This window comes from Scyliorhinus torazame, chromosome 10 (assembly GCF_047496885.1).
Source record: "Scyliorhinus torazame isolate Kashiwa2021f chromosome 10, sScyTor2.1, whole genome shotgun sequence".
NCBI lineage: Eukaryota > Metazoa > Chordata > Chondrichthyes > Carcharhiniformes > Scyliorhinidae > Scyliorhinus > Scyliorhinus torazame.
In genome coordinates, this window is record NC_092716.1 from 41872097 (window position 1) to 43025529 (window position 1153433).

A 1153433-nucleotide genomic window follows, 5' to 3' on the forward strand; every position below is an offset into this window, starting at 1 on the left:
GCAGTACCCCGGAACCCCCCATGAATGTGACATTATATCTCCGCACCACAACACAGGCCCCTTTATTGCAAAAACACCCCCCAGAAAGATAGGTAATCCAACCCAGATCCCCAAGAACACAGACACGTGCAAACCCATTAGGATATATGTGGATGGTTCTTCCACAGTATTAGAAGGGAAGTGCATAACAGGATGCGGCATTTATGTCGAGGACGCGCAGGGACACGCCCTAGAAGAAATCACAATAAAACTTCCAGGACAGTTAGGCGCGCAGGCAGAACATGCGGCCATCGCATACATAGTGGAACACCCAGATTCCTTCCCCAGCCCAGCAGACATATATTCAGACAGCCTCTATGTCTGCAACAGCCTTACGGAATTCCTACCCCTGTGGAAAGCAAGAGGATTTGTTTCCGCAGACGGAAAACCCCTCCCCTCAGCCCCATTGCTCCGCCACATTTCCCTTCCATACCTGACCTTCTCTGAGTCTCAGTTTACACTAGGTGGTTCTAATTAGCCCATGTTTCAGTTGTCGGCATTAAGATATTTCCTCCATTCACTCTTCTTTACCAAAGCCAATAATAACTGATTTGATTAGTAGAATATTACTTTTACACCCAATGTGGTACCCAAGTGGCTATTTTACTCATCAACGTAAAGAAATCACATCAATGTAAAGAGATCAGCAGGCTTTACCTTCTGGCCACACACATGCACCTCCCAGCAAAGCACCAGGTAGTGATTGGAAGCAGTATTTCAGTCGGCTCTTCACCCTTCCCTAGCTCATAGATTGACCAAGTTAGTGCCCCAATTAATGTCTACTATCCCAGCACTGCCCAGGGAATTAACTTTGAATCTTCCTGGCCGGTATGGGTCACTATTATTGCAAGCGGTGTATTTAACCACTGAATTATTGTGGAAACTTAGATCTTTTTAATGCAAGCTTAAATAGAAATTATAAACAATAGCAATATAGTGACTTTTAATGTGGAACAGAATCACATGGTGCTTTGCAGAGGCACATAGAGAAAAGGCTTGCTGAGCCGAAGGAGGGGTGAATCCAAACTTTTTTTTTTTAAATATATTTATTAAAAATTTTTACCACAATTTTTCTCCCTTACAAACAATAACCCCCCACCTCGTAACAAAAGAAATACGAGAAATCGCGCAGAGCAAGATATATACATGGCAGAATGATATATTTAGGGTATCCTTGTACACGTCACTGAAGGAAAGCATGCAGCTACAGCTTGCGGTAAAGATGGCAAATGATATGCTAGCCTTCATTGCGAGCGGATTCAGTACAGGAGCAGGGATATCTTGCTGTCATTATACAGGGCCTTGACAAGGCCATACCTGGAATATTGTGTGCAGTTTTGGTCTCCTTATCTGAGGAAAGATGTTCTTGCTCTAGAGGGAGTGCAGCAAAGGTTTACCAGACTGATTCCTGGGATGGTGGGACTGACGTATGAGAGATTGAATCAGTTAGGATTATATTCGCTGGAGTTCAGAAGAATGGGGGATCTCATAGAAACCTATAATATTCTATCAGGACTTGACAGGGTAGTTGCAGGAAAGATTTTCCCAATGGTGGGAGTGTACAGAACCAGAGGTTGCAGTCTCAGGATATGGAGTAGACCATTTAGGACAGAGATTAATAATTTCTTCATCAGAGAGTGGTGAGCTTGTGGAATTTGTTACCACAGGAAATAGTTGAGGCCAATACATTGTATGTTTACAGGAAACAGTTAGATATAGCACTGACGGCGAAGGGAATCAAAGGATGTAGAGGGGAAATCGGGATTAAGCTATTGAGTTGGACGATAAGCCATGATCATAATGAATGGCAGAGCAGGCGCGAAGTGTCAAATGGCCTATTCCTGCTCCTATTTTCTATGTAATCCCTTCCCACACTGAGAGCAGGTGAATGGCTTCTCCCCAGTGTGAACTCGCTGGTGTGTCTGCAGGATAAGCTGGCACCCCTGATGATGGAGATATTTGAGGAGGCGATAGGGAAGGGGGTGTTACCACAAACTTTGGGGCAGGCATCGGTATCCCTGTTGCTTAAAAAGATAAGGATCCGACGGAGTGTGGGTTGTTTCGGCCCATATCACTTTTAAATGTGAACGCAACGGTATTAGCGAAGGTACTGGCAGGTGATAGGTGAAGATCAGACGGGGTTTGTGTGAGGGAGGCAGCTCTTTTCAAACGTTAAGAGGGTATTGAACATTGTTATGGCACCAGCGGAAGGGAAGGAAACAGAGGTGGTTGTGGCAGTGGACACCGAGAAAGCGTTTGACCGAGTAGAATGGGGACACTTGATAGCAGTTCTGGAGCGGTTTGGGATTGGTCCACGATTTGTGGACTGGGTTAAAGCTACTGTATAAGTAGCCGGGGCCAGTGTCCGCACAAAAAACATCAGCTCGAGATACTTTTCTCTCCACCGTGGGACTAGGCAGGGATGTCCTATGTCCCCCCCTGCTGTTTGCACTTGCAATTGAGCCGTTGGCCATCGCAAAACCGCCGTTGGCCATCGCGTTAAGAGGTTTGGGGGTAAGGAAAGGGATAGTGCGGGGGGGGGGGGGGGTGAATAGAGCATAGGGTGCCCTTGTATGCCGATGACTTGTTATTATATGTTTTGGAACCGAGTATGTCAAGAGGGGGAATATTGGAGCTGCTTCGGGTGTTTGGGTCTTTCTCGGGGTACAAATTAAATTGAGACAAGAGTGAGCATTTTGTGGTGTTTCGGCCGGGGTTGTGGGCAGGGGGGGGGCCTGCCATTCCGTAGGGCAGGGGTTCACTTTAGATATCCTAGTGTGCAGGTTGCTCGGGATTGGAGGGGGGGGGGGGGGGTCACTGGAGGGTCGGTTAAAATGAACATGTTGCCACGATTTCTGTTTATTTTCTGATGCCTGCCGATTTTCCTGCCAAAAGTATTTTTTGGAGAGTTTTAAGGAATAATTTCCAACAAGTGGAAACATCTTCTCCATGTCCACTCTACCCAGGCCTCGCAGTATCCTGTAAGTTTTAATAAGATACCCCCATACTTCAAAACTCCAATGAGTACAGACCCAGAGTCCTCAACCGTTCCTCATACGACAAGCTCTTCATTCCAGGGATCATTCTTGTAAACCTCCTCTGGAGCTTTTCCAAGGCCAACACATCCTTCTTAGATACGGGGCCCAAAACTGTTCATAAGACTCCAAATGGGGTCTGATCAGAGCCTTATATCGCCTCAGAAGTACATCCCTGATCTTGTATTCAAGCCCTCTCGACCTGAATACATTGCATTTGCCTTCCTAACTGCTGACTGAACCTGCACGTTAACCTTTTAAAAAAAATTAGAGTACCCAATTTATTTTTTCCAATTAAGGGGAAGTTTAGCGTGGCCAATCCACCGTCACTGCACATCTTTGGGTTGTGGGGGCAAAACCCACACAAACACGGGGAGAATGTGCAAACTCCACACAGACAGTGACCCAGAGCCGGGATCGAACCTGGGACCTCGGCGCCGTGAGGCTACAGTGCACTTGCTCATTAACCTGAAGAGAATCTTGAACAAGGACATCCAAGTCCCTTTGTGCTTGTGATTTCCTCAGCATTTCCCCATTTAGAAAATAGTCTATGCCTCCATTTCTCCTTCCAAAGTGCATAACCTCACACATTTCCATATTGTATTCCATCTGCCACTTCTTTGCCCACTCTCCTAGCCTTGCTCAGCATTGTTTCTTTTTCTAATCACTTTAAATGAATGCCCTCTGTTTATAATCTTGCCCTAAATATGACTTGCTAGATCAAACATCTATTGCAGATCCTTAGTTTTAATGTGGTCAAGTGCCTTTCCATTTGAGAACTGTTCAATAAAGTTATTAGAATTATTTGTAGCTAGGACAGCACGTGGAGCAGTGGTCAGCACTGGGACTACAGCACTGAGGACCCGGGTTTGAATCCTGGCCCTGGGTCACTGTCCATGTGGAGTTTGCACATTCTCCCCATGTCTGCATGGGTTTCACCCCCACAACCCAAAGATGAGCAGGTTAGGTGGATTGGCCAGGCTAAATTGCCCCTTAATTGGGAAAAATAATAATAATTGGGTATTCTGAATTATTATTTTTTTTTAAAGGATTATTTGTACCTTCCCCACCAATCAGTTTTTTCCATTATTCTGAAGTGATCTTATTTTTATCGGGAGTTAACTGAAGTGTGTTCCTAACCTCTCATTATCTAAATTTCCATTTACCACTTTTCTGTCCACCTGACCCAATCCATGGCTTCCTCCCTCATCGTCTAAAACACATCAGCAACTTTTGTGTAATCCTGGTGCATACATTTAAGTCTAAATCATTGATATATACCGGAAACTGTGGAGCCCCACTGGAAACAGACGTCCAGGCATCATTCAGTCCTGGATGTGACTAACAGCAGCAACAGCTGAATACAAACCCTGCTGTTGCCTGTGAACTTGCTGATGTCTGTGCAGGTTGTTTGACTGAGTGAATCTCCTCCCACACACGGAGCGGTTGAACAGCCTGTCCCAAGTACCGCTCCCACATGTGGGCGACACAGTAGCACAGTGGTTAGCACTGTTGCTTCACAGCTCCAGGGTCCCAGGTTTGATTCCCGGCTTGGGTCACTGGCCGTGCGGAGTCTGCACGTTGCCCCCAGTGTCTGCGTGGGTTTGCTCCGGTTTCCTCCCAGTCCAAAAATGTGCAGCTTAGGTGGAATGGCCATGCTAAATTTCCCTCAGTGTCCAAAAAGGTGAGGTGGGGTTATGGGTTAGGTTGGAGGAATGGCCTTAAGTAAGGTGCTCTTTGCAAGGGCCGGTGCTCTCGATGGGCCGAATGCCCTCCTTCTGCACTGTAAATACTATGATTCTGTTTCAGTGTGAACTCGCTGGTGTTTCCGCAGACTTCGTTTTCTTTTAAATCTCTTTTTACAGTCAGAACAGTTAAAAGGTTTCTGATCAATGTGAACAAGTTGGTTTGAGGTCAGGTGGGATGACCGAGTGAATTTGTCACACACTGGTCAAGTGTACGGTCTCTGTCCAGTGTGAACTCGTTGGTGTTGCAGAAGCTGGGATGAACATGTGAATCTCTTCTCACACACGGAGCAGGTGAATGGCCTCTCCCCACTGTGAGTGTGTTGATGTGACAGTAAATACTTTCTGCTTTTAAAGCTCTTCTCACAGTCAGCACATTTAAAAGGTCTCTCATCAGTATGAACAAGTTGGTGTCTCAGGAGGTGGAATGATCGAGTGAATCCCTTCCCACACACGGAGCAGGTGAATGGCCTCTCTCCAGTGTGAGTGCGTTGATGTGTCAGTAAATCCTTTCTGTTTTTAAAGCTCTTTTCACAGTCAGCACATTTAAACGGTCTCTGGTCAGAGTGAATCTGATGGTGATTCCGGAGGTTTGACAAATCATTAAATCCCTTCCCACATTCCAAACTGGTGAATGGCTTCTCCCCAGTGTGAGTGCGTTGATGTATCAGTAAATCCTTTCGGCTTTTAAAGCTCTTTTCACAGTCAGCACATTTAAAAGGTCTCTGGTCAGAGTGAACCTGATGGTGAGCCCGGAGGTTTGACGAAGCATTAAATCCCTTCCCACATTCCAAACAGGTGAATGGCCTCTCCCCAGTGTGAGTGCGTTGATGTAACAGTAAATTATTTCTGCTTTTAAAGCTCTTCTCACAGTCAGCACATTTAAACGGTCTCTGATCAGTATGAACAAGTTGGTGTGTCAGGAGGTTTGATGACCGAGTGAATCCCTTCCCACACACCGAGCAGTTGAACGGCCTATCCCCAGTGTGAGTGCGTTGATGTATCAGTAAATCCTTTCTGCTTTTAAAGCTCTTTCCACAGTCAGTACATTTAAAAGGTCTCTGATCAGTATGAACAAGTTGGTGTGTCAGGAGGTGGGATGACCGAGTGAATCCCTTCCCACACACGGAGCAGGTGAATGGCCTCTCCCCAGTGTGAGTGCGTTGATGTGTCAGTAAATCATTTCTGCTTTTAAAGCTCTTCTCACAGTCAGCACATGTAAACGGTCTCTGATCAGTATGAACAAGTTGGTGTGTCAGGAGGTTTGATGACCGAGTGAATCCCTTCCCACACACGGAGCAGGTGAACGGCCTCTCCCCAGTGTGAGTGCGTTGATGTGTCAGTAAATCATTTCTGCTTTTAAAGCTCTTCTCACAGTCAGCACATTTAAACGGTCTCTGATCAGTATGAACAAGTTGGTGTGCCAGGAGGTTTGATGAATGAGTGAATCCCTTACCACACACGGAGCAGGTGAATGGCCTCTCCCCAGTGTGAGTGCGTTGGTGTAACAGTAAATCCATTCTGCTTTTAAAGCTCTTCTCACAGTCAGCACATTTAAAAGGTCTCTGATCAGTATGAACAAGTTGGTGTGTCAGGAGATGGGATGACAGAGTGAATCCCTTCCCACACACGGAGCAGGTGAATGGCCTCTCCCCAGTGTGAGTGCGTTGATGTGTCAGTAAATCATTTCTGCTTTTAAAGCTCTTCTCACAGTCAGCACATTTTAACGGTCTCTGATCAGTATGAACAAGTTGGTGTGTCAGGAGGTTTGATGACCGAGTGAATCCCTTACCACACACCGAGCAGCTGAACGGCCTTTCCCCAGTGTGAATACGTTGATGAGTTTCCAATTCAGACGGGTAATTGAATCCCATCCCACAGTCCCCACATTTCCACGGTTTCATCATCTTTATTGACAAGTTATCAGGTGCAGCTGGGATGCAGATTTGAGGTCACTATCAGGTCAGCCGTGATGTTATTAAATGGTGGAACAGGCTCACGGGGCTGAATGTCCAATTGCTGCTTCTTGATTCCTATGGTGCGTATGTCCTTATGTCTCTCCAACTTGGATTATGTGATCAGTATGAACAAGTTGGATTGGCCAGATTGAAGCCTGAGTACGGTATCTCCCTGATATAAATGCTGCAATTTAATTTCATGCTGTGTGATTGGACAAACATTTCTCCTTCCACGTTGAAAGGCCGGTCCTGATGAATCAAATGACTCTGTCAGATCTCGACATGATGTTTGCATCTGCAAATATTCTGTAAAAGATTACATTGAAATACTGTGAATATATAAGACACAAACAGGCCATTCTGTCACATGTTCTGCTGCTGTCCATACTCGGCACACATCTCTGACTCTCACACCTATCAAATCTCAGCCTTTCAGCTGATTTTCAATTCCATTTTCTCTGATGTGCTTGTCCCGTTTCCTTTTGAAAACATCTCCGCACTTTCCTCAACTCCTTTCCATGGTAATGAATTGCACATTCTGAACCTGTAATAAATAATTTTGTCTGTATTGTCCCCTTGGATTCATTCGTAACTGTCTTGCAATTATGACTTGTTGTTTATTGATGGTCACTCTCTCACATCGCCCCTCTCCAAACTGATAATTTAAAAGATTTACAGCTGTAATCGCTCATGTTACAAAAGTCATCATTGTCAATGCAGGATAGAATTTGCAAAGAGATAAACCTTTCTGTTGGGTTCAGTTTGTGTGCAAATTCTACAATTCTAACCCCCTGAAAAAGGAGTTTACAAAAGCCATCACTGTCAATCCAGGATAGAAATTCTGAACAGGCAATTCTAGTTTCTCTGGAACATTTTTTCCTCTGTTCCCCCAAAGCTGTCAATCCCAGTCCCACACACTCTCCCTCCTCCCTGGGCTGAAATCCAAACCCATCTCACCATTTCTTTCCTCCACTCCCAGTTTTGTCCCTCCCTCTCCTCTGTCTGGGTTCAGTTCTCCAGCTCCTTTCTGCAGACTGACAATAAAATCAGTGGGTCTTATTGGGGGTTTGGGGCCTCCAGCAGGTATTTGTGAATCCTCCCCGCCCACCTGCCAGGGTTTCCTTCCTTGCCAGAGATCAGAGTCCTCATTGATTTGAGTGCAAAGTGTAAGCTCTTATTTATTATTTCCCCACGCGCCCCCGCCGATGTGAACCATCCTCCAGTGTCTGAAGCAGGATGGTGCCCGTTAACCTGGGCCTGTTCCCGGGAGGGAGAAGCTCCGCAGCTGCAAACCAGGGAGCTGACAATGATTGTGAAGGGTTTGCTCCAGCTCACAATGACCGGGGACTGATTGACGGCGGGTTCGGACCAATAGGACGAGGGGGCGGGTCTGGAAAACTGAAAATGAGCATTTGGTCCTCCAGCCAATCAGAGTGAGTGGGAGGCGGAGCAAAGCCGGGGCTCTCGCTCCCATCGCATGCGCCCGGCCAGCCGGGCCTGTCTCGGGGAAAAGCCTGAGCAGCTTTCGCCTGTTCAGCTGCTGTATCCGAGCTTCGTATCCGGAGCTGGGGGTACACGGAGTGTTTATGAAGCCTCCAGACCCATCCGCCGGCTCCATCCCTCCCCCACGACTCACCCACCGAATTTGATCGGCTGAACATTTCCACCCGACCGCCTGAATCCTGAGTTGTCATCGGTGCTGCGCATGCTTCAGCTCACGTGGGAGACCGGGCTCAGCCCCGCCCCTCATTCACTCCGATTGGTTGGAGGACCCGCTGCAACCACTTGGTCCTCCAGGCCTACCTCTCTCCCTATTGGTCCAGAGCCGCCGTCAATCACTCCCCGGACATTGTGAGCTTGAGCATGCGCAGTGCCGATGCTGGTCTCGGCCGGGAGGTTTCACTGAAATCCGGTGGAGGCTCCAAACCCCACGAAGAGTTTGTTGTGAAACCAATGGGTTGTAAAACAGGAGGTCAGGGTTACAATCAACAACAACATCTTCTATTGATATTACATCATAAATCATCCCAGTCAACTTCACAGGAACATTATAAAACAAAGTTAGACACCCAGACATGAAAGGAGCTATTAGGATCGGTGACCAAAAACTTGGTCAAAGAGGTGAGTTTTAAAGAGTCTGAAAGGAGGTAAGTGAGGTGGAGACGGGGAGGTTTAGGGAGGGAATTCAGTGCTTGGGGCCGAGGGAACTTAAAACCATGGCAGAGTAATTAGAATCGGGGGGGTGCAAGAGTCCAGGATCAGAGCTGTGCAGATATCTCGGGGTTGTGGGGCTGGAGGAGATGACAGACACAGGGAGAGGCGAGGCCATGGAAGGATTTGAAAACAAGGGTGTGAATTGACGGGGAGAAAATGCAAGTCTCGGAGCACAGGGATCATTGGGGAAAGGAACTTGCTGTGAATTAAGACATGATGTGGAGATGCCGGCGTTGGACTGGGGTGAGCACAGTACTAAGTCTTACAACACCAGGTTAAAGTCCAACAGGTTTGTTTCGATGTCACTAGCTTTCGGAGCGCTGCTCCTTCCTCAGGTCATTCACCTGAGGAAGGATCAGCGCTCCGAAAGCTAGTGAAATTAAGACATGGGTAGCAGACTTTTGGATCGCTTTAAGTTAACAGAGGTAGAATGTGGGAGAGCAGCCAGGTGTGTAATGGAATAGTCGAATCGGGAAGCGACGATGGTAAATTGCCTTATTATCTAAAAAGGTTAACTGGGGTTATGGGGATAGGTGGAGGTGTGGGCTTAGTTAGGGTGCTCTTTCCAAGAGCCAGTGCCGATTGGATGCGCCGAATGGCCTCCTTCTGCACTGTAAATTCTATGAGATCAGAAGCTCATATTCGATCAGTATGAAACCAAATTTACAAAGAGACTGGCTCGAGGGCAGGTAGAAGTCAAAAGAAGTTGAACCGTGACGTCACAGCCTGCAGGTAAGGGACTGGCTGGTGACTGGTAAGTAGTTTTTATTTTATTTTTCCTTGGGTGTTATTGTGCGGGGCGCAGAGGTTGCTGAGTGAGTGCTTGCTGAGAAGGGGAGTGAATAACAGGTAAGCTCTTTCTTTTTCTTTTTTTATCTAGAGGGGATGGCAGGGAAGGTAGTGCAATGTTCCTCCTGCAGAATGTTTGAGGTGAGGGACACCGTCAGTGTCCCTGCTGATTTCATCTGTGAGAAGTGCACCCATCTCCAGCTCCTCAGAAACCGCGTTAGGGAACTGGAGCTGGAGCTGGATGATTGGGAGGCAGAGGTGGTCATAGATAGAAGCTTCAGGGATGTAGTTACTCAGAAGAATCAAGATAGATGGGTGATGGTGAGAGGGGCTGGGAGGAAGCAGTCAGTACAGGGATCCCCTGTGGTCGTTCCCCTTCGTAACAAGTATACCGCTTTGGATACTGTTGGGGACAACTTACCAGGGGTAAGCCATGGGGTACCGATCTCTGGCACAGAGTCTGTCCCTGTTGCGCAGAAGGGAAGGGGGGAGAGGAGTAGAGCATTAGTCATTGGAGAATCCATAGTTAGGGGGATAGATAGGCGATTCTGTGGGAACGAGAGAGACTCACGGTTGGTGTGTTGCCTCCCAGGTGCCAGGGTCCGCGATGTCTCGGATCGTGTTTTCGGGATCCTTAAGGGGGAGGGGGAGCAGCCCCAAATCGTGGTCCACATAGGTACCAACGACATAGGTAGGAAAAGGGATAGGGATGTAAGGCAGGAATTCAGGGAGCTAGGGTGGAAACTTAGATCTAGGACAAACAGAGTTATTATCTCTGGGTTGTTACCTGTGCCACGTGATAGCGAGACGAGGAATAGGAAGAGAGAGGAGTTGAACACGTGGCTACAGGGTTGGTGCAGGAGGGAGGGTTTCAGATTTCTGGATAATTGGGGCTCATTCTGGGGTCGGTGGGACCTCTTTAAACGGGATGGTCTCCACCTGGACCAGAGGGGTACCAATATCCTGGGGGGGGGGGGGGGGAATTTGCTAATGCTCTTCGGGAGGGTTTAGACTAGTTCAGCAGGGGCTTGGGAACCTGAATTGTAGCTCCAGTATACAGGAGGTTGAGAGTAGTGAGGTCATGAGTAAGGTTTCAAAGTTGCAGGAAGGTGGTTTAAAGTGTGTCTTCTTCAATGCGAGGAGCATCCGGAATAAGGTGGGTGAACTTGCGGCATGGGTTGGTACCTGGGACTTCGATGTTGTGGCCATTTCGGAGACATGGATAGAGCAGGGACAGGAATGGTTGTTGCAGGTGCCGTGGTTTAGATATTTCAGTAAGCTCAGGGAAGGTGGTTAAAAGAGGGGGCGGGGTGGCATTGTTAGTCAAGGACAATATTACGGTGGCAGAAAGGACGTTTGATGAGGACTAGTCTGAGGTAGTATGGGCTGAGGTTAGAAACAGGAAAGGAGCCCACTTCCGGTTGCGGCGATGCACTGCTAAGCCGCACGTTTCGGCAGCTCATGTTCTAACGGACATTTGGGCTCTTTTTGGGAGCTACAACGGAATTCATTCGGACCAAACCCAGTCTGGGGTGATGAAGTAAGGAGTCCCCCCTGGTGTGTATGGAAAGGATCGGTGGTAGTGGCCAGATTGCGTAGGATCCTTTGGAGCAGCGGCAGAGAAGAGAAGGAAGAAGCAAGATGGCGACGGATGGAGCCCGGACCAGCAGGAATTCCTCCGACGGTGTGTGGAGGAATTAAAGAAGGAGGTCCTGGCGCCGATGTTATTGGCAATCGAAGGGCTAAAAGAAATGCAAAAGGCCCAGGCGATAGAGCTCCGTGGGGTGAAGGCGAAGGCAGCGAAGAACGAGGATGAGATTCTGGGCCTAGCGGTAAAAATGGAGAGTCACGAGGCGCTACATAAGAGGTGTATCAAAAGGCTCGAAGTCCTGGAGAACAGCTCGAGGAGAAAGAACCTCCGGATTCTGGGTCTCCCCGAGGGAGTGGAGGGAGCTGACGTTGGGGCTTATGTGAGCACGATGCTCCATTCGCAAATGGGAGCTGAGGCCCCCTCGGGCCCCCTAGAGGTGGAAGGGGCTCACCGGGTCCTTGCGAGGAGACCAAAGGCTGGAGAACCACCAAGGGCGATAGTGGTGATCCGGCTGATCATGTGGAATGTGAGAGGCCTAAATGGGCCGATTAGGGGGGCCCGAGTGTTCGCGCACTTAAAAAGACTGAAGGCAGATGTGGTCATGCTTCAGGAGACGCATCTGAAGGTGGCGGATCAGGTTAGGTTAAGGAAGGATGGGTGGGACAGGTGTTCCACTCAGGGTTGGACGCGAAAAATAGGGGGGTGCCGATATTGGTGGGGAAACGGGTGTCGTTCGAGGCTAAGAATATAGTGGTGGATAACGGGGGTAGATACGTGATTGTGAGTGGTAGATTGCAGGGAAAGGAGGTCGTGCTGGTAAATGTATATGCCCCGAACTGGGATGACGTGGGATTTATGAAGCGGATGCTGGGATGTATCCCGGACCTGCAGGTGGGAAGCCTGGTAATGGGGGGGGGGGATTTCAAAACTGTGCTGGATCCAGGGCTAGACCGGTCTAGATCCAGGACCGGAAGAGGTCCGGCAGCAGCCAAGGTGCTTAGGGGGTTCATGGAGCAAATGGGGGGAGTGGATCTGTGGAGATTTGCTAGGCCGTTGGCCAAAGAGTTCTCCTTTTTCTCCCATGTCCACAAGGTATACTCCCGAATAGATTTCTTTGTTTTGAGCAGGGCACTGATTTCGAAGGTGGCAGGAACGGAGTATTCGGCCATAGCCGTTTCAGACCATGCCCCGCACTGGGTGGATCTGGAATTAGGAGAGGAGAGGGAGCAGCGCCCACTCTGGCGACTGGATGTGGGATTATTGGCGGATGAGGGGGTCTGTGGAAGAGTGCGGGGATGTATTGAGAGGTACCTGGAGGCCAATGATGATGGTGAGATCCAGGAGGGGGTAGTATGGGAAGCGCTGAAGGCGGTGGTTAGGGGAGAGTTGATCTCCATTAGGGCTTACAAGGAAAAAAAAGAGGGCAAAGAAAGGGAGAGATTAGTGGGGGAGATTTTGAGGGTGGATAAAAGATATGCGGAGGCCCCGGACGAAGGACTGTATAGAGAGAGGCGAAGACTTCAGATGGAGTTTGACCTGCTGACCACAGGAAAGGCAGAGGCACAGTGGAGGAAGGCACAGGGGATGAGATACGAATATGGGGAAAAGGCGAGCCGGCTGCTGGCCCACCAACTTCGCAAGAGGATAGCGGCGAGGGAAATTGGGGGAGTTAGGGATGAAACGGGAACTACGGAGCGGAGAGCTGGGAAGGTAAATGAGGTGTTTAAGACCTTTTATGAGAGGCTATATAGGTCCCAACCCCCGGAGGGAAACGAGGGAATGCAACAGTTTCTGGACCAACTAAGGTTCCCGAGGGTGGAGGAGCAGGAGGTGGCAGGTCTGGGGGCGCCAATTGAGGTGGATGAGGTGACTATAGGGCTGAGGAACATGCAGGCAGGGAAGGCCCCGGGACCAGACGGGTTCCCGGTGGAATTTTAGAGGAAATATGTGGACCTGTTGGCCCCGCTGCTGGCGAGAACCTTTAACGAGGCCAGAGAAGGGGGGACTCTACCCCTGACAATGTCGGAGACGACGATATCACTAATCCTGAAGCGGGATAAAGATCCGCTGCAATGCGGGTCATATAGGCCTATCTCGCTCCTGAATGTAGACGCCAAGCTGCTGGCAAAAGTGCTGGCGACGAGGATCGAGGATTGTGTCCCGGGGGTGGTGCATGAAGACCAGATAGGGTTTGTAAAGGGGAGACAACTGAATGTCAACGTGCGACTGCTGTTGGGGGTGATAATGATGCCCCCAGCGGAGGGGGAGGCAGAGATAGTGGTGGCAATGGATGCAGAGAAGGCATTCGATAGGGTAGAGTGGGAGTATCTATGGGAGGTGTTGAGGAGGTTTGGGTTCGGGGAGGGGTTTGTCAGTTGGGTCAGACTCCTATATGGGGCCCCAGTGGCAAGTGTAGTCACAAACCGGCAAAGATCGGAGTATTTTCGGTTACATAGGGGAACAAGGCAGGGGTGCCCCCTGTCCCCATTACTGTTTGCATTGGCAATTGAACCACTGGCCGTAGCATTGAGAGACTCTATGAAATGGAGGGGGGTGGTTAGAGGGGGAGAGGAACATCGAGTGTCACTCTACGCAGATGACCTACTGCTATATGTGGCGGATCCTGTAGAGGGGATGACAGAGGTTATGCAGATATTGAGGGAGTTTGGAGATTTTTCGGGATATAGGCTAAATATGGGGAAGAGTGAGATTTTCGTAATACACCCTGGGGATCAGGGAAGAGGAATAGACGCCCTGCCGTTAAGGAGAGTGGAAAGGAGCTTCCGATATTTGGGGATTCAGGTAGCTAGGAGCTGGGGAACGCTACACAAACTCAATCTGATGCGGCTGGTGGAGCAGATGGAGGAGGATTTCAAGAGGTGGGATATGCTGCCGCTCTCATTGGCGGGCAGAGTGCAGGCGGTAAAAATGATGGTCCTCCCAAGGTTTCTTTTTGTGTTTCAATGTCTCCCCATTCTGATCACGAAGGCCTTTTTCAAGAAAATAGACAGGAGCGTTATGAGTTTCGTGTGGGCAGGGAAGACCCCGAGGGTAAGGAGGGGGTTCTTGCAGCGTAGCAGGGACAGAGGTGGACTGGCGTTGCCGAATCTGGACGACTACTACTGGAGATGAGAGACGAGGGGGAGGCTCTGGTAGAGGAGCTGAAGAGAAAAGAGCTGGGGGAGGACATTGAGGAGGGGCTGTGGGCTGATGCCCTAAGTAGGGTAAATTCCTCGTCCTCGTGTGCCAGGCTTAGCCTGATACAATTCAAGGTTCTACACAGAGCACATATGACGGGAGCAAGACTGAGCAGGTTCTTCGGAGTGGAGGACAGGTGTGGGAGGTGCTTGGGAAGCCCGGCAAACCACACACACATGTTCTGGTCATGTCCGGCACTGGATGAGTACTGGAGGGGAGTGGCAAAGGTGATCTCAAAGGTGGTGAAGGTCCGGGTCAAGCCAGGCTGGGGGTTAGCTATATTTGGGGTAGCGGAAGAGCCGGGAGTGCAGGAGGCGAAAGAGGCCGATATTCTGGCCTTTGCATCCCTGATAGCCCGGCGAAGGATCCTACTTATGTGGAAGGAAGCGAAACCCCCCGGCGTGGAGGCCTGGATAAATGATATGGCAGGGTTCATAAAACTGGAACTAATGAAATTTGCGCTGAGAGGATCGGCTCAGGGGTTCTCCAGGCAGTGGCAACCGTTCCTTGACTATCTCGCGGAACGTTAAGGGAAAATAGATCATCAGCAGCAGCCCGGGGGACGGGGGAGCACTATTTTTTGTTACTTTGTTAGTTCACTATTTTATTTAAATAATGTTATTTATCAGTTATTGTGTTATTTTTATGTTGATTTGTAAAGTGGAAAAATTCTGTTTGAAAACTTTAATAAAATATATATTTTTTAAAATAAAAATAAAAAATAGGTACACGCAGCTCGATGCGTACCCTCTCCCCCGCATATCCGACATGGTCAATCGGATTGCACAGTTCAAGGTCTTTTCCACCGTGGACCTCAAGTCCGCATACCACCAGCTCCCCATCCGCCTGAGTGACCGCAAGTACACGGCCTTCGAGGCAGACGGGCGGCTCTACCACTTCTTAAGGGTCCCATTCGGCGTCATGAACGGGGTCTCGGTCTTCCAACGGGAGATGGACCGAATGGTTGATCAGCACGGGTTGCGGGCCACGTTCCCATACCTCAATAATGTAACCATCTGCGGCCATGACCAGCAGGACCACGACGCCAACCTCCGCAAATTCCTCCAGACCGCTAATGCCCTGAACCTCACCTATAATGAGGAAAAATGCGTTTAGCACCAACCGTCTGGCCATCCTGGGATACGTAGTGCGCAATGGAGTGATAGGCTCTGACCCCGAACGCATGCGCCCCCTTATGGAATTTCCCCTTCCCCACTGCTCCAAAGCCCTGAAACGCTGCCTGGGCTTCTTTTCGTATTACGCCCAGTGGGTTCCCCAGTACGCAGACAAGGCCCGCCCATTAATACAGTCCACTACCTTCCCCCTGTCGACAGAGGCCCGCCAGGCCTTCAGCCGCATCAAAGCGGATATCGCAAAGGCCACGATGCACGCAATCGACGAGTCCCTCCCCTTCCAGGTCGAGAGCGACGCATCTGATGTAGCTCTGGCGGCCAGTCTCAACCAAGCAGGCAGACCCGTGGCCTTTTTCTCCTGGACCCTCCACGCCTCAGAAATCCGCCACTCCTCAGTGGAAAAGGAAGCCCAAGCCATAGTGGAAGCTGTGCGACATTGGAGGCATTACCTGGCCAGCAGGAGATTCACTCTCCTCACTGACCAACGGTCAGTAGCCTTTATGTTCGATAATGCACAGCGGGGCAAAATCAAGACTGACAAGATCTTGAGGTGGATGATTGAGCTCTCCACCTATAACTATGAGATCTTGTATCGTCCCGGAAAGCTGAACGAGCCGTCCAATGCCCTATCCCGCGGCACATGTGCCAACACACAAGCAGACCGCCTCCAAGCCCTCCACGAGGACCTCTGCCACCTGGGGGTCACTCGATTCTACCAGTTCGTGAAGTCCCGCAACCTCCCCTACTCGGTTGAGGAGGTCCGTACAGCCACCAGGAACTGCCAAATCTGCGCAGAGTGCAAACCACATTTTTTCAGGCCAGATAGAGCGCACCTGATAAAGGCTTCCCGTCCCTTTGAATGCCTCAGTTTGGATTTCAAAGGCCCCCTCCCCTCCACCGACCGCAACGCATACTTCCTGAACGTGGTGGACGAGTACTCCCGTTTCCCCTTCGCCATCCCCTGCCCCGACATGACAGCGGCCACAGTCATTAAAGCCCTTGGCACCATCTTTACAGTGTTCGGTTTCCCCGCGTACATCCATAGTGACAGGGGGTCCTCCTTCATGAGTGATGAGCTGCGTCAGTTCCTGCTCAGCAAGGGCATTGCCTCGAACAGGACGACCAGCTACAACCCCCGGGGGAACGGTCTGGTAGAGAGGGAGAACGGTACGGTCTGGAAGACCGTCCTACTGGCCCTACGGTCCAGAAATCTCCCAGTTTCCCGGTGGCAGGAAGTCATCCCGGATGCCCTCCACTCCATCCGGTCGCTGCTGGTACCACCACTAACCAAACGCCCCACGAGCGCCTCCTCGTCTTCCCTAGGAAGTCCTCCTCCGGAACGTCGCTGCCGACCTGGCTGGCAGCCCCAGGACCCACCTTGCTCCGAAAACATGTGCGGGCGCACAAATCGGACCCGTTGGTCGAAAGGGTTCACCTTCTCCACGCAAACCCTCAGTACGCCTACGTGGCGTACCCAAATGGCCGACAGGACACGGTCTCCCTACGGGACCTGGCGCCCGCCAGAAACACACACACACTCCCAACACTGATCACCCCCTCCCTGCCACCGGCGCACCCAACGACCGCTCCCTTCCCGGGTGGATCGGTCCTCCTCCCATGCCCGCCCAGGAGTAAAGAAACAGGGACGAACAGCGCACCGCTCCCAGAGACGACAGTGCCCGAGCCAGCACCTGCACCACCACCGGGGCTGAGGCGATCGACAAGGACGACCGGGGCACCCGCTCGACTCATGGAATCCGCGTGACACAACAAGAAAAGGAAAACGAACTTGTAAATAATTCTGACAACCTGTACATAGTTAACTGTTGGGCTAAATGCATAGCCACTGTACGAAATCAGTTCCAGGACCAGCCTTGTAAACCCCTACCACCATGCGAACCACCACCCCGCCGGGTTCTTTTTTAACAAGGGGTGAATGTGGTGGTATGTATTAGGGGTAGTATGGTACCTGTGAAGCCGAGAGGCTATTGGCTGACAGGTCCCGGGTCCTGGTCGGATCTGCCGCCTGCTGGCTCCGCCCTGAAGGCGGAGTATAAGAGCTCGAGTTCTCCCAGCAGCTGCATTCTGTAACTGAGCTGCTGGGGAACAAGTCTTGCTTAATAAAGCCTCGATTGATTTCATCTCTTCTCGACTTGAGTGAGTAATTGTTGCGCTACCATTGTGACTGTCACACAAACACATTTTCGGTCTGAAAACTTAAACCAGCTGTTTTACATTCAATCAGGAACATCACAGTTTTACACCAATCGCTGAATTGACAGCACATTTCCAGCATTCACCATTGTTCTTCCTGACTCTAAACACAGTTGTCAAGGAGCTTCTGTTCCATGTCTAGGACCTCTGAGATATGGAAGAGAGCGGTTGGGACACATTTCTTACACGCCTCAGTAGTAGCCACCCAGATTCGGCAACACCAGCCCTCCTCTATCTCTACTACGCTCCAGGAACCCCCTCCTTACCCTCGGGGTCTTACTCGCCCACACAAAACCCATAATGCTCCTGCCTACCCTCTTAAAAAAGGCCTTGGTGATCACAATTGGAAGGCATTGGAATACAAAAAGAAACCTCGGGAGGGCCACCATTTTAATCGACTGTACCCTGCCCGCTAGCGAGTGGCAACATGTCCCACCGTTTAAAGTCCTCCTCCATCTGGATTGGATTGGATTTGTTTATTGTCACGTGTACCGAGGTACAGTGAAAAGTATTTTTCTGCGAGCAGCTCAACAGATCATTAAGTACATGAGAAGAAAAGGGAATAAAAATACATAATAGGGCAACACAACATATACAATGTAACACAACATATACAATGCACCCCTGGCTCGTCCCTTGATACAGCCGCGTCAAATTAAGTTTGTGCAGGGTCCCCCAGCTCCTAGCTACCTGGATCCCTAAGTATCGAAAGCTCCTTTCCGCCCTCCTCAACGGTAGGTCGTCTATCCCTCTTCCCTGATCCCCCGGATGCACCACAAAGAGCTCACTCTTCCCTACATTGAGCTTGTAGCCCGAGAAGTCCCCAAATTCCCTTAGGATCTGCATGACCTCCACCATCCCCTCCACTGGATCCGCCACATACAGCAACAAACAGGTCGTCTGCGTACAGTGACACTCGATGCTCCTCTCCCCCTCGAACCACCCCCCTCCATTTCCTAGACTCCCTTAATGCCATGGCCAAAGGTTCAATTGCTAATGCAAACAACAGGGGGGACGGGGCACCCCTATCTCGTCCCTCGATACAGCCGAAAATGCTCCGACCTCCACCAATTCGTAACCACACTCGCCACCGGGGCTCTATATAGGAGCTTAACCCAACTGATAAACCCCTCCTCAAACCCAAACCTCCGCAACACTTCCCAGAGATACTCCCACTCTACTCGGTCAAAGGCCTTCTTCGCGTCCATAGCTGCCGCTATCTCTGCCTCCCTCTCCACCGATGGCATCATTATCACGTTTAGGAGCCTTCGCACATTGGTATTTAGCTGCCTGCCCTTTACAAATCCCGTCTGGTCCTCGTGAATCACCCCCGGGACACAGTCCTCAATCCTCGTAGCCAACACTTTTGCCAGCAACTTAGCATATACGTTGAGGAGCGAGATCGGCCTATACGACCCGCTTCAGGATCAAAGAGATCGTTGCCTGCGGGAACAGATCTTTACCAGATGGGATTTCTAAAAAGGATAGAGAGTGATAAAGGTTCACATTTCACAGCAGAGGTAAGGCAACAGCTCTGTTTTCTTGTGGGTGTGAAAAGACATTACCACATCCCCTACTAACCAGTAACTAAGTAAAGTCACCATAGCCCAGATAGCAATCGGCTACTGTCCCCTTTGAGGGGGAGAGCTGACTGGTGGTGATTTAACCTGAGGATCACCACACCTCAGACGAGGGGCAAGGTTGATAATGTGGTCGGTTTAGCTCAGTTGGCAAGATGGCTAGTTCGTGCTGCACAGTGAGCCCAACAGCGCGGATTCAATTCCTGTATCAGCCAAGGTTACTCATAAAGGCCGACCATCTCAACCCTGCCCCTCAGCTGAAAGGTGGTGATCCTCAGGTTAAATCACCACCAGTCAGCTCTCATCTGGGACTATGGTGACTTTACCAACCAGAATCTTGTCAGATGGTTGGGAACTTTATTCACTCTCAAGAAACACTGACAAAAGCTGTCATGAAGGGAGCTGATGGTCTGGTCAAGGGCAATGACTTGGTCACTTCCCTGCCTTGCGTCTTAAAGACCATTCACTCCCCTCCACTTCACTCCCTCGCTCACAGACCATTTCAGCTCATAAGTGATCGGTCAATCCAGTTCCCACCAGGGTCCCACTCCCCATTGCTACTCGACAAAGCTATGGCCAGTTCTCTCAGAACCTCCAATAAACCGACATCTTCCCTGCTAAAGACAATGGAGAAGATCGATGCTGACTATTCAGCACCTCCAGGGAGAACCACAATTGCTCAATGAGACATTAAATAATGTTAAATTCACTCATAAAAGTAGTGGGGTTGGGAGCCCAATTGGGAAGGACCATATGATGTTATTGATTAATTGGAAGAAACAACTCTTATATTACCAAATTGGAAATGAGGGAAGGAAACAAGATATCTGTGTTCCCATGGAGATCAGTGTAAACTGTACAAAATGAATTTTCATTTTTCATTTTCATTTCATGAAGCGGTCAGATGGAGAACAAACGCGATTTTTGATTTTTCCAACAGGGACACGATGTGGTCGGGCATCATGCTCTTGGACTGTGTCCAGGCTGAAGTTCTGTTCCTGCTGTATGATCCTCCTCCAGATTGTCCTTTCTGAGATCCAGGCAGGTGGTGTTCAACACTCAGGTGGGAAAGACAAAAATCCACAACAATGAGCTTGAAACAAAGTTGATGAATTTAATATGTAACCAGAACATTAAACTTCAATTCAATTATTATTCGTAGAAATAAATACCAACTGTCAGAATGAACATGGTTCAGTCCTGGCTGTGATTAACAACAGCAATAACAGCAGAATCCAACCTCTGTCATCACTTGTGAACTTGCTGGTGTCTCACCAGGTGGGATGACTGAGTGAATGCTTTCCCACACTTGGAGCAGGTAAACAACCTCTCGCCAGTGTGAACTCGCTGGTGTCTCACCAGGTGGGATGAATGGACAAATGCTTTCCCACAGTCGGAGCAGCTGAATGGCCTCTCCCCAGTGTGAACCCACTGGTGCGCCAGCAGGTGGGCTGACTGACTGAAACCCTTCCTACAGACGGAGCAGGTGAATGGCCTCTCCCCAGTGTGAACTCTCTTATGTATTCGTAGGTCGGATGAATTGATGAACCCTTTCCCGCACATAGAGCACGAGAACGGCCTCTCCTCAGTGTGAGTGTATTGGTGTCTCAGAAGTTCAGGTGACCGATGCTCCCCTGTGTGAATGTGTCGATGGTATTCCAGCCGTGACTGGTAATTGAATCCCTTCCCACAGTCTCCACATTTCCACGGTTTCTCCGTGGTGTCAGTATTTGTGTGTCTCTCCAGGTTGGATGATCAGTTGAAGCTTCGTCCACACACACAACACGTGTACGGTTTCTCCTCGCTGTGAATGATGTGGTGTTTTTACAGGATGTGCAACTGGTCAAAGCTCTTTTCACAGTCAGGCCACTGGAACACTCTCACTCAGGGGTGTGTGTGTGTGTGGGGGGGGGGGGGGGGGGGGGGGGTCTTTTTCAGTCACATTTATGTTTGAAATCTTATTCCTCAGACAGAATAAAGATTTTTCCTTCCACATTCAAAAGCTGATGATATTCAAGTCCTGATGAATTGAGTGATTCTGACAGATCTTGGTCATTGGTTTTTGTTTCCTGTCTGTACATACTCCTCTTCTGATATCCTGTAAAAAGAGGTTACATAGAATGACACAGAATAGAAACAAGCCATTCGGCCCAACTATTGCAAATGTGATGCTGTTTAAGAAAGGGGCAAAGGATAGCCCAGGAAACTACAGACCTGTCAGCTTGACATCAACAGTGGGAAAACTGATGGAGGCCATAATACGGGATGAGATAAATATACACTTTGAGAAAAATAAATTAATACTAGACAGTCAACATGGCTTAGTCCAGGGCATGTCTGACAAATGTAACTGAGTTCTTTCATGAGGTGATACAGGTAGTGGATGAGGGTAGTGCCTTGGATGTTGTATATTTGGACTTTCAGAAAGCATTTAATATGGTGCCATATGGCAGGTTGGTGAGCAAATTTAAAATGGTTGGGATTGATGGGTCCTTGGCAGCATGGATTTGAATTTGGCTAAGAGATAGGAAACAGCAGGTAGGCATAGATGGGCATTTCTCAGACTGGAGTTGTTAGTGGTGCTCCCCAGGGATCAGTGTTGAGACCTTTGCTTTTTCTGATTTATATAAATGATTTAGAGGTGGGTGTTGAGGGCAAATTCTCTAAATTTGCAGATGATACTAAGCTAGGGAGAATAGTGAATTGTGATGACGCTGAGCGACTTCAGAGGGACATTGACAGATTGACCAAATAGGCAGACACCTGGCAGATGTACTTCAATGCAGAGAAATGTGACGTAATGCACTTTGGTAGAAGAAACATGGGGAGACAATATAGGCTCAATGGTACAACTTTGAAGGGAGTACAGGAGCAGAGAGAGGGACTTTGTGGTTCAAATACATGATTCTCTGAAGGTAGCCAGGCAAGTTAAAACAGTTGTTAAGTGGGCTTAAAGCATCCTTGGGTTTATAAATAGGAGGCATAGAGTAGAAAAGCAAAGAAGTGATGCTGCACCTCTGCAAATCACTAGTCGGACCACATTGGAGTATTGTGTTCAGTTCTGGGAACCTTATTTAAGGAAGGATGTTAAAGTCCTGGAGAGAGTGCAGAGGAGATTTACTGGAATGATACCAGGAATGAGGAATTTTAGATACAAGGAAAGATTCGAGAAATTGGGTTTGTTCTCCTTGGAGCAGAGAAGCTTAAGAGGTGACCTAATTGAAGTGTTCAAAATTCTGAACAATTTTGACAGGGTAAAGAAGGATAATCTGTTTCCACTAGTTGGTATGTCAATGATTAGGGGTCATAATTTCATGATGGTCAGCAAGAGAGCTAAGACTGAGATGAGGAGAAAATTCCTCGATGGGCCAAATGGCCTCCTTCTGTGCTTTAAATAACAATAACAAAACTAGTGTCTGCTGCTGTTTAAAGGTAGGTAAAGTCCCCCTAGTCCCAGATAACCATAGGCTGCTTTCCCCTTTGATGTGGAGAGCTGGCTAGTGATTTAAGCAGAGGATCGCCACACCTCAGGCTGGTGGCAAGGTTGAGAAGGTGGGACCTTCATGAATAAGCTCAGCGGGTACAGGAATTGAACCTGCGCTGCTGGCTTCACTCTGCATCACAAACCAAATGCCTCGCCAACTGAGCTAAACCAGCTCCCAGTTTATACTGCACACTCATCTCCTCCTATTCCAACTGCTTCAGCTCAGTCTTTCAGTTTCTCTTTCTATTCTTTTCTCTCTCATGCACTCGTCTAGTTTCTTTTTGAAAGTATTTCAGTTTTTGGCACACTATTCCCTGCAGTAGTGAGTTCCACATTCTAACCGTTCCAAGTAAACACGTCGCTCCTGATTGGATTTATCTGCAACCATCTTCTTTTCTGGTCCCTAGCTTTGGATTCTCCCACAAATGGAAACATTCTCTCACCATCTACAAGGTCTCACTCGGCAAACTGGGCAGGAAAATAAAAACTTATGAGATCCAAGAGCAAGTTAGATATTGGATTAAAAAAATACCTCAATGACAGCAAGTGACAAATGATGGTCAATGGGTGTATTTGTGACTGGGAGATGGTGGCACAGTGTCACTGGACTAGTGGTGCACAGGCCCAGGGAGGACCCATGTTTGAATGCCACCATGGCAGAGGGTGGAATTTAAATTCAATAAAGAAATCTGGAATTGAAAGCCAGACCCTGTGTGAAAATGAAATCATTGTTGATTGTTTTAAAACCCATCACATTCACTAATGTGGTTAACTCTAAACTGTCCTCTGAAATTGCCCAGCAAGCCACACAGTTTAAGGGCAATTAGGGATGAGGAAAACATGCTGGTCTTGCCAGTGATGCCCACATCCCAGAAAGAATAAAGTAAAGCTGTTTCCAGTGAGTTTCACAGGACTCAATACCCGGTCCCTCATTCCTGCTTTGTATCATTGATTTGAACAAAGAACAAAGAACAAAGAAATGTACAGCACAGGAACAGGCCCTTCGGCCCTCCAAGCCCGCGCCGACCATACTGCCCGACTAAACTACAATCTTCTACACTTCCTGGGTCCGTATCCTTCTATTCCCATCCTATTCATATATTTGTCAAGATGCCCCTTAAATGTCCCTATCGTCCCTGCTTCCACTACCTCCTCCGGTAGCGAGTTCCAGGCACCCACTACCCTCTGCGTAAAAAACTTGCCTCGTACATCTACTCTAAACCTTGCCCCTCTCACCTTAAACCTATGCCCCCTAGTAATTGACCCCTCTACCCTGGGGAAAAGCCTCTGACTATCCACTCTGTCTATGCCCCTCATAATTTTGTAGACCTCTATCAGGTCGCCCCTCAACCTCCTTCGTTCCAGAGAGAACAAACCGAGTTTATTCAATCGCTCCTCATAGCTTATGCCCTCCATACCAGGCAACATTCTGGTAAATCTCTTCTGCACCCTCTCTAAAGCCTCCACATCCTTCTGGTAGTGTGGCGACCAGAATTGAACACTATACTCCAAGTGTGGCCTAACTAAGGTTCTATACAGCTGCAACATCACTTGCCAATTCTTATACTCAATGCCCCGTCCAATGAAGGCAAGCATGCCGTATGCCTTCTTGACTACCTTCTCCACCTGTGTTGCCCCTTTCAATGACCTGTGGACCTGTACTCCTAGATCTCTTTGACTTTCAATACTCTTGAGGGTTCTACCATTTACTGTATATTCCCTACCTGCATTAGCCCTTCCAAAATGCATTACCTCACATTTGTCCGGATTAAACTCCATCTGCCATCTCTCCGCCCAAGTCTCCAGACAATCTAAATCCTGCTGTATCCTCAGACAGTCCTCATCGCTATCCGCAATTCCACCAACCTTTGTGTCGTCTGCAAACTTACTAATCAGACCAGTTACATTTTCCTCCAAATCATTTATATATACTACAAACAGCAAAGGTCCCAGCACAGATCCCTGTGGAACACCACTGGTCACAGCCCTCCAATTAGAAAAGCATCCCTCCATTGCTACCCTCTGCCTTCTATGGCCTAGCCAGTTCTGAATCCACCTTGCCAGCTCACCCCTGATCCCGTGTGACTTCACCTTTTGTACTAGTCTACCAATGTAACTTAAATGTAAGGACATGAATAAGAAGTTTGCTGATGATACAAAAAATAGTTGTGAGCTTTATAGTGAGGAAGAAAGTGGTAAGGAAAACAAGGCAAATGATTGCATGATAAATGACAGGGCGAGTTTGATCAGAGCTAGTTTCCTGTACACAGGACAGGAAGGATGTGATTGCACTAGAGAGAGTGCAGAGGGGATTTAAAAACATGTGCCAGAAATTGAGAAATTTTTCTCTGAATAAAGATTGGATAGGGTGGGGTTGTTTTCTTTGGAACTGAAAAGATGGTGGGGAAACCTAAATTAAATGTATAAAATTCTGAGGGATCTAAATAGATTTGATAAGGAAGGTCAAATTCCCTTTGATTGAGGGATCCATAATGAGGGGGCAGCGATTTAATGTAGAATCAGGAGGTTTAGAGCAAATTTTCTTTCCCCCAGAGGTGACAAGTCTCTATTACATACTGCCTGAAAGGATAGCCGAAACATTCACAACATTTAAAAACAATTTGAATTAACGTAACCTACAAGGCTACAGACCACGAGCTGGAAATTGGGATTAGGCTGAATAGCTACTTGTGCAGCGAATACGATGCTGAATAAAATGCAACACGAACAACAAACTTTAACCAAAATTGACCTCATAACTACCACTAATAACACAGTTCAGTGATCTGCCCATTTTAGCTGGTATAGTTGATATTCTGGTGTTCGGTCCGGAAAGTGCACAGGACAGGACTTTTGGAATAGTTAAAGTTCGTAGTCACCATCGTTCCTCTCCTCCTGGAAATGTAAAAGCCGATGCACTGGCTAAAGCAGGTTCCAGGCACGGATATTTTGTGACACCCCCGAAAGCGCACCAGTGAATGCAGTTCAGGTCTCAGACTAATATCGAGGATTTAGTGCAGGCCCAGAAGCAGGATAGCAATCTCAGGGAGATTTTAAACGGAAGATTCCCAGCACCTTTTGATATGTTTAAGAATACACTGACCCCACATGACGGTGTGGTGTTAAAAGACATCCTTTATGTGGTTCCTGAACAGGACAGGAATCAGCTCATTTGTTTATTCCATGACAGTCATGGACATCAGGGAATTGATCCCAGTACAGCCCTCCTCAGGCAGCTCTGTTGGTGGCCGAGTTTAAAAGACGATGTAACTCACTACGTTGAGAATTGCCTTATCTGTGCCCAGAACAATCAGGACAGATATGCCAAAAAGGCTCAGCTTAATCACACCCGACCTGTTAATGGCCCCTGGACTAACCTCCAGATCGATTATATTGGACCATTGCCCCCTTGCAGGAATGGTTATAAGTATGTACTCATGGTGATAGACATGTTTACAAAATGGGTGGAAGCATTCCCATCCAGAACGAACACGGCAAAGACCACAGCCAAGATTTTAACCCACCACATCTTTACGAGATGGGGACTCCCCCGCAGCATTGAATCCGACCAAGGTTCCCATTTTACGGGACGTGTCAGGAAGAACGTCCTCGCGATATTTGGCATTACCCAAAAATTCCACATTGCATACCACCCACGGTCGAGTGGTATCGTGGAGCGCATGAATCGGACCCTAAAAGCTACCCTCCGAAAAATGGTCCAGCAAAACAACACCACTTGGGATTCAGTCCTCCCTTTTGCGCTGATGTTTTTGCGAAATACGGTTTCTACATCCACAGGTTACATCCCACACACCTTCATGACCGGACGCCCCATGAAAGGCACAGAATTTTTATTGGGATTAGATTTGACCAGCCCCAAAGTGACGGCCCTCACAAACGAGAAAGCAGTAGAACAATGTTAAAACGGCTCAGCTAGCAGCCGCAGCGAAATTGGGCACAAGAAAGAAACAGAGCAAGGCCTGTTTCGATAAGACAGTGCATGCGACTGAATTCAGTGTAGGACAGCAAGTCATGCTCTCAGTATACAACCCCAGCACATTCCTGTCACCTAAATATTTGGGTCCGTACTCCATTGCGGACAAAGTAAGCCCTTTCATCTACAAAATAAAGTACCCCAATGGAAAGACTGCGTGGTTCCATATCAATCAGCTTAAGGCATATGGAACACAGTCTAATCACACACACCACGTCATGCTCGACGCAGCAGACCACACCCCACCCACAGCCAACGTAACCCTACCCTCCCCCAACACGTCCAGCCCAGCCATGGACTCAATCCCGACTCCACCCCCGAGCTATACACTCCGCCCCGGAACACCCACAGACTGCAACAGCAGCGATAGCGACTGTGACGCGTACAATAGCCACAGCACGCCTCCCTACTATCCCCATGCAACAGGACCCACATCCAGCGAATCTGACCACGATTTGTGTGATCCCTTCATGATCACTTTCCTAAACAAACGCCATCAACGACTACCGCCTACAATGACGACCCCGATTCCGTCCCCACAGAACTAGACACCACCTTTTGGCACCGAGATAACTCCTACAGACTCGTCCAGAACGACGAGAGGGATCCCAAATCACACCATGCAGCCCTATCCACCCTGATACACTCGAGAGTTTGGCATTTGGGAGAAGATGACGACTTTGAGTCTGACTCCCAAAACGAGAACCCCTTTGCGACCCTGTCCGCAACCGATAACTGAGGTGTCCAGATGATGTTTTAAAAAGGAACCGCTTGGGAGAAAACGATGTCCTTTCTGATGGAACCTGCAGCATTTTTTATGTTGTTTGTTGTGGTATTGTTTAATGTTGTTTGTAAGAACGGGAGAAAGAATTTCCACGGCCCCACGTCTTATTTTTCGGCCGAAACCTCTGAGAACTTGCCCGCACGCTCATTGGCAGAAACCGCTGAGAGCTTGCCAGATCCCCGTTCGTAACTGCCCTTCTGGTTCGAAGGAAGAACCAATACGGCAACCCCCCACGATGACTACATTTCTTGCCCGTTCTTGTCGGTTGCTCAGGCAGTGGAGAAACGGCATTGGGATCCGCCCTGCCTGGGAACACCCACTCTGGTCAGCTACTCTCGGGTAGAGCACACACAGCATCGGTCACCGTCCTACCCGGGGATTCGATCCAAATCTTACCCGTCGCGGCCCATATGCACCTCATTTTGGCAATTTTCGTTCAAAAAGTTTTGTTTTGTTTCAGGCGGCCCTTTGGTTGCCATCCCTCTGCTATTTACACCCTCAAACATTTGGATGGTAAATCGCACAGTCTGCGAGACGGCTCACACTTTCAGTATTTGTTAAGTGTGTCTTGTCCTGAAATTTGGTTTTTGGAAAGAAAAAATGAGGGAGTCACACACAGTGACCAATTATAAAGGGAGTAATTGGCACTAAAGGACAGACATGCTATCATACGAGATATTAAAACAAGGTAGTGACAGACACTATGCTTGATCCCACTGAACTCCAGAAGCTCCAGGAACAGAAGAGAAGAGAAGAGAAGAGAAAGACGAAGAATCATGAGGATATCCTCCGTGTTGCTCATCACCCTAATGAACATTTGGTTGCGCGCGAACGCGAACCCCCTACCCCAACCCCCCCCCCCGCCGTTAATGATTCACTTCCCCATAGTACCCAGAGCCCACAAGCGACACCACACCATCTTGGTGTGACAGGTTTATAACCTGGTACTCCCTGTCCTACTTGGTAGAATCCCTATTAGTCTTGGCGATACTCTGCTGCATCGTGCAGACTATTCGTCTGAGGAAATGGAGAAGGAGAGCCTACCGCGCTCGCACCCCGGTATATAGGATAAGATCCCCTATTTTTGGTTATGACCAGAACCCCGACCCCCGCGATCTATAATAAAGGACATTCGTTTGCGTTCCTTTTTGTGAGTAAAGAAATGTTTCATGAGCGATTGTACAATCCTGAGCTTGACTGCCAAGCCAGGAAAAATGTGAATAATGCTGCCATGATTTTGTGTGTACTGTTTAAGAAGTTAGTATGATTGAATGTTTGAGTGAGTGTAGTTTATTAAGGACAGTTAGAGGTACCGTTTTTCTTATTTTGTAATGCATGTCCCTGTTTTGACATAGCGCCACTTAGAATTGTCAGTTAAAAATTTCTTGCATAGTTATGGTCAGTGTAGAGGCCATAGAAGAGTGCTCGCTGGGTCAGGGAATGAAGAACAACGCAGTTATGTGATCCGTCATGCTTCGCGTTAGGATCACAAGGAGGGAGTGTAGCCACCTGGGTTGGCTACTTCCCGACGTAAAATGGAGAACAGCAAAGGCTGAAGGGAAATTCAGCCAACACAGGAAAAAACTAGCAGGTGTAAGTTTACTGTGTATTAGACTGTGCAAAAACCCAGACAGCATCGATACAAGCAGCCATCTGCATAGTAATGTAGCAGCCATCTACATACTAATGAATGATCCCCGGGAACAATCGAAACATTTACAGTAAACAAGGCCAAGCCAGACTCCTTGGCGCCAGCAGGAGACAACACAAAAGAGGTTAATGGACACCTAAAGACCGCCCAATGATCAGGGAACCGCTCCAGCATTGGAGAAATCAAACCAAGCGATTGGAACAAAGTCCAATCACTTGAAACCAGGTACGGGGTCCGCCCCGAAAGGCGGGAAGTCCCTGGGGACTATAAAGTAAAGCCCCCAAGTTCAAATCATCCTTCTTGACAGGGTCACTCAGCAACGCGAAGCAACCCTTTAGAGTGACCTGTCCAGCTGCCGCTCCAAAGAAGTAAGTCTCCAGTCAATGCTCGCTATGAGATAGGCGCTCCTAGCTACCAGTCCATATCAGTTTTGAATCCCGCAGTTTCAGAACCCGAACAAAAGGCTATTTGTTCCCCTGACCTGGTGGGCCAGTCCGAAGCTAAGTATAGGCCTGTTAGTGATAGAAATAGCCTAGAAAGTAGAGTTTATGCATGAGTAGCGATTTACTGTGTATAATAAATGTGTATTGATTTGAATCTTGCTAATTGGTGTGTTGAGTTATTGATCATTTCTTGAACTTAAACCTTGTGGCGGTATCATAAAGATACCTGGTGACTCTAGAGCAAAGGTTATAAAACAGAGCCAATTGAACCAACTAAAAGTTAGCAACAGTGGCCAAACAGTTGATTATCAACCTGTAAATCCTTCCAATACATCAATGGCAGGTGGTAAGAGCAGCCAGCCATCTCCTGGTCAGCCATGCTTAATATGTAGTGGTTCCCTTGAGCCATAGCCGCTCATGACAGGCTAGTGCTCTGTTCAAGGAAAACTAGCTAAGGAAACACATCTAAACATGCATTTCTAGGCAGAGGAATAGAATCAAGGAGATGTGGAGTTGAGAATGAAGAACTGCAGGAGCTGGAGTCTGATACTCTATCTCGTGGTAGAAGTTGGAAGCTGTGGACATGATTGTGTAAGGCAGTTTGATAAAGGGAAACGCTTATTTAGGCACCACTTAGAAACATGATAGCAAGACAATGGCCAAGGAAGGAGTGTGTGATGCACAAAGCAAATTGTTCATAATAATCTTTATTGTCATAAGTAGGCTTACATTAACACTGCAATGAAGTTACAGTGAAAAGCCTCTAGTCCCCACACTCCAGTGCCTGTTCAGGCACACAGAGGGAGAATTCAGAATGTCCAAATTACCTAATAGCACGTCTTTTGGGACTTGTGGGAAGAAACCGGAGCACCCGGAGGAAATCCACACAGACACAGGGAGAATGTGCAGACACTGCACAGACAGTGACCCAAGCGGGATTCGAACCTGGGACCTGGCGCTGTGAATCCATAGTGCTAACCACTATGCTACCATGCTGCCCAATGTTCCACTGAGCCAGAATTCTGCTTACACGTCCAAGCACTTAGTCATAGAACTTTTCACAGCATTTTGGGTCAATGCAGCTTTTCTGTGCATCCCAACAAGTACAACACCAACAACTTGCATTTACATAGCAACAGTAAAATACATTTCACAGGAGCATATTTAAACAAAATCCTATACCAAGCAACAGAAGGAAATGCTAAGGAAAATAACCAAAAAATGAGTCAAAGCTGATTTAAGGAGCATCTTAAAAGGGAGAGGTGTATTGAAGAAGGTACCAGTCTCGATTTTGGAAATGCAGTTTAACTGTAACAGAAGAAATACCTTTTTGTGGTGCTCATGCGTTGAACTAACTCAATATTTATCTGAACAATGAGAGTGAAAGATATTTTCATTCGCCTCGTCACCTTTTTCACTGTGTTCAGGATCATAGCATAGAATCATAGAATTTACAGTGCAGAAGGAGGCCATTCAGCCCATTGAGTCTGCACCGGCCCTTCGAAAGAGCACCCCACTTAAGCCCACGTCTCCACCCCATCCCCGTAACCCAGCAATCCCACCTAACCTTTTTGGACGCTAAGGGCAATTTATCATGGCCAATCCACCTAACCTGCACATCTTTGGACTGTGGGAGGAAACCGGAGCTCCCAGAGGAAACCCACGCAGACACAGGCAGAATGTGCAAACTCCGCACAGTGATCCAATCCAAGATTTCATCAGAAATAAACAGGCAGCCAGTTGCATGAGAATTGAAAGATAAATACATCAGCAAAACTTCAGAGGCCCAATCTTTAGTAAGCCGATCAGTGATAGGAGTCATATTGGTTTTCATTATCCGAACAAAAAGCCATACACAAGAAGCTGAAAGACCACCTTTTGCATTGTAAATTTCTGTGGTTATGAATAATAATAATCTTTATTGTCACAAGTATGCTTACATTAACACTGCAAGGAAGTTACTGTGAAAATCCCCTAATCGCCACATTCCGACACCTGTTGGGTATACAGAGGGAGAATTCAGAATGGCCAATTCACCTAACAGCAGGGCTTTTAGGACTTGTGGGAGGAAACCGGAGCACCAGGAGGAAACCCACGCAGACATGGGGAGAACGTGCAGACTCCGCAGTGACCCAAGCCGGGAATCGAACCTGGGACCCTGGAGCTGTGAAGCAATAGTGCTACCCACTGTGCTACCGTGCCGCCCCAACATTTAACATTTTAACTTACTTTCAACAACAGCTTTTTCTCTTAATCTTTAAATTATTGACAGGTTCAGAGAAATTCCGAGCTCCATTGCTAAACCATTTGTTTGTTTGCAGCTCATGACCATGCACTGGTTAACCTTGTGAAATAAAAACAGAATTTACAGCGAAGGATTGTCCATGCAGCACGAATAACAATTAATTGTGAAATATAAATGTTCAAACATCCAAAAGTTAAACGAGTTGAATCAAAAATGTGACCCTGTCAATAATCAATGCAGTTTCTACTGTAATCCCACACAATGCCATGTGTGCACCTCCCCTTTAAGAGATGCAAAGAGCCTGATCCGCCGCACCGCCCATTAGTTTGGGCCACCAATCGTGGTCGCTGGGGCGGACTGTCCATATACGCCTCGCCCCCAGTTTAGGGGTGGCCTGTTCCGCTCTCTGCATGAATAAAAGCCGGTGTCCGGAAGGGGAGCTGGGTGCGTGTGTGTGGACTGGTTCTCAGACTGTGTAAGAAACCGTGTGGAAATGTGTTCCGAGTCGCAATCGCTGGAAGAGAAGCTACAACTGGTGCGCAACAGCATCAAGTGTTATCCTGACTTCCCCATCCAGGGCATCCTGTTCCGGTGAGTTTCCCCGGTCTTCTCCCCACCACTCTCCTTTCTAACGGTACATGTGGCCTGGCGGTCGGACCCTTTGAGGTACTGCAAAAGTAACCACTGCTAAAGGGCTTTAAGTTCTTTTTGATCTGCATTGATCCGGCTCCTGCAGCATGGGCAATTGGTCCAGCATTGATCAGCTCCTGCGGTATGGGCAATTGGTCAAGTAATGGTGGGGATCTGTTGTGCAAAAACTTGGAAGTGTAATTTCCTAGCTCCTGATTACACAATTGTGGAAATGATCGACTCTAGGGGACAGGTTAAGAGGAAAACCAGACTGACTTCCTTCCAAATGTACCTCTTATCTCTGCCCAGACAATTGAGTGTATCTGAGACTGAGAAATGTGATGTCAGTAAATTGGCCAGCTGCAGTGTAGGGTTTTGCAAAGTGGGTGTGGAGAAGATGTTTCCACTTTCTCGGGAGATCTAAACAAAAGCTACAAACATGACAGTCACGAATCAATCCAATAGGGAATTCAAGGACAACTTCATTACCCGAGTTAAAAATAAAATTGCTGGATGTTCACTGTTGTTGTTGCTAATTTCATTTAAATAGTAGTGCACTGCAGGAGACTCTTTTTGGTCTGTCAATCTGCACCAGGTCTTGTGTCATCCAATCCTGTTCCCTGCAATTTTTTGCCTTCCAAGTATTTACACTTTTTTCTTTTGAAGACTACAATTGAAAATGTAGCTACTGTCCCAACAGGCAATGCATTCCAAATCCTAACAAATGTTTTTCCTTATGCTGTGTTTGGTTCTTTGGTTCACCTCAAACCTATATCCTCTTTCATTGACCCTTCTGATGTCCTTGGTTTGTTTGGTAGTGATTTTGAAATGAAGTGTCATTGACCCTTCTGCTGTTGTAACTGGTGTGTTGGGTGCTCTGAGGTACAGATGAACCAACACTGTTGCGATTGGTACAACGCAGTTTTACTCCATTTAACTATTTATACATCAAACTTGGTACTCAGCACATTGTGACTGTGAGTGTCTTGCTTTGAGGTCCTGGCCCTGTGCCGTCTCCAGATGGACTGCCCAGGAAGTGTCATGTTTCTTGTTTTATGCTTTGTCTGCTCTTGTCTGTGATTGATTGTTGTGTTATGTGTGCTAATTGGTCCGTTGCTCTGTCTATCATTATGTATGTTTGAATATCATGACATCCCCCCCTTTTTTTTTACAAGATTGTGCCTACGTGGTTATAAATGTGGCCTGAGTGCAGCTAAATGCGCATGTGTGTGTAATACTTACATCATGTACATGGGGCTTAACTATACACAAGGGGGTGATGTCAGGTGTGACATGCTAACGAGGTTGTACCATAACAAAAAGAAAAACAACGTGGAAATTTGGAACGATCAAACGAATGCCTGTAACGAGAAAACAGAGACATGTTATAAAACAGTGGTTGCAAGAGTTCAATGTGTGAACAGTCTCATAAGTCCAGTCTAGTAGGTGGGCGGCGAATTCGGATTGACCTTCAGGGTGGCACACCATTCATCGCCCGGATTGATGGTGTTGACCCGGTTCCCATCAATGACCGCAACCCGGAAGGCGGCTTGGTCATCTGTGTCATCGGTTTGGATGTCGTGATGTGGAGGCTGAATGGTCCACACGTTCCTGCGAGGTTGTCGGAGATGTGGAAGATCAACAGGTTGAGCCATTCGACAGTAGGCAGCGTAGTGGCCCATCTTGCCACAGCGTAGGCATTGTTGGGTTTTTGCAGGACATTGCCCTTTTAAATGTGCAGCTCCACAGTTGCCGCACGTCGTGACGTCATCGCGTGCGTTACGCCACTGCGCGTGCGCAGTTCAGTCTTGCATCGGGCGTGCCTGCGCAGCACGTCCCTCAGTGTTGCCGTAGGTTTTGGCGCGCACAAACGTGGGAGGCCTTGAAAAGCGCGCGAAGCAGCTGCCCTTGTGCGGGCCGGGAGAAACTCAAATGCCTGGACACGTTCGGCCTCGTGGGTGGCCTGGCTTGCCGATTCGGTCGCGTGGGACCCCCTCCGTGTCGATTCGGTCGCCTGAAATTGGGCATAGCGGATAGTCGCATTCTCATGCAGGACACAGGCTTCAACTGCAGATGCTAAGGTCAGGCCTTTTATTTTTAGAAGCTGCTGGCGTAGGCTGCCCGAGGCAACCCCAAAAACGATCTGGTCCCGGATCATGGACTCTGAGGTGGTATCGTAACCGCAGGACTGCGCGAGTATGTGGAGGTGCGTCAGGAAGAACTGAAAGAGCTCATCCTTACCTTGCAGGCGCTGCTGAAAGACATACCTCTCAAAGCTCTCGTTGACCTCAACGTTGAAGTGCTTGTCGAGCTTGAGGAGGACCGTGTCATACTTAGCTTTGTTCTCTCCTTCCGCGAACACCAAGGAGTTGTATACATGGATGGCGTGCTGACCTGCGGAGTGAGGAGCATGGCAATCTTCGTTTCGTCCGAGGCGCCCTGTTTTTCATTGGCCTGCATGAAGAGTTCAAAGCGCTGCTTGAAGAGCGTCTAATTTATGCCCAGGTTCCCAGCGACTTGCAACGGCTGCGGTTTGTTGAGGGTGTCCATGGCTCAGGATGGCAGATTTGCTGATAGGTATCGATTCACTTCTGGTACCATGATGTGTTTGGTGCTCTGAGGTACAGACAAACCAACACGGTTGCGATTGGTACAACACAGTTTTATTCCATTTAACTATTTATACGTCAAACTTGGTACTCCGCACGTTGTGACTGTGTGAGTGTCTTGCTTTGAGGTCCTGGCCCTGTGCCGTCTCCAGATGGACTGCCCAGGAAGTGTCATGTTTCTTGTTTTATGCTTTGTCTGTGATTGGCTGTCGTGTTATGTGTGCTAATTGGTCTGTTGCTCTGTCTATCATTGTTGTGTTATGTTTGAATATCATGACAGTAATTTGTAAATCTCCTCATGGCCTTCTCTCCTACCACAAGAACAGCACCAGCTTCTCCTGTCTCTGCACATATTTCTATAACTCCTCAGCCCTGAGACCATTCTTGTAAATCTCATTTGATCTGCACGTCTCCGAAGCCTTCAGAGTGTCTGCCAGAATGGGGCACTATTCTCCGTCTGAGATCAAACCAGTCTTGTGTTTATATATACATTTTAGTGTGATGTCCTGACTTCTGTACTCTGTATTTGTAAATCCCATGTGCTTTATTAACTGTTTTGTTAATCTGATCTTCCACCTTCAAAGACACGAGCACCCTTGGGTCTTTCTTTTCTTGTACCAACTAGCTCTCATTCTTCCTACTAAAATATATAACCTTTTGTGTTGATTTCATATTTGTTTCATTATCCATGAGTCAGTTTGCTGTATTGAGATATATATTGCTAACTTCCTCCCCATTTACTATGCTTCCAAGTTTCAAAATGTTACTGTGTACCTCTCAAGCCCATGTCATTAATGTATAGCAAAAATAATAGTGGTCCTAGAACTGAACCCTGGGTAACTCCATTGTGTACCTCACTCCTGTGCACAAAAGTAATTCATCACAGTTTTTTATACAATTAGCTAATCTGTTGTTCTATTAATCCCTGGGTTTCCATTCTGCTAATAAGCCTGATTTGTAATACTAGAACAATACAGCACATGAACAGGCCTTTCGGCCCTCCCAAGCCTGCGCCATATCCTATCAAACAAGTCATCTATACATGCAACGTCGCTGCACTGTCTTCATCCACCCTCTGTTAGCTCATCAAAAAACCAGACTCCAATTAGTTGAACACCTTTTACTCCTCAATTCCATCCATCCTGTATTTCCTCTAGGGGATTCACTGGTAATGTCACTGGTATAGTAATCAGAGGCCCAGACTAATGCTGTGGGAACATGGGTTCTAATCCATTTGGCAACTGGGTGGTATTTGTGATACCACATTCAATTAATAAAATTTGTAACTGGAAGCTAAGTAATCTATCACTGATTTGTCACTAAACCCATCTTTTAGGGAAGGGATAGTATGTGCTCATGTCATGAAGCAGTGTCACCACACCACTTGGAGTCATAGAGGTTTACAGTATGAAAACAGGCCCTACGGCCCAATTTGTCCATGCCACCCAGTTTTTACCACAGCTAGTCCCAATTGCCTGCATTTGGCCCATAACCCTCCATACCCAGCTTTCCCATATAACTGTCTAAATGCTTTTTAAAAGACAAAATTGTACCAGCCTCTATTACTGCCTCTGGCAGCTCGTTCCAGACACTCGCCACTCTTGTGTGGAAACAATTGCCCCTCTGGACCCTTTTGTAGCTCGCCCTCTTAAAACCTGTGCCCTAGATTCCCCTACCTTTGGGAAAATGCATTGACTATCTATCTTATCTATGCCCCTCATTATCTTGACCTTGTACAAGAGACCTCTATAAGATCACCCCTAAGCCTCCTATGCTCCAGGGAAAAAAGTCCCAGCCTCTCCTTATAACTCAAAACCATCAAGTGCCGATAGCATTCTAGTAATTATTTTCTGCACTCTTTCTAGTTTGATATTCTTTCTATACTAGGGAGACCAGAATTGTACACCATATTCCAAGTGTGGCCTTAATGATGTCTTGTACAACTTCAACTCTTCAATACGTTGCAACTCCTGTATGCAGTGTCCTGACAATACCACTAAGCCACTGCCTCCCCATATGCATGTATGAGAATGATGCAATGGCATAGCTAGTTTATTGTTCCAGCTCCACACAGTTATGATGCTATTCGCATCATTCACAACAAGCCCAATCTCCAGCTGTTGTTCCCATATATAACTTGTATGCATGACTCTTTGACCTTGCTTGCTCACCTATCTAATTTTGTTTATATTGGCAGATTATTTCCATCTGGTGTTCTTTATTTTTTTATGCCTTTCTGGATAATTAGTCTGTTTGTGACTATCTTGCATCTCTAAACTTTCCAAGTCTTTTGTCAGTTGTCATGTAAGAAATTGTTTCCATGCATTAAGAAAAAAGGCACCTGTAATGAATAAATGACTGCCAATAAAATTTGGTCAGTATTGATGAGAACCTTACCCTTGTTAAAATTTATACAGGCAGTGAAGGATAGAACCTAGAGGATGATCTTTCAACACTTCAGCATACGTTACAAATCATGCACCTCTACCAACAATCCATCATTAAATCTGCACGGGTGAATCCAAATTAATACCCACCCCCTCAATACAGTTAACAAATAACTGATGGACAATAACACTTGGGATACTTCGCAGTTATTATACTTTATAAAGTGCAGTCACATTATGTAATGAGCATTTTGACATTTTAGAAATCCACTCTAATATAAAGATGTAGCTTCAAATATCTGGCTTTGGAAGTCAAAGTCACAGTCTAAGTTCAGTGTTTTGCTGCTGTGTTCAATTTCAAAATAATTTTAGATGGGGTTGGTGAGGATTTCACCATTTTATCTCGGCTACTGCGGCCTCCATTTTACTCTGGTCCCCTTGCAAGCTCCTTTTTACTAAAATATTTAGAATTTTTTTGTTTTGTTTGTCCATCACTGCTGTCTGGAAGATACAAACTCTCCACAGTATCCAGACAGCATGATTACACACAAGAGATCCCTATGATCTAACTATCTCAATTAACTAGTTCTTTCAGTGACCTGAGAGACCAATCTGGTTTTAAAGTGCACTGGCAGGTTGACTGCTGGGTGGGAATTGCCATGTTATGTCATCTTAATTTGGCCTATCCTTCAATAGCTCAGCTGGTAGAGCAGAGGACTGTAGATGATTAAAGCTGACATCCTTGGGTCACTGGTTCAATTCTGGCTTGAAAGAATCCCATAGGACCTTCATGTCTCTGGCTGGTGCCTCGTCCAACCTTATTTAAAAAAAAAAGAGTGCTCAGTTAATGGCAGAACAGACTCTGGGCTAATTGACCAGCTCCTGTTCCTACGTCCCGGTTTTAAAATGACAAGCATCAGGAACTGAGTGCAGATTGTGTTCTGAAGCTGTTTTAACAGCATACCCTTAAGTGGAATTCAATTGCTCTTAGTTTCTGTCAGATTAGAGATTTATAAAATACTTTGGAGATTGTCTTGTCGCCTTACTGAAGTTTCAATGAACTAAAATCAAACCCAAGTTGAAACAGTGTAAATAAAACCATGGAAAATACTTAAACTGTTATTTGCTATTTAACTTCTATCTGGATTCTGTTCTTTTTTTCCCAACAAAGTAGCAGGGTGGACTTGAGTCTGCAGATTTTGCCAATAAATGTTCATCTTTGAATCATGGTACGGGACTGCTTGGGATTCTGTCGCAAACAATCTACTAACTAGTTTCAAAGTGGCATTGATAGAAATTTGAAAGGAAGGTTACAGATGGAGGTGGAATGAATGAAGTGGTGTGGGCTGGAGGTGATGGTGATTGTGCAAAATAGGGTTAACTAAACTAAATCAGTTGAGTAGATTGCAGTTACTATATGAGAGGAGTAGAACAATGAAATGTTACAGTGTGGTAAATGACTTGTGGTCAGTAACTGCAGATTCTTTGACACTTCAATTAAAAAAAAAAAATTAAATTAGAGTACCCAATTCATTTTTTCTAATTAGGGGCAATTTAGCGTGGACAAATCATCTGCCCTGCACATCTTTGGGTTGTGGGGGCGAAACCCACGCAAACGGGGGGAAATGTGCAAACTCCACACGGACAGTGATTCAGGGCCCGGATTGAACCTGGGACCTCGGTGCCGTGAGGCTGCAGTGCTTGCCACTGTGCTGCCCATAACATTTCAATTTTTTAAAACCCTTTTTCTTTTAAATGTTTCCATCTTAATCCAACTTGCCTTCTGCTTCCACTTCTGATCAGGTATTTGTTGTTCATATTCTTTTTTTAAACTTCTAGCCTCCCCCTTTGTTCTTTAGTTGATAGATTTAGGCACTCTAATTGCTGACTTAATTGACTACCACTATGTCCAGCTTCTTTAATTGTTTTTAATTTGTTTATTACCCTCGTGGAAGACAAGCTTCTAGTAATTCTGTGGATTGGGAGTGTAGACGTAGCGCTCCCTGTGCAAGGTACAGATAAACCTGTTGTGTTGTACACTAGTCTGGTGCAGGTGTTGTGATTAACTTTTCCCTGACCTTTTTAAAAGACAAAAATGTATTGATTCCAATTTGGTAATTTTATACAGTGGCACAATTTAATAATGACGATTAAAAAAAAATCACACCCCTCCAGAGTTGCGAGCCCAATAAATGTTATAACCACGGTGAAATTTACCCAGGAGAGTTTCCCGCCGACTCTGCTGGTGAGTTCCCCACTGCTATCCAATGACATGTAGTCACTTTTTTGGGCCCTCGGGAGTTTCTCACCAGTTTAGCCCACATTTTTAAAAAAAATTACGCATGGGGGAGCTGAACTCTTAGATCGGGCTGCCATTTTGAAAGTGTGCCCCGATCTCCAAGTGAGCTTGATGGTCCCCCTACAAACATGGGCACTACCCCACACTTCCCCAGGTGCGGGACACCCTGCTATGGGGTCCCTGTGGGCTTGCCCAAGCTCCCTTCCAGGACCCCTAACCATCACCCCCCACCCCTTCAACGCTTGGCTGTGTCAACTGGGCACCCTTACCCTGGTACCCAGGCAGTGTCCTGCCAGCTTGGCAGGGGCACCTTGCCAGTGCCACCTGGGCAATGCCAATATGCCCACGTTCCAGGAGGCCATCCTGACCATCCAGGGGTCTCCGATTGTCTGGAAGACACCCCCCCCCCCCCCCCCCCCCCCCCCACACAGTGCCGTTCCACCTGGTCCACGTTCTTGTGGACTATCACTGATTGGCACCCGGCTACAGTCTCCCTGGGGAGGCCAGAGAATTGTGGGAGGCTAGAGTATCTCGGGTAAGTAGGTTTAAGACCAACTTCCACGAACGCCATTTGGTCCTGCCCCTTTTGAGCGGAGTTCCAATTCCAATGCCTCTCGGGACTTGGGTGAATCCCGCAAGACACGGAGGCTGCCGGCTCTCCCAGGGTTGTGCTCTCGTTCGAGCGTAACGCGGCCAGAGAATCACGCCCATTTTATAACTAAAGACTTTGGGATTGGTATTATCTTGGAAATGCTCGTCTGTATCTTTTCTATAAGTGAGAGAGAAAACGGTGTCTCAAGGTTAACACCTTTGGGAGATCAATGTTTACATCCCTTCCATAAATTGGAATCCAATATAAATCCCATAGTTGTTCCAGGCAATAGCTAGTTTGGTGATTTTTGGTTAGTTAATGGAATAAATGTGCTTTAAAGTGTAGATAAAATAATTTAAAAATTAAGTTTCTCTCCGATTACTCGTATTCAGCAACTTTAATGTTGTGTAGAAAATAGAAGAACAGTAGCTGCTTGCTGTCAGTAATTTGTAAGCGTTGGTTTTCCTTTAACCCATTATGATATTACATTACTCCTGAGATTTAAAGTTACTGAAATGTCTCCAAAGCTGCCAATTCCTCTAACCACTCCGAGGGACACAAAAATTGCCAGTGTTTTTACATGTAAATACATTTTATATAATAATTTTGCACTCCTCTCTCTCTCTTTCAGAGACATCTTCCCTCTTTTGTATGACCCCAAAGCCTTCAGTGCAGTTATTGACCTATTTGAAGATCATCTGAAAAATAAATTTCCCCAGATTGATTTAATTGTTGGTAAGTCTGTCAGGGAGTTGCTTTAAATTGGAACTGTTTTAGAGGCCGAGGAGTTTGGGAGAGCCTTCCAAGAGCAAAGCACAAAGATGACTGTCTTCTCATACCAGCTCCATGCCCATCTCATAGTCTAGGTAATGAGTGTCATTAGACTCTTTAATAGGCAGTGCTGAGACAGGTTCACCTAGTGGATGAAATCACCAGTGAGGTAATGGAGCCTTATAGAACATGGAACTGTACAGCACAGTACATACAGGCCCTTTGGCCCACGATGTTGTGCTGAACTAGTCTGAAACTAAGATCAAATCAACCTACTCCCAATCATTCTAGTGCACTCCATATGCCTATCCAATAACCACTTGAAAGTTTCTAAAGTGTCCAACTCCACTACCATAGCTGGGAGTGCGTTCCACGCCCCAACCACTCTCTGAATAAAGAACCTACCTCTGACATCCCTGCTATATCTTCCACCATGAACCTTGTAGTTATGCCCCCTTGTAACAGCTACATCCACCCGAGGAAACCGTGTCGCTGAACGTCCATTCTATCTATTCCTCTCATCATCTTATACACCTCAATTAAGTCACCTCTCCTCTTTTGCTTCAATGAGAAAAGCCCTAGCTCCCTCAACCTTTCCTCATCAGACCTACCCTCCAATCAAGGCAGCATCCTGGTAAATCCTTTGCACCCTTTCCAATGCTTCCACATCCTTCCTATAATGAGGTGACCAGAACTGCACACAATACTCCAAATGTAGTCTAACCAAGGTCTTGTAAAGTTGCAGCATAACCTCACGGCTCTTGAACTCAATCCCCCTGTTAATAAATGCTAACACACTATAGGCTTTCTTCACGGCTCTATCCACTTGGGTGGCAAATTTCAGAGATCTCTCTGCTCCTCCACATTCTTCAGAACCCTGCCGTTAACCCTGTAATCCGCATTCAAATTTGTCCTACCAAAATGAATCCCCTCAATTATCAGGGTTAAACTCCATCTGCCACTTTTCAGCCCAGCTCTGCATCCTATCAATGTCGCTTTGCAGCCTACAACAGCCCTCCACATTATCCACTACTCCACCAATCTTGGTGTCATCAGCAAATTTACTAACCCAACCTTCAACTCCATTATCCAAGTCATTGATAAAAATCACAAATAGCAGAGGACCCTGTGGTACACCGCTGGTGACTGGGCTCCAGGATGAAAATTTACCATCTACCACCACCCTCTGTCTTCTATGTGATAGCCAGTTACTGGTCCAATCGGCAAATTTCCCTCTATGCCATGCCTCCTTACTTTCTGCATGAGCCGACCATGGGGCACCTTCTCAAACACCTTACTAAAATCCATGTATACGACATCAACTGCTCTACCTTCATCTATGTACTTAGTTACTTCCTCAAAGAATACAATCAAACTTATGAGGCAAGACTTACCCCTCACATATCTGTGCTGACTATCCTGGATTAAGCTATATCTTTCCAAATGATCATAAATCCTATCCCTCCGGACCCTTTCCAATAATTTACCTATGATCGAAGTGAGACTAACCGGCCTATAATTCCTGGGGTTATACCTATTCCTTTTCTTGAACAAGGGGACAACATTCGCCTCTCTCCAGTCTTCTGGCACTATTCCTGTAGACATTGAAGACATAAAGATCAAAGTCAAAGGCTCTGCAATCTCTTCACTCGCCTCCCAAAGAATCTTAGGATATATCCCATTAGGCCCAGGGGACATATCTATCCTCCGATTTCTCAAAATTTCTAACACATCTTCCTTCCGAATATCTACCTCCTCCAGCCTGTATTGCACTATCCTCCTCAACAACATGGCCCCTCCCCTTTTGTGAACACTGAAGAAAGGTATTCATTTAGGGCCTCTCCTATATCTTCAGACTCCATGCACACGTTCCCACTACTGTCCTTGACCGGCCCTAACTTAATCTTGGTCATTCTTTTACTCCTCACATAAGTGTAAAAAGCCTTGGGGTTTTCCTTTATCCTACCTGCCAAGGACTTCTAATGCCCCCTCCTAGCTCTCCTAAGCCCTTTCTTGAGCTCCTTCCTAGCTATCTTGTACCCCTCAAGTGCCCTAACTGAACCTTGTTTTCTCATCCTTACATAAGCCCCCTTCTGAAATGAAATGAAATGAAAATCGCTTATTGTCACAAGTAGGCTTCAAATGAAGTTACTGTGAAAAGCCCCTAGTCGCCATATTCCGGCACCTGTTCGGGGAGGCTGTTACAGCTCTTCCTCTTGACAAGACATTCAACCTCTTTTGTAAACCATGGTTCCCTCACTCAACCATTTCCTCCCTGCCTGACCGGGACATACATATCAAGGACATGCAGTATTTGCTCCTTGAACAAGCTCCACATCTCAATTGTGCCTATCCCTGACAGTTCCTGTTTCCATCTTATGCTCCCCAATTCTTGACTAATCGCATCGTAATTACCCCCCCCCCCCCCCCCCCCCCCCCCCCCCCCCCCCCCAAGTTATAAACCTTGCCCTGCCGGATATACCTATCCCTCTCCATTGCTATCGTGAAAGTCACTGAATTGTGGTCACTAGCTGCAAAGTGTTCCCCACAACCAAATCACTTGGCCCAGTTTGTTACCCAGTACCAAATCCAATGTGGCCCTGCCTCTTGTCGGTCTATCCACATATTGTGTGAGGAAACCCTCCTGCACACACTGGATAAAAACAGCCCCATCCAAACTATTCGAATTATAGTGGCTCCAATCAATATTTGGAAAGTTAATGTCACCCATGACAATTACCCTGTGTCTACCGCACCTATCCAAAATCTGCATCGCAATCTTTTCCTCCACATCTCTGTTACTGTTTGGAGGCCTATAGAAAACTCCTAACCAAGTGACCGCTCCTTTCCTATTTCTAACTTCAGCCCACACTACCCCAGTAGACAGATCCTCCTCAACCTGCCTTTCTGCATATAGAATTAACAATGCTATTCCCCCACCTCTTTTACCACCTTTCCTAATCTTACTGAAACATCTAAACCCCGGAACCTCCAACAACCATTCCTGCCCCTGTTCTATCCACTTCTTGGTAATGGCCACAACATCGTAGTCTCAGGTACCAATTCATGCTTCAAGCTCACCAACCTTATTCCTGATGCTCCTCGCATTGAAGTAGACACACTTCAAACCACCTTCATGCCTGCAGGTCCACTCTTGTGACCTTGGTACCTTCCTCAGTACTGCACTACACTTGGTACCTCCCTCAGTACTGCACTAGCCTTGCTAGCTGTGGAACTATTTCCCAACTATATTGCCCTCGGGTAAGGAGTGGGAGAGAGGAAGAAGTAGAAAAGCGAAATAAAATGTTGAAATAAAACCTGTTTATTTATACTGATGTAAACTTGGGGAAAGACAAAACAAAGGGATAGTAAACATGACAAGAAAATCTTGGATTTGGTACCCAATGTAAGAGCAGTAATGGTAGCACAGTGGGTAGCATTGTGGCTTCACAGCTCCAGGGTCCCAGGTTCGATTCCTGGTTTGGGTCACTGTGCGGCGTCTGCACATTCTCCCCGTGTCTGTGTGGGTTTCCTCCCACAATTTCCAAAAGACGTGCTGTTAAGAATTTGGACATTCTCCGGGGGCCCGTATCGGCGTCGGAATGTGGCGACTTGGGGATTTTCACACTCTATTTATTGCAGTGTATGCCTACTTGTGGTGATCCAAGATTATTTATAAATATACAAGAGCTGAAGCTTAGTTCGCCACCTATATTTCCAAATTGCCTCCCACCTTCAATGAATTATGTAGGAGTGTTGTTTGAAGTCCTTTATCGTTCGTAAAAGGTTACATGCGAGGGGCAGCACGGTGGTCCAGTGGGTTAGCCCTGCAGCCTCACGGCGCCGAGGTCCCAGGTTCAATCCCGGCTGTGGGTCACTGTGTGGATTTTGCACATTCTCCTTATTTGCATGCAGGCTAGGTGACCACACTAAATTGCCCCTTAATTGGAAAAATTAATTGGGTACTTTTTGAAAAAAAATTTTTGACAAATTGTCCTCATTGAAATTGCAGGATTTTTTTGTATGTATTGGTTTATTGGGCAATGACAAACAGTACTGTATGTGATACAAGCTACTAAATGCCAGGTGGCATAGTGGTTAGCACTGCTGCATGACAGCACCGATGTCCCAGGTTCAATCCCGGCTCTGGGTCACTGTCCGTGTGGAGTTTCTACATTCTCCCAGTGTTTGTGTGGGTATGCCCCCACAACCCAAAAATGTGCAGGGTAGGTGGATTGGCCACGCTAAATTGCCCCTTAATTGGGGAAAAAATGAATCGGGTAATCTAAATTTATAATAAATAAAGCTGCTAAATGCCATGGTACAGTAACTTTCTTCTTAATTTCACAGGGTTAGATGCCCGTGGATTCCTCTTTGGCCCAGTTCTGGCACAAAAATTTGGAATTGGTTTTGTGCCAGTTCGAAAGAAAGGAAAGCTGCCAGGGCCAACCTTGTCTGTAAGCTATAGTTTGGAATACGGACAGGTAATCCCTCCTGTATAATAATCCTGGTTTTTAAAAAGTGAAATATTGCAATCTTCGTGTCAATGTCACCATTCTTCTGAAAAAGCTTATTTTCTCTCGTAGGCCGAAGTCGAGATGCAAAGTGATGTTGTTCAAGCAAATCAGAAAGTTATCGTTATTGATGATTTACTTGCAACTGGAGGTACATGATCCGTGATTAGCTTTGTGTCTTCCATTTCCACAGTAATATGGGCCCAGAAATTTGCTGGTATGGGGCATCTCAGCACTGGGTTGCATTCTTTGCAAGGCTAATGGCACATTTCCCTCCAACCTCCTTGCCAAATTCTGGGCCATTATATTTACCAAGTTCTGTGGAAAAACCGCACTTATTATCATAGGAATACTGTACATGCTTGAGATTTAAAACTGCATTTCAAAGCAAGTTTTGAAAAGTTTGTAAAAATTCTTGATTTTGTGCAAATTTTAGATGTTTATTTTCAAAATGTAATCCTGTGTTATTTGTCTTTAATACAGGTACTCTAGCAGCCGCCTGTGAATTGCTGAACAAAGTGGGAGCTGATATTCTTGAGTGTCTGATAGTAATTGAAATGAAAGCCCTAAATGGCATAAAGAAACTGGGTTCTGTGTCTGTCCACTCACTTCTGCAGTACTAAGTGCAATTGTATCTTGCTGAATTGAGACTGCCTTGCTATATGTTACATTTCCTTCACTAATGGCCCATGCAGGTTTACAATTCTTTCTGTTTTCAGTATGTGGCCATTTTATCATTTGATGAAAGCAGCAAGAACAAAAACTGCCATGCAGTTATTTCCTGTTTTGATTTCATATTTGATTAGCAGAATTATTATAACTATTAACTGAGAATTAAAAATTAGTTAATGGATGTTCTCACTGAAAATTAAATTACATAGCTTTTAAAAGCTTCTAATTTTATCCAGCTTAAAACCAGATTTTAAATGCTCATGAAACAATTGGGTACTAGAAAAATGGAGTTCTGGGTAATTCTAGTTTGTAGTTTTATACAGTTCACTTTCTCCAGAGGCAATGATTCTTGAGTGGCAGTTCTATGGTGCTTGTTGCCCTTTGTTACCTGACCCAAGTGCCTGTTGATTCATGTGGCCCACAGCAGCGCGAGGGAGAAGATCATTTAAGGGCGGGGTCTTTCAATTACTGTTGTGGATGATTTTTTAAATTCCTTCTGAATCCCTGGAGTGCTAAGGCTAGTTGCTGTACCTCCTGTTCTGGCTAAGAACTGAGCACAGATTGGTGTGTGAGCTTGAAACTTTCTTGGTCTATGTGGTTCTGCTACTCCCTCAATCAACTATGGAGTTATTGGGGAAACCCCACAAACCATTTTTAATAGCCCAAGCCACCTGTGTCAGAAGCACCCATTTCCGATGGCCTGTTCTTGCTATCTGTTTTGATTGAGTTAGATACCAAACTGACTGCCAGAATAGAATAAGCCTATTATTGATCCATTAGGATGGTTTCAGATATATATCTGAACCAGGTTGAATTTGATTGCAGGCCTCAATTGTCGAGAGCTCTTGGTGCCCACATACGTTGTGTGATTCAAATTTTGATAATGTGTATGTGGCGACTATCTTTGTCACAAGTATAGTTTGACAAAAATAATACATTTCAAAAATAAACAAATAGCAATATATCGAAAGTAATACAGATTTTCAGTGGTTTGATAATGCACACGTTGCAGAAGGATAGAGACAGTTGTGCCGATTTTACAAAATGGGCAATTAGTGGGGTGCCTGCTTTTCCTGTCACTGAGGTACAGGCCTGGGTTGAATTTGACTGACAAACTCAAACTGCAGGCATCCGTTTGTTATCTTGAGGCAGTAGCCAGTTTCAGGCCACAGCATTGTTGGCAGGCTTGGGGCATTAGCAAGTCTCGACAGCATGGTAGCATAGTGGTTAGCACAATTGCTTCACGGCTCCAGGGTCCCAGGTTCAATTCCCAGCGTGGGTCACTGTCTGTGCGGAGTCTGCACATCCTCCCCATGTGTGCTTGGGTTTCCTCCGGGGGCTCCGGTTTCCTCCCACAGTCCAATGATGTGCCGGTTAGGTGGAATGGCTGTGCTAAATTGCCCTTAGTGTCCAAAATTGCCCTTCGTGTTGGGTGGGGTTACTGGGATAGGGTGGAGATGTGGGCCTGGGTAGGGTGCTCTTTCCAAGAGCCGGTGCAGATTCGATGGGCCGAATGGCCTCCTTTACTGTAGATTTACTGTACTGTAGATTCTATGATTCGCCTGAAATCGGCCCACAATGTTTCTGTGAATCCAGCTGTAGCATTTCTTCTAACTCTGCAAAAATACAACTATTGGAAGAAAATATATTCGTGCATGTAAGCTCTGTCATACTAATGCAATTTTCTGTGGTAATGAAAGTGACTGCACATAGTGGTGATTGTCCCTTTTAAGGGCAGCACAGCAGAAGAGAGTCACCTGGCTTGGGGGACCAATTGGAACTGGAGTGGGTAATCACCCCAGGGGGTCGAGTCCCATCTGAAGCAGAAGACTGGGGCTGCTGGCCTCTACTGTTTATTAAAAAAAAAAATAATAATAATAATAAATGCGTTGTGTTTCTCATGGAGTCTGTGAATGTGCATCATTACATTTGGCGATGAGGTTAGGGCGGATTATGATGACACAGCCTCTGCTTTGACCCCTGTGAGTATCCTGTTTTAATTGAAGTTTTTTTAAAAAAAGACTCACCCGGATGCCTCTTTGGGCGAATAGACCAATGGTGACATATTGCCAGACCTCGAGGGCTGGACACGGAGCGGACCTGAAATAGCCAATGCTGTCAGAAGTTGAGAAATGTATAGGGGGGGAAAAAAAGAGAAAATAACCCTCAAGCAAGAGTTGTGACTTTAAGTTTTGGGGGGAAAAAAAAGTTGGGAAAAATTTGAAAGGAGAAAAGTTTTACCTGATTGAAGAAAAAAATGCCCTAAGGAACTGTAGTGTGGGGAAAATGAAGCAGACAGGATTACAATCCAAGCAGAGTCGGGGGGTGATGGTTCTGAGGCAGCAACCGCTGCACTAAACAGCAAAGTTTCGGTGAGACGTCCCCAACTTGCTTAAAGTTTTATAAACTTTTGCCAAGTGAAGTTAAGAAAAGAAATGGGCACAGACTCCCCAAATGGCTGGAGAAAACAAAACAGCAGAGATCACATTACATAAATAAAAAGAAATGACCTTTTTTTAAAAGGTTAATTAAAGTTCAAAGGATGAGTAGTCCGGTCCGTACCAAGATTTCAAAAGCATAGGAAAAACTCAAGGTGCTGACAGCTCATTGGGGAATAAAAAAGAAGACCTAAAGCATTTAAAGAGGTAGTGCATTTAAAATGATAATACATTCAATACGTACAGCAACACAAGGAGGAACAAATGGTTATGGACAGGAAAATTGGAGAAGACACAAGATGGAGGACAACTCTGAAAAAAGTTTCATAAGGATCGAAGACCTTCACGGAAGAGGCAACGTAAGACCCCGGAAGGAGGTAAACAAGAGAATTGCAGAATGGAAACAAGTCAACACTTCGTTGGAAACAGACCTGACCAACAGCGAAGACAAAAAAGGGGTGATCTGAAGTTAAGACAAGTTGAAATGGATGTTCCACTTGTGAAATGTATATGTCCAGTAAGAACATGCAGAAGAAATACAGAAATTAAAGACTTCAAATGAAACTAGGAACTCTTGAACATAAAAGAGGAATCAGCAAAAATAATTTAATGCTTGAGAAAAGATATTAAAACAATAGGATTAAATATTGGGGGGGGGGGGGGGGGGGGGGGTGAGGAAGTTGCAAACAATTACAAAATGAAGTTAAGGAGAATAAGTTGAACTCCACGATAAAACAACTAGAAGATCAGAACTGCAAAGAATTGAATCGGAAGAATAAGCTTGAAGAAGGGAAGCTTAACAATGGGGAATTAACTGAAGAGGTACAAACATTGCAAATGACAGCAGAATCAGCAACTCCGAAAGAAACTGAGTTTGCCTGTCAGAACAAGATTACTGAAATGGTCATGCGAATGGAAACACACAAGAATCAACATGACAAAATGGTTGATGATAAATATGCTGCGTTGAAATGCTGGAAAGAGAAGAAACTATCAAATGACTTGAGCACCAGAAACTGAATACCATGACCATTCCTTCGCACGTGACAGACTGAGATTGTGAATGAACTGTGAAGATGTAAGACTGTTGTATTGTGATCATATGTACCTCCTTGCATTATAATGCAAGGTGCTTGACAGAGCAAGGGTCAAAGTGGGACTGGAGAGTGGCACAACCCACTAGAGTGAGGTGTGTCACAAGGCCGGAGAACAGTCTAGGACAGAACTCGGTAAGCATGAAGTCTGTGGGGAAGTGCTCCATGCAAGACTACAGGTGGCTTGGGGGACCAATTGGGACTGAGGATGGGTAATCCGTTAAAGCCGACCAGTAAAAGTGTTTAAGCTTAAAGACACAAGCCTCAAATTCTCCTCAATGAGCCACCACCACTGCAACAACAATTTTTTAAAAAATACATATTCGTACATGGTGTCATAATATGAAATTTCGGTTGCGAATCAAGTTAGATTCCTGGAATGATTGTTGCTTGAGACCGGACTCCCGTCTCACCCAGTAGGCATGGAGGAATTGATTTTTCATAAACATGTAGATCACTTGAGGAGTAGAGAGATGGTCCAGCAGTCAGTGTTGACATCACAAAATGTTTGAGCCTGTAAGCACCAAAGAACCCGATTGACATTTTGAACTGCCTGTTATTGCAGTTCCTGTTAATGTTGATTTGATCCAGCGGAAGTATCTTAGACTACAGCATTATTCCATATTACAATCCCGGACCAGATCCCAACAGTTGCTAGGAAACTGAACAGAAACCCCAATATTTAATTTAATTTTGTAAGACAGTGACGGAAGGATACCTCGCTCCAGCAATGATTTCACACAAAATAGGGGTACGGTATATTAAAACAAACTTTATTACTAACACAGTATTAAAATATTTTAACACTACACAAGAAAATAGCTTACAATCCCCCCTTAAACAATGCTTTTCACAGTAACTTCATTGAAGTCTACTTGTGACAATAAGCGATTATTATTTTTTTTTTTAAAATAATATTTTATTGAAAATTTTTGGTCAACCAACACAGTACATTGTGCATCCTTTACACAACATTGTAACAATACAGATAATAATGACCTTTTTAAATTTAAACAAAAACAACAACAAATAAATAAATATTAAATAACAAAAAATAAAAACTAGCCCTAATTGGCAACTGCCTTGTCTCAGGCCACCCCCATCTCCCCCCCCCCCCCCCCCATCTCCCCCCCCCCCCCCCCCAAGTCCTGGGCCGCTGCTGCTGCCTTCTTTGTTCTCCCCTATCTATCTTTCCGCAAGATATTCGACGAACGGTTGCCACCGCCTAGTAAACCCTTGAGCCGACCCCCTTAGGACGAACTTAATCCGCTCTAACTTTATGAACCCCGCCATATCATTTATCCAGGTCTCCACCCCCGGGGGCTTGGCTTCTTTCCACATTAGCAATATTCTGCGCCGGGCTACTAGGGACGCAAAGGCCAAAACATCGGCCTCTTTCGCCTCCTGCACTCCCGGCTCTTGTGCAACCCCAAATATAGCCAACCCCCAGCTTGGTTCGACCCGGACTCCTACTACTTTCGAAAGCACCTTTGTCACCCCCATCCAAAACCCCTGTAGTGCCGGGCATGACCAAAACATATGGGTATGATTCGCTGGGCTTCTCGAGCACCTCGCACACCTATCCTCCACCCCAAAAAATTTACTGAGCCGTGTTCCAGTCATATGTGCCCTGTGTAATACCTAAAACTGAATCAGGCTTAGCCTGGCGCACGAGGACGACGAGTTTACCCTGTTTAGGGCATCTGCCCACATCCCCTCCTCAATCTCCTCCCCTAGCTCTTCTTCCCATTTCCCTTTTAGTTCGTCCATCATAGTCTCCCCTTCGTCTCTCATTTCCCTATATATATCCGACACCTTACCTTCCCCCACCCATTTCTTTGAGATGACTCTGTCCTGCACCTCTTGTGTCGGGAGCAGCGGGAATTCCCTCACCTGTTGCCTCGCAAAAGCCCTCAATTGCATGTACCTGAATGCATTCCCTTGGGGCAACCCATATTTCTCGGTCAGCGCTCCAGACTCGCAAACTTCCCATCCACAAATAGATCTTTCAATTGCGTTATACCTGCTCTTTGCCACATTCCATATCCCCCATCCATTCCCCCCGGGGCAAACCTATGGTTGTTTCTTATCGGGGACCCCCCCAGTGCTCCGGTCTTTCCCCTATGTCGTCTCCACTGTCCCCAAATCTTCAGTGTAGCTACCACCACCGGACTCGTGGTATAGTTCCTTGGTGAGAACGGCAATGGGGCTGTCACCATAGCCTGCAGGCTGGTCCCCCTACAGGACGCCCTCTCTAATCTCTTCCACGCCGCTCCTTCCTCCTCTCCCATCCACTTACTCACCATTGAAATATTAGCGGCCCAATAATACTCACTTAGGCTCAGTAGTGCCAGCCCCCCCCCTACCCTTACTATGCTGTAAGAATCCCTTCCTCACTCTCTGAGTCTTCCCGGCCCAAACAAAACCCATGATACTCTTTTCTATCCTTTTGAAAAAAGCCTTCGTGATCACCACCGGGAGACACTGAAACACAAAGAGGAATCTCGGGAGGACCACCATCTTAACCGCCTGCACCCTCCCTGCCATTGACAATGCTACCATATCCCATCTCTTGAAATCTTCCTCCATCTGTTCCACCAACCGCGTCAAATTTAGCCTGTGCAATGTGCCCCAATTCTTAGCTATCTGGATCCCCAGGTAACGAAAGTCTCTTGTTACCTTCCTCAACGGTAGGTCTTCTATTTCTCTACTCTGCTCCCCTGGATGCACCACAAACAGCTCACTCTTCCCCATGTTCAATTTATACCCTGAAAAATCCCCAAACTCCCCAAGTATCCGCATTATTTCTGGCATCCCCTCCGCTGGATCCGCCACATATAGTAGCAGATCATCCGCATATAAAGATACCCGGTGTTCTCCTCCCCTAAGTATTCCCCTCCATCCCTTGGAACCTCTCAGCGCTATCGCCAGGGGCTCAATCGCCAGTGCAAACAGTAATGGGGACAGAGGACATCCCTGCCTTGTCCCTCTATGGAGCCGAAAATATGCCGATCCCCGTCCATTCGTGACCACACTCGCCACTGGGGCCCTATACAACAGCTGCACCCATCTAACATACCCCTCTCCGAACCCAAATCTCCTCAACACCTCCCACAGATAATCCCACTCCACTCTATCAAATGCTTTCTCGGCATCCATAGCCACTACTATCTCCGTTTCACCCTATGGTGGGGCCATCATCATTACCCCTAACAACCTCCGTATGTTCGTGTTCAGCTGTCTCCCCTTCACAAACCCAGTTTGGTCCTCATGAACCACCCCCGGGACACATTCCTCTATTCTCATTGCCATTATCTTGGCCAAGACCTTGGCATCTACATTGAGGAGGGAGATTGGACTGTAGGACCCGCATTGTAGCGGATCCTTTTCCTTCTTTAAAAGAAGCGATATCGTTGCTTCTGACATAGTCGGGGGCAGTTGTCCCCTTTCCTTTGCCTCGTTAAAGGTCCTCGTCAGTAGCGGGGCGAGCAAGTCCAAATATTTTCTGTAAAATTCAACTGGGAATCCGTCCGGTCCCGGGGCCTTTCCCGTCTGCATGTTCCTAATTCCTTTCACCACTTCTTCTACCGTGATCTGTGCTCCCAATCCCATCCTTTCCTGCTCTTCCACCTTGGGAATTTCCAGCCGATCCAAAAACTCCATCATTCTCTCCCTCCCATCCGGGGGTTGAGCTTCATACAATTTTTTATAAAATGTCTTAAACACTTCATTCACTCTCTCCGCTCCCCGCTCCGTCTCTCCATCTTCGTCTCTCACCCCCCCTATTTCCCTCGCTGCTCCCCTTTCCCTCAATTGGTGTGCCAGCAATCTGCTCGCCTTCTCTCCATATTCATACTGTACACCCTGCGCCTTCCTCCATTGTGCCTCTGCAGTGCCTGTGGTCAGCAAGTCAAATTCCACATGCAGCCTTTGCCTTTCCCTATACAGTCCCTCCTCCGGTGCTTCCGCATACTGTCTGTCCACCCTCAAAAGTTCTTGCAACAACCGCTTCCGTTCCTTACTCTCCTGCTTCCCTTTATGTGTCCTTATTGATATCAGCTCCCCCCTAACCACCGCCTTCAACGCCTCCCAGACCACTCCCACCTGAACCTCCCCATTGTCATTGAGTTCCAAGTACTTTTCAATGCATCCCCTCACCCTTAAGCACACCCCCTCATCCGCCATTAGTCCCATGTCCATTCTCCAGGGTGGACGCCCTCTTGTTTCCTCCCCTATCTCCAAGTCTACCCAGTGTGGGGCATGATCCGAAATGGCTATAGCCGTATATTCCGTTCCCCTCACCCTCGGGATCAATGCCCTACCCAACACAAAAAAGTCTATGCGTGAATAGACTTTATGGACATAGGAGAAAAACGAGAACTCCTTACTCCTAGGTCTACTGAATCTCCACGGGTCCACCCCTCCCATCTGCTCCATAAAATCCTTAAGCACCTTGGCTGCTGCCGGCCTCCTACCAGTCCTGGACTTCGACCTATCCAGCCTTGGTTCCAACACCGTGTTAAAGTCTCCCCCCATTATCAGCTTTCCGGTCTCTAGGTCTGGGATGCGTCCTAGCATTCGCCTCATAAAATTGGCATCGTCCCAATTCGGGGCATACACGTTTACCAACACCACCATCTCTCCCTGTAATTTGCCACTCACCATCACGTATCTGCCCCCGTTAACCGCCACTATAGTCTTTGCCTCGAACATTACCCGCTTCCCCACTAATATAGCCACCCCCCTGTTTTTCGCATCCAGCCCCGAATGGAACACCTGCCCTACCCATCCTTTGCGCAACCTAACCTGATCTATCAGTTTCAGGTGCGTTTCCTGTAACATGACCACATCTGCTTTAAGTTTCTTAAGGTGTGCGAGTACTCGTGCCCTCTTTATCGGCCCGTTAAGCCCCCTCACGTTCCACGTGATCAGCCGAGTTGGGGGGCTTCCCACCGCCCCCCCCCTTGCCGGTTAGCCATCATCTTTTTCCAGCTTCTCGCCCAGTTCCCACGCAGCTGTATTTCTCCCAGACGGTGCCCCCCCGCCCATCCTTTCCCGTACCCACTCCCCCCTTTCCCCAGCAGCAGCAACCCAGTAATTCCCCCCTCCCCCCCCCCCCCCCCCGCTAGCGTAATTACTCCCCCCATGTTGCTCCCAGAAGTCAGCAAACTCTGGCTGACCTCGGCTTCCCCCCGTGATCACGGCTCGCCCCGTGCGGCGCCCCCTCCTTCCTGCTTCTCTATTCCCGCCATAATTATCATAGCGCGGGAACCAAGCCCGCGCCTCTCCCTCGGCCCCGCCTCCCATGGCCAACGCCCCATCTCCTCTCCCTCCCCACCTCCCCCCATCACCACCTGTGGGAGAAAGAAAAGTTACCATACCGCAGGATTAATCAATCCCTCTTCGCCCCCCTCCCCCACTCGTCCCACCACTTTGTCCAAACGTTCATTTTCGTAGTCCAATCATTCCAATTTTTCTTCTACAATAAAAGTCCACGCTTCATCCGCCGTCTCAATGTAGTGGTGCCTCCCTTGATATGTGACCCACAGTCTTGCCGGTTGCAGCATTCCAAACTTTATCTTTTTTTTTGTGAAGTATCGCTTTGGCCCGATTAAAGCTCGCCCTCCTTCTCGCCACCTCCGCACTCCAATCTTGATAGACGCGGATCACCGCGTTCTCCCATTTACTACACCGAGTTTTCTTCGCCCATCTAAGGACCATTTCTCTATCCTTAAAACGGAGAAATCTCACCACTATGGCTCTGGGAGCTTCTCCTGCTCTCGATCCTCGCACCATAACTCGGTATGCTCCCTCCACCTCCAACGGACCCGTCGGGGCCTCCACTCCCATTAACGAGTGCAGCATCGTGCTCACATATGCCCCGACGTCCGCCCCCTCCACACCTTCAGGAAGGCCAAGAATCCTCAAGTTGTTCCTCCTTGCGTTATTTTCCAGTGCCTCCAACCTCTCCACAGATCGTTTCTGGTGTGCCTCCTGTATCTCCGACTTCACCACCAGGCCCTGTATGTCGTTTTCATTCTCTGCTGCTTTCGCCTTCACGACCCGAAGCTCCTGCTCCTGGGTCTTTTGTTCCTCTTTCAGCCCTTCAATCGCCTGTAATATCGGGGCCAACAACTCTTTCTTCATTTCCTTTTTTATCTCCTCCACGCAGCGTTTCAAAAACTCTTGTTGTTCAGGGCCCCATATGAAACTGCCACCTTCCGACGCCATCTTGGTTTCTGCTTGCCTTCCTTGCCGTTGTTCCAAAGGATCCGCTGCAATCCGGCCATTTTCCTCTCCTTTTTCCATCCGTGTCCAGGGGGAACACCCTTCTGGTTTACCGCACGGTGTTTTCAGCCGTTAAAATTGCCGTTGGGGCTCCTATCAAGAGCCCAAAAGTCCGTTTCACAGGGAGCTGCCGAAACGTGCGACTCAGCTGGTCATCGCCGCACCCGGAAGTCCTAAGCGATTATTATTAATCAATACAGTGACACAATAAACCTTACCTGCTATCTTTACTTCCACCCAAACAACATAAACCATCCCCCATCCCAATCTTCTTTTACATGTGACTCAGGAATATTTGCTGTAAAAACATGTCTTGAGACTGTATGAAAAGATAAACCTGAACCTTGTCAGAACAATGCAGAATCTTTGTCTGCATTTCTTCAGAAACTTCTCAGCTTACTTTCCAGCTGAATTTCAACACCTGACTGCTTCAATCCCTGGCTCCTCCCATTACAACTACATAGTCTTACTGAACACAATGTCTCCAATTAACTACTCTGCAGGGAACCTAATCATATAAACAAACATCCATTTGCCCAAACTTTTACAAAGCTTGGTTCCCAACAAGCCTAGCTGTCTGGCAAACTAGGAGGGGGATTCTCCGGTCGCCGATGCCAAAATCGCTTTCGGCGATCAGCCCGAGAATCCCAATTTGCGGCGAAATCGGGGGCGGTGCCACTTTTGCGATGCTCCACCCCCTCGAAAACAGCATACCCGCACACTGTTGGGCCGGCCTCAGGACAGGCCCTGAGGCCCTCCCCCGATGTTCCGCCTCGATGGGCCGAGTTCCTGACGGCGTTGAACACATCCTTTTTTTTTTTCATGAACCCGGAGCGGCAGCTGCAGACCGAGTCCAGCGCCACCACAATAAGGGTGGGGGGGGGGGGGGAGGAGGAGCCATTCCACAGGCCGGGTGGCTTTGGCAGGGGCTGGGGGCATTGGATTTGGGTTGGTCCAGGGCTGGCGAGGGGAATTATGGGGGCAGTATGTGGCACGGCTGGTGCCATGTTGCGTGGAGCGGCTGCTATAGGCCGCTGCCGTGCGCCTGCGCGGCCACAGGTCTGGCAATTCTCCGGCCATATCCGCAGGTAGAGCCAGGGGTTTTACACTGTGTGGGTGCTAGTCCCCCACCAGATGGAGGATCGGTGCAGCTTTTGCACCGTTTGTTCTGGCTTAAAACGCCACTGTTCTCACGCCGGCGTCAGCACTTACTCTTCAAATCGGAGAATCCAGCATTTGGATTTTTAAATGCACGACAGCAGCTTTGGCGGGGGCTGGTGACACCTGACCCAGGTGCTAAATCCTTACTGCTCCAAATACATTTAATACAATATATCTGAAATTCCTACATTCACCATAACCACTTGACAAGCAACAGAAAAACCCCTCAAAGACTTGATTTATAATTGTCTAACTCGTGTGTGTAATGTTTAGGACTGAGTTACTTTAGTTGTTGAAGATTGTATAAAGGAGATAAAGGGGTAGGGATGTGGTCATTGACCCTCTAAGAGCAACACCACAGAAGGGGGTCACCTGGCTCGGGGGACCAATTGGGGCTGAGAATTTGAAAAGTAGAGTCGTCCTCTCAAGCAGAAGACACCTAGAAGACATATAGGGACTTGGGCAGCCGTTGGGCTGCTCTAGGACAACCGAGGACCGGGTTTGTGGTCTGTACCATTTTATTTGTGTTTCTCATGAAGTCTGTAAACTGCATCATTACAAATATCTACTGAGTCAAATGATCAATTACTGGCATTGAATTTTATAACATTGTTCTTGAAACAAGAACTAAACTTACCAGATCAACATTCCTGTGGCAGTTGCAGGGCTGCCACTATGCACTCTGCAATTGTTGCTTAGCCTCTTTCTGACAAGTGACTGAATGTCAAAAAACACCAGTGACTGTTGTGTTTTGGGACCATCCCTGGGTCATGAAAGATGCCGTATAAAAGTATTTTTTTCTTTATTTCTCCACCATCTACATACAAGATCCAACTCAGGAATGTGATCAAATACTCATTACTCGCCGCTCATCTGGATAACTGCAGACACTTGCAGACCATTTGTTTGGCCAGCATACCTGCCATTAATGTAGCACACAGTGGCTGCAGTACACCATCATCAGACAGCAGCAACAAGAGGGGATGTCACATTAATTACAAGATTTCCGGCAAGTCAATACCATAATAATTTGGATGTAAGCCACATTTTCCTTATATTCCCACAATTCCCTACCTCCCACCTTCACTACAAACACTGCAGTTGTTCAAGGAGAAGGCCTATTGCAGTGCAGGCATCTGGATACTGACAGTGTCCAGACGTTTTTAAAAATAGTCTGTGCAAGAATTTTATATAGAGTGAAGAAACAGACCGCTTTGTTCAGGGGCCTGCTGCGTCAGTGCGGGGGCATGTCACGTAGTCATCCACTTCATGTGCCTGACCTTTCCTGTACTTGCAGTGAGCTTGACCCCACCCAACCCAGCTTGGAAAAATACATACTAGTTAGTTCTCATACTCACGTTTGCATCTGGAGACGCCTGAACATATAGCTTTTATCCAGAGTCCGTAGCTTGAGTGGTGCCACTCTGTGGCGATTCAGGAGTCTCTCCTACTCTTATGGCTACATTTCCTCTCATCCCACAGGGTGCAGAGAAGATTTATCAGAATTTACTAAATTGAAATCCCTCATCCCATGTGGAAGCTGGAGAAGTTGGGACTGTTCTTCATAGACTAGAGAAGGTTAAGTAGAGGGTGCGGTTGATGGTGCAAATCGGGAGAAATAATTTTTATTGGCATGCTGTCTCGTGATCAGGGGAATCGGTAAAATGTCTTAACAGAATGTTCTTTAAAGAGCATCTCTTGATCTAGAACGGGCCATCTGAAACGGTGATGAAAACCAATTCACCAGTAACTTTGAAAAGGGAATTGAATGTGTATACTGGAAAATAAATTTTCCGGGCTGTAGAAAATAGGACGAATTCCAAAGCTCTTTAAAAGAATTGGCAGATGTGATCGATTGAATGGCTGCCTGCAGTGCTGTTGGCAAAAGACTGGAGAACACGAGGACACCGATTAAAGGTGACTGGTAAAAGAATCAACGGTAACACGAGGAAAGGCATGTTGCACAGCGGAGGGCGAGGAGCTGCAATGCACTGCCTGAGAGCATGGTGGGGGAAAATTCAATTGTAACTTTTAAAGAGATTTGGATAAGCACCTGAAGACAAAACAACTGCAGTGTTACAAGGAAAATGAGCTGGAGTCTATAACTAGCTGAACCCGTGCAACCACAGGCCTACTGATCGCCTCCTGTGCTGGAACCATTCCGTGAATATATCGAAGGAAATTCTTGAGAAACAAAAGCCCCAGTTTTAACCTAAAATCTGTCCAACGGAATGGTCAATTAATTAATCAGGTTCTCAGACTACTGGACAGGCTGTGTTATCAGCTAAACCTTCGAACCATCTTTTAAAGTATCCTGTTATGGGCCAGGGTTCAGAAAACCCCAAAGTGTATCATGGAGTTCACCTGACCCACAACCTTTAATAGATTGTGGTATGGGGAGCACACGGCCCACTCTGTAGGTGGTGGTACAGCAGAAATAGAAAAATAGTTTTTAAAGCAAAACAATGTTTATTCTATGAATTCAAGTTAACCTTTTTAAAACATACAGTGAACATCTTAGCAACCATTAATTCAAATACAACCCCCAAAGACGACAACACTAAGTAATCCTTTAAGCTTTCCTTTTAACATCCATAAGACTTAAAAAAACAAAACTTTAACAGAAGCACCTCAGGTTTAACTTCACTACTGAGAACAGTTACCACGTTGAAATCAGCAAATGGACATTCATAAGCTTGCAGAGATTCACACACATCCTGCTGTGATTGCAGTTTCTCCAAAACTAAAATGAAACCAAACCCACCCTGCATCAAAAAGCCTAAAGCGAAAGTAAAAAGCCTACAGACAGCCCAGCTCCACCCACTCTCTGACATCACTGCAGTAATAAACACCCATTTCTTAAAGATACTCTCACATGACAATCTGAACATATAACATGGATGTAGTTGCTTCAGTTACACGGATTATCTGCTGTAATCCAGGAAATAACTCTTACATGGCATTTTTCGCACCACAAAACATCCCAGTTGTCATAACACCCTGGGCTAGTGCGTGGTCAATTCCAGCCCCACTTGACCCAGACACGCAACATAGGTGAAATTTGTTTTTATTTTATCTTAAAATAACCAAGGTCCTTGGTTGAGCCCAATAAACTACAGTCACCAGGTTTGTAACTTTAAAACACAAGTAACCTGTACAGTATAATTAAACGGACAGGAAATGTAACTATTTACTACCCCTTCCCAACACCCCCTTCGTAACTCGCCCGTCTCTCTATACACACACACAAACAACCGAGGAGAAGGGTGGTGGAATGGGAAAGAAAATATTAATAAATATAAACAGATATGGATCTTTGATGCACTGGGATATCTTCCAGACAATGTCCCCCTGAAATTCAGGCTTTTGTTTTGGTACTTCTTCCTTCTAGGCTTGAGATTGTTTTCTCTGGCAAGTTTGTCTACTTTCTCTGCAGACTCAGCATTATTCCATGTTTACAGTAAATGATGTGCCAGGCACTCACTAATTTCAGAACAGTACAACAGTTCTATCACTTCAGCAAGCAGGAGAGAAAAAAATCCCTTTCACTTCCAAGGGCTAAACACTTCTGCCTAGTTCTTTCAGAAAGCATCATGCAGGAACCAATCGCTGACTCTTGTCGGGCAGAACACTGTCCTTAGCCAACCCACCGGTTGCCAGTTAACCAATTGAACCGACTCCCTCCAAAGCTGGTTCCGAAGATCCACTCAGTGCCGAAGAGGCTGGCCTCTTCAAAATGCAAAACCTGCGAATGCAGTCCTCTGGCAAGCAAGCTGTTTCAACTGAGTCTCCTGCTTAAATAATAAAAATAAAATAAAATAAATGGGAACAAAGGAAATAAACATGTAGGACTTTTACCTAGCCCCTCCCCCCCCTTAGAGGGATGAAACATCATTGCAAGAATGTTTCACCACAAGGCATGTGACTCAAAACACATATCCATTCATCCTTCCTTTCTCATTACATAAGTTCCCCAATCTTACATCTGCCACTTATCAACATCTAAACTTGTGACAATGCATTTGCAATAATATTGTCCTTTCCAGGAATATGCACAATTTTTACATTGAAAGGTTCCAACAATTATCTCCAGCGAAACAATCTTCTGCTCCAAATTTAACATTTTTCCACAAACGCAAACAGAATATGATCAGTATAGACTAGGCTTTGCCGATTATCATGCTGAAAAGAACCTTCAAAATGCTGAAGGGTTAGTAGCAATGCAGAGGCTTTTTCTCAATGGTGGAGCACTTTGTTTGGCACAGATGTAGTTTCTTTGAAAAATATCCCACTTGTCTCTCTGTTTGTCTACTTTCTCTACATTTCTTTGTCGCCAAAGCATGTAATGAGGCAGTGGGGAAGGGAACACTGACAAAGGAGAGTATTTGCAGGCACGGAGATGGGTTGAAGTGTGTATACTTCAATGCAAGAAGCATCAGGAATAAGGTGGGTGAACTTAAGGCATGGATCGGTACTTGGGACTACGATGTGGTGGCCATCACGGAAACTTGGATAGAAGAGGGGCAGAAATGGTTGTTGGAGGTCCCTGGTTATAGATGTTTCAATAAGATTAGGGAGGGTGGTAAAAGAGGTGGGGGGGGTGGCATTATTAATTAGAGATAGTATAACAGCTGCAGAAAGGCAGTTCGAGGAGTATCACCCTATTGAGGTAGTATGGGTTGAAGTCAGAAATAGGAAAGGAGCAGTCACCTTGTTAGGAGTTTTCTATAGGCCCCCCAATAGTAACAGAGATGTGGAGGAACAGATTGGGAAACAGATTTTGGAAAGGTGCAGAAGTCATAGGGTAGTAGTCATGGGCGACTTTAACTTCCCAAATATTGAGTGGAAACTCTTTAGATCAAATAGTTTGGATGGGGTGGTGTTTGTGCAGTGTGTCCAGGAAGCTTTTCTAACACAGTATGTAGATTGTCCGACCAGAGGAGGGGCAATATTGGATTTAGTACTGGGTAATGAACCAGGGCAAGTGATAGATTTGTTAGTGGGGGAGCATTTTGGAGATAGTGACCACAATTCTGTGACTTTCACTTTAGTAATGGAGAGGGATAGGTACGTGCAACAGGGCAAGGTTTACAATTGGGGGAAGGGTAAATACGATGTTGTCAGACAAGAATTGAAGTGCATAAGTTGGGAACATAGGCTGGCAGGGAAGGACACAAGTGAAATGTGGAACTTGTTCAAGGAACAGGTGCTACGTGTCCTTGATATGTATGTCCCTGTCAGGCAGGGAAGAGATGGTCGAGTGAGGGAACCATGGTTGACAAGAGAGGTTGGATGTCTTGTTAAGAGGAAAAAGGTGACTTATGTAAGGCTGAGGAAACAAGGTTCAGACAGGGCATTGGAGGGATACAAGATAGCCAGGAGGGAACTGAAGAAAGGGATTAGGAGAGCTAAGAGAGGGCATGAACAATCTTTGGCGGGTAGGATCAAGGAAAACCCCAAGGCCTTTTACACATATGTGAGAAATATGAGAATGACTAGAGCGAGGGTAGGTCCGATCAAGGACAGTAGCGGGAGATTGTGTATTGAGTCTGAAGAGATAGGAGAAGTCTTGAATGAGTATTTTTCTTCTGTATTTACAAATGAGAGGGGCGATATTGTTGGAGAGGACAGTGTGAAACAGATTGGTAAGCTCGAGGAAATACTTGTCAGGAAGGAAGATGTGTTGGGCATTTTGAAAAACTTGAGGATAGACAAGTCCCCCGGGCCTGACGGGATATATCCAAGGATTCTATGGGAAGCAAGAGATGAAATTGCAGAGCCGTTGGCAATTATCTTTTCGTCCTCACTGTCAACAGGGGTGGTACCAGGGGATTGGAGAGTGGCGAATGTCGTGCCCCTGTTCAAAAAAGGAACTAGGGATAACCCTGGGAATTACATGCCAGTTAGTCTTACTTCGGTGGTAGGCAAAGTAATGGAAAGGGTGCTGAAGGATAGGATTTCTGAGCATCTGAAAAGACACTGCTTGATTAGGGATAGTCAGCACGGAATTGTGAGGGGTAGGTCTTGCCTTACAAATCTTATTGAATTCTTTGAGGAGGTGACCAAGCATGTGGATGACGGTAAAGCAGTGGATGTAGTGTACATGGATTTTAGTAAGGCATTTGATAAAGTTCCCCATGGTAGGCTTATGCAGAAAGTAAGGAGGCATGGGATAGTGGGAAATTTGGCCAGTTGGATAACTGGCTAACCGATAGAAGTCAGAGAGTGGTGGTGGATGGCAAATATTCAGCCTGGATCCCAGTTACCAGTGGCGTACCACAGGGATCAGTTCTGGGTCCTCTGCTGTTTGTGATTTTCATTAATGACTTGGATGAGGGAGTTGAAGGGTGGGTCAGTAAATTTGCAGACGATACGAAGATTGGTGGAGTTGTGGATAGTAAGGAGGGCTGTTGTCGGCTGCAAAGAGACATAGATAGGATGCAGAGCTGGGCTGAGAAGTGGCAGATGGAGTTTAACCCTGAAAAGTGTGAGGTTGTCCATTTTGGAAGGACAAATATGAATGCGGAATATAGGGTTAACGGTAGAGTTCTTGGCAATGTGGAGGAGCAGAGAGATCTTGGGGTCTATGTTCATACATCTTTGAAAGTTGCCACTCAAGTGGATAGAGCTGTGAAGAAGGCCTATGGTGTGCTCGCGTTCATTAACAGAGGGATTGAATTTAAGAGCCGTGAGGTGATGATGCAGCTGTACAAAACTTTGGTAAGGCCACATTTGGAGTACTGTGTACAGTTCTGGTCGCCTCATTTTAGGAAGGATGTGGAAGCTCTGGAAAAGGTGCAAAGAAGATTTACCAGGATGTTGCCTGGAATGGAGAGTAGGTCTTACGAGGAAAGGTTGAGGGTGCTAGGCCTTTTCTCATCAGAGCGGAGAAGGATGAGGGGCGACTTGATAGAGGTTTATAAGATGATCAGGGGAATAGATAGACAGTCAGAGACTTTTTCCCCGGGTGGAACACACCATTACAAGGGGACATAAATTTAAGGTGAAAGGTGGAAGATGTAGGAGGGATATCAGAGGTAGGTTCTTTACCCAGAGAGTAGTGGGGGCATGGAATGCACTGCCTGTGGAAGTAGTTGAGTCGGAAACATTAGGGACCTTCAAGCAGCTATTGGATAGGTACATGGATGACGGTAAAATGATATAGAGTAGATTTATTTGTTCTTAAGGGCAGCACGGTAGCATTGTGGATAGCGCAATTGCTTCACAGCTCCATGGTCCCAGGTTCGATTCCGGCTTGGGTCATTGTCTGTGCGGAGTCTGCACGCCTCCCCGTGTCTGCGTGGGTTTCCTCCGGGTGCTCCGGTTTCCTCCCACAGTCCAAAGATGTGCGGGTTAGGTGAATTGGCCAATGATAAATTGCCTTTAATGTCCAAATTGCCCTTGGTGTTGGGTGGAGGTGTTGAGTTTGGGTATGGTGCTCTTTCCAAGAGCCGGTGCAGACTCAAAGGGCCGAATGGCCTCCTTCTGCACTGTAAATTCAATGATAATCTATGATTAATCTAGGACAAAGGTTCGGCACAACATCGTGGGCCGAAGGGCCTGTTCTGTGCTGTATTTTCTATGTTCTATGTTTGTTCCTGACTCTAGTAACACCCTGATCTTGGCTGTTCTGGATCCCACTCATCCCTATCCCACAATGTGCCCCAAGTAGGTCACTTTTGCTTTGGCAAACTCGCTTTTGGCCAAATTGATGACTAAATCGGCCAACTGCAGTTGTTTAAATAACTCCTCCAACTGTCCTACATGCTCCTTCCATGAGTCACTGTAAACTACCACGTCATCCAAATCGACCACGCAGTTAGGCAGATATTTCTTCAATATATTTATGTGCCTTAATCGGTCCTTCTCACCACAGTCTGGAGTATCTATTAGGTAAGACATGTAATCCAACATTGAGGATTCGTCTTTTTGTTTTAGAAACATCTCATCAACTCCAATGGACCCCGTACTTCATGGCCATAAACCAATCCGAATGGGCTAAACCCAGTAAATCCGTTCGGAGAATCCCCGTGGCAAATGGTTAAAAATCCAATCCCTTGGATATTCATGGCAATAGACCCGAATTATGGTTTTGAGAGTCTGAAGATATTTCTCCAAAGCTCCCTGAGCTTGTGGGTGATAGGTGGTCTTTTTAGTTGCTTGATGCCTAAAGTACGAATTATGCCCTGGAACATTTTAGACACAACATTAGAACCCTGGTCAGATTGTACTTCTAAGGGTAGGCCATAACATGCGAAGAACTGCTTCAACCTTTCCCACTACTACCTTAACTGTGATTGTTCTTAAAGGTAGCTTCCAGAAATCAGGTGGTCATATCCATGACTGTAAGAATGTACTGATGCTCTGCCTTCATTTTAGGCAATGATCCTACACAATATACCAATACCTGACTAAGTGGTTCTTCAAATATTGGTATGGGTATCAAAAAGGTGCTGGTCTAATTACATGTTGTGGTTTACCTATTACCTATTATCTGACAGGTTCTACAGAATTGCACTACATCCTTATGTAGGCCTGGCCTGTTGACTGATGCCTTAGTTTTCCAAATTCCCACATGCCCTGTCGTTGGTAGCTCACGTGCGACCCACAGTATTTCCCTACGATATTTGGGCAGTACCTCGATCTGATGAGCAACTATCTGTTCCTCAGCCGCAAATCTATGAGGATGTCTCCACTTCCTTACCAGAACTCCGTTCTGGATGTAATAGCACTCTGGAACAACCTCAGCCTCAACATCTGTGACAGTGGACTGTGCTGATCTATGTAACTCTGGGTCTGCCTACTGGGCCTCAATTAATGAAGTGCTACCAGAGTTCCTCAGAATTCTCCTCATCCTCAAAAGATAATTTTGGCTATTCTATCCACTGATGGTGATGCGACTTCCATCTCTGGTGGTGGACTTTGTTTAGCCATTGCCCTGGTCACCACACGTGACAGAAAAATATCTCCTAATTTGTTTTAGAAACGTCTCTTTCATCATCTCCAATGGACCCCGTACTTCATGGCCATAAACCAATCCGAATGGGCTAAACCCAGTAAATCCGTTCGGAGAATCCCAGTGGCAAATGGTAAAAAATTGTCTCCTAATCTTTCATCAGACTCTCTGTAATCATGGGTGATTATCACTCATGCCAAATCATTCCCAAAAAGTAAGTCTACTCTGTCTCCTGGTAACTTCTTAACCACGTCAACAACTACTGGACCTGATAAATCATGTTCCAATTGTACTTATCACTACGTATCCCATTCACTAACACCTCAGCTTTCATTAAACTCTCTGGAGGGAAAATCAAATCCCTCTCCAGTAAGAGAGTTTGCATATTTGTGAATACGCCAGGTGGGAGTGGTCTTTGATTATGCTGCCTGCTTTCCCAATGCAGCGGGAGATAGAGAGTCAATGGATGGGAGGCGGGTTCGCGTGATGGACTGGGCTGTGTTCACGATTCTCTGTAGTTTCTTACGGTCTTGGGCCGAGCAGTTGCCATACCGGACTATGATGCAGCCAGACAGGACGCTTGCCATAGTGCATCTGTAAATGTTGGTAAGAGTCAATGTGGTCATGCCGAATTTCCTTACTTTCCTGAGAAAGTATAGGCGCTGTTGTACTTTCTTGGTTGTAGCGTGGACCAGGACAGATTGTTGATGTGCACACCTACCAGAATTTGAACCTGTCGACCTCGGCACCATCGATGAAGACAGTGTACGATACTTTGCTTTCTGAAGTCCATGAGCAGCTCTTTAGTTTTGCTGACATTGAGGGAGATTTTTGCCGTTATACCACTCCATTAGGTACTCTATCTCCCTCCTGTGATCGGACTCATCATTGTTCGAGATCGTCCCACTACGGGCGTGACATTAGCAAACCTGTAGATGGAGTTGGAGCCAAATATTTCCACACATCCGTGTGTGTGTGTGTGTACGTGTACAGGGAGTATAGTAGGGAGCTAAGCATGCAGCCTTGCGGGACCCCGGTATTGAGGACTATCGTGGAGGTGGTGTTGTTGTTTATCCTTACTGATTGTGGTTTATGGGTCAGAAAGTCGAGGATCCAGTTGCAGAGGGAGGAACCAAGTACTAGGTTTTGGAGCTTTGATATGAGTCTAGCTGGGATTATGGTGTTGAAGGTGGAGCTGCAGTTAATGAACTGGAGTCTGACGTAGATGTCCTTGTTGTCGAGCTGCTCCAGGGATGAATGTAACAGCAGATAGATAGCACCTGCTGTGGACTGGTTGTGGCGGTAGGTGAATTGCAGTGAATCAAGGCAACCTGGAAGGTTGGTGATTGGCGGGATTCTCCGAAATGGCAGTTTAAGTGTTGCTCCGGTGTTTACGCCGGTGTCGTTTAATGCCAGCGTCAACGGGCCCCTTGGCCCAGCGATTCACTTACCTGAAGGGGGCCAGCAGAGGGCTCCGCGCAGCTCCGGCTGCGGATATGGGGCCCTGTACTTCTGGCCACAGTCCCGCACAACATGGTGGACCCGCACAGCAAACAGGCCTCAATATAGGCCCCCCTCCCCAGATCGTACGCACCCACCAATCAGTCACCTCCGTTCAGAACCTTGGTCATCCTGGAGGATCCCCAAATCACTAACTACCGTTCCCAAGATACTAGACGAGCCCCCAAACTGTCACAACACCCTGGGCTAGCACACAGTCAAATCCAGCCCCACTTGAGCTGGAGGTGCATCACAGGTGAAATTAGATTTTATTTTAAAAAGAGGCCCTTGCTTCAGCCCAATAAACTAATCAGTCTTGAACTTCAAAACACAACTAACCTTTTATTATGTGCAGTACGATAATTAAACATCCAGAAAATGTAACTATTACCCCCTTTCCCAAGTCCCTTCCTAGCTCACCCCAGTCTACACCTACACCCAGGAAAGGGTGGTGGAAAGGGAAAGAAAATAATAAAAATTAAAGGATAAGGATCTTTGATGCATCAGGATGACTTCCAGTCAATGTCTTTCCGAAGTTCAGGCTTTCGTTTTTCTCTGGCAAGATTGTCTACTTTCTCTGCAGACTCAGCATCATTTCAGGTTTACAGCAATGGATGTGGAAGGCACTCCCTGCTTTCAGAACAATAGAGCAATTCTTTCACTTCAGCAAAGTGAATTCCTTTCATTTTCCAAGGTCTAAACACTTCTGCCCAGCTCTCAGAAAGCATCACGCAGGAACCAATTATTGACTGTTGTCAGGCAGACTATTGTTCCATGGGCAACCCACTGGTTCCCAAGGTCCAATCGGTGCCGAAAAGTCTGGCTTCTTCTCTCCGAAATACAAAACCTAGTAACAGGTGTGTCCTGGCAAGCAGGCTGTTTCAACTTTGAACCTTCTGTTTAAAAGCATTATGGGTCCACAGACCAAAATAATTAAAAATAAAAGAAATGGGAGGAAAGGAAATAAACAGGAAGGGCTCTTACACAGTGCAGTTCACTTTGATGTGTAATCATCGTTTAACAAACCGCAGCAGTCAATCTGCATACAGATCTGTCCCACAAACTGGTACATCACTCAGGAACTCACGGAGGTGCTCAAATCCAATTCCAGGATCATCTGAACGAAGGCGGTAGCCACAGGACGTACACGGTCAGGAGAGGGATAGCACAACAAGATAAATACTGGACAATCACCGCACGTCTGACAGCATCTGTGGATATAAGGGAGCTAACAATGAGTCTGGACGACTCTCATCAAAGCTACGAGTTTTTTTTTCTACATCCATCTGAACAATTTGACAGTTCCACCACCACATTCCTTCAGTAAGGTACTGGAATATCAGCATAGATCGTGCTTTCATCTTTTAAGTAGCACTTAAACCCGTTGCCTTGTGACTCGGGTGAGAGCAAGACAACCTGAACCAAAATATCAGCTGCAAGACAGACTAGGTTTTTTTTTGTGGCATGTTTACACAAAATGTTAGTTTTAACAAATAAAACGTGAGCAATGCCAAGAATATTTTGTTCATGTTCCATTAATTTCCCCATCTTTTCTCCCGTAGGACTGACAACTTTCTACCACTATCATCACTGGCAGCTTGCTGCCTCATTCGAATGGCAGCTATTCAAATGTGAGCTTTTCCAGCAAACTCCACAGCCCATCAGACATCACAGCAAAGCATTTAATTGATAGACATGTTCACTTTCAGCAGAAGCAACTGGGAGCAGGAGCATTGTTTTGTCTCCCTAACCCAGTAGTGACTTAGAATCCCTACAGTAGAGATGATCATTTGGCCCATCGAGTCTGCACCAACCCTTTGAAAGAGCACTCCACCAAGCCCACATAACCCCTCACCCCCATTCCTGTCCCAATAAACCCCTCAACTTAGTCCACGCATCTTTGAGCACTTATGGACAATTGATCATGACCAATCCATCTAACCTGCACATCTCTGGACTGTGGGTGGAAACCCACGCAGACACAGGAAGAATGTGCAAACTCCATACACACAGACAGTCACCAAGGCCAGAATTGAACCTGGGTCCTTGGCGCCACAAGGCAGCAGTGCTAACCACTGTGCTGCCAATGTGAACAAAGCTGTGCTCAGATACTCACAGCCTGACCTGTTTAACAAAGACTGATGAAAGACACACTGGATAATGGATTTGTACGGTCTGTTGAAAAGAGCCCCAAGAAAATTTGTAGAAGCGATGCGGTGTTGTAGAATAAAATCAGTGCAGTCCATAAACATATTAAAATAGAGAATAGACTTTACAGAGGGTGGTAAAAACAAAAGCTGCTTGCACAGCAAGCGGTCCTGTTTGCAAGAACATAGGTTTAAAATCTCACCTTATGGCATGGCTCATCAGGAGCTTCTGTTCACTTACAAGAGGGGAATATGTTTATTTACAACCAATTAATCCCAAATTGGTGATGCACAAAATAAAAACCAGCAAGCAAAGAAGTTACTTCAAGAAAAATGGTGCAACATTCAATCAAAATTTATTAATTTAAAAGCCTCCCTTCACACACAAACCCAACACTTGATTTTCAGTTTAACATTGATCAACAGCACACAACAGATCCTCATTGCACACAAACAGGTCAGAATCCAACTTTATAACCCTGCTACTTATTTTGGAAACAAAGCAGAAAGAAACTCCTGCTCCCGGAACACAATTCAACGGCATTACTCAAAAGCAAAACTCTTATTCTTTGAATCTTCAGTACAAAACTCAACTCGTTTTTAAAACTAGCATCTGGCAATTCCTATACAGAATCTTCAGTTGAGAAATCCAAGGATTGGACTCATTATTTCTTCCATACAAATATAACGCATCATTGCCAAGCAAACTGTTCAGACAATTCGCGCTGGGAAACAAAACACATTTCTCCTACATACTTCACAATTTTATATTTGACTTTCCAAAGCTCAGTACAGAACTTCGTCCATTAAAAAAAAATTACACTTTTTCCTCCTCTTTTATTTTTTCTGCAATTTTCTCAGCAACCACATTCAACTCCGTGCTCCTATTCAGCTTCAGGTACACGTCTTTTCTGATTTGATGGACAGTCAGCCAGCCTGGAACGATGTCAGCTAGTAACCGTAAATGTTTCTCCATTTCGTCTGAAATTCAAATCAAAAAAAAAATCACCCGATAACACCAATGTATTCCAATATTAGGACATTCCAACAGCTGACACTGGAAATTCTGCAGCAACATTTAAAATTAATTCAGCTAATCATAGAATTTACAGTGCAGAAGGAGGCCATTCGGCCCGTTGAGTCTGCACCTGCTCTTGGAAAGAGCACCCTACTTAAGTCCATGCCTTCACCCTATCCCTTTAACCCCACCTCACCTTTTTTTGGACAGTAAGGGCAATTTATCACGGCCAATCCACCTAACCTGCACATCTTTGGACTGTGGGAGGAAACCCATGCAGACACGGAGAACGTGCAGACTCCGCACAGACAGTGACCCAAGCTGGGAATCGAACCTGGGACCCTGGAGCTGTGAAGCAGCTGTGCTAACCACTATGTTACCGTGCTGCCCAATCTAAAAATTGTGACAAGAGACACAAAAGTGCTAGTCTTGTTAACGATGAGACATCTTTCACAAGATAGTAACAGGCAAGGAAAGCTGTTCAGGCTATTCGTTCATCTGCACACCCAAATAAAAATTTAAAAAATCCTAAAGCCGTCTCATTTCAGTATCCAGTGGTTCCAAGATTCACCTGGACTAGTTTTCGTGAAAAGAATTTCCGGACATCCCAAATTCACCCTTAAAATAAATTTCCACATTTGCTTTTTCCAGTCCCTCAAATATCTTGAGCACCTTGAAGGTCATTTGTCAGATTCCTTTTGAGCTTGAAAAGCCCAAGTTTCTCCAAGTTTTCTTCTCCCCTCATCTCCTCCCTCCTCCCCCACCCCAATTAAAGACCTTAGACAACCAAGTATCAGTACTAAACATCTTCTCTGTACTGCCTTCAGCACTTCAATGTCTCTGCTCTGGTGATCAGGCCCAGAAGACCTGGTCCAACAAGGAGCATGATATAATTCACAATTTCAACCTGAGCTATTGAATATGTGATGTTTATTCTTTCCTCCAATTAATAGTTTTGGAAATTTGTCAGTTTTCCAACTTTATCTACCATTTTTATTCCCACATTCATATTCTATTGGTCATTAATGACCAACTCTCCCAAATCCTCTTGCCCCTCTAGTCTGGCATAATTTGCTCATTGTCTAATTCTGGGTCGAATTTCTGAATCCAAGCCACTTCTGGAAGTTACAAACAGTAGTTGTGCCAATAAAGTCCTGGGGCACCCCATTCAATGCCCATCTCCTTGCACGCACAACGCGCCTCGGGACTCATTTTTAAACAGGCAGATTCCCGTTCCAGTGTTCACCCTGCATCCCTAATACACATGGGAACGTTATCAAATTCCATTATGAAATCATCACAAGGCTTTCCCAAACACCACATGGCATGCTCATTGATGGTTTGGGGGATAATATCACTGCTGGCTATGGTGCTAAGCTGGGGAGGTCAGAAAGGTCTCCCAAGTTAAATACTGAGTTAAGTGTGGCTAATCCAATTGGACTCAGCAATATGGGTTAAGAGAGAGCAAAAATAAAATCAGATGGAGGTTGCCAGTGAGAGTTATATCAAGTTGAGTGTAGTGATAGTGTCAGTGTACTCTTATTCATTTAAAAATCTCTTAGGCAGCCTTACAGTACATTGCTGTGTCCAAAAGACCATATCCCATTTAATATCAGTACAGTAATGAAGATCAGAAGAGTGGTGAAATTATATCATATAAATTACTTGGATGAAGGTACGGTTGTTCAATTTATTGATGGCACAAAGTTAGGTAGGAAAGTAAATTGCAAAGAGGACATAAGGAGGCTACAAAGGGACATAGGTTAAGTCTAGCAAATGGGAGTATAACACGGGTATATGAGAAATGGTCCATTTTGGCAGGAATAAAAGAGCTTATTTTCAAAATGCTGAGAGATTGCAGAGTTAGGAGGTGAAGAGGGATCTGGGTATCTTACTGCATGAATCACAAAAGGCTAGTACACCGGTACATCAGGTAACAAGTAATAAAAAAGTCAGCATTTGGTATGAGGGTAGGGAGTTGTACAGAAACCATATCTGGAGTAGTCTGTACAGTATTGGTCTCCTTATTTAAGGAAAGATGCCCATCTTCTCGCACGCAAAACACGCCTAGGGACTCATTATTAAACAGGCGTTAGCAGTTCAGGGAAGGTTTACTAGACTAATATCTGGAATGAGCAGTATTAAGAGGAAAAGTTGGGAGTGGTTAGGTTTGTATTCACTAAAGTCTAGAAGAGTAAGAGGAGACTTGATCGAAACCTTCAAGATCCTTTAGACACAGGGCAGCACGGTGGCACAGTGGTTAGCATTGCTGCCTCACGGCGCTGAGGTCCCAGGTTCGATCCCGGCTCTGGGTCACTGTCCGCATGGAGTTTGCACATTCTCCCCGTGTTTGCGTGGGTTTCGCCCCCCACAACCCAAAGATGTGCAGGGTAGGTGGATTGGCCACCCTAAATTGCCCCTTAATTGGAAAGAATGAATTGGGTACACTAAATTTATAAAAAAGATCCTTTAGACACGGTTATTGAGGATATTTCCTTTTGTCGCACAATCTAGAACTAGGGGCCACTGTTGGGTCCCGAGTCTCTGGAACTCTTCCTCAAAGGGCAGTGGAAACAGCAGAATTTGTGACTATTTTAAGGCGGAATTTGATAGATTTTTGATTAATGGGGGGTGGAAGGTCATCAGGCATAGGGAGAAATGTGGGGTTGAAGTTACAATCAGATCAGCCATGATCTTCTGGAATGGTGCAGTAGGGACAGAGGAGATCAACTCTTGCTCCTAATGTTTATATGTAATGTTTATTTACAACCCCTTACTGATCCAGGCTCTTAAACGCCATATTGTGCAAGCATGGCAAATTGTCAGATGCAGAGATCACCCACAGCATTGTTGAAAAATAGTTATGACAATGTCAGTTCGTGGTGTATGTTTCCCTTGAGGGCATATTGGACTGAACACATTTCACAATGAACAAATGGAAACACAGCAGTCAGGTCTTCTGCATTAAATAAACCCCACCACATAAAAACAAATAAAGAAAGAACAGGTCTGGAAGGAGGATTGTTTTACGATCAGATCACAATAATATAACCTGCAAACTAGTCCAGTTGCATGGTAACCTGAAGCACCGCTACTCTATGGAGTTGATTTATTAATATCGTATTCACGGCAGTATCCACCAAGTCAGCATCACATTTTGTCGGTCATATTAGAATAATCAATTGACCATCACTCCAGGATTAAATTACCTAGGGCCATCACTGAGCGATAGCTGTCAACCACTCTGTTGCACGCCACTGTAATAATCAAAGCTGATTTCTTCTCTGCCACAAAGACATTGCGCAGAATTCTTATTATCTCAGGAAGTCGCATCATCATATGGAGCCGCTCTGTTTGTGCAGCAGTTCTGGTCATTGTTGCTTTCATTTTCTGAGCTTCTTTGGCACGAATCTATAAAAATGTCTTAATTGTTTTAGTGCTTGTGCCTCTAAATCAATATACACAATTGTTAAATACAAATCTCTAAGCAGCAAAACAGAAATTCTTCATCAAACCAAAAAGGGAAAAAAGAAAGACTCATTACAATTTACTTTGAATATTAAACCCATGGAAAATGCTGCTCATCGTTATTGCAATAAGGACAAAGATTACAGCTCAGGAACTGGCCCGTCGGCCCTCCAAGTCGGCGCCGATAATAATGCCCCAACTTTTTTTAAAAAAACCTTCCGCCCTTACTTGGTCCGTATCCTCTATTTTCTCCCTATTCACGTATCCATCCGGATGCCTCTTAATGTTGCTAATGTGCCTGCTTCTACCATGTCCTCTGGCAGCGCGTTCCAGGCACCCACCACTCTCGGAGTGAAAAACTTACCCTGCACAACTCCCTTTCAAACTTTTCCCCCTCTCACCTTGAGCCTGGGCCCCCTTGTAATTGACACTTCCACCGTTGGAAAAAGCTCGACTGTCCACCCTGTCTATGCCTCTCAATGTTGTAGACTTCTATCAGGTCTCCCCTCAGCCTTTCCAGTGAAAACAATCTTAGTTTATTCAACCTCTCCTCATAACCAATATCTGCGAGACCAGGCAATACCCTGGTGAACTTCGTTGCACTCTCTCCAAAGCTTCCATGTTCTTCTGATAATGTGGTGACCAGAACCACACTCAATACTCCAAATGCAGCCTAACTAAGGTTTTATATAGCTGCAACATGATTTCCCAACTCTTGTACTCAATGCCCCGGCTGATGAAGGTAAGCGTGCCATATGCCTTATTTCTTACCTTGGCCACCTGTGTTGCCACTTTTAGGGAACTGTGGACCTGCACACCCAGATCCCTCTGTATGTTAATGGTCCCAAGGGTTCTGCCATTTACAAATTCATACGTGGATTTGATCCTCTAAAATGCACCACCTCGCATTTGGCTGGATTAAACTCGATCTGTCATTTCTGTGCCCAAGACTCCAATCTATCTATATTCTGTTGTATCCTCTGACAATCCTTGGCACTATCAGCAACAATCTTAAGAGTCATCTGCAAACTTACTAATCAGACCACCCACATTTTCCTCCAGATCATTTATACGTGCTACAAACAACAGAAGTCCCCGCACTGATCCCTGCAGAACACCACTAGCTACAGATCTCCGTTCTGATAAAATACCCTTCCACAGCGACACTGGTTTCTATATCGAAGCCAGTTCTGTATCCATCTAGCCAGCCCACTCCAAATCCCATGTGATTTTTAGTTTTTGTACCAGTCTGCCATGTGGACCTTGTCCAATGGCTTACTACAGTCCATATAAGCTACATCCACAGCCCTTCCATCATCAATTTTCTCTGCCATCTCTACAAAAAACTCAATCAAGTTGCTGAGATCTGCCAATCGAGGAACATGCCATTGATTGTAACCCTTGAAGCCAGGTTCAGAGTCTATTTATTAAGGTGCAAAAATAAAATGTGTAGGACTGTCCGCAACAGGAAAAAGGGATTGAAGTGTTACATAATGGAGTTAGGGAAGAGGAATTCGATCAAGTACAGTGTGATGCTCTCAAAAACATGCCTCCATTGGATACAATTAGTTACACACAAGATGAATGAATGGCAAAATTGCATTTACTGTTTTATAGCATTAACGTTTATTTAATAATGCTTTTGGAAGTGGCATCCAAGACTCAGGAGTGTACCGTTATACACGTGTTACAGTAAAAAAAAAAAGGGAAGCTGCCACTGTTCTTTGCAAAGACATGTTCACTTTTTACAACAGCACAATGGATATTACACAACCAAACTATTAATCGATTACTGCAGGAAGCTAGAGTAAGTTTCTACGTTTCTCAGTAATATTCACTGTTGACTCTGGATATGAACCACATTTTCCTACAAAAATGTTTGCACACGAGGGACATTTTTGATAATTTGATTCATTAAGCTTAGATTTTAAATGTCTCATGGTCACTCTCCGCTTACCCTCTCGAGCAGACTCTGGGAAATCCCTTTCAGTGCACCAGGACTTGGGCTCACAACATTTGATTCAGTCTTCTGCTCCGTGGAAGCAGCCATGGCCGTTTCTACAGTTTTGAGGGCCATGTTGGCAAGTGCTTTTTCCATCTGAAAATAGAAGTAGCCATGCAAGTACAAAATTTAGTAAAGTGCGCTTATTGTAATGGGAAACACCGACAGTACACCTAAAGCACACAAAGACCCTACTCTCACACCCAGTCCCACCCCACAATATGCTTAGGATCTGAATTTAACATTCAATTGGATTGCTGGTTTAACACTACCTTTGGTGTCATCATACTTCGAGCTTTATCCAGCACTTCGCGAGCAGTTGTTAGCTTCTCGAAATCTGGAGGTTGGGGCAACTCTGCAGCAGTAATATCTGGAATTTCATCCACATTAAAGCGTGGGTGCCATCGTGTTAGCTTGTTATCTGGCACATGCATTGGTGGGTCAAGAGAAGCCAGGAATATCTGGAGGGAGATAATGGGCAAAATGACAGACGCTTATTTTTGCTGTTGTTGAAATTTCTACTTTTTTTGTTTTAAAAATCAAACTGTATCTCTCAGCCACTGCCCTCGCAACAGGACTTGCGCATTTAGAATTTATTGCCAAGCGAAAACCTTGAAACCAACGCTGAACCAAGAATGCAGCTGGACCACACCTTGCCCGGCAGTACATGCATTAGCATTTAACCGCTCATCTTTCCCACATAACTCAGTGGGGATTTTCTGCCCAAGAATCGTTCATACAAAAATGAGCATCATATTTCATTTACAAAAAAAAAGTGTTTGACTCGTAAACTAATGCAGAAATTCTTAACCATGTCAAATTGAATGGTGGGACAAAACAAGATCCGATCCCGCAGAACTCTTGATCAGATTAAGTTTATATATCAGACAACATGGCTGGAGGTAACATGATGGTTGATTATGGAAAAGTACAAGATACAGACTGTTAACCATCTACAAAAGGAAATGTTCCAGTACATTCACTTGCACAACAAAGCCTAGGCTTCGTTCAAATATTATACCCAAATAGATTTTCTTTTTGATTACTTTATTTAAGCTGAAGCAGCTGGTGGAATTTGAAGTAATAATCTGGAATGGGAAAGCTAATCTTGGAAACCATTGTCGATTTGTTGTAAAAACCCATCCGATTCAATCGTGGCCTTTAGGGAAGGAAATCTGTCGTTTTTAAACCTGATCTGGTCTACTTGTGACTCCAGACCCACATATATATGTGGTCGACTCTCAACAGACCTCTGAAAGAGTGCAGCGAGTCACTCGGATAAAGGGAAATTAGGGATGTGCAACAAGCGCTGGTCTGGCCAGTGACCCATGAAAGAGTAAAGAGCTCCTTGGGGTTTTAAAAAAAAACTTCAGTCCATCATCTGGCTGCTTTTTAAAGGTTCTTTCACGAGATATGGACATCACTGGTCAGGTGAGCATTTGTTGCCCATCCCCATGTGTCCTTGACAAGGTGGTGAGCAGCCTTTGTGACCTGCTGCAGTCCATGTGCTGTAGGTACACCCACAGTGCTGTTAGGAAGGGAGCATGGGAATTTTGACTCCGCAACAGCGATGTATTTCCAAGTCAGGATGAGGTGTGGCTTCTTGCAGGCACTAGTGCTCCCATGCATCTGCTGCTCTTATCCTTCTGGGTGGTAAGGGTTTGTGGGTTGGGAAGGTGCTGTTTAAGGAGGCTCAGTGAATTGCTGCAATAACTTGTAGATGGTACACACTGCTGCCACAGTGAACATCCTCACTTCTGACCTGTATGATGGAGGGATAACCATTGATGAAGTAGCTGAAGATGGTTGGACCTAGATCACTACACTGAGGAACACCTGCAGTGATGTCCTGGAACGGAGATGGACTGACCCCAAACCACCACAACCACCTTATTTTGTATGACTCCAACCATTGGAGTTTGCCCAAATCCTCATTGACGTCAGTTTTGCTAGGGCCTGGGCATCCAAGGCAATCACTCTCTCCACCTCTCTTTATGAAGCACCTGAAACGTGATCCAGTTGGTACTAAAAATGCTCCTCTTAGAAACACACACAAAATTGTACCTCTTTGCTCATCACAACGAAGCACTGATGATAGTGGCTGTAAATCAACATCCACAAAATAGCATTGCTGGATTGTATTTAAAGCATAAAATCACAGCCTATTGCAGAACTGATCAAAATATCAGTGGGAAGCCCCAATCATTTATCCTCGCCAGCAACGCTACCCAGTGAAACTACTGAACCACAGGTTTTGGGTAACCTAGTGTCACTGCTGCTGGGTTATTTAAGCTACAGTGTTGCTTCAAGCATCACTCTTACCACTAGAGTCAAGACAAAATGCCCTATCGGATCACCGACTCAACTCACCTTATGGTACTGCTTCACAATGCTTACAAGGTTTCGGCTGAAGATGCGGCGCCGCAGAAGTAAATGAGATGCAGTCAGTTGTGTGTGGCCATCAGAATTCTCCTCTTGGGAAAGGAGGAAAATTGCATTTAAATTAATATATATATTTTTAAAAAATAAGGTTCCTTTGTCCCCAATAGCAGTAACTGAGGTGATATTTAGTCCCATGGTTACCTTCTACCTACAATGAGACTGAATGAGGGTAATAGAGTACAGAAAGGGGCACAACACAACGGAGCCCAATTTGATCCTCAAGAGATATTCATTTTTCTGCATGGGTCACTAGGTAACTTTCAGGAAGGGACTCCGTGACCCGCTTTCTGACGCCCAGCCCCAGTGCAGAGAGATCAGTTGTCACACCCAAATGAAGACCATCGGACTCCAAAAGGAGAACGGACCCTGGAGCACTCTGACCAGTGTGGCTCAGTTACACATCGCCCTTACCCAAATGTAGATCAGAGAAAAGTTCAAGGAAAGAACAATGAACAGTCAAAAGTGCCTTAACCAGTTTGACAGTTATTTACACCTACTTTGACAGTTATTTACACAGGCAACACATGTTTCTATCCCATTTTCCTCTCCTTTAATTCCCTGACTCACAGCAGAGCTCCATAAAAGTGCTAGGTGTTGCCAAAACGTCATCAAGCCAGCTGTCAAAGCAGGAATGCACCTTGTCCAAAATCTCTAGTTTCAGTTTAAAGGAATTCACGCAACAGACTCCCCGAGGCAAACTTATTTCCTGGACCACTGGCCAGTGAAAGCCATTTCAGGATAAACTTGTTTTGTTTTTTTATTAAAAGGTAGGACAGCATCATTAGAGCGGGAGAACTGGGCACTCGGGAGCAGAGCGATCCGGCTAACCTCCCCCCATGCACAGCAGCAGAGCGCAGGGCAGGATGAGCGGCGGCCCGGACCAAAGCTGAAACCAGGCCAGCAGGAACGAACAACGACACCCACCCCTCCAGGCAGGAGAGCGCAGGGCAAGACGAGCGGCGGCCCGGACCAAAGCGGGGACCAAGCCAGCAGCAAGGACCGACCCCCCCCCCCCCACCATCCAAGCGGCGACCACCACGAGGCAGGAACAAAGAGGGACTCCCGGACAGAATCCTCTCTCTTAACCCTGGGCGAGTGAGGGGAAAGTAAAAAGAACTTCCCTTTCGCAAAAACAAAACTCTGAAAAGAATTTTTTTTAAGAGAAAGTCATTTTTTCACTTTTTTGTTTAACGAAAACAAATTCTCTTGAAAAGAATTTTATTTTTTAAAAAAGTGGTCAAGGAGAGAAGGGAGAGGAAAAGAAAAAGGGGGGGAAAACCAGAAGGGAGCCAAAGCAGAGGGAGAAGGGGCACCAAAAGCAGACGGGGCAATGCACGAGCCCGTTCAGGCGAGCTAATCAGCGCACGAAGCGGCAGAAGGGAAGATTTGCCACAACAAAAAGAACTGGGCAGACAGAAACATTTTCCCCCTGGGCCGGGGGGGGGGGGGGAGAGAGACGACGACACTGGAAGGCAGCCTTTGCCGAGGCGCTGAGGGAACATTAGCAGGAAAATAAGGCAGAGGCTAGGGCAGACATGGAGGCCGCAGTGCAGGCAGCAATGGCCAAGGCCCTGGCGGAGGTGCAGCAGGCCCTGGGCAGACCAGAGGAGAAACTGGAAGCCCAAGAAGCGACCATTAAGGAGCTGGAGAAAGCCACGCCTGACATGAGCGACCGGATCACGGCCCTGGAGAAGGTGGCGGCGAGACTGGGCATAACACAGGAGAGCCTGAAGAGTAGAGTGGACGATCAGGAAAGCCGCACGAGAAGGCAAAATAAATGTAAGGATAGTGGGCTTACCAGAGAGGATAGAGGGTAGAAACCCCACGGCATACGTGGCCGAGATGCTGGGCAACTTAGTGGGGAGAAAAACCTTTCCCAACCCACCAGAAATGGACAGAGCACACCGGTCGCTGCGCCCAAAGCCCAAGGCAGGGGACCACCCGAGAGCAGTTATAGCTAAACTGCACCGGTACCAAGATAGGGAAACAATCCTGCGCTGGGCCAGGAAAACAGAACCTGCTAATGGGAAGGACACTTCATTAGAATTTACGAGGACATTGGGGCAGACCTAGCCAGGAGACGGGCTGAATTCAATAGAGCGAAAGCAGCTCTTCACAAGAACAAAGTGCGTTTTGGTGTGCCGTACCCAGCGAAACTCTGGGTCACATACCAAGAAAGAGAATACTTCCTCACAGCCCCTGCCGAAGCAAACAAGTTTGTCGAAGAACACGGGCTGGAAAACCAGCAGCTGAGGTAGAAATAAGGGGCCCCTGGTAAGGGGCAACAACACGCCGACGGGAGGGGGGCAACGGCAGGCTCCCCCGTCCCCACGGCAAGCGCACCCCGAACAAAAAACAAACCACTGCCCGAGGGACCGCTTCAGGTGGGAGGCCAGGCCCCAGCACGTGGGAACGAGAGTAGCGGAGAAGGGAGAGCAAGCAAGAGGAGTGCAGGGTAGGATAGGGGAAGAGCGGGCGGAAAATCACAGAGGCCAGGCAGGGGACCAGGTAAGTATGGTTAAGGTTAATCCCACAGGAGCGAGGAGACAGAAGGCCCCCCCCACCAGGATAGTCACCTGGAATGTAAGGGGACTCAACGGCCCAGTGAAAAGATCCAGAGTCCTCAAACACCTAAGAAATACGAGGGCCGACATAGGTGCGTCTCTTAGAGGAAGACTGAGAGAGCAGGACCGACTGCAGAAAGGGCTGCGTGGGACAAACCTACCATCCCTGCTATGGGACAAAGGACAGGAGGGGTGACGATATTGATCGGCAAGAGGACGATATTTAGGGCGACAAAGACGGTTACGGATCCAGGGTGACAATACGTCATGGGGCACCGGTAGTACTAGTTAACGTGTACGCACCCAACTGGGACGACACGAGCTTCATCAAGAAGACCATGGCAGAAATCCCTGACATTGTGTCGCACCGGCTAATCATGGGGGGACGGGGACGGCGGCGTGGGGAGAGACTTCAACTGTGCACAGGAGCCAACGACAGACAGATCCAACCCCAAAACAGGGAAAACCTCAAGCATGGCATGGGAACTCACTTTATGGAACAGATGGGAGCGGTGGACCCCTGGAGGTTCGCCCACCCAGGGGAGAAGGAGTTCTCCTTCTTCTCCCCAGTACACAACGTATACACCAGAATTGACTTCTTTGTGGTGGGGAAAACAGTGCTTCCGGAGATAGACAAAGTGGAATACTCCTCAATTGTGACATCAGACCACGCTCCACATTACATGGACGTGAGGCTGGAGACGGGCAGGGCCCAATGCCCCACATGGAAGTTGGACATTGCCCAATAGCTGACAAGGCCTTCAACGAAAAGATATCGCAGGCCATAGCAGAGTACAAGGAGAACAACCAGAACGGGGAGGTCTCACTCTCCACGTTCTGGGAAGCGCTAAAAGCCGTACTGAGAGGGGAAATCATCGCTTTCAAAGCACGAATAGGGAGGAAGGGGTGGCTAGGCAGCAGCTGGTCGACTACATACTGGAGGTAGACCGTAAATAATCCGAGGCCCCGACCGTAGAGCTCCTGACGGAGAGGAAAGAGCTACAAATGAACTTTGATCTGCTCTCCACCAGGAAAGCAGTGCACCAACTCCGCCAGGCACCACCAGAGAAATTGCACATATCAGGGATACGAGAGGCACATTAGAAACAGAAAAGATCAACAAAACCTTCAGGGCCTTCTACCAAGGGCTGTACACCTCAATGGGGGAGTCCGGGATGAAACGGTTCCTTGATGGACTGGACATTCTAGTCGTGGGGGAGGGCAGAAAACGGAGCTTGGAAGCACCACTAGCACTGGGAGAGATCATGGACAGGATTAGCTCCATGCAGACGGGGAAGGCGCCGCGACCAGGCGGGTTCCTGGCGGACTTCTACGAAATAATTTGCGACAGCACTGGCCCTGCAGCTGCGGGAGATGTTCACAGACTCGTTAGGTAGGGGCACAATGCCACCCACGCTAGCACAGGCCTCAATCTCGCTGATACCCAAGAAAGACAAAGACCCAACGGAATGTGGGTCATACAGACCCATCTCACTGCTGAATGCAGATGCCAAAATACTGGCCAAAAGGCTAGAAGACTGTGTACCTGAGGTGGTCGCAGAGGGCCAGAAGGGCTTTGTCAGAGGTAGACAGCTTACCTCAAACATTAGGCACCTGCTGAACGTAATAATGACCCCTTCCGGGGAGAGAACACCAGAGGTGATAGTCTCCCCGATGCAGAAAAGGCCTTTGACAGAGTCGAATGGAAATACCTGAGGTACTGGAGCAATTCAGGCTTGGAACAGGGTTCACCTCCTGGGTAAAGCTCCTATACAACGCTCCCCTGGCGAGCGTATGGACCAACAACACCAACTCCCGATACTTCCAGCTGCACAAGGGCACCAGACAAGGATGCCCACTGTCCTCGCTGCTGTTCGCTCTAGCGATCGAACCCACTAGCAATCATGCTCAGAGCAGCAAAAAGCTGGAGGGGTATCCGTAGAGGAGGCAGAGAGCACAGAGTCTCATTCTATGCAGATGACCTGCTCCTCTACATTTTGGACCCACAAAGCAGCATGGACGGAATCATCGCGCTCCTGAAAGAGTTTGGCGCCTTCTCGGGCTACAAACTCAACATGAGCAAAAGAGAGATCTTCCCGGTACACACAAGTAGGGGGGGGGGGCAGCACTAACGGGACTGCCGTTTAAACAAGCCCGACACAAATTCCGCTACCTGGGGATCCATATAGCCCATGACTATGAAAAGGGATCCACAAATGGAACGTCACCACTCTGACGGAGGAAGTAAAAAAAGACCTGCAAAGATGGAACACACTCCCACTCTCCCTCGTGGGGAGGAGTCCAGGCGATCAAAACTGCCCAGGTACCTCTTCCTACTTCGATCCATTCCGATCTACATCCCCAAGGCATTTAGCCTCCCAAACCTACAATTCTACCACTGGGCAGCGACGGCCGAGTGAATAAGGGGATGGATCAAGGAGCCAGAAGCAGAGTGGGTGCGCGCGGAAGAGGCCTCCTGCATGGGGACCTCCCTCCGGGCCCTCGCCACGACAGCACTCCCATCCCCACCCAAAAAACACTCCAGCAGCCCGGTGGTGATAGCCACCCTCCAATCCTGGAACCAACTACGGCAGCAATTTGGACTGACCAAAATGTCGGACAAAGCTCCCATCTGCAACAACCATAGGTTCACACCAGCACTGACAGACGCCACCTTCAAAAGGTGGGGGCAGGGCGAAGGGCCACTGACAGTCAGGGACCTATACACAGACGGCAGGATCGCAACACTGGACGAACTGACAGAGAAATTCCAGCTAGCCAGGGGGAACGAGCTAAGGTATCTACAACTCAAAAACTTCCTACGAAAGGAGACAAGGACGTACCCACAACTGCCACGACAGATACTACTGGAAGAGATACTGGACGTAAGCATACTAGAGAAAGGAAACTGTAGCGACATGTATGACCGACTGGTAGGGAGGGCCGACACCGTACTGGACGCAACAAGAAAGAAATGGGAGGAGGATCTGGGGATTGAAATAGGGTGGGGACTCTGGAGCGAAGCACTGCACCGGGTCAACACCAACTCCACGTGCGCAAGGCTCAGCCTAACGCAGCTCAAAGTGGTTCATAGAGCCCACTTAACAAGAACCCGGATGAGTAGGTTCTTCCCGGAGGTGGAGGATAGATGTGAACGGTGCCAAGGAGGCCCACATGTTCTGGTCTTGCCCCAGACGTGCGTGTTACTGGACAGCCTTCTTTGAGGTAATGTCCAAAGTGGTGGGGATGAGGGTGGAGCCATGCCCGAAAGTGGGGGTCATAGATTATCATAGAATTTACAGTGCAGGAGGCCATTTGGCCCATCGAGTCTGCACCGGCTCTTGGAAAGAGCACCCCACCCAAGGTCAACACCTCCACCCTATCCCCATAACCCAGCAACCCCACCCAACACTAAGGACAATTTTGGACACTAAGGTCAATTTATCAAGGCCAATCCACCTAACCTGCACATCTTTGGACTGTGAGAGGAAACCGGAGCACCCGGAGGAAACCCGCGCACACACGGGGAGGATGTGCAGACTCCGCACAGACAGTGACCCAAGCCGGAATCGAACCTGGGACCCTGGAGCTGTGAAGCAATTGTGCTATCCACAATGCTACCGTGCTGCCCGTGGCTGGTCTTCGAGGTTTCAGACCAGCCAGATGTACTCCTGGGGAGGGTGGACGCCCTTGCCTTTGCCTCCCTGATCGCCCGCCGTACAATCCTGTTCAGCTGGCGGTCAGCAGCGCCACCCAAAGCTGCAGCCTGGCTGTCCGACCGCTCAGAATCTCTCCAAATGGAGAAAATCAAATTTGCTATCCGAGGGTCAAACGACGGCTTCCACAGGACGTGGGAGCCATTCACCCAATTGTTCCGGGACCTGTTTGTGGCCAACGAACAAGCAGAAGAATAGCCAGGTAGCCAAGAATCAGGGGAAAGTAGCCAAAGCATGAGGGAGAGATAGACCGGGAAGGGGGGGGGGACCCCAGCTAAACCCTAGGGGGAAGGAAAGGCAAACCACAGGAGGGGGGGGGGGGGGGGAGGCAGGGAACAAGAGAGGAGAACCAGGGAGGTGGGGGGAGGGGGAGAGAGAGGCAGGGAAATGACAGCTGGAAGGAGGGCCCGGGATACGATAACAAATTTGGCATCTCCAGGAACAGAGAACAAGGAGAATCCAGGCGAAAGACGGGAAGAACGGCTGAAGCGGAGGTGAGCGTGAGACGACAACAGCAGCGAGATCCGTCCGGGAGAAGCAAGTGACAACACCAACACCAAACCTATTCCGAGTATTGCCCACTGTAATTGTTTCTCCGGCACCCAAATGTAGATTTACCACCCGGTCTCCACATCTCCCCCCCACACAAACAGTCGCCTACTTATGTGTTGTAAATAATGTTGCCAGTTGCACAGAGTGGCTGCTATTGAGCTGGTGCACAATACCCTACCAGTTATTTTATTTTTATTATTACTTTCTTTTTGGTATGTTTGGGTGTGCCCTTCTCTCTCTCTCTCTATATATATATATATATATATATATATATATATATATATATTCTTATTCTGTGTACATAACGGTAAATATACTTTGTTCAAAAACCCAATAAAAACATTTATAAATAAAAAAGTAGGACAGCAAAAAGCTGCAGCACATTATCCTCAAACGAAGCCCAAACCAAATACAATTCACATAATTTACCTCCTTCAAATACAGGATCAACAGTGAGCTGGTAGCTGGATCTCTTCACAGAGTCACTCCATGTTGGGATTCCCTTTTCCTGCCTGAACTTGTAGGCAGACGGGTAAACCGTCTTAATCTGCCCAACATTTCGTTCTTCAAATTTCCTATAAAAGGTATTACAAGGTGACTGCTCAAGTAGGTTAACGAAACAACTGACCTGGCAATTACTTCTACAATGCACTGGTTCTCCAGGCATTTTGATTCTGTACACATTTAAAAGTCTCTAAAACTTCCATCCCTAAGCAAGGTGAATGCATCAAAAATAAAGTTTTCTACCTAGGTCTGCGATATTTCTCAATTTTTCCTTCAATCCATTTATAAATGTTTCCCAAATTTTCTAAAACACCAACTTTGAAATGGAACAATTTCACTTTTAGGAAAGCTGTTCCTTTTTAAAAAATATTTTAAAAATATACAGTATCCAATTATCTTTTTCCAAATAAGGCAACACGGTGGCGCAGTGGTTAACACTACTGTCTCACGGCGCCGAGGTCCCAGGTTCGATCCTGGCTCTGAGTCACTGTCCGTGTGGAGTTTGCTCATTCTCCCAGTGTTTGTGTGGGTTTCGCCCCCACAACCCAAAGATGTACAGGGTAGGTGAATTGGTCATGCTAAATTGCCCCTTAATTCGAAAAAAGAAATTGGGCACTCAAAACTTAAAAAAAAAATCTTTTTCCAATTAAGACAGTTTAGCGTGGCCAATCCACCCAACCTACACATCTTTGGGCTGTGGGGTGAAACCCACAGCAGACACGGGGAGAATGTGCAAACTCCACGCAGACAGTGACCTGGAGCCATCCGGGGTCCTCGGCGCTGAGAGGCAGCAGTGCTCACCACTGTGCCATCGTGCCGCCCAGGAAATCTGTTCCTGTCCCGAGGAACACTCACCTAATTCCTATTATTCAGTAATTAGGAAAGTGACAGAAATTAACGCAATGTTACAAAAAGAGTGCAATGTACCCAAAGCCAACAATATTTTCTTTGTCTGTATGAAAAAGTCATCATGCTTCAAAGTTATTCTATGCAACGAGCTGAGAAGCAATAAACATATTTATATAATCACAAGATTTTTTAAATGACCATAGAAGAATACTATTGGGAATTTTCTTTCTTGCTTTATAGTTTTACACACTTTATAGTTGCAGAGTTTAGGTGTTCTCCAACTGGAAGTTGGCACAACACTAGCACAATATTAGTATCTTCTTCCAACTGATGCCCATTGTTAAGTAATGGGTTAAGAGTTAAGTAATGCATTAAGAGACATTGCAATTAGTTGTCTCATTTATGTTAAGTATCCAATGATTGACACTGATATGTAAAGGGGCTTCAGGTGGCCCTTGTGTCAGGTGGTGTTGTTAAGAGTTTTGTGCAGAGGCGGTGGAACTGAAACAAATGGTGTTTGGTGAAAAGGAACAGGACGACTTCCGGTTGCGGCTATGCGGAGCTAAGTCGCACATTCGGCAGCTCCCGCTAAAAACTGACTTTTGGGCTCTTTTCAGAGCCCCCCAACGGCATTTTTTCGACGTTGCCCGGTGTGGGAAGGAGAGTACAATAGTTCCCCGACAGTGTATGGCTTGGACCAGGAGAAGGGCGACTAAAAAAGTGGTGGTGAACCCAAAGAAGGTGCGAGGGAAGGAGCAAAATGGCGGCTGGCGGGGACCAGGCAGCGTGGATGCAGTGGGCGCAGGAGGTTATCCATCACTGCTTCAGGGAGATTAAAGCGGACCTGCTGGAGCCGATGAAGGCTTCAATCGACAAGCTGCTGGAGACCCAGACGGCGGTGATCCGCGAGGTCCAGCAACGAGATCTCAGGCCTTGCGGTAAAGGTGGAGGCGCATGGGACGCTCCACAAGAAATGACAGGAACGGTTCGAGGAGATGGAGAATTGGTCGAGGCGGTAGAATTTGTGGATTCTGGGCCTCCCGGAGGGGCCGGACGTGGGGGCCTGTGGTCACCATGCTAAACTCGCTGATGGGAGCGGGGTCCTTCCAGGGGCCCCTGGAGCTGGAAGGGGCCCACAGAATGCTGGCAAGGAGGCCCAAGGTTAACAAGCCACCGCGGGCGGTGCTGGTGCGGTTTCATCGGTTCGCTGATCAGGAGTACGTGCTCAGGTGGGCCAAGAAAGAGAGGAGCAGCAGGTGGGAGAACGCAGAGGTTCGAATATACCAGGACTGGAGTGCGGAGGTGGCAAAGAGGAGGACCGGGTACAATCGAGCGAAGGCGGTGCTGCACAGGAAGGGGGTGAAGTTTGGCATGCTGCAGCCGGTGCGACTGTGGGTCACCTACAAGGACCGGCACCATTATTTTGAGTCTCCAGAGGAGGCGTGGGCCTTTGTTCAGGCCGAGAAACTGGACACAAACTGAGGGTCGGGATGGGTGGTCGGGGATTGCTGTTGGGGTGTTACACTTTGAGGTGGGGGGGGGTTCTTTGCTCTTATTTCGGTTTGGTTCGATGAGGGTGGTTAGGGTGGGTTGGGCACGGTTTTGGTTGGGTCTGTCGGTTGGGCTCTTGGAGCGGGGTAAGTAAATGGAGTGGGGTGGATGGCCGGTAGTGGGGATGGGGTCCCGCGGGGAAGGGTGAAGTCAGAGTCGGGGGTGAGGGGACTGGGCCTGTAAAAGGAGCGGAGACAGAGGTGGCGGGGCCAGGCAGGTGGAAAGCGCGGGCTTTTTCCCGTGCGGAAGGCTGGAGGGGGCGGGGCCAGGGAAGCGAGGGTTGTTTCCCACGCTTGGGATGGAAGGGGGAAAGCGCAGAGCCTGTGGATGGGTAATGGAGGAGGAGGGCATGTCCCACAATGGGAGGAGTAAAGCAGCTAGGAGGCTGGCCAAGGAGGGGTTATGGCTAGTCAGGGGCGATCCGGCTGATAACCTGGAATGTAAGGGGACTGAACGGGCTGGTCAAGTGGGCCCGGGTGTTTGCACACCTGAAGGTGCTGAAGGCGGATGTGGTCATGCTCCAGGAGACACACCTGAAGGTGGCAGACCAGGTAAAACTGAGGAAAGGGTGGGTAGGTCAGGTGTTTCACTCGGGGCTGGATGCCAAAAATTGGGGGGGGGGGGCGATCTTGGTGGGAAAGAGGGTGGCGTTCGAGGCGTCACGCATTGTGACAGACAATGGCGGCAGATACGTAATGGTAAGTGGTAAGCTGCAAGGGGGGGGCGGGCGCTTTAACAGTGTTGGATCCGGCATTGGATTGCTCCAGGTCTAGGACGGGTAGGAAGCTGAGGGGGGTTTATGGACCAGGTGGGAGGGGTGGACCCTTGGAGATTTGCACGGCCGAGGGCGAGGGAATTTTCATTCTTCTCGCAGGGACTGGTGGCGGGATTAGGGGCCTCGATTGGGCTGGAGGAGCTGGCCAAAAGGATAGGGAGCATGCAGGCGGGGAAGGCACCAGGGCCGGATGGTTTCCCGGTCGAATTCTACAAAAAAAATATGTGGACCTGTTGGGCCTGTTGCTGGTTAGGACCTTTAATGAGGCAAGGGAGGGGAGGGCTTTGCCCCCGACTATGTCCCGGGCACTGATCTCCTTGATCCTGAAGCGGGACAAGGGTCCCCTGCAATGTGGGTCTTACAGGCCGATTTTGTTGTTAAATGTAGATGCCAAGGTGCTGGCGAAGGTCTCAGCCACGAGAATTGAGGATTGTGTGCCGCAGGTGATCCACAAAGACCAGACAGGATTCGTGAAGGGGAGGCAGTTGAACGCGAACGTGCGGAGGCTCCTGAACGTTATTATGATGCCGGACAGGGAGGGGGAGATAGTGGTGGCGGTGGACGCCGAGAAGGCCTTCGATAGGGTACAGTGGCGGTACTTGTGGGAGGTGTTGAAGAGGTTCGGGTTTGGGGAGGGGTTTGTCAGGTGGGTTAAGTTGTTGTACTAGGTCCCGATGGAGTGTGGCCACAAACAAGAAGAGGTCTGAGTACTTTCGGCTGCATCGAGGGTTGAGGCAGGGGTGTCCCCTGTCCCCCCTGCTCTTCACACTGGCGATTGAACCCCTGGCTATGGCACTGAGGGAATCGAGGAACTGGAGGGGGCTGGTGCGGGGTGGGGAGGAGCATAGGGTGTTGCTTTATGCGGACGACCTGCTGCTATATGTGGCGGACCCGGTGGGGGGAATGCTGGAGGTAATGAGGATCCTCAGGGAGTTCGGGGATTTCTCAGGATACAAGCTCAACATGGGAAAGAGTGAGTTGTTTGTGGTTCACCCAGGGGACCAGGAGAGGGGGATTGGCAAGCTCCCACTAAAAAGGGCGGAGAGGAGCTTCAGGTACTTGGGGGTCCAGGTGGCCAGGAGCTGGGGGGCCCTGCATAGACTTAATTTCACGAGGCTGGTGGAGAAAATGGAGGAGGAGTTCAAGAGGTGGGACGCATTGTCGCTGTCCCTGGCGGGTAGGGTGCAGTCAGTTAAGATGACGGTGCTCCCGAGGTTTTTGTTCCTGTTCCAGTGCCCCCGTGTTTATCCCGAAGGCTTTTTTCAGGCGGGTCAACAGGAGCATAACGGGGTTTGTGTGGGCGCGAGGGACTCCGAGGGCGAGAAGGGTGTTCCTGGAGCGGAGTAGGGATGGGGGGGGTTGGCACTGCCCAACTGCTGTGGGTACTACTGGGCCGCCAATGCAGTGATGGTGCGCAAGGTGGTGATGGAGGGGGCTGCATGGAAGAGGCTGGAGACGGCGTCTTGAGGGTACGAGTCTGGAGGCGCTGGCAACGGCGCCGCTCCCTCCAATGGAGGTATACCACGAGCCCGGTAGTGACGGCTACCCTCAAAATCTGGGGGCCGTGAAGGCGGCACGGGGGGGGGGGGGGGGGGGGGGAGCGAGAGAGTTGGGGTCACGGTGTGGACCCCAGTACGGGGGTACCTCCGGTTTGTCCCAGGGAGAATAGATGGAGGGTTTTCGGGGTGGAACAGGGCAAGGATAAGAAGGCTGGGGGACCTGTTTGTGGATGGGAAGTTCGCGAGCCTGGGTGAATTGGAGAAGTATGGGCTCCCCCCGGGGAACACCTTCAGATATTTACAGGTAAGGGCGTTTGCCAGGCGGCAAGTGGTGGAATTCCTGCGGCTGCTGCCACACACAGTACAGGACAGGGTGCTTTCGGGGAGGGGGGGGGGAAGATCTCGGAAACTTACCAGGTGATGCAGGAGGAGGAGGCCTCAGTGGTGGAGTTGAAAGGTAAGTGGGAGGAGGAGTTGGGAGAGGAGATCGAAGAGGGGACATGGGCAGATGCCCTAGGGAGGGTGAACTCTTTCTCTTCGTGCGAGAGGCTCAGCCTCATACAGTTTAAGGTGCTGCACATGACCGGGACAAGGATGAGCCGGTTCTTTGGGGGTGAGGACAGGTGTGTTAGGTGCTCAGGGAGCCCAGCAAAATCACACCCATATGTTCTGGGCATGCCCAGCGCTGGAGGAATTTTGGAAGGGCGTAGCGAGGATGGTGTCGAGGGTGGTAGGATCCAGGATCAGACCGGGCTGGGGGCTCGCAATATTTGGGGTGGCAGAGGAGCCGGGTGTGCAGGAGGCTAAAGAGGCCGGAATTCTGGCCTTTGCGTCCCTGGTAGCCCGGCAAAGGATTCTCCTTCAGTGGAAAGATGCGAGACCCCCAAGCGTGGATCAGCTATATGGCAGGGTTCATTAAATTGGAGAGGGTGAAATTCGCCTTGAGAGGGTCGGTACAAGGGTTCTTTAAGTGGTGGCAACCGTTCTTAGACTTTCCGGCAGAACGATAGACATTGGTCAATGGCAGGAGCAGCTCGGGGTGGGGGGGGGGGTTTACAATATTTTTGTTATTTACACTGGAGGGTCTGAGGGGGTGTATATACCTGTTGTGTTAAATCAAGGTGTTAATGTTAATTTATTATTTATGTACGGGGGGGGGGGGTTGCTCTTTTTAGGTTGTGTTTTGTACTTAACCCTGTTGGGTTCTTTTTTCTTTCTCATTTTGTTATTGATATTTTATGAAAACCTTTAATAAAAATTATTTTTAAAAGAAAGACAATGGCAGGGATTCTCCAAAATCGCGGGAAATTGTTTCACGCCAGCGTCAACGGGCCTCTTGGCCCAGTGATTCTGCACCTCACAGGGGGCCAGCGTGGCGCTGAAGTGCTTCACGCAGCTCCAGCTGCCGATATTGGCCACAGCACTTCTGGCCGTGGGTCCACGCATTTGCGCCGAACCCTACAGCAAGCCCCCCCCCCCCCCCCCCCCAGGAATGTGCGCGCCCGCCGATCGGTTGCCCCCGATCGTGGGCCTGGCTGTCATGGAGACCCCCCCTCCCCCAAGTCTGATCCCCACGCCCCCCCCCTACCAGGACGCCCCCCGCAGTCGCGATGCTGAGCTCCCGCCGCGTGGAACCATACGGGAACCACGCCGGCAGGATTCGGCGGGAACTCGGCCGGTCGACCCCACAGAATCGCCGCGGGGCCTTTCAACAGCCCCCGACTGGCAAAGCGTCGACCGCGCGCACGCGACTGACGCCGATTCTCCAGTCGCCAGAGAATCGAGTCTCACCGTCGGATCCGATCGCGGGCATTCTCCGCCCCCGCGTCAAAATCACGAACCCCGCCCAATAAATGTTAGCCTTTCCAGCGATGCTCACGAATAAACTGCTTTGAAACAGTCTGTCAGCACCAGATTCAGGATTGTCCTGATAACGTACCCCAACAGATCCTAATTTTCAAAATTCCGTAACCCATTCCTTCAGTGAAACATTTGCTGATTATGTCCATTCCAAAAAGTGAAGATATTAATCCATGCTTCTAACTCATCTAACTGTACCCATATTTAGCGCCTTTTGAAGTTAGTTAAAACGACCTCCGCAAAGCCATCCGAGATGCCAAAAGAGAGAATATCAAACCAAGCTAGAGTCACAGACACTTGGCGGTTGTGGCAAGGACTAAACAACATAAGCTACAAAGTGAAGCCGAACAGTATCTCTGGAAGTGCGTGGCGAGGACGGTGTCGGGGGTGGTAGGATCCAGGGTCAAGCCGGGCTGGGGGCTCGCAATATTTGGGGTTGCAGGGGAGCCGGGAGTGCAGTAGGCGAAAGAGGCCGGAATTCTGGCCTTTGCGTCCCTGGTAGCCCGGCGAAGGATTCTTCTTCAGTGGAGGGATGAGAGGCCCCCAAGCGTGGAATCCTGGATCAAAGATATGGCGGGGTTTATTAAATTGGAGAAGTTGAAAAATTCACCTTAAGGGGATCAGTGCAAGGGTTCTTTAGGCGGTGGCAACCGTTCTTGGACTTGCTGGCAGAATAGTAGACAATGGTCAGCAGCAGCAACCCGGGGGGGGGGGGGTGTATATATATTTGCTATGTTTGCTTTGTGTTAACTCGGGGTGTTAATTTATTATTTATGTATGGGGGAGGGGGGCACGGGGGTGGTTTTACTTTGTTCTGTATTTAATTCTATTGGGTTCCTTGTTCATTCTGTTGTTGATATTTTGCGAAAACCCTAATAAAAATTTGGGAAAAAAGAAAAGGAACAGGACTTTTGACTCTTCATACAACGGTAACTAAAACATCTAACAATGGTAGCAGAGGATGGTTGCTGTGCAAATGTGAAGGTTTGAAAGATTCAATTTTTCCTGATCAAACCAAGGAGTGAGTGAGAAGGAAAAAAATAAAAGATACATGGCTGAACCCAGGATAAAGATGGCTGGATATGACTATCCCCCCTTATTTTCTGAAAGGGAATCGTACGACCAATGGAGACGTGCAGTAGTTATGTGGACTAAGGTAACTGCCTCGGGAAAGAAAAAACAAGGTATGGCAATGGCTCTTTCTCTCCCTTTTGACAGCAAAATCCGAAACAAAGTGCTTTCTGAGCTGAAATTGGAAGAGTTAGACTCAGAAGAAAGTCTGGATACTCTATTACAATATATGGATAAGATTTCCAAGAAAGAGGACTTGTTAAGTGTGTATGAAGTATCGTCGGAATTTGACAAGTTCCGGAAAATAGAGGAATTCTCCATGGAAGAGTATATAATGGAATTTGGCAGACTACATAAAAGGCTGCAGAAACACAATCTGGAATTTCCACAGTCTGTGTTGGCCTTTAAATTACTTGACTGTGCTACAGTGAGCAACATGGATAGGATCCTGGTTTTGACAGGAGTTCAATTTACGGATGAGGATAACTTATTCGATCAGATGACAAAAGCTTTAAAGAAGTTTCTGGGGAAACATTCGATTCCAATGACCCAAATAGGTCAGCCTGCTATAAAGCAGAATATGGAAGATACACAACTAACAGAATGGCGAAATTGTACGGCTACGAACAGGGCCCAAGACTATAGAAGGAGATCGGGACCCGGAAATTATGAAGACAGAAACCCAGTTAGAACTTACAGTAGGAAGATGAACCCCAGAAATGCACAGGGCATGATAAATCGATGTGACTCTCAATACCATTATGTCTTTAACTGTCCAAAACGTTATGATAGAGTGTTTGAAGCGACACATGACACGGAAGAGTCAGAAGAGGAAAAAGATAAGTGTTCAGAGAGAAGACATTGTCCTATTAACAAGCAGTTTTACACCGGTAATGAGGGTGTTGGTTGCAGAATCCTTCAATTGTGCTGTATTGGACAGTGGCTGCACATCTACTGTGTGTGGAATTGACTGGTTAAAATGTTTCCTGGACTCCTTGAATGCTGAAAGTCATAACAAGGTTAAAGAATTTGAAAGTTCCACAGGTTTCAAGTTTGGGGATGATAATACGCTGAAGTCGCTGAAAAGAGTGGTGAACCCTTGCAATATTGCCAGAGTGAATCATTTCATTAGCACGGATGTTGTATCAAGTGAGATACCTTTGCTCCTGAGCAGACCGTCGATGAAGAAAGCACACATGAAACTGGATATGGAACAGGATAAGGCAAGTTTTTGGAAAGACGGTGGACTTACAATTTACACAGTCGGGACACTATTGTATTCCATTACTGACAAATAATATTTCAAGTAGAGTGGTTACGGATGTGTTAATGGGACTTTCGCTTACAAAAGGCTTGTTGTATTAAAACTGCATAGGCAATTTGCACATCCGTCTCCTCGGAGGCTGAAAGATTTATTAAAGGATGCAGGAGTAAGGGATGAAGACAATACTAAACTGACAGAACAGGTTAGTGATTGCTGTGAATGACAGTTTGGCTCAAGATAGAATCAAAGCTTGATAGGAAATAGAATGTCAAAGCTTTGCAACAGCGTACGTGACTTTCGAGATGAATCGCTTCTGCTTTTGCACGAGACAGTTGCAATAACAGGAAAACAGGACGCAGATGAGGGAATGAGTTTCTCATTCTAAAGATAATTATAACTTAGCTGAGAGCAACAGAATGTCGTAATTTGGGCCTCGTCTAAGGGGGCCGTTCTCAGAAAAGGAACAGTGTCATATATTGTATGCAAGCTACTGTCAAATGTACTGATATTGGCTTGCTGCTGTACCTCCCCGAAGTACAGGTGCAGACCCGGCTGTGAATAAACGTACGTTGAAGTGACTTGGTGTTCGATTGATCATTTCATCCGGACTGACAATAGCAAATTCTCATGAAGTTTGTAGGAAGTACAGAAGGACACCAGCACGACCGATAGTAACCCTACCTTTGGCCAGGGATTTTAACGACGTTGTGGCTGTGGACCTTAAGATCTGGGATAAGGCCATTTTTCCCGAAAGGACAACTACCAAAGGTTGGCACAAAGGTGACATACTTGCCTGAAGGGCCTAATCAATGGAAGGATGCAACTGTTATTAGAGCAGGGAAGGTCACTGGAAAGTATAAACATTGGTTGAATGTACAGCATTCAGGGGAGGGAGTTAAGACAATGGATTGGGAACACGAAGCTCAAAAATGGAGGTCACAGACACGCAGTGCCAGTCCAGATAGTACATCAGTTAGTGAACAGGTTCGCAGAAAAAGGCCGAGAATTTTGAAAGGACATCCCACAGCAGATAGGAAAGATCAAGCAGTAGCAGTATAGAACAAGTTACCAGGCGGGAGAGGGGACATAGTTTATCAAGTCTCGGAACATGAGTAAGACTACGAATACTAATAGGAGTAGAAGCCCACATGCACGTGAGATTTTGGTGGCTTCCAATAAATGACATGAAAAGTTATCAAAGATGCTGAACAGCAAGAACTGCATAGTTGGAGTGAATTTGGGGTACCCACGGAAGTACTGGATAGGAGACAAAGAGCTCTATCCCACAGATGGATTTGCACGGAAAAGGTTCTTCCGGATGGAACTTATAAGTAGAAGGCAAAGGCCAGGCTTGTGGCAAGGGGATTTGAAGAAATCTTAGTTGATCAGGATTTAAGGGTAGATTCACCTACAGCAGGAAAGGTTAATTTTAAAGATCTTCTTTTAGCCACAAATTCATGGGAATGTAAATGTACAGATATGAAATCTGCCTTCTTGCAAGGGCATCAGCTCCAGAGACATTTTTCTCCGTCCTCCTAAAGAAGCAGCTAACACAGAAGGGGTATTCTGGAAGTTGAACAAATGTGTATGTGGTTTAAATGTTGCACCTAGATTCTGGTATTTTTCGGTAAGGTCAGTTTTGTTAAAGTTAGGCTGTTACCAGTTGAAAGCAGATCCGGTAATGTTTTACTGGCACTATAAAGGGAACCTTTCTGGCATCTTTATGATGCATGTCAAATCATTTTTGTGAGGTGGGACTAGTGATTTTGAAGCTTTTGTAATCTCTGGTTTGAGGAAAGAATTCAGGCCTGGAAGTCAGGCTTCTGGTGCATTTAAATATATTGGACTGGAAATCGGACAGACGAAGTTACGGGCAACTTTACATCAGCAATCTTATTTGGAAAGCATCAGCCCAATAGCAATTAGTCGTGGCCGGGTTTTCACAAAAAGATGCAAGGTTTCAAAGATGGAAAAAGAGCAACTGCAAAGTTTAATTGGGCAACTGAATTGGTTAGGTAGACAGACTAGACCGGACGTGAGTTTTGATGTCTTAAGAGTAGAGTACAAAAATGAATGATCCCAAAGTGGAAGACATAATAAAAGCAAATAAAGCGTTTGGCCAAACTAAAAAAAAATGCAGGAGTGTGTTTTGAGGTTCCCGGTTTTAGGTGACCGTAGGCACTTGAAATTCATAGTATATAGTGATGCGTCCTATGCAAATCAGGCACAGGAGGTTTTAGAATTTTCCTCTTGGGGAACAATGGTAAATGTTGTCCTCTTGTGTGGGAAACAAAGAAAATAAGGAAAGTGGTCAAAAGCACTTTGGCTGCTGAGACGTTAAGCTTTGTCGAGGCGGTGGATATGGCCTTTTATATATCTCATATAAAATTAAATGCGCCTTTTTCTTACAAAAAAAAATGTGAACAAAAATAGAAGGGGGGTATGTGATTGAGTTTCTTTAAATTTAGTTTTCACCTAATTATTTTTTTCTCCAAGTAAGGGGAGACTGTTAATTAATGGGTTAAGAGTTAAGTAATGCATTGAGACATTGCAATTAGTTGTCTCATTTATGTTAAGTATCCAATGATTGACACTGATATGTAAAGGGGCTTCAGGTGGCCCTTGTGTCAGGTGGTGTTGTTAAGAGTTTTGTGCAGAGGCGGTGGAAGTTAAATAAATGGTGTTTGGTGAAAAGGAACAGGACTTTTGACTCTTCATACAACCGTAACTAAACCGTATAACATTCATCAATATAATCTATACTCACTTCCTCATCAAGTCCTGGGCCCCTTGTTTCACCTTGGTAAAGGTAATGGTCTCAGAGCGATTGAACAACATGCTCACGATGGTGTCCATACTACGGAACATCTCTGCCAACAGCTTGTACTTGAATGGCAGGTTCAACCCTGGTGGGACGTCCTGTGCTAAATTGTGGAACCGCTGATATGCTGGTGCCTTCGCCCTGGAAGAGTACGTATTATGAATACCAGCGGCCTGCTGTGTTCAATCACAAATACATTTGACAATTTTTTCAGCTTTTTGTATTTTACGTCATTTGCAGAGTGCTTTTTTCCTCACCTCTCCTCGGCACTGGATTTTACCTCCTGTTCAGTTGCCTTTCTTCGTTCCAACTTATTTTCTTGTACTTTCAATTCCAGTTCCCGAACCCGCTTTAGACGGTTCTTGATATCACTATTCAATTCCGAGGTAGGAGCAAACGAATTAGGTGTTGGTGTAAGTTTCTGGATTCGTTGCAGCCGGGCCTTTAACCCCAAAAAAGTCTCCTTTGCAGGCGTTGAGTCAGTCTGAAAGAAACACACACTGAAGACTCCACAAGTTGTTTTCACCTTAAATTTGTTTCGAGTCATATTCAGCAATAAACAATTTGGTGTAGGACATTTAATTTGCCATCTTGTTCATATGCAAAATGCCCCACAACTGACCATAACAGCTTGGAGGATGATACTCTAATCACAGCCTGACATACTGCCAGAGACTGTCTGCAGCTTGAGTGTACCCAAAAGCACAGTCCATATACAAAAAATATCTGCAGAGATTTCATACCTGCTGGTTTCTCCCATTTGAAATATGTAGTCCTGGAGACTTGGAAATTGCTTTCCTCAAGGCTGTTGCCTCATGAATGGATGAATCCTAAATGAGTACACCGAGATCCATTAATTTCAGCAGCTTCACATTTGTGCATTGTAATAGAAACAGCTCAGAACTTAACAGTAAGAATAACGGCAAGTCTACCCGTGCTCCCTGTTATAAAAGGCATAATCATGTAGTCACTTCCAGCATCTAAAAATGTGAAATGCAAATGTGGAAATAAGAAAGCTGCTGTCTGGATTGCCCTGCCCTGCAGAAACTTCGCTATACTTGTGCCTTGCCTAGGGACATGACACTCATGTTTGGAAAGACATGAATGTCGCAGTAACCATGAACAATGCCATAAAAAGTTAGCAATAGTCCATTCAACTTTTAAGTAGATTTTAATGGCAAGGTCTTAATTACTGCAACCAGCTGGTGCTAAAAAAAATACTCTTACAAACGTAGAGGTTCATTCCTTAAATTTTAATTTGGAGACTTCTAATTTTTTTTTTTTTTTTTTAAATAAACCCTTAGTCTCTCATCTCACTTTTTCTTAATCCTATCTTTATTTCGTTACCTGATTTTACATTGAACATTCAGAAACAAGACACTTCCTAGTTTAGAATCTGCATGCCAGTGTTGATATTATGTTAGTTGCATTTTTAAGGTCAAGGATAAACAGGTGGTGGATACTGACCGCTTATGGGATTGAGCACACAGGGGGCACATTTTTGTTTTATTTGAAAGAGTATAAAGGTGGGGAGGGGGGGAAATCACATTTAATTTAATTTTTTCTTTTTCATTGTTGCCCTTTTAAGGGACTGTCCTCCTTATTTGTTCTGTTAATTTGTAGCATTCTCCAGTCTAAAAAGACATCACTTTTAAGCCTTCGCAGCCGACGAGCACCATGCGGGCAGAGGTCATTATCACCCCAGGGAACAATATTTTGGTATAGTTACTGGAGCTTCCTTTTGACGTTCTGATTTAGTCACAGTGCCCCTTCAGGGGCTGGCACCCTTGAGTTTGTTCATTTTACTGATCATTTGTTTTAATCAATCGAGTAAAAAAGGGGACACCGGTCAGCTGTGGCTAAATGGATAGCACCCTTGCCGCCCAGTCACAAATTTAAATTTTACCCCAGGGATTGAACACAAAAGACCCAGGCTGACACTCCAATGCATCACGGAAGGTGCAGTGCACTTTCAAAAGTGTTGTCTTTCAAATGAGATATTACAGAGGCCCCCCCGCCTGCTTGGGTGGATGTAAAAGATCCCCAGCACTATTTACACAAGTCTTGTTGCGCAGTGGGTAGCATCCCCACCTCGGAGCCAGAAGCTCGTGTTGACTCCCATTCCAAGACTTGACATCCAAGGAAAATGCATTTATAACTCGGCCAAGAGTGGCAGAGATTCCCGATCAGCTATGTGGTGGGAAGAAATTGGAGCCTAACCATCATTATCCGTAGCTCCAGACTACAACATGCCAATGTGCATTTTGCCACATTGCCACAGCTAGAAAAAGGGGACTGCACAAGAGTGTGAAATAGCTCAGTTGAGAGTTAGATTGAAGTCCCTGGTTAAATCCCCAGGTTTCAGCTGCTCTCATTCTGCATGAATTTATAAAAAGAGGGCTGCTGGATCATTAAGCGTTGGTAGGCAAGAGGCAGACACGTGTTGCTCCATTCTGTAAATAAATCATCCCATCAAAAAAAAAAAAGGGTGTGTCTAGTTTCATACTTCACCATCTGGCTTAGGACAACATATTAATGGATCTTCAAATGATTGGTTATGGAGACATGCCATCTGGTTCACGGATTTAAACTTTAGATGTGGCCTACAGTATATATTTAAGTAAACCCAGGAATAGGAAAGAAACTCCCAGATGCTCATTGAGATTTGCCAATTAAAGTGTGCAGCTTTGAGCTCTACTGAATTACTATTCACAAGCGTATTTCTCTGCAGCCAGAATTATGGTGCACTGCTTATATAGACTGAAGAATAGATGCAAATATGATATTGAGCAATTAACACAAAAACATCCTCGATCTGGTTTTCAGTCTATGTTAAGTTGGCTGATCTAAGCGTCTGTCAGCAATTGGGGTAAGCACACACCAAGAATGGTCTCAAAATGTTTGCTGGAACTCGATCCCTGAAGCAATATGAAAGGGAGAACACTTTGTTAAAAAGAACGTCTCTGGAGAGTTGCAAAATACTGTGTTATGATGAATGGGAAATGAGTGCATACAGCTCAATTGGAGAATCTGTGATAAGCAAGAGCTTCTTTTACTGAAAACATTGAAATTCGGACCCTCGTGTGCATGTAATCGGATTTACTGTTTGAACAAATATTTCCTAAAACAGACCCCATTGACTGGCGTGACACAGAAGAGAAAAGATCAGTGGGGGAAAAAAAGTGTTGGAAATCTTATGACAGTAACTCCCAGCAAGGTGTCTGCTTCAGCAAATGACCAATTTGATGTATTCTGGTTAGGAGAGAGCACATCATAAAACCAGCCAAGTAAAATAGCTTTTAGTGGAGCCAGTCAAGTCAAGGAAAAATTTGGATTTACAGTGCACTTTTCACAATTTCCGGACACCCCAGATAATTTTATAATCAATCGATCGATCACTGTTGAAATGCAGCCACTGTTACAATGTAGGGAAATGGACCAATTAATTTGCACACAGACAGATCCCACAAACAGCAATAAAGATAAACGACTAAATAAGTACTGAAGTGATCCTGCTCGAGAAACAAATGGCCAAAGAGTATTTACACCCGAGGGGGTTTGCAGTGCTTTGTTAAAAAAATGGAATCACTGGCAGTACGACACTGAAGCGCAGACCCAAACCACATGCTCAAATATCTGCTGTTTAACGGGGAATTAAGACAGACCCAGCATTGAATTTGCTTAATGTTCAAACACCATCATTCTTTAAACAGAGTTGCAAAATTGAACTGAAAAGTTCTGTTGAAATACTCGCAGCAATTCACTGATCCAAATAATCTCCATGAACAAGAGCAGGTCAAGAAGAGGTTAAAATTAACATTTGGGAGTAATTCCTCAAATCCACAACTTCTACCACCTCGGAAGGGTAAAGGCAGCAAGCAGATGCATGGGAACAGAACCACCTACAAGTTCGCCTCCAAGTCTCACACCATCCTGACTTTGGGACTATATCACCAATCATTCTATGTCGAGAGGTCAAAATCCTGGAAGTCCCTTCCTAATAGCACTGTGTACCTACACCACATGGCTAAACAAGGAGGTCAAGGACAATATAAAGGCAAAAACTAAGGTATATTATATTGCAAAGGCCAGTGGCAGGCTGGAATATTGGGAAAGTTTCAAACATAAACAAAAGGATACTAAAAAAAGCAATAAAAAGAGCCAAGATACATTACAAAATAAAAACTAGTGCAAAATATCATAAAGGATACCAAAAGCTTCTATAAGTACAGAAAAGAGAAGAGAGTCATTAAAGTGAATGTTGGTCCCTAGGATGTTGAAACCAGAGAGTTAATAGTGGGGAACACAGAAATGGCAAAGATGCTAAATCTTTGCCTCAGTTTTCACGGTGGAGGACACGAGCACCATTCCTATAGGAACGGGCAATTTACAGGTAATAGAGGGGGAGGAACTTAGGACAATCAACATCAATAGGGAAACGATACTCAAAAACCTACTGAGATTGAGAGTAGACAAGTCCCCCAGGCCTGATGCCCTACGTTTAAGGTGTTAAAGGAAGTGGCAGTGGATCCATTGGTTATGATATTCCAAAATTCCCTGGACACAGGGAAGGTTCCATTGGATTGGAAAAATGCCAACATAACAAATTCAAAAAGGGAGGGAGGCAGAATGTGGGGAATTACAGACCAGTTAGTTTAACATCTGTTGTTGGAAAATTGTTATAATCATTTATCAAGAAAGTATCAGGACATTTGGAAAGTCAAAACGCTATCCATCAGTCAACATGGTTTTATGAAGGGCAAATCATGTTTGACTCATTTACTAGAATTCTTCGAGGATGTACCAAGCAAAGTGCACAATGGAGATCCTGTAGATGTAGTATAGCTGGACTTCCGGAAGGTGTTTGATAAGATGCTGCACAGAAGGTTAATCCACAAGGTGAGATCACATGGGATTAGGGGCAATTTATTAGCTTGGATAGAAGACTGGCTGAGAAACAGAAGACAGAGTCGGGATAAATGCTTTTTTTTTTCCAGATGGCAAGATGTAACTAGTGATGTGCCACAGGGTTCAGTCCTTGGGCCCCAGCTATTTACCGTCTATATAAGTGACTTGGATATAGGGATAGAAGGTTCTACAGACAAATTTGCAGACGACACAAACATTGGTGGGACAGTAAGTTGCAATGAGGAAATGAGAACCTTACAAATGGATATAGATAGGTTAGGAGAGTGGGCCAAAGTGTGGCAGATGGAGTTTAACGTGGATAAGTGTGAGGTCACACATTTTGGTGAAAAAATGGGAAGGCAACATATTATCTAAATAGGGAGCGACTTCGGTGTGCAGAGGGATCTGGAGGTCCTCTTTAATGAGTCACAGAAAACTAGCATTAAGTACAATAGATAATAAAGAAAGCGAATGGAATGTTGATATTTATAACTAAAGGAATAGAGTGTAAAGATAAGGAAGTGTTGTCGCAACTATACAAGGCATTGGTGAGACCACACCTGGAGTATTGTGCAGATTTGGTCCCCTTATTTGCAGAGAGATGTGGTGGCATTGGAGGCAGTTCAGTGGATGCTCACTAGGTTGATTCCAGAGATGAATCATAGAATAAACAGTGCAGAAGGAGGCAATTCAGCCCATCGAGTCTGCACCAGCCCTTGGAAAAAGTACCCCTCACCTCCACCCTGTCCCCGCAACCCCACCTAACCTTTTTCGTTTGGACAGCAAGGGCAATTTAGCATGGCCAATCCACCTAACCTGCCAATCTTTGGATTGTGTGAGGAAACCCCGAGCATCCAGAAGAAACACACGCAGACACGGGGAGAATGTGCAGACTCCACACAGAGTGACCCAAGCCGGGAATTGAACCTGGGATCCTGGAGCTGTGAAGCAACAGTGCTAACCACTGTGCTCCCGTGCCGACCAGGGTTTGTCGTATGAAAAGAGATTCAACAGTTAAGACCTGTACTCTTTAGAGTTTCGGAGAATGAGGGGAGATCAAATTGAGGTACACAAGATGAACCAAGGTGGCGCCGGATTTTACTCTCATTCTATGCTTCTAAAACTTCATTTCAACTCTTCTAAACTCACTAACAATGTTCTTATTCAATTACTTACCTACCTCGTATTAAGTTGATCTTTGCTCTACACCTTGCTATAACTAACATTATATTCTGCAGTCTCTCCTTCCTTCATGTACGGTATGCATTGTTTGTACAGCATGCAAGAAACAATACTTTTCACTGTCTAATGCATGTGACAATAATAAATCAAATCAAAATGATAAAAGGTATGGATAAAGTAGACGCGGAGCAGATGCTGCCTCTTGTGGAGCATTCTAGAACGAGAGGTAATAGTCTTAGGAGAAGAGGTAGCAAATTTAAAACAGTTGATGAGAAACTACTTCTCCCAAAGGGTTGTGAATCTGTAGAACACGTTACCCCAGAGTGCCTTGGGACAATGAGTAAATTTGAGGAGGAGTTAAGACAGATTTTCTAATTGGCGATAGGTTGAAGGGTTATGTAGAACGGGCAGGACAATGGAGTTAAGGTCAGGATGAGGTCAGCCATGATCGAATAGTGCAGCAGACAGATGGGCCAAATGGCCCAATTCTGCTTCTACATCTTATGAACTAATGAACATGGACTGCCTCAGCTCAAGGCAACAACTCCCCACCGCCTTCTCAAGGGCAATTAGGGATGGGCTTTAAATGCTGGCCTAGCCAGCGAGACCCAAATTCAATGAAAGAATTCCTCTTGCAAATGTGCAGACTTATTTCCGGGTTAATGTGAAGGTGATCTTCAAATTATCCTGCCACTGCAACACTAATATCTAAAATGCCCTGGTAAAAACTGTATCAGCACAGCTCCTGCTTTCACATCCAATTCGAACTCCAAATGTTCCTAGAACCTCAGCACCGAAAACACTTTTCTTCCATAAATTTAAGAGTACCCAATTCATTTTTTTCAATTAAGGGGCAGTTTAGCGAGGCCAATCCACCTACACTGCGCATCTTTAGGTTGTGGGGGCGAAACCCACGCAAACACGGGGTGAATGTGCAAACTCCACACGGACAGTGACCCAGAGCCGGGATTGAACCTGGGACCTCAGCGCCGTGAGGCGGAAGTGCTAACCACTGTGCCACCGTGCTGCCCTCTCTTCCATATTCTGTTGTAATTACCTAACTGTGGGCAGGTTGCAGCAGAGGTTCTTCAACAGCTGGATTGTAAGCTATCTCGGGTTGTGCTTCTTCACAAAGTTGGTTGTATAAGTGTGCTTTAGAATATAACTTAAACAGTAGAAAATAGGATATATGCAATTAAAAGCTTGGGAGTCTATTTACACTTAAAAAAGGTTGGGGCAATGTTGAATGAAGAGATTACTAGCTAGAAAGGCAAGATCATAAACAGCAAATGCAGAAACTTAAACATGGCCTTTTGGTGGAGACATGACATCTGCAAACATTTTGGAAAGGGCAGTCCAAAGAGTTGATTTTGCTTTTGTGAGTTAAATTAGTTTGGAAGCATTCATTGAGCCCTGAAAAGTTATAAAATCATGTCTTTCATCAGATCAAAGAGTGTAAATTGAGGGATAATTAACCAAAAAGCATGTTTGAGGACGTTCTGTTGTGGGCTACATGGAGATATGTGGGTTTAGGGAGGGTTGGGGCTTAATCTCAAGTTTGAAATTTTAACCTTGAACCGTGCCCAGTTTGAAGCTAGTGGAACAATCTACAGTGGTCCTCACAAGAGTCTTGTGGCAAAAGAAAGCAAATCGGCAGAATTGAGTATCGAGAAGGATACCGAACAATTGTAAAGTGTTACTTCTGAAAATAGCTGGAACATTGGGGAGAATATGTTTATAGAGCTTGTTGCGCTGAAGTCTTTTACATCCAGTGAAGTATTTTTGTTCAAAATCCTGTGGTGTAATTCTATTGGGTAAAACAAAATGTTTGAATTTCTCTTTAAATATCAATGGTCTCCAACCAGGGCTAAAAACAATCTCAGGTGTTCTGCTTCACAACGTTGGTTCTTTAGGGCAAACTATTAAAATCTTTCAAAAGAATCTGCATAGAAAGCATGTTCATGCCCTATTAAAAAAATTACATAAACAAGAAGCTAACAGGCATAATGGTCCATCCCTGATATGAAATATCAGCCCACCATTATTTTGTTGGCAGCTGCATCTATGTTGACATCCACAGGACAAATCACCTTTATAACATTGTCTGCAATGCATGAATTGTATTTGAGAAACTATTTCTGCATCCTCCTCAAATCTAAATTGGTGAAAACTCCCAACTTCTTTCTCAAACATATCCTGCAAAATTGCCTACTTCAAAAAGTACATGCAACCGCCAGGGGCCGGTGAGCCAAGTTGGCAGAACAGCTGGTTTGTGATGCAGAGCGAGGCCAGTCCAATTCCCACACCAGCTGGGGTGGTTCAGGAAGCCCCCCATGTATTCTCAACCTTGTCCCTCGCCTGCGGTGTGGCGACCCTCAGGTTAAATCACCACCAGTCAGCTCTGTCTCTCAAAAGGGAAAAGCAGCCTATCGGTCATCTGGGACGGTGGCGAATTTACTTTATAACACAGGCTATTCGGCCCACCGTGTCTGTACCAACTCCACAAGAATTCAAGGACACAGTTAATCCCACTCCAACCTTGCGTAATTTCCCCAATTTCCATTGGAAAGGTGAGGAAATGGAGCAGCTTACAGTCAAGTCCCACAAACAGGGGAGGATGAAACTCACACCCCTCCCTCTTGTTTAGTGGTCAGAAATATTTCGGATGTCTCACCGTGGGCTCGGGTCCCCCTGTGATCTGCAGCGGGGTCTCTGGCTTCACTTTGGTCTTTTCCGCAAGTGGATTCTCTGCTGCCTCCGGCTGCAACAACAGACATCGCCGGGCAGAGGGCACCCGCTGCGACCCCACGCCTGCTGCGGCTGCAGGTCGCGGCTCACCGGCGTCGGGCGACTGGGGGCGGCCGCGCTTCCTGCCGCTGCTGCCGGGCGGAGAGCCGAGCGCAGGGCGGCGACTCCGAGGCCGCAGGCCGGCCCCGCCGAAAGCGCCTTTGGGCGGGGTGGCCAGGTCATTCGGGCCGGAGAGCCGCGCACCGCCCCCGGCCTCCTCTCTGCTTCCAGCAGGCTTGTCCGAGCCTTTCCCGGGCCACCGCTTGGCAGCAATGACACCCCCGCCCGGGGCTTCCACCTTCCGGCGTTTGAGAGATCGCGGGCCCCGCGCCACATGTTTGGTCTGCGGGAAGAAGTCTGTGAGCCTGGGCTGGGCCATGGCCCCCGGTGCGCGGGCTGAGCCGGGGATTCCCTCAGTGCCGCGAGCTGAACGTTCCAACCCGGCCTCTGTTACTTTGTTTCTGCGGGGATTCCCCCAACTCCAAACCTTGGCGCCAAAATAACACGTGACCCCTCCCCCGCCGGGTGTCTCATTTCACTTCCGTCTGTCCCACCCTAATAATCCTGACCCCGCCCCTCTCGAAACAAATTGGATCCAGTCCCACCCAACCCAAAGCCATCCAGGAGCCCTTTCTAATCCCACCTTCCAGAACCCGAGTTTACAGCGTTTCAGATGCAGATCCTGGTACTTTTAAAAAGATGTGGAGATGCCGGCGTTGGACTGGGGTGAGCACAGTAAGAAGTTTTACAACACCAGGTTAAAGTCAAACAGGTTTGTTTCAAACACTAGCTTTCGGAGCATTGAAGGAGCAGCGCTCCGAAAGCTAGTGTTTGAAACAAACCTGTTGGATTTTAACCTGGTGTTGTAAGACCTCTTACATTTTAAAAGAGTTTAGGGTCTCTGCCTCCACCACCAATTCGGGCAGTGAATTCCAGACACCCAGTGTCTGTATAAAAAGGTTTCTCCGCACCGTCTGCCATTTATCTGGAATCTATGTCCCCTAGTTCTAGAATTCTCCGCCAAGGGAAACTATTTTCTCCTGTACACTCTATCTCTTCCCCTCATCATTTTGTACACCTCAATTAAGTCACCCCTCACCCTTCTTTGTTCTAAGGAAAATAAGCCCAACCTATCCAGTCTCTCCTTGTGCCTACACTTTTCTAGCCCTGGCAACATTCTTGCAAACGTTGTCTGCACTCTCCAGAGCAATTACATCCTTCCTGTAACGTGGTAACCACAACTGCACGCAATACTCCAGTTGTGGTCTCACCAGTGTGGTGGTATGTATTAGGGATCATATGGTACCTGTGAAGCCGAGAGGCTATTGGCTGACAGGTCCCGGGTCCTGGTTGGATCTGCTGACTTCTGGCTCTGCCCTGAAGGCAGAGTATGAGAACTCGAGTTCTCCCAGCAGCCGCATTCTGTAACTGAGCTGCTGCGGAACAAGTCTTGCTTAATAAAGCCTCGATAGACGTCATCACTCCTCGACTTGTGTAAGTCATTGCGCGCTACAATTTATTAAGCAAACTTAAAAGACTGTGGAGCCCCGGAGTGCCTGCGGATCAGCCCCCATGCAGCAAACTCGGCGGCCGTGTTTAAACACTGGCTAGCATGCTTCGAAGGCTACCTTCGAACGCCCCCCGCCCGGACCACAGAAGAGCAGAAAATGCAGATCCTGCATTCCAGGGTGAGCCCGGAGATCTACACGCTTATCAAAGACGCGGAGGATTTCCCGACGGCGCTCGCTTTGCTGAAAGGCGTCTACATTTGGCCCATAAACCAGGTCTACGCACGCCACCAACTCGCGACGAGATGGAAAATTCCAGGAGAATCACTGGACGAATTCTACAGCGCGCTGTTGATTTTGGGACGAAACTGCAACTGCCCGTCGGTGAGCGCGATCGAGCACACGGACCTGCTAATCAGAGACTCATTCGTGGCAGGTATGACTTCTCCCCAAATTCGTCAAAGACTTTTAGAAAGAGAGTCGCTAGGACTCTCAGAGGCACGGGCCCTTGCGGCCTCCCTCGATGTGGCCTCGCAAAACACCCGCGCCTACGGCCCCGACCGCGCGGCGGCCCCTTGGGCTCCATAGACCCCCGTTGCGACCGACTCTCCGGCACCCCCCATCCCCCCGCAAGCTTGCGCGGCTAGAGAATCAGACCATCCCGGTGAGGCCCGCTGCTACTTTTGCGGGCAGGCGAAACACCCCCGGCGGCGCTGCCCGGCCCGCGCAGCTATTTGTAAAAGCTGCGGCAAAAAGGGCCATTACGCGGCGGTGTGCCGGTCCCGGGGGGGTCGCCGCAGTCCCCGGGGAAGAACGAGGACAGCAGATTCCAACCCCCCCCCCCAACGATCCATGCGCGACCTGCGGGCGCTGCCATTTTGGGCCCCGGACACCACGAGGGGCACGTGACCCGCCGGCCACGTGCGATTCATGGGGGCGGCCATTTTGTCCACCCCCGACCGCGTGCGATTCATGGGGGTGGCCATTTTGTCCACCCCCGACCTCATGCGATCCATGGACACCGCCATCTTGGCTGACAGCCAAGGACCCCAGCATAGACGGCTCCACGGGGTCCGAAGAAAACGCCGCGACGCTACTACCACGACTGGCTTCGGTGACTCTGGACCAATCGCGGCCCCGGACGCTCCAAACGACAACAACAACGGTGCTGGTCAACTGATACGAGACGCCATGCTTGATCGGCTCCGGGAGCACGGAAAGATTTATTCACCCAGATACTGTAAGATGCTGTTTTCTGTCCATTCATCCCGCCCCCGACTTCACTTCCAAAAGCCTTTCTCCAAAACCCTGTCTCTCTCCGCAGCTTTCTCCAAATCTGCCTCTCTTCACAGCTTATCAAAATGTCTCTCTGCCTTCCTTGGTTCCACCCAATAATGACCTCATCTCCCCAAGCTAAAAAAAACCCCAAATTCTCCCTGCAGGCTGCAAAAGCACATTAACTCCCCAGAGACCTCCCCAGTCATTAGCTCATTAGCCTAGACTGAAAAATACATTTCTTTGTCAATTTCATCTGCGGGCTGCTAAAACCATTCTGGCTCTGCAAACAGAATTATTTTTAAACAAACACATTCTAACCCCAGGCTTTTAACCCTTAAATTGCCCACTACATTTATAATCCAATTTTCCAAACCTCTTCCAATCATCACAGGCACCACCGCTTAACCTGCTGGGAAAGAAAACTGCCTTCATCTGTAGTCTTAAAAACACAAGAATTGCCAGATCAGGGGCAAGCCACCCCGACGCCGGCACGCGATTCTCCGCAGAGCGGAAAAGCAACCAGATACAGGGCAAAGGAGTCCATTTACTGACCCTCCATGTACACTGAAATGGAAAGGGAGGTATCCAGATGTGCACCATGGAACGCACTCAAGCAGCACCTGTCACCCACATGGGGTTCCAGCTCGCCAATGGTCATTCACTGCAGCTGATATTTTCAAATGGAATGGGAAACAGAATTTGGTCTAAGTTGACTTGTATTTCGGGTGATTTGAACTCGACTACTTGCCAGCCATAAAGAGTAACACCGTCATCATCAAACTCAAGAGACACTCTGCCACATATTTCATCCCTCAGATGATAATGACAGACAACGCTCGCCACTTCACTTCCAGTGAGTTTTGGAACTTTGAACACTCATGGGTCTTTGAGCAGATCACGAGCAGCCTCCTGTACCCACAGTCCCAGTGACCTGGCAGAACAGGCAGTATGCTCAGTCAAGCACCTACTAGAGACATGTGCCTGAGATCACATCCATTACTCGCTGCACTTCTCAGCCTGCAAAACATGTCAGGTAAGGGTCTGCCCTCACCAGCACAGTGACTGTTCTCCAGGTGCACCAGCACCACAATCCTCTTGCAACCCAATATCGAAACCAGTATGCGTGGTGCCTCATGCAGTGTCGATTTAAGAGGGTAAAGATACTATGATCAAAATGCCCACAGACTCTGCCCTTTAACACGTGGTCAGCTGATCAGGGTTCAGACCACACATGGCCATGACAAATTGGCGATGGTACACAGCAATGCTCTGCAGCAACACCGTTATGTGGTAGCCTCGGACAGTACCCACTACATACAAAACCGGTGTCAGCTACTGAGGCATCGGAACCAGAACCAGCAAACGCTACAATACAGGCCTCCTCCTACACCAGTGGAGGCTCTTCCAGAGGCCGATGAAGCAAGCCCTAAACTACTGGGCACACCCAACCCGAGAGCACCTCCAGCACAGTGAACTGGCATAATCACATGCTCAGGATATGTGACCAAATCAAATACAAGGTTCCGGGATTATGTAGCTTTTTAAGGTGAAGAAGGCATTCAGCATGCTAGGTGTTATTGGTCAGAATATTGAATACAGGGGTTGGGACGTCTTGTTGAAGTTGTACAAGACATTGGTAAGACCACACATGGAATACTGCATTCAGTTCTGGTCACACTATTATAGGAAGGATATTGTTAAACTAGAAAGAGTGCACAAGAGATTTACGAGGGTGCTACCAGGACTTGATGGTCTGAGTCATGAGGAGAGGCTGGATAGGCTGGGACATTTTTGCCTGGAGTATAAGAAGCTTAGGAGTGATCTTGTAGAGGTCTATAAAATAATGAGGAGCATCGATAAGGAAGATAGTCAACATGTTTTCCAAAGGTAGAGGAGTCTAGAACTAGAGGGCATAGGTTTAAGGTGAGAGGAGAGAGATACAAGAGACGAGAGGGGAAATTTCTTCACACAGAGAGGTGGGTACAATTTTGTCCTTTAAAAAGCAGTTAAACAGTTACATGGGCAGGATGGGTATAGAGGGATATGCGACTAGCTTAGTGATAGAAACTGGGCGGCATGGACCAGCTGGGTGGATGGGCCTGTTTCCATGCTGTAAACATCTACGACTCTAAGCCACAAAACCTGGGTGGGGGGGGATAAAAGCAAATTACTGCGGATGCTGGACTCTGAAACAAAAACAGGAAATACTGGACCATCTCAGCAGAGCTGACAGCACCTGTGCAGAGAGAAGGTGCTAATGTTTCGACTCTGGATGACTCCTTGTCAATGCTAGAGAGAACTGGAAATGGGGTCAGATTTATACTGTAGTGGGAAGGGGGGTGGAGTGGTGGGGCTGGATAGGGGGTCAGCGATAGGTGGAGATAGGCAAAGATGTTGAGGACAGGAGACAAAAGGAATGTAAATGGCTATGGTTAAGACTAAGAAGGGTGCTGATAGTGGCAGATAAAGAGATTAGAATGTGTTAATGGCAGAACAAAGAGGAGCAGTGTGTAAAGGGCAACTAGGAACAGTCGGATCAAGTGGAGTGAGGGGAAGGGGGAACAATGGTGAGGGAAAAAGAGATCAATGGAAGAAATGAAAATAAAAATAAATTGATAGAAATAAAAATGGGGTAAAGATGGTGGAGAGAGTTCACAGTCTGAAGTTGAACTCACTTATGTGCCTAATCGGAAGATGAGGTGTTGTTCCTCCAGTTTGCGCTGGGCTTCACTGGAACGTTGCAGCAGGCCAAGGATGGACATGAGGGCAGGACGGTGAGTTGAAATGGCAAGCAACAGGAAGATCTGGGTTCTGCCTGGGGGGGGGGGGGGGGGGGAGGAGACACGCAATCTGCTATGCATCCGCTGTAGCAGCCTAATCAGTGTTTCACTCAACGTAAATAGTTATGTGTTGTTAGCTTGTTCAATTTGTATGTTATAAAGTGGTTTGCACACAGATACTGTTCACGTACACTGTTACATCTCAGTACTGCCAATTGCCCAACTTAATGGGGAAGATATAGACTGAGTGATCACATGATGCCATGATGACACGGCTACTTAAGGTGTCACGTGTCGGGAATGTGGGAATTCTCCCTGGAGCACGGGCAGAATGGAAGCATGTAAGAGCTACTCGGAGTTGTTTTAAGTCCTTGGTCACCAGTTATTGGAACCCAGCCCTTCTACACTATCTTTGCCAGCTCTCCTGGGAGCTCAGAGGGTAAGTGGCGCTGGGTTTCACAGACTGAAAGGGTTTGATTTCACGTCAGCACCTCACCAATTCCTCAGTTGGAATGCAGAGAAAACATTTAATGCCCTCTTCCTTTCTCCGAATTGGGACGTTAAATTAGTCAAGGCTCCTACTCTGATCTGTATCCAGCCACCTGTGTGGAAAAGGCTGCATTTTTGACACCACAACAGCAGAGGGCATCAATGCGCAGTTGCAGTGCCTTTAATGATAGCCCAGATGCCTCAATACAGCGAGTCCTCCCTTAAAGTGGTGGCTGTCCCTGAAAATCGCCACTTTAAGTGAAACCCCTTTAAGAGAAGCATGGTTCCCCATAGGAATGAATGGAAACATTGAAACACTGTACCATACAGTCTGAAATACTGTACAGCACAGTGACTTTAAACTTGCTGCCTTGCCTGCAGGCTTCATCCTAGCAACAGGTTCCTCAAACACAGGTGCTGGAGCGCATAGCAAAGAATTATTTTAAAAACAGAGGTCCCAAGCAGCTTCTCAGCTACGTATTGTGCCCTCAAATACATTTGAAAAACAAAGTTTACAGTATCTTACAGTACAGTAGAGAGAAACCAAAGTCCACAGAGTTCCTCAACTGGTACAGGGAAAAAAAAGTTTAAAAATGAATTTTAGTTTAGTACAAGGGGGTAGCTAAAAGTGCAGCAAAAAAAAAAAAGTTCCTTGAATGTACAGAAGGAACAAAATGGTGCTGATCTCAAGCCAGACTCCACACAGAATCACTGAGCCTGGCACCACATCAGGACGTGATGGCGTCATGACACTGCTCGTACTCTTTAAAATGAGGCACTGCTGCCTCACGGCGCCGAGGATCCGGGTTCGACCCGGCCCCAGGTCACTGTCGGTGTGGAGTTTGCACATTCTCCACGTGTCTGCGTGGGTCTCACCCCCACAACCCAAAAAGATGTGCAGGGTAGGTGGATTGTCCATGCTAAATTGTCCCTTAATTGGAAAAAAAAATGAATCGGGTTAAAAAAAAAAGGCATAGTGTTCTTTAAATAAAGCCAGTCATAAAAAATAAAGCCATTTAATGGGGGTTCTTAAAACAGGGATTTATTACATACCACACGCTGTATATACTATGGTTAAACTCCAATAATAGTCTTTCTTCTTCCCCATTACATGTACTATGTTTAATCACCAAATAACTAAATAATGTTTGGAACCTCCACACAGACAGGCTGTAAAGCAGCAGCTCAGACCCTGACCATAGTGAATCTTGGCCTGGCAGACAGTGACTGGGAACTCAGTCATACTCATCCCGGGGCCAAGCGGACTGAAACCAGAGTAGCTGCCAATGTTCATACAGACCGAGGGAGTGAATGGCAGCCTGACACAACCCCAATCCCCTGATACCGGCCGCCCAATACCTGTATCGAGTTGGGACTAATGATTGTCCCATGGAACTAGTGGTCCAACGTCAGCAGCGCTGTCAAGGTGGACCCAAGAAACACTGGCAGGGACATTGAATGACTGAGCAGCAGGAGGTCAGCTATTGAGAGGCAGTAATAGGGCTCAGCTAATACATACCCAACCCTAGCTAAACTGGAGTCAATGGGAATCAGAAGGAAAACCCTCCACTGGTTGGAGTCATACCTCGTTTTTATTAAAAAATATTTGAATTGAAGTTTGCACTGTACAAAAAATAGATGAGATGGTAACATTGTTGCTTTTCGCCACCCCCCCCCCACTTCCCTTTTCTGCTCTTTCCGGGACTTATCCAAGGCCCTTTCTTTCACCGTACATCGTTGGAGCCATACCTAGCACAAAGGAAGCCGGTTGTGGTTGTTGGAGGCCAACCACCTTACCCCTGGAACATCACTGCAGGAGTTCCTCAGGGCAGTGTCCTAGGCCCAATCATCTTCAGCTATTCCATCAATGACCTCCTATCCATCATTTAAAAAAAATATATATATATTTAGTCAAATTTTTCAACAAATTTTCAACAAACGCCCCCCCCCCCCCCCCCCCCACCCCCCCACAACAAGAAGAAGAAAAAAACAAGAACACAACAAGCAGAAATTATACATTGGATTTCCCCCATATACAATAACCCCACATACAACATTTAAAACACAAATAGGGGGAAAAAAACACCTTCACCCAAACGCCATCCAAAAGACCCCCCCCCCGCCCTTGGGCTGCTGCTGCTGACCTCCTCCTAATGCTACGCGAAGTAGTCTAGGAACGGTGGCCACCTCCTGAGGAACCCTTGCACAGACCCTCGCAAGGCAAACTTCAATGTGAGGTAATGCATTTTGGAAGGTCTAATGCAGGTAGGGAATATACAGTGAATGGTAGAACCCTCAAGAGTATTGAAAGTCAAAGAGATCAAGGAGTACAGGTCCACAGGTCATTGAAAGGGGCAACACAGGTGGAGAAGGTAGTCAAGAAGGCATACGGCATGCGGGCTACCAGGGACGCAAAGGCCAGAATACCGGCCTCTTTCGCCTCCTGCACTCCCAGCTCGTCCGATGCCCCAAATAATGCTAATCCCCAGCTCGGCTTGACCCGGGCGTTCACCACCTTGGACATAGTCCTTGCAAAACCCCTCCAAAACCCATCCAGCGCCGGGCACGACCAGGACATATGGACGTGATTTGCCGGGCTCCCCGAGCACCTCCCACACCTGTCCTCCACCCCAAAGAACCTACCCAACCTCGCCCCTGTCATATGCGCTCTGTGAGTAACTTTGAACTGTATTAGGCTGAGCCTGGCGCAAGAGGAGGAAGAATTAACCCTACTCAGAGCATCAGCCCACAGACCCTCATCTATCTCCTCCCCGAGCTCCTCCTCCCACTTGCCCTTTAACTCCTCCACCGAGGCCTCCTCCTCTTCCTTCAGCTCCTGGTAAATCGCCAAAACCTTGCCTTCTCCAACCCACACACCCGAAATCACACTCCTGAATCCCACGTGCCGGAAGCAGCGGGAATTCCCTCACCTGCTGCCTCACAAACGCCCTCACTTGCATGTACCTGAAAGCGTTTCCCGGGGGTAGCCCAAACTTCTCCTCCAGCGCTCCTAGGCTCGCAAACGTCCCATCGATGAACAGGTTCCCCATTCTTCTAATCCCTGCCCGATGCCAGCTACGAAACCCCCCAGCCATCCTTCCCGGGACGAACCGATGGTTCTCCCGAATCGGGGACCAAACCGAGGCTCCCACCTCGCCCCTGTGTCGCCTCCACTGCCCCCAGATCTTCAGCGTCGCCGCCACCACCGGACCCGTGGTGTACCTTGTCGGCGAGAGCGGCAGCGGTGCCGTCACCAGCGCCCTCAGGCTCATGCCCACACAGGACGCCATCTCTAGCCTCTTCCATGCCGCCCCCTCTCCCTCCATTACCCACTTACGGATCATCGCCACATTGGCTGCCCAATAATAGCCACACAAATTCGGCAGCGCCAGCCCCCCCCTGTCCCTGCTACGCTCCAGAAACACTCTCTTCACCCTCGGGGTCTTATTCGCCCACACAAATCCCATGATGCCCCTGCTTACCCGTTTGAAAAAGGCCTTGGGGATCAAAATGGAAAGGCACTGGACCACAAAGAGAAACCTCGGGAGGACGGTCATTTTGACCGACTGCACCCTACCCGCTGGTGAGAGTGGCAGCATATCCCATCTTTTAAAATCCTCCTCCATCTGCTCCACCAATCGCGTCAAATTGAGCTTGTGCAGGGCCTCCCAACTCCTAGCTACCTGGATCCCTAGGTACCGAAAGCTCCTTTCCGCCCTCTTCAGCGGTAGCTCGTCTATCCCCCTTCCCTGGTTCCAAGAATGCACCACAAAGAGCTCACTCTTCCCTATGTTGAGTTTATACCCCGAAAAGTCCCCAAACTCCCTAAGGATCTGCATGACCTCCGCTATCCCCTGCACTGGATCCGCAACATACAACAACAGGTCATTGGCATACAACGACACCCGGTGTTCCTCTCCCCCCCGGACCAATCCCCTCCATTTCCTGGACTCCCTCAGTGCCATGGCCAGCGGCTCTATTGCCAGTGCAAACAACAAGGGGATAAGGGGCACCCCTGCCACGCTCCCCGGTACAGCCGAAAGTACTCCGACCTCCGCCGGTTCGTAGCCACACTCGCCACCGGGGCTCTATATAGCAGCCTGACCCAACTGATGAACCCCTCCCCGAACCCAAACCTCCGCAACAGTTCCCAAAGATACTCCCACTCCACTCGATCAAAGTCCTTCTCCGCGTCCATAGCTGCCACTACCTCAGCTTCCCCCTCCACCAAGGGCATCATAATCACATTGAGGAGCCTCCGCACATTTGTATTTAGCTGCCTACCCTTCACAAACCCCGTCTGGTCCTCATGAATCACCCCCGGGACACAGTCCTCAATTCTCGTAGCCAGCACCTTCCCCAGCAACTTAGCGTCAACATTGAGGAGCGAGATCGGTCTATACGACCCACATTGCAATGGATCCATGTCCCGCTTCAAGATCAAAGAAATCAGTGCCCTGGACATTGTCGGGGGCAAGGTCCCCCCCTCCCTCGCCTTATTAAAAGTCCTCACTAGCAACGGGCCCAGCAGGTTCACATATTTCCTGTAAAATTCAACCATGAACCCATCCGGCCCCGGGGCCTTCCCCGCCTTCATGCTCCCCAATCCTTTAACCAGCTCCTCCAGCCCAATCGGCGTCCCCAAACCAGCCACCTCCTCGTCCTCCACCCTCAGGAACCTCAGTTGATCTAGGAATCGTCGCATCCCCTCCTGCCCCGCTGGGGGCTCAGACCTGTACAGATCCCCATAGAAGTCCCTAAATACCTTGTTTATTCTCACCGCACTCCGCACCGTATCCCCCCTCTATCCTTAACTCCACCAATCTCCCTCGCTGCCTCCCTCTTACGAAGCAGATGTGCCATCATCCGATTCGCCTTCTCCCCATACTCATACGCCGCCCCCTGCACTTTCCTCCACTGTGCCTCTGCTTTCTCCGTGGTCATCAGGTCGAATTCCATCTGGAGGTTCCGTCGCTCCCTATGTAGCCCCTCCTCGGGGGCCTCTGCATAACTCCTGTCCACCCTTAAAATCTCCCCCACCAACCTCTCCCTCTCCCTCCCCTCTCTCTTCTCCCTGTGGGCCCTAATGGAGATTAGCTCTCCCCTGACCACCGCCTTCAACGCCTCCCAGACTACCCCCACCTGCACCTCCCCTTTGTCGTTGGCCTCCAAGTATCTTTCAATACACCCGCACACCCCTCATCCGCCAACAGTCCCACATCGAGGCGCTACAGCGGGTGCTGGTCCCTCTCCTCCCCCAACTCCAGCTCCCCACCCAATGCGGGGCGTGGTCCGAGATTGCAATGGCCGAATATTCCGTTCCTTCCACTTTCGGGATTAGCGCCCTACTCAAAATGAAAAACTCTATCTGGGAGTAGGCTCTACGGACGTGAGAAAAGAAGGAAAATTCCCTAGCCAGCGGCCTGACAAATCGCCATGGATCCACTCCCCCCATCTGGTCCATAAATCTCCTGAGCACCTTGGCCGCAGGCGGCCTCTTACCCATCCTGGATCTAGAACGGTCCAGTGCTGGGTCCAGCACCGTGTTGAAGCCCCCCCCCCCGCACCCCCCCCCATTATTAAGCTTCATACCTCCAGATCCCAGCATGCGTTTCATAAATCCGGCATCATCCCAATTCGTGGCATATACGTTTACCAGTATCACCCTCACCCCCTGCAACCTACCGCTCACCATCACATATCGACCTCCATTATCCGCTACAATATTCAGTGCCTCGAACGACACCCGCTTCCCCACCAGTATTGCAACCCCTCTGTTCTTCGCATCCAGCCCTGAATGAAAAACCTGCCCTACCCATCCCTTTCTCAGCCTAACCTGATCTACCACCTTTAGATGTGTCTCCTGGAGAATAACCACGTCTGCCTTCAGTCCCTTTAAGTGCGCGAACACCCGGGCCCACTTAACCGGCCCATTCAGGCCCCTCACATTCCAAGTTATCAGCCGGATCGGGGGGCTACTCGCCCTGCCGACTAGCCATCTCCTTTTCTAGGCCAGCCATGTGCCCGCGCCTCCCGCACCCTCCAGTCCCCCAGGCGGCAGACCCTCGCCCCGACTACCTTTCCTACTTCCAGCTCCCCTTCGGCCAATGCAGCAGCAACCCAGCTCCCCCCCCTCCCTCCCTCCCCCCGTCCCCCCCGCTAGATCCTCATCTAGTCATTTTGCTCCCCCCATGACACTCCCGTAAGTCAGCTGACTCCTGCTGACCCCAGCCTCTCCCGCCTTTCCATCGACCCCCCAGTGTGAGAATCCCCCCACCCCTTAGCAGTCAGTGTGTGCTCCTCTTCAGCACCGCCCTTCCCCTCTGGCTCAACCCCCGTCCTTCTCCAGCGCGGGAAAAAGCCTGCGCTATCCTGAGCCGGCCCCGCCCCCTCTGGCGCAGCTCCTTTTTGCGGCCTTACCCCAACTCCCCATCCCCGGGCCTCCACCCCCACTCTTCCTCCGCTGGGCCCTGCCCCTCAAACACCGACGCCCACACTCTCCCACAGCCCCCACATCAAGTCCATTCACCCATCCCCACCCAGCACCAAAACAAAAAGAACATTCCCCAAACGCAGTAAACACAGTGAACATCTGATGCACGATCAATTACTGCAAAGACGAGGTTAAAGCATAACTGAAGGCTTTAATAGACTAGAACTGTTCCCCAGCAGCTCAGGGACAGAATGAGGGCTGTTGGGATGGCACCGACTCTTATACCCTGCCTATCTGGGCGGAGCTACATACTATACAGCCAATGGTAAACCCCCAGGTTTAACCAATGGAACTTCAGCCTCTCGGGTACTGCAATACCTGATAATACCACATTCACCTCCTGTTAAAAAGGAGTCCGGCGGGGGTGGTGGCCAGCGGCTACAACTGTATTCAACATGGTATGATCAGATATGGAGGTACCGTGATACCTCCTTACAGTGTTTAGAGGATATTTACATTCATGGCAGAGAGATACAGTCAGTGTTTATTATTTACAGTTACAGATCGGTTAAGATGAAGCAATCAGTCGGTCGGGTGGCCTGGTCGTCCTCTGGGATCGTCTGGGCCTCGGTGGTGATTCCGGTGGGGGTCCAGGCGTCTGCGATTCCGGGAGCGTGGCTTCGGCCTCCATGGCAGCTTCGTCACCGGCGCTGGTGGGGAAAACGGTTGACCTGGGAGGGGGGCGCCTGTAGGGGGCGTCGGTGGGTGGGCGGGCCCAGGTAGGAGTGGCGGGAGGACTGACCCACCTGTGAGGTGCTGCGGAGGGGGGGGGGGGGGGGTTGGGGTGCGCGTGGGGTTCCGGCGGGCGACAGGTCCCGTAGTGAGACCGTATCTTGTCGGCCGTCAGGGAACACCACGTAGGCGTACTGGGGGTTAGCGTGCAGCAGGTGAACCCTCTCGACCAGCGGGTCTGACTTGTGCGCCCGCATGTGTTTTCGGAGCAGGATGGGTCCGGGTGTCGCTAGCCAGGTTGGGAGCGCGGTCCCGGAGGAGGACTTCCTGGGGAAGACAAGGAGACATTCATTAGGTGTCTGATTGGTGGTCGTACAGAGCAGTGACCGGATGGAGTGGAAGGGCTCCTGGAGGACTTCTTGCCAGCGGGAGATTGGGAGGTTCCTGGACCGTAGGGCCAGTAGGACGGTCTGGAAGACAGTTCCGTTCTCCCTCTCTACCTGCCCGTTTCCCTGGGGGTTGTAACTGGTCGTCCTGCTTGAAGCGATGCCCTTGCTGAGCAGGAATTGACGCAGTTCGTCGCTCATAAAGGAGGACCCCCTATCGCTGTGTATGTAAGCGGGGAACCCGAATAGTGCAAAGATGCTATCGAGTGCCTTGATGATGGTGGTTGCGGTCATGTCGGGGCAGGGGATGGCGAAGGGGAACCGGGAGTACTCGTCAATCATGTTCAGGAAATACGTGTTGCGGTCGGTGGAGGGGAGGGGGCCTTTGAAGTCCATGCTGAGGCGTTCAAAGGGACGGGAAGCCTTAATCAGGTGCACCCTTAATCGGTTTGCACTCCGCGCAGATTTGGCAGTCCCTGGTGGCTGTCCTGACCTCCTCGATGGAGTAGGGCAGGTTGCGGGTCTTAACAAAGTGGAAAAAGCGAGTGACCCCCGGGTGGCAGAGGTCCTCATGGAGGGCTCGGAGGCGGTCCACTTGTGCGGTGGCACATGTGCCGCGGGACAGGGCGTCAGGAGGCTCGTTTAGCTTCCCGGGACGATACAAGATCTCGTAGTTGTAGGTGGAGAGTTCTATCCTCCACCGCAAGATCTTGTCGTTTTTTATCTTGCCCCGCTGTGCATTATCAAACATGAACGCCACCGACCGTTGGTCAGTGAGGAGAGTAAATCTCCTGCCGGCCAGGTAATGCCTCCAATGTCGCACAGCTTCTACTATGGCTTGGGCCTCCTTTTCGACCGAGGAGTGGCGGATTTCGGAAGCATGGAGGGTACGGGAGAAGAAGGCCACGGGTCTGCCCGCTTGGTTGAGGGTGGCCGCCAGAGCTACGTCGGACACATCGCTCTCGACCTGGAAGGGGAGGGACTTGTCGATGGCGTGCACCGTGGCCTTTGCAATGTCTGCTTTGATGCGGCTGAAGGCCTGGCGGGCCTCCATCGACAGGGGGAAGGTTGTGGACTGGATCAGGGGCTGGGCTTTGTCTGCGTATTAGGGACCCACTGGGCGTAGTCGCTAAAAAACCCGAGGCAGCGCTTCAGGGCCTTGGGGCAGTGAGGGAGGGGGAACTCCATGAGGGGACGCATGCGTCCAGGGTCGGGGACTATAACTCCATTTCGCACTACGTAGCCGATGATGGCTAGACGGTCGGTGCTAAACACGCATTTATCCTTATTGTACGTTACGTTAAGGATTTTAGCGGTCTGGAGAAATTTTCGGAGGTTGGTGTCGTTGTCCTGCTGGTCATGGCTGCAGATGGTGACGTTATCGAGATACGGAAACGTTGCGCGTAAGCCGTACCGGTCAACCATTCGGTCCATCTCGCATTGGAAGACTGAGTTAGTGACACCGAAAGGAACCCTCAAAAAATTATAGAGCCGCCCATCTGCTTCGAAGGCAGTGTATTTGTGGTCACTAGTGCGGAGGGGTAGCTGGTGGTAGGCGGAGCTGAGATCCACCGTGGTGAAGACCTTGTATTGTGCGATCCTGTTTACCAGGTCGGATATGCGGGGGAGAGGGTACGCATCCAGCTGCGTAAACCTGTTGATGGTCTGGCTGCAGTCAATGACCATCCTATGTTTCTCCCCGGTCTTTACCACCACTACTTGAGCTCTCCAGGGGCTGTTTTACTGGCTTTAATGACCCCTTCCCTCAGTAGCCTTTGGACCTCCGACCTAATGAAGGTCCGGTCCTGGGCACTGTACCATCTGCTCCTGGTGGCGACGGGTTTGCAATCCGGGGTGAGGTTCGCAAACAGGGAAAGCGGGTCGACCTTAAGGGTCACGAGGCCGCAGACAGTAAGGGGGGGTATAGGGCCGCCAATTTGAAGGTCAGACTTTGCAGGTTACATTGGAAGTCCAACCCCAGGATTGTAGCAGCGCAGAGGTGTGGAAGGACATAAATGCAGAAATTGTTGAATTTCCTTTCTTGGACTGTGAGGTTTGCTAGGCAGAACCCCTTTATCTCCACTGAGTGGGAACCGGAGGCCAGGGCGATTCTTTGATTTACAGGGTGGGTAAAAAGTGAACAGCGCCTTACCGTGTCGGGGTGTATAAAGCTCTCCGTGCTCCCAGAGTCGATCAGGCAGGATGTCTCTCGGCCGTTGATGAAGACCGTCGTTGTTGCTGTTGAGAGTGTTCGATGTCGGGTTTGGTCCAGAGTCACCGAGGCCAGACGCAGTGGCTGTGAATTTCGATCGGGCAGGGTATAGTCGGCCGGGCTGGGGTCCTGGGGCCCCATCCAAGATGGCGTCTCCCATGGGTCGCACATGGTGGTCGGAGATGGACAAAATGGCGGCGCCCATCCATCCACGCGGTGTCCGGGGAACAAGATGGCGGCGCCCGTGGGCCGCATGTGGCCCTAGGATACGGGGGTGGTGGTGACTGCTGGCCGCCTGGGGCCCAAGGGGAAATTCGCTGTGGCAGCCCGGAGTCGCCGCTGGAGACCGCGGCCACCGCTCGTGCCTGGCAGACCCCCACAAAATGGCCCTTCTTGCCGCACCCTTTGCAGGTGGATGTGCGGGCCGGGCAGCGCTGGCGGGGGTGCTTTTCTTGCCCGCAGAAGAAACAGCGGGGCCCATCGGAGTTGGTGGGCCGCCTTACAGCGCAGACCTACAGGGACAGGGGGAAGGTCTGTGGGGCTGCCGCTGCGGGTTTCCACGCTGCACAGGGGGCCGCCACGCGGTTGGGCACGTAGGATTGTGCGTTCCTGGAGGCAACGTCCATGGACCCTGCAGGGCCCGTGCCTCCCTAAATCCCAGGGTGTCTTTCTCTAAAAGACGCTGGCGGATCGCTGAGGAGCTCATACCTGCTACAAAGGCATCCTGGATTAGGAGTTCCGTGTGATCGCGCGCCGAAACTTGCGGGCAGCCATAGCTTCTGCCCAGCACCAGTAGCGCGCGGTAGAACTCCTTCAATGATTCCCCGGGGCTTTGTCACCTCGTTGCAAGCAGGTGACGTGCATAGACCTGATCTACTGGGCGGATATAATGTCCTTTTAAAAGTTCGATTGCTGCATCAAAGTCTTCCGCCTCCTCGATGAGGGTGTAGATCCCAGGTCTTACCCTTGAGTGCAGAAGATTCAGTTTCTGCTCCCCCGTGGGTCTGCCTCCAGCCGTCTCAAGGTAGCCTTTGAAACACGCCAGCCAGTGTGTGAAAATTGCCGCTGAGTTCGCCGCGTGAGGACTGAGTTGCAGACACTCCGGCTTGATTCGGAGATCCAACTTCTCTGCTTAAGTCTAGTCTATTAAATTGATGCACAATCAATTACTGCAAAGACGAGGTTAAAGCATAACTGAAGGCTTTAATAGACTGGAACTGTTCCCCAGCAGCTCAGGTACAGAATGAGGGCAGCTGGGATGGCACCGACTCTTATACCCCGCCTATCTGGGTGGAGCTACATACTATACAGCCAATGGTAAACCCCCAGGTTTGACCAATAGAACTTCAGCCTCTCGTGTGCTGCAATACCTGATAATACCACAACATCCCCCCACGACAAACCCTCAGTTTGAGTCCAACTTTTCAGTCTGGATAAAGTTCCATGCCTCATCAGGCGTTTCAAAATAGTGGTGCCGATCTTGGAACGTGACCCACAATCGCGCTGGCTGCAGCATCCCGAACCTCACCCCCTTCCGATGAGCACCGCCTTAGCCCGGTTAAACCAGCCCTCTTCTTAGCCACCTCTGCACTCCAGTCCTGATAAATTCGGATCTCTGTGTTCTCCCACCTGCTGCTCTTTTTTGGCCCATCTCAGGACACACTCTCTGTCCATAAAGCGGTGGAACCTCACCACTACAGCCCTTGGCGGCTCGTTGGCTTTGGGTCTCCTTGCCAGGACCCGATGATCCCCATCCAGCTCCAGGGGCCTCGGGAAAGCTCCCGTGCCCATCAGCGAATTGAGCATCGTGCTCATATATGCCCCGGCATCGGGCCCCTCCACTCCTTCAGGGAGACCCAGAATCCGAAGATTCTTCCTCCTCGGCCTATTCTCCAGGTCCTCAAATTTTTCCGCCCACCTCTTGTGCAGCGCCTCGTGCGCCTCCACCTTCACCACCAGGCCCAAGATCTCGTCCTTGTTCTCCGAGACTTTTTGCTGCACCTCCCGGATCGCCGCCCTTTGGGCCTTCTTGGTCTCCACAAGCTTCTCAATCGCCGCCTTCATTGGCGCCAGCATTTCTGTCCTCAGCTCCTCAAAGCAGCGTTTAAGAAACTCCTGCTGCTCCTGCGGCCATTGCGCCCACGCTGCTTGGTCTCCACCCGCCGCCATCTTGCTTTTCCTCCCTTGCACTTTCCGCTGCACCAGGATCACTTTTTTAACCGCTCCACTCCTGGTCCAATCCATATAGTGTCGGGGGAACCTTGCTGTCACCTTCCCACACTGGAAGCTGTCAAACAATTGCTGTTGGGGCCCCTCTGAAGAGCCCAAAAGTCCGTTCCCGGCGGGAGCTGCCGAACGTGCGACCTACCTAGGCATAGCCGCAACCGGAAGTCCCCTCCTCTCCATCATAAGATCAGAATTGGTGAAGTTCGCTGAAGATGATTGCACAATGTTCAGCACCTTTCGCGACTCCGCAGATACTGAAGCAGTCCAGGACCATATTCAGCAAGACCTGAATAACATTCAGCCATGGGCTGATTGGTGGTAAGTAACATACATGCTACACAAATGCCGGACAATGACCATCTCCAACAAGACAATATATCCAACCCTCGTCATTCAATTACATTCTTCCTCTTTCTTCAGGTACCATGCCCTAAGAGGATGTTGGCAACTATGGTCCATGATATATAATATATAAAACAAACAAGAGCGACTAAGGTAAATATTGCAAATGCACTAGTGATAATTTACCAAAATTCACTAGGCTCTGGGGTGGTCCCGGCGGATTGGAAATTAGCAAACGTGACACCACTGTTTAAAAAAGGAGGTAGGCAGAAAGCGGGTAATTATAGGCCAGTGAGCTTAACTTCGGTAGTAGGGAAGATGCTGGAATCTATCATCAAGGAAGAAATAGCGAGGCATCTGGATGGAAATTGTCCCATTGGACAGACGCAGCATGGGTTCATAAAGGGCAGGTCGTGCCTAACTAATTTAGTGGAATTTTTTGAGGACATTAACAGTGCGGTAGATAACGGGGAGCCAATGGATATCTGGATTTCCAGAAAGCTTTTGACAAGGTGCCACACAAAAGGTTGTTGCATAAGATAAAGATGCATGGCATTAAGGGGAAAGTAGTAGCTTGGATAAAGGATTGGTTAATTAATAGAAAGCAAAGAGTGGGGATTAATGGGTGTTTCTTTGGTTGGCAATCAGTAGCTAGTGGTGTCCCTCAGGGATCAGCGTTGGGCCCACAACTGTTCACAATTTACATAGATGATTTGGAGTTGGGGCCAAGGGCAATGTGTCCAAGTTTGCAGACGACACTAAGATAAGTGGTAAAGCAAAAAGTGCAGAGGATACTGGAAGTCTGCAGAGGGATTTGGACAGGCTAAGTGAATGGGCTAGGGTCTGGCAGATGGAATACAATGTTGACAAATGTGAGGTTATCCATTTTGGTAGGAATAACAGCAAAAGGGATTATTATTTAAATGATAAAATATTAAAACATGCTGTTGTGCAGAGCGACCTGGGTGTGCTAGAGCATGAGTCGCAAAAAGTTGGTTTACAGGTGCAACAGGTGATTAAGAAGGCAAATGGAATTTTGTCCTTCATTGCTAGAGGGATGGAATTTAAGACTAGGGAGGTTATGCTGCAATTGTATACGGTGTTAGTGAGGCCACACCTGGAGTATTGTGTTCAGTTTTGGTCTCCTTACTTGAGAAAGGACATACTGGCACTGGAGGGTGTGCAGAGGAGATTCACTAGGTTAATCCCAGAGCTGAAGGGGTTGGATTACGAGGAGAGGTTGAGTAGACTGGGACTGTACTCGTTGGAATTTAGAAGGATGAGGGGGGATCTTATAGAAACATATAAAATTATGAAGGGAATAGATAGGATAGATGTGGGCAGGTTGTTTCCACTGGCGGGTGAAAGCAGAACCAGGGGGCATAGCCTCAAAATAAGGGGAAGTAGATTTAGGACTGAGTTTAGGAGGAACTTCTTCACCCAAAGGGTTGTGAATCTATGGAATTCCTTGCCCAGTGAAGCAGTAGAGGCTCCTTCATTAAATGTTTTTAAGATAAAGATAGATAGTTTTTTGAAGAATAAAGGGATTAAGGGTTATGGTTTTGGGGCCGGGAAGTGGAGCTGAGTCCACAAAAGATCAGCCATAATCTCATTGAATGGTGGAGCAAGCTCAAGGGGCCAGATGGCCTACTCCTGCTCCTAGTTCTTATGTTCTTATGATTGTGCTCGGTAAAGCACTGCAGTGGTTTGTTGTTGCCTTCTGCAATATGGCTGACCAGGAAACTCTCCCACTATTACTGCCTGCCCTTGGAAGGATTTACAGGCTCATAATCAACCTGTTGCTGGCCCAGAAGTAGGAGCATTATCCACTGCGCCACAAGATCTCCCTCCCATTACTGAAGCAATTAAAATGACAGAATTGCACGAGTGCAGAAATCCTGAAGGTGTACAGGGCAGAGGAGATTGCAATGATAGGGGAGTACCAAAAACTTGGAGGGATTCAAAAGCAGAGACGAGAATTTAAAATTCAGCGTATTGCTTCACCTGGAGCCAATGTGGGTGGTGAGCACAGGGCTGATGGGTTAAAGAGATTTGGTGTGAGCTGGAACAGAGCCAGCAGAGTTTTGGATAGCCTCAAGTTTACAGAGGGTAGAGTGTGGGACAGCAGCTTAACGTGCTTTGGAATAGTCAAGTCTAAGGGTAACAACTTTCAGCAAAAAATGAGCAGAGACTCTAGTGAAGTCAGGTGATGTTACGGAGGTGGTCATAGATGGTTTTAATGGACTTCCGGGTGCGGCGATGACCAGCTGAGTCGCACGTTTCGGCAGCTCCCGGTGAAACGGACTTTTGGGCTCTTGATAGGAGCCCCAACGGCAATTTTGACGGCTAAAAACACTGTGCGGTAAATCAGAAGGGAATTCCCCCCTGGATACGGATGAAAAAAGGAGGAGAAAGTGGCCGGATTGCAGTGGATCCTTTAGAACAGCGGCAAGGAGGCAAGCAAAAACCAAGATGGCGTCGGAAGGTGGCAGTTTAACATGGGGTCCTGAACAACAAGAGTTCTTGAAATGCTGTGTGGAAGAGCTCAAAAAGGAAATGAAGAAAGAGCTGTTGGCCCCGATACTACAGGCGATCGAAGGGCTAAAGGAGGAACAAAAGACCCAGGAGCGGGAGCTTCGGGTCGTGAAGGCAAAGGCAGCCGAGAATGAGGACGACATACAGGGCCTGGTGGTGAAGACGGAGATGCATGAGGCACATCAGAAACGATGTGTGGAAAGGTTGGAGGCACTGGAGAACAACGCAAGGAGGAACAACTTGAGGATTCTTGGTCTTCCTGAAGGTGCGGAGGGAGCGGACGTCGGGGCATATGTGAGCACGATGCTGCACTCGTTAATGGGAGGGGAGGCCCCGGCGGGTCCGTTGGAGGTGGAGGGAGCATACCGAGTGATGGCGCGAGGACCAAGAGCAGGAGAAATTCCCAGAGCCATAGTGGTGAGATTCCTCCGTTTTAAGGATAGAGAAATGGTCCTTAGATGGGCGAAGAAAACTCGGAGCAGTAAATGGGAGAACGCGGTGATCCGCGTTTATCAAGACTGGAGTGCGGAGGTGGCGAGAAGGAGGACGAGCTTTAATCGGGCCAAGGCGGTGCTTCATAAAAAGAAGATAAAATTTGGAATGCTGCAACCGGCAAGACTGTGGGTCACATATCGAGGGAGGCACCACTACTTTGAGACGGCGGATGAAGCGTGGACTTTTATTGTGGAAGAAAAACTGGAATGAGCGGGTTATTAAAAAGAACATTTGGAACTTCCGGGTGCGGCGATGACCAGCTGAGTCGCACGTTTCGGCAGCTCCCTGTGAAACGGACTTTTGGGCTCTTGATAGGAGCCCCAACGACAATTTTAACGGCTGAAAACACCATGCGGTAAACCAGAAGGGTGTTCCCCCTGGACACGGATGGAAAAAGGAGAGGAAAGTGGCCGGATTGCAGCGGATCCTTTGGAACAACGGCAAGGAAGGCAAGCAGAAACCAAGATGGCGTCGGAAGGTGGCAGTTTCATATGGGGCCCTGAACAACAAGAGTTTTTGAAACGCTGCGTGGAGGAGATAAAAAAGGAAATGAAGAAAGAGTTGTTGGCCCCGATACTACAGGCGATTGAAGGGCTGAAAGAGGAACAAAAGACCCAGGAGCAGGAGCTTCGGGTCGTGAAGGCGAAAGCAGCAGAGAATGAAAACGACATACAGGGCCTGGTGGTGAAGTCGGAGATACAGGAGGCACACCAGAAACGATCTGTGGAGAGGTTGGAGGCACTGGAAAATAACGCAAGGAGGAACAACTTGAGGATTCTTGGCCTTCCTGAAGGTGTGGAGGGGGCGGACGTCGGGGCATATGTGAGCACGATGCTGCACTCGTTAATGGGAGTGGAGGCCCCGACGGGTCCGTTGGAGGTGGAGGGAGCATACCGAGTTATGGTGCGAGGACCGAGAGCAGGAGAAGCTCCCAGAGCCATAGTGGTGAGATTTCTCCGTTTTAAGGATAGAGAAATGGTCCTTAGATGGGCGAAGAAAACTCGGTGTAGTAAATGGGAGAACGCGGTGATCCGCGTCTATCAAGATTGGAGTGCGGAGGTGGCGAGAAGGAGGGCGAGCTTTAATCGGGCCAAAGCGGTACTTCACAAAAAAAAGATAAAGTTTGGAATGCTGCAACCGGCAAGACTGTGGGTCACATATCAAGGGAGGCACCACTACTTTGAGACGGCGGATGAAGCGTGGACTTTTATTGTAGAAGAAAAATTGGAATGATTGGACTACGAAAATGAACGTTTGGACAAAGTGGTGGGACGAGTGGGGGGGGGGGCGAAGAGGGATTGTATGATTAATCCTGCGGTATGGTAACTTTTCTTTCTCCCACAGGTGGTGAGGGGGGGGAGGTGGGGAGGGAGAGGAGATGGGGCGTTGGCCATGGGAGGCGGGGCCGAGGGAGAGGCGCGGGCTTGGTTCCCGCGCTATGATAATTATGGCGGGAATAGAGAAGCAGGAAGGAGGGGGCGCCGCACGGGGCGAGCCGTGATCACGGGGGGAAGCCGAGGTCAGCCAGAGTTTGCTGACTTCTGGGAGCAACATGGGGGGAGTAATTACGCTAGCGGGGGGTCTAGCGGGGGGGGGGGGAGGGGGGAATTACTGGGTTGCTGCTGCTGGGGAAAGGGGGGAGTGGGTGCGGGAAAGGATGGGCGGGGGGGCACCGTCTGGGAGAAATACAGCCGCGTGGGAACTGGGCGAGAAGCTGGAAAAAGATGATGGCTAACCGGCAAGGGGGGGGGGGTGGGAAGCCCCCCAACTCGGCTGATCACGTGGAACGTGAGGGGGCTTAACGGGCCGATAAAGAGGGCACGAGTACTCGCACACCTTAAGAAACTTAAAGCAGATGTGGTCATGTTACAGGAAACGCACCTGAAACTGATAGATCAGGTTAGGTTGCGCAAAGGATGGGTAGGGCAGGTGTTCCATTCGGGGCTGGATGCGAAAAACAGGGGGGTGGCTATATTAGTGGGGAAGCGGGTAATGTTCGAGGCAAAGACTATAGTGGCGGATAACGGGGGCAGATACGTGATGGTGAGTGGCAAATTACAGGGAGAGATGGTGGTGTTGGTAAACGTGTATGCCCCGAATTGGGACGATGCCAATTTTATGAGGCGAATGCTAGGACGCATCCCAGACCTAGAGACCGGAAAGCTGATAATGGGGGGAGACTTTAACACGGTGTTGGAACCAAGGCTGGATAGGTCGAAGTCCAGGACTGGTAGGAGGCCGGCAGCAGCCAAGGTGCTTAAGGATTTTATGGAGCAGATGGGAGGGGTGGACCCGTGGAGATTCAGTAGACCTAGGAGTAAGGAGTTCTCGTTTTTCTCCTATGTCCATAAAGTCTATTCACGCATAGACTTTTTTGTGTTGGGTAGGGCATTGATCCCGAGGGTGAGGGGAACGGAATATACGGCTATAGCCATTTCGGATCATGCCCCACACTGGGTAGACTTGGAGATAGGGGAGGAAACAAGAGGGCGTCCACCCTGGAGAATGGATATGGGACTAATGGCGGATGAGGGGGTGTGCTTAAGGGTGAGGGGATGCATTGAAAAGTACTTGGAACTCAATGACAATGGGGAGGTTCAGGTGGGAGTGGTCTGGGAGGCGTTGAAGGCGGTGGTTAGGGGGGAGCTGATATCAATAAGGACACATAAAGGGAAGCAGGAGAGTAAGGAACGGGAGCGGTTGTTGCAAGAACTTTTGAGGGTGGACAGACAGTATGCGGAAGCACCGGAGGAGGGACTGTATAGGGAAAGGCAAAGGCTGCATGTGGAATTTGACTTGCTGACCACAGGCACTGCAGAGGCACAATGGAGGAAGGCGCAGGGTGTACAGTATGAATATGGAGAGAAGGCGAGCAGATTGCTGGCACACCAATTGAGGAAAAGGGGAGCAGCGAGGGAAATAGGGGGGGTGAGAGACGAAGATGGAGAGACGGAGCGGGGAGCGGAGAGAGTGAATGAAGTGTTTAAGACATTTTATAAAAAATTGTATGAAGCTCAACCCCCGGATGGGAGGGAGAGAATGATGGAGTTTTTGGATCGGCTGGAAATTCCCAAGGTGGAAGAGCAGGAAAGGATGGGATTGGGAGCACAGATCACGGTAGAAGAAGTGGTGAAAGGAATTAGGAACATGCAGACGGGAAAGGCCCCGGGACCGGACGGATTCCCAGTTGAATTTTACAGAAAATATTTGGACTTGCTCGCCCCGCTACTGACGAGGACCTTCAACGAGGCAAAGGAAAGGGGACAATTGCCCCCGACTATGTCAGAAGCAACGATATCGCTTCTTTTAAAGAAGGAAAAGGATCCGCTACAATGCGGGTCCTACAGACCAATCTCCCTCCTCAATGTAGATGCCAAGGTCTTGGCCAAGGTAATGGCAATGAGAATAGAGGAATGTGTCCCGGGGGTGGTTCATGAGGACCAAACTGGGTTTGTGAAGGGGAGACAGCTGAACACGAACATACGGAGGTTGTTAGGGGTAATGATGATGGCCCCACCAGAGGGTGAAACGGAGATAGTAGTGGCGATGGATGCCGAGAAAGCATTTGATAGAGTGGAGTGGGATTATCTGTGGGAGGTGTTGAGGAGATTTGGGTTCGGAGAGGGGTATGTTAGATGGGTGCAGCTGTTGTATAGGGCCCCAGTGGCGAGTGTGGTCACGAATGGACGGGGATCGGCATATTTTCGGCTCCATAGAGGGACAAGGCAGGGATGTCCTCTGTCCCCATTACTGTTTGCACTGGCGATTGAGCCCCTGGCGATAGCGCTGAGAGGTTCCAAGGGATGGAGGGGAATACTTAGGGGAGGAGAAGAACACCGGGTATCTTTATATGCGGATGATCTGCTACTATATGTGGCGGATCCAGCGGAGGGGATGCCAGAAATAATGCGGATACTTGGGGAGTTTGGGGATTTTTCAGGGTATAAATTGAATATGGGAAAGAGTGAGCTGTTTGTGGTGCATCCAGGGGAGCAGAGTAGAGAAATAGAAGACCTACCGTTGAGGAAGGTAACAAGAGACTTTCGTTACCTGGGGATCCAGATAGCTAAGAATTGGGGCACATTGCACAGGCTAAATTTGACGCGGTTGGTGGAACAGATGGAGGAAGATTTCAAGAGATGGGACATGGTAGCATTGTCAATGGCAGGGAGGGTGCAGGCAGTTAAGATGGTGGTCCTCCCGAGATTCCTTTTTGTGTTTCAGTGTCTCCCGGTGGTGATCACGAAGGCTTTTTTCAAAAGGATAGAAAAGAGTATTATGGGTTTTGTTTGGGCCGGGAAGACTCCGAGAGTGAGGAAGGGATTCTTACAGCGTAGTAGGGATAGGGGGGGGCTGGCACTACCGAGCCTAAGTGAGTATTATTGGGCCGCTAATATTTCAATGGTGAGTAAGTGGATGGGAGAGGAGGAAGGAGCGGCGTGGAAGAGATTAGAGAGGGCGTCCTGTAGGGGGACCAGCCTGCAGGCTATGGTGACAGCCCCATTGCCGTTCTCACCAAGGAACTATACCACGAGTCCGGTGGTGGTAGCTACACTGAAGATTTGGGGACAGTGGAGACGACATAGGGGAAAGACCGGAGCACTGGGGGGGTCCCCGATAAGAAACAACCATAGGTTTGCCCCGGGGGGAATGGATGGGGGATATGGAATGTGGCAAAGAGCAGGTATAACGCAATTGAAAGATCTATTTGTGGATGGGAAGTTTGCGAGTCTGGGAGCGCTGACCGAGAAATATGGGTTGCCCCAAGGGAATGCATTCAGGTACATGCAATTGAGGGCTTTTGCGAGGCAGCAGGTGAGGGAATTCCCGCAGCTCCCGACACAAGAGGTGCAGGACAGAGTCATTTCAAAGAAATGGGTGGGGGACGGTAAGGTGTCGGATATATATAGGGAAATGAGAGACGAAGGGGAGACTATGATGGACGAACTAAAAGGGAAATGGGAAGAAGAGCTAGGGGAGGAGATTGAGGAGGGGATGTGGGCAGATGCCCTAAACAGGGTAAACTCGTCGTCCTCGTGCGCCAGGCTAAGCCTGATTCAGTTTAAGGTATTACACAGGGCACATATGACTGGAACACGGCTCAGTAAATTTTTTGGGGTGGAGGATAGGTGTGCGAGGTGCTCGAGAAGCCCAGCGAATCATACCCATATGTTTTGGTCATGCCCGGCACTACAGGGGTTTTGGATGGGGGTGACAAAGGTGCTTTCAAAAGTAGTCGGAGTCCGGGTCGAACCAAGCTGGGGGTTGGCTATATTTGGGGTTGCACAAGAGCCGGGAGTGCAGGAGGCGAAAGAGGCCGATGTTTTGGCCTTTGCGTCCCTAGTAGCCCGGCGCAGAATATTGCTAATGTGGAAAGAAGCCAAGCCCCCGGGGGTGGAGACCTGGATAAATGATATGGCGGGGTTCATAAAGTTAGAGCGGATTAAGTTCGTCCTAAGGGGGTCGGCTCAAGGGTTTACTAGGCGGTGGCAACCGTTCGTCGAATATCTTGCGGAAAGATAGATAGGGGAGAACAAAGAAGGCAGCAGCAGCGGCCCAGGACTTGGGGGGGGGGGGATGGGGGGGGTGTGTGGCCTGAGACAAGGCAGTTGCCAATTAGGGCTAGTTTTTTTTTTTTTTTTTTTTTTTTTTTTTTTTTTTTTTGTTATTTAATATTTATTTATTTGTTGTTGTTTTTGTTTAAATTTAAAAAAGGTCATTATTATCTGTATTGTTACAATGTTGTGTAAAGGATGCACAATGTACTGTGTTGGTTGACCAAAAATTTTCAATAAAATATTATTTAAAAAAAAAAAAAAAGAACATTTGAACAAAGTGGTGGGGCGAATGTGGGGGCCGAAGAGGGGGGTTAAAAAGGGGGGAAAGAGGAGTTTTATGTACTAATCCTGCGATGTGGTAACTTTTCTCTCTTCCACAGGTGGTGATGGGGGAAGGAGGGGAGGTGGAGGAGATGGGACGTTGGCCATTGGGGGCGGGGCCAAGGGAGAAGCGCGGGCTTGGTTCCCGCGCTATGATAATCATGGCGGGAATAGAGAAGCAGGAAGGATGGGGCGTCGCACGGTGCGAGCCGAGGTCACGGGGGGAAGCTGAGGTCGGCCAGAGTTTGCTGACTTCTGGGAGCAACATGGGGGGAGTAATTACGCTAGCGGAGGATCTAGCGGGGGGGGGTGGGAGGGGGGAATTACTGGGTTGCTGCTGCTGGGGAGAGGGGGGAGCTGGTATGGGAGGGGATGGGCGGGGGGGGCACCGCCTGGGGGAGATACAGCTGCGTGGGAACCGGGTGAGGAGCTGGAAAAAGGGGATGGCTAATCGACAAGGGGGGGGTAGGAAGCCCCCCAACCCGGCTGATCACGTGGAACGTGAGAGGGCTGAACGGGCCGATAAAGAGGGCACGGGTACTCGCACACCTTAAGAAACTTAAGGCAGATGTGGTTATGTTACAGGAAACGCACCTGAAACTGATAGACCAGGTTAGGCTACGCAAAGGATGGGTGGGGCAGGTGTTCCATTCGGGGCTAGATGAGAAAAACAGGGGGGTGGCTATATTAGTGGGGAAGCGGGTAATGTTCGAGGCAAAGACTATAGTGGCGGATAACGGGGGCAGATACGTCATGGTGAGTGGCAAACTACAGGGGGAGACGGTGGTTTTGGTAAACGTATATGCCCCGAACTGGGATGATGCCAATTTTATGAGGCGGATGCTAGGACGCATTCCGGATCTAGAGATGAGAAAGCTGATAATGGGGGGAGATTTTAATACGGTGTTGGAACCAGGGCTGGATAGGTCGAAGTCCAGGACTGGAAGGAGGCCGGCAGCAGCCAAGGTACTTAAAGATTTTATGGAGCAGATGGGAGGTGTAGACCCGTGGAGATTTAGCAGACCTAGGAGTAAGGAGTTCTCGTTTTTCTCCTATGTCCATAAAGTCTACTAGCGAATAGACTTTTTTGTGCTGGGAAGGGCGTTGATCCCGAAGGTGAGGGGAACGGAGTATACGGCTATAGCTATTTCGGATCACGCTCCACACTGGGTAGACTTGGAGATAGGGGAGGAAACAGGAGGGCGCCCACCCTGGAGAATGGACATGGGACTAATGGCAGATGAGGGGGTGTGTCTAAGGGTGAGGGGGTGCATTCAAAAGTACTTGGAACTCAATGATAATGGGGAGGTCCAGGTGGGAGTGGTCTGGGAGGCGTTGAAGGCGGTGGTTAGAGGGGAGCTGATATCAATAAGGGCACATAAAGGGAAGCAGGAGAGTAAGGAACGGGAGCGGTTGCTGCAAGAACTTTTGAGGGTGGACAGACAATATGCGGAAGCACCGGAGGAGGGACTGTACAGGGAAAGGCAAAGGCTACATGTAGAATTTGACTTGCTGACTACGGGCACTGCAGAGGCACAATGGAGGAAGGCACAGAGTGTACAGTACGAATATGGGGAGAAGGCGAGCAGGTTGCTGGCACACCAATTGAGGAAAAGGGGAGCAGCGAGGGAAATAGGGGGAGTGAGGGATGAGGAAGGAGAGATGGAGCGGGGAGCGGAGAGAGTGAATGGAGTGTTCAAGACATTTTATAAAAAATTATATGAAGCTCAACCCCCGGATGGGAGGTAGAGAATGATGGGCTTTTTGGATCGGCTGGAATTTCCCAAGGTGGAAGAGCAGGAAAGGGTGGGACTGGGAGCACAGATCGAGGTAGAAGAAGTGGTGAAAGGAATTAGGAGCATGCAGGCGGGAAAGGCCCCGGGACCGGATGGATTCCCAGTCGAATTCTATAGAAAATATGTGGACATGCTCGCCCCGGTATTGACGAGGACCTTTAATGAGGCAAAGGAAAGGGGACAACTGCCCCCGACTATGTCTGAAGCAACGATATCGCTTCTCTTAAAGAAGGAAAAGGACCCGCTACAATGCGGGTCCTATAGACCTATTTCCCTCCTAAATGTAGATGCCACGATTCTGGCCAAGGTAATGGCAATGAGAATAGAGGAATGTGTCCCGGGGGTGGTCTACGAGGACCAAACTGGGTTTGTGAAGGGGAGACAGCTGAACACGAATATACGGAGGCTGTTAGGGGTAATGATGATGCCCCCACCAGAGGGGGAAACGGAGATAGTAGTGGCGATGGATGCCGAGAAAGCATTTGATAGAGTGGAGTGGGATTATTTGTGGGAGGTGTTGAGGAGATTTGGTTTTGGAGAGGGGTATGTTAGATGGGTGCAGCTGTTGTATAGGGCCCCGATGGCGAGCGTGGTCACGAATGGACGGGGATCTGCATATTTCCGGCTCCATAGAGGGACAAGGCAGGGATGCCCTCTGTCCCCATTATTGTTTGCACTAGCGATTGAGCCCCTGGCGATAGCGTTGAGGGGTTCCAAGAAGTGGAGGGGAGTACTTAGAGGAGGAGAAGAACACCGGGTATCTTTGTATGCGGACGATTTGTTACTATATGTGGCAGACCCGGCGGAGGGGATGCCAGAAATAATGCGGATACTTGGGGAGTTTGGGGATTTTTCAGGGTATAAATTGAACATGGGGAAAAGTGAGTTGTTTGTGGTGCATCCAGGGGAGCAGAGTAGAGAAATAGAGGACCTACCGTTGAGGAAGGTAACAAGGGACTTTCGTTACCTGGGGATCCAGATAGCCAGGAATTGGGGCACATTGCATAGGTTAAATTTAACGCGGTTGGTGGAACAAATGGAGGAGGATTTCAAGAGATGGGATATTGTATCCCTGTCACTGGCAGGGAGGGTGCAGGCGGTTAAGATGGTGGTCCTCCCGAGATTCCTCTTTGTGTTTCAGTGCCTCCCGGTGGTGATCACGAAGGCTTTTTTTAAAAGGATTGAAAAGAGAATCATGGGTTTTGTGTGGGCCGGGAAGACCCCGAGAGTGAGGAAGGGATTCTTACAGCGTAGCAGGGATGGGGGGGGGGCTGGCACTACCGAGCCTAAGTGAGTATTATTGGGCCGCTAATATTTCAATGGTGAGTAAGTGTATGGGAGAGGAGGAGGGAGCGGCGTGGAAGAGATTAGAGAGGGCGTCCTGTAGGGGGACTAGCCTACAGGCTATGGTGACAGCCCCATTGCCGTTCTCACCGAGGAACTACACCACAAGCCCGGTGGTGGTGGCTACACTGAAGATTTGGGGACAGTGGAGACGGCATAGGGGAAAGGCTGGAGCCTTGGGGGGGTCCCCGATAAGAAACAACCATAGGTTTGCCCCGGGGGGAATGGATGGGGGATATGGAATGTGGCAAAGAGCAGGAATAACGCAACTGAAAGATCTGTTTGTGGATGGGAAGTTCGCGAGTCTGGGAGCGCTGACCGAGAAATATGGGTTGCCCCAAGGGAATGCATTCAGGTATATGCAACTGAGGGCTTTTGCGAGGCAACAGGTGAGGGAATTCCCGCAGCTCCCGACACAAGAGGTGCAGGACAGAGTGATCTCAAAGACATGGGTGGGGGATGGTAAGGTGTCAGATATATATAGGGAAATGAGGGACGAAGGGGAGACTATGGTAGATGAACTAAAAGGGAAATGGGAAGAAGAGCTGGGGGAGGAGATCGAGGAGGGGCTGTGGGCAGATGCCCTAAGCAGGGTAAACTCGTCGTCCTCGTGTGCCAGGCTAAGCCTGATTCAGTTTAAGGTATTACACAGGGCGCATATGACTGGAGCACGGCTCAGCAAATTTTTTGGGGTGGAGGATAGGTGTGCGAGGTGCTCGAGAAGCCCAGCGAATCATACCCATATGTTTTGGTCATGCCCGGCACTACAGGGGTTTTGGATGGGGGTGACAAAGGTGCTTTCAAAAGTAGTGGGGGTCCGGGTCGAACCAAGCTGGGGGTTGGCTATATTTGGGGTTGCACAAGAGCCGGGAGTGCAGGAGGCGAGAGAGGCCGATGTTTTGGCCTTTGCGTCCCTAGTAGCCCGGCGCAGGATATTGCTAATGTGGAAAGAAGCCAAGCCCCCGGGGTTGGAGACCTGGATAAATGACATGGCAGGGTTTATAAAGCTAGAGCGGATTAAGTTCGTTCTAAGGGGGTCGGCTCAAGGGTTCACCAGGCGGTGGCAACCGTTCGTCGAATACCTCGCAGAAAGATAGATGGAATGGAAAAAAGAAGGCAGCAGCAGCAGCCCAGGATCGGCGGGGGGAGGGGGGGGGGGGGAGGGGGGGAGGAGGAACCAGAAGGACTCTCAGGGTTGTTAATATATACTGTATAATATGTATAGGTCGTTGCTACAGATAATTATATATTGGACTGTTAAATTATATTTTTGGAGAGTGTTACTTGTGATAAGGCAGTTGCCAATTAGGGTTAGTTTTCATTTTTGTTATTTATTATTTATTTATTTTCTGTTTATAAAATAGGTCATTGTTATTTGTGTTGTTATAATATTGTGTAAAGGATGCACAATGTACTGTGTTGGTTGACCAAACATTTTCAATAAAATATTTTATAAAAAAAAAAATAGATGGTTTTAATGATGGTGCAAATATGTGGTTGGAAGCTCACGTTGAGGTCAAATACGATAACAAAGCTGTGAACAGGGACGGCATGGTGGCACAGTGGTTAGCACTGCTACCTCACAGCGCCAGGGACCCGGGTTCAATTCCGAACTTGGGTGACTGTCTGTGTGGAGTTTGCATTTTCTCTCCCTGCATCTGCGTGTGTTTCCTTTGGTTTCCTCCCTCAGTCCAAAGAAATGCACGTTCGGTGGATTGGATATTCTAAATTGCCCATTAGTGTCCAAGTGGTTAGGTAGGCTAACAGGGGAGTGGGCCTAGGTTAGGGTGCTCTTTCAGAGGGTTGGTGCAGATTCGATGGATCGAATGGTCTTCTTCTGCACTGTAGGGATTCTATGATTTTATGAACAGTTCCAGTCTCAAGGCAGTTGCCAGAGAGAGGGATGATATAGCGGTTAAGCAATGGAGTTTGTCCTGGGACCAATGACAATGGCTTTGATATTCCTCATATTTAAATGGTGGAATTGTTTGTTCATCCAGTATTGGATGTTGGACAAGCAGTCTGACAATTTAGACCATCGAGGGGTCAGGAGAGATATTAGTGAGATAAAACCGAATGATGTTTGTACATATGAAAATTAATGCTGTGTTGTTGTTGCCAAGGGGCAGAATGTATTTGAGAAATAGAAGGAGAAAGGGACAGCTCCTTAAGAGACACTAGAGAAGGAAGAGATGCCTTTACAAGTAATTCTTTGCCTACGACTAAAAGATAAGAGTGGAACCAGATGATAACAGTCCCACCCGACCAAATCACGGTGGAGGCATTGGAGGAATGTGGCGCTAACGACCGAAAAGGCGAGGGGAAAAGTTTACCTTTGTCACAGTCACACAGGATGTATTTTGTATCTTTGCTAGAAGTTTCAGTACTGAGGCAGGGGCTGGTCCTGATTGGAGGGGTTTAAAGTTCTGGGAAAGGTAGGAACCTTCAAGAATGATGGAGAGGTAAGGGAGATTGGCGATGGTGTAGTAATTTGGAAGGATGGAGCTAGTATCAGCTAACGTGGAAGCAAGGAAGTTGTCTGTCTGCAGTTTGGTAGGCAAAGGGTTAAGGGAGCACAAGGCGAATCTCATGATAAGGAAATACACCTCAGCATCACTGGGAGTGGGAGTACTGTGAGTTGGTGCTTGGAATTGGGATCCTTCATCAGTATGTGGCAAGTAGAGTGGCATGTGGTACTGTCAATAGACGAGTAGTCCAGAGAGCCACGGTAATATGCCCTGGTAATATACGGGGACCCAGGTTCGAATTACACCATGGCAGATGGTGAAATCTGAATTAAAAGTCTAATGTGGGCGGCAAGGTAGCACAGTGGTTAACACTGTTCTTCACAACGCCAGGGTCCCAGGTTCGATTCTCGGCTTGGGTCACTGTGTGTGCGGAGTCTGCACGTTCTCCCAGTAGCTGCGAGGGTCTCCTCCAGGTGTCCCGATTTCCTCCCACAAGTCCCAAAAGACATGCTGTTAGGTGAATTGGACATTCTGAATTCTCCCTCCTTGTACCCAAACAGGCGGCGGAATGTGGTGACTAGGGGCTTCTCACAGTAACTTCATTGCTATGTTAATGTAAGCCCACTTGTGACAATAAAAATTATTATTATGATGACCATGAAACCATTGTCAATTGTTGTAAAAACCCACTAATGTCCTTGAGGAAAGAAATCTGCCGTCCTTATCTGGTCTGGTCTACATGTGACTCCAGATCCACAGCAAATGCGGTTGCCAATGTGGTTGAAAGCCACTCGGTTCAAGGGCAATTAGGGATGTACAATAAATGCTGACCCAGTCAGCGATGCCTATATCCCAAGAATGAATAAAAAGAAATGTTCTGGGGACATGAGTGAGCAATGGTGACCATGAAGTTATCCTCGACCTTGATTATTTTTAAAAAATCTGGTTCACCAATGTCCTTTAGGGAAGGAAATCTGTCCTTACCTGGTCTGGTCTACATCTGACCCCAGATTCATAGCAGGTGCCTTTTGAGGTGCGGCACGGTAGCTTAATGGTTAGCACTGTTGCTTCACAGCGCAGGATCCCAGGTTCGATTCCTGGCTTAGGTACCTGTCTGTGCGGAGTCTGCACATTCTCCCCGTGTCTGTGTGGGTTTCCTCCAAATGCTCCGGTTTCCTCCCACAAGTCCCGAAAGACGTGCTTGTTAGGTAAATTGGACATTCTGAATTCTCCCTCAGTGTACCCAAACAGGCGCCGGAGTGTGGTGACTAGGAGATTGCCACAATAACTTCATTGCAGTGTTAATGTAAGCCTACTTGTGACACCAATAAAGATTATGATTATTATTGAAATGGCTGAGCAGGCCACTCAGTTGAAGGTCAAATAGAAATTGTCAAAGAATGCTGGCATTGCCCATATCCCATCAAAGAATAAAGAACCATGCTCATTGGATATTGGAAAAAGATTGAGTTAATAGCTTTATTTCAAAACCCAAAGTGCAGCCTGATGCACGATCAATTACAATCAAAGACGAGGTAGTATCATAACTGAAGGCTTTAATAGACTAGAACTGTTCCCCAGCAGCTTCGGTACAGAATGAGGGCTGCTGGGACGGCACCGGTTCTTATACCCTGCCTGTCAGTGTGGAGCTACATACCAAACAGCCAATGGTAAACTCCTAGGTTTACCCAATGGTCTACAGCCTCTCGGGTACTGCAATACCTGATAATACCACATTCACCCCCTGTTACAAAAGAGTCCGGCGGGGGTGGTGGCCAGTGGTTACAATTGCATAGAACATGGTATGATCAGATATGGAGGTACCGTGATACCTCCTTACAGAGTTGTCGAGAATATTTACAAGCGTGGAAGATATATACATTCAGTGTTCATTTACAGTTACAGTTACAGTGAAACAATCAGTTGGTCGGGTGGCCTGGTCGTCCTCCTGGATCGTCTGGGTTTCGGTGGTGATTCTGGTGGGGGTCCGGGCGTCTGCGACTCCGGGAGCGTGGCTTCGGCCTCCATGGCAGCTTCGTCACCCCGAGACGGCGCTGGTGGGGCAAACGGTTGACATGAGAGGGGGGCGCCTGTAGGGGGCATCGGTGGGGGGGGCGGGCCTAGGCAGGAGCGGCGGGAGGACTGACCCTCCTGTGAGGTGGAGGGGAGGGGGGAGGGGAAATAATGGTTCGAGTGCGCGTGGGGATCCGGCGGGCGCCAGGTCCTGAAGGGAGACTGTATCTTGCCGGCCGTCAGGGAACGCCACGTAGGCGTACTGGGGGTTAGCGGCAGCAGGTGGACCCTCTCGACCAACGGGTCCGACTTGTGCGCCCGCACGTGCTTCCGAAGCAGGATGGGTCCGGGTGTTGCTAGCCAGGTTGGGAGCGAGGTCCCGGAGGAGGACATTCTTGGGAAGACAAGGAGACGTTCATGAGGTGTCTGGTTGGTAGTTGTACAGAGCAGAGACCGGATGGCGTGGAGGGCCTCCGGGAGGACTTCTTGCCAGCGGGAGACTGGGTGATTCCTGGATCGTAGGGCCAGTAGAACGGTCTTCCAGACCGTTCCGTTCTCCCTCTCTACCTGCCCATTCCCCCGGGGGTTGTAACTGGTCGTCCTGCTTGAGGCAATGCCCCTGTTGAGCAGGATTGACGCAGTTCGTCGCTCAAAGGAGGACCCCCGATCACTGTGTATGTAGACGGGGAAACCGAACAGTGTGAAGATACCCTGGAGGGCCTTGATGACGGTGGTTGCGGTCGTGTCTGGGCAGGGAATGGCGAATGGGAACCGGGAGTACTCGTCAATCACATTCAGGAAATACGTGTTGCAGTCGGTGGAGGGGAGGGGACCTTTGAAGTCCATGCTGAGGCATTCAAAGGGACGGGAAGCCTTTATCAGGTGCGCCCTCTCTGGCCGGTAGAAGTGCGGTTTGCACTCCGCGCAGATTTGGCAGTCCCTGGTGACTGTCCTGACCTCCTCGATGGAGTAGGGCAGGTTGCAGGTCTTAATGAAGTGGAAAAAACGAGTGACCCCGGGGTGGCAGAGGTCTTCGTGGAGGGCTTGGAGGCGGTCCACTTGTGCAGTGGCACATGTGCAGTGGGACAGGGCATCAGGAGGCTCGTTTAGCTTCCCAGGAGGTACAAGATCTCATAGTTGTAGGTGGAGAGTTCTATCCTCCACCGCAAGATCTTGTCGTTTTTTATCTTGCCCCGCTGTGCATTATCGAACATGAACGCCACCGACCATTGGTCAGTGAGGAGAGTGAATCTCCTGCCGGCCAGGTAATGCCTCCAGTGTCGCACAGCTTCTACTATGGCTTGTGCCTCTTTTTCGACCGAGGAATGGCGAATTTCGGAAGCATGGAGGGTACGGGAGAAGAAGGCCACGGGTCTGCCCGCTTGGTTGAGGGTGGCGGCCAGAGCTACGTCGGACGCATCGCTCTTGACCTGGAAGGGGAGGGACTCGTCGATGGCGCTCTTCGTGGCCTTTGCAATGTCTGCTTTGATGCTGCTGAAGGCCTGGCGGGCCTCCGTCGACAGGGGGAAGGTTGTGGACTGGATTAGGGGTCGGGCTTTGTCTACGTAGTTATGGACCCACTGGGTGTAATAACTGAAAAACCCGAGGCAGCGCTTTAGGGCCTTGGGACAGTGAGGGAGGGGGAATTCCATAAGGGGGCGCATGCGTTCAGGGTCGGGGCCTATAACTCCATTTCGCACTACGTAGCCGAGGATGGCTAGGCGGTCGGTGCTAAATACGCATTTATCCTTATTATACGTTAAGTTAAGGATTTTCGCGGTCGGGAGAAATTTTCGGAGGTTGGTGTCGTGGTCCTGCTGGTCATGGCCGCAGATGGTGACGTTATCAAGATACGGGAACGTTGCGCGTAAGCCGTACCGGTCAACCATTCGGTCCATCTCACGTTGGAAGACCGAGACCCCATTAGTGACACCAAAGGGAACCCTTAAAAATTGATAGAGCTGCCCATCTGCTTCGAAGGCAGTGTATTTGCGGTCACTAGTACGGAGGGGTAGCTGATGGTAGGCGGACATGAGATCCACCGTGGAGAAGACCTTGTATTGTGCGATCCTGTTTACCAGGTCGGATATGCGGGGGAGAGGGTACGCATCCAGCTGCGTAAACCTGTTGATGGTCTGACTGTAGTCAATGACTGTGGTGGTATGTATTAGGGGTAGTACGGTACCTGTGAAGCTGAGAGGCTATTGGCTGACGGGTCCCGGCTCCTGGTTGGATCTGCCGCCTGCTGGCTCCGCCCAGAAGGCGGAGTATAGGAGCTTGAATTCTCCCAGCAGCCGCATTCTGTAACTGAGCTGCTGGGGAACAAGTTTTGCTTAATAAAGCCTCGATTGACTTCATCACTTCTCGACTTGAGTGAGTAATTGTTGCGCGACAATCACCATCCTATGTTTCTCCCCGGTCTTTACCACCACTACTTGAGCTCTCCAGGGACTGTTGCTAGCTTCAATGACCCCTTCCCTCAGTAGCCTTTGGACCTCTGACCTGATGAAGGTCTGGTCCTGGGCACTGTACCGTCTGCTCCTGGTGGCGACGAGTTTGCAATCCGGGGTGAGGTTCACAAACAGGGAAGGCGGGTTGACCTTAAGGGTCGCAAGGCCGCAGACAGTAAGGGGGGGTATAGGGCCGCCGAATTTGAAGGTCAGACTCTGCAAGTTACATTGGAAGTCCAACCCCAGGAGTGTAGCCGCGCAGAGGTGCGGCAGGACATAAAGGTGGAACTTGTTGAATTTCCTGCCTTAGACAGTGAGGTTTGCTAGGCAGAACCCCTTTATCTCCACCGAGTGTGACCCGGAGGCCAGGGAGATTCTTTGGTTTACAGGGTGGGTAACAAGTGAACAGCGCCTTACCGTGTTGGGGTGTATAAAGCTTTCCGTGCTCCCAGAGTCGATCAGGCAAGACGTCTCATGGCCGTTGATGAAGACCGTCGTCGTTGCTGTTGCGAGTGTCTGAGGTCGATTTTGGTCCAGAGTCACTGAGGCCAGGTGAAGTAGTTGCGGGTTTTGCTCGGGCAGCGTGTAGTCGGCCGTGCTGAAGGTCTGGGGCCCCATCCAAGATGGCGTCTCCCATGGGTCGCACATGGTGGTCGGGGATGGACAAAATGGCGGCGGGATGGACAAAATGGCGGCGCCCATCCGTCCAGCGTGGTGTCCGAGGGGCAAGATGGCCGCGACTGTGGGTCACGCGTGGCCCTAGGATAGGGGGGTGGCGGTGAGTGCTGGCCGCCTGGGGCCCGAAGGGGAGGTTGCCACGCCGTTCTGGAGTCGCTGGAGACCACGGCCACGGCTCGTGCCTGGCAGACCCCCACAAAATGACCCTTCTTGCCGCACCCTTTGCAGGTGGAGGTGCGGGCCGGGCAGCGCTGGCAGAAGTGCTTCGCCTGCCCGCAGAAGAACAGCAGGGCCCGATGGAGTTAGCGGGCCGTCTTACAGAGCAGGCCTGCGGGGACACGGGGAAGGTCTGTGGGGCTGCCGCTGCAGGATGCCACGCTGCCCAGGGGGCCGCCACACGGTCGGGCACATAGGATTGTGCGTTTCTGGAGGCAACATCCATGGACCCTGCCAGGGCCCGTGCCTCTCTAAGTCCCAGGGTGTCCTTTTCTAAGAGTCTTTGGCGGATCTCTGAGGAGCTCATACCTGCTACGAAGGCATCCCAGATTAGGAGTTCCGTGTGCTCGCTCCCCGAAACTTGCGGGCAGCCACAGTTTCTGCCCAGCACCAGTAGCGCACGGTAGAACTCCTCCAATGATTCCCCGGGGCTTTGCCATCTAGTTGCAAGCAGGTGACATGCGTAGACCTGGTTTACAGGGCAGATATAATGTCCTTTTAACAGCTCGATCGCAGCATCGAAGTCCTCCGCCTCCTCGATGAGGGTGTAGATCCCAGGGCTTACCCTTGAGTGCAGGAGATGCAGTTTCTGTTCTCCTGAGGTGGTGCCTCCGGCCGTCTCGAGGTAGCCTTTAAAGCACGCCAGCCAGTGCTTAAATATCGCCGCCGAGTTCTCCGCGTGGAGGCTGAGTTGTAGACACTCCGGCTTGATTCGGAGATCCATCCTTTCAGCTTAAGTGTAGTCTATTAAATTGATGCACCATCAATTACAATCAAAGACGAGGTAGTATCATAACTGAAGGCTTTAATAGACTAGAACTGTTCCCCAGCAGCTTCGGTACAGAATGAGGGCTGCTGGGACTGCACCGGTTCTGATACCCCGCCTGTCAGGGCGGAGCTATATACCAAACAGCCAATGGTAAACTCCTAGGTTTAACCAATGGTCTTCAGCCTCCCGGGTACTGCAATACCTGATAATACCACACAGCCTTCCTATTTTCCTCAAGTTATTTGCATATTACTGTTCCGATTCGCTGCATGGCATATACAACAATGATCAAAGTCGGACCTCAAGCCAAATCGTGAGTGCACAGCCAGAAAAGCTCTGTCTCTGTTAACATCACTGAAGCCAGTTTAAAAAAACAACTAAAGTGCGCTTGTTTGCCTGAACTGAAAGGGTCTGTAAATTTTCAGAAATGACTGGTATTCCATATTCTCTGGTGGGTAGGCTTTAAGTTGGCTGTTTTGGAGTATTTTCAGACCAGACAGCAGCTTTCCTCAGTCACTGTGGAGCATCCCTAAAATTGTTTTAAGTTATGTCACCATGTCCCCTCCCTCACTTCTTTCGATAAACACAGTTTGGGGATGAATCTGAATCTGCCCTATTATGTATTTTCTTTTATTTCCTTTTCTTTTCATGTACTTAATAATCTGTTGAGCTGCTCACAGAAAAATACTTTTCACTGTGCCTTGGTACACGTGACAATAAACAAAATCCAAAATGTCCAGTAACTGGACCTAGCGGTGGGTGGGGGAGTAGCTTCCTACTCCACCTTTGCAGTAAAATTAACATTTAAAGATCAAGGAAGTTTGGGGGTGGGGGGTTGTATAGACTTTACCCGTATCGCGGGTCAGTTTCGCCATTAATTTCCTTTTGTCTTTGGATCTGGTGATATTAATTTTTTTAGATGTTTACAATGAATTTTCAACAAATTTTAACTCTTGCTTCTCTCTGCAGATGCTGCCTGACCTGCTGAACATTTCCCGCATTTGCTTTATATTTCAGAGCGTTGGAATAGCGGAGTCTTGAGCTCAAACGGGCCTCAAAGACTCACTCGGTTTGTGCAGACTGCGGAACTTCAGCCCCAGCATCTGCAGGGGGTGGGGATGAGGGAAATTGTCCCCGGTTCCGTTTAGCGTGGCCTTTTCTGCGAACTGCAGTTGGAGAAAACCATGCCATGCCCTCGGTAGGTGGCGGTATCATTCCAAAGCGGGAGCCCACTCTTCACATCTGTCAGGGTTCCTCTGTCAAGGGGGCAATGAATGAGAGACAGCTGCCAAGTCTTAAAAAATTGACGTAAATCCCGCTACCCGCACTCTGAGGCGCGTGGAAGAGAAGAGTTGCAAATTCCGGGAACAGCGAATGCATCCCGAGGCATTGGGAACAGAAATAGCCAATACATCTGAGTGAGTGGTGTTGGTCGGGGGTTTTAATTGGCAACTTGGGCTCGTTCGGGGGAGGGAAATAAAGAAGCAAAGCAGAAGGCAGGAAGACGGTCTTGAATGAAGCAGCGTGTGGTGAACCCAGGCGAGTGACAACAGGGGCTGCCCGCCAGCAGCACCTCAGGCAGAGGAGGCGGGAAAGCACCGGGTGTCTCTGCGGCCACTTCACAAACCGGCTCGGGGACAGGAGAATCAGGCCACCCTGAAGCCAAGCACAACACCAACAAAACATTGTTCAATTCCCCCTCCTCCACGATGGAAGAAGAACTGACAAAGTGGGAGTGTCTACTGGCTGCTAACTTGTTCTGAATGAGAGACTTGGGTGGCGGAATTTGAGCGCTGGGAGCCAGCAGTCGGTGTAAGCTGCCGGTTGGAGTTCTCCCCCCCCCCCCCCCCCCCTCTCTCGGTGCACCGCAGGCATGTGTGAGCGCTGCTGAGGCGGGGGGTAAACGAGCCGCTGTACAAAGTTGCTTCTTTGCGGGGAGGATGGCTTCGGGCGCGGCTCCCTGACTTCACCAAGCATTGGACCGACTGAACTGGAATTGGATTGCGGGGAAAGGCGGTCGCTTTCCCCGGGGGAGCCGCTCGCCAGTTGGGGCTGGAAGTGGAGCTCAGTTCGTGGGATGGAAGTGCAGGTGTTGTCCGGCTTCTTCTACTGGCTTCTGTTACCCCTCTGCCTGCTGGCTGGTGAGTGCTGTCCCGGGGACATGGGGCGGGCGTCAATTCGGTGGATATCATCGACTTTTCTTGTTTAAGGTTGGACAGTACAGGGATGTGCATATGAGGCACCCCGCTTCCTCCCCCCGCCAAAATTCACTCAACAATTTCTCATTTCATCACCATAAAATGATATTGGCAGCGTGCATGGTATAAAACTTTTTTTTTAAAGATTTTTTTTTTGTGTCGTTGCCTGGAGAGGATCGAGCCAGATTAACGAGCGTGTTTTACTGAGTTAAACATCCCATGGCCGCAGAATGCCCACCCCAATTCCAAACTTCCCTGGAGGTACTGATTTAAGTCGCAGGATACAACTGCCAGAAGAAAGTCTTCAGTTTCTTTCGAACACATTTCACTTCAATGACTAGTCTTCAACTTTGCAACTGAAATTATTCCACCAATAACGTGTGAGGTAACACGATCATTTCAGTCCGCATTTGTGATTTTATTTAGCATTGAGGTCATGCAGACCTACTGCTCTGATATCAGATGACACACCGGTGCCCCTGATGGTCACTGGAGTTACCTAGACCCCAAGCTTTGGAATTCCCTCCCTCTCTCTGGCTCGCTTTTCTCCTTTGGAAGACACTGCTTAAAACCCACCTCTTTGGCCAAACTTGTGATCTGATCTAACGTCCCTTTTTGTGGCCCAACAGTGTCACATTTTGTTTTATAACGCTGCAATTAAGTTTATTTGAGATGTTTTATTACATTAAAGGCTCCACATAAATGATCATTGTTGTTTTAAGGTTCACGCAGAGCTTATCATAGACTTGTGTTGAATGACTTGTTTCTATGTTGCAAAAGTCCATGCAAAGATATGGACATGAAACAGAGTATAATGACAAAAATCATTGGCTGGAGAGGCATTGATAAAGTGTGCGTGGCATTGAGCTTAATCGAAGTTCCACTGCTCCTAAACCTACAAGTATGAAATGAATGACAAAGCAGCCTGCTTGATCAGCACCCCATAATTCACTACCTTAACCAATCACTCCCTCCACTATCGGTGCACAGTGGCTGCTATAAAATGCACTCGAGCCAAGGCTTCTTTAACAGCACCTGAGAAGGGTAGGACACTAGGCTCAAGTTCCACTCCAATTGCCACACACCATCCTGACTTGGGATTGTTTTGCATTCTTTCACTGTTGTTGGGTCAAAATGCAGGTGTACCTACACTGTATGGACGGCAGTGGCAAAGAAAGCGGCTCACACGGAACCACTTTAAAGGCAGTTAAGCATAGGCAATAAACGCTGGTGGTGTCAATTTCATGAACAAATTTTAAGAAATGAAATCTCTGTGCTCTACATGATAGAAATTCATCAGCAGTTGTTCTGTGGTCCTTCACTATACTGTCAGTTTTGGTACTGGCACTGTTTAGCATTTGTACTTGAATACGAAAGTCTCTTACATGCTCTTGGCCTGGCCATTGCAGACCCATTCTTGTTTCTCTTTGGGTACTATTGTGTCAAATAGTATCGTCATATATGATCAGAGTAAGAACTCCTTGTCGGTCTGGTAGTGCAGACTGGTGAACAGCACAGAAGCATCATGATCTTCTAAGTCAGGGCGGTAGCATGTCATGGTATACATATCATAAATGTTTTGACAGCGGGGGTGGGGAGGAACTTACTGTTAAAATCTTATTTAAAATAATTAAATTGTTACTTTTCACCCTTTTTCTTTTGTTCCAAGCATTTTTCTTTTCTTCCTTTTTCAATACTTGAATTTGCTTGTCTGAGCTGGAATGGGTTAGTAAACCTAATGGTCATGTGAGAAAGCTGAATTAACATGCACATTTGTTGCTGAATCATCCCTGGGTTCATGATTATATCTCAACAATGGTAATTCAGCTCCCTAATATTTGGCCTCATGAGTTGCTTTAAGCCATTAGTTCCAATAACATCATCAGCTTTCCCCATTTAAAAAGGAATTAAAAAAAATGAACAGAGCAACTTAATAAAATGCTAATTATGGGTTTTGTAACTATGTTTTGAAGGGCCTTTGTGCTGAATGCTCCAGGCTGTCTTCATAAGACTATGTAAATGAACAGAAGTGATGGCTCTATTATATGTAAAATATATCAAATGCATTTTATTATTGAGCAGCACCGGAAGTGTGTACGCAACAGCTTTACTTTTATAGCACATCCTCAGGAAATGAATGTTAACTTTGCACCCGATTGATATGTTTAGATCACCCTTGGCTAAATTGTCCTAGTTGAGTAATATGTGAGCAGACATGACGCACCTTTTAAGCATTGGGGCTGATATAACTCCTTTTTAATGTATTAAAGCAATGCAAAATCATTCTTATTATATATCATTTTTGACATTCTTTACACTTATTTGTTTGTGAAATTTTGCAATAAAGCTAACCACGAACAACATGTTATGGAACCAACATTTGTTAGTACATTGTTTTTTTTAAGTAAGTTTTTTAATGTAAGGATGTTAGTATTGGGCAATGAAACTATGATCCATTTTTGGCATTTGGTGTCAGCTTCCAGGACATTAAGGTTGGGTGTAATACTTCCCAGTTGTGAAAAGCACACATTTCAAACCCTTGGAATGCCTGTTAACCATAAGCCCATTCCTCACCACAAGTGCGTTAAGATAACTCTTATCTAATGTCAACCACATTTTGTGCCTACTACATAGGCTTTCATGTTTACTGGTTGTTCTGTGAACCCAAGTCATTAGAAAGGAAGCTGACATTGGCTAACTTGTTTTGCTCAACAGCCTTTGGTGCTTTGTCAAGTTGGTCTTTCATCTTGTGAATGTTGGAAAGTTATCTGAGTAAGAGAGAACACAATTGTGTCTGATCCCATTCTTGTATAACATTTGCACATCAAATTCCCAGCTTGATTCATGGATTCTTGACAAGAAGTAGGGTTCCAAGCTTATTTTCTAATTCTGCAACTCTGGACCAGCATTTAAAGCCCATCCCTAATTGCCCTTGCCCTTAAGTGCTTTTAAGAGGCCACCACATTGCTGTTGGTCTGGAGATGGCAGATTTCCTTCCCTAAAGTGCGTCAGTGAACCAGATGGGTTTAAAAAAATATTATTGAACTCCAATTTCATTATCTGCCATGGTAGGATGCGAACTCAGGTCCTCAAAACATTAGTCGGGGCCTCTTCATTGCTCATTCAGTCACAATACCACTACACCATCACCTCCCCTGTTTATCTACTCCTGGCTTGACCAAGAGGAACTGAGTCAACACAGCCTAAAGATCGAATCTAGGACCGGACCTCCTTCATCAATATGGTCCAGTGTTACATCATTTGTTTACTGTGTCATTGGGGCAGCCATTGGAACAATTTCAGAAGTGCACCATGAACAAGGTAAAACAGTCAAGTAATTTTGCTGGTGGGCCTCCTGTTGCACAATTTAAACCTGTGCCAATGGGGAGATTCACTGATGAAATACATAGCAGAACTTCATTGTGGTTTACTATGCTTTGGGCCCTATTCTATTACTTCCCCATTGAAACAATGTGGAGAAATTATGAGTTATCAATTGTTTCTCTCAAATCTTTTTTGGCACCCTTTTCTCCTCTACAAAAATTAAATAGCCTTGAATTAAGTTTTTAGGAATCATTTAACCAGAATCTTTCTTTAAACAAGGCAGTTTTTAAGCTCAACAGTTTTGGCTTTTGCCACATTATAACATGGCCTCACAGAGCGCTAAGGCAGAAAATTGCATTGCTGGGAAATACTGCTTTGGGGTCCATAATAGTTAAGTGGGAATTTCTGGATTATATCCCATAACTATAGTTTGAGTAAATTGCAATGAATAGATTTTTTTTCACTTCACAGATAATGTAGGAGGACACAATTGGCAGCACAAATGGCTCAATTTTAAAAGACAAGAGTTTTATCAAAGATTGGTCAGGAATGCTGCTGTGATAACACATTGTCGAGCCCAACACATTCTGCTTGTGCCCTCCAGAATGGCACTTGTGGTTGCTCTACATTGTGTGCTGTAATTGAGTTCTGTAACTTATCAATCATTCTTTGATCAAAGAGTAAGTACAATGAATAAAACTAATGCTTTGCTACGTACCTGTTAGCTTTAAAGCATCAATTTCATTATATGTTATGGTAGCTATGTGATGTTGTCACCAGGATACCTGACCATGTAGTTCAAAAGATTTCAAATAGAGAAAATCATGTTCAGCTATGGCCAATTTGTTATTTTGAATACCTGGGGCGGGATTCTCCGCAATCGGCGCGATGTCCGCCGACCGGCGCCAAAAACGACGCGGATCAGTCCGGCATCACGCCGCCCCAAAAGTGCGGAATTCTCCGCATCTTGAGGGGCCGAGCCCTCACCTTGAGGGGCTAGGCCTGCGCCGGAGTGATTTCTGCCCCGCCGGCTGGCGGGAAAGGCCTTTGGCGCCCCGCCAGCTGGCGCGGAAATGACTTTGCCGTGCGACGCATGCGCGGGAGCGTCAGTGGCCGCTCACGGCATCCCCGCGCATGCGCAGTGGAGGGGGTCTCTTCCGTCTCCGCCATAGTGAAGACCGTGGCGAAGGCGGATGGAAAAGAGTGCCCCCACGGCACAGGCCCGCCGCAGATCGGTGGGCACCGATCGCGGGCCAGGCCACCATGGGGGCACCCCCCGGGGCCAGATCGCCCCGGAGCCCGCCCGCGCCGCCTTGTCCTGCTGTTTGAAAGGTGGTTCAATTCACACCGGCTGGCGTGGGTTGACAGTGGCGGGACTTCAGCCCATCACGGACCGGAGTATCGCCGGGGGTGGGCCCGCCGACCGGCGCGATTTCCGCCGACCGGCGCGGCGCGATTCCCGCCCCCGCCGAATCTCTGGTGGCGGAGAATTTGGGACACGGCGGGGACGTGATTCACGCCAGCCCCCGGCAATTCTCCGACCCGGTGGGGGGCCGGAGAATCGCGCCCATGATTACTCCTGTAAGCAATTCTATACTTTCTACTTTGACTGTTTCAGTTGCTTTTATCAGTTAAAAATGTATGATAATGAAAGTTGTATTTTTTCAGAGAATGGTGTAACTGTGTATGTAGATATACACTTTTCATTAATTGTCCATAAAGTTTACCCAATGTGCTGTCCCAATGGCTCTGGTTAATGTTTAGTTAAATCATACACACTGGAAGATTCTAAGAAAGGTCCATGCCTTTTTTAATTGGGTCACAGGATTTGGGCATCATCGGCAAGGCCAATATTTATTGCCCAGCCCTAATTGCCTCGCAGAAGCTGGTGGTGAGATGCCACCTTGAACCACTGCTTTCCATGCGGTGTAAGTACATCCACAATGCTATTAGGTAGGGCATTCCAGGACTTTGACCCAATAGTGATGAAGGAATGGCAATATATTTCCAAGTCAGGATGTTGTGTGGCGAGAACTTGCAGGTAGTGGTGTTCACAATCCCCTATTGCCTTCCTCCTTCTTGGGGTGTTTGGAGGATGTCTTAAAAGCCTTTGGGAGTTGCTGCCATGTACAGTGTAGCTGGTACACACTGCAGCTACCATGTGCTAGTGGTGGATGGGGTACTGATCAATCGGGCTGCTGCCCCTGGATGTTATTGAGCTTTTTGAGTATTGTTGGAACTGTACATGCTCGGCTGGTATTCCATTATAATCCTGACTTCTGCCATGTAGATTATGGAAACATTTGGAGAGTTGGGAGATGAGTTACTTGCCACACAATATTCAGTCTCTTCCCGAGTATTTATGTGGCTGGTCCAGTTACGTTTCTCGTCAATAGTAACCACTAGATGTTGGTGGTCTGTGCTGATTTAGCTGACTTCACCTGGCATGGTAATGGGACGTTATGTCTGACCTCCGTGCAGTGTCCCTGAGTTAATGACAGGAAAAGCAGTCAGATTTCCCAATTTCTGTTCACTTGAAATGTGTCTGAGAGCCTATGCATATGTATTCACAAAAACAAGATGCCTGTTCAGTGAATTAATCTGTCAAAATTCACTGGGTGGGCGGAATTCTCCCATCTGGGATTATGTTCCATGGTGGGGGTGGGGATCTGAACTATTTCCCAATGCAGAAGCAGATGGGAAATCGCACCATATGTTCCAGCCCCGACATGGTTAATTATTGAACCGGGTGTTTTGCACCAGATTACGTGGCGGGGTAGGCTTGATGCCGATTAAATCTCCATCATATTCGGACACCATAGTGAAAAGGTGCCCACTATCACTGACTCACTATTAAAGAAGATGGACCTCCTGAAAATGAAGAAGGATCTCTGGAAGCACTCTTGAGTCTGGAAGGTGGGCCTTCTCAATGACACTAAATCTGAAAGATCCACCTGTAGATGCTCCTCCACATACTGGTGTTCCAGGGATCAGGGACGCTGGCAATCTCTATTCCGAACTCTGGAGGAGCCCCAGGCATTGTTCAGGTGATTCCTGACATCTGCACACCATGATTTGCACCAGCGCGTTTTCCTGCTACCGTTCTGGAGAATCGGGCGTAGGTGGGAGATTCTGGTTGGGCTTTCATCTGCATCTTATTAGTGCGATGCAAATAAGATCCCCACGGCAGACCCCAGCAGAAGATACCGCAGGAAATTCATGCCGGAGGGAAACTAATTTTTGCACGCCCACCAAGTTCTTCCCTCGCCCCCTTCTATCAATGAACTCTCCAGCGGGACCATGGAAGAATTCCGCCCACTGTCTGGAATCAGGCATTAAAAATCGCTACCTTTGTGTGATCTGAATGGAAGGGGAGAAAACTGGCATGGATTTGGGAGGAGTGAGCACGGGAAATTATCATGTAGTTTCTTGCCATATTATGTATTTTCCTTTCTTTTCATGTACTTAATGATCTGTTGAGCTGCTCGCAGAAAAATACTTTTCACTGTACCTCGGTACACGTGATGATAATCCAATCCAAATGCAGAATAATGGCGAGTCTGCTCAAATCCAGTCAAGTTTTTTTTGGTTGAAAACTTTCCATATACAGGATATCAATGGGCAAGTTATTGACATATACTAATGAAATGATGCAGATTAACCCCTCTTAAGTTTTGAATGTCTTTTGTAATTCTCATGTTTTTTAACCATTATAAAATTATCTTGCCCGTCTTATATTGCTGTGATGTCCTCTGCACAGTGATACAGACTCTCCGTACCCACTTAAAACCATTTAATCAGCTCGGAGAAGAGGTAAAGCAGATTATAAACCCAGACCAATTAATAGGAAACATTTGGAACATCCCTCTACAAGCTCTGCAAATAATTGAAACCAGTTCAGGAGACCATAATGAGCCTGACTTATGGTCCAAGTCCTGACTTCTATAATCCACCTGTTAAATATTGTTGAAATATATCATTTTTTCCCTGTACATCACCAGTGCAGATTGAATTGTCTTATTTTAGTGGAAGTGAAAGACAGCAAATTTCCTGAACTGAATCATGTGATTTTGATTTTAGATGTTGTATACTGCGATGTGCCAATGAGCTGCCTCACAGGTTGCAGGAGAGAAGCACACTGTACAAGTTGCACTGCACTTTAATAGTATCGCCTATCCTCAACTAAATCTATCATAGTAGCTATATATTCCCATCTCCCTCAGATGTTTGTCTAGTCTCCCCCCGCCTCCAGCATCTATAAAATCCACTTAAACCATTTCCTTTGATAACATAGGGGGCTGGATTCTCCCAAAATGAGAATATGTCCCCAAGCCGGCGTAAAAGCGGTGGAGTTTTACTCCCGAAATTCCTTGAAAAATGTTAGACAAATTCATAGCCCTGCAGGAATCCGGAGTGAATCTCGCAGCTTTTGCTGCAGATACGGGCCCCCTCACCTCCAGGTCCAAGGCCACGCATGCGCACGGTGACGACCTCCCCCGGCCGCGCTGTGCTCCATGGCAGACTGACCGCAGAGCCATACGGAGGAGAGAAACCCCCCCCCCCCCCCCCCGATCGGCTGCGCGCCCGAGCCTCTACCCCCGCACAATAAATCTCCGGCTGCCTATAAGGAACCCCCCCCCCCACCCCCCGGTCTCCGATATGCCCGACCACGGCGGCCTCTGGCAATGGGCCCCCCGCGGCCCAGCGCACTCCCCCGTGACGCTGACATTCGGCGGCTGAAGAATCCCGGACCGGTGCCGGGCCCGATTGCTGCGGAGAATCCAGCCCAGGATTTAGATGCAGGAGTAGGCTATTTGATCCTTCGAGCCTGCTGCACCATTCAATAAGCTCATGCCTGGTGTGGGTGTGTTGTCAATTCCACCTGCCTCTCTGACCCCCCCCCATAATCCTTGACACCCTTGCCTATCAAAAATCTATCTAACTGGGCCTTAGATAAATAAAATTACCCAGCCTTCACTACTGTCTGTAATTCCACAGACTAGTGACTCTCTGAGGAAAAAAAAATATTCTTGTCTCTGTCTTAAAAGGCAACTCCCTTCTTAAACTCTGTCCCCTTGTTCTGGTCTCCCCCACAAAAGGAAACATCCCCCTGGTTTCCACCTCAACAAGCCCCCTCAGGATCCTGTATGTTTCAATGAGATCATCTTTCATTCTTCTAAGCTCCAATGGGTACAGGCCCAAAGTGTACAACCTTTCTTAAAATGAGCCTTTCTTCCCAGGTAATAGTTTCCATGTTCTCACCATAGGGGCTTTTCACAGTAACTTCATTGCAGTGTTAATGTAAGCCTACTTGTGACAATAAAGATTATTATTATTATTCTTTGGGTAAAGCGGTTTCTTTTTTTATGAATTCCCTATTATATTTCTGGGTGACTGTCTTATATCGATGGCCTCGATTTATGCTCTTTTTCACAAGTCGTAACAGCATCTCTGTATCCACCCTACCAAACCTTTCATAGTTTTGAAGGCTTCCGGGAGGTCACCCTTCAACTGCCTTTTTACAGGAGAAAAAGAGATCCAGACTGCTCATCCTTTCCTGATAATATAGACAGAATTTCTGGTATCCCTGTGTCAACCTTCTTTGTGTCCCCTCTATTACACTCTTTTTGTAATATGGTACTCAGAACTGCATGCTGTACTGATACTTTTCAAGTCTATCCTTCTAGAAATAAAGCCTAGTGTGTGATATGCTTTTTAAAAAAATATATAAATCTGAACTTACCATGATGAATTTTAACAGAATAGTGTGACAAAATGTATCAACAGGAAGGAAAAGTTTGTAAAACAAAGTGTGCAGACGAAGATTTGCATATATGATTCCGAGATATTTATAATTTTGAATACTAGTGTAATATCAAATTAGTGAAACCTTGGAAATTCTTGTAGAATTTGTGGCTACAGAAAGTAACTGAACCTGACTTTTGTATCAGAATTTGAGTTGAAATATGGTTACATTTTATTTATTGTTTTCCTCGCACCTAAATTCTCCTCCTCCTCACCGTGGCCAAGGTAGGCAGGTTCTCGAATCCAGGGGAGAGAATGCTCGCTCGCATGGCTCAACTTCGAGCAGCACTGTACAGTTCATTTCCCCAGGCGACTGCCAAGGCCGCGGGTCTCAACCTGCATAACCTGCACCCCATTCTTCAGTGATCTCAATGGGGAATGCCACATGGCCCATGCTGGCCCATGCTCTCCAGTAATTTATGTAGTCTGCACAGCAATATTAGTGAACATATTTATTCCCTAGATCTTTCCAATTGATACTTTTAATTATTCATTCGAAAGTATATATGAGCAGGTTGGGATGACTAATCCACCCCTTTATATTAACCTTCTGCCATAGTATCAAATCTTAAAGTACACTCCCTATACCCAACTCAAAGTCAATATAACATGAAAAGCAGCAGTCCGAACAACGACTCCTGGGGGACCACTGCCTCTTTCTCTTTGGTCAGAAAATACCCGTTTACCCCGACTTTGTCTCCCATCCCTTCACTAATTACATATTGAAAGAACAGTGATAACTTTGTTCCCATGTGTGTCTATTTTCTGAATCAGTCTATTGTGCGGTACCTTTATCAAATGTCTTTTGAAAGTCAAAATATGTTTTTAGTGCACTACTTTCATCAGCCTGTTGCTTCATCAAAAAACTCAATCAGGTTAGTTGCGCACAATTTGCCTTGTAACAAATCCTTGCTGACTGTCATTGTGAACCCAGATGTCTCCCAAGTGAGAATTATTTTTGCCCATGCCAAAGGTTTCAGGTTGGCCAGAAGTTACCTAGTTTATCCTGACCCCCTCTGTTGGACAGAGGTGCAACATTTGTGATTTCTCCCTGACACCACTCCCCTATCCAAGGAGAGTTGTGATCAGAGCTTGTGATTTCAATTGCCAGTTTTCCCTTTATTTTTCACCTCTTGAAAATGCTAAAGGTGAGAATGGTGTAATTCCATTACTTTTACTGTACTTTGTCAAAGTGGCCATTCTTCAAGTTTGAGCCCAGCCAGTGAGCTGTTTTGGGGGCATCATTTTGGAGCCTTACCCTGTCCCAATGTATTTTTTGGTAAAAGTCAGCAGACAGTAATCAGGAGCAAGAACTTTGGCAGAGTTATTTTGCTGCATAGTCAAAATACACTGAAGCAGCTGCACTTTCTAGTTATACTCAACTGAGTTCAACTAACTTTGTACAGATCAGAATTCAAACCTAAAACTTTTTTTGTTCCGATTTAATGGTGGTGTAATTTTTCCACATTGTACTTTCTGGCAAAGCCTCAAACAATCTGTTGTCTGTATCTATTCCCGTGTCAGATAATAGCTGGCAAAGAAATGCTCATTAACATCTGTTAAAAGAAGCCAAGCATTTTGATTGATAGAAAAAGTTATATTTGCATCTTGTTTACTTGAAACTGGGAAATTCAACATGCAGCTTGAAAGTGTTTTCTCGTCCTAATTATGCTTATCCCTCTTAATAGCCAAATCTGCCCATGGTTTAATTGTACATTTCTTTCTGTACTGTACCTATTTGGTGCACACTAGTTTCTTCATGTATCTCACCTTGCAAAACCGAGACTAAAGCTTATTTTCCTCGCCTCCTGTTTTCATTATACTTTATCCAGTTGCCAGTGTTTCTGCTGGCTTTTGGATGTGATTCTTCCACGATGGCAGCAGCTGGCTGATTTTGGAAGTGTGATGATGATTGTCTTTTGTCCACAGTTTGGCACAGAGGAATGGCCTCAGGAATGTGAAAATAACAAATGCACTGTCGGTAATGTGTTAATAATGCCAGTCTGAGTGGATATGTATTTTTTCAAATGCTTTTCTTAACATTTGGAAATTTAATGCAATTATTTAAAGGATTGCTGTCATTTAAAAAAAGTATATTTAGAGCAGTTTGCAGGGCATGAAAATCATGCAATGCAACCGGCTTCACCCTGAATGTGATGATTCTATATTTGGTAACAAAGTATATTAATTTCATTTTATATTTGCAATTGAGTGTACAGCTTTAAGGAAGACATTCAGTGCACTTGAGGCCTATATCTGTTGATCTGGAAGTGTGTTAAAGCAGATATTTATATTTCAATGTGGAAGCAGAAAATTCTTTGTAATAAAAATGTTTCTGCATTGACGTATTCTTGTGTGTCGAGACTTGCAGTCCATAAGTACATTTTTCCAGCAGAATTGTTACCTTTTTTTAAAGGATTAGTTATTTCCATAATCACATGCCATAACTGACAAGTCAGCGGTACAATGAAACAATCAAATAATCCAGCCCAGTGTTTTTCAAACTTTTTTGCCCGGGACCCATTTTTACCAGCCGGCTGACCTTCGCGACCCACGCCGGCCGACCTGCGCCGCCCACGCCGGCCGACCTGCGCCGCCCACGCCGGCCGACCTGCGCCGCCCACGCCGCCCACGCCGGCCGACCTGCGCCGCCCACGCCGGCCGACCTGCGCCGCCCACGCCGGCCGACCTGCGCCGCCCACGCCGGCCGACCTGCGCCGCCCACGCCGGCCGACCTGCGCCGCCCACGCCGGCCGACCTGCGCCGCCCACGCCGGCCGACCTGCGCCGCCCACGCCGGCCGACCTGCGCCGCCCACGCCGGCCGACCTGCGCCGCCCACGCCGGCCGACCTGCGCCGCCCACGCCGGCCGACCTGCGCCGCCCACGCCGGCCGACCTGCGCCGCCCACGCCGGCCGACCTGCGCCGCCCAGGCCGGCCGACCTGCGCCGCCCAGGCCGGCCGACCTGCGCCGCCCAGGCCGGCCGACCCTCGCGACCCAGGCCGGCCGACCCTCGCGACCCAGGCCGGCCGACCCACGCCGGCCAACATTCGCGACCCACACCACCTGAACTTCACAACCCACCATTTGCGCTTAGCTTTTTAAAAAAATTATATGTTATTACAAACCTGTATCAGTACAGGTTACAGCGGGAAACATGCTTCCCGACAATCAACTATACAATCTGTACAGACTTTTCCTCTTTTTCACCCACCCTCCCCCGCGACGAACAGCCCCTCAAACACGGTCACAAACATCCCCCACCTTTCCTCAAACCCACCTCAAGAGCCACTTAACTCATACTTTACCTTCTCTAAAAGTCGTACAGGCCACCCAACCAAGCCGCTACCCCCGGTGGCGATGATTCGCCGTTGTGCAATCAGAGAGGCGAAGGCCAAGACCTCTGCCTTCCTCCCCTCCGCGAGCTCTGGCTTCTCGGAGACCCCAAATATCGCCACAACAGGGCCCGGATCCACCTCCTCCTCCACTATCCTGGCTGAGACCGCGAACACTCCCACCCAGAATATTCCCAATTTTTCGCAACCCCAAAACATGTGCACATGATTCGCTGGCCCCTGCCCACACCTCTCAGACTCATCTGCTACCCCCTGAAAGGACCCACTCATTCTCGCCCGAGTCATATGCATCCTGTGCACAGTAATGTTGCTCAGTTTACTTGCTATAAATATGGCAGTTAATAAGGTCGCCTTTCTTAATCCTAATTATGAGTATGCCTTCAGAGTCGCCAGGTATCTCTCGATACCGCCACAAGGTTTTAACCCTGATACCGATCAAAGAGCCAATACACCAGTTAGTTAGTTCAAAGTCAATACTACTTTTATTTACACACAGTATGATTTACTCATGCACAATAACACTACAGGCTAAACTATATCTATCACTAGCACCTATACTTAACTTCGGGTGCCCACTTAGGTCAGAGGAACAATGGACATTGTTCGGATCTGGGCCTGTTGGGTTCATAGAGGTAACAGGTGTACAGCTAAGGTTGTCCGTCTGGTAGTGAGCGTTGAACTTGAACTTACTTGCTTCTGGTGGTGCTGGTGGAAGGGTCTCTCCGCTTGAGAGCCAAATCCAAGAGAGCGAACGTTTCGCGGGGGTTCCTTATACTTGGAGGGGCTTTGCGAGTTTTAGACGGGCCTTAAACTTGGTCCCAATTAATTGGGTTGCTTCTTGATCATTGTCATCGAGATAAGCCAATAAAGGGGCGGGTGCCTTGATGGCTGGGCGTGTCCTAAGTGGCCGTTGGCCTTGCTTTGTTTGCGTCTTCTGGTTGGGGTAGTGGTGCCGGACTGTCTGGGACAGTATCGGCTACCTGAGCACTCGTTCTTTGTTTCCCGGAGATGGGCCATCAATATGTAAATCGACCCAGAGTTTCGGCAGACTGCCTTCCAAATATACATTCAGGCTCTGTGCCTGCTTGTTGCTTTGTATTGTCTATTTTTCCCTATAGGCTCTGCGAGTGTCCATTTTGTATACTGGAAGTGGCCATCCCAGATGGCTACACCTTAAACCATATCAGGCTCATCCTTGCACATGAGGAGGTCCTGTTTACTGTACGCAGTGCCTCACTCCATGCTGCCCAATTGATCTCCCCTCCCAATTCCGCTTCCCATTTCTCCTTGATCTTCACCACCCGCTTGCCTCCCTGCTCCCCCAGCCACTTGTATATATCCCCAATTCTTCCCTCCCCTTCCACGCCTGGGAGCAGCAGTCGCACCAGCAGGGTGAATCCCGGCAACCTAGGGAACCCCCTCCAGACCTTTCGCGCAAAGTCCCTAACCTGCAGATACCTGAACTCACCTGAACTCACTACCCCTCAGCAGCTCTACCCTCTCCCTTAGCTCCTCCAGACTGGTGAACCCTTCCTCCAAATACAGACCCCTCACCTTGACCAGCCCCACTTCCCCCCACTTCCTTTATACACTATCCACCCCCCCCCCCCCCAGCTCAAACTCATGATTCTCGCACAGCGGCGTTAGCTCCGACATTGCTGCCACCCTAAAATGCCTCCTCAACTGATTCCATATCTTCACTGTGGACTGCACTACTGGGCTCCCGGAATACCTACTCGGAGCCATTGGCAATGCTGCCGTCACCATAGCCCTCAAACTATTCCTCCTCCATCCTAACCCACTCTACCCCTTCTCCTTCTCACCACTGCCGCACCTTGTCCACATTCGTCACCCAATAATAATGAAGCAAGTTCGGCAATGCCAACCCCCCCATCTGCTTCTGCCTCTGTAGCAGGGTCCGCCCCACCCTCGGCACCTTTCCCCGCCCATACAAAGTCAGAAATGATCTTGTCCACTTTCCGAAAAAAGGCCTTTTGTATAAAGACCAGAAGAGCTTGAAAGATAAACAAGAACCTTGGCAGAATATCCAGTTTCACCACTTGGAAGTCTCGACCCTTCCAACACCACCCGCAGGTCGCGACCCTGGGTTTGGAAATGACTGATCCAACCTAATACTAATGAATGAAGGCTCTATTATTTTATGTAAAGAAGGAAAGGGTATTTTGATCCGTGGTACTGACTTATTAATCATATGTCAGTAATCATTTGAATATGAAGTGAAGATGACATACTGATTCTAAGATATATATCCAAGAATTATGGAATTGAATTTCAGAGCATTGCACTGTAACTAGCCAGAAGAATTCATTGGAAATATAGCTGATTACATATTCTATCTGCTTATTATTTATAATTTCAATTAAAATATTCTGTGTTTCCTGTTGCTATGTTTGAAAACTTGTCTTCCACTTTCAATATAAATTCCTTTAACAGATCCATAAGGAACAATTGATTCTAAAAAAAAAAAAAATGTTTTCTTCGTGGGGGTCTTAAGTCAGGATTTTAAAATGGTGCATTCGTGCAGTGTTGGGAGGTGGGTAAGCAACAAGCTCGTGCTGCCATTCCGGCTTGAGGCCCAGGCTATTTTGACCTTTGGTTACGTTTCAGAACAGACTCTTGCTCATTACCAATGGGTGGCTGATGAGGAGGTTGGCAAGTGAGCACAAGATTGCAAGAGGCCATCAGCTCGGACCTGAGGCAACATTATCTGTATTAGAAGGATAAATCTGTTTTGATAACAAATTCAAAAAACTAGAGGCAGTACTATGTCTGATAATCAATTACATTTATTATTGTTTCAAAAACAATTCATGTTCAGAGTACATTCAGAACAGTAGAACAGTGCTAGAAACTTGTGTGCAAAGAACTTAAGTGTCGCATATCAAAATCCGTACCTCACCTTGAAGTAGCTGAAGTCCCTCAAAATGTGAAGCTGTGTATTTTATACTATTTTAAAAAAACTAGCTTCTATTGTTGAAATCTTGTGCAGAGCCACAAGAGTTGGGTGAGATCCTGAATGAATATTTCTCATCGGTATTCACGGTGGAGAAAGGCATGGAGGTTAGGAAACTAAGGGAAATAAATAGTGATGTCTTGAGAAGTGTGCATATTACAGAGGAGGAGGTGCTGGAAGTCTTAAAGCGCATCAAGGTAGATAAATCCCCGGGACCTGATGAAATGTATCCCAGGATGTTGTGGGAGGCTAGGGAGGAAATTGCGGGTCCCCTAACCGAGATATTTGAATCATCGGCAGCCACAGGTGAGGTGCCTGGAGATTGGAGAGTGGCGAATGTTGTGCCCTTGTTTAAGAAGGGCAGCAGGGAAAAGCCTGGGAACTACAGACCGGTGAGCCTAACGTCTGTAGTAGGTAAGTTGCTAGAAGGTATTCTGAGAGACAGGATCTACAAGCATTTAGAGAGGCAAGGACTGATTCGGGGCAGTCAGCATGGCTTTGTGCGTGGAAAATCATGTCTCACAAATTTGATTGAGTTTTTTGAGGGGGTGACCAAGAAGGTAGATGAGGGCAGTGCAGTAGACGTTGTCTACATGGACTTTAGCAAAGCCTTTGACAAGGTACCGCATGGTAGGTTGTTGCAGAAGGTTAAAGCTCACGGGATCCAGGGTGAGGTTGCCAATTGGATTCAAAATTGGCTGGACAACAGAAGGCAGAGGGTGGTTGTAGAGGGTTGTTTTTCAAACTGGAGGCCTGTGACCAGTGGTGTGCCTCAGGGATCGGTGCTGGGTCCACTGTTATTTGTGATTTATATTAATGATTTGGATGAGAATTTAGGAGGCATGGTTAGTAAGTTTGCAGATGACACCAAGATTGGTGGCACAGTGGATAGTGAAGAAGGTTATCTAGGATTGCAACGGGATCTTGATCAATTAGGCCAGTGGGCCGACGAATGGCAGATGGAGTTTAATTTAGATAAATGTGAGGTGATGCATTTTGGCAGATCGAATCAGGCCAGGACCTACTCAGTTAATGGTATGGCGTTGGGGAGAGTTATAGAACAAAGAGATCTAGGAGTACAGGTTCATAGCTCCTTGAAGGTGGAGTCGCAGGTGGACAGGGTGGTGAAGAAGGCATTCGGCATGCTTGGTTTCATTGGTCAGAACATTGAATATAGGAGTTGGGACGTCTTGTTGAAGTTGTACAAGACATTGGTACGGCCACACTTGGAATACTGTGTGCAGTTCTGGTCACCCTATTATAGAAAGGATATTATTAAACTAGAAAGAGTGCAGAAAAGATTTACTAGGATGTTGCCGGGACTTGATGGTTTGAGTTATAAGGAGAGGCTGGATAGACTGGGACTTTTTTCCCTGGAGCGTAGGAGGCTTAGGGGTGATCTTATAGAGGTCTATAAAATAATGAGGGGCATAGATAAGGTAGATAGTCAACATCTTTTCCCAAAGGTAGGGGAGTCTAAAACTAGAGGGCATAGGTTTAAGGTGAGAGGGGAGAGATTCAGAAGGGCCCAGAGGGGCAATTTCTTCACTCAGAGGGTAGTGAGTGTCTGGAATGGGCTGCCAGAGGTAGTAGTAGAAGCGGGTACAATTGTGTCTTTCAAAAAGCATTTAGATGGTTACATGGGTAAGATGGGTATAGAGGGTTATGGGCCAAGTGCGGGCAACTGGGACTAGCTTAATGGTAAAAACTGGGCGGCATGGACTGGTTGGGCCGAAGGGCCTGTTTCCATGCTGTAAACTTCTATGATTCTATGATTCTATGAAGTTGAACTTTTGTTGAGTATTATATAACTCTTAGGTCAATGATAAAGGCCTCATGTCCTAGTTAATTTACTGCTATGTTGTCTAAGCCTTCAAACTTCAACAACCCTGGCTTCCTATGTTTGCTGAGCTGCAGCTTTATGTCCTGGGCTGTTGTTGCGATCAGTGAATAACATCTGCCGGCATTCAGTTTAACTCCAGTTCACTCTAGTGATTTAACCATAATTGCTGAGGCAGGGCAGTGATGGCGAAAAACATCCTTATGGATTTTGGAAGAGCATTCCTATTCCACCCTGGTCCACATATAAACCATTAAATGTTTAAAGAGTGTGATCTCAGCCAGGTAGAATTCTGCTTTAGAGAATCCAGAGTTGAAATAGCAAATGCTACAGCTGTGCAGCCTATGGTGGGATTGGGGAGGCAAATACCTTGTTGCGCCTATTTGAAATCACTGCCCCATACAACCCATTCTCTTCAGGCACACGATTAGGTTTAGCAAATTCCTGACCTTGATAACAAAACTATTGTACTCCTAGAGTCTCACATTCCACAAGAATGTTTATCTCCTTTCATTCCACAATGTGAAATGAGTGCTTTTGGGAGATTCAAGCCTTAAAAAGTGAGCGGGGGAAACAAAGAGAGTCATCTTAATCTCTGCCGCCTCTTGGGAATAGGCTCAAGTTTGGGTCAAATCAGATGAGTATAAGAATGTAAGAAATAGGAGCAGGATCGAACCTACTCCATCTGTACCATCATGCTGACCTTCTGTCACAATTCCACTTTCCCACCCCTTCCCCATGTAACATGATTTCCTGAGAGATCAAAAATACTTTTATTCAAGCCTTTAATATATTCAATGTTTGAGTATCGAAATCCTCAGAGGTAGAGATTTCCAAAGGTTCACAATCATCTGACTGAAGAAATGTTTCCTCATTTTAGTTCAAAATGATTGATCCCCTTATCTGGGTCCGTCATGGAGGGTGAGGGGAAACTACGGGTGGGATTTTCCCGCCGTTCCCGCTGGCATGACCTTCCAGTCCCGCCAACAGTGACCCCCTTCCCCGCGTTGCCGTCGCAAAACGCACGGGGCGGTGGAAAACCCGACCCAACCTCTCAATAGCTACCTGTCAAGCCCTTCAGAGTCTTGTATCTTTTCTATTTCGAAGTATCGGACCTGATATTCACTCAAAATTGCTCTTTCCCCCTCCCACTAAATATGCTATGTTCATAAAATGTACAAATTATAATTTATACTTTAAACATTCAACAGTCTATGTAAAGTTCAAAAAACCATCCGTTTCTTCCAATACTGTATGTTGCTCACTATTTTTGTACTATATTTGCAGTTATCATATAGCAAGCATATGGCCCAGGGTTTTCACAGTTTACAGCCCCTCTGGCTAAAGGGTCTTGGATATTGGCCTTTCCCCATTGCACATTTGTGGACAAAGCTTTATTACATCCCTCGGCACTAGTCCTGGTCCTGGACCTTGAATTGTGCCAGTCCACAATATTAAGCTCCAAAAGTAGCTCTGCCGATACGACTAGAAAGCAAATCTTGACTTCATCAATTCCAGGTTTATTCTGAGCAGTGATCTCTCCATCAACTCACCCAGTGCCACCTGTATCCCCTTTATTTATATGGTGCAGTCTATTTAAACATTAAGTGAAATCGATTAAACAATAAAAACGGCAATTCAAACTCAAATGCTGCGCAACCTAACTCTTTCCTAATGTGCAACACTGGGTCGTGGACAAGTCTCCGCACAATTTCTCTCATTCTTCTAAACTCCAGAAAGTATTTACTCAGCCTCTGATCAAAGGTCAACCCTCTCTTCCCAGGTATAATAAAAACATGAAATCTCTGGCAGCCACTGTGGAGAGAGAACCAGATTTAATGCTTCAACTCTTACTCTTCTTCAGAGCAATGTCCCATCTTCTCAGGATGCAATTTAGTCCTGTACAGGTTTCACAGCAAACCCATCCTTCATTAGATGTGGTGATCCAATTGTGCACGGTAGTCGAGGTATGACCTTACTCTCGTCAGACTTCCTTATTCTACCCTCCATTCACTAAAGGCCCACCGGTCATTTACTTTCACAATTGTTCACTGTACCTGCATGTTAACATTTTGTGTTTCTTATACTGTGTCTCTGAAAAACCTTATCCCTGCCCAATTTTACCGTTTGTCGACTTCAGTGGAGAGTAATTTAAGATGGAAAAATGGAGGTTCGATCCAAAACCACTCTGCTCCTGCTGGGCAAGAAAGGTTAAAGTAGCCCTCTCCTGTACCCCATTGTTCTGTCCACTAATGGAGCCTTATTTTGTACTTCTTTGCAGGGACTGATTCAATATAGTTCACAGTTGGTCAGCTTTGCACGCTTGAATTGATGAGTGAAGTGTCTTATTTTTACCATACTTGGTCCTTCTCCTCCCTGCCACCCCACACCCCACCTTCATGAGGCTGAGGATTGAGGCTGTAGGTTTGGCAAATCAGTGAAGTGAACACATATTCTTTGCTGGAGAACATTCATACATCATGCTGGTAATGTTGCTTGGCATCCAACCGTAGAATTTTGTCTGTGTTTTGCTTCAGTGATCAAAGCAAATCCTACACCATGTTAAGTCATGCTTTCGCGATCACAGTTAAATCACAATATGTCTACTGTTGTTCTCTAGCTTTGTAATATTTATTGAGAGAAAGGGGTTTCTGCTTTTGGCAACTATGGCCTTGACTCCCTCAGACAGCAGACTATGAAGTTACCAGCTTGTAAGAGTTGAAACAGGACAAAAATAAATATATAACCCAGCAAATAGCAATATTCATAAAAACTCTGTGATTTTATACTAATGATACTAATGTAACAATCATGATCCCAACTGACATCAGCAAGTATTCAGACTGTCAAAGATCTGTATAATCATGTTTTTTGGAGAGGAAGAACATGTCTGTTTTTAGCATGTAATTGGAGCCAGGAGTATTAGGGTATGATTCTAGAATTTTCAGTGTCAGAAATGCTGTCAGCAGGCAGGAGTGATAGTAATCCATACTAAGGTATAGTTGCACTCCTGGTAACGAGCCTACAAAAGGCTTCTTAACAACGATGGGGGAGCTACTTTCCTATATATTCTTCTAATTGGAGAAGTGATGCAGAGTGGGTAACACTTGTAAGAGGACAGTCATGTTTTCCTGAAGGATTTTAATGCTTGCCAAAATGGTGGGCATCAGGCCACCGCATGATACAAAATATATTTAATGAAACAAATTCACAACCTTGAAAATAGGTTTGGGGTTTCAGATGGTCCGTAATTGAGACTGATACACTCACTGACTACTGCCTGAGACAGAAGAACAGCTTCAAGCAACTTATACAATCCAACTGTTCCACAAAGCAAGTCTGTGTAACCACTCTCAAATGGTGGTGACAATATGTTCACTGAAGCGCTCTGCTTCTGACAGCGGCTCCAGTTTATTTAAAAAACGACTCCCTGTTTGAATTAATCCATTTTGATGAGCCTTTCCTTTCTTCTTTATTCTAAAAAGTATAATTAGGGTTTTTCTACACTGAACTGCCTGAAGTATTTGTGCCCTATCTGCTTGCAAATATTCCAAACTGTCACTCTTTAAACTTGCTTAACGGGTCAGTTAAGTAATGGAAATGTTATAACCTTTGAGAAGCATAATAGACATGACCCTTTAATTATCATGACTCTAAGACATAAGATTGTAATGGGTGGTCAGATGAACATGCTATATGTAGAATCTACAATAGTAGTATGGGAATAGCAGACAAGAAGACATTTGCATCACACAAAGCACAGATATAAATGTCCATGTCTTTTGGAAACAAACATTGTATCAAGTTTATTTATTGACAGAATTAAACAAAAATTATACACAAACACTCTTGGAAAGCTACTGTACATTCAAAGTAATCATTCCATTATAATGCAAGTGTAACCTTTTCTAAAAAAAAATTAAACTTAATTGAAATCAGACATGTAATAGAAACGTAACTTTACAGTAAAATTAAACTATAGACTTATTAGTAATGCATACATTCTACTCCAAGCCCGTGTTCAAATATCTTTATTTAGCCCCTTACCTGTAGTACTAATATTACTTTCATTTGTTTGTTGTTTTTTATGTACAGATTAACACTGACAATTATGTGAATGAAGCAAAACATTTAGCGAAAACTGAAAAGTTCTACTCTGCTACAGTATATACAATTTAATTTAATTTCCCTGAAAATTCTGGAGAATTAAAAAGATTAATTTTCTTTTGCATTAAATTGTCAATCATTTGCTGAAATCTTCAGCTGCCTCTCAATGTGAACTCTCTGGTTCATTGAAGTAGTCCAGACAGTACGTTCGATTATATTTCATTGCATTGTAACAAATTTGGTCACTTTTGTCGTTTCCCCCCCCCCCAGACTGATAACCATCATTTTGTACAAAATGAAAGTGATGCTATCAGCACTCACTTTACAAAGGTGTCTTAATCGATGTTGACAAAACAGAATTTAACAGAGGAGCTTCAATGTAGCCAAATATAATCCTCTTTGTACTGAGAATATTTAATGCTATTTTTAAAAAATCTGTTTGTTCTTAAGGAGAGCAGTGTTGAAGGGAGCTATTTGAAAATTGTGTTTATTAGCACTATTCAGTGCAGCTTATTGGCTGGATAAAGAAAATGATTTTACTTGCAACCAGGATGTTCCCGTTCAAGGATTTCTATGTATTAGAAATGGAGAATTTAATCAGGGAAGAATGTTTATTCTTTTTAAATGGGTGCAGCATGATGCAGAATGGTCTGGAAGGGAATGGTAAGACATGGATTTGAATTCCTAATTCCTCACACTGTGAATTCCTGGTTTTTGCTCATCATGAATTGAAATCATGGACCCCTCTTTAGTGAGGGAAGATTGGTGAGTCACCAAGTTTCTTCACTTGTCTCTTATGGTAGGCTACTGAAAATTAATGACCAAACCCTTGATCATTGATCTTTTGGGAGATGAGATTTAGGGGATGGAGATTGAGGAGATGTGTCCTGTAATTCTTTTAAAAAGTCTGTTTTTTGGGAATCCCACCCAAATCCATCAAGATAAAGCATAAGTTTACATTCCTTTTCAGATGTAATGGTGATCTTCATCCTCAAGAGCCAGGTTTCTCCTCCTCCTCCTGCAGGTTATCGGGTCTTCCATGAAGCCCTTTTTATCTGGTGCATTGTGATTGTTGTGCCAGGAGAGGAGCATAGACTAAAACATTTCTGCTTTTTACCATTTTTGGGGGTTTTCATATTTAAGCAGATGTCAATTCTTTTGATATAGTTTTCATGAGAGCTTGCGATGCAGAAAAAAACATTGCTCCATTATTGAAAGAGTAATGTAGTTATCAAATTATATTAAATTGAGCATTTTATTTTACAATAAGAAAATCATAAACTGAAACCATTCACTAAAATGATATGCTTGAAGAGCATGTAGAACACAGTGATACGTACCTACAATAGAATCAAATACACAAAAATGTTTGATTGTTCATAGTATGAAGGGACTGCTTTAGTTTGCCAGGTAGCAAAGGTCTGAAAAGACCTGTTAGGAAATTTTCTCATTCAAGAGAATGGGCGTTTCATTGTTGGTATGATGAAGGGGAGAGATCAACATCCAGACCAGTTGGAAGTAGTGCTTTCCCAAACAGAATGTGGTTTTGCAGTGGTTCAGCATATAGACTGCTCGATATGAAGTGCGATCCTCTTGCATTTGCTATTTGTTGGAGTTCCGTTAATGGAAGAAAAATTCACAATTAAATATTGTGATGAATATATTCCTTTATCAACCTATACTAGATAAACCATCGGCTTTTGACACCGTATTTGATTCCTTATGTAGTCAAACCTAAAGGTCCACTGATGGGATGTGTTCTCCATACAGAATCTGTTGTTTAAAAATGGGATGGTGGCACAGTGGTTAGCACTGCTGCCTCACAGCTCCAGGGACCTGGGCTCGATTCAGACCTTGGGTGACTGTGTGAGTGGAGTTTGCATGTTCTTCCTGTGTCTGCGTGGGTTTTCATCTGCACTGTAGGGACTCTTATGGCCTGATGCACTGATCAAACTTCTTCCATTGGACCTTTGGAGTGCTGCAGAACAGAATTTCAGCAATTTGAACTGATTTGCTTGTCTTTGTTGGTCAAGTTAATGGAGAATATCAAATTGGCTGAAACTCTTTGGAATAGTTTTTCAGAGTGATTTCTTAAAAAATGAGCTTTATAACAAAAGTGTACAAATATGTAAATTTATTGAGTCCATCAGCAAAGCCTGACTTTAAATTATAATGTTGCCAAAGGATTTGGAATTCTGCTCCTTTTTTTAATGAATCCAGACTTCACTTGGTGATAACAAACTTTGTTGTTATTTATTAAACGGTACAGATTTGCCTTTGTCTACAAAACCCCATTTGACCAAAAGTATATAAGTGACATCAGCAACTTGTATTAATGTTGGACTCCTCACTTGGGCCTTAAATTTATAGGATATGTTAAATTGGCACTGACACCATCACAATTTTAGTGGTTTAGTCCCTATAGCAACTACAGTTAGGCAAGATGCAAGCGGAAATCTGTGACCTGTTTTATACTGATAGATTAAGTGTCTCTCTATGAAACCAAGGCTGCCTGGATGCCCAATGCTTCCCCATGAGCTTCCCAGTAGTTTGTAAACCTTTGAGAAAGCATTATAATATACTTTCAATGTGGCATGATACAACTTTGCTTCTCAACAAGTCAAATAATTCAAATGAATTGGAATTTTCCATGTATGTTATCAGAACAATATTGTAGAATGGGTTATTGCCTTGTTTAACAGGTCAATACAAGTCCATTTTTTTAAACAGTCATTATTTGGGAAACCTTTAAGTTATCTGAAATTGTCAGAAGTAGCCTTACTAGTAAAGTTGCTACTTCTGGTTTACCATTTAACTGCATTGATTGTACACTCCATGGAAGTAATTTTGTTGAGTTAACCGTTTCTGGTTGCCTTCTGTTTTTCTGCAACAGATGTACCAGCAGGATTTCCAGCTTCCTCTTAATGTTTTTTGCTGCCTGTCATGCCATTTGTCACCCACTTAATAGGAAGTTGTGAAGGCAGCGCCTTATCAGAGTCTATGTGACTTGGAAAAGCAAGGGTGGGAGGATAAAATTGTTATTGTGTGCGCTGTTGTTAGAAAAAGAATCCAGAGGAAATCAGCAGATCTGGAAAGTTAACCTCCGCAGTGCTAAAATTAAATCTGCATATTTTTACATTGTGCAATGTGCTAATATGCATTGCAGCTCTATTGAGTGTATTAGGAGAAGTTGACTTTTGCACTACTTCAATGACAAAATAGGCTTAAACATGTTTTGTGTAAATTTCATTTATATCGCTGAAGAATAATTTGCTCTGACTCACAATTGAGTAAAAACACTGAAGTGCGTGAAAATGAATCATTCAGAATGACAGATGTCAATTCATATGCTGTGCTGAACTATCTGATTTTGGCTAAGGAGTAGAGGCAGCACAAGTGATTTCATCAGCCAAGAATTCAAAATTGCTCAGTTTCTAATTGCTACCAAGTGACCTGCATGTCGTCTGTCGATGTTGAGGACAGAACATAGAACATAGAAGATTACAGCGCAGTACAGGCCCTTCAGCCCTCGATGTTGCGCCGACCTGTGAAACTACTCTAAAGCCCATCTACACTATTCCCTTAACGTCCACATGTCTATCCAATCACCATTTGAACCCGGAGTGTTGGCGAGTCCACTACTGTTGCACGCAGGGCATTCCATGCCCTTACTGCTCTCTGAGTAAAGAACCTACCTCTGACATCTGTCTTATATCTATCTCCCCTCAATTTAAAGCGATGTCCCCTCGTGCTAGACATCACCATCCGAGGAAAAAGGCTCTCACTGTCCACCCTATCCAATCCTCTGATCATCTTGTTTGCCTCAATTAAGTCAACTCTTAACCTTCTTCTCTCTAACGAAAACAGCCTCAAGTCCCTCAGCCTTTCCTCATAAGATCTTCCCTCCATACCAGGCAACATTCTGGTAAATCTCCTCTGCACCCTTTCCAATGCTTCCACATTCTTCCTATAATGCGGCAACCAGAATTGCACGCAATACTCCAAATGCGGCCGCACCAGAGTTTTGTACAGCTGCAACATGACCTCATGGCTCCGAAACTCAATCCCTCTACCAATAAAAGCTAACACACCGTACGCCTTCTTAACAACCCTCTAAACCTGGGTGGCAACTTTCAGGGATCTATGGACACCGAGGTCTCTCTGCTCATCCACCCTGCCAAGAATCTTACCATTAGCCCAGTACTCTGTCTTTCTGTTATTCCTTCCAAAATGAATCACCTCACACTTTTCTGCATTAAACTCCATTTGCCACCTCTCAGCCCAGCGCTCCAGCTTATCTATGTCCCTTTGTAACTTGTAACATCCTTCCGCACGGTCCACAACTCCACTGACTTTAGTGTCATCTGCAAATTTACTCACCCATCCTTCTACGCCCTCCTCCAGGTCATTTATAAAAATGACAAACAGCAGTGGCCCCAAAACAGATCCCTGTGGTACACCACTAGTAACTGGACTCGTGTCTGAACATTTCCCATCAACCACCACCCTTTGTCTTCTTCCAGCTAGCCAATTTCTGATCCAAACTGCTAAATCACGTTGAATTCCATGCCTCCGTATTTTCTGCAGTAGCCTACCGTGGGGAACCTTATCAAACGCTTTACTGAAATCCATATACACCACATCAACTGCTTTACCGTCATCCACCTGTTTGGTCACCTTCTCAAAGAACTCAATAAGGTTTGTGAGGCACGACCTACCCTTCACAAAACCGTGTTGACTATCTTTAATCAAATTATTCCTTTCCAGATGATTATACATCCTATCTCTTATAAACCTTTCCAAGATTTTGCCCACAACAGAAGTAAGGCTCACTGGTCTATAGTTACCGGGATTGTCTCTACTCCCCTTCTTGAACAAGGGGACAACATTTGCTATCCTCCAGTCTTCTGGCACTATTCCTGTAGACAAAGATGACTTAAAGATCAAAGCCAAAGGCTCCGCAATCTCCTCCCTAGCTTCCCAGAGAATCCTAGGATAAATCCCATCCGGCCCAGGTGACTTATCTATTTTCACATTTTCCAGAATTGCTAACACCTCCTCCTTATGAACCTCAAGCCCTTCTAGTCTAGTAGCCTGAATTTCAGTATTCTCCTTGACAACATTGTCTTTTTCCTGTGTGAATACTGATGAAAAATATTCATTTAACAACTTTCCTATCTCCTCGAACTCCAAGCACAACTTCCCACTACTGTCCTTGACTGGTCCTACTCTTACCCTAGTCATTTGTTTATTCCTGACATATCTATAGAAAGCTTTACGGTTATCCTTGATCCTACCTGCCAAAGACTTCTCAGGATCTGGTTTGACTGCAGTCACCCTCATGGTTGGGCAACATGCATCATAGAGAGAATCACAGAGTCCGCACAGTTCAGAAGGGGGCTATTCAGCCCATCGGGTCTGCACCGACCCTCGGAAAGACTACCCTACCTAGGCCCAATCCCTGCTCTATTCCTGCAACCCTATCCTAAGGGGTAATTTAGCATGACCAAACCACCTAACCTGCACATCTTTGGGTTTTGGGAGGTCAAACTCCACACAGACAGTGACCCGGGGCCGGGATTGAACCCAGATCCTTAGAACCGTAGGCAGCAGTGCTAACCACTCTGCCGCCATGCCGCCTAACATGAGATGACCATGAGATCCCTTATTCTCTAAGGCTCATTCAGTATGAGAAAACTACCCCTACCTATTCATTACATTTTTGGTGAGTTGTCAGGCAGCAGGAACTCATGCCAGAATTGTGCAGTTTGACCTATGTGCTATTAGTTAGGTAGTGACATGACTTTTGTTTTCAAAACAGTTGCACATTTGGAGAAAAATCATTATTCCTCCGACTATTCTGCCAACTCCCTAGCTTTACCAGGTGGAGCAGAATATTGCAGGAGCGTAGGAGCCCATCCAGCCTGCTCCGTCATTCAGTACGGTCATGGCTGATCAGACACTTCAATGCCTTTTCCCCACATGATCCCCATAACCCTTTATGCTATTGTTAATCAGAAATCAATCAATCTCTGCTTTAAAACATACACAATGACTGAACGACTACAGCCCTCTGAGGTAGAGAATTCAAAAGATTCACAACCCTCTCCTCATCTCAGTCCTAAGTGGTTTCCCCTTTGTTTTGAAATTGTGGCCCCTGGTTCTTGACTCCCCAACAAAGGAAAACATCTGACCTACATCTGCCCTGTCTATTCCCTGAGTATTTTGTAGGTTTCAAGGAGATCACCTCTCATTCTTCGAAACTCTGTCGAGACAATACAGGCCCAGTTTTCCCAATCTCTTTTCACAAGACGGTCTCGCCAACCCCAGAAATAAGTCTGGTATTGTAAGGATATTTATCACTGGCTTTTAGCTCTTTTCCTTTGTATGAATTGGGAACAAAGCCAGGTTGTCAGCCAGTTTGGTTTGGATAGTGAGATGTTTGGAATAGCAGAATGAATGCTGGCAGGCCAAATATGCTTAAAGGTGATGTCATGTATGGATAGACAGGCAGAAAAATATGTTGTGTAAATCCTGTAGTTTTCCATAAAATTCCCTTGGATGTCATTTATGCACAGCTTTCCACCATGGAAAGTAATAAACTCTTGTGGCTTCTTTCAATATAGATTATATATGAATCATTATGTCAACTATTTAGCAATTCTGGAAGATTATTTTCATTTTATCCCATAAGGTGAAAGTAAAGAATTTGTTGCGTACTGTCTGTAACCATAACCGTACCACCTCAATAACTTTATTACATCTTTCTCCAGACTTTTCAGCATGACTTCAAAATCAGAATGGATTTGTTTTAAATATTAATCCCCAGTCACAATGACATTTGAATGTTGGACATAATTTCTTATGATGGTTAAAGAACTATTTTCCAGAACCATCTCTCAGTTTTATTTTTGGAGAGGAGCTCTTGTGAATAACTCTTTAGAAGAGCAAGGGAAAATACTAGTAAAGACAGTGACTCATGTTCTGGTACTTTGCCCAGGTGACCAGTATTTATGTGTAAGTCTATACTGTGAGTTTTGGCAGGCATTTTGCCATAACAGTCCGGGGGTACCCAACCCAGTCGAGCCTGATCCTTTCCTTACCTCACCTCACCTCACATTCACGTGTGGACTTTACAGTAGGGGTCACTGATTAGTCCTCAGGTGCAGACACTGTTGTCTCACATTCTCCATGTAGCCAAGGGGCACTGAAGTGATTGCAATGTAATTTGATTCAACTGATTCAACACTAACCAGCGATTGACCTCAGAATCTTCCCATTCTGTATGACTCACTGCTGCATAACCTGATGCATTGACTTTGAGGGGAATAAAGATTGGGAGAGATGTAAAATGGGCTACTGGTTATCATCTGTTTTATGTGATTGCACAAAGTCAAAATTAACCCCACTATCTATATTCACACACTGATGCCATTTGAGTCCAGCGCTGGAGGATTAACAATGCACAAGGCACATTCTTCCAAAAAAATGTCAACTCTTTCAAAAGTGAAGATGGGGGGTGTGTGTGTGGGTGTGTGTGGGTGTGTGTGGGTGGGTGTGGGTGGGTGTGGGTGGGTGTGTGTGGGTGTGTGTGTGTGTGTGGGTGTGTGTGTGTGTGTGTGGATGTGTGTGTGTGTGTGTGTGGGTGGGTGTGTGGGTGTGTGGGTGGGTGTGTGTGTGCGTGTGGGTGTATGCGTGTGCGTGTGGGTGTATGCGTGTGTGCGTGTGGGTGTATGCGTGTGTGCGTGTGGGTGTATGCGTGTGTGCGTGTGGGTGTATGCGTGTGTGCGTGTGGGTGTACGTGTGTGTGTGGGTGTACGTGTGTGTGTGTACGTGTGTATGTTTGAGTGGAGTGTGGTAACAACTGAGCATTGAAAATGATTGTCATTGTCACAATGTAGGAGGATGCAGGCTTGGTTACGTTTACTCGTCCCAGGTAGGGACGTTGGATGCGTAGATATTGGGATACCCCGTAAAGAAAGAAAGGGAGTGAAAATTGGGTAGAGCGGTCGGTGATGCTTCCAAGCAACAGGCCTAAATGGGCTGAAAACATACCACCAGCCTATCTTTCCAAGGGTAGAGATGTGAATTTAGATAGAGTGAAGAATGAGGGTAAATTATGTATAAAATAAAACTGCTGTATTTTAATAAAGACATAACAGTGTAACAATAATAATGGCATCAGGAATAACAATTACAGTGCTGTTACGGAGGGGGTTTCAAGGTTTTGACCCAGTGACAATGAAGGAATGGTAAATATTGCAAATGGCAACACTAATTTTTTTTTAAAATCACAGAATTTTCTTTTGAGCCCAGTATCAAGCAAGGGTGGATACAATTTCTGTCATTATAATAGGAAATATTAATTGTGATTAATAATGTGTTTTATATGTACACTAGAGAGCATTAGAACAGGCCACATTGCAAATCATTGTTATTGCAGTCATTTTCGAGAAAAACAGGAAGCAAAGGTGATACAGTAGGTGAAATAGTAATCCAGTTTATTTCCAATAATTGGGGTAAAATATTTTGGAGACAGTTATTCATTTAACTTTTTAATAATACATGAATCTGTGTAAGTAGATGAACAGATTTAATTGTAAAATCAGTTAGACCTTCCTTTAATCTTTCACGGGTTCTGGACATTGCTGGCTGGGGCAGCATTTCTAGTCCATCGCTAATTGCCCTTCAGAAGGTGGTGCCTTCTTGAACCGCTGCAGTCTCTGAAGATTAAGCACACACGCCGTGCTGTTAGGGAGGGAGTTCCAAGGTTTTGACATAGCGACAGTGAAGGATGGTGAGTGGCTTGGGGGGACTTTCAGGTGGTGGTGTTCCCATAAATCCAATGCCCTTGTCCTCCTTGGTTGTCGAGGCCACAGATTTGGAAGGTGCCATCAGCGGAGTCTTCTATGTCATTGTTATTATGATGCCATTATTATTATTACACTGTGATGTCTTTATTAGAATACGGCAATAAACATTGAAATTGCAATTCTTGACTTTTTATGTTTGTTTTTGTGAATCATGAGTGTTTGTTTTCTCCCTCCCTTTTGCCCCACCCCTGCCCCCAAACTCTTACATAATTAACACTGAATGCTGTTAGCCTATATCTTGCTTTCTACTGAAAACTCTAACCCTACATAAAGGCCAATTTGACCCTACATAAAGGCCAATTTGACCCTACATAAAGGCCAATTTGACCCTACATAAAGGCCAATTTGGTTCCTTACCTTTCTTTCAAAACATTTAGAGATGAGCTTGGAGGGGAATTTATATTTCTTGTGATATAGTTTTATTGATTCTTGTTAAACTTAGGGCAATCATGTAAAATCTTAGCAACCATGTAGTCAAGAATGAACATGCTTTGTAATGTTAAAGCAAAGGATAAGTTCAGACTGGTAGACAAGGTATTTTGGTGTTTTAATTCTCAGTCTGTAACAGCAATGTGTGTGTGAGAATATTTATATTTTTACATATATTTTTAAGTCCAGACTTAAGCTTTGAAAAATTATAGTTTCAGAAAGGAATGTTTGGGAATTCTTACATTCCGCTAAGAAAGTTTAACCTGATTTGAGCAATGTGGGATTTGTTAAGACACGTTGGAAAAAGGTTGACTTGGAAAGTATTATCACATTTCAGATCTGTACTTTCCTGTAAGCTGAATTAAAAATATGTATATATTTTTATTCGAGGCATTTTCAATTATAGTCAGAAAAAGAGAAAAACAACACCAATAAACATCCTTCACGAACCACACTCCAGATACCCAAACCCCTCCATCCCAGCCCACTCCACCTGCCCCGTTTTACTGTAACAAAAGAATCCCCCGCTGATATTTCACCACTCTTTAAAGAAGTCGATGAACAACTTGGGCGGCACGGTAGCACAGTGGTTAGCACTGTCGCTGCACAGCGCCAGGATCCCAGGTTCGATTCTGGCTTGGGTCACTGTCTGTGCGGAGTCCGCACTTTCTCCCCGTGTTTACGTGGGTTTCCTCCGGGTGCTCTGGTTTCCTCCCACAAGTCCCGAAGGACGTGCTGTTAGGTAATTTGGACATTCTGAATTCGCCCTCTGTGTACCCGAACATTCGCCGGAATGTGGCGACGAGGGGATTTTCACAGTAACTTCATCGCAGTGTTAATGTATGCCTACTTGTGACAATGAAGCTTATTATTATGTTCGCCTACACCGTCGCTTTAGGTGGCTCCGAGTGCCACCACCCTAACAGTATCCGCCTCCTGAGCTATCAGGACAACATCCTGCAAGCTGATTTGATTGCCTCCTGCTCGTGTGACAATTTGTAGCACAGCAAACTGAATGTGTTGGTGTTGGAACAGCTGTTTGTGCTGTGTAGCAGTGGAACAAAGCTGCTTCTCTATATAAAGGGAGACATGATTTAGCAGGTCCTCTGGATTCTCAACTCTATTTTCACTTTACACCCAGAATACTTGAAGAGTTTTGTTCCCCTTATCTAAGAAAATATATACTGGCATTAGAGGCAGTCCAGAGGAGGCTCACTAGGTGGAGAAATTGAGTAGGTTGGACCTGTATTCATTGGAGTTTAGAAGAATGAGAGATGACCTATTGAGACATGTAGGATTCTCAGGGGCCTTGATAGGTTGTTTCCCCTTGTAGGAGAGTCTAGGACCCGAGGGGTCACCCATTTAAGACCGAGATGAGGAGGAACGTCTTCTCTCCGAGGGTAGTGAACCTGTGGAATTTGAGTGCAGAGGGGTGTGGAGGTTGGGTCATTAAGTATGTTGAAGGTTGAGACAGATAGATTTTTATTAGTAAGGGAATTGAGGCTGTTGGGGATTAGGCAGGAAAGTGGAGTTGAGGATTATCGTATCAGATCAGCGATGATCTCATTGAATGGCGGAGCAGACTCAATGGGCTGAATGGCCTACTTCTGCTCCTATGTCTTGTGGTCCTCAATTCATAACGGAGGTGGATGGGGACTAGGGAAAGAGGGAAGAGACCTATGGAGTATGTTGCTTTACTTGCACTCTTGGCTAGAGTTAATATGTGCCCTGGGAAAAATGTAGGAGAAGTCTGAGAAAGAGGGAATGATGACCCCTTAAATTTGAAAACATTATATGTTGAAGGCCTTTTTTGTTTTTTTAAGATCACCTTGTAGTTTAAATGCTTGCTGCTGGTAAGCTAACATTAAAGATGTCAATTTTTTGTGAAACAGTAACCAGCTGCATCTTTGGCTGGCTGCCTGTTTGTACTTGCAGTATATTTAGTAGTCTCCTCTTTTTGGTCACTGCTTTGTACGTATTTAAATTCAGCCAGATGTGAAAGGCTTTGAATTAATGTTCTTGAGAAAAGTGAGCATGAAAGTTGGCAAATATAGTTGCTAGGGTTTACCTGTAGTCTCGGTTTCCTTTGCAACATCTGACAGGACAACACATCCCCTACTATGTTGTTTAACTGGAGTTGGAATGTGGGTCTATGTTGAGTTGAGTTATGGATATTCTAAATTGATTGTATAAATTGTACTTTTTTGATATCATCATTGTTCAATGGTGTTACATAGAAAGGTGAATATATATTTCTAATTTGTTTCTTTCAAATTAAATGCTCCTTGAGAGGAGCCCTAGTTGTCCAGTGGTGGTCTTAAAATTCACAAGTAATTTGGACAAAGCTTAGTGTACATGTACTGTTTTTACTTGTAACTATAAAATTGATGGTTGCTCCTTGCACACCGTTCTCTGACCGAGTTTAGTGATAGACAATACTTTTGTAACTTAAAAAATATTCTTGTACGCTTGCTTGATTTTTTAGATTATTTTAATTTATGTTCAAATTTCTTTGAGGGTCTGATTAGCATCTGCGCACAAACCAGTATAACTGGCAGGTCAAAAAAACTGTGAGAAAATCTAGACTTGGTAATTCGTTTTGCTACATCGGTGAGTGACCCACCCTTATTGGACAATGTATCACTGGTATTGTATTTCAGAATAATGGAGATTTAATACCAACTGCAAAACATATGGGAACTCAGTCAAAGCACCACACGCACTAGGCAAAAGTTCAAAATTGTAAACTGGTTGTAAACTCTCTACCTGTTGGTCTCGACATCCTCAAACATTTAGTTATAGTCTAGACGTGGTTTTATGTTTTAACAAGGCTGTAGGTATGTTTCCGTAGATGATGGGAGTTGTAGCTAGAGAATAGGTCTCTGAATATTGGAAATCTAAATAACTAGTTAGCAGCTTGCTATAGGTTTTGGATCAGTATTTATCCACTAACCCTAAATACTTACAACTTGTGTAAAAGCATTGGAAGCTGCTACTCAGTCAATTAACACCAAGTATTTAAGGCATAAAATAATGAACTATTTACCTGAAACATGTCACATTTAGTGGCTCTGGGCATGGGTGTTACCTCATATGGAAGACACGGAATTGCATCTCCAAACAGCTTGTGAAAACTGGATTGGATGGAGACCTGGAGACACACTGACTGCCTAATTACTCAGTCACAATTGGGGGGAAATGTTTAGAGTGTTGATTTTACTTTTCATGTCAAACATTCTCTGGCACTTGCAACTCAAGGTGTTTGACATGGTTTGCAGCCCCTTGATATGAAATGAAATGAAAATCGCTTATTGTCACAAGTAGGCTTCAAATGAAGTTACTGTGAAAAGCTCCTAGTCACCACATTCCGGCGCCTGTTCGGGGAGGCTGTTACGGGAATTGAACCGTGCTGCTGGCCTGCCTTGGTCTGCTTTCAAAGCCAGTGATTTAGCCCTATGCTAAACAGCCCCTACTACTACTGCAGGAGGACCTTAGACTGTGGTCTTACTCCATTGAGCTTTACCGGCAGCTGCCCCAAGCTACGAGCATACCTCATTGTCATGGGCATTAGAATGTGCCAGTCTGCGATACCTGGCCATGGACAGTTCCTTGCACTGAAAGCCAAGTTTTGGGCAGGCCAAAGAGTGTCTTTCACTGAGTTGAAGGTCCTCCAATGGCAGTGTATCTTGTGCATCCCTTGGAATAGCCCTTTGAGCACAGCCGAGACAGGAAAAGATAGAACGTGCCATAAACTTTCTTTCATCAATTTGGGATATCATCACCTCAAAAAGTGCAGCATGCTTCCGTGCCAATGCGAATAAGGTGTTCAATGGTTAAAATTCCTGCTGCAACCTCATCACTGGCCCCACTCCTTGCCAAAAAGACCCTTGTACTCCAACTCATTAAAATTCGAAAGTTGGGGCCTGACCCGGACTCGGCCTTAATCATGGACAGCTGTATTCGATGTCTGCTTCAGGCCTTATCGGGAACAGTGGGCATGAGAAACTTATAAGGCCAGAAGACGAACAAATAGTAAACTATTTAAATTAAAAAAGGATTTTCATATGGCCAATAGGGGAAGAAATATTGATTCAGGTTGCGCAAGGAAATTTGGGACTCTGGATTTCCATATCATAATTGGTGAATGCCTCCCCAATGGGCCAAGAGGGGAAGACATATCGATTCTGGTTCACCAGGCCAGACCTTTAAATTCTGTCATTGTTGTTACAGCTCCTGAAAGCTTATATAACCTATCTTGGCCTTCTCCTGAAGTCCCCAGCATCACGAATACCAGTCTTCAGCTAATTCGATTCACCCCATGTGATTTCAAGAAATGGCTGAAGGCACTGGATACTGTCATGATTATGGGCGGTAACAATATTCCTGCAGTTGTGCTGAAGACTTGTGTTGCAGAACTTGCCCCACTACTTAGCCAAGCTGTTCCAGTACAGCTACAATATGGGCATCTAACCAGCAATGTGGAAAGTTCTCCAGTTACATCCTGTACACCGAAAGCAGGATAAATCCAACCCAGCCAATCATTGTCCCATCAATCATCAGCAAAGTGATGGAAGGGCGACAGTGCCAACAAGTGCTACTTACTCAGCAATAATCTGCTCACTGACACTCAATTTGTGTTTCACCAAGCCACTCAGTTTCTGACCTTATTACAGCCTTAATCTAAACATGGACAAAAGAGTTGTACTCCAGATGACCGTGACATCAAAGCATTTAACCAAGTATGGCGTCAAGAATTCTGAGCAAATCTGGTCTCAATGGGAATCAGGAGGAAAACTTTCCGCTAGTTGGAGTCATATCGAGCACAAAGGAAGTTGGTTGTGGTTGTTGGAGGTCAATCATCCCAGTCCCAGGACATCACTGCAGGAGTTCCTCAGGGTAGCGTGCCAAACCATTTTCAACTGCTTCATCAATGACCTTTCCTCCATCATATGGTCAGAAGTGGGGATAATCACTGTGCAATTATCAATGTTCAGCACCATTCACAACTCCTCATCTACTGAAGCAGTCCATGTCCATATTCAGCAAAACCTGGACAGTATTTAAGCTTGGGTTGATATGTGGCAAGTGACATTTGTGCCATACACATGCTAGGCTCCCGCAGGACAGAATCTAACCATTTCCCTATGACATTCAATGCTATTATCATCTCTGAATTCCCTCACTATCAACTTCCTGGGGATTACCATTGGCCAGAAACTGAACTGGACCAACTATATCAAAACTTTGGTTATGAGCAGGTCAGAGGCTAGGAATTCTTCAGCAAGTAACTCCCCAGCCAAATCCTGCCCACCATCCACAAGGCACAAGTCAGGATTGTAATGGAATACTCTTTTAAAAACCCTGGATGAGTGCAGCTTCAAAAAAACTCCACTGCATCCAGGACAAAGCAACCCACTTGATTGGCATCCCATTCACCAACTTCGTCCACCACCAGCCACAGTGGCAGCAATGTGCACCATCTACAAGATGCACTGCAGCCACTTACGAAGGCTCCTACGACTGCACCTTCCAAACCTGCGATTCCTACCACCTAGAAGATCAAGGACAGTAGATGCATGCGAACAACATTACCTGCAAGGCCCCCTCCAAGTCAACCAGACTGATTTGGAAATATATTGCTGTTCCTTCACTGTCGCTGGGTCAAAATCCTGGAACACTCTCCCTAACAGCACTGTGGATGTACCTACACTGCACAGACTAGTATTTTAAGAAGCTAGATCACCACCATCTTTTCAAAGGCAATTAGGGATGGGCAATAAATGCTGCCCATCTAATGATGCTCACATACCATGACTAAATAAATTAAAAAGAAAACACAAATAGTAAGATTAATATGGCTCTATTAGTTTATTCTTCTCCCTCTTAGTTGTCATACAACATGGATTTGTATGTGTTTATTTAGCATTCTGTCAGAGAACTGCTCTAATCCCCATTCTTCCTGCACTCCAGTTTCACGATTTATTGGCCGCGTCCTGCCGGAACCTGGATGGGACGTGGCTGGTAGATCCCAGGAGAGGCCACCCCTGGGATTCCAGACGGTTGTTATGCCTCACGAGATCTAACCAGGTCTCACGAGACATAGTGACCTGGATTCTGCCCACAATGGGCGGGACCCAGTTTCACAGTTAAGTGAGTTTGACGCCCACATAGTCGTGTTGACGACTGATCGAACGGCCACCCGTCATCAATCGGTCTTGCCGAGAAAACCCCAGCTGAGCGCCGATTAGTACTGGTCTCTTAAATGGGGATCAGGCGTACTGGCACTTGGGGGGGGGGGGGGGGGGGGGGGGGGAGAGGAGTGGGGGCCGGGGGGGGGGGAGTGTGGGGCGGTGGGGACTCCCAGATGATCAGAGGTAGTTGGCCTCTGGCCAGGCTGTACCCTGGCACTGCTGGTGCCACCTGGGCACCCTGGCAGTGCCACCTGGGCTCCCCGGCAGTGCTATCCAGGTGCTAGCCTGGCACTGCCTGGGTACCAGGGGCACTGCCAGTCTGGCAGTGCCAAGGTGCCTGCACTGGGGAGCAGGACTAGGGATGCCCTGCCGGTTTGTGGTGGGATGTGCCTGGTTGGGGGGGGGTGCCTCAGGGACCTCGCCAACAGGTGAGTTGGGCATTGGTGGGGGGGTGGGGGGTCATGTCTGGGGGTTGAAACAATCTCTTCCTGTGCTGAGGAGCAAGGCTCGTCGGAGCTCCTCCGGGCAGGATATGCGGCTAATTGCTGGGAACGACTCCTTGATTCCCATCCAGAACAGACTTTTTCTTTTAGTTAAATCGTGCCCTATGTTTAGAAATATGAAATGATGCAAAGGGACAGCATATGGTTTGTTGCAGGACTGAGATGGATTGAGATGCGTCATATGTGGCACACGTGCCTCACAGTGCTGCTGTCATCACTGTTTAAGCTTAACAAGATAGTAATGCTGCCTTCCATGGTACCAAAAGCAGCAAAATGAATGGTTTTCTGTGTTGCTTCCAGCACTGTGAGTATGTTTTGCCTGAGATGGCACCTAGCATCATTTTCCTTCTCAGGTGTGCCTTATTCTACCAACATTTCTAATATAAATGCAGTGAAGTTACTATTGAAGAAACATTTTCCTCCATCACTTTTATCCAAAAATATAAATGACCTTATTTGCGTAATTAGCCAGGGACTGGATACTGAAAATATACATGGGAACCAAATTAATTACACACATAATTGAAATTATGCAGTTGTTGAACCACCCTGTTGCTTGTCTCGTTATATTAATTTAACTCTCTTACACTGACAAGCTTAATGTCTCAATCCTGTTTACCCATCATACAAAATATATGGATGTTAATCATGTCAGCATTAACTATTTTAAACATCGATGCTGATGCTGTGAATTATACATGTAAGATCCAGGTTTTCTTTGATAACCCCTGCCTCTCCCCACACCAGTCTATTTCTCAGTCCTTGGGCTGGATTCTCCGTTTGGGAGACTAAGTCCCCACGCCGGTGTGAAAACGGTGGTGTTTTATGCCAGGGAAACTGGCGCAAAACAGCCATCGATTTCCTGCACCGTGTGGGCTAGCAGCCAGGCAGCTCCCCGCTGTAGCTGCCGATAGGGCCTAGAACATTGCCGGGTCCGCGGCAGCAGCCTGCAGCGGCCACGCCCTGCTTCAGGGCGGACGCAGCCCGCGCACCCGGACAGCAAAAATAGTCCCCCTATGGCTGGCTCGTGTGCCCCGGATCGCCCCCCCCCCCACAGTGTCCCCAGCCCCCCCTATCTGGGGATTGGCCCTCCCCCGACTGTGGCGGCGCTGGACTGAGTCCGCAGCCACCACGCCGCGTTCCCGACAGGGAAGACCATGAGAATCCCACGCCGTCGGGGATGGAGCATCACGGAGCGGGCCTCAGGCAGTGGTTTGAGGCCGTGGATACGGCGTGCGATGTCCTCCTAGAGTATGCCGCTTTTCAGGGGCGGAGCATCGCGAAAGCTTCGCCGCCTCTGATTTTGTCATCATCGGGGATTCTCCGCCCCGTCGCCGAACGTGATTTCGGTGTTGGGGATCGGAGAACCCAGACCCTTGTATTTATTGCCCCATGAGAGTTTTCCATATAAACTGTGTTAGCGTCCGTAAAAGCGAAGGATGTTACGGGAATTGTATTCCAGTGTCATGTTTAAATGACCAGTGGGTACGTAATTGAGGTGAATAGCACAAATGCGTTTTGGGAAAACACGTGAGAGATAAGAAATAGAAGGATCTGCTGATAGGGTTGGAGGAAGAGGCATGAGAGGAAGCTCGTGTGGGGCGTAAATGTCAGGACGGAGCAGTTTGGTTGAATGGCTTGTTTCTGTGCTGTACATTCTACATGAGGAAATCCATCCCCTTTTGGACCTGCCCCATACAACATCTTGAACAATATTTGGAGTAGATGACATTTCAGCCTGCCTCAGGTCCAATCACATTGTGTGGACTGAGTTCCCCATAATTTTCCAAAGGTTACTCTACTTCTAGCCAAATGCCTGGTGTGGGCAATTGATGCACGATCAATGACCACTAAAGCGAGGTTGTAGTCAAACTGAAGGCTTTAATAAGCTAGATGTTTCCCCCAGCAGCTCAGGTAGAGAATGAGGGCTGCTGGGGCAGCACGGGTTCTTATACCCCGCCTATCAGGGCGGAGCTATCATACACTCTAACCAATAGCAAGTATACAGTTTCCACCAATGGTGCTTGAGCCTATCAGGTACTGTAATACCTATAATACCACAGCAATTTAACTCTAATCCTCCCGCACCCCAATCCTACTGACACTCTCACCCATGCCTTTCTTACCTCGAGTCTTGACTATCCCACCGTGCTCATGCTTTATCCCACATTCTAACCTCTGATCCAAAACTCTGCTGTCCATATCCTCATTTGTATGAATTCCCCTGGTTACGCACCACTCTTGTGCTCACTGACTTACATTGGTTCCTCGAAAAGCAGCACCTCAATTTTAAAATCCTTATACTAATTTGCAAGTCCCTCCATGGCCTTGCCACTTCCTAGCTATGTGGCCTCCTCCAGCCCAACAGCCCTCTTTAAGATATCTCCATATCTGCGCTCCTCCAATTCTGACCTCCTGAGCATCTCTGATTTTAATTGCTTCACCATTGATGGCTGGACTTTTTAGCTGCATTCTAAGCTCTGGAATTCCTTTCCAAAACCTCTCCACGTCTCTAACTCTCATCTGCTTTTAAATGCTCCTCGAAACCTACCTCTTTGAACAATTTTTTAGTTGTATGCCCTAATATCTCCTTCTGTGGCCAGATTTCTAATTTTGTTAATTCTTCTCTGAAATACATTGGGAGATTTTACTGTGTTAAAGATGCTATATAAGTACAGGTAGTTGTTCTTTGAACCAACCATAACTGGCTATTGGATATTTTGGCTGCATCGACAAGATTTCTGACAACACGACCATAGTGGGTCGTATCTCGAACAACGATGAGAAAGAATACAGGAGGAAGATCGAGAACCTAGTGGAGTGGTGTAATGACAGCAATCTCTCCAGTGAGAGATGCCAGTAAAACTAAAGAGCTGGTTGTTATATTACGAATATTGTAACATATATATTACTCTTTTTGCCTAGCCGAGTTGTTGAAATACAGATGTAGTCTTCCAGAGATGATAAAGTAATTTAATAATAATAATAATCACTGATTGTCACAAGTCGGCTTCAATGAAGTTACTGTGAAAAGCCCCTAGTCGCCACATTCCGGCGCCTGTTCGGGGAGTTTAATGTTCGGGATTTAATGAGTAATATGAAATAATATAGTGAGTTCTTTTTACTTCAATACTGAACTAGTAAACAAACAAATAACTTGATTATTAAATAAGAAATGAAATGAAAATCGCTTATTGTCACAAGTAGGCTTCAAATGAAGTTACTGTGAAAAGTCCCTAGTCGCCACATTCCGGCGCATGTTCGGGGAGGCTGTTACGGGAATTGAACCGTTCTGCTGGCCTGCCTTGGTCTGCTTTCAAAGCCAGAAATTTAGTCCTGTGCTAAACAGATAATGCTATATACTAAGATCTAATAACTTTTTCTCTCTAGCTGTCTCCCTTCTGTACTCTCTGCACTCCTGACACAGTCTCCTCTAGGAAAGAGCGGGAAAACCTTTTTATAGGTCTTGGTAGTGTGGCCATCTAGTGTTCATTTGTCTGTACTTACTTAACATAGTCTGATCATGTACTACATACAGAGATCACTACACTGGCATTGACTTCAGGAAGCAAAGTACTGCATGCACACAGTACTGGCTGCATCAACGGGGGGCGATGTGGAGATTGTTGACAGCTTCAAATTCCTAGGTGTGCACATCAACAAAAATCGGTCCTGGTCCACCCACATCGACGCTACGACCAAGAAAGCACAAATGGCACTTATACATCCTCAAGAAACTAAGCAAATTTGGCATGTCCACATTGACTCTTACCAGCTTTTACAGGTGCACCGTAGAAAGCATCCTATCTGGCTGCATCACAGCCTGGCAAGGCAACTGCTCGGCCCAAGACCGCAAGAGATTTTAGAGAGATGTGAACACCACCCAGTCCATCACCTGAACCCACCTCCCATCCATTGACTCTGTTTACACCTCCCGCTGTCTTGGGAAAGCGGGCAGCATAATCAAAGATCTCTCCCACCCGGGAGGGATTCAAAAACAGCTTCCCCGCTGTTACCAGACTCCTAAACGACCCTCTTATGGACTGTGCTGATTAATACTACACCACTGTATGTTTCACCCGATGCCGGTGTCTATGTATTTACATTGTGGACCTTGTGTTGCCCTATTACGTATTTTCTTTTTACGTACTAAATGGTCTGTTTGAGGTGCATGCAGAAAAATACTTTTCAAGAAAAGCAGTTTTGAAAAACAATGTCCAAGGATGCTGGAAGGACTCCACAGGTCTGGCACCATCTGTATGGAGAGAAAGAGTCCTATTCGTAAGTCAAAAGGACTTGAAATGTTAACTCCAGCTTTCTCTGTTGTTTCAGATTCCAGCATTCGCAGTATTTTGAAACAATATTGATGTTGGAGGGCAGGGGTGGTTAATGGTTCTGGTGGACACCCCTGTCGAACACACTGCCAGTGAGGTTGGCTGCACCCTGCTATCAACCTTGTTTTGTTTATAGCATCAGGCTCCTTGCTAACTTTACCAGATTTTTATGCTTCCCTGTCTATCCCATCCCGCATCGGGCTGATCATGCACTCGCTCTTGGATATATATTTTCTTTCTTTGACTTCCTCATGATGCCTCCCATTGTTTCAACATCACTGCTGTCATTTAGCCATCTCCGTAAGCATTTCACAGGCCTTTATAATTTTTGTGTATTTCTGTCCCTCTTACCCTGGTTCTCTTCATTCTTCTATTCCTTGCATTTAGTCCTGCCTTGTGCTTGCAGGATAGAAGCACGTGCATGTGTGCAATGAGTAAAATCCTGTTCAACTTGTGGATCCTTTGCGTCTATTGTTTGGAAAACCTGCTTTTCTAATTTACTTTGTTATCCTGACACCCTGCTAAACTACACAAAATGGATTTGGCTGCGAGTATGGGTGGACAACTGCAGACTTCTCTGTGACTTTCACGAATTATTCAGCAAGAGAGAAAGGCGTGCCTGTCCATAGTCAGAACCACCGCCCTTCTAAGAAAATTTCTACTTCCATCTCGTCTTCTAATTCTTGCATTTTGTACGTTTGAACATTTAATTTGAGACGTCCTCAACTTATGAGGTCAATAATTTCATAGCTTAATTGGATTTTGAACAGGTTTATAGCTTTATAAGTGGTTTCCTCCAAACTGCTGTGTGATGATGTAAAGAATGAGCGTAGTGGAAATTGTCCCCTTATGTGAGATGATACATCTGTGCTTTGCCAAAACTATTCAAACACCATAAAATATGTGTTTAAAAATACAAAACTCAATACAGGTATAGCCAAGCATAAAAACAACTTCCATCTGTTTTTTGGTGCAATTTTCTCCCTTTTTTTCCCCCTGAAGTCATTTCATTATTTCCAGGCCCCGCACACCTTGTTGGATTTTACACTGAATGCTGGTACACTGTTGTCTGGAGTGGGGGGGAGAAGCAATACAGCTGAGAAGGATCCTGTGCTTAGCTGATATATTCCAATAAAGGTTGTTGGATTGCATTAGAAATATGACAGGTTCACAACAGAAACACTGAGGCCAGTTGTCAGTGTCCTTATGGCCGGGATGAGCAAACTCCAGTAGATTAAAGATTGAACCCACCATCTGTTGCTTTTAATTAGCGTTCAGCTACTCGGATAGAGTTCTACATCTTGGCAACTTTCATTTTTAAAATGTAGTGCTGATGGAGTAAAAAACCCTTAATGTGTGCAATAAAGATCCTGTAAAAATGTAGAACTATCTGCAAAGGATTTTAAAGACAAACTAACTTATAACTAACTTATAAAGACAAACTAACTTATAATCATGTCAGAGCTTGATTAAGTGAACAAATTCCATTGCACGCACAGAAACTGTGCAGACTGCTGAATTAAGCAGAGGTTGCATAATAAGTATGTACGTCACGGTATTAAGTCTTGGGTGAAAACAATTGTAACTTGTTCTTATTTGAGACATTTTAACATTTGCTATTTTAAAAAAACTAAACAACGCTTTTGCCGAGATTCATGAAGCTACTAGCATACACATTAAGTCACTAGACTTTTGATTTGAAATTGAAAGGTTGTTTGTCAATTTTTGTCAATCGAGGGTTCAGGCACCTCAAATCAGTTGCAAATACGTACATCCATATATCCATGATCTTATTTAAAAAAAAATGTTTTTATTGAAGGCATTTTGCATATCTACATATAAATGTCAGAAAACTCCCAAATCCAAGGAACAAATAATGCAGGCCCACAACTCTCCCCGCCCCCTCACTTATTTCCCCCCCCCCCCTCCAACGCCTTAATTCACCTTAAAGAAATCGATTAATGGCTTTCACCTCTGGTGAAAGGCGAACCTGACCTTCTCCAAGTGCAGAAATTCTGCCAGGTCGCTCACCCATACCCTCGTCTTTATCGGCTCCGAGTCCTGCCAGCTCAGCAAAATCAGTCTCTGGGCTATCAGTGAGGCAAAGACCAAGACATCGGCCTCTCTCCGCACCTGGACTCTCGGATCTTCCGACACTCCAAATATCGCCACTTCCAGACCTGGGGCAACCCCCCTACACCTGGAATCTCGGACATAACTTCCGAGAACCCCTGCCAGAACGCATTCAGCTTTGGACATACCCAGAACATGTGGACGTGAGTCGTGCCCCCCCCACGCACACCACCCACACCTATCCTCCGCCCCTCGCAAAGAACCAGCTCATCCTTGCAACCGTCATGTGGGCCTATGCACCACCTTAGACTGGATGAGGCTTAACCTCGCACATGACAAGGACGCGTTCACCCTCCCAGGGCTTCCTTCCACGTCCCAGCCTGCACCTCACCACCCAACTCCTCCTCCCATTTGTGCTTGATTTCCTCCACGTGAGCGCCCTCCCTCTCCATCAACTCTCCATAAATGTCTGACACTCTCCCCTCCCCAATGTCTTGTAGGACCGGAGGCGACAGTTCCGGAAAGGACGGCACCTCTCTCCTTGCAAAGTCCCTCATCTGCAAGCATCTGAAGCCATTCCCCTTCGGCAACTCATACATTTCCTCCAGCTTTCGAGGCCTGCAAACTTGTCCCCTATAAACAAGTCCCTGAAGTACTCTATCCCCACCTGCCGCCACCCTCGAACCTCACGTCCAGCCCCTCCGGCAGAAACCTGTGATTATCACAGTGACATGCCTTCCAACTCAAAGTGTTGTCTGCACTAGTTCCAAACTCGCAATGTTGAGACCACCACCGGCTCATGAAGTACCGGACCAGCAAAAATGGAGGGGGCTTCAACAACAGTGCCCCCAAATTCGTTCCCCTAAACGACACAGGCACCCCCCCCCCCCCCCCCCCCCCCCCGCCACCAAACACCAAACCCTCCATCATCCATTTCCTACCATTGTGATATTCACTGGCCAATATACTCATCAAACTCGGCAACGCCAGCCCTCCCACACTCCCCACCTCTCCAAAAACACATGCAGGGTCTTCCCTGCCCACACTAACCCCAACATTATCTCCAAGGCTTTGAGAACAAAGAAAGGGAGATTCTGGAACATGAACAAGGACCTGGGCAGCACCATCATTTTAACCTTCATGCCCAGCTCATCCTCATTCCCTCCACCATTTGTGCCAAACTCGATTTATGCAGCTGTGCCCAGCTCTGCGTGACCTGAATCCCTAGATACCGAAAACTCACCCCCGCCTCGATACCGAAAACTCACCCCCACCTAGATACCCAAAACTCACCCCCGCCTCGATACCGAAAACTCACCCCCGCCTCGATACCGAAAACTCACCCCCGCCTCGATACCGAAAACTCACCCCCGCCTCGATACCGAAAACTCACCCCCGCCTCGATACCGAAAACTCACCCCCACCTAGATACCGAAAACTCACCCCCACCTAGATAACAAAACTCACCCCCACCTAGATACCCAAAACTCACCACCTAGATACCCAAAACTCACCCCCACCTAGATACCCAAAACTCACCCCCACCTAGATACCCAAAACTCACCCCCACCTAGATACCCAAAACTCACCCCCACCTAGATACCCAAAACTCACCCCCACCTAGATACCCAAAACTCACCCCCACCTAGAAACCCAAAACTCACCCCCACCTAGATACCCAAAACTCACCCCCACCTAGATACCCAAAACTCACCCCCACCTAGATACCCAAAACTCACCCCCACCTAGATACCCAAAACTCACCCCCACCTAGAAACCCAAAACTCACCCCCACCTAGATACCCAAAACTCACCCCCACCTAGATACCCAAAACTCACCCCCACCTAGATACCCAAAACTCACCCCCACCTAGATACCCAAAACTCACCCCCACCTAGATACCCAAAACTCACCCCCACCTAGATACCCAAAACTCACCCCCACCTAGATACCCAAAACTCACCCCCACCTAGATACCCAAAACTCACCCCCACCTAGATACCCAAAACTCACACCCACCTAGATACCCAAAACTCACACCCACCTAGATACCCAAAACTCACCCCCACCTAGATACCCAAAATTCACACCCACCTAGATACCCAAAACTCACCCCCACCTAGATACCCAAAACTCACCCCCACCTAGATACCCAAAACTCACCCCACCTAGATACCCAAAACTCACCCCCACCTAGATACCCAAAACTCCCCCCCCCCCCCCCCCCCCCACCTAGATACCGAAATCTCACTCCCACCTAGATACCCAAAACTCACCCCCACCTAGATACCCAAAACTCACCCCCACCTAGATACAGTTGTAAGACTTCTTACTGTGCTCACCCCAGTCCAACGCCGGCATCGGTAGCACGGTAGCATTGTGGATAGCACAATTGCTTCACAGCTCCAGGGTCCCAGGTTCGATTCCGGCTTGGGTCACTGTCTGTGCGGAATCTGCACATCCTCCCTGTGTCTGCGTGGGTTTCCTCCGGGTGCTCCGGTTTCCTCCCACAGTCCAAAGATGTGCAGGTTAGGTGGCTTGGCCATCATAAATTGCCCTTCGTGTTGGGTGGCGTTACTGGGTTATGGGGATAGGGTGGAGGTGTTGACCTTGGGTAGGGTGCTCTTTCCAAGAGCCGGTGCAGACTCGATGGGCCGAATGGCCTCCTTCTGCACTGTAAATTCTATGACATCTCCACATCATGGCTACTCGTAGTGAGGCAGTGCAGTCCCACGCAAAATTGTTCATTTCTCTCTGTGTCTTCCTCACAGCTGCCTCATTTCCCATTTGTCTAGTTGTTTCGTATGGACAAACCCGTCTACCTCTGCCGGGGTAGTAAAATAGTCGTAACCCAGAGCCTGGCTGGGAATAACATCCTGAATCTAACATTGTTTTTGTGCAGGGCCAACTTTGTGTGGTTGAATTCGGCCCTGCGCTTCGCCAAGTATTCCCCAATGTCCTGGTATACCCTTATTTTGTGGCCCTCCCAGCTGCCTGCCTTCATCTGCCAAGTCCAGCGCAAGATCCTCTCCCGATCTTGGTATTGATGCAACTTGGCTATTATTGCCCTTGGCTGCTCCCGACCCTGGGCTTTAGTCAGAGCGACCTGTGGGCCCTGTCGATTTCCGGCAGCTTGGCAAAGCTGTCCCTTCCAACCAGGTTGCCCAGCATCTGGGCCACGTAGTCAGTTGGGTCTCTTCCCTCCATTCCCTCTGGCAGGCTCACTATTTATGTGGCATGGACCGGTTCTCCTGGTCCTTGACCTTCCCTTTCAGGCTCTCTGGGTCGCCACCAACCTCTTTATATCGGCCTCCGGGGCAAGGATTCGGTTGCTCTCGTCCATCAATGCCTTTTCCAGTTCCTGTATTGTTTTTCCTTGGACTTCCAGCCTCCTCCCCATCCTGTTGAGCATCGTCTGCATGGCAGCCAGCACCTCCGCCACTGCCACCTTGACTGCCGTTTGAATCTCCGCCTTAATCCCGTCCTTCATCTTGGTTAGTTCCTTAATTAGGAATGTCTTCCAACCATGTCCTGGTGGAGGGGTCGCTGTCCGGGTCGCTGGTCTCCCTCTTGCCGGGGAACTCTCGCCTCGTGTGTCTGGCAACCCGCACGCTCACTGCTGCTGCCCTTCACAGTTTCTGGCTTCCCTGTGGCCTCTCGAGCTACTGCTTCCTGGCATTATTTTCCTCTCTTGTTGGCTTTTTGGGTGAGGAGATGATTGTGTCTGATTTTCCGGGTCAAATTCGGCCAAAGTGTCTATTTTCCTGTGTTCTGGAGGAGAGCCACCTGATGTGCGATAGCTCAGCACATCCCCGTCACTGGAAACATCAGCTTTTAGAATTCCTCATGCTCTCCACACCCTTCACAAAAATTAAAATGACTGATTACAATGTTTGCAATAGTCAATGTAGGTTAATGCTCAATTACCCTTCCCTGTCTCAAAGATAAAATCATTTACTGCCCTACTGAGCTTGCATGGTACTAATCAAAGGCACAAAAGCCTTATCTTCTCAATTGAAATGACTGGATTAGAAATATTGCTTCAATGATGAGGGCTCAAAAGTAATTTTGCTCTGTGCTCCTCTTGACAGTTTTATCAAAAAGTATTTCCAATTTTATTCCAGCAGTTACAAACGCTGCATCTTGGCAAAGTAAATTGGATATTTGCTGAATTAGGTCATTAACCCAATGCTGCAGATAGCAACCCAGCAACCCTGATTCTTGTTAGTCTGACTGCAGTTACTTTAGACTTCGGTCTTCTGGAGAAGAATTGGAAAAATGTTACTGGAAAGTGTGCCTGGGTTTCAAGAAATTAATTGCATTCCACTTGAAATTTTTGTCGCATTTCACTTTCTCTGGGTATACATATTCAGATTGGTTTTGTTAACTGTGCTTTTCTTTGAGGTGCCTTTTTTTGGACGGCATAGTATTGTGTCTGGATTCGCCTGTGAGGGAAGAATGAGCATAACTGATGTGCACTGGTACACTGCGGCTGAGTTGTCAGCTGAAAATCAGTTCACTGGTTGAATCGTGAAAAAACACACTTTTTCAAAAGTACCAACCTTTGTAAACTGTAAACAACATTCCAGGAGATAGTTAAAAAATAACAATGAACGAGCCCAAAGAAATTTGTTCATTTTTGTTGCAGAGTCTCGACTAAAAACTTCAAAATGGTTAAACTGTGTTGATGTGAGCAATGTGGAAATCAGATGGAGCTGGAATTGCACTCGCTAGTTTTTTTTAAAGAGTATTTTTATTCAAGGCATTTTCAGTTTTGTACAGGAGGAAAAAAAAAGAGGCATAACATCAGCAAACCTTCACAAATCACACTCCCAACACTCAAAAACCTCCATCCCAGCCCCTGCCCCTATTTCCAACTACAATAACTAAAGAACCCCGCCCCCAGAAACCCCCCTTCCCCTAAACCCCCCCCCCTCCGCTGACGTTTCACCTTTCTTTAAAGAAGTTGATGAACAATCTCCACCTCAAGAAGAACCCCTCACCTGTGCCTCTGCTCTCAACTTTATTTTTTCCAGCTTCAGAAGCTCCGCCAAGTCGCTCAGCCACACCGTCGCTTTAGGCGGCTTTGAATCCCGTACTCCTAACAGTATCTGCCTCCGGGCTATCAGGGAGACAAAGGCCAATGCGTCAACCTCTCTCCCCGGATCTTCCGGAGCTCCAAATATTGCCACCCACTGGCTCGGAACCACCTTCACCCCAAGCACATTCGACAGAATTCCCGCAAAGGCCTCTTAAACTCCTCCAACTTTGGGCAAGTCCAAACGATGTGGACATGATTTTACGGTCCCCTTGCGCATCGCCTGCACCCATCTTCTACTCCTGGAAAGAACCAACTCATCCTCAACACTGTCATGTGCGTCCTATGCACCACCTCAAACTGGATGAGACTCAGTCTTGCACATGAGGAGGACACGTTTACCCTCCGCAGGGCCTCGCTCTATATCCCGGCCTCAACAACCCAACCCAGCCCAGCTCCTCTCCCCATTTCCGTTTTCTTTCTTCCATCGAAGACCGCTTTCTCTTCATCAGCTCTCCATATATGTCCGAAACCCTGTCCTCCAGAATCTCGTCCTCGGACAAAATTTGATCTTGCAGCGTTGGGGGTGGTAACTTCGGGAATGTAACTGACTCCTTGCGAAGAAAGTGTCTTAATTTGCAGATATCAAAACCCATCCCCCAGGAACTCCTCCTCCAGCTCTCCCAAATACTTGCTAGTTCTTGGCTACTTCAGACTTTAGAGCACATTGCTCTTTGCCTTCAAGAGGTGAGTTAATGGAATAGCAAAAAAAAAAAAATTCTGAACCCAAGAATCAGGGGCGAGATTCTCCGACCCCCCGCCGGGTCGGAGAATCGCCGGGGGCTTGCGTGAATCCTGCCCCCGCCGGTTGCCGAATTCTCCACCAACGGATATTCGGCAGGGGCGGGAATCGCGCCGCGCCGGTTGGCGGGCCCCTCCCCGTGATTCACCGGCCCGGATGGGCCGAAGTCCCGCCGCTAAAATGCCTGTCCCTCCGGCGTAAATTAAACCACCTACCTTACCGGCGGGACATGGCGGCGCGGGCGGGCTCCAGGGGGCGATCTGGCCCCGGGGGGTGCCCCCACGGTGGCCTGGCCCGCGATCGGGGCCCACCGATCCGCGGGCGGGCCTGTGCCGTGGGGGCACTCTTTCCCTTCCGCCTTCACCACGGTCTCCACCATGGCAGAGGCGGAAGAGACTCCCTCCACTGCACATGCGCGGGAATGCCGTCAGCGGCCGCTGACGCTCCCGCGCATGCGCCGCCCGGAGATGTCATTTCCACGCCAGCTGGCGGGGCACCAAAGGCCTTTTCCGCCAGCTGGCAGGGCGGAAATTAGTCCGGCGCGGGCCGAGCCCCTTAAGGTTGGGGCTCGGCCCCCAAAGATGCGGAGCATTCCGCACCTTTGGGGCGGCGCGATGCCTGACTGATTTGCGCCATTTTGGGAGGCCAGTCGGCGGACATCGCGCCGATAGCGGAGAATTCCGCCCATGGTTCAAGACTTTGTCCCCTTAATGGAATTTAACCCTGAAAAGTGTGAGGTGATGCATTTTGGGAGAATTTGCAAGGCAAGGGGATACACAATGAACGGTTGGACCCTAGGAAGTACAGAGGATCAGAGGGACCTTGGTGTGCATGTCCATAAATCCCTGAATAATAATCTTTATTAGTGTCACCAGTAGGCTTACATTAATACTGCAATGAAGTCACTGTGAAAATCTAGTCGCCACACTCTGGCGTCTGTTCGGGTACATTGAGGGAGAATTCAGAATGTCCAATTCACCTAAGAGCATGTCTTTCGGGACTTGTGGGAGGAAACCGGAGCACCCGGAGGCTACCCACGCAGATGCAGGGTGAACGTGCAGATTCCGCACAAACAGTGACTCAAGCCAGGAATCGAACCAGCGTCCCTAGCGTTGTGAAGCAACAGTGCTAACTACTGTGAAGACAGCTGGATAGGTGGATAAGGTGGTTAAGAAGGCATATGGGATACTTGCCTTTATTAACTGAGGCATAGAATATAAGATCCGGGAGGTTATAATGGAGCTGTATAAAACACTCATTAGGCCACAACTGGAGTACTGTGTGCCGTTCAGGTCTCCACAATATAGGAAGGAAGTGATTGCTCTAGAGACGGTGCAGAAGAGATTCACCAAGATGTTATTTGGGCTGGAGCGTTTCAGCTATGACGAGAGACTGGATAAGCTGGGGTTATTTTCTGAGTAGCAGAAAAGGCTGAGAGGCGACCTGATTATGAGGGGCATTAATAGGATGGATGGTAAGGAACGTTTCCCCTTAGCGGAGGGTCAATAACCGGGGCATAGATCTCCATGATAGGCAGGAGGTTTATGGGAGATGTGAGGAAATGCCTTTTCACCCAGAAGGTGGTGCGAATCTGTAACTTACTGCCTGAAGGCTGGGAGAGGTGGGATCCTCACAACACTTATTTATTATTTTAAAAAAATATATAAATTTAGAATACCCAATTCATTTTTCCCAATTAAGGGGCAATTTAGCGTGGCCAATCCACCTATCCTGCACATCTTTGGGTTGTGGGGGTGAGACCCACACAGACACGGGGAGAATGTGCAAACTCCACACGGACAGTGATCCAGGGCCGGGATCAAACCTGGGACCTCGGCGCCGTGAGGCAGCAGTGCTACTCGCTGCGTCACCGTGCTGCCCTTCCTCACAACATTTATGAAGTATTTAGATGAGCACTTGAAATGCTATAGCAAACAATGCTACAGATCAAGTGCTGGAAAATGGGATCATAGTCGAGAGGTACTTAATGGCCAGCATGGACACCGTGGGCTAAAGGGCCACTTTCTGTGCTGTAAAGACTCTATGGGCATGATCCACCGGCCAGCATCTTGCCAGGGCGCAGCATGGCCGGTGAAAGTCGTGAGACCCTGGGATTCAACGCAATCTCGCGTTGCAAGAGGAATCCCGCCCACAAATGTATGGGGTCACATTTTCGCAAATCTGCATATTCGAGCGAGGCAGTAAACCTCATTCTAATGTGCAGATCCCCAACGTACCTGAGGTTATGAGATTCAATCCTTTCCCCTCGGGCGAGCGCCGTTCAGCACTGGTCCCCACAAACGGGGACCAGACAAAACAACACTCGTGGGAGCTTCCAAGGGGATCGGGGCCCCCCAGCTGCATGCCCTTTGGACAGGGTGGTGCCCTGGCACTGCTGTTGCCACCTGGATACAGGCAGCACTGCCAGCTGGCATGGGCATTGTCAGGGTACCAGGCTGGCACTGCCAAGGTGTTAAGATGGCATTTTTTTGCACACGCGCGACTGGGCCTGGTTTGCCCACCGTGGGTGTTGGGGAGTGCGGGGTGCGGCGGAGAGGGGTTGGGGTGCCGGAGGACCCTTCCGTGTTGCGTTTAGGCAGGGAGGGAGGCTGGGGATTCCTTTCCGGGGTCTCGGAGATCGGGGGGGCTATTTAAAAATGACGTCCCAATCTCTCGTTACAACGGGGAGATCCGGCGGACAGAGCTCTCCATTGTAAAAAACAGGGCTACGGGCGGCCTCGGCCATGAATAGCCATGTGTTTCTCTGCACTGCGATTGTCAGGAAACGTGCGGCTAAACGCGCTCACTTGGCCACTTATTTCCCTTTTGGGAAGATCGTGCCCTATGACTCTTTAAAAAAAACGAATATTTTTAGTTCAGTTAATTTTAAGTGAAAAGAAAACTCTGTATTGGTATCGACTATAATCAGATTGCACAGCTGCACTCTGTCACACCGTGCCATCATGAAGTGCAAACAACAGCAATACTGAATTCCCTTTCTCTTCCTCGGAAACATTTATCACCACTTATTTTATTTAGTCTCAATACATAAATTGAAAGGAACAGTAGTGTGGCTCTAAAGGATTGTAAGTACAAGACTGTAAATCATAGACATTAAGATACTCTCTTTGTGCATTCAAATTCAACATTGAGGAAACTTCAGTGTAACATCTGGGTTTCATCATGTGGTCATAAAATGAACATAACACAAAGTTCTCAATGCGCTAGCATCGTTCCTGCTATTTTTAACAGTTACAATTGTCGATTTTTTTGGCAATTCTCACTCAGTGGTGCAAATTGTAATCATAAACAATGTAGTAATCTATCCTTTTTATTAATGCATTTCTCCAGCTAAATACATGCTGATTCACCCGAGGAAGGAGCAGCGCTCCAAAAGCTAGTGATTCAAAACAAACCTGTTGGACTTTAACCTGGTGTTAAAGACTTCTTACTCTATTTACTTTGAACAAACTAAGTACTGGGGTTTGATAATATAACACAAGATGAAGAATGCCATATTCAGAGTCAGGTAAAAGCTTGCCCTTGCATATCTACCTAACCCTTTTACCCATTCTTAGCCAGAAATCCCTTCATTTATCTGGCAAAGCAAAACCCAATTGAGCCAAAATTACATGGCCCAGTCAGATATATCTCTTTCATTCTACCTTAGTTATACAATGTAACTTAAATTATCCACTATATTGGAGGAATTCCGCCTTTCTGTTAATGGTATAAAATGATGGTTAATTGACAGTGTAATTTCACTGACTTTGGGTTTTTAGCCTCTGATTGGCTTATTTAGATCATTTAATTATGATCTGAGTCGGAGGCAACAGTGCGGTCATCTGATCCAAACTCTCATTTGAAAATTAATCAGGCATGTTTCCCTTAATTGGAGCAATCTCCACATCAAAGTTTACAGCAGATCTAAAATGGCATGTTTCATAAAATCCCTACAGTGCAGACGTAGGCCATTCAGCCCATCGGGTTTGCGCTGACCCTCTGAAAGAACATCCTACCCCACACTATCCCTATAACCCCACCTAGGGACAATTTAGCATGACCGATCCACCTAACCTGTACATCTTTGGACTGTGGGAGGAAACCAGAGGACCCGGAGGAAACCCACGCAGACAAGTGGAGAAAATGCAAACTCCACACAGACAGGAGTTTAGACTCCTGTGTTAGAATCAACTTGGAAGATTCACCTTCTTAATTATGCTCTCCCTCCAGTGAGGTAAAAAAATTAAAGTACTCAATTGCACTTCAGTTGTTTATTCAAAACTAAACCCACATCTTCACTGATCTTCAAATTCCAAGAAAGTACTGACAAGACTGCAGACGTAGCATTTCCTGAAACTCTTATAAAAGAGCGATTAGTAAACACAACTAATGGAACGGACTAAAGGAATTCATGATAAGTCTATACTGGTTATATAATATTTTCAACTGTACATTACTGCAAGTTAAAAAAATTCAAAGAGTGATTTATAAAATAAATGATCTTACTGTGCAAAGCGGGCTGCTGATTTCCAAATTCTCATTTTACACTTTGACCCAAGATAAATTCTTGTCCCCTTTGTGTTTGCATTATTCCATTTACTTTACCAATTGCAGAACTCGTCATTCAGAAAAGTTTTTTTTGTTATCAATACCCCAATGCCAAATCATTGTTTCCTTATTGTAACACACACCATGTAAAAACGAACTGTGCTGAAAGTCACGGGAAATGAATGCCCTGAATTTTAACTAATAAAATCACTAGTAAAATGTGGAAATGATAAAATGTTGGTCTTTGTAGAAATACATAGAATTGCAACCTAGAAGAAGGCCATCTGACCCAACCTGTCTATGTCACTGTTTACCCTTTATGAGCAAATAGTCATAATTACATTAAGCCACCTGTTACCAAGTTCCTTCAACCTCTTTTTTTCTTCATCCACTTTTGAATCTAATGTTGAATGTTAATATAGCTTCTGACTGAACCATAAATTTGATCGGCTCACTTTGCTCTGTAATGGCGTTTCTACTTTCTAAATCTTGTTCTAAATCTCCTCCATTTAATCTTTTTTCTCTGGTCTATTGGGTCTGTAATGGTTAATGTGGGACCGGGGGAAAATATCGCCTATGGTATGATATAGAGAGTCACATGGGAGCAGTAAAATGTTTGATTTGATTTGATTTATTGTCACATTACCGAAGTATAGTGAAAAGTATTTTTCTGCAGCCGAGGGAATGTACACAGTACGTACATAGAAGACAAAAGAATAATCAACAGAGAACATTAACAAATGGTACATCAACAAACCGTGATTGGTTACAGTGCAGAACAAGGAGCCAAACAAAGCAAATACATTAGCAAGAGCAGCATAGGGCGCCATGTGAATCATGTTCTTCCAGGGAACAGATCAGTCCGAGGGGAGAGTCATTGAGGAGTCTTGTAGCTGTGGGGAAGATGTAGTCTTCCCCACAGAAATGTAGTGGTGAGTCTGATAGAAGTCAGCATGAAGACATAGTCAGGACTGTATAAAGTATATACGCTTATTCACATAGTTATGTATTATTAGTTATCAATGAACAGTTACTGGTCAAATGTACAAGCCTCTAGTGTCCTTCCTGGAACACTATCCAACCGCACAACATGGTGGCAGCAGGCAAAGGACTCCAGAGTTCCTAAGAATGAAGAACAGTCTGATCTGAGGGAAGTGCATCTAACTCGAAGATCCAGAATACATGACTAGAGATTGCCTTAGTAGCTCTAATAAAGGTGTGGAGGCTGAAGGGCAGAAGAAAGATCCAATATGCAGCATAAAAGGACTCCACCAAGAAGGTCTGTTGAGAGACCCAATCGGAAGCAGCATCAAAGGACCTACCGAGACAGATTGAAAAAGGGCGAGGATACTCCAAACACGGGATGAAATAAACCTTTAAATTTGGAGCAATAGTCAGGAAGCACTGGAAGACTAAGGGTGGTTTGAAGAACACTGCACCTCTGATTCCGAGTCGGAGCCAGAACAGCAATGTGGCCACCATCCGCAAACACATTTTTTTAAAGGGAAGTCAAAGCAAATAACTGGCTTCAATTTGATTCTGTGAGCGCAGGAAAGCAATAAAGTGGCCAAAATTAGTCATTCAAAAGTTTTTCTGCAGAATTGCTGAAGTTTAAAATAGCTCTATAAATGCGTCAGGAGCCCACCAAATCCCGACAAGCACGGAAGAGAAAAATAACGATTGCTGCGGCGCCATCAAAAAGAAATTGAAGCAGCACTCTCAAATGCTGAGAACAGCCATGGGTGGTAAATCAACACTGCCAGTGGAGGGACAGACGAGATGAAAAACTGGGCATTGTGACGAAGGTGATTTTGAAAATGTACGAAAACATCAGGTTTGAATAAGAATTATGTTTAATAGGTCCAATAGCCGCTGACATAATTTTAAAACAAGGAATAAATGAATCTTTCAATAATTCTGAAGAGTCACAAAACCCTTTGACACCAAGCAAACTTCCAGATGAGCACCAAAACAATAAAGAAACGGAGAAGAAGGAGCAGCAGCAGAAGGTTGAGCCAAAGTCAAGCAGGTGCTGTCACAGAGCCAGCAAAAACTACAACAACAAAGCTGCAACATCTTAAAGTCACTCACACACATGATGTCAATTCTGGAGCAGGAGAGGAGTGATCACCAAGACAAAACTCAGGAAGGAGCAAGTGAAGAAAAGCGTGCAGCATTAGAAGCCGAACCAGAGGTGGAGCTCAAGGCTGAGGAACATACAAACATAAGAAAGGTAAACCTTCAGCTCTCAGAAAGAACATGGTGGATCCCAACGAGAAAGCAAACTTGAGCCTACTCTATGAATGAATGGAGTGAACATTCTTTCTGGAAGGAGAAGGATATCTGAACAAGGAAGACAGATTGTCGACAAAGCAAAATACAGCACAAAGGAGCACGCATGAAACAAATCAAATGTTGACACCCAAATAATTGAACACCAAGCTCCACAACTTTGACCCCAGATCAACAAAGTCAGGAGAAAGCAGTTGAGACCACCATTCCTCCAAACTTGGAAAAAATAATTTCAGGAAGAATTGTAAACCCTCCAAACTTCGGGGGCGAGGGAATAGCATGTAAATACTGTTGTAAATAGATTTGGGTAAAGACCTGGGGGGTGGGGGTGGCATTGGGGTGTTCTGGACTGTAAGGGTTAATGGGGACTGGGGTACCAGTACCACCACATTATGAAGTAGAGTGTCACGTGGGAGCAGTGGTGTGGTGCTGAGTTTGGGAGAATCAGATTAAAGATAGCACCTATTCATGACTGTATCCTGTATGTATGTATGTATATAGTTATGTGTCATTAATGAACGGTTATTGTTCAACCACGCAAGCCTCTCGACCTCCATGAGTCAACATACAACCATACACCGGACACCTCAACAGTCTGCTTCTTTTAGCCCTGTTATTCCTTTCATAATTTTCACTACTTCTTTCATACAACATTTATCTGTGCTGTTCAGATGAAGAAAAGCCCCACATGATTGCATATAGGTTCATCATTGTTCTTATGCTAAAACCTAGAATGCTGTTGGCTTTTGTTTTGCAGCCTTATCAATCTGTGTCTTTAATGGCCTGTGAATCTGTCCTGCCAATTCTGCTCTTCCGCAGCATTAACCTTACTCCTATTCAGAATATCGTTATGACTGTATTTTTTCAACCAAGTATCTCACTTCACACTAACTGGTATCTGCCATTTATTAGCCCATCATCTCATCTTATCAGTAGCTCTTTGCCGCTTGCTTGGTTTTCTAAAGAATTAGCAATATTATTTTGGTGCAATCTGTAAATTCCATCGCTGGTTCCTCTTAGCTTTTCCTCCGCCTAATTCAAGACCCTATAATCTTCCCTAGTAATGTTGAAACTTTATCATGGACTTCCTGAAGTCTATCTATGCTCTGAATCCATCGTATTCCTCCCGATGATCATATTTATGACAAACTTCAAAATTATTTGAGGAAGTAAAGTACGATTATCCCATTTGTAATTACTAGCGATTGCTTCTGTTTATCTGGTCATTTTGTCCTTAATAAGAAGCTTGAACATTTTTGCAATCAGTCAGACTAAGCTAGCTAGCTGATCATTAATAATAGAAAACCCTACCATGCTTAAAAGTATACAAACTTTGACATTTTCATCTTTGTAATTTAACAAAAAGCTGAAAACAAGTTTAGCAAACCTTCCAGTTTTGCAACAAATGTTTCTGTCACTAATCAGGTCTTGTCAACAATAAGGACGTCTATAACAATACATTTGCATTTCTTTACCAAGCTACATTGCCTTTGAATTTTCTCTCCTCAATCTGGATAATTATATTGCTGATACATTGGTAACCTGTTTCTGCTTAACCAAAAATGCCAAATGTGTGATAAATTATGCCATCTTTTGATAATTATTCATTTTAGTTAAATAACGTGAGGAATGGTTTCTTGTTAAAATCACATTGATCATTTGAATCTTTACCACTGGGTTTAGATGTCTATTGGCCCTGAGTGCCAAATCTTTAAGCAGCTAGAAGGCACGTACTCTACCAACTGATCAGATTCCCAGGAAATCTATGTGGATGAAACGGAAATAAAGAAGACCTTGGGCAGGATTCTCCACAAACTGCCGCGATGTCCGCTACCCGGTGCCAAAAACGGTGTGGATCACCCCGGCGTCGGGCCGCCCCAAAGGTGCGGAATTCTCCGCACCTTCAGGGGCCAAGCCCTCACCTTGAGGGGCTAGGCCCGCGCCGGAGTGGTTTCCGCTCCGCCGGCTGGCGGGAAAAGCCTTTGGCGCCACGCCAGCCGGCGCCGAAAGGACTTCGCCGGGTGACGCATGCGCGGGAGCGTCAGCGGCCGCTCACGGCATCCCCGCACATGCGCAGGGGAGGGGGTCTCTTCCGCCTCCGCCATAGTGAAGACCATGGCGAAGGCGGAAGAAAACGAGTGCCATCACGGCACAGGCCCGCCCGTGGATCGGTGGGCCCCGATCGCGGGCTAGGCCACCGTGGGGGCACCCCCCGGGGCCAGATCGCCCCGCGCCCCCCCCCCCCCCCACAGGACCCCGGAGCCCGCCCGCGCCGCCTTGTCCTGCCGTTCAAAGGGAGGTCTAATCCATGCCGGCTGGCGAGGGTTGACTGCGGCAGGACTTCGGCCCATCGCGGGCCGGAGAATCGCGATTCCCGCCGACCGGCGCGGCACGATTCCCGCCCCCGCCGAATCTCTGGTGGGAGGTCGGAGAATCGCGTCGCTTTTCTTCTCTGAGTAAGCGGTGATAATACCTTTCTTCAATTAGTGAAACGATGTAAGATACGGTGCATAGATCAAACTCTCCCGAATGTGGATATCCAAAGTTCTGGGTAACGAGCTCACATGGGCAGCATTTGGAGATGGGATTCATCTCCAGGTGCAGTGAACCCCCAAAAATCCAAACTATCCAGTGGATAAATAGTGTTGGACAACTATGAAACAGACAGTGATAGAGACTCCGGAGAGCGATCCTGAGCAATACTGTGAAGTAAAGGATTATCCGTAAGGACGAGAAGAAGATTGAGCATAAGAGTACTAGTGGAAGATTATATAGACATGGAAGCAGCTTGTTAATGGGCAAGAGAGGTAGGCCATACAGTTTAGTTTGACCAAGTGTGAAACAACACAAAACAAGGGGTGGGCCTGTAGGCACACTGCAGAGACATTGAGCAGTCCAGATGAACAAAGGTACCTGGCTGACCAAATACTTACTTCCCTCAAAAAGTGGATGAAGGCAGATAAAGCCTTAAAAATGATCAAAGTAGAAATTTTGGTTCTATAAGCAGAGACTGAATTTATGGTGAAAGAGGCAACCATAAGACATAGGAACCGAATTAGGCCACTCGGCCCATTGAGTCTGCTCCGCCATTCAATCATGGCTGATATGTTTATCATTCCCATTCTCCTGCCATCTCCCCATAACCCCTGATCCTCTTGCAATGCAGTTATATGGAAGAGAGCAGGCTTCCAGTGCTGAACTGGAGTTCCTGGTTGAGGGAATCAGAGGAGGAGAAATGTCATCTCTTTAGATGGACCAAGAGAACCTCCAGACAAACTCTGAGGAGGAAGTGAGACTGGATAGCCATGGTGCTCAACGACAGGGATCAAGCCCTGAAGAACATGATGCAGCATTGCAAATTAAATTCAGTGATCTCACATGAATGGTCAAGATCAATGAATTAATCTCCAAATCTCATAACCGACTGTCTCCATTACTATACTCAGCAAAGGCTCAATGTACCACAACCCCCATTGCTGATTTAACAATTCCTATCAATCAGTACACCATACCTCAAATCCAAAGCTTCACCTCCCCATCACCCACTTAGCACTGCTACAAGCCTCACTCCCACAACTCACAATGTGCGTATACAACAATTACAGCTACATCAGCCAAATAGGTTGCATGGCACTCACTGACACCTTTTGCAGGACAATGTGCTATGCAACCAGAACAACAGAATTTAACCAGAGGGGGACAGGCATGGCTTCATGTTCTGGTCCTTATGAAGATGATAATGCTGGTCATCATTGAAGCAGCTATGACTGAGGCCATAGCTAGTAAAGGGTCTGAGATTGTAGGGGATGATAGTATCATTAAACCTAATCTTTCTCATATCCCACTTCTCCCTCAGCCCACACAATATCCTCTAATTACTATTGTAAGCATGTACCTCCTACTTTCCTCCCTCCCATCACCAGAACCCCACCCATGTGCCTCTCTTTTCAGATACTCAGGAACGACAATCTGATGAGGCAGTGGTGGAAGAGCAGGGAGATAGTGATAGTGGTGAAACACTGTCACTTGATCTCACACTTCCAGCCATCAGCTCAGGTACTGGCATTGTGTGTAATTTAGAGAATAGCTTAGAGGTGGGATCTGCTCATTGCACGACACCTGGCACAAATGGCCTGCAGCCAGGGCTGAGGGCAAGGGTGGCACAGGCCAGCCCCCCAGAGGGTGAAGTTGCACATGGGTTCTGCACCAGAGCACTCGGATGTAAACTTCAGTGGGCTGGACTTCAGAGGAAGGCAGATGCTTCCGTACAATGGAATGATTGGTGTATTAGCATGCTGGCCAGAAAGCCTGCAGCAATCCCAAGGGGCAGGAAGCGTCCGGCATACCTTAAATGGAATGTATGTGTATTCTTATTTCCCGGTTTTTACTGTTTCTTTCATAGAAGTCACACAGTGCAGAAGGAGGCCATTCGACCCATCAAATTTGCACCAATCCTCCGAAAGAACATTCCACCCAGGACCTCCCCCTATTCCCACAATCCCATAACCTCACCTAACCTACACATCTCCGAACACTGAGGGATAATTTATCATGGCCAATCCACCGAACCTGCACATCCCTGAACACTGAGGGATAATTTATCATGGCCAATCCACCTAACCTGCACATCCCTGAACACTGAGGGATAATTTATCATGGCCAATCCACCGAACCTGCACATCCCTGAACACTGAGGGATAATTTATCAAGGCCAATCCACCTAACCGGCACATCCCTGAACACAGAGGGATAATTTATCAAGGCCAATCCACCTAACCTGCAGCAAGGTAGCATTGTGGATAGCACAATTGCTTCACAGCTCCAGGGTCCCAGGTTCGATTCCGGCTTGTGTCACTGTCTGTGCGGAGTCTGCACATCCTCCCCGTGTGTGTGCGTGGGTTTCCTCCGGGTGCTCCGGTTTCCTCCCACAGTCCAAAGATGTGCAGGTTAGGTGGATTGGCCATGATAAATTGCCCTTAGTGTCCAAAATTGCCCTTAGTGTTGGGTGGGGTTACTGGGTTATGGGGATAGGGTGGAGGTGTTGACCTTGGGTAGGGTGCTCTTTCCAAGAGCCGGTGCAGACTCGATGGGCTGAATGGCCTCCTTCTGCACTGTAAATTCTATGATCTATGATCTTTGGATTAGGGAGGAAACTGGATCACCCAGAAGAAACGCACACAGATACTGGGAGAATGTGCAGGTTAGGTGGGGTTACAAGGGAAACTCCGCAGTCAACCAAGGCTGGAATCTAACCCGGGTCCTTGGCGCTGTGAGGCAGCAGTGCTAACCGCCGTTCCACCATGCCACCCTCAAATCCACAGTTTCTGAAGGGAATTATTCAGCTTCCATTGTGGCAGAAGCTACTCAGTTTCTGCGTGGAGGTTCAGACTGTTGTCATTGTAAACTCGAGCTGCAGATCACCATGGCACCAAATACCAGTGTTTAAAGCATTGTGCAGGGTATCACCTGTTTAGTAACCTGCCGTCCAAAGATTATTCGGATGAACCACGAATCTGGGGCACTGTCATGGATTTTGTGTCCTTTCTCAGGCTGATAGCATTCATTCTCCCACCACCGCCACTCAATCCACAGTGCCTTGCTGTTGCCTGTCAGACACCCAGCTCACATTGCTGCACCCCATGCTGACATGGTGTAATTCAAAGCCAAACTTCCTAGGCCAAGAAATTGTCAAGGTTGTCTTTCAGGATCATCCACCAATCACGTTGCAGCTATTGGGGTAGTACGGGAGAAAAGGACAGGCAAAGGTACAGAATGTGTCAAAGGGCTATTATTTGGCAACTGGTCACTAACTGAGGGGGAAGGGGAATGTGACTATTGGTGAAAAGGGAATTGAAGCTGTGGTTCCAGATATCACACCACGATAGTTCGGCTGCTCACGGTATAATCGGCAGTAAGGGCTGTTCCCTCATGATGGTGAGGTTGTGCAGTAGACTACCACAAATCCTAAGCAGGAGGAGATTTCTCAGGTCGGGACTGGTGCCATCAAGATATTTAATACCAAAGCTTGACCCAAGTCGATTTTGAGTGCAATGATAAAATAGACAGGAATCCCAGACACGGGGAAACGTTTTACACAGACAATGGGCACCCTGCTGGCTCGAGAGATAGTGAGACCCCTGTGTCGTCTCTTCTCAGGAAAGCCCACCAATCAGGCACCTAACTGGATAACGGCAGGCCTTCCGGGGATCAAGCACATGAGGGTGGAAGCCCCGCGTGCCAAGAGCTGCCAGCCTATCAGATGATCCCCCCCCCCCCAGTCACCTCTTCTGTCCCCTCGCCTGGACGATTTGGTCAATGTTTACAAACATTGGGGTTTCTCTTCTTCCGTCACTGAACCTGAAGGGAGACAAATGAATTAAAGCTGCAGATAGTTTGTAGAAGCTGCCAATCACAAACCCCTACTAAAAAGCTATTTCCGGGGTCTATAGGGGTGGATCCCCTATTACTGGGGTCCCTGGGGGAGGAATCCCGTATTACATGGGTACCTGTTGGAGAGGGGGGGGTAGTGGGTTGGGTCACCCCTGTATTTGAGTAGGGAGTGCATGGGTTGTGTAACCCCATACTTGGGAATGGACATCCAGGCAATCCAGGGGTGGGGGGCTGCTGTGCGGCTGTGGCAGGGCGGGTGGGTTCAGGGCTAATTTGTGGTGCGGGGTGGTGTCCATCCCTGGGACCTCATTATCGGGCCGCCCGCACAAGATAGTGTCCCGATAGCAGGATTCCCTGGGAATTCCTCATTTTCCTCACCATGCATAATGGCGGGAACACTGAATTTCATACAGGTTTGCGCTTAGAGGGGGATCGTAGACATAGGGCTGAATTCACCGCCGTCAGGATTCTCCATTTTGCCGGCTGCCTGGTGATTTCCTGACGGCGTGGGGCTGCCCCACAATGGGAAATCCATTGACCAGCTGGCGAAATGGAGCATCCCGCCAGCATGCTGAATCAGAAATCTGGGGCTGAATTCTCCGTTCTGGGGACTAAGTCCCCACACCAGTGTGAAAACGGTGGTGTTGCACGATGGAAAAATCGTCATGAAACAGCCACCGATTCTCCGTTCTGGGGTGGGGGTGGGATGTGGGGGGGCTAGCAGCCAGGCAGCGTAGAGCACCCTGCTCTAGCTACCGATATGGCCTGGAGAATTGCCGTGTCTGTGGTCGCGCATGCGCTCGGCGGCGGCCTGCCGTGGCTGCACCATGCTTCATGGTGGATGGAGGATGCCGCTTGCGGACCCGGCCCGCAATATTGTCCCCCTTGGGCCTGCTCGCGTGCCTCGGACCACCCCACAACAGTCCCGAATACGTCCACCCCTGTGGCGGCGCTGGACTGAGTCCGCAGTCGACACGCTGTGTTCCCGACGGGTGAGACGACCCGTGCCCCACGCCGTCGGGAACTCGGCCGGTCGGGGGCAGAGCAGTAGGGGGCAGGCCTCAGCCAACGTGCGGAGGCCATGGGTACGGCGTGCGGCGTACTCTCAAGAGTGTGCCACTTTTCAGGGGGTGGAGCATCGTGAATGCGGCGCCGCCCCCGATTTTGGCATCCCCAGGGATTCTCTGCCCCGTCGCCGAACACGGTTTCGGCATCAGGGATCGGAGAATCCAGCCCCTGGTGTGGCAGGACGGAGAAACCTTCCCATAGTCTCCCAAACGGATAATCCAGTCCAGGATCTTGGTTTAATGTTTATTTCTCAAAGGCAAAGAGATTCTATTTTTTTACAAAAAAAGTAAAAAGTGGCAGAGCTACGTTTTAGGAGATATTATGTGAATAATATATGTTCTTCTTCCAATAAATATCTCACAACTTTTAATTTACTTATCCATCTGGATGTGAAAATTATTTCAAGTTCAAAGATTTATTGATGTATACTAAACCCACCATCATCAATTATTGGGCCTGGAAGCCAATTTCTAAACCAGCCTCTGAATAACCTTCAGTTTTAATCACAATCTTTGTGGACATGACTTCAATTTGTCAGCCCTCACAGTTTGCTGCAAGTGGCATTTTTTTTAAGCTTAGGAAGTCCCCACATCCTGAGTGCAATAAATGGCAAGTATGTATGTGAGAGGAGTACGCAAACAAAACTTTACAAAAAACTCTTATTTGTACTTAATATAAAAATAATAATTTTTATTGTCACAAGTGGGCATACATTAACACTGCAGTGACGTTACTGTAAAAAGCCCCACGTTGCCACATTCCGGCACCTGTTCGGGTACACAGGGAGAATTCAGAATGTCCAAATCACCTAACAGCACGTCTTGTGGAAGGAAACCGAAGCACCTCGGAGGAAACCTTTGCAGACTCCGCACAGACAGTGACCCAAGCCAGGAATCGAATCTGGGACCCTGATGCTGAACTACCATGCCACCCAATGAGCTTTAAGTACATAATGTACATGAAAGTCAGTAACATTTTCTATCATTTTATCAAGGCTGCAATCTTTTTCAGCATGTACCTCCGTAGAGGACAGGTCAGATGTCACTGCCAATTCTGCTCTCAGTCTGCTGTTTAAAAAAAAAAAAAAAAAACCTGAGCAGCTTTTCCGAGCTCAGCTGTTTGTAAAAGTAGTCATAAACCATGATGGCTACACTGCAACTGAGATTTTTAACAATCTAGGAAAATTGTGAACATAAAAGTGCTGAAGGATTCCTACTGGGCACTCAGCGGTGGATGGGTTGCCGAGTGTAATGGTGTGTCATACAGATGAAAAGTGCTCCATATTCTATGTCTGGTCTGCAATGAGTCAGATCATCTCAACTGGGCAGATAGCAGAGCACCCTACTGGGCTTCCTCAAGGTTGAATGAGGAGCGGACAGGTCACAAAGGAAGAATGGACTTGAATGCATAGTTCAGACCAGCGACAGGCAAACTAGGCTAGTGAGTGGGCCGCAGGAATGGCCTTCCTTCATCCCAGTGGGCCACAAGATTGAAGTCAGGCTTGTTCACTGACCATGACCTTTGAATAAGATTGAATACATTTAATACATGCTGAATATTTCATAAGTTATGGGAAATGCTTAACCATTCACACATTAATGATTATTAATGAATATTAACTTCCAAGTGGTAGGGCGGTATGGTGACCCAGTGGTTAGCACTGCTGCCTCACTATGTCGAGGACCCAGGTTCGTTGGTGGACCCGGGTCACTGTCCGTGTGGAGTTTGCACATTCCCCCCTGTCTGCGTTGGTTTCCCCTCCACAACCCAAAGGTGTGCAGGGTAGGGGATTGGCCATGCTAAATTGCCCCTTAATTGGAAAAAACAAGAAGTGGGTGCTCTAAGTTTTAGAAAAAGAAAAAACTTTCCATGTGGTAAAAACAAAATAAATATTTGTGCTTGATTGGATGACTCTCACAGTCAATGTTGTGAGCGATCAACACCCACCTCACTTCATGTGTCCTTGCTTTAATTCTCACTTCATTTAAAGCTTTAGGAAAAAAGATGCGCGGATGGAAACAAAGTGAAAGTTTTATAATTCTGCGGGTCGACAACGGTCAACAAAATGTCCTGTGGGCTGCGCTCAGAACCCCAATGGGCTGCATGTGGGCCCTAGGCCGCAGGTTGCCTAGCACTGGTTTAGACTGATATTTCCGTGCAGAACAGAAGAATGCCACATAGTTGGAGGTGTCTTTTTCATTCAGGTACTCTTAAAATTTCCCACAGCAAAGAAGAGTCGCGTAATTTCCCAATATTCAGCCAACATTCACCAACCAACAAGACCAAATGCTGGCTATTTGCCTCATAATTTGCTGTGTGCAAACTGGCTTCCACAAAATACTCTTCACTATTATTATTACCATCCTCGCCCCTCTGCACACGTTGCTGAAGAAGCACCAAAAATGGGTGTGGAGAGCTCCTCGGGAAGAAGCTTTTGTCAGGGGGAAGCAGAAGCTAATGTCGTCCAGATTATTGACACAATACAACTCCTCCAAACTTGTCTTGATGTTGTGCGACGGCTCGCGTTACAGAGTCGGAGCTGTATTTTCCCACCACATGGCTTGCATTCCTGTCAAAGACATTGGCCACTGTTGGCCAGAAAGAAAGGAACGCCTGGCCGTTGTATTCGCGGTGAATTTCATCAGTGTGTGTTTGGGTGCGATTCACCATTGTAACGGACCTCACCCATTGCTAGGGCTTTTAAAGAGGATAAAGCGATCCGCAAATCCCATCCGCCCAGATTCAGCGATGGGCCGTGTTGCGAGCAGCGTCCGAGTACACCTTTGAGCATCGCACAGGCACGCAAATTGCAGAAGCGTTGAGCAGGCTCCCGCTGCCGAGATGCCCCGCCCCCCCCACCCAACAAGAACCGCCAAAGTTGTCTTGACACAACTTTATGAACACCTTGCCAGTCACCACCCAGATACGCGACTGGATGCAGAAAAACTCCGTACTGGCAAAAGTGCCCCACATCGACTTTCATCGGTGCCAGCTGGCCCAAGAACCACGGATCTTTGCAGGCAGAATTCTGGAGTTCAGCCTAGAAAATGGCATTCTTCTGTGGGGGACTCGTGTCGTGGTCCCAAGCCAGGGCAGTGACACCATCCTTCGGGATCTGCACAACGGACATTCCGGGATTTTGAAAATGAAGATGCTGGCCCGCATGTGGCCAGGCCTGGATGGCGCGATCGAACGACTGGCCCAACAGAGCTCCGCATGGCAGGAGCAGCAGAAATCCCCACCTCCCGTTCCACTAGATCTGTGGGAATGGCCAGGGCAGCCTTGGGTGTGCCTACATGCCGATTTCGCTGGACCTATCCAAGCATCAAATTTTGTCTCATGGTTGACACCCATTCCAAGTGGCTGAAAGTCCATCCGATGTCATCCACCACTTTGAAGGCTGCCGTTAAGAAGCTCCAGCTCTCCTTCAGCACACATGGCATTCACAAGGTTCTGGTCATTGATAATGGCACCCCCTTCACCAGCAAAGAGTTTGATTGATTTCTGAAGGCAAACTGGGTGCGACACTTCCACACGACTCCGAACCACCCTTCCTCGGACAGGCTGATTGAGTGTGTGGTGCAGATCTTCAAGATGAGTCTTAAGAAGCAGACCACTAGGTCCGTGGAGATGATATTGGCAAGATTTCTGTTATTGCACCACCCCGAAAACCACGACCGGCGTAGTGCCGGCAGAACCCGCCTCAGCCTCCCGTTCCCCTATATTGGTGGAAAAGTACATCAGAGTCAGGACCTGCTTAGGTGAAGCCAAGGCAGGCGGACCCGGGCCAGGAGTTTCAAACCAGGGGGCGCAGTTTATGTCCTCAACTTCAGGGACAGTGCCCGATGAATTCGGGGCAGTGGTGTGGCCGACCAGACCAGGTGCAGACATGAGAACAGACGATGCAAAAGCACCTTGACCACCTCCGGAGCAGGGGACCAGCTTTAAGCTAATCCAGACCTGAGGAACTGTCTTCCAGTCATAGCGCCTCGACACATGGAGGCCTTGGGGCTTCGCCCCCTGGGGATCCCGACACCGAGATGTGAGAGGTGGTAGACTCCAACTCGGAAATGGAGACCCAGGCTTCCGAGACTTCCGATGGCGACTTGGCCATGGATCAGTGCCAGTGGTGGTACCTCACAGGCAGTTATCGAGGAAACGGTGTTCCCTGAAACACTGTAGGCCCCCTGACCCAGCCCTGCAGTAGCTGGGAGTGCCACTGCGGGTGGAAAAGTGCAGGCATCCTCCTGCTCCATCTTTTGGTGCAACTTAAGGACTTTGGGAGGGGGAGTGATGTTATAACCCCACAAGGCCCACAGGAACAACCCGATTATTCTCCCTGTGAGTATTGTGGAGTACGAGCACCCCCACTGAGGGGCGGAGGCCCATCAGCAGGATAGCTAACTCAGGACATTACAACCCAGCCCAGGTGGGAGTCGAACGCCCTGGGACTGTTATATATACTTTACTTTAAGTAGTCTTACAACACCAGGTTAAAGTGGACTTTAACCTGGTGTTGTAAGACTTCTTACTGTGCTCACCCCAGTCCAACGCCGGCATCTCCACATCATACTTTACTTTGGTCATAAACCATTTGTTTTGACCTTCCTTTCCGGACCCATCTGTGACTACTGAAACTACACTTAAAAAGTGATCCATTTTATCGTGCCTTTCCAATCTAAAATTCAGAATGATTGGGTTTTTTTCTTATTTGATGAGTTATTGGAGATTTGCTACTTCTGAGCAGAGAATGCTTCCAATTAATTTTCATTTGAATTGAAATGTTCACACAATAGGGGACGGTATGATTGAGTGTAGTGCTGAAGGACTAGAGTGGAGGGCTGTAGATTTAAGATCCCATTCCGCTGAGTTTCCAATCTTAGATGGAGTAACTTAAACAGAGTAAACACACCTTCTGGTGCCCAGTCAAAATCGGTTTTCAGTGAGCCCTGAAAGCAATTTATCTATTTTGTTTTCTTGGCTGCAGAAATACATGTACTTTGGGTAGGTGAAGAAAGATGAGGTTGGGCTATTTATTGGAAATTTAGAATGTAATTAATCAAAAACTATTTGTGCGGTAACGAACTACAGGGGTAAATCTGAGAAGTAATTTAATGAATTTGAAACCAACTCATTGACATTTACGTCATTCTTAATTAGCAGCTATTTCTTTAGTATTAACTTACATTGTAGCATATTTATGGAATGGATAGTTGCCAAGTTTTTATCTATCAGTGCTTGCACAGTGCTACTTTGTAACATGTCTGGTTTTTTTGCATGTCCATCTACTTGTGCCATGCTACTGTTTAGTTATAAAAGATTAAAGTTGGACAAAATATGCAAAGATCTTTAAACATCTTCACTCATTTAAAATTTTAACACATAAAATAGAGCCACTTAATTTGCTGCTTGTAGAACACTTCTTTTACCTGGAATCAGTTATTTAACAGGCAGTGCAAAGTAAAGGGAACACAAGACGTTTGATCAGTGTGCTCGGTGTTATTGATTAAATGAGCCAGTTTATCCTTTGGTAGGAACAATTGAGTTTAGTAGAAGTTTAGGTTTTGTGCTCTCAGGATGTGCCAAAGTATTTCACAACTATTGAATTCATTTTAAAGTATGGTTACTGTTGTTATGCAAACATGGCAACCAATTTTCTCCCGCCACATTAGGTCAAAACTCAGTTAACCTGATGTTAACACACTGTTGGTTAAGTGATGCTTGCTGCGAGAACTCTACACTCCTCTTGAAATTTTTCACGCCCACTTTAAGTGGTGGCTTACAATCCTGAGTTCAACGAAAATGCAGGACCCACTCGGCACGGCACTGACTCTGTGCTCCCATCCTGATAGAAGCAGACCTGGGAAACGGGATGGTTCTGATTTTATTTCCATTCTGGTTCTGTTTCTGTACATTTCAATCAGTACTGGTGTCCTCTTCTAACCACCAAGAACTTTTACAGAGAATGGAAATGAAAGTGAAATCCCTTCACTGATCAAAGTTGCCCCATTCTCTTGCTCACAGTAGTTGGTTATATTTATTTATACTCCAAAATGTATCACGAACCTCAGCAATTTTATCTGACCAAATAGTCTTTCTATGATAAGATTGAATGTTGCATTTAATGGATAGCTCCCTGATATTTTAATTAAATTTCATGCAGTGGGTATTGTTTTTCCAAAGGAAGTGATTCATTTAAACTGCATAGCATTCTTGGCATAAATGTTATTTATTTTGGTGCCAGCAATGAGTGTTACTGTCTAGTTAGAGTAAAGGTCAGTTTGGATTTTATTCTGGGTGTGAGAAAAAATTAACTTTATAATGGGTAAGTCAGCTGTTCAAACATGTTTGTCTTCATAATGTTCTTTTACACTTGCGAACATTATCAGTGCCTGCCAGAGGTTTAACCCTTATTTATTGTCGATGGCGAGCACTACAGAAATATTAATGGTCTTTACGTTTTCCTATTTGGCAGCCTGGTGGAGAAGGTTTTGAACTGGAGGACTGAGTTTGGATCTATGTGGCCTGGTGATCTTGCACTTGAATCATCGGTCTGAAGTGGGGGGAAGGTGCGGAGGAGGAAGATTAATCTCTGATGTTTTTAGCAGTCTGCGTTGATTTGGGAGCTTGAGATAATTCTCATTAGATCAAACTAGCGAGGGCTGTAGGCAACTATCTATATCTGACTTTTATGAAAGGAGGAAACTAGAGGGAAAATTCATCAAAGCTGCACCCGAGAGCTTTGTTCCCCAATAAACTAGAGTGCCATTTAAGGAGCAAAACATGAAAATACAAGAAATAAAGAATGGCTAAATATTAGCACTCTCCATGGAAATGGAAACAACGTCTTGTTTTGATGCCGGCAACATATTATTTCATTGTGATTTTTTTTCCAGTTGCCTTTATCAGAGGAAAAGGAGTTATCTTATTGTAGCTGTCATGGAAATGTCCCTTTAAGAAATGTGTGTTTATTAAATATCTTCAGTGATATCATTGTGTGGGTGGAGCTGGGCTGTGGCTCTCATTTTTACTTTCGTTTTGAGCTGGGAGCTGGGCTGTGGCTTTGAGTTTTACTTTCGGTTTAGACTTTTGGAAGCTGGATAAAGACAGAGAAGACTTGCGTGTCTCTCTCTGCATTTTAAAAGTGTCCAGATCACTTGATATGTTAAAAGTGATAATTTTTTTCTGGAAAGAATTCAAACCTACAGGTTTGGGTATAAGGGTTTTTGTCTGGTTTATGGATGTTGTTAATTGAGTGAAACAGTAAAGGGAAGTTATTAAGAGTTAAATATAGAGTACAGTAGCTGTGGGGGTATTTGTGTTTATAGTTGATAAAAATGCTTATTGTGGGTGTTTATAAAATGTTAACTGAATTCGTAGAATAAACTTTATTTTGTTTAAAGGTGTTTAAGACCTCTGTTGAATAACACCTGAAGAGTAGGCCCTTGTGCTCCTCATAACCAAAATCTATAAACAGTTGTAGGTCAGGTGAACTCCATGATATACTTTGATGTTCTCTAAACCGTGGCCCATAACATAGCAGACAACAACACTCAGTATTATTCTTCTTGCCTCAGCCTAGATTTAAGAAAGACTCGATTATCGATAGTGCCATGCCTCCCATTCTGTCGGAAATTGGCTACCTTGGCATGGTTCGGGGATTAAGGTTGGATGTGGCAGGTCAGTGCTACGCCATCCGTTTACCCGTTTATCAATCAATAATGCAGTGCAGTGCTGTGAGATTGCTGCAGTCAGAGGTGTCAGTATTCCGGAGATGTGTTGAGCTACGTGGTCTGGTCGGCTAAGTGAATGCAAATGATCTCACTGCAGCATTTGAAGGAGGACAGGTCATTTCTCCAAATTTCCCAGGTAACATTTATCCACTGACTCATCCACCATTATCTCATTGCTCTGTGAGACCTGGGTGGGACTTTCCAGCCAGTGGGATCTTCTGGAGGCCACCCCCCTGTGGCGGGTTCCCTGGCAGTGGGATGGGCGAGCCATACAAAATGCCATAGATCTCATTGGGACCGGAAAAGTGGGGGTGGGGGGTGGGTTGGGGGGGGGGGGGGGGGGGGGGCTGTAAAATCCCAGCCCTCGTTATGTGCATTTTGGCTGCTGCGGTAGCCTACACGACCGGGACTACACATCCCAAGTAACTGTTAGTTGAGGCGTACAATATAAGAGCAGGAAGCTTATGATGGAGCTGTATAGAATGCTGGTTAGGCCACAGCTGGAGTACGGTGTGTGACTCGGGTCACCACATTATAGGACGGATGTGATTGCACTAGAGGGGGTGCAGAGGAGACATACCAGAATGTTGCCTGGGCTGGAACATTTCAGCTATGAAAAGAGGCTGGTCTGGTTGGGGTTGCCGTCCTTCGAGCAGAGACAGCTGACGGGGGACATGATTGAGGTGTACAAAGCTTTGAGGGACAGGGATGGAGTAGATGGAAGAAACCTTTCCCCTTAGTACTGGGGTCAACGACAAGTGATTGAAGGTAAGGGGCAGGAAGTTTAGAGTGAATTTGAGGAAAATCCTTTGCACCTATCGGGTGATGGGAATCTGGAACCCACTTCCTGAAAGGGTGGTAGAGGCAGGAACCTTCGCAACATTTAAGAAGCATTTGGATGAACACTTGAAGAGGCACAGCATACTCGGCTACGGACCAAGTTCTGGAAAATGGGATAAAAATAGATAGGTGCATGGTGGCTGGCACAGACAATGGTCTGAAGGGCCTCTTTTTGTGCTGTAAAACTCTATGACTCTAACTTATTGGCTGTGAACTGCGTTGGGATATTTTGAGACCATGAAAGAACTGAATAAATGTAAATGTTTTCCATAAGTCGAACACTTTAGCAATGAAACCTGTTTTCATCATCCCTTCAGCTGAGATGGGAAGACAGAGTTAGAATTCAAAAGGGGCCTTCATGGAAAATGTGGTTAAGTGCATGACATATGGTGTAGTTATCCCCAAGGAAACAAAAGCGGGCAATTTGGACTTGTATGGTTAATACACTGAAACCATTTAATATTTTCCTGGGCATCCAGGCTGGTTTGCACAATTCAGGGAGTCTCGATGTGTGTGGAGCTTCATGATTTGACAGAGTCTGAAAGTCCGTACATCCCAGGATAGTGGTTTATCATCCAGCCTTTGTTCTGCAACCCCTTAACAGCATATTTAAAGTTTGAAAATCACAATGTATGGGAGGGTGAATTGGGTATCATTATTAATGGTGAGGTGTGGAGTGAGGCCCTTCACAGGGTCACCTTCATGTCTTCATGTGCTCGGTTGAGCTTGATTCAGTTCAAGGTATTGCTTTGGACACACTTGACCAGGGCAGGGTTGACCGGGTTCTGCCTTGGTGTTGAGGATAGGTGTGAGCGCTGTTCTCTCGGGCCGGCTAGCCATATGGTCCTGTCCCAAACTTGTAGGCTTCTGGGCATCGTTCTTTAACACCATGTTGGAGATCCTCCATGTAGATTTGGATCTATGTTTGCAGGTGACCATAGTTGGGGTGTCGGATTCTCCGATGATACAATCTGGGGTAAAGACAGATGTCCTTGTCTTTGGCTCATTGACAGCCCGGAGGTGAATATTTCTTGGGTGGAGGTCTCACATTCTGCCTGGTGCCTCTGCTTGGCTGGGTGACTTAATGTCATTTCTGCATTTGGAGAAAGTCAAGTTTAGCATCAGATATGAAAAATATCTTAATAAACATATCATCACAATGTAGGTGGAGAAGTTCTATCTAAAATGGTGACCAGTTATTTCTTTTTGTTTTTAAGGAGTTGGTCACCATCAGTTGTGCGGGTGTTTAGGTTAGTTTTAGTATTTAAATTAATTTGGTGTGTGTTGTTACCCCTTTTTTTGGGTTGTGCCTTTTTTCTGTTTGATTGTTTCGGGTTGTTCATAGAGCATACAGGGTAGAAGGAGGCCATTTGCCCATCGAGTCTGCACCGACTCACTTAAGCCCTCACTTCCACCCTATCCCCGTAACCCAATAACCCCTCCTAACCTTTTTGGTCACTAAGGGCAATTTACCATGGCCAATCCAGCCTAACCTGCATGTCTTTGGACTGTGGGAGGAAACCCACGCAGACACGGGGAGAACGTGCAGACTCCGCACAGACAGTGACCCAGCGGGGAATCGAACCTGGGACCCTGGCGCTGTGAAGCCACAGTGCTATCCACTTGTGCTACCGTGCTGCCCATAAATTGTATTGACTATTCTGAAAAATATCTTGATAAACATATCACAATGTAGGAAATTGTGAGCATGAATCCAGATGCTTTGTTTCCACAATGTTTCAGAGGACCAAATCATTGCAAACAGAAAAGTGCTGAGGCTGCAGCACCAGTACAGCACCCGCTGGAAAGAGGGGTTAATGTTTCTGGTCCAAGCCTTTAGACAGATCTGAGATAAATGTGGTGATATGCATCATTGTATATACACAAGGGGTTCATGTAAATACACTACAACTAAGTAAACACTAGAGGAAGCACCGGAGGTGTCATGATATGCAGACATACAGCTAATGAACACTTAGAATAGAACACAACCAATGAGCAGTCAAGACACCCAGAGGTGACACTACCACAAGGGGGCATTTACACAACCCATATATAAAAGGACAGGGCACGCATGCTCTTTCTCTTTCCACAGGCGACACTTGGAGAGAGGGACAGGGGCAGATCAGAAGCATCACACCCACCACGTGGCTTAGCGCAGACTGGTTAGTTAGACTGAGTTACTATAACAAGATCAGCAGGAGAGTCAAACTCATAGAGAACTGTGCTAATGGTTCAATAAATCACATTGAACTTACTTCAATGTCTGGAGTATCTTTTGGTCAAAGCTGCATCAAGTTACAGCCTGTGTTACCCCAGAGTGCATAACATATCATGGTACCAGTAGTTCCTGTTGAATCTATACAGTTCATATCTGCAAGATCCGTGACTACCAGTAACAGCACCCAGGCAAGACGATTGAAATTCCAGTTCCTCAGCAGCTCCGGTACCATGGCAATCTCAGTGCCAACTGGCGTGCATTCAGCAGAGATTTGAGATTTACATGGTAGCATCCGACCTAGATGGCGTGGCCGATGCTGAGAAGATAGATCTTCTACTCACCATTGCGGGTGAAAGTGCATCAGAAATCCTCAACTCCTTCAAGTACTCCAAAGGGCAGGACAAGCGGGACTTCCAGACAGTCCTGGACAAGTTTGAAAACTGCTGCGAGGTAAACACAAAACAAATCGATGAAACTGGAGCCTATACTCACCACGAGGCAAAGGTAGGCTTGCAGCAGAGGCTAACAGCAGTTTTGATTGGCAGCCATCTTGCAAAAGGAGCCGCACATGCGCAGTTCCCCAGAAGACGCAAACCGGCAAAACAGTGTTTTGCGCATGCGCGAGAAGCCGCGCATGCGCAGTTGGCAAAGAGCGCACAGGAAAGGAAAAGCAATTTGCGCATGTGCAATCCTTTCCTACGCTCTACATCACAAGCATCATGACGTCAGAGGCCTGGACCATGCCCACTTAAAGGGGAAATGTCCCAAAATAGTGAAAAAATGTTATAAAGCCAGAAAGCACAATTCTTTCACCTGGAACGACAGCACAATGCCTGAACTTTGACCAGTAGCTGAAAGTAATCTCTGCAGAACCCTGCAACAAGCAGTTAGCACCGTCCTAAGAGATGATTTAGCACTTGAAGACTACGACTCAGATGATGATTTCATCATTGGACGTGGCGACCTCAGTACCAAATCCGAGATGTGTTGTACATTGAACCATCCGACACAGTCATGGACGAGTTCTTTGGATTTGAGGATCCTCAGCCCAGCATAGATGACATCCTGATCCATGAGTACCGGATTCTGCTGCGGCCTGACGCCACACGAGTGGTCCACGCACCACAAAGAGTCCCCGACTCCACACAGAAAGCGATGACAGACTCCACAGCGAGACCACTGCACGTCTCCACACAGAGAACACAGAAAGACTCCACAGCGAGACCACTGCACGACTCCATTGAGAGCGCACAGATCGACTCCACAGCAAGACCACTGCATGACTCCACACAAGGAACAATGCCAGACTCCACAGAGAGAGCGATACAAGCCTCCGCAGCGAGCTCGTTGACAGACTCCACAATGGGAGCAACGCAAGACTCCAGAGCGCAGTCCTTGCATGAACAAGGTCTAGCAACCTTATCTGAGCAACCAGCAGTAGACGATGCAAGTCTGCCACGCTCAAGTGCACAGCAAGACGACTATGAGAGTCTATCACGCTCACATGAACAACGAAAAGACTATGACAGTCTACCCAGATTATTTGAGCCACCAGAAGAAGACTCTGATAGTCTACCCAGCTCATCTAACCGACAAGAAGACATTGAAGGTCTTACCCACTGTATGTGTGACAAGTGACAAAGGCATCACAATTCCCATACAAGATATGAAACATCACAAGGAGACTGACAGATCTCAAGCTGGTATGTACAGAGGCACTCGACAATCAAAGTGAGGCTACTAGTGACTCCAGTGACTCTACGTTAATTCAAACCTCATCTACTCGAGCCTCTCCACAAGAACCTGAAATGACTCCAGACGGGGAATATCAAGAAACCAAAGGTGATTCAGCTGAACCAGAAAGGGCTCCAGACGGGGAGCATTGACAAGCCAAAGATGATTCAAGTGAACCGGACATGACTCCAGACGGAGAGCACCGAGGAATCAGAGACGGCATGCTCAATGAAACAGCAGATGCTACAAAGGACACTGACACAAGTAACTTTGTGAAGGACTCGAATTCTCCACTCGGTCATTGAGTGCAACAAGCACAACAACAAAACCTACATAAACAACAACAAATGCACCAACAAGAAGCGTACCAAAGGCACCAATGTCAACAACAAGCATGACAAAAACAACAACAATGGAACAATGACTGGTACGACATGGTACAACTCTGCAAATGCAGGATAATGTGTAACAGCACAGCTCAAGACAATGGCAAGTGTGCAGACATACCATGGCATGATAACGCATCTTACAAATTCACGTTTGCTCCACTACAAACAAGCAGACCAGCTTTCAAGGCAGCTGACATACGCTATCAATACCGCAAACACAGACACCAGGTCAGACAGGAAAGATGTCATCAAGAATCGCTACCACAAGCATCGAAAAAAAGAGTCCAAATAAGACAACGAAGTGATTTGACCATTTGAACACCTCCTGATGACTTCTTGGTTCCTTAAGCACAGGGACACTGACGGCGTTCACAAGGAAATGGCACCATCAACACTACTTTGCCGGTCCAGGTCCGCGGGCTGAGTCCGCCATGGAGCATGGCGCGGCCACTGCAGGCCGCCGGCGTGCACATGTGCGGCCTCTGAACCGGAGGTGCAGGGGCCGAATCGGCAGCTAGAGCTGTGAGCTTTACGATGGCTCCCTGCTAGCCCCCAGCAAAACGGTGAATCTGGGGCCTTTTGACTCCAGTTTTCCTGACGTAAAAGACCACTGTTTTCACGACGGTGTGGCGACTTTGTCTCAAAAACTGGGAATCCAGCCCCAGATTTCCCTCGCTAAAGGATGTTCGAGAATCTATCGGATTTATGCAACAAACAGGTAGTCAAATGGTTACCATTACTAACACTGATTTTTTATTCCACATTTATTCCATTAACTGAATTTAAATTATTCAACTGCCACGGTGGGGTCTCCTCTCCAGATCATTAGCTAAGGCATCCATATTACCAGTCCAATAACATAATGATACTGTTCCTCATATCTTGATACATTTGATGCAAATTTGTGATCCAATGAGGTGACAATGGACACCTGTATCCTTTCAAATCCGGTAATTGAGAAATTACATTGTGAATTGTATTGTTAAGAGGTGTGTTTTGCATTATTATTAGTAGTTTTGTCAGGGAGAAATTAAGTGTGCTTACTTATTTATTGAAGTTTGCACAACACTGGTTTAACTATGGCCACAGAATTTAAGTTTCAATGAGTTTTGCAGATTTGGAAAATGTGCATGTTCAAAGAAAGAATTGGAAACTCAGCCTTTTGCCATTAATAAATCTTCCTCAAACATGTATGTTCGACAGGTGCCAAGATTCCTGTTCATCTGTTGATTGGTACATGTTCAGTACCATTATTTCAGCATATTCATAAATTTACATTTGAAACAAGAGATAGTTGTATTAACATTGTGGACACAAACTAACAGAAAGGTTTCAAAATGTAATTTGTGGCGGGCTGCGCTGGGAGTTCCCCACCGCTATCTAATGACACTGAGTCACTTTTTTGGGCCCTGGGAAGTTTCTTGCTGGTTTAGCCCACACTTAGAAGTATTTTCATTACTGGGGAGCTGGGGGGAGCTGATCGTGCTGGCCAGGCCGGCTCCTCGGAGATCGGGGCACCATGTTTGAAAGGGTGCCCCGATCTCTAAGTGAGCTTGAGGGTCCCCCCACCCATGGGCAATGTTACAGCCCCCACATGGGCATTACCCCCCCCCCCCCCCCCAAGTGAGGACACAATGCTATTGGTCCCTGAGGGCCCCCCTCTTCAGGCCCTCCTCTTCAGGCCCCTCCCCATGCCCACTTACAGGCAGCCCCCAACCTCTCAGTTGTCCCTGCTTGCCTGCCCACCCCACCTACTCTTCATTTCCTCCCCCTCCACCCTCCTTTTATGGGCATGCCCCTCCTTGGGTCCTGACCCTTGGCAGTGCCATTCTGGCACCGCCAACCTGGCGGTTTTCCTGCCGGCTTTGCAGTGCCATTCGGTCCGTCATCTGAGAAAGTAACTTGTAAAGTTGGACAAAGGCCTGCATAAGTTACCCTTTAAACTTACTGAGTGAATTTTAAACACATGGGAGGGCCTGGAGCCACCATACAGTGGCCCTGACCACCCAAGGGCCTCCAATGGCCTGGGAGACCACCCAGGCACCATTCTGCCTGGTCCATGTTTGTGTGGCCCAGTACTGAATGACGCCTCGCTGGGGAAGGCTGGTAGATCCCGGAAGGCCTGTAGATCTCGGGTGAGCTCGCTGAAGCCGGTTTAAAACCGACTTAAGCGCGCGTGGCTTGGTCACGCCCATTATGGCAGGATCCTGATTCGGTCGCCTCGTGAGATCTGGGTAGATCTGGCGAGGCATACTGGCGGAAGCCTGTGGGGGAGGCTTCACCCGACATCTACCAGCTGTGCCACGCTCCTGGTTTTCTCATTCACTCATTAAGTTCAAAGTGTAACTTATGCAGGTCTTTGTCCATCTTTACTGGTAACTTTCTCAGATGAATTCACTTTACAGTTACTCCTTCTCAAATAGCCACAGTTATATGGAGTTTACAAACAGTTAGTTTATGCTGTGAAATCGGATTCCAATATTCTTGATTGTTATCGGAAATGACTTGGATCCTTGTGTGTAAAATGGACCACTTAAGATTGAACAGATTTTTTTCCCTGCAACAAATCCTGTTCAGAATATCCTTTGGGGGAACGGAATCCTGGAACATTGCTGTTTTAGCCCTGATCTGTCAACGATTCCAGTATTGAGCTTTCACTAGAATTGGACTAAACAGTAGGAAAATATGTGCAACTTTAAAAAATAAATGTGAAAAGCAGTATCCTACTAAATCTGTGGATTTCTTTATTGCACAGAAGTTCACTTTGATCAAAGGCATCCAATTTTTAATAGGGTTTTCTGTCTTTTTACATCTTACAGTTTCTTCCTCATTTTATTCTTTACAATGTTTATATTTCAAGTAATTTTTGTTATCTATGGGAGCTATATTTGTGCTGTACTGTAATCCGTCACCTTGGCTCTGCAGTTAAAGATCTGATTTATACTGTCTGGTTGCGAATCTGACTCTGACAATCAGTTCTGTGCATGCACGCTCATCTGACTGATTTTAGAAATTGGCAATGTAGCAAAATGCCAAAACATCACAAAAACCTGGCTTAAATTTATAAAGTGTCCAGAAGGGCCTGAGAATGCCCCCTTAAACATTTTAAAAATGGGCTAGATATTATTTCTAAAATAAAGTCAGGTTGGAAAAGTGATAGTTTTTGCTTATGATAGGGATGTACTAACTCAATGTCAAAGTTTTTGTTATCGGAAATGACTTGCGCCTTACTATGTAAAATGTGCTATCCTGAATGACATACTCTTATTATGCGCATTCATGTGGGATTTAAAGCACAAATGAATACTGTCAACAATCCCATGAATTTAAAAAAAAAAATATTTTATTGAAAATTTTTGGCCAACCATCACAGTACATTGTGTATCCTTTACACAGTAATATAACAATATAAATAACAATGGCCAGTTTTATAAACAAGAAATAAATAATATATTAACAAAAACAAAACTAAATGGCAACTGCCTTGTCCCAGATAAATATTCTCCAAAAATATGTTTTAACAGTCCAATATACAATTATCTATAACAACCTATACATATTATACTTATATATTAACATCCCTGAGAATCCCTCTGGTTCCTCCACCCCCCCCCCCCCCCCTCCCCCCGGGCTGCTGCTGCTGTCTTCTTCTTTTCCATTCCCTCTATCTTTCTGTGAGGTATTCGACGAACGGTTGCCACCGCCTGGTGAACCCTTGAGCCGATCCCCTTAGGACGAACTTAATCCGTTCCTGCTTTATAAACCCTGCCATGTCATTTATCCAGGTCTCCACACCCGGGGGCTTGGCTTCCTTCCACATCAACAGTATCCTGCGCCGGGCTACTAGGGACGCAAAGGCCAAAACATCAGCCTCTCTCGCCTCCTGCACTCCCGGCTCTTCTGCAACCCCAAATATAGCCAACCCCCAGCTTGGTTCGACCTGGACCCCCACTACCTTCGAAAGCACCTTTGTCACCCCCACCCAAAACCCCTGTAGTGCCGGACATGACCAGAACATGTGGGTGTGATTCGCTGGGCTTTTCGAGCATCTTGCACACCTATCCTCTACTCCAAAAAATTTGCTAAGCCGTGTTCCAGTCATATGCGCCCTGTGTAACACCTTAAATTGTATCAGGCTTAGCCTGGCACACGAGGACGATGAGTTTACCCTACTTAGGGCATCAGCCCACAGCCCCTCCTCAATCTCCTCCCCCAGCTCTTCTTCCCATTTCCCTTTCAGCTCGTCTACCATAATCTTCCCCTCGTCTCTCATCTCCCTATATATGTCTGACACCTTACCGTCCCCCACCAATGTCTTTGAGATCACTCTGTCCTGCACCTCCTGCGTCGGGAGCTGCGGGAATTCCCTCACCTGTTGCCTCGTAAAAGCCCTCAGTTCCATATACTGCATTCCCTTGGGGCAACCCATATTTTTCGGTCAGCGCTCCCAGACTTGCAAACGTCCCATCTACAAACCGATCTCTCAATTGTGTTACTCCTGCTCTTTGCCATGTTCCAAATCCCCCATCCATTCTCCCCGGAGCAAACCTATGATTATTTCTTATCGGGGACCACACCGAGGCTCCCGTCTTTCCCCTATGCCGTCTCCATTGCCCCCAAATTTTCAGAGTAGCCACCACCACCGGGCTTGTGGTATATTTCTTCGGTGAGAACGGCAACGGCGCCGTCACCATGGCTTGTAGGCAAGTCCCCCTACAGGACGCCTTCTCCAATCTCTTCCACGCCGCTCCCTCCTCTTCTCCCATCCACTTACATACCATTGAGATGTTGGCGGCCCAGTAGTACTCACTCAGGCTCGGTAGCGCCAGCCCCCCCCTATCCCTACTACGCTGCAAAAATCCCTTCCTCACTCTCGGGGTCTTCCCGGCCCACACAAAACTCATGATACTCTTCTCAATCCTTTTGAAAAAAGCCTTCGTGATCACCACCGGGAGGCACTGAAACACAAAGAGGAATCTCGGGAGGACCACCATTTTAACCGCTTGTACCCTCCCTGCCAGTGACAGGGATACCATGTCCCAACTCTTGAAGACCTCCTCCATCTGTTCCACCAACCGCGTTAAGTTTAACCTATGCAATGTACCCCAATTCTTGGCTATCTGGATCCCCAAGTAGCGAAAGTCCCTTGTTACCTTCCTCAGCGGTAAGTCCTCTATTTCTCTGCTCTGCTCCCCTGGATACACCACAAACAGCTCACTTTTCCCCATGTTCAGCTTATATCCTGAAAATTCTCCAAATTCCCCAAGTATCCGCATTATCTCTGGCATCCCCTCCGCCGGGTCCGCCACATACACCAATAAATCGTCCGCATAAAGAGATACCCGGTGTTCCCCTCCTCCCCTGAGTACTCCCCTCCACTTCCTGGAACCCCTCAATGCTATTGCCAGGGGCTCAATCGCCAGTGCAAACAATAATGGGGACAGAGGACATCCCTGCCTCGTCCCTCTATGGAGCCGAAAATACGCAGACCCCCGTCCATTCGTGACCACGCTCGCCATCGGGGCCCTATACAGCAGCTGTACCCATCTAATATACTCATCTCCAAAGCCAAATCTCCTCAACACCTCCCACAAATAATCCCACTCCACTCTATCAAATGCTTTCTCGGCATCCATCGCCACCACTATCTCCGCTTCCCCCTCTGGTGGGGGCATCATCATTACCCCTAGCAGCCTCCGTATATTCGTATTCAGCTGTCTCCCCTTCACAAACCCAGTTTGGTCCTCATGGACTACCCCCGGGACACAATTCTCTATCCTCATTGCCATTACCGTGGCCAGAATCTTAGCGTCTACATTTAGGAGGGAAATAGGTCTATAGGACCCGCATTGCAGCGGGTCTTTTTCCTTCTTTAGGAGAAGCGATATCGTTGCCTCCGACATAGTCGGGGGCAGCTGTCCCCTTTCCTTCGCCTCATTAAAGGCTCTCATCAGTATCGGGGCAAGCAAGTCCACATATTTCCTATAAAATTCGACTGGAAATCCATCCGGTCCCGGAGCCTTCCCCGCCTGCATACTCCTAATTCCTTTCACTACTTCCTCTATCTCGATCTGTGCTCCCAGTCCCACCCTCTCCTGCCCCTCCACCTTCGGAAATTCCAGCCAGTCCAGGAAGCACATCATTCTCTCCTTCCCATCCGGGGGCCGAGCTTCGTATAATCTTTTATAGAATGCCTTGAACACTCCATTCACTCTCTCCGCTCCCCGCTCTATCTCTCCTTCCTCATCCCTCACTCCCCCTATTTCCCTCGCTGCTCCCCTTTTCCTCAATTGATGGGCCAGCAACCTGCTCGCCTTCTCCCCATACTCCATACTGTACACCCTGTGCCTTCCTCCACTGTACTTCTGCAGTACCCGTTGTCAGCAAGTCAAATTCTACGTGTAACCCTTGCCTTTCCCTGTACAGTCCCTCCTCCGATGCCTCCGCATATTGCCTGTCCACCCTCAGAAGTTCTTGCAGCAACCGCTCCCGTTCCCTACTCTCCTGCTTTCCTTTATGTGCCCTTATTGATATCAGCTCCCCTCTAACCACTGCCTTCAGCGCCTCCCAGACCACTCCCACCTGGACCTCCCCGTTATCATTGAGTTCCAAGTATTTTTCAATGCACCCCCTCACCCTTAGACACACCCCTTCATCTGCCATTAGTCCCATGTCCATTCTCCAGGGTGGACGCCCTTCTGTTTCCTCCCCTATCTCCAAGTCTACCCAATGTGGAGCGTGATCCGAAATGGCTATAGCCGTATACTCCGTCCCCCTCACCTTCGGGATCAACGCACTTCCCAAAACAAAAAAGTCTATTCGCGAGTAGACTTTATGGACATAGGAGAAAAACGAAAACTCCTTACTCCTAGGTCTGCTAAATCTCCACGGGTCTACTCCTCCCATCTGCTCCATAAAATCTTTAAGCACCTTGGCTGCAGTCGGCCTCCTTCCAGTCCTGGATCTCGACCTGTCCAGCCCTGGCTCCAGCACCGTATTAAAATCTCCCCCCATTACCAACTTTCCCACCTCTAGGTCCGGGATGCGTCCTAGCATGCGCCTCATAAAATTGGCATCATCCCAGTTCGGGGCATATACGTTTACCAAGACCACCGCCTCCCCCTGTAATTTGCCACCCACCATCACTTATCTGCCCCCGCTATCCGCCACTATGGTCTTTGCCTCAAACATAACCCGCTTCCCCACTAGTATAGCCACCCCACTGTTTTTCGCATCTAGCCCCGAATGAAACACCTGCCCCACCCATCCTTTGCGTAGTCTAACCTGGTCTATAAGTTTCAAGTGCGTCTCTTGTAACATAACCACGTCTGCCTTACGTTCCTTAAGGTGTGCGAGTACTCGTGCCCTCTTTATCGGCCCGTTCTGCCCTCTCACATTCCACGTGATCAACCGGGTTGGGGGGCTTTTTACCCCCCCCCTTGCCGATTAGCCATCCCCTTTTTCCAGCTCCTCACCCGGTTCCCACGCAGATGTGTCCCCCCCCCAGGCGGTGCCCCCCCGCCCACCCCACCCCATTCCGGCTCCCCCCTCTCCCCAGCAGCAGCAACCCAGTAACTCCCCCCCCCCCCCCCCCCCCGCTAGATCCCCCACTAGCGTAGCTACACCCCCCATGTTGCTCCCAGAAGTCCGCAAACTCTGGCCGACCTCGGCTTCCCCCCGTGACCTCGGCTCGCACCGTGCGACGCCCCCTCCTTCCTGCTTCCCTATTCCCGCCATGATTATCATAGCGCGGGAACAAAGCCCGCGCTGCCCTTTTGGCCCCGCCCCCCATGGCCAACGCCCCATCTCCTCCACCTCCCTTCCTCCCTCCACCACCACCTGTGGAAGAGAGAAAAGTTACCGCATCGCAGGATTAATAACATAAAACTCACCTTTCCCCCCCTTTTCGCCCCCCATACTCGCCCCACCACTTTGTTTCAAACGTTCTTTTTTAATAACCCGCTTATTCCAGTTTTTCTTCCACAATAAAAGTCCACGCCTCATCCGCCGTCTCAAAGTAGTGGTGCCTCCCTTGATATGTGACCCACAGTCTTGCCGGTTGCAGCATTCCAAATTTTATCTTCTTTTTGTGAAGCACAGCCTTGGCCCGATTAAAGCTCGCCCTCCTTCTCGCCACCTCCGCACTCCAGTCTTGATATACGCGGATCACCGCGTTCTCCCACCTACTGCTCCGAGTTTTCTTTGCCCATCTAAGGACCATCTCTTTGTCCTTAAAACGGAGGAATCTCACCACTATGGCTCTAGGAATTTCTCCTGCTCTCAGTCCTCGCGCCATCACTCGGTATGCTCCCTCCACCTCCAGCGGACCCGCCGGGGCCTCCGCTCCCATTAACGAGTGCAGCATCGTGCTCACATATGTCCCGACGTCTGCTCCTTCTGCACCTTCAGGAAGACCAAGAATCCTTAAATTATTCCTCCTCGCGTTATTCTCCAGCACCTCCAGTCTTTCCACACATCGTTTATGGTGTGCCTCGTGCATCTCCGTCTTCACCACCAGGCCCTGTATATCATCCTCGTTCTCGGCAGCCTTTGCCTTCACGACCCGAAGCTCCCGCTCCTGGGTCTTTTGCTCATCCTTTAGCCCTTCGATCGCCTGTAATATCGGGGCCAACAGCTCCTTCTTCATTTCCTTTTTAAGTTCTTCCACGCAACATTTCAAAAACTCTTGTTGTTCAGGGCCCCATGTTAAACTGCCACCTTCCGACGCCATCTTGGTTTTTGCTTGCCTTCCTTGCCGCTGCTCCAAAGGATCCACTGCAATCCGGCCACTTCCCTCTCCTTTTTCCATCCGTTTCCAGGGGGGATTCCCTTCTGGTTTACCGCACAGTGCTTCTAGCCGTTAAAATTGCCGTTGGGGCTCCTATCAAGAGCCCAAAAGTCCGTTCCACCGGGAGCTGCCGAAACGTGCGACTTAGCTGGTCATCGCCGCACCCGGAAGTCAACAATCCCATGAATGATCACGCATAAGGAATAATTGTTTCCTAGTAGCTTGATTTTTAACAAATTATGTATAATTAGCCATTTTCTTCCTGTTTGTTTTTAGATTACAGGAAAAAAATAGGTAACCAGAAAGAATAAGCAATCTGAGCTTCAGGTAAAACTATTGTAGATTCCAGTGTCAAATAAACATAGAACATACAGTACAGAAGGAGGCCATTCAGCCCATCGTGTCTGCACCAACCCACTTTAAGCCTTTGCTTCCACCCTATCCCCATAACCCAATAACCCCATCTAACCTTTTTGGATACTAAGGGCAATTTAGCATGTCCAATCCACCTACCTGCACGTTTTTGGACTGTGGGAGGAAACCAGAGCACCCGGAGGAAACCCACGCACACACGGGGAGAACGTATAGACTCTGCACAGACAGTGACCCAGCGGGGAATCGAACCTGGTGCTGTGAAGCCACAGTGCTAACCATTGTGCTACCGTACTGCCCACTGACCTACTGGAAAGAATTTTGCTTTTGCAGGGGATAACTTAAAAGTCTGTAGAAAGGCATCAAAAATAAAATTTGACCTAGATTCTCTTTGATAGGAAAGTGAAACGCAGCAGTAGATAGCAACTCACAGAATCTTCAAGATCGTTGAGAAATGCATTCAGGCATCACAATTTCAGCAAAATTAGTTTGAAACATTTCCAACAACATTTGATCTTGGACGAGATGTACAAATATATCAATTTAGGTTAACATTCCACCTTGCATAATGTAACTTTATCTTAAAACATTCATGGGCTAAGGGCATTGCTGGAACAGCCGGCATTTTTGCCCATCCATAAATGCCCATGAAGGGGATGGTGAGTTGCCACCTTGAACCGCAAAATCTGCAATCTGCATGTTGTAGTGACCCAACAGCAATGAAAGAACAGCTTCAGTATGGTGTGTGATTTGGAGGGAACTTGTCGATGATGGTGTCCCTTTGTGTCTGCTGCCCTGCTTTGGCCTGAATGGTGTCAACCTTCTTGAGTGTCATTGGAGCTGCACTCATTCAGGCAAGAGACGTGTACTCCATCACACTCTTGACTTGTGCCCTGTAGATGGTGGAAAGGCTTAGGGGAATCTGGAGGTGCATTACTTGCCACAGATACCTAGAATATTTGTTTAGATTATATTGTGAGGAATCAAGGACAGGTAATCAATTGAGCTGAGTTCAAGAGGGACACTGAAGTCCTTTGCTTGCACTTAAAATGGGGGTGTCTATAACATGTTCAGTTGTTGGAGGCATGACAGCCCAATTGATGCTGTCTTAACTTTGCATTTAAAGAATCATAGTTGCGGATGGGGCCATGAATAGTTTTAAGAAGGGTTCCCAACCCCAGCCATGACGGATTTGTTTTTAGGTGAAGGGCAAAGAAAGGTTTTGTAGGAATATTCTTCAGGTGCTGAAATCATTGGGGTAGGCTCGATGATGAAGCAGATTACAAGTGGTTTGTCAATAATAGCATTGATGGCTTTTCTCATTCTGTTCTACCTCGTCTGTAAGGTTAACTGGAAACACTCTGGTGAGTGCTCCCTACACGTGCAGTTCATGGTATTCCAATACATTTATCAGTATCATGGATTTGAAAGTAAGTTATGTCTAGTTGTGGTGTTTACCACCTTTTACTTGAGAACTCTGGGCACACTGTCCACTAACTTGTGTCCCTTCCAATTCAAAAGACCTTTGGATTGTGCATTTGGCTTCTGACCTTGGGCAAAATAATATCTCAGTAACCCCACCTAATCTTTTTTTGTTCACAAAGGGGCAATTTAGCATGGCCAATCCACCTAACCTGCATGTCTTTGGACTGTGGTAAGAAACCTGAGCACCCGGAGGAAATCCACGCAGACATGGGGAGAAAGTGCAAATCCACACAGAGAGTCACCCGAGGCTGGAATTGAACCCGGGACCCTGGTTCTGTGAGGCAACAGTGCTAACCACACCACTGCCGTATAAAGGTAGAGGCAATGCCAGTGGGAGAGCTGAGAGACAAACCCCCTTGCCAATTTTTCTTTAAGGTAGTCCCCATTAGGGTTCAAGTATCTGGGGGTTGCAATTAGCCCCTCTTTTAAATAATTTACCTCTGTTGATTGCTTCTATTAGGTGGATCTCATTTGTAGGTCTTCACTAATGGCTTCAAGGCTGGGTAGGATTGCTATATATTAGATTAATGTGCAGACTAGATTGCTATATCCCTTGCAGATTTGATGGGGCGGCACCACTGCCACGCATCGCCAGGGAGCCGGGTTTGATTCCGACCTCGGGTTACTGTGTGGAGATTGCACTTCCTCCCCATGAAGCGCTGGTTTCCTTTGGGTGCTCCGGATCCTCCCACAGTTCAAAGGTGTGCAGATTAGGTGGATTGGCAATGTTAAATTGGCCCTAGGTGGGGTTATGGCGATAGTGTGGGCTTTGGGCCTATGTAGGGTGCTCTTTAAGAGGGTCGGTGCAGAATTGATGGTCTGAATGGCCTGCTTCTGTACTGTAGGGGTTCTATGAGATGTTGCACAATCATGTCCCCTTTTAACAATGCCAAAGGGTGTCTTACCTCTCCCAAAGGTATCCCGGGACCCTATCAAAAGGGGAAGTCTATCCAAACACATCCACCAAGTTTAGACCGACTCCTGCCTGTTCTACTAGCTCACTCTGTTTTTCCAAATTCACACTTCAGTGGAGGCAGCCGATTAAATAAATGGCCCGCTGCCTCCCCAAATGCACATGTGTAAACCCTGGCCCGACCACAGTCCCACCATTGCACAAATGTGAAATATTGAGTTCGGGGGCGGGTCTTAGAAATGCTTGGCTATTTCCAGGATTTGCTCCACATTGGAGAGCCCCTGTGTTGTGACAATCCCGGCCACAATTGAACACAACTATCCTCCACTCACTGTGTTTATCTGGAGAAATCACCTAGTTTTCATTGGAAAAATTTACTGCAGCTTCAAATCATGCCGAGTTTGTTTTGCTGCAGAGAGATATTATGGATACTCTTGCCAAATAAATAATGTAAGTAGACTCTGTTTGCTTTGCTGCTTTCTTTGTCGACTGCAAAGCGCACTTGTTTCTCCAACTCTTGCCTGCCTCCAAGTCCCTGCTGGTCACCGTGGTCTTAATAAATATTCCGATCATTACAAACAGATCCTCCAAGATACTTGTGCAAATTGATAATTGACATTTTTCAAGGGTTGCATTGGTCAATAAGACTGAAGCTACAGCTCACAGATATAACATTTGCTATTGCTTCAACATCTCTCCGTTCCATTGCCTCGAAATCCTGATGGGTTAGTTACACTCATGAATCTGCACATTAGAAATAGTAGTGGGTCAAGCTCCTGCTGAATTTCAGCTCTCAGTGTATATTATATACCCGACAAACAATTTGTAAGCATTAGCAAACCAAAACCATTAGACTAGTGCCTTTTTGGAACACGTTACCTGAGTTTTCTGTGATTCATTTTATATTTTAATGACCAAAAAGCACATTTTCAGAAGGAGCAGCTACTGGAAATGTTATCACAATTGCAATATGATCTTGTCTTTTCCCCCAACCTTTTGTAAAGCAGCCTATCTGTACTCCTCAAAAGGGAATTATTTTATTCCAACAATTCTCACTCAGGTCGCCAAAAGGACATGAGTAGACCATTAAAAAATTCATATTTCATTAGAGTTCTTCCATTTTTACAAATATCGCAACAAATCCCCCAAACTGTTACTTTTTAAAATAATCTATTATTGTCACAAGTAGGCTTACATCTACACTGCAATGAAGTTACTGTGAAAAGCTGCTAGTCGCCACAATACAGCATGAATATTTCTCCATATGTGAATACAGCAAAATACAGGAGGACACCATTAGGCCCGGCGCCTCAATTAATACAAAGGAAAACGTTGAAAGGACATTGAGAGGATGGGGAAAAGAGGATAAAGCCATGAAAACATGGTACACACCCTCCCGTACAGCACTTTGTAGCAGCAAGCCAGATGTGACGGCACCTTATATTTCACGATAGAGGTCACATACTTTTCGGAGTGTATCTGATTTGGATCGGAGTATACAGGTTAGGAGTTCCATTGGTTTGTTGGGCTCCATGTTCCGTACTGCAACCAATCACTGTTTGTCGATGTACCATTTGTCAATGTACTCTGTCGATTATTCTTTTTTTTTGTCTACTATGTACGTACTGTGTATGCTCCCTTGGCCGCAGAGAAATACGTTTCACTGTGCTTCGGTACATGTGACAATCAATCAAATCAAAGTAAACCATTCTAATGGCCAATCTACCTTACTGGCTTTGTATTTGAGCACATACCTTACAGGAAATTATACCATAAGATGATCGCAAATTTCCTGGATTTACTGTAGTTTTCTCACTGTAGCCATTCGGACTCAAAATTAATGGTGTGAATAAATGGATTTAAATTCAGCAAAATTGATTAAAATTGAATCTCTGCTCTATTGGACCTTTTCTTGCTAGCATTTCATTCTTGAGAACCCCGTTGCAGATCCAGAGCACTGCATCTTGTCTATTGTTTGTACTAAAATTAATTATATGAACTCTAAAGATGCTGGAGACGTGCTTAAGCGTGTGGTGTACTTTCTGAAAACTGTAATTAACAAAGATGACTTTGGTTCCTATCTTGAATTGAACAAAATAAAATGTGTGTGGGAATTACACTGCAGCAGGTTTCTTTCTCTGTATTTCAGCAGTTGCCGCTGACCGCTAATGTAAGTCACCTAAAAAGAGTTGAGATTGTAGAAATATGCATGTCTGACGTGTGAGAGAATGAGTAAGCGATCCTTTATACCTTGATTTTAACTGCACTCAACTAGTTTGATTAACATAAATAACCAAGTAACTAAGTCAAATGAACTAAGAGACAAATGATAGGGAAGCTGTCTTAAACACAAAACAAATCACAAATGAGACTTTAAACATCAAACCGAAATGTGATTAACGGGGTCAGTAATGCACCCAACATTGGGCACCACAGGCCTCAACGGTGCCAGTGGGCACCGCATGCTCCCTCTCCAGGGACACCTGGTTTACCCATGTAGCCACGGAAGAGGGGCTGAACTTCGAGTTGGACAGCCCCCTCAGTCGCTCGCTGCCTGGACCTGGTGATGGCAAGTTTGGCTCGGCCCAGGAGCAGGTTTAACGGGGATTCAGGTCATTATATAGACTCTGCCTGATTGTGTGGTCCTGTTGATTGCAGAGTAAGAATCGAGCACAATATAATATAGTGTCTGGCCCAAACCTACTCTTGCTCCCGTTAGGAAGGTAAGGGCAAATTTGGAGGTTTTCTAATGACTGAGGTGTTGGGAATTGAATGTCTGCTGTAGCTGATAGTTTTCTATTGGCAACATACTTGGGATTTTAACTTCTTGTTTATTTAATGAGGTTTTTATCTGTCATTTTCAACGTTTTGTTATTTTTCTACAACTGGAAGGCCCTTTGTAGCGACTGGTTTGACTAACGTCTGATTCACATGGGCAGTATTCGAAAACTGAGACAATTTTCTCCTTCTCCTACTCGGTTTATAACGGATTGGTAACCGTTGTCGTTTCCCAGTTTTCAATTGGATTGAATGAGCTTTACCCGTAAACACTGTGCCTTATGAAGTGATGTTGTGTCTACGAGCCTTTTCAATGTTGAAGTTGCAACTTTGTCTAACAAAAACTACTCATTACTATTTTTTTGGCTGAATCAGCAACTGATGCACTGGGTAATTAAAGATTTCCAGGGAGCAGTGTGACTTCTTGGAAATTCGCCTTAATTGGGAAGTGGACAAAACATGTGGGTGGAATTAATTTTGGTTGGAGAGTGGGAGAGAGGAAAGTGTGAACCTAACAAAGTCATGCCTTATTATTCACTCATATTTTCCATGACAAGAAAAAAAAAGCCTGTGCACTTTGGACGTTGTGCTTCCTGATCCATTTTGTCATTCTTGACAGCCTGTCTGCTGCAGCCAAAAGGGCAGAGGGGAATTTTCCATCTTCCAGGTCGATATGAAAGACCCTTTAATTCTGGGATTTGTGTTTTTTCTTCTCTGCCAGTTTTCTTATTAAAACACATTGAATTATGTCGAAATATTGAAAGTCACAAAAATAGCTGATAACCACTTAAACCCTGGATAAGATGCGTTTAAAAAGTGTCTTCAGAATTTTGAGCAGGCTACTGCATTGATGTTCAGAGTTCAGGTGCTTCTTCTAATTAGACGCTTCTATTAACTTGCCTGAAGCTGTTGCTTTCAGTGTGTGAGAAATCTGAAGTGTTTTTGGGTGTGTGAAACTGTTTCTTTGGGAGGCACGAAAACATAGTTAGCGCATAATTGGCCATCTTAATCAACCACGCAATGGTTCCTAATGCATGATGAGAAATCCTCAGGTTTGGGGCACAAAATGGCAAAACTTGATCATTAATGGGGCAGAGGTCATTCAGCATGTGGGTTGCACAGGTTGTGCATGGCTTCAATGACTGGCCTGGGAAGTATTAGGATGGTGTTGGTTTGCATATGCCATCCTTGACTCACAATGCCACTTGAATCGAAATTCATGTTACAGCAGGAGATGGTCAACACATCAAGATTTATCCCCCCCCCCCTCAACAATCCCAAGAATGTCTCTAATCAGTGATCTTGATGCATCAGGAACTCTGGGTCAGCAGTAATCCTGCAGATATCTCTCTACAAATAGTTTTATCACTGATAAACATCAAGAGGTTTGGATGAAATAGAGATTAAATAATTGGATAAAAGGGAATTGATCAGGGTTTTTGAGATGCTGATTTGCCTGGCAGTAGTGTGAACAGATGTTTACTTGCATGAAGTGGAGAATAATTGAGCACAGTGGGCAGGAGTTCAAACGGAGGGATAAGAATATATGTCACAATTACGTGCCAAAAGCACAACTTCCAAGACTAGTTCTTCAAACTAGGATAAGATCAAAAGGGATAACTGGTATATCAGTGGCTGGGTTAATCTTGTACTGCAGGAGAACAGCTCTTGAGGAATAGTAATCTGAGCCACGCCCAACTGGAAACTGAGTTCCCCCCCCCCAAAAAAGCTTCTGTACTAAAAGCTGTTGTTTAAAACCTTAGGTTCTATGCTGAACCAGAAGAAGAGTTTCGCAAAATAAAGATACTGGTTGTGTGTGGTAATTATTTTCTGGATTTGGCCCATGGTGTTCAAACTTTAGGAAAGTAGATAGATTTGGAACAGGGTTAATTCAAGTATAATGGGTGTAGCAATTATAGCACTTATGGTTTATCTGATGACAACAAATGATGTACTCTTCCATATACAGACATGGGTATCAATAGGTAAGTACGCTTCTCATAGAACTCGTGTTGTCTAGTAAACATCTGTGGGTCCTCCACCTCCTCCCCTTCCAAAGATCTCAGTTAGGAGGATTTCCATTAAAATTTGTATTTGATTACCAGCTCTGAAATAGAGTCATATGGACGGGAAACGTTAACTCCGTTTCTCTCTCCACAGATGCTGCCAGACCCGCTGAGTTTTTCCAGCATTTTCTGGTTATATTCCACTTGATCAATGTTGCCTACAATAAACTTTCATCATCTGTCACCTCATCATTTTTCATGTGAGAATCTAGACCGACTATTCAGCGGCCGAGGCTTCAAATCCAAGTCATATCTTTCCGTGCTCGACATCTACAAGCTAGCGAGGGCCCACTGGATATCGCAACAAGGAGTTATGGCCATAATAAATTCTATTCCACTTTTTGGGCTGGGGTTCTGCAGCTAATTGCATCATCTCTGTAATGTTTTGGTTGAACCTGGACTGCCTTGTCTCAGTACCACATCCGTGTGGTGACATTTTAAAACCAAAGTCAGTAAATGTCATACATAATGAGTGACATTTGATGGAACTTTATACCCCAGTCACAAATCTTACTCGAGAAATGTATTGTTTCATCGTAAGAAGCTTGGTGCTATCATGCTTTGATCTATCAACAAATTATTCCATAAAAATGCGAGTTAGAGCTTGCCGTTTTCTCCCAACATTTCAGATGTCATCAGGACTGCTCAAAAAAATTAATGTGAGGTAAAAAAAAAACTTTATTGTCACAAGTAGGCTTACATTAACAATGAAATGAAGTCACTGTGAAAAGCCCCTCGTTGCCACATTCCGGCACCTGTTCAGGTGCACAGGGAGAATTCAGAATGCCCAATTCACCTAACAAGCACGTCTTTTGGGACTTGTGGGAGGAAACCGGAGCACCCGGAGGAAACTCGCGCCGACGAAGGGAGAATGTGCAGGCTCTGCACAGACAGTGACCCAAGCGGGAATCGAACCTGGGACCCCGGCGCTGCGAAACAACAGTGCTAACCACTGTGCTACCGTGCCGCCCGTACTACTTTAGGTAAGGGATAGAAGAACAGTGGCAGAACGGCTTGGGTAAGTTTATCTGTACTGTTGCAACTTGGCGAAGAGCAGCTTTTGCCAGCGACATGACCGGATTACCTGGTGTTCTCAGTTGAGGAATAGTTTGTGACATTGGATTGAAACGATCCCTAAACTACTGAAAACGTTACTACAAAAACAACACAAATACTCTGTTTTCATAACAACACTCAGATTAATTTCTGAATGCATCAGGTACGATGCTGGATGAGGTAATTCGTTGTGAATGCAGTTTGTTACGATCGCCCATGGACAGATAGCGATGATGTTTAAAAAGAAATTCAAAGTTTCAAATAATACTAGAAAAGATTGATGCAACAGGATTTCGAGTTTTAAGATATTTTACTGTGCTGAAAACACTTTTTTGTAGGCAACTTTAAGCCACAGAAAGGTACATTCGCCTTTTATGCTTATCACACACTGCACTCTCCAGAGAATTACAGCCCTTCTCGCAACTGGTCCAGTTGTTCTTGGCTTCCAATGGGTAACCGCCTTCAGGTGCTTCCCTTAGTTTTTGGAGAGTTTCCTAAATCCACTACCGGCAGTAAAACCTGCCCCAGTGATTCTTTCCCCCTGGCCACACTGGGACTAATCTCTTGGAAGCTTAAGTGACTGTGTATATTCGAGTGGAGACTGTGCCCAGCTGTGTCTAGCTGTGGTGGCTTGGAAAGCCAAGCAGTCTCCTCTCTCTGCACACCACACAACTGCTGTCTGATGTGTTGGGTACTCTGGATCTGTGGAGACTGCGTTTACCTTAGCAGTAACATAGACAGGCTACCAACACTTGTAATAGTACATAGTACAACTCTATTTTATTTAACTAAGAGCTGTTAAACATACTTGCACTGTGGGTCGACACTATGTTAGATTGACTGAAGACCTATGCCTAACCTGACTAGCCTATACTGCTAGCACATGGTGGATGTTTGTGCTACTGACTGCGGGCTCTGTCTGTCTCAGAGGCTGCATCCCGAATGAGCGGGAAAACTAGTGTCCTCTGTCTTTATAGTGATCGTGCCCTAACTGGTGATTGGCTGCTGTGTTGTGTGTGTTGATTGGTCCCACTGTGTGTCCATCAGTGTGTGTCTCTGCACCATCATATACTGATGTGTATATTATGACACTGTCAGCCTGTGATATTCATTGCTTCATAGGAAAGTCTCTAACCTGATCTTCATCTGCCCTCTTCCCCATGGCTACATTCAACACCTTAACATTGCATCCAGGTCGAAATAATTATTTGGTTTTTTTCTTGGCCCCAACTCTCTTTCATCTTAGAAGTAAATGGAGAGTTTGCAGTGTGACTGTTTGCCACACCTTTCTGAGACTGAGTCTAACATTGTAAACTCAGAGACTGATGTCATTGTCTCCAAGTGTAAATACCTTGCACCTTCTTCCCATAGAGCAATCTAAGCCTTCCTTTAAATTCTAACTAACACTGTTGGGTGTTTCACATTGTTTCATAGATGTTTTGCAGGACTGTACTCCTGTTCCTTGGTGCCCTAGTTAATCCTGTGATGACTGTCTGGCTCTGTATCCACTCTGCCACCATGCAAACTGCATCCATCTCAGCAACACGGCATGGCTTTGCCCTGTCTCCCCCATTTATGTCTTTGTTCCTCTAGACGTAACTATTCCAATGCATTCTTGGCACATTCTACCCTCAATAAACTTGAAGTCATCCAACACTCGGCTCTCTGTGTCTTATCTGGCAATGATTCCTGTTCCCCAAGTCCCATCCCCTCCCACCCCTGTGCTTGTTGACCTACATTGGCTCCCAGTTAAAACTCTCATTAAACTGTTTTCATAAGATCCATTCCTCACCCCTCTCATTCTCTGTAATCTCCTCCATCAGCCTCACAACTCTCTTGAATAACTGAACTCTTCAAATTCTGGCCTCTTATGCACCCCCAGTTTTGACTGGTCTGTGCTGCTACCTCTGGAATATGCTTCATACACACCCTGATCTCACTTTCCTGGCCTGAACTCATTGGAGTTTAGAAGAATGAGAGGCCACCTTATTGAGACATATTGGATTCTCAAGGGGCTAGGAACAGAGGACATAATCTCAGGGTAAGGGCTCACCCATTTGAGACCGAGAAGAGGAGGTATTTCTTCTCTGAGGGGAGTGAATCTGAGGGGAATTCTTCACCACAGAGGGCTGTAGAGGTTAGGTCGTTAAGCATGTTCAAAGCTTAATCTGTAAGGGAATCAAGGGTTATGGGGATAAGGCAGGAAAGTGGAGTTGAGGTTTATCATATTAGATCAATCATGATCTCAGTCAATAGTGGAGCAGACTTGATGGGCCAAATGGTCTAATTCTGCTCCTACATCTTATGGTCCTCCTTTATGACCCTCCTTAAAACCTATCTCTTTGACTAAACGTTTGGACATCTGATCTAAGATCTATTTATGTGGTCTGATATCATATTGGGTTTTATTGGGCAAGATTCCCTGGCCTTCCCATGGCATGTTTCATGGAGACGGGATCTCCTGGCCCTGCTGCTGTCAATGGGATTTCCCATTGATCCCATCCCACGCTGCTGGCAAACCTGAGGGAGGGGTGCACCATTGGCAGGACCACAAGATCCCGACGCCATGAACAGCTGGAAGATCTCATCCCTAATGTTTCTGTGAAGTGTTTTGGGACATTTCATTGCATTAAATGCACTATGTCAATAAAAGTTCTTGTTCATGTCAAATTTTGTTAAAGTTCCTGTGAAGTTCCTTGGAACATTTTGCAGTATTGACGCGCTATATGAAAGCAAGTTGGATTCATAAAGCTGGAGAGGATTAAGTTTGCCTTACAGGGGTCTGCGCAGGGGTTCTACAGGAGGTGGCAACCGTTCCTAGACTATCTCGCGGAACATTAGAGGAAATTCGGTCAGCAGCAGCAGCAACCCTGGGGGGGGGCGGGGGGGGGGAGAATGGGGGAATGGGGGATTGCTTGGGCGGATGGAGGAGCAGGAGATAACATGAAGGGTGGGGGAAACTGGCACGTGTGGGAGAGAGCCAGTGTATAAAGCTATGTAAATATACCATTTTGCCATGTATATATCTTGCTCAGTGCATTTTCGTGTTATTTTGTTACGGGGGGGGGGGGGTTATTGTTTGTAAGGGGAAAAAATTGTGTTGGTAAAAAAACTTTAATAAATATATATTTTTTTAAATGAAGGCAAGTTGTTAATTGTTTGTAAACTAATTCCTTTTAAAAGTTTTTGGGCTTTGATTTTCCTCTGCAACTTGGACCAGTCAAAGTACCTTGGCATCATTTAAAATATTTTTGGTATTTCTGGTGGCCTTATCAAACAATTAAAAGGTTAAGTTTTGTGTACAAGCTTTTGAAAGAAGATTTGTATCATTCTTTTACATTGGTACGGTGACACAGTAATTGCGTTATGGGGCTAGTAACGCAAGTACCTGAACAAATAATCCAGAGAAGATGAATTTAAATCCAACCGTGGCTGTTTGAGAATTTTAATTTGATTTTGGAAAAACGAGCTCTCTCAAAACCTGGATGTAAAAGTCTGATTCATCCTGGTTCTTAGGTTATGTGCATTTAGTTTTTTCTTTGATAAATAGACTCAGAAAAAGAAATCGAAGACTGCCAAGAGTATCTTCTTTCCCACATCCCTCTAACAGGCTGCAGCTTTTGAACTCTGCACCAGAGCAAGAATGTAAAATTGAACTCCTCAAACGAACTAGTTTACTGTGATGTCCAGTAATATTGCACGATTAACATTGTATCTTGTTGCTCCATGACTGTTTTGTATTAGGAAGGATTTGTTTCCAGTGTGATCATTACTGAGGATGGCTAATTTGTGTGTGAAGTTACTAAATAACATCAAAGCCTATAAAAGCCTTGATGCAAGGCAAATACTGAAGGAAATGAAGTAAGAAGACCGAGACATCTGAGTCTTGTATTAATTGCTGACTAGAGGAGCCAAAATAGTTGACCTCGGTAAATTATTATTTGTGATAACTTTGTAGGTCAGAAACAGTGCTGGTCAGCAATATGGTGAAATCAAACTGCTGCCTTCAGTGTCTGTAAACCTTCAGTATTATGACTACTGTATTCAGAGCCAATAATTTAACATTGTAATGAACCATATTTTATTTGTAAAGCCTATTAGGTTGGGTGACATGCAAAAGTGACAGATTAAATTATTTGTCTAAGATCTAACATCTGTAATCGTCTGAGATCTAACATCTGTATTAATTTTCCCTTCACAGCCTGTCTGTTTCGATACAATGCCTTGTCTCTGATCTACCTGTTGTATTTGCTGCTACTTCCACTGTTCTTTGGACCCAGTGAAGGCACTGTACGAGGTAAGCAGTAATAATTATTTTGTTTATTATAAATTATTATGTGCAGGTTAGGTGGATTGGCTATGCTAAATTGCTTCTAGGTGGGGTGAGGCGGATAGGGCGGGGGATTGGGCCTACGTAGGGCAGGGGATTGGGCCTTTTTCAAAGGGTCGATGCAGGCTCAAGGGGCCGAATGGCCTCCTTCTGCACTTTAGGGATTCTATGATTAATAAGAACTCCAGCATCAGGTAAGTGATTTATTAAATTTAAATTTAAATGCTGCTACGCTAAAGCCTGGACTATCCCTGAGAAGAGCAAAGTTGAGTTTACTGCAAGTGAATAATGGGAGGGGATGAGGGGCGGTGGGAGCTGGGCTTGGGAGCTAAGTTTGCTAGCCCCGGCAAATGGGCATGGCGGTGATAATGCGGGATTAACCAAACCTTTTGAACCATAGAATTCCTACAGTGCAGGAGGAGGTCATTCAGCCCATCATGTCTGCACCAACCCTCTAAAAGAGGATCCTACCTAGGTCCACTCACCCACCCTATCCCCATAACCCTATCTAACTTGCACAGCTTTTGACTGTGGAAGGTAACCAGAGGACCCGGACGAAACCCACACAGACACTGGGTGAAACTGCAAACACCACACAGATAGTCACCCAAGTACGGAATTGAATCCAGGTCCCTGTGCCACTGTGCCACCTTTTGCATTTAATACAAGCAGCATGCCAACTTCGTGCTGCCTGCTAATTAAAATGATTGTGGTGTACAGTCAGCACCATGTGCATTGTGTGAGTGGCTGCAAACCTCCACAGGGGGACAAAAATCATGAGATGCTGGCAGCAGTTAAAGTTAGCCTGCAATAATTAAAGCCAGCCTGCACCTCTTAAAAGAAAGGTGAAAGTTATTATTTTTAAAAAATAAGTTTAGAGTACCCAATTCTTTTTTTCCAATTCAGGGGCAATTTAGCGTGACCAATTCACCTACTCTGCACATCTTTTTTGGTTGTGGGGGTGAGATTCACGCAGTCACGGGGAAAATGTGCAAACTCCACACAGTTACCGGGGGCCGGGATCGAACCCGGGTCCTCGGCGCCGTGAGGCTGCAGTGCTAACCATGCAACCGCGCTGTCCCTAAGCTGAAAGTTATTCTGATGTGTGAAGACAGGAAAAATAACACAACGTAGAGAGATGGAGAGCCAGTTCCAAGGTTTTTAGATGACGCATTGCAAGCCTTTATCAAGAGGGTGCAGAGTACAAGCGTAGGTTGTGCTGTATCCACAGGGAGACACATGTTTGGAATGCTGTGGGAGCAGATAGACAGAGAGGTCAATGTCACGAGTACAGTGTTGCAAGAATTTCAATTACCTCACACGAGTGGTCAAGGTTAGTGACCATTTCGCACCAACTGCACAACCAACCTCTCACACTGCACAAAAACCCATACACCCCTGTCACTCACTGTCAGGAAGCAAGAGTAGTTGTGAGTAATCCATGTTTGTATTGTTCAATATTAGAAATAAGGCATAGATTTAAGTGAGTTTAATTTAGCATTTCTGTGTGTAAGGAAGGGTAAACCTATAGTTAGATTCATGTTAAACAAAGGTGTTTGCATGTAGCTTTCAGTTTAAACTGTGGCTACATTGTGCTGAGAGAGTTTGCGGCATGTAAAGTAAGTAAGAGCTTGGAGATATGTTGCTTAGCAACTAGGGACCACTTTTAGGGAAGTGACCTCGTTGTGTTTTTAGTTTATTTGAACCAGAACAGAAGAAGATTCGCAGTGAGAGAAGGAACATCTTTCATAGCTTTACTGGAAGAAAAGCCATACAATGAAGTAATGGGCACAAAAGCAAGCTCCAGAGGAATTAAAGGACAGTTAGTTCTGGAAACTAGAGAATGAAAAGAAGTTTCCTGGAAGTTTGAATTTAAAGGAACAAAGAGGAACTGGAATTGGAACAGTGTATTGATCATTGAAATAAAGGCAGAACTGTTAGATCGCACCCTCTATCTCTCTCTCTCTTGGAGGGCAAGGTGATGCACAAATGGAGCAGCAGGTTGTAACTGGTGGGGGACAGACACAGCTGCATGACCGTACCCCCACAGAGGAATTTATGCTCATCATTATTGGAGTAGTTATTACTGAACCTATGATCAGCAATGAGGCTGAAATGATGGAGGATGCAGGTATCCCTCATATCTAATCTTTCTTCTCAAATTGTACTGCCCCAAATCCCACACTCTCTTCTGATTTTGAACCTGCAGATAATGAAATGCATTGGGGGTCCTGCCAGAATGAGAATGAGTTATGCAGCAGTGGGTGATAAACTGAGAGATGTTGCAAATATCACCAACTCCAGTCTGGAAGGAAATAGCTGCATAAAGGTTTATTGCCACATTCCCAGTCTCTGGACATGTGCTCTGAGGCTGCAGTTGAGGTTGCAGCAAATGGCAGATTTCAGCGAGGAACCTCTCGCAGTGCTCGTGTTTTGCATTTTGCTCCCCTCTGAGATTCAGGCAGGAGAATTGCTCCCTCAACACTCTGAGCAGATTTGACCTCCTCCTGAGAGCACTTCTCACTCCTCGGAGCAGCACACACTGGCCTGTGCCATCTCTGCTCATTCTCTCTTTTGTTTCAAGGGGAATGCCTGCGACTGCACCCATGTCTGGGAGCACCTGGTATACACAGAAGCTTTGAAGTGGAGAATCTACATCACCAATCCTTGTAAACTTTAGTAACTTTAAAGAACTCTGGAAAGCACCAAACACATGGACAAGCATAGAATTAGCAATCAATCAGCAATAGACCTGAAATTCATCGATAATCCCATTACACAGTGTTGGCTGGTGCCTACTTCTTGCTATTGCACATATGTTCAGTCAGGTGCGATTTAGAGAGTGTTGGCTGGAGTGTTGAGCTCCAAAATGGCAGCAAGGTGTCAAATCAGCATTGCACTCTGATTGATATGGACTGCCAACTTCTGGACACACACTCTACATGCACCAACACCGTCTTCAATATAGTGTCCAATGGCACCCTCACTGCACATCTGAATTTTGCACTGACGGGAGGGGTGGGGGGGGGGGGGGGGTGCGTAGTTTCTATTAAGTATGTTTGATCATGATTATGAATCCCAGAAGCATTAAACCGACATTACAAATGAATAAACTATTTCCTTTTCACTCAATCTGTTACTCGTGCTGCCTATGTTTTGGACCGCAGAGTCCAGGTAGTTGCAGTTTGGACAATATTTTGATTCAAACTAGTTTGAATTGATTCACAGTAGGATAAATGTGACCAGAAATAACAAATGAGAGGTTTGCGGAATTGTTGAAGTCTCAAAGGAATACTGGTGTGCCAACAGTTTCTTGTAATTTATGAGTCTAATTAATTGTTGTGCACAATAAAACAAATGACTACCTAAATGTTACTTTTTAGAATGTTTCCAAGTTGGACATAATATTGCAATGGCTTCAAAGTATGTAGATAGAAGTTAGTATGTAAATATTAAAGTCATCATTATAACTATTTATTTGAGTCACACTTAAGCCACTGACACAATGTAAATATATTGAACGAGCTTGAATGAGTTGAGGTTAATGTAGTGTCGTGCAGTCTTTCCTTTGAGACCCAGTAATTTATATTGGCAATTGCTGGGCTATTGTATAATTTAAATCCTTTGGTTTGTTAACTCATTAAAGTATATCATCATTTCATTTGTATGAACTGTCAGGGACTTGATTTATGTAGTCGTGAATCTCGCTGAATAATTCCTGCTTAAGACATGTCAAAGTTTCTGGATCAGAGCCAAGGTGAAATAGATTGTTGTGGATGAATTCCTTTCATCTAGTTTGCGCAATGAAAATTCTGACAAGGCGCCAAAGAGTTCCAGAAGGCTGTGTTGGTTAACGATTTTAGAATTATAAACTTTGTGGTAATGTTGAAATGCCAAATGCAATACCTGTCTGAGAGTTGTGTTGTCAGGTTCCAGCGCAGCCACGGAAATGTTCTCATCTTCGTGCTGTCAAATCACACACTTTCTCAGCTTTGACACTCCGGCGTATCATTAAGATCCGTAGGACACCTACGTTCACATTGTTATTCAGTCTAGAAAACCTCTTCATCACATTCTTTGTCGCGTTGTGCTCCCGTTTTCTTCCTTCCCAGATATGCCAGGATTAATTTTCACATTTCTGAACTCTTATCTTCTTCAAGTGCGACGGTGACGTTCACAGAAATTTGTGCTTGAGTTTTAAATCTATTGTTCTGTGAAATCCTACCCACCGGAAAGAAAGTTGGGATTTCCTAAAGTCATTGGCCCCAAAATCTCTGTCTAAGTAACAGCGAGGCTAATAATTATCAATGGAACCAGCCTGCCACCCCAGGTCGGGATGGATATGGGGAGGAGTGAAGTTTTGTGTCGCATGAACACATCATGGCAACTGAGAAGGTTGTGATGAGCTAATGTTTGAAACTGTTGTAGTCGATGAGTTGTAGGAACTCATGCCATTCAACCCATCAAATCCATGGCAACTCTTTTCAATAGCAGTCCGTCTAGCTTCTCTACCCTGCCCTTTTGCTGTAACCATCCATTTTCTTTGCTGTCATTTCTTACGTAATTCATTTTTGAAAGTTTCAACTGAACCCTTTCAGTGCATTCAGATCATAACCACTCACTGCATAAACATTTTTCCTCTGTTCTGAACCGTTCCACTAATGGGAACAGTTTCTCTCTATCGACTCCTTTTATGATTTTGGACTTGTCCACTAAATCTCCTCTCAATCTTCTCTGCTCAAAGGAGAACAACTCCTTTGGGCGACACGGTGGCACTGTGGTTAACACTGCTGTCTCACAGCGCCAGAGATCCAGGTTCGATTCCGACCTCGGGTGACTGTATGGAGTTTGCACATTCTTCCCGTGTCTGCGTGGGTTTCCTCCAGGTGCTCCGGTTTCCTCCCACAGTCCAAAGATGGGCAGGTTAGATTTATTGGCTATGCTAAATTGACCCTAAGTGGAGTTATGGGAATAGGGTGGGGAATTGGGCCTAGGTAAGATGCTCTTTCTGAGGGCCAGTGCAGAATTGGTGGGCCGAATGGCCTCCTTTTGCACTGTAGGGATTCTATGATTCGATGATTCTTAACTGCAGCATCTCCAAATCTACCCACAGAACTGAAGTCGCTCATTCTGGAAAATTCCAGTAACGCTCTTCGGCATTCTCTTGAAGGTCTCACCTCTTTCCTAAAGTGCAGTGCCCAGAGTTGGACATAATATTCCAGTTGTGACTGAAAAGGTCTTTATAAAGGTTCATCAGTAACTTCCTTGCTTGGCACTCTCTGCCTCTATTTATGAAGCCCAGGATCCTCTATCCCCTATTGACCACTTTCTAAACTTTTCCTGATGTGGAGATGCCGGCGTTGGACTGGGGTGAGCACAGTAAGAAGTTTTACAACACCAGGTTAAAGTCACTAGCTTTCGGAGCGCTGCTCCTTCCTCATGTGAATGAAGAGGTATGTTCCAGAAACATACATGTAGACAGATTCAAAGATGCCAGACAATGCTTGGAATGTGAGCATTAGCAGGTGATTAAATCTTTACAGATCCAGAGATGGGGTAACCCCAGATTAAAGAGGTTTGAATTGTGTCAAGCCAGGACAGTTGGTAGGATTTCACAGGCCAGATGGTGGGGGATGAATGTAATGCGACATGAATCCCAGGTCCCGGTTGAGGCCGCACTCATGTGTGCGGAACTTGGCTATAAACTTCTGCTCGGCGATTCTGCGTTGTTGCGCGGCCTGAAGGCCGCCTTGGAGAACGCTTACCCGGAGATCAGAGGCTGAATGCCCTTGACTGCTGAAGTGTCCCCTCCCGCACCCTCCAGTCCCCCAGGCGGCGGACCCCTGCCCCGACTCGCTCTTCTACCTCCAGCTCCCCTTTGGCCAATACAGCAGCAACCCAGTTCTCTTCCTTCCCCCAGCCAGATCACCGTCCAGCCATTTTGCTCCCCCCATTACACTCCCGGTAGTCAGCTGACTCCTGCTGACCCCGGCCATTCCAACGACCCCCCAATGTGGGAATCCCCCCACCTCCCCCTGTCGATCAATGTGCGTTCTCCTCCAGCACCTCTCTTCCCCCCAAGGCCATGCCCCTCCCTTCCTTAGCGCGGGAAAAAGCCCGCTCTTTCCATCTGAGCCGGCCCGCCTCCTATGGCGCAGCTCCTTTTTCTGCGACCTCGTCCCAACTCCCCATCCCCGGGCTTCCAACCCCTCCTTCATCAGCGGGGACCTGCCCCTACAGTACCGGCGCCCACACTCTCACACAGCCCCCACATCATATCCACTCACCCCTTCCCATTTCCCCTCTTCCCAACCCGAAACCAGAAGAACACCCCAAAAATACAGTAAACACCACAACAAACCCTCAGTTCGAGTCCAGCTTTTCAGTCTGAATAAAGGTCCACGCCTCATCTGGCGTCTCAAAGTAGTGGTGACGGTCCTGAAACGTGACCCACAATCGCGCTGGCTGCAGCATTCCAAACTTCACCCCCTTCCGATGGAGAACCGCCTTGGCCCGATTAAAACCAGCCCTCTTCTTGGCCACCTCCGCACTCCAATCCTGGTAGTCACGGATCTTCGTATTCTCCCACTTGCTGCACCGTTCTTTCTTCGCCCATCTCAGGACGCACTCTCTGTCCATAAAGCGGTGGAACCTCACCACTACAGCCCTTGGCGGCTCGTTGGCTTTAGGCCTCCTTGACAGGACTCGATGTCATCCAGCTCCAGGGGCCTCGGGAAATCTCCCGCGCCCATCAGCGTGTTGAACATTGTAGCTACATATGCCCCAGCGTTGGACCCCTCCACTCCTTCAGGGAGACCCAGAATCCGAAGATTCTTCCTCCTCGGCCTGTTCTCCAGGTCCTCAAACTTCTCCTGCCACTTCTTGTGTAGCGCCTCGTGCGCCTCCACCTTCACCGCCAGGCCCAAAATCTCGTCCTCATTCTCTGAGGCCTTCTACCGCACCTCTCGAATCGCCGCCCCTTGGGCATTCTGGGTCTCTACCAGCCTTTCGATTGACGCCTTCATTGGCGCCAGCATTTCTGCTCTCAGCTCCACAAAGCAGTTTTTAAGGAACTCTTACTGCTCCCGCGACCACTGCGCCCACGCTGCTTGATCACTGCCCGCCGCCATCTTGCTTTTCCTCCCCCGCTCTCTTCGCTGCTCCAAAACCACTTTTTTGATCGCTGCACTCCTGGTCCACTCCATACAGTGCTGGGGGAACCTTACTATCACCTTCCCACACTGAGAACCATCGTACGAGTGCCACTGGGGCTCCTCAAAAGGGCCCAAAAGTCCGTTCTTGGCGGGAGCTGCCGAACGTGCGACCTACGTGTTCATCCGGTACCTCAGTCATTTCTTCTGCTCCAAGCATAGATTTCCTTTTTGGCCCTTAATTAACCCTCCCTGTGTCTATTTATATACTTGTGAAAACGTATGCATTCCCTCGTATGTTAGCTACTTGTCTATTCTCACACTCTCCTATTGCCCATCTTGTTTCCCTCATCACTTCCCATCTGGTACAGAAATACTAGAAGGAATCTTGCTAAAGGAGTGTAAATGTTTATACAGTTTTTGTTAAAAGGTATGGTTTTACCAGGGGCATTTTGTTGCTATCCGATGCACAGGGAATCCAGAAAGATATTCATTAAATGAACAGAGTTATGATCACTGGACTTTATGAGATGGTTATATTTTAAACTGTCCCCTTTAATTCAAGGTCAATTGGAGTAGTTTGATGAGGGGGTGTGACTTCTGATTAAATCTACCAGATACAAGCCTATGTGACCTGACTACTATGGAAAACTGTAAAAAAAAAAGAGTATTAAACGCTATTTCATTGTGATTCTGCTGAACTTATGGTGGATGAGTGAGAAAGCTCCCATAGAATTGATAAGGTGGCACCAGTAATGTTGGGAAGTCTCTGAGCATGGCTCGGATTGTCCAGCTATGAAAATGGAGAAGAGAAAACAGAAACACTAGCTGACCGTTAACACACAACAAAGGTCGTCAAGTTGAGCAGGTTATAAAACAGACAGCTGCTATGAGAGACATTTGTTGCAGGAGAATGCAGGAGCGTAATGTTTTTAAAAGTCAAACCAGATGGCTGCCTATTTTGGGAACTGTCAATTATTCTGTATTTTTGCTTGAAGACAAGTTGCACTGGTTTGAATTAAATAATTTCAATCCGAATGGTTGCTACTTTCTGCAAAATAAAATAATGTAGTGACTTGTAGCTAGCCTTACCTTACCAGATGCTTTTCAGGTACACTTCAAATAGCTTGGAAGAGGTGCCCATGAAGGAACATAAATATCTAGATCAGATCACAAGGGATTGCTACTGGATTAAGCTGTTTCATATTGAGATAGTGAGTAGTGTGAATCTCGCATGCGCATAAATCACTGATGTTCATTTGTGGAAACGACTGCCATCACTGAACCCAAGAAAGTACATGGGGAAAGATTTGAATTTGTGACATGAAGCAAGAATTTAAACTCTCCAGATGTGGGAGTTATTAGAACAGCCTGGGCAAATCCTCTTCCATGTTCAAGCTTCTTCTGCTGTGGGCAGGTTTTTGGTTCAAAGAATCTATATCTAAACAGCGTTAGGATTTTAAGAGCGATTTTTAAAACTATTTTAAATTTTGGATGAAACTTGTAATTGCAGAGTCCCATTGCGCTCTGTACCTTTTCAGTTTGTTCAATCTAATAATATAAAATAATGAAAAATAACAATTTAAATCTAATAAATGTCCCGCATGATACTTTAACATTGATTTATTTTTTGCAATTTTAAAGTTAACCAATAACTTTTGTTTTTACATTGCCATAAAATGGTACTTTGGTTTCAAATATTTTCCTTTTTTTTACTAGTATTTATTTAAAATAAATTGGAACATGAATTTTATTAGAAGCTTAGGATATATAAAACCGGTGGTTTATGAATTTCATTTTTAGTCCTTTTAAATTCAATGTAGTTAATGGCTTGTTTGCTGGTGGAAAATCTCAGGGATTGAATGCACAATTATTAACTCCGATGTCCTTTAAATGACCCGAGTCAGACTTGTGAAGCATATTTATTGTAGGAACCAGGCCCTGAAGCAGTACGGAGGCTCAAGGATAAAATATTCAGACTCGACACCCGAATTCTTCAGGGCAAAAGACAAATCATGTTCTGCTTTCCTATTCATCCTGTGGGTTTCCAGGTTTTCTCTTTTTCTACCCATATTCAGCTTAAAAAAAGTTACAAAACAAAATGAGGGACGATGTAAATGTTTAAAAAAAAGTACGATGCAAGCACTTTCACAATGCATTACTTACAGTACCACACGGAGCTTCTGTTTGCTGCCGATGCTCCTCTTCCGGCAGAGAGGCACAGATTTCAAGTAATTGGTCAAAGTAGTAAAAGTGGCCGAGGAAACACTTATTCACGCAACGAGATGTTAAGATCTGGAATGCATTGCCTGAGAGTGTGGTGAAGACCGGTTCAGTTGGATAATTTGAAAAGGAATTTAGACTTTGGCCAGTGCTGGTCCTTACAGCTGGAGTTGTTTATTTGATATTTCCCCATTCCCATTTATATTCTTCCCCATCAATGTGACTGATTCATTTTTGTTCTTTAATTGGTAATCTGGGACTGTTGTGTCATAGTGCTGGACCGTCGGTCAGAATGACCAATAACTAGATGGTATCCTTGGTGGCTCCCAAGGGGAGTCCCTAAGGACAGTCCCTCCACTTGTCTTGGTGATGGGGGACTTGGGCAGGGTGTGTGGGGTGGGATTCTCTCAGCCTGAGGCCGGGACGGAGAATCCCCATGACCGGCGCGAATTGCGCCACCCCACCCCGATGTCGGCACGCAATTCTCCGCAGAGCGGAGAATCAGCACCATTGGCGCCGGCGTGGTTGGTGTGGCGCCAGTCGGGGGCCGCTTTACACGGCTGGCCCACCGATTCTCAGACCGGGATGGGTCGAGCGGCCGTCGTAAACGGCGAGTGCCGCCGGCGCTGTCCACACCTGCTCTCAGCCGGCAGGAACTCGGCGTGGAAGGGTCGGGGGGAAGTGGCCTGTTGGGGGGAAGTGGGGGTCCGTTCCCGGGGGGGGGGGGGGGGCCTCCGATGTGGCCTGGCCCGCGATCGGGGCCCACTGATTGGTGAGCCGGCCTCTCTGGCTGGCAGCCTCCTTTCTTCCGCGCCGGCCTCTGTAGTCCTGTGCCATGTTGCATCGGGACCAGCGCGATGAAAGAAGCCACTGCGTATGTGCGTGTTGGCGCCGGTGCCACTGCGCGTGCGCGGATCCCGCGGTGCCCAGTTCACGCCGGGATCAGCAGCTGGAGCGGCGGGAACCGCTCCAGTGCCGTGCTGGCCCCCTGTAGGGGCCAGTATTGCTGATCCTGTGGCCGTGTTGACGCCGTCGAGAAACGCGACGGTGTTTCCGACGGCGTTAACACTTAGCCTCAGGATCACAGAGCCCGCCCGTGATGTTTTGAGGGTGGGTGTATGCATGGGGTGTGCTTGTGGCAGGGTCTGCAAGCAGTCATTGCCATCTGACTTTGGGTCAGTGAAGGTTTGACCTGGTTTATCTCCCTGACTACTAGCTGTTGTGGTGCCCATCTGGCCCCCTGAATGTGGACCTTTTTTAAAAGAAAACTTAATGACCTCCCAATTCACACTTATCAAGGTGGCTACCAGGTTACTTCCTCTTTCTTACCACCTGGGAGGGTGTTACTCAACAATCTTCTTCGGCATGACAATCTTTGGCTTGACTTTCCAGTTGACCTGATTTGATGAGTGCCCTGAGATTTGTTCCTACTATTGGACAATGGCAGAATTTTTAAAAATCCCACTTATTTCTACTTTAACCATCTCTCAGTCCGAGCAGCAGTTATCACTTTAATGCCACCTGCCTTCATTCTTGCAAAATCTCTCATGTGGCCTCTGAACCAAGCCCCTTCTGAAAGTCTATATGCATACATACTACATTCTCAAATTTCCTCAAAAAGAATATTCAAGCATGGCCTCCCCCCCCCCCCCCCCCCCATATGCCTGAAGTGCAAAATGCTGTATTTTGCAGGGAAGAAATTTGGGCCTTTGATAGAAGCTCTGAAGCTGGTGATTGGACACCTCACAAGAGTTATGTATCAAGGAAGTAGATTTTGATCTTTCTTTAAAATTTGTTGATGGGATGTGGGATTCACTGGCTGAGCCAGCATTTATTGGCCATCCCTAAATGTGTATGAACTGAGTGGCTTGCTAGGACATTTTAATAGCCAAACATACTGATATGTGTCTGGAGTTCCATGCAGGCCAGACTAGGTAAGGATGACAGATTTACTTCCTTAAAGGACATTCATGAACCAGATGGGTTTTTTACGACCATCGGCAATGGTTTCATGCTTCCACTATTCGTCTTTAATTCAAGACTTTGTATTAAATTCGAATTTCACCCAGAGCATTTCTCTAGGTCTCTGGATTACTAGTCCAGAGACAATAACACTAAGCCACTGCCAGCTGCTGGTGAAGTGGCTCCAGTAATTTTGAGACTCTGGAAATTGGGGTGGGGTATGCAGGGGTGGGGAATGGGGGATGTGCTTTAGGCTCCTCTTGGCACACTGACTGTAGAATGGCACCAGCCACACTACTGGTATTACTGAAGGCACATTTTGAGACAAAACATGACAGAAACAAATCGCACTGCGTTTTGCGTGATTTTGATCAGATTTTTCTTTCAGTGCTGAGTCAGACCACACTAAAGGGGTGCATTAAAAATCCCCTCCACAAATCTACTTGGATTTTTAAAATTCGGTAATTCTTGTGAAACTTGATCGCAAACATCCATGTTTTTTCTTTTTGTTCAATATTAACTATTCCTTCTTTGTCCAGTTGCTGGGTACAGTAGACAAGATAATGAGCGAACTGTATAAGAGTAGACTGCATGATTTCACTGACTGTGAAGCCCACCGTCTTTTGAGGTGAAGACTTCTGTAAGTTGAGCCCGTAGTTTCACTGACGTATGGAGCTCATCAGAGAAACCGTGCACTGTCAGTCCCTTTATCCTTGGGACATTCCGTGCAGGTGTCCCGGAAGCTGCAACTTTCTCCAGGAACTGCTGCATTTGTGAAAATCAGTGCTGCATGCATACTGCTACACATTCCCCCACACCACCGCAGGGCATTGGACATATTTTGAAAAGTTGGCATGAAATCTTTTCTGAAGGCAGCTTCTAATCCCAGCTCCAGATGACCGAGCTACTGCCCAAGTAGAAGCCTGAACAACTCATTCCTGTTCCTTTGGTTACTGCTGCCAATTGCTCCTCCTCAACAGGCGCAATGTGTAGTGCAACTTATTGTGAGATGCGCGGTTCTTGACCAGTCAACCAATTGTGTGGACAAGCTCCATGTGTGCCTTTGTAGATGCAGCATGGTGGCAGTGCACACCTTTCCGCCTTCAGGTGTGACGATGCCAGCAATCTTTCTGCCCCACTATCCTTTCAGCAATAAAAAAGCGTTCATTTTTTAAATAAAGGAAACTCTTTCACCTACGAATACCGCGGTTCACATGGTTGGTTTCTGACTTGTGTGCTATCCTCAATAAAAATGTGCACAAAGGGTAATAAGCTTACATTAGTCTTCCGTGTGATACCTCTCTTTGCGCTCAAATGCAAAAAGTCTAGACGACTACATTTACTTGGTCAGCTGCTTTAGTCCACGGGTGCTGCACGCCAGTTTTTTTTTAATCAACATTTTATTGAGGTATTTTTGGTATCGTGACAACAACAAAATAAACAATATACATGAAACCATAAACATAGTGCAAAAGCCATTTATCTCTCATACAGGTCCTACCCTTATTGACCCTCTACTTTAATCTAAACTACTACTCTCTCCCTCCTCCCCTCCCCCCCTTGATTTTCTCCAAACAGAGAAAGCTAGCCATGTCCGATAGCCAGGTCTCCGACTTCAGGGTCTTTGAGTCCCTCCAAGCTAATAGTATCCGTCTCCGGGCTACCAGGGAAGCAAAGGCCAGAACATCTGCCTTTTTCTCCCCCTGGATTCCCGGGTCTTTTGACACCCTGAAAATCGGCACGTCTGGACTCAGCGCCACCCTTGTTTTTAACACCGTGGACATGACGTCCGCAAACCCCTGCCAAAATCCCTTAAACTTTGGACATGTCCAAAACATGTGGGCATGGTTCGCCGGTCCTCCCGCACATTTTGCGCACCTGTCCTCCACCCCAAAGAATCTGCTCATCTGGGCCACTGTCATGTGAGCCCGGTGAATTGTATCAGGCTGAGCCTGGCACATGTTGCAGACGCGTTGACTCTACTCAACGCGTCTGCCCATAGATCATCCTCTCACTCACCTCCCAGCTCCTCCTCCCACTTGCGCTTCAGCTCCTCGATCTGCGTCTCCTCCGACCCCATAAGCTCCTTATAAATGTCTGAGACGCTCCCTTGTCCTACCCACCCTCTGGAAACTACCCTGTCCTGAATCCCCCTTAGCGGTAGGAGTGGGAAGGTTGACACCTGTTTACAAAGGAATTCCCACACCTGCAGATACCTGAATTTGTTTCCCCTCGCCAACCCAAACTTTTCCTCCAACGCCCTCATACTCGGAAAGCTCCCCTCTATGAACATATCCCCAATCGTCTCAATCCCCGCTCTCCGCCATAACCGGAACCCCCTGTCCATACTCCCCGGGGCACACCGGTGATTATCACAGATTGGAGCCTAGACCGATGCTCCCACTGCTCCCACATGCCGCCTCCACTGGCCCTAAACTCTCAGGGCTGCCACCACCACTGGACTGGTGGAGTACCATGCCGGCAGGAACGGCAGAGGCGCAGTTACCAACGCCCCCAAACCGGTGCCCTTGCTTGAAGCCGCCTCCATACGCACCCATGCAGACCCCTCCCCCCACCCACTTCCTGATCATGGCTATATTAGCCGCCCAGTAATAGTTGCTAAAATTTGGCAGCACCAGCCCGCCCTCTCCCCGACTCCGCTCAAGCATCACCTTCCTTACTCGCCCTTCCTTGCCCGCCCAGACGAAGCCCGTGATCACTCTGTTGACTCGCTTAAAAACAGACAGCGGAATAAAGATGGGGAGACACTGAAATCCAAATAGGAATCTCGGGAGGACCGTCAACTTCATCAATTGCACCCTCCCAGCCAGAAACAATGGAAACACGTCCCATCTCCGAAAATCGCCCTTCATTTGTTCCACCAGCCGGGCCAGATTCAATTTATGCAGCTGGTCCCATTTCCGCGCCACTTGGATGCCTAGTTACCAAAAGCTTCCCTTTACTAACCTAAACGGCAGCTCTCCCAGTCGCCTCTCCTGTCCCCTCGCCTGGACCACAAACATCTCACCCTTTCCCATATTAAGCTTATACCCTGAACACCGGCCAAATTCCCCTAGAGTCCTCATGATTTCTTCCATCCCCTCTATTGGGTCCGAAACGTACAGAAGCAGGTCATCCGCATAGAGTGAGACTCAGTCCTCTCCAGCCCCTCGAGGCTCTCAGAGCAATTGCCAACGGCTCTATAGCCAGCGCAAACAACAGTGGGGAGAGGGGGCATCCCTGTCTCGTACCCCGGTGCAGTCTAAAATAGTCCGATGTTGTCCTATTCGTCCGTACACTTGCCACAGGAGCCTGATACAGTAACCTGACCCAGTCAATAAAGCTCTGCCCGAATCTGAACCGTCTCAGTATCTCCCACAGATAGTCCCATTCTACCCAATCAAAAGCTTTTTCTGCATTCATTGCGGTCACTACCTCCACCTCCCTACTTCCGGGGACATCATGATCACATTTAACAGCCTTCTTACATTGGCCACCAACTGCCTGCCCTTAACAAACCCCGTCTGGTCCTCCCCAATAACGTCCAGAACACAATCTTCCAACTTCTTCCATCGGGCAGGAGTTACAGAAGTCTGAGAACACGCACGAACAGACTCAAAAACAGCTTCTTCCCCGCTGTCACCAGTCTCCTAAATGACCCTCTTATGGACGGACCTCATTAACACTACACCCTGCATGCTTCATCCGATGCCAGTGCTTATGTAGTTACATTGTATATGTTGTGTTGCCCTATTATGTATTTTCTTTTCTTCCCTTTTCTTCCCATGTATTTAATGATCTGTTGAGCTGCTCACAGAAAAATACTTTTCACTGTACCTCGGTACACGTGGCAATAAACAAATACAATCCAATCCAATCCAATCCTCGATCCTGGAGGAGAAGGTTTTGGCCAGCAACGTGGCATCTACATTCAACAGGGAGATCGGCCTGAAGGACCCACACAGCTCCGAGTTCTTGTCCCGCTTAAGAATCGGTGAAATTGTTGCCTGTGACATCGTCGGGGGCAGCACCCCTCTTTCCCTTGCCTCATTGAACATCCTCAACAACACCGGCCCCAATATCCCAGAGAACCTTTTATAAAACCCCACTGGGTACCCGTCCGGACCCGGGGCCTTACCTGCCTGCATGAACTTCAAGCCCTCCACTATCTCCTCCAGCCCGATTGGGGCCCCCAGCCCTTCTACCCGCTCCTTGTCCTCCTTTGGGAAATTCAGCCCCTCCAAGAAATGCCTCACCCCCTCCGGCCCCATAGGGCGTTCCAACCTGTACAGCCTGCTGTAGAAATCCCTAAACGCCTTATTCAGCCTTACTGAATCACCAACTAGGTTCCCATCTCCGTCCTTTACTTTCCCTATCTCCCTATCTGTCTCCCTCTTCCTAAGCTGCTGTGCAAGCATTCTGCTGGCCTTCTCTCCATGTTCATAGATCGTACCCCTCGCCTTTCTCAGCTGCTCCACCGCCCTCCCTGTGGTCAGCAAGCTAAACTCCGCCTGTAACCTCTGCCGTTCCCTTAAAAGCCCTGCCTCTGAGGTATCTGCACGCCAGTTTTAAGAGTGTGGTGACCTTTTTCTTTGAGAAGGCTTGTGCAGCACGGCCTCCAAGTCAACATCATGTAGAAAGGGATCATTTTTGTTGCATTTTCTTCTGGTAAAAATATTTTTATTTGCATCAAAAATTACCCAACCTTTTTAAGGGCAAGCAACGTCCTTTCAAGAGCTGCTGGCTGTCTGTATTTTCTGATCCGTAGCCAATTGTGGACCTGCCGAGGTTCCCCTGACATGCCTTTTCTACACAGGAAATCTATTGAAAAAATAGGTAGGGTGGCTGGTCTTACCCAGCTTATGCGGTCCAGAAACCATGTAGTCCCTATTGACTAGGTGTTCATACTTTGACTAAAGGATTTTTCTATTTTAATTTTTAAAAGTTAAATTTTTGGCACGGGACTTTTACTGCTGTTATCAAATGTTACACAAGCCCTGGGAGCCTAAAAGGAACATGTAACTATTATTACGATCAAAGAAAATGCCCGAGTAAGTCTCATGTCAGAGCTCCACAGGCTACAAACATTCAGAAGCTCCAAGGGCTGCGTGGCATCTATTATGGGCTGCGCAGAATGTTTGGAAACCTGTTTGGAAAGATTTTGTGCGTGTAAAATTGTGGAAACTATAAATATAAATGGCATGTTTTATCGATGGTGGTTGTCGACGTTTAGATTGCTGCAATCTAAATAATTCGCTGGTGAAGAATATCCTATTTCCATAGGAAAGGAAGACTGAAACAGAAGCAATACTTGAAGTCCTCATGAAGCTAGTTGAACAAGTTGCAAACTTGAACACATTTAAGTCAGAATAAAGTAAGGATTGGATACTGGGACAGTGACTGACTTGACATTCGTGACGACAGGGGCAATGTGCATTCTGGAAGCTTCCACGCGCTAAAAGCCCTCCGTTCCGCATTAGCTGCTGCATAGGACAAATACGTGTTCTGAAGGTATCTGATTTTGTTGAATTTTCCAGAATTGCTTGCTTGCACTCCGAACATTTACGATAGGTTTCAATCATTTGGACAACAACTGATGATTTTATATGGCGCAGTCTCTTTGCTAAAAGATGGAAGAATGTTGCTTGGTGCAGAGAGAATATGACATGGAGGGAAGAGTTTTAATTTTGGTGTTTCCCGGTGTTATAACCCACATGACCTACGGGGATGGGCCGATTAGCCTCCCTGTGGGCCTCGTGGAATACGAGCTTCCCTGATGAGAGGCGGGGCCCATATCATTGGAGTCATGGACTCTAACATAAAAGCTGGTCCCGCTAGGAGCAGAGTTGGGACCTGAATGTTATGTGTATATAGTTGCTTAAAACAATAAATAGTTTTCTCCTATGTTTATGAACCAAACTCCTCTGTGACCATTAAATTGGCGACGGGGGTAGAAGTGGAGCTGCGGTTGGCACGGCGACGTATTGAAGGCACGGACATCTCCTCTTGTGCTACTGGGTTCAGGTTTACGCCATTTACAAATGCCGCTCTTTGGCAGACTTGATGTGTTTGACGCCGGCGTGGAGGCTTGGACGTGTATGAACATAGAACATACAGTGCAGAAGGAAGCCATTCGGCCCATCTAGTCTGCACCGACCCACTTAAGCCCTCACGTCAACCCTATCCCCTTAACTCAATAACCCCTCCTAACCTAGGGCAGCACGGTAGCATTGTGGATAGCACAATTGCTTCGCAGCTCCAGGGTCTCATGTTCGATTCCGGCTTGGGTCACTGTCTGTGCGGATGCTGCACATGCTCCCCGTGTGTGCGTGGGTTTCCTCCGGGTGCTCCGGTTTCCTCCCACAGTCCAAAGATGTGCAGGTTAGGTGGATTGGCCATGGTAAATTGCCCTTAAAGTCCAAAATTGCCCTTAGTGTTGGGTGGGGTTACTAGGTTGTGGGGATGGGGTGGAGGTGTTGACCTTGGGTGGGGTGCTCTTTCCAAGAGCCGGTGCAGACTCGATGGGCCGAATGGCCTCCTTCTGCACTGTAAATTCTATGATAATCTATGAAAAACCTTTTTGGACACTAAGGGTAATTTATCATAGCCAATCCACCTAACCTGCACGTCATTGGACTGTGGGAGGAAACCCACACAGACACAGGGAGAACGTGCAGACTCCGCACAGGCAGTGACCCAGCAGGGAATCGAACAAGTGGCTGTGAAGCCACAGTACTAACCACTATGCTACCGTGCTGCCCAGCTATACCTTTAAGGCTAGCGCTAAAGTGGGAGATGAGCGACAGTCAGTGATACTTTTGACCACCTGTGGGGCCCCATCTTTAGCTTAATAAAAAGCCTGACATACCTCGCAACCCCCAACTCCAAGTCATGCGAGGAGCTGGTCATGTTGGTGGCATTGACCATTATGACCCTAAGCCATTGGCCATGATACAACGATACTGTTTTAATACTGCTGAGAGAATCCCAGGGGAATCCATAACCAAGTTCCTGACACACTTATGGAAACTTACTGAGTTTCGTGATTATGGCCCGTTCCTTCCCAAGATGCTCCGAGGCCGCTTGAATATCATGGCAACCCAGAGGAAGTTACTGGCTGAATCATTGTTGGACCTGAAATAAGTTGTGGAAATCTGACTTTCAAGGAAGGGTGTGGAGAAGGGAGTCCAGGAGCTCCAGGGTATTACTGGGATGTAAGTGAACAGCGTGGGATGAGCACCACCCCGACGTGCAGAAACCCCCAGGGCCGGGATCCCCACTACACCGCCCTGGGCCGAACACTACTCAAGCCAGGTCTGATGGTCTGGGACCGCGGCAAGATATCTCTCCCCAATTGGTTGAGGGCGGCCCTGGTTATGGAGAAACCGAGGGGAGCGAAAACCGAAGTACAGCCAGCAGGCAGGCTGCCCTGCCTGAGGCAGACGCCAACCTAGAGCCCGGTTGTTTCGTTTGGACCAACCTGACAACGAAGAATGCTCGCAATTGAACTGCATTGCAACACCCAGAATTGCTCCCATTCGGATCACCGTTCAAGTAAATGGTCATCCCCGGCGATGGAATTGGACACGGGAGCCGCAGTCTCTGTCGGCAGGAAATAAACGTATGAGCGAATTAGATCAGGGGTACATTTGTTGCGCTCATGGGATACCGAAGCGAGACTGGTGACCTATACAAGGGAGGCACTCGTGATGGCGGGGACGACTATGACCCCGGTAACCTACGGGCAACAATCCGGGCTGAACTTATTAGGCTGAGACTTGATGCAATGTCTCCGCCTGGATTGGCAGCGGATTTTTCAGATGGGCTCCGGAGGCCTCTGCAAGATGTTGGAGAAATACCCCAAAGTCTTTCAAACCAGTTTGGGGGTGATCAAGGGTGACATGGCCAAAGTTCAAGTGGACCCTGAGGCACAATCCCAATATTTTTGGGCCTGGCTGGCCCCCTACATACTGCTGGCAAAGGTCAAGGGGGAGATCGACTGACTGGAGGGCCTCTGGATTGTCAGTCTGGTGCGATTCGGCGATTAGGCAGCACCAGTAGTCCCATACTGAAGCCGGACAAAATTGTTCAGCTTCGCAGTGATTATAAGTTGACCTTGAATGGGTCATCCCGATTGGACAGGTATCCGATGCCGCGGATCGATGACCTGTATGTGACCCCCCCCCCCCGTGGGGGAGAGAACACCAGAGGTGATCGTCTCCCTGGATGCAGAAAAGGCCATCGACAGAGTCGAATGGACCTTCCTCCTCGAGAAACTGGAACGGTTTGTGCTAGGAGCGGGGTGCAACGCCTGGGTGAGGCTCCTGTACAACGCTCCCAAAGTGTCCAAACTAACACCATCAGCTCTGAATACCTCCGGCTACAGAGAAGAAAAAGACAGGGCAGCCCCTTGTCCCCACTCTTGTTCGCGCTAGCGATCGAACCCCTGGTGTCGAACCCCTGGTGTACAAATACAGAAAGAGTTTGGAACCTTCTTGGGCTACAAACTTAACCTGGGCAAAAGCGAGACATTCCCAGTGAACCCAAAAGGGGGAGGGACAGAGCTGAAGGGGCTCCCGTTTAAAACGGCCGAAAACAGATTCCGTTACCTGGTGATCCAAATTGCCAGAGACTGGACACAGATCCACAAGTGGAACCTGACCAGTCTGGTGGAGGAAGTAAGAAAAGACCTTCAAAGGTGCGGCCCACTCCCACTCTCCCTGTCGGGAGAGTGCAGACGATCAAGATGAACATACTGCCAAGGTTCCTCTTGCCATTCAGATCCATCCCGATCTTCATCCCCAAGGCCTTTTTCCAAAACGTAGACCGTCTAATCATGGCGTTTGTGTGTGGGGGGGGTAAGAACCCAATAATTCACAAACCGACACTGCAACGAGGAAAAGTCAAAGCGGGCTTGGCTTTACCGAATGCATCATGGAAAATATTCTGAGGGGGCTGCCCTGTGTGGCAGTTTACTTGGATAACGTCTTAGTCACGGGAGCCAAGGAGTGAGAACATTTGAGCAACCTAGAAGAGGTCCTCTGCCACTTTCCGGAGATGGGCGTCCACCTGGCAAGGGAAAAGTGTGTCTTCCAGGCCGAGATGGTCTGCACCCGGTGAAAGAGAAGGTGCGAGCAATTCACCAAGCACCCACTCCGGGGAACACGACGGAACTGCGTTCCTTTCTGGGGCTCATGAATTATTATGTGAAGTTCATCTCAGGCCTCATGACCATGTTCACTCCCCTGCGCACCCTGCTTAAAAAACACCAGGGGCGGGATTCTCTGAGCCCTGCGCCGGGCCGGAGATCCGCCGCAACCGCGCCACGACACCCCGACGCCGGCGCGTGATTCTCCGAAGTGCGGGGAATCGGCACCATTTGCGCCGGCGAGTATGGCGCAGCCCCGGCTGTGGGCCGCTGGAATCGGCGGGGCTGCCGATTCTCCGGCCCGGATGGGCCGAGCGGCCTCTCCGACACGACAGAGTCCCGCCGGCGTCATTCACCCCTGGTCGCTGCCGGCGGGAACTGTGCGGGAACGCTCGGGGGGGCAACCTGTGGGGGGTAGGGGGGCTCCTTCACCGGGGGCGGGGGCTCCGATGTGGTCTGGCCCACGATCGGGGCCCACCGATTGGCGCCCCCCCCCCCCACCCTCCGGGCCTACTTCCTGGCACAGCCGGCCCCTGAACACCGACCCCATGTTGGGTCGGGGCCGGCGCGCATAAGAAGCTCCCCGCGCATGCGCAGGGTGGCGCGGCCCAACTGCGCATGCGCAGGATGGCGCGGCGAGAACCGCTCCAGCGCTGTGCTGGCCCCCTGTAGGGGCCAGAATAGGTTGTGCCCAGGCCCTGTTCGCGCCGTCATGAAACACGACGGCGTGAACACTTGGCCTCAATGTCGGAGAATCGCGCCCCAGGAGTGGGTGTGGAGAGCACCTCCGGAAGAAGCGTTTACTCAGGTAAAGAAACAATTGTCATCATCCGGCCTGCTGACGCACTGCAGTCCCGATAAAGCACTGGTGGTCAGGTCTGATACCTCCCCATACGGCATTTTTGGCATGTTGCCACAGCTCATGGACGATGGGAAGGAACGACCAATCGCATTTGCATCCAGGATGCTGCCTGTGGAGGAGCGAAACTACATGCAAATCGAAAAGGAAGGGTTGGCTGAGATTTCCACGGTCAAAACGTTCCACCAGTACATGTTCAGACGTCACTTTACTGTCTTGAGAGACCACAAACCTTTGGGCTTCTTTAAAGAAGACGAGGCGATTCCGCCAATAGTGTCCATCAGGATCCAGAGGTGGGCCCTGTTGCTCGCGGCATATGAATATATTTTTGATCATCGGCCGGTCATGCAGATTGCGAACACCTATGCGTTTGAGTCGACTCCCGCTGCTGACGCGCCCACCTTCTCCCCCTAAGGCCGACAAAAGTCATTGCCGCGTTGCACTTCGACACTTTGACTGTCACTGTGGCCCAGATTCATGAGTGTACTCAGAAAGGTCCCTATTGTCAAAAGTTCGCCACGTTGTGTTATACTTAGGTCAGCACTGGAGGTTTCCTGAAGAATTACAGGCTTTTTAGACCAAAATATCGGACTTCAATGTTGACGGCAGCATCCCCCTGTGGGGAACTCAAACATGTTTCTGCTCGTTGTAGTTGCTCATTAAAAGTGACTTGAGGTCCACACGATGTCGTCCATTACATCATGTGCGATAATCGAGAGGTTTTGGCTTTTGTTCAGTACAAGTAGCATTCCAGAAGTGCTGGTCACTGATGACGACACGCCCTGTACCAGCGAAGAGTTCGGGGGTTTTATGAAGGTGGGTTCCTGGATCGGTATTACGGTAGACCAGACCTGTCTCGTACTAAGTCCAAGTACAAGACCGAATGATGAAGAAGCACATGGACCACCTCATGGGCAATTAACCTCCCTGTCAGCTTATGGAATATGAGCTTCCCCGATGAGAGGCGGGCCATGTAATTGGAGTAATGGACACTAACCTACAAGTCGGTCCCGTAGGAGCTGAGCTACAGAAGTCCCGGCTTGATTTAATTTTCATATCATTATTGTTCATAATAAAACAATAAATAGTTTTCTCTTACGTTTACGAACCGGGCTGTGACCATTAAACCCGGAGTCTTTGAAGCACATTTTTTCTTGTGCTGCTCCAAGGAGACATTGCAGATTATGTCATGAGATCACTTTGAAAACCAGAACAAGTTTGCAAACAGAGAAGCCCATTGTAAATGTTAAACACGGGTGGTCTGAAGTGGTGTGTGTGTATTGTCAGACAAACCTGGATTAGCCAAGATGAATTTTGAGATAGTACCAAGTGATTGCAGAAAACCTCTGTCAGTCTATGGGACTTGGCTGGCGCTGACCCATCATGTATTGCCCATCCCTAAGGAAATTTAAGAGTCAATCATATTGCTGAGGATCTGGAATCCCGTACAGGCCAGACCAGGTAAGGATAATAACGGCCAGTAGAACAAAGGCGCAGTGGTATTGTCGCTGGACTAGTAATTCAGTGACTCGGGGTTATGCTCTGGGGACCTGGGTTCGAAACCAGGGCAGATTATGAAATTTGAATCAATAAAAATCTGGGATTAAAAATCTCTAATGATGACCATGTTGATTGTCGTAAATCCCATTTGGTTCACTAATGTCCTTTAAGATCGGAAACCTGTCATCTTTACCTGGTCTGGCCTACATGTGATTCCAGATCCATAGCAATGTGATTGACCCTTAAATTCCGTTAGGGATGGGCAATAAATGCTGGCCCAGCGACAGCAACATCCCATGAATAAATAATTTAGAAAAACAATTGCAATGCTGGTTGGGTCATTTAATTTACTCCCCATAACCAGAGGAGCATTGAAATCTGTAATGCAATTGAGAAAATGCAATAATTTCACTTAACCAATCTTTCTTGACTTCTGTAAGAAATCCACTTATTTAACCTAAATTTCAACATTGCTGCAGCATTATAAGCATTTACACCCACTCCTGTAGCCACTTATTAGTTTTGTACTGTGGAGCTTTATTCACAAGAACTGGGTAAGCACAATCCCAAACCTATTTTGGCACCATCAGAGATAGCCTGACGTGGAGGCTCATATCTCAGTGAATCTGCACTGAATTCCAACACATGATACAAACAAAAGAATTATGTTTCAACTCACTTTGTACTGACTTTGTCAATTTGAAACCTGTCCAGGTCGAGTCCCTATTGACATTTGAAATTTGCCTAAGGCAGAGCAGATTTAATTGCGCACACAAACTTTTATACTCTGGGTAATTATTTATTAATGACCATTATATTACACGCGTTGGTATGTGTTCTGGAGCAAAAATTCCTGAAGGACTTACTTGCTCGTGGGTTAATCCAGTACAGTGTTTTCTTTTTAGTTTATTGACTTGTCCTATTTGCAAAAATGAGTTGGAAAATGCCTCTGGAATCACCCACTCCCCCGTGTCTTAATAGCTTTCAAAAATTCCAATGACTTAGATGTTCAGTGAGGACATTTTATTGAATCCGTACATCATTGGACTGTGGAAGGGAACTGGAATACCCGGAGGAAATGCACGCAGACATGGGGGGAATGTGCAAACTCCTACACAGACAGTCAAGTAAGGCCAGAATCAAATCTGGGTCCATGGCGCTGTGAGGCAGCAGTGCTAACCACTGTGCCACCGTACCACCCTGTTAAGCTGTTCAAATTTTGTAGCGATAACATTTAAGGAAGTGATGCTGGATTGATGAAGTGAGTTCGCTAAAGAGAGGAGAGGCTGCTGACAGATTGAAAATATTCTGGCTGAGATAGAGTCGATGTAATTCTGACTTTGGATGACGGTGTAAAAAGGACTGTATCAATTCAGCTGCCTCATGATTGTGTACTTGCCCCATAATTAGCATTTCCATGCTCTTGAGGCATTGTGTGCCACCTTTCTGCCAGGTACCCAGTGCACCAAGCATTTCTCAGTGTGTGTCATTGGATCGTTCTTTGCCAACCTGGTTCCTCAAAATCAACGTCTTGAGTCCTATGCTACAGATCTATTATGATACCTACCATTCAGGGATTGGCTTCTACACATTTGTGCCAGATGAATCATGACATGCAGACCACCTAGCTTTATGTCGGTATCTGACCTGGTGCTTGTCATAGTCAGGTTAAGTGAGGCTGCATCTTCAGGAACACTGTGTTCCTCCTCCTCCGCTCAAGAACGGCTATCAGCATTCTCAGCAGCTGAATTGAGAGAAATCGGCAAGGATGAGTTTGCAGTGGGAGGGAAAGCGTAAAGAAAATGTTAGTGTTGAAAGCATCTACCGCTTGTTAAACAGGGTGTGTTGCATGATAGAGAAGTCAGAGTGTTAAAGAGGATTAAAGAGACCCTGCATGGTGTTTCTCCAGGGGCTGGTTTAGCTCACTGGGCTATATGCTGGCTTTTGAAGCAGACCAAGGCAGGCCAGCAGCACGGTTCAATTCCCGTACCAACCTCCCCGAACAGGCGCCGGAATGTGGCGACTAAGGGCTTTTCACAGTAACTTCATTGAAGCCTACTCGTCGCAATAAGCGATTTTCATTTTCATTTCATTTCCAGCATCACCTGTGGTTCCACTCTGCCCCTTCCCATTATAACCAAGGTCCTCTGTTCCAGCTGAGAGAGGGGGTGTAAGTGGGCTCTTCCTCTGGCTGCACCTGGGATGAGAGACAAACAAGAAAAGGTGATATGTACTTGGCGAACGTGACAGTCACTATAGAATATTTGCACTAGTGTGTGGAGAGTTCGAAGGCGGGTTGGGAAAGGGGCAGTAGATAGTCGATTACGTTTTCTGTCCAGTTAATTATAATGCCGTATGTAATAAAAGGTTACTTGTGTTTGAAATTTACAAACCTGGTGACTGTAGTTTATTGGGCTCAGCCAGAGACCATGGCTATTTTAAATAAAATCTAATGCCACCTGTGTTGTGACTCCGGGTCAAGTGAAGCTGGAATTGACCGTGCATCAGCCCAGGGTGTCGTGACATCAATACCTAATAATTTTGAAGTTTAAAATGCTTTTTATTTTCTAACTTCTTAATAGTTTAGAGGGAAGAAGGACAATTGATCAGAGAAACCTTTTATGACGTTTTTTGAACGGGAGAGGAATGTTTGGATTATATATAGGAGCTAACCCTGGTTTGCCTTTGAGATTAATGTTTTTAATGTTTTTCAGTTGTTTATATGTGGGAGTGCAGCACACAACGGTTAAGTTTAATGGAAATTGGACTGTCAGTGTTTGTGTGCAAGTAGAGCTCCATCATGAGTAAAGCTATACAGAACAAGTGCAAGTTTTTGAAATAACCGAAGGAAAGGAATGCAACTTTGATCTACTTATTCAGGATACAATAACTTCTTTCACGTAACTTGTTGAATTCGTTGCCTCTGGAACAAAGATAGGCATTTTATTTGGTGGCTCCTGTCGGACATTAAGCATGGTTTCTCTGGAGGTTGATTTCAAATGGAAAAAAAAAAGTCCTCAGATGGCCAAGAGACAGTGATAATAATTATTGTCACAAGTAGGCTTACATTAACACTGCAAAGAAGTTACTGTGAAAATCCCCTAGTTGCCACATTCTGGTGCCTGTTCAGGTACACTGACTGAGGGAGAATTCAGAATGTACAATTCACCTAACAAGCACGTCTTTCGGGACTTTTCGGAGGAAACCGGAGCACCCGGAGGAAACCCACGCAGGCACAGGGAGAACGTGCAGGCTCCGCAAAGACAGTGACCACCAAAGCCGGGAATCGAACCCGGGTCCCTGGTGTTGTGAAGCCACAGTGACAACCGCTGTGCTACCGTGCAGCCCAAGCATGCAGGTATCCCCAGCATGTTTGCCCTCTTGATTAGGCTGCAATTCCATTGGCTGAGTCATGCACGCCCAATGGATGTGGCCGCCTCCCCAAAGACCTACCATATGGTGAAATTGCTATCAACATGAGACAGACAGTTCAACACATTTGTGATACAAGGGCATCTGTAAGTGAGACTGTCATGATATAAACCAATATACCATGGTGCAGATACACACACACTGATGGACACACAGCAAGACCAATCAACACACACAACACCGCAGCCAATCACCAGTTAGAGCACACTCACTATAAAGACAGGGGGCATCAGAGTTCCCGCTCATTCGGGATGCAGCCTCCTACAAGGACAGAGCTTACAGCACAGGTCCTCACCATGTGCTAAGTGCATAGACTGGTTCGGACAGGCATAGGTCTTTAGTTTAATCTAACATCGTGTTAACCCACAGTGAAAGTATGTTCAACAGTTTCTAACTTAATAAAATAGTGTTGCACTATTTTAAGTGTTGGTGGCCTGTATGTGTTCCACGGATCCAGAACACCCAACACAACAGAGGCCTCAAGTTGATTGGGATTGGGGTTGATGCATGGCATCAACTGCTGACTGGAATGACTTGACACAAACAGAAAGGGCGTGGAAAAAACAGAGCTCAAAATAAATAACCAGAGGAGGGAAAAGAGAGCCCGTTGGAAAGAAAATATCATGAGTCAACCTCGGGCCAATGCCAGCGGAGTAAGGGACTGTCACTCTCACCTGAGGAAGGAGCAGCGCTCTGAAAGCTAGTGACATCGAAACAAACCTGTTGGACTTTAACCTGGTGTTGTAAGACTTCGTACTGCTACTCTCAAATCAGCCTCTATGTTCACAACAGATGATATCCAATCCAAAAGTGCGCAGTCCATCATCTTCGTAGATGAACGGATGACAAAAATGTACTTAGAAGTTATAAGGAGTTGACATCTTAATTGCCTGATTATTGAGAAGAATGTATGCTGTCATGATCCTGCTTGGTGAAACTTATCTTCAAAATTCCACAAAATTGTATAAGACATAGTTTCCCCACCACAATTTTTTAGTTCACCGTTTTGCACTATATCCTTCATAAGATGCAGTCAAGAAAGTTCTGCAGAATTGTTCCTGTGAGATTTCATCAGAGACTCATAGTTTCTGTACTGATCTGTGAAGATTTTGGACTTACCATTGTTTTTGAGCTTTATTTATCTGGCAAAATTGGGCAGGGTGTAAAACAAGTGCCTCATTTGGAACCTGCTCTGTTGATACCAGGTGGGTTATGGTGCAGTTGGGATTTAAAAGACCGCAGCATGATGGGTGGGATTCGCCGATCCTGCCAGCAGCATGCACCCGCCTGTGGTTTTCCCGGCGGCGTGGGGGGCTTCAATGGGATACCCCATTAACAAGTGGCGGGAGCGGAGAATCCTACTGCCAGCTAATGGCGCTGCCAAATTCTCCGTCCTTGCTAGCAGCACTAGCGGGGAGCATTCGCAACGGAGAATCCAGCCCCATATCAATCCCTTCCGAGTGGACAGGAGAACCTGATGGACTTCATCTGGCCTCTGGGGTGGAATATGGTGGGAAAATGCCTGAGGTTTGTTACTGCAGTCACCCCATCTTTAAGATCACACGTTTCAGGTCATATTCAAGCTTTGACTCTTGCTTTGCAGATGAATGTGAAGTACTAGAATGAAGCTCGAGTCGTAACAATGTGATAAACATGCAGAATAATGAATCAGGGCTTATTTGTATCTGTCAATGGTGATGTTAAAAAGCTACTTTTGTTTTGTGACAAAGTTGCATTCGTCTAATGGAATGTTGTAATCATATACCCTCTTGACTGTTTCGGGCAGGGGGGAGGTTAATTTAAACAGCCCTATTACCACGTGTCCGTAAACTGAAAGGTGTTTTTCATTTCCCCCTTTATAAATGGTGATGTATTTTCTCCAACCTTGAAATTTTGAGTATTCTAATCTGCTATGAATAACTCGCATAGCAAACTCAAGATAAGATCAAATGAAAGGATAGGTTCATTTCATACACACAAAACACAGGAAAGGGGTTTTGCATCACTTGCCCCTTTTTGCACCCGTACAATTGTTATGGGTCAGGGTTTAGAGAACCCCAAAGTGTATCATGGAGTTCACCTGACCCACAACTTTTAATAGATTGTGGTATGGGGAGCACATGGCCCACTCTACAGGTGTGGTACAGCAGAAATGGAAAAGTATTTTTTAAAGCAAAACGTTTATTCTATGAACGCAAGTTAACCTTTTTAAAACAAACAGTGAACATCTAAGCAACCATTAATTCAACTACAATCCCAAAGACTACAACACTAAGTAACCCTGTAAGCAGTCCTTTTAACATCCAAAAGACTTAACAAACCTTCAAAGAGGAGCACATTAGGTTTACATTCAATACTGAGACCTTTTACAATTCTGGGTTCACCAAGTGATCCATAGATAGTCTTTGGATGGCAGAGATCAACAGTACAGCTCTTTGTTTAAACTTCAGATGCAGCTCCATTTCTTAAAGGTACATTTCTTAAACACCCATTTCTTAAAGGTACTCTCACATGACACAATAAAAGAGGCATTAGGGAAAGAAAAATGTACAGAACTAGACCACGATAAAAATACAAGCTATGGGTTTACGTGAGTCCAGAATCAAAAGTCTAATGGAGGGTTTTATCTCCAGTGTGGGTCGGTTGACCGTCGCAGGGTGATCCACCTTTCCAGAAGTGAGACTTCTATGAATGGAGAATGCACATAGAATTGAATTAGACTTTAAGGAACCAGTTCCAATGTTCCAGGAGTTGACCGTGTAGATAAGGGCCAGGAGATTGTACTTGGACAGAGCTCGTTCTGCTGCTATCTGTTCGATGATAAGATGGTAGACAGCACAGTATACTGCCTGGAGTCCTGTTCTCTTCAGAGGTCGAACAGCAACTGCCTAGAGTCAGGTCCACATGGCAATATTTTAAGTTCTAGCAGCTTGGGGGAGGTCATGTAACATTTCTCCTACCGCTTCTCCTAGATGCTGGATAAAGGATTAATTTTCCAAGAACTGGAATCTTGAGGTGTTTAATGGGAGTTAGGATTTCTTTTGTTCTTGGAGAAACCGCATCTCTGGGCCAGAATTCCACTTTGTAAGGAGGTTTTGTGCAGTTCCAGGAAGGGGCATTCGTGTAATTTCTTTTAGAGGTAGCAAGGTTCTAATGGTTTGTCTGATGGTTAGAAATTCCTCTGGCATGAGTCATGGCTAGTCATGGTCAACCTTGTCCATTTTTAAATAAAAATGATAATTTTTATAGAGTAGTCCAGTTTATATCCATATGTATTTATTTTCCTTCCCGTTTCAACCGGAATAGAACCAGACTATTATGTTTGAAAAAATATTAAATCAGTCCAAACATCATATAAATTTGAAACAGTTTTGTAGTATACGTGTCTTGTATTAGGAATATTTTGTACAATTTATCCTCTAATGCGAGAACAGACACACATCCTGGATTCCCTTTATAATGTCTGATGATGAGTTTACTTAATCCAGATAGTTCTTGGTAATATTTGCCTTAAACCCGCTAGTAAATATGTTAAAATACCATGGATAAGAGTTTACCTTGAATGCATTAATCAGTGCACTAATTAGTACACAGTGGAACTTAAGGTGGCAGAGGTTTTGGCCACGGTTGCAAATTGCAGGTGGAACATGTGTGACTCCAATAATAATGGTGAGAAGACATTAAAATTACTCACGGGGAGAATTGAGATGAGTAAGGATCAGAGTACACAGTTGACCTGTGTTGTTCATGGGTAAGATAATGAAGGCTTCAACCTGCAAGATGTCTAAGAAACAGTTTAGATAAATGAAGGAGGCACTTGAGTGCATATCTCCACCATACTGTGTTAACTCAATGTTGAACTGCATTAAAATTCCAGGATCTTTGCTCCAGGTTAAACAGTTCTTCCTTGGGCCATACCTTATCTGACTACTAAGTTTCATTGAAATCCATCCATTAGCTTTTGAGCTATAAACATTTATAGGTAAACTGGTGTGAAAACATTACCTCCTTCCACCTTCTGTGGTGGAGGTAAGAAGAAAACAATAAAATGGATGTAGCCACTCCTGTTTCTTTATTACAATTACGCAACTCTTTCCCGGAGACCCGCTTGATGCTCTGTAACTGAAAACCGAAAAAAATAAATACTTTAATTAGGAGCTTCCATCTCACCGAGGAGGCTTCAGGCCCAGCCACATCCAACAACCTGCTCTGAAAACATTTCAACAGTTGTGACAAATTCCATCACCGCACCTGAGACAATCCACAACACTCTAAATAAAACAATCGACATAATTATTTTTGAAAGGTAAATTTGCCCCATCTCCCATTGATCTCCCCGTAAAAAAAAATCCCAGGATCCGAATCCTCAACATCTGGTAAGTTCTTCATTGCGCATACCCTCTCTGAGTACCAAGTTTTGTTGAAATCTGTCCATTAGTTTTTGAGATACAAACTGACGAAGAGGCGACAACATGATCTTCGTCCACCTCCAGTAACGAAGTTAATGAAGAGACTGATATTGACTGACTTTGTGCAGGACTGAATATTGTGCCAACTCCAGCTTGCTATTTTACGTTGTGCATATGAAATGCAGTCACTCTTAGCCTTGATCCCTTTGTAATAAGCGTTTTTAAAAAATTCAACCCAAAAATCCTTGTTTGGTAAAACCCCTTTTAAGGCCAATCATGACGAATTCCGTCAGGATTGCAGAGAGGGGGGGGTGGGGGATTAGGAGTGAAAATTGAGAGATGCATTTGTATTGAAGTCTGCTCATTAGGCTCGCTCTTCTGACTCGAAGGATTGTGGGTCTAAGCCTCGCTCGAGAGACTCATGGACTGTAATTTAGCTGACACTTCAGTGCAGTACTGAGGGAGTGTGGAACTGTTGAAGGTGATATCATATGTATGAAACAATGTTGCACCTGGTGGTTGCGAAGGATCCCAAGGCGCTACCTGAAAAATGAAGTTCTCAAATGTTCTGGCCAACATCTATCCCTCAATCAATATCGTCGAAACAGATTTTCTGGTCTATCATGTATTTGAGACTGCTCCTGATGCTTACATTGGTTGATATCGTTGAAGGCAGATTTGCAGACTCAAGTTTTTAATGAGTTTGTGAATTAAGCGAGCTGGAAATGAGATGATTGTAGTGACAAGGCATGGCAGGTCAACACATTTATTTTGGGTTGTGGCCAGATACATGGTTCTGCTCAATGGCACTGACGTGTCCCAAAGCTATTATAAAATTAGCTTTAGCCGTGTAAATGGTGGGAGCTGGCTGGTCTCCTGGAATCCAAATTGAAACAAGGTGTAAAAACAGCCCTGTTTTACATTTAATTGTGTCTTATAACTTGAAAATATCAATGTTGACATTGCATGCATGTAGTAAAAAAGCATTTCACCCAAAATTAATCTCCTGTAAGTAACCCTTGCAGCAAAAAGGAGGAAAATCTTATCCCATTAATGTGGGCTGTGTTGAAACCTCAGTCCCAGAGGTGATGGCCAACGTCTAATCCATTAACTACATGTATTGCTGTCATTGAAGTAGGCGGTCAGTCAGCACAATCTCATCAGGCTACGGTCAATAAATGTGGCCTTGCCAGCATTGCCCACATCCCAGGATTGAGAAGAAATAGTCCTTTATCAATAGCTTAAAGAGCACAGCAAGGATTGTTACTCATCTGATATAATATTCAGCAATAAACACTCAGGTTATTTCCGAATTTAGCATAACACATAGAATCCTGGCAGAGAGTTCCTGGAAATGTGATTTGTAAGGTACTTTCTTATGGAAAATTACAGAAATAAAATAAATTAGCTTATGCTTTTGTTCCTTTAGTTGTATCCATTTTCAGATAAGTGCTTCCAGGTTTTGAAGGCAATGAGATTTAGAGCTGTTTACAATATTTAAAGACATTTTGCTCAAATGTTTGATTTATTTTTAGGGGTGTGTAAACTATCACAAGACATTTTGTTCTTAGTTTAGGTTTGTACCTTTGCCTGAATTAGTGGTGAGAATCTGTGAAATGTGCATTTAAAAAAAAAAACTAAACTTGCAACTCTCTAGGGGTGGCACAGTGGCGCAATGGGACGGCACTGAGGACCCGGGTTCGATCCCGGCCCTGAGTCACTGTCCGTGTGGGGTTTGCGTGGTTCTCAGACCCCCAACCCAAAATGATGTGCATGGGAAGTGGATTGGCCATGCTAAATTGCCCCTGGCAGCACTGTAGCACAGTGGTTAGCACTGTTGCTTCACAGCTCCAGGGTCCCGGGTTTGATTCCCAGCTTGGGTCATTGTCTGTGCGGAGTCTGCATGTTCTCCCCGTGTTTGGGTGGGTTTCATCCGGGTGCTCCGGTTTCCTCCCACCAGTCCCGAAAGATGTGCTGTTTGATAATTTGGGCATTCTGAATTCTCCCTCTCCGTACTCGAACAGGTGCCGGAGTATGGCGACCAGGGACTTTTCACAGTAACTTCATTGCAGTGATAATGTAAGACTACTTGTGACAAAGATTATTATTATTAAATTGGAGTATTCAAAATTTATGATTAAAAAAAACTTGCTTCCCTCTTTTCCATTTGCAGTTTGGATTTTTGATCTTTAATTTTCTGTACAAGCCACATGCCCTGAAAACAAAGACCCAGTTTTACTCTTTAAAAACTATTGATGGTTGTTATGTTAGATTCAGAAATTGGGGTAAACTTTCACAATGCAAAATTAGCAAATGAATAGAAACAGTATAGAACTTGTATATCGCTGTAAAGAAAGAGCAATGTTCGAGGAGTTTATCATATTGCACTCAACAGGGCAAATGCAAGAAGACAACATTTCAAACTATCGGAATTCTACGGAGAAATGCTGATTGGATGGCAAGTTGATACTGGTTGGCCTGAGCCTTGCCATGGAGAGTGCAATCAAAAATGATAGGTTCCCCAGGCTGCTGGGTATTTTAAACAAAGCGTGAAGATATTCCTTTTGTGTACAGTCATTGTATATGAATGTATGTTATTTTTATCAATCGTAGATATGTTTAAATATTTATTTCTGGGATGCAGGTGTTGTTACTGGCTAGGCCAGTATTTATGAACTGCTGCAGTCCATATGGTGTTGGTACACCCGCAGAGCTGTTAGGGAGGGAGTTCCAGGATTTTAGCCCAATGACCGTGAAGGAACGGTGATATATTTCCAAGTCAGGATGGTGAGTGACTTGGAGGCGACCATCCAGGTGATGGTGTCCACATATGTTTGCCGCCCTTGTTCTTCCAGATGGTAGCAGTCATTGGTTTGGAAGGTGCTCCCTGAGGAGCCTTGGTGAGTTACTGCACTGCATTTTGTAGATGGTACACACGGCTGCTACTGTTCATTGGTGGTGGAGGATGAATGTTTGTGGAAGGAGTGCCAATCAAGCGGACTGCTTTGTCCTGGATGGTGTCAAGCTTCTTGAGTGTTGTTGGAACTGCACTCACCCGGGCAAGTGGAGAATATTTTCTCACACTCTTGACTTGTGCCTTGTAGATGGTGAACAGGCTTTGGGAGTCAGGACGTGAGTTACTCGCCACAGAATTCATAGCCTCTGACCTGTGCTTTTAGCCACTGTATTTATGTGGTCTAGTCCAATGATAACCCCCAGGGTATTGATAGTGGAGGATTCAGCGATGGTAATGCCAATGAATGTCAAGGGCCAATGGTTAGATCCTCTCTTGTTGGAGATGGTCATTGCCTGGCACTTGAATGGCATGAATGTTACTTGCCACTTGTCAATCCAAGCCTGGACATTGTCCAGTTCTTGCTGCATTTGTATGTGGACTGCTTCAGTACCTGAGGAGTCGTGAATGGTGCTGAACATTGTGCGGTCATCAGCGAACATCCCCACTTTTGACCTTGTGATGGAAGGAAGGTCATTGATGAAGCAGCTGAAGATAGTTGGGCCTAGGATACTACCCTGAGACACTCCTGCAGTGATGTCCTCGAGCTGAGATGATTAACCTCCAACCACCACAACCATCTTCTTTTGTGCCAGGTATGACTCCAACCAGCGGAGGGTTTTCTGATCCCCATTGACGCCAGATTTTCTGGGGTTCCTTGATGCCATAGTCGATCAAATGCTGCCTTGATGTCTAGGACAGTCGCTCTCACCTCATCTCTGGAATTATGCTCTTTTGTCCATGTTTGATCCAAGGCTATAGTGACCTTGGTGGAACCCAAATTGAGCATCAATGAACAGGTTATTATTGCTAAGCAAATGCTGCTTGATGGTGCTGCGGATGACCCTTTCCATCAATTTACTGATGATCAAGAGTAGATTGATGGGGCGGCAATTGGCCGGGTTGGATTGACACCTTATTTTTCAGTATGCCTGGTGTTGCTCCTGGCATGCCCTCCTGCACTCGTCATTGAACCAGGGCTGGTCCCTGGCTGGTGATGATGGTAGAGTGGGGGGATATGCCGGGCCATGAGGTTACAGATTGTAGTTGAGTACAATTCTGCTGCTGTTGATGGCCCATAGTGCTTCATGGGTGTCCAGTCTTGAGTTGCTACATCTGTTCAAAATCTATCCCAGTTTGCACGATGTTAGTGCCACACAACACAATGGAGGGTATCCTGAATGTGATATTGGTCAGAAAATCCAAACCAGTAAGGATTTAAATAACCTGTAGAAAGACATGGGTTTGGGGCTCAGGTTGGAGGAAGTCAGCAGAGGGATGGGCTGCAGTGAAGGTTTTGACTTTCAGGAGGTGAAGAGAAGATTCAGGAGAGTCGGCGGAAATTTTCTCCGTCTTAGTAATGAAGAAATCCATGAACTGTTCAGACTTTGTTAACTGTTGTTTACAATGTTTAAAGAGGTGATAATCGAGAAAAGAAACCTAAACACTATTTTTCACTCCAAGATGAACCTGGAGTAGAAGCTGCATTGGGTGGGGGGAACTGGGGCCTAGTAGATCCTGATGGGGATCAACCAGATCTAGTGTCAGAAAACTAAGCCATCTATAGTCCAGATATATTTGTGTTCATACCTTTTGAAATTGAGGGAATCAGGATGGGAGCTATGCCAAGGGTAGTGGCCAGGTTTGAGACATTTAATATACTTCTTGGTATAGTAGCATTAAAGGTTTACAGATGCAGAGGTATCGGCATCAATTTAAGGCTTAGGGAACTTTTGAGTTTGAAAATCAATGGACTTGTAAGTAATCCGGAGGAGAGTTTATTTCTGGGGGCTGACATTGAAAGGAGTGGGGTTAGATGGGGGAAGCGGGATATGGGTGGTGAGCAATTCAAGGACATGTTTGGAGATGTCCTTGCTTGTGACTGGGAATACAGACACCACGCTGAGGCTAAGTGGGTGGCAGAGAATATGGATAGCAGAATTTATATAGAGGGGAGCGGTTCAGTGACAATAGGAGAGTGCAGACTGAGATGGGGAATCTGATTACCTGGGATGAACTGCTGATGCCTGTGCTGAGGGGAGAGCAAAGTTTGCATCCTCCAGACAACAGGAAGTGAAGGGCAGACATAAGCACGGGGCTACAGACCTTAGGAAGTGGGATGTCTGAAAGGCCTATATGAGCTGTGTGCGTAGAAGCTTGTAAGAAAGCAGTTGTTTTTAATGTCAGTCTGGTTGCTATAGAAACAACACAGTATAAATGTTGAGGTTGATTTTAACCTTACTCATCTGGTAGGTAGGGAGAAAAGAGCAGCAATTTATCAGCTCAAATCTTGACCACTTTGGATTGTTATATGTTAAACTTGTAGTCGTTCAATCCGAAAGCAAGTGCAGGCCTCGTACATCCATGTGAACTGGGGATCTATTATGTGAGTGTGGTGATATGTATTAGGGGTAATGCGGCACACCACGTGTCGACAGGAGGGATGCCAGGTCCTGATAGGATCTGCCACCTACTGGACTCCACCCAGAAATGCCGGTATAAGAACCCAGTTTTTCCCTCCATTTCCCTCAGCAGTTGCATTCTGTAACCACGCTGCTGGGGATAAAGTTCTGCTTAATAAAGCCTTCAATTGACATTACCTCAACCTGCCTCGCGTCATATTGACGGTGCTACAGTGAGTAAGGCCGCAATTTCAACTGGTCCTGTGTAATGAGGCTGCTGTGTCTTTCCTGCTGCAGATCGGCAGCTGGCCTGAAGACAGAAAAGAGAGTTAAGACTAAAACCTTTGTAGGGCATGGAGTGCGCCCCCTGTAGGCTCATTAGGAGAGTTACAAATCTCCTTGCTCCATATTCCCTCCAGCAAGACTCTGCCAAAACCCACTCCCTACCACTTGCCCAATCCTTGCCACCTGGAATACACTGCACGACCTCCAGGTCCATTCCAGCTGGGAGGTAGATGTCACTCGAAGGAGGACTGACAGTTAAAAATTTCCACGGCCTTCTGCTGTCTCCCCTGGATGGAAAATCGACTCGACAGAGTGAGTTCCTGCCGGAAAGATAAAATTTCGCTCCCATTGTGGTGTTTTTTCCAACACTAAGAGCCGCAGCTGGTAATGTACTCCGGAAAGTGACTCTGCATTCTCCCCCATGAATAGGTTCCTCTGATGGCTCAGTGAGATTTCCAGTCAGGAGGTGCATCATGCACACCGCGTCGGCACTAAATCAAGCTTCCAACAGGAAATTGTGTATGGCACATGGAACTTTAAAGAGGATGCAAGAATACAAAGAAATGGGGGAAATATTCATTCAAGATGTGAAGCTGCTAAATCTGATTTAATTGATTAAAAGTATGATCAGAAACATCTGCTTTTTACGAGGTTGCTTCAAGATATCACCCAATTGTTATTCATTATTGGGTTACAATTGCATTTTCTTCCACCAGGCCACACGGGTCGTTTAATCAAAGCGCTGCTGGGAACCAGTATTCTCTTTCTCTGCGCACATGGAGGTTTTCAGATTGCTCTCTATGTTTTGGCGGATGAAGATTTGCTGGGGAATAACTGTAAGTACAAATCAATATTCATTTTTTCCCCAGTTGGTAATGGACTGTGACATACAGATGCTTCCATGTGACTCTTGGTAAAGAAATATTTTCGCTGCAAACAGCCAGGCGTACGTTTTTAAAAACAATGTTTAGCGAATTTCCAGCTCCATTTTTCGCCTGGTGACCCACAGGCTGACATTCAAAAATGAAAGAGGCAGTGGTCTTTTGGTCTACGATAGGCTTTTAAAAACAGCTTTATTTGATCCTGACCCCATCTGGAGTAGAGTTTCAATCTTTGCTATCCACAGTGTTGTGCCCAAGTAATGATTCTTTATCGTGAGACACAACAGCATTGTTGGTAGGTCTTTACCCATGGAGGACAGTTCAACCACAGTGAGCAAAAGCAGAGAGCCAGATAATTTCTCCCCATATCTCTCGCTAAAGAGCCCTATGGCTCTAAAGGATTTGGAGTGAAACTCCGAGAGAGGAGGAGCAAGGCGGGGAGGGATGAGAAAGTTTGAATCATTTAGAAGCAGATTTCCGGGTGATACAGGATGCCATCCACTCAGTTACACCCACTATTGTTCTCAGGAACTCACTCCCTTTATCAAGGGAATACCTGGGAATGACTTGAATATTAACTTGACTTTTTCTTTAATTTCCAGGTAAGATTTTGATCAGATTTCTGAGTACCTCTTGACTGTCTCAGTATAACGCTGTTTATTCTAACAATGTGCAACCACCAATGCTCCTCAGTGCATCCATTTAATCAGCAACGGTTTTCCTGGTGACTGTAAATACTTAGCAATGCTAGCAACAATATGGTTCAAATTAGCCAAGCCATTAAAACCAAGATTAACTCAAATTAATTTTTAACCCAGAGATAAATCGTGATATTTTTGAAAATTGTCTGACAACTTTAAAAATTGTAAATCATACTCATAGTTTCAATAAGTTTATCCAGCTATTAACTTGAACCATTCTCGCCGGGGGATTTGTTTCCAAATTTCTGGCCTTAACTGAGACAATGGGTGGGGCAACGATATTCTGACTGGGCAAAGGAGAGGAAAGTAGGTCCTGATCACTGTTGGTAACTGGATCACTGGATACCTGTAGATTGATGGCAATGGCTTATGTGGTCAAATACCTTGCTGAAATTTACTGTTATTCCTCAGTCACGATAAACAGACTGGAGTTGCCTGTCATCTAGGAATAATGGTCCAATAATGCTCCAACAATGGGTTAATGCCTTGGGAAGGGGAGAAAATAAAAGCTAATAAATTAATCCTATCTAATCATAAATCATATGTGTAGCACAATCAATCACTCACGAGGCAAGAAGAGGTGAAGTCAATCGATGGCTTTATTATGCAAACTTGTTCCCCAGCAGCTCGGTTACAGAATGCGGCTGCTGGGAGAACCCGGGTTCTTATACTCTGCCTTACTGGTTGGAGCCAGCAGGCGGCAGATCCAATCAGGACCCAGTGTCTGTCCACCAATAGCCTCTCGGCATCACTGGGTACCGTACTACCCCTAATACATACCACCACAATATATAACTCGTAAAGACCTTTTTGGAAGTTATGATCTGCAAAAGACACTTCCTGTTTTTCCTCTGCATCTGGCACTGACACATACTATCCTTCACAATAACCCTATTTACACAAGAACTTTGTGTAGCAATGAACTACACTAACTTGGCCAATAATTCCCTTTTACCATTATGCTTTAGTAATATTGTTTGAATTCTGTTATGTTGAAATGATCTTATTTATCCTCTGTGGCAGATTCACAGTGCACAATTGAACAGCTGTATATTTAACAAGCTTGGTGCATACAAGGTTGCTCTGTTGTCCATAAAGCATCTGCGTGACTCAGTGGCAGCACCATAATCAACAGATCATGAGTTCATGTAGCCCCATTCCACAGACCTGAGCACGTAACTTAGGCTGACAGTGCAGTGCTGCCTGAGAGAGTGTGACATTGCCTGAGGTGCGCTGTCTCAGGTGAGACATGCATGATCTGCCCTCTCGAGGGATGTAAGCATTCCGGTTACATTTTTGAAAACGATCATTGGGCTTTCATTTATATTATATGTACATTTCCCATGCTTCCCCAGATAACAAATTGGGTTGCTGACAGGGTTTTTTTGAGGACACACAAATTTCCAATCATAATGCTGAGTTTATAAATCTGGTGCATTGTGTGCACTTCCTGTAAGAGCCGCACATATTTCCTTGAACACTTTCCTTCCCACATCTTCTGACTCACCATGAGCGAAACCCATGGGACATCACCGTGAGGGAACCCATGATGTAACATCTGCAGGAAGTATGCAAAATGTACAAGACTTCTCTATTAGCAGCAGCAGTTGAGGTTTTCATATAGGCTCAGTTCTCAAAAGGAAGCATCATTGTGTTGACAGTCAGGGGAAGTTTTGCACTATCATGTGAGAGTACCTTTAAGAAATGGGTGTTTATAAATGCGTGTGTATATAAATATCTGTAGTGAGAGTACCTTTAAGAAATGGGTATTTACTACTGCAGTGATGTCAGCGAGTGGGTGGAGCTGGGCTGTCTGTCAGCTTTTTACTTTCGTTTTAGGTTGTTTGCTGCAGGGTGTGTTTTAGTTTTGTTTTCAGTGTTGGAGCTGAAGCCAGACCAAGCAGGTGTACTGCTGTTCTCTCTACCATCAAAAGACTATCTCTTGATCATTTGGTGAATTCAGAATTATAAATGTTTTCAGTAGTGACTTTAACCTGATGTGCTTCTGTTAAAGGTTTTGTTTGTAAGTCATATGGATGTTAAAAGGAAAGCTTAAAGGATTACTTAGTGTTGTAGTCTTTGGGGGTTGTATTTGAGTTGATGGTTGCTAAGATGTTCACTGCATGTTTTAAAAAGGTTAACTTGAGTTCATAGAATAAACATTGTTTTGCTTTAAAAAAAATACTTTTCCATTTCTGCTGTACCACACCTGTAGAGTGGGCCGTGTGCTCCCCATACCACAATCTATTAAAGGTTGAACTCCATGATACACTTTGGGGTTCTCTAAACCCTGGCCCATAACCGTACCACTTCAGATTTTTTAATGTGATGATTTGGTTTTAGTTCTTTAGATTCATTTATAAATCACAATATAATGGTTGATGTGAATTGAAGGAGAATTCTTCGCGATGTGGGTGTTTCAGACAAGGCTGGCATTTATTGTCCATCCGTAGGTGGTGGTGGGCGGCCTTAAATTACTGCAGCCCATGTGGTTAAGGTGATGGCAAGGTTCTGTAAAGTACATAGTTAAGAGATTTTGACCCAGCAACGATGGCTGTACATGCCTATGTTGGGATGGTGCAGGGGTGACCTTACAAGAACGGAAAGAATTTGAATATCTATGGATTTCCGACAAAACCTGTTCCTTTAACTACCATGTAGCGTCAAAAGAGTAGTTATGGCTGCATCAAGAAATTTGGCATGAAATCGACACACAAAGTCATACAAGAGACAAACATTCAACATTTAAAAAAAACTAAAGAAAGAAAGCAGGCAGGCTCCATCAGAGAATAGGACACCATAAATCACATTTGGCCTGGGGTGTAACTAGCATATGGAGTCAGTGTAGTGTGACCGAAGAAGAGAGGAAGGAGGAGAGAAACAAAAATGAAGTGACATTGCTGAGGTGTCCCCGCCATGAGAAGTGGCGGGTAAGCGCTCACAGTTTGCATAGGGCAGCTGGAACCTTGTAGCTGCTGTGGGTGGTGTTCTCTTTCATATCTGGGGGCCAGTCTAGCTGGTGGTGGGGGTCTCCTGCAATCTCGGGCGAAGTGTCCTGACTGCCCACAGTTGTAACATGACCCCCGGGGCCGTAATGTGGAGCAGGCTCTCTGGTGTATTGCTCCCTTGGGTATGGTTCCCTGGGTGGGGGTGGGGGGATTGGGCTGTTGGTATCGTTGCTGGTTCGGGGGGGCATTGCATTCTTGGGCGTAATGTCCCTTCTGTCCACAATTGAGCATCCCTGTGTTTTAGGGTGCTGCGTGCTATTTCAACCTTCATTTACCCATGCGGAGTCTTGATGTGTCCTTACTGGATTCATGTTTGCTTCTACCTTCTCCTGCTCTGCCTTTTTATGTAGGGATTGTTCCCAAGCTCTAGAGAGTCTCTTCAGAACCCACACTTTTTTGTGTGCAGGGTCTGAGGGGTCATAGTTGGCACATGCTTTTTGTCCTGCATCTATGGCGTGGGAGACTAAAGTACGGGTCCATTTGGCCGTATTGTCTGCAGTTAAATGGGCACGGGTTAAATCTCCAAATACTGCTGTGAAGTGTATCCAGAGGCATTCAGTAAATGCTGTTGGATGCTCTCCTTCTGTCTACATCGGTTGAGACCTTCTATGGGATCTCCTCTATTATAGCCAATTGCATCTAGGATAGCAGTCTTCATATCCTGGAGGCTACCTCCTCCTACATTTTGTGGGTCGGGAAGGGCTGAATTAACGGATAGGTCAAGGCTCATCACTATGAGTTTCACTTCTTCCTGCTCGTCCAGACCGTACATGACTGTCTATTGTCTAACTCGCTGAAATAAATGGTGTGGGTCTGATGTGGGGTGAAAGGTTTCTATTTTATCACGGGCATCCCTTAACTGGGTGATGGTTAGTGGGGTGGTGTACACAAAATTGGGTTGGTCTTCTGTCGGTACTCTGCGCTGCGTGGTGACTGGATTCATAGGATTGGGTGCTGCCTGTCCAGTTGGTGGTGCGGGTGCTTTACTTTTTGGGGCCTGGGGGGCTCTATTCTGAATCTCTGTTCCGTTTACGTATCAATGGGAAGTTTCCCTAAGTTCCTGCCAATCGGGGCCACCTTCCTGGTCTAAATTTGGTCCAACGGTTTCTCTGAAACCATTCTGAACTGAGAGCAGTGATTGCAATCTTGCAATTTGCTGCCTGCATTTGGCATGGTCTACCGAACTCTGCCTTTGTTCCGTGGTGGAAGTGTGAAGTGCTCGTAGGGCTGCCTTTATGTCCTCGCATTACTTTTTCATTTGTTCTACTTGGTGTTCTGTTTCTTCCCTTACCAAAACTGCACGTTGTGTGTCTTGGTAGGCCTTATCAAATTGGGTCTGAAAGCTGCTTAGGTGAGCGAGACAAGATTGGTGTGCCCGTTTGACATCAGCCATCTCCTTGTCCTTTGCCGCGGGCTACTCTCGGAATTGCTCATTTACTTTTTCGCATTCACTAATGTTTCCCTCATTACTCTTCACTTTCTCTTCAAGCTGTCTGCGGAGCGTCCTCACGACCTCCTCTGTGCCTCGCAATTGTGCCAAACAGGACACGATTGCCATCGGCTTACGAACTCTACCTAAACTCTTTTTATGGATCTCGGTCAGGTTAGCCCACCAAGTTTGTCCTATACTACCAGGACCTGTCTCTTCATTTGCACAAAACTCAGACCATAGGGGCCAACCTTTCCCCTTTAGGTACTTCTTAATTTCCTCTTCCCATATGGGACACTGCTCGTCTCTATTGGTCGCTGCGACCTCGGGTTCCTGTGGGTACATAAGGCATTCCATTGCCTTCATTGCCATTTCTACCGTAATCTCTGTATCTCTACCGTGAATTTGGGACGGGGGAATAAAGCGGTGATGCAAACAGTGGGTACGGCTTAATCTATTTTCCAGTTCACACAACTCTCGAAAGTTTCACGCAACAAAATCTAACGAGTTTACTGTATATCCCTGTTAGGACGCATGCAAATTACGACACACTTCCGAATCTTGGAGGTTTGGTCGATACTGGTCTTACGCTTGTGGTTTCTTTCACTTTTCCAATTTAGTTTCTAATTCAAACATTTTGTGGGTTCTCTTGAGTGACATAATCACTTCTGGGTTGAGTTCCGTCAGAGGTCACCAATAACTGTTTGCTATATTTACTTGCTATAAATATGGCAGTCAATAAGGTTGCCATTCTTTTATCTAGATATCGATATTATATTGCTTTCAGAGTCGCCACGTATCAAATGATACCGCAAGGTTCAACTGGATATTGATCAAAGACCCAACAACCAGTTAGTTAGTTCAAGTTCAATAATACTTTATTTACACACAAGATTAACTTATACATGCAACATAAACACTACGAGCTAAACTACACCTAACAACTATGACAACCTGTACTTAACTTCAGGCACCCAGCATAGGTCAGAGGAACAGTGGCCTTTGATCGAATCTGGATCTACTGGGTCTGGAGAAGTAACTGCTGCTCAGCTGGGCTCATCCGTCTGGTAGCGAGCGTTGAACTTGGACTTGCTTCTGGTCGTGGTGCTGCAGTTGGAGATGGACGTAGCCGGAGCGCCAGGTCCAAAAGAGATCGAACAAATGGCAGTGTCTCTCTTTATCCTTGGGGGGTTTCGCGTTCCTTTGGGCGGCCCTTAGGTTTGGACCCAATTAATTGGGCAGTTTTCGATCACTGCCTTCGATCTGAGCCAATAAAGGGGCGGGTGCCTTGATGGCTGGGCGTGTCCTAAGTGGTCATTGACCTTGCTGTTTATGCGTCCTGAGTAAAGGGAGTGGTGCCGATATGTCTGGACTTGTATCGGTTACCTGAGTATCAATCCTTTGTCTTACGGAGATGGGCCATTAAAATGCTAATCGGTTGGGGGTTTCGATGCTGTCTGGATTCTCTGCTCACGAATATACATTCAGGCTCTGTGCCTGCCTGAATCTTACATTGTCCATATTTCCCTTTAGGCTTCGCGAACGTCCATGTTTCTTGTTGTAAGTGGCCTATCCCAGATGGCTACAGATCATATCATTGACATGCCAAAGAACAGATTATTTTGTTTGACTGGAGAAGCGGGGGTGAGTTCTTTCTCATATTGCCACATATTGCACAATTTCGACTTCCAGAGAGAAATGACTATAGAACGCAAGGAGCAAAAGGTGAAGAATCAATATTAACAGAGGAGGTGGTAAAAGAAGAAATGAAAATGAACTTGTGTTTATATAAGAGTAGTTCATGACCTCAGGATGTTCCCAAGTCTTATTGTAATGAGGGGGGGAGCAGCGAATTTGTACACAGCCAGGACCCACAACAGATGTCAGAGTGTCACAATTATTAAATGCCTGGGAATGTCTCCAGACAGCATTGACAATCCTATTCTTTGTGAAAACAATGATCAAACACTCCTGTGCCAACAGGACTCTCCGGCAAAATCACCTTGAAGTTCTCACGAAGGATCATAATCTCCTCTCCAGTTCTCACAAAGGGTTACATCCGAAAGGTTAGCATTTCTTTCTGTTTTACAACTAACGTGCCAGGCCAGCCCATTATGTTAGCTTTTTACTCTCTAGATTTGTTTCTTTTCGGAGAAAATATATTCACACAAAACCCTGACAACACACAAATCCTTGTTTCAAAACATTGCTTCATGACAATAAATGTGGTGAATACACAAAGGTCAGTACTTCAAAAAGTAATTCATTGTGTGACGCAGCTTCAGATGTTGCAGTCTGATAAGAGGCGATATAAAGGTGAGAATTACAGTATGAGAATTAAAAAAAACACCATTATTTCTCCAATTCAATGCTCAACCTTTCATGAACAATTTGTCAGTAGTTGCTGAAGAGGCAACAATGGGAAGTTCTGAAACTCAAATGTAACTCCCACTGTCCAAACGCAACATCGTTAAATATTCCGGGGTATCATTGACAGTAATGGCAGGGAAGACAACAGCTTAGACTGCCACTCCCTCCTAACTACAGAAGATGATCAAAAGCAGTAATCATTGCATTCTTAGTCTATTTTCTTTCTTGAAATTGTACTGCTGTTACTAAATATATGCATAACAATTTGACGTGAACATTTTTTGGGGGGAATCTTTATGGCGTTCATAGAGCCACTGTAATGTGCTCAATTGCATAGGCTTGCTCGTTCAGGTGATGAATGCCAGATATAACCAAAGGCCCTGTCAGTTGAGGCTTGATACCTGAGGCATCTTGCCTTCAAATATATTTGCTTTGGCTAAGTAATAATGCTTTCACTTCTGAGGCAGAAGATCAGGGATTCAAGCCCCTCTCCAGAGACTTGAGCATGTAATCCAAGTTGACTAATAGTGAAATAATGTGCAGTTATCCTGAAAAGACATTGAACTGAAACCCCACTAGCCCACTCGGGTGAATGCAAAATATCCCCATGGCACTATTTGAAGCAGAGCAGCGGGGGGGGTGGTTCTTCAAGCATCTTGGCCAACGTTTATTCAGTGAGCACCACCAAAAACAGATTGCCTCGATATTTATCTGGTTACGTCTCTGCAGTGGCCCCATGGCACGAGAGGCAGAACCCTGGCGGGACCTGGGAATTGCAGGAGGCTTGGCAATCCCAGGAAGGAGCGATGAACAGAAATGTTGCTGGAAAGAATGAAATAGTTTGCTGAATAAGTGTACATTTCTTATCCGACCTGGGGTGCTGGCCAGCAAACACAATTCTCCTCAATGAGATGGGAATTCCTTTAAGCATGTTTTTGGAGATGAAATGGGTATGCAGCGTGTGCCACCTACCCCCCCCCCCCCCCCCTTCCCCCTCCGACCGGGATACCTGTGGGTGGTCCACTATTGGACCTTTAATCTCATTCACATATGGCTGCTGCCTACAAAGGCTTCAGGGGCATTGCAAGATGGATTTCTGACTGTTTGCCTCTCCAGCAGCAATGGCGAGGCCCAATGTCTGAGCGAATGAGAACTTGTTGCTCTTATTAGCCTTAGTTTAATTGCTCTAATTCTGTCACCTTTGCTCACGAGTCGCCAGGTATCTTTCTGATACCGCTACATGGTTCAAGCTCAAGTAATGATTAATAATACAGCACACCGCTTAGTAAATGTTAAATCAACGATCATTTATTATATACAGCAATAAATACTTATACAATAATGCTACCTCTAGACTATTACCTACCACTAAAGGCCAATACTTAACTTTGGTGATGGCCCACCAGGTCAGGGAAACGAATGGCTTATCGAATTGGGTCTGGCCTGCGGGATTCAAAAAGGCTGGTACGGGTCGATAGTCTGGAACACCTATCTGGTAGCGATCGCTGGAGCAAGACTTACTTGTTCTTTCGTCGAAGGGTCTCGAAGGTTGTGAGTAGGAGAAGAAGTGTCGATCTGAACTTGGCCCCTATCTTTATAGTTCGCAGGGGCTTCCCGCCTCTCGGGGCGGACCTTGACCCTGGTCCCAAGTGATTGGACTTGGTTCCAATCACTGGGTTCGATATGCTGCAATAATGGGGTGATTCCTTGATCGGGGGGTGGTCGTTCACCTTTCTTTGCCTCGGCCACTGCTGGCGCCGAGAGATCTGGATCGGCTTTCAATTGCTAAGTTGTAGCAATTGTTCCCGGAGATGGCCGATTAAACTGCAGATTGCTGGGTTGATGTGCTGTTAATGGTTGCAGGTATCGGTCTGGGCCGACTTCCCCAGAGCCGAATACACTGTTCTGTCTGCAGCTGTCCGTTTGTGTCCTGTTGGCTGATTTTCCCATCAGCCTTTTCAGTTCGCCATTTTACATCGGGGTTTGGCCAAATTAATCGGGAATCAGCCATTTTAGGTGGCTACAAACTGAAAAAGAATGATTGTGACATGAGACTGGCCCTAGGGAGCTCTGTGAAGCTGGCTGCACATCGAGCTTTTACATTAAACCTTCCCATTTGTGGCTGCGATGTGCCCACAACTAGAAAACCTGGGTGCAGCAGACCCAATACCTACTTGGCCTGAAGCTTTTTGCCAGTCCCCTTGTTTACTCCAGAAAGGAGCCTAGCGCCTGTTTCAGTTGGACACCTGAAAAATGATCGGAAAGAATAGTGAGTTGAATGTCTTTGTGGTGTATTCTGCATGGGGGTTTTTGGTCCCTGGAAGTAGTCCTTAATGACCCTAGTTTACATCTATGACACGTATGCAATCAGGTCCAACTTTAACCCACGTGGCACTCTTTCCATTATAATCAACATTCAGTGACCCAAGTTTGTGTTGGGTGAGAACAAATTGGACTTTGGCTGTGAATTTCCCTCGCAGTTGAATAATTAAAGCAGCAAATAAGGTCTCAGCTTGGCTATTGAAATACTTATTTGGCGAAGATCTAAAGGTCTTCAGAATCTTTAACCATACCCAGGAAGAGTCACTATTTTCAGGAGAGGAGAGGGTTGAATTGGAAAATACCATCAAAATGGAAGTGGAAATGAAGGTTATTTATTGGTCAGTGGCTATGTACAGCGGTGCTATTATATACAGATATATACATTGGTAGAACTATGTACAATTATACATAGATATACCTAAACGCATATCACCATAAGTATGTTTTCATCCTTGTTCTCCAAGCATATCGAGTTTGATAGTTTCAACATGTTCTAACCTGTACACCTAGAGATCTAGGTGTACAGGTCCACAGGTCACAGAAAGGGGCAACACAGGTGGAGAAGGTAGTCTAGAAGGCATATGGTATGCTTGCCTTCATTGGCCGGGGCATTGAGTATAAAAATTGGCAAGCCATGTTGCAGCTGTATAGAACCTTAGCTTTTGTTTTTAAAAATAATTTTTATTAAGGTTTTCATAAAATATCAATAACAAAATCCCCCCCCCCCCCCCCCGGTGTTGCTGCCATTGACCAATGTCTACCATTCTGCCAGGAAGTCTAAGAATAGTTGCCACCGCCTAAAGAACCCTTGTACCGACCCTCTCAAGGCAAATTTCACCCTCTCCAACTTAATAAACCCCGCCATATCGTTGATCCAGGATTCCACGCTTGGGGGCCTCGCATCCTTCCACTGAAGAAGAATCCTTCGCCAGGCTACCAGGGATGCAAAGGCCAGAATACCGGCCTCTTTCGCCTCCTGCACTATTGGCTCATCTGCAACCCCAAATATTGCGAGCCCCCAGCCCGGCTTGACCCTGGATCCTACCACCCTCGACACCGTCCTCGCTACGCCCTTCCAAAATTCCTCCAGCGCTGGGCATGCCCAGGACATATGGGTGTGATTTGCTGGGCTCCCTGAGCACCTAACACAGCTGTCCTCACCCTCCAAAAAACAGCTCATCCTTGTCCCGGTCATGTGTGCCCTGTGCAGCACCTTAAACTGTATGAAGCTGAGCCTCGCGCATGATAAGGAAGACTTCACCCTCCCTGGGGCATCTGCCCACATCCCTTCCTCAATCTCCTCTCCCAACTCCTCCTCCCACTTACCTTTCACCTCCACCACCGAGGCCTCCTCCTCCTCCTGCATCACCTGGTAAGTTTCCGAGAGCTTCCCCACTCCCACCCAACCCCCCGAGAGCACCCTGTCCTGTACTGTGTGTGGCAGTAGCCGTGGGAATTCCACCACCTGCCGTCTGGCAAACACCCTGAAGGTGTAAGTACCTGAAGGTGTTCCCCGGGGGGAGCCCGTACTTCTCCTCCAGCTCACCCAGGCTCGCGAACTTCCCGTCCACAAACAGGTCCCCCAACCTTCGTATCCCTGCCCTGTGCCACCCCGAAAACCCTCCATCTGTTCTCCCTGGGACAAACCGGTGGTTCTCCCGTATGGGGGTCTACACCGAGGCCCCAACTTCGCCCCTGTGCCGCCTCCACTGCCCCCAGATTTTGAGGGCAGCCACCACCACCGGGCTCGTGGTATACCTCCTTGGAGGGAACGGCAGTGGCGCCGTCGCCAGCGCCCCCAGACTCGTACCCACACAAGACACCGTCTCCAGCCTCTTCGATGCAGCCCCCTCCCCCTCCATCACCCACTTGCGCATTGATGCGCAATCAATTACTCTCGAGACAAGGTGAGTCATAACTAATAGGCTTTAATCTGCTAGAACTGTTCCCCAGCAGCTTCGATACAGAAAGTGAAGGCTGCTGGGACAGCATTGGTTCTTATACTCCGCCTCTCAGGGCGGAGCTATGTACATCAGCCAATGGTAGACTCCTGGGTCTAGCCAATGGTCATCCACCTCTCGGGTACCACAATACCTGGTATTACCACACGCACCATCATCGCATTGGCGGCCCAGTAGTACCCACAGAGGTTGGGCAGCGCCAGCCCCCCCCCCCTATCTCTACTCCGCTCCAGGAACACCCTTCTCACCCTCGGAGTCCCTCGCATCCACACAAACCCAATATACTCCTGTTGACCCGCCTAAAGAAGGCCTTTGGGATAAACACGGGGAGGCACTGGAACAGGAACAAAAACCTTGGGAGCACCGTCATTTTGATTGACTGCACCCTACCCGCCAAGGACAGCGGCAACGCGTCCCACCTCTTGAACTCCTCCATTTGCTCCACCAGCATTGTGAAATTAAGCCTATGCAGGGCCCCCCAGCTCCTGGCCACCTGGACCCCCAAATACCTGAAGCTCCTCTCCGCCCTTTTTAGTGGGACCTCACCAATCCCCCTCTCCTGGTCCCCTGGGAGAACCACGAACAGCTCGCTCTTCCCCATGTTGAGCTTGTACCCCGAAAAATCCCCGAATTCCCGAAGGATCCTCATTACCTCCGGCATTCCCCCCACCGGGTCCGCCACATATAGCAGCAAGTCGTCCGCATAGAGTGACAGCCTATGCTCCTCCCCACCCCGCACCAACCCCTCCAGTTCCTCGACTCTCTTAGTGCCATAGCCAGGGGTTCAATCGCCAGTGCGAAGAGCAGGGGGGACAGGGGACACTCCTGCCTCGTCCCTCGGTGCAACCGAAAGCACTCGGACCTCCTCCAGTTTGTGGCCACACTTGCCATCGGGACCTCATACAACAGCCTAACCCACCTGACAAACCCCTCCCCAAACCCAAACCTCTTTAGCACCTCCCACAAGTACCCCCACTCTACCCTATCGAAGGCTTGCTCAGCGTCCATCGCCACCACTATCTCCGCCTCCCCCTCCCTCGCCGGTATGATAACGTTCAAAAGCATCCGCACATTCGCGTTCAACTGCCTCCCCTTCACGAACCCCGTCTGGTCTTCGTGGATGACCTGCGGCACACAATCCTCAATCCTCGTGGCTAAGACCTTCGCCAGCACCTTGGCACCTGCATTTAGCAACAAAATCGGTCTGTAAGACCCACACTGCAGGGCATCCTTGTCCCGCTTCAGGATCAAGGAGATCAGTGCCCAGGACATCGTGGGGGGCAAAGCCCCCCCCCCCCCCCTCCCTTGCCTCATTGAAAGTCCTAACTAGCAACGGGCCCAACAGGTCCATATATTTTTCATAGAATTCGACCGGGAAACCATCTGGCCCCGGTGCCTTCCCCGCCTGCATACTTCCTATCCCTTTGGTCAGCTCCTCCAGCCCAATCGGGGCCCTCAATCCCGCCACCAGTCCCTCCTCCACCTTCGGAAATCTCAATTGGTCCAGGAAGCGGCCCAACCCTCCCTCCTCCGTGGGGGCTCGGACCGATACAATTCCTCATAAAAGTCCCCGAAGACCCCATTGATGCCAACCCCACTCCACACCACACTCCCTCCCCTGTCTTTAACTCCCCCGATCTCCCTAGCTGCGTCCCGCTTCTGAAGCTGATGCGCCAGCATCCGGCTTGCCTTTTCCCCATACTCGTAAATCGCCCCCTGGGCCTTCCTCCACTGCACCTCCGCCTTCTTGGTGGTCACCAGGTCGAATTCGGCCTGGAGGCTGCGCCTCAACCCTCAACAATCCTTCCTCAGGTTCTTCCACATACCTCCTGTCTACCCTCACCATCTCCCTCTCCCCCCGCTCCTTCCTCTCCTTGTGGGCCCAAATGGAGATCAGCTCTCCCCTAACCACTGCCTTCAGCGCCTCCCATACCATCCCCACTCGGACCTCCCCGTTATCGTTGGCCTCCAGGTACCTCTCTATAGTTCCTCGGACCCGCTCGCTCACCTCCTCATCCGCCAACAGCCCCACCTCCAAGCGCCACAACGGGCGCTGGACCCTCTCCTCCCACAGCTCCAAGTCCACCCAATGCGGGGCGTGGTCCGAAATGGCTATTGCCGAATACTCGGTATCCTCTACTCTCGCTATCAGCGCCCTGCTCAAAATAAAAAAGTCGATTCTAGAATAAGCCTTGTGGACATGTGAGAAGAATGAAAATTCCCTAGCCCCCGGCCTTGCAAATCTCCAAGGGTCCACCCCTCCAATCTGGTCCATAAACCTCCTCAGCACTCTAGCCGCCGCCGGCTTCCTACCCGTCCTAGACCTGGAGCGATCCAGTGCCGGACCCAGCACCGTGTTAAAGTCTCCCCCCATTATCAGGCCCCCCCACTTCCAAGTCTGGGATCCGACCCAACATGCGCCGCATAAAACCCGCATCGTCCCAATTCGGGGCATACACATTGACCAGTACCACCCTCTCTCCCTGCAACTTACCACTTACCATTACGTACCTACCGCCATTGTCTGCCACAATGCTCAACGCCTCGAATTACACCTTCTTTCCCACCAAGATGACCACCCCTCGATTTTAGGCATCCAGCCCCGAATGAAACACCTGACCTACCCACCCTTTCCTCAATCTTACCTGGTCTGCCACCTTCAGGTGTGTCTCATGGAGCATAACCACATCCGCCTTCAGCCCCTTCAAGTGCGCGAACACCCGGGCCCGCTTGACCAGCCCGTTCAGTCCCCTTACATTCCAGGTTATCAGCCGGATCAGGGGGCTACCCGCCCCCCTCCCCCGCCAACTAGCCATAACCCCTCCTCGGCCAGCCACGCGCCCGCCCCCACGCCAGGCCCGTTCCCCGCGGCGGCAGACCCCTGTCTTGAAACCCCCCACTTGCTCCAGCTCCCCCTTGACCATAGCAGCAGCAACCCCCCCTCAAAAAGTAACACATCAACCGCAGTCCCCAAACGCCCATCCCGACCCTCAATCTATGTCCAACTTCTCGGCCTGAACAAACGCCCACGCCTCCTCCGGAGACTCAAAATAATGGTGCCGGTCCTTGTAGGTGACCCACAGTCACGCCGGCTGCAACATGCCAAACTTCACCCCCTTCCTGTGCAGCACTGCCTTTGCTCGATTGTACCCAGCCCTCCTCTTCGCCACCTCCGCACTCCAGTCCTGGTATATTCGAACCTCCGCGTTCTCCCACCTGCTGCTCCTCTCCTTCTTGGCCCACCTGAGCACACACTCCGATCAGCGAACCGATGAAACTGCACCAGCACCGCCCGCGGAGGCTCGTTAGCCTTGGGCCTCCTCGCCAGCACTCTATGGGCCCCTTCCAGCTCCCGGGGCCCCTGGAAGGACCCCACTCCCATCAGCGAGTTCAGCATGGTGACCACATAGGCCCCCACATCTGGCCCCTCCAGCCCCTCCGGGAGGCCCAGAATCCGCAGATTCTTCCGCCTCAACCGATTCTCCATCTCCTCGAACCGCTCCTGCCATTTTTTGTGGAGCGCCTTGTGCGCCTCCACCTTTACCGCCAGGCCTAAGATCTCGTCCTCGTTCCTTTGCCGGAGATCTTTTGCCGGGCCTCGCGGATCGCCACCCCCTGGGCCGTCTGTGTCTCCAGCAGCTTATCAATAGAAGCCTTCATCGGCTCAAGCAGGTCCGTTTTAATCTCTCTGAAGCAGCGCTGGATACCCTCCTGTTGCTCCTCCGCCCACTGCATCCACGCTGCCTGGTCTCCGCCAGCCGCCATTTTGTTCTTCTTCCCTCGCACCTTCTTCGGGTCCACCACCACCTTTTTAGTCGCCCCGCTCCTGGTAAAAGCCATATACTATCGGGGAATTGTTGTAATCTCCTTCCCACACCGGGAAACGTCGAAAAAGTGGTGTTGGGGGCGCTGAAAATAACCCAAAAGTCCGTTTTTGTGGGAGCGGCCGAATGTGCGACTTAGCTCCGCATAGCCGCAACCAAAAGTGTATAGAACCTTAGTTAGGCCACACTTGGGAGTATAGCGTTCAATTCTGGTCACCACACTACCAGAAGGATGTGGATGCTTTAGAGAGGACGCAGAAGAGATTTACCAGGATGTTGCTTGGTATGGAGGGCATAAGCTATGAGGAGAGGTTGAATATACTCGGTTTGTTCTCACTGGAACGACAGGTTGAAGGGCGACCTGATAGAGGTATACAAAATTATGAGGGGCATAGACAGAGTGGATGGTCAGAGACTTTTTTCCAGGGTGGAGGGGTCAATTACTAGGGAGCATAGGTTTAAGGTGAGAGGGGCAAGGTTTAGAGGAGATATACGAGGCAAGTTATTTTCACAGAGGGTAGTGGTGCCTGGAACTCACTGCCAGAGGCGGTGGTGGAAGCAGCGACGCTAGTGACGTTTAAGGGGCATCTTGACAAGTACATGATTAGGATGGGAATAGAGGGATACGGACGCCAGAAGTGTATAAGTTTTTAGTTTAGACGGGCAGCATGGTTGGCGCAGGCTTGGACGGCTGAAGGGCCTGTTCCTGTGCTGTACGTTTCTTTGTTCTTTGTTCATATGTGTACTTCACTAATATTACTGATCTAATTTGATAGCAATTCAATATTTTTCTTGGTCCAGGAGTTAAGACTGTTGATTTTGGGAAGGGAAATATCTTATTTGTTGGAAATGTTGGAAAAAGTGATCTGACTCCGATGTGGAAGAAAATGCTAAGCCCTCGGTGGTGAGTGTAGTGTGAGATAACAGCAGTGATCAATTACCCTGAGCATACCCTTGCAATGTTTTCTCATGAATAAAACACATTTTGGTGCACCAAATGACATTTTAATTCTCAGCACATTTGGTCGAAGGTCATTGAGACTGCTGAATGAGATGTTATTTTGTGCTGCAGTTTTCATTTTGCTGAATGGAAATGGTATTGATGAGATCAGCGTAGCCATTAAGTGATCACAAGGGATTTCATTCTACAAAGTCAGCGGCAGGACATAATCCACCTGCAATACATCAGCGTCAACATAGAATACCTGTCAGTAGCTTTTGATGATCAGGATGCCCTTCTTTGTCTTTAAGATTGAGCCATTTTGTATTCCACTTCTTCCCTTTGGACCACCTTCCAGGTCCCTGTTCAGTTAGCCCATCATAGCAACTCCTCTCCAACGCCAAGCCCCCCTCTAACTGCATCTCTTTCTCTTGCTTCCATAATCTCCTTCTATTTGGGTATTCCCTACACCTTTGTTAATTCTCCTTTCAGAGGCTGAGTATATATTCCTTTCTTCTTCTGTGAAGCACCTCAGAAAGACTTTCTACCTTCAGGGCATCAGGGAGACATAAATTGTTTCTGTTGCATCAATACCTTAAGTAATTTACAGGACATTTCCGGTCCCCACGACCAGCATGTGTGCAGGGAGTGTGTCCAGCCGCAGCTCCTGGAAGCTCAGTTTTCAGAGCTGGAACGTGGCTGGGGCACTGTGGAACATCCGCGGGTCTGAGTGCACCGTGGATAGCACGTTTAGAGAAGCGGGCACACCGCAGCTGAAGGGACACGAGGAAGGAAAGGAATGGGTGACCACCAGGCAGTCCAAGAGAAACAGGCAAATAGTTGAAGAGTCCCCTGGGGTCCCACTAGCAAATTGGTATTCCATTTTGGAGGCTGGTTTCCCCAGGGAGTGTGGACAGAACTAAGATTCTGGCACCACGAGCAGCCTAGGAGGAGGGGGATGCGGGGGCAGGGGGGGTTAACAGAGGAAGTTGTCAGAGGAGATAGGCGCTACTGTGGCCGTCAAAGTAACTCCAGGATGGTGTGTTGTCTCCCTGATGCCAAGGCCCGTGATGTGTAGATGAAGGCAGTGCAGTCACTGTAGTTTGTGAATTTCAGCAAAGCCTTTGACAAGGTCCCACATGCAAGACTTGTAAAGAGAAGACTGAGGGGCGACCTAACTGCGGTGTTTCAGGTTATGAGAGGAATGGACAGGGTGGTTTGGGAGCAGCTGTTCTCCTTAGTTGAAGGGCCAGTTGCGAGGGGACTCAAGTTCAAGGTGAGGGGCAGGAGGTTTAAGGGGGATTTGAGGAAAATCTTTTTTACCCAGAGGGTGGTGACAGTTTGGAATGCACTGCATGGGAGGGTGGGAGAGGTGGGCTGCCTCACATCCTTCAAAACGTACCTGAATGAGCACTTGGCACGCCATAACATTCAAGGCTATGGGCTAAGTGCTGGTAAATGGGATTAGATAGACAGGTCAGGTGTTTTTCATGTGTCGGTGCAGACTCAGTGGGCCGAAGGGCCTCTTCTGCACTGTATTCTGTGATTTCAGTTACTCTGTCCTAAACTGGACTACACGAAAAATAAGGTTTTTCAGCACACTGTTGGTAGTGCATCAATGCTTTCTTATCTGTTTTTTCTCTCTAAAACTAATGATTAGAAGGATCTATTACCCTTCATTAGTAAATTGTATGTTCATCTGGCAGAAACTGGGAGGTGAGTGAACAGTAAAAATAATGGGTGTCAGTTCTTGTATTCCAGAATACCTGGTGATAAGGATAGAACTGGAGCCAATATTTACACACTTTTCTAAGCCTTGATTTACAGCGATACACATTTCATGCACCTTTAATCCAACCACCAGTGTTATAGTTTTTTCCTATTCGTATCTCTTTTAAAATAACCAAAGAGCCCCATTTGAAAGGGCCATCATCAACCCAGTGTAACAAAAAACCCAAACTTCAAAGAGCTCAACTGAATTCCCAGTTAATACCCAGCACAGGCATACAATCATACACAATTAATATACACTGAATGGAAGTTACCCTCACTGAACCTTTGGACTGGCATGACCCAATATTAACTTGCCCATTTGAGCAGGGCACCAACTGGAAGGAAGCTTGATCCTGATTTTAAATATGTTGATTGGGTCTCATGATGTCAGGAGTTGCTCAGCAATATCAACCAGAAGGGCGGTGAGGGTGGGGGGTTGGTTAGGCACTGGGTTAAAAGTCATTGTTGGTTCCCCAGGAACTGGATCCTGCCAGATGTGGCCCAGCAGATAAATTCAAAATGTTATTTTTCAGGTTTCTTGTGGTCCTCCAGGCCTCCAAAGGAAGCCTTAGGCCTCCCATGAATCCCATGTCCTCCTGTCTTCCCTGCCTCGCCTCTCCCACCAACCCCCCCAATTCACCGAACCCCCTCCCCCAAACCCACCACCCTTCATCACATGGTGCCATACAGGAGAGATCCCACCATCATTGTTTTTATGAATTCTAACACCCAAGATGTGCAGGTTAGATGGATTGACCATGATCAATGCACGGGGTTACGGGGATCGGGTGGGGGAGTGGGCCTAGATAATGTGCTCTGTCGGTGGGTCTGTGCAGACTCGAGGGCCGAATGGCCTCCTTCTGCACTGTTGGGATTCTATATATGAAAAATAAATCAAGTTTAACATATGGCAAGAAACAAAATGTGTTGGGATCAGTAGAATATGAAACCTTTATTGCAAATCGCAGCTTAAATTCAACAAGTTTCCATGGCTTGCGTGCCCTGTAGCTCACCTCCATTACCTCATCTGTAACCTATTTCTTTTTGGAAATCTCTCTGTGGATCAGTAGTGTTTTGCAAGTGTCCTTTCTTTTGAGCCAGGCCACATCTTTCCAGCTTGATTTTTGTGCAGCCAATTATGAGCTATTTAGAATTGCCACAGTAAAGGACTTATTACTTTTGAATGTTAACTTTTACTGTGTTGTGTTTCAAGTTGTGCCGTCACTTGTTATCACCATCATGGCGTGTGCTTAGTTAGTTGATCTGAGCTGGGAGGGCAATCAAGTGACTACAATTGAACCTGACAGCTCTTGTGTTTGAAATGGGGTTGAATGTTCATGGTTCTTGCACTTGATCACTCCGCCATGACTCCCACTGCAGGTCTGCATGAATGGGTATCAGATGAACACATTGTGAAGTTATTAGGTTCATATATAACATGTAACTGTTGATGAGAAAAATGATGATGCCTTCAAGAGAAAGAGAGCAGAATTGATCATGGGAGAAGCAGGTGACGGAAACAGCTTTTGAGTAATGTTACCTTATCTGTACACGGTGCAGTTACTGAACACTTTCCTTCCTCCAAAATCTGAAGTGTCATTTTGCATAAACACAAGGTGCACTTCTGTCCATCGTGTTGTAGAATCTATCTGTAATTGAAACATTAAATTTGTGCCTGCTTTATTCAATTGAATCCATCTCATTATTGCATGATACTGTTTGCTGTTTCACCTTATTCGCTCTCTTTTCCCCAATCTTTAAATTCCTGTGGTAACTTCCCTGACACCTCCTGCTTAAAACTCAACGGTCAGAAGGATCGTGTAGTCCCGCTTTCACGTTCTGTAATCATACTGAAAGTCAGAATCAAACAAACTTTTGCCCTTCTGCTCCACGGGAGGTTTCTGTCTTAGGGTGAAGCAGTAGTGTAGCGGCACTGACACTGGGCTGGTAATCCAGAGACTCCGGGGAACACTCTGGGGACCCAGGTTCGAATCCCACCAAGCCAGCTGGTGTAATTTTAACTGAATTGTTAAAAAATCTAGAATTAACAGTCTAATTGAGAAACCATTGCCGATTGTCGGAAAGGCACATTTGGTTCACTAATGTCCTTTAAGGAAGGAAATCTGCAATCCTTACCATCCGTACCTGGGTAGTACAGGGGTTAGCAATGCCGCCTCACAGCATCAGGGACCCAGGTTCAATTCCAACCTTGGGTGACTGTGTGGAATTTGCCCTTTCTCCCTGTGTCTGCCTGGGCTTCCTCCCAAAGTCCAAAGAGGTGCAGGTTAGGTGGATTGGCCAAGCTAAATTGTCCCTTGTTGTCCAAAGATGCACAGGTTAGGTAGGGTTATGGGATTATGGGGCGGGGAAGTGGGCCTAGGTACGGTGCTCTTTCAGAGGGTCGGTGCAGACTCGATGGGCTGAATGGCCTCCTCCTGCACTGTAGGAATTCTATGGTTCTATGGCTCCAGGGCCACAGAAATGACTCTTAAATGCCCTTTGAAGTGGCCGAGGAAGACACACAGTTCAGAGCCAACTGGAAATGGGAAATAAATGCAGGTCCGGCGAGTGACGCTCGCGTCCTATTGAAGAATAACAAAAAATGTCTGCATTGGCTGGGGTGGGATAATATGGGCAATGAAACCAATCTGATACCTAGTCCAAGTGACTGTTCACGAATAAGGCTGGACAGTGAGAGGGAAATGGTCACCAGTTTGTCACGGGGCTACAGGAAATCAAATTAAATACATGAACACTGGCCTCTGGAACCTAAATCTAAAGTATGATGTAACATCAGCTAAAAACAAGTCAAGCCTGAAAGCATCATTTGCATTAGTGAAGAATAGAAACTGCACAACATGTTTCCTCTTCGCCTACAACATAATTCAAATGAGTGAGGGATTAATTCCTTTGTTCAGTTATTCTAATCCTGGGTTATCTGAAAATAGTTGATATTCTCCTGTAAATTGTTCATGAGATTATCATAGCAATTGTTTAAAAATATTTAGGTAAGCCGAGGAAATGTAAAACATACGTTGCCATTTATGCTCTCAATTTATAGAATGGCAATGTTTAGAAAATTGTCACCAATTTGGAAGACATTTACCAGGATTTCAAATTTCACTCATAGCTAAGTTTAATAAATGGTGTGAGTACCTGTAAAAGCTTCCCAGGCACGTATTTATAGGTTAACAGTATTAACAGTAACCTGAACTAATTTATAGATAACTTAGAGCTGGAGTTTTCTGCTCAATAACCGGAAGCATCAAGTACAGAGAGTGGCACAGGGGTTAGCACTGCTGCCTCACAGCACCAGGGACCCGGGTTCAATTCCGGTCTGGGGTGGCTGTCTCTGTGGAGTTTGCACGTTCTCTCCGTGTCTGCGTGGATTTACTCCGGGTGCTCCTGGTTTCCTCCCACAGTCCAAGGATGTGCAGGTTAGGTGGATTGGCCATGATAAATTGCTCCTTAGGATGAGGGTGGGGGATTGGGCCGAGGTAGGCTAGTCTTTCCAAGGGTCAGTACAGACCCGATGGTCTGAATGGCCTCTTTCTGCACTGTAGCGGTTCTATGAAAATGGAACCTATGAAATAACCAGAGTTTTTGACGTTACCAGGCATAGAAAAAGTGAGCTAATGCGAATAATGTTGACAATGATGACCAGAAACTGTGGGCAGGATTTTCCAGCCATTCCCACCCGGTGTCCCACTGAAGACAACCACCCACGGTGGGACTGGAAAACCATGCAAAATGCCGTAGACATCAGCAGGACAGGAAGATCCCGGTGGTGCCTCATGGAGGGGCTGGAAAATTCTGCCCTATATATTTGTCATTGAACAAATGAGCAATGGTCTCTGAGAAGTGTCCAAAATGGGCACAAAGGTAAATGATGATGTGGTATAATTGTGAATTGTTGCAGGGGTTTGCCAAGGCAATGTCCGAGGTGCTCGGTACACGGGTGGTGCCGAGTCCACAGATGGCGATCTTTGGAGTGTCAGAAGACCCGGGAGTTCAGGAAGTGAAAGAGGCCGACGTTTTGGCCTTTGCCTCCCTAGTAGCCCGGAGACGGATCCTTTTAATGTGGAGGGACTCGAAGCCCCCGAGTGTGGAGACTTGGGTCAGTGACATGGCTGGGTTTCTCAAGCTGGAGAAAACAAAGTTTGCCTTGAGGGGGTCAATGCTGGGGTTCTCTCGGAGGTGGCAGCCGTTCCTCGACTTTCTCGGGGAAAATTTAAATATCAGCAGAAGCAGCATTCCGAAGGGGGGGGAAGGGGGGGGAGGGGTGCGAGTCGGTGCAATATGGTTAAGGGATGTTACAGAAGGGATTGGGTGGGAAATGTCTAGTTTACCATGTTGATGTTTATGTTATTATTGTTTTGTTTGTGATTGTTATAAAAATTTTGCAAATGCTTCAATAAAAATATATATTTTTAAATAAATAAATAAATAATTGTGAATTGCTTTATGCTGAAGGTATTATCTAACGTTATGGACAAGGCGGGCTCCTGATTGTAACAGTCTTCCCTTTTCTGTTGCAGGCAGCACATGGGAAACCCTGTCCAGGCACATTGGAGTTACCAGGTACAACAATTTTCATAAGAAATGACAAGAAATAATTTTAAATGTATTTCATTGTAATTTTATGACTTTTAGATATTGTTACAAATGAATCTCAAAGTATACAGCAAATTAATATATCTTTACCTGGTGCTTTATTACCACAGAGGTCTATATATGTTAAATGTAATTTAACAAATATTCCATCATTCACAAAAAATGTACAGATTGCTTGGGAATCAATTTTAAAAAAAGACTGACTTTATATTTGGTCTACTACTGTGATATTTTAATGTTGTACATTCTGTTACAGGTTACCAAATACAGTTATTTTTATTATGAATACCTGTACCAGGAAGGTTTCTATTGTTTTAATATACTTTTATAGCAGGTATCTAAAGGATTAACGCCAAGGGTTATTATGTTTGAGTCTGTGTCCTTGCGCTCCTCTCGGACTCAGTTATGTGTTTCCTACCTCGCACCAAGTCCCGTTCACATTTCACCTCTGCCCACTGATTGGCTCCCAGTCTGGCAATGCTTATATTTGAACACTTTCATCTTTGTTTTCAAATCCCTCCCTGGCCTTGCCACCCCCACCCCTTATCTCTGTTTCCTATTCCAGACCTACAACCCTCTAAGATCCCTGCGCACCTCCCGCACGTTCTTGATTTTCATTGCTCCACAATTGGCAGCTGTGTCTTCAGCACTGGAATTATTTTTTCTAAACTTGTCAGCTCTCCAACTCTTGATCTTCCTTTTAAGATACTCGTTAAAACCTGTCTCTTTTACCAGGTGGTCTCAATTTGCATGTGATAACATTTCTGTAAAATAATACTTTACTATTTTCCACTGAAGTCCAAATTGTTGTTTATCAGGGCACATACTTCACTGCATGAAGAAATGTAGTGAAGTGCAAATCTAGCTCATACAAAACGCCGTTGATTTAACAGAATGTGGAAAAAACCAGAAGATGAATGGTTTGTTTGTCATTCTCACACTGGGCCAGAAAAGAGTTCCAGCTTCGCAGTTTGTCCATAAGTCTAATGGTTTATTGGAAAATCTGGGATAAGGAGAAGATAAATCCACTTGCATTATATTTTATTGGAGTTAAATCCAGAACTGGGCAATGGACAAAGCTGGCCCGAAGTGTTATTGGAATTAAATTCATTTTGTACAATGGTCATATTTAATTGTCTGGAAGTACACATATATTTCCACTTTATGTGGGCAGCAGCATATTGTGTTCAATCATCTCTTCCTCATGCATGATTATGCCAAAGTGTAGCTTTAGTGAGAAGATACAGCTGCTGGCTATTTCTTTATTTGATGCTTCAGGCACTGTTTCTCAACAGTGATCACTTTGTTTAAATGATGGGATTTGTGGTTGACTGCCTCATCAGCACTGCTTGACTAAATATGTGTTTACTTGGGCGGATTCAATTACAGAAGTGGTCGAACTTTATGTTTACACATGAAAAAAAAATGGTATTGACAATTCAGGTTTGGGAGAACATAGGGCTGAATTTACGCGGTGCCGGATTCCCATGTCTCTTCCCAGCTAAAAAGCCAATGGATGGTGGTCGGGTTGAACTTGTTGAAGGGGACATCAGCTGCTCTGCAACCATAGGGTGGAGGTGGGGTTTCCACCCTGAGGACCAGCAAATCCTGCCTCCAAGAGCTGTCAGCCAATTAGAGGCAGGCAGCTCATCAGAACATTGGGACCACATAGAATTGGGATTTGGGTAAGTGAATGAGGGTCTTGCCTGATGCCCAGCTGGTGGGTAATTCCGCTGGGGCAGGAATGTGATTTGAGAGACGAACGGCGGAACAGGGAGCAAAACCTCGGGAAGTGCTCCAATGGGATCAAGGGGTCCAGTAAGGAGGAAACTTCCTTGTTTACCACCAGCCCATGGAGGGAAACCTGCCAGGCAGGCCACTTGGCATGGGAATCAACCTCTGCCAGCTAAATCCCGCACAAACGACAGGATGAGGTCCTTAGGTAGAAATGTATTGCCCAATATAGGTTTGCAGCATCGTCCATGGTCTTCGCTGATGTCTCGGACCTGCTTCGGAGTCTCAGGATCTTTGCCGTAGGCTGGTAAGGGTGTGGTGAAGAGGGTGGTGGAGGGAAGGTAGAGGTGTTAGTGAGAGAGAAAGCTCTTAGCGGGTGAACAAAGGTATTGGGAGGGGTGAAGCTGGTGGGGGAGGGAGTTTGGAGGAGGGAAGGAGAAAAGGGGGATGAATAAGAGGGTAGGAATGAGTAAAGGAGGAAAGAGTATGAGGGGGATAAAATGTCCAGGTGAATGTGCAAGGGAGGGATTTATGGAGACGATGACTGCCACCCGGTGAATAAACTGAGGGTGGGCATGGTAGTCTGGAATGATGAGTGTGAGAGGGGGCAGTGGGAGCCGATAGTGTGGGGGGAATGAGGATATGGTAGTATTGGTAGAAGGAATAGTGGTGGTTATTGTTGGGGCCATGGATGTAAGCATGGATATAGTGGGACTTGCAGGGGAGTAGGTCGGAGAGGTCAATTTGAATGAGGAGGATTGAAGTGGGGGGAAAGACAAGACTGCTGTAAGACCAGACTGGACATTATTAAGTGACAGTGAATATGTTTACAGATAATACATTGACAGTGTTCACCCGTGCAAGTACTTGTGATCACAATTTCTTGATGTTACATGGCCTACCTTCCAGGTGCTGCCCTGACGTCCGCAGCAGGAGTGGACTCCAGCCTGTGGAGTTGTTAGCTCTGATGTCTTTGATGACTCCGGTGGCCATCCCCTGAAGAGCTGAGGCAGGAAGGGTCGCAGCTTACTTTGGCGCTCGACCGGAGAGCCAGCTCTTCCCTTTGCACTGCCAGGAAGGAGTATAAGGGGGATAAAATGTCCAGGTGAATGTGCAAGGGAGGGGTTTGTGGAGCCAATGACTGTCTGAAGGGTTCACAAGCTGGGGGGATTTGGAGAAAGTGGACAACCTCTTAAGAGTCCTGAGTGGATGACCCTAGGGTGTCTAGCTGCTTCTCCTCCTCTCTTCGGGTGTCCGAGGGCCCCGGCCTGACTGAGGGTAAGAGGCGCCTGGAGGGTGTCCCAATCCCCCTCGCGTTGCCCCTGCATGAACTCACTCATGGCAACAGCGATAGAGTGCAGGTCTATGGCACGAAACTGGGTGTTCTGCTTGACCAGGGTCTCCATGGTGTCTGTCAACCTCCTCATGGAGACCTTGATGTGTGGGCATCACTTCATCAGAGAGCAGAAGGACAGACTCATCCGACTCGCGTGCCACTCTGTTGAAGGCTTCAAATGGTTCTGCCTGATGTTGCCCTGCCTGTTGCTAACTTTCCACCATGAGTTGGAAGGCTTATCCCAGATATCGTCATCTGACCTGGAGCTCACAGATGTCTCTTCCACAGCTGTCCTCAGCTGAACTGCCTCCTTCTGCTGCAGACACGTGTCGGTGGGGTAACCACCAAATTGTGAGGCTCTTCGTGAACTAGCACTAGTACCAACTGAGGGTGTGTTCCAGAGCTGGTGGAAGGTACAAGTGAGCACTGTGATGCCTCCTCCTCCTCCTACTCTCCTCCCGCCTCCCTCCCTTCAGTACCCGTAAGTGAGATCAGATCTAAACTTTATGGTCATGCCACATCTGGCCATGAATGGTGGTGGACATTTAAACAACTCACTGGAGCAGGAGGCTCAATGGTGGTAGTGCCTGGCACATCAATGCAAAAGATAAGGCTGAGGCATTTGCTGCAATCTCCAGCCAAAAATGCCAAGTGGATGATCCATCTTGGCCCCCTCCAGAGGTGCCCAGCATCACAGCTGCCAGTCTTCAGTCAATTTGATTCACTCCGCATGGACTGCAGTGGTTCACGAAGGCAGCTCACCACCACCTTCTCACGGACAGTTAGAACTGGCCAATGAATGCGTGCCTAGCCAGCGAAGCCCACATGCCTTGAATGAATAAAACAAATCTGTTTGGGATTGCCCTCACTTGATTCCATCCTTACCTATGTAAATGTATCTAGCATATCATTGGCAATGCCTTGTATTCCTCTGGTGTATCCCAAGGATGAGTCCTTAGAACCCTTCTATTTCTCATTTAACTGCTCCTCAGTGATATCAACCAGTTTTGCTTTTCACATGTACACTGACCAACACCCAGATTCTACCTCATCACCACCTCTTGCAACTCTTTCACCGTTGCTAAGTTAGCAAACTGTTTATCTGACAAACCATATCAGATGAGCAAAACTTGATCCAATTCAATATTGGGAAGGCTTGTTTTTGATTCCTGTTCCAAGCTCTATTCCCTAGTTACTGACTCATCCATTTCCCTGGCAACCGTTTGAGATTATTAACAGCCCATTGGATCCAAGGAAATTTGGCAAATTGGGTCCAAAATTGGCTGAGTGCAATGGAGGAAGCAGAAGGTAATGGTCGAGAGGTGCTTTTCCAACTGGAAGCCTGTGACCAGTGTTAGGGCTTTTGCTACATGTGGTTTATATAAATGATTTAGACTTGAATGTAGGAGGTTTGATGAGGAAATTGTTCTCCTGTGGCAGCATGATGGTGCAGTGGGTAGCACTGCAGCCTCACGGCGCCGAAGTCCCAGGTTCGATCCGGGCTCTGGGTAACTGTCAGTGTGGAGTTTGCACATTCTCCCCTTGTTTGTGTGGGTTTCGCCCCCACAACCCAAAGATGTGCAGGGCAGGTGGATTGGCTACGCTAAATTGCCCCTCAATTGGAAAAATGAATTGGGTTCTCTAAATTAAAAAAAAAAAAATCCCCCAAAAAACAATTGTTCTCCATAAGGTGAGAAAAAGTTCAATATTTCTACCATTTATTTGATCTGTTAGACCAGATTCTGTGTAATAGTAGGGGTTGACATTGCACGCAGGTCTGAGGAGACAAAACTGACCAGGGTGGAGGTTTTGCAGTCAGTCAGTGCTACACGTGTATTGTCATTACTCATAACTAGCTTGTGGCTAATTTTCAGCGGACTAGTATACATTTTTCGTATTCAAAGTTCTACAGCATCACATCAGCAGAAACACCACTGTTAAACTGCAATTAATCGACCCAAATGTGTTCAGTAATACAGTTGGATGTGTGGATCTGTGGCATGAAAGTTTGTTCAAACATTTTGAGGGTTTTGTTTCAACTGCGGTATTAATGCGATGAATGACATTTTACCATTTTTGGCTTTGAATATTGAACTCTTGCACGCAAATGGGGAAAGTACTTTTTTGTTGAAACAGGCAAGGTTACAAATCACAGGATTTTTTTGCTGGTCAACTAAAGGAGGGTGTTACGAGCATGTGTTTTTCGAAGATGCAATTTCAATTTTTTTTTTTCCTGGCTGGATTAGAAGAAAACTGGGATCCCTCTACAGACAATGGGAAACTTCCCAGACTGCTGCAGTACACACAATTTTGCATTCCACCATGTTGGATGAAGACCCAAACCCTTGGGGAGCAAGAACAACCCCTTCCCCTGTTGATTTCTATCATCCTGAGACTTTTTCAAATATTTCTGAGATGAGACAATAAAATCCAATTACCTGTTCTGAAACAATAACTGCAGCAGACATAATAGAATGTCCCTGGAACATACAACCTGAAAATTGCTTCAAGAACCATACCAAGTAGGAGGCAGAACAAAAGACAATACTGTACTGAACACAGGCTGTTGAAGCTGTGTACCTCTCTATTTCTCTCAGACGTGCTGTGCTTGATTAACAAAGCAACCATCTTGAGAAGGGAAACAAACTGCGAACTCAGACCTTTTCTGAAAAAAAGCGAAAGTCTGCTCTATGCAACTACACCCAGGAAGACAACTGAACAAAATGGCCGCAACATGGACCACCGCATTGAGCCAGCCAAGGAACAGCTAACCGTAACCTCCTTTCAATTTTTTTTCCTGAACTGTAAATAATCCTAGAAGCCTATCCTCTTACTCTGCGATCAATACTGGTGAGTGAGTGTGGGCCCAGACAAATGCGTGAGACTGTATAAATGCTGGTTGCGATTTACTCAGTTTTATTTAGTTTGTGAAATATTTTCAATAAACGTGTTTTTTGTTGAACCTAAGAAAACCTGCATGAATAGCCTCAAAGCTTAAATAGTGGGACTCTCACAGAATCAGTGAACCACATTGTTGCGTTCTATGGCTCCCCTGATCATGAAGACACGCATAGAACATGTGTGTTTAGCTATAACAGGTATTTTTATTAAACACATAGACATGTAACCAAGAAACCTATATACAGACAATTGTATCTAAGTTACTGCAGAGCTAAGCTGATGCGACTGTCCTGCTTTCCATCCTACTACCGACCGCCTGCGTCTCGTCAGTCACCTGATACGTATATCTGGCTCCATGTGTGTCTGGTTCCACCTACTGCCAGGGGGTCATAACTGTCACTACATGTATTGATTGATGATCAGCTTTACACATGGCCGGTTTAGCTCGGTGGGCTGGACAGCTGGTTTGTAATGCAGAACAAGGCCAGCAGCGCAGGTTCAATTCCCATACCAGCTTACCTGAACAGACGCCGGAATGTGGTGACTCGGGGCTTTTCACAATAACTTCATACTTGTGACAATAAAAGATTATTATTATTACATTGGTACTGTTTTAAAAAAATATATATTTATTAAAGTTTTTTAACAACACAATTTTTCTCCCTTACAAACAATAGCCCCCCCCCCCCCCCCCCCCCCTGTAACAAAATAACAAGAAATCGCACTGAGCAAGATATATACATGGCAAAATGGTATATTTACATAGCTTTATACACTGGCTCTCTCCCGCACGTGCCAGTTTCCCCAACCCTTCATGTTATCTCTTGCTCATCCCCCCCCCCGGGTTGCTGCTGCTGCTGACCGACCTTCCTCTAACGCTCCGCGAGATAGTCTAGGAACGATTGCCACCGCCTGTAGAACCCCTGCGCAGACCCTCTCAAGGCGAACTTAATCCTCTCCAACTTTATGAACCCAGCCATGTCGTTTATCCAGGCCTCCACGCTAGGGGGCTTCGCCTCCTTCCACATTAGCAAGATCCTTCGCCGGGCTACGAGGGACGCAAAGGCCAGAATGCCGGTCTCTTTTGCCTCCTGCACTCCCGGCTCGTCCACTACTCCAAATATTGCTAGCCCCCAGCTTGGCTTGACCCGAACTTTCACCACCTGAGATATTGCTCCCGCCTCTCCTCACCAGAACCCCTCCAGTGCCGGGCATGACCAATACATATGGACATGGTTTGTCGGGCTCCCTGAGCACCTTCCACATCTGTCCTCTACCCCAAAGAACCTGCTCAACCTCGCCCCTGTCAAGTGAGCTCTGTGAACCACCTTAAATTGTATCAGGCTGAGCCTGGCACACGAGGAGGAGGAATTAACCCTACCTAGGGCATCAGCCCACAGACCTTCCTCGATCTCCTCCCCCAGCTCCTCCTCCCATTTACCCTTCAACTCTTCTACCAGCGCCTCCCCCTTTTCTTTCATCTCCTGGTGTATTTCCGACACCTTGCCCTCCCCGACCCACACACCCAAGATCACCCTATCCTGAATTTCTTGTACCGGGAGCAGTGGGAATTCCCTCACCTGTCGCCTCACTAACGCCCTCACCTCCATATATCTAAAAGCATTTCCCGGGGGTATCTCAAACTTCTCCTCCAGTGCCCCTAGGCTTGCAAACGTCCCGTCAATGAACAGGTCCCCCATTCTTCTAATCCCCGCCCGATGCCAGCTCTGGAACCCCCCGTCCATCCTCCCCGGGACAAACCGGTTGTTGCCCCTGATCGGGGACCACACCGAGGCTCCCATTGCACCCCTGTGCCGTCTCCACTGACCCCAGATCCTTAGCGTTGCCGCCACCACCGGGCTCGTGGTGTACCTTGTCGGCGAGAGCAGCAGCGGTGCCGTCACCAACGCCCCCAGGCTCGTTCCTTTACAGGACGCCATCTCCATCCTCTTCCATGCCGTCCCCTCTCCCTCCATCACCCACTTGCGGATCATTGCCACATTTGCTGCCCAGTAATAGCTTCCTAGGTTTGGCAGCGCCAACCCTCCTCGGCCCCTACTTCGTTCCAGGAACCCACTCCTTACCCTCGGGGTCCTATTTGCCCACACAAACCCCATAATACTCCTGCCTACTCTCTTAAAAAAGGCCTTGGTGATCACAATGGGAAGGCACTGAAACACAAACAGAAACCTCGGGAGGACCACCATTTTGACCGACTGCCCTCTACCCGCCAGCGAGAGCGGTAACATGTCCCATCTTTTGAAGTCCTCCTCCATTTGCTCCACCAACCTCGTCAGATTCAGTTTATGTAGGGCCCCCCAACTCCTGGCTATCTGGATCCCCAGATACCGAAAGCTCCCCTCCGCCCTCCTCAGCGGTAGGTCCCCTATCTCTCTTTCTTGGTCCGCTGCCTGTAATACAAAGAGCTCACTCTTCCCTACGTTGAGCTTAAAGCCCGAAAACTTCCCAAACTCCCTTAGAGTCTGCATGACCTCCACCATCCCCTCCATTGGATCCGCCACGTACAACAGGTCATACGCATATAGCGACACCCGATGCTCTTCTCCCCCTTGGACCACCCCCCCCTCCATTTATTAGACTCCCTCAATGACATGGCCACGGGTTCAATCGCCAATGCAAACAACAGGGGGCACCCCTGCCTCATTCCTCGGTACAGCCGAAAGTACTCCGACCTCCGCCGGTTCGTCACTACACTCGCCACCGGGGCTCTGTAAAGGAGCTTAACCCAACTAATAAACCCTCCCCCGAACCCAAACCTACGCAGCACCTCCCAGAGGTACTCCCAATCTACTCGGTCAAAGGCCTTCTCCGCGTCCATAGCTGCCACTATCTCCGCCTCTCCCTCCTCCGATGGCATCATTATCACGTTTAAGAGCCAACGCACATTAGTGTTTTATTGCCTGCCCTTTACGAATCCCGTCTGGTCCTCGTGGATCACCCCCGGGACACAGTCCTCAATCCTCGTGGCCAGCACTTTTGCCAACAACTCAGCATCCACATTGAGGAGCGAGATCGGCCTGTATGATCCACATTGCAGTGGGTCCTTGTCCCGCTTTAGGATCAAAGAAATTGTCGCTTCTGACATTGTCGGGGGCAGGGTCCCCTCCTCTCTTGCCTCATTAAAGGTCCTCACTAGTAGCGGGGCCAACAGGTCTATGTACTTCCTGTAGAACTCCACCAGGAACCCCGTCCGGCCTCTGGGCCTTCCCCGCCTGCATGCTCCCCAAACCCTTGCTCAGCTCCTCCAACCCAATTGGTGCCCCCAAACCAACCACCTCCTGCTCCTCCACCCTTGGGAATCTCAGTTGGTCTAGGAATTGTCTCATCCCCTCTTCCCCTGCTGGGGGCTGGGATCTGTACAGCTCTTCATAGAAGGCCTTGAATACCTCATTTATTTTTGTCGCACTCCGAACCGTGGCTCCCCTTCCATCTTTGACTCCCCCTATTTCCCTTGCTGCCGCCCTCTTACGGAGCTGGTGTGCCAGCATTCGACTAGCCTTTTCCCCATACTCGTAGGTCGCCCCCTGCGCCTTCCTCCACTGTGCCTCCGCCTTCCCTGTGGTCAACAGTTCAAACTCCGTCTGGAGCCGTCGTCTTTCCCCAAGTAATCTTTCCTCCGGGGCCTCTGCGTATCTCCTGTCCACTCTCATAATCTCCCCCCACTAACCTCTCCCTTTCCATGCCCTCTGTCTTCTCCCTATGAGCCCTGATGGAGATTAGCTCTCCCCTGATCACCGCCTTCAACGCCTCCCATACCACCCCCACCCGCACCTCCCCGTTGTCGTTGGCCTCCAAGTACCTTTCGATACACCCCCTCACCTTCCCACACACCACCTCATCTGCCAGCAGTCCCACATCCAACCGCCACAGCGGGCGTTGGTCCCTCTCTTCTCCCAGCCCCAGTTACACCCAGTGCGGGGCGTGATCCGAAACGGCTATGGCCGAATACTCCGTCCCTCCACCCTCGGGATGAGCGCCCTGCCCAGAACAAATAAATCTATCCGGGAGTTGGCTTTGTGCACGTGGAAGAAGAAAGAAAATTCCCTGGCCTGCGGTCTTGCAAACCTCCATGGGTCCACTCCTCCAATCTGATCCATAAACCCCCTAAGTACCTTGGCCGCCGCCGGCCTCTTTCCAGTCCTTGATTTGGAGCGGTCTAGTGCTGGATCCAACACTGTATTGAAGTCCCCTCCCATTATCAGGCCTCCTATCTCCAGGTCCGGAATGCGCCCCAACATGCGCTTCATAAATCCAGCATCATCCCTGTTCGGGGGGTATACATTTACCAACACCTCCCACATCCCTTGCAACCTACTGCTCACCATCACATATCTCCCTCCATTATCCACTACGATATTCTTGGCCTCAAATGACACCCGCTTTCCCACCAATATTGCCACCCCTCTATTCTTCGCGTCCAGCCCCGAATGGAATACCTGTCCTACCCATCCCTTTCTTAACCTGACCTGGTCCACCACCTTCAGGTGTGTCTCTTGGAGCATGAACACGTCTGCCTTCAGTCCCTTAAAGTGCGCGAACACTCGAGCCCTTTTCACCGGCCCATTCAGGCCCCTCGCGTTCCACGTTATCAGCCAGATTGGAGGGGCTCTCTCACCCCCCCCCCCCCCCCCGCATCTCCTTGCGCAGCTCCTCGAAGCAGCGCTTGATGAATTCCTGCAGCTCCGGCCCGCACTCCACTTTGTCCCCGGCCGCCGCCATTTTGATTTTTTTCCCTCGCTTCTCCCACTGCTCCAATGCCGCTTTTTTGGCCGTTGCACCTCTGGTCCGGTTCATAAAGGTTGGAGGGGGACCTCTCTCTTCCCTTCCCCACGGGTTGTCTTCAAAAAAATTCCCTTGGGGCTCCTGCAATGAGCCCGAAAGTCCGTAATCGCGGGAGCTGCCGAATCGTGCGGCTTAGCTCCGCATAGCCGCAACCGGAAGTCCACATTGGTACTGTTATATACAGTTATTTCCATTGGTGCAATTGCGGGCGGGCGGGCGGTGGGGTTGCTGGACCAGGATATTGAACTTGATGATCAACCATGATCAGGGCAGCACGGTAGCATAGTGGTTAGCATAATTGCTTCACAGCTCCAGGGTCCCAGGTTCGATTCCCGGCTTGGGTCACTGTCTGTGCGGAGTCTGCACGTCCTCTCCGTGTGTGCGTGGGTTTCCTCCGGGTGCTCCGGTTTCCTCCCACAGTCCAAAGACGTGCAGGTTAGGTGGATTGGCCATGCTAAATTGCCCTTAGTGTCCAAAATTGGCCTTAGGGTTGGTTGAGTGGGGTTACTGGGTTATGGGGATAGGGTGGTGTGGGCCTCGGTAGGGTGCTCTTTCCAAGAGCTGGTGCAGACTCGATGGGCCGAATGGCCTCCTTCTGCGCTGTAAATTCTATGATCTATGATCATAATAATGGCGGAGCAGGCTTGAAGGGCCGAATGGCCTCCACCTGCTTCTATTTTCTATGTATGTTTCTAAAGCAATATTTTTAGGACCAGTTTATAATAGGCAATGACCAGCCTTCATGTAAAATGGGATACCTTATGGCTATAGGAATCTTACTAGTGGACTCACACATTAGTAAGATAACAGTTCCACTCAGTTTTGACATTTGAAATGCCTTAGCCATTTGCTAAAAGTTACTAACACTGTTCACACTGGCACTGACTAGGTTTTAGCTGTTCCCTGCAGATAAAGTAGATGTAACTATTTCTTGCTATTCACATTTTTATTGGCATATATTTTTATGTTAGTGTATTCTGAGCAGCTTGACATTCCCCTCAATTGACTTTTTTTTAACACAACTACAGAGGGAATGTTACTATGTATTTAACACAACATTTGTTTTGCTGAAGGAACTGTGAGGTACGCCACATAATATTTTGCTGTTCGGCACTTTCCTGCCAAATAAATCATGTACCACAGCATGTCCTGGGATAATTGAATCGGATGAGTTCACCCCAAATATCTGCCAAAGTTTCAAGAGCCCCTTTCATTTCTGAAATCCTTGACCAATCCAGGTGCAAGCCAAAACTTAGATAATATAGAGAAGCTGTTCAAGCTGTGTTGGACATCAGTGATAAATTTTCAATTTTTCACATGCACTCTCTATCCCAGAGATGAGACGTGGGGCTGGTTTGATGCTGAACATCACTGACTTCCTAAACGCCTTTCATGTAGAGCTCTGTTGATGAAGAAGGATGGTTTGATGCCACAATTGTGGATTGGATTCAAGTCACTTGTGAATGGACACTGGTCAAATCCAGTTTTCTCTGCCAAATTACTATTTAAATGATTGCTAAAATAGTCTACATGATTGGTCATTATATTCTTTTTCTCTTTCTGTTCTAGACTTGATCTGAATGATATTCCAAATTGCATTCGACTAGTTGCTCCAGATTTGGGAATATTCCTCATTAGCTGCATTACATTAGCCTTTTGTAATCGTTTGACAAAGAGCAAGAAGGCAACACCAAACAAAGAAGCCGAGACCCCTGAATCCAATGAGGAGGTGAGAGCCAATATTTGGGAAGCAGCAAAATATGTTTTTTAGAACGTTATTCATTGATCTCGCATCTGTTTAGTCATGTCGCTGTTTAATATTAAAAGGCAATCTTAGCAGAACTCCTTTCAATTTATGCCAGTGTATTTTGATGGACATTATGTGCATTTTCAGCCCCTCGCCTTCCATTAACAAAGTCTTTTTCTGTTCATTCCGAGCAAAGGAGGGAGACGTATCACTGGTTCATAAATGTTCTATTATAGTTTTGCCTTCCAATAGTCAGTTCAGACTAAGGTTAGCAAGAAGGCGAACTTTTCGTCTCATTTTGTGACTCTCATTGGTGAGACGTATCTCATCTTTATTTGGTACCTAGTTAGATGGACCCAATAGAATTGGAAACTGATTGTTACAGAAGTGGAATATTCAAATGCCTGATTCAGCGTATCTGAACATTATTATATCACATGACCAAGTTTTAAAGATATATATTTTTATTAGCAAATTTTCAATATTACACCTTTACATCTATATATGTGCAATAGTTTACATTATTTCAACCCTTTCACCCCTACCAGTGAAAAGAAACAACAACAAACCTCCTTGTCCCCCCCCACCCCCCAACATCAGTGACTAAGTCACTGAAATAGGAAATAAAAGGCTGCCACCTCCGGTAGAACCTTTCAGCCGATCCTTTCATTACATACCTGATTTTTTTCAAGTATGGAAACGCCATCTGGTCACTCCAACCAAACAGAACTCGTCTTCATGTCTGCAACACCTTTATTCTGGGACCCCCAAAATAGCCACCAGAGGGCATGGGTCCAAATCAACTCCAAGAATTCCCGTCATGGTGCTAAAGAAGGTGACCCAAAAACTCACAAGCTTAGTACATGATCAGAACATGCATGTATGATGCGCCGAACTCCTAAAGCACCTCTCGCACCCACCCTCTACATCTGAGAAAAATCCCTCATTTGTGCCCTCGTCAGCTGTGCCCTATACACCACCTTAAATTGAATCCGGCTGAGCCTAGCACACAAGCTGGAGTTGACTCTGTATTGAGCTTTGCTCCACCCCCCTTAATCTTATCCAATGGGACCTGTTCCATCAACATCAACCGACCATAGATCTCCGACACCTTCCCATATATCAATCACCGAGAGAACTCTGTCCACCAATGGGGTGGGAGGCCAAAGGGAAGGAACGCACAAAGTTTTGCACCTGATAGTACTGAAACTGGTTAAGCTTGTACTCCTCCAGCCACCCCTCAAAACTAGTGATCTTCCCATCTACAAATAAGTCACCAAACCACACTAATCACTCTTCCTTCCAAGCTCCAAAGGACGAGTCCAAAGCCGCCTGCACAAAACGATGGTTTTCGCAAATTGGGGCCAACACTGACATGGCACCCAGTTTAAAATGCTGCCTAAACTGTCACCATATTCTCGAGTGGCCACCACCACCGGACTGGTAGTCCATTTCGTCGGGGAAAATGGAAGGGGTCTGTTTCCAATGCTCTTAAAATGGTGCCTTTACAGTCAGTCCTCTCCATCTGCTCCCACATGGACACATGATCAGGTTTTGCTGTAACTTTTATTTTGACACGAGTAAATGCTTAATGGCTAGCAATTTCTCCCTTTATTTAAGTTATACCAAAGGCAAACTCATGGACAAAGCCAGAAGGAATACCCAACTTTGCCTGTGGGGAAATATCTATTGCTTGCTGGATATCTACCCATAAATTGGATCGAGATACTGGAGTGATTAAATGCTTCTTTTCTGATCAGAATGGAGTGAAACGTAGAAACCATGGGCGGGATTCTCCCATCTCGCGGCAGAGTGTCCACGGCGTCGGATTTACGACGGCGTGAACGGGCCGCTGCCAGGAGCAATTCTGGCCCCTACAGGGAGCCAGCACGGCGCTGGAGCGGTTCAAGCGGTGGCCTCCTTCAACGCGCTGGCCCCGACGCAACATGGCGCAGGACTACAGGGGCCGGCACGTAGGAAAAGAGGCCGGGGGACAGAGAGGCCGGCCAGGTGATCGGTGGGCCCCGATCGCAGGCCCAGCCGCATCAGAGGCCCTCCCCGGGGTCGGTGCCCCCCTCCTCCCCCCACAGGCCGCCACCCCACCCTTGCACGCAGAGTTCCCACCGTCTGCGAGCAGGTGTGGACGGCGCCGGCGGGTCTCAGCGTTTTAACTGCGGGCGCTCGGCCTCATCCGGGCCAGAGAATTGGCGGGCAGGCCGCGTAGAACGGCCTGCGATCGGCGCCGCGCCAAACATGCAGGCGCCAATGGCGCAGATTCTCCGCAGACCGTGCTGCCGTCGGGGCAGCGTGGCCCGGTCGCGGGGATTCTCCGGCCCGGCCCAGGGCTGGAAGAATCCCGCCCCATGTCAACGAGCAATAAAAATTGACAGGACGACTTGCCAACCTGGAAGTCGCCACCTTTTGTTTTCCTGAGCATGCGACAGAAGGGTCCATTGTGAAGTCTGAATATTGACGTCTGATGATATTGGCCCTAACTGCAGTTTTAACCCTGCCATGTGCTAGAAAGTTATTGCAACCTCTTCGCCAGGTGGAGACAGTAGGAAGAGGACTAAGGGCCAGGAGAGAAATTTAACATTTTTATTTTATTTTCCTCATAGGTTCAGGAGAAGCAGAAATCCTCCCAAAACCTCCCTCCCACAATTTACTTTTTTTTTAACCAGTGAATGTTCCTTTTGTACTGGCCGATGTCCTTTTGCCCGTTGAATTTCCACTTATGCCAGTTGGTGCTCGCTGCTTGTTTCAAGTGAGCAGAAAACCTGACCAGCATGCAGATGAGGCCTGCCGTTCACAGAATTATACAGTGCGGAAGAGGCCCTTAGGCCCTTTAAGTCTGCACCGAGGAGTGAAAAACACCTGACCTACCTACCTAATCCCATTTCCCAGCACTTGTGGGCCCATAGCCCACTCCCGGCACATAGCCTTGAATGTTATGATGTGCCAAGTGCTCATCCATGTACATTTTAAAGGATGTGAGGCAACCTGGCTCTACCACCCTCCCAGGCAGTGCATTCCAGACGTCACCACCCTCTCGGTAAAAAGTTTTTTCCTCAAATCCACCCTAAACCTTCTGCCTCTCACCTTGAACCATTGTCCCCGTGTATCTGACCCTTCAACTAAGGGGAACAGCTGGTCCCTATCCACTCTGTCCATGCCCCTCATAATCTTGTACATCTCAAAAGTTTGAACCCAAGCCTCCAGTCGGTGACCAGAACACCCAGTCCGCAATGGGAAGGACAAAGTGCTTGAGTCTGGTGCCTTAGACCACTTGGCCATCCTGACCAACATTCATATCACCCGTGCCCTTATACCCGTTCAAATCATGCTGCCAGTTTAAATGACCAATTTTATTCTTCGGAAATCTTTCTCATGTTTAGCTGGTGATTGTGTTAGATAACTTCAATTGTGATTAACTTGATACAACTCCTTCTGCAAACAAGATAAGGCTGCCCATGTGGGCCCATGGCTGCTTCATGCTCCCTGTCAGCCTCCTAGCCGCTCTTCTTCATACAACCTCATCAGCATTTCTAACTCTTTCTTTCCCCCTCAGGTTTGTCTTGTTTCTCATTGAGTACATCTATGCTATTGGTTACTTGAAGCAAGTACATCTGTGCTGTTCATTACTTGAGAATCAAGTTCCACACTCTAACCACTCACTGGGAAAGGATTTTTTTCTTGACTTTCCTGTTGGATGTATTAATGACTCTCTGATGGCCCTAGTTCTGGTTCCACTGCAACTGGAAACATCCTGTCTTCATCTATCACATCAAACCTTTCATAACCTCATGGGGGAGGTTGAGGGGAAGATGGAGTCCTCATGGGGCAAGTTGGTTTGTCCAATCACAGTCAGGTACATACCTTGGATCCAGCAATGTAGTGGAAAGGCACTTACCACCTGATCCTGCACTTTTATGTCTCTGTTTTTCTGGCACGTTTCATGAGACCTGGGTAACCTGGGTGATCAGAGTTAAATTTCAAATGGTGAATGCAGAGAAAGCTCACAGCTTCATTATAATGTTTAAAGTGGCACACTACCTTCTTTGAAGTGGGTTGATCAGCCATCCTCTCTCATCCCACCTCCGTTAAAATTGGTAAGTGGTGGATTGAGGTTGGGATTCAGATTAGAACACTTTAACCTCACATCCTCCACAAGAATCCCAACAAAACCCACCCATTTTTAGGGATTGAAATTCCCTCCTTTGTTCAAACTCAAATATCCAGGCCCTGAAAGATGGGAGGTGTCTTTGTACACTTATCGGATTTTATTTATAGAAACACAAATTGAATATAATCATAATCTTTATTGTCACAAGTAGGCTTACATTAACACTGCAATAAAGTTACTGTGAAAAGCCCCTGGTCGCTACATTCCGGCACCTGTTCGGGTACACTGAGGGAGAATTCAGAATGTCCAAATTACCTAACAGCACGTCTTTCAGGACTTGTGGGAGGAAACCAGAACACCTGGAGGAAACCCACGCAGACACGGGGAGAATGTGCAGACTACACATAGACAGTGACCCAAGCCGGGAATCGAACCTGGGACCCTGGAACTATAAAGCAACAGTGCTTCCCACTGTGCTACCATGCCGAATATGATAGACATGCTAACATAAATGCCTCTTTCGGCATGTTCATATATATGTTCCAGATAGCGGGGGTTAAAACAGCCCTGATGTCTCCTCGAGCCACCTATATGTAAACAGAAAGGTGTTTTGATTTTTGATTTCCCCTTTATAAGAGGTGGCATATTTTCGCCAGTCCTTCAGTTTTTGAGTGATCCAATTCTCTATTCATAACCCCAGAGCAAACCAGAGACGGGGTAAAATCAGAGGTTTAGTTTATTTTACACACACATAAAACACAATAAGAGGGTTCTCCTTTTTTTGCATTCATACAATAAGAGAGATAAGGGAAAGGAAGCAACAAAGACCACAGACAACAAAATGCTTATTGTTTCACATGAGTCCAGGCACCAGAATCAAACATCAAAATGGTGTATTCCTTCAGAACATTATGCTGGATAATCCACTTTTCCAGTGGTGCTGACTTCCATGTTGTGATAAGCATCTAGAGCTGAATTAGTTTGTGGTATGCACTGATACAAAAGTTCAGACAGTGTAGATGAGGGCCTGGCAATTTAAACCTGAACAGAACCCCAGTTTTGCTGGGGTTTTGTTGATGGAAGATGGCAGATTTACTCTTTCAGCTTCACAAGGCAATATTACAGGTTCTAGCTGCTTTTCAGGAGGGGGCCCATGTGACAACTCCTCCTTCTTCCCTTTCGTTTGGACAAAGGGTGTATATTTCTGGTCTGGATTTTTGAGATGGTTAATGTTTCATCAATTAATAAGTTTACCAGATGATTCAGGGTATTTTTGTTCTCTCAGACGGATTGTCTTTATTGCTCAGGGTTTACCTCAGAAATATAAAAGGATCTTTGTGCATTTCCTTGAAATTTGATTTCTGCTGTAACAGGGACATTAGTGCATCTTTGGAGATAGCAAGGATGTTGTGGTTTTCTGAAGGCTGGAATTACCTTTTCTGTAAGTTATTTTAAATATATATATATATTGTTATGGGCCAGGGTTCAGAAAACCTCAAGGTATGTCATGGATTTCACCTGACCTACAACTGTTTATTAATTTTGGTTACGATAAGCACAAGGGCCTACCTTTCAGGTGTTATTCAACAGAGGCCTTAAGCACTTTTATTCAAAAATAAAGTTTATTCTACAAATTCAGTTAATACTTTTATAAACACACAGAGTAAGCATTTTATCAACTACAAACATCAATACCCCACACAGCTACAGTACTCTATGTATAATCCTCAATACATTTTCCCCCTTAAGCTGTCCCAATTTAGTAACAAGATCCCATGAACCAGAAACCCCTTTTCAAAGGTGTGGCCCAACGCACAGCACTCAAGACCTGGTATATGTACTTCTTGTTTCCTGCCCAAAACAGCAGGTTTGAATTCCTTCCAGAGAACAGTTATTACTTTTAAGTTATCACGTAATCTGGAGACAGCTTTTAAAATGCAGAGGGAGAGAGACTCCAAGATCCTCGTCTGTCTGAACACAGCAGCCAAATGTGAAAAGAAAACCTCAGCTACACAACAGCTCCCAGCGCAAAACGAAAGTAAAAGCCAGAGCCACGCCCAGCTCCACCCACGCAATGATATCACTGAAGCCATTTGATAAGATAAAACAATTCTTAAAGGGACACTCCCATGTCAATATATAATAAATAATGGACCTATTGATGTTAGTGCTGCAATGCTCTAGTGTTGTGGCTCCCAGTTCTTTGTCCATACTGCTGGGAAACTGCTTACTGTTATACTCAAACTAACTACTGTACTTCTCTGTTTCTCAACTTTTTTTCTTTAACATTCCTTCATGTGATGAGATTGTCACTGTCTAGGCCAACATTTTTAGCCCATCCCTAATTACCCTTAATAAGGTGGTAGTGATAAGTTTAACTATTTAGTTAAATATATAAAACAATATGAAATCCAAGCATTATATGAAATATGATCAGAAAGTAGGTCTTAACAAAGAGGCTGAATTATGCCAATGCAGTGTGGTCCAATTATTCCCCGCACTCTATCCTCGTTTCACCTGAAGGTAGCACTTAGTATTGAGATCAACTGGTGGTTAAAGTTTAAAAACTATCAGCACGGTTCACTCCAATTCTATTTATACACCCTGTAATTCCAAAAGCTACTTCAGTTTCAAAATACCACTTGACATTTGATTATGAAACATTTGGCACCCGTTTTACAGTCGCATGTTGAATTAAGTGATCTTGGGCAACAAATGCAGGAGACTTTTTTTTAAAAGGAAAAGGCTGTCCCGACTGTAACTCTGATATTATTAGCTGAGAACGATTGCACAAGCCAAAATCTAACCGCACAGCTGTGCCTACTCTTAATGTGCGTATAGAATGAGATTTGCCTAACATAAATAATTAGACTCTCAAATTTAACAGTGTAACACCCCAGAACATGGAATATTTTTTGGATTATTTATGCGGATTCAACTGGCGCCTTCAAAGTGTTAAGGCATGTAACTTTCAAGCAGCATTCTCAGCTCACGTTATGAAATTCTACAGCCCTTGGCATGTGTAATACAATACTCATTCCCCCAATGTGCCATCATCTATGCTTTCCTTGCAGTGACTGACCACTTTAATTTCTAGATGCAGAAACTGCAGCTTCCAGTTGATTTGTAATGGTGTTTTTTTTAATTAAATCTTTTTATTGGCATTTCTCATATTTATGAACCGTTGTATGTATACATTGCATTTTTCTTGCCCGCGCTAATTTACTTTATTGTACAGAGAGGTTTATTTTGTCCTTCATTTAACTGACCCTATGTACATTTTGCTGCCCTCTGGATCGGTCTATAGTTCCCCCCTACTTCCCCGTTGCCCTCCCTTCCTCCCCCCCTCTCCCCCTTTGACTTCAGCTGTTGTTTTCAGGGAAAGAGGGGGGAGGTAGGAGGTAGCCCCCCCCCCCCTTCCTCTTCTCTTGTGGTTTCCCCACTTTCCTTCCGTCCCCCCCGGGTTGTGCAGTCCTTTGGTTCCTCGTCTATCTTATTTTTTTAAATCTTAGCTTACTCCTCGTTGCTGGCCTCGAACAGGTTTTGGAACAGGCCGACAAATGCCCCCAAGTATCCAGGAAGCCTTCCTCCGACCCTCGGATGGCGTACTTAATCTTCTCCAGGTGGAGCAATTCCCAGGGGCTGGTTTAGCACAGTGGGCTAAACAGCTGGCCTGTAATGCAGAACAAGGCCAGCAGCGCAGGTTCAATTCCCTTAACGGCCTCCCCGAACAGGCGCCGGGATGTGGTGACTAGGGGCTTTTCACAGTAACTTCATTGAAGCCTACTTGTGACAATAAGCGATTATTTTTTTCTCTAGAGGTCAGTGAGTCAGTCTGCAGCTGGGGGTGGTGCTGCCGAAAGGCAGCCGCGCAGGATTCTCCGGCGTGCGAATAGGGAAGCAAAAGCAAGGGCGTCAACTGCCTTTCCCATGTGTAGCTCTGGCTGCTCCGATACCCCAAAGATTGCCACTATCGGGCATGGCTTCACCCTCGGCCCCACAACCTTAGACATTGCCTCGGAGAAGGCTGTCCAGAACCCAGCAAGTTTGGGACAAGCCCAGAACATGTGGGTATCCTCCACCTCCGGGACAAACCTGCTCATTCTGGTTCTGGTCAGATGCACCACTTTGAGCTTTATTAGGCTGAGCCTTGCACAGGAGGAGGTGGAGTTAGCCCTGCTCAGTGCTTCACTCCAGAGTCCCCATCCTACCTCCATCCTCAGTTCGTCCTCCCATTTCTGTCTGGTCCCGTCCAGTGGAGTCCGGGCTCTGTCCAGTAGCTGCCCGTATATTTTCCCACATAGTCCCACCTTCTCGCTGCTTGTGCCTATCAGGTCCTCTAATAGTGTGGTTTCCGGGGCCCACGGGTACCCTACTGTCTCTTTGCAGAGGAAGTATTTTTTATTTAGAGGTGTCTCATTTCCTGTCCTTTTGCTAGTTTCCACTTCCTCGTCAGTTCGTCCAGTGTCGCCAGTCTGCACACTACGTAGAAGTCACATACTACTATGTGCACACTACGTCAGTGTGCCCCAGACCCGCCTCCATCTTTTGAAGGTGGTATCAAGCATTGCTAGGGGGAATATGTGATTGCTGCAGATGGGGGCCATAGGGGACATTTTAGTTATCCAGGAGTGTTGTCTCAACTGGGTCCACGTTCTCAGCGTGGCTGCTACCACTGGGCTCTTTGTGTATCTTGTTGAGGAGGATGGGAGTGCTGCTGTAACCAGGGCCCGGAGCATAAATTATGATCTAATCGGATTTTGACATGTTGGGATTAATAAAATACAGAGAATGGTGATTTTATCCCAATATTTGAAAAATGGTTAAGATGAAAGTCTAGAAATTAAAAATGCTCACCTGTAGGCCAAACCAGAAGCAGCATAAAGATAAAATGGCCACCAATAAATCCAAAGGAAAAGCTAGAAAACTCCCAAACCCAGAGATTGGTTAAAATATGGAACTCGCGACCACAAGTAGTTGAGGCAAATTGCAGAGATGCAGTTAAGCTGAAGATAGATAAGTTCATGAAGGGGAAAGGATTAGAAGAATATATTGATGGGGTTGGGATGAAGAGAAGTGGGAGGATGATCCTGTAATGGGCACAGTCCTGGTCCAATTAAAAGCAAAATACTGCAGATGCTGGAAATCTGAAATAAAAACAGAAAATGCTGCACAAACTCAGCAGGTCTGGCAGCATCTGTGGAGAGAAAAACAAAGGTAACGTCTTGAGTCCATATGACCCTTCCACAGAACTGAAAGGGGGGTATAAATCTGATGAATTATATACTTGGAAAGGGGTTGCAGCAGAATGGAAAGTCAGTGACAGGTCAAAGCTAAGGAGAGACTGACAAACATGTCGACATGAGACAAAGGGGCTGTTAATGGTGCCTTTAAGGACTGAAGAGTGTTAATAGTGGCAAAGGTAGGAAAGCAGAATGTGTTAATGGGGAAAAAAAAGTTCTCAGTGGGAAACTCCCTGCAAAACACATCACAAATGAACTTAGAAATGTTTCCATTAAATTCCACCAGTAGTATAGGGTTGAATTGAAGTTGGCGGATACGACTCGGTTGTGGCATTCCTCGCCCCATTCCTGGCACCTCCAATTTTCATTGCTGCAGGATAGTAGTGCAAGTACCAAGCCCACACACTGCACTCCTGACCTGGCCAGCTGTATTGTGAAGGTGGTATTTCCTAGCAACCCCCGCCCCGCAATTTCTGTGCACTTGGTGGTGAGGATGAAGGCCAGTATGTTTTTCCCTCTTGTCAGTTCCCTCACCACCTGCCGCAGTCCCAGTGTAGCAGCTATGTCCTTTAGAACCCGGACAGTTGGGTCTGTGGTGGTACAACTGAGCCACTCTTGGCGATGTCACCAACTCTGCTGGGTGTGTCCTGCCGTTGGCACAGGACATCCCCAGGAATGGTGATGGTGATATCTGGGTCATTATCTATAAGGCCAGACACAAGCCCCCAGCTGTTAGTAAGGAGGACTTTGCAGGGTCAACCTTTACCATGGAAAATAACTTCTTTGTGTGCAGGGTTTATCTCATTGGTGGAAAAAGTAAGTGACTTATTGTGTTTTATTGTCTTGGCTTTGCTTACGGTATTGATGAAAATGTTTAAATGGGAAACAGATAGAATGAAGACAGAAGGCAAAGAAGCAATTTTAGAAACTTCAACCAATGACTTAATCAGATGAAATATTGGATTACTTGAGGGAATGGGCATTGATTTGTAATATGATACCGGATATATGTGACAACTCTTTAAAAAAAAATCAAATCAGGCAAGTTATTTTTTTTTCTCCCAATTTTGATGCTAGCAGCAGTAAAAATCTACAGAATGCGTTCAACAAACAACTAAAAACACTTCCTTCTACTGCCTTACTCATGGTATGCACAGTCACAGTTCAACCAAGTTGCATTCCCATAGCTGTTGCATAAGCTTTGATATTTGATTGCATTGCAGTTTTATGGGTATTAAATGTATTTATAATTGCTTATTAAAAGTGCAGCCATGCAGCTGGCCGACTTTGAACCAGTAATTTTTCAGGAGCCGCTAGATTTAATCTACCCACATATGTTTCCCCATTGACAACGAAGTAGGGAAGTTGGAATTGATATAAATAAGGTAACAAACAAGAGAGAGAATTTTTGATTCATGACCAAGACATTTGTGGCCAATTACAAATTATGATAGATTAATAGAAAAAAATTAAATGCTAGAAAGCTGAGGAGATTGTTTTAAAAAATCATGTTGTGATCTAGGTGAGTGTATCTTACAATACTGGTTTCTGGGAAAAATTCACAACTTTCACATAAATAGCACATTAAGGAAGACAGTCCACAGAATCTCTACCGTGCAGAAGGAGGCCATTGAGTCTGCACCGACCCTCTGAAAGAGCACCCTACCTAGGCCCACTCCCCCACCCTATCCCCTTAACCCCATCTAACCTACACATTTTTGGACTGTGGAAGGAAACCGGAGGAAGCCCACGCAGACACTGGGAGAACCTACAAACTCCACGGTCACCCAAGGTTGGAATCGAACCCGGATCCCTGGTGCTTTGAGACAGAAGGATTAACCACTGTGCCACCCTGCCACCCTTAATGATATCATCAGTCGCATTAAAGTTTGAAGGAAGATTCTGAATGAACCTTCTGAATTTCAGTGTTTCTCTAGACAAAGGGCGGGATTCTCCATAGCACGATGCCGAAATCAGGATCGGCGATCGGGTGGAGAATGGATTTCGGTGCCGGAATCAGGGCAGGCGCCGGTTTGCGATGCTCCACCCCCTCCAAACTGGCGTCATCGGGCTACGCGCAGTTGCAAGGCCATTGGTGTGCCCACCGCCAATGGGCCGAGTTCCCGACGCACGGGCCACGTGTGGTCTCAGTGCCACCACACTTCTCCGGTATCCGTGCCGCAGGTAGGGGGGGCTTCTGCTAGGGCTGGAGGAAGCGGTGGGCTGTGGACAGGGGCTGGGCTGTGGGGTTGAGGTGGGCGGGTTAGGGTTCGAGCACGGCTGGCGCAATCATTTCCAGCGCAACCAGAGCAGTCCTGCGCATGTGCGGCCCGGGACCTGGCAATTTTCTGGCCGTTTTCCACACGATCCAGGGGTGGTTCACACGCCGCCGGTGCTAGCCCCTCATCGGCCGGAATCAGTGAGGGGTTCGCACCAATTTTCTTGTCGTGAACCACCCACGGATTCTTCATTGGCGCCGGTACTTAGCCACTGGAACGGAGAATTCCACCCAAAGTCTTTTGGCAACATTAATCCTGCTGGAATGGTATGAACAAATCGAAGATAAAAAATGTGTCTCTATAAAAACATGATAAACGGATGAACTGTGTGTGTGTCCATCTTGAACTTTTAGTATCCTAAGAAATCAATGATAAAGTATATAATGTAGGAAAGGTGAAAATATAACATTTACAACAAGATGGTTATATTTTTTCTGACCAGTTGGATTTTCGATGTTTAAAATAGGTTAGGCTTTTCAGAGCCAGTGTCATCAGTGCAAAGTTCAAGTACACAGGTGGCTATCACTTTCAGTATACATTGGTGCCTACAACTCCCAGAAATGTGCTTTTTATAATTGAGAACAAGATTGGGTTCCTAAAGAAATTGTCACCCTCTACACATGGGGCATTCTACCAATTGGGTATTCTGGCTTAAGACTATTGTTTGAAAGCTTTTTGAAAACAATTGAAAGTTTGTATCATTCTTATTCCACAATTTGTATATTATCCTTGTATCTATGAAGGAAGAGAAAGGAGTGAATAAGAAAAATATTGGACAAGAGCTATAAACTGGTTTAAAACTGTAAATTCGAACAGCAATTATATTTTCTGGCATGAAAGTTACATAGCACCATTTTAATCCCAAAATAATTTGTTGCGTATTATATGGTGAACGTCTCCTGACTTCTTCAAAAAATATTATCTATTTTGTTGCAGGCATCCATTGAGAAACCCTCTAGTATATATTCGTATTATTGTTAGACCAGCTTCTCAATGGCACTAAAGTTAATGATGATGTAGCTAACTATTTTTGTGGATTTTGTCTTGCAATACAGGACAGACATTGCTGAGCTTGCTGTTGGCTTGTCAGAATTTACATTTGGATTCTTTTGCCCAATTCCCATTTGAACCTATATGTTGCATGTTAGCAGGATGAAGATGAGGAAGCTATGGAAGTGGAGGATGCAACAGAGGATGAAGAAGATACAGTTGAACAAGAAAGACAGAGACAAGCCCGTCTCGCTGTACTGGCTCGAGTACGAGTGACAGCACAGAGACTTCTTAAAGCTACAGGGAAAGTTGTAGCCATTCTGTTTTTGGCTTTAGCTGGTAGGTTTTTAAGAATTACTGTATTTGTCGTGACAATAGTATTCGCACCACACAAGGTGAGCCAGTGACCATTGCCAACAAGAGCAAGATTGAGCACCTCCCCTTGACATTTCACAGGATTGCCATCATTGAATTCTCCCACCATCTGTATCTGAGGGGTGTCACCATTATCCATAAACATAACTGGACCAGCCATATAAATGCTGTGGCTACCAGATCAGGTCAGAAGCTGAATATTCTGCAGTGAATAACTCACCCTCCAACTCCATAAAGCATTTTCACAGCTGCAAGGTACAGAGTACATGGTGTTGTGATTTTCATGCATGCCATTTTAACGTAAAGGTGCTTGGCAGAGCAAGGCTTAATGTGGGACTGGCAAATAGCACCTTCCATGGCATGATGTATAGAGTCACATGGTAAGAGACTCTGGGAGAGAACAGCCTACAGCAACATTCTAAGTAAGAAGCTTACCTACTTGGAGACAGCACCATGCAAGACAATATCTGGGATCTGTGAATAATTAAAGACTAACAATAAATGGCTCATGTTTAAATATACAAGTTTCAAGATCCCATCATTGAGACATTTAATACAACATATAGAGGCAGCAAACAGCACCATATTACAACACATGGCACAAGTTAAGAATGTGATGTAATGCACAGCACTTGTCTGGATCAGTGCAGCTCCAACAACACACAAGAAGCTTACACCATCCAGGACAAAGCAGCCCATTTGGCTGCCCATCTACCACTTTAAACATTAATTTCCTCCACTACCGAAGCCCAATAGCAGCAGTGTGTGCCATTTACAAGATGCACTGCAGCAATACATCAGGGCTCCTTCAACAGCATGCATAAATACGGTCCAAACACACGGTTGCTACTATCTAGAAGAATGAGGGCTTGAGAATACCACGTCGCAAGTTTCCCTCCAGGTCACGTTCGATATCTTGACTTGGAACTATATTCACTGTCGCTGGGTCAAAATCCTAAAATGACCCTACCTTAAAAGCACTGTGGCGTACTTACAGCACACTGGCAGCAGCAGTTCAGGAAGGTTGCACATAACCACCTTCCTGAGGGTAGTTAGGGATCAGCAGTAAATATTGGCAACAACCACATCTCATGAACAAATGTCCATTTTGAAAGCGTGCAGTGAGATATATTTGCAGAGAATTAGTTACAGCATTTCAGTCTACTTTCTAATTTGCATGACGAGTTTTAGAAATTTTGGTCCATTGGTTCAAATGTTGAACGCGTCACTACAGAAGCAAATTAATACTTGTGCATCTGTCCTGAAAACTCCACTGATCTTCAAGTGTAGGTGTTTTCTACTGCTAAGATGTTTAACATGTACATGTTCGCTTCATCAGCTAAAGGAAAGTGGTGTTGTGGTTATTAGCTACTCAATGGGAACAAAGCAATAAAACTTAGGAAGATTTGTACTCGTATGTTGCTGCATATTTATATTGGTTAATGTATTACATGTAATACTGACTCAGTATTGTTTTCCTCTTGCAGGAATTACGGTTCCATCTGCTTTCTCGGGAGTGTATTATCTGCTGTTCATTGGAATTAGCACATGGTGGGCCTGCCACTTCCCAATGAGCCATGTTGGATTTAATACAATCTGTGTTATGGTGGCATTTTACACTGCAGGCCATGTAATCTGCCTATATATCTACCAGACAGCATTTATCCAGGAGATATTTCCCCCCAATGGGCTTTGGTCCAGGTAGGGAATGTATTTATTGAGGAATATATGTATAAGTTCACAACATGCACCATGTGGGCAAAAAATCAGTCCAAATATCTTTTTTTTAAAATAAATTTAGATTGCCCAATTCATTTTTTCCAATTAAGGGGCAATTTAGCGTGGCCAATCCACCTAGCCTGCACATCTTTGGGTTGTGGGGGCAAAACCCACGCTAACACCACACGGACAGTCCAAATATCTTTAAGACCTATTTACATGGGTGGGCCCTTTACAAAAACCGATGACTCATGAACACTCTTCTGTTTTTATGCAATGATCTTGTTTTTAATGCCTTGCACTCAGTAAAGCTCTGGGATGTTCCTATTAGCAGGGTTACTTGTGCTAGGAAAATGCAACAAACATACGGAGGAAGTATTTCGCAACAGGAATTTCTTTTGTCGCTGAAAAGGAATAAGAAATGTATTTAGGCTTTGTCTAACACTGGGAACATTCCACAGTGGGGCTTTAATTTATGTTGAGATTGTGAACAATTCAGTTCAATTAGACACAACTGCTCGAGAAGAGGATGAAGTTGGTGTTAGCATTGGTTTTTCCAGTGTTTGGAAAGCGTGTGGCAGCATCAAAGACTGTGGAGGAGTCAAGTGGACGGTTAATGGCAAGGTGGAGCTGAGTGCCAGCAGCTGTACATGTGGAAGCTGATCTCATGTCTATGACTGATGTCACCAAGGAAGAGGAGGAGTAGCCAAGATTACAGTGTAGGACTAGGAAGGAAAGCCAGTGATAGAAAGAGTGGAGCAAGCAAGGATAGTCCCACTGAGGCTTCGGAGAACGTCAAAGAGGGACGTCCTGTTCACCAAAAATGTCAGTGCACTTTGATTTGGAAAGGCAGTAAGCCGAATGGACAGATTCAGACTGAGAATTCCAGAATGGGTAGGCATGGATCTGGAAGTTTAAAGAACTTTAAGTTTAACTAGAAGTTGATGAATGGGTGGGAGTTTGCTGAGACAAAGGAATTGGGGGTGGGTTTTTTGAGGAGACGAGTGATGATAAAAGTTATGGAAGGGAGGGATATGATGCCCGAAGAGAGGGAGCCGTTTACAATCTCTGCTAACACAAAGATCAAGAAGGGAAGTTAGGTGGTCAGCAGACTAATGAGGCAAAGGGAGTGAGAAGTGACTTGTGAATGAGATGAGATTGGAGAGAACGTAGGGTGAGTTGGGTTTAGGACGAGTTCATTGGAGGCTTAGCTGAATTAAGCTTGGCGAAGCTGCTGTCTGGTTGTTCTTGAAGCCATTAAAGTTTTGATATTGTTTGTGAGCTGTAGCTGTGGAAGTGGACGGGGTGAGGGTTTTATGGCTTTATGGCTCAACCGGTCCCTGTCCCCCATGTGAAAGAACAGTCCTATTCATATTAATTTGCCTTGTTCACATATCCCTCGTTTTAATTGCTCTCATAATTTCTGCTTCGGCCCCAAATCTTAAAAGTGAGCTCCACAGCCACACAGCTCTCAAATGAACCCAGAATAAGAATGTGCCACGGACACGTCCAATCTCTTTGTGTAACATGGAGGTTTGGTCTTCATTGTCATCTAATTGTATTCCAGTGAATAAAATTCAATACCGATAGCTACTGTGGGTGATTTTTTAACTACCTGTCTCAATGGCATCTGTCAATTGAACGTAGTGGTGAAACATCCCCTTAGATGCCCAAAGTCGAAGTGGAGGGAGGCGGGACTGGGGTGGGACAAGGCTATTTTCTCGGAGGGGAAGTTTGTGGAACTGGATGGGCTGCGGGAGAGGTTTGAACCGCCGAGGGCAGTGAGTTTAAGTAAATGCAGGTACGGGACTTTGCACAAAAGGAGTGGCAGATGTTCTCTCTCTCTCTCCTCTCCCCCCCCCCCCCCCCCCCCCCCCCCCCCCCCCCCCCCCACCCCGGAATACACACTGTTGGAGCAACTGCTAATAATAATAATAATTGCTTGTTGTCACAAGTAGGCTTCAATGAAGTTACTGTGAAAAGCCCCTAGTCGCCACATTCCAGCGCCTGTTCAGGGAGGCTGGTACGGGAATTGAACCCGTGCCGCTGGGCTTGTTCTGCATTACAAGCCAGCTGTTACGCCCACTGTGCTAAACCAGTTGCTCCCTGATGATTTAAGGGAGGGTAGGATTGGGGATATATCCGGATGTTTGGGGGAGCAGGGCGGGGTTCAGGTGGTGAGGATCAAGAGTAAATGGGGGGAGGAGCTGGGGAGGGAAATAGTTTGGGACAATTGTGTGAGGCAATGCGGCGGGTAAACTCACCTCCTCTGCAAGGATGAGCTTGATTTAGTTAAAGGTGGTGCACAGGGTAAACATGACTCGAGCGTGGATGAGTGGGTTCTTCCAGAGGGTGAACGATGGGTGTGAGAAATGCAGGCGATGGCCAGCGAATCATGCTCACGTGTTCGGGGCTGTGAGAAGCTGGAGAGCTATTGGGAGGCGGTGTTTGGGATGCTATCCAGGATTGTGGGGGTGGAGGTTAGGCCGGACCCTATGGTGGCGATCTTTGGGTCTCCGAATTACCGGAGCTGCTGGAGGGGAAGGGGGCTGATGAGGTGGCCTTCGCCTCTCTGATTGCTCAGTAGAGGATCCAGTTAAATTGGAGGTCAGGTACACTGCTGGGGGTGGCGGCATGGCTGGGGGATCTTGTACAACTCTCTCCAGTTGGAGAAAATTAAGTTTCAGTTGAGGGGGTCAGATGAGGCCTTTGAGGTGCGGTGGAGTTAGTTCATGATGTTATTTGAGGAGTCGTTCAACTCCTAAACTGGTTAGTTGGACCTCTGAGTGGTGCGAATGTGTAACTCTGCCACAGGAAGTGGTTGAAGCAAGTACTATAGATGTTTTTAAAGGGAAGCTTGACGAACGCATGGGGAGAATGGAATTAGAGTAATACTGATTTGATTGAATGGGGAAGTATAGGTGGGTGCTTAAATGGAGCAGAAATGGATTGGTATATTTCTGTGCTGTATATTCAATGTAATATTAATGCTCAGAACAGGCTTCTGTAAAATCTAGATTTTTGATTTTAATGTTTTTTGGATGCAATGAAAGAAAATGTTTTAACATCTGAACAGAACGTATGACCTTTCACATAAATACTTCATTTTAAAAGGAGTTATTCATTTCATTATATTTGCATTACTGTGAGGAAAATGGCAAGTATTGCTTTCTACACAGGATTTGATTGACTTTCTATTCCCTAATTCCAGTATTGATTGGATTCTTCAGCCTTGAAAGGACTGAGGGGGAAGTTCAGAGACAGATATATGACAGTAAACAGTATAGAAGAGATAAACCTAGCACAGCACATAAAGCTAACCCATGGGAGTTGGATAAGAGGGCACAGGTCCCGCTTAGTAAAGGCAGGTTTCAGAGTTATGTCTATACAATGGCCAACACTCAATTACATTTCGGATGAGGGAGTTGAGACAAGAGCTTTGGAGATTAAGAGAACATTGAATACTGTGATGGAAAATTGGATTCCTCCAAATGGATGAGCTAAGATGGGTTAACTAGCATTATTTATTAGTGACTAGCCTTGTCAACTATATACATACAAATATGCTTAAGGTTAGTTGAAATTGTAAAATTTGTCAAAACAGTTTTTAAAAAAAATGTCCAGCTTTGAGAAAATACAAGATCGAAATTCAAATTGGTGTGCTATCACTATAGAATAAAGCAATGGGGCTGGATTCTCCGTCGGTGGGATCCTTCGCTTCGCCGGCAGCGCACTCATGCCTATGGATTTCCCGATAGTCAGGGGGTGCCTACAATGGGGAAACCCCATTGGCCAGCTGCCGAGACAGAGGATCCCGCTGTCGGCAGGGGCGCACCACACCAGAAAACGTGTGCGGCGGGGTGGAGAATCGCGCCCAATTTTTACGAGCATTTTTATGATCCAAAACAAGGATAACTAATTCTGAGGTATTTCTGTTTAAGATTCCTTAATGTTTCAAGTGGTAAGTACCTCAGAATTGAATCCTCAGTGGAAATTCCAACTTCTGTATCCAGTGAAAAGGGAGCACTAGGGGAGTTAAAATTGAGCTGATGGACTTAGCACCCGTTTTCCCAATCTGCCATGATTTCTGCTGGCTGGTCAAACTGCCTGAGCATAATTAATTTAAGCAAATTTGGGTGTTATGAAGTCGATAGGATTTGATGCGCCGTAAACCTTTACAATAGTGACGCAAATGCAATGTTCAATAAATGGCAAGTTGAATAACGGTGGTACAGCAGACAAAGCCAAAAGAGTAAGTGTTAACGTTTTGTGCAGGGCCAATGGGAGCTCTTCTGGGCACTGCAGTGATAATGTGTGCTGCTGCAACTTTGCGTTTATCTTCCTCCCTGAACATACTTCCTGCTGGTCAGGTCAGCCTGGGCCACTTGATATTGTACAAGCCTAGAGCCTTGCCTTGGCACCCATAGCTCACTAGTGGCATACATAGTGGTAACAAAGCCATACCCTTATAAAGAAGTGGGCAGGATCAGGCTGCTGGTTGGCATAGCTTGTCAGTAGGCTGACTGGGGGTAGTAAAAATCAACTTGCTTATGTGGCAAGTGATAAGAATTCTGCAGTTGTTGGAGGTGCCCCATACAAGGAAAGAAAAAGTGGGCTGCTATCATTTTCTTTGTTTACTGCCCAGGTTTGGAAAGTTTATATGTATGAGTGAGGGGGGGGGGATTATATTGGTCTTGGCTATGGTGAGTCGCAGTAGCTAAATGGCATGCTGGCACAATAGTTCACACTGTTGCTTCACAGTGCCAGACCCCCGGGTTTGATTCCCGGCCTGAGTCACTGCCTGTGCGGAGTCTGCACGTTCTCCCCGTGTCTGCGTGGGTTTCCTCCGGTGCTGTGGTTTCCTCCCACATGTCTCGAAAGACGTGTTTGTTGGGTGAATTGGATATTCTGAGTTCTCCCTCCCAAACAGGTGCCATAGTGTGGTGATCAGGGGATTTTCACAGTAACTTCATTGCAGTGTTAATGTAAGCCTTCTTGTGACCCTGGTTATTATTTTTTTTAAAGCCTGCCGACGCTCCGTGTACCGGCTCACACCTGCGGAACCATTCATTGGGCGCAGGAGGAACCGTACCCATAAGTCAACACTTTCAGGAAATGAAAATCCCATTTGCAACTATTTTAATTGGTATTGTTTATCAATAACAATTACTCTCCCTGAAAGTTTCATTTCTGTTTTCAAATAATAGAATGAAAAAGAGTTCCAGAACACAGCCAATTGCTTCTACTGAATTTTTAATATGCAGGAGCATTTTAATGAAGAAAAAATATAAAATTTAATTAGTTCAATTTATTGAGGATACATTGTGAGATATTCTATCAGTCATAAAATCATAGAATCATAGAAGTTTACAGCATGGAAACAGGCCCTTCGGCCCAACCAGTCCATGCCGCCCAGTTTTTACCATTAAGCTAGTCCCAGTTGCCCGCACTTGGCCCATAACCCTCTATACCCATCTTACCCATGTAACTATCTAAATGCTTTTTAAAAGACACAATTGTACCCGCCTCTACTACTACCTCTGGCAGCACATTCCAGACACTCACTACCCTCTGAGTGAAGAAATTGCCCCTCTGGGCCCTTCTGAATCTCTACCCTCTCACCTTAAACCTATGCCCTCTAGTTTTAGACTCCCCTACCTTTGGGAAAAGATGTTGACTATCTACCTTATCTATGCCCCTCATTATTTTATAGACCTCTATCAGATCACCCCTAAGCCTCCTACGCTCCAGGGAAAAAAGTCCCAGTCTATCCAGCCTCTCCTTATAACTCGAACCATCAAGTCCCGGTAACATCCTAGTAAATCTTTTCTGCACTCTTTTAGTTTAATAATATCCTTTCTATAATAGGGTGACCAGAACTGCACACAGTATTCCAAGTGTGGCCGTACCAATGTCTTGTACAACTTCAACAAGACGTCCCAACTCCTGTATTCAATGTTCTGACCAATGAAACCAAGCATGCCGAATGCCTTCTTCACCACCCTGTCCACCTGCGACTCCACCTTCAAGGAGCTATGAACCTGTACTCCTAGATCTCTTTGTTCTATAACTCTCCCCAACGCCATACCATTAACTGAGTAGGTCCTGGCCTGATTCGATCTGCCAAAATGCATCACCTCACATTTATCTAAATTAAACTCCATCTGCCATTCGTCGGCCCACTGGCTTAATTGATCAAGATCCCGTTGCAATCCTAGATAACCTTCTTCACTATCCACTGTGCCACCAATCTTGGTGTCATCTGCAAACTTACTAACCATGCCTCCTAAATTCTCATCCAAATCATTAATATAAATCACAAATAATAGTGGACCCAGCATCGATTCCTGAGGCACACCACTGGTCACAGGCCTCCAGTTTGAAAAACAACCCTCTACAACCACCCTTTGTCTTCTGTCGTCCAGCCAATTTTGAATCCAATTGGCAACCTCACCCTGGATCCCGTGAGCTTTAACCTTCTGCAACAACCTACCATGCGGTACCTTGTCAAAGGCTTTGCTAAAGTCCATGTAGACAACGTCTACTGCACTGCCCTCATCTACCTTCTTGGTCACCCCCTCAAAAAACTCAATCAAATTTGTGAGACATGATTTTCCACGCACAAAGCCATGCTGACTGCCCCGAATCAGTCCTTGCCTCTCTAAATGCTTGTAGATCCTGTCTCTCAGAATACCTTCTAGCAACTTACCTATTACAGACGTTAGGCTCACCGGTCTGTTGTTCCCAGGCTTTTCCCTGCTGCCCTTCTTAAACAAGGGCACAACATTCGCCACTCTCCAATCTTCAGGCACCTCACCTGTGGCTGCCGATAATTCAAATATCTCTGTTAGGGGACCCGCAATTTCCTCCCTAGCCTCCCACAACATCCTGGGATACATTTCATCAGGTCCCGGGGATTTATCTACCTTGATGCACTTTAAGACTTCCAGCACCTCCTCCTCTGTAATATGCACACTTCTCAAGACATCACTATTTATTTCCCTTAGTTTCCTAACATCCATGCCTTTCTCCACCGTGAATACCGATGAGAAATATTCATTCAGGATCTCACCCAACTCTTGTGGCTCTGCACATAGATGTCCTTGTTGATCCTTAAGAGGCCCTACTCTGTCCCTAGTTACTCTTTTTCCCTTTATGTATCTGTAGAAGCTCTTTGGATTCTCCTTTGCATTATTTGCCAAAGCAATTTCATGTCCCCTTTTTGCCCTCCTGATTTCCCTCTTAACTCTATTTCGACAATCTCTATACTCTTCAAGGGATCCACTTGATCCCAGTTGTTTATGTACGTCATATGCCTCCTTCTTCTTTTTGACCAGAGTCTCAATATCTCGAGTCATCCAGGGTTCCCTACTTCTACCAGCCTTGCCCTTCACTCTAAAGGGAATGTGCCTACCCTGAACCCTGGTTAACACATTTTTAAAAGCCTCCCATTTACCAGCCGTCCCTTTGCCTGCCAACAGTCTCCCCCAATCTACCTCTGAAAGCTCCTGTCTGATACCATCAAAATTGGCCTTGCCCCAATTAAGAATTTTAACTCTTGGGCCAGACCTATCATTCTCCATAGCTATCTTAAAACTAATGGAGTTATGGTCACTTGTTCCAAAGTGATCCCTCACTAACACTTCTGTCACTTGCCCTTCCTTATTTCCCAAGACAAGGTCAAGTTTTGCCCCCTCTCTAGTCGGTCCATCCACATACTGAATGAGAAATTCCTCCTGAATACACTCAACAAATTTCCCTCCATCCAAGCCCTTAATGCTATGGCTGTCCCAGTCAATGTTGGGAAAGTTAAAGTCCCCTACTATTACCACCCTATTATTCTTGCAGCTATCTGTAATCTCCTTACATATTTGCTCCTCAATTTCCCGCTGACTATTTGGGGGCCTGTAGTACAGTCCTATCAAGGTGATCTCTCCCTTCTTATTTTTCAGTTCCACCCATATAGACTCAGTGGGCGAACCCTCGGATATATCCCCTCTAAGTACTGCCGTGATGTTCTCCCTAATCAAAAACGCCACTCCCCCTCCTCTCTTACCTCCTGTTCTATCCTTTCTATAGCATCTGTACCCCGGAACATTGAGCTGAAGTCCTGCCCCGCCCTTAGCCATGTTTCAGTCATAGCTATAATATTCCAGTCCCATGTGCCCATCCATGCCCTGAGTTCATCCGCTTTGCCCGTCAGGCCCCTTGCATTGAAATAAATGCAGTTTAATGTAGACTTTCCTTGCTCTCTGCCCTGCTTTCTCTGGTCATGCTTTACACACTCTCCCTTCCTGCCTTTTGTTTCCGTCCCCACTGACTTCCTACACCGGTTCCCATCCCCCTGCCACATTAGTTTAAACCCTCCCCAACTGCACTAGCAAACACCCCCCCGAGAACAGTCATTTATGACTGTAAGTATAAGTATATGTTATTAACATTGTGTTCAAGGTTAGGCATACTGAGCGCTGAGGAGGGTGATGGACGTTGTGAGCCAACATTTGAAGGTACCAAAGCTGCAGTGTTAAATGGTAAATGGGCACATTAAATTGCAGTTAGTGATGGGCACGCTCCCCTCACCATTGACCAGAAGATATGGTCCAGTATCAATAAAACCATCTGCAAGAGCTTCAAATTTGAAATGAAAACAATAGTTCTGCAAATATACATCAGAGCAGCCTTCATCTATGCTGAGAAAAGAGAGGGTAATATTTTTGGTGTGATATCCTTCGGAACTAAAAGCTGAAAAATAATCAAGCCCCTCTGTATGTCAGCGAAAGTGATCGGGACTGGGAACACAGATAGCCCAGTCATTTATGAACTGTGTTCTAATTGTTTAAAAGAACAGCAGGAATCTGTTGAATGTACAAAAGATTATTGAGCTGCGGCAATGAAACAACATTAAAAGAGGAAAGAGAACATGTAAATCATTCAAATGGTAAAGGAGTGGGGGAAAGGCTGCCGTCGCACCCTGACCAGCCAGCTCTGTATTTTGCTTTTGGGACAATTTTACAGGATGAACAAAAATAGAGAGTGTTGGTAGCACTCGGGTCAGGCAGCATCTGTGAAGAGAGGAAGGTTGGGTTATTGTTTCATGAACTTTGACCTTTCATTTCCGATGGGTCATTGACCTGTATTGTTAACCTGCCAAGTGTTTCCAGCATGTTCTGTTTTGCTTTCAGGGCTCCAAAATTATTTGTAGAGTTTTGTTTTGTGTAACAAGATTAGACAGTGTGATTTGGCAGAAACTGGTTCGAGATTTTCCACTTCTCTTCACTTTACTGCACTTACCATGTGATGTGAATTTGATTGACACATAATTTAAAAAAATAAATTTAAGAGTACCCAATTCATTTTTCCAATTAAGGGGCAATTTAGCGTGGCCAATCCACCTTCCCTGCACATCTTTGGGTTGTGGGGGCGAAGCCCACGCAAACACGGGGAGAATGTGCAAACTCCACATGGACAGTGACCCAGGGCCGGGATCTGGGAACTTGGCGCCGTGAGGCAGCAGTGCTAACCACTGTGCCACCGTGCTGCCCCAGATTGAGACATAATTAACAAACAAATACTCAGGTAGTTAACTAGGCGCTTGACTGTAATTTCCTTAAGTCTAACAGCTCAATAAGTAGTGTTCCATTGCAGTTTATATTCACTTGTCATTGCTGGGAGCGTTGGGAGGGGGAGGGGGAGATTTTCTTTTTTTCAAACTAAATTTAGAGTACCCAATGATGCACGATCAATCACTACTGAAGCGAGATTGTAGTCCAATTGAAGGCTTTATTGAACAAGTAGTTACCCCAGCAGCTCCGGTACAGAATGACTGCTGTGAGTGAAACACAGACTCTTATGCTCCGCCTGCTGGGCGGAACCAGCAGTGGTTATACTACAGTATAAGGTACATCCCACCTAGGTAACGCGATACCCCTAATATAGCCTACCATACCCAATTCATTTTTTTCCAAGTAAGGGGTAATTTAGCATGGTCAATCCACCTACCCTGCACATCTTTGGGTTTTGGGGGCGAAACCCACGCAAACACAGGGAGAACGTGCAAACTCCACACTGACAGTGATCCAGAGCTGGGATCGAACCTGGGACCTCGTTGCCGTGAGGCAGCAATGCTAACCACTGCGCCACCGTGCTGCCCCTTGGTGATTTTCTGCCTAGATAGTGAAGGAGCATGTGGCAGTAAAGTTAACTTCAGATCTGATTTGCGGGACTGAACCAGAGATGATTGAACTAGTTTAGCTTTGTAAACATCTTGAAAAATGCTAAGTTTTAAAACAACTTTTGGAGCACAAGGATAGTTTTGCCAGTAGCAATTTGTACAGCAGTAATGGTGTCTCCAGTTAAACATGAATGCAACATGACAAAGTTCTCATGACTAGCCACTGCTGATAGAAACACAGGTGCTGAATCCATAAAAATGTGATAGTGTTGACAGTCATGGAGACCAACGTGCTAGAATGACTGAAGGAGAAAGTAGGGTGATAAATGTGACTGTGGGGCACCAAAAGGGGCAAAGGAGCTGGATGACTTACCAGGGAGCTGAATACATAAGGTAACAGGTGTTGCCATCCTGGCAAATTTTGTCAAAAAGCCATGCGTTCAAAATTACCAAAGTGGTGCGACAGTGCAACTTTGACTTGTTACCATTTCATCTGCTTTAAATTCTAACGTGTAAAACATTTTAGAAGCTGATTGTGGACACTGGAAATCTGAAATAAAAACAAAAAATGCTGGAAAAACTCAGCAGGTGTGGCAGCATCTGTGGAGAGACAAACAAAGCTAATGTTTCGAGTCCAACATGACTCTTCTTCAGAACTGGAGAGAGGTAGAAACGTGATGGGTTTTATACTGTTGATAAAGGGAGGAGGGGCGGGTGAAGCAAAATTGAAGGTCAGGGATAGGTTAGAGGGTCGGAGAGATGAAACATCAATTTAAACGATACAATGGAATGCAAGGAAAAGGGAGTGGTGATGATAGGTTTAAAGACGAAAGCTTTGGTGCAGAGTAAAAATAAAGGTCAGCACTGTCTGAAAGCAAAAGTATGAGAAGAGACAGCTGGAACCTGGGAACAGTGGGATGGGGGGGGGGATAAATCAAAATGGAGGACAGAGTTCATAGTCTGAAGTTCTTAAACTCAATGTTGAGTCCAGAAGGCTGCAAAGTGCCGAACCAGAAGGTGAGCTCCTGTTCCTCCAGGTTGTGTTGGATTTCACTGGAACATTGTAGTAGGCCAAGGACAGAAATGTGAGCATGAGAGCAAGATGGTGAATTGAAATGGCAAGCGACAGGAAGGCCAGCATCATGCTTGCAGTCAGCATTTGGCTTCCAGTGTTGAGAAGACCTTATTGTGAGCAGGGAATACAGTAGACCAACTTGAAATAATTGCCTCACCTGGAAGGAGTGTTTGGAGTGCAGTGATGAGGCAGGAGGTAAAGGGACAAGTGTTGACTGTGCTCAGACTGCATGGGAAGGTGCCATTGGAAGGTGATGTGGTGTTAGGTGATGGAGAAGTGGAGATGATAGAGGAGTAGCATCATGCTGGAGTTGGCAGAAATGACAGAGGATAACCCTTTGAATATGGAGGCTGGTGGGGTGGAAGGTGCGGACATGGGGAACCCTATTATGACTCCGAGAGGGGGAAGAAGGGATGAGGGCAGAAGTGCGGGAAATGGGCTGGACATGGTTGAGGGCCATGTAAACCTCAATTGGGGAGGTGAAATCTTTGAGGAAAAGGGGAGACATGTCGGAAGCAGCACTTTGGAAGGTAGCAAGAGCAGAAAATATATAAAATATTTTTCCTGAGTTCACTTGTAATTGAGGGGTAAATCAATTGGAAAGTGTTTTCTAGAAAAACAACACATTTTTAATGGATCTGAAATTTCAACAGATGCATACAATTGAACTATTTGTTTGCACACCTACGTGATGGAAATATTATTGCCTTTCCTTGAACAATTCTATCCTTGATATTTTCACTAGTTTTAGTATTGTGCAATAGTACAAATACAGGTTCATTGTTGTGGTGGATTTTCTAACCTTTCTTCATTGAGAGGGAATACTGTCCATATACAGAGCCAACTGGCTGAAACTCATTCATCGAATTACATCGCGTGTAAATGACATTTTTAAGCTGCCATTGGAATGTGAACTATCTGAGAAAGAAGCTCGTACTCCAGCAGAAATGTGACACCTAAAGCATCTTACTACTGACATGTGCAACATTTCAGTAAGTTCAGGGTGCTACACAGCAGTGAGCCAATTGAACTTTGGCCTTCGAATGAATACTTGCTGCCGCTTGCCAAGTTTTCTTTTCCCTGACCATTTTCTCTCCAGTTAGCACTGGCCTGGATTTTGCAATGATAATGACGGTGAAACTGTTAGCATTAACCTTCATTGCTCCACTGAAACTGCCGCAAGTGTCGAACAGGGAAATCCAGAAGTTGCTGAATATGAATCTATGCTTCTCCAGAGGGTGCGCTGGTGACTGCAGCCAATGGGAAATATAGGAGTTGATGATAACTTCCATTCTTAGAGGAAGATATGAAATAGGAACAGGAGTAGATCATTCGGCCCCATGAGCCAGCACCGCCATTCAACTAAATTATGACTGATCTTCTACCCCATGCCATTTTCCTGCACTATCCCTATGCACCTTGACACCTTTAATGTGTTGAAATCTATCAATCTCAGTCGAATATACTCACTAGCTCAGCCTCCACAGTTCTGGGGTAGAGAACTCCAAAGATTCACCTCCCTCTAAGTGAAGAAATTCCTCCTTATTTCAGTCTAAATGGCCTGCCCCTTATTCAGAGACAGTGTCCCTGGTTCTAGAACCCCTAGCCAGGGTAAATATCTTTCCTGTATCTACCCTGCCAAACCCTGTAAAAACTTTGTAAGTTTCAATGAGATCACCACTCATTCTTTGAAACTCTAGAGGGTACAGTCGCAGCTTTTTCAATCTGTCCTCAGAGGACAATCCCATCATCCCAGGGTTCAGTCTGGTGAATCTATGGAAAGTATGTCCTTCCTGAGGTAAGGAGACCAAAACTGTACATAATACTCCAGAAATGGTCTCACCAAGGCTGTATAAATTGTGGCAAGACGGTTTACTCCCGTACTCAAATCTGCTTGCAATAAGGCCAACAGACTATTTGCCTTCCTAATTGTTTGCAATGGTAATGACTGAAACTGTAAGCATTCACCTTCATTACTTCATTGAAAATGTCACAGTTTCTGGAGTCTGCATGTGTAGAACCGGGAAATCCAGAAGTTGCAGAATGTGATTCTACCCTTCCCCAGAGGATGCGCTGGTGACTGCAGCCAATGGGAAACCTAGGAGTTGACCATACCTGTTGCATGTTAGCGGTCATTGATTCAAGAACAAGGGCACCCAGGTGCCTTTGGACAGCAACACTTCCCAGTCTCTCACCATTTAAGAAATGCTCTGCATTTTTGTTCCCTGTTTTCCATATCCTTTAACCAATTCTCAATCCGTGCCAGTGTATTACCCCCAATCTCATGTGCTTCTAATTTTGTTTACTAACCTTGTAGGACCTTATCTAAAGCCTTCTGAAAATCTAAATACACCACATTCACTGGTTTTCCTTTTCTACTCTGGACGTTCATCCTCAAAAAGCTCTTAACAGGTTTGTCAAACATGGCTTCCCTTGGATTCTGCCCAACCGTACCTTAGTAATTTAGTAATTGGGGACTCTATAGTCAGGGGCACAGATAGGAGATTTTGTGGGAGCGTGAGAGACTCACGTTTGGTATGTTGCCTCCCAGGTGCAAGGGTACGTGATGTCTCGGATCGTGTTTTCCGGGTCCTTAGGGGGGAGGGGGAGCAGCCCCAAGTCGTGGTCCACATTGGCACTAACGACATAGGTAGGAAAGGGGACAAGGATGTCAGGCAGGCTTTCAGGGAGCTAGGATGGAAGCTCAGAACTAGAACAAAGAGAGTTGTTATCTCTGGGTTGTTGCCCGTGCCACGTGATAGTGAGATGAGGAATAGGGAGAAAGAGCATTTAAACACGTGGCTACAGGGATGGTGCAGGCGGGAGGGATTCAGATTTCTGGATAACTGGGGCTCTTTCTGGGGAAGGTGGGACCTCTACAGACAGGATGGTCTACATCTGAACCTGAGGGGCACAAATATCCTGGGGGGGAGATTTGTTAGTGCTCTTTGGGGGGGTTTAAACTAATGCAGCAGGGGCATGGGAACCTGGATTGTAGTTTTAGGGTAAGGGAGAATGAGAGTATAGAGGTCAGGAGCACAGATTTGACGTCGCAGGAGGGGGCCAGTGTTCAGGTAGGTGGTTTGAAGTGTGTCTACTTCAATGCCAGGAGTATACGAAACAAGGTAGGGGAACTGGCAGCATGGGTTGGTACCTGGGACTTCGATGTTGTGGCCATTTCGGAGACATGGATCGAGCAGGGACAGGAATGGATGTTGCAGGTTCCGGGGTTTAGGTGTTTTAGTAAGCTCAGAGAAGGAGGCAAAAGAGGGGGAGGTGTGGCGCTGCTAGTCAAGAGCAGTATTACGGTGGCGGAGAGGATGCTAGATGGGGACTCTTCTTCCGAGGTAGTATGGGCTGAAGTTAGAAACAGGAAAGGAGAGGTCACCCTGTTGGGAGTTTTTTATAGGCCTCCTAATAGTTCTAGGGATGTAGAGGAAAGGATGGCGAAGATGATTCTGGATAAGAGCGAAAGTAACAGGGTAGTTATTATGGGAGACTTTAACTTTCCAAATATTGACTGAAAAAGATATAGTTCGAGTACAATAGATGGGTCGTTTTTTGTACAGTGTGTGCAGGAGGGTTTCCTGAAACAATATGTTGACAGGCCAACAAGAGGCGAGGCCACGTTGGATTTGGTTTTGGGTAATGAACCAGGCCAGGTGTTGGATTTGGAGGTAGGAGAGCACTTTGGGGACAGTGACCACAATTCGGTGACGTTTACGTTAATGATGGAAAGGGATAAGCATACACCGCAGGGCAAGAGTTATAGCTGGGGGAAGGGCAATTATGATGCCATTAGACGTGACTTGGGGGGGATAAGGTGGAGAGGTAGGCTGCAAGTGTTGGGCACACTGGATAAGTGGGGCTTGTTCAAGGATCAGCTACTGCGTGTTCTTGATAAGTATGTACCGGTCAGGCAGGGAGGAAGGCGTCGAGCGAGGGAACCGTGGTTTACCAAGGAAGTGGAATCCCTTGTTAAGAGGAAGAAGGAGGCCTATGTGAAGATGAGGTGTGAAGTTTCAGTTGGGGCGATGGATAGTTACAAGGTAGCGAGGAAGGATCTAAAGAGAGAGCTAAGACGAGCAAGGAGGGGACATGAGAAGTATTTGGCAGGAAGGATCAAGGAAAACCCAAAGCTTTCTATAGGTATGTCAGGAATAAGCGAATGACTAGGGAAAGAGTAGGACCAGTCAAGGACAGGGATGGGAAATTGTGTGTGGAGTCTGAAGAGATAGGCGAGATACTAAATGAATATTTTTCGTCAGTATTCACTCAGGAAAAAGATAATGTTGTGGAGGAGAATGCTGAGCCCCAGGCTAATAGAATAGATGGCATTGAGGTACGTAGGGAAGAGGTGTTGGCAATTCCGGACAGGCTTAAAATAGATAAGTCCCTGGGACCTGATGGGATTTATCCTAGGATTCTCTGGGAGGCCAGGGAAGAGATTGCTGGACCTTTGGCTTTGATTTTTATGTCATCATTGGCTACAGGAATAGTGCCAGAGGACTGGAGGACAGCAAATGTGGTCCCTTTGTTCAAAAAGGGGAGCAGAGACAACCCCGGCAACTATAGACCAGTGAGCCTCACGTCTGTAGTGGGTAAAGTCTTGGAGGGGATTATAAGAGACAAGATTTATAATCATCTAGATAGGAATAATATGATCAGGGATAGTCAGCATGGCTTTGTGAAGGGTAGGTCATGCCTCACAAACCTTATTGAGTTCTTTGAGAAGGTGACTGAACAGGTAGATGAGGGTAGAGCAGTTGATGTGGTGTATATGGATTTCAGCAAAGCGTTTGATAAGGTTCCGCACGGTAGGCTATTGCAGAAAATACGGAGGCTGGGGATTGAGGGTGATTTAGAGATGTGGATCAGAAATTGGCTAGCTGAAAGAAGACAGAGGGTGGTGGTTGATGGGAAATGTTCAGAATGGAGTACAGTCACAAGTGGAGTACCACAAGGATCTGTTCTGGGGCCGTTGCTGTTTGTCATTTTTATCAATGACCTAGAGGAAGGCGCAGAAGGGTGGGTGAGTAAATTTGCAGACGATACTAAAGTCGGTGGTGTTGTCGATAGTGTGGAAGGATGTAGCAGGTTACAGAGGGATATAGATAAGCTGCAGAGCTGGGCTGAGAAGTGGCAAATGGAGTTTAATGTAGAGAAGTGTGAGGTGATTCACTTTGGAAGGAATAACAGGAATGCGGAATATTTGGCTAATGGTAAAGTTCTTGAAAGTGTGGATGAGCAGAGGGATCTAGGTGTCCATGTACATAGATCCCTGAAAGTTGCCACCCAGGTTGATAGGGTTGTGAAGAAGGCCTATGGAGTGTTGGCCTTTATTGGTAGAGGGATTGAGTTCCGGAGTCGGGAGGTCATGTTGCAGCTGTACAGAACTCTGGTACGGCCGCATTTGGAGTATTGCGTACAGTTCTGGTCACCGCATTATAGGAAGGACGTGGAGGCTTTGGAGCGGGTGCAGAGGAGATTTACCAGGATGTTGCCTGGTATGGAGGGAAAATCTTATGAGGAAAGGCTGATGGACTTGAGGTTGTTTTCGTTGGAGAGAAGAAGGTTAAGAGGAGACTTAATAGAGGCATACAAAATGATCAGGGGGTTGGATAGGGTGGACAGTGAGAGCCTTCTCCTGCGGATGGAAATGGCTGGCACGAGGGGACATAGCTTTAAACTGAGGGGTAATAGATATAGGACAGAGGTCAGAGGTAGCTTCTTTATGCAAAGAGTAGTGAGACCGTGGAATGCCCTGCCTGCTACAGCAGTCAACTCGCCAACATTGAGGGCATTTAAAAGTTTATTGGATAAACATATGGATGATAATGGCATAGTGTAGGTTAGATGGCTTTTGTTTTGGTGCAACATCGTGGGCCGAAGGGCCTGTACTGCGCTGTATTGTTCTATGTTCTATGTTCTATAATCAAAAGATGCGAGTAAGGTATCCTTATTTGGTTTTTAAATTTATGACTTGCATATCTTTAAACAATCTCCAAGCAGTTTCTACTTCTTTACGCCAGACTGCAGAAATAATTATATCTCCGTAATTCCTCGGTGATGGGTTATCATTTTTTAAATTGAATCTAAAAGCATCACAGTCTCTCTCCAATGACCGGTCTTACTAAAACCACTGATGAAGAGGCTCAATATCAGCTCAGCACGATACCTTCACCGAGAATGAATGGGTGCTATTCAACAATAACACTCTCCAAGTTACTAGCCCTTCGGGACTTTACCGCAGTTCACATTTACCGCATTGCAGAGGCCTTGGAAGTGGCAACAGGTTGGGCGCTTCCCCTGACGTCAGGACTACCACGGGAACGGCACGACCCTCCTGACACCTGCCCGCGACCCACCCGCGGATCGCGACCCACACTTTAAAAAACCTTGAGCTAAATTGTTCTTTTGTAGCTACAACACAGGCATCTTCCCGGAAATGTGGAAAATTGTCCGTGTGTGGCTTGACCAGAAAAAATATTCAGTTACATACTCAGCCACGAGACAACAAATATGGTGCCATCAAGTGGGACATCCTCAACAATGACCTGCTTCAGATGCTAGGTTTGGGTGTCCTCAGGATCTTCTGACTCCAGACTTCATTCTAGCATTGTTTCAAACAAGGACAAAAGGGCTCAATTACAGAAGCGAGCAGGCGGTTGACTACTCAAAGCAATACTTGACCGAGTTTGGTACTAAGCCAAACAAAATGTAAGTCAATGGGAGTCGAGCAGAAAGCTGGAGTCATACCTGGCACAAAGGAAGATATTTGTGGTGGTTGAAGGTCCTTCATCTCAGTAATAGGACATCACTGCAGGAGTTCCTCAAGGCCCAACAATCTTCAGCTGCTTCATCAATGTTTTTCCCTCCATCATAAGGCCAGAAGTGAGGATTTCCACTGATTAATGTACAATGTTCAGCACTATTCCCAATTCTTCACATACTGAAGCAGTCTGTGCCCACATGCAACAAGACTTAGCCAAGTGCCATAGTGCCAGGCAATGACCATCTCCATGAAGAGAGAATTTAACCATCTCATCTCCGTTGGTATTCAATGCCATTCCCATTGGTGAATCCCCTATAAACTGTTTGAGCCATATAAATACTGTGACTACAGGAGCAGTGGTATTGCTACTGGACTATTAATCCAGAGATGCATGGTAATGCTGTGGGGGTAGTTGGTGGAATTTGAATTCAATAAAAATCTGGAATTAAAACTCTAATGACGGCCATGAAACCATTGCCAGTTGTTGTAAAATCCCATCAGGTCCACTAATGTACTTTAGAGAAGGAAACCTGGTCTGGCCTACATGTGATTGTAGGCCCACAGCATGTGGTTGACTCTTAAATGCTCTCGGGGATGGGTAATAAATGCTGGCCCAGTCAGTGAGGCCCACATCCCATGAACGAATATAGAAAAAAGGTCAGAGAACTCTGAGGTGACTAACTCAGCACTTGACTCCCTGAAGCCTGCCCACTATCTATAAGACATGAGGGAAGAGTGTGATAGTATGCTGTCTACTGGCCTAGATAAGTGCAGGTCCAACAACACTCAAGACAAAGCAGTCTACTTGATCAGCACCCTATCCACCACATTAAACATTCACTCCCTCCAATACTGATGCACCAGCCACCAGATGTAATACAACAACCAACTGAGGAGAAGGAGAAACCAGTCAGGGAAGAGGATTCTGAGAAAGAGGATATATGGTTAGAATAGTAATTGAGAATGGAAAGGGGTGTGAAGAGGCACAGGGAGATTTAAAATGTAGGCAGAGAACGAGCAGGCAGTGGATGGAACAACAATCCATTCATTGCAATAGGAAGCATGAACAGTTTAGCAACCCAGACCTTATTTCCATGTCGCGAGTGATCTGTGTTCCCTGAACAGTGGAGTGATCCCATTCCATTTGAGATGGTTTAATCCGAGATTGACAAGGAGATAATCCAGGGTTAGGAACGTGCCCATGGCGGGTAGTGAATCAGGCTGGATGTCTGGTGACATCTTGCGAAGCTCTAGTTTAATGCTGCCCTGCCATCCCCCTCTGGGCTGCAAAAGCCCCTGTCTTTGATTCTCAATATTCCTCATCACAGAAGCTTCGAGTCCAGTTGTAGCATCTCAACAGCTGACCAGCTAAGATCAGTTAACATCCTAACAGAAGTTAAATCTGGATTCATAGAATCCTTGAATCCCTACAGTGCAGAAGGAGGCCATATGGTCTGTCGAGTCTGCGCCGATCCTCTGAAAGAGCACTCTGCCCAGGCGCGCCCCCTCCCCCGCCGCAACCCCCTGAACGTTTGGACACTAAGGGGCAATTTAGCATGGCCAATCCACCTAATTTGCACATCTTTGAACTCTGGGAGGAAACCAGAGCACCCGGAGGAAACCCACAGATACAGGGAGAACGTGCAAACTTCACACAGGCAGTCACCCAAGGTCGGAATTGAACCCAGGTGCCTGGTGCTGTGAGGTAGTAGTGCTAGCCACTGTGCTGCCCAGATTGTTTGAATCTGTGTCATTTAGTGCATTTCTGTGAAGAAATAGTACTTGCTTTTTGTATCCACAGTTCCTCAGATGGAAATCTTTAGTTTCAGCTGGGCAGTTGGCATCTAGTTGAGGTGAAGTGTTTCCATGCAGGGAGAGACATAATTAAAGAGTGAGTCACTCTTGGCTGCTCATAAGCACCTCTCAGGCCTGGTTATGGAGTGGTATGGACAGATCCTGGCAACAGAGCACCTGTTTTGTCTTGTTGGCTGCAAATTGCTGCTTAGGACCTGCCTAGAGAACATTTTACCAGTTCCATATGGAAACAGCTCACTAACCATCTTTCCACAAATGCTGATTCATTAGCTCCTGTCAGTAGCTGCATTGGATTTCAAAATGTCACCTACTTTTGTTTTAATTTTTCTATTGCCACATAGGAATGAGCTTATTGAGACATGCACAATATCCGTTAGCACCTTGAGGGCACCCATTTATATCTATCTTGTTGATTTGAACAGCCATTTTCACAGATTCAGTATCTGTAAATGTTAGTTTGCCGCTGCCATCAGTTAGTGAAGAAACAACTTCATTCAATGCATTAGATACACATGAACAATTACTTTCACGGGTGTGAGTGTTGCTGACTAAGCCAGCATTTATTGCTCATCCCTAATTGCCGTTGAGAAGGTGGTGGTGAGCTGCTTCCCTGGACCACTGCGGTCTATGTGGTGTAGGTAAACCCGCAGTGCTGCTGGGGAGGAAGTTCCAGGATTTTGACCCAGTGACAGTGAAGGAATGATGATATATTTCCAAATCAGGATGGGTGTGCGGCTTGGAGGAAAGGCACATCTGAGCTAGCACACTTTTGTTTTATATGTTAAATTGTACATACTGCCTATGTGTCCATGTTTGAAATAGATGCTTGTGATCAAAACCTAATAGTCAGTTTTCAAATGGGAATGTATGCTTTTCAATAGTGCCACCTAGTGCCGCTTTCTCAAAATAATCACTGATATCTTCTTTTCCTTTCTCCTTTCATGGGATATGGGTGCTTCTGGCAAAGCCTACATTTGGTGCCCATCCTTAATTAACCTTGAACTGAATATTTCTGAGGCCACTTAAGAGTCGACCATATTGCTGTGGGTCTGGAGTTACCTGTAGTTTAGACCAAGTGAGGACGGCAGATTTCCTTCCCTAAAGGACATTAGTGAACCTGATGGGTTTTTACGACCATTGATGATAGTTGTCATGGTCACCATTACGGAGACTAATTTTATATTCCAGATTTGTTAATTGAATTTAAATTCCACCAGCTGCCAGGGTGGGATTTGAACCTGAAACATTTGCATGGCCCTCCTGATAATCCAATGACATTACCACTACGTCATTACCTTTCCTGTGAAAATATTTGGATTCCAGGTCCACAAAATCTTTGCTTGCCCTTATCTTCTGAACAAGTTCAGACAGAAAAATGGCTAAACGGTGAAAGTGATAAGACAGCAAAGTATCAAAAGCATTTAGAACATGAGTGAATCTTGAACAATTTATAATTGTTATGTATTTCATGACAGAGATTATAGTCTTGATTTAATTTCCTTGTGTCCATTGTTGCCTCATAGTCTTATGTTTTATATATATACATATATATATAAATATATATATATGTATATGTATAGTTGAGTTTTTATATATGTCATATAATATATATAGTGGAGTTTAAAGGGGAGGTTTATACCATTTTAGCTTCATTTTTGTGTGTTGGCTGTTGATGTTAGACAAATATTCATGGTTAGTACATTCTCCATAAATGATGCACATTATGCAATTAAATATTATGGGATGTTTTTGAATTATGGTCAACAGTTCATAATTGGGAAATAATATATTATGATATCTGTAAAATGGCTATTCCTTTCTGGGAAAATTTAAGTTATTTTTCAGTGTAGGTTTACACTTTCAACCTCTTGTAATGTGCTGGACGGGGCTTGCTTTGAAAGAATTCCAGTTGCATACAGTACTGCAAAGCCTTAATAGAGCCACATCTAATTCATAAAATGCTTATGAAGGAGAGTCCTCACTCCCTGCGACCTGGATTGGACTGTTCCTTAACCATCTTTAGGCAATTTGTCATGAGATTGGGTTTAATGAGGAACCAGCTTTAGTGCATTTAACATACTGCTTTAATCATTGTGTCCTCTTATCAGCTTGCTTGACATTAGGAAGCAGCAGAATAGGCTTTTCACTGGACCACGATTTAGGCTAAAACCATCAAAATCAGTTATTAATCCGTAAATGGATAAGTAAACAATAGAAATGTATTTACAATAGGCTACTAATTTCAAATAATGAGTGTCGCCGGTTGGGGAGGAGCAGGTAGCTTTGGATCAATAATTCTCGAAGCTTTCCACCACTGGGACTTTCCTCGCCTTGTGCCAAGGACAGTTGTGGATGAATTGGTGCTGCTTGATTGGTGTATTTAGAAAGATCTCCATTATCATTGTATCATGCTACTACTGGGATGCTAAAGACAAACCAGATTAACCTGATTGTTATTTTCATTCAGCAATTCTTCTGCTTCTAGTGATCTCTCCACGATTGCAAACTGGACTGGGAACAGGGTCCTGATCTATGAACTTCACATGCTGCCTTTTATTACTTACTGTGCATTGATGATTTCAAACCGATCCATTTTATGAGACAAACTGAAAAGTATATTTTTTTTAATGATTAGGGGGAAGGAAATCTAAATGTGGGTCTCTTAACGAGTCATCAAATGCCCTGATTTACCACAATGAAAACATGCAGATTTCTTCACATTTCTTTTATCTTTGAGATTATCATTCTAATTTTTAATTTTTTTTATACATTTGGAATACCCAATTCTTTTTTTCCAATTAAGGGGCAATTTAAAGTGGCTAATTCACCTACCCTGCACATCTTTTTGGGTTGCGGGGGGTGAAATCCACACAGACTGGGAGAATGTGCAAACTCCACACAGACAGTGACCCGGGGTCGGGATCGAATCCGAGATTATCATTCTTATCAGCTGTATTAGCCTCAGCCTTTCCCTTAAAGCCAGAAACTTCTCCAAATTGTTTTTTCCTGACAGTCTGTAATCAGAATTGATACACCTCTGGAGCCAGTTCATATGCGTAAAGTACTGCATTTTTACTGTCTCATAATTCAAAGATCGCCCTTCCGAAAGACTTGGATAAATATCCATTGGCTTACCCACCAAAACACGTCAAAATAAGAGTCCATGTTTCATGGTCACCCCCTTATTGTCACTTTCACCAATTACTTATTAAAAATTGGAAGATTAACCACTTAGTCTGAGTACTGTTTCAAAGATTCATATATGGGCTGAGATTTCTTAGGCCATCTGTTTATCTCGGGAAAGGTGGTCCGTTCAGATATCCTCCAACTGTCCTACGATTGCAGACTCCCCATTGAACATAGGCACCTCTAGTGTCTTAAGTGCAGCCACCTCGTGCCAGAGCTTCCTCGTTCTAAATTTCTTTAACTCTGGAGTCTTGCATCTAAAATTCTCTCTCTCTCTCTCCTCAGCCAAGCTATACCAGAAGTACCACTCACTGTTAGAAGTCTTTGGTTAACAAGAGTTTTAAACTCTTTTCGCTATCACGCAAAATTTCAACTGAACTATGCTGGGGACAGATGTTTTCTCTTCTGTAATCAACTTGGTCAAAATCTAAAACAAAATTGCGTGATCACAGCACCACTCCCATAATTAACTTATATTGACTTTGTTTTCTGTATTGTTGACCTCACAAGCACCTGGTCACATGATCAGTTACTGCCGCTCAGCTGAAGCACTGTTTTTGGAGTGGCGGAATATAAAGTTTTCCCTTCTATAATTATTTAACATGTCTAAGTTTGTCACCAATTTTCTCAGAATCTGGTATTTAATACTCATGTGAGGACAAATTACTGCAGACTGAAGCCATTACTTTGGTCCTCTTCATGAAATATTTTCTAAAACAACTGACTTCACCCCTCTCCCTATCAAGTCTTATGCCAAACCAGTCTGTTTGTGCCCTTGGTGTTATATTTGACCCTGAATTGAGCTTCCAACCACATATCCACCTGACCTCAAAGACCCCTATTTCCACCTCTATAATATTACCTATCTTCACCTGTGTCTCTGCACATCAGCTGCTGCAAACCTCATCCATATCTTCGTTACCTCTAGAATGGCTACTTAATGCATTGCTGGCACTTCCACGTTCTGCCATTCATTGGTGCCCATACCTTCAGCTGCCAAGGCCTTCAACTCTGAAGTTCCCTCCCTGAGCCTCTCCACCTCTTTATTTTTTCCCTCTTTCAGGATGCACCACAAAGCATTCGGTAAATGTCCTAATGTCTCTTATCCCTAATAACCGGTTTAGCTCAGTTGGCTGGACAGCTGGTTTGTGATGCAGGACAAGATCAACAGCACGTGTTCAATTCCCGTACCAGCTGAGGTTATTCACGAAGGTCCCATCTTCGCAACCTTGCCACTCGCCTGAGGTGTGGTGATGCTCAGGTTAAATCACCACCAGTCAGCTCTCCCCCCTCAAAGGGGAAAGCAGCCTATGGACATCTGGGACTATGGCAACTTTACTTGCTAATATCTCTTTATATGACTTCATATAAAAACAAGTTATTATGCGATGCCTTTTAAACTTTTACAAATACATTATTTGTGGTGTATTCTATCTCTAGATTGGCAGCTGTTTAATTTATAACATCTGATCAGTTATGTTACAGTATAATTTATATCCTTTTGCTTTCAGATTATTTGGCCTAAAGGATATTATTCACTCAAACTGCAGCAATCCTCATGAGCTTATCCTCAATGTGGACCATGCATGGCCTGCCTATGCAAATCCTGCAATCCTACTCCTACTTTATTACACTATAGCATCACTCTTGAAGCTGAAGAAAAAAGCACCTGGACAGACAGTAAGTGTAAATTGATTGGTGGTATACTAACATCATGCTTTGGTGGTCAAGCAATAGGAGCTGAATCTGAATGTTTGACCTGTCCATGCTGAGTTAGCAGGGTAGTTTGCGATAGTGGGGGGTGGTCATGTTGCAGTAGTGGGGGAGTGGCGGCTGACAGGTAACTTCAGCTCTCCGGGTGATATTAGGTTATGCCAACTGGGCATCAGAGTAATGGAGCTGACATTCCTGAAACGGCATTTTGAAACACAGATTTTATGCCAGTTGTACAACCAGTGGTCAGTAACAGCCATACTTTTGTCACGCTGATATTGGGAGGACCACCCCTCATCAGCAAAGCGATGGGAGGTGTGATCGGCAGTTGCTATGAAGCAGCAATTACAGAACAATATCCTGCGCACTGATGCTCAGCATTGGTTCCGTCAGGCCATTCGGCTTCTAACCTCATTACAGCCATGGTCCAAACATGGGGAAGAAACCTCAAACCAAGAAGGGAAGTGAGAGTGACTGCCTTTAACATCAAGACAGCATTTGACCGTGTGTAGTATCAAGGAGCCCTGACAAAACTGAAGGCAATGAGAATCGGGTGGCAAGCTCTGCACTGGTTGTTGTCATAACTAGCACAAAGGAAGGGGATAATTCAGTCTCCGGACTGCAGGAGGGTCCTGGGCCCAGTCATCTTCAGCTGCTTCATCAGGACCTTCCTTCCAGCATTAGGTCGGAAGTAGGGATGTTCACTGATAGTTGCAAAATGTTCAGCACCATTTGCAACTCCTTAGATACTGAAGCAGTCCATGAACATATATAGCAAGACTTGGATAATATCCAGGCTTGGGCTGACAAATGGCAAGTAACATTCGCACCACACAAGTGCCAGACAATGATAATTTCCAACAACAGAGAATCTAACCATCACCTCGATGGCATTACCATCGCATGAATCCCCCACTATCAATATCCTGGGGGGTTACCATTTTCCAGAAACTGAACTGGACCAGCTACATAGATACTGTGACTATATGAGCAGGTCAGAGGCTGCAAATTCTGCAGCGAGTAATTTATCTCCTGACTCCCCAAAGCCTGTCCACCATCCATGAGGCACAAGTCAGGAGTGGGATGGAATATTCTCCACTTAGCTGAATGAGTGGAGCTCCAGTAAAATCGAAAAGCTTGACACTATTCAGCTTGATAGCTAGCTTGATCAATATCCCATCCACCGTCTTAAATATTCACTGCCTCCACCACTGACGCACATTGGCAGCAGTGTGTTGTATACAAGATGCACTGCAGCAATTCGCAAACGTTCCTTCAGCAGTTCCTTCCAAAGCCACGGCTTTACCTCCAAGAAGGACAAAAGCATAGGAACACCAGCGGCTGCAAGTCCCACTTCAGTTATCACACCATCCTGACTTGGAAACATAACTCCGTTCCTTCACTGCCACTGGGTCAAAATCCTGGAACTTCCTAATAACTCTGCGGCTGTGCCAACACCACATGGCCTGCAGCGGTTCAGGAAGGTTGACCATTACGTTTTCATGGGCAATTAAGGATGGGCAATAAATGTCAGCCTTGCCAGTGATGGCCAAACTCCATGTAAGACTGAAAAAGAATGCTTCATTGCTGTCAGCAGCTGTAGACAGGTGCTAGGCTTGAGTACCTGTTTTCATTGTTGGTTTTATTACTGAGGAAAAGTTGCAGGTCAGTGATGAGAAAGCAAGTCCTCGGCAGCACGATAAGCACATTTTTATTTTCTATTTTTATTTCATCACCGGCTGCGCTCCAAGAACCCAGAGTAAAACCACCTTCTGAGACTGTTCATGTTCCTTGAACGAACGCTCATTGACTTCAATATTTCTGCCTCTTGTGCTGCAATGTATTGGGCCATAACCACTTTGCTTCTAGTGATTAATGACAGTGGAATGTCTCAACCGCCTCTTATTAATTTTCCTCTCGCATGAATGGGATCTGTGGCCTTGATGCAACATGCTTTTTTAATGGTCTCTTTATATCGCTGCACCACACCCTGAAGAAGCAGACTTTGTTTGTTTGTGTGTGTATCAGTCTGTTATATTCTTGTGAAGATTTGTGCCTGCAGAAATAGTAGTGGACGTTTTTAGAACACACAGCGGCAACAGGGCAAAGATAGATGCAAAATAACCAAAAAGGTTCTCCCTTGAACTGCCGCCCACACCCTCTCCGTAACCAGTAAACAGGATTAAACTCACGAAATTCATGAGAAGATATTCCAGGAACAAAAAAAACAGCCCTTCAGATCAACAACCATATTGTTCTCAAAAAAAATAAAACAAGCCTTTTTTTGCTCATCATCCTGTGATGCTGGGAAATGCATTCCTATTCGGAGAGGAAAGGGTGAAGGAATGTCTGACAAGGACCGCAAAGCATTCATCATGTAATTGCTGGACACCCACAGAAAATGGGAGCGTCGCTGCTGTTGTGTTCTTTATATTCCATTTTGTCTGTCTTTCATTCAGTTGAATCCTGGGTCAAACAAAGTTCAAATTGATTTTTAAAATTTCTAAGCGATGCCAAAGATCAGTTAGAGGGTTACAGATGCACGTTTGCCCACTTAAACAGAAGCCAAGTGCTGGGAATCTGAAATAAAAACAGAAAATGCAGGAAATGCTCCGCACAAGTCCGGCGAACACCTGTGCAGAGGGAAACAGTTAACGTGTCAGGACTGTGGTCTTTCATCAGAACAGGGAAAAGTTGGAAATGTAATAGGTGTTTAGCAAGTGAAGAAGGGAGGGTGGGAAGAATAAGTAAATGGAAGGTCAGTAATGCTCATTTCAAGTTGTTTTACTTGCTGACTTCTGGCAATCATCTCCCGTGGCCTTTTGATAACTGCTCCACAATTTCATCTGCGGACTGGTCGATCTTGTGTGGGGGATGGTGGGGCTGAGGAAAAGAAGCTCAATTAAGGAGGAACATTCCTGTCAGTTGAAATGTTACCTTGAATCTCCAATCTGAGCAGAAAGAGTGGAGTTTCAGGAAACGTTGGAAGGACCGATACCTGTTGTTAGAAGTGAAAGTGGCAACTCCACTGTCCAGTCACAATACTGTCATTTAAATTAGCCCCCCATTCCCCTCTGGAGGTCATCCTTTCTGTGCCTGAAATCACACAGGTAAAAAAGGAGGGTGGAAACAGTGGCTCGTCATTGTAATATGGCTTCCCACAAACGCTCTGCAAGCCCCAACACCTTAATTGTTTGCCTGCACTGTACCTGTCAATTAAAATCAGCCATACGCACTCCATTGAACGAAAATGGAGGCATTTGCTACCTATTAACTCTCCCTTCCACATTCAGCTAATAGTATACATTCAGTCTTAGGCTTGGTAAATAATATGGTGATGATCATATTATATGTACATTTTCATCTTGCCAGAAGGATGGAGCACTGAAGAATGGGGAAGAAGTTGAACTGACAGATCTGGAACCTTGGGCAGCGAAGCAGGATGAATCGGAAGATGAAGCTAAAGTGAGTAATATTCAGCAAACATTTGGTTAAAATATTTCCAAATATAAATCACACATAGGTTAGGTTGCTTAGAGTGCCATCTACTGGCTAACATCAGATGTTGATGGCCACTCCAAGAAGGTGAAAGGTCGATACTGGAATTTTCCGGTGTTTTTTTTCCCTGACCAGTTTCTGGACTGTACTCTGTGCTCAATCATTGTATTCTGAGGAGGCCCAATAAATTAATTTCTATAAAATGAGGAAAAAGTTGGGATTTTTGAAACTTTAGCCGAAAGCAAGATCCAGGGTCGATAAACTGGCCATGGTCATGTCCAGTGAAAGCCCGATGCTTGTATATTTAACAAAAAGTAGAAACATCTATTGTGACCAAATGAGTAAGAAGCATTGATAATATTTTTTGAGAGTTGAGTTGAAATTCCCTCAATGCTATACACAGTTTAGATGTGGACAATTTTGGTGACTTGAAGGTGGCTGGGAGCATCCTCTGGCTTTTTTGCAAAATCAAAACACTGCAGATGCGGATGAAAATCCATTGATCTGAAACGTTAACTGTGTTTCATTCTCCACATTTCCTACGCTTTCTGTTCATATCTCGGATTTATGTAATTTTATTTTTTCCCTCACCGAAGGTAAATATGACACATCTGTACTTGGCCTCTCCTTTCACTCCATGGCTGAGGTTCAGAGCACCATATGTGTGAAACATGGTCACTGGTGTACATCTTGCTAGTTAATGCTATGCTGTGCGCTTACTCTGGAATGCTGCAGTACAATGGTACGAGACTTCATTGATTATCAACCTCCTACACTTTATGGTGTTTTTTTAGCCAATGCTGCAACTCGTCAATGGCGAACAAGATGAAGGAGACAATTGCACATTACATATAATTAGTGGATCGGGCCAACCAGATGCAGCTGAATCGCGTAAGTTGGAATTTGACAGAAGACGCTACAAATGATGAAATGACTGCTGTGGCCACTTAGCACATTAGTAAAAAAACATTGGGCAAAAGTAGTGGCCACTTTGTTTTGAGCTATAAAATATATTTTTTAAAGAGTTTATTATAGATATAAATATGCACTACTGCACGTAAGAGGGAAATTAGGTGGTGTATGCATTCCTTGAATGTGGTGTAAATAACTAAGGGTGCAGTCAACATGGGTCTCAGTGTAACAGGCGTTTGTCATACCAAGGGGTCATGTTTGAATTTTAACTGAATGGGGAAGCTTTTTGATCTCAACAGAAGACTCCATAGAAGTACCCTTGGAAGTCCAGTTTCAACATGCAGAGTCCAAAGCCTGCAGGTGTGGGGAATCATTGTGCAGCAAGCAGAGATGCCATTTTGAAAGCCTGCAAGCTCTTAAGGCTGTAACCACACTTGAAACATCTTTAACACGGATCACAATTCTACACTTCTGACTCCGCTTGGACACAGCCAAGGCTCAGATCAGTCACAAAAATTGGGGTCTTTAGAGGAATTTTTTTTTAAACTTACAGCATCACTTCTGGTTTAAATAAAAAGTCAGGAGTACAGAAAGGAAACACACTTCTTTACTAGATGGGGCCAAAGGCCAATTACAGATGACATCGTTGCATGACAGGATATCAATGAGTCATCCACCAAATTTGATGCCATTCTAAAATCCATTGACATTTATTTAGCTTGCAATCTAACAGAATGTTGGAGAGAGTTAGATTCAATAAGGGAGTCCACCTGCCTGGGGAGCCTGTCGATTCCTTCATAAGTGATCCCTGTGGAATCACAGAGATGTGCGAATATGGAGATTTGAACTCCGAGCTCATCAGAAACAGAATAGTGCTGGGTGCTGCAGACGATTCATTCTCTGAACTACTACGACTACAAGCTAAAGTTGGTCTAAACCGAGACAAGGCAATCTGGATAGCCTGGCTGCCTGAGCTACGCGAGCAGCAGCGGAAAATCCGAGCAACATGAGGCAGAAGCTGAACCTCAGACCAGCCTATCATGTCACAAAGACCATCCGAGGCATAGAAAGCAATTCCTCAGATGCCCACCAGAACAACCTTGCTTGTGATACGGTGCAAGGCACTCAGATAGGAGAGGTCAGTGTTATGTGAGGATAGCCCAATGCTTCCACTGTAACAGAACGGAAACTGCAGGTCAAAATGCCATCACTGCACAGACTTCCCAAAAGTAATGCACGAGGTTGAGACTGAAAACTCAGAAGACACACAGCTATGTTCCTTGGGTAAGGTCAAAGATTGTGGTTTTTCATTCTGGGATGTCGAGATCCTGGTAAACGGTCATCTAACAAAATTTTAAATTAGATTCAGGGACCAGCATGACAATCCTGTCAGACATGGAACCACGACGCAAAGACCGCTGGCTTTGAAAAATGGACACTCCACTTTACCGGATGGGGAGGGGGAAATGGCCTACTCCTCCCATTTTCTATGTTTCAAACTAGCAAGCTACAACTATAAGGGATGCGGAACCTGGTACCAGTCTCTTCCCATCAACAACAAAAACGCCATCTGGCACAGGAATGCTCTTCCTCAGCCTTAGAAGGCTTTGAAACAGCTCACACGAACAAAGAAAAAGCAGCACCATGGAGTCGAATACCAGGTTCATCCAACCCGCAAGAAACAGTGACCGTGGATCAACGCAACAGCCAAACTGACAAAATACGGTTCAACATAAAGCAATGGAAGTAACAGATAAATGCAAACGCAAATACCAGTCCAACCTCCAAGCCAACAACAAGAACCAGAACCAACAGATTCTACTGCCCCTCCAACAGAATGGCAAACGAGATGTGGAAGTGTTATAAGACCTCCAGACCACCTGAACTTCTAACTTTAAGCACCAGAGGTGAGCAAGTAATGGGGTAATGAGAGTGCTGTAATAATGCTAATACAGTCATAGCAATAATGTTGGAACAACATTAAGGTTGTAACAATAAGGTAAATGCATAAAACAATATATGACATGGAGTAAACTAGAGTAGCTCCGTAACCATGGGTCAAGAATTTGGGAGTATTCGCGTCTGGCTGTCACGTAGTATGCTGATGTTATCTGTGAAGGTATCCCAACTTAGGACACCGGTTTGTGAGGATGTATAGTTTTATTTTGTTTTGGTGTGAGTAGACAAGTGAAATCCCAGTGAGAATAAACAGCCCAGTCATTGTGTAACAATTATTAAAGATTATTTATTCAAGTAAAGAAAAAGACAAATACACACAAACGGAACAACTGTACACTCACGCAATTAAGACTTGTTTGCTGTAAACTTGGCCTTCAGGCTTGGTGGCTGGAAACTGCCTGTCCGCTTTCTGAGACTGCTAGATAATAATAATGATAATATTTATTGACGCAAGTAGGCTTACATTAACACTGCAATGAAGTTACTGCGAAAAAACCCTAGTCGCCACATTCCAGCGCCTGTTCGGGTACAGAGAGGGAGAATTCATAATGTCCAAATTACTTAATAGCACGTCTTTCGGGACTTGGAACAGGCGCCGGAATGTGGCGACTCGGGGCGTTTCACAGTAACTTCATTTGAAGCCTACTTGTGACAATAAGCGCTTTTCATTTCATTCACTTGTGGGAGGAAACTGGAGCACCCGAAGGAAACCCATGCAGACACAGGGAGAACGTGCCGACTCCGCATAGACAGTGACCCAAGCCGGGAATCGAACCTGGGACCCTGCCGCTGTGAAGCAACAATGCTAACCACTGTGCTACCAATGCCACCCATGGTAATTGCCTCTCCTGGCTTCCCAAGGTCTGAGCAATTAAACCTTTGTTGTTCTTTGATTATGCTTTCTGTGTGTAAGCTGTCTGCCCCTATCAACGTCCTTGACTATACATTAACATATGTATATCTCAGCGGCCTTCCCGATCATCTATAATCGGTTTCTCCTCTAAGCTATTCACACTTGATTATTATCTAAATTGTCATTCTAAACTCATTACCGGGAGAGATGCATACCAATTGAGGCCCTTTGAATACTGTCTACTGCTGTCTCCAGGCAGATTCATAATACTGGCACATACAAGATTAATGTCGGGTGAGTACAGTACCACCCCCACAGTGATGTAAGAAGGCACGTGAGCCAGACCTAGGGTCAATATGATGTTGAACTGGGATATGTTAAGACTTAAACATGGAGATATCACTTTTCCTGTACCCTTTGTTGTATATAAGTGTGTAATTACAAGTAATTAAAAATGACCTGTTAACATACAGAAGACTACGAAGACTTCTTTAACAGATACGTTTTGTAACCAACATCATTCCAACACCTTCAAGCTCTTTAACTCTGCATACAAAAGTATTCTGCTACTCAATATCAGCAAGACCAAAATCTTCCTCCAACCCTCCCCTGCAAAAGCACCTACATCTCCAGCTATTGTAATTGATGGAGAGACTTTAAAAACCATTGAACTCATACTTTGGCAGCTGCCTTTCTCAAAAGGCCACCATTAAAGAGATCCAGCACAGTTAGCTGTGAGATCTCCATAAGAAGACAAAGCTTTAATCTATAATGCTAATGGTGTCACCACCCTTCTAAATGGCAGTGAGGCTTGGGTCAGCAAAGGGCACCTCCAGGTACTGGAGTATTTTCACCAGCGTGGTCTCTGCAGGATACTCAAAGGGAAAGACCAGTGGACAAACTCCAGCATCCTCGTCGTCAAAGCCAGTCCCTCCAGCATTGCAATCGGGAACATGCAAAATCAGCCCTCTTGATCTGGACATTGCATCCACACGCCACATAATTGTTGATCCTCTTTTCACATCTTGAGGCACCCTATCTCAAGGACAGAGGGAAAAGGTTTAAGGATACTCTGCAGGTCTCATTGAAGAGGACACTTTAACATCAGTACAAGGAAGGAACTAGCCACAAACTGTGCCATATGGCTGCCTTTCATCTAACAAGCCACAAGCTGGAAACTGATCACATAAACTCTGCGGTGGAGAAGTGACAAAAGTGGAGGGAGAGAGAACCCTGGTTCGAGAATCCCCCCACCACCGTCCACCCACCCACCCCAATTTCCAAGTGCATCTCTTGACCTCTCCGTTCAAAGAACTGTGGCTCCAGGATGGGCCTGCTGTGTCACCTGAGCACACACAAATCACAAAGACTGGCTGATGGCATTCTTGTTTCAAGGGACTGTCAACAATGACGAGGTATGTTAGTAGACTTGGTACTTTAGATGGTCAGTCGTTATGGGACAGCAATCAACTGCATAGATTGAACATGTGTCCATATGTTTAATGCAACATATGCATGCATATCTTATGACAGTTTAAGAACAAATATTTTATACTACTTCTATATTTATAACTCAAATATGCCGGGAAATAGGGTTCTGTTGGGAAGCAGAGAAAGAGGAGAGAAAGCCAATTGTGAGAGAAAGCGAGCTGCTGTAGCCTTGACAAAAATATTTATTTTCATGTCTTGGACTGTGAACCTGGGCACAGTACAGATGATGTTCTCATGAACCAGATGGTGGCTGGTTTAACCTCCGACCAGAGTTCTAGGTCTCAGTGTATCCAGGTCTCAGTGTAAACAATGTAAAATGGTTAGTCCTGCATTTTGAATAGAAATTCATTGTTTAGTTTTTATGCTAATGTGGTTCATACGACCAATGAATGAAAGTAACTGTTTTAAAAGGATTCCCTGGGTTTTCTCACAACATACGGATTTGCCCAGACTGGATTCTTTTATTAGGGTTAATTAGTCCAAAAGTCGAGTTTTAGGCTCCCTTGCAGAGGCTCTGAGGAAAGTCTATGTTACCTCCATGGATTCTTGATCAACACCCCATCCAGCACCTTAAACATTCAATCTGCAGACCACTAACACACAATGGCTGCAGTGCGCACCGTGTACAAGTTGGACTTCTGCACCAGCTTTTCCTAAACCTGGCAGCTTCTGCTACCCAGGAGTGGGGCACTAGGTACATGGAAACACCACCACCTCCAGGTTGCAGACTATCCTGACGTGGAAATATACCACAGTTCCTTAACTGTTGCTGGGTCAAAATCCTGGAACTCCTTCCCAACAGCATTGTGGATGTACCTTGATCACATGGACTACAGCAGTTTGAGGCCAGCTCACCATCAAGAGCAATTAAGGATTGGCAATAAATGCTGTCCTTAGCAACAATATCCACATCCCAAGAAAGAATTAAAAAAAAAAAAAAGAATTCAGATGCCACTATATAGTTCTTCAATGCCTTCAGTCATTTGAGGCTAAGCTAGATTTAGAGAGAAATATATCTGTGACATGGTAACTACACTATGCGCATCTGTTTGGCTAATATTGCTGATGGTCCCAGTGACAGCTTGGAATTGGCCCATGGCATTGCAATTCAATGTGTTGGATGATGAAGTCCATATGGTGGAGGTAAACTGCAGGGCCACTCAAAGCATATCCCTTAAATCTGCGTTTTATTTTGGAAAACAAACTTTCTATATACTGTTACTCAAGTCAAAATCAAATTAATCAATCCTGAGGGTAGAGTGGAATTTTCCGCCACTCATTTTCCTTCTTGAAAGATAGGGGGATTCCAACAGAAAATGAATAGGATAGAAGGCAGATCGCAAGGTTATCAGTAACGCAACAGTAAATTTGAACAGTAGCTGTAAATCCAGAGCCCAGCCTCTGTAAATTTTGTTTTTGCTGCTGAGATTTTGCCTGATAGTCCCAGAGTTGAGTTTAATACCAGCATGATTTATACCAGCCGAATCATAAAGCAGGCTGACCTATTGGAAAATTGGATGTATGTTGTCATCACATTCGTGCCGCACATTCCAGTTACAAAATGGGATGGGCAATTGAAAAAATAAAAAAAAATGAGTAGAAATCTGGAGTGATGGATCTCGGTCCACTTCCTGGTGCAACTCCAGCAATTAGTACCACAGGATCGGCTGGACAGCAAAAGAACCTCGAGGCATTGCTTCATTGAGAGTTGTACTCAGTCCTCCAGGTATTATAGCAACTTAAAGTGTTGTCCTGGTGGCAATGAGTCATATTAGCAACCAGGTGTAAATCTCCAAATTGGCAGTCACCTAGCGTAACTAAATGGCTGCCTTCTTCCAGGGGATACCATCGGGGATATGATGGGAGCCCCAATGTCGCTTGTTGGAATGAACAGTGGAGCTTTATAAAATGAATATTTATAACTCATTTTCAAAAAATTGGACGTGATTCCAAAATAAATATTATCCAGGCGGTCACGATTTTTTGCAGTGATATTTTTCCGCTATGTAAATGCCGCCACTAAAATGCTTCACATAGAAAAATAGCCGCTGCGGGTACAGTGGCTTGCGTTAAACTCTTGCTATGGTATATAAGCACACATTTTGTTGTGATTATTAGCTGATTATTTAAATTTTCTGTTTTTAGTATTTAATTTGTGTAATTCAATATTGTTAAACTTGGACTTATTTGCTGGAGTTGACGCAATGAACTTTGGTACATTTGTTTCTGTGTGATCAGTTGGTTGGAATGGTAATTAGCTCCTGGGAAATTATGGGCATATTTGGGTTGGATTGCTGCCTGTTCACTTTGTGATGTATTATACTTAAAGCTAGCAAGGTACAGTTGAATAAACAAGACCTTTTTGGTAACAAATAAAAGATTTACAGGATTGAGTTGCCAACCTGTTGGAATTAATACTGATTGACAACAATAAACTACAAATGTCAACTCTCCCAGGAATGAGGGCTGACTGTGGGTTTGAAATTAATTTCCGCCACTTTCGTCTATAATTTGTCTGAATTGTCTATGGTAGTATGGTTTAACTAAATTATGATTTAAACAGCAAACAGCTCACCTAATTGTTTCTCTTGTTCCGCTGCAGTAAATCTCACCGCCACATCTAAACTAAGAAAGTCTCAATCACCGCTGCGTGACCTGGGACATTTGGTCATGCAGCAAAGCTATATCTGTGCACTCATTGTAATGATGGTAAGTGCAGCATGGTCTTTCCTGCCATTTTGACTGTAATATTGTTGCATTACCAATGCATAGACAAAACATTCAATGTCCAACGTTAAGATAATCTAGGAGTAAGGGGTGGAGTGGGTTAGGATGGAGGAGGAATCTTGTAAGGGGTCTAGTTTGAGGGCTAATGGGGACAGCAGCATTGCCAATGGCTCCAAGTAGGTATTCAGGGAGCCCAGTGGTGCAGTTCATGGTGAAGATATGGAATCAGTTAAGGAGGCATTTAAGGGTGGAAGGGATGTCGGTGTTAACGCCGCTGTCCGAGGATCATGGGTTTGAGCCGGGGTATGGATAGTGTATACAGGAGGTGGAGGGAAGTGGGGCTGGTCTGTATTTAGAGGAAGGGTTTGACCGTCTGGAGGAACTAAGGGAGAAGGTAGAGCTGCCGAGGGGGAGTGAATTCAGGTATCTGCAGGTCAGGGACTTTGCGCGAAAGGTCTGGAGGGGGTTCCCTAGGTTGCTGAGATACACCCTGCTGGAGCGACTGCTGCTCTCGGATGTGGAAGGAGAGGGAAGAATTGGGGATATGTACACGTGACTGGGAGAGCAGGGAGACGAGTGGATGGTGAAGATCAAGGAGAAATGGGAAGCGTAGTTGGGAGGGGAGATCAATTGGGGGGTATGGAGTGAGGCACCTTGTAGGGTAAACGGGACCTCCTCATGTGCAAGGATGAGTTGAAGGTGGTGCCCAGGGCGCATATGACTCGGCCGAGAATGAGTGGGTCCTTTCAGGAGGTAGCAGATGAGTGTGAGAGGTGTGGGCGGGGGCCAGCGAATCATGCGCACATGTTTTGGGGTTGTGAAAAATTGGGAAGATTCTGGGCAGGAGTGTTCGCGGTCTGATGCAGTATCAATTACCACAAAGACGAGAGTAGTGGAATAATCGAGGCTTTATTGAGCAAAGATGTTGTGCCTCCTGTAGCTGCCACCAGAATGGCTACAGCACCGGCGAGCACACACATTTATACACCGCCTACTGGGCGGAGCCAGCAGGCAGGGATTTACCCAGGTACCTCTATTATATGGGCAGTGCCGTAATACATGTAATACAACTAGTGGTGACTACCACACGGTCTTAGCCAGGATAGTGGAGGAGGGAGTGGACCCGGACCCTTTGGTGGCGATATTTGGGGTTTCAGAGAAGCCGGAGCTCATGGAGAGGAGGAAGGCCAATGTCGTGGACTTCGCCTCTATGATTGCACGGCGACAAATTTTACTGGTGTGGCATTCGGCATTTCCACCGGGTGTAGCGGCTTGGTTGGGTGACCTGTATGACGTCCTGCAGTTAGAGAAGATAAAGTATGAGTTAAGGGGCTCTGCAGGTGGGTTTGGGAAAAGGTGGGAAATATTTGTGACCGTGTTTGAGGAGCTGTTCGTCGCGCGCGCGCTGGGGGGCGGGGGGCGGAATCTGAATGGACTGTATAGTTGATTGCTGGGAATTATGTTTCCCGGGTTGTTTATTTGCTGTAACCTGTTTTGATACATGTTTGTAATAAAATACATTTATTAAAAATAAGATAATCTAAGAGTATCAGATTCCATACTCCTCCTCTTCTCCTCACATTGGCATGCTGCTTTTCACCCCTCCATTCTCGGACATCTTGATGACCCTTCACCCCTGCCCCCACTGCTCGCCCAATTCCCTACTGCCTGGATGTATGGCTGCACTCGAGATTAAGCAGCCACCTCACCAGCTCTCATTAGGGCTTACAAACCGTTTACTGTTTACCATCAATATCTCTTTCAACAGCTCAGCTGGGCTTTCCTCAAAAGCACTTTAAACAGATGTAAAGAAAACTGTGGAAATCCCAGATGCATTGTTTAGCTTTTGCATTCTAATCACATTGGATATGGAAAGCTTTAATGGTTCAATTTTTCAAATCAGTGCAAATGGAAAGAACGGCAAAACTGGCAATGTGATTGTAAAATATTCCAATACAAAATGTTCTTTGCATTTGTGCAGCAATTTTCAAAACTGCAATTCCAGTTTGTTTAATTATTTTTAAATTATGTTTCTGACATCTAAAAGAAAAACAACCTTTGAATTTCAAATTACTCTTGATGTAAAAAGTCAGCCACTTCAGTGAAATGGGGGTGTAAATTTACCAACAGTCTCCCATTCATCAGCTTCCTGTAGCTGTGAGTTGACTATTTAAGTGGTTGAGAGCATGAATGTATTACTCAGCATTCTCTGATTAGCTGGCTTTCTGACTTGGCAGTTCACAAAATTCTGTATTAACAGATTTACCTGTTGAGTGATTCTATATTATATACAAATGCATATGCACGAGCCTAAGGCATTAATGTCAAAATTAGGTAGCACCCTCCCAACCCACAATTATTACTATCTAGAAGGACAAGAACAGCAGATACATGGGGACGCCACCAGCTGCCAGTTCTCCTCCAAATCACTCACCATCCTGACTTGGAAATATATCGCCTTTCCAAAGAACAAAGAAAAGTACAGCACGGGAACAGGCCCTTCGGCCCTCCAAGCCTGTGCCGATCATGATGCCCGAACTTTTTTAAAAAAACTCTGCCCTTACTCGGTCCGTATCCCTCTATTACCTCCCTATTCACGTATTTGAGTTGTCCCTTTATAACTTTGAAAATCTTCCCTTTTCAGGTTTGGAGTATTACATTCCACAGCTGGTTAACCTTTGTGCTTCTGATTTGGGCCTGCCTTATCTGGATCGTACGAAGTCGCCGGCAGCTGGCCATGTTGTGCTCTCCGTTCATTCTGCTGTATGGAATCATACTGTGCAGCTTACAGTACGTCTGGGGAATGGACTTGACAGAGGAGCTGCCAACAAAAATTGGGTTTATGGCTCTGACACAGCTTGGTCTAGTCCGCATGGAGTATCACTGTCTACGGCTGGGTGTAGTGGTCAGTTTCAAATAAACCTTTAAGTTGGAATTTGTTTTATTTTAATTAATGTGGTGCTCATGTATGTACATAAATATCACTTGCCAATCTAGATTTGGACGTCCTTGAATCTCCCCTGTCTCTCTCTTGGCTTTAAGGTACCAATTGCTGTATCTTTATAAGCAGCAACTCCAACTGCCTCATTCCTCCTGTTTTGTTGATTGTCTCCCATTCAGAACATCTGCTGGAACCTAATCTTTCCAATGCCCTTCACTGCATAATGCCACTCCCTTGTACTGTGACAGTAGATCAATCAACGACTCTCTCCACTTTTACCTCCCAAGTTCATTCACCCCTCAACAAGGCCCTTTTGGCGATATTATTGACATCCTGACTGACAGAAATTTATCTCATCAGTAAGTAGACCCCATCTCTTACCGACCCTGTCAAATTTCACCCGGAGGTTCTCACAGGTATCTTCCCCTTTAGTGTCCACTCACCTTTGGTGATATGTTTCCATTTCCACTTCTCTTTTCACCGCTGCCACTGTCCTCCTGTTCTCCTTAAACCTCTTCCTCCACTTAACTACCCTCTCCAAATAAACTCATAGTCTCTGTCGCCCTCTTTATCTTGGTAACTCCTGTAGTCAAAGTCTTAAATAACATGACCTCTGGGGTTTCCTAAGGATCAATCTTTTCCCTTCCCCTTGTACTCCTTATCGATATGCTGCTCCTTGATGACATCTTACACAGACTTGGGGTTTCCACAGGTATGTTGACACACCAGTTCTGTCAAATGTTCCATTGCTTCTATCTTCTCAGTCCACAATTTCCTGAAGATGGTTGTACATACCGCACTATACATTCCATACATTTTACAAACTCTCAAAAGCTTTTCATCACAGTTTATCGTATGTTAGTCTGGGCATTGTTTATTGAGCTGTTTTACCACAGTTAGCCCATCCCAATCTTCCTTTTATCCAACATTTTTCAGCAATAGTTACTGGCAGGACAGTGTGTTCTTTCTCTTCCTAATCCAGTAACAATGCAGGTGTGATTACGACATCTTAGCAGAGACCAATAATCAGTTCTGGATGGCGTCCGACTTGCATAGTTTAGTACCACAACCCCTTTCTCCTGGAGTTCTTCATTCTTCTGACTCGGTGTGCTTGTACGTCCTTCAGTCCCTTCTGCCCGTCTTCACACCCACTGATGTGCTTTTCGCCACCTAGGCCTCATTCTCTCCAATCTCCTCCCTAAACCTCTGTGCTCTTTCCTGGGGGAACAAGTTTCATTTGCTGAAGAGAAAGAGAAAATGCTGCAAAATCTCAGCAGGTCTGGCAGCATCTGTAGGGAGAGAAAAGAGCTAACGTTTCGAGTCCAATGACTCTTTGTCAAAGCTAACAGACAGAGAAAGTGGGAAATATTTATACTGTGGCGTGAGAATGAAAGATGAATCATAGCCACAGAAACCCAGGGAAACCGGGTGCTAATGGCCACAGAAACCAAGGGGCAAAATTGCTCATGGCAGTCCCCAGAGAGAACAAAAGATGTGAAAGGCCAAACAGCAGAAAAACTAACATCAGAGGATGAACTGTAGATGTGGGGGGAGGGGAAGGGGGAAGCAAAGAGGAGAAAGGTTAAGGAAAGGTGGATAAGATTGGGGGGGGGGGGTTAAATATATATTAAGAAAGAAAGAAATGGTAAAAGACAGTTAAAATGAAATGGGATGAAAACAAATGGGTCGAGGTGTGGTCGAGCTAATCATCTGAAGTTGTTGAATTCGATGTTGAATATTTGCTTAAGTTTCATTTACTGCCTTGGGCTATATGGTGTGTTTTTGTGGGAGGTAGAATATTTTAAACTTTAAAATTCTACCTGGTGATTTGCTTAAACTTTACAACTTGGATTTTTACAAGTGCAGTATCTTCTTAAGAATAATTTAACCAACAAATGGGCGGAATTTGGACATAATCAGTAAAATAAATTCGACTGATTTTTAAAAATGTTAGCTTCTGTTAGCTTGTGCGAAAGTATTTCAATTTGTTCCACATTTATTCAAAGAATGATCATCTCCCACGCTATAGCTGTGAAAACGCCACATCATTGTCCATCCTTTTTATCACCAGTTGCTGTACACACTTACGTTCTGGCTCTTATTGCGGCAGTTTGTAAAAGAGAAATGCATGAAACAGGAAGATGTCCAACTGAAAGAAGTGACTGTGGCTGAGGCAGGTCAGTGATGGGCATACCAGCAAACAAAAGCTACACCTTTAATTATATGATCATAATTCTTATCAGAACCACTTTGAGTAAATGAATCTTTGCATATGAGCAAAACTACTAACTCAAGCCATCCGATCAACTGGTAAGAGGGGCAGGGTTAGAAAAGGAAATATAAATTTACACGTTACACATTTGTTCAGTCTCTGACGTTTGTCAAAAGTTTCAGATTGTGGTGCAGCACTCTATCTTGAATACTAGGATGCCAATAAGTTGTGTAAATAATTATTTGGTTTCCATCAGTGGGAGCCATGTAATACAGCTCTGTACATTTATGTCTACATGTCTGATTCATGTCTACTCATTATTTCATCTAGTCCAACTGATTCAGATAGATTTGTTCCACCTCTGAGCTAAACTGAGAAAATGACTATTTATGGCCAGATGAGACTGTTTGGAGCCTGCTTTATCCTCTCTTTTGACTTGAAATTGGTAACCGCCTCCCCTTCCGACTTTGCTTCAGCAACATTGCACGGCCACAGAAATGAGAGCACTGTTCGACTGGCAAAAGGCAAACGTTTCAGAAAACAAATCTGGCTGCCGAGGAGGTGTTGTAATTAAATACAGTCACATGATATAAATCTGACAACACAAGGGATATTTTGAAGCATGTTGCTACTGTGAGGCAATCATGCGGAATCAAAACTCATTGTTAGCAACCTTGCTGCTTTCAATTTGTGCGTTCAGTGCATTTCCTTGATTAAGTCACAAAATGTTAACGCCTAATATGCTTCAATCTGTTCTCAAAAGAGCAAGGACCCAGTTCCCATTTGCAAGAACCCAGACTTTACCCTAGTCTGCTGGAAAATTGTGCACTGCCACAGTAACACGTAAAACTATTTTTATCTTCTGACCCTAACGGAGGCAAAACAAGTCGCCTTTTTAAAAATGTTTGTCTGTGTAGTCACCTTCTACAGATGAACAAATCATTAAAATTGGATGACCGAATTTTCAGAAGTGAAAACTGGGATTCCCTGAGGCAATGCTCTTTTACAACTCGGACAGATTTCGCTTTGCAGATCCTCGGGTGCAGCACCTTCTCCATTTGTATAACTGGAAAGAAGTGACTGGGCCATAATTGGGTGCATTTTCTTCTTTTCAAATCCAAGTCCTGAGGAAACTGCATTCTAGGGGTGTAAACAATTTGGACAACCACCTTCCACTTTCCTGCCACCCACTTTTTGCCTGCCTCGCCCAGAAGTGCTTTCCAAACATTATCTGGAAATGTGATGTTGTGCTGTGGGACAAAGTGGCAGATCTAGGATCTATTATTTAGCAAAACTAAATGGAGTTTTGCGATCCAATCTCAGAGTCCTGCAATGCAGAATAAATGGGAAAGCTAAAAAACTGATCATTTGAAATATTTTGGGGAAATTACTGGGACAAAGGAATGTTTAATGAAAATCCCAGACTGTTCGGCAAAATAGGACATCTGATCAGCCTACATTAAAAACAACATGGGAAACCAAAAACGTGATTAAAATACCAACAAAGCAGTAGGATTTATTGACCGGGATATAGAATTCAAAAAGAGTGAAATGATGCCAACCTTGTATTGGACCCTGATCAGCTTGCAGCTAAAGTACGATGGACAGTTCTGGTCTGTATATTATTATGGGAAACACTGACAAAAATGCAAAAAAGATCTACACTGATGGTATCAAAGCTGAGAGATGACAGCTGTTGGGAAAGATTGAAGAAGTTGGGCTTTTTCTTTAGGTAAGCAAAGTTTGAGTCCTTCTCTCTTGATCATGGCTAAGGCAGATTTTTTAACAGTAGCCCTCGTTTTCCCCCTGGAAATGCTGCTTTTGGATTTTGGAATGTTCTCGCAACCTTCTTTGTCTGTTGACCCCAGTATGATATAAACAGACAGTTCCTTTTGATTGGGATTTTCTATCTCTGTGATGTATTTAAAATTTAACTGAGATAGAGCTCTGAACTTCAGACAGCACTGAGAGAGATGGTGTTACTCATCTGTTTGTAGATTTCTTCAGACTGTCCAAAAGCAACCAACCTGTTGCGCTAAAAGAAATTTCAAAATGGTGATTCTGATCACATGATCTCTATTCCCATAATGATTTGGATATTTCACGGAAGGTGGCTCATGTCTGGGTGGACCTCGGCTATTGTGTTATAGCCCAGGTGATGCCTTTTTTCATGTCTCAAATATCTCTTCTGAATGGACCATTCTTCCCTGTGATGAGCAATGACAAACACATCAACACCTTTTGTACAGTCATTGTCCTGTTGCATTTTCTGACTCTGGCTGGGGGCTTGGAATGTAGCTCTGGTGATGTAAATGGTGAGAGACAGTTCAATTTAGAAGTAATTCTTGACATCAGCAGGTGAGAAATTCCCTGGGAGGTTTGTCTTGGCATGTACTAATTGTAATCCACATTGGAAACTTTCAGAAACTGACCAATTTGAAATTACAGACAGACATGCCAGTCATTTTAAGACATGGCAGTCACCTTAAGTCTTTGCCTGCTTTAAAATTTCTTTTAAAGAAATTTAATATATACCTGACCAGCTGATGAAATTAAGGATAAATATTCAACGTGTTCACGCCTCATCATCATGACAGTCGGATAGGATAAACGTGGAGAGAATTTTTCCACTTGTGGGAGATTCAAAAATTATCGGTCATAAATACAAAATAATTATCAATAAGTTAATTATTAATAAGTCAAATAGAGAAATGAGAAGACATTTCTTTGCTCAGTGTTTAGAATGTGTTACCGTAATAAGTGGTTATGGCAAATAACGTGGGTACTTTCAGAAGGAAATTGGACAAGTACACAAGAGTGAAGGGGATAGAAAGATATGTTGAAAGGCTGAGGTGCAGTAACTTGAATAGGAGGATAGTAAGAAGTATTACAACACCAGGTTAAAGTCCAACAGGTTTGTTTCAAATCACTAGCTTTCGGAGCACTGCTCCTTTCTCAGGTGAATGAAGAGGTAGGTTCCAGAAACATGTATATAGACGAAGTCAAAGATGCAAGATGATACTTTGAATGCGTGCATTTGCAGGTAATTAAGTGTTTACAGATCTAGAGAGAGGGGTAATCCCAGGTTAAAGAGGTGTGAATTGTCTCAAGCCAGGACAGTTGGTAGGATTTTGCAAGCCCAGGCCAGATGGTGGGGGGTGAATGTAATACGGCATGAATCCAAGGTCCCGGTTGAGGCCGTACCTGTGTACGGAAATTGGCTATAAGTTTCTACTCGGCGATTCTGCGTTGTCGGGCGTCCTGAAGGCTGCCTTGGAGAACGCTTAACCGAAGATCAGAGGCTGAATGCCCTTGACTGCGGAAGTGTTCCCCGACTGGAAGGGAACATTCCTGCCTGGCAATTGTCGCACCATGTCCGTTCATCCGTTGTCGCAGCGTCTGCATGGTCTCGCCAATGTACCACCCTTCGGGACATCTTTTCCTGCAGCATATGAGGTAGACAACGTTGGCCGAGTCGCACGAGTATGTACCGCGTACCTGGTGGGTGGTGTTCTCCCGTGTAATAGTGGCACCCATGTCGATGATCTGGCACATCTTGCAGAGATTGCCATGGCAGGGTTGTGTGGTGTCGTGGTCGCAGTTCTGAAGGCTGGGTAGTTTGCTGCAAACAATGGTTTGTTTGAGGTTGCGTGGTTGTTTGAAGGCAAATAGTGGGGCTTTGGGGATGACCTTGGCAAGATGTTCGTCTTCATCGATGATGTGCTGAAGGCTGCGAAGAAGATGTCGTAGTTTCTCTGCTCTGGGGAAGTACTGGACGACGAAGGGTATTCTGTCGGTTGTGTCCCGTGTTTGTCTTCTGAGGAGGTTGGTGCAGTTTTTTGCTATGGCGCGTTGGAACTGTCAATCGATGAGTCAAGTGCCATATCCCGTTCGTACGAGGGAATTTTTCAGAGTCTGTAGATGTCTGCTATGCTCCTCCTCATCTGAGCAGATCCTGTATATACTGAGGGTTGTCCATAGGGGATGGCTTCTTTAATGTGTTTAGAGTGGAAGCTGGAGAAGTGGAGCATCGTGAGGTTATCCGTGGGCTTGCGGTAAAGTGAAGTGCTGAGGTGACCGTCCTTGATGGAGATGATAGTGTCCAAGAATGCAACTGATTCTGGAGAGTAGGCCATGGTGAGTCTGATGGTGGGATGGAACTTATTGATGTCATCGAATAGTCGTTTCAGTGATTCATCGCCGTGGGTCCAAAGGAAAAAAAATGTCATTGATGTATCTGGTGTATAACGTCGGTTGAAGGTCCTGTGCAGCAAGGACGTCTTGTTCAAACTTGTGCATGAAGATGTTGGCATATTGAAGTGCGAATTTGGTCCCCATGGCTGTTCCGTGTGTCTGGATGAAGAACCTGTTGTCGAAGGTGAAGATGTTGTGATTCAGAATGAAGCGGATGAGTTGCAGAACTCCGTCTGGAGATTGGCAGTTGTTGGTGTTGAGTACTGAGGCTGTTGCAGCAATGTCGTCGTCATGGGGGTCATTGGGCATTCAGCCTCTGATCTTCAGGTAAGTGTTCTCCAGGGCGCAAGACAATTCAGAATGGAGAGCAGAAATTTATAACCAAGTTCTGCACACATGAGTACTCAACTGGGACCTTGGATTCATGTCGCATTACATTCACCCCTCACCATCTGGCCTGGGCTTGCAAAATCCTACCAACTGTCCTGGCTTGAGACAATTCACACCTCTTTAACCTGGGATTACCCCTTTCTCTGGATCTGTAAACACTTAATTACCTGCAAATGCACGCATTCAAAATATCGTCTTGCATCTTTGACTTTGTCTATATATATGTTTCTGGAACCTACCTCTTCATTCACCTGAGGAAGGAGCAGCGCTCCGAAAGCTAGTGATTTGAAACAAACCTGTTGGACTTTAACCTGGTGTTGTAAGACTTCTTACTGTGCTCACCCCAGTCCAACGCCGGCATCTCCACATCTTGAATAGGAGGAGACTTGTGTGGAGTATAAACCCAAACATACATTAGTTGGGCTGAATGGTCTGTTTCTGCACTGCATGTTCTGTGTAATTCATTGGCAAACATCTTGTGGTCAGCACTTTCCTGAAGAAGTCATTATTCCTTTGACGAGCAGCACTTATTAAAACCTGTTTCCAATCAAAATTATTTTTAGACTCAACTGTTGTCATAGAAAGAGGTTGTTTTGTTTTTGTTCCTTGTCAGATGGTTTGGGGAAGAAAAAAAATCATATTATCACACTTCCTCCTTATGATGAGGATCCAACCTCCCTTGAAAGTCTGTGACTGAACATAAAAATTCTGAGGGAGGAGATCGAGCCTGCAGACCATGACTGTAAGATTAGATCATGCTCGAGCTCCAACACCCTCTGCTATAGCACTTTGCTTCTTTTTCAGCTTTCATGCTTTAAAAAAATGTAATTTGTATTCTGTCTTTCTCATCCCTACTCCCAACTTATTGAGAGGCGACAACTTGATTGTAGGACCATGAAATCACCAACCCAATAATGGTCTGTAGCGGTTCTTTCCAGTGCTTAGTTCAGCCTTCCCACTGCTGCTGTGGGAAGGGATTCACAAAATTCCAGAAAGTACTTCACTCCCTTAGAAAGTGTAAATCAGGAGAAAATTCAGCCATCGGGATTAACACTGACAATATTATAATATAATAATCTTTATTGTCACAAGTAGGCTTACATTTACACTGCAATGAAAATGTGAAAATCCCCTAGTCGCCACACTCCGGCACCTGTTCGGGTACACTCCGAGAATTCAGAATGTCCAAATTACCAAATAGCACATCTTTCGGGACTTGTGGGAAGAAACCGGAGCACCCGGAGGAAACTCACGCAGTCACAGGGAGAACGTGCCGACTCTGCACAGACAGTGACCCAAGCCAGGAATCGAACCTGGGACCCTGGAGCTGTGAAGCAACAGTGCTACTCACTGTGCTGCCGTGCTGCCCCCATCCCAACCCAAAGGAAATTTTAAATTAGGCTTGTAAAGCTTTGAAATTATCGACCTAAGTTGCAGTTGCACAATCATTGAGTATATTCAAGCCCAAGATTGACAGATGTTTGGACACTAAGGGAATCTCCGGATATGTGCAGAAAGATCAGCCATGATTTAGTTGAATGATGGGGCCGGCACAAGGGCTGAATGGTTGCGTCTACATTTTATCTTTCAAACTGCTTTCAGTTAAAACCTGGCGTGCAAAATGTTTGATATTTGATCATTGAGTTCTGTCATTTCCACATTTTCATTGTTTACTTTTGTTAATGTCACAGGTCGAGAGAAGAGTGAAGTATTGAAGGCGCTCGGCGAGCTAGTAATGAGTTTTTACGCCAAATATTGGATCTACGTTTGTGGAGGGATGTTCTTCATTGTCAGTTTTACTGGAAGAATTGTTGTGTATAAAATTGTCTATATGTTCCTGTTCCTCCTTTGCCTCTCATTCTACCAGGTGAGAAGGAACAGTGAAGCACTGGTCAATAGTTAAAATATCTAACTCTGTAATAATCACCACCTTTAGTAGAGAAGGGGAGACAATTAAAGAGCATAGCTGTGCAATTCATTTATAACCTGATATACTTGCGTGTCTATATAGAAACAAAGATTGTGAAGCAACTTGATATGCTTGACTTTGACTGGGGTTTGGCTGTATGAAGGGACATGATTACTCTGTGGTCTGATTATCTATAACAATACCCTGTTCCAAATAGGCTTTAAATGGAGTGTTGAATTTCTTCTGTCTTTGCTAATGTCTTATTCTTGCTGTCCATTTTACTAGGTCTGTTACTTTCTATGGCGCAAGCTGCTGAAAGTATTCTGGTGGCTGGTCATTGCTTACACTATGCTGGTCCTCATTTCAGTTTACACTTTTCAATTTGCTGAATTCCCACATTACTGGAAAAACTTTACAGGATTAACAGATGAACAGTACGTATACTTTTCAATTCTGGCAAATGTCGGTTGTTTTTTTTAACGTGCCTCAACTTCGTCTCACAATGGGTCAGGTAACTGTCAAAATAACAACTGCTGGAAAAATCTAAATATTTGCATATTTGGTTTTGCATGTGGTGCAGTAATTATGTACGTGCACACCGAGAAAATTTAGCTTTTAAAGTTTTCTTCAAATCTATGTGTTCTGTCGAGGGAACTTAGTAAATACAATGATTCTCCACAGGACGTGGCCAATTGAGAGGCGATGGCATGGTGGTATTGTCACTGGAATTTCAAATTTGACATCCAGCTGTGCATCAGTACACACAATACTAGTAGTAGTATTCGCACTGGACTAGCAATCCCATGGGCATCATGTTCTGGGGACCTGGGTTTAGAATCTTGCCATTGCAGATGGTGAAATTTTAATTCACTAAAAATCTGGAATGAAAAGGTGCCACAGTGATTATCACTGTTGCCTTCGCAGTCCCAGGGACCCGGGTTCAATTCCGGCCTTGGGTGACTGTGTGAAGTTTGCATGTTCTCTCCGTGTGTGCGTGGGTTTCCTCGGGTGCTCCGGTTTCCTTCCACAGTCCAAAGGTATACAGTTTGGTGGATTAGCAATGCTAAATTGCTTTTTAGTGTTCATGGATGTGCAGGTTAGGTGGGATTACAAGGGATAGGGCAGGGGAGTGGCCTAGATAGGATGCTCTTTCAGTGGATCTGTGCAGATTCAATGGGCTTAATGGCCTCCTTTTGCACTGTAGGGGTTCTATGGTTCTGCGGACCATGCAACCATTGACAGTTGTCGTAAAAACCCATCTAGTTTACGAATGTTCTTCCGGGAAGGAAATCTGTCGTCCTTAACTGGTCTGGAATATATGTGACTCCAGACCCACAGCACTGTCTGTGCGGAGTCTGCACATCCTCCCCGTATGTGCATGGGTTTCCTCCAGGTGCTGCGGTTTCCTCCCACAGTCCAAAGATGTGTAGATTGGCCATGATAAATTGCCCTTAGTGTCCACAATTGCCCTTAGTGTTGGGTGGGGTTACTAGGTTATGGGGATAGGGTGGAGGTGTTGACCTTGGGGTAGGGTGCTCTTTCCGAGAGCCGGTGCAGACTCGATGGACCGAATTGCCTCCTTCTGCACTGTACATTCTATAATTCTATGTGGTTGACTCTTAACTGTCCTCGCTGAAATGTCCTAGCAAGCCACTCAGTTCAAGGATAATTAAGGATGGGCAATAAATGCTGGCCTCAAACAATGCCCACATCACATCAATGAATAAAACAAAACTATTTTCCTTGGCAGTAACTGGTTCTGGGCAAGATAATTACAATCCCTGTGGAACATACTGGCAGATTCAGTGAAGTTATAATAAGATGGGCGTTTCCAAAGAGGTGTTTATGATTGATCAGAAAATCTAATTTTATTATTTGCTGATGATAGTGGTCTAGTCTTGTCAGCACCTGAAAACTCTCCCAAGTTAATTCCCGAACAAGTGGGTGACCTTGGCTGAATGAACTTTGAGGAGAACTGTAGTAATTCGGGCTTGGGTAAGTGGTGTTCCTGTTATGAGAGTGGAAAGGTCAAAGAGCTTCCATTCATATCAAATGCCAAGGTGACCAAAACAAAATGGCACCCTTGTTATTAAGGTTCGTGTCAACATAATTGACAGTAAAATGTCGTTCTTTTGGGAATACAGGTTAGCTGACATGGGATTGGAGCAGTTCAGTGTCAGTGAGCTCTTCTCCAGCATTCTGATCCCTGCCTTTTTCCTGTTGGCCTGTATTCTACAACTACACTACTTCCACCGTCGCTTCATGCAGATTACTGATCTGGAACACGTTCCGACAAAGGGAAGCGGACCATTGACCCGGTGAGTCATTTGTGCAGCTAGCATAGATGCAAGTTTAATAGAATCACAGAATGGTTACAGCAAAGCCACTCAGCCCATCGTGTCCATGCTGGATGTAAGAACAACTCCCCTAAACCCACATCACTGCCCTTACACCATTAGTTTTGCATTTTCTTTCTCTTCAGTGAATTGTCAAATTCTGTTTCGAAGCTGTGGTAGAGTGACCCCTTTAAGAGGCGAGGCCTTGACATCCGCGCCACACGCTCGGGGCCTATCCTGCAAGAACTCGTGAACTCTAACCAATGTGGAAAAAGCGAGGGGCCCGGGCAGAGAGAAGACTTGTTTAGAGACTCTGTGTCTGTGTATATTGTTTACCTTTAGTTGTTACCAGTTAACCCTTGTTCCGTTATACTGGAAGTTTCCCAGATATGGCCTCGAGCTACCACATAGGCGATGAGTGGAAACCAGATCAATCACAAGTCCGCAGTAGTTCAGAATTCGCGGCAGAGACTTCCAAGACGAGCAGAGAATTCGAAAAGCATCAACGGCATCATAAAACAATGAGTGAAAAATGCCCCTGATTGGGAAGCTTGACCCACTTGACCAGGGGGCCAAAGACTGGAGCCAGAATATTGAGCTGCTCCGTTACTTACGTTTTTACAGGAAATGAAATAATGGGGAGGATAAGCGGAAGGTGTGCAGCCCAAAGATGTGCAGAGCAGGTGAATTGGCCACGCTAAATTGCTCCCTTAATTGGAAAAGAAGAATTGGGTACTCTAAATTTATTTAATTTTTAAACTTAATTATGATGGCCAAGGAGAGAGTTCTCTGGTAATCAATTACAGTTGGTGATTATAGATTGATCCCCAGTCAGACGGTGAGGTAGATTTGCAACTTGCAACCTGATCGAAATCGAGGTTTGAGGTTTTGCCACCCATTATAGAAACTGTTGATGTTTTTTATTCCCACTGAACTCCGACTTCCTGTGCCCAATTATTAAGATTTCAGCATTTGTGGCTAACCTCAGTTTTAAGATGGAAAAACCTGGGATGTTTTTCTAAATCTGTACTGGCAGCTGGAGGATGCCCGAGAAATCGTGCATTTTTACATTTTAAAAGATATTTGTGGTCGTGGTAATGTAGGAGTGCTAGAAAGCCCTGGGCTTCCTATACCCCAGCTTCTCCTGGGTCCTCCCTACCCCATCATTACTGCCAGACTTAGCTTGCTGGGAACTGTTTCCTCCAATCTTCAGCATCTGCAGCTTTTCTGTTCCCGATGAACGGCCTCCATGCCATTGATTTCCTCCCAAAGTCGATGATAACGTCCAGATATGCTATCCCACTGCCTCGCACACCAGCGGTCCTGAAGGATCACCACGTACAGTTCCTGACCTGATCTAAAAACAAGGCTGCATAGTCTTTAAAAAAAAAAAAATCAATGCAAAATATACATTGCACTTCTTTAGTTATACGCATTGAGCTGCAACTCACTGGCAATTATTTTGTTACCAATTGAAGTTCTTGTACAGTGTTGTTCAATGATAAATTGAGATTTTTTATTTGGACATCGATTTCAAATTAACCTTTCGAGAACCTCTGCGAACACGTTTTTAATATATATATTTTTAAAATCCTTTAGCTTTGTCACTATTCGCACAATAATGTACTAAAGAACAACACTTTACAAGACTCTTGAACGTCATTGTGTAGTTAGACTTATACAGTTTACTTTAGGGAGGCATGGAGCTGCACATTTATTAACTTGAGTGAAGGGCTGTTTAAGATGATGGTGGAATTTTTGTCCTATCTTACTATGCATGTATGTTGTAAACTGAGTCATGCAATCATGGCGAGCATTAATACTGTGTTACATTGATTTTGACTCTCAAGTCTCGCATATTCAAAACAGATGTAATAATTATTACACTAGGGATGTTGGTTTATTACTACAGGTTCCTTTGCATTCTATAACACATCCACATTTCATTTTATGGTGCAGACTGGGACCAACAAAGATTATGACTTGGAAAAGTCAAATTAAGCCTCTTCCATAGCTACATGATTAAGTACACTGAAAGTTTGGGAGCTGCATCACAGTAATAGAAGCATGCTAGAAATGTAGGAGAGTAATGTTGGAATGAATTGACTTGGATCAGTCATGTTAGTGTTGGACTACTAGTTTTTTTCCCCATCAGTGATTCCAAATTAAACGTATAAAGCAGAGCGTACTTTCTCAAAAACATATTCATCACGTTTCTGCATGGTAGCACATGCCAGGTCAGGCGAGTATATCAGCAGCAATTATGCTGCATTCAGGTGAAGTGTAGATCATAATCTTCAGTGTATAATTATGGGTTTGGCTGAATGCATTGGGTACACATTTTAAAGTAACTGACTATGAAATGACACTTGCGTGTCATTTTTGTTGAATTTTTGATTTGAAAATTTAAGTATAAAAAAAGTTGCCAGCAGCCCCTCATTTACTGGTATTTCATATCAGACAATTAATCACAGTTGTGACTTTTTAAAACTTAAAAATGTATTGTATCATTTTTATGCCGATGCACCTTTAGTGCTGTTGTGGCATAGCTGCTGGTGTTGCGGACTTTACAATTTTGTTGGTGCTGGAGTTGAAACGTCGCGTGGGGCATCATGTGCTTGACTGACCTGAGGAACCCCACAACTCAACCTGACAGCCGCCACCTGTTGTCAACGCACCAGGGGTGCATGATATCCTGTCACTTCCTCCTACTCTGGATGGAAGATCAGACCGCAGATTTTAAATGTTGCACAGTGATACCAGAAACTCCTGGCTCCACCATGGGTAAATGGTGATTTTAATCCCCTGCATGATTTCAACGGGAAAGGTGGGTTCTGGTTTAGCTCAGTGGGCTAGACAGCTGGTTTGTGATGCACAACAAGGCCAGCAGCGCGGGTTCAATTCCCATACCAGCTGAGAATTCTAAATTCTCCCACTATGTACCCGAACAGGCACCAGAATGTGGCAACTAGGGGCTTTTCACAGTACCTTCATTGCAGCCTACTTGTTTGTGACAATAAAGATTATTTATTTTATTAAGGATCTCTCACATGATTGACTGTAGCATCAAAGAAATGGTTGGTGCATTGATAAATAGATGTGTGTGGCTAGGTTACAATGAGCCCAAAAGTTGCCTGCATGTTAGCACAGCATCGCAATTCCAGAAAAGGCAGAGTTCTGAACAAATATTACTTTGCTAACTCCTGATCATTTGGGCAGTTAGGTTTAAATTGTGTCTGTTTGTATATGTATTCATTTTTTTCTTTTACATTTGATTTCTTTTCAATTACCGTCAAGTTTTATTGTTTAATTTAGTATTATGTTTGCTTTGTTTCCATTAACAGGCTGAAAGAAAGTTTAGCTGAGCACTCTGAAGAGTAGGTGTTATTATTTTATTTACATATCAGTTTTGGCATGTTTGTTTTTCATTATTATTATGTTTTAACTTCGACAAGCATTAATTCTCTGCCGCCTTAATATGTCTGCAGTTTGGGAGCGCAATCTTCTGCTTCTTCATGTTGTTCTTTTGCTATCATCTTTTATTCAACTTTCAAGGGTTTACACAAATTAGAACATCGAATAGAACATAGAATTTACAGTGCAGATTGAGGCCATTCGGCCCATCGAGCCTGCTCTGGCCCTTGGAAAGAGCACGCTACTTAAGCTCACGCCGCCATCCTATCCCCGTAACCAGCAACCCCACCTAACCTTTTGGACACTAAGGGGCAATTTAGCATGGCCAATCCACCTAACCTGCACATCTTTGGGCTGTGGGAGGAAACCCATGCAGACACAGGGAGAAAGTACAAACTCCACACAGACAGTTACCCGAGGCCAGAATTGAACCCGGGTCTCTGGAGCTGTGAGGCAGCAGTGCTAACCACTTTGCCACCCTGGGAGTTGATGATCAAACCCCATCATTCTTCCTTGCTCCTCCCAAACCTCAACATGGCAACATTTAATTGCGGTATGACTGAGTTTAGTGACCAAGAGGGCCTAATCTGCACCTCATCACAAAATGGCAGCACCACTTCCACACTCTAATAGCATATTTAAGTTAATATAATTAATCAACTGTTGGTGCATTGAATTTCAGAGTTGGTTATCTGGCTTAAGTACATTTGGATAAAAGACAACCATTACATGAACATGCCATTGTTGCATCACAAATACTTCCAGAGAATCCTAGTTTTGAGTCGCTAGTGCCACAAGCCATTAGATCAGAATATTTGGTGCCTTGTGAATTAACCAAGTATTTCTGTTTCGCCTGCTTACTTGTAAATGATAACCCTTACCAAATAGATACTGTAATACTGGAATGCATGGTGTCTCTCAAATCTAAAATCAATTACATTAAACCTCCTCACTGTAATGCGTTTTGTAATGTCTCACATAATCATCTCTTTACTGGAGGTGTACCATTTAAGTGCAATGGTTCAGGTGCATAGGTGTTCTCCGTTAATCGTAGTAACCAGGTAGAATATCGGTAACAACCACAGAGAGTATCCTTTCACTATTATTTTCTTCAATCTATGTTCTTTTAAAATTAGACGTTGGATTGTATTTATTTTGATTTGTGTTTCCACTGGTACACGGTACAATTTTATACATCAGAATACAAAGAGTTAGTTTTGTTCACTAAAGTTGATGGGCACCTCAAAGAGAAGCAGATTAATTGCATGTTGATAAAGAGCACCAATGCTGTAGACTGTGTTGCTCTTCAAGGGCAGTGTTAAGGTCACATATTTGCATGTGTAAGATGCTTGAAACAAAAGGGCAGATTCAGAGTTTGGTTTTGCTGTTTAATAATTGATGAAGGGAAAGAACTTTTTAACTTATACTGAACAATCAGTTTCTGGCACGGAGACTAACAATAACACTTTGACTTTCACATCGTATGACTGAAAATGACGAGGCTGACCCATGTGATGAGTTGCCCAATGATATTCATTATACAGATGTGCATATGAAGAGTAGCCGCCTAGCTTTGAGACCCTGAGAGGTCCTCGTGAATGATACCCACTATGTTAGTCATTGCCTTTGCAAGAGTCTAAGCAAGGAGAAAGTGAGAAAGAACATTTGAGGTGGCAGCACGGTGGCACAGTGGTTAGCACTGGTGCCTCACGGCGCCGAGGCCCCAGATTCAATCCCCGCCCTGGGTCACTGTCCTTGTGGAGTTTGCACATTCTCCCTGTGTTTGCGTGGGTTTTGCTCCCACAACCCAAAGATGTGCAGGGTAGGTGGATTGGCCACGCTAAATTGCCCCTTAATTGGAAAAAACTTAATTGGGTACTTAAAATTTTTTTAAAAAGAACATTTGAGGAGCAACAAAGAGTTTCCGGTGCACTAGAGTTCTTTTTTTTCTCTCTCTTGGTATCAATTTTCCTTTCTTTCCTTATGACGTTGCTATGGTGCAGTTCCAGGATATTGGTCTTCCTCAAGTATTTATGCTTGATCCTTGATAATGTTTGGCTATTCAAGTGTGGTAAGCACTGCTGTCAAGCCCTATTCTGTCCTTGCCCAATCTCTACAGTTGAGTATTTCCAGCAGAGTTTTTAAGCAAGCATGCTGCCTGATTTCCTCTCTGCATAACCCAGAGCACCAAGGGCAACTGCTACAGCCCAGCTTCAAATCAGTGAATTTGATGCAGACTAGGGAGCAAATCCAGGGCTTTTCTGATTTGTATGGAGACACTACTCATTGTATGAACCTATTGAGCTATTATGAGATCTTGGGCTTCTTTCTCCGCGCACTGGGAAGATAAATTATCTCCCGTTTCTTCCTCAATAATAGAAAGAAAGGATATGGCTGAGTGGAGCGATTGCATAGAATAGAATAATAATTGTTATATAATTAAATGTAGTGCAATTAAATGATAATACCATCTTTGAAGTGATAATTTGGTATTAATCGTGGCTTGATTTAACAATGAAGAAAGTTAGGTTTTGTTAGATGTGCACTACTCCTTCCCTCTTGATAGGAGCTGTGTATAACGGATACATGCTGTACTAAGGTTGATGGGCACAGCAAAACGAATTAATTGCATGTTGATAAAGAGCACCAATGCTGCAGACTATGTTGCTCTTCAAGGGCAGTGTTAAGGTCACATAAGAACTAGGAGCAGGAGTAGGCCATTTGGCCCCTCGAGCCTGCTCCGCCATTCAATGAGATCATGGCTGATCTTTTGTGGACTCAGCTCCACTTTCCCACCCGAGCACCATAACCCTTTATTCCTTTATTCTTCAAAAAACTACCTATCTTTATCTTGAAAATGAAGGAGCCTCAACTGCTTCACTGGGCAGGGAATTCCATAGATTCACAACCCTTTGGGTGAAGAAGTTCCTCCTAAGCTCAGTCCTAAATCTACTTGCCCTTATTTTTGTTTTATTCATTTTCGCATGTGTACGATGTGTGAAACAAAAGGCAGATTCAAAGGTTGGTTTTGCTGCTTAATAATTGAAGGAGGTAAAGAACTTTTTAACTTGTACTGAACAACCAGTTTTATTCTACAAAACAAGACTTACACTCTTACTATGCTTTCACAATAACAGAAGACCTGTCACTGTACCCCTTCAGAATGGGGCAGCTGAAGACCCAGAATGCGGAGAAAATGATCAACCTGCACCAGAGGACAGCAGATCTGAAGGAGAAAGTATGTTTTCTATTTGTGCAGTCAGTTCTTCTCCTTTTGAATCCATAGAACCATAGAATCCCTACAGTGTAGAAGGAGGCCATTCAGCCCATATTGGGTCTGCACCAACCCTCTGAAACAGCACCCACCTAGGCCCACTCCCTCTGCTATATCCCTGTAACCCCATCTAACCTGCACATATTTGGACACTAAGGGACAATTTAGTAGGCCAATCCACCTAACCTGCACACTTTTGGAAACCGGAGCATCAGGAGGAAACCCACGCAGACACGGGAATAATGTGCAAACTCCATACACTGTCGCCCAAGGCCAGAATTTAACCCGGGTCCCTGGTGCTGTGAGGCTGCAATGCTAACCGCTGTGCCAATGTGCTGCCTGTATCCCTTATAATATTTGGTAACCTCATTCAATCTTCTGTGACAGGACGGGAAAATCAGTAGTTGAAGGTTAAATACTTTTTGGTGCAATTCAAAGGGGAACGTTTGAATTCTAAAAGAAATAGGAGTAGGAGTAGAATGTACAGCCCGGCGAGTCTGTTCTGCTATTCATTATGATCATGGCTGACATTAGGCTTCAACTCCACTTTCCCGCCCCCTCCCCATATTCCCGAGAGACCAAAAATCTGTCTATCCCAACATTCAATATGTTCAACAAAGGAGCATCCTTGAGATTCGAGGGTAGAGAATTCCAAAGATTCACAACCCTTTCGGCAAAGTCATTTCCTTTCATCTCAGCCTTGAATGATCAACCCCTTATCCAGAGGCTGTGCCCGCATGAAGGAGAACCTCTGGCTACTAGTGACATCACCATGAGACACCATGTGGATGAGGGAGTTCCTATTCCTCATATGCTACCAGTAACATCATCACCCACATGAACCTGAGATGAGCTTCCAACCACATATCTGCTCAATCATAAGAACTAGCTACTTGCATCTGTTTGTTACCTCTAAACTTTACCGTTCCAATACTTGAATGGCTAACCTTTCACCTAGTACCCTACATGAACTTGACATCATCCAAATCTCTGCTGTCCATATCCTAACTTGCACTAAATAGTGTTCACCCCTCATCCCTGTTCTCACAGATTACTCTATTTTAAAATTCTCATGGTTTATTTTTAATTCACTACATCCCTTCCTATCTGTAGCCTCTTCCTCGTTCACCTTTCCAAGACCTTTGTGCTTTTCCAAACTGTTTTTTTAATTGAGAGTACCCAATTATTTTCAATTGAGGGGCAATTTAGCGTGGCCAGTCCACCTACCCTGCACATCTTTTTTTTTTTTGGGTGTGAAACCCACGCAAACACGGGGAGAATGTGTAAACTCCACACGGACAGTGGCCCAGAGCCGGGATCGAACCCGGGTCCTCGGCGGCGTGAGGCAGCAGCACTAACCACTGTGCTACCATGGCGCTCTTGCTCTTCCAAATCTGACCTCTTTCACATTCCGATTTTAATCAATCCACTATTGATAGCTGTGTACTGCCAGCTGCCAAGGGCCTGAATTTTGGAATTCTCTCCCTAAGCCTCCACTCTCTTGCTGTAAGACATGACCAGGCTGTTAGTCGTCTCTCTTAATATCTCCTTCTGTAGCTTAATGTCACAGGTGGGTTTGACTCATTTCCCCCCCTCCCCCCTCATGCTGATAATCAAGGGTGGCAGTCCTGTGCAGCACTGAGAGAATGCTGCAATGTAGGAGAGGCTGCCTTCCTGACTGGTCTTCAGATCTTGTTCAAAGAAGAACAGCACTCTTGGTATTCTGTTGAATGTGGCATTTTTTCTTTTTTTCCTCTGTCTCCCTTTCTTTCCTTTATGCCTTTCTCCCTCTCCCCCAACCCCTTTGCTACACTCCAACCACACCGCACCCACTTCCTTCAACCATACTCTGTGCTCCTGTGATTGCCAGACACGGTCACCACCGTTCCCGGTTGTGTCCTTCATCACATGATTTCCTGCCCGGCAGCCTCCTATCGCTCAAACTGGCCACTGGCCAGGAAGTAAGGAAATGCTAGTTAGCAACTTCTATTAAATGAGGCAAATAATTTGCAAACCCAGAATTTCCAAGTCCTCCTTATCGATTCCTTCTGTATGAAATATCAGGGCCTAATTCCTGCAGTATTGCATTATTAATTTCATGTCAAAATGAGTGTGGATGTAAATCTTTTTTTATGTTATGTTATAGGTTGCAAGATTTAGTGTTATGACTTATGTTCCTTTTTATTTTTTATTTTTATTTTTAAAAATATTTTTATTAAGGTTTTTCAACAACACAATTTTTTCCCCTTACAAACAATCCCCCCCCCCCCCCCCCCCGTAACAAAATAACGCAAATTCTCCCTGAGCAAGATATATACATGGCAAGATGGTATATTTACATAGCTTTATACACTGGCTCTTGGCCGCGCGTACCGTTTCCCCCCACCCTCCATGCTATCTCCCGCTCGTCCATCCCCTCAAACAGTCTCTCGTTCCCCACCCCCCCCCAGGGTTGCTGCTGCTGATCGACCTTCTTCTAACGCTCCGCAAGATATTCTAGGAACGGTTGCCACCGCCTGTAAAACCCCTGTGCAGACCCTCTCAAAGCAAACTTGATTCTCTTCAATTTTATGAACCCCGCCATGTCGTTAATCCAGGCCTCCAGGCTAGGGGGCTTCGCCTCCTTCCACAATAGCAAGATCCTTCGCCGGGCTACTAGGGACGCAAAGGCAAGAATTACTACTCCAAATATTGCTAGCCCCCAGCTTGGCTTGACCCGGACTTTCACCACCTGGGATATTACTCCCGCCACTCCTCTCCAGAACCCCTCCAATGCCAGGCATGACCAAAACATATGGACATGGTTCGCCGGGCTCCCTGAACATCTTTCACATCTATCCTCTACCCCAAAGAACCTACTCAGCCTTGTCCTCGTCAAATGCGCTCTGTGAACCACCTTAAATTGTATCAGACTGAGCCTGGCACATGAGGAGGAGGTATTAACCCTACCCAGGGCGTCGGCCCATAGCCCTTCCTCAATCTCCTCCCCCAGCTCCTCCTCCCATTTACCTTTCAACTCTTCTACTAGCGCTTCCCCTCTTCTTTCATCTCTTGGTATATTTCCGACACCTTGCCCTCCCCGACCCAAACCCCCGAGATCACCCTATCTTGAACTTCTTGTGCCAGGAGCAACGGAAATTATCCCCGCCCGATGCCAGCCTTGGAACCCCCCGTCCATTTTCCCCGGGACAAACCGGTGGTTACCCCTGATCGGGGACCACACTGATGCTCCCATTGCACCCCTGTGTCTTCTCCACTGGCCCCAGATCTTTAGTGTTGCCGCCACCACCGGGCTTGTGGTGTATTTTGTCGGCGAGAGCGGCAGCGGTGCCGTTACCAACGCCCCCAGGCTCGTTCCTTTACAGGACGCCATCTCCATCCTCTTCCATGCCGCCCCCTCTCCCTCCATAACCCACTTACGGATCATCGCCACATTTGCTGCCCAGTAGTAACTCTCTAGGTTTGGCAAAGCCAACCCTCCTCGGTCCCTGTTGCGTTCCAAGAACCCTCTCCTAACCCCCGGGGTCTTATTTGCCCACACATACCCCATGATACTCCGACCTACTCTCTTGAAAAAGCCCTTGGTGATCACGATGGGGAGGCACTGAAACACGAACAAAAACCTCGGAAGGACCACCATTTTGATCGACTGCACCCTACCCGCCAACGAGAGCGGGAGCATGTCCCATCTTTTAAAATCCTCCTCCATTTGCTCCACCACCCTCGTCAAATTCAGTTTATGTAGGGCCCCCCAACTCCTGGCTATCTGGATCCCCAGATACCGAAAGCTACTCTCCGCCCTCCTCAGCGGCAGGTCCCCTATCCCTCTTTCTTGGTCCCCTTCCTGTAATACAAAAAGCTCACTCTTCTCTACATTAAGCTTGTAGCCCGAGAACTCTCCAAACTCCTTCAGAGTCCGCATGACCTCCACCATCCCCTCCATTGGGTCCGCCACGTATAGCAGCAGGTCATCCGCATATAGCGATACTCAATGCTCCTCTCCCCCGCGGACTATCCCCCTCCATTTCTGGTACTCCCTAAGTGATATGGCCAAGGGTTCGATCGCCAATGCAGACAACAGGGGGCACCCCTGTCTCGTCCCTCGGTACAGCCGAAAGTACTCCGACCTCCGCCGGTTTGTCACTACGCTCGCCACCGGGGCGCTGTAAAGGAGATTAACCCATCTAATAAACTCGCCCCATAACCCAAACCTGCGCAATACCTCCCAGAGGTACTCCCACTCTACTCGGTCAAAGGCTTTTTCCGCGTCCATAGCTGCCACTATCTCCCTCTCCCTCCTCCGATGTCATCGTTATCACGTTTAAGAGCCGCCGCACATTGGTATTTAACTGCCTGCCCTTTACGAATCCCGTTTGGTCCTCGTGAATCACCCCCAGGACACAGTCCTCAATCCTAGTGGCCAGTACCTTCGCCAATAGCTTAGCGTCCACATTAAGGAGCGAAATCGGCCTGTACGATCCACATTGCAGTGGATCCTTGTCTCGCTTTAGAATCAGGGAGGTTGTCGCCTCCGACATTGTCTGGGGCAGGGTTCCCTCCTCTCTTGCCTCGTTGAAGGTCCTCACGAGTAGTGGGGCCAGCAGGTCCACATATTTTCCATAGAATTCCACCGGGAACCCGTCCGGCCCACGGGCCTTCCCCGCCTGCATGCTCCCCAAACCCTTACTCAACTCCTCCAACCCAATTGGTGCACCCAAACCAACCGCCTCCTGCTCCTCCACCTTCGGGAACCCCAGCTGGTCCAGGAATCGCCTCATCCCCCCTTCCCCCCCCTGGGGGCTGGGATCTGTACAGCTCTTCATAGAAGTCCTTAAATACCTTATTTATTTCCATTGCACTTCGAACCGTGGCTCCCCTTCCATCTTTGATTCCCCCTATTTTCCTCGCTGCTGCCCTCTTACGGAGCTGGTGCGCCAGCATCCGACTAGCCTTTTCCCCGTACTCGTAAGTCGCCCCTTGCGCCTTCCTCCACTGTGCCTCCGCCTTCCCTGGGGTCAACAGGTCAAACTCCGTCTGGAGCCGTCGCCTTTCCCCAAATAATCTTTCCTCTGCGTATCTCCTGTCCACCCGCAAGATCTCCCCCACTAGCCTCTCCCTTTCCATTCCCTCTATCTTCTCCCGATGAGCCCTGATGGAGATCAGCTCTCCCCTGATCACCGCCTTCAACGCCTCCCATACCACCCCCACTCGCACCTCCCAGTTGTCGTTGGCCTCCAAGTACCTTTCGATACACCCCCTCACCTTCCCACGCACCACCTCATCGGCCAGCAGTCCCACATACAGCCGCCACAGACGGGTGTTGGTCCCTCTCCTCTCCCAGCTCCAGTTCCACCCAGTGCGGGGCATGGTCCGAAACGGCTATGGCCGAATACTCCGTCCCCCCCCACTCTCGGGATGAGCGCCCTGCCCAGAACAAAGAAATCTATCCGGGAGTAAGCCTTATGCATGTGGGAGAAAAAAGAAAATTCCCTGGCCTTCGGTCTTGCAAACCTCCATGGGTCCACTCCCCCCACCTGATCCATAAACCCCCTAAGCACCTTGGCCGCCGCCGGCCTCCTTCCCGTCCTTGATCTGGAGCGGTCCAGTGCTGGGTCCAGCACCGTATTGAAGTCCCCTCCCATTATTAGTCCTCATACCTCCAGGTCCGGAATGCGCCCCAACATGCGCTCCATGAATCCAGCATCATCCCAGTTCGGGGCGTATACATTTACCAACATCACCAACGTCCCTTGCAACCTACCACTCACCATCGCATATTTCCGTCCATTATCCGCTACGATAGTCTTGGCCTCAAATGACACATGCTTTCCCACCAGAATTGCCACCCCTCTATTTTTTGCGTCCAATCCCGAGTGAAATACCTGTCCCCCCCCCCCCCCCCCGCTAGATCCCCGTCTAGCTTTTTTGCTCCCCCCATATCCCTCCCGTAAGTCAGCTGACACCTGCTGACCCCGGCTTCCCCCGCCATCCCTTTAACCCCCCCATGTGGGAATCTCCCAATCAATGTACATTCCTTTGTTCCCCTTCCCGCCTTTTTTGCCGCGCGTGGGAAAGACAACCCCGCGCTTCCCAAAGCCTGTCCCGCCTCCCATGGCGCAGCTCCTGTCATGACCCTGTCCCTCTCCCCCAGCCCATATATCCTTTCCTGCGCGTGGTTGACCCCCTATGTACAACAACCGTCATACTTCAACCCTCAAACATCCCCCTCCCACACAAACCCTCAATTAGAGTCCAATTTTTCAGCTAGTATAAAGGTCCACGCCTCTTCGGGCGTTTCGAAGTAGTGGTGTTGGCCATTATGTGTAACCCACAGTCGCTCTGGCTGCAACATTCCAAATGTCACTTCTTTCCGATGCAGCACCACTTTGGCCCGGTTGAAACCCGCTCTCCACTTATCGACCTCCGTGCTCCAGTCCGGGTATATTCTGATCTCCGCATTGTCCCACTTGCTGCTCCGTTCCTTCTTGGCCCATTTCAGGACCCTCTCTCTGTCCGTAAACCGGTGAAATCTCACCACCATCGCCCTTGGCGGCTCTTTTGCCTTGGGCTTCCTCGCTAGCACTCGGTGCGCCCCATCCAGCTCCAGCAATCTCGGGGGGGCGGGGCCGCCACACCCATCAGCATCTCAATCATTGTGCCCGCATATGCCGCGGCATCGGCCCCCTCCATTCCTTCTGGGAGACCCAGGATCCTCAAGTTGTTTCTCCTTGATCTGTTCTCCAGGCCTTCGAGTCTTCCCGCCCACGTCCTGTGCAGCGCCTCGTGCCGCTCCACTCTCTCCGCCAGGCCCACAAGCTCGTCGTCGTTCTCACTCACTTTTTCCTGGATCTCCTGAATCTTCACCTCTTGGGCTTTCTGGGTTGCTCCAAGTTTTTCCACCATTGCCAGTATAGGCGCCACCATCTCCTTACGCAGCTCCTCGAAGCAGCCCTTGATGAACTCTTTCATCTCCTCTCGGTCTGTGGACGCCGCCATTTTGTTTTTTTCTTCTTTCTTATCCCGCTGCTCCAGGGCCGCTTTCCTCGCCGTTTCACTGCGGGTCCGGTCCATGCAGGTCTGTAGGGGACTTCCTCCGTTCTTCCCCACGGGTTTTTTTTTTTAAAGGTCCGTTGGGGCTCCGTTAGAGGGCCCAAAAGTCCGTTTCTGCGGGAGCTGCCGACTCGCGCGGCTTAGCTCCGCATCGCCGCGACCCAGAAGTCATGTTCCTTTTTAAATGCGCAATATCAATTGAGAATAGATTGTTTATTCAGGTGTTACATGCTTCAATGTTTAATAATTATTTTATGGGAAGTGGATGTCGCTGGCAAGGCCAAAATCTGTTGCCCATCCCTAATTACCCTTGCAACTGAGTGGCTTGCTGCCATTTTAGAGGGCAATTGAAAATCAACCACATTGCCGTGGATCTGGAGCACAGTGGGCTAAACAGCTAGCTTGTAATGCAGAACAAGGCCAGCAGCACGGGTTCAATTCCCGTACCAGCCTCCCCAAACAGATGCCGGAATGTGGTGACTCGGGGCTTTTCACAGTAACTTCATTGAAGCCTACTTGTGACAATAAGCGATTATTATATTATTATTACATGTAGGCCAGACCAGGTAAGGATGGTAGATTTCCTCCCCTAAAGCATATTAGTGAACCAGATGGGCTTTTACGACAATCGCTGATGGTTTCACGGTCGCCATTACTGAGCCTAGCTTTCAATGGCAGAATAATTTGATTTAAATTCATGATAGCACAGCGGTTAGCACTGCTGCCTCAGTGCCAGGGACCGGGTTCGAGTCCAATCTTGGTCACTGTCTGTGTGGAGTTTGCACTTTCTCTCCGTGTCTGCGTGGGTTTACTCAAGGTGCTCTAGTTTCCTCTCACAGTCCAAAGATGTGCAGGTTAGGTGGATTGGCCATGCTAAATTGTCCCTTAGTGTCCAAAATATTAGGTGGGGTTACGGGAACAAGGTAGGAGCGTGGGCCTGGGTAGGGTGTTCTTTCAGAGCAGATTCAATGTAGACTCAATGGCTCCTTCTGCACTGTAGAATCAAGATTCTATAAATTCCTCCAGCTGCGGTGCGATTTGAACCCATGTCTCCAGCGCATTAGTCTGACCCTCCAGATTACTTGTCCAGTGAGATTACCATCACCTCCCTTAATTGCATTGTTCAAAAGGTGAACGCCTGCCAGTCACACTCTAATGTTTTTGTTTCTGTTTTCAGTTGCTTGCAGTAAGTGGGGTTTAGTGGTCGATCGTCTCCTTGTACTTTGCTTGAATTTCTCCAAGATCCTCAACTGCATTCAAGTGATTATCTGGAGGCTCCTTGAATTACATGTGATGAAACTGGTGGCTCTGTTCAGTGTGTGGGTGGCAGTGAAAGAGGTAGGAGCCCTGAGTAACGTTATCCACTCTAAAGATTTTGTACAGTTGTGATTTAAGTTACTAAGCGCGAAACTTTCTCTTGTGGCTTGTTCTTGCAGGTAAATCCAACATTGCTGACCTTGATACTAATTTATGTAAACTGAAAACAAAGTCCCATGTTGCAAAATATTCAAGCACCTGGGGCGGGATTCTCCGACCCCCCGCCGGGTTGGAGAATCGCCGGGGGCTGGCGTGAATCCCGCCCCCGCCGTGTCCCGAAGTCTCCGCCACCAGAGATTCGGCGGGGGCGGGAATCGTGCCGCGCCGGTCGGCGGGCCCACCCCCGCCGATTCTCTGGCCCATGATAGGCTGAAGTCCCGCTGCTGGAATGCCTGTCCCGCCAGCATGGATTAAACCACCTTTTGAACGGCGGGACAAGGCAGCGCGGGTGGGCTCTGCCGTCCTGGGGCGGGGGGGGGGGGTGCGCGCGGGGCGATCTGGCCCCGGGGGGTGCTCCCACGGTGGCCTGGCCCACGATCGGGGCCCACCGATCCGCGGGCGGGCCTGTGCCATGGGGGCACTCTTTTTCTTCCACCTTCACCATGGTCTACACTATGGCAGAGGCGGAAGAGACCCTCTCCCCTGCGCATGTGTGGGGATGACATCAGCAGCAGCTGCCGCTCCTGCGCATGCGGGGACCCGTGTCGCCCGGTGAAGACCTTTCGGCCCTGGCTGGTGTGGCGCCAAAGGCCTTTCCCGCCAGTTGGTGGAGCGGAAACAGCTCCGGCGCGGGCCTAGCCCCAAGGTGAGGGCTTGGCTCCTAAAGGTGCGGAGACTTCCGCACCTTTGGGGCGGCCCGACGTCGGAGTGGTTCCCGCCACTCCATCATGCCGGGACCTCCCGCCCCACCAGGTAGGGGAGAATCCTGCCCCTGATCAGTATGGCAGCAGAGGAAAATTATGATTAATATGATGGTCCCGTATTAAATTTGACCACACAGAACTTTGACTGTATTCTAACCAAAGTGTTTTGGAATATCTTCCCTGCAGTTACAATAATAAATAAAGATGAGTCAGTTCAACAGTTTATTGAAGATTTTTCTTCTGCAAACATAGTGTTCCATAACCTCAGTGATGTGTTATATATGTTGGATTAACACGGACTGCAACTCGATGCAGTATCATTTGAAAACAGCCTTCCATCGCTGTAGATGGTTCAACACTGCTTTATTGAACTTGCCGAGTAATGTACACAGTTCGCTGTGGGTGGACACTCTATTAATCTAAGCTTGCTAACCTTGGTCTGGCTTGCCCAGACTTGCTCTGTGCCATGTGTAGTGGGTGCTGACTGTACAATGCACCCTGACTGTTGTGACAGCTATCACCAGTGCGAAGAGGCCTAGCCTTCCTGTCACGTGTATTTTCTACTGGTAATGTACCCTGTAGTGTCCTGCCTGGTGATTAGTTGTTCTGTATTCTGTGTGGTGATTGGTTCCTTTGAGTCCATCACTGCCTGTCTGTATCTCATTATGAACATGAGTGCATATTATGACATCTCCCCTTTTAAAAAAAATTTTGGATGCTTGTGGCTGTGTGCTTGTATTTACATGTGTGACTGTGTGCAAAATGGTGAGTGAGTGAATATATATACATGGGAAGGTGTCTATCGTGCATATACAGAACAAGGTGAACAAAATTTACACAGTTAAAGTCTATAAGTCCAGTCTTTGTGGTGGGCGATGGATTCTTGTCGACCGCCTCCGAGGTGGCGGGGGGGACGCCAGCGTCTCGACAGGCGGGATTGCTGCCAGATTGGCGGGCTCATAGTTTGAAATGTCCGGAGGAGGCGTCTCGACATACGGAGGGGTGTGGTCAGGTGGTGGTGGGCAGACAACTTTGCGCAGTGCCCTTCTGTTGCGCCTGAGAATGGAGCCATCAGCCATGCGAACAACGAAAGACCTGGGGGCAGCCTGTCGTATTACAACAGCTGGGGCTGACCAACCTCCCTCAGGCAGCTTGATGCGAACAACATCTTCTGGAGCCAGCACAGGCAAATCAGTGGCATGAGCATCATATGTGATCTTCTGCTGGTCCCTGAGTCGCTGCACTTTTCTGAGCACCGTGAGGTGATCAAGGTCTGGAACGTGGATGGCTGGAACAGTTGTCCGCAGGTTGTGATTCATGAGTAGTTGAGCCGGAGACAGACCAGTCGACAGAGGGGTTGCCCTGTATACCAACAGTGCAAGGTTAAAATCAGATGCAGAGTCTGCAGCCTTGCAGAGCAGATGCTTGACAATGTGGACCCCTTTTTCCACCTTCCCATTTGACTGAGGGTAATAGGGACTGGATGTGACATGTTTGAAGTGGTAGGATTGTGCAAAGTTGGACCACTCTTGGCTGTGGAAACATGGACCGTTGTCGCTCATCACTGAGTGGTATACCGTGCCTGGCAAACGTCTCCTTGCAGGCCTTGATGACTGATTTTGACGTGAGGTCCGACAGCTTCACAACTTATGGGTAGTTCGAAAAGTAATCGATCAGAAGTACATAGTCACGCCCATTTGTGTGAAGGAGGTCTATTCCCACCTTGGACCACGGAGAGGTCACGAGCTCATGTTGTTGGAGCGTCTCCTTGGGCTGAGATGGTTGGAATCTCTGGCATGTGGTGCAATTGAGCACCATGTTGGAGATGTCCTGGCTGATCCCAGGCCAGTAAACTGCCAGCCGAGCTCTGCGTCGGCATTTCTCGACTCCAAGGTGACCCTCATGGATCTGCTTGAGCACCATGGCCTGCATGCTGTGGGGGATAACAATTCGATCCAGTTTCAGAATGATCCCTTCAACAACCGTCAAATCATCCTTGACATTAAAAAACTGGTGGCATTGCCCCTTGCGCCACCCATTTGCGAGGTGGTGCATTACCCTTTGCAGCAGAGGGTCTTTGGCAGTTTCTGCTCGTATCTGGACGACACGTTCATCAGTGGCCGGGAGGTTGCTGGCGCACATCTGCACCTGTGCCTCAATTTGGCGATGAAGTTGGGAGAATCGCCTGGGCCGCCAAAATTTCCCGGGTCACCGGTCCGACGCCCTCCCGCAATTCTCCCAAGCGGTGGGAACGGCCCCGTCGAGTTCCGCGGGCCGCAGGCTGGAGAATCGCCGGAGACACCCAAAATGGTGATTCTCTGGCACCCCCGCTATTCTCAGGCCCGGATGGGCCAAGCGGCCAGGCCAAAACGGCGGGTTCCCCCTGGCGCCGTCCACACCTGGTCGCTGCCGTCGTGAACGGTGCTTGAACGCTGAGGGGACGGCCTGCAGGGGGGAGCGGGGATCCTGCACCGTGGTGTACCTTAAATGTGGCATGGCCCGCGATCGGTGCCCATCGATCGTCGGGCCGTCCTCGCTGAAGGAGGACTTCCTTTCTTCTGCAGCCCCGCAAGATCCGTCTGACGTCTTCTTGCGGGGCGGACTCGGAGAGGACGGCAACCACGTATGCGCGGATGATGCCCGTTATGCGGCGCCGGCCACGTCATCTATGCGGCGCCGCCTTTACGCGGGTGACTAGGCCTGGCGCGTGTAGATGACGTGGCCCCGATCCTGGCCCATTGTCGGGGCCTGAATCGGTCGGGATCGGGGCCGTTTTGCGCCATCATGAACCTCGACGGCGTTCACAACGGCGCGCCCACTTCGGCGCGGGAGTGGCAAATCCCGCCCTACATGTTCGCAGGGCGTGGTGATGGATCTGGATAGGGCATCCGCGATTATCAGCTCCTTGCCCGGTGTGTAGACGAGGTCGGAATCATATCGGCGGAGTTGCAGAAGAATGCGCTGTAGCCGGGGCGTCATGTCATTTAAATCCTTCAGGATGACGTGGACTAAGGGTCTGTGGTCTGTTTCCACCGTGAACTTTGGCAAACCGCACACGTAATCGTGCAATTTGACGATTCCTGTTAGGAGAACCAGGCACTCCTTTTCAATCTGTGTGTACCTTTGCTCGGTCGGAGTCATACGGATGCGTATGCCACTGGAGCCCAGGACGAGGAGTCATCTTTCTGGAGGAGCACTGCACCAATGCCGCCTTGGCTTGCGTCCGTGTATATTTTTGTTTCCTTGGTCGGGTCAAAGAACGCCAGGACTGGGGCCGTGGTGAGCTTTGCCTTGAGCTCCATCCACTCCGCTTGATGTGTTGGTGTCTACTGGAATACTGTGGTCTTTTTTCTAGATGCCGGAGGGCTGTGGTGTGGGATGCCATGTTAGGAATGAATTTTCCCAGAAAATTCACCATCCCCAGGAAGCGTAGTACCGCATTTTTGTCCTCTGGGGTCTTCATGGCATTGATTGCCGTTACTTTGTCGGAATCAGGTTGCACATTCTGCTGGGATATTTGGTCACCCAGAAACTTGATTGATGACAGACCAAATGAGCATTTGGCCCTGTTTGGCTTGAGGCCATTCTCGTGGACCCTTTTAAAGACCTGTTTGAGCCGATCTATGTGCTCCTCGGGGGTCATGGACTAGATTATTACATCATCCACATAGACTCGCACACCCTCGATGCCCTCCATCATTTGCTCCATTATGCGGTGAAAGACTTCGGAGGCTGAAATGATACTGAAAGGCATGCGGTTGTAACAGTACCTGCTGAATGGAGTGTTAAACGTGCAGAGCTTCCTGCTGGAGTCGTCCAGTTGTATTTGTCAGAAACCATGTGAGGCGTCCAGCTTGGTAAAGAATTTGGCGTGTGCCATCTCAGAGGTTAATTCTTCCCGCTTCGGGATCGGATAGTGCTCCCTCATGATGTTGCGATTGAGGTCTTTGGGATCGATACAGATTCGTATTTCGCCCGAGGGCTTCTTCACGCAGACCATGGAGCTGACCCAGTCTGTTGGTTCTGTGACCCTTGAAATGATGCCCTGGCTTTGGAGCTCTTGCAGCTGCGCTTTTAAACGATCCTTTAGAGGAGTCGACACCCGGCGTGGTGCATGAATGACTGGGGTGGCATCCGGCTTGAGTAGTATTTTGTAGCTATACGGGAGCATGCCCATCCCATCGAACACATTGGGATATTGCGTGAGGATGCCGTCTATGTCAGCCTGTAGATTCACATGAGATGAGGCAGTCGGAGGGCAGAGGACATGGCATGGATTCGCTGTACCAGATTAAGGAGTTTACATGCACAGGCACCAAACAGGGATGCCTTGTCAGGCCTGACAATCTCGAATCTTTACGTCGCCGTGATTGCCTTGTGGGATACAACTAGATGACACGATTCACTAGCAGCTATGGCATTGCCATTGTAATCAAGGAGCTGGCAGGCTGGTGGAAGAATTTTGGGTTGGTCTTGGATGCTGTCGAGGTCTGCCCGGGGTATGAGGTTTGCAGACGCACCAGTGTCCAGTTTGAATTGGATTCTGCACTGATTCACTTTAACGACAGCGCGCCATTCGTCACCAGAATCCACACTTAGGATTGAGAGGCACTTTGCATCAGTGGAGGAGACATTCTCACGTGTGGTGATAATGCCCACCTGATATGGAGACTCGAGGCAGTCATCATTTGGGTCCGTTGGGCTTTCAGGATCGGAATCCTGCATGCCTTGCTGTATGCAGTGGACAGGTCTGCGTTGCAGCTGGGACCGCTGGCTTTTGACCGGTGGAGCGGACCTACATAAGGCCGCATAATTCCCAGGCTTTCCACATTATAGACATCGCCTTCCTTTGGCTGGGCATTACTGCTTTAAATGGGCGGAGCTACAATTTTGGCACGCTGACGTTAGAGCGTTCCGTGTGCCTTCGCGCCTGCGCAGTGAGGTCGGCCGCGCTTGCACATGCGCAGTAGGGTTTTTGGCCGCATTGTCTTCCCAATTGCGGTGCGCTTGCGCGGGGCCCCATGGAAAGCCCGCGAAACGGCCACTGAAGCCCGCGAAATGGCCATTCTCCTCAATGCTCAGGCCCTGCATCCTAGCGATGGCCTGTACAGTTTCTGCCTCGTGGGAGTCTAGTTTTGCCGTTTCTGCCGCCTTGATGTGGGGGTAGCGATTTCTGGCATGTTCATGGACAACGCACGTTTCGATGGCGATCGGGAGGGTCATGCGTTTGATTTTAAGGAGCTGCACCCGCAGGGAGTCGGAATGGACCCTGAAAACGATCTGATCCCGGATCATGGAATCAGCAGTCGACTCATAGTTACATGACTGCGGTAAGATGCGGAGATGGGTCAAAAAGGAGTGAAAAGGTTCGTCCTAACCCTGAAGCCTCTGTTGGAAGATGTACCGTTCAAAGCTCTCATTTAGCTCAACTTCACAGTGGCTGTCGAATTTTTGCAGAATGGTCTGGAACTTTGCTTTATCTTCTCCTTGGGCAAACGTGAGCGTGTTAAAGATGTGGATGGCGTGATACCCGCCCTCGACAGGAGCAGCGCGATTTTCCTGGCATCTGATGCTTCCTCAAGGTCGGATACTGCGAGGTGTAGGAGGAACTTCTGTCTGAAGACCCTCCAGTTGGCGCCAAGGTTGCCGGAGATCCGGAGCTGCGGAGGGGCCTGGATCTTTTCCATACCGCTGGCTGTTTGCTACTTGCTTTCCGGTCGTTTCAGATTTACTCGAGGTAGGTCCGTTTGGGTTAATAGTTTCCTGGTACCATGACGTGTTATATATGTTGGGTTAACACGGACTGCAACTCGATGCAGTATCACTTGAAAACAGGCTTCCAATGCTGTAGATGGTTCAACACTGCTTTATTGAACTTGCCGAGTAATGTACATAGTTCGCTGTGGGTCGACACTCTATTAATCTAAGTTTGCTAACCTTGGTCTGGCTTGCCCAGACTTGCTCTGTGCCATGTGTAGTGGGTGCTGACTGTACATTTCACCCTGACTGTTGCTACAGCTATCACCAGTACGAAGAGGCCGAGCCTTCCAGCCTCGTGTATTTTCTACTGGTAATGTACCCAATAGTGTCCTACCTGGTGATTAATTGTTCTGTACTCTGTGTGGTGATTGGTTCCTTTGTGTGTCCATCACTGCCTGTCTGTATCTCATTATGAACATGAGTGCATAATATGACACTCAGAAAATGATATTTATTTTCCTTTTTTTCCCCAAATTTGTTTTCCAGCCATCAGTCATGAATTTTCTCTTTATTGTCCTCTGGGCGTTCGCTATGCCGTACACTAAGTTTCGTCCAATGGCTTCCTGCATTTCAACTTTGTGGGTTTGCATCATTATTGTCTGTAAAATGCTGTATCAGCTGAAGATTGTAAATCCAGCAGAATACTCCAGCAACTGCACAACGGTAGGAAGTATCTCCTTTGATCCATTTGATCTTCATTGGTGGCAGCACTTACGTGAGTCACAAAGAAAGTGTAGCAATGACTAGGCTGTAGTTTGGATAAGTACGCACAAGAACTCCGCGGAAACAGCTGTTAGTCTATAAATGCGGTGTTAAAGGAACGAATTTGAGCTAACAGCTGACTGAAGGCAAGCTGAGCAATAGATTTGAATGAGGCCTGTTGAAAATGTATTTGGGGCACATTATAGATCAAGCGGGGTTGGTGAAATAATAGCTTCAAAGTTCTGTATCTGTATCTTCCAATTACAGACATATTGATACTGTCTGCATGGTTTGATCTGACACTAGCCCTCTGCCTTGTTCTATTTCTTCATATCTTCAAAGGCCCCCTCAAAATTTACCTCTTTGTTTTAGCAGCTCCACTAATTTACTCTCTCCTTGCTTGCATCTGCTAAAGATGGTTGAGATATTTTGTTACATGACATTTGTTCTAAAGGTACAAGTCATTGCTCTTCGGTGCCTGTATTTTTATTGTACATGGCGCTTATAGATTGATGCATTGAAATATTTTTTCTGCAGCACTCTCCGAATGAAACTAATCTCAAACCAGACGAGATCCTACAATCTGCACTGTACAGAGAACCCGTGGACCCAGCCAACTGGTTTGGATTCAGAAAAGAATCTCTCATTCTTGCTTACATCCAAGTAAGTGATCAAAGATTTGAACCTGAATCGCAACACAGTTCATTTTGTACTGGTCCTGTCCAAATTACACCAAGTAGCAAGTTCAGGGTAACATTCACTTTCAACGGTAGTACCAGGGCTGCCCATTACAATTCCAGAGGTAATAGCATTCTCAAGCAGCTGCAAGTCTTATTCTTTTCGATGGAGGAGATCTTGGGTTTGCTGCTTAAAAAAACCTTGGTGAGTTACCGTAAGTAATGCACACTTGACGCTCAATACACTGGTTGTGGAAAAGGGTGATGGTGAGGTTGTTCGATTCAGTGCCCTTCAAACAGATTGCTTTAACCCAAGTGGTGTCATGGTTCTTGAGTGCCACTGCAGTGACACCCATTCAAATAAGTGGGGGGTGTTCCTTCATGCTCCTGATTTGTGCCTTGTAACTGGGGAGGCTTTCGATATTCTGAAGATGAGCCACTTGCTGCAGTATAGCCAGTCTCTAACATGCTCAAGTAGCCATAAAATTTATATGGCTGGTTCAGTTGAGTTTCTGGTCAATGATGGCTCCTAACATGTTGATTGTAAGAGATTCAGCAATAATAATGTGATTGAATGCCAAGGAGAGATGGTTAGGCTCTTTGTTGTAGATCTTTATTGCCTGGCACTTGTGTGACACAAATATTATTTGCCACCTATCAGGCCAAGCCTGATGACATCCCGATTGTAATGCATATGGGGAGGGTCTACATCATTAACTGAGGGGTTTCAAATGGAGCTGAGCACTGCCCAATCATAGTGAACAGCCACGCTACTGACCTCACAAAAGATAGGTCATTGATTAAACAGCTGAAAATCCTTGGGGCTAGCAAGCACCAGCATCAACAGCAAGCTCCACGGTAGTTCTGTAATGGTGTGACTGGTAGTTTTGTAATGTCAGACAGTGTGAACTGAGAAGACAAAGTAGCCTTTGAGCTTTGAAGATTTTTATCATTTTATTTTCCTTACCACCCAGAGGAGCACTGAGCTCCTTAAACTAACGCATATGCACTTCATTTATGCATTCAATCCAGCATCATCTTCTTCTGCTCATGTTGCTGGTATTTGAAGTGACCGTGTACCGACATCAAGAGCATTTCCGCAAGTACAACCAACTGTTTCCACCCAGTACTGGCACCATCTTTCAGGAAATCACTCGGCAGCACCTGGATGAAAGCGTCATCAGTTGTGCAAAGTACTTAGCCAATTACTTCTTTTACAAGTTTGGATTAGAGGTAGGTGAAATGCTACAGATTGGGACAGCAAGTAAATAGTGTGCTCTTCACCTACTGTAGGCAAATTAATACTCGTGTCTCTTTGGTCCAAGCTTACACAAACAACTCCATGCATTATTATGATAAGGTGATTTGGTTCGATAAATATATAAAAATAGGTTGCTCAGATACCGCAGTTACGTAAATACAGCACTAGGTTTTTGTTTCAGGCAAGACGTTGTAACATTGTTCTTTTTAATTTTCTCTTTAAAAAGAATTCCCTGCTGTATTTAGTAATTCAAAACTCTATTTCACTTAAACTGTCACTTCTGATGAGCACATACCTGGCAATGCATTACACCACGGCACAATAAAATATAAACCCCAAAGTCAAAGTGAGACAATATTATTGTTCAGCATAAGTGGTCTAAATGGCATGTGAACATTACAAAACTTGAACACGTCAAAATATGCTCATTTATGTAAATTGAGATGTACGTAACTTAATGGAAACATGGATTTAAACATTATGTGGGTCTTTAAGTCTTCATTTTGTACCTATACCTTGCTCACAAAGACAAAAAAGCTTGCATATACACATGGATCGGAATTCTTCGGCCATTGGGATTCCCTGTTCCCGCCAGCAGCACACCCCCACCTGTGGATTTCCCAGCGGCGTGGGGTGGCTTCAATGGGAAATCCCATTGACAAGCGGCGAGAGTGGCGAATCCTGCAGCCAGCAAGCGCGCATTGACGCGGAACACACGGCTGGAGGACCAGAGAACCCGGCCATGCTCTGGATATCGTTCTATTGCGGAATAACCACCTTGCTGTACTCTCCCTCCTCCCCTCAATTGTTCTGTTTTTTGTGTCCTTTCTCTTTGTAGGTTTGCCTCCTAATGACAGTCAATGTGGTCGGGCAGCGGATGAACTTCCTTGTGATAATTCACAGCTGCTGGTTGGTTGTTATCGTGACGAGGCGTAAAAGACAGGCAATTGCTAAACTTTGGCCTAAGTACTGCCTCTTCCAGTCTCTTTTCCTGTTATACCAATACCTGCTGTGTGTGGGAATTCCACCAGCTCTGTGTCTAGGTATTCTGCATTTCCTCTTCATAAGGGATTGTAAATGGGTGTTGTCTTTCAGATATTTTTAGGTTTGTGTACATTTTTGTAAATGGAGGAAAATGGACTTGCAGTTTGTTGTTGATTTTGCTCTGTGACCAAGAGGTTGATGCACGTTCCTAGCCTTGCCTGATTGCCCCTGATTTGGGAAAGTTCCAAACACTGGCCAGAAGAGACAGCACAAGGATTTGAAAGACCCAAGGAGTCCTTGTGGGGCCTTGGGGATCGAGTGGCCTTGCAGAGATTACATATAAAAGTTTTATTCTTAAAACTTGTCCTGGCCTCTTCAGAACATGCCCCGACACAGCTGTCTGGATTAGTCTTGTATGATCCTCTTCGTTTTGGAGACTAGGTCCCCCACGCCGGCGTGGAAACGGTGGTCTTTCACACCAGGAAAACTGGCTTTAAAAGGCCACCGTTTCCCCGTTTTGCTGGGGGCTAGCAGGGAGGCAGCATAGAGCTCACAGCTCTAGCTACTGATACGGCCCCCAGCACTTCTGGTTCAGAGACCACGCATGTGCACGACGACGGCCTGCAGCGGCCGCGCCTCCTCCATGGCGGACTCAGCCCGCGGACCTGGACCGCCGAAGTAGTGGCCCCTGTCGCCACTCACGCACCTTGGACCGCCCGCCCACATTACCCCAGCGGCGAATGAAGCCCCACCCAGCCCGCCAATCAGCCCTCCCCTGACTGTGGCGCCCCGGACTGAGTCCGCAGCCGCCACGCGAGCTTCCATGACGGTGCGAGCACACGTAACCCATGATGTCGGGAATTCGGTTGGTCAGGGATGAAGTATCGCGAGGCAGGCCTCGGGCAGTGGCCTGAGGCGGTGGATAATCGGCGGAAGTACACCGCTTTTCAGGGGGCGGAGAATTTAGAAACCGGCGGCGCTCCTGATTTTGGCTCCAAAATGGATTCTCCGCCCTATCGGCAAACGTGATTTTGGCGTCGGGGAATGGAGAATCCTGCTCATTATCTTCGCACCAACAACGCGAATTACTGACTTTGCCGCCGCCAACCCCCACCCCCCGAGAGCACCCTGTCCTGTACTGTGTGTGGCAGTAGCCCCGGGACTTCCACCACCTGCCGTCTGGCAAACGCCCTTACCTGTAAGTACCTGAAGGTGTTCCCCGGGGGGGAGCCCGTATTTCTCCTCCAGCTCATCCAAGCTCGCATACTTCCCATCCACAAACAGGTCCCCCAACGTTCGTATCCCTGCCCTGTGCCACCCCGAAAACCCTCCACCTGTTCTTCCTGGGGTGAGCCGGTGGTTCCCCCGTAATGGGGTCCACGCCGATGCCCCAACGTCCCCCCTATGCCGCCTCCACTGCCCCCAAATTTTGAGGGCCGCCACCACCACCGGGCTCGTGGTATACCTCCTTGGAGGGAGCGGCAGCGGCGCCGTTGCCAGCGCCCCCAGATTCGTACCCACACAGGACACCGTCTCCAGCCTCTTCCATGCAGCCCCCTCCCCTTCCATCACCCACTTGCGCACCATTGTCGCATTGGCGGCCCAGTAGTGCCAACATCCCCCCCCCCTGTTCTGAGACAAGTTGTGATGACCAGGGCTGGGATCACATGGGGACTAGAGAATGAGTGCTTTCCCCCCCCCCCCCCCCACCACCACCCCCCAAAATTAATTTGAACCACCTACCTGGCAGCAATGATGCTGATATTTATGCTAATGATTTATTTAGTTGTGCATTTGACAGATACTGTGTAGCAAAATTAACTTTATTGAACAAATTTTTATTTTATTACTTCACAGATTACCCATGGAGATGGGCATCACCCATCACCATTCACTCCAACCTAATTAAGTGGTTTTACCTGCCTGACTTTGTGACTCTACCCAGTGCCACACACCTTATCTGTAAGTAGCTGCCTATGTTTAATTCTAAAGGTTTCAATCACGGGAATAATGTTGATGGCCCAATGTTAAAATAAAAGTTGTAGCTCTAATTTCATTTATCCCTTAACATAAGGCCAGGCTATATACTGGTTAGAACTGGCCATTGTGAAGAACGTCTGTGTATTTCCAGCATGAATCCCTTTGTGGTAGTGAGCCCCTTTCGCCGGGGAGAGGGGGGGTCATGTGACCCAATTGGCTGGGACGTTGTGAATCCTGAAGCTGAACGTGGGTTTTCCCAGCCAGTAAGGCACTGGAGTCGAAGTAGTCAGTAGCACATTTTTATACGCTGCATATAGTTTATTCCTGACAACAAATAGTTTGTTTAGCTTCTAAACTTGGTGTTCGCCTATCCTTGAGTTATTACACCCTTCAGGCTGATTGTATCTTCGCATTGCTTTCAAGTTATCTTCCGTCAGTATCCTGCTGCGTTTTACAGTTTCTGTCCATTATTACATCTGACTCCCGCGGTAGTCAATTCTGGAACACTACAGCAAAAAGGAGGCCATTCTGCCCCTGTGCGCAAGCCAACTCTTTGAAAGAGATAACCAATTGGTTCCACTATTCTTTCCACAGAGTTTTGTGATTCCTCCCTTTGAAAAAATATACTTCCAGAAATCCATTAAAATTATTCAGCTAGTGCGTCCCAGATCATCATAACTTGCTGTGTAAAATAATTTCCCTTTGTTTCCACTCTGGCTATTTTGCCAGTGTTCCTAAAGCTGTATCCCTGGCTACTTACTGACCCTTCTTCCAGTGGAAGCAATTTCTCTCTATTAACTCCAGCCAAACCCCTGATCACTTGTCACACCGTTAACTCTAAATACTTCCATTCACTTTAAATTCCACAGTTAATGCTAGGCAGACAGCGTTCGTCTTGGTTCATAGCAGGTTCAGTCTGCTTGCGGTTGTGCCTAAATGCTAAGAATTGGCTGCAGACAGAGACGGACTGTGATATTTTCTCCCTGTCAATCCACCGCATCATTCAGGATTTTGGATCTCCCCTCGATAGTAAACTTTATCATTCAGCCTCTCGATACTCCCTCAGGTCTTGTATAAATATTTTTAGATCTGACAGAACCTAGATCTCCCCCATTAAATGCAGCTTGATGGTTTCCAGGAAACTGAACTGTTTGAGAGCGCGTAAACAATTGCACATTTGTACCATAAATTTGCAGTCAAGATGTTTAGGGTACTCGGTGAATAATATTGGATTGGCCAACAAGTGGTCTTTTAGTATTTTGGGTGTGAGGAAAGTCAATTTTAAATGTGTTTTTCTCAGTTTTTCCAGTCTCCTCGGTTCCCTTCTCTCTGTCCCACATGCATTCGTCCGAGTGAGGAGACAGGGAATTGATTTCCAATCCCCTGCCAGTAGTGTTATTGAGCCAGATGCTGGAATTTGTGTGAATTACTCAGGGTAGGTTCAGTTAGCCAACATTTGATATTTTTCTTTCCCTTCTCTTTAAAGCCTGACTGTTTAATTGTTTCTAATCCCAGAGTGTTCAGCTCCCAAAACCATTTTGTTGCATCTAATGAGAGAGGTCTGGGATCTGTCCAACGCAAGAATATTAAATGAGCGAGACACGTGTCGAAATGGTGTCCCCTTGTGGCTGTGTGCTCAGTATCGTCAGCATTTCCCAGAAGTTAAAACAAACCCACGTATAAACAAGGAAACTTTTCTTCACATTTTGCAAAGATTTCTTATCCCTGTTTTGAAATTAAATGTCAACCCAAATATATATAGTGATAATGGGCAGTAACCCTCAAGCTCTCAGAGTAGTGTATCTGGGGAGTGGTGGGCAGCAGCGCTGGGGAGCCACCTCTGGAAGTTCCCGGATAAAGTTTGCACGGCAATTGTCTGGGAAATTCAAACTTCCAATGGACAATTGCCCTGCACCCAGGACCATCCGAAAATGTGATTCGGCCATGCCCCTACACACAGAATTCCCCCACTCCTTTTGACCTCCCATGGGACTCCTGTCACACACCATTACCATCCCCAGATGGTGCAGGATGGAGACTACGACTTGGAGATGGAGATTGCGACGACGATAATCTCTCCCTCTTTTGTAAGGGCCACAAAGAATCCAGCATGAGTTTTAAGGATACAAAGTAATAACATTTATTTACTATAACATATATACATAACAGTAGCAGTAACTTCCCTTGCTACATACTCCTTCCTCCTGGTTCCTGAACTGGCCAGCTTATTTATACTAGGAGTTTGCTAGTGGTTTCTCCGCCCCCCTCATTGGGGAAGCTCATACTCCCACAGGATTGTGGGATAGTCATTAGTCCCCAGCCAATGGTAAGCAGGCAGGTTATAACACCCTCAATGTCAACAAAACGAAGGAGATTATCATCGACTTTAGGAAGCGTAGTTGAGAACATGCCCCTGTCTACATCAATGGGAACAAAGTAGAAAGAGTCGAGAGCTTCAAGTTTTTAGGTGTACAGATCACCAACAGCCTGTCCTGGCCCCCCATGCCGACACTATAGTTAAGAAAGCCCACCAACAACTCTACTTTCTCAGAAGACTGAGGAAATTTGGCATATCAGCTACGACCCTCACCAACTTCTACAGATGCACCATAGAAAGCATTCTTTCTGGTTGTATCACAGCTTGCTCTACCCAAGACCGCAGGAAACTACAAAAGGTCGTGAATGTAGCCCAGTCCATCACACAAACCAGCCTCCCATCCATTGACTCTGTCTATAATTCCAGCTGCCTCAGAAAGACAGCCAGCATAATTAAGGACTCCAGCACCCCGGACATACTCTCTTCCACCTTCTTCCGTCAGGAAAAAGATACCAAAGTTTGAGGTCACGTACCAACCGACTCAAGAACAATTTCTTCCCTACTGCCATCAGACTTTTGAATGGACCTACCTCGTATTAAGTTGATCCTTTCTCTACACCTTGCTATAACTTTTACATTATATTCTGCAGACTCTCCTTTCTTCCTTCATGTACGGTATGCATTGTTTGTACAGCATGCAAGAAACAATACTTTTCGCTTTATACTAATACATGTGACAATAATAAATCAAATCAAATCAAAATCAAAGAATAAGTACACACAGATTTGAAATAATTTACTAAAAAACCAAATGTGAGAAAAAAACCTTTTCAGACAACAATTGGTTCAGGTCTGGAAGGCACTGCCTGGCATTATGGTGGAGGCAGGATCAATCAAGGCATTCAAGAGGACTTGGGATAGAATCGAAACAATGTGCAAGGGTACAGGGGAAAGACCGGAGAATGGCACTCAGTCATAATGTTCACTTGGAGAGCCGGTGCCAACACGATGGGCTAAATGGTCTCCTTTTATCCCGTGACAATTCTGTGAGTCAGGCATTGTCGTGAGTCAGACATTGTCGAACGATGTATGGCTCGGAGCCTATCACAGGGCAGGCTGTCATCATCCTCCATGCCCTGTGCCAGACCGGCTTACACCATCAACTGTTTGCCCCCATCCCGTTGTGCCGCAGGTGAATGTGTCGTGGAGGGGTCGTATGCATGCGGGTGATGTGGTGGTGTGGGAGGTGAGGGTGGTCGGTGGTGGGGAGGTGAGGGTGGTCAGTGGTGGGGGAGGTGCCGAACTCTGCTGTCTGTGCGCATGCACATCATTGCTGACCCCCACCGTGGTCGCCGAAATGTGTAGCTACCGGCGACACCCGTGCCTGCTGGCCCAGCCGGCGGTGCAGGGCACCCTCCTGTTGCTGTCCATCCCCCATGTCCCGTGCATCTGCTACCCCTCGCCATCCCCCTCATCTGGAGAAGAGTCCCCCTCATCCTGGCCGCCGTCCTCCTCCTCTAGCACATTGCCCCTCTGCTGGGCTTTGTTGTGCAGGATGCAGCAGACCATCCCCCCCATGTCCCGTGCATCTGCTACCCCTCGCCATCCCCTTCATCTGGAGAAGAGTCCCCCTCATCCTGGCCGCCGTCCTCCTCCTCTAGCACATTGCCCCTCTGCTGGGCTTTGTTGTGCAGGATGCAGCAGACCACGATGATGCTGCCGACCCTCTCCGACAGGTACTGGAGGGCCCCCCCAGAGCGGTCCAGGCACCTGAAGCGCATCTTCAGCAGCCCAAAGCACTTCTCGACCACACTCCTGGTTGCTGCATGGGCATCATTGTCGCGGCGCTCCGCGTCAGTTTGTGGCCTCCGGATAGGCGTCAAAAGCCATGACCGCAATGGATAACCCCTGTCGCCCAGCAACCAGCCCCGCAGGCGGGAGGGGGGGGGGGGCGTGTCCCTCTGTAATGAATGATATCTGTATACACATGTACCTTTAATGCGTAGGCCCCTTTGAGACCGGGTTTGGAACCCTGGGGAACTGTATATAAGGTTACGTTCAGTGGGCAGCGTGCAGTGAGCATACTTCTCGGCAACTGTCTGGTTCTCTGGCAATTAGAGCCTTTGAATTATTAATCTTCTCTCCCGAGTCATAATTGAGGGTATCTCAATTTAATAACCAGAATACATCATGAAGGACAGCGGTCTAAAGCCAGAGAAGCTCAATTAGGACGCTCGGTATCCGGAGGCCACTGAAATTTTTAAATACTGGCTCTGGTGTTTTGAGGCCTATCTGAATTCCTCAGAGACTGAAGTTGACGGACCTCGCAAGCTGAGCTTACTACACGCCCGGGTGGGCCACCGACTATCCTCCGTGATCGAGAAAGCTATGATGTACAAAACGGCGGTCGAAATGCTACAGAAGCGCTTCGTAAAGCCGATAAACGAGGTACACGCCAGACATTTGCTTTCGACATGCCGCCAGCGCTCCGGGGGAACGCTAGATGAATACTTGGAGAGACTCACCGCACTTGCCAGGACCTGCGACCATAAAGAGGTGACGGCAGAAGTCCACGTGAACTTACATATTCGTGATGCTTTCGAGTCCGGCATCCGATCCACGTGCATCCGGCAGCGGCTCCTAGAAGACGGAGCTAAGGACCTCCAAGTCACGGTAACGCTCGCCTCTTCTCTGGAAGCGGCCCACCATAACCTCCGCACGTACTCCGCGGACCTTGCGAACCCCTCTCGATCCCCCCCAGACTCGGCCACGCTACAGGCCTGCGCCGCGCGGCGACCCGCTCACACCGGGAACTCCCCATGCTATTTCTGTGGGCAAGGACAGCACTCATGCCAGCGTTGCCCGGCCCGCTCTGCTATCTGCAACGAATGCGGAAAGAAGGGGCACTTCACAAAGGTCTGCCTAGCTGGGTCCAAAGGCCAGAAACAAAAGTCTCATCAGGCCCAGAAATCAAACTCCCGGGACCACAGGCCCCGCAACGTGGCCGCGCGGCGGCCGGACACGCTTACTTCCGACGCGTCATCGGCCTCGTGTGAGTCATGGGGGCAGCCATCTTGGCGGTGGCCATCTTCAAAACCCAACACGTGCGACCGACGGCGGCGGCCATTTTGCGAGTCCGATTCAACTGAGGACTCTGACTGCCCGCAACTAGGAGCGATCACGCTCGATCAATCTCGGCCGAAGCACCTGCGAAACTCAATGATGGAGGTTCAAATCAACGGCCACGACGCCCCCTGCCTTTTTGACTCCGGGAGCACGGAGAGTTTTGTCTATCCAGACACGGTAAGACGCTGCTCCCTTTGCACCTATCCCGCCTCCCAAACTATCGCCCTCGCATCTGGGTCCAAATCACGGGGTACTGTGTCGCTAACCTCTCTATTCAAGGCGCCAAATACACCCGTTTTAAACTTTATTTCCTCCCTCACCTCTGCACCCCCCTGCTGCTCGGTCTGGATTTTCAGTGCAGCCACCGAAGCCTGACACTGATGTTCGGCGGACCCCTGCCCCCGCTCACGGTATGTAGCCTGGCGACACTCAAAGTTGCACCACCACCCCTCTTCGCGAACCATCGCTACCAGGAGTCGGCGGTACAGTGCCCAAGACATGACTTTCATCAAGTCAGAGGTTCAGCGGCTGCTAAAAGAAGGGGTCATAGAAAGGGGACAACTGCCCCCGACTATGTCTGAAGCAACGATATCGCTTCTCTTAAAGAAGGAAAAGGACCCGCTACAATGCGCGTCCTATAGACCTATTTCCCTCCTAAATGTAGATGCCAAGATCCTGGCCAAGGTAATGGCAATGAGAATAGAGGAATGTGTCCCGGGGGTGGTCCACGAGGACCAAACTAGGTTTGTGAAGGGGAGACAGCTGAACACGAATATACGGAGGCTGTTAGGGGTAATGAAGATGCCCCCACCAGAGGGGGAAACGGAGATAGTAGTGGCGATGGATGCCGAGAAAGCATTTGATAGAGTGGAGTGGGATTATTTGTGGGAGGTGTTGAGGAGATTTGGTTTTGGAGAGGGGCATGTTAGATGGGTGCAGCTGTTGTATAGGGCCCCGATGGTGAGCGTGGTCACGAATGGACGGGGATCTGCATATTTTTGGCTCCATAGAGGGACAAGTCAGGGATGCCCCCTGTCCCCATTATTGTTTGCACTGGCGATTGAGCCCCTGGCGATAGCGTTGAGGGGTTCCAAGAAGTGGAGGGGAGTACTTAGAGGAGGAGAAGTACACCGGGTATCTTTGTATGCGGACGATTTGTTACTATATGTGGCAGACCCGGCGGAGGGGATGCCAGAAATAATGCGGATACTTGGGGAGTTTGGGGATTTTTCAGGGTATAAATTGAACATGGGGAAAAGTGAGTTGTTTGTGGTGCATCCAGGGGAGCAGAGTAGAGAAATAGAGGACCTACCGTTGAGGAAGGTAACAAGGGACTTTAGTTACCTGGGGATCCAGATAGCCAAGAATTGCATAGGTTAAATTTAACGCGGTTGGTGGAACAAATGGAGGAGGATTTCAAGAGATGGGATATGGTATCCCTGTCACTGGCAGGGAGGGTGCAGGCGGTTAAGATGGTGGTCCTCCCGAGATTCCTCTTTGTGTTTCAGTGCCTCCTGGTGGTGATCACGAAGGCTTTTTTTAAAAGGATTGAAAAGAGCATCATGGGTTTTGTGTGGGCCGGGAAGACCCCGAGAGTGAGGAAGGGATTCTTACAGCGTAGCAGGGATAGGGGGGGGGCTGGCACTACCGAGCCTAAGTGAGTATTATTGGGCCGCTAATATTTCAATGGTGAGTAAGTGGATGGGAGAGGAGGAGGGAGCGGCGTGGAAGAGATTAGAGAGGGCGTCCTGTAGGGGGACTAGCCTACAGGCTATGGTGACAGCCCCATTGCCGTTCTCACCGAGGAACTACACCACAAGCCCGGTGGTGGTGGCTACACTGAAGATTTGGGGACAGTGGAGACGGCATAGGGGAAAGACTGGAGCCTTGGGGGGGGGTCCCCGATAAGAAACAACCATAGGTTTGCCCCGGGGGGAATGGATGGGGGATATGGAATGTGGCAAAGAGCAGGAATAACGCAACTGAAAGATCTGTTTGTGGATGGGAAGTTCGCGAGTCTGGGAGCACTGACCGAGAAATATGGGTTGCCCCAAGGGAATGCATTCAGGTATATGCAACTGAGGGCTTTTGCGAGGCAACAGGTGAGGGAATTCCCGCAGCTCCCGACACAAGAGGTGCAGGACAGAGTGATCTCAAAGACATGGGTGGGGGATGGTAAGGTGTCAGATATATATAGGGAAATGAGGGACGAAGGGGAGACTATGGTAGATGAACTAAAAGGGAAATGGGAAGAAGAGCTGGGGGAGGAGATCGAGGAGGGGCTGTGGGCAGATGCCCTAAGCAGGGTAAACTCGTCGTCCTCGTGTGCCAGGCTAAGCCTGATTCAGTTTAAGGTATTACACAGGGCGCATATGACTGGAGCACGGCTCAGTAAATTTTTGGGGGTGGAGGATAGGTGTGCGAGGTGCTCGAGAAGCCCAGCGAATCATACCCATATCGTTCATGAGCGATGAGCTGCGTCGATATCTGCTCAACAAGGGCATCGCCTCGAGCAGAACAACCAGCTATAACCCGCAGAGAAACGGGCAGGTGGAGAGGGAGAATGCGACAGTTTGGAAGGCTGTCCTTCTAGCCCTACGGTCAAGAAGTCTCCCAATCACCCGCTGGCAGGAGGTCCTACCCGATGCCCTACACTCCATTAGGTCGCTCCTCTGTACGGCCACGAACGAGACCCCTCACAACCGTTTGTTTGTCTTCCCCAGAAGTCCACCTCTGGGGTCTCGCTTCCACGTTGGCTGACGACTCCAGGACCAGTTCTACTCCGGAGGCACGTGAGGAGCCATAAGACAGACCCTCTAGTCGAGAGGGTCCAACTACTACACGCAAACTCTCAATACGCCTACGTCGAGCACCCTGACGGCAGGCAGGACACCGTTTCCCCCCCCCCCCCATAGCGCCCTCCAGCCGGCGCTGGCACCAATCACCCTAGTCACCCCGAATACCCCCCCTTCTCCAACGCGGGCAAAGGCTCAGACAACCGTGCTCCCGGATATACCACCCCCGAGGATGACCGTATCCACCGCACCAGCTAAGAAGGCCGACACGGACTATCAGACCACCCAAAAGACTGAACATATAATTCCACTTCACCCCCAATGGACTGCGTTTTTTTAAACGGGGTGAATGTGATGAATGATATCTGTATACACATGTACCTTTAGGCCCCTTTAAGACCAGGTTTGGAACCCTGGGGGACTCCCCCCCCCCCCCCCCCCCGGCTCCCCCCCCCAGGTTTCGTTCAGTGGGCAGCTTGCAGTGAGCACACTTCTCGGCAGCTGTCTGGTGCCCTGGTAAATAAAGCCTTTGAATTATCAATCTTCTCTCCTGAGTCGTAATTGAGGGTATCTCACCCTCAAACATGGCAGGGATGAACGATTGGGAGAGCATAAAGGAGTCATGCACATTGCCAGGATACCTGGCGCAGACATGCAGGGTCGTCATCCTGTGGTCACAGACCACCTGCACGTTCATTGAATATGTACCCTTCCTGTTCAGGCACATGGTCCTTTCCTCTGAGGTGGGCCGCATGGCGATGTGCACTCCATCGATCGCCCCCTGCACCATGAGTATCCGGGCAACAGCGGCAAAACCCGCTGTGCGGGCATCCTGGTGGGCACGGTCCACAGGGAACTGTATGTACCGGTCCGCGATGTCGTACCGCGCGTCGGTGACGGCCCAGATGCACCTGTGCACCGATGGCTGGGAGATGCCAGACAGGTCCCCACTCGGTGACTGGAACAACCCTGTTGCGAAGAGGTTGAGGGCGACCGTCACCTTGACAGCCATCAGGATGGCATGTCCATGTCCACCCCCGGTCTCACATGGTGCCAGGTGTACCATCAGGTGGCAGATGTGGGCGACGGTCTCCCGGCTCATCCGGACTCTCGTCCTGCACGCCCTGTCCGGGAGGTCCTCGAAGGACATGCGGGGCCGGTACGCACGGTGTCGCATCGGACACCTCCGTGGCCGTGGCACACCCTCCTCCTCCTCCTCCCTCTCGGCATCCCTGTGCTGTGGCTTCCGCTCGGCGTGGTGCTCCTCCTGGGCCTCTTGGGCGTGCGGCACTGAAGCCTGGGCGGCTTGTATGTGCCCCACTGCAGCCCGCTGCTCTACAACAGGCTCCAACACCTTCCTGTCACGCCCGTGCTCCAGCTTCCACTGGGCCTCATGCAGGGCAGCAGCCCTGCCACGGCGGCCAACAATGGGTGGGAGTAGACAGGCTTTCAGCATTGGTATACACCCTCCACAACCAGGTGCCATGGTCTACATGGCCGGCCTGGTTGCCAGCACATGCCCCACCCCTGCTCCCTCGGTGCCCTGAGACCTGTCGGCCGTTCCCTCTGCCAGGGCCACCGACTGGTGGCAGTGCCCGCACCGGGGCGCTCCCATGTGTGCCGCCCTGGACATACCCGCTGGTGGGTGCCGCCAGTTTGGTGGGGGGGGATGTGGGTGTCTGGCACACGTCAGGACGGCCAGGCCGCCTGCGCCGCGAAGCGAACGGGTTGGGTGGACAGCCGCGTGTCCACCGTGCGTCATGGGGTTTGGCCTTTGGATCCGCCCTGCCATGGCCGGCCGTAGCCGCCCGCAGCCTTTGTCACCCCCACCGCTCCTTCCCCACCCCCACCGCTCCTTCCCCACCCCCCACCCATGGATGTGTGCCCCCCCCCTCCAAAACCCCCAGATGTATGGCAGCCCCCTCTCAAACACTCCCGGATGTGTGGCCCCCCTCACCACCACCCCCGGATGTGTGGGCCCCCTCCCCCACCCCACATGTATGGGCCCCCTCCCCCAACACCCCTGGATGTGTGCCCCCCCCTCCACCCCCGGAGGTGTGGGCCCCACCTCGCCCCCCACCCCCGGCAGCCTCCCCCACACTGACCACAGACATGGCAGTGCCGCTCCCCCTCCCGGGCTCCCCACCCCAAACGCCGTCAACCCCCCCCCCCCCCCCCCCCCCCCCCAGGAGCCCGCTCCACGCCGTCACCCACCTCCTCCCGCAGCATCAGCCAGCTTTATACCGTGTTAGAACGACGCCGGCCCGGAGAATCCCTGCTCCGGTGGAGAATCGCCGCTGCGACCGTTTTCGCCGATTCTCCAAGCGGCCGGGCGCCATGTGCGAGCGCCCATTTTGCCACGCATCGGAGAATGGCGTCCCGGCGTCGGAGCGGCTGCGCGCGGGAGATCGGAGAATTCCGCCCATTTTCTCATCGCTGTAACTTGTGCATCAGCCTAGATGTGTTCAAGTTCCAGAGAGGGCCTTGAACCTGTGAACTTCAGACTTGGGTGAGGATGTTTGATTGGCAGGTGCCTGAAAATTTCCATGGCAAGGCAGAAGAAAATAGCATGAGATGGTTTTCTATTTAAAGTAACTTTATGTGTGGTAGTATGTGCTAATGCTTTTATATTGGTAACGTCTTACCTTCTGTTGTTTAAATTATGTTACATTGTTTATTCATTGTTTAGGATTTGGATTTGTTTATTGTCATGTGTACCGAGATACAGTGAAAAGTATTGTTCTGCGTGCAGCTCGGGCAGATCATTCAAGCATGAAAAGAAAATACATAGGGCAAACATAAAATACACAATGTACATAAAATACACAATGTTCCGAAAATACACAATGTAAATACATCGTCACAGGCATCGGGTGAAGCATACATGAGTGTAGTACTACTCAGTAGAGAAGATGTGTGGAGAGATCAGATCAGTCCATTAGGGGGTCATTTAGGAGTCTGGCAACAGTGGGGAAGAAGCTGTTTTTGAGTCTGGTCGTGCATGTTCTCAGACTTTTGTATCTCCTGCCCGATGGAAGAAGTTGGAAGAGTGAATAAGCCGAGTGGGCTTTCCCCAGGCAGCGGGAGGTGTGGACAGATTCAATGGATGGGAGGCAGGTTTGTGTGATGGACTGGGCTGTGGTCACGACTCTCTGTAGTTTCTTAGTCTTGGGCCGAGCAGTTGCCATACCAGGCTGTGATGCAGCCAGATATAGGATGCTTTCCAAAGTGCATCTGTAAAAACTGGTAAGAGTCAGTGTGTCTTTGACGGGCATTATTGAGACTGTTTCATCGTTCTTTTCTATTACAGATGATTTTCTATTGCTGATGTGTGTATCCCACCAATGGCAGGTATTTATTGATGAGAGGAAGGAGGAGGTCAGTTCCATAGGTGGAGCAAATACAGATGATCTTGATCCCATGGCTGGCAAGGACTTGAATCCCGTGCCAAACTATATATACTGTAGGTAAGTTTGAAAGAGGTTGCTCTACACTTGAAACTGACTTTGGATTTCATGTGATTACAGATTTTATAGATGTACGAAACTGGTGTTGTTATTGAAATTTTTACAATGGTGAAATAATGCTGATGAAAAATTTTATACTGAGATATTTTCAATGTGTGATTTTTTTCTAGTCACTTACTTTGGTTAGCACATGGAAAAATGTCAACCTTTAAGAAGGAAGATATAAACTAAACATTGCGCATTTCTATGATTTTAGAAGAAGTTTTGTTCTTCTGAGGGGATATGGATTGATGATCAGCCTTGTAGAACAAAATGATCATTGGTGACCAAATATTTCTCCACCAGATTGATTTAAAACAATACTAAAACTGTTCTTAATATTGCTAGTGCTCATGGCAGTGCAATCAGAAATTATATACCGTATGGAGGCTAGCTAACATAGAATTCTTTCTGTTCTGCAGATGTTACCTGGACATGATAAAAGTTGCTGTCTTTCGGTACCTCTTCTGGCTCGTGGCGGCAGTTATTTTTGCCACCGGCTCCGCTCGAATAAGTGTGTTTGGTCTTGGCTACCTGCTTGCCTCGTTCTATTTACTTCTGTTTGGCAGAAGACTCCTACTGAAGCCAGCAACAAGTCGGCTGAACTTTTGGGATTGCCTGATTATGTACAATGTCACAGTCATTATTGCGAAGAATATGCTCTCAGTGAGTCTTTCCATTATCAAAACATCAAGAATATTCAGGGAGTAAATATTCCAATAAATAAAGAGCAGTGCAGGATTAACTGCTTTTAAAAATGTTGTTAGTGAGTTTCTTGATTTGGAATGCTCACTGCTGACTCTTTTGTCTAGAAATCTAGACTTTAAAAAAATGTACTGCCGTTCATTTTGCAATGGGAAATAAATAGTGGTACTTAAGAATATTTCTTCAATTCATTCTTCCTCTCCTGTGACCAAATTGTAAATGGGAAAGTTTGTGGGCAAGGCCTATGAAAAAACTGCTTTGAAATTTGGCAATAGGAAGTGCAGAAACAAAAGCATCGGGTGGCTGTCCGTTGTGCGGGATTACAGATGCAAAACCTTGTAGCACTGACGTGTACCTACATTCAAACTTTAATGGAAGCTCTTCTGATTATGCAGCACTCCTAAACAATATGCCCTGCCTGATGTGGCATCACAGTTAAATATTTAATGAAAGCTAATTCAAAAACTGACTAGATTAGCTGAAACTTAAATGCCGTCTGAGTAAAGCAAAATTTAGGCCATGTGACTTATATAGGTCTGAACATTACAAACATGTTATTGCAACAAAGTTTGTTAATTATGGACTTTCATTTTATGCTGTAACGCTCGGCAGCCCCATTTTGGGGTATCTACAAGTATCTTTTAACATAGAAGACTGTTTAGCCACAGTTGAATGGGAACCAAAGCATGGAGGGAGCAATTTGCACCTTCACAATCAAGGCACCAAACTGGCTGGATAGATTAATGAAATCATAAGACATTATAGATCTGCCTGTTTACAAAACATTAATTCTGAAGAAGGGCCTGAAACAACAGCCCAGATTTTCGGGGGTGGGAGCTGATGTTGATGATGAACTATCCATGTTCGTCCTGATCATCCCTCTGGAACTGACCGCAGCTTCAGGATATCGGGCGTAAGCAGGCCAGAGTGGAAATTGAGAAGGTGTAAACTGTCACTCAGTGTCCTGACACAGACTGCATTGTGTCTCCCCTCAGAGCCAGCAAGCATTAAAGTCCGTGAGAATTTCAACTTCAATGTCACAATTGGAAAGCTCATTAAAAAAATACCTTGTTCAATCAGGTATAGCTAGGTTTCTGATGGCGATATGATTAATAAAATTTGATGGACAATGAACTGCCCCTGAATAAATAATTTTTTATTTGTGGACTGTTGATTAGTTGATCGGTTTTTAAACTAATTTTTAAAATCTGGATGGTTATCTGGAATCGTGTATGGACAGAAGGAAATTGCTCAACTTTTAATCAGCATTCGGCCACCACTAGTACAAAACTCGTGATAAGAGATTGACTGGTCACTTTGCATTTTTGCTCGATTCTCTTCTCCAATAGAAATGGAAATCACATGGAAAGAACAAGAGAATGCTGATTCAGTCAGCGCGCATTTGCACTAACACTCGTACTCTGCTGACTCGAGAAAATACTTGCACTTCTTTTCGGTTTCACATGATACATGTAAATTCCTACCAGACGAAGAGAGAGTCTCCTGCACGAGACAGATGATTCCCTTGCTAGATAAGCTGGCAACCTTTTGAGCACCGTTTGTCCCAGTTTAAGCTGAAACCAATGCTTATTTAGGTGTAACAATTTGACTTCATCTCTCAAAGGATTCTTTTTTTTCAAATTGAAAGGCTTAACATCTACTTCAACATGGAATGGAGGATAGCTAAAATCAAATGGAAAAGCACAACCTTTTACCCCATCCTTCACTTTTTGCCCCATCTTCAATGTCCAAAAATAGATCTGGCACTTCTGAAAGCTTCTACTTTCCTGAATGATGCTGCCACAACCTCTTTGCCAATGTATAGAAATGTGCATTGAACTAGATATTTGGGTACATTTCTGGACAAGTGTATAAAATGTTTTGAAAACATTTGTTTACTCCAACTAACTTTAGTGACAGATTGAATTAGAATGCCTTGGAGAGGTGGTTGCCTGATTAGCTTTCATACAAATAAGAACGCATGGTAGCTCTACAATTGTAATCTGGGTGTAGTTTTTGTTTAAACATCTGGGAGTGGATTGTTTTTGTAAATTGAAAATCTTTCTCACTAATGGGGTCTGAGAATAATATTGTTATCTCGGGTGCAATTATTGTGGAAATTATAAACCAGGGTTATATCAAAGTAGATTTCCTATATTTTTAAATTAATGTAATCACGCTTTCATTGCTTTTGTCTCCAGCTCCTGGCTTGTGTTTTCTTGAAGCAACTCCAAAGTAATTTCTGCTGGATGATTCAACTATTCAGCTTGCACTGTACTATCAAAGGCTACTATGATGGTAAGAGCTTGTTTCTCTTCAACACTGTTATCAGTTTGTTTGTGGATTGAAACGATGCACTGAGGTGTAACTTTGCCTTGGTACAAAACTAGTGACAGCAATTGACTGATCATCTTGCACTTCGCTTGATTCTCTTCTCCAATAAAAATGGTAATCGGATGGAAAGAATAAGAGAATGTTGATTCTGCAGTGATCCTTTTGCGACGCTAACACCCATACTCTGCTGACTCGGGAATATACTTTATTTCTTTTGGATTTCACCTGGTACATGTAATGAAAATAAATATTAGATTGCACGGCAATAAAAGCAAAATACTACATACGCTGGAAATCTGAAATAAAAACAGAAAATGCTGGATAAACTCAGCAGGTCTGGCAGCTCTTGTGGGGAGAGAAACAAAGATAACAAAGATCCTTCGAAACAGCCGAAGAGGGGTAGAAATGTAATTGGTATATAGTTGGAGAGTGGGGATAGGTTGGAGCTGAGGGGAGATGTCACGGACATAAGACAACGAGGGTGTTAATGGTGGCATAAAAGACTGAAGAAGTGCTAATAGGGGCATAAAGGTAATTTAGTAGAAGGTGTTCATCGGAGAACAATGTCAGTGCTCATAGAACATAGAATTTACAGAGCAGAAGGAGGCCATTCGGCCCATCGAGTCTGCACCGGCTCTTGGAAAGAGCACCCTACCCAAGGTCAACACCTCCACCCTATCCCCATAACCCAGTAACCCCACCCAACACTAAGGGCAATTTTGGACACTAAGGGCAATTTATCATGGCCAATCCACCTAACCTGCACATCTTTGGACTGTGGGAGGAAACCGGAGCACCCGGAGGAAACCCACGCACACACGGGGAGGATGTGCAGACTCCGCACAGACAGTGACCCAAGCCAGAATCGAACCTGGGACCCTGGCGCTGTGAAGCAATTATGCTATCCACAAGGCTACCGTGCTGCCCCTTTTTTTAAAAATGAACCACCCACACTTAGAACATAGAACATGAAACAATGGAAACAAAACGGAAAAACAAGGGGCAGATGGCTCTACAGCGGAGAGAGGTTGGGGTTACATTGGGGCAAACCAAGCAGACTGAAAAACAAGAAGGCGGGTTAAGTTGGAGGACCTGCTGAGCTTGTCCAGGCTTTTCTGTTTTTATCTCTGATTTCACTTTGTTTGAGGTCGGTAGATTAGCTTTGTTCGGCCCAAGAAATTCCAACGGGGCAGTTAAAGCCAATAGCAACAATCCCGTCAGGTGGATGCAGAACACGAATGACTGCAGTTGAAGCAAAGTTCATATTCCAGATTACCGTCCTTAAATAACAAGAAATATAGACACAGATGGCACGGGGAGTAAGATTAATGAACAAAGAACAATACAGCACAGGAACAGGCCCTTCGGCCCTCCAAGCCTGCGTCGACCATGGTACCTGCCTAAACTAAAACCGTATGCACTTACGGAGTCCGTATCCTTCCATTCCCATCCTATTCATATATTTGTCTAGATGCCCCTTAAATGCCGCTACCGTACCTGCTCCCACACCTCCCCAAGCAGCACTTTCCATATATTTACAACCCTTTGTGTAAAAATGTTGCCTTGCACATCTGTCCCCACACACTTTAAACCTATGCCCCCTATACTTGACTCTCCTCCCTTAGGAAAGAGCATCTGACTATCCACTCTGCCCATGCCATTCATAATCTTGTAGACCTCTATCAGGTCACCTCTGGAACCTCCATCGTTCCAGTGAGAACAGACCGAGTTTATCTAACCTCTCCACATAGCTAATGCCTTCCATATCAGGCAACATCCTAGTAAACCGCTTCTGTACCCTCTCCAAAACATCCACATTCTTCTGGTAGTGTGGCGACCAGAATTGTACACAATACTCCAAATGACGCTCAATTAAGGTCCTGTGCAGCTGCAACATGACTTGCCAATTTTTATATTCAATGCCCCAACCAATGAAGGCCAGCATGCCGTATGCCTTTTGACCACCTTATCCACATGCGTTGCCACTTTCAGTGATCGGTGGACATGCACGCCCAGATCTCTCTGCCTGTCAGTACTCGCAAGAGTTCTACCATTTATCGTGTAATTCCGACATGCATTGGACTACCAAAGTGCATTACCTCACACTTCCCTGGATTCAACTCCATCTGCCCAAAACTCCAACCAGTTTACACCCTGCTGTATCCTCTGACAATCCTCTTCACCAGTGTTTCTCAAACTTTTTCCCGGGACCCACTTTTACCAACCGGCGGGTCTTTGGGAAACATGCTGACTGACGTTCGTGAGACATGCCGGCTGAGGCTCGTGACCCACACCGGCCAACCTTCGCGACACACCATTATTGCTTACTTTTAATGTGGCAGGAGGGCCTGCTTAGTCCTTACGATCTTTCTTGCTTCGTCATTCTATATAACATTTCTGCTATGGACTTCAGCTGACGATTTATATTCTTGCTGCATGCTTTGAAAAAAAATCAAGAGGTTTGTCCTCGAACTTTCCATGCTTAGTCTTCAAATGCCTTCGAAGATTTGAGGGTTTTAAACGTCATTTGTCAGTAACCCCCTGCATATAACACACAATGGGCTTTGCACCCTGATTTGCACTGGCACAATTAAAGCCATACCTCAAGAAATCATCTTTATACTGCTTTGTTCCCGATTTCAGTTTCTTCTTAATTGTTTGTTCACCAGAGGCCCTGGAGCTCGGGATACAGCTCACACCAGCACTGCCTTGTCCTACCGTGGACTCTCCTGAGAAGCTCTTTCCAGTAGATTTAGTTCTGAGATCCTGGTCTGTTTGTATCTCTGGCCCTCTCCAGCTTATTAGCACAGGGTTAAATCGCTGGCTTTGAAAGCAGACCAAGGCATGCCAGCAGCATGGTTCAATTCCCGTACCAGCCTCCCTGAACAGGCGCTGGAATGTGGCGACTAGGGGCTTTTCACAGTAACTTCATTTGAAGCCTACTTGTGACAATAAGCGATTTTAATTCATTCATTTCATTTCATTCCATTCATCAAATGAACTGACTTCAGTTCTTCACACAGTCCTGTTGCTTGCTTGCTGGCAGCTACAAAATGGAGAAATCTCACCTCTATGATTTTGCACCCGAAGCATTGACGTGCCGGACGCGAGACCTTCTCTCTGCTGCTGCCTCTGGCAGAAAGACTCATTGTTCATATTTAAAGTCCGGTCTCAGCCGGCATTCATTTTTTTATTTTGAAACTTTATTTCTAAGACCAGATTTTTCCAAATTTATGGCTTTTTACTGCTAAAAATTAAAATAACTTCAATTGAACATGTACATCCTTGCATTTACACAGAAACTGCGTTTTGAATATATTCCCATTTATTTCGAAATTTAACCAATTATAGAAAAATGTACAATCTCGATTTTACTTTACAAACTACGACTTTGAGGGGGATGAAGTAACTTGTCAAACACACACAATGTCACACTATTTCTTACCGGTTCCACTGCATTGCACTATCCGAACATCCAAGTCACCTCCTGCTCCATTCTCACCAAAAGCACTCACATCCTGGTTTCCAGAGATGTCAACACAAAGTGATGTCTGTAGGTTTCTTCCAGTATTCACATATGTCAGCCCTATTGACTGGCCTTGTTTAATCAGTATTCCGATAAACCTAGCCGGGCTTCCTCTCATTGTATCCACCTCAGTCACAGACCACTTCCCGAGCAGTACTTACCATTGCAGGAGTGCAAATGGACGTTGTGCTGTCCGTTGAACAGATTTACCATGGGGCCGCTGGTTGCATGCTGCCGATCGGCGGCGGGGGACGATTCGAGCAGCACGCAAAGGATGAGCAGTAGATCATAGAACATAGATCATAGAATTTACAGTGCAGAAGGAGGCCATTTGGCCCATCGGGTCTGCACCGGCTCTTGGAAAGAGCACCCCACTTAAGCCCTCACCTCCACCCTATCCCCGTAAACCAGTAACGTCACCAAACCTAAGGCCAATTTAATATGGCCAATCCACCTAACCTGCACATCTTTGGACTGTAGGAGGAAACCGGGGCACCTGTAGACACGGGGAGAACGTACAGACTCCGCACAGACAGTGACCCAAGCTGGGGATCGAACATGGGACCCTGGAGCTGTGAAGCAACTATGCTAACCACTGTGCTATCGTGCTGCCCACAGCAGAGCGGAGCTCCAAGCTGGGGCCACCACTGTTAGCATCACATGGACGGCCATCAGCCCCAGTCCCCCCACCCACCGCTCTTCATGCGGTGACCAGCACACAACTCAGCCTCGCGCCGCCCGCCCCCTCAAATGCCGCAACCAATCAGGGACTGCCAGCGCTCTTAAAAGTCAGTCGCGGCAGCTGGGGACTTATTCCCGCAATCGGGAATGCCACAAGCGATCGCTCCACGACCCTCCTGACCCACCTACGGGTCCGCGACCCTAAGTTTGAAAAACCTTGCTCTTCACTATCCGCAACTCTGGCAATTTTTGTGTCGTCTGCGAACTTACTAATCAAGCTAAGTAAGTTATCGTAACTAGTCGTGAGATTGCACGGAATATCGTATTTTCAGTTACGCAGCAGATTCTTATTGTTTCGGGTAATTTCTAATAACTTTATTGTATTTTTATTAATTATTTTTCAGAAAATGAATTAAAGGATCAGGAATGCATTTTGCCAATTGGTGAAGCTGGCATAATCTGGGATAGCATTTGCTTCTTTTTCCTCTTACTTCAGCGCAGAGTCTTCCTCAGTTATTATTTCATACATATGGCTGCAGATATGAGAGCCTCCAAACTACAAGCGTCCAGGTATAGTAAGATCACATAAAGGAGGCTTTCTCAATCTAGTATGAGTGGATTCCTGAGTGATGATTAAAGATCCCTCTGTACTGTACTCGAAAAAACATAATTTATAATGCGAAGCATTTTTAAAAAAAAGTTTTGACATCATGACAGGTTGTTGAATAAAAGCCAAGTATTTCCTGGTTTGGTTCATATTGTAAACTTAGAAGACATTGCAGGATTTGGAGAAGAAATTGCTTTGAGTGTTTCAGGGCTAGAGAGGAAAGAAAAACAGTCAAGCTTCCTCATCCTGCTGGAAAGGGTGTGTAGACAATGGGAAAGAACAGGGCGAGGCTCAGATATAACGCACCCTGTCCCCTGACACTGCTGGAGTATCCTGATGGCAGAACCAGAATTTTTCTTTGCAATCCCACCTTAAATCTGAGCTGCAGAACGGTGCAAAATTTGAGCAGCGAGACCCACTGGAGTTTCACCCACCCCAACTCGGATTGCCCTTTCACCATTCCGAGCTCCTGTTGGCTGTGTGTCCCCCTTATGGAAAAAATGGTGGGCTTGCTCCTTTTTGAGATTTTCCTAAATCTTATCTTGCTAAAATAAAAGGATGTTTTATGATATCTTCCTTTCCCATTTGTTTAGGATAGGTGTCCTAAATGAATGTCCTGATGAATGATACCTTGAGCTTATTGTCTCAGATTTTGCTTAATTGCTGCAAGTTTCTCATTAAATTAAACACATATCAATGGCTGTTTTTAGGGGCCATTTGCTAGATAATGTTTTTCTCTCAGGTTGTCGGTACATGGAATGAGTTACTTTGGGCACAATCAACCGGCTATGTGGCCAGTAAATCCTGGGTGAAGGCCCCCGCGGGCTTCCCGACAGCCACGACGCCTCGTGGGATCTACCCAAATCCCATGAGGCGTCGGGATCAGGAACCCGCCCACAATGGAAGGGACAAAGCTAAACTCAGGTAAGTAGGCCTTAAACCTACTTAAAGCCTACTTAACCGGCATCTACCGGCCACCCGGGATCTACCGGCCTCCCCAGGGAGGCCACAGCCGGGCGCCGTTCAGTACTGGCCCACACAAACATGCACCAGGCGGAACGGCAGCCGGGGGGTTTCTCAGGTCATCGGAGGCCCCTCGGTGACCAGGGATACTGTAGGGTGGCCCCTTGGCCGTCCCCCTGCAATATGGATTACCCAGGTGCCAGGGCGGCACTGCCAAGGGTCAGGGCCATGCTCATGAAAGGAGGGTGAAGGTGGGGGTGTATGAAGGGTGGGTGAGTGGGGCAGGTAAGAAGGGGCCTCAGAGAGGTTGGGGGGATGACAGGTGGGGGTCCTGGAAGGGGGGCTATGAGGGTGTGTGGGGGGGTCTGCAGAGGGGACCCCACAGCTGGGTGTCTTCCCTTGGGGGGCTGTGGGGTAGTGCCCACGTATGTGGGGGTGGCATTGCCCATGGGTGAGGGGTGTAGAGGATCCAGAGGCTGACTTGGAAATGTCACGCTCTCAAAATGCGGCCCAGTTTCGGAGTTCAGCTCCTCCGTGGTGAAAAAGATTCTAAGCAGAGCCGGCGGGAAACTCCCTGAGAAACCCGTCACTAATGACACTTAGAAACTTTTCTGTTAAACCGCACCCAGTTAAAACAAAGGATAGAATGGTAAAATCGCTTATAACCCTAAAACTATGCAAACCTATTGCAGAAGATTACAAAGTAGACAGTGCTTAAAAATTATACAGCGTGTGTATAAAATATAAGTGCATAGCAATAATTGGTGGATAAAATGTGAGACAGTAGTGTCTCCTTATACATTGAGTTAATACATAGTCTTGAGTGAGAAAAGTCTAAAAGGATTATACAGTTACAAAACAAATCACCCTAACTTACAATTGTTAACAAATAATGCATTGAGCCAAATGTGATTGCTTTTCTTCTAAAACACTACAAATGAAAATTAACTTAATATTGAACACAGCCGTTGTCATTCTTTCTTCCTCTCCACACAATAAATCCCTCCGAATCTTCCTTTGCTGATAGCGCCAGGCTTTGATAAGGAGTTAACGATGTGACAGGATGCAACTTGACCGATCAACATTGAAGGCTACAAGTTCTCGAAATGTGGCTACGCGAAATAGAAATAAGAACAACAGGGATTATATGTGTGGGGTTTGCACTTTCTCCCCGTGTCTGCGTGGGTTTCCTCTGGGTTAGCTCCCACAGTCCAAAGATGTGCAGGTTAGGTCAGGTTACGAGGATAGGACGCGGAAGTGGGTCTACGTAGGTTGCCCTTTCAGAGGGTCGGTGCAGACTCGGGCCAAAGAGCCTCCTTCTGCACTGTCGGAATTCTATGGTTCTAGGAGCCTCTTCAGCAGTTGTTCTGAAACTAACTCATTCCTGTGTCACCTTTGTTCTGTCTAAAGTCCCACGGTGCACTACTCTGTCACGTGAAGCAAAGCAGTGTCACATGATGCTAAGATATAAAGCCCTCCAGTGCTTACAGTTTAAACAGAATACTATTGCATTACGTTAATCAATTAATATACTTTGATTGTGTGTAATCGAAAACAAAACTAATCATTACACATCAATTTCCCTGCACCCATACAGCCATCACTGTCCAATAGGTCCAGACATGCCTGTATGCTTGCACGTTCAACAAATTTCTAGATATAGTTGATCGTCAAAAGGTGATCCTTGGACAACTGATGTTGAGATAGATATTAATTAGCAGCCAAGTTTAAGGTGATAAGCCAAGGCCTTGTCTGCTTTCTAATGCAAAAGCTCCCTTGACACTATTTTGAAGAATAATAATCTTTATTAGTGTCTCAAGTAGGCTTACATTAACACTGCAATTAAGTTAGAGATTTGTCTCTGGTGTCCTGACCGATACATCGCCCTCAATCAACATCAGAATAAAACAGATTACCTGGTCATTACTACGTTGCAGTTTGTGGGCACTTCCTGTGCGCAAATTGGTTACTGCATTTCCTATGTTACCACAGTGACCACATGTTGGGTGCAAACCACTTTGGGGTGCCCTGTGGTCATGAAAGGTGCCATATAAATGCAAGTCTTTTTTCTTTAATATGTAAGCGTGACAAAATATTGTTATTTAGGGGATAATTGTAATGTTGAGACTATTTACTGCAGACTGTGCCTCCACCTTCGCTGCATTACTGTCAGAGTTTTCCTTTGCCCAACAAGAATATTAAAATGCTAAGAATCTTTTGAAATAATGCTTTTGTTTACTCACAGAGGTTTCCAGCTGTTCAACGCGAGTATCATCAAAAACATGAATTTCCATCGTGAGGCCGAAAAGAAGTCCATAGCACAGTTAAAAAGACAGTAAGTTCATTGAATGAATGAAGGCATTGATCTATAGAATAGGGCGTTTTAACTGTGGTTTATCTAAAGGTCTGAAACACAATCGAGACACTTTGGACACAATTCAACAGAAACATTAAGTGTCACTGACAGCGAGGTTGGCCCGAGGAGAGAGCAGTCACTGACAGCGAGGTTGGCCCGAGGAGAGAGCAGTCACTGACAGTGAGGTTGGCCCGAGGAGAGAGCAGTCACTGACAGCGAGGTTGGCCCGAGGACAGAGCAGTCACTGACAGTGAGGTTGGCACGAGGACAGAGCAGTCACTGACAGTGAGGTTGGCCCGAGGAGAGAGCAGTCACTGACAGCGAGGTTGGTCTGAGGAGAGAGCAGTCACTGACAGCGAGGTTGGTCTGAGGAGAGAGCAGTCACTGACAGCGAGGTTGGTCTGAGGAGAGAGCAGTCACTGACAGCGAGGTTGGTCTGAGGAGAGAGCAGTCACTGACAGTGAGGTTGGCCCGAGGACAGAGCAGTCACTGACAGTGAGGTTGGTCTGAGGAGAGAGCAGTCACTGACATTGAGGTTGGTCTGCGGAGAGAGCAGTCACTGACAGTGAGGTTGGCCCGAGGAGAGAGCAGTCACTGACAGCGAGGTTGGTCTGAGGAGAGAGCAGTCACTGACACTGAGATTGGCCCGAGGAGAGTGGAGTCCCTGACAGCGAGGTTGGTCTGTGGAGAGAGCAGTCACTGACAGTGAGGTTGGCCCGAGGAGAGAGCAGTCACTGACAGCGAGGTTGGTCTGCGGAGAGAGCAGTCACTGACAGTGAGATTGGGCCGAGGAGAGAGCAGTCACTGACAGTGAGGTTGGCCCGAGGAGAGAGCAGTCACCGATAGAGAGGTTGTCCCGAGGAGAGAGCAGTCACTGACAGTGAGGTTGGCCCGAGGAGAGAGCAGTCCCTGACAGCGAGGTTGGTGTGCGGAGAGAGCAGTCACTGAGAGCGAGGATGGTCCGAGGAGACAGCAGTCACTGACAGTGAGGTTGGCCCGAGGAGAGAGCAGTCACTGAGAGCGAGGATGGTCCGAGGAGACAGCAGTCACTGACAGCGAGGTTGGTCTGAGGAGAGAGCAGTTACTGACAGTGAGGTTGGTCTGAGGAGAGAGCAGTCACTGACAGGGAGGTTGGCCCGAGGAGACAGCAGTCACTGACAGTGAGGTTGGCCCGAGGAGAGAGCAGTCACTGAGAGCGAGGATGGTCCGAGGAGACAGCAGTCACTGACAGCGAGGTTGGTCTGAGGAGAGAGCAGTTACTGACAGTGAGGTTGGTCTGAGGAGAGAGCAGTCACTGACAGGGAGGTTGGCCCGAGGAGAGAGCAGTCACTGACAGTGAGGTTGATCTGAGGAGAGAGCGGTCGCTAACAGTGAGGTTGGCCCGAGGAGAGAGCAGTCACTGACAGCGAGGTTGGCCCGAGGAGAGAGCAGTCACCGACAGTGAGGTTGGTCTGAGGAGAGAGCAGTCACTGACAGTGAGATTGGTCTGCATAGTGAGCAGTCACTGACAGTGAGGTTGGTCTGAGGAGAGAGCAGTCACTGACAGCGAGGTTGGCCCGAGGAGAGAGCAGTCACTGACAGTGAGGTTGGCCCGAGGAGGGAGCAGTCACCGATAGAGAGGTTGTCCCGAGGAGAGAGCAGTCCCTGACAGCGAGGTTGTCCCAAGGAGAGAGCAGTCACTGACAGTGAGGTTGTCCCGAGGACAGAGCAGTCACTGACAGTGAGGTTGTCCCGAGGACAGAGCAGTCACTGACAGTGAGGTTGGCCCGAGGAGAGAGCAGTCCCTGACAGCGAGGTTGGTCTGCGGAGAGATCAGTCACTGACAGTGAGGTTGTCCCGAGGACAGAGCAGTCACCGACAGTGAGGTTGGCCCGAGGAGAGAGCAGTCACTGACAGCGAGGTTGGTCTGCGGAGAGAGCAGTCACTGACAGTGAGGTTGGCCCGAGGAGAGAACAGTCACTGACAGCGAGGTTGATCTGAGGAGAGAGCAGTCACTGACAGTGAGATTGGCCCGAGGAGAGGGCAGTCACTGACAGCGAGGTTGGCCCGAGGAGAGAGCAGTCACTGACAGTGAGGTTGGTCTGAGGAGAGAGCAGTCACTGAGAGCGAGGTTGGTCTGAGGAGAGAGCAGTCACTGACAGCGAGGTTGGTCCGAGGAGAGAGCAGTCACTGACAGCGAGGTTGGTCTGAGGAGAGAGCAGTCACTGACAGCGAGGTTGGCCCGAGGAGAGAGCAGTCACTGACGGTGAGGTTGGTCTGAGGAGAGAGCAGTCACTGACAGCGAAGTTGGCCCGAGGAGAGAGCAGTCACTGACAGCGAGGTTGGTCTGAGGAGTCAGGAGTAACTGACAGTGAGGTTGGTCTGAGAACAGAGCAGTCACTGACAGTGAGGTTGGTCTGAGGAGAGAGCAGTCACTGAGAGCGAGGTTGGCCGAGGACAGAGCAGTCACTGACAGTGAGGTTGGTCTGAGGAGAGAGCAGTCACTGACAGTGAGGTTGGTCTGAGGAGAGAGCAGTCACTGACAGCGAGGTTGGCCCGAGGAGAAAGCAGTCACTGACAGCGAGGTTGGTCTGAGGAGAGAGCAGTCACTGACAGCGAGGTTGTTCCGAGGAGAGAGCAGTCATTGACAGTGAGGTTGGCCCGAGGAGAGAGCAGTCACTGACAGAGAAGTTCGCCAGAGGAGAGAGCAGCCACTGACAGTGAGGTTGGCCCGAGGAGAGAGCAGTCACTGACAGTGAGGTTGATCTGAGGAGAGAGCAGTCACTGACACTGAGGTTGGTCTGCGGAGAGAGCAGTCACTGACAGTGAGGTTGGTCTGAGGAGAGAGCAGTCACTGACAGCGAGGTTGGTCTGAGGAGAGAGCAGTCACTGACAGCGAGGTTGGCCCGAGGAGAGAGCAGTCATTGACAGTGAGGTTGGCCCGAGGAGAGAGCAGTCACTGAAAGTGAAGTTCGCCAGAGGAGAGAGCAGCCACTGACAGTGAGGTTGGCCCGAGGAGAGAGCAGTCACTGACAGTGAGGTTGGCCCGAGGAGAGAGCAGTCACTGACAGCGAGGTTGTTCCGAGGAGAGAGCAGTCATTGACAGTGAGGTTGGTCTGAGGAGAAAGCAGTCACTGACAGCGAGGTTGTTCCGAGGAGAGAGCAGTCATTGACAGTGAGGTTGGCCCGAGGAGAGAGCAGTCACTGACAGTGAAGTTCGCCAGAGGAGAGAGCAGTGACAGACAGTGAGGTTGGCCCGAGGAGAGAGCAGTCACTGACAGCGAGGTTGGTCTGAGGAGAGAGCAGTCACTGACAGTGAAGTTCGCCAGAGGAGAGAGCAGTCACTGACACTGAGGTTGGTCTGCGGAGAGAGCAGTCACTGACAGTGAGGTTGGCCCGAGGAGAGAGCAGTCACTGACAGCGAGGTTGTTCCGAGGAGAGAGCAGTCATTGACAGTGAGGTTGGCCCGAGGAGAGAGCAGTCACTGACAGCGAGGTTGTTCCGAGGAGAGAGCAGTCATTGACAGTGAGGTTGGCCCGAGGAGAGAGCAGTCACTGACAGCGAGGTTGTTCCGAGGAGAGAGCAGTCATTGACAGTGAGGTTGGCCCGAGGAGTGAGCAGTCACTGACAGCGAGGTTGTTCCGAGGAGAGAGCAGTCATTGACAGTGAGGTTGGTCTGAGGAGAGAGCAGTCACTGACAGCGAGGTTGTTCCGAGGAGAGAGCAGTCATTGACAGTGAGGTTGGCCCGAGGAGAGAGCAGTCACTGACAGTGAGGTTGGTCTGAGGAGAGAGCAGTCACTGACAGTGAGGTTGGCCCGAGGAGAGAGCAGTCACTGACAGTGAGGTTCGTCTGAGGAGTCAGGAGTCACTGACAGCGAGGTTGGCCCGAGGAGAGAGCAGTCACTGACAGTGAGGTTGGCCCGAGAAGAGAGCAGTCACTGACAGCGTGGTTGGCCCGAGGAGAGAGCAGTCACTGACAGCGAGGTTGGTCTGAGGAGAGTGCAGTCACTGACAGTGAGGTTGGCCCGAGGAGAGAGCAGTCACTGACAGCGAGGTTGGCCCGAGGAGAGAGCAGTCACTGACAGCGAGTTTGGCCCGAGGAGAGAGCAGTCACTGACAGCGAGGTTGGTCCGAGGAGAGAGCGGTCACTGACAGCGAGGTTGGTCTGAGGAGAGAGCAGTCACTGACAGTGAGGTTGGCCCGAGGAGAGAGCAGTCACCGACATTGAGGTTGGTCTGCGGAGAGAGCAGTCACTGACAGTGAGATTGGCCCGAGGAGAGAGCAGTCACTGACAGTGAGGTTGGCCCGAGGAGACAGCAGTCCCTGACAGCGAGGTTGGTCTGCGGAGAGAGCAGTCACTGACAGTGAGGTTGGCTCGAGGAGAGAGCAGTCACTGACAGTGAGGTTGGCCCGAGGAGAGAGCAGTCACTGACAGTGAGGTTGGCCCGAGGAGAGAGCAGTCACTGACAGTGAGCTTGGCCCGAGGAGAGAGCAGTCACTGACAGTGAGGTTGGCCCGAGGAGAGAGCAGTCACTGACAGTGAGGTTGGTCTGAGGAGTCAGGAGTCACTGACAGTGAGGTTGGTCTGAGGAGTCAGGAGGCACTGACAGCGTGGTTGGCCCGAGGAGAGAGCAGTCACTGACAGTGAGGTTGGTCTGCAGAGAGAGCAGTCACTGACAGTGAGGTTGGCCCGAGGAGAGAGCAGTCACTGACAGTGAGGTTGGCCCGGGGAGAGAGCAGTCACTGACAGTGAGGTTGGCCCGAGGAGAGAGCAGTCACTGACAGCGAGGTTGGCCCGGGGAGAGAGCAGTCACTGACAGTGAGGTTGGCCCGAGGAGAGAGCAGTCACTGACAGTGAGGTTGGTCTGAGGAGAGAGCAGTCACTGACAGCGAGGTTGTCCCGAGGAGAGAGCAGTCACTGACAGCGAGGTTGGTCTGCGGAGAGAGCAGTCACTGACAGCGAGGTTGGCCCGAGGAGAGAGCAGTCACTGACAGTGAGGTTGGTCTGAGGAGACAGCAGTCACTGACAGTGAGTTTGGTCTGAGGAGAGAGCAGTCACCGACAGTGAGGTTGGTCTGAGGAGAGAGCAGTCACTGACAGCGAGGTTGGTCTGAGGAGAGAACAGTCACTTACAGCGAGGTTGTCCCGAGGAGAGAGCAGTCACTGACAGTGAGGTTGTCCCGAGGAGAAAGCAGTCACTGACAGTGAGGTTGGCCCGAGGAGAGAGCAGTCACTGACAGCGAGGTTGGCCCGAGGAGACAGCAGTCAGTGACAGTGAGGATGGCCTGAGGAGAGAGCAGTCACTGACAGTGAGGTTGGTCTGAAGAGAGAGCAGTCACTGACAGTGAGGTTGGTCTGAGGAGAGAGCAGTCACTGAGAGCGAGGTTGGCCCGAGGACAGAGCAGTCACTGACAGTGAGGTTGGCCCGAGGAGAGAGCAGTCACTGACAGTGAGGTTGGTCTGAGGAGAGAGCAGTCACTGACAGTGAGGTTGGCCCGAGGAGAGAGCAGTCACTGACAGTGAGGTTGGCCCGAGGAGAGAGCAGTCACTGACAGTGAGGTTGGTCTGAGGAGAGAGCAGTCACTGACAGTGAGGTTGGTCTGAGGAGAGAGCAGTCACTGACAGTGAGGTTGGCCCGCGGAGAGAGCAGTCACTGACAGCGAGGTTGGTCTGAGGAGTCAGGAGTCACTGACAGTGAGGTTGGTCTGAGGACAGAGCAGTCACTGACAGTGAGGTTGGTCTGAGGAGAGAGCAGTCCCTGACAGCGAGGTTGGTCTGAGGAGAGAGGAGTCACTGACAGCGAGGTTGGTCTGAGGAGAGAGCAGTCACTGAGAGTGAGGTTGGCCCGAGGAGAGAGCAGTCACTGACAGTGAGATTGGCCCGAGGAGAGAGCAGGCACTGACAGCGAGGTTGGTCTGAGAAGAGAGCAGTCACTGACAGTGAGGTTGGTCTGAGGAGAGAGCAGTCACCGACAGTGAGGTTGGTCTGATGAGAGAGCAGTCATTGACAGTGAGGTTGGCCCGAGGAGAGAGCAGTCACTGACAGTGAAGTTCGCCAGAGGAGAGAGCAGCCACTGACAGTGAGGTTGGTCTGAGGAGAGAGCAGTCACTGACAGTGAGGTTGGCCCGAGTAGAGAGCAGTCACCGACAGCGAGGTTGTTCCGAAGAGAGAGCAGTCATTGACAGTGAGGTTGGCCCGAGGAGAGAGCAGTCACTGACAGCGAGGTTGTTCCGAGGAGAGAGCAGTCATTGACAGTGAGGTTGGCCCGAGGAGAGAGCAGTCACTGACAGCGAGGTTGTTCCGAGGAGAGAGCAGTCATTGACAGTGAGGTTGGTCTGAGGAGAGAGCAGTCACTGACAGCGAGGTTGTTCCGAGGAGAGATGTCATTGACAGTGAGGTTGGCCCGAGGAGAGAGCAGTCACTGACAGTGAAGTTCGCCAGAGGAGAGAGCAGTCACTGACAGTTAGGTTGGTCTGAGGAGAGAGCAGTCACTGACAGTGAGGTTGGTCTGAGGAGAGAGCAGTCACTGACAGTCAGGTTGGCCCGAGGAGAGAGCAGTCACTGACAGTGAGGTTGGTCTGAGGAGAGAGCAGTCACTGCCAGCGAGGTTGGTCTGAGGACAGAGCAGTCACTGACAGTGAGGTTCGTCTGAGGAGTCAGGAGTCACTGACAGCGAGGTTGGCCCGAGGAGAGAGCAGTCACTGACTGTGAGGTTGGCCCGAGAAGAGAGCAGTCACTGACAGCGTGGTTGGCCCGAGGCGAGAGCAGTCACTGACAGCGAGGTTGGTCTGAGGAGAGTGCAGTCACTGACAGTGAGGTTGGCCCGAGGAGAGAGCAGTCACTGACAGCGAGGTTGGCCCGAGGAGAGAGCAGTCACTGACAGCGAGTTTGGCCCGAGGAGAGAGCAGTCACTGACAGCGAGGTTGGTCCGAGGAGAGAGCGGTCACTGACAGCGAGGTTGGTCTGAGGAGAGAGCAGTCACTGACAGTGAGGTTGGCCCGAGGAGAGAGCAGTCACCGACAGTGAGGATGGTCTGCGGAGAGAGCAGTCACTGACAGTGAGGTTGGCCCGAGGAGAGAGCAGTCACTGACAGTGAGGTTGGCCCGAGGAGAGAGCAGTCACTGACAGTGAGCTTGGCCCGAGGAGAGAGCAGTCACTGACAGTGAGGTTGGCCCGAGGAGAGAGCAGTCACTGACAGTGAGGTTGGTCTGAGGAGTCAGGAGTCACTGACAGTGAGGTTGGTCTGAGGAGTCAGGAGGCACTGACAGCATGGTTGGCCCGAGGAGAGAGCAGTCACTGACAGTGAGGTTGGTCTGCAGAGAGAGCAGTCACTGACAGTGAGGTTGGCCCGAGGAGAGAGCAGTCACTGACAGTGCGGTTGGCCCGGGGAGAGAGCAGTCACTGACAGTGAGGTTGGCCCGAGGAGAGAGCAGTCACTGACAGCGAGGTTGGCCCGGGGAGAGAGCAGTCACTGACAGTGAGGTTGGCCCGAGGAGAGAGCAGTCACTGAGAGCGAGGTTGGACTGAGGAGAGAGCAGTCACTGACAGCGAGGTTGTCCCGAGGAGAGAGCAGTCACTGACAGCGAGGTTGGTCTGCGGAGAGAGCAGTCACTGACAGCGAGGTTGGCCCGAGGAGAGAGCAGTCACTGACAGTGAGGTTGGTCTGAGGAGACAGCAGTCACTGACAGTGAGGTTGGCCCGAGGAGAGAGAAGTCACTGACAGTGAGGTTGTCCCGAGGAGAAAGCAGTCACTGACAGTGAGATTGGTCTGAGGAGAGAGCAGTCACTGACAGTGAGGTTGGCCCGAGGAGAGAGCAGTCACCGACAGTGAGGTTGGCTCGAGGAGAGAGCAGTCACTGACAGTGAGTTTGGTCTGAGGAGAGAGCAGTCACCGACAGTGAGGTTGGTCTGAGGAGAGAGCAGTCACTGACAGCGAGGTTGGTCTGAGGAGAGAACAGTCACTGACAGCGAGGTTGTCCCGAGGAGAGAGCAGTCACTGACAGTGAGGTTGTCCCGAGGAGAAAGCAGTCACTGACAGTGAGGTTGGCCCGAGGAGAGAGCAGTCACTGACAGCGAGGTTGGTCTGAAGAGAGAGCAGTCACTGACAGTGAGGTTGGTCTGAGGAGAGAGCAGTCACTGAGAGCGAGGTTGGCCCGAGGACAGAGCAGTCACTGACAGTGAGGTTGGCCCGAGGAGAGAGCAGTCACTGACAGTGAGGTTGGTCTGAGGAGAGAGCAGTCACTGACAGTGAGGTTGGCCCGAGGAGAGAGCAGTCACTGATAGTGAGGTTGGCCCGAGGAGAGAGCAGTCACTGACAGCGAGGTTGGTCTGAGGAGAGAGCAGTCACTGACAGTGAGGTTGGCCCGAGGAGAGAGCAGTCACTGACAGTGAGGTTGGCCCGAGGAGAGAGCTGTCACTGACAGTGAGGTTGGTCTGAGGAGAGAGCAGTCACTGACAGTGAGGTTGGTCTGAGGAGAGAGCAGTCACAGACAGTGAGGTTGGTCTGAGGAGAGAGCAGTCCCTGACAGCGAGGTTGGTCTGAGGAGAGAGCAGCCACTGACAGTGAGGTTGGCCCGAGGAGAGAGCAGTCACTGACAGCGAGGTTGGCCCGAGAAGAGAGCAGTCACTCACAGCGAGCTTGGCCCGAGGAGAGAGCAGTCACTGACAGCGAGGTTGGCCCGAGGAGAGAGCAGTCACTGACAGTGAGGTTGGTCTGAGGAGAGAGCAGTCACTGAGAGCGAGGTTGGCCCGAGAAGAGAGCAGTCACTGACAGCGAGGTTGGCCCGAGGAGAGAGAAGTCACTGACAGCGAGGTTGGCCCGAGGAGAGAGCAGTCACCGACACTGAGGTTGGCCCGAGGAGAGAGCAGTCACTGACAGCGAGGTTGGCCCGAGGAGAGAGCAGTCACCGACACTGAGGTTGTCCCGAGGAGACAGCAGTCACTGACAGCGAGGTTGGTCTGAGGAGAGAGCAGTCACCGACAGTAAGGTTGGCCCGAGGAGAGAGCAGTCACTGACAGCGAGGTTGGCCCGAGGAGAGAGCAGTCACTGACAGTGAGGTTGGTCTGAGGAGACAGCAGTCACTGACAGCGAGGTTGGCCCGAGAAGAGAGCAGTCACTGACAGCGAGGTTGGCCCGAGGAGAGAGCAGTCACTGACAGTGAGGTTGGTCTGAGGAGAGAGCAGTCACCAACAGTGAGGTTGTCCCGAGGAGAGAGCAGTCACTGACAGTGAGGTTGGTCGGAGGAGAGAGCAGTCACTGACAGCGAGGTTGGTCTGAGGAGAGAGCAGTCACTGACAGTGAGGTTGGTCTGAGGAGAGAGCAGTCACTGACACTGAGATTGGCCCGAGGAGAGAGCAGTCACTGACAGTGAGGTGGGCCCGAGGAGAGTGGAGTCCCTGACAGCGAGGTTGGTCTGCGGAGAGAGCAGTCACTGACAGTGAGATTGGTCTGAGGAGAGAGCAGTCACTGACAGTGAGGTTGGCCCGAGGAGAGAGCAGTCACTGACAGCGAGGTTGGTCTGCGGAGAGAGCAGTCACTGACAGTGAGATTGGGCCGAGGAGAGAGCAGTCACTGACAGTGAGGTTGGCCCGAGGAGAGAGCAGTCACCGATAGAGAGGTTGTCCCGAGGAGAGAGCAGTCACTGACAGTGAGGTTGGCCCGAGGAGAGAGCAGTCCCTGACAGCGAGGTTGGTGTGCGGAGAGAGCAGTCACTGAGAGCGAGGATGGTCCGAGGAGACAGCAGTCACTGACAGTGAGGTTGGTCTGAGGAGAGAGCAGTCACTGACAGCGAGGTTGGTCTGAGGAGAGAGCAGTCACTGACAGTGAGGTTGGTCCGAGGAGACAGCAGTCACTGACAGTGAGGTTGGCCCGAGGAGAGAGCAGTCACTGAGAGCGAGGATGGTCCGAGGAGACAGCAGTCACTGACAGCGAGGTTGGTCTGAGGAGAGAGCAGTCACTGATAGGGAGGTTGGCCCGAGGAGAGAGCAGTCACTGACAGTGAGGTTGATCTGAGGAGAGAGCGGTCGCTAACAGTGAGGTTGGCCCGAGGAGAGAGCAGTCACTGACAGCGAGGTTGGCCCGAGGAGAGAGCAGTCACCGACAGTGAGGTTGGTCTGAGGAGAGAGCAGTCACTGACAGTGAGATTGGTCTGCGGAGTGAGCAGTCACTGACAGCGAGGTTGGCCCGAGGACAGAGCAGTCCCTGACAGCGAGGTTGGTCTGCGGAGAGAGCAGTCCCTGACAGTGAGGTTGGCCCGAGGAGAGAGCAGACACTGACAGTGAGGTTAGCCCGAGGAGGGAGCAGTCACCGATAGAGAGGTTGTCCCGAGGAGAGAGCAGTCACTGACAGTGAGGTTGTCCCGAGGACAGAGCAGTCACTGACAGTGAGGTTGTCCCGAGGACAGAGCAGTCACCGACAGTGAGGGTGGCCCGAGGAGAGAGCAGTCACTGACAGTGAGGTTGGCCCGAGGAGAGAGCAGTCCCTGACAGCGAGGTTGGTCTGCGGAGAGATCAGTCACTGACAGTGAGGTTGTCCCGAGGACAGAGCAGTCACCGACAGTGAGGTTGGCCCGAGGAGAGAGCAGTCACTGACAGTGAGGTTGGCCCGAGGAGAGCGCAGTCCCTGACAGCGAGGTTGGTCTGCGGAGAGAGCAGTCACTGACAGTGAGGTTGGCCCGAGGAGAGAACAGTCACTGACAGCGAGGTTGATCTGAGGAGAGAGCAGTCACTGACAGTGAGGTTGGCCCGAGGAGAGAGCAGTCACTGACAGTGAGATTGGCCCGAGGAGAGGGCAGTCACTGACAGCGAGGTTGGCCCGAGGAGAGAGCAGTCACTGACAGCGAGGTTGGTCTGAGGAGAGAGCAGTCACTGACAGTGAGGTTGGCCCGAGGAGAGAGCAGTCACCGACAGTGAGGTTGGCCCGAGGAGAGAGCAGTCACTGACAGTGAGTTTGGTCTGAGGAGAGAGCAGTCACCGACAGTGAGGTTGGTCTGAGGAGAGAGCAGTCACTGACAGCGAGGTTGGTCTGAGGAGAGAACAGTCACTGACAGCGAGGTTGTCCCGAGGAGAGAGCAGTCACTGACAGTGAGGTTGTCCCGAGGAGAAAGCAGTCACTGACAGTGAGGTTGGCCCGAGGAGAGAGCAGTCACTGACAGCGAGGTTGGTCTGAAGAGAGAGCAGTCACTGACAGTGAGGTTGGTCTGAGGAGAGAGCAGTCACTGAGAGCGAGGTTGGCCCGAGGACAGAGCAGTCACTGACAGTGAGGTTGGCCCGAGGAGAGAGCAGTCACTGACAGTGAGGTTGGTCTGAGGAGAGAGCAGTCACTGACAGTGAGGTTGGCCCGAGGAGAGAGCAGTCACTGATAGTGAGGTTGGCCCGAGGAGAGAGCAGTCACTGACAGCGAGGTTGGTCTGAGGAGAGAGCAGTCACTGACAGTGAGGTTGGCCCGAGGAGAGAGCAGTCACTGACAGTGAGGTTGGCCCGAGGAGAGAGCTGTCACTGACAGTGAGGTTGGTCTGAGGAGAGAGCAGTCACTGACAGTGAGGTTGGTCTGAGGAGAGAGCAGTCACAGACAGTGAGGTTGGTCTGAGGAGAGAGCAGTCCCTGACAGCGAGGTTGGTCTGAGGAGAGAGCAGCCACTGACAGTGAGGTTGGCCCGAGGAGAGAGCAGTCACTGACAGCGAGGTTGGCCCGAGAAGAGAGCAGTCACTCACAGCGAGCTTGGCCCGAGGAGAGAGCAGTCACTGACAGCGAGGTTGGCCCGAGGAGAGAGCAGTCACTGACAGTGAGGTTGGTCTGAGGAGAGAGCAGTCACTGAGAGCGAGGTTGGCCCGAGAAGAGAGCAGTCACTGACAGCGAGGTTGGCCCGAGGAGAGAGAAGTCACTGACAGCGAGGTTGGCCCGAGGAGAGAGCAGTCACCGACACTGAGGTTGGCCCGAGGAGAGAGCAGTCACTGACAGCGAGGTTGGCCCGAGGAGAGAGCAGTCACCGACACTGAGGTTGTCCCGAGGAGACAGCAGTCACTGACAGCGAGGTTGGTCTGAGGAGAGAGCAGTCACCGACAGTAAGGTTGGCCCGAGGAGAGAGCAGTCACTGACAGCGAGGTTGGCCCGAGGAGAGAGCAGTCACTGACAGTGAGGTTGGTCTGAGGAGACAGCAGTCACTGACAGCGAGGTTGGCCCGAGAAGAGAGCAGTCACTGACAGCGAGGTTGGCCCGAGGAGAGAGCAGTCACTGACAGTGAGGTTGGTCTGAGGAGAGAGCAGTCACCAACAGTGAGGTTGTCCCGAGGAGAGAGCAGTCACTGACAGTGAGGTTGGTCGGAGGAGAGAGCAGTCACTGACAGCGAGGTTGGTCTGAGGAGAGAGCAGTCACTGACAGTGAGGTTGGTCTGAGGAGAGAGCAGTCACTGACACTGAGATTGGCCCGAGGAGAGAGCAGTCACTGACAGTGAGGTGGGCCCGAGGAGAGTGGAGTCCCTGACAGCGAGGTTGGTCTGCGGAGAGAGCAGTCACTGACAGTGAGATTGGTCTGAGGAGAGAGCAGTCACTGACAGTGAGGTTGGCCCGAGGAGAGAGCAGTCACTGACAGCGAGGTTGGTCTGCGGAGAGAGCAGTCACTGACAGTGAGATTGGGCCGAGGAGAGAGCAGTCACTGACAGTGAGGTTGGCCCGAGGAGAGAGCAGTCACCGATAGAGAGGTTGTCCCGAGGAGAGAGCAGTCACTGACAGTGAGGTTGGCCCGAGGAGAGAGCAGTCCCTGACAGCGAGGTTGGTGTGCGGAGAGAGCAGTCACTGAGAGCGAGGATGGTCCGAGGAGACAGCAGTCACTGACAGTGAGGTTGGTCTGAGGAGAGAGCAGTTACTGACAGCGAGGTTGGTCTGAGGAGAGAGCAGTCACTGACAGTGAGGTTGGTCCGAGGAGACAGCAGTCACTGACAGTGAGGTTGGCCCGAGGAGAGAGCAGTCACTGAGAGCGAGGATGGTCCGAGGAGACAGCAGTCACTGACAGCGAGGTTGGTCTGAGGAGAGAGCAGTCACTGATAGGGAGGTTGGCCCGAGGAGAGAGCAGTCACTGACAGTGAGGTTGATCTGAGGAGAGAGCGGTCGCTAACAGTGAGGTTGGCCCGAGGAGAGAGCAGTCACTGACAGCGAGGTTGGCCCGAGGAGAGAGCAGTCACCGACAGTGAGGTTGGTCTGAGGAGAGAGCAGTCACTGACAGTGAGATTGGTCTGCGGAGTGAGCAGTCACTGACAGCGAGGTTGGCCCGAGGACAGAGCAGTCCCTGACAGCGAGGTTGGTCTGCGGAGAGAGCAGTCCCTGACAGTGAGGTTGGCCCGAGGAGAGAGCAGACACTGACAGTGAGGTTAGCCCGAGGAGGGAGCAGTCACCGATAGAGAGGTTGTCCCGAGGAGAGAGCAGTCACTGACAGTGAGGTTGTCCCGAGGACAGAGCAGTCACTGACAGTGAGGTTGTCCCGAGGACAGAGCAGTCACCGACAGTGAGGGTGGCCCGAGGAGAGAGCAGTCACTGACAGTGAGGTTGGCCCGAGGAGAGAGCAGTCCCTGACAGCGAGGTTGGTCTGCGGAGAGATCAGTCACTGACAGTGAGGTTGTCCCGAGGACAGAGCAGTCACCGACAGTGAGGTTGGCCCGAGGAGAGAGCAGTCACTGACAGTGAGGTTGGCCCGAGGAGAGCGCAGTCCCTGACAGCGAGGTTGGTCTGCGGAGAGAGCAGTCACTGACAGTGAGGTTGGCCCGAGGAGAGAACAGTCACTGACAGCGAGGTTGATCTGAGGAGAGAGCAGTCACTGACAGTGAGATTGGCCCGAGGAGAGGGCAGTCACTGACAGCGAGGTTGGCCCGAGGAGAGAGCAGTCACTGACAGCGAGGTTGGTCTGAGGAGAGAGCAGTCACTGACAGCGAGGTTGGCCCGAGGAGAGAGCAGTCACTGACGGTGAGGTTGGTCTGAGGAGAGAGCAGTCACTGACAGCGAAGTTGGCCCGAGGAGAGAGCAGTCACTGACAGCGAGGTTGGTCTGAGGAGTCAGGAGTCACTGACAGTGAGGTTGGTCTGAGAACAGAGCAGTCACTGACAGTGAGGTTGGTCTGAGGAGAGAGCAGTTACTGAGAGCGAGGTTGGCCGAGGACAGAGCAGTCACTGACAGTGAGGTTGGTCTGAGGAGAGAGCAGTCACTGACAGTGAGGTTGGTCTGAGGACAGAGCAGTCACTGACAGCGAGGTTGGTCTGAGGAGAGAGCAGTCACTGACAGCGAGGTTGGCCCGAGGAGAAAGCAGTCACTGACAGCGAGGTTGGTCTGAGGAGAGAGCAGTCACTGACAGCGAGGTTGTTCCGAGGAGAGAGCAGTCATTGACAGTGAGGTTGGCCCGAGGAGAGAGCAGTCACTGACAGTGAAGTTCGCCAGAGGAGAGAGCAGCCACTGACAGTGAGGTTGGTCTGACGAGAGAGCAGTCACTGACACTGAGGTTGGTCTGAGGAGAGAGCAGTCACTGACAGCGAGGTTGGTCTGTGGAGAGAGCAGTCACTGACAGTGAGGTTGGCCCGGGGAGAGAGAAGTCCCTGACAGCGAGGTTGGTCTGAGGAGAGAGCAGTCACTGACAGTGAGGTTGGCCCGAGGAGAGAGCAGTCACTGACAGCGAGGTTGTTCCGAGGAGAGAGCAGTCATTGACAGTGAGGTTGGCCCCAGGAAAGAGCAGTCACTGACAGTGAAGTTCGCCAGAGGAGAGAGCAGTCACTGACAGTTAGGTTGGTCTGAGGAGAGAGCAGTCACTGACAGTGAGGTTGGTCTGAGGAGAGAGCAGTAACTGATAGTGAGGTTGGCCCGAGGAGAGAGCAGTCACTGACAGTGAGGTTGGTCTGAGGAGAGAGCAGTCACTGACAGCGAGGTTGGTCTGAGGACAGAGCAGTCACTGACAGTGAGGTTCGTCTGAGGAGTCAGGAGTCACTGACAGCGAGGTTGGCCCGAGGAGAGAGCAGTCACTGACAGTGAGGTTGGCCCGAGAAGAGAGCAGTCACTGACAGTGTGGTTGGCCCGAGGAGAGAGCAGTCACTGACAGCGAGGTTGGCCCGAGGACAGAGCAGTCACTGACAGCGAGGTTGGTCTGAGGAGAGAGCAGTCACTGACAGCGAGGTTGGTCTGAGGAGAGTGCAGTCACTGACAGTGAGGTTGGCCCGAGGAGAGAGCAGTCACTGACAGCGAGGTTGGCCCGAGGAGAGAGCAGTCACTGACAGCGAGTTTGGCCCGAGGAGAGAGCAGTCACTGACAGCGAGGTTGGTCCGAGGAGAGAGCGGTCACTGACAGCGAGGTTGGTCTGAGGAGAGAGCAGTCACTGACAGTGAGGTTGGCCCGAGGAGAGAGCAGTCACCGACAGTGAGGTTGGTCTGCGGAGAGAGCAGTCACTGACAGTGAGATTGGCCCGAGGAGAGAGCAGTCACTGACAGCGAGGTTGGCCCGAGGAGAGAGCAGTCACTGACAGCGAGTTTGGCCCGAGGAGAGAGCAGTCACTGACAGCGAGGTTGGTGTGAGGAGAGAGCAGTCCCTGACAGCGAGGTTGGTCTGCGGAGAGAGCAGTCACTGACAGTGAGGTTGGCTCGAGGAGAGAGCAGTCACTGACAGTGAGGTTGGCCCGAGGAGAGAGCAGTCACTGACAGTGAGGTTGGCCCGAGGAGAGAGCAGTCACTGACAGCGAGGTTGGTCTGAGGAGAGAGCAGTCACTGACAGTGAGGTTGGCCCGAGGAGAGAGCAGTCACTGACAGTGAGCTTGGCCCGAGGAGAGAGCAGTCACTGACAGCGAGGTTGGTGTGCGGAGAGAGCAGTCACTGACAGTGAGGTTGTCCCGAGGACAGAGCAGTCACCGACAGTGAGGTTGGCCCGAGGAGAGAGCAGTCACTGACAGTGAGGTTGGCCCGAGGAGAGCGCAGTCCCTGACAGCGAGGTTGGTCTGCGGAGAGAGCAGTCACTGACAGTGAGGTTGGCCCGAGGAGAGAACAGTCACTGACAGCGAGGTTGATCTGAGGAGAGAGCAGTCACTGACAGTGAGGTTGGCCCGAGGAGAGAGCAGTCACTGACAGTGAGATTGGCCCGAGGAGAGGGCAGTCACTGACAGCGAGGTTGGCCCGAGGAGAGAGCAGTCACTGACAGCGAGGTTGGTCTGAGGAGAGAGCAGTCACTGACAGTGAGGTTGGCCCGAGGAGAGAGCAGTCACCGACAGTGAGGTTGGCCCGAGGAGAGAGCAGTCACTGACAGTGAGTTTGGTCTGAGGAGAGAGCAGTCACCGACAGTGAGGTTGGTCTGAGGAGAGAGCAGTCACTGACAGCGAGGTTGGTCTGAGGAGAGAACAGTCACTGACAGCGAGGTTGTCCCGAGGAGAGAGCAGTCACTGACAGTGAGGTTGTCCCGAGGAGAAAGCAGTCACTGACAGTGAGGTTGGCCCGAGGAGAGAGCAGTCACTGACAGCGAGGTTGGTCTGAAGAGAGAGCAGTCACTGACAGTGAGGTTGGTCTGAGGAGAGAGCAGTCACTGAGAGCGAGGTTGGCCCGAGGACAGAGCAGTCACTGACAGTGAGGTTGGCCCGAGGAGAGAGCAGTCACTGACAGTGAGGTTGGTCTGAGGAGAGAGCAGTCACTGACAGTGAGGTTGGCCCGAGGAGAGAGCAGTCACTGATAGTGAGGTTGGCCCGAGGAGAGAGCAGTCACTGACAGCGAGGTTGGTCTGAGGAGAGAGCAGTCACTGACAGTGAGGTTGGCCCGAGGAGAGAGCAGTCACTGACAGTGAGGTTGGCCCGAGGAGAGAGCTGTCACTGACAGTGAGGTTGGTCTGAGGAGAGAGCAGTCACTGACAGTGAGGTTGGTCTGAGGAGAGAGCAGTCACAGACAGTGAGGTTGGTCTGAGGAGAGAGCAGTCCCTGACAGCGAGGTTGGTCTGAGGAGAGAGCAGCCACTGACAGTGAGGTTGGCCCGAGGAGAGAGCAGTCACTGACAGCGAGGTTGGCCCGAGAAGAGAGCAGTCACTCACAGCGAGCTTGGCCCGAGGAGAGAGCAGTCACTGACAGCGAGGTTGGCCCGAGGAGAGAGCAGTCACTGACAGTGAGGTTGGTCTGAGGAGAGAGCAGTCACTGAGAGCGAGGTTGGCCCGAGAAGAGAGCAGTCACTGACAGCGAGGTTGGCCCGAGGAGAGAGAAGTCACTGACAGCGAGGTTGGCCCGAGGAGAGAGCAGTCACCGACACTGAGGTTGGCCCGAGGAGAGAGCAGTCACTGACAGCGAGGTTGGCCCGAGGAGAGAGCAGTCACCGACACTGAGGTTGTCCCGAGGAGACAGCAGTCACTGACAGCGAGGTTGGTCTGAGGAGAGAGCAGTCACCGACAGTAAGGTTGGCCCGAGGAGAGAGCAGTCACTGACAGCGAGGTTGGCCCGAGGAGAGAGCAGTCACTGACAGTGAGGTTGGTCTGAGGAGACAGCAGTCACTGACAGCGAGGTTGGCCCGAGAAGAGAGCAGTCACTGACAGCGAGGTTGGCCCGAGGAGAGAGCAGTCACTGACAGTGAGGTTGGTCTGAGGAGAGAGCAGTCACCAACAGTGAGGTTGTCCCGAGGAGAGAGCAGTCACTGACAGTGAGGTTGGTCGGAGGAGAGAGCAGTCACTGACAGCGAGGTTGGTCTGAGGAGAGAGCAGTCACTGACAGTGAGGTTGGTCTGAGGAGAGAGCAGTCACTGACACTGAGATTGGCCCGAGGAGAGAGCAGTCACTGACAGTGAGGTGGGCCCGAGGAGAGTGGAGTCCCTGACAGCGAGGTTGGTCTGCGGAGAGAGCAGTCACTGACAGTGAGATTGGTCTGAGGAGAGAGCAGTCACTGACAGTGAGGTTGGCCCGAGGAGAGAGCAGTCACTGACAGCGAGGTTGGTCTGCGGAGAGAGCAGTCACTGACAGTGAGATTGGGCCGAGGAGAGAGCAGTCACTGACAGTGAGGTTGGCCCGAGGAGAGAGCAGTCACCGATAGAGAGGTTGTCCCGAGGAGAGAGCAGTCACTGACAGTGAGGTTGGCCCGAGGAGAGAGCAGTCCCTGACAGCGAGGTTGGTGTGCGGAGAGAGCAGTCACTGAGAGCGAGGATGGTCCGAGGAGACAGCAGTCACTGACAGTGAGGTTGGTCTGAGGAGAGAGCAGTCACTGACAGCGAGGTTGGTCTGAGGAGAGAGCAGTCACTGACAGTGAGGTTGGTCCGAGGAGACAGCAGTCACTGACAGTGAGGTTGGCCCGAGGAGAGAGCAGTCACTGAGAGCGAGGATGGTCCGAGGAGACAGCAGTCACTGACAGCGAGGTTGGTCTGAGGAGAGAGCAGTCACTGATAGGGAGGTTGGCCCGAGGAGAGAGCAGTCACTGACAGTGAGGTTGATCTGAGGAGAGAGCGGTCGCTAACAGTGAGGTTGGCCCGAGGAGAGAGCAGTCACTGACAGCGAGGTTGGCCCGAGGAGAGAGCAGTCACCGACAGTGAGGTTGGTCTGAGGAGAGAGCAGTCACTGACAGTGAGATTGGTCTGCGGAGTGAGCAGTCACTGACAGCGAGGTTGGCCCGAGGACAGAGCAGTCCCTGACAGCGAGGTTGGTCTGCGGAGAGAGCAGTCCCTGACAGTGAGGTTGGCCCGAGGAGAGAGCAGACACTGACAGTGAGGTTAGCCCGAGGAGGGAGCAGTCACCGATAGAGAGGTTGTCCCGAGGAGAGAGCAGTCACTGACAGTGAGGTTGTCCCGAGGACAGAGCAGTCACTGACAGTGAGGTTGTCCCGAGGACAGAGCAGTCACCGACAGTGAGGGTGGCCCGAGGAGAGAGCAGTCACTGACAGTGAGGTTGGCCCGAGGAGAGAGCAGTCCCTGACAGCGAGGTTGGTCTGCGGAGAGATCAGTCACTGACAGTGAGGTTGTCCCGAGGACAGAGCAGTCACCGACAGTGAGGTTGGCCCGAGGAGAGAGCAGTCACTGACAGTGAGGTTGGCCCGAGGAGAGCGCAGTCCCTGACAGCGAGGTTGGTCTGCGGAGAGAGCAGTCACTGACAGTGAGGTTGGCCCGAGGAGAGAACAGTCACTGACAGCGAGGTTGATCTGAGGAGAGAGCAGTCACTGACAGTGAGATTGGCCCGAGGAGAGGGCAGTCACTGACAGCGAGGTTGGCCCGAGGAGAGAGCAGTCACTGACAGCGAGGTTGGTCTGAGGAGAGAGCAGTCACTGACAGCGAGGTTGGCCCGAGGAGAGAGCAGTCACTGACGGTGAGGTTGGTCTGAGGAGAGAGCAGTCACTGACAGCGAAGTTGGCCCGAGGAGAGAGCAGTCACTGACAGCGAGGTTGGTCTGAGGAGTCAGGAGTCACTGACAGTGAGGTTGGTCTGAGAACAGAGCAGTCACTGACAGTGAGGTTGGTCTGAGGAGAGAGCAGTTACTGAGAGCGAGGTTGGCCGAGGACAGAGCAGTCACTGACAGTGAGGTTGGTCTGAGGAGAGAGCAGTCACTGACAGTGAGGTTGGTCTGAGGACAGAGCAGTCACTGACAGCGAGGTTGGTCTGAGGAGAGAGCAGTCACTGACAGCGAGGTTGGCCCGAGGAGAAAGCAGTCACTGACAGCGAGGTTGGTCTGAGGAGAGAGCAGTCACTGACAGCGAGGTTGTTCCGAGGAGAGAGCAGTCATTGACAGTGAGGTTGGCCCGAGGAGAGAGCAGTCACTGACAGTGAAGTTCGCCAGAGGAGAGAGCAGCCACTGACAGTGAGGTTGGTCTGACGAGAGAGCAGTCACTGACACTGAGGTTGGTCTGAGGAGAGAGCAGTCACTGACAGCGAGGTTGGTCTGTGGAGAGAGCAGTCACTGACAGTGAGGTTGGCCCGGGGAGAGAGAAGTCCCTGACAGCGAGGTTGGTCTGAGGAGAGAGCAGTCACTGACAGTGAGGTTGGCCCGAGGAGAGAGCAGTCACTGACAGCGAGGTTGTTCCGAGGAGAGAGCAGTCATTGACAGTGAGGTTGGCCCCAGGAAAGAGCAGTCACTGACAGTGAAGTTCGCCAGAGGAGAGAGCAGTCACTGACAGTTAGGTTGGTCTGAGGAGAGAGCAGTCACTGACAGTGAGGTTGGTCTGAGGAGAGAGCAGTAACTGATAGTGAGGTTGGCCCGAGGAGAGAGCAGTCACTGACAGTGAGGTTGGTCTGAGGAGAGAGCAGTCACTGACAGCGAGGTTGGTCTGAGGACAGAGCAGTCACTGACAGTGAGGTTCGTCTGAGGAGTCAGGAGTCACTGACAGCGAGGTTGGCCCGAGGAGAGAGCAGTCACTGACAGTGAGGTTGGCCCGAGAAGAGAGCAGTCACTGACAGTGTGGTTGGCCCGAGGAGAGAGCAGTCACTGACAGCGAGGTTGGCCCGAGGACAGAGCAGTCACTGACAGCGAGGTTGGTCTGAGGAGAGAGCAGTCACTGACAGAGAGGTTGGTCTGAGGAGAGTTCAGTCACTGACAGTGAGGTTGGCCCGAGGAGAGAGCAGTCACTGACAGCGAGGTTGGCCCGAGGAGAGAGCAGTCACTGACAGCGAGTTTGGCCCGAGGAGAGAGCAGTCACTGACAGCGAGGTTGGTCCGAGGAGAGAGCGGTCACTGACAGCGAGGTTGGTCTGAGGAGAGAGCAGTCACTGACAGTGAGGTTGGCCCGAGGAGAGAGCAGTCACCGACAGTGAGGTTGGTCTGCGGAGAGAGCAGTCACTGACAGTGAGATTGGCCCGAGGAGAGAGCAGTCACTGACAGCGAGGTTGGCCCGAGGAGAGAGCAGTCACTGACAGCGAGTTTGGCCCGAGGAGAGAGCAGTCACTGACAGCGAGGTTGGTGTGAGGAGAGAGCAGTCCCTGACAGCGAGGTTGGTCTGCGGAGAGAGCAGTCACTGACAGTGAGGTTGGCTCGAGGAGAGAGCAGTCACTGACAGTGAGGTTGGCCCGAGGAGAGAGCAGTCACTGACAGTGAGGTTGGCCCGAGGAGAGAGCAGTCACTGACAGCGAGGTTGGTCTGAGGAGAGAGCAGTCACTGACAGTGAGGTTGGCCCGAGGAGAGAGCAGTCACTGACAGTGAGCTTGGCCCGAGGAGAGAGCAGTCACTGACAGCGAGGTTGGTGTGCGGAGAGAGCAGTCACTGACAGCGAGGATGGTCTGAGGAGTCAGGAGTCACTGACAGTGAGGTTGGTCTGAGGAGTCAGGAGGCACTGACAGCGAAGTTGGCCCGAGGAGAGAGCAGTCACTGACAGTGAGGTTGGCCCGAGGAGAGAGCAGTCACTGACAGTGAGGTTGGCCCGGGGAGAGAGCAGTCACTGACAGTGAGTTTGGCCCGAGGAGAGAGCAGTCACTGACAGTGAGGTTGGTCTGCAGAGAGAGCAGTCACTGTCAGTGAGGTTGGCCCGGGGAGAGAGCAGTCACTGACAGCGAGGTTGGCCCGAGGAGAGAGCAGTCACTGACAGTGAGGTTGGTCTGAGGAGACAGCAGTCACTGACAGCGAGGTTGGCCCGAGGAGAGAGCAGTCACTGACAGTGAGGTTGGCCCGAGGAGAGAGAAGTCACTGACAGTGAGATTGGTCTGAGGAGAGAGCAGTCACTGACAGTGAGGTTGTCCCGAGGAGAGAGCAGTCACTGACAGTGAGGTTGTCCCGAGGAGAAAGCAGTCATTGACAGTGAGGTTGGCCCGAGGAGAGAGCAGTCACTGACAGTGAGTTTGGTCTGAGGAGAGAGCAGTCACCGACAGTGAGGTTGGTCTGCGGAGAGAGCAGTCACTGACAGCGAGGTTGTCCCGAGGAGAGAGCAGTCACTGACAGTGAGGTTGTCCCGAGGAGAAAGCAGTCACTGACAGTGAGGTTGGCCCGAGGAGAGAGCAGTCACTGACAGCGAGGTTGGCCCGAGGAGACAGCAGTCAGTGACAGTGTGGATGGCCTGAGGAGAGAGCAGTCCCTGACAGCGAGGTTGGTCTGAAGAGAGAGCAGTCACTGACAGTGAGGTTGGTCTGAGGAGAGAGCAGTCACTGAGAGCGAGGTTGGCCCGAGGACAGAGCAGTCACTGACAGTGAGGTTGGTCTGAGGAGAGAGCAGTCACTGACAGTGAGGTTGGCCCGAGGAGAGAGCAGTCACTGACAGTGAGGTTGGCCCGAGGAGAGAGCAGTCACTGACAGTGAGGTTGGTCTGAGGAGAGAGCAGTCACTGACAGTGAGGTTGGCCCGAGGAGAGAGCAGTCACTGACAGTGAGGTTGGTCTGAGGAGAGAGCAGTCACTGACAGTGAGGTTGGCCCGAGGAGAGAGCAGTCACTGACAGCGAGGTTGGTCTGAGGAGTCAGGAGTCACTGACAGTGAGGTTGGTCTGAGGACAGAGCAGTCGCTGACAGTGAGGTTGGCCCGAGGAGAGAGCAGTCACTGACAGTGAGATTGGCCCGAGGAGAGAGCAGTCACTGACAGCGAGGTTGGCCCGAGGAGCGAGCAGTCACTGACAGCGAGGTTGGTCTGAGAAGAGAGCAGTCACTGACAGTGAGGTTGGTCTGAGGAGAGAGCAGTCACTGACAGCGTGGTTGGCCTGAGGCGAGAGCAGTCACTGACAGTGAGGTTGGTCTGAGGAGAGAGCAGTCACTGACAGTGACATTGGCCCGAGGAGAGAGCAGTCACTGACAGCGAGGTTGGTCCGAGGAGAGAGCAGTCACCGACAGTGAGGTTGTCCCGAGGAGACAGCGGTCACTGACAGCGAGGTTGGCCCGAGGAGAGAGCAGTCACTGACAGTGAGGTTGGTCTGAGGAGAGAGCAGCCACTGACAGCGAGGTTGGCCCGAGGAGAGAGCAGTCACTGACAGCGAGCTTGGCCCGAGGAGAGAGCAGTCACTGACAGCGAGGTTGGCCCGAGGAGAGAGCAGTCACTGACAGTGAGGTTGGTCTGAGGAGAGAGCAGTCACTGAGAGCGAGGTTGGCCCGAGAAGAGAGCAGTCACTGACAGCGAGGTTGGCCCGAGGAGAGAGCAGTCACTGACAGCGAGGTTGGCCCAGGAGAGAGCAGTCACCGACACTGAGGTTGTCCCGAGGAGACAGCAGTCACTGACAGCGAGGTTGGTCTGAGGAGAGAGCAGTCACCGACAGTAAGGTTGGCCCGAGGAGAGAGCAGTCACTGACAGCGAGGTTGGCCCGAGGAGAGAGCAGTCACTGACAGTGAGGTTGGTCTGAGGAGACAGCAGTCACTGACAGCGAGGTTGGCCCGAGGAGAGAGCAGTCACTGACAGTGAGGTTGGCCCGAGAAGAGAGCAGTCACTGACAGCGAGGTTGGCCCGAGGAGAGAGCAGTCACTGACAGTGAGGTTGGTCTGAGGAGAGAGCAGTCACCAACAGTGGGGTTGTCCCGAGGAGAGAGCAGTCACTGACAGTGAGGTTGGTCGGAGGAGAGAGCAGTCACTGACAGCGAGGTTGGTCTGAGGAGAGAGCAGTCACTGACAGCGAGGTTGGTCTGAGGAGAGAGCAGTCACTGACAGTGAGGTTGGTCTGAGGAGAGAGCAGTCACTGACAGTGAGGTTGGTCTGAGGAGAGAGCAGTCACTGACAGCGAGGTTGGCCCGAGGAGAGAGCAGTCACTGACAGTGAGGTTTGTCTGAGGAGAGAGCAGTCACTGACAGCGAGGTTGGCACGAGGAGAGAGCAGTCACCGACAGCGAGGTTGGTCTGAGGAGAGAGCAGTCACTGACAGTGAGGTTGGCCCGAGGAGAGAGCAGTCACTGACAGTGAGTTTGTCCCGAGGAGAGAGCAGTCACTGACAGCGAGGTTGGCCCGAGGAGAGAGCAGTCACCGACAGCGAGGTTGGTCTGAGGACAGAGCAGTCACTGACAGTGAGGTTGGTCTGAGGAGAGAGCAGTCCCTGACAGCGAGGTTGTCCCGAGGAGAGAGCAGTCACTGACAGCGAGGTTGGCCCGAGGGGAGAGCAGTCACTGATAGTGAGGTTGGCCTGAGGAGAGAGCAGTCACTGATAGTGAGGTTGGCCCGAGGAGAGAGCAGTCACTGACAGCGAGGTTGACCCGAGGAGACAGCAGTCACTGACAGTGAGGTTGGCCCGAGGAGAGAGCAGTCACTGATAGTGAGGTTGGCCCGAGGAGAGAGCAGTCACTGACAGTGAGGTTGGTCTGAGGAGACAGCAGTCACTGACAGCGAGGTTGGCCCGAGGAGAGAGCAGTCACTGACAGTGAGGTTGGCCCGAGGAGAGAGAAGTCACTGACAGTGAGATTGGTCTGAGGAGAGAGCAGTCACTGACAGTGAGGTTGTCCCGAGGAGAGAGCAGTCACTGACAGTGAGGTTGTCCCGAGGAGAAAGCAGTCATTGACAGTGAGGTTGGCCCGAGGAGAGAGCAGTCACTGACAGCGAGGTTGGCCCGAGGAGAGAGCAGTCACTGACAGCGAGGTTGGTCTGAGGAGAGAGCAGTCACTGACAGTGAGGTTGGTCTGAGGAGAGAGCAGTCCCTGACAGCGAGGTTGGTCTGAGGAGAGAGCAGTCACTGACAGCGAGGTTGGCCCGAGAAGAGAGCAGTCACTGACAGCGAGGTTGGCCCGAGGAGAGAGCAGTCACTGACAGTGAGGTTGGTCTGAGGAGAGAGCAGTCACCAACAGTGAGGTTGTCCCGAGGAGAGAGCAGTCACTGACAGTGAGGTTGGTCGGAGGAGAGAGCAGTCACTGACAGCGAGGTTGGTCTGAGGAGAGAGCAGTCACTGACAGCGAGGTTGGTCTGAGGAGAGAGCAGTCACTGACAGTGAGGTTGGCCGAGGACAGAGCAGTCTCTGACAGTGAGGTTGGCCCGAGGAGAGAGCAGTCACTGATAGTGAGGTTGGCCCGAGGAGAGAGCAGTCACTGACAGCGAGGTTGGCCCGAGGAGAGAGCAGTCACTGACAGTGAGGTTGGCCTGAGGAGAGAGCAGTCCCTGACAGCGAGGTTGGCCCGAGGAGAGAGCAGTCACTGACAGCGAGGTTGGCCCGAGGAGAGAGCAGTCACTGACAGTGAGGTTGGCCCGAGGAGACAGCAGTCACTGATAGTGAGGTTGGCCCGAGGAGAGAGCAGTCACTGATAGTGAGGTTGGCCCGAGGAGAGAGCAGTCACTGACAGCGAGGTTGACCCGAGGAGACAGCAGTTACTGACAGTGAGGTTGGCCCGAGGAGAGAGCAGTCACTGAGAGCGAGGTTGGCCCGAGGAGAGAGCAGTCACTGACAGCGAGGTTGGCCCGAGGAGAGAGCAGTCACTGATAGTGAGGTTGGCCCGAGGAGAGAGCAGTCACTGACAGTGAGGTTGGTCTGAGGAGAGAGCAGTCACTGACAGCGAGGTTGGCCCGAGGAGAGAGCAGTCACTGACAGCGAGGTTGGCCCGAGGAGAGAGCAGTCACTGACAGTGAGGTTGGTCTGAGGAGAGAGCAGTCACTGACAGTGAGGTTGGCCCGAGGAGAGAGCAGTCACTGACGGTGAGGTTGGTCTGAGGAGAGAGCAGTCACTGACAGCGAGGTTGGCCCGAGGAGAGAGCAGTCACTGACAGCGAGGTTGGCCTGAGGAGTCAGGAGTCACTGACAGTGAGGTTGGCTTACGCCAGAGAGGTGAGGATGCACTGCCCTTTACCCAGATGACATATCTGAAGTTCGAGTCAGACAAAATGATCCTACCCTCTCACTGCACACATGTCCATTGTCTCACAGCATCTCCCATCAGATGAGGCCAGGCCATCTGGAGTCATTCACCCCACGTGTCAAGAGACCACATCGGAGGAGAGCTTCATAAAGACCACCATTGAGGCATCACAACCATTACCCCCACCTTCCACCAGTGCAGAGACATACACAGTCACCTTGTTGGGCGACATTAGTGGCAGGCCTCTGGGCACAATCTGGTGAGCATCACACAGTTGCTGATGCACATCAGGTGGAGGCAGGAACATCCAAGGAAGTCAGCAGTCAGAGGTCTCCTGGATCCCAGGATTCAACTGAGTCCCAGTCAGATGCAGAGGACAAGGTTCTCCCAGAACTGATGCAGCTGAAAGGATATTTACGAGGGGATTCAATGACATTCCAGCAACTGCATAGCCGATGGGAGGAGTCCCAAAGGTTTTGGACGCAGGAGATGGTGCCGACAATGTGTGACATTGAGGCCAACACTGCTCGGGTGGCAACTACAGTGGAAAGCGTGGAAGACGACATCCACGTCTTGGGTGGCATGGCTTAGTCTGTAACGACCATGGCTGTGGGCCCCCACATGTCCCAGTATTGAGGGACATGTCCCAGATGCAGGTTGATGTTACTGAGGCACTCCAGAGCATGGCCCAGTCACTGAGGTTGTCAACACCATGGTATGGACAATGGGGAGCTGCCAGGACTGGCAGAGCCAGATGACTCAGAGGCCTCTGGAGATCACTCCAGCTGTCCCATCATCCATGGAGTCCCCCGGGGCCCTAAGGGTACCGTGAAGGAAGAGGAACTGCTGGATGCTAACCCGGGGCCTGCCAGCAAGGAGACGGCGGCGGTCTCCAGTTCTTCTGAATACCCCCGTCACACCAGCGCATCCCAAGGGCAGTGGGCAGAACTTGTTGGCACGGTGACACCTGTGACACCGGTAAGTCAGCCTGGGCCCTCCAGCTCCAGGCCCTCCAGATAACGTCCGCCAAGGTCATCAAAGGCTACAGGGCGCAGAAAGCAGCAGGCTGCCTCCACCTCTGATGTGCATCCTGGGGACACACCTAGAGATAGCAGTAGACCACGCAAGATCAAGAAGAGTGAGGAGCACTGGGGGGGGGGGGGGGTCACTATCTGTAGCTGGGGGGAATGGAAATGTAAAATATTCACTCTTAAAACATGTAACACCTGATACATGTGAAGCCTCTGTCATGTTAATCTTCACAGCGGGTCTGCCTGCACCCCCACCCCCTGTTGCCCTCTGCTCCCCCCACCATCTGACCCTGTGCTCAGTGGTCCAAGATTAAAAGCCCCTGATGCAGACCCAGTTCAGAGGATGGGTGTGAGCGCGATGTCAGCAGAATGACAGGAGTCAGACTTTGAGGAAAACCAGAGCTTTCCTCACAGCAAGTTATCATCACTCTCCTGCCTTGTATGGGGACCCTCTGACTGTGCCAACACAGGCTCATCACCCTGGGGTGATGTTACATAGGCCCTTGGAGAGTGGAATAAGGTGGTCAGGGATGGGGTGTTGTGATGGGGAGGGGGTGGGGAATGGGGGAGGGGAAAATGAGGGAGATTGGCAGGGAAGGAGGGAAATGGGGGTGGGGGGGAAGAGGGATTGGGGAGGAAGGAGGTGAAATGGGCAAGGAGGGAAATGAGGGGATTGGGGAGGGGGAGGATTGGGGGAAGGAGGGAGTTGGGGGAGGGAAATGGTAGGGGAGGGAGGGAAATGGGGTGCAGGGTTGAACTGACAGACAGCCTTGCCCTATGAGAATTTGCTGATGATGAAGGCCTAGCTGATCCTCCAGGCATGTCGGACCCTTGCCGCTGCCGCCTGTCCCCCATCTTCCGACTCCTCCTCGGGCTCACCTTTCAGCCCTTAATGGTCCTCCACCTGCTCCTCAGACGCGGCCTCGTGCTCCTCCGGCATGTCGCCCCACTGCTGTTCCAGATTGTGGAGGGCACAGTCGATCACCATAAAGCAGGCTACTTTCTGGGGGGTGTACTGCAGGGTGCCACCAGAACTGTCCAGGCATTGGCATTTTCAGCACCCCAATGACAGCACGGGTGGAAACATGGGCCCCATTATAACGGGTCTCCGCATCGGTTTGAGGCATCCACACTGGCATAATCAGCCATGATCTCAGCGGGAATCCCTTATCCCCCAAGAGCCAACCCGTCATCCTGGGGTGGTCCTCAAAGACACCAGTGATCTCCGAGTACCCAAGGATGTAGCTGTCATGCACGCTCCCTGGGTAGCGGGCACACATGTGCACGATATGAAGTGGGTGGTCGCACATAGTATGAACATTCAGGGAGTGGAACCCCTTCCTTTTAATAAAGGGCACTCCCTGATGCCCCGGTAGGACGACATGTGTGCCATCGATGGCCCGCTGGACCTTGGGCATCCCGGTGATGGTGGCAAAATCTGCAGCCCTGGCAGCTTGGATGGCCTGGTACAGCTCAGAAGTGATAAACTCTGATGCCCGGGCATACAGGGCATCCATCACCTGCTGGATGCACCTGTGGGCTACAGATTGTGAAATGCCACACAGGTCCCCGCTCGTGCCCTGGAATTCACCAGAGCCATAAATATTCAGGGCTGTGGTGCCCATGAGCGGGTGTCGTCCTCCACCAGGGGGGGCCAAGTCGGTGAGGACATGGCACAGATGCCGCACTGTCTTTCTCCTGAGACAGAGTTTTGTAGCACATGTATTCTGTCAGCTCATTGAATGACCAGCAACACCTTGGGTCATCACTGGCCTCCCCTTCTGGGTCCCTCCTCGGCCTGCTGGTGGCCGGGTTTTCAGGGTGTGCAGCTGCCTTTTTTGATTCCTGGCTACCTCGGCTGCCACAAGCACAGGGAGGGCAGCCGCTATGGGATTGGCACCAGCAACCATTTTTGTATCTGTGATGATTTGTTAGGGCTTCCATCACAGGATCCTCAAATCCCTCAAACCTCCCCACTCTTGCGTGTCCCGCCTTCTCTCAGAGTGCCATCCAGCGAGCCAGTTGTGCTGGAAAACCTTGCTCTGCACACTCACCCCCAGCCACGCCAGGAGCCCCTAGACCCCTGATCTCTGCTGGGAACATTAGGGAGACCGTGCTCGGGCGCCCTCCCCTGATCCGTGCACTTATCCTTTGGCCGCGAAAGAACCCTCAGTAGTGAAGCCCAGCTCTTTAGTGTTTGATTGTTGGCAGCTTCCTGTATGGTGTTGATGCTCCTCGAGTTCAGGTACACTGTTCAGGCATCAAAGTTTGCTTGACATGCAGTGCCCTAATCATGCTCTGAGACATGGCATGTGTGCCCTCGAGGAGGCACTTGAACACTTCAGTCCCCTGACCAAGCTCATGCCCCCTAAGAGGTGGCCCCCTTCCCCTGCCCCCAGAGCACTGGGGCAGCAACTCCGGTGCCCTTGAGCTGCATGCCAGAAAATGGAAATGGCTCGTCACCTCCCCACCTCCCCACAGAAGCCACTGTGCCATCTTCACATTTTTGAAAAGGATTACTTTTTTTTAAAAAAATATTTTATTGAAAATTTTTGGTCAACCATCACAGTACATTGTGTATCCTTTACACAAAAATATAACCGTATAAATAACAATGACCTGTTTTATAAACAAAAAATAAATAATATATAACAAAAACTAAAACTAAATGGCAACTGCCTTGTCTCAGATAAACACTCTCAAAATATGATTTAACAGTCCAATATATAATTATTTATAGCAACGACCTATACATATTATACATATATATTAACAACCCTGAGAGTCCTTCTGGTTCCTTCCCCCCCCCCTCCCCCCCTGGGCTGCTGCTGCTACCTTCTTCTTTTCCATTCCCTCTATCTTTCTGTGAGGTATTCGACGAACGGTTGCCACCGCCTGGTGAACCCTTGAGCCGATCCCCTTAGGACGAACTTAATCCGTTCCAGCTTTATAAACCCTGCCATGTCATTTATCCAGGTCTCCGCACCCGGGGGCTTGGCTTCCTTCCACATCAACAGTATCCTGCGCCGGGCTACTAGGGACGCAAAGGCCAAAACATCGGCCACTCTCGCCTCCTGTACTCCCGGCTCTTGTGCAACCCCAAATATAGCCAACCCCCAGCTTGGTTCGACCTGGACCCCCACTACTTTCGAAAGCACCTTTGTCACCCCCACCCAGAACCCCTGTAGTGCTGGACATGCCCAGAACGTGTAGCTGACTGGGAGCAGGGTCGGAGGGCGGAGATCTAGTTAGTCCACAGGGCAGCTATATTCTGTCAGGTCAGAGGGGATGGAGGCTAGGCCAGTTACATGCTCCTCCTGTAGGATGTGGGTGGTGAGGGATACCACCGGTGTCCCCGCTGACTATACCTGCGGGAAGTGCACCCAACTTCAGCTCCTCAAAGACCGTGTTAGGGAACTGGAGCTAAAGCTGGATGAACTTCGGATCATCCGGGAGGCAGAGGGGGTGATTGAGAAGAGTTACAGGGAGGTAACCACACCCAAGGTACAGGACAAGAATAGCTGGGTTACAGTCAGGGGGAAAAAAACAAACAGGCAGGAAGTGCAGGGATCCCTCGTGGCCGTTCCCCTTCAAAACAAGTATACCGTTTTGGATGCTGTTGGGGGGGATGACCTACCGGGGGAAGGCCCTAGCGGCCAGGTCTCTGGCACTGAGTCTGGCTCTGGGGCTCAGAAGGGAAGGGGGGAGAATAGAAAAGCAATAGTTGTAGGAGATTCAATGGTTAGGGGAATAGATAGGAGATTCTGTGGTCGCGAGCGAGACTCCCGGAAGGTATGTTGCCTCCCGGGTGCCAGGGCCAGGGATGTCTCGGATCATGTCTTCAGGATCCTTAAGGGGGAGCAGCCAGAAGTCGTGGTGCACATTGGTACCAACGACATAGGTAGGAAAAGGGGTGTGGAGGTAATAAACAAGTTTAGGGAGTTAGGCTGGAAGTTAAAAGCCAGGACAGACAGAGTTGTCATCTCTGGTTTGTTGCCGGTGCCACGTGATAGCGAGGCTAGGAATAGGGAGAGAGTGCAGTTGAACACGTGGCTGCAGGAATGGTGTAAGAGGGAGGGCTTCAGGTATTTGGATAATTGGAGCGCATTCTGAGGAAGGTGGGACCTGTACAAGCAGGACGGGTTGCATCTGAACCAGAGGGGCACCAATATCCTGGGAGGGAGGTTTTCTAGTACTCTTCGGGAGGGTTTAAACTAATTTGGCAGGAGAATGGGAACCGGATTTGTAGTCCAGCAACTAAGGTAGCCGATAATCAGGACGCCAAAGCGAGTAATGAGGCAGTGGGGAAGGGAACACTGACAAAGGAGAGTACTTGCAGGCACGGAGATGGGTTGAAGTGTGTATACTTCAACGCAAGAAGCATCAGGAATAAGGTGGGTGAACTTAAGGCATGGATCGGTTCTTGGGACTACGATGTGGTGGCCAGCACGGAAACTTGGATAGAAGAGGGGCAGAAATGGTTGTTGGAGGTCCCTGGTTATGGATGTTTCAATAAGATTAGGGAGGGTGGTAAAAGAGGTGGGTGGGTGGCATTATTAATTAGAGATAGTATAACAGCTGCAGAAAGGCAGTTCGAGGAGTATCACCCTATTGAGGTAGTATGGGTTGAAGTCAGAAATAGGAAAGGAGCAGTCACCTTATTAGGAGTTTTCTATAGGCCCCCCAATAGTAGCAGAGATGTGGAGGAACAGATTGGGAAACAGATTTTGGAAAGGTGCAGAAGTCATAGGGTAGTAGTCATGGGCGACTTTAACTTCCCAAATATTGAGTGGAGGCTCATTAGATCAAATAGTTTGGATGGGGTGGTGTTTGTGCAGTGTGTCCAGGAAGCTTTTCTAACACAGTATGTAGATTGTCCGACCAGAGGAGGGGCAATATTGGATTTAGTACTGGGTAATGAGCCAGGGCAAGTGATAGATTTGTTAGTGGGGGAGCATTTTGGAGATAGTGACCACAATTCTGTGACTTTCACTTTAGTAATGGAGAGGGATAGGTACGTGCAACAGGGCAAGGTTTACAATTGGGGGAAGGGTAAATACGATGTTGTCAGACAAGAATTGTAGTGCATAAGTTGGGAACATAGGCTGGCAGGGAAGGACACAAGTGAAATGTGGAACTTGTTCAAGGAACAGGTGCTACGTGTCCTTGATATGTATGTCCCTGTCAGGCAGGGAAGAGATGGTCGAGTGAGGGAACCATGGTTGACAAGAGAGGTTGAATGTCTTGTTAAGAGGAAAAAGGTGACTTATGTAAGGCTGAGGAAACAAGGTTGAGACAGGGCATTGGAGGGATACAAGATAGCCAGGAGGGAACTGAAGAAAGGGATTAGGAGAGCTAAGAGAGGGCATGAACAATCTTTGGCGGGTAGGATCGAGGAAAACCCCAAGGCCTTTTACACATATGTGAGAAATATGAGAATGACTAGAGCGAGGGTAGGTCCGATCAAGGACAGTAGTGGGAGATTGTGTATTGAGTCTGAAGAGATAGGAGAGGTCTTGAACGAGTACTTTTCTTCTGTATTTACAAATGAGAGGGGCGATATTGTTGGAGAGGACAGTGTGAAACAGATTGGTAAGCTCGAGGAAATACTTGTTAGGAAGGAAGATGTGTTGGGCATTTTGAAAAACTTGAGGATAGACAAGTCCCCCGGGCCTGACGGGATATATCCAAGGATTCTATGGGAAGCAAGAGATGAAATTGCAGAGCCGTTGGCAATGATCTTTTCGTCCTCACTGTCAACAGGGGTGATACCAGGGGATTGGAGAGTGGTGAATGTCGTGCCCCTGTTCAAAAAAGGGACTAGGGATAACCCTGGGAATTACAGGCCAGTTAGTCTTACTTCGGTGGTAGGCAAAGTCATGGAAAGGGTACTGAAGGATAGGATTTCTGAGCATCTGGAAAGACACTGCTTGATTAGGGATAGTCAGCACGGATTTGTGAGGGGTAGGTCTTGCCTTACAAATCTTATTGAATTCTTTGAGGAGGTGACCAAGCATGTGGATGAAGGTAAAGCAGTGGATGTAGTGTACATGGATTTTAGTAAGGCATTTGATAAAGTTCCCCATGGTAGGCTTATGCAGAAAGTAAGGAGGCATGGGATAGTGGGAAATTTGGCCAGTTGGATAACAAACTGGCTAACCGATAGAAGTCAGAGAGTGGTGGTGGATGGCAAATATTCAGCATGGATCCCAGTTACCAGTGGCGTACCGCAGGGATCAGTTCTGGGTCCTCTGCTGTTTGTGATTTTCATTAATGACTTGGATGAGGGAGTTGAAGGGTGGGTCAGTAAATTTGCAGACGATACGAAGATTGGTGGAGTTGTGGATAGTAAGGAGGGCTGTTGTCGGCTGCAAAGAGACATAGATAGGATGCAGAGCTGGGCTGAGAAGTGGCAGATGGAGTTTAACCCTGAAAAGTGTGAGGTTGTCCATTTTGGAAGGACAAATATGAATGCGGAATACAGGGTTAACGGTAGAGTTCTTGGCAATGTGGAGGAGCAGAGAGATCTTGGGGTCTATGTTCATACATCTTTGAAAGTTGCCACTCAAGTGGATAGAGCTGTGAAGAAGACCTATGGTGTGCTCGAATTCATTAACAGAGGGATTGAATTTAAGAGCCGTGAGGTGATGATGCAGCTGTACAAAACTTTGGTAAGGCCACATTTGGAGTACTGTGTACAGTTCTGGTCGCCTCATTTTAGGAAGGATGTGGAAGCTTTGGAAAAGGTGCAAAGAAGATTTACCAGGATGTTGCCTGGAATGGAGAGTAGGTCTTACGAGGAAAGGTTGAGGGTGCTAGGCCTTTTCTCATTAGAACGGAGAAGGATGAGGGGCGACTTGATAGAGGTTTATAAGATGATCAGGGGAATAGATAGAGTAGACAGTCAGAGACTTTTTCCCCGGGTGGAACAAACCATTACAAGGGGACATAAATTTAAGGTGAAAGGTGGAAGATATAGGAGGGATATCAGAGGTAGGTTCTTTACCCAGAGAGTAGTGGGGGCATGGAATGCACTGCCTGTGGAAGTAGTTGAGTCGGAAACATTAGGGACCTTCAAGCAGCTATTGGATAGGTACATGGATTACAGTAAAATGATAGTGTAGATTTATTTGTTCTCAAGGGCAGCACGGTAGCATTGTGGATAGCACAATGCTTCACAGCTCCAGGGTCCCAGGTTCGATTCCGGCTTGGGTCACTGTCTGTGCGGAGTCTGCACATTCTCCCCGTGTCTGCGTGGGTTTCCTCCGGGTGCTCCGGTTTCCTCCCACAGTCCAAAGATGTGCGGATTAGGTGAATTGGCCAATGATAAATTGTCCTTAATGTCCAAATTGCCCTTGGTGTTGGGTGGAAGTGTTAAGTTTGGGTAGGGTGCTCTTTCCAAGAGCCGGTGCAGACTCAAGGGGCCGAGTGGCCTCCTTCTGCACTGTAAATTCAATGATAATCTATGATTAATCTAGGACAAAGGTTCGGCACAACATCGTGGGCCGAAGGGCCTGTTGTGTGCTGTATTTTTCTATGTTCTATGTTGGTGTGATTCGCTGGGCTTCTCGAGCATCTCGCACACCTATCCTCTACCCCCAAAAATTTACTGAGCCGTGCTCCAGTCATATGCGCCCTGTGTAACACCTTAAATTGAATCAGGCTTAGCCTGGCACACGAGGACGATGAGTTTACCCTACTTAAGGCATCCGCCCACAGCCCCTCCTCAATCTCCTCCCCCAGCTCTTCTTCCCATTTCCCTTTCAGCTCATCTACCATAATCTCCCCCTCGTCCCTCATTTCCCTATATATATCTGACACCTTACCGTCCCCCACCCATGTCTTTGAGATCACTCTGTCCTGCACCTCATTCGTCGGGAGCTGCGGGAATTCCCTCACCTGTTGCCTCGCAAAAGCCCTCAGTTGCATATACCGGAATGCATTCCCTTGGGGCAACCCATATTTCTGGGTCAGCGCTCCCAGACTTGCGAACTTCCCATCCACAAACAGATCTTTCAGTTGCGTTACTCCTGCTCTTTGCCATATTCCAAATCCCCCATCCATTCTCCCCGGGGCAAACCTATGGTTATTTCTTATCGGGGACCCCACCAAGGCTCCCGTCTTTCCCCTATGCCGTCTCCACTGTCCCCAAATTTTCAAAGTCGCCACCACCACCGGGCTTGTGGTGTATTTCTTCGGTGAGAACGGCAATGGGGCCGTCACCATAGCTTGTAGGCTAGTCCCCCTACAGGACGCCCTCTCCAATCTCTTCCACGCCGCTCCCTCCTCTTCTCCCATCCACTTACTCACCATTGAGATATTGGCGGCCCAGTAGTACTCACTTAGGCTCGGTAGTGCCAGCCCCCCCTATCCCTGCTACGCTGTAAGAATCCCTTCCTCACTCTCGGGGTCTTCCCGGCCCACACAAAACTCATGATACTCTTTTCGATCCTTTTGAAAAAAAGCCTTCGTGATCACCACCGGGAGGCACTGAAACACAAAGAGGAATCTCGGGAGGACTACCATTTTAACCGCCTGCACCCTCCCTGCCAGTGACAGGGATACCATGTCCCATCTCTTGAAGTCCTCCTCCATTTGTTCCACCAATCGCGTTAAATTTAACCAATGCAATGTACCCCAATTCTTGGCTATCTGGATCCCCAAGTAACAAAAGTCCCTTGTTACCTTCCTCAGCGGAAAGTCCTCTATTTCTCTGCTCTGCTCCCCTGGATGCACCACAAACAACTCACTTTTCCCCATGTTCAGTTTATATCCTGAGAATTCTCCAAACTCCCGAAGTGTCCTCATTATCTCTGGCATCCCCTCCGCCGGGTCCGCTACATATAACAACAAATCATCCGCATACAGAGATACCCGGTGTTCTTCTCCTCCTCTAAGTACTCCCCTCCACTTCTTGGAACCCCTCAATGCTATTGCCAGGGGCTCAATCGCCAGTGCAAACAATAATGGGGACAGAGGGCATCCCTGCCTTGTCCCTCTATGGAGCCGAAAGTATGCAGATCCCCGTCCATTCGTGACCACACTCGCCACTGGGGCCCTATACAACAGCTGCACCCATCCAACATATTCATCTCCAAAACCAAATCTCCTCAGCACCTCCCACAGATAATCCCACTCCACTCTATCAAATGCTTTCTCGGCATCCATCGCCACCACTATCTCCGCTTCCCCCTCTGGTGGGGGCATCATCATTACCCCTAGCAGCCTCCGTATATTCGTATTCAGCTGTCTCCCCTTCACAAACCCAGTTTGGTCCTCATGGACCACCCTCGGGACACAATCCTCTATCCTCATTGCCATTACCTTGGCCAGAATCTTAGCGTCTACATTTAGGAGGGAAATAGGTCTATAGGACCCGCATTGCGGCGGGTCCTTTTCCTTCTTTAGGAGAAGCGATATCGTTGCCTCAGACATAGTCGGGGGCAGCTGTCCCCTTTCCTTTGCCTCATTTAAGGTCCTCATCAGTAGCGGGGCGAGCAAGTCCACATATTTCCTGTAAAATTCAACTGGGAATCCATCCGGTCCCGGAGCCTTCCCCGCCTGCATGCTCCTAATTCCTTTCACTACTTCCTCTATTTCAATCTGTGCTCCCAGTCCCACCCTTTCCTGCTCCTCCACCTTGGGAAATTCCAGCCGGTCCAGAAAGCCCATCATTCTCTCCCTCCCATCCGGCGGTTGAGCTTCGTATAATTTTTTATAAAATGCCTTGAACACTCCATTCACTCTCTCCGCTCCCCGCTCCATCTCTCCTTCCTCATCCCTCACTCCCCCTATTTCCCTCGCTGCTCCCCTTTTCCTCAATTGGTGGGCCAGCAACCTGCTCGCCTTCTCCCCATATTCGTACTGTACACCCTGTGCCTTCCTCCACTGTGCCTCTGCAGTACCCGTTGTCAGCAGGTCAAATTCTACGTGTAGCCTTTGCCTTTCCCTGTACAGTCCCTCCTCCGGTGCCTCCGCATATTGCCTGTCCACCCTCAGAAGTTCTTGCAGCAACCGCTCCCGTTCCCTACTCTCCTGCTTTCCTTTATGTACCCTTATTGATATCAGCTCCCCTCTAACCATTGCCTTCAGCGCCTCCCAGACCACTCCCACCTGGACCTACCCGTTATCATTGAGTTCCAAGTACTTTTCAATGCACCCCCTCACCCTTAGACGCACCCCCTCATCTGCCATTAGTCCCATGTCCATTCTCCAGGGTGGGCACCCTTCTGTTTCCTCCCCTATCTCCAAGTCCACCCAAGGTGGAGCGTGATCCGAAATGGCTATAGCCGTATACTCCGTTCCCCTCACCTTCGGGATCAACGCTCTTCCCAAAACAAAAAAGTCTATTCGCGAATAGACTTTGTGGACATAGGAGAAAAACAAAAACTCCTTATTCCTAGGTCTGCTAAATCTCCACGGGTCTACTCCTCCCATCTGCTCCATAAAATCTTTAAGCACCTTGGCTGCTGCCGGCCTCCTTCCAGTCCTGGACCTCGACCTGTCCAGCCCTGGTTCCAACACCGTATTGAAATCTCCCCCCATTACCAACTTTCCCACCTCTAGGTCCGGGATGCGTCCTAGCATACGCCTCATAAAATTGGCATCATCCCAGTTCGGGGCGTATACGTTTACCAAAACCACCGTCCACCCCTGTAGTTTGCCACTCACCATCACGTATCTGCCCCCGTTATCCGCCGCTATAGTCTTTGCCTCAAACATTACCCGCTTCCCCACTAATATAGCCACCCCCCTGTTTTTCGCATCTAGCCCCGAATGGAACACCTGCCCCACCCATCCTTTGCGTAGCCTAATCTGGTCTATCAGTTTCAGGTGCGTTTCCTGTAACATAACCACGTCTGCCTTAAGTTTCTTAAGGTGTGCGAGTACCCGTGCCCTCTTTATCGGCCCGTTCAGCCCTCTCACGTTCCACGTGATCAGCCGGGTTGGGGGGCTTTTTACCCCCCCCCCCTTGTCGATTAGCCATCCCCTTTTTTCAGCTCCTCACCCGGTTCCCACGCAGCTGTGTCCCCCCCAGGCGGTGCCCCCCCGCCCATTCCACCCCATACCAGCTCCCCCCTCTCCCCAGCAGCAGCAGCCCAATAGTTCCCCCCTCCCACCCCCCCTCTCACCCCCCCCCCCCGCTAGATCCCCCACTAGCGTAGTTACACCCCCCATGTTGCTCCCAGAAGTCAGCAAACTCTGGCCGACCTCGGCTTCCCCCCGTGACCTCGGCTCGCACCGTGCGACGCCCCCTCCTTCCTGCTTCCCTATTCCCGCCTTGATTATCATAGCGCGGGAACCGAGCCCGCGCTTCCCCCTTGGCCCCGCCCCCAATGGTCAACGCCCCATCTCCTCCACCTCCTTTCCTCCCCCCACCACCACCTGTGGAAGAGAGAAAAGTTACCACATCGCAGGATTAATAACATAAAACTCCTCTTTCCCCCCTTTTTACCCCCCTCTTCGCTCTCCATACTCGCCCCACCACTTTGTTTCAAACGTTCTTTTTTTTTAATAACCCGCTCATTCCAATTTTTCTTCCACGATAAAAGTCCACGCCTCATCCGCCGTCTCAAAGTAGTGGTGCCTCCCTTGATATGTGACCCACAGTCTTGCCGGTTGCAGCATTCCGAATTTTATCTTCTTTTTGTGAAGCACCGCCTTGGCCCGATTAAAGCTCGCCCTCCTTCTCGCCACCTCCGCACTCCAGTCTTGGTATACGCGGATCACCGCGTTCTCCCACTTACTGCTCCGAGTTTTCTTTGCCCATCTAAGGACCATCTCTTTGTCCTTAAAACGGAGGAATCTCACCACTATGGCTCTGGGAATTTCTCCTGCTCTCGGTCCTCGCGCCATCACTCGGTATGCTCCCTCCACCTCCAGCGGACCCGCCGGGGCCTCCGCTCCCATTAACGAGTGCAGCATCGTGCTCACATATGCCCCGACGTCCGCTCCCTCCGCACCTTCAGGAAGACCAAGAATCCTTAGGTTGTTCCTCCTCGCGTTGTTCTCCAGCGCCTCCAGCCTTTCCACACATCGTTTATGGTGTGCCTCGTGCATCTCCGTCTTCACCACCAGGCCCTGTATGTCGTCCTCATTCTCGGCAGCCTTTGCCTTCACGACCCGAAGCTCTCGCTCCTGGGTCTTTTGCTCCTCCTTTAGCCCTTCGATCGCCTGTAATATCGGGGCCAACAGCTCCGTCTTCATTTCCTTTTTGAGTTCTTCCACGCAGCGTTTCAAAAACTCGTGTTGTTCAGGGCCCCATATTAAACTGCCACCTTCCGACGCCATCTTGGTTTTTGCTTGCCTTCCTTGCCGCTGCTCTAAAGGATCCACCGCAATCCGGCCACCTTCCTCTCCTTTTTTCATCCGTATCCAGGGGGGATTCCCTTCTGGTTCACCGCACAGTACTTTTAGCCGTTAAAATTGCCGTTGGGGCTCTTATTAAGAGCCCAAAAGTCCGTTCCACTGGGAGCTGCAGAAACGTGCGACTCAGCTGGTCATCGCCGCACCCGGAAGTCTTGAAAAGGATTACTAAACGGCGCCCGTGTGATTTCTCGCTGGGGAGTTGGGTAATTGCCCTTGGCCGCTGCATTCGACTTCAGTCTCATGCATGAGATTGAAATTAATGCAAATGTGGGTTAATGATATTTTCATCACCTTTGGGCGAGATCCAGAAACTCGCCAGTGAGAGCAGGCCGGGTGAATTACAAATTGACTCGCACCCGGCGCGAATCTCAATTTTGGCCTTTCCCACTATCGACTCGGCTTTTTATAAATTTATTGTATAGAACTGTTTTCACTAAAAACAGTTCTACAACCCAGTGGGGTTTTTCCAACTCCCCAGTTTTAGGGCTTCCTCGGAGATTTCTTGATATTAACAAATAGTATCAGACCCGGCCAACCACGCCCACATGTTCTGGTCTTGCCCCAGACTTGCGGGGTACTGGACAGCCTTCTTCGAGGCAATGTCCAAAGTGGTGGTGTGAGGGAGGAGCCATGCCCGAAAGTGGCGGTCTTCGGTGTATCAGACCAGCCAGGTCTGTTCCTGGGGAGGAGGGCGGACGTCCTTGCCTTTGCCTCCCTGATCGCCCGCCGTACAATCCTGTTCGGCTGGCGGTCAGCAGCACCACACAAAGCTGCAGACCGGCTGTCCGACCTCTCAGAATCTCTCCAAATGGAGAAAATCAAATTTGCCATCCGAGAGTCAGACGACGGCTTCCACAGAATGTGGGAGCCATTCACACAATTGTTCTGGGACCTGTTTGTGGCCAATGAACACAGCAGAAGAATAGCCAGGTAGCCAAGAATCAGGGGAAAGTAGCCGAGGCGAGGGAGAGAGGGATAGACCGGGGGGGGGATAGCAGCTAAACGTAAGAGAAAATAAAGGCGAACCACAGGAGAGGGGAGGGGGGGGAAGAGGGCAGGAGGGGGGAAGAGGGAGGAGACAGGGAACAATAGAGGGGAACCAGTGAGGTGGGGGGAGGCAAGGGAATGACAGCCGGAAGGAGGGCACGGGAAACAATAACAAACTTGGCATCTCCAGGAACAGAGAACAATGAAAATCCGGGCAAATGACGGGATGAGCGGCTGAAGCGGAGGTGAACGCGAGACGACAACGGCAGCGAAATCCGTCCGGGAGAAGCAAGTGACACCAACACCAGATCCATTCGCGTATTGCCCTCTGTATTTGTTTCCCCGGTGTCCAAATGTATATGTCCCCCCCCCCCCCCCCACCCCCCATAAACAGATGCCCACTTATGTGCTAAAAACAATATTGCTAATTGTACAGAGCTGCTGTTGTTGAGCTAGCACCAAATAACCTACCAGTCATTTTATTCTAACTTTTTTGTTGTTGTTTGTTTTGTTTTTTGTGTGTGTTCCCTTCTCTTCTATGTATGTATATATATGTATATGTATTCTATTTTGTGTACATAACGGTAAATATACTTTGTTCAAAAACCCAATAAAAAAACATTTATAAAAAAACAAGTAGTATCAGTGCTAGAAAAGTTTCCATATGATGCATTGTGGTAACAGTGTATTGCTATCGTGTGAATGGCTGAGAGTTCAACCTGGCTGAGTGCAGTCATGGTTTCTGTTCAGGGTCGTCGCCAGGACTGTTTCGGGAACATTTTTGGATTTTAAATGGGTGAACTGTGAGAAGAGCATTTGACGTTTCCACCTTAGCTGTGAAAAGCCAAGCAGTTTTCATCCAGCACAAAGTCTTTGAGACCAACACTTGCAGTGTGGCTGACGTTTTAAGCAAAATTAAAATCTCCACATCTTCGTATTCACACATAACAGAATTTGGACAATTAATGTGTTTTGAAGTCTTTTGTGATCACACATTTTAACAAGTGACGTTGCATTTCACCTGACCGTTCAAAGTGGCTGTAAACATTTCTATCTGGCAGGATGGAGAGAATCCGGACAAAACAGGAGAAGCACAGGAGTGGAAGGAATCCCAATGACCCCAGTGAAAAGGAAGCAGAAGAAGGTATGATATAAGATGTAGAAATACTGAATAAAATAAATGTTGCACAAAAGGTTGAAGAAATTATGAGAGGACTGGATGCAGTAGGCAGGGAGAAACTATTCCCATTAATGGAAGGACCGTGAACCAATTTAAGTAGAATGGTTAAAGAACCAATAGCAACATGAGGAAAAGCATCATTATGCAATTTGTTGTTAGGATCTGGAATGCACTACCGACAAGTGTGGTAGAGGCAGATTCAATCATGGTTTTTAAAAGGAAATTGGATAATTATCTGAAGAGAAAACATTTGCAGGACTAAGGGGATAGTAGTAGGATTGGGGCTAGCTGAGTTGCTCTTATAGAGAGCTGACACAGACATGATGGACTGAATGGCCTCCTGTCCTGTACCATTCAATGATCCAATGAAAGTTTAGTCATTAAATAAGATATAGGGGAATCCCAATATTTATAGAAAAAGGTGCAATTATCTTTTATGCTGTTCTGACATAACTGGATGTTGGGTACATTGTGCACCATCTTGCATAATCCACGAATGGTATCTGTCCTTGCATTGTAATTTGAGTGCATTGAAAACTGTTCTCCGTACATTCAGTCAGTGGTTAGAGTGAGGGTTTTATTTGCTAAATATGTTGGTGTTGATTGTGGTGGAAAGTTTGTAGCTTGTGCTTGAAGACTTGGAGTACAAGCTTGGAGAAGTTTACAAAATGGTGCGATGACAGTTCTCTTAAACTGAATGAAATGAGACAAAATAACAAGTTATATAGATTTGGGGTAAAAATCAATTAATGTTGTTCTTGTGAAGATTCATGATGTGGATGCTGAAATAGTTACTAACTACAAGTATCTAGATATCAAAGAAATGGTAAATTGAATTGGAGGGAACAATGAATAGATGTTGGATGAACTGGCAATGCTAAATTGCCCCTTAGTGTCTAAATATGTGCAGGTTAGGTAGGGTTCCGGATAGGGTGGGGGATGGGCCTAGGTAGAGTGCCCTTTCAGATGGTTGGTGCAGGCTCTTGGGCCGAATGGCCTCTTTCTGCACTGTAAGGATTCTATCGAGGGACACAGACGATGATAAGATACTACAATCGTGAAACTCTTCTAATATGGCTGCAGTTGAGAGTACTATCTTATTTAGACATGCCGCATGGTATTGTTGTCTCAGCAAAGATCATTTAACAAGGCAGGAAGGGTATCTGATGAACCGATTTTTCTTGACAAAATCTGTGCTCCAAGAATTGTGATGAAAGAAAAGAGTGCCATGCATAATCGCCCCTTTCTTCAGTATTACAGCCGGATGCATTCAGGTAAATGTCTGCAATCCTTTAGATGCAGGGCAAGTCTGTTACTGAACTAATTTCTGCCCTTCTCTATAAGAACCTTTTAGCAGTGGTTTGATAAGTGGATGAGGATAAACTCTCAGGGTGAGACTCACTGCGTGACTATCTTAAAGTATTGGAATAGTTTTTAAACACATATTTTAATTAAAATTAGATCTCTGTGATAGGGTAATTATCTTTTGTTTATTGTTATCATTCAGTTATACGTAATTTTTTCATGAACGAACAATAAACCCAAAATACATTGCTGTATGAACAATAAAGTGCAATTGTATTGAATTTAATTTGCTAATCAGGGTCATCTCATGTCTGTAATGTAATATTGAAGCAAGAAACCCATGGAATGCGCATATTTTTGATGAATATTTGCAACACGGTGAAGGGAAAAAATACCTGAGTGCTTCTGTAGTGAGATCTGTACCTGAGTGCTTCTGTAGGTATTTACCCTCTTACTCTAACCATGCTATTGAAGTGCATAGATATTATTACACCATGGTGAATGTTAGCAGATAATAGATTTATTGATGTTGCGTTTGATATTGTAAAGAATTTATTTTTGTTGTTTTCATAGTGTTATGGGCGAGGCGTTTTCAGAACCCCAAAATGTATCATGGAGTTCAACTAACCTCTCCCTTTAATGTATTTGTTGCTTTTCCTAGCACACAGCTTGTTCCCTAGGTGTGGGATTACAATTATGGACATGTGGGTTTTTAAACACAAAACACTGTTTATTCCATGAACTCAACTTAACATCTTAAATAAACATTGGATCTCTTAACACCCCTTACTTCAAACTTAGAAAATATTGCAACAGTAAATAATTCCTCAAAATGTTCCTTCAAACTTCCGAGAGACTTAATACCTTTAAACAGAATCACATCAGGTTAAAGGCTTTACTATTATGAGTTTAAATCACCCAAATGATCCAGAGATAGTCTTTCATGGCAGAGATCCAGCTCACTGCAAACACAGACACTCCCCAAGCTCTTTTCAAACTGCAAAACTAAACTGCAAAAATGGCTGACCTGAGCTCAGCCCCATCCACTCTCTGACATCACTGTTTTCTTAAAGGTACATTGCTTAAACATCCATGTCTTAAAGGTACTCTCACATGACAATAGTCATTCTAAAATGGCTTAAGTTAATTAAGGTAACTTCTCAATAGTAATTTGTGATAATTGTTATCCTTATGCTGTATGTACTTATCAATCTAAATGTTGCCATTAATATCCTACCCTGCATAAAAATATAACTCCACATACTGAACAGTACAGAAATAATAACGGTAAAGTCGCCTTAGTCCCAGATGACCATAGGCTGCTTTCCCCTTTGAGTGGTGATTTAACCTGAGGATCACCACACCTCAGGTGAGGGACAAGGTTGAGAAGGCTAGGGTCTTCATGAATAACATCAGCCAGTACTGGAATTGAACCCACGTTGCTATCTTTGCTCTGCATCACCAACCAGCTGTCTAGCCAACTGAACTAAACCAGCAGAAATAATATAAACCGCACATCTACTTGACTTGGATATGTATCACCACTATTTCATTATTACCACATCAAAATCCTACCTAACAATATTCTAGAAACCATTTCAACACAGGGCCTGCTGTGTTACAAATAGGAGGACCCCCAAAACCTTCTCAAGGCTTCAGGTGTGCAATAAAAATGTGGCTATGTCAATATTGATCACACCCAAGAACAAATTAAAACAAAAATTAATTAAGACATGTTGTAGTCTGATGCGGATACTGACTCAGTCAATAATATAAGCTCTGCTGTAACATTGACATTCCTAACATTTTGCAAATTGTACACGAGTTGCTGCTGACAGCGACCTCCACAGCCGTACTTTATATAATTGCTTTGTTCTTATTTGAGATGTGAAACAGTAGAAGAACGACTCGCCAAATGGCCAGGCTATGATTTGGATATTTATCTTGGTGTGAAGCTGACGTATGCTCAATCTGTTTTGTTATCTCCAAAATTCAACCCACAATGTGAGGTAGGCAGTCTATGGACACCGCCTGACATTGTGAGCAACAATAAGCACTTTGTGGGGTCTGAGCTTTCAAAGAATCTTAAAAATGATTGGGCAGCAGAAACATTTTGAACCAACTGCCAATTTAATTGATGCCATGACATTTTTAAAAGAGTATTTGGATTAAAGTAAGAATGATTCAGATTTTACTGCTCATTTTTTACTCTCAACTTTGATATTCAGGGCCATTTTAAAATATTTTAAATAATATTTTTCCATCAGTTTTTTTTATTTAAATAGGAGGGAATGTTTCTTCTATTTTAGTTGATTGCAGAGGGCCCAGTGTAGTCCTGGCAGAAGTCACTTGGTCAAAGAGAAACTAGTTTCTGAATTTGGTATCTTCCTGTTCCATATGCCAAGTGCTATACCACATGGTTCATTCACTGAAGCGCAACCAAATGACTGGCAACCTGATTGGAACAATTTAATTCTAGTATGAAAAGGCAGATAAGTTATGTATCCAAATAATGATAGTTAGCGGGCAGAATGTTGCACTCCGTGCACAGTGTGCTGACTGGGGCGGAAAGCCACGTGTAGCTCTCCAGCTGCACAACCGGGTTTCCTCTCCAGATTCTCTGACACTCTCTGCAAAGAAAATCTGGAGTCATGCTGGTGGAGCAGGGCCTGAGAGAGCCAGCAATGCCAGCTGCACAGAGGGGAGTCGTGATCTGCGATATAGAACAATGGCCTCACCGTCCCCACAAGCACCGAAGCAACCCCCATCCAAGAAGCACCGGGTAACCCACACATAATGGAACCCCCCCCTGCTGGGGTTCCCCAAAGGGCCCGCCCCTGATACTGTGCCATACTGATAGGTTGTCTCTGCCAGGGTGTCCGGGTCAGTACTAGGGCACAGACTGGGCATGTCCCTCCCCCTCCAGGGATTATACTTACCTTTGTGTCCCAGGCAGGTTCCCCTCTACTGCTTTCCGTTTTTCAGTACCTGTTGTGGACCTCGTCAATGCAACATCACGTTGGCGAGGGGGGAATTTCTTACCTCAGGGGAAGCCCTTTAACTACATGTAAATGCTGTTTTTTTCACATGCAAGATGGAGGATTTGTTTACTATACTTTGAATTGTATTCTAGGTTTACATTGTCTAATGATTTAATCCTCCTTGGCTGTTTGTAACCTTGAGTAAAGAACAATAAATTATGTCAAGGTTAAGACAAAATAACTGATTTTAGCAAGATTTATTCTGAATGGCCTAGAACTGAGGTTTTGTAAAGATGATCATTTTCATATTGCCTGTTCATGTATCTCTATTTCTGGTTTGCCACCATTTTCTATTTGTCTATCTGCAAAACACCTGGTTTTAACATTAAAATACAATATAAATAACAGGTGTTATTGAGAGTGGTATCTTAGCAAGCCAATAATCAGGTCGTGGGTTGAAAAAAAAAGCAGTCAATGAAGTCCCACAGTTTACTAGAGGGTTCCGTATGCATTTCCGATTTAAATAAGGTATTATGTTAGGCTATCCTGCAGTTTCAATGTCTCAATTATTCTCCTTCAAAAAATAATCTGAAAACACATACCACTGTGGTGACGTTTCATTACTTTCTGGACATATTAACAGGTAAAATCTGCTGTTAGTTTGTTGAACCTGATTTGTTCACCTCTTCATTTCTCTTTTTTTACAGTGGTGCTATTGCATTATAGTTTTCATGTTCCCATTGTTTTTACACGTTTCCCTTCAAAATCTAATGGCTTCTATGCTGCTTGTTTGCACCTTTGTGTAATCTGATAATGCTTGAACTATGCCTTTTAATTTGAGCTAACATGGTTACATTAATACATATTAATATAGTTATTAATGCAGGTGGCGCAGGGAACATTAGCTTATGCTGGCCACTAGATGGATGAAGGGAGAGGTTATTAGAACACAGAATGCTTTACAAGGGCCAACCATGCAGAGACCGTTTGAATAGGGGTTTGAATAAGTACAATACCTGATGGATCTTTCACCTGAATTCTGTATTCTTCATTATGAGTAAGGATAAACAAAACCTTTCTTCCTGAGCGTGACCCATTTTAATTTTAGGTTTTTCATCGTTTATGATCTCAGGCTTTTTGTTAAACACTTGCTGAACTAAAGGAAACATAGATTGTATATCCTTTCAGATTAATACTTAATTTTTTTAGCTGCGGCTGAGATGGTGGGTTAACATGTTCCCAGTCTTTTGATAGTATTGGCTGTGAAGAGATGACTGAGACTTTATTGAGACTAGGAAGTGGAATTGAATCTGCCACCAATCCATGATGCTATCACAGAATTATTAGCACACAGAGGGAGGCCATTCGGCCCTTTGTGTCTGCACCGGCTCTCCAAATGAGTGTTATGATTTGGTGCCATTCTCCTGCCTTTTCCCTGTACCCTTGCACATTGTTTCTATTCTGTCTAATTGAATTTGCCTCCACTACACTTTCAGGCAGTGCATTCCAGACCAGAATCACTTGTTGCGTGAAAAGGTTTTTTTCTCACATCGCATTTGATTCTTTTGCCAATCACTTTAAATCTGTGCCCTCGCGTTCTTGATCCCTTTACCAACTGGAACAGTTTCTCCCTATCTGCTCTGCCCAGCCCCCTCATAATTTTGAATACCTTTATCAAATCTCCCCTTAGCCTCTTCGCTCCAAGGAGAGCAGTCCCAACCTCTTCAATCTATCTACTCATTTTCTTTTGACCTTTTATGTTCCTTAACAGTTTTGTTTAATTTCCCTTGCATTTTTATACACTGCTTCTATTTTTCTTTTACCTCTGCCACCCTGCCGTTGTTTGTGGAGGATAAAAGTGCCAGAGCCGTCGGATACAAAACAGAACAAACAATGGACAGGTTTTCCTATCTCCAATCTTCTCTTCTTTTTATCCTCACCTTACTACGGGTGATGGTTACATCGATACCAGCAACTCTCTGGTATCTGACTTGAATTGCCATTCTTAGTAGGCAAATCTGAACAGTGAGAATAGGGATACACCTTGGTGCAAACCAATGCCACAAACTACATCAACTTAAATTGAAAACTGCTGGTGGAAAGTCCATATTTATGTAAACTGTGAAATTAATGGAACTCCTAGTTATTATCATGCTGGAGCACTGTAAAATAATTCTTTCTATGCAGAGATGTACCTGCACAGAATTACTCACTTGGAACCTGCAGTAAAAAGACAGACCATTCAGTCCAGCTGATCCATGCCAGTGTTGCTTTTCTGCATGAGCTTCCTCCCACTCTAATTATCTCTTCCCACCCAAGTTCTGTATCAATACCCCTTTACCCCGTGCATGCATCAAACCTCCTCTTCAATACTATTTGCTTCCACCATTCCATGTGGCAGCACGTTCTATTCTCTGTAAAGAAACTCCTCCTAAATTCACTATTTGGCCCTTTAGTGGCGCCTTGACTTTAAGCCTTTGTGTTCTGGACTTGCCCGCCACAAATGGGAGCAGTTTCCCCACCTCCACCATGTAAAATCCTTCATTTTAGACCAATAACAGGTTTCTTTGTCGTCCCAGCTCATTCTCAAAGAAAAGAGTCCCGCCTACCACATCTTTCCTGATCATTGCATGCTCTCAATTCTGGTAAAGTCCTGTGTTTTTTCCAAAATGTATACTTTATCCAATACTTTTGTAGTATAGAGACCAGAACGCCACAGTGTTCCATGTGTCTGCTCACACACTCTGTCACTTAGGGACAATGCCTACCGTCACTCAAATATCACCAAATGGGAAGCACAGAATCGTAAAAACCCAAACAATACCTCGAACCTTAAAATTCCTTCCACCAGATGAATTTTGAATCTTAGTTGAGCTGTCCAATGGATGAGGGACTGAGATGACTCACTTCGCTGAAGAAAATGAGGAGGGCAACCCATTCAGATCAGTGTAGGTAAAAGGCTTGCTGCTGATTAATGCCCTGCTTTCATGGTTACGTGGTAACAATGTACATTTCACGAACATGGAGAGAGGTAAGAGATGTGGAGAAGTTGCCAGGTAACAATCATTGAAAGTAACAGTTCTGATATTTATGTTACTCACAACAATGTACATGATACTTTGTTTATTTCCTAAATGTCAGTCCTAACATCCACCCAGTGATGATGGTTCTGGATGCATCCCTCCCTGCAGGAGGAGGTGAATGTGTTGCTTTGTGTCATGCTCTGTACTTCTGTTGCGTGAAAAGAGTGACAGTTCTGATCATAAATTGGTGTGCGTTTGCCACTAGTTGCTAACCTTCTGTCTGGATGTTGTGTGAGCTGTGTTGTTTGGCATTGTGCAGCCGCTGAATATATTAAAACCAAAGGCTGATGATGTAGTACTGATTAGATCTGTTTGTACGATTTTTATTGACTTTGCATGCCTGGATAACTACCTGCTGAGGCAGAGATCCTTGATAGCTGCAAACTAAAATTGACAAAGTGCATTGACGGCCTTAAATACTTCATGCAATGCTTCTACCAACTACTTGAAACTACGTGAATCATCTTCAGTTGGGATTTATGCTACCACAACAACATTTTTCCAAGCCTGCACTACCAGTAAATTTGCTTTATCGTGTTGCTCTTTTTGTAATGTTGCTGTGGTGGAATTGACACAACAAATCTACCCAAGTAACTGATATTGAAAGCTGCAATTTTGTATGGAGATCCTGATGTGGAAACAACATGCTTGTATTCCTGCATGTGACAGAGCAAGGTGCGACGAAAGAGAAGTCCCAAGAGAAAAAGAAATGGTGGAATCCCTGGGTAGACCATGCCAAAGGTATTTAATAAGTGTCCACTATTCCATGTCATTTTTGGTATAAGCTGGCTTTTTTTGTCATTTGCCTCGAATCCTCAACCGTTGTGTTTCTTTTAAGCCAGGAATATATTGTGGGCACATTTGATGAGCACATGGCGGTATAATTGCTTTAAATTTGGTAATTAGGTTTCTTGACCTTGTACAAACATTGAAAGTGTATTTTATATTCATACCCTACAAATAGTTTATGATCAATGGATTGTTCCTCTTGGGTCATTTGAAATATTTAGAAATTCTGCTATATTTGTCTAACCAAATGGCCCAATTGATTGAGAGATATTTCCTTTTCTTTCCTTTTGTTTGCTGCTTCGTATTCCTTCCTCGTTTTTCCTGATGATCACCATCTCATTATCGCCTATTCTCTTTATCTGTTTTGCGGTGATTCTCTTCTCCATTCATGTTATAGAGCTCAATGTGAACAAATGAATCTATAATCATGAACAGTGCGTGGCTGATCTGACTTCCATGAAACCACAGTATCACTGGTATCGGTCAGACAACCAGTCTAACTTTGCGACACTGAAAAAAGACCACAATAACCGTTGAATAAAACAACTGTTATTTTTTTAAAAACTGACATTAGGGGCGGGATTCTCCCCTACCCAGCGGGGCGGGGGGTCCCGGCGTGATGGAGTGGCGGGAACCACTCCGGCGTCGGGCCGCGCCGAAGGTGCGGAAGTCTCTGCACCTTTAGGGGCCAAACCCTCACCTTGAAGGGCTAGGCCCGCGCCGGAGCGGTTGCTGCTCCACCAGCTAGCGGGAAAGGCCTTTGGCGCCACGCCAGCCAGGGCCGAAAGGTCTTCACCAGCGACGCGGGTCCGCGCATGCGCGGGAGCGTCAGCAGCTGCTGACATCAACCCCGCGCATGCGCAGGGGAGGGGGTCTCTTCCGCCTCTGCCATAGTGAAGACCACGGCGAAGGTGGAAGAAAAAGAGTGCCCCCACGGCACAGGCCCGCCCACAGATCGGTGGGCCCCGATCGCGAGCCAGGCCACCGTGGGGGCACCCCCCCGGGGCCAGATCTCCTCCCCCCCCCCCCCCCCCCTCCAGGACCCCGGAGCCCGTCCGCGCCGCCTTGTCCCGCCGTTCAAAAGGTGGTTTAATCCACGCTGGCGGGACAGGCATTCCAGCAGCGGGACTTCGGCCCATCGCGGGCTGGAGAATCGGCGGGGGTGGGCCCACCGACCGGCGCGCCACGATTCCCACCCCCGCTGACCGGCGCGATTCCCTCCCCCACCAAATCTCTGGTGGCGGAGACTTCGGGACATGGCGGGGGCGGGATTCACGCCAGCCCCCGGTGATTCTCCGACCCGGCGGGGAGTCGGAGAATCCCGCCCCAGATTGTATACATCGTTGCTCGTTTTAGCCTTAGTTTAATTGCTCTTGTTCTATCACCTTTGCTCTTGAGTCGCCAGGTATCTTTCTGATACCGCCACGTGGTTCAAGTCCGAGTAATGGTCAATAATCCAACACACCGCTTAGTAAGAGTTAAATCAACGCACAATTATTATATGCAGTAATCAATACTTATACATTAATTCTACTTCTAAGCTACTTCCTACAACTAACAGGCCAATACTTAACTTTGGAAATGGCCCACCAGGTCAGGGAAACGAATGGTCTTTCGTATGGGTTCTGAGCCTGCGGGATTCAAAGCGGGTACAGGTCGATAGTCAGGAGTGCCTATCTCGTAGCGAGCGTTGGAGTAAGACTTGCAGTTCTTGCGGCTGTTGTAGAAGGTCAGCAGAAGGGTCTCGACGGGTGCGGAGAGGAGAAGAGAGCTCAATTTGACCTTGGACTCTATTCTTATAGTCCCCAGGGGCTTCCTGCCTTTCGGGGCGGACCCTGTACCTGGTTCCAAGTGATTGGACTTCGTCCCAATCACTTGGTTGGATATTCTCCAATGCTGGAGCGATTCCCTGACCGATGGGCGGTTTCGAGCTGGTCATTCACCTCTCTTTTGTGTAGGCTCCTGCTGGCGCCGAAAAGTCTGGGTTGGCTTTGTGTGTCTAATTTGTAGCATGTTGGGCGAAATTCTCCGGAAACGGCGCGATGTCCGCCGACTGGCGCCCAAAACGGCGCCAATCAGACGGTCATCGCGCCGCCCCAAAGGTGCGGAATGCTCCGCATCTTTGGGGGCCGAGCCCCAACATTGAGGGGCTAGGCCGGCGCCGGAGGGATTTCCGCCCCGCCAGCTGGCGGAAACGGCGTTTGTTGCCCCGCCAGCTGGCGCGGAAATGACATGTCGGGGCGGCGCATGCGCGGGAGCGTCAGCGGCCGCTGACAGTTTCCCGCACATGCGCAGTGGGGAGAGTCTCTTCCGCCTCCGCCATGGTGGAGACCGTGGCGGAGGCGGAAGGGAAAGAGTGCCCCCACGGCACAGGCCCGCCCGCGGATCGGTGGGCCCCGATCGCGTGCCAGGCCACCGTTGGGGCACCCCTCGGGGCCAGATCGCCCCGCGCCCCCCCCCCCCCCAGGACCCCGGAGCCCGCCCACGCCACCTTGTCCCGCCGGTAAATAGGTACTCTAATTTACGCCGGCGGGACAGGCAATTTCTCGGCGGGACTTCGGCCCATTCGGGCCGGAGACTCGAGCATGGGGGCCCGCCAACCGGCGCGGCCCGATTCCCGCCCCCCGCTGAATATCCGGTACCGGAGACTTCGGCAACCGGCGGGGGCGGGATTCACGGCGGCCAACGGCCATTCTCCGACCCGCTGGGGGGTCGGAGAATGACGCCCATTGTTCCCGGGGATTGCTACTTACTATGCAGATGGCTGGTGTGTTGTTGTGTTGATGGCTGTAGGTATCGATTCGGTCTGGCCTCCCCAGAGGCGAATACACAGTTTTGCCTGCAGCTGCCTGTTTGAGTCCTGGTGGCTGATTTTCCCATCAGCCTCTTCCGTTCGCCATTTTAAATTGGGGTTTGGCCATTCTAATCGGGAGTTAGCCATTTTAACTGGCTACAACATCAGACACGTTTTGTGAATGTAAGCCGACCCGGACTATTTAGTTTCTTTTTTAAGTGCACCATTACTCCTCTTCAATATTTAACACAGTGTTAGCACTGTTGCTTCACAGCGCCAGGGTCCCCGGTTCGATTCCCGGCTTGGGTCACTGTCTGTGCAGAGTTTGCACGTTGTCCACATGTCTGCGTGGGTTTCCTCCGGGTGCTCCGGTTTCCTCCCACAAATCCCAGAAGACGTGCTGTTAGGTGGATTGGGCATTCTGAATTCTCCCTCTGTGTACCCGTAACATGCGCCGGAATGTGGCGACTAGGGGATTTTCACAGTAACTTCATTGCAGTCTTAATGTAAGCCTACTCGTGACAATAAAGACTATTATTGTTATTATTTTCAGTATATGTGTGCGTATATATACATATATATATATTATGCATGTATATTCGAATAATATATGCGTGTGTATTTTATACATACACTATGTATATATGAATGTATATGTGCAAAGTGTGTGTGTATATGTATTATCTCTTTTTACAGAACATAACTGTCTGTTTGCAAGTTGAATTCTTCTAATTCAGAAACTACTTTCTAACATCCTTCATCAGTTACCTAGACTGTCTTAAACCCTTATTGTATGTCGAACATTTGGAACCACAATCTCACTTCTATTGGCTGATTCTGTTTCCACATATAGCAGTTCTTCAGTTTTCCACTGGATCTCAAAGCATCACTGTGCCTGTATGTAAATACATGACGTTTGACATGTGCAGTACTGATCTATTTTTCAGAGATTTTTGTACAAATTTAGTGTCATGGACATGCCCAGCCCACTGATCAGCTCAAATCTACAGGCAGAAATAGCCTGCTCCATGCCCTCAAACATGTAGTGCATCTTCAATACATGCCTCACTGTTGTAATACATCAATATAAAATACCGCAGATGCTGGAAATTTTAAAGAATTGGAAAAGATCGCAATGCTCAGCAGGAAGCCAGAAACTCTGGAAAGAGAAACTAGGGCGGGATTCTCCCCTAAGCGGCGGGGCGGGCCGTACTGGTGCCGAGGAGCGGCGTGAACCACTTTGGCGTCGGGCCGCCCGGAAGGTGCGGATCCTCTGCAACTTCAGGGGCTAGGCCGGCGCCGGCGGGTTTGGTGCCACGCCAAAGGGCCTCCGCCGGGCGGGAGTTGGTGCATGCGGGAGCACCAGCGTGTACTGGTGTCATCCCAGCGCATGCGCAGGGGGGTTCTTCTCCGCGCCGGCCATGGCGGACCATTACAGTGGCTGGCGTGGAAGGAAAGAGTGCCGCCCAGGGCCAGATCCCCCTGCGCCCCCCCCCCCCGAAGACTCCGCAGGCTGCCCGCAGAGCCAGATCCCGCCGGTACGGACCTGGTTTGATTTACGCCAGCGGGACCAGCTGAAAACGGGCGGCCACTCGGCCCATCGCAGAGCGGAGAAACACCGGGGGGCTGCTGCCAATGGCCCCCGACCGGCGCAACGCGATTCACGCCCCCGTCGAAAAACAGGGGCCGGAGATTCTCCGGCCCGGCGGGAAGTCGGAGAATCCCACCCCTAAGCTTTATTTTTTTTAAAATTACCTTTATTGTCACAAGTAGGCTTACATTGATGCTGTAATGGAGTTACTGTGAAAAGCCTCTAGTCGCCACAGTCCTGCGCTTGTTCGGGTACACAGAGGGAGAATCCTCAGCTGATACGGGAATTGAACCTGCGCTGCTGGCCTTGTTCTGCATCACAAACCAGCTGTCTACCCCACTGAGCTAAACCAGCCCTAATGAGCTGAATGTATCCTCCAAGGTCCCAATTCCAAAGCCGGGCTGAAATCCAGGTGAGGAACCCGGAACTGCCGGTGGTGGGACTTGGAAGAGATTTTCATGATGTTGGTCAATTAAGAGGCTGCCTCTGGGATCTCCATCCGATCAAGGGCAGTGATCTGGTGGGCTCCTGAGGCTAAGAAGGCCAATAGGATGCCCTCCAGCACCGACAGATCAGCAGTCTCATTGTCACCGGTGGGCACTGCTGAAGCAGATAGGAGCATCTCCATTCCTAGTTGTCAGCAACAGAGGAGGAAAATAAGGATCAAAGTGGGTTAGGATCTTCGGTCAGGATGGAGAAAGTCCATGCAATAACTGGCACTGCAGCCGATGTCTTACCCATTGAATAAGACTCTCCAATGACAATGTGGCCTGCCACTGGGAGGCCACCCCTGTTTCATATGAGGCCTCCTGATGATATGAGTATTCCTTATACTGGCTAGAAAATCCAGTGCCCTTACTTCAATACTGAAGGAGCTGAATAGGCCGCCCACTGCAGCCAGTTGGGTAACCAGTCCCACTGTTACTCCTGCAGAATTAGATGCAGGTAAGAATGTGTCATGAGCTAATCCAATGAGGTTTCCCAAACATTTTCTGCTCAACAGCCCCCCAACCTAAGTGCTGCCTCCACAGGCTCTTGAAAATCTAGCCCCACCTTTCAGGACCACGGCCTTTCATCAAAACAATCAGAACAAAGACACCTATTATCTTACATTACCTGTGTGTAATTTACTCTTCACAGGTACAAAATGCCTGTCCAAATTAGCCGGTTAATAACTAATTTATTGATCACTGAGATATATAGAGTTTTATACATGTAATGGTGTGGTTTATACATGGATGTCAATTTGTAATGGTGTGGTTTATACATGGATGTCAATTTGTAATGGTGTGGTTTATACATGGATGTCAATTTGTAATGGTGTGGTTTATACGTGTATGTCGATTTTTAATGGTACGGTTCATCCATGGATGTCAATTTGTAATGGTGTGGTTTATACATGGATGTCGATTTTTAATGGTGTGGTTTATACATGGATGTCGATTTGTAATGGTATGTGCCCCAATGTTTAAAAGGAACAAGAAGATATTCTATAATTGATATATCAATGTTAAAGCAGTCTCATAGGCATAAATGGCCTACTCCTGCTCCTAAGTCCTCTGTTTTTATATTGAGCCCCATGTTTTAATGATTGTTACTTTATGAGATAACTAATTTATTGTCATTGTCATTTTAAATTCTGGTTTCTTCAATAACTTAATTCAGAATTCTGTATTTGCTGCATTTTTTAAACACTTGAGTTATGACTTTGAAGCTAAATATGTGACTTTCTCTCAAATGTATCTGTGCAGTGCTTCAGTCAGGCGATTATTACTTGTTTGAGTCGGACAGTGAAGAAGATGAAGAAAGTGTGCAGGAGGAAGAGCGACCACCTAAACCAAGTGCATTCCAGGTACTGGTAAAACAATAGAGAACATGAATTCATCCTAAAAGACTATTGCACAGGGTTTTGGTGTGCTAATACATTGTATTGTTGAATGGTAGGACTCAGGGTAACTCCCACAATGGCAATTTTTGATCATTTATTGTTTGGCTTGAGGAGATGCTAAATTTATAGCAAGCTGCTGCTTCACAGAGAGAAGGGAAACATTGGATGGTCAACGTGAGTCACTTTTCACATCCCATCATAGTCTGATTCCAAAACATTGGTGATCACCTGTGAACAACAACATTGCCAACTTGAGGGATATTTTAAAAATTCTTTATATCTGAACCCAGAATTGGGTCATGGCAAGCAGAGTGGGGCAGTGAGTTTATCAGTGATAATGCATCAGTGAATAAGCAAATACAACCTGGGAGAGTGTGTGCACAAACATGTGAAGATGGCAGACACGTTGAGAAGGCTGTTTTTACCTTTTAAAAGCCACTTAAATCAGCCACCTGGCTTCACACCCACCATATTCCATGAACTTGGACCTAATCAAAACTCTGTTTTCCGGTCCTGCCATGGCGGGATCTGCCACAAGGTATGCGCCAGGCCAAGGCAAACATCCATTGATATTTTGAGGGGCCTGGAAGATGCCGGTGGCAGGTAGGGCTGGAAAACCCCAGCCCTTGATTCTGTTTTGCACTAACCTCAGTTACTGTCACCACTCTCTTCATAAATGTACTCTATAGCTCCAAATACTAAATTTAAAATCTTCATTCTCGCCTTCAAATGCTTCATGGCCTCAACCATCCTACGACTACAATCCCCTCTACTGTTACATTATCTTCAGTGTTTCCGGACTCTAATCTTCTGTGGTTCTCCCTTCTCTTTGTCTCACTATTGAGCCAGAGCCATGATCTATCTTGACTGTATTCTTGATAACTCCCCCTGAGATTCTCCACTTCTTCCCTATTAAAATCCTTTGCAAAAACTCTTCATTTTATTCGTGATTTTGGTCTCCTCGGAAGTCTCCCTCCTCAGCTTGATTATCCCCTTAGTTTTTTTGGAAGGTCTAATGCAGGTAGGGAATATGCAGTGAATGGTAGAACCCTCAAGAGTATTGAAAGTCAGAGAGATCTAGGTGTAGAGATTCACAGGTCACTGAAAGGAGCAACACAGGTGGAGAAGGTAGTCAAGAAGCCATACGGAATGCTTGCCTTCATTGGCCGGGGCATTGAGTATAAGAATTGGCAAGTCATGTTGCAGCTGTATAGAACCTTAGTTAGGCCACACTTGGAGTATAGTGTTCAATTCTGGTCGCCACACTACCAGAAGGATGTGGAGGCTTTCGAGAGGGTGCAGAAGAAATTTACCAGAATGTTGCCTGGTATTGAGGGCATTAGCAATGAGGAGCGGTTGAATAAACTCGGTTTGTTCTCACTGGAACGACGGAGGTTGAGGGGCAACCTGATAGAGGTCTACAAAATTATGAGGGGCATAGACAGAGTGGATAGTCAGAGGCTTTTCCCCAGGGTAGAGGGGTCAATTACTAGGGGGCATAGCTTTAAGGTGCGAGGGGCAAGGTTTAGAGGAGATGTACGAGGCAAGTTTTTTTTACACAGAGGGTAGTGGGTGCCTGGAACTCGCTGCCGGAGGAGGTGGTGGAAGCAGGGACGATAGTGACGTTTAAGGGGCATCTTGACAAATACATGAATAGGATGGGAATAGAGGGATATGGACCCAGGAAGTGTAGAAGATTTTAGTTTAGACGGGCAGCATGGTCGGCACGAGCTTGGAGGGCCGTAGGGCCTGTTCCTGTGCTGTACATTTCTTTGTTCTTGTTTGTTCTTTTTTCCCTTTCTCCCTCCTGCTCTGTGAACCATTGTGGGGGACTTTCTACGGAAAGGTGCTATATAAATGCAGGCTTTTAGTATACGATCTGCAATATAGAGTGAGCAGTAACTAGTTAATAATGAGTGTTCTTATGTCTTTGTGATTTGTTTAGTTCGCGTACCAAGCCTGGGTAACAAATGCAAAATTGGCAGTAAAGAAAAGAAATGAAGATAAAAGGCAACTTGAGAAGTTTCAGCAAGGTCAAACGAAGTGTAAGGGACTGCAGAAAGCAGGTAATGCTGTAATCTGAGTGTTCAGGGTCCTGTTTGTTCCCGCAGTAACATTAAACAATGTCACTTCCTATATACACATATTTTTTTCATAACTACTCTTGCTGTAGCAGATCATGGCCCAGAAATTCAGACATGCTCACCTTTTGCTTGGTGGGGAGAGAGGGGGCGTTTCCAGCGATCCACCTGTGTATCAGAAAGGTGAGATTGGAGGTGCCCAGAAATTGATCCTGGGTCTGAATGTAATGAAAAATCAGGCCACAGCAAGCACGACCGTAAGTAAGGGTTTGTGGGATCAAATGGGAAAGAGGGATATTGGAATTTGTAATTGGAGGCCAGGAGATTGGGGATCATGTCTGGGAGTGAGGAAGACTGTGATTGGAAACCATGGGGCTGGTGAGCAGACACAATGCTCCCCTTTTAATGTTTGGCCAGGAGGAGCACATGTACTCCTTCCAGCTTCATATTCAATTACGTCATCTGTCTTCCTAATTGGGCCCGTCAGGCAACCTCTTGCTTTGGTTTTCTCGGGAGATGCTGGCACTGCCTCAGAGCAGATGCATTTTGAATAGAAGACCTCAAATAGGGTTTCGGACCCATTATTAACACATACAAAGGGCATAATACCTGCTACAGGCATGATTAAGGACACAGTTTTTGCCTTTATCCAATATGGAAAGTGGCACACTTTCATTGTGTGCTTCTTGCTCACTGCATTGGGATCTTAGTTACCCAAGTAGATCCCAAAAAGGAGGCTATGTACAGACCAATCTCTGAGCTCAGGTACAATATCAGACCAAAAGTAGATATATATTTGTAAAATATGTACATTGATATGAACGATCAGTAGTAGAATAATAACACAAGAACAAAAACTTGCTGTCTAAAAATTTGTTTGTGGCATTTTTCCTCTTGCTATCTAGATTGAAGAGCATAATTTAAATTTAAATGTGTGAACATTATAATGTTCGTTGTCTAACATTAAATATGTGGGGCTCAAGTTTCCACACATTTTCCCACATCTTCCCATCATTTGGCAAATAGGGTATGGAACAAGGTCCTGGAAATAAACTAAGACCTGAATGTACTGGCTCCTGAATATGAAGGATCCTTGCCCTCATTGCCAGTTTCCTCAGGACCATGTTTTGGACAAAACTGTATTATACTCAAAAAAGCCTATACAGTCCTCGTGCGGCATAGTCAAGGCAGATGTCTCATAGGCTTGGGTTGTCTTGGTCCCTCGCAAGGATCCACTGGATGACTGATCCAGTGAGAAAATAAAAATGTACCTTCCTCCCAACTGATGCCTTTTCCCAGATTATTAAAAATCGCATCAAATCTTGTGTTCTGATGAATGGGGGAGACGAGCTTCTTGAAAATGTAATTTGAAGGTGGGTGACCCTGGAATGGCGATGGGTAGCTGGTTGGTGCCACTTCACCAGCCTCCCTTGATGTAGGAGGCACATGAGAATCACACAAGGGAGCATGGGTGCCAGCCAACGTCATTCAAATGAAGGAACCAGCCATGACCGGCACGCTCTGATGCTGTTGCCTCGGCTCCAGGTTGGCAGATCACCAAAGCCAATGCTCTGGTCGATGGTCAGGCCTGTACTTAGTTATCCGAGAATTCTTTGCCACCTTTGTGTATTAATACATTCATTAAAACTGCCACAATATCTGATTAATGATGAATTATGGCCATCATGTTTTTACATTTATTGAGGAGATCTGTTTACTCAGTCGGTAGTTATGTATAAAACGTTTAAAAAGCTGTCTCAATTAAGCTGTGGACATTAGACTGTTTGTGTACCTATACTTATTTCTAAATGGATGGACCTTTTTCTATTTTATTGGTTTATATAAACATTGTTATATTTGTGTAAGTGTTCAGAATACAACTCTCGATAATCAGTGGACAAACATTTCAATTCAAATTGGGCTGTGTATTCTCTAATGATAAACGTTTCCCTTGCTGTTCTCCGATATTTCTCCCTTTGCTTTTGGTTAGAGGCAGGAGGAATATTTAGAAATAAGCATGAAATACACAGCAGGTCTGTGAACCCATGGAAACACTGTGCTTCAGAATTGTGCTATTCCAGGATTTTCCTATTTTTTCATAGGAAGTACGTTCAGCTCAATACCCTGCCTGTTCCCAATGGGCTTGGTTACCCCATTCAATATATAAAATCATCACCAGATGTAAAGAGAAGTGTGATTGTAAGTCGGTGTTAGCGAGGTGAGGGTAGAGGAACCATTGTAGTGAGAGTTTTGCAAAATACAAACCAGAAATTATAACGTGAACACGTATGTTTTATCACTTTTGATGCTAGGGCACAACTCTTGACAAAATGTCCCTAAGTTGAGGTAAGAAGATCAGTAGTTTCTGTTATTGACATTGCATAACCTTTTGTAGCTGTTATTAACAGTAACTCGTTAATGTTGTACGTGTTTCAGTAGGAAAAGTCCCAATTATGTGTAAATGTTCACTTGCACCTTCCAGGAGAAACAGAAGGACCAGAAGTGTCACTACAGGAAACGTCTTTTCCAGATGATGCGAAGGAGGAAGAAGAAAAAACACACAGTAAGCAGAAATTTCACAAGGGTTCCTGGTTTTAGCAGTTTAGACAGTATCCAAGAAATTGGATAAGAATTCAGTACCCAGTAAAATGTGTCCAGAGGCTCCATGTGGCATAATTCTCTATATTGCCAAATAGGTAGGCTGTTAAAATAAAGCATATGGGATCCTTGGCATTATTAATGGAGAAATGAAGTCACGAAGCAAGGAAGTTATGCTAAACCCCTATAAACCTCTAATTAAACCTCAGCTAGGGTTTTGTGTTCAGTTCTCGGCACTACCTTTTCAGAATGATGTCAAAGTCGTGGTGGGCACAGAAGAGATGAATTAGAATGGTGCCAGGGTTGAGGGATTGCAGTTATGTGGAGAGATTGGAGAAGCTCGGGTGGTTATGTTTGGAGGTGAGAAGATTAAGAGGAAATTTGATGGAGGGGTTTAAAATCGTGAACAGTTTTGATTGAGTAAATAAGGAGAAACTGTTTCCAGTTGCAGAAAGATCGGTACCCAGAGGGCACAGATTTAAGCTAATTGGTAAATGAACCAAAGGCGATATGGGAAGCAACTTTAATATGCAGCATGTTGTTGTGACCTGAAATGCACTGCCTGGTAGGATGGTGTGAGAAGATTCAGAGATAACTTTCAATGGGAGTGAGATAAGCACTTGAAAAGGAAAAAAAAAGTGCAGGTCTCTGGGGAAGGAACAGTGTAGTGGGACCAATTGGATAGGTCAACCGAATGGGGCAAATGCTGTATCATCCCATGATTGACTCTATAAGGTACGCTGGAGTGGCTCACTGACTAATGACAGTCTGCATCCTTGTCTTTCAGCTAAGAGCAATGTTGTCCAGCGTATAATGGATATCCTAAGATTTCTCTGGGTCCTATTCTTAGCCATGATGGATGGACTGACACAGTGGCTGAACACCCTTGCTCGGCAATACCTTGATACATCTACTGTTCTATGGGTAGAACGCTACCTGTTGACTCAGAAGCTTTCACGTGTAAGTGTGGTGTCTGGAGCCTTTAAGAGCCAATCGGCCAATAGGGTCACATGTCCTGGGAAAACCAACCGGTAGAGGAGGGGGATTGATTCCAGATGCTAAACCTCGGATTGATTCCAGATGTTATACCTCGGATTGATTCCAGATGCTAAACGGCAGTCACAAAGCTGCAAGACTGAGTATGTTGTAAATAAACGTTAGTTGTTTCATACCTAGCTGGTAAGCCAAGGTTATTACAGTAAGTAACTGAATTGGCTTGTAAATGAATTAATTGCTATTCTTCACCGGAGAAGTATTCATATACTGTTATCTTAAAATCAAGCAATTGCGAATAAATCTGTTCACGGTTTATCTCCTGAACATTGTAATGCGACCATATAATCATCTTCAAATACTCTTCCTCTTCCTTAATCTGTGCCATTTTTAAAATGATAACTATTTAATAGCTTGGTAAATGTTGGATTCTTTTTGCACTTGTCCAAGACTTTTCTCCTTACTATACATAAATTATATACATTTGATATTGGTGAGAATTCTCTGGTCATTACGAATCACTTTTCCCGCTGGCTGCGGACCGCCACCAGCGGGTTTTGCAGCGGCGTCGATGGTTACAACGGGAAATCCCATTGACAATCGACGGAAAATTAGAATCCCACCGCCAGCGAATGGCGCGCGGCCAAGAAACACGCGGCTAGCGAAACGGAGAATCTAGCCCATTATTTGCAAAGTTTCTAATTTTATTAATACACAATGCTTCTTACTTTTACCATCAATTTCTATCATCATTCCAGGGTGAGGAAATACAAGGGCCTCTGGATAGTCTTTACGAGACCCCGGAGAACGGTAATCAATCACTGTTGCAGAACAGTGAGCCTGAAGAATTAGCAGATGGGGACGGTTCACTGCTCATCAACACATCAAGGCAGGTGCATAAATACATGTTCATTGGCATGTAATTTGGCTTCTTCTGACATACATTTCAACTAAGGTGGTGGATGGGACAATTTTAACAACTTGTAGTGGTATTGGTCTGGTCAGGGGTTCAGGCAGACAGAAAGCCCACCAGCCCCCGGAGCGTGTAGCCTATTAGATTTTAATTCCCTGACTCCAAATACTTAATTGGAGCAAATCTCCTGTCCAAATCCCAGTGGAAAGAGCTATGTGTCCTGTGAATAGGAGTGGGATGTTGGACAGCAGTAGGTCACCACTGAGGGCCCGATTGGCTTGCTAAGGTAAGTATTTGAGTATTTCCTGCTTCTCCTGATTCGCAAGGAGCAGAACAAAATGCCCATTTTGGACCTCTTCAGGCCCATGCTCCTCTTCCAAACATTTGTGTTTTATAGATAAGGTATGAGTGATCCCTCACACAGGATTACAGATGGTCCCGATGATGTCATTGGAACCTGTTCTGCATATTTAACATGCAGCAGTTCAGAACTTACTGCTCAAGAACCAAACAGGCCATGCACAGGAAGCGATCCCTTTAAGATATGCAGAGGTGTGGCTACGCGGTGGGATGGCTACGCGGCGGGGTGGCTACGCAGAAATGTTAAAGGGGCTGCACCGTGTAACGACTTGGTCACACACAACATAGGGAAATCAGAGGGAATGTTTCCCCACTGTTTTCCAAAAGAGACCCACCGAAAAGTAACAGCATCTAAGGGGGTAATTTGCATGGTGCATTTTAACTATCACTGGTTCGAGACTTCCGGGTGCGGCGATGACCAGCTAGATCGCACGTTTCGGCACCTCCCGTTCGAACGGACTTTTGGGCTCTTATTGGGAGCCCCAACGGCAATTTTTGACGGCTAAACCCATTGTGCGGTGAAACAGAAGGGAATCCCCCCGGATGTACATGGAGAAAGGAGATAATAGTGGCCGGATTGCAGAGGATCTTCTGGAGCAGTGGCAAGGAAGGGAAGCACGAAGCAAGATGGCGGCGGAGGGAGGCCGTTTGGTATGGGGCCCGGAACAGCAAGAGTTCCTTCGGAGATGTGTTGAGGAGGTAAAGAAGGAGGTGCTGGCCCCGATGCTGCAGGCGATTGAGGGGCTAAAGGAGGCGCAGCAGACCCAAGAATTGGAGCTTCGTGGCGTGAAGGCAAAGGCTGCCGAAAATGAGGATGAAATACAGGGCCTGGTGGTGAAGACAGAGACACACGAGGCACTGCATAAGAGATGTATGGAGAGGCCGGAAGCCCTGGAAAATAGCTCGAGGAGGAAGAACCTAAGAGTTTTGGGTCTTCCCGAAGGTGCAGAGGGAGCGGACGTCGGGGCATATGTGAGCACGTTGCTTCATTCCTTAATGGGACCGGAGGCCCCGACGGGCCCCTTGGAAGTGGAGGGAGCATATCGAGTCCTTGCGAGAAGACCGAAGGCGGGAGAAATACCTCAAGCTATAGTGGTGAGGTTTCACCACTATAAAGACAGGGAGATGGTCCTGAGATGGGCGAAAAAGACAAGGAGCTGCAGGTGGGAGAACGCGGTGATCCGCGTGTACCAGGATTGGAGTGCGGAGGTGGCGAGAAGGAGGGCGAGTTTCAGTCGGGCCAAGGCGGTGCTCCATAGAAAGAAAGTTAAATTTGGTATGCTGCAGCCGGCGAGACTGTGGGTTACACATCAAGGGAAACACCACTACTTCGAGACGGCAGAAGAGGCGTGGACATTCATCGAAGAGGAGAAGCTGGACTAGACTGGAGAGAGAAAGAACTTTTGTAATAAAGCAGTGGTGTGATTGCATGAGACTGGGAATCGGAAAGGGTGGGAAAAATTTTCTCTTTCCCCTCGATGGGGGGGTGGGGGGTATGGGGAACTGTGGGCGCCGGTGGGGAAGGAGAGGGGGAAGGAGAGAGGGAGCTGCGCCATTAGGGGCAGGGCCGATTGGGAAGCGCGGGCTTTGCTCCCGCGCTATGGTAATTGTGGCGGGAAAAGGGGGCGCAGGAAGGAGGTGGCCTTACACAATGGGAGGCTGAGGATAAACGGGTGAAGCCGAGGTCAGCCAGATTTTGCTGACTTCTGGAAGCAACATGGGGGGAGCAATCACGCTAGAGGGGGATCTAGTGGGGGGGGGGGGTAAAGGGTTGCTGCTGTTAAGGGGAAGGGGGAGCTGCTACGGGATGGGATGGTCGGGACGGGAGGACACCGTTGGGGGGACAAGTGGGTGCGTGGGAACCGGGTGAGGAGCTGGTCTAAAAAAGGGGATGGCTAGTCGACGAGGGGGGCGGGGTAAGGAGCCCCCAACCCGGTTGATCACGTGGAATGTGAGAGGGTTGAATGGGCCGATTAAGAGGGCAAGGGTACTTGCGCACCTAAAGAAATTAAAGGCAGATGTGGTCATGCTGCAGGAGACGCATCTGAAACTGGCGGATCAGGTCAGATTCCGAAAAGGATGGGTGGGATAGATATTTCACTCGGGCTTGGATGCGAAAAATAGAGGGGTGGCAATATTAGTGGGGAAACGGGTCTTGTTTGAGGCGAGGACCACAGTGGCGGACAGTGGGGGTAGATATGTGATGGTGAGTGGCAGATTGCAAGGTGAGGCGGTGGTTCTGGTGAACGTATATGCCCCGAACTGGGATGATGCCAACTTCATGAAGCGTATGCTGGGGCGTATCCCGGACCTGGAGGCGGGAAAGTTGGTAATGGGGGGAGACTTCAACACGGTGCTGGATCCAGGGCTGGACTGGTCCAGGTCTAGGACCGGGAGGAGGCCGGCAGCGGTCAAGGTGCTTAAGGACTTCATGGAGCAGATGGGAGGAGTGGATCCCTGGAGATTTACTAGGCCTAGGAGTAAAGAGTTCTCCTTCTTCTCCCATGTCCACAAGGTGTATTCTCGGATAGACTTCTTTGTCCTGGGAAGGGCGCTGATCCCGAAGGTGGCCGGGACGGAGTACTCGGCTATAGCCATTTCGGACCATGCCCCACATTGGGTAGATCTGGAAGTAGGAGAGGAAAAGGAACAGCACCCACTGTGGAGATTAGATATGGGATTGTTGGCGGACGAGGGGGTGTGTGTAAGGGTAAGGAGATGTATCGAAAGGTATCTGGAGATTAATGACGACGGAGAGGTTCAGGTGGGAGTGGTCTGGGAAGCACTGAAGGCGGTGGTCAGAGGGGAACTGATTTCCATAAGGGCCCATAAGGGGAAACAAGAGAGCAAAGCGAGGGAGAGATTGTTGAGGGAGATTTTGAGGGTGGATAGGCAGTATGCGGTGGCTCCGGATGAAGGACTATACAGGGAAAGACGAAGGTTGCACACGGAATTTGATTTGTTGACCACGGGCAAGGCGGAGGCACAATGGAGGAAGGCACAGGGAGTGCAGTATGAGTACGGAGAGAAGGCGAGCCAGTTACTGGCCCAACAACTGAAGAAGAGGGGTGCGGCGAGGGAGATTGGAGGGGTTAGGGACGAGGAGGGCGAGATGGAACGGGGAGCAGAGAGGGTGAACAGGGTGTTTAAGGCATTTTACGAGAGGCTGTATAAGGCTCAGCCCCCGGAAGGGAAGGAGGGAATGATGCACTTCCTAGACCAGTTGGAATTTCCGAAGGTCGAGAAGCAGGAGAGGACAGGACTGGGAGCACAGATTGAGGTGGAGGAGGTGGTAAAAGGGATTGGGAACATGCAGGCAGGGAAGGCCCCGGGACCGGATGGGTTCCCGGTGGAATTTTATAGGAAATACGTGGACCAGCTGGCCCAGCTTCTGACTAGAACCTTTAATGAGGCCAGGGAAAGGGGGACGTTGCCCCCGACGATGTCAGAGGCGACGATATCGCTGCTCTTGAAAAGGGACAAAGACCCGCTGCAGTGCGGGTCTTACAGGCCTATTTCCCTCCTGAATGAAGATGCCAAGCTTTTGGCCAAGGTGATGACGACGAGGATGGAGGATTGTGTCCCGGGGGTGGTTCACGAGGATCAAATGGGGTTTGTTAAGGGGAGACAATTGAACACTAACATACGGAGGCTGCTGGGTGTGATGATGATGCCCCCGCCGGAGGGGGAGGCGGAGATAGTGGTGGCGATGGATGCAGAGAAAGCATTTGATAGAGTGGAGTGGGATTACCTGTGGGAAGTGTTGAGGAGATTTGGATTTGGAGAGGGGTTTATTGGATGGGTTCAGCTTCTATACAGGGCCCCGGTGGCAAGTGTGACTACAAATAGGCAGAGATCTGACCACTTCCGTCTATACAGAGGGACAAGACAGGGATGTCCTCTGTCCCCGTTACTGTTTGCGTTGGCAATTGAGCCACTGGCTATAGCGCTGAGGGGCTCTAGGAAGTGAAGGGGAGTACTTAGGGGAGGAGAAGAGCACCGGGTATCACTATACGCGGATGATTTGTTGTTGTATGTCGCGGACCCAGTGGAGGGGATGCCCGAGATAATGCAGACACTCAGGGAGTTTGGGGAATTTTCAGGATATAAACTGAATATGGGGAAGAGTGAGCTGTTTGTGATGCACCCTGGGGAACAGGGCAGGGGAATAGATGATTTGCCGTTGAGGATAGTAACAAGGGATTTTCGGTACCTAGGGATCCAGATGGCCAGGAACTGGGGAACCTTGCATAAGCTATATTTAGTAAGATTGGTGGAGCAGATGGAAGAGGACTTTAGGAGATGGGACATGGTGCCCCTGTCACTGGCGGGTAGGGTGCAGGCGGTTAAAATGGTGGTCCTTCCGCGGTTTCCTTTTGTGTTCCAGTGCCTCCCTATGATGATCACAAAGGCCTTTTTCAAGAAAGTGGATAAGAGCATTTTGAGTTTTGTATGGGCTGGGAAGACCCCAAGAGTGAAGAGGGAGTTCCTGCAGCGTAGTAGGGATAGGGGGGGACTGGCACTGCCAAGTTTAAGTGACTATTATTGGGCCGCCAACATATCAATGGTGTGCAAGTGGATGGGGGAAGGGGAGGGAGCGGCGTGGAAAAGACTAGAGATGGCGTCCTGTAGGGGAACCAGCCTAAAAGCATTAGCGACGGCGCCTTTACCGTTCTCCCCGAAGAAATACACCACAAGTCCAGTGGTGGTGGTAACGCTGAAAATTTTGGGGTAGTGGAGACGGCATAAGGGAGTGACGGGTGCGAACAACCACAGGTTCGTCCCGGGGAAGATAGATGGGGGATTTAAAACTTGTCAGAGAGCAGGGATTGTGAAATTGAAGGATTTGTTCCTAGGCTGGACGTTTGCGAGTCTGGGAGCACTGACAGAAAAATATGGGTTGCCACCGGGGAATGCATTTCGATATATGCAACTGAGGGCTTTTGCGAGGCAACAGGTGAGGGAATTTCTGCGGCTCCCGGCGCAAGAGATTCAGGACAGAGTGATTTCAGGGGCATGGGTGGGGGATGGTAGGGTGTCAGATATATATAGGGAAGTGAGAGACGATGGTTGAGGAGCTGAAGGGAAAATGGGAAGAGGAGCTAGGGGAAGAGATTGAGGAGGGGCTGTGGGCAGATGCCTTAAGTACGGTAAACTCTTCGTCCTCATGCGCCAGGCTCAGTCTGATACAATTCAAGGTTCTACACAGGGCGCACATGACTGGAGCAAGGTTAAGTAGATTTTTTGGAGGGAGGATAGGTGCGGGAGATGTGCGGGAAGCCCAGCGAACCACACCCACATGTTTTGGTCATGCCCGGTACTGCATGGGTTCTGGGTGGGGGTGGCGAATGTGCTTTCAAGATAGTGGGGGTCTGGGTCGAGCCAGGCTGGGGGTTGGCGATATTTGGGGTTGCGGACGAGCCGGGAGTGCAGGAGGCGAGAGAGGCTGATGTTTTAGCCTTTGTGTCCCTAGTAGCCCGGCGAAGGATATTACTTATGTGGAAAGAAGCTAAACCTCCAGGCGTGGAGGCCTGGATAAACGACATGGCGGGGTTTATAAAATTGGAGCGGATAAAATACGCACTAAGAGGTTCGGCTCAAGGGTTCACCAGGCGGTGGCAACCGTTCCTCGACTATCTCGCAGAACGATAAGGGAAAATAGGAAAGGTAGCAGCAGCAACCCAGGGGGGAGGGGGGAGGGAAGGACCCATCCGGGCCCTCAGGGGTTTTATACAGGTGTTTGTATATGAGTTATTTATATTGTTTTTTGTGACTTTATTATTTTGGATATTGGCTAGTTTTTATTTTTGTTGCTGGCAGTTGCCGTCTAGTTAATATATTATTTATTCTTTAAAAAAAACGGTCATCATTTTTATTTAAATTGTTTTAAAGTTGCAAAAGGGGAAAATTTTGTACTGTTTTTGTTTGACCGAAAAATTTGAATAAAATATATATATTTTTAAAAACTATCACTGGTTCATTGTATCTGTCCTTTAGGTTTTTAAAATGGGTTCAGAAGAGGGATGTGCAAAATTTTAGACAGTGGTTTAACATGTATTTGTCAACTGAACATTTAACTGGGGCTGCTGGTCAGTTAACTGGACTTGCCTGAATTGGTACGTTCAATCAGTTGGTAGAATGTATTGATGTGGCACTGAGACATTTTCATCGTGTCAGACACACTTTGAACTCCTACCAGTTGATCTTCAATTTTGAATGATCGAGCAGCAGAGTATGATGGTTGCCCACCTGCTTCTACAGTGAAGCGGTCTGAGCAGTTTTAAAGCCTGTGCCTCATTTAAATATATTTGGCACCAAACAGCAGCTTGATGTAGCTTGGGAGTTTGGGGCCTGAGAATTTCAGGCTATCTCTGAAGTCTGCCTGCCCGCAGATAAATGAGGCATGGGGAGTGGGGTGCTTTCCAATGAAGGATGGAGAGTGAGACAATAGCAGCCCCTGGTAATTTTGTGGAGCAAAGAGAAACAATTCTGCTCCGGTGGATTATACAAAATTCTTGGGACCATTTTTGGTTTGGCTTAATGCCAGGATATATAGATGGAATTTTCTCAGTTTCTCTCCCCACATGCTGCCAGACCTGTTGACCATTTCCACCTTTATGTTTTTATTTCAGACTTCCAGCATCTGCAATATTTTGCTTTTGCCCGGAGCAAAGAACATTGCAAATATCCCACAAAAAGTCAAGCATAGGCAAGATCAGTGAGTTCCCATAACTCAATATATTTGACAGAAGTGAGTGGAATCAGGGAATCAACATGAGAACAAAGTTCAGCCAGGCAGAGGAGGAGGATTATGGATGGGGACAGGTTTACCCTTGTCTCAAGAAGCAGAGAGTCAGCAGACCCCCACCCCCCCACCCCCCCCACCACCCTCGCCCTCCCCCAGCCCCCAATGGGGAATGAAGGTGCCAAAGGCCTGGTGACCTGCTGAAAAAGGGAGGGTTCAGATAATGTGCGGATCAGACAATGCGCAAGGAAGCATTTTTGCAGTCTCATTTCATGACGTCTTTTTTTAAATTTCAGTAGTTCTGAAGAACAGGAAGAATTCCTGACGATCCGTGAGGATAAGGATCTCTCGGAGCCGGTTCCCGGTTGCAGTACAACATCAAACATCAAGGAAGAGATCTTGGTTGTGGATTCGCTGGAACCAGCCTCCGAGGAGATCGCCGTTCAGCCCATTACCCGCACCAGAACAGCAAGTGAGCTGCTTGCAAGCAGGTACAGAATTGAAAAGGAGCCAATTATCAAACTTGCAGTTTTAATCAGGCCATGTGTACATGTGGTCAAAACTGAGCCATACTCAATAAGTTGTCAGATGCCTTATTTTAACTTGAATTGCTACCCTGACTCAAAGAGATTGACAAATTTCCCTTTCGGTAATGCAACTTTGCAAAAGTACAAATTGTTGGTATGTTTTTCTCGACTGAATGAAAACTTGCATTGAAAGTTGGTCTTAAATAAATTCCAGGTTGGAAGCTAAGGCCTGCTTGCCATTCATGATGTCATTTTTGTTCTGATCATAGGAATTTGGTGAAAATGAATTGTTTGGGTTCTTTTCTCGCCCATATATTATTCTCAAGAATTGTCTTAAATGTACATCACAATGCAATAGGAAATCAATGCTCACATTAACAATACTTAACACAAAATGGGATGGTTCTATTTCTATTTGTGTAACAATTGATATAGTGCTCCACAATATGACATTCAAAGATTATTATACAATACTAACAGAAAATTGTGGTGGGATGACTATCAGGTTGTGGCAACTTATTCATTCAGTTCGAAGAATGTGTATGATGCATGAATTCTTTTTTAATTATTTCACGTGATCTGGGTTTCGCTGGCTAGGCCAGCATTTCTTGCCCATCCCTAATGAGGAGGTGGTGGTGAGCCGCTGTAGTCTGTGTGGTGTAGGTGCACCCACAGTGCTGTTAGGGAGGGAGTACCTGGATTATAGAAGGGATAAAAATTCTTTAAAAGTGGACAAAAGCATTACTCACCAGGTGTCGCATTTTAACATTAACACTTTTGTTTTTATTTTTTTCAGCCAATTCACCATTGAAGAGTTGGAAGAATCAAAGAGGTTTTACCAATCCCAGAATCGGTTTCTGAAACTGGTGTTTGCTGTGTACAATGTCATTGCTGCTTACTCCGAGTTGACTTGCTACTTCATCATTATCTTGAACAATTTGATCTCTGCCTCTGTAATCACACTCTTCCTTCCCATTCTTATGTTCCTCTGGGCTATGCTTTCAATTCCGAGGCCCAGCAAACGGTTTTGGATGACAGCAATCATCTACACTGAGGTGAGCTGTAGGAGAATTGTTGTTCATGCTTCAGATTTAGGTATTATGAAATTGTATACAGACTACAGTGTAATAGAATAGTTGTTGTAAGTCTCTGCTTAAAAATCAAAATGATTTCCCTTGAGTTTCCCTGTATGTGAAGATAAGTAACATGTGCCTGTGTGATACATAGATACATAGAAGATGGGAGCACGAGGAGGCCTTTTGGCCCTTCGAGCCTGCTCTGCCATTTATCACGATCATGGCTTATCATCCAAGTCAATAGCCTAATCCTGCTTTCTCCCTATAGCCTTTGATCCCATTCAGCCCAAGTGCTATATCTAGCCGCCTCTTGAATATATTCAATGTTTTAGATCAACTACTTCCTGTAGTAATAAATTCCACAGGTTCACCACTCTTTGGGTGAAGAATGTCTCCTCATCTCTGTCTGAAATGGTTTACCCTGAATCCTCAGACTCTGACCACTGGTTCTGGACACACCCACCACAGACAACATTTTCCCTGCATCCACATGTCTAGTCCTGTTAGAATTTTATAAGTTTCTATGCGCTCCCCCCTCATTCTTCTGAACTCCAGTGAGAACAATCCTAACCTAGCCTAACCCCGCCTCATATGACAGTCCCACCATCCCTGGAATCAGTCTGGTAAACCATTGTTGCACTTCCTCGAGAGCAAGAACATCCTCAGAAAAGGAGACCAAAACTGCACACGATATTCTCGGTGTGGCCTCACCAAGGCCTTGTATAATTGCAACAACACATCCTGGCCTCTATACTCAACCTCTCGCAATGAAGGCCAACATGCCATTAGCCTTCTTTACCACCTGCTGCACCTGCATGCTTACCTTCAGCGACTGGTGCACAAGGACACCTAGGTTCCACTGCACTCTCCCCTCTCCCAATTTACAACCGTTCAGGTAGTAATATGCTTTCCTGTTTTTACTTCCAAAGTGAATAATCTCACACTTATCCAAATTATACTGCATCTGCCATTGATTTGCCCACTTGTCAACCTGTCCGGATCATGCTGTAGGATTCTTTGCATCCTCGTCACAGTTCACCCTCCCATCCAACTTGGTATCATCTGCAAACTTTGAGATGTTACATTTTGTTCCCTCATCCAAATCATTAATATATATTGTAAATAGCTGGGGTCTCAGCACCGATCCCTGTGGCACCCCAATAGTTACTGCCTGCCAATTTGAATAGGACCCATTAATTCCTACTCTTTGTTTCCTCTATGCCAACCAGTTTTCTATCCACCTCAGTACACTTCCCCCAATCCCATGTGCTTTAATTTTGCACAATAATCTCTTATGCGGGACTTTGAAAAACGCCTTCTGAAAGTCCAAGTATACTACATCGACTGGCTCCCCCTTGTCAACTGTGCTGGTTACATCTTCAAAGAATTCTAACAGATTTGTCAAGTATGATTTCCCCCTTCATAAATCCATGCTGACTCTGACTGATCCTGCCACTGCTTTCTAAATGTTCCGCTATAAAGTCCTTGATAATGGATTCAAGAATTTCCCCCACTACCAATGTTAGGCTTACTGGTCTATAATTCCCTGTTTTCTCTCTACCTCCCTTTTTGGATATTGGAGTGACATTAGCTACCCTCCAATCTGCAGGGACTGTTCCAGAGTCTATAGAATCCCAGAAGATGACCACCAATGCATCCACTATTTCCAGAGCCACCTCCTTAAGCACTCTGGGATGCAGATTCTCAGGCCCTGGGGATTTATCCGCCTTCAATCCATAAATTCTCCCAGCACCATTTCTCTACAAATATTGATCTCCCTCAGTTCTTTCCTCTCACTAAACATTTCATTCTCCAACATTTCTGGTATCTGTTTTGTGTCCTCTTTTGTGAAGACAGAACCAAAATATGTATTCAATTGCTGAGCCATTTCCTTGTTCCTAATTATGCATTCCCCTGTTTCTGTCTGTCGGGGGGCCTACATTTGTCTTTACCAATCTCTCTCTCTTCACATACCTGTAGAGACTCTTAGTGTCAGTCTTTATGTTCGCGGCAAGCTTACTTTCGTACTGTATTTTCCCCAATATAATCAATCCCTTGGTCCTTCTTTGCTGAATTCAATCCTCAGACCAATTGGGCTGGATTCTCTGTTTTTCGGACTATATCCCCACATCGTCGTAAAAACTGTGGACTTTCACGTCAGCAAAACTGGCGTGAAACTAGCAGCTTTTGCTGCAGATACGGACCTCTGCATTTCCGGGTCAGAGGCCGTGGATGCGCACGGCGGCGGCCTCCAGCGGCTGTGCTGTGCTCCATGGCAGACTCAGACCGCGAAGCTGGACCTTAAACATAGTGCCCCCGATCGGCCGCACGTCCGAGCCGGACCGCCCGCCCATAAATTGGGTATAAGGCCCCCCCTGCCTTCTGATCGGCCCGCCCCCGACCAGGGCGGCCGTGGACTGAGTCCGCAGCCGCCACGCTAGTATCCAGACCGGCAGGACCATGGTAGATCCACGCTGTTGGGGGCGGAGAATAGAGGGGCGAGCCTCTGGCAATGGCCGCAGGTGGGGGATATGCGGCGCGGCATACCCGCTTTTCGGGGCCCGGAGAATCGGCGTCGGTCCCGATTCCATGCGGGGAAATGGATTCTCCACCCCGGCGCCGGCAGCGATTTCGGCGTCGGGGAGCAGAGAATCCAGCCCATTACTTTTCTTGGCCAATCTGTATGCTTCTTCCTTGGATCGAGTTGATGTATGGAGTTATGGAAAATGGGACCGTATTTTGCTGAAAACCTTTATTCTAGTAGCTAGTTCACATACTAGGGGCCAGCTTTGCTTCAGTGGTAGCAAGCACTCTTGCTCCTGAGTTCAAAAAGTTTCAAATTCAAGTCCCACTCCTGAGACCTGAGCAGATAGTGTACATTGATGCTGTAATGCGGTACAGAACTGTCAGAGATGTCATCTGTAGGATGCAGCTTCCAACCACGGCTCCAACTGTGTCCTCAGGTGGGATTTGATGATCCAATGACACCATTTGAGGAAGAGCAGGATGTCCATCTGGTATTCCGGGCAACATTTATCCCTTAGCCAGCTATGAAAAAGTCATTCTCCGGCCTTTCGCCGGCAGCGGGATTCTCTGGTCCCACTGGCAGTGCACCCACGCCCGTGGGTTCTCCAGCGGTGTGGGGTAGCTTTGATGGGAATTCCCATTGACGGCGGCGGGAGCAGAGAACCCCGCCGCCAGGGAATAGCTCCCGCTGCCGAGGAACAGGTGGCTGGGAGGCCGGAGAATCGAGCCCACTGTGTTTGTTTATGTCATTGCTGTTTGTGAGATTTTGCTGTATGCAAATTAACTGCTCCAATTTCCTACAATTACAACAGTGACCGGAATTTAAAGGTAAATAATCAACCTTAAAATGTACTTGTTGTATTTCAAATTCCTGAGCTGCTTGTGCTCTGGATTGTTTTACCTGTTGGTCATTGTGCAAAAATCTTACTATGAAGATCACTGTGGGCTTTAGTCATCATAACCCCTGTGATATCTCACTCTTTCCAGACATTATCTCAGGCATTCACCATTCTCATGCAGCCATGAATATCTTTGTTCAAATGTGACCTGCATTCATTTGACTTTACAGGTGATGGTGGTCGTTAAGTACCTATTCCAATTTGGATTCTTCCCTTGGAACAGCTACTATATCACTTCACTTTATGAAGACAAGCCATTCTTCCCACCACGAATACTCGGATTAGAGAAGACAGATGGTTACGTTAAATATGATCTGATTCAGTTACTGGCACTTCTGTTCCATCAATCATTGCTGAAGGTTGGTCATAGTAACTTTCAATAATGTTGATAAAACAAGCATTTGTACAGTGACCTGTAACATAGCAAAACTGTATACAAATATGCTTTGAAAATATGTATTTCTGGCTTATCAATCCTTTTTGATAGTGGAAAGTGAGAGCTGAATCTTCAAGAAAGTTCCTTTTACCAACAGCAAACCAGTGAATTGAGACTATTTGCAATAAACTGAAATTTTCACCTTTGGTGGGTCCACATTTTGCAAATTTGCAAGTTCCCACCAGAATAGAAACTGCAGGGAGCCCCAGTTTTCATTGGTGTTCCTTTCTCAAATTTGCAAGATGGCTCTCCCAATCACCTAACCCCCCCCCGCCCCCAAACAACACCACCCCCTCAGCCCACTCCCAACTTAATCATCATCTCCCTCCTGATCACTGTCTCCAGCCACCCGTCCAGCCTGCCCCAGCTCTCCCAGGACTTATATGGGGGTAGCTGCCGATGAAACAGCAACTCAAAGTTGAAACTCATTAACTAAAAGCACTGTGGATATCCCTATGGCACACAGACTGCAACCTTTCAAGAAAGCCGCTCACCTTCTCGAGAGCATTTAGGGATAGGCTGGTATAAATGCTGGTCTTGTCAGCGATGTTCACAGCCCATGAGTAGATATGAAAGAAGTATTCTGCACCTGGGGGTGTCCAGCAGGAGTCTGCATCTCACCAATCTCATGTACATGAAGCCCCAAACATAATCCCACGTGTGCCTTTGGCCCTATGCCCACAGGGCAGCACAAACTAATTTCTACTGTCATTTATTGGGTTGCAGTAAAACCTCACTCAGAGGTGGTTGTGGATTGCGTTATTTTTGCTGGTTCCTAAATAAATAATAGCACGATGAAAGCATTGAATCCTTTTTCAACCACTTGTAAATGCTGTAATTCTCCACCATTCTACAATTCCCAGCGGTATGGGCTATGGGATGATCAGGAGGATCAAAAGAAAAAGGACATGATGAAAGAAAAGGAGGCCGTGCAAAAATCGCAGGATGCAAACCTGGACGCACCTGCAGAAGAAGAGGCTTCTGTCTCAGAACTAGCCCAGGAAGAGAAAAAGACCAGATTCCACTTCAGGAGGAGAAAGCAAACTAAAGGTTAGAGTCTATTGTGAATGCAGCCAGGCCTGATAATAGTACTTGGTGCACAATATAATCCAGTGTTTAGTGCCAAATTGCAACCAATGAAATCTGGTAAACACCTTAAACCAGATGTTGGAACGGTTTAACCCCCATGTCAAAACAGGATATTTGTTCTCTGGGCTTTCATTACTTTATTTTTGCTTCTTAAACTTTTAGATGAATTAGGTCCAATCTTTCCCCTCCTATCTATTTTCAAACAATGACCACATGTCATGTTGTCAGTTTCAAAAACTCTGCAAAAACTGATGCTTGGAGGATACAGTACTCCTTCAGGAAAGTAAATCTTTCTATCTCTGGCTGGACTGGAGCATTGCATTCTGAGAATGTGGCTGGGACTTTCTGCTCCTGTTCTTTTCAGGTGGATTTGGTGACTGGAGCGGAAAGTTTTGCGAGACCCAAATCACGTTATATGTCGGCGAGAAGTCTCACTGTGATTGTACCTGCCACTCTCTGCGCCAGTGAGGTAACAGGAATACCGACATTCAACGTCAGGCCTCTAAGCCTGAATCACCCCGTAGGACAAACCACTCGCGTTGGCGTGTGTGTGCTAAGGATCACAATATTTTACAAGATAATATAAAACAGCTGTTCTAAAATTAACAAATAAATTGCCTGCATCACAATGTGTCCATGCATCCAAAGTGATATTAACATTGAGTTGATTAAATACATGATTTGATATAGGTACATATTCGTACATGTGATGTTGAAAATATTTTGAAAAGATACTTCTAAAGAAGGACAGGTACTATTTTGGCTACCAATTAGCTGACATTTTAATATATATATAAGTATTATAGTGTCATTTGTAAAAGTAGATCAGTGATATTCCTGAGCCTTTACATAAGAGTTTTAGTGTTGGAAATAGTGGGTGTGATTTTGAGCCTACACTGGCGGGTTCGAGGGATCGGCGGCGCAGGCAGCAACTTGTGAGAAGACTGGCCTGTGTAACTGGAAAGTTCCACACCAGTTTTCTGTCTGAGCCTGGCATTTTGCCAAATTCTGATAATATTCTGCCCAGTATCTTCACCATCAAAGAAACAAATTAAATGTCACTGAAATGCTGTAAGATATGCTTATTAGAGGGCAGAAGAAAAAGGGAAGCATGGAACTGAGTGTATAAAGGCTGGAACAGGGAGCTATTGATTTAAGCAGCGAGTGACATGACGGCACGGCAGCAAGTGACGTGATGGCGCAGCAACAAGTGTCGTGAAGGCGCGGCAGCGATTGACGGGACAGTGCGGCAGGGAGTGGCGTGATGGTGCAGCAGTAAGTGACAGTGCAGCAGGGAGTGATGTGACGGTGCAGCAGGGAGTGACGGAGGGTGCAGCAAAGAGTGACGTGACGGTGAGGCAGGGAGTGATGTGACTGTGCGGCAGAGAGTGACGTGACAGTGCAGCAGGGTGCCATCAGGCTTGGGGGACCAATTAGGACTGAGAGTGGGTAATCATCCCAGGAGGTGGTGCCCCCTCTTAGGCAGAAGACAAGTAGGGGCTGGGGCACCCGGGAGGCTGCTGGCCTCTGTACTGTTTTTCTTATTAGTAAATACCTTCTATGTTTCTAATGAAGTCTGTGAACGTGCATAATTACATCTGGCGATGAGGATGGGATTATAATGGCACTGCCTCTGGCTCAATACCTGTGAGTGTCCTGTTTTAATCGATGTCTGAGAAAATAATATTTATCCGAATGCCTCTCCTTGGGTTTCTCTGTTTGAGATGTTGAGATATTGCCAGACCCTGAGGGGCAGAAGCAAAACAAGCCTGGATTAGCCACCGGAGTCAAAAGTTTAGAAATGTATAGGAAAAAAAGAGGAAATAACCCTCAGAAGCAGTAGCTGTGACTTTGAGTTTAAGGAAAATAGATCTTGGGTTAAAGAAAAACACAGAGTTGCTGCAAAGGTTTTTAACGGGAGTGGAGAGCACAGAGAGCAGTGTTTTAAGTGAAATGGGGAAAATGCCCTAAGGAGCTGCAGCAGCTGTCCGAAACGCATGGGAAAATGAAGAGGCTGAAGCTGACAGAGTCCCGGTTCGAGCAGAGTCTGCGGAGCTGTCAAAGTAGTAGTCCCTGCACTGATGGACTGCAAGCAGCGAAGTTTTGAAGTTTTTACAAAGTAGAGAAGTCCTCAATCCCCTCAGAGGGGAAGAAGTTAAAAAGTTTTAGAAATGACCCCTTGGACCTCAGAACCTCAGTGAAATTGACAAAACAAACTGGGCACCATCAAAAAGCAGAGGGAAAACGGACTTGTCAAATGGCTAGGAGAAAAAATACTGCAGAGATCACTGAGAGCTTTTCATCAGTATAAAGGAGAAATTTTGAAAGCAGCCAGGTTCGTGCCAAAACTTCAAAAGGGAAGGAAAAACACAGACCGACAAACGGCAGCTGCTGACAGCTCAGTAAAAAAATTTGACAGTCTTAAAGCAGCAATGCATTTAAAGTGGCAATGCACCTAAAGCAGCAACCACAAGATGGAATAAATGGCTATGGGCAGGAAAATTGGAGAATACCCCAGATAAAGGCAAATCTCAGAAAAGGTCCATAAGTAATGAAGACCTGAGGAAGAGGCAACACAACTCCTCAAAGGAGGCAATGAACTCCTGAAGGAAAAGGCAACGGAAGACCTCAGAGGAGGCAATGAAGACCCCAGAAAGTGGGTAAAATAAGACCTCAGAAGGAGGGCATGATAGACCCCATAAGGAGGGTAACGAGAGAATTACAGAATTGGATGGATTTGTTTATTGTCACGTGTACCGAGGTAATGAAATGGAAACAAGTCACGCTTCGTCGGAGACTAACTCCACCAACAGTGAAGCAAAAAAGGTTTGCCTGACGTTAAGACAAGTAGACATAAATGTTCCATTTGAGAAATGTATATGTCCAGTAAGAACATGACGGATTCCTCTCTGAATAAACACAGAAACTAAAGACTTCAAAAGAAACTAGGAACTATTGAACTTAAAGAGGAATTGGCAAAAAGAATTAAAGCTCTAGGGAAGACATTAAAACAAGATGAAATGACTGACTGCAAACCTGGAGAATAAAAGTTGCAGAAATATACAAACATAAATTAAAAAGGAGAATTTAAAAAAAAAACATTTTATTAGGGTATTTGTAGTTTTTATAATGATAACAATAACAGCAACATAAACATGGTACATAAAACATTTCCATCCCTATCATGCTCTTCGCACCCCCAACAATGAAGCAATAGCCTAACCCCCCCCCCAGATTTCTGCCTCTGCTGACATTTTAATTTTCTCCGAGAGTGTCGGCGAACGGCTGTCATCTCCAGACGAACCCTAACATTGACCCTCTAAGGGCGAACTTTATTTTCTCGAGACTGAGAAACCCAGCCATGTCACTAACCCAGGTCTCTACACTCGGGGGCTTCGAGTCCCTCCACATTAACAGTATTCGTCTTCGGGCTACCAGGGAGGCAAAGGCCAAAACGTCAGCCTCACTCGCCCCCTGGACTCCCGGCTTTTCCGACACTCCAAAGATCGCCACCTCTGGGCTCGGCACCACCCGTGTTTTAAGTATTGTGGACATAGCCTAAGCAAAACCCTCCAAGATTCGGGCATGCCCAAAACATATGGACATGATTTGCTGGACCTCCCGCGCATCTTGCACACCTGTCCTCTACCCCAAAGTACTTGCTCATCCGGGCCACCTTCATGTGAGCCCGATGAACTACCTTAAATTGTATCAGGCTAAGCCTGGCACATGATGAGGATGTATTAACCCTGAAAAAGAAGAAATTAATGAGACAATGTAGAATAAGTTGAACTCTTTTAAAAATAAAAAAAAAGTAACTAGAAAATAAGAACAAGACCAGTCAAGAGTTGAATCGGGAGAATAAGAACTTGACGAAGAGAAGCTTAACAATGGGGAATTAATTGAAGAGGTATAAACAGCAGAATCAGCAACTCTGACAGAAAGAAACTGGGATTGTATGCCGCTCAAGATTTCCGAAAGGGTCACTCGAATGGAAAAGCACAGAAACCAATTTTGCAGTCGAATGAAAACCGGCTCCGATGATTGAAGGTTTCAGATTGCAGGAAAAGGAAAGTGATAGATTGTGGGAAAGAGTGAAAGAGAATGCCAAAGAACAGCGTAAAAATCAATTAACGGGCAGAGCTGGAGTGGTCAAGCACTGGCAAAGAGCAGGAGAAACCTCTTTACCCGAAGAGTGGTTAGAATATGGAACTTCCTGTCATGACAAAATGATTGGTGATAAATATGCTGAGTTGAAATGCTGGAAAGAGAAGATGTCACACGTGACAGACCGAGATGTAAGACTGTGTTGCATTGTGATGATACGTACCTCCTTGCATTATAATGGCAGACCAAAGGTCAGAGAGGAACTGGAGAGTGGCACAAGCGACAGAGTGAAATATGTAGTCACGAGGCCAGATAACAGTCTAGGACAGAACTTGGTAAGCAGCAAGTTTGTGGGGAAGTGCTCCATGCAAGATTATAGTTGGAACTGTTTATAGTTAAAGCCGACCAGTAAGTGTTTATGTTTGGACAAACAAACTTCACTATCTCAATGAGCCACCACCACTGCAACAAATAAAAAGAAAAGTCATATTAAGTACATGAGGATGGTAGATTTCCTTCCCTAAAGGACATTAGTGAATCAGATGGGTGTTTACAACATTCGGCATTAGACTTTTAATTCCAGATTTTTTAATTGAATTCAAATTTCACCATCTGCAGTGGTGGGATTTGAACCGGGGTCCTCAGTACTCTGGGCCTCTGGTTTCTTGTCCAGTGACAATACTACTAAGCCAATGCCTCCCCAGCAGTTATATTTATAAACAGCAGCCAGTGATTGTCCACACAATCCACCCGCTAATCTGCAGATAGCTCTGCTGCTCCTTTAAAAGTCTATTGCGTTGGCTCTGTTTGTAGTCAATTGGAAACAGGGAAGCACTTACCCACCCCCTGCCCCTAACACGTGGTGGCGGCTGAACCAACATAATTGGATCCTGAGTAACTAGGAGCAGCTGTTGAGAAAATGCCCCAAAAAATAAAGCACAGCAGTTACTAGAATTCTGAAATTAATACAAAAAATGCCAGCAACATCTGTGCCAAGAGCAAGGTAGGGCTGACTGGTTGGATTTTCCCGCCAGCATTGAGAACCTGGCGTCAGGACCAAATGGGGGTTCTGAGCCCTAACTTAGCAGCAGTGTGCACTCCAGCACAATCTTCCCGGAGGTGGGCCTCCTAATTGAGGGCAGTGTGCCCAGTGCTGCTCTCAGTGCTGTAGGCAGGGCTGGCAGCTCTGTACCCGCAGGCTGAGGTAGGTCAGGGACTGTGACGGCGCTTCAAGTTGGAGGCGTGTTTTCGAAGCAATGTTATGAGGGGGAAAACCATTAAACCCCTCAGAGCGAAACTGCTCCGAATGCACCATTGGGGGCGGGGGGCGCATGTGACTTTTCCTACCGGGGACCCCTTCAATGGGGCATGGCTTCTTCAGATCCAATGGCTCCCAGGTCTGCCACAGGAAGGCCGCCATCACTGAGCTGGAAAAAGTCTGGCGATGCTGCGAAACTGGTCCGATCTTAATCTCTCAACTGCCTGCCTGCCTCAGCGGAGTGGGCAGCCAATCAGGGAAAGATCGCAGTGGCAGGAATGCAGTGGGGAGCCATTCAGATGCAGCACCCACCCTATTTTTCCATCTCCAAGTTTCCCCTCGGGCTAGGAAAGGTCATCGCGACGTCGCAGCTTCACCAAATATCACCGAAGCCCGGAGTTTGCGACTTGTTCCTTGGCGTGTGTCACTGTTTTAGACTCTGGCTGGGATTTTCCCGTCCTGCCCTCGGCCAGGATTTTCTGGTGCTGCCGAAAGTCCATGGACTTCAGGCTGGCTCTCCAAATTTTCCACTCCCGCAGGACCGGAAAATCTAGCCTTTGCTTGTCTTTCTCTTTCTGAGTTAGGTGAAAATATGAGCATTCTAATCACAGTCCAAATCAAAGTGCTTGTGAGAAGTTTGGGCATTACAGTAAAATGAAGACATTAACAGACTCTCCGTGAGCAGTTTTGGGCCCCATATCTAAGGAAGGATGTGCTGGCCTTGGAAAGGGTCCAAAGGAGGTTCACAAGAATGATCCCTGGAATTAAGAACTTGTCGTATGAGGAACGTTTGAGGACTCTGGGTCTGTACCCGTTGGAGTTTAGAAGGATGAGAGGGGATCTTATTGAAACTTACATGCTGCGAGGCCTGGATAGAGTGGACGTGGAGAGGATGCTTCCAATTGTAGGAAAAATTAGAATCAGAGGACATAATCTCATACTAAAGGGACGATCCTTTAAAACCGAGATGAGGAGGAATTTCTTCAGCCAGAGGGTGGTGAATCTGTGGAACTCTTTGCCGCAGAAGGCTGTGGAGGCCAATTCACTGAGTGTCTTTAAGACAAGAGATAGATAGGTTCTTGATTAATAAGGGGATCAGGGGTTATGGGGAGAAGGCAGGAGAATGGGGATGAGAAAATATCAGCCATGATTGAATGGCGGAGCAGACTCAATGGGCCAAGAGGCGTAATTCTGCTCCTATGTCTTATGATGAGCAGTAGGAGCTTGACAGGATATTTGGCCCATGAACCCGCTCCACCATTCAACAAGATTATGGCGAAGCTTTTACCTCAATACCCCACACCACAATTTCCCCATATCCCTTAATTCTCTTGGTCCCCACAAATCAGACGTCTGCCTTGAATGCGTTCAACCCACAGTTCTCTGGGACAGGGAATTGTAAGATTCGAGACCCTTTGAATGAAGAGATTTCTTTTTGTCTCAGTCCTAAATGGCCAATCCTTTATCCTAGGATTGTGATCCTGTGTACTAGATTCCCCAGCCACGGAAACCATGTTCTCAGCATCAAACTTGTCAAACTTCTTCAGAATTTCTATACTTTTCAATTGGGTGATGACTTCTTCTAAACTCCAAAGAATATAAGCCTAGTCCACTAAATCTCACTTCACAGGACAGGCCCCTCATCCCAGAGCAATCTAGTGAACTTCATTACTCTCCCTCTACATCAAGTACATCCTTCCTTAGGTACAGAGATCAAAACTGCACACACTATGCCAGGTGTGGCCTCAACAATGCCCTGTAGACCTCTTTACATTTATACTAATGTAAAGCTAACATACTATTTGTCATTTAATCGCTTGTCATAATTGCATGTTAACTTTCTGATTGACGGGCAGCACGGTGGCACAGTGGTTAGCATCAGCTGCCGGCGCTGAGGACCCGGGTTCGAATCCCGGCCCTGGGTCACTGTCCGTGTGGAGTTTGTACGTTCTCCCCGTGTTTGCGTGGGTTTCACCCCTACAACCCAAAGTTGTGCAGGATAGGTGAATTTGTAAACTTTCTGATTTACAAATAATTGTGCAAAGTGTAATATGGAACTTGTAATTTAAAAATTTTGATAAAATGCTTATCTTGGATTTTGGGAAATTACTGAGGAAACAAAAATGGGGAGATGAAAACATTATCAGAATGTTTATTTGAGCGATTTTTCAGGAAATGAGTAGTATGGTTGTGCAATCATAAGGTGCATGTGCACTATTGCAGTCACGCATAAAGTATTTCACTGTCTGCTAGGTGCATTGGGACGTCCTGAGATCATAGAAAGGTGCCCCATGAGTATAAGTCTTCCTTTCTTTCTTTATAATGTTATTTTTTTAACATTAAAAAAATGTATCATACCCCTCCCTGAGTAACAGACACAACAGGCACTTTTGAGCAGTTTTTAATGATTCCTCAAGAAGTTGAGGGAAGGGCATTATTTTTGTTTTTAAACCACACAGCACGTCAGGTCAGTGCCAACTTATTCTGGCTTAGCACCTGCGGGCTACATAAAAGAATATCACAACCTTGCTGCAGGAATTAAACTAAACCCTCTGTAATGGAATAGAATTCAGTAGTCTGCCTCACAAAACTGCGATTGAGGAATACGAGATAATTGAAGATCTTTGGGAACTGTGGGATAAGGTTTATAAAAAAGACTTGTTGAAAAATATTATTTTTGCAGAGAAGGAAAATTCCTCTCCAAAGCCCAAAAAGAAACGCAACAAGAAGGAAAAGGCAAGCAAGAAACTGAAAGAATTTGGGATGAAAGTAAAGAATTTTCTCTTTAAAATGTAAGTGCATTACATGTGTTTCTGATATCAAGGACATTTAAAAAGGTGATTTTAAATTGTGCCAAACAGAAAATTAATTTTAAATGAATTAAGTTGTAATTATTGTCATAATATACACCAGTATATCATGGTGCAGATACACACACACTGATGGACACACAGCGGGACCAATCAACACACACAACACCGCAGCCAATCACCAGTTAGAGCACACGCACTATAAAGGCGGGGCATCAGAGTTCCCGCTCATTCGAGCTGCAGCCTCCTAGTAGGACAGAGCTCACAGCCTGCAGCACAGACATTCACCATGGTGCTGAGTGCATAGACTGGTTAGGACAAGGCATAGGTCTTTAGTTCAATCTAATATCGTGTTAACCCACAGTGAAAGTATGTTCAACAGTTTTTGACTTAATAAAATAGTGTTGCACTATTTTAAGTGTTGGCGGCCTGTATGTGTTCCACGGATCCAGAGCACCCAACACATCAATTATGGGCCAAAGCTAGGTATGTGGGGCTGGATTCTCTGGTTCTGAGGCTGTGTCCCCACACCAGCATGGGAACGGTGGCATTTTACGGCAGAAAAACTGGTGCAAAACGGCCACCTATTCCCCATTTTTCTGTGGGCTAGCAAGGCACCAGCATGGAGCACCCAGCTCTAGCTGCCGATACGCCCCAGAGAATTGCCGGGTCTGTAGGCGCGCATGCGCACGGTGCTGGCCTGCAGCGGCCACGCCATGCTTCATGGCGGACGCAGCCCACAGACCCAGCCCACAAAATAGTGCCCCCCCTTTGGCTGGCTCATGCTCCCCGGCCCTGAATAATGCCCCCCCTGCCCGTGGATCAGCCCTCCCCCGACTGTGGCGGCGCTGGACAGAGTCCACAGCCGCCATGCAGAGTTCCCAACGCATGAGACCACGAGAGACCCATGCCATCGGGAACTCGGCAGGTTGGGGGTGGAGAATCGGGGGGCGGGCCTCAGGCAATGTCCTAAGGCCGTTGATAAGTGGCTCGACACTTTGGAGGGGGCGGAGCATCGCCGCCCCCTATTTGGTTGGAAACTTGGATTCTCAGGCCGTTCGCCGAACGTGATTTCGGTGTCGGCGACCGGAGAATCCAGCCCATGGAGTTAGGTCACACATCAGCCATGACCTTATTAAATGACAGGACGGGCTGGAGTGGCGGAATAGCCTACTCCTGTCCCTATGTTCCTATGGATGCTGTGCAAGGATGGGGCTCCTCGTAGCAGTTCTAATGTGTACATACACTATTATCAATGCAGTTTGTAAACGATCTATAGGTGTTATAATACACATTTGTGCTTTAATCAAGTGGGAGAAAGGATGGTTAGGAGTGTGGTTTGTGGCTGAGCCCCCAGCATTTTAAGTGCCCAAGGACATTCTTAATCCAGATATGTGCATATAGCCACAGACATGGTGGAGCTGGGTTGCAGTGTAAGGGTGGAATTTTGAAGGTCAGGAGGGGACAACTTTGGGTACACGCGGGTAGTTAAATCGACTAAAAGTTTCACTCGGGCAGAATTGCAAGCAAGCGATGAACCCCTGTGCATGCAGCTCTCAGATAAGTGATTAAAATAATCAGAGAGCTCATTAAGTGCCGTTTTAACCTCAATTCGGGATTGAACAACCATCACACCCGTCTCCTGACCTGCCAGAAAATTGCTAGGGTGACAATGGGGAAAACATCTTCAGTGAAAACAACAGGCTGGAAGCCTTTGATCAGTGAAAGTGAATAGCTCCAGCCATGGCCAGGTGAGAGGCTGCTCCTTCTCAGAAAGTGTGTCATCCCCTCCACACACAGCCCCAGGTCTCTGCCTCTCATCAAGAGAGTAAAGAGAGAGGTGTGAGTGTTCATAATGGCTTGTCCGAAGAGGAGACAAAGACAATATTTGTCAAATAGTAGCTTGGTAGCACAGAACCTATATACTGCTGAAAAGAGAGACATGTTGTCAAAGCTTTTTTTCTTGCACTCATCAGGACAAATTCACAACAGTTTATGCTACAGGAGAAAATGGTGCTGATTAGTTGGCAGGTCGACTGTGATTGGGCAAGGCATTACCATGAAAAAAGCAATTTGGAACTAGAGGCTCCCCAAACTCCTGGGCAATTCAGAAAATGCACAAAGCTTGAACATATACTTTCTTTTGCAAAGAACAAGGGGAGGCAGTGACCTATTTATATTGTAACTGGACTAGTAATCCAGAGACTCTGGGTATGGGTAATACTCTGGGTTTGAATCCCACCACTGCAGATAGTAAAATTAGAATTCAATACAAATCTGGAGCTAAAAGTCTAACGGTGATGATGAAATCATTATTGATCGTCATAAAAGCCCATCTGGTTCACTAATGCCCTTTGAGAAAGGAAGTCAGCCAAATTTGCCTGTTCTGGCCTAGATTTTAATCTGGGAGTTGCGCTAAAATTAGGAGAGCTGTTTCACCATTCCACAACCAACAGATGAGATCTAAGCTCTGCAGCCCTGCCACATCCAGTCATGAATGATAGGCATCTTGCGATGAAGGCAGTATCCTGTTGGTGAAAAATACAACTCTTGTCATCACTGTATAGTAGCAGTGTGAAATTACTTATTTAACCTGTTGTTCAAATTTTTTCGATACTTTGCCTTTCAGGGTCATTTGAGATCGGCCGTTAACGGCCACTTTCAGGCTCAAATGTTTTGAGGTCGAGACCCCCCCCATCCAGTAAATACCATCCATTGTGTCCAATTCTGGACACTATATTTTAGGAAGGGTGAGAAGACACTAGAGAGTGTACAGGAATGGTTTACAAGAACAGTACCAGGTATGATGAACTTTAGTCACGAGGGTAGTTTGGAGTAGCTGGGGTTATCCTCTATAGAGAAGTGAAGTCTGAGAGGTGATTTGATAAAGGTATCCAAAACCATGAGCGCGTGAGCAGGGCAGATAGGGATAAACTGTTCCCACTGGTGGAAGTGTCAGGGACCAGAGAATACTGATTTCAAGTCTTTGGCCGAAGAACCAAGGAGGGTCACAAGGAAAACCATTTTTACATAGCAAGTGGTTAGGATGTGTGGTGGAGGCAGACATTGTCGTAATTTCAAAGGCAAAATGAATCATTAACAGAAGAGAAAACATTTACAAGTCTCCATTGAAAAGGGTGGGGGGTGTGGGGCGAGTTGAGTTAATCTTTCAGAGAATCAGCAGACATGATGGGCTGAATGGTTGCCTTCTGTGTTGTAACCATTCTTTGATTCTATATGATTTCTGTAATGGAATGAAATTAAATGAAAATCGCTTATTGTCACAAGTAGGCTTCAACTGAAGTTACTGTGAAAAGCCCCTAGTCGCCACATTCCGGCGCCTGTTCGGGGAGGCTGGTACGGGAATTGAACCGTGCTGCTGGCCTGCCTTGGTCTGCTTTCAAAGCCAGCGATTTAGCCCTGTGCTAAACAGCCCCTGGTTTCTACTTTTAGGGGGAAAAAATGCCTTTAAAATATTGTTGCCTTCTTACTGTTGTGGCTTAATGTTCTATTTTAATGTTATCAGGGTTCATATCATCTACCGGCCCCTGCACAAGTATTTCTATGACATCATCAACACCAAATATCGTGCCGCAACTGACGTCTACGCTCTGATGTTTCTCACGGATGTAATAGATTTTGTGATTATCATCTTTGGATTCTGGGCATTTGGAGTAAGTATCTGACCGTTTAATTGTTAATATGCCGACTGATTTTTTTTTTCTCTCCCCCCCCCCCCACCCATTGACTTTTATTTATACCTCGCCCTAGCCGTCTTTGCTCATGTGTGAACGATCATAATATCAGTTTCATTGGAATATTTGACTAAGGGGTTTTGTAGCGCTGCATTTGCAGTGTGCTTTTTTGGATTGGAATCGGGAACCCCAACCTTTTTAAAATTTCCTTTTTATTTTGTCCTGCCCAATTCTTGGCTCTCTCCTTAATCCCCACAAAATGTCAGCTGATTCAATAAGCTGGGTGCTGAACCTGGGCTCAGCAAGTTGTTCATCAAATTCACTAAAGCGCAAAGATGAAGTTAAAGTAGTGTTTATGACATAAAATAAAGTTTAATTTTGATTATGATCCCTGTGATCAAGGAAATAACTTTTAAAATAAAAAAATTATATTTTTGCAATTTTATACTAGTCTTTTTCAAAGATTAGCTTGTTTTCCTTCAAGATATATTTACAAGAAGATATTTTGTTGATTTCATTTCCTACTGGCAGTTTCTAGCTGAATGGTCGTGGGAACTAGGGTTATATATATCAAAGATCCTTTAATCTTCTTCAAAGAGAGGGGCTAGAAATTGGATCAATTCGTAGGTTGGTCTGTGCAGTTTGAACTGTCCACTTTAGTTCTTAGTTTGGTATCATAATGAGTAGACATTGCCTCATTCCGATCTTTATAGACACTGATGCCTCTTTCTTTCCCAAATAGAAACATTCAGCAGCTGCAGATATTGCGTCGACTCTGTCCGATGATCAGGTTCCCGAGGCGTTCCTGGTGATGGTGCTCATTCAGTTCTCCACTATGGTGATAGACCGGGCACTCTATCTGCGCAAAACTGTACTGGGAAAACTCATTTTCCAGATAATCCTCGTCTTTGGAATACATTTCTGGATGTTCTTCATATTGCCTGCAGTCACAGAACGGTAACTAAGATATTTAGTAGCGACTGAAAAGAAATTGGGAAGGGAATTACAACATGCAAAATTAAGATCAAATCTGTTGAATCTTTTTGTTTTGTGTGTGAGAAAAATGTTAATTCAATTATTACCATCATTATGCAACAACAAATACTCATTTATTGTGAGAATAATCTCATGGACTATGGTGCAGAAGAAATTCTGATACTGTTATATCGCTAATTCACTGTTATATCGCTAATTCATTATTTATGTTCTTCATTTATGGGATGTGGGCAGCATTTATTGCTCATCCTAAGGACATTTCAGTCAACCACATTGCAGTCTGGAGTCACATGTAGGCCAAACCAGGTAAGGATGGCAAAGATCCTTCCCTGTAGGACATTAGTGAACAAGATGGGTTTTTCAATGGTTTCATGGTCATCATTAGACCTTTGATTCCAGGTTTCTTTTATTGAATTCAAATTTCACCATCTACCTTGGTGGGATTTGAAGTGGGACCCCAGAACATTGCACTGGGTCTCTAGATTACTAGTTCAGCGACAATACTACTTCACAACTGCCTCCCCTATCTCATTGGTCAGAATTATACCTAATGCGACACAATGTAGCATTAAGAGGGTTCTTTTCTGTAAGTGTCATCATAGAACCATTGAATTTACAGTGCAGAAGGAGGCCATTCAGCCCATTGAGTCTGCACCGGCCCTTGGAAAGAGCACCCTACCTAAGCCCATACCTCCACTCTATACCCACACGTCCACCCTATCCCTGTAACCCCACCTAACCTTTCTTTGGACACTAAGGGCAATTTAGCATAGCCAATCCACCTAACCTGCACATCTTTGGACTGTGGGAGGAAACTAGAGCACCCGGAGGAAACCCCGCAGACACTGGGAGAACGTGGTACAGTCTCCGCACAGACAGTGACCCAAGCTAGGAATCGAACCTGGGACCCTGGAACTGTGGAGCAACTGTGCTAACCACTGTGCTACCGTGCTGCCCTTCAAGAGACTTCAAGCAGTATGGATATTGGACACAATCTATCACAAGGCAAATCGTGTATGGCTTTGGTGCACCAGGCTTGTTAGGATGAATGGCACTTTCTAACCAAATAATCAAATATTTACATCAACACCATGTAAGCTGCATGAACAAAATGATAGATTATTTTTGCTTGCTGTTTTTGTATGACAGATTTGTAGTGTAAAATGATTGTTTTTCACAACGGCATTGGTAAAAGAAACAATGGTGACATGAGGGGAAACGTTTTCACACAGCGAGTGGTGAAGATGAAGTGCCTGTGTGTGTGGCGGAGGCAGATTCAATAGAGGCTTTCATGAGGGAATTGGATTATTATCTGAAAAGAAAGAGGGCGCAGGGCTAAGTGGAAGAGGCGGAGGGCGTGGCTCTAGGTGAATTTTCCCTCGGAGAGTCAGCACAGACACGATGGGCCGAATGGTCATCGGTGCTGTAACCGTTCTGCGACTTGTGAATCAGAGGCAATTATTTGAAAACATTGCAGAATGAGAGGAAAAGACCAGTGGGCATGCGGGATAAATTGTTAAGTATTTTAGTGGTACCAAATAATTGATTAAGTATTTCCTGAAAGTGATTAAATTCCACACAATCTGTGTTGCTGGCATACCGCTAAGAAAATGCCACAATCCACAGCTTAACTATTTGTTCAGTTAATTGTTGAGTGTAGTAATCGTTCACGAGCTTTCACGTTTATTGCATTTACCTGTGTTTTTTTTTTAAACAGAATGTTTAATCAGAACACAGTGGCACAGCTCTGGTATTTTGTGAAATGCATCTACTTTGCTTTATCTGCATACCAGATTCGCTGCGGCTACCCAACTCGCATCCTTGGTAATTTCCTCACAAAGAAATACAATCACCTGAACCTTTTTCTCTTCCAAGGGTAAGTGGGAACAACTAGTTTTTCAACCTGTGAATCGGTGCTTTCCAAACCTTTTCCCAAAACGTCTGCCTGAGCTGCACGGCCACCCATTGGGCTGCCTCGGAGTTCGAGACCCCAAAATCTCAGAGGGCCGTGACTCACAGTTTTTGAACCCCTGCTGCAAATTGTTGTGCAATTTTTGTTTTGGTGTTATTTTCTATATATTCCAACCTTTTCAATCTTTACAGGTCCATTGGGATGTGTAAGAGGAACCATTGCAGGTTAAGGCAATGAGCTGAGCCCTTGCGTCAGTGTTGATATTTTAACAAGTGGCTGTAACGTTATTTCATGAGCCATGTGTTTGTTCCGCCTGTATTACCTTTCAGGACAGCCCCTTTTTTTTTTATATTTTAGTTTCCGCCTTGTACCGTTTTTGGTGGAGCTTCGTGCTGTGATGGACTGGGTTTGCACGGACACCACACTCTCCCTCTCCAGCTGGATGTGTGTTGAAGACATCTACGCCAACATATTTATCATCAAGTGCAGCCGTGAGACAGAAAAGGTATTTGCTTTATCTGATGATAAACACTCCACGTCGAGTGCACTGAAGGATTGAAGGACTCCTCCAAGGTGCAACCTGCTCGTCTCCAACATATGGCACCCAAGTTTAATACACTTAGCAAGATCATTTTGCTTGGATTCTAACCTACCAGATCTATCTGCTGTAGAATAACTCATACCTACATCTTAGAATAATTTGTAAAGATCCCACCCACTGTTTCTATTTATATAAATGTCTCTGATTTCAACTTAGAGATATATAAAATGCCCCATCCATTTAACATAAAGTTCACCGTTCATTGGTTATAATCAGGTTGGCCCCTTCTTATGTTACTAGCGTGTTAAATAATAACTTCCTACCATAACTTATCATGTTATTTGATAGGGATATTTTGATTAGGATCATTTTCCCCCACCTCCCAAATTTAGTCTTATGCATTTGGTTCTGAGATTTGGTTCTCTCTGCCTTGGACTCCTGGCATGGGACTTGGTTCTTCGTCAGCCTGTGGACATACTCTGGTATCTGTTTAACAATTGTTTGTTTGCACCAGTCCTAAATAGGTCACAGAGTAGACATGTAGCTTTTAACCATTGTTCCAACCACTCTCTCTCTCTCTCTCTCTCTAACACATGATTGACTAGTGTCAGTGGATCATCACCTTCATCATATATTAGCATATCAGAGCACCCTATCCAGGCCCACTCTCCTGGGAGGAAACCGGAGCACCAGGAGGAAACCCAGGCAGACATCTGGAGAATGTGCAAACTCCACACAGTCACCCGAGGTCGGAATCAAACCTGGGTCCCTGGGGATGTGAGGCAACAGTGCTAACCACTGTGCCACCATGCTGCCAGGTTTGCTGTACCATTTGTGCCTAAATAACATTTAATGCTATTAACAACACATTATTTTTGTTTCACGAAATGTCTAAAATATTGAGTCTAAATGGGAATGGATTCTGCTGCAGTATTTTTACCAGTGAAAACCCTGCGAGTGATTACTAAAGGGCAGTTGTGATTGTTTTGCAGAGATATCCACAGCCTAAGGGTCAGAAGAAAAAGAAAATTGTGAAATATGGAATGGGAGGCCTCATCATTCTTTTCCTCATCTGCATCATCTGGTTTCCCCTTCTTTTCATGTCATTGGTCCGATCAGTAGTCGGCGTGGTGAATCATCCAGTAGATGTGACAGTCACAGTCAAACTTGGTGGCTATCAGGTAATTGTTTAACACCAAAAGCTCTGAGAGCTCTTCGTATCTGGTTTCAGCATATAAGAAAAGTCAATTCTAGATTTTTGACAATCTATTCAATGCTTAAGCTCATACGTAGATATTTTATTATTTCCTTTGATGATGTTGATGATGATGGAGGCCTAAGTCATGAGGTTTTCTCCAAGAAGGCCCCTGAATCAGGCCTTCAGGCACCAAATGGTCAGTTCAATCACAATGCAGATAACACACTGATGTGACCATCAATTCACTCGAGACGAGAGCAGAAGTAAACCGTGGGTTTAATCAACTTAGAACAGTGCCTGCCTGCGACTGATCCAATACTGAGAACCGCCTACAGGTCGACTGCTCTTTATACTTCACTTCAAGGGGAGGAGCCATGGGCGGAGCCCATACATCCCCCAACATGTTCCCCTATGGATAATGCCATACAATGGCCCATAGGTGGAGCTCACAAGGGCAACAGCATAGCACAGATACAAATACAAGGGCAAAGCATGGTACAGATACAATGGTGGATTATTGGTATAATACATTCATCACATTCACCCCCTGTTAAAAAAATGAAGGCCGGCGGGGGTGACGGGTTCATAAGTTCAGCTGGTCCGGCGCACGGATTGTGCGCTGTGGTCGCCGAAGCTCTGGCGTTGTTGCTGGCCCGGATGTCGAGCTCGTCTGTGCTGGCATCGGTAGTGAGGGTGCCGATGCGCGTACAGACGTGGACTCAGGGAGCGTCTCTTCTGGAGCTTCATTCCTGTGGATCGGTGAAGGGGGGGATGGCGGGCAGGAGGGAGCGCGGGAGCCATATAGGGGCGGGGCGCTGGTCATGGTAGGTTGGGCGGGATACGGTGGAGGGGCGGTGGTGGTGTTGGAACCGGCGGCCGCCAGGTCCCAGAGGGAGACCGTATCCTGTCGGCCATCATGGTGTTCGATATAAGCGAACTGGGGGTTGGAGTGTAGGAGCTGGACCCTCTCTACCAGAGGATCGGATTTATGGCTCCTGACGTGTTTTCTGAGTAGGACTGGCCCCGGTGTCTTCACACAGGACGGAAGCGAGGCCCCTGAGGTGGATTTCCTAGTGAAAACAAATAGGTGGTCATGAGGGGTCTCGTTTGTGGCCGTGCAAAGTAGGGACCTAATAGTGTGGAGCGCATCGGAGAGGACCTCCTGCCAGTGAGAAACTGGGAGACTCCTGGACCGCAGGATTAGTAGGACGGTCTTCCAGACCATCGCGTTCTCCCTCTCCACCTGCCTGTTTCCCCTGGGGTTATAACTGGTAGTCCTGCTCGAGGCGATGCCCTTACTGAGCAGGTACTGACGCAGTTCGTCGCTCATGAACGACGAGCCCTGGTCACTGTGGACATAATTGGGGAAACCAAACAGGGTGAAGACACTCTGTAGGGCTTTAATGACGGTGGACGTGGTCATGTCGGGGCAACGGATTGCAAAGGGGAAGCGGGAGAACTCATCAATAATGTTGAGGAAATATGTATTGCGGTTATTGGAGGGGGGGGGGGGCCTTTGAAATCGATACTGAGGCGTTCAAAGGGCCGGGATGCCTTTACCACGTGGGCCTTGTCTGGTCGATAGAAGTGCGGTTTACACTCTGCACAGATCTGGCAGTCCCTGGTCATGGCTCTGACCTCTCGGTGGAGTAGGGTAGGTTGCGGGCCTTGATATAGTGGATAAGCCGGGTGGCCCCCGGGTGGCAGAGGTCATCGTGGATAGACCGTAGTCGGTCATCTTGCGCGCTGGCGCATGTGCTGCGGGACAGGGCATCTGGGGGCTGGTTGAGCTTCCCAGGACGATATACTATATCGTAATTATAGGTGGAGAGTTCGATCCTCCACCTCAAGATCTTATCGTTCTTGATTTTGCCCCGCTGCGTATTATCGAACATGAAGGCTACCGATCGTTGGTCGGTGACGAGGGTTTAACCTCCTACCAGCGATGTAGTGCCTCCAGTGCCGTACGGCTTCCACGATGGCTTGGGCCTCTTTTTCGATTGAGGAGTGTCGAATTTCGGAGGTGGTGAGGGTGTGCGAAAAAAACGCTACCGGTCTGCCTGCTTGATTGAGGGTAGCGGCGAGAGCGACCTCTGATGTGTCGCTCTCCACCTGGAAGGGGACGGACTCGTCCACCGCGCACCTCGCGGCTTTGGCGATGTCCGCCTTGATGCAGCTGAAGGCCTGGCGGGCCTCAGTCGCCAGTGGGAAGATGGTGGCCTTGATTAGTGGGCGGGCTTTGTCCGCATAGTTGGGGACCCACTGGGCATAATATGAAAAGAACCCAAGGCACCTCTTCAGGGCCTTGGGGCAGTGTGGGAGGGGGAGTTGCAAGAGGGGGCGCATACGGCCAGGGACAGGTCCTAGAACCCCGTTTTCCACAACGTAGCCGAGGATGGCTAGTCTGGTTGTGCGGAAAACGCATTGCTTCTTGTTGTATGTGAGGTTTAGGGTTTGGAGAAATCTGTGGAGGATGGCGTCGTGGTCCTGCTGATCATGGCCGCAGATGGTGACATTGTCCAAGTACGGAAATGTGGCCCGCAGTCCGTACTGGTCCACCATTCGCTCCATTGTTCTTTGGAACACCGAAACCCTGTTCATGATGCCAAAGGGGACCCGGAGGAAGTGGAAAAGGCAGCCGTCTGCCTCAAAAGCCGTGTAGTGGCGGTCCTCCGGGCGGATTGGGAGCTGGTGGTATGCAGACTTCAAATTCACCGTGGAGAACACCCGGTAGTGTGCGATCTGGTTCACCAGGTCTGCAATCCGGGGAAGGGGGTACGCATCGAGTTGCGTGTACCGGTTTATGGTTTGGCTGTATTCTACAACCATCTGGTTCTTTTCCCCGGTCTTGACGACCACCACCTGAGCTCTCCAGGGGCTATTGCCGGCCTCGATGACTCCCTCCCGCAAGAGTCGCTGGACCTTGGACCTGATGAAAGTCCTGTCCTGTTTGCTATACCGCCTGCTTCTGATGGCGACTGGTTTGCGGTGAGGTTCGACTTTTAGGGTCGCGAGGCTGCATATGGTGAGTGGGGGTAGGGGCCCCCCGAACTTCAGGGTTAGGCTCCTGAGGTTGCATTGGTAATCTAGTCCCAATAGGAGAGGAGCTCAGAGGTCTGGGAGCACATATAATTTAAAGTTGGCGTACTCAGCACCCTGTATCGTTAGGGTTGCGGTAGTGCACCCTCGGATTTGCACCAAGTGCGACCCAGAGGCGAAGGAGACGGTTTGGTGCGCCGGGAAGATTGGGAGCGAGCAGCGTCTTACCATGTCTGGGTGAATGAAGCTCTCTGTGCTCCCGGAGTCGAAGAGGCAAGGCGTCTCGTGCCCGTTTACCCGGACGGTCTTCATGGAGCTCCGGAGCTGCTTGGGTCGCGACTGGTCCAGGGTGACCGCGCTGAGTTGCGAGTAACCGGCGTGGTTGGAGGTGCTGAGGCCGTTCCGCGATGGCTGCCCTTGTTGATCGTACGCGTCGAGCGGCGTAGCAGATGGCGGCCAAGATGGCGGCCCCCGTTGGGCGAGCGTGGCGGGTGGTGAGGAAGATGGTGGCCCTCATGGATCGCACGTGGCCGGCCGCGTGGGGGAGGATGGCCAAGATGGCGACCCCTGTGAGTCACACGTGCTGTGCGGGCTGGAAGATGGCTGCCCCCACGGATAGCACAAGGCTGATGACGCATCTACAGGGATGGAGTCGGCAGACACGCTGCCACACTGCGGGGTCTGCGGGCCTGTGAGTCTGAGGATCAGGCCTGTGAGTTAGAGTTCTTGGACCTGGCCAGGCAGACTTTGGCGAAATGTCCTTTTCTCCCGCAGCTGCTGCAGTTCGCGTTACGGGCCGGGCAGTGCTGCCGGGGGTGTTGGGACTGGCCGCAGAAATAGCAGGGTAGCCCCCCCATGATGGTCGGGGGTCCAAGAGGGGGTCGCCTGGTCAGCCGGGAATGCGTTAAGGCTCTGGAACGCTACTTCCAGAGAGGAGGCTAACTTTACCGTCTGACCCAGGTCCAGGGGCCCCCTTTTCGAGTAGGCACTGTCTCACGTAGTTGGACCAGACTCCCGCCACGTAGACGTCTTGGACGCCGAGTTCCATATGTTGAGTGGCCGTAACGGCCTGGTAGTTGCAGCGGCGAGCGAGGGCTTTGAGGTCGCATAAGTAGTCTTCTAGCGATTCCCTGGGGTGCTGGCGGCGAGTGGTGAGGATGTGTCGCGCGTAGACCTCGTTCACGGGCCGTACATAGAGACGTTCGAGCATCGCGAGGGCGTCTGCGTAGGAGGAGGCCTCGTCGAGTTGAACAGAGATTCAATGGCTCACCCGTGCGTGGAGGAGGCTCAGCTTCTGTTCGTCGGTGACGGAAGGCGTGGAGGAGGCTGCGAGATAGGCCTTGAAGCAGCGGAACCAGTGCAAAAAAATTTATTTCGCCTCCGCGGCCTGCGGATCGAGTTCCAGTCAGTCAGGTTTGAGGGCCGATTCCATCGTTGCGTTTAAGTTGATTAAATTGATGCGACCATCAATTCACTCGAGACAAGAGTCGAAGTAAACCGTGGCTTTAATCAACTTAGAACAGTGCCTGCCTGCGACTGATCCAATACTGTGCGCCGCCTACAGGTCGACTGCTCTTTATACCTCCCTTCAAGGGGAGGAGCCATGGGCGGAGCCCATACATGCCCCAACATGTTCCCCTATGGATAATGCCACACAATGGCTCATAGGTGGAGCCCACAAGGGCAACAGCATAGCACAGATACAAATACAAGGGCAAAGCATGGTACTGATACAATGGTGGATTATTGGTATAATACATTCACCCCACACACTGAGCCTCTGTACTGAACAGAGATACTAGTGAAGTGAATCAGCATTGTAATAATAATAATCGCTTATTGTCACAAGTAGGCTAAAATGAAGTTACTGTGAAAAGCCCCTCGTCGCCACATTCCGGCGCCTGTTCGGGCAGGCCGGTACGGGAATTGAACCCGCGCTGCTGGCATTGTTCTGCATTACAAATCAGCTGTTTAGCCCACTGTGCTAAACCAGCCCCATATGAGCCAATGCTGGCAGAGGGAATATGTTCTCCATCAGCCAAAAATAACCTTTAGTATTAGCAGTGATGCTGACGCTGTTAGTAAGTTGGAAATACCAAAAATCCGCAAAATAGAAATAAGTGTGTCTCTTCAATAAAGTTATCGTTAGCAATTATTCTTGCATTTCCCAGATGATAGTACATGTTGTAAACATATTCCTAATTCTTTGCTCGTTCCATTATAACCAGCCACTATCAGATGTGAGACAGCCCCCTCATACTTCCATGCTCCATCAAAGTACTATGCCACCTCAAACCCCCATCCCATCCCCATGTCACCTCCATAGCTACTCACCCAGTACCCACTATGGATAGACCTCCGAAGCCATGTGGAGATGAAAAAACTTTGAAAAATCAATAAGATCTCTCACTCTGATATACTTGATACTGAAAAGAATCTCATCCATGAAAGCCATTCAAATATTTTAAATCCCCTCAATTGGTCAATATGCTCTAAAATAAATAAGCTTTTATTTAATAACCCTATCAAAGACAGTGAAACCTTTGATAGCCTCTTCAAACTGTGAATGAAAATGTAAATTCAGCCCCCTGCTAAGATTTTATTTTAGCTTTTGAAACACAGCCAAGCATTCATAATGAACTCAGCTATGGTAACAGCCCTTCGGAAATGTCAACAATGATGTCTATTAAAACTGCAGAAACAAATGATTCATTTTTATCTCTAAACTGCACCCTGTCCTGAACAGCATTCTTGCAGTAGTTGTATGCTTTTTTACTCTGTCAGTTACAGTATGTATTTCTGTTCATTTTTAAAGGGCTGGGGATTTAAATAATTTCAGATCATGAAACTTAATCAGATATTATCCATTGTTCACACGCATTTGAGCTTCTTCCATATGTTTGTGAATCCCGCACTACTTGGAATAGTGAAAATGGGGTCTGTTTGAACTCAGCGCTATTTTCAAATGGCCCTGCTCAGTAGGGTTTCCTGCTTGATGTGATTCACAACCTGCCCCTTCCCCCAATTGGCAAAAATGGGATGGCACCTCTACATCGTGGCACACCCCACCATTTTTAAGAGCATTCGTGGTCAGCCAGATTTTAAAAATCTAGCCGCAAATCTCCAAATTGGAAAACATTTTGCTTCTCTTTATCATGGACATTGCTTTATTTTGTCCTAAATCATTCCATGTAAAACATCTGTGTGCTTTCCTACTGAATTTATTAACCACAATTTACTTGCTCAGGGCTCCCTGTACGAAGCTGAGAGGGCAGTTAATTTATACTGCTAATTGGCCACCTTTCATCTTTTCAGGGGAGGTCGTAGCGTAGGGTCAATGGGCAAGTACTCCCAGCGTAATGCTCTGGGTACCCGGATTTGATGGTGACATTTAAATTCAATAAAAATCTGGAATCAAAATTCTAATGGTGATCATGAAACCATTGTTGATTGTCATAAAAACCCATCTGGTTCTTTTCAGGGAAAGAAATCGGCCAACCTTACCTGGTCTGGCCTACATATGACTCCAGACCCACATCAATGTGGTTGACTCTTAAATGTCCTATGAAAATGGCCTAGCAAACCACTCAGTTGAAGGGCAATTAGGGAAGGGCAATGATGCTGGCCTAGCCAGCAGCGCCTATAACCCCTGAATGAATAACAATAATTAAGATGTAAGAAAGTGGAAGACTCTTTGCTTGCGATCATATGAAATACAACCAAAGTGTAAGTAATCGTTCCCTAATAGGGTGATATTAGGAATCAAGCAATTAGATATCAGATGACATTTTTTTGCTGCTTCCTTAAATGGTGTGAGGAAAATAACATTTGCGCAGTAAGAAAAGGAATGTGAAGTATCTAACAGTCCCTTTAGACAAGTCGTAAATGGTGCGCTGAACTACCCTTACATTTTGTAGAGATTATTTTGGATTCTTTTGGACACAAAATGGCTGCCATGACATTTAACATTGTTCACACGCATTTAACATTGCTGCAGCCATATAAAAGCTACATCAACAGTGTAGTGATATGCATCACTGTATATACACAAGGGGTTAATGTAAATACACTACAACTAAGTAACCACTAGAGGGAGCACCAGAGATGTATATATACATAGACAAACAGGACGTAGTCTCTCTCTCTTCACAGGAATGGCAGCTGGTGAGCAGGACACAGACAGGCAGCTCAGATGTAACATAGTCTAAGTGCTGGAGAGAGAACAAACTCATAGAAATAAAGCATCGACTTCAACTGTAAGACTAGCTTTATTCAGACACAAGGAATAATACATGGTACCAGGACCAGGTGACTTCAGTAGGCTTACTAGAAAGGTTACACAAGATGCAGCCAAAGCATGATCAAAAACAGAAGGAAATCCGGCCATGAGGAGACTTCGCTGAGTCGATGCAACTCGTTGGAACTCCACCACAGCTGAAAACAACTGGTAATTTAAGTCATAGATGGAAAATCTTTAAAGAAACGTTCGAACTGTATATCGTAGCTAATGAGTTGAGCACGGCCTCAGAAGAAATGAAAATAGTACTTCTCCTAGCAGGACATGAAGCTAGAGAAATCTATAACTGCTTTAATTACTTGAAAGGTGAAGACAACACCAAATTAGAAGTAATACTCAAAAAAATTTTAAGACATTCAGTGCTCAGAGACCAAATTGCACAGGGAATGAGTGTTGCAAAACTCAAACAATCATCAGAACAGAAAGGGTTAATGCTGGAAATCGCGATTGACAAGTGCAGATCGCAAGGAAAAAATAAGTTTTTAACAAGAAAAAACGGTGAAAAAGTTAGTTTCCACGGGTCTGAAGAAGTTAAAATGGTGTCTGAGCACATTTTAAACAGCCCGGGGAACAAAAGATGGAAATCTGGGTCTGCGCATGCGCAGGAAACGGCAGCCGCGCATGCGCAATTGAAAAAAGAAGTTTTGGGTGCAGATCGTTCTGCGCATGCCTGAGCCGCGCATGCGCAGTTGAACAATAAGAGTGCACAGCTCGAAGAGGGATCTGCGCATGCGCAAGCCGCGCATACGCAGTTTACGAAAAAGCGCACAGTAAAGGAAAAGCAATTTGCGCATGCGCAATCCAGTCCTACATTTTATGTTACAAGCTTCATGATGTCAGAGGTCCATGACCACGCCCTCTTAAAAGGGGAAATGTCCGAAAATTAAAAAAGAGTTTTAAAGCTACAAAACACAGTTTTTTCACCTCGAAAGACAGAACAATACCTGAACTTCTACCAGCAGTTCAAAATAACCTCCGCAGCACCCTGGAACAAGCAGTTTGCACCACCCGAAGTGAAGAGCACAACAAATCCGAAACCAAAGAAGATGATTTGTTCATTGAACATGAAGAGCACGATGACAAATCTGAAACAAAAGAAGATGATTTGTTTATCGAAGAATACTACTCAGACATGGCTGAGTTATTCGGATATGATGATCATAAAAGCATCAGTGCCACGGTTGAAAAGCTCAACACGACTCTACTCATGGTAGATGAATCCAATACCGTGGATGCAATGGCAGATCGTCGATACATTGGATGACAGCAACCTGTCAAATACCCAAGAAGAAAACGATGCCACACAGCGAGTACTGAACACCTCTGTTGGGAGAGCACAGATCAACACCACAGAGAGACCACTGCACGACTCCACACAGAGAGCGATGAAAGACTCCACACAGAGAGCGATACAAGCCTCCACAGAGAGCTCGTTGACAGACTCCACAATGGAAGCAACTCAAGACTCCATAGCGAAGTCCATGCATGAACAAGACCATGAAGGTCGATCAACCTTATCTGAGCAACAGCAGCAGACTATGAAAGTCTACCAAGCTCACATGAACAACAAAAAGACTATGAAAGTCTACCCAGCTTATTTGAGCCACCAGAAGACTATGAAAGTCTACTCAGCTCATTTAACCAACAAGAAGACACTGAATGTGAGACAAATGACAAAGAAATCACAATTCCCATACAAGATGTGCAAGATCACAGCGAGACTGACAGATCTCTGCTCGTATATACAGAAGCACTCAACAATCAAAGTGAAACTACTCGAGTCCAGTGACACCACGTCAATTAAAACCTCCTCTACTCTAAACTACCCACAAGAAAATGAAATCTTGAAGATTTTGACTCCAGAAGAGGAGCACCAAGAAACCAAAGATGATTCAAATGAACCTGAAATGACCCCAAAAGAGGAGCACCAAGAAATCAATGATGATTCAAGTGAACCAGAAATGATTCTAGAAGAGGAGCACCAAGGAATCAAAGAGGAATCACATCAACCACAAAGGAGTGATGTCACCAAGATCAATGCAACATCAGCTTATTCTCACAATCCTCAAGAAGAAACACTCAATGAAACATCAGATACCACAAAGGACACTGATACAAACAACTTTGAGAATGACTCGAATTATCCACACGGAACAGTCGTTGAGCGCAACAAGAACAACAAAAACCACAAGAAGCACAACAGAAACAAGAACAACAACAGCAACGACAAAAACAAGAACAACAACGTAAATAACAAAGACAGAAACAACAACAATGAAACAACGACCTGTACGACAAGGTACAACTCTGCACATGAAGGCCAATGTAACAGCACAGCTCAAAACAATGGCAAGTGTACAAACATACCATGGCATGACAACAAATCTCACCAATTCACATTTGCTCCGCTACAAACAAGCAAACCAGCTTTCAAGGCAGATGACATAGAGGATCAATACCGCAAGCACAGAAAAAAGTCAGCTCAGCCAACAAAGATGACATACTGAATCACTACCACAAGCATAGAAAAAAAGTCTAAATCAGACAACAAAGTGATTCGACCATTCGAACACCTCATGATGACTTCTTGGTTACTTAAACACAAGAACACTGACTATGTTCACAAATAAATTACAACATAAACATCATCACTTCAACAACAGAAGAAGAAAGCAACTCAACTGAACAAATTCATACATTTTGGACTCATAACATTTTTTTTGTTACGATTGGACTCCTAAATATTAATTGGCATAGTATAATCATCAATATCATCACAATTTGTACATATCATCATTTATCTACCTGTGTTGTACAATTTTCTTTAACAAAGTACAGAAAATATGTAAATTGAAAAAAAGAGTGGATGTAGTGACATGCATCACTCTATATACACAAGGAGTTAAGGTAAATACGCTACAACTAAGTAACCACTAGAGGGAGCACCAGAGATGTATATATACATAGACAAACAGGAAGTAGTCTCTCTCTCTTCACAGGAACAGCAGTTGGTGAGCAGGACGCAGACAGGCAGCTCAGATGTAACATAGTCTAAGCGCTGGAGAGAGAACGAACTCATAGAAATAAAGCATCTACTTCAACTGTAAGACTACGAGCTTTATTCAGACACAAGGATTAATACAAACAGCAGATTTCTGTTCGCTTCCTGTTCTCCCCTTCCTCCAAAAGAGTGAAATCCCAGTAGCAGCTGCAAGCCATTTTGTAAGCCCATTGGTAATATTAAAAGATTATTCTAAGTTCGTGAACCCACAAAAATTTATTTAGCACATTCCAAAAGGTACAAGTCCAGGGCATGATGTGTTTCCTTTGGAAATCGATAATGGAGGAAAATTGCACACTACTGTTGACTAAGGGCTGATCATTATTCTAAGCATTACACTTCACTGTGAGATTCACCCCAATTGTTTTGAACAAATTGTTGCCTATATTATAATCATTGAGGACATCCGGTTGCGGCTATGCAGAGCTAAGTGGCACGTTCGGCAGCTCCCGCTTGGAACGGACTTTTGGGCTCTTTTCAGGGCCCCCAACGTAATTTATTTGACATTTCCCGGTGTGGGAAGAGGACTGCAACATTCCCCCGACAGTGTATGGCTTGGACCAGGAGCGGTGCGACTAAAAAAGTGGTGGTGAACCCAAAGAAAGTGCGAGGGAAGAAGAGCAAGATGGCAGCGGGCGGGAACCAGGCAGCGTGGATGCAGTGGGCGCAGGAGCAGCAGGAGGTTATCCAGCGCTGCTTCAGGGAGCTCAAAGTGGACCTGCTGGATCTGATGAAGGCTTCTATTGATAAGTTGCTGGAGACCCAGAGAGCCCAGGGGGTGGCGATCCGGGAGGCCCAACAAAAGATCTCCGATAACGAGGACGAGATCTTGGGGCCCAGCGGTAAAGGGGGAGGCACACGAGGCGCTCCACAAGAAATGGCAGGAATGATTCGAGGAGATGGAGAATCGGTCGAGGCGGAAGAATCTGCGGATCCTGGGCCTCCCGGAGGGGCTGGAGGGGTCGGACGTGGGGCCTATGTGGTCACCATGTTAAACTCGCTGATGGGAGCGGGGTCCTTCCAGGGGCCCCTGGAGCTGGAAGGGGCCCATAGAGTGCTGGCGAGGAGGCCCAAGGCCCAGTTACGATGACGGTGCTCCCAAGGTTTTTGTTCCTGTTCCAGTGCCTCCCCATTCTTATCCCGAAGGCCGCCTTTAGGTGGGTTAACAGGAGCATAACGGGGTTTGTCTGGGCGCTAGAGACTCCGAGGGTGAGAAGGGTGTTCCTGGAGCGGAGTAGGGATGGGGGGTGGGCTGGCACTGCCCAACCTCTGTGGGTACTACTGGGCCGTCAATGTGGCGATGGTGCGCAAGTGGGTGATGGAGGGGGCTGCATGGAAGAGGCTGGAGACGGCGTCTTGTGAGGGTACGAGTCTGGAGGCGCAATGAGGTATACCACGAGCCCGGTGGTGGCGGCTACCCTCCAAATCTGGGGGCAGTGGAGGTGGCACAGGGGGAAGTGGGGGCCTCGGTGTGGACCCCAATACGGGGAACCACCGGTTTGTCCCAGGGAGAATAGGTGGAGGATTTTCAGGGTGGCACAGGGTAGGGATAAGAAGGTTGGGGGACCTGTTTGTGGATGGGAAGTTCGCGAGCCTGGGTGAGCTGGAGGAGAAGTATGGGCTCCCCCTGGGGAACACCTTTAGGTATCTACAGGTAAGGGAGTTTGTCAGGCGGCAAGTGGTGGAATTCCTGCTGCTGCTGCCACGCACGGTACAGGACAGCGTGCTCTCGGGGGGGGTGGGGGGGGGGAGATCTCGGCAACTTACCAGGTGATGCAGGAGGAGGAGGAGGCCTCGTTGGTGGAGTTGAAAGGTAAATGGGAGGAGGAGATCGAGGCGGGGACGTGGGCAGATGCCCTTGGGAGGATGAACTCTTCCTCTTCGTGCACGAGGCTCAGCCTCATACAGTTTAAGGTGCTGCATAGGGCACACATGACAGGGACAAGGATGAGCCGGTTTTTTGGGCTGAGGACAGGTGTGTTAGGTGCTCAGGGAGCCCAGCAAACCACACCCATATGTTCTGGGCATGCCCAGCGCTGGAGGAGTTTTGGAAGGCCGTAGCAAGGACGGTGTCGAGGGTGGTAGGATCCAGGGTCAAACCAGGCTGGGGGCTCGCAATATCTGGGGTTGCAGGGGAGCCGGGAGTGCAGGAGGCGAAAGAGGCCGGAATTCTGGCCTTTGCGTCCCTGGTAGCCCGGCGAAGGATTCTTCTTCAGTGGAAGGATGCGAGGCCCCCAAGCGTGGAATCCTGGCTCAACGATATGGCGGGGTTTAATAAATTGAAGGGGGTGAAATTTGCCTTGAGGGGATCGGTACAAGGGTTTTTCAGGCGGTGGCAACCGTTCTTGGACTTCCTGGCAGAACGGTAGACAATGGTCAGCAGCAGCAGCAACCCGGGGGCGGGGGGGTTCTATTTTATTTTTGTTTGTCTACAAAGGGGGATCTGAGGGGGTGTATATATTTGCTATGTTTGCTATGTGTTAATTCGGGGTGTTAATTTATTTTTTATGTATCGGGGAGGGGAGCACGGGGTTTTATTTCGTTTTGTATTTAATTCTATTGGGTTCCTCTTTCATTTTGTTGTTGATATTTTGTGAAAACTTCAATAAAAATTATTTGAAAAATATATATATATTATGATCATTAATATGGTAACAACGCATGATCTTAAAACAATGCTTTTTGTTAAATGTAATTAATTGTAATAAATGTTTCCTTAATTCTGTTTGCAGCCCTTGTTTACAATGAGTGCACAACAACATTCTTTAAAACCATTCACTCAAAAGGATTATGATGACCTTTGTTCAACATTTGAACGAAATCCAGTAAGTTATTTAAAGAAAGATCTGTAATGTTATATTTCCTTTGTCCTGCTGTATTTCTCATTTCTCTAACACGGTGCATGTAGTGCTAACATTGTTTCTCTTAGTAGGAGAGATGGGTTGACTGTATCCAGTCCTACCTGAAACAGAACTCTTTAAAACGTTAGTCTGTTTGAATGAGGTCAAGCACTTCTCCAAACGTGTCATTAGATATAATAACAGGTTTGGGTATCATGTTTAGAGGCAGTTACCAAGTATTTGCCATCAGAGAAATCTGAAAAAGTTGGTTCCATTGACTTTCATGAGCAATCCCTTCTATAGAACCACATCCCAGAGACGGACACAACTTAGGGATGGGAGGGGAAAATAAATGTGTGGAAAGAAAACTTGTAATTTAGCCAATGAAGTCAGCATATCAATTCGACTGAACTCCCTGGAGTCTAGAAGAATAAGGGGTGATTTGAACAAGTAATGATAGGGTAGCTGGAGAGAACAAAATCTTAAAATCAAAGCCAGGATATTCAGGAGAGAAGTTAGGAAATACTTCACATAGAGGGCGGTAAAAGTGTGGAACTCTCTCACGCAAAAAGCTCAATTATCATTTAAAATCTGAGATTCATAGATTTGGGTAATGAAAACCTCCAGTTCTCTGTCTGCATGTTCATGGAGAAAAATTAATACTGCAGAAATGTTTCCCTTAAACAAGTGATGGCATGTTGAGTATGCAAGCAGTTTATATTATGACAAATCTATGCCCTATTGCTTCTTCAAGTGTAACTATATATCAGAGGGAAATAGGTTGGTTATTTTATATCAAAGTTATGAAATGGGAACAAGCTATTTACCCAACTAGTTTGTGTTAGTTTTTTTTGAAGGTGCTAATCAGCAATTGCTAGTTTTTTAATTCTGTGTGTCTGTTCAAAATCTTTGACTTGTATTTTTTTCAATGAGATCACCGCTCTATTGTAAAGCTGAATGTTTCGTGACATCTAAAATGGTTCCTGCCCCCTCTTGAAGGCTGCTATGCAGTTTATCTCGCTCTATGGTTATGAGGATGTCATGACTGCACATATAGAGGGAAGTTCAGGGTCGCTCTGGAGTGTCAGTCCACCTAGTCGCCAGGCAATGATTACTGAATTAAACGGCCATAAATCCGTGATGACACTTCGCCTTATGTGGACTTTTCAAAGGTAAGAGATGCCGTTCAATATCACTGGTAATAAATGGTTGGAACAAAATTCTACTCAAATGAAAGCTGAAGATTTTCTCTGTGTGCTATAAACTGTAAAATCATGTAAGTTGTGAAGAATGCATTTATGATTTTGCTATATGCAGTGCAAAGCGGAAATGTTAAGCCTGAAAATATAACTTTTATAATAAATGTGCATTATATTAAGTTAGTTATATTTGCATTTTAATTGAACATTTAACTTGATCCAGAAAATGAAGTGGCAGCAAAATAAAAAAATAACAATAAACACATTTTAATCCTAAATGTGAACAAAGCAGATGATATTTCTATGATGGAAGCAAAATACTGCGGATGCTCAATCTGAAACAAAACAGAAAATGATGGATAAACTCTCTGTGGAGAGAGAAACCGAATTAACGTTTTGAGTCAGCTTTTATTTGGCGAGTTCTTGAGAGTGTTGTCCAAGGTTTGGCCTTTGAGTAACTCTATCCACTGGTGTCAAGTACCTAGACACATCAAGATCACTGTGATAGACAAGAAGCATCACAGATTCCAAGTCAATGTTACTGGGACATTTGTTAGCATACCCACAATTAACAAACAGGGTGTCAAATTACAATGATGTGTAGATTAGAAAGGTGCTTCCTGAAAATACGCTTTTGTTCGGGAATTATTTATAAGCGAATTATACAGTGCATAAGGAGGGCATTAGGCCCATCGAGTCTGCACCGGCCCTTTGAAAGAGCACCACATTTAAGCCCACACTTCCAACCTATCCCAGTAACCCCACCCAACCTTTTTGGACAGAAAAGGGCAATTCAGCATGGCCAATCCACCTAACCTGCACATCTTTGGACGGTGGGAGGAAAGCGGAGCACCCGGAGGAAACCCATGCAGACACGGGGAGAACATGCAGGCTCCACACAGACAGTGACCCCAAGCCAGGAATCAAACCCAGGACCCTGGAACTGTGAAGCAACTGTGCTAACCACTGGGCTACCGTGCTGCCCTTAGAATGACAACAGAGGAGAGAAAGAAAAGGAGGCAAAATTTGCACTGCAAATACCGCTACCTCATGTCATGTCCTGTTCCACACACTCAGATCTTGGGTTGAGAATCGGCCTGTTCAATCACATGAAGTTCCATGGCAGAACTCACAACTCTGAGTAGACATCATTGGAGGGACAGCCAATGACAATAATTTATCATGGAGGAAAACAAGTTTTGTCCCACTTTTATTAAAAGAAAAAGTTTCCATTTCACATCTCAAGCGTTACTAAGCCTACAGTCCTGGCTAGACCGTATAGAACCATAGAAAGGTTATGGTTCAGAAAGAGGCCATTCAGCCCATCGTGCCTGCGCTGGCCGCAAAAGAGTAAAAATAAATTAGAAGCTCATTTGAATACTACTTTTGGGTGGCACAGTGGTTACCACTGCTGCCTCACAGCCTCAGGGTCCTGGGTTCAATTCCGGCCTCAGGTGACTGTGTGGAGTTTTCACTTTCTTCCCATGTCAGCATGGGTTTCCTCCGGGTGCTCCGGTTTCCTCCCACAATCCAATGATGTGCAGGTTTGGTGGATTGGCCACGCTAAATTGCCCCTTGGTGTCTAAAAGGTTAAGTTGAATTACTGGGTGACGGGGATAGGGTGGAAGCCTGGGCTTGGCTAGGGTGCTCTTTCCAAGGGCCGTTTCAAACTCTATGGGCCAAATGGCCTCCTTTTCACAATAACTTCATTTGAAGTCAACTTGTGACAATAAGCGATTTTCATTTCATTTCATTTCAGCCTCAACTACATATGTAAAAATATAGAACATACGATAAATACATGAGGAGACATAATGAAACACATAAACATAGACAGCGGGTGAAGTATACGGTGTATAGTGCTGCAACTGTAGAAAAGATGCGTAGAAAGATCAGTTCAGTCCATAAAGGGGGTCATTCAGGAGTCGGTAATAGCGGGGACAAGCTGTCTTTGAATCTATTGGTGCGTGTTCTCAAACTTAAGTATCTTTGGCCAATGGAAGAGGTTGGACGAGAGACTAACTTGGGTGGGAGGGGTCTTTGATTATGCTGCCCGCTTTCCCAAGGCAGTGAGAGGTATAGACAGAGTTAATGGATGGGAGGTGGGCTCACATGATGGACTGGGCTGTGTTCACGACTCTGTAGTTTCTTATGGTCTTGAGCTGAGCAGTTGCCATACCCAGGGTGTGATGCAGCCAGATCGGATGCTTTCTATAGCACATCAACAGAAGTTAATAAGAGTCGTTGTGGGCATGCCGAATTTTCTTCGTTTCTGAGGAATGTAGGCGCAGTTGTGATTTCTTGGTCATAGCGTGGACATAGATGGACCAGGACAGGTTGTTGGTGTTACACCTAGGAATTTGAAGCTGTCCACCATCTCCACCTCGGCACCATTGATATAGACAGGGGCGTGGACAACACTTCGCTTTCTGAAGTCAATTACCTTAGTTTTGCTGACATTGCGGGAGAGATTGGTGTCATTGCACCGTGCCACTAAGTTCTCCAGCTCCCTCCTGTACTCTGACTCGTTGTTTGAGATCCTACCCACTAAGGTTATGCCATCAGCAAACTTGCAGATAGAGTTGGTGTCATGTGCATATAAGGAATATAGTTGGGGATTTCCAGGGTCCTGGTATTGAGGACTATCGTGGGGGAGGTGTTGTAGTTTATCCTTACAGATCGCAGTCTGTGGGTCAGGAAGTTGAGGATCCAGTTACTGAGGAAGGAGCCAAGTCCTAAGTTTTGGAGTTTTGATAATGAGCTTGGCTGGGATTATAGTGTTGAAGGTGGAGCTGTAATCAATGAATTGGAGTCTGACCTACGTGCCCTTATTGTTGAGATGCTCCAGGGTTGAGTGTAGGGCCAGGGAGATAGCATCTATTGTGGATCGGTTGTGGCGGTAGATCAAATGCAGTGGAACTAGGCAATCTGAAAGCTTGGAGTTGATGTCTCTCATGACTAACCTCTCGAAGCACTTCATAATGATAGATGTCAGGGCCACCGCTCGGTAGTCATTGAGGCATATGGCAGCATTCTATATGCTTTCTTGGCCACCTGTCCTGCCACCTTCAAGGACCTGTGAACATGTACTCTCACTTTCTCACCCCCTCCCAATATCACATAGAATCCCTACAGTGCAGAAGGGGGCCACTTGGCCCATCAAGTCTGCATTGACTCTCCGAAAGAGCCGCCACCCTATCCCCGTATCCCAACCTAACCTTTTGGGTTTTTAAAAAATGTATTTTATTACAAACATGTATCAAAACAGGTTACAGCGAACAAACAGCCCGGGAAACATACTTCTCTACAATCAACTATACAGTCTGTACAGAATTTTCCCCTTTTCACCCTCCCCTCCCCCGGGACGAACAGTCCCTCAAACACGGTCACAAACATCCCCCCCCCCCCCTTTCCTCAAACCCCCCTGAGGAGCCCCTTAACTCATACTTTATCTTCTCTAATCACAGGAAGTTGTACAGGTCACCCAACCAAGCTGCCACCCCCAGTGGCGATGCCGACCGCCACTCCAGCAAAATGTGCCGCATTGCAATCAGAGAGGCGAAGGCCAAGACATCGGCCTTCCTCCTCTCCATGAGCTCCGGCTTCTCTTTTTTAAAATAAATTTAGAGTACCCAATTCATTTTTTCTAATTAAGGGGCAATTTAGCGTGGCCAAATCCACCTAGCCTGCACATCTTTGGGTTGTGGGGGCTAACACGAGGAGAATATGCAAACACGAGGAGAATATGCACATAACTCCACATGGACAGTGACCCAGAACCAGGATCGAACCTGGGACCTCGGCGCTGTGAGGCAGCAATGCTAACCACTGTGCCACCGTGCTGCCAACTCCAGATTCTCTGAGACCCCAAATTTCGCCACCAAAAGGTCTGAATCCACCTCCTCCTCCACTATCCTGGCTAAGTCCGCGATCTCTCCTGCCCAGAATCTTCCCAATTTTTCGCAACCCCAAAACACATGCGCGTGATTCGCTAGCCCCCGCCCACACCTCTCACACTCATCTGCTACCCCTGAAAGAACCCACTCGTTCTCGCCCGAGACACATGCACCCTGTGCACCACCTTAAACTGTATCAGGCTCATCCTTGCAAATGATGAGGTCCCGTTTACCCTTTGCAGTGCCTCACTCCATGCTCCACAATTGATCTCCCTTCCCAATTCCGCTTCCCATTTCTCCTTGATCTTAACCACCCGCTCGCATCCCAGCGTCCCCAGCCACTTGTATATATCCTCAATTCTTCCCTCTCCTTCCACATCCAGGAGCAGCAGTCGCTCCAGCAGGGTGAATCCCGGCAACCTAGGGAACCCCCTCCAGAACTTTTGTGCAAAGTCCCTAACCTGCAGATACCTGAACTCTCTCCCCCTCGGCAGCTCTACCCTCTCCTTTAGCTCCTCCAGACTGGCAAACCCTTCCTCCAAATACAGATCACTCCCCTTGACCAGCCCCACTTCCCTCCACCTCCTATATGCACTATCCATCCCCCTCGGCTCCTTCAAAAAGCTGTATTGAGTCCATTCTTGCCAGCTCAACTCTCAGCTTTGTAACATCTGTCGTCCCCCAATTTAGAACCTTATTCCTGTTCTGTCTTTGTCCTTTTTCATAATGATGCTAAATCTAACTATATTTTGGTCACTATCCCCCACTGCTACTTCATCCACTTGTCCAGTTTAATCTAGACTAAATCTAGAATTACACCGCCTCTCGTGGGTTTGTTATGTGTTAACTAAAAAAGTTCTCTTGAATATCGTTCAAGATTTTTGCGCCCTCTGTGTCCTTCACACTGTTTGTATCTCAATTGATATTCGGGTTGTTGAAGTCCCCAACGACTCCTGTCCTGTATGATATTATAATGTGTGTGGTTTTGAGTTATTTTGGAGGTTGTTCAATTCGATTAAAGGTTGATGTTAATAATAACAGTGTTAAATGAATGGACAGATTCCTGTGATTCGTCCAGTATATTTTCATAATTCAATTAGGACAACATTTAATAACTTTATGTCTGCAGGGATCTCAGTCTAGGTGGAGTACATGAACATGCATCTGAGAAGCACACCATCGATTTGGAACCAAATAATCCTGTGCGGAAACAATTAGCAGATCTTCTTCTGGGGACCCGGAAGGAGCCAGTGTACGTCTTTATTTGTTTTATTGATCTGAGTACTGAATAATGCCACTGTTACCTCAGAATTAAACTGGTCTTAATGCTCGTCTGTGTAGAAGTAATGTTGGCTTCTCACACGCTTACAGAAAGGTCCTTTGGAGAACATTTGTAAATTCATGAGAGATTAGGTCTCATACGTTTACTAAGGTGTTTACATGTGTGGCCTAATGTGCCTAATAGAAAGAACCCAAAAGTGTTTACCTGCTTTGCGTGTGAAGCTGATCATTTGTAATCTGAAAAGGAATAATCTGAAAAACATTGAATGAATCCAAAATATGATCATCCAAATTCTTTCAAAGGAAATACTTCAAGCAATCAGTAACCAACTGTACAACCATCTTCCCTTTCAAAGCGAAAGCCATAATATAGTTGAAAATATTGCTAAAATGAACCATGTAGCATAAGTGCAAGTGTGGAATCCAGCAGACTAATAGTTAGAGTAATAATAACACTAATACAAACCTTTGCACTAATACTTGTCCTTTGCAGATATGTCCATGCATTGTGCCTTTTTCAACTTAAGAAATACTTAGAAGGACAGCCATTCCTTAGTTCATTCCCGGGGCAATGAATGCCTTGACCAATCATTCAACCTGCCTGGTTTGAATTTAAGCAAAAGTACGCCAATTAATTGCTTCCTGATGCATTCTTTATGGCAATCCCGCTACCAGAGTCTGCATGCAAACCAATCAACACTCCTTTCCCATGCAGTACAGAATTCTGTCCCCTTTACAATTGGCATTCTTACGAATTCTACCTGATGAGTGCAAGACGAAAAGCTTTGACGGGAGGTCTCTTTTTACAGCATTAGTCAGGTTCTGTACTACCAAACCATTATTTTACTACAAACTATTGCAGTAGTATCAAGTAGGGTTATATAGATCAATGCACCATCACTATTTTGTAGTATCTTTGGAATCAGCTATTAAAAACAAGTACTTATTTTTATTTCATGCAATAATAGTGATTATTAAATCTTCAAATTAATAAAGTACTCAATACTTTGAAATGCCAGCAAATAAAAATAATCTCAGTGCCGTATGGTTATCATTCTTGTGATCCCTTTAATAATGATATCATGAATTTGAGTCCTGCAATAGGCAAGCACAGACAGCACAGGAACTATTAACCGCAGTCGTTCTATTCATGGCAGATTAGAGAATGCTGGATTGAGTGTGGAGCTTGGAAACCAGGGGCATGACGGAATATCCTTTGTTACTTGAATTACTATTGGAATTAACTTTAATATATAATAGTGATTTTGGCAAGAGAAAATGCTGGAAATATGGGGCGGGATTTACCGACCACCCCACCGTGTGTTTCTTGGCGGCAGAGGTGGCCCGCCAACGGAATCTACTGACCCAGCCAGTGTCAACAGGATTTCCCGGTGACAGCACCCCTCGTCGCCGGGAAACCTGTGAGCTGGTATGGGACTGGAATTTCCCACCGGCGTGAACAGCCGGTAAATCCCGCCCATGGTTATGCATTCTGGCATTACCGTTTTTCACACATGCTCACAGGTAGTGCATTGTGAATGTAAAATATGTGACTTTTCATTCATGAGTTTTAGTGGATGGAAAATCACAGGGTACATACCTAGGATTTCCCACGATATGCTCACTATTGTTACTACTCACTAAAGACGCTGGATTGCAGGATTGTCGGTCAAACAGAATGTCTTGATTTGATGTTTTCTGTGACTTTTATTTACAGATTAATTTCGCACATGTTGCCAAAGTACATTAAAGCTCCAAATGGTCCAGATGCTAAACCTGTCGATCAGATGTATCCAGGTAGAATTACTTATTTACCTTGTGGGAAACCTCCTCTTTATTTAAAATGATTAACTAGAATATTTACTGACAACAAAGGATTACATGAGGAAATTCACCTGCCGGTATTGATTTTTTTCACTGAAAGACCTTAGTTTCTCTTGGCTGCAATGCAGCCTGGATAATCTTGTCTGATCTTCCACTGTTGTTGTGCTCGTTTTCCATAGTTTTGATTCCTTGAACGATTAAACAAATTCCTGTGGAAAGTTGTTGCCTCTGTAGAACAAAGGTTTGAACATATTTAATCCATCCATAAGTTCTTAATGTTTTTATTTTACCCTGGTATTGGGCAGTTTCAAAACTCTGTCCATCTGGATGTCAAAAATATGTAAGACTTAAATGTTGCCCTTGAGTGAACACAGTACATCATGCTGAAACAGGGGAGACGTCAAGGGTGCTCAATCCAAAAGCCTCAAAAACAGATGTTGAGCTTGTGATGTGTGATTAACCCATGTCTGTTGGTTCCAATGCAGGCAGCATGCTAACTTCATGCTGCCTTCGGTTTCAGCATCCAGCCAACACAAAATGCCATTCTTGATTAGATTAGATTGATTAGCAGCGGCCAATATTGTGACTGTGTCGCACCACTTAAAGCTAACTTGAGCCTCTTAAAGCAGATACCCATTGTGGCTGGAGCAAGGATTGTCAGTTGTGCAGCAAGTGAATTGAACCTGTGAAACATTGAATAATGGCAAAGTATGGAAGGGAGTGGGCTCCAAGATTGTTGAATGCTAAACTGGAGGCCCTGCTGTACAGGTGAGAAGGAGGAGAGACATCCTATATCTACAGGGGACCTTGAGGTCTCCCAGCTACACGCTTAGAAGGTAATGGAAGAGATAACAATGACTGGAGTCAATCCCTGAGGACCTGGATACAGTGTCGCTGGAAGTTGAATAACCTTATATGAGTGATCAAGCCACTGAATGTACCTTCAAATGAATAGACTACTAACTGCATGATTAGCGTCTGACAATGATCCATTCAGCTACAACATTGGCATCTATCCGGCAATGTGGAAAATTGCCCAGGTATGTTCTGTACACAAGAAACAGGACAAATGCAGCCAATTGTCACTCTATTAGACCCTAGAGTGATGGAAGGAGTCATCAACAGTGCTATCAAGCAGCACGTACTCAACAATAACCTGCTCATGGAAGCTCAGTTTGGGTTGCCCCAGGGTCACTCAGCTTCTGACATTACAGCCTTGGTTCACACGTGGACAAAGAGCTGAATGCCAGAGGTGAGGGGAGACTGACTTCCCTTGATATCAAGGCAACATTTGATGGCATCAAGGAGCCCAAGCTAAACTTGAGACAATGGGAATCAGGGGGGAAACTCGCCGCTGGTTGGAGTAATACCTGATGATGCACGATCAAGTACACGCAAGACGAAGTGATTTCATAACTGAAGGCTTGAATCAACTAGAACTTGTTCCCCAGCAGCTTCGGTACAGAAAGTGAAGGCTGCTGGGACGGCACCGGTTCTGACAGGCGGAGCTACGTATCAACAGCCAATGGTAAACTCCTAGGTTTAACCAATGGTCATCAGCCTCTTAGGTACCGCAATACCTGATAATACCACATTCACCCCCTGTTAAAAAGGAGTCCGGCGGGGGTGGTGGCCAGTGGTAACAGTCGCCTTTAACATGGTATGATCAGATATGGAGGTACCGTGATTCCTCCTTACAGGGCTGTCGAGAATATTTACAAAGTGTTCGTTCACGGTTAAAGTCACAGCGAAGCAATCAGTCGATTGGGTGGCCTGGTCGTCCTTCTGGATCGTCTGGGCTTTGGTGGTGATTCTGGTGGGAGTCCAGGTGGTTGCGACTCCGGGAGCGTGGTTTCAGCCTCCCTGGCAGCTTCGTCACCCCTAGGCGGCGCTGTTGGGGCAAACGGTTGACACCGGGGGGGGGGGGGGGGGGGCGTCGGTGGGTGGGCGGGCCTAGTCAGGAGCGGCGGGAGTACTGACCCTCCAGTGAGGTGCTGTGGAGGGGGTGGGGGTAATGGTTCAGGTGCGCATGGGGTTCCGGCGGGCGCCAGGTCACGTAGGGAGACCGTATCTTGCTGGCCGTCAGGAAACGCCACGTAGGTATACTGGGGGATAGCGTGCAGCAGGTGGACCCTCTCGACCAACGGGTCCGACTTGTGCGCCCGCACGTGCTTCCAAAGCAGGATAGGTCCGGGTGTCGCTGGCCAGGTTGGGAGCGAGGTCCCAGAGGAGGACTTCCTGGGGAAAACAAGGAGACGTTCATGAGGTGTCTGATTGGTAGTTGTACAGAGCAGCGACCGGATGGCGTGGAGGGCCACCAGGAGGACTTCTTGCCAGCGGGAGACTGGGAGATTCCTGGACCGTAGGGCCAGCAGAACAGTCTTCCAACCCGTTCCGTCCTCCCTCTCCACCTGTCCGTTTCCCCGGGGGTTGTAACTGGTCGTCCTGCTTGAGGCAATGCCCCTGCTGAGCAGGAATTGACGCAGTTCGTCGCTCATAAAGGAGGACCCCCTATCACTGTGTATGTACACGGGGAAACCGAACAGTGGAAAGATACCCTGGAGAGCCTTGATGAAGGTGGTTGCGTCATGTCTGGGCAGGGGATGGCAAATGGGAACCGGGAGTACTCGTCAATCACGTTCAGGAAATACGTGTTGCGGTCGGTGGAGGGGAGGGGGCCTTTGAAATCCATGCTGAGGCGTTCAAAGGGACGGGAAGCTTTTATCTGGCGCGCCCTCTCTGGCCGGTATAAGTGCGGTTTGCACTCCGCGCAGATTTGGCAGTCCCTGGTGACTGTCCTGACCTCCTCGATGGAGTAGGGCAGGTTGCGGGTCTTGATGAAGTGGAAGAAACGAGTGACCCCCGGATGGCAGAGGTCCTCGTGGAGTGCTCGGAGGCGGTCCACTTGTGCAGTGGCACAAGTGGCGCGGCACAGGGCATCAGGAGGCTCGTTTAGCTTCCCCGGACGGTACAAGATCTCGTAGTTGAAGGTGGAGAGTTCTATTCTCCACCGCAAGATCTTGCCATTTTTAATCTTGCCCCGCTGTGCATTATCGAACATGAAAGCCGTGAGGAGAGTGAAACTCCTGCCAGCCAGGTAATGCCTCCAATGTCGCACAGCTTCTACTATGGCTTGGGCCTCTTTTTCGACCGAGGAATGGCGAATTTCGGAAGCATGGAGGGTACGGGAGAAGAAGGCCACGGGCCTGGTTGAGGGTGGCCGCGAGAGCTACGTCGGACACATCGCCCTCGACCTGGAAGGGGAGGGACTCGCTGATGGCGCAAATCGTGGCCTTTGCAATGTCTGCTTTGATGCGACTGAAGGCCTGGCGGGCCTCCGTCGACAGGGGGAAGGTTGTGGACTGGATTAGGGGTCGGGCTTTGTCTGCGTAGTTGGGGACCCACTGTGCATAATAGCTGAAAAACCAGAGGCAGCGCTTCAGGGCCTTGGGGCAGTGAGGGAGGGGGAACTCCATAAGGGGGCGCATGCATTCAGGGCCGGGGCCTATAACTCCATTTCGCACTACGTAGCCTAGAATGGCTAGACGGTCGGTGCTAAATACGCATTTATCCTTATTGTACGTTAAGTTAAGGATTTTCGCGGTCTGGAGAAATTTGTGGTCCTGCTGGTCATGGCCGCAGATGGTGACGTTTTCCAGATACGGGAACGTTGCGCGTAAGCCGTATCGGTCAACCATTCGGTCCATCTCTCGCTGGAAGACCGAGACCCCATTAGTGACACCAAAGGGAACTCTTAAAAATTGAAAGAAAGCCCATTTGCTTCGAAGGCAGTGTACTTGCGGTCACTATTACGGAGGGGTAGCTGGTGGTAGGCAGGCTTGAGATCCACCGTGGAGAAGACCTTGTATTGCGCGATCCTGTTTACCAGGTCGGCTATACGTGGGAGAGGGTACGCGTCCAGCTGCGTAAACCTGTTGATGGTCTGACTGTAGTCAATGACCATCCTATGTTTCTCCCCGGTCTTTACCACCACTACTTGAGCTCTCCAGGGAATGTTGCTCGCTTCGATGAACCCTTCTCTCAGCAGCCTTTGGACCTCTGACCTGATGAAGGTCCGGTCCTGGGCACTGTACCGCCTGCTCCTGGTGGCGACGGGTTTGCAATCCGGGGTGAGGTTCGCAAACCGGGAAGGCGGGTTGACCTTAAGGGTCGCGAGGCCGCAGACAGTAAGGGGGGGTATAGGGCCGCCGAATTGGAAGGTCAGGCTTTGCAAGTTACATTGGAAGTCCAACCCCAGGAGGGTAGCCGCGCAGAGGTGCGGCAGGACATAAAAGCGGAAATTGTTGAATCTCCTGCCTTGGACAGTGAGGTTTGCTAGGCAGAACCCCTTTATCTCCACAGAGTGTGACCCGGAGGCCAGGGAGATCCTTTGGTTTACAGGGTGGGTAACAAGTGAACAGTGCCTTACCATATCGGGGTGAACAAAGCATTCCGTGCTCCCAGAGTCAGTCAGGCAAGATGTCTTGTGGCCGTTGATGAAGACCATCGTTGTTGCTGTTGCGAGTGTCCGAGGTCGACTTTGGTCCAGTGTCACCGAGGCCAGATGAAGCAGTTGCGAGTTCTGATCGGGCAGCGTGTAGTCGGCCGTGCTGGGGGCCTAGGGCCCCATCCAAGATGGCGTCTCCCATGGGTCGCACATGGTGGCCGGGGATGGACAAGATTTCGGCGGAGATGGACAAAATGGCGGCGCTCACCCGTCCAGCATAGTGTCCGGGGGGCAAGATGATTTGCCTGCCCGCAGAAGAAACAGCGGGGCCGGCGGCGTTAGCGGGCCGTCTCGCCGCGCAGGCCTGCGGGGTCGGGGGAAGGTCTGTGGGGCTGCCGCTGTGGGGTGCCACGCAGCCCAGGGGGCCGCCGCGCGGTCGGGCACATAGGACTGCACGTTTTGGGAGGCTACGTCCATGGACCCTGCAAGGGCCCCTGCCTCTCTCTGTCCCAGGGTGTCCTTTTCTAGGAGTCTTTGGCGGATCACTGAGGAGCTCATACCTGCTATGAAGGCATCCCTGATTAAAAGTTGCGTGAACTCGCTCCCTGAAACTTGTGGGCAGCCACAGTTTCGGCCCAGCACCAGTAGCGCCCGGTAGAAATCCTCCAACGATTCCCCGGGGCTTTGCCGTCTAGTTGCAAGCAGGTGACGTGCGTAGACCTGATTTACAGGGCGGATATAATGTCCTTTTAACAGTTTGATCGCGGCATCATAGTCCTCCGCCTCCTCGATAAGAGTGTAGATCCCAGGGCTGACCCTTGAGCACAGGAGATGCATTTTCTGTCCTTCTGAGGGGGTGCCTCCGGCCGTCTCGAGGTAGCCTTTAAAGCACGCCAGCCAGTGTTTAAATATTGCAGCCGAGTTCTCCACATGGGGGCTGAGTTGTAGGCACTCCGGTTTGATTCGGTGATCCATCCTTCCAGCTTAAGTCTAGTCGATTAAATTTATGCACGATCAATTACACTCAAGACAAAGTGATTTCATAACTGAAGGCTTTAATCGACTAGAACTTGTTCCCCAACAGCTTCGGTACAGAAAGTGAAGGCTGCTGGGACGGCACCGATTCTTATACTCCGCCTGTCAGGGCGGAGCTACGCATCAACAGCCAATTGTAAACTCCTAGGTTTAACCAATGGTCATCAGCCTCTTAGGTACCGCAATACCTGATAATACCACACCTGGCACAAAGGAAGATGTAGTTAGAGGTCAATGATCTCAGCTCCAGGACATCACTGCAGTTCCTCACGGCAGTGTCCTAGGCCCAATCATCATCACCTTCATCAATGACCTCCCTTCCATCATAAAGTCAGAGGTGGGATGTTTGCGGATGACTGCACAATGTTCAGCACCATTTGCGACTCCGCTGATAATGAAGCAGTCCATGTCCAATGCAGCAAGACCTGGACACTATGCAGGCTTGGGCTGACAAGTAGCAAGTTACATTCGTGCCACAGTAGTGCAAGACAATGACCATCTCCTACAAAAGAGGATCTAATCACCGTCCCTTGACATTCAATGGCACTACCATCACTGAATCCCCCACAAACAACATCCTGGGGGTTACCATCGATCAGAAACTGAACTGGACTGGTCATATTAATACTGTGGCTACCAGGGCAGGTCGTAGGAATCCTACAGCAAGTAACTCCCCCTCTGACCCTGCCAAAGCCTGTCCACCATCTACAAGGCACAAGTCAGGAGTGTAATGGAATACTCTCCACTTGCCAAGAAGTGCAGCTCCAACAACACTCAAGAGGCTCAACATCATCCAGGACAAAGCAGCCCACTTGATTGCTCACCCTTCCACAAACATTCAAACCCTCCACCAATGCCGAACAGTGGCAGCCATGTGTACCATCGACAAGACGCAGTGCAGTAACTCACCAAGGTTCCTTAGACAGCACCTTCCAAACCCACGGCCACTACCATCTAGAAGGACAAGAGCAGCAGATACCTGAGAACTCCACCACCTGGAGGTTCCCCTCCAAGTCACTCACCACCCTGACTTGGAAATATATTGCCGTTCCTTCACTGTCACTGAGGCAAAGTCCTGGTACTCCCTAACAGCGCAGTGGGTGTACCTATACCTCAAGGACTGCAGCATTTCAAGAAGGCAACTCACCACCATCTTCTGAAGGGCAACTAGGGATGGGCAATAAATGCTGCCCACGCAGCGATGCCCATCCCGTAAATTAATTTTTAAAACATTCACCGCAACCCTATAACTTACCTATTAACAACCTCTAATTAGGGCACATACCTGACATTCATATACTTTACTGTACCCTCGCACACTTAACACTACTTCAAGTCTCATACACATAGTTTGCACATACTGCCATCTATTCGACCATGGCGCCCACATCAGCCAAACAGATTACATAACACTCACCACTGCACTTCCCCCTTTCTTGCAGCACTAGGTGATGTACAACTGAAGGCAACAGCAGCTAACCAAAGGTGAACAGGTACATTTGAATGCCATGATCCTAATTCTGATGGAAAATGCATTATTGGAAAGTTAATTGCTGAAGCTGTAGCTGATTTGTTATGTTGTAGGTGTAACATAAGCGGCTTCCTTGTGGTGCACTTGACAAAGGAAGGTTCAGACGTGGAGATAACTTCAACACGTTTATTAAACTATTTACACTTCTATTACTCGGGTTCGACACTACTGCTAATCCTACTGTAGCTACCCAGTCTGACTAACCAGTTGCTGCAATCCACGTGGTGGGTGTAATATTGAATCAACCCTGTGTCTCTACTCACTGACTGTCTCCACTGGAAAGAGGCAGATCATGTGTGTAGTGTCCTTTATATATGGGTTGGTGTAATGCCCCCCCGGGGGTCGTGTCACCTCCTTGTGTATCGTGAATGTCTATTGGTCGTGTCCTATCTACTTGATCTATTGGTTGAGTGTGTGTGTGTGATGTTTCTGGTGCTCCCTCTAGTGTCTAGCTAGCCTACATGCATTTACATTGATGCACATCACCACAGTAGCCAGTGGTAGGGATGAATACATTGACGATGAAAGTTTTCTCATATCTAATCCTCCTCCTCGCTTCTCACTTCCCCCTGATTGCACAATCTTTGGTACCAGCTTGCCGGGTAGTTGGGGGGTGGTAAGACACCACAAGAGGTCCACTGCAGATGAAGAACTTTGTTGGAGCATCCTACAGAAGAGGTTCATTGGGATGCAGAAGAAAATTGGCAAGCTCGCCAAAAGGTCTGTGGTCAGTGTTATAAGGAACATGGAGGAAATAGGCACCAATGTGACAACAGGACTTTGGAGAGCCTGGAGCCCATTCCTTTCAGCATGGAAATGGTGGCCAACCTTTTTCACAAAATGATGTGGTGTGTGGCAGCTGATCTCACAGCTTCTGTTGTAGCACAAGCAGCAGCAGCCACCCAAATGTCTGCATGCTGCGATGTAAACTCACACTGCTGCCATCATTCGTCATCCCGACCCATCACTCTGCCAGTGCCCTTGCTGTTTCCTGTCGCATTCCAGACTATTGCTGCCATGCTGACGTGGTGCAGTCCTAAACTGGGCTTTCTAGGCCCACAGCTCCTTGGCATTGTCCTCCTAGGCCATCTGCAATCTCCTTCATTCCGAGTCTGCGGCCTTTCACACTCCATGCTGCAGCCACTGTGGTAATAAAGAGAAACACAGGATAGGGAAAGGCACATGGAAGACAGGCACAAAGGGAATGCACAATGGTGATTATTGACTTGTTTTCAAGATGGCATAATTTTATTTATAAATTTGGTTAGGGGTATTTATTCTGTGGTGTCTTTTACTTGTGCGTTGTGGCTAAACAGGCACTCAGATTGTCAATGACAGGAAAGATGCGGGGCAGGATTTTTGGTGAGTTGGGAATTGGGGTTGTGGTTACTGGAATTGTACTCCGAGGAGTTCCTCATGGAAAGCTGGTCAAAAAGGAGCTGCCTAGATTGCCTCTTCCTTTCCTTTTCCTTCTCCTCGTGCCCCTCAACTACTCTCCTTATAACTGATGTGCGAGAGGTGTCGTCGTGGTGCCAGCACATGCGCCATTTGCCACCACGCGGTGAAGGGTCTGTTCGTTTGGTGCCAGGGCTGTACTCACGGAGGGCACCTCCAGCACGTCATGGACTGGTTTCAGTTTCACACACACTGCCCGACAGGATGTGGACATCTCTGTGAATACACATAACCCACTGGCGGACCCCAGTGCGCCTCGTGACAATCTACGGCGGGCCGGGAAGACTGGACATAGAGTGGAGGAAACTCAGTTACACGTGGCCCTCACAGTCCCCAAGCAAGATGTCCTTTGGAATGGAAAGAGGCTGCACAGTTCATCTGGGGTGGGGATTTGGGGGCAGTGAGACACCTGACAGCAGACACTGGACACGCGCAGCTGAGGCTGAGGTTATTCATGAAGGCCCCGCCTTCTCAACCTTACCCCTTGCCTGAAGTGTGGTGACCCTCGGGTTAAATCACCACCAGTCAGCTCTCCCCCTCAAAAGGGAAAGCAGCCAATGGTCATCTGGGACTGTGGTAACTTTACTTTACACACAGCTGCCACTGTGCATCGGTGGTGGAGGGAGTGAATGTTTGCGGGAGGGGGCGTATTCAAGCGGGTCCTGGATGGTGTCAAGCTTTGAGTGTTCAGGTGTACAGGTTCAAAGGTCACTGAAAGGGGCAACACAGGTGGAGAAGGTAGTCAAGAAGGCATACGGCATGCTTGCCTTCATTGGCCGGGGCATTGAGTATAGTCATTGAATTGGCAAGTCATGTTGCAGCTGTATAGAACCTTAGTTAGGCCACATTTGGAAGTATTGTGTTCAATTCTGGTCGCCACACTACCAGAAGGATGTGGAGGCTTTAGAGAGGGTGCAGAAGAGATTTACCAGGATGTTGCCTGGTATGGAGGGCATTAGCTATGAGGAGCGATTGAATAAACTCGGTTTGTTCTCACTGGAACGATGGAGATTAAGGGGCGACCTGATAGAGGTCTACAAAATTATGAGGGGCATAGACAGAGTGAATAGTCAGAGGCTTTTCCCCAGGGTAGAGGGGTCAATTACTAGGGGGCATAGCTTTAAGGTGCGAGGGGCAAGGTTTAGTGGAGATGTATGAGGCAAGATTTTTTTACACAGAGGGTAGTGGGTGCCTGGAACTCGCTGCCGGAGGAGGTGGTGGAAGCTGGGGCGATAGTGACATTTAAGGGGCATCTTGACAAATACAAGAATAGGATGGGAATAGAGGGATACGAACCCAAGATGTGTAGAAGATCTTAGTTTAGACGTGCTTGGAGGGCCGAAGGGCCTGTTCCTGTGCTGTACTTTTCTTTGTTCTTTGGTGGTCATGTGTATAGTAGACCACCATGAATCTTAATCTACTTTTCTGAGTCCTGTTGGGTTCTGCCCAATTGTCCAGACAACGGAATCATTGCTTCAGGATGCCAGTAACCTGCTGTATCGTATTTCCTGTGGCAGCATAACTTCCATTGTAAGCAGGTTGTATGCATGGGTTGCAGACCGGAGGCATTACTGAGTTGATTGCTGCACACTAACACACAAAATGATTACAACAGTGGTGAGCTCTGTTGTGAATGGCCCAGTAACGAGTACATTAATTGGGATTTTGCTCATTCAGCAAACATATTGATACAAATCAAAATAGTCCAGTAAAATTTAACCAGATTTATTTTTGTCTAAACTACAGTATTAAAAACTTTTCATCCTTGATAGAACATGACGATAGCTTCCTGAATGTGACGATGGAACTACAAAGGCATGTTGGAAAGGATGTAAATGATTCGGACAGTATCTTGGAATGGTGGGTGATACAGACCAAGACTGAAGAATGTAAACAAAATGAATGTAATGAACTGCAGATGATCATCTTCAATGATAAGGTCAGCCCACCGAGCCTAGGCTTCCTCGCTGGACACGGGTAAGTTTATGACACAAATGTAACAGTATCTATTGTTTTCCTTACATAAAAAAGCTTTGATAAAATATTCTGCGTATTAATGGTTTCAGCAGTTGGAACTGGAAATAATTAAACATTGAGATATGATCTTTGTTAAGTTGATTTTAATATATTTCAAAATGTTTAGGATTTGTTGCCGTTTACTCATTTCACAGCCATTTAATGCCATTTTGTACAGTTAAGGCATCTGCCTGACTCAGCTGGTAACGTCCTAAATCTATGTAAATCAGGTTCCTATAACGTCAGTAGGACCCTGATGCAATTGAAACTGCCTCTGAGTACCTTCATTAAGCTTTTAAATTTGTTGCAATCCCTGCAGAGACCAAGAATTTTTTTAGAATCCCCAAAGACACCAATGGAAAGTAACTCTGTGGACAATATTTTACTTTTTAAAAATACCCAATTCATTTTTTCCAATTAAGGAGCAATTTAGCATGGCCAATCCACCTACCCTGCACATCTTTTGGGTTGTGGGGGCGAGACCCAGGCAAATACAGGGAGAATGTGCAAACTCCACACAGACAGTGACCCAGAGCCGGGATCAAACCTGGGACCTCGGCAATGTGAAGCAGCAGTGCTAACCACTGCGCCACTATGCTGCCCTTGACAATATTTTACTTTTAAAAACTTTCACGGTAATCAACATAATTCAAAAATTAATTATTAGAAGAAGAATATTCCAAATAAAAAGGTAAATGTCACTTTTTAATTGTTGAGGCGACAAAGATCTGCATTGTGTTGTTAGAAGTCCCCCCCATCACTTCCTACATATATGTGGAACCACGAGCAGTCTCACAATCTTTCCAACTTGGCCTTCAGTGTTTAGGGTCTCTCTTTTCCCACTAAATAAATTTGGCCCTCGAGTCACCTTCATATCCAAGGTACCATTAACACTGACCAGGTATATGCCTACAGACCCTTTCTTATTTGTGTCATGGCCGTCCTGATGGTGTAGCTTTCCAGAGTTCCTTTTTTACTGAGCAACCAACACACCTGCTTCACGGTCTAGGCCTGATATCGTATCCCCTTTACGGTTCAGTCCCTTTCACCTTGCCTGCATGTGGCTTCACCAAGAGTATCTGGAGTTGTATTTTCTTCTTGTTGCCAAACATAAAATTGATCTATTCATAGAGAACTTTGCTTCCTTCCCTTCACACACATTCTGTGTTCTGAACTGTGTCTGCTCAGATGAGCTAGCACAAATCAAGCTAGAATTTGACACCACCCCAATTAGCTTCAATCTCCGCAGCAACCTCAGCTTAGTTTTAACTTCTCTGAAATTATATCATATCCAAGAAGTCCAATTACCTCCCCTTATAGAATTATCTTAATTTCACCTTGGACTTAAAGGAATGCCTCACTAAAGAAAATACAGGCTATTCCCAAAGTGTAATAATCATCACAAATGGGAGGCCTCAAAGTCTCTCAAAAACCAAGGGCTGGATTCTCCATAGCCCAACGCCAAAATCGAAAATGGTGATTGGGCGGAGGATGGCTCCCGACGGCGAAATCGGGGCAAATGCCGGTTTAACGCCGGTTCGCGATACTCAGCCCCCTCCAAGTTAGTGTCATTGGGACGCGTGCCAGGCACAGTCACAATCCCGTTGGAACGCCATCAGCCGGCCCACTCACGATGCTCCGCCTCCGATGTGCTGAGTTCCTGCGTGCCGGTTGTGGACAGTCTCCAGCGCAGCCACACTCGGCCGAGATCCATGCCGCTGGCTAAGGGGCTTCTGCTCGGGCTGGGGGGAATGGTGGAGGGTGGCCAAGAGGTGGGCTGTGGGGTCAGGGTGGACGGGTACACAGTCCAGCACGGCCGGCACCATGCTTTCCGGCGCGACCGATGCAGGTGTAGGCGTACGTGCAGCTGCAACCTGTCAGCCCTGCGCATTTGTGGCCTGGCACCCGGCATGCTCCAGCTGTTTTCCTCGCATTCCACAGGTGTTTCACACGATGCCGGTGCTAGCCCCTCAACGGTACTGGGAACGGAGGGCTTTGCACCAATTTTCCCGTTGTGAAACACCACGGATCCTCCGTTGGCATTGGCACTTACCCTCAGGAATGGCGAATCCAGCTCCTAGTCTTGCAATTGATATGTTCCCCACAACTATCTAGCTGTGTCGGGCGGAGCAGTGGTTAGCACTGGGACTGCGGCGCTGAGGAACCGGGTTCGAATCCCGGCCCTGGGTCACTGTCGGTGGAGTTTGCACATTCTCCCCGTGTCTGTATGGGTTTCACCCCCACAACCCAAAAGATATGCAGGGTAGGTGGATTGAACACGCTAAATTGATCCTTAATTGGAGAAAGAAATAATTAGGTACTCTAAATTTTTTTTAAAGCTATCTTGCACTGTGACCCAGCAATTTCCTAGATGTTGAAATTTGTGGAAGTAAATCCTCTCCATGCACCAGGGTTTGAAGCTTTTTATTGCCCGTTGCTGTACCTGGGAGTCTGAGTGAATATTTTCAATCAAAAAAGAACTGGAGAATAGGGTTGCTACCCCTCCTGGTTTGACCCAGAGTCTCAAAGAACAGAATATTAATCTCCTGGACACTAATGCAGGCAGCTGTGGGAGGAAAGCTATAGAAACCCTAAAAACAAAATTGTGCTTTTTTTTTTCAATTTCTTTGAACATTTTTATTTCCTAGTTGTATAAGTATTGGAGCTAGAGGGAAATGGCTGTTTACTGAATGGGACAGTTGGAGGCAGGTCAGGTTGTGAAATCCCGAGGAATACATCCAGCCAGAGGTGACAACCCTACTGAGTGAATGAATTTCAGTTACTTTCGTCAAGTAATGTTTCATATTCAAAGTATTATCAAGTCCTTACTTCAGAGAAAGAGAAAACTCCTTACATTGAGATTGTCCCAGATTTTGTGGTAGTAATGAAAGTAAAACTGTTAGAATGCACCGTTAATATTTTCGGAAGCTGACAGCAATTTCTGGTGCCTGCACATTGTTACGACCCCTGGGCTAGTGTGCGGTCAATTCCAGCCCCACCTGATCTGGAGTCGCAACATAATTAAAAGGGACAAATAAGTCTTAGAAAAATATCCAAAGTCTTTGGCCCTTGGTGCCCAATAACTGCAGTCACCAGGTTTGTAGATTTAAACACAATTAATTTTAGTAATAACTATAATTAAATATACAGTAAATACAACTGTTTAACTATTATCTAATCCATAACCCCTCTTTAACCTGTCCCCCCCAACCTCTATTTACACACACAACATTCAGACAAACAAACAATAATGATGAAAGTAAAAGGGTAAGAGTCTTTGTTTCAGATGGTTGTCTTCTCGCACACTTTCCTTTAAGCTGGGCTTTCAGTTCAAGGTTTCTGCTTTCATTCTGTAATGGTTTTCAGTGCAGATTCATCCAAGCTCTCTATAGGTTCAGAAATGTAGCAGCTATGCAGCTTCACTGGATAAAGATAGAAAGAGACTCACAGCTACTTCTCTGAGCATCCAGGACCCGACTGTGCTTTCCTTGGTTCTCTGAAAACCATCCCACTTGGGTAGGACCCAATCACCGCCTGTTGCTGGGCAGGATGCAGTCTTTAGGCCAATTCATCAGTCCCCAACCAATCAATCTAACCGAGTCCTTCCAATCTCTCGGGTGCCAAAAAGTGAGAGTTCTGCTTGTACAGTGTATTATTTTAACTTTTGAGTTCCTCACTTCCTCTGCTCGGCTTAAAGATATATGTCCATTAAACATCCATGGAACAAAAATTACAATGGCATAATTAAAGAAATGGGAAATAAGGGAAACAACAGGAAGAGCGCTTACAACATGTACAGTTAAACACGGGAATCCAGAAGGTGCTCCCAGTGATTCTATGGTTTCCCCTAGGCAGTGTTCGCTTGACTGCACAGAAAAGCAGGAGTCCTTGTGCAGGCTGCACAGAAGTCCGCCCCTCTAAATTACCATTCATCTGCACCACACAAAAATAATTAAAGGGACCACGGACGTAAATAAACCGCCCACATGCTCAATTCTTTTAAGGGGAACATTGCCCATTGGGCGCACTGTTACAGTCCTCCCAGACTGTAATTAATTAGAAATCATTGAACTGACAAGAACTTAATTCCACTCTTATTCAAAAAGGTTTTTGTCAAGGTTGTTTAAAATGTGATTGAGGTGTGATTTGATTTTTAATGAATGAAATGAAATTAAAATGAAATGAAAATCGCTTATTGTCACAAGTAGGCTTCAATGAAGTTACTGTGAAAACCCCCTAGTCGCCACATTCCGGCGCCTGTCCGGGGAGGCTGGTACGGGTATTTAACCGTGCTGCTGGCCTGCTTGGTCTGCTTTAAAAGCCAGCGATTTAGCCCAGTGTGCTAAACCAGCCCCTAATAATGGTAGCTAAATCAGCTTAATAATGGTATATTAAGTTGAATACATTCAAAAGGTCTCACTGGTCCTGAGAAAGCAGTATTATATTTGTGAATGCCAAATGTCTATTATTATAATAAATTCCATGTTTTAATTTTTTAACATTTATTTTTATTTGGTCATGGAGCATCAGTAGTGATAAGACCAACATTTATTGCCCAGCCCTAATTGCCCTAGAAAAGGTGGTGGTGAGCCACCTTCCTGAACCACTGCAATCCATGTGATGCAAATACATCCACAGTGTTAAATAGGGAGTTTGAAGATTTTGATTCAGCAATTATGAAGGCGTGATAAAATAGTTCTTGGTCAGAGTACTGTGTAACTTAGAGGGGAACATGCAGATTGTTCCCACCTGCTGTCCTTGTTCTTCTAGGTTGTAGAGGTCATGGGTTTAGAAGGGGCTGTTGCAGGAGCGTTGATGAGTTGCTGCAGTGTATCGTGTTGATGGTGCACACTGTTGCCACAGTGCGCACCATCCAGGCAAGTGGATTCCAGGGCACGCCTGACTTGTGCCCTTTAGGTTGTGGACAGGCTTTGGGGAGTCAGGAGGTGAGTTACTTATCAACAGAATACACAGCCTCTGACCTGCTCTTATAGCCACAATATTTTTATGGCTGATGTAATTAAGTTTCTTGCCAATGGGGGAATTCCCTGATGGTAAAGCTGATTAAAGATTAGGGGAGATGGTTAGATTCTATGTGTTCTGAATGTTACTTGCCACTTGTCATTCCAAGCCTGGTCCACCTGCATTTGGGCATGGACTCTTTCAGACTCTAATGAGTTACAAATGGAACTGAATACTGTGGAGCCAGCAGCAAACATCCCAATTTCTACCCTAATCAGAATTGTTACAGTGCCAAAAGAGATCATTCAGCCCATTATGTCTGTACTGGCTCTCCGGCCCTTTCTCTGTACCCTTGCACGTTGTTTCTATTTAAAAAAGCAATTAATGCTGTCCTGAATGCCTCGATTGTACCTGCCTCCACCACACTTCCAGGCAGTGCATTCCAGACCTGAACCACTTGCTGTGTGAAAATGAGATTTTTTTCTCATATCACATGTTTGTTACAAATCATTTTAAATCTGTACCCTCTTATTCTCAATCCTTTTACAAGCGGGAAGTTTCTCCCTATTTATTCTGTCCAGCCCCCCCTCATGATTTGATTTTGAATATCTCCAGTAAATCTCCTCTTAGCCGCCTTCTCTCCAAGTAGAAATCCCAATCTATCCTCATAACTGAATTTTCTCATCGCTAAAACAATTCTTATAAACCTCTTCTGCACTCACTCCAATGCGTTCACATCCTTCCTATAGTGTGATGCCCAGAACTGTACATAATATTCCAGCTGAGATCTAACTGCTGCATTGTATAAATTCAGCATAACCTCCTTGCACGTGTACTCTTATGCCTCTTTTAATAAAGTCAGGATACTATATGCTTTATTAACTGCACTCTCCACCTGTCCTGCCACCTTCAATGATCTATGCACATATACACCCAGGTCCCTCTGCTGCTGCACCCTCGTAAGAATTTTACCCCTTACTTTACATTGACTGTCCACGTTCTTCCTGCCAAAATGCATCACCTCATACTTCTCCACATTGAACTTCATCTGCCACCTGTCTGCCCACTCCACAAACATGTCTATGTCCCTTTGAAGTTCTACACCGTCCTCCTCACAGTTTACAATACTTCCAAGTTTCATGTCATCCGCAAACTTTAAAATTGTCCCCTGCACACCAGGATATAGATCATTAATATATATCAGGAAAATCAAGGGTCCCAATACCAGCCCCTGGGGAACTCCAATACAAATCTTCCTCCAACATATGAAAAATATCCATTTACCATTACTGTTTCCTGTTACTCAGCCAATTTTGTATCCACATTGCTAGTTCCCATTTATTTCATGGGCTACAATTTTTCTCATCTGTTGTGTGACACTGTATCAAATACCCCATCAACAGCATTACCTCCATCAATCCATTCTGTTACCTGCCTTATCAGTTAGTTGAACACTATTTCCCCTTTAGAAATCCATGCTGGCTCTTCTTAATCAACTAACATTTTTCCATGTGGCTACTAATTATATCTGGAATAACTGTTTCTAGAGGTTACCCCACTACTGAAGTTAAATTGGTCTGTGATGGCCGGGCTTATCCTTATAACCTATTTTGTGCAAGGAGATGATGTCTGCAATTCTCCAGTCCTCTGGAACCTCCCGAGCCTAGAGAACTGAAAGATTATGGCAAGTGATCCCGCAATTTCCATTCTCACTTCCTTCAATATCCTAGGATGCATCTCATGCAGTCCCGGTGCCTTGTAAACTTTAAGTACCAACAGCCTATCCAACACCTCATCAGTTTTGAACTTTTCTGATAGTTTCCTCATCTGTCGCCATGATCTGGATAGCATCTACCTCCTTGGTCAAGGTGGATGCAAAGTATTCATTTAATACCTCAGCCGAGACCCCTGCTGTCATGTGTAAACTCCTTTTTAGGCCCCTAATCGGCCCTACTCCTCCTTCTACCCACCCGTTGCTATTTATATGCCTATAGAAGACTTTGGGATTTCCCTCTATGTTGGCTGCCAGTGATTCCTCATCATCTCTCCTTGCTTCTTTAATGTGCATTTTTATCTCCCCTCTGAACCTTCTCTCTTCCTCCTGGTTCTCAGTTGTATTTTCTACCTGACAACCTGTCATAAGCACAGGTGTCAGGTATTCATGTCCTTGGGCTGAAATTATTCGCCTTCAACAAACTTCCTTTGTACTAAGTATGGCTCAAGCCAGTGCAGAGTTCCCCCTTGATTCCCATTGATTTTCTGGGGTGGGCTTGTATGCACCACCACAGTAGACTTGGGAAATGGTTCCAATCATTTATTCATGATCTAGCATGGAGAGCACCACCCCAGAGAAATCTCTGAAGAACACTTTCCTCTAATACAGCACTCGCATCAAGTCACAAATACAATGTGAATCAGTACACAGAACATTGCTTTATTTCCAATCTTGTCTTATTAGGTTTATTATTAAACCTTCAACCAGAGTTTGGCTATCTCCTCCTGACTGAATGCCTGTACTTCTAACTGTAAAGTTCACTCGACGTACATTTGACTAGGAAATGTGATTTTACTGTCAGGTTTTAGTAAATCTATTCATTTCCCCTAACAATGTAAAAGGCAATCATCCTCACCTCTGAAATTCATTACTTTTGTCCCCGTTTGCACCATGGTTGTAATGAGGTCTGCAGTAGAGTGATCCTGCAAAATCCACACTAAACATTGGCGATCAGGTTATTGCAAGTCACTGCTGCTTGATAGAATCGTTGATGACATCTTCCATAACTTGCAGCTGATTATTGGGAGTAGACTCATGAATGTAATGGGGAAATGGTAGGGCATTGATAATGTCACTGGACTATTAATCCTGAAACCAAGATTAATGCTTCAGTGAAATGGGTTCAAATCCCAGCAAGGCTGGAATTCAAATTCAGTAATGGTGACCGTGAAACTATCAGCACGGTAGCATAGTGGTTATCACTATGGCTTTACAGAGCCAGGGTCCCAGGTTTGATTCCCGACTTGGGTCACTGTCTGTGCGGAGTCTGTACGGTCTGCGTGGGTTTCCTCTGGGTGCTCCAGTTTTCTCCCACAAGTCCCGAAAGACGTGCTGTTAGGTAGTTTGGACATTCTGAATTCTCCCTCTGTGTACCGAACAGGTGCCGGAATGTGGCGACTAGGGGCTTTTCACGGTAACTTCATTGCAGTGTTAATGTAAGCCTACTTGTGACAATAAAGATTATCAGCAATTTTTGTAAAAACTCATCTGATTTGCTAATGTTCTTTAAGGAAGAAATCTGCTGTCCTTACCTGGCCTGGTCCACATGTGACTCCAGACCCACAGCAACGTGGTTGACTCTTAAATGCCCTCTGAAATGTCCTGCGAAATGGCCCAGAAAACCATTCAGTTCAAGGCCAGTTAGGGATGGGCAACAAATGCTGGCCTTGTCAGCAGTGCCCACATCCCATCTAAGAATAATAAAAAATAAATTGCTGGATTGGATTCAGCCTGTATTTTGTGAACTATTTTTCACTTTGTTGGGTAGATACTCTACAGTAACAGTTTGACTAGGAGTGGGCGTAGTTTTAGAGCATGTTATCAGCACGTCAGTGAGGATATTATCTGGGCCCTCTGCGTTTGCTGTATCCAGTGCTCTCAACCAATCTTTTTTTTTTAATTCTTAACTTTCTTGATAACATTGCTGCTGGATACCTGGGGTTCCTCTGGTCTTGGTGACAGATTAAACTGACATTGGCAAAGTGAAAACATGTGCTGCAGAGTGTAGGCACTTTTCACCAAGGTCACTAGCAAATGTCTTTGCTTATCCACACTAAATCCAGCCCATAGCCTTTTCATCACTGTACATCCCAAAACATTTCACAGCCTATTTAAATATGTTTGAAGCTTAGTCATTGCTGTAATATAGGAAGAAAACTTACCCCCCCCCCCCCCCCCACCTCTGTGCTGACCTCTGAAGTGGGGCTGGAACCCATAACCTTCTGATTTAAGTGATCTGGGCAGATACTTGTTCTAAAGTGGGATTGAGGGGAATAGAAATAATAACAATGTTGTTTTGATGTTCTCAAGGGAGATTGGGGGATTGAACCAGTTTTACTTAAGGTAAGGGTGAATGGAGGAAAGTCCATCATAGGATTAACATGCACGGTCTCTGGATGGTGCAGGATTGACAAACTAATGGACCTTGTCTTAATCTGAATTTTCTTTTCTTTTTCCAGAATAATGGGTCTTTACGTCTCAATTGTGTTGGTTGTTGGGAAGTTTGTGCGAGGCTTTTTCAGTGAAATCTCATATTCTATCATGTTTGAGGAGCTGCCTTGTGTGGACCGTATCTTGAAGCTGTGTCATGATATCTTCCTCGTGAGAGAGAATGGAGAATTGGAGGTGGAGGAAGAGCTGTATGCCAAACTAATATTCTTATATCGGTCACCTGAAACGATGATTAAATGGACTAGGGAAAAAGACTAATCATTGTTTCTTCTATACGCGCCAGCTCTTTATTTCTTTCTTTCCTCCCGTTTTTTTTTGTAGTCTTTCTCTCTCCCTTACTGTTTCTCACTTGGCTGAGCCAAGTTGAATATGCACATTCTGATTGATGGAAGAATTACCTCAACTTGTCAAAAATCTATTTACCTGCTTTACCTCCCCTTGTTCATGTGAGAGCTACTTACCTACATTGGTCTTAATGTCTAAAAACACAAACACTACTTGATGAATTTGACTCAAAACCTGAAATGAATTTATGGCAATGCCAGGTTGCTGAAGACTGCGCATTGACTGGGAGCCCGTCTTTTGTTTCCACTATCTGCAAGAAAAACAAGGTTACTTTTTCCCCTGAAAACTCATTTTGACTAGTCATTTAGTTTGGAACTGAAGCTACAGTACAGACTATTTCCTCGAGGAAACTCGAGGAAGATTGACAATACTCGTCTGCTTCCTGTTCAATGAAATGCCAAGCTGTTCATAGTTTTTGCAAGGAAAGTACAAAGAAATTGAGACCTAAAAACACTTAACACATTTTTATATTTTTGAAAAAGATGTTGACTATTCTAAAACTATTTTGGGAAAGAATGTTTGCCAGACCATTTATTCAGAAACATTGTTTAGAGTTTGCAACACTACTTGTATAGAATCCTGCAGGAACTCTCATGAAAACCTTTTGCATTGAGGCGAAGAAAGATCCTCCCATCAAGAGCAGGAAGCTGGATTGATTCAATAATGTTACAGCAATATGGACACTGCAACATCAAATTGCTATCTTTTGTTATATTTTGTTTAGTTTACAGTTTCAGAACTTTGATGAATTTGCAGCCTAATGTCGTTTTCTAAGTGCCTCTGAGTCCTTCAATAATTAATTTGACTGTAAGAAATGGAAAATTACTATTTTGTAATGGCTTAACTTTCACTGCACTTGACAATGGGGCTTTTGTGTAACAGGTCAATCAACTACTTTCTGCTAAACATCACATTGCAGTTGATTGTAATGATAGAATATCCATGTGCACTAATCTGATTTTGTTTTAATGTAAAAAAACATATTGGTAAAGGTGAATGGGAATCATAAAGATTGACACTCGTTTTTTTTTACCAAGTTGAGAATTTCCTTTGAATGGCAATAATGTTTTCCTCATTGTGATAAAATCGGATTCCTGGGTTGGGAAAAGATATACAAAGAAGCAGTCTGGTACATGAATTGAACATTGTTAGGAAATGTTATACATTTCTTGTACTTTACTGCAATAGAGCAAAATATTTTGTTTGTGACTGGATGGAGTAACAACTTGGAAAACAAAAAGTTGCATGTAGTCTGTTCTGAGAAGTTCTGCCCATTTGTTTTGCATTTCTTATTGATTTCCCTGATACAGAAATGGAACTGAAATAGCACTTAGAATTATCAGAAATTCTGTTTTTAAAAAAAAATGTAATAATTGGGAAACAGAAATTATACACCCTTTCTGGAGGGTTTAGTCAAATCTTGACCTTTTGTTCATAATTATTTTGTTGGTAGAATTTGCAAGCCAATTACTGAGTTTTAACTCTTTCCTACGCATGGCCTTCCCCATTGCCTCCAAGAAATGGTTTGAAATTGAAAAGACACAAGACCTTAATTTATAAACCCAAATGTGTCGAGGGGAATATGAGCACGTTGAAAATGCAGTAGGTTCTGCCTACAATGTTTGCAGTAGTAAGATGTATCCCTACTTATACAATACTTGGCCTAATTGTTTATAGCTCCCTTTGGTCCTGGTTAGTAATGATTCTGAATAAAACCCAGAATTATATTTTAATACGTGTGTATATATATATATTCTCCTATTCTAAACCTCTATGCTGCTTGGATATAGTCAGGTATATCCGATTCCATTTTGTACCCACTGCATACAGTACCATGTGCCATTATACCAAAAGTGATAGTCATTATCTTATTTTAGTGTACAGGCTTTTAACAATGATTGCATAAAGATCACAAAAGAGTTTTGCACTATCTGTGAGTCAATTACTGAGTGCATGACACAGATGCATTACTGGGAGTTAAAACAGGTCCTGCAGATGCTGTGACAAATATTTTTGTAAATATGACTTTCACATCTGTCCCATGGAAGGGCAGAATGTACGTATGAAAATTTGAGACCTGCACTTAAACATCCATTCAATGCTTTCTTTTCTGAATCAATAAATTTGTATCTGGTCTAGAACCTGAATCATAGCACACCAATAAAGATGTTTACCAATGTTGCTCAGCAATGAGCTATGCTGGATGTTCCAATTACTATTCATATTTTTTTAATAAAGATTTGCTTAGATATTCTCCAAATTGGTTGGTTTGTATAACAGGCAACAATCCATAATACCAGTTATACATCCAGATCGCAAGTTTAATTTCTAGAACATGGTGTCCTTATGCAGTTGCTTCTATTTTAAAATAAGCAAGTAGGCAGTGAGGCTACATTAATTTGTCAAGTCCAGATTAAAGAAAAGTAATCAGAATGGAACAGGGGAGGGAAAGAGCAAATCAAGAAGTTTTTGTAAAAATAACAGTAATTGCTGCTGAACTGCAGTGATAATCACCCGGCCATGTTGATTTGATGGCTATTCTTTTCCGATGGTTAATGCTACAAAAAGCAAAATCTGCACTCCCGATGGGATCCTCTTGTCTGAATCTCATTTGGCCAAACCTGTGTAAGCCTCGCTGTTGTGATATCATGTCAGTGAGGTATGAATATTTAGTGAGGAGGGATCATGGGGGTGGGCGCATTAATGAGTTAAATGAGGGTCACACCCTTTGTTGCTGCTGATCAATATGGAGCCCCGATCAGTGAGCATATCTCTAAGTGCAGCCTCAACGGGGAGAAACTTCCAGAGGCTAAAAGGAAACGGCAAAGTGCCATTCAATAGTGCAGCCGTCAAGAATCACCCGGCCAAACACGCCCGAAAGCGGATTTAGTTTTAATTCTGCTGAATCGTGCCCCATATCTCCTTTGCAAGATCTTGCATTTAAAGCAACCCTTAGCATTAAGCATAAAAAAAACAGGTGGCAACACTCAAATATAAACATTTCATTATTTATTTATATGAAAAGCATTTATATAATAACCAATATTTTCACATTTAATTTATTCACCAGAAATAGCTACTATTCACATGAGGATCTGTAGAAAAAGGTGTTTGCAGTAAAATAATGGTTGCATTTAGAGTTTGCCATAAACCAGAACACATGCCATGGAAGTTACTCCGGTCATCCAAGATATAATAGGTATAAATTTGTCAGGCACAGTAACACCAAATGGGGGAGAATCATCAGATGGGTTCACAGTCTGATTTTGTTTAATTATACTCAAAATGAGGTGCAGTGTAAAATGTGCTGCCAATTGGTTATTGCTCACTTTGCACTTCTGTCCAAGGTGAATTTAATTAGAATCTGTGCAATCCAGTGGAAAAATAACATGCATATCGTAAATCAGTACCATGTAAGTAGGCACAATAAGATATTCTACGGAAAATGATGCACGCCAATATTATGAACTGATTAAAATAAACATATCCACATCCTGTTAAATGGCATTACTTCTAGTGGTCAAATTTTATTGCAGAATTGGTATGTTTCACAACTCAATGCTGCCCCCAAGAGGCTGCTACAACTAATGTAACATTGACATTCAATTTTTCAGCAACTTCACTAATTTTAAGAAATTACACTACTCAGTAGCTTTTTGCAAGCATTCGCTTTAAAATATTTATGATAGGTCAATTGAAATAGGCATGCAATTTAAATGATCCAGATGTTGGCTGAAGTGCATATTGGAACCTATTTAATGCTGGTATATGGCTCTTATCCAGCCACTTGGAATATAAAAACAGCTGAATGACTTGTATCTTGCTATGAAGCAGATGCTAAATCATAGCATCAAGAATTTTCTGTAGATACAAACCTGCATTCTGAATCTCAATCTAACATTCCAGCATGAGGCTATCATACTTGCGATAACTATTACAGACCCCACTTAGATTTACTCCACCTACAAAAAGTTTTAACATTGAATTTCTAGACTTTTTAAAAAAATGATTGTTTTCATTGTGCACACATTAGAACTATGAAATTACTTACTTAATTGATACAATAAACAATCCGTATATATTTTCTAGTGTTAAGTCATAACCTGTCTGGAAAAGTTAAAATTGCCCATCTCTCCAATACTTAAATCATTTGATTTGTATTCTGTCAACTATTTTAAAATCTAGTTAATTTATAGGCATATTGCCAGTGTAGGAAAAAAATATAACTAACCACAACAGATTTTACAGAATAAATGTTTTGTACATTGGGTTTATTTACCCTTCCCTCCTTCATAAAATCAGACTCCTGCACACCTAATTAGGTTAATAAGGTAATTAATTCAATGTCCATAATGTTAAGTTAACATTTTTCAAATTACTAATCATCAGTGAGTAATGCTTAAAGTAAATTTTAGCAAACGAATGTCACGATTGTTGGTTTACGTTTTTCTTGATGAAGTTATTTGCAATCTGACATTCATTTCAATTTATGCTAGACACTACAATATTAAAAATAAGGCTAGCCTCAATTACGTTCCTATTTTATTTACAAGTTCAGGGGCAGTTTTACATTTCTGTATGCTGAAAACAGTTTTGGGGTCTACTGTAATTTTCAGTGATACCTACTTACTTGTCAATTTTAACTTTTCCAACGTTGTTTCAATGGCCTAATGAACACCCAAAGTGAAAGTAGAAAGAGGGCGGCACCTACTTTCCTGGCCGGAGAAAAAAAGAGCACCATAAGCATTCTTTCCAGCCAATTTCCCCACACCCCCTTAAGAAAATCTAACCCCTCGGTCAGATTTTCAGTGATGTTTAAAGGGTGTTGCAAGTTCAGCTCTTGTCTTCAATATTCTTGCACAAATTGTAGCCTTCCCACCCCCCCATTATGCAAATAGAAATACTTACAATTGTAGTTTTGTTGTGGAACTATCAATTGCGTTCGTAGATTTGCGTTTATTCAAGTTTCACAAAGAAAAATGACATGCTAATTTAGATTGTACAGGAGTACTGTAAATACAATTTCTGGAATGGTCAGAATCTGTTTGCTTCACTTTGAATAGTACATGTAACAGAAATATTTGTAAGATCATAACTTTGACAATTGTGAGAATTTAGTTCGGCAAAATATGGAACACACTGATAAAGGATTGTTCTTTTTCTAAATTTAGAGTATCCAATTTTTAAAAATCCAATTAACGGGCAATTTAGCCTGGCCAATTCACCTACACTGCACATCTTTTTGGGTTGTGGGGGTGAGATCCAAGCAGACACGGGGAGAATAAAAGGATTGTTCTTCTGAGATTATAATTAAAGCACACTGCAAGGTAAAGTGAAAAGATCTGTTCTCTCGATCTGCCTCACTTATCTCATCTAGGATGCCTCCATGCATTCCTTCCTCAGAAATGCACTAGAAAGCCTAATGTCGAAACAAATTTCTGAACAATTTTGAATTCAATATTTCAACAAACTGATATTTACAGACATTACATTTAAAGTTAAGTCCAACTTTTAAGAGCAGCACCAAGTAAATAACACAAAGCAACATTATAAATTGGCCTAAACCGTCACCATAACAAATTATAATAAACAGGTAAATCTGCATTGAAGTGGCTGCTGGGAATTGCTACCATGAGCAATTGAACAAGGAAGCCATAGGTTTATGATTATCAAAATTTCACCTTGTACCAGAATGACAACTAGGTGTTACAATTTGTGACAATTTCATAGCTCATTCATTTCCACGCTAATGCATCACGGTGTATATAATTGGAAAGACTGCAAGCTGTCTTCTTGATCTTTGTTGTTAATTTCAGGCAGACTGGTCAGGAGCTAGTAGTATTTGTTTCTTCCTCAGGGGCCAACAGGAACTCCTGGATCTGTTCCCTCACTTGGGCTCTAAATTAAATCACATTTAATGGAAACGGTAATTGACATAATCTTATGCACAATATGAGAGATGAGAACTCCAAATTTAATTATATAATTTGTTAGATTAAATTCTAGATTTAGTATTTCTCATTCATGAAGGCAGGCAGGTTACAACCTCCAAATCTCCATGAGTAAAGATGTTGAATTGACCACAGAAATTCATCCCTGTTGTAACAATCTTGATTGCCATTTTAAATACGCGGCATAAACTAAAGTGATGCAATCTCACAGCAAGGAATCTCCACAGATATGGCATGATTTACTACTTTATGTCGAGGCAGAGAAATATATGCAGCAGCTTTTTTTTGTATCTTCTTCCACTGGAATGAACAAGTACACTATCCATGGTGGTCAACACCTCTGGTTGAAATTCTATTATCATTGCTCCTAATCTGCTTTTCGTCTCATTGGGAGTTGGCTCATATTATTTTGAGATAATAATAATATTAAATTATTATTAGTTGGCTCATATTATTTTGAGTTACCAAGTGAAACCTTCTCAGATTATCCTTTTTTATTTATACTTTTAATAAATCTGATTTATAGATTATTGCTAGTCATTATCCGAAAGTGATATTCTTAAGTTATCTGAAGAACTGGAATCATGAGAGGGTTGGTCTCTTTTACAGTGACCAATTTCAAGTAACATGGTTTTCCCCGTCTCCCCCTGGGCAGTGCTACATTATAAGCAATGGCATACTTATGACTGTCACCTAAGGAAGGAGCAGTGCTCCGAAAGCTAGTGATTCGAAACAAACCTGTTGGACTTTAATCTGGTGTTGTAAGACTTTTTACTCTGCTCACTCCAGTCCAACGCTGGCATCTCCACATCATATTTATGAAGAGTTGACCTAACTCGGAGGCTGCACTTCTTGTGGGAAAAAGCTCTTTTCCTTTCAAAGATGTAGCTGTGCCGGGGCAGAGGATTTTCAGCTTCAAGAGGTACAAATTCAATGTTATTGAGAAGTTTCAATATCATTGAAGTTATGTAACAGGGGCAAGCTCATATCTTTCAGCATTGGCCTTTGTAAGACCCTATCCTGGTTGTTCCATGAGAGGTCAAAGATAAAATGGTCTGAATTTTTATTTGACATGGAATTGTATAATTATAGCTTCTAGGCTACTTCAAATGGGTAGACGTCTACCTTCTATTACTGTCAACACGATGGATCAATACATTTGCATAAAAATCACCAAAGCCCCCCAACCTCACACACATTGTAATCGATCCCTTTCCAACTGCACACCCCTCTTACCAAAACTCCTTCCACCATTCACTCAGCACCTCTTCCCTCCCCTTCCACTCATTCAGCAGCCCTTTTTCTCTCCTCCTGACAAACCTAACCGAGATTCAGGTTCCATAGCTCAGTCCTCCCCTCATGTTGTGCTGAGTAGTGGGGAGGGTTTAAACTAATGTGGCAGGGGGTGGGAACCAATGCAGGAAGTCGGAGGGAAGTAAAGTAGGGACAGAAATAAAAGACAGGGGAACAGTGAAAGGCAGAGAAACCAAAGTCAAAAATCAAAAAGGGCCACAGTACAGAGACTGTGGAGAACTCAGTGAAATAAAACACAGGGAGAGTGCAAAACATGACTGGAGATGGTCTGAGAAAGTAGGGCAGAGAACAAGGAAAGTCTAGATTAAACTGCATTTATTTCAATGCAAGAGGCCTGATGGGCAAGGCAGATGAACGCGGGGCATGAATGGGTACATGGGACTGGTATATTATATAACTGAAACATGACTAACTGAGGGACAGGATTGGGTACAGATGCTATAGGAAAGATAGAATAGGAGGCAAGAGAGGAGGAGGAGTTGCGTTTTTGATTAGGGACAATATCACGGCAGTACTGAGAGGGGGTATATCCCGAGGGTTCGCCCACTGTGTCTAAATGGGTAGAACTGAAAAATAAAAAGGGAGAGATCACTTTGATAGGATTGTACTGCAAGCCCCGAAATAATCAGTGGGAAATTGAGGAGCGAATATATAAGATTACAGATAGCTGCAAGAAAAATAGGGTGGTAATAGTTGGGGACTTTAATCATCCCAACACTGACTGGGACAGCCATTGCATTAGGGGTTAGATGAAGAGAAATTTGTTGAGTGCATTCAGGAGGAATTTCTCATTCAGTATGTGGATGGCCTGACTAGAGAGGGAGCAAAACTTGACCTCCTCTTGGGAAATAAGGGAGGTCAGTGACCATTAGTTTTAAACATAACGATGGAGAATGATGGGTCTGGCCCAAAAGTTAAAATTCGAAATTGGGGCATGGCCAATTTTGATGGTATTAGACAGGAACTTTCAAAAGTTGATTGGGGGCAGGCAAAGGGGGCAGGTAAGTGGGAGACTTTCAAAAATGTGTTAACCAGGGTTCAGAGTAAGAACATTCCTTTTCGAGCGAAGGGCAAGTCTGGTAGAAGTAGGGAACCCTGGATGACTCGGGATATTGAGGCCCTGGTCAAAAAGAAGGCATATGAAATGCATTGGCAGCTGGGATCAAGTGGATCCCTTGAGCAGTATCGAGGTTGTCAGAGTAGAGTTAAGAGGGAAATAAGGAGGGCAAAAAGGGGACATGAGATTGCTTTGACAGACAAGGCAACGGAGAATCCAAAGAGCATCTACAAATACAAGGGCAAAAGAGTAACTAGGAGAGAGTAGGGCCTCTTAAGGATCGACAAAGTCATCTATGCAGATCCAAAAGAGGTGAGTGAGATCCTAAATTAATTTTTCTCATCGGTATTTACGGTTGAGAAAGGCATGATGTTAAGGAACTTGGGGAAATAAATAATGATGTCTTGATGAGTGTACATATTACAGAGGAGATGGTGCTGGAAGTCTTAAAGCGCATCAAGGTAGATAAATCCCCGGGACCTGATTAAATGTATCCCAGGACGTTGCGGGAGGCTAGGGAGGAAATTGCAGGTCCCCTTGTTTAAGAAGAGCCGCAGGGAAAAGCCTGGGAACTACAGACTAGTTAGCCTAATGTCTGTGGTAAGTTGTTAGAAGGCATTTAGAGAAGCAAGGACTGATTAGGGACAGTCAGCATGGTTTTGTGAGTGGAAAATCATGCCTCATGAATTTGATTGAGTTTTTTTGAAGGGGTAACCAAGAAGGTAGATGAGGGCAGTGCAGTCGACATTGTCTTCATGGACTTCAACAAGGCCTTTGACAACGTACCACATTGTAGGTTGTTGCACAAGGTTAATCTCACGGGATTCAGGATGAGGTAGCCAACTGGATACAAAATTGGCTTGACGACAGAAGACAAAGGGTGGTTGTAGAGGGTTGTGTTTCAAACAGGAGGCCTGTGACCAGCGGTGTGCCTCGGGGATCGGTGCTGGGTCCACTGTTATTTATATTCATTATTTGGATGAGAATTCCGGAGACATGGTTAGTACGTTTGCAGATGACACCGAGTTTGGTGGCGTAGTGGACAATGAAGGTTACCTAGGATTGCAAAGAGATCTTGATCAATTGGGCCAGTGGGCCGATGAATGGCAGGTGGTTTAATTTAGATAAATGTGGTGATGCATTGTGGTAGATCAAATCAGGGCAGGACCTACTCAGTTAATGGTAGGGTGTTGGGGAGCGTTATTCCCTATTTGTGCTTTTAAATGTTATATGGGGCAAATCCAATGTATAATTTCTGATTGTGGTGTTTTTGTTTATTTTTTCTTGTTGGGGGGGTGGGGGTTTGTTGAAAATTTGTTGGAAAATTTGAATAAATATATTTATTTTAAAAAAGAACAAAGAGATCTAGGAGTACAGGTTCATAGCTCCTGGAAAGTGGAGTCACAGGTGGTGAAGAAGGCATTTGGCATACTTGGTTTTATTGGTCAGAACACTGAATACAGGAATTGGGATGTCTTGTTGAAGTTGTACAAGATATTAGTACGGCCAAACTTGGAATACTGTGTTCAGTTCTGGTCACCCCATTATAGAAAGGATATTATTAAGCAAGAGTGCAAAAAAGATTTACTAGGATACTCCCGAGACTTGGTGGTTTGAGTTATTAGGAGAGGCTGGATAGACTGGGACTTCTTTCCCTGGAGCGTAGGAGTGATCTTCTAGATCTTCTATAAAATAATGATGGGCATAGATAAGGTAGTCAACATCTTTTCCCAAAGGTAGGGGAGTCTAAAACTAGACAGTATTGGTTTATGGTGAGAGGGGAGAGATACAAAAGGGTCTAGAAGGACAATTTTTTCAGAGGGTGGTGAGTGCCTGGGACGAGCTGCCAGAGGCAGTAATAGAGGCGGGTACAATTTTGGCTTTTAAAATGCATTTAGAGTTATGTGGGTAAGATGGGTATAGAGGGATATGGGCCAAATGCAGACAATTGGAACTAGCTTAGTGGTAAAAACTGGGCGGCATGGACAACTTGTGCCGAAGGGCCTGTTTCCATGCTGCAAACATCTATGACTCAATGATTCATGGAGACTCGGGCGCTACTGCTCGCCCTCCCCTTCTGGCCAGCCAAAAATCCCATGGACACAGATCTTGCTGCTTCCCACAACCCACTCCTATCATGGCCTGCCAAACCTGCTGCTCCACACAGCTAAAAGTGGGAAAGTGTGCCCTTCCAGCGAGATAACGGACAGCTCCATCAAGCCTATTCATAGCATCGTTTTTGGCAGATGTTTTCCCAGCCTTCTGATTCTCTCTCCTCCCATCTTTGACTGCATTGGAGGAGCAACAGCAGCTGGGGGAGGGGGCGCAGCGGCAGAGGGCAGAAAACAATATTAAAAATTGAATTCCATTACCAAAAAGTTAGAATACTACCCATTGGTAGAAATTTTTCATTCCTGTATAGCCCACCAAGAATACAGATCAGAAATTATGACCACGTTCACAGATACTTGCAGAATAGACATGTGCATATGGCAAACATATTGAATGTTAATTAGAATAAGATTACAAGACTTTAAACTACTGCTGAGGGACCAAATATATAATGATACCAACAAAAATATAAAGACTGCCTAAATTTTGATTTACTTACAAAAGTTTAAAAACTCTTAAATTAAAACTCAATAATATGAAAATCGAATTACATTATTATCGAAATTGATTTAGAAATAAATCTTTTAAATGTATCCTTCAGCATCTGAATTTAACATGTGCAAATTCACCTGCGCTTTCTGCGTTCTGCTTCAGACAGGACATATTGCGGTAGCAGATCCAGTGACACCTTCAAAATTAACAATCAAAACAAAATTTAACACAGTTTTAGTTAGCACATCTATGTTTCAGTGTAAGACAGACACTTCAAGGTTTTGAGTACTTCCAGTCGAGAAAAAGAAGAGATGAGGTATAGTCCATGGCATTTCTAAGATACTGTAACTACCATTAAGGTGTGGTATGGTGACACTTCACCCCTCCCAAGATTAACTTATTTGTTTCTATAACTGTATATTTTGTCAAGTTGGCTCTCCAGTTTGAAGCTGAAAATAATAAATAAAATCTTAGGCAATTCAAGAAGCTAGTTTTCAGGTTCATACCAGTTAGTAAATGGTATTGGTTTGGCAATTACTGCTTGCTGTTTGGAGGTTACATTGTAGTGTATATGCAAGTGTGTGCGTATTTAGGTGTGGCAGGGACTTTGCATGCATAATGCACAATTGATGCGTACTGTATATGTTAATAGATATAATAAATTAATTAGGACCGTGCCATATACATGAACCCCAAGGTCTCTCTGTTCCTGCAGCTTAATCCGGGATAGTCAACACGGATTCGTGAAGGGTAAGTCTTGCCTCACAAATTTGATTGAATTCTTTGAGGCGGTAACTAAGTGTGTAGATGAAGGTAGAGCAATTGATGTGGTACACATGGATTTCAGTAAGGCGTTTGATAAGGTTCCCCATGGTCGGCTCATGAAGAAAGTAAGTTGTGGGATAGAGGGAAATTTGGCCAATTGGATTAGTAACTGGCTATCACATAGAAGACAGAGGGTGGTGGTGGATAGAAAATTTTCAGACTGGAGACCAGTTACCAGCGGTGTACCAGAGGGATCAGTGCTGGATCCTCTGCTATTTGTGATTTTTATAAATGACTTGGAGGAGGGGGCTGAAGGGTGGGTCAGTAAATTTTCTTACGACACCAAGATTGGTGGAGTAGTGGATGAGGTGGAGGGCTGTTGTAGGTTGCAAAGAGACATTGATAGGATGCAGAGCTGGGCCGAAAAATGGCAGATGGAGTTTAACCCTGATAAGTGCGAGATGATTCATTTTGGTAGACAAATTTGAATGCTGATTACAGGGTCAACGGCAGGGTTCGGAGAAATGTGGAGGAACAGAGACATCTTGGGGTTCATGTCCACAGATCTCTGAAGGTTGCCACTCAAGTGGATAGAGCCGTGAAGAAGGCCTATAATGTGTTAGCGTTTATTAACAGGGGGCTTGGGTTTAAGAGCCGTGGGGTTATGCTGCAACTGTACAGGACTCTGGTCAGACCACATTTGGAGTATTGTGTGCAGTTTGGTCATCTCATTATAGGAAGGATGTGGAAGTATTGGAAAGGGTGCAAAGGAGATTTACCAGGATACTGCCTGGATTGGAGGGTAGGTCTTATGAGGAAAGGTTGAGGGAGCTAGGGCTTTTCTCATTGGAGCGAAGGAGGATGAGAGGCGACTTAATAGAGGTTTATAAGATAATGAGGGGGATAGATAGAGTGGACGTTCAGAGACTATTTCCTCAGGTGGATGTAGCTGTTACAAGCGGGCATAACTATGAGGTTCGGGGTGGGACATATAGGAGGGATGTCCGAGGTAGGTTCTTTACTCAGAGAGTGGTTAGAGTGTGGAATGGACTGCCTGCTGTGATAGTGGAGTCAGACACTTTAGGAACTTTCAAGCGGTTATTGGATAGGCACATGGAGCACACCAGAATGACAGGGTGTGGGATAGCTTGATCTTGGTTTCGGACAAAGTTCGGCACAACATCGAGGGCCGAAGGGCCTGTTCTATGTGTAGCTTTCAAAAACAAATTTGACATTGCAACCATTTAACCCAGTAAAAGGATACCACCGTTTGGCTGCAAAGTCAGTTTGCTGGACATTTTTGATTGGATATGTAGCACTAAAGACATTTAAATGCAATTTACAGTCTTAAGTTTTCTAATCTTAAGGAACAACATTATGAAAGTGGTGCTTATCACCAATGCAGAAATGAGAATTAAACTTGGATTTTACAATTTAACTCACCATATCTTTGACAGTCAGTCTACAGCTGTAGCATAGCAGTGAGAAGAGATCTGTGGTTCGATTACTACTGAAGCAGCAAGTAAAATTTAATTGGTAAGTAACGTTGGAGAGCATACACTTCATGGAATTCACTTTCGACACAAGTAACATATCGAAAATTGACTTCAGAAGAAATATAATTCAAGATATCCTAATCCTCTCTTGGCAGCTTATTCATCACAATATATTTTTTTAATTTTTCCAATTGAGGGACAATTTTAACGTGGCTAAGCCACCTACCCTGTACAATTCATCACAATATTAAAGTACCAAATAGTGTTCTCATTTTTGTCATCACTCATCTGTAACTATAAACTGCATATGCATGCGTTTGTGGTGCAATAGATAAGATGCAGATTAGGTTTATGGTTCCCTCAATGAATTGCAAATTTCAGAAAATCAGAATGTAAGCCAGTTACAAAGGCCATTTTAGGGTCACTGTCCACATCTGAGCAGCACTGGCAGAGTCCTTTTAGAAAATGCTCGCCCACCAGGTGTAATAATCTCATCTAAGGAAGGTGATAAATATGACTAACAAAACAAAAGGTTCTAGTAACAATTGAGAAAGCGCAGAAAAAGTTAGAGAATTCAGTTAGATCGGTTTCCAAATAAAATACGTTTTAGAGTAATTTAGTTCAATATGAATTTTGAGTATTTGTACCTGGTTGAATTCTGCTACAATGTGAATGGTTTACATTATTTTAGTGGAAAATCTTGGGCATCAATTTACACTATATTTGTGGATCTCCTGTATTCCTACAGGATAAATTAGTTTGCAATAACATCTGGATTTATATAGTGTATTTTATGGAGTAAAATGTCCCATTGGTATTTTGGAAAATAAATCAGAAAACCTTGACTTCAAGCCAAAAGGACAGACGAGCAAAAGCTTGATGAAATTAAGAGATTAGGTCCCAAACGGTGAAAGGCAGGGCAACCAACAGCGTGGAAACGATGTCCGGGATATGCAGGAGACCCAAATTGGCGGAACACAAGTTCTCAAAGGGTTGTAGAGCCAGAAGATATTGGAGATAATTATGGTTGAGGCCATGGTAGGAACTGAACACAAGGATAAGAATATTAAATTTGAGGCATTGGTGGACCAGGAGCTAATATAGATAAGCAATTGCAGTGGCCATGGTTGATCAACACTTGGGCAGCAGAGCTTTGAATGAAATCAAGTTTATAGAGTGTGTTAGAAAGGACACCAGCCAGGAGAGCACTGGAATAGTAGAGGGTGGAGGTAGCAAAAACATGGATTAGTGTTTCAGCAGCAGATGGGTTTAGGCATGTGATATTATGGAGGTGGTCTTGGTGATGAAGAGGATATTGGATTGGAACTCAAATAGGACATTGAGGTTGCAAAAGGTCTAGGTTAGCCTAAGACAGAGGCCAAGGAGCAGCTGGAATCAGTGGAAAGAGAACTTAGTTTGTGACAAGGACCAAAGACAATAGATTGGTCTTCCCAATATTAATTGGAGGAAGCTGCTGTCCATTTTGTTTCTTATTGCTATTCCATTTTTAATAACTGGACAGTATCATATTTCCAGTAGCCATTATTCTTGGACAGAAACAGAATTCATATAAATTATAAACCAGAGAAGGGGTGTTGAATTCACATTGATCTAACTTTTCCACTTTGTTAATAGGAGTATGAGAATCAGATAAGAATTTCACATTTCTCTGCAACCTTTCTTTCTAAAGGCATTTTATAGTTTGTAAGGTCCTACCTGTTTGCTGAATAGCATTCTTCGGAGTGTGCACCACAGCATTTTCCTTTCTCTTCCTTTCCATCACCAGTACAGCAGGATTGCTCAGTAACCTCTTTGACAGGCATCTGGTCAGGAGACTGCTTGAGTGATAGTTTTTCTGATATTAGAGTAGCATGAAATGCTGAAGCTTCCTCTTGAGAAAATAACAAATCCAATGATTTTTAAAAATCTAATTATAAAATTTACACTACCTCACAGGTGATATTTCCCAACCTACATAGCTAATTCCAACAACTAATCCAGCTCTTGCATCCCTTAATTATGAACTAATTTCTATTAGTTGGAAAATAACTAGTGTACGCCCACCCATATGAGGGTCTAATCCTCTTTGTAGGTTAGAACTGGCTTATAGTTTAAGGAACTAAATAATGAAGGAGAAATGATTTGAATATAGAAACATTGGAATGACCTCATCGTTACACTTAACACTGACTCCGTCTGTATGGCATCTATCAACAGCATTTAAAGACTGTCTTTAATATTTATGACATACCTACTTTAGTGTCCATAGCACAGAGACATAGCAGACATTTCTCCACCTGTTCGGTACCACAATTGAAGTCAGAGCAAGCTGTATTCAGCTTCTCACTGGTCCTACAAGAAAAAAAAGACATAATTGAAATTACAACAAACTAATATGCCAGATATTCACAGAATCTTTACAGTGCAGAAGGAAGCCATTCAGCCCATCAGGTCTGCACTGGCTCTCTGAAAGAGCATTCTACCTACTTCCACTCCCCTGCCTTATCCCTGTAACCTTCTGCATGGTTTCTTTTCAGATAGCAATCCAATTCTTTTTGAATACCACATTTAATTTAAAATGTTTTAAAATATATTCTTTGTTGTTTATAATCTGATACTAAAGTTCCAAATCACATTTGAGCTCACTCTTTTTCCACTGTGTTCCTGATCTCAACCATGGTACAAATAAAACTTGGATGAGAATGAAGTCAAAAGTCACCCAAGTAGAAGAGGAGAAAAACTGCTTGGGGAGTCCCAGTGGACTGCTATTGTGCATTGGCTGGCTTTCAGCTGACATTAGAACTGACAGCTCCAAAACTAGCCACACATCTAGCCACACTGTTCCAGTACTGTTATAACACTGGCACCTACCCAACATGATGGAAAATTAACCAGGAGTATGTCCTGTACATAGAAAGGAGGCCAAATCTAATCCAGCCGATTATCACCCCATCAGTCAAATTTCAATCATTGGCAAAATGATTAAAAAGTGTAATTGACTATATTATCAAGTGGCAATTAGTCATCAATACCATGCTCATCGATATTTGGTTTGTGTTCTGCAATGGGAATCAGAGGGAAAACACTGCTGGGATCATGCCTAGCACAAAGGAAGAATTCTGTGGTTTCTGGAAGTCAATCATTTAATTCCTCAGGGTAGTGTCCAACCATCTTCAGCTGTTTCATCAATGACTTTACCTCTATCATAAATTCAGAATTGGGGACATTCCCTGATGACTGTAAAATCTTCAATTCCATTTGTAACTTCAGATATTGAAACAGTCCATGCCTGCATGCAGCAAGACCCGAGCAAAATTCAGGCTTGGGATGATAAGTGACAAGTAACAGTCACACCACTCTAGTACTAGGCAATAACCATCTCCAACAAGAGAGAATCTAACCAGCTCCTCTTGATGTTCAATAGCATTACTGTCCATGAATCGCCAATCATCATCATCCTGGGAGTTCCCATTGACCAGAAACTTAACTGCACCACCCACATGAATACCATGGCTATAAGACCAAGTCAAAGGCTGGGTTTTCTGCCACGAATACTCACTTCCTGACCACCCCCATCCACCCCAAAACCTGTCCAGCATCGACAAGGCATGAGTCAGTGATGTGATAAATATTCTCCACTTGCCTGCATCGGTACAACTCCAACACCATTCAAGAAGCTTAACACCATCCAGGATAAAGTAGCCCGCTTGACTGGCATTCAATCTACCACCTTAAGCAGTGTGGCAGCATATTCATCATCTAAAAAATGCACCGCGTCAACTTGTTTGACAACACCTTCCAACCCAGTGACCTCTACCACCTGGAAAAACAAGGGCTGCAAATGCATGGCAACAGCACCACCTGCAAGTTTCCCTACAAACCACACACCATCATGACTTGGAAATATATCACCATTCCTTCACTATCGTTTGGTGGAAACCCCAAGGTCCCTCCCTGACAGTGCTGTGGGTGGACCTAAAACACATGAACTGAATCACATTCAGGGTAATTTGGAATGGGCAATGTTGGCTTTGCCAGTGACGCCTACACCCCACGAAGAAATAAAATGAAAGGGAGCTGGCTATCTTTCTCGTTCTGGTGCAGGGGTGCAAAACCTCAGAAAAGTAACAAGGAGAGAAAATCTTGGGGTAGGGAAATGGGAACATCAAAGAAATTCAGACTGTTCAGAAACATGGTAAAAAGCACATACTGCCTTTTGTTCCACATTTCCACGATTTATTGCACATACTCAAAATGTTTGGGAAGGCATTATTACTTATACAGATGTATTTATCCAAATCAGAAAGCAGATCATTCTTACCTGTAAACAGTGCTTACAGTAGATGGGAAATCAGTCTGCAATTTGTTCACAAAACTCTCAGTCAATCGATGGATGCTAGCTTTATCAGTGGCCTGGAAAGAGCGCAGCAGATTTTGTAATGTAGATTAGATAAGTAGCCTTTTGTTTAAGCTCTTATTTTCTTACTGAACTAGCATGGCTGTAATTCTACACCATTCAGATATAGACTTAATGACACAGTTGTAAAAACTGTGCAAGGGCAGAGGGGCCTTGAGGTTCATGGCCATTGATCTTTGATAGAGACAAGACATATTATGACCGTACGAAATAGGAGCAGAATTAGGCCACTCGGCCCATCGAGTCTGCTCCGCCATTCAATCATGGCTAATATTTTTCTTCTCCCCATAACCCCTGATCCCCTTATTGATCAAGAACCTATCTATCTCGGTCTTAAAGACACTCAGTGATTTGGCCTCCACAGCCTTCTGCGGCAAAGAGTTCCACAGATTCTCCATCGTCTGGCTGAAGAAATTGAGAAGAGTAATTAGCAATGCATATAGGTAGGAAGTAAAAAGAAATTGTATGCTGTTAATCTAGAAAAATTTAAGAGACTAGTTTCAAAATGATGTGGCCTATGAACATACTTCACCAATCCGACTTATACTGAGATGTCTTAAATTCAATGTCAAAACTGTTCTTAAATACCTTCTCTTGGATGTCACCAATAAATACTAAATGGCATTGAAAGTTATTAGACAATTCTGCGCAACTCTTATTTTCTATATGTGCTTTGCTAGGCTAAACTTTAAACAAATCTAACAGGCAGGACATTGCAGCCATTTAGTGCAATCAATTTTCTTACCTTTGTATCTAACGCTGGAGTGAAAATATTAGGAACATCAAAAAGTTTATTGTAGAAAGCAATTTCTTTAGATGAGTATTCCCTCATCGGACGAACTATCATGATATCTCCATAACGATTATCTGAGAATCCCTGTGTTCAGAAAGAAATAGTATCTAGAAACAACCTCCAACATCATGGGTAAAATTGGATGCCCATGTATCAGGGAATTCTTGTTTAAGAATCAGTACCATATAGTGCTAAATGAAGTACATATTATTGTACAGATATGCAACTCCAGCATAACATACAATACCCAGTCCTGTAGCTACTTAGTTATAGAAATGCAGTTTGCAAAAAAAAAAAAAAAAAAAAAAAAATGCAATTTCTAAATTCTATTGGGATGCATGTGTGGCACTCACGTTTATATTATTAGGTCAATGATTTAGTCATCTAGAGATAAATGTTAGGAATATTCATGACCCCTCCCCCAGGTCAATAAACACTTTTGAATGATTATCAATCATTAAAAACATCTATTCTTTCATCGGCTTATTCTTTCAGCTGCCTCTTTAACAGTTGCTACAATTGAACAAACAACCTAGTAGCAGCACAGTATCCAGGAATGATCTAATGGACCTGCCAGAAAATAAAAGTAACCCACAGACTTTCTTCAAGTCACACATTAGATTATTTTGGGGCATCAAAGTGGTTTGTTCTAGACAGGCTTACAGTTCAAATGATAGTGTCCGTCATATTGTTTAGAATATCCCACACAAATAAAAATATAACCAAGGTCATGGTTATGACCGCACATTCACAATACAGAACAGGTTTTTCAATGTCCTTTGTCCTTTTTTTTGAAAAGAAAAAGAAAATGATTGCATTGATTAATTAGTCTAGCTACTTATCTTCGAATATAATTTCAAGATGAATTTTGCAATTATTACATCCCAGATTCATCAGTCAAATTACATAAGTTAACTTTATTTCTTACTGTATCAATAGCAAGTGAGGCGCCACGTCCCAATGAAATATTAGTCAGAAGTTTTACTGCCAGTCGGGTACAGCTGTCTCCCATCATTATTTTTGTGTAACCTTTGATCCTTGCAGTATACAACAGCAGGTGATGTCTGTTGAGAAATTTTGTTTAAGAGATGTAAAATCGACAAAGACCAGGGGAAAAAAACCTATCCATGTACAAGAGCTTGGTCAAAATGATCCAAATTCACACGTTTTTTAAAAAGCTAGAGAAGAATAAAATATTTGAACAAAGTTTGCGATGCTTTAGTCACAGTAGCCTTTGGCTTCAACTGCAGTCAGGGTAAATAATGTAAATATCACATCTTAGTAGCACGATGTGTTGGTTTCCTACCTATCCAGATATATCAAAATGTAAGGCCAGAATGAAAGTGGGTTCTTATCTACATTACAAAGGCTTGACATTACTATTTTCCTACACTACAGGAATGACTACCACTTATCTTCATTGGTTGCAAATTGTTTTATGCATGTCCTAATGTTGTGAAAGGTACTATATCAATGCAAAATCTTTTTCTATTTTGGGTTGTCTTCGAGGAATAGTTCAACAAGGTGCTTGAACGAGCAATTTGGGCCTCAAAATTGGATTATCGCTGTCTAACAATCCTGTTTGAAAGCACATGGGAACAAATGTCGAATTATGAACAGATTTGGCTCAGCTGTGATGCCCCCATGGATGACTAGCTTAATAATACACAACATTCCAGACTTGCAAAGATTGGGCACTTTAGCAGTGTACCAGAAGAGAATCTACATCCACACAACAACTCCTATCCACATGTCAGCAACTTTAGGATAGATAACAAGAGGGAAGAGAATGCCTTAGAATGGGTGCAGAGGAGATTTACCAGGATGAGCGATAAAAGTATAGGTTGGAAAAGTTCTCCTTGGAACAGATTACAAGGTGGCCCAGCAGAGGCAGAAAAAGAAGTCCATTTGGCAAGCGATCACAAATTTAAAATCACTGGCAGAGATCTAGAGGGAAGTTGAGGGGATATTTTTTGTCCACTTGGTTGTCAGGAACTTGAAAACGTGGTGGAAGCTGATCCCATAAATAATTTTAAAAGAGAGTTGGACAGGTTCTTGAGGTTGTGTAATTTCCAAAATTATATACAAAAATTAAGAACATGGGACGAAGCATGATGGCTCTTTTAAAGAGCTTGTGCAGGTATGACAGGCTAAATATCCACTTTCTACGTTGTCAATTTCTACAGTTCTATGAAAATCAGACACAAAATGAAAATATAAAATTGTCAGGAAATAGAGGCTGCCACTTGTTTTAACTGAATTAATGACGTACATTTTACTGTTCCTAATGGCCAAGGCACTGGACAATTATTTCTAAGACTTTTGAATACAGAAAAAGCATTATCCATTTTTGATAAAATGAATAAAATGGGATAGCAGAATCTGAAAGTTTAGTGCAAGTACAATTTGGGGATTACAGGGCAAGTTATGACCTCATTTTAAAGGTGCAATACTAAAATCTATGATGAAGGAACATCAGAGACTACATTTTACCGTAATGTTTGCAGCAATTCCTCTTTAGCAGTCAGTGTCTTTATTGAACTAAACAGTTCCTTTATTGCCTCTGTTTGTGTCAAGTTAAATGGCCATTTTCCACAGGTGGAAGTTTCTGAGGTGGTGTTCCCAGTATTCTCTTTACTAAAAAGATCACAGATATTGAGTTGAGCAAGTTTTGTTTGAACCTGTTCTTCTGAATGTGTGACATTCAACTGCTCCGCAACTGTAGGTCTTTGTTCAGTATGAATAAGTGTCTCTCGCTGCTTTTGTAGGAAATCATCCACTGCCTCTTTGTAATTCTCACCATGATGGCTTGCTGGACTGGAGGAAACACTCTGCAACATGGAATTAGGCAATTTGAACACCTACAAAACAAAAGCAAACTTTTAAATAAATAACATCAATTTCACTTATGATTACAAATAAAAAAGACAAAATCTCATGAGCTCCACTCCTAAAACTTGCACAGGAAGGTACATTGGAAAAAAAAATTACCTCCTCTAAATAAACTATATGGTAGGGGAAGCTTGAAGCTTGGAACATGCTTTCCAGCTGTGATAACGTTGCCTGTCTTTCTTCAAGACTCCGTCCACATACAGCTCCCTCTGTAGGTGAAGCAAGAAAGAGACATTAACAATTTCCCTTTTATGTAAAGGAGGTTCTGATGCATACATTCACATACATTTCCCTTGTCTATTTTCAACTCTGCAACATTCAGCTTCAATTTACTAGACTCAATTACTCTAAACGCATAATGCAGAAAATAGAGAGGATAAGAAAAGGAAATATGGAAAGGGTAAAAGTTAAAAAATACAATTTGGAAAGCAAAACTGAACTGCGAAAATAAATTTATCAAGGAATTTAAAAACAGTAAAGTATTCTGCAAATGGATACATAAAGGAATGAAGAAAATGACCACCAGGCAATCCACCAAATAATATCAGACAGTGACACAAAATGGTGAAAATATCAAAGTTACTTTATCTCAGTATTTACTAGGAGACCAAAAACCTGGACAATATATTGGGAAATATCCAAAAAGATACAAGGACATAGAAGATAGAAAGGGAAGAGATAATTGATAATCTAATGAAATTTAGAAATGATAAAACCCTGGACTAGATAGACGACAACTGAACACACTAAAATTAACAAAGAGAACGCAGAGATCTTGGGCAGGATTTTCCATTGGTGACGCCGAAATCAAACACGATTGGATGGGGGAATAGTTTCCAACGCTAAAATTGCGGCGGGTGCCTATTTGCCGCCAAATCGCAATTCTCCGTCACCACGAAAGCGAAGTCAGTGTGGTTCGGAACGCACGTACAGTAAACACCATTTGTATATCATTAGCGGGCCTGACCCAGTATTCTCCAGAGCCTCTGTGATGCTCCGCCTCCGGTGGGCCGAGTTCCTAACGGCAGAGTTCACTTGTGCTTTTAAAATTATGAAACCCGCACTGTGGCTGCAGAGGGAGAGAGAGGGGGTACGGAAAGTGTCCAACAACCCCATAGTTTGCTGACAGTTGTGCCACGTGGAACACAACTGATTCCAATGAGAAACGGTGCGGTTCCGCCGGGTCCGTGATTGACACCTGGCCGGGGCGCTGCTGCCAGGGCGAATAGCGGGGCTTGGCTAGATGGATTGTGGGGTTGAGGTGGACGGGCACAGAACACCATTGCCGCAGCCGGCAAGGCAACCATGCAGCTGCACATGCAGCTGACAGCCCACTGTGAACTTTGGGCCACTGGTTATATAGGTGTCCCCCCAGGCCCCCCCCCCCCCCCCCCCCCCCCCCCTAGGTGCGCTCTGGCCCCAGCCAACCCATCAGCTGTATGGGCACGCTCCAGCACAATCAGTGCCATCTTGTTGGCTGGGATGGTGTGTGTGGAGAGTGTAATGTGCATGTGCGGCTGTAGCTCGTCAGCCTCCCAGGTGTCAATCACGGACCCGGCGGAACCGCACCGTTTCTCATTGGAATCAGTTGTGTTCCACGTGGCGACGGTGCTAGTCCCTCCACAGTTGCTGAATCGATCCATGTTCGGCTTTCATGTCGTGAAAGTCCACAAATTCTGTGTTGTGTCAATACTTAAAGTCTCAGAAACGGAAAATCCTGCCCTTTGTGCCCCAGGATGGTTGTAAACCTAGCAGTTGCCACTGGTCCTGGTGACGCAGCTGAGATTGAAGAGCTGTCAGTTCTCTGATTGGGAGGCAGGCCTTGACAGGGGGGGGACATCCTGCCTTGGTGGGAACAATGCAGCACTAGCCATGACCTCAGGCAACTAATTTCCTTCAGCTATGCAAAATAGTGCCAAGGCGTTCTTGGCTGGCGGAGGGGGCCCCCACACTCAGCTGCTGGAAGGGCCGCCACTTCAGTGTCAAACCCCGGCCTATGCGGCAGCCCTACTTGTTTTTATATTGCTCATCCCTCTCTTCACTTTCATCAGTGCAGCCTTCATCTGTCTGAACTCTATATCTGGAATGTTGCCTCCTATCCATCCTCTACTGCCTTGCCATCTCTTCTTATTCCTTCAAAAATCCTTTAAATCTTTGTTCAAGCCTTTTAAGAGAAGTTGAATGTTTTTCTCACCACTGTTCAGAATCTTTTGGGTTTTTTTAAACTTCAATATTTTATTATGTCAACTGAGATGTAAAGTACTTTTTTGGTTTTAATATCAATAACATAAATCCAAGAGACCCAACACCTAATCTGTCAACATCCCTTCCTTCTCCCTCCAAAATCAAATGCTCCAAACAGTACCATAACCTTTATCAACAATTAGCTATTTTTCTTAACATGCAGTATACATTACATCAATTTCAATTGAATGTATGGAAATGAAAAAAATTAAAACTACCCACATGTCCTTTTACTTAAAGTCAGAAAATGTGCAATACTGTACCATCTATATAAACTATCCCAGGAGAAAAACGCAACTTCTTTGGAGCCTCTCTACACAAACCCTATAAGAGAAACAATAATTTGTTATTCTTTGTGAACACAAAACTATTTGCATAGCAGTACAAATAGGTTTCCAAGCAATTTCTGCTTCAGTTTAAAAACAATTGTATCAATTAATGATGATTTCATCTTTATTTCATCAAAATTTCAAAGCAATTAAAGAATAGAATCATAGAAAGGCGACAGCACAGAATGAGGCACTTGGCCATTGTGGCTGCACTGGTTGAAAACCAAGCCACACAGTCTAATCCCAGCATTTGGTTCGTGGCTCTGCAAATGATGGCACTTCAGGTACACATCCAGTCACGTTTTAAAGAAGTTGAGGATTTCTGTCTCTACTACTCCTTCAGGCAGTGAGTTTCAGGCCCCTACAACCATCTGGGTGAAAAATCCTTTCATCTCCCCTCTAACCATTCCACCAATCAGTTTAAATTAGTACATGACCTCTCGGCTAAATTAATGAGGACCTTCCCAATCACTCTATCCAGGCCCCTCAATTTTCTGCATCTCAAACAAATTTCCCCTCAGCCTCCTGCGTTCTAAGGAGACTATCTAATCTTTCCTCATACCTGTAATTTTCCAGCCCTGGTACCACCCTCATTAATCTTCTCTGCAGCCTCTTAAATGCAATTACATCCTTTCTGTAATAAGGTGATTTTTAGAACTGCACACAGTACTCAATTTGTGGACAAACTAATGTTTTATATAGTTCCAGCATAATGTCCCTGCTCTTATATTCTGTGCCCGAATAATAAATGAAAGTATCCCATATGTCGTTTTAACCAACTTAATAAGAAGTCTTTATTATTACAAGTAGGCTTAAATTAACACTGCAGTGAAAAGCTCCTATTCGCCACATTCCGGCACCTGTTCGGGGACATGGAGGGAGAATTCAGAATGTCCAAATTACCAAACAGCATGTCTTTCGGGACTTGTGGGCGGAAACCAGAGCACCCGCAGACACTGGGAGAACGTGCAGACTCCAGAGTGACCCAAGCGGGAATGGAACCTGGAGCTGTGAAGCAACAGTGCTACCCAATGTGCTAACTTATCAACCTATTCTTCTACCTTCAAGAACCTGTGGACACTCGCTCCTTGTTTGACCTGCTCAAATGCATCATCTCATTCTTCTCTGGATTGAATTCCATTTGCCACTTTTCTGCCTACCTGACCAGTCCATTGACATCTTCCTGCAGTCTAGAGCAATTGTCCTCACTCAACCATGTGGTAAATTGTGTTGTCTGGAAACTTCTTGATCAAATCATTAATATATACCCATTTTCATCCAAATCTTTAATATATACCACCAGAGGCGAAAGTAACTTAAATGTCTTACAGGTACTGCAAGAACAACGCCCCCCCCCCCCCCCCCCCACTTCCCAGACACTTAATTTCATGGATACTTCAAAAATAAAAAATGCCTGAACTAACCTTATATAATTTTGTGGGAAGGCAAATGATTAGGATTTATTAACAATCTATTCGGGCAATTCTTAGGGGTTTTCATAGAATCCCTATAGCACAGAAGGAAACCATTTGGCCCATCGAGTTTGACCGACCATTCGAAAGACTTATCTAGGCCCAATGCCCTACTCTATTGCTACCCCACCCTAAGGGGCAATTTAGTATGACCAATCCACCTAACCTGCACGGTGGGAGAAAACCAGAGCACCCGGAGGAAACCCACACAGACACATGGAGAAAATGCAAACTACACAGACAGTCACCCAAGGTCGGAATCAAACCCGGGGCTCTGGCGCTGTGAGGCAGCACTGCCAGCCACTATATAGTGTAGTATAGTTTACTAAAGCAGTAAAGGATAATTTTCCAATGATGTCAACCAAAAGCTGACATAACGCCATCTGCAGCAGTCAGCATAAGGGTCAAACTACATGCTTCCAGTTTAACTGGTTCTCAGTGACCTTAACAGCTTGTTCTTAGACACAATCTACATGTAGTCAGGATAAAGGTTAACAACATGTTTTCCTAACTCGACCCAAGGACCAGAACCAACTACTGGATCTGGCACCAAGTAGGCAGGTTGGGGAAGAATCTATAGAAAGGTGAAGAGTAGATAAACGTAGATAACATTCACTCTGCCTGGGTGTACACATGCAACTTGTTTAACATAAAGTTTGAACCAAATAATGCTCAAATGTAAACAATATCTTTGATAATGTAACCTGCACTGTATAAATGTTATTTGAAATCATGTGCTAGGTAGAGTCACCTCCAGAGGCCCTTCTCTGAATTTGTGCTCTCCCAACACGTTGGCAAATAAACAATCGTTCTGTGCTGAGACTCCTCCGTTATTTTGTGGAAAAAAGAAAAAACACAACATAGAAACTCTCACATTGGCCCATACAGCGGATCTCGTTGCTCTCCCTATTCTGGTTGTGCCATGCCTGGAGATGAATGTGCTGGTTGCGTCGCAGTTTGATTACCCAGCAATTCAGCAGTTTCACTTGTCTCATCCCTTTGTGGTGGCAGATCACATGTAGGTGTAAAAGTGTCAGCAGTGTTTTCTCCCGGTGGATGACTTTCTGGTTCAACAATAATAATCTTTATTGTCACAAGTAGGCTTAAGAACATAAGAACTAGGAGCAGATGTAGGCCATCTGGCCCTTCGAGCCTGCTCCGTCATTCAATGAGATCTTGGCCGATCTTTTGTGGACTCAGCTCCACTTTCCCGCCCAGGGGCTGTTTTAGCACAGGGCTAAATCGCTGGCTTTGAAAGCAGACCCAAGCAGGCCAGCAGCACAGTTCAATTCCTGTACCAGGCTCCCCGAACAGGCGCCGGAATGTGGCGACTAGGGTCTATTCACAGTAACTTCATTTGAAGCCTACTTGTGACAATAAACGATTTTCATTTTCATTTCGAACACCATAACCCTTTATTCCTTTATTCTTCAAACACCTATCTATCTTTATCTTGAAAACATTTAATTAACGAGCCTCAACTGCTTCACTGGGCAGGGAATTCCATAGATTCACTACCCTTTGGGTGAAGAAGTTCCTCCCAAGCTCAGTCCTAAATCTACTTCCCCTTATTTTGAGGCTATGTCCCCTAGTTCTGCTTTCACCTGCCAGTGGAAACAACCTCCCCGCGCGGATCTATCCTATCTATTCCCTTCATAATTTTATATGTTTCTATAAGATCCGCCCACATCCTTCTAAATTCCGATGAGTACAGTCCCAGTCTACTCAATCTCTCCTCGTAATCCAACCCCTTCAACTCTGGGATTAACCTAGTGAATCTCCTCTGCACACCCTCCAGCGCCAGTACGTCCTTTCTCAGGTAAGGAGACCAAAACTGAACATAATACTCCAGGTGTGGCCTCACTAACACCTTATACTGTAAGAAGTCTTACAACACCAGGTTAAAGTCCAACAGGTTTTTTCAAATCACTAGCTTTCGGAGCACTGCTCCTTCCTCATTCACCTTTAACATGGGTGTTGTAAGACTTCTTACTGTGCTCACCCCAGTGCAACGGTGGCATCTCCACATCACCTTATACAATTGCAGCATAACCTCCCTAGTCTTAAACTCCATCCCTCTAGCCATGAAGGACAAAACTCCATTCGCTTTCTTAATCACCAGTTGCACCTGTAAACCAACTTTTTTCAACTCATGCAATAGGACACCCAGGTCCTTCTGCACAGCAGCATGTTTTAATATTTTATCATTTAAATAATAATCGCTTTTGCTGTTATTCCTACCAAAACGAATAACCTCACATTTGTCAACATTGTATTCCATCTGCCAGACCCTAGCCCATTCACTTAGCCTATCCAAAGCCCTCTGCAGACTTCCAGTATCCTCTGCACTTTTTGCTTTACCACGCATTTTAATGTCGGCTGCAAATTTGGACACATTACACTTGGTTCCCAACTCCAAATCATCTATGTAAATTGTGAACATTTGTGGGCCCAACACTGATCCCTGAGGGACACCACTAGCTACTGATTGCCAACCAGAGAAACATCCATTAATGCCCAGTCTTTGCTTTCTATTAATTAACCAATCCTCTATCCATGCTACTACTTTACCCTTAACGCCATGCATCTTTATCTTGTGCAGCAACCTTTGTGTGGCACCTTGTCAAAAGCTTTCTGGAAATCCAAATATACCACATCCATTGGCTCCCCATGTCTACCGCACTGGGAATGTCCTCAAAAAATTCCACTAAATTAGTTAGGCACGACCTGCCCTTTATGAACCCATGCTGCATCTGTCCAATGGAACAACTTCTATCTAGCTGCCTCGCTATTTCTTCCTTGATGATAGATTCCAGCACCATCCCTACTACCGAAGTTAAGCTAACTGGCCTATAACCCACTTTTTGCCTACCTCCTTTTTTAAACAGTGGTGTCACGTTTGCTAATTTCCAATCCGCCGGGACCACCCCAGAGTCTAGTGAATTTTGGTAAATTATTACGAGTGCATTTGCAATTTCCCAGCCATCTCTTTAGTACCCTGGGGTGCATTCCATCAGGGCCAGGAGACTTGTCTAGCTTTACCCCCATTAGCTTGCACATCACTACCTCCTTAGTGATAACAATCGTCTCAAGGTCCTCACCTGTCATAGCCTCATTTCCATCAGTCACTGACATGTTATTTGTGTCTTCTACTGTGGAGACCAACCCAAAAAACCTATTCAGTTCGTCAGCCATTTTCCCGTCTCCCATTATTAAATCTCCCTTCTCATCCTCTAAAGGACCAATATTTATCTTAGACACTCTTTTTTGTTTTATATATTTGTAGAAACTTTTACTATCTGTTTTTATATTCTGAGTAAGTTTACTCTCATAATCTATCTTACTCTACTTTATAGCTTTTTAAGTAGTTTTCTGTTGCCCCCTGAAGATTTCCCAATCCACTAGCCACCCACTAATCTTTGCCACTTTGTATGCTTTTTCCGTCAATTTGATACTCTCCCTTATTTCCTTAGATATCCACAGTCGATTTTCCCTCTTTCTACCGTCCTTCCATTTTGTTGATATAAACGTTTGTTGACCACTGTGAAATATCGCTTGGAAGGTTCTCCACTGTTCCTCAACTGTTTCATCATAATGTCTTTGCTCCCAGTCTACCTTAGCCAGCTCTTCTTTCATCCCATTGTAATCTCCTTTGTTTAAGCACAAAACACTAGTATTTGATTTTACCTTCTCACCCCCCATCTGTATTTTAAATTCCACCATATTGTGATCGCTCCTTCCGAGAGGATCCCTAACTATGAGATCATTAATCAATCCTGTCTCATTACACAGGGCCAGATCTAGGATCGCTTGTTCCGTCGTAGGTTCCATTACATACTGTTCTAGGAAACTATCGCGGATACATTCTAAAAACTCCTCGTCAAGGCTGCCTTGACTGACCTGCTTAAACCAACGACATGTAGATTAAAATCCCCCATGATAACTGCTGTACCATTTCTACATGCAATGAAGTTACTGTGTAGAGCCCCTATTCGCCACATTCCAGCGCCTGTTCAGGTACACGGAGGGAGAATTCGGAATATCCAAATCACCTAACAGCACATCTTTCGAGACTAGTGAGAGGAAAGAACATACAGACTCTGCAGACAGTGACACAGCCGGTAATTGAACTTGGGACCCTGGCGCCGTGAAGCCAGTGCTAACCACTGTGCTACCCACAAAAGTGCCCTCTCACACAGATATCATTGGCTTTGGTAAATGGAAAGATTCCACCGAGATCTTCTTCATTTATTGCTGTTCTGATTGATTGGGAATCCTCCCTTTCCTCACTTGTACTTTTAAACATACTCACCAGGGTCGGTTGAATGCGCATCTTCGTAGGCAGCATTTGAAAAATGGAAATACAATCTATTTTTTTAAATCTTCACAATGAGAAAGATTCTGAAATATGAATTTTTACTTTAAATTGTTTCAGCAAAATGTTCCTTCAACCATTTAATTAAATAATCTGAAGTAACTTCACTCTCTGCTCTTGTTTATCTTTCTCAGACACTTTAAAGTATTTCTCTGAATTATTTAAGTTTCTAGCTGTAACTCTGCTCACTTATTTCTTTATCTCCAATCCCTCAGTATTTGACTTCAAAGGTTTAAATAAGTTCAGACATATTTCCTACCAGTCACATACTGTTAAATGTCTCCACACAGTCACTGTCCTGCTCCCCCTCCTGCAAGGGTTTTGGCACCTTTTATCGAAGCTCTCATTGAGTGCCTCACTTGGCATGAGGCATGTGCTCTTCTCCAGTGCTCGAGCAAAAGCCCAGTTAGCAGAGGCAGCTCTCCAATTGGTGGAATGGGGGGGGCACATATCCCCCGGCCAGAATGGGAAGTCAGGACTTAAAATCAAGGAGACAGATGATTGGTGGAAAGGGTGAGACTGCAGGAGGGGAGGGAGATGTCAGTGAGGCTTCTCCACACATCTCTGCCGTTCTAACTCAAGGTCTTGCCGGTACAGCATACCAGACCATATCAGCTTACTTTTACCTTTGCATGCCACAAAAAGCAGGGACCTAGGACTGAACCCTGAGGAACCCCACTGCAAACAGCCTTACAGTTGTAATAAGGTACTATAAACAGTAAAAACAATTGGTTAACTTCATCTAAAAATATCTGGTTCTTTGGAGCTTAAACAAATTTCTGAATTACCAACTATAATTAAAATGCCGTTTTTTAATACACAAACCAATCTTAAAAGCACTAACAGGAAACAGAGTAGTGGCAAATGGTTGTTTTTCAGACTAGAGGATGGTATAGAGTGGTGTTCCCCAGGGATCAGTACTAACACTGTTTGCTTTTGTTGATCAATATTATGGCTTAGACTAGTGTACAGGGCACAATTAAAAAATTTGAAGATGACACAGAACTTGGTGTTGTGAATTGTGAGAAGGATAATGCTAGACTTCAAGAGGACAGATGGGCTGTTGGAATTGGTGGTCATGTGGCAGATGAAAAGGGCAGGGGAGTGCTAAATTGCTCTTGCAGGCATGATTTGGCAGGCTGGATAACCATATTCTAGCTGTAACCATTCAATGATTCTATAAAAGAGTAGCAAGTATTACTAAACTGGCAGAAAAATGTAAAATGTTTATTTCTGTTAGGATTACAAATCAATAACACTTACAAAATATTGCATTCATATTCATGCATCTGACCAAAGGAATGCAGTATCCTAGGCATTAAGAAATGATTGTTAATCATTTATTTTACCACATGTGGAGCACTGTTGAGAAGGGAAGCGGTTTGATATTAATTGTAATACAGTACCTCTTGAACCTGGCAAAGCATTGCACTAGATGTGGGACCACCTGATAATGCCAACAAGACCTGCACAGAAAATAGTAAAAAGATAAAGGGGAGAAAAACAGCTATTCTAGTTATCCTTATAAACTCGGCATAGTTCAGCAAATGCAGAGTAGCTACAGGCAAATTAGCCGTAGGTTAATAATTTCAGGATTGGTAGATGCAACTCATTCCTCAGAAATTAGCTTTGATCCAGCTTTGTCAACCCAAGAACAATTTCATATAGAACCATAGACATTTGACATAGAAAGGTACCTTTCAGCCCATTGCATCGGTGTCATTTTTTGCCAAAAGAAACAAAACTGTATTGGTGATATCAAAGTTCACTCCCTTGAGAGGTTAGTGTGAAAAATTACAGAGCAAGTGACTCCCAGATTTGTTCCCCAGTCTAATCCTAGCCACTTGACTTTAGCAAAGAGCCAGAGCAGGGATATTACAATTTTCCCTGCTACTCCTTTGCTGGAGAAAAGAAAATCACCTCCCAATTCAAACCAGTAAACGATTACGTTTCTAACATACCCAGTTCTGATAAAAGTCTCAAACCTGAAATGTTAACCTATTTCTATCTCCACAGATGCTGCCAAACCTGCTGAGAATTCCCAGCATTTTATTACAATCCATTAACTTCTGCTAAAAAGAGTCAGGTTCAACTGTAATAATCCCTTTTCCCAATATAACAACTTATCAAGTCCTCAACCTAGACTGTACAATGAAGTCTATTTTAAATCCAGAACTAGGATATTTTCTTATATAAAAATACAAGTTTTCAAACAAATATCCCTCTTTGCATTACTTACCTGTTCTCCAGGAAAAATTAAGCGGGTCTTCCCTAGCATTGCACGGAATTTGTGTACAAAGTATTCTTTGAAGCAGGATCTGAATGAGAGAATACATAAATATTACTGTTGGAAAGTTGAAGCATTTTAATTTTCAGGTACATTTTTGATGCCATTAATCAAGAATTACAATTAGTCTAAATGAACTAAGTAGTATAAAGATATAAAATCCATATTTTCATCCATTCATATGGGTGTCACTGGTACGGCCAACATTTATTGTTCCATCCCTAATTGTCACCGAGGAGATGGTGGTGAGCTGCGTTCTTGAATACAACAGAGTATCGGTAGCTGCTGAGGCAGCTGAGCCATTTTAGAGCAGGGATGTCTTGTATTTTCTTTTCATGTATGGAATGATCTGTCTGAGCTGCACGCAGAACAATACTTTTCCCTGTACCTCGGTATACATGACGATAAACAAATCCAATCCAATCTTGCTGCATTTTTACTGGACCTTGGTGAGGCCACACCTGGAAAATTGTGTGCAGTTTGGTCTCCTTATCTGAAGAAGAATGTTCTTGCTCTAAAGGGAGTGCAGCGAAGGTTTACCAAACTGATTCCTGGGATGGCAGGACTGACATATGAGGAGAGATTAAAAAGGTAAGGATTGTGTTTGCTGGAGTTCAGACGAATGAGGGTGAAATCTCAGAAACCTGTAAAATTCTAACTGGACTAGACAGGGTAGCTGCAGGAAGGGTGTTCCCGAGTGGTGTAGCCACCTGGGTTGGCCACTTCCTGACTTAAAATGGAGAACCGCAAAGACTAAAGGGAAATTCAGCCAACACAGGCAAAAACGAGCAAGTGCAGAAATCCTGTGTATTGGAACTTGCAAAGACCAGACAGCACTGAAACCAGCAGCTATCTGCATAGTAATGAGCGATCCCAAGGCATAATTGCAACACTTAAGGTGAATAAAGCCAAGCCAGACTCCTCGGCGCCAGCAGGAGCCAAGTCAAAGGAAGGCCAAAAGACATTTAGGGACCGCTCAGCGATCAGGGAACAACTCCAGTATTGCAGAAATCGATCCACGTGATCGGAACGCAGTCCAATCATTTGGAACCAGGTACGGGGTCCGCCCCGAAGGGCGGGAAGCCCCTGGGGACTATAAAGTAAAGCCCCCAAGTTCAAATCGGTCTTCTTGGCAGGGTCACTCAACAACGCGAATCAACCCCTGAGAGTGAACTGCCCAGCGGCCACATCAAACAAGTAAGTCTCCTGTCACCGCTCGCTACGAGATAGGCGCTCCTAACTACAAGTCCATACCAGCTTTTGAATCCTGCAGACTCAGGACCTGAACGAAAGGCCATTTGTTCCCCTGACTGGTGGGCCAATTCCGAAGCTAAGTATAGGCCTTTTAGTGATAGAGAATAGTCTAAAAAGTAGAGCTTATGCACGAGTAGTGATTTACGGTGTATAATAAATGTGTTTTGATTTGAATCTTACTAATTGGTGTGTTGAGTTATTGATCAGTACTTGAACTTGGACCTCGTGGCGGTATCATAAAGATACCTGGCGACTCTAGGCAAAGGTTAAACAAACAGAGCAAATTACGAATTAAGAGCCAACCAAAAGTTAGCAACATATTACTGGCGACATCCTGACGGGACCCAACTTAGAAGTGGCTTAACCAGTCCGGGGGAACCCAAAATTTGAATTAGAAATCCAATTGGGAACAGAAAAACCAAAAGTGTTCAAGCAGTTCTGATCAATCCTCATAATTCGGAAGTGTGTTAATGCATGCATAACTAACAGGGCTATAAGGTAAAACTGATAGATTTTTGTTGCGAAAAACTGTTGGGAGTTTGTATTCCGGAAAATAGCGAAAGCCGTACCCGTAATTACAGCACCGCCTTAGTACCCCTCGTTCCAAATTGTAAGAGAGTATTTAGAGAGGAAAGATGGCAATGCAGGCAATGCAACGCCTCATGAACCCTGAAGAATTTGTGATCGCAGCTACCAGCAGTAGAGTAGGACAGTGTCCCGTTTGGGAAGAGGAGATCCGGAAATATCTCAAAAGGGAAGGGATGGCCCCTTTGGAGTGAATTCTGTGAGAATAAGGAAACAGGACCCGGGGGTATAGGACATACTTGGTGGGAGAACCTGTCAGAGATTCATAAGAAAAGCTTGGGAAAAGCTCGCAAGCCGATGGCAATCGTGTCCTGTTTGGCACAATTGCGAGGCACAGAGGAGGTTGTTCGGACGCTCCGTAAAGAGATAGAAGGAGTACATCGAATGAGCAAGGTCGATGTAAGTGAGGTTGAGAAAGAGAACATAGAGTTGAGAAGGAAGTTAGCAGCAAAGGACAGAGAGGTGGATGATGCCAAGTGGGCACACCAGTCTTGTCTGGCGCATTTAAGCAGCTTCCAGACACAGTGTGAAAAGGCCTATCAGGACACGCAACGTGCAGTCCTGGTAAGAGAGGAAGCAGAGAAACAGGTAGAGGCATTGCAAAGGCAGTGTAGCGACCTGAAAGCAGCATTACAAGCACTCCATGCTATCACCACGGAGCACAGACAGAGCTCACTAGATCATGTGAAGTGCAGGAAGCAGATTGCAGAACAGCAGTCTTTGCTTTCAGTTCAGAATGGATTCCACAGCACCTTTGGATCCCAGTTAGATACAGAAGATGGCCCGGATTGGGAAGAATTAAATGAGACCGCGAGTAGATATGTTCAGGGAACATGTGCGCAAGGAAAGCCCCAGAAGAGAAAAGCGCCCCAACCCCTCATCGCATAGTTCAGGCACCAATGAATCCAGTAACCACCCACCGCACAGTCACATCGGACGGAGATACAGAATTTCTTTATACCACCCCCTTAACCGTGACCCAATTACGAGACGCATGCGCGAAAAATCACACCGTTCCTCCCCACCTCAGACCCCCACCACTTCTTTGCTAGAGTAAAGCAGCAGGCGACCATGTACGGCCTGGATGAGCGTGGGCACGTGAAGTTCAGTTTTGAGTTTAGACCCTTCGGTCGTAGTAGCCCTTCCCGACCCACAGAATGTAGGAGGAGGCACCTTGCAGAAATGCACACAGCGATCCTAGATGCGATCGGCTACAACAGAAGTGACCCAGTAAAAGGCCTGAATAAGTGCAGGCAGAAAAAGACGGAACACCCCACAGCGTTTGCTGGACGCCTGTGGATTCACTTTACAGCCGTTTTCGGTAATTTAGACCATGCCCATTTGTCCCAAGGTGGTATGGCCAAATGGACCCGCACCCTTATCTCCCATGCCACAGAGGCAGGACAAAAAGCCTGTACCAACAATGACCTCTCAGAGGAAGCGCATAATGAGAAATGGGTTTTAAAGAGATTGTCCCGCACCTGGGAGCAATGTGTCCAAAACAAACCCGCAGTTAGGAAACCCGAGGAACAGCAGGCAGAAGCAGACATCCAAGTGGTGAAAACGCAACAGAACCCCACATGGGTGAACGAAGGCAGGAACAGCCCCCCCACAGAAACCACAGGAGTGTTACAACTGTGGACAGTTAGGACACTTTGCACGAGAATGCAATGCCCCACGAAAGCCACAGAGAGCCCAGCAGGCAGGCATTCTGAATAAGAATAGGACAGAGACCAGATGGACCTGAACGGAACAGACTGACGGTGTTCGGGCTCCCCCAGTTGGGTCTGCGACACCCTTTGGGATAGGTCCGGCCGACCAGTAGTTGCAGCAAAGATACGGGGACAGCCCATCGAATTTTTCTGGGACACAGGAGGGTCCCGCACCACAATTAATTCCTCCACCATGTTTCAGAAAGACACGTGGCCCACTACAGCCACCATCACCCTCAGCAGCTTCACAGGCCACTCACAGCAGGGACACATCACAGCCCCTGTACCCATTCAGATTGGCAATATAACGACAAAGCACCCCATAGTTTTAGTCGATCTACCCCACACAGCAGAACACATTTTGGGAATTGACTGCATGAACTCCCACCACCTTTCATTTGATCCGGTAAACCAATGTGTTTGGAGAATGGCAAAATCCACAAGAGCCCCCGCAACGCTCACAATAGGTGAATACGCAAACAAGATTAGTGCAGTCGGCGATTTCTGGTTTGACCCGACCACAATTAGCACAGACAAGCAGGTTAGGGCAGTTCTGCAGAAGCACAGGACAGCATTCGCGACCCACAAACACGACTGTGGCCGGATGACTGGTTCCGTTCAAATCACAGGACCTGACCCTAGACCCCAAAAGCAATACGGATTTCCCCAAGAGGTAGAGGGAGAAATCTCAAAAGTGATCGACAGCTTATTAGAGCAGGGCATACTCAGATCAGTCGCCTCCACTAATAATGCCCCGATTTGGCCAGTGAGAAAGCCCGATGGATCATGGCGACTGACCATCGATTACCGGGAACTCAACAAAGTCACCCCCGCAGCAGCCCCCACGGTAGCCACAAGTCCCGAGACCATGCTCAAACAGGGACTTAACTCACAATACTTTACGGTTTTGGACATCAGTAACGGATGCTGGTCCATTCCATTGGCAAAAGCGCGCCAATACAAATTTGACGTCACTTTTAAAAATCAGCAGTACACGTGGACATGCCTTCCACAACTCCCCCTCCATTTTCCACCGACAGCTGGCAAATGGTTTGTTGAAATTTTCTCACCCCGAATGTCTGGTCCAGTATGTGGACGACCTATTACTGCAGACAGACACCAAGGCAGAGCACATCGAGCTTCTGTCCGAACCCCTGGACCTCCTACAGCAAATTGGTTGCAAAGTAAACCCCAAAAAGGCCCAGATTTTGGAAAACAAAGTGATATATTTGGGTACAATTATCACGCACGGTAAACGCGAGATCGAGCACAAAAGAATTGACTAGATTGCCAAATTGCCCCTTCCCCAGAATGTTTCAGCCCTCCGGTCGCTTTTAGGACTGGTTGGCTACTGCCGAAACCATATGGACGGTTTCGCCAGCAAGGCAGCACCCCTCTCGGAACTCCTAAAGAAAGGAGCCTCTTGGGAATGGCTTCCGCAGCATACGGATGCTGTGGATGCTTTGAAAAGAGCCCTAATTGCAGCTTCCGCACTACAAGTTCCAGACCCACTTTCCCCCTACACCACCGTTAAAAGGACCAAGACCCACACTTTCTTAGCCGATAACCTTCAGTACCCAGGCACCCCCCACAAATGTGAAATCATCACACCGCACAACACAGGCCCCTTTATTGCGAAAACACCCCCCAGAAAGATAGGTAGTTCACCCCAGAGCCCCCAGCACACAGACACGTGCGCACCTTTAAGGATTTATGTGGATGGTTCTTCCACAGTATTAGAAGGGAAGCGCATTACAGGATGCGGCATATATGTCGAGGACGCGCAGGTACGCGCCCTAGAAGAGATCTCCTTACAGCTACCAGGCCACTTAGGCGGGCAGGCGGCAGAACTAGCAGCCGTTGCGTACATTATGGATCACCCAGATGCCTTCCCCAGCCCAGCAGACAGCCTCTATGTCTGCAATAGCCTTGCAGAATTCCTACCCCTGTGGAAAGCAAGGAAAACGCTTCCCTTCAGCCCCATTGCTCCGCCACATTTTAGAGAAAGCACAGGACAGGACCTTTGGTATTGTTAAAGTTTGCAGTCACCACCGTTCCTCCCCCACCCTGGAAATGTAAAAGCCGACGCACTGGCCAAAGCAGGTTCCAGGCATGGATATTTTTGGACACCCCCCGAAAGCGCACCAGTGAATGCAGTTCAGGTCTCGCAGATTAATATCGAGGATTTAGTGCAGGCCCAGAAGCAGGAGATTTTGAAAGGACAATTTCCAGCACATTACATTAGATTTTAAAATGCACTGACCACACATGACGGTGTGGTGTTAAAAGACACCCTTTATGTGGTTCCTGAACAGGACAGGAATCAACTTATTTGTTTGTTCCATGACAGTCATGGGCATCAGGGAATTGATCCCACTACAGCCCACCTCAGGCAGCTCTGTTGGTGGCCAAGTTTAAAAGAAGATGTAACGCGCTACATTGAGAATTGCCTTATCTGTGCCCAGAACAATCCGGACAGATACGCAAAGAAGGCTCAGCTTAGCCACACCCGACCCGTTAACGGCCCCTGGACTAACCTCCAGATCGGTTTTATAGGACCATTGCCCCCTTGCAGGAATGGTTACAAGTATGTATTAGTCGTCATAGACACTTCTGCGAAATGGGTAGAGGCATTCCCATCCAGAACGAACACGGCAAAGACCACCGCAAAGATCTTAACCCACCACATCTTTATGAGATGGGGACTCCCCCGCAGCATTGAAACCGACCAAGGTTCCCATTTTACGGGACGTGTCATGAAGAACGTCCTCACGATATTTGGCATTACCCAAAAATTCCACATCGCATACCACCCCCAGTCAAGTGGTATCGTGGAGCGCACAAATCGGACCCCAAAATCAACCCTCAGAAAAATGGTCCGACAAAACAATTCAGGATTCAGTCCTCCCTATTGGGCTGATGTTTTTGAGAAATACTATTTCAACTTCCACAGGTTACACCCCACACACTCTCATGACCAAACGCCCCATGAAAGGCACAGAATTTTTATTAGGATTGGACTTGACCAGCCCCGAAGTGACGGCCCTCACACACGAGAACGCAGTCAAACAGTTAGTTGAAAATGTGAAAACGGCTCAGCTAGCAGCCGCAGTAAGATTAGGCACAAGGAAGAAACAGAGCAAGGCCTGTTTCGACAAGATAGTGCATGCAACAGAGTTTGAGGTAGGACAGCAGGTCATGCTCAATTTACAACCCCAGCACATTCCTATCACCGAAGTATTCGGGTCCGTACTCCATTGCGGACAAAGTAAGCCCCTCAGTGTATAAAATGAAGTACCCCAACGGAAAGACTGCGTGGTTCCATATTAACCAGCTTAAGGCATATGGCCCACAGTTCAACCACGCACATCACGTCATGCTAGACGCAGCAGACCACACCCCGCCCACAGCCAACGTATCCCTACCCTCCCCCAACTCGCCCACCACATCCAGGGACTCACCCTTGACTCCACCCCCGAACACTAGACTCCGCCCCGGAACACCCACAGACAGCAGCAACAGCGACTGTGACAATAGCCACAGCACGCCTCCCTACTATCCACATGCAACAGTGATCCCTTCCTCATCACATTCCTGAACAAACCCCACCAAAGACCACCGCCCTACGATGACGATTCCGTCCCCACAGAACTAGACACCACCTTTTGGCACCGCAATAATTCATACAGGCTCGTCTGGAACGACGAGATGGAATCCAAATTGCACCATGCAGCCCTATCAGCCCTTATACATTCGAGAGTATGGCATCCGGGAGAAGATGACGACTTTGAGTCTGACTCCCAAAGCGAGAACCCCTTTGCGACCCTGTTCGCAACTGATAACTGAGGTGTCCAGATGATGTTTTAAAAAGGAACCGCTTGGAAGAAACGGTGTCCTTTCTGATGGAAACTGCAGCATGTTGTTTGTTACTGTTATTGTTATGTGTTGTACGTAAGATCGGAAATTTTTCCACGGCCCACGCCATATTTGTCTGCCGAAACCTATGAAAACTTGACAGCACGCTCATCGGCAGAAACCGCTGAGAGCTTGCCCGACCCCCGTTCATAACTGCTCTTCTGGTTCGAAGGTAGAACCAATACAGCAACCCCCACGATGACTACATTTCTTGCCCGTTCTTGTCGGTTGCTCAGGCAGTGGAGAAACGGCATAGGTCTCCGCCCTGCCTGAGGACCCCCCTCTGGTCAGCTACGCTCGGGTAGAGCACACACAGCATCGGTCACCGTTCTACTTGGGGATTCCATCCAATTCTTACCCGTCGCGGCCCATACACACCTCATTTCGGCACTCTTGGTTCAAAAAGTTTTGTTTTGTTTTCCGGCAACCCATAGGTTGCCATCCCTATGCTATTTACATCCTCAAACATTTGGATGGTACATCGCACAGCCTGCGAGACGGCTCGCACTGTTTCAGTATTTTTTATGTATGTCTTGTCCGGAATATTCGGTTTAGAAAAAAAAAAAATGAGGGAGTCACACATGGTGACAAATTAAAAAGGGAAATTGGCACGAAAGGACAGACATACTAACATACGAGATATTAACCAAGATAGTAACAGAAACTATGCTTGATCCCACAGAACTCCAGAAGCCCCAAGGAAAGAAAAGAGATGAGAAAGAAGGAGAACAATGAGGACATCCTCCGTGTTGATCACCACCATTATAATGTGTATACGGTTGCGCGCGAACAGGAACCCCCTGACCCCAACCCCCCCCCCCCCGTCCGTTAATGATTCACTTCCCCATAGCACCCAGAGCCCAGTAACAGGCAACACCACACCATCATGGTGTGATAAGCTCATAACATGGTACTCCCTTTCCTACGTAGTCGAATCCCTATTAGTGTTGGCGATACTCTGCAGCATCGTGCAGACTACCCGCACGAGGAAATGGCGAAGGAGAGCCTACCGCGCTCGCACCCCTATTTTTGGTTATCACCAGGACCCTGAACCCCTTGATCTACAATAAAGACCATTTGTGTTACATCTTTTGTAAATAAAGAAATGGAAATATTGTACACCCGTGCTTGACTGCCAAGTCAGAGGAAAAATGTGAATGCTGCTATTATTTTGTATTGTTTAGGAAGTTAATATGACTGAATGTTTTAGTGAGTGTAGTTTATGGAGGACAGTTAGAGGTACCGTTTTTTTTGTGTTGTAATGCATGTCCCTGTCTGACATAGCGCCACATAGAAATTGTTATTTAAATTTTTTACTGCATAGTTATGGTCAGTGTAGAGGCCATCATGGAAGAGTGCTCGCCGGGTCAGGGAATGAAGATAACGCAGTTATGTGATCCTTCACGCTTCGCGTTAGGGATCACAAGGAGGGCGTGTAGCCACCTGGGTTGGCCACTTCCAGACTTAAAATGGAGAACCGCAAAGACTATAGGGAAATTCAGCCAACACAGGCAAAAACGAGCAAGTGCAGAAATCGGAACTTGCAAAAACCAGACAGCACTGAAACCAGCAGCCATCTGCATAGTAATGAGCGATTCCAAGGCACAATTGCAACACTTAAGGTGAATATAGCCAAGCCAGACTCCTCGGCGCCAGCGGGAGCCAAGACAAAGGAAGGCCAACGGACATTTAGGGACCACCCAGCGATCAGGGAACAACTCCAGTATTGGAGAAATCGATCCAAGTGATCGGAACGCAGTCCAATCATTTGGAACCATGTACGGGGTCCGCCCCGAAAGGTAGCCCCTGGGGACTATAAAGTAAAGCCCCCAAGTTTAAATCGGTCTATTTGGCAGGGTCACTCAACAACGCGAATCAACCCCCGAGTGAACTGCCCAGCGGCCACATCAACTAAGTCTCCAGTCAATGCTCGCTACGAGATAGGCGCTCCTAGCTACAAGTCCATACCAGCTTTTGAATCCTGCAGACTCAGGACCTGAACGAAAGGCCATTTGTTCCCCTGACCTGGTGGGCCAATTCCGAAGCTAAGGCCTTTTAGTGATAGAGAATAGTCTAGAAAGTAGAGTTTATGCATGATTAGTGATTTCATGTGTATAATAAATGTGTTTTGATTTGAATCTTACTAATTGGTGTGTTGAGTTATTGATCAGTACTTGAACTTGGACCTCGTGGCGGTATCATAAAGATACTTGACAAATCTAGGCAAAGATTAAACAAACAGAGCAAATTACGAATTATGAGCCAACCAAAAGTTAGCAACAGTGGGCATGTCGCGAACTGGGGCTCACAGTCTGAGGATACGGGGCAGACCATTTGGGACAGAAATGAGGAGGAATTTCTTCACCTCGAGTGTGGTCGGCCTGTGGAATTCATTACCACAGGAAGTAGTTGAGGTCAAAACATTGTATGTTTTCAAGAAGCAGTTAGTGAGAAGAGGATCAAAGGGGGGGAAAGCGGGATTAGGCTGAGTTGGATGATCAGCCATGATCATAATGAATGGTGAAGGAGGCTCGAAGGGCCATACTCTTCCTGCACCTATTTTCTATGTTTCTAAGAGGGCAATTAAGAGTCAACCAAATCACTGGAGTCATATATAGGCCAAACAAAGCTAGCAGACTTCCTTCCCTAAAGTAACTTAGTGAACCAGATGGGTTTTTAAAATAATCCATTAGCTATATGGTCACCATTACTGGCCGACGCATTTGATTCTCTTCTCTTTTTCTATTTTATTTGGGTGGCACAGTGGCTAGCACTGCTGCCTCACAGCACTAGGGACCTGGGTTTGATTCTTGCCTTGGGTGACTGTGTGGAGTTTGCATGTTCTCCCCATGTCTGTGTGGGGTTTCCTCCAGGTGCTCCAGTATGCTCCCACAGTCCAAGGACGTGCAGGTTAGGTGGATTGGCCATGCTAAATTGTCCCTTAGTGTCCAACGGTTATGTGGGGTTACAGGGATAGGGCAGGGGAGTGAGCCTAGGTGGGTTGCTCTTTTGGAGGATCAGTACAGACTCGATGGGCTGAATGGCCTCCTTCTGCACTGTAGGGACTGTATGATTTATTTGATTCTGATTTTATTTAATATATTAAGTTCTCCAGCTGCTATGGTGCGATTTAAATTTATGTCTCCAAATTATTAGTCCAAGCCTCTGAATTGCATGACTTGTAGCATAACCAGTATGCTACCCTACCTTAGTCACATCGACACTTTCTTTTATTTTATAAATTTAGAGTAGCCAATTATTATTTTTTTCCAATTAAGGGACAATTTAGCGTGACCAGTCCACCTAACCTGCACATCTTTGGGTTGTGGGAGTGAAACCCACGCAGACACGGGGAGAATGTGCAAACTCCACACGGACAGTGACCAGGGCCGGGATTCGAACCCGGGTCCTCAGCGCCGTAGGCAGCAATGCTAACCATTGTGCACCTGCTGCCCAGACACCGACACTTTCTTAATCCCCTTGTTTTTGTTTATCAATGGAAACTTTCACTAGGTATCCTCACAAAACCTTTATAAATCTGATAACCCTAACTTTCTGTTTCAGCAAAAACCTAATTTTTCAAACCTTTTTCCAGAAATCTTGGTGTAATTCTAGTGAATTTTCACTGTACCAATTTTTTGGTTCCAGTGTCTTTCAGTATTACATCTAGAACAGCACAATGCACTCATTGTGTTCTAACCATCATCCTATACAAACCCAACATTATTTTCTTACTTTTTTTATTCAATGCTTCCATATGTGAAACCCATATTCTTAAGATCATGAGAAACTGGAAAAGTAGCTTATATGCCCTCTCAACTCTGCTTTGCCATTTAAAAAAATTATTTCATGGGATTGCTAGCATTTGTTCCTCATCTCAAATTATCCATGAAAAGGTGGAGGTGAATCGCCTTGGACAGCTGCAGTATATCTAGTGTACGTATACTTACAGTTCTGTTAGGAAGGGAGTTCAAGGATTTTGACCCAGTAACTGTGAAGGAACAGCGATATAGTTCCAAGTCAGAATGGTGCATAACTTGGAAGGGAACTTGGTGGTGTTCCCGTGCTTCTGCTGCCCATATCCTTCCAGGTAATAGAGGCAACACGTTTGGAAGGTACTGTCGAAGGAGCATCGGTGAGTTGCTGAAATGCACCTTATATAATGGTGTATATACATTGCTGTCACTATCACGGGGGTGGGGGTGCAGTGGTGGAGGAAGTAAATGTTTAATATGATCGTAGCTGAAATTTCACATCCACTCCTGTCCTATGTCTTCATTTCCTTAGCACCCAAAAATCCACCAATCTCAGGTTTGAATATGCACATTAATTGAACATCTCCTTCTCTCTGGGATAGGGAATGCCAAAGATTCACAATCTTCTAAGTGAAGATTTGTTTCTTCATCCCAGTCCCTTATCCTGAAATTGTGAACCCCTAGTTCTAGACTCTCCAAAACAGCCTCCCAAGAAAAATGCTGGAAATATAAATAAAAACAGGGAATGCTCTAAAAGTTCAGCAGGTCTGGGAGCATCTGTGGAGAGAGAAACATTTTGTTTCGGATTTTGTTTTTAATGTCTCATGACCATATTGAACTCGAAACATTTACTCTGTTTCTCTGTCCACAGATACTGCAAGGCCTGTTGTGCTTTTTCAGCATTTCATGTTTTTATTTCTCATTATCTATTTGGTTAAATCCTAAGAATTTTATAGATTAGGAGATCACTTCTCAATCTTCTAAATCCCAGAGAATATAAATCCATTCTATTCAAGCTCTTCTCATAGGACAGCTATTTAATCCCAGGTAATTGTGTTGCAACCTCGCTATTCTTCCTTAGGTAAGGAAACCAAAACTGTACACAGTACTCTCAATGTGGTCTTACCAAAGCCCTTCATTCAAGCAACTAGAATTTCTTACTTTTATTTTCTGACCCCATTGCAATAAAGGCTGTTATCCCAGTTGTCTTTCTAATTCTTTCCCATCTCGGTGTAATTCATATGCATGGCCTGGAATGATACTAGCCCCATTGCAGACATTTTTCTGGGGGGCGGACCAACCAGTGGAGGGTTTTCCTGATTTCCATTTTGCAAGGGCTCTTTGATGTCCGAAAGTTTCATTCAAATCACCACATAAGCATTGAAATTTCAGGTAATGTAACCCTAGTTTGTCTAATCTCTCCTCAAAAATTAACCTTTGGAGTCCCAAGGACCGTTCTGCTAAGTCTACACTGTGTTCTTTCTAAGGCCAAAACAACCTTCCTACTGCTCACTGTACTCCAGGTGCACTCTCTGCTTAAACACTGCTTCGGCAATCTTGCACACTATATCGTTAGGGATAAAGGCCAGCATTCTATTAACCATTTGATTATCGCCTGTGCCATTCTAATAATCTAAGTATCTGGATGCCCAAGTCTCTTTAGACTCCCACTATTTCTAGCTTTTCACCATTTAGAAAATATCTAGATCTATGCTTTTTGAAGTAGATAACCTCTCATTTGCCACAGTTTTGCCCATTCACTTAATCTATCAATATCTCTTTGCAACTTCACGTTTCCATACACACTGTATACAATGCTGCCTACCTTTGGGTTGTTGGAAAATTTGAATATGCAGCTTTCTATCCCAATGTTGTTAATGAATACTGTGAATAGTTGAGGCCCCCACATAGATTCTTGTGAAGCACAACTGCAACATCTTGCCAATTAGAGTGCCTATCCATTCTCATTGTCTGTCACCTTCCACTCAGCCAATTCCCTATTCCAAGTGAAAAATTTGTCTTCACTTCCACGAGCTTCAACTTTAACTAACAGTTCCTTATGAAGAACCTTATCAAATTGTGCAGGTGAGGGATAAGGCAGGGAAGTTGGTGGTGGCGCCGGATCTGATTAACAAGGTTTTTGAGGAATTTTATGAGAGGTTGTACAGGTCAGCCACCCGGGGGGATCGCGAGATGCGGGAATTTCTAGATGGGTTGGAGTACCCGAGGTTAGGGGAGGGGGACAGGGCTACATTAGAAGGAGCGATAGTGGAGCAGGAGATAAAGGATGCGATTGGGAGGATGCAGTCGGGGAAGGTGGCAGGGCCAGATGGGTTTCCGGTGGAATATTATAAAAATTTCAAGGATAAGCTGGCACCCCTGATGGTGGGGATGTTTGAAGAGGCGATAGGGAAGGGGGTGTTGCCACAAACCTTGGGGCAGGCATCGATCTCCCTGTTGCTAAGTGTGGGTCGTATAGGCACAATGTCGACGCAAACGTATTGGCGAAGATACTAGCGGGTAGACTGGAGGAGTGCCTCCCGAAGGTGATAGGTGAAGATCAGATGGGGTTCGTGAGAGGGAGGCGGCTCTTTTCAAACATTAGAAGAGTATTGAACGTCGTTATGGCACCGGCAGAGGGGAAGGAAACAGAGGTGGTTGTGGCATTGGACACTGAGAAGGTGTTCGACCGGGTAGAATTGGAGGTACTTGATGGCAGTTCTGGAGCGGTTTGGGATTGGACCAAGATTTGTGAATTGGGTAAAGCTACTATATAAGGAGCCGAGAGCGAGTGTCCGCACAAACAACATCACCTCGAGATACTTTACTCTCCACCGTGAGACTAGACAGGGATGTCCTATGACCCCCCTGCTGTTTGCACTCACGATTGAGCCGTTGGCCATTGCATTAAGAAGTTCGGGGGTATGGAAAGGAATAGTGCGGGGGGGGGAAATAGAGCATAGGGTGTCCTTATATGCCGATGACTTGCTGTTATACGTGTCGGAACCGAGTGTGTCAATAGGGGGAATATTTGAGCTGCTTCGAGTGTTTGGGTCTTTCTCGGGGTACAAGCTGAATCTAGACAAGAGAGAGTACTTTGTGGTATCTCGGCCGGGTGTGGGGGCAGGGGTGGGGGGCTGCCAACCGTAGGGTAGGGACTCACTTTAGGTACCTTGGGGGGCAGGGTGCCCGGGAGTGGGGGGGCTCCGCAGGTACAACATTTCTAGTTTGGTAGGGAGAGTGAAAGCTGATCTGGCAAGGTGGGATGGTCTCCCTCTGTCACTGGCGGGTCGGGTACAGGCGGTTAAAATGAACGCGTTGCCACGATTTCTGTTTATTTTTCAATGCCTGCCGATTTTCCTGCCAAAGGCTTTTTTCAGAGAGATTGAGGGAAGGATTACCTCGTTCATATGGGGAGGGAAGGTGGCCAGAGTTAGAAAGGTGCTACTACAGAGAGGAAGGTCTTCCGAACCTGATGTATTACTACTGGGCGGCGAATGTGGAGAAGGTGCTGAGTTGGGTAAGAGGGGTTGATTCCCAGTGGGTCAGAATGGAGGAGGAGATTTTGTGCAGGGGGTCAGGATTGTGAGCACCAGCAACAGTGCCGCTCCCAATAGACACGGGGAAGTACTCAGGGAGTCCAGTAATAATAGCTTAATTGAGAATTTGGAGGCAGTTTCGCCAACACTTCGGGTTGGGGGCAGGGTCAAGGGAAATGCCGATTCGGGGGAACCACAGATTTGAGCCAGGGAGGTGGGATGGAAATTTTCGGAAATGGGAGAAGAAGGGGATTAAGACACTAAAAGATTTGTTTCTTATTTGGGGGGTTGTTTGGGGGATTGAATGAGCTGGAAGCGAAGTATGGGCTGGAGCAGGGGGAAATGTTGAGATACGTGCAGGTTCGAGATTTTGCCAGAAAGGAGATACAGAACTTCCCGGAGGAGCCGGCCTCCACATTGCTGGAGGAGGTACTGAGGACAGGGGGACTGGAGAAGGGGCTAGTGTCAGCGGTCTACGGAGCTATTTTGGAAGAGGAGAAGGCACCACTGGAAGGGATCAAAGCAAAGTGGGAGGAAGAGTTGGGAGAGGATATGGAGGAGAGGTTCTGGTGTGAGGTGCTCCGGAGAGTGAATGCCTCCACCTCGTGCGTGAGGTTGGGGCTGACACAGCTGAAGGTGGTATACAGAGCACACCTCACGAGGGTGAGGATGAGCTGATTCTTTGAAGGAGTTGGAAGATGTGTGTGAACGTTGCCGGGGTGGGGGGGGGCTAATCACGTTCATATGTTTTGGTCCTGTCCAAAGCTAGAGGGTTACTGGAAGGAGGTTTTTAAGGTAATTTCTAAAGTGGTGCACGTGAGACTGGACCCGGGCCCTCAGGAGGCCATATTCGGGGCGTCGGACCGGCCAGGGTTGGAAACAGGAGCGGAGGCAGATGTTGTAGCCTCCGCCTCATTGATCGTCAGAAGGCGGATCGTGATGGGTTGGAGGGCAGCCTCTCCACCCTGTGCCCTGGCATGGCGGGGGGATCTGTTGGAATTCTTGACTCTTGAGAAGGTTAAGTTTGAACTGAGGGGAAGGACAGACAATTCATGGGCATTATTAATTATGCACTTTCAAGAACTGGATAACATCGAACATTAGTTGGGGGGGGGGGGGGGGGGTTAATGGGGGCTATGGGTGATTCCTGATTCCTTTTTGTCAGTTGTTTATTTCAACATGTGGCCGAATGTTTTGTGTTGGTGGGAGGAAGTGATCGTTGTTATTGATATGGGGATTGACATATTTGTTACTGATTATTGTTTATTGTTGGTGGGTGTAAATTTGGGAGAAAATGCAAACAGGAGGAGAATAAAGAAAAGTATATTTAAATGAAGAACCTTATGCTTTCTGAAATCCCTTAGAAGTAACATACATGGACATTCCCCTGTCCACTTCTTTAGTCACCAATTCACAAAATTCAGTCAGATTCCTCAAACATGACCTACACTTTCAAAATGCACACTGGCTCTCGCTGATCCAGCAGAAAATTTTCAAGATCTTCAATCACCCTAAATTAATTACAAACTCCAGTAATTCCTCAACAACAGTTGCAAAGTTAACTATCTCCAATTCCCTGATTTACCTCGCTCATCTTCCTTAACTTTTAAGTTATTTCCATTCCAACCTTTATTTATATTTTTGACAACACCCCTTTGCCCTCAATTGTAATGTATTTAATCTGGATTTACGGCAGCCATGATTTAATTGTTGCAAAAGGCTAGATGAGTTGAATGGCCTATTCAACAACTTAACGTATAGAAAAATCTTTATGTTTTAAAATTTGCAATTGAATACTTTGATACTTACTTACAAAACGCATCTCCAACTCGAATGACCAACACGGCAGAACTGTCCTTGCACTTCATACATTTCTGTGTAACACTACAGAAAATAATTCACATTGTAATTTTTTTAAAAAAACTTATTTACAAATATCCCATTAACCTTTTCTGAACCAATTCATATCTGATTAAATGGCTACTAACACAGTAAGCAGCTATTGCAAGACAGGCAGAATAGTTGGTAACTGAAGTAAGGAACTTGGTGTATTGAACACTTTACAACTGAAAAAAGTAACCACATATTTGATTTTCAAAAAGCCTTTATAAAAATTACATCTCCATGAACAAACTCAAATAAAATATGTCTCCAGAATAATTACTATACAGTGGATTTAGAAAGGCATGGCCGCTCATCTCTGAGTTGGAACTTTTCCACACAAAGGCCAGCCAAAGTCTGTGGATGCTGGATCAATTGAAACCTTCCAAGACTGAGAAGGACAGATCAGGATATGTAACAAAATAACAAGTGGTAAATGGAGTAGAGTACTGATGAGCCATGAATGAAGCAAATGGCAGAACAGATTCCTGTTCCTATGAGACCTGAAGGTTAAGAGTTTAGGTCACTATGGATTAAAGTGCATTATCTAGACTAATATAGCACCAAGGAAATACTGTAATGTCAGAGTCTATCCTTCAGATAAAAGCATAGGTCCTGGCTGCATATTCATCAAAATTATCAAAGTAACTTATTCATCCACTCATGTAAACTACTGGAGTTACATTTCTGTCAGGTGGGAGTAAGGTGTGCCAAGTGTCCAGTTAGTGCTCCATGTTTCAATGGAGCTCTTATCCTTTTCTTTTAACGTTTTTGACAATAGCATGTAACCCCGCCCTTTGGTCTTGCATCACAAAGCTGCGTTTTCACTGAACGATAACGAATAACATGCCAAGAAACATCACGGACTGTCACATTAGCAAGATCCAGTGCTGGTTACTACCCAAACATCAGCAGGGTCTTTTGAACCGAATTAAATGGCATACTCCACTCTCGGCCACAAATTGCGCAGCTAAACGCTTTTGTTTACAATGTCGAGCTGAATTTGAATTGGCACTCCTCCTGTCAAACCTATTCTTGTCGCATTCCCCTGCTTCTAATGCCTTGACAAAGATTTTTAAATTAATTCTAGCTGCGGCAAAAAAAAAACAACCTTCCAACCTAATTTAGAAGAGGCACCCCCTTCAGCAAAGGACCGGGGGCGGGGGTGCTGATTCGTTTTGTTTCCCACACGCATCGGAGCGGTTGTCCGCAGCCAGGAGTGTCAGGCTGCTGCAGCGGTGGGCAACTTCCCAACACCACCATATGTAATATATCTAGCATAAAAACAAAAAATGCTGGGCAATCTCAGCAGGTCAGATTGTCCAGCATCTTCTAGCTTTCTTTCAGATTCCAGCATCCGCAGTCATTTGCTTTTGTCACATATGTCTGTCTGTATATTACATGTGCGTATGTATATATACACACACACACACAAGTACATTAGATATGATGTATATAGTGTGTATATGGATATATGTGTATACTAGGTGCCTCTCGACAACAAAGCGTTTCTTTTAAATGGAAAGGGTTTCCCCCCCTCGCTCTCTAACCTTGCGGCCGCCGCCCTGAGCAGCGGCTGCTCGCTGTAATCCTCCTCAACCTCGCACATGGCCGCTCTCGGTTCAAAGGGGGTTCCTGCGGCCGCAGGCGGACAGCGCTTGCCGGCGAACCCGGCTCACACTAACAGCGACCCGGAGAAGCCGAATGAATATAACCCCCTCTTCTTTTTTCCCCGATGATCCTGGTGCTTTTTTCCAGCCAGTCCTTTTTTTTTCCCCCGTTACGTGTGCGCGTGTTTTATTTGTCGGTCGCTCGTCCTCCCTCCACAACCGGATTGAAAGCGCGGCCTTTGTTCAATCGCTCTGCCGAGAGAGAACGGGCGGGGGCGGAGAGCAAATGGCGGCGTTTCCCTGGGAACCCAACTCGGGGGTCCCGGCTGCCGCTGACGTCATCTGACGGTCGCGGGGCGATGATGCGACGGCCTCCGCTGGTCGTCGCTACCCGATGACGGATGTTTAGGTTGTAGAGGGGGTACGATCATGGCGATGTTTCGGAGTTTTGTCTCCGGCGGTCAGGCGAAACAAGCGCCGGTGGCGCCGGGGGAGAACCTGGCTGATTCGTACAGCTGCCCCATCTGCCTGGAGGTCTACCACAAGCCGGTGTCCATAGCCAGCTGCGGACATGCGTGAGTTGAGGCCAGAAGCCGGCTTGATTGATAGCCGGAGCGGTGCTGGGTCCGGGGCGGCAGACAATGGCTGTGCGCAGCCCAGGGCAAGTTGAGGGGAAGAAGCTTGTGTTTGGCGAGCACCCGTGTGTCAGGCAGCTGGCAAAGGGGAGGTGAGGAGGGAAGATGAGCCAAGCCCGGATGGGCCGGGAACTTGAGGTGGTTTTGTGTTGGTTTCAAGCGCGCTGTTGTGAAGTTCTTCCAAAGCTCCTTCGATGGCGTCGTCTTCACGGCTGTTGCCCAGTCAGACTTTCAACGGCTTTGTTGGGTCAACACAGCGATGTCACTAGTAACTATCAGGCAATTGCTGCTCCTGCTTTTGGGGACAATGCTGGGAGGGAAGATTACTTCCGTTTGGGTTAAACGCCCAAACACAATTATTTAAAACACAATTCTGCAAACGTAAATTTGACCGATCACCTCAAAAACCGATGTGACCGCTTGATTTGGAAGTGCGTGATGTTTTTCATATGCACGTTTAGATGAGTGTATGTGTCCTTTATTTTTAAATAATCCCTTTGCCGTTTCCTCCGCGAATCCATCCTGCAGATCGTCAAACAATATCTCGCAATGATAACGTTTGCAATGTAAACATAACTCGCCTTGTAGTGAACACACCAATTATATAAATAGAGTACACGATGTTAATTAGAGTTTACGGCAAAACCTATGTGATTGATTCGGAAGAGACAAATGACCTACTCAATCAGATTGGTGAACTCCATAAATTAGTCCATTCTGCCTCATGTGCTGTTTTATTTTCTATTTTATTTATACTGCAGGATCAGATTAAAAAATTTGAAAGTTTCTTAATTTAACCACGCTTTGTGCGTTCTCGGATCTGTACCATCGGAAAGAACAACATATATATTTATGATATACTCCAGCTAACTCGTCGGTTTCCCTGCTTCCATGGGCAAAAGTGTACAGTTGACCTGCTGATGAACTCCAGGAGTCAGAGGGTTAAGTTGGCAAAAGAGTTAATCAATTCTTTAGTAATGTCGTGTACCAGTGTGAGAAAACAAATATTCGACCAGAACTGTGGCACTTGGGGATAGGGAGTACGATTTTTTTTTCGTGAACTTTATTCCTGGCTATTGGTTGATCAAAAGGGGGAAATTATTAAACCAGAACAAGATCATTTTTTTTTTTGTTGAACCAAGTTTTGATAATTTCTGCAATCAGTTGGCTAGTTTATAGTTAGGTGTGTCTCCTCACTTAATGATTAATGTAAAACAGGCAGAAATGTGCTACAGATCATGGCATGTTTTGTTGATTTCAGTAAAATGCTGATCTCCTGTTACTTTACTCAAGTAATTTATCAAATCATCAATTCCTTCCTCTGTATTCTATCATTTGTGTGAATAGGGAAAAGGAAGGAACTTTCATTTTTACTCTTATGTATTGTAATGAAGGAAAATGTTTATTGAAGCCAATATAATGTATCTCCCTTTTGGCTCAAGGCCAGTATAAGGAAATTATCCCCAAAGCTGAGGGCTTTCATACCTACGTGGCCTTAAAGTTGTGATTGTTTTTGTATCCTGGTGTAAACTGAACTCACTAATCATTTCTGGGAAAATTTGGTTGGGTTCCCAAGGATTGATTGTTTTTAATGCAGATGGGAAGAGAATGTGCACCCCATGGGTGAAAATTTCCAGTTGTTTTGATTGTCAAGCTTGGTTACGGAGAAAATTCTGTAGATGTCTTGAGTCCCAAAGCATGTATTTCTAAACAGAACTGTACTCCAAGATGCTGGCACAATCAATATACTGGTATACTAACTTACCAATAAATTTACCCAATGTATGTAATCTTCCTAGAGAAGGTTCTGCAGAGATTTTTAAAAATTGCACAAAGTATTTCTTTGTGGCCCTATCATTGTTCTGTGCAAGAGGAGAATAACTTCAAATTTATAATCACATGATGTATTCCAGGATCTTATTTGACATGTGTATGACAGCTTTACTTTGCATACTTCTGGTGAATGTTTCAGTAATCATACATAACTTTATCTTTTTCTGTTTTGCCAAGCCAATGAATATTCTTAAAATGTAGGTTTTCTTCAGTGATTTTCGACAGGTAGTTACTAAATCTCTTCGCTCAAACATGTACACGTGTTAATTTCCTCCAACCTAATCATTTGTCCCTTTTCTTTACTCAGTTCACAGAAATCCACTTGTTCACAATTAAACATTAGAATACATTGAAGCAAAGGTGATATTTTCATTTTATTCTCTTTTACAATTCTGGACATGCATCAACTGACAGTATCTCTTGGGGGGGGAAATCTTAATCAAGTAACTGGAGCAAAGTGAGTAATATTTAGGTAAGGGATGATCACAGGCGAGATCAAAAAGTGGAATACTACGGTGCTGAAAATCTGAAATGAAAGCAAAATATGCTGAAAAAGTTATGGCAGCATATGCGGAGGGAAACAAACTTTGCAGTTTTGTGACCTTTCATCAGAACTGGGAAATGGTAGAGATGTAATATGTTTAGAACAAGGGGTGGGTGGGATAAGGACAAAATGAAGGTCCATGATGGGATGAAAGTCAGGAGAGACAAGAAGTTTTCAGGGCCAAAGAGAATGGTGATGGGGCAAGAAGAGATAAATAAACAAAATATGTGCCTAGAGTAGGTGTGCTGCTGACTAAATGAATAAGAAATAAAACAAGCACAGAAAAGGAAAGAATGGAGCCCAAATTATGGTCTGAAATTGTTGAGTTTGGACGGCTGTAAAGTGCCTAATTGAAGGATGAGGTACTATTCCTCAAGCTTGCACTGAGCGTCACTAGAACAGTGCAGTAGGTTGAGGGCAGTGTGAGAGCAAGGCAGAAAATTAAAATGACAGGCCACTGGAAGCTTGGGGTCATCCTTGTGGACTGAACAAAGGTGTCCTTTGCAAAGCATCTGCGTTTGGTCTCCCCAATACTGATCAGGTATGATAAGTCTGTTTCTCTCCATGGATGTTGTGATCTTGCCTTGCCAAAATAGTTGTTTCTCCATTTTCCTAGCTGAAGATGGATTGTACCTCATACTTTCCAGTGATGTGAATGAATTTCTGGATGGGCAGGTGTATGTATGTTATTTTCCATGTTTTCTATATTTATTGTGTAAATTATACATCTGAATGCAAAAAGCATTATGCATTTGTTTTATATTATGATGGCTCAGTGGCTACCCATGGTTGAAGTATTGACAGTATAGATTAGGAAATTCCCAACTTCTACGGAGTTATTGATCTTAGGCTGGGAATAGAAACATTTCAGCTGGCATCAATTATTGAGATTGGGTAAAATCTGATTTTATAACCTGTGTTGGAAGTTTGTTTCTGTGCATTATCAGAAGCGTGTACACATCATAAGAGGATAGTATCAGGGTGAACCTGTCAGCAGCTTCCATGGTCAAACCAGAAGTTCTTTTTCCCTTCCTAATATTTTCTTCTTTGGCTTGGACCCCATTTTTGTTCAGTTAGACCACTATGAAACGCTTTGGGTGTTTTCTAATTTAAGAAACAATATAAATCAATGTTGTGTCATGCTGCCTGTGCTTGGATATGGCTATTTCAGAGAGCTTTCTCAGTTTTTACAAGTACTGTATCACTTGCAGTATCATTTCTTTCATCTGTCCAACTGTGCCATTTATTAAATAATGGGAGTCAGGACGTTATGACAATCATGGGTAATTTTAATGGCAACACGGTGGCGCCGTGGTAGCACTGCAGTCTCACGGTGCTGAGGTCCCAGGTTCGATCCCGGCTCTGGGTCACTGTCCGTGTGGAGTTTGCACATTCTCCCCGTGTTTGCGTGGGTTTCGCTTCCACAACCCAAAAATGTGCAAGGTAGGTTGATTGGAAACGCTAAATTGCCCCTTAATTGGAAAAAATGAATTGGTACTCTAAATTTAAAAAAATAAAGCATCATGGGTGATTTTATTGTACATATAGACTGGAAAAATCAACTGGGCAAAGGCAGTCTAGATGAGGAATTCATAGAATGTTTACAGGATAATTTCTTAGAACAGCACATTCTGAAGCCAACCAGCGAACGGGCTATACTAGACATGATATTATGCAAGAAGATAGATTTAATTAATGACCTTATGGTGAAGGCGTCCCTAGGTAGCAGGATCATAATATGATTGAGTTTTACATTCAGTTTGAGGGAGGGAAGAATGGGTCTAAGACTAATATTTTACACACAAATAAGGGCAACAATGAGGGCTTGAAAGCAGAGCTAGCTAATGTGAACTGGCAAATTAGGTTAAGGGATCCATCCATAGAGGTGCAGTGGCAGATATTTAAGGGGATATTTCAAAATACACAGAATAGATACATTCGATTGAGAGAAAAATATTCAAAATGGTGGACCCACCATTCTTGGTTAAGAAAAAAAGTTAAAGATGTTATCAAGAAAAAGCAGATAATTGCACAGAGATGTATGACAGATCAGAAGATTGGACAGAATATTTAAAGAAAGCAACGGATGACTAAAAGATTGATCAGGAAGGAAACATACTGCAGGGTATGAGATAAAGCTAGCTAGAAATATAAAGACCGATAGTAAGAGTTTCTGTAGATATTTGAAAAAGAAAATAGTTAACAGAGGGAGTGATGGTCCTATAAAAAGCGAGTCTGGGGAATTAATAATGGAAAACAAGGAGATAGCAGATGAATTGAACAGGTATTTTGCATCAGTTCTCACTATAGAGGATACAAGTAACATCCCAGAAACAGCTGTAAATTAGGAAATGGGAGAACATAAGAACTAGGAGCAGGAGTAGGCCATCTGGCCCCTCGAGCCTGCTCCACCATTCAATGAGATCATGGCTGATCTTTTGTGACCTCAGCTCCACTTTCCGGCCCGAACACCATAACCCTTAATCCCTTTATTCTTCAAAAAACTATCTATCTTTATCTTAAAAACATTTAATGAAGGAGCCTCTACTGCTTCACTGGGCAAGGAATTCCATTGATTCACAACCCTTTGGGTGAAGAAGTTTCTCCTAAACTCAGTCCTAAATCTACTTCCCCTTATTTTGAGGCTATGCCCCCTAGTTCTGCTTTCACCCGCCAGTGGAAACAACCTGCCCGCATCTATTCTGTCTAGTCCCTTCATAATCTTATATGTTTCTATAAGATCCCCCTCCTCATCCTTCTAAATTCCAACGTGTACAGTCCCAGTCTACTCAACCTCTCCTCGTAATCCAACCCCTTCAGCTCTGGGATTAACCTAGTGAATCTCCTCTGCATACCCTCCAGTGCCAGTACGTCCTTTCTCAAGTAAGGAGACCAAAGCTGCACACAATACTCCAGGTGTGGCCTCGCTAACACCTTATACAATTGCAGCATAACCTCCCTAGTCTTAAACTCCATCCCTCTAGCAATGAAGGACAAAATTCCATTTGCCTTCTTAATCACCTGTTGCACCTGTAAACCAACTTTTTGCGACTCGTGCACTAGCACACCCAGGTCTCTCTGCACAGCAGCATGTTTTAATATTTTATAATTTAAATAATAATCGCTTTTGCTGTTATTCCTACCAAAATGGATAACCTCACATTTGTCAACATTGTATTCCATCTGCCAGACCCTAGCCCATTCACTTAGCGTATCCAAATCTCTCTGCAGACTTCCAGTATCCTCTGCACTTTTTGCTTTACCACTTACCTTAGTGTCGTCTGCAAACTTGGACTCATTGCCCTTGGTCCCAAACTCCAAATCATCCATGTAAATTGTGAACAGTTGTGGGCCCAACACTGATCCCTGAGGGACACCACTAGCTACTGATTGCCAACCAGAGAAACGCCCATTAATCCCCACTCTTTGCTTTCTATTAATTAACCAATCCTCTATCCATGCTACTACTTTCCCCTTGATGCCATGCATCTTTATCTTATGCAGCAACCTTTTGTGTGGCACCTTGTCAAAGGCTTTCTGGAAATCCAGATATACCACATCCATTGGCTCCCCGTTATCTACCGCACTGTTAATGTCCTCAAAAAATTCCACTAAATTAGTTAGGCATGACCTGCCCTTTATGAACCCATGCTGCGTCTGCCCAATGGGACAATTTCCATCCAGATGCCTCGCTATTTCTTCCTTGATGATAGATTCCAGCATCTTCCCTACTACCGAAGTTAAGCTCACTGGCCTATAATTACCCGCTTTCTGCCTACCTCCTTTTTTAAACAGTGGTGTCACGTTTGCTAATTTCCAATCCGCCGGGACCACCCCAGAGACTAGTGAATTTTGGTACATTATCACTAGTGCATTTGCAATTTCCCTAGCCATCTCTTTTAGCACTCTGGGATGCATTCCATCAGGTCCAGGAGACTTGTCTACCTTTAGCCCCATTAGCTTGCCCATCACTACCTCCTTGGTGATAACAATCCTCTCAAGGTCCTCACCTGTCATAGCCTCATTTCCATCAGTCACTGGCATGTTATTTGTGTCTTCCACTGTGAAGACCGACCCAAAAAACCTGTTCAGTTCCTCCGCCATTTCCTCATCTCCCATTATTAAATCTCCCCTCTCATCCTCTAAAGGACCAATATTTACCTTAGCCACTCTTTTTTGTTTTATGTATTTGTAGAAACTTTTACTATCTGTTTTTATATTCTGAGCAAGTTTACTCTCATAATCTATCTTACTCTTTATAGCTTTTTTAGTAGCTTTCTGTTGCCCCCTAAAGATTTCCCAGTCCTCTAGTCTCCCACTGATCTTTGCTACTTTGTATGTTTTTTCCTTCAATTTGATACTCTCCCTTATTTCCTTAGATATCCACGGTCGATTTTCCCTCTTTTTACCGTCCTTCCTTTTTGTTGGTATAAACCTTTGCTGAGCACTGTGAAAAATCACTTGGAAGGTTCTCCACTGTTCCTCAACTGTTTCACCATAAAGTCTTTGCTCCCAGTCTACCTTAGCTAGTTGTTCTCTCATTCCATTGTAATCTCCTTTGTTTAAGCACAAAACGCTAGCGCTTGATTTTACCTTCTCACCCTCCATCTGTATTTTAAATTCCACCATATTATGATCGCTCCTTCCGAGAGGATCCCTAACTATGAGATCCTGAATCAATCCTGTCTCATTACACAGGACCAGATCTAGGACCGCTTGTTCCCTTGTAGGTTTCATTACATACTGTTCTAGGAAACTATCGCGGATACATTCTATAAACCGCTCCTCAAGGCTGCCTTGACCAACCTGGTTAAACCAATCGACATGTAGATTAAAATCCCCCATGATAACTGCTGTACCATTTCTACATGCATCAGTTATTTCTTTGTTTATTGCCTGCCCCACCATAATGTTACTATTTGGTGGCCTGTAGATTACTCCTATCAGCGACTTTTTCGCCTTACTATTCCTGATTTCCACCCAAATGGATTCAACCTTATCCTCCATAGCACCGATGTCATCCCTTACTGTTGCCCGGATGTCATCCTTAAATAACAGAGCTACACCACCTCCCTGACCATCCACTCTGTCCTTCCAAAAAGTTTTATACCCTCGGATATTTAACTCCCAGTCGTGACCATCCTTTAACCATGTTTCAGTAATGGCCACTAAATCATAGTCATTCACGATGATTTGCGCCATCAACTCATTTACCTTATTCCGAATACTACGAGCATTCAGGTAAAGTACACTTATGTTGGCTTTTTTACCTCTGTTCTGAATCTTAACACCTCGATCAGTAACCTCTCCTAAGTTATATTTCCTCTTAACCTTTCTCCTAATTTTCCTTGTCGTTGAACCCATATCTTCATGTAACAACCTGCTGCGTCACTTACCATTAATGTTTTCACTTCCCGTTTTATTTCTTTTAGTATTCCTGGTCCTATTCACTGAGCTCCCCTCAGTCACTGTACCTTGTACTGTCACCCTTTTTGATTTTTGACTAAGGCTTCTCTGCCTTACACTTTCCCCCTTACTGCCTTTTATTTCTGTCCCTGTTTTACTACCTTCCAACTTCCTGCATCGGTTCCCATCCCCCTGCCACATTAGTTTAAACTCTCCCCAACAGCTCTAGCAAACACCCCCCCAGGACATCGGTTCCAGTCCTGCCCAGGTGCAGACCGTCCGGTTTGTACTGGTCCCACCTCCCCCAGAACCGGTTCCAATGTCCCAGGAATTTGAATCCCTCCCTCTTGCACCATCTCTTGAGCCACGCATTCATCCTCTCTATCCTGACATTCCTACTCTGACTAGCTCGTGGCACTGGTAGCAATCCTGAGATTACTACCTTTGAGGTCCTACTTTTTAGTTTAACTCCTAGCTCCCTAAATTCAGCTTGTAGGCCCTCGTCACGTTTTTTACCTATAGCGTTGGTGCCTATGTGCAGGAACACAAGAAAATTACAATCACCAGGGGAATGGTGCTGAGTAATTTTTTGGAGTTGAGAGATGACAAGTCCCTGGGTCCTGATGGACTTCATCCTGGGGGCTTAAAAGTAGTGGCTAAGGAGATAGTTAATGCTTTGGTTTTAATTTCGTAGATTCAGGGAATGTTCCATTAGATTGGAACATAGCAAACGTAACTCCTTTATTCAAAAAGGGAGGGAGACATAAAGCAGGAAAGGACTGAATGGCCTCCTCCTGATCCTACTTTCTCTGTTTCTATGTAAAGGGCAGGAAACTTAGCATCTGTCATAGGGAAAATGTTAGAAGCTATTATTGAAGACATTACAGCAGGGCACTCGGAAAATCAAGCAGAATTAACATGGCTTTATGAAAGAGAAATAATGTTCAACCAATTTATTAAGAGTTCTTTGAAGAAATAACAGGTGCTGTGGGTAAAGGGGAACTAGTATATGTACCATACTTAGATTTCCAGAAAGCATTTCATAAGGTGGTGCATCAAAGGTTATTGCACAATATAAAAGCTAATGATATGGAGGGTAATATATGGGCACAGGTAGATTGGCTAGCTAACAGAATAGCCAGAAATGGATTTTTTTACTGCTTGGCAAGATGTGACAAGTGGTGTGCCGCAGGGATCCGTGCTGGTGCCTTATTATTTATATAAATAAGTTGAATGATGGTATGATTTCTAAATTTGCTGATGACACAAAAGATAGATGGGAAAGTAAGATGTGAAGAGGACCTAAGGAGGCTACAAGGGGAGCTGGATATGTGAAGTGAGTGGACAAAGATCTGGCTAATGGAGTATAATGTGAGAAAATGTGAAATAGTCTATTTTGACACGAAGAATAAAACAAGGAGCTTATTATCTAAATGGTGAGATTTACAGAGGTCTGAGATGCAGAAGGACCTGGATGTCCTTGTGCATGAATAGTGAAAGGTTAGTTTGCAGGTACAGTAAATAATTAGAAAAGCTAATAAAATGTTATCATTTATTGCAAGGGGAATATAAACAAAAGTAAGGAGGTTATGCTTCAGTTCCACAGAATTGGTGAAACCACATCTGGAGTATTGTGTACTGTATTGATCTCCTTATTTAAGGAGGGATGTAAATGCATTGGAACCAGTTCAGAGAAGGTTTAGCAGACTAATATTTAGAATGGGCTGCTTGCCTTAAGGGAACGATCAAACAGGTTAGGCTTGTACCCGCTGGAGTTTAGAAGAGTAAGCGATGACTTGATTGAAACATAAGATCCTGAGAGGTCTTGGCAGGGTCAATGTGAAGAACATTTTTTCTGTTGTACGAGAATCTAGAACTAGGGGTTATTGTTTAAAAGATGGGTCATCCATTAAAGACAGAGATAAGGAGAAATTGTTTTCTCTGAGGGTCATGAATCTTTGGAACTCACTTCCCCAAAATTCGGTGGCAACAGAGTCTGAATATTTTTATGACCAAGGTAAATGGATTATTGATAGGCAAGGGAGTGAAATATTATGGGGTAAAGATGGGAATGTGGAGCCGAGGTTACAATCAGATTAGCCATAACCTTATTAAATGATGGATCAGGCTCGAGGGGCCAAGAAGCCTACTCCTGCTCCTAATTTGCATATTGGCAAATATTATAGAAACTATTTTCACTGTCAACTGTAACATGGGAGCAAGAAGTTTACCTATTAATAAGCTTTAGCGATTTCGGAGAATTGGTGACATCATGGGCGCAATTCTCCGGGAACATTTCTAAGTGTGGTAGCGAGCAGGAAATGCTGCGAGCTTCCCAACGGTCAGCCCAGCGAGGCCGGCAACGCAATTCAACGTTAATTGGTCCACTTAATGAGGCCTCACGGGCTTCTCGTCACAAATGCAGGCTTGCCAGTTGATTTGCCGGGACCGCGCTCGCCAGCCTCACATTAACAAGGTTGAGCAGCACTTGCTCAGCCAACCCCAGCCATCTTGCAACAGTGGTGCCCAGGATTTGGAGATTCTGACCTGGGGAGGCTGCCAGAAGCCATGGAGGCCAGGAGGGATGTCCTGTTCCCCCGAGGGCCCTGGAGAGTCAGCCACAAGGCAGCCAGTGCTGCCTGGGATGATGTGGCGGCAGATGTCAGCTCGGGGAGTATGACCAGGCGGTCTGGCCTTAAGAGCCGAAAAAAGGTCAGCGGGCAGCATGAGTGAGTAGACACCAATGGCCCCCCCCCAACTCCCCATGCGGCCCCCAACACCTCCTTCACACCCCCTCTCCCACCACTGTGAATCATGGTGTGGCTAACGATGTCCTCTCTGTGTCTCCTCAGGAAAAGCTCTCCCATAATCATTGGAAGAGGGCCCAGACTGGCGGAGGGGTGCCAGACATCAGAATCCTCACCACCTTCGAGGAGCCTGCCTTGGAGGTGACTGGGATGGCCGAGGACAGATCGATCAGCCATGTGGAGGCTGACGACGCCGCAGAGGTGAGGAACCACCGGGCTCCACCTGGGGATCTGTCAAACATGAGTAGTGATTGCCTTACTGACTGGCCCATCCCTCCCACTGACCACATACCCATTCTACCGCAGGTCCTCCAGCTGACTCCGAGGAGTATACTTCAGTGGCGAGCTCGGAGGAGCAACCGTAGTCGCAGCACAGGTGGCATCTCCACCCTCCACCAGTGCAGATACATGCACCTCAGTGGGACATGTTAGTGGACAGGCTTCGGGGAGCACAAATGGTGAGCAGCACACCGCTGATGATGCACATAAGGTGGAGGCAGGGAACCCCCAGGCGAGACTGCAATGGGAGGGCTGCTGGATCCCAGGGCCAAGCTGGGCCCCAGCCTGATGCTGAGAGCCTGTGGTACAGAGTTATCCGGAGCTGATGGAGATGATAGGGACCAACCTGAACGCTCAGAGGGAGATGTCAGCGTCACGCCAGCAGATCCATAGCCGTTTGGAGGAGTCCCAGAGATTAGAGGCGCAGGAGATGGTGCCGGCAGTGAGTGCACCAATGGGGCCAACACTGCTAGGGAGGCGAACGCAGTGGAAATCCTGGTGCATGACGTCGGCACCATGAATGAAGGTGCCCAAGGCGTCTCGGCAGAATGTCCGACTCGCTGGGGGATGTCACCCAGTACTAGGCCGACTTTGATGGGGTTCTGCAGGACATGACCTGTTCTCAGATCGGAATGGCCTAGGCGCTGCGGAGCCCGTCACAGTCGCAGGTGGGCACTGCCGAGGTGCTGCAAAGCATTACCCAGTCACAGGAGCATCGCTGAGGGCGTCGATACTATGATGCAGACCATGGTGAACCGCCAGGACTGGCAGAGCCAGATGAAGCAGGGGCAACTGGGGCTCGAACCAGCTGCCCCTCCATCCCAAGATGAACCCCAGAGCCCTATGGGCACCAGTTGGGAGGAAGGGGCACCGGATGCCAAGTGGTACCCGCCCCATGGACTGGGGATGGTGGCCACCAGCTCACCCTTTGATGAGGCCGGGTCTCGCAGTCAGCACACTGGACAGGGCGGCACGGCTGTGCATGTGCCACCGACAAGTGAACCGGGGCCCGCCGGCCCCAGAGGTTACCAGAGAAGCATTGAAGGCAACGGGATGAGGTAAGCATTTGGCAGCCTCCACCTCCGATGTGTCTCCTGGGGAAACGCCAAGACATAGTGGTAGAGCTAGGAGGGCAAGGCATGTTGAGGATCACTGAGGGCGTCGGGGTGGGGTGGGGTGGGGATGGTAGGGGTGTGGTGGGGGGGAGGTAGGGTTGTGGGGTAGGTAGGGGTGTGGGTATGGGAGGTGGGAGGGGGATGACTCCATCGGAAGTGGGGTTTGTACAACACATTAAACACCTTTTCGTGCAACAATTATGCCTCTGTCACTTCCTTCCACAATGCTGGCTGACCCCCGGACCCTTTGCCCATCTCTCCAGGTTTGCTCCCCCCTTTCCCCGTGGCGCTTACCCACCCTCCAGGCGTGGGCATGTCCCCGGAGCTGTGTCCCATTCCCTGGGTGCTCAGATGTGTGTGTGGTGTTACCTCCCGCAGTGTTCAAGCATAGTGTCCAGCCATCAGGGTGTGATTGGGATCCTAGCCAATGACACCCACGTGCCACATGGCCCGCCCACCCACGGAAATCTGCTTGGCATGTGTGAAGTGCTCACTTAACCACGATTGCCAATTCCCTATTAGCAATAGCCTTCAGCCACGTAACCAGACGCCTCAGCAGTCGATGGGAGTAATGGGTAGTCGTTGGGGCAGACAGGCAGGGACAGGGGTTGCCCCAGAATGGGTAGACGCGATCCAGGGGTTGGCATGGTGGTGCCGCTAGTGTTTGCCCCCCTCCCATGGCGGCCCATCCCTGCAAAGAGTCCCCAATCCCCAGCCGAGGGTCCCCCACGCCCCACCGAGCACTGGGGTGGCAAGCCCAACACCCCCGTGCTCTGCCTGTGAGCAAAAATGGCTACTCACCTCCTCGGCTCCCCACAGAGGCCCTTCCACCAATTCACATTTTACAAAAGGAGTTCTAATCAGCGCCAGCATGACAACTTGGGAGGCCGCTGAATGACAGGAGGCTGTTGGGTATGGGGAGGTTCTTGTTAATTGTATGGAAATGGGGCTTAAGTGGTGGTAATTGGTTTTGTACCACGGTACTGGGAGATCCTGATTTTGCTTATGGGAGCGGGCCGGTTGCATCACAAACTGTTTGGTGCCTGGCGCTGGTCTTGTTTTTGGCCTCTACCGCTATTTACCAACCTCGTTATGCTTGAGCAAGAGTACAACGAGGCCAGAGAATCGCGGCCCATGTCTTGATCAATGCAGTGCAAAATATAATCTTGCTGGTTCAACTCAAGAATACCGATTACCTATCAACCTTGTTTGCACTGATCGAATAATAAGGGCACATAGATTGAACATAAGAAATAGGAGCAGGAGTAGGCTATTTGGCCTGCTCTGCCATTCAATAAGACCATGGTTGACCTGACAGTGGCCTTAACTCCACCTTTCTGCCTTCCTTGTCAATCAAAGATATGTCTAGATCAGCATTGAATATATTTAATGACCCAGCCTTCACTTTACATGGAGGAGATTGTCAAAGACGAAATTTATTTACAATCTATATAAATGACTTGGATAGAAGGTTCTATAGCCAAATTTGCAGACAACACAATAATAATAATCATCTTTATTAGTGCCACAAGTAGGCTTACATTAACACTGCAGTGCAGTTGCTGTGAAAATCCCCTAGTCGCCACACTACGGCGCCTGTTTGGGTACACTGAGTGGAGAATTCAGAATGTCCAATTCACCGAACAAGCACATCTTTTGTGACTTGTGGGAGGAAGCTGGAGAACCCAGAAGAAACCCACGCAGACACTGGGAGAATAGGTGGGGCAGTAAATTGTAGAGAGGAAACAAGAACCTTACAAATGGATATTTGTAGGTTAGGAGAGTGCGCCAAAATGTGGCAGGTGGAGTTTAACATGGATATTTCTGAGGTCATGTATTATGGTAGGTTAAATGGGAAGGCAACTTATTATGTAAATGGGGAGATACATCAGGGTGCTCCGATGCAGAGGGATCTGGGGGTCGTTATTCAAGAGTCACACAAAACTAGCATGCAGTTACAGCAGATGATAAAGGAATATTGGCATTTATAGCTAAAGGAATAGAGTATAAACGTAAGGAAGTGCTGTTGCAACTATGCAAGCCATTGGTGAGACCACACCTGGAGTATTGTGCACAGTTTTGGTGCCCTTGTTTGAAGAAAGATGTAGTGGCATTAGAGGCGGTTCAGAGGAGGTTCACTAGGTTGATTTCAGAGATGAAGGGTTTGTCATTTGAAGAGAGATTAAACAGTTTATAGGCCTATATAGAGTTTAGAAGAATGAAGGGAGATCTAATTGGGGTGTACAAGATGATAAAAGGTATGGATAAAATAGATGTGAAGCTGATGCTTACTCTTGTGGGGCATTCTAAAACGAGAGGTCATAATCTTTTTTTTATATAAATATTTTATTGAAAATTTTTGGTCAACCAACACAGTACATTGTGCATCCTTTACACAATATTATAACAACACAAATAACAATGACCTATTTTATAAACAAAAAATGAATAAATAATAAATAACAAAAATGAAAACTAACCCTAATTGGCAACTGCCTTATCACAAGTAACACTCTCCAAAAATATAATTTAACAGTCCAATATATAATTATCTGTCGCAACGACCTATACATATTATACAGTATATATTGACAACCCTGAGAGTCCTGGTTCCCCCCCCCGCCCCCCCGATCCTGGGCTGCTGCTGCTGCTGCCTTCTTTTTTCCATTCCATCTATCTTTCTGCGAGGTATTCGACGAACGGTTGCCACCGCCTGGTGAACCCTTGAGCCGACCCCCTTAGAACGAACTTAATCCGCTCTAGCTTTATAAACCCTGCCATGTCATTTATCCAGGTCCCCACCCCCGGGGGCTTGGCTTCTTTCCACATTAACAATATCCTGCGCCGGGCTACTAGGGACGCAAAGGCCAAAACATCGGCCTCTCTCGCCTCCTGCACCCCCGGCTCTTGTGCAACCCCAAATATAGCCAACCCCAGCTTGGTTCGACCCGGACCCCCACTACTTTTGAAAGCACCTTTGTCACCCCCATCCAAAACCCCTGTAGTGCCGGGCATGACCAAAACATATGGGTATGATTCGCTGGGCTTCTCGAGCACCTCGCACACCTATCCTCCACCCCAAAAAATTTACTGAGCCGTGCTCCAGTCATATGCACCCTGTGTAATACCTTAAACTGAATCAGGCTTAGCTTGGCACACGAGGACGACGAGTTTACCCTGCTTAGGGCATCTGCCCACAGCCCCTCCTCGATCTCCTCCCCCAGCTCTTCTTCCCATTTCCCTTTTAGTTCATCTACCATAGTCTCCCCTTCGTCCCTCATTTCCCTATATATATCTGACACCTTACCATCCCCCACCCATGTCTTTGAGATCACTCTGTCCTGCACCTCTTGTGTCGGGAGCTGTGGGAATTCCCTCACCTGTTTCCTCGCAAAAGCCCTCAGTTGCATATACCTGAATGCGTTCCCTTGGGGCAACCCATATTTCTCGGTCAGCGCTCCCAGACTCGCGAACTTCCCATCCACAAACAGATCTTTCAGTTGCGTTATTCCTGCTCTTTGCCACATTCCATATCCCCCATCCATTCCCCCCGGGCAAACCTATGGTTGTTTCTTATCGGGGACCCCCCCAAGGCTCCAGTCTTTCCCCTATGCCGTCTCCACTGTCCCCAAATCTTCAGTGTAGCCACCACCACCGGGCTTGTGGTGTAGTTCCTCGGTGAGAACGGCAATGGGGCTGTCACCATAGCCTGTAGGCTAGTCCCCTACAGGACGCCCTCTCTAATCTCTTCCACGCCGCTCCCTCCTCCTCTCCCATCCACTTACTCACCATTGAAATATTAGCGGCCCAATAATACTCACTTAGGCTCGGTTGGTCCAGCCCCCTCCTATCCCTGCTACGCTGTAAGAATCCCTTCCTCACTCTCGGGGTCTTCCCGGCCCACACAAAACCCATGATGCTCTTTTCAATCCTTTTAAAAAAAGCCTTCGTGATCACCACCGGGAGGCACTGAAACACAAAGAGGAATCTCGGGAGGACCACCATCTTAACCGCCTGCACCCTCCCTGCCAGTGACAGGGATACCATATCCCATCTCTTGAAATCCTCCTCCATTTGTTCCACCAACCGCGTTAAATTTAACCTATGCAATGTGCCCCAATTCTTGGCTACCTGGATCCCCAGGTAACGAAAGTCCCTTGTTACCTTCCTCAACGGTAGGTCCTCTATTTCTCTACTCTGCTCCCCTGGATGCACCACAAACAACTCACTTTTCCCCATGTTCAATTTATACCCTGAAAAATCCCCAAACTCCCCAAGTATCCGCATTATTTCTGGCATCCCCTCCGCCGGGTCTGCCACGTATAGTAGCAAATCGTCCGCATACAAAGATACCCGGTGTTCTTCTCCTCCTCTAAGTACTCCCCTCCACTTCTTGGAACCCCTCAACGCTATCGCCAGGGGCTCAATCGCCAGTGCAAACAATAATGGGGACAGAGGGCATCCCTGCCTTGTCCCTCTATGGAGCCGAAAATATGCAGATCCCCGTCCATTCGTGACCACGCTCGCCATCGGGGCCCTATACAACAGCTGCACCCATCTAACATACCCCTCTCCAAAACCAAATCTCCTCAACACCTCCCACAAATAATCCCACTCCACTCTATCAAATGCTTTCTCGGCATCCATCGCCACTACTATCTCCGTTTCCCCCTCTGGTGGGGCCATCATCATTACCCCTAACAGCCTCCGTATATTCGTGTTCAGCTGTCTCCCCTTCACAAACCCAGTTTGGTCCTCGTGGACCACCCCCGGGACACATTCCTCTATTCTCATTGCCATTACCTTGGCCAGGATCTTGGCATCTACATTTAGGAGGGAAATAGGTCAAAGGACCCGCATTGTAGCGGGTCCTTTTCCTTCTTTAAGAGAAGCGATATCGTTGCTTCAGACATAGTCGGGGGCAGTTGTCCCCTTTCCTTTGCCTCATTAAAGGTCCTCGTCAATACCGGGGCGAGCAAGTCCACATATTTTCTAGAGAATTCGACTGGGAATCCATCCCGTCCCGGGGCCTTTCCTGCCTGCATGCTCCTAATTCCTTTCACCACTTCTTCTACCTCGATCTGTGCTCCCAGTCCCACCCTTTCCTGCTCTTCCACCTTGGGAAATTCCAGCCGATCCAAGAAGCCCATCATTCTCTCCTTCCCATCCGGGGGTTGAGCTTCATATAATTTTTTATAAAATGTCTTGAACACTCCATTCACTCTCTCCGCTCCCCGCTCCATCTCTCCTTCCTCATCCCTCACTCCCCCTATTTCCCTCGCTGCTCCCCTTTTCCTCAATTGGTGTGCCAGCAACCTGTTCGCCTTCTCCCCATATTCGTACTGTACACCCTGTGCCTTCCTCCATTGTGCCTCTGCAGTGCCCGTAGTCAGCAAGTCAAATTCTACATGTAGCCTTTGCCTTTCCCTGTACAGTCCCTCCTCCGGTGCTTCCGCATATTGTCTGTCCACCCTCAAAAGTTCTTGCAGCAACCGCTCCCGTTCCTTACTCTCCTGCTTCCCTTTATGTGCCCTTATTGATATCAGCTCCCCTCTAACCACCGCCTTCAACGCCTCCCAGACCACTCCCACCTGGACCTCCCCATTATCATTGAGTTCCAAGTACTTTTCAATGCACCCCCTCACCCTTAGACACACCCCCTCATCTGCCATTAGTCCCATGTCCATTCTTCAGGGTGGGCGCCCTCCTGTTTCCTCCCCTATCTCCAAGTCTACCCAGTGTGGAGCGTGATCCGAAATGGCTATAGCCGTATACTCCGTTCCCCTCACCTTCGGGATCAACGCCCTTCCCAGCACAAAAAAGTCTATTCGCGAGTAGACTTTATGGACATAGGAGAAAAACGAGAACTCCTTACTCCTAGGTCTGCTAAATCTCCACGGGTCTACACCTCCCATCTGCTCCATAAAATCTTTAAGTACCTTGGCTGCTGCCGGCCTCCTTCCGGTCCTGGACTTCGACCCTGGTTCCAACACCGTATTAAAATCTCCCCCCCATTATCGGCTTTCCCATCTCTAGGTCCGGAATGCGTCCTAGCATCCGCCTCATAAAATTGGCATCATCCCAGTTCGGGGCATATACGTTTACCAAAACCACCGTTTCCCCCTGTAGTTTGCCACTCACCATCACGTATCTGCCCCCGTTATCCGCCACTATAGTCTTTGCCTCGAACATTACCCGCTTCCCCACTAATATAGCCACCCCCCTGTTTTTCGCATCTAGCCCCGAATGGAACACCTGCCCCACCCATCCTTTGCATAGCCTAACCTGGTCTATCAGTTTCAGGTGCGTTTCCTGTAACATAACCACATCTGCCTTAAGTTTCTTAAGGTGTGCGAGTACCCGTGCCCTCTTTATCGGCCCGTTCAGCCCTCTCACGTTCCACGTGATCAGCCGGGTTGGGGGGCTTCCTACCCCCCCCCCCCCCTTGTCGATTAGCCATCCCCTTTTTCCAGCTCCTCACCCGGTTCCCACGCAGCTGTATCTCCCCCAGGCGGTGCCCCCCCCGCCCATCCCTTCCCATACCAGCTCCCCCCTCCCCCCAGCAGCAGCAACCCAGTAATTCCCCCCTCCCACCCCCCCCCCCGCTAGATCCCCCGCTAGCGTAATTACTCCCCCCATGTTGCTCCCAGAAGTCAGCAAACTCTGGCTGACCTCGGCTTCCCCCCGTGACCTCGGCTCGCACCGTGCGACGCCCCCTCCTTCCTGCTTCTCTATTCCCGCCATGATTATCATAGCGCGGGAACCAAGCCCGCGCTTCTCCCTTGGCCCCGCCCCCAATGGCCAACGCCCCATCTCCTCCACCTCCCCTCCTCCCCCCATCACCACCTGTGGAAGAGAGAAAAGTTATCACATCGCAGGATTAGTACATAAAACTCCTCTTTCCCCCCTTTTTAACCCCCCTCTTCGCCCCCCACATTCGCCCCACCACTTTGTTCAAACGTTCTTTTTAATAACCCGCTCATTCCAGTTTTCCTTCCACAATAAAACTCCACGCTTCATCCGCCGTCTCAAAGTAGTGGTGCCTCCCTCGATATGTGACCCACAGTCTTGCCGGTTGCAGCATTCCAAATTTTATCTTTTTATGAAGCACCGCCTTGGCCCGATTAAAGCTCGCCCTCCTTCTCGCCACCTCCGCACTCCAGTCTTGATAAACGCGGATCACCGCGTTCTCCCATTTACTGCTCCGAGTTTTCTTTGCCCATCTAAGGACCATTTCTCTATCCTTAAAACGGAGGAATCTCACCACTATGGCTCTGGGAATTTCTCCTGCTCTCGGTCCTCGCGCCATCACTCGGTATGCTCCCTCCACCTCCAACGGACCCGCCGGGGCCTCCGCTCCCATTAACGAGTGCAGCATCGTGCTCACATATGCCCCGACGTCCGCTCCCTCCGCACCTTCAGGCAGACCAAGAATCCTCAGGTTGTTCCTCCTTGCGTTGTTCTCCAGTGCCTCCAACCTTTCCACACATCGTTTCTGATGTGCCTCATGCGTCTCCATCTTCACCAGCAGACCCTGTATGTCGTCCTCATTCTCGGCTGCCTTTGCCTTCATGACCCGAAGCTCCCGCTCCTGGGTCTTTTGTTCCTCCTTTAGCCCTTCGATCACCTGTAGTATCGGGGCCAACAGCTCTTTCTTCATTTCCTTTTTGAGCTCTTCCACACAGCATTTCAAGAACTCTTGTTGTTCAGGGCCCCATGTTAAACTGCCACCTTCCGACGCCATCTTGGTTTTTGCTTGCCTTCCTTGCCGCTGTTCTAAAGGATTCACTGCAATCCGGCCACTTTCTCCTCCTTTTTTCATCCGTATCCGGGGGGGGATTCCCTTCTGGTTTACCGCACAGTGTTTTTAGCCGTCAAAATTGCCGTTGGGGCTCCTATCAAGAGCCTAAAAGTCCGTTTCACCGGGAGCTGCCGAAACGTGCGACTCAGCTGGTCATCGCCGCACCCGGAAGTCAGAGGTCATAATCTTAATATAAGAGGTATCAAATTTAAAATAGAGCTATGAGGAACTACTTCTCCCAAAGGTTTGTGAATCTGGAATTTGCTACCCCAGAGTGCGGTGGATGCTGGGACAGTGAGTAAATTTCAGGAGGAATTAGACAAATGTTTAATTGGTAGTGGGTTGAAGTGTTATGGGGAACAGTGGAGTTAAGACCAGTATGAGATCAGCCATGATCGAATGGCAGAGCAGACTCGATGGGCCAAATGGCCTAATTCTACTTCTATATCTCATGAACTTGTGAACTAATGTGCCTTTGAGAGAAGAAATTCTCATTCATCTCCATCTTCAATGCAAGATCTTTTTTTAAACTGTCCCCTAGTTATAGAATCCCCCACGAGAGGAAACATTCTCTCTACATCCACCGCATCAAGTCCCCTCAATCGTATATATTTCAATGAGACCAGCTCTCAATCTTCTAAACTCCAATGAGTATAGGCCTAACCTGATCAACCGTTCCTGATAAGGCAAACCTTTCATCCCAGGAATCAGCCTAGTGAACCTTCATTTAACTGCCTCCAGTGCAAGTATAGGATTCCTTAAGTCAGATGACCCCTTTAACCCCAAGAACTATATCTAACTCCTCTTGGCCTCAATTACTTCTGTGGTAGCGAATTCCACTGATTCACCACTCTGGGTGAAGAAATGTCTCCTCCCCTCAGTCCTAAAAGATTTATCCCTTATTCTCAAACTATGACCCCCAAGTTCTGGACTCCCCCATCATCGGGAACATTCTTTCTGAATCTATCCTGTCTAATTCTCTTCGAATTGTATTCTCCATTTTGATAATGTTCTGTGTTTCTATTCTTACCAAAGTGGCCGACCTCACATTTTCCAACATTATACTCCCATCTGCCAAATGTTTGCCCAATCACTTTCTCCATGATGCTTTTTATATCTTCAAAGAACTCTAATTACTTTGTCAAACACTATTTCCCTCTCATAAAATCGTGTTGACTCCGCATGATAGTATTATGATTTTCTAAATATCTTGCTATCTCTTTAATGATAAATTCTAGCATTTTCCTCAAAGTCAGACATGGGCTAACTTTTCTGTCTCCTTCTTTTCTTGAACAGAGGTTTTACATTTGTGGTTTTCAAATCTGCTGGATGCCTTCTGGCATCTAGAATTCTGAGAGTTTACAACAAATGCATCCACTTTCTCTGCAGCCAGTTTTCTGAAGGCCAAGGGACGCAGGCCATCAGGTCGAGACAACTTGTTGACCTTAAGTCCAAGTAATTTTCCCATCACTTTTTTATAGTGATAGTGATTGTATTAACTTCCTCCTTCCCTTTTGGATGTTAATGCTTGTGCAAGTCTCAAGTCAAATGGGTCCTTTTTTCAAATTATTTTCCTTGACAAGTTTATCAGTTGTCAAGTAGACCAGGAAAGGAGAAATGCATGTTTTCTCCAAACTAGAAGAACTGACTTACTGAATACACCAGGATGCATGCTACTAGGAGACATGTTATTGAGAAATGTAGGTAGAATGTTATTAGTCCATTTGAAATATTGTACTTTCAAGGTTGTTGATCCAGAATCCTGTCAAATTTACAGTAATGAATGGCCTTTTACTTGATGTGACTTATTTTTGTACAACAGAAACTTGTGTAAATTTAAAATAAGATTTGGAACAAAATGGTATCTTGCTGCAAAGTATTGTATTCACATTTGAATATTGTGGACATGATTGTCATTACCTAAAACAACAGAGCCCCCCCTCCTGTGAATGATTGTTGATGGGTCAACATTGCATATTAGATTAATAATTGGATATGCATGTGAATGGTCGGAATGCACTGTACAGGATCGAGTCAGAGGCTTCCAATAGTTCAGTAGCTTGATCTGGGACACTCTGAATCTTGTTTAATGCTGAATTGATTACACATTTTTAAATACATGTAACCCCTCTTTGTATTCTCCCAGAACCACACTTCTGATTATGGCAGATTCTGGTTACAGCCTCAAGAGTAAGATTCTTGCAGTTGTCATCCTGCGGGAGTGGTACTTACGGAGGATAATATTATCATTGAATTTCAGTGTATACCGAAGCTAACAAAAGATCATTCAGCAGCATGTTCTTGAAGTAAATATAAACTATTATTAATATACTCATGTAAACTTTTGCTCTCAAAAGCCAGGTAACTCAAGCAACCAATGTCATCATTACAAGCTCCTTCTACTGTTCTCTGGCAACATGTATTAGGGACCATCCTTAAAAGACTGTTGACATTGCACAGTTTTACTTTATATTGGCAAATTTTTGTGCATATAAAAAGAATTGGCATGTAAACAGTACCTTTCGTGACTCAAGACACCCCAACTGATTTAAGCAGTTGCAATGTTGGGAGATGCAGCAACCAATATTGCTGAGCACAATGCCCCTCAGAGCAGTGAGATGAATGGCCAATTAAATTGTTAGGTTAGCTGAGGGATATATTTTGGCCAGGACTATTGCTCTTCTTTGAATTTTGCCTTGGAATCTGTGTTGGCAGATTGGACCGTGGTTTAATGTCTCATTCAAAAACTGACACATCCCACTTCCTGTCCAGCCTATTCCCGTACCTCCGACTAAGTAAGGGGCAATTTAGCATGGCCAATCCACCTAACCTGCACATCTTTAGCCTGTGGGAGGAAACCGGAGCACCCGGAGGAAACCCACGCAGACACTGGGAGAGCGTGCAAACTCCACACAGATAATTCGCCCAAGGCCAGAATTGAACCTGGGTCCCTGGTGCTGTGAGGCAGCAGTGCTAACCACTCTGCCACCGTGCTGTCCAATAGTACTGCACTGAATTGTCAGCCCAGATTACTTGTTCAAGTTTCTGAAGTGAAACATGACCCATGATCCGGACTCAAAACTGAGGCTGTCACACTAATACATTTCAGAATAATGTTAAATAATGGCTTTAATGAAGTTGAAAAATCTGAGTGGCCTCATAAAATGGCCATCACAAACCAACGCTAAAAATTGGCAATTTGGGGAGATTGAAAATAGTGCTACGTGTTGCAGGTAAATATTTAATCTACCTATAACTTAAACTAGACCCATGTAATTATTTTTTAAAAAAAACTAACATCTATAAGCTAAGTTGATTAAATAACTAAACTTTCATTAATTAGATGAATGGAACAAGGATGTAAAGGGATTGCAGGGCAAGTGGTGTGCTGCAACTGCAACAAATGGGAATTTGTGGAGACCATTGCAATCCCAGACAATAGTATCTGCAGTCAGCATCTGTATCATGAGAAACTTCAGCTTAAGAGTTGCTGAGGTGCCCGAGGCGTAGACACTGTGTGATGTGGAGGTGGAGGATTGCAGGTGATGTAGGAGGCAGTCAGACCCATTGCATTAGGGTAATGATCGCGGACAGGAGGGTGAAGCCACGAGTCAGGCAAGTAAGAGGACCCAATATGCATTTTAAGAGCAGCCTTGACCTTTACCATTGCCCAACAGGGACAAAATTCTTGCTACTGAAATACAGGAGGCCATTCAAGCAGGGGGAGTGGAAAGGAATATGGTAGTGATAAGCGACAGTACTGACAGAGGAATAGATACTATTTTTGGCACCCATACCAGGACTTCTGAAGACTGTGATACCTCTCCAGTGTCAGGATTAAGGACATCTTGTGCTGGAAAAGAACTTGGGATGGGATTGGATCCAGTTGTTGTAGTCCATTTATGGAACCAACTACATAGAATGAGGAATGTGTTTCTGCTATAGGAGGTTGAGGAACTAACCTCAAATTAATAAGCAGACCTTTAAGGGTAATAATTTCTGGATTGCTACTTTCATGGAATCCCTACAGTGTAGAAGGAGGCCATTCGGCCCATCGAGTCTGCATTGACCCTCTGAAAAAGCACTCTACCCAGGCCCACTCCCCGACCCCATCTAACCCACACATCTTTGGAAACTAATGTTGATCCCCAAATTTCTTTCTCTGTCAGTCTGGCCTCAATAAAAGTTGAGATGGATTCGCACGTAAAAAGAAGTTATTTATTTAGCTTGCAAGCTTGAATCATCTTACAGAAACGTAAGAGACATCCAGCCTCTTACACCCCAGAAAACGACTGAACTAAAAGACAAAGGGATCTCTGCAAAATCAATTCAAATGGTATCAAGTTTCACATACTCGACGGACATAGGTCAGCCTATGTCCCTCCTGACCTGTTCGATCTATTCTGATTGGCTCACTTCCAATCCCTTTCTCTGGCCCCTATCAATGCAGCATCACTCTCATAGACACACCTCTTCCTGCTTTTTCCATGCGGTCTCAAACCCCTTTGTCCCTAACTGCCAGAATCAAAGTGGCTTATTTCTACATTACATTAACTAGTAACTCTAAAGTAACTATTTTATATCACATTCGTCACTAAGGGGTAATTTAGTGTGGCCAATCCAACTAAACTGCACATCTTTGGACTGTGGGAAGGAACCGGAGCACGCGTAGGAAACCCACACAGACATGGGGAGAACATGGAGACTCTGCGCAGACAGTGACCCAAGCCGGGAATCGAACCTGGGACCCTGAAGCTGTGAAGCAACAGTACTATCCACTGTGCTACCGTGCCGCCCATACTGTGCTATTATACAAAGTAGAATCAGTTTGGATGGAGATGAAAAATAACAAGGGTCAAAAAATACTGGTGAAAATAGTTTATAGGCCGATTAGCAGCTATATTGTTGGACAGAATTTTAATCCAGAAATAAGAGGAGCTTGTAACAAACGTGACACAATTATCCTGGTGGCTTTAACATTCATATAGACTGGACAAGTCAAATCATCAAAAGTAGTTTGGTGGATGAGTTTATAGAATACATTTGAGACAGTGTCCTGGAACAAACTAAGGAAGAGGTTATTTTAGACCTTCACTTGTGTAATGAGACCAAGTTAATTAGTAATCACATAATAAGGGACCCTCTAAGGAAATGTGATCGTAATATGATACAATTTCACATTGAGCTTGAGAATGACGTACAACGGTCCAAAACTAGAGCATTACATCTACATAAAGCCAATTACGTGAAAGGCGAGTTGATGAAGGTCGATTGGGAAAATAGATTAAAAGGTATGATCTTAGATAATCATTGGCAAACATTTAAAGAAATACTCATAATTATCAATAAACATATGTTCCCTTGAGAAATTAAAAACTCAGTTGGAAAAGCGATCCATCCCTAGCTAACTGAAGAGATTAAGGATAGTATTCGATTAAAAGAGGCTTATGCCAAGAAGAGCAGTAAACCTGAGGATTAGCAGTATTAGAAACCAGAAAATAATGATCAAAGAATTGATAATAAATGAGCAAGAAATATAAAAATGGATTTTAAGATCTTGTACAAGAATGTGTAATATAAGGAAAATGAAAGTAAATGTTGGTCCCTTAAAGACCAAGACCGAAGATATTATAGTCGGAAGTAAGGAATTGATAGTGATGTTGAACAAATATTTTTTGTCTGTCTTCAGAATGGAATACACAAAAAGCATGCCAGAACAAGTGGGGAACTAAGAGTTTGATTAGTGAGGAACTTAATTAAATAATATTAATAAAGGAAAAGGTACAGGAGAAATTAGTGGGACTAAAAACTGGCAAATCCCCTGGACCAAATTGCCTACATTGTAGGGTTTTAAAAGAGAGTGCTGCAGATGTAGCTGATAGTACCTGCAATGGAATTGATCTTCCAAAATTCCCGAGATTCTGGTTGGTAGGAAATATAACATTGCTATTCAAGAATGGAGGGAGAGAGAAAACAGAACCTCAGGCCTGTTAGCCTGTCTTCAGTCATAGGCAAGTGCTGGAGTCTATTATTAAACGAGTGGTAAGGGAGCATTTAGAAAGTAGCAATACGTTTAGGCAGAATCAACATGGTCTTTTTGAAAGAAAAATCATGTATAACAAATCTGTTGAAACGTTTGAGGGTATAATCAGCAGATATGATAAATGGGAACCAATGAATGTAGACTATTTGGATTTTCAGAAAGCATTCAGTAAGATGCAACACAAATGTTTGTTAGTAAAGATGAGCGCTTATGAGGTTGGAGGTAATATAATAGCATGGAAAGAGAATTGGTTAAAGGGCAAAACAGGGTTGATTGCCATTTACTAGTGAGATGCTGCAAGGATCAGTGCTGGAGCCCCACCATTTACAATCTATCTTAAGACAGATGATGAGATGGAGTGTAATCTATCCAAGTTTGCGAATGTTACGAGGTTAGATGGGACAGTAATTTGTGAAGAGCCCACAAAGAGACTACAAAGAATTAGGGATAAGTTAATTGAGTCAACAAGAAGATGGAGTATAATGTGGGGAAATGAGAGGTTATTCACTTCGGTAGGAAGAATATGACTGAATATGTTCTGACGAAGAGCCATATTCGATTCAACATTAACTTGGTTTCTCTCTCTACAGATGCTTGCAGACCTGCTGAGTATTTTGTGCACTTTCTGTTTATGTAAAATTTTATCATTCAGGAGAAAACACAGAAAATTAAAATCAGATACAAAGAACAAAGAAATGTACAGCACAGGAACAGGCCCTTCGACCCTCCAAGCCCGTGCCAACCATGCTGCCCGACTAAACTACAATCTTCTACACTTCCTGGGTCCATATCCCTCTATTCCCATCCTATTCATGTATTTGTCAAGATGCCCCTTAAACGTCACTATCGTCCCTGCTTCCACCACCTCCTCCCGTAGCGAGTTCCAGGCACCCACCCACTGTAAAAAAAAAACCTGCCTCGTACATCTACTCTAAACCTTGCCCCTCTCACCTTAAACCTATGCCCCCTAGCAATTGACCCCTCTACCCTGGGGAAAAGCCTCTGACTATCCACTCTGTCTATGCCCCTTATAATTTTGTAGACCTCTATCAGGTCGCCCCTCAACCTCCTTTGTTCCAGTGAGAACAAACCGAGTTTATTCAACCGCTCCTCATAGCTAATGCCCTCCATACCAGGCAACATTCTGATAAATCTCTTCTGCACCCTCTCTAAAGCCTCCACATCCTTCTGGTAGTGTGGCGACCAGAATTGAACACTATACTCCAAGTGTGGCCTAACTAAGGTTCTATACAGCTGCACCATGACTTGCCAATTCTTATACTCAATGCCCCAGCCAATGAAGGCAAGCATGCCGTATGCCTTCTTGACTACCTTCTCCACCTGTGTTGCCCCTTTCAGTGACCTGTGGACCTGTACTCCTAGATCTCTTTGACTTTCAATACTCTTGAGGGTTCTACCATTCACTGTATATTCCCTACCTGCATTAGACCTTCTAAAATGCGTTGCACAAGCAATTAGGAAGGCAAATGTATTTTCACCTTTATTGCAAGGAGGTTGACAAGAAGAGTGAAAAAGACTTGCTGCAAGTGGAGTGTTACGTACAATTTTGATTTCTGTACCTAAGGATGGATTTACTTGCCTTAGAGGCAGTGGAACAAAGGTTCATTAGATTGATTCCTGGAATCAAAGGACTTTCCTATGAGGAGAGATTGAGTAGAATGGGCATGTAATTTCTGGGGTTTGGAAGAGCAAGTGTTGATTTAATTTATATATTTGAAATTCTGAGACGTCTTGACAGGGGCAATTTCCTCCACCCGGAGAATCCAGAGTTAGGAGGCATAGTCTCAGAATTAATAGACAGCCATTTTGGACAAAGTTGAGAAATTTCTTCATTGAGAGGGTTGTAAATCTTTGAAATTCTCACGGCCAGGGGGCTCTGGATGCTCAATTATTGAGTACTTGAGTATCTTTTCAATATAGGAGAGATTTTGGTGGTTAAGTTTAAAATCGGTCTGATATGAATGTCAGTTATGACTGATATGAACATTAGAATTGTTTTATTATTTGATAGAAAATGTATGATAGATATAACTGAGTTAACATTGTGCACATTGAAGCAATATTCTCTTTGTGATGATTCAGTTACACTCTAGTTTTCATCAAAGGTGAACATCAATAAAAATGAACTTTAATGCAATTAGAGTCATTCATTAGAAGGCCATTTGGGGACATTTTTTCTTTAGTTAGATTTGGGAATCATCAGGCCAGAATTTGTTGACCACCCCCTAATTGTCCTGGAACTGAGTGGCTTGCTAGGCCATTCCAGAGGGCAATTAAAAGTCAGCCACGTTGTCTTGGGTCTGGAATCACATGTAGATCCAATATTGGATGGCACGGTAGCACAGTGGTTAACATTGTTGCTTCACAGCGCCCAGGGTCCCAGGTTAGATTCCCGGATTGAGTCACTGTCTGTGCGGAGTCTGCACGTTCTCCCCGTGTCTGCTTGGGTTTCCTCCAGGTTCTCCGGTTTCCACCCACAAGACCCAAAAGCTGTTCGGTAATTTGGACATTCTGAATTCTCTCCCTGTGTACCCGAACAGGCGCCGGAATGTAGCGACGAAGGGCTTTTCACAGTAACGTCATTGCAGTGTTAATGTAAGCTTACTTGTAACAATAAAGATTATTATTCTAAGGATGGCAGATTTCCTTCCCTAAAGTGAACATAATGGGTTTTTAAATTTTTTTTTAAAAAATTCCAATTGAGGGGCCAATCCACCTCCCCTGCACATCTTTGGATTGTGGGTGTGAGACCCATGAAGACACTGGGAGAATGTCCAAACTCCACAAGGATAGTGACCCGGGGCTGGGATCGAACCCGGGTCTTTGGCGCCATGAGGCAGCAGTGCTAACCATTGCGCCAATATGCTGCCCCAAAATGGATTTTTAGAACCATTGATGACAGTTTCATGCCAACATTACTGAGACTAGCTTTCAATTCCAGATTTTTATTTTATTATCCACTATTAATTGAATCCGATCTCCACCAGCAGATGTGGGATTCAAACCCATGTCCCCAAGCTATTAGTCTGGGTTACTAATGCAGTGACATTGCCCCTATGTCACCATCGCCTCAGAGTTAGGAAAGATAAGAAAACAATGTGATCAGATTGTAGCCAAATAATTGCAGAAAGATATGCATATGACACAAGAAAAAAGACTAGCTAAATCATGATAATGGCATGGTGACACAGTGGTTAGCACTGCTGCCTCACAGCTCCAGGGTCCCAGGTTCAATTCCGGCCTTGGGTGACTGTCTGTGTGGAGTTTGCACTTTCTCCCCGTGGGTTTCCTCCGGGTGCTCGAGTTTCCTCCCACAGTCCAAAGATGTGCACGTTAGGTGGATTGGCCGTGCTGAATTGCCCCTTAGTATCCAAAAGGTTGAGTTACGGGGATAGGGTGGAGGCTTAAGTAGGGTGCTCTTTCCAAGAGCCGGTGGAGACTCGATGGGCCGAATGGTCTCCTTCTGCACTGTAAATTTTATGATAATGCTTCTTATGGTTGGTGTCCTTGCACATGATGACCATTATCAAGCACAGTGAGAAGCGAAAGGTAATTCCTTTTGAATCCATAGAATCCCTACAGTGCAGAAGGAGGCCATTCGGCCCATCGAGTCTGCATCAACCCTTTGAAAGAGCATCCAACCTAGGCCCCCCGTACATTAATCATGGCCAATCCACTTCACTTGAAGTAGAGTGTCTGGTCATCCTTTTAGAACCATAGAATTCCTACAATGCAGAAGGAGGCCACTCGGCCCAGCCCTCTGAAAGAGCACCCTATCCAGGCCACCCCAAAACCCCACCTAACCTGCACATCGTTGGACACTAAGGGGCAATTTAGCATGGTCAATCCATCCAACCTGCACATCTTTGTACTGTGGGAGAAAACTGGAGCACCCAGAGGAAACTCACGCAGACACGGGGAGAACATGCAAACTTCACACAGTCACCCAAAGTTGCAATCGAAGCCGGGTTCCTGGTGCTGTCAGTCAGCAATGCTAGCCACTGTGCCGTTGATAACCATTTCCATTTAGATGATTTACAATGGGGTATGATTTGAGTTTAGTTCATTTCATATTGGTGCCTGGCTACCTGAAAGTCACAAACCTTTCTGTGATACATGTTACACGATGTACGGTGTGTGTTATAATGCAGTGTTTGAAAGCTTGCTATTGAACATTTTTTGCTACTTCCTATTATTGTGAAGTTAAGAATTAAATAAAACACTGGCCAGTTTGTTTTAATGAATTAGAATTTTGATATTCCTTGTCACATTATTGTATACCAGTATTTTGAAAGTACTCTTATCCAAGACTGAAATAGGTACGTTTGGGCTCTAAAGGAAATAAGGAAAATGAGAATAGGGCAGGAAAGTGGAGTTATGGTCAAAAAGTATCCATGATCTTATTGAATCGCAAAGAAGCCTCGAGAGGTGATATGGTCTGCCCCTGCACCTACATCTTGCGTTCTTCTGCATCTATTGTAATGCTATTCAAAAAGTCTTCATCTTTGAAGTTGCTATTTACATGACTTTGTTGAAGTTGCAGAAATAGAATTTCAGTAGTCTTTAGACACTTATGATCATTGACGTTTCAAAGTTAACTATAACATTAACCATGGAAACTTATTTTTTAGCAGAAAATTTTAACTGAGATCAATATCGACCCACAACTTCCTCCAAGTGGCAATAAGCAGAGATTGCTACTTTGTAGTGACTTACCTGCGCTTGAAACAGAAACGCCTGTCTCACCCGACTTTCCTGCCTCTGGTCGGGTGAGACTCAAATAGCTAAGCATTTCCCCAGCTCCAGCGCTGAAGTGTAAAAGGGCGAAATGGGCAGCACGGTGGAGCCGAGGTCCCAGGTTCGATCCTGGCTCTGGGTCACTGTCCGTGTGGAGTTTGCACATTCTCCCCGTGTTTGCGTGGGTTTCGCCCCAACACAACCCAAAGATGTGCAGGGTAGGTGGATTGGCCACGCTAAATTGCCCCTTAAATGGAAAAAATGAATTGGGTACACTAAATGTTTTTTTAAAAAGGAACGAAGTGAAGTTGGTACCAGCTGCCATAAAGCAGGTGAGTTAAAGGTCCCATTGAAAGGGAGCAGGTGAGACTGGATTTGTTCAGGGAAGGCACCTGACGTCCAACATTAGGCAGCTCCTTAATGTAATAATGATGCCTGCGGAGGGGCGCGAGGTTGAGGTGGTTGTGGCCATGGATGCAGAAAAGGCCTATGATCGGGTGGAATGGAAGTATTTGTGGGATGTCCTGGGAATGTTTGGGTTTAGGCAGGGATTTGTAGAATGGGTCCGGTTGCTATATCAGGCACCAGTGGCGAATTTTTGTAAAGGCCCCGAAGAATCCAGCACGAGTTTTAAGGATACAAAATAATAAAGTTTATTTACTATAACAATATATACATAGTCGTAGCAGTAACTTCCCTTGCTACCTTCTCCTTCCTCCTGGTTCCTGGACTGGCCAGCTTATTTATAGTAGGAGTTTCTCCGCCCCCCTCATTGGGGAAGTTCATACTCCCATAGGATTGTGGGATAATCATTAGTCCCCAGCCAATCGTCAGTAGGCAGGTTATAACATCCCTCCCCCCCCAAAGTCCAAGGAATCCACCGTAGGCCCTGGCGAAGGAAGGCGTCGAACTCGTTTGGCCGCAGGCCGGACGCCATTTGCACGCGGCGCTGGATCAGGCGGCGTATAACGAGACGGAGACCGGCGCTTCCGTGATGAACGGCGCGGTTGTACATCCACGGCCTGTGGACCCGAGGATTCCCCCTCTGATTCATCCTGTGTCTCCATCTCGGAGTCAGAGTCTGCTGCCTCCGTCATGTCAGCGTCTCTGTCCCCATTCGGTCCCGTCATGACCTGCGCAGGCTTTGAGTGAGGCACCAGTGGAAGATTTGGAGGACTACCTTCCCTTGTTTCTGGTCTTTGCCGCTGTTGAACTGAGCTTTGGGGGCGGGGAATCTTTTGCGGGGATGATCTTCTGGACCGGACGTGGTCTACATGTTTTCGCTGGAGACGACCCTGGGCTTGCACTTGGTACGATATAGGGCCCGTTTGGCGAAAGATTACCCCAGGAACCCATTGGGCACCACCAGCAAAATTCCGCACGAATACTGGGTCACCGGGCGCAAACTGCCGAATCGGACGATGCTGAGACAATCCCGGTCCCTGCCGGTCTTGTGTGCGGCGTACTTTTGCGCCAATGTCCGGGAAGACCATACTAAGGCGGGTGCGAAGTCTCCGGCCCATTAGGAGTTCTGCGGGAGCTACCCCAGTCACTGTATGGGGGGTGGTCCTGTACGTAAACAAAAACCGAGCCAGTCTCGTGTCCATTGATCCGGAGGACTGCTTCTTTAGGCCTCTTTTGAATGTTTGCACTGCACGCTCTGCCAACCCATTTGAAGCCGGGTGGTAAGGGGCAGTGCGGATATGGCGGATGCCGTTCATCTTTGTAAACCTAGCAAACTCCTCACTCGTGAATGGAGTGCCATTATCCGTGACCAGCACCTCGGGGAGGCCATGCGTGCTAAATGTTAAACGCATTTTTTCAATTGTTGCGCAGGACGTTGTCCCCTGCATCTTATGCACCTCCAGCCATTTGGACTGGGCGTCAATTAGTAGGAGGAACATGGATCCCTGAAAAGGGCCTGCGAAATCTGCATGTAAGCGTGCCCAAGGCCGCCCTGGCCATTCCCAGTGATGTAGGGGCGCGGCCGGCGGAAGCTTCTGATGCTCCTGGCAAATGGAGCAGTTTTGGGCCACCTTCTCAATGTCGGTGTCGAGGCCTGGCCACCAGACATAACTCCGGGCCAACATTTTCATCTTGGTCACGCCCGGATGCCCATTGTGCAAGTCTGATAATATCAGCTCCTGGCCTTTTTCCGGGACAACCACACGCGTCCCCCACAAGAGGATGCCGTCTTCCACGCTGAACTCTGACAGCTTGGAGGAAAATGCCCGTAACTCGCCTGGGAGCTGTCTATGCTGCCCACCATACAGGACTATGTGCCGAACCTTTGACAGGACTGGCTCCGTCTGGGTCCACTCACGGATCTGTGATGCCGTGACAGGCAAGGTGTCCATAAAATTTAGGGTTGCGACCACCTCACCGGTCGTGGGGGTCGACATGGGGCCGGTCGATAAAGGCAATCGGCTCAGTGCGTCGGCATTTGCTATCTGCGTACCTGGTTTGTGCTCCAGAGAATACTCATATGCAGCAAGCAACAAAGCCCAGCGCTGGATCCGTGCAGAAGCAATGGGCGGTATCGGCTTATCCTCTCTGAAGAGTCCCAGCAGGGGCTTATGATCAGTCACGATAGTGAAATGGCGGCCGTACACATACTGGTGGAAGCGTTTCACCGCGAAAACCACTGCCAGGCCCTCCTTCTCGATCTGCGCGTACTTCTTCTCCGCTGCAGTCAATGTGCGGGAGGCGAAAGCTATCGGTCGCTCGGCCCCGTTCTCCATCTTGTGGGACAGGACAGCCCCAATACCATACGGGGATGCATCACATGTGACGAGCAAAGGCTTTCCCGGATCATAGTGGGTTAGTAACCCAGACGACGACAATTGTTGCTTTACCCGCCGGAAAGCGGTTTCTTGCGGCTGACCCCAAACCCAGGTGTGATTTTTCTTTAGCAGCAGGTGTGAGGGGGCCAGCGTAGTTGCCAGATTGGGGAGGAACTTCCCGTAATAGTTTACGAGACCGAGAAAAGAACGAAGATGCGAAGTGTCAGTCGGGGTGGGGGCATGTTGAATTGCACGCACCTTCTCTGCGACGGGGTGCAGACCCTCGCGGTCCACCCGATAACCTAGGTAGACTACTTCTTTTGCCTGAAATACGCACTTTGTGTGACGTAAACGGACTCCAGCCTCCGAAAGGCGTTTAAGGACAGCCTCCAGATTTTCCAAATGCTCTTGCTCCGACGTCCCTGTAATCAACACGTCATCTAGGTAGACAGCCACACGTGGTAAACCTCTCAAAATGCCCTCCATAACACGTTGAAAAATTGCGCAGGCAGAGGATACTCCAAAGGGCAACCGTGTATATTCATACAGGCCCCGGTGTGTGTTAATTGTTACATATGGTCGGGAGGCAGGGTCCAGCTCCAACTGCAGGTAGGCGTGACTCATATCTAATTTTGTGAATGAGAGTCCACCTGCAAGTTTCGCGTAGAGATCCTCTATGCGAGGCATTGGGTATCGGTCGAGTCGGGAAACTGTATTCACTGTAAGTTTATAGTCGCCACACAAGCGAACTGTGGCATCTGGCTTCATTACTGGCACAATTGGTGCTGCCCAGTCAGCAAAACGGACGGGCCTGATAATACCCAAACTCTCCAAACGAGTGAGCTCCCCTTCTACCTTCTCGAGCAAAGCGTAAGGCACTGGGCGCGCCCGGAAATAGCGCGGTGTGGCTCCTGGTTCAACTTGGATACGGGCTACGGCCCCTTTTATTTTCCCCAGACCAGGCTGGAATACCTCTGGGTATCGTCCTAGCACCTCAGTCAACCCTCCAGAAACTGTTTGGAGGATGTGCTGCCATTGCAACCGCAAATGGCGCAACCAGTCCCGACCCAACAGGCTGGGCCCATGGCCACGCACTACGATAAGTGGGAAACGCCCCTCCTGGCGTCCATAGACAACAGGGGTCATTGTAGTTCCTGCAATGTCCAGTGGTTCCCCCGTGTAGGTGGCCAACCTGGCCTGTGAGTCAGTTAGTGTAAGGGTCTGTATACCCTGCTTGATGCGGTCGAATGTCCTCTGGGCGATCACGGAGACCGCTGCGCCAGTATCCAACTCCATCTCCAGCGGGTGGCCATTGACCCGTACTGTCACCTTAATGGGGGCCACACGGGGAGCTGCCACACAATGCAGCTGCAGGCAGTCGTCCTCCGTCTCCACGTCCTCAGGAGTGGTCGCCGCAGGTTCATCCACATGGAAGGTACGGCCTCTGGGCTGGTCCCAGTTACGGCCCCTGGGCTGGTCCCAGTTTCGGTCGGAACGACGGCGCCTCTGGTGTCCCCAGGACCGCCGTCCGCGACGGGGTCGGCGCCTACAAGTCTGACACGGACATGGCTCCTCATCCATTGGCTCTGGAGAAGGCTCCCTTCGGGGAGGAATGTCCGATGGCCACTGGCGTCGGTCTGGTCGTTGCCTCGCCCAAGGTACCGCAGGAGTGCGGGGGGACGTTTTTGGGCGGAAAGGGTTTCGCCCCAAGGCATGCACTTCCATTCCCTGTAGCTCCTGTACTCCTCGCTCTGCGCTCTCTCGGGACAAGATTATTTGTATTGCCTGTTGAAAAGTCAATGTTGGCTCCGCTAACAACTTTCTCTGGGTGGCCGCATTGTTAATACCGCAAACCAAACGGTCGCGTAACATTTCTGACAAGGTCTCACCATAGTTACAGTATTCCGCAATCCCGCGTAGCCTGGATAAAAAAATCGGCAAGGGATTCTCCAGGGGTCCTCTCAGCGGTATTAAACCGGTAACGCTGGACTATCGTGGACAGGTTGGGTTAAAGTGTTGCCCCACTATATTCACAAGTTCGTCAAACGTTTTGGTGTCCGGCGCAGCTGGGTACGTAAGGCTCCTAATCACCCCAAACGTATGCGGCCCGCAGGCGGTGAGCAATATGACCACCTGGCGCTCGTTTTCAGTGATATTGTTTGCCCGGAAATAGTAACGCATCCGTTGCGTGTACTGGTTCCAACTTTCCAGCGCAGCATCAAAAACATCCAAACGTCCGTACAGAGGCATGGTATAATAGAAAACAACTTCCAACCTGTATCCAACAAAAATCCAGGGAGGTGGCTTCAGCAGTGTAGACAGCTATTCACTTTTACCTTCGTCGGCAGTTTTGTAAAGGCCCCGAAGAATCCAGCACGAGTTTTAAGGATACAAAATAATAAAGTTTATTTACTATAACAATATATACATAGTCGTAGCAGTAACTTCCCTTGCTACCTTCTCCTTCCTCCTGGTTCCTGGACTGGCCAGCTTATTTATAGTAGGAGTTTCTCCGCCCCCCTCATTGGGGAAGTTCATACTCCCATAGGATTGTGGGATAATCATTAGTCCCCAGCCAATCGTCAGTAGGCAGGTTATAACACGAATGTAAGGACAAACCGGGTTCGATCAGAATATTTTAGTCTGTTGGGGGATGAGACAGGGGTGGCCACTCTCCCCACTACTGTTTGCCTGGCTATCGAGCCTTTGGCAGTGGCGCTGCGAGTATCGAACATTTGGCAGGGGATAGTGAGAGGGGAGGTTGGAGCACAGAGTCTCACTATATGCGGACAATTTGCTCCTTTTATATAACAGACCTGTTGGGGGGGGCGGAATTGCAGGAATTATGGGGAAACTGGAGGAATTTGGCCGGTTCTCAGATTACAAACTGAATATGGGTAAGAGTGAGGTTTTTGCGATTCAGGCAAGGGGGCAGAAGAGGAGACTGAGGGAGATGCCATTCAAAGTGGTGGGAGGGAGTTTTAGGTACCTGAGGATTCAAGTGGCACGGGACTGGGGTCAGCTTCAGAAACTAAATTTGGGCAGGTTGATTGAGCAAAAGAAAGGGGACTTCATAGGTGGAACGTGCTCCTGTTGTTATTGGCGGGGAGGGTACAGACTGTGAAAATGACAGTCCTCCCGAGATTGCTGTTCATGTTTTAGTGTCTCCCAATCTTTATTCCTAAGGCATTTTTAGAAAGGTGAATGCGGCGATCTCTGGTTATATATGGGCCGGGAAAGCCCCGAGGGTGAAGAAGGTCCTTCTTGAGTGGGAGCAAGGGAGGAGGGCTTGGCCCTTCCGAGCTTTATTAATTACTATTGGGTGGCTAATATATCAATGGTTAGGAAATGGGTGGTGTGGGAGCAAGTGGATGCGGCATCTTGCAAAGGCACGAATCTGAAGGCTTTGTTAACGGCACCTCTGCCGTTCTCGCCGGCTCGGTACGCCGCAAGCCCAGTGGTAGTGGCAGCCCTGAGAGTGTGGGGGCAATGGAAGCAGCACATGAGACTGGAGGGGGTGTCGGTGTTATCACTGATCTGTGACAATCACCAGTTCGTCAGGGGGGCTGGATGGGGGCTTCAGGAGGTGGCAGTGGGCAGGGATTGAGAGATTTGGGGATCTCTTCATTGAGGAGGAGGAATGGAGCCTGGAGGAGCTAGAGGAAGAATTTGAGTTGTCAGGGGGGAATGGGTTCCGGTACTTGCAGGTGCGGGATTTTGTCCGGAGACAGATCCCGGGCTTCCCTCGCCTCTCACTAAGGGGGCTACAGGATAAGGTGATGTCATAAACAGGGGCTGGGGAGGGAAGGTCTCGGAAATATATAAGGAACTGATGGAGTGGGAAGGGGTTCCAATTGGGGAGGTAAAGAGGAAGTGGGAGGAAGAGCTTGGAGGGGAGTTGGAAGCCGGGGTGTGGGAGAAGGCCCTGAGGAGAGTCAATGCATCCTCGTCGTGTGCCAGACTTAGCCTGATCTAATTCAAGGTGGTCCACAGGGCTCATATAACTGTGGCCCGGATGAGTAGGTTTTATGAGGAGGTGGAGGACAGGTGTGGGCGCTGTGGAAGAGGTCCTGCGAATCATGTGCATATGTTCTGGGCATGTCCGAGGCTGAGGGGATTTTGGCAGGGATTTTCAGATGTCATGTCAGGTCCTGGAAGTGAGGGTGACTCCGAGTCCAGATGTGGCAATATTTGGAGTGTCGGAAGATCCAGGGGCCCACGGGGGGAGAGAGGCCGACGTTTGGCCTTTGCCTCCCTGGTGGCCCGGAGATGGATTTTGGCCGGTACGGAGGGACTCCGAGCCTCCAAAGTCGGGGGTTTAAGTCAGTGACATGGCCAGGTTTCTTAGGCTAGATAAAATTAAGTTCGCCTTAAGGGGGTCATTACAGGGGTTCGCTCGGAGGTGGCAGCCGTTCATCAACATCTTCAAGGAGAATTGACCGTCATCAGGACGGGGGGGGGGCATGGAAGTGACGACTAAGGTCAGGGAATCTAATATATGAGGAGTTAGGTCTAGGGCCAGGGGGAGTTGGGTATGTTATTGTGGGGTTTGTGTGTGTGCTGGATCTCTTTGTGTTTAAAATGTTAAAATTATAAATGCCTCAATAAAATATTTTCTAAAAAAAAAAGAAAGGGAGAAGGTGGGTTTTTGAGGTAAGTGAATGGTATGTGAGAGTTGGGGTTCAGACATTGCTGGGGGGGGGGGTGGATCTGTACATTTTGGAGATGGGGATCAGGGTATTGTTGGATTGGGGTGTCTGGACATGGGTGGGATGGGAAGTATGGACATCAGGTTGTGGGGTGGGGGGGGTTAGTGTTGGGTCGGTGGAGGTGTTGGGGTCAGGGGGAAGCGGTTTCACTCAGGTGATGTGGGGGGGGGGGTGGTATGGCAATGGGGGTGACGCTCGGGTCAGGGGTCAGATCAGGGAGGTGTCATTTGGGTTGGTGCTTGTGTAGTTTGGGACAGGGGATGTCGTTTAGGTTGGGGAATAGTATCATTAGGGTCGGGGTGGAGGATTGTTCTGGTTGGGTAGGGGGGGACATGGAATACCGTGATGGCGGGGGGGTGAATTGTGAGGGGCTCGGTCTGGGTGCTTAAAAATAGTTACTCTGATGTTTCATAGATTATCATAGAATTTACAGTGCAGAAGGAAGCCATTCGGCCTATCGAGTCTGCACCGGCTCTTGGAAACCCCCCGCAAATCCTTGCTGGGGAGCCAGGAAGTTATGTTCATCATTTTAAAGCAGTTCCAAGACTGATTTGAACATGTTCAGTAGATTGACAGATATCTTGGATTTTTCCTGTTTTATTTGCAGTGCATAATATAAATATGTTTCATTTTCAGTGAAGTCTGTAATGATTAACTATGACAAAAGTGATATCCATCTGTTGTTATGTGTATTATACCTGTTGAGTTTGTTGAATTATTGAGAATACTGGTAATATATCAACTATGGACTGGAGAGTATGGGTGGCACGGTGGCTCAGTGGTTAGCACTGCTGCCTCACGGTGCCAAAGACCCGGGTTTAATCCGGCCTGGTTCACTGTCCGTGTGGAGTTTGCACATTCTCCCCTTGTCTGCGTGGGTCTCACCCCCCACTACCCAAAGATGAGCAGGGTAGGTGGATTGGCCATGCTAAATTGCCCCTTAATTGGAAAAAATAATTGGGTACTCTAAATTTATATTTAAAAAACTATGAACTGGAGAGAAGTACGAGTTTGGAAACTGTCAAAAAGAAATTATTGTCTGTACCATCGTTATTTACAAATTCATAAATCCCAGAGACTGAGCCATTGACCCCTCTATAAGCCCCATTACATTTGTGGCCATTGGCCTGCTTTATCATTCCTTCTGTGTCCACCTTTAATGCTCTAGTAGCTGACAAATCTTCACTCACCCATTATGATTGATTCCCCCAGTACATCCCAATCATCACTCCCTCAAGCCTAAAAGATGCAGACATTAGCATATCTGGTGTATAACTGTTTTCTCCATCCATCAGCAGACCTGATTGGATTACATCAACCACTATTGAGCCACCTTGTTCTCTGCCAAAACTACCAACTACTTCAGGATCATCCTGGAGAGCAAAGATACTCCCGCCTTTTTTCTCCCCTATAAAAGCAACACTGTAACCGCCCCCCCCCCCCCTCATCCCTCACCATTCATCCCACCCTCGGGCTTCTAGAGGCCCCCAAGGAAAAGATTTGTTGTTGACTCTTTCCTCTTCTTCTGTTGCCCCTAAGTGACATAACCAGCAGTCATATGGTGGGCTTACACAATAACTTAGCTCTACCTCTCAATCTGTCCACTATCTCTGTGTTGTCAGTTTGATGAACTGCAAGTTCCTATTGTTAAATAATTGGAACACTTTCCCCATTAGCCCTTGTGACTGATTCCGTTCTCATGATGAACCAGGTAGTTTGCAGCCAGAATCTATGACCCTGAAATGAGGTACAGACCCCACCTCTTCTCTACCAGAAAGACCATCTGTTATGTCACTTGCTTCGGCCCGTGTCTGCTAATCTGCCATTGAATTCCTCATTCATGTCTCTGTCGCCTTCACATTCATCTATTTTGATGCTCCTCTGGCTGGCTTCCCATTCTCCACCTCCTGTAAACCACATCTTGTACAATAGTCTTCTGCTTATCTTCCTTGCATCACATGCCACTTACCAATTGCCCCGTTTTTGCTGTACTACATTAGCACCCATTCTACAATATCCCTTTATCAAAATTCTCATCCTCGTGCTCAAATGCCTCTGTGGCCTTGCCCTTCCTTATCTCTGTAACCTCCTCCACCCTTGCAGTCCATCTTCCTTTCAAATGGGGCAGTTTCCCAGCCTTGTATGATGGCTGAACTTGACTCCACAGCCTAGGAAAACATCTGCATTTGGGTGAAAATGAAATCAATTTTTAAATTGCTACTGTTGTTTTATTCTAAATGTTTGTGATCAATGTGGCCAGGATGGTCATTTTGTGTTGATATATTCACTTCAATTTATCAGCTAATGCGATTCGCTGTTTGGACACCCCGCTTACATTTTATATGCTGCTTTAATGCTGACAGTGCTTTAGTATTGCACAAGTCAGTGGTGATTGCAACAAACTCTAGCATGATGTTGAAACTCCTGCTGGCACGGGAGCAGATTGGGCTTTTTCAGGACATCAGTTAATTACATTAATATTGATGGCCACTTGTTGCACATTTTCAATCAAACCACTTATTGGTTGATTCATCAGGTTCATGCCTGGTGTCAATCTTTTAGGAGTTCATACATTTAAAACGGTTTGGACTGTTTTTTGGAAGAACTATTTAAAAAAAATCCAAATTTAAGTAAAAGCCACATGTGCATAATTAGTTGGCCATATTTTCCTCTTATTTTCATTTAAGGTAGTTCTGAGGCCCCAGGCATGAGGTGCTGAATAGTAGTCATGAATCCTGAACAATTTTTTGTTCCTAATCCAGAGACGAGTTCAGTTGTAGTTTGACTTGTTTTGTGTCTACTTCTGCCCTGACTGACACCAAATATATCTGTCTGAGGTAGCTATCTGTACATACTGGATAAATTCTGTAAGCTATTGGGGCAGATTAAATTATGGCAGAAATTAATGCAAGTTGTTATTTTTGAATCTTCTTCACAGGAGGAAAATTCTAATTTCATTAGAATATACAACTTCTCGCCCTTTTTTTCCCCCCTAATTTTATAAGGTATTCCACAAGAGTTAAATTTTAATGACTATTGCAAACTGTCATCCACCCACTACTATGCAAATGGAATTTGCTTGAATACGTGTCCAGTTGTATTCCACACCATCTGACCTGTTCAGAAGCCAGGCATGGATAAGAGCCCAATGGTGGAGTTCTTGAGTCAAAAGGACTGCATACCAGGATGATTTATGTGTGGGATGCGAATGTTGTACATTAGCCCAAATGACCTTTACATTTTGTAACATTTCTCTTACTTGAACCACTGGGAAGATCAAAGCTATGAAATGCGGTGGCGATGGTAGTTAATATCAGGCTGCCGTGAGTTCATCAACTGGCTTCTGCTTTTACGAATTGAAGATAATAAACCTGTAGAACTCTGTAATCAGCTATATTCACTCAAAATGTAATTAAATTATGATGTGTCTCTCAATGTGTCTTTATGTTCTGATTTTGCTTTCTGTTATTTCTAATAAATTTCATTTGTCAATGCATGTGTCGTGACTGTTGAACAATTGGTTAATTTCCTTTTCCCTCTGAATGTGTTTGTCTCTGGTTTACATTTTTTTTTTCAGATCATCAAACAAAAATAACCAATCCGACAATCTCTTAACAATCTCATTGTTTTAGAAATAATTTTAAAATCTCTTCAATTACATTAAAACAGTAAAGAAAATCTCCCACGATAAAACCACAATTATCTAGGTGATCTCTTCACCTAGACTCAGACTGGCCGGAAAGCTGTTGACATTGCTGCTTTAAATGTTATGAATTCTGGATTATTATTTGTTCCCAAGGGGAAAGAAAGTGTCATTTGGATTGATGCACAAATATGCAATTCCCTTTATAGCTTGCTGGCTTGGTTATGCCTGGGCTTTGAAGCCTTGCACATGATTGAAAGATATCTGAGCCCTTTGGGATAGCCTGCAACCATGGCTGCTGCTGCCGCCTCCTTCATACACCTGTTTTCCTCAGTTCTTAAAAAAAATTATTTCACAGGATATGGGTGTCACTGGCTAGGCCAGCATTTATTATCCATCCATGTGGTGTAGGTGCACCCGCAGTGCTGTTAGGAAGGCAGTTCCAGGATTTTGATCCAGCAACAGTGTGGGAACAGTGATATATTTGGCAGCACGGTAGCATTGTGGATAGCACAATTGCTTCACAGCGCCAGGGTCCCAGGTTCGATTCCGGCTTGGGTCACTGTGCGGAGTCTGCACATCCTCCCCGTGTGTGCGTGGGTTTCCTCCGGGTGCTCCGGTTTCCTCCCACAGTCCAAAAATGTGCAGGTTAGGTGGATTGGCCATGATAAATTGCCCTTAGTGTCCAAAGATGTGCAGGTTAGGTGGATTGGCCATGATAAATTGCCCTTGGTGTTCAAAATTGTCCTTAGTGTTGGGTGGGGTTACTGCGTTATGGGATAGGGTGGAGGTGTTGACCTTGGGTAGGGTGCTCTTTCCAAAGAGCCGGTGCAGACTCGATGGGCCGAATGGCCTCCTTCTGCACTGTAAATTCTATGAAATTTCCAAGTCAGGAGTGTGGCTTGGGAACTTGCAGCCCTGTGCATAAGCTGCTCTTGTCCTTCTAGGTGATCGGTCTTGTGGGTTTGGATGGTGCTGTCAAAGGAGCCTTGGTGAGTTGCTGTAGTGCATCTACTCCACCCAAATGTTATTTCCCCAAGTCTTCTTGTTGCCAAGTGCAGCCCGAGAGACCCCAGCCAACATATCCTCCTTCAAAGATGACTTTACCCTGGCATTATTGATACTCTTGGCTTTTAAGCTAGAAGATTCAGCTGGATTTAAACATTTTCAGTTCTTTTTAATAAATTCTAGCTAAGATTAAAATGTCACCTTTCATTAAAGTTCAATTTTGGTTTGTGTCTGTCAGAACTAAATGACAGCCAACAGGTAGCATATCAAATTGATCTAGCTTTATCAATATTAAAAGAATGCAATCAATATCGAAGGATGGATGTGCTGGCCTTGGTGATGGTCAGGAGGAGGTTCACAACAATAATCCCCAGTATGAAGGACTTGTCATATGAAGTGCGGTTGAGGACTCTGGGTCAGTACTCGATGGAGTTTAGAAGAATGAGGGGGGATCTTCTTGAAATGTACAGAATACTGAGAGGCCTGGATAGAGTAGACGTGGAGAGGATGTTTCCACTAGTAGGAGAAACTAGAACCTGAGGGCGCAGCTTCAGACTGAAGGGGCCATTCTTTAAAATGGAGATAAGGAGGAATTTCTTCAGCCAGAGGGTGGTGAATCAGTGGAACTCTTTGCCGCAGAAGACTCTGGAGGCCAAGTCACTGAGTGCCTTTCAAGCAGAGATAGAGGGGTTCTTGATTAATAAGTGGATCGGGGATATGGAGAGAAGGCCGGAGAATGGGGATGAGAAAAATATCAGCCTTGATTGAATGTCAGAGCAGGCTCGATGGGCTTAATGGCCTAATTCTGCTCCTATATCTTATGGTTTTAATCTTGGGAGAATATATTAAAATGGTGAAGTTGTCAACATGTCTTGCTTACCAAAATTAATGAACAAATTACAGTAGATGAGCTCCATCTTTTCCATGTACACACTCTGTAGCCAATACCCAGACCCACTCTGTAGCCAATATCCAGACCCAAACACTGCCCTTTGGTTTCCTCCATGCTGAGTTTCTGCTTTTATTTTCTCTCTCATCCAGAGCTCAGGGACATTACATCTGTGCCGATCAAGACAACAATTTTTATTGTACCCATGCTATCCTGTTTACAACAAGAATGCCTCTGTTCGAATCTTTACCAAGCTTATGTAACCTGAATTTCCCCTCTCAATTTGCATGTGCATTTTATTTACTGCTGCAGACCCAAGTCCATTAGTTCCATTTCCCTTTTTCTTGCTGTTCTCTTTAACACTACTGAGCTATCATATCTTGCCTCTTCCCCTTCCTGCTACACATTTGTACATCTTTTTGTTCCTTCCTTCTTCAGTACTTGGCCACTTTACTGTATGCCTGACTTCCTCTTGAATAAGCCAATAGTTTGTCTCTGTCTCTTTTGTAGTTCTCTGAAGCGGAACTGCCTCCTGACCGAGCAAAAACCCAACAGTTCATCAGCTCTCGCGGACATTTCCATTCAGTGTGCTCACTGGTAGCTAATCTCGTCGACCTTGTAATATTCACCTCTCCCACTATAGGCACAGAACTCTGCTAAAGGATCTACAATTACCGCCCTACAATGCATCTCCTTCCAGAATTTCAATTCATTTTCAAGCATTGTATTGTGGACCGACATGATGGCATTCATGGAAACTTTTGATCACAGTGGTGACCCCACCTTGTTTCTTACTGAAACGTCCACATCTGCCTATACATAGAACATAGAACGATACAGCGCAGTACAGGCCCTTCGGCCCACGATGTTGCGCCGAAACAAAAGCCATCTAACCTACACTATGCCATTATCATCCATACGTTTATCCAATAAACTTTTAAATGCCCTCAATGTTGGCGAGTTCACTACTGTAGCAGGTAGGGCATTCCATGGCCTCACTACTCTTTGCATAAAGAACCTACCTCTGACCTCTGTCCTATATCTATTACCCCTCAGTTTAAAGCTATGTCCCCTCGTGCCAGCCATTTCCATCCGCGGGAGAAGGCTCTCACTGTCCACCCTATCCAACCCCCTGATCATTTTGTATGCCTCTATTAAGTCTCCTCTTAACCTTCTTCTCCACCATTCATTCTCCATACATTCCACCAGCAAGCCCAGTCAAACTGCCATGATAGTGAGTGAGGATCACAGCAAATCTTACCATGGTCTCATCCACAATTCCTCTGGCATCTTCTCCTTTGAACATTTTGTCTTGTTGCCCCCACTACCATCACTCCTTTAAAGTTCTTGTTCTCTTCCCATGAAGACCCTTACAAAGACTCTTTCAAACTCCCGGCTGTCTAAGCTTTGGCCCTCTTTTCATCACAATACTTCTGCTTCAATCTGTTTAATCACTTCCACACCTCTGCCTTTGATGCCCTTGACCCTCTGGTGTTGCACCTTGCCAAAGAGGTACAGACCTAAAGGTTAGTGCACAACTAGTTTAATCATTAATTGCCTGATTTTGCTGGACCACATCAAGCATCATCAGAGTCCCTGTTCTCTTCCAAAAGGCCTACTACACTGAAAAATAATCCAGGCTTTATTCCACAACCAATCATGTCCTTAAACCGCTCTCCTTTAAAGCCTTCCCCCTTCCACCCTGTTCTCCAATAAGTGCAAGGAGCCCATAGACTGCTTTGTCACGGAGACCATTCATTCATCAGTGTCAAGCTTGCCTGATTCTCCTGTGTAGCGCAATGGGTAATTTGCTTATGTTAAATACACTATATAGTATGATTGTGGGTGTCAAATGAGGAAAGGATTGCATTTTCTGTGATAATTCCTGTAGTTGAACATCCTACTGTCGGGGCTGACGCATGAAGAATGGTTTTAGCAAGTTACTGCAGGGCAGCTATGTACTCTGATAAGGTGTTAGTATCTCTGGGAGAGAGAACAGGAACAGGAGGTGTTAGTGAGGGAAAAAATAAAAAGTACAGCAATATCTGATTTGGTGAAGTTAATCTATAACATCACTGGAATTCAATGATGTACCAGTATGGAAATGTGCTCTGAGTAAAACATTTATGTGTCAACTAGGACTCAGTTGGTAGCACTCTCACAGCTAAGTTAGATGGTTGTGGGTACAAGTCCTGCTTCAAAGAAACACTAAAAATCTAGGCTAATACGCACACCAGGGCAGTACTGAGGGAGCACTGTACTGCCAGAGGTGCCATCTTTCAGTTAAGGCATTGAACTAAAACCACATCTGTCCTTGGACATAAAAGATCCATGGCACTGTTTAGTGAAAAACAGGAATTTACAGTATGTCCTGGCCAATATTTATCCTTTAACCAATATAATTAAAACCGATTGCCTACACATAAAATAAACACATTGCTGATTATGGGACTGTGTTGTACGTATGACTACTCTTCAAAAGTCTTTTTTTTGTTGCAAAAATATACTTTATTCCTAAAATATCTGAAAGGACATTACAAACATTTCAAAATGACCATCACAAAAAAGTACTTTGGCTGTATAGTGCTTTGGGCATCATGAGGCTGTTTGAGACACTACAAGAATGGGTATTTCAGCTTTACGAGTATTTCGCTAATGTGAGTGTTGAGAGGCTATTTGATTCTGACTAACTTCCAAGATAATCTCTGTTCTATCCTAATCTGATGTCCATAAATGCTTCCTCAGCAGGGGTCACTGTATAACATTGAGGAACAAAAGAGTTGGCTGATTCATTGGAGACCATTCAAACCTAGCATCTTTGCCTTTAGATTTCCAAAACCCGTATCATAGACCAAACTTTAAGCCACCCCTTTAACCCTCCCATAAAGGCTTGGTGTCTGCTCTCGTTCTCCACTTTTCCAAGTACCTTGAGATTTTTGTTTTCTACATTAAAGGTGTAAAAATGCTAATTATTGTTGATGTTCTGTTGAATTTATTATTTTGTATTTTTAAGTAGCAGTTTTCTGAAAGAGAACTGACTCTCTGCCCTGTTGTTTCAGAAGCATTGTCCTGGAAACTACTACACTGCAGTTATTGACTTCAATGACTAATCGTTTTTTGCTTTTGTACAGCTGAGTCCTGTAAGTTTGGGATGCAATAAGCTTACGTTGTATAAAGGCCAGAGAAAACTCACATCAGCAATATGTTTCTATCCTCACGCCAGTGAACACTAACCACAGGCTCAACTGGATGAATGGGATCAGACTTTGAGTTGATGTTTTTTTTAAAAGGCATGCCTTAGTATCAATATAAAAACAGAAAATGCTGGAAATACTCAACATCTGGCAGCATCTGCAGAGCGAGAAACAGAGTTAGTATTTCAGATCAATGACTGTTCATCAGAAGTCTTGATGAGAGGTCATTGACCTAAAACATTAACTCTGTTTCTCACCGCAGATGCAGCATGACACGCTGAGTATTTCCAGTATTTGCTGTTTTCTTTCTCTGGTTTCCAGCAAAAGTATTTTGCTTTTGTATTCATGTCAGTAGGTTTTCTGAATCTCTAAATGCAAAAATGATAGCAAGGAGGGTGACCGTAGCACAGTGGTTAGTACAGTTGCTTCACAATGCCAGGGTCCCGGGTTCGATTCCCGCTTGGGTCATTGTCTGTGCGGAGTCTGCACGTTCTCCCCGTGTCTGTGTGGGTTTCCTCCGGGTGCTCCGGTTTCCTCCCACAGTCCAAAGATGTGCAGCTTAGGTGGATTGGCCATGCTAAATTGCCTTTAGCGTCCAAAAGGATTGGGTGGGGTTATGGGGATAGGATCAAGGTGTAGGTTTAGGTAGGGTGCTCTTTCCAAGGGACGGAGCAGACTCGATGGCCGAATGGCCTCCTTCTGCACTGCAAATTCTATGATTCTAAAAGATCCCATGACACTATTTCAAAGAAAAGCTGGAGTGTTCTCTCCGGTACCTGGCAGTTATTTATCCCTGAGTCGAGATCACTCAGCAGATGTTCTGTTGTTATTTCATCGCTGTTTGTGGGAGCTTGCTATGTGAAAATTGTTGCTGCATTCCGACAGCACAACAGGAACTATTCAGAAGTACTTAATTGGGATGATTATATAGATGCAAGTTCTTTTAGTTAAACTACTTCATTATGTAAAATTGTATATGTGTATAACGGTTGTTGGTATTTACGTTGCAAACCAGGATGGCCCATTGAGTTATATAACTTATTGGCCATAAAATCTAATTGGACGTACCACAGGAAATAATCTCACAATGTATGAAAATCTGACTTGTATCCTGAACGCTATTTGATTCTGACGTAAGAATGATTTGTTTAGAAATCTTAATTTACTCAATAATGCACTTCAGTGTTAGCTTAGATTTTATGCCTGTTATATATGTGCAATGTCAAAGTGGGGTGCTCACTACTGTGCGAATGACCTGCAGACATTTGTTGAAATGGTACCATTGAGGCTGGGAATACGTTGGGAATAAAAAGCTAGTCTCTGTCAGGGGGACCATGAAAATACCAAATTGTTGTAAAATCCCATCTGGTTCATTAACATCCGAAAGGGAAGCCAAATTGTGCTGCTCACCCAGACTAGCCTATATATGACTCCAGACCCACAGAAATGTGTTTGATTTTTAACTGTGCTGTGAAAAGGGCCTAGCACGTCACTTGGTTGTATTCAAGAAGGTGGCTTGCCTCCACCTTCCAAGGGCAACTAGAAATGGGCAATAAATGCTGACCTTGCCAATGAAGCGAACATAGAACATACAGTGCAGAAGGAGGCCATTTGGCCCATCGAGTCTGCACCGACCCACTTAAGCCCTCACTTCCACCCTATCCCCGTAATCCAATAACCCCTCCTAACCTTTTTTGGTCACTAAGGACAATTCATCATGGCCAATCCACCTAACCTGCATGTCTTTGGACTGTGGGAGGAAACCAGAGCACCTGGAGGAAACCCACGCAGACACGGGGAGAATGTGCAAACTCTGCACAGACAGTGACCCAGCGGGGAATCGAACCTGGGACCCTGGCACTGTGAAGCCACCGTGCTATCCACTTGTGCTGCCCTATGGCAAACATATGGTGAATGAGTAAAAATGGCATGTTGTTAAGGGCTTGTGCTAGTTTAATCATTAATAATTTATTAGCTTGATAATTCTTCATAGATTGTACTGGCATAATTCTTCTTGAGTCAGGAATGTTTTTGAGAATAAGTACCCTGCAAACTGCTTGCTAACAATGATCCACTCTCTCTCAGGTTTTGTGGGGAATGTTTGCAACCCTGCCTTCAAGTTGTGTCACCCCTGTGCCCACTTTGTCGTATGCCATTTGACCCAAAAAAGGTGGAAAAGGCCTCTAATGTGGAGAAACAACTTTCTTCTTATAAAGCTCCTTGTCGAGGATGCAATAAAAAGGTATGCTAAAGCAAACCACTTAATTCAGTATATTTTGGAATTAAATTTCTTCTTAAAAAATGATTTCAAAAACAATATCCATATTTATTCAATGTTGGTTGAAATTCTAAAGGTTTGTTATCCTATGCTGTAGTAGATGATCCTCCAATCTACTTATGGGATTGGAATCATTCACTGTGCCCTGCGCCTAAGCAACATGTTGAGATGACAATAAAATTTCTTATTTTGATAGAGAAATTGTTGGGAACAGGCAGGCAATATGATTTTGTTGTTTTGTACAATTAGTGGAATAAATAGTGTCTGCCTGTCTGATGTTGCATATTATTGCATGACTTTGTGATGGTATAAACCTTTTGCTTTTAATGTTGGGCTTTTATCCCTCATTAGATTGCTAATTCAGTTTTTAAATGTGATTTCTAGCTACTTAAAAACTCTTTCATGCTGTAGCTTCTGTCAATCCTGTAGCTCGGAAACATTTGGATAAATCATACTTTGCATGCAGGGGCTATAAAACTGAAGCCCTCACATCTCCGGGGTGGGGGGGGGGGCAATTTTATGACTTGGGTTTTGAGGAGTCATACCCAAGTTGTATTTTTGTAATTTGGGGCAGTTTTTCGTGGCACTGGTGGGAGCACACCCAACCTGGAAGCACATGAAATCACACATGCACACGCAAGATATTTTGGTCAGCGAACAAAGGTGTGGATCAGCAGTGCACCCGCTGACAATTATGGAGCCACTTGAGAGGATTAATTCTGCAACTGACCAGAACGTTACATTGTCTGTGAAGAGTTAGGAGTTTTGGGGAGTTTGGTGAGGTTTGTCTGCATCCTTTGGAGGTTCAGCATCTAGACAGGAGCTTTCAGGACCATGCTGTCCTCTGACTTCTGAGATTTGTGACCCTCTGGCACGCTGTGTACACTGGTCAGCCCCATTTGCTGCAGACTAGTATGGTGTGCTCAGTAGGGAGCATCTCCTCAGAGGCGGGTAGCAGGGGACAAAGAGAGAGGAGGCCAGGTGGTTGCAGGCATCACGCTGGAGCAAAGGCACAGGGTGTTTAGGGCCACCAGCAGGGAGGGCAAAGAGTATGTCCCTGCAGAGGATGCCACTCCCCAGCTGCGAGGGTGTACATGCAGTGACCCAACTATCTTGACATCACTTGAGGTCCAGTGCTGCAGGAGGCTCTGTTTTTCAAGGGAAGCTGTCATGACCATTCTCCAGCTGATTGGGCTGGAGGCAGCATCCAATTGTGTGGGTGGACAATCAATGCCCATAGCTCTCAAGGCCATTATGGGACTTAGTTTTTATGCCTCCAGATCCTTCCAGAGCTGCTTGGGTGATCTTTGAGGAGTCTCCCAGTCAGTTGCGCACAGCTGTGTTAAGCTGGTCACTGACTCTCTATTCAGACAGGTGAGAACATTCATACACTACAGGCCGAATCAAGTCAACAAGGCTGAGTGGGACAGAGGCTTTGGTGCAGCTAGAGGGTTCTCCTGCATCCAGGGTGCCATTGATTGCACCCATGCGGCCGTCAAGGCGCCAGCGGGTGTTTTTGTCAACAGGATGGGGTTTCACTCCATAAACGTTCAGATAGTTTGTGTCCAAACAACCCAGATTCTACAGGTCTGTGCAAGGTACCCTGGCAGCTCCCATGATGCCTACATTCTATGCTACTCAAGTGCCATGGCTGTTCACAGCTCCAGCTCACCTCGATGGTTGCTTGGTGACACTGGTATCCCTTGTAATAATGGCTAATGATGACTCTCAGGTACCTGAGGACGGAGGCAGAAGAGAGATACAATCCGACCATGTATCCACAAGGACAATGGTGGGGCGGACAATAGGCCTGCTGAAAATGAGATTCCAATGCCAGGGATGCCCTGCAATATCCACCAGACTGAGTCGCTCATCATCATTGTCTGCTGTGCTTTTCGCTTTCTCTAGTGGTAAGCTACTGTCTCAGATGATGAGACTGATGAAGACTCAGGTGCAGAACCCGGGCATCCAGATGGTGAGGACTAAGACCATGAAATGAGGAACCTTTAGGGAGGCTGGGACACCAGAGAGGCCTTAATTCAACAATTTTTTTCCCCAACCTAGCTGGCATGGCCTGCCTTCTGTCTGAGTCCATGGACACCACCTGCACTTCCATCTCATGCATATCTATGTCATGACCCAATATGGCATCACAGCCTGAGTAATAATGTTTGATGCCCCTAACATCTCTCACCAGACATTGATCAAGCTAACACCAATCATATACACTCATGGCTTGTGGGCAAATAGTAATTTATGGTGATAACATTAATGTGAAACAATGCAAAACATCTAAACGAATCATCTCTAAACACAAGTGATATGGAAAATGCAAACTCTTTGCTGTGCTCATTGTGTCTTAAGCTTAGATTTGCGAGAGCTATGATTCGGTGTCCACCAATCGCTGGCTGACAGCAGCATTAGAGGCAGGTTGCTGACTGTGGTACCTTGTTGGCATAGATGACCTTGGCGGTCATCATCTGGCCGGCGGGCCCTCAGCAGGCACCATCTGGGAAGGGTGCATTCAGCGATGTGGCTGGGCACTCCTCAGTTGATGAGATCTCTGAAGATAGCGTGTTCACTGGCAGAGGGGCTGCTGCCCTCATCCGGGGCACCATGAGAAGAGACCCCAAAGACCACAGCTAGTTCTTCCACCATTATGATTTGTGTCTTAACCTCCCTGCTCATTAACGAAGGATGGACACCTATCGGAGAGATTGGTCGTCGCATCCTTCTCCCACACTAACAGTGACATCCTGAGGTCCGTGCCTATGTGAATGCTTGCAGGTCACTGCGTAATCCCAGGAACTCCTCATTAAACCATGGAGCTGCCTCTTCATGAGAGTTGCTAATCTGTCAATGGATGAGACTGTGCTCAAGAGTTTTTAAAAATTTTAGAGTACCCAATTCATTTTTCCAATTAAGGGGCAATTTAGTGTGGCTAATCCACCTACCCTGCACATCTTTGGGTTGTGGGGGCGAAACCCACGCAAACATGGGGAGAATGTGCAAACTCCACACGGACAGTGACTCAGAGCCGGGATCGAACCTGGGACCTCGGCGCCGTGAGGCATCAGGGCTAACCCACTGCGCCACCGTGTTGCCCCTGTGCGCTCAGAATTAAGGGTCAACGCGACGCTCATGCTCCACAAGGATTCCTCCCTGATCGAGACGGCCACGCTAACCCTCCAGAATCTCTGACAGATCTCTCTGTTCATCCCGCTGGACATCCAGCATTTGCCACCTTACTGACAACTCCAGAGGCTCATCATCTGCCTCAGACTCAGCACGATCCATGTCTCCAGCACTGGGCACTCCCTATCTCCAGCATCTACTCAAGCAAGCGTAATATGCCCTGACCACACTGCACTACCAACTGAGCCGACACGCCTCCACCAATATGCCAGTATCTGCGTTGGTGCTTGGTGCTGAGAGATGATGTGCTGCAAGTGCATTTTCCATGGTTGCCTGCTCCACTGCCAGTGGAGTGTCGTTGGACTCCTGGCTGGCCCTGCTGGAGGCTGATCTGCAGGATTAAAACGCTCGGTCAGAACTATTGGTCATATCACATAGAGTCAGTGTCCATGACATGCTGTGATTGGTATCCATGACATTACAGTGGCTCAATGATTGGTGCATTCACTAAAGTCCTTATGAGGGATGAGAAACCCATACATTCTTATCGCTCTTGGCCTGTCTTGCTTCAGTCTACTGGGCTTTTACCTTCCTTGGAGCTGCCAATTTTTTCGCAACCTGATGACTTTCAACCCACTAACACTCTAGCTCCAGAACTCCCAGCTCATGGCAGATGAGGATGCCCAGGTTAGGCACCACAGCACTGATAGTAGATCACTCCTTGTTGTTGTGGCTTGTTTCTTCTACAAGTAAGTGCAGAGCTCCATTGAGTACTCTACCTCCAACAATACACCAGGTTGCCAATAACTCCGATCACCCTCTGAGGTTTGTGAACATTCCCACTCCTTTGGACACCTGACCCTTTGGACTCAGGGCTTCAGATTTTCCCTTCAGACTTAACACATACAGGCAAAGCTATGCTCTGAGACTCCCTAATTCCCACAGTTTGATTGCAACTATGGAAAAGCACCTTCCCCCAGCCTCCACACTGGACAATTCCCATTTAGAACTTACCCATTCCAAGTGCAGCAGACCATTGAATGTTTTCCAGTACTGGATCCACATGTGCCAGACCAGGTCATGCCCGCTGCCACTCTGCCCAGGCCTTCTAGGTGAGGTAAGTCAACTCCTCCTTCCATCCCTTGGTATCGGGATGTCCCTCCTGGCTGTCACCACCTCCACAAGGGCTTGCATCCACTTGTCGGAGAAATGGAGGGCTTGCTGCCCACCTGAACCTCCCTTCTGCCTTGTGTGCTTTCCTGCTGTCGCGATTTATTCTCTCTGGCTCCACCATTGCCTTCAGTGGCCTCTTGGAGCTACCTTTAAACTTCATGCCAGGCCACCATTGGACCCCATGCCCAATGTAGACATGATTCACACTGCCTGTGACTTAAGTAAACAGCCAGCGTAATATCGTGATCTTTAATTGATCTTGGGTGGGACCATGAAACGCAGCCGCTTCCGGTCCCACCTGCTGTGCGCACACATCGCAGGTAAAATCCAGGCCTTGGTATAGTATGAGGAAAGGTTTGAAATCCAGAGAATGATGTCACAGACTTTTTGTGATGATTTTAATCAAATAAATGTTTATTAAGAAATAAAATAAACAACAATAAAGTAAATTAGAAGCACACTTAACTAAGACAATGGCTATACACGGCAATGCTAATTTAAACAGTTCAAAAAAATCTAAACGTAACTATCTTCAAAACTAGCTCGCCACAAACTGTTTCACAACACCTTAGAGATTTTAAAATCTATAAAAATCCAGTAAGTGTGACCACATAATGCAGTTATATCTCTTTGGGGTTGCTTCTGAGGTGAACAAGTGGCTTATTTTTCAAATCAGTCTTTCTTCTGATGGCACAGTAGTTGGCACTGCTGCCTCACCGCTCCAGGAACCCGGGTTCAATTCTCGCCTTTGGTGACTATGTGGAGTTTGCACGTTCTCCCCCTGTCTGCATGGGTTTCGTCCAGGTGCTCCAATTTCCTCCCACAATCCAAAGATATGCAGGTTCTTCGTAGAATCATAGAATTTGCAGTGTAGAAGGAGGCCATTCGGCCCATCAAGTCTACACCAGCCCCTGAAAGAGCACCCTATCCCCGTAACCCAGCAACTTCACCTAAGGTTTGGACGCTACGGGACAATTGAGCGCGACCGATCCACCTAACCTGCACATCTTTGGACTGAGAGGGGAAACTGGAGCACCCAGAGGAAACCCATGCAGACATGGGGAGAATGTGCAGACTCCGCACAATGACCCAAGCTGGGAATCAAACCCAGGTTCCTGGTGGTGGATTAGCCATGATTAATTGCCCCTTAGTGTCCAAAAGGTTAGAGGTTAGGTTAGGTGGGGTTACTGGGTTAAGGGGATAGGTGGGGCCTGTCCCTAGGTAGGGTATCCTTTCAGAGGGTGGGTGCAGATTCGATGGGCTGAATGGCATCCTTCTGCACTGTAGTGATTCTATGATTCACACACAGTACTTGCTGGGAGTTAAACAGCTATTCCCACTGTTGGCTGAGGTCTACAAAACAGTTCTCCACATGTTCCAATACATTCTTTTCCTTTTGATCTTTCTCTTACCTGATCTAACTTCTTCAGAACTGCACCTTCCCAAGACTTAATTACCTTTACCTCTTGACTTTAGCTTTTAGAATTTAAAAATAAATAAACTCACTTTATGAAATGTGGTAACACGGTGGTTTACCCGCAGAGCGGCAGGGTGTTAAATGGTGGTTTACCCGCAGAGTGGCAGAGCACGAGTCCAAACTCGCTTAGCGGCGGTTGAGCGCTGGCCAGTCGGCGCCTGGGGAGTCGAGGATAGGGTGGCATTCTTTGTCCTCCTTTGTATATAGTTAAACTTCAACAAACAAATTTGTTAACTTTGACTTGCTCAGTAGTTATTGGCCCTCGCAACTATTATATTTGGTGAAGAGGTATAGCGGGACTACAGTCACTGGCTCCTGGAATCGGGAAAGGGAAAGGTCTGCCTTCGAAATTTAAACAAAAATCTCTGCAGCAGCAGTAAGTTTTTTTTTAAATGCCCCTTTTTGGGCAAATCGATCCTTTTGACCCAGAGACTGAACACTGGGTTCAGTATATTGAAAGACTTCATTATTTCTTTGCCACTAATGAAATTACAGGAGAGGATAAGTAAAAAATAATTTTGCTTACAGTATGTGGACCCCAAACTTACATCCTCATTAGAAATTTAACATCCCTGGGGAGTATGCAGGCGGGGAAGGCACCGGGGCCAGATGGGTCCCTGTGGAATTTTACCAGAAGTACATGGACCTGCTGGGCCCTCTATTAGTGAGGACTTTCAATGAGGCGAGAGAGGGGGGGGTGGCCCTACCCTCGACGATGTCCGGGGGCTGATCTCGCTGATCTTGAAGCGGGACAAGGACCCGTTACAGTGTGGGTCGTATAGGCCAATCTCTCTCCTCAACGTGGATGCGAAGCTGTTAGCGAAGGTGTTGTCTACCAGAATTGAGGACTGTGTCCCGGGGGTGATTCACGAGGACCAGATGGGTTTTGTTAAGGGAAGGCAGCTGAATACCAATGTGCGGAGGCTCCTTAACGTAATCATGATGCCTGCAGTGGAGGGGGAAGCGGAGATAGTGGCGGCGATGGACGCGGAGAAGGCCTTCGATAGGGTGGAATGGGGGTACCTTTGGGAAGTGTTGAGGAGGTTTGGGTTCGGGGAGGGGTTCATTAGTTGGGATAGGCTACTTTACGAAGCCCCGGTGTCGAGTGTGGTCACAAATCGGAGGAGGTCAGAATACTTTCGGCTGTACCCGGGACGAGGCAGGGGTGCCCCCTATCCCCCTTGCTATTTGCATTGGCAATTGAGCCTTTGGCTATGGCTCTAAGGGAGTCCAGGAACTGGAGAGGGCTGGTCCGGAGGGGGGGGGGCACCGGGTATCATTGTATGCCGATGACTTGTTACTGTATGTGGCGACCCAGTGGGGGGGATGCCGGAGGTGATGCGGATCCTTAGGGAGTTTGGGGACTTTTCCGGGTATAAGCTCAACGTGGGGAAGAGTGAGCTCTTTGTGGTACACCCAGGGGACCAGGAAGGGGGATAGACGAGCTTCCACTGAAGAGGGCGGAAAGGAGTTTTTGGTACCTCGGGATCCAGGTGGCCAGGAGCTGGGGGGCCCTACACAAGCTCAACTTGATGAGGCTGGTGGAGCAGATGGAGGAGGAGTTTAAAAGGTGGGATATGCTGCCACTCTCCCTGGCGGGTAGGGTACAGTCGGTGAAGATGACTGTGCTCCCGAGGTTCCTTTTTATATTCCAGTGCCTCCCCATCCTGATCCCTAACGCCTTTTTTAAGCGGGTCAGTAGGAGCATCATGGGATTTGTGTGGGCGAAAAAGACCCCGAGGGTGAGAAGGGTGTTTCTGGAGCGGAGTAGGGACAGAGGAGGGTTAGCGTTACCTAATCTGTGTGGATATTACTGGGCTGCCAATGTGGCGATGATACGCAAGTGGGTAATGGAGGGGGAGGGGGCGGCGTGGAAGAGGCTGGAGATGGCATCCTGTGTGGGCACGAGTCTGGGAGCGCTGGTGACAGTGTCACTCCCGCCGACTAGGTACACCACGAGTCCGGTGGTGGCGGCGACTTTGAAAATTTTGGGGCAGTGGAGACGCCACAGGGGTGAGATAGAGGCTTCGGTTTGGCCCCCGATCCGGGAGACCAATCGGTAGTCCCGGGGAGAATGGATGAAGGGTTCCTGAGCTGGCACAGGGCAGGAATTAGAAGGATGGGGGACCTGTTTTTAGATGGGATGTTTGCGAGCCTTGGGGCGCTGGAGGAAAAATTCGAGCTTCCCCCCCGGAAATGCCTTCAGGTACATACAGGTAAGTGCGTTTGTAAGACGGTAGATGAGGGCGTTCCCACTGCTTCCAGCACTCAGGATCCAGGATAGGGTGCTCTCGGGGGTGTGGGTTGGAGAGGGAAGGGTCTCGGCAATCTACCAGGAGATGCAGGAGGAGGAGGAGACCTCGGTGGAGCAGCTAAAGGGTAAATGGGAGGAGGAGCTTGGGGAGGAGATAGACGAGGGTGCATGGGAGGACGCCCTGGGTAGGGTTAATTCTTCCTCCTCTTGCGTCAGGCTTAGCCTGATACAATTTAAGGTTCTTCACAGAGCGCATATGACAGGGGCGAGGCTGAGCAGGTTCTTTGGGGTGGAAGACAGGTGTGGGAGGTGCTCGGGGAGCCCAGCAAATCACACCCACATGTTCTGGGTGTACCCAGCGTTGGATGGGTTCTGGAGGGGTATTGGATGGTGCCTAAGGTGGTGAACATCCGGGTTAAGTCGAGCTGGGGGTTAGCACTATTTGGGGTATCGGACCAGCCGGAAGTGCAGGAGGCGAAAGAGGCCGGTATTCTGGCCTTTGCGTCCCTGGTAGCCCGGCGGAGGATTCTGCTACAGTGGAAAGATGCGAGGTCCCCAAGCGTGGAAGCCTGGATCAGCGACATGGCAGGGTTCATTAAATTGGAGAGGGTAAAATTTGCCTTGAGAGGGTCTGTGCAAGGGTTCTTCAGGCGGTGGCAACCGTTCCTAGACTTTTTAGCGGAGCGTTAGGAGGTGGTCAGCAGCAGCAGCAACCCAGAAGGCGGGGGGGAGGTGTACTTTGTGTTTTCTACTGTGTTTATTATTGCTTAATGAAGGGTTTGTATATTGGGGGAATTCGTGATGTAGTTGTAAGATGTTTATTTATGTGTTTTTTGGTTTTTTTCTGTAAGGGGGGGTTTGTTGAAAATATGTAAAAATTTGAATTAAAATATTTCTAGGGAAAAAAAGAAATTTAACATCACCAGAAACTCGGGATACTAACTTTTTTAACCACCTTGTAACATTGGTGAAGGATCATTTCAATCCCAGACCATCTTTCATCATGCAGCGTGCTGAGAACATGCTATGAGACAAATTAGTTTGCGGCGTAAATTACATAAACATACAGAAAAGGCTGCTAGTAGAGTATAAGATTTCCCTAGAGAAAGCCAAAGAAATAGCTCAGGCGATTGAGAGTACGGAGAAAGGCGCTCTTGAGTTACAGTGCATGCAGGTGAGGTGAATGAGCTATGTCCTAAAACTGTTGCAAATCGGGAGAGCAGAGTTGAATGCGCACAAGAGATAGAGCAGAAACTCACTGATCAAGGCAGGGGACAGGAACAAAAAGGTTCAACATCCTAGAAATTCTGATGAATGCTATAGGCTCAGGAGTGGATCACCCCCACGGAAGATACAAATTCCGGGTTTCTTTCTGTTTTGTCTGCAATCGGAGAGGCCGCATCCCAATTAAGTGCAGAGCCAAACAGAATGCACCTGACTTAAACAAAAAAAACCTGGACTCCAGTGCATAATCTAGAACATGATTCCAAAGAATAATCTGGGATATATCAATTGAATAACGCCAAGATAAGTAAATTGGCTCCTATCATAATAGTACCTCTGGTAAACGGGCGGCCATTAAGCATGGAAGTGGATACCAGTGCTTCTGCAACAGTGTAGGGGAGCAGACATTTGACCATCTCCAAGGCAGAGTTCAACCCTTAAAGTTAAGTAATACAACAGCTAAATTGGCTACGTATCCAGGGGAAATCCTAAAAATGTTGGAAGCTATGTCCGCACTTATCAACACCAGTCTGCCCAACTATTGAATGTCATTGCAAAAAACCAGGGGCCTAAACCCATGGGATGAGATTGATTGCATCAAATAAAATTGAATTGGCTAGAGATCTTCAGTATAGCTGATGGTAGTTTAGAAGAAGTTTTAAAATAATACCTTGAGATCTTTCAAAATAAATTAGGCAGTGGGGCTAAAATCTACATGATTTCATAGAGCTTATTCAGTGCCATACTCCTTAAATCAAAAAGTCGAGGCAGAACTTAAGCGTTTGGAAGAATTGAAGTTTCTGTTTTCGTTGTTAGGATAAGAAGGCTGCCCTCTTTTACTGAGAAACTCCCTGACAGCAGAAGATCACATCAGCCTGGATACGCCAGTATCTGTTTGCTGTATCTGAACTGCTACTTAAAACCTTAAGAAAATTGTGCCATGTACAATGGAAATGGATGTACAAATGGATAATAAGATCCTAAGACATAGGAGCAGAATTAGGCCACTCGGCCCATCGACTCTTCTCTGCCATTCAACCTTGGCTGATATTTTTCTCATCCCCATTCTCCTACCTTCTGCCCATAACCCCTGATCCCCTTATTAATCAAGAACCTATCCATCTCTGTCTTAAAGACACTAGGCTATTTGGCCTCCACAGCCTTCTGTGGCAAAGAGTGCCACAAATTCACCACCCCCGGCTGAAGAAATTCCTCCTCATCTCTGTTTTAAAGGATCATCCCTTCAGTCTGAGGCTGTGCCCTCTGGATCTAGTTTTTCCTACTAGTGGGAACATCCTCTCCACGTCCACTCTATCCAAGCCTTGTAGTATCCTGCAAGTTTCAATAACATCCCCGCCCCCCAATTATCCTTCTAAACTCCAATGAATACAGACCCAGAGTCCTCGACTATTCTTCATATGACGAGCTCTTTATTCCAAGGATAATAGTTAAGTATAATTCTTAAATTAGAAGAAACCATCTCAGATGACAATTAATGTTCATAACATGCTTCATGAAGCCCGCAATAATTCATTGGGATTCACTCATAAATTAAATTTAAGGCAAACAGAAGACAAGGCAATTAATTACCAAAGCTTCTAGGTTCTCTTGTCTGCTGTTTCTTGGTTTTTCCTAAATTTTCAAGTTGAACAAATACTTATTTAATAATAGTACTTGATATTGTGTTTCAGTACTTTTTTTTGCCAAAAGCATACTTTATTTATAAAATGTGTAAAAGTACATTACAAAACATTTCAACTTAAAATTTAATAAAGTGCCATAAGTGTCATAAAACTGATGCATGTAGAAATGGTACAGCAGTTATCATAGGGGATTTTAATCTACATGTCAATTGGTTTAACCAGGTCGGTCAAGGGAGCCTTGAGGAGGAGTTTATAGAATGTATCCGCGATATTTTCCCAGAACAGTATATAATGGAACCTATAAGGGAACAAGCGGTCCTAGATCTGGTCCTGTGTAATGAGACAGGATTGATTAATGATCTCATAGTTAGGGATCCTCTCGGAAGGAGCGATCACAATATGGTGGAATTTAAAATACAGATGGAGGGTGAGAAGGTAAAATCAAATACTAGTGTTTTGTGCTTAAACAAAGGAGATTACAATGGGATGAGAGAAGAGCTAGCTAAGGTAGACTGGGAGCAAAGACTTTATGGTGAAACAGTTGAGGAACAGTGGCGAACCTTCCAACCGATTTTTCACAGTGCTCAGCAAAGGTTTATACCAACAAAAAGGAAGGACGGTAGAAAGAGGGAAAATCGACTGTGGATACCTAAGGAAATAAGGGAGAGTATCAAATTGAAGGAAAAAACATACAAAGTGGCAAAGATTAGTGGGAGACGAGAGGACTGGGAAATCTTTAGGGGGCAACAGAAAGCTACTAAAAAGCTATTAAGAATAGTAAGATCGATTATGAGAGCAAACTTGCTCAGAATATAAAAAGATAGTAAAAGTTTCTACAAATATATAAAACAAAGAGTGGCTAAGGTAAATATTGGTCCTTTAGAGGATGAGAAGGGAGATTTAATAATGGGAGATGAGGAAATGGCTGAGGAACTGAACTAAGGAGGTAGTGATGGGCAAGCTAATGGGGCTAAAGGTAGACAGGATGGCTAGGGAAATTGCAAATGCACTGGTGATAATTTACCAAAATTCACTCGACTCTGGGGTGGTCCCGGCGGATTGGAAATTAGCAAACGTGACACCACTGTTTAAAAAAGGAGGTAGGCAGAAAGCGGGTAATTATAGGCCAGTGAGCTTAACTTCGGTAGTAGGGAAGATGCTGGAATCTATCATCAAGGAAGAAATAGCGAGGCATCTGGATGGAAATTGTCCCATTGGGCAGACGCAGCATGGGTTCATAAAGGGCAGGTCGTGCCTAACTAATTTAGTGGAATTTTTTGAGGACATTACCAGAGCGGTAGATAACGGGGAGCCAATGGATGTGGTATATCTGGATTTCCAGAAAGCCTTTGACAAGGTGCCACACAAAAGGTTGCTGCATAAGATGAAGATGCATGGCATTAAGGGTAAAGTAGTAGCATGGATAGAGGATTGGTTAATTAATAGAAAGCAAAGAGTGGGGATTAATGGGTGTTTCTCTGGTTGGCAATCAGTAGCTAGTGGTGTCCCTCGGGGATCAGTGTTGGGCCCACAATTGTTCACAATTTACATAGATGATTTGGAGTTGGGGACCAAGGGCAATGTGTCCAGGTTTGCAGACGACACTAAGATGAGTGGTAAAGCAAAAAGTGCAGAGGATACCGGAAGTCAGCAGAGGGATTTGGATAGGCTAAATGAATGGGCTAGGGTCTGGCAGATGGAATACAATGTTGACAAATGTGAGGTTATCCATTTTGGTAGGAATAACAGCAAAAGGGATTATTATTTAAATGATAAAATATTAAAACATGCAGCTGTGCAGAGAGACCTGGGTGTGCTAGTGCATGAGTCGCTAACAGTTGGTTTACAGGTGCAACAGGTGATTAAGAAGGCAAATGGAATTTTGTCCTTCATTGCTAGAGGGATGGAGTTTAAGACTAGGGAGGTTATGCTGCAATTATATAAGGTGTTAGTGAGGCCACACCCTGAGTATTGTGTTCAGTTTTGGTCTCCTTACCTGGGAAAGGACGTACTGGCGCTGGAGGGTGTGCATTAAATGTTTTTAAGATAAAGATAGATCGTTTTTTGAAGAATAAAGGGATTAAGGGTTATGGTGTTCGGGCCGGAAAGTGGAGCTGAGTCCACAAAAGATCAGCCATGATCTCATTGAATGGCGGAGCAGGTTGGGGGGGCCAGAGAGCCTACTCCTGCTCCTAGTTCTTATGTTCCTAAAATGTGACATGTCTCCATACAGTGTGTTTCACTCTTGGTGCCTCTATACAATGGTAATTCTTTTGATATACAGTCCATGCCATATATGCAGGCTGGGGGTGAAAAGAAATTGAAAAATTACAGAAAGTGCAGTAGAATTAATCTTTTCTTCATACAGCATGTTCTTCTTTGAGGTTCCGCAAAAGAATTTCAATATTCCAGTATTCATATTCAATGTTAGGCATACAGCCCAAGGGGGTTCTACCAATTTTCCAACCCCTCATTGTACTATGGCTCAAAGTCATTAGACAGCGATTTTCTTTTTCCCCATTGCTCCTCTGCCGTGGCTGCCCTAAGCTTTAGTGCGTCCCTTGTCGTTAATAATTTTACAGTAGCATTTGTTTCAAGCTTATACTTTGATTCAGGAAGACGAATTTTCAGTCTTGCCAAATTGGAGTATTGTGTTCCTCAATGTAACTGTTTGAAAACTTTCAAACAACGTTCTAAAACTATCATCGTATTAAATAAAGGACAATGCTGTAATCTGGCTATCTATGGTGTGTTCATGCTCCCACTATGGGCACGATTCTCCGAGCCCCGCCCCAGGCCGGAGAGTCGGCACAACCGCGCCAAAACGCCCTGACGCCAGCGCGCGATTCTCCGAGGTGCGGAGAATCGGCGCCATTTGCGCCGGCGAGTTTGGAGCGTCGCGGGTCGCTGGAATCGGCGGGACCGCTGATTCTCCGGCCCGGTGAGCCGAGCGGCCGCATAGAAAAAGCAGAGTCCCGCCGGCGCCGTTCACCCCTGGTCGCTGCTGGCGGGAACTCTGCACGTAAGGTCTGTGGGTCGGGGAAAGGTGCTCCTTCACGGGGGGGGGGGGGGGAGCCTCCGATAGGGTCTGGCCCACGATCGGAGCCCACCGATCGGCGGGCCGGCCTCTTTGCCTCCCCCATCCCGCCCCGGGCCTACTTTGTTGCGCAGCCGGCCCCTGAACCCCCACACCATGTTGCGTAGGGGCCGGCGTGCTGAAGAAGTCCCCCGCGCATGCGTGGGTTGGCGCGGCGATCATTTGGCGCCGGGAAGGGAGGCTGGAGCCCGTGAACTGCTTCAGCACCGTGCTGGCCCCCTGTGGTGGACAGAATTGGTCGCCCACGCGCCCGTTTTGCGCCGTCGTGAAACGCGATGGCGTTCACGACGGCGCGGACACTTAGTCCAGCGATCGGAGAATCGCCCCCTATATTTCAATGGGACTTTTCCACTGCAAGTGAATAACTGTTTGTCCTATCAAAATTTCATGCCAATTTGTCTAAAACATAAGAGATAACAAACATTTGTATCTGTTTCTTCAGATTACTTTAAGCACTGCCGAATTAAATTGTTTAAATTGTAACTTCAACAAAGCCAAACACCAAGGGCGGGATTCTCCAGCCTCCCAGCCACCTGCTTCTCGGCAGCGGGAGGCGGCAAGCCTTTCACTGGTGATGGGATTCTCCGCTCTTGCCGCTGCCAGTGGGAATTCCCATTGAAGCCATCCCATGCCTCCGGGAAACCTGTAGTTGGGGGTGCACTGCCGGCAGGACCGGAGAATCCCGCCACCAGCGAACGGCTGGAGAATTCCGGCCCACATAGCTGTACCTTCTGTGATTATACTTAGAAAGCCAGCGGGACGTATCAGAACAATCTAGCCTTGATATTCTAAAAATAGTGGGCTGGATTTTGTCAAAAGGTAAGAAATTACTCTGCCGGGACTGAAATCAAGATGCGATCCTGCACAGGCCAGTGGTGGGACCCTGAGCTGCATTTTGTCAGCAATGGCCAGTTGTCCTCAATTGGACAGCGGGCCATTTCGCAGAGCCACCAGCCCAATCAGGTGGCTGTCAGCCTTGACATACCACACATAGAGGTGCCCTTTGAGATAATGTAAATATGTTTGTGTATGCCGCTGAGGCCTGACAGGTAGCCAGACCTCTGCAATGGGGAGGGAGATGGGGGGGTGCGGGAAGATGCACCATCCAACGACATCATAGTAGCTGCAGTGGCAGCCATTGTCGCCAGGACACCCATGTTGCTCATGGAGTCTGGTGGTCTCCCTGCGCAGCAGTGGCATGTCCCTATGTGGCAAAAGTACCGGTGGCATAGGGAAGTGCTCTTAATTGGGCACTGTATTTACATAATTAACTGCCCAGTGAACAGCTGCACCACTGAATTTCCAACCGCTGGGAATATGCATTGGTGGAGGGAGGGCTTCAGGCTCCACTCCTGATATCTTTTGCCACTATTTTGTAAGGCTTACCAGCCTGTCTCCAGAGGGGTGGTAGAGTTCAGCCCAATGTGATTAATATGTGATTTTATCAAACTCTTTGAATACACCTTCATTGCATTTATTTGCAAACTTCTTATCTGTATGCACCTTGACTATTTATAATAAAGTTATCATTAGAGCACATTGAAAATCTTTGGACATTGATTTCAACATTTCCATTATATCGTCCTGCATAATCTTCTCACAGTAGAATTACACAGCCAACAGGGTCAGTTTGAATTTTTTGTCGAATTTATTTGCCTTTTTTAGTGAGCTTTGTTCAGACAATCCAGAAGGTTAGCAGTTTGTCACTGCTCAAGAAAGGTAATTTGTATCAGGAGAAGCTCAGGTATGCAGTCTGTTATTTTATCTCCAAAGGTTCAGCTGCCAACCAGCATAATCTTCGCTCCATCTTTCAGCTAGCCAGAGAAAGTGGTGGGAGCGATGTTAATTTTTGTATAATTAATTTATTTTTGCAAGGGTTTTGTACTTCTGCTCGCTCATGTTCTGAAACTGCTTTTGCTGCTTGCCCTCTGGTGGAAGTGAATGCCACCTCAAATTTCCTGGTGTTCAGGAGGTCGAATTTCAACTAACCGGCAGATATAACTAACTGGGACCTATTTGTAGTGATAATTCAAATTCACCAGTAATTTGAATTGAGCAGCAAGTTTTAAATGTTGTTCTGTCTGATTTTGAATCAAATTTCAGTTGGAAGCCTCTGTATGTCTCATGTTGCTAATGAATTTCTGAAGAAATATGGAATTATCAAAATGTCTGTCAGATGTATGCAGTTTAATATGTTTATTGCACTAGGTGACTCTGGTGAAGATGCGGACACATATTTCCTCCTGCAATAAAGTTCAGGAGCAGATGGACAACTGCCCAAAGTTTGTACCAGTTGTTCCTACCATGCAGCCCATTCCCAGGTAGGGAACCTGCAATGCAACTTCCCATCCTTCATGTTTGCAAACTGTCGAGACACCCCAGATCAACTTAGAAACCCTGTTTTATGTGATACAGTTTCAACTATCAGTGATCACTAAAACTCATTTGCCCAGTAGTTGCATTAATTTTGAGACATTCGCATGTGCAATTTACTTTTTGGAAAGTATTTTAAAAGCTATTTGATCTTCAGAGATGATGTGAAAGTAACCGCACTATATGCTTACAATGTAAATATAAGTATTCTTAAGAAATTACTCCTTCAGTCAATTAACTATTTTGGTTAATTATGAATTTCTGATGAAGGATATATTCCTGGACTTGCAAAAGCATTTTCAGACAATCTCTCGACACGGCAAGAATAATCTGTCCGAGTATGTATGTATGGCTCATATACTGTCACGACCATGCAAAAGGCCTTCAAAGTGATCTAAGCTAAGTATTTGTGTGTGAGTATATGTAGCCCGCCCTTTAATTAGCGAATGATTCAATTTAAAAATAACAAACAGCAAAGCTTTAGCCTTAAACAGGATAACAGCTAGCTTATTACAAAAAACACTGCTGTAATATACTTGATTAAAAGCAATAAAGTTTTTCACTATTTCATAGGATTTACAGTGCAGAAGGAGGCCATCGAGTCTGCACCGGCCCTTGGATAGGGCACCCTACCTAAGCCCACTCCTCCACCCTATCCCCATAACCCAGTAACTCTATCTACCCTTTTTGGACACTAAGGGCAATTTATAATGGCCAATCCACCTAACCTGCACATCTTTGGACTGTGGGAGGAAACCGGAGCACCGGAGGAAACCCACGCAGACACGGGGAGAACGTGCAGACTCCACACAGATAGTGACCCAAGCCGGGAATCGAACCTGGGACCCTGGAGCTGTGAAGCAATTGTGCTAACCATTATGCTACCGTGCCGCCACTAAAATACAGATACAAATATTAAAAAGCAGATAAAGGAAAAAAGATACTTAAAGATGAGATTTCAAAGCAGTTTCTTGAGATATCATTACAGGTCTGTTGCTTGAATTCCTTTTCCAAAGAGCAGGATTCGAAATTTGATGTTCGATTTTAGTAGCTGTGATGGCTTCTGGGTGGAGTATTCGAGGTTTGCCTTTTCATGTGGACTCAGCAGGTTTTGGGGAGAGAAAGAGTGTTTCCCATTCCTGTCTAATTCTGCAGTTATGGCACTTGCAAATTACCTGGACTCTTTTGGCAGAGCATCAGTTGATTTCTTATTTTACGAACCACCCTGATGTTAAATGCAAATGTATCCCAAAACCCCGGAGGGTGACTTGGAACATCGTTTCGTGGTGGTGTATGTGTTTTTTCATATAATGGGTGGGATTCTCCAGTCCCCCAGCTGCATGTTTCCCAGTGGCAGCGACAGTGCAGACTGGAGGTGGAACCCCATGTGTAGAGGGCCGCTGCACATCCTGAAGACCCAGCTAATCATCAGGCTGAGAAGGGACCCAGAGGGGGAGGTCACCAACAGCCTAAAGTGTACAGGCATCGTTGGGTCTTTCAATGAGATGGAGGACAGCATGTGCTGCAGTAGAATCTGTCCCAGGAGAGAGACCGCGGACTTGGCATCCCATGGAGGAGGAGGACACCCGCTCCTGGTGGCCGTAAAGGCCTCTGCGGACCTCAACTTTTATGCCACCGGTTCATTCCAGGCCTCGAGCAGGGATTTATGCGACATTTCACAATCTACAGCCCACATGGGCATCCAGGTGGTCGTGGGTGTCCTGTATACCCGTGCATCAGACTTTATCACCTTTATAACCAAGTTGCCTGGGCTGCAGGATTCTCTGCTATTGCCGGGATGCCCCAGGTCCGGGGGCAATCAATGGAATGCATGTCACCCTGCGGGCACTGGGGCATCAGTGTTAATGCCCTTTATTAACAGGAAGAGATTCCACTCCCTCCGTGTTCAGATTGTGTAAGACCACCACCTCCATATCATGCATGTGTGGGTCTGCCACCCAGAGAGCATACATGAGAGCTACATCCTGGAGCACTCAGAGATCCCTCGCATCCTCCAGGACCATCCCAGAATAACAGGTTGGTTCTTGAGGGACAAACAAGGGACCCGTTGAGGTCCTGGCTGATGACACCGGTGTAGAGGCCTGAGACCAATGCGGAGACCTGTTATAATAAGGCTCATGTTGCCACCCGTGCCCAGACCGTTCTGGTGGTGCCCTGCAGTACACCCCCCAGCGACTCTCCTACTTTGTGGTGGTCTGCTGTACCTCCACAACCTGGCACAGCAGCATACGACATGCTGGAGAGGAGGCGGACCAGAAGGGGCTGCAGGACAAGCTCGTGGAGGAGCCAGAGTATGGAGGACAGACGGCAGCAAAGGTCCGACATGCCCCGAGGACCAGGAAGGCCCTCATCTTCGTTAGATTCTCATAGCATGAGTCTATGTCCTCAGCTCAATCCCCCCAAAATTCTCAGCTTTCCCACCAAGGGTCTGTGTAACATCACTCCAGCGTGACGAGCCAGTGTCGGCACTATCGGCATACAAGGCAGGAGAGTGAAGATAACTCACACTGAGAAAAGCTTTGGTGCTTCTCATTTTCTGCAGAAATCTGACTCCTGCCTTTCTGCTGACCGCGTGCTCACACCCTTCCTCTGAACAGGGTCTGCATCGGGGGAGTTTGATCTTGGACCACTGTGCCCGGGAGACCGGGGTGAGGGACGCGGAGGGCAACGGGGTGGGGTTGCAGGCAGGCTCGCTATGAAGATTAATGGATCAGATGTAACATGTTTTAACAGTGACTCCCCAGTGCCCACTTAGTGCTCCTCGATCTTCTTGATCTTTTGTAGCCTACTGCTATGCCTAGGTGTGTCCCCAGGATGCACTTCAGAGGCGGAGGCAGCCCGCTGCTTTCCACGCCCCGTGGCCTTAATGCCCTTGGCGGATGTCCTCTGGAGGGCCTTGAGCCGGAGGGCCCCTGTTGACTTACCAGTGTCACCGGCATTGTCGTGCCCCCTTGTTCTGCCTGCTGCCCTTGAGATGCGCCGGTGTCAGGAGGAGGGGATCCTAAAGAACTGGAGACTGTCATCATCTCCTTAGTGGCAGGCCCCAGGTTGGCCTCCAGCGCTTCCTCCTTCGTGACGGTGCCCATAGGGCCCTGGGGTTCTCCATGGGAACTCTGAGGCCTCTGTGTCATCTGGCACTGCCAGTCCTGGTGGCTCCCCATCGTCTGTATCATGGTATTGAAGCCCTCAGCGATGGTCCTCGGTGACGACCATGCTCAGCAGTGCCGCGTCTATGTCCCTCATCGACTGGGACATGATGTGGAGGCCCTCGGCCATCGCAGACTGAGCATGCCTTGGGCACCGCCACTCATGATGCGGATGTCGTACTCCAGGCTTTCCACTGCGGCCGCCACCCCAGCAGTGTTGACCTCGGTACCTCGCATTGTCGTCACCATCTCCTGCACGCGAAGCCTTTGGGATTCCATTTACCAGCTATGCAATCACTGAAATGTACCTAAAATCCACTCCTGAATGTCACGGCTCTGGCCTATCATTTGCATCAGCTCTGGGAGAACCTTGTCTAGATACTCGGCATCTGACTGGGACCCAGCTGAATCCTGAGATCCAGCAGACTTCCAACTGCTGACTTCCTCGGATATTCTTGTCTCCACCTGATGTGCATCAGCAACTGGGTGGTGCTACCAGATTGTGCCCCAGAAGCCTGTCTACTAATGTCAGCCAACAAGATGTGTGTCTCTGCGCTGGTGGAAGGTGGGGTGATAACTGTAATGCCTCGATTGTGGTCTCCACGGAGCTCTCCTCCGAGGTGGTCACTTGGGTGGCAGGGTGGAGGAACATTGAAACCAGGAGCAGGAGGACTCCAGATGGCCCAACCTCATCAGGTGGAGATCCTGCAAGACAATGGTCATGTGGTCAGTGAGAGGGAAGGATAATTTTGTCTGACATGAACAACTCACTTGAGACAGGTCATCTGGACGAAGGGCAGTGTATCTTCACCTCGGTGGTGCAGACCAACCTCTCTGTCAGTGACTGCTCTCTCCTCAGACCAACCTCACTGTCAGTGACTGCTCTCTCCTCAGACCAACCTCACTGTCAGTGACTGCTCTGTCCTCGGGCCAACCTCGCTGTCAGTGACTGCTCTCTCCTCGAGCCAACCTCGCTGTCAGTGACTGCTCTCTCCTCAGACCAACCTCGCTGTCAGTGACTGCTCTCTCCTCGGGCCAACCTCGCTGTCAGTGACTGCTCTCTCCTCGGGCCAACCTCACTGTCAGTGACTGCTCTCTCCTCAGACCAACCTCGCTGTCAGTGACTGCTCTCTCCTCGGGCCAACCTCGCTGTCAGTGACTGCTCTCTCCTCAGGCCAACCTCGCTGTCAGGGACTGCTCTCTCCTCAGACCAACCTCGCTGTCAGGGACTGCTCTCTCCTCGGGCCAACCTCGCTGTCAGTGACTGCTCTCTCCTCGGGCCAACCTCACTGTCAGTGACTGCTCTCTCCTCGGACCAACCTCACTGTCAGTGACTGCTCTCTCCTCAGACCAACCTCGCTGTCAGTGACTGCTCTCTCCTCAGGCCAACCTCGCTGTCAGTGACTGCTCTCTCCTCAGACCAACCTCGCTGTCAGTGACTGCTGTCTCCTCGGGCCAACCTCGCTGTCAGTGACTGCTCTCTCCTCGGGCCAACCTCACTGTCAGTGACTGCTCTCTCCTCGGACCAACCTCGCTGTCAGTGACTGCTCTCTCCTCGGTCAACACCGCGATTTCCAGGGCCCATTTCTCATGGTGGGGGGGGGGTGAGGACTTGGATCTCTAGCATTCCGTCCCCCCCCACCCACCCTCCATCTTGCCCTTTTCCTGCTTATTATGGGCTATCTTCTCCAGCAGGGACAAAGAGAGAGCATTGTGAGCCGCACGCCTGATTGGTCAGGGGACTGTATAGCAAGTGCATGTGTGGGCACTGCACATGGACATGATGGGATTGTGCTTGTGGGTGCCAGGGGGTTCTGAGGAACAAGCATGAAGATAAGATATGGGGAAGGTGCGAAGTGACAGCCAGTGATTTGTGGAGCGTGGTTTGGGAATTTGAGGGGTGGCAAGTGAACTGATGACAGGAGAGAGGTGGTAGCTTACCCTTGCAGCTTATTGGAGGTTGTTGGTCTTCCGACATTGGACGGGGTCCTCCTGGTCATGCTGCCTGAACTGACAGCCGCTGCCACGGCCTCTCAGGCAGTATTGCTGACCCTGCTGCTGGTCCTCTGAGCCCTTAGGGCAACAGGATGACCCACCTCTCATTCACAGCCAGGTTGGCATCCTCAAAGCGAGTGCAGACTGCGCACTGCCATGCTTGTGTGTGGACTGGGAGTGAGTGGTGAGGGAGCGTTTAAAAGTAGCTCCCCCTTGATAGCGGCAAGAAGCTGAGGCACGAGTCTGGCGAATCAGATGGCGAGACAGCCAGTAATGCTGAGAAGCTTGTGGAGGCTAATTTTCGGCACAAACTGCCGCTGAATAAGGGCCACATTCTCGCCAACACTGCTGTCAAGGAACACCGTGCCAAACGTGCCCTAAATGACACTTCAAAGTTTTTCTGTTGAATAGCTGCTTAGATCTGCAACTTGCTGCAGTTCTCTCCTAAGTTGTACAATTTCTTTGCCTTTGATGTTATTCACCCCGTGGAGTTAGCTTTCAGCAGGTACATGTCCATTTCCTTTTCTCTCCACTTTAAAATCACCACCTCTACAGCCCCATTGCTTTCTCTTGTCACATATGTAAAATACTTGTTTTCCACTGATAAATAGGCAAATTTGAATCTCATCTTTACTTTGTCTTTTTTTATCTTATCCCTGGCTAAGAACCCTCTCTGATGTTGCCTCTCAGAATTCTTGCTGGGGTTCTGCACCCTGCCTCTCAAGATGGCTTCCTACAGCCTCTTCTGTGTTCAAAAACACAACAATGGCTGCAGTATTCATTTTCAAATAGCCATTGTTCAAAATTTAAATATGTTGTTCTCCTTTGATGTCCTTTGTTGTCCTTTCCTGTCTATTATTCCCTCAGTAGCAAAGGGTATTTTGAACCTTTTAGAAGATTTAGTGGTGTTACGACTCCCTGGGCAAGCGCACAGTCAATTCCAGCCCTATGTGTTCTGGAGACGCAACACAAGTTAATTAACCAATAATTCTTGTAAAAATATCTTTGGCCCTTGGCTGCCCAATAATTGCAGGCACCAAGTTTGTAAGTGTAAACACGATTATTTCATAGAATTTACAGTGCAGAAAGAGGCCATTCGGCCCATCGACTCTGCACCGGCCCTTGGCAAGAGCACCCACTTAAACCCACACCTCCACTCTATCCCAGTAATTCCACCTAACCTTTTTGGACAAAAGGGTAATTTAGCATGGCCGATCCACCTAACCTGCATATCTTTGGACTGTGGGATGAAACTGGTGTACCCAGAGGAAACCCACGCAGACATGGGAGAAAGTGCAAACTCCACAGAGACAGTCACCCAAGGCCGAAATTGAACCCAGGTCCCTGGAGCTGTGAGGCAGCAGTGCTAACCACTGTGCCGCCATCCCGAAACGAACCATGACAAACCAGGTTCATTGCAATACAATTCCAAAACTCCTTCCCTCCCCGAAGGGTGTCCTCCATCGACCGACACCCAGGCCAGGGATTTTATACAAGCTGGAGTCCTCGTTGTTAAGGGGGAAAGACCCGCCACCTCAAAGGGAAAGTCATGGTAAACCGTATGGTCGTAATCCTTGTACCTCCATTGGGGATATAACACTCCCCAGTCCCTAAATCCAGGGTAACGTCCACATCCATTGGTAAGTGCGGTGGGCCTTTTGACCGTTTTGTCTGTGGGCGACGTTCAGGAAGTCCTTGCGGCGTCAGGAAGCGTATTACTGTTTATTTATACCAAGAACTGTCATGAAGTATGCAGTAAATACAACTGATTAACAGCAAGCTAATACTTACTACCCACTTTAACTGCCCTACCCACACACACAAGCCAGACAGAGAGGGGAAGGGGTGAAAAATAATAATGATGAAAGTCAAAAAATTAAGAGTCTTTGCTTCCGAAGGTGATTCTTTTCACACACTTTCTTCACAGCGGTTAGCAGTCTGTATTGGTCTTCACTCTCTGTGTGGAGTCTGCACATTCTCCCTGTGTCTACTGGATTTCCTTTGGGTGCTCCGGTTTCCTCCCGCAAGTCCCGAAAGACGTGATGTAAGGTGAATTGGACATTCTAAATTCTCCCCCAGTGTACCCGAACAGGTGCCGGAATGTGGCGACTAGGGGGCTTTTCACAGTAACTTCATTGCAGTGTTAATGTAAGCCTACTTGTGACATTAATAAAGATTATTTATTTATTATTCGTTGTAGATTCATTCATTCAAGGTCTCTGTAATTTAGAAAATGCAGTAATCACAGGCAGCAGGCTTTCTGAAGAGAGACCAGGGGCGGGATTCTCCGACCCCACGCTGGGTCGGAGAATCGCCAGGGGCTGGCTTGAATCCCGCCCCCGCCGTGTCCGAAGTCTCCGGCACCAGAGATTCGGCGTGGGCGGGAATCGCGCCGTGCCGGTCGGCAGGGGCGGGAATCGCGCCGGTCGGCGGGGGCGGGAATCGCGCCGCGCCGGTAGGCGGGGGCGGGAATCGCGCCGCGCCGGTCGGCGGGGGCGGGAATCGCGCCGCGCCGTTCAGCGGGCCCACCCCCGCCGATTCTCCAGCCCACGATGGGCCGAAGTCCCGCTGCTGGAATGCCTGTCCCGCCAGCGTGGATTAAACCACCTTTTGACCGGCGGGACAAGGCAGCGCGGGCAGGCTCCGGGGTCCTGGGGGGGCGTGGGGTGATCTGGCCCCAGGGGGTGCCCCCACGTTGGCCTGGCCCGCGATCGGGGCCCACCGATCCGCGGGCAGACCTGTGCCGTGGGGGCACTCTTTTTCTTCCGCCTTCGCCATGGTCTTCACTATGGCAGAGGCGGAAGAGACCCCGCGCATGCGCGGGGATGATGTCAGCTGACGCTCCTGCGCATACGTCGCCCGGCGAAGACCTTTCGGCCCCGGCTGGCGTGGCGCCAAAGGCCTTTCCCGCCAGCCGGCGGAGCGCAAACCACTCCGGCACAAGTCTAGCCCCTCAAGGTGAGGGCTTGGCCCCTACTTCCGCACTTTTGGGGTGGCCCGACGCCGGAGTGGTTCCTGCCACTCCATTACGCCGGAACCCCCTGCCGGGTAGGGGATAATCCCGCCCCTTATTTCTCATCAAACTGGGCTTTCAGCTCCAGGTTCGCATTCAGGCCTCTTATCTTTTTGGAAAACCACTTTATTTCACATCAAACTTTGCTTTCAGTTTGTGGTTTGTCTTCAGGCCTCTGTAGTCTCAAGATTACAGCACCCAGAGGCTTGCTGGAGAGAGATGCAGTCCTTACAGTGACCGTCTGGAGAGGATTAGCTGGATCGTTTTGGAGAGAGTTAGATCTCATCACCGGGCTGCCAGAATCAAAACTGAAACCAAACTCAAGCCTTGGGACTCTGAAAAACGTGTCAGTGGGATCAGATCCAATCACCACCTTCCTGGGCAGAGCACAGCCTTGTGGACCAATTCATCAGCAATCAATCAAACCGAGTCCTCACTGCTGCCAGCCAGTCTAAGTTTAAACCAGCCGCCTTCCTGATTCTTCTGTTTGAATTAAAGGTACAGGCTGCTTGCCTTAAAGTGAGATGTCCATCAATCATCCATAGATCAAACGTGCAACAGCTAAATATAAGAAAGGGGAAATAAAGGAATAAGCAGGAAGGACCCTTACAGTGGGCAGCCATATCTATGGAGGGGTGTTTGCATTTTAATGACTCACCATAGCCAGCTCTAGAGATACGAGCTGACCAGGTTTGAACAAACCAATAAAGGTGTCAATTTGTCTGTCCTTGCTTCCATTTTGTGAAAGGCTTGGAAACAGAAATGTACATTGAAAACCCTGTCCTTAAAAATCTTTAATATCATAATTACACATCTGTAACACACTGATGTCAAATTTAAACAAAACGATCCTAAAATGCTGTGTTCTTCTTACTGCAACATAAAACTGACCAGTGCATTCCAGCAGTTTGCTGATCAAACAATGAAGTTTTGAATGACCTTTTGAGCTCATGTTTTAGGTCCACCTTCGAATAGTATGTCTGTTATGTGGTACAATGCTCCTGTTTTTCCAAAGTAGTATATTATCCGCTTTGATGGATGTATTTAAGATTATGAAGGGGATGGAAAATGTAGGTTCAATACAGATTTTCTATTGTGTATTCAAGAACAAGATAAATAGTTCCAAATTAAGAAATTTGGGCATTTTTCAGTAACTGGATGATATACGTATATATCCGATTACTAGTGAGTGCGGTGGTAGAAGAAATTAAGTTGTACTTGATAAATTAATCTCAATCTCAACAAGTAGAATGCAAGATAATTAGACTTCAAAATCTATCAAGGTAATCTTGTGAGAATTTGAATCGATAGGCTAGGTGGACTGATGGTTTAATCTTACCTGCAAATTGCTACTATCTATAAAGAAGTACATTTTTATAGCATCTTTAATATAGCAAAATGTCCCAAAGTACCTAGCAGACATGACAATCTAGCATTAAACAGTGATGACAGAACCCCTAGGAAAATTAATTGAAAATAAAGGTGGTGGTTATTTTTGAGGAACCTTTGGTGTGAAGGGTACAGAATATCAAATTAGTGAAACGTAGGGGGAGCATTCCAGAGATCTGCAAGGAAACATATAAGTATTTTTAACACAGAAATTCTTTTGCAGCGGATGGGTGTGTTTATATTGTACTTGTTTTGGGATCAGTGAAATCAGATATACTTGAAACAGATAATGCAGCTATTCCCCACCAGAGAATCACTATTCTTGACCTAGCAAACTTGTGGGTCACTTGATGAAGGTACGTTTACAGATTACTGAAGCAAATTTTGTTCTCCTTCAGTAATATTCCAAACCGTTCCACATTCGTCTGCCCATACTGTGGGGCACGAAACCTTGACCAACAGGAATTAGTCAAACATTGCATGGAAAATCATCGCAGTGATCCCAACAAAGTGGTAAGTCCTCACTTTCTCATTTCATATCCAAACCAGGATAATTAAAAGTTGCAGTTTTTACGTGTATCTGCAAATAAAAGTCCAGGGTATATACATTTCGCTTACAAGCCCTACATCTTGTGTTGTAATTTTAGTTGTGCTAACTTAGTGTTACAAGCTACTAGGTCAGTATTTCCATTTAATTTTACTATCACTGATTTGGTTCTGAGTACGGAACTGCAGATGCCTATGGAATAAGTTTCTACAATCTCTTAACTCAGTTGATGTCTTGTGTGTGTATATATATTTAGAGATATTCGTCAACTTGCTTTAGATGATGCCACAGTATCTGAAAACTAATTCTACAAATTTGGCTCTCTTTGTCATGAAGTTACATTGGAAACAATGCCACAATTTAATAAAATATTATAAATTAAAAATGAACTAATATCTAAACCATCTCATATATTGTTACCTTAACACACCTTAGTTTATTTGAATAATATTTTCAGAAACTTCCCCTATTTTGAAAAAGAAAGTTTTGGAGAGGAGGGTGAGAGGAGATGATGTACATTTTCATGGCCTGTTACTGAAAGCAGGGTAAGTTGGTTGAGGAGAATGCATCTTGCACTGCTTACGCTTTGGGAGTGCCTCTGTCCATTCAGCAAACCCAGCATAAAAGACTAACAAACTACTAGAAACAGCAAAAAGAATAGACTGGTACTTATTATTTTACCTTCCAACTCCTTGATTTTGTTTTTGATCACTTGTATGAGTAGGTATGTCCAATATGTGTGGCAATGCCATGGGGAGATCCAAGTTACAAGAGTGCCAACTTTCTTCAGCACTTGCTTCACAGGCACAAGTTCTCCTATGATACATTTGTGGTGAGTATGAGTTTTTTAACATGAAAAATTATTATTTGGAGCACTGCAGTGTCTCAATTTGTAAATGCACCTTCTGTGTAAATTGAACCATAAAGATCAGGGGGCCCCAGGTTAAATTCTCAATTTCTGCCCAGTTGATTTTTGCCAAGATGGTAGTTGAAATAGGAAATGTTAGCTGGCACAATCCTGACTGACTTCTGGCAAGAGCACGGGAGTGTAGGTGTCAGGTGAGGAAAACTGGATCGGATTCAGCTGTGATTTCCCATTTTGCACCATCAGAATACTCACTGTCTTGGGTCATGTCGTTATACATTTTCTATCAGCTATTTTCAAAATTTAACATTTCACAGTTTTCCACTAATATGGGTTTAAGCTTCCTTTGAATTAAATCAAGTTGGTGCTAAAGAATGAGCATGCTGGACCAGAACCAGGACAACGGAATAGAAACAGTCGGATAGAGGTCAGCTGGGGAATGGAGAAATGCCCAGGGACATGGTTCAGATGGAGGATCGAATACTAAAATGTAGCTGCAAAGTGGGATACAAAAGACATTTATTTGTCTGTTTACTTACTTAATTGAATTATGACTAGCGTATTGCATTAGTTCCATGAGTAGCTTGTGAAATAAAGATCAGACTATGAACTTCTGTATTGTATATCAGTCATACCATGATAGACTGTACGTCAATAAGGCAAATTGTCCAAGCATTCCTTTGGTAGTATGATCATTTATTACTTATCAAAATGTCGCAACTGTGGTTGTTTTATTTATTTTTTGGCTGGTTTTAACCTTTGAAAGTATTAAACAGCTTTGAGCCTATATGAGATTTGTTTAGTAAAAATCTGTGATTTCTGCTTTCAATCTTCTATTCACTTTTTTGAGATTTTGTGAATTATCTTCCTAACTTGAGGGAGAAGCCAAAATTTCTCTGAATGCATTGTGTAACAAAAACAGTAAATATGTTCTTTATGAACAGACTTGCAACTTTGTTCCACATACTGCACTGATGCTGTCTTACTCAGTTAACAGGGTGATTTACTTCAACCTCTTCCTCCCCACATGCGCATTCACTTAAAATTATATGTCTGATTTGCTTCTGTGGGAGAGCAGGATCATACCAGTGTAATACTCATTTATAAGAAAATCGGGTCTGCTCCGCCATTCAATTATAGCTGATATGTTTCTCATTCCCATTCTCCTGCCTTCTCCCCATAACCCCTGATCCCCTTATTAATCAAGAATCTATCTATCTTTGTCTTGAAGACACTCCGTGATTTGGTCTCTACAGCCTTCTGCAGCAAAGAGTTCCACAGATTCACCACCTTCTGGCTGAAGAAATTCCTCCTTATTTCAGTTTTAAAGGATTGTCCCTTCAGTCTGAGGCTGTGTCCTCTGGTCCTGACTTTTCCTACTAGTGGAAACGTCCTGTCCATGTCCACTCTATCCAGGCTTCTCAGTATCCTGTAATTTCAATAAGATCCCCTCCCCACTCCAACAAGTACAGACCCAGAGTCCTCAACCGCACCTCATATGACAAACTCTTCATTCCAGGGATCATTCTGGTGAACCTCCTTTGGAGCCTTTCCAAGGCCAGCACATCCTTCCTTAGATACGGGGCCCAAAACTGCTCACAACACTCCAAATGATGTCTGACCAGAGCTTTATACAGCCTCAGAAATACATCCCTGCTCTTGTATTCTAGCCCTCTCGACATGAATGCTAACATTTTCTTCCTGTATAAAAGTAAAATACTGCAATTGCTGGAAGTCTGAAATGAGAAAAAAAGCTGGAAATCGATCAGCCAATATTTTGTGGAGAGAAGAACAGAGTTAACATTTCAGGTTAATGCCCTTGAACTTAAAACTTGACGAAAGGTCATTGACTTGAAATGTTTATTTGCTTTTCTCTGTACAGATGATTATAAGATGATTATAAGATTGGAGCTGCCCCTTCAAGCCTATTCAGCCTTAACACCACCTTCCCACACTACCACATATCAAATCAACATCTGACATGTGGGAGGCTTTCAAGTGTCAGTTGAAAGGAATTCAGGACCGGCATGTTCCTGTGAGGAAGAAGGATAAATATGGCAATTTTCGGGAACCTTGGATAACGAGAGATATTGTAGGCCTCGTCAAAAAGAAAAAGGAGGCATTTGTCAGGACTAAAAGGCTGGGAACAGACGAAGCCTGTGTGGAATATAAGGAAAGTAGGAAGGAACTTAAGCAAGGAGTCAGGAGGGCTAGAAGGGGTCACGAAAAGTCATTGGCAAATAGGGTTAAGGAAAATCCCAAGGCTTTTTACACATACATAAAAAGCAAGAGGGTAGCCAGGGAAAGGGTTGGCCCACTGAAGGATAGGCAAGGGAATCTATGTGTGGAGCCAGAGGAAATGGGCGAGGTACTAAATGAATACTTTGCATCAGTATTCACCAAAGAGAACGAATTGGTAGATGTTGAGTCTGGAGAAGGGTGTGTAGATAGCCTGGGTCACATTGAGATCCAAAAAGACGAGGTGTTGGTCGTCTTAAAAAATATTAAGGTAGATAAGTCCCCAGGGCCTGATGGATCTACCCCAGAATACTGAAGGAGGCTGGAGAGGAAATTGCTGAGGCCTTGACAGAAATCTTTGGATCCTCACTGTCTTCAGGTGATGCCCCGGAGGACTGGAGAATAGCCAATGTTGTTCCTCTGTTTAAGAAGGGTAGCAAGGATAATCCAGGGAACTACAGGCCGATGAGCCTTACTTCAGTGGTAGGGAAATTACTGGAGAGAATTCTTCGAGACAGGATCTACTCCCATTTGGAAGCAAATGGACGTATTAGTGAGAGGCAGAGTGGGTTTGTGAAGGGGAGGTTGTGTTTCACTAACTTGATAGAGTTTTTCGAGGAGGTCACAAAGCTGATTGATGCAGGTAGGGCAGTGGATGTTGTCTATATGGACTTCAGTAAGGCCTTTGACAAGGTCCCTCATGGTAGACTAGTACAAAAGGTGAAGTCACAAGGGATCAGGGGTGAGTTGGCAAGGTGGATACAGAACTGGCTAGGTCATAGAAGGCAGGGAGTAGCAATGGAAGGATGCTTTTCTAATTGGAGGGCTGTGACCAGTGGTGTTCCACATGGATCAGTGCTGGGACCTTTGCTGTTTGTAGTATATATAAATGATTTGGAGGAAAATGTAACTGGTCTGATTAGTAAGTTTGCAGACGACACAAAGGTTGGTGGAATTGCAGATAGCGATGAGGACTGTCCGAGGATACAGCAGGATTTAGATTGTTTGGAGACTTGTTTGGAGACTTGGCAGATGGAGTTTAATCCGGACAAATGTGAGGTAATGCATTTTGCATTACCTGTGCTGTACATTTCTTTGTTCTTTGTTCTATCCCTTAATTTCCTGAATATCAAAAAATCAGCCCACCTCCGTTTTGCTTATACTCGAACAACTGAATCGCCACAACTCTGAAGGAGACAATTACAAAGATGCACAACTCTTTGAGTAAAGAAATTACTCCTCTGTCCGAAATTACCACCCTCTTATTCTGAGCCTCTGACCCCATGGTCTAGATTCTTTAGCCATAGAATTATAAGAGGTCTACAGCACAGAAAAGGTCCTTCGGCCCATCACGTCTGTGCTGGTCATAACCAACCATCTAAGTATTCGAATCCCATTTTCCAGCACTTGGTCCATAGCCTTGTATGCTTTGGCATCGCAAATACTTCTTAAAGGTTATGAGGGTCTCTGCCTCCACCACCCTTTCAGACAGTGAGTTCCAAACTCCCACATCCTCTGGGTGAAAATGTCTTTCCTCACATCCCCTCCAAACCTCCTGCCCCAACCTTAAATCTATGCCCCTGGTTGTTGACCCCTCCAAAAAGAGGAAATGTTTCTTCCTGTCTATCTATGTACCTCAGAATTTTATGCATCTCAATCATGTCCCCCCCCCTTGGTCTCCTCTACTCCAAGGAAGACAACCCCGGTCTAACCATTCCCTCGTCATAGCTAAAACACTCTAACCCATGCAACATCTTAGTAAATCTCCTCTACTCCCATTCCAGTGCTATCACATCTCTCCTATAATGTGATTTCCAGAACTGCACACAATGTTCTACCTGCGACCTAACTAATGTTTTATACAGTTCCAGCATAGCCTCCCTGCTCTTAAACTCTATGCCTCAGCTAATAAAGGCAAGTATACCATATGCCTTCTTAACCACTGTATCCATCTGCCCTGCCACTCTTAAGGGACCAGCGTACATGCACACCAAGGTCCCTCTGATCCTCTGTGTTTCCCAGGTCCTGGCTTTTATCATGTATTCACTTGCCTTGTTTGTACTGCCCAAGTACATCACCTAACACTTATCCTGATTGAATTCTATTTGCCACTGCTCAGCCCATCTGACCAGCCCCGTCTATATACAGCCTCCTGTAATCGAAGGCCATCCTCCTTGCTATTTACCACCCCACCAATTTTTGTGTCATCCGCGAACTTGCTGATCAACTCTCCTACATTCATGCCTAAATTAAGTATATAAACCACAACAGCATGGGCCCCAACACTGATCCCTGCGAGATCCCACTAGACACCGGCTTCTAACCAGAAAAATACCCCTCGATCATCACCCTCTGCTTCCATCCACTCAGCCAATTCTGGATCCAATTTCCCAAATTCCCTTGGATCCCATGGGCTCTTACCTTCGCTATCAGTCTCCCATGGGGACCTTATCAAAAGCCTTTCTGAACTTCAAGTAGATTTCGTCAAATGCATTGCCCTGATCTACACACCTGGTCACCTGCTCCCAATCCACTCTGGCCAAATCATATCTGACCTTATTAAAATTGGCCTTCCCCCAGTTTAGAACTATGATCCCAGGCCCATTTTTGTCCTTTTCCATAACATTCTTGAATCTAATGGATTTATGATCACTGTCTGCAAAATTTTCTTTTGATACATCAACGTACTGGCTTAAAAAGTTCTCCTGGATGCATGTTAAGAGTTTCGCTCCCTCTAAACCTTTTATACTATGACTACTCCAGTTAATGTTGGGGAAGTTGAAATCCCCACAATCACTACCCCATTAATTCCATACTTTTCTGAAATGTACCTACATATCTGCTCTTCTATTTATCTCAGAATGTTAGGGAGCCTACAGAACACTCCCAGCAATGTGATTGCTCCTTTTTGGTTTTTAAGTTCTACCCATATGGCTTCATTTGAAGAACCTCGTAAGATGTTATCCCTCCTTACTGCTATAATTGATTCCCTGATCAAATTTGTGACACTCCCTCTTCTTTTACCTCCTTCCCTGTCTCGCTTGAAGATCCGATACCCTGGAATATTGAGCTGCCAATCCTGCTCCTCTCTCAACCATGTCTCAGTGACATCATACCCCCATGTTTGAATTTGCGCCCTCAGCTCATCTGCCTTATTAGTCAGACTCCCTCTATTAAAATAAATGCCATCCAATCTTGCCAACCTCCCTTGTGACTTAACTGGTGTACAAATTCTATGCCTTCCTGACTCACTTGATGTTGCTTCTAGGGAACACTTTTTCAAGAACTACATGTCCAACTACAAAAATATATAAGTTTTAATTAGAACACCTCTCATTCTTCTAAACTTCAGTGAATATGCTGCCAGACCTGCTGAATATTTCCAGCACGTTTGTTTTTGTTACTCATTTGCTACCACTAGATGTCAGAAATCTACTACACCACCTTGAAAAACATTGGGCCAAATCTTCTGGTCTCCAGATCTTTGGAGACCAGATGTATGACTAAAGATGCGCATCAGGACCCTGTGAAAGTTTCAACCTCCAATGAGCAATTCCCCTGTTCCCCAGGACCCTCCACAAACATATTCATCTCTGAGCTAGAGTCAGAGACTTCGGACAGTTCCGTGGTACTTACCTGGGTTGTTATCCAAGAAATCTAGTCCATATCTGGGTAACTACATGACTGAAAAACTCCTTACCATCCAACAACCCTCCCAACCCAACTGCACCTGCTGACATGACTATCTCCCCCACCAAACGACTAACCCCCAACCTGACTCACCCTGACTATCCTTCGACCTGACTAACCCACCCATCTTCCCGATCCGACCCTCCTGACCCAACTACCCCTCCTGACAGGACTATCTGCCCCGTGTACCATTCTGTAAAGTCTGTCTTGGTTTACTTTATTCCAAATATATTTCATTCCAAATATTGAACAGTTAAATTTTGATTAATTGCAACTGAACCTTCAGATTTCTGCTATTTTTATTACAGTGAAAAAAGAATTATTAGCATATTTACAATTTTTCTATAATGTTGGTCTTAAACACTAGAAACTTTCCTCTATTTTACAAATGCATATATTAAACTATAAGTCATGACCAATGTTTCCAAAGCATGTTTTATAATGCAGCATTTGTACCTGATTATAATTCAAAATATTGCACTGTTTTATACTGTATATTGCACTAGTAACTCCACATTACTGAGTTTATTTTTTGTTCAACCAAATTATTAGCCCAAACAGAGCACGAATGAGACTTATTCAGCACAAAGTAAACCCAGAAATAACAATGCCAACAGTGCAAAATTGCATTTATTTTGTAGACTTCCATGTTTTTGAAAATGAAGCAATGGTCATTTGCTGGTCTTATTCTTGCAATATTTTATTTTGGTGTAATTCAATTTTTCACTTAACATAGATGAATTCGAAAATCAGGTGTTGTGAACCATGATTTCATAAAATAACAAGTACTAGAGTTCTGTTGTCTAAAGTCAAATCTCTGGGTACCTACCTTTAACATGCAGCAATTTCCAATATCTAAAGGCAGCTAAGAATTAAACTAAGCACACAAGTTTAGGAAGTATTTTATTATTCAGCAAAGCTTACACCTTACACGGTTGGAATAATCTGCATTTTTTATTTTCTACTCTTTGTTTCAGGATTACAACATTGATGAAGATGCGGCGTTACATGCAGCAATAGCACTTTCACTCACAGAGAAATGAAGCAACTGCCTGCACAGAGATCTAAGCAGACGTCCTTTGCAAAGGTCACCTTCTCTCACCTGGGCAAAGAGAGTGCCAATTTCCCAGCATTCTGTAGGGTACTATCATTCTCTGCACAAGTCACCTTCTCTCATCTGGGCAAACGTAGTGTCTTCGTCCCAGCATTCAGTAAGGTGCTGTCATCCCTCGAACAGGTCATTTTCTCACCTGTGCAAAGAGAGTGCCAACTTCTTAGCATTCTGGTGGATGCTGTCATTTACTGCACAGGCTACCTTCTCCCAGCTGGGGATAGGTAGTGCACACTTCTTAGTATTCAATAGGGTGCTATCAACCTCTATATAAGTTAACTTCTCAAACTTGGGCACAGATCATACACACTTTACAGCATTTTGTAGGGTTCTGGTAGCTCGGCCAGTCAAGTAACCGCTTTCGTAACAAGTTTGTTTTTAAATCACTAGAGTGTGCCTGTACCTGTTGTTTGGTTTTAAATTTATTCCTACATTTTTCTACATTACAAATTGTTGTACTTTTATGGAAAGGCTTGAGTGAAAGGCCTGTTTGGTTTACAGTTTGTGTTTTTAATGTTTTAGGGTTATTTGCATTATAAGAAATGAAAGTATATTTTTTAAATGGTTCAGGAAAGAATAGAAAATTTGAGAATTGAGTGAAAAACCTTTCATCAGTGCTGTGTATCATTTATCATGTTACTTGTCAGAGCTCGAATTTAACAGTTAGCAGATGGCAAATTTAGTGAAATGCATTGTAAACAAAGAGATGATATGGTGGATTGGACTGTGTGGTTACAATGAAAGAAAAGCTGCCAGCATTACAACTGTGAAACCGACAGCAACTACTGGTATAGCCACTTGTGCAATTAAAAGTGGAAACAGAGGAGTTACTGACAGTGATTTCCAGGTGCTTCACAAGGCACGCTGGTGAAGTCACTGCAGAGAGAAATCTTTAGAACTCAAATTGATGTGAACAGCATGTTGGCACAGTGGTTAGCACTGCTGCCTCACCACCAGGGACCCAGGATCAATTCCAACCTTGGGTGTCTGTGTGGAGTTTGCACTTTCTCCCCGTGTCTGCATGGGTTTCCTCCGGGTGCTCTGGTTTCCTCCCACAGTCCAAAGATGTGCAGGTTAGGTGGATTGGCCATGCTAAAATTACCCCTTAATGTCCAAAGATGTGCAGGTTAAGTGGGGCTACGGGGATAGAATGGGGGAGCGGGCCTAGGTAGGGTGCTCTTCTAGAGGGTTGGTGCAGACTTGATGAATCTAATGGCCTCCTTTTGCACTGTAGGAATTCTAAGAACTTCCACTTTTATGCTATTGGTCTTGCTGTGAAAAGCCTTGATAAAGTTATACCTTGTTGATTGAGGTGTAAATAATTTTTTAATCGCATACTAAGTTCATAATTATTGTTGAACAACCTCTCTGGCCTTAAAAAATACAGAATTGTATTTATGGTATGCAAATTTCACTATCCTGATAAATTCCAGATATTTAAAATAGTTACTTTTTAAAGTTTGTTTATATCTCAGCTTCCATATTAATTTCATGCGAGTCTCCCAGTCTTTATTTAATTGTTGGTAAAATGATTGAAAAGTGAAGGATAATCAGTGGTTGCTACTTTGTTTTGCTGTCTGTGAGGATTCTTCAATGTGATAGCTTTCTTGGTGGGATCAACTTTTCTGAATGTCAGAGATCTCTTCAAGCTGGCGTGGGAAGGTAAGTAATGTCAGGAAAGGTGAGATCCACACCACGTAGATTGATATAGATCATTGCAGATAGCTTCCTTTGAAATTCACAGCAAGTGCTGTCATTTTTGATGCCAGCTGGGCCAGTGTGTATGTGCATGTGCGTGCATCTGGCTATATCTAGCGATCTGCAGTAGATAATGCATTTTCAGTTTTGCGTGTAGCCGATCAAATGTAATCCCATTGAACATTATGGTGAACAAGGGACAGGACAGAAATTGATCATAACTCTCATCTTCCCGTACCAGCCTCCCCGAATAGGCGCCGGAATGTGGCGACTAGGGGCTTTTCACAGTAACTTCATTTGAAGACTACTTGTGACAATAAGCGATTTTCATTTCATCTGTATTGTCTTGGGTATGAATTACAAGGTACTACACCTTTAGTTTTTTTGCTCGAGCAAATTGTTTATTTCTTAAAAAAGGTTCATCTGATTCTTTGAGGTACACATCATTACCACTAATGACCTTACTCTGAAGACACCTGCACATTCCAATATTTGAATTGCACATTCTGACGGACAAGGTGCAGGCCATGAATTCTAATAAAAGTCCCTGTAAAACGGAACAGTCTGGGTACTGGTAGTCGTTTAAGTACTGGCTACTATAGGGCTGGCCAAAGCTGCTGACCTTGTCAGCAACACCCACATCCATTGAACAAATAAAATAAAAATGAACTTGATAAATAATAGCCCATAACTTCCTGATTCCCCAGGGTCACATTTAAGGGGTAACCCAATGATGTACTGGGGAATTCCTCTCGGAAGATCCCATGTAAGGGTTTATCCGGCAATCGCCCAGAAATGCTAACTTCCTCTAGACAGTTGCGCTGGACTGGGAACCGTCCGACAGGAGCGATTTAAATTGATAATTTCAAGTGGTTCTGCCAGTTTTCCCTGCAGGTTATTCTGAATGAGTTAGAGGAACAAAGTCACTTCTAACTCCAGAGTAACAGTTTTTTAAAAACTCAGACTCAGCCTCTCACGGGACACCCACGCACGCATGACCCACCCGCCCCCTGTTGTCTGTCCCACTTACCTTTTAATTGTCCCTTTAAACCTCCCCTTTACAGCAGCTACTGCCATAAAAAGGGAGAGTGACTTACTTCTCTGCACCCCAATTACGCCACGTCGATGTAGCTGGGGGTGTGCTTTGCTGCTCCTGTCTCACCCAGCCTGAGTAAGAAAGGCTGGGCGAGACGGGCTTTAGAATCACAGTGAAGGCAAGTCCATCAAGAGTGGAAATCCGCCTGAGGTTGCCACACTGAGGAAGTTACGGGCCAGTATGCCTTTTCATTCAGTCACCTTGGGTGGTACAGGTCTACTTACTATCTGGCCCTGAAGTTTGTTGTAGCCTTGCAGTGATAATTAAGGATAAATGCCCCTGTTCAAAGACATATTTCCAGTTCTGAGAAAATTGGTGGCATAAAACCCTTGTGCACTTCGAAATTGCATTCCAAAGATGCATGTATGGTTACATGAGCAGTTCTATGTGACACCACATTAGACTGATTAACAAACTAAGAACATGACAAATGTATTGTGCACCACAGGGAAATGCCACATGCAGCCTACACATTGTTGAGACTTTCAGCACATCTGGGAATCTCTCAATACCAGACGATCTTAATCAGGTAGATCAGTATTACCAATATCAACGAAAATACATCGGGGCAATATTGGGCAGAATCCAAAAATGGGCCTGGGAATTGCAATGCCGGATTACCTGTGCCAACTCCATGCTGCCTGCTAATTCAGAGTGCAGCTAATGCAAAGTGCACTGTTGCATGGCTGCATGTCTAAGCAGAGGTACAAGATCATGCATGAGGTAAAGCTAACCTACTCTGCTTAAAGCCAGCATACATTTCTTCAAGGTGAGGTGCATTGTAGTTGGAGCAGGTACTGGAAGTCATTTGAAAAGAATTTTACATTGGGAACACTCAATAATGGCACAATATTGCAGAAAGCAGATTCCAAGATTTCAGCTGCTGTACGAGTGACCTTGGTGGAGAGGAAAGAGAGATGTGATTTTTCCAGGCGAGGCCCAGAAAACTCTCCAGACAAACTTTGCAAAGTCAGTGGGACCAGATAACCGTGGAGGAAGATTGGCACTCATCCAGTGTGTGCAGGCTGTAGGCCCCATTTGGTCTTGACATCAGGGTCTCAAAGTCCATGACAAAGTCCCAACCCATTGTTTTGCACAACAGTGGTGTACGGTATGATATTCCATGTGGCGATGTGGTTTTCCTTGTATGCATGGAGCTCCTATGTGCTTAGGTTGTACACTGATATCCTGAGCCATTGTGTCAATGGATAACTCTTGTCTTGCAATAGTCACCCTTTGGTTGTGATGGCTGAAATACAGATGGGCAGAGTGAACTGCTGCAGAATGAAGGCATCATGACTGTGTCAGGATTCCAGGGGTTGACCTGCATGATCCGTTGCCTATGGATGCACACCAGCTGGGCATCAAAGATGTGACCTTTCAGTTGCAGTCCGTTTCAGAATTGACATGTGGTGGCTGGTAAGCTTACATGTGTGCAATCAATGGCATCCTACACCCCAAGAAAGCTTTTTGAGGATTGTAGGCTATGTGCTCACTCTGCCTGCTACTATGGCAATAAAAGAATTACATTTATTCATCTGTCTTGAAATTCAGAGCTCTGGTCGCTTCTAGAAGCAAGCTGGGAGATGCTGCGAATATTCCCTAATGGGTGTTCAACCAATGTTCTCTCTAATATTTTCCATCTGAATGCAGAATGACGTTTGTTACACGCACCAATATTAAGATACTGTGCAGAGATGCACCACCGGTAGAAACAAAAAAACCTGTATTTAATATATATATTTTTTAAGTTACCATATGTATAGAAGAAAGAAAGAATATTAAAAGAAGGGATAATAAACAAGGTACACTGTTTAAGACGTTTCTTTAAATTAGCTAAAAATAAAATGTAACACTGCAAACTGTTCCTCTGAGGCATTCAACAAAACTATCCATTTTCTTGACATAGGAAACAACATTTTATCATTAATTTTGATGCATGAAACAAAATAAGTTTCCCACTTTATGCTTAAAATTAAAGATTATATCTCTTGACAAGTGAAAAAGATTTTTTTATCTAGTGTCTTAAGTATGCAACAAAAATAGATTCCCTTTTGTTATGACATAAAATATTCTTTCTTTTGTTTTGACACATGAAAGAAATAATTTATTTTCTTGATTTAGGAGACCATTAATCACTGTCACTGGAGTGAGAGACTGAGCCACGAGTTGCCAGGCTCGGTGGATGGGGCAGATACTTGTCTTGGACCTCAAATCTTTTCTCCTCTGTCTTTACTCTTCCAGTGTCAAGACTTACTTCTCTACTAAGAAAAGTATAAAATTTGATCGTCGTTAGCATGTCGAGGCAATTTTTTTTCAATCTATTTAGTGATTTAGTTTTGATATTATTCATAAGGCTAACGCCTCACCCACAGTCAGTACTGGAAGTTTGAAAGGCTGCACATATATCCACCAGTTGTGAAACTACAAGATTTTGTTCTGCATTTTTGTAGATTGAAAGTCACCATTTCCTGGAAAATTGCCATGAACTTTGTTTCATCTTTCTCTGCAATTATGTATCTGTAATCATTATGAACCAATACAATGGACTCCGTCTCCATGCTGTTTTGGGCAGATGACGTCGTTCAACTAAGGTCCAAATTCTTTCTGTATTTGTCAGCTAGCTTGCTAATGTTTTCAGTGTCAAATTCAGAACTGATTTTCTGTGAAGATAGGGAGACAAAATCAAAAGCTGTGAATTCATTTAGTTCCTTTTTTTGGAAACCTTTAATCAGATGAGCATGCAGTAGGAATATGAAACTTTGAATCGATTCACTGGCAAATTGTTAATTTCTTGTGCTAAATGCAATTAGATTTTTCACACTTGCTCCAGGAAACTGTTCCTCTGAGATACTGTCCTCTCACCTTGAGGGTCTTGGTCCTTGCTCACTGTACAGGCTGAACTTGTTATGGAGCTCGTTTTCTTTTTAAATATTTTTATTCTCCTTTTTCACATTTTCTCACAAATTTACACCCACCAACAATAAACAATAATCAGTAACAAATATGTCAATCCCCATATCAATAACAACGATCCCATCCTCCCACCAAACCCCAAACATTAGCCCGCATGTTCACACAAACAAATGACAAAAAGGAATTAGGGATCACCCATAGTCGCCATTAACACACACAGCCCCCCTCCCCCCAACTCTCCCACCCACCCGCCCCAACTAATGTTCAATGTTATTTAGTTCTTGAAAGTGCATAATTAATAATGCCCATGAATTGTAGAACCCCTCCATTCTTCCCCTCAGTTCAAACTTAACCTTCTCAAGAGTCAAGAATTCCAACAGGTCCCCCCACCACGCCAGGGCACAGGGTGGAGAGGATGCTCTCCAACCTATCAGGATCCGCCTTTGGGCAATCAACGAGGCGAAGGCTACAGCATCTGCCTCCGCACCCGTTTCCAACCCTAGCTGGTCCGACACCCCGAATATGGCCTCCCGGGGGCCCGGGTCCAGTTTCACGTGCGCCACTCTAGAAATTACCCTAAAAACCTCCTTCCGGTAATCCTCTAGCTTTGGACAGGACCAAAACATATGAACGTGATTAGCGCCCCTCCCCCCCCCCCCCTCAACGTTCACACACATTTTCTACTCCTTCAAAGAATCAGCTCATCCTCGCCCTCGTGAGGTGTGCTCTGTATACCACCTTCAGCTGTATCAGCCCCAACCTCGTGCATTCACTCTCCGGAGCACCTCACACCAGAACCCCTCCTCCATATCCTCTCCCAACTCTTCCTCCCACTTTGCTTTGATCCCTTCCAGCGGTGCCTTTTCCTCGTCCAGAATAACTCCGTAAACCACTGACACTACCCCTTCTCCAGTCCCCCTGTCGTCAGCACCACCTCCAGCAATGTGGAGGCCGGCTCCACCGGGAAGCTCTGTATCACCTTTCTGGCAAAATCTTGAACCTGCATGTATCTAAACATTTCCCCCTGCTCCAGCCCATACTTCGCTTCCAGCTCCTTCAATCCTGCAAACCGACCCCTAAGAAACAAATCTTTTAGCGTCTTAATCCCCTTCTCCCATTTCCGAAAATTTTCATCCCACTCCCCTAGCTCAAATCTGTGGTTCCCCCGAATCGGTATTTCCCTTGACCCTGCCCCAACCCGAAGTGTTGGCGAAACTGCCTCCAAATTCGCAATGAAGCTATTATTACCAGACTCGCTGAGTATTTCCCCGGGGCCATCGGGAGCGGCGCTGTTGCTAGTGCTTTCAATCCCGACCCCCCTGCACAAACTCTCCTCCATTCTGACCCACTGGGAATCAACCCCTCAGACCCAGCTCCGCACCTTCTCCACATTGGCCACCCAGTAGTAATACATCAGGTTCGGAAGACCCAAACCCCCTACCTGCCATCCCCTCTGTAGCAGCACCTTTCTAACTCTGGCCTACACCGATTACAATATCACTAACTGAATTGAATGCCTTATAGCAGAACTGACCAAAAACTTTCACAAGAGCTCCATCACAATGCCAACCGATTTTCCTGCCAAAGACTTTTTTCAGAGAGATTGAGGGAAGGATTACTTCGTTCATATGGGGAGAGAGGTCCCCCCACCACGCCAGGGCACAGGGTGGAGAGGATGCTCTCCAACCTATCAGGATCCGCCTTTGGGCAATCAACGAGGCGAAGGGCTATTCGGTCACTATTTTCTGAGGTTTCATGCCCAAAGTATCTGAGAATGATTGTAGAATTGTGCATCAAAGCACAATTTCTCGATAGCCACCACACTTCATTTAGAGGTACAAACGATACAGTCTCCATTTCTGTGACATTTGCTAGTTCTTCAAAACGTCCTCTTCAGATGAGGCATACAGAACTGTATGCAAGATCTACAATGGTTTCCCTAGTTCCTACATTACTGTACTTGGTTCCAGGCATCATCTAACCTCTGATCTTCTCAGAGGCACACAGAGTTGTTCTATTAAATATGAAATGCACGCTTGAGTTGTGTGGCAACACCATTGTTTTTTCCTAGCATAACGGAAGCACCATCTGAAGTGAACATCACCATTTTCATCTTGTCCAGCTTATTCAGTGTAACAATCTGTGAAAGCATTTATAATAGCTTGCTCATTACAGGCAGATAAGTTAATAATTCCATCAGACACAATTATGCACTGCTGATGTAGCATTTCTGAACTTAAGGTAAATCATAAACATCTTGGGCGAAATTCTCCGGAAACGGCGCGATGTCCGCTGACTGGCGCCCAAAAGGGCGCAAATCAGTCGGGCATCGCGCCGCCCCAAAGGTGCGGAATGCTCCGCATCTTTGGAGGCCGAGCCCCAAACTTAAGGGGCTAGGCCCATGCCGGACGAATTTCCGCCCCGCCAGCTGGCGCGGAAATGACATCTCCGGGCGGCGCATGCGCGGGAGCGTCAGCGGCCACTGACGGCATTCCCGCGCATGTGCAGTGGAGGGAGTCTCTTCCGCCTCCGCCATGGTGGAGACCGTGGCGAAGGCGGAAGGGAAAGAGTGCCCCCACGGCACAGGCCCGCCCGTGGATCGGTGGGCCCCGATCGCGGGCCAGGCCACCGTGGGGGCACCCCCCGGGGCCAGATCGCCCCACGCCCCCCCCCCCCCCCCAGGAGCCCGCCCGCGCCGCCTTGTCCCGTCGGTAAGGTAGGTGGTTTAATCTACGCCGGCGGGACAGGCATTTTAGCGGCGGGACTTCGGCCCATCCGGGCCGGAGAATCGCGGGGGGGGGGGGGGGGGGGGGGGGCGCCAACCGGCGCGCCGCGATTCCCGCCCCCGCCGAATATCCGGTGGTGGAGAATTCGCCAAGTGGTGGGGGCGGGATTCACGCCAGCCCCCGGCGATTCTCCGACCCGGCGGGGGGTCGGAGAATCTCGCCCCTTGTTAGCAGCAATATCTGTGCTTCCATCAATAATAAGTGTATGAGAACATAGGAACTAGGAGCAGGAGTAGGCAATTCAGCCCCTCGAACCCCCTCAATACGATCATGGCTGATCTCATCTTGGCCTCAACTCTGCTTTCCTGCCCGTTCACCATAACCCTTCAACCCATTACGAATTAAAAATCTATCTATCTCCTCAAATTTACTCAATATCCCAGCATCCTCAGCACCCTGGGGTAGTGAATTGCACAGATTCACAACGCTTTGAGCAAAGTCATTTGTTCTTTGTTTTAAATCTCATATCCTAAAACCATGACCTCTTGTTTTAGATTGCGCCACAAGAGGAAGCATCCGCTCTACGTATCTCATAGACCTCAATTAGATCTCCTCTCAAACTCGAGAGAGTGTAGACCTAAACTGCTCAATCTCTCTTTATAAGACAAACCCCTTGGCTCTCGAATCAATCTATGATAGGAAGGTATTTCTGCACGGACAGCTCTGTTGATTGGCTTCAAAAACTCAAAAGCATAGCTTTTGTTCCATCAGCTCGCTGATATATGCAGGTACTTTACCCTGTGATCATTTTTGTTATATAACTTCATTTATTCTGCAAGCAGGACATTGTGAGAACTTTTTTTTCTTCTGGCTTTGAAAGGTTGTCTTTCATCTGTTCCAGTCTCTTCTGTCTGCCATTAGTGGTTTCTAATAGAATACTTTGCAAGTCAAATCCCAGTGGGATAATTGATTCTTCTAACAATATATATAGCAGATTCATAACATTTATTTGATAAATGTCTCTTCATTTGGGTTTGAGCGCACGCCTACAGGCCACAGTGGTGACAAGGGGCATAGCCTAATCAAATCCTGGACGGCAAATTACCTTTGGTTCTTAAGCACTTTCAGGTGGAAAAAATTGAATTTTTCCAAGATAAAGCTATTAATTTTTAATTTCTTGGCCATCTCTTGTTTATGGTTACTGTCATTCATTTATGAACCAACAATAAAACCTGCTCAAGAAATCATACAAAACATCATCCACACCTGAGGATTTTTTAAAATTCCTCATGGGATGTGGGCATCACTGGAAAGGTTTGCTGTTCATCCAAAATTACCCTTGAGAAGATGGTGAGATGTCTTCTTGAACTGTTGAAGTCCATGTGGTGTAAGTACAGCCACAGAGCTGTTAGAAGGGGAGTTCCAAGATTTTGACCCAGCCATGGTGAAGGATATATTTCCAAGTCAGGGTGATGTGTTTGGAGGGGAACTTGCAGGTGGCGGTGTTCCGTGTGCCTGCTATCCTTGTCCTAGGTGCTTGCAAGTGCAGGTTTTGTAGGTGCTGTCGGAGGATGCTTGGTAAGTTGTTGCAGTGCATCTTGTAGATGATACTTGCGGCTGCCACTGGGCACCAGTGGTGGAGGCAGTGAATGTTTATGGTGGTGGATGGGTTGCTAATCAAGCGGGCTGCCTCTTCTTGGAGGGTGTCGAGCTTCTTGAGCATTGTTGGAGGTGCACTCGTTCAGGCAGATGGAGAGTATTCTACCAAACTCCTGACTTCTGCTTTGTAGATGGTGAGCAGGTTTTGGGTGGTCAGGGGGGTGAGTTACTCACTGCACAACTCCCAGCCTCTGACCTGCTTTTGTAGCTGCAGTACTTATATGGCTGGCCCAGTTCAGTTTCTGATCAATGGTAACCCCTCCGAGGATATAGATGGTGGGGAGTTCAGTGATGGTAATACTGTTGAATATTGAGGGGAGCTGGTTAGATTCTCTATTGTTGGAAGTGGTCATTGCATCACATTTGTATGGCCTGAATGTTATTTGTCACTTATCAGCCTAAGCCTACATATTGTCTGGCTAAGATTAATGAATCAACTTGTTCATATTCTGTAGTAATGTTGCCTGATAGAACATGACATTCCCTTCAATAATTGCATCTTGGACTGTTGAACAAGGAATTGTATTGCCATCATTGCCACTGAGGAATTAGCTTTTGAGACTATCTACAATATTATGGTTGTTGTACTTTCCAGAGTGAGCCAGCAATGTTTAAACACAACCCATCTACACATATTTTGTGCTACAAATGTTCTTATTCTTCCAAAACCCCTGCTTTCTGTTCTGTAGAAGGGGCAATTAGATCCAAAACATTGGCCAGAATTCTCCGGCTGGTAGGATTCTCTGTTCCCGCCGGCAGCGCACCCCTTCCCGCGGCGGCGTGAGGTTGCTTCGACGAGAAATTCCATTGACAAGCGGCGGGAGTTCAACGATGTGCAGGTTACATGGATTGGCCATGCTAAATTGCCCTTAGGTTAGGTGGGGTTGCTGGCTTACGGGGTAGGGTGGAGGTGTGGGCTTCAGTAGGGTGTTCTTTCCAAGAGCATGTGCAGACTCGATGGGCCGAATGGCCTCCTGCACTGTAAATTCTATGTTCTATGAGTAGAGAACCCTGCCGCCAGCGATCGGTGCGCCGACGAGAAACGTATGCTGGGGGACCAGAGAATCCAGTTAACCTTGTTTCTCTCTACAGATGCTGCCAGACCTGCTGAGTTTATCCCGCATTTTCTGTTTTTATCCCTGCTTACTCTTGGTTAACTCGTTGAACTAGTATATACGGACAAAAAACTTCAATGTCAAAATCGATTGCACCAGAACATGTATCACCAGCGTTGTTGCAATATGAACAGCCAAAGAATTACAATTGGTTATTTTTTTACTCTCGTCGTGATTGAGTGTTATTAAAATTTACAGAGGTATTATCCCAGCCAATGCTGTCCTGATGAAAGATTTTAACCATTTTCTTGAATGGGGCACCAGCTGTTGATGCTACAGTGATGCATGTGTCCAAAGGCTGAGTTGATCACATTGACTCTCCATCAGAAGTGAAAATTCGTACTTAAGAGGTTCATCCTCTAGTATTGAGCCCATCAATTGCAAGTGAATACAGTTTCATTTTCACTTGAAATGCTTTGTCAATGCACATTAATGCATGTAGTTTCACAGTGCACATTAATGCTCGTGATATTGTTCTCTGCATATCCTGTAGCTATTCGAGAAGGAGGAAGCATTTATTTCAAGAGTGGGCAGTTGATGAGTAGGGCAAAAGGAACATTGGCAACTTCCAGTTCTCTCAAATTTTCTATTGATTAATTGTAAATTTATAAATCAAGTACATTTCACATGGATCAGAAAGGAGGAGGTAATAAAACAATTATAGTAACTGTTTGAGATAGCTTGAAAAGATTGAGTATATCACAGATTTGTCTTATCAACAGAAGGACATCTGGTTGGATAACAGCAGCTGTAGCTAATTTTCTGTGCTTGTAACTGACCATGAACCAACAGCTTTTTGATAGACAATATTTAATGGCTTTGCCCAAACATTGAACCAAACACAGTGGGATTCCAGGGACAGCAGAGATGAATGGTCATGCCCTTTAAAAAAAAATTTGGTCTTTTACTTGAAAGCCCTGCATTCTTCGAAGACTTCTCGAGTTTCCACTGCTTTGGGGAATGAATCAGAGTCAGAGTAAATTTTATGTTCTGTTGCCATTGTTGGTGAAAATAAATACCATAAAGAGTGTTTTGTATAATTGCCCAATATGTGCATTCAGATTCACAAGCTAATATCTCTCAAATGTGATCCACTTTTTTTTGTGCCTCAATGCCTGTGTCCTATCGGTCTAACTGGATAAGGCTTTGCTTTATGTTTGTAGTTATATTTTGCTCATGGTCTTTTTAAGCATGTCAGTTTCTTCCCATTTCGTAGCATTGATGTACAGCTCTATTTTACATCTCAGCTATAAATGTAGCTTGGGAGCCCAGCTAACACATGCTCAACGAAGCACTCTGGAAACCACCTGTAACCTTGCCCAAGCGCAGTAACTGGTTATGGCCACCAGAGTGCAGAAAACGTTTCTATAAAGTTAGTGTGGGGTCGTAAAATGAATCTTGTGATTCACAGAAAATCCGGGAGAGTTAACATATCTGGAGCTCTATTCTAAATGGAGCAAAAGTAATGATGGTGTGGGCAGTTGCTTTATTGAGTCTTCGTATTTTCATTGCACAGGTTGGTTTTATATTCCTTAAAATACTAATTGGTAAATGGAGTTAAGATCTCTAATCTAATTGGCTGAACATTCAAGGGGATGAATGGATTATTCATGTCCTGTGTTTTATCTTTTGCATGCTAATTCAGTGGTGCTGGAAATCTCATAACCTGCATTTACGTAGTTTGGATCCCAGTGGATCCCAATTCTTCACACTAATCAGAAAAAAACAAGCTGGCAAGGAAACCTCACAAAATTAAACTCGAGCTCTGAAAACATGGTTTTATTTTATTATATTTCCTTGTACTTGTGTTTAACATTTGGTAAATGTGTGAGATCATCCTCAGCCATTCCTTGTAACCCATGCTGTGTGGTGGAAATCTGTGGTTACCTCCAAACTGTCTTGAAGTAATACGATTCTCATATGTCCAAGAGGGAGCACAAATGGCCAATTAGATAAACACGAGTCAGATAAATCATTATGGCAGGATCCTTCACATAAGCAACTGGCTGAACCAAAAAACAAACTGAAGCTTGTGTGCTGAATTAATATATTTTTTAAGGCAATACACTCGTCAAGTTATTTGTACAGGGTAGTAATTGGGAGAGCAGCTAAAACACATAAAACCCATCGAGTGTGATTTGCTTTGGCTTCAGACATTTTCACTCCACTTTATCTCTGAGGTACGGACAGAAATGACTGAAAGGAAACAACGGTCCATCCTTTGTGGCAGTTGTGGTTAGTCACAGATTAACTGAGAGCAGTCACTTCCATCAATCTGAACATGAGCTAACAAAAAATGTGACTGAACTCAAAAAGCTCGACTTTCGACAGGCCTGGATGGAAGATGGATGGAATGGAAATTCCAGTTGCTATAAACCTCGGAAAGGTATTTTCTACAGTATTTTAGGGCAGTACATTTTAAGAAGGATTAAGTAGTGCTTTGCCATATGGAGGAAACCAGCAATCTACATGAACATGGAGTATGCACCTGGATAGTAGGAACCAAAAATCCATTTACGTAGTTAAGTATTTAATATCCAAATTCTAATTGAAAAGTTGGATTTTGGTTTGCATAGAGTGACAGTAGAAAAAAAATCTAACTTTAGTTTGTGCTGCCATTGGGATAAAAGGAAAACCATTAAATTCTCCTTCAATATTACATCCTCCACCCTACTGAGCACAAAGAGAGAAAACTTCCACTTCATTATTTTATAAAAGTGATTTTGATGTAGCAAACATGGTATAACTGTGTGAACGAGATTTAATTAATAAATGTGTGAGATCAGTGTTTGAAATTGTTTGGACAACTAGTAGAATTTTCTGGTGACTTGCAATTTACATTTGCAAATATAAAGGCATAAAAGCTAAGTTATTTTTCTTCTAAATCTCTTAATTTATTATTTTACTTAAAATTTAAATTCTTATTTAATTTTCTTGCAAAATTACTTTTTATGCTTGTAGCTCACTAGCAACAACAAACTATAGAATATTAGTTACAGTAACTTTGCTAGCTGCTAGTTTTTATTTTGAACACTGTATGATATTGTATCTGCATAGGAATTGTAATGTAGATAAAACAATTTTTCCCACTGTTATAGTCATGCAATTCTGAACTTTAAATTGGCTTCTATTGATACTTTATTTTAAATTTATAATACCTTTGCATCTAACATAAGCCAAGTTACAATACATGAGCACGTAAAAATGTCATCTGGGACGAGCCAATGATGAAATCAAGTTTGCCTGATTTCATTGAAGCTAGGCTACTGAGCTAGTTTTGGTGTGATTTCTTCACATCATTCCAGTTCAGTTACAACCCTGCGACTGCAGAGACGTGAGATACAGATTCCACATTCTTCCATCAAGCTGCAAAAAAATGACTATAGAAACTTATGCTATTATACAAACATTGTCTAATTTTCTAATATTTTTAATGTACTACAGTGCACATTTTCAAACTAGTTTTTTAGAAATTGTTTGTTGCTGTGTGAAGTTAGTGTGTACATTTGGATATTTTGTAAATAAAATCTTGCTTGTTCAGCAACCAGAGATTACTTGTTTCATATTTCTTCTTTATTCCAAGATCATTTAACCACAATGGGTGTCATAGTTAAGTAAGTATTTCACTAATGGAGAAACTTAGATATTCTGAGTTCATTGTCACTTATTAATTAAAATATATCTTGCAGTGAGGGGATTCATTTAGCCAAAAATATTATGAGTATATCTGTAACCAACAAGATCCAATAACGAGTAACCAGCAATGTCTGTGGTGGTGGTGTAGTGGTCTTATCACTGGACTAGTAATCCAGAGACCCAAGGTAACGTTCCACGGACCTAGGTTTTAATCCCACTACAGCAAAGGTGAAATTTGAATTCAATAAAGATCTGGAAGTAAAAATCTAATAATGATCACGCAGCTGAAGGCACAAGCTTAAATGGTGAAGCCATTAAAATGACGATGCGCAAAAGGCCAGATATCTCGGAGGGATGTAGAGCCAGTGGAGTTGCAGAGATAGGAAGGGATGAGATCCTGGAGAGATTTGAAAACATAGATCAGAGTTTTAAAATCAACAGGGAGCCAATGTAGGTCATTGAGCACAGGAGTTGATGGATGAACAGGATTGGTAAAAGTACAGAGCTTTGGATGAGTGGAACCTTTTTCTGGATGAAATCACCAATGGAAAAATAGAGTGGGCCAAGAAAAGGGACTCCAGAGGTAATTGTGTGGGAGAATGATGAAATGATGTTCTAGTCATCAGCTTTGGATAACCCATTAGAAGAAGAAATCCTGACATTTGAATTTACCATTTAGAGCCAGACATATTGAAACATATCTGTGATATATATATAATCCAAATCCTAAGTAAAGTATGTGGCTCTAAAGTCCTGCCCCCTTTTGTTGAATGTGGATGTGAGTGCAATTCTCCAATATTGCAATTAACAAAGAAAAGTACAGCACAGGAACAGGCCCTTCGGCACTCCAAGCCCGTGCCGACTATGCTGCCCGACTAAACTAAAATCTTCTACACTTCCTGGGTCCGTATCCCTCTATTCATGTATTTGTCAACTTGCCCCTTAAATGTCACTATCGTGCATCTTTTAATTCAGTCTCCATTCAAGATTAGTCAGGGGGTGGCATGATTTTAAGTGTATTTTGTGCAGTTCAATGACAGAAAACTATGATTAATTCCATATAGAATGTACTTCCATTATAACTTTATTTTATCTGTCAAATCATTGGCTAGTGTCTTTTTCCGAATTGCAATGGACATTGAAGTCCCCTTGCCAGGGCACACTGCTTACCTGTGTTTCCTTCAGTACTTCTTTCAAGTAGTATTCAACATGGAGGAGTTCTGATTCAACAGCAACAAAAATAACACCTTTTTTTTAAAACACATTTAATGTAATGAAACATCACAAGGTCCTTCACAGGCACGTTTTAACACAAAGTATGACTGAGCGGGAGATTGTGTATTGAGTCTGAAGAGATAGGAGAGGCCTTGAATGAGTATTTTTCTTCTGTATTTACAAATGAGAGGGGCGATATTGTTGGAGAGGACAGTGTGAAACAGATTGGTAAGCTCGAGGAAATACTTGTCAGGAAGGAAGATGTGTTGGGCATTTTGAAAAACTTGAGGATAGACAAGTCCCCCGGGCTTGACGGGATATATCCAAGGATTCTATGGGAAGCAAGAGATGAAATTGCAGAGCCGTTGACAATGATCTTTTCGTCCTCACTGTCAACAGGGGTGGTACCAGGGGATTGGAGAGTGGCGAATGTCGTGCCCCTGTTCAAAAAAGGAACTAGGGATAACCCTGGGAATTACAGGCCAGTTAGTCTTACTTCGGTGGTAGGCAAAGTAATGGAAAGGGTACTGAAGGATAGGATTTCTGAGCATCTGGAAAGACACTGCTTGATTAGGGATAGTCAGCACGGATTTGTGAGGGGTAGGTCTTGCCTTACAAATCTTATTGAATTCTTTGAGGAGGTGACCAAGCATGTGGATGAAGGTAAAGCAGTGGATGTAGTGTACATGGATTTTAGTAAGGCATTTGATAAAGTTCCCCATGGTAGGCTTATGCAGAAAGTAAGGAGGCATGGGATAGTGGGAAATTTGGCCAGTTGGATAACGAACTGGCTAACCGATAGAAGTCAGAGAGTGGTGGTGGATGGCAAATATTCAGCCTGGATCCCAGTTACCAGTGGCGTACCGCAGGGATCAGTTCTGGGTCCTCTGCTGTTTGTGATTTTCATTAATGACTTGGATGAGGGAGTTGAAGGGTGGGTCAGTAAATTTGCAGACGATACGAAGATTGGTGGAGTTGTGGATAGTAAGGAGGGCTGTTGTCGGCTGCAAAGAGACATAGATAGGATGCAGAGCTGGGCTGAGAAGTAGCAGATGGAGTTTAACCCTGAAAAGTGTGAGGTTGTCCATTTTGGAAGGACAAATATGAATGCGGAGTACAGGGTTAACGGTAGAGTTCTTGGCAATGTGGAGGAGCAGAGGGATCTTGGGGTCTATGTTCATACATCTTTGAAAGTTGCCACTCAAGTGGATAGAGCTGTGAAGAAGGCCTATGGTGTGCTCGCGTTCATTAACAGAGGGATTGAATTTAAGAGCCGTGAGGTGATGATGCAGCTGTACAAAACTTTGGTAAGGCCACATTTGGAGTACTGTGTACAGTTCTGGTCGCCTCATTTTAGGAAGGATGTGGAAGCTCTGGAAAAGGTGCAAAGAAGATTTACCAGGATGTTGCCTGGAATGGAGAGTAGGTCTTACGAGGAAAGGTTGAGGGTGCTAGGCCTTTTCTCATTAGAGCGGAGAAGGATGAGGGGCGACTTGATAGAGGTTTTTAAGATGATCAGGGGAATAGATAGAGTAGACAGTCAGAGACTTTTTCCCCGGGTGGAACACACCATTACAAGGGGACATAAATTTAAGGTGAAAGGTGGAAGATATAGGAGGGATATCAGAGGTAGGTTCTTTACCCAGAGAGTAGTGGGGGCATGGAATGCACTGCCTGTGGAAGTAGTTGAGTCGGAAACATTAGGGACCTTCAAGCAGCTATTGGATAGGCACATGGATGACGGTAAAATGATATAGTGTAGATTTATTTGTTCTTAAGGGCAGCACGGTAGCATTGTGGATAGCGCAATTGCTTCACAGCTCCATGGTCCCAAGTTCGATTCCGGCTTGGGTCATTGTCTGTGCGGAGTCTGCACGTCCTCCCCGTGTCTGCGTGGGTTTCCTCCGGGTGCTCCGGTTTCCTCCCACAGTCCAAAGATGTGCGGGTTAGGTGAATTGGCCAATGATAAATTGCCCTTAATGTCCAAATTGCCCTTGGTGTTGGGTGGAGGTGTTGAGTTTGGGTATGGTGCTCTTTCCAAGAGCCGGTGCAGACTCAAAGGGCCGAATGGCCTCCTTCTGCACTGTAAATTCAATGATAATCTATGATTAATCTAGGACAAAGGTTCGGCACAACATCGTGGGCCGAAGGGCCTGTTCTGTGCTGTATTTTTCTATGTTCTATGTTTTTCTATGTTGAGCCACATCAGGAGATATTAGGCCAGGTGACCAGAAACTTAGTCAAAGAATTTAATGGAGTGTCATAAAGGAGCAAAGCAAGATGGGGATGTGTTGGGGAGGGTATTCCAGAGTTTGAAGTCGAGGCAACTGAAAGCATAGCCACCACTGCTGGAGCAATTAAAATTGAGGATACACAAGAGACCAGATTTAGAGGAGTGCAGGAGGATTGTGGGACTGTAGGAGATTACAGAGCAAAGGAGGGGCAAGGCCATGGATTTTTGAAAATAAAGCTGAGAATTTTATAACCAAGACTGCCTGATCACAAGCCAATGTAAGTCAGCAAGCACAGGGATGAGGGGAAGGGGACCTGTGGCAAGTTAAATCACGGGTAGCAGAGTTCTGGATGACCTTAGGTTTCCAGAATTTAGAATGTGAGAGACCAACAAGGAGCACATTGGAAAAGGGAGGGTGGTAATCAGCAAGGAAGTTTCTTTGCTCATCTTTAACCCAATGACATGAAATGTCTTGGTGTCCAGAGTTAATGTTGAGGACTCCCAGAACCACTTCCTCGTGACTTTATACCACTGTGCCATCACTGCTACTAGGTGTATTCTGTAGTGGGACAGGACATACGCAGAGACGGAGAAGTCTGGGACATTGGATCTTATTGTATGGTTCAGTGAGTATGACTATGTCAAGCTGTTGGTCTACTGGTCAGTGGGACAGCTCTTCCAATTTTGGCACAAGTCTCCAGATATCGGTGATGAGGGCTTTGCGAGGTTGACTGGACAGGGGGTACTTGCATCTGGGGCCGAGAGCAATGCTGGTTGGTCCATCTGGTTTTATTCTGATCTGACATTGACAAGACCATGGAGAGATTTGAAAACAAGTATGGTCATTTCATATAAAACCCAAAATTCTCGAAATAATCAAAGTCAGGCAGCATCTGTGGAGAGAAAAGTAGAATTAATGGGTGGTATTTAATACTGACAACAGGGGTCTTGCCTACTGGCTGGAGAGACGGCGAGAACCCCATGGCTTTTTCTAAGAGGTGGTGGCTGATGAACATCCGTGTGAGGCCTAGTATCGCTGGTTTCAGACCACAGGTGAATGAATGGGGGGGTGTTCCAGGCTACAGTAGAATGAATGGGGGGAGTGCGGCATTGACAGCAGCCTAGGTCCCTCAATTATACACCGAGAACCTTTGAACAAAAGGACTCCTCTGGGAAGCCTGCAAGCAAACATGTATGGGTTTGGTTTCCAAAGTCCCCACATGGCAAGTCAACTGCCCACGGTTGGGTTAATATCAACTAATATCAACGACAGCAGGATGGGGCCTTTAAGTGGCCACTAATTGGCAGCGTGGAAGTAAGACCATCTGTGGGCCTTACTGCCACTGACTTCATCAGGGTGGAGTTAGGAAGGTGGCAGCGAACCATCCACCATCGTCCCACCTGCCTAAATGCCTCTACCCACTAAACTCACCTCGGGGGTATTAAATTCCACCCAATATTTCAAATTTATGTTTTAAATAAACCTTCATTCTAAGCTGCTTTTTGTCCTAAGGTGCAGATCTTTGGCAATTTAATCAGACCATAAATAAACTCTAACCATTTTCAATTTGTTTTATTCTGTAACTGGTACCACCTTTAAGAAGCATTCCAAGGAAATCCTTAACTTACAGTTTTATTCTGTGGTAAACAATAAATATCTGCAAAGGTTGTTTGGGGGAGGGGAGTTCACAAGATATCATAGAATCCTTAGAGTGAAGAAGGAGGCCATTCGGCCCATCGAGTCTGCACCGACCCTTCTAATAAGCTACCCATTTACACTCCGCTGTCTATCCCAGCCTATCCCTGTAACCCCATAACCTAATCTGCACATCCCTGGACACCTAAGGGGCAATTTAGCATAGCCAATCCACCTAACCCACACATCTTCAGACTGTGGGAAGAAACCAGAGCACCCAGAGGAAACCCACACAGACAGTGACACAAGGCCGGAATTGAACCCAGGTCCCTGACGCTGTGATGCAGCAATGCTAACTACTGTGCCACCGTACTGCCATATTCATATTCCCCAAGACAAAACTGTTCCTATTTAATATATCATATCAATCCACAAATTATACGATAGTTGCAAGTTCCATCTACAATTCTACAGCATATTGTAAAATATTTCCACATTTATATTTTCCAATTAATTTTAATTAGGCCAATACATCAGGATTTGTCAGATATATTTTTTCCTTTGGCCTGAGACCTTGGGGCTACAATATTGTACAAAGCTCTCTGACAGCATCACATATTAATTGCACAAAGGTTTCTCTGGTCAGCGCAACATTTGATGGCATAGAATAAGGAATATGAAATTTCCCAGATGGCAAGATCATTTGTTTCAATTTTTCTCCAAGGTGATAGAAATACTTAAAATTGATTAACAGTCTTTATTAGTGTCACAAGTAGGCTTATATTAATACTGCAATGAAGTTACTGTGAAAAGCCCCTAGTCGCCACATTTCGGCACCTGTTCGGGTACACTGAGGGAGAATTCAGAATGTCCAATTCACCTAACAAGCACGTCTTTCGGGACTTGTGGAAGGAAACCGGAGCGCCCGGAGGAAACCCACGCAGACACGGGGAGAACGTTCACACTCCACACAGACAGTGACCCAAGCCAGGAATGAAACCCGGGTCCCTGGCGCTGTGAAGCAACAGTGCTAACCACTGTGCTACCGTGCCGCCCATTTAGGTTGTATCTGAAGGCATTTGACTTCAGTGAGGGGCCCGCTTTGGATCTTAAGTAAATGATCCGCCTGGACCTGATATATCTACTCCAGGCCTGAATGTCTGCAGCTCATCAGTGCAGCTTCATATTGGAGAACTGGAACAGAATTCCCTGGAGCTATACATCCCTGTTAGATCCATTCAATTATCCAGTCACTTTCAGAATGTTGGTGCACCTCTGTTATTTAGGCTTTGGAAGATAATTCAAGGCAGTGGTGAATTAAATATTACAGGTTACTCTTTATTCGATTTAATTTGGTTCTATGTAAATTTCCATTATACAAATAAATTCAACATGGGTGATCAATGATTATTGTGCTTTTCTGCCTTTCAAAGCAAATTGCAAAATGGATTATTGTTAATCCTGCGGCATTAGGTGAGTTGGACATTCTGAATTCTCCCTCTGTGTACCCAACCAGGCGCCTGAGTGTGGCGAAGAGGGGATTTTCACAGTAACTTCATTGCAGTGTTAGTACGTTCCACTTCAACACTCCTGGCGCACTCTGGGAGCACCCATGAGGAAATTCGGCATCCACAGCCTGTGATTCTTCCAACAAGAATACTTGCATCAAAGCATGCTGAAGTGGAAAGTTCAGGTGAAGATCTCTCCACAATGTTGCAACTGTAAAACAATCACTATTAATGGGATCACGCGGCACTTTTTCTTTTACCGCGTTTATGTTTGGTTTAATTATTTTCATTTAAAAATGAAGCAAGACACCATCAGACCAAGACGAAAATGAAGATTTGCGGGAATTTTCAAATGTGTTTTCCAGTGGCATTGAAAATATACCTGTCATAATTTACACCAGTATATTATGGTGCAGACACACACACACATACTGATGGTCATGCAGTGGGACCAATCAGCATTGGTTGTGTGGCCGGATGCGGACAAGGTGGCAGCCATCACGGCCATGCAGAAGCCAGCAGATAAGAAGGCCGTCCTCCGATTTTTGGGCATGGTCAACTTCCTGGGGAAGTTCATCCCCAACCTCGCCTCCCATACCACAGCTCTCCGGAACCTGGTCAGGAAGACGACAGACTTCCAATGGCTTCCCGCCCATGAGCGCGAATGGGAGGAGCTTAAGACCAAGCTTACCACTGCCCTGGTATTGGCAATTTTTGATCCCACGAAGGAAACAAAAATTTCAACAGATGCCAGCCAATCCGGCATTGGGGCAGTGCTCCTGCAACACGATGAGGCCTCATCGTGGGCCCACGTTGCATATGCGTCACGTGCCATGACCCCCACGGAACAGCGCTACGCGCAGATCGAAAAGGAGTGCCTGGGCCTGTTGACTGGGATTGACAAATTTCATGATTACATGTATGGCCTCCCCCAATTCACTGTTGAGATCGACCATCACCCGCTGGTCAACATTATACAATAAGACCTGAATGATATGACCCCTCACCTCCAGCGCATTCTGCTTAAATTCCAGCGGTACGATTTCCGGTTCCTATACACCCCGGGCAAGGACCTGATCATAGCTGACGCTCTGTCCAGGGCAGTCAACACCCAGTGTGACCCAGAGGGGTTTGTCTGCCAGGTTGACGCCCATGTGGCCTTCATGGCCTCCAATCTGCCGGCCACGGATGAACGCCTTATCCACATTCGCCGCGAGACTGTGGCTGACCCCCTACTACAGTGTGTCATGCGCCACATGACGGACGGGTGGCTCAAGGGCCAATGCCCGCAATTCTACAATATCAGAGACGATCTGGCAGTAGTCGATGGTGTTCTCCTGAAGCTGGACCGCATCATGATCCCGCACAGCATGCGCCAGCTCATTTTGGAACAGCTACACGAGGGCCATCTTGCCGTGGAGAAGTGCCGACGGAAGGCCCGAGAGGCTGTGTACTGGCCCGGCATCAATGAGGACATCACCAACACAGTGCTCAACTGCCCCACCTCTCAGCGGTTCCAGCTGGCCCAACCACGTGAGACCCTGCAGCCCCATGAGTTGGTCACGTCCTTTGGTCTAAGGTAGGAGTTGACCTGTTTCATGCGCTCGGTAGGAACTATGTTCTGATTGTAGACTATTTTTTGAACTACCCAGAGGTCGTACGCCTGCACGACATCACATCATCGGCGGTCATCCGTGCCTGCAAGGAGACCTTTGCTCGTCACGGCATCCCACTCACTGTGATATCAGACAATAGCCCCTGCTTCGCGAGCCAGGAATGGTCCAACTTTGCCAGCAGGTACAACTTTGTGCATGTGACATCCAGTCCCCTGCACCCCCAATCCAATGGCAAAGCGAAAAAGGGCGTCCACATCATCAAACGGCCCCTCTGCAAGGCTGCCGATGCAGGATCCGACTTCTACCTCGCCTTACTGGCCTATCGTTCGGCCCCACTCTCCACGGGCCTGTCGCCAGCCCAGCTGCTCATGGGTCGCACCCTCAGGACCACAGTGCCATCCATCCACGTCCCAGACCGCGACCACGTTCTGGTCCTTCAGCGGAGGCAACAGTCTCATGCACAACACAAGGCGGCGCATGACGCTCGGGCGACTGATCACCCTGCTCTGGCGCCGGATGACAACGTCCGCATCCATCTTCTGGAGGATGGCTGGTCTGCAACTGCTGTGGTTCTTCGGCAGGTGTCTCCCCGCTCGTTCCTGGTTCGTCTGCCAGATGGTTCCATTCGCGCCGCAATCGGCGTGCCCTTCGTCTCGTTCCACGCTCACTACGTGATCCTCCACCGGTGCCACACCCTCCTGTTGTCCCCAACCTGGACTATGTGGAGATTCCAAATACTCTGCATCCTCCTCACTATGCCGTGGCCCAGACCGTTCCTCAGCCGGTGGCTCCTGACCCATCCTTGAGGCGGTCAACCAGAATTCGTCGCCCACCTCAGAGACTTGACTTATGAGTTTTACAATGTTGGACTCTTTGGTCTGTTCTGTTATCCTGTTTCATCATTCCAGTAGTTTGTATATAATGTTCATTTCGTTGTTGGTGTGACACCCTATTTCTCTGCACCAGGCACCTTCCCGTGTAAATAGATTAGCCTCATATACATAGTCATGTAAATAACACGCACACACATAGTCAGGTACATTCACTACACGATATTTATTGTCACGCAGGCACATGTTCTTTATATAAAAGGGGGGATGTCATAATATACACCAGTATATTATGGTGCAGACACACACACACACGCTGATGGACATGCAGCGGGACCAATCAGCATACACAAAACCGCAGCCAATCACCAGTGAGAGCACACACACTATAAAGACAGGGGGCAGGAGAGTTCCCGCTCATTCTAGTAGCAGCCAGCTCGGAGCACAGAGCTCACAGCCTGCAACACAGACATTCACCATGTGCTGAGTGCATCACCTGGTTAAGACTAGGCAAGGGTCAACAGTTAAAGCTGGTATTGCATTTACCCACAGTTGAAGTGTGTTAATATAGTTAACCTTATAATAAAATAGAGTTGCACCACTTCCAGTGTTGGTGACTTGTTTGTGATCCAAAACACCCAACACATCTGGTGAGAACAATTGACCTGCAAACGTTTCGTTTACAAGAACTTACTCGCAGTTTTAAAGCCACTCTGTGCTGTCCCTTCATTTGCTTTGTAATGTTATTCCTCTGAGTGTGCAATGCCTGGTCTAGAATTCAGGCGACTCAGCCTCCAGTTCTGGGATGCACCTGTTCTGGGAGAATGGACGGAACCAGGCTCCTCCTTTCAAGGCAGCCGCTGTCTTTGATTGGCTCGGACGGAGGTCTACGTTAATGAAGCCTGACCCCCCTCCATCCCCAAATATCCCCTGCACCTGACTCTTAGATATTTTCCACGAGTGCGGGATAGGCTAGGTTTGGATTTCCCATTGCACTTGTTCTTCCGCTCATCATCCCTGTCACTCTTCCTCCTCCTCCCACGCTCTGAAGATCTCAGCTCACGGATTTCACATTTGAAAGGACTGCAGACTGACTGAAGGCTCTCAGTGAGGGGGGAAGAAAATCAGCAGCAGCCATGCCCCGTTCTTTCCTCATAAAGAAGCACTGCAGCACCAAAAAACCCAACTACAGCCAACTGGAAATACAGAATGGTAATAAAGTTTTGAAACTTTTAAGACCGTTGTTTTTAGTTATTCAAATAGACTTAAAAGTTTACTTTTATTTACTTGTAATTTACCTGTAATTCATTTATTGCGGTTACGTGTTTTGTCTCTGCTTTAATTTACTCTGTAAGTACTTCTATTTAAAAAGTAGTAGTGCCTGGTCTGTGTATAAACCGGAACGGTGTGACCATGTGAAAGACAAATTTGTTGCGGCTTCCCCCCCCCCCCCACAGTTAAAACTGAAGGAAGTTTTTTGGGGGGTTGAGAGGAACTGTTCAGCAAACAGAGCTTGCTTGTAAAATAAAGAGAATCCCAGCAGGTGCATAGCGTCACACGAGGGCTCTCATTCTTATTCACATGCTCGCTCCTCCAGCTCAGCACTTGTATTGTCTTAAAATAGGCAACGCGCATGTTTGAGCTGTTCAGAGTGTTTTGGGGACCTCCCCACTTGTTGAGCTGGGGTGAGTTTTTAAAAAAACAAAACCAAACTGCAGTTTCTTCAGAAATCCCCTGTGTAGTTTATTTTTAAATGCTTGTTTCATGCTGGATACCAGACTTCCCCTTTAACTTGTAGGCAAGTACATTGATCAAGTGAATCATTTGCTGTCAAATTCTGCTAAATTCACTACCAGGGAGGCTTTAAAAATATATATACTAAATATTTAGGTAACTTTTAATTGCAGTTAGGGGAGAAATGTGAATAGCATAAAAATAAATTAGTTGTGCGATATACATTATTAATATGGTCACGTATATTATGCAGGAAAGTGACCTGGGCTTGTAATCAACAGATCCGTCCCTTCGCTTAAATGAAATTCGGGATCAGAGCTGCATTTAATGCACTTTTACCAAATTCAAAACTCTTAACTTTTTACTTTTTGAATAAAGTAAATTATTTGCTTCTGTTTTCTCTAATTTTGGTTTTAAAAGGACACATCATTTAAACCTAACATTTAGATTTGTGCTTAAAAGAACAAAATATTTCTTTCAATTTTCAAACGATTTGAGGATAATTGCTATCAATAGACTTTCTATTTGACTATACTCTCTATTCCCCACTCCCAAATTTCTTCCTGCACATTGTGATCATTCTTCTGAGAACCTTTCTACAAAGAGTACACTCCCATTAAGTCTTACATTTTTCCCCCATTTATTGCTGTTTTTTCCTAAGAAAATAAAGACTCCGTTGACAGGTGAATTCGGATTTTACCAGAATAACTCCACCTCTTTGATTTCTAGAATGTAAATCTACGCTGTGTACACTATCCCCTGTTGTCCATTATCAGTTTGTTATGAAGCCTGTGTGGTCACTAACCTTTCTTAATTCAAGAAAGATTCCCTCTTTGAATTTTCTACTGGTGTTGCCCTGTGACTTGTGAATCGCTGTAATCCAAGTTGCAGGTTTAATGGGTGTCAGTTCCTATTAATGACACAACTTCATCCACAAAGTTCTTTTTTATTTCAAAACAAATTCCTTGCATAGCTGTAAAAGCAAGAACAGATCATCTCTAATGTAAGATACTTTATGCTGTGTTTGCATTTAACAATGTGACTTGCTGAATTGTGGCTGAGTGCAATCTGAACTATAAACTGTACAGATATGTAATGCCAGCAAACAAAAAACACTTGTATTAACCTGAATGAGCTAAACCCAGTTTCTATATTATAGAATAGTAAAAATAATAGTAAATTTGATTTGAACACAATTAACCAAGGTTGACTTGTGGGACTGGTAAAGCTACAGATGTGAAGACAATTTTCTAAAAATGTAAACAACTTGTTTGCTTTTATATAGGTGGAATTTGATTATGTGCTAGGAAGGTGGGATATTATCTTTGTTCTTATTGTTAGTAAGTCGTGTAAATGAAACCAGGTAGTATGGATGTGAATCTTCACTAAATCCTATTGGATTAAAAATACCTCACATGATTGAGATTTTTGCTTTCTTTTCAGCAACAGCCATTTCACCCTATTTATATAAGGGTTTGACATTTCCACTGATGCCACAGCCTGAAGTTCTCACTCCGATCATTTGTGACCCGCCAAGACTGTGGGACAGGGCTCCTATCAGTCTCCGAGTGTGTCTGCCCCCTCCTCCGGATGCTGACATTGGAACAGAAACACCATTCAGCAGCCAACCAACCCTGGAGATCAGTGTTAAGGAATGTGCGGCTGTCAAAGGCAGCAGCACCCCACTAAGAGATACAGTGAATGACCTTAACCTGTCCCTTTCCAAAAAAGCCAAAAGAAGAGCAACAAACAATGGCACGTTTAAAGGAGACAGCAATGCAGAGGAAACAATCCTTGAGGTTGAAAGCATTGCTGAAGCAACCCAGGAGAAGTTTGAGTGTTTTCAGTGTCATAAGGCGTACAACACTTTATCTGGGCTCTCTAAACACAGACAACTTCACTGTGAATCACAGACTAGAAAATACTTTAACTGCAAGTATTGTGATAAGGAATACGTGAGCTTGGGTGCATTGAAGATGCACATAAGGACACACACACTGCCCTGTGTCTGCAAAATCTGTGGCAAAGCCTTCTCTAGACCATGGCTTTTACAGGGACACATCAGAACACATACGGGTAAGTACAAATAAAACACTCTGGTTAGGGAAAGGGGACAAATCAGTTTCCCACTGCAGATCACTATTCAGCATCCTCTTACGAGAAGGTTCATATATGTTAATAACCGACACTGGTTGATGATACACTGGGGATATATTGTGCTAATCCGAAAACATTTATATATTTTCCTAATCAGACAAAGTGAAAGTTCTCTCATGACTGTTAATTGCCATCTTTAAACTCTGGGTACAAGAAGAATTTTACATTACTGTGAACAAAGTTCCTCATTTTAGATGTGTTAACAGAAGAGTATTATGCAGAGTGTAGACTTCGCACCTCAAGAGGAAGGTGTTGATCTGTGTTTTTTGCATTTCCTAGTTTAAGGTTAAACAAATGCAGCCTCTGGCTCACACACATGCTTAATGATCTATTCCCTGAGGTAGCACTAGAAACCCCAGAAGTCCTTTTGTTAATATTGCAAAATATTCTAATGATGAAGCAACAGGCAGCGCAATTATGTTTTGTCTTTATCATTTTTTTTTTAAATGTCACCCGTGGATTTTGCTAATATTGTCTATGGGAGATAGGGAGGATCTTTCTTTAATCATGTAGTACTGTTGTGTAGCAAACACATCCAACAGCAGTTCAGATGAAAATTGGTCGTGCTCTGAACTTCACCCAGGTGCCGCTCTAGCCTTCACCCAGATCTCTATTGCTTCCTATATTTAGATATTCCCTGGAAAAGCTCAAACATTCTAATTTGGGGTCTTGTCTGGGAATCTGATGGTCCCTTAAGTAACCGGGGTAAATTATTTTAATTGGTGCACAAAAGTGATATTAAAATAACCAACTACCAGCAGGACAATTCAAATTGTGTGAGATGATATCGTTATTAAAGAACAGCCCCATTCCAATGCCATATACTCATTGAAATAATTCATTTGCACGCAGAAGTTGGCTGAACTCTGAAGGTGGAGGAGTCCATCCAGGCTTGTGATTACTATTACATTACATTATTGTACTAACATGAGTATATGTCACAGGGGAGAGGGTACAAGTGTTTCCCTACTTTAAATTTGAAGTTGGCAGGTATGCAACGGTAGCAATAGAGGAAGGAAATTTGAGAAGACCACACTCCTTTCTGGTGGTTGGTTGTGAACTGGAATTGGCAAAGATCTGGGTGGAAGTTGCTTTTCTTTCATTTCTATTTAGGACATGAGAAAAAAATCAGTATCATTTTGAATATGGATGAAATAGGAAGTTAATTTCTCATTTATCCTGTATGGTCTTATTTAAAAAAATTTTAAAACATGCAACCTGCTTGTTGTGGACGATTGTGGTATCTTCAAAGCTGACGTTGTATTTTGTATTCTTACTCTTCGCAGGGGAGAAACCTTTTGCCTGTCCTCACTGTAGCAGGGCTTTTGCAGATCGCTCAAACCTCCGAGCACACCTGCAGACACACTCCGATGTGAAGCGATACCAATGCAAGAGCTGCTCAAAGACCTTCTCCAGAATGTCCCTTCTTTCCAAACATGAGGAAGCTAGCTGCTGCCCTATGTCTTGACACACATTTTGAAACCTTTGATCAAAAAGAATATCTAATATGTTAGAAGCTGAAGATGTGACCACAATATGGTGGGCTTTTTAGTATTGTAGGAATGAAAATGGGTGGTATCAACTGCTTACTGGCACATCAAGTCTCAAAATATTTTTATGATAATGGAGACTTGCAGTTGGCATCTTGCACTAGTAAAGTTTTACCAATCTGGGCTAACTTTTGAACCAGCTGGAATATAAACTCTGAAATGTCCACAGAAAAGCAATATTAAAATACACGTACAAATTAGGGGGAAACTCGAATGTGATTTCCGCCACTTTCAATAAGGGGTTCTTGTGCTGATTTGCAAAAGTGGGAAGACAGACTTGATCTCTGCCTATACCTGAAATTAAGGAGAGTATGATCATTCAGAACTGAAATGCTACTGATAATGTGTGGCCCAGGTATTACTCTCTCAAACAGGGCTTCCTCTCAACTCTGCCCCCAGAAAAAGCCTCCGACCAGCCAAATTCAGATAGTTGTGCCACTGATTAAGGATTTCTCCATGAAAGATAAACTGGAGCTGTTTACTCAGGGTGAAATTTTGGTGGATACAAGCAGGCAGATTCAATATTTTGTTCATTAGATTTTTTTAAACTTGCATGAAGCAGTTATCAATCTTGCTTTCAATACTTATGCTGATAGTAACTGTTTTTGTCTCTTTTGCACTCAACTGATTGTAACTTAATATACAATGTTCTTGTGTTAGCGTAAACTGTTCATGCCAGCACTCTAATTGAGATTGCGATCTATGGCTTAATTCACCCTTTAATCACTTGATTAAATTTATTTTAAACAATAGCTTCAACACAACCAAGAGAGGGTTCCATTGTCTAGGCACAATGACCACACATCAATATATCTTTCCTGAGAGAGAGAAATTGATTTCTGGTAGTCAGTTTTATATGACTGCATCGCTCCACAAGCTTTGGAGAGAAGTAGCGAAAACTATGATTGGAGTCAATAGACTTGTGATAGGCGTGGGCCACTCTTTGCTCATGAAATGGTAACTGTTGCAGCTTTGCAATCTATTATACTGGAAACCAGATTAGGAACCTGTTTTTTTTCCTATACTACAACAAATCTAAATTAATTCTGCAACCATCACAATTTTGAAGACAACAGAAATGGAATTATTCCACTTTATGGGGAAAAAATTAAGTGTGTTGTGTTTCAAAAGCCACAACAACGGTAAATGTGTTGAGCTTCATTAGTTGGTGTAAAAAACATGCAAACTTTGTACAAAGTAATGTAAATCTATTGTAATTGGTGCTGTGATTTATTTTTCCTGCATACTGTAGCTATCAGATCATTTGAATTTTTATGTTTTCTTGGTTAACCTATAATGTATTTTTAATATATGCTAACAATCTTGAAACATCAGCATAATAGTGAGTTGATAATATACTTGTCTAAACTAGAGGAGTCTTGAATACCTCATTTTCACACAAGCAAAGGGTTTACCAACTGGCTGGCCTTTGTGAACCAGCACAAAATGGGACTGAATTAATAGGCTGCCTCACTGGAATGGTCCAGAAGTGTGAATGCAGCCAGATTCCCTGCATCCTGAGAGTTATTTTTTAACTAGGTCTTGTATGATACAAATGGGGCAGAGTCAGAGGCTGGGATTTTCTCATTCCCTAACCTCAGTGGGATGCCTGCCAAGTTCATAGTCATCGTTCCTCTTTTTCTCCTTCATCCTGGAGTAGCAGCTGGGCATCAGGGAGCTGCTAACCTATGCAGATGAATTCCTACTAAATGTGCGGATTCTGTTGGGTTCAGCACTGGAGAGGCCCTGAAAATCCTTGGCTGCGATCGTAGCAATAATGCTGGAGTCATGTGCTTCTGACCATGTTGGCATAAGTGGGAGCAGTGAGGAGGAATATTACTTCCATGGGCCAGCAGGCCTGTGCCACTGGGAAAGTTCCCCTCCACGTTGGCAGCCAAATGCTGATAATCCAGGCAACTTCCCCTTACCTTGGAGGAATGACCTTGTATCTTTGATTCCCTTCCTCCGCAAAACAATTAAAAGAAGACAGGCCTACTCTTTGGGTTGCAGGCTACTGCCTTGGCTGTGATACTCTCACTCTTAGCTGGAGCCGTTTCTGATGGCTGATGTATCTTCTCTCACTGGCTATACTAGGTTTCAAATTAGGCCAGCTTTCATTAAGCTGAGGGAAGCAGGATTCCCAGCAAAGGGAGTCCCCTAGTTTTGCTCCCTCTGCTGGGTTTGTAAGAGAGGCCAACACAGGGCCAAGGGGGGTCTCTGTAAAGGAAGAGAACTGGCATATCCAGGTCCTGGCTCTTCCTACAGATTACTGCTGGAGTCACAGCAGAAAACCACGGCCTTAGTAATTCAACCCCAAAATGTTAATGGGGGGGAAAAGTATTTTTATACTTTTTTTTTTAAACACACATTTTATTAAGGCATTTATGGTTGTATAACAACAAAAGATACAAATGTAAACATAATTCAGTCCGTAACACCCCCACCCCCAACCAACAACCATACCCCGCCAACATAGCTTTTACACACAATTCCCAAGTCCCTCCATCTCCTCTCGCTAATCCTGCCTAAATTAAACTAAACCCTACGCCTCGCATTCCCTAACCCCTTCATTATTGTATCTGCTAACAATTTAGTTTTCCCCGAAGAAGTCGATAAACAGCTGCCACCTGCTGACGAACCCTAACATTGATCTGCTCAGGGTGATCTTAATTTTCTCAAGCCTGAGAAACCCGGTCATGTCTCTAACCCATATCCCCGATTTTGGGGCTCCGAGTCCCTCCATGCTATAAGATCCGTCTCCAGGCTTCCAAGGAGGCAAAGGCCAAAACGTAAGCCTCTCTCCCCCCCACCCTGGACTCCCGGGTCTTCCGACACTCCAAAGATCACCAACTCTGGACTCGGCGCCACCCTTGTTTTTAGCACCGTGGACATGACATCGGCTAACCCCTGCCAGAATCCCGTAAGCCAGTGTTTTTCAAACTCTCTTTCTGGGGACCCATTTTTACCAACCAGCCAACCTTCAGGTTCCAACCCGTCCGACCTTCACGACCCACGCCGGTCGACCTTCGCGACAGACGCCAGCCGACCTTGGTGGCTCACGCCGTCTGACCTGCGCGACCCACCATTTTCTCTTACCTTGTAATGTTTAGGTGAAATATGGTGAACCTCCCTCCAATTTCTAGAGGATGAAAACATTTTCAGTTTCTACATTTTTTTCCTGTAAAGTTTTATCAAATAAACACACCTCGAACATGTAAAAAAAAAAGGCTGCGTCCGCATAAAAAAATGAGGCCGCCCCGCTGTGTGCATGCGTGTCCGCGATGAGCGGGCACACATGCGCAGTGCGGCCGTATTTTGTTTATATGTTCGTGGCCATTTTGAAAGCTGCCTGCAGTCGGCGTTATTAAAAGCCGGCTGTTGCATGCGGATTTGCGCGATCGGGAGCGCCGCGATGGACGGCTCCGTGACCCTCCCGACATCCGGCCTGCGACCCACCCCGTGTGTCGCGCCCCCGACTTTGACAATGCCTACTCTAAGCTTGACATGCCCAAAACATGTGGACATGATTTGCGGGCCCTCCTGCACACCTCACACACCTTTCCTCTACCCCAAAAAACCTACTCCTTTGGGCCATCGTCATGTATGTCCGATGAACTGTATCAGGCTGAGCCTCGCACACATGATGAGGACGTTTTGACTCTGCTCAGAGCATCCTCTCTCAGACCTGCCTCTAGCTCCTTACCTAGCTCCTCTTCCCACTTGCACTTCACCTCCCCTAACTAGGTTCCCTCCCACCCCATAAACCCTTCATAAATTTCCGAAACCTTCCCCTCCCCCACCCCCGTTCTAGAAACTACCTTGTCCTGTATCCCCTGTGGCGGTAGAAGTGGAAAGGTCAAAACCTGCCTTCGCACAAAGTCCCTTATCTGCAGATAGCAAAACCCATTCCCTCCCGGCAATTCAAACACATTCTCCAAACAAGGAAAGCTTCCATCAATAAACCGGTCTCCCAGCCTCTCAATCCCTGCTCTCGGCCACCTCCGAAACTCCGCATCCAACCTCCCAGGGACAAACCGGTGATTGCCACAAATTGGAGCCCACACCGACGCCCCTTCCACTCCTATATGCTTCCACCATTGTCCCCAAACTCTCAGGGCCACCACCACCAACTGGGCTTTTGGAGTACTGAGCCGATGAGAATGGCAGAGGTGCCTCTACCAGTGCTCCTAAACCTGTGCCCCTACATGATGCCGCCTCCACCCACTCCCATACCGACCCCTCCCCCACTACCCACTTCCTGAGTATGGCTATTTTTGCCACCCAGTAGTAATTCCTACGGTTCAGCAGGGCCAACCACCACCCCCCTCCACCCCCCTGCCCTTGGCTCCGCTCCAACAGCACTTTCCTCACGGGGTTTTACCTGCCCACACAAACGCAGAGATCACCGCATTCACCCACTCAAAAAAGGCCTTTGGTATAAAAATAGGGAGACACTGGAAAACAAACAAAAATTTCAGGAGAGCCGTCGTCTTTACGGTCTGTACCCTCCCCACCAGTGACAACGGGAGCATGTCCACCGAAGTCCTCCTACATTTGCTCAACTAACCGGGCCAGATTTAATTTATGCAACTGCTCCCGTCCCCGTGCCACCTGAATTCCCAAGTATCGAAAACTCACTCCCACCACTTTAAATGGCAACTCCCTCAGTCTCCTCTCCTGCTCCCTCGCCTGGATCACAAAAACCTCGCTCTTACCCATATTCAATTTGTACCCCGAGAACCGGCCAAATTCCCCTAAGATTTGCATAATCTCTCCCATTCCCCCCTAACGGGTCAGAAATATACAGTAGTAGGTAGTCTGTATATAAAGAGACCCTGTGCTCACACACCCCCCCAGCCCCTTTTGACGCTGTCTGTGCCATCGCCAATGGCTCTGATATACCATCAATTCACTGCGAGAACAAGTGAACCTAAGGCTTTATTATCCAGGAACGTGCCTGCCAGTGTCTGCTGTACAAATGAATGCCGCCCACAGGTGGCAGGTCTATATATCGCCCCGGGGGGGCGGAGCCCACCGGGGTTCTTGTACAATACCTGGAAGTAGATCGTATTACCATTTCCTGGCCATAGGTCACAGTACTATACAGACAGCTCATATTCAGGTGAATACATTCACCACAGACTCGATAGCCATTCATTGATGTTCATTGAATATTTCCTTGTAAAATGACTCCTTCCAAAGTGTAGCACCTCACGCTTTTCAGGGTTAAATTCTATCTGCCCATGTAACCATCCCATCTGTATCTCCCTGTAACCCAAGACATTCACCCTCACTTAACCACCCGGCAAATCTTTGTGTCTTCAATGGATGAGCACTGACTTTTGTGAATGAAAAACTCCACAACTCCAAAGCCGTGATGCTAAAAGCATGTATTATACTTATAACCACAAAACTTCATCTGTGAATTGGAATTACAAGACAATTTGGGCTATGAATTTTGTCACTGTATCACTGCTACTGCTTCATGTTGGCCTGTGTTTGGTCAGTGGTCAGGTTGTTCAACACTGACTTTGAAAAAAGCTGCCCACAGAGATCTAATAATCTCAGTGGTCTGTATTTCACCTTCACTGATAATTTCATTCTTGTGGCTGCTCAAGGGGATCACTAATGACATCAAAAAGAGCCAAGTGACGAATCACATTGAAGAATTATCACAGTCAACAAACCAGGAAGTAATGAGCAAGCTTCATTCAGCAGATCTGGCAGCTTCTGCAGAGAGAAATAGACTTAATTTTTTCAGACTAATATGACTCCAGTTGCTGCCAGACCACTTGGGATTTTACAGCATTTTCTGTTTTTAATTCAGATTTCCAGCATCTGAAGTTTTTGCTTTTAACTAAGCAGGGTTCATTTTGCTTTTAACTAAGCAGGGTTCATTTTTTATAGTTTTACATGGTGACATGAACATTGGATTTAGGTAGATGAAAAATATGTATATTTTAGAGATCTGTTCATTTATATTGTAAAATAGAGACATCTGACATTTCACAAGTATAAAATTAACTTTTCAGGGTCAATTATGTTGTTTTGCAGTAATTATGTCTTAGTGCATTAGTCCATTATAAAACCAGTTGTGCCTGATTCAACAAGACAATGATTTCACAGGCATTTACAGGGAGACTAATCCAGCCCAATGAATTACCGCGTACTCTCAATCATCTGTACAGTGATGGAAGGGGTCATCAATAGCATGGGAGAGATTATGCAGATCTTAGGGGAATTTGGCCGGTTCTCGGGGTACAAATTGAATATGGGTAAGAGCGAGGTCATCAATAGCACTATCAAGTGGCACTTACAAATGGTCAGTTTTAGTTCCGCCATGGTCACTCAGCTCCTGACCTCGTTACGCCAGAGGTAACGTCAAGGCAGCATTTGACTGAGTATGGCATCTAGCCCTAGTTAAACTGAGTTAATGGGATCAGGGGAAATCCCCCGTTTAGAAGGAGTGATTGGCTGGTTCGCATCACACCCGGCACAAAGGAAAATGGTTTTGGTGGTTGAAGGTCAATCACCTCAGCTCCAGGACATAACTGCAGGAGTTCCTCAGGGTAGTGTCCTAGGCCAATCATCTTCCGCTGCTTCATCAACGACCTCCCTGCCATCATAAGGTCAGAAGTGGTTACATTCACTGATGACTGCACAATGTTCAACACCATTCACAACTCTTCAGATACTAAAGCAGACCTTGTCCAAATGCAGCAAGACCTGGACAATATCCAGGCTTGGGCTGATAAGTGGGAAATAACATTCATGCCACACAAGTGCCAGATAATGATCATCTCCAACAAGAGAGGATCGAACCATTGCTCCTTGACATTCAATGGCTTTACCATCGCTGAATCCCCTTCCTATGAACATCGTGGGGGTTACCATTGAGGAGAAACTGAACTGGACTGACCGTATAAATCTTTTGGCTACAATTTGTACGAATAAATTTAGATTACCCAATTATATTTTTCAAATTAAGGAGCAAATTCAGCGTGGCCAATCCACCTACCCAGCACATCTTTGGGTTGGTGGGGGTGAGACCTACGCAGATACGGGGAGAACGTGCAAACTCCACATGGACAGTGACCGAGGCTGGGATCGAACCCGGGTCCTCAGTGCATTGAGGCAGTAGTGCCAACCACCGTGCCACCCCATACTTTGGCTACAAGAGCAGATTAAAGGCTCGGAATCCTGCAGCGCGTAACTCACCTCCTGACTCCCCAAAGCCTGTTCATTGTCGACAAGGCACACGTGAGGAATGTGATGGAATAGTATCCCCATGCCTAGAAGAAAACAAAGCTCAAGAAGCTCGACACCATCCACCACTGACAAACAGCGGCAACCGAGTGTACCATCTATAACAGTCATTTTCAAAGTCAGGGTCACGACTCGCGGGTGGGTCTCGGGCGGCTGTCGGAGGGATCGTGGGGCCAGGCGTCGAGGTGTTCCCGATTGCGGGAAGTAGTGCCACACGGCCGCGGCAGGTTTTTAAAAATGCCGGTGCGACTTTTCCTCCTGACATCAGCGCACTGACCCAGGAGCAGAGTTTATTCTTAATACAGAGTTTATTTTTAATTCAATGGCGTCTTCCTGTCTGGAGAGGCGGCAGAGAGCAGGTCACGCACCCCGAACACTGACGTCACGTGATCTGGGCACAAGAGAGATTCCTCCATTTTGTAGCTGCCAGCAGTGCTGGTGTGAACTCCAGGGCCTCTGGTAAACAACCCATGGAGAAGAAGCTGAAAACAGAAACAAAGCAGCATAAAGATGATTTCTTGAGGTATGGGTTTATTAATTGTGCCACTGGAAATCAGGATGCAAAGCCCATGTGTGTTATAGACATAGAATTTATAGTGCAGACGGCGGCCATTTGGCCCATCGAGTCTGCACCAGCCCTTGGAAAGTGTAGCCCACTTAAGCCCACACCTCCGCCTCAGAACCCTAACCCAGCAACCCCAGCCAACCCCTTTGGACACTAAAGGCAATGTACCATGGCCAATCCACCTAACCTGCAGATCTTTGGACTGTGGGAGGAAACCGGAGCACCCGGAGGAAACCCACGCACACACAGGGAGAACGTGCACCTTTACGCAGGTGAATTTGAGGACAAACCTCTTCATTTTTTTCAACGGATGCAGTGAGATCTTAAATCACCAGCTGAAGTCATTATCAGAAATGTAACATTAAATAACAATGATGTGGAGATGCCGGCTTTGGACTGGGGTGAGCGCAGTAAGAAGTCTTACAAACACCAGGTTAAAGTCCAACAGGTTTGTTTCGAATCATTAGCTTTCGGAGCACTGCTCGTTCCTCAGGTGAATTAAATAACAAAGCAAGTGAGATCGTGAGGACCAAGCAGGTCACCTGCCACATTAAAGGTAAGTGAAAATGGTGGGTCACAAAGGTCCGCGAAGGTTGGGCGGTTGGTAAAAATGGGTCCTGGGCAAAAAAGTATGAAAAGCACTGATCTATAAGATGCACTGCAGGACCAAACCTTAAGCAGCACCTTCAAAATCCATGATGACTACCATCTAGGAAGAGAAGGGCAGCAGATACCTGGGAATAGCACCACCTGGAGGCTCCCCTCCAAGTCACACCATTCTTCCTTCCCTGTTGCTGGATCAAAATCCTGGAATTCCCTCCCTAACAGCATTGTGAGTGTAGCTATCCCCAGGGACTGCAGTAGTTCAAGAAGGCAGGTCACCTTCACTTTCTCAAGGGCAACTAGGGATGGGCAATAAATGCTGGCCTAACACAAAAGGTGAAAGTTCATCAAATCACCAACTTTTATTTGTTTTTCATCAGCATGGGCATCAGCTGTGTTGCCTGTGGAGAAAGAGGGAATTACTGACAGCAATCTATGAAATAGGATATTTCAGATGGCGGAGTTTCGCTTCCGGCCACCCGAGGAGTCAGCGGCGAACATATCCCTATCCATACTGGCTGCTCCACAGCCATTTCATGTTCCAATCAGCATTAATCGGCTGGGAGCAGGACCTCTGCCCCTCAGTCAGGAGGACGTCCCGCTTCAGAGAGCTGGAGCACAATCTGATTGGCTGGCAGCTCTCTACTCCCTGCATTGAGCAGGACTGGGACAGTCTCCAGAGCCTAAATCCCTGGAGCCTAGGCACCGGTAGTGTTTTGGGGGGCCTCAGGGCAGGGAGAGGAGGTGAGGCCTGGGGAAAGTGGGCAGAGGAGAGTTGGGGTGAGGTGGTGAGGCCAAAGAGAGATGGAGCACCCACCGGACTCAGATCTTTTGGGGAAGGCACCCGATGTGAAAAGGAGGCCTGAACAGATTTAATGTTTGGGTTCCCCCCTTGTCCCTTAACTGTTCCAGCTCGCCTAAAAATTGAGGCTGGGCAGGAAATGGCCATTTAGTAGTCAGTAAATGACCACTTAAGGGCATAAACTGAGGCAAGGGCGGCAGGCCTTGCCCAACCCACATAAAATTGTGGTGAAGTCGGAGTGGATGGTAATCCGATGGGAAGAACATCCAAAAAGATTTTACAGTCACCCTTACAAACCCGCGACAGTAAAATGTAAAATTCTGCACCTGGCCTTTGCATTTAACCTGCGTCTGCGGATGCTGGAAGAGCCATGAAACCACAGAGTAATAATGGAGAATATTGATAGGCTAGGTCACCACCACTACAACAGAAAAATCTGTGCCGACCAGTTGGTAGATTGCCAGTGTGTCGTGTCTGGAAGTTGTCTGACTGCCTCACTCCAAAGCAGCACTGCTTGTAACATGCCCCCCAAGTGACTTGGTACTTTTAATGTTGAGATGAAGTAATTTTTTTTAAGGGAAATAAAATGTTGAGTGCATAGCCAGAAGAGTGCCTATTATGTCTGGAAAGTTTTTATAGTACACTGTTCAGACTATATTTAGTGTAAACTTGGGTGACCACGCGCAAAGGGACATTTTAAAAACCTTTACTTGTGGTCACCTCGAGTGTGACTCCTTTCTGTTGCAGCCACATTTTCTGCCTTGTCCTCACTATTTAAAACAATGCATCTCCTCTGTGTCTCACCTATGTGCTCTGCCACTTGATTCAACCATTTTATGACAAGAGGACAAAAATTTAAATGAAAAGTCTATTTTAAAAGGCTAAGAATGAAATGGTGTGACATCTGTAGCATCATTTAATTAAATACAACTTTGTTTACTGAAAGCTGTTGCTAAATTTGATTAACACCAGTATTTGTGTCTCAGCTGACTGCAGGAAAATGAACATGCAGTGATATTGCGAAAGCATTGTGGATAAGATAGTGTCAATCTTTGGCCATTGAAAGGGCTTTGCTTTGCTTCACTGGTATTGCAAATTAAGACTTAAGAAATGCATTGCATATTTTCAAATCATTTTAAACTAATAAATCAGATAAGTAAATCCAGCAATAATGAGCTGTGATGCCAGCACAAGATGTGACATACAATTTCAGCTTTCACTGTGGAGCTTACTCAAATGCATGATCCGCTCGCTGCTCCAGCAATGTTACACTCTGATTAAAATCTGCACCGTACATAATTACATTGTCCAGATAATCATTTTACTAATGAATGGATGTCAATCTCCAAGTGACATAATATCGCCTGATAACAAAATAAATACAATGGAATTGAGGCATAAGAAAGATGTTTGGGTAGATAAGATAAAATATAGTGGGCAAAGGCTGAAACTCTTGTAATATATCAACAAATTAATAAAAATTTGATGTAAAAGTCTTCTGAGGCTGAGCAGGAGTATGGGTGTTTATTAATGGTCATATAATACACCCACTGTGTAAAGGTTCTTATTGCACTGACTTACAAACCTAGGCCGTGTTCTTCTGAACCAAGTAAAATTTTGAACATTCAATTAATAAATTGACTGTCAGATTTTCGGCAGAAGAGCCCAAAAATATAAGGAATCATTGGACTTGACCACTTTTGATAGATAAGTACATTTCATTTGGGGCAGCACTGCTGCCTCACTGTGCCAGGGACCTGGGTTCAATTCCCGCCTTGGGTCGCTGTCTGTGTGGAGTTTGCATGTTATCCCGTGTATATTCAAAGGGTCAGTGCAGACTCAATAGGCCAAATGGCCTCCTTCTCCACTGTAGGGGTTCTATGAAACATTTTATATTCCTTCACAGGATATCAGCATCATTGGTCAGGCCAACATTTATTGCCCAACCCTATTTGCCCTTGAGAAAATGGCAGTGAGCCATCTTCTTGAATTCCAACAATCCATGTAACAAATGTCCAGATAACAAGCCTGAACTGTGTTTTTATAATAACCATTGTTGTGTTGGGTGCTCTGCTACACAGACGAACCAGCACGGTTGCGGATGGTACAACTCAGTTTTATTACTAACAATAACAACATCTGTAACTGGTTACTGTGGTTCGTTCATTACCCTCTAACCTGTGGACCCAGCCCTAACACTATCTTGGAGAAGCACTCAGCGCATGGTGAATGTCTGAGTGGCTTCATGTGAGCTCTGTGCCCTGAGCTGTCTCCTGCTGGAATGAGCGGGAAGTGTCGTGTTCCCCGTTTTATAGTGTGTATGCTCTTGCCTGTGATTGGCTGTGATGTTGTGTGTGTATTGATTGGTCCATTGATCTGTCCATCAGTGTGTATGTGTGTTTGCCCCATGATGTTGATCTGAATATCATGACAACCATTACTTCTATTTATTCCCCCAATTAAGGAGAAATTTAGCATGGCCAATCCACCTACCCTGCGCATCTTTGGGTTGTGGGGGTGAGACCCATGCAGACGGGGGGGGGAGAATGTGCAAACTCCACATGGACAGTGACCCAGGGCCGGGATTGAACGCGGGTCCTCGGCGCCATGAGGCAGCAATGCTAACCACCACAGCACCGTGCTGCCCACGAGCTAAAAATGTGTAAATAAGAGATAATTCACCTTTTGGAAAGATCGCACCCAATGTCTTTTTTCAGCAATACACAGAACAGGCAAAATTAACTTAACAATATGATTTATAACTATGTGTGCAAGCATTCAGGTTTACCTCTTACTTCCCCCAAGAATGTTCGTATAAAACACATCAATCTTAAAGTTATTTATTTCAGTAAGTATCAAACATAAATATACCACAGTCCTCTGGAAATGATCTTTAATTCTCCTCAGCTCCAGCTATTCTCAGGAATAAAACTTTCATTTACCTCTACCTCTTGTTGCAATCTCAGCCAGCGACAGTTGAATATCCAACAGTGGCGCACTGTTCACTGGCAGCGGGATTTCCTACTCCCGCCGCTATCAACAGGAATCCCCATTGAAGTCACCAGACGCCACCAGGAAACCCGCCAGTGGGAGTGTGCCACTGGCAGGACCAGAGAACTCACCACCAGTGAATGGCCAGAGAATTCCAGTCCACACCCCCAGCTCTTAAGAACATCAGAACATAAGAACTAGGAGCAGGAGTAGGCCATCTGGCCCCTCGAGCCTGTCCACCATTCAATGAGAACATGGCTGATCTTTTGTGGACTCAGCTCCACTTTCCGGCCCGAACACCATAACCCTTAATCCCTTTATTCTTCAAAAAACTATCTATCTTTATCTTAAAAACATTTAATGAAGGAGCCTCCACTGCTTCACTGGGCAAGGAATTCTATAGATTCACAACCCTTTGGGTGAAGAAGTTCCTCGTAAACTCAGTCCTAAATCTAATTCCCCTTATTATGAGGCTATGCCCCATAGTTCTACTTTCACCGGCCAGTGGAAACAACCTGCCCGCATCTATCCTATCTGGTCCCTTCATAATTTTATATGTTTCTATAAGAACCCCCCTCATCCTTCTAAATTCCAATGAGTACAGTCCCAGTCTACTCAACCTCTCCTCGTAATCCAACCCCTTCAGCTCTGGAATTAACCTAGTGAATCTCCTCTGCACACCCTCCAGTGCCAGTACGTTCTTTCTCAAGTAAGGAGACCAAAGCTGAACACAATACTCCAGGTGTGGCCTCACTAACACCTTATACAATTGCAGCATAACCTCCCTAGTCTTAAACTCCATCCCTCTAGCAATGAAGGACAAAATTCCATTTGCCTTCTTAATCACCTGTTGCATCTGTAAACCAACATTTTGCGACTCATGCACTAGCACACCCAGGTCTCTCTGCACAGCAGCATGCTTTAATATTTTATCATTTAAATAATAATCCCTTTTGCTGTTATTCCTACCAAAATGGATAACCTCACATTTGTCAACATTGTATTCCATTTAGCTAAGTCCACTCACAGTTTTATAGCTCCATCTCTTATATTCTAACTTTATTAAGCAAGCATCTGTCACCTTTTAGAGTGTCAATTCTTGAGGTGTTCTGGCAATCTTTAAAGCCCACCATTTTAGATAGCTTACCATTACAACTTTTGTCTTCCCAGACCTAGAAATGACCTCTAAACTATTAACATGAACCATAAACTACATATTCACATCAGTAATAATATGAGGATCATTTAAGTTTGCTAATGTAATTAATTGTCAAATGCTGGCTATATGTAAATGATTGGATGCAATGAGTATTAATTATTAAATGTAGTCATTAACCGATTTGAGGATTAGTCAGTGTAGTAATTGTGAAAATCAGTGAGGGAGCTAATTAAACAGTGAGTAGTATGGGATTAAATTCAATGAGCATACCTCTCTATCCTGCTTTCCTCCTTTTGAAACTCCTTGAAAAGCTATCTCTTCAACCAAACTTTTGATCATCTGACATTTCAATACGGTAAATGAGCGAAATAAATATAAGTTATTGTTGAGTAATTCATTCTAAGAATTAGTCAGTAATTAAAATTGCAGCTACTGACATGAAAGTGTTATCTCCAGTTCAGTAAGGACCTTATTTACATGGCTTGGCTCCTGCCTCAAGCTTTTAATTGTCATGTTTAGGAGAGATATCCATGTGTGCCTGTCACACACATGGGCATAGTTCTCTTTTAATATATACAAATATAAATGTTGAGTGAGGGTGAATGGAGAATATGTCCAATCTCTAAACGTTTCAATTTTCAGATAGATGCACAAAATAGCCCAAGATATTGAATGGATTTATCCACCATGAGGTGTAAACCATAGTGGGGCCTACCCCAGTCCTCAGGAAGACTTTGTTTCACTGGAAGCCTTGACTTCAGATTTAGTTTAAAACTGGTGCAAAATTGAAATTGCTTCAATCCATGTTAAACTGGCAGTATGATGCGACCATCAATTCACACGAGACGGAGAGTTGAAGAGAACAGTGGTTTTAATCAGCTAGAACTGTGCCTGCCTGCGACTGCTCTGTACTGAGTGCCGCCTACAGGCTGCAGATCTATATACCTCCCCCGAGGGGGCGGAGCCATAGGCGGAGCCCACAAGGGCACCAACATAATATAATGTAATGTAATGTAATACAATGGTGGGCCACAGGCGGAGCCCACAAGGGCATCAAACATAATACAATGTAATGTAATGTAATACAATGGTGAATGGTAGCAGTAATACATTCACCACATTCACCCCCTGTTAAAAATTGAAGTCCAGTGGGGGTGAAGTGGGCTCATAGGTTGAGTCTGTCCGGTGCGTTGATTGTTCGCTGCGATTGCCTGAACTCTGGTTTCGCTGCAGGCACGGGTGTTGAACTCATTGCTGCGGGCAAGGGTGTTGACTCCGGGAGCGTGTCTTCTGGAGCTTCATCCCTGTAGATCGGCGATGGGGGGAGTGGGGGGGGGGGGGGGGGGGGGGGGGGGCGGGGTAGGCCACGTAGGGGCGGGGGCGGTGTTCGGTGTAGGGTGGGGGGGGGGTGTACGTGATGGTCTCAGGGGAACCGGCGGGTGCCAGGTCCCGGAGGGAGACTGTATCTTGTCGGCAGTCGTGCTGTGCCACGTAGGCATACTGGGGGTTGGCGTGAAGCAGCTGGACCTTCTCGACCAGGGGGTCAGACTTATGGTTCCTCACGTGCTTTCGGAGGAGGACAGGTCCCGGTGTCGTCAGCCAAGACGGAAATGAGACGCCGGAGGTGGATCTCCTGGGGAAGACAAATAGGCGGTCATGAGGGGTCTCGTTCGTGGCTGTGCAAAGGAGTGACCTAATGGAGTGGAGCGCGTCGGGGAGGACCTCCTGCCAGCGGGAAACTGGGAGACTCCTCGACCGTAGGGCCAGGGGGACGGCCTTCCATACCGTCGCGTTCTCCCTCACCAGCTGTCTGTTTCCCTGGGGGTTGTAGTCCTGCTCGAGGAGATGCCCTTACCGAGCAGGTACTGACGCAGTTCGTCGCTCATAAACGAGGAGCCCCGGTCACTGTGGACATAAGTGGGGAAACCTAACAGGGTAAAGATACTATGAAGGGCCTTAATGACAGTGGCCGCGGTCATGTTGGGGCATGGGATTGCAAAGGGGAAACGGGAGTACTCATCAACGATGTTAAGAAAATACGCATTGCGGTCAGTGGAGGGGAGGGGCCCTTTGAAATCGATGCTGAGGCGCTCAAAGGGCCGGGATGCCTTCACCAGGTGGGCCTTATCTGGCCAATAGAAGTGCGGCTTACACTCCGCGCAGATTTGGCAGTCCCTGATCATGGCCCTGACCTCCTCGGTGGAGTAGGGCAGATTGCGGGCCTTGATGAAGTGGAGAAGACGGGTGACCCCCGGGTGACAGAGGTCATTGTGGATGGCCCGGAGTCGGTCATCTTGCACGCTGGCGGATGTGCCGCGGGACAGGGCATCTGGGGGCTCGTTGAGCTTCTCTGGACGATATACAATATCGTAGTTATAGGTGGAGAGTTCGATCCTCCACCTCAAGATTTTATCATTCTTGATCTTGCCCTGCTGTGTATTGTTGAACATGAAGGTTACCGACCGTTGGTCGGTGATGAGGGTGAACCTCCTACCAGCCAGGTAGTGCCTCCAGTGCCGCACAGCTTCCACAATGGCTTGAGCTTCTTTTTCGACTGAGGAGTGTCGAATCTCGGAGGCGTTGAGGGTAGGGGAAAAAAAGGCTACGGGTTAAGGGTAGCGAAGAGGGCGGCCTCTGACGCGTCGCTCTCCACCTGGAAGGGGATGGACTCGTCCACCGCGCACATCGCAGCTTTGGTAATATCTGCCTTGATGCGGCTGAAGGCCTGGCGGGCCTCAGTCGTCAGGGGGAAGATGGTGGCTTTGATAAGTGGGCGGGCTTTGTCCGCATAGTTGGGGACCCACTGGGCATAATATGAAAAAACCCCGAGGCATCTTTTCAGAGCCTTGGGGCAGTGGGGGAGGGGGAGTTGCAGGAGGGGGTGCATGCAGTCGGGGTCGGGCCCTCGGACTCCGTTTTCCACGACATAGCCGAGGATGACCAGTCGGTTTGTGTGGAAAACGCATTTCTCCTTGTTATAGGTGAGTTTGAGAGCTTGGGCGGTTTGGAGAAACCTCTGAAGGTTGGCGTCGTGGTCCTGCTGATCATGGCTGCAGATGGTGACGTTGTCCAAGTACGGAAATGTGGCCCGCAGCCCGTACTGGTCCACCATTCAGTCCATCGTTCTTAGGAAGACCCATTGGTGACGCCGAAGGGGACCCGGAGGAAGTGGAAGAGGCGGCTGTCTGCCTCAAAGGCAGTGTAGTGGTGATCTTCCGGGCGGATTGGAAGCTGGTGGTATGCGGACTTCAGATCTACTGTGGAGAACCCCTGGTAGTGTGCAATCTGACTCACCATGTCCGCTATCCGGGGAAGGAGGTAAGCATCAGCTTATGGTTTGGCTGTAGTCTACAACCATCCGGTTCTTTTCCCTGGTCCTGACGATCACCACTTGAGCTCTCCAGGGCTATTACTGGCCTCGATGACCCCCTCCCTCAAGAGCCGCTGGACCTCTGACTTAATAAAAGTCCTGTCCTGGGCACTGTACCGCCTGCTCCTGGTGGCGACGGGTTTACAGTCGGCGGTGAAGTTCGCGAAGAGCGGGGGAGGAGTGAGCTTAAGAGTTCCGATGAGAGGGGGTAGGGGCCTGCCGAACTTCAGGGTCAGGCTCCTGAGGTTGCACTGGAAGTCCAGTCACAACAGGAGAGGAGCGCAGAGGTCGGGGAGGACATATAGTTTGAAATTGGCGTACTCGGCGCCCTGTATCGCGAGGTTCGCTACACAGTACCCCCGGATCTGCACCGAATGTGATCCGGAAGCGAGGAAGATTGTTTGGAATGCGGGGGAAATTTGGAGAGAACAGCGCCTTACCGTATCTGGATGTACAAAGCTCTCTGTGCTCCCAGAGTCAAACAGGCAGGGCGTTTCGTGCCCATTGACCCGGATGGTCACCATCAAGTTCCTGAGGTGCTTGGGCCGTGACTGGTCGAGGGTGACAGCATCGAGCTGCGGGTAGCCGGCGTGGTCGGAGGTGGTGGGGTGGTCCCAAGATAGCTGCCCCGGTCGGTCGCACGTGTCAGGCGGCGTTGAAGATGGTGGCCAAGGTGGCGGCCCCCATGAGTCGCACGTGTTGGGTAGGGTTAAAAATGGCTGCCCCCACGGACAGCACGAGGTTGATGACGCGTCCGAAGGGTGCGGTAGCGGCAGGCACGCCGCCACGCTGCGGGGTCTGCGGGCCTGTGAGTCTGTGAGCCGGGCCTGCGATTTAGAAGATTTGGATCTGGCCAGGCAGACTTTGGCAAAGTGTCCTTTCTTGCCGCAGTCGCTACAGGTCGCGTTCCGAGCCGGGCAACGCTGCCCGAGGTGCTGGTTCTGACCGCAGAAATAGCAGGGCAGCCCCCCGGGTTGGGCGGGCAGCCGCGCGGCACAGGCCTGGGGCACCCTCTGGTCGGGGGTCCACGAGGGGATCGCGTGGTCGGAGGGGAAAGCATTGAGGTTCTGAAATGCTACTTCTAAGGAGGTGGATAGTTTTACCGTTTCTTCTAGGTCGAGGGCGCCCTTTTTGAGCAGGCGCTGTCTTACATAGTTGGACCGGACTCCAGCCACATAGGTGTCCCGGATGGCGAGTTCCATATGCTGCGAGAATGTAACGTCGTTATAATTGCAGTATCGAGCGAGTACCTTCAGGTCGCGTAGGTATTCCTCCAGCGATTCCCTGGGGCATTGACGACGAGTGGTGAGGAGATGCCGCGCGAACACTTCGTTCACCGGCCTCACGTACTGCCTTTTCAGGATCGCGGCCGCGTCTGCGTACGTGGTCGCTTCCTCGATCTGCACAGAGATTCTGTGGCTCACCCGGGCGTGGAGGAGACTCAGTTTCTGTTCCTCCGTGACGGTGGACGAGAGGAGGAGGCGAGGTAGGCCTCAAAACAGCGGAGCCAGTGCGAAAAAATTCCTTTGGCTTGTGCTGCCTGAGGGTCGAGTTCCAGTCGATCAGGTTTGAGGGCTGCTTCCAAAGCGATATTGTAGCTGATTAAATTGATGCGACCATCAATTCACATGAGACGGAGAGTTGAAGTGAACAGTGGTTTTAATCAGCTAGAACTGTGCCTGCCTGCGACTGCTCTGTACTGAGTGCCGCCTACAGGCTGCAGATCTATATACCTCCCCCGAGGGGGTGGAGCCATAGGCGGAGCCCACAAGGGCACCAACATAATACAATGTAATGTAATGTAATACAATGGTGGATGGTAGCAGTAATACATTCACCACTCAGTGGAAATGCATCTGCAGTTATGATATGGTGAGAGTAATTAAAGGATAAAAACAGAGTAGGTAACTTCCCTTAATAATGTTATAAAGATCCTGGCTGCTTCCTGATGTCAGAGTTCAGGGTCCGGTACCACACTGGACTCGGTATGTCAGGTTAACGTTGACTTCATTGCTGCAATAAAAATAGGAAATACCCAGCTGGTCAGGTAGCAGGTGAAGCTGAAATGCTTGACCTGCTGAGTATCTTCAGTATTTTCTGTTTTTATTGCAGATTTCCAGAGTCTTCAGTATTTTGCTTGTGTGAGAGGCAAATGCTGCCTTGTGCTGACAAAGCTGAGCGAGATGGTTACCCACGGAATTCATTTCAATGGGATGAACATTTGTTCTTCCAAAAAGTACCTTCATATATCTAAACCAAGACAAAGCCCATCCAATAGAATCTCACCTGCTATAGTTTCTTACAACTGGATAGAGTCAGTCCTCTCCCAGTTCGTCAATCATAGATCATAGAATTTACAGTGCAGAAGGAGGCCATTCGGCCCATCGAGTCTGCACCGGCCCATGGAAAGATCACCCTATCTAAGCCCACATCTCCACCCTATCCCCGTAACCTGGTAACCCCATCTAACCTTTTTGGACACTAAGGGCAATTTATCATGGCCAATCCATCTAACCTGCACGTCTTTGGACCGTGGGAGGAAACCGGAGCACCCGAAGGAAACCCACGCGGACACGGGGAGAACGTGCAGACTCCGCACAGACAGTGACCCAAGCCGGGAATCGAACCTGGGATCCTGGAGCTGTGAAGCAACTCTGCTAACCACTGTGCTACCGTATAGTTCATTTTATATATTAGAGTTGCATTATTCCTGTTTGTTACGACCCCACAAGGGGTTTGAACCTACATTGTATTATAGTCCCCTCCCACACCTTGGAAGAAAAACTCCCCGGGTGATTAGGGGGCAGAGCGCCCTCCCAAATGGAGGAACCCCCACAGGATATAAACCCCCACCTGGGAGCAGGTTGGGGAAGAGGACCCTGAGAGGGGAGTGGAGAGTGCGAGTTGTATTGTACTGTGGAGTAGTAGAACAGACCTTGTTGTATCCTGTCTGTCTGGCTATCGTCGGTCACAACACTGCTTTTCTTTTGAATAGAATTTATTCGTGATGAGTAGTCAGGATATAAATATAACACAGGCCTTACAAAAAATGACTATTAATAATCTACTCGGTGGGGAAGCTAATTAAGTTAAAGATAGATATCAAAATATTTTTGGAGGCTAAGATGGGTGAATTAGAATATGAAATGGGTCAGGTCAATGGACTAAATGGTCTTTTCTTGTCTTTGTGCCAGCTGCAGTTCAGTTGGTAGCACCCTTGCCTTGGAGTCACATTGTTCTGGGTTTAAGTCTCACTCCAGGGTTTGAACACAAAAATTAAGGCTGACGCCCGTTTGCAGTACAGAGGGAGTGCCGAGCTGTCAGAAGTGCAGAAGTGCAGGGGCGTTATCTCTAGTGTCCTGGCCTGACTAAGGAAATTTGCCATGTCAGCTACGACTCTCACCAACCTTTACGGATGCACCATAGAAAGCAGTCTTTCTGGTTGTTTCACAGCTTGGTATGGATCCTGCTCAGCCCAAGACCGCAGGAAACTACAAAAGGTTGTAAATGTAGCCCAATCCATCACGCAAACCAGCCTCCCATTCATTGACTCTGTCGACAATTCCCGCTGTCTCGGAAAGGCAGCCAACATAATTAAGGACCCCACACACCCCAGACATACCCTCTTCCACCTTCTTCCTTCAGGAAAAGATACAAAACTTTGAGGTCACGTACCAACCATCTCACAAACAGCTTCTTCCCTACTGCCATCAGACTTTTGAATGGACCTACCTCATATTAAGTTGATCTTTTCTCTACACCCTAGCTATAACTGTAACATTACATTCTGCAGTCTCTCCTTCCTTATGTTATGTCTGTATAGCATGCAAGAAACAATACTTTTCACTGTATACTAAACATGTGACAATAATAAATCAAATCAAACCAAAAATATTTAGCCCTCAGTCAACATCGCAAAAACAGATTACCTGGTCATTACCATATTGCTGTTTGAGCTGCGTACTTCAAAAGTACCTCATTGGCCACAAAGCATTTTGATATGTCCGGTGGTCATACAAGTAGAAGTCCTTTTATTTCTGTGACTTTCTCCCAGGTTCTTAAATGATGGGATAATAATTTTATTTGGAACAATAGCCTCAAAGTATTTTCAGTCATTTGCTTTGGTTATAATTTCAACAAGCTAATATTCATAGTTAATTTAAAACAAATTACAATTTAATTCTAAATTTTTTTGAGTTTGTGAAATGTCTTGTCCATTCTTGCAACAATAACACATTTTCATGACATTTAGACAAAAATAGATAGCAATCACTGCCTCAAACAGTCCACATATAATTTACTATGGAAAAATACTATTAATAATGTCTCTTGGCCCCGGTGTTTGCAGTTTGGCAATGGGTATGTGTGGCAAATACTGGGGCCCAGCCAGTATTTAGTCAACGCTAAGGCCTGTACTTAATGAATAGCCCCTACTAGTTGCTAAAAATAACCTGCTTTTGGAACTAGAGAAATGTAGCCCTGCAGTTATTAGAGTCGAAGGGTTGAAAATAGTTCCGCAGTTGCTAATTATACCATAACCAATGCAGCCTGGCTTCTTTATCTATGAATAAAATGCTGGGAACCTTGAGTGGAACCACACATGTTTCCAATACTCCAAAAGCAGATTGTCCGGATGAACTGAATTCTAGAGAGTGCACCTGTGTTGGATTGCAGTAGATTTCAACACTCTACAGTCCAAAGGAATAAATCCACCCTAAAGAGCTTACTCCAATCAAAATGATGCCTTCATAAATAAGGCTGTTCAGAAACATCAGGAGATTGACCCTTTCTTAATATCACTGAGGTTGATGATACATTTGATGCTTATGATTTGGCACAAGCCAGTGGAAAGATATTTGTCTTCTTTACTAGTTCAGCTCTTTGAGAACTGATAGAATTACACCAGGAATCAGTTGATGCCTGAAAAGCTGACACTCCTCTCTCAGTAAAGTTGGTGGTGCAGACGTCTATGTAGCTTTACTCAAAGTTAAAAATGACCTGCTACATTGGTCCATGATACATTAAACCTCTTCATCTTTCTTGACTTTGTTGCACCCTTTAGTATGGCTGACCACACCTTTCTCTTCCAACACCTCTCATATTGCCTGATTGAGTGCGACCATTTTGCCTCGTTTCACTCTGAAGAATGCAGACTTGGCCAGGGAATTTCATGTAAAGGATTCACTTGCTGCTCCCACACAATTACCTCTAAGTACACCAACGTTCCCTCCTATTTCTCATCCACTTGCTGCCCCTTGATCACATCATCTGATGACATGACATCCGGTTCCCTATGTGTACTGATGTTATCCAGCTCCACCTCATCACCATGTCTCTAGATCCCTCCTGCCTCCATTGTCAGACTAACATCCAGTTCACAAGCCACAAATTCATTCAATTAGCCTTTTTGAAGACAGAAGCCACCATCTTCAACCTTGCCACAATCTCCAGTCCCTCGTGACTGGCTCTATTCCTTCCCCGAACATTGTCAGAAGCTGAACCGAATTCTTTGCATCCTTAACATCCTATGAAAATAAATTTAGCTTCTGTTGAATCAGGCATCCGTGCTTTTATTGCATCTAAATTCCAATAGTCGACTGGCCAGCCTCCCACCTTCCACTCATTACATTTGAGCAAATTCGGGTGACACGGTGTTGCAGTGGTTAGCACTGCTGCCTCACGGCGCTGAGGTCCCAGGTTCGATCCCGGCCCTGGGTCACTGTGTAGAGTTTGTACTTTCTCCCCGTGTCTGCATGGGTTTCCTCTGGACGCTCCGGTTTCCTCCTACAAGTCCCGAAAGTCGTGCTGTTAGGTGAATTGGATATTCTGAATTCTCTCTCTGTGTACTCGAACAGGCACCAGAATGTGGCAACTAGGGGCTTTTCACAGTAATTTCATTGCAGTGTTAATGGAAGCCTACTTGTAACAATAAAGATTATTATTATAACCCCCACGAGGACCATGGGGAAACCATTGTTGATCCCACCATGGGATTCATGGAGTATGAGCTTCCCAGGTATGGGACGGAGTTAAAGACTACACATAAAAGCCGGTCCAACAAGGACTGGATTGGGAGTGACAGTAAATCAAATCAGATGCCACTGTTTGGGAAGCAGAAAGCTTTTGATGCAGGCACGGAAGACTGAAACTAGTATGCTGAATGCATTGCTATGAGATGGCATAACGGCAAACACATGGGACAGCACGGTGGCAGAGTGGTTAACACTGCTGCCTCACCTCGGATAACTGTCAGTGTGGGGTTTGCACATCCTTCCATTGCTTGTGTGGATTTTCCTCCAGGTACTCTGGTTCCCTCCGACAGTCAAAAGATGTGCAGGTTAGGTGCATTGACCATGCTAAATTGCATGGTGGGTTTACAGGAATAGCATGGGGGATTGGGCCTAGGTGGGTGGTCTTTCAGAGGGTTGGTGTGGATGCGATAGATAGACCGAATGGCCTCCTTCTGTACTGTAGGTATTCTATGATACTTCTCCCAGGCTAATGGTATTTTGGGGGAAAACCGTCAGAAGGTCATCCACCTGCGGGGCTCGGACTTTCGGAATCAAAGAATTTACAGTGCAGAAGGAGGCCATTCGACCCGTTGAGTCTACACCGGCCCTTGGAAAGAGCACCCTATTTAAGCCCACATTTCCACCCTATCCCTGTAACCCAGTAACCCCACCTAACCTTTTTTGGACACTAAGGGCAGTTTATCATGGCCAATCCGCCTAACCTGCACATCTTTAGACTGTTGGAGGAAACCGGAGCACCCGGAGGAAACCCACGCACACACGGGGAGAGCGTGCAGACTCCGCACAGACAGTGACCCAAGCCGGGAATCGAACCTGGGACCCTGGAGCTGTGAAGCAACTGTGCTAACCAGTGTGCTACCCGCAGCCTTCTGTAATCATTAAATGGTATAGATTTAATATAGCAATGTGGTCTCGAGATCACTGACTTCTTGACGTGCCTTAGATGACTGGCAGCGCATTGTGTGTTCAGGCCGTCCCTCTCCGATAAAAGGGGCCAAGGCGGATCCAGATGCTCAGCCTCAGTACTTTAGGGTGAGCCTGTCCCCTATGCATTGCTTGCCAAGGTTGAGTTGGAGCTTCAGCGCCTGATCAATCTGGGGATTATACACCATGTACAATTTGCAAAATGAGCCGCACCTATGGTGCCGGTAATGAAACCCGACAAATCCGTTCGATTCTGCGGGGATTACAAGCTCACGGTAAACAGACCTTTACGCCTGGACTGCTACCCGATGCCTAGAGTAGAAGATTTGTATGCAAAACTAGCTGAAGTACCGAGGCTGACATGGAAGTGGCTTTTTGAATTTGCTCAAATTTAAAAAAAATTTTTTTTAAAGTATCCAGTTATTCTTTTTTCAATTAAGAGGCAATTTAGCTTGGCCAATCAACCTACCCTGCACATCTTTTGGGTTGTGGGGGTGACACCCACGCAGACACGGGGAGAATGTGCAAACTCCACGCAGTGACCCAGGGCCGGGATCGAACCGAACCCGGGTCCCTGTTGCTGTGAGGCAGCAGTGCTAACCACTGTGCCACCGTGCCGCCCTATTCAAGTAGCTGGATTGGGTTTTCCTTAATTTTACAAGGTTAATATTTTTATTCCTCCCTCTGCTTCTTTGGTGTTCCTCAGCTTTTACTATTGAACTAGATGAAATTCTGTATTGTAGAAGCTGATGGTTGAATTAAAAATGTATCGATATCTAATATTGATCGTGTGTGTGTTCAAGTTTTTTTCTGTTCTTCGTAAGTTTTTAAAAAATGTTTTTTTATTCTCCTCCTTTTTCACATTTTCTCCCAAATTTACACTCAACAATAAACAATAATCAGTAATGAATGTAATGTCAATCCCCATATCAATAACAACGATCCCACCCTCCCACCAAACCCCAGACATTAGCCCGCATGTCAACATAAACAAATGACAAAAAGGAACCAGGAATCACCCATAGTCACCATTAACACACACAGTATCTCTCCCCCCAACCCTCCCAGTCCCCAACCCCCCAAATGTTCGATGTGATCCAATTCTTGAAAATGCATAATGAATAACGCCCATGAATTGTACACCCCCTCCATCCTTCCCCTCAGTTAAAATTTGACCTTCTCAAGAGTCAAGAATTCCAGCAGGCCCCCCCCGCCACACCAGGGCACAGGTTGGAGAGGTTGATATCTGAACCAACAGGATCTGCCTTCGGGCGATCAACGAGGTGAAGGCTACAACATCTGCCTCCGCACCCGTTTCCACCCCCGGCTGGTCTGACGCCGGAATATGGCCTCCCACGGGCCCGGGTCCAGTTTCACGTGCACCACTTTTGAGATTACCCTAATAACCTCCTTCCAGTAATCCACCAGCTTTGGGCAGGACCAATACAGATGAACGTGGTTTGCGGCCCCCCCCCCCCCCCGCCCCGGAACGTTCACACACATCTTCTACCCCCTCAAAGAGCCGGCTCATCCTCACCTTTGTAAGGTGTGCTCTATACACCACCTTCAGCTGTTGTTCTTCGTAAGTTACTTTGCTCCCACTTATCTATGACGTGATATGTTAGACGGGAATGTATTACGTGACCTGAGAACTTGTTAATCTCTGCATTTTCTTCTTTAAAAAAAAATTTTTTTTTAATTCTCCTCCATTTTCACATTTTCTCCCACATTTACATCCATCAACAATAAACAATAATCAGCAAGATATGTCAGTCCCCATAATAACAACGATCCCATCTACCCACCAACCCCCAAACCTCAACCCGCATGTTTACATAAACAAATGACAAAAAGGAATCAGGGATTACCCGTAGTCACCCTTAAGCTTGCACAGCTCCCCCCCCACCCCCACCCCCCCCTCCCACCCCCACCCCAGGTCTCCAGCTCCTCCCGTCCACTGCCTCTTGTAAAACTCCTCCCCCACCCTCGGTTCCTTCCCCCCCAGCTTTCCACCCCGGCTAGACCACTCGGACCCTGTTCTGCCAGGCTCCGATGGCCGCAGCCCCTCCCCCCACCTCACTCCCGTTCACTGGTCGGCTTTATCCGGCCAGCGTGGAGGCCCCCGCCCGGGTCCCTTTCCCACTTGTCCGGCCCCAGGAAAGCCCAAAGATCCCCTTTCAGCACACAAACCCTGCATATCCACCTACACCCCAAAGAACTCTCATTTCGAGTGAAAGTCCCATCCCTTCCCTTGTCCAAATATATACCACCTTGGCTCCTTTAATCTCTACACCCGCGCGCAGTGATACAAAAAAGAAGAAAATACAGTCATGAGGTTACATCGGCACATGGCCATTCCTCAATTTGTCAGTTCTGCCACAGTCCTTCTGCTTTCGCAAACTCCTCCGCTGCTTCCGCCGTTCCAAAATAAAAGTCCCTGAGCTTGTAAGTCACCCTCAGCTTCGTTGGATATACAATGCCGCACCGCACCTTGCTAATGTACAGTGCCCTCTTCACCCGGTTGAAGGCAGCCCGCCTCCTTGCCAGCACCACCGTAAAGTCCTGGTATATACGTATACCAGCTCCAGCCCACTGCACCACCCGCTTCTGCTTGGCCCAACTCAGGACCTTCTCCTTCACCCTGTACCTACGGAAGCACAGAGTCACTGCCCTTGGTGGCTCACTCGCCTTTGGTACAGGCCTCCACGACCGATGAGACCGATCCAGTTCATATCGGGAGGGGTCCTCCCCCTCCCCCAATAGTTTTGCCAGTATCGCGGCAAAATACTCAGTCGGCTTCGGTCCTTCAACTCCTTCGGGCAGCCCCACAATCCTCAAGTTTTGTCGCCTGGATCTATTTTCCAGGTCTTCCATTTTTCCTCGCAGATCCTTGTTAGTATCCATCACCTGCCGCATCTCTTTCCCCATCGAGGCAAGTTGATCACCGTGCTGCAATAACGTCTCCTTCACTTCCTTCAGCGCCTCCCCTTGCTCTCGCACCTCCGCCACTGCGCTCACCGCCTCCGTCCTCACCGGGGAAACCGCCTCCTCCACCAGCACACTCAAAACCTCCCTCATCTCCTTCCTCACCGTCTCCATGCATTTCGCAATCTGCGTCAACTGCTTTTCAAATTCCGCAGCCATCACCTTGGTTATTTCTTCAGCCGTAAGCAGTGCGGCCTTCCCTGGTGCTCCAGCCTCCATTTTTCCTGGTGACCCCGCGGTGACCTTTCCACTCCCTGAAGGAACTCCAGCTGGTTTTTTTTCGGCCGTTTTTTTGCTCATCCTTGACATTTTTCTTTGGGTTTTTTTGCCCTCCTGTGTCTTCACAGTGCCTCCTCCGTGCCTTCTCCCTGCTTCTGCCGCCTCCGTGGGCCCTGGGACCGGGCTTAAAGCCCCGAAAATGCCGTTCCCGAGCGGGAGCTCTCCATTGTGCGGCTGCCTCCCGCCCGCTGTGACCGGAAGTCAATCTCTGCATTTTCAGCATACAATAAACAAGCACTGATTAGGGATGGGTAGAAATGCCAGTCTTGCCCACATTTCAGGAAGCAAAATATTTTAAATCCCACCCCTGAGCTGAATGGGGAGTAAAGCAGAATACTCCAATCTTAACTGGGTGATCATTTAATCAGATACCCACCTGGATGAGCAATGTATAAAACAACATAGCACTTTCCTGTAGATGTCACCTGTGGTGCTGTTTTCCAGTATATGTACTGACCAGATATGTGTTGCCGTATGATAGTCATTTACTCTTTGCCTCCTTATGAAGGGGAAATTTATGAGTTAAATTCCAAACCTCGACCACAATAGCTTTAATTCTAGGGAGGTGGTTTGCAGAGGGCAAGGCCTGACCTCCCAGGTCACTGAAGTGGCTGCCTGAAAATGACTACGGATGGGATTTTCTGGCCCACCCGTGGTGGGACCTGGTGCAGACAGGACAAATCCCAATGGGAATTTCTTGCTTAATATGGAGATCAGGGGTTATGGGGAGAAGACAGGAGAATGGGGATGAGGAACATATCAGCCGTGATCGAGCAGACCCAGTGGACCAAATGGCCTAATTCTGCTCCTAAATCTTATGGTCTTATGAACTTTGGGCAGGAATTCTGATGGGAAAATCCCAGCCTTTTGACCATAGCACTGCTGGAGTGCAGTCAGGGGTTTGGCAGAACCTGTGGCATAGGCAGGATCAGCGAGGCGTTTGCAGGTGTTGGATTGGGGGAGGTGGGAGGAGAAGGTCCAGGGTGCAACTTGTCCAGTTAACCATCAATATCAGAATGCTCTTCAATCCCTACTCCAGGGTGAAACTGGGACTTACCTAGAGGTCACGGCCTTACTGTCTTCAGGTGAGTTGTCCGGGTGATCCCCGTGTCTTCAGATGGGTTCTTCAGTGATGAGCGCTGTTTTACAACAATTTGTTGCTGATAGCTTCCAATCACCGTCCACTTCCCTTGGGCTCACTATACCATTTGCACTTTGGGGCTATGCTGATTCTGGAAAGTGTACCACCATATTTCATTATGACAATAAAAAATAATACTTTTGCCCACATATTGATAGACCCCTTGAAGTCTTCTTGTGGTCCTGAAGAGAGACTGTGTACTCCCTGGTTTATATATTTTTTCATTCATGGAATGGTGGTGTCACTGGTTAGGCCAGCATTCATTGCCCATCCCTAATTGTCCTTGAGAAGACAGTGGTGAGCTGTCTTCTTGATCCATTGCAGTCCATGAGCTGAAGGTACACCCACAGTCTTGTTAGAGAGGGAGTTCCAGAATTTTGTCACAGCGACATTGAAGGGAAGAGCGACATATTTCCAAGTCAGGATGGTGAGTGACTTGGAGGGGAATTTGCAGGTGGTGGTGTTCCCATATATCCACTGCTCTTGTCCTTCTCGGTGGTAGAGGTCACATGTTTGGAAGGTGCTGTCAAAAGAGCCTTGGTAAGTTGTTGCAATACATCTTGTAGATGGTACACACTGCTGCCAATGTTCCTCGGTGATGGAGGGAGTGAATGTTTAAGGCCATAAGACAGAGGAGCAGAATTAGGCCACTCTGCCCATCAAGTCTGCTCCACCATTCAATCATGGCTGATATGTTTCTCATCCCCATTCTCCTGCCTTCTCCCCATAACCCCTGGTCCCCTTATTAATCAACAAAGTATCTATCTCTGTCTTAAAGACACTCAGTGATTTTGCCTCCACAGCTTCTGTGGCAAAGAGTTCCACAGATTCACCACCCTCTGGCTGAAGAAATTCCTCCTCATCTCAGTTCTAAAGGATCGTCCCTTCAGATGAAACTGTGCTCCCGGGGGGGGGGGGGGGGGGGGGGGGGGGGGGGGGGGGGGGGGGGGTTGCACACACTACTAGTGGAAACATCCTCTCCACATCCACTCTATCCAGGCTTCTCAGTATCCTGGTAAATTTCAATAAGATTCCCCCCTCATCCCTCATCCTACTAACTCCCAAAAAGTGCAGATCCAGAATCCTCAACCGCTTCTCATACGACAAGCTCTCCATTCCAGGGATCATTCTTGTGAACCTCCTCTGGACCCTTTCCAAGGCCAGCACATTCTTCCTTAGACACAGGGCCCAAAACTGCTCACAATACTCCAAATGGAGTCTGACCACAGCCTTATACAACCTCAGAATTACATCCCGTAAGGTATATTTGGGGGCGATTTTGAGCCTGGACTAGCCGTGCGCGGGATCAGTGATGCGGGCATAACATCCGGAGAGAATTGTGTATTCCAATATTCCCACCCCTTGCCTTAGATGTCATGAGATACACGCTCACAAGGGCGGGGAAACTCATTTAAATCGATTTTAATGAATTTAGATATTATTAATGGGCCCCTCACCACGTGATCTCCCCCCCCCCCTCACTAAATATTTTGTCACATTACATTATCGGGGTTACAACAGGTTTGGCCAAACGAGAACCAGTCATGGGATCCCTCCAGGGGCACAGAGGGGAGGGAGAAGACATGCTCAACGCTGGCACAGGTTGGCACTGCCAGATTGGCACAATGTCAACCTGGCAGTGCCAAGCTGTGGTAGGAAGCAGTGCCAAAGGCAGGCTCTAGTAGAAGGCCCATGGGCAGGTTCATTTAAATATGATGTGGGGGGGGGGGGGGGGGAGAGGCGGCAAGGGGGGGGGGGTTGGGCAGGGCGGGGGGGGGGGAAGAATGCTAGCGATGATTTACAGGGGAGATGGGAGAGCCCCCGATACCTCCGTGGTGCGGGGTGGGGGCTGATAGGTTTCAGTGCTGATTGGGGCACCCTTAAAGATGAGGTCCCGATCTCTGTGGAGTCAGTTGCCAGCTCTATTAGGCCCCACCCTGCCAGCACGGCGGCATAAACCACAGACAGCCATTTTTCTTTCTTTAAAGAGGCTCAAGACCTGGAGAGAAAACTGGACTGCGCAACTGGAGAGTTACATGCCAAATCTGGTAAGATTCCACCCATATCATGTATATATACGTATATATAAATATAGGTATATTTCACATATCAGTCAAAAATGTTAAGGCCCCATGAGAAAACTACAACAAGCACCTAAATGTGGACAACCATGTATTACCCACCAATGAACAATGTAATGGCATGGATTTTGTTAGTCACACTCACCCAACTAAAGACATCACTTTCAGTCCAACTGGTACTTTTCTCAGGCCAATGAAATCCAGTTCTGACAATCTATCTCTACCAGGAACATAGGCTGAGGGAGACATTTCTCTTTATCAAGCAGTGTCTTCGATTAAAAGCTGGACATGTTGGCCTGAGTTTGAATCTGAACACAGGTTAAGGTCTTGAGTTTTACTGACGGCCTGAGACTGGACTGGAGTTGTTCAGTTGCCAAGGCAATGGTGTGGGTAGCAGCAGAGCCATGTAGGTTCTGAGTGCAAAGCCAAAATCTTAATGAGTAAAGGCAGTCTTGGATCTACTCCTCATTTGTTGAACTGGAGCAGAGTTTGAGCCTGTGAATAGCTGGTGGTTCTGAGGTCATATTGATGCTGGATTTGTGTAGACAGCTTGGCCTGGGAGTGAGTTCCCCATAGAGTAGATACAACTTCAACCTTGTCTCTGCAGGTGAGAAAGTTTGAAGATAATACCAATTTCTAGCAAAGCATATTATTCAATGTCTAAAGAAAATAACTATCCTCCCATTGTAATATGTTACAATACATTAGGGTGGCACGGTAGTACAGTGGTTAGCACCATTGCTTCACCGCTCCAGGGTCCCAGGTTCGATACCCGGCTTGGGTCACTGTCTGTGCGGAGTCTGCACATTCTCCCCGTGTCTGCGTGGGTTTCCTCCGGGTGCTCTGGTTTCCTCCCACATGTCCGAAAGACGTGGGGCGCGATTCTCCGCTCCCGCGCCGTTTTGGAGAATCGCCTGGTGCGCCATTTCTCCCCGCGACGCCGGTCCGACGCCCTCCCGCGATGCACCCAAGCGGCGGGAACGGCCCCGTCACGTTCTGCGCGGCGCAGGCCAGAGAATCACCCGGGACACCCAAAATGGCGATTCTCCGCTACACCCGCTATTCTCCGGCCCGGATGGGCCGAGCAGCCTGCCCAAAGCGACAGCTTCCCGCCGGCGCCATCCACACCTGGTCGCTGCCGGCGGGAACAGCGTGGGAACGCTGGGCGGGCGGCCTGTGGGCGGGCGAGGGGGTTCTTTCACCGGGGTTGCACTCAAAAGGGGTCTGGCCCACGATCTGTACCCACCGATCGGCCGGCCGGCCTCTCTGAAGGAGGACCTCCTTTCCTCCGCGCCCCACAAGATCCATCCGACATCTTCTTGCGGAGCGGCCTCGGGGAGGACGGCAACCACGCATGCGCTGGTGTCGCCAGTTAGGCGGCGGATGACGCCGCGCCGCTTTTATGCGGCGCCAATGCCCGGCGCGCGCTGATGATGCTGCTTTAACGACACGCCCACCGAGTTTCTCGCGGCCCCGATCCTAGCCCATTTTCGGGCCCTGAAACGGTCAATCTCGGGGCCGTTTCACGTCGTCGTGAACCTCAACGGCGTTCACGACCGCGTGGGCACTTAGTCGCGGGAGCAGAGAATCGCGCCCGTGCTGTAAGGTAATTTGGTCATTCGGAATTCTCCCTCAGTGTACCCGAACAGAGGCCAGAATGTGGCGACTAAGGGCTTTTCACAGTAACCTCATTGCAGTGTTAATGTAAGCCTACTTGTGACAATAAAGATTATTATTATTAGAGACTGTGGAGAAAGAATGTTAGATAAAAGGTTAAATCAAACTAGAAAAGATGCAAAATGAACTGCTACAAATGAATTGTCACAAAATATCACTGGGCAACTCTACCCATGCTAAAAACTTGGCCCTTACTCTCACAACCTGTTATTGATGGTCTCTGGCTTATACCCATGCTGAAATGAAAGGACCCACAGATATTCTGTGACAGAACCATACTAAATTAAATGAGATGTCATCTTCCACATTGACGCTGAAGGTAAACAATTTTTGCAATGTTTGAGGAGCACAAAACCAATATAAATTCTAACAATGTCTAAAAGAATTACCAAAAAAACTTGTAACCAAACAGAGAATAAAAGTGATCTATTGGGATGCACAAAACATAGAGGTGTATTTTACCGAACTCCATGATCCCCACCAACTGCACCCCACCCCCCCATCCCCCAAATAAGGTGTCATTAGAGGCCATCCATGGAAAATGCACCCATTTTGTGCTCAGGATGGCACTAATAGGCCCAGGGCCACTAAATGTGGGGGGCTCAAGTCTCACCTTAGAGAGTTTGATCGAGGTCCATGCAGGGGCTCCTGCGGGAACTACAGCCAGAACCCAAAGAAGAGGAGATTCTGGAAGCCAGATCAGGTTAGTCCAGGGTATTAGCGGGGGCTAACTGGCAGGTCCCAGCAAGAGGGGATAGGGGGCCAGGTTTGAAGGGCCAGGAGAGAGGGGGTAAGGTTAAAAAGGAGTATGATCTTGGAGTGGGGGATACCTCTGATTGGCAGAGGGGACTCTCCAAAAAAGGCTTCCCCCTTCTTGCTCAACGCCAGCTCACCCACCAAAACCTGCCAGGCTACCCGCTTTGTCTAGACCTCCCCCTGCTGTGGGTAAAATTGCAGCGGGTGCAGAATGAGGTACTTAAACTTCCATTAAATGGTCACTTAAGGATCTTAATAAGGCAAGGTTTACCAGGCCACCCTATGTGTTCTCCACCCTCCATAAAATGGGGGAGAGGTTGGGGGCAGACAGAAAGCAACAAGCAGGCTATGCAAGTATTTTTATTTAACATTTTTAACATTTTAACATTTAAGACATACAACAGTACAAAGTCAAACCACCCCAAAACCCTTCCCATCACCCTAATTAACCCCCCCCCCAGCAGCTGACAGTAACCAGCTCCTTGAACTGTAGTATAAACAAATTCCATCTCTTATGGAAACCCTCACTTTCCCCCCTCTAAGCAAATTTCACCTTTACCAAGTGCAAGAGCTCCATTAAATCCCACAGCCACACCGAGGCACAGGGTGGAGAAACTGACCTCCACCCCAACAGGACCTGCGTGTGAGCGATCAACAAGGCGAAGACTAAAACATCATCCCCCACTCCCATCTGCAACTCTGTCAAGTCCGACACCATGAATATGGCCCCCAGGGACTGGGCTCTAAATCCACATGCAAGATAGCCAACATGGTGCTGAAAAACAACCCCCAAAACTTCTCCAACTTCGCGCAGGACCAGAACTTGTGCACATGATTGGCTGGGCCCCCTGCCACAAATATCCTCCACCCCCTCATACAAACGTACAACCGGCTTATCCTTTACTTTGTCAGATGCGCCCTATGCACTACCTTTAGCTGTATCAACCCCAACCTCACACACAAGGTTGAGGCATTCACACTCTACAACACCTCACACCATAGCCCCTCCTCCAGAGTCATCCCCAACTCTTCTTCCCACTTGGCCTTAACCATGCCAGAGATGCCATATTCTCCCCAAAAATCCTCCCATAGATTGCCTAGATGACCACCCCCTCCAGTCCCATCACCAACAGCACCCCCTCCAACAGCAAGGAGGGCGGTGCCACAATAAAATACCATGAGCAGCAAGGTAGCACAGTGGGTAGCACTGTTGCTTCACAGCACCAGGGTCCCCAGATCGATTCCTGGCTTGGGTCACTGTCTGTGCGGAGTCTGCACGTTCTCCCCGTGTCTGCGTGGGTTTCCTCCGGATGCTCCGGGTTCCTCCCACAAGTCCCGAAAGACGTGCTGTTAGGTAATTTGGACATTTTAAATTCTCACTCCGTGTACCCGAACAAGCGCTGGAATGTGGCGACTATGGGCTTTTCACAGTAACTTCATTGCAATGTTAATGTAAACCTACTTGTGACAATAAAAATTATTATTATTAAAAGTCAGAAAAACCTTTCTCGCGAAATCCCGCACTTGCATGTAACCAAAACCTCCTCATGCGGGATCCCAAACTTCTCCTCCAGCCCCTCCAAACTTTCAAACCACGCTTCTAACAACAAGTCTTTCATTTCCATCGCCCCTCACCCCCCCATCCCCAAAACCAAACACCCATCCTCGCTGGCTCAAACCCATGGTGCCCTCTGATCGGCATCAGCTTCGACCTCACCCCCAACCTAAAGTGCTGCCGAAATTGCCTCCATATTTTCAGTGTGGCCACCATCACTGGACTCCCCGAGTACTTTCCTGGGGAAAACGGGAGCGGCGCCATTGCCAGTGCCCACAACCCAACCCCTTATAAGAGCCTGTCTCCATCCTCACCCACATTGACTGTGGCTCTCTACTCCAGCCCTACATCTTCTCAGCATTCGCTGCCCAATAATTGTAAAAAGGGGAACAGAACCTATATTGATTTTGAATTTTAAAAAACCCAACAAAAGTAACGCAAGTCATAAATAACTATCTATAAATGCATCCTTAAAAATGACTTCAAATGCAATGATTACATTACAAAATTAACTAACAAACCCTCTTCATGGAAATTCATTTCACAAAGACTCAGCAGCAGAGATCTACTGGCATTGTCACTATCTAGAGACAGTACAAGGCACAGATATCAATGCGTGTACCTTAGGGCAACCAGCAGAAACAAGCAAAATGTTTTAATCACCACACTATAAATTATAAATGTCAGACATTAAGACTTTTAGATTCCCTTTAGTTGCCAGTATCTTCTCAGTCTCTCTCTTTGCTTCTTTCGTTTCCTTTTTCACTTCCCCTCGAACTTTCTGTATTCAGTTTGGTTCTCGCTTTCTATTATCAACCTCCCATGAGCCACACACATCCTTTGCTCTTTTTTCTTATTCTCTATCTCTTTCTTTATCAGTGGGCTAAACAGCTGGCTTGTAATGCAGAACAATGCCAGCAGCACGGTTCAATTCCCATACCAGCCTTCCCGAACAGGCGCCGGAATGTGGCGACTAGGGTTTTTCCACGGTAACTTCATTGAAGCCTACTTGCGACAATAAGTGAGTATTATTATTATTATCCAGGGGCTTTGCCTTTGTTTGTCATATCTTACCCCCTTCATAAAAATGTATCTGAACTTTACCCGAACCATGTCCTCTTTGAAGGCCATGCAATGCTACATTGCAGTTTAGCCTGCCGATCTTTCATTCCAGTTTAACCTGGGCCAGATCCATTCTCACCCCACTGAAATTGTCCCTCCCCAATTAATTATTTTTCTCAGGATTGTTCCTTGTCGGTTAATTTACCAAAACAGGGAAAAGTAGCGTCATTCATATTAGAAATTAAAATAGAAAATGCTGGAAACGCTCAGCAGGTCAGACAGCTCATGGAACGTAAAACATATCCGTTCATGTCAGAATTCTGCTTGCATTTTTAGAAGGCAATATTTGGGGTCAAAAAGCTCTGTTCTTGACATTCATGAAATATAAAAAGCAAGCTGACATTGCCAGTCATATGTGATGTGAGACTTGCTGACACCCTCAGAATAGAGTAACTGAGATTTTGTTGTTTTTTTTGAAAGAGGTAATTGTAACTCATAACATCAGATTGGAAAATCTGATTGTAATGTTGAGATGGGTAAACCTGATCCCAATCTCAACAGGAGGAATATGGTGTTATAAATACCCAGAGCTTGGTGAAACCTGCTCGGATATATTTATTTACGAGCTTGGTTGCGCCTTCCACTCACACTTGCTGAATAGTTTCCATTGTGTGTGTTTGTGTATAAAAATACTACAGCTTGGTCTGACAGGCATGGAATGAATGAAGAGTATGTGTGCACTTGTTAGAAAGGAATCGGATACTGTCTGTGTGCCTGTGTTTTAAGTTTGTGTGCAAGTGTAGGGCAGAGCCCTCATCGGTCATAGTCTCATTAAGCAACATCAGCCCTAAATATAAGAGCTAAACCATTAAAATTGCTTGCTGGTGTCATGAAGACGCTGATATCCACTTTCTATTTTGGTATCTGGATCCTATTTTAAAACCTGCTGGATATTATCTGGATCCAAGGATATACAGATTTTAAAATCAACAAAGAGAAAATCTGATAATTGCTAACGAACTGACAAATGAACTAGGATAGAACGATTTTGCTGGAGAATTAAGCTCAAGATAGTTTCTGCTCCACCCCCTTCTTTTTAAAATGTCAAACATCATTTATCGCTGTTTTAATCTTCCACAGAATACAGCACTGGCCATTTTGTGGTTCAATCTAATGACAGATTTGCACAGCACACTGTCCAAGAAGGGAATATAGCCTATGTTTTGAATGACCAGCAGGAATAAATTATTTTCCCTTTATGATAGAGGCAGTGTTTATGGCAATATTTGAAATCTTTTTTTTATAGGTTCAGCCAATTGCAATCAACATCAGTTTTGTCAAAAAGTCATTTGGACAACTTAGTTATTAGTACAGTGGGTAGCACTGTTGCTTCACAGCACCAGAGACCAGTTTGATTTCTGGCTTGGGTCACTGTCTGTGCGGAGTCTGCATGTTCTCTCCGTGTCTGTGTGGGTTTCCTCTGGGTGCTCTGGTTTCCTCCCACAAGTCCCGAAAGACGTGCTTGTTAGGTGAATCGGATATTTTGAATTCTCCCTCAGTGTACCCGAACAGGCGACGGAGTGTGGCAACTAGGAGATTTTCACATTAACTTCACTGCAGTGTTAATGAAATGAAATGAAAATTGCTTATTGTCACAAGTAGGCTTCAAATGAAGTTACTGTGAAAAGCCCCTAGTCGCCACATTCCGGCACCTGTTCGGGGAGGCTGTTACAGGAATCGAACCGTGCTGCTGGTCTGCCTTGGTCTGCTTTCAAAGCCAGCAATTTAGCCCTGTGCTAAATGTAAGCCTACTTGTGACATAATAAAGATTATTATTACACCTAGATGCAGAGATGTGGTTTATGAATATACATTTATATATTATCAAAACTCTTGTGTACGCTGGATACTTTCTGCACACATTGGCCTTATTTCTTTCATTACATTTTTTCTAAAATCTTGTATAAAGAAATAATATGCCAGATTTTGCTCATTAACAATGCGCAGGGTAACGTTTTCAACTATCCAGCCTCAAATACTGCTAAAATGCAAGGCACCTTCAACCTAGCTCATGTCAAACCCCATACCACCAAAGATCAGGATCATTGGAGGTGTATACCGGTCGCAATGCGCCCAAAAAGCTGTGTGGCGCGACGCAACGCGATGGGTAGATGCCAGGAGATCCCACTACCGGGATCTACCTGGCTCACCACGTCTCGCGAGACCTAACGCGATCTTGTGAGATGTTGAGATGTGAATCCTGCCTATTGTGGGTGGGATCACTTTCTGGCAAACCTGCATATTGAGTGATAAAAGCAAATTACTGCAGATGCTGGAATCTGAAACCAAAAAGAAAATGCTGGAAAATCTCAGCAGGTCTGGCAGCATCTGTAGGGAGATGTTTTGTTTTGTCTTTCATTGCTAGAGGGATGGAGTTCAAGACTAGTGAGGTTATGCTGCAATTGTATAGGGTGTTGGTGAGGCTGCATCTGGAGTATTGTGTTCAGTTTTGGTCTCCTTACCTGAGAAAGGACATATTGGCACTGGAGGGAGTGCAGAGGAGATTCACTAGGTTGATCCCAGAGTTGAGGGGATTAGATTATGACGAGAGGTTGAGTAGACTGGGACTGTACTCATTGGAGTTTAGAAGGATACGGAGGGATCTTATTGAGACATATAAAATTATGAAGGGAATAGATAGGATAGATGCGGGCAGGTTGTTTCCACTGGTCGGGGAAAGCAGAACTAGGGGTCATAGCCTCAAAATAAGGGGAGGTAGATTAAGGACGGAGTGTAGGAGGAACTTCTTCACCCAAAGGGTTGTGAATCTCTGGAATTCCTTGCCCAGTGAAGCAGTGGAGGCTCCTTCTTTAAACGTTTTTAAGAAAAGGATAGATGCCTTTCTAAAGAATAAAGGGATTCGGGGATATGGTGTACGGGCCGGAGAGTGGAGCTGAGTCCACAAAGATCAGCCATGATCTCATTAAATGGCGGAGCAGGCTCGAGGGGCCAGATGGCCTACTCCTGTTCCTAGTTCTTATGAGAGAAAAGAGCTAACGTTTCGAGTCCAGGTGACCCTTTGTCAAAGCTATAAACAGAGAAAGTGGGAAACATTTATACTGTGGAGTGAGAATGAAAGATGAGTCATAGCCACAGAAACCCAGGGAAACCGGGTGCTAATGGCCACAGAAAGCAAGTGGAAAGAGTGCTAATAGCAGTCCCCAGAGAGAACAAAAGGTGCGAAAGGCCAAACTGCAGAGAAACTAACATCAGAGGATAAACTATGACAGATGTGGATGTGGGGGGAGGGGAGGGGGGAAGCAAAGGGGAGACTGGAACATTGTAGCAGGCCAAGGACAGACATGTGGGCATGGGAGCAGGGTCTTGTGTTAAAATTATTATTTTGTTTTTAAATTTAGAGTACCCAATTCATTTTTTCCAATTAAGGGGCAATTTCAGCGTGTTCAATCCACCTACCTTGCACATCTTTGGGTTGTGGGGGCGAAACCCACGCAAACACGGGGAGAATGTGCAAACTCCACACGGACAGTGACCCAGAGCTGGGATCGAACCTGGGACCTCAGCGCTGTGAGACTGTAGTGCTACCACTGCGCCACCGTGCTGCCCTGTCTTGTGTTAAAATGGCAAGCAACGGGAAGATCAGGGTCCTGAATGCGCACAGACTGAAGGTGCTCAGCAAAGCGATCACCCAGACTGCGTTTGGTCTCTCCGATATAGAGGAGACCACTATGGAGTAGCGAATGCAATAGACCAAATTGGATATTGCCGTACCTTTACTGTTACTAGGTCCAAATCCTGGAGCTCCCTTCCTAACAGCACTGTGTGTGTACCTACACCGCATGGACTGCAGTAGTTCAAGAAGTTGGCTCATCATCTTATTACTGGCACTTAGGGATGAGCAGTAAATGCCAGCTTTGCCAACAATGCTCACGTCCCAAATGCAATTTTTAAAAAAGCATGTTCTTTGGATTTTTCGGCACACTGAAATGGAATAGTTTTAAAAGTGGGGTCTTCGAATCAATTTGCTTTAGATCAAATCTTTACTTTATCTACCTAAGTATATACTTGTTTTAAAATCAGGTTTAATCTGTCTGCTGGATCTTTGGCATTATTCCTTCTCATCTCACTCACTTCAAGGACAGTACAACTTTAAGATTTCCCTTTTCGCAGGTGCTCTGTAGCTGTGATTGTGGATGCTTTCTCATTCCCCTCCGTCTCTATGCCATTATGTGTTTTCAGTGTGTATAGACTCAGCTACCAAAAAAAAGAGTTTTGAAGGGAACCATTTCCATAGCAACAGCTATTTGTTTATGTTCTTTGGCCAAGGTTGCACTGCTGTGGCTCCCTCGGAGTAGAATGGGAAAGAATGGAGGTTCCTACAGTCTCTCAGAGCCTATTCACTGCACATAATTAAGCTGTACAACCGCAAACCATTGGCTGCCCCCAACTCCCCATCACTTACACAATAGTCCTGTAATGCTTAATGAAGTAAAAGTTGTTGATATGCTAAAGTTTTTAAGGGAAACTCAAGGGCACTATTAAGTAAAGCCCAATGTTTAAAGAATGTAGCTTTGTACTCACCCCTTTCATCAAAGTGCTGGTTCCCATGTACAGAATTTCTTACAGCGTTTCTCAGCTTGTCACCTTGTTTATTATGAAGCTCTATGTAAACACTCTCCCTTCATAATTTGTCACACTCTTCTTGACACCTCATTGAACCTCTTCTTTCATCTATGATGTTAACTTTTTCTTTCTCTGCTACTTTTTTCCCACCTTTCGTCCAGTCATTCATTTTCTTACAAACACAGAATTACATGGAAATTACAAAACGGAAATGCGTAATTTGGCCCAATAATCTACGCTGCTGTTTACTCTCCACTTCAGCAGTAGTCCTGATTCCACACGCTCCCATATCCCTTAAATAACCCATCCAACCTATCAAATGTTTACATGATCTCCATTTTTATCACCTACTCATAACTGGAAAAATATCTACATACATTAGTTTTAGCTGCCTTCTGTTCTAAATCTCTGATGCTTTATATTGATGTCTCCTTGTTTTACATCTATGTTTTACACCTTCACCGTCTCATTATATCCTGTATCAAGACAAATGGAGCACTCTTTATCATCTTTAAAATTGTCACAAGAATAAAACAAAAAAGAGTAAAATTTTCTCAGGAGTTAAAGTTTGCAGGAATGAGAAGGGACTTGGCTGAGGTGGACTGGCCAGCACTGCTAGAGGATAAATCAGTGGAAAACCAGTGGGAAGCACTAAAAAGAGAGATCCTAAATGTACAAAGTAGACATGTCCCCTCCAAGAATAAGTGTGGTACTGCCAAATCTGGTTGTCTAGGAGGAGTACAGGGGAAGACCAAACAGAAAAAGAAAGCGTACGTTAGGCACAAAGAACTAAGCATTGCAGATAGCCTAGGCGAATATAGGAATTGCAGGGACGACGGAAAAAAGGAAATGAGGAAATCAAAGAGAGGCCATGAAAAAAGATTAGCAAGTAAAGTTAATGAAAACCTAAGGCTGTTTTACCAATATATTAATGGTAAACGGTAAGTTAAGGAAAAAGTGGGACCCATCAGATGAAGAAGAGAACTTGTGCGTAGATGCAGAGGCTGTGAAATGAATATTTTGTCTCTGCATTTACAAAGGAAATGTGTGATGCAGATGTAGTAGTCCAGAAGGAATACTGCAAAATATTGGATGTGATAATCATAAAGATAGAGGAAATACTTGAAGGGTGGGTAACCTTGAAAGTTGATAAGTTGCCAGGGCCAGGTGGACTGTTTCCGAAGCTGCTGAAGGAGGTCAGGGAGAAGATACTCTGAGGATGATTTTCCAATCCTTGCTAGATATAGGGGAGGTACTGGGGAACTGGATAAATGCAAACGTGGTTCCATTGTTTAAAAAGGGATCAAAGGAAATTCCAAACAATTATAGGCCAGTTAGTCTTACGTCGGTGGTGGGCAAATTAATAGAATCAATTCTGAGAGATAGGATTAACTATCACATAGAAAGGCGTGGACTAATCCAGGACAATCAGCATGGATTTGTTAAAGGGAGGTCTTGCCTCACAAATTTGATTGAATTCTTTGAGGAAGTGACAAGAAAGATTGATGAAGGTAGTGCAGTGGATGTTGTGTACATAAGTTTTTACAAGGCATTTGACAAAGTCCCACATGACAGATTGGTCAAAAAGGTAAAAGCCCATGGGATACAGGGCAATCGGGCAAACTGAATATAACGTTGGCTTAGTAACAGGAAACAAAGGGTAATGGTCGATGGCTGCCCTTGCAAATGGAAAGTTGTTTCAAGTGGTGTTCCACAGGGCTCGGTGTTGGGACCCTTACTGTTTGTGTTATATATTAACGATTTGATGTGAAAGTGGAGCGGCATGATTGAGAAATTTGCAGACAACACAAAGATTGGCCGAGTGGTGGACAGTGTAGACGATTGCTATAATCTCCCAAATTATATAGATGGGTTGGATGATAAAGGGGCAGATGGAATTTAACACAGAGAAGTGTGAGGTCATGCATTTAGGTAGGTCAAACAGTTATAGGGAGTACACAATAAATGGGAATTTACTAAAAAGGGCAGATGAAGTGAGAGATCTTGGCATAGTATCATAGAATTTAAAGTGCAGAAGTAGGCCATTCAGCCCATCAAGTCTGCACCGGCTCTTGGAAAGAGCACCCTACTTAAGCCCACACCTCCACCCTATCCCCGTAACCCAGTAACGCCAGCTAACATTTTTTGAACACTAAGGGCAATTTATCATGGCCAATCCACCTAACCTGCACATCTTTGGACTGTGGGAGGAAACCGGAGCACCCAGAGGAAACCAATGCAGACACGGGGAGAATGTGCAGACTCCGCACAGACAGTGACCCAAGCCGGGAATCGAACCTGGGACACTGGAGCTGTGAAGCAACTGTGCTAACCACTATGCTACCATGCTATATTAAAGTACACTGTTGCTAACTTTGGTTGGCTCTTAATTCGTTGCCCGCTGGGTCTTTACTGAATTTGCTCTGTTTCTATAACCTTTGCTCTAGAGTTGCCAGGTATCTTTATGATACTGCCGTGAAGTTCAAGTTCAAGTACTGATCAATAACTCAACACACCAATTAGTAAGATTCAAATCAAAACACATTTATTATAGACAGTAAATCATTACTCATGCATATAACTCTACTTTCTAGACTATTTATATCGCTAAAAGGCCTGTACTTAGCTTCAGAACTGGCCCACCAGGTCAGGGGAACAAATGGCCTTTTGTTCGATCCTGAGTCTGCAGGATTCAAAAGCTGGTATGGACTGGTAGCTAGGAGCGCCTATCTCGTAGCGAGCGTTGACTGGAGACTTACTTGGTTGATGCGGCAGCTAGGCAGGTCACTGTCAAGGGTTGTTTCGCGCTGCTGAGTGACCCTGCCAAGAAGACCGATTTGGACTTGGGGGCTCTACTTTATAGTCCCCAGGGGCTTCGCGCCATTCGAGGCGGACCTCGTATCTGGTTCCAAGTGATTGGACCAAGTTCCGATCACTTGGATCAATTTCTCCAATACTGGAACCGTTCCCTGATCGCTGGGCGGTCCCTGAGTGTCCGTTGGCCTTCCTTTGTCTTGGCTCCTGCTGGCGCCGAGGAGTCTGGCTTGACCTTATTTTACTAAATGTTTCTAATTGTTCCCGGGGATCGCTCATTAGTATACAGATGGCTGTGAGTTTCAGTGCTGTCTGGGTTTCTGCAAGTTCTAATACACAGGATTTTTGCACTTGCTAGTTTTTGCCTGTGTTGGCTGAATTTCCCTGTAGTCTTTGCGGACCTCCATTTTAAGTCGGGAAGTGGCCAGCCCAGGTGGCTACACTCCCTCCTTGTGATCCCTAACGCAAAGCGTGAAGGATCATAACTGCGTTGTCTTCGCTTCCTGACCCAGCGAGCACTCTTTCCATGGCCTCTACACTGACCATAAATATGTATGAAAATTTTTAACTAACAATTCTAAGTGGCGCTATGTCACAACAGGGACATGCATTACAACATTAAAAAAACGGTACCTCTAACTATCCTCAATAAACTATCCTCATTCAAACAATCAAAAATAATTGACAACACTTAGAATTTACAAATCGCAGCAACACAAGTTTCTCTGGCTTGGCAGTCAAGCACAGAGGTTTACATTCTTTATTGAACAAAAACACACATGAAGAAAAGCGGATGCACTTTAATTCACTCGAGGGGTTGGGGGGTTTGATGAAGTCCGAAAATAGGGGACCTAAACGTGAACACCGGGGTGCGAGAGCGGTAGGCTCTACTTCTCCATTTTCTCATGCGGATAGTCTGCACGAAGCTGCAGAATATCGCCAGTACTAGAAGGGATTCAATTACGTATGATAGTGAATACCAGGTCACACCAGGTCGGGGTGTCGGTAATTACCTCGGGGTTAACTATTTCACGGTGTAGTGTATGGTACGGGTGGGAATCATTCACGGCCTGTGTGGTAGGGGTCAGGGGGTTAGCATCCGCGCGCAACTGAAGGGATCCTGCTAAGATCCAGGTGAACATGAAGGTTGTCTTCACCTTTCCGTCTTTCTGTCTTCTTCTTTTTCTTCCTCTGGAGTTCCTGAGGTTCCGGAGTTCTATGGACACAAGCATAATATCTGTTACTATCTTGTGTAATATCTTGAATGTTAGCATGTCTGTCTTTTAGTGCCAATTTCCTTTTATAATTGGTCACCATGTGTGACTCCCTCATTTTTTTAAAACCAAAAATTTGGACTAGACAGCTAAGAAAATACTGCCGTACTGCGAGCCATCTCGCAGCCTGTGTGATTTACCATCCTAGTGTTTGAGGATGTAAATAGCAGAGGGAAGCAACCAGAGGTTGCCAAAAACCAACAAAAGAATTTTGAACATAATGAGGCAAAAATGGGGTGCGTATGGGTCGCGGCGGATAAGGTTTGGATGGAATCCCCGGGTAGGACGGTGATCAGTGCCGTATGTGCTCTACCCGAGCGTACCTGACCAGAGGGGGGTCCTCAGGCAGGGCGGAGACCAATGCCGTTTCTCCACTGCCTGAGTAACCGGCAAGAACGGGCAAAAATGTAGTCATCGTGAGGGGTTGCTGTAAAGGTTCTACCGTCGAACCAGAAGAGCAGTTATGAACGGGGGCTGGCAAGCTCTCAGCAGTTTCTGCCGATAAGCGTGCTGGCAAGTTTTCACAGGTTTCTGCCGACAAATATGGCGTGCGGCCGTGGAACTTCCGAGTTTACAAACAACACATAACAATAACACTAACAAACATACATTGAACAACATGCTGCAGGTTCCATCAGAAAGGACACCGTTTCTCCCAAGCGGTTCCTTTTTAAAACATCATCTGGACACCTCAGTTATCAGTTGCGAACAGGGTCGCAAAGGGGTTCTCATTTTGGGAGTCAGACTCAAAGTCATCGTCTTCTCCCGGATGCCATACTCTGGAATGGATGAGGATTGATAAAGCTGCATGGTGTGACTTAGGGTCCATCTCGTCATTTCGGACGAGCCTGTATGAATTGTCGCGGTGCCAAAAAGTTGTATCTAATTCTGTGGGGACGGAGTCGTCATCGTAGGGCGGTGGTCTTTGGTGGGATTTGTTGAGGAATGTGATCAGGAAGGGATCACTCGAATCGTATTCAGATTCGCTGGGTGTGGGTCCTATTGCATGGAGATAGTAGGGAGGCATGCTGTGGCTATTGCCTGTGTCACAGTCGCTGTCGCTGCTGCTGCTGTCTGTGGGCGTTCTGTGGCGGAGTCTAGAGTTCGGGGGTGGAGTCGAGGTCGAGTCCGTGGACGGGGTGGACGTGCCTTCCAAAATTTGGTCTTTCTTGGGGTTCACTTTGCATCCAATCTGCTGTAGGAGTTCCAGGAGTTCGGCCAGAAGCTCGATGTGCTCTGCCTTGGTGTCTGTCTGCAGTAATAGGTCGTCCACATACTGGACCAGACATTCGGGGCGAGTAAATTTTGATAACCCATTTTCCAGCGACAGCTTGTGGAAGGCATGTCCACGTGTACTGCTGACCTTCAAAAGTGAAGGCAAATTTGTATTGGCACGCTTTTGCCAATGGAATGGACGAGAATCCGTTACTGACGTCCAAAATCGTAAAATATCGTGAGTTGAGTCCCTGTTTGAGCATGGTCTCGGGACTTCATAGATTTTACAGTGCAGAAGGAGGCCATTCGGCCCATCGAGTCTGCACCGGCTCTTGGAAAGAGCACCCTACCCAAGGTTAACACCTCCACCCTATGCCCCTAACCCAGTAACCCCACCCAACACTAAGGGCAATTTTGGACACTAAGGGCAATTTACCATGGCCAATCCACCTAACCTGCACATCTTTGGACTGTGGGAGGAAACCGGAGCACCCGGAGGAAACCCACGCACACACGGGGAGGATGTGCAGACTCCGCACAGACAGTGACCCAAGCCGGAATCGAACCTGGGACCCTGGAGCTGTGAAGCAATTGTGCTATCCACAATGCTACCGTGCTGCCCATGAATGACTTGTGGCTACCGTGGGTGCTGCTGCGGGGGTGACTTTGTTGAGTTTCCAGTAATCGATGGTCAGTCGCCATGATCCATGGGGCTTTCTCACTGGCCAAATCGGGGCATTATTAGTAGGGGCTACCGATCTAAGTACGCCTTGTTCTAATAAGCTGTCAATAACCTTTGAGATTTCTCCCTCTGCCTCTTGGAGAAATCCATATTGCTTCTGGAGTCTAGGGTCAGGTCCTATTATTTGATCCGAACCAGCCATTCTGCCGCAGTCATGTTTATGACTTGCAAATGCGGTCGTTCTTCTGAAGAACCACCCGAACCTGTTTGTCTGCTAATCGTGGTCGGGTCAAACCAAAAATCACCGACGGCGCTAATCTTGTTTGCATACTCACCTACTGTGAGCGTTGTGGGGGCTCTTGCTGACTTTGTCATTTTCCAGACACATTGATTTACTGGATCAAATGAAAGGTTGTGGGAGTTCATGAAATCAATGCCCAAAATGTGTTCTGATGTGTGGTCCAGATCGACCAAAACTATGGGGTGCTTGGTGGTGATGTTGCCGATTTGAATGGGTACAGGGGCTATGATGTGTCCCTGTTGTGAGTGGCCTGTAAAGCCGCTGAGGGTGATGGTAGCTGTAGTGGGCCACGTGTCTTTTTGAAACATGGTGGAGGAATTAATTGTGGTGCGGAACCCTCCTGTGTCCCAGAGAAACTCGATGGGCTGTCCTCGTATTTTCGCTGCAACTACTGGTCGGCCGGACCTCTCCCAAAGGGTGTCCCAGACCCAACTGGGGGAGCCCGAACACCGTCAGTCAGTTCCGTTCAGGTCTGTCTGATCTGAACGGGCGCTCACACTATGTATGGGCTTTGTCCTGTTACTATTCAGAGTGCCTGCCTGCTGGGTTCTCTGTGGCTTTCGTGGGGCATTGCATTCTCGTGCAAAGTGACCTAATTGTCCACAGTTGTAACATTCCTGGGATTTAGGCTGCTGTGGGCTATTTCCCTCATTTACCCATGCGGGGTTCTGGTGCGTTTTCACTGCTTGGATATCTGCCTCTGCCTGCTGTTCTTCGGGTTTCCTAATTGCGGGTTTGTTTTGGACAGATTGCTCCCAGGTGCAGGACAACCTTTTTAAAACCCATTTTTCGTTGTGCGCTTCTTCCGAGGGGTCATAATTGGTACAGTCTTTTTGACCTGCCTCTGTGGCATGGGAGATAAGGGTGCGGGTCCATTTGGCCATGTTGTCTTGGGACAAATGGGCGCGTTCTAAGTTGCCAAAAACTGCTGTGAAATGGATCCACAGGCGTCCAGCAAACGCTGTGGTGTGTTTGGTTTTCTTCTGCCTGCACTTATTCAGGCCTTCTACTGGGTCACCTCTGTTGTAACCAATTGCGTCTAGGATCACTGTGTGCATCTCTGCAAGGGTGCCTCCTCCTACATTCTGTGGGTTGGGAAGGGCTGCTACAACCGAAGGGTCTAAGCTTAAAACTGTGAGCTTCACTTGCTTACGCTCATCCAGACCGTATATGGTCGCCTGCTGCTTTACTCTAACAAAGAAGTGGTGGGGGTCTGAGGTGGGGCGGAACGGTGTGATCTTTTTGCACGCGTCCCGTAATTGGGTCACGGTTAATGGGGTGGTGTAAAGGAATTCCACGTCTCCTTCCGATGTGACTGTGCGGTGGGTAGTTACTGGATTCATGGGTACCTGATCTATCTGCTCTGTGGGGGGTTGGGGTGCTTTTCTCTTTTGGGGCTTTCCTTGCGCACATGTTCCCTGAACATACCTATGCGTGGTTTCATTTAATTCTTGCCAATTAGGGCCATCTTCCTCATCTAATTGGGATCCAAAGGTGCTCTGAAACCCATTCTGTACTGAAAGCAAAGACTGCAGTTCCGCAATCTACTTCCGGCACTTTGCGTGATCTAATGAGCTTTGTCTGTGCTCCGTGGTGGTAGTATGGAGTGCTCTTAATGCTGCCTTTAGATTGCTGCACTGCCTTTGCAATGCCTCTACCTGTTTCTCTGTCTCTTCTCTTACCAGGACTGCACGTTGCGTGTCCTGATAGGCCTTATCGTACTGGGTTTGGAAGCTGCTCAGATGCGCTAGACAAGACTGGTGTGCCCGCTTGGCATCATCCACCTCTCCGTCCTTTGCTGCCAACTTCCTTCTTAAATCTATATTCTCTCTCTCAATCTCACTAACATCGACCTTGCTCATTCGATGTCTCTCTTATATCTCTTTGCGGAGCGTCCGAATGACCTTCTCTGTGCCTCGCAATTGTGCCAGACAGGACACGATTGCCATCGGCTTGCATGTGAGTATGCCTCCTCAAATTCAGCAAGACGCCTATCTATCCTTAATGTGGATTCCGCGGATGAATGGTGTGCTGTCATACAAGTAAATCAATGCAGCATCCAGTTCAAGCTGGACACTGGTGCTTCTGCCAATCTCATCTCTCAAGCTAATTTTGACTGCATTAAAAAGCAACCCAAAATTCTTCCGTCAGCCTGCCAGCTCCTCGATTATAATGGCAATGCCATAACTGCACTAGGATCTTGTCATCTATTCATCTCCAACAAGACCATCAATGTCAAACTGCGATTCGAAATCGTCAAGCTGATAAGGCACCCCTGCTCGGTGCCCGTGCATGCAAGCTACTCAACCTCGTACTGCGAGTCCATGCCATGTCTTCTCCAATGTGGATCGTCAGGCTGACATTGATGACATCCTTGCTCAATATCCAGATGTGTTTGATGGAATGGGCACTCTGCCATACTGCTGCAAGATCCTACTCAGGCCTGATGCCACGCCTGTGATCCATGCACCATGCTGGGTGCCGGCTCCTCTGAAGGAACGTTTAAAGGCACAGCTTCAGGAGCTCCAAGACCAGGGCATCATCTCCAAAGTGACAGAACCGACTGACTGGCTCAGCTCGATGGTCTGTGTGAAGAAGCCCTCAGGAGAGTTGCGGATATGCATAGGTCCCAAAGATCTTAACCAGAACATAATGCGGGAACACTACCCGATCCCGAAGCGGGAGGAACTGACCAGTGAGATGGCACACGCCAAATTCTTCACGAAGCTAGATGCATTGCATGGTTTCTGGCAGATACAACTGGACGAACATAGAACATAGAACATAGAAAATACAGCACAGAACAGGCCCTTCGGCCCACGATGTTGTGCCGAACCTTTGTCCTAGATTAATCATAAGTCCAACAGGAAGCTCTGCACGTTCAACACACCATTTGGCAGGCACTGTTATAACCGTATGCCATTCGGCATTGTATGAGCCTCAGAAATCTTCCACAGAATCATGGTGCAGATAATGAAGGGCATTGAGGGTGTGCGAGTCTACGTAGATGATGCAATCATATGGTCCACGACCCCCGAGGAACACATATCTCGTCTCAAACAAGTCTTTCGATGTGTCCATTCCAACAGCCTCAAGCTGAACAAGGCCAAGTGCTCCTTTGGCATGTCAACCATCAAGTTCTTGGGCGACCAGATATCCCAGCAGGGTGAGCGACCAGATTTGGACAAGGTCAAGGCCATTAACGCCATGAAGACCCCGGAAGACAAGAAGGCAGTACTACGCTTCCTCGGAATGGTGAACTTCTTGGGAACATTCATTCCCAACCTGGCCTCACACACCACGGCTCTCAGGCATCTGGTGAAGAAGTCCACTGCATTCTAATGGCTACCCACACATCAAGCAGAGTGGCTTGAGCTCAAAGCAAAGCTCACCACTGCTCCGGTACTAGCATTTTTTGACCAGGACAGGGAAACAAAAATCTCCATGGACGCAAGCCAGGACGGCATTGGTGCGGTGCTCCTCCAGAGGGATGACTCCTCGTCCTGTGCTCCAGTTGCTTATGGGTCAGGGGCCATGACGCCTACTGAACAGAGGTAAGCCCAGATAGAAAAAGAGTGCCTGGGCCTCCTAACCGGCATTGTAAAGTTCCATGACTATGTCTACAGTCTACCAACATTCACAGTGGAGACTGACCATAGACCCTTGGTCCATATCATTCAGAAGGACTTGAATGACATGACGCCCAGGCTTCAGCACATTCCCCTTTGACTCTGAAGGTGCGATTTTGAGTTAGTATACACACCAGGCTAGGAGCTAATAATTGTGGATGCTCTGTCCCGCTCCATCACCTCGCCCTGTGAACAGGTTGACTTAATCCGCCAGATTGAGGCACAGGTGCAACTGTGTGCCAGCAACATCCCGGCCTCAGATGAAAGAATGATCAGCATTCGTGAAGAGACTGCCAAAGACCCTCTTCTGCAGCGTGTAATGCACCACCTCGCAAATGGCTGGCAAAAAGGGCAATGCCCTCAGTTCTTCAATGTGAAGGACGACCTGACGGTCATTGAGGGGATCCTCCTCAAACTTGATCGTATCATTATTCCTTACAGTCTGCAGAGCTTAGTGCTCAAACAAATCCACAAGGGACACCTAGGAGTGTAGGCGCAGGGCCCAGCATGCTGTCTATTGGCCTGGAATCAGCCAGGGCATATCCAATATGATCCTCAATTGTGCGACCTGACAATTTCCAGCCTGCTCAAACAAAAGAAACACTCCAGCAACACGAGATCGTGACCTCTCCGTGGTCCAAGGTGGGAATTTACCTTTTTCACGCCAATGGGCGTGACTATGTGCTCATCATAGCTTACCTCTCAAATTACCTGGAAGTTGTGAAGCTGTCAGACCTCACATCAAGGACAGTCACCAAGGCCTGCAAGGAGACATTTGCCAGGCGTGTTATTCCACTCACTGTCATGAGTGACAATGGTCCCTGCTTCCACAGCCAAGACTGGTCCAATTTCGCCAAGTCGTACCAATTCAAACACATTACCTCAAGCCCACACTACCCGCAGTCCAACGGGAAGGTCGAGAAAGGGGTCCATATAGTGAAGCAAATGCTCTGCAAGGCTGCGGACTTTTGCCTCTGACTTCAACCTTGCGCTGTTGGCGTACAGGGCAACCCCTCTGTCCACTGGTATGTCTCCGGCCCAACAAGATTGGTGCTGTGGCTTAGATGTCTCCGACTCAACTCCTCATGAATGGAGACCTGCGGACGACTGTTCTGGCCATACACTTACCAGACCTGGATCACCTCCCGTGCTGCAAAAGGTGCAGCAACTCAGGAACTGACAAAAGCTGCGTACGATGTTCATGCTACCACTTTACCTGTGCTATCTCCGGAAGATGCTGTTCGGATCAAGCTACCTGATGGAGGCTGGTCAGCTCCAGCTGTTGATGTTCGACAGGATGCTCCCAGATCGTTTGTAGTTTGTATGGCTCCATTGTCAGGCGCAACAGAAGGGCACTGCGCAAAGTTGTCTGCCCACCACCAGATCCTACTTTTCCATATGTTGTTATGCCCCCTCCGGACACCTCGCACCACGAGGCCACCAATCTGGCAGCAATCCCGCCTGTTAAGGCGCCGTCGTCCCCATCTACACCTCTCAGGCGGTCAACAAGGATCAGACGCAAGCCCCAAAGATTGGACTTATAGACATTTATCTTGTAAATTTTGTTCTGTATCTGCACGCTAGACACCTCTTATGTATATATTCACCCACTCGCTTTCATCCACTCGCCATTTAATGTAAATAGTTCTAAATGTAAATACAGTCGTATATGCTCCAACATTTTTTTTTAAAAAGGGAAGATGTCGTGATGTGCACTCATGCACATAATGAGATACAGACAGGCAGTGACAGACACCCAGTACAGCCAATCAACACACAGGACAGAACACAACCAATCACCAGGCAGAACACTAGAAAGTGGTCTCCCACTATAAAACACACGAGGCATCAACACTCTGCCTCTTTCCACTGGTGACAACTGTTGTGACAGTCAGGGTGTATATATCAGTTAGCACCTTCTACACATGGCTCAGAGCTAGTCTGGTCTAGTTAATTATAGTAAGCACACTTAGATTAGTAGAGTGTCAAACCCACAGCGAACTGTGTGCACTGCTTAACAAGTTCAATAAAGCGTATTGAACTAACATCAAAGTTTAGAGTCTACTTTCAAGTACAACTGCATCCAGTTGCAGTCCGTATTATCCCAGGGTGATTAACACAACAGTATCTATACTAACATTGTAAATTAAGTTAGGAAGAGAAGGTTGTGGTTACAAATGAGCTTTTTTTAATCACTCGCCTAATTTTTTCCCTTTGCCCTTCCCCATCATCCCTCCAATAATCACTTGCAGTGAACATTTTCTGTCCAGTATTCGGGTGACCTAATACTGACATATTTTTTAAAAAGGGGAGATGTCATGATATGCACTCATGCACATAATGAGATACAGACAGACAGTGACAGACACCCAGTACAGGCAATCAACACACAGGACAGAACACAACCAATCACCAGGCAGAACACTAGAAGATGATCTCCCACTATAAAACACACGAGGCATATTTTATCTTCTCAGGATATAGCCAATTGCAAATGCTGGTTAAGGCCCTGAACTGAATTTCGGTATCTTATTCGGGATGCTTGTGGGTCTTAACGTTTCAAGGCATTTCAGTGGTGTCATTTGACAGGAAATAGCGCATGAAAAAATGATACAGAGAACAGCAACATCAGAATAAAATGAGAATAAACCTCCAGATTTTTTTTGCCATTGCGGTTTTGAAGGCTAAAGTATAACCTTCGCCCCATTTCCATTTTAAAGAAGGGAAGACGCCCATCAGTGTTTATCACTTCACTTTCCTTTGAGACCCTTTTGTACAACCTGTTTTATTTCATCCAGAAATCCAGCCATTTTGTGCCCATTATGCACCATCAATGCATTGCTGCTTGGAGCTTTTCAGGCCTAAACACTGAAAGGTTCTGAGGTTATGCTAATTTGTGACAAAGGCAGAGATGTGGACACAGAGCAGGGCAGGGAAAAGGACCCTTATAATTAGAGCCACAAAAGATCATTCTATATTCCACAGGACTATCCCAGGGTGTTTAACTCTAACTGAATTACAAATGAGAAGAGGAAATCCAACTGTAAACAAACAGGTTTTTATTACATTTGCAGATGTTACCCTTTTTTGACAGAGATAACCTAGGCTGGAGTTCAAATTTAGTTCAAAAAATGTTTTATTCATTGATTCCTTGATAACTTTCTACAGAATGATTTTTTAAAAAATGCAAAGTAACAGGAAAAAAGAAGACTGAGAATAAAACCCATGCGTTTTTGAGATGCTCACATTCACTTACTTCCCTTGACAAGTTGTGATAAATAAGGTCTTACTCTGATCTATATCCAAAAAGGTTACCCTCTGACCTGATCATCTGCCGACCCCCGACTGCCTTCGGTATTGACATTGTGGGCATGGTAAGGCCAGTTCTTTAAATAATATAGTTTATTAAGGCATTTAGAGAAACAAAAAACAAAAAAAATAAGAGCAGAAGCACATTTGTACAACATAATAAATAGCCAGCATCCACAGACCCCCCCTGCTCTACCAATCCTCCCGTCTTGCCTTCCCCAGTTTAACCTCCTTATCCACCCCCGCTCCCCCCTTTCCCTTCTGCTGACACCTCAATCCTCCTTGAAGAGGTCAATGAATGGCTTTCACCTCCGGCCGAACCCATCAACCGACACTCTCAAGACGAACTTGAACTTTTCCAACCTCAGGAATTCCGGCAGGTCACTCATCAACACCCCCGATTTCGGAGGTTCCGAGTCCCTCCACCCAAGCAAAATCCGTCTCCGCGTTATCAGAGAGGCAAAGGCCAAGATATCAGCCTCCCCCCCCCCCCCCCCCCCGCCCCCCTCCCCCGGACTCCCGGGTCTTCCAATACCCCAAATATCACTACCTCTGAGCACAGGGCCACCTTTACCTCCAACACCTCGGACATTACGTCTGCAACCCCCTGCCCCTTCGGTTTCGGACATGCCCAAAACACGTGGACATGGTTCGCAGGCCTCCCTGCACACCGCCCACACCTGTCCTTTACTCCCTCAAAGAACCTACTCATCCTAGCCACTGTCATATGCGCGCTGTGGACTACTCTAAACTGAATAAGACCGAGCCTTGCACACGACAAGGACACATTCACCCTCCGCAGAGCCTCCTCCCACGTCCCGGCCTCCAACTCCCCCTCCCCCCCAGCTCTTCCTCCCACTTCCGTCCAATGACTGCCATCGGGCCTCCCTCCCTGTCCATCAGGTCCTTGTAAACCTCGGACACCTTCCCCTCCCCTACTCCCTCCCTCGACAACACCTTATCTTGCAGCCTCAGGGCGGCAACCCAGGAAAGGAAGGCACCTCCCTCCTCACAAAATCCCGGACCTGTAAGTACCTAAATCCATTCCCCCTAGGAGTAAGACCAGTTTTAAAGTTTGCCTCGGCACTCACACTTCACTCAGATTTACTATTTTAAAAATCTTACTGAGTGTTATTTTCATTACAATCATACATAAAAGAGAAATTTGCAAAGAAATTTGCAAATAAATAAAAATAATGTAATGAAGAGTAACTAGAAACCTAAAGAGCAATTGTAAATGAAACATCAGTCGAGATAACTGATTTCTCATACCTTTCCCTAATAAACCTTGTTCGTCATGACAAAAGGTGATTTTATATTAGAGTCAGAATATCAAGGGGTGGTCGATTAAGCATTACTGATTGACTTGCACAATAGAGGGATCAATCAGTATGTTGCAATTCTGAAAACTGTTTGCGTTCTGATAACCTGTACCTTTGGATTGTTACTTGGGTTTGAGATGGTCATCTCAGCTTGGTTAAAGAGAAACAACATTCTTTACAAAAATCATTGTGATTTTGACATCCACTGTTTCTTGTAACTAAACTAGAGTGGGTGCTTTTAAAATGCACAGCATATACACAACGATTAAATGTGTTATAACTAGAATTATAGGCCTGACTTTTGCTGAGACAATGATAGTGAAACTGTGTTTGCTGTCCTTACTTCAATGAAACTGACAGCAACTTTGGGAGCTTGAACATGTGCAGAATAGTTAGGGAATCCAGAAGTTGCTAGCCTACACTCCTCAATAAGGGGATGGTTTAGCACAGCTGGCTTGTAATGCAGAACAAGGCCAGCAGCGCGGGTTCAATTCCTGTACCGGCCTCCCTGAACAGGCGCCGGAATGTGGCGACTAGGGGCTTTTCACAGTAACTTCATTGAAGCCTACTTGTGACAATAAGCGATTATTATTAAGATGTGATTGAGGGATTCCTTCAGACTGCAATCACCATTGCAAACATGATTTGGCATTAATTTTCACTTCTACCACTATTAATTTCACTGCAAAAATGCTTGGGATAGTTGCACCTTGTTGAATGAGGTGTGACAACAGGGTTTTAAACCACATACCAAGTTAGTGCTAAACACCCATACCAGCCCTAAACAGCTAATTTTATATTTATGGATTGTCAATTTTTTCCACAACGATAAAAATCTCATGCATTGAAAAACGTTTTTCTTCTATAAATCCATTTATCTTTAGCCTATGGAATCAAATTAATTTCACTATTTGCAAATTTTAATTAAAATTTAAGGGATTTGGCACTTTTAGGATCCTGGTATGCTGTACTTCTTTAATAAATTCTCAGAATGCAGGTGTCACTGGTTAAGCCTAACATTTGTTGCCCATCCCTACTGATGTGTTGGGTGCTCTGGATCCGTGGAACACATACAGGCCACCAACACTTAAAATAGTGCAACACTATTTTATAAAGTTAGAAACTGTTGAACGTACTTTCACTGTGGGTTAACACAATGTTAGATTAAACTAAAGACCTATGCCTGTCCGAACCAGTCTATGCACTCAGCACATGGTGAGGACCTGTGCTGTAAGCTGTAAGCTCTGTCCTTGTAGGAGGCTGCATCCCGAATGAGCGGGAACTCTGATGCCCCCTGTCTTTATAGTGAGTGTGCTCTAACTGGTGATTGGCTGCGGTGTTGTGTGTGTTGATTGGTCTTGCTGTGTGTCCATCGGTGTGTGTGTATCTGCACCATGATATGCTGGTGTATATCATGACACCTACTGCCTTCTTGAACCGTTGCAGTCTCTGTGGTGTAGGTTAACCTATAGTGCTTTAGGGAGGGAATTCCAGGATTTTGATTCAGTGACAGTGAAGGAACAATGATATATTTTCAGTCAGGAAGTGAGTGACTTGGAGAGGAACTTCCAGGTGGTGGTTGCCATGTGTCTACTGCCCTTGTCCTTCTAGATGATAGTGGTCGTGGGTTTGGAAGGTGCTGTCTAAGGAGCCTTGGTGAATTCCTGCAGTGCATCTTGTAGATGGTACATATCTCTGCTACTGTGAGTCATTGCTGGAGGGAGTCAGGATTTGTCGAAGGGTTGCCAGTCAAGTGGGCTGCTTTGTCCTGGATGGTGTCAAACTTTTTGAGATTTGTTGGCGCTGCACTCAACTCGGCAAGGGGCGAATATTCCATCGCACCCTGACTTGTGCCTTGTAGATAGTGGACAGGCTCTGGGAAGTCAGGAGATGAGTTACTTGCTGAAGAATTCCAAGCCTCTGACCTGCTGTTGTAGCCACAGTATTTATATGACTAGTCCAACTCAGTTTCTGGTCAATTGTAACCCCCAGGATGTTGATAGTGTAAGATTCAGTGATGGTATGTCAAAGGGTGATGATTAGATTCTCTTTTGTTGGAGATGGTCATTGTCTGGCACTTGTGTGGCGCAAATGTTACTTGCCACTTGTCAGCCTAAGTCCGGATTTTGTGCACGCCTTGCTGCCTTTGGACATGGACTGATTCAGTGTCTAAGGAGTCGGGAATGATAGGTGCAGAATTAGGCCTTTCGGCTCATCGAGTCTGCTCTGCCATTCAATCATGGCTGATATGTTTCTCATCCCCATTCTTCTGCCTTCTCCCCATAACCCCTGATCCCCTTATTAATCAAGAACCTATCTATCTCTGTCTTAGTGACTTGGCCACCACAACCTTCAGTGGCAATGAGTTCCCCAGATTCACCACCCTCTGACTGAAGAAATTCCTCCCCGTCTCAGTTTTAAAGGATTATTCCTTTAGAATTTGGAGGCTGGGCCCTCAGGTTCTAATCTCTCCTACTGGTGGAAACATCTTCTACAAGTCCACTCTGTCTAGGCCTCTCGGTTTTCTGTAAGTCTCAATGAGATCCCCCTCATCCCTCTAAACTCCATCGAATACAGACTCAGAGTCCTTAACTGCTCTTCATATGATAAGTCCTTCATTTCGGGGATCAAACATGACCTCCAACGCCTACAACACCCAACATCCACCCCACCCAATCTCTGAACCCCGTCCTCCATCTCCCCCAACATCCCCAGACCTCCATACCACCCAACCTCTTTGATCCTCCCAACCACCCAAACCCCACTTACCTTCACCTTTGTCTGTCAATTTCAAAGGGCCCTTTGAATGTATCTGCTTTACAGCAACTAGTGCAGTAAAAATGGGGACATGGCCTCCTTGAACTCGCCAGACCTGGACTGAGCTTCTGCCGGTGAGGAATCTTTCAATGCAGGCCCAAACAGCTCCAGCCAGTGCAAGTTTCTGCGCAATGTTCAAGCGCAGGTAAGTGTGCATTAAATTCTTCTAATTCCTGCAGGCCATATCTTTCCGTGTTAGTCGGAGGTTATGACCCAAATATTTTGCTTTTCGCTGCTGCTGCACACCCTTGACATCAGTTCTTATCCAAGTTCAATTACCTGAAACGTTAATTTTGTATCTCTCTCCAAAGGTGCTTCCTGACCTCCTGAGTGGTTCCAGCATTTTCGGTCTTTGTTTAAGATATTCTCCTGACTTCCCGTAAGACCTAACCTGCCATTGGGTACCCAACAATCCTTTCTATTCCCAGCTCTTGCAAACATCTTTGTTGGGTTCCATGAGAAACTTGTCTTTGATGGAATAACATCAAACCTCCTATCCCTTATATTTCCAATATGTGGACGGCACATTTGCTATGTTTAAATCTGCAGTTTCTTTACATATCTTAATGGGCTCCATGCTTCGCTCAAATTCATCTTTGAAATGGAGGAGTTAAAGGGCGGCATGGTGGCGCAGTGGTTAGCACTACTGCCTAATGGCGCTGAGGACCCGGGTTCAATCCCGGCCCCGGGTTAGGGTCCGTGTGGAGTTTGCACATTCTCCCCATGCCTGCATGTGTCTCAACCCAAAGAGGAGCAGGGTAGGTGGATTGGCCACGCTAAATTGCCCCTTAATTGGAAAAAAAATAATTAGGTACTCTAAATTTAAAAAAAAGAAATGGAGCTGTTAAATTAACTCCATTTCCTTGATATGCTAGTTGAGAAATCTACCAGGGGTTTCTCTACCATAGTCTACCACGAGCCTACCTTCACTGGATTCTTACAGTTCCACACGCTATAAGGTTGACCTTATCAGCAACCTCGTAAATAGGGCCCAAACTATTGGCTCACCATGCAAGCTTGATGCTGAATAGGGGCATCAAAGGCTTCCTGCAGGATAATGGCTACCCTGATCAGATCATTTTTCACTTAATATCGTGAAAACTCATAAACAAGCCCTGAAAAGTGCCCAGTCGACCTCATATTACTCTGGGAGAGCAGGGTATCTCAGAAATTTGAGTAACAGGTGATTCTAGCCGTTTCACACTGCTACTGCACGTGGTGTTGTCACTAATGAGATGCTGCCATCAAGTCAAAAATACATTCTGCCTATCACACAAGTGAGTAATGTGGTGTATGAAGTTTATTGCATTTGTGATGCTGGGTTTGTAGGCTGGACATCCCAAAGACATGCGGATCATATCAAACAGCATGTCACTTCCGCTGTTCGCAAAGGGAAAGGTACAGACTGTACCCAACCAGCCCATACTTGTAAAACTCAAAACAGAGTGTCTAACATTAGATGCAATTCTGTGATTGGACAACATTTGCTAAATAATCCGCAGTGTTCTCGTTATTACACTGACAAGGCAGTCGGGCTTGCAGTGTGACACATGTGTATATACTATAAACTACTGTTGCTCTTATTAGCCTTAGTTTTATTAGCTCTAATTCTGTCACCTTTGCTCACGAGTCGCCAGGTATCTTTCTGATACCGCCACGTGGTTCAAGCTCCAGTAATGATTAATAATACAGCACACCGCTTAGTAAGAGTTAAATCAACGATCATTTATTATGTACAGCAATAAATACTTATACAATAATCCTACTTTCTAGACTACTACCTACCACTAAAGGCCAATACTTAACTTTGGTGATGGCCCACCAGGTCAGGGAAACGAATGGCTTATCGAATTGGGTCTGGCCTGCGGGGTTCAAAAAGGCTGGTACGGGTCGATAGTCTGGAACACCTATCAGTGATCGCTGGAGTAACACTTACTTGTTCGTTCGTCGAAGGGTCTTGAAGATTGCGAGTAGGAGAAGAAGGGTCGATCTGAACTTGGCCCCTATCTTTATAGTTCCAAGTGCTTCCCGCCTCTCGGGGCGGACCTTGATCCTGGTCCCAAGTGATTGGACTTGGTCCCAATCACTGGGTTCGATATGCTCCAATAATGGGGCGATTCCTTTATCGGGGGGTGGTCGTTCACCTTTCTTTGTCTCGGCTACTGCTGGCGCCGAGAGGTCTGGATCGGCTTTCAATTGCTAATTTGTAGCAATTGTTCCCAGGGATAGCCGATTAAACTGCAGATCGCTGGGTTGATGTGCTGTTAATGGTTACAGGTATCGGTCTGGGCCGACTTCCCCAGAGCCGAATACACTGTTCTGTCTGCAGCTGTCCGTTTGTGCCCTGTTGGCTGATTTTCCCATCAGCCTTTTCAGTTCGCCATTTTACATCGGAGTTTGGCCAAATTAATTGGGAATCAGCCATTTTAGGTGGCTACACTACATATCTTAATACACAGGGCTGTTATTTGCAGACATAAAAAATATGTACACACATTGTGCCTATTTCAGCTAAACAAAATAAATGACAACCATTCGCTGGTTCATTCCTCAGGGCAATGCTTTGACCAATCAAAGTCAAGCTGTCTGATTTAAATTTCAAACAATACTTGGCAGTTAACAGTTAGTCACCATCAACTCATCCATTCTCCATGGCAACGCATCTACCAATCAGTGTCCACTTGCCAACAAATCAGCACTTTCTTCTCATATCGTATAGTTTTTTTGACTTCCCTTACATTGTATTCTTGTGAATATCCTGGTACCTGCAAGATGAAAGATTTTGATTAAAAATATCTATTTTTTTCAGCAATACTCAAAGAAATATGGTCATTTAAGATATTTTAAGTTGTTTTAATAATTTAGATTTAATATATCTAACTTCAATATAAATATTGGAATAAATAATAAATATGCACCAGCTGTGTCCCTAGACACTCTGTTCCAGTACAGTTACAATACTGCATCTACCCAGCAATGTGTAAAATGGCCCAGGTATGTCCTGTCCACAAGAGTAGGATAAATCCAACCCAGCTACTTTCTTGCCAATCAGCCTAAACCCGATCATCAGGAAAGTAATGGAAAGTGTCGTCCACAGTGCCCCGCAACAATAGATGCCTCGTTGAAAAAGTGGAGACAGGATGAAGGGGTACTGATGGTAGGTTACCTTTACATGGGTGGCAGAGTAGCAACCCTGGGGGAACTAATGGACAAGCTCCAACACCCGAAAGGGCACGGGCTCCAGTACGTGCAACTAAAGAATCTTCTCCGCAAGGAGATTGCAACGCTCCCCCAGCTACCCGGACACACCCTACTGGACAGACTTCTAACATCAGATGAACTAGTGGATGGTAACTGCGCTGACGTACAGACGACTGCTAGAAGAGGTAAGGCCCTCATTTGAGGGGCAGCACGGTGGCGCAGTGGTTAGCAGCGCTACCTCACAGTGCCGAGGTCCCAGGTTCATGGCCCTGGGTCACTGTCCGTGTGAAGTTTGCACATTCTCCCCATATCTGCATGGGTTTCACCCCCACAAGCCAAAGATGTGCAGGGTAGGTGGATTGTCCACACTAAATTACTCCTTAATTGGAAAAAATTAATTGGGTATTCTAAATTTATTTTAAAAAAAGGTAATCATTTGACGAGACACAGGAAAAGTGTGAGGAGTTGGGCATGGAGATAGGGGGAGGACTCTGGATCGAAGCACTGTATAGAGTGAAATCCACCTCCTCATGGACAGAGCTGAGCCTAACACAGCTAAAGGTAGTGCACAGGGTGCGCATGACCAGAACACCCATGAGCAGGCTCTTCCCGGAGGTGGAAGACAAGTGTGAACGATGCCAGGAAGGCCCGGCCAACCACACCCACATGTTCTGGTCCTGTCACAGACTTGTCGGGTACTGGACCGCCTTTTTCGAGGCCATGCCCAAGGTTGTGGGAGTGAGGGTGGAGCCATGCCCGCTGGTGGCAGTCTTTGGGGTATCAGAACAGCCAGAGCTCTTTACGGGGAGAGAGGCAGACGGCTAACAGAAAGGAACATACATTAAGATATGAAAACTGAGCAGCCAGAGAAAGTTTAAGATAATGTTATCACTCAGCCCTTGTGTACAAAATAGTTTGCGGGTTTTGTATTTTCCAAGTATATTCCTAACCCAGTAGGAGGAATTCTAGTTCTCAGCTGGATAGTCAATAGGAGTTATATGCTGCCCTTTACCCATGTGCTGCTGGTGGAGCTGCAGGGTCACCCTGTTGGCTTGGGCCCTCAAAGGTGTTATAACCTGCCTGCTTACCACTGGCTTGGGACTAATGACAATCCCACAATCCTTTGGGACAATGAGCTTCCCCAAAGAAGGGGGCAGAGAAATCATTAGCAGATTCCCTGTATAAATAAAGCTGGCCAGTTTGGAACCAGCTAGAGGAGAGTGAGCAGCAAGGGAGTTGCTGCTGCTGCTGTATATATATATATATGTTATTGTAAGTAAATGTTATTTCTTTCTATCCTTCAACTCGTGCTGGATTCGTCGTGGCCCTCACAAAACTGGCGACGAGGGTTAAAGTGAATAGCTGTCTACACTGCTGAAGCCACGTCCCTGGATTTTTGTTGGATACAGGTTGGAAGTTGTTTTCTATTATACCATGCCTCTGTACGGACGTTTGGGTGTTTATGATGCTGCGCTGGAAAGCTGGAACCAGTACGCACAATGGATGCGTTACTATTTCCGGGCAAACAACATCACCGAAAACAAGCACCAGGTGGTCATATTGCTCACTGCCTGCGGCCCGCGTACGTTTGGGGTGATTAGGAGCCTTATATACCCAGCTGCGCCGGACACCAAAACGATTGATGAACTTGTGAACTTAGTGGGGCAACATTTTAACCCAACCCTGTCCACGATAGTCCAGCGTTACCGGTTTATTACTGCTGAGAGGACCTCAGAAGAATCCCTTGCCGAGTTTCTATCCAGGTAATGCAGGATTACAGAGTACTGTGACTATGGTGAGACCTTGTCAGAAATGTTACGCAACCGTTTGGTTTGCGGTATTAACAATGCGGCCACCCAGAGAAAGTTGTTAGCTGAGCCAACATTGACTTTTCAACATTCAAATAGTACTGTCCCGAGGGAGTGCAGAACGGGGAGTGCAGGAGCTACAGGGAATGGAGGTGCATGCCTTGGGGCGCAACTCCTTCCGTGTGAAAGCGAACCCCCGCACTCCTGCGGTACTTTGGGCAAGGCGACGTCCGGATCGACGCCAGTGGCCATCGGACATTCCTCCCCGAAGGGAGCCTTCTCCAGAATCAATGGATGAGGAGTCATGTCCGTGTCAGACTTGTAGGCGCCGACTCCGTCGCGGACGCCGTTCCTGGGGGCGCCAGAGGCGCCGTTGTTCCGACCGAAACTGGGACCAGCCCAGGGGCCGTACCTACCATGTGGATGAACCTGCGGCGACTACTCCCGAGGACGTGGAGACAGAGGACGACTGCCTGCAGCTGCATTGTGTGGCAGCTCCCCATGTGGCCCCCCATTAAGGTGACTATAAGGGTCAATGGTCACCCGCTTGAGATGGAGTTGGACACTGGCGCAGCGGTCTCCGTGATCGCCCAGAGGCTATTTAACCACATCAAGCAGGGTATACAAACCCTTACATTAACCGACACACAGGCCAGGTTGGCCACCTATACGGGGGAACCATTGGGCATTGCAGGAACTACGATGACCCCTGTTGCTTATGGACGTCAGGAAGGACATATCCCACTTATCGTGGTGCGCAGCCATGGGCTCAGCCTGTTGGGTCGGGACTGGTTGCGCCATTTGCGGCTGCAGTGGCAGCACATCCTCCAAACAGTTTCTGGAGGGTTGACTGAGGTGCTAGTACGGTACCCAGATGTATTCCAGCCCGGTTTGGGGAAAATAAAAGGGGCCGTAGCCCGTATCCAAGTTGAACCAGGAGCCACGCCGCGCTATTTCCGGGCGCACCCGGTGCCTTAAGCCTTGCTTGAGAAGGTAGAAGGGGAGCTCACTCGTTTGGAAACTTTGGGTATTATCAGGCCCGTCCGTTTCACTGATTGGGAGCAACAATTGTACCTGTAATGAAGCCAGATGCCACAGTTCGTTTGTGCGGCGACTATAAACTTACAGTGAATATAGCTTCCCGGCTCGACCGATATCCAATGCCTCGCATAGAGGATCTCTACGCGAAGCTTGCAGGCGGACTCTCGTTCACAAAATTAGATATGAGTCACGCCTACCTACAGTTGGAGCTGGACCCTGCCTCCCGACCAGATGTAACGATTAATACACACCGGAGCCTGTATGAATATACACGGTTGCCCTTTAGGGTATCCTCTGCCTGCGCTATTTTTCAACGCGTCATGGAGGGCATTTTGAAAGGTTTACCGCGTGTCATTGTCTACTTAAACGACGTTTTGATTACAGGGACGTCGGAGCAGGAAAATTTGGAAAATTTGGAGGCTGTCCTTAGACGCTTTTCAGAGGCTGGAGTCCGTTTACGTTGCACAAAGTACATCTTTCAGGTGAAGGAGGTAGTCTACCTGGGTTATCGGGTGGACCACGAAGGTTTGCACCCCGTCGCAGAGAAGGTGCGCGCAATTCAACAGGCCCCCGCCCCGACTGACACTTCGCATCTTCGTTCTTTTCTCGGCCTCATAAACTATTACGGGAAGTTCCTCCCCAATCTGGCAACTACGCTGGCCCCGTTGCATCTTCTGCGAAAGAAAAATCACACCTGGGTTTGGGGTCAGCCGCAAGAAACCGCTTTCCGGCGGGTAAAATAACAATTGTCGTCGTCTGGGTTACTAACCCACTGTGGTCCTGTAAAGCCTTTGCTCATCACATGTGATGCATCCCCATCTGGTATTGGGGCCGTCCTGTCCCACAAGATGGAGAACGGGGCCGAGCGGCCGATAGCTTCGCCTCCCGCACATTGACTGCAGCGGAAAAGAAGTACGCGCAGATCGAGAATGAGGGCCTGCCGGTGGTCTTTGCGGTGAAACGTTTCCACCAGTACGTGTATGGCCGCCATTTCACTATCGTAACTGATCATAAGCCTCTGCTGGGACTTTTCCGAGAGGATAAGCCAATACCGCCCATTGCTTCCGCACGGATCCAGTGCTGGGCTTTGTTGCTCGCTGCCTACGAGTATTCTCTGGAGCACAAACCAGGAACCCAGATAGCGAATGCCGACGCACTGAGCCGATTGCCTTTATCGACCGGCCCCATGTCGACCCCCACGACCGGTGAGGTGGTTGCAACCCTAAATTTTATGGACGCCTTGCCTGTCACGGCATCACAGATCCGTGAGTGGACCCAGACGGAGCCAGTCCTGTCAAAGGCTTGGCATATAGTCCTGTATTGGGGGCAGCATAGACAGCTCCCAGGCGAGTTGTGGGCATTTTCCTCCAAGCTGTAAGAATTTAGCATAGAAGACGGTTTCCTCTTGTGGGGGACGCGTGTGATTGTCCCGGAAAAAGGATAGGAGTTGTTACTAAGAGACTTGCACAATGGGCATCCGGTGTGACCAACATGAAAATGTTGGCTCAGAGTTATGTTTGGTGGCCAGGCCTCGACACCGACATTGAGAAGGTGGCCCAAAACTGCTCCATTTGCTAGGAGCATCAGAAGCTTCCGCCGGCTGCGCCCCTACATCACTGGGAATGGCCAGGGCGGCCTTGGGCGCGCTTGCATGCGGATTTCGCCGGCCCTTTTCAAGGATTCATGTTCCTTCTATTAATCGATGCCCTGTCTAAATGGTTAGAGGTGCATAAGATGGTAGGCACAACGTCCTGCGCAACAATCGAGAAGATGCGTTTGTCTTTCAGTACGCATGGCTTCCCCAAGGTGCTGCTGGTCACGGACAACGCCACTCCGTTCACAAGTGAGGAGTTTGCGAGGTTCATGAAGGTGAACGGCATACGCCATATCAGCACTGCCCCATACCACCCAGCTTCAAATGGGTTGGCGGAGCATGCAGTGCAGACATTCAAACGAGGCCTAAAGAAACAGTCTTCCAGGTCAATGAACACGAGACTGGCTTGCTTTTTGTTTTCGTATAGGACCACCCCCCATGCGGTGACTGGGGTAGCTCCCGCGGAACTCCTAATGGGCCGGAGACTTCGCACCCGCCTTAGCATGGTTTCCCCGGACATTGCAGCAAAAGTATGCCGCACACAAGAACGGCAGGGACAGGGATTTTCTCGGTATCGGCCGATTCGGCAGTTTGCGCTCGGTGACACAGTGTTCGTTCCGAATTTTGCTGGTGGTGCCCAGTGGGTCCCTGGCGTAATCTTTCTCCAAACGGGCCCTATCTCTTACCAGGTGCAAGCCCAGGGTCGTCTCCAGCGCAAGCATGTAGACCACGTTCGGTCCAGAAGACCATCCCTTCCAAAGAGTCCCTGCCCCCAGAGCTCATTTCTACAGCCACAGAGACCAGACACAGTGGAAAGTATTCCTCACAATCTGCCTCTGTGCCGCACTCAAAGCCTGTGCAGGTCGTTGCAGAACCCCGTGGAAATAGAAACGCTGAGATGACGGAGGCTATATTATTGTAAATAAATGTTATTTCTTTCTATCCTTCAACTCGTGCTGGTTTCTTCGTGGCCCTCACAAAAAAAGTGTTAAGTGGTCCCGAAGCCACCAGGCTTTCAGTTAAGTAAGTCATGAGTGTATGGGTTCAGGAGGCCCGTACTAGCTGAGGTTATTCATGAAGGTTCTGCCTTCTCAACCTTGCCCTTCATCTGAGGTGCAGATGAGCCTCAGGTTAAACCATCACCAGTCAGCTCTCCCCCTCAAAGGGGAAAGCAGCCAATGGTCATCTGAGACTCCGGCGACTTTACTTACCTTACTTTTTGTGTCGATTTCACAGGTTGATGGGGTGGGGAGGAACTGGGCTGGCAAAGACAAACTCTTTCTGGTGGGGACCAGATGAGCATTCCTTCTCTGGGTCCTAGAAAGATACAATTTAAATTTATCTAGCAAGGCCTTTGTTGGGGGCATACCAGATTCTACTAAATGTTTTGTAAGTGGAAATAACTTCAGATTTCTAGTATCTGAAGTATTTTGTTTCCAGATTTTCCAACACTGCTGTTCATGTGCAAAACCTAATTTGAAATTATAGTTTTCTAGTGCAAGGTTAAATGGTCTTTATCCTGACAATCATTGCTTGCAAACCTTGCAGCTGAGCATGGAGCTGACTTGATAAGGAGTGGGCTCTTCACGATTCCTTTCATGCACGAATACCATGGAGCCACTAAAAGGAAAATAGCTTCAAGTGACCACAGCTGTACTCATTTCATTTGATGTTGTTGGGAATTACTCATCTTTTATTGATAACATTGCTTGAGGAGGGCTTGTGTTCCTTCAGTGCTCACCATCCAATGAAATTGCAACACTGGGCCGTTAATTGTTGTTTTATTTTGTGCATTAATTCCTGAAATTCCAATGCGTTGCTAGTAGCTTGATAGCGTATGTGATGCTTCAGCAAATGACAAGCAGAATCATTGCTGCTTTCAGACTGTGAACCTTTCCTGACAAATCTTCAGACGGCAGGAGGGTGGGCACGGGAGCAATAGGTCAGAAGGTGAGAGCATTGAGGGAGAACTAGGGAATAGGGACAGTGTGGCTCTGAGGCAGAGCAGACAGGGAGAAGTTGCTGAACACAGCGGGTCTGGTGGCCTGAAGTGCATATGTTTTAATGCAAGAAGTATTACGGGTAAGGCAGATGAACTTAGAGCTTGGATTAGTACTTGGAACTATGATGTTGTTGCCATTACAGAGACCTGGTTGAGGGAAGGGCAGGATTGGCAGCTAAACGTTCCAGAATTTAGATGTTTCAGGCGGGATAGAGGGGTGGTGGAGTTGCGCTACTGGTTAGGGAGAATATCACAGCTGTACTACGGGAGGACACCACGGAGGGCAGTGAGGCTATATGGATAGAGATCAGGAATAAGAAGGGTGCAGTCACAATGTTGGGGGTTTACTACAGACCTCCCAACAGCCAGCGGGAGATAGAGGAGCAGATAGGTAGACAGATTTTGGAAAAGAGTAAAAAGAACAGGGTTGTGGTGATGGGAGACTTCAACTTCCCCAATGTTGACTGGGACTCAGTTAGTGCCAGGGGCTTAGACGGGGCAGAGTTTGTAAGGAGCATCCAGGAGGGCTTCTTAAAACAATATGTAGACAGTCCAACTAGGGAAGGGGCTGTACTGGACCTGGTATTGGGGAATGAGCCTGGCCAGGTGGTAGAAGTTTCAGTAGGGGAGCATTTTGGGAACAGTGACCACAATTCAGTAAGTTTTAAAGTGCTGGTGGACAAGGATAAGAGTGGTCCTAGGGTGAATGTGCTAAATTGGGGGAAGGCTAATGATAACAATATTAGGCGGGAACTGAAGAACCTAGATTGGGGGCGAATGTTTGAGGGTAAATCAACATCTGACATGTGGGAGGCTTTCAAGTGTCAGTTGAAAGGAATTCAGGACCGGCATGTTCCTGTGAGGAAGAAGGATAAATACGGCAATTTCCGGGAACCTTGGATAACGAGAGATATTGTAGGCCTCGTCAAAAAGGAGGCATTTGTCAGGGCTAAAAGGCTGGGAACAGACGAAGCCTGTGTGGAATATAAGGAAAGTAGGAAGGAACTTAAGCAAGGAGTCAGGAGGGCTAGAAGGGGTCACGAAAAGTCATTGGCAAATAGGGTTAAGGAAAATCCCAAGGCTTTTTACGTGTACATAAAAAGCAAGAGGGTAGCCAGGGAAAGGGTTGGCCCACTGAAGGATAGGCAAAGGAATCTATGTGTGGAGCCAGAGGAAATGGGCGAGGTACTAAATGAATACTTTGCATCAGTATTCACCAAAGGCTATTCACCAAAGGGAAGGAATTGGTAGATGTTGAGTCTGGAGAAGGGTGTGTAGATAGCCTGGGTCACATTGAGATCCAAAAAGACGAGGTGTTGGGCGTCTCAAATATTAAGGTAGATAAGTCCCCAGGGCCTACCCCAGAATACTGAAGGAGGCTAGAGAGGAAATTGCTGAGGCCTTGACAGAAATCGTTGGATCCTCACTGTCTTCAGGTGATGTCCCGGAGGACTGGAGAATAGCCAATGTTGTTCCTCTGTTTAAGAAGGGTAGCAAGGATAATCCAGGGAACTACAGGCCGATGAGCCTTACTTCAGTGGTAGGGAAATTACTGGAGAGAATTCTTCGAGACAGGATCTACTCCCATTTGGAAGCAAATGGACGTATTAGTGAGAGGCAGAGTGGGTTTGTGAAGGGGAGGTTGTGGCTCACTAACTTGATAGAGTTTTTCGAGGAGGTCACAAAGATGATTGATGCAGGTAGGGCAGTCGATGTTGTCTATATGGACTTCAGTAAGGCCTTTGACAAGGTCCCTCATGGTAGACTAGTACAAAAGGTGAAGTCACAAGGGATCAGGGGTGAGTTGGCAAGGTGGATACAGAACTGGCTAGGTCATAGAAGGCAGGGAGTAGCAATGGAAGGATGCTTTTCTAATTGGAGGGCTGTGACCAGTGGTGTTCCACAGGGATCAGTGCTGGGACCTTTGCTGTTTGTAGTATATATAAATGATTTGGAGGAAAATGTAACTGGTCTGATTAGTAAGTTTGCAGACGACACAAAGGTTGGTGGAATTGCAGATAGCGATGAGGACTGTCCGAGGATACAGCAGGATTTAGATTGTTTGGAGACTTGGGCGGAGAGATGGCAGATGGAGTTTAATCCGGATAAATGTGAGGTCATTTTGGAAGGCCTAATGCAGGTAGGGAATATACAGTGAATGGTAGACCCCCTCAAGAGTATTGAAAGTCAGAGATCTAGGAGTACAGGTCCACAGGTCACTGAAAGGGGCAACACAGGTGGAGAAGGTAGTCAAGAAGGCATACGGCATGCTTGCCTTCATTGGCCGGGGCATTGAGTATAAGAATTGGCAAGTCATGTTGCAGCTGTATAGAACCTTAGTTAGGCCACACTTGGAGTATAGTGTTCAATTCTGGTCGCCACACTACCAGAAGGATGTGTAGGCTTGAGAGGGTGCAGAAGAGATTTACCAGAATGTTGCCTGGAATGGAGGGCATTAGCTATGAGGAGCGGTTGAATAAACTCTGTTTGTTTTCACTGGAACGACGGAGGTTGAGGGGCGACCTGATAGTGGTCAAGAAAAGTATAAGGGGCATAGACAGAGCGGATAGTCAGAGGCTTTTCCCCAGGGTAGAGGGGTCAATTACTAGGGGGCATAGGCTTAAGGTGCGAGGGGCAAGGTTTAGAGTAGATGTACTTTTGTGAGAGCCACGAAGAATCCAGCACTAGTTTCAAGGATACAAAAGAAATAACATTGATTTGCAATAACATGTATATATACACACAACAGCAGCAACCTCACTTGCTGCTTACTCCTTCCTGCTGGTTCCAAACTGGCCAGCTTTATTTATACAGGGAGTTTGCAAATGATTTCTCCGCCCCCCCCCCCTTTCCCTCATTGGGGAAGCTCATACTCCCACAGGATTGTGGGATTGTCATTAGTCCCCAGCCACTGGTAAGCAGGCAGGTTATAACATGTACGAGGCAAGTTTTTTTACACAGAGGGTAGTGGGTGCCTGGAACTCGTTACCGGAGGAGGTGGTGGACTCTGGGACGATAGTGACATTTAAGGGGCAGCTTGACAAATACATGAATAGGATGGGAATAGAGGGATACGGACCCAGGAAATGTAGAAGATTGTAGTTTAGTCGGGCAGTATGGTCGGCACGGGGTTGGAGGGCCGAAGGGCCTGTTCCTGTGCTGTACTTTTCTTTGCTCTTTACCCTTTGCAATTTAATGTGTTAATGTGATCATCTATGTAATTTATACAAAAATGTTCTGACGTTAAAATACCCATGGATCAGATCTCTGATTTTCTTCTTTTCTCCAATGCCTACTCAGTGAAAAAACAGTTAATTGTTCCTAATATAATTTCCTGTTGTAGGTCTCTTTGCAGACAGGAATATATTCTCACACATGCTTCAGCAGCATGACTAAACTCAAGAGCTGAGTGAAAAGCACTTCCCTTAAGTTTGCAGCCCACTCTGAACACAGTGTGTGAAAGAAGCACTACTTGTTTTAGTTAGTAGTGTGCTTTCAGTTTATATGACAAACCTATTAAAAATGTCCAGTACAAAAGAGATTTTCAATGTAATTAAGCTTTTTAAATTAAATTTCTAAAGTAATTTGCATCTTTTAAACAATTGAATTAGCTCCTTATTAAAATTGATCTAGATTAGTTTGCTCGAGTCTCCGATCAGGGCAACTTTATTTACTGATAACCACTTGCTTGTGGTCATTGAGTGCAAAAGAAGAAGCTCGGGCCAACAGCATAGCATTCACTACGAATGATACCTGAATTGCTTGGCACAGAGACCTTAACAGCTCACTTTGGATGATAGAAGGCACTTTTTAAAACCATTTTTGTTCATCAAGATCCTAGAATATTTTGGGTTGCATATTGTTCTAAATGGGAAATGAACAGCATAACCCACATTTTGATGCATGATCAATTACACAAAGATGAGAGTTGGATGCAATCAAGGCTTTATTACTCTAAGATGTGTGGCCTCCTACAGCAGCTGGCGAAATGGCTGTTGTACGAGGAGCACACATATTTATACTCCACCTACTGGGCAGAGCCAGCAGGCAGGGAACTACCCCCCCGTACCTGTAGTACAGGGCCTTACCGTAAAGCACCTGCACCGACATCCTCTATATACAATATATACATCAATGGTGACTACCACATTCACCCCCTGTTAAAATTGAGCCCGGCGGGGGTCATGGAGAACTATATACAGGTCGACGTTTTAAAGTACAGAGAGAAAAAAAATTGAGTCCAGCGGGGTGGAGGGAAAAATTAGAAACAGAGTGATGATGTTTTAAAAGTCCAGGTCATGTTACAGATTCAGTCGGTCCGGAGCCTTGATCTGCCTTTGAGAGCGCCGCAGTGCTGGCGGCGATTCCATTGTTGGTCTGGTGTCCGGTGGCTCCGGGAGCGTGTCAAAGTCCTCTTCATCCCCGGGTGTGGGCAGGGGCAGGGAGCTCGTTGAGCTTACCGGGTCGATACAAAATCTCGTAGTTGTAGATGGAGAGCTCGATCCTCCACCTCAATAGTTTATCATTTTTGATCTTATCCCGCTGTGTGTTATTGAACATAAAGGCAACCGACCTTTGGTCAGTGAGGAGAGTGAATCTCCTGCCGGCCAGGTAATGCCTCCAGTGCTGCACAGCTTCAACGTTGGCTTGGGCCTCTTTCTCGACGGAGGAATGTCGAATTTCCGAGGCATGTAGGGTTCGTGAAAAAATGCCACATGCCTGCCTGCCTGGTTGAGGGTGGTGGCTAGAGTGATGTCTGATGCACCGCTCTCGACTTGGAATGGTAATGTCTCGTCGACCGCGTGCATCGCGGCCTTGGCGATATCGGCCTTGATACAGTTGAAGGTCTGGTGACCCTCAGCCATTAAGGGAAAAAGAGTGGATTGAATGAGTGGGCGGGCCTTATCCACATAGTTTGGGACCCACTGGGCATAATAAGAAAAGAACCCCAGGCATCGTTTGAGGGCTTGGGGCAGTGGGGGAGGGGGAGTTCCATGAGGGGGCGCATGCGGTCAGGATCGGGCCCCAGAACTCCGTTCTGGACCACATAGCCGAGGATGGCTAAGCAGTTTGTGCTGAACACGCACTTCTCCTTGTTGTAGGTTAGGTTGAAGAGAGTGGCGGTGTAGATAAATTTGGCACGGTTGGCATCATGGTCCTGCTGATCGTGGCCGCAGATGGTGACATTGTCCAGGTACGGGAAAGTGGCCCGCAGCCCGTACCGGTCAACCATTCGGTCCATTTCCCGTTGGAAAACCGAGACCCCGTTGGTGACGCCAAAGGGAACCCTAAGAAAGTGGTAAAGGCGGCCATCTGCCTAGAAGGCAGTGTATGGGCGCTCTGCCTTACGGATGGGGAGCTGGTGGTAGGCGGATTTCAGGTCCACAGTTGAGAAGACCCGGTACTGTGCAATCTGATTGACCATAGCAGATATGCGTTGGAGTGGATACGCGTTGAGCTGCGTGTACCGATTGATGGTCTGGCTGTAGTTCACAACCATCCTCTGTTTCTCCCCAGTTTTCACAACTACCACTTGGGCTCTCCAGGGGCTGTTGCTGGCCTCGATGATGCCTTCCCGAAGCAGTCGCTGGACCTCGGACCTGATGAAGGTCCTGTCCTGGGCGCTGTACCGTCTGCTCCTGGTGGAGACAGGTTTGCAATCCGGGGTTAAGTTTGCAAATAGGGGGACTTCCGGGGACGGCGGGCGGGAGGCAGCCGCGCGTAGGAGGGCTCCCGTTCGGGAACGGCATTGTCGGGGGTTAACGCCCGGTCCTAGGGCCAGCGAAGGCAGTACAAGTCGGGAGACAGCACAGAGGAGGGGAATGTCTTAGACCAGCAAAAAAACGGCCGTGAAAAAAGAGGCTGAAAGTCCGTCGGGGAGTGGAAAGGTCACCTCGGGGTCAGGAAAGAAAATGGAGGCTGGAGCACCAGGGGAGGCCGCATTGCTTACGGCTGAAGAAATAACTAAGGTGATGGCTGCGGAATTCGAAAGGCAGTTTGCAAAATGCATGGAGACGGTGAGGAAGGAGATGAGGGAGGTTTTGAGTGCGCTGGTGAAGGCGATTTCCCCGGTGATGACGGCGGTGGCGAGCGCAGTGGGGAAGGTAATGGACATTAACAAGGATCTGTGAGGAAAAATGGAAGACCTGGAAAACAGATCCAGGCGACAGAATTTGAGGATTGTGGGGCTGCCCGAAGGAGTTGGAGGACCGAAGCCGACTGAGTATTTTGCCGCAATGCTGGCAAAACTATTGGGGCAGGGGGAGGATCCCTCCCGATATGAACTGGATTGGACTCATCGGTCGAGGTGGCCTGTACCAAAGGCGAGTGAGCCACCAAGGGCAGTGACTCTGTGCTTCCGTAGACACAGTGTGAAGGAGAAGGTCCTGAGCTGGGCCAAGCAGAAGCGGGTGGTGCAGTGGGCTGGAGCTGGTATACGTGTATACCAGGACTTTACGGTGGAGCTTGTGAGGAGGCGGGCTGCCTTCAACCGGGTGAAGAGGGCACTGTACATTAGCAAGGTGCAGTGCGGCATTATATATCCAGCGAAGCTGAGGGTGACTTACAAGCTCAAGGACTTTTATTTTGGAACGGCGGAAGCAGGAGGAGTTTGTGAAGGCAGAAGGACTGTGGCAGAACTGACAAATTGAGAAATGGCCATGTGCCGATGTAACCTCATGACTATTTTCTTCTTTTTTTGTTTCACTGCATGCGGGTGTAGGGGCTAAAGGAGCCAATGTTGTATATATTTGGACAAGGGAAGTGATGGGACTTTCACTCAAAATGAGGGCTCTTTGGGGTGTAGGTGGATATGTGGAGTTTGTGTGCTAAAAGGGGATTTCTGGGCTTTCCTAGGGCCGGGCAAGGGGGAAAGGGACCCGGGCAGAGGTCTCCACGCTGGCCGGTTTAAGCTGACCAGTGAACGGCAGTGAGGTGGGGGAGGGGCTGCGGCCATCGGAGCCTGGCAGAACAGGGTCCGAGTGGTCTAGCCGGGGTGGAAAGTTGGGGGGAAGGAACCGAGGTTGGGGGGAGGAGTTTTTCCAAGAGGCAGTGGACGGGAGAAGTTGGAGACTGGGGGGGGCGGGGGGGTTTACAACTCTTGGGTATCATGTACGGTACTCTTTCAGAGGTTGGATGGCGTTGAGTGTAGGGGGGGGAGTGGACTCTATAGGTCAATGGTGACCATGGGCGGTCCCGGACTCCTTTTTCTTTTTCTTCTTTGTTTTTTGTTTCCAACGTGGGAGGGTTTGTCTTATTGGATGCATATATTGACAGGTGGGTCATTGTTTGGGGTGGTGGGAGGATGGGATTGTTGGTATTGTTAAGGGGATTGATTTTGTATTTGTTTACTGTTTGTGGGTGGGGTGTAAATTTTGAAGGAAAATGTGAAAATGGAGAATAAAAACATTTTTTAAAAAAATCTTGCCTCGCACATTTGTTCTAAACTTTTCCCCACGCACTTTAAATGTGTGTCCCCTAGTACTTGACTCTCCTACACTAGGAAAAAACATCTAACTATCCACTCTGTCCATGCCACTCATAATCTTGTAGACCTTTTTCAGGTCACCTCTCAATCTCCGTCGTTCCAGTGAGAACAGACCGAATTTATCCTCCCTCTCCTCATACCAGGCAACATCCTAGTGAACCGCTTCTGTACCCTCTCCAAAGCATCCACATCCTTCTGGTAGTGTGGCCTCCAGAATTGTACACAGTATTCCAAATGAGCTGTAAGGTCCTGTACAGCTGCAACATGACTTGTCAATGTTTATATTCAATGCCCCGACCAATGAAGGCCAGCATGCCGTCTGCCTCCTTGACCACCTTATCCACGCGTGTTGCCACTGTCAGTGATCGGTGGACATGCACGCCCAGATCTCTCTGCCTGTCAGTACTCGCAAGAGTTCGACCATTTATTGTGTAATAGTGCAGGAGCCTCTTCACTGAACTAAACAGGAATGGTTGTTGCAGGTTCCGGGGTTTAGATATTTCAGTAAGCTCAGAGAAGGTGGTAAAAGAAGGGGAGCTGTGGCATTGTCAGTCAAGGACAATATTACAGTGGCAGAAATGACGTTTGATGAGGACTCGTCTACTGAGGTAGTATGGGCTGGGGTTAAAAACAGGAAAGGAGAGGTCACCCTGTTGGGAGTTTTCTATAGGCCTCCAAAAAGTTCCAGAGATGTAGAGGAATGGATTGCAAAGATGATTCTGGATTGGAGCGAAAGTAACGGTAGTTGTTATGGGGGACTTTAACTTTCCAAATATTGACTGGAAACGCTATACTTCAAGTACTTTAGATGGGTCCGTTTTTGTCCAATGTGTGCAGGAGGGCTTCTTGACACAGTGGCCGGGATTCTCTCCTACCCAGCGGGGCGGGGGGTCCCGGCGGGATGGAGTGGCGGGAACCACTCCGGCGTCAGGCCGCCCCAAAGGTGCGGAGAAGGGTCCAAGTCCTCACCTTGAGGGGCTAGGCCCGCGCCAGAGTGGTTGGCGCATCATCGGCTGGAGGGAACTGCCTTTGGCGCCACGCCAGCCGGGGCCGAAGGGGCTGCGTCAGCCGGCGGAAGTCCGCGCATGCACGGGAGCGTCAGCGGCTGCTGATGTCATCCCCGCGCATGCGCAGGGGGGGTGTCACTTCCGCATCAGCCATCGCGGAGGCTATGGCCGAGGCGGAAGGAAATGAGTGCCCCCACGGCACAGACCCGCCCGCGGATCAGTGGGCCCCGATCGCAGGCCAGGCCACCGTGGAGGCACCCCCCGGGGCCAGATCGCCCCGTGCCCCCCCCCAGGACTCCGGAGCCCGCCCATGCTGCCAGTCCCGCCGGTAAGGTAGGTGGTTTGATTCATGCCGGCAGGACTGGCATGACAGCAGCGGGACTTTGGCCCATCGCGGGCCGGAGAATCGCCAGGGGGCCCCGCCGAACGGCACGGTGCGATTCCCGCCCCCGCCGAATTTTCGGTGCCGGAGATTTCGGCGGGATTCACGCCGCCCCCCCCCAGCGATTCTCCGACCCGGCGGGAGGTCGGAGAATCCCGCCCAGTATGTAGATAGGCCAACAAGTGGCGAGGCCACATTGGATTTGGTACTGGGTAATGAACCAGGCCAGGTTTTAGATTTGGAGGTAGTGAGCACTTTGGGGATAGTGACCACAATTTGGTTACGTTTACTTTAGTGATGGAAAGGGATACGTATATACCGCAGGGCAAGAGTTATAGCTGGGGGAAAGGCAATTATGATGCGATTAGGCAAGACTTAGGATGCATAGGATGAGGAAGGAAACTGCAGGGGATGGGCACAATTGAAATGTGGAGCTTGTTCAAGGAACAGCTACTGCGTGTCCTTGATGAGTATGTACCTGTCAGGCAGGGAGGAAGTGGTCGAGCGAGGGAACCGTGGTTTACTAAAGTAGTTGAATCACTTGTCAAGAGGAAGAAGGAGGCTTATGTAAAGATGAGACATGAAGGTTCAGTTAGGGTGCTTGAGAGTTACAAGTTAGCCAGGAAGGACCTAAAGAGAGAGCTAAGAAGAGCCAGGAGGGGACATGAGAAGTCCTTGGCAGGTAGGATCAAGGAAAACTCTAAAGCTTTCTATAGGTATGTTAGGAATAAAAGAATGACTAGGGTAAGAGTAGGGCTAGTCAAGGACAGTAGTGGGAAGTTGTGCGTCGAGTCCGAGGAGATAGGAGAGGCGCTAAATGAATATTTTTCGTCAGTATTCAAACAGGGAAAAGACAATGTTGTTGAGTAGAATACTGAGATACAGGCTACTAGACTAGACTGTACTGAGGTTCATAAGGAGGAGGTGTTAGCAATTCTGGAAACTGTGAAAATAGATAAGTCCCCTGGGCCAGATGGGATTTATCCTAGGATTCTCTGGGAATCTAGGGAGGAGATTGCAGAGCCTTTGGCTTTGATCTTTATGTCATCATTGTCTGCAGGAATAGTGCCAGAAGACTGGAGGATAGCAAATGTTGTCCCCTTGTTCAAGAAGGGGAGTAGAGACAACCCCGGTAACTATAGAGCAGTGAGCCTTACTTCTGTTGTGGGCAAAGTCTTGGAAAGGATTAGAAGAGATAGGATTTATAATCATCTAGAAAGGAATAATTTGATTAGGGATAGTCAACACGGTTTTGTGAAGGGTAGGTCCTGCCTCACAAACCTTATTGAGTTCTTTGAGAAGATGACCAAACAGGTGGACGAGGGTAAAGCAGTTGATGTGGTGTATATGGATTTCAGTAAAGCGTTTGATAAGGTTCCCACCTTATTGCAGAAAATACGGAGGCATGGGATTGAGGGTGATTTAACGGATTGGATCAGAAATTGGCTTGCTGTAAGAAGACAGAGGGTGGTGGTTGATGGGAAATGTTCAGCCCGGAGTTCAGTTACTAGTGGTGTACCACAAGGATCTGTTTTGGGGCCACTGCTGTTTGTTATTTTTATAAATGACCTGGAGGAGAGCGTAGAAGGATGGGTGAGTACATTTGCGGGTGACACTAAAGTCGGTGGAGTTGTGGACAGTGCGGAAGGATGTTGCAGGTTACAGAGGGACATAGATAAGCTGCAGCACTGGGCTGAGAGGTGGCAAATGGAGTTTAATGCAGAAAAGTGTGAAGTGATTCATTTTGGAAGGAGTAACAGGACTACAGAGTACTGGGCTAATGGTATGATTCTTGGTAGTGTGGATGAGCAGAGAGATCTCGGTGTCCATGTACATAGATCCCTGAAAGTTGCAACCCAGGTTGATAGGGTTGTTAAGAAGGCGTACGGTGTGTTAGCTTTTATTGGTAGAGGGAATGAGTTTCGGAGCCATGAGGTCATGTTGCAGTTGTACAAAACTCTGGTGCGGCTGCATTTGGAGTATTGCGTGCAGTTCTGGTCGCCGCATTATAGAAAGGATGTGGAAGCATTGGAAAGGGTGCAGGGGAGATTTACCAGGATGGTGCCTGGTATGGAGGGAAGATCTTGTGAGGAAAGGCTGAGGGACTTGAGGTTGTTTTCGTTAGAGAGAAGAAGGTTAAGAGGTGACTTAATAGAGGCATACAAGATGATCAGAGGATTGGATAGGATGGACAGTGAGAGTCTTTTTCCTCGGATGGTGATGTCTAGCACGAGGGGACATAGCTTTAAATTGAGGGGAGATAGATATAGGACAGATGTCAGAGGTAGGTTCTTTACTCAGAGAGTAGTAAGGGCGTGCAACAGTAGTGGACTCGCCAACATTAAGGGCATTTAAATGGTCATTGGATAAACATATGGACGATAAGGGAATAGTGTAGATGGACTTTAGAGTGGTTTCACAGATCGGCGCAACATCGAGGGCCGAAGGGCCTCTACTGCGCTGTAGTGTTCTATTCTATTCTGAAGTGCGCACCTGAAGTGAGTGTCTCTGCGATGGTGGAGGGTGTTGGAGACAGCTGTGACAGATAGTCGGTGTTTTCCCCGGACTGGTGCTCCTGGTTGTCGCAGGCTGGTGTCTGGGGGCTCGCTACGCTATCCATTGCCACCTCGTCGTTGGTATTTTCTTGGGGATGTGGCCGGGGTGGGGGACACCAGAAGCACCCATCTCATCACCAGGTGATCCTTCAAAACACAAGACATGGCGAACGGTTCGATCGCGGATTGTGGTGGTGTGTGGGTGATGTGGGGGTCGTGGGGTTGTGTAGGGCAGGTGGGGTAGTGGGGTGGTGTGGACATGATGGGGTGATAGTGGGGAGGTGTGCGGGTGGTGTGGGGTTAGTAGGGTGGTGGGGTGGTAGTGGGGTGGTGGGTGGGTGGGTGGTGTGGGGATAGTGGGGTGGTGTAGAGTGGCGGGTGGTGTGTGGGGGTAGTGGGGTAGTGTGGGGTTGGTGGGGGTTGTGCCGTGCGTGCCATAGGGACACCGCAACTCAGCAGGGGCTCGCTTTCTTGCCCGATGCTGACCTCCGCCTCAGCAACTGCTCTCTCTCCAGGCCCACCGACCAGGCCCTGTGCCCACCGCTCCACGGCAGTGAGGGGCCGCAGATCTGGCGGACCACGTCCGGTCTCTCTCCCCCTGTGTGTCATCCCAATTCGGTGCATACACGTTGACCAAAATTACCGGTATGCCCGCTAACACTCCATTAACAAATCCGTATCTCCCTGGGGGGGAGGGGGGCGGGGGGAGGGGGTGGGGGGGGGGGGGTGGAGTAGCCCCCCGATCCGGCTGATAACTTGGAATGTGAGGGGCCTGAACGGGCCGGTCAAGAGGTGTTTGCGCACTTAAAGGGACTGAAGGCAGACGTGGTTATGCTCCAGGAGACACATCTGAAGGTGGCAGATCAGGTTAGGCTGAGAAAGGGATGGGTAGGGCAGGTCTTTCATTCAGGGCTGGATGCGAAGAACAGAGGGGTTGCAATATTGGTGGGGAAGCGGGTGTCGTTTGAGGCACTGAATATTGTAGTAGATAATGGAGGTCGATATGTGATGGTGAGTGATAGGTTGCAGGGGGTGCGGGTGGTACTGGTGAACGTATATGCCCCGAATTGGGATGATGCCGGATTTATTTATTTTAAAAAATATATATTTTACTAAAGTTTTTCAACCACAATTTTTTCCCCCTTACAAATCAAAAAAGAGAAATTAAAAGTACAAGTAACATGATAACTACAATCTAACATTAAGTAACTAACTAACATGGTAAACTAACCAAATAACATAAAGTGATACTCCCCCCGTCCCCGCTCCCCCTCCCAAAACCCAAACATCTTACCCCCCCTCCCCCCTGGGTTGCTGCTGCTGGTCATCTATCTTCCCTCTAACGTTCCGCTAGGTAGTCGAGGAACGGTTGCCACCGTCTGGTGAACCCTTGAGCCGATCCTCTCAGCGCAAACTTAATCTGCTCCAGTTTTATGAACCCCGCCATATCGTTTATCCAGGCCTCCAGTCCGGGGGGTTTCGCTTCCTTCCACATAAGTAAAATCCTACGCCGGGCTACTAGGGACGCAAAGGCCACGACATCGGCCTCTTTCACCTCCTGCACTCCCGGCTCATCCGCAACTCCAAATAAAGCTAACCCCCAGCCTGGTTTGACCCGGACCTTCACCACCTTCGAGATCACTCCCATCACTCCCCTCCAATACCCCTCCAGTGCTGGACACAACCAAAACATATGTGTGTGGTTTGCCCGGCTTCCGCCGCACCTCCCACACTTGTCCTCCACTCCGAAGAACCTGCTCAACCTTGCTCCCGTTATGTTTGCTCTATGCAGCATCTTAAATTGGATCAGGCTAAGCCTGGCACACGAGGAAGAGGAATTTACCCTGCTTAGGGCATCAGCCCACAAACCCTCCTCAATCTCCTCCCCGAGCTCTTCTTCCCATTTTCCCTTCAGTTCGCCCACCAGCTCCTCCCCCTCTTCTCTCATCTCCCGGTATATCTCTGACACCTTGCCCTCCCCGACCCACACCCCCGAAAGTACTCTACCCTGGATCTCCTGTGTCGGGAGCAGCGGAAATTCCCTCACCTGTTGTCTTGTGAACGCCCTCACCTGCATATACCTAAAGAAATTTCCCCGGGGCAGCTTATACTTTTCCTCAAGCGCTCCCAAGCTCGCAAACGTCCCGTCTATAAATAAATCTCCCACTCTCCTGATTCCCAACTGGTGCCAGCTCTGAAATCCTCCATCCAGCCTCCCTGGGGCAAACCTATGGTTGTTCCTAATTGGGGACCCCACCAAGGCTCCCAACACACCTCTCTGTCACCTCCATTGCCCCCAGATACTTAATCTTGTCGCCACCACTGGGTTCATGGTAAATTTTTTTGGTGAGAGCGGTAGTGGCGCCGTCACCAGCGCTTCTAGACTCGTCCCTTTACAGGACTTCATCTCTAGTCTTTTCCACGCCGCTCCCTCTCCCTCTATCATCCATTTACGAATCATCGCCACATTGGCGGCCCAGTAGTAGTCGCCCAAATTCGGCAGCGCCAGTCCCCCTCTATCTCTACTACGTTGTAAGAACCCCCTCCTTACCCTCGGGACCTTCCCTGCCCACACGAAGCTCGTGATGCTCCTGTCTATTTTTTTAAAGAAGGCCTTAGTGATCAGTATAGGGAGACATTGGAACACAAATAGGAACCTCGGGAGGACCATCATCTTAATTGCCTGCACTCTGCCCGCCAGTGACAGTGGCTGCATGCCCCACCTTTTGAAATCCTCTTCCATTTGTTCCACCAGCCGTGTCAGATTGAGTCTGTGCAAGGTTCCCCAGCTCCTGGCTATCTGAATCCCCAGGTATCGAAAGTTTCTTTCCACTCTCCTTAGCGGTAGGCCATCTATCCCTCTACTCTGGTCCCCAGGTGTATCACAAAAAGTTCACTCTTTCCCATGTTGAGCCTATATCCTGAGAAATCTCCAAACTCCCTCAAAATCTGCATGACCTCTGTCATCCCCCCCACTGGGTCCGCCACATACAGCAGTAGGTCATCCACGTAGAGTGACACTCGGTGTTCCTCTCCCCCTCTAATCACCCCTCTCCATTTTCTGGAGTCTCTCAGCGCTATGGCCAGTGGTTCAATTGCCAACGCGAACAGTAATGGGGACAGCGGGCATCCCTGTCTTGTTCCCCTGTAAAGTCGAAAATACTCCGACCTTTGCCGACCCGTGACCACACTTGCCGTTGGGGCCCCATAGAGGAGTTTGACCCAGCTAACAAACCCGTTCCCGAACCCAAACCTCCTCAGCACCTCCCATAGATACTCCCACTCCACCCTATCAAATGCCTTCTCTGCATCCATTGCCGCCACTATCTCTGCCTCCCCCTCTACTGGGGGCATCATTATCACCCCTAATAGCCGTCGCACGTTGACATTTAGTTGTCTCCCCTTTACGAATCCTGTCTGGTCTTCGTGCACCACCCCCGGGACACAATCCTCTATCCTCGTTGCCAGCACTTTTGCTAGCAACTTGGCGTCCACATTTAACAGTGAGATAGGCCTATAGGACCCGCACTACAGCGGATCTTTATCCTGCTTCAAAATTAGTGATATCGTCGCCTCCGACATTGTCGGGGGTAGGGTCCGCCCTTCTCTGGCCTCGTTAAAAGTCCTTACCAACAGCAGGGCCAGCAAGTCCACATATTTTCTATAAAATTCCACCGGGAACCCATCTGGTCCCGGGGCCTTCCCTGCCTGCATGTTCCCCAGCCCCTTGGTAACCTCGTCCACCCCAATTGGTGCCCCCAGGACTTCCACCTCCTGCTCCTCCACCCTCGGGAACCTTAATTGGTCCAAAAACTGCCGCATCTCTTCTTTTCCCTCCGGGGGTTGGGACCTATAAAGTCTTTCGTAAAAGGTCTTAAACACCTCGTTTATCTTCCCTGCTCTCCACACCGTAGCTCCCTTTTCATCTCTAATTCCCCCTATCTCCCTCGCCGCTGTCCTCTTTCGCAGCTGATGGGCCAACAGGCGACTCGCCTTCTCCCCATATTCATATCTCATCCCCTGTACCTTCCTCCACTGCGCCTCCGCCCCCCCCCTAGTGGTCAAAAGGTTGAACTCCGTCTGGAGTCGTCGTCTCTCCCTGTATAGTCCTTCCTCCGGGGCCTCCCCGTATTCTTTATCTACCCTTAAAATCTCCCCCAGTAATCTTTCCCTTTCCTTGGCCTCTATTTTTCCTTTGTGGGCCCTGATGGAGATCAGCTCTCCTCTGACCACCGCCTTTAGTGCTTCCCATACTACTCCCACTCAGACCTCCCCGTCGTCATTGGCCTCCAGGTATCTCTCGATACATCCCCGCACCCTTCCACAGACTCCCTCATCCGCCAGCAATCCCACATCTAATCACCAGAGTGCACGCTGCTCCCTCTCCTCTCCTAGTTCCAGGTCCACCCAATGTGGGGCATGATCTGAGACAGCTATGGCTGAATACTCAGTTTCTTCCACCCTCGAGATCAGCGACCTTCCCAAAACGAAGAAATCTATCCGGGAATACACCTTGTGAACATGGGAGAAGAAGGAGAACTCTTTGGCCTTCGGCCTAACAAATCGCCATGGATCCACTCCCCCCATTTGGTCCATAAACCCCTTAAGCACCTTGGCCGCTGTCGGCCTTCTTCCGGTCCTAGATCTAGATCTATCTAACCCTGGGTCCAACACGGTGTTGAAGTCTCCCCCCATTATCAGGTTTCCTACCTCCAGGTCAGGGATACGTCCCAGCATCCGCTTCATGAATCCCGCATCATCCCAATTCGGGGCATATACGTTAACCAATACGACCTCCGTTCCCTCCAGTCTGCCACTCACCATCACATATCTGCCTCCGCTATCTGCTACAATACTCCTAGCTTCAAATGATACCCGTTTCCCCACCAGTATGGCCACCCCTCTGTTCTTTGCATCCAGCCCTGAGTGGAACACATGTCCCACCCATCCTTTCCTTAACCTAACTTGGTCCGCCACCTTCAGGTGCGTCTCCTGGAGCATAGCCACGTCTGCCCTCAGTCCTTTCAAGTGCGCGAACACTCGGGCCCTTTTAATCGGCCCATTTAGGCCCCTCACGTTCCACGTGATCAGCCGAACTGGGGGGCTACCTGCCCCCTTCCCGTGTCGACTAGCCATCACCCTCTCTAGGCCAGTCCCACGTCCCGGTTCCGCGCTCCCACCCGTTCCCCAGGTGGCGCATTCCAGCCCCGACCACCCTTTCTTTAACCAGTTCCTCTTTGATTTCTGCAGCAGCAACCCAGTTATCCCCCTTCTCTCTCTCCCCCCCCACCCCCCCCCCCCGGCTAGATCCCCATCTAGCATGATTGCTCCCCCATATTACTTCCAAAAGTCAGCTGACTTCAACTGACCCCGGCTCCTCCCACTCACTCCTTGACCCCCCCGTGTGGGGAACTCCCATCTACCTTGCGCCTATCTTCCCGCCATCACCTTTCTGGCGCGGGAACAAGGACAGTAAGCCCCGTATTCTCTATAGTTGTCCCGCCCCTTGTGGCGCAGCGCCCTCTACCGCCCCACTCCCATTCCCCATCCCCCACCTATGTCTCTTCTTTTCCCCCACCGGCGCCCACATTTCTTAATGTCCCCCCCTTCCCAATTTACATCCCTATATACATCGGCATTGTCATTTCCCCTCGAACATCAGTCCCTCAGTTCCGATCCAGTTTCTCATTTTTAATAAAGGTCCATGCTTCTTCCGCCGTTTCGAAGTAGTGATGTCTCTCCTGGTACGTGACCCACAGTCGCGCCGGCTGCAGCATCCCGAACTTCACCTTCTTCTTGTGTAGCACCTCCTTGGCTCGATTAAAACTCGCCCTCCTTCTCGCCACCTCCGCACTCCAATCCTGGTACACCCGTACCACCGCATTCTCCCATCTACAACTTCGTACCTTTTTGGCCTATCTCAGAACCACTTCTCTGTCATTGAAGCGATGAAATTGCACGATCGCCGCCCTAGGTGGTTCTCCCGCCTTTGGTCTCCTCGCAGGGACCCGATGAGCCCCTTCCACTTCCAAGGGGCCCGAGGGGGCCTCAGCTCCCATTAGCGAGCTTAGCATCGTGCTCACGTAAGCCCCGCAGTCCGCTCCTTCCACTCCCTCGGGGAGACCCAGGATCCGAAGGTTCTTTCTCCGTGCTCTGTTTTCTAGGGCTTCAATCCTTTCAATGCACTTTTTGTGGAGCGCCTCGTGCGTCTGCGTTTTGACCGCCAGGCCCAGGATCTCGTCTTCGTTGTCCGTCACCTTCTGCTCCACCACGCGGAGCTCCACCCCCTGGGTCTTTTGTGCCTCCTTAAGCCCCTCAATTGCCTGTAGCATCGGGGTCAGCACCTCCTTCTTAAGCAGCTCCACACACCGTCTTAAAAATTTGTCTTGATCGGGCCCCCATGTCGCTCTCTCCGCCGCCATCTTGCTCCTTTTTTCCTCCTGTCCCTATCGTCGAGGATTCTTCATGATGTAGCCGCCGCCGCCGATATTTTTCTCTTTCGTTGGGGGGGGGGGGGGGACTCCCTGTTGTCTCACCCCACACCGGGTTTTGTCCTGAAAAAATTCCCCGCTGGGGCTCTTAAAAGAGCCCGAAGGTCCGTTCGAGCTGGAGCCGCCAAAACGTGCGGCTTAGCTGGACATCGCCGCAACCGGAAGTCCTCATGATGCCGGATTTATGAAACGCATGCTGGGTCGGATTCCGGATCTGGAGGTATGAAGCTTAATAATGGGGGGGTGCAGGTGGGGTGCTGGGGTGTATTGAAAGATACTTGGAGGCCAACGACAATGGGGAGGTGCAGGTGGGGGTAGTCTGGGAGGCATTGAAGGTGGTGGTCAGGAAAGAGCTAATCTCCATTAGGGCCCACAGGGAGAAGAGAGAGGAGAGGGTGAGGTTGGTGGGGGAGATTCTAAGGGTAGACAGGAGGTATGCAGAGGCCCCCGAGGAGGGGCTACTTGGGGAGCGACGGAACCTCTAGACAGAATTCGACCTGTTGACCACAGGGAAAGCAGAGGCACAGTGGAGGAAAGCGCAGGGGGCGGCGTATGAGTATGGGGAGAAGGTGAGTCGGATGCTGGCACATCAGCTTCGTAAGAGGGAGGCAGCGAGGGAAATTGGTGGAGTCAAGAATAGAGGGGGGAATACGGTGCGGAGTGCGGTGAGAATAAACAAGGTATTTAGGAACTTCTATGGGGATCTGTACAGGTCTGAGCCTCCAGCGGGGGAGGAGGGGATGCGACGATTCCTGGATCAGCTCAGGTTCCCGAGGGTGGAGGAGGAGGAGGTGGCTGGTTTGGGGACGCCGATTGGGCTGGAGGAGCTGGTTAAAGGATTGGGGAGCATACAGGCGGGGAAGGCCCCGGGGCCGGATGAGTTCCCGGTTGAATTTTACAGGAAATATGTGGACCTGCTGGGCCCGTTGCTAGTGAGGACTTTTAATAAGGCGAGGGAGGGGGGGACCTTGCCCCCGACAATGTCCAGGGCGCTGATTTCTTTGATCTTGAAGCGGGACAATAATCCATTGCAATGTGGGTCGTATAGACCGATCTCGCTCCTCAATGTTGACGCTAAGTTGCTGGCGAAGGTGCTGGCTACGAGAATTGAGGACTGTGTCCCGGGGGTGATTCATGAGGACCAGACGGGATTTGTGAAGGGTAGGCAGCTAAATACAAATGTGTGGAGGCTCCAAAATGTGATTATGATGCCCTCGGTGGAGGGGGAAGCGGAGGTAGTGGCAGCTATGGATGCAGAGAAGGCCTTCTGATCGGGTGGCGTGGGAGTATCTTTGGGAAGTGTTGCGGAGATTTGGGTTCGGGGAGGGGTTTATTAGGTGGGTCAGGCTCCTATATAGAGCCCCGGTGGCGAGTGTGGCTACGAACCGGCGGAGGTCGGAGTACTTTCGGCTGTACCGGGGGACGAGGCAGGGGTGCCCCTTATTGTTTGCACTGGCAATTGAGCTGCTGGCCATGGCACTGAGGGAGTCCAGGAAATGGAGGGGATTGGTCCGGGGGGGAGAGGAACACCGGGTGTCGTTGTATGCCGATGACCTGTTGTTTAATGTTGCGGATCCAGTGGAGGGGATGGCAGAGGTCATGCCGATCCTTAGGGAGTTTGGGGACTTTTTGGGGTATAAACTCAATGTAGGGAAGAGTGAGCTCTTTGTGGTGCATTCAGGGGATCAGGGAAGGGGGATAGACGAGTTACCGCTGAAGAGGACAGAAAGGAGCTTTCGGTACCTAGGGATCCAGGTAGCTAGGAGTTGGGAGGCCCTGCACAAGCTCAATTTGACGCGGTTGGTGGAGCAGATGGAGGAGGATTTTAAAAGATGGGATATGCTGCCACTCTCACCAGCGGGTAGGGTGCAGTCGGTCAAAATGACAGTCCTTCCGAGGTTTCTCTTTATGTTCTAGTGCCTTCCCATTATGATCCCCAAGGCCTTTTTCAAACGGGTAAGCAGGAGCATCATGGGATTTGTGTGGGCGAATAAGACCCCGAGGGTGAAGAGAGTGTTTCTGGAGAGTAGCAGGGACAGGTGGGGCCGGCGCTGCTGAATTGGTGTGGCTATTATTGGGCAGCCAATGTGGCGATGATCCATAAGTGGGTAATGGAGGGAGAGGGGGTGGCGTGGAAGAGGATAGAGAGGACATCCTGTGTGGGCACGAGCCTGAGGGCGCTGGTGACGGCACCGTTGCCGCTCTCGCCGACAAGGTACACCACGGGTCCGGTGGTGGCGGCAACGCTGAAGATCTGGGGACAGTGGAGGCGACACAGGGGCAAGGTGGGAGCCTCGGTTTGGTCCCCGATTCGGGAGAATCATCGGTTCGTCCCGGGAAGGATGGATGGGGGGTTTCGGAGCTGGCACGGGCAGGGATTAGAAGAATGGGGGACCTGTTCATCGATGGGACGTTTGCGAGCCTAGGGGCGCTGGAGTAGAAGTTTGGGCTACCCCCGGGAAACGCTTTCAGGTACATGCAGGTGAGGGCGTTTGTGAGGCGGCAGGTGAGGGAATTCCCGCTGCTTCCGGCACGTGGGATTCAGGAGTGTGATTTCGGGTGTGTGGGTTGGAGAAGGCAAGGTTTTGGCGATTTACCAGGAGCTGAGGGAAGAGGAGGAGGCCTCGGTGTAGGAGTTAAAGGGCAAGTGGGAGGAGGAGCTTGGGGAGGAGATAGATGAGGGTCTGTGGGCTGATGCCCTGAGTAGGGTTAATTCTTCCTCCTCTTGTGCCAGGCTCAGCCTAATACAGTTCAAAGTTACTCACAGAGCGCATATGACAGGGGCGAGGTTGAGTAGGTTCTTTAGGGTAGAGGACAGATGTGGGTGGTGCTCGGGGAGCCCGGCAAATCACGTCCATATGTTCTGGTCATGCCCGGCGCTGGATGGGTTTTGGAGGGGTTTTGCGAGGACTATGTCCAAGGTGGTGAACGCCCGGGTCAAGCCAAGCTGGGAATTGGCATTATTTGGGGTATCGGACGAGCCGGGAGTGCAGGAGGCGAAAGAGGTCGGTATTCTAGCCTTTGTGTCCCAGGTAGCCCGGCAGAGAATTTTGCTACTATGGAAAGATGCGAAGCCCCCTAGTGTGGAAGCTTGGATCAATGACATGGCAGGGTTCAACAAGCTGGAGAGGATAAAGTTTGCCTTGCGAGGGTCTGTGCAAGGGTTCTCCAGGCAGTGGCAACTGTTCCTAGACTATCTCGCAGAGCGTTAGGAGGAGGTCAGCAGCAGCAGCCCAGGGGGGGGGGGGTTGTTCTTTTGGGGTGGCGTTTGGGTGAAAGTGAGGGGTTTTCCCTATTTGTGCTTTTAAATGTTATATGGGGGGTTATTGTATATGGGGGAAATCCAATGTATAATTTCTGATTGTTGTGTTTTTGTTTCCTTTTTCTTGTTGGGGTGGGGGGGGTTTTGTTGAAAATTTGTTGAAAAATTTGAATAAATATATATATATTTTTTTTAATGATCCAGTGCCGAAAAACCACACCAGCTTTCAAATTTTTCAGGGTGATGTACGGTAGGACCTGTACTGCAGGTTTGCCGGTAGTCCCTGCCTGCTGGCTCCGCCCAGGAGGCGGGGTATAAATATGCGTGTCCTCCAGCCAGCAGCCATTTCGCCAGCTGCTGTGGGAGGCCACACATCTGATAGCAATAAAGCCTCAGTTGGATTCAACTATCGTCTTTGTCCAATTGAGCGTGCCTCAATCCTTTTAACTGGGCCATTTAACCCCATCACATTCCGTGTAACCAACCGGATAGGGGGCCTCTGAACTCCTCACTCCTCCTAGACCAAGCAGTTGCCATACCAAGCTGTGATGCAGCCAGATAGGATGCTTTCTGTGGTGCATCTGTAAAAGTTGGTAAGAGTCAATGTGGACATGCCGAATTTCCTTAATTTCCTGAGAAAGTATAGGCGCTGTTGTGCTTTCTTGGTCATAGCATCGACTTAGGTGGACCAGGACAGATTGTTGGTGATGTGCACATCTAGGAATTTGAAGCTCTCAACCATCTCCACCTTGGCCCCTTTGATGCAGACAAGGGTGTGTATGACACTTTGCTTCCTGAAGTCAATGATCAGCTCTTTAGTTTTTCTGACATTGAGGGCGAGATTCTTGTTGTTACACCACTCCGCTAGGTTCTCTATCTCTCGCCTGCATTCTGACTCATCATTGTTCGAGATCTGACCCACTATGGTCGAGTCATCAGCAATCTTGTAGATGGAGTTGGAGCTAAATTATGCCACACAGTCATTTAAAAAAAAAATATTTTTTATTCTACTTTTTCACATTTTCTCCCAAATTTACACCCAACAATAAACAATAATCAGGAAAGAATTTACTGCCAAACCCCATATCAATAACAACGATCCCATCCTCCCACCAAACTCCAGACATTAGCCCGCATGTTAACATAAACAAATGACAAAAAGGAATCAGGAATCACCCATAGTCACCATTAACACACACAGTCCCCCTTCCCCCAACCCTCCCAGTCCCACCCCCCCTCATGTTCGATGTGATCCAATTCTCGAAAGTGCACAATGAATAACGCCCATGAATCGCCCAAGAATCCCTCCATCCTTCCCCTCAGTTCAAATTTGACCTTTTCAAGCGTCAAGAATTCCAGCAGGACCCCCCACCAGGCCAGGTCACAGGGTGGAGAGGTTGATCTCCACACCAACAGGATCTGCCTTCGGGCGATCAACGAGGTGAAGGCTACAACATCTGCCTCCGCACCCGTTTCCACCCCCGGCTGGTCTGACGCCGGAATATGGCCTCCCACGGGCCCGGGTCCAGTTTCACGTGCACCACTTTTGAGATTACCCTAATAACCTCCTTCCAGTAATCCACCAGCTTTGGGCAGGACCAATACAGATGAACGTGGTTTGCGGCCCCCCCCCCCCCCCCGCCCCGGAACGTTCACACACATCTTCTACCCCCTCAAAGAGCCGGCTCATCCTCACCTTTGTAAGGTGTGCTCTATACACCACCTTCAGCTGTTGTTCTTCGTAAGTTACTTTGCTCCCACTTAATTAGCTCTATGACATGATATGTTAGACGGGAATGTATTACGTGAACCGAGAACATGTTAATCTCTGCATTTTCAGCATACAATAAACAAGCACTGATTAGGGATGGGTAGAAATGCCAGTCTTGCCCACATTTCAGGAAGCAAAATATTTTAAATCCCACCGCTGAGCTGTAGGATGTACACCTTCAGCTGTATTAGCATATGCCACGCAGTCATGTGTGTATAGGGAGTATAACAGGGGGCTAAGTATGCAGCCGTGCGGGGCCCTGGTATTGAGGACTATCATGGAGGAGGTGGTGTTGTTTATCTTTACTGATTGTGGTCTATGGGTCAGAATGTTGCAGAGTGAGGAGCCAAGATCTAGGTTTTAGAGTTTTGATATGAGCTTGGCTGGGATTATGGTGTTTAAAGCGAAGCTGGAGTCAATAAATAGGAGTCTGATGTAAGGAGTAGTTGTTGCCGAGATGCTGCAGGGCTGAGTTTGGGGAGGGAAGATGGCATTTGCTGTGGACCGGTTGTGACGGTATGGGTGGCACGGTAGCGCAGTGGCTAGCACTGTTGCTTCACAATGCCAGGGTTCCACGTTCGATTCCTGGCTTGGGTCACTGTCTGTGTGGAGTCTGTACGTTCTCCCTGTGTCTGCGTGGGTTTCCTCCGGGTGCTCCGGTTTTCTCCCACAAGTTCCGAAAGACGTGCTTGTCAGATAATTTGGACATTCTGAATTCTCCCTCCGTGTACCTGAACAGGCGCCGGAATGTGGCGATTAGGAGCTTTTCACAGTAACTTCATTACATTGTTAATAATGTAAGCCTACTTGTGACAATAAAGATTATTATTATATGTATGCGAATTGCAGCGGATCGAGGCATTCTGGGAGTATGGAGTTGATGTGCCTCATGACCTCTCGAAGCACTTCATAATGATCGATGTCAAGGCCATCGGACGCTAGTCGTTGAGGCACGTTGCCTGGTTCTTCTTTGGCACCAGTGTGACATTGGCCTGATGGTGGGATAGTTGTAAAGTGGGTGAGGGTGAGGTGTTGTTATGGGATTTGTTGGTGGGGGTTGTACCTGGCTGAAGTTGGGGTTGTTATTGTATTGTTGGAGCTGTTTGGGCCAGAGGAGTGGGTGTGGTTCGCTTTTTTCTTTTCTTCCTATCATGTTTGGTATTAAAGTTGGCTATGGGTAGGGGGTGATTGTTGATTCAGTGTTTGAAAGACATTTAACCTGGGTGGGGGTCACCCTGCTAGCAGTATAGCTAGGGAGCGGAGATGGCTGCAGTTGGTTACCTGGGCGGGGGTTGGTTCTCAGTGGGTTGTTTATCTGTTGTTCGGCGGGTACGGCTGAGAAGGGGAGGAGGTAGCGGGGGGTAGTTAGGCACGGTGACAGTTCCTTTGTTTTTGAACCGGCTTGATGGGGTGACGATGGCCACCTTGGGTGGGCCCTGGAGCTGGTGCAGGTTGGGGCCCTGCCGGATTGCCTCACAGGATGAATATGGCTGACCCTAGGAGGAGTGAGGAGTTCAGAGGCCCCCTATCTGGTTGGTTACACGGAATGTGAGGGGGTTAAAAGGATTGAGGCACGCTCAATTGGACAAAGACGATAGTTGAATCCAACTTCTGGTGTGGCACCTATTTGGTGCCAACTTCTTCCATCGAGCAGGAGAACACGCAATAACAGATTCAAAAATATCTTCTTCCCCGCTATTACCAGACTGCTAAACGACCCTCTTATGGACTGAACTGATCCCTTCATACATCTTCTCTACTGAGTAGTACTACACTCCTGTATGCTTCACCCAATGCCTGTGACTATGTATTTGCATTGAGTATTTTATGTTTCCTCTTATGTATTTTCTTTTCATGTACGGAATGATTTATCTGAGCTGTACGCAGAACAATACTTATCACTGTCCTTCGGTACACATGATAATAAACAAATCCAATCCAATCAAATCCCAAAAATATAGACACAGAAGTTAACAACGAACAAAATGCAAAAACCATAGTCCTCAAGCTCTTCCGTTCCCCCCCCCCCCCCCCAATCCGTGTCTCTTAACAAAGTGATTCCCTTCTCTGGCGCATCTAAATATTAGTCTCTGTCCTTGAAGCCGAGCCAGGTACACCTCCCAAGTTGCTCTTATAGAGCATTGCCTTGGCCTTATTGAGCACTGCACACCTTCCTGCCAGCTCTGCCATAATATCCTGGTATATTCTTATGGCACTGCCCCTCCCCCCCCCCCCCCCATCTACGATCTCTGTGGTCCTTCGCCCATCTCAGGACCCACTCCTTGTCCAGGTACCTATAGAACCTGACTATGAGCGCCCATGGTGGCTCCTCCGATCTGGGCTACTGCCTCAGCGATTGATGGGCCCGGTCCAACTCAGGAGGGGTTGGCGAAATCCCCACCCCCACCAACTTTCCAAATATCTTAGATATGTAAACCGTGGCATTTGTACCTTCCAGGCCCTCCGCAGCCCAACAATTCTTAAATTCTGCCATCTGGAGTGATTCTCCAGATCATTGACCTTGGCCTTTAACGCCCACAGCTCCTCCACGAGCAACGCCATCTCTGCCTCCAGAGAGACAGTTGATCACTATGGTCAGTGAGCACTGCCTCCACTTTCTTGATCGTTGCCTCCCTGTATCTCTATCCGCTGATCCATTTTGTCCAAGGACACCCAAATAGGTGCCACAGCACCCTCAATCGCCTTCACCAGATCCTCAGTGATCACTTGACGCTGATTCTTAATTTCACTTGTTAAGCAGTTCACCAACTTCTCGGTTGTCCACTGAGGGGGCAACGACGCCACAGAGACCTCCGCCATTTTCTCCCCTTCTGAGGTTCAAAGACCTTCTGAATCCGCAAAAAATTGTACCAGCCTCCCCGAACAGGCGCCGGAATGTGGCGACTAGGGGCTTTTCACAGTAACTTCATTGAAGCCTACTCGTGACAATAAGTGATTTTCATTTCATTTTTCATTTTCATTTCATTTTTCAAATCCCTTGCCTTGTGTTGTACTACCAGACATCACGCGCAGGAGGGGAGCCTATTCTATCATACTGCACCAATGTCTTCCCACAAATCACCTGTTAATCGGGCAGAAAGAGCCAAAAAAACCAAATCCCCAGGCGGGAGCCACCGCGTGTGCGACTGCTCACCTCATAGCCGCCACTGGAAGTCTCCCAAACATACACTTTCATGCTCCCTCCTCACCTCAGAATCTGCCGGGCTGTGAGTCTATCCTTTCGGGGCTGGCTGGCCTCTTTCTGTGCCATACATATCTATGATTCTATACTTCCAATTCACAGTATGATTTAAATGGCAGATTTCATAATTCATTTTGTTTTTATCGAGTGTGAAATGAAGAAGGTTATAATTTACCATCTAGGTTCAGCTGTAATGGTGTTTCTCTTTAAAACGTGTTGGATCTCGGGAGAAATGTTTGCAACAAGCGCTTTTCATGCCGAAAGAAAAATAGATTATCTTTCTAATCAATGAGTGCCCAAAAAGAGATAATGTGCACAGCAATCAGTTTGGGTTTTATTGACTCCAAATGACCGTGTTGGTATAGAAGCCTCAAGGTCATGCGAAAATACAAAGGATTCTAGATTGCACAGATTACATACAAAGGACAGTAAAGATACATAAAAATACTGTCTGACAAGGAGTTGGGGAAACCAAAGGACTGCCTCAAGTATTTCGGATACAAAGTAGGAACAATATGTTTTAGTGGTTAAATATACCACTGTGTGTAGGTTATGCTAGGTTTTATGTCTGATAATCCACTCATTCATATATTCTTCACTAGGAAGCAGACAGTCAACTTAGACCATATTAACGTGAGTGTTAGTCACCTCACTTCATAGGAAGGGACCTGCAGCAAGGGAATTTATGCACATCAACACCACCCACAGCTCCCATTGCTGTGCCTTGTCACCCTTTGGGAATTCTGAAATTGCAATTCCTGAGAGAGAGGCAACTCCAGCTACATTCAGCCAAAGTGAGATCATAGATTCATAGAATTTACAGTGCAGAAGGAGGCCATTCGGCCCATCGAGTCTGCACCAGCTCTTGGAAAGAGCACCCTACCTAAGGTCAACACCGCCACCCTATCCCCATAACCCAGTAACCCCACCCAACACTAAGGGCAATTTTGGACACTAAGGGCAATTTATCATGGCCAATCCACCTAACCTGCACATCTTTGGACTGTGGGAGGAAACCGGAGCACCCGGAGGAAACCCACGCACACACTGGGAGGATGTACAGACAGTGACCCAAGCTGGAATCGAACCTGGGACCCTGGAGCTGTGAAGCAATTGTGCTATCCACAAGGCTACCATGCTGCCCCTTTGATCTTAACTCATGGTGGGTTGAGGATGGGCAGTGGCATTCTCTGGGATCTGCGGGAACGGTGTTTGGCACAAGCTTCATCCATCAGAGGACTCCATGAAAGGGAATCTCCGTCACCAGGATTCGCAGGTAACCTCTTCTGGCCCCAGCTGCAACTTCCAGCAGGTTTGGTCTAGTGAGAGCCAGAACTATTGCCCCATCTGGACCTTGTTAAAATGTCAGATTCGGCCCCAACCTGCCTATTTAAAATGGACGTAGGCTCAGGGACAGGAGTCGGCCATTCAGTTCCTCAGTATGTTTCATCGATCAGTGACAGCATGGCTGATCTGTAACCTAACTTTAGCTATCTATCTTAATTTGTTATCCTGTCATTGCCTTGGTTAGCAAGAAATCTATGCATCCCTGACATAAAACTATTAATTGAGCTAGGCATATAATGTTTATCTAAACTCCTCAAAATTGGTTTGGGGTAGACATCCGTGCTGCCTGCAATTCCTTTTACAAAAAATTTAGAGCACCCAATTATTTTATCCAATTAAGGGGCAATTTAGCGTGACCAATCCACCTACCCTGCACATCGTTTGGGTTGTGGGGGTGGGACCAACGCAGACACGGGGAGAATGTGCAAACTCCACACGGACAGTGACCCGGGGCCGGGAACGAACCCGGATCCTCAGCACCGTGAGGCAGCAGTGCTAACCACTGCACCACTGTGCTGCCCAATGCTGCCTGCAATTCCATGTTAACTGCCACCCACCGGGGAGAGTTAAAACAGAAGCCCATATGGCCTCAGCCCACAGATCGAGGGAGCGGAAAGGTCAGCTAGAATCTCCACTATCTAGTGATTTCTGCAATTATACATGTTTGGATAATGGTTGAGGACATGTTCAGCTCAACAATTATGTGGTGGCATAATGGTATTGTCATTGGACCAGGGTTCAAATCCCACCAGGAGAGGCGGTGAGATTTGAATCCAATAAAGGACAGAGGAAGGTCACTCTACCTGACCAAAAAGGCTTAGAGTGAGGTGGCCGCCCATTTCAGTGGGCGTAGGGTGGCGCACCGCACCTAGGTGCAGTGCTGAAAAATGTTCAATGATCTGCTGCAGTCAACAAGGGTAAGTGTCAGAGCTGGACAGGTTGGTAGGAGAAATCTTACAGGTGGACAGGAGATATTCGGAGTCTCCAAATGAGGAGCTCCTGAAGGAGCGCCAGAGACTTCAAATGGAGTTTAGGCTCCTTTTCACAGGTAAGGTGGAGGATCAGTTGAGGAGGGTAAAAGGGGCAATATATGAACATGGGGAGAAAGCTAGCAGGGTGCTGGCGCAGCAGCTGAGGAAACAGGAGGCAGTGCGAGAAATAGGGAAAATAAAGGATATGAGGGGGGAAATGGTGACGGACCCGAGGGCGGTGAATGAAGTGTTCTGGGAATTTTATAGTCAGCTATATGAGTCGGAACCCCCGGTTGGAGAGGAGGGCATGAATCAATTCCTGGGGAGGCTAGAGTTCCTGAAGGTAAATGAGGAGCTGGTGGAGGCCCTGGGGGGCCCGATTGGACTTGGAGAGGTGATAGATGGACTGGGGGTGATGCAATCGGGTAAAACCCCGGGACCTGACGGATTCCCAGCCAAATTTTATAAGCTGTTCTCTGGGTTACTGGGGCCACTCCTGGCTAAGGATTTCAATGAGTCCAAGGAGCTGGGAGTACTCCCCCCAACGTTATCACAGGCATCAATTTCTCTCATCCTGAAGCGTGACAAGGATCCGGAGAGCTGTGGATCGTACAGGCCAATCTCCCTCTTGAATGTAGATGCCAAATTATTGGCAAAGATCCTGGCCACTCGAATAGAGGATTGTGTCCCGGAGATAATTGGGGAGGATCAGACGGGATTTGTAAAGGGCAGGCACCTGACATCCAACATTAGACGGCTTCTTGATGTAATTATGATGCCAGCGGAGGGGCGCGAGGCTGAGGTGGTAGTTGCCATGGACGCGGAGAAGGTTTTCAACTGGGTGGAGTGGAAGTATCTATGGGATATTTTAGGCAGGTTTGGGTTTGGGCAGGGATTTGTGGAGTGGGTCCGGTTATTGTACCAGGCCTCGGTGGCAAACGTAAGAACTAACCGAGTTCGGCCAGGATACTTTAGTCTATGTCGGGGGAACAAGGTAGGGATGCCCGCTCTCCCCATTACTGTTTGCCATGGCCATAGAACCCTTCGCAATGGCCAATTAGCAATACCTGGCGGGGTGTAGTGAGGGGTGGGGGGGGGGGAGGGGGTTGGAACACAGGGTCTCTCTCTATGCGGATGATTTGCTGCTTTATGTCATGGACCCCATTGGGGCGGGGGTGGGGGGGACCGAAATCATGGTGGTATTAGGAGAATTTGGGCAATTTTCAGGCTATAAGTTAAATATGGGAAAGAGTGAGATGTTCGTGATCCAGGCACGGGGGCAGGAAAGGAGACTGAAGGAGCTACCTTTTAAAGTGGTTGGGAGGAGTTTTAGGTATCTGGGGATTCAAGTGGCCAAGGATTGGGGGCAGCTTCACAAGTGTCATGTGAGAGTACCTTTAAGACATGGATGTTTAAGCAATGTACCTTTAAGAAAACAGTGATGTCAGAGAGTGGGTGGAGCTGAGGTCAGGTCAGCCATTTTGCAGTTTTGTTTTGCAGTTTGAAAAGCAGCTTGTGTGTGTCTGTGTTTGCAGTGAACTGGATCTCTGCCATAAAAGACCATCTCTGGATCATTTCATAGAAATTACAGTGCAGAAGGAGGCCATTCGGCCCATTGAGTCTGCACCGGCTCTTGGAAAGAGCACCCTACCCAAGGTCAACACCTCCACCCTATCCCCATAACCCATAAACCCCACCCAACACTAAGGGCAATTTTGGAAACTAAGGGCAATTTATCATGGCCAATCCACCTAACCTGCACATCTTTGGACTGTGGGAGGAAACCGGAGCACCCGGAGGAAACCCACGCACACACGGGGAGGATGTGCAGACTCCGCACAGACAGTGACCCAAGCCGGAATTAAACCTGGGACCCTGGAGCTGTGAAGCAATTGTGCTATCCACAATGCTACCATGCTGCCCTAAATTTGGGTGATTTAAACTCATAATAGTAAATCCTTTCACCTGATGTGATTTTGTTTAAAGGTGTTAAGTCTCTTGGAAGTTTGAAGGAACATTTTAAGGAATTATCTACTGTTGCAATATTTTCTGAGTTATCTTTGAAGTAAGGGGTGTTAAGAGATCCAATGTTTATTTAAGATGTTAAGTTGAGTTCATGGAATAAACAGTGTTTTGTGTTTAAAAACCCACGTGTCCATAATTGTAATCCCACACCTAGGGAACAAGCCGTGTGCTAGGAAAAGCAACAAATCCATTAAAGGGAGAGGTTGGTTGAACTCCATGATACATTTTGGGGTTCTGAAAACGCCTCGCCCATAACACAAGCTAAATTTGGGCAAAGCAGTGAATCAAATGAGAAGGGATTTTTGTAGATGGGTCATGCTCCCACTGACGCTGGCGGGCAGGGTTCAGACGGTGAAGATGACGGTCCTTCCGAGACTGCTTTTCTTTTTTCAATGTCTCCCGATTTCTGCCCCAAAGGCTTTATTCAGAAGTATGAATGCGGCGATATTGAGGTTTATATGGTCGGGTAAAACCCCGAGAGTAAAGAGGACACTCCTGGAACGGACCTGCGGGGAAGGGGGCTTGGCTCTCCTGAGCTTTATTAACTATTACTGGGCTGCCAACGTATCGATGGTCAGGAAGTGGGTAGTGGGGGAGGGGTCTGTCTGGGAGCGGATGGAGGCAGCATCCTGCAAAGGTATGAGCCTGGAGGCTTTACTGACGGCGCCCCTGCCATTCACGCCGGCTCGGTACTCTACAAGTCCTGTGGTGGTGGCAGCCCTAAGGGTGTGGGGGCAATAGAGGCAGCAGATGAGACTGGAGGAGGTGTCAGTGTGGTAAACCACTTTATTGTGTTTATTGTATTATATTCACTGTGCTGTATTGTACATGCCTGGGCTTGTCCAGGCTGGCTCCACCTGTGGCTCCTCCCCTCGGGGCTTCTGTATAAAAGTGGTAACTCTCCGCCTCTGGACCCAATTCGGGTCCAAAGGCAGGAGGCTTGCTGTTTAGTGTTTTAAAGCCTCAGTTACGTTTATCACTTGTTGTCTATTATTGATGGTGTATCAATCAGTGTGGCCACCGATCTGTGACAATCTCCATTTTGTCAAGGTGGGTGCAGGATGGGGGCTTTAAGATATGGCAGCGGGCAGGGATTCAGAGGTTTGGGGATCTATTCATCCAGGAGGGCTTTCCGACCTTGGAGACTTTAGAGGAGGTTTGATTTGCCGGGTGGGAACGGGTTTTGGTACCTTCAAGTGTGCGACTTTGTACGGAGACAGGTCCCAAGCTTTCCTCGCCTCCCCCTGAGGAGACTACAGGATAACGTGCTGTCAAAAACAGGGGTTGGAAGTGGAAAGGTTTCGAAGATATACAGGGAATTGTTAGAGTGGGAAGGGGCCCCTATCAGAGAGGTGAAGAGGAAGTGGGAAGGGGAGCTAGGAGGGGAGCTGGAAATTGAACTGTGGGACAAAGCCTTGAAAAGGGTAAATGCATCCTCGTCCTGTGCTAGACTCAGCTTGATTCAGTTCAAGGTAGTCCACAGGGCCCACATAACGGTAGCCCGGATGGGTAGGTTCTTTGAGGAAGTGGAGGACAGATGTGGACGGTGTGGGGTAGCCCGGCCAACCATGTTCATATGTTTTGGGAATGTCCGAAACAGGGAATTCTGGCAGGGATTTGCAGATGTTATGTCAGAAGTCCTGGAAGGTAGGGTAACTCCGAGTCCAGAATTGGCAATATTTGGGGTGTCGGAGGATCTGAGGCAAATGGAGGGGGCGGGGGGGGGGAGGGAGGCCGATATCCTGGCCTTCTCCTCCCTGGTGGCCCAGAGACGGATCTTGCTGAGATTGAGGGACTCGGAGCCCCCAAAATCAGGAGTGTGGGTCAGCGATATGGTAGGGTTTCTCAGTCTGGAGAAAATCAAGTTCACTCTGAGAGGATCAATACAGGGATTCGCCCGGAGTTGGCAGCCGTTCATCGATTTCTTTCACAAAAACTGAACGTCAGCAGGAAGGGGGGGGGGGGTGAAGGGAAAAAGGGGAGGGGCGGGAGGAAAACAGGAGGCATGGTAATGTTAAATAAGGACAGGGAACTTAGTATATGGTTAATTGGGGATAGGGCGTGAGAAGTGGGGTACGTGGTTTATTGTTTGTTGTTATTTTAGGGGGTATTTTGTGCGTCGAGCCACGAGGTTGTTTTAGAAATGTCAACATGTTAAATTGTGAAAATTACAAATGCTTCAATAAAATATTTTCAAAAAAACACAAGGGTAAGTGCAGAGATGGCATGGAACTGTGCAAGGTAGTGTAGTCGACTGCCTGTTCCTCAGATCAGGAAATATTGTAAGGTGATGTGTGACAAATGACACTGAAGTGTGCAATGTCTGATTTAGTAACTTGGCTCCACCAGTTAGGTACAAACAACAAACGTTTTATTTACACAATATGGTATGTACAGAGTAATGCAGCCATGATGCTGTCTGTCTGCCTCCTGGATTGAACTGAGAAAAAGTCCATGGGCTCTGCTCTACGACCGATTGGATGAGCAGGTCACATGATCCTTCAGAAGATCACCCCTTAAACAGGCCAGCTAGTACATCTCTCCCTCACCATTGGGAATAGCTACAACAATAATTTACAATGATTTTTTTTTTATTAGTCCTTCTTCCCAGTGGTTTCCACTTCCTCATAGAGGGTTGAAAATCCCCTGGCTGGGGTGCTTCTGATGGGGTACTTCCTGTAGACACTGTCACACTGGTACTGAGGCTTCAACCTCCTCTGTTTCAGTCGAAACAATACTCTCGCCTGTCACATGATGATTGGAAATTTAATTTCCTGGGCAGCCAACAACACCTCCAGCTGACAAGAACATATCAGGCTGTAGCACTGGCTTCTGGGATGCCTCTCGCCCACGCAGATGGTCCACATGTTTCTTCAAAGTCCTGTCCTGTACACTCACTTCATCAGCCAACGGTCCTGTTTTGGCCAAGGCAATTATTGAAACCCAGCTTGGGCCACACCTGAAATTCCTCACATAAAATAGTTTATTTTGAACGATCTTGCATTTTAGTTGAATCATGGTTCCTCTTTTAGTTGCCTCGACCTTCCCCAATAAATTTGGGAATACCAGACTTAGCCTGGTCCTTGACCCATCAATAGCTCTACTGGAGATATACCTATGGTCACATGAGTGTATGCGAAGAGGAACTGAGCTATCTTTGTTTCCAGACGAAACTAGCTGTTTCTTCAAGCTGGCCTTGAAAGTTTGGACTGCCTACTCAGTGAGTCCATTTGATGAGGGATGCTACGGTGAGGTTCCAACATGTTTTATCCCATTGGAAGACATGAAACTTTGAAATTTAGCGCATGTAAAAGCCATTCTGTTATCTGACACAAGCACTTCAGGCAAGCAATGAAGCGTGAAGCCCTGGCGAAGCTTCTTGACTGTTGCAGGTGTGGTTGCGGAACTCTTCTCAAATACTTCCAACCATTTGGAGAGGGCATCTATCATTAGTAGAACGCCTTGCCAAAAACCAGTCCTATGTAATCTAGGTGGACTTCCACTCATGGCTGACCTGTCATTCCCCAGGGTGAAAAGGAGTTGCAGCAGGTAACTTCTGCTGTGACAGGCACTGATTAGTGCTTCACTAATCTCTCAATATCGAAACATTGATGCCTGGCCACCAAACAGCTTCTGACAAGCATCTTCATTTCTGCAATGCCCAGGTGGGCACTTGGCAATTCTGCAAGGAGCAATTCTCACCCCTGCATTGGGACGATTACTCTTGCTTCCCATAGGATGATTCCGACCTCACAATTTAGCTCATCTTTCCTAACGTGGTATGGCTTCTGGTCTTCAGAAATCCTCTCATTCTGCCAACCTACTAATATCTTGTGTCTTATTTTTGGTAACAGTGGGTCTCTGTTGGTCTATAATTTTATTTGCTGTACTGACACAGGCAAAGTGTCGAGGAAATTCATTCCCACCATGATTTCCTGTGACACTGGATGGGTGGCGAGGGGATACTATCTGGCAGTGGAAGACGACAAAGGGCATAAGCGTTGACTATCTTTTTTCTTGGTCGGTGTTCAAATGTATATTTGTAAGCTGATAAGATCAATGCCCAATGCTGAATTGCCAAAGCAATCACGGAATAGCTTTGTTCTCCTTGAAAAGGACAGCATGGTAGCATAGTGGTTAGCACTATGGCTTCACAGCGCCAGGGTCCCAGGTTTGATTCCCGGCTTGGGACACGGTGCAGAGTCTGCACATCCTCCCGGTATCTGTACGGGTTTCCTCTGGGTGCTCCGGTTTTCTCCCACAAGTCCCGAAAGACGTGCTATTAGGTAATTTGGACAATCCGAATTCTCCTCTGTGTACCCGAACCGGCGCCGGAATGTGGCGACTAGGGGCTTTTCACAGTAACTTCATTGCAGTGTTAATGTAAGCCTACTTGTGACAATAAAGATTACAAAAGACCCAACAATGGTTTGTGGTCAGTTACAACAATAAAATGTCTTCCATAGACATACTGGTGGCATTTTCTCACTTCTCCACATCAGATAGTCCCTCTTTTTCTACCTGTGAATAATCTTTCTCAGCATCTGAAAGGGTTCTCGAAATTTACATAATAGTATGTAATCCCTCTCAGACACATCATCCATTCTATGAGATAAAATTGCCCCAACTCTGTATGGGGAAGCCTTACACATTAGCACTAACTTCTTGGATGGGTCAGAATGTACCAGTAGGCAAGATTAATGCAATTGTTGCTTGACTTTATTAAATGCTTCCCTCTGGTGTTCCTCAGGAACACCTGTAAAGGGGCTAATAGTGTTTGACAGATTTGAAAGGAAATTCCTGTAATAATTAACCACCCCTCGGAATGATTTAAGCCTCGAGATATCCCATGAGGCCGGAGCCTCTTTTATTGCCCTTACTTTGTCTTCATATGGTGCAGTTCCTGGGCATCCACACAGTAACCGAGATCAGCTTCACAGGCCTGGAAGTGGCATTTTTCTCTTTTTCGATGAGCTCCCATCTCATGAAATCTTATCAATACTTCCTTGAGATTATCTCCCACCACTCCACCCCACTCTCCCACCCTACCCCACATCCTACTCCCCACCCCCCTACTCTGCTCCCCCCACTCCCTCCCCGCACTTATGAACATAACACATAAATGAACTCCACTTTCCCTACTGCCATCTTGCCTCAGTCCCTACAAACACCTGCATCGATCGGTGATTGTCTGCTCAGTCTTAACATCCCAGATCAATATTTTTTATTTTTAAAAAAAATATGTTTATTCAGCATTTTTAACAGAATTTTCAACCATATAAACAACCTCCCCCCCCCCCCCACCCGTTACAAAAAAGAAGAAAAAACTCACATAGCAAGACATAAACATGGCAAATCAATATGATACAGAACTTTGTACATTGGATTCCTCCCGTACATATCAGTTTTCCGGATCGTTTATGTTTTTCTTGCTCAGGTGCCCCCCTGAAGAACCCCCCTTCCCTATCCCTCCCTCTTTCCCCCCCCCCCCCCCCCCCCAGAAAGAGATGTCCCCCCCCGGGTTGCTGCTGCTGCTGTCGACCGAACTCCATCTAACCAAGATAGTCTAGGAACGGTTGCCACCACCTGGAGAACCCCTGCACAGACCCTCTCAGGGCAAACTTTATCCTTTCCAACCTGAGAAACCCAGCCATATCATTTATCCAGCCTTCCAGGCTGGGGGGCTTCGCATCTTTCCGCACTAACAAGATCCTTCGCCGGGCTACCAGGGACGCAAAGGCCAGAATGCCGGCCTCTTTCGCCTCCTGCACTCCCGGCTCATCCGCTACTCCAAATAGTGCTAGCCCCCAGCTTGGCTTGACCTGGACTTTCACCACCTTAGATACTGTTCTCACAACTCCCCTCCAGAACCCATCCAGTGCTGGGCATGACCAAAACATATGGACATGGTTCGACGGGCTTCCTGAGCACCTCCCACATCTGTCCTCCACCCCAAAGAACCTACTCAGCCTTGCCCTCGTCATATGCGCTCTGTGAACAACCTTAAATTGTATTAGGCTAAGCCTGGCACACGAGGAAGAGGAATTAACCCTACTTAGGGCATCAGCCCATAGACCCTCCTCAATCTCCTCCCCCAGCTCCTCTTCCCATTTACCCTTCAGCTCCTCTACCAAAGCATCCCCCTCTTCTTTCATCTCCTGGTATATCGCCGACACCTTGCCCTCTCCGACCCATACACTCAAAATCACCCTGTCTTGAATCCCCTGTGCCCCTTTCCCACATTGAGCTTATAGCCCGAGAAGTCCCCAACCTCCCTTAGGATCTGCATGACCCCAACCATCCCTTCCACTGGATCCGCCACATACAGCAACAGGTCGTCTGCGTACAGTGACACTCGACCACCCCCCTCCATTTCCCCGACTCCCTTAACGCCATGGCCAAAGGTTCAATTGCTAATGCAAAGAGCAGGGGGGACAGGAGGCACCCCTGCCTCATCCCTCGATACAGCCGGAAATACTCCGAACTCCGCCGGTTCGTGACCACATTCGCCACCGGGGCTCTATACAGGAGCTTAACCCAACTAATAAACCCTCCCCCGAACCCAAACCTCCTCAACACTTCCCAGAGATACTCCCACTCTACTCGGTCAAAGGCCTTCTCCGCGTCCATAGCTGCCACTATCTCCGCCTCTCCCTCCACCGATGGCATCATAATCACATTCAGTAGCCTCCGCACATTGGTATTTAGCTGCCTGCCCTTTACAAATCCTGTCTGGTCCTCGTGAATCAACCCCGGGACACAGTCCTCAATCTCGTAGCTAACACTTTTGCCAGCAACTTAGCATCTACGTTGAGGAGCGAGATCGGCCTATACGACCCGCATTGCAGTGGGTCCTTATCCCGCTTCAGGATCAAAGAGATCGTCGCCTCCGACATTGTCGGGGGCAGGGTCCCCCCCCCCCTTGCCTCATTGAAAGTCCTCACCAGCAACGGGGCTAACAGGTCTACATACATTCTATAGAACTCCACCGGGAACCCATCCGGTCCCAGGGCCTTCCCTGCCTGCATGCTCCCCAGTCCATTAACCAGCTCCTCCACCCCAATTGGCGCCCCCAAACCAGCCACCTCCTGCTCCTCCACCCTCGGGAACCTCAGTTGGTCCAAGAATCGTCGCATCCCCTCTTTTCCCCCTGGGGGCTGTGACTTATACAGCTCCTCATAGAAGGCCTTGAAGGCCTCATTCACTTTCACCGCACTCCGCACCGTAGTTCCCCTTCCATCCTTGACTCCACCTATTTCCCTCTCTGCCATCCTCTTATGGAGCTGATGTGCCAGCATCCGGCTTGCCTTCTCCCCATATTCATACATCGCCCCCTGTGCCTTCCTCCACTGTGCCTCTGCCTTCCCTGTGGTCAACAGGTCGAACTTCGTCTGGAGACTTCGCCTGTCCCTGAGTAGTCCCTCATCAGGGGCCTCTGCATATCTCCTGTCCACTCTTAAAATCTCCCCCACTAATCTCTCCCTTTCCCTGCCCTTTCTCTTCTCCCTATGAGCCCTAATGGAGATTAACTCTCCCCTAACCACCGCCTTCAGCTCCTCCCAATCCCAGATCAATATTAATGACAGTATTTAAAGTCTTTGAAAACGTTGGCCAATCTCAGCAGGTCTGACGGAATCTGTTGAGAGAGAAGAGAACTAAGGTTTCAAGCCTGGATGACTTTTTGTCGAAGCTACTGTGAGGGATAAGGTTTGATTAAATCATTACAAGGGGCCATTGTGAGGGATGAGGTTTGATTAAATCATTAGAATGGGCCACAGGATGTGGAGATAACAGGATGTGGCGAGCAACTAACGTTAACGTGAACATGCAATGTAACAGATGGTAGGCGTACCGGAAAGAATGTGAACCTCGACAACCTGAACCGATCAGGCAAGAGGGGAGGGGACTGGGGCGACGGGATTAGGATAAAAGGGATAGAACAATTGCCGTAAAGTGTGCTTCTCTAGTGGAGGCACCCGACTCTGCAGACTTGAAACTAATAAAGGAACTTGCTTCTACGACTTTGTCCTTGGTGTCAGTGATTGTGAGCACATCCACATCTCACAAACTTGGGGGCTCGTCCGGGATCCCAACGGCGCTCTGCCAGTAGCCGCGAGCGAGGAGTGACGAGACGACGCGTCCTACCGATTTCGGTACTCTCTGAAATCACCGCTCTCGGGCTGACGAAGTGACGAAGTGACGCGGCCCGGACCAGAAGACTCTAGAAGCAAGAGGGAGACGAACCAGGAAAAAGTAGACTGTCGAGCAATTCTTGTGCACAAGACCCGGGTAAGAAAATTGACTATTAAGTATTACTCGGGCGACGGTGGGAAGACGACGGAATTTGTTGTCTTAAGGAAACAAGGTCCAGGTTAATTAAGTAACGCAGGATTAAGGATTAGACATGGGTAGTAAACCCAGTAAAAAGGAAAAGGATGGAAAAACTAATCCAGAAATCCCGCCCGATAGTCCGTTGGGGCGAATGTTACAAACTTGGGGTGACACCTCTTGTACTAAGGGGAAGTCAAAGGAAAAGATGATCCGGTATTGTTACTACAGATGGCCAGAAGAACCAATAGCACCATCCTCAATTTTATGGCCAAAATATGGATCAGACAAGGATTGGGCGTGCCAACAGTTAAACATTTACGTTAACAGTAAGTCACCCGTTAAACCCGAAGAAAGTAGTTATGCCGCTTGTTGGATGGTGGTCACCAATATGTTTAACTTGAAAGTTAAAGGGAAGAAAGACCAAGAACCTCTCCCTCCCCCTCCCCCTCAGTGGGACTGTTTAGACAGTCTGCCACCGCCCTATCTGCAGCCCAATGCGCCCCCTCAGAATAATCAGCCACAACTGGCAGACCAACAGGCGCCCATAAATCCTCCTCCGCTTCCCCCACTGCAACGGGAAGACCAACCGGTGCCCATAAACCATCCTCAGCCCATAAATCCTCCTCCGCTTCCCCCACCGCAACGGGAAGACCAACCGGTGCCCATAAACCATCCTCAGCCCATAAATCCTCCTCCGGACATAATACAAGGGTCCCACACTCCTTGAACAGAACCAGGGGGAATGGGGACGATCCCGAGGTCAAGAAAAACAGAAGTCCAGCAGTTAAAGGACAATGTCAAAAATTTCGCTCTACCAAGCACCCGTCCAATGGCGCTGTTCCCCTTGAGAGAGGTACCCATGGGTGACGGTAACGTGGGATTTGTGAACGTGCCCCTAACAAGTACTGAAGTAAGAAGTTTCAAGAAAGAAATGAAAAATCTGCTGGAGGACCCCCTGACAGTGGCTGAACAATTAGATCAATTCCTTGGACCCAATATATATTCCTGGGACGAAATGCAGGCCATTCTAAGGAATCTCTTAACCCCAGACGAGAGGCAAATGGTAAGACAAGCAGGAATGAGGATTTGGGAAAGAGAAAACCCCGCTGTAGGGAACGTCCCGGCAATACCAGGGGACACAAAATTTCCAATTGCCCGACCCGCATGGGACCAACAAACACAAGCGGGGAGACAAGATATGATAGATTACTGAAAGTTAATTGTAAAAGGGATAAGAGAATCGGTCCCAAAGGGACAGAATTTCGAGAAAGCATTTGAGAATAGACAGGAAAAAGATGAGGCCCCGGCAATATTCCTCCAAAGATTAAGGCGGAATATACAACAATACTCAGGCATTGACCCAGAATCAGACGCTGGCCAGCAAGTCTTGCGAGCTAACTTTGTCACTAAATCGTGGCCAGATGTTAAAAAGAAATTAGAAAAGTTGGAAGACTGGAATGACAAATCAATGAACGAATTACTAAAGGAAGCACAAAAAGTATATGTGAGAAGGGAAGACGAGAAGGCGAAGGGTAAGGCGAAGATGATGATGCAGGCGGTAGAGCAGGTTGTGGAAAAGAAGTGTACGAGAGAGACCCCAGGTAGAGGCAGGGGGGTTCAACAAGGACAACGGTGGAGGGGAAGAGGCAGAGGTAGAGGAAGATGAGGACAAGGACCAGGAAATTGGGAGACAGGACCCATGAAATGTTATTATTGTGATGAGGAAGGACACTTTAAAAGAGATTGCCCAAAGAGAAAGAAGGAGGCGAAAGTATACGCCATGATGGAAGAGGATGAATAGGGGGGTCAGGGGCTCCACTCCCTGGGGTTAGAAGGATACAGAAGGGAGCCATTGGTTAATTTGAAAGTGGGACCCCGGGGAGAGGAAGTGGTATTTATGGTAGATTCAGGGGCAGAAAGATCAAGAATTATGCATATACCAAAAGGAATGAACACAGGAAAGGGAAAAATTAAAATTGCGGGAGTAGGGGGAAAAGCATTAATAGCCCCAGAAATAGAGGACGTACTCGTTAAATACCAAACGAGAGAAGCAACTGAAACCTTAATATTAATTCCACAAGCAGGGATGAATTTAATGGGACGAGATCTGCAAGTGCAATTAAAACTAGGGACGGCCCCGGAAAATGGAAACGTGGTAGTGAAAATGTACGTTCTGACGGACCAAGACAAAGAGGAAATAAACCCCATGGTCTGGGCCGGGGAAGGCAATTGGGGCGGGTTACATATACCCCCACTAAAGATCAGCCTGAAAGCCGGATGTGAACCAGTCCGTGTAAGACAGTACCCCATCTCAATGGAAGGGCAGAAGGGGCTCCAACCAGTGATAGAAATATTGGAGGTAGAAGGAGTGGTGGAGCCCTGCATGTCCCCATATAATACCCCTATATTACCAGTCAAGAAGTCTGACGGAACGTATCGGATGGTGCAAGATCTGAGAGCTGAACAAAATAGTGGAAAAGCGCCATCCTGTGGTGCCAAACCCATAAACCATTATGGGACAAATTCCCCATGCCCATAAATGGTTCAGTGTGGTGGATCTAAAAGATGCATTCTGGAGCTGCCCACTTGATGAGAAAAGCGGAGATATTTTTGCCTTTGAATGGGAGAATCCATACACCCGACGGAAGCAACAATATAGGTGGAAAGTTCTACCCCAGGGATTCACCGAGTCACCTAACTTGTTCGGGCAAGTGCTAGAACAAGTACTAGAGGAATATAGTAACAAGCAGGGGACCCAATTATTGCAATATGTGGATGACCTGCTACTGCCCGGCTTGGACAAAACAGCGGTCACAAAGGGGACTATAGAGTTGCTAAATTTCCTAGGAGAAAAAGGTTTGAGGGTGTAAAAACAACAAGCTCCAGTTTGTTGAAAAAGAAGTCAAGTATTTGGGCCATTTAGTAAGTGAAGGAAAAAGAAGGATAAACCCTGAACGCATAGAAGGAATAACCTCCCTCCCTTTACCACGCACTATCAAGGAAATGAGGAAATTTTTAGGATTAATAGGATACTGCAGAATTGGGATCGAGAATTTTGCATCAAAAACTAAGTTCCTATATGACAAAATGGCAGAGAAAGTAAAGGAATTGAAATGGAAACAGGAAGAAAAAGAGAGATATGATGAACTAAGACAAAGCCTGATAAGGGCACCAGTGCTCTCTCTCCCTTTTACCTCTACCTTAATGTGGAAGGTGGAACGGCAATGACCCAAAAGTGGGGAGGGGACAAAAGGCCAGTAGCATTCTTGCCGAAAGTATTGGATCTTGTGTCCCGCGGATGGCCACTGTGCGTCCAAGCAGTGGCCGCTACAGCGGCTCTTGTGGAAGAAAGCCGTAAACTCACTTTCAGCGGCGAATTAATCGTAGCAACCTCGCATACGGTACATACAATCCTGACACAGAGATCCCATAGATGGCTCACCGACTCCCGAATTCTAAAATACGAGGCAATCTTAATGGAAAGGGATGATTTAAAAATGATAACAGATAGGAGTGTATACCCCTCACAATTCCTATTTAGTGGGCCGCAGGAGGAAGGAGACCCAGAACATAACTGCCTAGATTTAATTGAATACCAAACAAAAAGTAGGGAGGACTTGGGAGAGGAACCACTGCCTGAAGGGAATAGATGGTTTATTGACGGATCATCCCGATGCATAAATGGGAAGAGACACAGTGGATACGCATGCCTTAGAATAAAGGGATGTCAATTTAAGACTCAGTTGAGGAGGAATGTCTTCCCTCAGAGGGTTGAGAGTCTTTGGAACTCCTTGCCACAGAGAGCTGTGGGACAGAGTCCTTGTGTATATATACGGCTAAGATAGATAGATTCTTGATCAGTAAGGAAATCAAGAGTTACGGAAAAAGGGCAGGAAGGTGGATGTGAGGGGTGCCGGATCAGCCATGTCCTATTGAATGGTGGAGCAGGCACATGGGAAAGCACTGAACAGAGTTGAGACAGGGAGATTGCCTAACGATTGGTCAGCACAGACTTGTGAGTTATATGCATTATTAAGGGCTTTGGAGTTACTGAAGGGAGAGCATGGAACGGTATATACCGACTCCAAATATGCCTTTGGGGTAGTACATACGTTTGGAAAAATATGGAAGGAAAGGGGAATGATAACCACCAGAGGGAAAGGATTGGCCCACGAAAAATTAATAGAGCAAACGTTAAGCGCGCTCCAGTTACCGGAGGAAATAGCAGTGGTCCATGTTCCCGGATACCAGGGAGGGGACTCCCTGGAGGCCCGAGGAAATAGACTGGCTGATGAAGAGGCCAGGCAGGCTGACATGGGAGACACCATTAAAATAATGAGTCTCATCCCCACGTCATTAGAGATTACTAAAGAACCTGTCTTCACACTTGTGGAGCAACAACAAATGAAGGAGTTAGGAGCAACTAAAAATGAAAAAGGGGAGTGGAGACTAACAGACGGGCGACAAGTATTAAACAAGGAAATATCCAGGGAACCCTTGGGATAGATACACTCCCAGTCACATTGGGGCACCCAGGCTCTCTGTGATGCCTTTCTGCGGGTATATGCTTGTACTGGAATCCACACACTAGCTAAGCAGGTAGGCGATCGATGCATAATATGCCAGAAGATAAACAAAAAGAATATGCGAAAGACCGTAAAAGGGGGTCGGAAATTGGCCATCCGCCCCTTCCAAAGAATAGATAGATTTTACAGAACTTCCTTTGGTCCAGAAATGGAGATACGTCTTGGTAATAGTGGACTACTACACCCGATGGGTGGAGGCCTTCCCCACCGCCACGGCCACAGCCCAGGCAGTGGGAAAGATACTGCTAGAACAAATTATCCCACGATATGGGGTTATTGAGTCCATTGACTCCGACCGAGGGACTCATTTTACATCCAAGGTGCATCAATTAATTTGTGAAACCTTGGGAATACAATGGGATCTCCATACACCATGGCACCCCCAGAGCTCAGGGATGGTGGAAAGAATGAATAGCACCCTAAAGACGCAGCTAACCAAGTTAATGTTGGCAACACACCTCCCATGGACCAAATGCCTACCTCTGGCACTATTAAGAATTCGAACCGCGCCCTGAAAAGATATAGGGGTATCACCCTATGAAATGTTGTTCGGACTACCTTACTTGGGAAGGAGTGAGGGAGTCCCAATGGTAGAAAGTAACAATGTGTTTATGAGGAACTATTTACTGGCAGTATCTCGTTCGCTTACAGAACTGAAAGCAAAGGGACTCCTGTCTCAAACACCCCCATTGGACTTTTATATACATAAGTTACACCCAGGCGAGTGGGTGTTGATAAAATCGTGGAGAGAAGAAAAACTACGGCCTGTTTGGGAAGGACCTTTCCAGATCCTCCTCACCACTGAAACTTCAGTCCGAACAAAAGAAAGAGGGTGGACACACGCCGCTAGAACAAAAGGGCCAATTGCGCCGCCGGAAGGCAACACTGATCAGTGGACGGTGAAAGAGGGCGAACAACCATTGACTTTAATATTCTCAAAGGACTGATAAGAATGCTGTTTACAATTGTCATGGTGACATGTCTAGTCATTTTAATTGAAGGCTTACAGAAATGTGATAAATGTTATACTAAGGTAAGGACCAGAACTGGCACACATACGGCATTTACATATCACACCTCCATCTCCTCATCCTGTTATAAGAAGCTTATAGAATGCGAGGAAGGGGGGAAGCAATATTATATGCTACAGAATTCAGTTGGTTACCAATGCCCCCGAGGACAATGGCTATGTTTATGGCCAAGGGGGCAATGGGGTACGGGTGAATGAGTATTACAGGATAGAACAAGGGAAATAATGGTGAAGGAAAAGAAGGTCAAGGCTACCCCTAAACCAACTGCTCCCCAGGTATACCCCTCCCTTTATGAGGAGATCCAACATGAGATCCAGCTACTCAAGGCTGGGGGAAATTTATTTGTCGACCTGGCCCTGAGGATTACTCAGACACTGAAGGTTACTAACTGTTGGGTCTGTGGGGGGCCCCTTATGAGTGAAAGATGGCCCTGGAGAGGTTCTACCGTGGAAGCAGCAGACCTATTCAAGTGGAACATAACTACCAGCACCCACCGTAGACCCCAGGAGTGGATACTAACCGATACTCCCCTGGCAACCGAGTGTGTTGCTAATGACCCATCAGGGTCGCCTGTGAAACACGTGGGGGTGAGTCCATGTAAACAGATCAAGACCTTCCACAAAAATGGTAGCACCTCCTGGTGGCCCAAAAGGCCTACATGGTACTGGCGGGCTACCGATGCTCCCATCCAAGGGACATGTGACAACACCACTGAAGGTCTGTGGAAATGCAAAGCCGAAACTGATAATCCCTATTTAGGGATTCCCGGCATGAAAACATGGGGTCATGATACGAACAAAGGGGGCCCGGCCCCGGAAGGATTATTTTGGATTTGCGGAAAAAGAGGGTACTCGATTTTACCCCCGAATTGGAAAGGGACTTGTTCCCTAGGGTTGTTACAACCCGGTTTCTTCCTGCTTCCCAAACGCAGAGGTAACGCCCTGGGAGTGAGGGTCTTTGACGATCTAAGACGTCCCAAGAGGAGTGTGGAAATCGGTACATGGAAGGACGAGGAATGGCCCCGAGAGAGTAATCTCCTATCATGGGCCGGCGACTTGGGCGGAGGATGGCTCATGGGGTTACCGCACACCAATTTATATACTGAACCGCGTTATCAGGTTGCAGGCTGTCCTGGAGATCATAACGAACAGGACAGCCGAGGCCTTGGGGCTATTGGCTAAGCAGCAGACTCAGATGAGGGCAGCAATTTACCAAAACAGATTGGCATTGGACTACCTTTTAGCTGAGGAGGGGGGGGAGTATGTGGGAAGTTTAATTTATCAAATTGTTGCCTCAATATCGATAACAATGGGGAAGCCGTTATGGAGATATCAGAGGGGATTCGACAGATTGCACTTGTCCCTGTCCAAAAATGGAAGTCATTTGGGGTTGGAGGGTGGTGGCCTAGTGTCTTTGATGGAACCTGGTGGAAGACAATGGGGTTCATACTCCTATGTGCCTCAGCTGGCTTACTATTCCTGCCCTGTCTCATACCATGCTTCCAGAGACTCATGAGTGTGGTGGGACGGATGCAGGCGGTGACGGTCCCTGTTGGACGAACTGGCCAAGCGGAAGGCACACCCGGCTTACAGAAAATTATGATACTCAAACCAGGTGAGGTCCAGCAGGTGCAACAGGAGGAAATTAAGTTGATGCTGAGTAAACTGGAGACTAAGTACGCCAAGTGATTTATTCAAATACTTATAGAAAAAAAAGGGTAAATTGTGAGGGATAAAGTTTGATGAAATCATTAGAAGGGGCCACAGGATGTGGAGATAACAGGATGTGGCGAGCAACTAACGTTAACGTGAACATGCAATGTAACAGATGGTAGGCGTACCGGAAAGAATGTGAACCTCGACAACCTGAACCGATCAGGCAAGAGGGGAGGGGACTGGGGCGACGAGATTAGGATCAAAGGGATAGAACAATTGCCGTAGAGTGTGCTTCTCTAGTGGAGGCACCCGACTCTGCAGACTCGAAACTAATAAAGGAACTTGCTTCTACGACTTTGTCCTTGGTCATGATGTGGAGATGCCGGCGTTGGACTGGGGTGAGCACAGTACGAAGTCTTACAACACCAGGTTAAAGTCCAACAGGTTTGTTTCGATGTCACTAGCTTTCGGAGCGCTGCTCCTTCCTCAGGTGAATGAAGAGGTCTGTTCCAGAAACACATATATAGACAAATTCAACGGACGGATGTCCCGAAGCGTGGTACATTGGCGAGACCATGCAGACGCTGCGACAACGAATGAACGGACATCGCGCAACAATCACCAGGCAGGAATGTTCCCTTCCAGTCGGGGAACACTTCAGCAGTCAAGGGCATTCAGCCTCTGATCTCCGGGTAAGCGTTCTCCAAGGCGGCCTTCAGGACGCGCGACAACGCAGAATCGCCGAGCAGAAACTTATAGCCAAGTTCCGCACACATGAGTGCGGCCTCAACCGGGACCTGGGATTCATGTCGCATTTCATTCAACCCCCACCATCTGGCCTGCGAAATCCTACCAACTGTCCTGGCTTGATGCAATTCACACCTCTTTAACCTGGGGTTACCCCATCTCTGGACTGTAAAGATTTAATCACCTGCTAATGCTCGCATTCCAAGCATTGTTTGGCATCTTTGAATTTGTCTATATATGTGTTTCTGGAACATACCTCTTCATTCACCTGAGGAAGGAGCAGCGCTCTGAAAGCTAGTGACATCGAAACAAACCTGTTGGACTTTAACCTGGTGTTGTAAGACTTCGTACTTTGTCCTTGGTGTCAGTGATTGTGCGCACATCCACATCTCACACTACCTTAATTGTGGAGAGAGCTACTTTATAATGATTTTTAACTTTACTGTCGGTCGACAAGGAACTTGTCCGACAGCGAACTCCAGCGGCAACCCACCGGCGGACATCTTTCCCCCCCCCCCCCTCCCCTCCCCTCTGTGCAAACATGGCAGCCGGCGGCTCACGTTGTTGCTTTGTTGTTGTATTGTGCTACACGGATTTGTCTTCCCCCTGCCCAACACGCACGTTCAAAGGGTCCGGGCGGAGACCCGCCCCCGCCTCCCATTGGCGAATCGCACCGCTGACGACGGCGCCACGTGGTGATCGCACCATAGTTCTGATTGGTCCATGCCGGTTACCCCGGGCGACTGGCCAGGGCGCGCGCTTACCTGCTGCGAGGCTTCGGCCAATCAGAGCGGGGCGGCGGCAAGGCGGGCGCGTGGGGTGACTGGGAGTCGGTGGAGCCGGGCTGACAGCGGCCGGTTGGACGTATCCGTGCCCTCCATGGCCGAGGACAAGGGGAAGGAGATGAAGCTGGTGACCTGCACCGCCCCTGTCAACATCGCTGTTATAAAATACTGTGAGTATTTGACACTGGACCCAGCGACCGGCTCGGCACCGCAACTTGCACCTTGTGTGCCGGCTACCTGGTGACAGCTGGAGTGTCTCTTCCAAAGAGGTGGCACAGGCACGACGGGCCGAATAGCCTCCTTCCGTCTAAGATGCTTTATTGTCTGTTTGAGCCGCACGAATCCCGTGTCTTTACCGGAGCGTAAAGCGTGCAGTGCACTAAGTACTGAGTTTGGAGGGCAGCACGGTGGCGCAGTGGGTTAGCCCTGCAGACTCACGGCGCCGAGGTCCCAGGTTCGATCCCGACTCTGGGTCACTGTCCGTGTGGAGTTTGCACATTCTCCCCGTGTTTGTGTGGGTTTCGGCCCCACAACCCAAAAGATGTGCAGGTGGATTGGCCATGCTAAAATTGCCCCTTAATTGGAAAAAATGAATTGGGTACTGTAAATTTATATATTTTTTTAAATTACAGAATTTGGGGCTTTCTGCAGTGTGGATGGGGTACAGTCGCTTGGTGTTAACAGTAGCTGTGAAATGGTTAAAAGTGAGAGGCTGTAATCTCATTTCAACTGATGCAAAGTGAATTTCTTCATTTCGAAATATCGGTCCCCAGGTAGTCGGGTGAACTCTGCTTAACCGTTTAATGTAGGGCAAGTGGGCTCACGTACTAATATTTAAAACGTCATCTATGTTACGAGCAATTTTACACAATGAAAATAATTTGGAACAGCAAATAGAACACGGTAGTGGAGAAAAGAAGCTGAGGATTATTGTTGCTGTTCCAAGATGATTCTAAACTATTGGTCTTAAAAGAGGAGAGTGAGGCTTGATCGCATTTGCTATGGTCCAATCAGACCTGGTGATGGATGGTCGATCTAGTTGTCCACCAGATATGTTTCAAGTCTGCACTTCACTGTACATGAGGGAGTAGAATAAGACAATACTGGGTGAATGTAAACATTTTGGTGCATCATCAAAGGTACAGGTAAGGGTGGGGAAGATGATGGATGGATAGAGAATATTATGGTGATTGGAGTGTGAAAGACTAAGTGGTTGGGAGTTTGAAGGCGTAGTTATAGATGACACGAGGAAAATATTTTTTTCCAGTAGACATGGGATGAGGCAGGGTTCAAAGGAGAGTAAGAGTTGTGTATGGTGAGGCAAACCGAGAATTGGTTATAAATGGCCTTCTTTGTGATCAAGATCATGAGAATTAGCAGACCCAGTGAGGTGGCTGTGAACATGGTAAGAAAGTTTATATGGAGGGAGAGAAGTGAATTAATTCAGAGGAGAAAGGGCAGGGGGAACTGGGATGATGAATAAGGTGGTGAGGCTGTTGAAGCAGGAGGGTTATCAGAGAAGTAGGGGAAAGAAACTAACGTTTAACAATGATTAGGGCCACACCACCACTGTGACAAATTAGGACTAAATAGTCAGAATGCAATGGAAACATCACCAATAAAGTTATGGATAGGAAGGACCTTAGTCACAAATAAATGGATATTCTGGAGGGATATTTACTACCCCTCTGGCAGAGCCCAACGGGTCTGTGATGGGTGGGGCGATTTAGACATGAAAAATGTTGGTGAGCTGAGCCCCCAGAGGCCAATAATTTGGGGTTCTACCTGTAAGTAATGCTACAAGTGGTTCTGAAAATTCCAAGAGTGGCACATAGTGTGACAGTGAGTTTATAGTTATAATATATACCCATTTCATTCAAAATAAGGCAAGAAAGTCAAACTATTGGACATAACCAGAAATTGGTGAAAAACAAATTTATATAAATTCCAGGAAAGACTCAATGTTACCAGATCTAATGCGAATCTAAAGCTATTTTACTTCTTGCGTGTAGGGGGAAAACGAAATGAAGAGCTGATTTTGCCAATTAACTCCTCACTAAGTGTAACACTACACCAAGATCAGGTAAGGTATGAGACTCTTAAGGACTTTAAAAGGTCATGGGTAAGATAGGGTTGGTGGACGACAGCATTTGCATGTCCAAACCTGAATCCCATTATTGTTTGACATTTGCTCTCTGCTTTACCTTCCAGCTAAAGAGATCCACTGAAATGAAAATCGCTTATTGTCACAAGTAGGTGAAAAGCCCCTAGTCGCCACATTCCGGCGCCTGTCCGGGGCCACAGATGGCCTAATGGCAAAACATGCCGTCTATAGTGTTTTGAAACCATACAGACGAGTTAGATCCCTGGCCTGTTTTGTGTTAACTGACCATATCCAGGGCAGAAACCAATGGTTATTGGCCTCAATCCTCGAGCAAGACAATGGACAAGTCAAACAGGGTTTGCCTTCCAGGCAATTATCTAATGACACCTGGTGGAAAATGTGTCAGTGTGACCTTACCAGAGACTCGATACAGACCACGCTGGCTACGGGTATGCTGTCATAAGCTTTACAAAATGTTATTTTGTTGTTTATTCATGGGATGTGGACATCGCTGGCTAGGCTAGCATTTATTACCCACCCTTAATTGCACTTGAGAAGGCGGCGTTGAGCTGTGTTGAACCGCTGCAGTCCGTGTGGTATAGATACATCCACAGAGCTGTTAGGGAGTCCTGGATTTTGGCCCAGCGACAAGTAAAGGAATGGCAATATATTTCCAAGTCAGTATGGTGAGTGGCTTGGAGAGAACTTGCAGGTGGCGGTGTTCCCACGTGTCTACTGCCCTTGTCCTGATGATAGTGGTCGTGGACTTGGAAGGTGCTGTCTGAGGAGTCTAGGTGAGTTCCGACAGTGCATCTTGTAGATGGTACACAAGGCTGCATCGGTGGTGGAGGAATGATAGTGGATGGGGTAAAATTCAAATAGGCTGCCTTGTCCCGGATGGTGTTGTTGGAGCTACACTCATCCAGGCAAGTAGAGAGTATTCCATCACACTCCTGACTTGTGCTTTATAGATAATGGATGGATTTTGGAGAGTCAGGAGGTGAGTTACTCGCTGCAGGTTTTTAGCCCCTGACTTGCTCTTATAGCTGCAGTATTTATATGGCTACTCCAGTTCAGTTTCCGATCAATGGTAACCCACATGATTTTGATAGTCAGGGAATCGGCAATGGTTTCAGCCATTGAATGTCAAAGGATGATGCTTAGATTCTCCCTTATTGCAGATTATTCATTCCCTGGGACTTGAGTGGTGTGAATGTTACTTGCCATTAATCAGCTCAAGGCCGAATATTGTCTTGCTGCTTCAGTTTCTGAGGAATCACGAATGATGCTGAATATTGTGCAATCATCAGTAAACATCCCCACTTATGACCTTATGGTGGAGAGAAGGTTATTGATGAAGCAACTGAAGATAATTCAGCCAAGCACATTACCCTGAGAAATTCCTACAGCGATATCCTAGGACTGAGATGATTTACCTTCACTAATCACAACCATCTTCCTTTGTGCCAGGTATGAATCTGAGTGGAGAGTTTCCCCAAATTCCCATTGACTTCAATTTTGCTTGGGCTTCTTAATGTCACATTTGGTCAAATGCTGGCTTGCTGTCAAAAGTAGTTATTCTCACCTCACCTCTGGAGTTCAGCTCTTTTGTCCAAGTTTGATTCAAGGCTGTAAGGAGCTGAGTGACCCTGGTGGAACCCAAACAGCATCCATGAGCAGGCTATTGCTAAGCAAGTGTCACATGTTAGTATTATCGACGACCCCGACGATCATTTTACTGATGACCGAGAGTTTACTGATGGGGTGGTAATCGGTCGCGTTGGATTTATCCTGTTTCTTGTGGACAGGCCAAACCTGGGAAATTTCCCACATTGCCGGGTAAATGCCAATATTGTAACTGTACTGGAACATCTTGGCACGGCAAGTTCTGGAGCACAAGTCTTCAGTACTGCTGGAATGTTATCAGGTCCCATAATCTTCGCAATATCCAGTGCCTCCAGTCATTTCTTGACATCACATGGAGTGAATTTTTTAAAATCTTTTTAAATTACCGATCCTTTTTTCCAATTAAGGGGCAAATTGGCGTGGCCAATCCATCTACCCTGCACATCTTTGGGTTGTGGGGGTGAGACCCATGCAGACACTGGGAGAATTTGCAAACTCCACACAGACAGTGACCCGGGGCCATGATCAAACCAGGGTCCTCGGTGCTTTGAGGCAGCAGTGCCAACCACTATGCCACCGTGATGCCCTTCGGGTGAAATAAATTGGCGGAAGGTGATGCTGGGGATCTCGGAGAAGGCCAAGATGGATCATCCACTTGGCACTTCTGGCTGAAGATGGTTGCAAATGTTTCACTCTTACCTTTGTGGTGCAGGCTCCCCATCATTGAGGATGGGGATATTTGTGGAGCCTCTTCCTCGTTAGTTGTTTAATTGTCCACCACCATTCAAGACTGGAGGTGGCAGGACTGCAGAACTTGGATCTGATATGTTGGTTGTGGAATTGCTTAGCTGTGTCTATCACATGTTACCTTTGCTGTTTGACATGCCAGTAGTTGTGTTGTACCTTCAACAGGTTAGCACCTCATTTTTAGATATGCCTGCTGCTGTCCCGGACCTGCCATCCAGCACTCTTCTTTGAACCAATGTTAATTCCTCAGAGTAGATTTTCCAGTCCCACCTGCTGCGGGAATCGTCACGAGCAGGACAGTCAATTTGACGGACAATTGAAAGGTCCATTGACCTCAGCCAGGAATTTTCCAGCTCTGGGTGGACGGGAGAAGTAAATCCCGCCCTTTGTCTTTATGGTGATGGTAAAGTGGGAGATGTGCTGGGCCATGAGATTAAAGACTGTGGTTACCTATAATTCTGCTGCTGCTGATGGCCAACAGCACCTCGTGGATGCCCAGCTTTGAATTGCTGGATCTGTTTGAAATCCATTCCATTTAACATTGTGGTGGTGCTGTGGTGTTTCCTCAATGTGAAGGCAGGACTTTGTCTCCACAAGGACTGCGCAATGGTCAATCCTACCCGGATCCCTGGCGCTGTGAGGCAGCAGTGCTAATCACTGCTGCCCATATCAATTTTGCTTGAATTTCATCTCCTTTGCCGATCCTTTCATAACCAATTTTAATTTCCAATTTTTGCTACTTCATCAAAGTTACAAGAGAAATTTGGTTTAACAGGTTTTTAACTGACACTCAACATTTTTATAACTCAAATGTTTTGGAAGACTCAAATTGAATTGCTGCCAAAGTTGCCGTCTCTTTTTGTTTTGGAACAGACTTCCACAATTTGAAATTTGTCCTGCTTGTTTTGTCTCAAACTCGAGCACAACCCTTTAGAATTCTAGCACATCATCGAATTTCCATTAGTACTGCTAAGAATTTGATTTTAACTTTGGTCGGAATCAAAAGGATTCCCTTTTATTATCTGGTTAATTGTTTTTGAATGTCCCTTTTTTTCACAATATCTAACCCTGCTTAATTTCTTTAGACATTTTATTTAACGTTTTTCTTTCATTTCCCGAATACACTTGCCTTGTTAAATCTTAATTTTTCATCCGGATTTTGCAGGTTTAAAGTGTTAATAGTAGTCATTCCTGTATTGTACATTTCACCTCTCTTTCCCATCATTCCGTACTCTTGGCCGAACAATATTTTAATCTGTCGGTATATTTACGACTACTGGTACTAATTCACGGTGCACATCATTATAGTGTTTTTCCACTTTTCCTCAGGACAGTACCATTTTCAGGCCCTGTTGCAGTTGGATTTTGTTTATTGTCACGTGTACCGAGGTACAATGATTTTCTGCGAGAAAAGAAAAGGAAATTCATAATAGGGCAACACAAAGGTACACAATGTGACTACATAAACACTGGCATCGGGTGAAGCATATAGGAGTGTAGTGTTAATCAGGTCAGTCAATAAGAGGGTCAGGTCAGTCCATAAGAGGGTCAATCTCCCAGTCTATTAATTTTTGTTGTTTTCCCCAATGTTTCGTGCTTTCATCGTTCCTGCTTCATGAATCCTGGATATCGTGGTGTAATTTTCATAGATGGTTAACTCTATTATTGCTATGGTTCCACTAGTCCTGCGAGTCACCACACTAAGAATCGCCAAGTATGTTTCTCAGTCCATCTTTTCGTACCTATTATTGAGGTCAAGATAGTATATGCTTTTATTTGATCTTGCTAGCCAATCGGCCAAAACATTTTCTTCACTAGGATCTCTCGGATTAATCCCCCCCCCCCCCCCCCCAAACCTTTTCCCTTTTTCGCTTTCTCAACCTTTTCCTTTTTTCGCTTTCTCAATCTGCGGTACCTCCTTTGAGATTTTGTCTTTTGGCACTTCTACAAGCCTGTCGCCTGAGCAGAACTGTCAGCACCTCCTGCAGATGCTCCATTCTCTACTAGGGGAGGAGCAGAAGGTGTAGCTGCCTCTTCCTCGCCCGCATTCAGCAACACATAAGGCTGGTGATTACCCTGTGGATTCAATCGCTTTAACCAGTTTACATGGTACCACCTGGTTTTACCTGAGTCTAACAAGACTTTGTAAACCGAAGGACCTGTTTTGTCTGCTGTAGAATGTGGTCCACTACATTTAGGGGCAATTTCTTGTTGGTGAATTTGGAGCATGACTTTATTCCCAATCTCACACTCCACAGGCTTGAACTTCTCATCAAAATTAGCTTTTTCTCTCCCACTTGAACTAAGGATGGCTTGGATATTACCCCTCAATTGTACTGTCTTTCCGTGGCTGACAGCTGTCAATTCTGACTGAAATATCCAATCGCAACAAGGGTTCCACTCCTCTCATGGGGCGCTCTGCCATCAGGTCAGGGGGAGTAGAACCTGTTGAGCTGGATACCGTATTTTGTACTATCTTTCAGACAAAGGGAAGGACTGCATTCCAAGCAGAGTTATTTTGTTGAACGGTTTCCTGAATCATGTTTTTCAAGGTTAGTTTAATTCTTTCCACTATGCAGCTATACAGTGGGGGTAAGGCTGGGGATAGGCTATGTGGAATTTCTGCTTTATTCCGAATAGGGGCATAGCGTTCTAAATCACCTGAGCAGTGAAATTAGTTCCTTGGTCTGATTCAATGTTACGGGGGAGTCCCCATTTCGTGAACACCTGCTGTCCCAGCACATTGGCTGTTACCGTTGCCGTGTTCGTCCTGGTAGGGAATGCTTCAATCCATTTACTAATGAGAATGTATTTGTAAGGCCCCCCCCCCCCCTTACGTGGTGGCAAGGACGCACATATTCTATTTGTAAATTTGTCCTTGACCCATCTACCAGCCTGATGTGTCGAAGCTCTCCTTTCTCAGCACAATGGTCTGGATTATTTTGGGCACAAATCAAACTGTTTTCCACACAATGGCACGGTAGCACAGTGGTTAGCACTGTTGCTTTACAGCTCCAGGATCCCAGGTTTGATTCCCGGCTTGGGTCACTGTCTGTGCGGAGTCTGCACGTTCTCCCCGTGTCTGCGTGGGTTTCCTCCAGGTGCTCCAGTTTCCTCCAACAAGTCCCGAAAGACGTGCTTGTAAGGTAAAATGGACATTCTGAATTCTCCCTCTGTGTACCTGAACAGGCGCTGGAATGTGGAGACTAGAGGCTTTTCACAGTAACTTAATTGCTGTGTTACTGTAAGCCTACTTGTGACAATAAAGGTTATTATGAAGGCTTTATGTCCCCATCTACTCTGGGCCACCAACGTAAACTTTTAATTCTTTCCGTAGTTGTAATACAAACCTTGGTGTCGCTGGACATCATCGTGACATTGATAGATTATCTGGTTCCGATCCCAGATCGGCACCACATTGTCATGAACACAGTCCAATCCATCACACAAACCTGCCTCCCGTCCATTGACTCTTATCTACACCTCCTGCTGCCTTGGGAAAGAGGGTAGCATAATCAAAAGACCCTTCCCACCCGGCTTATTCACTCTTCCAACTTCTTCCATCGAGCAGGAGATACCAAAGTCTGAGAACACGCACTAACAGATTCAAAATCAGCTTCTTCCCCGCTGATACTAGACTCCTAAACAACCCTCTTATGGATTAACCTGATTAATACTACACTCCTGTATGCTTCACCCGATGACGGTGTCTATGTATTTACATTGTGTACCTTGTGTTGCCCTATTATATATTTTCTTTGCATTTTCTTTTCTTGTACTAAATGATCTGTTTGAGCTACTCGCAGAAAAGTACTTTTCGTAGAGTGGGAGTACCTCTGGGAGGTGCTGCATAGGTTTGGGTTCGGGGTAGGGTTTATCAGCTGGGTTAAGCTTCTTTACAGAGCCCCGGTGGCGAGTGTAGTGACGAACCGACGGAGGTCGGAGTACTTTCGACTGTCCCCACTGTTGTTCGCATTGGCGATCGAACCATTGGCCATGTCATTGAGGGAGTCTAATAAATGGAGGGGGGTGGTCCGAGGGGGAGAAGAGCATCGGGTGTCGCTATATGCGGATGACCTGTTGCTGTACGTGGTGGATCCAATGGAGGGGATGGTGGAGGTCATGCAGACTCTAAGGGAGTTTGGGGAGTTTTCGGGCTATAAGCTCAATGTAGGGAAGCATGAGCTCTTTGTATTACAGGTGGGGGACCAAGAAAGAGGGATAGGGGACCTACCGCTGAGGAGGGCGGAGGGGAGCTTTCGGTATCTGGGGATCCAGATAGCCAGGAGTTGGGGGACCCTACATAAACTGAATCTGACGAGGTTGGTGGAGCAAATGGAGGAGGATTTCAAAAGATGGGACAAGTTACCGCTCTCGCTGGCGGGTAGAGTGCAGTCGGTCAAAATGGTGATCCTTCCGAGGTTTCTGTTTGTGTTTCAGTGCCTTCCCATCGTGATCACTAAGGCCTTTTTTAAGAGAGTAGGCAAGAGTATTATGGCGTTTGTGTGGGGGAATAAGACCCCGAGAATAAGGCGAGGGTTCCTGGAACGCAGTAGGGACCGAGGAGGGTTGGCGCTGCCAAACCTGGGGAGCTACTACTGGGCAGCAAATGTGGTGATGATCCGCAAGTGGGTTATGGAGGGAGAGGGGGCGGCATGGAAGAGGATGGAGATGGCGTCCTGTAAAGGAACGAGCCTGGGGGCGTTGGTGACGGCACCGCTGCCGCTCTCGCCGACAAAGTATACCACGAGCCCGGTGGTGGCAGCAACGCTAAGGATCTGGGGCCAGTGGAGACTGCACCGGGGTGCAATGGGAGCATCGGTGTGGTCCCCGATCAGGGGTAACCACAGGTTTGTCCCGGGGAAGATGGACGGGGGGGTTCCAGAGCTGGCATCGGGCGGGGATTGGAAGAATGGGGGACCTGTTCATCGACGGGACGTTTGCGAGCCTAGGGGCACTGGAGGAGAAGTTCGAGTTACCCCCGGGAAATGCCTTTAGATATATGCAGGTGAGGGCTTTTGTGAGGCGACAGGTGAGGGAATTCCCATTGCTCCCGGCACAAGAAGTTCAAGATAGGGTGATCTCGGGTGTATGGGTCGGGAAGGGCAAGGTGTCGGAAATACACCAGGAATTGAAAGAAGAGGGGGAAGCGCTGGTAGAAGAGTTGAAGGGTAAATGGGAGGAGGAGCTGGGGGAGGAGATTGAGGAAGGTCTGTGGGCTGATGGCCTAGGTAGGGTTAATTCCTCCTCCTCGTGTGCCAGGCTCAGCCTGATACAATTTAAGGTGGTCCACAGAGCGCACTTGACGGGGGCGAGGTTGAGTAGGTTCTTTGGTGGTAGAGGACAGATGTGGAAGGTGCTCAGGGAGCCCGGTGAACCATGTCCATGTGTTTTGGTCATGCCCGGCACTGGAGGGGTTCTGGAGAGGAGTGGCGGGAGCAATATCTCAGGTGGTGAAAGTCCGGGTCAAGCCAAGCTGGGGGCTAGCAATATTTGGAGTAGTGGACGAACCGGGAGTGCAGGAGGCGAAAGAGGCCGGCATTCTGGCCTTTGCGTCCCTAGTAGCCCGGCGAAGGATCTTGCTAATGTGGAAGGAGGCGAAGCCCCCCAGCCTGGAGGCCTGGATAAATGATATGGCTGGGTTCATAAAGTTGGTGAGGATTAAGTTCGCCTTGAGAGGGTCTGCGCAGGGGTTCTACAGGTGGTGGCAACCGTTCCTAGACTATCTCGCGGAGCGTTAGAGGAAGGTCGGTCAGCAGCAGCAGAAACCTTGGGGGGGGGGGGGGGGGGGGGCGGGGGGGGGGGGGGAGGAAAGGGGGGACAGCCTGGGAGGGTGGATGAGCGGGGGGGGGGGGGGGGGGAGGAAAGGGGGGACAGCCTGGGAGGGTGGATGAGCAAGAGATAACATGAAGGGTTGGGGAAACTGTCACGTACGGTTGAGGGCCAGTGTACAATGCTGTGTAAATATATAATTTTTGCCATGTATATATCTTGCTCCGTGCGATTTCTCGTTTTTTTTTGTTACGAGGGAAGGGGGGTTATTGTTTGTAAGAGAGAAAAATTGTGTTTAAAAACTTTAATAAATATATTTTTTTTTTAAAAAGAAAAGTACTTTTCACTATACCTCGGTACACGTCCTTAACGATTGGATTTGTTTATTGTCACGCGACCGTCCTCTATTTCTATGTTAGCTCTCCATTTGTTATAATCTGCTGGAAACACTCCGTTCCTGATCTGATTCAAATCCCCATCTGCCTTCTGTGCCTCATCAGGGTTGGCTCTAGTAGCAGAATATCATATTTTAATGAACACCCCTTGAAAACGTGCTATTTTAACAGGAAAACAGGCAAGAAAAGTTGAGCCAAAATTTTTAATTTTTTCCTTACGTTGACCTCTGAAACTACAAAAACTTACAAGATACTCTTGTATGAGCATAAATTGGCTGCTTGATTTCTACGTTACAATAGTGATGATTGAAAAGTACCTAATCATGTGCGAAGGATGTCCTGAGGTACTGAAAGGCACTATTTCAATTCGGGTTCTTTTCTTTTAATTAAGGATTGGTAACATGACATTTGAAGGCGTATTTTGATCAATAGGTTGAACTAATGTCTAGTTGTGTTTATGGTAATAATTTGGATGCATAGCTGGTACGGAGCTCATTAGTCCTATAGCTAATAGTATTCAGAAGAATGTCTTGTGTGAATGGTTATGCAAACTAACTGGCATCTTCGTGACAAGTTTCACCAATTTCTCTCCACCAATTCATGCTATCTTTTTGTGATTTCAGTTAAAAAGTACAACCACGGTCGCTGCAAGCCGAGATTTTAAGGAAGATAGAATATGGCTAAATGGAAAAGAGGAAAACATCAACCACCCACGGCTGCAGTCTTGCTTAAGAGAAAGTGTGTATCCAATATGCTATGAAATGAGGTTTCTGAAAACAATAGCTGTAGAAAATATTCTGTTCGTGCCTGACCTATGTTAGAAGGTGTTGATTCCTCTCTGTCAATCCACACTTTCTGCTTTAGTGCGAGCCAGCTATGTGATGGTGCAAATAGCTATCCAAAATAAGAGATTTTTGAGGAAGGAGGTTATGGATATATGGATAGAATCATGCTGTAATTACAAATTATCCTTAAATGTTGTGGTATTAACATCAGAGCTAGATTTGTTGAACTGAAAGATTCTGATTGGCTCTAACAGTTTTTAGAAAAAAGAAGCTGATTTGCCAATCTGCTGTAAGCATTTTAAAATTTAATTTAGTTACCTCTCTGGCTTGGGGTTTAAACGATTGGACAAATGGAATGCAAAGTCTCGTGTTCCAATGAGGAAGAACCTGATGCCCACTCATATAAGTTGTCCATGTTTCTTTGCATTTTGAATAGATACTGGCCGGAATTCTCCGGCCGTTCGCTGACGATGGGATTCTCTGATTCTGCTGGCAGCACACCTCCACCCATGAGTTTCCCAGCAGCGTGGGGTGGTTTCAGTAGGAATTCCCATCAACAGCGGCAGGAGCAGAGAATCCCGCCGGCGGGAAACACACAGCTGGGAGGCCAGAGAATCAAGCCCACTGTGTTCTTCTTGGACTATCCGTTATTTATCATAAAGGACCAGTGTTCATCAAAGCACTTTCCATTTCAGAAATATGACATCTGAAGTCCTCTGGGGAGCGATGTAATGTGTTAAATGTGTAAATGTTAAATGTGTAAATGTAACGATTAAACCAAAGTCGCTGTGCATGCTATTCTTTAAATGGCAAAACAATGCCGGTGTTCAAACAAAAGAGATTCAGTGGTAATATTGAATACATAGTGGTCCCCTGTGATTGCATTGCAGCTGTTTCTGGCAGTGTATGCAAAATAACATGGCTGTTTTTATTCATATTTCTAAAATGATTAAAGTGTGATCTGTAATTACAGAAGTACTTGGATCTGCGAATATTCATGAATTTGGAATTTTCCTTTTCTCCCAGTCCGTCGTCTGGCAAGAAAAAGAAGAAGCAGTGGTGATGGAAATTCTAACACATTAACACTCCACCATAAAATTCATATCTGCTCTGTAAATAACTTTCCTACAGCTGCGGGTCTGGCATCCTCTGCAGCAGGTTATGCTTGTCTGGGTAAGCAAGTTGGGAGACTAACCGTAGACCTTTATAACACGCATTCCAGGTAAAATGGGTTTGGAATTGGTCTGCGACGGAACGGAGAGGTCCCAGGCTGCCCAGAAATTAGAGCTTGGACCTTGGCTACATCTTTGTGGCCTCACAGGCAGCAATTCAAGTTCAAACAATTAATAGGAGTATGATTTTGTTTTCCTTTTGATCCTTTGATACACACTTTTCCGAAATTGGTGCTATGCCACATCCGTAGTACTGCACTAAAATATTGAATTCCAGGACTTGAACACAAAAATTAAGCCTGGGACACCAGTGTAGTACTGAAGGAGTGCTGCACTGTCAGAGGTGCTGTCTTTCAGATAAGATGTTAAACCAAGGCCCTCTCTGCCTACTCCGGTGGATACAAAAGATCCCACGGCAATATTTTGAAGAAGAGCAGGCAAATTATCACAGGTGTCTTGAGTAATAATTTCCCTCGAACAACATTTTTCTAGCATTATCCTTTTTGCTCTTTGTGGGAACTTATTGTGCGCAAATTGACTGCCCCACTTCCAACATTACAATGGTGATTACACTTAAAAAAAGTACTTCATTAGCTGTAAAACATTCTGGGACATCAAGTTGTCATGAAAGGCGCTATATTAATGCAAACCTTTCTATGTTTTGATATTGTTCGTCCTTTGCAGTCTACACACTTGCCAAGCTCCATGGCTTGGAAGGAGAGCTGTCTGAGATTGCTCGCCAGGGGTCAGGCAGCGCATGCAGAAGCATGTACGGAGGATTTGTGCAATGGATAATGGGAGTGAAAGAAGATGGAAGTGATAGCATTGCACAGCAAATTGAGCCAGAAACTCACTGGCCGGAGCTCTGCATTCTTATACTAGTGGTGAGTCTGTGGCAACCTGAACAAAGCTATTCTATAGAATCGGTGTCTCTCGGTTCTGCATATATACGAGATGGGCGTGCTCCAGCACAACCAGTGCCACCTTGATGCCTGGGTGAGTGTGTGTGGGGATTGTAATGTGTATATGCAGCTGCAGCCTGTCAGCCTCCTGAGTGTCAATCGCGGATCCGGCAAATCCCGCATTGCTTTTTATTGGAATCGATTGTGTTCCACGTGGCGCCAATGCTAGCTCCTCCACAGGTTCGGTGCCACATATGCTATCGTGAAAGTCCACAAATCCGGCCCCGACGTCAACACTTGGGGCGGGATTCTCCGATTGCTGACGTCGAAATTTCATTCGGTGATTGGCCGGAGAATCCCTTTTGATGCCAAAATCGGGACGGTGCCTGTTTTCGGATGCTCCGCCCCCTCCAAAACAGCATAATAGCTGAGTACGCCGACCGCCGTTGGGACGGCGCCAGGACGTCACCGGAAGGCCCTCCCCCGATGGGCTGACTTCCCGACAGCATGGATCACTTGTGGTCTGAAGTTTTGCCAACCTCACCTGGCGAGTTGGGGGCGGAGCCGCTCCGCTGGCCAGGGAGGCTTCGGCAGAGGCTGGGGGGACTGGTGGCAAGGAGCGTTACAGGGCATCATCTGGCAGGTTGCGTCCGTGCGCGGCTGGCGCCATGTTGTACAGTGCGACCGCAGCAGGTCACCACCGTGCGCATGCGCGGCCACGGACCCGGCAATCTGCAGGGAAAACTGGGGGGTTTACGTGGCGCGGCTGCTAGCCCCCCGGGAACGTGCTGACTTTTTGGTCGTAATACTAGACACCTGCTCTGGATATAGCCTCAATCAGAAAATCCAGCCAACTGTCTCAGGAACGGAGAATCCAGCCCCATTGCCTTCTGTTTCATATAACAATCAATTATTGTTCACCCTGGAAGTTTAAAAAAAATATATGGTAGTTTAATTTGGAGTATTAAAGAAATATGAAAAGGAACAATTTCAAACATTCAACTCCACAGTTATATATTTTACGTGCTAATGCCTATCAGTATTTTTGCACTTTACAATTTGCCTCATTTTCCACTCTCTCCCAACAGTCCTAATTTTGGCCCTAAATAGTTACTCCTATCAGTAGGTATGTATTTCAGCTTTGCGGCATCAGTGTCATCAGCACATTAGTTGTTTCATTGCTGACATAGAAATGTTGTTGTAGCACTTGAGTGGTTTTTGTGTGACAAAACATGTTGGCATGTAGAGGTCCCCCTAAACCAAACATTAGAAAACTATTTGTGTAGCTCTTACTTTCCATGGACTTATCATCTTTTGCCTTCATTACAGTCTTGCTTTAGAGACCATGATTATACTAAACTCCGTGTTTAAAAAGTAGCCACCTGATGTCACGCTCTGGCCAACCTATGTTCATCTAAAATCTTATTCTAACTTGTTCTAAATGACCTGCTTTTCATTGTTCCAAACGCCCTGCGGTAATGAACATGTCTAGAAGCTCAGCTCCTTTTGCTTCTTTTCCAGGTCAGTGCAGAACAGAAGCCTGTTGGTAGCACTGCTGGGATGCGAACCAGTGTCAAGACCAGTCCATTGCTGAAGGTGCGAGGTTCATCCATTTGAACTGAAGTATTAGTAATCTTTTGTAAGCCTAGAATTATATAAAAATTTCTGCTCAGTCAGTCGATATGGGTCCTAGTCCTTCACCTGAGCTGGAGTCTTAATTCCACAAGCTCAAATTGTTCCATTTGTTTTATTTCCTTTTTTTTCATCCACTTATTTAACCTAGTCTTTAAGTGGACATATTCCAAAGCGTCACAGCTCTGTATAAAAAATAATTTGAAAGGAGACGTGGGTCCCAAATATAACATGAGTTAAAGTGGTGATAAGTTGAACAGGAACCCAAAATGACTAATGGTTATGGTAATGTTAATTACGGTATTCTCACAATTTTACTACTGCACTGGCAACTGGAGTTCAGATTTCACCATGGCAAAGTTGTGAAATTAAATTTAAGAAATCTTGTAGCCCCATGGCCATCATCGACAGCGAGAGATCATTTTCAAGCCTTTATTCTGGGTCTGGGTTCAACCATTGGTTCCTTGTGGTGAAATTAATTGTTTTATTCTGCTGTAACCCTGAAGGATAAAAGTAAACTTGTTCCTTTAAAGGTGATTATAACAATTGGTGACAGCCACTACCATTTTCAAAGGACAGGGGCAGCAGAAGCATGGAAACACTGTCAAGCCACAAACCATCCTGATTTGGAAATATATCGTTGCTTCACTGTCGCTGAGTCAAAAGCCTGGAACTTCCTCCCTAATAATGCTGTGGGTGTACTTGCGCCACACGGACTGCAGTGGTTCAAGAAGGCAGCTCAACATCACCTTTGTGGGGCAGTGGGCCTAGATAGTGGGCCTCTTTTGGAGGGTCGGTGTAGATGGGTTGAATGGCCTCCTTCTGCACTGTAGGGATACTATAAATCTCAAGGGCAGTTGGGGATGGGCAATAATTGCTGGCCTAGCCAGCGATGCCCGCCTCCCTTGAATGATTTTTATAAAAAAAAGTTAATCTGTGACCTTTCAGAGACAATTGGTGGTGCTGGTCACGGAACAGGTCTGGAATTTTCTTGTTTCTCAATTGGAAAAAGCTAATAGAGGATAAATGAGTGAAGAGGAAACCAGCTCATTATTAAAAGGGGTTGTGCATTTTCTGATTTTCAGTATCGTACTGAAATTGTTCCAAAACGAATGAAGGAAATGATTGAAGCGATCAAGCGGCAAGACTTTGAACTCTTTGGACAGTTAACAATGAAGGACAGTAATCAGTTTCATGCAACATGTCTCGACACCTTCCCTCCAATCTTCTATCTCAGTGACATTTCCAAACGTATCATTAACCTGGTACATCGATACAACTCCCACTTTGGAGAGACACGGGTAAGATGTGCACTCTAATGCATGCCAAGTGTGCATGCATTTCAATATATCAGGAATTCAGCCTGGTTATGCAGCATTTTATTTATCTATTAGATATCTAATGGAACAATTCTTCTCTGACATTAAAATATGACAGATCATAACATAGAACTTGACCTTTGAGGTTTTGAAAAGTCCTTCCAAAAACAAGTAGTCAACGTGTACACTGAGCATAAAATGTGCAGGTGGACCCATTTCTGTTCATTGGTCACCATATGAAATGAAATGAAAATCGATTATTGTCACAAGTAGGCTTCAAATGAAGTTACTGTGAAAAGCCCCTAGTCGCCACATTCCGGCGCCTGTTCGGGGAGGCTGTTACGAGAATTGAACCGTGCTGCTGGCCTGCCTTGGTCTGCTTTCAAAGCCAGCGATTTAGCCCTGTGCTAAACTATCCTGTGCTATGCAGTCTGCTTTGCCAGGGAGTGTCTTGATCTCCCATACATCGTGCAGGATTTTCCGGTCCTGTGGCAGGCAGTCCCCAAGATCCGACCCGTCCTCTTAGCAACACAGCCCATATCGCCTGCTTGATCCCATGCACCAACTTAAAAAGCGAGTGGAACCCAAAGCAAGTATCTCTGAGCTGAAAAATTGAGACCGACTCCGAATGAGAGTATAGCCCTAAGCATGCATTTATTATCTGAACAATGGGGAGTTGATTATATGCTGATAATGCGCCTAAGTGTGCATTTTAGCTCAAATAAATTGGGTCGTCTTAAACACAGGGGAGGGGGCAACTTGCTTGCCACTATCTACAGTAACTGCTCACCGATTATAAGCACCATCGACATGTTATGTCACCGTTTAGTTCATTACGAACATTGAAATAAGCCCCTGGCACAGTCGAAACTGACGATTGAAATACAAACTTTCTTGTGATATGCACGGTAATTAAGAATATAATAAAAATATACAGATATTCTGTAAATTTCTTGGTGCTTTTTGATCAAATGTAGACCACTTTTGTTTCTGATCCTTTTTTGTTTACGCTAGGTAGTGTATACATTTGATGCAGGCCCCAATGCAGTCATTTATACTCGAAAACAGCATGTGGATGAGTTTGTGGAAGTTGTGAAACATTACTTTCCTCCTGAGGAAAATGGGGAACAGTGAGTTATGTTCTTAATATAAAGTTCTATCCTGTTGCTCATGCTGAAAATCTGTCCCTTTGTCTCCTATGTCTGTTAAGAGAAACTTTGCTTAATCATTGTTGAAATTGTATACCAGGAGGAGCCTGCCGTTTCAACATTTCATTTTTTTTCCAGCTGCCTGGTTCCTGAAAATTCCCTAACCCCAATACCAAATGCCATTATTAGTTTTGAAGATGAGGCTGACAGTACTAGCTTTGGTTTGCGCAAGCTCCTTCCATCTTAAAAGAATTGCAGAACTATTAATTACAAATGCTGCTGATGTGCAGGAGGAAGTTGAGGTGACACTGCATTCTGTGGCTGGGATTATTCCGGCCCTTCCCGTTGGCAGGAAGTACCCCTCTTCCCTCTGGCCACTTACCTTCAAGGGGCTAGCAGGGACCCGGAGTGCTTCACGCAGCTTTGGCTGCAGATACGGGCCCAACGCACTTCTGGTTCTGAGTCCACGCATGCACGCGATGGTGACCTGCCGCGGCACCATGTTAGTTCCACGTTGTAGGGAACTCAGCCGGTCGGGAATGGAAGTTCGCTGGGCGAGCCTCTGGCAATGGTCCCCCAGCCGCGCGGAGTAATCCGTGAACGTGTGGATATTCTCTGCCCCCACGCCAAAATCACTTTTGGCGCGGGGCTGCAGAGAATCCAGCCCCCTATGGGCATATTGGCCTTTTAATTCACCCGCTTACTTCAAGCTCTGCTGGTGTAAATAAAGGGACTTGTTTGGGTACTTGCCAGGAAACAGAACCCTTTCATTTATCTATCTGGCAATGACTGCTTGTCAGGTTTTGAAGTTCCAGGTGGCTTTCTCTCTTGCATACTAAATTCCTTAATTCACCCTCTTACTTCAAGCTCTGCTGGTGTAAATAAAGGGACTTGTTTGGGTACTTGCCAGGAAACGGAACCCTTTCATTTATCTATCTGGCAATGACTGCTTGTCAGGTTTTGAAGTTCCAGGTGGCTTTCTCTCTTGCATACTAAATTCCTTTCTCAAATGAACAATCACGAAGCTGTACTGCTCAACATGACTCATCTGCAAAAATTTGATTAAATTACAGCATATAATAATCGTAAAGTTCTTGGCATTCAGCAGTGAATTTCCAATAAGGATGTCAGGGTTGTAAATATGTGTAGAGGATGATTACTGAATAAGGTGTTCTGTTCTATCAATTTAACAATGCCATGGGGAAATTGTTGTGGGACACACTGCTATGGGCAAGACTCCTGGCAATCTGTGGATTTCCTTGGTATGGGGTATCTGAGGACATGACCCTTTATAAGGAAGCACATACCTTGGGGTGCAGTCTTGTGGCACAATGCATAGTGTCCCTGCCTCTGAGCTAGGAGCTCCAGGTTCAAGTCCCACCACAGGATTTGATGGCCAAGGAAGGTGCGTTCATAACACGGGCAACAGATTGAGTATCAACCAAAGTGCCAATGGCAGGGAGCAAGAGTGGAAGAGACTCCTGGTCAGCCATGCTTAATAACAATAATCGTTATTAGTGTCACAAATAGGCTTGCATTACACTGCAGTGAAGTTACTGTGAAAATCCCCTAGTTGTCACACTCCGGCGCCTGTTTGGGTACACTGAGGGAGAATTCAGAATGTTCTAACATCTTTCGGGACTTGTGGGAGGAAACCGGAGCGCCCAGAGGAAACCCACGCAGACACTGGGAGAGCGTACAGATTCCGCACAGACAGTTATCGAGCCGGGAATTGAACCCGGGTCCCTGGTGCTGTGAAGCAACAGTGCTAACCACTGTGCTACCGTGTCGCCCATGTTGATATGAGAGTGGTGCCCCTCAAGCTATTAGCCCCTGACAACAGGCCAATGATCTGTTCCAGGAAAAACCTTGCCATGGGAACAGATTACAAAGTCTGCCTTGTGCACCACTAGGTGTGGGAAGAGAGATGACAAACAAAATCACTTGGGGCAAAATCAAAATGCTGCAGATGCTGTAAATAGGATTTTAAAACAAAAAGTGCTTAAAGTACTCAGCAGGTTTGGCACCACCTTTGAAGAGGGAGGCAGAGTTAATATTTCGGGTCAGGTTCTGAAGAAAGCTCCTCGACGTGAAACATTGGGTGGGATACTCCGGCCTCCCAGCTGCGTCTCTCTTGCTGGCGGCAGGACTCTCAGCTTTTGCCTCGTCGGTGGGAATTCCCATTGAAGCCACCTCACACCACCGGGAAACCCCCAGGAGGGGGTGTGCTGCCAGGGGGCCAGAGAATCCCGCTAGTCAGAACGGCCAGAGCATTCTGGCCATTAACTCCACAGGTGCTGCCAGACCTGCTGAGCATTTCTAGTATTCTCTATTTTTACATCACTTCAGGTTTCTGGACTAGGTTAATTTAGTTTGTAATTATTTGTGAAGGGTGTTATAATAATGAATATGCTGGGTAAGTGAGGGCAGTGACCACTGATGTGGGAAGTACTGCAGATTTTTGGGGAGTAGTCAGTTTTTGGAGGATGGAGTTGAGGTGGAGGTGCAGTGAGAATCTATAACAGGGCGGCAAGTATTTGAAACGGGAAAATTGGAGTAATTCGGAGTTAGGTAGCTCGGAATTGTGCTGTCAGTGCAAGTGCTAACGAAGCCCCAAAGAGAAATAATGGCAGCCAAATGCTTCTGGCCATTTTGAGCGAGGCCCACAAAGCCAGCCTGACTGACCTGGCACCAGAAGCATGCAGAGTGGGAAGATTGTAATGTCAATTAACCTCTGCAGCTGATTCAACACATATCCTGTCAACGTGGACTACATAGATCCAGTTCAAACCTCCTCCTATTCACTCACTGCTGAACATGCGTGAGCTGCACAAGAGTCTCCACACTTGTGTTATTTAAAGGGCCAGTCATCCAACTTCCAGGTGAGGTGCTTTTGACTTATCCTTGCTCTTGTAAATGTTTGTGGTAATCCTGTAATGTGTTCTTGGAGGGGTTTTGATGGCTTGTTGAAGTTTGAAGGAATGTTGCTATATTCTTAAAGGGAATTTGGAGGAATTTCCTTCCAGATTAACAAAAGATCGGCCAGTGCTATGGGGCTATATTTGCAGTGCCTCTGGGTTGCATCAGGTCAAGGGCATGGTGCACAGGCTACAGAAAGGGAAAACTGCACAGAGCGAGGCAAAGGAGGGCTCTGAGTACAAGGCTGTACCCCAAAGGGTCTTCACTTTAGGCAGGAGCAGTGTGTGAGGTGCCTACAATTTATCAAGGAGACAGTTACTTAACAGTGACACCCCCTTCACCAAGACTTTCAGCTGCACAACAGGCAAGGACAACACTGCCAATGGCCATCAAAATCAATGTTGCTCTTATCCTTTACATAAGTGGATGCTACCAGGTGGAAGCAGGCAACCTAGCCATCATTTCCCAGATTACCATCTACTTTGTCCGGGAGGTTTCTGAGACCCTGTATGCCAAGAGAGAGGACTTCCTGGTTTTTCTCCTACCAGAGAAGCAGAAGGAGCAGGTTCTTGGTTTTGTCAGCGTATTCCCAATAGTGTTGGGAGTCATCAATTGCAGACATGTGTCTCTGTGGGCCTACATGTAAACTGCATAGAACCACAAGAGCTACCATTCGATCAAATTGCAGTTGGTGTGTGACAAATGGCGAGAACATCATATTGGTGAGTGCTCACTATCCTGACAGAAGCCATGCCATCTTCAGCCTGAGGCACTTCAATTATTCCCACAACTTTTGGACTCTCATGACAAATCCGAGGCTGGCTATTTGTTGACTAGGCATACTCTACACATTTGGCTTATGACCCCTCTCCATCACCTGACCTGGTGAGGACAATACACCTATAACAGATGTCAAACAGCCACAAGGAACATTATGGAAAAATAATTGACGTTCCAAAACAATGATTTTTCTGCCTGGATAGCTCCGGGGGTATCCTCCCATACTCACCTAAGTGCATGTTCAAGTTTGACATGATTTGCTGCCTCCTCCACAACCTAACGATTATGAGGGCACAGCCCTTGTCATCAGGTATTCGGAGGCCACCTTGAAGGTGGAAAAAGAGACTGGCAGGAGGTATCCGGGACCCTCTGTTCCCAGACAGGCTACCTGTGAGTGGTAACTGACACTCTGATGCCCTTATGTCATCATTCCATCATCAGCATTGCTGTCCCATCTTTCAATCCACCAGCTACATACCATAAACCATCTTGGTGAAAATCTTGAGATAAATGCCACTAAGAAAGAAAAATCTTTCCATAACTGCTTTTATCAAACAACACCTCCAATAATGTACACAAAATATTCACCCTTGTGCATCCCTTTGGTGCTGTTCTAGCAGATGTCTTCGCCTGTCCTAATGCTCCTACGCAATGCCACCACTGGTTGCAGCATGGCTGATGGAAGGCTCCTGATTTTCACGGAGGGAGACTCTAGTGGCCTTACAGTATGAACTCAACAGCTTGGAGGGCTCCGCTGCAGACTGCATCACCTCAGCATAGGAGACATGGGCAGATAAGTGGCAAGTAACATTCGTGCCAGGCAATGGTCATCTCCATCAAGAGAGAATCTAACCATCGCCCCATGACATTCAATGGCATTACCATTGCTCAGTCCTTCACTGTCAATATCCCGGGGCTACCATTGTCCAGAAACTGAACTGGACTAGCCATGTAAGTACTGTGGCTACCAGAGCAGGTCAGAGGCTAGGAATCCTGCGGGGAAAAACTCATCTGACTCTCCAAAGCCTGCCCACCACCAACAAGGCACAAGGCAGAAATATAATGGAATACTCCACACTTGCCTGGATGAGAGCAGCTCCAACAACACTCAAAGAAGATCAACACCATCCAAGAAAGAACAGCCCGCTTGGTTGCCACCCACCCACAAACATTCCCTTCCTCTGCCACCAATGAACAGTGGCAGCCGTGCGTACCATCTACAAGAGGCACAGCAGGAACTCGCCAAGGCTCCTTAGGCAGCACTTTTAAAATCCATGACCTGCTATTATCTACAAGGACTAGGGCAGCAGATACATGGGAACACCACCACCTGGAGGTTCCCCTCCAGTTGCTCACCATCCTGACTTGGAAAGATATCAACATTCCTTCACTGTCGCTGGGTCAAAATGCTGGAACTCCATCCCTATAACAGCATTGTGTGTGTGCCTATAACACCGGGACTGCAGTCGTTCAAAAAGGCAGATCCACACCCCTTCCTTGCGGGCAACCAGGGATGGGCAATAAATGCTGGCCTAGCCAGCAATGCCCACATCCCATGAGGAATTTTTAATAATCAGACTGAGTCGGCTGGCAGAGTGTTAGTAGTGGGGGCAGGTTTGTGTGACCATGCCACCTCCCTGGAACAGTTCCTCAGCAGCTCTAGTCATCTGCTGGAAGACAAATTATTGGACAGCTGTGAGAACCTTTGTGCCCTTTCTGAGCACTGAAATCCGCAATCTTGAAGGCAGCAGTCTGAGCCTGCATGGCAGCAAGCATGGGTCTCTTGACCGGATGCTGTGTTCCTCTGCAGCACTCCGATGTTGTAATGCAAAGAGAATACATTGGCTTCCAATAGCTGCACCACACGTGTGCTCACAACTGCTGTCATGGAATTCCATTTGAATTATGAGCAGGAATAGATTAATTAGCCCATCGAACCTGCACCAAAAGCTTGTTGTGCTGTCAGCCTCAAATGGGACCTCGACATGAATGGTGACCTCGCGACTGAAAATGAGAGTTTTGGAACACCACCCCTCCTCGCCCGGAGTGTACAGAATGGTATAATTGGATCTCGGGTTCTTGGGTCCATAGGAGGTTGTGCAAATGATGTGGTGGTGCTGGTGGGGAAGTGGTGCGGAAAAAGGAATCCAAGTTGAACAAAAAGGAAAGTAGATTTCTAAAAAAGGGGAAATAGCATTGCTAAAAAATATATACTAAAATATAATTACAAAAGGAATGAGGATTGTTTTAAATACAAAGAAACAAAGGGACTTTGCCATTGCACAATGGAATATTTTTTTTAAAAACTCAAGCAAGAAAATCTTATGGAGCTATTGAACTGAATTGTCCCAAAAAATGACTCCAGTGTCATAAGCGCGGTGCGATTCCCACTGGATGGGTGGGCATGACCCTCATCGTATCGCATCCCACCCCGTAGACAAGAGGAGCACCTCCAACCCTTCACCACAGAGGGGCAAACTCCCCCTCACCACTAAATGATTGGGTCACCGCCATGCAGGCATCAGGGTGACTCACCCCCAGTCAGAGGCATCATTTACCCCCCCCCCCCACCTCCCCCCATCAGAGGCATAATTACTCCCCCACAAGAGAGAGGCACTCTGCCACGGGGTCACCAAAGGCCTGTTCGATGTGCTAATTAATCTATTCCTTTGGGCCTGCTGCTTGACAGTGCCAACTTAGCACTGCCCTGGACTGTAAAGTTGAATGTACACAATGCAGTTCAACGCTTTTTGGCTTCTCAGCAAGTCAAGAGGCTTGACGAAGTTAAAGGGGGTGAAATTCATAGAATTTGTTGTGCAGAAGGAGGCCATTCAGCCCATCTAGTCTGCACCAGATCTTGGAAAGAGCACCCCACTTAAGGCCACACCTCCACCCTATCCCAGTAACCCCACCTAAACTTTTTTGGACACTTAAGGGCAATTTTAGAATGGTCAATGCCCACCTAACCTGCACATCTTGGACTGTGGAAGGAAACTGGAGCCCCCGGAGGAAACCCATGCAGACACAGGGAGAAAGTGCGGACTCCGCACAGACAGTGGCCCAAGCCGGAAATTGAACCTGGTCCGTGGTGCTGTGAAGCAACAGTGCTAACCACTGTGCTACCGTGCCATCCAAATTGAATGTATTAAAAAAAAACTTGAAATGTTTCCAACACATCAAGGGAGACTGTTTTACCTTCATCTGACCGATCTGAACTTGACATGCTAGGAGAGACATCAAAGGTTCCCACACATCAGAGGGAAGACTTAATCATAACTGATAGCTCTTCAAAATTAACGTGCTGAAAGAGAATTTTTCAAAGCTACAAAGGCCTGCCACATGACGCCCATCCTGGGACAGGCCCCCGAACAGAGCCCTTCCAGCTTAGCCCGAACCCCCCCCCCCCCCCCAACCTTCCCTGGAGGACCCTGCTCAGCACCATGGAGGTAAGTATAGTGAGGGTACTCCCCCCCCCCTTGCTCCCGCTCAGTGCCCATGGCACCTGGTCCTCACTTTTAGGGACTAGAAGTGATTCACACCCAAGTGACTTCATTTAGGGGAGGGGGGGGCTGCTGCATTCAGCTTTATTCTCGCTAATGAGATTAAAATGAATGCAAATGAATTGTGATCAGATTGTCGCTCTTTCTGAACATACCAGTTGGAGTGGGCCGGGAGAATCTGAAACTGATTTTTATCTGGTGCAAATCCTGTTTTGGGACTCTCCAGACGTAGTGGAATTTGCATCAGGCGCATGAATCTGAGAATCGGCCCCATTGAAAATTGCAGAACTGATGTATTTTTTTTCTGAAAAAAGCCATTCAGCTGTACTATTGCTTTTTCAAAAGAAAAGCAGAGGTTTACATTAAAAACTGTAGCAGAATGGTTTATTAAAACCAATGAGGAAATACAAAACATAGACAATCTTAGAACAAGGAAGGGTAATGTTATGGGACACCGACTGCAAAAAAAAAAGGCCCATGTTAAAGAGGTAGACTTCAGTTGGTTTAGTTTATCATAACTAAAAGGAGAATGAATTAAATAAAATTGGTTCATTGATATTCTATTAACATAAAGTACACGGGGTGGCACAGCTTTCTCACAGCGCCAGGGACCTGGGTTCAATTCCGGCCTTGTCTGTGCACATTCTCCCTGTGTCTGCGTGGGTTTCCTCCCACAGTCCAAAGATGTGATGGATTGGCCTTGCTAAATTGCTCCTAATGTCCAAAGATGTGCCAGTTGGGTGGGGGAGTGGGGCCTGGGCGAAGTGGTGTTTCAGAGGGGCAGTGCAGACTCAATGGGCTGAATGGCGTGTTTCCCTTTTTGACTTCTCCAGCATCCACCTATTTTGAGTTTTTTTAAATTTAAGAGTACCCAATTCATTTTTTCCAATTAAGGGGCAATTTAGCATGGCCAATCCACCTAGCCTGCACATCTTTGGGTTGTGGGGGCGAAACCCACGCAGACTCGAGGAGAATGTGCAAACTCCACATGGACAGTGACCCAGAGCCGGGATCGAAGCTGGGACCTCAGCGCCGTGGGGCCGCAGTGCTAACCCATGCGCCACCGTGCTGCCCTCTTTGTTTATTATTTTAGCAACTTTGACAAAAGCCATACCAATACTCGGTCATTAACTTTCATGTTGTTCATTAACATGTAGACCTAAGGAAAGAAAGTTATTTTGAGAACTCCTTTTGTACGATGTTCCATATATATAAATTCTTCAAAAGCCCCTTGTCTGAATACCTTGCCCCAGTATTTATGGGGACGATGGGGGATGTGCACATTGGTCAACAAGAAATCTAGGCCAGAATTTTACGGAGCTTGAACAGGCGTGGATCCGACCTGAACTCGCACGGGAAAACATTGAATGCACATTTCCAAGTCATGGCACCTTCGTACGATATTTTGATTGGCGCGTGTGCGAGAGTCGGATGTGCATCCGCTGACAATTAAAAGGCAGTTGACCCTAATTTTACATACTCTTTCACACTTGCCGCAGGGGCCATTCGGCCAGACGGGTTTACGTTTTCTCATCATTCCCGGTCCAGGGCAGCATAAAATGTCCGGGATGAAGTAAAATGTTTGAGGATTGAGGTGTTATGATGTCAGTTGCTTGATTCTGCATGACAGAGTTACCCGTGTTCTCCTGGTGAAAATGTCACTGGAACAATGCTGCAGCTCCCTGAGACGGCTGTCAGCCTTCAGGAAGCTCTTTGGAAACTCTCGCCTACACCATCTTTCCTTTTGGCTCCCATCCTCCCGGGTAGCGGTCAGCCTTTTGGAGTGAGCGTTTCTTGCTGGCCGTCCATTAGCTGGCCAGTGAGCGTGAAATCATGCCCCTGGGTCGAACATGGCCGGAAGCACAATTTGTCCCTGCATCCGGGCCACCGAGTGTGCATGCTTGACGGGCAAAAGAATTCAGGCTCTGGAAGTGCTTGGAATGCCTATGTCCTCCAAAGTTGAAAGGCAAAATCAAATTTGATTCAGCTTCTACACCTCAGTCCCAGCCTTTGGGCGAGATTCTCTGATCGCCGTGTGTTTCCAGGCGAGGGGGCAGCCTGCCTTTTGCCGGCGACGGGATCTTCTGGTTCCGCCACTGTCAATGGGATTACCCGTTGAATCCACCTTATGCCACTGGGAAACCCACGGAGGGCTTGGGCCGTTGGCGGGACTGGAAGATCCCGATGGTGTGAATAGCTGGAAGGGGCAGCACAGTGGTTAGCACAGTTGCTTCACAGCTCCAGGGTCCCAGGTTTGATTCCTGGCTTGGGTCACTGTCTGTGCGGAGTCTGCGCATTCTCCCCGTGTTTGCGTGGGTTTCCTCCGGGTGCTCTGGTTTCCTCCCACAGTCCAAAGATGTGTAGGTTAGGTGGATTGGCTATGCTAACTTGCCCTTAGTGTCCAAAAATGGTTTGGTGGGGTTACGGGGATAGGATGGAGGTGTAGGCTTGGGTAGGGTGCTCTTCCCCAGGGCCGGTGCACACTCGATGGGCTGAATGGCCTCCTGCCCTGTAAATTCTATGATCTTGCCCTTCGACCCCTTAAAAAAAATATTTAGATAGATTTTGATGAAAATGTGCAAATGATGGGTAGAGTCTGTATCAATATGAAAGAGGGAACAGAAACATTTTAAGGAATTGTGTTTATTTCTCTCTGCATTTTATAAGAGCCTAGTCTTTTTCTTTTAGATTCCTGAAAGGCTTGCCGGTGAACCCAGTATCTGTATCAGAGCATCTGAAGTCCAGCATCCGGATGGAACCAGTTAAGGCTGGCATTCAATACATCATCAACACTCGGGTAAATGTTTAATGCAATACAACTTCCTCTTCCCTGCTCGGTTTGACGATGCCATTCTTTGCATGAAAGATTTGTCTAATCTCCCCCTTTTATTTAGCAATTGCTTATCTAGATATTGTGGCCTCCTGTCTTTGATTTACCTCCCTATCAAAGTGTTTATCTGTTCTATTCCTTTTATCATATTGATCAATTTTCAAATGCCTGAAACCCAGGCCTGAATTATGTGGGGTTTGGATATCCCACCCCTCTGCCTCCCACAGCTAAATTGTCGGGGGTGGAGCCCACCGAGCAGACTACCAGCTGCTCCACAGCCATTTAACAGCCACTCTGGCAATAAAAGGCTGTGGGCAGGATTCCCCCCCCCCCCCCCCCCCCCACCTCCCCCTCTGCAATAGGAAATCTCCCCTCCCTCTCGGAGAGCCTGTTATGGAGGGACAGCTCCCAGCCCACTACCAGCCCACACAGGGGAACCTGCCAGGCTAGCCACTTGGCATAAGCTTCCCCCACTGCTGGTTCAACCTACAATGGTGGCAGGATGAGTCCCTTAATTGGAAAGTGATTGGCCCAGGGGACACGAGATCCACTTGCTTTCATTTTTCCGAATAACTCAGACTCTTTACTTTTCTTATAACTTTGATGTTGAGTGCACTTTTTCCAGGACTATTCTTCCCTTAGTGAGAAACCCAATACTGCACACTGTATTCCAGATGATTTTTTTGGTTTTGTGTACCATCCCTCTTGTATAATTCCCAAAATCTCACTTTTCTGCCTTATACCTTTTGCTTGTTTGGTGGTTTAATTTATTTCACTATTTAAGGCATATTTCCCTATTTGGTCTTTGCTTTCTAAGGAATCTAATACTTTGCGGTCAGGCTGATGGATCAAAATTGTTGTCGTCGTCCCCCCCCCCAACTTTGAATAGTGGTGCACCATTAGTTACCTTCCCCTACGGGTCCTGCTGCACCTTGGAATAATTGTGTTAAGTGTCTTTATTGCTTCCTCACTAACCTTCTGCATTCAAAGCAGTTAATCCTGGATATTAAACTTTTTTAAATCAACTTCATCCCTGTCCTAGCAAAAAAAATCCTTTGTGCAGAATGCCATGGGTTAGGTTGAATAACGACAACATTATACCCTTGAGTTAATTTCATTTTGCCCTCTGATTGGAAGGGACTTCAACACTTTCTGTTCTTGCATGTCTAGCCTGTGTTCATTTGCCTCTTCCAGATGACGTAAATTGGAATGATTCCATGACCGTGTAGATCAAAATTGCTTTGTTGGATGTAGAAAGCTTGATTGGCCAAATGTTTCTGTGTTCCATTTCATGCTTTGTTCTTTTCTGAATTTAGCATTTGTCCTGAAGGTCTATGTTTTCTTTCCAAAGGTAGGACCGGGGCCACAGTTGATAGAAGACAGCAACCTTCACCTACTTGGAGAAGATGGACTTCCCAAGCAATAGTGCCTGAAAGATGCTTTTCTCCAGTTGGAGGGAGAGCTGTATGATCTTTATACTGATTGTAATAAACGTGGCATTTGTTTCTGTGAGTTATATTGCACATGCAGATCATCTCTGGTTTCATTTTGTATCAATGGTTAGATACAAACAGTTCTTGCATACATTTTTTGGCATGAGATGCCCGATTTCTGAATAAAGTACTAAAGCTATGTGGTTTGGAGTCTGCTGCCTATTTCGTCATACTCCACAACATATCTGTCCTGGTAATACAACTTGCATTCTACCTTCAGTTGAAAAAAATTCTATTTCCGCTGTGCATCATACCGATATCAGTTCTCTGCTTACAATCACGAAATGATAAGAACAGGAATAGACCATTTAGACCCTGCATGCCTGGTCTCCATTCAATTAGACAATGACTGATTCTGGTAAACCTTACTGCCCTCCCTCCAGGGATGGTGCCCAGAGCTGCTTTCACTACACCAGGTATATTCTAATCAAGGCTTTGTGCTGCTGGAGCATGACTTCTATCCCCTTGTACTCGAGTCCTCTAGTTAGTGCCATTAGCCTTTTTGATTATTTTCTGTACCTGTCTGTGGCACTATGTTGATCTGTGCACATGGATCATAAAATCTCTTTAGACCACCATTGTTTGTAGAGTTTTAATATATCCTTTTAGGTCTCAATTTGCTTACATTGAAATCCATTTGCCACAGTGTTGTCCATTTACTTATTCTAGCAATGTGTCTATAATTTTGCACTTCTATCACTCTGCTTACAATGCCACCTATCATGTCATCAGAAAGCTTGGATATGTGAACAGTTGAGGCCCCAACACATCCTTGCAGGCCAGCACTAGTCATATCCCTATAATTAAAGTGCCTGCCATTAACCTTGGTGTCTGTCTGCTGCTGCTAGCCAATTTTCTAATTGAATCAAAATATTGCCTTCAATTCCATGAGCTTCAGCATTAGCTAACAGTCTGTTATCGGGAATTTAACAGATGCCTTCGGGAAGTCCTAAGTAACATTTCATAAGTAATCCCATGTTCACTACTTTAGTTATCTTTTCAAAATATTCAGTCAGGTTCAGCAGACATGTCCTCTTTACCAATCCATGTTGCTTCTAATCAGCTGAAATGCTGAAGGTGTTCATTCTTTCAGTTTTTCATTATGATAGTAATTTCTTCACAAAAGATGTTAGACTAACTTTTATTTCTTTCCCTCTTGTCACTTTTCTTAATTAATGGCATGATGTGCAATTATTCAATCTAAAGGAGTAATTCTAGAATAGTTTATAGTTGGGGCATCTGCAATTTTTTCACCCAATTCCTTTTAAAGCCCTGGGATGGACACCATTTAATCTTGGGGATTTGTAGTTCTTCAATGCCATTATCGTCTTCATTACTTTTTTCAAAGTTGTATTTATTGAGGTTTTACATTTTAACAAACCACACAAGACCACAGGAAGGGTATAGCACTGCAAGAGAAAGCTCAACATACATGAATACAGAGGGTAACCGGATTAATTGATTGATATTTATTATCACGTACTGAAGTACAGTGAAAATTATTTTTCTGTGGCCAAGGGAATGTACACTATGTACATAGTAGACAAGAATAATCGACAGTACATTGACAAATGGTACATGAACAAATATTGATTGGTTACAGTGCGGAGAAGGGCCAAACAATCAATACATGAGCAAGAGCAGCATAGGGCATCTAGTGTTCTTACAGGGAACAGATCAGTCCGAGGCAGAGTCGTTGAGTCTAGTAGCTGTGGGAAATAAGCTGTTCCTATGTCTGGATGTGCACCTCTTCAGACTTCTGTATCTTCTGCCTGATGGAAGGGCCTGGAAGAGGGCAAAACCTGGGTGAGGGGTCTCTGACAATGCTGTCTGCCTTCCTGAGGCAGCAGGAGGTGTAGACAGAATCAATGGGAGGATGGCTAGCTTGTGTGATGCATTGGGCTGAGTTCACCACACACTGCAATTTCTTGCGATCTTGGGCCGAGCAGTTGCCATACCAAGCTGTGATGCAGCCGGATAGGATGCTCTCTATGGCACATCTGCAGAAGTTTATGAGAGTCGATGCAGACATGCTGAATTTCTTTAGTTTCCATAGGAAGTAGAGACCTTGATGGGTTTTCTTGACTGGGCTTTCTGGACCAGGACAGATTGTTGGTGACGGTGACCCCCAGGAATTTAAAGATATCGACCATCTCTACTTCGGAGCCATTGATGCAGACGGGAGTGTGTCATGCTACGCTCCCTGAAGTCGATGATGAGTTCCTTGGTATTTCCAACATTTAGAGAAACGTTGTTTTCAGTACACCATGCAACCAAGTTATCTATCTCCCTTCTATAGTCTGATTTGTCATTGTTTGAAATACGACCCACCATAGTCGTATCATCTGCAAACATAGATCGAATTGGGGTTAAATCTTGTCACACAGTTGTGCATGTATAGGGAGTACAGTAGAGGACTGAGCACACATCTTTGCGGGGCCCCGGTTTGATGACTTGTGGAAGAGGTGCTGTTACCTATCCTGACAGATTACAGTCTCTTGGTGAGGAAGTCAAGGATCCAGCTGCACAGGGAGAGGTCAAGTCCAAGGTTGCAGAGTTTGGTTATTAGTCTTGTCGGGATAATGGTGTTGAAGGCGGAGCTGTAGACTATGAACAGCAGTCAGACGTAGGTGTCTTTGTTGTCGAGATGTTCGAGTGTTGATTTTAGGGCCAGAGAGATAGCATCTGCTGTGGATCGGTTGCCACGGTAGGCGAACTGCAATGGATCAAATCGTCTGGGAGGCTGGTGTTGATCCGTCTCATGACTAGCCGCTCGAAGCACTTCATGATAACAGGCGTCAGGGCCACCGGTTGGTAGTTGTTGAGGGACGCTACCTTGTTCTTTGGTACTGGTATTATGGTGGTCTTCTTGGAGCAAGTGGGGACCTCGGAGCGGAAAACGTACTGGGTCAATACAATCATTTGACATAACTTGACACCGCTATAAGCCCCACAGGATAAGAAGGGAGAAACAGGATGAAGCCATGAATACATGGTAAAATGGTGCACACCTTCCCATGGGATGATTGCTCATAATTATTGCGAGTTCAGGATAAAGTTTTCGCTCCATGTTCGGCCGTGCACCAATATACATCTCCCTAAACTCTAGCAATGACAGAGGCACCAATGACACACTGTCACTGTCATCAAAGAACAAAGAACATTACAGCAGAGGAATAGGCCCTACGGCTCTCCAAGCCTGTACCGGGCATGATACCAACCTTTGCCAAAACCCTCAGCACTTCCCAGTGCCGTATCCCTCCATATCCATCCTATTCATGTGTTTGTCAAGATGCCTTTTGAACGCCATTAATGTATCTGCTTCCAAACCTCCCCTGGCAACTCGTTCCAGGCACTCACCACCCCCTGTGTAAAACACCTGCCTTGCACATCTCTAAACTTTGCCCCATGGACATTAAACCTATGACCCCTGGTGACTGATCCCTCCACCCTGGGAAAGAGTGCCTGCCCATCCACTCTATCCATGCCCTCATAATCTTGTAGACCTCTATCAGGTCACCCCTCAACCTCTGTCTTTCTAATGAAAATAGTCCGAGTCTATTCAGCCTCTCCATATAACTAACACCCTCCAAACCAGGCAACATCCTGGTAAACCTCTTTTGCACTCTCTCAAGCCTCCACATCCTTCTGATAGTATGGCGACCAGAATTGTGCGCAGTATTCCAAGTGCGGCCTTACAATTATAGTCTGACTTGCCAATTTTTATACTCGACGCACTTTGTGTGTCACAAACACGGATTCATTATCCCAACCCATAAACAAACAAAGAAAATTTGCTGAAACCCCAATTCTAAAACGATGTTACATATATACCACACGGGTGTCAATAAGGCATTCCCCTCCCAGACCCACAAGGATTATAACATATAATAACAAAAAGCAGTAATGATATGGAGATGCTGGCGTTGGACTGGGGTGAGCACAGTAAGAAGTCTTACAACACCAGGTTAAAGTCCAACAGGTTTGTTCAAATCACTAATCACTAGCTTTGGGAGCAGGGCCGAAAGCTAGTGATTTGAAATAAACCTGTTGGACTTTAACCTGGTGTTGTAAGACTTCAAAAAGGAGTAAAATTGTACACAGACCACATTTCACATAACTCAATGTGATTTTTTCTAAAACAGGATCACCGACAACACTCCCTCGTGCTCACATCTCACTCGCCCTTGCGGGAGAAAAGACAACAATAAATAATCAATAACATAATCACAAGGGAGTAACATCCAGAATTATAGAAGAATTGCAGGATAATGACACCATCTATGTTGCTCAAGAAGGTTGATGTCAAGACAGGGTCATCGAACACTCCTCAGGATCTCTCAAGGATTCCAATGAACGAAGCATTTTCACTTTCACCATGTCACTGCTCCGACACCCAAGCAACTCCCACAGCCTAGGCCTCAGCTGGGGGGTGGGGTGGGGGTGGGGACTTGACCCACTCAGCCACCTCCAAGCCCTCACAACAAGCATCGAGGATAGGATACAATAGGGCCAGTGGTTGGGGGGCCCAACCGATCCCAGGCCTCAAAGACCGGATATGCTGTGCTCCATCAAACCTGATACACCCAGCCTCCAAACCAAGGCTACTAACGCATGGCAGCCAATTTTCGAACTCAGAACCCATCAGGATAAACGACACACCATGCAGCAGGATCTCGGCTTCTCGAAGGTAGGGCCCTTACCAAGGAAAGTGCTCTTTTGAATGCAAGAACTCTCTCATGCACTTCAACCATTCTCTGAAGGATACCACACAAATCTTCAAAGTGAGCTCTAGAGACCTGCACTATGGAGCTGAGATCTTCGTCCAATCTCAGTGGCGGTCATCATCTGGATGCACACAGCACCCACTAAGGCAAAAACCCACCCACCCACCAGCAACAACGCCACAGCACGCTGGGCCCCTCCCCGGCCACGGTCAAACAAGGATTCTCTAGGATTTATCTCGGCTCCTCTTCGCAAAACACCAATCTGGATCCTCCAGGGACATATATGCCAAGAAAAGAAAAGAAAGAAATGTGCACCCGGTGTGGTGAAACCACTGTGTTGAATTGTGCTGCCACAGTAGTACGTGTTGTACAGTATTGCGACCAAATTACATGTTGTATGGTTTTGGCTCTGCCCATGGCTCCTCCCCCTAGGGCCCAGGTATATAAGCTGTGACCTCTCACGCTGCCTCATTCTGGGTCACGCTGCCAGCTCTGTTGTAAGTCAATTAAAGCCATAGTTAATTCACTCTGCGTTCTCCGTCTTAATTGATGGCATATCAATTTAATTGAGTTATATTAAATTAAAGAGTTGTTGAACATGGATCCAGGCCTCAAACCGGATCTCCTGCAGGTCGACCCCCAATCAGCCGATGCCAATGTCATCTTCGCACACTGGCTATGCTATCTAGAGTCCTTCATCAATTCTGCCGCCGTCGCCGTCTCCGAGGAACACAAGCTGAGAGTCCTCATCTCCTGGGTGAGCCCTCAGATTTTTCTCATCTTCTGGGACGTGGCCTCATTTGATGAAGCCATTAATCACTTGAAAGGACGGTATGTGAAACGGGTTAGCGGACTGTTCGCCAGGCACCTCCTTGCCACGCGGCGTCAGCGCCCTGGAGAGTCGCTGGCAGAATTTCTGCGCGTTTTGCGGGTGCTCGGCGGGGCCTGCAACTGCGAGGCACACCAAACTCCTGAACCGGGACGCCTATGTTGCCGGCATTGACTCACACTGCGTTCGCCAGCACCTGCTAGCGAGGGAGACACTCGACCTCCGGGAAACGGTGCAGCTTGCTGAATCGCTGGAGGTGGCCTTCCGTAACATGGGTGCCTATGCCTCCGACCATACAGCATCTTCGACGCCATTTGTGAATTCCACCGCCGCATCTCTGACGCCATTTTTGAAGTCCACCGCCGCATCTCCGACGCCATTTTCGAAGTCCACCGCCGCCTCCCGGAACTCCGGCTCGCCCGTCTGTCAGTTCGCCACTGCTCCTCTCGACCGGCCCGCCCGCTGTCCAAAGCCCGCCCGTCGTCCGAAGCCAGCCCGTCGACCCGTGGCAGCCTCCATCACCCTGAACCAGTCTCAGCCTCGTCACCTCACAAAGTCTATGATGGCGGTCCAGATCAACGGCCACGGGACGGCCTGCCTTTTTGACTCCGGGAGCACAGACAGCTTCATACACCCGGACACGGTACGGCGCTACTCCCTTCCCATTTTACCCACAGCCCAGAGAATCTGCCTGGCCTCTGGGTCACATACCATCCAAATCCGTGGGTACTGTGTCATGACTCTCACAGTATGGGGCGTAGATTTCAAAAATTTTAGGCTCTACGTCCTCCCACACCTCTGCGCGGAGGTTCTTCTGGGTCTCGACTTCCAGTGCAACCTCCAGAGTATCTCCCTGAAGTTCGATGGACCCCTGCCCCCACTCACCGTCTGTAGCCTCTCAACCCTTAAGGTCTCCCCTCCCTTGCTCTTCGCCAACCTCACCCCAGACTGTAAGCCCGTCGCCACCAAGAGCAGACGATACAGTGCTCGGGACATGACCTTCATCAGGTCGGAGGTTCAGCGGCTCCTGCGGGAAGGGATCATAGAGGCCAGCCCCTGGAGAGCTCAAGTGTGGTTGTCAAGACTGGGGAGAAGCATTGGATGGTCATCGACTACAGTCAGACCATCAACCAGTACACGCATATCTAACATGGTCAATCAGATTGCGCAGTACCGGGTCTTCTCCACTGTGGACCTGAAGTCCGTGTACCACCAGCTCCCTCTCCGCCCGGAGGACCGCCAGGACACTGCTTTCGAGGCAGCTGGCCGCCTCTACCCCTTTATCCAGGTTCCCTTCGGCATCACCAATGGGGTCTCGGTCTTCCAGCGAGCGATGGACCGAATGGTTGACAAGTATGGGCTGCGGGCCACGTTCCCGTATCTAGATAATGTCACCATCTGCGGCCATGATCAGCAGGACCACGACGCTAACCTCAAGAAATTCCTCCACGCTGCCCAGCTCCTTAATCTGACATATAATAAGGAGAAATGCGTTTTCCGCACAACCAGACTAGCCATCCTTGGCTACATCGTGGAAAACGGAGTCCTAGGGCCCGACCTCGACCGCATGGGCCCCCTCCTGCAACTCCCTCCCTCCCCCATTGCCCCAAGGCCCTGAAGAGATGCTAGGGGTTCTTTTCGTACTATGCCCAGTGGGTCCCCAATTATGCGGACAAGGCCCACCCACTCATCAAATCCGTTTTTCCCCTGACGGCTGAGCTCGCCTGGCCTACGACCGCATCAAGGCGGATATTGCCAAGGCCACGATGCACGCTGTGGATGAATCCATCACGTTCCAGGTAGATTGCGATGCGTCTGACTTTGCCCTGGCAGCTACTCTCAACCAGGCAGGAAGGCCTGTGACTTTCTTCTCCCGTACCCTCCAGGCTTCCGAAATTCGGCACTCCTCAGTCAAAAGGGAGGCCCAAGCCATTGTGGAAGCTGTGCGATATTGGAGGCACTGGCCGGCAGGCGATTCACTCTCCTCACTGACCAACAGTCGGTTGCCTTCATGTTCAATAACACACAGCGGGGCAAGCTCAAGAACGATAAGATATTGAGGTGGAGGATCAAACTCTCCACCTACAACTATGATACCCAGTATCGTCCTGGGAAGCTTAATGAGCCCCCAGATGCCCTTTCCCGCAGTACTTGTGCCAGCGCACAAGTAGACCGACTGCGGGCCCTCCACAATGATCTCTGTCACCTGGGGGTCACCCGGCTTTTCCATTATATCAAAGCCCGCAACCTGCCTTACTCCATCGAGGAGGTCAGGACCATGACCACTGCCAGATCGGCGTGGAGTGCAAACCACACTTCTATCGGCCAGACAGAGCACGCCTGGTAAAGGCCTCTCGCCCCTTTGAACGCCTCAGCATTGATTTCAAAGGGCCCCTCCCCTCCACTGACCATAACGTGTACTTCCTCAACATCCTTGACGACTACTCCCGTTTCCCTTTCGCCATCCCATGCCCAGACGTGGCCTCTGCCACAGTCATCAAGGCCCTGAGCAGTGTTTTCACCTTGTTCGGTTTCCCCACTTACATCCATAGTGATCGGGGTTCCTCCTTCATGAGTGATGAGCTGCGTCAGTTCCTGCTTAGCAAGGGCATCGCCTCAAGCAGGACTACCAGCTACAATCCCGGGGGAACGGGTAGTTGGAGAGGGAGAACTCAACGGTCTGGAAGGCCGTCCTTCTTGCCCTACGGTCTAGAGGTCTCCCTGTCTCCCGCTGGCAGGAGGTCCTTCCCAATGCGCTCCAATCCATCCGGTCGCTTCTCTGTACCACTACTGATGTGACCCCCCATGAGAGGATGTTTGCCTTCCCCAGAACGTCTACCTCAGGGGTCTCGCTCCCGACTTGGCTGACGGTTCCAGGGCTCGTCCTCCTCCGACGACATGTGAGGACTCATAAGTCAGATCCTCTGGTAGAGAGTGTCCTTCTCCTCCATGCGAATCCCTAGTACTCCTGCGTGGCTCACCATGACGGGCGGGAGGACACAGCCTCCCTTCGGGATTTGGCACCCGCAGGTTCCCCAGCGACTGTCACCGACGCTCCCGACTCTATTCCTCCCCTCTCCACTACTACTCGACCCGACCCTATACCCCCTTCCCCCTTTGCTGCCCACCCGCCTGAGAACACAGAAGCTGTCTTGCTCCCGGACACGCAGGCCTCAACGCTTCAGCCGACTACGATACCCACACCACAGCCGGAGCTGAGGCGGTCATGGCGGACAATCAAAGCCCCCGTCAGACTCAATCTCTGACGCAACTTGTTCACTTCACCCCCGCCGGGCTTTTTTTTTTAAACAGGGGGTGAATGTGGTGAAACCACTGTGTTGAATTGTGCTGCCACAGTAGTACGTGTTGTACAGTATTGCAACTATATTACATGTTGTACGGTTTTGGCTCTGCCCATGGCTCCTTCCCCTAGAGTCTGCTTATATAAGCTGCGACCTCTCACACTGCCTCATTCTGGGGCATGCTGCCAGCTCTGTTGTAAGTCAATTAAAGCCATAGTTAATTCACTCTGTGTTCTCCGTCTTAATTGATGGCATAATCACCCGGATAAAATAAAGGGTTACAGGATAAGCAGAGACAGAGCTCGTGAAAATGCAGCTGCTCCAGCACTCGCATCACGTGACCCCCTTCTCCATTACAGTTATTTTGCTACTATTCATTTTGGTGAGTCCTTGGCAATCACTCAGTATTAGTTTCCTACAGGTTTCCAGAATGCTGATTTCTTACTCTATTGTAATTACTGATGGAAAATAATTATTTAACATGCCTGCCATTTCCTTATTTTCATCAACAATGGCTAGAATTCCCCGGCCGTTGAGATTCTTTTCCCGCTGGCAGCGCACCCCCGCCCACGGGTTTCCCGGTGACATGGGGCAGCTTCATTGGGAAATCCCATTGACAAGGGGAGGAAGAAAGATCCCCACCCCCGCCAGCGAGCGACACACTGCCAAGAAACACGCAGCCCGGGGACAGGAGAAGCCTGCCCAGTATCACCACTGTCAGTATCCAGGGGGCCCAAGTTGCTCCCAACTGCCCTATCTTTTTGAATTTATTATAAAAAGTTTTATGTTTATTTTAATATCCTTTGCAAGCTTCTTTATTGTCACTTTTAGTCTCTGTTTTGTCTACGTTTGCTGCTCTTGTATTGCTCCCATTTGCTAGACTCTCTGCTACTATTTACATTTTTGTATGCTGCTTCTTTTAGTCTTACTCGTTTTGATTCACAGTAAATTATTTTTTGAACATCCACCACTTATGTTCTATGGGCCGGAATTCTCCGACCATTGGGATTTTCCGTTCCCACTAGTGGCGCCTCCCACCCCCCCGCCTCCCAATTTACTGAGGGCAGTTTCTCTGCACCATTGATTTGAAGTCAGCTTTACCTAAATCTAGAAGCTTAGTAGCTGTTTTTGTGATTCTGTCCCTCAAACAGTTGATTTCAATCCTATTATGATTGATATGCATGCACGGTTAGGCTGTTAATGACTAAATGCAATATGACATGCCCCCATCCCCTAGCAAGGCATAAACATGGCAAATCAATATAATACAGAACTTTGTACATTGGATTCCTCCTGTACATATCAACTTTCTGGATCATTTATGTGTTTTCTTGCTCAAGTGCCCCCCAGAAAACGCCCCTTTCCCCGTCCCTCCTTCTTCGCCCCCCCCCCACCCCGAAAGAGATGTCCCCCACTCCCCGCCCCCCCCCCCCCCCCACCCCCCCCCACTGCTGTCAACCGAACTTCATCTAACGCTCCGCGGGATAGTCTAGGAACGGTTGCCACTGTCTGGAGAACCCCTGCGAAGACCCTCTCAAGGCAAACTTTATCCTCTCCAACTTGATAAACCCAGCCATATCATTTATCCAGGCTTCCACACTGGGGGCTTCGCATCTTTCCACGCTAACAAGATCCTTCGCCGGGCTACCAGGGACGCAAAGGCCAGAATGCCGGCCTCTTTCGCCTCCTGCACTCCCGGCTCGTCCGCTACTCCAAATAATGCTAGCCCCCAACTTGGCTTGACCTGGACTTTCACCACCTTAGATATTGCTCTCGCAACACCCCTCCAGAACCCATCCAGTGCTGGGCACGACCAGAACATATGGGCATGGTGCGCCGAGCTTCCCGAGCACCTCCCACATCTGTCCTCCACCCCAAAGAACCTACTCAGCCTCGCCCCCATCATATGCGCTCTGTGAACAACCTTAAATTGTATCAGGCTAAGCCTGGCACACGAGGAAGAGGAATTAACCCTACTTAGGGCATCAGCCCACAGACCCTCCTCAATCTCCTCCCCCAGCTCCTCTTCCCAATTACCCATCAGCATCTCTACCAAAGCCTCCCCCTCTTCCTTCATCTCCTGGTATATCGCCGACACCTTGCCCTCCCCGACCCATACGCCCAAAATCACCCTGTCTTGAATCCCCTGTGCCGGGAGCAGCGGAAATTCCCTCACCTGCCGTCTCACAAATGCCCTCACTTGCATGTACCTGAAAGCGTTTCCCGGGGGTAGTCCAAACTTCTCCTCCAGCGCCCCTAAGCTCGCAAACGTCCCATCGATTAACAGGTCCCCCATTCTCCTAATCCCTGCCCGATGCCAGCTCTGAAACCCCCCGCCCATCCTTCCTGGGACAAACCGATGGTTATCTCTGATCGGGGACCACACCGAGGCTCCCATCGCACCCTTGTGTCGTCTCCACTGCCCCCAGATCTTTAGCGTTGCCGCCACCACCGGACTCGTGGTGTACCTTGTCGGCGAGAGCGGCAGCGGTGCCGTCACCAGCGCCCCCAGGCTCGTTCCTTTGACGGACGCCATCTCCAACCTCTTCCATGCCACCCCCTCTCCCTCTCTCACCCACTTACGGATCATCGCCACGTTGGCTGCCCAGTAGTAGCCCCCCAGATTCGGCAACGCCAGCCCTCCTCTGTCCCTACTGCGCTCCAGAAACCCCCTCCTTACCCTCAGGGTCTTGCTCGCCCACACAAAACCCATAATGCTCCTGCCTACCCTCTTAAAAAAGGCCTTGATGATCACAATTGGAAGGCATTGGAATACAAAAAGAAACCTCGGGAGGACCACCATTTTAATCGACTGTACTCTGCCTGCTAGCGAGAGTGGCAACATGTCCCACCGTTTAAAGTCCTCCTCCATCTGCTCCACCAGCCGCGTCAAATTAAGTTTGTGCAGGGCCCCCCAGCTCCTAGCTACCTGGATCCCCAAGTATCGAAAGCTCCTTTCCGCCCTCCTCAACGGTAGGTCGTCTATCCCTCTTCCCTGATCCCCCGGATGCACCACAAAGAGCTCACTCTTCCCTACATTGAGCTTGTAGCCCGAGAAGTCCCCAAACTCCCTTAAGGTCTGCATGACCTCCACCATCCCCTCCACTGGATCCGCCACATACAGCAACAGGTTGTCTGCATACAGCGACACTCGATGCTCCTCTCCCCCTCGGACCACCCCTCTCCATTTCCTGGACTCCCTTAATGCCATGGCCAAAGGTTCAATTGCTAATGCAAACAACAGGGGGGACAGGGGGCACCCCTGCCTCGTCCCTCGATACAGCCGGAAGTACTCCGACCTCTGCCGATTCATAACCACACTCGCCACCGGGGCTCTATATAGGAGCTTAACCCAGCTAATAAACCCTCCCCCGAACCCAAACCTCCGCAACACTTCCCAGAGATACTCCCACTCTACTCGGTCAAAGGCCTTCTCCGCGTCCATAGCTGCCACTATCTCCGCCTCTCCCTCCACCGATGGCATCATAATCACATTTAGGAGCCTCCGCACATTGGTATTTAGCTGCCTACCCTTTACAAATCCTGTCTGGTCCTCGTGAATCACCCCCTGGACACAGTCCTCAATCCTCGTAACCAGCACTTTTGCCAACAACTTAGCATCTACGTTGAGGAGCGAGATCAGCCCATACGACCCACATTGCAGTGGGTCCTTATCTCGCTTCAGGATCAAAGAGATTGTCGCCTCCGACATTGTCGGGGGCAGGGTCCCCCCCTCCCTTGCCTCATTGAAAGTCCTCACCAGCAACGGGGCTAACAGGTCTACATACTTCCTATAGAACTCCACCGGGAACCCATCCGGTCCCGGGGCCTTCCCTGCCTGTATGCTCCCCAGTCCTTTAACCAGTTCCTCCACCCCAATTGGCGCCCCCAAACCAGCCACCTCCTGCTCCTCCACCCTTGGGAGCCTCAGTTGGTACAAGAATCGTCGCATCCCCTCTTTTCCCACTGGGGTCTGGGACCTGTACAGCTCCTCATAGAAGGCCTTGAGTGCCTCATTCACTTTCACCGCACTCCGCACCGTAGTTCCCCTTCCATCCTTGACTCCACCTATTTCCCTCGCTGCCATCCTCTTACGGAGCTGATGTGCCAGCATCCGGCTCGCCTTCTCCCCATACTCATACATCGCCCCCTGTGCCTTCCTCCACTGTGCCTCTGCCTTCCCTGTGGTCAACAGGTCGAACTCCGTCTGGAGACTTCGCCTCTCCCTGAGTAGTCCCTCATCAGGGGCCTCTGCATATCTCCTGTCCACTCTTAAAATCTCCCCCATTAACCTCTCCCTTTCCCTGCCCTCTCTCTTCTCCCTATGAGCCCTGATGGAGATTAACTCTCCCCTGACCACCGCCTTCAGCGCCTCCCATACTACTCCACCTGCACCTCCCCGTTGTCGTTGGCCTCCAGATACCTTTCAATGCACCCCCGCACCCTCCCACACACTTCCTCGTCTGCCAGCAGTCCCACATCCAACCGCCACAGCGGGCGTTGGTCCCTCTCCTCCCCCAGCTCTAGTTCCACCCAGTGCGGGGCGTGGTCTGAAATGGCGATGGCCGAATACTCCGTTCCCTCCACTTTCGAGATCAATGCCCTGCCCAGAACAAAAAAATCTATCCGGGAGTAGGCCTTGTGTACATGGGAGAAAAAAGAAAATTCTCTGGCCAAAGGCCTGGCAAATCTCCACAGATCTACTCCCCCCATCTGGTCCATAACCCCCCGAAGCACCTTGGCCGCAGCCGGCCTCTTTCTGGTCCTAGATCTGGAGCGATCCAGTGCTGGGTCCAACACCGTGTTGAAATCGCCACCCATTATCAAGCTTCCTACCTCCAAGTCCGGAATACGCCCCAACATACGTTTCATGAATCCAGCATCGTCCCAATTCGGAGCGTATACATTTACCAATACCACCCACATCCCCTGCAACTTACCGCTCACCATCACGTATCGGCCTCCATTGTCTGCGACTATGTTCTTGGCCTCAAACGACACCCGCTTCCCCACCAGTTTTGTCACCCCTCTATTCTTCGCATCCAGCCCCGAATGGAATACCTGTCCCACCATCCCTTCCTTAACCTGATCTGATCTGCCACCTTCAGGTGTGTCTCCTGAAGCATGACCAGTCCCTTTAAGTGCACGAACACTCGGGCCCTCTTAACCAGCCCATTTAGGCCTCTCACATTCCATGTGATCAGCTGGATTGGGGGGCTACCCACCCCCCACTCCCCCTACCGACTAGCCATCTGCTATTTTAGGGCAGTCCCGTGCCCGCGCCTCCCGCACCCTCCAGTCCCCCAGATGGGGAACCCCCGCCCCGACCACCTCTTCCGTTTTCAGTTCCCCCTCGGCCAATGCAGCAGCAACCCTATTGTCCCCCCTTCTCGCCCCCTCCCCTCACCCCCCCCCCCTCCCACCCCCACTAGATCCAAATCTAGCTCTTTTGCTCCCCCCATAATACTTCCGTAAGTCAGCTGACTCCTGCTGACCCCGGCTTCCCGTTGACCCCCGCCGTGTGGAAATCCCTCCTCCTCCTTGCGCTCCTCCATCCCCCCCCCCCTCCCTAACGCGGGAAAAAGCCCACGCTTTCCTGAGCCAGCCCCGCCCCCTGTGGCACAGCTCCTGTTGCGGCCTTATCCCTATTCCCCCATCCCCGAGTCTCACCTCCCTCCAGCACCGACGCCCACATTCCTCACTGTCTCCCCATCAAAACTCTTCCCCCATCCCCATCCATCGTCCCACCCGTGAAACATTCTTTACCCATATTTACAACCCTGTATACAGTCAACATCTCCCCCACAACCACAGTCCCTCAGTTCGAGTCCAATTTTTCCGTTTGGATAAAGGTCCAAGCCTCTTCTGGCGTTTCAAAATAGTGGTGTCGATCCTGATACGTGACCACAGTCGCGCTGGGTGCAGCATTCCGAATCTCACCCTCTTTCTGTGCAGCACCGCCTTGGCCCGGTTGAAGCCAGCTCTCCTCTTTGCCACCTCCGCGCTCCAGTCCTGGTAGACTCGGATCACCGCATTCTCCCATCTACTGCTCGGCTCCTTCTTGGCCCATCTCAGGACAATCTCTCTGTCCGCGAAACGATGGACCCTCGCCACTATCGCCCTTGGCGGCTCGCCAGCCTTGGGTATCCTCGCCAGGACCCGGTGAGCCCCTTCTAGCTCCAGGGGGCTCGAAGAGGCCTCCTCACCCATCAGCAAATGGAGCACCGTGCTCACATACGCCCCGGCATCGGCCCCCTCCACTCCTTCAGGGAGAACAAGAATCCGGAGATTCTTCCTCCTCGACCTGTTCTCCAGGACCTCGAATCTCTCGGCCCACCTCTTGTGCAGCGCCTCATGCGCCTCCATCTTCACCGCCAGGCCCAAGATCTCGTCCTCGTTCTCGGTGATTTTGTCCCTCACCTCTCAGAGCTCTACCTCCTGGGCCTTCTGGGTCGTCTTCAGCCCCTCGATCGCCATCAGCATTAGCGCCAGCACCTCCTTTTTAAGCTCCTCCACGCAGCGCCTGAGAAACTCCTGCTGGTCCGGCCCCCATGCTGCTCGATCTCCGCCCACCGCCATCTTGTTTTTTCCCCCTCGTTTCTGCCGCTGCTCCAAAGCCTCTTTTTCCGCCGCTCCACTTCTAGTCCCCTCCATACACGACGGAAGGGGGACCTTGCTCTCACCTTCCCACACGGGAATTGGTCAAAATATTTCCGTTGGGGCTCCTCCGGAGAGCCCAAAAGACCGTTCTAGCGGGAGCTGCCGAAATGTGTGGCTAAGCTCCGCATCGCCGCAACCGGAAGTCCAAGTGATCTCATCCTTAATCACTGAGTTTAATCCTCCCGCCCTACCTAATAGCACAGAAGGAGGCCCTTTAGCTCATTGCGCCTGTGGTGAATCTTAGTCTTTCAATGGCTATAACGTAGCAGAACGTAATTCAACGCATCATGCCTGTGTCGGCTCTGTACAACTCGTGAAAACGCAGCTGCTCCTGCGCTCACATCGCGTGACCCCCAACCCCCCCCCCCCTTCTCCATTACTGTTATTTTGCTTTGATTAATTTTGGTGAGTCCTTGGCAATCATTCACCATTAGTTTCAGTTGTAAATCCAGCCATCAGCTGACAATGCTGCTGCTGCTGCTACAGGTGGATTATAAAAGAGCCTGTTGGTTAAAGGAGGAGGATCTGCATCATGGTCAAAACTTTCCTGCCCAGCCTCCTTGTTCTAAAGTTCATACCTGAGAGCACAAAAGGTGAGACGGGTGTTTTTCAAAATTAAATTTCACTTGTAATATTTCACATTCGTTTGGTTTCACTTTATTCATGTGAGCATCATCATTATCTGTTCAGGCTAACGTCATCGGAGAGCTAAATGTACTGGCACACCTTATGGTTGACACGCATTGATGGTTACAGGGGAGTTAGGGACTGTTTACTGTGGGTGAAGCAATGGGGTGGGTTCTCCACAGTCCACTGCCAGGACCGAGGCTCCAAATGCGATGGAGAATCGAGTGTCGGACTAAAAACAGGATCGGCTACCAGGTGCTCGCTCAAAATTGTGGCCCGATACCATGGTTCCGAGGGAATCCTACGAGCTCCCTGCCATGCCTAATTTTGCATGGCAAGGGAGAGGGAATCACTCTTGGGCACCACTTCTAGTGCCAGCGCAGATCAGGAGCAATTCTACTCCGATGGGAGAACTTAGTCTCCTGAACAGAGAATCTTGTCCAATGTCGTGCTTAATGTTCACTCTTCATTGAATATTCATGTTCGTGTCCAGTATTGTAATTGCCACTGTGTGGGACATAGTTGAATGTACAGACACAGCAGGCCCTCCCTTCTATGCGTTGGAAGGGTGATAGTCTGGTATCACTCTCAGCAGGACTACTTGAAATGTATTAAGTGAACTCAAAGCCCTGAAAGAACTCTGCCAGCCCACACCCTGAGGTGGACACAGATTTGGACAGTACTGACACTGCCCTTTAGGCCCCTCATTTTCTTATCTGACTGCTCCCACCACAGCACTTCAGGCCCTTCCCACTTCACTCCTCCATGCCCCTCGACCCTACCCTCTGTCCTCCCAGATCCCACTTGTGGTGATACCAGGTATTGCGGTACCTGAGAGGTGGATGACCATTGGCTAGACCCAGGAGTCTACCATTGGCTGATATACATAGCTCCGCCCTGAGAGGCGGAGTATAAGAACTGATGCCATCCCAGCAGCCTTCACTTTCTGTATCGAAGCTGCTGGGGAACAGTTCTAGCGGATTAAAGCCTATTAGTTATGACTCACCTTGTCTCGAGAGTAATTGATTGCGCATCACCACTTCAAGACTTCCATTCCCCAGACCCCACTCCAAGCATCCCCCCCCCACTACTGACTCACCTTTCTGGGTCCCGAGCCTCCGTGCGAGCTGCCATTCTCCTAGTCCCCTCACTTGTGCCATAGAGGTCAACAAGCTGATATTTCACACAATTGCACAAAGCTGCCTTTAACCAAATGTGAACTGAGTGCTGCTGAGTTTATCTTGAAAGCAAAATATAATTTAAGAATGTTTTACTCTAATGAATATTAATGAGTGCAAATGAAGCCGTCACAACTTGACGCCACAAATGTGTCTCTGATTTTATCTCTGCATCTCAACCCACTGATTTCGCATCCCACTTAATTAAGTCACTGTAATCATTCCGCTGTCAGGCTTCATACCAAATTCATGTTTATTCGAACAATGTAAAGAACCACTGCCGCTGTGTCCAGTGCTGGCATCGCAGCCCGAGGACCATCAAGATCGCCGGTCTGGGTCTGACTTGCGGGTTTTAAACTCCTGCCGAATGGTTCCTATTGGGCAAGCCTCTGCCCACTCAATAGGGGAACTCATATTCCACAAACCCCATGGGGTGATCAATCGACAATCCCCCGTGTCCTTTGTGGTTGTTCTAACCTGCCTACTTACCATTGGCTGGGGAGTAATGACAATCCCACAATCCTGTGGGAGTATGAGCTTCCCCAATGAGGGGTCGGAGAAACCATTAGTAAATTCCTAGTATAAATAAAGCTGGCCAGTTTAGGAACCAGCAGGAAGGAGTGTGCAGCAAGGGAAGTTGCTGCTGTTATATATATAATATATTATATATATATAATATATATATATGTTATTGTAAATAAATGTTATTCCTTTGTATCCTTAAAACTCGTGCTGGATTCTTCGTGGCCCTCACAAAACTGGCGCCGAAGGTTAAAGTGAATAGCTGTCTACACTGCTGAATCCACCTCCCTGGATTTTTGTTGGATACAGGTTGGAAGTTGTTTGCTATTATACCATGCCTCTGTACAGACGTTTGGATGTTTATGATGCTGCGCTGGAAAGCTGGAACCAGTACACACAACGGATGCGTTACTATTTCCGGGCAAACAATATCACCGAAAATGAGCGCCAGGTGGTCATATTGCTCACCGCCTGCGGCCCGCATACATTTGGGGTGATTAGGAGCCTTACGTACCCAGCTGCGCCGGACACCAAAACGTTTGATGAACTGTGAATATAGTGGGGCAACATTTTAACCCAACCCCGTCCACGATAGTCCAGCGTTACCGGTTTAATACCGCTGAGAGGACCCCTGGAGAATCCCTTGCCGATTTTCTATCCAGGCTACGCAGGAGTACTGTGACTATGGTGAGACCTTGTCAGAAATGTTACGCGACCGTTTGGTTTGCGGTATTAACAATGCGGCCACCCAGAGAAAGTTGCTAGCTGTGCCAACATTGACTTTTCAACAGGCCATTCAAATAGTATTGTCCCGAGAGAACGCAGAACGAGGAGTGCAGGAGCTACAGGGAATGGAAGTGCATGCCTTGGGGCGCAACCCCTTCCGTCCAAAAGCGTCCCCCCCGCACTCCTGCGGTACCTTGGGCGAGACAACGTCTGGACCGACACCAGTGGCCGTCGGACATTCCTCCCCGAAGGGAGCCTTCTCCAGAACCAATGGATGAGGAGCCATGTCTGTGTCAGACTTGTAGGCGCCGACCCCGTCGCGGACGGCGGTCCTGGGGGTGCCAGAGGTGCCGTCGTTCCGACCGAAACTGGGACCAGCCCAGGGGCCGTAACTGGGACCAGCCTAGGGGCTGTACCTTACATGTGGATGAACCTGCAGCGACTACTCCTGAGGACGTGGAGACGGAGGACGACTGCCTGCAGTTGCATTGTGTGGCAGCTCCCCGTGTGGCCCCCATTAAGGTGACAGTACGGGTCAATGGCCACTCGCTTGAGATGGAGTTGGACACTGGCGCAGCGGTCTCCGTGATCGCCCAGAGGACATTCGACCGCATCAAGCAGGGTATACAGACCCATACATTAACCGACTCACAGGCCAGGTTGGCCACCTACACGGGGGAACCACTGGACATTGCAGGAACTACAATGACCCCTGTTGTTTATGGACGCCAGGAGGGGCGTTTCCCACTTATCGTGGTGCACGGCCATGGGCCTAGCCTGTTGGGTCGGGACTGGTTGCACCATTTGCGGTTGCAATGGCAGCACATCCTCCAAACAGTTTCTGAAGGGTTGACTGAGGTGCTCGGACGATACCCAGATGTATTCCAGCCTGGTTTGGGGGAAATAAAAGGGGCCGTAGCACGTATCCAAGCCGAACCAGGAGCCACGCTGCGCTATTTCCGGGCGCGCCCGGTGCCTTACGCCTTGCTCGAGAAGGTAGAAGGGGAGCTCACTCGTTTGGAGTGTTTGGGTATTATCAGGCCCGTCCGTTTTGCTGACTGGGCAGCACCAATTGTACCTGTAATGAAGCCAGATGCCACAGTTCGCTTGTGTGGCGACTATAAACTTACAGTGTATACGGCTTCCCGTCTGGGTCTGACTTGCGGGTTTTAAACTCGCGCCGAATGGTTCTTATTGGGCAAGCCTCTGCCCACTCAATAGGGGAACTCATATTCCACAAACCCCATGGGGTGATCAATCGACAATCCCCCGTGTCCTTTGTGATTGTTCTAACCTGCCTTCTTACCATTGGCTGGGGACTAATGACAATCCCACAATCCTGTGGGAGTATGAGCTTCCCCAATGAGGGGTCGGAGAAACCATTAGTAAACTCCTAGTAGAAATAAAGCTGGCCAGTTTAGGAACCAGCAGGAAGGAGTGTGCAGCAAGGGAAGTTGCTGCTGCTGTTATATATATATGTTATTGTAAATAAATGTTATTACTTTGTATCCTTAAAACTCGTGCTGGATTCTTCGTGGCCCTCACAAAAGTGGTCACCATGACGGTCACCCACCCCCAAACGCCATGTTTACCACTCTTGTATGTTTCATAAAATCCCCCCCTATATTTCTGAGGTTTGTAACGTCTGTAAATTTTGAAAATATGCCAATTTCAGCTTATTAATATAAATCAAAAATAGTTGTGATCCAGGAGAATATCGCTGTTTACTTCTCTCCAGTCTGAAGAACAACTTCACCATTATTCTTTACTTTGTCTTCCATTGCCAATTTTATATCTATGCTGCTCTTTCTCCTTTAATCCCACTCTCTAGAACTAGAGACCATTGCAATTGGATAACTCATTTCAGAGAGATAAACCTTTTCTATTGTACAGAATATAATTGGGCGGCGGGAATCTTACTAAAGTGCTCCTTAAGACAGAGATACATTGGTGACTTCCTGCCCTGAAAAACAGTTGAAAATCCACCCACGCACTCTTCTTTTGCAATCTGGGAGATTCCTCCTTCTGTTGCTGTATTGGCAAAGCAAGCAATGTGTTTTGCTACTTATTAGCCACAAGTGGATGTATGAGAGGCAAATCAAGGAAGCAAATGTTCTTCCTGACGTGATGAGAATGTAAGGTACAAAAGTTAATTTAGTAAGATGTTGTGTATAGCCCGGAATTCATGTGGTCTGTGTTTGGGTTCGAAACTGAAAGGTTTCGCCCATAGCTAAATTTAGTCTGACATTGAACAACTTCCTCCTTTGACTCCATTCACTTCTTCCAAATGCAAGATACAAATCCATTGGGTCCTAGCTTTTGTCTGCCTTTTTGATGCAATATCCATTATAAGCCCACTGACTCCCACAGATATCTTGACTACACTTCATAGAAACAACTCAGAAACAGGAGTAAGCCATTTGGCCTCACTAGTCTGTGACACCCGACCCAACTTCCTGTTTGGATTATATTCCGTTCTCCAGCTTCTGTCACATTTGTTATGATGCTGCCACCTTACAGATCAGTGCTTCCAATATGTCTTCCCTTTTCCTCAACTGAGGATTCTTCCCAACATGGAGTTAGTCAGAGGTTGGGAGGATGTAAGCAGGGGGTCCATTTGGAAGTCAGGGAGGTCAGCACCATAGGTACCCAGCAGTTAGAAGTGGTTCTAATCCTTCTACCTTTTCCTCAGCAACTCTTCTGCTAAGAGAGTTGCAACCATCCAACATCTTTGACTTTGAATTGTTTAGGAGTGTTGTTTGGGAAAATAAAGTAGTTTTAAAAGATTCATATTTGTATTGATAAACATTAGAAATAAAGTTTGGTTTTAGGTATGTTTAATATTTCTGTGCCTGGAAGGGTAAAACCTATAGTTAGATTCATGCTGGACAAAGGTGTTTGTAGGTGTGGGGATTGATTAAGTTCCAACTGTTTCTATTGCGCTTAGGGAGGGCTACGGTGTGTAAAATAAATAAAAGGTTTAAGCATGTGGCTGTTGCTTCGCAACTGGAGATCCTTGTAAGGTAAAAAGCTTTAAGGTTTTAGTTTAGGTAATTTGAGAGCAGTTGGAGACAGAACCTCGGAGATGAACATCTCTCAGCTCGGCCAGAAGAAAGACTGGACAGGATGGGAGCTACAGAGAGGCAGGCTTCCTAAAGTACGAGTTACAGTCCAGATGACTCGGGAATTGAGACAGAGCGAGTGTCTAAGATGTTTGGAGTTAGTGAACATAGACCAAGGTATTGTTCAGAAGAATTCAAGGTAGAGTAAACAGAGTGTTCTGAGTTAAAGTGGCAATCACAGTAGCTAGATTTAAAATGGGACAAATAACAGACTTCAGAAGTAGATGAGGGAGGCAATTCTCCAATATGGAGGCCAGGTGTTCGCGCCGTCGTGAACACCGTCGTGTTTCACGACGGCGCGAACAGGGCCCGGGCACAACCTATTCTGGCCCCCACAGGGGGCCAGCATGGCGCTGGAGCGGTTCACGCCGCTCCAGCGTCCTTACGCGGCACCAAATGGGCACCGCGCCAACCCACACATGCGCAGTCGGGGCAGCCCAATCCTGTGCATGCGCAGTTGGGCCGCGCCATCCTGCGCATGCACGGGAAACGTCTTACCCATGCCGGCCCCTCACCAACATTGCGGCGGTGTTCTGGGGCTGCGGGCGGAAGGAGATGGGCCCAGGGGGGGGAGAGGCCGGCCCGCCGATCGGTGGGCCCTGATCGCGGGCCTGACCCTATCGGAGGCCACCCCGGTGAAGGAGCCCCCCTCCCTCCCCCACAGGCCGTCCCCCCCAGTGTTCCTGCAGAGTTCGCGCCGGCAGCGACCAGGGGTGGATGGCGCCGTCGGGAACCTGTCGTGCCGTAGCGGCCGCTCGGCCCATCCTTGCCGGAGAATCTCCGCTCGCCGGTTCTCCGAGCGGCCCGGTGCGAATCGCGCGCCGCTGGTTTCCGTGGGGTGGGAAAATCACGTGCGGGGGTCGGGGCGGCGTGGAGCGATTCGCGCGGCGCCCCGGCGATTCTCCCACCCAGCGTGGGGGGGGGGGGGAGAATCGCCGGGGCGCCGCGCGAATCGCTCCACGCCGCCCCAACCCCCGCACGCGATTCTCCCACCCCACAGAAACCAGCGGCGCGCGATTCACCCCCCACCATCTGGCCTGGGCTTGCAAAATCCTACCAACTGTCCTGGTTTGAGACAATTCACACCTCTTTAACCTGGGGTTACCCCTATCTCTGGATCGGTAAACACTTAATTAACTGCAAATGCTCGCATTCAAAGCATTGTCTTGAATCTTTGAATTTGTCTATATATGTGTTTCTGGAACATACCTCTTCATTCACCTGAGGAAGGAGCAGCGCTCCGAAAGCTAGTGACATCGAAACAAACCTGTTGGACTTTAACCTGGTGTTGTAAGACTTCTTACTGTATTTGTTAAGATAAGGGAGTGATATAGGAGCATTGTATTATAATTCAATTTTTCATGTTTAAGAAATGTTTTTTTCTTGTTGTTAACCCTAATTAGTGTTCCTTTGACAAATAAAAGTTACGTCTTTTGATTCAGGGTTCCATTCTGGGATCTGCCCATCCAGTTATAATGTCAGCTGGGATTGTAACAGTGTTCAAGCCTCAGGGCAATTGCCCAACAGAAGTTGAAACTTCCCAGGCAATTCCTGTGCAGTTCTTGGCTGGGAACTTCCCATGGGTCCCCCAGTACCTCATCTTTCAATTGGACAATTTACAATCTTCCGGACTCAATTGATTTTGTGTTCAACAAACTTAATTCATAACCAATATCCCCATTATTTTTCATAGTAAGAAGTCTTACAACACCAGGTTAAAGTCCAACAGGTTTGTTTCGATGTCACTAGCTTTCGGAGCGCTGCTCCTTCCTCAGGCTCCTTCCTGAGGAAGGAGCAGCACTCCGAAAGCTAGTGACATCGAAACAAACCTGTTGTACTTTAACCTGGTGTTGTAAGACTTCTTACTGTGCTCACCCCAGTCCAACGCCGACATCTCCACATCATTATTTTTCATGGCAGCTACTGGTTTTGATTCAGCTTTGTCCATTACGTCGCCTCAAAACTGTTGTTTTGTCCCGTTACCTGTCTCTTTCCCACCACGCTCTTTTGCTTTACACCATCGTCCCTTGTACTTAGTCTCTCTGTCCACCCCCTTATCACAGATCTTAAGTTTTATTCTTTCCCTGCTCCCATATTATATCCCATACCATTTTTACAGACGCACTTTAGAAAACATCCAATCTGGCTGCATCACAGCCTGGTATGGCAACTGCTGTCCCCAAGACCGTAAGAAACTACAGAGAGTCGTGAACACAGCCCAGTCCATCACACAAACCCGCCTCCCATCCATTGACTCTGTCCACACCTCCTGCTGCCTTTGCAATGCGTGCAGCATAATCAAAGACCCCTCCCTCCCAGGTTATTCTCTCTTCCAACCTCTTCTATCGGGCAGAAGATACAAAAGTCTGAGAACACGCACTAACAGAATCAAAACAGCTTCTTCCCCGCTGTTACCAGACTCCTGAATGGTCCTCTTATGGACTGAACTTATCTCCACACTCCGAATGCTTCACCCGATGTCTGGGTCTATGTATTTACATTGTGTATTTATTGTAAGTCCTATGTTTTTTTCATGTACGGAAAGATTTGTCTGGACTGTACGCAGAACAGGCAGTGCATTAGCACAGTGGTTAGCATGTTGCTTCACAGCTCCAGGGTCCCAGGTTCGATTCCTGGCTTGGGACACGGTCTGGTGGAGTCTGCACATTCTCCCTGTCTCTGCGTGGGTTTCCTCCGGGTGCTCCGGTTTCCTCACCCAGTCCAAAGATGTTCGGGTTAGATTTAGACATTTTCAAAGTAGGTGTCGCGACGCGCGGGTGGGTCATGGGAGGGTGTCGGGAGGGTTGCAGAGCCAGCTATCGCCGCGTTCCCGTTCGCGGGAATTCACGCGCAACAGCCGGTTTTTAACAATGCCAGCTGCGAGCGGCTTTGGAAATGGCGGCTGCAAATAGCTAAAAAATGCGGGTGCACTGCGCATGCGGCCCGGGAGTGTTGGGACCTGGACCCGGGGTCAAAGTGCGATCGGGGCATGGTGGCGGCTGACTGTGTAGTGATCACCGATGATGAACAAGGCTATGACCCTGATCAGTTTTGCATCCCTAACCATTACTGTAATGACCTGGAGAGATCTGGAGAGATCTCTGTGCTCCTCATGGTTTAATCATGGACAGAACTGACATATATATAGGCAAATTCATGGCAGTAGAGCGGAGCTGCTGATTGGCTTTTGCGGGGAAATTTGCATGTGTCCGTGTGCTCACCCTAACTTGAAGGTGGTTTGTGGAGGAGCTGTTGTCAAGTGACACTTGAACCCGAAACACTTCTTCAGTGTTTCCCTCCCTTCCCCCTCCTCTAACCAAAAAAAAAAACAACCGCTGTAAAGATCAAGAGGAAGGCTCGAGAGCAGGTAGAAGTAAAAAGAAGTTGAATTGTGACGTTACAGCCTGCAGGTAAGGGGTTGGCTGGTGACTGGTAAGTAATTTTTCTTTTATTTTCCCTCAGGTGAAATCGTGCAGGGTGCAGAGGTTGCTGAGTGAGTGCTTGCTGAGAAGGGGAGTGAATAACAGGTAAGCTCTTTCTTTCTTTTTCTTTTTTTTTATCTAGAGGGGATGGCAGGGAAGGTAGTGCAATGTTCCTCCTGCAGAATGTTTGAGGTGAGGGACGCCGTCAGTGTCCCTGCTGATTTCATCTGTGGGAACTGCACCCATCTCCAGCTCCTCAGAAACCGCGTTAGGGAACTGGAGCTGGAGCTGGATGAACTTCGGATCATTCGGGAGGCAGAGGTGGTCATAGATAGAAGCTTCAGGGATGTAGTTACTCTGAAGAATAAAGATAGATGGGTGACGGTGAGAGGGGCTGGGAGGAAGCAGTCAGTACAGGGATCCCCTGTGGTCATTCCCCTTAATAACAAGTATACCACTTTGGATACTGTTGGGGGGGGACTTACCAGGGGTAAGCCATGGGATACAGGTCTCTGGCACAGAGTCTGTCCCTGTTGCTCAGAAGGGAAGGGGGAGAGGAGTAGAGCATTAGTCATTGGAGACTCCATAGTTAGGGGGATAGATAGGTGATTCTGTGGGAATGAGAGAGACTGGAGAGTTGGTGTGTTGCCTCCCAGGTGCCAGGGTGCGTGATGTCTCGGATCGTGTTTTCGGGATCCTTAAGGGGGAGGGGGAGCAGCCCCAAGTCGTGGTCCACATAGGTACCAACGACATGGGTAGGAAAAGGGATAGGGATGTAAGGCAGGAATTCTGGGAGCTAGGGTGGAAACGTAGATCTAGGATAAACAGAGTTATTATCTCTGGGTTGTTACCCCTGCCACGTGATAGCGAGACGGGGAATAGGGAGAGAGAGGAGTTGAACACGTGGCTACAGGGATGGTGCAGGAGGGAGGGTTTCAGATTTCTGGATAATTGGGGCTCATTCTGGGGTCGGTGGGACCTCTACAAACGGGATGGTCTACACCTGGACCAGAGGGGTACCAATATCCTGGGGGGGAAATTTGCTAATGCTCTTCGGGAGGGTTGTAACTAGTTCAGCAGGGGCTTGGGAACCTGAATTGTAGCTCCAGTATACAGGAGGTTGAGAGTAGTGAGGTCATGAGTAAGGTTTCAAAGTTGCAGGAGTGTACCGGCAGGCAGGAAGGTGGTTTAAAGTATGTCTTCTTCAATGCCAGGAGCATCCGGAATAAGGTGGGTGAACTTGCGGCATGGGTTGGTACCTGGGACTTCGATGTTGTGGCCATTTCGGAGACATGGATAGAGCAGGGACAGGAATGGTTGTTGCAGGTGCCGGGGTTTAGATATTTCAGTAAGCTCAGGGAAGGTGGTAAAAGAAGGGGAGGGGTGGCATTGTTAGTCAAGGACAGTATTACGGTGGCAGAAAGGACGTTTGATGAGGACCCGTCTACTGAGGTAGTATGGGCTGAGGTTAGAAACAGGAAAGGAAAGGTAACCCTGTTAGGGGTTTTCTATAGGCCTCCAAAAAGTTCCAGAGATGTAGAGGAAAGGATTGCAAAGATGATTCTGGATAGGAGCGAAAGCAACATGGTAGTTGTTATGGGGGACTTTAACTTCCCAAATATTGACTGGAAACGCTACAGTTCGAGTAATTTAGATGGGTCCGTTTTTGTCCAATGTGTTCAGGAGGGTTTCCTGACACAGTATGTAGATAGGCCAATGAGAAGCGAGGCCATATTGGATTTGGTACTGGGTAATGAACCAGGACAGGTGTTAGATTTGGAGGTAGGTGAGCACTTTGGTGATAGTGACCACAATTCGATTACGCTTACTTTAGTGATGGAAAGGGATAGGTATATACCGCAGGGCAAGAGTTATATCTGGGGGAAAGGCAATTATGATGCGATGAGGCAAGACTTAGGATGCATCGGATGGAGAGGAAAACTGCAGGGGATGGGCACAATGGAAATGTGGCGCTTGTTCAAGTAACAGCTACTGCGTGTCCTTGATGAGTATGTACCTGTCAGGCAGGGAGGAAGTGGCCGAGCAAGGGAACCGTGGTTTACTAAAGCAGTCGAAACACTTGTCAAGAGGAAGATGGAGGCTTATGTAAAGATGAGACATGGAGGTTCAGTTAGGGCGCTCGAGAGTTACAAGTTAGCTAGGAAGGACCTAAAGAGAGAGCTAAGAAGAGCCAGGAAGGGATATGAGAAGTCTTTGGTAGGTAGGATCAAGGATAACCCTAAAGCTTTCTATAGATATGTCAGGAATAAACGAATGGCTAGGGTAAGAGTAGGGCCAGTCAAGAACAGTAGTGGTAAGTTGTGCTTGGAGTCTGAGGAGATAGGAGAGGTGCTAAATGAATATTTTTCGTCAGTATTCACACAGAAAAAAGACAATGTTGTCGAGGTGAATACTGAGATTCAGGCTACTAGACTAGAAGGGCTTGAGGTTCATAAGGAGGAGGTGTTAGCAGTTCTGGAAAGTGTGAAAATAGATAAGTCCCCTGGGCTGGATGGGATTTATCCTAGGATTCTCTGGGAAGCTAGGGAGGAGATTGCTGAGCCTTTGGCTTTGATCTTTAAGTCATCTTTGTCTACAGGAATAGTGCCAGAAGACTGGAGGATAGCAAATGGTGTCCCCTTGTTCAAGAAGGGGAGTAGAGACAACCCCGGTAACTATAGACCAGTGAGCCTTACCTCTGTTGTGGGCAAAATCTTGGAAAGGTTTCTAAGAGATAGGATGTATAATCATCTGGAAAAGAATAATTTGATTAGAGATAGTCAACACGGTTTTGTGAAGGGTAAGTTGTGCCTCACAACCTTATTGAGTTCTTTGAGAAGGTGACCAAACAGGTGGATGAGGGTAAAGCAGTTGATGTGGTGTATATGGATTTCAGTAAAGCGTTTGATAAGGTTCCCCACGGTAGGCTACTGCAGAAAATACGGAGGCATGGGATTCAGGGTGATTTAGCAGTTTGGAACAGAAATTGGCTAGCTGGAAGAAGGCAAAGGGTGGTGGTTGATGGGAAATGTTCAGACTGGAGTCCAGTTACTAGTGGTGTACCACAAGGATCTGTTTTGGGGCCACTGCTGTTTGTCATTTTTATAAATGACCTGGAGGAGGGCGTAGAAGGATGGGTGAGTAAATCTGCAGATGACACTAAAGTCGGTGGAGTTCTGGACAGTGCGGAACGATGTTACAAGTTACAGAGGGACATAGATAAGCTGCAGCACTGGGCTGAGAGGTGGCAAATGGAGTTTAATGCAGAAAAGTGTGAGGTGATTCATTTTGAAAGGAATAACAGGAAGACAGAGTACTGGGCTAATGGTAAGATTCTTGGCAGTGTGGATGAGCAGAGAGATCTCGGTGTCCATGTACATAGATCCTTGAAAGTTGCCACCCAGGTTGAGAGGGTTGTTAAGAAGGCGTACAGTGTGTTAGCTTTTATTGGTGGAGGGATTGAGTTTCGGAGCCATGAAGTCATGTTGCAGCTGTACAAAACTCTGGTGCGGCCGCATTTGGAGTATTGCGTGCAATTCTGGTCGTCGCATTATAGGAAGGATGTGGAAGCATTGGATAGGGTGCAGAGGAGATTTACCAGAATGTTGCCTGGTATGGAGGGAAGATCTTATGAGGAAAGACTCAGGGACCTGAGGCTGTTTTCGTTAGAGAGAAGAAGGTTAGGAGGTGACTTAATTGAGGCATACAAGATGATCAGAGGATTGGATAGGGTGGACAGTGAGAGCCTTCTTCCTCGGATGGTGATGTCTAGCACGAGGGGACATAGCTTTAAGTTGAGGGGAGATAGATATAAGACAGATGTCAGAGGTAGGTTCTTTACTCAGAGAGTAGTAAGGGCGTGGAATGCCCTGCCTGCATCAGTAGTGGACTCACCAACACTAAGGGCATTCAAATGGTCATTGGATAGACATATGGACGATAAGGGAATAGTGTAGCTGGGGTTATGAGTGGTTTCACAGGTCGGCGCAACATCGAGGGCCGAAGGGCCTGTACTGCGCTGTAATGTTCTATGTTCTATAATGAAAGACATGGGTAATCATCACATCGTCACCCTCTGTGTACTGAAGGGAGGCTATAAGTCTTTTGCTGACCGTTTAGAGTACATTAATGTATTGAATTGAAACAGTGACCAGTCAATCCCAATGATGGTGACTTCATCCACTTGAAGAGTTCCTGTAATGATCAGTTAACAGGAGAGCTACTCAGAGTTTACCAACTGAGGTAGGAAATCCATGATTTCCTCCTGTGAACCTGATTGGAGTGAGATCGTGAGGACCAAGCAGGCTCACCTCTCGCATTAAAGGTAAGAGAAAATGGTGGGTCGCGAATGTCGGCCGGCGTGGGTCACAAATGCTGACCGGCATGGGTCGTGAAGTTCGGCCGGCGTGGGCCGCAAAGGTTGGCCGGTTGGTAAAAATGGGTCCCCGGAGAAAAAGTTTGAAAAACACTGGGTTACGTGAATAGGCCATGATAAATTGCCCTCAAGCATCCAAAAAAGATTAGCTGTGTTTACTGGGTTACGGGGATAGGGTGGAGGGTGCTCTTTCCACGAGCTGGTGCAGACTCAATGGACCAAATGGCCTCCTTCTGCACTGTAAATTCTATGATTCTATGAAACTTTTGACTCGGTACACGTGACAATAAACTCCAAACCCAAATCCAATATCTAATCCTATCCAGTTCTGGGCGGGTGCATTTACTCAGTCTCCACCTCCAGAGATACTGCCAGCCTTGCTGAGTGTTGGCAGCATTTTCTGATCCATTCTTCCCGTTCTGCAGCCCATCAAAGTGTGTGAACGCCCAGCTGCCATGCCATTGGTCACGTAGGCAGAGAGAGAAAAACCGAGGAAGTGACGTGAGGTTACTTTGCTACAATCTAGAAAAGCCCGAGACTGGGTGGATATCGGAGATTGAGAGGAGCTGCGGAGTGTATCCAGTGTGTACACAGCATGGGGCAGATTGAGTGGGCAATGTGGGCAAATGAACAGGCTCTAGCAGCCGGACTCAGTGAGTAACTTACCCCGAACTCTACAAAACTTTCTCGTGTCTGCAGAAAAGGGGGGCGGTCTTTTCTCTGCTTCTTGTATTAACTTCACTCTCGGGAATTGATGGGAAGGCTTTCTCCTTCCGCAGAAACTTCGAACGAATCCTGTCTCCAGCTGGGCTGTAAGGAAACAGTTCCTGCCTGTGTTACTCTAGAGCAACGCGGAATAATTGGGTTCGTCTTATGAGCTGGTAAAACTGGATTTATCGCTGTAAAAAAACAACATAGCTTCAGAGACACCAGTGCATAGATGTAATGTGTCTTTCTATAGTCTGAAAACCCTACCATTGATCTGTCAAATGTGGGCGATTTTAGAGCACGAGTGATTTTTGTCTCTGATTTCTTCACTTGTATTTCCGTCTTTTAGTTTTGCTTATCGGAGGCGTGGTTGGAGTGGCTGGACAGTTCAAATCTTGGGAATTTGCTGCTTATGGCATGTATCCTTTACAATGTGGAGAGTCTCTAAACCATTACACTTGATTTAAAGAACCTTCGTCCCCATGACACTTGATTGAAAGAACCTTAGTCACAAAATATTAGAAGGTATGAAGGATATTTGTTATCCACGCTTATGACTAAATATTTGTAAGCCACCTTAAGAAGGGGTCGGAGGAGGGTCACGTGAAGCATCAGTCGGGCTGAAGTGTTTGCTGTGAACTGCCTGATCAAACTGTTTTGCCTCAACATTTGCATTCTTCGTGCCTCTGTGATTTTCCAGGTGCTGTACTACAATTTGTTGCTTGACTAAAAAGCAGCTGGGTGTGGCGGTAGACATATTGAAGAATATTAAAAATACATTCATTTAAAATAGTAGCATGGTTTGTTGAGGCCAGCGATGCATTCAGATGGTGATGCCAGCATTTTGATTTCTGGCAGTGTTATTCAGTTAGCAAGATGCACAGTTTTAAAAAATGTACTTATTTGATGTGTCACTGGCGAGGCCAGCATTTATTGCCCATCCCTAATTGCCTTTTCAGAAGGTGGTGGTGAGGTGCCTTCTTGAACTGTTGCAATCGCTGAGGTGTAGACACCCCTACAGTGATGCTGGGAAGTACCTGGATTTTGGTCTAGCCACAGTGAAGGAATGCCAATATATTTCCACATCAGGGTAGTGTGTGACTTGGAGGGGAACTTCCAGGTTGTGTTGTCCTTTTCCTAAAAGATTTGGAAGGTGTTGTTGAAGGAACCTTGGTAAGGTGCTCCAGTGCATCTTTTAGATGGTATATGCTGCTGCCGATCTTGGATGGTATACGCTGCTGCTAATCTGTGTCAGTGGTGGAGGGAGTGAATGTTGAAGGTGGTAGATTTATTTCATTCATTCGTGGGTTGTGGGCTGCATTAATTGCCCATCCCTGATTGTCCCTTGAGAAAGTGCTGGTCAGTCATCTTCGGCTGCTGCAGTCCATGTGGTGTAGGTACACCCACAATGCAAGGCAGTTCGATGCTAATCCACTTCAGAGTGCACTTAACATTGTTGTGTGTCTCACATAGGCCAGATTTCCTTCCCTAAAGGACATAGTGAACCAGATAGGGTTTTACAAGAATCGGCAATGGTTCATAATCAGATTTCTAATTTCAGGTATTTATTGAATTCAAATTAATCGGCCATGGTGGGATTCAAACCTGAGGTCTCTGGATTACTGGTCCAGTGACTACCGCTATGCCACCACCACATCACCCACCCTGAGATGGGATGCCAATCAAGTGGACTGCTTTGTCCTGGATGGTGTTGAAATTCTTGAATGTTGTTGGAGCTGCAGGCAAGTGGAGGGTATTTGGCAGCACAGTTCCACAGTGGTTAACACTGTTGCTTCACAGCTCCAGGGTCCCAGGTTTGATTCCCGGCTTGGGTCACTGTCTGTGCGGAGTCTGCACATTCTCCCCTGCGTGGGTTTCCTCCGGGTGCTCCGGTTTCCTCCTACAGTCCAAAGATGTGCAGGTTGGGTGGATTGGCCATGCTAAATTGCCCTTAGTGTCCAAGAAAAAATGTTAGGTGGGGTTGCTGTGTTATGGGGATGGGGTGGAGGCATGGGCTGCTGTGTTACGGGGATGGGGTGGAGGCATGGGCTTGGGTAGGGTGCTCTTTCCAGGGACCGGTGCAGACTCGATGGGCCGAATGGCCTCCTTCTGCGCTGTAAATTCTATGTCACACTCCTGACTGTGTCCTATAAATGGTGGACAGGCTTTGGAGAGTCGAGAAGTGGTTTATTTGCAGGATTCCCAGCCTCTGATATGCCCTTGTATTCTAGAATACCTAATATATTAAGATCTGGCTGGTTCTATAGCCTCCTGGAAATTCTACAATTTTCTCCTCCTCTAACCCCTTCGTACCATGGAATTCATCCATTTTCCTCTTAACTTCCTTTGAGATAAAGAACAACATAATAGTTTTTCAAAAATTGTCTTTAGTACCTATCCACCATCTTTTAGTGATTTAAGTACATGCAGGACCAACCAATCTTTTGCTTCTCCACAGTTCGCTAGTTTCTTAGCATTTAGAAAGCTCTTCAGTTTTTTTAAAATCCAAAATGGATGACCTCAAACTTCTCCATGTTGGTCTCTTATTTTTTTTTCCCACAGTTTTGCCCACTTACTTAATTTGCCTATGCCCGGTTGGAACTTCCAGCTCCTATCTGCACTACTTACACTGTTTTCCAACTTGGTATATTCTGCAAACATAGATATAGAACTCTAGTCATTGATAAATATGGTGACAAGCTGATGCCCCCATACCGATCCCTGGAGAGTGCAACTTGTTAAATCCCAATTGGAGTTTGTGAAGGGGGAATATATTAGTTATTGCTAGGTCTTGACCGTAGGCCGCATTTTCTTACTTGGAAACCATAAAAATGTTACAGCACAGAAGGAGGCCATTCGGCCCATCTTGTCCATGCCAACCCGAGGACATCCAGGTACCCTTTCTAATTCCACCTTCCTGCACCCGGTCCATAATCCTGTAGCATAGAGCACTTAAGGTGCAGATCCAGATACTTTTTAAAAGAGTTTAGAGTCTCTGCCTCCACCACCAACTCGGGCAGCGAATTCCAGACTCCCATTACCCTCTGCATAAAAAAGTTCTTCCTCATGTCCCCTCTGCACCTTCTGCCACTTATCTTGAATCTATGCCCCCTGGTTCTAGAATTTTACATCAAGGGAAATAATTTTATCCTGTCCATTATATCGCCTCCCCTCAGTTTTGTACACTTCAATTAAGTCATCCGTATCCTTCTTTTGTTCCAAGGAAAATAACCCCAATCTATCCAATCTCTCGTCATAGCTACACTTTTCTCACCCTGGCAACATTCTTGTGAATCTCCTCTGCACTCTCTCCAGAGCAATTACATCCTTCCTGCAATGTGGTGACCAGAACTGCACACAATACTCGAATTGTGGCCTCACCAGTGTTGTATACAATTCCAACATTCTACCCTTACTTTTATGTTCTATATCTCTGCCAATGAAGGAGAGCATTCCGTATGCTTTCTTTACAACCTTGTCTACATGAACTGCTGCCTTTTGGAATCTGTGCACTTGTACGTTAAGGTCTCTCACTTCATCTACCCCTCTTAGTATGTTCCCATTTATTGTGTGTTCCCTACAACTATTTGACCTCCCTAAAAGCATGACCTCACACTTTTTTGTGTTAAATTCCATCGACCACTTTATCGTCCAACCCATCTATATAATTTTGGAGATTATAGCAATCCTCTCCACTTGACCAATCTTTGAGTCGTCTGCAAATTTCCCAACCATGCCCCCTACGTTCACATCTAAATTGCTAATGTATAACACAAACAGTAAGGGTCCCAACACCGAGCCACTTGAAACATATAACATAGAACGATACAGCGCAGTTCAGGCCCTTCGGCCCACGATGTTGCACCGAAACAAAAGCCATCTAACCTACACTATGCCATTATCATCCATATGCTTATCCAACTTTCCATTTGCAAGGGCAGCCATTAACCATTACTCTTGTTTCCTGTTAATCAGCCAACTTTTTATTCAGTTTGCCACATTGCCCTGCATCCCATTGGCGTTTACTTTTTTTGACTAATCTGCCATGTGGGACTATCGTATGCTTTCTTTTTTTCTGTTTGATCTTCCCCTGTATTCCTCTAGACAACCAGAAGGGTCTAGAATTGGCAGTACTACTCTTATTTTTGGAGGGGACATGTATGCTTTGTACATTTAGGATCTCTCTTAATGCTTCCCACTGGTTTTCCACTGATTAATCCTCTAGCAGTGCTAGCCAGTCCACTTCAGCCAAGTTCCTTCTAATTGCTGCAAAGTTTGCCTTCCCCCAGTTCAAAATGTTTTGCTCCTGCTTTAAATGTGTCCTTTTCCATGGTAATAATGAATCTAACTGAATTGTGATCACTATCCCCGATGTGGTCGCCAACCGTCACTTCATCCACTTGCCCTTCTTCGTTCCCCAAGAATTGCAGCTCCCCTCTTTGGCTTTGTCCCTAATTGGTTGAAAAATGTTTCCTGAACACATTGCATGTGCATGAATTGCTCTCCCTCAGTTCCCCTTATATTGTTTGAATCCCAGTTGATATTGGGATAGTTGAAGTCTCCTACTATTATTGCCGTCTTCTTACAGGCAGACATTTGCCTACATGTTTGATCTTCTATCTCCCTTTCACTATTTGGGAACCTCTAGTATACTCCCAGTAGTTTGACTACCCTTTTCTTTTTTTATTTCTCAGCTCAGCCCATAAAGCCTCGTTTGTTGCCGCGTTTAGTGTACCACCCTTCTCACAAATGAAATTGATTCTTTAACTGAGAGTGCTACTCCCCCTGCTTTTTTTACCTCCCACTCTCGTGTCTGAAGATCTGTATACTTGTACACCAAGATCTCTCACTTCATCTACCCCTCTTTGTATGTTTCCATTTATTGTGTACTCCCTATAATGAGCTGCTAGTTTTGCCCTTCCTTTAGTCAGGTTTCCATTATAGCAATGACATTCTGCTGCCGTGTGTCTACCTGTGCCCTTAGCCTTGTTTGTAATACTCCTTGCATTGAAGTATAAACGGTTTAAACCCACATTTTCCCTTGCTGGATACTTTTTAAACTTTGCTTCTCCTGTAATTCCATCACTACATCTTCTACTTCACTAGCTAATGTTCTACATCCATTTTCCTGATCTGAATGTGACCTATCTGATCCTATTCCTGGGATCCCATCCCCCTGCCACACTAGTTTAAATACTCCCCAACAGAACTAACTAAAGTCCCTGCAAGGACGTTGGCCCCAGCTCTGCCTGGGTGTGACCTGTCCGGTTTGTATAGGTCCCACCTTCCCCAGAACCGGTCCCAGTGCATCAAGAATGTGAATTCCACCCGGCTGCACCACCTCTCCAGCTGCATAATCATCTAATCTATTTTCTTATTCCTGCTGTCTCTAGCGTGTGGAACTGGGAGTAATCCTGAGATTACTACATTTGAGATTCTGCATTTTAGTTTATCTCCTAACTTCCTGAACTCAGCTTGCAGATCCTCATCCCTTAGTTTACCTATGTTGTTGGTGCCAATGTGTACCACGACCACTGGCTGTTCACCTTCCCTCCCCAGAATGCCCTGCAGCCACTCCGTGACATCTCAGACTCTGCTACCAGGCAGGCAACATACAATCCTTGATTAACATTTCCGGCCGTAGAAGTGTCTGTCTGTGCGCCCAATTATTGAATCCCCTATCACTATAGCCCTGCCACTTCTTTTTCTCCCACCTGGCTGAGCAGCAGAGCCACCTGTGGTGCCTTGAACTTGGCTGCTTCTCCTTTCCCCCCGGGAGCCCAGGGTTTCCTCCGGGTGCTCCGGTTTCCTCCCACAAGTCCCGAAAGACGTGCTATTAGGTAATTTTGGACATTCTGAATTCTCCCTCTGTGTACCTGAACAGACGCTGGAATATGATGACTAGGGGCTTTTTGCAGTAACTTCATTGCAGTGTTAATGTAAGCCTACTGGGGCAATAAAGATTATAAAAATAAAATTTATACTACTCCTCTCCTGCTCTTCAAACTCCCGGCTCCTCCCACGCTATTTCAACTTGATGGGGACTATTTGTGTATGGTATAGAATCTGTACCTAATAGTTAAATTGTACCTGCTTTAATATAATATTCTTAAGAACGAAAACTTAAATGGTAAAATTTGAAGCTGTAGACTATTCGGAGGCTTTGGAGCAAGATATTTAGTTTCACATTTGATCTACTATATGGAGGGAGACTTAACATTGATGATGGACATTTTAAAAGGAAAAAATGTGAAACTGCTTGTAATTTCCCTGTCATCAGCCTAATTACATGAATCAACTCACTCGTTTTTCTGGATCCATGTTGGGATGGAAACATTTTTCTTCTTCCCCTCTGAGTCACTGAATAATATGTGAAATTACAGTAGATTTGGGGAGGAAGGTTGTGACTGGGCATTAGTGCTACGTTTCTGTCAGCTATTCAGACTGTAGTGGCGAGCAAGTAACCTTTCTGGTTTGATATGTTTTGAAGGTCATGAAACTCGGCTAGGAAGTTGAATAAAGAAGTATTGTCTTTGCAAAAAAGATTAGCAATGCTGAATCAGAACGGCTTTGATTTTCTTTTTTCTCTTTAACTTGAAATACTCAGTGCCGCAGGAACTTTTGTAATTTTATTGGAATATCCGAGAGGGATGAGGAGAAAGGGAACAACTATGGAAAGACCGTAAGTAAATTACGTTGTTGAAGAAAAAGAGACTTTTTTGTTAAAACTAAATAATCCTCATTGTGCTATGAATTATGCTGACAACCAATTTAAGATTGGCAGTCAGGCTCACGGTGCAGTACATATGCATGTACTGGAAGCTACATATATTAATGCATAGCACTCTGTTCTTTGCAGACAGAAAGAACATGTACACACATTGTGCCTGTTTCAGCTAAACAAAATAAGTGACCGCCATCGCTATTTCATTCCTCAGGGCAATGCCTTGACCGATTTAGAGCCAAACTCCCTGGTTTTAATTTCAGACAATGGTCAACTGGTCATTCTTCATGACAGTGCCGCTACCAAGCAGAGTCCATTTGCCAACCAATCAGCACTCTCTTCTCATACAGTACAAACTGTTGTTCCCTTTACATTTTAGAGCATAGAACATACAGTGACGAAGGAGGCCATTCGGCCCATCGAGTCTGCACCGACCCACTTAAGCCCTCACCCACCCTATCCCGGTAACCCACTAACCCCTCCTAACCTTTTTTGGTCACTTAAGGGCAATTTATCATGGCCAATCCACCTAACCTGCACATCTTTGGACTGTGGGAGGAAACTGGAGCACCCGGAGGAAACCCACGCAGACACTGGGAGAACATGCAGACTCCACACAGACCGTGACCCAGCAGGGAATCGAACCTGGGACCCTGGCGCTGTGAAGCCACAGTGCTAATCACTTGTGCTACTGTACTGCCTGGTTTTCTTGCGAATTGTCTTGATTGGGGAAAGATGAAAAGATTTGACAGTTTTAATTTTTTTTTCAGCAACATTCAAGTAAATTGTAAGTAGAGAATTGGGTGTGGTAACAATTTAACACTGACTTTAAAAAAAAAAAAATGTTTTAGAGTACCCAATTCATTTTTTTCCAATTGAGGGGCAATTTAGCATGGCCAATCCCCCTACCCTGCACATCTTTGGGTTGTGGGGGCGAAACCCACGCAAACACATGGAGAAAGTGCAAACTTCACACCGACGGGGACCCAGAGCCGGGATTGAATCTGGGACCTCGGTGTCGTGAGGCAGCAATGCTAACCACTGCGCCATCGTGCTGCCCAAGTTAACATCGATTTAAGTGATGTGCTACATATGAGTACATTATTTACATGGAAGTAGTACTTGTTGGTGCAAAGATGCAGAAGGAAGGGGAATCTAAATTATTAAAAGAAGTTGAGGTTTTTCAATAGGAAAATAGTTTATTTTTAATGTACTTTGTTTTTTGATAATTTCATGCATATTCTTTGAATTTAGGGGCCAGCGCTTTCTGGCAGCTGTTGTGAAATTGTTTGGACCTTTAACCCGGAATTACTATGTCCGTGCAATTCTACATGCTTGGTAAGACTAAATTATGTTTGCGTTAGATTTTTTTTTTTTACTTCCCCGTAATATTGTGTATAATTCCTTTTGAAATTCATGTGGGCCAATGATTATACGTGTCGTTTCACGATTGGTGCAGGCACGTCATGTCTTACATTTTTGTAAAAATATGCATTGCCTGTATTTTAATTTCACTCTGCCTTTTAAATCTTTGTTTCAGTGACGGTAGGATTGACTGCTTTATAATAATCGGAGATGAATATTAAGACAAAAAATAAATATGGTCAGTGTCAGTGTGCAAATCCATCACTCTCAAATCTGCATATTCCCATTCACTTTTAATTGTTAACATATGTTTTAAGCAAGGGATTAAGTTGACCATTGGGACGGAATGACCTGTTTATTCTATGGGTGAAATTTTATAGTCCGTCCCGCTGGTGGGATCTTTCAGTCCCGCCAAAGTCATAGAATCATAAGAGGTCTACAGCGTAGAAAAGATCCATTGACCCATCGTGTCTACGCCAGTCAAAATCAACCATTTAAGTATTCTGATTCAATTTTCCAGCACTTGGCCCATAGCCTTATGCAATCATAGAATCTACAGTGCGGAAGGAGGCCATTCGGCCCATCGAGTCTGCTAATCTCAGTGTAAAGGGTCGTCCATTTAAGACCGATGAGGAAGAATTTACCTCCTCGGAGATGAATCTGTGGAATTCTTTACCACAGGGAGCTATAGAGGCTGGGTCGTTAAGTATGTTCAAGGCTGAGACAGACCGATGTTCAATCAGTAAGGGAATCAAGGGTTATGGGGATACAGTAGGAAAGTGGAGTTGAGGATTACATCAGATTAGCCATGATCTCATTGAATGGTTGAGCAGACTCGATGGGCTGAATGGCCTACTTCTGCTCCTACATCTTATGTCTTTATTTGGTATAAATTGCTGTTTTCCCTAATATTCTTGCAAAATGTCCTGATGAGTGCAAGGCGAAAAGCTTTGACATGTCTTTTTTTCAATACTCTTTTGTACTACCAAACGACTATTGGTTATAATTAACTTCACCCCAGCAGCTGCGCAACCTCAACCCACAAAGGTCGTTCATCAAAAATGAAATAATTCACACAACGCTGTTTAGTATGTTGATAATCTTCTCTTTCTATTAGTGTCCTAGCATATTGGTAAGCATATTATACTCCAATTACTCTAAAGTTCCATTTACTATTATTTACAATCCCTTGTCTTGTTTGTCCTGCTGAAGTGCATCACCTCACACTTCTCCAGATTGAACTCCATTTGTCACTGATCAGCCCATAGGGCTATATCCTCCTGTAATCTAAGGTTATCCTCCTCCCTATTTATCACCCCACCAATTTTTGTGTCATCTGCAAACTTGCTGATCAACCGTCCTACATTCAAGTCTGAATCATTTATATAAACCACAAACAGCAAGGGCCCCAACACTGGTCCCTGCGAACCCACTGGACACAGGCTTCCAGTCAGAAAAGCACTCCTCGTTCATCACCCTCTGATTCCTGCTACTCACCCAATTCTGGATCCAATTTGCCAAATTTCCTTGGATCACATGGGCTCTTACCTTTTGTTATCAGTCTCCCATATGGGGCCTTATCAAAAGCCTTGCTGAAGTCCAAGTAGATTACCTCAAATGCATTGCCCTCATCTACACACCTGGTCACCTCTTCGAAAAATTCAATCAAGTTGGTCAGACATGACTTCCCATTCTGTCTCTCAGAATTTCTTCCAATAGTTCCCCCACCGCTGAGGTTAGACTGACTGGCCTGTATTTTCCTGGTTTATACTTTTCTTCTTGAATAATGGTACCACATTGGCTATCCTCCAGTCCTCCGTCACCTCTTCTGTGGCCAGAGAAGAATTGAAAATTATTGTCAACCCTCCCTTTGGGTATATTTCATCCGGCCCAGTAGATTTATCTACTTTTAAGCCTGCCAGACCACTCAGAACCTCCTCTGTCTATTTTAATTTCTTTAGTTTTATCACAGTCCTTCTTCCTGATTTCCATACCCATATCGTCCTTCCCCCTCGTGAGCACCGACACAAAGTATTAATTTAGAACCCTACCTACATCCTCTGGCTCCACACACAAACTACCACTGTTTCTTTTTTTTAAATAATATTTTATTAAGGTATTTGAAAATTTTTATAACAGTGACAGCAACTTTTGCCCCCTGAACTCGCGGATATTCCGACACTCCAAAGATCGTTACCTCCGGACTTGGCACCACCCGTGTTTTTCGCACCGTGGACATTGCCTGAGCAAAACCCTCTAAGCTTTGGGCATGCCCAAAACATGTGGACATGATTTGCTGGGCTTCCCGTGCACCTCGCACACCTATCCTCAACCCCGAAAAACCTGCTAATCCTAGCTGCTGCCATGTGTGCCCGGTGGACTACCTTAAATTGTATCAAGCTAAGCCTGGCGCACGATGAGGTATTAACCCTGCTTGGGGCATCCGCCCATAGACCCGCCTCTATCTCTTCTAGCTCGTCCTCCCACTTGCCATTAAGCTCCTCCACCGGAGTTTCCTCCGCCTCCAAAAGCTCCTGGTAAATATCCGATACCTTCCCCTCTCCCACCCAGGTACTGGAAACTACTCTATCCTGTATCCCCCGTGGTAGCAGCAGTGGAAAGGCCGGCACTTGTTTTCTCAGGAAGTCGCGCACCGCAAATACCCCAAACCATTCCCTGCTGGAAATTTAAATTTATCCTCCAAAGCTTTCAAGCTGGGAATGCTCATCTATAAATAGATCCCCCATCCTTCTAATTCCTGCCCTCTGCCAACTCCGGAACCCGCCATCTAGCCTACCCGGTACAAACCTGTGGTTGTTCTAAATCGGGGTCCAAATCGATGCTCCCTCCACTCTCTTGTATCTCCTCCACTGCCCCCAGATCCTCCGAGCCGCCACTACCACCGGACTTGTGGAGTATCGGGCCGGCGAGAACGGCAGAGGTGCCGTTACCAATGCTCCCAGACTGGTGTCTTTACATGACTCCGCCTCCACCTGTTCCCATGACGTCCCCTCCCCCACTACCCACTTACTTTTTAAAAAAATATATTTTATTGAAATTTTTTTCGATCACAATTTTTTCCCTTTACAAATCAAACATAACAGTAAAGAAAATTTAACAATAAACAAATGGCTAATCAACATGGTAATCTAATCGTTTAACATAAACTAAAACTTTCCACCCTCCCCCCTGGGTTGCTGCTGCTGGTCATCTGTCTTCCCTCTAACGTTCCCCTAGGTAGTCGAGGAATGGTTGCCACAGCCTGGTGAAACCTTGAGCCGATCCTCTCAGCGCAAACTTTATCTGCTCCAGTTTTATGAACCCCGCCATATCGTTTACCCAGGCCTCCAGTCCGGGGGGTTTCGCCTCCTTCCACATGAGTAGAATCCTACGCCGGGCTACTAGGGACGCAAAGGCCACAACGTCGGCCTCTTTCGCCTCCTGCACTCCCGGCTCATCCGCAACTCCAAATAAAGCTAGCCCCCAGCCTGGTTTGACCCGGGCCTTCACCACCTTGGAAATCACTCCTGTCACTCCCTTCCAATACCCCTCCAGTACCGGGCACGACCAAAACATATGTGCGTGGTTTGCCGGGCTTCCGCCACACCTCCCACACTTGTCCTCCACGCCGAAGAACCTGCTCAGTCTTTCTCCCGTTATGTGTGCTCTATGTAGCACTTTGAATTGAATCAGGCTAAGCCTGGCGCACGAGGAAGAGGAATTTACCCTGCTTAGGGCATCAGCCCACATACCCTCCTCTATCTCCTCCCCTAGCTCTTCTTCCCACTTTCCTTTTAATTCACCCACCAACTCCTCCCCCTCTTCCCTCATCTCTCGGTATATCTCTGACACCTTGCCTATCCGACCCATCCGACCCACACCCCCGAAAGCACTCTGTCCTGAATCCCCTGTGCCGGGAGCAGCGGAAATTCCCTCACCTGTTGTCTTGTGAATGCCCTCACCTGCATATATCTAAGGAAGTTTCCCCGGGGCAACTTATACTTTTCCTCCAATGCTCCCAAGCTCGCAAACGTCCCCTCTATAAATAAATCTCCCACCCTCCTAATTCCCAACTGGTGCCAGCTCTGAAATCCTCCATCCATTCTTCCTGGGGCAAACCTATGGTTGTTCCTGATTGGGGACCCCACCAGGGCTCCCCGCACACCTCTCTGTCACCTCCATTGTCCCCAAATATTCAATGTTGCCGCCACCACCGGGTTCGTGGTAAACTTTTTTGGTGAGAGCGGTAGCGGCGCCGTCACCAGCGCCTCTAAGCTCGTCCCTTTACAGGACTTTCTCTCCCTCCATCATCCATTTACGAATCATCGCCACATTGGCGGCCCAATAGTAGTCGCCCAAATTTGGTAGCGCCAATCCTCCTCTGTCCCTGCTACGTTGTAAGAACCCTCTCCTTACCCTCGGGACTTTCCCTGCCCACACGAAGCTCGTGATGCTCCTGTCTATTTTTTAAAAAAAGGTCTTAGTGATTAGTATAGGGAGACATTGAAATACAAATAAGAACCTCGGGAGGACCATCATCTTAATTGCCTGCACTCTGCCCGCCAACGACAGAGGCTGCATGTCCCACCTCTTGAAGTCCTCCTCCATTTGTTCTACCAATCGTGTCAGATTAAGTCTGTGTCAGGTTCCCCAGCTCCTAGCGATCTGAATCCCCAGGTATCGGAAGTTTCTTTCCACTTTCCTTAGAGGCAGGCCTTCTATCTCTCTACTCTGGTCCCCTGGGTGTATCACGAATTGTTCACTCTTCCCCATGTTAAGCCTATATCCGGAGAAATCTCCGAACTCCCTCAATATCTGCATGACCTCTATCACCCCCCCCCCCCCTTGCTGGGTCCGACACATACAACAGTAGGTCATCCGCGTATAGCGAGACTCGGTGTTCTTCTCCCCCTCTAATCACCCCTCTTCATTTCCTGGAGTCTCTCAACGCCATGGCCAGAGGTTCAATTGCCAACGCGAACAACAGTGGAGATAGCGGGCATCCCTGTCTTGTTCCCCTATATAGTCGGAAATACTCCGATCTTTGCCGACCCGTGACCACACTTGCCGTTGGGGCCCCATAAAGAAGTTTGACCCAGCTAATAAACCCGTTCCCGAACCCAAACCTCCTTAACACCTCCCATAAGTACTCCCACTCCACCCTATCGAATGCCTTCTCTGCATCCATTGCCGCCACTATCTCTGCCTCCCCCTCCACTGGGGGCATCATTATCACCCCTAATAGTCGTCGCACGTTGACATTCAGTTGTCTCCCCTTTACGAACCCTGTCTGGTCTTCGTGCACCACCCCCGGGACACAGTCCTCTATCCTCGATGCCAGTACCTTTGCCAGCAATTTGGCGTCCACATTCAATAATGAAATAGGTCTATAGGACCCGCACTGCAACGGATCTTTATCCCTCTTCAGAATTAGCGATATCGTCGCCTCCGACATTGTCGGGGGTAAAGTCCCTCCTTCCCTGGCCTCATTGAACGTCCTCGCCATCAACGAGTCCACGTATTTTCTATAAAATTCCACCGGGAACCCGTCTGGCCCCGGAGCCTTCCCTGCTTGCATGTTCCCCAGCCCCTTAATAACCTTGTCCACCCCAATCGGTGCCCCCAGGCCTTCCACCTCCTGCTCCTCCACCCTCGGGAACCTCAATTGATCCAGGAACTGCCGCATCCCCTCCTCTCCCTCTGGGGGTTGGGACCCATACAGTCCCTCACAAAAGGTCTTGAACACCTCGTTTATCTTCCCTGCTCTTCGCACCGTGGCTCCCTTTTCGTCTCTAATTCCCCCTATCTCCCTCGCCGCTGTCCTCTTTCGCAACTGATGAGCCAGCAGGCGACTAGCCTTTTCCCCATATTCATACCTCCTCCCCTGTGCCTTCCTCCACAGCACCTCTGCCTTTCTGGTGGTCAAGAGGTCAAACTCCGTCTGGAGTCGTCTCCTCTCCCTGTACAGTTCCTCCTCCGGGGTCTCTGCAAATTCCCTGTCCACCCTTAAAATCTTCCCCAGTAATCTTTCCCTTTCCTTGGCCTCTGTTTTCCTTTTGTGGGCCCCAATGGAGATCAGCTCTCCTCTGACCACCGCTTTTAGTGCTTCCCATACCACTCCCACAGGAACCTCGCCGTCGTCATTGGCCTCCAGGTATCTCTCGATACACCCCCGCACTCTTCCACACACTCCCTCGTCCGCCATCAATCCCACATCTAATCGCCAGAGTGCTCTCTGCTCCCTTTCCTCTCCTAGTTCCAGGTCCACCCAGTGTGGGGCATGGTCTGAAACCGCTATGTCTGAATACTCAGCTTCTTCCACCCTTGAGATCAACGACCTTCCCAGAACAAAAAAATCTATCCGGGAGTACACTTTATGGACATGGGAGAAGAAGGAGAACTCCCTGGCCCTCGGTCTAAGAAATCGCCATGGATCCACTCTTTCCCCCCCCCCACCCCCCCCCCCCCCCCCCCCCATTTGGTCCATAAACCCCTTGAGCACCTTGGCTGCTGCCGGCCTTCTTCCGGTCTTTGATCTGGATCTATCTAACCCTGGGTCCAGCACGGTATTGAAGTCCCCTCCCAATATCAAGTTTCCTACCTCCAGGTCCGGTATACGACCCAACATCCGTCTCGTAAAACCCGCATCGTCCCAATTCGGGGCATATACATTAACCACCACGACCTCCATTCCCTCCAGCCTGCCACTCACCATTACATATCTACCTCCGCTATCTGCTACGATGTTCTTTGCTTCAAATGCTACCCGTTTCCCCACCAATATGGCCACCCCTCTATTCTTTGCATCTAGTCCTGAGTGGAACACCTGTCCCACCCATCCTTTCCTTAACCTAACTTGGTCCGCCACCTTCAGGTGCGTCTCTTGGAGCATAGCCACGTCTGCCCTTAGTCCTTTCAAGTGCGCGAGCACTCGGGCCCTTTTAATCGGTCCATTCAGGCCTCTCACGTTCCACGTGATCAGCCTCACTAGGGGGCTACCTGCCCCCCTCCCGTGTCGACTAGCCATCACCTTCTCTAGGCCAGTCCCATATCCCGCCTCCGCGCTCCCACTCGCTCCCCAGGCGTCGCATTCCATCCCCGTCCACCCACTCTTTAGCCATTTCCTTTTTGATTTCCGCAGCAGCAACCCAGTTGTACCCCCCCCCCCCCCCCGCTAGATCCGTTTCTAGCGTGATTGCTCCCCCCATATTACTTCCGCAAGTCAGCTGACATCAACTGACCCCGGCTACTCCTGCTCACTCCTTGACCCCCCGTGTGGGGAACTCCAATCCGCCTTGCGCCTATCTTCCCGCCATAATCTTTCTGGCGCGGGAACATCCCTTTATCTGAACCGCCTCTTGTGGCGCAGCTCCCTTTCCTCTCCCCCTCCCATTCCTCATTCTCTGCCTATGTCCCTTCTTTCCCCCCTCACCGGCGCCCACATTTCCTAGTGTTTCCCCCATCCCAATTTACTTCTCTATTTACATCAACCATAACAATAACAATAACATTCCCTACAGTATCAGTCCCTCAGTTCCGATCCAATTTCTCCTCTTTAATAAAGGTCCATGCTTCTTCCGCCGTATCGAAATAATGGTGTCTCTCCTGGTACGTAACCCATAGTCGTGCCGGCTGCAGCATCCCGAACTTCACCTTTTTGTGTAACACCTCCTTGGCTCGGTTAAAACTCTCCCTCCTTCTCGCCACCTCCGCACTCCAATCCTGGTACACCCGTACCACTGCATTCTCCCATCTGCTACTCCGCACCTTTTTAGCCCATCTCAGGACCTCTTCTCTATCTTTAAGGCGGTGAAATCGCACGATTGTCCCCCTTGGTGGTTCTCCCGCTTTTGGTCTTCTCGCCGAGATCCGATGTGCCCACTCCACCTCCAAGGGGCCCGTAGGGGCCTCGGCTCCCATCAATGAGCTTAGCATCGTACTTACATAAGCTCCACAGTCCGCTCCTTCCACTCCCTCAGGAAGACCCAGTATCCGAAGGTTCTTCCTTCGCGCTCTGTTTTCTGGGGCCTCAATCCTTTCAATGCACTTTTTATGGAGTGCCTCGTGCGTATGTGTTTTGACCGCCAGGCCCAGGATCTCGTCCTCTTTATCCGTCACCTTGTGCTCCACCACGCGGAGCTCTGTCTCCTGGGTCCTTTGTGCCTCCTTGAGCCCCCTCAATTGCCTGTAGCATCGGGGTCAGCACCTCCCTCTTTAGTAGCTCCACACACCGTCCTAGGAATTCGTCTTGCTCGGGCCCCCATGTCGCCTGGGCTTTCTCCGCCGCCATCTTGTGTCTTCTCCCTTTCTGTCCCTTTCGTCGAAGATTCCTCGCGCTGCAGCCGCCGCCGCCGATATTTTCCTCTTTCGTTGGGGGGGGACTCCCTATTCACTCACCCCACACCGTGTTTCGTCGCCCAAAAATTTCCCGTTGGGGCTCTTAAAAGAGCCCGAAGGTCCGTTGGAGCTGGAGCCGCCGAAACGTGCGGCTTAGCTGGTCATCGCTGCAACCGGAAGTCCATTACCCACTTCCTGATCATGGCTATATTAGCTGCCCAGTAGTAATTGCAGAAGTTCGGCAGCGCCAATCCACCCTCCCCCCGACTGCGCTCCAGCAACACTTTCTTCACTCGTGGGGTTTTACTCGCCCACACAAAGCCCAAAATAATCTTATTCACCTGTTTGAAAAAGGCCTTGGGGATGAAGATGGGGAGGCACTGAAAGACCAACAGAAATCTGGGGAGGACCGTCATTTTCACGGTCTGTACCCTCCCCGCCAGTGATAGCGGGAGCATGTCCCATCTCTTAAAGTCCCCTTCCATTTGTTCTACCAATCGGGATAGGTTTAACTTGTGTAGTACCTCCCATTTCCGGGCCACCTGGATTCCCAGATATCGAAAGCTCTTCCCTACCATTCTAAGCGGCAGCTCTCCCAGTCTCTTCTCCTGCCCTCTTGCCTGGATCGCAAACAGCTCGCTTTTCCCCATGTTCAATTATACCCCAAAAAATTGCCAAATTCCCCTAAGATTCGCATTACTTCCCCCATCCCCTCCAACGGGTCCGAAATATACAAGAGCAGGTCATCTGCATAGAGCGAGACCCGGTGCACCACCCACCCCCGAACCAGCCCTTTCCAGTTCCTAGAGGCTCTTAACGCCATGGCCAATGACTCTATGGCCAGAGCAAACAGTAACGGGGAGAGGGGGCACCCTTGCCTCGTCCCTCGGTGTAGGTCCAAATACCCCAACCTCAGCCGGTTCGTATGCACACTCGCTACTGGTGCCTGATAGAGCAACTGCACAGTCAATAAAGCCCTCACCAAACCCAAACCTTCCCAGCACCTCCCACAGATAATTCCACTCCACCCGATCAGAAGCCTTATCCGCATCCATCGCTACCACCACCTCCGCCTCCTCTCCTTCTGAGGGCATCATAACAACATTTAGAAGCCTTCGAACAATGGCCTTGAATTGCCTGCCCTTAACAAATCCCATCTGGTCTTCCCCTATCACCCCCGGGACACAGTCCTCTATCCTTGTGGCCAGCATCTTAGCCAGCAGTTTGGCATCAACATTTAGTAGAGAAATCGGCCTGTATGACCCGCATTGCTCCAGATCCTTCTCCCGTTTCAAGATCAATGAAATCGAGGCCTGCGACATTGTTGGGGGGAGGACTCCCTTCTCTCTTCCTTCGTTAAATGTCCTCACCAGCAGTGGGCTCAATATCTCTGAAAACTTCTTATAGAATTCCACCGGGTAGCCATCAGGCCCTGGGGCCTTGCCCGAATGCATGCCCTCCAGCCCCTTGATTATTTCCTCAATCTCAACTGGGGCTCCCAGCCCCCCCAACAGGTTCTCCTTCACCCTCGGCAACCTCAACTGATCCAGAAATTGCCTCATCCCCTACGCCCCAGCCGGGAATTCCGACTCATATAATTTACTATAAAAGTCCTTAAACACCGGACTTCCGGTGGCGGCGATGAGGGGACTTCCGGTGGCGGCTATGAGGGAGTAAGTTGCACATTTGGTGGCTCTCGCTCCAGTCAGACTTTTAGACCTTTTCCCCTGACTTTTTTGAACTTTTGGGCGCTGGAGGGGAAAACAACAGCACTGTAGATCTGGGTCCATACAGAGTCGTATGGACTTGAGGAGTAGAAGGGAGCGAAAACCGGCAAAGAAGGGGCTGAACAAAGGTGGTGTGGAAGTTCCAAGTGGGAGGAAAGATGGCTGACGAACGGGCCACGGAACGGACGGCCCAGACAGCACTGGACAACATGCTGAAGGTCATGAAGGTGAGCTTTGCAGCACTGAAGTGGGATAATTTGGAACCGCTTCAGAAGGCGGTGGTGCGACTGGACCAAAGGCTGGACGCCCAGGATAAGAAGGTCCAGGCATTGGAGGAGCAGGCGGATCTCCAAACGGTAGAGGACGTGGAAATTAGAAAGTTGAAGGAGCAACAATCCAGGCTGATGGACAGGCTGGAGGACCTGGAAAACAGGTCTCGCCGGCAGAATCTGAGAATCATTGGGCTCCCGGGGGGGGGGCCGAGGGAGTGGATGCCACGGCATTTGTGGCAGACGTGCTGCAGAAGCTGGTGGGGGATGATTTCTTCCCGCGTCCGTTGGAGCTGGACAGGGCACACAGAGTGCAGGCGAGGCAGCCGCGAGGGGGGGGGGGGGGGGGGCAGGGAACTGGTGACGAGGGAGGGAACTGAACCAGGTAACAGGGGAGAGGTCGGGGGTGGGAGCTGCCAAGAGGTGCGGCACATGGGCAGGGGGTGGGCCCAAGAAGGGGGATGGCTGACCGGCGTGGGGGTGGGGGTGCAGGGTTGAGGGGAGATCTAATAGAAACTTACAAGATAATGAATGGCTTAGATAGGGTGGATGTAGGGAAGTTGTTTCCATTAGCAGGGAGACTAGGACCCGGGGGCACAGCCTTAGAATAAAAGGTCGTCACTTTAGAACAGAGATGAGGAGAAATTTCTTCAGCCAGAGAGCGGTGGGCCTGTGGAATTCATTGCCAGAGAGGGCGGTGGAGGCCGGGACGTTGAGTGTCTTTAAGACAGAAGTTGATAAATTCTTGATTTCTCGAGGAATTAAGGGCTATGGAGAGAGAGCAGGTAAATGGAGTTGAAATCAGCCATGATTGAATGGTGGAGTGGACTCGATGGGCCGAATGGCCTTGCTTCCGCTCCTATGTCTTATGGTCTTATGGCAAAGAGAGATGTTTGTGTTGCCAGGTGAGGGGTCGGGAGAATAGGCTGAGGGAGCTACCGTTTAGGCTGGTTGGGGAAAGTTTTAGGTAATTAGGGATACAAGTGGCACGGGACTGGGGCAGGATGCATAAGTTGAACTTGTCTAGGCTGGTGGAGCTAATGAGGAGCGAGTTTCGGAGATGGGATGCGCTCCCGCTGTCACTAGCGGGGAGAGTACAGACGGTGAAGATGACACTCCTCCCGAAATTCCTGTTTATTTTTCAGTGTCATCCTATTTTCATTCCGCGGTCCTTCTTTAAAAGGATCAATAAAATCATCCTGGGATTTGTTTGGGCTGGGAAGTCCCCGCGGGGGATGCTGGAACGAAACAGTAGCGAGGGGGGACTGGCGTTGCTGAACCTCCGCTACTACTACTGGGCAGTTAACATAGCCATGATAAGGAAATGGATGGTAGGTACGGGGTTGGTTTGGGAGCGGGTGGAGGCTGCTTCTTGCAGGGGCACCAGCTTGGCAGCCCTGGTTACTCTGCTGCTGCTCCCGCCGGCCAGGTACTCCCCCAGTCCTATAATGGTGGCGGCTCTGTGGATTTTGGGCCAATGGGGGAAGTGGGAGCGTCGGTCTGGTCCCCAACCGTCGATTTGTCCTGGGGAAGATGGACGGCGGGTTTCGAGCATGGCGGAGGGTGGGGGTGGGAAGGATGGGTGACTTCCTGGAAGGGAGCTTCGCGAGCACGAGGGCGCTGGAGGAGAAGTTTGGGCTGGCATGGGGAAATGACTTTCGGTACTTACAGGTGTGGGATTTCGTACGTAGACAGGTCCCGTCCTTTCCACGCCTTCCACCAACGGGGATCCAGGACAGGGTCGTTTCCAGGGGAGAGGGGAGAGTCTCGGATATTTATAAGGAGCTTATGGGAGCGGAGGACACGGACCGAGGAACTGAAACTCAAGTGGGAGGAGGAGCTTGGTGGGGAGTTGGAGGGAGGCGTATGGGCAGACGATCTGAGGAGGGTAAATGCAACCGCAGCATGTGCCAGGCTCAGCCTGATTCAGTTCAAGGTAGTTCACAGGGCCCACATGACAGTGCCCCGGATGAGTAAATTCTTTGGGCTGGAGGACAAGTGTGCTAGATGTGCGGGCGGACCAGCGAACCATGACCACAGCGAACCATGTTCACATGTTCTGGGCATGCCCAAAGCTCGGGGGGGTACTGGCAGTGATTTGCGGACGTCATGTCCCGGGTACTGAAAACAAGGGTGGCGATGAGTCCAGAGGTGGTGGTTGTTGTGGGGTGTCGGAGGACCCGGGAGTCCAGGATGGGATAGAGGCCGACGTTGTGGCCTTTGCTTCCGTGGTAGCCCGGCGACGAATACTGTTGGCCTGGAGGGACTCAAAGCCCCCAAAGACCAAAGTATGGCTGTCGGACATGGCAAGTTTTCTCGGCTTGGAAAAAAAAATCAAGTTTGCCTTACGAGGATCACTATTGGGGTTTGCCCGGAGGTGGCAACCATTCATCGACTTCTTCGCAGGAACGTCTTCACTCCCCCATTGATACTTCAATCACTTTGCTGTCTTTGTTACCTAAAATTAAGCCCAGGACAGCCCTCTCTCTTGTTGGAACTTCTACACACTGGCTTAAAAAGCTCTCCTGGACACATTTTAAGAATTCCGCTCCCTCTAAGCCTTTCACACTGTGACCCAATTAATATTGAGGAAGTTGAAAACCCTCACTCTCTCTAACCTATTACTTTTACACTTCCTTGAAATTTACCGAACTATCTGCTCTTCTATTTCTTTTGGGCTGTTCGGGGGGCCTATAGAACAATCCCGTCAGTGTGATTGCCCGTTTTTTAAGTTCTACCCATATGGCTTCATCTGAAGAGCATTCTAACATGTCATCCCTCCTTAGTGCTGTAATTGATACCCTGAAGATCCTATATTCTGGAATATTTAGCTGCCAATCCTGCCCCTCGTTCAACCATGTCTCAGTGACAATGACATCATACTCCCATGTTTTACTTTGCGCCCTCAACTCCTCTGTCTTGTTCGTCAGACTCCTTTCATTAAAATAAATACCATCCAACTTGCCAAACTCCCTTGTGACCTAACTGGCTGGTACCTTCTGTGCCTTCCTGACTCACCTGCTGCCTCTTCTAATTTTTAAATCAGTAGAGTTATGAATGACTCGCCGCATTTTCCAGCCCGAACCCTGTTGTGACGAGGCCCTAAAATTCCGTGCCATGTGAATGAAATGTCAAGAAGCTGAAGTATTCAATTATTTTGACTATTGGTATTGTACAGCAGGTTTGTCAGCATCTATAAAGGTTAACATTTAAGATACAGGTTCCTTGTAAGATTTGAACAGACATGAGGAAAAATGTAGTAGTCTGATTTTTTTTTTTTTTAAATGGGTGGGGTATTAATCTTCAGAAAGGAAATTATTAGTTTGTAGGACAAATGTACAGAGGAAATTTAATGGAGTGAACGACATGCATTTTATTTAATCAGATAGAAGGGAACACTAACCCTCCTGACTCGTCTCTAGAATCACAGATTTTGTAGAACAGCAGCCCACCATAATATCTGTTTGTACTTTTTTTCCACATGAAACCGCTTCTACTTTCCTTCATCTCTTTCTATTAGCCTATCCTTCTATTCATTTCTCCCTTGTGGACTTCCCTTTAAAGGTGTGTATGCTAATTGCATCAACCACTGGAAACTTCACATTCCCACCACTCTTGAGTAAAGACATTTCTCCTGATTTAGATGTATTAGTTACTTTATTACATTTATGGCTTCTAGTTTAGGACCCCCTCCCTGCCAAGTGGAACATTTGTGTGCACCCTGTCAAACCTCTTCACAATTTCAAAGATCTCCCATCAGCCCACCTGTCCGAATTCTCTCTGCTGATAGTTGTACCCTCTCAATTCTTTTTGTATTTTTTTTCCAGTGCTTCTATACTCTTTTGTAATATGGAGATAAGAACTGTGTCCAATGCTCCCAAGTGTGGTCTCACTAGGGTTCTGTATAAGTTTAACATCTCTGTTCTATAATCTAATATATAATTTCAGTGAAATTCTGTGTCTTTGGCCTGTTACAGCTTTCCAACTAAACCCAACAGCATTTTTCAGCCCTTTGGTTTTAACATTGACTTTTAACTTATAATAATAATAATCGCTTATTGTCACAAGTAGGCTTCAATGAAGTTTCTGTGAAAAGCCCCTAGTCGCCACATTCCGGCGCCTGTTCGGGGAGGCCGATACGGGAATTAAGTTCATTAACTTTAGACATTATCTATTTCCTAGTTGTCTTTGCGGAAGGGAATATTGGGCAGGTTGGCAATTACACCTTTTGTTATTTAGGGTTTATTCATTTATTTGCTAATTGTTCAATCTGTTCATCTGCCTTACTTGTGCCAAATATCAGATCATTGAGAGAGTGTCTTTATTTTATACAGTCTCCGGGGATATATTCATTCACAATTTCTGGATGATGTCGCTGCAGCTCAATGACAGGCGAACTGATTCTGCTATTTGTTTAATTCTTTCTAGCCTCGCAGTACCTGGAGGTTTTATATTACCCACAGTTCTTGGCACTGTCAACCTTGGCATTGCCAGTCTCATCTACTTGTTTGTAAGTCTACTTTCCTAATCTTCTACAATTACTATATTTGGAATATAATTTTTCTGAATCGCTGTGACCATTTCAGTGGAGATTATTGTGTGGCTGTTCGGCCAATTATTTAATGCACTAATTTTCAAAATAAACCTATATTTTCCTCCTAAAATTACGTGAACTTGCTTATCATGATCAACTTGTGACCTGTTTATGTGGCTTTAAAAGCAATTACGGTTTGGATCTGAGAATGTCCCCCAAAAAATGTTTTAACAATTCTCAACAAGCAGCTGCAGCCAGACACAATCAGATAATGTACTCTGAGTGCACTGTTTGCATATGGAAAGATATGGCAGAGGTGTTGATGCTACATTTTTAGTATCAAGTAATAACAAATGCTGCATATCACTTAATATCTTTCTGAAGATTCCAAGTGGAGATTGTACTGCCTAGCTCCAGAGACTTGAGTGCAGAAATCTAGGCTGACACTCCAGTGCAACACTGAGTGGGTGCTGCACTGTCACAGGCGTGACCTTTCTGATGAGATGTTAAGCCGAGGCCCTGTCTGCTTCCTAAGATGGATGAGGAACTTTCCACTCAGTGCAAGTGCAGTTCAGCTGGCGCCTCCTTTCTGCAGGGAAAGTGACGTCTCTTACAAACATGTCATTTGCAAAATGCATCGGTGGGCAGTTAATGGATTGACTGCACACCTGAATGAAGGTGTTTTAATTTTAATCCTTGATTAGGACATCATTTCTCCTGTATCAAACTTTTCATTGGTTTTACATACCTCAAGTAACTCACCAGCTGGCATACTGCATTCCATTTTGGGTACTACTCCCTCAAAAGAATATATTGGCCTTGGGAAGAATACAGTGCAGCAGAATTGTATCCGGACATGAAAGGGGTCAAATTATGGAGACATTTTGCATGAACTTGGCTGATTTCTCCCATTTAGAGTTTACTGGGTGATTTAATGGCTATGGTGGCATCGTTGTCAAAAACTGAGAACACTTGTACTTCTTGATCTAGGCTGCCGTGCGAAACGAGGAATGGAATCCCATCCAGGCACTGCAGCCTCAAAAAGGGCAGTTTGGAAAGAGTATTCATCAGCCACCCACAAACCCCCCACCACGGCCGCCGGCTGAACATCGAAGGAGGCCAGTGGATGAAACCGGGGCAGTGCATGTCCTCGCCACACCGGTCACTCTGGACTCAAACTGATGTAACTGTTCCGATGATCACTGTAATTACTAACCTATTCTTTTGTTTTACTGAACATCACGCAGGTCACTGGAGTTTTTAGGTCCAATGTACAATCAAGTTATAATTTCTTTAATGTGAACAGTTTTTTTTTTCTGGAATGGATCTTTCCTCCCTGTTACAATGAAATCAGTGGCTGCTTGTTTATTTGTCAGCTAAATGTTGTTACCTAAAGCTCTCCCATTTCATTTTTGTTCCAGAATTGTGCAACTGCTGTTGATAAGCTTGTTCTTTGTAAAGTATTAATAAAACAATGGGCTCATGAATGCAATTCCACTAAAATATCAATAATGATTAACAGTTAGATTTGTACAAGAGGAAGTAAATTCTGTTCTACTATCCAAATCTCTCAACAATATTTTTAATGTGCGTAATATGGTGTAACTACTTGCATCATTACACCAGACCAAACTGGGATTGATGAATCATGATGCTTTGAATCCTTTACAACAGTGGGAGCTGATGTGGTTCCCTCGAAGCTGACATACACGTGCATACCTAATTAATACCTGGCTAATTATTTATTTGTCAAGACTATTCCTATACACCTTTATTCATTTGTGCTAGAAATAGCCACCAGTGTTTATACACACAGCAAAACCATTTCCACATTTCTTACCCTTCTGCTTGTCAACCTGAGAATGCTGAAGAATCTAGACCCTGCTGGTCACCTGCCGTTGACAAATCTTAGAAATAATTAAACTTTGCACCAATGCCTGACAGACCATAAGATGTAGAAGCAGATCATCCAGCCTATCGAGTCTGCTCCGCCATTCAATGAGATCATGATTGATCTGATATAATCCTCAACTCCACTTTCCCGCCTTATCCCCATAACCCTTGAGACTCCTAGACAGATTTTTAATCAGTAAATCTCAGCCTTTAACTCCTCAAAGCAGCTTCAATCAGTATGCAGTCAGTATATTTGCCATGGATGCTGGTATTTGGACTTTCACAGCCATGCCCACTTCACCTGCCCAGGTGCGAAGAACATTTCTGTTGCGATGCCACCTAGCTGCAGAGGGCGCCATTTGTGTGTGCTATCTGTAAATTAGTTTATAGGATATTGTGTCAACTCTAGCTGATGTTCTGTATTTAGCCACAGGGGATTTGGCTTGGGATACATTGTTAGTATCAAAGGGAGTTATTGCTTCATGGCAGATTTATATCAATGTGGACATAAAAGCAGTACTAAATTGGTCATATAGAAGCAAACCTAAGAAACTAGGCACTGGAGTAGGCCATCTGGCCCCTCTAGCCTGCTCCACCATTCAATGAGATCATGGCTGATCTTTTGTGGACTCAGCTCCACTTTCCGGCCTGAACACCATAACCCTTAATCCCTTTATTCTTCAAAAAACTATCTATCTTTATCTTAAAAACATTTAATGAAGGAGCCTCTACTGCTTCAGTGGGCAAGGAATTCCATAGATTCACAACCCTTTGGGTGAAGACGTTCCTCCTAAACTCAGTCCTAAATCTACTTCCCCTTATTTTGAGGCTATGCCCCCTAGTTCTGCTTTTACCTACCAGTGGAAACAACCTGCCCGCATCTATCCTATCTATTCCCTTCATAATTTTATATGTTTCTATAAGATCGCCCCTCATCCTTCTAAATTCCAATGAGTACAGTCCCAGTCTACTCAACCTCTCCTCGTAATCCAACCCCTTCAGCTCTGGGATTAACCTAGTGAATCTCCTCTGCACATGCTCCAGTGCCAGTATGTCCTTTCTCAAGTAAGGAGACTTTTGTGAGGGCCATGAAGAATCCAGCATGAGTTTTAAGGATACAAAGTAATAACATTTATTTACAATAACATATATATATATAACAGCAGCAGCAACTGCCCTTGCTGCACACTCCTTCCTGCTGCTTCCAAACTGGCCAGCTTTATTTATACTTGGAGTTTACTAATGGTTTCTCCGCCCCCCTCATTGGGGAAGCTCATACTCCCACAGGATTGTGGGATTGTCATTAGTCCCCAGCCAATGGTAAGCAGGCAGGTTATAACATCCCTCCCCCCCCCCCCCCCCCCACCCCACGAAATGTAACTAACTTGAAAACGAATGAGCTAATGTGCATTTTTAAATAGTATGCGTCACTACACTGTCCATGGGTAAACTGAGGGTGGGGGAATCGCCAGGGCGCCGCACGAATCGCGCCACGCCGCCCCGACACCCGCACATGATTCTCTCTCCTCCCCCCCCCCCCCGAAACCAGTGCCGCGAGAATCGCGCGGGCTGCTCGGAGAATCGGCGCGAGCGTCGAGTCTCCGACCCGAATGGGCCGAGCGGCCAGCGAAAAAAATGACGGTCCCGCCGGCGCCGTCCACCCCTGACGGCTGCCGGCGGGAACACTGGGGCGGCGGGCTGGGTGAGGGGAGCTCCTTCACCAGGGGGCTCCTCAGATGGGGTCTGACCCGCGATCAACGGGCCCACCGATCGGCGGGCTTGCCTCCTTCCGCGGCCGGCCCCAGAACCCCGGCGCCATGTTGGTGAGGAGCTGGCGCGCGTAAGAATTTCCCTGCACAAGCACAGGATGGCGCGGCCCGACTGCGCTTGCGCGGGTTGGCGGGCGCCGCATAAGGAGGCTGGAGCGGCGTGAACTGCTCCAGCGTCGTGCTGCCCCCCCTGTGGGGGCCAGAATCTGTCGTAACCGGGCCCGGTTCGCGCCATCGTGAAACGCGACGGTGTTCACGACAGCGCGGGCACTTAGTCCCGGGAGCGGAGAATCCTGCCCATTGTATCCTATTGATTTAACCTGAGGATCACCACACCTCAGGTGAGGGGCAAGGTTGAGAGTGACCTCATGAGAATACTACGTTTCTGTCAAATTATCCAAATATTCTTTCAATTGCAACTTTGAGTCTACATCTTTCTCAATAGATAATGGCATACTTGTTTCAAACTATGGAAAACTGATTTTGAAATCAATTTCTGTCACTCTCCACAGATCAGACCCTGGCTGGAATGCTTTGATTTCAATGTTAGAATAGGCAATAAACGAAACTGATGAGTAATGATGCCATATTTTCCGAAGTTTGGAACTATAACATCTTGTATTTATTTAGAACAAAGAACAATACAGCACAGAAACATGCCCTTTGGCCCTCCAAGCTTCTCCCAACCATGATACCAACCTTTGCCAAAACCCTCAGCACTTCCTTGTGTCGTATCCCTCTATACCCATCCTATCCATGTGTTTGTCAAGATGCCTTTGAACGTCGTTAATGTATCTGCTGGCACAACCTCCCCTGGCAACACGTTCCAGGCACTCACCACCCTCTGCGTAAAAAAACCTGCCTCGCACATCTCTTCTTAACTAGCACCGTTTCAATGTAGAAAAAACACCCCAAGGCACTGCAGAGCTTAAAGAGAAATAGAAGAAATAGATGGCAAGTCGGCTTATAGAAATAGTGGTTAAAAGCTTGATTGAAGAGAATGCAATTTAGAGGTGAAAGTATTTTGGAATGTAGCTTCAGAGATTATAACTGAAGTAACCAAAGGGTCTAGCAATAGTTGAGTGAAGAAAAGAGGGGAATGCATTGAAGAGCTTGACCCGAGGAACAGAGAGCCTATCGGAAGAACGTTGAAGGAGATTGTAAACATAAGCTAGCCAAGTCCCGCTCGATCCCGGCCCTGGGTCTATGCCCATGTGAAGTTTGCACATTCTCCCCGTGTTTCTGTGGGTCACACCCCCACAACCCAAAGATGTGCAGGGTAGGTGAATTTAGAACATAGAACATTACAGCGCAGTACAGGCCCTTCGGCCCTCGATGTTGCGCCGACGTGTGAAACCACTCTAAAGCTCATCTACACTATTCCCTTATAGTCCATATGTCTATCCAATGACCATTTGAATGCCCTTAGTGTTGGCGAGTCTACTACTGTTGCAGGCAGGCCATTCCACGCCCTTACTACTCTCTGAGTAAAGAACCTACCTCTGACATCTGTCCTATATCTATCTCCCCTCAATTTAAAGCTATGTCCCCTCGTGCTGGACATCACCATCCAAAGAAAAAGGCTCTCACTGTCCACCCTATCCAATCCTCTGATCATCTTGCATGCCTCAATGAAGTCACCTCTTAACCTTTTTCTCTCTAACGAAAACAGCCTCTAGTCCCTCAGCCTTTCCTCGTAAGAACTTCCCTCCATACCAGGCAACATTCTGGTAAATCTCCTCTGCACCCTTTCCAATGCTTCTACATCCTTCCTATAATGCGGCGACCAGTATTGCACGCAATACTCCAAATGCGGCCGCACCAGAGTTTTGTACAGCTGCAACATGACCTCATGGCTCCGAAACTCAATCCCTCTACCAATAAAAGCTAACACACCGTACGCCTTCTTAACAACCCTCTCAACCTGGGTGACAACTTTCAGGGATCTATGTACATGGACACCGAGATCTCTCTGCTCATCCACACTGCCACGAATCTTACCATTAGCCCAATACTCTGTCTTCCTGTTATTCCTTCCAAAATGAATCACCTCTCACTTTTCTGCATTAAACTCCATTTGCCACCTCTCAGCCCAGCGCTGCAGCTTATCTATATCCCTCTGTAACTTGTAACATCCTTCCGCACTGTCCACAACTCCACCGACTTTAGTGTCATCTGCAAATTTACTCACCCATCCTTTTACGCCCTCGTCCAGGTCATTTATAAAAATGACAAACAGCAGTGGCCCCAAAACAGATCCTTGTGGTACACCACTAGTAACTGGACTCCAGTCTGAACATTTCCCATTAACCGCCACCCTTTGTCTTCTTCCAGCTAGCTAATTTCTGATCCAAACTGCTAAATCACCCTGAATCCCATGCCTCCGTATTTTCTGCAGTAGCCTACCGTGGGGAACCTTATCAAACGCTTTACTGAAATCCATATACACCACATCAACTGCTTTACCCTCATCCACCTGTTTGGTCACCTTCTCAAAGACCTCAATAAGGTTTGTGAGGCACGACCTACCCTTCACAAAACCATGTTGACTATCTCTAATCAAATTATTCTTTTCCAGATGATTATACGCCTATCTCTTATAAACCTTTCCAAGATTTTGCCCACAACAGATGTAAGGCTCACTGGTCTATAGTTACCGGGATTGTCTCTACTCCCCTTCTTGAACAAGGGGACAACATTTGCTATCCTCCAGTCTTCTGGCACTATTCCTGTAGACAAAGATGACTTAAAGATCAAAGCCAAAGGCTCATCAATCTCCTCCCTAGCTACCCATAGCATCCTAGGATAAATACGATCCGGCCCAGGGGACTTATCTATTTTCACACTTTCCAGAATTGCTAACACCTCCTCCTTATGAACCTCAAACCCTTCTAGCCTAGTAGCCTGAATCTCAGTATTCTCCTCGACAACATTGTCTTTTTCCTGTGTGAATAGTGACAAAACATATTCATTTAGCACCTCTCCTATCTCCTCAGACTCCAAGCACAACTTCCCACTACTGTCTCTGACTGGCCCTACTCTTACCCTAGTCATTCTTTTATTCCTGACATATCTATAGAAAGCTTTCGGGTTATCCTTGATCCTATCTGCCAAAGACTTCTCATGTCCCCTCCTGGCTCTTCTTAGCTCTCTCTTTAGGTCCTTACTAGCTAACTTGTAACTCTCGAGCGCCCTAACTGAACCTTCATGTCTCATCTTTACATAAGCCTCCTTCTTCCTCTTGACAAGTGTTTCGACTGCTTTAGTAAACCATGGTTCCCTTGCTCGACCACTTCCTCCCTGCCTGACAGGTACATATTTACCAAGGACACGCAGTAGCTGTTCCTTGAACAAGCTCCACATTTCCATTATGCCCATTCCCTGCAGTTTTCCTCTCCACCTGATGCATCCTAAGTCTTGCCTCATTGCATCATAATTGTCTTTCCCCCAGATAAAACTCTTGCCCTGTGGTATATACCTATCCCTTTCCATCACTAAAGTAAACCTAATCGAATTGTGGTCACTATCACCAAAGTGCTCACCTACCTCCAAATCTAACACCTGTCCTGGTTCATTACCCAGTACCAAATCCAATATGGCCTCGCCTCTCGTTGGCCTATCTACATACTGTCAGGAAACCATCCTGCGCACATAGGACAAAAATGGACCCATCTAAAGCGTTTTCAGTCAATATTTGGAAAGTTAAAGTCCCCCATAACAACTACCCTGTGCTTTCGCTCCTATCCAGAATCATCTTTGCAATCCTTTCCTTTACATCTCTGGAACTTTTTGGAGGCCTATAGAAAGCCCCTAACCTCTCCTTTCCTGTTTCTAACCTCAGCCCATACTCCTCAGTAGATGAGTCCTCATCAAACGTCCTTTCTGCCACCATAAGACTGTCCTTGACTAACAATGCCACCCCTCCCCTTTTACCACCTTCCCTGAGCTGACTGAAATATCTAAACCCCGGCACCTGCAACAACTATTCCTGTCCCTGCTCTATCCATGTCTCCGAAATGGCCACAACATCGAAGTCCCAGGTACCAACACATGCCGCAAGTTCTCCCACCTTATTCCGGATCCACCTGGCATTTAAGAAGACACACTTTAAACCACCTTCCTGCCTGCCGGTACACTCCTGCAACTTTGAAACCTTACTCATGACCTCTCTACTCTCAACCTCCTGTATACTGGAGCTACAATTCAGGTGCCCAAGCCCCTGCTGAACTAGTTTAAACCCTCCCGAAGAGCATTAGCAAATTTCCCCCCCCCCAGGATATGGGTACCCCTCTGGTCCAGGTGTAGACCATCCCATTTGTAGAGGTCCCCCCCGACCCCAGAATGAGCCCCAATTATCCAGGAATCTGAAACCCTCCCTCCTGCATCATCCCTGTAGCCACGTGTTCAACTCCTCTCTCTCCCTATTCCTCGTCTCGCTATCACGTGGCATGGGTAACAACCCAGAGATAACAACTCTGTCCAAGATCTAAGTTTCCACCCTAGCTCCCTGAATTTCTGCCTTACATCCCTATCCCTTTTCCTACCCATGTCGTTGGTACCTATGTGGACCACGGCATGGGGCTGCTCCCCTCCCCCTTCAGGATCCCGATAACACGATCTGAGACATCACGCTCCCTGGCACCTGGGAGGCAACACACCAACCGCGAGTCTCTCTCGTTCCCACAGAATCTCCTATCTATCCCCCTAACTATGGAGTTTCCAGTGACTAATGCTCTCATCCTCTCCCCCCTTCCTTTCTGAGCAACAGGGACAGACTCTGTGCCAGAGACCTGTACCCCATGGCTTACACCTGGAAAGCCCCCCCCCCACCACCAATATCCAAAGCGGTATACTTGTTACTAAGGGGAACGACCACAGGGGATCCCAATACTGCCTGCTTCCTCCCAGCCCCTCTCACCGTCACCCATCTATCTATATTCTTCGGAGTAACTACATCCCTGAAGCTTCTATCTATGACCACCTCTGCCTCCCGAATGATCCGAAGTTCATCCAGCTCCAGCTCCCTAACGCGGTTTCTGAGGAGCTGGAGATGGGTGCACTTCCCACAGATGATATCAGAAGGGACACTGACGGCGTCCCTCACCTCAAACATTCTGCAGGAGGAACATTGCACTACCTTCCGTGCCATCCCCTCTAGATAAAAAAAAGAAAAAGAAAGAAAGAGTTTACCTGTTATTCACAGCCCTTCTCATCAAGCACTCACTCAGCAACCTCTGCGTCCCGCACGATAACACCTGAGGGAAAATAAAAGAAAAACTACTTACCAGTCACCAGTCAATCCCTTACCTGCAGGCTGTGACGTCACGGTTCAACTTCTTTCTACTTCTACCTGCCCTCAAACCTTCCTCTTGATCTTTATAGCGGTTGTTTTTTTTTGGTAAGAGGAGGGGGTAGGGAGGGAAACACTGAAGAAGTGTTTCGGGTTTAAGTGTCACTTGACAACAGCTCCTCCACAAACCACCTTCAAGTTAGGGTGTGCACACAGACGTATGCAAATTTCCCCCGCAACAGGCAATCAGCAGCTCTGCTCTACTGTCCTCTGCTGGATGCTTGTTTTCACATGAGTAAGAGGAGGTAGTAGGGAGGGAAACACTGAAGAAGTGTTTCAGGTTTAAGTGTCACTTGACAACAGCTCCTCCACAAACCACCTTCAAGTTAGGGTGAGCACACAGACGTATGCAAATTATCCCCGCAACAGCCAATCAACAGCTCTGCTCTACTGCCCTCTGCTAGATGCTTGTTTTCACATGAGTAAGAGGAGGTAGTAGGGAGGGAAACACTGAAGAAGTGTTTCGGGTTTAAGTGTCACTTGACAACAGCACCTCCACAAACCACCTTCAAGTTAGGGTGAGCACACGGACGTATGCAAATTTCCCGCGCAACAGCCAATCAGCAGCTCTGTTCTACTGCCCTCTGCTGGATGCTTGTCTTCACTTGAGTAAGAGGAGGTGGTAGGGAGGGAAACACTGAAGAAGTGTTTCGGGTTTAAGTGTCACTTTTTTAAGTTAAGGCATCATGAGCTGACTTAGAGGGCTGAAGGGCCTGTTCCTGTGCTGTACTTTTCTTTGTTCTACCCAATTCTTTTTTTTTCCAATCAACAGCCAATCAGCTGCTCCGCTCTACTGCCCTCTGCTGGATGCTTGTCTTCACTTGAACAGCTCGGGTCTCTTACTCAGGTACACCTTCAAGTTAGGGTGAGCACACCAACGTAGGCAAATTTCCCCCGCAACAGCCAATCAGCAGCTCTGCTCTACTGCCCTCTGCTGGATGCTTGTCTTCACTTGAACAGCTAGGGTATCTTGCTCAGGTACACCTTCAAGTTAGGGTGAGCACATGGCCGTATGAAAATTTCCCCCGCAACAGCCAATCAGCAGCTCCGCTCTACTGCCCTCTTCTGGATGTTTGTCTTCACTTGAACAGCTCGGGTCTCTTGCTCAGGTACACGTTCAAGTTAGGGTGAGCACACCGACGTAGGCAAATTTCCCCGCAACAGCCAATCAGCAGCTCCGCTCTACTGCCCTCTGCTCGATGCTTGTCTTTACTTGAACACCTCGGGTCTCTTGCTCAGGTGCACTTCAAGTTAGGGTGAGCACACCGACGTAGGCAAATTTCTCCCGCAACAGCCAATCAGCAGCTCCGCTCTACTGCCCTCTCCTGGATGCTTGTCTTCACTTGAACAGCTAGGGTCTCTTGCTCAGGTACACCTTCAAGTTAGGGTGAGCACACGGCCGTACGTAAATTTCCCCCGCAACAGCCAATCAACAGCTCCGCTCTACTGCCCTCTGCTGGATGCTTGTCTTCACTTGCAACACCAGGTTAAAGTCCAACAGGTTTGTTTCGATGTCACTAGCTTTCGGAGTGCTGCTCCTTCCTCAGGTGAATGAGGAATTCACCTGAGGAAGGAGCAGCACTCCGAAAGCTAGTGACATCGAAACCAACCTGTTGGACTTTAACCTGGTGTTGCAAGACTTCTTACTGTGCTCACCCCAGTCCAACGCCGGCATCTCCACATCATGTCTTCACTTGAACAGCTAGGGTCTCTTGCTCAGGTACACCTTCAAGTTAGGGTGAGCACACGGACGTATGCAAATTTCTCCCGCAACAGCCAATCAGCAGCTCTGATCTATTGCCCTCTGCTGGATGATTTGCCATGCTATATTGCAATTTATCATGCTAAATTGCCCCTTGATTGGAAAAAAAAAGAATTGGGTAGAACAAAGAAAAGTACAGCACAGGAACAGGCCCTTCAGCCCTCTAAGTCAGCTCATGATGCCTTAACTTAAAAAAAGAACTTCTGCCCTTACTCGGTCCGTATCCCTCTATTTCCTCCTTATTCATGTTCTCATCCAGATGCCTCTTAAATGTTACTAATGTGCCTGCTTTCAGCGCATCCTCTGGCAGCGCGTTTCAGGAGCCCACCACGCTTTGCATGAAAAACATACCCCCCACATCTCCCTTAAACTTTCCCTCTCTCACCTTGAACCTGTGGCCCTTTGTAATTGATGCCTCCACTCTTGGAGAAAGCCTCTGACTATCCAACAAATGCATCAACTATCTCATTAGCTGCTTCTTTCAAGGCTTTGGGGTGAAGTTGATCCGGACAATTTGCTCAATGAAAATGAAAAATGAAATGAAAATCGCTTATTGTCACGAGTAGGCTTCAAATGAAGTTACTGTGAAGAGCCCCCAGTCACCACATTCTGGCGCCTGTTCGGGGAGGCTGGTACGGGAATTGAACCGTGCTGCTGGCCTGCCTTGGTCTGCTTTAAAAGCCAGCGATTTAGCCCTGTGCTAAACCAGCATCGTAATTTTCCCCGAATCCCTTCCTCCCAATTCCTGATTTACAGCTAATTCTGGGATGTTACAGGTGTCCTTGATTGTGAAGACAAATACAAAATACCTGTTTAATTTATCCACCACAGGACTGCAGAGTGGTACAGTGGTTAGCACCGCTGCCTCACGCCGTCAAAGACCCGGTTTGATCCCGGCCCTGGGTCGCTGTCCGTGTGGAATGTGCACATTCTCCCCGCATCTGCGTGGGTCTCACCCCCACAACCCAAAGATGTGCAGGTTAGGTGGATTGGCCACGCTAAATTGTCCCTTGGAAAAAAATAATTGAGTACTCTACATTTATTTTTAAAAATAATTTATCTTTCAGAGCTCTACTTTCCCTGATCAATGCCCAGGACTCACTTTCTATCGGACCAACACCCATTTTAACTCTTACTTAAATAAAATATCTTCCTATCTGTTTTATATTTCTAACTAGATTTCCCTCATACTCACATTTTCCCTGCTTATTAATTTTTTTAAAAGTATTTCTATTCCAATTTTCAACATTTTACAACAAAATAAACACGCCCAGCACATTAAATCCCCCACTCCCCTATCCATCACCCCCCACAACAGTCAACGGTACCTAACTCCAAAATGCGGAATGAATAAACCCCCAAATCTTGTGGAACCCATCACACCCCACCCTGGGCTCGTTTCACCTTCTCCAAGGCTAAAACCTCCAACAGGTACCCCCACCACGCTGAGACACAGGTTGGAGAAGCTGACTTCCATCCCAACATGAACCGCCTGCACTCTAAATTTATCCCCAATAAAGGAAATCAGCGACTGTCCCTTGTCAACAGTGCCGCTGTGCAGCGGCTGCTGCCATGCAATGTTCTAAAGCCTTCACCAGGAATCATCACTGCACCCCTGAAGACAGCTGGGTGGAGCAGGATGGGAGGAGGTCAGATACAAGGGCAGAGGTGGGGTGCCTTTCATTGGCCCCCTCCCCTTCCCAATGCAAGGTCCCTCAAGCAGTCACGGTGCCTGTGAACTAGAGGTACCTCCACCCCCATCCATTGTTGGGAAACCTCTGAAACCAGGGGACATCCGTGCAAGTCCTGTGCAAATTCTGGGAGGCTCGGGGATAATTGACCTTCAGTGGCTCATTAGTGAACTGAATTGAAATCCTGCCGCCAGTGAGCACAATTCCTATGTTGGTCCCTTCTCACCTCCCACTAAATTGGGTCAGTTTTCCTGCTGCCTCATTCTTCCAGTCTTTATGTCATTCTGCCCAATCCCACCCGTTCCACTAAATCCCAATCAGTGTTGCAGAGATAGAAGGAATTCTCCAACAAGTGAAAAAAATGAAATGAAAATCGCTTGTTGTCACAAGTAGGCTTCAAATGAAGTTACTGTGAAAAGTCCCTAGTCGCCACATTCCGGAGTTTATCTTGTTGGTACATATATAATGTTCTGAGTGATATATTCCCTCAGTGGGAACTTTCTTCATCCCCTACCCCACCTTTCCTGTAAGTATTGGCTGAATATAATTTCCATGGTATCTGATACATCCGCTGTTATTTATTTGTTGACCTTGGTGTTATCAGCACGCTATTTGATGTAGTCTCCCCTGAAATCCATACATACATTTCCAGATGGGGGTATTGAAAAGGAATCAAGAGTGGGAGAACTGTCTGGTTTTCCCCTGATCTAATCAGAGGGTAATTGTAGCAATTCTATTGCCTCCTCAGCTGAGATCCTCAAACGTGGAAACACACTGGTGGTCAAGTTCAAGGCTTCCCTGATCCTTTTATAGTAAGGTCCTTGAGGAAACTTTAAAATAAACGGTTCTAATTATTCTGACCTTCAGTTGACAAGACACATGATGAATACGCAATCTGTTCTTAAGCATCAATGAATATCACTAACAGGATGAGGGCTTGAACAAATGATAGCTAACCCGTAAACAGGCCTAGTCAGCGTGACAAGTCAGAAATTTATTCATGCGTTCAAATTCTTCAGTCATATATCTCATGTGGAAATGTTGCAATGAAATGGCTCATAAGGACCCATTTGTAAGGTATCCACTCGCCACCCTTTCTGTCAGTGACTCAGTCTTGATGTGGGCTGTCTAAACCTCGCCCTAGATATTTGTTGGCGTCATAGAATGGTTATGGCACAAAAGGAGGCCGCTCAGCCCATTATTCCAAGGCTAGCTCTTTGTGGGATAAGCTCAGCTAGTCCTAAACCTCCGTCTTTTCACAATCATCTTGCAATTTTTCTCCAATCTCCTTTTAAAAGCCACAATTGGGTCTGCCATTACCACCCACTGAGGCAGCACGTCCCACATCCTACAGACTTGCTGCGTAAAAAAAAAAGTGGTTCTCATTTTGTCTTTTGTTCTTTCGCCGATCACCTTACATGTGCCCTCTGACCCTTGACCCACCCACCAATAGGAGCAATTTCTCCCTTTCTACTCAATCCAGATCCTTATGAATTACAGCACCTTTATCAAATCCCCTTTCAATCTTCTGAGGAGAGCAGCCTCAGCTTTGTCAAGCTATCCTCGGAACTGAAGTCCCTCAACCCTGCAGCCATTCTCGTGGATTTTTACTGCACCCTCTGCAATGTCTTCACATCCATCCTAAAGTGCGCGACCCAGAATTGGACACAATCTTCCAGTTGAGATTGAACCACTGTTTTATAAAGATGCACCATAACTTCCTTGCTTTTGTACTTGCCTCTATTTCGGAAGCCCAGAATCCCATATGCCTTATTATACTTGCGCAAACTGCTTTCTCACCTTCAGTAATTGTGCACTTACGCCTCAAGTCTCCCTGCTCCTGCACCCCTTTTGAATTACATCTTTTATTTAAATTACCTTTCTTCATTCTTCCTATATTGAATTTCTACTGTGAACAAGGAGGCCATTCGGCCCATTGAGTCTGCACCAGCACTCTGGAAGACTACCCTAACTAGACCCTCTCGCCGCCCTATCCCCATAATCCCAACTAACCTACACATCTTGGAAGGGCAATTTTACCATGGCCAATCCACCTAACCTGCACATCCTTGGACTGTGGGAGGAAACCGGAGCACCCAGAGGAAACCCACACAGACACAGTCACCTAAGGCTGGAATTGAACCTGGGTTTCTGGTGCTGTGAGGCAGCAGTGCTAACCACTGATAATTAATTATCATTAATTTAATTGACCATTTACCAACCCAATCCACCTGTCTGTATCCTCCGGAAGTCTATTCTCCTCGCACTTCACAATACAGGATACTTGCAAGTTTGTGTCACCTGCAACTTGTAAAGTTGTGCCCTGCACACCAAGTCAAGTTCATAAATATAGTTCAATATAAGTAGCAGCCCCAAAACTGATCCCAAAGATCCCCACTATATATCTTCCTCCAGTCGAAGAAATCGCTTTTTTCCACTATTCCTTGGTTCCTACCACTCGTCCAACTTCCTCTCCGTTTTGCACCTGACCCTTTTATTCCAAGGCTTCAACCTTGCTGATGTCATCTGGCACTTTATGAAACACATTTTGGAACTCCATGAACCGCATCAATCACATTACCCTCATGAACCCTTTCTGTTACCTCATTAAAAAATGAACATCTAACTGTACCTCATGGACTGCGTGTGTTACTTTTACCCTGGAACTGTGCAATTATCAGCTATCACCTAACTGAATAGAGGAAAATCCTCAAGGGACTGAAAGGCTGCAGTGACAATGTAAGTTCAAAGTATTTTGAATGGAAGACTATTTAAATCTGTCCTGCCGATTAGCTCCAGCAGAGGGCATACATGTGAACTAACTTGATCCACACATGTGACAAAAAACGTAACCAGTCTCACACTTTTATCAATTAAAAAAAAACATTTTATTAGGGTATTTATAGTTTTTATAATAATAACAATGACAACAACACAAACTTAATATATAAAACATTTACATCCCTGACACGTTCCTCACACCCCCAACAAAGAAAAAATTGCCTAAACACCCCTCCCCCCGCCCCCCCCCCGCCCCCCACCCCACCCTAGATTTCTGCCTTTGCTGATATTTTCTCTCCAAAAAAGTTGACAAACGGCTGCCACCTCCGGACGAACCCTAACATTGACCCTCTTAGGGCAAACTTTATTTTCTCGAGACTGAGAAACCCAGCCATATCGCTAACCCAGGTCTCTGATTTCGGGGGCTTCAAGTCCCTCCACATTAACAGTATGCACCTCCGGGCTACCAGGGAGGCAAAGGGCAAAATGTCAGCCTCTCTCGCCCCCTGGACTCCCGGCTCTTCCGACACTCCAAAGATCGCCACCTCCGGATTCGGCACCACCTATGTTTTAAGTACCGTGGACATGACATCAGCGAAACCTTGCCAAAATCCTCTAAGCTTCAAGCATGCCCATAACATGTGGAAATATTTGCTGGCCCTCCCGCGCACCTGTCCGCTATCCCAAAAAACTTGCTCATCCGGGCCACCGTCATGTGTGCCTGGTGGACTACCTTAAATTGTATCAGGCTGAGCCTGGCACATGATGAGGATGTGTTAACTCTGCCTAAGGCATCCGCCCACAAACCCGCCTCTATCTCTCACCCTAGCTCATCTTCCCACTTGCCCTTTATCTCTTCTATCTGAGTGTCCTCTGACTCCATAAGCTCTTTATAGATATCCAATACCTTCCGCTCTCCCACCCCCGTTCTGGAAACTACCCTGTCCTGTATCCCCGGTGGTGAGAGGAGCAAGAAGGCCGGAACCTGCCTTCTCAAAAAACCCCGTACCTGCAGATACCTAAACCTATTCCCTACTGGCAGTTCAAATTTCTCCTCCAAATCCTTCAAACAGGGGGAGCTCCCATCCCCATTTATAAATAAATCTCCCATCCTCTTGATCCCTGCTCACTGCCCTCCAAAACCCTCCATCCAGCCTTCCTGGTACGAACCGATGGTTATTGTAAATCTGGGTCCAGACCTCTGCTCCCTCCTCTCTCCTATATTTCATCCACTGCCCCCAGACTGTCAGGGCCGCCACCACCACCGAGCTTGTGGAGTATTGGGCCGGCGAGAACAGCAGAGGTGCCGTTATCAGTGCCTCCAGACTTGTGTTCTTGCATGATACCACCTCTACACCCTCCCACACCGCCGCCCCCCCCAACTACCCACTTCCTAATCATGGCTATATTTGCCCCCCAGTAATAGTTACAAAAGTTCAGCAGCGCCAACCCACCCTACCCCCGGCTACGCTCCAGCAACACTTCCTTCACTCATGGGGTTTTACCCACGCACATAAAGCCCAAAATCACCCTATTTACCTGTTTAAAAAAGGCCCTCGGGATAAAGATGGGGAGACACTGAAAAACGAACAGAAATCTGGGGAGGACCGTCATTTTTACGGTCTGTACCCTCCCCCCCAGTGACAGCGGGAGCATGTCCCATAATGGTCTGTACCCTCCCCCCCAATGACAGCGGGAGCATGTCCCATAATGGTCTGTACCCTCCCCCCCCAGTGACAGCGGGAGCATGTCCCATAATGGTCTGTACCCTCCCCCCCCAGTGACAGCGGGAGCATGTCCCATAATGGTCTGTACCCTCCCCCCCCAGTGACAGCGGGAGCATGTCCCATAATGGTCTGTACCCTCCCCCCCAATGACAGCGGGAGCATGTCCCATAATGGTCTGTACCCTCCCCCCCCAGTGACAGCGGGAGCATGTCCCATAATGGTCTGTACCCTCCCCCCCCAGTGACAGCGGGAGCATGTCCCATAATGGTCTGTACCCTCCCCCCCAGTGACAGCGGGAGCATGTCCCAACTCCTAAAGTCCTCTTTCATTTGCTCTACGAGCCAGGACAAGTTTAGCTTGTGCAAAGCCTCCCATTTCCTTTATCAATTGTTAATATCACGGGGTAACATGTGCAATTCATGTGCAATATCAATCCATAGTGAAAATATACTTTAAATTGCTGAATAAACGGGTTAAATATTTCATTGAGTGATGTACGGCCACATAACTCAAAGTTCCAAGTGGACGAATGAGTTCCTGCGAAACAGCAAAATAATATGGCCTTTTTTCCTCGTAATATATTAGTGGCTACATCATTCCAGTTACCTGTATTGTGTGTAGCAGATCTATAAGAGAATTATATATAAATTATTCATAAGAAAGTTTTTTCAGAGCATGTATATTTATATATAACCCTGTAGTGCTTTGTTTGAGAGATCATGGGCGGGATTCTCCGGTATCCGGCGGGCAGGCCGTACTGGCGGCAAAGAGTGACGTGAACCACTCCGGCATCGGGCTGCCCGGAAGGTGCGGAATCCTCCGCACCTTCGGAGGCTAGGCCGGCACTGGAGTTGTTGGCACCGCACAAACCGGTGCCGAAGGGCCCCCGCTGGCCGGCGCGAGTTGCCGCATGCGCAGGAATCACGCCAGCGGGGGGTTTCTTCTCCGCACCGGCCATGGCGGAGCTTTACAGCAGCCGGCGCAGAGGGAAAGAGTGCCCCCATGGCACAGGCATGCCCGCAGATTGGTGGGCCCCGATCGCGGGCCAGGCCACCGTGGAGGGCCCCCCCCGGGGCCAGATCTCCCCACGCCGACCCCGGCGATTCTCCGGCCCGGCAGGGGTCGGAGAATCCCGCCCCATGCATGAAATTATGAGGGGCGTAGATAGGGAGAAATGTTTCCCCTTGGTGGAGGGATCAATGACCGGGGGGCATAGATTTAAGGTAAGGGGCAGGGGGTTTAGAGTAGATGTGAGGAAAAGCTTTTCACCCAGGGGATGGCGGGAGTCTGGAACTCACTGCCTGAAAGGCTGGTGGAGGCAGAGACCCTCATCACATTTAAGTATTTAGATATGCACTTGCGCTGCCAAGGCATACAAGGCTATGGGCCAATTGGTGGGAAATGGGATTCGAATACTTTGGTGGTTGGTTTTGACTGGTGCGAATGCAATGGGCCAAAGGGCTTTTTCTGGGCTATAACCTCTTATAACTCAATGAATGTAATTCTTCCACTTTTTTGCATTTCTGTATTAATTCCACAGCAGTCAGAATTTCAAGATATTTGGTGCATCCCTGACATTTGCAGTAGTGTAACAGCAGTATTGAATACATTTGAACATCACCTACATCAAGAAATTGACATTTAGGTGCCCTGTCTTTAACATTTTGGTGTATCTTATTCTGAACTAAACGGATTACCATCCTGGCAATTTTTTCATTACTTAAATGCCATGTATTTTCCATGTATTTAAGGGGTATCAATTGGTTTCATAGGTTCTCGTTGGGAAAACAACCTATGAAACTATTGCCCTGATGTTGCAGATGGATAATGTTACATAATTTCCTCCTCCCAAATTCCATGAAAACACAGGGGGCACAATTCTCCATTGGCTGACACCAAAATCACGAAACGCAATTCTTGTGTCCTGTTGTCCTTGCAATGATTCACACAAAACTGCTGATGACTTACTTAGAATGAGGATTTATTAGTTAACATGTAGAAGGATAACATACAGAATGATATATAGACTAGGTTCCGCGGGAACTACCTGATGCACTATCAATTATGACGAGACAAGAGTAGAGAGTAATCGAGGCTTTATTACTGTGGTGAATGTATTGCTGTAACAATTCACCATGTGCATATCTGTATTACACTGTTGCCCTTGTGGGCTCCACCTATGGACCATTGTAAGGTATTACCTATGATGTAGCATGTTGGGGCCTGTGTGGGCTCCGCTCCTGGCTCCACCCCTTGAGGGGAGGTATAAAGAGCAGTCGCCCTGTAGGCGGCTCCCACTAACAGATCAGTCGCAGGCAGGCACTGTTCTAGTTGATTAAAGCCACAGTTTAATTCTACTCCTGGTTTCGTGTGCATTGATGGTCGCATCAATTAAGCAGAGACGGGGAGCCTCCTGCAGCTGCTGCCGAAATGACTGCAGTTCGGAGAGCCCACACAGTTATACTCCGCCTCCTGGGCGGAGCCAGCAGGCAGGGATCTATCCCCGTACCTGTAGTACAGGGGCCTTACCGTAATACCCTCGTATGCAGTATATTCACTACAACAGTGGTGACTACCACATTCACCCCCTGTTAAAAAGGAGTCCAGCGGGGGTGGACAAGTTGTACATACAGGTTGTTTAAAATTTAAGAAATAGGTTACAAATTTAGACGATCTGGCGCCTTGATCCGTCGTTGCGAGCGCCGCAGTTCTGGTGGTGATTCAGGCGTCGGTTCGGTCGTCGGTGACTCCGGGAGTGTCTCGACCTCATCTTCATCCCCGGGTGGGACCAAGGGGAGGACAGATCATCCTGGAGCAGGAGCTGTGGTGGGGTGCGCCGGGGGGATGGAGGGTGGCGCTGGGGCGGGGGGTGGGGAACCAGCTGGTGCCAGGTCCCTGAGGGAGACTGTGTCTTGGCGGCCGTCAGGGTATGCTACGTAGGCGTACTGCGGGTTCACGTGGAGTAGCTGTACCCTCTCAACCAACGGGTCCGCCTTGTGGAGCCGCATGTGCTTGCTGCGGAGAATGGTCCTGGAGCTCCCTGCCATGTTGGGAGCGAAACCCCGGAGGTGGACGTCCCGGGGGAGGCAAAGAGACGTTCATGGGGAGTTTCGTTAGTCGCAGTGCACAGGAGCGACCGAATGGAGTGAATGGCGTTGGGGTGGACCTCCTGCCAGCAGGAGGCCGGGAGATTTCTGGACCGTAGGGCCAGCTGGACGGCCTTCCAGATCGTCCCATTCTCCTGCTCCACCTGCCCGTTTCCCTGGGGGTTGTAGCTGGTCGTCCTGCTCGAGGCAATGCCCCTGTTGAGCAGGAACTGACACAGCTCATCGCTCATAAATGAGGATCCCCGGTCGCTGCGGACGTAGGCGGGGAAACCGAACAGAGCGAAGATGGTGCTGAGGGCTTTGATGACGGTGGCAGATGTCATATCGGGGCATGGGATGGCGAAGGGGAATCTTGAATATTCGTCGACCACATTAAGAAAGTATGTGTTGCGGTCGGTGGAGGGGAGGGGCCCTTTGAAGTCCACACTGAGGCGTTCAAAGGGGTGGGAGGCCTTCACCAGGAACGCACGGTCTGGCCGGTAGAAGTGCATTTTGCACTCCGCGCAGACCTGGCAGTCTCTGGTGATCGCCCTGACTTCCTCGATGGAGTAGGGCAGATTGTGGGCCTTTATGAAGTGATAAAAGCGGGTGACCACTGGGTAACAGAGATCGTCATGCAGGGTCCGGAGTCAGTCCACTTGTGCGCTGGCACATGTACCTCGGGATAGGGCATCGGGGGGCTCGTTGAGCTTACCGGGGCGATACATAATCTCGTAATTGTAGGTGGAGAGCTCGATCCTCCACCTCAAGATCTTATCATTTTTGATCTTACCCCACTGTGTGTTGTTAAACATGAAGGCAACTGACCGTTGGTCAGTGAGGAGAGTGAATCTCCTGCCGGCCAGGTAATTCCTCCAATGCCGCACAGCTTCAACGATAGTGTGGGCCTCCTTTTCGACGGAGGAGTGCCGAATTTCGGAGGCATGGAGGGTGCGGAAAAAGAAAGCCACGGGCCTGCCTGGTTGAAGGTGGCGACCAGAGCGACGTCTGATGCATCGCTCTCGACTTGGAAGGGGAGCGTCTCGTCGACCGCGTGCATCGCGGCCTTGGCGATGTCGGCCTTGATATCGTTGAAGGCCTGGTGAGCCTCGGCTGTCAGGGGAAAAACTGTGGAGTGTATGAGTGGGCGGGCCTTGTCCGCATAGTTGGGGACCCACTGAGCGTAGTACGAGAAGAACCCCAGGCATCGTTTGAGGGCCTTGGGACAGTGGGGAATTCCATGAGGGGGCGCATGCGATCGGGGTCGGGCCCTAGAACTCCATTCTGAACCACATAGCCGAGGATGGCTGATCGGTTTGTGCTGAACACGCACTTCTCCTTGTTGTAGGTTAGGTTGAGGAGTTTGGCGGTGTGGAGGAATTTGGAAAGGTTAGCATCGTGGTCCTGCTGGTCGTGGCCGCAGATGGTGACGTTATCCAGGTACGGGAAAGTGGCCAGTAGTCCGTACCGGTCAACCATTCGGTCCATCTCCCGTTGGTAGACCGAGACCCCGTTAGTGACGTTGAAGGGAATCCTAAGGAAGTGGTAAAGGCGGCCGTCCGCTTCAAAAGTGGTGTACTGGCGGTCCGCCTTGCGAATGGGGAGCTGGTGGTAGACAGATTTCAGGTCCACTGTCGAGAAGACCCGGTACTGTGCAATCAGATTGACCATATCTGATATGTGTGGGAGGGGGTACGCGTCGAGCTGCGTGTACCGGTTGCTGGTCTGACTGTAGTCAACGACCATCCTGTTTTTCTCCCCAGTTTTCACCACTCCCACTTGGGCTCTCCAGGGGCTGTTGCTGGCCTCGATAATATCTTCCTGCAGCAGCCACTGGACCTCAGACCTGATGAAGGTCCTGTCCTGGGCACTGTACCGTCTGCTCCTAGTGGCGACGGGTTTGCAATCCGGGGTGAGGTTCGCAAACAGGGAAGGTGGGTCGACCTTAAGGGTCGTGAGGCCGCATACAGTAAGGGGTGGTAGGGGCCCGCCAAATTTCAGGGTTAAGCTCTGGAGGTTGCACTGGAAGTCCAGGCCGAGTAGCAAGGCAGCACAGGGGTTGGGGAGGACCTGGAGCCAGAAGCCGCTGAACTCTAAGTCGTTGGCGGTTGCAGGTGATGAGCGGCCCGATGAGGTGCCCGACGAGCAGGGGCCCTGAGGCGGGGAAGATGGCGACACCCACAGGCCGCATGTCTCCTGAGGCAGCCAAGATGGTGGCGCCCACGGGCCGCACATTTTGTGAGGGGAGCAAGATGGTGGCGCCCGTGGGTCGCACATGGGTGGTGCCGGGACAATAGCGGCGACCGAGTGGGCCTGGTACACAGCAGCGAAATGTCCTTTCTTCCCGCAGGCCGTACAGAGCGCTCTCCGTGCCGGGCAGCGCTATCGGGGGTGTTTTGAGTGTCCGCAGAAGTAGCACTTGGGTCCCCCGGGGTTGGTTGGCTGCCACACGGCGCAGGCGTGGGGTTGGCTGGGGGCGGTCACTGATGGGGTCTATGGTGGGGTGTTCGCTGGCGGAGTCCACGATGCCCAGGAGAGGTGGGCCGTGCGGTGGGGGGCATACGCCTGTATATTGCATGAGGCGACTGTGAGCGAGAGCGCTAGTTTCTTGGTCGCCGCGAGGTCGAGGTTAGCCCCTTCTAAGAGGCGCTGGCGGATGTAGGCCGACCCTATGCCCGTAATGAACACGTCTCTAAGTAGCAGGTCAGAATGTTCAGCGGCCGAAACGGCCTGGCAATCGCAGTCTCTCACCAGGACGTGCAGGGCACGCCAGAAATCTTCCACAGACTCACTGGGGGGTTGATGCCGCGTGGACAGGAGGTGCCTGGCGTAGATTTTGTTGGTCTGCTGAGTGTAGTTCTCCTTCAGTAGCGCCATGGCCTCAATGTAGGTTGGTGCGTCCCGGATGAAGAGAAAGATATCAGACTCAGCCGCGTGTAAAGGATCTGGAGCTTCTGTGCCTCTAAGGGTGGGTCTGTCGCAGATCCAATGTATGGTTCCAAGCAAGCTAGCCAATGTGCGAAGGCCGACTTGGCATTGTCTGCTTGAGGGTGCAGCTGCAGGCGAGCAGGCTTGATACGGAGATCCATCGTTGTAAAATCTCTGCGTAATAAATTGATGCACTATCAATTATGACAAGACGAGAGTAGAGAGTAATCAAGGCTTTATTACGCAGAGATGTGGAGCCTCCCGCAGCTGCTGCCGAAGTGGCTGCAGCTCGGAGAGCTCACACACTTATACTCCGCCTAGTGGGCGGAGCCAGCAGGCAGGGATCTACCCCCGTACCTGTAGTACGGGGCCTTACCGTAATACCCTTGTCTGCGGTATATACAATACAACAGTGGTGACTACCACACTACCCGATGTGCGACTGCCCTGTGTACGCCTTACTACCAACTCCCGATAGCCAGATGTCATATGACTGATGTCTAATGCCACCTGCTGGTGGCAGGTTGCATTGCTGAGTGTGCAATATTATTCACAGGCATATTACCACAGCGATTGGGCGGAGAATAGGTTCCGACCCTAAAATCGCGGTGGGTGCCGATTTGACGCCAAATCACTATTTTCTGTCACCTCGGCAGCGACGTCAATGCGGTTCGGAATGCATGTACAGCAAACACTGTTTGCATGTCATTAGCGGGTCCAACCCGGTATTCTCCGGGGCCTACGCGATGCTCCGCCTCCGATGGGCTGAGTTCCCGACGGCGCGGTTCACTTGTGCTTTTAGAAATCGTGAAACCGAACTGGGTATGCTGGCGGGGGTGTTAGATGCCGAGTATTCGGCAATTGTTGTGTTTGGCCATGCCCCACACTAGGTGGATTACGGGTGAGCTAGGAGGGAGATCAGTGCCCGCAATGCAGACTGGATGTAGGACTGTTAGCAGATGAGGAGGTGTGCGGGCAGGTGAGGGAGGCCATCCAGAATCATTTGGAGATAAATGATACGGGGGAAGTTTCGGCAGCAATAGTATGGGAAGCGTTGAAGGCTGTGGTCGGGGGCTAATTCTGATACGAGCTCATAAGGAGAACATGGAGCGGGCAAAGATGGATAGGCTGGTTAGGGAGATATTCCCGGTGGATAGAAGGTATTCGGAAGCCCCGGAGGCGGGACTGTTGAAGGAGCGGCAGAAGCTGTAGATGGAGTTTGGTCTGATATCTACAGGGAAGGCGGTGGGGCCTTTGAGGACGGCGAGGGGGGCGGTATATGGGTATGGTGAGAAGGCCAGTAGGATGCCAGTATACCAGCTAAGGAAAAGGGAGGCGGCCAGGGAGATAGGAAGAGTTAAGGACAGAGGGGGGAACACGGTCTTGGACCCAGTGGGGGTGAGTGGGGTGTTCAAGGAGCTTTATAGTCGGCTGTACGAGTCGGAGCCCCCGGTTGGGGTGGAGGGGATGAGGCAGTTTTTGGAAGGGTTGAAGTTTCCGAAGGTGGAGGAAAGGTTGGTGAAAGGGCTGGGAGCCCCAATCGGGATTGTAGAAGTAGTAGAGGGATTGGAGGCCATGCAGTCGGGCTAGAGATCATGCAGTCGGGCAAGGCCCCAGGACCGGATGGCTACCCAGTGGAATTTTACATAAGTTTTCTGGGATGCTGGACCCGCTACTGGTGAGGGCATTTAATGAGGCAAGGGAGCGGGGTGTCCTTCCCCCAATAATATCACAGTCTCCGATCTCATTGACCCTGAAGCGGGAGAAGGACCCAGAGCAATGTGTGTCATACAGACTAATCTCCCTACTGAATGTCGATGCCAAATTATTGGCTAAAATTCTGGCCTCGAGGATAGAGGATTGTGTTCCGGGGGTGATAGGGGAAGGCCAGACGGGGTTTGTTAAAGGCAGGCAGCTAACGGCCAATGTTAGAAGGCTTCTGAATGTGATCATGATGCCCTCCAGGGAGGCGAGGGGGGGGGGTCCTGGGATGGTTTGGGTTTGGGCAGGGCTTTATTGACTTGGTCCGGTTGCTGTACCAGGTACCGGTGGCGAGTGTGCGGACCAACCAGGTGAGTTCGGACTACCTGAGACTTCACCGGGGGGAAAGGCAAGGATGTCCCCTCTCCCCGCTGTTGTTTGCCTTGGCTATTGAGACATTAGCGATGGCACTGAAAGTGTCAAGGGGATGGAAGGGACTATTTTGGGGGCGGGGGAACACAGGGTCGCGTTATATGCAGACGACCTACTCCTATAGATTGGGGGAGATTATGCGGATCTTAGGGGAATTTGGCCGGTTCTCGGGGGACAAATTGAATATGGATAAAAGCGAGGTTTTTGTGATCCAGGCGAGGGGACAGGATAGGAGACTGGGGGAACTGCCGTTCAGAGTGGTAGGAGGGAGTTTTCACTACCTGGTATTCAGGTGGCACGGGGATGGGAGCAGTTACATTAATTAAATCTGGCCCGGTAAGTTGACCAAATGAAGGAGGGCTTTCGGAGGTGGGACAGCTCCCGTTGTCACTGGTGTTGTCACAGGCCATAATGTTGACGTTTCTCCCGAGATTTTTATTTGTTTTCCAGGTCCTCCCTATTTTTATTCCAAAGGCCTTTTTTAAGTGGATGAATGCGATGGTCTCTGGGTTTGTGTGGCCGGGTAAAACCCCGTGAGTAAGGAAAGCGCTGTTGGAGCGGAGCCGAGGGGCAGGAGGACAGGCACTGCTGAGCTTTAGGAACTACTACTGGGCGGCGAATATAGCCATGATTAGGAAGTGGGTAATGGGGGAGGGGTCAGTGTGGGAGCGGGTGGAGGCGGCCTCATGTAAGGGCACACATTTGGGGGCATTGGTAACGGCTCCTCTGCCGTTCTCGCCAGCCCGGTACTCCACAAGCCCAGTGGTAGTGGCGGCCCTGAGAGTTTGGGGCCAGTGGTGGAAGCATAGGGGAGTGGAGAGAGCGTCGGTGTGGGCGCCAATTTGTGGGTATCACCGGTTTGTCCCGGGGAGGATGGATGGGGGGGTTTTGGACGTGGCAGAGAGCAGGGATTGAGAGGCTGGAGGATCTGTTTATTGAGGGGAGTTTTCCCTGTTTGGAGGATCTGGAAGTGGAGTTTGAATTGCCGGGAGGGAATGGGTTTCAATATCTGCAGATAAGGGACTTTGTGCGAAGGCAGGTTTTGACCTTTCCGCTTCTACCGCCACAGGGGATACAGGACAAGGTAGTTTCTAGAACGGGGGTTGGGAAGGGGAAGGTATTGGAAATCTCTAAAGAACTGATGGTGTGGGAGGAAACACAGATAGGTGAGATAAAACGTAAATGGGAAGATGAGTTGGGAAAGGAGTTAGGCGGGCCTGTGGGAGAATGCTCCGAGCAGAGTCAACACGTCCTCATCATGTGCCAGGCTCAGCCTGATACAATTCAAGATGGTTCACTGGGCACATATGACGGTGACCTGGATGAGCAGGTTTTTGGGGATAGAGGACAGGTGTGTGAGGTGTGCAGGAGGGCCCGCAAACCATGTCCACATGTTTTGGGCATACCCGAAGCTTAGGGGATGCTGGCAGCCAGTTGCCGAGGTCGTGTCCACGGTGCTAAAAACGAGGGTGGCGCTGAGTCCAGAGGTGGCAATCTTTGAGTATCGGAAGACCCGGGAGTTCAGGGGGTGAGAGAGGCTGATGTTTTGGCCTTTGCCTCCTTGGTACCCCGGAGACGGATATCACTAGCATGGAGGGACTCGAAGCTCCTGAAATCAGGGGAATGGGTGAGCGACATGGCCGGGTTTCTCAGACTTGAGAAAATTAAGTTTGCCCTGAGAGGATCAACGTTAGGGTTCGTTCGGAGGTGTCAGCCGTTTATCGACTTCTTCGTAGAAAACTAAATTGTCAGCAGATTCAATAATGGGGGGGGGGGGGGGGGGGGGGGGGGGTTTAGGGAGAAAGGTAGGGGCAGGGGGAAGTCAGGCTATTTTCTTTGTCTAGATTAGGTGGGAAAAGTGGGAGATGGAGGGATGTGTTATGCACAGACCTATGTTTACATTTGTATTTGTATCTTTTATAAAACCATAAATGCCTTAATAAAACTTTTGTAAAAAAATCAAACCGTGAAACCGGTGTCATGGCTGCTAAAGGAGGGAGAGGGGGTGTGGAAAGTGACCAACATCACCATGGTTTGGTGACAGTCGTGCCGCTGGTCGGGGGGCTTCTGCCAGGGCTGGGGGAAGTAGCACAGGGTAGACATGTAGTGGGATGTGGGGTCGGGGTGGACAGGCACGGAACACCATTGCCACAGCCATGCAGCCGCACACGTCGCTGACTGCCCACTGTGAACACAGGTCGTATAGGTGTCCCCCCAGGCCACATCCCCTAGGCCCCAGCTGACACATCAGCTGTATGGGCACACTCCAACACAACCAGTGCCATCTTGTTGGCTGGGATGAGTGTGTGTGGGGTGTGCAATATGTATGTGTGGGTGCAGCTTGTCAGCTTCCCGAATGTCAATAACGGACCCGGCGAATCCTGCACCATTTTTCATTGGAATCGATTGCGTTCCACGAGGCGCCAATTCTAGCCCCTCCACCATTGCTGAATCGGTCCAGGTTCGGTGCCAGTTTTGCTATTGTGAAAGTCCACAAATTAGTCTCAGAAATGGAGAATCCCGCCCAGGGAATCTGATCATCATCGAAAGCATCATCTCAATCAGGCTTTCATCTCAACGAGGCCATCATCTCAACAAGGGCATCATCTCAACAAGGGCACCATCTCAACAAGGGCATCATCTCAATGTGGGCATCATCTCAACAAGGCTACCATCTCAAAGAGAGCATCATCTCAACCAGGCCATCGTCGCAACAAGACCATCATCTCAACCAGACCATCATCTCAACCACACCATCGTCTCAATCAGACCATCATCTCAACCAGACCATCATCTCAACCACACCATCATCTCAATGAGGCCATCATCTCAATGAGGCCATCATCTCAATGAGACCATCATCTCAACCACACCATCATCTCAATGAGACCATCATCTCAACCACACCATCATCTCAACCAGACCATCATCTCAACCAGACCATCATCTCAACCACACCATCATCTCAAGCAGACCATCATCTCAACCAGACCATCATCTCAATGAGGCCATCATCTCAATGAGGCCATCATCTCAATGAGGCCATCATCTCAATGAGACCATCGTCTCACCGAGGGCATCGTCGCAACAAGGGCATCATCTCAACCAGACCATCATCTTAACAAGCCCATCATCTGAATGAGGGAATCATCTCAACGGGTACATCATCTCAACAAAGCCATTGTCTCAGCGAGGGCATCATCTTAATGAGGGCATCATCTCAATGAGGCTACCATCTCAATGAGGCCATCATCTCAACAAGGCCATCGTCTCACCAAGGGCATCGTGCAACAAGGGCATCATCTCAACCAGACCATCATCTTAACAAGCTCATCATCTCAACGAGGGAATCATCTCAACGGGGACATCATCTCAACAAAGCCATCGTCTCAGCGAGGGCATCATCTCAATGAGGCTTCCATCTCAGCGGGGACATCGTCTCAACGAGTGCATCTGGATTAATCAAACATAAACAAAACAAAAAGGATGTCAACAATCATAATTCTTTGCCAATGATATTTCAATGATTCGACGATTAATCAGATTTTCATTTAAAAAGTTTAAATGTAACATCAGTATTTCATGTCCAGCAAAACAATGTCAAATGGAACTGCAAAACTATTTATAATGAATTTTCCAGATGATAATTATGGCCAATATAATTTCATTCGATTACATTCTAATAGTAATTACTTTGCAATGAGATTACAAGGTGTGTTAACCTTGCAAAACATGGAATCAATGAGACCAGTGCCTGGCTGCTGATGTCAGGCAAAAGGAGTGCTACATCTGGCTTCAATCTCCCTGTGTGAGAGAGGATATATGTATCAGAGTTTCAATCTCCCCGGGTGAGAGAGGATATAGAGATCAGAGTTTCAATCTCCCTGGGTGAGAGAGGATATAGAGATCAGAGTTTCAATCTCCCTGGGTGAGAGAGGATAGAGAGATCAGAGTTTCAATCTCCCTGGGTGAGAGAGGATATATGTATCAGAGTTTCAATCTCCCTTGGTGAGAGAGGATATATGTATTAGAGTTTCAATCTGGCTGGGTGAGAGAGGACATAGAGATCAGAGTTTCAATCTCCCTGGGTGAGAGAGGATATAGAGATCAGAGTTTCAATCTCCCTGGGTGAGAGAGGATATATGTGTCAGAGTTTCAATCTCCCCGGGTGAGAGAGGATATATGTATCAAAGTTTCAATCTCCCTGGGTGAGAGAGGATATCTGTATCAGAGTTTCAATCTCCCTGGGTGAGAGAGGATATAGAGATCAGAGTTTCAATCTCCCTGGGTGAGAGATGATATAGAGATCAGAGTTTCAATCTCCCTGGGTGAGAGAGGATATTATGTATCAGAGTTTCAACCTCCCTGGGTGAGAGAGGATATAGAGATCAGAGTTTCAATCTCCCTGGGTGAGAGAGGATATATGTATCAGAGTTTCAACCTCCCTGGGTGAGAGAGGATATAGAGATCAGAGTTTCAATCTCCCCGGATGAGAGAGGATATAGAGATCAGAGTTTCAATCTCCCCGGCTGAGAGAGGATATAGAGATCAGAGTTTCAATCTCCCTGGGTGAGAATGGATATGGAGATCAGAGTTTCAATCTCCCTGGGTGAGAGAGGATATATGTATCAGAGTTTCAATCTCCCTGGGTGAGAGAGGATATAGAGATCAGAGTTTCAATCTCCCTGGGTGAGAGAGGATATAGAGATCAGAGTTTCAATCTCCCTGGGTGAGAGAGGATATATGTATCAGAGTTTAAATCTCCCTGGGTGAGAGAGGATATATGTATCAGAGTTTCAATCTCCCTGGGTGAGAGAGGATATATGTATCAGAGTTTCAATCTCCCTGGGTGAGAGAGGATATATGTGTCAGAGTTTCAATCGCCCCGTGTGAGAGAGGATATAGAGATCAGAGTTTCAATCTCCCGGGGTGAGAGAGGATATATGTATCAGAGTTTCAATCTCCCTGGGTGAGAGAGGATATAGAGATCAGAGTTTCAATCTCCCTGGGTGAGAGAGGATATAGAGATCAGAGTTTCAATCTCCCTGGGTGAGAGAGGATATATGTATCAGAGTTTCAATCTCCCCGGGTGAGAGAGGATATAGAGATCAGAGTTTCAATCTACCTGGGTGAGAGAGGATATATGTATCAGAGTTACAATCTCCCCGGGTGAGAGAGGATATAGAGATCAGAGTTTCAATCTCCCTGGGTGAGAGAGGATATCTGTATCAGAGTTTCAATCTCCCCGGGTGAGAGAGGATATAGAGATCAGAGTTTCAATCTCCCTGGGTGAAAGAGGATATCTGTATCAGTGTTTCAATCTCCCTGGGTGAGAGAGGAAATAGAGATCGGAGTTTCAATCTCCCTGGGTGAAAGAGGATATATGTATCAGAGTTTCAATCTCCCTGGGTGAGAGAGGATATATGTATCAGAGTTTAAATCTCCCTGGGTGAGAGAGGATATATGTATCAGAGTTTCAATCTCCCTGGGTGAGAGAGGATATATGTATCAGAGTTTAAATCTCCCTGGGTGAGAGAGGATATATGTATCAGAGTTTCAATCTCCCTGGGTGAGAGAGGATATAGAGATCAGAGTTTCAATCTCCCTGGGTGAGAGAGAATAAAGAGATCAGAGTTTCAATCTCCCTGGGTGAAAGAGGATATATGTATCAGAGTTTCAATCTCCCTAGGTGAGAGAGGATATATGTATCAGAGTTTAAATCTCCCTGGGTGAGAGAGGATATATGTATCAGAGTTTCAATCTCCCTGGGTGAGAGAGGATATATGTATCAGAGTTTAAATCTCCCTGGGTGAGAGAGGATATATGTATCAGAGTTTCAATCTCCCTGGGTGAGAGAGGATATAGAGATCAGAGTTTCAATCTCCCTGGGTGAGAGAGGATATAGAGATCAGAGTTTCAATCTCCCTGGGTGAGAGAGGATATATGTATCAGAGTTTCAATCTCCCCGGGTGAGAGAGGATATAGAGATCAGAGTTTCAATCTCCCTGGGTCAGAGAGGATATATGTATCAGAGTTTCAATCTCCCCGGGTGAGAGAGGATATAGAGATCAAAGTTTCAATCTCCCTGTGTGAAAGAGGATATCTGTATCAGAGTTTCAATCTCCCTGGGTGAGACAGGAAATAGAGATCGGAGTTTCAATCTCCCTGGGTGAGAGAGGATATATGTATCAGAGTGTCAATCTCCCTCGGGTAGAGAGGATATAGAGATCAGAGTTTCAATCTCCCTGGGTGAGAGAGGATATATGTATCAGAGTTTCAATCTCCCTCGGTGAGAGAGGATATATGTATCAGAGTTTCTATCTCCCCAGGTGAGAGAAGATATAGAGATCAGAGTTTCAATCTCCCTGGGTGAGAGAGCATATCGAGATCAGAGTTTCAATCTCCCTGGGTGAGAGAGGATATAGAGATCTGAGTTTCAATCTCCCTGGGTGAGAGAGGATATCTGTATCAGAGTTTCAATCTCCCCAGGTGAGAGAGGATATAGAGATCGGAGTTTCAATCTCCCTGGGTGAGAGAGGATATAGAGATCAGAGTTTCAATCTCCCTGGGTGAGAGAGGATATATGTATCAGAGTTTCAATCTCCCCGGGTGAGAGAGGACATAGAGATCCGAGTTTCAATCTCCATGGGTCAAAGAGGATATCTGTATCAGAGTTTCAATCTCCCTGGGTGAGAGAGGATATATGTATCAGAGTTTCAATCTCTCTGGGTGAGAGAGGATATAGAGATCGGAGTTTCAATCTCCCTGGGTGAGAGAGGATATATGTATCAGAGTTACAATCTCCCTGGGTGAGAGAGGAAATATGTATCACAGTTTCAATCTCCTCGGGTGAGAGAGGATATAGAGATCAGAGTTTCAATCTCCCTGGGTGAGAGAGGATATATGTATCAGAGTTTCAATCTCCCTGGGTGAGAGAGGATATAGAGATCAGAGTTTCAATCTCCCTGGGTGAGAGAGGATATATGTATCAGAGTTACAATCTCCCCGGGTGAGAGAGGATATAGAGATCAGAGTTTCAATCTCCCTGGGTGAGAGAGGATATATGTATCAGAGTTTCAATCTCCCTGGGTGAGAGAGGATATAGAGATCAGAGTTTCAATCCCCCTGGGTGAGAGAGGATATATGTATCAGACTTTCAATCTCCCCGGGTCAGAGAGGATATAGAGATCAGAGTTTCAATCTCCCTGGGTAAGAGAGGATATATGTATCAGAGTTACAATCTCCCTGGGTGAGAGAGGATATATGTATCAGAGTTTCAATCTCCCTGGGTGAGAGAGGATATATGTATCAGAGTTTCAATCTCCCCGGGTGAGAGAGGATATATGTATCAGAGTTTCAATCTCCCTGGGTGAGAGAGGATATATGTATCAGAGTTTCAATCTCCCCGGGTGAGAGAGGATACATGTATCAGAGTTTCAATCTCCCTGGGTGAGAGAGCATATAAGTATCAGAGTTTAAATCTCCCTGGGTGAGAGAGGATATATGTATCAGAGTTACAATCTCCCTGGGTGAGAGAGGATATATGTATCAGAGTTTCAATCTCCCTGGGTGAGAGAGGATATATGTATCAGAGTTTCAATCTCCCCGGGTGAGAGAGGATATATGTATCAGAGTTTCAATCTCCCTGGGTGAGAGAGCATATAAGTATCAGAGTTTAAATCTCCCTGGGTGAGAGAGCATATAAGTATCAGAGTTTAAATCTCCCTGGGTGAGAGAGGATATATGTATCAGAGTTTCAATCTCCCTGGGTGAGAGAGGATATATGTATCAGAGTTTCAGTCTCCCTGGGTGAGAGAGGATATAGAGATCAGAGTTTCAATCTCCCTGGGTGAGAGAGGATATCTGTATCAGAGTTTCAATCTCCCATTCAATCTCTCCAGACTCTAACCATTAAATAGTGACTCCTGTTGGAAAATGTATATGTCTGGATGTCAAATTTGGGATTTAGTGTGATTGATAACCTACTGATACTACACAATAACCATTTTGAAATAAGGAAGACTAGCTGACAACTGTTTATCTCATCATGAATCAGCACCTTCAGGGAAGATAAGAAAACAAAAGGTTCAAGTGTAATTCAGGAATAATGCAGTGGCAGCTGAATGTACTGATGTGTCCATTTCGCAACTCGGGGAATTCCAGTTCTTACAGCGTTGATTGCCTGGTGGTGTTCTGCTTCAGTACAAAATATTTTACCCCAAACATACGCATGCAGCACTTGATGAATAAAGACAACTGGCAGGATTCTCCATTCCTGAGACTAAGTGTTGACGACGACGCAGTTTTTGTGGCGTTCCAGCAAAGCTGGCGCTGCACCTGGACCGATTCAGTAACCGTTGAGGGGCTAGCACCAGCGCCACATTCAATTCCTATGAGAAACGGTACGGCATTCGTCGGGTTCATAATTGACACTCAGGAGGCTGACAAGCTGCAGCCACATATACAGACTTCACTTCCCACACACACCATCCCAGCCAACTAGATGGCAGCAGTGAAATGAAATGAAAATCGCTTCAAATGAAGTTACTGTGAAAAGCCCCTAGTCGCCACATTCCGGCACCTGTTCGGGGAGGCTGTTGCAGGAATTGAACCGTGCTGCTGGCCTGCCTTGGTCTGCTTTCAAAGCCAGCGATTTAGCCCTGTGCTAAACAGCCCCTAATAATAATAATCGCTTATTGTCATAAGTAGGCTTCAATGAAGTTACTGTGAGAAGCCCCTAGTCGCCACATTCCGGCGCCTGTTCAGGGGAGCTGGTACAGGAATTGAACCCGCGCTGCTGGCCTTGTTCTGCATTACAAGCTAGCTGTTTAGCTCACTGTGCTAAACCAGCATAAGGAGAGCAGCACCCCGTTTCACTGACTGAGGTTCCACAGCCCCTCTGCTGTAGAGAATTCCAAAGATTCACAACCCTCTGTCAAAATAAATTTCTCCTCATCTTGGTTCTAGATGGCTTCCCCATTGCACCTCATGGGTGCCAAGCTTTGAGCTGCTATAGGCAGCACTGCACCACCGTGCCATCCATAATTTTGGCGAATTAAGGGCATAATAGCCAACATATATCTCAATCTGATTCAACACCTAAGTTCTTTAGAGCCAGGCCAGTGCCATAAGCATTGCATCAGAAGGTTGAAGCAGAGCTAAAGAGATTGGAGGAGCTGGGTATAATCAGGTTGGTTCAGTTTTCAGTGTGGGCGGTGCCAACAGTTCCTGTCCTTAAACCTGATCGATTGATAAGGATTTGTGGGGACTATAAACTGACCATAAATCAAGCTGCCCAGGTCAATCAATATCTGACTCCTCGAATTGAAGACTTCTGTGCCAAGCTGGTGGGTCCTCATCTATTCAAAACTGGGCCTCAGCCATGCCTACCTGTAACTAGAGTTGGACGAAGAGTCTCAAAGGTTTCGTACAATCAATACCCACAAAGGCCTCCTTCAGTGTGCCAGACTGCCATTCAGCATCTCTTCAGCCCTGCGCTATCTTCCAGCGCACGATGGAAAATCCCCTCCAGGGAATCCTCAAGGTGATGATTTACCTTGATGACGTGCTAATCACCGGCACTACACCAGAAGAACACATGGCCAGCCGAGAGGAAGTATTAAAGAGGTCTCATGAGGCAGGGGTCTGCCTAAAATGTGAAAAATGCACCTTTCAGGCCTCTGAAGTTATGTACCTGGGATTTTGCTTTGATGCAACAGAGTTTTACCCTTTGGAAGAAAAGGTCAAGGCCATACAAAATGTCCCTGAACCCAAAAACGTCACTGAGCTTAAGTTCTTCCTCGGTATGGTCAATTACTGTGGAAGGTTTATTTCGAACCTATCCACAACATTGCCACCATTACACCAGCTATTAAGAAAGAACAGTGGCAATGGAGGGAGCCTCAAAAAGAAGCATTCGTGAAGCAAACATTGCAGTCTTCAAGTCTCTTGCTGCATTTTGATCTGGGGGAAACCAATAGTGCTGACATGTGACCAATGGGGAGGTGATGGCGTAGTGGTATTGTCACTGTATTAGGAATCCAGAGACCCAGAGTACTGCTCTGGGGTCCCAGGCTCAAATCCTGCCACTGCAGATGGTGAAATTTGAATTCAATATAAGTCTGGAATTAAAAGTCTGATGATAATCATTGTCAATTGTCGTAAAAACCCATCTGGTTCACTAATGTCCTTTTGGAAAGGAAATCTGCCGTCCTTACCTGGTCTGGCCTAGGTGTGACTCCAGACCCACAGCCATGTGATTGACACTTTGTGGAGCTGAGTCCACAAAAGATCAGCCATGATCTCATTGAATGGCGGAGCAGGCTCGTGTGGCTAGATGGCCTACTCCTGCTCATAGTTCTTATGTTCTTAACTGCCCCCACAAGGAAAATTAGGGATGGGCAATAAATGCTGGCACAGCCTGCGATGCCCACGTCCCATGAATGAATAAAAGAAAAAAATCCCCTTACGGTATAGGGGTTGTTTTTTCCTACAAAATGAGAGATGGCTTGGATCTTGTATTTTTAAATTTGCAGAGAGTTTGGAGACACCTCAGGCCTCCCAGAAGAGTCAGTGGTCAGAGCAGCACAGAGACAAGTCGTTCCAGGTGTGGGGGCCAATTTTAGTCTGAAATCTTGCAGCAGGTTGGTTAGACAGGTGGGTGGCGGCCTAGTCGGGGCCAGTGTCTTATGTGGTTGATGTTACCGGGAAGACCGTCAAGAAACCCGTTGACCACCTGAGTAGTCAGGGGGTGGGTTGCCCAGCGTGGAGTCAACAAGCCCAGTGAATACCGTGAACATTCATGTAACTCGTTCAAGCCAAGGGAAGTCAGGGGCTTCTGTTCAACAAGCCACATCTGTCGAGGTCGGTGAGACCAGTTCGCCCGCAGTTGAAGTGGTTCTGCCTCAGGTGGCATTGACTGGATCACTCGATCGCCCAAGAGTGCCGAGCCCATGGCTCAACTATGGAGGTCTGGGAGGGCCTGGATGTCTCCAGACCAATTGAAGGATGCTCTTTCCTTGGTTGACCCTGTCAACCAATGTTACCTCTGAGCTTAGTTTTGGGGTAGCATATTAAGGGACTTAAGGTGGGAGAGTTGTGGTAGCGTGGCCCTTTTAAGGGGGCAAACTCCACTGATCATGTGGCCAGCTTAGGACCAATCACATGGGAGCGTGTGAACCCCAGTTAATTGGGCATTTGCATGGGGCCCTGGGAGTAGGACGCCGAGCAGTGTGGAGCAGGGAGCTGAAGATTAAAGACTCATGTATAGTGTTCTGTGCCTGTTATCTAACTGCCTTTGCCTTTCATCAATGAACCCTTTTGTTATGAATATGGGGAAAAGGCGAGTCGCCTGTTGGCCCACCAGCTTCGAAAGAGGACAGCGGCGAGGGAGATAGGGGGAGTTAGGGATGAAACGGGAGCCACGGTGCGGAGAGCAGGGAAGATAAACGAGGTGTTTAAGACCTTTTACGAGAGGTTATATAGGTCCCAACCCCCGGAGGGAAAAGAGGGGATGCAGCAGTTTCTGGACCAACTAAGGTTCCCGAAGGTGGAGGAGCAGGAGGTGGAGGGCCTGGGGGCGCCAATTGGGGTGGACGAGGTGACCAAAGGGCTGGGGAACATGCAGGCAGGGAAGGCCTCGGGACCAGATGGGTTCCCGGTGGAATTCTATAGAAAATATGTGGACTTCTCTATTAGAAATCTAGTGCTAGGAAACAGATAGTTGACAGTAACTTTGAAATTTTAAAAAAAAGTATTTAAAAAAAGACAAATTTTAATTTTAATTAATTGACGCAATGTCAGTTAGAGGGGTGCTGTGCTCTGACTGTGAGATGTGGCAGGTCCGGGAGGCTTCCAGCGTCCCGGGTGGCTTCATCTGCAGAAAGTGCACCCAACTGGAGCTCCTCACAGACCGCATGGTTCGGTTGGAGCAGCAATTGGATGCACTTAGGAGCATGCAGGTGGCGGAAAGCATCATAGATCGCAGTTATGTAAATGTGGTCACACCCAAGGTGCAGGCAGAGAAATGGGTGACCACCAGAAAGGGCAGGCAGTCAGTGCAGGAATCCCCTGTGGTTGTCCCCCTCTCGAACAGGTATACCCCTTTGGATACTGTCGGGGGGGATAGCCTATCAGGGGAAAACAGCAGCAGCCAGAGCAGTGGCACCACGGCTGGCTCTGATGTTCAGAAGGGAGGGTCAAAGCGCAGAAGAGTAATAGTAATAGGGGACTCTATAGTCAGGGGCACAGATAGGCGCTTCTGTGGACGTGAAAGAGACTCCAGGATGGTATGTTGCCTCCCTGGTGCCAGGGTCCAGGATGTCTCCGAACGGGTAGAGCGAATCCTGAAGGGGGAGGACAAACAGGCAGAGGTCATTGTACATATTGGTACTAACGACATAGGCAGGAAGGGGTATGAGGTCCTGCAGCAGGAGTTCAGGGAGCTAGGCAGAAAGTTAAAAGACAGGACCTCGAGGGTTGTAATCTCGGGATTACTCCCTGTGTCACGTGCCAGTGAGGCTAGAAATAGGAAAATAGAGCAGATAAACACGTGGCTAAACAGCTGGTGTAGGAGGGAGGGTTTCCGTTATCTGGACCACTGGGAGCTCTTCCGGGGCAGGTGTGACCTGTATAAGATGGACGGGTTGCATCTAAACCGGAGAGGCATAAATATCCTGGCCGCGAGGTTTGCTAGTGTCACACGGGAGGGTTTAAACTAGTATGGCAGGGGGGTGGGCACGGGAGCAATAGGTCAGAAGGTGAGAGCATTGAAGGAGAACTAGGGAATAGGGACAGTGTGGCTCTGAGTCAGAGCAGACGGGGAGAAGTTGCTGAACACAGCGGGTCTGGTGGCCTGAAGTGCATATGTTTTAATGCAAGGAGCATTACGGGTAAGGCAGATGAACTTAGAGCTTGGATTACTACTTGGAACTATGATGTTATTGCCGTTACAGAGACCTGGTTGAGGGAAGGGCAGGATTGGCAGCTAAACGTTCCAGGATTTAGATGTTTCAGGCGGGATAGAGGGGGATGTAAAAAGGGAGGCGGAGTTGCGCTACTTGTTCGGGAGAATATCACAGCTATACTGCGGGAGGACACCTCAGAGGGCAGTGAGGCTATATGGGTAGAGATCAGGAATAAGAAGGGTGCAGTCACAAAGTTGGGGGTATACTACAGGCCTCCCAACAGCCAGCGGGAGATAGAGGAGCAGATAGGTAGACAGATTTTGGAAAAGAGTAAAAACAACAGGGTTGTGGTGATGGGAGACTTCAACTTCCCCAATATTGACTGGGACTCACTTAGTGCCAGGGGCTTAGACGGGGCGGAGTTTGTAAGGAGCATCCAGGAGGGCTTCTTAAAACAATATGTAAACAGTCCAACTAGGGAAGGGCAGTACTGGACCTGGTATTGGGGAATGAGCCCGGCCAGGTGGTAGATGTTTCAGTAGGGGAGCATTTCGGTAACAGTGACCACAATTCAGTAAGTTTTAAAGTACTGGTGGACAAGGATAAGAGTGGTCCGAGGATGAATGTGCTAAATTGGGGGAAGGCTAATTATAACAATATTCGGCGGGAACTGAAGAACATAGATTGGGGGCGGATGTTTGAGGGCAAATCAACATCTGACATGTGGGAGGCTTTCAAGTGGCAGTTGAAAGGAATACAGGACCAGCATGTTCCTGTGAGGAAGAAAGATAAATACGGCAATTTTCGGGAACCTTAGATGACGAGTGATATTGTACGCCTCGTCAAAAAGAAAAAGGAGGCATTTGTCAGGGCTAAAAGGCTGGGAACAGACGAAGCCTGTGTGGCATATAAGGAAAGTAGGAAGGAACTTAAGCAAGGAGTCAGGAGGGCTAGAAGGAGTCACGAAAAGTCATTGGCAAATAGGGTTAAGGAAAATCCCAAGGCTTTTTACACGTACATAAAAAGCAAGAGGGTAGCCAGGGAAAGGGTTGGCCCACTGAAGGATAGGCAAGGGAATCTATGTGTGGAGCCAGAGGAAATGGGCGAGGTACTAAATGAATACTTTGCATCAGTATTCACCAAAGAGAAGGAATTGGTAGATATTGAGTCTGGAGAAGGGGGTGTAGATAGCCTGGGTCACATTGTGATCCAAAAAGACGAGGTGTTGGGTGTCTTAAAAAATATTAAGGTAGATAAGTCCCCAGGGCCTGATGGGATCTACCCCAGAATACTGAAGGAGGCTGGAGAGGAAATTGCTGAGGCCTTGACAGAAATCTTTGGATCCTCGCTGTCTTCAGGGGATGTCCCGGAGGACTGGAGAATAGCCAATGTTGTTCCTCTGTTTAAGAAGGGTAGCAAGGATAATCCCGGGAACTACAGGCCGGTGAGCCTTACTTCAGTGGTAGGGAAATTACTGGAGAGAATTCTTCGAGACAGGATCTACTCCCATTTGGAAGCAAATGGACGTATTAGTGAGAGGCAGCACGGTTTTGTGAAGGGGAGGTCGTGTCTCACTAACTTGATAGAGTTTTTCGAGGAGGTCACTAAGATGATTGATGCAGGTAGGGCAGTAGATGTTGTCTATATGGACTTCAGTAAGGCCTTTGACAAGGTCCCTCATGGTAGACTAGTACAAAAGGTGAAGTCACACGGGATCAGGGGTGAACTGGCAAGGTGGATACAGAACTGGCTAGGCCATAGAAGGCAGAGGGTAGCAATGGAGGGATGCTTTTCTAATTGGAGGGCTGTGACCAGTGGTGACCATTTGGAGGAAAATGTAACTGGTCTGATTAGTAAGTTTGCAGACGACACAAAGGTTGGTGGAATTGCGGATAGCGATGAGGACTGTCTGAGGATACAGCAGGATTTAGATTGTCTGGAGACTTGGGCGGAGAGATGGCAGATGGAGTTTAATCCGGACAAATGTGAGGTAAGGCATTTTGGAAGGGCTAATGCAGGTGGGGAATATACAGTGAATGGTAGAACCCTCAAGAGTATTGAAAGTCAAAGAGATCTAGGAGTACAGGTCCACAGGTCATTGATAGGGGCAACACAGGTGGAGAAGGTAGTCAAGAAGGCATACGGCATGCTTGCCTTCATTGGCCGGGGCATTGAGTATAAGAATTGGCAAGTCATGTTGCAGCTGTATAGAACCTTAGTTAGGCCACACTTGGAGTATAGTGTTCAATTCTGGTCGCCACACTACCAGAAGGATGTGGAGGCTTTAGAGAGAGTGCAGAAGAGATTTACCAGAATGTTGCCTGGTATGGAGGGCATAAGCTATGAGGAGCGATTGAATAAACTCGGTTTGTTCTCACTGGAACGAAGGAGGTTGAGGGGCGACCTGATAGAGGTATACAAAATTATGAGGGGCATAGACAGAGTGGATAGTCAGAGGCTTTTCCCCAGGGTAGAGGGGTCAATTACTAGGGGGCATAGGTTTAAGGTGAGAGGGGCAAGGTTTAGAGTAGATGTACGAGGCAAGTGTTTTACGCAGAGGGTAGTGGGTGCCTGGAACTCACTACCGGAGGAGGTAGTGGAAGCAGGGACGATAGGGACATTTAAGGGGCATCTTGACAAATATATGAATAGGATGGGAATAGAAGGATACGGACCCAGGAAGTGTAGAAGATTGTAGTTTAGTCGGGCAGTATGGTCGGCACGGGCTTGGAGGGCCGAAGGGCCTGTTCCTGTGCTGTACATTTCTTTGTTCTTTGTTCTTTGACTTGTTGGCCCCGCTGCTGGTAAGAACCTTTAACGAGGCCAGAGAAGGGGGGACCCTATCCCCGACAATGTCGGAGGCGACGATATCACTAATCTTGAAGCGTGATAAAGACCCGCTGCAGTGCAGGTCCTATAGACCTATGGCACTCCTAAATGTGGACGCCAAGTTGCTGGCAAATGTGCTGGCAACGAGGATAGAGGATTGTGCCCCGGGGGTGGTGCACGAAGACCAGACAGGGTTCGTAAAGGGGAGACAATTGAATGTCAACGTGCGACGGCTATTGGGGATGATAATGATGCCCCCAGCAGAGGGGGAGGCAGAGATAGTGGCGGCAATGGATGCAGAGAAGGCATTTGATAGGGTAGAGTGGGAGTACCTATGGGAGGTGCTGAGGAGGTTCGGGTTCGGGGAGGGGTTTGTAGCTGGGTGAAACTCCTCTATGGGGCCCCAAAGGCATGTGTAGTCACAAATCGGCAAAGGTCGGAGTATTTTCGACTACACAGGGGAACAAGACAGGGATGCCCGCTGTCCCCATTACTGTTCGCGCTGGCAATTGAACCACTGGCCATAGCGCTGAGAGACTCCAGGAAATGGAGAGGGGTGGTTAGAGGGGGGAGGAACACCGAGTGTCACTCTACGCGGATGACCTATTGCTGTATGTGACGGATCCAGTGGGGGGGATGACAGAGGTCATGCAGATATTGAGGGAGTTTGGAGATTCTCGGGATATAGGCTTAACATGGGAAAGAGTGAACTTTTTGTGATACACCCTGGGGACCAGAGTAGAGGGATAGATGGCCTGCCGCTAAAGAGAGTGGAAATAAACTTCCGATACCTGGGGATTCAGATAGCCAGGAGCTGGGGAACCTTACACAGACTCAATCTGACTCGGCTGGTGGAACAAATGGAAGAGGATTTCAAAAGGTGGGACATGCAGCCCCTGTCACTGGCGGGCAGAGTGCAGGCAATTAAGATGATGGTCCTTCCGAGGCTCCTTTTTGTGTTCCAATGTCTCCCTATACTGATCACTAAGGCCTTTTTTAAAAAAATAGATAGGAGCATCATGAGCTTCGTGTGGGCAGGGAAGGCCTCGAGGGTAAGGACGGGGTTCCTACAACGTAACAGAGACAGAGGGGGACTGGTGTTGCCGAATTTGGGCGACTACTATTGGGCTGCCAACGTGGCGATGAACGGTAAATGGATGATAGAGGGAGAGTGGGCGGCGTGGAAAAGTTTGGAGATGATGTCCTGCAAAGGAACGAGCTTAAAAGCGCTGGTGACGGTGCCATTACCGCTCTCCCCGAAAAAGTTTACCACGAACCCAGTGGTGGCAGCAACATTAAGTTTCTGGGGGCAATGGAGGTGACAGAGGGGTGTGCTGGGAGCCTCGGTGTGGTCCCCGATCAGGAACAACCATAGGTTTGCCCCAGGGAGGCTGGACGGAGGATTCCAGAGCTAGCACCGGGCAGGAATCAGGAGAGTGGGAGACTTATTTATAGATGGGACGTTTGCGAGCCTGGGAGTGCTAGAGGAAAAGTATGAGCTGCCCCTGGGAAATATCTTTAGGTATATGCAGGTGAGAGCATTCACGAGACAACTGGTGAGGGAATTTCCGCTGCTCCCGACACAAGGGATCCAGGACAGGGTGCTTTCGGGGGGGTGGGTCGGGGAGGGCAAAGAGTCCAAGATATACCGGGAGATGAGAGAAGAGGGGGAGGAGCTGGTGGACGAACTGAAGGGAAAATGGGAAGAAGAGCTCGGGGAGGAGATTGAGGAGGATTTGTGGGCTGATGCCCTAAGTAGGGTAAATTCCTTTTCCTCGTGTGCCAGGCTTAGCCTGATCCAATTTAAGATGCTGCATAGAGCAAACATAACGGGAGCGAGGTTGAGCAGGTTCTTCGGAGCGGAGGACAAGTGTGGGAGGTGCGGGGGAAGCCCGGCGAACCACACACATATGTTTTGGTCGTGCCCGGCACTGGAGGGGTCTTGGAGGGGAGTGACGGGAGTGATCTCGAAGGTGGTGAAGGTCCGGGTCAAGCCAACCTGGGGGTTAGCTATATTTGGGGTAGCGGATGAGCCGGGAGTGCACGAGGCGAAAGAGGCAAATATTGTGGCCTTTGCGTCCCTAGTAGCCCGGCGTAGGATTTTACTCATGTGGAAGGAAGCAAAACCCCCCGGTGTGGAGGCCTGGATAAACGATATGGCGGGGTTCATAAAACTGGAGCGGATGAAGTTTGCGCTGAGAGGATCGGCTCAAGGGTTCACCAGGCGGTGGCAACCGTTCCTCGACTATCTAGCGGAACGTTAGGGGGAAGATAGATAGCCAGCAGCAGCAGCCCGGGGGGGGGGAGGTAAATTGTTTGTGTTCTAGATGGGGAGAGGAGGAGGGGGGAGCATTACTTTGTGTTATTTGGTTAGTTTATTATATTATTTAAACAATGTTATATGTCAGTTATCACGTTACCATTTTTGTTGATTTGTAAGGGGAAAAAATTGTGTTTGAAAACTTTAATAAAATATATATATTTTTTTTAAAGTGTGATGGAATACTCTCTACTTGCCTGGATGAACGCAGTTCCAACAACACTCAAGCAGTTGAACACTATCCAGCCTGCTGAATTGGAAGCCCACCCAGCACATTAAACATTCACTCCCTCCACCACCGATGCACAGTGGCAGCCCATGTGTACATCATCCAGCAGAGGGCAGTAGAACAACGCTGCCGATTGGCTGTTGTGGGGGAAATTTGCATACGTGCATTGTGGTCACCCTAACTTGAAGATGTATCTGAGCAAGCGACCCTAGGTGTTCAAGTGAAGGCAAGCATCTAGCAGAAGGCAGTAGAGCAGAGCTGCTGATTGGCTGTTGTGGGGGAACTATGAAACCCCTCTTTGAGGCCCCACATCTCTGGTGGGAAGCAATCAAGGGGAATATCAAGAGGTTTTTCATCCTCAAGGGCGTTCAAAAGGTGAGAGAGAGACGAGGGGTCATGTCCAGGCTCCAGAAAAGTATGCAGAATTTGCTCCAGCTGCAGTCGATGGGGGTGGATGTCAAGGAGGATCTCCAAGAGGTGAAGAGCCAGCAAGCCTTGCTCTACGCCTCGGAGGCCTCCAAGGTTATCTTCCGTTCCAGAGTCCGCTCCGTGGAGCAGGACGAAAAGTGCTCACGCTTCTTCTTCCAAAAGGTGCACAGAGAGACCTCTGTGATCAGCAGCCTGAAGGAAGAAGATGGCTCTGTAAAGTCATCGCAGTCTGACATCCTGAGGATCAGCCAATCCTTTTATGCCGGACTGTATGACCTGAAGCCAACAGATAGCACTGTTTCCCAGACCTTCCTGTCGACTATCACGGAGGTCATAGGCGACAGCGAGCTGGAAAACCTGGACAAACCACTAACTCTGGATGAGCTGACAAAGGCCGCCAAGTCCTTCGAGATGAGTAAATCTCCCGGAAGCGACGGCTTACCGGTTGAGTTGTATTCGGCTCTGTGGGACTGGATGGGCCCAGACCTGCTGGAAGTGCACAAGAGTATGCTTCTGGAAGGCAGCATGTCAGAGTCCATGAGGAAAGGCATCATCACCCTCATCTACAAGCAGAAGGGGGAAAGGGAAGAAATTCGAAATTGGTGACCCATTTCACTGTTGAATGTGGATTACAAAATTCTAGCCAAGGTCATCGCCAATCGGGTCAGGTCTGCTCTGGAGTTGGTGATCCACCCTGACCAGACCTGTGCTGTACCCGGCAGGAAGATCTCTGATAGCCTCGTGCTACTCAGGGATACGATCGCCTACGTGCAGGACAGGAGGGTGGACACTTGCCTCATCAGCTTTGACCAGGAGAAGGCTTTTGACAGAATATCGCACACCTACATGATGGATGTGCTCTCCAAAATGGGGTTTGGGGAGGGAATTCGCAATTGGATCAAACTGCTCTACACAAACATCTATAGCGCAGTCTCAATCAATGGGTGGGAATCAGAAAAGTTCCAGATCAAATCCGGAGTCAGGCAGGGCTGCCCTCTCTCCTCTGCCCTTTTTGTGTGCTGCATAGAACCTTTTGCCGAGTCCATCAGGAAGGATCCGGGTATAAGAGGAGTGACGATCCCAGGCAGTGGAGGCGTGCAAGTCAAGGCCTCCCTGTACATGGACGACGTTGCCGTCTTCTGCTCGGATCCTGCGTCTGTACGCAGGCTCTTGACCACCTGAGAGCAGTTTGAACTGGCCTCGGGAGCCAAGGTAAACCGCGGCAAGAACAAAGCCATGTTCTTTGGGAACTGGGCCGACCGGTCCTTTGTCCCCTTCACTGTCAGGTCAGATTACCTGAAGGTGCTGGGGATATGGTTCGGAGCTGCTGGGGCGTGCACCAAAACCTGGGAGGAGCGCATAGCAAAGGCAAGGCAGAAACTGGGCTGGTGGGAGCAACGCTCCCTCTCCATTGCGGGCAAAACCCTGGTCATCAGGTGTGAGGTACTCGCGGTGCTACTGCACATGGCGAAGGTCTGGCCCATAACCCGACCCTACACCGCAGCAGTCACCCAAGCCATCTTCAAATTCATCTGGAGATCCAAGATGGACCGTGTCCGAAGGGACACCATGTACAAACCTCTGGAGAAGGGAGGGCAGAACGTACCCAACGCCTCCCTCAAACTGTTGGCCACCTTTGTGTCCAGCTGCATCAAGTTGTGCGTGGACCTCCAGTATGCAAACACCAAGTGTCACTACATACTGAGGTTCTACCTGTCCCCGGTGTTACGAAGGATGGGCCTGGCCTCATTGCCGCGGAATGCTCCAAGTAGTTGGACCGTGCCGTACCACCTGTCCTTCGTGGAAAAGTTTTTGAAGAAAAACATCTTTGACCACAAGGCAATGAAGCAGTGGTCAGCACGTAATGTTCTCGAGGCCCTCAGGGAAAAGGAGACCGTGGAGGACGTTGGATGGTTCCCTGAGCAGACTGCCAGAGTCATCTGGCAGAACGCCTCATCACCAGAACTTACAAACAAGCACCAAGACCTAGCTTGGCTGGTGGTGAGAAGGGCCCTCCCCGTCAGATTCTTCATGTACACCCGAAGGCTCTGCGCCGTTGCATGCTGTCCTTGGAGTGTCTGTGGGGGAAGTGAGATGGTCACCCACCTCCTCGTGGAATGTGCCTTTGCAAAGAAGGTCTGGAGAGAGATGCAGTGGTATTTGTCAAGGTTTATCCCGAACAGATCTGTGACACAGGACTCTGTGCTCTACGGACTGTTTCCAGGGACACACACCGAGACAAACATCAACTGCTGCTGGAATGTCATCAACTCGGTGAAAGATGCTCTTTGGTCTGCCCGAAACTTGCTGATCTTCCAGAGCAAAGAGCTGTCCTCGACCGAGTGTTGCAGACTGGCACATTCCAAGGTCCAGGACTACGTGCTGAGGGACGCACTCAAGCTTGGGGCAGCTGCCGCCAAGGCGCAATGGGGAAAGACCACTGTGTAAGGTTTTTCCTGAAAATGTACGCCGAGGGGAGGGTAACAGTGTAAACCCCCCTCGGTCTGGGCCACCAACACTCAAATGTATAAAAATAAACATGACAATGTAAATATTTAAGAAGGAATTGAAACGTAAAGAGTGATATGTGTTTAATATTATCAAAATTGAATGGAAGAAAATGAAGGCAATGTGTAACTCTGCCGGAAATGTACAGTCAAGACAATTCGAAATGTTCTGTAAAGATTATGATAAATTTTATGAATAAAGTATATTTTTTTGAATAAAAAAAAAGTCACAGCCTGCAGGTAAGTGATTGGCTGGTGACTGGTTAGTAGTTTTTCTTTTCCCTCAGCTGTTATCGTGCGGGGTGCAGTGGTTGCTGAGTGATTGCTTGCTGAGAAGGGGAGTATGTGTTTTTTTTAAACTTACTGTAGGGAGTTTCCAGCTGAGTCCGGTCGGAGTGAGGACAGAGTGACTGCTGGGTAAGTAGTAAAGATTTAAATTGTTTGCGCAGGCCAATAACAGCTGGTTGCTGCTTAAGAGTTTTATTTTTCCCTGTATTTAAGTTGGGCAGTTTCTAAACCCTAGACACTACACTTGTAGTATCCCCCACCCTTCCACCTCCTTTAACCTGAGTGGTAGAGTGAATAACAGGTAAGCTCTCTTTTTTTTAATCTGAAGGGGATGGCAGGGAAGGCAGTGCAATGTTCCTCCTGCAGAATGTTTGAGGTGAGGGACGCAGTCGGTGTCCCTGCTGATTTCATATGTGGGAAGTGCACCCATCTCCAGCTCCTCAGAAACCGTGTTAGGGAACTGGAGCTGGAGTTGGATGAACTACGGATCATTCAGGAGGCAGAGGTAGTCATAGATAGAAGCTTTAGGGATGTAGTTACTCCAAAGAATAAAGACAGATGGGTGACGGTGAGAGGGGCTGGGAGGAAGCAGTCAGTACAGGGATCCCCTGTGGTCGTTCCCCTTAGTAACAAGTATACCGCTTTGGATACTGTTGGGGGGGGACTTACCAGGGGTAAGCCATGGGATACAGGTCTCTGGCACAGAGTCTGTCCCTGTTGCTCAGAAGGGAAGGGGGGAGAGGAGTAGAGTATTAGTCATTGGAGACTCCATAGTTAGGGGGATAGATAGGAGATTCTGTGGGAACGAGAGAGCCTCGCAGTTGGTGTGTTGCCTCCCAGGTGCCAGGGTCCGGGATGTCTCAGATAGTGTAATCGGGATCCTTAAGGGGAGGGGGAGCAGTCCCAAGTCGTGGTCCACATAGGTACCAACGACATAAGAAGGGATAGGGATGTAAGGCAGGACTTCAGGGAGCTCGGGTGGAAACTTAGATCTAGGACAAATAGAGTTATTATCTCTGGGTTGTTACCCGTGCCACGTGATAGCGAGACGAGGATTAGGGAGAGAGAAGAATTGAACACGTGGCAACAGGGATGGTGCAGGAGGGAGGGTTTCAGGTTCCTGGATAATTGTGGCTCATTCTGGGGTAGGTGGGACCTCTACAAACGGGATGGTCTACACCTGGACCAGAGGGGTACCCATATCCTTGGGGGGGGGGGGGGGGGGGGATTTGCTAATGCTCTTCGGGAGGGTTTAAACTAGTTTAGCAGGATATTGGGAACCTGAATTGTAGCTCCAGTATACAGGAGGTTGAGAGTAGTGAGGTCATGAGTAAGGTTTCAAAGTTGCAGGAGTGTACCGGCAGGCAGGAAGGTGGTTTAAAGTATGTCTTCTTCAATGCCAAGAGCATCCGGAATAAGGTGGGTAAACTTGCGGCATGGGTTGGCACCTGGGACTTCGATGTTATGACCATTTCGGAGACATGGATAGAGCAGGGACAGGAATGGTTGTTGCAGGTGCTGGGGTTTAGATATTTCAGTAAGCTCAGGGAAGGTGGTAAAAGAGGGGGAGGGGTGGCATTGTTAGTCAAGGACAGTATTACGGTGGCAGAAAGGACGTTTGATGAGGACTCGTCTACTGAGGTAGTATGGGCTGAGGTTAGAAACAGGAAAGGAGAGGTCACCTTGTTAGAGGTTTTCTTTCGGCCTCCGAAAAGTTCCAGAGATGTAGAGGAAAGGATTGCAAAGATGATTCTGGATAGGAGCGAAAGCAACAGGGTACTTGGTATGGGGGACTTTAACTTTCCAAATATTGACTGGAAACGCTATAGTTCGAGTATTTTAGATGGGTCCGTTTTTGTCCAATGTGTGCAGGAGGGTTTCCTGACACAGTATGTAGATAGGCCAACGAGAGGCGAGGCCATATTGGATTTGGTACTGGGTAATGAACCAGGACAGGTGTTAGATTTGGAGGTAGGTGAGCACTTTGGTGATAGTGACCACAATTCGATTGCGTTTACTTTAGTGATGGAAAGGGATAGGTATATACCGCAGGACATATCTGGGGAAAGGCAATTATGATGCAATGAGGCAAGACTTAGGATGCATCGGATGGAGAGGAAAACTGCAGGGGTTGGGCACAATGGAAATGTGGAGCTTGTTCAAGGAACAGCTACTGCATGTCCTTGATAAGTATGTACCTGTCAGGCAGGGAGGAAGTGGTCGAGCGAGGGAACCGTGGTTTACTAAAGCAGTCGAAACACTTGTCAAGAGGAAGAAGGAAGCTTATGTAAAGATGAGACATGAAGGTTCAGTTAGAGTGCTCGAGAGTTACAAGTTAGCTAGGAAGGACCTAAAGAGAGAGCTAAGAAGAGCCAGGAGGGGACATGAGAATACTTTGGCAGGTTGGATCAAGGAAAGCCCTAAAGCTTTCTCCAGATATGTCAGGAATAAAAGAATGACTCGGGTAAGAGTAGGGCCAGTCAAGTACTGTAGTGGGAGGTTGTGCGTGGAGTCCGAGGAGATAAGAGAGGTGCTAAATGAATATTTTTTGTCAGTATTCACACAGGAAAAAGACAATGTTGTCGAGAATACTGAGATTCAGTCTACTAGACTAGAAGGGCTTAAGGTTCATAAGGAGGAGGTGTCAGCAATTCTGGAAAGTGTGAAAATAGATAAGTCCCCTGGGCCGGATGGGATTTATCCTAGGATTCTCTGGGAAGCAAGGGAGGAGATTGCTGAGCCTTTGGCTTTGATCTTTAAGTCATCTTTGTCTCCAGGAATAGTGCCAGAAGACTGGAGGATAGCAAATGTTATCCCCTTGTTCAAGAAGTGGAGTAGAGAGAACCCCGGTAACTATAGACCAGTGAGCCTTACTTCTGTTGTGGGCAAAGTCTTGGAAAGGTTTATAAGAGATAGGATGTATAATCATCTGGAAAGGAATAATTTGATTAGCGATAGTCAACACGGTTTTGTGAAGTGTAGGTTGTGCCTCACAAACCTGATTGAATTCTTTGAGGAGGTGACCAAACAGGTGGATGAGGGTAAAGCAGTTGATGTGGTGTATATGGATTTCAGTAAAGCGTTTGATAAGGTTCCCCACGGTAGGCTATCGCAGAAAATACAGAGGCATGGGATTCAGGGTGATTTAGCAGTTTGGATCAGAAATTGGCTAGCTGGAAGAAGACAAAGGGTGGTGGTTGATGGGAAATGTTCAGATTGGAGTCCAGGTACAAGTGGTGCACCACAAGGATCTGTTTTGGGGCCACTGCTGTTTGTCATTTTTATAAATGACCTGGACGAGGGTGTAGAAGGATGGGTGAGTAAATTTGCAGATGACACTAAAGTCGGTGGAGTTGTGGACAGTGCGGAAGGATGTTATAAGTTACAGAGGGACATAGCTGGGCTGAGAGGTGGCAAATGGAGTTTAATGCAGAAAAGTGTGAGGTGATTCATTTTGAAAGGAATAACAGGAAGACTGAGTACTGGGCTAATGGTAAGATTCTTGATTCTTCGACCACTTCCATGTACATAGATCCCTGAAAGTTGTCACCCAGGTTGAGAGGGTTGTTAAGAAGGCATACGGTGTGTTAGCTTTTATTGGTAGAGGGATTGAGTTTCGGAGCCATGAGGTTATGGTGCAGCTGTACAAAACTCTGGTGCGACCGCATTTGGAGTATTGCGTGCAATTCTGGTTGCCGGATTATAGGAAGGATGTGGAAGCATTGGAAAGGGTGCAGAGGAGATTTACCAGAATGTTGTCTGGTATGGAGGGAAGGCTGAGGGACTAGAGGCTGTTTTCATTAGAGAGAAGAAGGTTAAGAGGTGAGTTAATTGAGGCATACAAGATGATCAGAGGATGATCGAGTGGACAGTGAGAGCCTTTTTCCTCGGATGGTGATGTCTAGCACGAGGGGACATAGCTTTAAATTGAGGGGAGATAGATATAGGACAGATGTCAGAGGTAGGTTCTTTACTCAGAGAGTAGTAAGGGCGTGGAATGGCCTGCCTGCAACAGTAGTGGACTCGCCAACACTAAGGGCATTCAAATGGTCATTGGATAGACATACGGACGATAAGGGAATAGTGTAGATGGGCTTTAGAGTGGTTTCACAGGTCGGCGCAACATCGAGGGCCGAAGGGCCTGTAATGTTCTACGTTCTATCTACATGATGCACTGCAGCAACTCACCAAGGTTCCTTCAGTAACACCTTGCAAACCCAGACCACCTAGAAGGCCAAGGGCAGCAGACAAATGGGAACACCACCACCCAGAGGTTTCTTTGTGAGTCACTCACCATCCTGACTTCGAAGTATCACCGTTCCTTCACTTTTGCTGGGTCAAAATCCTGGAACTCCCTTCCTAACCGCACTGTGGGAGTACCTACACCTCAGGGTCTTCAGCAGTTTTAGAAGACAGCTGACTTCCACCTTCTCAAGGGCAATTGGGGGTGGGCAATAAACGCTGGCCTAACCAGCAATGCCCACATCCCATGAATGAATAAAAAATAATCGTTTTTTTTATATTGCTTGATGTAACACACAACAAAGTGGCAGCTCCTACATGGGTGCTTAGAATGTAAACCTTTTAGTGCATTCTGCTTGCAATTCCTTACACGTGGAATTTCCCATTTGAGGTGTGCCATCGTGGGGGATACGGAATAGAGTTATAGAGTTCAGTCGTTACCTTTGTGAAGGGGAAAATCAGAGAATCATCAGTGTTAAAAAAAGTGATTGGAGTCATGAGAAATCTATACTTAAAAACATTTTGTCGGGGCAGCACGGTGGTGCAGGGTGTTAGCCCTGCTGTCTCACTGCGCCGAGGTCCCAGGTTCGATCCCGGCTCTGGGTCACTGACCGTGTGGAGTTTGCACATTCTCCCCGTGTTTGCGTGGGTTTCGCCCCCACAACCCAAAGATGTGCAGGGTAGGTGGATTGGCCACGCTAAATTGCCCCTTAATTGGAAAAAATGAATTGGGCACTCTAAACTTATTTTAAAAATAAAACGTTTTGTTACTGAATCGAGATAAGTCAACTGAGAATTATTTATGGACTTTTACATTTTCTTACCACCTTATTGACAGCAGGAATCACTAATAGATCATAAATGAAAACAGCGTAATAGTAAATTCCCCCATCCTTCATCACCATTATGCACCTCAACCTCATCAGTACCTCTTGCAACCAGCACAATATTTATTTTCCCATCCAATCTATGATATTCGTATTCATAGTTTCATAGAATTTACAGTGCAGAAGGAGGCCATTCGGCCCATCGAGTCTGCACCGGCTCTGGGAAAGAGCACCATACCCAAGGTCAACACCGCCACCCTATCCCCATAACCCAGTAACCCCACCCAACACTAAGGGCAATTTTGGACACTAAGGGCAATTTATCATGGCCAATCCACCTAACCTGCACATCTTTGGACTGTGGGAGGAAACCGGAGCACCCGGAGGAAACCCACGCACACACGGGGAGGATGTGCAGACTCCGCACAGACAGTGACCCAAGCCGGAATCGACCCTGGGACCCTGGAGCTGTGAAGCAATTGTGCTATCCACAAGGCTATCGTGCTGCCCCAGCACCAGCACCAGCCCCAGCCCCAGTATTCAAGCAGGATTCCTAAATCAGTGCCAGCTTTTGCAAAATTATGATAATGCTGTGTGCACTTACATTATTTAGGAGTTGGATTGGGATTGCTCCATCTCAATTAATGTAATCCATTAACAGCCAGCAAGAAAAAGACCTTGAACATATTTTCCTTCTGCATTGGATTCAAGCCCAGGTTCCAGATATTAAATAACTGCCTTTTAATTAACTGTGCCACCCAACCCATTTCCATTTTTCTGATTCACAAGTGTGCTTCCTCCCCCTCCCCCCCCCCCCCCCCCCCCCCCCCCCCCTCCACCCCTCAAGTGCTGGGAGCAGGCTCTAAAATAGGCAACAGGAGTTAAAGGGTTCAGTGAAACATTGACGTGATTTATATATTTTCTCTAATGCTCACCTTCGTTCATAAAGAATGACGCTTTGGCCCCATTGAACTCCGCTTGACGCTTGGCCCGTGTGATGATATGCATTAAGCAATTCTATATATATTATACATGACCTCCAACCAGCAGGTGGCAGTGTAAGTCTACCACGCGGCTCTGTGCCTCGAGGCAGTTGGGGATACGGTCGCAGGGCAGCTCGGTAGCACAGTGGTTAGCACAGTTGCTTCACAGCTCCAGGGTCCCAGGTTTGATTCCTGGCTTGGGTCACTGTCTGTGCGGAGTCTGCACGTTCTCCCCATGTTTGCATGGGTTTCCTCCGGGTTCTCCGGTTTCCTCCCACAGTCCAAAGATGTGCAGGTTAGGTGGATTGGCAATGATAAATTGCCCTTAGTGTCCAAAAAAGGTTAGCTGGCGTTACTTGGTTACGGGGATACCTGTTGGGGTTTGTTGAAGCCCTTTCCTGACCATCTTTGATACTAACTCGGTTGGGCTCCTACCTTCTGTGCCCTCTGGTGGCACCAGGACCTGTTCGCTTGGTCATCTATCTTGACCTTTCGTGTCTTTTGGGTTGCTGCCAACCTAGTTATCTCAGCCTCGAGCGAGGCGATTCGTTCGTCTTGTTCAGTGCCCGCTTTCTCCACTTCTCGGCTCGTCACTCCATCCTGTCCACCGTTCCCCGCATGGGGGCCAGCACGGTCTCGATTGCTGTCTTCATCGCCGACATTGGGTCCTCCCTTACTGCCTCCCTTTGCTTTTGGTGTTCTGTCGAGATTGGTGACTCTGCTGGGTCTGCCATGTTTGGATTTGCATTGGCACGAGGGTCGCCCGGCTCCGATGTTGGGGTCTTTCTCATTCTGCTTTTGACCCCCTTGGTTCACCGGCATCCGAAATGGGGGTGTCGGTTGATTTTTTAAAATTATTTTTAAATAGGCTTGGTGCCCGTTCCTCGGGTCAAAAAGGTCCAGAAAGAACTATCCAGGCAAGAGCCACCGTTTGTGCGACTGCTCAGCTCATGACCATCACCGGAAATCGGTCTCAGTTTTAACTCTCACAGCTATATAGTTGATCTCAGCCAGGGTAGTAGTTGGGATGTCCCAAATGTCCTCAGCCACCTGAGTCAGTGAGAGAAAAAACAACCAAGGTTCCAGATTCTGATTGCAATACAGTAGTCCTTGCTAGGAAGTGTGCAGATGAAGTGCTTTTGGGCTCAAATATAATAGCCCTAGGCGGTGTTACAGACAGACAGATTGGGGTTTAATTTAAACAACCCTGACTTCTCATCACCCATGTGTAAACAGAATTGGTGCTTTTGATTTCTTCCCGAGTATTTCCAAGGCTCTCCGTTATGGTGTGATTCATTTCTATTAACAACCCCACAGCAAACTGGAGATAGGGTAAACTCAGAGGGTTAGGTTATTCATGCACAATGAATCCAAGGTTTTGAGTTGGGGCAAGAAGTGGGGGGGGGGGGGGGAGGAATACGGTTAATGTGTTTATCTCATTCATTTTGCTAGGTTGAAGAATTGATACTGGATAATTCACTTTCCCAGTAGAGATGATTTCCATGATAAGATTGGCACTTGGAGAGAAATTAGTCTTGCAGGTGATGGTGATTCCAGTAGAAACAGTATATGCATTCATACATGGACACAGTTGGGTTTTGTTCCGGAGCTGGTGCTCGCTAGATGGAAGATGGCAGACAGACCAACAGACCAGCAAGACAGTATTATTGGTTCCCCTAGCTAGGATTCTTTGGTTATGACCAGAGGTGTGAGATTGTATATTCCTCCTCTGGGTTCCTGAGTTTGTGAATGTTCCAACCATGGAGAATGCAAAAAGAACAGTGCAGGGTCCTTTGTCCTAGCAGACTGGTAGACTCTGGTTGCTTGGCCCGACTACTGAAACATAGGCCAGCCTTCATACAATTCCCTCTGAATTTGGACTCTGCAGGCCACAGGGTCTTTAGCATCTCTTCAGAGATAACATGTCACATTGCCAGAAAGTTCATTTTGTTCACCGTCACAGCCAGACATAATTTTGATCATTTTTAAAGTCTTTGACCAGCTTTAAATTCAATTTTAGAAATTCGGCAGGAATATATCTATATATTGTATAATGTAGAGTGAGAGTTATTAGCCCCCTGATAACGGACTTATCGCAAATCACCATACCTCGTATGAGTTAGCAGAAGGCAACCAGAATTCGGAGTTCAATGTCTATAAGAGGGTAGAAAACCTAACACACCCAACAACCTTTTCTAGCCACATCGAAGTTGCGTGGGGAGGAGTGAAATTTCAGATTAAGGAAATATTTACAAAGATGAGTCATTGCTATTGACACATGTAACAATTTATATTAAAATACATATCTGCTAATTTAAGTTCAGAAAAAAATCTCCAAGGAAATCTCTAACAAGAATACTATTCTTGGTCAACATATTGTGCCCCATTTTAAGTAAACATGTGTGCCTCATTTGAAGCAACACTAGGAAGTACAACCAAACAGATTTTACCCACAATGTACCAGCAGATGCATTATGAGTATCAACTATTAAATATCATCTTGATTTAGTGATGTCACTCTCATAGTTAGATCCCATGTCCTTTGTGTAGTGGGGTAGATTCTATTTGTGTTCAGGAATATCACAAAATAGTATCTTGTGACTGTAATTAGCTCCTGGTATCTGCCTCCACTTCCTTTTCCAATCTTTACAAAATGCTAACTTCTCCGCTGAACATCAGACAGAACACGGACAGAAGCTTAGCTTCACAGTTTTCTGTCCAAAAGCCGGACTGACTTCCTTGCTTAATTCTAAACAACAAAAACAGGCAGGATTGGGGTTGGGTGCAGGCTAAATTAGGAAAAAAAAATATCAGTAGTTACGACCAGTACTCTGGTCCAACATACTGACTTTGTCTTGGCAGGAGTGTTGGCCGGGCGTGAGTAAGCAACTCACAAGATCAACAGAGCAGGAAGGTGGGCAGCAAAGCCATCATTCAAGTTGATAATTGCATGCAAATGAGAATCTCTTCACAGGAATCCAATCTTAAATGCTCAGTTTATAAACAGCAGCTTTGTCAGATCCAAACATGTAACAGATTTTATCACCACCTTATAGACCTTTGAGCCGTTTGAAAGCTTTTGAACAGAATCCAACAGGCAAAAGACACCTTGGATGTGCTCAGTAGATGAGAGAACACTTGCCATCCATAGCAGTATGTGTCCTGGTGGTGTGCAGGGCAGTTACACAGGAGACACAACCACACAATGTGAGCAGACAAGCTCAGCTTCTTGACTTCTTGGAAGAGCAGTACATCAGCAAACAAACGTGGTCACAAGCATCTATAGAAAAATCTGCTCCCTCTGGCCACAAATTCCCAGGTCACCACCGCTCAATATCTTTACCTCTGGTTCCGACCAGATAAATAAATGGAATAAGGCAAAGTGACAAAAGAATTAATGGTCATGGCTGGCAATCAAGTAAAGTTTCCTTGTGATGATGACAATAATGATTGGCTGGCTTCCTACAGACACCAAAGATCATCGATTGTACACATGGCAATATACACCAACCGCAGCAACCAAAACATTTAAAATACAAGATTTTCTTTCCATCAATGCTCAGCTCTGGTGCAACCATGAAAGAGGTTCATGCAGATGTGCACATGATCCGCTGGGAGCAGTCATGATGTCTAGCTACTAGAAAACGAGGGGCGCTTTCATCAAGAGGTTTACACGAATGGTGAGAAACTTCAGTCAGGAGGATTGACTGGTGAGATTGGGACTGTTCTCCTTGGAGAGAAGGTGGCTAAGAGGAGATTTGATAGTGATGTTCAACAGCATGAGGGGGACTGGACAGAATAGATAGAGGAGAAACTGTTCCTCCTCCTAAACGGATCAGGATCAAGAGTGCACAAATTTAAAGTGATTTTCAAAAGAAGCAAATGTAACGAGAGAGAAAAAAAAAAAGAAAAAAAAAAAAATTTCCACACGAGTGGTTTGGATTTGGAATGCACTGCCTAGAGGTGTGCTGGAGGCAGGTTCAATTGATTCATTCAATAGAGCATTAGATGACTACTTGAAAAGAACCAATGTGCAGGGGTATGGGGAAAAGGCAGGGGAATGACACTAAGCCATGCTGTTCGTCTGGGAATCCAGTGCAGACTCGATGGATCAAATGTCCCCCTTCTGCGGCCTAACAATTCTGGTGTTTTTGGGTTCTCAGGTTGATTGATTGCTCAGTCTGCATTAGGCGTCCACTCAGCCAGGTTTGCAACAGAATCCCTACAGATGGTGCTAGAATGAAAGTCACTTCAGAATAAGGGAAAAATACACCAAAGTACCAGTTTGATCACTGCCCAGCCAACATTAAGTATATCTCATTTAATTTAATTCGGTATTATATTTAAAATTACTCCTTCGAATGAGAATGAGAAAAACACAAACGAAATAGGCAGGCCAAAATCAGGGAACATCTGCAGAAACAGTGTTAGAAACGTTTATTTTAAAAAAATACATCACTCTTGCTGTCAAATGGCAGAGCAAATTAAAAATAAATTGAAAGGCATTACAGCATGTTAGACAGTTTACACTGAACTTCAAAAGGCACTATATAAAAAAACAAAAAGGCACAAGCATTGGTCGTCGGGAGTTATTTTCTTTTGCTCAATCTACAAGATGAACAGCTGGAAGAACTAGCAGTAACTAGATCTAACCCTTTCACCAGCAATGAAGCCTAGTGAAGTGTACCTAAAACTGCACTTCACACCATCTAAATTTCTGCATTGCAATCTATATCATACAAATTAGATCCTGAAATGAAGACAGAATTTTTGCCAAATTTGTGTAGGTCTGCAGCAAGGAAAAATGAATTTTAATCAACACGTGCGCACAGTGCTGAGAGCGCTGGTCAAGAATGATGAACAAATGGTTTAGTCTTCCAGTGTGACAAGTTAACATGCATTGGCCAAAAAAAAGTTTGAAGTACAGACCTCAATTTAAAACCAATGTGTGGAGTGTAGAGGAAAAAAAGGGAAATAAAATCTGTCCGAGTCTGAATTGCTTTTGATGGGTTCATAAAATGAGATGCATTTTCATACACAAGTGGGATCTATTTTAAGTTTCCTATCAAAAATCTTCCATGTACATTGATGGCTTGGTTTAAGGTGGGAATGAGGTGTGGAGAATAAAGGGAGAACGTGGGTGAATTATAGGCAGAAACATGCAACTTCCGGATTCCATATGCATTAGAATCTCTAGTGCAAGCTTCTTACTCACACCGTTAGGAGAATCTAGAATTTGGGTTCTCACAATTGCGGTCCCAAATATACCCCATCTCCTCTCCATTGTATAGAAAGCAACATGAGAATTTGGATTACAGTACCAACCTATTAGGCATTGATATTTAAAATTTTGGATTAGTAGCAGAATCCATGTAAAGCACATTGCTGCTCAAACGTGTACACCCTACAATGGTTCCCAATCAATATAAAACTATACAGTAGTCAAACAACCTACTTACAAAATGCATGAATTCAACTCAAGTCAAGCAACTCAAAGCCCATCTGTCAATCACAAAACCAGGATTCAAACCCATGGTATAAAAGAGCTTTATTCCTTTGAATTTTATTTTTTACTATTCAAAATGTTAGTACATAAAAAGGGGGAAATAATATATATATTTATTTTTTAAAAAGCTTGGCTTTTCCTAAAAGCTCATAAACAAACATTCCCTGAGAATGCATGTGCTGTCAACATTTTGTAATTTTGGCCAGTAGCTATAATAGTTAACATTCTTTGCAAGCAGTACACAGGTAATACATCCAAACTCACCACACCACGTGGTGGAAATTAATTCAGGGAATCAATTTAATATTGTATCTGTAAATCAATCAAAAGCAATATATATATATATTTAACTAGAACAAACCTACTTTAAAAATTATAGCATTCCTAAATTCTTCACATTAAGTCTTAGTCAAAGAAACTATGCTGCAATATAGGACTATTTCAGTAGTAGGAGACTGGACCAGGGAGAAAATCTACTAGGACATCAAATTCAATAACCTTTGGCTCATTTAGACTTTGGGAAAATTCAGCTGCATGAGTCATGGACTATTGGAAATAAAGCAATCCAGGCAAATCTATGCTGACTCGCTTAGAAAAACGTTATCCACCTAAATTCTACTGGCAATTTAGTAACTTGCTTTCAAACATGGAAGCAAGAGCAGTTACAATGTAATTACAGTTTGACCCCACTTTGCCACCAAATAGTGCCATGTATTCATTGCCCATTCACATTGCTTTTACGCATGTACAGCGATTAAAAGGGAGTCTCTAAAATGCGTGTCTCATGTCATTTTCTCATTCCTCCCCACCGCCATACATCTCAGCGAGTTTCTTGAAGCGTGGGCCCCAGTTGTTCAAGTGGTCATAATCCTGGTCTAAATCAGAGTTAGTAGATGAGTTCACGGAGCTCAAAGATTCTGCCTCTGAACCACCACCTTCATAATCAAACACCAAGAGGGAGTCATAAGGAGGAGCAGTTGGATCATTATCAGCCGTCTTCAGATTCTGCGATGAAGAAAAAAAAAAAAAGAGAAAATAAGCACAAATACTGCAGCCAAATAATTACTAATTAGAAGATTCACTTTTAATTTTCACACTTTAATACTGATGGAACTCCTACCTCATCAATGAAGTTGCCAATCTCATTTGGGTTTGAAGGGCGCGGCTGATACGTTGGTGCTGCCAAGAATACTGGAGCCACATCACTACGAATAACCTCCGGTCTTGCGTCCAGGCCTCTGTGGATTTGGCTGAGGTCATAATCCTGTCAGACAAGTGGAAAATGGTCATATATAGTATTAAAGGGGAGATTTACAAAATAATGTCATTTTGGGTCTGATTTATATCTGATTACAGTAAATAGATTGGACATACAGGAGCCAGTGTAGAACCTACAAGATTGGCAGTAAAACATTCTCCTAATGGAGAGCCCGCTAAGGTGGAGATGAGAAATTGAGTGGCAGGCCTGCAGCAGTATTCATTTTAAAGGGGTGGAGTATTTTCTCTGCTGAAATAAAAAGGAGTAACAGCAGACATCAGGTGCCAAACCTACAGCCTCAATTGCGCACATTTTAAAATTTGGCGAGGTGCAAAACCAACAAACGATCGTCCAAATACTTGTCCCCAAAGTTCCATCTAAATTTACCTGCTATTAGCTGAGGATCCCTTTTAATTATTATTAGACAAGGCTGACACCTGACATTTACCACCCAGAATTAGTGAGCGGGAGCCAGTGCTGGCAGATAAATCCAAAATTGGCATGGAGCCTAATTTCCCACCGCCAAAAGACTCTGTTTTACTGCAGTGTATCTTGTAAATAATACATCTTGCGATCACTGAACCAGCGGTGCAGGGCGTGAATGTTTATGTTGGTGGATGGGATGCCAATCAAGAACACTGCTTTGTCCAGGATGATACGGAGCTGAAGAGTGTTTTTGGACAGGGCGGCACAGTGGCACAGTGGTTAGTACTGCTGCCTCACGGTGCCGAGGATCCGGGTTCAATCCCGGCCCTGGGTCACTGTCCATGTAGAGTTTGCACATTCTCCCAGTGTCTGCGTGGGTCTCACCTCCACAACCCATTCGGAGCAGTTGCAAATGGTACTCCGCACTGAGCGATCATCAGCAAGCATCACACTTATGACTTTTAAGTTGGAGGGAGGTTGATTAACAAAGCAGTTGAGGATGGTTGGGCCTAGGACACTGTCGTGAGAAATTCCTGCAGGGGTGTCCTCTAGTCACATTTACTCATGAGGAACCTGATGGGAGCTTAGGCTACCAAGACTCCAGCTCACTCAGGAATCAGACACAGAAGTCAATGTAAATTGACAGGACTAGCAGATTTTCTATTCTAGTTCCAATGGTGCCCAATTTGAGAAATGGGATAATAGCAGGATGAGACACGGCTCATGTTTTTAAATGCACATTGATAATTAGAGAAGAATACTGGATAATTTAGATTCAATAAAATTAGAGATTAAGCAGTCAGAGCCCGAATTGATTTGGTACCAACACATGAACATCCCAGCCCGTTTGATTTGGTCATAAAATTGTATATTTAGTCACTCCCATATTATAGATGTCATATATTCCAACACTTGCAGTTGGTTTCATAGCAAAGTGTAGTAAAAAATAAAATAATTGTTTGAGAACGTCTTATGAAATTAAAGAAAATCGGACTAAAATATAAACTTCAGGGAATCATAGATTTATCACCCTAGAAACTAGATGGCATTGTTGGATAGTCTTTTCGCCTTTTCCTTTGGATTCTGCATTATAAAATCATCGTTGCATTCAATGAATTTGTTTCCAGTTAAAAAGCAATCAGTTGCCTATCAATTTCTTCCCCTCATATTACTACACTCAAATATTTATTCATCGAATTTTCGTTTTGCGCTTTTGGGATGTTGATCACCAGTCAAGTTTCAACTTTATTAGTGATCTATGGCCTATTATGGAATTGACACAGTAGGTTAGTCAAAAGATAAAGCTAAATGAAGTTGGCCCCTCCATTCATAGATAATGCACTTACATTCTTACAGAGCATACCCATATTGCCATCTTTCACAGCGAACATCATGTTTAACAATACAGTTCTATTTGGAAGAGCACAGCTCAGAACAGTAGAGTTCAGTATCTGATATTTCAGAACAAATGCAAATAATCGTACTGAACAAGACACAAGTAGGCCTGCTGCGGAAAGTAGATCCCATTGCAAGTATGCAGAGTAAACCATTCAATACAAATAGGTAATCTCAAGAAGTTTAATTTTAAACCCAGACACTAACTTGGTCTTCCTCTCCACCACCTTCTTCATCATAATAGTAAATGTTGTCCCGAACATCTTCTTCAGGCAATAGGGGCTCCTTTTTGACTTTTTGCCTCCTCTTTACAAACAGTAAGAGTAGCAGCACCAGGACTGAAAGTAAATTTGATCTTTTTTAAATTGCTGTATTTTCAATTCCAAAAAACTCAGATCCAGTATCAGAAACACACTAATTTATGCACTCAAACATGGTAGCACTTACAGCAGCCCATGCATGTGGCAACTATACTGATGTGAACTTTACTCAGATGAAATCAATAGTTATGTACAAGGCATATGAAAAGATTTGGTTTCCACATGATGCTTATTTTTTCCAAAATGACGGATCAGAATTATGGTCTTTCACATTTTCCTCATCAAATTTGCTGAATGTTGAATTCAATAATAGGAATGAATTTCCACTTTTAAAAATATAGGGATATATTTACAAAAATAAATGTGCCCAATTTTAATTCCCAACTCACATGAGTGACAACAGTTCAAAAAGAAAATACTGCCCGTCAAGCACTTTGGTTTTATCATGAGTTTGAAAGACAGTAAACAAAGTCAATTGCTCTGACTGACAGTGGACACCAAGGATTGAACTGGTGACACTCTAGATCTGGGCGCCTCAGCCACGAGGGTATTTCTTCAAGATCCTTCTGTCCATTCTTCAGAATTACCATGTATAGCATACAAGGCAAGATCTCCTCCCCGAGGCTCTGCTCATTACCACGAGACAGATCCACAGTTGCACAGTACACCTCTCTAATTGTTCAGGAATGTTGAGTTTGTGTGCTGTTTAATTAGTTACACAGACTTGAAATGTATGTCTTGGTTCTCAGAAGATCTTGAGAGGGAGAGAATACTCCTCAGACAGGCCAAGAAGCTGCAGCTCGCTGACCATGCCTCAGACGTATCCAGATCATTTGAAGGATCCGCAAGCAGAAAAGGACAAAGCTCTGGATCTGCTGGACCTTCAAGGCAGTAACCAGATTAAATACGCTGATCACGACTTCCATTGACAAATAGGGAGAGGTTGAAAGGATAACTAAAAATTATTAGTGGAATTTGGAGTTGTTCTCTTTGGGGAAAACTTAATAGATGTCCAAAATCATAAGGGCTTTGATAAGAGTAATTGCTGCTTTGAGTGGCTGGAGGGTTAGTAACCAAAGGACAGATAATTGGCTAAAAAAAGCAGAGGCAAGATCAGGAGAATTTCCTTTCCCTCGAGCAGCAAGACATTATGAACTGGAATGTGTGACCTGAAGAGGATGGTGGAAACATTCAGTCCAACTTTCTAAAAAATGGAATTGAATAAATACACAAAAAAAGAGGAATGAATGCAGGGCAGGAAAACGAGACAATTGGAACAGCACAAGCATGATGGGCCAAATGGCTTCATTCTGTGATATTCAGATTCCTTAGCACTTTCATGCAGTAATTTGACAGTACAGCAATATTTACATGTTGCATTAAATGGTAAGAATACGCAAAATTATCTGTTGAAAAGTTGAGTGCAGGTAAGTTTGATAGAAACTTTGGACTTCCGTTGGTGACTATGGTGTGAGAAGTCACTGACAGGGCAGCTCCGGCTTGAAGGCGTAGAAAAGAGCTCCTTTTACCCGAAAAGGGGAGTAACTTTGACGGAGAACTGTAGCGAAAACCATGGATTTGAGTCAGGGTGGGGGGGGGGGGGGGGGGGAAAACAGACAGTATGTATAGGAAGTGGAGAGAAGTGGGGCTGGTTAAGGTGAGGGATCTGTACCTGGAAGAGAGGTTTGCCAATGTAAAAGAACTGAAGGAGAGGGTAGAGCTCCTGAGAGGAAGTTAGTTTTAGGTACTTGCAGATAAGGGAATTTGCCCAGAAGGTTTGGAAAGATTTCCCCAAGCTACTGGAGTATGCCCTGCTGGAGTGACTGCTGCTTCCGGGCGTGGAAAGGGAGGGTAGGATCGTTGACAGAAATGGGTGGCTGGGAGAGCATGGAGGCGAGCAGGTGGTGAAGAATAAGGAGAAGTGGGAGGGGGAGTTAGGAGGGGAAATCAATTGGAGTGTGGAGTGAGGCACTACGCAGGATAAACGTGGCGACCTTATGTGCAAGGATGAGCCTGATACAATTCGAGGTGGTACACAGGGTGCATATGACTCGCGCAAGTCTGAGTGGGTACTTCCAGGGAGTGGCAGACGAGTGCGAGAAGTGTGGGTGGGGACCAACAAACCATGCACATGTGTTCTGGGCTGCGAGAAGCTAGAGAGATTCTGGGCAGTCGTGTTTGTGGCACTAATAAGAATTGGGAGGGAGGAGGTTGGGTCGGATCCTTTGGTCGCGATTTTTGAGATATCAGAGAAGCTGGAGCTAATGGAGGGGAGGAAGGTCGATGTCGTGGCCTTCACCTCTCTGGTTGCCCAGCGAAGGATCTTATTGGAATGGCGGGTCAGCAACACTGCCAGGGGTGGCGGCCTGGCTGGGGGGCTTACACAGGGGGGGGGGGTGAGAAAATAGGGAAAAAAAATTGTACCAACTGTATAACTGTTGGGGAGTATGTTTCCTGGACTGTTTATCTTTTGTAACCATTTAAATAAGTTTGGAATAAAGTACATTTTTAAAAAAAATAAAGTTAGATGGAAAATTTGTTTTAAATTGCATATAAACCATACTCACTCAACAATGCCAGGATAGCACCCAGAACAGCCAAAATGCCAGAGATTCCAAATGCGGCAACAACCGCCCTCGGTTTACATGCTCCATTTTCACAGTCGCATACCTCCACCCTCAGCCCTGTGACCTGAGACAATGGTGGATGTCCACTGTCTGTTACTTTCAAAGGAACTTCATATACGCCGGGATCAACTGCTTTCATCAGTTGCAAGATTTTCACATCAGCTGAAGTGGGGGGGGGGGGGGGGGGGGGGGGGGGGGGAAATAGATAAATAAAATTAATATAATGTTGCTTTATGACTCATTAGTCAGATTTTTTTTCCTGTGTCCCATCTCAAATTGAGTGGCAGTTAAGGGCCAAGGCCAGACCAAGTAAGGGTGGCAGATTTCCTTTCCTAAAGGACATCAGTGAACCAGATGTTTTTTTTTTTTTGTTGTTGCAACAATTGAAAATGGTTTCATGGTCACTATTAGACTCTTAAATCCAGATTTTTATTGAATTCAAATTCCAGAATCCACCGTAGTGGATTCAAACCCACAGCATCGGCCGGAGTCTCTGGATTACTAGTCAAATGACAATACCACTATGCCACCTCCTCGACTTGAAGTATGCTGAAATATATTTGTTTAATAAGAAAAATCCATGGCACAGCAATTAATGATCAATTCCTGCTGCTACACCAGTTATTGTTAACAATCCTTTGAAAATGGAGTGAGCTTTTTCAGGTAGAGTACTGCTTTCAACATATCCACTGGTGCCTTATTTGGCAGTTTCAGAACATTCTCCACCAGGTGCTAACAGCCATCGGCCAAGAAACCGCTATAAGCTGTACTAAAAACTCAGCCAGAAATGCTGCGATATCTGAAGAGCCCTCCAGAAATCTCAACCACAGCTAGCACCCCACAGCTGCATAACCCCCACCCCTCCACTCCCAACCAATTACTACCATGCTTGGCCCCATGCAGGCGAGGTTGGATTTTCCCACCCACGCCAATCATTGAGCTGCCAGTCAGTACTGGTTCACCAATCAGAAAGGAGATGGGCTTGGCTCTCACAAATCACCCAAGGACATCCAGCAGTGTGACCCCACCCAATGCCCAATTGGCAGTTTCGTAAATCTCTCCCAAACCCAGGAGTTCTCAACATGCAATTAAATTCCCTTTAGAATCCAAAAGACTTCATTCTGTTTGAGGTGGTAAATTCTCTGTTGAATGGTCCAAGTTCAAATCACAAAGGTTTAGACATCGACCAGTCAGCTCACCTGCCAGCTATTAGTGGTTAAAATAAGACCAGAAGGCAGAAGAGAAGAATCAGGCCATTCGACCATTCATGTCTGCCCCACCATTCGACGAGCAGTGGTAAATCTGCTGCCTTGGCATCACAAACATTGCTCCCTTCTCAGGCTGCACCTGGCTCAATTCAGCTTTGTGCCGAGGTTTAGGTCCCATATCCTTGCCATTGCGAAGTCGACCAGCTCCTCAACATCACCCATTTCCATCCATACAGAATCCTCTGCTTACAAAATCCTGAAACATGCCTGACACCACTTTCTGACGTTATCGCTAAAGGGGAAATCATAGTTAACTCAACCTGGCCGAGTAGTCATACATAATACGGCAAGCTGCAATCCCTCATTATCCTCACTGAACTACTCCAGCTGTGCATTCCCCAATATAAAATTAAAACCCTCATTTATGAAGCACTCACTAACTTCTCAATCCTTATTTTTACAACTGAAGCTTTCAAACACCATTTGGCTTTTTAGGTCTCCGCTCCCTTCATTTCACCCATGAAGAAAGAGCCAACAGTCACTTGTGGAATTCCCTTCCATCAGTAAAAAGCAATCTCTTTGACCAACCTTATCAGTTATTCCTCTTATTCTTGCTCTTCCCAGCTAAGCATTATAGTTTCCTAGTGCCCATTTGTCAAAATCTTGGGATGCTTCATAAAGTTAAAGGCATTTTATGCCTAATGGGAGACGGTGTCACAGTGGCACTGGCACAGGACTAGTAAACCAGAGATTCCAATACTCTGGGGACACCGGTTCAAACCCCACCACGGCAGATAGTGAAATTTCAATCAATAAAAAGAAATCTGAAATTAAAAGTGCGATGAAACCATTATCGATTGTTATAAAAACCCATTTGGTTCACTAATGCCCTTTAGGGAAGGAAATCTGCCATCCTTACCTGGTATGGCCTACATGTGACTCCAGATCCACAGCAATGTGAGCAATACTTGCTGGCCCAGCCAGCGATGCCATGTGCAGTGAATGAATTTTTAATTTTTTTTTTTAAACTAGACAAACGCATGTTGTTCTGGGAGTGGGAATGCACAAATTTTCATTTAGGCACACCATTCTCCAATGAGTCACAGTATATGGATATCCAGCAAGCTGTCAACACCTTTTGAGGGGAGAAATGGTAGCTGAAAGAGGCAGACCAAAGTGATTAGGAAAGAAAGGAAGAAGACGACGACTGTCCTTTTAAATAAATGTTGTTTACCTTTTCCCGAATCTTTGATGGACCAGTTATTCGCAGCTCCATGAACTAACGTCACGACATAAGGAAAGGTGTTGGGTTCGATGTCTTTGTCTATAATGCTTACATTGATAGGGGTAGCATCATGGTTGCACACAATGTTTAAAGGGGAAGTAGCAATGGGTGCATTATCATTGACGTCTTCAAGTTTCAGAAGGAGTGTGCCTGTACCAGTGGCAGGTGGAATGCCTGTGGAGACAAAAATGCAATTCTAAATGAAAAAAAAATCAAATAAGTAATTTAACTGTACTGATTCGATAGGATGTGGATGAAGCAATTCAGAGGGTAATTCATTAGTCGACTAAAATCAGTGCCCCTTTGCATGATGACTATGAATAAAGGTAATTATTAATTTACCTGAAAGGATTCTAAACTCTCATCACATCATCAGATTGATGTTAAATGACTAGCTTTGTGGTCTACTGCACTATCCATTCCATTCATATGAAACAACTTTCCGCCGATGAAAGTCAAATTTGCCTTTCACTAGATCTGAAACTTAAGCTTTCCCGTTCTTAAATAAAATCATTGCTATCATAAATGTCAAAGATCAAATGCATGAAGTGGATATTTTCCCCAGCTTTTAATCAGCTTCACTGATTAATCAGTCAACGCCCAAGGAAATTATTTTGTTTAGCACAGTGGGTATTAAAGAACAGCTGTAACATAACCAATAAAATGCAGAATACTGCAGTTATTGGGGAACTCTTCACTCAAAGTTATCATTTCACTTTGTTTTACCCTTATTGCTTGAAAGTCAGGTTCTATTATGTATCATTTCCTAAGGAAGTCAGGTTCTATTATGTATCATTTCCAAAAGCTTTGACCTCTTACCTTTCTCATTGTTCATCATAACATTTCAGCTTTGAAATTTACATAATTTACATCACGTATTAATCGGTGTGCTTTTTGTAGCAGATAAAAATGGTCATGCATTTCCCATTGGATCAAATAAACAATTGAACTGTACTGATTAGATCGGATGTGGATGAGGCAATTCAGAGGGCAGAATTATCCTACTTTGAAACCAAAGTGCTGCGGCAGGGGTGGAACATGTGGCGGCCAGCAAGCTTCCAACCCAGTTAACTGTGCAACCAGGGGTTTTACATCATATTCCATGGTGCTGCAGGTCTGGGTGGAGTGTAGTCCACCATTGTGTCCGGGTGCCATATTAAAAAAAGACACTCAACATCACTTCCGGTGATGGCGGGCGCGGGGCAGCCGCACATTGGAGGGCTCCCGTTCGGAAACGGCATTTTTGGGGTTTAACGCCCGGTCCCAGGGGCAACAGAGGCGGCAAAAGCAGGGAGAAGGCAGAGTGAAGGGAAATGTCGAAAACAAGTAAAAAAACGGCCGTGAAAAAATCGGCTGAAAGTCCGTCAGGGAGTGGAAAGGTCATCGCGGGGACGGCAAGAAAAGTGGAGGCTGGGGCACAAGGGGAGGCCGCATTGCCCACGGCTGAAGAGATGACCAAGGTGATGGCCGTGGAACTCGAAAGGCAGTTCACCAAGCACATGGAGGCGATGAGAAAGAAGATGGGGGCGGTATTGAAAGTGCTGGCGGAGGAGGCGATTGCCCCGGTGAGGGCGGCGGTATTGAGCGCAGTGGCGGAGGTGCAGGAGCAAGGCGAGGTGCTGAAGGAAGTGGAAGAGGCATTATTGCAGCACAGTGATCAACTTACATCGATGGAGAAGGAGACGTGGAAGGTGATAAGAGATTAACAAGGATCTGCGAGCCAAAATGGATGACTTGGAAAACCGATCCAGGCGACAGAATCTGAGGATTCTGGGTCTTCCCGAAGGAGTGGAAGGCCCGAGGTCAACTAAGTATTTTACCACGATGTTGACGAAGCTATTGGGAGAGGGGGATGATCCCTCCCGATATGAACTGGATCGGGCTCATCAGTCATGGAGGCCTGTACCAAAGGAGAGTGAGCCGCCAAGAGTAGTGACTCTGTGTTTTCGTAGGTACAGTGTGAAGGAGACGGTCCTGTGCTGGGCAAAGCAGAAGCGGGTGGTGCAGTGGGCTGGAGCTGATATGCGCATGCATCAGGACTATACGGCGGAGCTGGTGAGGAGGCAGGCTGCCTTCAGCCGGGTGAAGAAGGCACAGTACATCAGTCAGGTGCAGTGTGGCATAGTATACCCAGCTAAGTTGAGGGTGACCTACAAATCCAAGGACTTTTATTTCGGGACGGCGGAAGCAGTGGAGGAGTTTGCGAAGGCAGAAGTACTGTGGCTGAATTGAGAAGTGGTCATGCACCGAGGTAGCCTCATGTAACTATTTTTTACACTGCAGCTGGTGTATGTGCTAAATGAGTTAACATTGTATATATTTGGACAAGGGAAGAGAGGGGAATTTCACTTGCAATGATAGTTCTTTGGAGTTTGGGTGTGCATGCAGGGTTTGTGTGCTAAAGGGGATTTCTTGGTTTTCCTGGGACCGGGCAAGGGGGAAAGAGGCCTGGGCGGGGGCCTCCACGCTGGCCGGTTTAAGCCGGCCAGTGAATGGGAGTGAGGTGGGGTGAGGGGCTGCGGCCATCGGAGCCCGCCAGTGCAGGTTCCGATGAGTCTAGCCGGGGGGGGGGGGAAGGAACAGAGGTTGGGGGAGGAGTTTTGTAAGAGGAAGTGGAGGGGAGGAGTCTGGGAGAGGGGGGAGGGGGGGGGGCCTGCAATGCATGGGTGTCATTTACAGTACTCTTTCGGGGATTGGATGGCATTGAATGCTAGGGGAAGGGGGGAGGGGAACGACTCTATAGGTCAACGGTGACCAAAGGCGATTCCGGATTCCTTTTCTCCTTTGTTTGTCGCACCGTGGGAGGGTTTGTTTTATTTGTGCTTATATTGGCAGGTGGGCCATTGTTTGAGGTGGTGGGAGGATGGGATCGTTGTCGTCGATAAGGGAAGTGACTTTGTATTTGTTACCGTTTACTGCTTGTTGGTGGGGTGTAAATTTTGAAGAAAATGTGAAAATGGAGAATAAAAATATTTTACAAAAAAAAAAATCACAGACCCACTATTGAAGACAGAAGATGGACTTCCCGAGAATGAAAATGAATCTCCAGGAACAGAGTCTGGAAAATGGATCCACTCCAGGACACCATGGGCGGGATTCTCCGTCCCCCCCTGCCGGATTGGAGAATCGCCAGGGGGCGGTGTGAATCCCGCCCTGCCGTTCCGATGCTGGCTGCCAAATTCTCCGGCGCCGGTTTTTTGGGTGGGGGTGGGGAAATCGCTCCGTACCAGCGCCGCCCCCCCCCCCCCACTTCTCCAGGCCCCGATGGGCCGAGCGGCCAGTCCCGCCGGCGTGAAATGGACATAGTCCATCCCGGCGGGACCTGGCTTGGAGGGCGGTTAGCAGGGTCCTCGGGGGGGGGGGGGGGGGGGGGCACGGTGGCCTGGCCCGCAATTGGGGCCCAGTGATCTGCGGGCGGACCTGTGCCATGGTGGCACTCTTTCCCTCCGCGCCGGCCTCTGTAAGGCTCCGTGATGGCCGGCGCGGAGAAGAAACCCCCTGCACATGCGCAGGAAACACGCCGGCGGTTCTGCGCATGCACCAACTCGCACCGGCCGGCGACGGCCCTTCGGCTCCGGTGCCAACCCCTCCAGCACCGACCTAGCCCTAGAAAGTGTGGAGAATTCCACAACTTCCGGACAGCCTGACGCCGGAGTGGTTCACGCCGCTCTTGGTGCCGGTACGGGCCACCCTGCCTATTGCGGGAGAATCCCACCCCATATCTGGAAGGCCCAACTGCAGATGCTCACTCGAGCCACTACTGTGGTGTTCCAGGGTCCAGGGCTGCTGTAAATTCACACCGGCTTGAAATTGACTTCTGGACCTCCTGCCATATTCTCCCACTGCGCCCACCATCAAAAATACCAGTGAGGGCTTGGGAGAACTCCAAGAAGCAAATAGCTTGCACAATTGCAGGACCAGTCACATCAGTACGGTTCTAATTGCCTTTCCCATTTATAACCCAGCGCATCATAAAATCTTTTCTAAGTTAAATATAAATACCTAGGCTTTCCTGCTACAGTCAGCTTGTCAAGTGGATCTGGCATAGGCAAGGTTAGGAATGTGCTTAGAAATTGCGCCACCATATCCCTAATTCTTTCCTTTGTGTCAGGGGTGGATTTAATGGCTTGAAATTCAACAGTCCATGCGAGAAGAAGTGCTCGCTAGCAAAATGAACGAAATGAACACATTAACCGTATTTCCCCCCCACTTCTTGCCCCAACTCAAAACCTTGGATTCAGGTGCGGCATGTCAGTCCTTGTGCCCAGAATTCAAATAGTTGGCATTAGAGGCCTCAATGGGATAATTAGCACACCAAGCGCATGCACATCATAAAACTTTCTCTTAAATAAAAAGGGGGGGGGGGGGGGGAAATCATTCGACAGTTCAGCAACTGCCTTCCTCTTCCGACTGCAACAGCCCCCACCCAAATCAGGTCTGCCCCAGAAAGTCTCTGTCCCAGTCTGCTATTGTTGGATGGAGAGTTCACATCCAGTTAAACAAATTATCCCCAGCTGAAAATGCATTCCGAATTGAGGGGATTACCACAGGGAGAAATGGAAGGTTCCCCTCTATCCACCCTTCAGATATTACCCCACACTCCTATAATGAGAAATCCACAGTTAAATGTTTATGATTCGTTAATTTGCTAAGGTTGCCCACGCATACAAATTTGTGATTTCCTACATTCCTCCACTATCACTCCTTTCCAAAGCCTGGTCTCTCTTTGGGGCACAAGACAAGATTTTGCAATAGTCAGAGTTGGAAATTTTATCTGGGCTTCAAATGTTGAGGATTTACAAAGCAAAATGGTTTGGATCAATGCATCAAGGAATTCTAGCTTTAACCAAGTTGCACGATCACTTTTCATTGCGCAAACCATGACAAGCAGGCAGACAATTTGGAAGCAGGGTGAGGAAGGGAAAAAAAAAAAAACACTTCTATAAATGTAATTTTTCAGTGCTTTGTTTGAGCTGTTACACAATTCTCACCCAAAGGTATTAGTTTTAGAAATTGATTTCCCATTCTCTCCCCCAACACACTCTTACATTTACGAGGTGGTTTTAATAAGGATGTGACCATTATGGTTCACATTGTGCCAGCTTGCCAACCACAATGCACCAGAGTTGGAGACGCAACAGAATAAATCATCTGCTGCACATTAAATTGTATCTTTAACAAGAGAATTTTCAAATGAAGTACAAAATCAGCCAAGACAATTCACATCCCTACCATGTGACATAACCACTAAAAGACAAATATTGCAGCAACAAACTGATAAAAGGAAGCCAAATTGTTAAAGTCATGAATAATCTCATTTTTAAAAAACAAGTTGCACTTACCATTATCGTAAGCGAGGATTGTTGCAGTATATGTGTTGTTCTTAACATATGCTGATTCCCTGTCCATCTCATTTCTTAATTTAATGATGCCATTATCTTCACCAATAGCAAACCAGTTTGCTGGATCACTTCCTATTTGGTATCTGGAAAGTGGGCAAAAACAGTTTCCATGTTAAACCCAATATACTTCCATTCAAATCAGTCATTGTGGAGTAACCAAATACTTCAGCATAGAACAATGCCATTGCAAGCTCTGCAACAGTGAAATAATGGCTTGAGAAAAATGCACTTGCACTATTTTGTGACAACTTTAAATGCTTGTATGTTTGTTACTTTTTTAAAAAACATTAAACATATGTAAACGTTTTGTTGGTTTAGCGAACCCTATATCGCACCAATTTCATCTCTAGCACATTTGGGATCAAGGATGTAATTGAGACCCAATCAATCACTCTGGCACTTGAAACCTTGTCAGACTGTGGATGGGAGACATACACATCATCTCTGTTCAAGAAATATGGGAGTCATGCGGTTATCTTTTCATTAAAAAGTTTACAATTTTTATCAGGTACCAGAGGACTTCCGGTGGCAGCCATGGAGTGAGTGGTTGCACATGGGGCAGCTCCGGTATAGATTTGAGCTCTTTTTACCCCAGTTGGAGCAGCTGATGGCGTTCCTCAGGGAGGAGTTCTGCCAGCAATGGAAGGAGATGCAGGAAGATCGATCGAAGAAGCGGTAGCTCCCTTGAAAGGCTCAAGGAGAGTCGAAAAGTGTTTGGAGGCGCAGATGCGGGAGATGGAGTGGGTGATGACGGACCACAGTGATCAGGTGGTGGCATTGGAGGTGGGGCTCCTGGGGGACCTTTGCAAATCATTGAAGGCAAAGGTAGAGGAGCAGGAGAATAGATCTAGAAGGCAGAACCTGCGTGTTGTTGGCTTGCCTGAAGGCGTGGAAGGTATGAGTGCTACGAAATACGTCTCAAGGATTCTGGTGGGGCTGTTGGCGGAGGGGGTGCTAGACAAGGCCCCAGAGGCGGAGAGAGCGCACAGGTCTCTAAGTCTCTAAGGCAGAAGCCAAGTGCAGGAGAGCTGCCACAGGCGGTGATTGTGAGGCTCCACAAGTTTGTGGAGAAGAAGAAGATCCTGCAGTCGGCAGGGAAGAAGCAGAACTACGAATGGGAGGGGAACAGGGTCCGAATCAATCAGGACATTGGAGCGGAGCTGGCGAAAAAACATGCTGGGTTCTACAGGGCCAAAGCCGTTCTTTACTGAACGCAGAAGGAGTGGTACGGGTTAGTGAGCGGGGTGCTGGAGGGCACACAGTGGTGCTAGTGAATGTATACGCACTGAATTGGGATGACGTGGGGTTTGTGAAGAGGTTGCTGGGAGCGATTCCAGACCTGGACACGCATCAGTTGACCATGGGAGGGGACTTTAAATGCGTACTGGAGTTGAGGGCAGAAAGGGGAAAGGCCGAGCCCCAAGGATGAGAATGGTGGATCTGTGGAGGTTTAGGAACCATGGAGAGAGGGAGTACTCCTTCTCGCACAAGTGAACCCAGGTCATTTCATCACACAAACCCGCCTCCCATCCATTGATTCTATCTACACCTCCTGCTGCCTGGGGAAAGCGGGCAGCATGACCAAGTACCCCTCCCACCCAGCTTAGTCACTCTTCCAACTTCTTCCATAGGGCAGGAGATACAAAAGTCTGAGAACGCATAGCAGATTCAAAAACAGCTTCTTCCCCGCTGTTACTAGACTCCTAAACGATCCTCTTATGAACTGAACTGATTAATATTACACTCCTGTATGCTTCACCCGATGTCGGTGTCTATGTATTTACATTGTGTATCTTGTGTTGCTTTATTATGTATTTTCTTTTTATTTTATTTCATTTTCATGTACTAAAGGATCTGTTTGAGCTACTCGCAGAAAAATACTTTTTACTGTACCTCGGTAGATGTGACAATGAACAAATCCAATCCAATCCAAGGTATGCTTCAGAATTGATATTATGTGGTGAGCAGAGTGGTGTTGGTGGGGGCAGAGAATGTGGGAATCGTGATTTCTTACCACGCATCGCACTCAACTTGACTCGAGGCAGGAACAGAGGCCAGGATGAGGGCTAGACTCAGGGCTTTTAGTGGATGGGGGTTTCATGATAAGGTGGGGTCGGTGATTAAGGACTATGAGGAGCTGAATCAGAATGGAGAGGTATCAACAGCCACATTCTGGGAGGCATTGAAGGTGGTGGTTTCGGGGGAGATTATCTCGTTCAATGCGCACGGAGATAGGAGGAGGAGGAGAGAGGAGCATAGACTGTTATTGGAGGAGATAGTCAAGAATGACAGGGAATATTTGAGGGCACCCACCAAGGTGCAATTCGCAAAGGGAAAGAAGTTACAGGGACAGTTTGACAGGCTGACGATAGGAAAGGCTGTGGGGCAGCTACGGAGGGCAAGGTGGGTGCAGTATGAATAGGGAGAGAAAGTGAACCACATGTTAGCCCATCAGCTACGGAGGCAGGCCACGTCAAGAGAAATCCCTAGAGTATGGACAGGGAAGGGGGAGGTAGTGTCGGAGCCGGGGAAGATAAATGGGGCGTTCAGGGAGTACTATGAGAAGTTGTATAGGGCTGATCCGGTTTGGGGAAGGGGACATGGGGTGGTTTTTGGATGGGCTGGAAATTCCATGGCTGGATGAGAAGAGGAGCCAGACTCTGGAGCAGCCCTTAGGGTTGAGAGAGGTGATGAAGTCGGGGAAGGTCCCGGGTCGGATAGTTACCCGGCAGAGTTTTACAAGGAGTTTGCAACGGAGTGGGCACTACATTTATTGGGGGATGTTTAGCGAGGCGCTGGAGAAGGGGGAGCTGCCGGAGACAGACATAGGCATCATAGAAACTTAGAAAATATGTGCAGGAGTAGGCCATTCAGCACCACCACCATTCAATATCATAGCTGATCATGCAAATTCAGTATCCCACTCCCGCGTTCTCTCCATAACCTTTGATCCCTTTAGCCGCAAGGGCCATGTCCAGCTCCCTTTCGAATACATATCCAACCAACTGGCCCCAACAGCTTTCTGTGGTAGAGAATTCCAGAAGTTCTTCCTCGTCTCCGTCCTCATTGGCTCACCCCTTATTCTTAGGCCGTGACCCCTAGATATGGACGTTCCCAAAAATCAGGAACATTCTTCCCACATCTAGCCTGTCCAGTCCCATCAAGATTTTATGTTTCTATGAGATCCCCTCTCATTCTTCTAAATTCCAGTGAGTACAAGCCCAGTCGATACAATCTTTCTTCATATGTCAGTTGCGCCATCATAGAATTCACATAGGAGGCCATTCAGCCCATTGAGTCTGCATCGGCCCTTGGAAAGAGCATCCTACCAAAGTCCACACCTCCACCCTATCCCCATAACCCCACCTGTCCTTTTCGGACTCTAAGGGCATTGGAGCATGGCTAATCCACCTAACCTGCACATCTTTGGATTGTGGGAGGAAACCGGAGCACCCAGAGGAAACCCACGCAGACACGGTGAGAACGTGCAAACTCCACACAGACAGTCACCTGAGGCCGGAATTGAGCCCAGGTCCCTGGAACTGTGAGGCAGCAGTGCTAACCATTGTGCCACCATGCCACCCATTCCGGGAATTAGTCAGGTGATAGAAAGCGCACAAAAGGGATGAAGTCAGGGAAGTCGAATTACGCTAATTCCGAAGCAGGGGAAGGACCCGCTAGAGTGGGTTATATAGGCCCATATCATTGTTAAATACGGATTTGAAAGTGTTGGAAGGGATGATGCGTTCCGGGGATAGATTCGTGAAGGGCAGGCAACTTTTCAGTAACATTAGGCGGTTACTAAATATGATCATGACCCCATCGAAGGGACGGATACTGGAGGTAGTGATCTCTATGGATGCAGAGAAGGCTTTCAACTGGATGGAATAGCGGTATTAGGTTCTGGCAAGGTTTGGGTTTAGGTCGAAATTTGTGGTGTGGGTGTGTCTGTTGTACGTGGCCCTGGTGACGAGTGTACGGACAAATAAAATGAATTCATGGAGCTTGGATTTGCACAAGGGAACGAGGCAGGTGTGTCCACTGTCGCCGTTGTTGTTTGCACGGGCAATAGAGTCCTTGGCAACGGCCCTTAGGGGGTCAGCAGAGTGGCAGGGGATTACGAGGGGGAGTAGGGAACACCGGGTGTTGCTGTATGCAGATGACCTACTGCTGTTCACATCAGACCCCGTTGAGAGTATGGGGAGAATTTTGGGCTTAGAGAGGTTCGGGGGCCTTCTGGGCTATAAAGTGAATGCCGGAAACAGTGAGGCGTTTCTAGCGACTGAGGCGGTTTGGGGAGCCAATTTGGAGATGTTGCAATTTAGAGTGGCCAGGGATCGGTTTAGGTATTTTGGGGTCCAGTTGACGGGGGGGGCGATGATGCAGAAATGGGACCTGACAAAGTTGGTGGAGGCGGTTAGGGAGGTCTTTAGGAGATGGGATACGTTGCACCTGATACTGGCAGGGAGGGTCCAGGGGGTAAAAATGAACGTTCTGTCAAGGTTCCTATTTGTATTCCAGACCCTCCCAATCTTCATTCTGAAGGCCTTTTTCCGAAAACTGGACGCAGCGATTTCGGAGTTTATTTGTGCTACAAAGGCAGAACGGTGGGGGGAGGGGGGGGGGGGGGGGGGGGTTGGCATTACCGAATCTGTTGCATTATTACTGAGCGGCATGTGGAGAAGGTGAGGCGGTGGTGGGAAGGAGAAGGGTCAGAATGGGTTAGGATGGAGAGCAGTCCTGTAGGGGGTCCAGCCGGAGGGCCATGTTGATGGCGGTGCTACCGCTGGCACCGAAGAGATATACTGAGAGCCTGGTCATACAGTCCACGATTAGGGTGTGGAACCAGATGATGAGACGCTTTAGGATGGAGGGATGTTGGTGGCGCCGGATGGCATGTATAGGAGGTGCGATTATGAGTTTGATACAGTTTAGGTTAGTACACAGGTGCACATGAGTTGGGCGAGAATGAATGGGTTCTTCCAGGGGGTAGCAGGCGAGTTCGAGAAGCGTAGGTGAGGACCAGCACACCGCGTGCATATGTTCTGGGGTTGTGAGAGGTTGGAGAGATACTGGGAGGGGGTGTTTGGGATGTTAGCAAAGATTGCGGGGGTAGAGGCTGGATCCTATGGTGGCGATTTTTGGGATATCGGAAATGCCAGAGCTGATGGAAGGCTGATGTTGTGGTCTTTGCCTCTCTAGTTGCCTGATATTAGAAACACAGAGTATGGCTTTAGGTGACTTTAATTTGGGCTTGTGTAAGAAAGGGCTAAAACATTCAAGTCATTGAACAAAAGTGCTTGCACACGAAGGTTTTGGTTTCACGTCAAACTGTGTCTGCATCGTGATTAAAGCGTTTATGACGTGAAGTGCTACAGAAAGACTGGGCTGTTGTTTAGCAACCAGGGGCCACTTTAGGTTAGAAAGAATTTGAGTTTCATTTTCAACTGGACCCAGTAGCATGTTAGAAATAGGTAGCTGGAGAGGAAGCAGCTCTCAGAGAAACTGCCAGGAGAAGCAGGACAATGGAATAAGGGAAAGAAAATGTCTTATACCGCGAAGAAGTTCCAGTAAGATGGAAGTCAAAGGGACAGATGCACTGAAATTGAACTCAAGTTAAAGAAAGGGGTAGAGAGAGGCTTCCAGTTGAAGGCTGAGCTGGAAGCTGCAGACCTGGTGAAGTCGGCTAGCGAGAAGACAGATATCTGAAGTAATTCTTTTAAAAAAAATAAATTTAGAGTACCCAATTATTTTTTTTTTTCCAATTAAGGGGCAATTTAGTGTGACCAATCCACCTAACTTGCACATCTTTGGGTTGTGGCGGTGAAACCCACGCAGTCATGGGGAGAATATGCAAACTCCACACGGACAGTGTGCAAACTCCACACGGACAGTGATCCAGGGCCGGGATTTGAACCCAAGTACTCAACGCCGCAGTCCCAGTGCTAACCACTGCACCACATGCCGCCCATTATCTGAAGTAATTCTAAGGTTAGTGGCACCTTGCTACATCCTGTGAAGCAGTGATGTTCTGTTGACATGGCTAGGTAGCTCAGAGATTGTGGAGAAGCTTAAGTGCAGGTGGCAATTTAAGGCAGAGGAGTACAGAGAGATTGAAATCCTGGAAGTGGAACTGTGGTGAGGGCACCTGAAATAAAGCATCATTTGCGAAAAGATCCAAAGATGCGTCTTTGAGAGTAGAGTTTGTAAACATTCTTGTGGAAGCCAGAGTTCCAGTGAGACCACTTGGTTCAGTGGTCACAGTGGGAGGGTGGGTCTGACTACAGTTGGCTTACAGGGATTTTGTAGTTATGGAGAACGTTATTGTGCAAGATATATTCTGCAACTTGAATTAGCCTTAGAAATCTATGAGCATTTGTGAAGTTGTAGGTAGTGCAAAGGGGTATTGGATTACAGTCATGCTTAATAAATGTTTTATTATTTAGTAAAATGCTAATTGGCAGTGCAGTGACTCTCATCCATGTTTCTAAAAAAAAAAAATTAAAGCTACGGTCTCTTGAACCAGGGTTCCATTCTGGGACATTACTGTCCAATAAATAAATAAATCTTTACTAGTGTCACAAGTAAGCTTACATTAACACTGAAATGAAATTACTGTGAAAAGCTCCTAGCTGCCACACTCCGGCACCTGTTCAGGTACACAGAGGGAGAATTTAGAATGTCCAATTCACCTAACAGCACATTTTTTGGGACTTAGTAACATCGGCTGGGATCATAACAATTGATTGGAATTAAATCTCATTTGCTCAAGTGTCAAAAGCAAAGGCCTGGATTCTGTGCTTGGCGCCAAATCTCACCTCTCTGATGCAGATGCAAAAAAAAAAAACAACAAAAGATGCCCACAAAAGATATAGCGGGTTCTTGAGTGGTTCTCCTCTATTCTGACATTACTTTTTGGTACCCAGTTTGTTGCACATTTCCCATGTCTGTATGGGTCTCACTTCCACAACCCAAAGATGTACAGGGTAAGTGGATTGGCCACACTAAATTTCCCCTCAATTGGAAAAAAGAATTGGGTACTCTAAAATTACTATTTTTATTTTAAAAAAATCACTGATTGCAGCGATCAAGACTGTAACAGTGCCATGTGTACATGTGCATACATAGTGTTTGACTAATGATCAGTTATAGATTGCCACATTTAACTGCACAGGTGGGGCTGCCAGAATTTGCTGTCCATTTTATCCAGCAATGACGGTGAGTAGTGACAATATCACTGACATTACAACTGCAAATCCCAGGCCAAAATATTACAATGCCATTTTACAGGTTTCAGAGGTTTCAGATTTGTAAACAAGTGAGGAGAGTTTAATTACATACCATGGCAAAATAATGGATGGTTGGGAATCGACCACCCATTATATACCCCCCCGAATCTTTCGCCAATTTATATCCCTCTGTCTTGTGTCACCGGTGTGAGGTAGAATCTACCAGGCGGCATCAATGTTCCCAAGAAGCATGCAACCAGGTTAATGCCCAGAACATCTCAAAGTGACCATTTACAGTTTCCAGGTGCACGTGCAATGTTCTTCACTGGCTTGGCACCACTTAATAAACATTAGACATTTGTTAGATGGGAAGTTAGCACCGAATTGAAAAACGTTCCCAAAAATTAATTTTATACCTCACGGTTTGAGCTTGAGCAGAGTCAGGGTCCTTCGCAGTGTAAGCAGCTATTGTACTTCCTTTTGGCAAGTTCTCCGGTTTCTCTTCAGTCTTTTCATTTGGATTAAATATTGGTGCTTCATTAACATCATTTACAATGATGGTGACTGTAGCAGAAGACAGTGGCATAACTGAAGTGAATTCAAGTTCATTCTTGACTTCAATAATCACCCGATGGTCTTTGCTCTTCTCAAAATCCAGGGCCTGCATACCGAAAGACAAAGGTTTATTAGATTCATCCATGCAACATTAAGAGGCATTATATTTGCAGACAAAAAGGTTTACAGAAATGCATTATCTAAAATTATTTAACGGGTTGTGAACACCACTGGCTACGCCAGCATTGCCCCTCCCTAACTGCCCTTGAGAAGGTGGTGGTGAGCTGCTGCCTACGTGATGTTGGTACACCTGGTGCTGTTAGGAAGGGTGTTTCAGAATTCTGACCCAGTGATAATGAAGGAACGGCAATGTTGTCACAAGTCAGGACCGTGGGGGACTTGGATGAACTTGCAGGGATTTGCACGCATCAACTGACTTTGTCCTTCTCGGTGGTAGATGTCACAGGTTTGAAAGAGTCTAAAACAGAAAATACTAACAATCTCAGCAGGTCTGACAGCATCTGTGGAGAGAAAAGGGAGCCAGCGTTTCACTGTCAGACCTGCTGAGATTGTCCAGTATTTTCTGTTTTTGTTTCAGATTCCAGCATCCGCAGTAATTTGCTTTTATCTTGAAAGAAACTACCTTGAGGCGTCAACATTCCCAACAACAAGACACACGCAACCAGGTTAATGCCCCAACAGCTCAAATTAGATTTACATAGTTTTCAAGTGCTCATGCAATATTCTTCACTGCCAGTACCACTTAATAGGCATGAGGCATTTATCTGTTGGACTTTTGGGAATAGGAAATTAGCACCGAATTGAAAAATGTTACCAAAATTCACTTTATACCCAACAGTGCGGTCAAAGGAGCCGAGGTGAATTGCTGCAGTGCACCTTGTAGATGGTACACACTGCTGCTATTGTGCAGAGAGTGAATGTTTAAGGTGATGGATGGGGTGCCAATCAAGTGGGCTGCTTTGGCCAGGTGGCATCAAGCTTCCCAAATGCTGTTGGAATTGCAGGCAAAGGGAAAGAATTAACATACTTCTGATTTATGCCTTGTAGGCGGTCGACAGGCTTTGGGGGGTAAAAGGTGATTTACTTGCCAAGGGATTCCCAACCTTTGACCTGCTCTGGTAGCCACAGTATTTATGGCTGGTCCAGTGCAGTTTCTGGTCAATGATAAGCCCAAGGATGTTAATGTGGGGATGGTTGAATTCTTGCTGGTTGGAAATGGTCATTGCCTAGCACTTCAACGGTAAGTGACATTCACTCCATACATCAGCCTAAGTCGGAATTTTGTCCAGGCCTTGCTCCATATGGACGCATCCTGGGATGCTCCGTTTTGCCAGCAGCCTGGGGGTTTCCCCGACGGGGTAGGGCTGTCCCACTTAGGGAAACCAGCCGGTGAAATGGAGCATCCCAACGTCGTGCTGAACCAGAAATCTGGAGCGGCGAGATGGAGAAACCAGCCCAGTATCTGAGGAATTGAGTGGTATTGGCCATTGCACAAACAAAACATCGCATTTCTGATCTTACGACAGAGGGTAGGTAGGTTCATGAAGTGATGAAGATGGTTGGGTCCAAGACACCACCCAGGAGGAACTCCTTCAGTGATGTGGGATTGAGATGATTTATCTCCAACAAGCAGAACCATCTTCCTTTGCGCTAGGTATGACTCCCAGCAGCAGAGGGTTTCCGAATTCCCAAAGACTCAGTTTGGCTAGAGCTCCTCGACCGCATACAAATGCCGCCTGGATATCAAGGGCAGCAACTCACTTCTGGGGTTCAGCTCTTTTGCCCATGCTTGGAAGGAGGCTGCAATGGGGTCAGGAACTGAGTGGCCCTGGGCAGAATTGAAACAAAGCATCAGTGAGCAAGTTATCGCTCAGCAAGTGCCACTTAATTGCAATATTAACAATTACTTCCATCCCTCTGCTAATAATCGGGAGGAGACTCACGGAATGGTAATTGGCTGGGTTAGATATGTCCAGCTTTTTGGGGATAAGGTATACCCGAGCAATTTTCCATATTGTTGGGTAGATGTCATTGTTATAGCTGTACTGTTGGGCGGCACGGTGGCGCAGTGGTTAGCATTGCTGCCTCATAATGCGGAGGACCCAGGTTTGATTCCAGCCCTGGGTCACCGTCCATGTGGAGTTTGCACATTCTCCCAGTGTCTGCATGGGTCTCAAGCCCACAACCCAAAGATGTGCAGGGTAGGTGGATTGGCCACGTTAAATTGCCCCTTAATTGGGAAAAAAAAATGAAACAGCGTGGCTAGGGGCATGGCTGCTTTGGAAGCACAAGTCTTCATTTGTATTGCTGGAATATTGTCAGAGCCCAAAGCCTTTGCAGTATCCGGTACCATCACCATTTTTTGATATCACATGGAGTGAACAGAGTTGTCTGAAGATCGGCATGTTTGAGGCTGGGGGCCTCCAGAGGGGGCAGTGATGGATCATCCACTTGGCACTTCAGACTGAACATTATTGAGAATGCTTCAGCCTCAGCTTTTGCACTGATGTGCTGAGCTCTGGAGGACATGGGGGGAAATCAACTCGTCGATATATAATTAACCAAATGGAATGTCCTACCTTAACTATCTTAAGGACGCCATTATTGTCGGAGTCAGTTGTCACACTGAATTGTCCTCTCTCATTCCCAAAAACAATCTTGTAAACTGCTTTCCAAGCAGGTTCACCACGCTCGTCCTGGTCAGTTACAGCAAGACTTGCTACATCATAGTCAACTTCATTTTCAGGAACTTCTACAGTAATCTGCAAGTCAGAAAAATACAGTTATTGGAGAAAGCAGATTAGCACAATTTTAAAATCTTGGTTCAAATCCAGCACAGGCTAATGGGATATTTGCTCTCATCCTCCAACACTGCACTTCAACTCCAAATGTGCTTTTTCTCCTGAAGGAACTAAATTTGCTGCAAAATTGTTCTACAGGGCCAACCCCTTTGACATTTTTGTCCAAATGACCATTCATCAAGAGGGAGTCTACTGGCTCTTGGGCAGTATTACAAACAATTCTAATTGTAATCCCAGTCTCTAGCATCAAGGGGCCCTAGATTATGATCCACTGTATCAATAACCAGAAGTGGGGTCTCCTGGTCTGCCTGTCTTCATAACACACTAGATAAGCTCTTTCATCATTAAAGCTATTGGATGAAGCAGTTTGCAGGATTTCAGGTTTACAAATAGTTGTATTGCTAAAAGACAATGTCAAAGTTTTTCGCCTCATCTCATTAAGTCATTCGTGAGGATAACAAAAGTAAAGGGAGCAGCAATTTGTATTTCAAGAGCAGACTGTTGATTGGATAGGGTGGACAGTGAGAGCCTTTTTCCTCAGATGGTGATGTGTAGCACGAGGGGACATAGCTTTAAATTGAGGGGAGATAGATATAGGACAGATGTCAGAGGTAGGTTCTTTACTCAGAGAGTAGTAAGGGCGTGGAATGCCCTGCCTGCAACAGTAGTGGACTCGGCAACACTAAGGGCATTCAAATGGTCATTGGATAGACATATGGACGATAAGGGAATAGTGTAGATGGGCTTTAGAGTGGTTTCACAGGTCGGCGCAACATCGAGGGCCGAAGGGCCTGTACTGCGCTGTAATGTTCTATGTTCTATGGTTGATAAGTTGATTGGGCAGTTTTGTTCAACTTAAATCTGGCAAGTTGACCACAGCAAATGGCAGTACATGTTCTTTATCTACAAATAACTGGGCTTTCTGGATTAGTATCTGTAGCTTCCAGTAAACGCAAAATGTGCCACACTCCTAGCCTGACTCATAATTTAAAATCTGTTGCCAGAGTAAATTTTTAGTGCACACGGGGTTATTTAGCACATTGTCCAATTGCAGAATCACATCTAACATTAGACACGGTTTCGAGTTTTGCAAACAGGAGCTGACTGGGTACAGTGTGCACTTTGCCTGTTGGGAAAGGCAAACAAATCAGGTTTGATGCGATCAGGGGCACACGGACTACCTACCGAGCTTCACACTACTGCTGAAATTCATTATGCTACATCACTCATTGATATGCAGAGCGTGACTTTTGGTATGATGGCAGCATCTTGTTAGCTGCAAACACTACTTGCGCTGCTAATGCAAAGCAGCAGCATGAAACGGCTAGCTTAATCTGTTGGTCAATACTGCACATTCCCACGGTAATCCAAGGTAGGCTGGGTGCTGTTCACAACCAGAAGTGGCAGCCTTACGCCCATTCATGAGCTTGCACAATATAGAGTGAGTGATGGTCTGATCAGGGCGGCCATCATCTCGCAGGATGACTTCGGCTTAGCTCCTATTGGCAACCTCTCCCGGGCTTCTCAAAGTGGTTGGACCTTTACCTGCTTTATGATAGCTTGTACCTTAAAAAAAAGGCGCACATATTCTCAGCTGAGAAGATTCCTGGACTTTTCTCATCCAGCCAAGTCCAAGAGGCTGGACGAGAAAGGCACGGCTGGTTGCAATGCTAGGAGCAGAGCGACAAGCGGACTTGGATGGTCACGCCACAGACATTTTGGCCCCATCTGTCTCAGAACAGTGTTTCAGATTCCACAATGAAATAATACAGAAAGTTTACTTCCATTAACCAGTTACATTTGAACTAATTTGAAAAGAAACATTTACCTCTTTTGTCACAAATTGCGGGACATTATCATTTGCGTCCAGGATGGTGATTATTGCTTTGGTTTGGGCGGTCATACCTTGCCCATTCAAATCTGCTGCTTGAATATCAAGTGTATATTTATTCACACTCTGGAGGAAAAAAAATTGGAAGAACATAGACATGTAAAATGTTGTTTTTAGTGCACTAATATATCCTTATTTTGGGGCTGCATCAGATCAAAATAGCTTCAGCTTCTCATGTCCCTGCATCTACAAATATTGGCAGTTTAATAAAGTGGTCAAAGACTATATAGATGTGAAATTGGCATTATCAATGCCTGTTGGCAGATGCTCCAGGTGATTTTTGAGGACTGAAGTGGTGCCTGATGTGCATACACACTTTTGTTGAAAATCATTCAACCCGACTCAGGCTCCCCCTTGCAAACTTGCCACTGTCCCCAGCCTCACCATCGTAGCAAACACTACCCCTGCACCCGCCTCACCACCTACAATCCTCCTACGAGATCGGATAGCACTCCCAACCCTGACCACCATCTCAATAATCAATAATCTTTATTAGTCACAAGTAGGCTTACAGTAACATAGTGCAGAAGGAGGCTATTTGGTCCATCGAGTCTGCACCGACCCACTTAAGCCCTCACTTCCACCCTATCCCCATAACCCAATAACCCCTCCTAACCTTTTTTGGTCAATAAGGGCAATTTATCATGGCCAATCCACCTAACCTTAAGGTTTTTGGGGCTAGTGGGACCGCTGTTAGTCAAGGCTTTCAATGAATCCAAGGAGTTGGGAATGCTTCCCCCAACACTATCACAGGCATCAATCTCTCATCCTGAAGCGAGACAAGGACCCGGAGAGCTGTGGATCGTACAGACCAATTTCCCTTTTAAATGTAGGTGATAAATTACTGGCAAAGATCTTGGCCACCAGAATAGAGGACTGTGTCCCGGAGGTAATAGGTGAGGATCAGACGGGATTTGTGAAGGGCAGGCATCTGACGTGCAATATTAGACGGCTTCTCGATGTTATAACTATGCCAGCCGAGGGGCGTGAGGCTGAGGTGGTAGTAGCCATGGACGCGGAAAAGGCTTTTGACCAGGTAGAGTGGAAATACCTATGGGATATTTTAGACAGGTTTGGGTTCTGGCAGGGATTTGTGGACTGGGTCCGGCTGTTCAAACCCCAGTGGCAAATGTGAGAACCAACCGAACCCGGTCAGAATATTTTAATCTCGGGAGAGGGACAAGGCAGGGATGCCCGCTCTCCCCATTACTATTTGCCCTGGCCATAGAGCCTTTAGCAATGGCCTTAGAACATAGAGTGTGTGGCGGGGATGGAGGGACTCTGAGCCCCCGAAGTCAGGTGTGTGGGTCAGCGATACGGCAGGGTTTCTCAGCCTGGAAAAAAATCAAGTTCACCTTGAGGGGATCAACTCAGAGGTTCCCCCAGAGATGGCAGCATTCATCGACTTCTTCAAAGAAAATTGAACAACAGCAGTAAGGGGGGGAAAGAAAATAGGAAGCATGGCAGTGGTGGATAAGGGCAGGGAACTCCGTATATGGGTAGTTAGGGAATAGGGTGTGGGCAGTTGGGGACATTGTTTTCTTTAGGTTTTTTTTTTTTTTTTAACATGTGTTGGCCCACACGATTGCTTAAGAAATGTTAATGTGTTAAAGTGTGAAAATTACAAATGCTTCAATAAAATATTTTCTACAAAAAGAAAACAAAAAAAAAAATCAATCTCCAGGATATTGCTCTGTGCAATCCTGGAGAAAAATCATCAGGACACCAAATAAATTTTTCTTATGGCCATTTTTGAACATTTCTTTTTACTACATAAAAGGATTGAAAATGGGAAAGAAAGATTGTTTGGCTGACTATCAAGTATCATTCAATTGGACAAGGAGTCATTTTGCTCTCCAGTTAGTGCAAGAAGATGATATGTCACAAGGATGGATCGGTTGGCTGACAAATAGCAACAGCGTGGGGGCAATTCATGTGATAAAACTTCCAGGAATACATGGCAACCCTACATTGACCAGAAAGTGAACTGGACCAGCCATAAAATGAATGTTATTACAAGGGCAGGTCAGAGGACAGGAATCCTGTGGGGAGTAACTCTTGATTCCTTAAAGCCTGTTGATCATCTGCAAAGGTATAAGGCAGGAGTGTGATGGAATACTCTCCACTTGCCTGAATGAATGCAGTGCCATCAATCAAGAAGCTCGACAAGAAGCATGCTTTATTGATATCCCATCTGCCACTTCAACAATCACTCCCTCTAGCACCAATGTCCAGTGGCAGGAGTGTGTACCATCTACAAGATGCACTGTAGCAACTCACCCACAGCTCCTTTGACTGCATCTTCCAAACCCAGTGATCTTTACTACATAGAAAGGCAAGGGCAGGGCAGCAGACACATCAGAATACCCCCACCTGCAAGTTCCTCGCCAAGCAACACATCCTAACTTTGAACTACACAGGCAGAGGACCCTTTATCTGCAAATCAGAAAATCAAGTACATACAAATAACATATTTCTTGAACGTCACTCAACTTTTAGCACGGGAAGTGTAGTCGTTTACTGCACTGTTTACCTTGTGATTGTGGTAAACCTGTCAAAACGAAACTTATTAGGTACCCTGGGAGGGATTCTCTCAGCTCACGCCAGGTCAGAGAGTCACGGGGCCGGGCGCAATTCACGCGACACCGCCACAACAAATCTCCGGTAACTGGAGAATTGGCGCCGGTCAGCGATTCTCTGCCCAGGATGGGCCGAGTGGTCGCCGAAAAAAGCCCGACTCCCGCCGGCGCCATTCACATCTGGTATTACCTGGCAGGACCTCGGCGTCGATCCTATCCGGGGGGGGGGGGGGCGGAGAAGGAGGCTACCGCACATTTGCGCCAGTTGCAGATCACATGCGCAGACCCGCGGTGCCCATTTGACGCCGGTATCGGCAGCTGGAGCGGCGTGGGTCGCTCCAGTTCCGTGCTGGCCTCCTGTAGGGCAGAGGATCGCTACACTTAGCGGTCCGATGACGCAGTCATTAAACTCTCCAGTTTTTACGACGGCGTCAACACTCTGCCTTCAGATGGGAGAATCCCGCCCCCTATGTTTATTAGAACAAAGAACAATACAGCACAGGAACAGGCCCTTCGGCCCTCCAGGCCTACACCAATCACGTGTCCTATAAAAGTTGCTAACGTATCTGCCTCAGCCACCTCACTTGGCAGTGCATTCCAGGCCACTACCACCCTCTATAAAAAAAAACTTTCCCCGCACATCTCCAATGAACCTATCCCCCCATACCTTTAACTTGTGCCCCCTTGTAATGGTAATTTCCATCTGGAAAAAAAGCCTCCAACTGTTCATCCTATCTACACACCTCATAATTTTATAAACTTCTATCAAGTCGTCCCTCAGCCTCCGTCTCTCGAAGGAAAACAATCCCAATTTATTCAATCTCTCCTCATAGCTAATACCCTCCATACCAGACAACATCCTGGTAAACCTTTTCTGTACTCTCTCCAAAGCCTCCACGTCCTTCCGGTAGTGTGGTGACCAGAATTGGACACAATGTGGCCTAATCAACGTTCTATAAATCTGTAACATAATTGGTGAACTTTTATACTCACTACCCCATCCTGTGAAGGCAAGCATGCCATATGCTTTCTTTATCATTTCCTCCTGTGCTGCCACTTTTAAGGATCTGTGGACCTGCATATCCAGATCTTTGTGTCTATGCTCCTGATGGTTCTGCCATTTATTTTATAGCTCCCACCTGAATTGGATCTACCAAAATGCATCTCCTCGCATTTGTCCGGGTAAATTCCATCTGCCATTTCTCCGCCCAATTTTGCAGCCTGCTGTATTCTCTGACAATCTTCATCACTAACCGCAACTACTGATCTTAGCATCATCCGCAAACTTGCCAATCAGACCCGCTACACTTCCTTCCAAGTAATTTATATATATTACAAACAGCAGAGGTCCCAGTACTAATCCCTGAGGAACACCACTAATTGCAGACCTCCATTTGGAAAAACACCCTTCCACTGCTACCCTCTTGTCTTCTATAGCCAAACCAGTTCCATCTAGCTAATTCACCCCTGACCCTGTGAGATTTAATCTTTTGCACCAGCCTGCCGTGAGGGACCCAGGATTCAGTGATACATCTTACTTTTCTAGCCATTTTCTTTTCTTTTAGACTATAGCTGGCTTAGGCTTCTGCAATGCAAATTTCTGAAAACAAAAAATATCTGAAGATGGTGGCCTGGTGGTAATGTCACTGGACTAGTAACCCAGAGACCCAGTCTAAAGCTCCAGGACAAGAGTTCAAATTCCACTCTGGTGGCTGGGGAAATTTAAATTAAATTAATACAATGCAATTGGCTCAGAGGGTTTCAGCTAAAGAATAAGTGATCTCGCTAGCTTAAAACCTTGAAATTTCTCCCGACCACACTGTAGATGTACCTACACCACAGGGTCTGCAACAGCTCAAGGCAGCACCTCACTACCACCTTCAAAAGTGAAATAAACCCCAGTCCAGCCAGCAATGTCCAGATCTTTTTTTTTTTTTTTAAATAAAGTGTCAAGTGCTTATAGCTTCCATTCTTGATACTTTATAAAATCATCAACCTGACCTTTAATATTGTAGCTAAAGCATTTTTAAAAAAATAAATAAAATTTGGAATGGATGCTTTTTACATGCAATTCCACAGACAGCTGATTACATCTTAAAAAGGCCTTTAACGTTCCCGTGACAAGTCCTTCATCTCTGTACAACAGGCTCAGTTACAGGTCACTCACCTCTCTGTCAAGCCCTTGGTTCTGCACAGTTATTAATCCTGTTATTGCACTAATTGTAAACATGCTGGGTGAAGGCAGTTTAGGTTCTTGATTCAGAATGGAGTATGAAAGTAAAGAATTCATGGTACCCTTTTCATCCTGGTCGGTGGCTGTTACAGTCAGGACTTCAGTACCTACCAAAACAAACGTACATTAACTCACACCGACGTTGATCATGCAAGGCCTGACAAGATTGATTTCCCCTCAAATGTCTTGGGGGGGCTTACTTGTAGAAACATAGAAAATTATGAAGGGAATAGATAGGAGCTCTTATTTGGCATAGCATCGAAAGAGCAGGTGGGGCTCCGTTAAATGTTCCATCCCTAGTGCAGCACTCCCTCAGTTAAGCCCAGATTTTACACAAATTCAAGCCTCTGGAATGAGACTTCAACATACAATCAGGTGAAAGTACTACCAACCAATTCACTGATGATAAAGGGAGGAAAACAAAAAGCATATATACTTTTAAATATGGTGCAATAAGAATCATAGTCAGCCCTCAGCATTGCCCCCACTCTATAAACAACAGAAAGATGAGTTACGGTATACAAGAGACAGAGTGCTGAAATGTTATTGTTATATCACATTATGGCATGTGGCGCAGTGGTTAGCACTGGGACTGCCGTGCTGAGGACCCGGGTTCGAATCATGGCCCTGGGTCACTGTCCGTGTGCAGTTTGCACATTCTCCCCATGTCTGCGTGGGTTTCGCCCCCACAACCCAAAAATGTGGTTAGGTGGATTGGCCACACTAAATTGCCCCTTAATTGGAGAAAAAAATAATTGGGTGCTCTAAATTTATTTTTAAAAATATTACTTTATAGTAATATGCCGTTACTCTTTTGCTCATCTCCAGAATGGTCTGATGGTTGTAGTTCTGATGGTTGTAGTTCAATAAAATTATCAGTCTTAAAATTAAGCAAATAACATTTATTGAATAAAGAATATAAATATCTATGAGTTCATTCACTCTTCTACAACTATAACTGATGATAAACTAAGAGGTAGTATAAATAATGTTTAACTACACGTGCCAACTAAGCTACGTCTCTAACACTCTGCTCACTATCACTCCTGATACGAGGAGGAGGGAATCTCCTGAGTGCAGTTTATGAACATGGATCTGGTGCTGCCATCTAGTGGTTGCCTAGCACTATAATGCAGATGTTAACCCTTTTCATACCAGCAGATGTACAGATCACTCCAGCTACCATACATGAAGATCACCAAAAATGAAACATGTAGGAGAAAATTATGAGGCAGGAGGACCTCAACAGACTCATGCTCAGATGTGAGCTTATGGCTGATAATTCTGCATTCAACATTTCCCACAACAGTAGAGGTGGGCCACTGCATTTGTTGGACAGACCCGGATAGTGCTCCAAATGACATTCAGAGTTAACTCAGGTTCTAGGAGAGGCCTACCCTAATTTTTCTCCATAAACAATTCAGGGGGGGCAATAAAAGGCTTAGTACTGTAGTCATTCATTTTAGAGTTAAAATGTAGGAGTATGAGTGGCCTCCGAAGGGGTCTGGCCCGCGATCGGGGCCCACCAATAGGTGGGCCGATCTGTCCCCCCCACCCACTCCCCGGGCATACTTTCCGGCGCAGCCGGCCCCTGAACACTGACCCCATGTTGGGTCGGGGCCGGCGCGCACAAGAAGTTCACCATGCATGCGCAGGATGGCGCGGCCCAACTGCGCCTGCGCGGGTTGGCGCGGTGCCCATTTGGCGCCACATAAGGAGGCTGGAGCGGAGTGTGGGGACCAGAATAGGTCGTGCCCAGGCCCTGTTCGTGCCGTCGTGTCACGACGGTGCGAACACTTGGCCTCCATATCGGAGAATTGCCCACCTAGGCTGACATTCCCAGTGTAGTATAGAGGGAGTACTCCACCATCAGAAAGTGTAATTTTTCAGACAATAATATCTCAAATTGAGGTTTTTTCTACCTTCCTGAGTGGGCATTAAAGTTCTGAAAAAGCAGGGAAGTTAGCCCTGGCCTTGCTGATACCCATCCCTCAATCAACATCACAGAAAAATTAAAAAATCATAATGACATTGTAGTTTGTGGGAATTTGCTGTGCCCAGATTGGCCACCATTCCCACAACATTGAGAAACAACACGCCAAAGAAAAGTATTTCATTGGCTACAAGGTGCTTTGGGTCATCCCATGGCCATGAGGCACCTTGCAATTGAAACGCAAGCCTTTCCTTCCCCAAATAATTGAACACACAAGTGGTGTAGCGGCATCAGATACAGATCCATTAGAACACAAGAGCAAACTATGATCAACGAAATGCTGGCTTATCCTGAACTTAGAAATTTGATCTGGAACAGAATCCATTTACCTGTTGCAGCTCCTTCTGAAACATTGCCATAGAATGTTGAAGCGGTAAATGTTGGCCGGTTGTCATTCTGGTCGATGACCTTGACCACTATGTCTACTGGTTGTTCAACTTCAACACCGCTTTCATCTCTTGCAAATGCAATCAGCTATGCAGAGGGATGAGAACAATGGTCATTATAGTAACCGTAAACAAATTGCAATAAATAACTATATCCTTGTTGTGCGTGGGCTCTAGTTGGTTGCTTTATAATAGTTTGAAATCGATCTGTACACTTCACCATCAATCCCCCTACAGCAGAAATAGTATTTTGGTTTGATTGTCAAGTCCACTAAAGCAAAAGGATGTTTTGAAAACAATAACGAATGCTTGTGGATAATGATAAAATGTTCCTTAGTCCAAAGAGGGTTGAAATCGAGATGAAAATTTTCAGTAACTACAAACAGGTATCATGTTTCCTCAATATCATTTAAGCAGGACTGCTAGTCAATTAATTTATAATAATCTTTATTGTCACAAGTAGGCTTACATTAACACTGCAATTAAGTTACTGTGAAAAGCCCTGAGTCGCCACATTCCAGCGCCTGTTCAGGTAGGAAGAGGAGAATTCAGAATGTCCAAATTACCTAACAGCACGTCTTTCGGGTCTTGTGGGAGGAAATCGGAGCACCCGGAAGAAACCCACGCAGACACGGGGAGAACATGTAGACTCCGCACAGACAGTGACCCAAGCCGGGAATCGAACCTGGGACCCTGGTGCTGTGAAGCCCCAGTGCTAACCACCAATTTAAAACCAATTTGCAGCGGTAAATAGAAGATAAATTATGGGTTGGAGCAAGAGATTTTGGCAACAAATTTAAGCTGCCACTGCCAATCCAGTGTGTTTCACACTTCAAATAGTTTCATGCTTATGCGTCATTCAAACATCAGAAGATCAGAGTGTCCGACTCAAAAAAGGCTGGCCTGTGACACGTGAGTGTACCTTTAAGAAATGGGTGTTTTTCAAATAACTATAGTGGGTGTACCTTTAAGAAATGGGTGTTTATCAAATAGCTGCAGTGATGTCAGAGTGTGGGTGGAGCTGGGTTTTAGTCTGTGGCTTTTTCCTTTCGCTTTGAGCAAAAAGCTGGTGTGTGTCTATGTTTTAGTTTCGTTTTCAGAGTTTTTTTTTTTTAGAAATGTACAGCACAGGAACAGGCCCTTCGGCCCTCCAAGCCCGCGCCGACCATACTGCCCGACTAAACTACAATCTTCTACACTTCCTGGGTCCGTATCCTTCTATTCCCATCCTATTCATATATTTGTCAAGATGCCCCTTAAATGTCCCTATCGTCCCTGCTTCCACTACCTCCTCCGGTAGCGAGTTCCAGGCACCCACTACCCTCTGCGTAAAAAACTTGCCTCGTACATCTACTCTAAACCTTGCCCCTCTCACCTTAAACCTATGCCCCCTAGTAATTGACCCCTCTACCCTGGGGAAAAGCCTCTGACTATCCACTCTGTCTATGCCCCTCATAATTTTGTAGACCTCTATCAGGTCGCCCCTCAACCTCCTTCGTTCCAGAGAGAACAAACCGAGTTTATTCAATCGCTCCTCATAGCTTATGCCCTCCATACCAGGCAACATTCTGGTAAATCTCTTCTGCACCCTCTCTAAAGCCTCCACATCCTTCTGGTAGTGTGGCGACCAGAATTGAACACTATACTCCAAGTGTGGCCTAACTAAGGTCCTATACAGCTGCAACATGACTTGCCAATTCTTATACTCAATGCCCCGTCCAATGAAGGCAAGCATGCCGTATGCCTTCTTGACTACCTTCTCCACCTGTGTTGCCCCTTTCAATGACCTGTGGACCTGTACTCCTAGATCTCTTTGACTTTCAATACTCTTGAGGGTTCTACCATTTACTGTATATTCCCTACCTGCATTAGCCCTTCCAAAATGCATTACCTCACATTTGTCCGGATTAAACTCCATCTGCCATCTCTCCGCCCAAGTCTCCAGACAATCTAAATCCTGCTGTATCCTCAGACAGTCCTCATCGCTATCCGCAATTCCACCAACCTTTGTGTCGTCTGCAAACTTACTAATCAGACCAGTTACATTTTCCTCCAAATCATTTATATATACTACAAACAGCAAAGGTCCCAGCACTGATCCCTGTGGAACACCACTGGTCACAGCCCTCCAATTAGAAAAGCATCCCTCCATTGCTACCCTCTGCCTTCTATGGCCTAGCCAGTTCTGAATCCACCTTGCCAGCTCACCCCTGATCCCGTGTGACTTCACCTTTTGTACTAGTCTACCATGAGGGACCTTGTCAAAGGCCTTACTGAAGTCCATGTAGACAACATCCACTGCCCTACCTGCATCAATCATCTTAGTGACCTCCTCGAAAAACTCTATCAAGTTAGTGAGACACGACCTCCCCTTCACAAAACCGTGCTGCCTCTCACTAATACGTCCATTTGCTTCCAAATGGGAGTAGATCCTGTCTCGAAGAATTCTCTCCAGTAATTTCCCTACCACTGAAGTAAGGCTCACCGGCCTGTAGTTCCCGGGATTATCCTTGCTACCCTTCTTAAACAGAGGAACAACATTGGCTATTCTCCAGTCCTCCGGGACATCCCCTGAAGACAGCGAGGATCCAAAGATTTCTGTCAAGGCCTCAGCAATTTCCTCTCCAGCCTCCTTCAGTATTCTGGGGTAGATCCCATCAGGCCCTGGGGACTTATCTACCTTAATATTTTTTAAGACACCCAACACCTCGTCTTTTTGGATCACAATGTGACCCAGGCTATCTACACCCCCTTCTCCAGACTCAACATCTACCAATTCCTTCTCTTTGGTGAATACTGATGCAAAGTATTCATTTAGTACCTCGCCCATTTCCAGTTGGAGCTGCATCCGGCCAAACAAGGTGTAATTTTGATCTCGCTCCATGACAAAGAATGTCTTCAGATCACTTGCTAATATAAAAGTGATAACTGCTCTCAGTAGAGAATGTAAACCTGCTGTCTTCATTAAAGAGGGTATTTGTCTTATGGATGTTGCTAGGAATAGAGTACTAAATTATTTGGGGGGAGTATTTGAGTTGATAGTTGCTAAGATGTTTACTGTGTGTTTATAAAATGTTAACTGGATTCATAGAATAAATGTTGTTTTGTTTTAAAAGTACTTTAGATCTCTGTTGCATCATACCTGTAGAGTGGGCCCTTGTGTTCCCCATAACCAAAATCTATTAAAAGTTGTGGGTCAGGTGAACACCATGATACACTTTGGTGTTCTCTAAACCCTAGCCCATAACACCCTTCTCAAATTTAATTTAGCATTTCTCTAAAATGGAGCAAAACAGGACTTTCAAAACAAATGTGAAAAACAACCATGTTGAAGACTGATGACATTAAAATAACCAAAAAAGGCAAATGAGCAGACATCACAGTCATAACTGTATTTCCAATTGCTGGGCAAATTATCAAGTGAGATAATAAGTGGGAGACATTTGGAGTTAACAAACCTGGAATTAGACCCAATTATGGTTTGAAGTTTAAAAGCAGGAAAGTGGATCTGATATAGAAGAGCATGAAGGAGCGGATTTGAAGGGTGATATGGACCACTCGTGCTCCTGTTTCTCATCTTTACAATCTAGTTACAATTATATCGTACAACAGGGACTGCAGTCCAACCTTGAGAATGAATTAAAATGCTTGTTGCTATTGTGTCCACCAATCCGACAGATCTCAGAAACAAATTGTTTTCCTTCCCTAGCTTGATATTACATTTTATTATACCACGTAGTCAGACTTTTCCAAAAGGTGTCTCACACTGCCACAAAATATATCTATTAAGTTCAGAAGTGCTTAAAGTTAAACATAATGGAAATGTTCAAAACCTTCTGGCAGAGCAAGAGTGACCACATTGTTTATTTTGAGACTCACTTGGAGACTCATTTTGCCCCTTCAACATTATCTTTTTCAAACTCTTCTGTATGTTACATATTTCTCCTCTCGAACACCAAAATACCAATATAAAGAATACTACCAAACTCTTCAAAGCCCAAGTAACTTCACATTTTCATGTAATGAACTTGGATCTTGAACAGTCAGTTTTTGCTTTGAAGCTCTTCGGTCAGCCTTTGCTGGATTTCTAGGTTGCAATATATGAATCAACCAATGACCATGGGTTATACGAACCAATATTGTTACTCAGAACTTATCCCACGATTCTGATGTTCCCAGTTAAATGGAGCAGTCCTGATGAGAATCATTAATTGACAGAATGGAAAAGAGGACACTTTATTGACATTGCACAATGGTGGATTTCTGACTCATAACGAAGCAGCAAAGATCATTTTAACAGTAAGTCACTGCATCTCAGAGAGGATTAGAAGTGATTAAACTCACATTATACAAAGGGATGTCTTCTCGGTTTAAAGGTTTATTCACATAAACTTTACCGGTCTTCGACTTTATGGTAAAAACTCCTACAGGTGACTCATCAGCTCCAGGTCCTGAGATAGAATAGAGTACTGTAATTTCCTTTTGTCGACTGGACGCGATCTGCAAAGAACAAAAATCAAGTAAAATGATCACACATCTCAAGTCAGAAGAATCACATCCGTGCTGGTGAATTTGGCAGCGGTGTTTTGCGGGGGGGGGGGGAGAAGAAAATTGTGTTTTTAAAAAACAGCTACAGCATCAAGCTACAGTCCCTCCTCTCACTCTCTTTCCTCCCCTCTCCCGATTGGATTTCCCAGATGGTGAGGGTCACCTCTGAATGGTGGTAGTGATTGAGGGAAGGCAATTAAATGTGGGGTTGAGGAGCACACTGCCTCCTCCTGGCTCCACATTCAAGTACAACCCTTACATTATTTGTTGCAGACAATCTCTAGGATTGGTCTCCATGTACAGTCCATGAAGGCACTGGCTGGCTCAGGGCAAACTTATGCTGCAGCCAAGGCCTCAAGCAGGTATCGGGCCCTTCAGATGTACAAATAAGGAGCTTTATCACTAACATCAGGCAAGAGTAAAAGCTGCTCCTGGTTTGTGCTGTATGGTTTCTGAAGGCCCTGCCTGCTCACCCTTGCCCCTCACCCCGAATGGTGGTATTCCTCAGGTTAAATCAGTCAGCTCACACTCAAAAGGAGGGTGCAGTCTAAGGTCCTCGGGGACTATGGCGACTTTTGTTTCAATTCATGGTTTCAAAGAAATGGTGAAAGGCGGAGGCAGGGGAGTCTAGTGCTGAAAGAAACTTGGTTATGAAAAATTACAGCTGGATTCATAAATATACAAATTGCATATTAAATGATGTGAGAAAAAGATAAACAAATTAATCTGAAAGCGTCACATCCTCAGTGGCGTATTAGAAAATGTTTCCATTTTAAAAAAAAGTTGACTGGCCCTGGCAAGTATCTTAAAACTTGCAACTGTCCTGGTCAGTAACCCGCGTGTAGCTGTATATGTATATAGCTCAGATACATGTTACAATGCAAGGACTGTAAAGACATACCGTCACAATAAACTCAGGAAATGGTCCCATTGAATTTTCTGTATGACTGATTGCAGGAATCACCCACTCTCTCTTCTTCCTTCTCAGTGAAGAGTGAGAGGAATGTGGAAATCGTATAGTTGGTACATTCTTTGACGTATCGTCATCAGAGTCTTTTAACTAAAACACACAAGAGAACATGTGGGCAATTGATTCAAACTTTTGGGTGAACTAGTGTTACTTTCTTAAAAACTAAGGAAATACTTTAAATTTAAACACTACATTTATTTTACAAAGAACATAAGAGAATAAAATATTAACATATTAACATATTACGACAGCTTCTTAATGCTCTTAAATCTGGAATGTTCCTCTCCGTGCCTGCGTGGGTTTCACCCCACAACCCAAAGATGTGCAGGTTAGGTGGATTGGCCACGCTAAATAGCCCCTTAATTGGAAAAAAAATGATTGGGTACTCTTTATATTAAAAAAACTGGAATGTTCCTCGTCTAAGATATCATCAAGCCTCATTAAAATTACTGCAATTTTAACAACCATTTCCTTTTCTGGTGCAATAGGATTCCTACTACTGAAACTGGTCTCCAAATTAATTTTGAGCAATCTGCCCTTACTTTTCTTTATCCTCTCAAACTCAATTTAGGTCTTCCCAGGCTGTTTCCTTACGTTTGGAAATTTCGCCCTGTACGCCTGCTGGAGCAACGCTCTAAGGATAACTTTCCCCCCCCCCACTGCATCATAATCCATAGACACCTCTTCGGAAAGTGAAACATATACCTCAAGCTCTCCCTACCAACTTATTCTAAACATTACATTTTCTTTTAGCCACTTCATTTGCTTAGCTACCTTTTTAAATGATGAGATAAGTGCCTCTATAATCCCATTCCTCAAACGTTGGAAGGGCTTGTACAAATTTAACCATCTCCACACTGGGCTTTGGGTTTCCTCCCCGCCCCCCCCCCCCCCAGAACCTCCTTCTTCTATATTGGAGGGGTCATCTTTAAATTCCAGCCTTTAAGCCAACATTCCCCTCTTCTTTGGCATTCTTTCTCCATTGCCTGAAATTCCAGTTCCAGCTTATTAAATGCACTCTTTCATTTTCTTTTTCCTCCATTTCAAATTTTTTCACTTGCAACTGAACATTAGCCAATTCAATTAACTCACTCCCTGGAGAACGCGGTCTCTCTGGTAACCCTTCCAATTTTAAATACTGCAGTATCACCTCAACTACATCTGCTTTCCTCACCCCAGTCGCTAATCCCAAGACCAAGCCAATTACATTAACTTATTCTTGCTTACTTTTAGAACCCATCAGGGCTAAATCTTTGATCTGGTTAAAAAGAAAAGGAGTCTTAACAACCTCCAAAGGCATTTCAAATTCCAACCGAAATAATATACCTCACGGCAACTCCAATTCTTATGTCCATTACGACCATATACCTTTTTTTTTTTTAAAAAGGATTCACATATCCCAATGTTCCAAGGATTTCCACTCCCACAAGAGATTCCACTTTAGTACAATAATCCCAGACCAGTCCGCACTTTATGATCCCAACTGGTGCTACTACTGGACAAGGGTGAAACTTGGCTTGATAGATCCTGGGTGGGATTCTCCGTTCCACCAAACCAGTTTTCTGGCACGGCATGCCCCGGTCGCCAGCAGGATCCTCCGTCCGGCCACCAGCCTATGGGATTTCCCATTTTGGCCACCCCCGCACATGTGTGTGCTGCCGGTAAAGCGGAGAATCCCACCCCCTTAACCATTTTTTATTTAGAAACATGGAGGGCGGCTACTGAACAGTCACAGCCATGGTGTAATATTGTTAATATTTTCTTGTTTAATAGAAGTTTTATTCTTTTGTTATAAGCTCACTAACCTATGGCTGTGACTGTTCAGTAACTTTCTGCAGTTCCCCCTCCCATGTCCAGTTTTTCCTGGCAGGCTGCAATATGTACACGGCACTTAACTGCCATGAGTTATTTTGGCAATTACATAAAAAATAAACTGGTTACCTTTTCTCCATTTATTAGGACTTTAATGATTGCCTCCCATTTCTCTTCAGCCTCATGTGCAGTAACAACAAAGATTGCTTGGTTTTCTTGGAACACTGGCTTTGTAACATGAACTCTTCCATTGGAATCCACTTGGAAATGAGAATCATCAGTTTTGAAAATCACGTTCTTATGTCCACTGCAATTAAAGTTAACTGTAAAAAAAAAAAAACCCACAAAAGCCAAGTAGTTTATCAGGCCAAATCCTGCAGTGAATGAATCAGTTGGAAGGATATACTTCCACCCTAGAAGCAATCATGAATTATAACATATTCCTATCTTTTATGGGGACTTTACACATTTCTCCCTCACCTATCACATCATGAGATCACTTGCGTCATCTCAGCAGAAAGGACAATTGGATCATTTATCCTGTAACGCCCAAGTAATTCTTCCTGCAGCTCAGCACAAGATGCTTTCTGTGGTTTATTTCCCCCCCCCCCCACCCCTCCTGAATTCATAATAGTAGTGACAATTTTCTGGGTTCTAGTTCCACAGACTACCCTATAGGTGCCCCCCCCCCCCGCCCCCCCCCACCCGCCCGCCCCCAGCCCCAGTGACCAATACAAATAAGAGAGTGTCTGCATATTAAAAGACACCTTTAATATAATGAAATGTCCCAAGGTGCTTCACAGGAATATTACAGAAGGATGACACGGAGCCAGATAAGGAGATATTAGGGCAATTAACCAAAAGTTTGTTCAAAGAGATAAAGGAATTAAAAACAAATTACTGCGGATGCTGGAATCAGAGACAGAAACGGGAAATACTGGACAATCTCAGCAGGGAGCTAACATTTTGAGTCAGGATGACTCTTGTCAAGTATCTGAGAGGAGGAAAATAAGATTGACAGATGGAGGGGTAGGCAGGGAATTAGAAAACCTAGGGCCTAAGGCAACTGAAGGCACAGTAAGCAATGGTGAAGTAATTATAATTAGCGAAGGATATCAACGCAGTACAAAGATTATCTTTCCGATCTTGAAGTTCAGGCAAAGATGATCAGCAATGGAAAGCATGATCTATTGCAACACCCAAGTCAGCACAGACCAGGAATCAAACTTTATTTCTTAGCTGTTCCTTGGCTAAACTCAAGAGCTACCAAGGAAGCGGAGCATTGCTGGCTCAAATAAAACCTTGAATAAGAAGGGGCCTAATTTTTTCCCCACAATTGCACTTTGAACGAGTTTTTTTCTCTCGCTCAATTTTCTCTGTAGTCCTCATGAAGTTGCTAACACTCTGTTGGCATGTCTCATGGACAGGCTCCATCCAGTATCACATCAAAGTGACAATTCAGATTTCAGAGTCTTGGCCATCAGTGTCAGCATTCTGCTCAACTGCAGGGAGCATCACCAATACACTTGATCCAATCTTCACTGGATGTCGACACTGGTGTCCTTGTATGAGAAATTGCTATGTGGATGATCATGAGCAGGAACCCAAGGTGCCTGTTGCTTCAAAATTGTAGAGACTCTATGACCATCCCGGTGGAAACCAACTGGACAAGATATCACATCTGGAATGTGTCTTTCGGCATAACTTATTCTTATGGGAGAAGGCATCAGGAAAAGCCATCAGAAAAAAAGAGAACACAAAGGGAGTCAGCTTTTTTCAATATGCCCTTGAATTTACAATTAAAGTAAAAACATTAAAATTTAAAGAGGGTGGGGGAGATGTTGGGCAGCTGGTGATTTTGAATGCCCTGGAAGCACCATTCTAGCTTCTCTTGGGCCACAAGCATAGACCCTTGAAAATCTGTCCAGTGAACATCAAATCTAAAAAGCTCCCAAATCCAAGACACACTGCTTCGTTAACATATTCAAGTTACTGATCACCCCTCGGGAGTAGGTTACTCGCACCTTCGCCCACTCCCCACGCCAGGAAGCAGATGTATTCCTTTTTTAAAAAAATTTAGAGTACCCAATTCATATTTTCCAATTAAGGGGCAATTTAGCATGTTTAATCCACCTACCTTGCACATCTTTGGGTTGTGGGGGCGAAACCCACGCAAAGGGGAGAATGTGCAAACTTCACACGGACAGTGACCCAGAGCTGGGATCGAACCTGGGACCTCGGCGCTGTGAGACTGCAGTGCTACCACTGCGCCACCGTGCTGCCCCAAAGCAGATGTATTCCTGTTGCATTTTAGTTAGGTTTCACAAATTTTAAAGAAATTACCCACCATCCTGACTGGCATGTTTAAATATTCCCCTCCAAGCAAATAAACCACCCATAAATTCTCCTCTTTAGCAGAATCTCACCTTGCTGCTGGGGTCCCTGCACAAATTACAAGAAAGATGGTCTTCCAACCATTTCTAAACCAGAGCATAGTTACCACACTGCCCTTCCAGAATGACAGTTAATCACAAAGATGAATAAATTAGCCACTGCCAGAATGCTCAGTGGATGAACAGAACCATTAAATATGCAAAAATGTAAATTAGCACATTGTATTTGCTCAAAGGAAGACGCCCAGGTTCCCAAATAAGTTGCTGTAAACTTTCATCAGTTAATTGTTTACTAGCCGAGATCATGCCTTAATATTTGCCCCCATTTTGAATTATACTGGAACTACAGTAAAGGGCATAAATATTAACTTTTCCTCCAAGTAACAATCAGACTTTTGTTAGCTAGTTTGTTTGCCGTTATGTTTTAACTGTGTGAGTTGGTCTGCATTTGCATTGAAGGACTCAGTTTGAAGTACAAATTATTCTCAATGAATAAATAGTACAGGTCTTTGTAAATTGGCCATTACAGCCCCAAGGGCACGCTCCAGACGGACTGCTTTGACCATCGATGTCTCAAGGAATTCAATTTTGAAACCTGAAATTATGTCACTCCCCAGAAACAGGAATTAGAATTTCAAGCATTGACCGAAACAAAAAAAACAAACCTTTTGAACGTTCTATCCTGCAGAGATCAGAATCACCGCAGACAAGTTTAAGATTACTTGGACACTTAAGCAGGTACAAATAAGCACAATCGTTTTGCCAATGGTTCGATTTTATTTTTTAATGCTCGAGTGCAATTTAGCAGAATCATATCCGAATCTTAGAATTCGGTTGGACTATGTGCCAATTTTAGCTCCAGGCCAGTTGCAGAATTAGCCTGCATCAGTGTGTTCCTGAGAACCTGTGTGAAATACCTGGGTGACAGGATACTGTAATGAATTTTACACAACCCTGTACATAATGTTAGAGGTTGATAATACAGTGCTGCCCAATCAGGCAATTAGGTTTTAGACAGTTAGGTCTGGATCTTTGAAGGCCTTTAAAAATGACAGATTTGGACCAGGAGATTGTGTCCATTCTGTGAAGATCCCATTTTCTCCGATAAGGGAGGAGAGGTGTAAAATGCACAGGTGTGAATTTTGCCTGAGCTGCCTCAATCCATAGTGGGTGTCCCACAATTTTATGGTCTTTATGTTCTTAAAGGGAGTATAAAGGTGTATAGAACTGTGAGGTTCAAGCTACACAAATCCCCTGCCCCCAAGTTGAAAAAATGCCTGCCTGCAAGTAAAATAAATTATATTAGAGCACTTTCAATAGCCCTGACTTGCGCCCCCCCCCCCCCCCCCCCCCCACCGATATACTTTATTCATAAAATCTCTAAAATAAACATCACAAAAGCATTTCAAATTGTCATAACAGTAAAGTACAGTAATATCTACATTTTTTCCAGACAGCCAGATTTGCTTGGCTTTCTTCAATTCAATAATGTGGATATTACACAAATTTGAATGTTTACATTACAATTCTAACATTGGTCATGTTGCACCCTGCAGTGCTTCAATACAAATTTAAACATTTAGTGTTAATCACACAGACCGGGGAGGTTTTGCCCTCGGTGCACATTTGCTGAAAGGCCTTACACAGTGGCCTTTCCCCACTGAGTCTTGGTGGTGGCTGCCCCAAGCTGGAGTGTGTCCCTTAGCACAAAGCCCTGGACCTTGGAACATGCCAGTGTACAACACTTGGTCAAGGACAAATCTTCGCACTGAAAGATCAACAGGTTTTGGGATGACCAAAGAGCATCTTTCAACGAGTTGATGATCCTCCAGCAGTAGTTGATGTTCGTCTCGGTCCACTCCTATGGTGAACAAGGGATTAGTTAGAAAGGAGGGGGGTAAGGACAAAGGATGGTGGTTGGAGCGCGGAGGGAATTGTATGACATGTGTTGGCATTAAATTGGTAGAGGTTATAGGTTGAGTGGGGGCCTTTGGCTGGCACAAGTTGGAATAGAGTATGAGGTGTGAAGGGGATAGGGGTTAGAGGGCCGAATATGTAACAAAACAACAGGGACAAAGTTTTAAAGAATGGTAAGAGTCCTTCCTGTTTATATCCTTTGTTCCCATCTGCCTTTCTTTTATTATTTTTGGTCTGTGGCCCCACAACTGGAATGTGCCTTCAAGCAGAGGACTCGAGCTGTAGCAACCTGCTAGTCAGGACACCGTGTTCCAGGTTTTGTATTTTGGAGAGTAGAAAACAAACTTGTCGTTGCGAGTGAATCTTAGAAGCCTGTTTTGGAGGAAGTCTGTTCTATTGGCTAACAGGCAACCGGTGGGTTGGTCAGGGACCATGGACGAAATTCTCCGGAAACAGCCCGATGTCCGCCGACTGGCGCCCAAAACGGCGCAAATCAGTCGGGCATCACGCCGCCCCAAAAGTGCGGAATGCTCCGCATTTTTGGGGGCTGAGCCCCAACCTTAAGGGGCTAGGTCGGCGCCGGACGAATTTCCGCCCCGCCAGCTGGCGGAAAAGGCCTTTGGTGCCCGGGGGGGGGGGGGGGGGGGGGCAACCGGCGCGGCGCAATTCCCACCCCCGCCGAATATCCGGTGCCGGAGACTTCGGCAACCGGCGGGGGCAGGATTCACGCCAGCCCCCGGCGATTCTCCGACCCGGCGGGGGGTCAGAGAATCTCGCCCCATGTTCTGCCAATCCTTTCGAGAAAACTGGGCAGAAGTGATTAGACCTTGGAAGGGAAAGGTACAGTCTCTCTCTCTCTTGCTCGCTGCTGAAGTAAAGAATAATTGTTCAAAAACCAGAGTGTGCCCGTACATACTTTGTGTAAACTTGAACTCAATCCTGAATTGAGATAAGTAGACAGCCTTGTTGGAGAAAAAAAAAACATTTCAAACCTAGAAGGACAGAAACGAAAGCTTGAAATCCAACAGGACATTAACTAGAAGCCATTCTAGTGATCAAATATCCCTAATTTTATTTCTATTAATATTTTCTTTACTAGTCAATCACTCTTTCCCCTCTGTATGTATATAATATACAGAGAGTGGGAGTTGTTAGAAGGGGGGCGGGGAAGAAGAGAATTGGGAAAGGGGGCATGAGATAATCAGTTAAATTATAATGCTGTGCAAAATAAGTTGTGTGTGTTAAAGTTACAAATCTGGTGACTGCCGTTTATTGGGCTCAGCCAAGGAGCTCCAGTATTTTAAAATAACATCCAATTTCACTGGTAATAATAATCTTTATTGTCACAAGTAGACTTACATTAGCACTGCAATGAAGTTACAGTGAAAAGCCTCTAGTCACCACAATCCAGTGCCTGTTCAGGTACTAGAGGGAGAATTCAGAATGTCCAATTCACCTGTTGTGACTCCTGGTCAAGTGGGGCTGGAACTGCCTGTGCAGCCCAGGGTTTTGTGGCAGAACCAAGGAGGGCCTTTTAACTAGCCCACCTCGCCAGCCCCTTTGGTCACCGCCAATCATTGTCGGGATGCTGGGCCTGACTCTATCCAGCATTTGTCCCCCTCTCCTTCCTCCCCCACCCCCAAGTGAAAAATCACACCATTCAGAGCACTCTTTCCCAAGGTAGGCAGGTGCACTGAACCAGGAAACTTTATGATTCAAGCTACCCACCTTGAGAGCAAAGCTCCAGTCAAGTTATTTGCTTGCCCTCAAATCACCCAGGAGCTGATTTTTCCTGATTTAACCCTGAAAATAATCTGCTGAATTGGTTTTGCATGAGGCCATCTACCCAATGCCAGCAGGGTCCATTTCTAAAAAAATGCAGATCAGGTGCCAATGACATAATCAGATCACATATTGTAGACTGAATGGTCTGGATTTTGCACTAGGAATAACAGAGACTTCCAGTGCTGACCTTTATAATAATGAAGCAAATTTGTCAGGAACTTCAGTGCCTGCAATTGCATAGTTAAAATTCAGAAACCTGGAAGTGGTTTGATTTTTTCTATTTCTCTACAAGCTTTGAGACACTGGTACCTCAAAAGATCCAACATTCAAACATAACGGTCTTGAAATTATAGCATTTGCTTCCTAGATACACCAGAAAAAAAACTACTGGTGCTTTCAGGTATAATTGGATTTTTAAAAGGCATGCCAAGTCTTAATTACTACCACGCAACTTCCCTGCCGAGAAACCTATAACTGCAGACACTCATTCCTTCATAATTTAATTATTGTTGGAGCCTTTTTTAATAAATGTAAATTTTAATTTTTTTGTCTCTCATCTCTCTCAATTACATCTTGCTTTCCCTCATAGAACATAGAAAATACAGCACAGAACAGGCCCTTCAGCCCACGGTGTTGTGCCGAACTTTTGTCCTAGATTAAGAACAAATCAATCTACACCCCAGCATTCTACCGCAATCCATGTACCTATCCATTAGCTGCTTGAAGGTCCCTAATGTTTCCGACTCAACTACTTCCACAGGCAGTGCATTCCATGCCCCCACTATTCTCTGGGTAAAGAACCTACCTTTGACATCCCCCCCTATATCTTCCACCATTCACCTTAAATTTATGTCCCCTTGTAATGGTTTGTTCCATCCGAAGAAAAAGTCTCTGACTGTCTACTCTATCTATTCCCATGATCATCTTATAAACCTCTATCAAGTCGCCCCTCATCCTTCTCCGTTCTGAAGAGAAAAGGCCTAGCACCCTCAACCTTTCCTCGTAAGACCTACTCTCCATTCCAGGCAACATCCTGGTAAATCTCCTTTGCACCTTTTCCAAAGCTTCCACATCCTTCCTAAAATGAGGTGACCAGAACTGCACACTGTACTCCAAATGTGGCAGTACCAAGGTGTTGTACAGCTGCATCATCACCTCACGGCTCTTAAATTCAATCCCTCTGTTAATGAACGCTAGCACACCATAGGCCTTCTTCACAGCTCTATCCACTTGAGTGGCAACTTTCAAAGATGTATGAACATAGACCCCAAGATCTCTCTGCTCCTCCACATTGCCAAGAACCCCAAGATCTCTCTGCTCCTCCACATTGCCAAGAACCCTACCGTTAACCCTGTATTCCGCATTCATATTTGTCCTTCCAAAATGGACAACCTCACACTTTTCAGGGTTAAACTCCATCTGCCACTTCTCAGCCCAGCTCTGCATCCTATCTATGTCCCTTTGCAGCCGATTTCTCATTCCCATAGAATCTCTTTAGTGGAGAAGGCAGCCATTTGGCCCATCAAATCTGCACCAACACTCAAAAGACCCCCCCACCAGGTCCACTCCCCTGCCCTATCCCCAAAACCCCACCTAACCTTTGGACACGAAGGAGCAATGTAGCATGGCCAATCTACCTAACCTGCACATCTTTGCACTGTGGGAGGAAACTGGAGCACCCGGAGGAAACCCACGCAGACACGGGGAGAAAGTGCAAACTCCACACAGACAGTCACCCAAGGCCGGAATTGAATCCGGGCCCCTGGAGTTGTGAGGCAGCGGTGCTAACCACTGCGCCACCCCCTTAAATTCCACCTATTGCTGCAGTGGGATTTGAACCCATGGCCCCAGAGCAGTAGTCTGGGATTACTAAATCAGTGACATTATCACTGTGCCACCATCTTTTATTTTGCTTTTGTATTATTTTACACAATTGGATATTCAAATTTACATTTCCTACTCTGCTTGGCTCAGTGAGAATTCTTAAATCTGATTGCTTCAAGAACTTGTAGTTGTTTTCCCTGCTCACATCCACCACAGATCTCCTTTAAGAGGATGCTGTGTTGAAAAGACACTCCAGCAACTCCAAGCTGTGCTCAAAAGGTCATTGGGCAGATGGCGAATGCGAATGATGTTCTTTTACCGATGGCCACAAAATCCAGGACCCCTCATTTTTTGACACAGAATTATCTCAATTAAAAAAGGAAACATGTTTAACAGCTTTGTTTTAAAAATTAAATTTGGAACATTAAAGTTGCTTTTATTCAAAATAGAAAATTCCCACTTCCCTATTCAAATCACTGACATGTTGTGTGACATTTTAACTCATTCAAAACCTATTCATCTACAGAGTTAAAATTGGGCCCAAAATTTCCAAATCTCAACACACACACACTCGTTTTGAACCACTGTTACCAGAATTTACAGGGCAAGTCGGGTAATCATCCTGCTCATTTTCCCTCTACTGGTGCAGCAAGCTCTCTACAAGTTTTTGAAGAACACAAATTAAGGAAGTGGGGAATGTCCAATATATTTGCTACCTAGTTAAGTTTGCAAATGTTTAAATGTACCATAGTGCTATATTTTTCTTAAATTTCTATTTTACAACCAGATACAAATCAATAATGTTCATTATCTCATATCGCAGCCAACAGTCCATGGCAATTGCATTTAGGGTACTTTACAATTAACGTTTGGATGTGGTCAAAGTCATAATATTTAGTCAGATACAGCAAGAACTTGCAAGTGAGCAATGCTCAATTTGTAAATAGAAAATGTGAAGCAGTTAATTTGGACTTTCACACATTAGGCTGTTCATTCACACTGTCTCCTTCCCAAGGCTTATTTTCCAATTTCATCTGTCGTGATTCTGGATAACAATTATTCGGATTTAAATTTACCTATGGAGGAGGAAGTGATATTGAGTTTAACAGAAGTAAGTTTATAGAGTTGTTCATTGTACCTTGGAACACTTGTGGCTCTCAGTTCCCATTTTGATACCACAATATACAAACTTTAGGCAAATGGAAAACAAAGATTAAAACACAATTAGTTTTCTGACACAGCAAGGCTGGCCTGACTTAATCTACAAAAAGTAGGAATTTTTTTTGCAAAATGAGAAGGTACATGGCAGACTTAATCCTGTCAATCTAAGATCGCAGGGTTAAATATATTGAGTTTCAACAGTAAATAGGTCAGATCTGCTACGTAATGCAAAGATGTTTTTCAGGAAATAGAACAAGTATAAAAAGTACATGTGGACAAGTCAAAAGCAATGTCATTTATACTTCCAAATATTGTACGCAAATGGATTTAAAAATGCTTCAATTGTGTAATTTTGAGAGTCAATAGGATTCATAAAATGCAAGACACGGGTCCCGATAATCTCCAAAAGCAGGTTTTATAACTATATAACCCAATCTAAGAAGATTAGAACTTCAAAACTTTAAAAAAGGTAAATACCAGTTTGAAATCTCACTCAAGGGCTACTGAATGACTACAAAGGGATAGCCAACTCCAAAAGTGCAATACGACACCCAAACAAGTCCAAACACAAAGAGGGAATATTGAGAAAACACTGAAAACGTCTGCACCTGCATAACCTTTGCTAACCCCTAGCCAGACTTTTTTTTTGAAAGGAAAGAGTCACATTAATTGAATGTTCCTTTTTGTAAATTCTCTGGGGAACTTGTAGAAATGCACAAAGAACTGTAAAATACCAATGCGTCATATGGACATTTACCCAAATATCGGTAAAATGTCCCAACTACGATGTACAAGTACATGCAAGTGTGAAATGAATTATTACCCATCTTAGCTCCTAGAAGTTACACTGACAAAGTTAAAACAATTTTGATGATTAAATTAAATGTTTGGATTCTTTATTTTTACTGAAGGCACTTGTAGCATTGGAAATCTAGGTTCAGGTGGGATACAGTCAGCTTTTTCAATGTTCATTGAGTGGCTGGTTCATCAAAATGGTCTTCAATTACATATGCAAATTATACAGATGATGACCAGGACTCACATTGGCTCTGATGATATCACGGTGACAACTGTATTATTACAGCAGCAATACATTATTACAGCAGCAATACATAAAAGCGGTCATCTTGCAATAATGCTTGAATGGCCAAGAGACAGGAACAAACACTTATTTTGTTCAGATTGGTCTTCAAATATAGCACTTTGCCCTAACTGTCTGGTGTGAATCTCATTAAACTAAAGTGCATTCCTCAACTTAATAACTCGGTACAGCCACTTATTGGACATGGCGCTGGACTAGCAAACAAGGGGTCATTAGCAAATATTCATGGCAAGTTGGGCTAGTACATACGCACGCACACTTAAAGCAGCTAGTTTACAACCTTTGGTCCCTCTACCTCAATCCAGACTGTCCTACCTGTAACTCTCATCTCATATGACATGTTCAACTAAAAGTAGGCAATAAATCCTCCCTTACCACCGTCACCCACATCACAGAAGTAAAAAGACCAAATTCATTATTTTGTTTAAGTTATGTTTTCAACCCTTCCATGTCTCATACAATAATCTTTATTATTGTCACAACATGCATTTGTCACAAAACCCCTTTAAACTGCTTCATAGGTTACAGCTACCTTTGTTCAGCATGACCCCTCCCATTCCAGACAACAATTATGCCATTATAAAATCAAGTTGGCACCAGGTCTGTGCCAAGATCAGAACACCAGTATTCCTTCTTGAACCATCAATCACCGAATGCCTGCTAATTAGATCAATGAAAAGTAGGCTCACTGCAGACTTGCTCTGCGTCAGTGCAAGTTTAACAAAAAGATGCTGACAAAATGCCAGCTTCATTCACATTTTAAAAGAGAATTCCGCACTAATACTGGCCTCTCTTATTAAAAATATTTTAGAATAATCATTTACGGAAGGTGGTGGCGCAGTGGCATTGTAACAATCCAGTGAACTAGGGTACCGGGGGCACCATGGCAGATGGTGGAATTTGAATTCAGTATTTTTTTAAAAAATAAATCTGGATTTCAAGAGTCTAATGACCATGAAACCACGGTGATAAAAAAACATCCGGTTTCCAACCTGCCGTCCTTACCTGGACTGGCCCACATCCATTCCCAGATCCACAGTATGTGGTTGACTTAATGTCATCCAGTTCAATTTGGGATGGGAAATAAATGTTGACCCAGCCACTGAATGAAGATTTAAAAACATTTTTTTTAAACAGCAGTTGGATTAAAGTACATATATGGCCCACTTTCCCTTACGTCTTTGGATATAGCAAAAGGCAGATACACCTAGCCCACGTAGAACTGCAGTAGCAGTAACCTGCGGTTCATTTTTTTTAAACCACCAACTATAAAACAAGAGTCAGCCACCACAGGCCAGAGACAAGGGTTCCTGTACTTTGATCAGGAGATAGGTGAAATCTAAAACTGACCAAAGTCTAAGATTTCCTTTTGGGGCTTAGAGGGACCCCTGTGGAAACTTTTTTAAAATTACTTTGCTATCTCTTCTAGCCTTGTCCCCAGCAGTTTCGGTCCAGTGGAGGGAGGGGAGAAAAAGAATTCAGTTACAACAAGACCGGTGTATCAAGACTAGTACAAAAAGCATCACACGAACCTGCCTCCCATCCATTGACTCCATTTACACCTCCCGCTGCCTGGGGAAAGCGGGCAGCATAATCAAAGACCCCCTCCCACCCGGCTTATTCACTCTTTCAACTTCTTCCATCAGGCAGGAGATACAAAAGTCTGACAACACGCACGGACAGACTCAAAAACAGCTTCTTCCCCACTGTTACCAGATTCCTAAACAACCTAATTAACACTACACCCCTGTATGCTTCACCCGATGCCGGTGTTTATGTAGTTACATGTTGTACCTTGTGTTGCCTATGTATTTTCTTTTTTCTTTTCATGTGCTTAATGATCTGTTGAGCTGTTCACAGAAAAATACTTTTCACTGTACATCGGTACACATGATAATAATCCAATCCAAAACCCAAAACAGAGCATGTATATTTTTTATTTGCAGATTGACTGTGTTCTAATAGTGCAAAGATGTACTTCACCCAAAAAGGTTTCACTGCGAACAGAAGGAATCAATAGAACGGATTTATCAGTTTGAAGATCATTACAGCAATGTCTTCAAAACTTAAACCCTCTAATTTTCTCACCGCACTCACAGATCAGTTCTCTTGGAAAGCTCAAGGCACGGAGATGTACAGGGACAGCAATTATTTTGCCTCACCCTGCGTTAGAACAACCAGAACTGGTTTTTCAGCCTCAGGCGTCCTGCTTACACAGCACAGCATTCCAGCCCGGGCACGCCCAGCGTTACAGGTATCAGCAAACGCCATCATTGTGGCAGACAGAGCAATGAGCTCATTTCACAAACTCAAATCAACCATCATTTATCAGGTGGAATTATCTAATTAGCAGTCAGTAGCCGAGAACTGCTGACATTTAGTCACCATGCATTAGAATGAGGTTTGCACACTCTAGTAACCAAGTTGTCACTATAGCTTGGTTTGTTTTCATTTACTTTGGCTCGTGGCTGAAACATCCAGAGTCTCAAAACGCGAGAAAATTTTTTGTTTCGTGGAATATTTGATACCTGCAGACAATAGACATTCAATTGTTCCCATGCAAATTCTCTTATGAATTTGGGTTACCTCAGTCATGTTAGTTTAGTGCTGGGGAATGAAACATGATGTTTCCATGCCAGCATGAATACACAAAATCCATTTGACAAACAGCCAGGTATAAGGAGTTTGGTCGAGAACTCTTACCAAATTAACACTTTACAAAAAACCTGGAAATATTTCAGGAAGTGGAATGGAGATTGAGTTATTAGTGATAGGAATGAAAACCTATTCCTAAATCAAAATTCAATATCCGGTTTAATCTTTCAAAAAAAGAAAACCATGCCAACTCTTGAGTGAGTTTCCCTCATCTGTTACATTCTCTTCAAAACTCTGCCCAGAAAAGGAAAGGGGGGGCGGGGGGGAATGAATGGAGGATTTTAGGCATATTGGATTCTATGTTTTGGGCAATTGAAGGGCTAAAGGCCTGGAGCTAGTGTGCTTGACTGCAGTGGCCCTGCTTTTAAAAGAGGAATCCTGGTTTGGCACACCTGGGAGCATTTAAGAGCCAGAAGGTGAAATTGGCTAGAGGAATGTGTTTTTCAGTCTGGGCTAATGCACTGTGGTCTGTCTGGGGGTCAGTCCTGGGGAGTTAATGTTATTTCAGTCCCAGGAAAGTTAATTTGTTTTTAATTTGGGGAGATGTCATTGCTGGGTGGAGTTAAGAGAGTCAAAGAGACATTTTGAGAAAGCTTTTTGGAGGGAGCTGATGTCTGATGTGGCCACCCTAGTTTTGACCACACGTAAAGGCAGTTTTCTCTCCCACTAGATAGTTAAAGCAGATCAGTCTTGTAAGAAGAGACTGAAACAACTCATTTGAAGCAGCTATTTGAAGACATTCAGCCAGAGTCTGAAGGAGACGAAAATCTGTTCTGTAAAACAAGTGCTACACTATGCTGATTTTAAGCTGGATTGAGAGCTGTCGGTTTCTTTTCTTGTTGTTTAATGGGGAATGGAGTTGGATTGTTTAAGGGGTAATTACGAGCTGTTCTTTTCAGGTGTGAAGTTAAAGAGTTTAATATTGTATAAATTTTTTTAAAAATGTATTTTATTACAAACATGTATCAAAACAGGTTACAGCGAACAAACACCCCGGGAAACATGCTTCCCAACAATCGACTATACAGGCTGTACAAGTTTTTCCTCTTTCACCACCCCCTCCCCAGTGACAAACAGCCCCTCAAACATCCCCACCTTTCCTCAAACCCCCCTGAAGAGCCCCTTAACACATACTTTATCTCAAACTTTATCTTCTCAAATCGCAGGAAGTCGTACAGGTCACCCAACCAAGCCGCTACACCCAGTGGTGATGCCGACCGCCACTCCAGCAAAATTCACTGCCGTGCAATCAGAGAGGCGAAGGCCAAGACATCGGCCTTCCTCCTCTCCAGGAGCTCCGGCTTCTCTGCGACCCCAGATATCGCCACCAAATGGTCCGGATCCACCTCCTCCTCCACTATCTTGGCTAAGACTTCTAACACTCCCGCTCAGAATCTTCCCAATTTTTCACAACCTCAAAACATGTGTACGTGAGTCGCCGGCCCCCGCCCGCCCACACCTCTCTCTCACTCACCTGCTACCCCCTGAAAGAACCCATTCATTCTCGCCCGAGTCATATGCACCCGGTGCACCACCTTAAACAGTATCAGGCTCATCCTTGCACATGAGGAGGTCCAGTTTGCCCTATGCAGTGCCTCACTCCACGCTCCCCAATTGATCTCCCCTCCCAACTCCGCTTCCCATTTCTCTTTGATCTTCACCACCCACTCGCCTCCCTGCTTCCCCAGCCACTTGTATATATCCCCAATTCTTTCCTCCCCTTCCACATCCAGGATCAGCAGTCATTCCAGCAGAGTGTATCCCGGCAACCTAGGGAACCCCCTACAGACCTTTTGCACCTGCAGATACCTGGACTCACTCCCCCTTGGCAGCTCTACCCTCTCCCTTAGCTCCTCCAGACTGGAACCCTTTCTCCAAATACAGATCCCTCACCTTGACAAGCCCCACTTCCTTCCACCTCCTGTATACACTAGTCATCACCCCTGGCTCAAGCACTATTCTCGCACAGCGGCGTTAGCACCGACATCCGTTCCACCATAAAAATGCCTCCTCAACTGATTCCATATCTTCACTGTGGACTGCACCACCTTGAAAACCTACTGGGAGCCATTGCTGCAGTCACCATAGCCTTCAAACTAGACCCCTTACAAGATTTCTTCTCCATCCTAACTCACTCTACACCTTCTCCTTCCCACCACCACCACACCTTGTCCACATGCGCCACACAATAATAATGTCCAATTAAGGGGCAATTTAGCGTGGCCAATCCACCTACGCTTTGAGTTGTGGGGGTGAAACCCATGTAGATACAGGGAGAATGTGCAAACTCCACACGGACAGTGACCCAGGGCCGGGATTCGAACCCAGGACCTCAGCACCGCAGGCAACAGTGCTAACCACTGTGCCACATGCCATCCTAACATTGCGAGCCATTGTTTATGAATTGGCAATCAGCAAGACGACTCGCAAGTGCTAAAAACACCAGCTCTAAATTTCAATCAGAAAGGAGTATCTTAAGAGGAAAGGAGGATAGAGAGGCAGGGAAAACCAAAACTTTAGGTCTAGGCAACGGACAGTATGGCCACTAATAGCAGAGCAATTAAAACGGTGGATGCATCAGGTCAGAATTGGAGTAGCACAGAGATCTCAAGAGTTGTGGGATTGAAGGAGCTTGCAGAGATAAGGATAGGACAAAGGAATGACTCCAGGTGAGAAAAGCATGGCTGAGATTTCAGCAGCAGATAAGCAGAGCTGGTAATGTAACAGGGGTGCAACTAAGCAGTCTCTATGATTCAGATGATAGCCAGTTGGCATTTCAGCTCTGCCTCAACAGTTTAGCTGGAAATCAGGAGCAATGTTATGGAGCGCATGGCAGGACAAAGACAACGGGCGCAATTCAGCAGACATAAACAAATTCCGCTTTCAGGCAGATCTGGCAGGGTGCTTCTTGGCAGCTGCAGCGCCGAGATTCACCCCACTATTCACCGGCACTTTGCCAGTTTTTGGGCCTCGGGGAGCATCGCCCCATAGAGGCCACACTTCAGTTGATTTCCTGCACTGACCGGCTCCTCGTAGATCGGGGTGTCATTTTGACTGGCTGCCCTGATCTTCCCCACTGTTAGGATACGCAGATGGTAGGGGAGTGACAGAGTACTACCCTGTCCTGTCCCCAACCACCCAGGGGTCTCTACTGGCCTGCGAGACCCCTTCCCCAAGGTGCAGTTACACTTGGTCCGCATTTTTGGAAACCAGTGCCGTGCAGTGCCCGTTCGAGGCCGAATGCCTCATTTAAAATACTGATCCGATCACAACCAGCGAGGGAATGATCCAGATCACGCCGGGTGGAGAGAGTAGTGTGACTCGCGATCGGCCTGACGCAGAGCCTGATTTGGGGTTCTTGTGGGATTCACCCATTATGTCCAGTGGCTGAATCGTGCCCAACTGCTTTAATTACTCTTGTTTCAGCTGGAGAAAAGTGAAATCTTCTAAAATTGGATATTTATCACAGAAGCAGTGGCAAAGTGGAGAGAAGTGATTAAGTAGAAGTACTGGGCATTATGACACTATCTGTAAACAATGCCAACAAGGGGCAATGTAGATGAGGAGATAAGGAGTCCAAGGATAGATCTTTTGAATCTAGTAATCTCCAGGGATATGAGCAGGAAAAGAAGCCATTATTGGAGGTGTTCTTTGATTGGATAAGCATTACTTGAACCCAGTGGGGATAATACCACTGAGAGGAAGAACAGTGGAGGGGACCTGGAAGGGATAACATGGCTGACCATGTCTACATCTGTAAAGGCATCAAGAACGATGAGGATATATCGTCAGAGGATGGCATTTTTGACTAGGGCCATTTTGGTGCCACACTGACTAGAAACCTAATTGGAGAAAGTCAAATATGGAGCTTGTGGGGACAATAGAATTTATCGCGCAGAAGGAGGCCATTCGGACTGTTGGATCTGCACCGGCCCTTGGGAAGAGCACCCTACCTAAACCCATAACTTCACCCTGCACCTTAATCCCACCGATCCTTTTTTCTTTTGGACACCGAGGGCAATTAAACATAGCCAATACACCTAACCTGCACATCTTTGGACTGTGGGAGGAAACCGGAGCACCCGAAGACCCACGCAGACATGGGGAGAATGTGCAGGCCCCACACAGACAGTGATCCAAGCCAGGAATTGAACCCGGGACCCTGGAGCTGTGAAGCAACAATGCTAACCACTGTGCTACCATGCTGCCCTAGACAGCAAAAGACAGAAGTGAGACACAATACTGAAGGGCTTTGGAGATCAAAGGAATGTTGGGAGATATTGGGGGGGGGGGCTGTCATTTAAAAGAATTGAGGATTGTGAGCGAGTGCGGGGCAAGAAGGCAGTAGTTTTTTTTTTATGAAGGACAGAACCATATGCAGTACAAAGTTCAGATTTTAATTCTACAAAATACACCGGTTAGAATTAAATTGTTCAGTACCAGGTGTATGGAGGTATTTCATCAAGTGCATGGAACATCTTGGATAAGTCTGAAAACACAAGTTAACATTTGGAGGAGCATCCGAGATGTTCAAATACAATAGAAATACTTAGAAGAAACTAATATGCTTGCTTAAGTGCTAAAGGATTTAGTTTTGGTTTGTGATTTATTATTGCTGATCAAATCAAGCAAAATGGCAAACGCATTTTTCCTTTTCACCCAGGCACTTGGGAGGTTTCCTTCCAAGCACAATGAGTGAATGGCTGTTGCTTTGCAGCTAGACACAGGAGGGGCAATTAAGCTGGCCAAAAGGTGCACTGTACTGTGAAAAACAAAGCAATCACAAAAAGACTTTTGTCATAAAAATGGGTACAAAGGTCAACTTCATGAGCAGTTTAAGGCCAATGGAATGGAAGGAAATCTGTAACCACGTAGAATGCCTTTTAATTACAGGGCAATTTTCCCAATCATTTAATCATTAAACAAACAGTGGCTAGCACTGATGCCTCATGGTGTCTAGGACCCGTGTTTGATACCTGCCCTGGGTCACTGTCCATGTGAAGTTTGCATCTTCTTGCCATGTCTGGGTGGGTCTCACCCCCACAACCCAAAAGATGTGTGGAGTAGGTGAATTGGTCAGGCTAAATTTTCTCTTAATTTGAAAAAAAAGTATTCAATCACAATATCAAGGCAAAACCCAGATTTGTTCATCTGTTGCTTTACAAATTGTAAATAAATAATTTGCATTCCGTAGTGAACTGCAATTTTCTATTAAAAAATTGATATTTAAATTTCCCTGCTCCAGTTGCACTCAATTCATGGGGGGCGGGGGGGGGTTCTGATTAAAAACAGATCAATAATGATAGTTCAGAGCAGGCTCGATGGGCTGAATGGCCTTTTGCCTGCTCCTATTTCTTATTATCTTATTAGAGATTAAAGTAAACTAACTTTTTTTTGATGCAATTTAGGCACAGCTGTTCTCACATTGAGGAAACTGAATGTCACTCCATTTAACTTGACTACCCAAAGTAAATCCCTCAGCTGGGGTGCGGGTCAATAATGGCAACTAGTCAACTACACAGATTGGATAAGCTCCTCTCTTCCTCACTCTATGGGTAAATGTCTCCTGTCCCTTCCTCGCTATGGGTGAATGTTTTTAAAAAGTAGAATTTTGAAATCACGGATCTTTGTTGGCAACCTTCTGAAGATTCCTGGGCGAGATAGGGCTGGCACCTTCTCTGCCATCAATAACAGCAATTCTTAAATAGGCCTCAACTAATACATATGCAAGGGCTTCATATTTACTTTATGCAGCTGCCTAAGATGTCTCTTAACAAGAAAGGACAGACAAATTTAACAATCCCCTGAACACTCACAGGTTAGGCACACCTCAAATTACAGACATGAAAATCTGCTAATTGTAGGCACAACCTGCAAGGCCACAAATATTGGTTTCACTGGAGGCACAAGTAGGCAGGGGCGGATCTACTATGAAACTAATGAAGCTTAAGCTTCAGGGCCCCTAATCCCGGAGGGGCCCCAGAGGCGACTTTAGTCCACACTGCGTAAAAATTTTGGGTCTACTGTATGAGAAGGGGTTTTTAAAAAATAATAAAATTAATAATAGTGTAGGGGGACTTCCGGTGACGGCGGGCGGGAGGCGGCCGCACACAATGGAGGGCTCCCGTTCGGGAACAGCATTTTCGGGGCTTTTAGCCCGGTCCCAGGGTCCACGGAGGGGGCAGAAGCAGGGAGAAGGCACGGAGGAGGCACAGTGAGGACACAGGAGGGAAAAAAACCCCAAAGAAAAATGTCGAGGGTGAGCAAAAAAACGGCCGGAAAAAAAACAGCTGAAGGTCCGTCGGGGAGTGGAAAGGTCACCGCGGGGTCACCAAGGAAAATGGAGGCTGGAGCACCAGGGAAGGCCGCACTGCTTATGGCTGAAGAAATAACTAAGGTGATGGCTGCGGAATTTGAAAAGCAGTTGGCGCAGATTGCGAAATGTATGGAGATGGTGAGGAAGGAGATGAGGGAGGTTTTGAGTGTGCTGGTGGAGGAGGCGGTTTCCCCGGTGACGACGGCGGTGGCGAGCGCAGTGGCGGAGGTGCGAGAGCAAGGGGAGGCACTGAAGGAAGTGGAGGTGACGTTATTGCAGCACGGTGATCAACTTGCCTCGATGGGAAAAGAGGTGCGGAAGGTGATGGACACTAACAAGGATCTGCGAGGAAAAATGAAAGACCTGGAAAACAGATCCAGGCGACAGAATTTGAGGATTGTGGGGCTGCCCGAAGGAGTTGAAGGACCGAAGCCGACTGAGTATTTTGCCGCGATGCTGGCAAAACTTTTGGGGGAGGGGAGGATCTCTCCCGATATGAACTGGATCGGGCTCATCGGTCGTGGAGGCCTGTACCAAAGGCGAGTGAGCCGCCAAGGGCAGTGACTCTGTGCTTCCGCAGGTACAATGTGAAGGAGAAGGTCCTGAGCTGGGCCAAGCAGAAGCGGGTGGTGCAGTGGGGTGGAGCTGGTATACGTGTACACCAGGACTTTATGGTGGAGCTGGCAAGGAGGCGGGCTGCCTTCAACAGGGTGAATAGGGCACTGTACATTAGCAAGGTGCGGTGCGGCATTGTATATCCAGCGAAGCGGAGGGTGACTTACAAGCTCAGGGACTTTTACTTTGGAATGGCGGAAGCAGCGGAGGAGTTTGCGAAAGCAGAAGGACTGTGGCAGAACTGACAAATTGAGGAATGGCCATGTGCCGATGTAACCTCATGACTGTATTTTTTTCTTTCTTGTATCACTGCGCGCGGGTGTAGAGGCTAAAGGAGCCAATGTGGTATATATTTGGACTGGGGAAGGGACGGGACTTTCACTCGAAATGAGGGTTCTTTGGGGTGTAGGTGGATAAGCGGGGTTTGTGTGCTAAAAGGGGATCTTTGGGCTTTCCTGGCGCCGGGCAAGTGGGAAAGGGACCCGGGCAGGGGCCTCCACGCTGGCCGGCTTAAGCCGGCCAGTGAACGGGAGTGAGTGGGGGGGGGGGGGGGGGGGGCCATCGGAGCCTGGCAGAACAGGGTCCGAGTGGTCTCGCCGGGGTGGAAAGTTGGGGGGGGGGGATGGAACCGAGGTTGGGAGGAGGAGTTTTACAAGAGGCAGTGGACGGGAAGAGCTGGAGACCTGGGTAGGGGGGTGGGGAGCTGTGTAAGATTAAGGGTGACTACGGGTAATCCCAGATTCCTTTTTGTCATTTGTTTATGTAAACATGCGGGTTGAGGTTTGGGGGTTGGTGGGATCGTTGTTATTATGGGGACTGACATATCTTGCTGATTATTGTTGATGGATGTAAATGTGGGAGAAAATGTGAAAAAGGAGAATAAAATATATATATATATATATATATATATATATATATATATATATATATATATATATATATATATATATATATATATATAATATATATATAATTATATAATTATATATTATTTTTTAAATTAATAATAGTGTAATTCAATACAAAATAATAGTTAAAATAAAAATTAAAAGGTTATTAAAGTATGTAGGCTATCCGTAAATGAAAAAAACGCTCAAATTAAGGATGTTTCATTCTAAATATATTTAATATAAAATAATTATAAATAATTTAAAACACTTAACATTTATGACAGAAATACAAACAGTAGATGACGTGCCGTAACAAAAGAGCCGTTGAAAAGGCAATCACAATGCTAACGTGAATTTTCAACATGATAGCACTCGTGATAGCGATCTAGACAAGAATTTTTTTTCAATAAAGTGTTCATAAGGATACAATATTTTAATTACCCCTACTCAAAAATAAATGTTATAATGTTATATTTAGAAAAGTAAGGTAAGTAATAAAGGTGAAAGTGTTAGATTAGTCCAAGCCTATTGGTTTTATGAAGAGGTGAACGGAAGGTAGGCTACGACCGCATAGCCTAGCCTAATACTATATTCCAAGTACTTTCGGAGAAAGCGTTTTTTAAAAAACTCTCTCAGAAAGTAGACCTAAAATCTTTTCGTTTCAAAGCATGCGACAATAGTCGCACGACTCAAATTGATAAATTTTTTGTTGTATATATTTCAACAATCCCAAAGTTTGAGCACAGATGTTGTAAAGGTGGAGTGTCGCGGTAAGGTGGCTGTTCTCCTCTGGCTAATGTAATTTTTTCCCCTTTTAAACAGAGGTCAAGACCCTAGCGGAATAACAATGAGTTCACAAAAGTACTTAAGTGGATACCAAAAACGCAAACTCAATGAAAAGCGATCTGACAAAATTTCTAAATGTCAAAAACTAAAACTATTTTGCAATGTCAAGTTTGTCAACACCTACAGTTGAAACAAGCCAAGCAAACACCATTGAAGCCAGTGATAGTGCACAAACCGTGGGAGCCCTTTCTAGCAATATTCAACCCACTGTTGACGCTTTTGATACAGGTGATGATCACAGTGGTCAACATGAAAGTACCACGGAACAAGCAGAGACTGAGCAGAAACATGAAACAGGAAGCAAATTCAGTGATTTAAAAGAATACAGTGACCTCGAGAACTGGCCCAAAAGCAGTTGATAATGATGTATATACCAAATCAAGCCGGGTTTACAAGGAGCAAAACAGAAGTTTCTCAAACAAATATTTTGAAAAAAAGATTGAAAAATGGCCAGACTGTGATGAGATCCTGGTTAATTTACTCAGAGCAAAGGCTGTAAATACTGTTTTGTTTGCAGACTCTTTTCTAAATGCCAAACATCACTTACAACAGGTGGGTTTTCTGACTGGATGAATGTACTCAGAATTCTGGAGAATCATGAAGACAACATGGAACATAAGAGGGCAATGTTGTGTTGGAGAACAAGTAAGTCAAATAAAAATACTGTGGATCAGCAACTATTTTGAAGTACTGAAAAGAGTTGTAGCTGTTATAAAGCTTTTAAGTGAAAGAGGTTTGGCATTTAGAGGTCATGAGGAGAAGTGGGGCTCATCAAATAATGGAAACTTCATGGGGGCCAGTGAACTTATTGCAGAGTTCGACCCATTTTTACATGAACATCGAGAAATGTAAAAATGAAAAAGTAAATGCTACTTACCTATCCAAACTAGTGCATGAAGAATTGATAGAAATCATGGGAAAACATGTGCAAGATGAAATTGTGAATCAAATCAACAACCTAGACACCAAATACTACTGTATTATTGTTGACTCTACGCCTGACCTGACACATGTTGACCAGCTGGTAATTGTGATTCGATACTGCTATAATGGAAAACTGTAGATTTTTAACATTTTTACCGTTAGAAAACCATTCATCCACAACCTTGTTCAACAAAATACAACAAGTCCTGGGTGAACACAAGCTTTCACTTGAAAATATCCGTGGTCAGTCCTACGATAATGCATCCAATACGAAAGGCTCGGAGAAAGGCCTGCAAGCACTCTTTAAAAACATTAACAGGTACGCAGACTATGTACCATGTGCAGCCCATTCACTTAACCTTGTTGGAGAAAAGGCAGTGTCTACTGTACCTGAAGGTGTTGACTATTTTGGCATTTTGCAGGAGCTGTGCGTTTTCTTTTCTGGTTCTGCACGAAGGTGGGGGATTTTAAACACACAGAGCAATCTACATTTTTCTCTAAAGAGCTTCAGTGTAACTAGATGGTCTGCACACGATGAAGCAGTCCGGGCAATAAAAAATGGATATATGGGTATTTTACAAACTCTCAAAACATATTTTTGAAGACTCAGAAGAGAACCCAGAATGTAAACTAGATGCAAAGAATTTATACCACAAGTTGGTAAAGCTGGAATATGCTATTTTAACAGTCATTTGGGAAGAAGTGCTGGAGCGTTTCAACAAAACAAGTAAGAAACCCCAAACCCCCGATTTTGATGTATTTGAAGGCGATCTTCTGCTATCATCTTTACTTTCGTTTGTTAAAGAACTCAGAAAATTCAGCCGATAGGTTGCACACTATGAATCAGAAGCAAAAGGTTTGTGTGAAGATATCACCTCAAGTTATTCTGATGCATTGTTACAAGGAAATTTCCAGATGGAACAAGTGGTATGCTTCTTTGAGAGGAGCTGACAAATTTAGGATAGTTCTATATCAACTCTATGACTGCTTGATAATCCAGTTACGCAAGAGGATTGACCCATATGAGCAGATTGCGAAAAGGTTCAAGTTCCTCTCAGAATTCGTGAACAATTCTGAAATTGATGAGGACAGTATTAAACTTATAATATTGTATTACAAAGATGATATTGACCATAAATTAGTAAACAAGTGTTATCAGTTCAAAGAATATTTGCACCTTAGGAAATCCCAGCACACAGAAGAAAACACGGCATCTACTGCGCTCAAGCTGTACTTGACAATGCCTATCATGAGCTGTGAAGCAGAAAGGAATTTTTCAAAGCTATCCTTTATAAAGAACAAAGTTTGGTCTACCATGACTGAAGAGCGCTTAAATTCTTTATGTATAGTGTCTCTAGAAAATGACATTGCAAGGAAGCGCTCATATGACAAAACTGTACATGACTATGTTGCTAGAAAAAACAGAAAAAGCGTATTTTGTAAAATGTGCTTCATGTAGATTCTATAGGTGTCTAAAATAAAAGATTAAATTGACTGTGGTCTTTTCTATGTTTTATTTCATCATTCTATGATGCATCATGCATGTATATAACATTTCCCTAATTTTCATCCCTCCATAACTCGAAAACTATAAGGCATAGGAAATTTTTATTCACACCAGTGACTTTGACATGCGAGATAATCCAGTACAGCAATTTTAATCAAAATCTGAGATGTAGCGGTTAAATTTTGTAAAACTTTGTGGTGATCTGTCGTGGAACAACGCCATTGAAGAAGATAACAGTGGTTACCCAGACCTCGTTGCTGGTTGCGAAGGGCCCCCCATAACAGTTCAAGCTTCAGGGCCCTAAAAATGTAGGTCCGCCACTGCAAGTAGGGACTGAGTAGGGAAAGAATGAGCGAAAGAAAGTAAAAGACTTGATAGAGCACTTTTCAAGTCCACTGAATAGCTCAATCAATGGAGTACCTTTTGAAGGGCAGTCACTGTCGTAATGTAGGAAAGGCAGCAGCCAATTTGGGCACTGCAAGCTCCCACAAACAGCAGATGTGATAATCCAATTTGGTGATGATGATCGAGGGATAGATATTGGTCGGGACACTAGGGATAACTCCACTGCTCGCCTTTGATAAAAGATTACCGCCACCAGAGAAGCAGATAGGGCCTCGGTTTAAAGTCTCACCTGAAAGACGCACCTCTAACAACGCAGCATTCGTCAGTACAGCACTGGAGTGTCACACACATGCACAACAAAGTATTAAGTGGCATCAGTGCACTCAGGCATTTATAAACAAAATAAAGTTTAACCAGACCTGATCAGAGTTGCCTACAAGAGGAATTAAACAGCCCGTGAGATTTTGAATACACTGACTCTTTCTTTTGAATTTGGCAATCCCATGAACTTCAATAACTAAAGGAATCCTAGAGTGCTTTTTGCTGGATGTTGTGAGGTGAAATGAACCATAATATTATTTAAACTTCAAACTTACTTTCTTATTCTTAACTTCAAAACCACAGGATTTCTTCCTCTTCCCCAAACCCCACATCTACACGGGTGTCAGTGCTGGGAAAGGTCTCTCCATTACCTTGCATTGGACGGTGTTGGATAAGCAACCTGATGAGCATTTACTTGAATATGTATCTCATATCTTGTCTATAAGAATGGCAACACATGGGAGGGAGACAGAAAGCAGGAAACTACTGGCCAGTTATTGTAACATCTGTCATTTTTCTTTTCCCCAATTAAGGTGCAATTTAGAGTGGCCAATCCACCTACTCTGCACATCTTTGGGTTGGGAGGGTGAGACCCACACAGACACGGGGAGAATGTGCAAACTCCACACAAATAGTGACCCGGAGCCGGGACCGAATCCGGGTCCTCGGTGCCGTGAGGCAGCAGTGCTAACCACTGCACCACCGTGCTGCCCCCTAACATCTGTCATAGGGAAAATGTTAGAAGCCATTATTAAAGATGATACTGCAGGACACTTGGAAAAATTCAAGGCAATCAGGCAGAGTCAACATGGATTGCAAAAACGAAAATATGTTTAACCAATTTACTAGAGTCCTTTGAAGGAGTCGCACATGCTGTCGATGCATGTATTGTAGATGGACTTCTAGAAGGCATTTGATAAGGTACGACATCAAAAGGTTATTGCGTAAAATAAAAGCTCATGGATTAGGAGGCAACATATTGGTATTGATTGAAGATTGGTGAGCCAGCAGGAAACAGTGCAAATGGATCTGTTTCTGGGTGGCAGGATGTGTTGAGTTGTGTGCTGCAGGGGTCTGTTCTGGAGCCTCAACTTTTTACAATTGGTTGAAGGGACTGAAGGTATGGTTTCTAAATTTTCCGACGACACAAGATAGGTGGGAAAGTAAATTATGAAGACATAACAAGGCTATAAAGGGACAAGGCTATAAAGGGACATAGGTTAAGTGAGTGATAATTTATTGTGAAGGGAATAGATTACAAAAGTAGGGAGGTTATGCTTCAGTTGCACAGGACATTGGTGAGACCACATCTGGAGTATTGTGTGCAGCATTGGTCTACTTATTTAAAGGAAAGATTTAAGTGCAATCGATGCAGTTCAGAGATTGGTTTACTAGACTAATATCAGAAATGGGAGGGTTGCCAAATGAGAAAAGGCTGAAGAGGTTAAGGTTTTTATTCACTGGAATCTAGAGAAGTAAGAGGTAACTTGATTGAAACCTTTTACGGTCCCAGGGAGTCTTGACATGGTGGATGGGGAGAGGAACACATACAGTCCCATCCTACTCAACCTCTCCTCGTAATCCAACCCCTTCAGCTCTGGGATTAATCTAGTGAATCTCCTCTGCACACCCTCCAGTGCCAGTACATCCTTCTCAGGCAAGGAGACCAAAACTGAACACAATACTCCAGTTATCTTGCGTGGCACATTGTCAAACGCTTTCTGAAAATCCAGATATACATCCATTGGCTCCCCGTTATCTACCGCACTGGTAATGCCCTCAAAAAATTCCACTAAATTAGTTAGGCACGACCTGCCCTTTGTTAACCCATGCTGCGTCTGCCCAATGGGACAATTTCCATCCAGGTGCTGAAGTTAAGCTAACTGGTCTATAATTACCCGCTTTCTGCCTACCTCCTTTTTTAAACAGTGGTGTCACGTTTGCTAATTTCCAATCTGCTAGGACCACCCCAGAATCTAGTGAATTTTGTTAAATTATCACTAGTGCATTTGCAATTTCCCTAGCCATCTCTTTTAGCACTCTGGGATGCATTCCATCAGGGCCAGGAGACTTGTCTACCTTAAGCCCCATTAGCTTGCCCATTACTACTTCCTTAGTGATAACAATCATCTCAAGGTCCTCACCTGTCATAGATTATCATAGAATTTACAGTGCAGAAGGAGGCCATTCGGCCCATCGAGTCTGCACTGGCTCTTGGAAAGAGCACCCTACCCAAGGTCAACACCTCCACCCTATCCCCATAACCCAGTAATTCCACCCAACACTAAGGGCAATTTTGGACACTAAGGGCAATTTATCATGGCCAATCCACCTAACCTGCACATCTTTTGGACTGTGGGAGGAAACCGGAGCACCCAGAGGAAACCCACGCACACACAGGGAGGCTGTGCAGACTCCGCACAGACAGTGACCCAAGCCGGAATCGAACCTGGGACCCTGGAGCTGTAAAGCAATTGTGCTATCCACAATGCTACCGTGCTACCCATCAGTCACTGGCATGTTATTTGTGTCTTCCACGGTGAAGACCGATCCAAAAAACCTGTTCAGTTCCTCAGCCATTTCTTCATCTCCCATTATTAAATCTCCCTTCTCATCCTCTGAAGGACCAATATTTACCTTAGCCACTCTTTTTTGTTTTATATATTTGTAGAAACTTTTACTATCTGTTTTTATATTCTGAGCAAGTTTACTCTCATAATCTATCTTACTCTTTATAGCTTTTTTAGTAGCTTTCTGTTGCCCCCTAAAGATTCTCAGTCCTCCAGTCTCCCACTAATCTTTGCGACTTTGTATGCTTTTCCTTCAATTTGATACTCTCCCTTATTTCCTTAGTTATCCACGGTCGATTTCCCCTCTTTCTACCGTCCTTCCTTTTTGTTGGTATAAACGTTTGCTGAGCAGAGAAAAATCGCTTGGAAGGTTCTCCACTGTTTCACCATAAAGTCTTTGCTCCCAGTCTACCTTAGCTAGCTCTTCTCATCCCATTGTGATCTCCTTTGTTTAAGCACAAAACACTAGTGTTTGATTTTACCTTCTCACCCTCCATCTGTATTTTAAATTTCACCATATTATGATCGCTCCTTCAGAGAGGATCCCTAACTATGAGGTCATTAATCAATCCTGTCTCATTACACAGGACCAGATCTAGGACCACTTGTTCCCTCGTAGGTTCCATTACATACAGTTCTAGGAAACTATCGCGGATACATTCTATAAACTCCTCCTCAAGGCTGCCTTGATCGACCTGGTTAAACCAATCGACATGTAGATTAAAATCCTCCATAACTGCTGTACCATTTCTACATGCATCAGTTATTTCTTTGTTTATTGCCTGTCCCACCATAATGTTACTGTTTGGTGGCCTATTGTAGCCAGTTAAAATGGCTAACTCCTGATTAGAATGGCCAAACCCCGATTTAAAATGACAAACGGAAAAGGTTGATGGGAAAATCAGCCAACAGGACTCAAACAGGCAGCTGCAGGCAAAACTGTGTATTCGCCTCTGGCGAGGCCAGACAGAATCGATACCTGCAGCCATCAACACAACACACCAGCCATCTGCATACTAATTATCAATCCCCGGGAACAATATGCTACAAATTAGACACACAAAGCCAACCCAGACTTTTCGGCGCCAGCAGGAGCTTACACAAAGAGAGGTGAATGACCACCTCGAAACCGTCCATCGATCAAGGAATTGCTCCAGCATTGGAGAATATCGAACCAAGTGATTGGGACCAAGTCCAAGCACTTGGAACCAGGTACAAGGTCCGCCCCGAGAGGCGGGAAGCCCCTGGGGACTATAAGAATAGGGGCCAAGTTCAAATCGACCCTTTCTTCTCCTCTCCACACCCTTCGAGACCCTTCTGCTGACCCTCTACAACAGCCGCAAGAAACAGTAAGTCTTACTCCAACACTCGCTACAAGATAGGCACTCCTGACTATCGACCTGTACCAGCTTTGAATCCCGCAGGCTCAGAACCCATACGAAAGGCCATTCATTTCCCTGACTTGGTGGGCCATTTCCAAAGTTACATATTGGCCTGTTAGTTGTAGAAAGTAGCTTAGAAGTAGAATTAATGTATAAGTATTGACTGCTGTATATAATAAATGTGCGTTGATTTAACTCTTACTACGCGGTGTGTTGGATTATTGATCATTATTCGGACTTGAACCACGTGGCGGTATAAGATGCCTGGCGACTCGAGAGCAAAGGTGATAGAACAAGAGCAATTAAACTAAGGCTAAAACGAGCAACACTATAGACTACTCCTATCAGTGACTTTTTCACCTTACTATTCCTGATTTCCACCCAAATGGATTCACCCTTATCCTCCATAGCACCAATGTCATTCCTTACTATTGCCCGGATGTCATCCTTAAATAACAGAGCTACACCACCTCCTTTACCATCCACTCTGTCCTTCCGAATACTTTGATACCCTTGGATATTTAACTCCCAGTCGTGACCATCCTTTAACCATGGAAGTGAATTCTCACTGTTCTGAAAGTAACAATCTTATAGCTATGGTTCTTCATTTTAAACCTTTAAACTACGAGAACAATCCGATTCCAGATAATCTGTCGCATCCTTTGATAATATCTCTTATCATATTGCTTCAATCATGTCATATTCATCCTACCATTCTGCAATGTTCTGATCTTTCTGGGATATTTGTTTTTTTCTCTCATAAAAGGCATCATGTCAATGAATGCGTCTTAACTGTTTTGAGTACTGCTAAAGTGTAGCTAGTGTAGCCCAATATTGCACACAGCACTCTTGACTGATGTCCATCAAGGTTCCATTATTTTGGTTTATATACTTTAAACCTCCACTGCTAAAATCTAGAATACCATTATCATTTTACAGCTACATTAGCTTGAAGTATCGTTTTTATTGTCTTGTAAACCTGTGCTCAAAAAGCATGACACAACTTGAAGAGCAGCCTGGTGTCTTGATCAACATGCCAATCTCAATCTATGTTACTATTGGTTAGTTCTTTCGATTTATTTGCTGGATCCTGCTGTACACAATGGACTGTCAGGTTTGGTTACAAAAGTGACTGCACTTTAAACGTAACTCAATTGCTACAAAGACAGTGGAGGACAATCTTTTTCTTCCTATAAAATGGGGATTGCATTAAATCAGAGTGAAGAGAAGAATTTATTTTAATTGCTCAGGTGAATAGTTAAGCCTGATAGACCAGAAGATCCCCATTGTGATCTCCTGTGTTAGCTAATCTCAACCAGAACGGAGGTATGAGCAATAAATAGATACAGGTTTGGTCCAGTGCAGGACAGGGGGGGTGGTGGTGCAAAGAGGATCACACTGTACAAATGGCAACGAATAGGAAATAGGGGTAAACAATCAAACTGCAAGCTCCAGGAAAGTGAGATTGTGTCCAAGGTTAAATAACTAAGTGAATTTCTAGAATGGAGCACCACCTCAAATTCCAGCATGTGTCATAAGCATATGCGGTGGTTGAGTAATGCGAAACTTAATGATCTCAGATGGGCAGCCGAAACTCAGTTTGAGGGTGATATCTATTACTCTTCACACCACTGTGTTACTATCCTATTCACAGCGAAATGGTGAATGCAAACACAGAGATCACAATGAAATGTCAGAAAAACATTTTAGTAAAACAAATGGCAGGTAAGAGAAATGCAAGATTGAACACATTAGATCATGCATTCAGAACATGGTTACAGCATTTTGTTGAACTACCCAATTCATGGGCAGTAATAGAAATCATCTTTTTTTTAAAAATGTTCTCAACAATGAACCATTTCATCTGCTCCTTTGTGCTTTATCACTGGAACAATATGACACAGTCATGTGGATGCTTTAATTACAGCTACCCTGATGATGCAAGCAGAGCATGAATATATGTAGAACCTCAGTGACATGTTGGTGCTGTGGCAACCCACGAAGCAGATAATGGCACTAAAAAGGTCTTTTAACTTGTACATAGTTCAAAAACCATGGAATTGGATCAATATGGCATTCAGTCAATGCTGTATTAAACCAAATCATGGAGATGACAGCTACCTTTTTTCTCCCCCAACACAAATTTAGAAATAATCTTGGCGGATCATTTTTATTCTTCGGGGGATCGCAAAACTTTGTAAAACAAATCTCAACCAAAATACAAGTGACTTTAGGGTCGGGTCTTCAAAAACTGCCCAATCAATTTCAGTTCAGCACAATGCAGTGCTTTGATGGAAAGCATCCATTTTGACACCTCTTTTCACCTACAGGCACCAATAGGCATTGCTGGTGCAGGAGACATTTTCAGGTAAGCTGGACAATGTTGTGAAATTTGGATGGCATCCATTTTGTAAAATTAGATTCAAATCAAGCACACGCATGGGATTTCAACCAGTAGACAAAATAAAGAATAGAATTAACAGCCCATCTCCTTTGAAAAAGTTATGCTAAGAAGTTCATAAACTGAAAGAAAGTGACAATTGATTAAAGCACAAGTTATCAGTGCAATAGAGTGCAGACTACTCAATAAAACTTAGGGGCCTGTTTGGAGGGTAATACATTTTGTACCCCCCCCCCCTGAATAAAACCTAACTTTGTTCAAGTTTCTCCCCCCCCCTCCCCAGGACTGATTTTATTTTTTGGAATATGCTGCACACGGATGTTAGATCAGAATTTCACATTATGATACAGTTAAGATTTCATTTCACATTATGATACAGTTAAGATTTCTTTTTGTTTGGGGGGGGGCGGGAGAAATGAATATCACACCAACAAGGCCCTGGAGACTGACATTACAGATTAGACAAGGGGCTCAGTTAACAGATCCTGATAACGCTATCGCTGACTACACATTTGAACTCTCTCTCCCTCTCCTTTTAACTCGAAACACAAACAAACAAAAAAAAAAAATCACAGAATAGATAAAACCTCCAACCCATTGCCAAAAAAAAAAACGGTTACACTTTCTGGGCAAATGCACCGGCTTTGGGGAAAGGACACACACACCTGTACTAACAGGAAGTTAAAAAGGTCAGAGTTTCAGAATGGAAAGTCCAGCCACCGCCCTGAGTACAGGGAGCAATAGGCAGTCGGTGTAAAGCCCGGTCTCACATTACCCAAATGCCAATTATGGAGAGGGCGACTGCCAGACCCGGGGGCGGGGGATCTGGAAATTCTTCCACGTCCTGGCGCACCTTTTACCTTCAATTTAATTCCCCCTCTTCCTCACTCCGCCGCCCCCCCCCCCACCGGTTATTCCAGGATTACTCCCGGTCGGGAGTGTCCGTTCCCCTGGTGAACTCCCTGCTTGCTCACGTCCGGGTAATTCCGCCGCACAGACCCCGGGACTTTCCGCAGAGCCCGCTTACCTTTCCCAAGAACCTGGCCCGCCTCCAGCGAGGGCGCACGGAACGTGTAGCTGTCTCGGTCGAACCCTTTACACCGGTTGGAAGCCTCACTAAGGTGAATCTGTGAATTCAGACATGTTAGCGTTAGAAAGGTAGATTTTCCTCAAGTTTACCCGCCAGCCTCCCGATTTTCCTCAAGTTTACCCGCCAGCCTCCCGATTTTCCTCAAGTTTACCCGCCAGCCCCCCGATTTTCCTCAAGTTTACCCGCCAGCCCCCCGATTTTCCTCAAGTTTACCCGCCAGCCCCCCGATTTTCCTCAAGTTTACCCGCCAGCCCCCCGATTTTCCTCAAGTTTACCCGCCAGCCCCCCGATTTTCCTCAAGTTTACCCCCCCCCCCAACCCAAATCAATCCCCTCTCCACCAACCCGAATCCAGATCAGATTATGAAAGTTTATCCGAGTTTTAAGTGAGGAAAAGTGGAAATCTCAGATTGGAATTCTGCCAGGGTCTCCAGACCCGCAACCTTCTAGTCCCACCCAGTAAAGGTGGGACTAGAAGGTTGCGGGTCTGGAGACCCTGGCAGAATTAAGGAGCCATTAACCAGCGAAAGTGCAGCTTACCAGGAGGAAAAGGATTCCCAGGTGGGAGATTATGAAGTTTTTCATTGGAATGAGCGAGTTTGCAAAGCGCGGGCTCGTTCGGATCTGTATCGTTGGATCTCGGTCTCCTCTGTCCCCTGTTGCTCTCTCCGCTTGCTGGTCCTGTCTATCCCTTGTTGCTCTCTCTCTCTCCGCTTGCCGGTCCTGTCTATGCCCTGTTGCGCTCTCTCCGCTTGCTTCGCTTGTCTGACTAACACTTCAAACCTCTCTCACTCCCCCACACCAGGTGCCTCGCCCTGATTGGCTGGCGCCCGGATGTTTGTGTCCAATTTTGGCTGAAGAGAAAAATACCTGGCGGCAGGTGTGCCTCAAACTGGTCCTGCCAACCCCCCAATCCCTCCCCCACTCCCAGTTTCAGGGGAAGAAGTCGGGAATCGAGCCGCTTCCCGGAAAAGAAAAAGATTCAGCCCCGCTGGAAGTTTTGTAAACCTCACTGCAGCGTCTGGAGTGCTGGATCCCCAATGAGCAACATGAAGCTGTGCCCCCCCGGGGACGCAAGCGGCGTCTGCTGTCAGTGCCTGCTGTCAGTGCACAGCTTTCCTGACACAAGGAGACTGCATTCCCACTGCCAACCCGGCCGAATTTCTACATCTCCAACCTGGGCTGCTCAAGCTTTCCACCAAGGCTGGCTGGCGTGTGGAGGTTGTGCAAATCCTTGTTGCCTATTTAGAGAGATTGTTGCCTGCACTGGGGAATTAAAGCAATTCCACATGATGTAATGTGGTGTATTTGTTGTGAAGCAGAATTTTTCGGGAGGACACCCTGGTGACATGTTTCATATGCCCTCCTTGATTTCGGGCCTGGATCAGCATCCCCAGCCCCCCCTTTGCTCCACCATTGGCAGCCCCTCAGCTCTGGAATCTCCTCTCTGTCTCTTGCCTCCGAGAAGATGCTCCTTAACACGGCGAATGGCGCTAATTAATTGCAAGTTGTTGTTTGACTTAAAAAGTTGAGCTTTTTATTGGACGGAAATTTCAGCTTCCTTTGCAGCAGAGCTCATATGGCGGTTAGCTGCCCATCCATTCTGTCACTGTTGTCCTTCACACTGTGGTTAAGATCCAGAATGCACTGGCTGAGATTGTGAGGTGGAGGCACGTCCAGTGGAAGAGATAGACTCTTACCTGAAAACGAAGAATGTGCAGGGTTACGAGGTGAAGGCAGGGGAAGGACAAACAAGTGGACTACTGATTTGGGGAGCTGGAGCAGAAACGATGGGCCGAATGGCCTCCTTCTGCCCTGTAACAATTCTGTGATTCTTGCTTTTCCACCCATCCCCCTATAATGTTACTACGGGGGCGATTCTCCGAACCCCGCGCCGGAGAATCGCCGCCAGTACGCCCCGGCGCGTTTGGCGCGGTGCCTGCCGTGGGCCGCTGGAATCAGCAGGGCCGCCGATTCTCCGGCCCGGATGAGCCAAGCAGCCGCTCCGATACGACAGAATCCCGCCGGCGCCGTTCACCCCTGGTCGCTGCCGGCAGGAGCTCTGTGGGAGTGGTCGGGGAGCGGCCTGTGGGGGGGGGGGTGCTCCTTCACAGGGGGGGCCTCCGATGGTGTCTGGCCCGCGATCGGTGCCCACCGATCGGCGAGCCGGCCTCTTTCCCCCCTACCCCGGGCCTTCTTCCTGGCGCGGCCGGCCCCTGAACACCCATGTTGGGTGCAAAAGAAGTCCCCCACACATGCACAGGTTGGCGCGGCCCAACTGCGCATGTGTGGGTTGGCGCGGCACCCATTTCCCGCCGCGTAAGGAGGCTGGAGCGGAATGAACCGCTCCAGCGCCGTGCTGGCTCCCTGTGGGGGCCGGAATCGTACATGACCGGGCCCGGTTCGCACCATCGTGAAACGCGACAGCGCGAACCCTTCAGCCCAATATTGGAGAATCGCCCCCTATGTCTGTGCAGCGCCAGGTTCCCAAGTTCGATTCCCGCCTTGGGTCACTGTCTGTGTGGAGTCTGCACGTTCTCCCTGTGTCTGCGTGGGTTTCTTCCGGGTGCTCCGGTTTCCTCCCACACGTCCCGAAAGACATGCTGTTAGGTAATTTGAGACATTCTAAATTCTCCCTCTGTGTACCTGAACAGGCGCCGAAATGTGGTGACTAGGAGATTTTCAGAGTAATATTGAGTTTTAATGTAAGCCTACTTGTGACAATAAAGATTATTATTGTATATATAAACATGTAGTTTGGCACCAATCTGTCAGACTTCAAATGTTTAAAAGACAGCAAATGTCAATAATGTCTTTCTGATTTTTATCCCCCTAAAAGGTCAAAACCTGGGATTTATAAATTGAACATAAGGATATAAGAAGTAGGAGCAGGAGGCAGCAATTCAGTCTCTCGAATCCACTCCACCATTCAATATGATCAAGGCTTATCTCTTGGCCTTAACTCCACTTTCCTGCTCGTTCTCCATACCTTTCAACCCATTACTCATTAAAAATCTGTTATCTCCTACTTAAATTTACCCAAAGTTCCAGCATCCACTGCACTCTGGGGTAGTGAATTCCACAGACTCACGACCCTTTGAGAGAAGTAATTTCTCCTCATCTCGGTTTTAAATCTGCTACCCTTTATCCTAAAGCTCTGGCCTCTCGTGCTAGATTACCCCACAAGAGGAAGCATCTGCTCTACGTCTGCGGAAAATATTCTCAAATTAGATATATGTATATAAGTACATATACATTTCGCACAGACAAAAAGCAAATAGCTTCAACCTCAGGGAGCAACTATTTAAACCACTTCCCCACTGGGAATCCCTAGCCTTAAAAAGAGGGGCCATGTTAAATGTAGTTAAGCTGACTACAGCCGGAGGCCATAGTGGTTGGCAGTGGGAGAGGATAGACTAACCAACTCTATCAAATACTTTGGAGAGGTTGATGAAAATGAAGAGGGTTACTGGATCACAACCACCACAGAAAGTATGTTATTGGCTGCTTTGACCCGGGTGAGATTTTGAACAGGAAGTGGCGGGATGGGTGAGTATGGTGATGGTGATTCAGTTTAAATTCCTGTGGTAAACGAATGCCAGCTGAGAAATTGGATCATGTCTGAAGTGGGACATGATCTAGCTGCATGCAACTAAAGAGAACAGTGACAGAAACACAGAAAATTGGTCGGCCTCACTTGCATAAAAGCAGGAAGTTGCCGGCACCTAGTCCTGGCTGAGAAACGGGCGCCGCACAAACAAGTTTTGAGGCCTTCCTCGCTTTCCTACTTGGAATTAATTCATGAAGATTTCGTTCGATGTGTTTTCAGTTTCACCAGCAAAAGCAAACAGAAGACATCATCACAAGAGGTATTCTGATATCACTACATGCTGTAATGAGAGGAACCATTCCCTAAAGCATTTCACCATGTGAGAGAAAGTAAACCTGAGACAGTGACTGCATCTGCAACAGAAATGGAGAGAGAAGCGACAACTTTCAGGACAATGCTGATTAGAAAGTTAATCAATGGGGCATTTTTTTCAATAGGTTCAATGTGTTAGCGCATGAGCTCCTGTTTGTTTTTGTGTTTTTTTCTCCTTCATGATTATCTTTACCCAGAGTTACAGCTCGGTTCCTCACGGTGCTATCACAATACAAAGGCACTTGCCTAAAGTAAACACAGGATCTTTTCACTGCCAGAAATCACTGCACAATAGTTCATTCATATTGCTGCGGAGGAAACATAATCATGCAAACGTGCACAGGTGACTCTAACTTTATATTTGCAGTTTTTCCAATTCAATCCTAGATATTTTTTGGAACAGAATGACCATTGTCACTATTAGCTTGTAGGGAATATTTGATGTGTGGTTTGAACATTTCCTTTAGGATTGCGATATTTGTACACTGGCAGTGTAGTAGATGGTTTTGGAGATGGACCTGGGGAGGGAAAGAAAATCAGCCATAATGCATAATGAGGCAGGCATATAGGAAGAGAATCTTGCCTGACTATAACACTAATGTGTCAGTACTGTGAAATCCTCTACAGCTTACCACATCCCCATGTGAAATTCAAATCTGTAGTTAGCTGAGTGGGTTACAGAATGCCCAGGGTGAGTTTTGTGGCAACTAGGGGCTTTTCACAATAACTTCATTGCAATGTAAATGTAAGCCTACTTGTGACAATAAAGATTGTTATTATTCCTCTTACCAATGAAAATATTAACCTCGGTCGTGTTTGGATTGATCATTTTCTTTTGAAAAATATATATTTTGTTACTGATATGAAATGGGTGGAGTAAAGGAATATTTTCTTTGCGTGCTACATGTTCTGAAACAACACACACAGACATAAAGACCACATTTACCATTAGAACATACAGGGCAGAAGGAGGCCATTCGGCCCATCGAGTCTGCACCGACCCACTTAAGCCCCCACTTCCACCCTATCCTCGTAACCCAATAACCTCTCCTAATCTTTTTTGGTCACAAAGGGCAATTTATCATGGCCAATCCACCTAACTTGCCTGTCTTTGGACTGTGGGAGGAAACCGGAGGACCCGGAGGAAACCCACGGCGACACTGGGAGAACGTGCAGACTCCACACAGACAGTGACCCAGCAGGGAATCGAACCTGGGACCCTGGGGCTGTGAAGTCACAGTGCTAATCACTTGTGCTACCGTGCTGCCCATTCTGCTGCTACGTGTTTATGGAAGAAACTTTACACCTGGATCATTCTCTTGGTTTATCCTCTCCCGTGCACCACTGTGCTAGTGTGCCACTCCTCAGGAAACCTTGCTACAGCCTGTTGATGCAGATTTTCCAGTCACTTAACATGTCTGCCTACTTTGAAGTTGTCGGCACAGTTGAGGCTCTTTGACAACACCTTTGTTTTGTGTTTGTGGCAAAGAGGTGGTTTCTTTTTGCTGGCTTGTTTACCTTCAACCTAAAACTTGCACGTCTGTACATGCCACTTCTGTGGACTAGTGTGGCCAGGGTTGATAATTAACACACAATATTGCAAAGTGGTGTTTGAGTCAAGAATTAGGCACATAATACAAGCTGATACTTCAGAGCAATAGAGAGTTACTGCATTTTCAAAGGCACACTATTCAAATGAGATATGTAATTGTGTTCTGCCTGTTTCAGGTAGGCTGTAACGATTGCATGACACCATTTAGTGTCCAATATTCATCCCTCAACCAGTACCACCTTAAGAAAATAGACTGACGTCCACGATGTCTGTTGTGATCACACATGATTGGGCAGCACGGTAGCACAGTGGTTAGCACAGTTACCTCACAGTTCCAGGGTCCCAGGTTTGATTCTTGGCTTGGGCCACTGTCTGTGCGGAGTCTGCACGTTCTCCCCGTGTCTGCGTGGGGATCCTCTGGGTGCTCCAGTTTCCTCCCACAGTCCAAAGATGTGCAGGTTAGGTGGATTGGCCATGATAAATTGCCCTTAGTATCCAGAAAGGTTGGGTTGGGTGGGGTTACTCGGTTACGGGGATAGGGTGGAGGCGTGGGCTTAAGTTGGGTGCTCTTTCCAAGGGCTGGTGCAGACTGGATGGGCCGAATGGCCTCCTTCTGCACTGTAAATTTTATGATGAGAGCAATGATTCCTAATTAAAGGAATTCAATACTGTGAAATGATTTGAGACATTTGAGAGAAGAGATTAGGTTCTACATAAATGCAAGCCTAATTTCCTTTCGTTCATGCAAATGATGAAAAGGACCAAATCAGTGCATGTAAGCTAAAATAATCAGATCGAAACCAGAAAAACCTCTAAATCATTGCAACACATAAAAACAACGTGGGTGAATTCCGATGGGCATTCTCTGTTTTAATTCTGATAGAAGAACTAGGGAAACCCTTCAACAAGTTGGGTTTATGCTATTCTTTAAGGTATTGGTGGTTGTTCTTTGGTGAACAAACAAGACAATCTTTGTGGAAATTTGCTTCCAATAAAACTGGAATGAGTCCAAAACAGCTTACTGTAGAATTTTTAGAAAATTATTTTTATTGAACATGATAATCAATAGAATTCTGAGATTAAATAAAAAAACCTTATCACTTATTGTACATAATGATCCAAATCTTAATTCAGCGACTGAGGTTGGATCTACTGCCCAAAATAATACTGATCACCTAGTGCTGTGGAATATGCCTTGGAATGTAAAAATAACCCGAGCTTCTTTTTGCAGTACCAACCATTTTGTTAATCAAATCTCATTGCTACTTCTATTTTCACACCTTGAACCTATTTCCATTAAGCTGTTGACCACTAAACTTCCCTTCCTGGCTCCATGCCAACTGATATTGTAATGGTTCTTTCTTCTCAGGCACTGCCCTGCAACCTTTCAGATCTGCTATCATCACCTATTCCCTCACAAAATCTATCCTTGTGACGTCTTTGTCCTTCCAAACTATTGTCCAACCTTTAACCTCTCTTTCTTCCCCAAAATCCTTGATTGGATAGTTGCTTCCCAAATCTGAGCCTTTCATTCCCACACTCTTATGTTTTAATCTTTCAAATCAGTGTTTCTCAGCCTGCCACAGCACTGAAACACCCCTAACCAAAGTCTTAAATTACATCCTCTGTACTTTGACCATGATGCATCATCTTTCCATATTGTTCGCAGTGTCACTGCAGCCTTACACATGGTCAATGACACAATCCATTATCCTGTGAGTGAGACTACCCTCCCCTCATTTTGACCCAACTCAAAATGTTAACTCTGCTTCTGTCTTCACAGATTCTGCCAAACTGCCCTCTTATTTCTCTGGGCTCTCTTCTCAGCCAGCTGAGCTTTCCATTTCTCCTCTCCTCTTCTGATGACCCTGCAAACAGTCAGCTTCCAGAGGTCATGGCCATTGACAACTGTCTCGCAGTTATCTGCGTTGATGTCTGCCATCTTCATACCTCACTTGCTTGCCGATGTCCTTGTAGTGGTATGGATACCCAGGAAGTTGTGACCCGGGGACCAGTTTACTATATAGTAGGTCTTTGGGGATACAGCCATCATCCATCCAATGTACATGGCTGAGTCAGTGTAGACATCATTGGCTTAGTCACGAGTGCATGCTGAAGGCCCTGTCCTGCCAAGGTATGCTGAGGATTTGTCTGAGACAGTGAAGGTAGAAACTGTTAACCTTCCCTTCCGTTCGCATTATTATTATTATATGACAAACTATACACAGTAATAAACAACTATGAAACAGAACACCCGGAGGCCTTGTTCATCGTGGCCGGAGACTTCAACAAGGCCAACCTCAAGAGTGTACAGCCAAAATCCCACCAGCACATCTCCTGTCCCACCAGGGGCGACAACACTCTTGACCACTGCTACTCAAAAATCAAGGGCGCCTACCGTTCCATCCCCCGACCGCACTTTGGGAAATCAGACCATAAGACGGTGCTCCTTCTCCCGGCATACAAGCAGAAACTCAAGCGGGAGAATTCAGCTAAGAAGGTTGTGCAGTGCTGGTCCGAGGAGACAGAAGAGCTCTTACGTGACTGCTTAGAGACAGTGGACTGATATTTAAGAACTCAGCGAACAACTTAAATGAGTATGCCACCACCGTCACAGACTTCATCAGTAAATGTGTGGACGACTGCGTGCCAAAGAAAGCAGTACGTACGTTCCCCAACCGGAAACCATGGCTCAATCGCGAGATTGACTCCCTACTGAAGGACAGATCTGAGGCGTTCAAGGCAGACGACCCTGACCTATACAAGAAATCCAGGTACGACCTCCGCAAAGCCATCCGGAATGCCAAGAGAGAATATCAAACCAAGCTAGAGTCACAGACAGACTCTCGGCGGTTGTGGCAAGGACTAAACAACATAATGGGCTACGAAGCAAAGCTGAACAGTAACTCTGGCAGCAGAGCACCCCTCCCGGATGAACTCAATGCATCCTATGCTCGGTTCGAGCAGGTAACCAACAATCCGCTGGCGAGCGCCCCAGCAGCCCATAATTCACCCATACCCACCATCACAGCTTCCGAAGTCAGATTGGCCTTCCTGAAAGTGAACCCTCGGAAGGTGACGGGCCCAGACGGGATCCCTGGTCGTGCACTCAGAGCCTGCGCGGACCAGCTGGCAGAGGTATTCACGGACATCTTTAACCTGTCCCAACTCCACTCCGAGGTCCCCACCTGCTTCAAGAAGACCACCATCATACCGGTACCAAAGAAGAACCAGGCAACGTGCCTCAATGACTACCGACCAGCGGCCCTGACTTCAGTCGTAATGAAGTGCTTCGAGAGGTTGATCATGAAGCGCATCACCTCCATACTCCCAGAACGCCTTGATCCACTGCAATTCGCAAACCGCTGCAACCGGTCCACATCAGACACCATTTCCCTGGCCCTACACCCATCCCTAGAGCATCTCGAAAACAAGGACCCCTACATTAGAGTCCTATTTATTGACTACAGCTCTGCCTTCAACACCATAATCCCAGCCAAGCTCATATCAAAGCTCCAAAACCTAGGACTTGGCTCCCCACTCTGCAACTGGATCCTCGATTTTCTGATCAACAGACCACAATCAGTAAGAATGAACAACACCTCCTCCACAATAGTCCTCAGCACCGGCGCCCCGCAAGGCTGCATACTTAGCCCCCTACTCTACTCCCTGTACAAACACGACTGCGTGGCAAAACTTGGTTCCAACTCCATCTACAAGTTTGCTGACGATACGACCATAGTGGGCCGGATCTCGAATAACGATGAGTCCGAATACAGGAGGGAGATAGAGAACCTAGTGGAGTGGTGTAGCGACAACAATCTCTCTCTCAATGCCAGCAAAACTAAAGAGCTGGTAATTGACTTCAGGAAGTAAAGTACTGTACACATCCCTGTCAGCATCAACGGGGCCGAGGTGGAGATGGTTAGCAGTTTCAAATTCCTAGGGGCGCACATCTCCAAAAACCTGTCCTGGTCCACCCACGCGACGCTACCACCAAGAAAGCACAACAGCGCCTATACTTCCTCAGGAAACTAAGGAAATTCGGCATGTCCACATTGACTCTTACCAACTTTTACAGATGCACCATAGAAAGCATCCTATCGGGCTGCATCACAGCCTGGTATGGCAACTGCTCGGCCCAGGACCGCAAGAAACTTCAGAGAGTCGTGAACACCGCCCAGTCCATCACACGAACCTGCCTCCCATCCATTGACTCCATCTACACCTCCCGCTGCCTGGGGAAAGCGGGCAGTATAATCAAAGATCCCTCCCACCCGGCTTACTCACTCTTCCAACTTCTTCCATTGGGCAGGAGATACAGAAGTCTGAGAACACACACGAACAGACTCAAAAACAGCTTCTTCCCCACTGTCACCAGACTCCTAAATGACCCTCTTATGGACTGACTTCATTAACACTACACCCTGTATGCTTCATCCGATGCCAGTGCTTATGTAGTTACATTGTATATGTTGTGTTACCCTATTATGTATTTTCTTTTATTCCCTTTTCTTCTCATGTACTTAATGATCTGTTGAGCTGCTCGCAGAAAAATACTTTTCACTGTACCTCGGTACACGTGACAATAAACAAATCCAATCCAATATGTTGTTCCGATCTCACTACTGTACTGAAGATGAAGGCTTGGAATTTGATGTTCTTGGCCAGGTTACTGTTGTTCCACACTCTCTTTAACCTAACAGCTATGGCTTTAGCGATGTGCATGTTGATTGCAGCATCAAATGACAGATTGCTAATGATTGTGGAGCTTTATATGTGAAACTAACAACAACCTCCAGCGTAGCGAGAATCTTCTGCATTTGAAGAGCTTGAGAGCCAACGTTGTGCTGTTGCAGGAGGCCCACTTGAGGGTGCAGGACGAGGTGAGGCTGCGGAAGGGCAAGGTGAGTCAGCTGTTCCACTCGGGCTTCATTAGCAGGGAAAGTGGGTAGCGATACTGGTGGGTTAGAGTGAGGTTTCAGATGAAGAAGGTGGCGGCGGATCAGGAGGGGGCAGGTATGTTATAGTAACGGGTGCTTTGGAGGGGAGGCTGGTGGTATTAGTCAGCGTGTATTGGGATGATGAAGGGGATGGTGACTGTCATATCAAATTTGGATATTCATTCGTTAATCCTGGGTGGGGATTTACATACAGTGTTGAATCCAAAGGTGGATCTGTCTAGACCATGCTCGCAGACCCCCTCCAAGGTGAGGGGCAAAGGTATTGGCTGCATTTGTGAAGGAGATGGGGGGAGCGGATCCATAGTGGTTTTTGCATCTGGAGGTAGGGAGGATTCTTTCTTTTCGCCAGTGCATAATATGTTCTCAACGATTGACTTATTTATTATGGGGTCCTTGTTGTTGTCCGGGGTGAGAACAGCAGAATACTCAGTGATTGTTATTTTGGATCATGCTCTGCATTTGGTGATTGTGGTCTTTGAGAAGAGGCCTGGAGGCCAGCGTGGAGGTTAGATGTGGGGTTGTTAGTGGATCCACATTTTTGTGTAATGATTGGAAAGGTGATTGATGACTATGTGGAGTTCAATAGGAATGGGGAGGTCTCACCATCAGTGGTTTGGGCAACGCTGAAGGCGGTGGTAAGGGGCAACATCATCTGGTTTAAGGCTGAGGTGGATAGGGAGGCAAGAGAGGTATGGCAGCGGCTGGTAGAGGAAATCTTGGAAGTGGATGGGAAGTTTGCGGAAGATCCCACTCCGGAACCTCTGGTGAGTAGAAAGGAATTGCAGGCATGGTTTGATCTTCTGTCCACAGGGAAAGTGATACGACAGTTGAGGCGGGTGAAGGGAGTAGTATTTGAAGATGGGGAGATGGCCGGTAGCTTGTTGGTGGGCCAGCTCCGCTGGTTGGCGGCCGCATGAGAGATTGTGCAGGTCCGGAATGGTGCAGGGGAGATGGTGGTGGCGCTGGAGCAGGTGAATAAGGCATTTGAGGAGTTTTATGAAAACATGTACAGGTCGGAGCCCCCGGGAAATAGGCAGATATGAGGGACTTCTTGAGGGGTTGGAATGTCCTAGAGTAGGTGAGGAGGGGAGGGCAGGGGTGGAGAAGCCAATGGGGATTGAGGAGGTTTGGACGGTGATCAGGTGGAGTATTATGAAAAGTTTTTGCATAGGCTGGCCCCTCTGCTGGTAGAGATGTTTGAGAATGCGGTGGCTAAGGGTGCACTCCCGGAGACAATGGGACAGGCATCCATATTGTTTTTACTAATAAAAGATAAGGACCCGGTAGAGTGTGGGTCTTACAGGCCAATACCTCTGCTGAATGTGGATGCCAAGGTTCTTGCCAAGGTGTTGCCGCTTGGGTTGTAAGAGTGCCTTCCGCAGGTGATTGGGGAAAATCAGATGAGGTTCGTAAAGGGTAGACAGTTGTTTTCGATCGTGCGGCGATTGTTAAACATGGTGCTCTCCCTATCAGAGTGGAGGGAACTGGAGGTGCTGGTGCCTCTGGACGTGGAGAAGGCATTTGACCGTGTAGAGTGGAGTTATTTGTTTGGGGTGTTGGTTTGGAATTGGGCCTAAATTTGTGGCATGGGTTAAACTGTTATACAGGGAACCAAAAGCGAGTATGGACACGAATGAGGTGAATTTCGGGGTATTTTCAGTTACATAGAGGAACGACTGCCCCATGTCCCCCACTCCTGTTTGCGCTGGCGATAGAGCCCTTGGCCATTGTGCTGAGGTGCTCAGACAAGTGGAAGGAGATAGTGAGGGGGGTGTGGAGTACAGGGTGCCTTTGTATGCCAATGATTTGTTGTTGTACATCTCCAACCTGGAGGATGTAATGGGGCTGCTCAGGAGATTTGGGGCTTTTTCAGATTATAAATTGAATCTGGAAAAGAGTGAGTGTTTTCTGGTGTCTTCTCTGGGGGCAGGAGCTGACATGGGGCGGTTGCCATTTCGGTGGTGACTACCCACTTTAGGTGCTTGGGAGTACAGGTGTATCAGGACTTTGTAAATTGAATTTCATGAGCCTGGTGCATAGGATCAAGGCGGATCTGTTGAGATGGGACAGCCACCCCATGTCAATGGCAAGCCGGGTGCAGGCGGTAAAGATAATAATAATAATTGCTTATTGTCACAAGTAGGCTTCAATGATGTTATCTTGCCAAAGTTTTTATATTTATTCCAGTGCCCACCAGTCTTTTTGCCAAAAGCATATTTTATGAGGGTGAAACGGTTGATTTCATCGTTCGTCTGGGCCGGAAACGTAGCAGGGTTTAGGAAGATAGAGCTTCAGAGAGGGTGACTGTCAGGCCCTCCCAAACCTGTTGTATTATTATTGCCCGTAAACGCTGAGAAGGTGTGCGACTGGGGTAAGGAGCCAGAGGTTATGTGGAGACAGACTCTTGTCAGGGGTCGGGATTGCGGGCGTTGGCAACACACTACTACCGCTTGCCCCAGGGAAATATTCGGGAAGTCTGGTGGTGGTGCCCCTGGGAGCCATATCTGAGGTGTCAGACTTGCCGGAGCTGCAGAGGGGAGTGGGGGCAGATGTTCTAGCCATCGCCTCGCTGATTGCTCGCAGGCGGTTGGGATGGAAGTCAGTGCCTCTGTATGGCTGGGGGACTTGATGGAGTTGAAGGTGCGGAGGCAGTTTCGACAGCACGTTAGGTTAGGGGGCAGGGTCGAAGCCAGTGGCGATCGGAGAGTATCATGTGTTTGTGCCAGCGAGGCTGGATGCTAGGTTTCAGGGTTGGGATGAGCTGGGGGGGGGGGGGGGGGGTGATGGTAATGAAGGACTTATTTCTAGGACGGTGGTTCGCAAGGTTGGAGGAGTTGACGTAGAAGATTGGGATTCCGCGGGGTGAGGCCTTTAGTTGCGGGACTTTGCAAAGGAGGTTTCCCGACTTTTCCAGTGGTGCCGCCCTCCTTGTTGTTGGAGGGGGAGCTGTCGGTGATGGGGCTGGAGGGGGGGGGGGGGGGGGGGGGGTGCCATCTCGCCGATCTAAAGGAGGATTTTGGAGGAGGATAGGGTGTTGTTGGAAGGGGTTACGGCCAAGTGGGAGAAGGAGCTGTTGATATTGCTGGAGGTGGGATTGTGGTGTGATGTGCTGTGGAGGGTGGATGCCTCAACCTCGTGTGCGAGACTGGGGCTGATACAGCTAAAGATGGTACACAGGACGCACCTGACAAAGTCGAGGTTGTGCTGGTAGTTTGAGGGGTGGATGCCACTTGTGAGTGGTGTGGGAGGGGTCTGGCCAACCACGTACGCATGTTCTGGTCCTGCCCAAAGTTGGAGAAATTTTGGAGGTCGCTTTTCAGCACCATGTCACCAATCCTGCATGTGGACTTGCAGCCCAGTCGCCTGGGAGCCATATTTCGGGTGTCAGACTTGCCGGAGCTGCAGAGGGGAGTGGGGGCAGATGTTCTAGCCTTCGCCTCGCTGATTGGCCGCAGGCGGTTGGGGTGGAAGTCAGTGCCTCTGTATGGCTGGGGGACTTGATGGAGTTCCCGAGTTCCCGTATTTATCCAAGTCACCTAACAGCACGTCTTTTGGGACTTGTGGGAGGAAACCGGGGCACCCGGAGGAAACCCACGCAGACACGGGGAGAACGTGCAGACTCCGCACAGACAGTGACCCAAGCCAGGAATCGAACCGCGTCCTTGGCACTGGGAAGCAACAGCGCGAACCACTGTGTGACCATGCCGCCATTTTGGTTGTGTTGTATATTAAAGTTAAAATGTTAAAAAAAACTTGTTAAAAAATAGCCTCCCCCGTCATATTGCCACTCTTCCCATATACCTACTTGGAAAATAAAAGTGAAACTTCAAAAAAGCTCAATCAGAATTCTCCTGAGGCAAAAAGGGTGTTTTAAATCCCTTTGCTGGGAACAAAGTGGGTGGGTTGGTTGGTGAGGGCGAGGTTGGTTGGTGAGGGCGAGGTTGGTTTACAGAGGTTTGTGATGTGCTCCTGATTACCTCTGATCCTGAACTATCCTCACTCGCCTGAACAGGTTTACTTTGCTGCTGGCTTCAGTGATTTGGCTCAGACGCTAAATAAAACTTTGGTAGCTGGAATAAATCTTTTGAAATGTTAAAACATGTGTATTGACAAGCTGGTGGAAGAGAACATTCCAATTTCTCTAATTGTTGGCTCAGTAGGGAAAATGTTTGGAGTAAGAGACAAACACCCAGATATTAACATTTCTAACCAGGCGTGAGATCTGTCACACTCAGTCCCAGAGGAACTGGGGCCTAATTTAAATGTCAAAAAACTGCATCCCCATGATGCACATACCACGTTAACTGTGGGCTTAGCTAATATCCACAACCTTCAACTCAATAGGAAAGGTTAGTTACAGCAAAGTTCCTTGTCACAGTTGTCCCAGACAAATTATCTAAAAATTATGGTTCCCTGTGGGCAAGGAGGCCCCAGGTGGGAGTTTTATCACAACAAATTTTGACTCCCACCCTCCAGTTTCATTCAGGTGGGAGTCAGTGTCACGACATGCAGCTGAGACCTAGAAGTTGAAATTATCCCTTAATCATTAGTTAAATAGGATAGTACTTTGATCTTTCTTCCCTTTTAAGAAATGCAGGGTCCTTTAAAATGTCATTGCAGTGTAGGCATTTATATATTACCATTTATATTTCATTCAGTTTCAGTAGAGCGACATATATGCATCACTCCCCTAAATTCTCATATGTACTGTTTAAAGGAATAAAATTATTCTGAGTAGGTACAGACAAGCTATTTTTCCTGCTAGGGAATCCATAGCAAGGGGACACATCCTAAAATTAGAGCTCAGACATTCAGGAGGGCAATCAGAAAGCACTTTTTCACACAAAAGACATTAAAAACTTCCAAAAGAAATGATCAGGACTGAGATGAACAGGTTTTGTTGGGTAACGATATCAAGAAATATGATCCAAGCTGGGTATCCGAGTTAAGGCAGAGTCACAATCTAACTGAATGACAGAACAGGCTCAAAGAAGTTACTCTTGTTCCAATAAAAACCTCAAAATGTTTTTTTTTACCAGTGTAAATGGAAGTTCACTTTGGGCCTCAAATACATGGACAAGATTTTTTTTTTTACAAACCCAACTACCATTTGATGCTTATTCCTGTTGTTGGAATCTTTTTTTTAAAAAATAGCTTATTGTCACGAGTAGACTTCAATGAAGTTACTGTGAAAAGCCCCTAGTCGCCACATTCCAGCGCCTGTTCGGGAAGGCTGGTACGGGAATTGAACCCACGCTACTGCCTTGTTCTGCATTGCAAGCCAGCTATTTAGCCCAGTGTGCTAAACCAGCCCCTGGTTATACAAACAACTCAGTTTTACAGATTCTGTCTTGCTTACAACTTCAAACTCTGGGCACTGGAGTTTTGGCATACTTGTGGTCCATTGCTATTTATTCAATAGCATAGGAAATTACTGTGACCATACTACAAACCTGATTTGACATCAAAGATACATTCTGTACTTTTATTAGCTAAGTTTTCATGCATAGTTTTGTGCGGGCCTGCCACAACCTCACTTGCTGCTTACTCCTTCCTGCTAGTTCCAAACTGGCCAGCTTTATTTATCCAGGGAGACTGCTAATGATTTCTCCGCCCCCTCATTGGGGAAGCTCATACTCCCACAGGATTGTGGGATTGTCATTAGTCCCCAGCCAATGGTAAGCAGGCAGGTTATAACACATAATAAAAGATATTTATTTTCGGTGTAACTCTCCTGATCATTTTCAGCCAGAGTGCAGCCACAGGGAATTTCCTTGTGGTCGATTTGTCTGTATGTGGTTATCTCAAGCAGGAGAACCAGGATTTCTGAACATGTTTTCTGGTTACTTGAACAAACTCATAGGGGAGTATATTTGACTTGACATGATTGCCTTGGCATAATTCAACAAGAGGGAACATTATGGGTATGGTAAAATAATGATTACGTACCTGGAGTAGTAATACTCAAGCTCATTTGAAGAACCGCTGAAGAAAAGATGGGCCGAATGGCCTTCTTCCGCACCATAACAATTCTCTGATTCTGTGATAGGAGTTCAGATCTGACCATGGAAGCTGAAGAATTTGAACTAAATTCGCGAACTAATTTAATTCAATAAATCAGAAATAAAAAGCTCCTATCAATAATGGTGGACGTGAAACTGCTGGATTGTTGGGAATCACCATCTGATTCACTCATGTTCATTAGAGAAGAAAGTCTGAGGTGGAATTTTACATCTCTCCCGCCAGTCGGTTTCAAGGAAAAAACGTCTCCTAAAATGCAGTGTGTGGCCTGCCCACCACGTACCTGCCTGTCCCTAACCTATCTCCCATTTTACAGGGGAGCGATGGAGGCGGATGGCCAATCCAGACAAGGGCCATTTTAGTGCCTCATCCCGCCCCCGCCACTATTTTACCTGTGGGAGGGGGAGGCCCATGAAAGGTGGGTGGCTATCAGTTTTAACTACGTAGTCCGGTGTCGGGCAAGGGGCATGGCATCTCATTTGGAGGTCCCCCATGCCCATTGGAGATAGTCCTCACAAGGACGTACCCCACTTTAACCTCCTCCCACAGCCAATCTCTGAAACCTGGCCCTTGAACCCCCTCACTTCCCTCTCTGGGGCCTGCCAGCCATGCCCTGCCAATATCGTCGGCTTACCTTCTGTCTGGCCTCCCAAACTACCTTTCTTCAGGAGCTGGTTGTAGTCCCAGCAGCTCCAGTTTCAAGCAGTGACCATTGCTGGGACTAGAGTGCTGCTGGCCATCCCATTGGCTAGCAGCATATTAAGTTGGATCTTCTTCCATAGATGGGAGTGGAAGTCTTGCCCTTAGACAACTAATACCCCGCTGAGTGTTAAATGGCTGCAGGGTAGCAAGTATTCCCACTGATTCTTTGGGTGGTAGAGCGGGAAACCCCGCCATCCAAAGGATCATGCCCCTGGTGTCCTTACCCAGTCTGACATGATATGTAAGTACAGATGAAAAGCAATGTGGTTGATTTTTTAATTGCCCTCTGAAATGGCTCAGCATGTTACTCAGTCGTATCATTGTGCTAAAATAATAATAATTTTTATTATTGTCACAAGTAGGCTTACATTAACACTGCAATGAAGTTACTGTGAAAAGCCCCGAGTCGCCACACCCGAGCGCCTGTTCGGGTACACACACGGAGAATTCAGAATGTTCAATTCACCTATCAAGCCCGTCTTTCGGGACTTATGGGAGGGAACCCACGCAGACACAGGGAGAATGTGCAGACTCCGCACAGTCAGTGACCCAAGCCGGGAATTGAACCTGGGTCTCTGGTGCTGTGAAGTAGCAGTGCTAACCACTGTGCCACTGTTCAATATAAGAGTAAAACCGAACCTGGCATCAACCTCGTTACTGGACAAGACAAAGGAACACGGCCATGCCCAATTCACCCTGAAAAGTCCTCCTCATTAACATTTGGCAACTTGTGCCACAGGGGAAGAGCTGTTATAAAGAATGGTCAAGCAACAGTCTGACATAATCACACTCACAGAATCATATCCTTCAGCCAACGTCCCAGACTCCTTCATCACCACCCCTGTCCAGGTCAGGATGGAGTGGCTCTAGAAATCCTCAAGATTGAATCTGGACCCAATAGATGGCATCAGGTAAAACATGGATAAGGAAACCTCCTACTGCTCTCCATCGGGTGATGAATCTGTACCTGTCCACAATGAGTACCACTTGGAAGAAGCACTGAGGGTAACATGGGCACAGAATGTACTTTGGGAGGAGGTGGGGGTGGGACTTCAATGTCCATCACCAAGAATGGACCATATAGCACCACGACTGACCGTGCTAGCCGAGTCTTGACAGACATAGCCTGCGGACTGGGGCTGTGATAGGTGGTGAGGAAAGGAACACAAAGGGAAAGTCCTCATCCTCACCAATTTACCCATCACAGTTGCAATCTGTCCATGACAGCATCGTTAGGAGTGACAACCGCATAAACCTTGTGGAGATGAAGACCCATCTTCAAACTGAATACACCCTCCAGCGTGTTATGTGGCAATACCACCCTGCTAAATGGAATAGTTTCAGATTTCACCCAGCAGCTCATAATGGTCTATCCACAAAGAGCGGTGGGCAACAAGATTGCATTTCACCATCGTCTGTCATAAAAGGACATATCCTCTCTCTAACATTACCGTCAAGCCAGGGGATGTACCCTAGTTCAATAAAGAGTTCAGATGAGCACACCAGATGCAGGCATAAGGTGCCTTAAAATAAGGTGCCAAGCTGGTGAAGCTACAGCACAGGAAGACAGCCATTTTAAACAGTGGAGCAGCATATTTCAAACAGGTAAGCGATTGCACATATAATGGATCAGATCAAAGCTCTGAAATCCTGAAATCAAGCTGTGACTGGAGGTGGACCATAAAACTGCTAACAGGAGGAAGAAGCTCCGTGAACTTTACTGATGGTGGGGAGTATATAAGTGCAAACAACCATGGCTGAAGCATTTGCAGTCTTCTTCAGCTACAAGTACCAAGTGGGTGATCCATGTTGGCCTCCTCCTGAGGGTTCCACCATCTCAATGCCAATTTTCAGCCAATTTGATTCACTCTGTTTGATATACAAAAACGAAATTGAGGATACCAGTTACAGTAACGTATGGCCAATCATGACCATAGCACTGAAGGCTTGTGCTGCAGAGGTGGCTGTGTTTCCAGCCAAGCTGTGTCAGTCCCACTGCAACACTGGAAACTACCTGACAAATGGAAATTGTCCACTGTATAACTTGTTCCCCCAAATCAGGACAAATCCAATCTAGTCAATTATGACACAGATGGTCTTGTGGCAGAATGGGTGGTGTCCCTGCCTCTGAGCCAGAAGCTCTGGATTCGAGTCCCACCCCAGGATTTGATAGCCAAAGAATGCGGCCAAACAGATTGAGTATCAACCTGCAAAATCCTTCCAACTTGGAAATGGCAGGCAGTAAGAGCAGGAGAGACTCCAGGAGTGACGGCCCTCAATCTATAAGCCTCTAGTAACAGGCTAACGATCTGTTTCAGGAAAAACCTCGCTGTGGGAACAGATGAAAACCTGCCTTGTGCACTACTACGAAGAGAAACAACAAACAAACAACAGTTATCACACCATCATCCTACTCTCAATCGCCAGAAAAATGATGGTGGAAGTCATCCTCAGCACTATCAAGGGCCACATAATCAACAATAAGCTGCTCACAGATGTTAAATTTGGGTTCTGACAGGACCACATGACTCCTTACCTCAATACAGCCTGGATCCAAACATGGACAAAAAACTGAATTCCTGAGATGAGGTGAGAGTGACTGCCCTTGAAATCAAGACAGCATTTGACCAAGTAAAATTGAAGGTGATGGGAATTGGGGGGGGGGGGGGGGGTGCTCTCCACTCACTGGAGTTCTACCTAGCATATAGAAAGGTGTTTATGGATGTTTTTGGTTGTTGGAGGTCAGTCACCTCAGTCCTGGGACATTGCTGCAGGGGTTCCTCAGGGTAGTCTCATAGCCTAAACACATTCAGCTGCTTCATCAATAACCTTTCCTCCAGCATTAGGTCAGCCATGGGGATGTTTGCTGATGATTGCACAACTTTTTAAAATATAAATTTAGAGAACCCAATTATTATTTTTCCAATTAAGGGGCAATTTAGCATGGCCAATCTACCTAACCTGCATATTTTTGAGTTGTCGGGGTGAAACGCACACAGACATGGGGGAATGTGCAAACTCCACACAGTCAGTGTCCTGGGGCCAGGATCAAACCCGGGTCCTCAGCATTGTAAGACAGCACTGCGCCACCGTGCTGCCCCCCATTGACCAGAGACTTAACTGGACTCGCCATATTGATATTATGACTACGAGAGTAGCTCAGAGGCTGGGTATTCTACATCCACTGACTCACTGGGCGGCAACATAGGCAAGTAATGCAAGAGCATTGAGCTGCATGGTTACCGCTCACTGGTTTAGCACAGGGCTAAATCGCTGGCTTTGAAAGCAGACCAAGGCAGGCCAGCAGCACGGTTCAATTCCCGTACCAGCCTCCCCGAACAGGTGCCGGAATGCGGCGACTAGGGGCTTTTCACAGTAACTTCATTTGAGCCTACTTGTGACAATAAGCGATTTTCATTTCATTTCATTATGTAGTGCCTTACCTGACCACAGGCCACTCCAAAGCACTTTACAACCAATGATGTGCAAATCTCATTGCTAAAGTCCTGGAAATGTCTGAGTCATAGAAGATCCCAAAGATCATTTCCTGGAAGACAGCACATCCAACCACAATGATGTGGGATGTGGGTTTTATATTTTGTTGCCCGCATGTTTTAAAATCTGTCATGGAAAATTCACTCCCATGTCTAACCAGAACCCTCTCTGGTTGGTTCAATGGGTTAAAAGAATTATATATGAACACATTAATGCACTTGCTGCTAATATTGCACAGTGTAATCTTTACACATCAGCAAAAATTTATGAACGAAACCAGAACTTGATGAAAATGCAAAACAGGGGCAAGAGGAAGAGAAGTTAATATTTCAGGAGAACACCTCAAAATAACATTTCGCTGACCACAAATAAAATGAACCAAGCAGCAATCTGTAAGTCCCCATCATTTTTTGATCAGCAATTTTATTTTCTGCATCTCTGACATGGTTAACTCTTTGCCGGGACGACCTGCTGCTGTATGTGGCGGACCCGGTGGGAGGAATGCCAGAGGTAATGAGGATCCTTAGGGAATTCGGGGACTTTTCGGGGTACAAGCTCAATTTGGGGAAGAGCGAGCTGTTCGTAGTTCAGCAAGGGGACCAGGAGAGGGGGATTGGCGAGCTCCCACTAAAAAGGGCGGAGAAGAGTTTCAGATACTTGGGGGTCCAGGTGGTCAGGAGATGGGGGGGGCCCTGCATAGGCTTAACTTTACAAGGCTGGTGGAGCAAATGGAGGAGGAGTTCAAGAGGTGGGACGCGTTGCCGCGGGTAGGGTGCAGTCAATCAAAATGACGGTGCTCCCAAGGTTTTTGTTCCTGTTCCAGTGCCTCCCCGTGTTTATCCCGAAGGCTTTTTTCAGGCGGGTTAACAGGAGTATAATGGGGTTTGTGTGGGCGCGAGGGACTCCGAGTGTGAGAAGGGTGTTCCTGGAGCGGAGTAGAGATAGGGGGGGGGCTGGCGCTGCCCAACCTCTGTGGGTACTACTGGGCTGCCAATGCGACAATGGTGCGCAAGTGGGTGATGGAGGGGGAGGGGGCTGCATGGAAGAGGCTGGAGACGGTGTCCTGTGTGGGTACGAGTCTGGGGGCGCTGGCAACGGCACCGCTGCCACTCCCTCCAAGGAGGTATACCACGAGACCGGTGGTGGTGGCGGCCCTCAAACTTTGGGGGCAGTGAAGGCGGCATAGGGGGGAAGTTAGGGCCTCGGCGTGGACCCCATTACAGGGGAACCACCGGTTCGCCCCAGGAAGAACAGGTGGAGGGTTTTCGGGGTGGCACAGGGCAGGCATACGAAAGTTGGGGGACCTGTTTGTGGACGGGAAGTTCGCGAGCTTGGATGAGCTGGAGGAGAAGTACGGGCTCCCCCCGGGGAACACCTTCAGGTACTTACAGGTAAGGGCGTTTGCCAGACGGCAGGTGGTGGAATTCCCACGGCTACTGCCACACACAGTACAAGACAGGGTGCTCTCGGGAGGGTGGGTGGGAGTGGGGAAGATCTCGGAAACTTGGCAGGTGATGCAGGAGGAGGAGGAGGCCTCGGTGGTGGAGTTGAAAGGTAAATGGGAGGAGGAGTTGGGAGAGGAGATCGAGGAGGGGACGTGGGCAGATGCCCTAGGGAGGGTGAACTCTTCCTCTTCATGCGCGAGGCTCAGCCTCATACAGTTTAAGGTGCTGCACAGGACACACATGACCGGGGCAAGGATGAGCAGGTTCTTTGGGGGTGAGGACAGGTGTGTTAGGTGCTCAGGGAGCCCAGCAAATCACACCCATATGTTCTGAGCATGCCCAGCGCTGGAGGAATTTTGGAAGGGCGTAGCGAGGACGGTGTCGAGGGTGGTAGGATCCAGGGTCAAACCGGGCTGGGGGCTCGCAATATTTGGGGTGGCAGAGGAGCCGGGAGTGCAGGAGGCAAAAGAGGCCGGAATTCTGGCCTTTGCATCCCTGGTAGCCCGGCGAAGGATTCTCCTTCAGTGGAAAGATACGAGGCCCCCAAGCGTGGAATCCTGGATCAGCGATATGGCAGGGTTCATTAAATTGGAGAGGGTGAAATTCGCCTTGAGAGGGTCGGTACACGGGTTCTTTAGGCGGTGGCAACCGTTCTTAGACTTTCTGGCAGAACGCTAGACATTGTTCAATGGCAGCAGCAGGTGGGGGGGGGGGGGGGGTTCTATTTTATTTTTGTTTATGTTATTTACACTGGAGGGTCTGATGGGGTGTATACACCTGTTGTCTTAAGTCGGGGTGTTAATGTTAATTTATTATTTAGGTACGGGGGGAGGGGTTTGGGGGGTTGCTTTTTTAGATTGTGTTTTGTACTTAACCCTGTTGGGTTCTTTTTTCTTTCTCATTTTGTTATTGATATTTTATGAAAACCTTTAATAAAAATTATTTTAAAAATTAAAAAAACTCTTTGCCGGGGTAAGGCTTTGTTAAGATTCAGCAGTGGCCACTGCATAATGAGCAAGAGTAAAGACTCCTTGACCGATTTCTCCTACCCAGAGCACAGGTGGGACTGAGGAATCAACCAACTTATTACAGGTCGGAAATTGAACCCAGCACCTGTAGTGCCCTGCCATTACAAACTGCATCATTAGGGGAATTATTTTTTTGTGTTTGAACATGATTTTACAGGATGTTGTGATGACAGTGATAACTCTGTCAGTACTGATGCTCTTTAACAAGATTCATCCTGCATAGAAAATTCACTCCCGCAGCTAATGTTGTTGTATTATTCATTCAGCGGATGTGGATATTGCTGGTACGGTCAACATTTATTGCCCATCTTTAATTACCCTCAAAACGATGGTGATGAGCTCCATCCTGAACTGCTACTGTCCATTTGCGAAAGGTATTCTTCCTACCTTGCTGTTGGGTCTTCCAAGATTTTGACCGAGTGACAATGAAGGAACAGCTATACAGTTCCTAGTCAGGATAGCAACTTGGAGAGGATTTGGTGGCTTTTCCCTGCATTTTCTGCCCTTGTCCTTCTGTGCAATGGTAATTGTAGTTTGGAATGTGCAAGAAACCTTGGCAATTTCTTGCAGTACATTTTACAGATAATACAGACTACAGCTAAAGTTCACTAGTGGTAGAGGAAGTGAATGTTTGTGGTGATGGATGCCATACAAATCTGAAGGCTGCCTTGTTCTGGATAGTGTTGAGCTTTTTGAGTATATTTGGAGCTGCAATGCATTCATTCATGCAAGTGGACAATATTCTATCACACTCCTGATATTTGCCTTGTAAATGGTGGAAAAGCTTTGGGCTGTAAGGGGGCCATAGAATTTACAGTGCAGAAGGAGGCCATTCAGCCCATCGGGTCTGCACCAGCCTTAGAAAGATGACCTTACTTTAGCCCACGCCTCCACCCTTTCCCCGTAACCTTATAACCCCATCCAACCTTTTGCACACTAAGGAGCAATTTAGCATGGCCAATCCACCTAACCTGCACATCTTTGGACTGTGGGAGGAAACCTGAGCACCCGGAGGAAACCCACGCAGACACAAGGAGAAAGTGCAAACTACACACTGACAGTAACCTGAGACTGGAATTGAACCCAGGTCCCTGGAGCTTTGAAGCAGCAGTGCTAACCACTGTGCCGCCCAGTGAGTCAGTGGATGTAGAATACCCAGCCTCTGAGCTACTCTTGTAGTCATAATATCAATATGGCGAGTCCAGCTAAGTCTCTGGTCAATGGGGGGCAGCACGGTGGCGCAGTGCTGTCTTACAACGCTGAGGACCCGGGTTCGATCCTGGCCCCAGGACACTGACTGTGTGGAGTTTGCACATTCCCCCATGTCTGTGTGCGTTTCACCCCGACAACTCAAAAATATGCAGGTTAGGTAGATTGGCCATGCTAAATTGCCCATTAATTGGAAAAATAATAATTGGGTTCTCTAAATTTATATTTTAAAAAGTTGTGCAATCATCAGCAAACATCCCCATGGCTGACCTAATGCTGGAGGAAAGGTTATTGATGAAGCAGCTGAATGTGTTTATGCTAGGACACTACCCTGAGGAACCCCTGCAGCAATGTGCCAGGACTGAGGTGACTGACCTCCAACAACCAAAAACATCCATAAACACCCTTTCTATATGCTAGGTAGAACTCCAGTGAGTGGAGAGCACCCCCCCCCCCCCCCCCCCCCCCCCCCCCACCACCCCCAATTCCCATCACCTTCAATTTTACTTGGTCAAATGCTGTCTTGATTTCAAGGGCAGTCACTCTCACCTCATCTCAGGAATTCAGTTTTTTGTCCATGTTTGGATCCAGGCTGTATTGAGGTAAGGAGTCATGTGCTCCTGTCAGAACCCAAATTTAACATCTGTGAGCAGCTTATTGTTGATTATGTGGCCCTTGATAGTGCTGAGCATGACTTCCACCATCATTTTTCTGGCGATTGAGAGTAGGATGATGGTGTGATAACTGTTGTTTGTTTGTTGTTTCTCTTCGTAGTAGTGCACAAGGCAGGTTTTCATCTGTTCCCACAGCGAGGTTTTTCCTGAAACAGATCGTTAGCCTGTTACTAGAGGCTTATAGATTGAGGGGCCGTCACTCCTGGAGTCTCTCCTGCTCTTACTGCCTGCCATTTCCAAGTTGAAAGGATTTTGCAGGTTGATACTCAATCTGTTTGGCCGCATTCCTTGGCCATCAAATCCTGGGGTGGGACTCGAATCCAGAGCTTCTGGCTCAGAGGCAGGGACACCACCCATTCTGCCACAAGACCATCTGTGTCATAATTGACTAGATTGGATTTGTCCTGATTTGGGAGAACAAGTTATACAGTGGACATTTTCCATTTGTCAGGTAGTTTCCAGTGTTGCAGCGGGACTGACACAGCTTGGCTGGAAACACAGCCACCTCTGCAGCACAAGCCTTCAGTGCTATGGTCATGATTGGCCATACGTTACTGTAACTGGTATCCTCAATTTCGTTTTTGTATATCAAACAGAGTGAATCAAATTGGCTGAAAATTGGCATTGAGGTGGTGGAACCCTCAGGAGGAGGCCAACATGGATCACCCACTTGATACTTGTAGCTGAAGAAGACTGCAAATGCTTCAGCCATGGTTTTTTGCACTTTTCTACTCCCCACCATCAGTAAAGTTCACGGAGCTTCTTCCTCCTGTTAGCAGTTTTATGGTCCACCTCCAGTCACAGCTTGATTTCAGGATTTCAGAGCTTTAATCTGATCCATTACACGTGCAATCGCTTACCTGTTTGAAATATGCTGCTCCACTGTTAAAATGGCTGTCTTCCTGTGCTGTAGCTTCACCAGCTTGGCACCTTATTTTAAGTATTCCTGCTGCTGCATCTGGTGTGCTCATCTGAACTCTTTATTGAACTAGGGTACATCCCCTGGCTTGACGGTAATGTTAGAGAGAGGATATGTCCTTTTATGACAGACGATGGTGAAATGCAATCTTGTTGCCCACCGCTCTTTGTGGATAGACCATTATGAGCTGCTGGATGAAATCTGAAACTATTCCATTTAGCAGGGTGGTATTGCGACATAACACGCTGGAGGGTGCATTCAGTTTGAAGATGGGTCTTCATCTCCACAAGGGTTAAGTCTCCAAAACATGAAAATTTGCTCCCAAAATAATGCAGCTCTGCTCTTCGTGGGATCCTATTGTTCCTCTGGAAGGGCAGAATAGAATAGTGTTATCTGTCCTGAAGGCTTCTTTTGTTATGAATAAAGGAAGAGCGAAACTCAATTCCCCTATTACTCACCACTGACCATCAAATTAGTCAGCAAATAAACAATCTTAAGAAAGGTCTCGACGACAGTGTCGGTGTTAGAAGTCAAATTATTGCAATTGATTGTAATCAACTTTGATATCTATTCCTGCTATTTTTTAAAGATATTCTACTGTAAACACTGAAGCCTATGGCTCAGTGGCTATGTAAGAAGATTGACTAAGCCTGATGGTGCAAAACAGTTGAAATGACACAACTGAACAGATGGGCTTAAAGAATGCAATTGCTTCTGATTGCAGATGTGATCAGCCAAAATTATAAGTGGGTGTATAAAATGGATGTGACCCCCTGTACCTCGACTGCAACAAATTCAGCCATTTGTTCTGGGCTCAGTAGCTGTTCAAAGCCAGTTCTGAAGAAAGGTCAATGACCAGAAATATTTTTATTCCACTTATCTTGATGGGTTCTTTATGACTCACTGGGATAAAATGAAAGCATGTAAATGCTAATCATAATTTCTATCTTCCCCAATTATTTTGCCCTGATGCTAGGCTTCCATAGCCTGCCAAATAGAAAGACTTGCAGAGTTTTTTTAGCCCTAGTTCTCTCATGGCCTTTTTGGCAGTGGGCAGGGCATTTAATCGGGCAGGAGGGTGGATGTGAGAGACTACAGCAGCCAGCCTACAAGTCTGGGCCGAGCTCTGCTGTTTGTAGATCAAAGTTTCTGTCAGTGAGATCTTTGGAACATCTCCTCCGGCAAGCTGCTGCAACAGGTTTTCCACAGAGAAGAATAATTGGCAGTTTGCGTAAGATTAGAATTCAGTTTCTCGGATAAACTTAAGCTCAACAAAGAAAGCTGATCTTTGAATCAAATATGAGTTTCTAATTGGGAAAAGGTGAAGTTGCAGGCCTTCTAAACATTGTGTAAATCCCAGTCCTTCCGGTGAATAATGTAATCGTTCTTAAGTAACCGATTTTAAGTCCCAGCTGGGAGCCACGTGGGCGACGGCCAAATTAGACACCATTGATCCCTTCTGTCAACAACAAAAACAACATGCATTTATATAGCATCTTTAACATAGTAAAACCATCCCAAGATGCTCAGCAGAAATGATTATCAAAAGAAAATTGATAAGAAGCCTGAACTTACCATCCCATGTTGATGAATTCCTGGAGACTACATCATTCAATAGGTCCATGCTCATGACTTTCTCATACCAAAAAAAAAATGAAGACCATTCCTTATTCATTAAGCTGTTTCTTGACTGTCCATCTAATTGCTTTTTTTCTCTAATAAAACCCAATAATAAATAGAAATGTCCAAAGATAACAGGAGGAATTTTCTCATTGCCGTGTGGCACCAGGTGGGAAAAATGGTATGGAAGCCACAGGGCACAGGCCCCAAGGCCTCCGTCATATTGTTAGGGGCTTGGTAAAAAAAACAAGGGTTGGTTCCACACTGTCATGTTGACAAGGCGTGCTCTGATTCAGCACGACGCTGCCAACAACTTAGGTTTTAATTATGGGCGGCACGGTAGCACAGTGGTTAGTTAACACTGTTGCTTCACAGCGGCAGGGTCCCAAGTTCGATTCCCGACTTGGGTCACTGTCAGTGCGGAGTCTATACGTTCTCCCTGTGTCTGCGTGGGTTTCCTCCGGGTGCTCCAGTTTCCTCCCACAAGTCCCGAAAGACGTGCTTGTTAGGTGAATTGGACATTCTGAATTCTCCATGTGTACCCGAACAGGCGCTGGAATGTGGCAACTAGGGGCTTTTCACAGTAACTTCATTACAGTGTTAATGTAAGCCTACTTGTGACAGTAAAGATTATTATTATTCTAAAAGATTTGGGCACCGTTTTTAAAGGGTGCCCTGGTATTAAAACTAATAATAGAACCTCACCCCTGAAAACCAACCGCTCACCAAACATACACAGAACCCCGTCTCCCCCCACGGAACCTCCCCCCAACAAACCCCCCGCCCCTCCCATGGAACTTCCCACCCTCCAATGAAACCCTCACACTGTCACGAATAGGCAATCTAACAGAGGGGGATATCAGGCATACAGGCCTGTTAGTTACATTTAAATGTATTCAAATAGGGATCCCAATATTCAGCCGTTATGGTTTCCTGTTATGCCATTGGCGGGGACAATCGCAATGGGAAGTTCCACTGGCGTAAATCATGTTTTGGGTCTTCCACACAGGATTTTCCATTCCCATCACAGATCCCACCCCGAGTACAGGGAGCAGGAAAAAACCCCAAATGAAAAAAATACACTTTTTTTTAGCCCCAGAGATTTTTCTCCAGGCTTTCTCACAACAGTTACCAGGAGATTAATCTTTAATACTTAGAAACTCAAAGCTAGTCCTGAAGGGTTGGCACCCATAACCAAGTCACATTAGGAGATATTGACAACAACACTTTCTTTTGTGTAAATGCAAATTGTGTAAATTAAATTAGTTAAATATCCCAAATCCCTTCACAGGAGTTTTTCACAAGCAAAATTTGACAGTGAGCCCAATCGAAAGACATTAGGGTGATAGCAGAAAGCTCATTCAAGGCAGTAGACTCTAAGGAGGAAAGCGAGATTGGGAGGGAACTCGAGAGTTTAAAATCTTGGCAACAGTGGGCATGCCTGCCATTGATACAACAATTACGATTAGTGTCATAATAATGAAGGAAAAACACTGAATCATGTCTGGAAATATTGAACTGAATAAGGGGCGCGATTCTCCGACCCCCCACCGGGTCGGAGAATCGCCGGGGGCCGGCGTGAATCCCGGCCCGCCGTGTCCCGAATTCTCCGCCACCGGAGATTCGGCGGGGGTGGGAATCGCGCTACGTCGGTCGGCGGAAATCCCCCGGCGATTCCCCGGTCCGCGATGGGCCGAAGTCCCGCCGCTGTCAACCCACGCCAGCCGGCGTGGATTGAACCACCTTTCGAACGGCGGGACAAGGCGGCGCGGGCAGGCTCCAGGGTGCTCGGGGGGGCGCGGGATGATCTGGCCCCGGGGGGGGGGGGTGCCCCCACGGTGGCCTGGCCCGCGATCGGGGCCCACCGATCCATGGGCGGGCCTGTGCCGTGGGGGCACTCTTTTCCTTCCGCCTTCGCCATAGTCTCCACTATGGCGGAGGCGGAAGAGACCCCCTCCACTGCGCATGCGCGGGGATGCCGTGAGCGGCCGCTGACGCTCCCGCGCATGCGCCGCACGGCAAAGTAATTTCCGCGCCAGCTGGCAGGGCACCAAAGGCCTTTCCCGCCAGCTGGCGGGGCGGAAATCAGTCCGGCGTGGGCCTAGCCCCTCAAGGTGACCCCAAGATGCGGAGAATCCCGCACCTTTGGGGCGGCGCAATGCCGGACTGATTCGCGCCGTTTTTGGCGCCGGTCAGCGGACATCGCGCCGATTGCGGAGAATCCCGCCCAAGGTCTGTGAGATTTTTAAAGATTAAATGCAAGCCAAAGATGGCTCAGGGTGTAAAGTCAGTCACAGGCTGTATTGCTGGTGGGTTGTATTCTTTTTTTTCAATAAATAATTTTTATTGAAGTTTTCACAAAATATCAACAACAAAATGAAAAAGGAACCCAATAGAAATAAATACAAAATAAAACAACCCCCGTGCCCCCCTCCCCCCCATACATAAATAATAAATTAACACCCCGAATTAACACATAGCAAACATAGCAAATATATACACCCCCTCAGCGTAGACAAACACAAATAAAATAGAACCCCCCCCCCCCCCCAGGGTTGCTGCTGCTGCTGACCATTGTCTACCATTCTGCCAGGAAGTCCAAGAACGGTTGCCACCGCCTGAAAAACCCTTGCACTGATCCCCTTAAGGTAAATTTCACCCTCTCCAATTTAATAAACCCCACCATTTCGTTGATCCAGGATTCCACGCTTGGGGGCCTCGCATCCTTCCACTGAAGAAGAATCCTTTGCCGGGCTACCAGGGAAGCAAAGGCCAGAGTTCCGGCCTCTTTCACCTCCTGCACTCCCGGCTTCCCTGCAACCCCAAATATTGCGAGCCCCCAGCCCGGTTTGACTCTGGATCCTACCACCCTCGACACCGTCCTCGCTACGCCCTTCCAAATCTCCTCCAGCGCTGGGCATGCCCAGAACATATGGGTGTGGTTTGCTGGGCTCCCTGAGCACCTAACACACCTGTCCTCACCCCCCAAAAAACCATCTCATCCTTGTCTCGGTCATGTGTGCCCTGTTCAGCACCTTAAACTGTATGAGGCTGAGCCTCGCGCCCGAAGAGGAAGAGTTCACCCTCCCAAGGGCATCTGCCCACGTCCCCTCCTCCAACTCCTCCTCCCACTTACTTTTCAACTCCACCACCGAGGCCGCCTCCTCCTCCTGCATCACCTGGTAAGTTGCCGAGATCTTCCCCTCTCCAAACCCCCCCCCCCCCCCCCCCCCCGAGAGCACCCTGTCCTGTACTGTGCATGGCAGCAGCAGCGGGAATTCCACAACTTGCCGCCTGGCAAACGCCCTTACCTGTAGATACTGTTGCTCGTTTTAGCCTTAGTTTAATTGCTCTTATTCTGTCACCTTTGCTCTTGAGTCACCAGGCATCTTTCTGATACCGCCACGTGGTTCAAGTCCGAGTAATGATTAATAATCCAACACACCGCTTAGTAAGAGTTAAATCAACGCACATTTATTATATACAGCAATTAATACTTATACATTAATTCTACTTCTAAACTACTTCCTACAACTAAGAGGCCAATACATAACTTTGGAAATGGCCCACCAGGTCAGGGAAATGAATGGCCTTTCGAATGGGTTCTGAGCCTGCGGGATTCAAAGCTGGTACAGGTCGATAGTCAGGAGTGCCTATCTCGTAGCGATCGTTGGAGTAAAACTTACGTTCTCTTGTGGCTGTTGTAGAAGGTTAGCAGAAGGGTCTCGAAGGGTGCGGAGAGGAGAAGAAGGGTCGATTTGAACTTGGCCCCTATTCTTATAGTCCCCAGGGGCTTCCCACCTCTTGGGGCGGACCTTGTACCTGGTTCCAAGTGATTGTACTTGGTCCCAATCACTTGGTTCGATATTCTCCAATGCTGGAGCGATTCCTTGATCGAGGGGTGGTCGTTTACCTCTCTTTGTGTCAGCTCCTGCTGGCGCCGAAAGGTCTGGGTTGGCTTTGTGTGTCTATTTTGTATCAATTGTTCCCGGGGATTGCTGATTAATATGCAGATGGCTGGGGTGTTGTTATGTTGATGGCTGCAGGTATCGATTCGGTCTGGCTTCCCCAGAGGCGAATACACTGTTTTACCTGCAGCTGTCTGTTTGAGTCCTGTTGGCTGATTTTCCCATCAGCCTCTTCCGTTCGCCATTTTAAATCGGGGTTTGGCCATTCTAATCGGGAGTTAGCCATTTTAAGCGGCTACATTCCCTCCATGTGATCCTAACGCGAAGCGTGAAGGATCACATCAATTTTGTTACTTTCCATTCCCTGACTGGGGCGGACACCTCCTACATGGCCTCTGTACTGACCATAGCTAGGCACAAAAAATTTTAACTAACAATTCTAAGGGCGCTATGTCAGACAGGGACATGCATTACAACACAACAAACTTGGAACCTCTAATTTATCCTTAATATACTACCCTCGCTAAACATTCCATTCTCCTACCTTCCTCAATTATACAACAAAATCACAGCATTTCATAGTCTTTCCTGGCTTGGCAATCAAGCTCAGGATCATACAATTTTTTTGCTCATGAAAAAGTTTTTTACATCTCTTTATTTACAACAACAACAATAAACGCAGGTAAATGCACTTTATTATTTTATTATAGATCGCGGGGGTCAGGGGTCTGGTCGTAACCGAATATAGGGGATCTGATCCTATATACCGGGGTTCGAGCGCGGTAGGCTCTCCTTCTCCATTTCCGTAGACGCATAGTCTGCACTACACAGCAGAGTATCGCCAACGCTAACAGTGTTTCGATCACAGAGGACGGGAGTACCAGGTTATGAACCTGGCACACCAGGATGATGCAATGTCGCTGGTGACTGGGCTCTGGGTACTGCGGGACAGTGAAACATTTACGGCTGGGGAGTTTGAAGTCATGGGGTTCGCGGTCACGTGCAACCAAATGTCCAAAAACATTATGTTGATCACGATGAAGGAAGTCCTCATGGCTGTCCTCTTTCCTTCTCTTTCTTCTCTTTCTTTATTTTCTCCGGTCCTGGAGCTTCTGGAGTTCTGTAGAAACAAGCATAGTATCTGTAACTATCTTTGTTTAATATCCGGTATGCTAGTGTGTCTGTCCTTTGGGGCCAATTATACCCTTATAATTGGTCACTATGTGTGACTCCCTTATTTTTTTTCGAAAACAAATTTTAGGACACGGCACACTTCCCAATCATGAACTAGTGCTGAGTTACCATCCAAATGTTCCAGGATGTAAATAGCAGATGGTGGCAATCTAAAGGTTGCCTAAACAAACAAAACTTTTTGAAATGAAAAATGTCAAATGAGGTGCGTATGGGCCGCGGGTAAGATTTGGATGGAGTCCCCGGGTAGGACGGCTACCAATGCCGTATCTCCCCTACCCGAGCGTGTTTGACCAACGGGGGGGTCCCCAGGCAGGGCGGGTTTCACGCCGTTTCTCCACTGCCTGAGCAACCGACAAGAACGGGCAAAAATGTAGTCATCATGGTGGGGCTGCCATAGCGGTTCTATCCTTCGAACCAGACGGGCAGTTATGATCGAGCGTCTGATACCCAAACAAGTATCAGCTGAAAAGCGAGTTCCTCTGAACAAGCGTGTGGTCTGCAAATAAGCTAGTTCCGTTGAACAAGCGTGTGGAAAGAAATTCTCCTGTCGGACATACAACATTAAACAGACTTACTAACAACATAAAACATACAGCAGGTTCCATCAGGGAGGACAACACTTTTCCCAAGCGGTTCCTTTTAACATCATGTGGACACCTCAGTTCTCGGTTGCAAACAGGGTCGCAAAGGGGTTGGCGGTTTGGAAGTCGGACCTGAGGTCGTCACCTTCTCCCGGGTGCCAAACTCTGGAGTGGATTAGGGCTGAAAGGGCTGCATGGTGTGAGTTGGGGTTGCTCTCGTCGTTGCGGACGAGTCTGTAGGTGCCAATAATTGGTGTCTAGTTGTGTGGGGACAAAATCGGGGTCGTCAGTGTGGTTCGATGGTGGGGTTTGTTCAGGAAAGTGATCAGGAAGGGATTACTTGGATCGTAGTCGGAGCCGCTGGGTGTGGGTCCGGTTGCATGGGGATATTAGGGAGGCGTGCTGTGGCTATCGTCCGAGTCACAGTCGCTGTCTCTGCTGCTGCAGTCTGTGGGCGTTTTGGGGCGGAGTGTATATTTCGGGGGTGGAGGCGAGGTCGAGTCCGTGGCTGGGCTGGACGTGGTGGGGGTTGGTCGGGTTACGTTGGCTGTGGGCGAGGTGTGGTCTGCTGCGACAAGCATGACGTGGTGTGCGTGGTTCAACTGTGTTCCATAAGCCTTTAACTGGTTTATATGAAACCACGCAGTCTTACCATTGGGGTACTTTATTTTGTAAACGGATGGGCTTACTTTGTCCGCAATGGAATACGGACCCGAGTATTTAGGTGACAGGAATGTGCTGGGGTTATATACGGAAAGCATCACTTGCTGGCCGATATCGTACTCCGTTGCATGCACTGTCTTGTCGAAACAAGCCTTGCTCTGTTTCTTTTTGGGGCCCAGTTTTACTGCGGCTGCTAACTGAGCCGTTTTAACATTTGCAACTAATTGCTCCACGGCTTTCTTGTGTGTGAGGGCCATCACTTCGGGGCTGGTCAGGTCCAAACCTAACAAATATTCTGTGCCTTTCATGGGGTGTCCGATCATGAGAGTGTGTGGGGTGTAACCTGTGGAGGTGGAAATAGTGTTATGCAAAAACATCAGCGCAAAAGGGAGGACTGAGTCCCAAGTGGTGTTGTTCTGCTGGACCATTTTCCTGAGGGTGGTTTTTAGGGTCCGATTCATGCGCTCCACGATACCACTCGACTGTGGGTGGTATGCAATGTGGAATTTTTGGGTGATGCCAAATATCGTGAGGACGTTCTGCATGACACGTCCCGTAAAATGGGAACCTTGGTCCGATTCAATGCTGCGGGGGAGTCCCCATCTTATAAAGATGTGGTGGGTTAGGATCTTGGCTGTGGTTTTTGCAGTGTTGGTGCGGGCTGGGAATGCTTCCACCAATTTTGTAAATATGTCTATGACCACAAGTACATATTTATAGCCATTCCTGAAAGGGGGCAATGGACCTATAAAATCAATCTGGAGGTTAGTCCAGGGGCCATTAACTGGTCGGGTGTGGCTGAGTTGGGCCTTTTTGGCATATCTGTCGGGGTTATTCTGTGCACAGATAAGACAATTTTCTATGTAATGGTTTACATCTTCCTTTAGATTTGGCCACCAGCAAAGCTGCTTGAGATGGGCTGTAGTGGGGTCGATTCCCTGATGTCCATGACCGTCATGGAACAAACAAATCAATTGGTCCCTGTCCTGTTCAGAAACCACATAAAGGGTGTCCTTTAACACCACACCGTCATGTGTGGTCAGTGTATTTCTAAACCTCTCGTAGGAGGCTGGAAACTTCCCTTTTACAATCTCTGTGAGATCGCTGTCGTGCTTCTGGGCCTCTACTAGATCTGCTATTCTAGTCTGTGTGACCTGAACTGCACTCACTGGCGCGCTTTCGGGGGTTTTCCAAAAATACCCATGTCTGGAATCTGCCTTAGCCAGTGCGTTGGCTTTTACATTTCCAGGGGGGGAGGAACGATGGTGGCTGCGGACTTTTATGATCCCAAAAGTCCTGTTCTGGGCTTTTTCTAAAATATGGCGGAGCAATGGGGCTGAGGGGAGGGGTTTTCCATCTGCGGAAACAAATCCTCTTGCTTCCCACAGGGGCAGAAATTCCGTAAGGCTGTTACCGACATAGAGGCTGTCCGAGTATATGTCTGCTGGGCTGGGGAAGGAATCTGGGTGTTCTACTATATATGCGATGGCCGCAAGCTCTGCTGCCTGCGCGCCTAAGTGTCCGGGTAGTTTTAACGCTATTTCCTCGAGGGCGCACCCCTGTGCTACTCGACATAGATCCCGCAACCTGTTATGCGCTGCCCATCCAAGACTGTGGAAGATCCATCCACATAAATCTTAATGGGTTCACACGTGTCCGGGTGAGGGGGGCTCTGAGATGAATTCCCTATCTTTCTGGGGGGTGTTTTAGCTATAAAGGGGCCTGTGTTGTGGTGTGGAGAGATAAGCTCACATTCATGGGGCATTGTTCCGGGGCACTGTAAATTGTCGGCTAAGTAGGTGTGTGTCTTTGTCCTTTTTACTGTGATGTCCCGTCCCTGCAAGAGAAGGGTCCATCTGGCTGCTCTAATTTGGCTAACTGTACCGTCCTTGAGTCGTCTGTCCAGAAATAGTTGGGTGGGGGGTGTGTTCGGTGAGAATTGTGATGGGGTTCAGTCCGGTAATATATGAAAAGTACTGGACTGCCCAGAAAACTGCGAGCAGGTGCCTCTCGCAGGCTGAAAATCCCTGCTCCACAGCATCTAAAAGTCGGGAGGCATAAGCTACGGGTCTTAACTGGTCGTGCCGTTCCTGGAGGAGCACGGCTGAAAGGGTGCGGTCTGTGGTCGCTACCTCTATGGCGTAAGGGGAAAGCGGGTCTGGAACTTGTAGTGCGGGGGCTGCTATGAGTGCCTGTTTTAAAGAGTCCACAGCATCCGTATGCTGCGGAAGCCATTCCCAGGGTGCTCCTTTCTTTAGGAGGTCTGAGAGGGGTGCTGCCTTGCTGGCGAAACCGTCAATGTGGTTTCAGCAGTAGCCAACCAGTCCTACAAACGACCGGAGGGCTGAAACGTTCTGGGGAAGGGGCAATTTAGCGATCGAGTCAATCCTTTTATGCTCGATCTCGCGTTTACCGTGCGTGATAATTGTTCCCAAATATATCACTTTTTCTTCCAAAATCTGGGCCTTTTTGGGGTTGACTTTACAACCAATTGAATGTAATAGTTCCAGGAGTTCGGACAGAAGCTCAATGTGCTCTTCCTTGGTGTCTGTCTGCAGTAGTAGGTCGTCTACATACTGTACCAGACATTCGGGGCGAGAGAATTTCGCTAATCCATTTGCCAGCTGTCGGTGGAAAATGGAGGGGGAGTTGTGTAAGCCTTGTGGCAGGCATGTCCACGTGTACTGCTGTGCTTTAAAGGTGAAGGCAAATTTGTACTGGCACGCCTTTGCTAATGGAATGGACTAGAATCAATTACTGACGTCCAAATCCGTGAAGTAGCAGGAATTGAGTCCCTGCTTGACCATGGTCTCGGGACTTGTTGCTACGGTGGGGGCTGCTGCGGGGGTGACTTTATTGAGCTCCCGATAATCAATGGTCAGTCGCCATGTTCCATCGGGCTTTCTCACTGGCCAAATCGGGGCATTATTAGTTGAGGCTACTGATCTAAGTACGCCCTGCTCTAATAAGCTCTCTATAACTTTTGAGATTTCTCCCTCTGCCTCTGGGGGAAATCCGTATTGTTTTTGGGGTCTAGGGTCAAGTCCTGTTAATTGTACGGAGCCAGTCATCCGTCCACAGTCGTGCTTGTGGGTCGCGAATGCTGCCCTGTTCTTTTGCAGGACTGCCCTAACCTGCTTGTCCGTGCTAAGCGTGGTCGGGTTCAACCAAAATTCGCCTACGGCGCTAATTTTGTTCATATATTCGCCTATGTTGAGCGTTGCGGGGGCTCTTGCGGATTTTGCCATCTTCCAGACACACTGGTTGACTGGATCGAATGAAAGGTGGTGGGAATTCATGAAGTCAATTCCCAGAATGTGTTCTGCTGTGTGGGGCAGGTCTACTAAAACTACGGGGTGCTTGGTGGTGATGGTTCCTATTTGAATGGGTACTGGGACTGTGATGTGTCCCTGCTGTGAGTGGCCTGTAAAGCCGCTGAGGGTGATAGTGGCTGTAGTGGGCCACGTGTCTTTTTGAAATAGGGTGGAGGAATTTATGGTGGTGCGGGACCCTCCTGTGTCCCAAAGAAATTCGATAGGCTGTCCCCGAATTTTCGCTGCGACTACGGGTCGTCCTGACCTATCCCAAAGGGTGTCGCAGACCCAACTGGGGGAGCCCGTACACCGTCAGTCCGTTCCGGTCAAGTCCGTCTGATCCAAACGGGCGCTAACACTATGGATGGGCTCTGTCTTTTTCTTAATCAGAGTGCCCGTCTGCTGGGCTCTCTGTGGCTTTTTAGAGGCATTGCACTCTTTTGCGAAATGTCCCAACTGTCTGCAGTTGTAACACTCTAGTGACTTGGATGGGGGGCTGTTCTTTCCCTCATTTACCCAGGCGCGGTTGTGAGGTGTGGCTTTTACTGCCTGCATGTCTGCGCCGGCCTGCTTTTCTTCGGTGTTTTTAACTGTGGGTTTACTCTGAACAGATTGCTCCCAAACGCGGGACAATCTTTTCACTACCCACTTCTCGTTATGGGCCTCCTCTGAGGGATCATAACTAGTACAGGCTTTCTGTCCTGCGTCTGTGGCATGGGAGATAAGGGTGCTGGTCCATTTGGCCATGTTGTCTGGGGACAAATGGGCACGGTCTACGTCTCCAAAGACTGCTGCAAAGTGAATCCACAGGCGTCCAGCGAACGCTGTGGGGTGCTCAGATTTCTTCTGCCTACATTTGTTGAGGCCATCTACGGGGTCACCCCGGTTATACCCGATCTCATCCAGGATCGCGGTATGCATTTCTGCAAGGGTGCCTCCTCCTACGTTCTGTGGGTCGGGAAGGGCTGCTGCTACCGACGGATCTAAACTTAAAACCATGAGCTTTACATGCTCTCTCTCATCCAGGCCGTACATGTTCGCCTGATGTCTAACTGTGGCAAAGAAATGGTGGGGGTCTGCGGCGGGGAGGAACGGTGTGTTCTTCTCGCACGCGTCCCGTAATTGGGTCACTGTTAATATAGAAATTCCGCATCGTCCGATGTGGCTGTGTGGTGGGTGGTTACAGGGTTCTTTGGAGCTTGAACTATCTGCTGTGTGGGGGGTTGGGGTGCTTTTCTCTTTTGGGGCTTTCCCTGCGCACATGTTCCCTGAACATATCTCTGCGCTGTTTCGTGTAACTCTTCCCAATCAGGGCCGTCTTCCTGGTCTAACTTTTCCCCAAAGGTGTCCTGAAATCCTTTCTGAACGGAAAGCAGTGATTGCAGCTCTGCAATCTGCTTCCGGCACTTTGCGTGATCTATGGTGCTCTGTCTTTGTTCTGTGGTGGCAGCGTGGAGTGCTCTTAATGCTGCTTTGAGATCACTACACTGTTTCTGTAGCGTCTCTACCTGTTTTTCTGTCTCTTTTCTTACCAGGACTGCACGTTGCGTGTCCTGATAGGCCTTTTCGTACTGTGATTGGAAACTGCTTAAATGCGCCAGACAAGACTGGTGACCCCGTTTGGCGTCAGCCACCTCTTCATCCTTTGCTGCCAATTTCCTCCTTAATTCTAAATTCTCTTTTTCAACTTCGCTTACATCGACTTTACTCATCCGATGTATGCCCTCAACTTCTTTGCGGAGCGTCTTGACGACCTCCTCTGTGCCTTGCAATTGTGCCAAACAGGACACGATTGCCATCGGCTTGCGAGCTTTTCCCAAACTCTTTTTGTGGACCTCGCTCAGGTTCTCCCACCAAGTGTGCCCTATACTCCCGGGACCTGATTCCTCATTATCGCAGAAATCATTCCACAGGGGCCATCCTTTGCCCTTGAGATATTTCCGGATTTCCTCCTCCCAAATGGGACACTGTCCCACTCTACTGCTGCTGGTCGCTGCGACCGCAAATTCCTCAGGGTTCATGAGGCGTTGCATTGCCTGCATGGCCATCTTTCCTATCCGACTGCTTCTCCTAAATTTGGAACAGGGGAGCTAAGGCGGTGTTGTAAATGCGGGTACGGCTTTTGCTACTTTCCGAAAATACAGACTTCCGACAGTTTTGGCGCAACAAAAATCTATCAGTTTTACCTTATCGCCCTGTTAGTTACGCATGCATACACACACTTCTGAATTATGACTATTGATCAGAACGGCTTGAACACTTGTGGTTTTCTGTTTCCAATTGGATTCTAATTCAAATTTCTTGGGTTCTCCCGGAGTGGTTTTCCACTTCTAGATCGGGTCCTGTCAGGATGTCGCCAAAATGTTGCTCGTTTTAGCCTTAGTTTAATTGCTCTTATTCTGTCACCTTTGCTCTTGAGTCGCCAGGTATCTTTCTGATACCGTCACGTGGTTCAAGTCTGAGTAATGATTAATAATCCAACACACCGCTTAGTAAGAGTTAAATCAATGCTCATTTATTATATACAGCAATTAATACTTATATTTAATTCTACTTCTAAGCTACTTCCTACAACTAAGAGGTCAATACTTAACTTTGGAAATGGCCCACCAGGTCAGGGAAATGAATGGCCTTTCGAATGGGTTCTGAGCCTGCGGGATTCAAAGCTGGTACAGGTCGATAGTCAGGAGTGCCTATCTTGTAGCGAGCGTTGGAGTAAAACTTACGTTCTCTTGCGGCTGTTGTAGAAGGTCAGCAGAAGGGTCTCGAAGGGTGCGGAGAGGAGAAGAAGGGCGAAGAAGGGTCGATTTGAACTTGGCCCCTATTCTTATAGTCCCCAGGGGCTTCCCGCCTCTCTGGGCGGACCTTGTACCTGGTTCCAAGTGATTGGACTTGGTCCCAATCACTTGGTTCGATATTCTCCAATGCTGGAGCGATTCCTTGATCGAGGGGTGGTCGTTTACCTCTCTTTGTGTCAGCTCCTGCTGGCGCCGAAAGGTCTGGGTTGGCTTTATGTGTCTATTTTGTATCAATTGTTCCCGGGGATTGCTGATTAATATGCAGATGGCTGGTGTGTTGTGTTGATGGCTGCAGGTGTCGATTCGGTCTGGCTTCCCCAGAGGCGAATACATTGTTTTACCTGCAGCTGCATGTATGAGTCCGGTTGGCTGATTTTCCCATCAGCCTCTTCCGTTCGCCATTTTAAATCGGGGTTTGGCCATTCTAATCGGGAGTTAGCCATTTTAAGCGGCTACAATACCTAAAGGTGTTCCCTGGGGGGATCCCATACTTCTCCAGCTCACTCAGGCTCGTATACTTCCCATCCACAAACAGGTCCCCCAACCTTCTTATCCCTGCCCTGTGCCACCCCGAAAACCTTCCATCTATTCTCCCTGGGACAAACCGGTGGTTCCTCCTGTATTGGGGTCCACACCAAGGCCCCCACTTCCTCCCTGTGCCGCCTCCACTGCCCCCAGATTTTGAGGGTAGCCGCCACCACCGGGTTCGTGGTATACCTCATTGGAGGGAGCGGCAGCAGTGCCGTTGCCAGCGCCTCCATACTCGTACCCTCACAAGACGCCGTCTCCAGCCTCTTCCATGCAGCCCCCTCCCCCTCCATCACCCACTTGCGCACCATTGTCACATTGGCAGCCCAGTAGTACCCACAGAGGTTGGGCAGTGCCAGCCCCCCCCATCCCTACTCCGCTCCAAGAACACCCTTCTCACCCTTGGAGTCCTTCTCGCCCACACAAACCCCGTTATGCCCCTGTTGACCCGCCTAAAGAAGACCTTTGGGATAAGGTGGGTGGTACTCTTGAGAGACAATGGAACCCCAACCTGTTTCCAATCAAGGTACATCTAGAGCCTGCAGAAACCAATTGCCATCTCTGATGGAGACAATAGGACATCATAGGCGATGAGTATCATCTCATCAAGGGATACCCTGTGTGCAATGTCCAAACGGATTTCACCTTCAAGCGAGTGAATGAGTGTGGGTCTGTGGGAGGAAGAGAGTGAGTGAGTGTGTGGAGGGAGGAGTGAATGAGTGTGCTTATGTGTTTGGGGGAGGGTGCTTAAAGAGTATGTTTGCGTGTGTGCATGTGCATGTGTGTGTGCACCAGTGCTGAGGTATCAGAAAATGAGTGACACAAAAGAAAATAGCCGGCCAACAGCAGCACTCCTCAAAAGCTTTTTGCAGGTACATCTCTGATCTGTGTCTCTGATTGCTGACTTTTGGTTTACTTCAACAAAGGCCACAGCTGAAAGAGAAGCAGAAGGCTTCTCTGCCAAACTACAGAACACTGGAATCTCAAAAGTGACTATTCGCCTGCTGAAGTCAGCGCGACTGGAATCGTGAATCATAATGGCCGCAACACTCAATCATCGACTCAAGAGTCAAAGGGCGGGATTCTCCAATAATGGGGCTATGTCCCCACTCCAGCGTCAAAACGCGGGCGTTTCACTCTGGACATTCTTCAAGAAAGTCCAGAGTGATTCCCCTACCTGCAGGGGGCTAGCAAGGCCCCAGAGTACTCCACACAGCTCTGCCTGCCGGGAGACCGCACATGCGCATGGCGGCGGCCTTCGGTTGCCGCCTTGTGCGACATGGCGGGCTCACAATGCGGAGCGGCCCCGACAATATAGGCCCCCCCCCCCCGAGATCGTGCTCGCCCGTGGATTGTTGGCCCCCAATCGCTAGCCGGGCCATCCCTGAGGGCCCACCCTTCCCGGTGAAGGATCCCCCTGCCCCCCACGAGGGTGGCCACGGACTGAGTCCTCAGCCACCGCCGACCATTCCCGACAGGCAAATCGTGGTTAGAACCACGCCGTGGGGAACTTGGCCAGTTTTCTTCGGTGAATCAGGGGGAGGGGGGGGGGGCCCTCTGTCAATGGCCCCTTACCCGCGCCGCGAGCGTCCGGTCCCCGGAGAATCGCAGGAGCAGCGTCACGCCAGTTTTCGCTGTCACGCCCATTCTCCGCCCCCGCACCGATCGCGATTTCAGCTAGGAGAATCCCGCCCACGGACTTTTCATATACCTTTTTTTATACTTCCTTTGGACTCAATTCCCATTTCTAATCTGTATGAATGTATATATATGTATGTGTTTTATTATTTTCTTGCCTTTAGCGGTTGATAAACTCACTCTATCTTTAACTCAAGGAAATCTGGTTAAATTGGCTCTTTTTAAAACATAAACATTACAACTGTGAAAAGGGAGCAATCCCTTTCAGATTACACTTGATGTGACCAGCCGAGGGGATTGAATAAAGAAAGGGAGCCAGACAATCCCTCCTCACCCGGGGCCATAACAATTTGGGGGCATCCCAGCCGGATGAATTGAAGGATCCTGCCTGGTTTAAATGATTTGGGGAACCTCACCTGGGTACCATTTGTAACATTAGGGATGTGCAAGAAAATAAAATAGGAGTAGGACAGTTATCCCAAAGGTTGTAGGTTGGGCACGGTGGCAGAGAGAGAGAGGGCAAAGGCGTGGTGGGATAAAAAACAAGGCCAAGAATTTTAAAATCAAGGTGTTGCTTAAAACCAGGAGTGAATAGAAGTCAAGAACTACAGGAGTGAAGGGCATACGCATTGTAATCGTCAAGTCTCGAGATAACAAAGACATTGATGGATGATTCGGCAACAGATGGGGTGAAGGGGGACTGCAAAATAAGTAATCTTGGTGATGGGTATGTGGTTGGAAACTCATCTCAGTGCGTAAGGACAATCAATGGCAGTGACAAGTCTGATCAAGCAGGTAAGTTTCAGAGAAGTGCCTTCAAGGAGAAGTGAAATTTGGGGATAGAAATTGTAGAGCTGGGAGCTGATGGAGCAAAGATAATCAGTAATGTAGAAGAGGCCATTATTGGAGGAGCAGAGAGATCTTGAAGGTTCTGGGGATAGAGGAGGTTACAAGAATAGGGAGGCATGAGGGCATGATGGAGGGATTTTTAAAAACCATGAGAATTTAAAAATTGATTCATTGTTGGACTGGGAGTCACCTGGGGTGGGATTCTCTCAACCCGGGGCTGGGCCAGAGAATCCCCGCAACCGGCGCGAATCGCGCCACGCTGCCCTGGCGCCGGCATGCGATTCTCTGCAGAGCGGAGAATCGCCGCCATTGGCGCCGGCGTGGTTGGCGCGGCGCCTGTCAGGGGCTGCTCTACACGGCTGGCCCGCCAATTCTTGGCCTGCGATAGGCCGAGAGGCCGTCGTGAAAACGCCGAGTCCCGCCGGCGCCGTCCACGCCTGCTCTCAGCCGGCGGGAACTCGGCGTGGAAGGTTCGGGGGGCAGCCTGTGAGAGGGGAGGGGGTTCCGACCCGGGGGGGGGGGGCCTCTGATGTGGCCTGGCCCGCGATTGGGGCCCACCAATCGGCAGGCCGGCCTCTCTGGCTGGGGGCATCGTTTCTTCCGCGCTAGCTCTTGTAGTCCTGAGCCATGTTGTGTCGGGCCGGCGCGGTGAAGGAAGGCACTGCGCATGTGCGCGTTGGCGCCGGTGCCACTGCGCATGCGCGGATCCCACGGCACCCACTCCGCGCCGGGATCAGCAGCTGGAATGGTGTGAACCACTCCAGTGCAGGGCTGGCCCCTTTTGCGGGCCAGAATTAGTCGTCGGGCCGGCCCGTTCACACCGTTTTCAAACGCGACGCCGTTTACGACGGCGTGGACACTCTGCTGCGGGATTAGAGGATCCCGCCCCTGACGTCTACGATCGGAACCCAGTGGAAGGCAGTAGCCATTGGTCAATGGGCAGGAATGGGGTATATACCCAGGAGGCCCACCATCGCAGACTCGAAGGGACAGTCTCCAGCATACAGAGAAACATTTGTGAGGGGGTTGTTGGGCCTTGTGATTGAGAGATTGGGAGGGAACTCCGAGGCTCCTTCATAATAACAAAACGAAACAAGCCAACAAAACTAAATAATTTTCCGCGTCCTCGTTCCACTCTGGTTCCTTTCACTACTCGGTAGGCCTCGAGTATCCCCATGAAGGTCTCCAGTTAAAAATTCAGCCGGGGTCTGTTGACATCTTTGAAGCCTCATCCAATTATTTAACTGCCCCAACCACCCCCCATGCCTGGTCTCTGCCAGAGAGGCTGGATTAACATCTGTTTGCCACTCTCCTTTCAAGTCACACGTCTGTACACTAAATACCGTTAGCCCAGCATTTTATACCCTGAGCTTTTTCCAAAGCAATGGTTTTGTATGAATGGATCCTCATGAAAATACTGATACTTCTGTGGACCTATATTCTAGCTCCTACAGAAATGGAAATCTCATGGGAAACATCTGGTCAATCCCATAAGTGAGAGCCCAGAGTTAAGGACACTAAATGGTTGCAGAGCACCCTGAGGGGAGAGGGTGAATAGTTAGCAGTCATGGTTCACATCAATGACATAGGTAGAGAAAAGGATGTGGTCCTGCAGTCAGAATTTAGGAAGCTGGAGGGGATATTAACAGGCAGCATCTCAAAGTAGTAATCGCCGGATTGCTCCCAGTACCTCGCATGTGGAGGTATAAAAGTAGGAGGGTGAAGCAGATGAATGTGTAGCTCGAGTCGAAAGTTGGTGCTGGAGGGAGGACTTTCGATTCCTATGATATTTGGACCAGTTGTGGAGGAAATGGAACCTCTACAGGCTGGATGGCTTGTATCTAAACAAAACCGGAACCAATTTCCTTGCTAGTGCGATTGAAGAAGGGTTAAACTAACTTGTCAGGGTTGTAAGAACCAGGAACTAATATTAGAAAGGAATACCAAGGTTCACAGATCACTGGAAAATACAGGTAGTAGCAGATTAGCAAATGGCAAGGGGGGTTCAGCATAAGGGAGAAAGCAACAAAATCTAAATTAGAATTAATTGTGTGGAGTATTGTAGTTAAGATTGGTGTGTTGCAGGTGATGTTGTGACAAAGAGACCTGGCTCAAAGGGGGGCAGGAATGGGTGTTAAATATTCCTGGATACAAGGCGATCAGGAAAGATAGGAAAGGAAGGAAAGTGGAAGCGGTGAGAATATTGATGAAAGAGAACATTGAAGTGCATGAGAAAGAATATGTTCCAAAGGGGTCAAAGACAGAATCTATTTAGCTGGAGCTGAGGAATAAAAAAAGGTGCAACCACACTGCTCAATGTAGCCGAGAGGCCACTAACTAATGGAAATTATTTCGAGGAAAATAATTGCAAGGAAATTACAGAGAGTTGCAAGAATTATAGAGCATTTCTAATCGGGAACTTTAATTATCTAAATATAGATTCAGTGGTGCAAAGGGCAGAAAGAGGCCCAGGCGTGTGTTTAGCAGTATGTTTCTATAGGAAGGAGGGACTGTTCAACGTGGTTCTTGGGGATGAGGAGTCAAGCGTCAGTAGGCCCAGGGACAATTTAAAGGCAGTGACCATTGTTTCATAAGGTTTAGGTTGGCTATGGAAAGGACAGAGAACAATCTGGAGAAGGAATGATTAATTGGAAGAAAGTCAACTTCAATGGGATAACTGGTTCTGATCTAAATGAACTGGAATCAAAGGTTAGCAGGCAATCAACAATGGAAATCAACAATGGGCTACATTAAAAGGAGACATTGGGCGGAGTTTTCACTTCCACCGGCACCGTGAATCGTGACGTCTGGGAGAAAGATCTGACAGAAGGCCAAATATCAGTTTCCCGATGGCAGGAAATTAATTTGTAATCTTGCTCTTCCAATTTTAATGATGGATTTAAGGCAGGTCGAGTGTCCCTTGGAGCTATGTCAGCAACCCCATTTGCATCTCATGAATGCTCATTAAAAGGCCATGATGTGGAGGTTCCGGCGTTGGACTGGGCACAGTAAGAAGTCTTACAACACCAGGTTAAAGTCCAACCGGTTTTTTTCAAATCACTAGCTTTCGGAGCACTGCTGATTCACCTGAGGAAGGAGCAGTGCTCCGAAAGCTAGTGATTTGAAACAAACCGGTTGGACTTTAACCTGGTGTTGTAAGACTTCTTACATTAAAAGGCCAACACACAGGAATCTTGCTTCCCGTCAAAATATATGCACTGCCAGCATGAAATTTCATAACTCTCAGAAAAGATACATTCCAGTGAAAAAGAAAGAATCTAAGAGAAGGATGGACCTTGGTGAACTGAAGATTGGAAGATAGTATCGAATTGAAGGGGAAAACGCACAATTCTGTGAAGATTGGACTGAACTTAAAAACTAGCAAAGACTAAACTAAAAAAATAAGTAAGAAGTCTTAAAACACCAGGTTAAAGTCCAACAGGTTTGTTTCGATGTCACTAGCTTTCGGAGCGCTGCTCCTTCCTCAGGTGAATCACCTGAGGAAGGAGCAGCGCTCCGAAAGCTAGTGACATCGAAACAAACCTGTTGGACTTTAACCTGGTGTTGTAAGACTTCTTACTGTGCTCACCCCAGTCCAACACCATCATCTCCACATCATAAAAAAATAAGGAGGAAGCAATTAGAATATGAGAGAAAACTATCAAGAAATACAAAATCAGGTAACAAGAGTTTCCACAAGTGTTTAAAAAGAAAAGGACCGACTGAAGTGAGTGGTGGTTCCTCTAGAAAGTACATCTGGGAAATAAGGAAATGGTGAAAGTATTGAACAGATACAAGGGGGGAGATGGGTTCTGCGCACCCCCGTGGCATGTTCCTCGGCAGCTCGCTGTTGGCCAGCGGCTGCATCTTCTAGATCTGCCGCTGTCAATGCGATTTCCCATTTGATCCATCCCAGTTGCTGGAAAGCCCATCATTGGGGTCCGCCATTGGCAGGACTGGGAAATCCCACTGGTGAGAATGGCCAGAAAATCCTCCCCCCTTTGTGCCTGCCTTCTCTGTAGCAGACACATAAATAGTTGTAAATCAAGAGTAAAAGGAAGGAAGGAACATAAACCAATCACAATCACCAAGGAAAAAGTACTGAGAATGTTTTTTTAGAACTAAAGGCTAACAAGTCTCCTAGATCGGATGGCTTAAAAGAAGTAGTTCCAGAGATAATAGATGCATTGGTTGTAATTTTCCCAAAGTCCCCAGTTTCTGGAAAGATCCCATCAGATTGTTGAAAAATAGCAAATGGAACTTCTCTATTCAGGAAAGGAGGGAGATAGAAAGCAGAAAACTACAGGCCAGTTAGCCTAATATCTATCATAGGAAAAATGCTAGAGTCTATTGCTAGGAAATTTTAAGCGGCAAAGTTAGAAAATATTAATGCAATCAGGTAGAGTCAGCATGGTTTTGTGAAAGGAAGTCACGTTTAACTAATTTATTTGAGTGTTTTGAGAAGGTTACAAGCAATGTGGATAAAGGGGAACCTGGAGATGTGGGACGGAATTTTCCAATATTTTTCCAAAGTGTTGGTGCTGGCGAGAAAGCAAAGTCACTGTATATTCAGCCTCTAGCAAAAATGTTTTTCTCCACGTATTTCACGTCGCATTCATGATGGCTTGCCTCTGATTCACTTGCCCCAGTAAAACATAATCTCTGAAATCAGTGGAAACTCCTTTTGAACTCCTCACCAGCACTTCCCAGCACTGTTCCAAGTCCAACCAGGGGGATGACTACCAAGAGGTCAGCACCATGTTTCACGGAGGGAGCCCTCAGCAAACCTCTGGATGTTGTTGAGCAGAGGGGTTATGTCCTCTACCCATGATCGGCCAAATATCCTGAAGCAAATATCCGGCCCCACCTTGGAAGCTTTGACGGTGATAGAGAGTGCCAGCTTGCTTCATAAGAAGACAAACATTGACCACATCAAACAGAGTAAGTGCATTCCAAGCGCTAAGTGCATTCCAACCACTCAAGTATGTGATTGCAATGCACGTACCTCTCTTTGATGTGGTCAATGTTTATAAACATTGTAGTTTTACAAATTCATGAAGGAAGATGAAAGAAACAAGGCTAGCTTGTGCAATCTGTCAATCACACCCCACAACTAGAATTTTATGAGTGGCTTCCAGCTGATGGATCTGTGGGGTTGAAACACAGGTCACAACTGATCTCCTTTGAGGAATGGACAAGTGGAGACTGCAGGTAAGTGCTAACAGTTGTAATTTTTTTCACTCCCCCTATCTGGACTTCTCTCCAGCTTCCAGACAGGAACTTCTTTTCTGGGAGGGAAGTCCATGGGGGGGGGGGTACCTCTAGCATGGGGTCCTTGTGAGGACCCCTTTATTTGGGGGTCTCTGTAGGGGGAGGGGGGGTTCCATCAGTTAAGGGATCCCTGAGGGCGTCTCCCTATTATGGGGGTCCGTGGGAGGGGGGTGGGGGTGGAGTGTCTGGTAGCCTGGTAAAGAAGGGGTGTGCAGGTAGAGCATTGTGGGGGTGGAGGGTGGCCCTCAGACAGACTCTGAGGGAAATTCCCTGAGGGGTTACCCCCTTGGCACGCCACCATGCTAGGGCCATGCTGGTTGAGACCACATGTGATCCGCGCCCATGTGACTCCCGGCCGGTGACTGGAGAATCATAGAGGGGCGGAGCATAGGATGTTGTTAAATTACCCCTTAATTGGGGGGGAAAGAATTTGGATACTTGAAAATTATATTTTAAAAAGGGGCAGCACGGCGGTGCAGTGGTTAACACTGCTGCCTCACGGCATTGAAGACCCGGGTTCGATTCTGGCCCCGGGTCACTGTGTGGGGTTTCCACATTCACCCCATGTCTGCGTAGGTCTCACCCCCACAACCCAAAGATGTGCAGAGTAGGTGAGTTGGCCACGGTAAATTGAAAAAAAAAAAGAATTGGACATTCAAATCTGTGGATGGTCAAATCTGTGCATGCATGCCACTTTCTCTATGGCACCAGTTCACAAGAGAGTGGACACTGATTGCATGATTTGGAAATAATTTTATGAGAGTGGTCCTGTTAAGCTGGTCTCCCAAGACTTGGCCCATAATGTGAAAGGCCTTAATGTCCCTTTCAACTCTTTAATACAACTCAAAGCCAAACTCAGAGCATTCTTTAATGCACTTATTGTGAGATTCATTTTCCGATATGCTCTATCTTGTGAATTTTCACAGAATAATTGAATAATTAGTATCAATTACAGTTGAATTTAACTCTTTAGAAACTGATCTGAAATTTCTCTAGACCTATTCCCAAAATATATTTTAGCAGTGAATTGCCATATTAACAGACAATGCATTATAATGTTACTTTGAAAGAAGATTGCAGTGTTAAATGCTGAAACCTTTTCTATTGTAACCTCTTCCAGTCCTACAACCCTCTTCGAAATCCGTACTCCTCCATCTCAGACCTAATCCACTAATCGGTGCTCCCCTGCCCACTCCTCTTCACCCGCTGACCACCCATCCACTTCCCTAATAGCGCCAGTGATGGCTGTGCCTCCAACTGCTTCAACTGTCTATGTCCTCTGAAAATCCCCTCTATAAATCGCTCCACTACTCCACCACCATCTCCTTTAGAACCTTCTTTGAAACTTGCCTCTTTGACCAAGTATTTGACTACTCGTCCTAACATTCTTCTCAGGTTTGCGGCCAATTTTGATCTGTTTACGCTTCACTGATGCATCTAAAGGATGGCTTCCTAGGCAACGTACTGTGAAGGTGGCCATTCGTTAAGTGATGTGGAGATGCCAGCGTTGGACTGGGGTGAGCACAGTAAGAAGTTTTACAACACCAGGTTAAAGTGCAAAAGGTTTATTTCAAATCACTAGCTTTCGGAGCACTGCTCACCTGAGGAAGGAGCTGCGCTCCGAAAGCTAGTGATTCGAAACAAACCTGTTGGACTTTAACCTGGTGTTGTAAGACTTCTTACTGCATTCCCGAAGTAACCAGTGTTCAACATTAGTCAGAAAATTATTCATGGAGGGCAGCATGGTGACGTAGTGGGTTAGCCCTGCTGCCTCATGGTACCGAGGTCCCAGGTTCGATCCCGGCTCTGTCTCACTGTCCATGTGGAGTTTGCACATTCTCCCCGTGTTTGCGTGGGTTTTGCCCCCACAACCCAAAGATTGAACATGCTAAATCTCCCCTTAATTGGAAAAAATGAATTGGGTACACTAAATTTATTTAAAAAAAAGAAAATTATTCAAGGAGAAGATCATGAATCCTTAGCATTCTCTACCCCTGAGTGCATGTCTGTCATTGTTAATGGATCCAGTATGAACCTCATACACTGTCAAAATGAATGGCATTAAAATCACGGGCTGCGGAATGGAGTGGGAAATGGAACCTCTCCATTTTAACTGTTCCTCCACTCCTTTCCCACCATTGGGGAAGAATTAAACATCTTCCACGAGAGCCACTAGAGTACAAATGGCTATGGAGGGAGCAGATTGCTGTCCTAGGTGAAAGGGCAGGGCACAGAGATCGTGCCTTTAAGTTGAGGCAGCCATCCATTGGAACAATCCAGAGTGTATGTGTGCCTTACCTGTGAAACCATGCATGAGTAGAAGTTATACTGATTGTACGGAGTGACTTTCAACATTCTTAATTTTTTTGGATGGTTTTGGGTGGCTTACTTACTGTGGACAAAGTAGTTTAGGAAACAATGTCTCATCCAGTGCTATCTTGCTTTGCCTTCAGAAGGATGGAATGCATCCATGTGTGTGAGTGACTGAATTCCAGTTCAGAACACAAGGAAGTTTCAGAGTCACCCACCTGAGTCCTGCTACTGCGAGTATATAAATAACATTGGAGTCAGTTCCCAAAAAAAAGGTCCCGTAAATGAGTGACTAATACCGCTGAATGTCTGTATCTGGAACAGACCTGAATTTGTAACTGATAAGGTTTAATTATCATGTAATACCATGTAGTTTAGTTACCCCACATTTTCAGATTTGTGAATCTGCAGTCACTAAGGTGAGAAGCGATACATCCTTTCACTTTTCCCCCAGTAATAATGTCAAACATTGGCAGGTCAGATAGACAAGGTTAAACCTGCCGCATTGTTTTATTCTGCTACAGTAGCAACAAGGATGGATATTATTATTGTTGGTTAGTCTTTAACAATAAATTTTTACACACTAACTAACAAGAAGTTAATGATCAAAGTACCTTTCGTAATGCAACCTAGAGAATTCAATGAATAAATGCACCATCTTTTATAGTACTGAGACCTTATCCATGTTGATTAAACATATCTCAGCCAGGGTGACATTATGGCAGTTAAATTAAATCTACCCATACCCCTGGGCAGGAAAGGAGGTGGGGGCAGGGTGCAATCAAGGCGTTCCAGGGCCGATTGCCATTCAGTATGGAAGCTGGCAAGGGTAACAAGCCAATTTAACTGTGATAGTCTCTATAGTTAGACAGCCTGCCATTACTGACAGGGCTCAAATGTGCAGAATGACAAATTTAAAAACAAAAAAAATTTTATTCTCCTTTTTCACATTTTCTCCCAAATTTACACCCACCAACAATAAACAATAATTTGTCAATCCCCATATCAATAACAATGATCCCATCCTCTCACCAAACCCCAAACATTAACCCGCATGTTCACATCAACAAATGATAAAAAGGAATCAGGAATCACCCATAATCACCATTAACACACACAACCCCCCTCCCCCCAATCCTCCCAACCACCCCCTGCAACTAATGTTCGATGTTATCCAGTTCTTGAAAGTGCATAATGAATAATGCCCATGAATTGTAGAACCCCTCCATCCTTCCCCTCAGTTCAAATTTAACCTTCTCAAGAGTTGAAGAATGTTGCGCCGACCTGTGAAACCACTCTAAAGCCCATCTGCCTTATTCCATATTCCCTTATCGTCCATATGTCTATCCAATGACCATTTGAATGCCCTTAGTGTTGGCGGGTCCACTACTGTTGCAGGCAGGGCATTCCACGCCCTTACTACTCTCTGAGTAAAGAACCTACCTCTGACATCTGTCTTATATCTATCTCCCCTCAATTTTGAGCTATGTCCCCTCGTGCTAGACATCACCATCCGAGGAAAAAGGCTCTCACTGTCCACCCTATCCAATCCTCTGATCATCTTGTAGGTCTCAATTAAGTCACCTCTTAACCTTCTTCTCTCTAATGAAAACAGCCTCAAGTCCCTCAATCTTTCCTCATAAGATCGTCCCTCCATACCAGGCAACATTCTGATAAATCTCCTCTGCACCCTTTCCAATGCTTCCACATCCTTCCTATAATGCGGCGACCAGAATTGCATGCAATACTCCAAATGCGGCCGCACCAGAGTTTTGTACAGCTGCAACATGACCTCATGACTCCGAAACTCAATCCCTCTACCAATAAAAGCTAACACACCGTACACCTTCTGAACAACCCTCTCAACCTGAGTGGCAACTTTCAGGGATCTACGTACATGGACACCGAGATCTCTCTGCTCATCCACACTGCCACAAATCTTACCATTAGCTCAGTACTCTGTCTTCCTGTTATTCCTTCCAAAATGAATCACCTCACACTTTTCTACATTAAACTCCATTTGCCACCTCTCAGCCCAGCGCTGCAGCTTATCTATGTCCCTCTGTAACTTGTAACATCCTTCCGTACTGTCCACAACTCCACCGACTTTAGTGTCATCTGCAAATTTACTCACCCATCCTTCTACGCCCTCCTCCAGGTCATTTATAAAAATGAGAAACAGCAGTGGCCCCAAAACAGATCCTTGTGGTACACCACTAGTAACTGGACTCCAGTCTGAACACTTCCCATCAACCACCACCCTTTGTCTTCTTCCAGCTAGCCAATTTCTGATCCAAACTGCTGAATCTCCCTGAATCCCATGCTTCCGTATTTTCTGCAGTAGCCTACTGTGGGGAACCTTATCAAACGCTTTACTGAAATCCATATACACCACATCAACTGCTTTACCCTCATCCACCTGTTTGGTCACCTTCTCAAAGAACTCAATAAGGGGCAAAATTCTCCTCAAACGGCCCGATGTCCGCCGACTGGCGCCCAAAACGGCGCCAATCAGACGGGCATCGCGCCGCCCCAAAGGTGCGGAATGCTCCGCATCTTTGGGGGCCGAGCCCCAACATTGAGGGGCTAGGCCGGCGCCGGAGGGATTTCCGCCCCGCCAGCTGGCGGAAACGGTCTTTGTTGCCCCGCCAGCTGGCGCGGAAATGTCATGTCGAGGCGGCGCATGCGCGGGAGCGTCAGCGGCCGCTGACAGTTTCCCGCGCATGCGCAGTGGGGAGAGTCTCTTCCGCCTCCGCCATGGTGGAGTCCGTTGTGGAGGCGGAAGGGAAAGAGTGCCCCCACGTCACAGGCCCGCCCGCGGATCGGTGGGCCCCGATCGCGGGCCAGGCCACCGTGGGGGCACCCCCCAGAGTCAGATCGCCCCGTGCCCCCCCCCAGGACCCCGGACCCCGCCCACGCCGCCTTGTCCCGCCGGTAAATAAGTACTCTAATTTACGCCGGCGGGACAGGCAATTTATCGGCGGGACTTCGGCCCATCCGGGCCGGAGAATCCAGCGGGGGAGCCCGCCAACCGGCGCGGCCCGATTCCCGCCCCTGCCGAATATCCGGTAGCGGAGACTTCGGCAACCGGCAGGGGCGGGATTCACGGCGGCCAACGGGTCGGAGAATGACGTCCAAGGTTTGTGAGGCACGACCTACCCTTCACAAAACCATGTTATCCCAATGTAACCTGCGATACACACCATGGCAATATGTTGCCTTCTCGGCTTCCAGCCCCAATTTTCCTGCAGTTCCACTTTTAACTTCTTCCTTAAGCATGAGGTGAAATCATGGTCAAATATAATTTCCACTCTTTACTTTCACTTTCAAGATACCCACATCCCTTTTTAGTCAATCTGCAGGTTTGCACACTGAGGGTTAAGGTCAAGTTAGCCTTCAGGTGAAGCAGGTTAGAGGCTGGAGGATCATTTGACCAGGGTATACAAATATAATTCAGTATCTACAGTATTTTCAAATTATACTATCTGTCTTGATTTTTATACTTGCAAAGACTTGCAAAGCATTTTCAGCAAGATTAGTATCATTGTTGCAACAGTAGCTCTTGAAATATCTATCCCTTGGCTCCCACCCTTTCCAATCCATCATTCCCATATCATACCCACCCCAGGAGGTTGTGAAAGCAGATACATTAATGGCATTCAAAAGGCATCTTGACAAATACATGGATAGGACGGGTATAGAGGGATATGGCACAAGGAAGTGCTGAGGGTTTTGGCCAAGGTTGGTACCATGACCAGTACAGGCTTGGAGGGCCAAAGGGCCTGTTCCTGTGCTGTATTGTTCTTGTTCTTTGTTCAATCCATACATCCCTGTTGTGGGTGCAAGGTTTTTATAAGGTGGTTATGTTTTAAACAGTCTCTTTTAATTTAAGGTAAACGGAATAGTGGAGAGGGACATGCAACCTCCTACTAGATCTGTTCAGCAATAGGCCTTTATGACCTGGTTGCCATGGGGACAGGGGCCCAGGGAAAGTGCTATTGAAAGTCAAGTACCACCTTTCACACCTGAACACAAAGGAAGGAGCAGCTAGATTTGCTGGGTAATGACTCACAGACAGACCCTGGAAAGAATCTCGGAGTGAGAGAGCTGTGGAAACAGCAGCTATTATAAACAGCAGAAGGCAAAGGCTGTTTTTCTGTTAGCTAGCAGGCAGAATGCTGGTGGGAGCTCATTCATTGGTCGAAGAGACCCGTGGAGATATAAGGACACTGCAAGAGTCACCTTGGTGTGGCTGGGAGAATGAGTCTTTGGAATAGGCCTTGCTGGTGGAAGTCGATTCCAGGATTCTCAGATGATTGAGGGAAATTATTTTCTATGGACACTGGACTTTATGACTCAGTAAAATGGGAAGAGGTGAGTCTACTGGAAGCTGGGAATTATTTTGGACTGATTCCTGTAAAGACTCTGGAGTGTGTGGGATAATGTATAAATGCAGTGTGGGGGTTCTGGTCAAGTTAGTAAGTAAAGTTGGGGCTGGATATCATTCCTGAATTTTAGTTTATTCATTGTTGACAAAATAATCTTTAGTTGACATTATAAATTTCTGGTTCTCCAGTGCCGCATTTAGGGTAATGATGGGCTGGAAAATATCTCTAGGAAGTTCCCACATAAGGGTTTATCCGACAGTTGCCCAAAAGCGCTAATTTCCTCTGGACAATTGCGCTGGGAACTATCCGGCAGAAACTTATAAATCGCTAACTTCAGATGGTTCTGACAGATTTACCCTGACAGTTAAGAATTAGAGGAAAAAAATGACATCTAACTACAGACTAACTATTTTTTAAAAAGCTGACACAGAACACCTCCCCACACACAAGACCCCCCGGGGACCCACCATTCCAGCTCCACACCTGACCTACACCCCACCCCCGACCTGACCCCAATCCCCAACAGTCCGACTCCCGACTCGACCCCCCCCCCCCCCCCCCCCCCCCCCCCCCCCCCCCCCTGGTTGGACCCTCTCCCTCTCTCTGGTCCAACCTCTCCCGCTCTCTCCGGTCTGACCAGAGCCCCCCAACCCTCTCTCAGTCTGACCCACCCCCTCAGTGGTCTGACCCCCCCTCCACCTCTCTCTGGTACAACGTGAACCCCCTTTCCAGTCTGAACCCCTCCCCCCCCTGCCTCCACCTCCCTTACCGCCCCCAGTCTAACCCCCCCCCCTCTCCTGTCTGACAACCTCGCCCTCCACTCCAACTCCCCCCCCCTCCCCCTCCAGTCTGACCCCCACCCCACCGTCCCCCCTCTGGTCCGACAACCACACCAGTCCAACCCGCCTTGTTGTCTGAAACACTTACCTTTTAATTATCCCTTTAAACACCTCTTTTATGTCAGCTAGTGCCATAAAAGGGAGAGTTTCCTACCTCTCTGCACCCCAGTTACTCCACACAGATGCTGCGGGGGCAAGCCTCGCTGCTCCAGTCTCACCCAGCCGGAGTGAGGAATGTTGGCCGAGACAGGGACTTTGGAATCCCAACGCGGGCAATCTGCCGGAGATTGCCACTCCGAGGAAGTTATGGGCCACTGTTTCAATTTCTTACGGTGAAAATCTTAAAACATGAACTCTTGTTGCGTGGTCTTTTGGCTTCAAATCTCTTTTTAAAAGAGTTTGGTCTTCATGGGCATCGTAACATCCCTATCAAATCAACCGCATCCCACACCTCCTATGCCACCCCATCTCAATTCCATCCCTCCCTTGCCATCTATCCATATCTCACATTCCACACCTTCACACCCCCAGGCAGTTCTTCTCCTATACCGTTGCCCCCTCCAATGCTGTCACCTTTCCTCCCTCTCATGCCGCACCCCCAATCATCCCACCCACCTTCCCCGATGCCATCCTCCTCTTGCCCATTACCCCATGGAATCCCCCTGTCTCCCAAGCCCTTCAATGCTCTTTTCCCACATTCCCCAGCTCTTGCTCCATCCCAAGCCAACCACCCCTCCACTCCGCCAGTGCTCTTTGTGCAGGAAGTCAAAACACTGCACATTGCCTCCATTTAGGAGGAAGCTGAGATTACAGCCTGGCAAGATAATATATACGATAACTACTGGCGACACCTGGAAAGGCATCAGGAACAGTTTCACATCTGTTGCGATGGCATTCGAACCTAGGTCCCCAGAAGAATTATCCTGGATCTCTGGATTACTAGTCCAGTGGCAATTGTGAGAAGATAAGGACAGGTGGTCGCAAACCTTTAGGTTACCATGCTATTCGTGTGGTCTTTGTCCATCACACAGGATAATGGCTACTTCCTAGGGCGTAACCCTGGAAACCCATCATCCCCATTTGTCACACAACGAGAAATGCAAAGTTCTTCCTCTGCATTCTTGTTGTATGACATAATCTCTCGTATTCCCTTTGGTCCTCATTCTTCAAAGGGCATAACTAATGACGGGTTCCCTTACAACTCCTGATTGTACCAACCAGTAAGTTGGTAATAAAAATTAGTGATCCAAAAATCCCACATCAACCTCTGAATTAGCCCCAGGAAAAAAAAATACTCGCGCAACAAATTGTTAATAAGGCCTTCAAAACTGATCCTATTTTGGATAATGGCATTAATGCTATTTTGAGTCTTTAAAGTTTATGATGCCGTTACATGCTGTCCCTTCCAATAAATGTGTATTGAAAGTCCAGGAACCATTGACACCCCATTAATTTTGACACAATAAAGACTCCCTCTGCTTTTAATCTGGAAGTAGCAGGTTTTAACAACATCACTCATTTTACATTAACATTAAAATTAGATTCCAGCCTGTTTTTGGCAAGGGTTTATTGTGCCGGACACCAGCCATCCCTCCACCCCAGTCCTGTCTCCAGAAATGCATACATCATGCTTAATGAGCAGACATCTTGTTCGGTATTTTGGACTGTTATGCCCTGACTTCAACCATTGGGTGAAACCATCCAGAAATTCCTCAGTACTGTGACTGGGTGGCACAGTGATTAGCACTGCTGCCTCCCAGCGCCAGGGACCTGGGTTCAATTCCAGCCTTGGGTGACTGTCCGTGTGGAGTTTGCACGTTCTCCCCATGTCTGCATGGGTTTCCTCCGGATGCTCCAGTTTTCTCCCACAGTCTAAAGATGTGCAGGTTAGGTGGGTTGGCCATGCTAAATTGCCCCTTATTGTAGGTTAGGCTAGTGCTCTTTCAGAGGGTAAATGAGACATGATGGGCCAAATGGCCTCCTGTAGGGTTTCTATGATTCAGCCACATATTCTGACTGAACAAATTAGATATATTCTACTTCTTGTTTACTACTGAAAATAACAACACTAAAAGGTAAAACACTCCCTTGAAATATGCATCTTGTTGTGAACATCCAGCAGGTGTGGAAAAAGAGGAAAAGTTATCCCACTGTCTCTCTCTCTCCATCTTTAACATATTAAATGCTACAACCAGACCTGCAGTAAAACACAAGAGCGAGCACAACAGTAAACAATAAATCACTTCAGCAGAAAACTATTGTGCCTCGGTCTATTTCAGCCGACCACAAAACACAGCAGCAGCAAATAGATGCATTAAGCAGATGACTGAAGATTTGCTTGCCAGAGCTCCATGGACAACTGGTAACAGGATGAGAGGGCACTGCATTTCCTCCAACGGCAGAATTGCCCGAAATTCAGAGGATAATTGATTGAACCCCCGGGGCACGAGCGGTTCTGTATTCATACATGTAGTTTTGCTACTACATGTAGAATAGTAGCTATTTCCACTTTAAGCAATTCCCCTTGTTCAAACCATTTTTAAAAATGCAAGATTGATTCCTTTGCCGTTCTGGCTCAAGGCTCCACTTTAGTAGCTACTTACACCTGGCAAGGTGGATGTATCATCAAATACATCGTAGTCATGTTAAAGTAGAGCATCAGAAACCCAGACTGATCAGGGTTGATTTTTTTATGGCTAAGTTGTCCCATGACATAATAATGTGCTACATGCAACCCAAGAAGGCATCACCAGGAAACATTCAGGGAAGGAAGATAATAAAAGTTAACAATGTAAAGGAGGCGAAGAAAGAATTTGATTTTTTTTTGCTGCAGCTGCAGCTGCTAAGCTTTCAATAAGAGGTATTATTACTGACTGATCTCATCCGCAGGTGCACAGTAGGCTTAATCCAGACTGCTCCTGGCACACCACATCCAATCTGCACCAACAATCACCTGGGTAAAAAGTCAGGATTAATATGTTTAATTTACCTTAAGCACTGTGAAATTTTCTATACAACAGTAAAGATGAACTTATTAGAGTGTTGTCTAGTTGAAATACAAAAGGCCAGAATTTTCTACATGTAAAATCCAGCATATTGCTGGGGCTGTGGGGGTTATAGAACATAGTACATACAGTGCAGAAGGAGGTCATACGGCCCATCGAGTCGACACCGACCCATTTAAGCCCTGACTTCCACCCTATCCCAGTAACCCCTCCTAACCTTTTTGGGCACTAAGGACAATTTATCATGGCCAATCCACCTAACCTGCACGTCATTGGACTGTGGGAAGAAACCAGAGCACCCGGAGGAAACCCACGCAGACACGGGGAGAATGTGCAAACTCCGCACAGACAGTGACCCAGTGGGGAATCGAACCTGGGACCCTGGCGCTGTGAAGCCACAGTGCTGTCCACTTGTGCTACCGTGCTGCCCATCTGTGAAAAGATTCCACTGGTTTATGTCCATTTCATTCCTCTCAGATCTAGGGCAAACAATAGAAGTTCGTAGCTAGGGGTTTGCTTACTGTAAGATAGAGTTATGAAGGACTCCCCGTTTTAGTTCCCAGAGATGCTGGATGGTGGGTTCTGTACTCACCAAAATTCTGGACAGTTTCTAGGAGTGAGTCTTCATGTGGGAGATCATTGAAAGGTCAGGCAAATCTCTCAAATGTGTCAATTCTCATTAATTATCCAGCTTACCAGAGCCAACTGGTGCTGTGTAAAATAAAGTTGGTCACAACAATCAAGATTTCACCATTTTTTAATACTCTGGTATACACACCGACCGATGACCGTGTGGACCTTGTCTTCCCAAGAACTCTTTTATGTTTGAGACCTGAGCAGAGAGATGGGTACAAAGTTCTGCGAGGACACCACACAGCAGAAAGCTGGCACATGTAGGGACAGCGTCAGGCACCTATGGCCAGAAACTTGGTTGGACCATCTTGTAGCCAATCCTGCTATATGTATGACATGGGGATGCCGGCGCTGGACAGGGGTGGGCACAGTAAGAAGTCTCACAACACCAGGTTAAAGTCCGACAGGTTTATTTCATAGGAGCAGCCCTCCGAAAGCTTGTGATTTGAAATAAACTTGTTGGACTTTAACCTGGTGTTGAGAGTTCTTGCTATATTTACCTGTGACAATGTATAATGTCACAATCAGTAACCAGCCTCACAACCATATCTACTTCAAAAGCCAACAATTACCCACATACCCACCAAAGCCTGTAGCTGATGCTATGAAGTTATACAAAATAACTTTCATGAGGCAACCGAGCGATTAGTTACGCAAGATTTTTGGACTAGATTTGCCCATTTCTTTAAGCATTTGGAGATGACCAATGTAAAGATGACAAAGTAATAAGCTCCAATAGTTCAAAATGACCAGTGGACAAATCAATTGCCTTGCTCTATAAAATGCTGGCAGGCAAACATATTCCGACTCTCTATGGGAAATAAATCTTATGTCTTTAGAAATGTCCACACTCCCACAGCTGGTTTTAAAAGTTGAATAGAACAACTATGAATTTGCTCGTTATCAATCAATTTTTAACATTCTTTCCTCAGACATGTACCAGCCCCCTTTGCTGGTCAACAGAATGCTTCTGTTAACTGCGCCTCCGTTATCTATGCCCATGGCAATGCTTTGAAATGTTCTTATTCATTCAGCACAGTAATACCATGTCTGGTGTAAAAATAGTCACTTTTTGATGTGCCTACAGGGGTATAACTAAAGTTTGTAAATCCATTTTTGGTATGAAATGTATATCAGGGAAGTGGTAACTATTCTGTTCATATTTTCTCCTGTGGTCTTACCACTTTTAACAAAGATCCCCTCCTGTTTAGTATCTGTATCTGATGGATGTGTCGATTCTAGGACAATGAATTCGACGTTATTTGACATTTCACCACATGAAAAGTATGGGTAGCAACATACTGAGAATTTCAGATAAAATTATAGAATTTGGAGACAAAGAGAATGGTTTTATTCTCATCTGAATCCTTGAAGCACATTCCAGCTAAAGCTCTCAAATATATTATCTAAAAGAGGGATATTATCACTTTGATTGTGAAACATGTAAGAAATTGATATATTTATTGTATTTTATTTCTGTTGCATTAATATTTATAAAAGCCTGAGTTCAGGTATATCTATCAGTTACAGTAATATTAAGAAATCTAGGTTAAGGCATTCAGACTTTTGGTAGCCTCCCCAACCCCCACCCCCGAGGACGCACTTTAGTGTAATTTCCTGCACTGAGGAGCTCCAACGAGCGGAGTTCCTCAGTGCAGGAATAGAGAAGGATGTCATTTTTAAACGATGTCCCGATCTCTCGAACCCCCAATGTAACCCTTGGACCCCCCAATTTCCCCAACTCTTTTGCAAAAGGACATCAGGTTAAACAGTAGTCTGACACATACAAGGATCTGCAAGCTGTATCTTGACAGGCTCTCTCTTTCTCTCTTCAAGCAGTCTTTTCAAGAAATTGCTATTCAAATGTACAGAAGTAACCCTGTGTTTGCTAACTGTATTTATAACTGGCTTTTGATCTGTTTTGGGCTTTGATTAATCGGAGATAGGGAAGGTATCAGCTATAAGTTTAATAAGTTCAATAAGTCCATATCAAGTAAAATGAAAAAAAGTAGTTTTATTCGCAACACAATATATACACTACCCGGTAGGGACCTACGGGTTCCTGTTCTATTGGTGCCTTATTGACCAACCTTTTATAAAGAGGGTAATGGAGATCCCCAGCCCTACTCGTACTCCGCAAAGACCACAGGAAAGATAATCATTCCCATCTAGTAGGCCTTGTGTGTATCATAACAATAAGTTAAAGTGTTAATTGTGAACTATTTTCTGTGTTGTTAATGTACTTTAATCCATTGTTAATAATGACGTTTGTTTTAATATAACATATCCCTATTTGTCAACAGCGATATGGGGAGTACATTTTAACACAGTGCTTGGTTAGGATTTGAAATGTACTGCCTGGGAGTGTGGTGAGGCAGGATCAATAATAAGTACGCAAAGGAAAAATAATTTCTGTGCAATGGGGCAAGGTAAGGGCTAGCTGGATTGGTTTTGCTGAGAACTAGAACGGACGCTGCAGGGCCAAATAGTTTCCTTCTGTACGGCAACATTCTATGTTTCTGTGGCAGTGCCGTCCTCACTTGACTCTAAGGTGGCAGGTCTGGTTCCAAGAGCTGGCAGACTTTGGTGAGCACCTCCTTGATGAATTACAGACACCAAACGCACTGGTCCTGGTTTAGGTGGAGGCAGAAAAAGTACTTTCAGGAGGTTTAATAATGCCTCCTGCTGAGCTCCCTATCAAATCCTCCCACTAAGGGCAGCTTCTCTTCTTTGCTGCCTCTACTCCATCTCCCTCTCACACTGCAGCCCCAGAGTATTCCTAATTACACCTATTACTGATAACGAGTGGTGTGTCCACAGCCCTTCTTGTAGCATCAATAACTGTGCCACACCCCGCATTCTTCACCCAAACCAACCCCAAACACTTTCAAAAGCTCAAACGGAACCAGTGATAAACAGCTAACCTGCAAATTGCTGAGCATCTCTTTAAATAGCTCTAATGGGCTTCTCGTTTTTAAGACAGGGTCAATCATAGAAGTACTGACATCAAATCAGTGTCACAGTCTCAGTGATGTCATGATCCGCCTACTCTGCTACTTCCGCTCTATCATGTAAGTTTGGTATCCGTCTGTCTCAGGAGTCGATGGACCGTGTCCAGGGTGTATATGTTACTTCTGTATTGGACATCGTCAGTGTGGCTGTAGAAGCCGATCTGTGAGTGGCAGTCCCTTGCACAGCTGACACAAATGAATGATATTGGCCCGAGGTTGACTGATGTGATTTTTCTTTTCCGTCATCTGGCCATTTCTTTTGTCCTCTGCTTTTTCCACGCCTTTCCTGACTGTTTGTTGCCAACTATTCCTGACAGCAATGAGGATTTCCCAAGCATCAATCCAGTTCTAGTCAAACTGAGGTCTTGCTTGCAGACATTCTGGTATTGCAGATATGGGCGACCTGTTAATCTTTGAAGGAAATGGGCTATTTCTGATAGGTAAGAGGGTCATTGATTTTGCCATTTTAATGTAAATACTAAAGTCCAGTTTAAAATTCATTTTAAAATGGATTTCATTATTACAAAACCATACAGCTTGCAGAATTTGCAGTGGCAAAGCACAGAATCTGAAACATTCATAAAACTAGCTTGAGCTTATGCAACATCTTACTAATATCATAAACTGAACTTTGTTCTAATAGCAAAAGCTATGCAGCCATACCCAAGGTAAGGTCGCCATGACTACATGAACACACCATTGTTCAGAATTCAGATAAAAGCACAGTCAGCAATAAACCAGCGAAAACTAGAATTGATTAAGAGGATATATCACATTCCAACACACACAAACATCTGCAAATGCAACATATCCAAATATATATTGCACATTGATGATTGAAAACTAACCACCCAACTAAGTGCATTTGAAACCCATCCAAGCCAATTAGCACATTGCAGGGGTAGGGACAGATGGAGTCAGACTGATGACATTCTCTTTAAACATAGAGGTTCGGGAAGCCATTTTCCATCCAGGATCACTCTATCCTTTTCACTTAACTACTCACTATCCTTATTTCATATTTTCATTTTTCCACTCTAACTCTTGAAGTTCGCGCAAGCTGTTTTGCTTTAAGCAAAGAACCGTTACTGTATTTTTGAAAGTTAAATCTATTGTAAACCATTAAGCCAATTATTTCTCTTAAAGTCTTTTGCTGGTAAGGGCTTTTTGGGAACATTTGATTTGTAACCACAAGAAGATTTTAGTCTCTCAATTATAATCAATAGACACAATAAAATATTTTTATTTTGCATCCGCGAAGTGTAACTTAAATTCTTCTGAGTTTTGAAGTGTATATGAGACTACACTTAAACCGCATGGTAGATTCCTACAATCTTGTTCTGATAGCAAGCTCGCCATTCAGCGTGTCTTTGGGGATGTCGCCATCATCCATTCAGCTCACATGACTCAGCTAGCAGACCCACTGCTGATTCAAGAGGCAAAACATGCTGCAATGCCCATGATAACACCCTCACCGTGATGGTTTTCAGGACAGTACATGCCAAGGGTGGGCGGAAGTGGCACTGACACCATTTTTCATCTAAACCTGCACTCAGAGCTTCATGTAGCACAGTGGTTAGCACTGTTGCTTCACAGCGCCAGGGTCCCAGGTTCGATTCCCAGCTTGGGTCAATGTCTGTGAAGAGTCCGCACGTTCTCCCCGTGTCAGCGTGGGTTTCCTCTGGGTGCTCCAGTTTCCTCCCACAAGTCCAGAAAGACGTGATGTTAGGTAATTTGGACATTCTGAACTCTCCCTCGGTGTACCCGAACTGGCTTCGGAATGTGGCGACTAGGGGCTTTTCAAAGGACCTTCATTGCAGTGATAATGTAAGCCTACTTGTAACAATAAAGATTATTATTATTATGAAACTATTGGCACTTCAGAGCAAACTTTGAGGCATAGAGGTTTTGGTTAGGAGGGAACAATGTTACATAGCATATAACTGCACAAAGGTGAGTGACAGGTCAGATCATTGATCAGAATATAAAGATTGGCAGAGAATGACTAAAAGGTTCATCAGGAAAAAGACTATGAGAGGAAGCTAACTGGAAATGTAAAAACAGATAGCAAGAGTATCTACAAGCATTTAAAAAGGAAAAGCATGAGTAAATTGAGTGTTGGTCCTTTAGAGGGTGAGATTGGCGATGGAATAGTAGATAATAAGGGAATGGCGGGTGAAATAAACAATTCCTTTACTTTCTGACTTCACTATAGAATATACAAAAAACATTCCAGTCATAGCTGGTGGAAGGAAGAGGGGAAGCTGGTGAAATTACAATCACTGGAGAAGCTATACTGAGCAAATTGATGGGGTTGTGGGCTGACAAGTCTCTGGGTCCTAATGATATTTATGTTAGAGTCTTAAAAGATGAGGCTAATGATGTAGTAGATGCATTAGTGTTAATGTTCCAAAATACCCTAGATTTTGGAAAGTTCTATCAGACTGGGAAAAAGCAAACATACCCCCTCTATTCAAGAGAGGGAGGCAGGAAACAGGAAACTATAGGCCAGTTAGCTTGATGTTTGTTGAGGGGTAAGTGTTAGAATCGATCACCAAAAGAGGGTATAGCTGGGCACTTAGAAAAGCCAAGGTGACCGGGAAGAGTCAGCATGGTGTTGTGAAAGGTAAATGTTTAACCAATTTATTAGAGTTGAAGGAGTTTGAAGGAGTATCATGCGCTGTGGATAAAGGGGAGACAGTAGACACACTGGCTGGGATTCACCGATTGGCTGGGATTCACCGATATTGCGGCCAAGTGTTGACGCTGGCGTCAAAACTGGCGCGAGTGACGTCGGCGTCAACGGGCCTCCAGGCCCAATAATTCTCCTCTTCTTCGGGGGCTAGAATGGCGGCGGAGCAGCTACACGGCTGGCGCGGGTCCGTGCATGCGTGCCACGGCCGTCTCCGCACCGGCGCATGCGCGTGTTTGTCGTCTCTGCGCCGGCCCCCGGGCAACACAGCGGAGCCCTACAGGGGCCGGGCGTGGAGGAACATAGGCTCCCCCCGGAATGAGCACGCCCACCGATCGGTAGCCCCCGATCGCGGGCCTGGCCATCGTGGAGGCCCCCCCCCCCCCCGGAGCCGGATCTCCCTGCCCCCCCACCAGGACTGCCCCCGCAGCCAGAACGCTGAGGTCCTGCCGGGTGGGACCATATGTAAACCACGTCGGCGGGACTCAGCGGAACTCGGCGGGCACTCGGCCCATCGAGTGCGGAGAATTGCTGCAGGGGCCGCTTTCAACGGCGCGATTGCCGGCGATTCTCTGGCGACCGGAGAATCGTCGGTCGGTGTCGGAGCGGTGTGGCGGGATTCTCGCACCCCTCCAGCGATTCTCCGATCCTGCGCGGCCTTGGAGAATCCCGGCCACTGTACTTGGATTTCCAGAAGCCATTTGCTAAGATGCCACATCAAAGATTATTGCAGAAATTAAAAGTTTACCATGTAGGGATTAACATATTAGCATGGCTATTCTATTGGCTGACAGAAAACAAAGAGTATGCATAAATGGATCTTTTTCTGATTAGCAAGATGTGATGTGTATGTGCAGTTTTGGTCCCCTTATTTATGGGAGAACGTAAATGCGGTTCAGAGGAGGTTTACTAGATTGACATCTGGAATGAGCATGTTTCTTCATGAGGAAAAGTTAGACAGGCTGGGCTTGTTTCCACTGGAGTTTCGTAGAGTGAAGAGTGACTGTATTGAAGTTTTTAAGATCCTGAATCATTTTGAAAAGATGGACAGTGGAAAGGATGTTTCCTCGTGTGGGTGAGTCCAGAACTAGGAGGCACTGTTTTAAAATGAAGAGTCGACCTTATAGGACAGAGATGCGGAGAATTCTTTTCTCTCAGAAGGTATTGAATCTTTAGAGCTCTCTGCCTCAGAAGGTGGTGGAGGTGGAATATTTTTTAGGCATAGGTAGATTGATTCTTGGTGGGCAAGGGAATCAAATCTTATCGGAGGTAGGTGGGAATGTGGAACTCAACGTAAACAGGTGAGCCACAATCTTATTGAATTGTGTAGCAGGCTCAAGAGCCGAATGGCCTACGTCTGATCCTATTTCCTATGGTCATATGTTACATGCATTTTAAGCAGGTTTTGTAAAATTACAGGTAAATAGAGTTATTGATATTTGTGAATGACCCGGGCCTGGATTCTCCGACCTTGCGCCGGGTCGGAGAATCCCCAGGGGGGGCGCGAGAATCGTGCCGCGCCGTCCCAATGCAGGCTCGCCGATTCTCCAGCGCCGATTTTTAGGTGCCCGCGGGATCGCCGCCACACTGATCGGGGGCCGCAGAGAGCCCCCCCCCCAGCGGTTCTGCGGGCCTCAACGGGCCGAGTGCCCGCCGAGTTCAGCCAAGTCTCGCCGGCATGGGTTACTCAGGTCCCACACGGCAGGACCTGGAAGGTGTGTCTGCGGGTGCCGTCCTGGAGGGGGGTTTGGGGGGATCCACGGTGGCCTGGCCCGCGATCGGGGCCTACTGATCGGCGGGCAGGCTGGTTCTGTGGAGGCCTATGTTCCTCCGCGCCGGGCCCCTGTAGGGCTCCGCCATATTGCCTGGGGGCCGACGCGAAGATGGGAACCCACGCGCATGTTCGGAATCACGTCGGCTGTAGCGCGCATACGCGAACGTGCGCCGGCCGTGCGCGCCGGCTGGAGCTCCGGGGACCACTCCGGCACCGACCTAGCCCCCTAGGAAGGAGAGCATTCCTGATTATCGAGGACCGTTGACGCCGGAGTGGTTGGCACCGCTTTTCACGCCGACGTCACAACTTGGCCGCGGGATTGGAGAATCCCGGCCCCGGTATCAACAAGGTATATACTATTCTCACTTTCTGCCAGTCATTTGATTACCGTGGCAAATCCTTTGCAATACAACCATACCCTATTATTATCCTAGATATTAGAAACTGTACTCTGAAAGCTGAACTAACCATACGCAGCATCAATACTAGTTGCAGCAGCACACATTGTAAAGTGGAAAACATATGCAAATCTGTTTTAAAATGTATTTTCCCATTGTTCTTTAAGTTTGAATTTTAATTTTTAATGTTTTATGATTTATTTATTGGAATACATTAGTTACTCCTTTTCATGAAATTCAATTGATATTAAAATTACAGCTCACGATAATACTCCAGAGTCTAATGTAATCCACGTTCATTCAATGCTTCAGCATTTACTGCCAATTACACTAAACACACCATTCTTTGAGAAAATGACCAAGCTAAACCCTCACAAAGGGGGTTAGGTTGGCTTGCTCCTGACAAAGTTGGTGGTGGTGGGTGGGGGAGAGGGCACGATGTTTGATTTTTCCATGCTGGTTCATTGCAATGCAGGCAGCATGCCAGCTTTGTGATGATTGCTGGTTTGAATGATTTCAGTGTCCAGCCAGCAGTAAAGGCACTGTTGTTTGGCTACATGCTTTGGTGTGGGGCCAGTGTCGTGACTAGTGACATCAGATAAAGCTAACCTGCACTGCTAAAAGGGGACGTATATTGTGGCTGGAGCAGGTGTTGACAGTAGTACAGCAAGTAAATCTGACCTGAGAAACATTGAATAATGGCACAACATGGGAGAGAATGGGCTCCATGTTTTACAGATATGGCACTGGGTGCCATGCTGGAGGAGATGGAGAGGGGAGGTGTCCTATATCTGTCCAGGGCCAGGATACAACGCCACAGTAAATTCAAAGACCTCACAAAAGTGGTCAAAGTTAGTGACTGCATCCTCATGTGACACATGAATGCCATATCACACCAACAGCACCACTAGCCTCACACAGTTGCTCGTTTCACCATATTCCTATCACTCACCTCACAACAATCTCTTTTAGCTCAGTTGGCTGGCCTGCTGGTTCATGATTCAGAGCAAGGCCAGCAGCTTGGGTCAAATTCCTGTACCAGCTGAGGTTACTCATGAAGCTTCTCTTTTTAAAAAAAAATAATTTTTATTAAAGGTTTTCATAAAATATCAATAACAAAATGAGAAAGAAAAAAGAACCCAACAGGGTTAAGTACAAAACACAATCTAAAAAAGCAACATCCCAAACCCCTCCCCCCCTGTACATAAATAATAAATTAACATTAACTCCCTGACTTAACACAACAGGTGTATACACCCCCTCAGACCCTCCAGTGTAAATAACATAAACAAAAATAAAGTTACCCCCCCCCCCGAGCTGCTGCTGCCATTGACCAATGTCTATCGTTCTGCCAGAAAGTCTAAGAACGGTTGCCACCGCCTAAAGAACCCTTGTACCGACCCTCTCAAGGCAAATTTCACGCTCTCCAATTTAATGAACCCTGCCATATCGCTGATCCAGGATTCCACGCTTGGGGGCCTCGCATCTTTCCACTGAAGGAGAATCCTTCGCCGGGCTACCAGGGACGCAAAGGCCAGAATTCCGGCGTCTTTCGCTTCCTGCACTCCCGGCTCCTCTGCCACCCCAAATATTGCGAGCCCCCAGCCCGGTCTGACCCTGGATCCTACCACCCTCGACACCGTCCTCGCTACGCCCTTCCAAAATTCCTCCAGCGCTGGGCATGCCCAGAACATATGGGTGTGATTTGCTGGGCTCCCTGAGCACCTAACACACTTGTCCTCACCCCCAAAGAACCGAATCATCCTTGTCCCGGTCATGTGTGCCCTGTGCAGCACCTTAAACTGTATGAGGCTGATCCTCGTGCACGAAGAGGAAGAGTTCACCCTCCCTATGGCATCTGCCCACGTCCCCTCTTCGATCTCCTCTCCCACTCCTCTTCCCACTTACCTTTCAACTCCACCACCGAGGCCTCCTCCTCCTCCTGCATCACCTGATAAGTTTCCGAGATCTTCCCCACTCCCACCCACCCCCCCGAGAGCACCCTGTCCTGTACTGTGTGTGGCAGTAGCCGCGGAAATTCCACCACCTGCCGTCTGGCAAATGCCATTACCTGTAAGTACCTGAGGTTGTTCCCCGGGGGGGGAGCCCGTGCTTCTCCTCCAGCTCACCCAAGCTCACAAACTTCCCGTCCACAAACAGGTCCCCCAACTTTCGTATCCCTTCCCTGTGCCACCCCGAAAACACCCCACCTGTGCTTCCTGGGGCGAACCGGTGGTTCCCCCGTAATGGGGTCCACGCTGAGGCCCCAACTTCCCCCCTATGCCGCCTCCACTGCCCCCAAATTTTGAGGGCCGCCACCACCACCGGGCTCGTGGTATACCTCCTTGGAGGGAGCGGCAGCGGCGCCGTCGCCAGCGCCCCCAGACTCGTACCCACACAGGACGCCATCTCCAGCCTCTTCCATGCAGTCCTCCACATACAGCAGCAGGTCGTCCGCATAAAGCGACACCCTATGCTCCCCCCCACCCCGCACCAACCCCCTCCAGTTCCTCGACTCTCTCAGTGCCATAGCCAGGGGTTCAATCGCAGTGCGAAGAGCAGGGGGACAGGGGACACCCCTGTCACGTCCCTCGGTGCAACCGGAAGTACTCAGACCTTCTCCTATTTGTGGCCACACTCGCCATCGGGACCTCACACAACAGCCTAACCCACCTGACAAACCCCTCCCCAAACCCGAACCTCTTCAGCACCTCCCACAGTTACCCCCACTCTACCCTATCGAAGGCTTTCTCAGCGTCCATCGCCACCACTATCTCCGCCACCCCCTCCCTCGCCGGCATCATGATAACGTTCAAAAGCCTCCGCACATTCGCGTTCAACTGTCTCCCCTTCACAAACCCCGTCTGGTCTTCATGGATGATCTGCGGCACACAATCCTCAATCCTCGTGGCTAAGACCTTCGCCAGCACCTTGGCATCTACATTTAGCAAGAAAATCGGTCTGTAAGACCCACATTGCAGGGGATCCTTGTCCCGCTTCAGGATCAAGGAGATCAGTGCCCGGGACATCGTCAGGAGTAAAGCCCCCCTCCCTTGCCTCATTAAAGGTCCTAACTAAGAGCGGGCCCAACAGGTCCATATATTTTTTATAGAACTCGACCGGGAAACCATCCGGCCCCGGTGCCTTCCCCGCCTGCATGCTTCCTATCCCTTTGATCAGCTCCTCCAGCCCAATCGGGGCACCCAATCCTGCCACCAGTCCCTCTTCCACCTTTGGAAACCTCAATTGGTCCAGAAAGCGGCCCATCCCTCCCTCCTCCAGTGGGGGCTTGGATCGGTACAATTCCTCGTAGAAGTCCCTGAAGACCCCATTGATGCCAACCCCACTCCGCACCATGCTCCCTCCCCTGTCCTTAACTCCCCCGATCTCCCTAGCTGCGTCCCGCTTCCGAAGCTGATGCGCCAGCATCCGGCTTGCCTTTCCCCCATACTTGTAGACCGCCCCCTGGGCCTTCCTCCACTGCACCTCCGCCTTCCTGGTGGTCACCAGGTCGAATTCGGCCTGGAGGCTGCGCCTCTTCCTCAACAATCCTTCCTCAGGCTCTTCCGCATACCTCCTGTCTACCCTCACCATCTCCCCCACCAGCCTCTCCCTCTCCCCCCGCTCCCTCTGCTCCTTGTGGGCCCTCTCCACCTCTCCACCTCCTCCAGCATGGCATCCAGTACCATATCTGTAAAATGAAAAAGTTGATTCGAGAATAAGCCTTATGGACATGTGAGAAGAATGAAAATTCCCTAGCCCCCGGCCTTGCAAATCTCCAAGGGTCCACCCCTCCCATTTGGTCCATAAATCCCCTCAGCACTCTAGCCGCCGCCGGCTTCCTACCCGTCCTAGACCTGGAGCGATCCAGTGCCGGATCCAACACCGTGTTAAAGTCTCCCCCCATTATCCAGGCCCCCCACTTCCAAGTCTGGGATCCGACCCAACATACGCCGCATAAAACGCGCATCGTCCCAATTCGGAGCATACATGTACTTACCGCCATTATCTGCCACAATGCTCGATGCCTCGAATGACACCTTCTTTCCCACCAAGATCGCCACCCCTCGATTTTTGGCATCTAGCCCCGAGTGAAACACCTGACCTCCCCACCCTTTCCTCAGTCTTACCTGGTCTGCCACCTTCAGGTGTGTCTCCTGGAGCATAACCACATCCGCCTTGAGCCCCTTCAGGTGCGCTTAACCGGCCCATTCAGTCCCCTTACATTCCAGGTTATAAGCCGGATCAGGGGGCTACCTGTCCCCCTCCCCCGCCGATATAGCCATGACCCCTCCTCGGCCAGCCACGTGCCCGCACCACACACCCGGCCCGTTCCCCACAGCGGCATACCTCCGTCTCGACCCCCCCCCCCACTCGCTCCAGCTCCTCCTTGACCTTAGCAGCAGCAACTCGATTCCCCCCCCCCCCCCCCCCCCCGGCTAGGACCCATCCTAGCTGGTTTACTCCCCCCATTGCACTTCCGCAAGTCAGCTGACTCCTGCTGACACCGGCCACTCCCGCTTCCCCTTCGACTCCTCCCATTGTGTGGCACACCCTCCTCTCCCGCTCCCCATCCACAGGCTCTCCCCCTCCCCCCTCTGTTCTAAGCGCGGGAAACAATCCTCGCTTCCCCGCCCCGGCCCCGCCCCCCCAGTCCTTGGCGCGGGAAAAAAAGCCCGCGCTCTCCACCTACCAGGCCCCGCCACCAACCAAAACAGTGCCCAACCCGTCCCATCCACCCTCCCCAACCGGAAAGAGAAAAACACAGAGAAAAAGAAACCCAAAACAATGTAAAGGCCCCCCCCCCCCCCCCCACCGAACAAACAATAGGCATAACATATCCACCGCAGTCCCCAATCGCCCATCCCGACCCTCAGTCTGTGTCCAGCTTCTCGGCCTGAACAAAGGCCCACGCCTTCTCCAGAGACTCAAAATAATGATGCCGGTTCTTGTAGGTAACCCACAGTCGCGCCAGCTGCAACATGCCAAACTTCACCCCCTTCCTGTGCAGCACCGCCTTCGCTCGATTGTACCCGACCCTCCTCTTCGCCACCTCCACACTCCAGTCCTGGTATATTCGAACCTCCACGTTCTCCCACCTGCTGCTCCTCCTTATTGGCCCACCTGAGCACACACTCCCGATCAACGAACCGATGGAACCAGCTCCAGGGGCCCCTGGAAGGACCCCGCTCACATCAGCGAATTCAACATGGTGACCACATAGGCCCCCACGTCCGGCCCCTCCAGCCCCTCCGGGAGGCCCAGAATCTGCAGATTCTTCCGCCTCGACCGATTCTCCATCTCCTCGAACCGCTCCTGCCATTTCTTGTGGAGCGCCTCGTGTGCCTCCACCTTTACCGCCAGGCCTAAGATCTCGTCCTCATTGTCAGAGATCTTTTGTTGTGCCTCTCGGATCGCCACCCCCTGGGCCGTCTGTGTCTCCAGCAGCTTATCAATAGAATCCTTCATCGGCTCTAGCAGGTCCGTTTTAATCTCTCTGAGGCAGCGCTGGATACCCTCTTGTTGCTCCTCCGCCCACTTCCTCCACGCTGCCTGGTCTCCGCCCGCCACCATTTTGTCCTTCTTCCCTCCCTTCTTCGGGTCCACCACCACCTTTTTTGTCGCCCCCGCTCCTAGTTAAAGCCATATACTGACGGGGAGCTGTTATTAACTCCTTCCCACACCGGGAAACATCGAAAAAGTGCCGTTGGGGGCCCTGAAAAGAGTCCAAAAGTCAGTTTTTGCGGGAGCCGCCGAATGTGCGACTTAGCTCCGCATAGCCGCAACCGGAAGTCATGAAGCCGTCTCAACCTTGCCCCTCGCCTGAGGTGTGGTGATCCTCAGGTTAAACCACCATCAGTCAACTCTCCCCCTCAAAGACTTCCGGGTGCGGCGATGACCAGCTAGGTCGCACGTTTCGGCAGCTCCCGGTGGAACGGACTTTTGGGCTCTTGATAGGAGCCCCAACGGCAATTTTAACGGCAAAAAACACTGTGCTGTAATCCAGAAGGGAATCCCCCCTGGACACGGATGGAAAAAAGAGAGGAAGGTGGCCGGATTGCGGTGGATCCTCTAGAGCAGCGGCCAGGAAGGCAGGCACAAAGCAAGATGGCGTTGGAAGGAGGCAGTTTAATATGGGGCCCTGACCAACAAGAGTTCCTGCGGCGTTGCGTGGAAGAACTCAAAAAGGAGATGAAGAAGGAGCTGTTGGCCCCGATATTACAAGCGATTGAGGGGCTAAAGGAGGAGCAAAAGACCCAGGAACAGGAGCTTCGGGTCGTGAAGGCAAAGGCTGCTGAGAATGAGGACGACATACAGGGCCTGGTGGTGAAAACGGAGATGCACGAGGCACAACACAAAAGGTGTGTGGAAAGGCTGGAGGTGCTGGAGAATAATGCGAGGAGGAAGAATTTAAGGATTCTTGGTCTTCCCGAAGGTGTAGAAGGGGCGGACGTCGGGGCATATGTGAGCACGATGCTGCACTCGTTAATGGGATCGGAGGCCCCAACGGGTCCGCTGGAGGTGGAGGGAGCCTATCGAGTTATGGCACGAAGACCGAGGGCTGGAGAAATTCCTCGAGCCATAGTGGTGAGATTTCTCCGATATAAGGACATAGAGATGGTCCTCAGATGGGCAAAGAAAACTCGGAGCAGTAGGTGGGAGAACGCGGTGATCCGCGTATATCAAGATTGGAGTGCGGAGGTGGCGAGTAGGAGGGCAAGCTTTAATCGGGCCAAGGCGGTGCTGCACAAACGGAAGATTAAATTTGGAATGCTGCAACCGGCAAGACTGTGGGTCACACATCAAGGGAAACACCACTACTTCGAAACGGCAGATGAGGCGTGGACATTTATTGTCGAGGAGAAACTGGAGTGGGCGGGCCATAAAAAGAACATTTGGGGCAAAGTGGGGGGGGGGGTGAATATGTGGGATGAAGGGGGGGAAAAGAGGGAAGAGATGACTTCCCAAGTTGTTAATCCTGCGACCCTGTAACTTTTCTCTCTTCCCCATGTCGTGGGGGAGGGAGGATGAGGAGCTGAGGGTGCCGGCCATTGGGGCGGGGCCAAAAGGGAAGCGCGGGCTTTGTTCTCGCGCTATGGTAATCACGGCGGGAACAGGGAAGCAGGAAGGAGGGGGCCTTGCACAGTGTGAGCCGAGGTCACGGGGGGAAGCCGAGGTCGGACAGAGTTTGCTGACTTCTGGGAGCAACATGGGGGGTGCAATCACGCTAGAAAGGGATCTAGCGTGGGGGGGGGGGGTGGTTAACTGGGTTGCTGCTGCTGGGGAGAAGGGGGAGCTGGTATGGGGGGGTGGTCGGGGCGGGGGGGCGCCGCTTGGGGGAGATACGGCTACGTGGGAACCGGGTGAGGAGCTGGACTGGAAAAGGAGATGGCTAGTCGTCGGGGGGGGGGGGGGGGGGGGGGGGGGGTAAAGAGCCCCCCAACCCGGTTGATCATGTGGAATGTGAGAGGGCTGAATGGGCCGATCAAGAGGGCACGGGTACTCGCACACCTAAAGAAACTTAAGGCAGATGTGGTTATGCTTCAGGAGACGCATCTGAAGCTGATAGACCAGGTCAGACTACGCAAAGGATGGGTGGGGCAGGTGTTTCATTCGGGGCTAGACGTAAAAAACAGGGGGGTGGCCATATTAGTGGGGAAGCGGGTAATGTTTGAGGCAAAGACTATAGTGGCGGATAGTGGGGGCAGATACGTGATGGTGAGTGGCAAATTGCAAGGGGAGGCGGTGGTATTAGTGAACGTGTATGCCCCGAACTGGGATGATGCCAACTTTATGAAGCGTATGTTAGGACGAATCCCGGACCTAGAAGTGGGGAAGTTGATAATGGGTGGAGATTTTAATACGGTGCTGGACCCAGGGCTGGACAGATCGAGGTCCAGGACCGGAAGGAGGCCGGCTGCAGCTAGGGTGCTTAAGGACTTTATGGTGCAGATGGGAGGAGTAGACCCCTGGAGATTTAGCAGGCCGAGGAGTAAGGAGTTTTCGTTTTTCTCCTATGTCCACAAAGTTTATTCACGGATAGACTTTTTTGTTCTGGGAAGGGCACTGATCCCAAAGGTGACAGGGACGGAGTACACGGATATAGCCATTTCGGAACATGCTCCACATTGGGTGGATCTGGAGATAGGGGCAGAAAAACAACAGCGTCCACCCTGGAGAATGGACATGGGATTATTGGCAGATGAGGGGGTGTGCTTAAGGGTGAGGGGGTGTATTGAAAGGTACTTGGAACTCAATGATAATGGGGAGGTACAGGTGGGAGTGGTCTGGGAGGCGCTGAAGGCAGTGGTTAGAGGGGAGCTGATATCTATTAGGGCACATAAAGGAAAGCAGGAGGGTAGGGAAAGGGAGCGGTTGTTGAAAGAACTTCTGAGGGTGGACAGACAATATGCGGAGGCACCGGAGGAGGGACTGTACAGGGAAAGGCAAAGGCTACATGTAGAATTTGACTTGTTGACTACGGGTAAGGCAGAGGCACAATGGAGGAAGGCACAGGGTGTACAGTACGAATACGGGGAGAAGGCGAGCAGGTTGCTGGCCCACCAACTGAGGAAAAGGGGAGCAGCGAGGGAGATAGGGGGGTGAGAGATGAGGAGGGAGAGATGGAGCGGGGAGCGGAGAGAGTGAATGGAGTGTTCAAGGCATTTTACAAAAGATTATATGAAGCTCAGCCCCCGGATGGGAAGGAGAGAATGATGTGCTTTCTGGATCAGCTGGAATTTCCCAAGGTGGAGGAGCAGGAGAGGGTGGGATTGGGAGCACAGATTGAGACGGAGGAAGTGGTGAAAGGGATTGGGAGTATGCAGGCGGGGAAGGCCCCGGGACCAGACGGATTCCCTGTTGAATTCTATCGGAAATATATGGACTTGCTGGCCCCGCTACTGATGAGAACCTTTAATGAGGCGAGGGAAAGGGGGCAGCTGCCCCCGACTATGTCAGAGGCAACGATATCGCTCCTCCTAAAGAAGGAAAAAGACCCGCTGCAATGCGGGTCCTACAGGCCAATTTCCCTCCTGAATGTGGACGCTAAGGTTCTGGCCAAGGTAATGGCAATGAGGATAGAGGATTGTGTCCCGGGGGTGGTTCATGAGGACCAAACTGGGTTTGTGAAGGGGAGACAGCTGAATACAAATATACGGAGGCTGCTAGGGGTAATGATGATGCCCCTACCAGAGGGGGAAGCGGAGATAGTGGTGGCGATGGATACCGAGAAAGCATTTGATAGAGTGGAGTGGGATTATTTGTGGGAGGTGCTGAGGAGATTTGGTTTTGGGGATGGGTATATCAGGTGGGTACAGTTGCTGTATAGGGCCCCGATGGCGAGCGTGGTCACGAATGGACGGGGGTCTGACTATTTTCGACTCCATAGAGGGACGAGGCAGGGATGTCCTCTGTCCCCGTTATTGTTTGCACTGGCGATTGAACCCCTGGCAATAGCATTGAGGGGTTCCAGGAAGTGGATGGGAGTACTCAGGGGGGGAGAAGAACACCGGGTATCTCTGTATGCGGATGATTTGTTGCTATATGTGGCGGACCTGGCGGAGGGGATGCCAGAGATAATGCGGATACTTGGGGAGTTTGGGGATTTTTCAGGGTACAAACTGAACATGGGGAAAAGTGAGGTGTTTGTGGTGCATCCAGGGGAGCAGAGCAGAGAGATAGAGGATTTACCGTTGAGGAAGGTAACAAGGGACTTCCGGTACTTGGGGATCCAGATAGCCAAGAATTGGGGTACATTACACAGGCTTAATTTAACGCGGTTGGTGGAACAGATGGAGGAGGACTTTAAGAGATGGGACACGGTGTCCCTGTCATTGGCAGGTAGGGTGCAGGCGTTTAAAATGGTGGTCCTCCCGAGATTCCTTTTTGTGTTTCAGTGCCTCCCGGTGGTGATCACGAAGGCTTTTTTCAAAAGAATCGAGAAGAGTATTATGAGTTTTGTGTGGGCTGGGAAGACCCCGAGAGGGAGGAGGGGATTCTTGCAGCGTAGTAGGGACAAGGGGGGGCTGGCACTACCGAGCCTAAGTGAGTACTACTGGGCCGCCAATGTTTCAATGGTGTGTAAGTGGATGGGAGAAGGGGAGGGAGCGGCGTGGAAGAGATTGGAGAGGGCGTCCTGCAGGGGGACTAGCCTACAAGCAATGGTGACGGCACCGTTGCCGTTCTCACCAAAGAAATACACCACAAGCCCGGTGGTGGTGGCTACATTGAAAATTTGGGGGCAGTGGAGACGGCATAGGGGAAGGACGGGAGCTTCGGTGCGGTCCCCGATAAGAAACAATCATAGGTTCGTCCCGGAGAGAATGGATGGGGGATTTGGAGCATGGCAAAGAGCTGGGGTAGTACAACTGAGATCTGTTTGTAGATGGGACGTTTGCGAGTCTGGGAGCGCTGACGGAAAAATATGGGTTGCCCCAAGGGAATGCATTTCGGTACATGCAATTGAGGGCTTTCGCGAGGCAACAGGTGAGGGAATTCCCGCAGCTCCCGACGCAGGAGGTGCAGGATAGAGTGATCTCAGAGACATGGGTGAGGGCTGGTAGGGTGTCGGACATATACAGGGAAATGAGGGACGAGGGGGAGATCATGGTGGATGAGCTGAAAGGGAAGTGGGAAGGGGAGCTGGGGGAGGAGATTGAGGAGGGGCTGTGGGCTGATGCCCTACGTAGGGTAAACTCATCGTCCTCGTGTGCCAGGTTAAGCCTGATACAATTTAAGGTGCTACACAGGGCGCATATGACTGGAGCACGGCTCAGTAAATTTTTTGGGGTAGAGGATAGGTGTGCGAGATGCTCGAGAGGCCCAGCGAATCACACCCACATGTTCTGGTCATGTCCGGCACTACAGGGGTTCTGGGTGGGTGTGGCAAAGGTGCTTTCGAAGGTGGTGGGGGTCCGGGTCGAACCAAGCTGGGGGTTGGCTATATTTGGGTTCGGCTCAGGGGTTCACCAGGCGGTGGCAACCGTTCGTCGATTACCTCACAGAAAGATAGAGGGAATGGAAAAGAAGTAGACAACAGCAGCAACCCAGGGGGGAGGGGGGGGGGGGGAAGGGGGGTGGGGGGGGGGGAGGAATTGAACGGACTCTCAGAGATGTTATTGTATATGTATAATATGTATAGGTAGTTGTTATAGGTAATTGTATATTGGATTGCTGGATTGTATTTTTGGAGAGTTTTTATTTTGGACAAGGCAGTTGCCATTCAGTTTTGTTTTTGTTTATATATTATTTATCTATTTGTTTAAAACTGCCCACTGTTATTTATATTGCTTTATTGTTGTGTAAAAGAAACACTACGTACTGTTATGTTTGGCCAAAAATCTTGAATAAAATATATATTTTTAAAAAACTCTCCCCCTCAAAGGGAAAAGCAGCCTATGGTCATCTAGGACTATGGTGACTTTACTTACTATTCTGATCACTATTAATCAAATGCCCCTGCCCTGCTTTATTCCCAGTGTTAATCCACATTACTTGTTGCTCCCTGTTTGGGCTAGTAACAAGCTGATTAACAAATGCATCTTAGATATTCTCCACCTTCCTTGCCCTTCACTCTGTTTTTCCTTTGTCTATCTTAAGGCTTGCCCTTACTATGACTGCTTTATTATTTTTTTAAATAATAATCTTTATTGTCACAAGTAGGCTTACATTAACACTGCAATGAAGTTACTGTGAAAAGCCCCTTGCCGCCACATTCCGGCACCTGTTCAGGTACATGGAGAGAGAATTCAGAATGTCCAAATTACCTAACAACACGTCTTTCTGGACTTGTGGGAGGAAACTGGAGGAGCCGGAGGAAACCCACACAGACACAGGGAGAACGTACAGACTCCGCACAGTGACCCAAGCCGGGAATCGAACCTGGGACCTTGCAGCAGTGAAGCAACAGTGCTAACCACTGTGCTACCGTGCCCCCCATATATGTCTCTGAAAGTTGCCTACGGATTTGCTCCTCTATCTCCCTCTTACTAAAACAGTCCATAATAAACTCCCAGAAATGTAACAGCTCCTTTTCTGTTCCCTAAATCTAAACAAATAGATTGGGACTATAGTGTATCTTTCCATTGTAGATCTGGAATATTATCCTTGATCAATACTGGTTCCATCCATGTGGCACTTCACTCCCTAGCCCACTCACTATCCTTTTTTCCTATCCTACACCCCCTAGAATCATAGAATGATGGACCAATTATAGCACAGAAGGAGGCCAGTTGGTCCATTTAGTACATGCTGACACTTTGCTGAAACAATCCTGTTAGTCCCACTTTGCAGAAACAATCCTGTTAGTCCCTCTCCTGCCCTTTCCTCTTAACCCCACAGTTTATTCCCTTCATTCACTTAGCTTTTTAAAAAATTCCATCACAGGATGTGGGTGTTGGTGGCCAGGCAAACACTAATTGACCATCCCTAATTGCCCTTGAGAAGGCAGTTTGTGGTGAGCTGCCTTCTTGAAGCGCTGCAGGCCACGTGGTGCAGGTACACCCACAGTGCTGTTAGAGAGGGACTTCCAGGATTCTGACCCAGTGACAGTGAAGGAACAGCGATATATTTCCAAGTCAGGATGATGTGTGGCTTGGAGGGGAACGTCCAGGTGATTGTCTCGCCGTACATCTGCTGCCCTTGTCCTTCTAGGTGGTAGAGACTGTGGATTAGGAAGGTGCTTGCGAAGGAGTGCTCAGTTGTTGAAGTGCAACTTGTAGATGGTACATGCTGCTGCCACTGTGCATCTGTGCTGAAGGGAGTGAACTTTTAAGATGGTGGATGGGATGCCAATCTAGTGGGCTGCTTTATCCTGGATGGTGTCAAGCTTCTAGAGTGTTGTTGGAGTAGTATTGATTCAGGCAAGTGGAGGGAATATCAAGGGCCGATGATTAGATACTCTATTGTTGGAGATGATCACTGCCTGGCACATGAGTGGTGCAAATATTACCTAATTCCCTTTTAAAAGCTTTAATTGAATTTGCCTCCACCAAGGCATTTAGGCAGTCTATTCCAGATCATAATCACTCACTGAGTAAAAACATTTTTCCTCACGTGGCCTAATTTTATTGCCAATCACTTTAAATCAGTGTCTTCTGGCTTTCGACTCTTCTGCCAATGGGAACAGTTTTTCATTAGCTTCTTTATTTAGATGCCTCACCATTCTGAACATTTTGCTCAGATCTCCTCTGGACTTTCTCTAACCTAGCCAAATGATTGAAGTCCATCCTAGCAGAGTGCCAACACAGACCCAATGTTGTAATCTAGTCATCAAGTCATCCAAATCTAATCCAGTGAAACATGAGTGTGGTCACTTCCGGCAGGTAGTGTGACATCACACCCACTGCAGAAAAACTGCTGCCCAATGTGATGGTGAGTTTAAAAGATTCGCAGTCCAATTGTAAGTGAGAAAGGTGTCACATAATAACATTTACTGAGACAAATGTTGTGACAAACACCCTAGCATTATTAAGTATCATTAATTTAACTGGTAACACATTTTTAAAAATTGTAAAACTCAGATTATGCATCCATTTTTTGAATTAATTATAGGAAAAACATTGTTAGACAGGAATGCGATTAAATAAAATCAAACCACGAATCAATGTACATTGCGATGATGCCAACATGCCTATTATAATATGGCCAATTTTGAACATGCTGGCAGACCATACAATTCATTCTCATTGTTCCGATCTGACTCATTCATTATTGCAATTCATAGTTTGTTCTTTTTATCCTTTTAAACGAAAAGGCATTACTGAATGGTAGATAAGTGACATGAGTCTGCTTGTTCTCGCAAGCTACTTAAACATGGGCCGCAAGAATCATAACCAAGCCTTGTTCTGTCCTTGCCCAACTTTTACAAGTAAACTTTCCAGCAGGATTCACTGATTAGTGGTCAGAAGCATTCCCCCCACACCCCCCATTGCCCCCTCCACCCCACAACCACTGATTCCTATTGGAACGTTCTATCTGACATTAACCAAATCAACACGTCCCAGGTTTCTTTTTTTTAAGCCTCCTCTTCTCGGAATTCTGTCTTGTGTTGGAGTACAAGTTCAATGGTCTGGATTTTTCAGTGAGCGACAAAGCAAGGGTGCATGCCACTAACTTCAAAGTAAGCTGTCCACAAAGACCTGGCAATCACTATGGTGTGGATTTCCCCTTTCCTGACACCAGTTTAAATCTGAGTCAAATCAAGGGGGTGTTTGGTGTAACAGTGATGTCAGCAAGCAGGTATGCAGCCAATCACATTGAAGTTTTCATGTATAGCAAACTAGGAAGCCAAAAACACTTATGTTCTTCACTTTTTATTTAAAGTTTTCAGAGAGTAAAATAAACGGTTATGATTGGATTGAGTTGGAACTTTTAAAAATTCATTTTATTTAAATATGGATTTGCTTTATTATTATGGAGAATTTGATCAATATCCTGAGGGTTACCATTGATCAGAAACTGAACTGGACTAGCCATATTAATACTGTGGCTACCAGAGCAGGTCAAAGGCTAGGCAGCACAGTAGCGCAGTGGTTAGGTTGGGAGGATTGGCCATGCTAAATTGCCATTAGGTTAGGTGGGGTTGCTGGGTTACGGGATAGGGTGCAGGTGTGGGCTTAAGTAGGGCGCTCTTTCCAAGAGCCGGTGCAGACTTGTGGGCCTGAATGGCCTTCTTCTGCACTGTAAATACTATGATTCTATGATTTTATTCTCGATGCTTGGCGTGAGGGTTTGGAAGAGGCCGAGCGGCTCAAGTTGTTCCCCCTGGTTGGGACCTAGACTTTGAACTGACTGGGCCTTGGAGAGATGGCTGGTGGAAGTGACCGTGCCTTGTGCTTCAATCTTTGGAATCATTGAGAGATCCTGAACAGTGCTCGCTGATTCTGGCTTATCCTTTATCTTCTCGTGCGATATGGGTGGTGCCTTTATCCTGCAATTCTTTGATAATCCTGGATATTACCCCCTTGTGATTGTGTTGTTTGATTATTTAACGTTGCCCTTTCTCCTACAAGGGAGTGGAAGATGGGAACATGGGGGTGGGTGTTAATTTATCCTGTTCTGGCAAAGTCATATTGAATTGATCATGTGAAGTGTGATCTGTACAGAGTTTTACTCCTTTTTTGTTATTATGTCTTATAACCCTTGTGTTTGTGGAAGGGGAGTGTTTAGAACAAGTCTATCTTGTTTCTAAAGAAGATGAGTGGAGCTGGAGTGGTATGACGGGTGGATGGTTGGGGTTGACAGGGATAGCTCAACCTCATTGAGATTGAGGATAAACCCCCAATTAGAGTAATCCGTGTTGGGTTGTTTTGGGGTTTACTTTTTGTAGGGTACTTGAATTTAAGAATCCGTGCCTTTATCCTTGGATGAACCTGGGCAGATTTTGTATCCTAGGAAGGACTGGGTTCCTTATGACTCTTCCTTGTGGAGTCTTCTGAACTATTAGAACAAGAAGATTTAATAATGGCGCACGCTGAGGTGAGAATGTGGTTGGGTGGTTGAGAAGAGGGATTGCTCATGGTATCCTATCCATGATGGCGGTCGCTCTGAGTCAGGGTGGGCATCTTTTCCTTGGGGAATTTTCTTTCCTTCTCTCTTCATTCAGGTGGGCAGGGTGCTGTTTCCAATCCTGGCCTGGTCCGGTGGTTTGGGGGAGGGTCCCTGGTTGTATTGGGGAGAAGGGAATTGGCACTTCCTCCCAGGGCGTCCAACTGTTGGCTGCCTTGACAGTTCTTCTTCTTCTTCTCAGGTCGGGGCCCCCCTGGCTGGGGCTGGAGTGATTATCCTCTTCTTCTCAGTTTAAGTGGGCACAGTTCATTGACTCCAATGGGGTATGGGTTTGGATGGGATGCAGGTTTTGGGGCATGCTGGAGGTCCTGGGGGTATAGTTTCCTGTGTCTCCGGATATGCTGGGCTAGGCCAGGTCTGGCACTGTAGCTAATATCCTGTTTCCCTTGGGGGCTTGGGATGTCCCTTCTCAAGGGTGCTTTTTGGGGGCACACTGGGAGGTTAGGCTTTGCTTCTTCAGTGCATGGGGGCCTGGGGATGAGCGAGGGGGGGGGGGGGGGATGGACGGACCAGATTGGTCCTGTGGGTTAGTTCTGATAGTTGTAGTTTTTCATTCCTTTTGTTTTTCTTCCTTTCTTGGGTGGCTTGAAGATTTGGTCATAATCCAAACATGTTGCCAGTGCTCTCTGCAGAACAGAATGATGGTGGTTCTGCATTTCGCCTTAGTTTGGGGTTAAGTTGCATTGAGTGGTATTTATGTAACTCCCCTCATGACTAGGTGTTTTTTGTATTTTCTTTTGTTTTTGTAAGGGTGGGTATGAAGAATCCGTGCTTGGCCCCTACATGGATTTGGTATCCGTGGAGAGGAAGCTGCGGTGGGCCGTTGGTGCCTTTAGTGCTGTTAGAGTTGAGGGAGACGTATACGAGTGCATACCTTAACATGGCTGACACAGCGTGGGCAGCATGGCCTCATCCTGTTCCTCCTGCGCTCTCTGGTGGGGCTGTATAGGTACCTGGTCTAATGATTGTATAGAGCCAGTTGTGATTTTGTTCTCCTGCCTCACTCTGTATTCATGTACGCTGAGCCGGTTTTTTGTTGTTGTTCCTTGTTTATGGCGATGTATTACTTTGCAATTTTGTTGCGTTATTCTCTAAATTGTAAAACCTTAATAAATATGCTTTAAAAAAATATTGTAACTGACTCTTCCTGGCCCAGGATCTGTGCTGTTCATTAACAATTCTTCAATATGATTAGTCAAGGAGATACAACTATTCCCACAGGTCCCAGATCCCCTTCAGAGATTGTCACAATGAAATGGCTCTCTAATGATAGCAAGTTCCAGTGCAAAATCCCAGAGAAAATCTGTGGGCAAATGTAAGCGTAGAGAATGGCTGGCAAGTGTGGTGGCGAGCCGGCGGGGGTCGGAGTGCTTTTGACTGTTCCGGGGGACGAGGCAGGGGTGCCCCCTGTCCCCCCTGTTGTTCGCATTGGCGATTGAACCATTGGCCATGTCATTGAGGGGGTCTAGTGGATGGGGGGGGTGGTCCGGGGGGGAGGGGAGCATCGGGTGTCGCTGTGTGCGGATGACCTGTTGCTGTGCGTGGCGGATCCAATGGGGGGCATGGTGGAGGTCATGAGGACTCTAGGGGAGTTTGGGGAGTTTTCGGGCTATGGGCTCAGTGTGGGGAGGAGTGGGCTCTTTGTGTTGCAGGCGGGGGACCAGGAAAGAGGGATGGGGGACCTGCCGCTGAGGAGGGCGGAGGGGAGCTTTCGGTATCTGGGGACCCGGATGGCCAGGAGTTGGGGGCCCCTACATAAACTGAATCTGACGAGGTTGGTGGAGCAGATGGAGGAGGATTTCAAAAGATGGGACATGTTACCGCTCCCGCTGGCGGATTGCGTGCAGTCGGTCAGGATGGTGGTCCTTCCGAGGCTTCTGTTTGTGTTTCAGTGCCTTCCCATCGTGATCACTAAGGCCTTTTTTGGGAGCGTGGGCGGGAGTATTATGGGGTTTGTGTGGGTGAATGAGACCCCGAGAGTAGGGAGAGGGTTCCTGGAGCACAGTGGGGATCGAGAAGGGTTGGCGCTGCCAAACCTGGGGAGCTACTGCTGGGCAGCAAATGTGGCGGTGATCCGCGGGTGGGTTGTGGAGGGAGAGGGGGCGGCATGGAAGAGGATGGCGATGGCGTCCTGTAAAGGAACGAGCCTGGGGGCGTTGGTGACGGCACCGCTGCCGCTCTCGCCGACAAAGTATACCACGAGCCCGGTGGGGGCCGCAACGCTCAGGATCTGGGACCAGTGGAGACGGCACCGGGGTGCAATGGGAGCATCGGTGTGGTCCCCGATCAGGGGTAACCACCGGTTTGTCCCGGGGAAGATGGACGGGGGGGTTCCAGAGCTGGCATCGGGCGGGGATTGGAAGAATGGGGGACCTGTTCATCGACGGGACGTTTGCGAGCCTAGGGGCACTGGAGGAGAAGTTTGAGTTACCCCCGGGAAATGCCTTTAGATATATGCAGGTGAGGGCTTTTGTGGGGCGACAGGTGAGGGAATTCCCGTTGCTCCCGGCAAAAGAAGTTCAAGATAGGGTGATCTCGGGTGTATGGGTCAGGGAGGGCAAGGTGTCGGAAATACACCAGGAGTTGAAAGAAGAGGGGGAAGCACTGGTAGAAGAGTTGAAGGGTAAATGGGAGGAGGAGCTGGGGGAGGAGATCGAGGAAGGTCTGTGGGCTGATGCCCTAGGTAGGGTTAATTCCTCCTCCTCGTGTGCCAGGCTCAGCCTGATACAATTTAAGGTGTTCCTAGACTATCTCACGGAGCGTTAGAGGAAGGTCGGTCAGCAGCAGCAGCAACCTTGGGACGGGGGACGGGACGTCCTGGGAGGGGGGGGAGAGAGGGGACTGTCTGGGAGGGTGGATGAGCAAGAGATAACATGAAAAGTTGGGGAAACTGGCACGTACGGGTGAGGGCCAGTGTACAAAGCTGTGTAAATATATCATTTTGCCATGTATATATCTTGCTCTGCGCAATTTCTCGTTTTTTTTGTTACGGGGGGGGGGTTATTGTTTATAAGGGAGAAAAATTGTGTTAAATAAATATATTTTTTTTGAAAAGAGAATGGCTGGCATTGTTCATTTACCGCTAGCTGCAAAGTCCAGGCCTTTGTACTCCGATGAGGAAGTATGCAAGAAAAGAGTCAATATGTATTTTTTTGCTTGTTGTTAAAGAAAACTAATGTAAATAAGTACCTCCAGGAATTCATTGAGACGGAGGGACTGGTGGAACCCCCTGCGGGGGGGTCGGAGAATCTCGCCCCATATCTCTCAAGTCAGCACTGGGCATCTGGGATGTAACCAGACATCCTTTATTGTTACTTTTTTTTTACTACTGTGCAATTTGCAACATAGAGTATGTGAGACATGGGTTAGCCACGAAGAGGAGAGTTCAGAGAGGGGCGTGACTGATACAGGATTGGATTTCCAAGTTTGAAACTTTACCACAAAGACACTTTCCATTGTTGGATTAATAGAGTAAATTGAGCTCTATTTTTAAATGTAAAGACTTCAAAGTGCTGCAAACAAAATAAATCTTTCCAAGCTGTTCTAAATCTGCTAACTGAGGTTTTTAAGGTCTATTAGACTCACCACACCAGTTCTCGACCTCAGGTGTTTAGTTTTTATGGTGCAAACTTTAATCCAACATTGTAATGCGGGCCTCAAAATAATCTCTGAAGATGGCCGTACAAAATCTCAGAATTTTGTTAACTCTGTTTATCTCTCCACAGGTGTTGCCAGGCCTGCTGAGTATTTCCGGCCCTTTCTGTTTCTATTTTCATTTCCTCTTGTGTGCCTTCATTAAGCATAGCTCTAGCACACTCTCAGGCAGTTTATGCCAGATCCTAACCACTTGCGGCATGAGAAGGGTTTTTCCACATGTCCCTATTGCTTCTTTTGCCAAGTACTTTAAACCTGTACCCTCTCAATCCTGCCACTGATGGGAACAGTTTCTCCCTAAGTACTCAGTCCTGACCCCTCATGATTTTGAATACCTCAGTAGCATAGTGGTATTGCTGCTTGCTTGACTAGTAAGCCAGAGATCATGCTCTGGGGACCCGGGTTCGAATCCCGCCATAGCAGATCGTGAAATTTGAATGCAATAAAAAAAATCTGGAATTAAGAGTCTAAAAGGTGACCATGAAACCGTTGTCGATTGTCGTAAAAACCCACCTGGTTCACTAGTGTCATTTATGGGTGGAAATCTGCCGTCCTTACCTGGCCTGGCCTACATGTGACTCCAGACCCACAGCAATGTGCTTGGCTCTTAAATGATCTCAGGGATGGGCAATATATGATGGCCAGCATGCCCACATGCCATGAGCGAATAAAAAATATCAGATCTTCTCTCAACCTTCTCTTCTCCAAGAACCATCCCAACCTGTCCAATCTTTATAGGTAACTGAAGCTCCTCAACTCTGGTGGTGACCATTCTCATGAATCCTTTCTGCATCCTCTCCAATGCCATCACATTGTTCCTAAAGTGTGATGCCCAGAATTGGACGCAATGCTCCAGCTGACGCTGAACCAGTATTTTATGCAGGTTTATCCTAACTACCTGGCTTTTGTATTTTATGCCTCTAACAATAAAGCCCAAGATGCTATATGTTTTATTAACTGGTCTCTCAACCTTCCTGCCACCTTCAGTGAGTGATGCACACATGTATGAAGGTCGCTGCTCGTTCCTGCGCCCACTTTACAATGGAACCCTTTATTTTATGTTGTGCCTTCATGTTCTTCCTACCAAAATGAATCGCTTCACACTTCTCTGCGTTCAATTTCATCTTCCACATCTCTGCCCAGTCCATCAACCGTATGAAATTCTTCACTATCCTCTTCACAGTTCACAATATTTCTAAATTTTGTATTGTCGGCAAATATTGACATTGTGCCCGAAACACCGAGGTCTAAGTCATTAACGTGTATTAATCCCACACCAAATTTTGCAATGGTCATCAATGCATATGAGACCCTCTTGCATATCCAGAGTCTTGTCAAATCAGGGCTTCCAACAATGGTGTTTGTGCAAAGCAGGCTCAGTTTACAACTGCAGTGCAATTGTGGATTTATTGCATATTCAGTCCTGACCTGACATTGGAACAAAGTTCAGACTTTAATACACAATAGGTGCAAAGCTTTGAACTAATGCCGAATTTGTGTCGATATGCCCTTCGAAAGCTGCTGCTCTCTGCTCCTCTTGCTCCAATAGAGTCAGAGGTCATAGCAACACAGCTTTTAGTGTACTTACAAACTGGAAAGTCGTCAAAGTATTGCTGCAAGCATATATCCTTTGAACGGCCAATAACTGAGAAGCAGAAAACAGATTTGACTCGGTCTTCATTCTTCTTTGAAGATGCCTTAAAATATCATTTGGCATATGGTGCCCTTAGTAACATAATAAATATTGAACTATAGTTTACAACAGAATGAAAATCAATAACATCATGGTTCAACAATTAGCATACCGATCAGAGACAAATATTGCTACATAAACCTAGCTGCGGAGTCCATTTCCATCCAGCACAACTGCATTAATTGAAACATGATACTGAACAGCCAACATCAATTCACTTTTCAGAGTGGTTGTTGGTGATGCTGGCGTCTAAGACAAAAAATAATTATTGTATATTTCTATAGCATTGGCAATCATGCACAATTTCCATCATAAAGTTACTTTATTAGTGATTCACTGTAGCTGTCCTTTTCTGGTGTATACCGTAGTCAGCTCCACATTCAGATTGCCCTGTTCCCGACTTAAGAATCTATTCCACAAACTTTTGCAGATACATTGAAATAGGGGGCGCGATTCTCTGCTCTCGCGCCGTTTCAGAGAATCACCTCGGTCGCCAAATCTTCCCGCGACGCCCTCCCGCGATTCACGGAAGCGGCCAGATCGGCACAATTGCGTTTTGCGCGGCGCGGTCCAGTGAATTCCCCCCGGCGCCATCCACACCTGGTCGCTGCCGGCGGGAACAGCGCGGGAATGCTGGGGTGGGGCGGCCTGCGGCGTGGGGGGAGGGGGGATCCTGCACTGGGGGGGCCTCAGATGGGGTCGGGCCCGCGATTGGTGCCCACCGATCGTCGGGCCGGCCTCTCTGAAGGAGGACCTCCTTTCTTCCGCAGCCCCACAAGATCCATCGGACATCTTCTTGCGGGGCGGACTCGGGGAGGACGGCAACCGCGCATGCGCGGGTGGCGCCAGTTATGCGGCGCCGGCCGTGTCATGTATGCGGCGCCGCCTTTACGCAGCGACAAGGCCTGGCACGCGTAAATGACACGGCGCCGCTCCTAGCACATTTTCGGGCCCTGAATCGGTCAGGATAGGGACCGTTTCGCGCCGTCGTGAATCTCGACGGCATTCACGACGGCGCGAACACTCTGTCTCCATTTCAGAGAATCGCAGCCAGTGTTTTCTAACAATCATTAGCTAATACCAGGGGCACGATTCTCAACAGCCAACAGATCATTAAGTGAATGGGAAGAAAAGGGAATAAAAGAAAATACATAATAGGGCAACACAAGGTATACAATGTAACTACATAAGCACCGGCATTGGATGAAGCATACAGGGTGTAGTGTTAATGAGGTCAGTCCATAAGAGGGTCATTTAGGAGTCTGGTAACAGCGGGGAAGAAGCTGTTTTTGAGTATGTTCGTGCGTGTTCTCAGACTTCTGTATCTCCTGCCCGATGGAAGAAGTTGGAAGAGTGAGTAAGCCGGGTGGGAGGGGTCTTTGATTATGCTGCCTGCTTTCCCCAGGTAGCGGGAGGTGTAGATGGTGTCAATGGATAGGAGGCAGGTTTGTGTGATGGACTGGGCTGTGTTCACGACTCTCTGAAGTTTCTTGCGGTCCTGGGCCGAGCAGTTGCCATACCAGACAGGATTCTTTCTATGGTGCATCTGTAAAAGTTGGTAAGGGTTAATGTGGACATGCCGAATTTCCTTAGTTTCCTGAGGAAGTGTAGGTGTTGTTGTGCTTTCTTGGTGGTAGTGTCGACCAGATGCTGGGTGGATCAGGACAGATTTTTGGAGATGTGCACCCCTAGGAATTTGAAACTGCTAACCATCTCCACCTCGGCCCCGTTGCTGTTGATGGGGTGGGAGCTCTAGCCTTACCCCATCCCCACCCACCAAGACCGGACCACCTCCCAACCTATCAGGGCATCCACTACCTCTCACCTCTGGGACTTCTGGCACTTACCAGAACTTGGGCTCTGGCAGAACGATGCAGTACTGCATCCGGCCACTGCAGTGCTGTGCCTGGAGGAACTGAAGACCTATCGGCCAATCAGATTGGTTAACAGCTCTCCAAGGCAGGACTTCTGTCCAAGGGTGGACAAAAGTCTTGCCTGTTGCTAATCAACACTCAGTTGAGCATAGAATAGCAGCGAGCCTGTTGGAGTTGGCAGGGATGCATTCCCCGCTGACTCTCAGGAGCGCTTGCCACCCTGAAAATTCAAGCATACCTTTTCCCTTTTTTACCTTGGATACTGAGGAGTTTTTCATGGAATTTCCCCTCAAAAGATTAAAAATTGATTAGCATCCTTGAATGTGAATAGTCTCTGCGGATAGTTAAACCAAATACGCATATACCAATACAAATGACAAAACTATTTTAATGTTACACAATCTGTGAACCCTCATGGAAAATACATGTTCAGCTCTCAGTAATACTTTTCACACAGTTAATGGTTTCCTTCATGCTGAGACAAGTTTACTTATTGAGGAGAAGTGAAAAAAGATTTGTTTACAACTTAACACTCTCAAATCACACAGTTCATAAAAAGTCCTGAGGGAGATTCCAAACATATCAATGGAATTTTCTGGATAAAAAGGACAGTGAATGAATATAGGTCACACAGATTGGTCTATATATGCAGACAGAATGGAACAGGTCGTAGGACATTGGTCCCATGAGTGAATCAAGAAGAGGCTGGAGTAATCGCAACCCAAAACCTCCCCCCCCCCCCCCCCCCCACCCCCCTCCCCATCACGTCCCCAGAAAAATACCCATAGCTCATCTATACAAACGCAATGAGAAATTAGTCAGCCAGCTGCTGTCTGTAGGAGGCCATCACTGGGAGAACATCAAGAACTCCGATCCCCTTGGAAACTCCCACGATTGCCGTTCTGAATCTTCGTTCTATTTTGCATATGTGCGGACTCCAGAAATTGACCATGGACGTGATCCAATCGCCACGCTGACGGAGAACAGTGCTGAATGGCGCACGCCCGAGGTCTCTGATGTGAACGGGTTGAATCCCAACGCCTCAGGTACCGCGGGAAACTGCACATTAGAGTGAGGCTTACTGCCTCGCTGTAATATGCAGATTTGCCAAAACGTGATCTGCCCATTGTGGGTGGGATTCACATCACAACGTCTCGTGAGATGGCGTTGAATTTCGCGAGGCATTGCGAGCCAGGTAGATCCCGGGAGTGAGGGGTTTCCCGACTTTCAACGGCCACGCTGCGCCGCGACAAACTGCTTTTCTGGTGCAGCGTGGCGATTGGATCGTGTCCATGGTCAATTTCTGGAGTCCGCACATGTGCAAAATAGAATGAAGATCCAGAAGTTTCTGTCAGTAATTCCAGACTTCTCCGGAAAGTGCGCTCGTGATTTTGAAAAAGTTACACCTTTCTGATTGGTAACTCAGTTCAACTGAGTTTCTAATGGTGTGCCAACTTCACAATTCCCAATGAACACCCTCACTGGCTCTGTAATTATGTAATTTTTTAATTCATTTATGCGATTTGGGTATCGCTGCCGAGGCCAGCTTTTATTGTCCATCCCTAGTTGCCCTTCAGAAGGTGGTGATGAGTTGCCTTCTTGAAACACTGCAGTCCACTGTGCTGTTAGGGAGGGAGTTCCCAGATGTTGCCCCAGCAACAGTGAAGGAGCGGCGATATATTTCCATGTCAGGGTGGCGTGTGACTTGGAGGGGAACCTCCAGGTGTTAGAGTTCCCAGGTTACCCGAGCAGGCGCCTTAGCGTGGCGACTAGGGGATTTTCACAGGAACTTCATTGCAGTGTCATTAATAGAGATTATTAATATCATTATTAGTATTATATCCTACCCTTGTCCTTCTCGATGGTAGTTGTTGTGGGTTTGGAACGTACTGTCTAAGGAACCTTGGTGTATACCAACGTATAGATGGTACACACGGCTGCCATTATTTATAGGTGGTGGAGGTTTGAATGTTTGAGGAATGGGGAGCAATCAAGCGGGTTGCTTTATCCTGGATGATGTCGAGCGTCTTGAGTGTTGTTCCAGGCAAGTGGATCGTATTCCATTAAACACCTGACTTGTGCCTTGTAGATGGTGGACAGGATTTGGGGGGTCAGGACATGAATCAGTAGGAGTCATAGAATCAAAAGATTTACGGTGCAGAAGGAGTCCATTTGGCCCATCGAGTCTGCACTGGCCCATGGAAAGAGCACCCCACTTAAGCCCACACCTCCACCCGACCCTTACTTCTCAAACCCGTCAGGATAAACTACACACCATGTGGTAAGAGCTCTACAACCTGAAGGCCTCACCAGGGAATGTGCTCTTTCGAGTGTAAGAACTCTCTCATTCGTCTCCACCGCTCAGCTAAAGGAACCCTGCAATTCTTCAAAGTGAGTTCTAACAACCTGCACCGCAGAGCCAAGATCTTTAACCCCCAAATCCTGTCACAGTAACTTCATTGCAGTGTTAATGTAAGTCTACTTGTGACACTAATAAAGATTACTAATAAAGATTACTAATCTTTTTGACATTGGGGTGTGTTGCCAATCGGCTCCGGAGTCACCAATAATGTTGCTCTTTTTAATGAGTGGAATACTATCCTACCAATCGGCACCAATAATGTTGCCAAATTAACTAGATATGGCAATTATTAATGATAATATTTCTTTTCAGAGTCGCCAGGTATCAAATGATACCACCACAAGGCTTTACCGGATATCGATCAAAGACCAAACAACCAGTTAGTCAGTTCAAGTTCAAAGATGGTTTATTTACACACAAGGATTACTTCGACACGCAACACAAAACACGACAAGTTAAACTACACCTAACAACTACAATAACCTATACTTAACTTCAGAGCAACCGGTTCTTTGCAGATGAACAAGGCCTTTGTCCGGATCTTGCGTGGCTGGGTGGAAGAAGTGGCTCTGTTTCTGCTGGGCTCATCCGTCTGGTAGCGATCGTTGGTCTTGAACTTGTCTGCCTGGTCGTTATGCTGCACTTGGGTTGGCATAGGCCGGATCCAAGAGAGACCGAACACATGGCTGTGTCTCTTCTTATCCCTCTGGGATTTCACGCTCTTTGGGGTGGTCCTTCGCTTTGGACAGGCTACGATCACTGCCTTCGAT

At 46.9% G+C, this 1153433-nt stretch overlaps 11 protein-coding genes and 2 long non-coding RNA genes across 29 annotated transcripts; 8 read left to right on the forward strand and 5 right to left on the reverse strand.

Moving 5' to 3' along the window:
* Positions 1-1066: 1066 nt before the first annotated feature.
* On the reverse strand, positions 1067-8520 carry LOC140430495 (uncharacterized). Of its 2 annotated transcripts, none has more exons than XM_072517999.1 (2): positions 8418-8520; positions 1067-7083 (listed from the first exon to the last, which is right to left on the reverse strand). In XM_072517999.1, the coding sequence occupies exon 2, from the start codon at positions 6724-6726 to the stop codon at positions 5026-5028; it is 1701 nt and encodes a 566-aa protein (XP_072374100.1). In that variant the 5' UTR covers positions 6727-7083; positions 8418-8520; the 3' UTR covers positions 1067-5025. The 2 variants fall into 2 exon arrangements, with proteins under 2 accessions (XP_072374100.1, XP_072374101.1); XM_072518000.1 differs by having other exon boundaries at positions 8414-8501.
* Positions 8521-8675: 155 nt separating this feature from the next.
* On the forward strand, positions 8676-30015 carry LOC140430497 (uncharacterized). The gene is made up of 3 exons (XR_011949439.1): positions 8676-8898; positions 20437-20559; positions 28486-30015. It is a non-coding gene; the product is annotated as an uncharacterized lncRNA (long non-coding RNA).
* Positions 30016-32472: 2457 nt separating this feature from the next.
* Positions 32473-48472, forward strand: aprt (adenine phosphoribosyltransferase). The gene is made up of 5 exons (XM_072518001.1): positions 32473-32688; positions 41246-41349; positions 45736-45869; positions 45972-46050; positions 46383-48472. Exons 1-5 carry the CDS (start codon positions 32591-32593, stop codon positions 46520-46522), a joined length of 555 nt encoding a protein of 184 aa, XP_072374102.1. The 5' UTR covers positions 32473-32590; the 3' UTR covers positions 46523-48472.
* Positions 48473-70494: 22022 nt separating this feature from the next.
* On the reverse strand, positions 70495-107490 carry cdt1 (chromatin licensing and DNA replication factor 1). The gene is made up of 10 exons (XM_072518002.1): positions 106876-107490; positions 98855-98941; positions 98369-98595; positions 98058-98252; positions 86347-86492; positions 79014-79117; positions 76916-77104; positions 76599-76739; positions 74383-74584; positions 70495-71136 (listed from the first exon to the last, which is right to left on the reverse strand). Exons 1-10 carry the CDS (start codon positions 107365-107367, stop codon positions 70973-70975), a joined length of 1947 nt encoding a protein of 648 aa, XP_072374103.1. The 5' UTR covers positions 107368-107490; the 3' UTR covers positions 70495-70972.
* A 39705-nt stretch (positions 107491-147195) lies between these two features.
* piezo1 (piezo type mechanosensitive ion channel component 1 (Er blood group)) lies at positions 147196-570687 on the forward strand. 4 transcript variants are annotated; one of them, XM_072518003.1, is made up of 52 exons: positions 147196-148158; positions 246743-246838; positions 283972-284091; positions 307003-307045; positions 319422-319581; positions 332393-332573; positions 334097-334310; positions 358862-359030; positions 362436-362528; positions 363356-363452; positions 370379-370485; positions 373148-373408; positions 375516-375621; positions 381932-382107; positions 382435-382583; positions 384294-384467; positions 387830-387862; positions 391037-391137; positions 399401-399561; positions 406650-406826; positions 407403-407528; positions 408575-408775; positions 409642-409846; positions 411645-411749; positions 423316-423472; positions 423934-424177; positions 426418-426514; positions 431162-431327; positions 434573-434662; positions 475735-475817; positions 483892-483963; positions 490148-490248; positions 492230-492350; positions 494848-494928; positions 495751-495923; positions 496715-496845; positions 504271-504465; positions 505298-505556; positions 509173-509361; positions 510302-510488; positions 518576-518684; positions 522229-522376; positions 523140-523354; positions 525111-525269; positions 525663-525810; positions 526839-527027; positions 540174-540266; positions 541281-541453; positions 546506-546628; positions 548375-548454; positions 558722-558926; positions 568161-570687. In XM_072518003.1, exons 1-52 carry the CDS (start codon positions 148095-148097, stop codon positions 568408-568410), a joined length of 7557 nt encoding a protein of 2518 aa, XP_072374104.1. In that variant the 5' UTR covers positions 147196-148094; the 3' UTR covers positions 568411-570687. The 4 variants fall into 4 exon arrangements, with proteins under 4 accessions (XP_072374104.1, XP_072374106.1, XP_072374105.1 ...); XM_072518005.1 differs by having other exon boundaries at positions 504274-504465; XM_072518004.1 differs by having other exon boundaries at positions 332396-332573.
* Positions 221170-256355, reverse strand: LOC140430505 (uncharacterized). 2 transcript variants are annotated; one of them, XR_011949441.1, is made up of 3 exons: positions 256189-256355; positions 255115-255182; positions 221170-221832 (listed from the first exon to the last, which is right to left on the reverse strand). It is a non-coding gene; the product is annotated as an uncharacterized lncRNA (long non-coding RNA). The 2 variants fall into 2 exon arrangements; XR_011949440.1 differs by lacking the exon at positions 255115-255182.
* Positions 570688-571486: 799 nt separating the features above from the next.
* Positions 571487-619105, reverse strand: ctu2 (cytosolic thiouridylase subunit 2 homolog (S. pombe)). 9 transcript variants are annotated; one of them, XM_072518011.1, is made up of 16 exons: positions 618685-619105; positions 617067-617137; positions 600446-600524; positions 599613-599672; positions 598144-598164; positions 592294-592354; positions 589886-589995; positions 589388-589755; positions 587823-587958; positions 586847-586978; positions 586006-586097; positions 583936-584036; positions 583401-583575; positions 581632-581698; positions 579561-579619; positions 571487-574395 (listed from the first exon to the last, which is right to left on the reverse strand). In XM_072518011.1, exons 2-16 carry the CDS (start codon positions 617123-617125, stop codon positions 574323-574325), a joined length of 1593 nt encoding a protein of 530 aa, XP_072374112.1. In that variant the 5' UTR covers positions 617126-617137; positions 618685-619105; the 3' UTR covers positions 571487-574322. The 9 variants fall into 9 exon arrangements, with proteins under 9 accessions (XP_072374112.1, XP_072374108.1, XP_072374109.1 ...); XM_072518007.1 differs by having other exon boundaries at positions 617063-617137; XM_072518008.1 differs by having other exon boundaries at positions 581632-581695; positions 617063-617137; positions 618685-619104.
* Positions 619106-619117: 12 nt separating this feature from the next.
* On the forward strand, positions 619118-707459 carry rnf166 (ring finger protein 166). 2 transcript variants are annotated; one of them, XM_072518016.1, is made up of 6 exons: positions 619118-619319; positions 668277-668433; positions 684681-684793; positions 694808-694922; positions 695681-695788; positions 702727-707459. In XM_072518016.1, exons 1-6 carry the CDS (start codon positions 619174-619176, stop codon positions 702790-702792), a joined length of 705 nt encoding a protein of 234 aa, XP_072374117.1. In that variant the 5' UTR covers positions 619118-619173; the 3' UTR covers positions 702793-707459. The 2 variants fall into 2 exon arrangements, with proteins under 2 accessions (XP_072374117.1, XP_072374118.1); XM_072518017.1 differs by lacking the exon at positions 619118-619319 and adding an exon at positions 619351-619471.
* Positions 707460-727650: 20191 nt separating this feature from the next.
* Positions 727651-733871, forward strand: snai3 (snail family zinc finger 3). Its single transcript, XM_072518018.1, has 3 exons — positions 727651-727956; positions 729922-730554; positions 731922-733871. The coding sequence occupies exons 1-3, from the start codon at positions 727881-727883 to the stop codon at positions 732101-732103; spliced, it is 891 nt and encodes a 296-aa protein (XP_072374119.1). The 5' UTR covers positions 727651-727880; the 3' UTR covers positions 732104-733871.
* A 103381-nt stretch (positions 733872-837252) lies between these two features.
* Positions 837253-845380, forward strand: LOC140430507 (endogenous retrovirus group 3 member 1 Env polyprotein-like). Its single transcript, XM_072518019.1, has 2 exons — positions 837253-837874; positions 843154-845380. The coding sequence occupies exon 2, from the start codon at positions 843758-843760 to the stop codon at positions 844712-844714; it is 957 nt and encodes a 318-aa protein (XP_072374120.1). The 5' UTR covers positions 837253-837874; positions 843154-843757; the 3' UTR covers positions 844715-845380.
* A 1335-nt stretch (positions 845381-846715) lies between these two features.
* mvda (mevalonate (diphospho) decarboxylase a) lies at positions 846716-875983 on the forward strand. 3 transcript variants are annotated; one of them, XM_072518020.1, is made up of 10 exons: positions 846716-846890; positions 848733-848803; positions 857988-858102; positions 859176-859322; positions 860006-860205; positions 861745-861819; positions 862941-863156; positions 864189-864304; positions 874210-874318; positions 875703-875983. In XM_072518020.1, the coding sequence occupies exons 1-10, from the start codon at positions 846815-846817 to the stop codon at positions 875775-875777; spliced, it is 1200 nt and encodes a 399-aa protein (XP_072374121.1). In that variant the 5' UTR covers positions 846716-846814; the 3' UTR covers positions 875778-875983. The 3 variants fall into 3 exon arrangements, with proteins under 3 accessions (XP_072374121.1, XP_072374123.1, XP_072374122.1); XM_072518022.1 differs by lacking the exon at positions 859176-859322; XM_072518021.1 differs by lacking the exons at positions 846716-846890; positions 848733-848803 and adding an exon at positions 848979-849273.
* A 29833-nt stretch (positions 875984-905816) lies between these two features.
* cyba (cytochrome b-245, alpha polypeptide) lies at positions 905817-930490 on the forward strand. Its single transcript, XM_072518023.1, has 6 exons — positions 905817-905987; positions 906392-906461; positions 912650-912724; positions 914021-914104; positions 928893-928974; positions 929989-930490. Exons 1-6 carry the CDS (start codon positions 905930-905932, stop codon positions 930178-930180), a joined length of 561 nt encoding a protein of 186 aa, XP_072374124.1. The 5' UTR covers positions 905817-905929; the 3' UTR covers positions 930181-930490.
* Positions 930491-986097: 55607 nt separating this feature from the next.
* cdh31 (cadherin 31) lies at positions 986098-1060940 on the reverse strand. Its single transcript, XM_072518024.1, has 16 exons — positions 1060706-1060940; positions 1060104-1060203; positions 1028252-1028445; positions 1026242-1026400; positions 1025137-1025292; positions 1020736-1020880; positions 1018348-1018520; positions 1013539-1013667; positions 1011489-1011671; positions 1008750-1008994; positions 1001045-1001187; positions 995652-995876; positions 993150-993371; positions 990470-990600; positions 988304-988447; positions 986098-988188 (listed from the first exon to the last, which is right to left on the reverse strand). The coding sequence occupies exons 1-16, from the start codon at positions 1060748-1060750 to the stop codon at positions 987979-987981; spliced, it is 2604 nt and encodes an 867-aa protein (XP_072374125.1). The 5' UTR covers positions 1060751-1060940; the 3' UTR covers positions 986098-987978.
* Between the last annotated feature and the right edge of the window lie 92493 nt (positions 1060941-1153433).

Bases quoted from the DNA above. Each gene is read 5' to 3' on its own strand.
- aprt (XM_072518001.1), top strand. From the start codon at position 32,591: ATGTGTTCCGAGTCGCAATCGCTGGAAGAGAAGCTACAACTGGTGCGC. The intron at 41,350-45,735 runs GTAAGTCTGTCA...TTAATTTCACAG, and splicing joins CCAGATTGATTTAATTGTTG to GGTTAGATGCCCGTGGATTC. The intron at 46,051-46,382 runs GTACATGATCCG...TCTTTAATACAG, and splicing joins TGATTTACTTGCAACTGGAG to GTACTCTAGCAGCCGCCTGT.
- LOC140430495 (XM_072517999.1), bottom strand. From the start codon at position 6,726: ATGATGAAACCGTGGAAATGTGGGGACTGTGGGATGGGATTCAATTAC.
- snai3 (XM_072518018.1), top strand. From the start codon at position 727,881: ATGCCCCGTTCTTTCCTCATAAAGAAGCACTGCAGCACCAAAAAACCC. The intron at 727,957-729,921 runs GTAATAAAGTTT...CTTTCTTTTCAG, and splicing joins CCAACTGGAAATACAGAATG to CAACAGCCATTTCACCCTAT. The intron at 730,555-731,921 runs GTAAGTACAAAT...TACTCTTCGCAG, and splicing joins ACACATCAGAACACATACGG to GGGAGAAACCTTTTGCCTGT.
- LOC140430507 (XM_072518019.1), top strand. From the start codon at position 843,758: ATGGTGAAGGAAAAGAAGGTCAAGGCTACCCCTAAACCAACTGCTCCC.
- mvda (XM_072518020.1), top strand. From the start codon at position 846,815: ATGGCCGAGGACAAGGGGAAGGAGATGAAGCTGGTGACCTGCACCGCC. The intron at 846,891-848,732 runs GTGAGTATTTGA...TCTTGCGTGTAG, and splicing joins CATCGCTGTTATAAAATACT to GGGGAAAACGAAATGAAGAG. The intron at 858,103-859,175 runs GTGTGTATCCAA...CTTTTCTCCCAG, and splicing joins GCAGTCTTGCTTAAGAGAAA to TCCGTCGTCTGGCAAGAAAA.
- piezo1 (XM_072518003.1), top strand. From the start codon at position 148,095: ATGGAAGTGCAGGTGTTGTCCGGCTTCTTCTACTGGCTTCTGTTACCC. The intron at 406,827-407,402 runs GTAGGAAGTATC...TTTTTTCTGCAG, and splicing joins ACTCCAGCAACTGCACAACG to CACTCTCCGAATGAAACTAA. The intron at 490,249-492,229 runs GTACTGGTAAAA...TGATTTGTTTAG, and splicing joins CTAAACCAAGTGCATTCCAG to TTCGCGTACCAAGCCTGGGT.
- ctu2 (XM_072518007.1), bottom strand. From the start codon at position 618,743: ATGTGCGAGGTTGAGGAGGATTACAGCGAGCAGCCGCTGCTCAGGGCG. The intron at 581,699-583,400 runs GTAGGACCTTAC...TTGCTGCTTCAG, and splicing joins GAATGCTATTCAGCAAACAG to TAGTAATCGAACCACAGATC. The intron at 579,620-581,631 runs GTGAGTTAAATT...TTAATTTTGAAG, and splicing joins GACTGACTGTCAAAGATATG to GTGTCACTGGATCTGCTACC.
- cdt1 (XM_072518002.1), bottom strand. From the start codon at position 107,367: ATGGCCCAGCCCAGGCTCACAGACTTCTTCCCGCAGACCAAACATGTG. The intron at 98,942-106,875 runs GTGAGACATCCG...GTACTCATTTAG, and splicing joins CAGGGGGACCCGAGCCCACG to GATTCATCCATTCATGAGGC. The intron at 79,118-86,346 runs GTAAATTATGTG...TCCTTTCCCAAG, and splicing joins TGATCCTGTATTTGAAGGAG to AGGAGAATTCTGATGGCCAC.
- cdh31 (XM_072518024.1), bottom strand. From the start codon at position 1,060,750: ATGAAAAACTTCATAATCTCCCACCTGGGAATCCTTTTCCTCCTG. The intron at 1,026,401-1,028,251 runs GTAACCAGTTTA...TGTGTGTTTTAG, and splicing joins TCCTAATAAATGGAGAAAAG to TTAAAAGACTCTGATGACGA. The intron at 988,448-990,469 runs GTTAGTGTCTGG...CTTGTCTGACAG, and splicing joins GTGGTGGAGAGGAAGACCAA to GATTATGACCTCAGCCAAAT.
- cyba (XM_072518023.1), top strand. From the start codon at position 905,930: ATGGGGCAGATTGAGTGGGCAATGTGGGCAAATGAACAGGCTCTAGCA. The intron at 905,988-906,391 runs GTGAGTAACTTA...TCCGTCTTTTAG, and splicing joins GGCTCTAGCAGCCGGACTCA to TTTTGCTTATCGGAGGCGTG. The intron at 912,725-914,020 runs GTAAGTAAATTA...CTTTGAATTTAG, and splicing joins GGAACAACTATGGAAAGACC to GGGCCAGCGCTTTCTGGCAG.
- rnf166 (XM_072518016.1), top strand. From the start codon at position 619,174: ATGGCGATGTTTCGGAGTTTTGTCTCCGGCGGTCAGGCGAAACAAGCG. The intron at 668,434-684,680 runs GTATGCTAAAGC...TTATTGCACTAG, and splicing joins GTCGAGGATGCAATAAAAAG to GTGACTCTGGTGAAGATGCG. The intron at 684,794-694,807 runs GTAGGGAACCTG...GTTCTCCTTCAG, and splicing joins ACCATGCAGCCCATTCCCAG to TAATATTCCAAACCGTTCCA.